Source organism: Pectinophora gossypiella, chromosome 8, assembly GCF_024362695.1.
Source record: "Pectinophora gossypiella chromosome 8, ilPecGoss1.1, whole genome shotgun sequence".
NCBI lineage: Eukaryota > Metazoa > Arthropoda > Insecta > Lepidoptera > Gelechiidae > Pectinophora > Pectinophora gossypiella.
The window spans coordinates 12466116-13291415 of NC_065411.1; the positions used below are offsets into that span (position 1 = coordinate 12466116).

At 37.4% G+C, this 825300-nt stretch overlaps 25 protein-coding genes, 4 long non-coding RNA genes, 3 other non-coding genes and 1 pseudogene across 45 annotated transcripts; 18 read left to right on the forward strand and 15 right to left on the reverse strand.

The window, feature by feature from the left end:
- Positions 1-61195: 61195 nt before the first annotated feature.
- Positions 61196-69817, reverse strand: LOC126369069 (E3 ubiquitin-protein ligase CHIP). Of its 2 annotated transcripts, none has more exons than XM_050013361.1 (7): positions 69537-69817; positions 68396-68594; positions 67257-67398; positions 66742-66844; positions 66154-66210; positions 64316-64432; positions 61196-63677 (listed from the first exon to the last, which is right to left on the reverse strand). In XM_050013361.1, exons 1-7 carry the CDS (start codon positions 69654-69656, stop codon positions 63552-63554), a joined length of 864 nt encoding a protein of 287 aa, XP_049869318.1. In that variant the 5' UTR covers positions 69657-69817; the 3' UTR covers positions 61196-63551. The 2 variants fall into 2 exon arrangements, with proteins under 2 accessions (XP_049869318.1, XP_049869317.1); XM_050013360.1 differs by lacking the exon at positions 64316-64432 and adding an exon at positions 64449-64565.
- Positions 69818-70184: 367 nt separating this feature from the next.
- Positions 70185-80322, reverse strand: LOC126369188 (uncharacterized). 2 transcript variants are annotated; one of them, XM_050013483.1, is made up of 11 exons: positions 80211-80322; positions 78647-78881; positions 76967-77087; positions 76176-76334; positions 74495-74587; positions 73952-74107; positions 72766-72933; positions 72193-72396; positions 71819-71947; positions 70988-71112; positions 70185-70371 (listed from the first exon to the last, which is right to left on the reverse strand). In XM_050013483.1, the coding sequence occupies exons 2-11, from the start codon at positions 78841-78843 to the stop codon at positions 70224-70226; spliced, it is 1500 nt and encodes a 499-aa protein (XP_049869440.1). In that variant the 5' UTR covers positions 78844-78881; positions 80211-80322; the 3' UTR covers positions 70185-70223. The 2 variants fall into 2 exon arrangements, with proteins under 2 accessions (XP_049869440.1, XP_049869438.1); XM_050013481.1 differs by lacking the exon at positions 80211-80322 and adding an exon at positions 79918-80012.
- LOC126369187 (neprilysin-4-like) lies at positions 80250-88663 on the forward strand. Of its 2 annotated transcripts, none has more exons than XM_050013479.1 (13): positions 80250-80888; positions 81090-81212; positions 81506-81639; positions 82232-82400; positions 82480-83378; positions 83581-83731; positions 84102-84288; positions 84741-84859; positions 85360-85752; positions 85986-86158; positions 87032-87216; positions 87644-87787; positions 88039-88663. In XM_050013479.1, the coding sequence occupies exons 1-13, from the start codon at positions 80455-80457 to the stop codon at positions 88213-88215; spliced, it is 3288 nt and encodes a 1095-aa protein (XP_049869436.1). In that variant the 5' UTR covers positions 80250-80454; the 3' UTR covers positions 88216-88663. The 2 variants fall into 2 exon arrangements, with proteins under 2 accessions (XP_049869436.1, XP_049869437.1); XM_050013480.1 differs by having other exon boundaries at positions 81566-81639.
- A 162-nt stretch (positions 88664-88825) lies between these two features.
- On the reverse strand, positions 88826-103746 carry LOC126369158 (uncharacterized). The gene is made up of 4 exons (XM_050013451.1): positions 103419-103746; positions 102619-102698; positions 92401-92563; positions 88826-91214 (listed from the first exon to the last, which is right to left on the reverse strand). The coding sequence occupies exons 1-4, from the start codon at positions 103744-103746 to the stop codon at positions 91060-91062; spliced, it is 726 nt and encodes a 241-aa protein (XP_049869408.1). The 3' UTR covers positions 88826-91059.
- Positions 94005-95957, forward strand: LOC126369056 (prostaglandin reductase 1-like). Its single transcript, XM_050013343.1, has 2 exons — positions 94005-94161; positions 94821-95957. Exon 2 carries the CDS (start codon positions 94846-94848, stop codon positions 95851-95853), a length of 1008 nt encoding a protein of 335 aa, XP_049869300.1. The 5' UTR covers positions 94005-94161; positions 94821-94845; the 3' UTR covers positions 95854-95957.
- Positions 97678-100073, forward strand: LOC126369057 (prostaglandin reductase 1-like). The gene is made up of 2 exons (XM_050013344.1): positions 97678-97929; positions 98852-100073. Exon 2 carries the CDS (start codon positions 98883-98885, stop codon positions 99888-99890), a length of 1008 nt encoding a protein of 335 aa, XP_049869301.1. The 5' UTR covers positions 97678-97929; positions 98852-98882; the 3' UTR covers positions 99891-100073.
- On the forward strand, positions 100211-101801 carry LOC126369055 (prostaglandin reductase 1-like; annotated as a pseudogene).
- Positions 103747-104263: 517 nt separating the features above from the next.
- Positions 104264-115318, reverse strand: LOC126368781 (histone-binding protein N1/N2). Its single transcript, XM_050012931.1, has 9 exons — positions 115202-115318; positions 114404-114579; positions 113965-114062; positions 113433-113629; positions 112408-112498; positions 111863-112003; positions 110932-111006; positions 110099-110343; positions 104264-107508 (listed from the first exon to the last, which is right to left on the reverse strand). Exons 2-9 carry the CDS (start codon positions 114577-114579, stop codon positions 107323-107325), a joined length of 1209 nt encoding a protein of 402 aa, XP_049868888.1. The 5' UTR covers positions 115202-115318; the 3' UTR covers positions 104264-107322.
- Positions 115319-116786: 1468 nt separating this feature from the next.
- On the forward strand, positions 116787-172201 carry LOC126368785 (uncharacterized). The gene is made up of 7 exons (XM_050012938.1): positions 116787-116953; positions 117523-117744; positions 135482-135620; positions 159889-159973; positions 161195-161302; positions 165712-165849; positions 166763-172201. The coding sequence occupies exons 2-7, from the start codon at positions 117656-117658 to the stop codon at positions 167032-167034; spliced, it is 831 nt and encodes a 276-aa protein (XP_049868895.1). The 5' UTR covers positions 116787-116953; positions 117523-117655; the 3' UTR covers positions 167035-172201.
- Positions 119431-119502, reverse strand: Trnam-cau (transfer RNA methionine (anticodon CAU)). Its single transcript has one exon. It is a non-coding gene; the product is annotated as a tRNA-Met (tRNA).
- Positions 172202-172380: 179 nt separating the features above from the next.
- LOC126368774 (small subunit processome component 20 homolog) lies at positions 172381-188839 on the reverse strand. Its single transcript, XM_050012917.1, has 14 exons — positions 188660-188839; positions 188103-188389; positions 186531-186864; positions 185092-186321; positions 181425-184921; positions 180808-180972; positions 179306-180353; positions 178718-178944; positions 177780-177945; positions 177181-177363; positions 176072-176620; positions 174580-174759; positions 173700-173960; positions 172381-173219 (listed from the first exon to the last, which is right to left on the reverse strand). Exons 1-14 carry the CDS (start codon positions 188702-188704, stop codon positions 173034-173036), a joined length of 8358 nt encoding a protein of 2785 aa, XP_049868874.1. The 5' UTR covers positions 188705-188839; the 3' UTR covers positions 172381-173033.
- A 200-nt stretch (positions 188840-189039) lies between these two features.
- Positions 189040-196936, forward strand: LOC126368784 (hydroxyacylglutathione hydrolase, mitochondrial). Of its 3 annotated transcripts, none has more exons than XM_050012937.1 (5): positions 189040-189063; positions 194353-194581; positions 195289-195515; positions 195844-196076; positions 196639-196936. In XM_050012937.1, the coding sequence occupies exons 2-5, from the start codon at positions 194358-194360 to the stop codon at positions 196780-196782; spliced, it is 828 nt and encodes a 275-aa protein (XP_049868894.1). In that variant the 5' UTR covers positions 189040-189063; positions 194353-194357; the 3' UTR covers positions 196783-196936. The 3 variants fall into 3 exon arrangements, with proteins under 3 accessions (XP_049868894.1, XP_049868893.1, XP_049868892.1); XM_050012936.1 differs by lacking the exon at positions 189040-189063 and adding an exon at positions 193894-193988; XM_050012935.1 differs by lacking the exon at positions 189040-189063 and adding an exon at positions 193981-194120.
- A 429-nt stretch (positions 196937-197365) lies between these two features.
- On the reverse strand, positions 197366-202498 carry LOC126368787 (TCF3 fusion partner homolog). The gene is made up of 4 exons (XM_050012940.1): positions 202257-202498; positions 201941-202184; positions 198009-198188; positions 197366-197533 (listed from the first exon to the last, which is right to left on the reverse strand). Exons 1-4 carry the CDS (start codon positions 202406-202408, stop codon positions 197456-197458), a joined length of 654 nt encoding a protein of 217 aa, XP_049868897.1. The 5' UTR covers positions 202409-202498; the 3' UTR covers positions 197366-197455.
- A 655-nt stretch (positions 202499-203153) lies between these two features.
- LOC126368782 (heparan sulfate glucosamine 3-O-sulfotransferase 3A1) lies at positions 203154-207995 on the forward strand. The gene is made up of 6 exons (XM_050012933.1): positions 203154-203264; positions 203666-203865; positions 204315-204395; positions 204821-204994; positions 205753-205981; positions 206365-207995. Exons 1-6 carry the CDS (start codon positions 203154-203156, stop codon positions 206599-206601), a joined length of 1032 nt encoding a protein of 343 aa, XP_049868890.1. The 3' UTR covers positions 206602-207995.
- A 285-nt stretch (positions 207996-208280) lies between these two features.
- LOC126368776 (uncharacterized) lies at positions 208281-214402 on the reverse strand. The gene is made up of 7 exons (XM_050012920.1): positions 213873-214402; positions 213591-213755; positions 212543-212690; positions 211358-211679; positions 210969-211022; positions 208917-210807; positions 208281-208744 (listed from the first exon to the last, which is right to left on the reverse strand). Exons 1-7 carry the CDS (start codon positions 213893-213895, stop codon positions 208579-208581), a joined length of 2769 nt encoding a protein of 922 aa, XP_049868877.1. The 5' UTR covers positions 213896-214402; the 3' UTR covers positions 208281-208578.
- A 2556-nt stretch (positions 214403-216958) lies between these two features.
- LOC126368777 (caskin-2) lies at positions 216959-553002 on the forward strand. 5 transcript variants are annotated; one of them, XM_050012921.1, is made up of 11 exons: positions 392199-392477; positions 414944-415501; positions 542994-543191; positions 544244-544440; positions 545545-545724; positions 546888-547100; positions 547553-547660; positions 548101-548244; positions 549423-549551; positions 550066-550650; positions 550832-553002. In XM_050012921.1, the coding sequence occupies exons 2-11, from the start codon at positions 414964-414966 to the stop codon at positions 551147-551149; spliced, it is 2610 nt and encodes an 869-aa protein (XP_049868878.1). In that variant the 5' UTR covers positions 392199-392477; positions 414944-414963; the 3' UTR covers positions 551150-553002. The 5 variants fall into 5 exon arrangements, with proteins under 5 accessions (XP_049868882.1, XP_049868878.1, XP_049868879.1 ...); XM_050012925.1 differs by lacking the exons at positions 392199-392477; positions 414944-415501 and adding an exon at positions 216959-217226; XM_050012922.1 differs by lacking the exon at positions 549423-549551.
- Positions 329417-329752, reverse strand: LOC126368790 (uncharacterized). The gene has a single exon (XM_050012942.1). It carries the CDS (start codon positions 329750-329752, stop codon positions 329438-329440), a length of 315 nt encoding a protein of 104 aa, XP_049868899.1. The 3' UTR covers positions 329417-329437.
- Positions 362145-363815, reverse strand: LOC126368791 (uncharacterized). Its single transcript, XR_007566633.1, has 3 exons — positions 363613-363815; positions 362974-363200; positions 362145-362301 (listed from the first exon to the last, which is right to left on the reverse strand). It is a non-coding gene; the product is annotated as an uncharacterized LOC126368791 (long non-coding RNA).
- Positions 374003-374082, forward strand: Trnal-uag (transfer RNA leucine (anticodon UAG)). Its single transcript has one exon. It is a non-coding gene; the product is annotated as a tRNA-Leu (tRNA).
- Positions 374247-374326, forward strand: Trnal-uag (transfer RNA leucine (anticodon UAG)). Its single transcript has one exon. It is a non-coding gene; the product is annotated as a tRNA-Leu (tRNA).
- A 1482-nt stretch (positions 553003-554484) lies between the features above and the next one.
- On the forward strand, positions 554485-578993 carry LOC126368786 (synaptogyrin). The gene is made up of 5 exons (XM_050012939.1): positions 554485-554730; positions 555484-555721; positions 569272-569408; positions 570400-570574; positions 571027-578993. The coding sequence occupies exons 1-5, from the start codon at positions 554629-554631 to the stop codon at positions 571056-571058; spliced, it is 684 nt and encodes a 227-aa protein (XP_049868896.1). The 5' UTR covers positions 554485-554628; the 3' UTR covers positions 571059-578993.
- Positions 578994-580627: 1634 nt separating this feature from the next.
- LOC126368780 (histone acetyltransferase KAT8-like) lies at positions 580628-583809 on the reverse strand. The gene has a single exon (XM_050012930.1). The coding sequence runs from the start codon at positions 583729-583731 to the stop codon at positions 582406-582408; it is 1326 nt and encodes a 441-aa protein (XP_049868887.1). The 5' UTR covers positions 583732-583809; the 3' UTR covers positions 580628-582405.
- Positions 583810-584809: 1000 nt separating this feature from the next.
- On the forward strand, positions 584810-626268 carry LOC126368789 (ras-related C3 botulinum toxin substrate 1). Its single transcript, XM_050012941.1, has 6 exons — positions 584810-585131; positions 614325-614396; positions 622761-622941; positions 623614-623748; positions 624836-625004; positions 625610-626268. The coding sequence occupies exons 1-5, from the start codon at positions 585097-585099 to the stop codon at positions 624989-624991; spliced, it is 579 nt and encodes a 192-aa protein (XP_049868898.1). The 5' UTR covers positions 584810-585096; the 3' UTR covers positions 624992-625004; positions 625610-626268.
- A 6496-nt stretch (positions 626269-632764) lies between these two features.
- Positions 632765-655512, forward strand: LOC126368775 (dihydropyrimidine dehydrogenase [NADP(+)]). Its single transcript, XM_050012918.1, has 22 exons — positions 632765-632926; positions 636225-636335; positions 637887-638057; positions 638707-638868; positions 639412-639599; positions 640525-640651; positions 641170-641317; positions 642560-642729; positions 643204-643281; positions 643473-643605; positions 644574-644758; positions 646290-646496; positions 650217-650381; positions 650989-651141; positions 651875-651995; positions 652682-652765; positions 653352-653530; positions 653981-654157; positions 654467-654700; positions 654892-654956; positions 655162-655254; positions 655344-655512. The coding sequence occupies exons 1-22, from the start codon at positions 632885-632887 to the stop codon at positions 655432-655434; spliced, it is 3084 nt and encodes a 1027-aa protein (XP_049868875.1). The 5' UTR covers positions 632765-632884; the 3' UTR covers positions 655435-655512.
- Positions 647298-649546, reverse strand: LOC126368783 (myb/SANT-like DNA-binding domain-containing protein 4). The gene is made up of 4 exons (XM_050012934.1): positions 648883-649546; positions 648485-648553; positions 647956-648123; positions 647298-647549 (listed from the first exon to the last, which is right to left on the reverse strand). The coding sequence occupies exons 1-4, from the start codon at positions 649358-649360 to the stop codon at positions 647326-647328; spliced, it is 939 nt and encodes a 312-aa protein (XP_049868891.1). The 5' UTR covers positions 649361-649546; the 3' UTR covers positions 647298-647325.
- Positions 655513-655605: 93 nt separating the features above from the next.
- On the reverse strand, positions 655606-658445 carry LOC126368778 (alpha-(1,3)-fucosyltransferase B-like). Of its 4 annotated transcripts, none has more exons than XM_050012928.1 (2): positions 658367-658445; positions 655606-657157 (listed from the first exon to the last, which is right to left on the reverse strand). In XM_050012928.1, the coding sequence occupies exon 2, from the start codon at positions 657010-657012 to the stop codon at positions 655687-655689; it is 1326 nt and encodes a 441-aa protein (XP_049868885.1). In that variant the 5' UTR covers positions 657013-657157; positions 658367-658445; the 3' UTR covers positions 655606-655686. The 4 variants fall into 4 exon arrangements, with proteins under 4 accessions (XP_049868885.1, XP_049868884.1, XP_049868886.1 ...); XM_050012927.1 differs by having other exon boundaries at positions 655606-657305; positions 658369-658413; XM_050012929.1 differs by lacking the exon at positions 658367-658445 and adding an exon at positions 658320-658337.
- Positions 658446-660151: 1706 nt separating this feature from the next.
- LOC126369179 (uncharacterized) lies at positions 660152-671742 on the forward strand. Its single transcript, XR_007566664.1, has 2 exons — positions 660152-660489; positions 671302-671742. It is a non-coding gene; the product is annotated as an uncharacterized LOC126369179 (long non-coding RNA).
- LOC126369178 (DNA-directed RNA polymerase III subunit RPC5) lies at positions 660684-668055 on the forward strand. 2 transcript variants are annotated; one of them, XM_050013473.1, is made up of 8 exons: positions 660684-660829; positions 660937-661155; positions 661657-661819; positions 662400-662656; positions 662932-663103; positions 664375-664571; positions 665930-666381; positions 667925-668055. In XM_050013473.1, exons 1-7 carry the CDS (start codon positions 660800-660802, stop codon positions 666365-666367), a joined length of 1476 nt encoding a protein of 491 aa, XP_049869430.1. In that variant the 5' UTR covers positions 660684-660799; the 3' UTR covers positions 666368-666381; positions 667925-668055. The 2 variants fall into 2 exon arrangements, with proteins under 2 accessions (XP_049869430.1, XP_049869429.1); XM_050013472.1 differs by lacking the exon at positions 667925-668055 and having other exon boundaries at positions 665930-667887.
- Positions 671743-675662: 3920 nt separating the features above from the next.
- On the reverse strand, positions 675663-698076 carry LOC126369192 (multiple inositol polyphosphate phosphatase 1-like). Its single transcript, XM_050013487.1, has 10 exons — positions 697924-698076; positions 697293-697464; positions 686156-686298; positions 684793-684969; positions 683460-683579; positions 682167-682265; positions 678735-678863; positions 677967-678117; positions 676591-676789; positions 675663-675938 (listed from the first exon to the last, which is right to left on the reverse strand). The coding sequence occupies exons 1-10, from the start codon at positions 698071-698073 to the stop codon at positions 675701-675703; spliced, it is 1578 nt and encodes a 525-aa protein (XP_049869444.1). The 5' UTR covers positions 698074-698076; the 3' UTR covers positions 675663-675700.
- A 5773-nt stretch (positions 698077-703849) lies between these two features.
- Positions 703850-712644, forward strand: LOC126369175 (eukaryotic translation initiation factor 3 subunit B). The gene is made up of 10 exons (XM_050013468.1): positions 703850-704031; positions 704240-704555; positions 704900-705086; positions 705319-705545; positions 706338-706514; positions 707631-708210; positions 708916-709034; positions 710137-710290; positions 711538-711646; positions 712172-712644. The coding sequence occupies exons 1-10, from the start codon at positions 703905-703907 to the stop codon at positions 712264-712266; spliced, it is 2091 nt and encodes a 696-aa protein (XP_049869425.1). The 5' UTR covers positions 703850-703904; the 3' UTR covers positions 712267-712644.
- A 79692-nt stretch (positions 712645-792336) lies between these two features.
- LOC126369300 (uncharacterized) lies at positions 792337-793643 on the forward strand. Its single transcript, XR_007566680.1, has 2 exons — positions 792337-792823; positions 792908-793643. It is a non-coding gene; the product is annotated as an uncharacterized LOC126369300 (long non-coding RNA).
- Positions 793328-796069, reverse strand: LOC126369285 (uncharacterized). The gene is made up of 2 exons (XM_050013644.1): positions 795780-796069; positions 793328-793474 (listed from the first exon to the last, which is right to left on the reverse strand). The coding sequence occupies exons 1-2, from the start codon at positions 796067-796069 to the stop codon at positions 793417-793419; spliced, it is 348 nt and encodes a 115-aa protein (XP_049869601.1). The 3' UTR covers positions 793328-793416.
- Positions 795229-797678, forward strand: LOC126369299 (uncharacterized). Its single transcript, XR_007566679.1, has 3 exons — positions 795229-795519; positions 795634-796858; positions 796943-797678. It is a non-coding gene; the product is annotated as an uncharacterized LOC126369299 (long non-coding RNA).
- The last annotated feature ends 27622 nt before the right edge of the window (positions 797679-825300 follow it).

The window sequence follows — 825300 nt, forward strand, 5'->3', positions numbered from 1 at the left end:
ACCTTTCGACATATTAAGCAACTATTAAAATAAATTACTTCCGAAAATAAATGCACTTATTTGAAAGTCTGTGAAGAAATGTCTGTAAGAAATTAATAAAGTTAACTTTTTTTACAATCAAACAATTTAACCCTGTGGGACATCGTCCCGACGAGCTCTAACCTGGTGTGGGCGTGGAAAACGCAAAAGGGGGCGGCACAAGGAGACCTCGGTTGATTAAAATCTCTCGGCATGTCATGGGAAAAAAAAGCTGCAAAAAAATCGCGAGGAGTAAACGGGGATAAAAGGATCAGAAGAAGAAGAAACAATATAAAAATAAAAGATTATTTTAGTGAACTAAATATCAGTCTCCTTGGTTTTAACTTTTTCGCGATAAAAAAACAACATGTTTCTTTTTCAAACTATTTCGTGATCTCTATTTTTACTATTGCATAAAATTAATTATTTTTTCCAGCATTCAACCACAGAGGCAAGCAGTAAAACGGAAACCTACATCCCTATCTGTTATTGCATTACTGCGATGTCTGATGACTGCATTCACATCGACTGCGGCACTGAGATAACTCAATTGCATTTTAATGTTCATCGCACTGACTCGTGCGAAACGTCGTTAAAAATCTATGCATCGGTTGCTTTTTAGCTCATGCATTTGATTCAAAGATTGCTTCATTGAAATGGAAAGCACATTTTCTAGTGTAGGTCTCTCCTTGTAAAGTATTCCTAATTGGAGACGAATATTTGCTTTTCATGCCGTAATATTTTTTGAATTGGACTTTCTGAAGAGACACCAATGTTATTTCGTTCTGTTTTTTCTAATTATATGTATATTTTAAGTAAATATCTGCAAAAACTAGCCATCTATCTATTTTCGCACAACTTTGCAGTCGATTCATGTAAGTATATAATACACATATTTAATATATAATCTCGGTATTAATGACATCGTAACGAAAACTTCGAAGGATGATTGAGCCCATGATTCTGAGTTGATACCAAATGGAATTTTCCATCGCAAAATTCATGATTTATATATATAAATCATGATAATATATATCCTCTGTAATAGCGATCTCTTCTGTGCTTTTAGCTGCTTTTGCCCACCTTAGCATAAATTTTCCTGTGAATATGTATGCAATAATGTGTTATATTAAAGTCATAAGATCAAATGTCCTTTTTAAATCCAAACCCAACAGAAGTTTGTTTATATATTGTGTCTGATTGTGTCTGGAAATCTCGGCCTTAGGAGGTTATTATCATTAGATTCCTAATGACGTCGAAAGCTAAACATAAAATATATAGGATTAAATATACTACTAAAATCAATTATATCACTATCTGTCACTGCATTAACCGCGATGTCTGATAATTGCGTTCGAATCGATTGACTCAATTGCATTTTAATGTCCATCACACTGCGATGCAGCGAAACGCCGTTAAAAATGTATGTTTCGGGTTTTTCAACTTGCCTTAAGTATATGGGTTACATTACTAGCCTGACACAGACATGTGGAGAGCTGTGGGCTCTTACCCAGTAGTATCAGTAGCTTTCTATCATATGTTTGATGTAACGGCCTCTGCGGTCCAGTGGTTGAGCGTTCTGTTCACTATCCCGAGGTCTCGGATTCGAATCCCGGCGGGGACAAATCACAAAAATCAGCAGTGATCCCTAGTTTGGTTAGGACATTACAGGCTGGTAACCTGATTGTCCAAAACAGTAAGATGATCCGTGCTTCGGAAGGCACGTTAGCCGTTGGTCCTGGCTACTTACTGATGTAATTCAATCGTCGTTACATGAGTAATGTCAGGGGCTTTTGGCAGCTCAATAATGGCCCTGACACCAATGTTGAAGAGGTTGGTAATCCACCTCACAACCCATACGATAGAAGAAGAATTGGGATGTAAAGCGGATTTTCTTGTTCACGTAGTATACGTAATTGGAGACGAGAATAGGGCTTTTATGCCGTTTCCAACTTAAACAAGCTATTTTACAAACCTAAAGAAATATAAAAGTAAATTACGACTTAGCCTTTCTTTTAAGAATTTAAAAAACGCGACGTAAAACTAATTTACTAAATAAGTACATATCTACAGTATTTTATTAACAATGACTACGCATAAAAAATCAAATGTAACACAAAATTTTTGTTTACAAAAAACCCGTCAAATTGAAGCAATAACGTAGTGATGAAGGGAATTAAGAAGCGTGATGAAATTTTAATGCGTTCAGGTGTCAAGCGGGAGATAGGGAAGAGCAATGATATTGACTCAATCAGGTAACTATAATTAGAGCGACTCAAACAACTCGATTTTGTGAGTCGATTTTATATTTCGATGAATAAAACAAAAACTTATTATATGCAACATCATCGTTTTTTTTACAATGAGGTAAGTAAACCGTTAATCATTTGAGACAATGTATGTAATGTGAGTCGACTTTTGTATTTCGATTAAATAATAATTAAAGGTTCGATTCCCGATGGGGACATGGTAGAATTCACTTTGTGAGACTGTCCTTTGTTTGGTAACGACTTTTCAGGCTTGAATCACCTGATTGTCTGAAATAGTAAGATGATTCCGTGCTTCGGAGGGCACGTTAAACTGTTGGTCCCGGCTATTAGCCGTAAAAACACCTTCACCATCCCGCAGTGGAGCAGCGTGATGGAGTATGCCCCATATCCCCTCCGGTTGATTGAGGGGAGGCTTGTGCCCAGCAGTGGGACGTATATAGGCTGTTTATGTTATGTAATTATTAAAGGTATAAAATAAAGTGCATCGTCATCGATTTTTACAATTAGGCGAGTAGAGTAAGTTAACAGATAAAAATGAGACTTTAATTATTATTTTTAACCAAATATTCTTTTTCGTTTTCAATTAAATATTTTTAGTAAGTAACTAAACCTAAACGAATAATAATAATAGTAATTTTGGAGCAACCTGGTAACAGCTACTAACTAGGTAAGAACAACTTTACCGACCGCTTCAATCCGACCGCGTCGATATGATGTCATGAGAGAATCGCCTTATTGACTCACGAGTGACTCGTTACTCAAGTGATAGCTACATTACTGTAATGGTACATCACTACCTGGGGTGGCAGGGCGGGGGAGGGAGTTCAGAGACAACAGGTTGTAATTACCGGTTAATATTTCAGTGGGATGAATTTTTGAAGACACTTCACGGAGGGTGCCCTTCGTGATATAAAGACGTGATAATGAAAGACCTTATGTCATGATTTTCTTAATTTGGATGATACTTTTATTTTTAGTTTTAATCGCATATTTATAAAATCTACTTTTATTTTATCTCGAACTTCTCCGTGCTTCGGAAGGCACGTTAAGCCATTGGTCCCGACGGCATTAGCAGTCGTTAATAACCACCAATCCGCACTGGGCCCGCGTGGTAGTTTAAGGCCTGATCTCCTATCCATCCATAGGAAAGGCCCGTGCCCCAGCAGTGGGGATGATGATGATGGGCTGGTGATGATGATGATGATTTATAAAATCTAAAATCACATCATTTGCAGTTAATAGAAACCAGTTATTTTAGTAATGTAGGTATGTAGGAAAGTGAGTAGAAAATAAGAGATAATACGATAATATTATGAATGGGGATTTGGTTGTTTATGGTATGAAATATTTCGTTTTTTTTTAGTTCTTATTAGGTATATATGAATATAAGCTAAATCGTACTTAATCATAATTATGTTAATGTTGTTAAAACTTCACCGAAGAATAATAAACACATGAGGTTGTCATGAACCCTGAAAGTATTTCTAAAAACTGCTCCTAAATGGAACATGAATGGAGCATAGGCTTTTAGAAACATCCAAAAAAAATACCCTTCACGTACGAGGGGTCTGTGGGGGCTCAATAGCAACTATTATAAAACATTGTTTTTTTTTTCTTTTAAAACAGTTGCTAACGTTTAAAACAGATTTACTTACGCAATACTTCCTAGTAATCAATTTAGCTGTCGAAAGCATTTCTGCCGACAGCAAATAGCTTTACACAGTTGAACTGAAAAATTCAAAATCCAATTAGTGTTCCAAACCAATCGGGTATGTTGTGCTGTTCACATTGCTTTCCCCGTAAACTTAAAGTTTCACCAGCCGTCGTCAGTAGCGGGCTTTGTAAACACTCATGAATCCTCAATGAGGGTCTTTCCAATCGCCGCTCGCCAAACACGATAGATGGCGTTGTTCACTTTTAACGTGATAATTACCTATTTTCTCCTAGCTGGGGTACATAATTATTCAAAAATGTAATGTTGTAATGGCAGAAGCATATATAAAACTAATTGTTGCTTGATATTTGGATTACATTATGTATAGATAGAATGATGTTGCTAACTATATTGCTTCTCTTTATTTTGATAGAATAATAATGAGTGTAAGTAATTGTACCTTGGTGTAATAAAAAGGGTCATCGTTTATACCCAAAAACAAAGATAAAAGATGCATATGGCTGTTATCTAAGTTTAAACAAAGAAAAAACTTAACAACGCCTTCTGTCGTGTTTTTGGGGAACGTCGATTGGAAAGTCCCCCATTGGATTGTGTGATCGAACCATTGTTGGCTATTTGTCTACGTACTTAACTAGAGAATGTGATTGCTTGCATTGCATCGTTTCATTTTGGGTAGTTTGTGCTTGTGTTTGTGGTTACAAAAAAATACGAAAAAGCGTGTCAACTGCTAGTCGCTGGGCAACATAAATAAATCATCATCATCAGCCCATTAACGTCCCCACTGCTGGGGCACGGGCCTTCCCTATGGATGGATAGGAAGATCGGTCCTTAAACCATCACGCGGGCCCAGTGCGGATTGATGGTTATTAACGACTGCTAATGCAGCCGGGACCAACGGCTTAACGTGCCTTCCGAAGCATGGAGGAGCTCGAGATGAAAACTTTTTTTTGTGGTCACCCATCCTATGACCGGCCTTTGCGAAAGTTGCTTAACTTCAACAATCGCAGACCAAGCGCGTTAACCGCTGCGCCACCGAGCTCCTCAATAAATAAATAGATATAAATTATTTTAGGGGTTACCCTAACCTGTGAAGTGTGAATTGTATTTGTAATAATCTGCATCTCTAGAGTATTGCCTTCTCATTAACTGGACCTTAACCTATATCTGAAACTAGCAATCTATTTCCCAATCAGCACGTGACATGCCGTCAATCATCGTGTGCCATCAGGGAACAAACAGACGCTGGCAATGATTATGTACAGGCTGTTAGTGACATCGTAACAAAAACTTTGAGGGATGATTGAGACCATGATTCTGTGTTGATATTAAGTGGAATTTTCCGTCCCACGCAAAGACTGTCACTTAATCATTTTATGAGTCTGAGATTAGTTTTGTTAGGGTATTCTTCATCTTTTTTTCGTGTCTATGATAATGTTTTATTGTTCATAATTGTGGGTACATAATAGCCCCGATTCCTGCAGACACCTCCTCATTTTATTTTAAGTTATACCCGTCATTTTCTTATCCGCCGAAAAGGAAAGACAGATGTTTGTCAACAAGTTAATTCTAAAAGGAATGAATAACCCGTGCGAATAAAATAGGCATCTCCCTGGTATGCAATCCGTTTGACGTGCTGCCTACTTAATTCTGTCGGATTATTGGCCGATGTAAAATTTTACACGGTTGTTTTAGATTTTCGCTTAAAATTCACGTGTATTTCATAAATTTTATGCCTGTCGATTACCCGTCCCTTTCTTTTTCAACGGATGAGAAAATGACAGGTATAACTTAAATTAAAATTATTAGTAGGTGCGTTGGTGCCCGTGCTAGGAAAACCTTTATTACAGGTACCATAAAGTCTATAGCAGAACAGTTAGTTATCTGCCTATTAAACTAAACAGTATCGGACCGAAATTCATCGAACTTTCCAAAGATATTTATTTAGAAAAATCAGTTTTACTACTGCACTAACGGAAAAATCCAATGCGTACAATAAACTTAAACTAACAAATCACAAACATGGGTAATTATTGTCGTAAATAATACAATCTTACGTGAAGATTAAATAACAAATGGAATGTTGCATAATGAGTGAAATTAAGTATAAAATATGTCAATGTCTGGATGTGAAAGAGCGGATAGAAAAAAAACAGAATTGAACTCTTAACATTACACCTAGTATGAACCTACTCCTAAGGGAAGACAAACTCGAACCTACACCTTAATCACCGCTGACATGCGATCAATCACTGAACCTGTCCTCGGGACAAACAAACAAACATCGTACCTTCATAGGGGGCAACAACGGGCCTGTTGTGTTTGAGATGACATGTCAGGAGAACAAATGTTTACGTGATAAGTAGATAAATAATGCATTCTAACATGATGAATGATCCACATTATAAGCGATTAGATAGTTTAGTTTTCACCAAAAATACCTGCAAAACTACTTAATTGTACACGAGATAAAAATTAAAAAGGATTCTAAATTTTTCTAATGTAAGTATAATTTAATAGTCACAAAAAAAGCTTATAAAATTATGTATACTTAATACGATTCTCATTGTAAATCTCTTATTTCTAGGGTTTAGAAAAAAATAAATTTTAAAAAGGTTACCTCTGCCTGATTCCGCGGGGTTACAGGTATGATGCTATTTTATGTTATCTTATATGTTATAGATTTTTACTATTTTTCTATTCACTCAGCCTGCATCCACCCACTGCTAGGTATAGGCTATGTTATAAGCTGTGAGAAGCTGCAGTAGTTTTAGGCGGATGAGACGTTCGTTATGTAAAAATTGACGATTCAAAGTGTAACTATGTTACCTACTGAATAAAGATATTTTTGAATTTGAATTTGAATAAAGGCCTTTCTTTTTTTTCACACCATCCTTTTCAGTCCTGTGCAAGTCTCATCCATTGCTTTTCGGCGTACCTGACAATGTCATCCCACCACCGATTTGGTAGTCTGCCTCGATATCGCATACCATCGGCAACCATACAGTAACAGCCTTAGTTCATCTGCTGTCTTCCCGTATTGCCAAGTGTCCTGCCCATCTCCACGTAAACCTAGCGATTCGTATGTATACCTACCTCTTCGACTTTAGTGCGTTTCCGAACTTCGACGTTTGGTGTATGATCTACTCGTACCAGGTGGCCTAACATTGCGCGCTCCATAGCCCATTGTGCCACCCTATATAGACTTTTACTAATATAAAAAATATATATAATAATAATAAATATATATTATATTTATTATTATTTGTATGTCGTTTATATATCTCGGGCCTACGGAGTCCCGGACTTTTGTAAGGCGTGCGTGCGTGTAATATAATATTATATTTTATTGCAACGTAGGACCGATCGTCGTGGAGATCCTTGGGGGAGGCCTATGCCCAGCAGTGGGCGTCGTACGGCTGATGATATATTATACATTTTCTTATTCTTTTCGCTTCGCTTAAAAATATTACACCAAGTATATGAGCCTAGACATAAACAAGTCTATTCAAGTAACGTTTAAAAACATGTGTATTAATACCGTGATTACTACCTGAAGGAAATGAACAATTAGAGTCACACGCGACAACACGTTACACCACGCCACACCACGCCTCGGGCGTTGGCATGTATTTGCATTGCTAATTCTAACGTCTTGTCATTTTCTTTAGCTAATTTGTTTAGCTACTAATTAATTTGACCGCGAGTAACCTTTCCTTGGTTGCTGAAAGGTCAATGTACCTACTTGAGGGCTTGTATGGAGTAAATGTTAATGGAAATAATTGTTTCTTTTATTTATTTATTTTGTAGTGGACATCGTAGCCCATAAATATGAAACAAAACATTATACAAAACCTGTTATAAGGCACTTCTTAAAGGAAATGTTTTCAAAAAGAAAATATTTCTCATAATTCAAACTTTAACTAAATTCCAAATTCTAGTATAGTAGGTTAATAAGAAGAATAGAAGCTTGGCATACCCTTAGCTTCTTCAATCTTCTTCTCTCGTGTGGGTTGTGAGGTGGATTACCAACCTCATCAACCATGGTGTACGGGTTACTATTGAGCTGCCAAAGGCCCCTGACATGACTTAACGACTACTTACTTACATCAGTAAGTAGTAACCGGGACCAACGGCTGCTACAATAAAATTAAATTAATAAAACTGATAAAAAAATATGCAAATTTTCGATCTCCGGCCATTCATCATTCATTTCAAGTAAGTAAGTCTTTAATAATTCAAGTCTTAAACAAAAATTAAGTAGGCAGACAATCACTTAAACACGTCTACTATAATTATGAAAAAAAAAACACAGAATACGAGGAACAAATCTCATGACATCTAGCCATTGCAATTCATTATAATAATATATTTATATTAAGGGGTAGACAACTCTTGATATTACAACAGGGACACAAGGGTAAAGGTACATTAACACAAGGAGGTCGCATCTGAGGTCTAATTAATTAACCCTGTAAAGCCTCTTGCCACGCCACGTCAGCCCACGTCGCTTCACGTGTCGACACGTGTTCTATCGGAACACTAAACATGATGAATTGGCTAAATGTACAAATCCAATGTAATACAGTTTATAATTAAATCAACAAATGTAGAGTTTACTAATTAAAAGGTTAATGAACGGAGTATGATACACTTATAGGTTATTAACCTGTTGGTTATTAAAGTTAGTGATTATTTAGAAGATATGTAAGAGATTAATTGTCTGAGAACTGATATTAGGCAGCTAAAATACTCAATTGTATAAAAACATTTTATGTTTATTTTTTTAAAAAAGAACGTCTAGGGCCCTGTTCCGAGGTTTTTCTTAAAACTTCTTTTCCCCGGTTATACAGGTTGTGAAAAGCTGCAGTAGTTTTAAAACGGATGAGACGTTCATTATGTAAAAATTGACGATTCAAAGTGTAACAATGTTACCTACTGAATAAAAATATTTTTGAATTTGAATTTGAATTATTTGTGATATAGATAACTAAACTAGCGGCACGCTATGATGGCCGTTTTGGATGATAATACTTTATCATCAGCATTTCGCTCCGTCAATATACTTACTTAGTTAAAGGCCTTAGTTTTTAGACCTTCTTCGTCGAGCTCCGCTATATCTAAATCTTAGCAGTGCTACCTCCGCTCCTTGAAGGTTGGTACACCTCATCCATCCTAAAAAATATGTAAGTATGGTCGTCGGTCTTACGAAGGGCATTACTTATGTTGTAAGCGATTACGAAAAACGAGAGTGTAATCGAATAAAATTTATGGGATTCTCATAATTACATCATTTCACATCTACAACAACTTGACGACCCTTCTAATCTATATTGTTATTATTATATTTATGCTAATCACGTGGTTTCCATAATTTGTACGCGCTTAGTGGCAATAGATTCGCCCCCTATTATTACATACTAAGTATACATCTCTGCCTACCCCTTCGGGGATACAGGCGTGATACTGTGTTGTGTGTTTATGAGAGTATTAACTTTACAAGTATTAATAAGAAAACTTGCAGCTATTTCCGATACTTAAAACTCCTAAGAAATGATGTGATAAGCCATATATTATTAATGACCACCCATCAGCCCAAAAATGATCAAATATGTTAGAGAATAATACACCATCCTTCTGTCGGTTTTACGACATCCTTCGACAGGCAAGTGTATGCGTACAATATTTTTATTCGCTACCAGTGTAGTATAATAGCTAATATTTGATAAAAGACATCTTTCATATTCTATTAATGGCTTAAATTAATAATTACATGATCAACCAGTTCAAGTTGCCAGGCATACCAACATAACAGCCCTTTTGTAGTTCATGCAATCGACAATGTCGACACGACCGCCCGCCGCGGCGATTATAGACAATTACTCGCCTGTATGTTGGCACCCCTGCCACCGACGTGAGGCTGTGTATATGTGGGTGGCTGAGCGGGTAGCGGAGCGGGAAATTGACATAATTTTTATGCTTAAGTATGTACTTATAACAAGAAGAGTTAGATCTCTAATCAACTCCATCTTTTGTGAAATCTATCCTTTTTTGTAAAAATAGTCTACTGGATCAGATTTATCTTAAGCATAAGCTTAACAGTTTGTCTGACTTGTGTGTATTGTATAGGTATGTCTTGAACTTATATCAATATTATGTACTTACAGATAAAAACAATCCATACTGGTGTACTTAAATAAATAAATGTTTCAATCTACTTTGCAATATTGACGTATTTAATTCATTATCCTTTAAGTAGATAATTGTATTGCATTATTCTTTAAGTAAAAAAAAAATACCAGACCTAGACGTGTACCACCACCCTCTAAATCAATACATAGGAAAAATCTTGGACTGTATCAAGCCTAACATAGGTCTAAAAAGTATTACTTATTATAGTCATAATTACGTTTTGTGTTTTAAAAGAATAAGCTCATGCTATATTTTATTTTTACTTTTAATTGCCTACTTACCAAAATATGAATGTTATGTACGCTCACGAGTACTAATATGTATACATACACTTTGAAACTATGTCAAATTAACTTTTTTGAGAAATTCAACCGTAAGTCTCATTAAATGTCAAATATGATAGGGCGACAGGGTTCTCAAGTGGGTACACGATATTGCTCATGACTGTGCACCGTAATTGTCATATACAGGGTGTTAGTGACATCGTAACGAATACTGAGAGGGATGATTCAGACCATGATTCTGAGTTAATATCAAGTGGAATTTTCCGTCGCAAAATTCATGATTTTTTTTTAGTTTTTTGTAATTATTTTCAATTCTATACTTTTGCGATTGAAAATTCCACTTGATATTAACTCAGAATAATGAGCTAAATCAGCCCCCTCAGTATTCGTTACGATGTCACTTACACCCCGTACCAGTCCATACAGGTAGCCATACAAGTAGGTATGGGTGTTAGTGACACCGTAACGAATACTGAGGGGGATGATTCAGACCATGATTCTGAGTTGATATTAAGTGGAATTTCCATACTTTTGCGACGGAAAGTTCCACTTGATATCAACTAAGAATCATGGCCTGAATCATCCCGCAAAGTTTTCGTTACGATGTCACTAACACCCTGTATATTAGTTAAAATACGGTTAACTATTGTATAAATAATGTTATAATATATGTGATGTGGTTGTACTTAATAAATAAATAGATAGATATATTCGTGGAGTATCACAGGATATGCGATATTACGTTTTCTTAATTTCACCTAATTCCCATGATCATGTAACGACTAAATTAACTTTAAGTAGATTAGCTAGGTACTAGCCAAAAAAAATACATACTAACCGGGAACTACAGCTTAACGTGCCCTTCGAAGTACGGAACACCTTATATTCGGGCTATCGAGCGATCTGTCTGCAATGTCCTAACCAAACTAGGGATCACTAAGTGATTTATGTGATATCTCCCCAGCGGGATTCGAAACTAGGACCTCCGGATCGTGAAACCAACAATTAAGTACTTGTTCTTATTCTTTAAAACACGCCTTTATTTATTTACTAGCTTTTGCCCGCGACTCCGTCCGCGTGGCGTGTTATAAAAGGAGAAAGGTTAAAAAATGTTTAATTTTATTATTTTTAAATGAGGTTACAGTATAAGTAGCTCAGTTAAATAATGAATTGTTATTAATTTCTAGATTATTAGTTTATGATTTGGTTTGATATTTTAGGAAAATACGATCAGTTTCGAAAATTTAAACAAAATTTAAAAATTACAACAGAAATACGCCGTGAAACGTCCGCCTGGAAAATTCAACAGAAAACTACCTACGAAAGATTTGAACCATCCAAGAATAGTGAAAAGTTCTCCCGCAAAATTCAATATTTGACACGACCATCAACGACGTCTGCCCTCACGCGTCTGCCGCGTTCCGGTTGCTCACTCGGGTATCTGCCCCCCCTCCGCGCCTCGCCACCGCTGTCGCCGCCCCACAAACGCCGCCGCGGCCGCGACGTTTCTTGGTTGCCACTACCGCGAGCTATAAATTTCAAGCCTCTAACTCGCTTCCCGTTCCCAGGGAAATTTTTAACTTTGCATTCACTAAGGTATTTATAATATATGCATGTCAAATTTCAAGCATCTAACTTATGCAGTTTAGATTTTTTTATACAATTTTTTTTTACCCGCCAATTCCCATTTTTCAAAATACAGCCATAACTAAAATTTATATTTACTAAGGTATGCATGCATGCTTTTATTCGTAGCATGCATGCTAGATTGAAAACATCTATCTTACGCTGTTTAGATTTTATCATACAAATGTTTTTTCCCGCTAACTCCCGTTCCCGTGGAAATTTTGCAATATCCAGTTGCAACTAAGCTTTAAGTTAACTATGTAACACCCCATTGTACTACATGGAATGCAATAAATAATTGAATTGAATTGAATTGAAAACATCTATCTTACGCAGTTTCGATTTTTTCATACAAATGTTTTTTTCCCACTAACTCCCGTTTCCGTGGGAATTTTGCAATATCCTGTTGCAACTAAGCTTTAAGTTAACTAAGGTACCTGCATGCCAAATTTCAAGCGTCTAACTTAAGCGGTTTAGATTTTTCATACAAAAGGATTTTCCCGTTAATTCCCGTTCCCGTGAGAATTTCGGGAATTCCTTTCTTAATACACTTCTACGGTACCTAAAGTACCTGCATGACAAATTTCAAACGTCTAACTTGAGTGGTTTAGATTTTTCACACAAAAGGATTTTCCCGCTAATTCCCGTTCTCGTGGGAATTTCGGGAATTCCTTTCTTAGTGCACCTCTACGGTACTTAAGGTATCTGCATGCCAAATTTCAAACGTCTAACTTGAGTGGTTTAGTTTTTCATACAAAAGGATTTTCCCGCTAATTCCCGTTCCCGTGGGAATTTCGGAAATTCCTTTCTTAGTACACCTCTACGGTATCTAAGGTATCTGCATGCCAAATTTCAAACGTCTAACTTGAGTGGTTTAGTTTTTCATACAAAAGGATTTTCCCGCTAATTCCCGTTCCCGTAGGAATTTCGGGAATTCCTTTCTTAGTGCACCTCTACGGTATCTAAGGTACCTGCATGCCAAATTTCAAACGTCTAACTTGAGTGGTTTAGATTTTTCATACAAAAGGATTTTCCCGCTAATTCCCGTTCCCGTGAGAATTTTGGGAATTCCTTTCTTAGTGCACCTCTACGGTACCTATGGTACCTGCATGCCAAATTTCAAACGTCTAACTTGAGTGGTTTAGATTTTTCATACAAAAGGATTTTTCCGCTAATTCCCGTTCCCGTAGGAATTTCGGGAATTCCTTTCATAGTGCACCTCTACGGTATCTAAGGTACCTGCATACCAAATTTCAAACGTCTAACTTGAGTGGTTTAGATTTTTCATACAAAAGGATTTTCCCGCTAATTCCCGTTCCCGTAGGAATTTCGGGAATTCCTTTCTTAGTGCACCTCTACGGTACCTATGGTACCTGCATGCCAAATTTCAAACGTCTAACTTGAGTGGTTTAGATTTTTCATACAAAAGGATTTTCCCGCTAATTCCCGTTCCCGTGAGAATTTTGGGAATTCCTTTCTTAGTGCACCTCTACGGTACCTATGGTACCTGCATGCCAAATTTCAAACGTCTAACTTGAGTGGTTTAGATTTTTCATACCAAAGGATTTTCCCGCTAATTCCCGTTCCCGTGGGAATTTCGGAAATTCCTTTCTTAGTACACCTCTACGGTATCTAAGGTATCTGCATGCCAAATTTCAAACGTCTAACTTGAGTGGTTTAGATTTTTCATACAAAAGGTTTTTCCCGCTAATTCCCGTTCCCGTAGGAATTTCGGGAATTCCTTTCTTAGTGCACCTCTACGGTATCTAAGGTACCTGCATGCCAAATTTCAAACGTCTAACTTGAGTGGTTTAGATTTTTCATACAAAAGAATTTCCCTTCACTACTCTGCTCCTATTGATTGTAGCGTGATGAAAAATATACTATTACCTGTCCAGGAGTATGAAGAATAATTGTACCAAGTTTCATTAAAATCCGTCCAGTAGTTTTTGTTTCTATAAGGAACATACAGACAGACAGACAGACAGACAGAAAGACAGACAGACAGACAGACAGACAAAAATTTTACTGATTGCATTTTTGGCATCAGTATCCACCACTTATCACCCCCTGATAGTTATTTTGAAAAAATATTTAATGTACAGAATTGACCTCTCTACAGATTTATTATAAGTATAGATTTATTTTATTGGAAGACCAACAGCTAATGATACAAAATAATAGTTCATATTAAAACAAACAGCCTTTCACGATTATCAGCTGGCTTTCCTTTACCAGTGCAAATACATAACCACTCGTACAATAGAAGTAGAAATGAAATACACAATCTGCCATGTGAATCAGTGAACGTGAATAAAAATAAAAGTAACATTTCTCCACCTCTTATGAGCTTCGTTACTATTTATGTTCACTTCACCGCACATTCATCCGAACACATCGTATTTGCAACTTGCTTTTGTGGATTATGTGGAATAATACCATCTAATAAAACTTCTTCTTCTATCGTGTGGGCTGTGAGGTGGATGACCAACCTCATCAACCCTGGTGGTGGTGGTTATTATTGAGCCGCCAAATTCCCCTGACGAGACTCAAGTAATGACTACGTACTGACTTCAGTAAAGTAACCGGGACCAACAGCTTAATGGAAACGGATCATCTTACTTCTGGACATTCAGGTGATCAGCCTGCAAAGTCCTAACCAAACTGGGGATCATAAAGTGATTAGTCCCCACTGGGATTCCAGGGAACGGATCGTGAGCAGAACGCTCAACCACTGGACCACGGAGGCCATTCTAATAAAAAAGAGAGATTGTTTCGTCAATAATCGCCTTTATAACAAATTGTTTATAGTATAAAAACTGACTCAATTATTTTTTCGAACTTGTATCCTACGGGGGTGAATATGACAGAAAATAAAGTAATTATAAGAACTCTTAACTCTCTCATATTTTATAATATCTTAAAACTCTAAGTACCGTCTAATTGTACCGACTGCAGAAATACTACGCAGCTACGAGAGAGCTACGCCGCTACGGCCAGCGGCTACGATCCTTTGATCTGGATTGCTTTGACACTCGAGAAAGGCGGATTTGGATTCGAAGACTTAATTGTCACTTAAGCTTCGCCCCAGTTTCTATTGTAGCCGATTTTTCAATCATGATAACACTTGAGATAAAAATAAAGTATTCATAAGTGTGACCATGAATAACATAAGAAGTAAGTATACAATTTAAGGCCATGTAATGATTTAACGTTTTAGTATGTTATTTCGTTATTATTACGGCAATATTAAGTAATAAGTAATTTACTTCTTTCCACTTGTAATATTTTTTTAAAATTTTAGATAAATTTAAGATAAGATATTCTTTATTTGCTATAAATGTAGTGTAACAGATTTTACAAAGAATTATGATCGTGCATTTAAATTACAAAATCATACAATGAACTTATCTACAAATTTATACACTTTTTAAAATTGAGCTAAACATGAAAATGCTATTACATATCTCTGGTATCTGGATAGATTATTTTTCCTATTACACATCTAATAATAATCAAGTACATAATTGAATTTAATGAGGAAAATACCTATAAAATCAAACCGCTATGCTACCCTCTTCGCTCGTAGACAGTTCACCCCCTTACTGGGCGTGTCGCATAACGAGTCATATGTGAAGCCTGGCCACACAGCACGCTGCGCTTTCTCAACTTTCATCCTTTCAAATTATGGTGCACTTTTGATACCTATAAAATCAGTTAATTATTTTTATTTATTTTAACTAATATAATAATAATAATAAGGCTATTTTTTATTTTATTGTGTTTGAGTATCTTACAGCCTTTTTAAAAAATAGATATTTATAAGAAGAATTCGGGAGCGCCGGTTCGAACCCTGGTTATTAATGTATCTTAAGTGCATTTTTCACTAACACAGTTGGCTCGACCATTATAGACGGCAACACGGCTCACCACTTATCATGTTGCTCTACCAGAAAGATCGGCGAGGTAGTTAATTACAATGGATGTAACTCTAACTACCCCATTATTATATAGTCGTGAGCTTATGTTATGGTATTTGTTATGTGATATTTATGAATACGAACTAATTCCAATTTAAATTTTAATTTAAAATCCCTATACAGACTCAGTTAAAGCCATTTTTACCTTTTTACATTTTGAGCTCCATTGAAAAATGAGGTCAAAGCAAGATCAAGTATTGACATTAGAAGCTTTTTTTAATGTCTTGTTTCATTCTTTCAAAGTAAATAGTAAGTATATTAAACTTCAGTGAATAAAAGTAATCAAAGAAAACTTGCAGCCACTGTTTATACCAAATTCTATAAGCTTATAATATAAACCATGGATACATTACGGTGGCAAGGAATAACCCTATCACCCATAACAATTCAATTTAAAAATATCTTAATTAGCACAATACATGAATAGTACATACAACTCCAGTGTAAATAAGATTAAGGTCCTGTTAGTATTATATATAAAGAAAGTTAACATAATTGTTTGAGTACGTATACAAATGTATGCTAGTCAAATTAATATCAGGATTTGCGATACCAAGTAGGTAAGAACAGATGTACACTTACCTATGTAAGCTAGTAATTACAATACGTTATGAAATCCGAGCGATAGTCGGACAATAATATTTTATACAAATACGTAATAGAATTCGCCAGGACACGTAACAGCAAAAACATCAAAATACCTTCAATATCGCCTATAACAAATTGTCCATCGCGTTAAAGCGCAATCCCTCCGTAGGATTTTACTTCATGCCCGGAGTTCCCGGTTATCCAATTAATTATTCATTATCGCAAACTATTGAAGAGCTAACTGGATCTTCGCTGCCTGCAGCCAGCCCCACATTTTCGAATAGCCCGCCAATTAGAGCGCAACTGAGCTGAATCGTTCCGACTTTAAATAGCTTAGGGTTATATGCGGACTAGGCGAATGTTTTCTCCACATTATTTTTCTTATTAAAAGTATTAACACCTGAACGGCCTCTGTGGTCCAGTGGTTGAGCGTTAAGCTCACGATCCGGAGGTTCCGGGTTCGAATCCCGGTGGGGACATATCACAAAAATCATCTTTGGATCCCCAGTTTGGTTAGGACATAACAGGCTGATCACCTGATTGTCTGAAAGTAAGATGATCCATGCTTCGGAAGGCTTTCGGAAGGTTACTAATGTAAGTGAGTATTCGTTACATGGGTCATGTCAGGGGCCTTTGGCGGCTCAATAATAATCCTGACACCAGGGTCAATAAGGTGAAGAAGAAAAGACCACCTGAAAACGCTTCTATAAATTCTTATTTACTTAATGAAGAACCAACTGACAACATTCTACTATACACTACATTACACCCAACCAAAGTAGAAATCGCAAAGTGATTTTTGTGTTATGTCCCCACTGAGATTCGAACCCGGTACCTCGGGATTGTGAGCCCAACGCTCAACCACTGGAACTCTGAGGCCGACAATATCTTCGTATAATAGTGTGGATTGAGTATGTATAATAACATTATTCAAGTTTAATCTTATTGTATACAGGACCTAAAATACAAAAATATATAACAGAAACACAACAGGCGAATAAAGTCGCGTAGTAAAGAACATTTTGTATGTAGAAGTAGAAACATTTTCATTATAGTAATCTCGCTACACAGCCCTCGTCGCATTTTTAAATTTCGCGTAGAAGCACTGGCTTCCCCATTCGCTGAATATCGGTGTAATCAGCGCTAAGCCTCTCCTACGCCTCATTTCCCTCCGCGAGAGCCTTCCTTCCCCCATTTTATCGTGAGTAAGCAAGACTTGCTTTTTTAAATTCCAATATTTTTCTAGTCTAAAGAATGTTTAATTTATGCTCTTTTCATGACATTTTATGAGGTAATTATATAAAATATTAATTGAGAAGTTGGTTGATGGCGATTAGCTGATAACTGGTTTAACATATATTATATATCTTGGAACGAATGTCCTGACATTCCTATTTTTCTAATACTGGCTAGTTTAAACTTCGATAGAAATTCCAGATTCAAATTAATTTAAAAATCAAAGCTAAATTAGAAACTTTCATTCATTTGTTTTTCCCGCTTTTGTTTTTTTAGTTTCCAGTGCTTCTGTAGCTGTGGAAAAATACGCAGTATTTTCGGCAAAATTCACAAAACTACAGGGGCATTGATAGAACGAATACGGGTAACGAATTCGGTAATATAGGAGAAAAAATGCAACTACGATGATGTATCTTTCAACTCCTTTGAAATTACGGATTTAAAGCGCGTTGATATGTAATTTCCTTAGCACAATAGTTATCATTTTAATAACGTTAAAGCAACAGTAATTATACATTATGCATTTTTGTTTTTAGAATCTTAATGGTCTATGGAGGCCCTTATATATAGCCAATACTTCAGAAAAACATGCAAATATGCGCATTTGGAAGTTACTTAAGTACGTATAAAACACTTTCAAAAATTCATCCCCTTTTTATAAAAAGCCATCAAGCTGAGCTTCGTCCCTAATTTAATAACGTAATACAGGCCAAAATTGTAGTTCATTTACAATTTATCGCATTCGTAACCCTTCATGTGGGTATTTAGTTTACAACCACTGTGACATTTCTTGAATACGACTGCATTTTCGTAAGTCCATTACATTGTAGTCCCGGACAACTTCAACCCTGCACTGAGTTCTCAACAAACTCATTTTATTTTTATCACAAATTCATAGCAAAATACATGCACGCTTAAGACATTGGTGATAGTTTACAACCTTGATATAAAAAAAAATACTCATTTCTATTACTAACGTTCTTGTAAGTTACTATGTGGTTCTATTTTACACCGGCTTCTCAATCGGGGAGCGCCCGTTCAAACCCCGGTATGCGGTACCGGACTTGCACAAATTACTTATTAATCTATCTTAAGTGCTGTTTTCTCTAAGATGTTGGTCTAACAGAAAGCATCTTGCAATAGATGCACCTCCGACTTCTCCATTTGCAAATATGATGCTACATAATATTCTAAAGTGCATTCATGTTTTAGCTAAAATGATATAGTTTCGTATATAATATTTCAAAATATATTATTATTACTTAATCTAGCGACATAATATTATATTAAAATTTCAGAATGCGGGTCGTATTATGGAAGCAGGGTTCTTGGGCGTAATATTGCCCCGTACGTTGCCATGTCCCACTAACTCCCAGACGCTGTCCTGCTAGAAATATTATTCCGTAAACATATTTCAACCGGGTGTGCGTTACCCCAACAAGAAAGTATCTCCTAGAGTTATATGAGTAGAACGTATAGTTGGTGCCTTATCTGCTGTAAATGTGCCCCCACATAAAAAATGTGTGCCCCCTGTCGTTTCGAAAAAAAATCGAAAAAACGATTCTTGCTGGGGTAACGTTTTTCTAGCAGGAAAATTCTAAACGAATGATCGGAGAGAGAAAAACTGTGCATGGCCAGATAGCTTATATGTGTGCCAAAATGTGCCCCCAAAAATAAAATCTGTGCCCCTTCAGATTTTCGAGATATTGCATTTCCTGCTGGAGTAACGTTTTGATGAATAGTATATCTCTAAAACCATTGCATGTGCCCCTGTAGAATAAACATACGCGAGTAGCTCTTAATGTGTGCCCCTTTGTGCCCCAATTAGATTTTAGAAAATATTTATAGTTTTCAAGTTATCGCGGTTTTATGAAAACCCGAAAAAACATCGCAGCGCCTAAATGAGACAAGGCATAACTTCGCTGAAAACTGTATTCGGTCTTTCTTGACGCTAATAATAACCATACAAAGTTTCAAAAATGTTCATGCATGCGTTTTTGAATAATCTTGCTAAAAGTAAAAACGATGGTGTCATAACTTTGACGGCAAAATACAAGGAACTGGCACAATCCCAGATGTGTAGGTGTAAACCAAAATCTTGTGCCTTTAGTCAAAAATATATGGTAAAAATATTGAGCTTCAAATGTTACGCATTAAGTAAATATAAACAAAAAACCAAAATATGTAAACAACGGCTGGTTATCCGACCAAATCTGAATGACTACTAAAAAGCGACGGATTCATACATATCGATGACCTTCTTTACTTTACTCACTAACCGGTTCACACGTGTTGTGCCTGAGTACACTGAAGTAGAAAAGTAATAACTAATAAAATAAAGTTGTTATTGGATTATATTTTAATAGCTGTTTCTATGACCTTACACATGATTAAGTACATTTATAAGAGCCATTTTCAAATAAAATGTACATGTGACTAACATGCTCAAAATCGTGACCAAACTGTTTTGTGACATACCTGTATTTTTATACTAATGTAAATAATAATTTCCACATCAACAAGCTGTTTCATTTATATAGTCACAAGGTGCATATAATATATTTTTTAATTAGCCCTCAAAACTTTTGAACGCGACTGTAAGGACAACAGCTTAGGTATAATACGTCCAATAAAGAAGGTCCTCGTTAAGTATGAATCCGTCGCTTTTTAGTAGTCATTCAGATTTGGTCGGATAACCAGCCGTTGTTTACATATTTTGGTTTTTTGTTTATATTTACTTAATGCGTAACATTTGAAGCTCAATATTTTTACCATATATTTTTGACTAAAGGCACAAGATTTTGGTTTACACCTACACATCTGGGATTGTGCCAGTTCCTTGTATTTTGCCGTCAAAGTTATGACACCATCGTTTTTACTTTTAGCAAGATTATTCAAAAACGCATGCATGAACATTTTTGAAACTTTGTATGGTTATTATTAGCGTCAAGAAAGACCGAATACAGTTTTCAGCGAAGTTATGCCTTGTCTCATTTAGGCGCTGCGATGTTTTTTCGGGTTTTCATAAAACCGCGATAACTTGAAAACTATAAATATTTTCTAAAATCTAATTGGGGCACAAAGGGGCACACATTAAGAGCTACTCGCGTATGTTTATTCTACAGGGGCACATGCAATGGTTTTAGAGATATACTATTCATCAAAACGTTACTCCAGCAGGAAATGCAATATCTCGAAAATCTGAAGGGGCACAGATTTTATTTTTGGGGGCACATTTTGGCACACATATAAGCTATCTGACCATGCACAGTTTTTCTCTCTCCGATCATTCGTTTAGAATTTTCCTGCTAGAAAAACGTTACCCCAGCAAGAATCGTTTTTTCGATTTTTTTTCGAAACGACAGGGGGCACACATTTTTTATGTGGGGGCACATTTACAGCAGATAAGGCACCAACTATACGTTCTACTCATATAACTCTAGGAGATACTTTCTTGTTGGGGTAACGCACTCTTCAACCGGACCGAAACATTTCGTTCCTGTATCCCGTGTCCTTATGCAGTTTCAAAGCAGGACTGTTAAGTTGGTAGGTACATAATTCGTAATTCGTAATCGCAATAAAAATGGTATTACAGTTTGCAGTTGGTCAGAATTTAACATTTGGTCTACATTTTTAGTTATTTAAATTATAACATGCAAATAGTAAAAGAAAATAAAATTGATAATGATGACTGAATAGATAATCTCACACATAGTTGGTTGGTTTGGTTAGGACATTGTAGGGTGATCGCCCGAAAGTAAGATGATCCGTGCTTAGGAGGTCACGATAAGCAGTCGGTCCCTACTATTTACTTAAAGTAAGATATAGTCGTTACATGAATCATTTCACAGGCCTTGGCGACACAATAGTATTCCTGACACCAGGGTTGACATGGCCTGTGAGAGCCCTCACGGCTTCCCATTTGTCCAGCCAAGTCGTTAATGCCATCTGCGGCAAACCTACAATAAGTCACGTCAAGAAAAATATAGGTTGTGAGAAGCTGCAGTAGTTTTACGTGGATGAGACGTCGTGTAGGTTATGTAAAAAACGACGATACAAAATGTAACTATGTTACCTACTGAATAAAGATATTTTTTTATTAAAACACATAATACCGGGTTCTTACAACGTACATCAGTGATATGAGACTTCCGATATTTCAACACTGTTGCAAGTGCCATGTTCATATACCTGATTAACGCGGTAAAAACCCAGTAAGTATTATTTATTTTAATTATGATAATAACCGCGTAAACCTCAAACAATATATTATTAATTTGGATACTTTAATTACAGAACATAGGATATCTAAATATATTTTAAGTAGTATTTTACTATGTTTGGCTTAGACCGAAGGAACCGAGATATTACGAAAGCTACAACATGGCATATCAAAGGGTTCCGCATATTCTTTTTCGCTGAGATGTGGACTCTACGAGTAGCGGTTCTTTTACGTTTGTATAAGTTTTTTTTTTTATTATAATGATGTGTTATAATGCAAGAAGCGAGGATGGCTCTTCACAATGCAGTACTTGTCCCTACGCTGAAGTACGGTAGTGAATGTTGGGTATAGTATGGTACGAATTAAAGTAGAATTAATGCCATAGAAATGAGGTTGTTGCGTAGCATCTGCGGTGTTAAATTGTGTGATAGAGTAAGAAACAGCGATAAGACAGAGATGTGACGTAAAAGACGATATAGTGACTGAGATTGAGAAGTAAATGTTAAGTTGGTTTGGACACGTATAGGATTACGAAAGCAATATATAAAGCGAAGGTTGGAGGTAGGGCTGGAAGAGGAAGACCTAGAAGGACGTACATTGACCAAATTGGACATATCCTTAGAAAAGGTTCAGTACGATCTACTCTGAACCGGCACGCGAGTATGAAACGATTGATGAATGTCGAGCAAGCAAGGGAAGTGTGTCAGTATCGAAGCAAATGGAGTTCCAAAGTGTCTGCTTACCCCGGTGGGAAATATAGAGTTTATGTATGCATGTATGTATATTCAAACAAATGCGTGTTTATAAATTAATTCATACTTGGTTTTTATTTCCTGCCCGAATGATGTAAAGAAGGATAGTTTTTTTTTATAAGTCGTTTTGTTTTCGATCAAAAAGTCTGTTGATTGCATTTGTTTGGTATTCTTCGCCTTGGTCTTTTCAAAGAATAAAAATAATTTTAATCTATAAAGAGGAAGTTGGGTAAAAATGGTTGGTTGATACAAAGTTGCAGCCGTTCAAGTTGAGAGTGAACCAATGTGTCGTTAGCGCGGAGTTGAGTGTTACAACGAGTTTCAAATGCCATGCACTAGTTTAAAAAGTGCTTTTTTTGTTGGACTTTAGAGTATTGAATGTTTTATCGATAAATCCGTAGCTTAGTAACGCTCAATTCTTTACCGCTTTTTCAGGAGAGCCGTGGTAGTCCAACTGGGCTTCCAACTATCGCTGTGACGTCGCAGTTTCCAATCCCAACACGGGCCTACTAATTATTTTCGAATTCGTTTTTGAATTCATGTTTATCACGTGCTCAGCGGTGAAGGAAAACCTGAGAAATGTATTTTCAGATGTGATCTGACCTCGGGTTGAAAGGTCAGACAGGCAGTCGTTTCTGTAAAAATCGGGACCTGTCAAATATTCGGGTTAGGTAAGCGGACGCTGTGAAAAACGGAATAACGCTAGGGAGATTGTATTTAAACAATAAAGTAAGATAGACTGTGAGATAAAATACTACGCTGCACACAGGAAAACAAACGGAACAAAGAGAAATTAGGAGCAGAATGGGTGGCCGTCTTCTAAACAATTGGGTACTAGGTGACTGAGTCAATGATAAAATATATAAAATGCTAATTTAAAAATAGAAGCCAGTCTAAGATCAAACAGAAAAATCAATCCCGTTTTTCTTTTCGACAACGAATTTGAATTGAGAATTATGTAATAATGAGTACGATATTTGATCACGTTTATTGATGACGTCATATCTTAGTAATTCCATACGAATTCCCACTGCAAATTCCAAATATCTGGACGTTTCGTAAAAAGTATCACATCACATTTGATTCGGCTGTCAACATAACATAAACAGCACAGGTTTCCTCTCAATCAACCGGAGGAGGTCTAGAGCATACTCCACCACACTGCTCCACTGCGGGTTGGTGGAGGAATTCGGGCTAGTAGCCCGGGACCAACGGCGTAATGTGCTTTCAGAAGCACGGAATCATCTTACTTTTCTAATAACTTTCTGCTTTTTTTTACTTTACAGCTTTCACCATTCATTCCCACCGGGGTAAGCAGAGACTACGTAAAAAATATTCAAATTAAGGATATATTAAGAAACTGAAAAGAAAACGGAACAATAAGTCCGTAACTCACTCGCGTGTCACCTTCTTATAAAATATATATATATATATATATAAACACGACAAACGATAGGGGCGAACCAACTAAACAAAAACGAATTAAAAATGTGAAAGGCGGAAACAATCCAAACAGAAAGTTTCTCGTCTATTATGTTGTTGTGCGGCTGTCAGCGATTGAGCGACAGACGGTGGAATATTTTATTACCTAGTTAGGTATAAAAGTTTTTATAGAAACAAACTACTATCAAGACCCATAGCCGTTGGTTTGGTGCTATTAGCCCATACGCCTCCACCAACCGGCACTGGAGCAGCGTGGTGGAGTAAATATACTCCATATTCCCTCCGCTTGATGTTGCGAAGGGGAAGCCTGTGCCCAATAATGGGAGTTATGTAGGCTATTTATCTATTTTTTAATTATTTATAGATTTTACGTAGGCACAACCAATAAAGGAATAATGTGGTCACAAAACAGCCTGTCGTTAGTTAGATCTAATGAGCAGTAAGTACCTCTAGAACGGTCTTCGTAGTTCAGTGGTTTAAGCGTTGGGCTCACGATCCGGAGGTCCCAGGTTCAAATCCCGGTGGGGACATGTCACAAAAATCACGTTGTGATCCCTAGTTTGGTTAGCACATACTGATCACCTGATTATCCGAAAGTAAGATGCTCCATGCTTCAGAAGGCACGTTAAGCCGTTGGTCCCGGTTACTACTTATTGATGTAAGTTATTCAGTATTCGTTACATGCCGATTTTTTATAGAAGCGACTACCTGTCTGACCTTCCAACCCGCGAAGAAAAAACCAGCCCAATACATGTTAGGTCACACACCTCCGAAAATGCATTTCTCGGGAATGTGGGTTTCCTCACGATGTTTTCTTTTACCGCTGAGCACGTGATAATTATTTATGATCCAAACATGAATTGGAAAATAAATTCGACAATCGTTGGTTTAGGCCTGTGCTGGATTAGAACCTGCGACCTCAAAGTGAGAGGCAAGCGTTCTACCAACTGGGCCACCAAATTACGAATACGTTACACCACTCTAAACGCTAATCGCCGTCAATCGGCTTCACGACTTGAGCTCAGGAAGACAGCGTCTATTCGGAAGAGTAACAGATATTTCCGCCCTCTGGCATTGCTCATAAACTTCAACTATTCTGTTCAAAATACGGTACTTTTACTTTGAAATTTAATATAATGATGTAGGTAATACTTCATTTGATTTTTCTCCATTGAACTCTTATTTGTACACAATAAAACAGACACAAGGGGCATATCAAAGAAAACAGATAGTACAGGTAAGCTTATCTCTATACAAAGAGATTTCACCTGACCTGCGTGACGAGAGAGATACTCTTCGATATACGTACAATCACGCCTATTTCCTGTTGGGGTTGGTTGAAACCACGGGTTTTCACTCATTACGATCCTGACACATCACTTTTTTATTATTTGCTCTATCCTCGATCAGACGTTTAGGCTGCATCCACGAGTAAGTTTTATAGCAGTGTAAATACCTAAATCAAGAAAACATAACATAATCTTACGACTATATCCCAATTTGGGTAGTCAGAAGTACATCCATCGTACGATAAAGTAAATACCCACACCGGTGGTGAGCCGTATCGCTGTCTTCAATGTTCAAACCAACTGTGTTAGTGATAAATTAGGTAATAACTCATTGGTGCATGTCCGGTACCAGGGTTATATATTAAGCTGGTGAATCACAGGACCGCAGTTGGCCCTGATTTCTGCCATTTTCTTATCCGCCGATAAGGAAAGGGACGGATGATTGACAGCTGTTAATGTAAGTATTCTAAAATGCAAGCATATGAGTGAATTCTGAATCAGCACCAGTGACTGCCTAAATCAAACCTTAATTTGAAACACATTCCCGTAACGCCACCTAGCGGTAACATGCCGAAGTATTTCTCGGTCATGTTAGACAAAGCTAGACCTCGATAGAACCACAGAACCGCACAAGCCGCCACCATAACAACCTTCAATAGTTTTCTATAAACAAAACGCATTGGCATAGCGATGCCATGGTAACCATTCTAATAGCGGAAATTTGAATACATGTGCGAAAATAAAAATATAAAGGCAAAGATAAATTACGATGCGTTGCAAAGCATGAAGGAATATGTAGCGAATGCTGTATAAATTACTTTACTTGTAATAGTTTTTAGCATTACATTGTCCCCAATTCCTGCAGACGCCTCCTAATTTTATTTTAATTATACCCGTCATTTTCTCATCCGCCGAAAAGAAAAGGGTTAGATGATTGATAATTAGGACATATACAGGACCACAGTTAGCCCTGATTCCTGTCATTTCTTTATCCGCCGAAAAGGAAAGGACGGATAATTGACAGCTATTAATGTATTTCAAACTGAATGAGTGAATGAATGAACACCGCGGGCGAATAAAAAAGGCTTCCCGCTGATATGCAAGCCGTTTGACGTTTGCTGTGAACTCAATTCCGTCGGGTTATAAAAAATTGGGAGGGTTTTTTAAATTTCTGCCTAAGGTTGACATGTGTCATTTTATGCCTGTCGATTATCCGCTCCTTTCCTTTTTGGCGGTTAAGAAAATGACAGGTATAACTTTCAAGTAAAATTAGATGGTGTGTGAACCCTAAGTACTGCTTCCGACTGAGACGCTCGTACTTCGTGTAACGTTGCGACTGGGACTGTGCGGCCTACCTTCGCGTTAGTAATCACTGCGCCTTTCTGTAAGAGTTTACGTATTAAACGTATTGAAAGTGATCTAGTTGTTTTGGCACTTCTCTTCTTTTACGCGGCTAGGACAAACCTCATCAAATCCCCTCTACAGTATTTAATATAAGAAACGCCCTTCCCTAAACGTAAAGAACGACCGCAGAATTTATTATCAACTTTACAACGCAAATTCACCAGCCAATTTCACTTCGGAAAAACATTTACAAAACCAAGTACGCGGCTGTTTATATAAACGGCAACATTCATATTTAATAAGGGCGATTTGCAAATACATTTGCGGCCGAATCGCTAAATTATTCCAGCAAAACAAACCTTAACGTACACGATATGATGAGTAAGGACAAACATTAGTTATTCAGTAACCCGCAAATGACTGTTTGTACTCGACCTGTCGTAAACTGACGAAAACAAGTTTCGTGTACCTTTTTTTAGTTTTTGGAGCTGGGGAAGGGACAAAGAATTTTTACTTTTGTAGATAGTGTTTTATGGCGCTTTTTGGTATATTATAAATGGTCTACCACAGAGCAATTATAGACGAGAGTTGTCAAACTCAAGAAGCATTCCCTTCTGCAAAAGTAAAATAAAATAGACTAAAAATTTTATTATATTTTTTTTTTTTTTTTTTTTTTTTTTTTTTCGTATCAACAGTGGCTGCAAGTTGTCTTTGATTACTTGTGGCTCTGCCCACCCCATTAGGGATTACGGGCGTGAGTTTATGTATGTATGTATGTAAAAATTTTATATTACAAAAGGACGCCACACCCAAAAGCTATATAATAAAATCATTTAAAATATTCACAATATAACAATTACTTAAAAAAGATGTTAGTTGAAATGATCATGAGGTGGGGATGGACGCCCTGAAATAAAAGGGACTCACTCAGCACAAGTCGCGGTGTGAAGCATGACGCTAGTATTCTGAAAGAAACCCTGCTGAGTGAGGCACCAACAATGATCCAACGTAATGATTAAATTAAATGTCTCTGTTGGTTTTAGAGTAAGTATACTAATAATTCCGATTGTAATGCGTTAAAAATGCCATCTTCTGTCAATTTGTCAACAACGACACGCGAGAAGGCCCGCGGGTCTCCATTTAAGAACATACAATACAATACAATACAATACAACACAATACAATACCATACAATACAAAAACTCTTTATTGCACTTCATATAAAAAAAAGTATTTTTGAACATATTTTAGATGATGTGAAATGTATCTTGACTTACATTGTTTGAGGTTTACGCGGTTATTATCATAATTAAACACATAATACCGGGCTCTTACCGCGTTATTATCAGGGATATGAGACTCCCGATATTTCAACACTGTTGCGAGTGCTATGATCACAGGACGACTGATGAAATTGGAGTGGAGGATGCAGATCCATAATTAAGAAAGCGGGTAGACAGGTATTATATTTGCCCTTAGAAAATTATGGATCAACCTACTCCACTCCAATTTCATCAGTCGTCACGTGATCATCGCACTTGCAATAGTGTTGAAATATCAGGAGTCTCATATCCCTGATAATAACGCGGTAAGAACCCGGTATTATGTGTTTTATTTATGTATCTTGACTTTTCCCGGATGAAAATTGAAAATGGAATACCGGAAAACAAACATAAGGTAAGGTATTTTCATAAAAAGCAACGGTTTAATTCGAAAACACAATGTAAACCGCGTTGATATGGAGTGGTCGATGATTGTCACGGCTGGATAGAGCGCGTGGTGGGTAGATAAAGCGATTTTTGGTACAAGCAACTTGCCCCGACTCGGGTTAGGTACAATTCTTGCCTATAGATAATACAGACCGGACACTTCATACAAAAATCTCGTTCTTACCGAGTGCCGCCTTCCCCGTGCGTGCAAACGAGACAGATTTTTGTCTACAAAACATTGCAAAGACGAGCGATATAAATTATTCTATCGATGTAAAAATGTTTCGTTTCTTTTTTACCCAAAATTAAATTAATTAAAAGATATCGAGGTTTTGTTAAAGAAAATCACATCAGAATGTGATTTTTCAAAATGGTGCTTACGTGGTTTACTGCATCATCACTAATTTAAGAGCCACGCTCTTGTCGGTGTAGCATTCTCCATTCTTGTCTATCAATGACCAATTCCTTCACTTCCTTATAAGACACGACGTTCGCCTTCTCTTTAATCTGTTCCATTTAAGCTCTTATTGGTCTTCCCCTTCCTCTCTTTCCTTGTAGCTTCCCTTCTATGATGTTTTTAATAAATTCGTCGTGTCTTATTAAGTGTTCAATCATCTTGCCACTTCTCTCCTCAATAACTCTCAATATTACTCCATAAGGTGACGAAATTGTTATTTAAACTGTTTAAAAACCAAACAAGTACTCAAATAGTCCAATTAAAATGATTACCTAGACGATTAAGACTAAAAACTTCACGCCATCGCTCGTTCAGTGTGAAAGACCCCCTGCGCATCATTTATTCAGTTTCTCGGCACAGCCTATTAGGGCGACGTCCCCAACCGCATTAAGATAATAAGCGACTGTTATCCACATTGTTGGTAATGCACAGCCCTATTGAATTAGAAAATGGGCGCTCCGACGCCATGATTTCCTCTTTTTTCCTACAACTTTGTGGTTTTTTGTTAATGTGGTTCGGTGAAACGCTGGTACCTGGCTTCATTTACGAAGGCTGTAGTTCTGAATATATCTCTTGGCAATATAGTCGTGAGTTTTTTATATAGCTTCAATATTTATAGTTCTTTTTATATATTCAATATTTAGACCGTAGGTTCTAATAATATAACTTTCGGAAAACGAAATATTATTTATGCGTTCCCCCATGACACCAGCGTTGATGGGGTTGGTAATCCGCCTCACAATCCACACGATAGACGAAGATCGGACCCGGACCTCCTTATCGTGACACTCTAACCACTATACCACAGGCTATATTTTTTTTGTATAAGTAATTAATTATTTGTTTTAAATTTTTAAATAATATTGTCATTATAATAAAAATATTACGAAATATTAGCAAAAGAAACCTTCAATACAATCTATTATCAAAACTATTATAACATTTCCGCCAAGCAAAGTTGAACAGATCTAATTTAAAAACAAACGGCCTCTGTGGTTCAGTGGTTGAGCGTTCTGCTCAAGATCCGGAGATCCCGGGTTCGAATCCCGGTGGGGACAAATCACTATGTGATCCCTAGTTTGGTTAGGACATTGCAGGCTGATCATCTGATTGTCCAGAAGTAAGATGGTACGTGCTTCGGAAGGCATGTTAAACCGTTGGTCCCGGTTAATACATACTGATGTAAGAACGTAGTTGTGACTTGAGTCGCATCAGGGGCCTTTGGCGGCTCAATAATAACCTTGAGATCAGGGTTGATGAGGTTCGTCATCCACGTCATAACCCACACGATAAAAGAAGACTTGAAAACAAATCCATTTGTCGTTTTATATATACCGGATAAAGTAAAAATTGTGTATCTTTCTTCAGCTATTGGTTCACACGATATTTGTTTACATGACTAGGCTGTTTGTGTCCTCAATAAAATAAATCCTCTCTAAGCTACTTCCTATAAAGAAAGCTCACGAAATTGGTTCCATAAACACTTCTTACAATCCGCTCTCGTTCGATTTACCCTTGCTCACCATTTCGATACGATTAAGAAATCACGGTACAGTGATTGAGTATTGGGCTCACGACCCGGATGTCCTGGGTTCGATTCCCCGTGGCGAAACGTCTAACAAAAAACCCCCATTTAAAATCACCTACTGCTTGAAATTAAACAAAAATTACTTACTTAGTAATTTTCAGGTCTACAAAGCAGTATTGTGAGTCGTAAATATTACGAGCTCGTCGGGTATTTCGTTACCCTAAGCCTCGTTGTAATGACTCAGATTGCCCCATAATGATTTCTAAGGAAAGGTTTTATACTTTTTAATAGCGGAAGGAGGGGTTTTATAACCGAGTTCCCATTGGACGTAAAGTGTATAATCATCGTAGGGTTGCCTAATCACGTATTTTAATTTCCTTCATTATTTGATTTTGCCTCGTATTATTTAATATTGTGCTCAAAATACCAGTCTCAACTGGCGTAATAAAAAAGTATTCATAGTCTATTATAATTTATTGTCTATGTGTTTAAAAAGAAATTTACTTCCGAGCATTATAACAGCCAAACACGTTGTTTTTATTTCATAATAATTAATCCACATCTTCTTCTATCGTGTGGGTTGTAAGATGAATTACCAACCTCATCAACCCTGGTGTGCGGATTATTATTGAGCCGCCAAAGGCCCCTGACATGCCTCATGTAACGACTACTTACTTATAGCAGTAAGTAGTAACCGGAACCAACGGCTTAACGTGCCTTCCGAAGCACGGATCATCTTACTTTTGGACAATCAGGTGATCAGCCTGTAATGTCTTAAGCAAACTAGGGATCACAAAGTGATTTTAGTGATATGTCCCCACCGCGATTCGAACCCGGGACCTACGGATCGTGAGGCAACGCTCAGACACTGGACCACGGAGGCCGTAATTAATTGTCATAATTTAATGTTACATTTTCCAATCTGTACTTACTTACCACAACAGATTAAACAAACACCTTTGACTTATCTATAAAAACGGGAACACATAAATAATAAGCAAAAACAAAACAATGATATGTTTATCACAACAGCAATCTATGGAGCTGGCAAAAGTAATGAAAGTGGTTGCTGAGTCAGCACTTAGTTAGGCGGTCCGATAAGACCAGGAGATGAGGCGAGCCACAATGCTGCACCATCCATCATATTCGATACCTTATCCGAGACGAGCCAATCTTTCCAATCGCCCCTTTCATTAGTCTGGACAGAAACATCTACAGACACGGAATCGGAATGGTTGATCGATATACCTATAATTCCGTTGTTTTAAAATAAATATATCCGGCCAAATAGTAAAATCTACAATAAGTCACGTCAAAAAAATATTTATAATCTTCACCAGCACGATTTCGTCCGCGTGGACTTTTGTACCGCGCGGCAAGGTTGTTCCATCCCTTCTGCATCCCCTCAGGGGGTGATTTCTGAGATAAAAAGACCTCCTATATCCTTCCCACACGTCCACACAAAATTTCACCCAAATCGGTTCAGTCGTTTAAGCGTGAATTTGCAAACCGACAGAGTTACTTTCGCATTTATATCGAATACTGGTGTTATTTAATTAATTTAAACATGTATTGTTACAAAACATTACTACAAACAATGTATTGGATAATTGATAATATACGTCTCACTGCTGGGCACAAGCCTCCCCTCAATCAACCGGAGGGGTAATGGAGCATACCCCACCACGCTGCTCCAAGTGGTGGAGGTGTTTTTACGGCTAATAGCCGGGACCAACGGCTTAACGTGTACTCCGAAGCACGGAATCATCTTACTTTTTCTGACAATCTCAAGAGTGATTCAAGCCTGAAAAGTAATTACCAAACAAATGACAGTCTCACAAAGTGATATCGACAAGAACCCGGACCCCCAGATCGTGAGCCTAACGCTCTAACCACTAGACCTCGGAAGCTGTTAATTGACGACATAAATGTTGATAAAAGACACCATTTACTACTTAAGTACTTATAAAAAAAAACTTTACACCACTAGGTATTAAACCACCAGCTAAAGTGGTGTGTATGGTCGTTGCGAGTTATATTCCGTGGTCTCAATGGGAAATGAAAAGTTTACAGCAACACGGTGTGTTGCGAAATAAAATCCAGTAATACAACATTCCTCCACAGAGCAGCAAATGTCAATTTCTGGTTCTGTCAGACACGGCAAGGTAAATGTCAGTCGCATTGCAACGGTTGTGCTTCCGTTAATACACAGCATTGACTGGCCTGGTGGCTTTGCGCTTTACCTTGCGGGTTACCCGTTACATGCATTGGATAGGAGCTATTTTCCAGAAAATTTAGGTCAATAGAATGGTTAACCTCCACAGGTCAGCAGAAAAAATAGAAACAAGACCTTTTGTTACTCGTATCTCTTATTGCACGTTCTATATTCTACTTTCAATATAAACTTTAAAAACATGTTTTCTCTGTTTGTTATGGCTAATTTGGATAATAACTAAATAGATTTGCATGCGGATTTTATTGTTATGCAATTCTGCACTTCTCTAATAATAATATATGCATTAAAAGTGAAACCCTACCTGGGCGTGTACAATGAACTATATAAGTAAATAGTTTTATTTAATAGTCATTATTAATTAGTTATTTTTTATCGCAAGGTTTTTCTCATATACAAAAAAAATTACATATACCTGCCTATTTCACAAGCTTTTCTAGTCAATGTCATTCTATTTTCAAAATATCTACGATAAAATATCGTAAGGATTATGCAAAAGCATACAAATATTCAAATTACGGCCTTCCATTCTCTTCTAAGTTTTGCATTCATACGAAAGCAATAATTTCTTATTCGTTTAAAATGCTGAGTTACGAACATTTTTATTCTTATTCAAAATAATAACAAGTCTTGCTTTTACAATTGTACAAATACAAAGGTTTTTACAAAAACAACTCTAAAAGAACAAGTGGTAAATAGTATGCTATTAAGTTGTTAGATTAGTATTACGGGAAAAATACTTTCAGAACTATTATTATTGTTCCCACTTGCATAAATTACCATTGTTTAGTTTAGGTAGTTTTAGTCAATCTTGATAGTGATCAAGAACTTGCAGATGACCGAAATAATTAGAATTTTAAATAAATATTTATGTGTGTGTGACGTTATCTAATTGTTACTGTGCTTGCGCTAAAAGAGACATGGGCTCTTTTGGCATCGACCACGTGGCATGGGAGAAACTCGCCGGTGATGGAGATATGTAGAGAAAGCGTGTGCTCGGTGGGCGTCAAACTCACGAAAACACCTGGTTCCAGTCTCTGACGAGTAGGTGAAAGAAACGACACCAAGTCGACAACATTCCAACTGCCTTTCTCCTGCAGAGTGTGCGGTAGAATTTTCCGCTCCAGAACTGGCTTGCACAGCCATGAAAAAATGTATGACTCTGCGACAATGATAGTCGTGATATGTCTGAAACACACGTATGAGATGTATGATGAACATAGCATATACGGCCCACAGCTAAGCACAGGTCTCCCTCCAAACAACCTAAACCTGCTATCTTATGTTGTTATAAAATAACGATTTAAATATTAACTCCCTATTTCCTCCCTGGCTCTCATAACAACTACAGAAAGAGGTAAACAGAACAATTTTGCTCGGTCGAACAATCTCTAAATTAATATAGGATTGTTTGCCAGCAGCCGCGCGAGAGCCGCTCCAATACACTAATATCTATTAGCTTTCTTACTATTGTTATTAGTCATAACACATCACAACGAGTCTAGTGCCTAATAAAAACAATATACCCGTAGATCGATACCTCGATAAACGCTTTTATGTGTTGGTAACATGTTTCATTAAATAATATGTCTATGTGAATATTTATAGCTTAATAATGATAAGTTATAAAACTTTACTGATTTATAAGTACTTTCAAAATACTTGTACTGGTTGCCTTTAGATAAGTTTGAGGAGGTTAAGGTTTAAATAACATGTGCACGATATATTGTCTATAATTCAAGGCTTTTCTTCAAAATTATTTATTTAGACATAACAATTTTGCAATAAAATTATGTATTATTTTCACACTCCTAAACTTATTTATTTTATGTGAGGGCTGCAAGTTAATATACTAGAATACCGTGTTTACATATACTACATATCTTTGTCTACAACTTCGAAGATACAAGCGAGTTATGTCAACATAATAAATAATTCAAAACTAGTTACGATTATAATCTTACACTGGCCTAAGCCAATGATTGTAGAATTTGTTGTCGAATTCATGTTTAGATCATAAATGATTATCACGTGCTCAGCGGTGAAGGAAAACATCGTGAAGAAACCCACATTCCCGAGAAATGCATTTTCGGAGGTATGTGATCTAACCTGTTTTGGGCTGGTTTTCCCTTCACGGGTTGGAAGGTCAGACAGGCAGTTGCTTCTGTAAAAAACCGGACCTGTCAAATTTTAAGGTCAGATAAGCGGACCCTGTGAAAAACGGGATAATGCTAGGGAGATGATGATGGTATGATTATAATTTTGATGCATTACTACATTGTAACAACTTGCTACGGCGTAGCAGTTTGCTACTAGCGTAGATCGCCTGAGTTTGAAACATTTTTACGCAGAAATACGAACAAATTGCATGCATCATACGTTATTCGCGATCTTGCTGATATGAGACCCGCAAAGAAATAGCATTTCTAAATCTGTATTCCACTCGTACTTACAAAGTTAATAAAATTCCACAAAACTCTTGGCAACAACTTCAAGTTAATATGAAGTTAAACGCATAAATTGTGGCTCATTCTGTGACATATTGTTTTGATAACACAAGGAACTATTCCAGTATCAAAAATTACATTTCGTGTATTTTCATTGCGTGAAATATTACGTTTGAACGTCTTTCCGTGGGACATACTCATAAAGTCGCTAATTGATACCTTTGTAAATTAAATTATATATTACGTATCTTTGTCCTTGTAAATAGGTATTAACGAAAGCATTTCAGTTGTATATAAAGTTTTAGGTACATTTGCTTTATCTCCTTAAATACTCACCCCGCGGACCCTTGACACTACCCGATGGCACCACCGGTAGTGTCAATCACGCCTATCTCCAACTGCGGTAAGCGGAGATTATGAACTTCCATTTGCTTCCATCCTGACAAACTTCTCTTGCTTCCTCCACATTCATCAATCGTTTCATACACGCAGGCCAGATTCAGAGTAGATCGTACTAAAAAATTTCTAAAGACATCTCCAATTTTGTGAAAAACAGAACCGTGGGCCAACTGGGCTACCAGTTGGAAGAACGTTTAACGCTCACAATGAGGTCGCAGGTTGAAATCCCAGCACGAGCCTAAACCAATGATTTTAAAATTTGTTTTCAAATTAATATTTTTGGTCATAAACGATTATCACGTGCTTAGCGGTGAAAGAAAACAACGTGAGGAAACTTACATTCCCGAGAAATGCGTACTTAGTGGGCTGGTTTTCCCTTCACGGGTTGGAAGGTCTCGCTTCCTACACTCAATCGTTTCATACACGCACGCCGGTTTAAAGTAAATCATACTAAACCTTTTCTTAGGACATCTCAGATTTAGTCAATGTACATCCTCATAGGTCTTGCTCTGCCAGCCCTATCAACAACCTTTGTCTTATGGCTTTAACTTATCTTATTTAGCCTAACGATCTCACCTCTGGACAACGGCTTTCCCTCGATTCTTCTTTTCCCGGTCCTGTACGAACTCTTCACTCACTACTCTTTTGTTATATATGTGTGTATATATATGTGTGTTATATATGTGTGTAATTAAATAATATATTTATTACTTATGTTATAATTATCTTCCATATTGTTTATTATTTCTTCTTCAAAAAAGAATATTTTAAAATGTTAAATATAATTATTATATTATAATTATCTTGCAAATTGTTTATAATTTTTTCCTCAAAGAAGTATATTTGAAAATGCCAAATTAACAAAATTCAATTCAAATAAACTGCCTCTTGAAAGCTGAGAGGCCATGATAACTGGGCCACGTTAATATCCAATATCGGAAGTGGCAGCGTTAATTTATTATAAAATTATCTGTTTCATTCGCGGCTAGAGCTCAAAATTATTTTTTATGTGATTTGGACGACAAGCAATAGGTGCAACCAACCATAACAAGAAACATTTATTGAGAAGCTGTGTAGGTACATACATGCAGGTGTCAAACATTATAAAATTGTCTCAACAGCATGTCCATGTCGGACGTACAATATTACAAATAATGTCAGTATTGAGCATCAAGGAATTAAGTAAGTACCTAATAATTAAATTTGTCACATTATAAACATTTGTCAATTTTAAATATCATTGTTGTTGAAAATATTCATTCAGAAATCAGAAATCAGAATCATTTATTCAACGTAATTATCATGGATAAACTTGTTGAAGGTCAATGTAACATTTTTGAATTTACGTCATTTCGCAAGGTGTTATGGCTGAGGAGAAGAAATGACAAGAAACTGCAACAGCAACACATCTTTTAAAAACCAATGAGGATATACATTACAAGTTATTTAATAACTAGAGGAACACATTCAATACCAGACATTTTTATCATTTAGGTAGTCATTAATCTTATAATAAGCTTTTTTACATAAAGTGAGCTTCACGTGAGCTTTAAATTTATTTTCTGACAAATTTAAAATATTATCTGGTATTTTATTGTAAAAACGTATACATAACCCCAAAAAAGATGAATTTAATTTACTTAATCTAGAATTTTGAATAGCAATTTTATGTTTATTTCTTGTATATACTTACAAGTATACTTACATACTCATAGGCATACTTACAAGTATGCCTTTCACAGTTTCTCGGAAGGAGAGATAAGTTTTTACGTACATACATAATGTTTTCATATATATATTGACTTGCGACCGTCAGTATATTTATTTCTTTAAACAGCTCCCTCAAAGAGTCCCGACAACGCAGCTTATAAATAGCGCGAACTGCTCTTTTTTGAATGATGAAAATAGTTTCTACATCAGCGGCTCGACCCCACAGCAAAATACCGTAAGACATTATGCTGTGGAAGTAGCTGAAGTAGACAAGTCTAGCAGTGGGTACATCTGTGAGCTGTCGGATCCTTCTGACGGCATATGCTGCTGAACTTAGCTTGCCCGCTAGTGATACAATATGTGGGCCCCATTGAAGTTTTGAATCTACAGTAATTCCTAAGAAAACTGTGTGTTCAACAAAATCTAGTTTCTCGTCGTTAATTTTAATGTTATTATTTACTTTCTTTACGTTTGGTAGAACAAATTTAACACACTTCGTTTTCTTAGCATTTAGAACTAGGTTATTTACTGTAAACCAACTTAGAACCTGCGACACAGCGCTGTTTGCTTCGTCAAATTCCTCTAACTTTCTGTCGATTTTAAATATAAGAGAAGTGTCATCCGCGAACAGCACAATGTCAGCTTGGTTCTGTACTACATAAGGTAAATCATTTATGTACACTAAAAAAAGAAACGGACCCAAAATGGATCCTTGAGGAACTCCCATTTGAACATGAGAGCCCGAAGAAGTTGTACTATTGATTTGTACCTTTTGTATCCTACCACCTAGATATGAATTTAACAAACTGAGAGCTCCATTATTTAGTCCATAGTGCCTCAATTTCAAAAGCAAGGTCTCGTGATCCACGCAGTCGAACGCCTTAGATAAGTCACAGAATACTCCTACGGCATTCTGCGACTTCTCCCAAGCATCGAAAATGTGTCGAACAAATGTCACACTCGCGTCTGTTGTAGACCGACCCTTAGTAAAACCAAACTGCTGGCTGTGGAGTAAGTTATTTAAATTAAAATGACATAGCAGTTGGTCGAGAATAATTTTCTCGAAAATTTTACTAAGTACTGGTAGAATAGAAACCGGTCTATAATTCGTGGGGTCTGATTTTGTGCCCGATTTAAAAAGAGGTATAACTTTACTGATTTTCATTAAATTTGGAAAAGTGCCATTTTCAACACTCATATTAAAGATGTAAGCTAGATATGGTGCTAAGATATCAATAACAGAGCTCATCAATTTGACAGACAATCCCCATAAATCTTTCGAGGTTTTAAGTTTCAGCTGTTTGAATACTTTAACAATACTACTCGGATCAACGCGTTTAAAATCAAATAATTCAGTGCAAGCAGTAACATTACTTTTTAATAATATATCAGCTTGAACAGGAGAGGACCTGAGAGATTCTGTAGTTTTTACAGGGATGTTCGTGAAGAATTTATCAAAAACTTCAGCTACATCTTTATCTTGTTTTACTAACCCAGTGCCCGATTCTATATTGTATTCTAATTCACGCGGTTTAGAAGCCTTTGTTTCACTATTTATTACTTGCCAAACTGCCTTTATTTTATTATCCGCGGTCTTTATTTTACTACTAATATGCATCTGTTTGGCTGTATAACACACTCTTCGAAATATTTTAGAATAATTTTTGACGTAGCTTTTGAAACTATCAGCGTGTGTATACGTTTTTTCCTCATATAAAGAATAAAGAGTATTTCTACTTTTGCGAATGCCTACGGTAGCCCAGTCACTGAACTTGAATGATTGACTGTTGGTAACTACCTTTTGAGGAAAATTATTTTCAAATTCTTTATGGATAATAGTGAAGAAATCCCTGTAAAAATCGTCAGGATTGTCTGTATCAAAGTTTGGACAAGGTAAGTTACTAATAAGACTATTTCGATATTTCTCTATCCGATTATCAGTGATGGGTCGAGTACTAAATTTATTTTTTTGCACATTTTTAAGTACTGGAAAACTAACCAACTGCCCACTGTGATCAGACTTAAAACAGTTAAGGATACTGTTATCTTGGAAATCACAATTGCAAAAAATGTTATCTAAACATGAGGCAGTTGTTTCTGTAATTCTAGTTGGCTCCATAAATATATTAACAAGGTTAAAAGATGTAAACAAACTTAGAAATCTAGTTGTAATTGAATCTACTTCATATAAATCAACGTTAAAATCTCCACACACTATAATAGATTTATTACTTTTGGATATGACCTTCATTACATTTTCCATCACTGATTCAAAAACTGTGAAGTTAGCACTGTATGGGGGTCTGTATACGGCCACAACAATATGTTTCTCTGTTTCTATACATGAAATCTCCATAGTGCCCTCTATCGAAAGTCCAGTAATATCTTTGCGTTCTTTATATTTTAAACTATTTCTGATAAAAATAAGGGAGCCACCACGGCGGCTCGTTGTTGGGCGGTGCGGTGTCGCACATCACTGCGGACAGCGGCGCACCGTCGGGGAGCACGGCACCGCGTTTCGCAGCTCTTCGCGGTGTGACCCTTGCCGGCGCAGCACTAGGCAACGCGGCAATACGCGGCGCGGCTCTGCGTGTCGCAACCCTACGCGATGTGGCCCTTGCCGGCGCAGCACTAGGCGACGCGGCACTGGGCGGCGCGGCTCTGCGTGTCGCAGCCCTACGCGATGCAGTCCTGGCCGGCGCAGCAATAGGCGACGCGGCGATGGGCGGTGCGGCTCTGCGTGTCGCAGCCCTACGCGATGCAGCCCTGGCCGGCGCAGCAATAGGCGACGCAGCACTGGGCGGCGCGGCTCTGCGTCTCGCAGCCCTACGGGGCGCGGTACCTCGCGGAGCGGTCTCGCGCAGCGTGGTACATGCGGCGCTAGTGGACGGTGAGGCTCCAGAAATTACGACCAACCCCCCGCGCTGCAAATCCTCGCTAGACTCGCTGCTTGTTTTGGCGCGGAGTGTTTCCAGCTCCAGGTTTCGGTCGTGCACCAGAGACTCAAGCCGTTCCGTATTAATAACCAGGGACTCTGTTGCCTTGATGTGTTCAGTGATTTCCTTCTGTGCATTCCCATATAATTGCTGTAAACGTCAAGTCATAAAAGCCATTAAGTGGTAATGGTAAGTGGTCACCGCCGCCAACATTTGCAACAACCCGGGTATTGCCTATGTTTTGCCGACCTTGAAGAGCTTTGTTCACTTCCTTTTTTGAATATATATAACATACCATTCTTGTACTTACATACAAAAATAATTGGGTTCCCACTCCATACTACTTTATTCAATTTATTAATCTGCGAAGCAATTCGTTAAGGACGTGGGCCGTCGCCTTAGAGAGCAAGGCTTTGACCGCCGCTCCGGGTCTTACTTGGCTCAGAGATTGTCCGTGGCAATCCAGCGCGGTAACGCTGCTAGTGTCATGGGCACTTTTGGGCCAAGTTTGTCACGGAGTGGGTTCTAAGTTAACGTTATTTGACGACTTTTTTGTAACTTGCGGTGAAATTAATAATAAATAATTTATTAATAATTCGAAAATAAATAGTGTTGTATATATTTTTTAATATTTAGAAAGTAAAATAGTGACCATGGATCCTTTACGTGAAGCCAGTGGGTCCCACATAGTGGCTCCGAGGCATATTATAAACGAACCACCTCTTTTAATTTTATTAATTATTAATTAAAACAAAGAGAGAATATTTGAATACAGCGTAACGTAATAAAATTGCATTTTGGCTAGGCGTTCAGGTAATTTTAATAGCAACTCTAAACAACATAGCTCACGACTATATCCCAATTGAAGTAGGCAAAGATACATGCATCGCAAGATGAACTAAGTACTCACACCTCACCTCTTACTAACACCGCTTCATCATCTCCCTAGCATTATCCCATTGTTTACAAGGTCCGCTTATCTTGCCTGAAGATTTGACAGGTTCCGTTTTTTACACAAGCGACTGCCTATCTAACCTTCCAACCCGCGAAGGGATAACCAGCCCATTACAGGTTTTACTAACACGGTTTGCTCGCCCATTATACACTTCGACACGGCTCACTACCTATCATGTTGATCTAACAGAAAGACACTAAAGTACTTAGGTAGGTACTTATATACTCCATTACTCTAAAAATGCTTTCAAACTGTCTCTCGACCACTGATTAGTCAGTGGTCGAGAGACAGTTTATAAGCCTACCAAGCTTACCCGCCAAGTTATTTTTTAACAAAAATAAGATTTCGTATTTAAAATGAGAATTTTAGATGTATGAAGACCTACATCATCCGAAGCCGCGATCGCAACCCAGCTGTCGCGAATGAGTTGCTATACAATCTTAAAATAAAGTAAAATATTTTGCACCGTTTCTCGCCGCATATTACTCAATGTGGTATTTTTTTTTATCATAATTATAAGTAGTATAGCATCTAGAAGATATTAATGCATGGGATTATATGTCTGTGATCCGATATTAGGCAGCCCAATTTACTAAATTGTATAAGTAATAGTATTTTATATATTTGTTTAAAGAACGTCTAGGGCCCTATGCTGACGTTTTTCTTGTAGCTTCTTTTCCCCGGCTATACAGGTTGTGAGAAGATGCAGTAGCTTTAGGCGGATAAAACCTTCGTAATGTAATTGTTTTATTTAGCTGACCTACATTAATTAATGTGTTTTGAGAGGAGCAGTGGGACAATACAGGCTAAGGAAAAACAAATATACTTATATGTGTTTTTGTTACAGTGTGTGTTTAATTGTCTTTTCACAATTTTGAACGAATTTTAAAGTAAATGATTCATCCAAGAACATCTTTCCCTACAGGTCAACAGTACTCTAAACTGGCGAGCAAACATAAGACTTTGATGAGAGTCGAAGAAGGGAAACTTGAATGTCAGGATTGTAGTAAGTGGAATTCCGTGGTCTCTACCTACCCCAACGGAAAATAGGTGTAATCTTATGCCCGATATTACATGGGACTGGAAATTATATTTTTTATGTACGGTCACGAGCATTAATATGTATACACTTTGGTACCTTGTCACATTAACTGTTTTGACAAATTGAACTGTAAGTCTCACTAAATGTCAAATATGTTAGTGCGACAGAGTCCTAAAGTGGGTACATTATATTTCTCATGACTGTATGTCAACTCGGCCGTAAAAACTCTCTTCTCTCTGCGACACTGATATATGTATACTTGTGCTCTTTCGCAATTAAATTTATTCAAGTGGATTCGCCGTATTTTATTGTGAAGAAACAATACCAACCTCTTCATAATTTGGTCCTAAACATAGCTGGCGAATAGTGGGTATATAAAATGATACTATTATACACCTCTGTCTACCCCTTTAGCGATACAAGCGTGATGCTATGTTAAATTTTGTTTACCTATATTTTAATTCTTACCTAAATAAAATACTTTATGAACTATAGTTCAATAACCGCATTGCACTGGAAAATGAACTACGAACCTAGAACCTGGCAACGCAACCTCAGAACCTACACAGTGCAGATAAATTTGAGATAAAGGGTATAAATTGCTGACTTATCTGTACAGGCCGCAGCTCACGGGCGGGTCCTAGTAAAACTATAACAGTAGGTACACTTTATATGAGTGCCTGAGTAGAGATGTACAGTCATGAGCAATATAATGTACCCACTTTAGGACTCTGTCGCGCTAACATATTTGACATTTAGTGAGACTTACACTTCAATTTGTCAAAAAAGTTAATGTGACATGGTACCAAAGTGTATACATATTAATGCTTGTGACCGTACACAATCGTACCGCTTTCTTCTCGGGCGAGTTATGAAGTAGAATGCAGCTTCAACAAGATAGCGTTAAACTATTTGGCTCTTTTTGATTGTATAAAAAAGCTTACATTTTCGCGTTTGACAATCTCACCTGATCGTAATCAAAGGTATGGCCTAAGGTTACCCAGTAAATGCCTATTCGCTCTAGTTCTTAGGAAGAGTGACTAGGTAAAAATGACGCTTTACCACAGGAAGTCTGCCTTTCGTGCGCATGTGAAAACCATACTGTTAATGAGATATGAAACAGTAGTATTCCGAGTGGTGTAAGTACTATATCCTGGAAGTCACAAAAACAGAAAACTGCAATTTCGTCTTGTGAGGGGGAATACGTAGTGTTAGCGTTAGCTATGAAGGAGGCTATGTATTTAAATAATTTATTTAATGAAATTGGTTTACCACAGTTCGCTGGAGTGACCTTACATGAAACAAGAGTATTCCGAGTGGTGTACTATAGGTATACATACATGTAGTCATATGGTATACCCTACCACTGACAGCTCTCAGAACTGATATCAGACAAAATGTCCTGCGCGTGGATGGTAAGTGACTGACACGAAGAAGATGAAAAAATACTCCTCCTGTATGTATTCTTCTTCCATTTATTTCTGACAGTCACCATCTTTCTTCACACAAGTAGCCTGTAACACTATAATTAGATATACCTAGTAGAGCGTTCACGGGTTATGTGTGTGAGATACCCAGACACATGTATGTAATGTACCTGCTGTTCTTTTTACACTGTGCCCGCGTCCTCGGGCACGAACTCAGCTGTCAGAAAAGTGGGCCGATGCCAAAACTCGGGGGAATCAGGTAGATTCAGTCAGGATTAAATATTCCATCAAATGGATTGTCTTCTACCATTCAGTCAATTATTTTTTATAGACAATTTTGACTTCAAGCTTTTTCCAAATTTCTAAGAAATTTTCAAGAATTACTTGTCTGTTAATCCCGGTTTATCTGCAGAACATAAATGGCCTATATTGCAAAGTATGGAACTGAAAATAATATAAAATAACACGAAAATTTTTATGAATTATAATATTTATTTATTTATAATATTTATTTATGACTTATATATTTTTTATAATATTTTTTTTTTGTCTTTAATTTAATAATATTTTTATGAAACACGAAAAAATAAGACTTGATATCGACTCAGAATCATGGTCGGAATCATCCCCCTCAGTATTTATTACGGTGTCAATTACACTCATAGGCACCTCTACGTACTTGTACGGGGTCCTCCTGTTATGAATATTATGTATATCTCCACATTAGGTTTAAACTCATCAGGATTCTTATTTTTACAATGTTGAGACTCTAAGCAATTCCATCTATAATTATTACTTGTTTAGAAAACAAACAGTAGTTATAAAATATCAGAGTAATAAATGGCTGAATACAGCTGGAGTATAATTACAGTGCCTACGATTTATAATTAATAGTCGAAAAGAAATACATAGGCTCAATTAATTGGCATGAATTAAAGTTGCGTTGAAGTCACGTACGCAAAATATCATTCATTATTTATTATTACGATTTAATCTGTATTTAAATATAATTATTTATTTATCTGAGCAAAGGCCTCCCCCATATCTTTCCAAGTATCCCAGTTCTGTGCGAGCTCTATCCAGTCTTTTCGATAACCGTCGAGATCATCGCGCCATCGTTTCCGGGGTCTACCACGTCTACGGTGTCCGTCCTGTGGTACCTGCCCAGCAGTGGGATAAAAAAAATAAAAAAAATAAAATAATGTTTATTGTGATACACAGGTTTACATAACACAATTATAAAATAAAGTTTCCATCACAAAAGGTAACAAGCTCAGCATATGCCGAGATGAAATATCTCGACGCTGGTTTTCAGCCTGCACCTGTGTTGGTGAAGGCCGATAATCTATAGGATACTGATAAAGTACAATAAACGACGACAAAATAATAAAAAGCAACCAAAACACCAATAATAATACCAATACATGCGGAAAGTAAGTACAAACATCATTAAGGGCACTCTGCTGTCTTATTATTAGGTTTGTAACATCAAAACATGGAATAATTATCGTTGTGACAAAATACATACACTAGAATTAAAATAAGGAGAAAAAAAAAAAAATCTAATCATACATTTTTAAGGAGACATAGCCATCAGTAAGTAGGTAGGCACATAACCTGGAGGTCGAGGTTTTTAATTATTTACTTTTTGTTTAGACAGAAAGTGCTCCCGCGCACGTTTTTTAAATAAGGGTAGAGACATAGGTTCCCGTAGCGGAGGCGGTAGGTCATTCCATATTTTTGTAGCGGCGAATTTGAAACCTCCTCTGAAGTTAACCGTTCTATACTTTGGGACTACCAGACTAGTCTCTCGGTGGCGTCTCAGGCTTCGCGTTTGAACATCCCGTACCCATTTCAGCTTTTCATATAGGTATTTTGGAATTTCGAACTCGATAAGTTTCCGTACTGAAAGAGCCAAATGTAATTGTCTTCTCGACTGCATATTAAGAATATTCTTATTATTTAAATAAGGTGTGATATGCGCTCGTTTCGGGATTACGCAGCAAAAACGCATACAAGCATTTTGTACTCTCTGAATTGCTTTTTTAGTATATTCTGGAAGCCTTGGTCCGTATACTGTATCACAATAATTAAAATGTGATAGAATCAACGACTCAACAAGAGTAAATCTAACCTTTTCTGTTAAGTACTTCCTAATTCCATATAATACCTTTAGTCTATAGAAAGCATTTCGAATTTTAAGGTTGATATGTTCAGTGTAGAGTAGTTCACTGTCCATTAGTAAGCCCAGATTTTTAGTTTTTTCTACTCTAGCAATTGGTTCGGTTCCAACTTCCACACAGGGATTTTGGTCTATAGTTTTTTGACGTTGCACTTTACTACCCAGCACAATGTAATTGGGGATCATACAGGCTAATAATAATTATTATTTATTTATCTCTACTTGGAACAAATACCTTTACATGTTGTACTTATACCCGTTGTAAGATTATAATATTTTATAAAACTAAGTAAAATAAGTTTAATACCCATTGAAGTAGTTTTTAGCTCAGTGGGTAAGTACAGTGAGCCAGCGAACATGTACTAAATAAGTCGACTTTGACAGGAGCACAGTTCCCCAAGTTCGTTCTCGAAAGCCGCACCCACAACATTTGCGGCCGCCGCCTTGGTTCTATCACGTCTTTGAACTTAAAGATTCACACATAGAGGCGGTCCCTGCAGTCTGAGAAAAGGCAGTTTATATGAATTCCAGCGAATTTCTGTATGAATAAAAAACGTGTGATGATAAAACTACAATATTCCCAATTAAAACACATAATAACGGGAACTGCCGCGAAGCCATCTCTATATGCATTAAACTTAATTGTCTATCCTTGTCCTGATAACCGGATTCATCAGGAAAAATCCAGTTCCTCGTCAAGTTAAGGACTAGATTAAGGAATGTTAATCAAGTTTCTGCTCTCTGTACGACTTGTAATCCAGGGTAAGGACACGGTGACCCAGATCTAGTCGGATGCGACAGGCCACCTGACTTGTCGGCCGGTCGGTCCAACAGTCGGGTCGTGCTAAATTCTGCCATCGGACGACGTGACTCTATCTTGCAGTCGACAACAGCTGTTTTTAAAAACTTTTGATTTTATTTTTATTTTATCAACTTACTAAAGTAGAGCGTGGTGTTAAAGTCAAGTGAGGGACTACGTACTCTCCCACACATATAATGAACAAACTTATATATGAACGATGGGTTGGATACCATAAGAGACCTACTTCACCTGCAGAGCTACAACGTGATAAAACTATCGACCGACTCATTAAATTTTGTCGAAATAGAGAAGTTTATTTTTTTTCCCTAACATGTGTGACACGTGATTTTGTTTGTATTTCGACAGAACAACATGACTTATTTGTGTTCACATTAGCACCAATTTATTTATTTATTTATTTAGATAGGTATACCAACAGTACACATATTGTAAAGTTATAAAATACAAGTCTTAAATTAGTTTTTGTATATGTGCTCCAATTACAGGTACACACAACATTCGTAATTACAACAACAAACTTATATATCTAAGTGTATATATATTTATATATAATTAAATATGTATAAAACTTAAACAGAAATTAACTCACAAAACCAAAACCGACAAAACGACATAATTATATCGTCAGGATCGATAAAATTACAAAATTTTATCACGTTGCGCATGTTAGCCTTACTGGACACCATGGTGTTGCCACCATGATGTAACTTATCATAGCATCACGCCTGTATCCCCGAACGGGTAGGCAGAGGTGTATAGCATAGCCAGATATGTAATAGAAGGCGAGCCTATTACCATTAGGTTCGAATCCCCACGAACCTAAACCAATTACTTTCGAATTTGTGTCCAAATTCATGTTTGAATCTTAAATGTATAACACGTGCTCAGCGATGAAGTACAGGCTGATCACCTGATTGTCCGAGAGTAAGATGATCCGTTCTTCGGAAGGCACGTTAAGCCATTGGTCCCGGTTACTACTTACTGATGTAAGTGAGTAATCGGTACATGAGCCATGTCAGGGGCCTTTGGCAGCTCAATAATAACCCTCACAATCCACACGATAGAAGAAGCGATGAAGTGTAACATCGTAAGGAAACCCACATTCCTTTTAGAAATACGTTCTGGAGGTATGTGACAACATGTATTGGGCTGATTTACCCGTGGTTTGAAGATCAGACAGGCAGTTGCTTAAAAACTGGACCTATCAAATCTTCAGCAAGGCGGAACGTGAAAAAAAATTGTCACGATCATTTTATTGATTTTGACGATATATGTAATTTTGTAGATAGGTCCCAACGTTAGGGAAGCGGACCCCGTGACAAACGGGATAACGCGAGGTAGACAGATATAATAAATGCTTTCATACATGTACGATGAAGAGAAGCTCTTCACACAGTAACATCGTTACGATGTTCCGGGAAATTAAAGTATTTACGCCGTTCCAAACAATATGGCATCATTTGTTCCGTCTAAAACCCATGTTTCTACGCTCCTACTGAAGTCACGTAAATGTTCTACTATTAGTTTCAATACTACACAAGTCTGCGTTCGAAACTGCTGCTACAAATCGTTACTGGTGCTTTCCTTGTAAGTATGTAGTTTAGAATAAAATAGTACGTATAAATCATGTTGCTCCGAAGCTGCTAGACCAAATACCTCCACAACCCGCACTGGAACAGCGTGGTGGAGAACCCACCACTTTCCCACCTACCCACCTCCGCTTGATTGAGGGGACGCCTGTGCTCAGCAGTGGGGCGTATATAAGCTATTTATGTTAAGTATAATCATGATAATGTTTTAACAAGGTATTATAAACAAGCTCCGTGGTCTAGTGGTTAGAGCGTTAGGCTCACGATCTGGAGGTCCGGGTTCAATTCCCGATGGAAATCACTTTGTGAGACTGGACTTTTCAGGCTTGAATCACCTGATTTTCCGAAAAAGTAATGATTCCGTGCTTCGGGGGGCACGTTAAGCCGTTGGTCCCGGCCATTAGCCGTAAAAAAAAACACCTCCACCAACCCGCATTGGAGCAGCGTGGTGGAGTATGCTCCATACCCCCTCCGGTTGATTGAGGGGAGGCCTGTGCCCTGCAGTGGGACGTATATAGGCTGTTTATGTATAAACAGGACTTCCGGATCGTTAACCCAACGTTAACTACAAGACCATTAACCGGGCACAAATCCGAGAAACCATATGATATCAATCATCTACGATCCAAACATGAATTCAAACTCATAAAGTCGAATTCAGTGGTTTAGGTAGAGACCGAACCGGGATTCTAACCTGTGACATTACGTAAGTCACGCGTTCTTGGAACAGGGCTAGTCATGAATCGAGTTTATGTACCTATGTGTGAAGTAGGTAGATATATACAGAGTGTTAGTGACATCGTAACGAAAACTTTGAGGGATGTTTCAGGCCATGATTGTGAGTTGATATCAAGTGGATTTTTCCGTCGCAAAAGTATAACACGGAAAATAATTAAAAAAAAAACAAAAAAAATCATAAATTTTCCGACAGGAAATTCCACTTAATATCTACTCAGAATCATGATCTGAATCATCCCCCTCAGTATTCGTTACGGTGTCACTAACACCCATACCTACTTGTATGGCTACCTGTAGTACTGGTAAGGGGTGTAAGTGACATCGTAACGAATACTGAGGGGGCTGATTTAGCTCAGTATTCTGAGTTAATATCAAGTGGAATTTTTGATCACAAAAGTATAGAATTAAAAATAATTAAAAAAACTAAAAAAAAACATGAATTTTGCGACGGAAAATTCCACTTGATATTAACTCAGAATCATGGTCTGAATCATCCCCCTCAGTATTCGTTACGATGTCACTAACACCCTGTATAGTTTCCCTCATCTTTAAATTAAGACATTTCGATCTAGCTCTAAGACGGCTCATACGTTCTTAAACACAAGTTCAAACTTTATATAGTCATCGATATGTCATCTTTCAGTTGACAAAGGCTTGTGATAGAGCGTTACGACGTAGAAAAATCCGAAATCCAAGAGATAGACACGCAATGGAAGCTTCAGATAACGGCTATTCAAATTACGTTCTTCCTCACAACGTTGTTTTCTTTCGTACAGTAAAGCGATATTTTATAATAATAAATCCCAAAAATAGCTGAACATTGTTCTTTTCGATTTTATTTTCAATCCTGGATATTAAATATTGATACTCAAACTCAAAAAATGTCTCTTATTCAGTTGGTAATAGTTACACTGTGAATCGACAATTTACATTAACATATTTTTGTCGAACGTCTCATCCGCCGAAAACTACTGCAGCGTCTCACAACCTTATAGCCGAGGAAAAGTAGCTGCAACAAATACCTAGGCACTGGGCCCTAGACGCTCTTAGAAGATATGCGATTATTACTTAATTTTCTGTAGCTTATCGCGTTTCACTGCTGCGATTATAACTTAAAAAAGAAAAAAGCAGGAAATTATTCATTAGATATAAATGAATGAATATGCTGATATTCCCAGAGACATATTTTGAGATCGCCTGAGAGTCATCAAAAGCCATTTTTGTCGCAACTTCGCAAATTGAATTCGATAATTCTGTATACGCTTGGGTTTTCAGCAAACTGTGTCAGTGAGGTTGGGGGTTTCGTTCGGGCCCAACAGTTTTTTGGGTCTCGAAACTTTTCAATTAGGTGTGGTGAAACCACTCGGAAGACTTGCTTACCTATATTTTGTTATAGCATTTTCCTTAAACATACAGCTGTTTTTATGTTTCCATATTTAGACTTGTGAAACAATTTATAATAAATACGAAAACAAGATTTAAACTTTACTTACTTACATTAAATGCGTGTTTAAACACAGAACAGCTACTAAAATAACAAAAAAATACACACAAAAACTTTGCGACAAAAAGGCTCATATTAACATCCAACAAAACATAAGGGAATTTCTGAATGGGCTATTTCACAGAAGCTCTTCATAGAAGGAAGTATTTACATTGACATGGACATGTGCTGTAGACCGGACTCAACAAAAAACGGCCACAGAAGAAATGGCCGCATTTAGCAGAATGGCGCCCGGAGCGGGACTTCAACCCGTAAAGGTGTGGCCTGACCAGCCGCGAGTAACGTGATAAAACAGCGGAGGGCTTAGCCAAAATGCAAATCTGGACTTGACGTAAACTTTTAGTTTTTGAAAAGCAATTAATTAAAAAATTCTGTATTTCTTTGTTTTGATAACATAAGTATATATACTAGCTAGCTTAACGTAACATAAATATCCAGGAGAGAGGCATCATAGACTGTAATACAAGTATTCTTATACTTAGTCAGCTATGGTACCTACCTATTTATACGTATATCTGTGTCTAATAATAAGCTATGTTTAAGGAAAGAATTGTACCCACTTTTTTGGCAATAAAATTATTATTAATAAACTAAGCAAATGTCACGTGTTTTACTTATGTCAATCCCGATCATTTTACTGTATATACTTATATATTATGATCACGCCTATTTCCCGTTGGGATAGGCAGGCAACCATGGAATCCTGACTCACAACTTTCGCTTCATGCATGCTCGGCGGTTTCAGTACTTTTCACCTGGCTTTTCTTTATCAAATCATCGATCATACAAAAAGGTGGTAAAATAAAAGTGTTGTGATATTATGTTCAGCCTGGATGCAGGCGTACAAATATTAAAAAAAAAAGAAATGGTATGTTGGAAAGAAGATAAACTACTTATTGTTATTGAAAATTATACTTATGACAAAATTTTATTATTTTTATGTTTAAAATATTCCTTCAAATTATAATTTGTTCATAAGCCAGATTTTGTTTCGATTTGATGAGAAGTATGTTCGCCGAGGCTGTCCTATTCCAGCTATCACTTTCTCTTGCATCGTAAAACTTTTACGTAAGAAACAAACATTTTCAATTATTTAATTCCATTTATGTTTATCTAAGAGTCTCATTAAAGCGAATGCATGGGTAGGCCCTCAGGGAGATTTCTGTGAACCCTTCTTGCAATTCACTTGAGGTTCATAACTAAATTATTGACGTCACTAAACCAGTCGAGTTTTAAATCAGTCACATAGTAGATATGTGATAAACACCAGGACAATTTCATTTATTAAATTCGTACGTGATGACAAAGTTGACTGAACTATATCACGAGCTATCATTCACTCTAATAGGATTAAAGTTAAGAGCTCTTGATATGAAATAAAGCCATTTAGTTTGGCAAATTAAACTATACTCTATCGCAACTTAGTAGCTTGCTATTATATGACAGATACGAATGTGGATGAATATTGATCCGGCCAAGTAGTTAATGCCATCTGCGGCAAATCTACAATAAGTCACGTCAAAAAAGAAAAAAGAAAGATTGATATTGGCGTAGGGAACGACCTAAGAAAGTGTGAGTGGAATGTGTAAAAAAGAATATTTGTGTGAAAGGTTTGTACCGAGATGACGACCGACAGAAATGAATGGAAGAGGAATACAGGTTATGCCGACCCCACCTAGAATGGGATGATTACATTATAACCTATGAAAATTAATAAACTAAAGAATTACAGCACTGTATTGTAAGGGTAGTATTTAGATGGCTGGATAAAAATGCAGTCAGTATAATTACTTTTATTTTATGGGTAGATAAGAGTTTAATTTGATGGGTTCTAAGTACATTGTACTTGTAATAAACAAGTGAATGGTCGGAGTAGAACTAAATAATAAAAAGTAATGTAAGAATAATTTGTTATTCATTTGTTTGTTAGAGAGAAAAGCCCAAACATAGGAACAGGATTTGTCTTATTTTCCGTTATTCTTCTTCTGTCGTGTGAGTTGTGAGGTGGAATACCAACCCCATCAACGCTGGTGCCAGGGTTATTATTGAGCTGCCAAAGGCCTCTGACATGGCTCATGTAACGACTACTTACATCAGTAACCAGGACTAACGGGTTAACTTGCCTTCCGAAGCACGGATCATCTTACACTCTTCTTTCGTTTTTTTTCCGTTGTGACTTGTCTATTATAATTGTATTAGAATTTTTCAATGAATCTTAATGTTACTTGTCGCTTAGTAAAAATTACATTGCATACCTGTTTACATAGGTAGACAAACAGCTGGTAATTGTCCTGGTATTTTATTACATTTCTTTTCCTAATGGAAAATATATTGTGACAAATTCAATGCATACCAAAGGGTTAGGCACTGGACAGAGAAAATTGGAAGCTTTTGCCCAGAGGTGAGATCAGATAGGCTAGAGGAATAAGAACAGAGTAACTTTGCCACTAGTTACGAGAAGCCCACTTGCAGTCACTCTCGCTTCTCGCTCGTAATCGGCAGACCGGCGACCAGCACCAGTGCTCCCTTTGACTGGGGATTGAAACGCTTGCATCCGTCTACTGACCTCCGTATAAAAGAAAGTAGCTAGGTACATCTATTTGCATTGAGCTATCCCTAGGTATACTTAGGTTGAAGTGTCGACCTTTTAAGGGGAATATTCGTGTTTGAATTCTGTTTTATATACGGACTAACCTTCTTGTGACGTTTCTTATATGTTACTTTGTAAACGATTTTTGAAGCGTAACCGGTGCAGTGATATTCACATAACGTAAAAAAAGTGTGAATAGATGTATTTTATACGTCTCAAACCAGTACACAAAAACGGCACAAATATTATTAAGAATAAGAATAAGAATAAAATAAATTTAACAGTTTCATTATCTTCCAAAGACAGCTTTGTAAGATAACATGTTGATAACATAACATTTTCATCAAATTAAAACACGACCATAACAGATTTTGAGCCCATATTTCCAAGAGAAACATGGAGCAAATTCCAGAAGGCTCCACCGCGATCCCGAAAATGAGTAATCAAATTGTAAATTGGACCCTTTGATAAAAGCCGGAACAATTTTTAAACCCGTTTGTAACTCAAACGTTTCGCCATGACACCGCAACTAAGGTCATTAATTTTACAACTGCTATTAATCAACCGAATGATTGTTAGTGACTAAAGCAATTCCACCAGATGTTTTCTTCCCCTTTTATTTTCCAAACCTCTGATCGATGTCGTTCTCGCGACAAATCCCCGACGCAAGCCAGTTTTGAAACTTATTCCATTTATTAAATAGAGATTATTATCGTTCGTGTTTTGATGCGAATACGCGTTTAGGATTCATTAATGAAGTATTAGAGAATATGATAACATAAGCATAATTTTAATATCCGTGACCTAAATCACATGACTGACGAACTCTAGTAAACTACACGCTAATACGATCGTAGATTAGATTCGCGAAACCTTTTAGTAACGCTATCCGTAATGGAAAGAACCACCCGAACATTAAACTAAGCTAGTTGCATTTCACTCCAGAGATATGGGAAGGGCAAGGTCGAGTCCAAGGTCCTGCACAGTGGGGAGGCAGCCTTGGGGCTCGGCGGTCTGTCTGTGCATCTCGTCCTCTCCCCAGGACATAACATGTCGCTCATTTACATAATTACGTGCCTCGCATACTCCCCTATTGGGTCATTGCCATACTCAATGCTTGCATCTAAAGACGTGACTCTTCTATCTATCCTTGGAATACAATTCCAAATATCGAAGCCGCATGTAACGATCGTGTGCCGTGCGTGCCTCCGGCGGCTCTCGGGTGTCGTTCGAGCACTCCTGGGGAGATAAGCACGCGGCTTCCAATAACAAATGATGCGACTGTCCTTCGATTACGTAAACCAACCTACAATATTTTATAAATAATCTGTCAGGAACAAGCGAAAGTTAGCGACGATCGATAAGAAAAACGTTTTCACTTAGAAAATTTCCGCGGCTAATGTAATGAGAAGGTGGCTCCGGAGAACGAGTCACGGTAAACATCACACAGCGCAGTCGCATAAATTGTCTCTGAGCTATTAATGCTATCGGAAAAACCATTATTTACTAACGGATTCGGGCGCGTCGTCCGTCGGCATTCGGTTACGGTTACGCGTAAACAGAGGCGCCGGGCGGCAGTATGCAAGGTCGGTGTGGGACTCACCGGGGTGCTCGGCGTGGGCGGCTGCTAGTCCGGGCACAGGTCACCTCGGGCAATCCATTGATGAGGTCGGCGTGTCTGCGGGGTTCGGGCCGGCGCGGCGGCAGCGCGCGGGCGAGGCGGCGAGCGCGGCGAGACTGGCGCGCACGTGGCTGCCACTGCCTCAGGTATCAGTCAATCGATGCGCGGCGCGGCGCCCGCGCGGCACATTCATGGCGCGCGAACAGCTGACGGCCGAGCCCCGTAAACATGAATCGGCCGCCCCGCCCCGCTCGCTCCCCCCACCTCCCGTCCTGACCTACTCTGCGCAGTCCCTGTCACACACTACCTACAGCGCACGCCGCGTCCACATAACCGCTGTTTCTAATTTCTATCAAACACGATGCTACAACTCTAACTTAATTCACTATTTAGTTAACACGCTTTCGCATATAAAATCAAAACAGAGCATACTTACATCTTTGACCCTACTTTATATAAATAACCGATGACGATAACCTGAAATTACAAGTGATAGAAATAAAAAGGGCGCGACCGGATCGCGGCGCGGCGTGACGCGCGCGTGCGTGAAACTTGTAACCCGCAGCTGTCATCACCTCCACACTGACTGACAGCTGATAAGCGTTTATTTAATCAAGTGATGAATTTTCAAATCATTCTTTTTTCAAATGATTCAAAATCACCTTGATTTGTTGCTGATGTCGTTGTAAATATGTTAATAAGGTTTGTCTCAATTGTGACATATTTTTACTATAAACAAGCGGATGATTTGTTCCAAATTGATAGCGACGACATCGTTATAAAGTTAAATTAATTCATTATCGACGCAACTTTATGGAATCTTCTGCTACGTACTCGTATAAATTGACAAGGAAAGACATTTTCGTAGCAAATTGCTACGCTCCGTAGCGAAATCTACGAACCGTAGTCAGTACTACACGTGTAGGAAACTTTACAATAAAAACATACTTTACGTTGTAAATATCTCCTCAGGAAATTAAGCCAATTGACAAACAGGAAAGATACACGTTACAATATAGTTGGTGTCAGTTTTATAGCTAGTCAACAGTTAAACGAATACGTGAACTATAAAAATGTATTTGGTTGCCAAAACGTTGGACAGTACAGTCTCTTTATTGTATTACATGAGTGAAGGTAGCCGGGCACACAGCCAAACAGCTCTCGGTTTCGTAATGGAAAACGAATTGATAAAATGCAAACCCTGTACTGGGGATGATTCAGTTGTTTTACACAAATTGTTTTGTTACTTGTACTGAAATGAGAGTTATGTTTTCATTGAGATAAAAACATAACAACATCATTGAGCTTAAGGTATTATACATTTCAGTTTTGGTGAGGATGATAGCCATCTATCATTCTTGACCGAAAAAGTCATCTTATTACATTGGAAGAAAACCAAAAGTATCTTAAAAATATTTTTTTTGGTTTGGGCGAAAGGCAATAGGGAAACCATTGCCCTATTTCCCTAAAAGTAGCATGGAGAATACTACACCGACAACCAAACCGTCGGTATAGTGTCTTCTCCATACTAATTTAAGAATTAGTGATTATATTTTTTGTTTATCACTCTGCATGCCCCAATAGTGATTTCTAGAGTGAATCCGTGCAGGTAACTTTGTAGAAGTATCACTGACATAACCACTTACAAAGTAACCGACCTACTATGCTGCTTTTTTCCCTTGAAATAAACTTAATTACCTACGCAATTCTAATTTTGGTGTTAGTGTTTGTCACGAAAAGTTTGGCCTACAATAACCTTATTCATAAAAATGCTAATCAACGTGTAATAGAATTTCATTAGGTATTTTTTCAGGCCGCTTTAATTAAAAGAACTATAATATTCACATTATGTTATAAGTAGGTACACAATAATACTACCTCAATTGAGGCGTTTGAATAAGGAATAATACTGCATATAGAACGGCATCTGAACAGACCTGTCAAATCTTCAGGTTAAGTAAGCGGACCCTGTGAAAAGAGTAGTGTCAGGATCGAAGCAAATGGAATTCCTCTATTTACTTCGGTCCGAAATATGCGTGAGTTTATGTATGTACCCAGTCAACCATTCAACGAATGAAACAAAACAATGAAACACCAACCCAGGAAGTACCGAGTGTAAATAGTTGTTATCTTTTCAAAATCGCGTCAACGCAGCATTAAATTTACAGAGTAACCCCCTAACAGCCTGCCAACACGCGACATACAGACACATGCGGTGGGGCCATTGAAGTAATGGACTTTACACTTTAGTCATAAACTACTTATAGGAGGGACACTCCCCGCCCCGCGCCGATACGAATTCGGCCTCACACCTTTCAGAAATCTATATTAGAAAGGAAACATCAAAAGCTTGGTAAATACAACAGCTCAAAATGTATGGACGAAAACCCCAATATCAATGTTCGCCGATCACGACGCCACCTATATCAATCTATGAGTGAGTAATGTTATTAAATATAGGTGATGTTATTACATACACACATACATAAACTCACGCCCGTAATCCCTAATGGGGTGGGCAGAGCCACAAGTAATCAAAGACAACTCCGACAGAGGGATTGTGTCCTCTAACATGATGGACTAATGTAATGGGCGATAGGCTGATCCCTTATCACCATAAGGTTCATCATATCCAGCTTACGACATCGTATCAACAGTGATGTTATTAAATCATATAAAAAAGGATACTTACCTCCTCGAACCAAATTGCGACTCCGCTCCGTTTTACACAGACTACACATCGACGTGACGTCTGACGCCCGTACGATTCAAGACTAAAGTAAGACCGAGGGGAGCGAGGTAAAACTTAGAGTATTCCGTATTGTTGTTAAATTAAGTACTTAAGAGTATGTTTAAATAGTGTTATGTTATTAATATAGATGCTCTTAGCGATAAGGCCGCCTTTGCCCACCTTAGAATAAGTTTATCCTGTAAATGTTTTGTAAAGTGTTCAATGAGGTGTTGTAGTATTATTATTAAAGATGGTGTCTAAATTTGAAATTTATATTTATTTATATTTCTCTCTCTTTAGACATTACTTAATTGACTAGGTAAGTAGATATACGTTTTCCAAAAAAATATGTCCCACTGGTGAGCACAGGGCTTTCCTCAATCAACCGGAGGGGATATGGAGCATACTCCACCACGCTGCTCCAATGCGGGTTGGTGGAGACCGTTCTATACGCGGTATTATTCTTTATTCTATGCCAGAACAGACGTCAGAAAGAAAGCTAGACTCCTAAAGTACAATCACAAACAAAAAGCATACTCTACCACGCTGCCCCACTGCGGGTTGGTGGTGTTTCACGGCTAATAGCCGGGACCAATACCTTAACAAATCCTCCGAAGCACGGAATCATTTCACTTACTTGTTCGAACAATCAAGTAATTCAAGCCTGTAATGTTCTTACCAAATAAAGAAAAGTTTCTCGGTTTTGTGGACAATCAGATCGTGAGCCCCGCCCTCTGACCAATACGAAGGCTGTTACACAGAAGTCCGTTGCACAAAAATCCACTGCAAAAATCCTTAAGCCTATTATTGCACATTACCTGTCCGCTTTCTGGCACGAGCAAGCCACCACACAATAACAGCGTGAGTTGGTCCATTGTTTCTAACACAAAGTGATGTGGTTGGAAGCACGCCAGACGCAACAGTTCGCCTACACTCGTACAAGCCTAAAACGCTCGCCAGACTTCTTAATTGTACGCCTCCTTCGCTTTCTTAGGCAGATGTGCAGTTTGTATGAAGTGTCAGAGTTTGAGTTTTGGCTACTTTGATGATCAAGTAGAATAGGTATATAAATAGGTAAGTAGGTAGATTTTTGGGCAATAATTTGCAGAAAAGTTTAAAAGTGAAATTTGTTTGATGGCTTTGCTTGTCTATTCCCCATGTCTATAATGAAGTATTTGTTATTTATGTTTTGTGCTGATGTTAGTTTTATTTTTTGGAGGACCAAAATGTTTTTCGTGATAATTAGCTTACTTATTCGAGGCCGAAACATAGCTCAGGCCGCTAAGCTCATATATAGCTTATGAGCTAAATACCTATAGGGTGAACCTCACAGAAATTATATTTCTTAATGATAGACGGGAATTACTTTTGGGCTAGATTTACACTACATAGTATATTTTTTGAGGTACTGTTTATATGTTTGAGATATTGTTAGATTTGGCTGCCTGTCTGACGTTCCAACAAGCCGAGGAAAAACCAGCCCAATACAGGATAGATTACGTATCTCCGAAACGCATTTCTCGGGAATGTGGGTTTCGCTGAGCACGTGATAGTAATTTATGATGAAAACAAATTTTAATATCATTGGTTTACGCCCGTGCTGGTATTTGAACCTACGACCTCATAGTGAGATTCAAGCGTTCTTCCACGGCTCTTTTTTTGACGAAATTGGAGATGTCCTTAGAAAAGGTTTCAGTACGATCTACTCTAAACCGGCGAGCGTGTATGAAACGATTGATAAATGTGGAGGAAACAAGAGAAGTATGTCAGGATCGAAGCAAATGGATCTCCAGTCTCTGCTTACCACGGTGGGAAATAGGCGTGAGAGTTATGTATGTATATGTAAATAAAAGAAAGAATTTATAAAATAACATTTACTTATAAGTAAAATGTATTATAATCACGACCAGATATAAATTTCTCTAACGAATGACCAACTATTATAATGTCTGCTATGGATCACGTCTAAACGTTTAACATGAAGAAGTGAAACGGAATCTAACATTTTAATACAAATAACATTATTGAATACAATATTACTTGAAATGCTATAATTTGATATTTTGTGAAGAATTTTACATTTACAATCATAATTTTAGGGACGAATAAAATACTTCGCACATCCAGAATTATTCAAAGTACACATAATATAGTTTACATTTTTTTCCGTAATGTTATCTGTGGAATAATTTAAAAAATAAACTACGGTAAGCTCTCTAAAATACACCTGTTGTAAGATACTGTCACATATAACATTCGTTAACCGTCCAATTTCCATTGTGTTTAGATTTGGTCAATACATTTTATTGATTTTATACAAAAGACATTGTAACGTCAGAACTTTTGCCGGTGTCACACATCGTGGTACCAATTAAAAGCTTAGATTTAAGCAAAGTGGGAATAAGACATATCGTGTTTTAAGACTCCGAAAATTCAGGGAATCAGACATATCGTGTTTTAAAACCTCCAAAAATTCAAAGTAAAATCATCACTACACTTTTTAAAAGAGTGAGGGGTCATTTGGACTGCGATTCAGAATAAAGTCAAACTAGAACTTCCAAAACTCACTCGTGTTGTTATGCTATACACATAGTATATAGGTTTTCAAAGATACCCTTAATTTTCTAGATGTAGTGTTGATGTAAAGTGATCATGTTTTAGATTCATACACCATCCTTCTGACTTACTAAGTACTTATTTTTCAAATACACAATAATAACAACGTTATCTTTATGAGTTCCCTTTTTGCTTTAAGCTAAGAATAAAGACCGTCTCAAAATAGTGATTCAATTTCCAATACTATTCTCACAAATTCCCGCAATTCGAGTGGACATGGTCACTTTAACATTATTTAATATATTAAAAATACAATATTATAATTGCAGGAAGTTACGAGTATTTTTGTATTTAGTTTTCGGGATAATACACATCGATAGGGTGTTAATCTAATTTGAGTTATACCGGTGCATCATTTTGACATTGCTAATACATTACACATTTCTTTTTACATTAAGACACAAACACACTGACGCGACCGCTTGCGTTACATATGGTTAAAATCGCGGTAAATAGCGTTCTTTTGTAGTACAACTAGGTTGTCTAGATAACTAGATGGTTAACTAGATATATAATCGCGTGAGTGTCTTCCGTGCCTCGTTTTAATAGAATAGGAAATCAATCCAATGGATTGTTCACAACTTACGCTAAAACATTTATTCAACATAACAACAATTCCTTCTTGTGGAAGTGTCACCAAACCCGCTCACGTCACGAAATTACAAATTCTACAGTTAGTCGGGTTAATTCCTGTAGACACCGTCTAATTTCATTTTAAGGTTGGTATTAATAAACGAATCTCAGCTGAGACTGCCCTCTGTCTCTGTTTTTATATGAGAACTGTCACATTGACATGATCTTGAGGGCAGTCTCGAAGCTGAGATTAGTTTATTAATACCACCCTTAGTTACACATATCATTTTCTTATCCGCCGAAAAGGTAACGGACGGATGATTGACAACTGTTAATTTTAAAATGAGATGACAAGATGCTACACGTTCGACGTGTGCTGTCAACTTAATTCTGTCGCGTTATTGGCCAATGTAAAAGGTTTTTAGAGGGTGGTTTTAGATTTCTATCTAAACCTGACGGGTGTTCCATAAATTGTATGCCTGTCGATTACCCGTCCCTTTTTTTTTTCTTTTTATTATGGCAATGGGTCGCTTAGGAGTACGACCATTCTGCCAGTGTCGAAGTGATCAGAAAACAAACTGAAAAAAATTGACAGGTTGATTAATTTTAAACTGTAGGTAGGAACTAATTCGGCGGATAAGAAAATGACAGGTATAACTTAAATAAAATTAGATGGTGTCTACAGGGATTACCACCAGTGTCAATATATTGTTAAAATTGTAAACCGTATCTAGTGTTTCACTTAGGTCAGTACTGTTCCGGCCAAGTGATTAAACCTACAGCAAGTCACCTAACAAAGAAAGTTTAGTACAATAGGGTAGTTGACAAATTTTATAAAACTAATTCATATTAGGTTTCATGGCCTAATTTATCTCAAAATATTAATATTTCAGTAAAATACAATCTGCAACATATTTTATTTTATATTTTTTATGTACTATTTGACATTACCCCAACAAAACGCGTCAAACTTCAATTACTGGAACTTCATTGCGCTGCTTCAAGCAATAGTCGGTTACGTTATATTGAAATGTCAATATTTTGTATGAGGTTTACGCGGTTATTGTCATAATTGAATTACATAATACCGGGTTCTTACCGCGTTTAATCAGAGTCCATGGACCGGGTAAGAACCCGGTATTATACGTTTTAATTAAATGACAATAACTACTAAAGCGGAAATATAGGAAATGAGAGGTATTATATCCAGTTGTGGAGTCTGACGGGGCTGTCTATATTATTATGTTTGTATCTCTATTATTGGGACTAAGGAGTTGTAGACCATCGTTAGGCATGCGTTAGAAGCCCTATTACAGCTGTTTTCAATAACAAAATAAAAATAAAAAAATAAAATAAATCTGAAAAGTTACTTAAGTAAGCTAAAACCATGAATATTTTAGTCTGATGATAACAGCGTCCACATTCAGTAGGTACTGACGTTCAGTGAAGCACAAACTACGATATTAAGGAAAATTAAAATAATAAATAAACGTAATTGTAAATTATTCACTGTCTCTTTGGCATTACAGAACAATTTTCTTCGTCTACATTAGCAAGATGACACAACCACTCGTTCTTTAGTTAGACAGATGACAGATGGATTGTGCAAGATTTAAGCGGTTATATGCCAATCCATCAAGCCCGATGCGTCAAGGTCACGGGCGCAGCGATCAGGATCATGTAATAAATTGGCGGGGCGTTACCATGGTAACCACGGCCTCGAGCGACTCGATGAGGCGTAACCATGGTAACCACGATATCGAGCTAGTCTAATACCGTCGTTTCCCGATCCCTATGTGACCTTGACGCATCAGTCTGGGGTGGATTGGGTAATGTAATTACCGCTTTACAGCTGTGCAAACTTCTTGTTTAGTATAGTTTTTGTGGCCTAACACTGAAATTGATGATCATATTCCTCAACATATCAAAATATAGAGAGAAACTGCGTGACTAACTCAATCTGGATTTAGTAACATAAAACACAAAATAATTATATTAATTAGAGGTAAATAAGCAAGCACTTGTTTTTTCTTCAATCACGAAAAGATGAAAGAAGCGTCGATTCCCGCGTACGAATTCCAGGCAACAACTAGTGGATATTAAGAAAGTACTTTTGTCCGTAAAGTGTCAGTCATCAGTTGGGTAGTTTCCAAGGTCAAAGATAAATTATGAAATTCTGATTACTAAATAAAGACAGATCTAAAGGTGACAAAAAATGTTTTATTTTTCTATTTAACTTATTTAATAAAGAAAAATGTGTAAGTGCGACATTTTGTCACGTTTTCTATGATGTCACATAGTAATTTCATGTTTTGAGGTTTATAAAAAGTAAATGATTTGACTAGTTGGAAACTACCCTATGACACAGGTTAAAAAACCAGTGAAGTCGGTAAAGATTTAGCGTCAAATAACCCATTCAGGACCACAAAGAACACATCATACACGAGTCCGCGAATATGTACTATAGGTAAGCAAATCGTCTGAGAAATGAACGTAGGAGATCATAACTTTCTGTGTGTAGATTGAATGCAGTCAGTAACACAAGTAGTTCACATTTACTTTTAAAGCCGGTCGCACTTTGTACGGGGATTCGTACGAATTCGCTTCATGCGTACACGTGCGAACACTGGTCCATAACTGCCAAATGTGCGTTCGAAAAGTACTTGAAAAGTAGGGATTGTTCCTGCGGGTTCGTACGTATACGCATGCGTACGAAAACGCTGCAAGTGCGAGCGGCCTAAGAGTAGCATTTAAGTCATAAATGTTGAGCAACTCACGTTGCCGACCGTACAAGCTTGTATATTCGTAGTTGAGCAGTGTTGAGCTTAGTAGTCGAGAGCCCACTCGTTGTCCTGGAGGAAGGCATCGACAACCTCTTTCATTGTGAAGTTGGGGATCAGCTGATCTGCTGTCAACTTCACGCGGGTCACCGGGTCGAAGTGGCCAACTCGCTGTGGATAAGAGTGAAGTTAGTACGAGAGACAGTAAAAAAACAGGATAATAAATAATAGTACGGCAGGAGAGATATATTCATTTGAAATAGTCCCTATTTCGGCCCTTAAAGTCGTAAGACCGAATGTCCTTTTCGGCCGCAAGGGGTTAAGGTAATTAAGTCTCACAATTTTTTATTTACCTTTTCTCCTCCCTCCTCCTTATTCCATTCCATAACAACCTCCGTGGTCTAGTGGTTAGAGCGTTAGGCTCACGATCTGGAGGTGCGGGTTCGATTCCCGATTGCGACATTGTCGAAATCACTTTATGAGTCTGTCCTTTGTTTGGTAAGGACTTCAAAATCACCTGATTTTCCGAAAAAGTAAGATGATTCCGGGCTTCGGAAGGCACGTTATGCCGTTGGTCCCGGCTATTAGCCGTAAAAACACATCCATCAAACCGCAGTGGAGCAGCGTGGTGGAGTATGCTCCATACCCCCTCCGGTTGATCGAGGGGAGGCTTGTGCCCAGCGTGAGACGTATATAGGCTGTTTATGTATGTAAAATCTAATTCAAGAAAATTGAAAAAGCTTTTTTTTTTGGACAGGGATTCTAAGGGAGACTGAAAATTGTTTCTTGAAACCCCGGAGTGAGTATACCTCGAGATGCTCCTCGATATCCTTGCGTTCGTAGGTGATGCCGCTGGGCGTGATCACCGGCTCCTTAAGGATCTCGAAGCTAATCCGGCAGCACAACGAGTCCGGGACGTCTCGCTTCTACAACAAAGTTTACCTCTATATGCTCCTCTATGTCCTTTCTCTCGTAAGTGATCCCGCTTGGTGTGATGACAGGCTCGCGCAAAATCTCGAAGCTGATTTTACCGCAGAGGTAGTCAGGGACGTCGCGTTTCTGCGTTAAAAACGTTTGCTTTTTGTCTGCGATTGCACTTTAGGAGTCTAGCTTACTTTCTGGCTTCTATGCTGGCATAGAACAAAGAACAATACCTCGTACAGAACGGTCTCCACTAACCGCATTGGATATCCATCTTAGGATCGCGTGTCAAGTGGCTAAAAGTTTACTTGTAGCTCTGGCCATCCCATTATGGATTACGGGCGCGAATTTATGTATAATATGTGTGTATGTGTCCAGAACAGTCCTAAATTAACGATTGTTGAGTTTGTTTACGAATTCATGTTTGGATAAATGATTATCACGTGCTCAGCGGTGATGGAAAACATAGTGAGGAAACCCACATTCCCGAGAAATGCAATTTCGGAGGTATGTGACCTAGCCTGTATTGAGCTGGTTTTCCCTTCGCGGGTTGGACGGTCAGACAGGCAGTCGCTTCTGTAAAAAATATAAGCGGACCCCGTGAAAAATGGGTTAGTGCTAGGGAGATGATGATTATGTTTATGTAATCTATCTTACTTTATGATCGGCTTTAGTCATCAACTTCTTGTGTACTTTGTTATTTACGAAGTTTTTGAGTACAATAATAGTATTTAGATTAAATTGTCTTAAAGGGTCTCTACGTGTTGGCTTGTTGGCTTCGGCCCCACGAACGCCTTCCAAAAGTCTGGGACTCCATAGGCTACTCCATATAAGTAATAATGTAATTAATAATAATACATTTTGAAGGACTAACTTTTGGAGCCTGTCGGAAACTTGAATGAAGAATGCTGATTTTAAATGACTCTGAAACTATACATACTAATTTCATAAAAGAAAATAATCCTCATACAACACACGACGCGTAAGTGTCCTAATTAACTTTATTAACCTTAAAGCCACTTCATAAACGCGATAATTTAATAGAAGCTAAAGGTCACGGTACAACTGGACATGTACTATCTTTCAGATTAGCTTTGTTTAGGAATGAAAATTACACTTGTGGACAAAAAAATCGACTCAAGTTCCGTTTCAATAACTGCCTACAAAGGCAGATATAATTTTTATTTAATAAATAGCAATATTACAAAATTGACAAAAAATAAACGTCGGTACAATATTTTCCTTAAAAAAATTAAAAGGGAAGGTAATTATATTTACAAAATGGAAGAAAACAATATGACAAATATTCATTTGTGTAGAGCAGAGTATTTTTTCAAAGGCAATAGTAAAAAAAACATGAGTCGAATTTTTTGTCCATCAGTGTATTGACATGCTTAGAGATTATAATTATCAGCTAAGATTTTCTATAACTTCAGTTTTATACATTTTTATTTTATATTGTTGCCGATACTAGCAGACACAAACAATTTTAATTCAGTATGACAGTCAAACTAGCTTTATCTCTTTCTTGTACGATACTTTAAATGAAGGATGGCACTATTTAGAGCTATAAATTCTATAAAAATATATAATTAAACTCAATAAGGGGTGACACAGTGTCTTTGAAATACGGAATTACGGACTACAGAAATCTAAAGACCCTCTAAGGTGTATCATATTATTATTTAAAATAAAATAAAAAAACAAAAAAAAAGAAATAACTCACCCGTCTCCTCTCGTCTATTTTAGCGAATAAATTATTTAATTCACTTGTGTAGTTATTCTGGAACAATGAAACCAAAAAAATATCAGTATATAATTTAAAACAACTAAAGTGTTAGATAAAAAAGAATCAATTGATCTAACATCAACAACTGATACATCACTATGCTAATGAGCGTCACAACACTAGCTTACGTACTTTGATCTCTTACCACGCATTGACACTATTGCAAAATGTTATCATCTTATTGAAATATAATCACTAATTGAACTGAACTGCTCATTCTGTTTAATAGTATTTTGACAGACTAATTGAAAGACCTCAATGATTTAAAGCTTGTATTCCAATTTAATAAAAAAACAGTTGTAAAAAAACCTCCGTTAATAACAAATACGAAGTAAAATAAACTCTAATAGGTCTTTTCTCAACATCACCAGCCAACCTCATCAACCCTGGTACCAGAGCAAGAACTATGGTTAATAAAAAATAGTAATATTCAGCCATCGCTGAACAAGAATTCAGCCACAGGTTTTGTAACTATGTATGTATGTATTTACTTAAATAAAATGTACCAGGCATAATAAAACTTACATGTTCCTCCTCAATTTTGGAAATTTTTGAGTTGATCTCCTCTTCGTTATTATTTTCTACTTTGAGTGATTCTATTCGACGCTGTGTGTCTTCTATTATTAGCCTGGAAGCAAACACATGTAACTTTATTTTTACATGTTTTAATAGTAGAAAATCCCGCCTACATATTACCATTATTAATACTACAGGTTGACTCATTTTTAGGAGCTAGGAGCTTGAGTTTAGATGTTTCTTTTACCCTAAGGTTGCCTCGAAAAGTTGCTATTTAGCAACAAGGCCACTGAATGTACCTCTTCTGTCAAATAATAAAATTCTGTAAAATAATATTGTAGGTGTGCTGACATGCAGTGCGTGTGTACATGCACTGCTAAGATCGAGTACGTTAGTCATATAAGAGCGCATCGTAGGCGCTCCTAGCTTGAAGACTTGTCGGCATGGCCGAATACGGCTGGAAGGATATATGTATATAAAATGTTTGTATATTATGTAGTGTCGTAGTATTAGCAACTACATACCTATTCAAATAACTCTGCAGCTCGATCTCCTGCGCTATCCTTTTCTCCTCCTGGACGTTCCAGCGTTTCTTGCGGGCCAGCCGGATCTGCGCCGCGATATCGTCGCCGAAGTTCAGCTTCTGCTCTCGAGCCAGGTCATTTGCTGTTGATAAACAAATAAACCTTATAAGAAGTGATTTGGTTCTTTTTTATTCTGGTTTTATAACGAGGCTTTGAATACCCTGGATGATCATGCCAGCCTCATAGGTGTTTTCGCGTAACCAGATTCTATGCTAGTCATAATGAAATAAGTTTTATTTAAAGTTAGGTAATTCATTTTGTTAAAAGTAAAAAAAAATGTCTGAAATGAAGGCTTAATAATAAAATAATTAATAATAATTTAATTTTGTATTCTATTAGACCAGTTTTCAACCAATCAAATCAATTATGTTTTACTAAACATCAAAACACGAAATGACTATGAAATTTGTATGAAAAAGCACACTGTGATGTTATGGAAAATCGTGATAAAAACGTTTTTCTTGATTCATTCATAAATAAGTTACAAAGAAAATGTTTTACGTCATGTTTTGATGTGACTTTATTTAATAATCAGCATTTTATAATTTGACCTACTAGGTCAAAGATAAATTATATTTTCTGCTGGAAGAGATTTCTACAGTGGATTTTAATGGGCTTAAATTAAGGTGGTGATGCACAGAGGACAGTCCCTTCTCTATCAGCAGCACTTATCATCATACAAATACAAATAGGAAAGTAAAATGCTTTGTTTGCTGGTTTATGGTCATCCAATTAAGTGACACCCACTAATGTACCCACTATGTTTATTATTAGTGATGATCCAATTAAATTAGAGTTGTTCTTTTGCCCAATACCTGAACATTTTTTTTATTCATCCAAAAACATCACAGGAGCCTTTCTGTCTTACTACAGTTGTGGTTATAGACCATATTCTCTGTGTAACATTATTTTAAACAACTTTAACCTGTCTAATCACACCATGATGTACATATCACAACAAAATAAAAGATAAAATTCAGACTAACAGCCTAGATAGAATACCAAGAATATGATTTATGTTGACAGCTGTCCTACAGACCATGCAAAAACTTAAATAGCATACTAGTAAAGTTACTAACCTCTATGCAAATGTTTAATAGCTTCATCATAGCACTCTAGCTCAACAAGTGCCTGTCCAAGGAAGAAGTGCCCCTTGACCTGGTTGGTGTCGATGTCCAGGGCACGTCGGCAGTCCTGGCACGTTGCCTCCCATCGCTTCATCTTCAAGTGGCATAGCGCACGATTTGTGAAGTATGTTGCTACTGACGGGTTCTTTATCTGGAATTGATAATGTTTTTGACTGTAGGAATAGTTATTCTTAGTATTAACCCATTTTTATTGTAAGTATGAGCTCTGAAGTGCAGAGCCTGGGAAAAATAAGGACAACAGATCCTTCACGCTGGACAAAAGAACCACACACTATCGATTAATGAAGAGTGTCCCCGTGATATAAATGGTCTATTCAGGCCAGTGATATGTGTTCCCCGCTCTCATAAAGCCAGTGCATTCGGCGCGCGAATTTTAAGACCCGAATAAATAGATTTCAATATATGACTTGAAACTTTTATTCCCACCTACTATAACTACTTATCTTTTTGTAGGCGCATCCGCCGCTGTTTAAATTTCCTGCTACTGGATAACTAAAAATGATGACCTAATCTGAACGGTTATCATAATTGTTAATTAGTAATGTGATAGATGATATTGCTGGTACAAATATGTTGGTTTCAGATAATTTGCAATATTTATTACCTGTTACTTTTTGCAGTCAAAAAAGAACTATGTGTTACTACCTACATATTATTATAATATATGGTATTGCTGGTTATAATAACAGTTTTATTTATATATTATTTATATATATTGTATCTTCACAAAATATACTAAATGCCTTATTAAATAAAAACACAAGACAATATTTTTTGCTTAGTATTGCAGATCAAGGCCAGTACAATGTCACCTACTTCTACCTCAGATATCAGAATTTAGTACCAGGCTATAATACCTAGTTTCCTATATGATGCAACTTCTTGCTAATTATTATCTTAATGAATTTAGCATATAAGACGTGGAGGTAAACATAAAAACTTGTTTGAGACAGAAATTTGAATAGAAAACGGGTAGGTGGCAATTTTTGTGCGGGATATTTCTAGGAAATTCCAATAAGAATAAATAAAGGATTTTTAAAGATATAATAACGATATAAAGATTGAGACTCACGATAGCTTTAGTGTAGCAGTTCATAGCATCTTCAAATCGGCGCAAACTGAACAATCTGTTACCCTGCTCCTTCAACTCCTTGTCGGTCAGGTTTGCAGTCGAGTACATGTGCTTGCTCATTGTGCTTCAGTGAATTCTTACTGCCTCCAAATGAAAATTTGCACTGATATCATTATTTCATGAAAAATATGTGTTTACGACGATTTGCGCAGGTTTTTATTGGCATCAACACGATACAAAACACCAGCAAAAATATTTCTTTCTCGAAATAATTGTTTGACGTTTATGACATTTGTAGTGACATATTTTGGTTTTAATTTACGTCACTGAAGGCAAAAGATACATTTGATTCTGCCTATGTGCAAGCGCATATAAAACATTGGAAATAAAATTAAATATATATTTTTTTGCATACAAGAAGAAAAATAAGAGTTTTAACCTCTTCCAGCTTGCAACTGTCTATCGACGGCATAGAGCATCGATTAATTCATTGCACTATGCAAGTACTATCTAAATGGCTGTAAGGAGCGGGCGCGGGAAATTTTAGGGAAATCAAAGTCTCTCTTCTGTTATCCACGCTCTTTGATTCTCTCCTCCGGCCACTATGTGATAAAGAAAATCCAACCAATTACATTTTACCGGATTTATTTAGAAAATATCAATCAAAAAATGAAAACCAATAACATTTCAAATAGGAGACTCATACGAAGCCACCTTGAAGACCCTGTAAAGACTTGAGAAGTCACGACTCCACAGACTAAAGCGTTTGTTGGGCTCCATCGGCATGTTGGCCATTGCCTCGTAAGTAAACACGTTCCGACGAAGGAGGCTGTGGCTGCAAAAGAAAGATGTGCGACCTCTTTAAAATCACGAACAATACCGATGTCAAAGTTATTATTGACTCGCCAAAGGCCTCTGCCAGTGGTGGGGCTATCATCATCCAGCATCATAGCATCTGGGTGCCGATACTACTTATAATTTAGTTTGACTAAGTATAGTCCAATGTACAATAAGACATGTTTGTTTAGTACCCACACCTCACCGAGCTTTGGTGAGCCGTATTGCCATATACAATATGTATAATCGTCGAACCAAATGTTAGTTATAGGTAACTCCTTGGTGCAAGTCCGGACCGTTCCTACTATAACATACATACATAACAAATAACTCACGCCCGTAATCCCTAATGGGGTGGGCAGAGCCACATGTAATCAAAGACAACTTGCAACCACTGCTGATACGATGTCGTAAGCTGGATATGATGAACCTTATGGTCTTATGGCTTACTTATTATAAATGCAGACAAATATTGCTTATTCTGTGACAATACCACTGATCAGATAATGTACCATGACAGTATCATATCCAACCAAGCCCCTTCCAAACCTAAATCCACTGGTCTCTGACATGGCTTTGTAATTATATCTAAAGTTAGGTAGTTAAAAACTTACTAGTTACTTTGCGCGGGGTCATGATACAGTGGTCGGGCCAATGGCAACTGAATGCTGTGCTTCATCATAGGGCAGGGGAAGTGGGCTTCGCCAAAATCCATCACGCCCTCTTCAGTCTTCGTCGCCTAAATAACAAAAGTAGGTAATGTAATATTAATTAAGTCAATACATTGTAGTTTTCGCTACGATAGGAAGAACGAATTCGAAGACTTTCAGCGAAGGCTCTCTGGTTTGGCTTCACAACCCTGTGCGACGAAAAGGAAAGTCTCCGAAGCTCCAGAACTTTTTTCACTGTGAGATCGCGTTCAGTACCTGGCCGTACAAATGGAGACCGTTAAGGACTAAGTTTATGACGGTACCTCGCTCAGGGCGTGATCTTGTCGGTGTAGCATTCTCCATGCTTTTAGAGAAAATAGGCCAGTGGTTTCCTTCTTGCCTTTCGCCCCGCAGTACTCTGTCTGACGCGAGTGGGATGGCGCCCAGAGAAGTCTATTCCAGAGCCGAACAAGGACTCCTGTCCTCCGCCTGTGACTAGTAGGTACTGACAGTTACTGCTGCCCCCTGTCAGGTTCCAGGTTACAGTGACCTGCCCCTTCCGTCCTGCATTACCGTACCTAGAGCATTATGTCTGAGAAAATCGATATCGCCCACCCTGGCGAAGTTGGTATCGGATTACCGAAATGTTTTGAGTTCCTGAGTTCTTTGTTTTTAGTATTTTTGCATAATGATTATTGATTATCGGCGTGTGACTCGTGCGTGACGCTGGCTGGGACCGGCGATTCTATCTACATTTACTTCGATAGTTCCAAGAACCTTTACCAGTAGACCCACCTTTGGATGTCGTTCACCCTTGGTATACTTGAGCACGTTGTCACACCAGCGCCAGATGTTCTCGTCGGCTGCTCCACGGATCTCCAGCCTATCATCCAGGTCGGCTAGCTTCTTCAGGGGCTTCGGTTTCTGTTGAACAAATATTCCAAATCGATCTCGCTCGCACTCACGCGTTAGTCGGCACATCATAAGAATGAGATTCTCAAATGGAGTGTCCAGAGTGTGTCATTAGGTAAATAGACAATAATTAAATATGATGGATGATGGGCTCATCATGTCACAAGATTTCGTATTAAAAGTGACTCCAACTTGTTGACTTCGCTGTTCTGATGCCAAAGTGATATTGTATAAATAGGTGCGCAAAGATAGCTCACAAGCTTATGAGAAGGCTTGAGGTTTTCAACAACGAAGTGCCGGAAGGAGACGCCACCAGCCGATCGCTCACTGGCGCGAAGACTGGGCAGCTGCCGACCGCGGCTGGACGGTGACAGGCTGACCCCTGTCGAACCTGCCGTCATCACCATCATGTCTGGAGGCGCTAGCACTTCCAGGCTCGTGTCGTGTTTCAGCATCACGTCCTGTGTGCAATGAGGTGGATCAACCCTGGTGTCAGGGTTATTATTGAACCGCCAAGGATCCTGACGTGACTCATGTAACGACTACGTGCTTACATCAGTAAGTAGTAACCGGGACTAACAGTTTAACGTACCTTCCGAAGCACGGATCATCTTTCAAACAATCAGCCTGCAATGTTCTGACCAAACAAGGGCTAACAAAGTGATTTTTGTGTCCCCACCGGAAGTCGAATCAGGGACCTCCGAATCGTGAGCCCAATGTTCATCCACTGGACCATAAAGGCCGTATGAATAGTAATATATTATACGTCCCACTGCAAGGTCTTCCCCAGTAAATGAAATGAAATAATAATTATAGTGATGTATAAAAACCTGCAACTTCTGCAAATCGCTGTTGAGCTTGGCCCTGGTCATCCAATCAGCGCGCAGTTCTTCAACTAGGAAGGCCCAGTAGCGGTTCACTTTGGCATAATCCTGGAGTTGTTCCCGAGGTAGGAACGACAGGATCTTCTTCCCGACGTTCGAAGGCAATAACTGAACCTGGCGGAGTTATCAACATGATGCAGAAAACGAAGAGCAGAGGGTCTGATAAGGCCACGCAGAAGCAATTCATCTAAAAAGCAATATTGCATAAATAGAAATAGGTAAGTGTGCAATGTCAACAAATATGAACTAGCAATATTGCTTTTCAGGCGAATTACTTCAATGTGGCCTATAACCCAAGGAGTTGAAAAAAATCTTAATAACAGTTACAGTAACAATGAGGGACTGTCCAAGCAGAAGGAACTGCATGTTTGACCTTCCAACCCGCGAAGGGACTTCCAACCTAATATAGGTCACATACCTCCGAAAATACATTTCTCGGATATGTGGATTTCCCCACGATTAGACGTTCACCGCGGGGCCCGTGGTAATTACACATACGTTACATATATTTGGTTCCAGTATTCCTTTGCGGTAAATTAATTGCAGTTCGGAGAACGCGCACCAATCACGGGGTCAAATCTCGGATCGGACTGACCACTGAATTCGACTTTGTGAGTTTGACGCGTCATGTTTGGATCACAGACATTTGACAATCACGTGGTATCCAGGATTTGTGCCCAGTTAATGGCAATAGGCTCGCCCGCTCATCATCATCACCAGCCCATTAACGTCCCCACTGCTGGGGCACGGGCCTTCCCTATGGATGGATAGGGAGATCGGGCATTAAACCACCACGCGAGCCTAGTGCGGATTGGTGGTTATTAACGACTGCTAAAGCAGGCGGGACCAACGGTTTAACGTGCCTTCCGAAGCACGGAGGAGCTCGAGATGAAAACTTTTTTTTGTGGTCACCCATCCTATGACCGGCCTTTGCGAAAGTTGCTTAACTTCAACAATAGCAGACCGAGCGCGTTTACCGCTGCGCTATCGAGCTCCTCAAGCTCGCCCCCTATTACATGGGATTTAAACGGCGAGGAGTGTGTGTACATACTAAACACGTGGCTTTGAAAACAGGCTATCTGTATGCGTTTAGGATTTCTGTCTTTGCCTTAAAAAAACAAAGGACCCATACAAAGTCAACAGTCTCGATGCCCTCAGGCCGGGGGCGGTTGACCTTCCAAATCTTGCATGTTGTGCCATCAGTGAACGTCATCTCCAGCTCTTCAAGCTTCTGGCTGTCCCGGATTGTCTTGATAATCGCGTTCCAAGCTGCTAAGCTGGTTTCCAACTAAAATTGACAATACAATAAATACAAAACACTTTATTGCACATAAACACAATATACTTAAACGACAATTACAAAACAATAGAAGTAGAATCTAGTAGTTCTCTTTTGTTTTGTATTTTGTTTTTTTCTGTTTGTGCAATAAAGTATTTGTTATGTTATGTAATGTTAATCGGCGGCCTTATTGATAAACAGCAATTTCTTCCAGACAACTGTAAAGGTTAGAGAAATTGATATAAGTATACAATCGTTATAGAATATCATGTAGCTCTGTTACATACAATAGATACTTCGAGGGCAACTACAGCCATATCACACCCCGAACACTACATACAAAACACCCCGTTTCACACAGACACTACACATTGATATTATCGTACACGCGCTTACATTTTTATGCGCCTGCACCTGTGACGGCGACTGCGCTGTCACGGAGGTCGAGGAAAACTTGCTTGGTTGTGCCGTTGGCGCATCTTTTTTCACCTGGAAAAAAAAATGTAATCAACATAATACAAGCTTACGACTATATCAGGTTAAGCTCCCCTAACCAAGTCTCTGCCATCCGTCACACAATGCAGCTCGGTTATGCCACCTGGGAACCGGTGCAGAGGGTACTCATTCACTATGTGAGATATGGTTTGATACGGGTGACCACATTCACAGTATGGCGACTCCTTTAAACTCCATTTATGTAACGCCATTTATGTTTAGCTAACGATAAATAAGTATTATTTATTACTACATAACCTCGTAAGAACCGAATTTCCAGACACAATAGCTAAACAATGGGATTTTGATTTAAAAGGTATCTGGTGCTTAGGAGGTTAAGTAACATAATAGTACACAGCTCACACCAGCAATTAAAGTCTAACCTCAAACCCGGTACCGTTGTAGTTTTGACGTTAAGTAGAAACAAAGTTGACGCCAAAATAACAGCCACACACACACAATATTTTCTGTTTATTAACACACTTACAATAGGTAAAAAAATTATGTTGTAGAAGTGTAAAACATTAATTTTTACGTCACAAATTAGGCTTAATAACATAATACAGACATACACAAAGCATTCTGTTAAGTAGTGTTAGATAGAAAAGAATCGATCGACCACTGTGCTATATACTTAGTACGTACTTAGTTATGTATTTTGAGAGATCTAATTCTTAACGCGCATTGAGACTATTGTAAAAGTAATCTTATTGTAATATAATCAATAATTATTGTACTGAACGGGGGGGTTAAAAAACCACATCGAAGCAATTCATCTAAAAAAGCAATATTGCGATTTGACATTTGTTTGTTCTGCTCACTTACTTTTATATGCGCAATTTTTTAACCCCCTAGTCGTTCTGTTTAATATTAGGTACTTTTTGCAGATTAAGTAAAGTTTTCTTAACACATTTGTGATTATTTTAGCATATGTAAGTATCCGAGGTTAATCTAGGCGTGAAAATGTAACAGATTGAAATACTTGAGTGACTAGGGGTTGTAGATAACAGCTGTTATTACTGGTCACGGTGCCTTCAACAAACATCTGTTCACACTAGGTGTCACAAACAGCCCCCTGTGCAAAGCCTGCATGGAGGCGGAGGAGACAGCGGCTCATGTTCTACTGGAGTGTGGAGGAGTCGCCAACTACCGGGCCAGGCACCTCGGCCTGACGGGGTGCCTACCTGAGGTGGTCAGCAACGTCAAAGGACTGTTAGACTTCCTTGGGGAACTAGGCTGGCTGGAGTAACCCAGCCGTTTCAAGTATCACGCAAAATAGGCGCACAGACGTCGAGTTGCGGAAACCGGCCCGCGAATACCAATACCAACACCAATAGGGGTTGCCTTACTTGTATATCGCGCCCAATTGGGCACCCTCAGGCCTGTTGTCTTAAACGTTGTACCGGGTGAGAGCCTTCAGCGCTCCCCATTTGTCCGGGCAAGTAGTTAATCTACAATAAGTCACGTCAAAAAAAAAACCTTGTATGGCGCGCGTTTTGGGCTGCCTTGGAACATTCAACCTCTTTCTTCCATTTCGTGGATAATAATGGTACAATAAGCCAAATGAACTTGGATAACCTACGTTCTTGTCCTGAGGCTCCACGACGATGCACTCAAGTAGATTCCGCAGCTGCACCTCTCTATGTCTCTCGAATATATGCTGCCCTCGGCGAAGCACCTCCCATATCACAGGACCACCCGCCATCGTCAGCAACTCCAGGAAAACCATGGCCTGAGGTTCCTGTTGATGAGTCAGAACAACTAGAAAATAGCCGCGTGTTCGCGAGTTTCTACATATCTAGGTACTTATACTTACTCTAATTTTAAGAGTTTGATCATCCTGCGTCCGCGCACCTGCTGCCCATGTAAGTTCTGGGCCTTCTGAGGGGTTAAAGAGACCTCATTGAAGCAATTTATCTAAAAAGCAATATTTCTATGATATGATATTTGTTGACATTGCGCACTTATTTTTATATATATATGCGCAAATATCAAAGAATTGCTTCGATGTGGCGTTTTAAGCCCTACTGATGTGCTAATACTTCTTGAAATTATACCTCAGTAGATAGATATGCATCGCTTTACAAAACAGACTATACTAATATACACAATGCCTATAAAACGAATTATTTGAAAGTCATTTTTTTACTGAAATTATATTGAATGGTAGACAGATCCGTCCACTTATAAGCTTCTCATACGATAAACAACATAAAAAACCTGTTACGTCCCACTGCTGGGCACAGGACAACCCGCAGTGGAGCAACGAGGTGGAGTATTCTCCATACCCCCTCTAGTGGATTGAGGGGAGGCCTGTGCCCAGCAGTGGGATGTATACAGGGTGATTAGGTATGTTATATAAACGATACTAACAGGTTCTAAAGAATGGAACCACTTGCGATCATTGGTCATCACCTGACCGAGGGTCTTTACTGGCTGGGCGGTCCGGTTATGGTCTATTGGCACCTGGTCATATTGACTCAACACGTGTTTCCTGGAAAAGATTCACACATCTTTGTATCATCATATTTTTTATTGTTATTTTGTTTTCGTAAAGTAAATGGATTTTCATAGTCTCTGCTTACCACAGTGGAAAATAGGCGTGAGTTTATGTATGTACCCTCTCCGGTTGATTGAGAGGAGGTCTGTGCCCAGCAGTGGGACGTATATAGGACGTGTATATATATATATAAAGGGTGTTAGTGACATCGTAACGAAAACTTTGAGGGATGATTCAGGCCATGATTCTGAGTTGATATCAAGTGGAATTTTCCGTCGCAAAAGTATGGAACGGAAAATAATTTAAATAAGCTCTAAAATTTTCATGACTTCTCCGACAGGAAATTCCACTTGATATCGACTCAGAATCATGGTCTGAATCATCCTCTTCAGTATTCGTTACAGTGTCACTAACACCCATACCTACTTGTATGGCTACTGTATGTACTAGTATGGGGTGTAAGTGACATCGTAACGAATACTGAGAGGGATGATTCAGCTGATTATTCTGAGTTAATATCAAGTGGAATTTTCCATCGCAAAAGTATAGAATTGAAAATAATTAAAAAAAACTAAAAAAATAACATGAATTTTGCGACGGAAAATTCCACTTGATATTAACTCAGAATCATGGTCTGAATCATCCCTCTGAGTATTCGTTACGATGTCACTAACACCCTGTATATTATATATATGCTGCTTATATATTATATGTTGTCATCATAGGTTTACAAAAGATCACGGAGTGTGTAAAGACTCGAGGCATAGAGGCAGGCAATCAGCCCGCGACACCAAAACACTTCAGGACCCCGATACCGACCCCGCTGGCGTGGTCAACGACTTCCTTCAATCAGCGCTTATCGCCAACTACCCACTAGGATAGATTAATTCTTTCAAATATTTTTCTTCTCAGACGACGCCCTGAGCCGAGGTTCGCGCCCAACTAGGCACCCTCAGGCCTTTTGTCTTAAACGTTGTACCGGATGAGAGCCTTCAGCGCTCCCCATTTGTCCGGTCAAGTAGTTAATGCCACCTGCGGCAAATCGACAATAAGTCAAAAAAGGAGTGTGTAAAGTCATCGCCAAACACAAACGTATAATAATGCGATTCTCATAAAACGTGGATTTTGCTGCAATGCACCGCCCGGCGAGGCGGTGACGTGTGTTAGGTATCAATACGTAGTCATTATCTCCCTAGAATTATCCCGTTTTTCACAGGGTCCGTTTACCTAACCTGAAGATTTGACAGGTCCGGTTTTTTTACAGAAGCGACTGCCTGTCTGACCTTCCAATCCGCGAAGCGAAAACAAGCCCAATACACGTTAGGTCACATACCTCCGAAATTTTATGTTAGTAGAACTTATGTGGTAGGACAGACCAGGATTCAATATTCCTAATACTTGATTGCACACACACTAGAAATATAAAATCGCGCCTATTTACCACCGAGGTCAGCTTTTATTTGTTATCATTTGTCATGGGGTTCCATAAAATACAAAGTTTCCGGTGAGGGTTCCGTTACCTTAATAAATTAGGAAATTATAAAACCACTAACTCGCAAACGGAAAGCACAGCATCCTTCGGGCGACAGTTCCATATAGACTTGAGTATCAGAGACAACGCCCAGGCGCTCCTCATGTCTTCCATGAGAGCCAGGATATACCGACGTTTGTTGGCACCAGATATGCGACCGAACCAGTACTTGGTCGCGAACAGGTGTCGACTGATCTTCAAGATCTCTTCCGCGTACATGTTTGCGCCGCCATTACCTCGTTTTGCTCTTCTTGGTTCTATAAAATGTATAAAAAGAATATATAATATAATACATACATAAATGCAGGATGTTAGTGACATCGTAACGAATATTGAGGGGGATGATTCAGACTATGATTCTGAGTTAATAACAAGTGGAGTTTCTTGTCGGAAATTTCAAGATAATTTTAGATCCATACTTTTGCAACGGTAAATCCTACTTGACAGTGTTTGAAAGCGTTTTTTAGTCATATATCCCTCTGCTGCTCTTGCTTCTATGCTGTTCTGGGAGCAAATAAAAAACATAGAACACGTTCAGCTGCTTGTCTTCCCGGGCATGTCGTAAAAACCGACAGAGGGATTGCGTCCTCTAACATGATGGACTAATGTTATGGGCGATAGGCTGATCCCTTATCACCATAAGGTTCATCATATCCATCTTAGGACTTCGTATCAACAGTGGCTGCAAGTTGTCTTTGATTACTTGTGGCTCTGCCCACCCCATTTGGGATTACGGGCGTGAGTTTATGTTCGTATCAACAGTGGCTGCAAGTTGTCTTTGATTACTTGTGGCTCTGCCCACCCCATTTGGGATTACGGGCGTGAGTTTATGTATGTATGTATGTGTATATCCCTCTGCTGACCACAACCTCCCCTCTGGAATATTTCCACCACACGGCCCCACTACGAGTGAGTAAACTGATCCATGTAAATTGATTGATTGATCGCAGTGGAGTAGCGTGGTGGAGTAGGTCTGGTCCATGTCAAATACGATTGATTGAGAGGAGGTCCGTGACCAGCAGAGGGACGTATATTACGCTAGTTATGTAATGTAAATTGATCCAAACTATCACATTATCGAATTTATCTATCTTAATAGTTGTCTTCTATCAACTTGTGACCCTGCTCTACCGGGTAAGGATTACGTAACTATGTAAATTTGTAAAAAAACTAGTTCTATTCTTAAGTACTTACTTATCGACCCCCACAATGATAATATTCACCCTCACAATTTAATTAGGGTAGGCAAACAAGTTGCAGACACATCACATGCACAAAAAATCACATACTTACCACATATCATATCCGATAAAATTAAATCGTTAAGCAAATGGACTTGTTTCGTCAATTCAGCAAATGATTTGATAGTCATAGCGAGTTTTAATAATATCGCAAGAGTTTCAAAGATGAACAATAATTACAATGTGTAAAATGTAAAATAGATAATAATTTGTAATATATTATTTCACTGTTTAAGTACTTAAAATGTCAATGTCATTTTTGATTGAAAGAGATTCTAACATGGCATACAATGAGTAATTAAGATCAGGATCTAAGAACAATGCCTGTTCTACAAGATAATTTACCACCATCGCTATATTTCTCAGTTGTCCTGTCTGCTCAGCATTAGTAAACACGCGAGACGCGCGCTGCAGTCCTTATTAGCGTCTAACTATTCACGTTTTGCGTGGATCCAACTGCAGGGTCAAGCTTACAATAGCACGTGAATAGCACTACGTCGTAAGAAAATAGCAAATAGCCCGTATAGGTGGCCCGTTCCAGTTACAAACGGCCGTCTGACGCTGTCAGTCGCGCCAGTCGGCAGCTGCCATGACGCGAGTGGACACACGAAATCCACAACAAAACCTTGCGATCAGAATCAATTCAAAATCAACTCCAAACTCCTGCCGATACCCGTGGGTAGTAGCGCTAGCTACCTTCGTAGTCGTCATATATTTTGCAGTTCAGAAACCGGGAGAGTCTACAGATGATTCCACCGAGTTTGATGTCAGGAATGTGCCGAGAATGTACTCGAAATTGGAAGCGGTTGATCCGGAAGAAAGGGACGTATTCCAGGGTTTCCGGACCTCGTTTCTGCCACCAGAAGAGATTGTGCTGGCCCGCAAGAAGGCAAAGGGCAGGAAGGAGTTTTACGAAGGGAACATGACGAGTGACATTTTTATATGGGGCAGCTCGGGACACCAAGCTACGCCCACTAGAGTGAAGCGCATGAGCCACTTCTCTTTCAGTTCACAAAACTCGAAGTAAGTTCCTAATTTTGTTTCTAGGGGGTGGTAGGTAAGCGACTACAAATACAAAAGCTAAGAGCAAATCGAACAAATTTCAACCTATAGACTACTTCCAGAAAAACATTTAAATTAGAATGTCGATTTCTGTTCATCTCACATTCGTTCCGTTTTTCTTGTAGATTATAAAACTAAACTCTAAAATACTGTGATTTGCAGTGAAGATGAAGAAGATGATGAAAAACTTAAAGACAGCGAAGATGAATATTCTAGGGAAGATAGTGAAGATTCCTCGAAATCAGAAGATTACAAGTCATATGATGATGAGGACGACTTACAACAGTTAGTATATAGCTACACATCGTAATAGCCTACGAATACAGGGAGGTTACAGTTCTTACAGGGAGTTGTAAGAAGCCTGCTAATGGCATCCTATTGCTGACCACATACCTCTCCTGAGGTATATACATCACAATACGTGAGCAGGTGATATGGAGCATAATCCATGAAGCTACTCTACGGCTTCGTAGTTAAGTTACAAATTGTTGAAAATTCGGGATCTCTTTTAAGTTTTTAATAGATATGATTGACTCCATCGTATTAAATTGTTCTCAAAATATTTTTATTTTCATGAGAGCGATACGCCCCGACCACGTGGATCGGGGTCCGCTGGATGATATTGTGGAACAAATCAGAGGGCAGCCAGAATTGGAGGAGGGAGAGATGGGCTCGTCGCCTTACGTTTACAAACCTGGTAGATCGTACTCAGGTACGTGATTGTCATGAATACTTATTAGCTGATTTAGAACCTAATGAAAAGATTAATTTGTTTATTCTTGTCAATAATGATACTCGACATCTATTATTTGGACACAATGTTTTGCAATGCTTAAGTCATGCCTTAATCTAAAACCCAAATTTTCTTTCTTCTACGAAGGAACCATTTTTTTTTATTCCTGGGACCTGGTACTTTGTGTAATTTATCTCATGAAATCCGAATAATTGACATTGTTGACGCATATCAATACTGATATTGCTTCTATACGACCATAGTTTATACGTCATCGGGTGTATTATCCAATTGACCAGTGACCCAAAACGAGTGAAGGTCAGGAACGTGAGAATGAAAGAGTTATTTACAATCTACATACACTTTAAGTGTGTCTCATAACGATGAAAGCATTATAGATGTATTTTTACTTAAGTACAGTTATGTGTATTTGAAACTAAGTTCATCATTTTCATCAAATACCTGCTTGCTAAAGGAGCTAGGCATAAACAATTTTTTGTTAATCCGAGTTCGTGGAATAAAATGCGTGGAATTTCAAGTATATGAAATATATTAGTTGTTCTCTTTTCAGGTATTCACGCGTTCTGGAAAGGCCAAGGTGACAGAGAAACGATAAGAACTACACAAGCAACTATAATGAAGAAGTATATGGATGCCCAAGCTGACCCTTGCCACGATTTCTATCAATACGCCTGTGGTAATTGGGCATCCCTGAATCCCATCCCCGCTGATAAAGCAGGGTATGTTGTTGATAAATTTTACAACACATGTATAGGTTCTGTTAAAATAACCCTAAAATTATCACTCATTGTTTCACAGATACGACACTTTTGAAATGTTGAGAGAAAATTTGGACACAGTCTTAAAAGAATTGTTGGAGTTCAAATGTTATGAAAGTGTCCCGTGCGCATATCCTGGAAAACATTTAGACCTAGCTGATAACTTTTTGAAAAACTATAAGCCTCCATGCTACTCAGACGAAACAACACCCCAATCAACTACAGAATTTAATATTGATGAACTTCTAAAAAATGCTACTTCAGAAGAATATCTTCCGAACCTAAATTACAGTAAGTGGGACAAATCAGAAATCATAGACCGTATTCGAAGATACTTGGACAGAAAATCGAGGAGAATCAAAAATCCTATAGCGGGAATTAAATCTAGAGTTCAAGAACATTTTCTTAAAACTTACAAGTATCAAAAAACAAGAGTTAAAAGATTTAAAGATATGATAGTAGACGAATTTCAAAAAACGCAGATGCATTTTAAGAGACATTTTACAATGCATTCTAAGCAAGCTAAAATAGGCAGGAAACCACTAATGTACGTAGATTCGGAAATCAAGAAGAGAAAAGAAAGGCAATTAGATGACACAGAGATGGCAGTGACAGAATGCGCTGAAAAGCCCAAAACAATTAATATTACTTACAGTCTTGATGACCAAGACGCGCAGCTTAAAGCTAGGTATCTTTTCAAGTCCTGCATGAATTATGAAATATTGAAGAAACGAGGTCATCAGCCGTTGTTGGACTTGTTGGATCTTCTAGGTGGATGGCCGATTTTAGACCCTCAGTGGAACGGCAGCAACTTTGATTGGCTTGAACTGATGGCGAAGCTGAGACTTTACAACAACGACATCCTCATATCAGAATGGGTCGGACCTGATATTAAAAATTCGGACGAATTCGTTATTCAGTTCGATCAGACCAGCTTAGGTAACTATTCTCCTTTTTCTTTAGTTTAGTTTTTAATGAGCTGAGAAGCCAATAGGTAATGGAGTAAATTATGCTTGTATAAGACTAGAAAGAGAATCGTGAACGAGATCTGCAGTCAACAGAGGTCGATGATAGGATACATAGCTCAATTAAAAATTTAACTAAAAGCATATATAATTACACACTAATGTATTTTTTTCAGGTCTGCCAACAAGAGACTATTTTCTACAAGAAGCAAACAAAGAATATTTAGAAGCCTACAAGAATTACCTCATTAAAATAGCTATGCTGCTTGGAGGAAAATCTGATCACGTCAGAGAGAGTGCTAATGAATTGATAGAGTTTGAGATAAAGTAAGATATTCAACATTGAATACTTGCAGGAAATGTGAAGATTTTATCCGGTCAAACAAAAGGATATTTTTAATTATGGCTTAAAAGATCACTTCTACAAACATTAGGTAAAGACAAACTGTCAGGTAAACGTGAGGAAGCGTATGTTCAGAAGCGGCACATCATGAATGGACTAGTGGCTCCTGTTAACATATATTTTTTCACTTCTTGATGACCTATGACCAACCTTATCAACCTTGGTATCAGTGTTACTGTAAAGCCGCCAAAAGGCCCTGACATGGCTCATACTCGTATAATGACTACATACTTCAGCAAATAGGAGCCGAGACTGACTACTTAATGTGCCCTATCTTGTAAATCAATATTTCAGGCTAGCAAAGATCACGTCTGCCCCAGAAGACAGGCGGAACGTATCAGAGCTATATCGTCGGATGCCGCTCTGTAAGCTGGAAGAACTGGTGCCAGAGGTTAAGTGGCGGCGGTACCTGTGTGTGGTGATGAACAGGACCGTCGACTCTAAGGAAACCGTCGTGTTGTTTGCTCTCAGCTATGTCAGGGTATCATTATACTTATTTTTGTATAGTTCTTTAAATATTGATAATTCATTTGACAGCAGGACTGAAAGACTAGGATAAGCCAAGTCGCAAACTATTCCAAAGTGATTTGAAGTGAAGTATTGTGGAAATTTGTAATCGTTTGCAACTCGTCTAAGAACATCTCCAATTTGGACAATGTACGTCCTTCTAAGTCTTCCTCTGGCAGCCCTACCACCAACATTCGCTTTATATACTGCTTTCGCAATCCTATTATCCTTCAACCGCTCTACATGTCAAACCAACTTAACATCGTCTCACTATATCGTCTTTTACACCACATGTCTCTCTCATCACTCTATGACTCAATTTAACACCGCAGATGCTACGCAATTTCTTTTATTATATGTTGTGTAAAGTAGGTATGCAATATTGAATTCCCAAAAGACCTAAAATGTGCTTTTCCTTTGCCGCAGCATTTGGTACAATTGATTAATGACACCGAGCCGAGCATTTTGTCAAATTATCTGCTCTGGCGCTTCGTGAGGCATCGGGTCAACAATTTAGATGACCGCTTTCAATCTGCTAAGCAGCAGTAAGTACCACTTTATCTTTCTTCTTATTTGTGTGGGGTATAAGGTCGATGACCGACTTAGCCAACCCTAGCGTTAGGTTTCATGATTAAAAAGCGAGATTTTCTTAGTATCTATTAACAGCTAAGTGATTATTACTTGGTGTGTTACTGATATCATTAGTATCATTAAAAAAATAAATTTCTATAAGTAGGTAAAATTATTCGTGTCTATTTTAGTGTACTAAACTCAATTTAAGTTTAGTTTGACATTTCTATATATAGAACTACTATAAGTAGAGGTCAATGATCTATAATTACCTCTATATTACAATCTTCGCTAATTACATAGCAACATAAGCTCACGATTATATCAACAATGAGGTACTCATATCCATCGTAAGATGATCTAAGTCCACACCTCACCGAGCTTTCTATTAGACCAACATGATAGGACTCCGCTAATAAACTGAAATATTATAAACTGATGTTTATGCCTAACGCCAATAATGTGGCCTTTTCAGGTTCTATTTCATCCTATTCGGGCGTGAACAAGCACCGCCCAGATGGAAGAACTGCATTTCTCAAGTCAACTCCAACATGGGCATGTCTTTAGGGTCTATGTTTGTCAAGAAATACTTCGATGAAACCAGTAAAAACGACACATTGACAATGACAAGGGAAATCCAGCAGTCCTTCAGAGAACTCCTACACATGACTGATTGGATTGACGACAACACGAAGAAATTAGCAGCGCATAAAGTGGACGCTATGATGCTCAGAATAGGTTACCCTGACTTCATACTTAACAAGAAGGAACTGGATGATAGGTATAAAGAAGTGAAAATACACCCAGACAAATATTTTGAGAATATTTTGAATATTCTGCAGCATTTGACGAAGATGGAACAGTCACGGTTGGTACCTTTGTAATTGACGTACTAGACTGAATTAGTTTACTCAGGTAAAATAAATGGGATTCTTTCCTATACAATTTATATCCTTATCGACAACAACCTTTGGCAGCCCCACCACCATTGCCACGAAAGACCCAAAACAATTATGTCAATAAATTGTAATATCGATGTTACGAATCAAGGATCTCTATCGATTTACCTGTCTTTGTCTATCTAATAACGTGATCTTGCAGTCTAGGCCAGCCAGTGAACAAAACTCTCTGGAACACGGCTCCAGCGGTGGTGAATGCGTACTACAGCCGCAACAAGAACCAGATCATGTTCCCAGCTGGGATCTTGCAACCGCCCTTCTACCACCGTCACTTCCCACGCAGCCTCAACTACGGAGGCATTGGCGTTGTTATTGGTAAACACGAATTGTTATAATGCTTCCGTGCTTCGGAAGGCACGTTAAGCCGTTGGTCCCGGTTGTATTAGCAGTCGTTAATAACCACCAATCCGCACTGGGCCCGCGTGGTGGTTTAAGGCCCGATCTCCATATCCATCCATAGGGAAGGCCCGTGCCCCAGCAGTGGGGACATTAATGGGCTGGTGATGATGTTATAAGCAACGGGATATCTATTAATATTAAAGCTAGTTCAGCTTAATTTCTTTTGCAGGTTAATTTTAAAGTGCCTCGATACCATAGAAAAAGGAATAATACTACGTATAAAAGGACAACTCTCCGCTCCCCACCCGTTAAGCTCCCTCGGTCTTACTTTAGTCTTCATTCTTATGGGCGCCAGATTTCACACACACAGATGCACGATATTGTCAACGTGTAGTGTCTGTGTAAAACGCGGATTTTATATGAAGTGTCTGGAGTGCGTCGATATGTAATACGATGGCGCAAATATTTTTTTAAACGCTAAAGTAATTTCGCATTAGAAAACCTTTTGCCGATCGTATCGAAAGGTACATTTTTGATGATGTCATTATTTTCAGCGAATACTTTATAAAACATTCAATTAAATGCGCTACTGAAATACTACAGTGGCAATGTGAAAAATCCCTTAAATTCCCATTATTTCCAGTAGTCCGTTTACCTCACCACCCCTCGATCATAGTTCAGACTTGAATCGTGTGATGTCAGACGTCACACACACGGATGCGCGTGTACGATAACGTCAATGTGTAGTGTCTGTGTAAAACGAGGTTTGTTTGTATGAAGTGTCCAGGCTGTGCCTTTAGGCCACACAGAAGTTATGAACCGCGGCATACGGTCCTTATTTGCTTCCAGGGCACGAAATAACTCATGGTTTCGACGACAAGGGCCGTCTGTTCGACTGCGATGGTAACCTGCACCGCTGGTGGTCAGACTCCGCCATCGAAGCTTTCCATCGGCGAGCGCAGTGCCTGATCGACCAGTACGGACAGTACATCGTGCCTGAGGTCAATATGAAGCTTGATGGGGTTAATACTCAGGTAAGAGAAGACATAGGAAATCACCCCATTCCGTGCTTCGGAAGGCCCCTTCCACCCCGGTTACTCTACAAAAAATTCGTAGTCGTTACATAACTCATGTCGGGGGCCGCTGGCAGTTCAATACACACACGATGGATATAGATGACAAGGAATTTAGCCCCAAAAAGGTTATTAAAAGTTTTAAGTAGGGAAATCGTGGGTTTTTAATTTCTACGGGTTATACGTTAGCTACTGTAAAAATATAAACGTCTGGCATGGCAGACGCGATTTTGTATATTGCGGAGTGTATGATTGGAATTATTTTAGATTAAAATTAATATTTTTTATTTTTAAATTACAATTATATTTTTTAATTTACTTACAATTGTAATTTTATTATAAAACAGGACTCTGTGATGCGATACGTAACGGATTAAATGTTTTCCAGGGTGAAAACATAGCCGATAATGGCGGAGTGAAGCAAGCTTTCCGGGCGTATCTCCACTGGCTGCAGGAGCACGGGGACGACGGGGAAACACTGCCCGGCCTCAACCACACTCACACACAGCTCTTCTTTCTCAACTTTGCTCAGGTAATATACTTATGCCAAAAGTGGGTAGGAACAGATTGGCGTTGCAACAGGGGCACAGCAATAGTAAGAAGGAAATCAATTGGGTTAAAAACGCCAGATCAAAAGAATCATTTAAAAAGCAATTTTGCAATTTGACATTTTCGCATATAAAAATGACCCCGCAATGTCAAATAGCAATATTGCTTTCCTAGATGAATTGCTTCAATTTGGCCTTTTTAACCTTCCCTGATCACTCACCTTGACATCGACAGGTGTGGTGCGGTGCGATGCGTCCAGAAGCGATGAGAAACAAACTGAAGACTGCCGTGCATTCGCCAGGTCGGTTCCGAGTCATTGGGACCTTGTCAAACTCACACGACTTTGCTAGAGAGTTCCGCTGTCCACCTGGCTCGCCGATGAACCCCAAACAAAAGTGCACAGTATGGTAATTGGCACTTGTAAAGCGATATAGTTCTAATGCTTCAACTTTTCGGAACAACTTATTACTGGGTCAGACTAAAATTGATCCTAAGAATAGGTTCAGAACCTGAAAAAATAACGCGTTTTCTGCGTATGGTTTGCCACCGAATGTTGTACAAGCTATTTTGACTTTGGCTATCTAAAGCTAAGCTATTTATAAAAATAAATTAAATACATTGTTTAGAACAATTTCATTTGTAAAATCACAATCATAGAATTCTCTTGAGCGTTCCTAAGCCAAAGTTACTTGTGATATTTTCTTTATTTATGTTTTTAGCGTTTAAGTTTCTAATTTAATTTATTAATAGCCATATTTTAGATATTTTAGTCGTATTGTAGACATATTTTAGAAAAAGTGTACCTCATTGTTATAAGACTTTTGCTATTGTCGATGAAATAAAATAGCAGTTGTATAGATTTTGTGGTTTTTATATTAACAAAATGCAACTAAAGATTTAGGTAAAGTACGTATAAAATTAGGGCGGATACATGATTTTGGTATAACACAAAGTATTTTTTTTTTTGTAAAAACACTAATTGTACGAAAAAGTCATTATAAAATAATCAAATCAAATCAAATCAAATCAAATATACTTTATTGCACAGAACTAGAATTTCAACAATCAGACATAACACATGAATACAGAATAAATAATCTTGTTAATATACAAATAAATCACAATTTATTAGTGCACTATTGGCACTAGATATTCCCAAATGATAATGTAAGGAGGAACCTACATCTTTCCCATAAAAATGTATCGATAAATGCAAAAGACTCCTTGTTATTGCAAAATATACTGCATTATCATCGATACCATCAACCGACAAGTTTTTATCGAAAACCATAATGACGAAAGATTGATTACAAAATATTGGGCAATACCTTCAGAGCGAAGCGAGAGATTGCTACAATTTTTAAATTCAGAAAACATTAAATTAATAAAAGATAAAACTACTAAACGGTAAATGTATAAAAATGTACTTTGAAGTACGAGTATTGGGTACGGCGGAAAAATCATGAAAATAATCATGACAGAATTGTGGTGTAAAAGGTGATAGACAGAAGATGGTTTGGTCACGTAAAGCGAATAAAGGATAATAGGATTACAAAAGCGGTATACAAGGCGAAGGTGGCAGAGGAAGACCTGGAAGGACCTAGAAGGGATGTCCTTAAAAAGGTTTTGTAAGCAAGAAGCAAGAGAATTATGTCAGGATCCAAGCAAGAGGGCAGGGGGAAAGGTACATGGAGGAGTTCCATACTATCTGTTTATCGAGGTGGGAAATAGGCTTAAGTCTATGCAGATAATGTATATAAAATACGTATTTACGTATAAGCTGGTAATCATTGACAAAATTTTTCAGAAGAGCTCAAGCCACAAAGTGCTATCGGACTATAACGATAAGATCCAAATCTATTGTAATAAAGATATCATGTAAAGCTATGATATACAGGGCGTTAGTGACATCGTAACGAATACTCCACTTAATATTAACTCAGAATAAGGACCTGAATCATCCCCCTTAGTATGTATTACGATATCACATGAGGGGGATGATTCAGACCATGATTCTGAGTTGATATCAAGTGATATTCAACGTCGCAAAAGTATACAACTGAAAATAATTTAAAAAAGACAATAATATTTCATTTTTCTGACAGGTAATTTGACTTGGTATCAACTCAGAATCATGGCCTGAATCATCCATCTCATGTGACATCGTAACACATACTGAAGAGGATGATTCAGCTCATTATTCTGAGTAAATATTAAGTGGAATTTTCCATCGCAAAAGTGATTCGAAATAATTTAAAAAACAAAACAAGACATGAATTTCGCGACGGAAAATTCCACTTGATAGTAACACCATGTATTAAAAACAATATTACCTACACCTTTTTACTACACCTAGTAAAAAAACAATATTATTTCGTAATTTATCATTAAGCAATCTGTTGTTTTCGAGAACTAAACAACACAAATGAACGGGAATAATTTTACATAGAGAGACCAAACTCATTGTAACAGAATATACATAGGTAACATAAAGATCACGACTATAATCCCAATTGGAATAGTCAGAGGTATATCCATCGCCAGGTGAATGGAAAAATAAGTTCACCGACCATCATCGCTCATGGTATAATTTCAAATTTTTTTTTGACGTGACTTATTGTAGATTTGCCGCAGATGGCATTAACTAATTGGCCGGAAAAATGGGGAGCGCTGAGGGCTCTCACCCACTACAAAATTTAAGACAAAGGCCTGAGGGTGCCCAGGTGGGCGCAAACCTCAGCTCAGGGTGTCGTCTGAGTCTGAAGAATATTTGAAATAATTAATCGTCCCTAGTGAGTCGATAACGATAAGCGTTGAATGGAAGAAATCGTCGACCACGCCGGTGGGGTCGGTATCGGGGGTCTTGAAGTGTTTGATGTCGCGAGCTGATTGGCCGTCTCTATGGCTAGAGTAATCGGGTCGTCTGGATCGTATATTACGTCCTTCGGACGCCGATACTTTTCAATATCGTCCCTGAGCGGGATGTATTCGGAAGCCGCAACTGCCAGGGGATTCGGATGGTGCGGAGCAGAATCGAAAGTATAATTTCAGCCAAGATCGTTATCTTCTATCGATATGTTATTTTTTGAAAATAAATAAGTTTTTTTAAGTTTCACTGCACAACGTAATTCTGTTATTTATAATTTCAGTTAAGTTATAGTAGCTATTGCCATGAACTGTTATTTTTGAGTATTAAACCGAAGCCAAACCAAAAATCCTAGCCCACCACAGGTTCCTCCACTAACGATGCTATTCCTAATAGAAATAGTTGCGGACCTCAACACTCTGGACGTCATCGTTGCTCCACAGCGTCTCCACTTCGACTGCTGCTGCAGTCAAGTTGTGGTCACGCCGTTCCCACCGCGCGCGCACCAGCCGAGCCACTTCCAGCCAAAGCCGCGCTTCTAGCACTGCGGACAATGGATTGTTTTATATATGTCGTGGGCAGATTTTAGACTTGATCATTTCATGATGCGTTCGACCATTTCATGAAATAGTCATATTTCATGAAATAAAATATCATTCGTCGGCCACATCATGATGTAGTTTGGCTAGATCAATGAACACAAAACGTTTAACGGTATGAACAACTAAATGTATGATTACTTCATGATATTATAATATATATTTATATCACCCCTACATTGCCTATTATATCATTAATAACGCTACACTATGTAAAATTATTTATATTCATACTCATGCTTAGGCTATATACGTTGATTGCAATATCATAAAACGATGACGTTTCAACGATATGGTCAACTTAAGTTGACTATTTCATGAAATATGACCATTTCATGAAATGGTCGAGCACATCATGAAATGATCAAGTCTAAGATCTGGCCACGACATATACATGGCGATAGTGACACCATAAGGAAAAAATATAGAACATTTACTTGATTGTACTAAAGACAATGGTAATTAGGTGTTTTTCTTGTCGGAAGTAAGTATGTAGTCGTTATATGAACCATGTCAGGGACCTTTAGCGACTCAATGGTAACTCTGACACCATTAGGACGAACACGGGCAACGTGATAAAATCTTATCACGGTCATATATTATTATGTCACGATTGGTGCTAATATGTAAACCCAAATAAGTCATGTTGTTCTGTCAAAATACAAACAAAATCACGTGGCACGCATGTTAGGGAAAAAAACAAAATTGACAATTTCTACAAAATTTATTGAATTGATCGATAATTTTATCACGTTGCGCATATTAGCCCTGCAGGGGTGATGAAGTAGATCACGAGAGAAAAAAGATAAATTGCCAAAAGTTCTTAAATATTTCATAATATATAAAATAAAATAAATCATGGAATAGTTAAGACTGTTCCGGATCAGCTCGTTTGTAAATAATTAATAATTGTAGATAAAATTGCCTTCATTAGTCTATCAATAAGTAATTCGAAAGATCAAAATCCGGATCGTCAGCCCAACTTTCAACTACTGCACCACGGATGCCGTTCCATGAAGCCGATGGGAAAGATCAAGTAGGTAGCACTTATAGAAATTATGTAGTAGCACTTGCAGAAAAGATGAAAATTATCAAAATAGCACTTATAGAAAAATATGAAGTAGCACTTACAGAAAAGGAAGGAGAAGGCGGTGAGGAAGAGCGGGTTGACGTTCCCGTTCACCACGGCCATGGTGTAGAGCAGTGCACTGGCCGTGGGCGCCTGCCGCAGGAACAGGCCGCGCAGGGTCGCGCCCAGCCACGGCAGGAACAGGTACTCGCTCAGTGGGGACCTCTGCATACAAATGAGATACAATAACAATCCAGTCAAATGAGAAAGATAAGCTCACCACTACAGCCGTGGCAGCCCAGTTGGTAGAACGCTTCCCTCTCACTTTGAGGTCGCAGGTTCGAATCCAGCACAGGCCTAAACCAATGATTGTCGAATTTGTTTCGAATTAATGTTTGGATCATAAATGATTATCATGTGCTTAGCGGTGAAGGAAAACGTCATGAGGAAACCCACATTCCCGAGAAATCTATTTTCGGAGGTGTGTGACCTAGCCTGTAATGTGCTGTTTTTCCGTTCGCTGGTTGGAAGGTCGGACAGTCAGTCGCTTCCGTAAAAAACCGGACCTGTCAAATCTTCAGGTTAGGTAAGCGGACCCCGTGAAAAACGGGACAATGCTAGGGTAGATGATGACATAAGCTCACCACTATGTCGCAAGATGAACTGAGTACGCACACCTCACCAATATCATACCTCACCTTTCTGTTAGACCAACGTGATAGGTTGCTGTGTGTGTATCTACTAGTCTATCTACTAGAGATAATACTTTTTATGACATCATCATCTCCCTAGCATTAATAATAATACTTACTACTACTATTACTGCTACTTAATATAATACTTTTTTAATTATTTTTTTTAATACTTTTTATGACACGACTTGACTTATCGTGGATTTACCTCGGAGTGCATTCACTACTTGTTTGAACTAATGGGAAACGCTGAGGGGTCCCACCTGTATCACCCGAATTTTATATTAAACGTCAAAACGAGAAACGTCTAGCAAATCAGCATAAAAACGCTATGACACACCACCGCAATAAATAAGATGACACCACATAAAAACGAGATAAAACATCAAACTAATTGATGCCTTCTTTTTATTTTTTTTTGTCATCTCAAGGCTACATGATTTCAATTTAAAAAAAAAAACAAATATTTATTCTTCAAAATTGGGTTACATTGCATAGTTAGCGCTTTCTGAAGGTCAAAATTCAACATGAACAGTCATGGCAATATAATGTACCCACTTTAGGACTCTGTCGTACTAACATATTTGACATTTAGTGAGACTTACAGTTCAATTTGTCAAAAAAGTTAATGTGACATAGTACCAAAGTATATTATCATATTAATGCTGATGACCGAACACAACTATTCTTCATCCTTTACTCATGTTTCATGTTCCGAAAAAAGTGCTGTGTCACAATGATACGTTTCGTTTATATACTAGAACGGTGACATCATTTCAGTTTACACCATGACCATATCATACCATTACCTAAAGCCAAACTAAGCATTAACACAAAGTCGAACTACAGATTACGTAATGGTTACTGTCAAATGTAGTCATTTAGAGGCAATTTTATCGTTACGGACGTTTGATCGCTATAATATCACACACGCGCACACACACACACACTGTGCTCGTAACACAAATGTTCACATACAAACGTTATCGCGTGTGCGCTTCGGGATACCAAACACAAACGTACGAGTTGAATGAAACGAGTGTGAACATAATAGGTAATTCAATTCAGTGGGTAATTTATGTTCGAAGAGGACACACGTCCCCTCTTTCACCAAAATACCGACCGGCATTTGTGAGTAGCTTTAATATCTGTGTTACTTTAGTTAAGCGATTGGACATCATTTAAAACTAAGGCGTGGATATAAATTTTTACTTCAATGAAGAAATACTTCGACTACTTTCTTAAAAAAGCATTGTTCGGTTAAGTGACCGCGATAGCCGGGAGGATGGTTGCGATAAACAACTCACCTCTGTTTATCAACACGATTAAATTAATTATTATGTTATTGAAGTTACTATTTACATAATATCTCATCGTTATTATTAAGATTATTTAACATACTTACGTAATGACGCGGTCGTGACCTTGTATAAACGGACGCTGAGAAAACACCGGTCTAGTCAGTTGCTTCTATTGTTTTTGTATCGTTGGAACGTGTGGACAACCCGACAACATAACATAACAACATAAACAGCATATACACGTCCTACTGCTGGGCACAGGCCTCCCCTCAATCAACCGGAGGGGGTATGGAGCATGCTCCACCACGCATGCTCCACTACGGGTTGGTGGAGGTGTTTTTACGGCTAATAGCCGGGACCAACGGCTGAACGTGCCTTCCTAAGCACGGAATCATCTTACTTTTTAGGACAATCAGGTGATTCAAGCTTACAATGAAGCCCGACAAATAACAATAAAACATTTGCTGACATAATCTAATTTGTTTACAGTTGACGTCAAAAGAACACATCCAAAATGGTGAAGCAACGAAAATACGTGGTAAAGAAGCCATTCCAAGGTTTACCGAAAAAGAGTGACTTTGAAATCGTGGAAACCGAACTACCGCCACTAAAAGATAATGAAATCCTAGTCAAGACTGAGTGGGTGAGCGTAGACCCCTACCTGCGAGCGTACAACTCCCGCTATCCCGTCCCATATGACCAGTTCAGTTACCAAGTCGGAGTAATCCTGGAATCCAAGAGCGCCAAATATCCAGTTGGAAAAAGAGTAGTTTCCCACAAAGGCTGGTGCGACTACTGCATCCTGGATACAGTACCCACGAAGGAATTCACCAAAATGGTCTATTTGCTACCGGACATGCAAGGTATTTCACCATCCGTTGGAATTGGAGCTGCCGGTATGCCGGGTAACACGGCGTACTTTGGACTCTTGGAACTATGCAAGCCTAAAGAGGGTGAAACAGTTGTTGTGACTGGCGCCGCAGGCGCGGTCGGCTCCCTCGTTGGTCAGATCGCTAAGATCAAGGGCTGTAAAGTTATCGGTTTCGCTGGCTCCGACGCCAAGGTGCAATGGCTGGAGAAGGAACTGGGTTTCGACAAGGCATTCAACTACAAGACCGTTGACGTTAACAAGGCGCTGAAGGAAGCGGCTCCTAAGGGAGTAGACTGCTACTTCGACAATGTCGGCGGCGAGATCAGCAGCATCATCATCAACCAGATGAATGACTATGGTAGGGTTGCTGTGTGTGGAGCGATCAGTGCATACAATGAGGACCCTACGAAGATTCCCAAAGCGAGTATACTGCAACCAGCTTTGGTATTTAGGCAGCTGAAAATTGAGGGGTTCCTAGTGTGGAGATGGGGAGAACGCTGGACCGAAGGTGTCACTCAACTTATCACATGGATTAAGGAGGGAAAACTGAAGGCCAGAGAGCACATTACGGAAGGATTCGACAATATCTTCGATGCGTTTGTCGGTATGCTGAACGGAGAGAACACTGGCAAAGCCGTGGTTAAGATTTAATGTGATATTCGTTTTTATTTTAATGTTTTGTTTTATAATTACACTCGTTATATGCCTTGCATTCACAACTGTAGTTATTAATAATATACATATTTCTTTATAAATTACGTGTTCGTTATTGTTCTACATACAAAATTTTACTTATAATTATATTACCTATTACCTTTACCACCGATTTACAAATAAAAAAGATCGTACTTATACAGAATTTATAAACAGAAATGAAATAATATTTACTTTATTTATACTTAAATAGATAAAGAAAAACAAATACCTAACCAGAAAGTATGACTTTCACTTTCCAATGACTTACCTACGTGCTTTTCTGAATCAAACATACTCATTGGCCATACAGAGATGGTAATGCCGCGTGTTATAAAAACCGAAAAAGAAAAAAAAAAGAAAAGTTTGGAAGGATAACTTATTTAAAGTCTTATTGAATTATAGTCGAAAATGATTATGATGTAGAAAAAAATAAAATGATTATATACGAAGATTTTAGATAGGTAGGAATACCTAATTAAAAATATAATAATTTTAACTTGGGAGTTGTTTTGGGTTTTTGCAAGTGGTACCAAATGGTACCTAGGCTATCTAGGCATGTAAGACGATGCTTTGGCGATCCCGGTAGATATACATAACACATTTACAGGTAAGTATGTAACATTAGATCACAACTATTATTCCCAATAACTATAAAAACTAGAAGCTCAAATAAGTTTATAGAATCTTTATTTCTTATTTAAGACAATAGTCACTTACATAAGAAAAAGCTTATTCAATAACAAAGTGCAAACATTTTATGATGCTATACAGAAGTACCTTATCAATTATTGCTAAATTTCAACATTCTGCATATAATCGGCAAGTTTGACCTTAAATGATCGATCTGAGTTAATCTGGTTTATTATATATATGGAGGAGGCAGCATTTTTGAGTGTCGCCATATGATATCTATTTATTATTTTATTTCATTCTCTTATTTATAGTTATAATACAATATTACATAAAACATGTAAGTAATTGATTTCATAAGTAATTACCACTCTATTACATCGCACTACACACACGTTAAATTAAAACGGTTCATTTAAATTTGCATGCTACGATATCCTGTTATTGGCGTAAAAATGTTGTACATATAATGTAGGGTGTTAGTGACATCGAAACGGAAACTTTAAGGGACGATTCAGACCATGATTCTGAGTTGATATCAAGTGGAATTTTCCGTCGCAAAAGTATGGAACCGAAAACAATTAAAAAAAGCACTAAAGTTGATGAATTTACCGACAGAAAATTCTACTTAATATCAACTCAGAATCATGGTATGAATCATTCTCCTGTGTAATTATTTGTTACGGTGTCACCAACACCCATACGTACTCGAATGGGTACGGGGTGTAATGTAAGTGACATCGTAACGAATACCGAGGTGGATGATTCAGCGCTTTATTCTAAGTTAATATCAAGTGGGATTTTCCATCGCAAAAGTATAGAATTGAAAATAATTAAAAAAAAAAAACACTAAAGAAACATTAAATTTGCGACGGAAAATCCGACTTGGTAATTAACTCAGAATCATGGTCTGAAACATCCCCCTCAGTATGTATTCGTTACGATGTCACTAACACCCTGTATAAAAGTAAACAACTATTGTAAATGCTGTTGGATATCTGAATAAATAAATAAGATGTCTTCTAATTACTTGTAACTATGCCTTAAGGATAACACGCGTTAATTTATGTGTTTTTGTACGCTGTCAGGTAGATTAACTGCGTACTGCGTATGACCCAACAAAATGGTCAGATAATAACAGATAGTAGGTAAAGTGCTTCGTCACAATGATGTCGACAAATCTACATAAAAAATGTGTTGATTCATATCAATGGCCATAGTCTAAAGTTCGTATCATATAAATAGTATTCAAATTTTCATTGAATTTAGTGAATGGTTATACTTTGAAGAGGAAACACGTCTTTTTAATCAAGGAAATTCTATATTGTATTTGTCGTTATTTATAATCATAATTAGAAATATTACGCAGGATTCCGTATCAAAAGTGGCAAGTGTAAAGTGGTAAGTTTTCTTCTAATTACTTGTGGTTATGCCCACTCCATTAGGGACTACTTTACTTTATACTATATTATATAAACACAAATATCTGGTACTTAAAGGACCGGCCAAGTGTAAATTGGATTTATGTGCAATTCTCCGTTTTTCCTGACAGCTATCAAAATATTAACAGCATTTTCGTGAACCAACCCTAAAATTGCCTCCCAAAAATCAATTATGCCAAGAAGGTCAACAAATAGAAGGACAGCAAAAACTCAAAAACAAGTCTAATCAATTAATTATTCAAATAAACCGATAAAAACATACATACATTATACCTGTTTTATATATGTATATACTTGTAATATATTTATTTATGTAATTATTAATAAGTAGTCTATATACGTATTTAGTAATATTAGTAATAAGTATACATTTAGTGCAATAAAGTGTTTTTATTATTATTATTTAGTTTACTTGCTATTCATAGATATTAACTCATTTATTGCGTGATAACACCGGCCCACTGAGTTTCTTTCAGGCTGTCCAAGGTTAGCTGGAAGAAATCCCAATTAGGGATAAGCTCGCCTATGCTTTATCTAACGATAAATGATATATGTAAATTTCCTTTGTATTTTAAAGCAATAAAGAGTATACAAACAAACAAACAAACAAACAAAAACATTAATGAATGAAGCGATTCGTCAATTCACATTTACAGCGTTTATTAGTGGATTTATGGATTTATTAAGTTCTGTTTAATAAAGTATATTTAATTGACTGATTTATAAATGTATGTTGCTTAAAGATAATTGATGTTTTTAGTGAATACGCCGCCTCCGGTACCTAGATTAATCCATGTAACTTTGATGAACGTGGTTCCATAAAAACCAATAATATACACCGTCATAATGACTGCCATTGACCTATTGTTTCTTTTTTTCAGTTGTCTTATAAATCTTCAATAAACATTGAAAATGGTGAAAGCGCGGAAATACGTAGTGAAGAACCTATTTCAAGGCTTCCCGAAAAAGAGTGACTATGAAGTCGTCGAAACCGAGCTACCACCACTAAAACATGGCGAGATTCTGGTTAAGACCGAGTGGGTGAGCGTCGACCCCTACCTGCGAGCGTACAACTACCTGACCCCCGCTCCTTACGACCAATTCAGCTACCAAGTCGGAGTAATCCTGGAATCCAAGAGCGCACAATACCCAGTTGGCAAAAGAATAGTTTCCCACAAAGGCTGGTGCGATTATTATGTCCTGGATACCACCGTCGAGCCGGAATTTTTCGATAGAATCTATTTGCTACCTAACATGCAAGGTATTTCACCATCCGTTGCAATTGGAGCTGCCGGTATGCCGGGTATCACGGCTTACTTTGGATTCTTAGAAGTATGCAAGCCTAAAGAGGGTGAAACTGTGGTTGTGACCGGCGCCGCAGGCGCGGTCGGCTCCCTCGTTGGTCAGATCGCTAAGATCAAGGGCTGTAAAGTCATCGGCTTCGCTGGCTCTGACGCCAAGGTGCAATGGCTGGAGAAGGAACTGGGTTTCGACAAGGCTTTCAACTACAAGACCGTTGATGCTTACAAAGCACTGAAGGAAGCGGCTCCTAAAGGAGTAGACTGCTACTTCGACAATGTCGGCGGCGAGATCAGCAGCATAATTATCAACCAGATGAATGAATATGGAAGGGTTGCTGTATGTGGGTCTATCAGTGCATACAATGAAAACCCTGGGAACGTGCCCAAAGCGAGTATACTGCAACCAGCTGTGGTATCCAAGCAGCTGACAATTTCAGGATTTGTAGTATCCAGATGGACAGACCGTTGGGCTGAAGGTGTCACTCAACTGATCACGTGGATTAAGGAGGGAAAACTGAAGGCCAGAGAGCACATTACGGAAGGATTCGACAATGTCTTCGATGCGTTTGTCGGTATGCTGAACGGAGAGAACACTGGCAAAGCCGTAGTTAAGTTCTAACATGATATTAATTTGTCTAGATATTTCAACATTATTTATATTATTTATACAATTTGTGCGAAAAAAAAATCGATGAATGATGGTCTAAATAAATGAAGTGTGTTATCAAGGTCACATCTTTAGAATCGATGTCACAAACCCGTTATTGTAGAATATATTGAGAAATAAATAATTTCAATTATTCGCACGCATATTTTTTTTGTCTTAGTTACCTTACTATCTAGGTAAATTATTACTTACGTGCAATATAATCCTTATATGCCACCACCAAAAGAGACACACAAATTACTTATCGCATTCAATCTATGCATAAATAAACATAAATACACCTAATTGACCAGAGTGCATAAAGAACTGAGTGATTGAATAGAGATTAGTGTGTTTTACTATAATTATCCGTAGTTATATGTTTTTGTATTATACTTATATCTAACCTAGTCTCAAAACAGGTTATCTTTGTTATTTGTTATACGCAGCATCTGGCAAACTCGAACGCTAATTCAGTCAGTATTTACTTCTCACGACGTACACAGTACAAAATGTTAAAGGCACGAAAGTATGTTGTGAAACGTCGATTCGAAGGAGTTCCCAAGCGGGAAGATTTTGAAATCATAGAACATGAGTTACCACCGTTACAAGATGGTGAAATTCTTGTCAAGAGCGAGTGGATTAGTGTGGATCCCTATTTACGAGTCTTACACCCACCAGTGCCTTATGACCAATTTGGTTATCAGGTAGGTGTAGTGCAGCAATCCAAGCATGCTGAATACCCTATAGGTACACGAGTAGTCACTCACAATGGTTGGTGCGATTACAGTGGACGCTATGGTTCCCTTTTACGTGACTCCAAGCTTGAAAGGAAAGGATACTTTATGCTTCTTTTACAAGCTTCCAAATCTGCGCGGACTCTCGCCGTCTTTAGCTGTGGGAGCTATCGGAATGCCAGGAGCTACTGGTTACTTCGGACTGTTGAGAATCTGCAACCCTCAACCAGGAGAGACGGTCGTAGTGACAAGCGCAGCCGGTGCCATAGGATCGATAGTGGGACAGATCGCTAAACTAAAGGGCTGCAAAGTCATTGGCTTTACAGGATCAGATGAGAAAGTTGAGTGGCTGGAGAAAGACCTTAGATTTGACAATGCGTTTAACTATAAAACAGTGGATCCTCAGAAAGTTCTCAAAGAAGCGGCTCCGGATGGAATTGACTGCTATTTTGACAACATTGGTGGGGAACTAAGCAGTATTATTATGTATCATATGAACCCGTTCGGGAGGGTAGCAGTCTCGGGATGCATTAGCTCGTATAATGACGATCTGGACAATCTGCCGAAGGCAACGATCGTGCAACACGCTATAATGGTGAACACCTTGAAACTTGAAGGTGTCCACGTGTTTTCGGAGGTGGAGCATTGGCCGGAAGCGTTCGAGGAAATAGTGGAATGGATCAGATGTGGTAAGGTGAAGGTCAGAGAACATGTAACAGAAGGATTTGACAAACTCTATGACGCGTTCGTCGGTTTGCTGGCTGGTGAAAATATTGGCAAAGCTGTGGTCAAAATTTGAAAAAGACGACTGCCCGAAATCAATTTTACTGGGTGCTTTGAGAATATTGCCTCCAATGCAAAGTTCATCTAGTTTTGTGATAATAATATAATATGTATAACAGTAAGTACATAAACAATTAACGATTATCACCGCTAATATAGCTATAGATAAGATCACATACAAACAACAATGAACAGTTGAAATGCGTTTACTGTTAATTAGCATATTATACTTGCCAATGACAAAGTGTTAAGAAATATATTGTCAAGTAGGTACAATAAACAATACTTGTATATAACTATCTTTTGAATTATTATTAACATTTACTTAGGTCAGATGTTGTATTAAAAAATATATGAATTTTAAGCGTGGTTTTATTTGTGAAAGGTTATTTTACTCTAGGAGCACGGGAAAACTTGTTCTCATTGCTCATTGATTCATGCATTATTTATAACATAAACTCACGACTAATCCCAATCGGGGTAGTGCTGTGGGGTAGTCAGTACATCCATCGCAGGGTGAACTACCCACACTTCACCGAGCAAGGTAATAGGTCACTTGACAACCTAGTCAAATGAGAAACTTTCTTTGGAGTTTGTATAGAAATACAGTCCTGTGACGTCATCAATAAAAACAGAACGTCGTACTCATTGTTACTCAACTTGTACTAAAAAATCGAAAATAAGTCGTAAAGTAAAATGTAATTGATATTTGAACATCTTAGAATGGCTTCTATTTCTGGATTAGCATTTTATAATTTATCTTTGACCCAGTCAAGTCAGTCACCTTATTAGTAGGTATGAATTTCACGAGTAAGTTACTTGTCATGGTATAAGAAAACCAGGTATGCTCAATCTAATGACAAGCCGCCATTGCTAGCCCATTGATGACGTAAGTGTTACCATTAAATCGGTATCTCCAACATTCCAAGGACGTAAATTTTATTATTGAAAATTAAGTAAATTTTTGACTAATGTATTTAATTACTATTAGTTATTACATATATAAAAATCATTAAAACTGTAAGTAACTCTTTTACTAAAAGTTCAAAATTTCCTTTTTATACGTAATTTATTATTATACGAAACTTCAACGCAGTGTGGAATGACGTCAGCTGGGCTAACCTTGAAATGTTAGCTGTCACTTTTGAGCATACCTGGTTTCCTTATACCATGTTACTTACCACATTTGAGCTGTTCCAAACCAATAGAGCGCTAACAACGACGACGACCAAATCTGACATTTCCAGACACCACATCACTCCTGCAAACAGAGAAAATACTTTAGCATCAATAATGTAACATTTTCACAAAAATACTTTCTTATCTCTGTACAATGTTGAATACAACAAAGTTGTATGACACATAGTACCCACCCGCAGAAACAAGGTAAAACCGCAGATATCTGATAGTCTGAGAAGCAACTCTAAGTATAAGGGTGTTTTCGCAATCATTCCAAATCCGATTTGAGTTCGTCAAATGACGAATCCGGCGCGGTCGTAGGATTATTTGTACGGTAGCTTACGCACTACATCCGATATCCATCATCCGATGTCTCTAACGGCCGTTCTCAATAAACTAGGTATCCACGGTTTTCGCTTACTTCGTATTTTTTATCTTCGCTTATTATGTAGGTATCAAATAAAAAATCGGTAAAAAAACTTTTAAGTTACTCTCTCTCTCTATTTAAGAGCTGCGCTCTTGTCGGTGGAGTAATCGCCATTACTATATTTAAGTTACTAAACAGTTTTATTTTATGAGCACTGAAAACTAGAAAATAGCTATCAACCTACGTAGGTGGTCCCGGTCATTACTATCTCTGATGGTAGTGGTCGTCATAACATGAACTATGTCAGCGACCGAAGGGCGGTTCATAAAAGAACACTAACACCGTGTCGAGTCATTTTCGGACTCTGACGGGATTCATTTCGAATGTAGTGCGAAGTGCTCACAGTTGAATGATACTTTTACAAAATATACTTACTAGACACGTCAATATCATCGATGTACAAGTTGTCTTCTTTGCTCAGTAGCATGAAGTGTAGATCGTTGACCAAAGGCTCTTCGTCGAAGGTCACTACTTCAAACTTTATATTGGTTGCCAGCCCCAGCATCAGACAGACAGCAGCCATGAAGGTTGCTGACAGCGTCGCTCGAGACGCCTTTGCATGCAGCTTCTCCGCCTGAGCAAACGTCTTACGCCGTAGATACTCGAAACTGGTCTCCATATAGTCAATCAAAGCCCCTATAATCGGGATCTTCGACTTCGAGTAGGTCAAGTGCCTAGGCAAAGCCAACTCCACTCCCGCCATGATGATAGGAATTATAAAACGCGCGAGAAAGCAACAATTTATAAAGGAAAATATTTTAATAAAATCTTCAAAACCTAATCCTGACATGTCATGTTTTGGCAAGTTTTTCCTTTCACAAAATTTCATTTTTGTCGTTTATTCTTTATGACTCTCTTGTTGGTCACAACCAAGGAATATTATGTTGTGTTATGTATCCTCTTTCTTCTACGTAAGTTTTTATTTTCTTTTTTGATTGACCAACAGAAACTTGGCTGGGGCCGAACTTCGGACTTTCAGAATACAACTAACTATGAAGTCCAATCTTAGCAGTAGATCAATGAATAAGGTATACTATGAATATTTGAGCGTATTGCAACGAATATTCGCGTCTAATTAACGTCACGCCCGTATCCATCTTCGGGGTGAGCAGATCCACAAGGCCTCAAGGTAAAAAATAATCCGCCACCGCTTTCGATATTCGCCGAAAGATAAATAATTAGGATTATAATAATCTAGTACTAAAAAATATACACAGATGGAACTTTTACTTAAACAACCTAGTTTATTAATAAAAAAATAAGCTTAAGTATATTTAGAACGTTTACTATAACCTAGCCGGTGTATGTATGAAGGAATAACATACAACTACAAAACTAATAACGTAAGTGTAGCATAATGTAAACGGTACTTCTTATCGATGTAAACAAAAACAGCTGTAGGGTCTGCATGACAACCGCGTCGAGCGCGCCGCGAATCATATCGAGGGCTTCGACCAATAAACGCAGCCAATGCTCTCTACGGAGATATGTCGAACGGCTATTGGTCGAAACCGTGCCGCGAGGACAAGTAACATTTCATTATAACCTAAATTAATTTATTTAATCATATTATGCTAGACTATTCATTCTTAACTACTTAGAAAAAATAAAAATAATAATGGACACACTTGGGGCAATCGTTTTTATATTTTTTTAACTAAATTACTTATATTTTACTCTTTCAACAGTTACACTTAGAAAATGCAGTACCAACACAAAGCCAATAAAAACTGATTTTCTGACTTTGCGCATTACAACGGTGATTATGTGCCTAATTAAAGAACAATGTTAACTTGAATAATCAAATAAAAAATAAAGAAAAAAAGATATTTTCACCTTATATCAATCGGATAAGAGCTAAATGAGAGAAGTACGGTCACGAGTACTAATATGTACACACTTTGAAACCATGTCACATTAACTTTTTTGACAAATTAAACTGCAAGTCTCATTACATGTCAAATATGATAGTGCGACAGGGTCCTAAGTGGGTACGTGATATTGCTCATGACTTTACACTTTCAGTCCTCAATAAGGCGGCAGTACCCGCAATATTGAGTCGTGGCGAATTACTAAAAGGGAGCACTGTTGGGTGTTCCTAAATTTTGAAAGTTCTCCACATTGGCCCCGATTCCTGCAGACAACGCCTAATTTTATTTTAAGTTATATCCGTCATTTTCATATCCGTCGAAAAGGAAAGGGGCGGATGATTCACAGCTCTTAATTTTAGGAATGAGTAAATGAATGAATAACCCGGGCGAATCAAAAGGTACGTCGCTGGTATGCAATCCGTTTGACGTGCTGTCTACTTAACTGTGTCGGGTTATTGACGGATGTAAAATTTTTAGACGGTTGGTTTAGATTTGTGCTTAAAATTGACGTGTGTTCCATAAATTTTATGCTTGTCGATTACCCGTCCCTTTCCTTTTCGGCGGATAAGAAAATGACAGATATAACTTAAAATAAAATTAGATGGTATTTACAGGAATTAGCACCATTGTCCAGCTAAAATTCGTGATAAATTGCTATATAATGTGGAGCAACGTGGAGTGTATCCCGTCTGCAGGATGAGTTACGAAAAAGAAAAGCAGCCAGTTGGAAAAAGGCAGTTATGATTGAAAATAAGATTTACTAATAAGGTTTCATCACCAAAACAATTATGTTCGTATATTCAAATAGTATGGGGAACTGTCAAAATTTAAGAACACTCAACAGTAACGACAGCTGATGGGAGCAATAGGCAGTTTTTATCCTCAATAGAGGGAATATATTCGAATTCTGCATTGGGAAACCGGCCTCTTAAGTAAACTCCAAACTATTCAACTTATTATAGATTCAGAATGATCTTTCTCAGCGCCATAATAATTTATTTTTCATTTCAGACTTATTTATACTTTCACAAAAATGATCAACATTATGACAAAAAAAATGAATTAGACAATACGTGCCGAAGTTGCGAATAATGTTGATGAACACGTAAATTAACTCACGCGCGCTCGTAATTCCTATGGGGGTGGGCGGAGCCGCGTAGTCTCTTGATTTTTTGTTCTGTGATAAACTGTGTCATCATCACAGGCACTCCATTAAGGCACGACGCAATTAAGGAAACGCAAAATGGCCCAAGAACAGTGTCACATCCTGGATACTCTATACAAGTCTCGTTTTTACCTTGTGCCTGACAGAGCGAGAGCACGAGCAAGCGAGACAGACAGATAGGCTGTATGCCACCTTAACGCGTAAGTGTGAGCGAGACACATTCCACCTTACACAGTCCTCCTTAGACTAAAGTAAAACCCAGAGCTCACCCCCTCTGGGTTTAAAATATAGTAAATCTAGCTCGGCGACCGATACGAATTGGCGCTGGCGAAAAGTTACCGTTATATTGTTTTTCTATGGTATAGTGAGTGTAGCAAGTACACAATGCACTTTTTGAGCGCGTATGTAACGTTACAAAATTGGAAATATTTTCTTTTTAAAGTGATCGATTTAGAAAGAAAGCACATTCGGAAATTTCTTTCTCAGTTATTGTAGATTTATTTCGAGACATTCACTCCGTACTTGGTCGTTACATACAAAAATTACACACGACAATATTCACAACTTAGGTATAATCGGGTAGTTTCCTAGGTCAAAGACAAATTATGAACCTCTAAAGATAAATCTAAAGGCAACAAAAAACGTTTTCTTTGTTCTATTTAAGTTATTTATGAATGTTAATAAAAAAAATGTAATAAGTGCGACAATGGCCCCGATTCCTGCAGACACCGCCTAATTTTATTTTAAGTTATATCCGTCATTTTCATATCCGTCGAAAAGGAAAGGGACGGATGATTCACAGCTCTTAATTTTAGGAAGAATGAGTAAATGAATGAATAACCCGGGCGAATCAAAGGGTACGTCGCTGGTATGCAAACCGTTTGACGTGCTGTCTACTTAACTGTGTCGGTTATTGACGGACGTAAAATTTTTAGACGGTTGGTTTAGATTTGTGCTTAAAATTGACGTGTGTTCCATAAATTTTATGCTTGTCGATTACCCGTCCCTTTCCTTTTCGGCGGATAAGAAAATGACAGATATAACTTAAAATAAAATTAGATGGTATTTACAGGAATTAGCACCATTTTGTCACGTTTTATTATGACGTCACAGGTTGCTTTTTCGTACAAATTCCATAGTCATATCGTGTTTTGACTTTTAGTAAAAAGTAACTGTTTTGACTGGTTAGAAACTACCCTATTATGTTGACATATATAAATTGGCCTTATGGATAAGTTTTCTTTCACGTGTTAGACCGTTTGGCCGCTGAAGCCTCGTCGGTGTCACTGGCCTTGCGCTTCCTCTTGATAAGGTGGGAGATGTCAGACACAGGCTTGTCCGCTGGCTTGGCTTGTGAGGAGCCAGCTCCGTTGCTTGAAGAACTGGCACCGTTCGACGGACAGAGTGTCTCCCTTACCCGCTTTATTGTCTGCAAAGATTTGAACTTACTATTCAATTTGGACTTTTTACCCGTGTTATTTTTAATCTTAACAGCCTCCGTGGTCTAGTGGTTAGAGCGTTAGGCTCACGATCTGGAGGTCTGGGTTCGATTCCCGATGGGGACATTGTCGAAATCACTTTGTGAGACTGCCCTTTGTTTGGTAAGGACTTTTCAGGCTTGAATCACCTGATTGTCCGAAAAAGTAAGATGATTCCGTGCTTCGGAGGGCACGTTAAGCCGTTGGTCCCGGCTATTAGCCGTAAAAACACCTCCACCAACCCGCATTGGAGCAGCGTGGTGGAGTATGCTCCATACCCCCTCCGGTTGATTGAGGGGAGGCCTGTGCCCAGCAGTGGGACGTATATAGGCTGTTTATGTTATGTTATTTTTAATCTAGGAGCATGGAAAACTTGTTCTCATTTCTCATTGATTCATGCATTATTTATAACTTAAGCTCACGACTGTAACCCAATGGGGTAGTCAGAGGTACATCCATCGCAAGATGAACTTAGATATCCACACCTCACCACGCTTTCAACGGCCGCCGTGGTCCAGTGGTTGAACATTGGGCTCACAATCCGGAGGTCCCGGGTTCGAATCCCGGGGGGAACATATCACAGAAATCACTTTATGATCCTTAGTTTGGTTAAGACATTACAGGTTGTTCAACTGATTGTCCAAAAATTAAGATGATCCGTGCTTCGGAAGGCATGTTAAGCCTTTGGTCCCGGTTACTACTTACTGATGAGTAGTCTTTACATGAGCCATGTAAGGGGCTTTTGGGTGCTCAATAATGACAGGGTTATCCCTGACGCCAGGATTGATGAGGTTAGTAATTCACCTCACAACCCACACCACAGGAGACCGCGCTTTCATAATATCGCGCCTATTTCCCGTTGGGGTAGGCAGAGTCCACGGAATTCCACTTACTAAGAACCTGGCACACCACTTTCGCTTCTTTCACTCTCATCAAAGACGCATGCTGCCAGTTAAGAGGACCTTTCTTTAAAACATCCTCGATGTGATCACGGTATGTAAACCTAGGCGTTCCTCTTCCAACTCTACGCATCATGAGAAAATAGCTATCACGCTAAATATTTTGCTGGGGAACGCAGCCTGGAAAGTCCCCCATTGATGATGCAGTTACTTGAATTAGCCATAAACGTAAATAAAAAACGGGGTACAAAAAGTATGTTTGAAGTTCAAACTCCAACCCGTATCTGCATTCAGATTATTTATAAATCCACTCACGCAATCTTATCTATCGAGTACACTACACATAAAAACACAACTGAATAGTCGAATACAGGCACTTATCAGTGAAAACTGCCTGCCCGAGTTAATAATAACTTAAACACTCCACACTAGTCTCCAAACTCTCAACATGCATCCATCCACACTCACGCTTTTTCAAAAAGCAGTAATTCTCATCATCAGGAAGTTTTTATCGCTGAAACAATAAAAGCACTTGGCTACGGCCCATGTCACTTGAACCTCTTCGGAGAGAATTATAAATATAAAGATAAATAATAATAATATTGTGAAAAGCAAAAGTGAAAAACATCAATGGCCATGACGTCACAGCAAATAAAAAAACCACATGACCATTAATGTATTGGGTTTGATCTGAAATAACAAAACATTTCAATTTCGATCAACTTTATTTCAAAAAATTTTACAACACAATACAAAAATGGCCTCGTGGTTTCACTTACAACTAAATAATACAATTAAAACTTATAAATTATGAGTATTCAAAATGCTACGTGGGATTCAAAGGCACTGATTACGATTAGGCACTTATCAAAATATATAAAAAATAATACTGATTAAAACAACCAATAATCACGAAACAATGGCAAGTTTTGGCATCGAATTTAGGAACTTTTACACTTAGGCGTAACGCAGATAGCTGACATTCCATTGCGGACATTTAAAAATTAAAAAAATATATATATTAAAAAATAACTTTCCGTCGGAAAATTCCACTTGATAATTGATATCAACTCATCATGGTTTGAATCATCCCTCAAAGTTTTCGTTACGATAACACTTACACCCTGTATAATGATTAACAACAGTAAGCAATCGGTTTATAGGACGATACAGAAAGCATTTTCTTTGGTAATACTCAGACAATAAGTGGCGAGCAATTTTGTTCAAATAACAGGTAATACTTTCAGAGATCCATACCAGGGAGCATTGACCTTTCATCAATAGTGTAACACATGAAATCCGTCCTTTTCCTTCCTGACGGCTAAGAAAATGACAAGTATAACTAGATGGTGTCTACTGGAATCAGTACATCAGTACTATTCTCACGAATCAAAATGTCAGCGACAGACTATCTGAAGTCTACGCTACGCCTGCGATTTATTAATCATTACCGATTTCAAAACTACCTTCTTAATAACTTATCAAAAATGGAATGTTGAGCAACCATAATTGTATAAAAATTCGAGAAATAAATCATCAGTCTTTTTCAAGCTTTGCATTCGACATGACATAAGTTTTTCTCCTTAAGCATCATGTCTCTGAGCATTTTCCTCGTCTCCTCTAGACATTCGCATGGTCTTACCTCTGCTTTGTAATCCATCATGTCTTGAATTTTCTCCTGTATTTCTGGAAGGAGACCCTTCAGCTCCTTAATTTCGCCTTCAATGGAGTAGTGGGGGTCTGAGGAGGAGTATTTCTTTACTGTCGCGTCCTCGGCCGCCGACGTCGGGTTTTCTAACGTCTTTATGCGAGACTCTAGAATGTTCGCCGCGTTTTTGAAATGGGTGATTGCGTCTTCGAAGTTTGAGGCGAGGGAGTTGGCAAGACCTGTAAATATGAATTTAGATATCAAATGGAATTTACATCTATTTCCAGAGATAGGTTTCCCGGTTAGACACAGATTTAGTGATATTTTTAAATGCATTTCACTGTCACTTCTACTTCTTCTGCCTTTTGTTTAATAAGAAGCAATTAACAGTTACATACATACATAAACTCACGCCCGTAAGCCTTTATGAGCTGGGCAAAGTCATAACAAAACAACTTGCAGTCGGCATTGATACTCGACAAAGTCGTAAGATATGATGAACCTTATGGTGACAAGGGATCAACCTATCGCCCATAACAATAGGGTAGTTTCCAACTAGTCAAATCAGTTACTTTTTACTAAATGTCAAAACACGGAATTGCTATGGAATTTGTATGAAAAACAACCTGTGACATCATAGAAAAACGTGACAAAATGTCGCACTTAAGTTAAATAGAAAAAAAGGAACCGTTTTTGTCACCTTTAGATCTGTCTTTATTTAATAATCAGAAGTTAATATTTCATCTTTGTCCTAAGCAACTACCCAATTGCCCGTCATATTAGAAAGTACGAATTCCTCTGTTGGATTGATAGCAATTAATAGTTACCAATTTGATAGTGGGTTTCAGCGATGCGTCTGTCGTCACTACGATACAATTCTTTTTGCAGCTCCAAGCAGCTCTCTGCAACAAATATCGATACATTGATTATAACTTCAATATCGTGAAGTTTTGCTTTAAAATTGTGTTTATAGTCCAGTTTAAGACAGGAATAAAGGAAACATCTATGCAATCCTAGTCTTTAAGGCCCCACATTTCTCAACAGTAGCTACGGTCACGAGCATTAATATGTATACACTTTGGTACCATATCACATTAACTTTGTTGACAAATTGAACTGTAAGTCTCAATAAATGTCAAATATGTTAGTGCGACAGAGTCCTAAAGTGGGTACATTATATTGCTCATGACTGTACACCTGACGGGAGAAATGGGCAGTTTTTATCCTCATTGAGATGTCGCTCTGGGTCTGTCAGCGGATGGGCAGTCGCTAACTGTGAGCCTAATGTCGAGCCACGATCCACGATCTTGTCGGTGTAGCATTCTCCATGCTACTTTTTAAAGGAAAATAGGGCAGTGGTTTCCCTCTTGACTTCCATTCAACTTGTCTGTACTAGGGAATGGAATCCGACCTCGTGGGATCTTGTCTAATTTCGGGATCAATCCCGAAACATAATATGACAAGATCCCATTTGAGATAGGGCGAATCTCCTTGAATTATATTTTTTGTTTTGATTATGCTGATTTCCAAAGAAAACTTAATTAGTAATATTGAAGAGTAAAGGTGTTTGTGTTCCTCACTATAACAAACAAGCATTTTTCATCGTTTTCAGCCATTCTAACTTTACATTTATTGAGATCCCGAAAATTTCGGAATCTCACGGGATTGATATTTCCAATCCTGTGGGATCTCGAATTTGCGATCTCGAGTCGGGATGACATTCCCTAGTCTGTGCTGAACAATAAAGAAGAAACTCACGCATGTCAGTGACAGCCTTGTCGTAGGTCTCGCTCTCGAGCGCCACCTCCCCCAGCGCCAGGTGCACGTCGGCCAGCAGCGCACGCGCCGCGTCGCCGCCGCCCTCCTGCACGCGGCGGTGCAGGATGCTGCGGGACAGGTCTGCAATACGAAGGATACAATTATAACATAAGCTCACGACTAGGTATATCCCAATTGAGATAGTCCCCTCAGAGGTATGTAGATAGGTAGTTAATGATGTTGAAGGTCATCTTAGCCATTCAATAATACAAATGGTCGATTTTCGCTTTTAAATTTACACATGTAAAAACGAAAGCTCTCGGAGTGACTCACTCATCACAAGTGCTGGGAATCACAAATTTTGCACGGAAGTTCATTTTAAGACGTAAGTGCTCACTAGGACGGGACCTCTAAGGGGGGAAAAGGGGTAGCAAAGTTTGTATGAAACTTATAATTGTAATAACAGGGTTTCGAAGTTCGAATACAACTTATGTCTAATGGTTTCTTCACAGTTAACCTGACAGTGGGAGATTTATTTAACTTACCCAGCATTTCCCAGGCTAGTTGCAAGTTGTCCACATCATCCTCATTCTCGTTCATTGTAGACTCATCGTTCGCGTCCCCATTTGATGTACCCTGTAAAAAAAACTTTACTTTGTCGTACCCCAGAAACTGCATACAAAAAATATAATTTATAACGTGTGCCGTCTAACTAGTAAGTGCGGGCGAAACAGACATTGCGCGCGCACCCCCCTCCCCCATAGCGGTGTCCACTGACGCGAGGATGGGCGTATGGATTTGACCAATCACAGCGTTCGAGAGAGAACGCTCTGTGACTCTCTCCCTCACGGTGATTGGTCGATTCCTGCACATCTCCGCTCATCTCTGCACAGCACCGCGTCAATGAAAACGTAGCCTTACGGTCATTTAAGTTTAAAGTAAGACCCAGAGGAGGTGAGGTAAATCTAGCTCGGCACCCAATATGAAATAGTGCGGGGCAGAGAGTTACCGTTCCATACATAGTAATTAATCTATGCTACTATGAACAAGCCTCCAATACTCGAAAAACTGAACCTATAAGGATTCTGTTTTTCCTTTTGAGGTTTGGAACCCTAAACAACTACAATAAATGACACAAAAAAGCCATTATTATTGCGTAGGTGACCGCAATCACAGTATGGCGTCTCATTTAAGCCCTAGTTATGTTGAGTGTCACAAAAAGCTTAAGAAACTGATATGAATAGAATAGAAATCATTTATATTACATATAAGTGGATTAATGACTACCTAAATGATAAAAATGTCTGGTATTGAATGTGTTCCTCTAGTTATTAAATAACTTGTAATGTATACCCTCATTATTTTTTTAAAAGATGTGTTTCTGGAGCAGTTTCTTGTCATTTCTCCTCAGCCATAACACCTTGCGAAATGACGTAAATTCAAAAATGTTACATTGACCTTCAACAAGTTTATCTATGATAATAACGTTGAAAAAAAAGGAGTGATCATAATAATTAAACCTTATCTTTAAAAAGGGACATCAGCTCAGCAAAATGACATGAGAACTTACTGGTTCTTGTTCTCCATCTTTATCCTCATCAGCTTTGCTGCTACCAGGTTCCTCATCTTTGGTGGTGGACTCTGGTTCAACCTTCTCTGCTTCTCCATTCTCCTTTGATTCTACTCCATTCTCTTTCACTTCCTCCTTTTCGTTCTCTGTCGCCTCAGCCTCTCCATTCTGGTCTTCTTCACCATTTTCTTCTTGATCTGAGAATGAAAAATTTCAAAATGTAATTTTTTGAATGGTTAAACATACATTTGTCAATATTTTTATGTTGCATTAATTTAGATTGCTCAATAACCTATTTAAGATCTTAAGGTCCAAAGTCCTTTTAAATCTTAGGGTAATATAATATCCAGCTTAGCACATTGTATCAACAGTGGTTGCAAGTTGTCTTTGATTACATGCGGCTCTGCCCACCCCATTAGGGATTACGGGCGTGAGTTTATATCTTGTAGAGTGTACGTGTGTGACTGAAATCTATATTTTCACATAATAAATTATTTATCAAGTAAATATATATTATGCTTAATTTATTTACCATCATCATCTTCCTCCTCATTGTTGCCACCTCCAGGCATACCATCCCCGAGGACACCGCTTTCTTCCCGTGACAGGCCAAGCAAAGATTTGCCATACCTGATATAAAAATATATATAAAGTCTATACGTAATTCACTTACTTCTAACAAGCTTAGGGAAAAAATACTAGAGGTTACCTATAAAAAATGCTGTTTGAGATAGCTACTCACAGTATGTGTAGTTTAACAAAGATTTGACGATATAAAAACGACATTGTGACCATTCAATAAAGTTTCATTTAAAATATAAGTACCATTTATTGACCATATCTTTTTTATGAGTGAAAAATCTCATTATGGGTAACACTGCTCATTTCCAAGATAATTTGATTCTATAGAAACTTAGTTATGGTACTTGATGGTACAACAGTCACACTCCGTCACATTCCAAAACCCTTACCACAAGTAAGCCTCAGCACACTGGTCTGCCATGTCTCCATGCTCCTTAGCAAGCAGCTCGCAAGCCGTAGCAAGAGACTCAACAGCTGCATTGTAGTCCTTCACAGCAAGGTGCCTTCTACCCGATGCTAGCAACTCCACGGGGTTCTGTGTGGTCTCCATTTGTTCATCAGCCATCTGTAACAGACAAATAGATTTTACCATGGACATTTCCAGAAAAGGGCTCATGCTGAAACAGCTCAAGTTACCACTGCAGCCCTAATAGATCTATAGCAAAGATGACTAGTTTAGTACCACCTTATTTTACTCGTGCTTTATGCAAGATTTTAAACTTCACATATGGTTCAAATGGTTCTAATCTGTAAGAAATGAACTTAATTAGGATATAGTCGTGGATGGTCAATAGTAGGTAGGTCTCTATACAAAGACTACACTGAAACCCACTTCTAAATTACAGTAATTTCAGACCAATTGTTCTTATTCAAAAGGTATATAATTGTACGGATTTCAATCAAGTCTTTATAGCCAAACAATACATGTTTTGTTTACAGCGCTTTTGTAATTCGAAGCGGGGAACCACGTGTGCCATTCTAGCGGGCCAATAGATATCTAGCACACATGAATATTAGAAAAGTATTCTAACTATCCCATACACACAGATCGCACAAAAATACCAATAAATATGAGAATATCTTTAAAAAATGCTGTCTCAAACGGTGTCATGAAAGGTATATTGTATACTTGATTTTGCTTATAAATTCCATGACGTAAGTTTACATACTCATTTAAAAATACTTACCTTCGCTTCTGGATGTAGTTTTCTTATGAATATATCACTAATTTACCGAAAAATACTGGGAAATTCGTTAAATTATAAGACTAAGTAACGTGTCGTGTCAGTCCGCCCGTTTGCCCGCTAATTTGTAAAAAAAAAAGTGTTAGGGACGTGCGTATTATACAGTAGTGTTGAGTTCTCAAACTGAGTTGACTCACTCGTATTCATAATTCTTCAATGTTGAATTTCAGCTGTTGAATTTATTAAAATATTTCAGTAATTGGACTCGTCTTATAAAAAACAAACAATTACCGATAAAGTATTTTTTATTTTTGATATTTTTTATTAACTAAAATGGTGGCTTAAAAGTCTTTTAGTCTATTCTATCAAAAAAAGATGTAATATGCGATAGGCGATTGGCGGTTTATTCGAATTAATTAAGTTTTGTTTGTGAATTTAAAAATAATAATACTTTTTAATTTAATAAAATACGTATTAAATGTCTGTGCTTTTAAAAAACTATTTGGCAATAAGAATACCTATTTATTTACCGAAATTTGAAGTGTTCTTTAAATAAATTTTATGTACTTATTATATTTTGAATAGCGAAATTTTATTATTTCAGTTCAGGGGAGCGAGGTGCTTGCCTTAGCCATAATACCTATTATTACCAGGTTATGTGACAAACAGATTTGATACCTACATGCTCAAAAACTGTATCAGGATTTAAGCAGAGCGATAAGTGAAAAAACTTTTATTGGGATATGTTACCTACCAGCCCACCGCCGAGTAAGCCATCATGTTGAAAAGGGCGGAAGACGTTCTTTCCCTTTCTTACCTTTCCTTGAGGAATATTACGAAAAGCTTGTGAAAATCGACCTTATTTGATCTTTCCCGGTATGATAAGAATCATTTATTATAAATGTATTTTCAATACGCAATCCGTATGTGTATAATGTGTAACAGAGAATTTCATCGAAGAGAATTACACGCGCCCGGCGACGGCAGCGGAATCTTCCCAGATGTAGCCTAACTTTGTACGATCTACAGTAGCATACCTACGAACTCACATTTCTTGAAGGTGCTATTATAGGTAGGTACCTAACTATGAACAGTATAATAAGTAATTAATTATGGTGCAGTGTGCATCGCGTAATGACACCGGTAGGTATCGACTTTTCCCCGCCCCACGCGCGGCTTGCCGCTTGCCCAATTTGTTGCTAGTGATGTCTACTTATCGATAAATATAGTTTTGGATAAAGCTATAGTAATTATAATAATATACGTGGTGTATCATGATTTATGTTATGATCCTATTAAAGAGCGAGGTCACCTTACCTAATACCTAGGTAGTTACAAATGAAAATTACTTAACACATATTTCTAACGTAATAAATAAAAATATATTTGGGTTTGTATTCTATGATCTGTGATTTTTGGATCAAAACTACTACCATAGATTATTGACATCAGTATCTATTTCAAATGAAACGCAAATAAATTGTTGGAAAAGACTTTTCCAACTTTTCCATCGACATTTTCCTCGTACAACCCTAGTAATCGCTTCATTTTCACATTTTCCTCGGCGCTGTGCCAGTCAGCCCGCGCTCGTGGTTTGAAACGCGCGTGTCCAAGCTGAACACTACAACCCGCGGACACAACAAAACCCTTCAAACCTTTTTATAAAACATAAAACATTCAAAAATATCCTTAAAAAAGAAAAATGTGACGAAAACGCCTCGTGTCCTTGCCCTCGGTGTGACTTGGCATAAAAACGTAAGTTTATTTATTTGTTTTGCGATTACTGTCGTTTGTTCTTTCACGATAGCGATTACTAGAATCCAATGTTTGTTCGAATTGGCTTTAGTGGTACTCGTTACGAAGATATGGGAGGGCAAGCTAGATTACACCGAAGGTTGACCGCTGATTGGTCAATAAGGGTTGTATTTCTAAAGTTGCCTCGTAATTAATTATTCTAAGTGAAGTTAACTTTGTAAGTAAGTAATTAAACGTTTATAGAGAGCTATCAATACTTTACTGACAGACATATAGCTTAATGGGTAAGGAGTACCCATAGGTAAAGAGTAAGTAATGACTAAATATAATTAATGAACTGTAAATTAATTATGGCAAACCAAAGCTTCGCTTAGCATTCTTCTTCGCTGTGCTTGCAGCATCGCATTCTTTATAAATAGTTAAGACCCTAATTACCTAAGTACCCACATACATTTTAATGGTTTATTTATCATTTTTCTGTTATTACCGAGTTATGAAATTCTAATAAAAGATTTAAGGCACGGGCGGGAAGTTATTGATGCCTAATCGTATTTTTTCTCTCCCCTTAGGTGAGGAGTACCCTCTCCTCAGCGACCAGATGAGCAGTTTCAGTGCGACAGGGAGAAGAGTAAGGCCACGAAAATTGCGCCCCACGGCAGTCCGGCGCGAGCGTACATCGCCTACCACAAGCTGGGTGCCGGCATGGAGCAGACAGAGACGCCGCCCCAGGACTGCGAGTGTGGCGTCCACCCCTCCGTCTTCTATCTGCTGGCGACGCTGCTGCTCACCAGGTAAAGCCACTAAACTGGTAAGCTGTTGCTTACTGTTGCTTACCAACAGGTTAGATTTTGGTCAGACACGATCCTTTTTTTAAATATAAAAATTTCTCATCATATGGTGCGGCTCTAGAATGGGGTACTAACTAGAGAGACTCCTCGTCACACTCGGCGCGACAGCAGGCGCCCGCAGTGTGACATCTCTTTTACATTTGAGTACATTGTACTACAAATAAACTAGGCTCTGTGATGTGGCTTAATAACTATAAACATATTATAATCTGGCACTGATTATTTTATACGTATACTAGACAGGTAGACCGGAACAGCGTAAGTACATCACCAACCACAAAATCTTTCTAAAGACTTGCTTTAGATTTTTTCACGATCTTAAGGTTTAGGAATTATATCATAGAAAAGTTAATTTGTTAATCATTTGAATGTTTATGGAGAAGACGAGAGAACTTTAAAAAATAATTCATGTAATTTCAATGGCGCCCAGCGTGGGACTCGAGGTAAGAATAAGTAATAAGTATGCAGATCAAGAAAGGTCTTCGACCAGATAATCGGGTAGTTATCATAAAAATATATTGCTTGTTTTATAAACTGCGTGTTATGGTTTTGTTAACGACGACTCGTAAAGTATATAAATGTGTTTGGTACATTGAACCCCGTGACTTCACAGATAATATCAGTAGGTACTTACCTAACTATTTTCATCGATATTTTTTAAAATCATCATTGGAAATCTTGCCTTATCGTCTTCTTTGCCTGGTCTTCGACAAGGAGGAGTTCTGGGGACATCGTTCTCTAGCATCACTGTTTCTTGGACATAACGCAAGGAAAAAAAACTACTATCATCTATTACCTAACCTGAATATATGACAGGTCCGGTTTCTTACAGAAGACACCGCTTGTCTAATCTACCAACCCGAAGCGAACACCAGTCCAATGACAGGTCAGGTCACATACTAACAGGGTTTCCCCTCGCGATGTTTTCCTTCATCGCTGATTACGATTTAAAATTAATCCGAAAACAAATTCGAAAAGCATCAGATTAGATCTGTGCTGAATTTAAACCTGCAATCTCACAATGAGAGTCAACATTTTTCTGTATGAAAAGTTATTATAGAAAAAAATAAGGATAAAAGAAAAGTATCGAAAGACGACGAAAAACTAATTTTCCTCCCACATCATAAAATGGCCTTCTCGAACGAGCAGGGCAATATCGTCTAAGTGTCATTTACTCCATCATAATGGAGGAACGTGAATGCTATCAATATTCATTACAATGTGGAACTTTCGTACCACGTTTGAGGCAGTGATTTCAGCTTCGTAGTTATGTACCTACATAACTCCGAAGGTAGATATGTGTCTATACTACTTAATATAATATATACAGATTCTAAGCCTCCCGTCTATCTAGCTTCTTCTTCTTCTTCTATCGTGTGGGTTGTGAGGTGAATTACCAATTTCATCATTTCTGGTGTCAGGGTTATTATTGAGCCGCCAAAGGCCCCTCACAAGGCTCATTTAACGATTACTCACTTACATCAAGGAAGTAAGTAGTAACCGGGACCAACGGTTTAACGTGCTTTCCGACACGCAAGGATCATCTTACTTTTGAACAATTAGGTAATCAGCTTGTAATATCCTAACCACGCTAGGGACCACATAAGTAACTTAGTGATTTTTGTGATATGTCCCCACCGGGATTCGAACCCGGGACCTCCGGATTATGAGCCCAATGCTCAACCACTGGACCACGGAGACCGTTTATCTTGCTATAAGTAATAAATACCGAAGTAAATCTACAATAAGTCACATCAAAAACGGCATGTCCCTACAGGGATTAATAGGGTAAGTCTGTTTACATTTTGTGCCTGTCGCCATAAACAGTAAAAAGTCCTTTATTTTCTAACCACGCCCAATTTAAAACGACACAGACACGATAGATTGCTTCTTGTAAAAGCCTCAAATAATGCTGTTCTTTTTATCATATATGTCTAAATAGTACAGAAAAAACCTAATAAATAAGTACATGTAGGATTTATGTAGGTAAGTACATAATTCACATAAACACAGGAAAGACAAAGTAAAGTACGTACAAGTTATGAGTCTCTCCTATGTAGTAAATACAATAAATTATTTTATCTTTCGACGACACTCACACAATGCTAAGTTAGGTTTCATTCCTCGTTTTAGTGAAATGACTTTTTAATTTTCGCCGGGAACGTGGGTGGGTGAGGTTAGCGCAGGACAGGAAAAGGTGGCGTAAAATGGACAAGACCAGTACCCAGCAGTGCGATAATGCGGGCTGATTGACGAAGATGATTCAATTAAGTAGCCGGAGATTGGGTAACTTACATTTGATTTCATTATAATACATCAACTCACACCCGTAATCAAAGAAAACTTGCAACCACTGTTGATTAAGATGTCGTAAGATGGATATGATGAACCTAATGGTAATAAGGGATCAGCCTATCGCCCATGACATTAGTCCATCATGTTAGATACACAATCCTTCTGTCGGATGTTACGACATGCCCCAGAAGACAAGCAGCTGAACGTGTTCTAAGTATATTTTTTAATTGCTGGGAGCAAATAAAAAAACATAGAACAGCAAAGGGGGCGGCAGAATAACAGCGCTTGCGCCATACTGTATGAAGCAAGCACATCGCTGAGTCGTACCCCTTTTTCCTGACTGCACACAACTTTTGTATGTTTCTTTGTTTGTAATTTTTTTTGTAAAATCTTACTGTTTCTTTTCTTCTTTGTTTTTTGCTTGATTTTTGTGTGTGCAGTTATGCGAAATAAACATTTCTCTCTCTCTCTCAAAGATAATATGTGTAGGTATTTGCATGTATAATATATAACATAACACAGCATCACGCTTGTATCCCCAAAGGGGTAGACAGAGGTATATATTAGGTACACCCACACCTCGCCAACTATAATATAAAATTGGTTATAAAACGGTACATTTCAAGAAAACAATAAATCTCGTGGGTTTATAGAGCTGAGATCACGAGATACTCGCAAACGCAATCATGGACCTGGGACAAACATGACTAGGTATATTGTACAAGTCCAAGTCTTATATTGTCCGAGGAAATTGGATCTGGGAAAGGTTCCGATGTAAACTATATTACAGATAGGTGGTTCACATCAGCTAAAAAGGAAATTGAAGATTTTCAATTCCACTTTTACTTTTGGCGAGTTTTGGCTCGCGTAAATACTTTTTTGCATTATAGGACTGAGTAGACGACGGTGCGATGCAAAATGCGATGTCAGCGAAGTCTACGCAGACAGAGTCGGGTAGTTCTTCGAACACCTGAAGTCAATAAAGCATTACCGTGAATGCAAAAATATCCTAGAATCTTTGGTCTTTTTGAAAATGTCTACTTAGAACTTACGTAATTTGGCGGCATAGGTACTTGTAATTGACTGGGTCAAAAATAAATTATAAAATGCTATCTAGAAGTAGAAGGCCATCTAAGATGATCAAAAATCAATTTAAATCTAGTTTTCGACTTATTTTCGAAGTTTATGAATTAAGTAACAATGAGTACGTTTGACCGCTTTTATTGATGACGTTACAGGACAGTATTTCCATACAAGCTCCAAAGAAGATCGTTTTGACGTTTCGTAAAAAGTATGTCATTTGACTAGGTTGTCAAGTAGTCTATTTCTAACTGGATAGGTATTAGCAAAAAGACAAAAGATTCTAAGATATATTTAATTTGCATTCGAAGTAATGATATTGCCTTCCGGTGCCTAAGAATTGGGTATTTTCCTCCAATTTTATCAAAAGTAAATTATGTAATTCTGATTACTAAATAAAGACCGATCTAAAGGTGACATGAAACGTTTTCTTTTATCTATTTAAGTTATTTATGAAAAAAAAATGAAAGTGCGACATTTTGTCACGGTTTTATATGACGTAACAAGTTGCATTTTCATACAAATGCCATAGTAATTTCGTGTTTTGACGTTTACTAAACAGTAACTGATTTGACTAGTTGGAAACTACCCTATTACACGTCGCATTCGAAAAGCTAGTACTTAACTACTTACCTCTATATTTGTATCTCAATCTCTACCTATTGCGCGTAAATTCAATCAACTCAAACTCAATAACAAACAATAAACATTTCACCAAACAATGAAATTTGCATTGCAATACAGTAAGTTTGGCCTGCATTTACAACTCCGCAGTGTTCCGTACTGTTGTAGAGTATAATTGTTGTACTTATATACCTAGTTGAAACTGTTGGAACCGGACCAGTTTCGTGTAACTAAAATCTATTTTAACTCCGCTGTAACTTGCTGTTCCAGTCCAAGCTTTGTTTGCGGTTTAGGTGACTAGAAAAGGTAATGTATCTATAGGTATTTGTTTTCGAATTCATGCTTGGATCATAAATGATAATCACGTGCTCAGCGGTGAAGGAAAACATCGTGAGGAAACTGCATTTTCAGAGGTATGTGACCTAATCTGTATTAGGCTAGTTTTCCCTTCACGGGTTGGAAGTTCAGACAGGCAGTCGCTTCTGTAAAAAACCGGACCTGTCAAATCTTCAGGTTAGATAAGTGGACCCTGTGAAAAACGGGATAATGCTAGGGAGATCATAAAGGTGATAAGGTATTTGGGTAACTTTATGAAAGAGTATGTGTGTATGTACTTAAGGCATTTGTTTTGCAATAAAGTATTAATAGCGAGCGTATTTTGGAATTTGTAACAAAGAACTTGACAAAAAATTTAATAAAATCGCCATCTGTAAATATAAGTAGGTGCCTAGGGATAATAATAAAAAAAAACACTAATCTTGTAAGGCTTTTGTTCCATCAGACGCTTTGAAAACACCCCTTCGAGGCCGGAATAATAAATAATTGAGCTCAATTTTTTGCAAATATGGAATTGGCAGACACTTTTAGTTTTAGCCGGGTTATACCAGCCTATCATGTATTGTGAGACTGTATATGGTATTTTTTACGACAAAGGATGTTAAACAACTTAGTTTAAAATTACACCCGATATAAGTATTATTCTAGGTACTTGCCTTTGCATTTAAAGTGTTACAAACAAATTTTGTTGTAGGTGTAAATGTTTACTAAATTCATGGAATGAAACATGAAGTTTACCTACTTCGTTTCATGCCGCTGTTACCCGCTTTCACAGCACGAACTTACAGTTAAACGTGCTGAAACTGAAGTTTCAGCCTGTACGACGTTTACACGTATTACTGCGTTGCCCTGATATTGCATGCTATAATACCTAAAAGTGTGGGTCTAGGTAATAAAACTCCGGCTAAAGTGATAAAATGCCATCCAAAGGAAAACTATAAGATATCACATCAAAACTTTATGTACTTACTTACTCAAATATCTAATTATTGAAAAACATCCGAAAGTATGATAACCCGTGTTTCGGAAGGCATGTTAAGCAGGAGAATGTCGTCACATAGACCATGTCTGAGGCCTTTGGCGGCTTAACCCTGAGTAGTCTACGACCTCAGTCTATGGTCAGTCATTTATAGACTTCACAACCCATATGACAGAAATAGACTGAAAATTTTGATTGTAGTTTAAATCCTGCAGAATATTCATAGATCCGGACCCAATGTAAAATGTGTACTTACCTAATAAAATTTAATGACGCGAAAGAAGTGGAGAGATCGAGATTCTTGGCAATTCTTGGCAATCAGCCATTCGTCTACTTCTCCAGGCATTCAGACTAAAGATTATGTAAGAACTAATTCTTTTAAAGTAAGTTATTCTTTTAGACCATCTGTGAAAGAAAGAAGAGCCTTTCTTTCCATTGCATTGGCATATACTTACAGGGTGTTAGTGACATCGTAAGGAATACTGAGGGGGACGATTCAGACCATGATTCTGAGTTAATATCAAGTGGAATCGCAAAATTCAAAATGTTTTTTTCTTTAATTATTTTCAATTCTATACTTTCCACTTGATATTAACTCAGAATAATGAGCTGAATCATCCCCCTCAGTATTTGTTATGATGTCACTTAATATAAGTAGCCATGCAAGTAGATAGGGTGTTAGTGACATCGTAACAAGTAATGAGGGGGATGATTCAGACCATGATTCTAAGTTGATATCAAGTGGATTTTCCTGTCGAAAAATTCATGAAACTGTTAGTATTTTTTTTTAATTATGTTCAATTCCGCTTTTGCGACGGAAAAATCTACTTAATATTAACTCAGAATCTTGGTCTGAACCATCCTTCAAAGTTTTCGTTATGATGTCACTAACACCCTGTATACCAATTATGTCGTGTTTGTATAACAACTAACATAGCATCCATGCATCTCCGAAGGAGTAGAAATAAAAAAGCATAAAGAATATATATAACTAGATACACAAACTGTACTTTATTACTTGTGCACTAAGGCTAAATAAACATTTTCATTGTTCGTTAGCAAAAGTTTTCGCAGTACCGTTTACTTTCCCCGTGTAAGTATTTGCTCTTCTTAAAGAGGCTTAACGAAAACGGCTTCACGTTTCGTAAGCCGAAGCAAACTTCCCCATCGTATCGTGAAAGCAAATTAAATAGTAGTACAGAAATAAAACGCCTTGTAGTAACATTATAAATCCATTCGGGTCGAGATTTTGGAACAAAGGCGTAGCTGTACCTACCTAACCTACATAGACACTTATGAGATAGTAGGTACTGCTACCCTTTTGTGGTTCATGAAAATTATTAAATTGGTACCAACAACGTAAATTTTATTATTGAAAATTAAGCGAATTACTGACTAATGTATTTAATTACTATTACTTGTCACATAATTATAAAATTCATTAAAACTGTAAATAACTTTTACTATAGGTTCAAAATTTCCTTGCAAAGTAACCATAAAAACAATGATCGTGGGTATTTTATTACGAAATGGCAACGCAGGGTGGGATGTCGTCAGCTGGGCTAACCTTGAAACGCTAGCTGTCACTTTTGAGCATACCTGATCTTCTTATACCATGGTTCCATGTAAACAATTGATATAATTTATTTCTACTCTATAACTTATGGTCATAACGCCGACAGTCCTTTTAAAATCCAAACTCCATTGTTTTACTATTGTGTCTGGAAATCTCGGCGTTACGAGGTTAAATATAGCTTCTAAGCTGGAGCGAATAAAAAACTCAGGACACATTCAGCTGCTTATCTTCACGGGCATATCGTAAAATCCGACAGAGGGTCCTTTAACGCGATGGACAATTAATTGTTATGGGCGATAGGCTGATCCCTTTGTCACCACAAAGTTCATCATATCCATCTTAGGACTTCGTATCAACAGTGGCTGCAGATTGTTTGATTACCTGTGGCTCTACTCACCCCATAAGGGATTGCGGGCGTGAGCTTATGTATGTGCGTAGGTACGTAGACAAATGAATGTGATTGATGAATGTGGAGGAAGCAAGAGAAGTGTGTCAGGATCGATTAGTCTCTGCTTACCCCGGTGGGAAATAGGCGTGAGTTTATGTATGTATGTGTATGTGTACGTAGACAAAGGAATTATTTCATGTACACTCTATGAAGACACGTCTTATAATTTATCTATTCCATTCTGTGTTTATAACATTCCCGGATTACCCAGTGACGCATATACTTAATTCTGTGGTTGTTACTTATGGCTCTTTGTTATGTAAGTACTTAACATTTAACTTATCTTGTCACAAAAACAAGTGACAATAATATCATAAGATATCTGACTGTGATCAACCTAACTTAAAAAACAATTAAATTGCGAAAAGCGAAGAAAATATATCTTTCCGGAATTTAAAACTGCTGATAAAAATGTAAAGGAATTTATGTCTGCCAAGTTTTATGGAAAATACATTACTTACCCTCCGTATTCAGTACGCGGTGTGTGGAATATTGATGCTGGTAGCCTCGTGGATGTCTAATAGCAGGGGTATTAGGTATGGAGGCAAATGCTTTTTATTAATTCTAAATAGGTTTCCGTGAAACACCCAGTCAGCAATCCCAAGAAAAACCCGGTTAAGTACCTGGTACAGCTTTTTGGAGTAAATCAGAGGAAGTGGCTGTAGGCTATAGATACATGTTAATAGAGTCGATGAGCCAAGGAAAACTTCCATCATCATCATCATTAATTTAAGCGTCACGTTTTTGTCGGTGCAGCATTCTCCATTTTTGTCTATCCAGGGCCAATTCTTTGACTTCCTTGTAAGATACGGCGTTCGCTTTCTGTTTAATTTGTTCCATGTAAGATCTTATTCGTTGGTCTTTCCTTTCCTCTCTTTCCTTCTAGCTTCCTCTCTATAAAGTTTTTAATAAATTAGTCGTGTCTTATTAAGTGTCCAGTCTTGCCTCTTCTGTCCTCAATAACTCTCAAAATGTATATCTTTTCCCTTACTCTTACTAACACTTCTTCATTAGTAACCCTTTCTGTCCAACTTGTTCATTCTCTCACAACACCACAATTCAAAGGCCTGTTTTAAGGCAAACATACCTGACGTCAATATCTACTACCACTTACCATAGACAAACTACTACGTAAAACTACTACCGAAGTACCCTTTATCTTCTTACCGACCAAAGGCCGGCGTGACGTAAAGTCTGGACCTTTCCACCGTTTTTGGCTACGTGCCTACCCAAGCTGGACTAATATAGACACTAACTAATAATATGTAGGTATCTGCTATATACTCAGTGGTTGCTTATTGGGTTCGATTACCGGTCAAAAAAAATCATTAGGTACTTAAATATGAAAATGTTCCGACTTTAAGCTATAAAGAACTATAAACTACAAAACTAAAGTAAACTATAAAGAAACTAAACAACTAACTAAGAAACTAGAGAATGTCATACTATTAGCATAAGGCCTGCTATTTGTTTCCCTATAGTTATACAATAAATTAAATGCATTTGATTAGATTTTTTTGTTTTTTTTTTTTGTTAAGACAGAATAGGACATAAAAAACATAACACACAACGTAGAGTACAGTAATTATACACACAGCAGTACACACTTATTACTCTTTCAGATACAGTTTTTCAAATCAAATCAAATATCCTTTATTGCACAAACAAAACATACAAACATTTATTTAAACGTTTTTCTTTTATTTTTTTGAGATTTTTAATTGATTTATTAAATCGTATAGCAGACTTTGTCGTAATAATTACGTATACTTATGCATCAAATCGAGGAGCTCGGTGGCGCAGCGGTAAACGCGTTCGGTCTGCGATTGTTGAAGTTAAGCAACTTTCGCAAAGGCCGGTCATAGGATGGGTGACCACAAAAAACGTTTTCATCTCGAACTCCTCCGTGCTTCGGAAGGCACGTTAAGCCGTTGGTCCCGGCTGCATTAGCAGTCGTTAATAACCACCAATCCGCACTGGGCCCGCGGTGGTTTAAGGCCCGATCTCCCTATCCATCCATAGGGAAGGCCCGTGCCCCAGCAGTGGGGACGGTAATAGGCTGGTGATGATGATGATGATGCATCAAATCTACAATAATTCAGATCAAAAAGAGTTGGATATTGTATCCTATAGATCATATTAAATTATAAAATCCTGATTAAGTACTTACTAAATAAGTACAGATCTTAAAATACGTAAATCATTTTCTTAATTCTATTGTACTTATTTATGAATTTTAATCTAGAAAAACGTAAAATAAGTCCGATATTTTATTATGTTTTAGAATAGAATAGAATATAACCTTATTCCCAGAACAGTGAAGGTTACAAAAGTACTTACATAAATTAAGATTAACAAATTATGACGTCACAGTGTGCTTTTTAATAAATTGTATAGCCATTTCGCGTTTGACTAGTTGTAAACTAGCCTATTATGACGACACTATATTGCAAAGATAGTAAAGCTTGATCTTCTGATTTTTGTATGACGGTCATATAACTGACGCGTGTGGACCCAAGAAAGGCAGTTAGGAAGTGTAGCGGTTTTACGTGCTGCCATTACACGAACATGCTGAGATCGTAAGAGAAAACGCTTCTGATGTGTTGCAAAGAAGTCGATTTGCCTCCTACTGCGGATAACTACAATGTTAGAACGTTTTGCCTGTAACATAACATAAAATCACACCTAACATAAATTCCACATGATATCAACTCAGAATCATGGTCTGTATCGTCCCCCTCTGTATTCGTTACGGTGTCACTAACACCTATCACAAGCCAATTTGACTGTTAATGTTGTTAATCCGGCCAATTTCCAGCAATGTTCTTTTTTAACGAACAATCTAAACTTTTTACTACTACGCCTCGGGTCGATGACCACATTAAGCTGGGTAATCTAGAATTCCCCGCGCAACCTTCCGTAGAACTCGTCACGTAACATACGTCACGTAGTACCACGTATATGAATTCAAAACGATTCTAATAGCAGGTATAAGGACGGCACTTTTTAGAGGATCGTAAATATAGGTGGCGTTCATACCTACGTACATACGTACGCCCACAGAAGACAACTTGCAGCTACTTTTGATGCGAAGTCGGAGAGATTTTTTTTTATATAATAAGACCTGGTATTTTGCACAGTTTTATCCCGTCAACCTGATTACTCTAGCCATAGAGGCGGCCAATCAGCTCGCGACCTCACCGGCGTGGTCGACGATTTCCCTCATTCAGCGCTTATCGCTATCGACCCTAGGGTCTAGGGTCGATTAACTGCTCACCTTCCCTCAGCGCCCTCAGCGCTCCCCATTTATCCGGCCAAGTATTTAATGCCATTTGCGGAAAATCTACAATAAGTCACGTGAACAAATATTTGTACAGTTTCACAATAAATCTTTTTTTTTTTCTTTCTTATTGGCTGGAGATTGCGCAGAGTCGAGAAGTGTGGTAATATTTGCTCAAAGCAAATATTCTATAACCTTCCAACCACAATCTCATTAGTGCGCCGCTCTCAAGTTGGTCCCGAAGCTTTAAAAGCTGTTTTGAAAGCTTTTCAAAAGTACTTAACGCCATATTGTGCAAACAATAACTGAACCCGAAGTAGGTAATAAGGTTTATGTACCTTTTGTAGCTATGAATCGACTATAGACGGGGTGTATCCTTTCTAACATGATGGATTATCATACAGGCATTGAGTTGTTCAGCTGTCACCATATGGTTCCTCGTCAGCTTCAGAACTCCGATACCGATTTCCCTCATTCAGCGCTTATCGCTATCGACCTCATAGGGTCGATTAATTCTTTCTGATTTTATACTCTGGGCACCGTCAGGCCTGTTGTCTTAAATTTTGTACCGGGTGAGAGCATCGTTTGTCCAGACAAGCAGTTAAAGCCATATGCGGCAATGTCAGATAAAAAAAAAAAGGAGGAAAGTATGTCATTTACGTCCATACCTGTCGATTTTCTGTAGATAGTAAGTTGAATCGAAACTTATTCTATAATTTTCTTCACTTCCGGTCTACGAGAATTTTCGCCCACTACAATAAATCACGGCCTCCGTGGTCCAGTGGTTTAGCGTTGGGCTCACGATCCGGAGGTCCCGGGTTCGAATCCCAGTGGGGACATATCACAAAAATCACTTTGTGACCCCTAGTTTGGTTAGAACATTACAGGCTGATCACATTATTGTCCAAAAAGTAAGATGATCCGTGCTTCGGAAGGCACGTTAAGCCGTTGATCCCGGTTACTACTTACTGATGTAAGTAAGTAGTCGTTACATGAGCCATGTCAGGGGCCTTTGGCGGCTCAATAATAACCCTGACAGCAGGGTTGATGAGGTTGGTAATTCACATCACAAACCCACACGATAGAAGAAGAAGAAGAATCACGACAAACAATAAATGGTCAGCTTCAGCTGCGAACTTTATGTTACACTGCTGCAGTAAAGATAGGTACTCTCGTTATAGATTAAATTCAGCTCTTGGCGTGTCAATTAATCACTCTGAAATGGGTATAATTCATATCAGAATGACTTTGCTTGGCTTAAAATATTTCCACACATGAGTTTACCTATGTAAAATAAAATAGAGTACACTTTCTTGACACTTGACGAGGGTATGGGCGTTATGCATGACATGAAATAGTAATTACCTTGTTTAATAATATCTAGTTCACCTAAATACTAGTTCATTTACCTATCAGATCAATATGTCTACTACCCAACCGTTACTTTGAAGTAAGTATACCGGCTTAGTTCATTATCTATTTGAGGGCTGTATCTTTGACTACAGTTAATGTAACACCGAATTGTGTGAATGGTTTTAGTCTGTATTGGTATTTAAGAGATTTAAGATATATTTTCACTATGTTAATAACAAGTCAACGACCTCAGGTTGAACGTTGGGCTCACAATCCGGAGGTCCCGGATTCGATTCCCGGTGGGGACATATCACAAAAATAACTTTGTGGTCCCAAATTTGTTTAATACGTTACAGGCTGATCACCTGATTGTCTGAAAGAAAGATGATCCGTGCTTCCGAAGGCACGTTAAGCCGTTGGTCCTGGTTACTACTTACTGATGTAAGTAAGTAGTCGTTACATGAGCCATGTCAGGGGCCTTTGGCGGCTCAATATTAACCCTGACACTAGGGTTGATGAGGTTGGTACTCCACCTCACAACCCACACGATAGAAGAAGAAGATCAACAGATCAAAGATAAAGCCATTGAATATATGTTATAAGTATGTTAAGTAACAAACAAAATCACATTTGGATGTGACTTTTTTAACAAAATCTCACAATAGCTTGTTAGTTTCAATCTAGGTAAAGAATTGTAGTCTCAATTTTTACCCGAAATGAAATTAATTTAATTAAATCGAGATTTTGTTAACGAAATTTACATATTATCAATAAGTTTTTTAAAGGCACTTACGAGATTTTCAGTGACGATGTATATAGACTAGAGAAACATAATATAAAACACCAGGCATTTATTCATAGAACTTGTCCCCTACAAGTCATCTAAGGGTCAGAAGTTATAAATAAGTATTCATATTAACAATGAACCCTGCGGTCATGAAACCACCCTTTACATCGATATTGCAGGCGCCAGTTCGTCTGCGACGGGACCCACTGTATATTACGAAATCGTGATTTGTTGTTGCCCGGAACATTGTCTCCGGTTTTGTTTAAGTTTCGAATTTGGAATGCTTTCGTACGCCCGCTTCCCGCCTGAAACCGTCTTGATACCAATAGCCTAAGCGTCCTACTGCTGTGCACAGACCTCCATTCTATCAACCGGAGGGCATAATATGAAGCATATTGCACCACGCTGCTCCAATAAACTCTTGTTTATGTATAAGTAACTTGTAATGTATTTATTGTTGTTAACTCTGTTGGTGACCATAAATAAATAAATAAATAAATAAAATAAAGGTGGGTGTTAAGGCTAGTTTAGCATCTCCTGTAGTGTTAACATGCGCAATATGATAAGATTTTGTCACGGTCGATTCTGATAATATAGTATTGTCGATCGGTGCTAATCATCATCATCAGCCCATTAACGTCCCCACTGCTGGAGCACGGGCCTTCCCTATGGATGGATAGGGAGATCGGGCCTTAAACCATCACGCGGGCCCAGTGCGGATCGATGGTTATTAACGACTGCTAACGCAGCCGGGACCAACGGCTTAACGTGCCTTCCGAAGCACGGAGGAGCTCGAGATGAAAACTTTTTTTTTTGAGGTCACCCATCCTATGACCGGCCTTTGCGAAAGTTGCTTAACTTCAACAATCGCAGACCGAGCGCGTTTACCGCTGCGCCACCGAGCTCCTCCGGTCGGGTTCGGTGCTAATATGTGAATCTAAATAAAACATGTCGTTCTGTAAAAATCGAACAAAATCACGTGGCACACATGTTAGGGACAAAACAAACATCGATTTGATAAAATTTATTGAATCAATCGATAATTTTATCACTTTGCGCATGTTATCGCTGCAGATCCTACTAAACCACAGACGCGACAAGCTGTGTTTCGTATCACAACTAATATACTCGTACTTAATCAGCTTAATTGACTTAGTCCAGTCTTCTGCTTGGCGAAATTAATGTCATAAATAAATAAATGTACGATTAGCACTAAAATGTGTATATTCTCTAGTCTAGAAAATAATCTGTTATCAATAATAAGTATAGCATTACCTCATTGGCCATTTATTAACAACTATGCCCTACTCAGAGCTCCCTATCTGTCTCAATAAAACCCTGCATATTTGACACAGAATTTACCTCTCCTTTGTCTATTCAGTTTGATAAAGGTCTAGCTTGGTAGATTTGTGCTGAGCCCATCTAGATTGAATACGTCGACCGTCAGGGTCGAGTTACCTTAAGATTTCCTGAGGGTTCCTTATGGTTTCCTCGCAAAATTGGAAGACATTCCTTGCCCTTTACGAGTCTAAACACTGTAAATCTTAACTTAAGGTGGCTTTATACGAAGGTGCAAAGATTTGGACAGGATAAAGAGCGATTGAGACGTGGAAATAAAATTACGGACGGACGGTTTTCCCTGTGAAAATTCATATGGAGAATTTTCTAATTTTGAATTGCTATGGTGAGGAACATATTCGCCTATATGCGTAGGATTTTAAAGACACTTGTAAGTGACATGTTATCTTGTGATAAATAGCTCTGTAGCATAGTTGGTTCAACAATTATAGATGGCGATACAGCTCACCACCTATCACGAAGGTCCAATAGAAAGCTTGGTGACGTGTGGGTACTCAGTTCATCTTGCCAATTGGAAATATACTCGTGAGTTTCTGTTACACATACATAGGTACATAAACTCACGCCTATTTCCCACCGGGGAAACGCCACCGGACCGAGCACCGGGGGGAGCTTCTGTTATGTTAATTTTTATGTCATTACAGAATAAAACGGGAGTACGCCGGGTTTATTTTCCCGTCTTTAGTAAAGCAGTAAATGTAAACAGCGATGCTGAGGCGGTAGCAAAGTTTATTACGACCATAACGCCATGTTATGTCTTCCGTTGTTTCAATAACATTGTCATGTGAGGCCACATAATACTTTCAATAGATATAATACCATTGTACATATACATACATACATACATAAACTCACGCCCGTAATCCCTAATGGGGTGGGCAGAGCCACAAGTAATCAAAGACAACTTGCAGCCACTGTTGATACGAAGTCCAAAGATGGATATCTATGTACTCGCCGTTTGAATTATAATATTTTGGTGCTGTAAAAATCCTCCGTCAAGTGGCCAACGCCATCTGCGGCCCAAGTGGTGAATATAATTTGACCCTACAAATGCTACTTAATATCACATATAAAGTAAATGCTCGTAATTAAATGTGAGTATGCAAACTGTGCTTTTATGGAAACTCTTTACCTGCTTCCATCAGAGCATAATAGAGTATGATGTATTTTATTTGTTTCAATACTTGTTTTGTATGTGTGTGTATAGTCTATTATTTATTATAGTTTCTTTAGATTATGGTAAGGTATATTTTAGTAAATATGTATGTTTCACCTGAAATGTGCTAGTTCACTCGATCCGACATTGTCACCTAGGCAGGTCATTAATTCACTATGGTGCATGACGTGTGCGATATACGCCCCCCGGTCCAAACTAATTAACTTTTATTCTGTACATAAATAGTAGCTATGTATACTTACTACATAGACATTAAAAAAAATAAACGTTCATTAGTGAAGAAAATCCGCAGTCCTGATGAAACAGGCTCCTGAAAATTGTAGCGGCATGTGCCCAGAGTTAATTTTTTGAGCACTGCACTAAGGCCGAAACCCAGCTCTTATTTATAAATTATTAAGAGAACACTAGCTTTTAATTGTGTTAATTTCTGAAATAAACATACTTATTTAAATTTGAAATTTGAATTTGAATAAATACCTTAACACGTCAACACGTTGATGCAGATTAACTTTTTTGACAGAACTTGCTATACTTACACATTGGTTTTATGATCATTCGTCTGGTTATGTTAGTTCTGACCAATGGTATAGAGTGGAATCTATAATAATATTATCTATATTAAGCAGGTACGTTTTTGACTGCATATAGCCGTCTGATACTTAAATTATGTCCCAAAAATTGTGTCCAAATAAGAAGTTTTTTTTTAATATTGCAATAATGTTAACTAACACTAGAACTATTAACTTCACCTCCAACATAAACGTTGAAATCGAAATTCATCGTCGCTTCTTGTATTCTTCAAAATGTATCAGTTCAGTCCACTGTCGCCTCATCGAATTTATGCTTTCTAAATAAGACTTACCTACCCTAAGAAAGAAAGCAATCCCAAATGACAATCAAGGTCGACCCATGTCACCTACCACAACATTTGACATTCAAATCAAACTTTGACAACGAACTCGCCTCTTTAATTTAATGAAAATTATAATGGAAAATTGCGTGTCAATTCTAGTAGGTAGGTACCATGGATTATCCTGCAAACAAACACATTACTTGGCCGAATTTGGATACGAGTAATACAGTTCTTGATTTCATATTACTATAGGACTTGTAAAAGTGTGTACTAACTGGCATATACTTACATGGTGTTAGTGACACCGTAACGAAAACTTCGAAGGATGATTCAGACCATGATTCTGAGTTGCCATCAAGTGGAATTTTCCGTCGCAAATGTATGAACTTGAAAATCATTTTAAAAACACTACTCGTGAATGTTCCGACAGGAACTTCCACTTGATATCAACTCAGAATCATAGTCTGAATCATCCCTCTCAGTATTCGCTACGCTACGTGCACGTACTTGAACGGTTTGCAAGTGACATCGTAACAAATACTGAGGGGGATGATTCAGCTCATTATTCTGAGTTAATATTAAGTGGAATTTTCTATCGTAGAAGTATAAAATTTAAAATAATTAAAAAAAAAACACGTATTTTAGATGCAAAATACCACTTGATATCAACTCAGAATCATGATCTGAATCATCCCCTCAGTATTCGTTACGATGTCACTAACACCTGTTAATGCCTTTTGACGAACGACCTTTTGGTGCTATAATCATTAATAGTTTTAAAAACTCCAAAACAACGATTGCCTTCAATTCCCAAGGCAATTACTTTACAAATTTCCAATGGTTTTTAAAATCCAAGGCGGTCGATTTGATACCTAGTAACTTTGTGTACTGTCAACACACAAATCGTGTATAAGCGAGAAAATTACACGTTATTACATTGTGAATAATGTAGCACATGGGTAATGGGCGGTGATTAATGAAATGATAGTGTCTAGTGGTAAAAGTACCAGTTAATTGACAAGTAAGTTATAAATGAATACAGAAAAGATGCGAAGAATAAGAATTATGTTTTTAAAAAAAAAAAACAAAACTTCCCAGTTTGTGAACTATCAAACAAATAGGCAAAGGTCCTTAGATAGCATTTTTGTAATCCTTAATATCTTTTTTTGTATAGGTACGTTATACAGGATGCTAATGACATCATAACGAATACTGAGGGGGATGATTCAGACTATGATTCTGAGTTGATATCAAGTGGAATTTTCCGTCGCAAAAGTATGGAACTGAAAATAATTCAAAACCAGAAAACGAGTAGATATCAATCAATTCCGAATAATGGCCTGAATCATCCCTCAAAGTTTTCGTTACGATGTCACTAACACCCTGTATTATAGGTACCTATATAGTATGCGCACCGCGCGCGTTTGCTTTATGCCTGTTTTAATGTCGGGAATACAAGCGTCGTCTGAGAGGTTTATATTTGGAACAGTTAGGGAATCATTCGTTTTGATAACATATATCCTTTCATTGCAGCTGTTCAACGGCGATGCTCTGCGCGGCCATCATGACAGACCACTGGGAACATGTGGTGTGGGAACACGCGGCGCTGGCCGCCCTGGCCAACGCCTCCAACACCGCCCTGCAGTGGTTGCTCGATGAGAAGGTGGCTAAGGTAAAGCTTGAAACTTGGACATATCATATCACTACCGGGGGTCGTGACGTCTTCATGAATTGTGTGGGTTGTGAGGTAGATGACCAACCTCAGCAACCCATCAGGGCTATTATTGAGCCGCCATAAGCCCCTGACATGCAGTAGTACCCGGGACCAAAGCACGGATCATCGTACTTTCAGACAGTCAGGTGATCGGCAAGTAATAGTGATTTTTGTGATATGTATCCTTACCGACAAATGTCCCAACTGCAGTAGAATATTACCTCTTTAATAGTTCTTCGTTATATACGCGAAGATACCCACTTTTTTATTCAGAAAAATAAATCGTATCCAATACACCAAACCAATGTATCCCTTATCAAAGCAACCGTAAATCTCTCAGGATTATAAAAGCTGTTTTATCTTGTCGCGCGAGAAAGTATTTCAGCTATAAAATATATAATAAGTAGATACTTTTCCAACGAGATATGGCACGGAGCATCTAGGTTTTACACCTAAAAGACTTTTTACTTTACAAATAAAAGACGCGACATTAAAAGAAGCGTTTCAAGAAAGTTCGTGCTTGGAATCGAATTTTCTAGAAATCTGACCAGACAGAGAAAATGAGACGCAATTATAATGGAAATAGACAGAGTCGGCACCCCTGGTTTTACTCAGTAGGGAATGGTAGGGCAAATTTACAATAAAACAAGAACAACCTATTTTTATTTTCCCATCTCTTGTCACCGAGTTTTTCTACTTAAGTAAGTATACAAAAAAGATTGAGTATTTTAATTTTAATACTATGGTACAGCAGTGGTTCACTAAAGTACTGCTACAGTTTCGTATCTACCAACTTTTAGCGCAAAATTATTATATTTAGGTACTTACTTAATTCTAGTGGCCTCTGTGGTCCAGTGGTTGAGCGTTGGACTCTCGATCCGGAGGTCCCGTGTTAAAACCCCAGTGGGGACATATCACCAAAATCACTTTGTGATTCACAGTTTGGTTAGGACATTGCTGGCTCATCCCCCATTTGTCGGAAAGTAAGATGATCCGTGCTTCGATGGGCACGTTAAGCAGTCAGCCGTCGCTATTGTTTATCTAAGTGAGTACTATGTAATCGTTTGAGCGATGTCTAGGGCTCATGGCGGCTGGGTAGTAACCCCGATACTAGGGTTGATGAGGTCGGTTATTGACGTTACAACCTACACGAGAGAAGACTTAATTTTTAATTAGTAATATTAATTTACTTTCAGCATGGAATAATACCTACTACGTATATAACGGAAACTCTCCGCTTCCGACCATGGGCTGAGCTAGGTTTTGCCTCACTCGGTCTTAGTTTAGCTTTGTCCGGTCAAGTAGTTAATGCCATTTGCGGCAAATCTACAATAAGTCAGGCCAAAAAAAAACTTAGTCATAGAATAAGGAATAATACTACGTCTTGCTTTAGTCTTCAATCGTATAGCGTCAGACGACGTACAGATGTGCGAGTACGACAACGTCAATGTGTAGTGTCTGTGGCAAACGAGGTTTTTTTGTATAAAGTACTCGAGATGTGCTTTTAGTATGTAGGTAGGTAACTATTTAATAAGTTCCAAACTAGGCCAGGAAAAGAAAGTTAGTGGAAACGGGTAATGAATAGAAACTCAGAAACTCGCGTTTAGTTTAGTAGGTATAAAACTTGGAAATAAGTATTGTATTATGCGTCGTTTACATTCTGTAGCGAATTGTAGAGGAACAATTTTTCATTTTTCCTTTTCTCCAGTTTGCGGACTATCAAACATCCTTTATTTTTTGAGAATTCTTTGAACGTATTCTTTGAGACTTGTTTTACAAATGGCACATTTTATTCGAGACAGTTTTCCTGACTTGTAATGTTTTTCTCCGAATTTTCAGTAGGTACGATATTTGTCTTGCTTTTTGTGTCTCTCAAATTGATGTCTACGCATTTGTCACATTGTAAAATATTGTGTCATGCTGGTTTACCTAAGCGTTTTTTAAAACGTAGGTAACTCTAAAATAGAGCAAGTGATTTGGATTTGCTACCTATATTGCTTCTCTTTATTTTAACCAGAATAAGTGAAAGATGAATTGTGCTGTTGTGTTTGTTGTGTGTGTTGTGTTGTTATGAGTGAAATAAAGAAAGGGAAAAAATATATTTATTCGACATACCTACTTATTGTTTTCATATATTAAAACAAAATAATACAATTGTGAATGTATCCCGAAACGGTTACACCTCAGCATAATGCCTAGACTATGACGCCGAATGGAATATGTGTTGTGCCTGGATGTAATAACGAGGATCACCATTAGGTCATCATCAAGTCATAAAAGTTGCTCAGGTCTGTTATCCATGAAATTAGAAGGTTAAAGAGGGCAAATCTGTACAGCGCCGTCCGTATCCAGGAAAGTCCCTCAATCCGCATAATTAATTACAAAACTGATGACTTTCAGTCTAACAACAACAATTAATCAATTGGCCAGTGAGTCAGACAATTTTCCCTCTATTCCTATTCCGATACAAGTTCGATAAACCGCATCGTATCGGAACGCCCACTTTGGTACACCGATATCGTCAATTACAAAGTCCCAACTCCAATTACAGGGGTGAATCGCGTGGGTAATAACAGGTAATACTTCGACGACAAACTATCGCGGACCACCTGTGTTGTTCGTACGATGATATTTCGTGTTTGCGACCGTTGATTGAAGTTTTGCTTCTTTCCGGACTGTGACTATAAAGATAGGTTTTCGTTTTTTTTGCTCTATATTTACCCTGTTTACATAAAACATCATAGCATCACGCCTGTTCCCTGAAGGGTAGGCAGAGGTGTACGGTATGCATACCCACTCCTCGCCAGCTATGTTTAAATCCCGTGTAATAGAGGGCAAGCATATTGCCATTAACCTGACACAAATCCTGGAAACCACGACCGTGATATCACTTATCTAAATCCAAACATGAATTCAAACTCATTAAGTCGAATTCAGTGGTCTAGAGTTTAAAGCAAAAGAGAAAGAGTTACAGTTTATAGTTTTTAGTAGCTTGCGGCCTTCGCATCAATGTGGCTTGGCGCTTTAAGCGATAAGGCCGCCATTTGCCATGTACTTAGTTAAGATACTTTTTGTAATTATTTCTTTTTTTATTTTGGTGCAATAAAGTGTATTTGTATTGTATTGTATTGTAGCTTGCTGCGTTCCGTCGCGTGTGTGTGAGTTTCTGGGTAAGCTCGTTCCACCGCCGATCTCTCCTTCTCCTCGTGGAAGACTGAAGTCAAGAGCAAACCCATCTTTAAAAAAAGCCCCAGCCGGGATTCGAACCCGTGACACTACGATGCAAATCACACGTTATCCAAACAGGGCAAAACTGATAACTTTCAGTCTAACAACAGGCTATCAGCTATCACGGATTCCATATTACATATCTCTCGTCTCTTTCATACTAAGCGATGTAATATATCTCTGTCCTGCAGTCATTTGCAAAAATACATGTCAGATTCAAAAATACATGCAAACCACTTCACTTTCACAAAAATCGTATGCCGCTTCCGGACACCCTTTACGGTCTACTACATCGTCTCTAAATCGCCTAAAACAACCTCGTATCTGAAGATATATTCGAAATACATTCTCATTGTGACAAGAAAAGGCTATTGTCCCGTAGATTTCAATTACAAAGAAATCGATGGATACGATACATGTATACGAGCTAGGAGCGAGCTTGATGTAGGTACCTCACCCGAATGGGGACCACTCGCACGCACGAGGTAGGTCCTCACACGGCTATAACGAGTTTTTTAAGGCTTTGACATTATCCTGATTTTCACATCTCCGTGCTCGTAAATAATTATCCCTGTGACCACTTTGCGGAAAATAAATTAACTATAATTAATTCCATTTTTCCTCGCTTTGTTCTAATTTACTCTGATGGACATGACTTCACTGAATATACACAGTTTTAGTGACATCGTAACGAATTTTGTCACGATCATTGTATCGATTCTGACGACATAATTGTGTCGTATTGTTGATTGGTGCTAATATGTGAACCCAAATAAGTCATGTCGTTCAAAATCGTAAAAAATCACGTGCCACGCATGTTAAAGAAAAAAAAACCAACTTATCGGTTCGATCGTTGCGTATGTTAGCTGGTCTCACACGGCTTTATTAAACATTCTTTGTTAGAAATTGGCTGATAGAATGTGAATGTTTAAAATGTTTTGCATAATGTGTAGCGTCGAGTCAGTCAAGTCACCTTGGTGAGCCATATAGCCGCTCAACACGCGATTTTCCCATGAAATGTACATTTTTCATAACGAAAATATTTTACTTACTAAATCCCTTATAGGTAAGAAGCGAAAACGAAACAAGACATAAAAGTGGAACTTTATGCTTTCTTTATAAAGTTCAGTTTTGTTTTTACGATTGGAGGGCTGAGGGGAACGAGTTTTTATAAAGGTTCGACCAAAGACATCCTATAAACAAATAGACCCACATTGGCTAAGGAGATTTTCTAAAAAAGCGTCCTAACCGTGTTGTAAACAAGTTATGTATATACTAGTATAAGTTCGTTCCCTCAAATTAAAGTGCAATATCGGTTGTAGGTACAGTGTCCTTACACGCCGTCACTTGTGACAAGAAGCGCCGCGGACACTTTTTTACTGAGATTGGTTGTCTATATATTATACGAGGTCTGTGTGTTCGACTGATAATGTTCCCGCCAAGAAGTGAAAGCCGTCCTAGGAAAATCTACAATAAGACTGATATTAGGCAGCTAAATTACTCAATTTTATAACAATTTTTTATCTTTATTTTTTTAAAGAACGGCCCACAACGGCCCTGTGCCGAGGTTTTTCTTGCAGCTTCTTTTCCCCGGCTATACAGGTTGTGTGAAGCTGCAGTAGTTTTAGGCGGATGAGACGTTCGTTATGTAAAAATTGACGATTCAAAATTTAACTATGTTACCTATTGAATAAAGATATTTTTGAATTTGAATTTGATGATTTTCGCATAACGCGCGTACAAGTCACTGCGATCGGGACATTGCTGCCGACCTCTTTACCGTCAACCACGTCGGTAGTAGGTATGTCGTGTGAGAGTCACATAGTCTTCTTCTTCTTCTATCGTGTGGGTTTTTGAGGCGAATTACTAACCTCATCAACCCTGGTGTCAGGGTTACTATTGAGCCGCCAAAGGCCCCTGACATGACTCATTTATAACGACTACGTACTAACATAGTTTTGTAGTGTATCTTATAGCTACAGAGCTACTTAATATAAATAAATCACTGTACATATAACAGAAAATTTCTATACCTATGTAGTTTTTAAATGGAGGTGTTTTACGGCTAGTAGCCGGGACTAATAAGTGTAAATCACTATGACATTCACTTGATGTCTTTGTAGAAAGAAATATAACCGGTTGAAGCACCTTTTCTTTTTAACCTGTGTTTTACTTATGTTTTAACATTTATTTATTTATTTATTTATTTATTTATTTATTTTCGGAAAACCAACAGCTACTTTAAACAATATACATATAAAAATACATACGATGCAGGGGAGCCAATTATAGGTTTCCACAAATAGACATAGTACAAAATCAGTCTGATAGCATTAATTATACAATACTAAATACAAGTAAGGTGAACAAGCATAAGCACTAAACTTATTGAAAACTTATAGAAAAAACATAAAATAATAATAATAATTACACAACACTACACTACACACACACACTAGAAATAAGGTAAACAAGCTTAAGCACTAAACGTATTAAAAACAAATGATACAAAAAAAAAAAAGAAAAATAATAATAATAATATGTAAAAAATAATAACTAACAATTCATTATACCGTGCCAGAATAAAACATGCTGAATTAAAATAAACTATTTAAAAATAAGACGAAAGAAAAGAAAAATGTCTGCAGTAAACAAAACAACGAAGAATCAACGTCATGACGTCCCCAACCAACACTCTTTCGCCAAATTACGCTTAACTGTAAGCAAACTACAATTAAAGATATCAAGATCCAGGTATTTATTTGCGTCATTTAAGCTTCTACATGCACGCCATAGAAAACAATCCTGCCGGTAATTAGTGGATGCTGAAGGCAATGACATCGGTGTGTAAAATCTACAGGATCGAGTGGGAACACTAAATGAAAGCTTGCTAAGCAGTTCCGGGCAGTCAACGGACCCATTAGTTAGCCTCAGCAAATAAGCTATGTCCGCAATATCACGTCTCGCTTTAAGAGGTAAAAGGTGATGCTGCTTACAAATACTATAGTAAGACGAGGAACTATAAGGTTTCCTTAATTTATAGCATAAGAATTTGATGAATTTTTTCTGTATGGATTCAATACGGTCAATATATACTTGATACCTGGGATTCCAAATTTGAGATGCGTATTCTAACTTGCTTCGTACAAAAGCACAATAAAGAATTTTGAACGTTTTTGCACGCACAAAACAAGAAGAAGTACGCATAATGAAACCCAGAGCTTTCGTAGCATTCTTTACTATATTATCAATATGTGCATCGAATTTCAGCTTAGTATCGTGAACTACACCCAAATCTCTCATGTCAGGTCTCTTTACTAATGTATGTCCTCCCAACGAGTAGGACGTTACGACATTAATATGTTTACGTGAAAAAGTAACAACAAAACATTTAGAAGGGTTTAAATCTAATTTGTTAGCCCGACAGTATTCGTCCAGGCGCACAAGATCCGACTGAAGTGCGCAGGCATCATCTTCGGATTTAATTTTAGCGAAAACTTTCATGTCATCCGCAAAACACAGCAATTTTGAGAAAGAGAAACAATTGCTGATATCATTAACAAAAATATTAAATAATAAAGGACCAAGCAGAGATCCTTGGGGAACCCCACTGGGAATATTAACCCACCCTGACATATAATTGTTAATGACAACAGCCTGAGATCGATTCTCAACGTAGGAAGTAAACCATCTGAGTAAATCCCCCCTAATACCACAGTTAAATAATTTTGAAATTAATATGTTATGATCAATTCTGTCAAAAGCCTTACTGTAATCAGTATAAACTACATCAACTTGACATCCGTTATCCATAGCTTCAGTGATATAGTCATTAAAGAGAACAAGATTCGACACAGTAGACTTGCGTTGAAGAAAACCATGTTGGGCACTATTAAAAAGGTTTTTTAATGCGGCGTACACTTGGCCATGAACAACCTTTTCGAGCAATTTTGACAGAATACATAATTTAGAGATAGGTCTATAATTACTAACATCAGTCCTAGAGCCTTTTTTGAGGACCGGAGTAATATATGCCGACTTCCAAATTTTTGGAACGGAACACTCAGCAAACGACCTCTTAAACAATAGTACGATAGGGACAACTAAGCTCATAGCACAATTAATAAGAAATAATGCTGGTAGACGATCTGGACCTGCTGATTTAAGTATTAAAGTATTAAAATGCTTATCGTTCCTCGACTCGTCACACGACGCCGCGTTTCTACTACAGAAGTAATCATAATCATTTATCGCAAGTCACAGTTTTACATAGGTGGTATACAGGATATAGTAGGTACATTGTGACGCCCTACTAGGACATAGCAAATTAAGCATAACATTTGTTAAGTGGTCAGTATTTACATTCATACAATAAGCTATGAACAATTATCTATCTAGTATCAAGTAATGTGTCTAGTACACAGAGTGTTAGTGAGATCGCGCCGTATACTGAGGGGAACGATCCAGACCATGATTCTGAGTTGATATCAAGTCGCAAAATAATTTTTATTTGTTTTTTTTTAATTATTTTCAATTTGATGCGATGAAAAATTCCACTTGATATTATACCTAAATCAAAATAATGAGGTAAATCATCACCCTCAGTATTTGTTACGATGTCACTTACACCCTGTACTACTTAGTAGTTACAGGTAACCATACAAGTACAACCATACAAACTGTTAGTGACACCATAACGAACACTGAGGGGGATGATTTAGACCATGATTCTAAGTTGATAACACGTGGAATTGCCTCTCGAAAAATTCATATTTTTTTATGTTTTTTTAAATTATTTCCAGTTACATACCCTGGACCGGCGTGCGTATATGAAACGATAAATAAATGTGGAGGAAGCAAGAGGAGTGTGTCAGGATCGAAGCAAATGGAGTTCCATAGTCTCTGATTACCCCGGTGGGAAATAGGCGTGAGTTTATGTATGTATCTATGTTTCAGTTCCATATTTATTTTCATGGGATAATAAACAAATACATGATATGTTAATAATACGTGTAGGATATTTTCACATAAGTACTACAATCAACCACATTATCCACGTATTAATTTACAATGTCGTCTAGTGTGCTGAGAAAAGTTATGTTACAAATTAAACAAAAAATAAATTAGCTCAGGGCTTGAATAATAGATTTTTTAAATTTAGAACTAGATAAATTGAATATGTCTATAAAATGAAATGAGTCATTGTATTGAAAGAGAATACGACGTAGAGGTACTCACCGTTCTAAACAGCGGGTAGGATCGAGCCGCTATTCGATGAACTATCATTTTAAATCCAATGTCATTAATAAGGTCCGGTCAATACCTTTGCGGCGGAAAAATCCGCTTGATATCAACTCAGAATCATGGTCTGAATCACTCATCAAAGTTTTCGTTACACCCTATGTCCTTAAGATATGTATGTACAGTTCTAAAGAAACATTAAGTGGATACTACGCTAGACCGTGTAAGCTAATGTATACCTACGAGTACGTATTAGAAGAAACGCAAATTCAATTACTTACCTGTCGATTGTTGAGTTCAACAGTAACACGTTACCTACTTCTATCGTGTGGATTGTAAGGTGAATTACCAACCCCATTAACCCTTGTGTCAGGGTTATTACTGAGCCGCTATAGGCCCCTGACATGACTCATGTAACGACTACGTACTTACATCAGTAAGTAATAACCGGGACCAACGGGTTAACGTGTCTTCGGAAGCACGGATCTTTTTACTTTTTGGACAATCAGGTGATCAGCCTGTAATGTCCTAAGCAAACTAGGGATCACAAAGTGATTTTTGTGATTTGTCCCCACCGGGATTCGAACCCGGGACCTCTGGATCGTGAGCCCAACGCTCAACCACTGGACCTCGGAGGCTGTTTATCACTCTAGCCGGAATTTTATTACCTAAACCCATACTTTTAGGTATTCTAGCATGCAATATCAGGGCAACGCAGTAATAGGTACGTGTAAACTTTGTGCAGGCGGAAACTTCAATTTAGTGTGAGTATACTTATATTGGCCCCGATTCCTGCAAACATCGCCTAATTTTATTTTAAGTTATATCCGTCATTTTCATAACCGTCGAAAAGGAAAGGGACGGATGATTCACAGCTCTTAATTTTAGGAAGAATGAGTAAATGAATGAATAACCCGGGCGAATCAAAAAGGTACGTCGCTGGTATGCAATCCGTTTGACGTGCTGTCTACTTAACTGTGTCGGGTTATTGACGGATGTAAAATTTTTAGACGGTTGGTTTAGATTTGTGCTTAAAATTGACGTGTGTTCCATAAATTTTATGCTTGTCGATTACCCGTCCCTTTCCTTTTCGGCGGATAAGAAAATGACAGATATAACTTAAAATAAAATTATATGGTATTTACAGGAATTAGCACCACTGTATACTTACCTGTTCCTTAACCGTTGTTACTAGTTGCCTGATATAATGAATAAGTACATAAATACATAATTGATGTATGAATGCATGGACAGATAAAGATGGCTAAACTAGCAATGAGCTCATTGAAAATTCAGTTACTTACAAGCAATTTTAAATTAGTTAAAGATTCCAAACAAAAACCATTAACCGTACTTGTATTTAATGTCAGTATTCCATGTTCGAGGTGAATTTAAAGTCAAAGTAATTGCATTGGAAAGCCATCTATCTAGCTGAAACATGATTAAACAAATTGTATTGAAACAGGGGAACTGAAGCCAAATCGATGTCAATTTCATTAGATCATGCAATCGATCTAGCTAAACGTTGGTATAATTTAGATATAGTTAGCTGGCTCCAGGGTTTTTGCTCATCATCTCCCTAGCGTAATTCCGTTTTTCACAGGGTCCGCTTACCTAATCCGAAGATTTGACAGGTCCATCTAGATCGGGGTCTGGAAGCGCTCTTAGCTATAATTACTTACAAGATATGGATAATATATGAGAAAATATTACATGATCTTACTAATAAATCCGTGGTCCTGTAGTTGAGCGTTAGGCTCACGATCCGGAGGTCCCGCGTCCGAATCCCGGTGGGGACATATCACAAAAATCTCTTTGTGAGTCCTGATTTGGTTAGGTCAAGAAGATCCGTGTTTCGGAAGGCACGTTAAGCCGTTGGTCCCAGTTACAACTTACTGTCAGGGGAGTTTGACAGCTGAATAATAACCCAGGCTTTGATGAGGTTTTAAATCCACCTCATAACCAACACGATAGATGACCTCTGTAAGATCCCTTAATTATAATGACTAGATGATGTAGACCAGTTAGTTTCGTACTTGGCACGAAGCTCACCTTGAACTAAGACCTATTTTATCAGACCCGTCTGGAAATTCTAATTTCGCAACATCGCTCAATAGTTGCCATTTTGCTCAGTCTCTGTTCTGTTCATCCGCAATTTAAATAACTATTGAATATGGAAATTATTATTGAACTAATTGGGTAGTTTCCTAGGTCAAAGATAAATTATGAAATTCTGATTAAGCACTAAATAAAGATAGATGTAAAGGTGACAAGAACGTGTTCTTTTTTCTATTTAACTTTTTTATGTGTTTTAATAATGGAATATGTAATAATAAGTGCGACATTTTGTCACATTTTTCTATGACGTCACAGGTTGCTTTTTCATAAAAAAAACATAGTATTTTATTTATTTTATTTTATTTTGTTTGGGGAGCTTACAGCTTAATTCACAATTGACGTATAGCAAAAAGTAACTGATTTAACTAGTTGGAAATTACCATATTCTAATTTAAAAGGAGCAACCGAAGGAATCAACTATCTTGTAGCCATAAATAGTATACGACTAATGAGTATACACTTTAGTACCATGTCATGTTATTACGACAGAGTTCTAAAGCGGGAATATAATATTGCTTCTGCCTGTATTTACTCATAGTTATTAAATTGTTTTATTATTATGATGATGTTTTAAAGAAAGGCCAGAGTCAAGAGTTCTGTAAACCAATGAGCATGTGTGAAGATTTTGACGAGAATAAAAGAATCGAATGGTAGACATGATCGTGGTAAGTGGCATTCCGTGTTCTATGCCTACTCCTTTGGGAAATGGGAAGGTCATATGTAGGTATATGACAAGGGCTGTCGAAGTATTTGCCCTGTTATCCCTAAACTCTACCACTCCATGCTATTCTCGTGAGACCTCGTAAGTAAGACATGGTTTTATTTTACATAACATTTTACAAAGCACGGAATCATCTCATTCTTAAAAATCAGGTGATTTGAGCCTGTAATATCCTGGCAAATTAGGGACATTCTACCAAAGATTTTTAATAGACGTGTCCCTACCGGAAATCGTACTCAGGAAATCCGGATCGCCCAACGCTTAACCATGGGGCCACGGACAACGTTTAATAACAATATTAGTAGTAAGTATGTGTATTGGCAACATAAGCTCATAACTATATCCCAATGAGGTAGTCAGAGGTATATCCATCGCAAGCTGAACTAAGTACCTTTTTTTTTTTTTTTGACGTGACTTATTGTAGATTTGCCGCAGATGGCATTAACTACTTGGCCGGACAAATGGGGAGCGCTGAAGGCTCTCACCCGGTACAACATTTAAAACAACAGGCCTGAGGGTGCCCAGTTGGGCGCGAACCTCGGCTCAGGGCGTCGTCTGAGAGGAAAAATATTTGAAAGAATTAATCGACCCTAGTGGGTCGATAGCGATAAGCGTTGAATGAGGGAAATCGTCGACCACGCCGGCGGGGTCGGTATCGGGGACCTGAAGTGTTTGGTGTCGCGAGCTGATTGGCTGCCTCTATGGCAACTAAGTACCCACACTACACCGAGCTTTCTGCTAGATACAACGAGAAAGCTGATGAGTTATCGCCGTCGAAGCAACTAAGTATATTAGTGGAAATTAATAACTCATTGGTGCAAGTTCGGTATCGGGGTTCGAAGTGGCGCTCCCCGTTTGAGAAACAAGCCAGTGTACCACAGGATCACATAGACATTTTTTTTACCCCATTTAGAAAAGACCGAATCAGCTGAAAGCACTTACCTACGCAAATGGAACAGAAAACTTGCCAAAGTTTCTTATCGTCACTTGTCTACTTTTAAAGAACTTTGTAGACATATAACTCAGCTTGTTACACATAACGTAACATAAATTATAGACTATTCATTCGTACCAATGTTGGGCTCCAATTGCGGTAGTAAAATGTCGACTGAATCGCAACCGGACCTCGAACGGACCTGAAACTTTTGACATCTCGATATCACCTGTCACTGTCACTTAAACCCAAGCCGAAACGTAAACGAACGTAACTTCAGACGTAGATTTCTGTAACAGCTATGAGAAAGCTACTTTTTCTCATAAGTACCTTTAAAATACATTTATTGTTTTTATGTCAATGTCCTCAATCAACCGATCATTTTAACTATTCTCATCAAATTCCTCAATTAATTCATTAGTGATATAGTTGACCTGACCTTGTATGCCTGGTTAGATAAATAAATAAGTTCATTCAATCGGAAGGGGAACCCTGGCAAGACTGTTACGTAATAATGATAATATCAGGCCTGACAAGTTCATTCCATCACGGAAATGAAAACTCAACGAAGTTCGTTAATTAAAACTTCTTTGTCACTTCGTCGTTTAGGCTTTAGGCGACTTCTCTTAATTTCAATTCTATGTCTACACCTCTGCCTAACCCTCTGGGGAGTGATGCTTTGTTATGCTGCTGGTTTATTAATGCTTGGAAGTGATGAAGTCACACAGCGACTTCAGCTCTTACCGGACATATCGTAAAAATAGACAGAGGAATTTCCTTTCAAACATGATGGAACATTATGAGCGATGGGCTGATCGCTCTGTTTACCCCATTAGGGAATACGGGTGTGAACTGTATAAACAAAATGACAGACGCTACCTAGAGAGAGCTCGTAAGCAAAATTTACGGATAAATTGGCATACCTACGACCATGGTTATCTTCTAAACATCACTACTCGTATTCGGAACACATAAAATACTAACTACGAGTATTTTCTTGTTTCATAGTTTTTAGAGTGTGATTTTCCGTAGTCGGGTATTAGTTTTTAAACTTTCCAATCCGTGATTTTAAAGATTTGGAGATAAACCTATCCGGAACATGTCTGAGCAGTTGTGTTATCAATTCAACGTAATTATCGCGTAAACACAAGGGAACCCGGGAGTAAAAGCTACTTTTATGTACATTTTATTTGATACCCAAGACAATACTTTTCGTCCTCAATTTATGTCCTTTAGAGGGCTTTAGCATAACGTCACATAGCCTATAACCACCGGACAATTAAGACGCTTCTTACACCTCATCTGTTAAATTCTAACAGTTGGCTTAGAAATTAGGTTGGAGGAGATGTGCATACACACATACATAGCGGTCAAACACATTTTTCTTTCCGTTCTTTTTATCTGCAATCAGTCGCAAGACTTTTATCAGATTTGATGCATTGTTATTGGTTTGTTTGAAGTAAAGCAACCAATGTCACTAACTTCCATTTCTTTTGTGCCCAAGAACATCCATTCTCTTGAGCCTCTTCACCCTACTGCTGGTTTCCAACAGCATGGTTGCTAAGGGATTTGGATGGTTGTTCAACCGTTCCATATGCCTTTTATTGTGCTTTTCAATTTCTTTTGCAATTGTTGGCAATTCTAGGTGTTTATGGATCTCTGAGTTGCGGATAAACCAGGGAGCGCATGCAATGGTCTTTAAAATTGCGTTTTGGCCTCTCTGTAGACACTGTATATCGGTTTTGCTAGCGATAGCCCATAATTGTATGCCAGAATCAGAATCAGAATCAGAATCAGAATCAGAATCAGAATCATTTATTCAACGTAATTATCATGGATAAACTTGTTGAAGGTCAATGTAACATTTTTGAATTTACGTCATTTCGCAAGGTGTTATGGCTGAGGAGAAGAAATGACAAGAAACTGCAACAGCAACACATCTTTTAAATCAATGAGGGTACATTACAAGTTATTTAATAACTAGAGGAACACATTCAATACCAGACATTTTTATCATTTAGGTAATCATTAATCTTATAATAGGCTTTTTTACATAAAGTAAGCTTCACGTGAGCTTTAAATTTGTTCTCTGACAAATTTAAAATATTATCTGGTATTTTATTGTAAAAACGTATACATAACCCCAAAAAAGATGAATTTAATTTACTTAATCTAGAATTTTGAACAACAATTTTATTTTTATTCCTTGTATTGTAAGTATGCCTTTCACAGTTTCTCGGAAGGAGAGATACATTTTTACGCACATACATAATGTTTTCATAAATATATTGACTTGCGACCGTCAGTATATTTATTTCTTTAAACAGCTCCCTTAAAGAGTCCCGACAACGCAGATTATAAATAGCGCGAACTGCCCTTTTTTGAATAATGAAAATAGTTTCTACATCAGCGGCTCGACCCCACAATAAAATACCGTAAGACATTATGCTGTGGAAGTAGCTGAAGTAGACAAGTCTAGCAGTGGGTACATCTGTGAGTTGTCGGATTCTTCTGACGGCATATGCTGCTGAACTTAGCTTGCCCGCTAGTGATACAATATGTGGGCCCCATTGAAGTTTTGAATCTACAGTAATTCCTAAGAAAACGGTGTGTTCAACAAAATCTAGTTTCTCGTCGTTAATTTTAATGTTATTATTTACTTTCTTTACGTTTGGTAGAACAAATTTAATACACTTCGTTTTCTTAGCATTTAGAACTAGGTTATTTACTGTAAACCAGCTTAGAACCTGCGACACAGCGCTGTTTGCTTCGTCAAGTTCCTCTAACTTTCTATCGATTTTAAATATAAGAGAAGTATCATCCGCGAACAGTACAATGTCAGCTTGGTTCTGTACTACATAAGGTAAATCATTTATGTACACTAAAAAAAGGAACGGCCCCAAAATGGATCCTTGAGGAACTCCCATTTGAACATGAGAGCCCGAAGAAGTCGTACTATTGATTTGTACCTTTTGTATCCTATCACCTAGATATGAATTTAACAAACTGAGAGCTCCATTATTTAATCCATAGTGCCTCAATTTCAAAAGCAAGGTCTCGTGATCCACGCAGTCGAATGCCTTAGACAAGTCACAGAATACTCCTACGGCATTCTGCGACTTCTCCCAAGCATCGAAAATGTGTCGAACAAATGTGACACTCGCGTCTGTTGTAGACCGACCCTTAGCAAAACCAAACTGCTGGCTGTGAAGTAAGTTATTTAAATTAAAATGACATAGCAGTTGGTCGAGAATAATTTTCTCGAAAATTTTACTAAGTACTGGTAGAATAGAAACCGGTCTATAATTCGTGGGGTCTGATTTTGTGCCCGATTTAAAAAGAGGTATAACTTTACTGATTTTCATTAAATTTGGAAAAGTGCTATTTTCAACACTCATATTAAAAATGTAAGCTAGATATGGTGCTAAGATATCAATAACAGAGCTCATCAATTTGACAGACAATCCCCATAAATCTTTCGAGGTTTTAAGTTTCAGCTGTTTGAATACTTTAACAATACTACTCGGATCAACGCGTTTAAAATCAAATAATTCAGTGCAAGCAGTAACATTACTTTTCAACAATATATCAGCTTGAACAGGAGAGGACCTGAGAGATTCTGTAGTTTTTACAGGGATGTTCGTAAAGAATTTATCAAAAACTTCAGCTACATCTTTATCTTGTTTAACTAACCCAGTGCTCGATTCTATATTATATTCTAATTCACGCGGTTTCGAAGCCTTTGTTTCGCTATTTATTACTTGCCAAACTGCCTTTATTTTATTATCCGCGGTCTTTATTTTACTACTAATATGCATCTGTTTGGCTGTATAACACACTCTTCGAAATATTTTAGAATAATTTTTGACGTAGCTTTTAAAACTATCAGTGTGTGTATACGTTTTTTCCTCATATAAAGAATAAAGAGTATTTCTACTTTTGCGAATGCCTACGGTAGCCCAGTCACTGAACTTGAATGATTGACTGTTGGTAACTACCTTTTGAGGAAAATTATTTTCAAATTCTTTATGGATAATAGTAAAGAAATCCCTGTAAAAATCGTCAGGATTGTCTGTATCAAAGTTTGGACAAGGTAAGTTACTTATAAGACTATTTCGATATTTCTCTATCCGAGTATCAGTGATGGGTCGTGTACGAAATTTAATTTTCTGAACATTTTTAAGTACTGGAAAACTGACCAGCTGCCCACTGTGATCTGACTTAAAACAGTTAAGGATACTGTTGTCTTGAAAGTCACAATTGCAAAAAACGTTATCTAAACATGAGGCAGTTGTTTCTGTAATTCTAGTTGGCTCCATAAATATATTAACAAGGTTAAAAGATGTAAACAAACTTAGAAATCTAGTTGTAATTGAATCTACTTCATATAAATCAACGTTAAAATCTCCACACACTATAATGGCTTTATTACTTTTAGATATGACCTTCAGTACATTTTCCATCACTGATTCAAAAACTGTGAAGTTAGCACTGTATGGGGGTCTGTATACGGCTACAACAATATGTTTCTCTGTTTCTATACATGAAATCTCCATAGTGCCCTCTATCGAAAGTCCAGTAATATCTTTGCGTTCTTTATATTTTAAACTATTTCTGATAAAAATAAGGGAGCCACCACGTAATTTGATCTTTCGACAGAAAGCGCTAGCGAAATGATAATTTTTAAAACCGAATAACAATTCATAATCCTTCAACCAATGCTCTGTAATACATAAAATGTCAATAAAAAATGTCTCTAAAAATAATTCTACGTCTAATTCTTTGCCAGAGAAGCCTTGAATATTTTGGTGAACTAGTTTTAATATTCCAAGCTTCTCTTTTGTCTTATTGTCTAGTTTAAAGATGAAGTACCATTCGTGGTACATGGCTGACTACCGTCAATAAAAAGTTTTGTACTGTAAAAGACAGTACAGTCAATAAGTTTACTGCCTGGTCTGGCAGAAGTGTCTGTAATATAAAAAACTAGTACTGAACATATAATTTTTTTAAAGTACTTAGATAGATATATTCTATCTGTCGTTATTATACAATATCGAATAAACTTATTCAAATCTAAATAAATAATATTACTATGATGACAGGTTCTGTTATAAAGGTGTTGGTTGAGAGAAAATATATAATTATTTTCCTCACTAGCTAATGTATTTGAATATGGAAAAGAACAAATAATTAAGTTTCCACACTCAACAGTCATTAGTGACCTATGATACCTAGTCAATTTACACCAAACACATAATCCTCCTTTTTGCTTCGCCGCAGTCGGGTAAAAACTATTTGTCAGGTTTCAAGTCACTTGAAGTGACGCCAAGTTACTGGGCAAAATGTCACGTGACCAACCGTTTCGCGCGAGAAGTTAATGAAGAAAAGTATCTTGTTGTAAAAATTTAATTGTTAAGGTATACTTAAAATAAGCGTTTGTATTTTTTAAAATACTTATCCGAAGACTGTCAAGTAGTCAATTGCTGTACTGTATTATGTCAAAACGGTCACCATGAGCTATGTCATACACTCGTAAATACAATTTTCAGCATTCATAAAAGTGCCTACATAATCATAAAGTTCTTGATTAAGGCCTCGAGAGGTCGAGGTACATACATTCCCTCCCTTATCGCCTTAGCCTCGACCTCGAGGCTCGAGGGCACTAGCATGCAATGGTGATTTCCAGGAAAGGTTACTGGTCAACTTGTTATTATAGAGTTTCGAACATTACACACATAACATCACGCCTATTTGCCGTTGAGGTAAGCCACGAAATTCCACTTACTAAGATGCTGAGACATCACTTCCGCTTCTTCAACCCCTATCAAAGTCTGCATGCATGCTCGGCTTAGAGTACTTGACCTGGCCTTCCTTTAAAACATCCTGGATCTGATAACTGATATGTACAGTCATGAGCAATATTACTCACTTTAGGACTCTGTCACACTAACATATTTGACATTTAGTGAGACTTACAGTTCAATTTGACAAAAAAGTTAATGTGACATGGTAGCAAAGTGTATACATATGAATGCTCGTGACCGTACGCCTTAGCCTGCCTCTTCCAACTCTACCACATTACAACCGCATTAAAATCTTGTCTCTCTACATATCCGCAACATCTGAGGATCCCTTTCTCAATCTTCGTCACTACGTCACACCCGGACATTTCATACAAACAACCTCGTTTTACACAGACACTACACATTGACATTATCAACACGCGCAACTGTGTATGTGACGTCTGAGGGCTGGACTTGCTTCTGTATAAGTAACGTAAAGTACCTACAGCATCTACCTTTATTATAACTTACTATGACATAAGAACCATATTGCTCAAGTAAGTAATGTCTAATTCACCAGTAGCAAATTCAACCCAAAGTGCTTCTGACGTCACAAGGTAGTTATTATGGAAATTGTTTCATGTTCATATGTATGTGTATTGTGTACTGAAACACGACTGCTAATTGGTCTACTGTTATATGCATGGTTCTGTTTATTCAGCCTATTCTAGTGCTAGTAAAGCGTTTGAGGTTATGCTTTCTTACCTAAAGCACGTAACTTATATAAGATAGAACTACCTATAGCAATACTGACTAAGTACCTAACTACTATGATGATGTGACCCCTTCCAGGTACTTACCCCTTCAGCATTGCTTGATGTACTACTCATTCAGCGCTTATAGGGATAAGCGCTGAGAGGGCTCAGATGACGCCCTGACCCGAGGTGCCCAACAATATCGTGACGTAGTCTGTGGACCTCACAGACTACGTCACGATAGACGACCAACCTCAGCAATCCTGCTCTCATTATTAATAGCCTATTTGATCCCACTGCTGGGCAAAGGTCTTCCCCACGTCTCTCCATAAGTCGCGGCCTTAGGTGAGCGAGAGAGAGAGAGTGTTCTTCCGATAAGATCATCAGGCTGTCTTTTCCGAGTTTCGAATAGATTTCAATAAACTCGATTGTTTGATGCGAAAAAGCAGGTGTTCTAATTGTATCGTTTAACCGACTGTGCATGCCGATAGTAGTTCTAATCAGGTCAAGGTCTTTTGATTCGCGACGCAACCACGGCTGAATAAAACACGTGGGCTCTAATCGTATAACGAACTGCTTCAGAAAACTTTGGAATGGCCATAATTAATGAATATTTTTATTATTTTCACTTCCTAAATGTTATTTTATTTGTTGTATTAAAGTAAGATGATCCGTACTTCGGAGGGCAAGTTAAGACGTTGGTCCCGGTTACTACATATTTATTCATGTAAGAAGGTATGTGTGAAGGAAAACATTCTCGAGAAATGCATTTTCGGAGGTATGTAACCTAACCTGTATTAGGCTGGTTTTCCCTTCGCGGGTTGGAAGTAGCCTTTACATGAGCCATGTCAGGGGCCTTTGGCGGTTCACTAGTAACCCTGACACCAGGCCGGGCGGCACTGCAACCGTGAAGTCCCGATTCAATTCGCGCCGCGTTGTCATGTAGACCCTGTTGGGTTGTTGAGGTTGGTCATCTACCTCACAACCCAAACTAAAAAAGAAGAACAAGATACCTAATAGTTATCCGTTCAAGTTAGGTCGTGATAGACATAATTAAATTGTGGTCTCAAATTAAAATAAAGTAGGTGCTAATACTATTGCAATTGAAACTGTGTTCTGGTCAAAGTGATGCGTTGCGGTCGCACAAAAGTTTCCTCAGTCAAAGCTTACGGCATTTTACGCTATAGAAGGGACGTAAAATGCCAAGTTAATATCATATAAAAACAGAAAACACTTTCCATTAACCCGAGTTGTTTTGTAAAACGTTAAACGTGTCCACGTCGATTTTGCATAAGTACCTAGCTTTCAGCCCGAATGGGTAACTTTATCCTCTGAACCTTTCATTTCTTCCTCATTCGTGTGGGATATGAAGTGGATTACCAACTTCATTCATCCTGATGTCAGGGTTATTATTGAGTCGCCAGCGGCGCCCTGACATGACTCATGTAACGACTACCAGACAGACTACGTAGTAACCGAGACCAACGACTTAACGTACCTTCCGAAGCACCGATCATCTTACTTTCAGACAATGGGGTGATCCGCCTGCAGTGTCCTAACCAAACCAGAGCCCACAAAGTGTTTTTGTGATATGTCCCCACCGGGATTCGAATCCGGGAACTCCGGATCGTGAGCCCAACGCTCAACCACTGCACCGTGGAGGCTAACCTTAAAATGGGCGGGAATATGAAATACCTCTTTGAAATGTATCTGAACAACTTAAAATCCGAGCAATGTCTAGAGGGAAGACCGAAACTCAGGATGACTGATTATCATACCGACATCGTCACTGAAAAGGCAAAATTATGTAGCGCCAATGTCCTAAAACAGCAGTCCATGTTACGATATGTATTGCATAGCAAATGTAAAAACAATGTTATCTTACGCTGAGGTCATCTAAATTAAATAAATGATTAACCAGTTACGATAAAAATCTACGAATAAATATTCGTTAAAACATACATAAACTCACGCCTATTAAAAAAAAAGGTAAAAAAAAACAGAAAAGTTATGATAAAATAAGTTTTTAAACGGCTTTTTCTCGAAATGGCCTTTTGGCGCTTACGTAATTTTGCCTTTGCAATTATGTAACCCAAATCGAGTCCTCTGGGAACCACGCCGCATTTTAGTGATACAAACCACACTCCAGCGCTGTTCTAAAGGCCTCGACGGAGAAACATGCCACAAGCTTTCACCAGCCCATATTTTGGAGGTCTTCCCTCAGGACCCGTTTCTTAAAGCTTACGGTTATTCGCGTGTTATTTATTGCATCTGAAAGATGTTGTGGTGTTGACAAAGGCAAGGTCTTAGAAAATAATTTTAGTCCATCGCTTTCCGGCGAACTTGAATAACTTGGTTAATTTTGGTTGTGAACTAAGACAGGTATGGTGGCCAAGGGATGGTATGCGATATCGAGGCAGACCACCAGTCCGGTGGTCGGATGACATTGTGAGGTATGCCGGAAAGCAATGGATGAGACTTGCACAGGACCGGAAAGGATGGCGTGAAAGAGAGGAGGCCTATACCCAGCAGTGGGTGGATACAGGCTGAGTAGATAGATAGATAGAGATTGTAACCAAATTTGTAAATAAGACTCAGAGAAATTAAATGAGAGTTGCCACGCGCACGCACGTTCCTCTGCCGAAGTACATGGACAATCGGTTCGTGTTTTGTTATCAATTGTGTGACCACTGTGTGATGGTTTTGTTTTATATCCTTATTACCTATGTATGTGTTTATAGAGACGTTGGTTTTTCTTTTGAGTGTGCGGCATAGAATCGGGGGTTTTATTCTTCTTCATCTTCTGTTGGGATGTGGTGCTCGAATAACAGATTTCCACTCCTCGCAATCTTTTGCAGCCTCTGTAGCTTGCTCCCATGATAGGTTATAGGTTATGATAGGTATAGGTTACCACCGGGCTGGTGGTCTACCTCGATATCGCATACTATCCCTTGGCCACCATTCAGTAACAGCCTTAGTCCATCTTTTGTCTTCCCGTCTTGCCAAGTGTCCTGCCCATCTCCACTTAAGCCTAGCGATTCATATACCTACATCTTCGACTTTAGTGCGTTGTCGAATTTCCACGTTTGGTATACGATCTACCAGGCGGATGCCTAACATGGCATGGATACAATCTCAGTTACAGTTTTATTTTTACAAATCCACGATAACACTCAAAACGGCTTGTTGTAAAACTCCTATTACAGTTACTCCTAAATGGCATCTACCTACTCCAATATATTATGGGGAAGAGGGTAACTTACTCATAATAGGCAGACACGGCCACAAACTAACGTAATATCAAACTTTTGCTCTCCACTTCATAATAATACGATAGCTAAGACTTTATAAGAGTGGTCTTACCCCATTCAGAAGTTTATCGTAAAGATCCCACGATAATCCGAAGTTTGTGTTATGTAGGCCGATCAGACGGATCAAGACAAGAATTCAGGAAGTGTGAATGTGGCGGCTTATCTCACGATTAAAGATATTCATCATACGACTACACAAAAAATAAAAAACTGAACTCAGTGAATGTAGGTACGAAAGCTACCTCACGCTTTACGTTATCCAGTTTTTCACAGGGTTCTCACCTAACCTGAAGATTTGATAGGTTGGATATTTTATATATAAGCGACTGCCTGTCTGTAGTTCCAAACCGAAATCCAGTCCAATTGCAGGTTAGGTCACATACGAGAACTTCCAAAAAGATATAAGGTACTCGAGTTGGGTATGTAGGTGTCCTCGCGATGTTTTTCTTCGCCGCTGAGCCCACGATAAACTGGAATATCAGCGGAAAATACAGGTAAAACCAGCTGCATTTTACCCTAATGTATGCGGCAATCCGGTGCGCCCATGTTAAGGGACGTAATTACCTACCTACACTACAATGATAGGCAAAATTAAAATACCAAAATGCTCAGCTGAGGCCGAATCGAGTGGATGCGTCGAATGAACATCTTAGGTAGAATACGGATGTAAGTACTTATATCATACTTAGTAACGGTTGTTTTACGGCTTCCCTATGAATGCGGACCAATTTGCCGGGGGTAAATCACGTGAAAACGATTACACGTGCTTCTACTAAAAGCTGACGTATTGGTTTATTCTGTGAACTTGTGACGGTAAACATTTGTATAGCGCGCTCTACATTCGTCCGAGAATGAGGGAACAGGCAACGCACCTCAAAAGTAATATTAGATTGCTGTCGCTACGCTGTCGAGATTATTTTCGCATCACTCGGGTATATAATTATTCAAAAATACAATGCAACGGCAGAAGCATATATATACAAATAATTGTTGCTTGATATTTGGTTCACATCATGTTTATAAATATGTTGCTGCCTATATTGCTTCATTTTATTTTGGTGGAAGACGTAATTGTGCCAGGGTGTAATAAAAAGGGTCATCATTTTATACCCAAAAACAAAGATGAAAGATGCATGTCTATTATCCATGAAATTAGAAGTTTAAACGAAGAACAAACTGTACAGCGCCATCTATATTGTTTTAAGGAACGTATCTTCAAAAGTCCCTCATTACGATCGCGATTCACGAGTGCGAGCTCTCTGCGCTAAGAATATGGCTTACTAGAGTCCGCGAAAGAAGTCCCGCGGGTTTTAATGGAAGTAGTTATTATGACTTGTCAACAATACCGTCTTCACCATAAGGGCACACGGGGCCCGTGCCCAAGGCCCCCATTCTCGGGGGCCCCGAAGAATCCACAATTTTTCTCACACATTTATTCTCAAAACATTTTTGTCGGGCACATTACACTTTTTTCACAAATCAGGAATCTTATCAGAAGGTTAGATTAACAAGGCATATCATATACTACGCCATTATATAATCGATGACTGCGACTTTTCCAAAAACCAAAAAAAACTAACTAAACTAAATATATAGGTACTTAGTAAATAATGTAAGTGTTTTTCTTTTTTTTACTTTCCAATTCGCTTTCTTTACTTTCAAAAAAGGGCCCCAAATTCTTGTGTGCCCAAGGGCCCCAGCCTAGTTTAAGACAGCGCTGCTTGTCAAATAGTTCCATTAAAATCCGCGGGAGTTCTTTCGTGGCGCTTACTCTACTAGGTAAATACCTAACAAAAATGTTTCTTTTATTTTAATAATGTGATTTTAATAGAGGTCTGTAATCTTAAAATCAATTGATAATCATTGATAACTCTTACTATAGTCGTGAGTCTCGTGAGCTTATAGATAAGTAGTTTGTTTTTTATGGTTCTAGTTCAAAATTCTTATTTCTAAGTCACACTGGGCTTGCCATTAGACCTCTCCTCAATTATACTTTTTTGACACATCGACTCGCAAAGAAGAAGATTGCATATTTATGTCATTAACTTAGCCGAACAAATGGGAACCGCTGAGGGATCACTCGGTAATAAACGACTTCTTTTATTCTTTTATTCAATAAAAACTTTTTGTTTCAGATCGAGGAGCCTGGTAGAAAAGGAGGGGGGACATTCCTAGTTCCAATGAATGGGGGTATTTGGACCATGTGCGTGTCACTAGAAGGTATTTAGCTCGTTAATATACAGATATTACCATATTCATTAACCTAAATACATTTCACAGCTGCCTAATTAAGTAGGCAAGAAAACCAAGTATTTTTCGTATTAACATCAATAACAAGAATCGAGAAGGTTTGTACATAGCAAAAACAAAGTAAGTACCTAAATCTCCTCCGCGATACAGCGCGTTTCCCTGGGTCCACCAGTAATGTACCTATACATGTTTAAGTGTTCATATTCTAAATAAAATGTATGATTAAGTAAATCATAAGAGGGTTGGTCTCATGTTATTTTAGTTAGTTATGACTAAAATAACCTGAGACTGACGTATTAAATACATTAAATACTACATACTACACCGTAAAACGACTAGATATCAGTATAAGTGCCTAGATCTGATAAGAATAACTCTGTCGCAAAACTACTTGGTCGTAAAATGACTACATAGCTGCATTTTTTTTTTAAATAAATTGCATACAAATTCATGAACTTTATTTGAATTTGATTGGCCACCTGATACGACACGATTCATTTATAACAAACATTATAGAAGGAAAAATTTAAGGGAAGAGAGGAAGGGGTAGACCTAGGATAACATTTATGAAACAAATAAAAGAGAAGGTGCAGGTCGTGTCGTATCGGGAGGTGAAGGTTTTGGCGGGAAGAAGAGAGGAATGGCGGTTACTCCACCGACAAGAGCGCAGCTCTTAAATAGAGAGAGAGATTTGAATTTATGAATCATACATACAGTGGTAACTGACAAGTTGCCTAGCTATACCCGTAGTTACAGGAAACTATCGATATTTTATGTAAGTAAATATACTTATGTAAGTACTTATCATAATAGCAGTAACTAAGGTAACATAAGTACTGCTGTTATTGTAAGTAAGTAATCAGCGCTAATAGATTCAACTTAAACAAACCTACTTACTAGATATAAATATTTTTTTGTCATTTAAATATTTTCTACTAAACATACGATAATTATTGATTATGTACCTATTATGAAAGATCTGCATTTACGTTGCTTTCCACAACATAACCTACTTACTATAACTTGAAAACCACCAAGACAAGTAAAATTGAAACGAATACTAAGTACAAGTATGCGCGCTAATGTTTTCAAACTAAAATTTAGACTTACTACTCTTCTTAGCGCGGTAGTTCACTATAGTGTAGGTAACTTCATAAAGAGAAAAAATAAATGTATCCCTTCCTTTTCCAGAAGAAGAAGTGACAATACTGTCTCGAGCTGGGTTTCCCACTGAGCCGCTGTGCACAAACTACCTGGCTGATAATGAAGATGAGGAGCCCAGGGCTGATTGGCAGCACCGTAAGTATATAGGCTTACCATCGACATAATTAACGGCCTCCGTAGCTCACGATCCGGAGCTCCCGGGTGCGAATCCCGGTGGGGAAATATCACAAAAATTAATTTGTGATCCCTAGTTTCGTTAGGACATTACAGGCTGATCACTTGATTGTCCGACAATAACATGATCCGTGCACGTTAAGCCGTTGGTCCCGATTACTACTTACTGATGTAAGTATGCAGTCGTTACATGAGCCATCTTCCGTAACAATATAATATTATTCGGATTCCAAAGCGGCGGTGGCCAGGAATTCTAAGTAACAGCAAAATATCGATATTTTAGTTTTCTTTTCCGCATTATGACGCCACCAATGCGGAGCGCGGGTTTCACACTAAGTACTATAAAAAAAAAGTATGATATCACGTACCGCTGTAAACATGAAAAGACTATTTTATTCCTGCTTTTATTTTTCTACTGGAGTGGGGTTCGTGTGAATAGATACGGTGACACAGACATTTTGGTACATCTCACATTTTTTTTTACTTAACTATGAAGGCGTTTTTCGCACTAGGTACGCACTAGGTAGGTACTCCGTTTCTTATCCGATCCGAGTTCGTCAAATGACGGATCCGACGTAGACGTAGTACTATTTGTATAGTAGCTTGCTCACTTCATCCGTCCTTATTTGTTTCGTCATAATCATCAATCGATTCGGACACGCGTACCCGGCTCGTAGTAAATAAACCTTTTTAAGCACATCCCCAATTTGGTCAGTGTACATCCTTCTCCGGTGTCCCTTTGCCAGCCCTACCAAGGACCTTCGGCTTACATACTATCTCATCACCATCATCACATCATCATTACTATTCGTGCTTCACCCAACAGAGTCCACATGATATCAGCGTCGTGATTCACGCCGCGACTTGTGCTGAGTGAGGCCCTTTTATCTCAGGACGTCCACCACCACCTTATGATTATTTCGACGAACATCCGTTTTCCTTTTTTGTAATTGTTTTGTGAAAATTTTAAATGACATATTGGCAATAACATGCCAATATTAATTGTTATTTTTGTGTGTGGAGTCCTTTTATAATAAACTTTTTCTAAGTATTCATCTATTCTATTCATAATCATTAATTTAATGCGTTTCGTCGGTGTAGCATTCTCCATTTTTGTCTACCAAAGACCAGTTCTGTCACTTCCTTATAATATAAGACACGACGTTCACCTTCTCTTACTATCTACTATTTTCAAAATCTTTCGATATTTCAAATCAAAGCTTGCTATTCTTCGAAATCTGGCAGAGATTTAAGCGCACATTCAACAAAGCTACTCTGTAAAGGATTGAGAATTTAGATATAAATCTTGAGAAAAGCTGTGTAATGCTAGGTTCTTTAGTGTAGAATCATTTTTCAACTGCAGCACGTCTCAACTTTCTTCATGGTCATTTATCACAACCCTAATGTTAAGAATTGATGGAAAAATCAATTTTCAACGCGATACATACAGCTAGCAAGAGATAAGTTATTGTACTTACCAAAATCATTTTTATTTTGAGCGGATACCGGAGAAAATTAAAGCAAAAATAACGAAGATTTAAGGTAATACTTGGGTAAGTTAGGTTAGGATAACCATAACAACTACTTATATCCCAATTGTGGTAGTAAGAGGTACATCCGTCGCAAGATGAACTGAGTACCCACACCTCACGGGACTTTTTGTTAGAAGTTAGACCAACGTGATAGGTGGTGAGCCGTATCGCAATCTATATGGTATTAGTGAAAACTGCACTTATGACATAGAATAAAGAATAAAATGCTACGTACTTATGATAAATGAATAACCCAAAGGGTTGTCATTCAATATCAAGTCGTTCATTTTCGCGATTTTAGGCCTAGAGACTTGTTTAATTTAAAAATTCAATTAAGTTACAGAGATAATAATCTTGGTAGTTACATTTTATGCCGGCACACACTTACTTAGCTGGTTTTTATTACGTACCTACGTATCACGCCTCACATTGTGAATATATGGGCGTGTGAACTGTGAACTTGTGCCATATTTTTTATTTACGACTTGCCAAGGTTAAAACGTAGCAACTGTTGTTTATAGAGGAATAACCTACTATACATTCACGCGTTCAGGCTGTTAGTTACGAAAAAAAATATGCCTATAATATTTATCTGTGCAACGTATTTGTCTATGATAACTTTTGGTCCTGTTATCCTAATAGGCTACGGGTTAACTTCATTGCTTTAGGTATGTAGAAGTTGATAAAACAAATGAAATACTTCACCAACTCATTAAGGTAGTAAGGTTGGGAGATTTCGCTTAAATCAAAAGATTTCCATATGCCTAAAACCCAGCCTAAAAAACAGGCTTGAATTACATGATTGTCCGAAAAAATAAGACGATCCTGTGCGAAAGGCACATTATAAAATCCCGTTGGCCCTGCGCTACCTTACCTCCTCCGGTTGATTGAGGAGAAGCCTGTGCCCAGCAGTGGGACGTATTTAGGCAGTTTATATTATGTAATACCCAATACAGGGTCATAATTGTATTTTAGATTTGTAGTCTATTACGTAGGGCAGAGTTTCTTAACTCTAATCAAATCTACATACTAAGTCACGTCAAAAAAACCTAGCATTAAATTAGAAGCCTAATCTATGCCATAAATTTCCAATTCTTCGTCAATCCAATCATATAAAGAAAATACTTATCCGATCCGATATTACCTTATTTAATTTACCACAAAAATACCGACCAAGAAAGCGAAGTAAGCATAACAGGCATGTCTTGCGAGGGGTTTCTGAAAGGCTGACTGAAAGGGGACGTTACGCTTCTTGAATGAGTAATGAATGTTTTCAACGACCTATTGCTAATGAGCGGGGACAGTAGGGAGACAACACGCGGGGGGGACTTGGCACACTAAGCTGATTGACCTATCAAAATATTTGTGGAATCATAAACTTATCATAAACTGCCTATATACGTCCCACTGCTGGGCACAGGCCTCCCCTCAATCAACCGGAGGGGGTATGGAGCATACTCCACCACGCTGCTCCACTGCGGGTTGGTGGAGGTGTTTTTACGGCTAATAGCCGGGACCAACGGCTTAACGTGCCCTCCGAAGCACGGAATCATCTTACTTTTTCGGACAATCAGGTGATTCAAGCCTGAAAAGTCCTTAAGAAACAAAGGACAGTCTCACAAAGTGATTTCGACCATGTCCCCATCGGGAATCGAACCCGGACCTCCAGATCGTGAGCCTTACGCAGTTGGTGCTGATTCCAGTACACACCATCTAAGTTTATTTTAAGTTATACCTGTCATTTTCTTATCCGCCGAAAAGGAAAGGGACGGGTAATCACGTCAATTTTAAGGCAGAAGTTTTAAAAAACCCTACCAAATTTTATAATTCTATATTAGCACACATCGATTAATGACCTCCGTGGTCCAGTAGTTGAGCGTTGGGCTCACGATCCGGAAGTCCCGGGTTCGATTCCCGGTGGGGACATAACACAAAAAATACTTTGTGGTCCCTAGTTTGGTTTTATTATTGGCTGATCACCAGATTGTCCGAAAGCAAGATGATCCGTGCTTCGGAAGGCACGTTAAGCCTACTAATCACTGATGTAAGTAAGTAGTCGTTACATGAGCCATGCCAGGGGCCTTTGGCGGATCAATAGTAACCCTGACACCAGGGTTGATGAGGTTGGTACTCCACCTCACCGTATTTTAAGTATAACTTAAAATACAATTAGGATGTGTCTCAGGAGTCGGGGCCAATGTCCTTTCTGGCGGGCGCAGCTTATTAAGATTTATAAATCATATACTAGATCTTCTTACTAGGTTTTTTAGGATCTTGACTATCTTCAAGACTATCAAGTTTACATACTTTCCGAAGCGCAGAGGAGTTAGAAACTCATTCACTAAATTATAGACCGGGAGTCTAAACCGGCCACATTGAAGCAATCCGTCTAAAAAAACAATAATGCAATTTGATATTTGCGATTGTATTAAGTAGTGCGCAATGCATTCAAATTCAAATTCAAAAATATCTTTATTCAGTAGGTAACATAGTTACACTTTGAATCGTCAATTTTTACATAACGAACGTCTCATCCGCCTAAAACTACTGCAGCTTCTCACAAACTGTATAGCCGGGGAAAAGAAGCTGCAAGAAAAACCTCGGCACATTGATATTTATATATCAATGCCGCAATGGCCAAAAATGTCATTAGCAATATTGTTTTTTAGATGAATTGGTTCAATATGGCCTTTTTAACCTGCCGAGATCCGCACTATTAAGTATAATAAACTCGCCTAGGTCCAGTTACAGATTCAATTTATTTTTTTGTCCTTTTTATTCTAAAATTTCTATTCAAACAGTAAATAGGGTAAAGGATTTACTTACTTTTATACGCAGGCATGCAGAACTTGTCGATCTCCTGCGCACTAGTGTGCCTCATCGTGCTGGGCAGCGCGGCGCTGGTTGGAGCTTTCGGGGTCTGCAAGCATCAGATCAGCGCCGTGCTCATCACAGGAGTGATGTATCTTTTAGCTGGTTAGTACCTACAGATTACTCAAAAGATATGATCTCTGCTTACGATAGGTATTGTCATATATTGGTTAGGTTAAGTTAAGTTAGGAAAAACAAGGAAGGCGCCTTTTTAAAAAAAAACACCTTCGAATCGCAATTGATAGCTAGTTTCAATCCAGATAAAGTACCTAGTGGACGCAATGTTACCCGGATTGAAAATAATTGTTAGAAATCGAGGTTTTATTGAAGAAAATCACATGGTTTTTTTTTTCAAAAAGACGCTTTCTCTATAAGGCGACATCATTTTCAGATGATTCATATAAGTCACTTTCTCGGGGTTGCACTTTTTTTTTCATTTTGAAGGCCAATTTAAAACCATTAGGAATATTGTAAGTATAAATTAGCTACATTTCATTTATTTCAAAATAAATTCATGCATTAAGAAGAATTATATTTCTCCTGCATATTATTTTTATCCCGTTTGCAAAATTTTCCTCCGGAATATTTCCTTCTTAATATACGTAATATTCACAATTTCAGCTGTCTCGAACAGCTGTGAATTTCAAATTAAACCTGCCAGTTCCAATTTATACAACTTCCTTCCTTTATTCTTCTTACAACGTTTAGGTAGATACTTTAAAATGGAATCAGTAAAAAGCACTCACAAGATTTCTTCCATATTTATTGTCTTCCAACCTCGGGGTCCTCTGGAAAACCGCTGATGCACTTTTCAATAGGTTTTAGAGGTTATTACAGACTTTTACGTTTTAACAATGGCGGTGCGTCGACTCAATGTTTTTTTTAATGCTTGAGGGTAGAAGGAATTTTAGGCGGGATCCAAAAGTTTTGGAGCGTGAATCCTAATCGTTTCCCCAATATAGATTTAAACTTTAATTACAAGTTTAATACGAGTTCTAATCTCACTTATTTTTTCCAGGACTATTCGCAATGTTTACATTAATGATAATCCACTTCAAGAGAATCCAACGCGTATCCTCCCGAGGAAGTTCACATGGGGACGACACGGGGGATGGAGTGGTGGGGAACCAAGCTCCAGCGATCCCCCTACTGTCCGCTAGAGAGTTTTCTACCTCCTGGTCTTTAGAACTAGGGTGGGGTGGAGTAGCCCTAGCATCCTTAACTTCCCTCCTATGGATACTCCTTTCAAAGATTATGAGATACAACCCTATATCCGCTATGCTGTTGTAAAGTTTCACTAAAACTGTCAATTACAATACGATGTTTTCGATACCTTGAGAAGTGCAGCACTTAGGACGCATTGTGTGAAAAGGAATTTTGTGCTTATTTGAAATATTTAATGAATTGTTTATGTATTTAGCCAGCTATTGTGGTTCTTTGGAAGCTACTTTAGCACTATCGTCGTGGTCTAAGCTGTGACACATGGCAGCTCCATACAGATGGAGTACTAACACGCGCTCTTCTATAGAATCTTATCTATGTCAAAGTACCTACTACGTTGCCGTTTGCGAGCGTCGCCCGAGAGTAAGAGTGTCACTCGCCAGTGTTGTTTATCTGCAATATCATGTCGAGTCAAGGCCTTTTGGTGCCGTACTAAACACGACAAAATTATATTGTACTTACTGAACAATTTAGAGGGTGGTAGCCCCGCCAAGTCAAAAAGGCTCGGAGCTATTCGGCGTAATTTTGAATCCTCATAATTTCAGTCGGGTGTCGTCTTATTCCATGTTTTAAATGTAATTTAATGAAATAATTGTTTACCTACCGAATAGATAACACAGCGTAAAACATAACCTACCAAATACACATACAATAAATAATGTATAAGCAAGACGAGACAAGGTTTTAACGACTTGGAATTCAAAGTTTGTTGATTTGGAAATTATCCAAAAAAGTTTCAATTGCGAAAGTAGATTTGTCATCTCGCTTACTTACGAATAGTGTAATGATTACTTACTGAATTGAATTAAAACAACAAGATATTTCAGCAAGATTATATACTTATGTTTGTGTTTAAATGAAAACTCAAACGACTTGAGTTACTAGACAATTCTCGTAGGCGACTTGTGGTTGTAGCAAGGTCGTGATTACATGTGCCGCACTTCTTAAAGTAATATTTAGGCCATTTGTATTCGGTTTACAGATTCAGTCAATTGGATTTTAAACTTGAATCTTATTAAATTGTAGACTATTATGAACGTTATGTTTCTGCACAAAACATTCAAAGCTTTAGTGAAACTGCCTTAAGAAATAAAATACATATAGCGGATCAAGCGTAACACAATGGTACCCATGCGGGCGCACACAAAAGTTTAGTTTGACAGCTCCTAAATTGTTGCCATCCTTCACTTACAATACGTGCAAGAAAGAGATGCAGTTAGTTTGGGTCCAAAATTAAGTTGGTGGTGGCCCTTTTTTTATGACGTGACTTATTGTAGATTTGCCGCAGATGGCATTAACTACTTGGCCGGACAAATGGGGAGCGCTGAAGGCTCTTACCCGGTACAACGTTTAAGACAACAGGCCTGAGGGTGCCCAGTTGGGCGCGAACCTCGGCTCAGGGCGTCGTCTGAGAGGAAAAATATTTGAAAGAATTAATCGACCCTAGTGGGTCGATAGCGATAAGCGCTTAATGAGGGAAATCGTCGACCACGCCGGCGGGGTCGGTATCGGGGTCCTGAAGTGTTTGGTGTCGCGAGCTGATTGGCTGCCTCTATGGCTAGAGTAATCGGGTCGTCGGGATTGTATTGTTGTATTGTCCTTCGGACGGTTGGTGGTGGCCCGAATCGGCATCATTAAGAAATTCAAAGAAAAAGATTGAAAAGACACTGAACGTTCTTCATTTAAGAGTTTTAAACCGGTCAATGACTATGAAGATAGAGGTTTCTCCGCTTTTTCCGGCCAAATAGTGAATACCATCTGACACAAAATAAGTCACGTGAAACAAAGTTTCTTTGCTCTGTAGTCGTCTCCACATTAATAGTGATATTAAATCCTGGCCACCTGCTAGATGTTTACTATACAGAGACTGTGTCTATTCTATGGTTTTCGAACTTCGAACTACGGTCCCTCTTACCGCGTAACAGATAAATGCAATAATTGTAAGTACTTAAACAATGTATCACTGATAATAATAAATTTATGGCAGTTGTTACGCTTGGTATGCTGTCTACCGTAAGGTACGATTCTTAAGGCGATTGCAGATAACAGTAACATAATCATAGAAATTTCAATGTCTATTGCTGCAATTAGTCATCAGCAATTGCGTTCGGAATCATATCTTAAGGCATAACCAAGTGACCAATAGGGAATGGATGAAAAAATATACGGCCGGATTATTGACCTAATGGCGGGAAAAAAAACGATTTTTACTTCTTTAAAACGATTTTTTACTTCTTTAAAACGAAGTTTATTCCGATTCATAGAAAAATATTTAATTACTCTTTCAAGTATTTTTTCATCCATTCCCCATTCTTCTAATTCTACACCCGCTAAAGTATTACCCGCGCAAATAAGGACACCTCGCAGTTCAGGACGCATCGTCCATAACACAAGATATTTAATTCGGACGGGTTATGTCAGCGATTGTAGAAATAGAAACAATTTCCACTTGGCTAGGCACTCTGTATTCAGAAAAAAAAACATGTGAATTGCTTTATAAATAAGCGTAGACAATTCCGAGCTTGCTGCCGTCCATTGCTACTCGTGTAAATGTTGTTGTTAAATGTCTCCTTTCTAAAATTATACTTTTCTTATAAATAAATTTAAAAAAACTTGTTAAAAATCTAAGCGTTGTGCTTATGATATTCTATTAAATAGTTACGTTCATATGTTTACGAGATCGTTCAAAGTGTTAAAATGCTTTATAAATACCCTTTACATATTTACCAGCTTGATAATTTTGGCGTTGAAATTTTGATCTTGGCTTCAGGACTATAATGAAAAATATTCATAACTTACACTATAAAACAGGTTACAAACGCATCCATGCATGAAAACATAGAATATGTTAAAGAATGAAACATTGAGTGCGTTTTGAAAGATATGGTGCTGTGTACAAGTATTTTAATTAGTTATTGTTGTGTAATTAATTGAGATTTAGTTACGAAAAGCGAGAAATAGCTAGAGACGGCTTAGATATGAGTTTAGAAGAATGTAGAACACTAGAATAGGCGATTGTGTTGTCCCTGAGAAAAATCCCTGACAAAAAAGAGTATAAATTGGCAAACAGGCATAATTGTATTTTCAATACTGGCAATGAGTAGGTACTTTTTCAAGTAGACCTGATTGGTTAACAAAGTTATTCTAAATTCAACTGATTGATTTCATAAATAATAACATTCCCAATGAGGGACTTTCCAAACTACTTTCCCCAAACCAATATAGATGGCGTTGTACAAATTTAATGTGATAATTACCTATTTTCTCATTCCTCGGGTACATAATTATTCAAAAATACAATTTACTGACAGAAGCATCATATAAAAATAATAATTACTTGATTTTTGGATCACATTAGGGTGCTACCAGACCAATCGATCGATCATCGATCGACGGCATCGATCAACGTCGATCGAAGTTGATCGACTGGTCTGGTAACTTTAATTGATCGACAGATACTGTTCGATTAAGCAATCAAACGATTGCCGGGCGATGACAATAATCGATCCGTCGGTCTGGTAGAAACTATCGATCGACGTCGACTATTCCATTCTACCATCGATCGATGGTCGATCGATTGGTCTGGTAGAAGCTATCGATCGACGTCGACTATTCTATTCTACCATCGATCGATGCTGTCGATCGATGATCGATCGTTTGGTCTGGTAGCACCCTTATGTACCTATATGTAGAATTATGTTGCTACCTATATTGCTACTCTTTATTTTGATCAGAATAAAACAAAGATAACAGATCCATATATCCATGAAACGAAGGAAAATCTGTACCAACCCATCTATATTGTTTTTGAGGTACGTAGCCTACGTATTACGTACTCTAGAAAGTCCCTCATTCGGTAAAATGGGCCGTCTTTTACTCTTTTTTGGCAAATTATAAGCAACTAACTACTTAGTCGGAATATTCTACAGCTAGATCAAAAGGTTAAAGTTACTCATAAAATAACATCAATTTTAAACAGTTGTTTTGAAAATTAGATAAAAATATTTTTTATACTGTAATAATTCGGAAATGAGGGCAAACCTCTTTTTTTTAAGTATACAGGGTGTTAGTAACATCGTAACGAATACTGAGGGGGATGATTCAGACCATGATTCTGAGTTGATATCAAGTGGAATTTTCCGTCGCAAAATTCATGATTTTTTTTTTTAGTTTTTTAAAATTATTTTCAATTCTATACTTTTGCGATGAAAAATTCCACTTGATATTAACTCAGAATAATCAGCTGTTTCATCCCCCTCAGTATTCGTTACAATCATACTTACACCCCACACAAGTACATACTGTACCCATACAAGTAGGTATGGGTGTTAGTGACACCGTAACGAATACTGACGGGGATGATTCAGACCATGATTCTGAGTTGATATCAAGTGGAATTTTCAGTCGGAAAAATCATGAAAATTTTTGTTTTTCCTTTTATTATTTTCTGTTCCATACTTTTGCGACGGAAAATTCCACTTCATATCATCTCAGAATCATGGTCTCAATCATCCCTCAAAGTTTTCGTTACGACGTCACTAACACCCTGTATAATTAACAATATCATAACAACGTAATACCACCGCTGAACCCAACAAGAGTTTATCTCGGTGTTAAATTGAGCTTAATACGAGTCTCATTTACTAGATGGCGCCACATTGACATGAGGTCTATGAAGGGTTCTATACGTCGTCACGACAACTTATATGTGTATTCATATTCGTTACCTACCTCCCTTAAAGTTGTGTACCTCCTTTGTTGCGAATGATACAACGAGAATAGTTAGCAATAAAAAAAATGTATGCGTTTGCCCCCATTTCTCGATTCAGCCATTAAATTCTAAACGCTTTTGCGCACTGTTTCTTCCATAATTTTCACTGCGAGTTGTTCTAAAACGAATTATGTACGTAATTATAATAAAAATAAAATACATTTATGAATAGACAACGGCTTTTACGCACTGTGAGAGGATGTGAGTTTGTGATGTTATTGTGTACGGTCACGAGCATTAATATGTTTACACTTGGGTACCACGTCACATTAACTTTTTTGACAAATTGAACTGTAGGTCTCACTAAATGTCAAATATGTTAGTGCGACAGAGTCCTAAGGTGGGTACATTATATTGCTCATGACTGTACAAAGTTTATTTCAGTGAATGTTGTTCTATAATTATGTTAAAACATTCTTTTGTACCGTGATTGAAAGCATAAAGCAATATTATTTTGTTTATTAATGTGTCGTTTTATTACTAATTCCCTTCGACTACGACCTACTAACGACTCCTTGGTCCAGTGGTTGAGCGTTGGGCTCGCGATCTGGAGGTCCTGTGTTCGAGTCCCGGTGGGGTCATATCACAAAAATTACTTTGTGGTCCCGGTTACTAGTTACTGATGTAAGTATGTAGTCGTTACATGAGCCATGTCAGGGGACTTTGGCAGCTCAATAGTAACCCTGACACCAGGGTTGATGAGGTTGGTACTCCATCTCACAACCCACACGATAGAAGAAGACTAATTATGTATTTCAGTGTTATTACGATGTAAGTCGTAGATTATGAATATATAAAATCAGCATTTAAAATATAATATTTATTTGAATAACTACTTATAAACGAATATTTACAGAATTTCACTGAAGGTGGATTTAGACCAATCGAGCTAATGCGCATGCTGTAAAAGAGAAACAAGGATAGCTTTTTTTTGACGGTACTTATTTTTTGCCCCAGATGGCATTAACTATTTGTCCGGACAAATGTTGAGGTCTCTCACCCGGTACAAAAGTTTAACAGGACAGACCTAACCAGTTGACCAGACCAGTTGGGCGCGAACCTCGGCTCAAAGCGTCACCTGAGAGGATTAAATTTGAAATAATCAATAGACCTGATAGAGAAAAGCGCTTAATGGGAAATCGTCGACCTAGCCGGCGGGATCAGTAGGGTCTTTTTCGTAGCAAGAATATTAGAAAAGAACGCTCTGATTCTATGCTCGTTTGGTCTAAACCCACCTCTATAGAAATATCTAGATTTAATATTTAGCAAGTGAAACAAAAATATATCTTAGTCTTACTCATTCATCATCTTTCAACAACTGATCTTCGATATCTATGTCTTCAGCTTTCCGTTTCTTAGCGCGCGGTCGCTTTCCGTGGAGCATTTCTAGTTTTACTTTCTTCGCCTGTTTTTTCTTCTCCTTCACTTGGAGTTTCCTTTTAGCAGCCTTCTCGGGATTGTTGACTTTTTCTTGCAAGAGAACCTGTAGGACAAGGGTATTCGATAATCGTGGTGTACCTCTTATATCAGTTACTATACTGAAGAAGTACCAGTAAGGAGTATAGGAAAGAAGACACTAGGGTAGTTACCTAGGTCAAAGATAAATTATCAAATTCTGATTACTAAATAAAGACTGATCTAAAAGTAACAAAAAACGCCATCCATTCCATTTTTACATTTAATTTATTTACGAATTTAATAAAGAAAAATGTAAAAAATAAGTGCGACATTCTGTCACGTTTTTCTATGACGTCACAGGTTGCTTTTTAAAACAAATTCCACTTGTGACGTTTAGTAAAATGTAACTGTTTTGACTATTTGGAAACAACCCTATTATGGTGTACCTCTTATACTACTACTATTGAAGATGTGCCAGTACTATTGAAGACTTGTAGGAAACTTAAGAAGTAATAAGAATCTACTAATATAATAATTTATAACATAAACAGACATAGAAACCAACCTTCTTCCTCTCAGCTCTCCTAATATTGAGGCGAGTCTGCGCGTCAGCGACCATCTTCCCATACTCTATGTCCCCAATCTTCCTCCTGAGTTTCTTGCCGAGTCTGTTAGCGAGTTGCCTGACAGCAGACGCAGGCGCCATCGCGTCGCCAGTGGAGAGTTCTCGAACTATCGGCGGTAGCAACACGTCGACTATTTTATGTAAGTCTTCGTCGGATAAAGAGCTGATTACGTGTTGCCACATTGTGAATATTGATGTTCTCTGAAAGGGAAATGCATTGATGGATAATCTGTTACTTGGGTTAATCTCATTGGGGAAATGTAGGTATATCGTAACGTTGGTAGAACTATTTTGAGGTATAAAAACAAATAAATAAAAAATAATAATCTTTTATTTCAGACTAACAGTGCCCATTTTTATTAGTAACAATGTAACTTACAAACTATGTTAGTAACAACAATGATGTAGCGTCGGAATTTTATAATAATTAGCCCATCCCTCGGTCTACCCATTTAACGTGCAGATCCAGGAATCGGCCAAAGACATCAGAGTCCATTCTCGCCTCTATCATATTTAGGATTCCATTGGTGCTGCCCCGCATTCGCTGCAACACCGATGTGGTCTTTTTGCGCATAAGTGTATAAAACAATCGACATTTGCGTTCGCAAACATACCTGATGCGCTGCAAAAACGTGGAAGCCTCAACAGAACCCTAAATACGTTATTATATATATGTTAGCTTGAATGTAAAACTGTTACTGGCAACTACGTTTTCGCCTATAACCTACGTTATTTATTATTGAGCCGCCATAGGCCACTGACATGGCGGTAGCGCGGACCCTGTGAAAGCGGACAACGCTAGGGAGATAATGCTACTTACAATGTTCATGGAATTAGGTGCCCTGGCGACCTCAACATTGACAGCCTTCCTCAATTTGTACAAGATCCACCTTATGTTAACCTTCGCCTTCTCTTCAGGGTAGTCCTCCACCTTGGACGGCAGTTTGAAACTAGATATCGAGTTGACGAGGGACAGGATTGTGAATAGGACTGTTGTTACCTGAAAACAAAAAAAAAATAAGATCTATCACCTTATAGTAAAAACCACGTAAACATTTTTGATGTGATATCCCACAAAACTTCAATTTCTTTCAATTAATTTCAATCCTCGTTAAAATTGAGACCACAATTTTGTACCTGGATTGAAAACTAGCTTGTCTTTTGCGACGCTTACGTGGTATAAGGCGATCATATCTGTTACCTACTACAGTGGGGCTTACATGCGCAACATGATAAAATAAAAAAAATAACAAACAAAAACAAAATAAAATATATGAACCCAAATAAGTCATGTTGTTCTGTCAAAATACGAACAAAATGACGTAGTACTAGTGTTGTAAAACCGCTCGAGTCAGCGCTTAAACGCTGGAGTCGACACTCGAGCAGATTGCTAATGCTCAAGTCGGGACTCGACTGAGGCGCTTGACGCTTGAGCAGTGGCTTGAGCGTTTAAGTGAAAAAGTCTATTCCGAGCGTCGGACTCAGCGCTCGGCTCAAGCTTGAGCGTGAGAGTCTAGATTGAATAGTAATACATTATACGCGAAATATAATGGTTTTAGATATATTTTTTAATGATGAATGAATGAAATATACTTTATTGCCCACAAAACAAAAATAAAAGAACAAACTAGACATAAAGTGACCATGTACTACAGGCGGCCTTATTGCTGATAATACATGAAAAATGACTGCCTAAACTAAATATCATAACAGAAAAATACTTATTAATTGTGTTACATGTAAAATTACGACGCTCAGACGCTTGAGCGCGTGACTCGAGCGTAGAAGTCTGAGCCTTCAACGCTCGCAAGCCTTAAACGCTCAAGCGCTTTACGCTTGAGTCTAAAACGCTCCAATGCGTCGACTCAGCGCTCATTTTTACAACACTACGTAGTACGCATGTTAGGAAAAAACAAATTTATCGATTTCGACAAAATTTATTGAATCGATCGATAATTTTATCACGTTGCGCATTTAAACCCTGCTGGAAACAAATTAACTGAATTAAGGTCGTCGCATAAATACAATCTATTTAAAGAGCCTACAGTGAGCCACTGCTAGGCACAGACTATCCCCGTTGAAAAGAGGGCAAATGGAGCTATACTCCACCACGCTGCTTCACTGGCGATTTGGGGGAGAAACACGCTCTTAGAAACAATTTACAAAAACTGATTTCGGAAATCAAATCCCGGACATCTGTTTAATGGTTAGAATAAAATATAATTAAAATATCGGGACACAGAAAGAATCCATCTCGACAGATCAAGGGTTAAAGATCTTAAAAGTGAAAAAGATAATATAAAAACACTTACTTGCTCTGCCATCTCTTTAGATACACTCGTAGTATACTGCGCACAGAGATCTAGCACCAGACTTTTGAACGCATTCTCTGTATCGTAATAGATGAATCCTCTATCTGTCTCCTTCTTTAGTTTGACTATTGTATCCAATTCTTCAACGTTAACAGCTGATAGTATAGCCCCTATGATTTTAGCCGCTCTTAACCTCACCCAAGCATGAGGATAAGCCAATAACGCTTGACAATGTTGGGCTATTTCATCAAAATCACTATCATACTTCTTATTCTTCAAGCTAGAAGCGCAGTGCACCGTAATCTTGTCAATAAGGTTCAAAATCTGAATCAGACTATGATCCTTTTCCTTCTGTTTTTCCTCATCAGTCTTGTCATCTTCTTGGTCGAGTTTGACCTTTACAAACCTGCCTTCAGTAATGTCGTTGCTTAAGAGAAGTATTTTGCCGCTAATCAGAGAAAGGATTGAATCGAGACGGTTCTTGAATTCTTCAGCTTCGACGTTGACGAAGCGAATGCTCAGTTGAGCTGCTAGCTCGAAGTGGACCGGCTGTGGGAAAAGGAGCAATACATAAAACATAAATAGCCTATGTACGCCCCACTGCTGGGCACAAGTCTCATCTATCAAGAGAAGGGGGTAAACAAAAGGATTCCAATCAAAGAAGCAATAATCTTTATAATTGCGAGAAAGATAGGTATTTAAATAAATAAATAAAAACAAATTATTGCCAGTAAGTACATTATTCTTCAAGAACTAATTTGAGAATTTAGAGAAAGCCATTTCATTCAATTCGGTGTTAGCGCGGTGAGAGTTTATATAGATGCAGAAGATTTTAATGATGCCAATTCTAACAGACACAAGCTTTATTTCGTTTTAATTTCACAATTTCATAACTACATATATTTATTCAGCACTTTACAATTTTAGGCACCATTCTCTCAATCGCGGGGGCTTCTGTTTGACTAAGCAGGGATCCCTGCTACAAATTATAATTTTAGTATTTTTATTTTTTGACATATTGTTTATTCATGCTCTGTTTGTGTTTAATAAATTTTGTAATAAATTAAAGACAATTTTATTTCGATTCTTGATTTAAAAAAAAATGTTACCTGCGTGTCCTGCAAGAAAGTAAGCGCTATTTGGAACAGTTTGTTCCTGTCCTGCGCGGGTAGTCTGCGCAACATAGCCTCTATGCAGCCGGCGGCGGCGGCGCGGCACTCTGGCGCGCTGTCATTCACCATACTCGCGCCAAGACCTAGCAGGAGGTAGTCGCTTTGTTTGGATAGTTGAGGCTGGAATGCGGATAAATGGGTATATAATAAGCGCCTTCAAACAGATATTAAGTTTTGTGATGTACGGAGAGAAGTGAAAAATGTACTGATACTGGTATGCTCCAAGTTTCTACGATAGTCCTATAACGACATTCCGTCCGTGTTTGACAGTTATTTTATTGTTATTTATTTATCTGCTTATTTCTATTAAGACTCTGTTCGATCTTTTACCCACTTAAATGTTCAGTGCAGCATTTTGTTTACCTATGGTTTGTGCACAGTAAGAACTTTCTTTGTTATTTCACTTTTATATGTGAAGCTTGTAATTGGCCTTCTGCTAGCTACCTTTGTATTTATTTGTAATTGAAGGTGTTAGCTCCCTGAAGAAAATAAAATAAATGTATAATCCTTATCAAACAAACGAAATATAAACTTACCACAATCAATTTACTAATGATCATTCCTAAGAATTTCAAAGACGACTCCCTCCCGTGCTGCAATTCGTAGTTCAATTGAGACACGAAGAATTGTATGTACTTGTCCATTCTTTTGCCTGGAGAGTAGTTTGTCAAATAGTTTACGAAGATACCTCGCGCTTCATCTCTGTAAAATTATAAAATAGTAAAGGATTGGAAGTTTGTCACGTTCAGCGTCATCTACCGCACACTTTTTGAACTATCAGTTCTTTTAAAATGTCATAATGTAAATTTTGTCTTGTCAAAGAAAACCAATAGATGTCGCTAAAAACTAACGCCAATAAAACAATACCAATATGGGAGTAAACGACGAACGCGACTTATTCGTTATTCATTATTCGGCAAATCTAATTCTACTAAATTATGTAACAATTTATTCAATGTAGATGACAAGTTAATAGAGAATGTCGTAAGTGACTCTGTGACTCGGTGCAACACGTATCCTATCACTCCAAAACATCTTTTTGTGGTTCTTTAGTTGGAACTGTGACGTCATTAACGTAAAAGACCCCAAAATAAAAAGATGCACATTTTTAAAAATATACACAATAACACAAGCATCACGTCTATATCCCCGAAGGGCAAAGCAGACTTGTATAGTACACCCACCCCTCGCCAGCAATGTTTTAAGTCCCATGTTATTGGGACCGAGCCTGTTGCTATTAACCGGGCACAAATCCTGGAAATCAAGTAATATCTACGATCCAAATATGAAATCAAACTCTTAATGTCGAATTCAGAGGTGTAGAGCCCGAAACGGGATTCGAACGAGTGACGATATGATGTAAGTCACGCGTTCGCCGACAAGGCTATCATGGATTAAAAATTAAACCGGACGGGATTTTTATTTGCCATTGTGATAAAAGCACATATTTAAATAGTAACGAACCCAAACTTACCTAGACCTCGCCGATTCACTCAATATACAAATCTTAGACACTTTCTCCATAACTTCGTGCAATTCGTTTGAAACTAGCTTCGCTTCTAAAATAGCTTTCAACAGGGAGAACGAGTTCGCTTGTCTCTCATCATTCTGGCAATCTTCTTCGGCGTAAAGCAGTAGGGTTTTAAGTTGATCTTCGTCTAGAGTGTAGTATTTTACGTTACGGACTAGCACTGTCACAGCCTGTAAGTATAAGGTAATGTTATGAAAACAAGAAAGACGGACGACGTTTCTGTCTAGACGGACGGTCAACAAAGTGATCCTATAAGGGCTCCGGTTTACATTTTGTGGTTTGGATTCGGAACCCTAAAAATGAATCAGACGTGCGATGCCTTTCAAAAGATAAGGTATATTATGCCATCCCATGTATCTATTAGAGCCAGAAGAAATGTTTCAACGTGCACCGATTTTGAAATTTATTATCATTTTCAATGGACCAAACCTTCGAAAGTGATAAATAAGATGCACAGGAAAGTTAGGTTTAATATGAAATCATACCAAATGTAAACTATTAAAAGCCTACTGAAATCTGTTTTTGACTCACCTTGAAAGCATTCCTAACCAAGTGATAATTGTCATTCTGCTTGCTAATTTCAAAAGTAGCATACTTGTGCAGTATCGAGAATATCGTCTTCACTATATCCGGTGTCATTTCTACAAGAGTAGGTGTGCTTACTCTGATAGTCCACAAGGTTGATATACACTTCATAGCACCCGTTGTCACTTTAATATGACCGCTTTTGAGCGCATCTACCATCAAGGGAACCAAGGGATCCACAAATGCTCTGCAATCCATTCTTGGTACTTTCTCCCTTTTCAGAATTACGTATAAAATATTCAAACTGAATTCCACTAAAACGTGAGCATTTGCTTTGCCTGAAGTTTTAACGTTCTTAGCTTGAGATTCTTTGTTCCGTTTCGGTGTTTCAGGGATGATGAAACAGTCTGGTTTTGCACGCATTATTTTTTCTCTTTGTGCCTCAGTCAGTTCCCGTCTAGGCGCGTTTAATACTAGCTCTGGTATACTTTCAGATGCTATACCATGAAGAAAAACAAACAAAGACTCTATATCGATGAATTTATTAGTTACTAACCCACTTGTTATGTGCATTAAGGCTTCCTGCACTTTCACAACGATTTTCTTCGAATGATGTTTTTGCAGTATTTCTTTGAATGGTAAAAGGAGGTTTATCAGACATTTTTCCGTTATATTCTGTGAGACTATCATGAGAGTTACGTAGCTCTTTTTACTAGGCTTAGCTTCGGGTGTTTTATAATGTAACTTTTCAACCTCTTTCTCTTCAGATAGCGCACCGAAAAGGTCATTTGTGCACACGTCGAGTATACAATGAAGGTTATCATTCAATTCTCCAGGTTTGAAGTCAGATTTCAAAGCGTCAAGGACGGTATGGATGGTGGCAACTAATACGTGGACTTGAAAGCCTCTAGTCAGTAGTAAAGTTAGGTGTTCTAGCAAGATTCCCATGTATTGTGTCCCAACCGTCAACATTATTTTCTTGACTATATCTCTCGCCATTATTCTGACTCGTTTCAGGGGCGATTTTAGGAAAGAGCAGAGTTTTATTATTATTCTGAAAATAATTAAATTTTAGATTTAATAATGGCAGCGAATATAGAGGAACTGCTTTATGCGGTAACATATTACCACACTACGTATTCAGGACATTATTATTATCGGTATTCAGGACATATCAAAGCTACCATCTGAATAGCCACTAGGTTAAAAAATCCACCATCAAATGAAACTTGCTCTTGAAACAACTTGGCGAAGTTAGTTAGATTTACGCTCAGGATAATGTCATGCGAGTCTAATGTCATTTATTTCAATATAGATACGAGTATGTACATCGATCGAAAACATTAGCAACAGTAGTATAACCGCATATACGCGTTAAATAATACGGGCTTCGACCAGTAGACGAATGACATTTTTCAATCTAGACTATTTGACGAATCCTGCGTTTCACGATTTATCGTGTCACGTCTACCACACTTAGACTGCAGATCTAAAAAGCCAGCTCTCACCCTGATAGCTGGTGCCTCAGCAACTCCCCAGGGAGTCTCTGAAGTAACTTGACAACAGCCAGAGCTATGGGCACTCGTAGCATATCTTCCTCCTGTCGCTCGAAGCTTGTGTGACGACGGTTCACCTTGTGGGATTCCTCGTGGTCCGTCATCTTGCCTATTGCTCTGAAAGTAAAAAATAAATTTTGAATATGTCTTATTTATTATTATTGAAAACACTTCCTCCTATTTAACATAGATAATGATAAAAGTTAAAGGTTCTATAAACTAGACATTCAAAATAAATAGTCAAAAATTGTAAATGGTCAAATTGCTTTGCGTAAAGACAGACGTCTACACCAAAAATGCGTTTAATGAATAACTAAAACTAATAATTATAATAATAAAGTAGAAGCTACTATACATTGTTTTAAGTTTACGCGGTTATTATCATAATTAAAACACATAATAACGGGTTCTTACCGCGTTTAAATGGGGATATGAAATGAATGAATGGAGTCATCCCGTGATCATGGCACTTGCAGCAGTGTCGAAATATCGGGAGTCTCATATCCCCATTTAAACGCGGTAAGAACCCGTTATTATGTGTTTTAATTAGAAGCTACTATATCACTCACCTATTTAGCTGCGGAAGTAGTCCAACAGACAAAGATTTTACTATTCTCTTAGCAACAGACGGTGATACACTTGTAATTCTCTCATAAGCTGGTACATTGGAAACTTCTTTAGCCACTTTTTCTTCAATCGCTTCTTCGTCTTCTTCAACAACTGCGTCTAATTCTGCTTCTAAATCTTCATCCTTCTGAGTTTCATCTTCATTTATTTCTGTACCTTCTTCCGATTTGTCATTATTTTCATCTGTTTTCTCATTTTCATCTTTGATCATTTCTTTTTTACTATCATTTTTGTCGATATTCGCTGATTTCTTACCAAATTTGCCAACTTTTACATCTATATTAGTGGTCAGAGCTTTAGGCAGTTCAATATTCTTTGCTTTAGAGAAATCAAAATGGAACGCGTCTAAGATACCAATTATTATACGCGTCAATTGTTTCTGATGATCGGAAGAATGGCGCATTTTATTCAAGTAGAGTTTTAAGATTACTTCATAGTGATACCAAGGTAGAAGTCTGCAGCATGTAGACACGACATCAACACACGCATCAATCAAGGAATTCTTATCAGTATATTTTTCATCACAAAGATATGTTGATGCTAAAGGCAGTATGAAATTCGTAAGAGTTCTTGGCGAGGGACACTTGACCACCTTTCTTGAAACTTTACAGAATTTCTGCAAAGCTCTAACACGCCTGTGCAGTTGGAGATGACACATGTTTTCAAAGAAATCTACTTCTGTGTCTTCCTTATTTGTCAAGGTAGCTAAATCTGACAAGACAACGTCAGCATCAGGGCATTCTCTCGCTAATTCACCAAGTAAAGCGATACTTTCGTTTCTATGAATCTCGTTTTTTACGTCTCTTATACCTGTTGATAAAAGAGATAAAACGGTATCTCTAACGAGAAATTGGCCATCAGTTGTCGACCAATATTTCTTGAGAAGCTTTGGAAGTATTCTCTTTAAACACAAACCAGCGCTATCTCGTAGACCTATGTCCTTTTCAGTGCGAATGGAATAAAAACAATTATTCACTATTAAAATAGCAAGGTCTACATCAATTTCGTTATTTTCAGATAGGCTGTATATTTGCTTGTACGCTTCTAATCTTCTGTCGAAGTCAGGTTGTTCAATCCATCTCTTGTTGAATGCATTCATTTCAGTCACTATATTCGACATTCTTGTCAATACATCTTTATTCGTCTTTGCGTTCTCAGAAATAGAAACCAATACTTTTATCAGGAGCTTTCTAACATCGACTGGAGTAACTTTATTGAAAAGTATTGCAATGTTTTTGATATAAACTTGTGGGTTAGTGCTGTGCCCTAAAAGATTGATGATTGTATTAACAGCATGCTCCATGTTTTCCTCTGCCATATTCATACAGACTTTCTTTACTAGGATGGGTAATAGCAGATTCAAGAGCTCATCACATATTTCAGGCGATGCAACTAATTCCGTCACTCGAGAGAGAATCAAAAGATCTCGTTTGTTCACTGTGTTTGATTTAGCCGAGTTCGCTATACGTCGCTTCATCACTTCTAAGATACTAGGGATGTGAGGAATGAGGATTTTACTTCCAAAGTTTATGTTATTTGCTTCAGTAATGTTAGCAACATCTAATGTATTGAAAGATTCTATTGCAAGTAATTCTTTTTCTTCTTCGTCTTCTGACAATGTTAACAGCTTTTCTATCATGTCTAGAATTACGTTTACTACACCAGGACTTGTCTTCGGCGCCAATAGAAGCTTGAATATTGCTGGCAGTGGAGTCAAAGTGTGATCCTTTTCAGAACACGTGACAAGTAACACATAGTAACGAGGATTTTGACACCAAGTGTTAAGTAACTTTAATAATGCAGTTGGAGTATGGATGCCTTCTATGTGTAGTTTTGGTAATAAAGGCCAGAGTAACGTCTCAAATACAACACGCAATTCTTCCGTGGTCCACGGGTATTTGTCAAATTGATCAAATAGTTTCCTTAATGTTCCAAGTGCAATGACTCTGAGATTTTTCATCACTTTAACGTATCCCACGTGAACTTTTTCACCTTGAGCAAGTACTGTTGCAATTGTAGAACAAACTGCGTAAAAGATCTTAAACAAATGGGACAGCAATTCTTCTTTCATGTACCCTCCAAAATATTCTCTGACAACTTCAAACAAATTTAAAATACTGTGCAGTTTTCCTGGACTGGTAACTGACTTCAGATCTAGATGAGACCTGATATTTTCGTAAATATCTTTTACATCCACAGCCATATATTGTTTAAAATGAGAAAAGGCCATTTCAATGAATATTTTAAGTTCACCTTCATTGCAACCTGCTAAGTACCTCATGACTAGTGCTCTTCTTGTTTGGCCTCCTCCTTTCTTATCTGCTGCTAGCTTTGATGTCATTTTTCCATATAAAATCCTCAAAATTATCGGAATGACATGTTCTCTGTCTTCAGGCTGAATGCTTTGAGCGTCTTCTGTAATTTTAAATAACGTCATTTCGTCTTTAAACTTTTTTTCATCTACTAAGTTGTTCAAATTATTTTTGTAGGCAACAACACTTTTGTTCCTATAGTTTAAGACACAGTCTAATGCATATTTTTGAAGACCAGGGTTTTTGTGCTTCAAAAATTCCATGAAAAGCTCCCAGAATATTGACTCCCTGTGAAGAGCCCTTGGATTTTTAAACTGCGCTAACACCTGCATTATGTTTATTAAAGTTTTAAACACAATTTTCCCAGACACAGTTTCTTTTTCTTCATCAATATCATCTGCTAATACTTCAACAATTTCATTTTCTTCCTCAGGTTTGTCTTCGTCAACATCCATTTCAGTATTTGACTTGTCACGAAGTTGTACGTCAATTTTAAGAGCATTGGTAATATCATTTCTTCTATATTCTTCATCTATAAAGTTCAAGAACAACACAACTACATCTCGATTCCGAGCTTCACACACTTGAATGCAATTCGTCATAATCTTTAGAATGAGGTTTCTGTAGTTATACAAATCTGGTCTTTCAGTAATGCTATTGTATTCCGAGTATAAGTCTTTTATCAGGTCGTTGTTAGTATCAATGTCATCATCAAATTGAAATTGCTTCAAGTTTTTCTTGGCATTAACAAATGAGGATTCTAAAGCCTTGTGGAATACGGGCCAAAATTCGTCAACCGTCAGAGCGTTGCCATATCCTGCGATAAATTCTGTCACCGGCTCCCAAAGTAACTTGAAGTTGACATATAAAACTCCCAGCATGTAATTTAATGCAAATAGATGGAATTCTGTGTCTTTAGCCAGAGCATACTGGGTTGTATTGAAGGCCATTTTCTGTAGCATATTTAGCTGAGCTCTGTACTCTTGGATAGATGGTGATATAGACTCCACTGTGTAGCAGCGACTGAATACTGAGAACTTTTCTTCAACGCCACCAACTTGAACTGTCTTATTCAGCTCTTCTACATTTTCAAATAGCTTGTAAATGTGTGTTGTTAGTAAGCGGACCTGAAACGCAAACCAGAACTTAAATTACGATTCACTGTAGGGTCTCATTTCAACAGTCGAAATTACCTTGGCATTAATTAACTTGGTAAAGCCAAATTTACGTACGAAGGCAATAGTGGGTAGAAAAAACAACAAAGACTATAAAATCGACTACATAAACTAATACTTACAATATGAAACGGTGACGAAATATTGTTCTTCAAAAATGAGTCGACTAACGACAAGAATGGGTACGTCAATCCATTTTCATGTTCATATGCAGTTAGATACAAATCAACGAGATGCAGTGCAGACAGATAGTTAGGATCTGCTGCACATGGCAGCAATACTGGCAACAGTATATCAATGTCACATATTTCTTTCAATTTCTTACAACTTGAAATATGTATAGCACTCTCCATAGCATTTGATAGTATGAACAACACCTGTCTAGCACATTTCGATAAAGGGGTCGTGTCACAATGGAACTTATTCTCATACAGTTGATTTTCAAGATTATAATTTTCCAGAACTTTTAGAAGTTTCGTTATCAATTGATTCAGTGATTTTACACAAAGATCTACGTCAATTTTCTCCATATGCGGCAAACAAAATAACACATTCATTAATTTAATAGGATCCTCTACAATATTCTCTATTGGTTCGTTAACCACTTTGTTAAAATAATCCATAAATAGTGGCAACTTTTTTCCAAAATCTACAGGATATTTTACCCATTCGAAAAGCTTTATACCGTTCTTTGAAAGAGGAGACTTTGTTAGACAAATTTTGGTCAAAGTACTCATAGCTTCGTCGTCAAAATTTGACTGAATGACGTAGTTTATGAACGGCGGCAGAATATGCATGTCAAATTGCGAATAGTTGATAACATTTTGGACAAATTTAATCAGAATATTTGGAAATGGTAAGGGTAATATGACTTTAACTATGATCCCAGCATGTTCTTGAGACAAAGATATGTTTGGTGATAATAATAATAGAGCGCCAATTTGAGCGCAAACTTCAAGCACGCTTTCAGAAGACTGTTCACATATTACTTTTACAAGTAAAAGGACAAACTGTGGTGGATTTGTCAAATATTTCCCATTTTGATGTTCAATAACTTGGCCAGCAAGTCTTAGAATGTATTCTAACCCTTTACTTGTTTCGTCATCTTCTTTCAATATCTCTTCAGAGAATTTTATGATACAGTTCCAAAATACTGTATACTCTTTATGAGATATAATTTGTAAACTGTCTTCAATAGTTTGTGTAAGGACTTTGAATAATATCTCCTGGTGATTCTTGCTGTCTTTCAAGTGTTCAAGAAGCAATGGTAAGAATGTTTCTATGCAGCTGTGGAACTTTCCAGTGACTCCCCTTAATATTTCGAAGATGAGATGACCGCATCCTGTTATAGCCTGCCAAGAAACAACATTATGATATTATATTAAATGCTATTGTTATCTATGGACAATGGCAAGACAAACAAACAAATATTTCACAGATTTTAAGAAATATATTTTGAATCATTATCATCAATACTTTGGCAACAATTTAATAGAAAATGTTAGTTCCACAATCAAAAGTAAAAGTCAAATTTAAAAGACTTTTTGATAACTATACTTACATCATCATTGCTCTGTAGATAGTTTAACATGAGATCAATAAACTTCTTTTTGTCTCTTATATCTCTTGCTACAAATGCAAAACTCTCGGCTGCAAAGTTGTTAATATACTGTGGATGAGCATCACTCAACAAAGGTATAATCCTCTTGAGTACCGTGGCTACATCCTTCTTTAAATATGGTTTTAAGATTTTAAATAGGAAAGCAAGGCAGACCAATGTCCATTCTAGTCTCTCTGCATCTTTGGTGTTCAGTAGTTTTATAAGAATGTCTAAGAACCTTGGGAAGTGTGGGTAGAAATCTTCTCGCAAGTCTTTTGCTAAGGAAACTAGAATTCTGAAAGCAAACAAATATTGTTACAAAGACCGAAAAAACCATAGAAAAACTATTTCACACTAATTAAAAGCTTGATTTATTGTAAGTTACAATATCACTTTAATTAAATTTAAATTCAGAAAATGTTATAATAATACAAATTTTGGTCGGAGTGTACCTAAGGGGGCACTATGAGTTGGGACTTAGAAAAATTAGGACTTAGAATTTTTTTAACAAAAATCGCCAAAAGTAACATTCGGGATCCGGGGGGATGTGGGAGTATTAGGGTGGGGGGAAACCACAGGTGACCTTAGATGACCTTGGGAGGTCACTGACCTTAAAGTCAAGGTCATGACCTTATTCCCTTATTCTTCACAAATATAGTGTAGGTCAGACACATCAAAGGTCAAGGTCATTGACCTTAAAGGTCAAGGTCACTTATCCAAAATCAAAAATATTAGCATTATATCAACTTTATGCAGTAAACTTTCGATTTCAGTGACCTCAAAGGTCAAGGTCACCAAGATCATTGACCTTAAAGGTCAAGGTCACTTATCCAAAATCAAAAATATTCGCATTATATCAACTTTGTGTAGTAAACCTTCAAAGTCAGTGACCTTTAAAGGTCTTCACTGCCGCCTCTCGGCCCTTCGGGCCTCGATGGTCACAAGTAACCTAACCCACTCGGCTATATGGCAGGGGGCTCGCTTTGCTCGCCCCCTGCCATACAGCCTTCGTAACCTATATCTACAGTGTCGGGGTGCCGCGAATTTCCGTGCTCGCTTCGCTCGCACCCGTGACAAAAGGATACCTGTAAAAAAAAATTACGCGTGGCGGACACCGAGCATGGACGTGTTTCGCGGAGCTCCATAGAAAAAATTAAAGATATATTTTAAAATTACATAAAACGCATTTTTTAAAATATCTCGAAAACGGTGCGTCGTAACGCAAAAATAACAAAAAATTGCTCATACAAAAACGACAAAAATTATTCTAAGTGTCGGACCCTTTTTGCGACACTACGTAGAATCAACTTTTGAAAATTTTACAAGTCCAGCTTCCATACTAATTTCATTCGAAAATTCGGCTAAGTCGATGGTTCATACAAAATCGATCAAAATTTTTCTAAGTCTCTGCTCCATAGTAATTTCACTCGAAAATTCGGCTATGTCCCTGCTTCATACAAAATCGATCAAAATTTTTCTAAGTCCCAACTCATAGTGCCCCCTTAGGTACACTCCAACCCAAATTTTACTTACTCCAATAAAGGTTGCAGACACAATGAATCTTCTAAATTCAAATATTTCTCCAATACCTCCAATACATGGTCTTTCTTATGCACCAACTGCGGCACAGTAGTGACCCCAAACACTTCCTTTCTGAACTTTTTAAAGTTATCTGTCAAATTGAGTGCATACCACTTCTGTACAGCCAGAGAGAAATGTGTCTCATTCTCTCCTGGCTGGGCTGCATATGCATGCTCAATATGATATAATGCTGCATGGCGAACATCAATAGAATTTATACGTTCGGCGAAAGGAATAAACTGTAAAAAAATACCTTATTCATATATACATACTTTATCCCAAAGAAAACAGTATAAAAATAATTGTGTCTTCAAAATAAAACTTAGAGAATAGTTTGATAACAGCTTAGAAAGTAATGTAAAATCCATAGGTTATAACATGGTAATTTTCATTTTTAACTATGTAGACGACAAATTCAAAGTTAGCAGTATTTATAAGGTAAAAAGTCTGCAAATACTAATTTAAAAACAGATATGGTGAATAAATTGTAACCTTAAAAAGTAACTTACCCGAAAAGTATTCGTAGTCTTATGTTTTACAGGTTTACTCTTCATGTTGGCTAAGGTCAGACGGTTTTTCACATATCACTCACGATAATGACTTTTAAAAAAGTAAATTCAATTAAACTTTCTCTTGAAATCCATTAAATTCGCGGCGCATCCAGTCGATCCAATCCACAACCTTCCACAATCCACAACACAGTCAACACGTGCGGTTGACATTGACACTGACATTTGCGTTCAGAATTTTTCTTTTTCTTTTTGCGTTCAGAAATTATGTGGATATTTTTTTTGGGATCCTGCCTATCATGGCACAACCAGCACAGTTGCGTTCCCCACAGGGAAAGAAAATTATAATTATCACGTTAAATCCGGACATTGCCATCTATATTATTTTTGGAGAACGTTGCCTGGTAAGTCCCTTATTGTAATAATTCTGTGTCCGGGAATCTTTAACTGTTCGATACAAAGACCTTGTATAGAATAGACGGATAATATTTTAGAGTGACGATCAAACTATCACAGCTCTCTTTCTTCCCTATGGCAACAATCTCTGTGGAAAAAAGAAACAAACATAGACAAACACCGCTGTCTAGAACGTCAGTGTTTACCGTTTTGAGATGTTGTGGTAGTCAGCTGGATACCAAACCTGCCGTTAGTTTTTTGGTGTTTTGGGACATTATTTTAACTTTTTATATAAACAATCTGTGAAATAGTTATTCATTATGAACCATGGCTTGCGTAGCTATTGGTTGTGAGAGTAGAATGGGTGTTATAATGGAGAACGATCAAATAATGTCTCACCATGGGTAAGTTATCGACCACATAATACATGTTTGTGTGCAAGAAATACATTACCTGGTCTGGTTTTTGTAAAGTTTATTGAGCCCTAAACACGATGCAGACGCATATTTTCAGCAAAGCCGTCACATTTGTACAAATAATTGATTTCACATTTTACGTTAATCAGCTTTGACAGATCATGTACCCAAAGTATTATAAGTAGTGTTGTCCTTTGATATCGATAACATAATATTATGTTTGAATGTAACATCTACATGTTGCGTTATTCTATTCACGTTTAATTTTTTTTTCGACCTGTTTCCGATTTGGATGAAGATTACATAAAGATATTGTATTTTCCAGATTTCCTAAATATCCTAATTTACGAAACAAGAAATTAAGAAACAATTAGATTCAGACCATGAAACGAGATAATTCTCTCTTCTGAAGGACGCCTTCTCCTTATTTAAGCCTGTGCTAATTACATTTCGATGTACCTTGCTTTCTATCGAGCAGGATACCAAACAAAAATATTACATAGAGATGCAGTACCAACAATATTCACTCACATATCTCACATAAGGTGAGTTTAAGTTTAGTTATAAGTTTATAGATAAATTTGCAGCTATTTCGTTTTTGTATTCTACATTAGCATGGAAAAAATATTTCAATACAATACAAATATTCTCTATTGCACAAAATAATTAGTATGAATAACTATTTTGGTAATTACCTGTGATTATTCCTTCTATAAATAATTAGTATGAATAACTATTTTTGTAATTACCTGTGATTATTCCTTCTATGTGCAATGTGTAAACATGCAATGCTTGTGTATTTGTGTGCTCCACGTTAATATGTGCCATTCTTGCAGGTAAAGTTATAACGACCAGAGCCGACACTATACACTTCTAAAGAAAGTGAACAAGAGGAAATATTTTTTTTTATCACCAAAAGTCGGAATTGTTCAGTGCTTCGTAGTCATTGTATTCTAACTATACAGGGTGTTAGTGACATCGTAACGAAAAAAAAAATGGAACGCCTATTTTATTGTACTAAAAATGATGGTGGGTGTTTTTCTTGTCGCAAATGTTTAATTAAGATTTTGAATTTTTACTGTGCCGCAATGTAAGTCGAACAACGCGCCACACAGACGCTAAACTTACGCGCGGCTACGTTACGCGTGCGTGATACGATGTTGATATCTAGGTAGGAGTTTTCATTCTCTTGTATTTAGATGCTTAGTGGTTCAACGTTTAAAAATGTTGTTTGTTGAAGTAGAACACCTACTGCCACGATTTTTCACGCACGGTACCTACCTACCAGTTATTAAAACGTTCCTAACTTATTAACAATAAAAACCCTACTCTTGCCTTACCTTAATTGTTATTCCTTCGGATGAAGTACCTAGGTAGGTACCCTAGAACATGTCACGTCACGTAGGTATGCAACATCGCGTTTCCTCCGCGGTAGGTAGGTATCACACGCACTCACAAACACAACACCTTGCTCTTTAATAAACATCAACAATCTTCCATACTTTTGCGCAGTAAATGGTCTATGATCTATCATCATAGTCGACACTACTCATTTACAGAATGAAACAAACACTCACAAACACGAAAAAAATTTCCTCGAAAAACATCACGCGATTCGGGTCAAGCTTAGTATTCGACTGAGCGGAAGCGCGCGGCGGCGTTAGCGCAAAGCATCAAAGGCGCCGACTAAGGGCGCCGACGACGCACCGGCCGCGGCCGAGTCGAGCCGACGACTAGAGAGAGAGAGAGAAGTATGTTTATGGTGCAAGTGACAGAGAAAGAAATAGTATCTGTTCGTATGCCTACTTTATTGGCGAGCGTTGCCCTTGACCCGTGCGCCGGCTATTCACCTGCGCATAGCTGAAGTTGTAGATACGTTATTATTATTATTGATGACATTGATAAAATTTAATAATTAGTAATTTTTATTTGTTTATTTTAAATGTGCGTTCTATGCAGCTTAAAACACAATATGGGACTGAAAAAAATCTAATTTTTTTATGAATTTGGCGACAGGAAACTTCACTTGATACCTATCAACTCAAAGAAATACCTAGTATCTGTTCGTAATGCCTACTTTATTGGCGCGCGTTGCCCTTGATTCGTGAGGCTATTCACGTCCGAGTATCCATCAAGACAGATCAAACAAGCCCTAACTCGGAGGTCTTGCGTCCCAGGATCCTTTAATTATGTCTTAGAACCTTCTTGGCCTATGTGGTCCAGTGGTTGAGCGATGGGATGCGGAGGGTCCGGGTTCGTATTCCGGTGGGGACATATCACAAAAATCTGTTTATAAGGCCTTTGGTTGGGACGTTACAGGCTGATCACCTGATTGTCCGAAAGTAAAATGATCCGTGCTTCGGAAGGTACGTTAAGTCGTTGCTCCCGTCTACTAGGTACTTATGTAAGCACGTAGCCGTTACATGAATATTGTACACAGAACAGGATAGGTTTAATTAGTTCTTTACTGATGATTTAACAATGAGATTTAAAACCACGAATAACTTAGTACTTAGTACCTCGGTACCAACATGTAACAAGAAAAATAAGATCACTCCTCTCGGACAATTTTTTTCTTTGAACATGCCGACATTGCCTACGCGGCGGAGTTGCCGAACTATCGATAGGTAGATTATCAATTGTTGAACTTGAAAATTGTCTAAACTATCGAAAGTAGTGATAGTACATTTAGATCGATACTAGCGATAGTACCGATAGGTCTTGCTTTGTAATAATAATGGGTATTGATCTAAAAGATCTATCGATAGGTACCTACTATTGGTTTTTTTTAACTAGGTATCGATAGAATATCGATAGGCAACACTCTGGCGGAGTGTCCGCCCAATTCTAGACGCGATCTCGCTCGATTTTTGTGTAGCGAGGTTTTGCGTAGGTACTTACATACTAAGTTGGTGGATGGTTGACATAGTAGGTAACTAATTACCTAATCTGTGGTGGTTGTGTTAGTTGGTTGTTAGTTATTCTAATGACAACAAAGAATACAATTATTTACTGTTTCAACTGTTTTAGGTAGATAATGGCCCCGATTCCTATGAGTAAATGAATGAATAACCCGGTCGAATCAAAAAGGTATCTCGCTGGTATGCAAACCGTTTGACGTGTGCTGTCAACTTAATTCTGTCGGTTGTTTTAGATTTCTGCTTAAAATTGACGTGTATTCCATAAATTTTATGCCTGTTGATTATCCGTCCATAAGAATAAAATAAATTTATAAATTTACGATAGACAGAGAAAGAAATAGGATCGGTTCGTAGTGCCTACTTTGTAGGCCGCGCCGCCGCCGCGCCGCCACCGGCGTGCGGCGCGGGGCGCGCGGAGCGGGGCGTGCGGAGCGGGGCGCGCGGCTCGGTGCGTGTGGCCGTTGACCCGTTCGAGCAGCTGTTGTCTCCATTACATCGAAAATTTTCGATAATTTGTCATTATTGTTTTTTTTATTGAAATTTGGGTTCTATGCAGCTAAAAACACAATATGGAATTGAAAATAATTAAAAACAAAACTCAAAATTTCATGAATTTTGCGACGGAAAATTCCACTAGATATTAACTCAGAATCATGGTCTGAATCATCCCTCTCAGTATTCGTTACGATGTCACTAACACCCGGTATTGAATAAAAATCTTATTAATAAGTATTTGCTTTTATTCTTTAATCGCATTGAGATAATCCCCGAAATATACTAGAAGGTCGTCTACTTCTTGTATCGAGAGCCGATTCGATTTCCGGTCAAGTCAATGAAAAACGTGTATTTAATTTTTATAAAAGGGTAGGTATGTGATTTATAGCAACCAAAGGGTGGCCGCAATGTCGTATTAAAATGATACTATAGTATATGTGGACTAGATGGACCGTCCTCGACCTCCTCGGCCATAACACCTTGCGAAATGACATAGATTCAAAAATGATAAATTGACCTTTAACAAGTTTGTCCATGATAATTACGTTGAATAAGTGGTTCTGAATCTGTCACCGCAACGTACGGTTCTTCTTAGGTATCTTTCTATCAGGGTACAAATAGGTATCGTTTTAACTAATTTACTTGTGGTTCTACCCACCCAGGTATGGATACTAGGTCGTTATTTCTGTATTTAATTAATCATTCAATTTGTAATGTATATTTTTTTAGATCTTGGACTAACATGAAATATTTAGCCAATAATAATGTCGATAAAGACATGGAACGGCACTAGTGGTTCTGATACAAAAACATATACTATAGGTACGTTTCTATAACAAACCCGCTACACGAGTACAAAAGACGTTACGACGATAGTATATTTATCTCTTTTTAACTTATGACGGCTCACATGAGTGCGAAAGACAAAACCTATGTTTTTCTTTCGTCTTAAATATGCTCCGTCTATTCTATACAAGGTCTTTGGTTCGATACTTTAGTAATACTAGGTTATACTAGGGAGTTATCTTGTTATTCTTGTAGAATCGGCACCCTAAAAGAAAAATTGACAGACGAACAGCTGAGAGCCGAGTGACTGATAAGGTGTGAGCTGATTATGTTTTTTTAAATTCTTGTTATCATTACCCTTAAAATACATTCCCAGAATGCTAGGTAGACTTGTAAATAGATTACCAAACGCCTTGGCCCAGCAAGTAACGCGGCTTTACTTTACAGGTACATTATTATCGACGAGCAAAATAATTTGTGAAAAGACCGCAATAATAATAAATACCGGTGCTATATCTTGCTGTCATTATGATATTTCTCTGCTATTATTTCGCCGAGTAGTATATTTCTTGAGTCTCTCTTACATACGATTAATTTTCCATGTCTACACAAGTTTTCCTACTTCAATTTATAAGTGTGTTTTTGATAATTAATATTCATGTAAGCATTTGTTTATCAGTGTTGATGCGTAATCACAGTACGTCGCATTCCTTGTCGGAGCATCATTCTTATCAAAACATGGACGTGAAGATCCTGCCGGCGTTGCAAGACAACTACATGTATCTTATAGTGGACAAGGCCACTAAAGAAGCAGCGATTGTGGACCCTGTGGAGCCTGCTACGGTGATGGCGGCGGTCAAGGAGTTTGGCGTGGAGCTTACAAAGGTGCTTACTACACATCACCACTGGTGAGCATAAGAATACAATACCTTTGTTCACAATAAGTAACAAAGTTATTTGTTATCTTATTCTTCCTCTAAGTTTGTTTGTTATAAAGACCCCTAAAAATTAATTTTAAATTCAGAACTTTTCCTAATGCATCTTCATTAGTTTGTTCTATATTGGTAAGATAAGAACCAAACTCTAATCTTTTTTTTTTTCCTGGCTATATCTGCAATCAGTATCTTTTTTTTTGTTTACTATGAGCAGATTTGGTATAAGTGAATTGTACTCTAATCTAATTAAATAAAAATAAATTGAAATATATTTAGTTTTTTTTGTGTGTGTGAAATAAATAAGGCTGGTGAGGAGTGGGTGTACTGTACACCTCTACCTACCCCTTCAGCGAATCGGGCATGATGCTATGTTATGTTGAAATAAATAAATGAAGTGTTTTATTGTTCTTAGAATTTATTTTAAATACACATTTAGTTTAATGATGTAAGATTATTTATGACTTATTAGTTTATATTATAGTATGTCAATGCTTATTAGGTAATCTTTGAGTGTGTAGCTAGTATAGTCTTATCTAGTATTCAATGTTGTTTACATATGAATAAACTCTGCATAGATCTCATGGAAACTAAAAATATGCAGTCAACAAGTTTTTTTATATTTTATATTTTTATATTTTATATTTTTATACCAACTATTCTATTTCCACTTTATGTTACAGGGACCATGCAGGAGGCAATGAGAAACTAAAAGAATCTATGCCACATCTCGAAATATATGGTGGGGACAACCGTATTGGGGCACTGACGCAGATGGTGGTGCATAATCAGCAGTTTAACATTGGCAACTTGAATGTCCTGTGCCTCTCCACACCGTGCCATACCTCTGGTCATATCTGCTACTTTGTGCAGGCACCCGGTGAAGGAACTGAACGGGTTGTTTTCACAGGTATGTTATTGTATTGTTTCTTCTGTTTTGGTTTATTTAGTTTCGTAATGTCTACCCGTTCATGTCTCTCTCTCTCTCTCTCTCCTTGGCATTTATTATACCCCGTTCATGTCTGTTAGACTATATTATGTTCAGCTTTTTTACCCACTTGCTGTACTTATTATCTTGTAGGATGAGAACACATAGAATTTTGTTGGCCAAATAAACAGAATCAAATATAAAATATGCCACAAGAAGAAATGAAGACAAAAAAATCTACTGTGGAATCCATAATTCAAGTCTGCTCAGTTGTTGAGGTTCAGGTTATAATAATAGTTCTTCTTCTTAGGGGACACTCTCTTCCTTGGCGGTTGTGGAAGGTTTTTCGAAGGCACAGCGGAGCAGATGTACCGGGCACTTATCAGTATATTGAGCAACTTGCCCGAGGAAACGAAAGTTTACTGTGGCCACGAATACACTGTCAACAACCTCAAATTCGCGTCCGTTATCGAGCCATTTAATGAAGACGTCATAAAGAAAATGCAATGGTCTGTGGAGCGACGCGAGAAGGGATTGCCAACAGTATGTTGAAAATTAGATTAGATATAAATAACAGAAGTATAAAAGATTTTTAATAGCAGAGTAATAGTGTGGAAACCAAATAACTCCAAAAACTACGGCAATACGTACTGACATACCATAAACAAATAGACTTACATTAGCTAAGATTTTGCTAAAAAAGTGTCCGAACCTTAAATAGTATAAGTTAGTTCCCTCAAATTAAGATGCTATGACCATTCAAATAGAGTGCAATATTGGTTGTTCAGTGTCGTTACACGCCGGCGCGTGTGACAAGATGCGCCGCGGACACTTTTTTTTGTTTTTGGTTGTCTATTTATTATATGAGGTCAATGGATGTCAAAAAATTATCAAAACCACTCTTTTACTGTACTTTGGCAAAAATTAAATTCTTTCTATTCTTTACTTCAAATCAATACTAGTTTTTCACATGTTCTTCTACTAGGGACGCCAGACATAACATAGCAACATGCCTGTATCCCCAAAGGGGTGGGCAGAGTGAGGTGTATAGTATCCCCACTCATCACCAGACAGTTTTATGAATTGAAACATACTTGTTTTACAGGTACCATCAACGATTGGTGAAGAGAAAATGTACAACCCATTTATGAGGGTAACAGAGCCTGCAGTAATGCAATTTGCTGGCTTTCATGACCCCATTGCTACTATGAAAGTGATTCGTAGTCAAAAAGACAATTTCAAAGCATAAACATTTGTACATATTCAGTTCTTTATGAACCCAATTTTGCCTTGTAAGTCTTTACTATGAACTGATGTAGGGGGTACAAAAATATGAGTTATTTATTATTATGGGTTATTTCATTGGTTGTTTTGGTAAATAGACTTTTGTATAAAAATATGAATTGTTGTTTGATTTTCATGTTTGTTATAGGTATTGTGACTCATGTATATTACTGACTAGTTATGGCAGAATGTTCTAGAAAATTATTTACGTGAAAGCTAGACATATTGTAAATGAAGTGTTTATGGAAATAGTAAGTAGGTACTTATTGCATCTTTTTGAACTCAAAAAAAAGCCATACTCAAAAAAGAGAAAGATAAATGTATGTTTTCTTTGTAAAGTCTAGTTTCAAAACATTACAAAAATAACTATACCAATGCCCTTGGTGCACCTGTTACACTGAACTGTTGGTGTGTCTGTAACACTGAACTCGAAAGAGTTTAAAGATAAAATTAGAATCATCATCTCCCTAGCATTATCCCATTTCCAGGGGTCCACTCACCTAACCTGAAAATTTGACAGGTCCAGTTTTGACAAGATAAAATGAGAATACTATTTACAAAATACTTTAATTAAATAAATTAACCTAATCTTAAAGCTGACTATCACAAGAGAACGAAGAGCTAATACATATTGACTGTCATTGTTCCTTCTTTATATAAGCTGACATTTCTTCTGCATATTTCTCTTTTGATCTCTCGAACATAGCCACATACACCTGAAACAACAAAACATTAGACTGAGCTTTCACAGTGAAATACATTTCTAATAATGTGCTAAATTACATACAGGCAGCACTTCTCACCAGCTATGTTTAAGTCCTAAATTCAATAATATTAATTAGGTATTTATTTATTGTTTAATTTCATAGTTCTAAATTGAATACACTGATCTCTACATTTCTTATTGTTACTTTTATATTGCTAGTTCACATTCACATAATAAGATGTATTTTTATTGAATAATTTTCCCAGTTGTTCTTACATGATTCACATTTTATAAAATACTTTACTTTTGCAGCTAGCTAATTTTGGCGTTTTCGTAACTGTTTTGTGAAAATTTTAAGTGTTTTTAATTGTCTTGTTTTTGTGGGTGACATTTTTGTATAATAAAATAATTCTATTCTACCCTAATCTTGTGATGTTTAGTGAAAAGTAGCTGATTTGATTAGTTGGCAACTAGCCTATTCTTACCCGTTTTTCATCATTAGTTAGTGCTCTCCATCTAGAAGCTAGTTGTCTAGTCACTTCTTGCTTGGTTGGCTCTGAACCCATTTCGGAGCTTGCCTCTGCTACCACCACAGGCCGCTGCTCTTGACAAAATTGGAAGAATGCATTGCAAGGTTTCTTTGGTGCATTCGGGTCTTTTTCAGGCTGAAAATACAAATGATAATAAAACGATGAATGAATGCACACTGAATACATAGTTATTTCTTCAATAAATTTTTAGTATTAATTATATCGTCACTGGAAAGGCAAAATTACGTAAGCGCCAAAATAGGTATTTTGGGTTTTTTATATATTCGGAATCAGCGTTTCATTCTGCGTCGATCTGTCTGGGTAGCATTGCGATACGAGCACTTTTTTGGCGCTTACGTAAATTTGAAAATAGTTGACTTTTTTCAATTCCAGTTTCTTAAACGACAAGATTTTGGTGTTTTTTTCGTGACTGGTGTATAAGTAATATTGTGGTCCTATATAATAACTACATATTAACTTTAAGTAAATTTGGCATTCTGTAGTTTGAAAAGTATAATTTTATTAGTAATTTTGGACTACTGAAAATAAAAAATAGACTATGTATAAGTCATTTTTATTTACAGCTTTTAAAATAAGTAAGGCGTATAAGAAAAAAATGTCTTAGCATGTTTATGCAGTGAATGGCGTATAAGTAATTTTGACTTACAGTATTTAGAATAAGTAAGGCGTGTACGTAAATTTGCCTTCGCATTTTTATGCTGTTATTAAGCAAGTTTGTCGGCTAGCAGTAAGTTTCCCAGGAAGTTTTTTTTTAACAATAGATCTAAAAGTAAAACTATTTTAGAATTGATTTTATAATTTATTAGCGACCCGGCTTCGCTCGGATGCAATGCTGAGGAAAAATTAAATTATTTACGACATCACATTAAAATCCTCAAAAATAACAGTATTTCTACACTATTTATTGGATGTTATTATACATACCTATAAACTTTCCTCTTGAATCACTCTATCTACTAAAGAAAATTGCATCAAAATCCGTTGCGCAATTTTAAAGATTTAAGCGTACATAGGGATATAGGGACAGAAAAAGCGACTTTGTTATACTTTTTAAGTTCTGTCGTTTGCATATTTAGCGCCAATTTTGAATTGAGAACTCAAAATTCAAATTTGTTGGTATTTCGAATATCAAAACAATTGAAAGCATTAGGATTAATGCAATTGTTTAGTCACAGCGTTGGTTTGAATCTGTCAGGTCACGTCCGAAAATGAATCTTACAAAGAAAAATTTTCTATAACTTTCGAAGAGGCCTACTGCGACTTCAGTGTTTCAAACAGTTAAAATCTCTATTCCACGATGAAGTGCCATGTCTGCGAACCATCGAACGCTGGTATTTAGAATTCGAGCGTGGACATCCGCCTTCACTGAAGATAATATCGTTGCTGTGAGACAACTAATCCTCAAAAATCGTCATGTGACATACCGAGAATAGAGGCGTTATTAGGCATTTCAGGGACAACCATTTAAACGATATTGAATGAGGCTCTTGGTGTGAGAAAACTAGTTTGCCGTTGCATCCCGCATTTTCTGACGATCATAAGGTAGCCCGCGTCAGATGGTGTAAGAAAACTCTTCAGAGGTTCAACCGAGGAGAGTCAAATCACGTGTACGACATCATCAGTGGTGATGAATCTTGGATTTATGCTATTATCCTGATTCCAAACAACAATCCACAGTTTGGGTCTTCCAAAACGAGTCAAAGTTGTTCGCTCTCGAAGCACTTCAAAGAAGATGGTGGCTACCTTCGTGGAGAAAATCGGTCATGTTGCGACAATTGCACTTGAAGATCGTAGGACGGTTAATGCAGATTGGTATACCACAAGTCATCGCCGAACTTCGAAAATATAACCCAAAGCGACGCATGATGACGCGCAGGAGTGCAGGATGCTGCACCATGACAACGCAAGCTCACACACCGCTCGTCAAACGATTATTTGAAGCAGGAAAACGTAGAAATTCTTGACCATCCTCCATACAGTCCTGACCTAAGCTCCAATGATTTCTTTACATTTCCTAAAATTAAAAAGAAACTCTTCGCGGTCAAAGGTTCCAGTGCGGTGAAGAAGCGGCCAACGCTTTCAAGTCAGCCATTTCGAACACTTCTACTTTGGAGTGGAATAAATGTTAAATAACACCTGGTTCGAGCGAATGGAAAAGTGTATTAAACTTCGTGGTAAATACTCTTAAAAACAATAAGGGGAATTATTGTGGAATTAAAAAGACTTGACCCTTCCAGAGACTTGACTCGTCTTAGAGCCACGTATGCTTGTCCTAATTCAAACAATTTTGAGCCCAAATATACTACTGCATGGTCGACTGTGCTGCCCTGCATATGTTATGTTATGTTAGTGGGCTCTGTTTTCCGCATTTAGACTCTAAGGTGGCCCATTATGCGTGTAATTGTTGACTACGTAAGCCAACCTATCTCCTTCCAGAAGCTCAGAAGCCTCCTGGGGATTTCACAGGCTTCGCGGAGCGACCCCACCCAGCGATCCACTGTGCTGCCCTGCATATTATGGACGGTGGATGACAATGACAAAATTAAGGGCAACATCCTTCTTTCAGTCATTTTGTAATATCGTCCATCTTGGATTTGAAATTTTGACATAATGACAGTATTCTACTAGTGTAGTCCTATCTTTGATACCCATATTGAGGGGGTTGTGGAAAAATATGTACCTAGTCCGCTATTTTGGAACGGCAGCCATCTTGGATTTTAAATTTTGACATAATCACAGTATTCTACTTGTGTAGCTATTTCATTTGATACCCATATTGAGGGGGTTTGGAAAAATATGTAATCCCCCATTATGTACCGGCTGCCATCTTAGATTTATAATGTTATTGATTTTATTATATTGTATTGACATCGGAATTAAAGGTGCGTACCAAATTTCAGATCAATCTGACAACAGGAAGGTACTTAAATTGCAATATCTAATTTTGATACAAATATACCGTACGGGTTTAGCTAAATAAAACCGTTTAACCCTTTCACGGACAGAGACCATGGGTCATTGGTGGTTCATAATAGGTAGTATGGCACCTTGGAATCGGAACGTCCGTATACGTTCTGTCTTTGAAAGTGTTAAAAAGAAACTTTTACAAACAGATAACGGGTTGTACGCTATTATTTATATTTTATGAAACTTTATTTCTGGCACTTCAGTATTTTAATAGCCATTTTTATAAATCAATTGAAGTAATAAGTAGTTTAAGGAGGTATTAAGAATAATTATTTGTCTCTTACGTCTTTTTACCCATGTAAGATATTACAAAAACTTACTTTAAAGAATTTTTGGTGAACTGACATAATCAATCGATCACTTTTTAGGCAATTTTTACATAATGAGAGCAGATGTGTAAAAGTCGTTACAGTAACTTTTACTCCGCTAACATTACAGTATTATTATATTTAAAGAAATATTGTCGTTCTCGTATGCATTGTTTTAAGAGCTGTAAATAATTTTGCTTCCAAATAATATTTTAACCAGATGGCGGTTAAGTAAATTTGCTTTACTGTAAACTGAAGTCATTTTTACGTAAGCGCCACTATATCCTAAAATAGCAATCCAACAGTTATAATATGTATTGCTGGACATAGAAAATTAAAAAACAATGTAACCTTACCTTGACATCATCTAAATTGGATAATTGGGTAAAAAGTTATGATAAAAAAACGAAAAAATGAAACTTTAAACGGCTTTTTCTCGAAATGGCCTTTTGGCGCTTACGTAATTTTGCCTTTCCAGTGACGATATTCTATATAATGTGTACCTACTCATCGAAATATTTGTTGACGTGTAATGTTTATTATGAATAAAGAATTGAATTGAATTATAGATAAAAGAGAAGACCCATATACCTTATCAGCTTTACTTTTTCTCTTTGGCCCGGGCTTCTTAGGTGCTGTAACAGTTTGTTGTCGCTCAACCTTAGCCACGGCTTGTGTTTTCCCGCCGACACGCCCCGTCCGCGGCACGACATCTGGCTTTATATCCACTTCCATAGTCGCCGTCCTGAATGGGTCTCCATACTTGTCAAGGCGCTCCACTAAAATCAAAATGTCTTTCCGATATCGCCTAGTGATCTTCTTCGCCTCATGTATCCTGCAAAGACGCACAATGCTAGAACACTCATCTCAACACAAATTCACCAAATTCAACGTCTAAAACACGCACCTATTCACAATTCTTTCGTTATCCTGCTGTAACACTTCACATCGCTCCAACAACATCTGATATTTTCGCCTGTAAATTTCTTCCTCTGATGGTAAACTAACCATATCATCGGAGTCGTCAGAAATATTCGAGTTAATCTGTTGGACTGTCATTGTGAATTATTTTACGGCATCTAAATTCAGTGCGAACGAATTTCTTTTTATTTAGCTGTCACTTCAAGCATCTTGTTGCGTTTATGTGAACTATGATAGTAAAAAGCAAAATGTAAGTAAAAGATAACAAATAAAATTTTATAGATATTTGCGTCGTTTTTCATTTCAATTATATCTATGTCTATGTTAAATAGGCGAATAACAATAACACGTTCGGATACACGCAATATTTTCTACAATAAGATTAAATACTGGCTGAAAGCCTTGTAATAAAATAAAGAATCGCCATAAAATATTATTATGAAAATAATAAATTACTTCATTGTTATCAAAAGGTATCCAATTTGTTTTTTTTATGAAATAACAACCAGCAGTGCTTTTGCAATTTTTATATGTTTACCTTTTTGGGTAAGTACCCAACGTTCATGAATGAACGTACTTCCTGTAAAGATTTCAGTGCGGCTAGCTTCGCGCGTCATTTTGAAAACAAGTTGCGCGCGCCGCTAGGCATGGTCCGTAAACGAAAATAACATCGATCGGCAATAACAAATGTTTGCTTCTTCCAAAATACTGCAATGTGCTTTGCATACTAAAAATAAATCTTTACGTGGTTACGTACGCCACAACATTGTGTTTCTTTGAAATATAATCAAATTGATGGTGGAAAGTTAACTCTGCATTTGTAAATTGATAAATTCGTTTATTGACGAATAATAAATGTAAGAGATGAATCCGAAAAACAGAAATGAGATGGATACCGGCTTTTTCGAAACGAACTATGTTTATATATTTCATATTGTTATTTCTATTATATTTATTATATGTGCTGAATACTTGTTTAGTTGACGAAAACAAGGTAAGCAAAGTATTAATCTTGCGTTTTATAAGTAAATAAGTTTTTTTTAATAATCATAAATATTTACTGTTCATTTTCGCGTGCATACTGTAATTACTGTTGGATTGTGTTCTTCTACCACGATGATGAACCACTAGGTATAAGTTATGGCGATAGCTGGGGCACCTGCCGCCATGCAGAGCATGAGGTCCATCTTAGCTTAGATAACCAAGTTTTTTTTTAATACCATCTTATTACTTCTTTCGTGACAAAAGTGGCTGCAACTTGTGTTTTGATTTACTTGGGGCTCTGTCTACACTAATAACGCCAATAAAGGACAAAGATGACGTACCACGTGCGGACTCAAGTTTCATTAATTGTGTGTGTGTGTGTGTCCTAATTACTTTCTAATTTTGTTACAGTTTACGCTAAAGTACGTTTTTCTAAAACGGCACATAGCAAATTACAAAAGTTTTGCGTCTCTCATTGGATTAAATGTGGAAGATACGACAGATAAGTATCGAAGACTGAGAAAGAACTTGGTGCCAGTGAAAAGACTGCCGGATACCTTAATTATTGGCGTTAAAAAATGTGGAACTCGGGCTTTGTTAGAATTTTTAAGGTGAGTTTAATTTTTTTTAATACGGCTATCATAAATACCTGATGATGATGATGATGCGATCCAGCCGATTTCGGCTACAGCGACTGCTTCAACTCCGACGTTCATGTGCTCGCATGTGGCTTATATTAAGTACTGTCTCGGTAGCACACCCCGGATGTGCTACTTACAAAAAAATCTCAATCTTACCGTGTGCTGTCTTACTGCGTCAGTGCGAGTAAGACAGACAATCCGCGTGCGCTCCCCCTTACTCCTTAATGGCCTGAAACCCAGAGGGGGTGAGGTCGGCACCCGATACGAGTTGGTGCGGGGCGGAGAGTTACCGTTCTATACTTTACTATTCTTTACTCTATGGTATCGGTCGTACACGTGAATACTTTTTTAAATTTCAAACAAGCCTTTTTCAAAGAACTTGCATACCTGTATTATATCTATAATTTGTTAATTTGCAGATTACACCCAGACGTACGGGCTGCTGGATCGGAGGTCCATTTCTTTGATAAGTTTTATCATAAAGGCTTCGAATGGTACAGGTAAGCATGCGAATTTGCAGACACTGCGTCCTGAGGTGGGTACAGCCTCTATCATCAGAATAAGGCAGACAGGTTTAAACCTAGCTCAGCCGCTGGAGGGGAGTGGAGAGTTGGCGTTATATAAGTACGTAGTATTATTACTACTAGCGTATTAGTACTAGCGTGACGTGGTAGTAACTAACTTATACCATAGAATAAGTTAGTTACTACCACGTCACGCTAGTAAAGCCACACCTATATTCAAAGATACCTTACGCCTTCAAACTTAATCTTAGTAACTTAATTTTAAACTATTTTTGACAGCCCTAAAACTAGCTGCATCTCTTTCTTGTACCTTTTGTAAGTAAAGGATACTAAGAGCTGTCAAACTAATAGGTTAAATTTATGGCCGTCAGAATAGTCATCATTATCACCTTTTATTTCAGGGACAAGATGCCTCCAACCCTGGAGGGTCAGATCACGATGGAAAAGACTCCATCATACTGGGTAACCCGCTCCGCTCCGAGACGCGTGTCCGCTATGAATCCCGCCGTCAAACTGCTCGCTGTGGTCCGCGACCCGGTCACGAGAGCTGTTAGTGACTATACGCAGTCTGCTAGGTGAGTTATGATTCAATATTAACCTACCTACCTAAATTGTATTAGTCTTGCAACTTTGCATCAAACGTGGTTGCAAGTTGCGTTTTAGCACAGCCTAGACACTCCATATAAAAATCTCGGTCTTACTATGTGCCGCCTTACTGCGCAAATGCGAGCGACACAAGAGTCCGCGCCGTAAAAGACCAACGCTCTCTTGCTGCGAAGACCTGAGGGGGTTAAAATGGCCACATCGAAGCAATTCATCTACGAAAGCAATATTACTATTTGACATTTGTTTGCATTGCGCACTTACTTTTATATGCGCAAATGTCAAATTGCAATATTGCTTTTTTAGATGAATTACTTCGATGTGGCCATTTTAGCCTCTTCGGGTTAGGGCGAAGTACCCTGGCCAGTAAATGGACGCGTTCTAGCTTCCCGTCAGACTGGGACTGTACGCGCGCTTGAAGCGATGGTTCCCCAGGCCCATACTGGGCGCCAATAGCCAAAACATTATTTAATTCTTTTGAGCTTTTATCTCCGAATTAGTATCCATAAGTACCCATATTTCTTTTTTTATGTTCCTTTACGTACTAGACCCCCAATTTTCCCTAAAAAATAGCATGGAGAATTCTACACCGACAAGAGCGTGGCTCTTAAATTAGTGATGATGACGTACTAGACGACACAGCTGTTGCCCGGTCTGCCCCCTAAGCTCCTTAAACACTTCACATCATATTGATTCTAATCTAATATGAAATTTGCGCCACCATTCGCAGTAAAAGACCAACGCTTCCTCGTTTCGAAGACCTGGCACTGGTCAACACGTCGATAGGTTGGGGCGGGGTACCGTGTTCAGTAGTGGACGCGTCTTGGCCTCCCGTCCGACTGGGCGTGTACGCGCGGCCTCTGCGGCGGTGGTTGAGACGGTTCCCTCGGTCGAGTCTGTTGCTCATAAGCGGGGAAAGACTGGTTGCCGATCCTGCCGCTGAAATGGCTAGAGTTCAGGTGGGTATATCTTTTCTGATGTTCGTGTTAAGTGTTCAAGGTGGTTAGCCAAGTTACCAACGTTTCACGTTTTTCAACGAATCGGTACCTAACGTGTAACTCGAGCGAATCGAGAGACTTCGCAGGTACGCAGCGTCCTCGACTTAAGGGGTTTATGTAATTCGGGCGGGTTATACGTTACCGTTTGTGACTTGGCTAACCCCCTGATAAGAAAATACAATTTTCAAAAACAAAGTATACATTTATCTTTCACTTACATCTTAACAGAGATTGTTTAGCAAAAAAATATTAATATGACGTATGGGACAAGTATATTGCTGTCCTTTCAGTTAAACATTCTCATCGACAACTTTAAATTTATATAAAAATACTTCGATTTCCAGGAATTCCTCGGTCTCAAACGCGTGATAACAGAGAAGCATTTCTACTTCAACTCCACTAAGGGCTTCCCATGCCTCCTGAAGTCTGAGAGTAGCTCTACCCCCCATTGTTTAGGCAAGAATAAGGGTCGAAGCCACCCCCACATAGACCCGGTAGCTATACAGAGGCTAAGGGACTTTTATAGACCTTTTAATGAAAAGTTTTATGAGCTTTCAGGTACTAATTTTGGGTGGCCTTGAAACATAACATACCCACATGTTTATTAAAAAGGGCTATCCACCGGTTGCTTGGGCAAACACCCAATTAAAACCCGAGTAAAAAATAGTCTTAACTTGGGTGTTATTCAGGTTATTAGGGACTAAAGTACTGGGTTTTTGAACCCGGTTTGACAAGCCGCATATGAGCACCTCTCACAATTAATTCAGAAATTGAAATATTTGAGCAAAGGGTAAGGTAGAAAAATTGACACTATAGGGATCGGTATTTTGTTTGGCACATTGTCTGGGAAGATGGTAGTTTAATTAAGTAAACGGTTTTTCAATTTAAAAAATATCAGGCAGTGCCTTGCAGTAACCTGAATGTGCTTTGAAATACGTAGCTAAATAAATAAAAAATAAAACCAATGTTATAAACGCAAAACTGAGCCAGTGCGATGGACCATCAATATGTGTCTATTACATTCTAATTTTGAAGGCTGTGTGGGTGTGTTCCATTGCCTTCTCATTTGAAAAAATGAAAATACTACATACTACTTTTAATTTTGAATTTTCTCCGCTTGGGTTACATTGTATGCAATTTTAGCGTTAATATCGCAAGTTGTTTCTCATACTTAATAGACTGCATAATAATATCATTTAGTTGTTTTAGATATAAATAATTAGTCCTGTTTAAGATTCTAAACTGTTTAGCTAACAAATGCTCAAAAGTAGGTACTTAATGTAGATTATTTTTAGGTATACAAATTACATAATTATTAGATACTGATAAAATTAATTGACTTTGCTTCCAGTTCCTAGGTAGCCTAATTATAATACCTAAATATAAGTAAGGAGTTTTAAGTAAGTAGGTGATTACTTATTTGTGAGCTCCATAATTTATACGATTATGCTGAGCAGTTCTTTAGTTCCTATTCACTTATAAAAATAGTAATCGGGACATAAAACTTAGAGAAAGACGTAAAATAAGACTAATTTGTGCGCCATAATGGTAATCTGTCAAAAGTTGCTTGTTTTGCCCGCTAAGCATATTTGACATGTGGCGCCACCAGCAAAAAATATTCCATTATCTGTAAGTTTCGTGTCCCAATAAAAGCAAAGTGATTTATTTTTCTGCTGATACCCAATTAATGTAATCTGTTCTAATTTGTACTTTTACATAAATACATATTTAAATCCTCAAGTGTATTGACATTCAAATTTTAGTGCAATACAAGAATGCACAACTTAAGAAATTAGACATCTTGAAAGGATGGCGGCAAAATTAATGTACTAAATAACAATTGATCAATCTAATTATATATTAAAGTACCTATGCAGTTATAGAGCAAGCATGCCACTAAATAGCATGCTTATTTATTGGCATTATTTATCTGTAGCATGTTTATCATACTTAGCCGATAGTAGTGTTTATATTGGGTTTGGACGAACTAAACGAACCTATGAAAACAGTGTTAATTAAGTAGCTTTTACACTAAAATTAGAATTAGAAAAAATGGTTGTGTAAAAGAAACGAAATACTGAATTTAACTGGTAGTTAAACAAATGCCAAACACTTATGTATTCTATTCACAGTTTGTAAAACACAATTTTGCACTATAAGCCCTCCATATTTCACGTGCCATGTAGTCGCTTATAACATTAAATGAAGAAGCTTTAAAACTATACGAGTAACGAATTTTGTTAAAAATAATAAAAGAACATTGATAAGACACATTTTATTAATTTACCCTTATGCTCTTGATAGGTTGACATTTACTTAAATTACTAGGTAACAATAAATGTTCATGGAAGAAAAAATACGTCACAGATTGGCAAGATAGAGCAAATTTGAACTATTTGTCATTTATGAAAAAAATATGCCACTGGCAGATTAAGAAAGAAAACACAGTTCCAATTATGAAAATTTTCAAATCTATTTTGCCTGTGATTTTGCCAATCTCTACGATATGTCAGCAATGGCATATACTCACGTTTTCACTACATAAAAACATTGAATATTCACGTAAGGTCGCTATTTGATATATAAACTGGTAAATCAATCGGGTTAATCTGGAGATACGAGATAGAACCGATACCGACGATAGCGAATACGATCGGAACATTATCGTCGTATTTAGAGTGAAGAGACGCGATGTCTCTTCCAGTAGGAGGTGAAATGGTTTCACTGAAAACAAAAAAAACGAAAAATTATTTAATAAACGTATGTCAAAGAAGAGTGTCATAATTTGTTCAAGGCATGCCCTTTATTTTTCTATAAGAAATACATAGACTAAAATGCATCTACTAGAAATAAGCATTTAAGGGTTCTAACTTTAAATACGAAATAAAACACTTACTTGATACAAATGACCCTAAAATGTGGCTTGGGTCGATTTGATTTTCTAAAATTCTGTACATCTCTATTATAGACATCAAAGTGAATGGTAAGACTAGAATCGTCATCAACTTCTTTGTTAGTCTGTATTATACTGAGTTTCTTCAATACAGAACGCATATCATTGCCGTCTTCGGGCCCTATTAGCGAGTCTATATTGCAACTATTCTCTTGTATGCCATCTTGCATCATGACGGTTGTTTCTTGAATACTCCTTAAAAACGACGTTTTTATATCCACCCAGTTTTCAAAATCAAATGGTTGACTTTTAATAAAATCAAATATGAATTCTTCCCTTTTGTTGTCCATCAGATAACAATTCATAAGGTTTTTTGCAACCACTTCTGCTCTGCCAAAGTCTTCTTCACTTGGCAACCAATTCTTATCGAAGTTTTTTGTGATTTCTTTACTGTATTTATTGTCTTTTACTTCATCCTTTTCACTAGTGCCTTCATTATCATTTGATGTTGAAGTTCTTAGATGTTTTTTCTCGGAAAGCCTCTTAAGGATGTTAAAGGGATTTTTCAATTTCTTTCCACTATATCTTGCTGGAGATTCGTCTATAACGCAATCAGAATCAGACGAAGAATCGAGTGTTATAAATCTTTTATCTAGCACTTCAAAATTATTACTTAAATATAGCTCTGCATCGTAAGATCTGTTGAAACGTTTTAATAGACTAGAAAATGCACGTCTTTGCCGAGAGTTACTAATTTTTTTTGTTTCCATATCTTTCAGTTTCCCTGCCAGTTGCTTTAATTTATTTAAATTCTCACTATATGTATTATCACTGTCTGATCTAACTCTTTTATTGCTTGTTTCTTCGTCATCATCAAGAGAGATTGTTTCTACTATGTTTTCATCATTGTATACTTCAAATGTGCTTGTGAGACGCAATCTCATATGATACCTTATATTAAAAGTCTGAATTAACCTGTGAAGGGCGTCGATATTCTGTGGTTGAGTGTTGCCAGATTCCACGAGTTGTCTCAGTCTTGTCGCTAGGTGTTTGATAGCTTCAAAATGCGTCTTTTTGGTCCTGTTTCGTGTTCTTTTTCGGTTTGGAGAGGTCCCGTTTTCATTGTTTGGCTGATTGTGAATCACAAGTCTGGGATTCATTTGTAAAAATACCGGTGGTCTCATCGGTGGACGAAACCTTGCCATGAAGTTTACATTAGGCATAAACGGCCTTTGAAACGTGAAATTAAAAGGGAGGAAGATCATATTGTTTGGTGGTCTCCAGAAATTTCGAGGTCTAAAATGTACGTTGGACACTGAAAATATTGTATTTTGAGGTGGGGTCCAATTTTCTGCTGGATTGCTAGGGTTGGTATCCCTGATTCGCCTGACGTGATTGCCGCTTGCTTCTTCATTGATGCTATATGTCATCGAATTCCGCCTGCTGCTTGATTTTACTGTTATATTTTCCAGGTTTAATATATAAGAAATATTATTCAGGAATACATTTCTCGGAATATACTGTTCTTCAGGTGCTGTCATGGTCACACGAGTTGTTTTGGAAAAATCGGGAATTATTTCAAAGTTTTTTTCAAGGAGTTTTGAATCACATGGTTTTACCTTTCTTTTCTCCAGTGAATGTAATTTGTTCTGGTAGTATGAAATCTCTGAAATTCTTATATGTTTCCCACTAGTTGACGGCGTAACCTCTTGCGGATTTTCGAGAGAAACTGTTTCGTTATTACTTGGCATTTCTATGTTAGAATCAGTCTTTTGATTTGCATCTTGCCCTGTGTCCATAGTATTAGTAACATTTAGTTCTGTGATATCTGTTGAAGTACTGTCATCTGGAGGTTGAGTAATACTAGCAGTGGCTTCCGAACTGCTAACAGTATCTGAAACAAAATAAAACTATCTTAGAGCAATTGATGTAGGATTGCCAAGTTTTAAGTGCACCTACACTTTATTGTTGTTAAAAATATATTCTAGTAACCATATTATGCTAGTTGTCATTCATAGAGAAGTTTAAGCATGAGAGCATTTTCAATATTATTACCTTCTTGGTTTCTAGTTTCAATTTTATCTCTTTCCTCTTCCTTGTCTATTTCTTCTGAAAACATATAAAATTATTTTACAATATTACATGTATTCATTTAGCTTTGACATATTAATCTATTTGACAAATAAATCACATTTTGATGTGCTTTTTTTTAACAAAATCTAGATTTTGTTCAACTAATTTCAATTGGAGTAAAAATTGATATTTCTTACTTGGATTGAAAACTAGCGTGTCTAGGCGAGGTTTTGTTGACAAAAATCAGATCCAAATGTGATCTCTCAAAAATGCGTTTTTTAGATACTATAAGGTGACAATATGAAACATTTATTTTTCTTATGCATGAAATTTTAAATAAAGTGTAAGACAAACAATTATATCACAAGTACCTGCACTTTTGCTAGTATCTACAGCACTTTCTTCATCCATGTTTTCATCAGTCTCATTTTCTTCAATAACCTTTGTTTTATCTGCTTCCGTCGCCTCATTTTCAGCACCCTGAGAAGTTTCTTCGCTTGGATATGGAGTTACATTTAATTTCTTGGCACATTCTATTGCTTTCTTATCTTTATGTCGGTAAACTTTGTAACCTACTCTACTAAGTGACGCATAGACTTTGTAGTGCATGAGTGATATATTACTTCGTAATAGTAAGGAGTATGCCTGTTGTAAAGATACTATTACATCATTGTACTTTAGCTGAAGGCAGTTCTGTAAAAAATGAGACAATTCTTGTTATTAAGGTTTTCAAATTTTTTCAATTTATGAAATATAAACAAACAATACTTTCATTACCTACTAACAGACTACAGAAGTACCCAGTGTGCCTTTCCCAAGAATGTTCCCAAAGTGGGAATGTTATTGTTAAAAACCTCTTTAGTAGTAAGGTCACTGGCTATTTTGTTTTTTTAAATTCTTCTTTCTTGTACTCTGTTCTTATCTGCCTAAAGGCTAGGCAACAAAACTTTTACGCCTTTTTACTGCTGGGTTTGTTCCCACTTCACATCACAGAGCTGTTCTAAGTGCCCTAACACCTGCACTATTAAAGACCTTCACGAAGCCACTGACAATGCCGTAAGCGTGGCCAATTATTGGTCAGCAAAAATTTATTATTGATTGCCATCGACTCGCAAAGAAGATCACGGAGCAGCACTGCTCCATTGTGTTTTGGTACAAAAATCAAAAAATGTGAAGTTCTTTATTCATCAATGTAGGGTCAATAAAGGTCATATTGGTACTCAAGTTTGTGCTTTGGTTCTGTCCTAACTAAAATCAAATCACATACTACTGCTTAAAGAATTGTTGGGTGTTAAATTTGCAACTTAAAAGATGGAAGACAAAATAAAATATGGGAAGATGACCCCCCAAAAAGCTGGAGAAGAGCGGCCAAAGATCGCCACATTTGGAAAAACCTAGAGGAGGCCTTCGTCCTAGGACAGCCTGACAAGAAGGGTGTCAATGTCCCTGATGTCGGCTAACTAATTGATTTAAGTAAATAATAATAGAAAACAATGTAAAGTCAGAGAATAAAAGCTATTTGTATTTTATTTTAATGTACTGTTTTAACAACTTACAACTTCCATCAAGAAAAGGGCCTCTTCAGGTTTTAGGTACAGCTGTTTGCCAACATTATGTCCGAGGTACTGCCAGTGTCCACCGGCTTTCTGCATCACTTCAGCCAACATCAATTCTTCTCTCCACACAGCCTGGCTTAGAACACCACTGGAAGTAATTATAACTTATGTGAATAATTTTGTAAGGAATTATTATATTTTAATTAAATCACTAAGGTAAGGATAATTGCTATCAAGTACCTATGCAATTTACAACCTTGTCATATTAATAGTTATATTTCAACAATTGGTGGGACTCTACTGTTCAATTTGTGATACTTATAAATGAATGCAACAGGTACTTGATAGCGATTTTGTCAGGATTACAGGATTTTTGATTTGATTTCCAGATAATAGTTAAACTATGGCCCCGATTCCTGCAAACACCGCCTAATTTTATTTTAAGTTATATTCGTCATTTTCATATCCGTCGAAAAGGAAAGGGACGGATGATTCACAGCTCTTAATTTTAGGAAGAATGATTGACTGAAGTAAAATTTTTAGACGGTTGGTTTAGATTTGTGCTTAAAATTGACGTGTGTTCCATAAATTTTATGCTTGTCAATTACCCGTCCCTTTCCTTTTCGGCGGATAAGAAAATGACAGATATAACTTAAAATAAAATTAGATGGTATTTACAGGAATTAGCACCTATAAGTAATTAACTTAAGTTGTTGTGTAATTCAATTAAATTAAGTTGGGTTAGGTTAGGTTTTAAACAGACTTTGATTTTGACCTCCTAAGGCCGTGATTTCCAGACATAATTGTCAGTGGGATTTGGATTTTAAAAGTACATTTGGTCTTATGACTTTAAACAACGGCTTATATTACTGAATTCTAATAAAATAATTTGTGTAAGGCATTTTGTTCAATTTCTTGTCGACTTAGGAAATATTATAGAAGATGATTGAAGCAATCAAAATTAAATTCTTACTTATCTGGTGATCATAAATATCTATGATTTTTTCTATCAGGATTGCTATGTGTTAGATATGTATAAATTACTTACCATTTTTCAATCCTTTCAACTTCAATGAGGTGTTTTCTTGCTTCTAGCGCCGACTGTATCTGTTTATTTTCTAACCATGAACCATTTGGCATCACATCTTTTAGACCAACTTCTGGCAGAGTCCTATCGATCTTTGTAGTTCCCCGGGCCACTAGATCATAGCCCCTACACAAAAACAACAAAAAAATACTTAGTTTAACTATAAACACTTTAAAATTAGCAGAAATAATAACAGTAGGTACGTTCAAATTATTTTTATGAATCATTATTAGATGTACTTACGATAACATTTTAGGACTATCCATTTTAATTTAGTACAAATGCATATCCGTTAAAACAAATGCAAACGCATCTAATTTCTTAGAAAACATCGCAAAATCACATTGCAAAAACGATAACCGCACAATTTTTTTTTTTTTGGTTTGGTTTTCCCCGAAGGGTAAGGCAAAGGGAACTATGCCCATACAGCCATGTCTGACGTATTTTTTTTCTTGATGATTAATGAAATGATGAAAGGTGATGATGATGAAACCTAAGCCCCCACCCTCGGAGTAGACTCCTACTCCGAACCCCAAACGAATTAACTCAAAAGTCCGCATAAACTTTTGAGTTATGAAGCGGCTTCCTGACACGAAGCGAAAATAGGCAGATACACTTTGTTTATTGAATACTCCAATATAATAACACTCGCGAATGTCTTCCGACTAACTTAATGCGATCATTAACCACAAAACACCACTTCGTATTAATTATTTAGATTATTCAATGAAGAAAGCAACTGTCCCGTTCCCGCCTCCCGCCAAAAAGCCGATAACCGCACAAGTAGGTAGGCATAACTCACAAGTGACATTATTAGTTTTTTCTATAGTTTTGTTGACCTGGTTTTTCAGGTTATATCTTTCTGCTGCTATGTTGTTAAAAATGTCTTCTTATACCATGAAAAAAGCAAAGTTGATAAATTTACCTTTATACATTCCATTCCCATGTAAGGATTTCGGTTTTATAACTATAACTGAAATAAATAAAAACATAGAAATATTTCTTGATTAAAATTTTCTATCCTGGCAAACGGCAGCTGATTATGAATATTGCTCATAGATGGCGTTATATGTACCATTTCCGCACTATAACACTACATTTTTTTAATGCTAACTTTTTTACTGAGTTCATGACTTTTTAAATCTATTTAAGTTATTTTAATTTTGATTAAATATAATATCCATCATCTTTTTTAAAACTTTAGGTAGGTATGGTATAAAAATGTTTATCATTTTTTCTAAAAAATATTTATAATAAATATTTAGACAAACATTTTTTACTTTAGGTATTCTTCGCCGGTTATCTCACAGAACTGGTAGGAGAGCTTACTTTCATTACAACTTATTTAACTTAATGGACTTATTGGCCAACAACTGGCAACCTGTCACCAAAGTGGCTGTAACTTGATTTTTTCGAATGGCGGCCTGAGGCTCTGTCTGTCTGTTACTGGCATTGACTATTTTTTTTTTATATTTAAATAAATATAGATTTAATTAGTATTTTCAAATAAATATTCTTAAATATCCATGAAAACCACACAGCATCAAGAAAAAAGCCCTCTGAAGCCATATAAATTAATAATAACAGTTGGTTACCATTGATATAATAAACTAGGCGAGCTTTTCAACTCAGCTGGTTTCATGCATAAATAGTTATGTGGCGGCGGGAGTGAAGACAACTAGACGTAGACGTAGTGTAAGCTACAACGCGTAGACTCGCGTAGTAGCTACGTGTTGTAGCGTAGCATGCTTGACGTGTATCGATTAGTCGTCCGGAATGGCCCGAAGATGCCCGATCCTACCCGAACGTCCCCGATTTTGTCCGAATCGCACGTTCATACATAGCGGAAGTAATGAAATGTACAGAAAGATATGAACCGGAAAAATTGTCGCCCTCCTTTTTCTTCGCACTGCGTCTTATCCGTGTCCCTAAAAAGGCTTCTTTTGTCGGTTTTTCCTTTCAACGCATTTCTTCCGCGTAACGAATGGATCTTATATGCAACAAGACATTTTGACCCTCTGCATGAATATACTTACTTTCAGTTTATGCTTTCAGAATACTGATCTACATTAGGCGATTTTATTTCTGAGACAATAAAGCGAATTTATGATCATAGTAACAGTTATAGGTCATCTATAACTTTGAATTGCAGTTTTATTGTTGTGGGTGCAACGAACTCTCGAGACGGGCACGTGTGGGAGTGACTGTTAAGCGGAGTTCTTTAATGGAAAAGCGTAATTAAAGTGCAGTTAATTGGGTGACTGGGTGTAGTGTACGTATGGAGCCGGGGCCGGTTCGCGTGGCCGCGCGGGCCGCGGGCGATTTAACATATTGTGATGTATAGGTAGTCGCCTCCCCCGCGCCTGTGTTTCGCCGGCTGCAACAGTCTTCCCAACACACACGCTGACGCCGGCCGGCATCGATTTATTCTATTAAATTTCCAATATCTGGATTTAAAAAAAATATAATTCGACCTTTCCCTCGTCGTCGCGATCGAAGCAGGGGATGGGGCGGCCCGGCGCTCCCCGGATGCGAACGGTGTTATTTATGGTATATTTGGACGTGCCTGCTCGCTGCTAACTTCAGGCTGCAAAGGATAATGGGGTGATGGATAGTGTTATCGGTCGCTATTCATGGTGAACTGTGTTCAAATCGTGCTCATAATGTATACGTGTGTTTTGGAAAATCCAGGAGGTTTTCCTATATACATATAACGGTGTTCTTTCAGTGATATCGGTTTGTCCCAGCCGGCATTTAATTCAATGCAGGTTTTCTTACTGAAAAGACTGAAATTAATGGTTTATATTATAGTATAAAGTTGCGGAGATTAATGCATTCCGATTTTTTGCAAGTGTGGTGATATAATTTATTGTATGGAGAAGCAAACGTCATTAGTGCAACACAGTTGAAAATTCGTCATTTCCAGAAGTGACATAAGGTAAGGCTAAACTGGAAAAATGACATATTTTGTCATTAGTTAAGTTTTCCAAAATTACGAATGAAAATAATTTATATATGTAATTGTGTTCGAAGTATACCCATTTAAAGTCGCATAAAATTCCTAAAAAAAAATAATTAAAACATTCCGTCCATCCGTTTGTTTACGAGTGTTTACGTGGATAAATGCATTCACAATAATTGAACAGAACATTGCAGTAATCTGCAAGCAAACAGATGAATGCGTACGTATGTTGTGTATTCAGCGCCATCTAGCGAGTGGGGTTGGAACCACGAAGTAGTTTCGCGCGCGGCCGCCATCAGCGCCCAACTGTCAAATCAACCGGCGGGCGGCGGCGACAGCAACACTGCTGCTGCAGTCACGCGCGGCGTTGACGCGCGTTGCAACATGTTTGCGTGGGTGTAGATCGCTTCGTGATAAACATTTTAGTGTTATTCTTACTTATCAATAACAAATAAGTGTTCTTAACTCGACCGGCGTGAATACTCTTACCAGTTACAAGCGGAATGTTTTCAACAGAGTGCATTGTGGAATAAATGAAAGTGTGTCTGTGTGTGTTTTGTTGTCGTCGAAACAGAGGAGAGGGCAGGATTCTGGCGTGCTGTGAAGGTCTAGGGCCGGCATGAGGAAAATAAACGGTGAGGAAGCTGACCTAGACAAGTTTTTAACCTATAAATATGCTGTCATGTCAAGATACTGGCTGTAAAGATAAGAGTTGTTCATAAAAAGTGACCGACTTGTGGACGGAGATAAGAAACGAGAAGAAACAAGCGAAGACTGTATACTGTAGTAGAAATAAAGTTACAAAAATTGCACGTTTTCTAAGTGGATAACCTTTACGTGGCTAGCTTTCTCGATATGTCAGACGAGGGGCGGTTAATAATAGGGGGGCTTTACCTGCGGTAATAATAACGGTGAAATGGAAGTCGTTGTTATGCCCAGTCAATGTGCACATTCGTACATATGTAAATTATTAATTTAAACTCGTGTGTTCCTTATTGATGTTACCCTTTCCTAAATCCTATCCTTTCCCTTCCTGGTTTGGTTTCCTAATAGTACCTACCTACCTATAAATAATTTTAATCAAAATTCAAGTTCATTATGGTAATGAAAATGAGACCAAGGCATTCTACCTAGTACTAACCTAGCTACCTACTGGAAATTCTGGAATGTTTCTACTTAAATTATTTTTACAGTACGACACTGAGCAATTTATAGAACAATCCGCTTCACCAGTAAAGGGAGTCTTACGGCAACGTCTTAGAATACACTGACTCAAGTCGGTCGAAATCATTAACCGTAGCAGATCCCATACAAATGGTCCATAAACGTAATCCGACAATGTTTGATGGGGCTCGGCGAGACGCTGCGCTGTTACGAAACGACGGTCAACACAGTCTGTCTAGTTCCTTATTGTAACCACACTCCGACAAGTCACCGGACACGCATAAACATAAAAGCATACGCAACAGAAATCATGCTTAATTACTGACCCTCGATAAATAAATACGACGCAGTCGATACCATTACTAGAGGTAGTGACTGACTGCTTTGTAAAGTTAAAAATGTACGTTGTCAAGTTGACATCCCCTCGGCATTTGTGGTCCAGTGGTTGAGCGTTGGGCTCACGATCCGAAAGTCCCGGGTTCGATACCAGTAGAGAGATTGAAAAATTAACTTGTGATCCCTAGTTTGGTTAGGACATTACAGGCTGATCACCTTATTGTCCGAAAGTAAGATGATCCGTGATTCGAAAGGCACTTTAAGCCGTTGTTCCCGGTTACTAACTTACTGATATAAGCACGTGGTCGTTACATGAGCCATGTCAGGGGCCTTTGGCGGCTCGATAATAACCCAGACGCAAGGGCTGCTGTGGTTGGTAATCCACCTCTTAACCCACACGGTTGAAGAAGTTGACATCAACCGTCTGAAACCGTTTCTGTATCACGTTGTGAGGTTCTCAATAACAGCTGTGTAAGATTTATTGTTTAATGATTGCGACAGACAGCACATCGTATCTATTTGTTTTAATAACATGCTTGAATGAAGACACGTCCAGTGATCGTGTGTAAGTAACAGATGATAGAAGATTTTACGGATTTCGATTGTCATTTTCGTTAAGTAGAAACTAGGTGGTACAGAGTCATAAAGAAGACAATGGGGAAACTGTTATATTCTGAGAGGTCGACCGGCTTAAAACCAAATGGTGTATAGAAAGGATCGAAGTTCATTATATTGTGCAGGGTAAACTTAAACGTAAGCCGGAATGGAGTTTGCGGCAGTTTTACGAGCCGAGGAGGTGATGGCACAGGCTGCGGGGTTCAACGGCCGCGCTTAGTTAATATGCTTGCGCGTACAGGCAGAAAATCAAATAAACAGTCGCTTTCATCTCCGGTTTATCGGCGATGCACTTCGTAGCCTTGCACTTTGAAAGAAAGAAAGAAAGAAAGAAAGAAAGAAACATTTATTACTTCCGGACACCACAGACACAGACAGACAGGTACATTACATTTAACACAGGACAGAAACCACACGGAAATGAATAAGTACACAGACAAAAAAAATATATAAAATAAAAAAATACCAAAACAAAAAGAAAAACAAACCAAATTCATAAAACAATAACACTTTGCCGTGTGTGCTCGACTGTTCGCCGCGACCATTACTCAGCGGAAGGTTGTTGACTCAATAACAATTCATTACGAACGATTAAATTTGCATTTTGGATTATACTCGCAAGTGCTGATAACGCGCAAGGTTTAAAAACTGCGATTAATTAACTATAAAGCCCTCGTGCTTTCACGTAATTGAGACGTGAAGTAACATTGGTGTTATCAACATAATAAGTTTAAATTATAAATGTTACTTATAGTTTATTTATTACCAAATGAAGGTGTTAAAACGAAAAAAAAAAAACATCCGAATGCTTTACGATCAATCTTGAAAAAATCTTTTTTTCTCTTTGTATTTGCATACTTATTAGGCGGTAAAAGTAATTTCAAACAATCTGAGTTTCAATAGCCGTTAATGTCCCTATTGATTTTACCAGTGGTTCAGAGCAGCACTCCAATATTGACAATGAGCGGTAGTTTAGACGCTACTACGTGCTTTGGGAGTTGATGAGCAGCCTACGTGACTCCCAGTTCATTGCTCCAGTTTTTTGCCACTTGATCTTGTGAATGAGTTTGCAGACCTTGGCTCGAAACCCCAAAAAGGATCTTGACAGGATTTATGAACGTAAAAAAACTCCACGCGTTTGCTTCTTAATTCGCGCATAATCTACTAGACGTTTGGTGGAATAAATGTAGATTATTGTAGATAATAATAATCTCAACAGTGTTGGTGATTACTGACTGTAACGCGAACGAACCAGCACGAAAATGCAAATGGAGTATTGTTAGACATGTGTCGTGTTTGTGCCGTGATAACGATGTCAAAACAAGTTATCACTTTCAACTTTAACATGTTGTAAATCACTTGAAATGAAATCAATAAGTGTAACTAGGCGTGTTACTGCGCCGCCGCTCCTGTGAATGCTGATTTTCAATAGCAGCACATTAGCAGTAGTTGTGGCGGTGAAGCGCGTGATTGCCATGTTGATTGAGATCGCACGTCTGTCACAAATTGTCGCTCCAATTCGCATGTGACAGGAATATATTTCTCTTGCCGCCACAGTAGAAAGCTCGGGTAAACTACTGGTTTACGAGATTTAATTTCCTCTTCGGCGATACGATACAACGCGTTCCCGATTGTTTTTGTTTACAGTAACATGTTGTGTGCTGCGTTAATGAAGATACCATCATTTATATTCTCAATCTAAAGCGCAGGTAAGCGAGTGGTGGGCTCGCTCGTTTACCTTTTGAGGGTGGTGTGATATATTCAGGGCCCATTTAAATATTCCCAAGGGTGATAAGGGGAAGGGATGCTCGCCGGTTAATCAAGTAACGTGATCCATTTATCTGGAGCACTCTTGATATGGTGTCGCTGAACTTTGGAATATTGTACGCTCATTTGGGGTCGAGATTGAACGACAACGGAAGCAGTATTATGGAGTAAACTGATTTCGGGTTCTATTAAGATGTTGATCTATTTGGGATTACCACTTATCCGGGATTACTGGAGTCTGTAACCTCAGGCTTGGTTAATATTACAAAGGAATAGAGAACCCACTGGATTTATTACGATAATAATATGTCCTGTATAAACGTGCTCGCAATTTTATTATTAGTGCTCTGATTTATCTAAGAAAATAAATTATTATCATTACTTACCTACACTGCGTTCTTACAAATGGACCGACATTATTTATGAGTTCATTACATACAATTGCTCTGTTATTTCCGCAATGCTTAGTTTAATTCACTTCCAAGACGCTGATTCCTGTAGTATTTTTTATTCGTGTTCTAGGTCCATTTGTACTAGGGAAGTACTTGTTACAATTCCTGTACCTGCGATTGAGGCCACTAATGTTCCCCACAGTTCCGTAATTACATTTTTATTGTCCACAATGTGTTCTTTACTGTTAAACTCTATAATCATTGTAGAGTTACCATGCTCTGTGATGTAACAAAACGCGTTAAGAAAAAGCTTATTAGCCTACTTACCATATTACCAGCGAAAACCGATATAGAACCACGTAGACAACGTAACTACTATAAATTATGTAAAACATAAAAGTAAGATGTGGTTTGAAATGTAAAAAACATGCTTGAGAAGAACACGACCACAACTAAAACATTTATGGGACGAAGGAGTGTTGCCAAATTACAAAATACGCAACGCACCAAAATCTGACTAAATTGCGGATTGAGGTGTGATCTTCTCAGTTAATTTGTAGTATTCTGTAGCAGTTCATACGCATTACATACATACATCATAAACTCATGCGTATTTTCCACCGGAGTAAGCAGAGACTGTAGAATTCATCCCATACGCCTTAAAGATTTGTTATATTAAATACTACACAAGCCTGATGAAAATAAGGAAGCCAAACGATAATATAGGTGTTAATGACACCATTTTTCTCATCAATATCTTCTACACATAAACTCACGCCAAATCAAAGACAACTTGCAGCCACTGATACGCAGTCCTAAGTAGGATGTAATGAACCTTATGGTGTCAAAGGATCCGCCAATCGCCCATAGCAATTGCCCATCATGTCAGAATAGAATAGACATCTGTCGGATTTTACGATATGCCCGGGAAGACAATCATCCCAACGTGTTCTGTATTTTATACGCTCCCAGTCCAGTCGGGTTAACATGCGCGCATCGCTACGAATAAATAATAAGTCAGGAAGAGTAACTATGAACAAACGCCGGCGAAATATTGACCCCACGACATTCTAAAAGATCGTAAATCCATAAAACCAATCAGTAGCGATTCCGTGACGCGCTTCATTGCGACAAGCGCTGTGATTGGTTATCAATAGCAACCACAATAGAGGTTGGTGCGTGTGTTTCCGGGGTTCTCAAATCAAGGATGTTGTTATGCAATGCATGGATGAGTATAAGTAAAAAATGGACGAAACTAACGGTGGATTTAATAATTTTTAGTGTTTTGTATTTCGGATGAGGCGTGTTGCTGAATTATGTATTCAAGTAGTATTATTATATTGCATGTTTTGTGTTTTGAATTAATTGGTATTTAGTAAAAACAACTATTCAATACTTTAATTTTTTACTTGGATGATATATAAATATAATTACAATGTTACTTATTATTTACTGGAATAGGATGGAAGCCGATCATCCTCTCTTCTTTCGTAACGAACTGCTTTTATCCATTTTTGCAGTCGGTTTTCATTTTTGGGGAAAATAAAAAAAGGAAATTTCGACAAGACTAAATAACTGAAAAACTTATATTTTGCTGGAAATTGATAATATTACTTGACTGCATAGTATTAAAAATTATAATTTACCTATCTGAATATTAAGCTAGGAACTTCTTGAATAATGCGGATCAAAGTACAATGTGTTTACGAGAACAGAAATGTTATATTTACCGATGATAAGTTATTCCAATTATCTTTTTGCTGTGCTTTTTTCGTTTCCTACACCAAGTAACTACACATGACGACATTTTACATAATATTTCACTGTTTTTTCCATAGAAATATAGCATAAATCGAGCAATGGCATACATTAGTGACGGCGCGAGGCAGATTGAAGTAGGTGCGAGTAGTCATTTTAAGCCCCGCCCACTCAGTGTACATTTTAGTGGCGTCAAATTGTGAGCGTTGTTACTCTTCCTGACTTATTATTTATTCGTAGGCGCATCGTGATAAAATTTTGTCGCGGTCATTTTATCGACTTTGACGATATAATTAAAATAATAAAAATAAAAAAATAAAAAGGGATTTATTTCTGTAAATCTATAACAAACAAGTTACAGGGGCTTCCCTTAAAGTAGTCAGATGACACTTGTGATGGGAATGCCTCGCTCTTCCAACGCAACCAGTACAATTTGATTTACACTATATTGTCTTAAAGTAAAACTTAGGTAAATTAAACATAATACATGTGTGTGTATGTGTGTGTCTCTCTCTCTCTGTGTGTGTGTGTGTGTGTGTGTGTGTGTGTGTGTGTGTGTGTGTGTGTGTGTGTGTGTATGTGTGTGTGTGTGTGTGTGTGTGTGTGTGTGTGTGTGTCGACACTACCCGTTGTTAACAGACTTATAATTATGTCGTTTGATCTGTGGTGACCAAACACGTCGTTACGTAGTGCTGCTTATTCCTGTTCAATTATATTGTAACACTTTGCAATACACTAATCATCGTCAACCGCTGTTTGCTTCCATCACAATCGCCTCACCTCTGCTTGTGCAACATCATTAGAATTATTGTTGCGGCACGAGTCGCGGGTTCGATTCCCGGTCCGCACGACACAACGGGGACCTAGGTTCTACCCGGGACCTATAACCCCTAAATCACGTGGCACGCATGTTAGAGAACAAGTAATTTTATCTATTTCGACAAAATTTATTGAATCGATCGATAATTTTATCATGTTTTGCATGTTAGCCTTGCAGCATAGAGGTAGTTTATCACTACGTCTGCTAATTCTGTGTCTGCGTTTAGGTACAGTTCACCCTGTCTGTTCCAAACAAAATAACAGTTTGTAAGCATTTCCTTGAGAGTTGGCGTGAATGGTAATGTTATTGATCGCGTTGCAGTGAAATTGGAAAGAAGCCGCGTTGCACTGCTGTGTCCGTTTACTGCATTCGATCTATTTACGGTTTACGAGACGATAAACTTGGGCGTTGAACTGCGCACGATTGCCCAATGCCCACCTACTTTAATACGTCTGTATTTATGTATTGACGTTTTTATCGATGCATCTCACTTACGCGGGGAGTATACTTCAATATCACGTCTGATGTCTGTTAATTAAAGTTTACTTTATATGATATTTGAATATTGACGATGTACCTACCTACTACTTAACATCAAAGCGAACGCCTATCGCACTTAAAGTCCTTATTGCTTTAGCAGCCAGCACATAATTATCTAGTTATGTAAAAGCATATTTTTGCTGCATTATCTGGAAAAGTTAGTATGACTGTGTGAACCATAGACTATTTAGAATATTTTCGCGCTTCCGCGTAACATCCTAAATCAATGCTGTGAACTGTATCTTCGCAGGTACCTATTGAGTATACGTAAAATCACTCACTAAAGACACTTTATATTTGCTTAACAAATGAACATCAACTCTAGAGACACCGACTCCGAAATAATCTAAAACGACAATACCTAACAAAAAAATTGTGCACGTCAATAAATCTGATATCGAACGATACATGGTAAATTTATTCAACACGATTTGCAATAAGACGAAGATGGAAGTTTCAATCGTATGCAAACGTCCGAGTGTTTACAAAGAACGATATCGATGGTATCGGCTGGCTGTTGGCGGATGAAGCATTTGCCTATAAAGCTCACAATAAAACCAACACCTGAAACCCGTACAACGCCCACTGTTTCTTACAAGTAGTAAAGAGCGATCGTGTTACTCCTTTACTTAGTATATTGTGTGAGTTAAGCTTTGTACAATAACCTAAGATCGGGTATCCGTATATGCTTTAATCAAATTCTGTCTAACAGTGAACTTTGAACGGAAGACGGTGAAGTTTTGAATGTAGTATACAGTTGATAATGCTTGTTGTACAGGTAAACTCTACTCAGATAGGTCTAGTTACAGCTAAAATTTGTGACGTGATTCGATTTCCAGTCATGCATAGGAATACAGTGGCAAAGCTTCTAACCTATTCAATTCAATTCGAAACACGAGAATGTTTGTTTGTATATAAAAAAATATTTACTTGAGTTATTGTAGATTTGTCTCAGGCGGACAAATGGAGATCTCTGAGGGATCTTACTTGGTACAAAATTTAAGACAACAGGCTGGTGACCCCGATTCCTGCAGACACCTCCTAATTGTATTTTAAGTTATACCGGACATTTTCTTATCCGCTGAATAGGAAAGGGACGGATGTTCGACATTCAACTGCTAATTTTAAAATAAATGTATTCATTTATTACCCGGGCGAATAAAATAGTCTTCTCGCTCATGTGTAATCCATGTGACGGCTGCTGTCAACTTAATTCTGTCGGGTAATATTGGAACGGTTTTTCAAAATTATGCGTAAAATTGACATGTGTTCCATAAATTTTATGTCTGTCGATTACCCGTCTCTTTCCTTTTCGGCGGATAAGAAAATGACAGGTGTGACAGGTATAACTTAAAATAATATTAGATGGTGTGTACCGGAATCAGCACCAGTTGGTGCCTAAAATAAAATTATCACCAACTTAAAATTGTTCTCGAAAATATAAAAAGAGACAAATGGAATACCTGAAAGGAGTGGCTAAAAACTAAAGGCACCTTCTAATGGAGTTAAAAAATTAGGAACACTTATCGAGGTTTAGCTCTAAATTCTAAACCCGTTTGCTTTACCAGTTATCACTTAGAATAGCTTAACATAACGTAAGTCGTTCATCGGCCCAGGAAGTGACGTCACTCGACCTCACACATGTTTCCTGTCTTCTCGGCCTTCACCTCAAAGCCTCTTTTGTAGTCGTCTCTTTCTTTCAACAATTTTAGTTTTAAGGAGTGAAAGGGACAGATGTAACTGGACCTAGCTGCAGGTTCTTTGTTAAAATTTAAAGAACTCTAGCTAACTTTGTTACGGAGTCTTCTTTGTCTCAGAAGTTCCGTACTTAGTATTGACTAAGATTTATAATAATTAGAAACTATTTCTCGTAATTATAAATGTTAGGCATAAATTTCACCTCAGTCATCCGGAGGGGATGTGGAGTATACTCCACTACGCTGCTTCAGTGCGGATTCGCGGAGGTCTTTGGGCTAGTAACCCGGGACCAACGGCTTAACGTGCCGCACGGAATCATCCTAATTTTTCGGACAATCAGGCGATTCAACTTGCAATATCCTAGCCAAACAAAGGACACTCTCACAGAGTGATTTCGACAATTCCCCATCGGGAACCCGGACCTTATATATACAACTTAAAACTTTCGAATAATAATTGCCATTGTGTCCTCGCCAACCTTTTAAGCAATCGCGTCATCTAAATTAAAATTCACGACGTTCGCTGTCAGCTTCTCAAAAATCATTGTCACACGGAACAAAGGGTGGCTTGGATGCACTTTCTGCCCTTGGGGTCAACTTGGGCAAATAAATAAGCGTTTTGTATGAGTCCCTGGCTGATTAAAGCCAGGTCGTGAGTCACGAGGTTGTCGAAAGCCATCGCTACCGTGCCCACAATGCGGTGTTTAGCCCCTGACAACGTGTGTTTGGATGGAAGTTTGGAAGACATCCTGTCTCTTGTATATAACTTATTACAAAAAATTATCGGAAGCGATTCAGAAGTTGTGGATTTATTTAATTTTATGAATCGTCATTCATCATCATCATTTATAAATGAAGTCCTATAAGTCGTATATATAATCTTATTTATCTCATTAATAAACAGAAAGAAATACACACAAATGGAGATATAAAATGACTAAAGTCGTTGAAATCAAAAATAAATTATTCTTTATCGTTGTTTAGTCATTCGCTTTTAATGTCAATAATTAGATTTCAAATTGTTTTCATGATACAAAATATTATCAGAAACACGCTTGGGTATTTTACCTAGAAATGATAATAAATATAAGCCGGAGCAACGAAAATTGGGTATTTGACGGGTCGAAGATAAATTATAAAATGCTAATCTAGAAATAGAATCCAGTCTAAGATAATCAAAATACAATCACTTTTCGCTTATTTTTTCATTTATAAACTAATGAGTACGACGTTTGGCGACTTTTATTGATGACGTGACAGGACAGTCATCATCATCATCAGCCCATTAACGTCCCCACTGCTGGGGCACGGGCCTTCCCTACGGATGGATATCCCTATACATCCCCCAATCGGGCCTTAAACCATCACGCGGGCTCAGTGCGGAGTGATGGTTATTAACGACTGCTGATGCAGGGACAGTATTTCCTTACAAACTCCAAGGAAAACTGTCGTTTTAACGTTTCGTAAAAAGTATCTCATTTGACTAGGCTGTCAAGTAGCTTATTCTGGTGCTTACCTAAATAATATAAATATTATTTATAATTATTACCTAATCGATATTGTTTTGCCGTATAACAATGTGTGTTTGGGTTTAAAGTTTCGGTGACGTCTGGTCAGACAAAACATCAAGTGCCTAGGCTTTGGTGGGAAATATTCCGACTATGGATGAATGGGTTTTGTGATGGTAAATTACGTAATATTTATAGAATGACCCGAGTTATGAAGCATGGTTCTATGCTGTATGAATATTCTCTTCTCTCGGTAGGTATAAGGAAACAGATTATAATAGACAGCAACCTTCTCCAAATAATGTGGATAATGCAGAACGCTGTTTCCAATAATACTGACCGGCTGTTAATTTTATTATTGAAAAAAAAAAAAAACTGCCATTTGAAGTTGAGAATGGAATCATTTTAATGTTACTAACTCTTTATAAGCAAGTAATTTGAAAAGCTGAGGGCAAATGGTGGCTATTATATCTACAATACTTAGATAGATAAGGTCATTGAAAATACCCAATGAACCGTTGAATGAAACAAGAATTCTAGATAGGTAGGTACTGTATAGTAAATTCTTTGTTCCATTGTTACGTGACTGTAGTACCTACTTATCCAAGTAAATACTTTATAAAAGTGTTAAAGTGATTTAAAGTGATACGAAAACAATAATCTGAGGGCTAAAGGCTTCCTAAAGGCCCTTACGGAGTTTAATGACTACAAATCCACTTCCAATTCGTACCACTTCTTAGAGTGCGCACTCTCGGAACGTCCACTTCTTAAAATGACCACTTTTAGAAACGTCCACTTCATGAAATGCCCATTTACTTCTAGAAATGACCACTTCTTAAAAATAACCATTGCTGATACCCACTGACTTCATTTAAATCTTATTTTTAAGGTTCCATTCTCCTAAAGGAAAAAAAAGAACACTTCATGGTCAGTAGGGTTAAAAAGGCCACATCGAAGCAATTCATCTTACAAAGCAATTTTGCTATTTGATATTTAATTTTGTTTGCATTGCGCACTTACTTTTGTATGCGCAAATATGTCAAATTGTAATATTGCTTTTTTAGATGAATTGCTTCGATGTGGCCTTTTTATCCCCTCTGTTCTGTGCCAAGAAACCAATTGCGGCAGCGCAGTTCAATGCGACATAGATTTAAACTAAAACATCAAAGAATTTGTTTTCTGTATATATAGAACTAAGTAAAGAACTATTATGTAGGTAGATACATAATAATATATATGTGGTAAAACTAAACATGAATTTTAAACGAATATGAATAAAGTTAATGACGTATGTGCGTGTTAAACTCTTTAGTGGCACAAATAAATGTTTTGCAAATAGTTGTTTTTAACTTTACTGCGAATAATTGTACAGTACGAAAAGGCAGTTATGTTGGAGTTAATCTATTTTAGAGTTGGGAATTACCGTAACAACTATCCACATGAAAATTTATTCTCTCGACAAAATTATATTTTTGCAAGAATTTCTAGATTTGGTATGGAATACAACCAGGGATGTGCTGTTCCTGGGAATGTTTCCAAAGTGGGAACAGTAAGAAGGCGCAAGAGTTGTGCAAAAGGAGTTTTATTACCTAGCCTTTAGGCAGATAGGATCAGATTACAAGAAAGAACAATTTCAAAAAGAACGCAGCCAGTGTGCTTGTTATTAAAGTTCGTCAATCAAAAATCGTTAGAATGAAAGCGCCCTTTTTTTCTGTAAATGTATAATCGATTAATCAGTTCTTCGATAATTGCACTAAATATATCTTTTTCATATTTCTCTGCTTGTAGATTGAGAATTATGTTGATTTTTGGTATTTTTAGATAAAAAAATATGACAAATTTTTAGACCATGTCCCAACTTATTACATTTTGGCTCATCGTTTTCCATCTCCTTTGTTCTGTTGATGTCCTAATTAATTATTCGTCGCGTTTTGACTTCGATTATATTTTTTGTGAGGTACGATAAGGTGCAAAAGTCCAATCAGTTTCTTGCAAAGTAATAAATTAACTGGTTGCACTTGAGACCTCCTGGTTACATGTCGTTTCTGTAATAGACCAAAAACACTTACAAAAACGTAAATTTTATAATTATGACAACTAATGGTTCATAAACTCACCACTGTTTACAAATAATTCGCTGGGCTCGGTGACTGTACTTTTGCTCTTTCACTGTACATTCATTTGGTAAATATCACATAACTGTATCTTATCTATTACGTTCATTTTCAACATGTACTCGCCGTTCTAATGTCTGACGGGATTTGAACCCGCAGCTCTTGTCAAGCCGGAACGACCGTGTTAACCTATTACTCCGCCGGGTCCTCATTCTGTCCATGCGAGTCCCGTCCAAATCAGATTTTTGATTGAATATGTTGCGTAAATCAGATCGTATTAAAAGTAAAAAAAAAAACAAATCGTGTGACGGTGGCGTCATCGCGCGGCTTTTTGCCGCGAAAGAGCATTTAAGCAGTTGTCATTTAGCGGGGAAAGGCGCGATGGAGAAAAAAATATTGCAACAAGGGAGTTCAACGGAGATTATTGTATTATTAACGAGAGTACTAGACTGAATTAGATAAAGTATTTTATAACTGCTAAGGGGGCTTTTTCTTTCAAATATAACATGTCCAGTATAGCAAACATACATTTAAACATAGACTCTACCGTCTACCGTTTCTCCCAAGTGCTTATAGCAATCTAAGCATTGTAGCCTGAAGATTTGTATGATAATGAGAGAGAGCTGTCCTTCCAGACTTGTCATGTATATATCACAGCCCACGGGGACCTCGTGGGAATCTTTGCACCGGTGCAATTTGCATCGTCGCCCAATGGTCCTCGACTTTGGCACCTGCTAATGTAATTTATTCAATAACATTTATTATAACACATAACATAAACAGCTATACGTCCCACTGTTAGACACAGGCCTCCCCTCAATCAGTCGGAGGGGTATGGAGCAAACATTTATTAAAACACACGTAGAAATTATTTGGTAATTTTTGAAAAAATAATTATAAGATATTTTATGCGTTATGTTAGTTATTTTAGTTAGTCATATACTACAGAAACGTCCTCAGAAATCTACAGCAATGAAGAATCCTTATCTCATAATTTATACCTTGCTCATGTCCCTGCTCATGTCCCCCCCGTTCAAGACGTCAAATCTCTACATCTTGTTTTGGCAAATCAGCTGCACCAGCTTTTGTTTTCTCTTCCTCACAAACCAAAACCCCCAAAAACGTATCTGTTACAGTTAATAGTCACAGTTCACAATCACCTAAGACTCTTTCCCGGATGTGGGGAAGGTGAATCAATTCAGTGGGCAACCCTGCATTCCTCTGGAGGATATATGAGACTGTCTGCAACATTCTCTGTATCGCTATTGTCAATGTCAGGGACCACTTTGTTCGGATGTACGGGTTCTGGTTGTGATTAGTTTAGTGGCCGAGCTTCGCCGAAGTTTCTCTTTAATGTTGTTAGTTAGTTAGCTATTGTTGCCGTAGGTCTTGGTCTGAGAGGGAAATAATTTATGGACGTAGGTTTGTTACCGGCGATATAGCCTGGGATACAATTAGTCTGGTTATTCAAAGTTCTGTTCTGATGTAGTCTTTGATTTTGAGTATCTAACGTACTTACAATCTGAACTTCTTCTAGTATAACGAATGATGATGATAATTGTTACAAGTTTTTTCTTTAAGGTGACCTCTAAACGGTCACACCGGTTTTTTCTAAGACTAATAGCGAAATAAACTCTCACTTCCACTCTTCTTTTTTTCACCTTTTTCTTTCTTATTGTGGATTTTCTTACTCTTCTGCCTCTGAAATATTATGAAGTGTAACAGCCTAATGAATCATAGACAGTTTCTTTAATTTTTTTCTTGTCTTTTCTTTTCATTGCATGCTGTCAATTTGTGTCTTTTGAAAACATGTTCTTTGAACGTGATCATTTCCTTACTTTAATTTATATGTAATTGAATCTTGTTAACACAAAATGAAATATGAATTTTACCCTTTAAAACATCTCTGTTAAAACCTGCACTATGAACTTTTATCAATGCCTTACATAAAAAGCAAGGTTTTCCTACCCATGTAAAGGTTCTAAACAATGCAGTTCACTAACGCCGAGACAATAGTGCCTAAAGGTTCAAGATCACGAGTACCTCTCGAGGTCAGACCTCGGTCCTAAAGCGAACTAGCTTTAGAAATTGATGAAGTATTAGTTTTACTTTAACACTTTAGTCTTTTTTGACATCAAGTTTATTAGGAATTCAGTGTTGCTCAAAGACAGACTGTTGTGTGACAACTTTGTCATAAAATAATTTGGTATTGGAGTTAAGCTGGGTGGAATGGATATGATGAAGTGTATGGCCAATTGCACGGTAATAGGTTATCAGTCACACAGGAAATTCACTTTGGAGTTTTACAAGGAGAACACCCACAAAATTTTAGCCGTAACTTTTTATCGTAGAGAATGACTAGAAGCGCCAGAAGTATACCAGTTTCCAGCCAAATCGCTTGTGTCGTATATAGTCAGAGATGTAAGGCCAAATTACGTGAAACACTGTCGGTATGAACACCCAAGTTATTGATCTCAATGTCGTAGTGAGTTTCGTGCGAGTTCAGATGGTTCCGAACATTCCGATATCAAAATCATAAACAAACGGCAAAGAAAGAGGGTAGACAGATATGTCTGCCCGTAGAAAATTATGGATCTACCTACTCCACTCCAATCTCATCAGTCATCCCGTGATCATGGCACTTGCAACAGTGTCGAAATATCGGGAGTCTCATATCCCCATTTAAACGCGGTAAGAACCCGTTATTATGTGCTTTAAATATTGATCTCAATCTTATCAGATATGTTTTTCTCAGAAAATACGTTGTTAAAAAAGTAATTTCATAAGAAATCTATTACGATGTCATTGCTAAGGTTGCTAAGGTCACATTCGATAATCTTTGTTGCATCACTGGATAGGTACTAACTAGACTCTTGGAAGCGTCGCGAGTGAAATCAATATAGTACTTCGACTCGTAATACCGTATGATTATGTCGTTTATGTTTGTACAGCCGCGAACTAAAATGCAGGAAGAGTTCTAGAATATATCTATGAGTAATTTAACTTGACGTGTTTATACCTTATATTTGTAAAAGAGCCATTTGGAAAATCCTGCGTTCGTTTCTTAGGAGGATACCTTAGTCAGATGTTATAAAAAATACTTAATAAATAATATTTATTGTTTATTTATTATCTTTCCTTAGTCATTCAATTTGCAACTTAGATTAAGATGAAAGATGCCTTTCAATATTAGGTATGCATTTATGATTTTTTGAATTAACGACTTTCATAATATCATTCTTATATATTATGAAAGTCGTTAATTCAATCCCGAAAAGGGTGAGATAATGATGCTTATATGGTACCTGCCTAAGTTTTATTCTTGTGAGTTGAAAATTGAGTTCTTAAATTAAGTTAAGAAAGCAGTTTTGTGCATATCTGTTTAGTTATTAAGTTACCCTAGTTGTTAAAACTTTGTCTTCTCTCAAATGCGAGTTTATGTCGACCGATCTAACTATAATAACAACATGATAAGACGATTATATCGCGCTGGACTAATTATCTACCACCAATTCTCCATATGATTCATAATATCTACCTCAAGAAGGTCAAAAACGCCATGTCGAATCAATATTGCTATTTGACATTTGCGTATATATCGTGGCCATATCATAGAATTGATCATTTCATGAAATGATCGACCATTTCATGAAATGGTCGTATTTCATGAAATAGAACAACATTCGTTGGCCACATCATGATGTGGTTTGGCCAGATCAATGAACACAAAACGTTTAACGATATGACCAACTAAATGCATGATTACTTCATGATATGGCCAAACGTTAGCGATCATATCGTAAAATAGTAACATTATCCACCGGTAGTGGCGCTGGTGTCGCTTTGTTTATGTTTTGCATAATGGCGGCGGACAATAATTATTCTTGTGTGAACGCGAATAATACGAATAATAATGAGCAAATACAAGATAAAAGTGCATTGAAGCAATGTTTTGACACTAAGGTGAAAAGAAAAACTCGTATTAACAGTAGACAGCAACTTTATTTTTATTTTTAGGTTATATGGCAAATAATGAAGGTCGAGTGGGATTTCAAAATATGATATAATTAAAACTGCGAATGAAGAGATATTAATTTTAAAAAAGAAAAATATAGACGATCCTACTGTCCGTAAAGTTCTTTTTTTGACGTGACTTATTGTAGATTTGCCGCAGATGGCATTAACTACTTGAAACGGGATTCTATTAAAACGCATAAATGTTTTTGTCATAATTTAAATTATCATAATCCTTTTTTTATAATTTTTACAAGGCATAACGGTAGGTTAGGGTGCGGCGGGGGTGGCCCTTGGGCCACCCCTACGCCGCCAGTATGTTTATCTTACACACGAAAAGTATACTGAATGATGACCAATGGCATGAAATAGTGTCAAAAAATATGACGACGACTTCAAAGCGAGATGCAGTTACGGCGTATATGTCAACTACATCAACACTCCGTTAATCGAAAATGACTTTTTAATTTTTATTTGACTTTTAAACATTTTTGTACTTTGTACTAGAGTAATACATTATTTCCTACCTTATTTCGCGTTTTTATTACACCACTTATCATGGACACCCTACATTAATGATATGGCCAAACGTGGATGGAAATATCATTAAACGCTGACGTTTAAACGATATGGTCAGTTGAAGTTGGCCATTTCATGAAATACGACCATTTCATGAAATGGTCGATCATTTCATGAAATGGTCGATCATTTCATGAAATGGTCAATTCTATGATCTGGCCACGACATATATAAAACAAGTGCGCCAATGTCAACAAATATCAAATAGGAATATTGCTTTTCTAGATGAACTGCTTGTGGCCTTTTAACCCCCCTGAGATAGACTGTTTTTATGAAACAAATAAAAGAGAAGGTGCAGGTCGTGTCGTATCAGGAGGTGAAGGTTTTGGCGGGAAGAAGAGAGGAATGGCTATTACTCCACCGACAAGAGCGCAGCTCTTAAATAAAGGGAGAGAGAGGGATAGACTTTATGAATTAGCCCCCCGCACTTTGTATAAAAAATGGCTGGCAATTTGTGGCACATGGGATCACTGGAGCGTTGTATCTATGTATATTGGGCTTTTACCTGTAAGCGTTCTGCCGTCGACAGTACTTCCAGCTTGTCACTTTCGACTCCCGCTCGTGACTCACGACGTACCTTCACCGGGTCACGCCGTCAGAACCATTCCATCACCGCTTATTGTCTTAACACCATTCATTACGGTCTCTATTACTGTGACAACACTGACAACTGACAGCCACCGTGCTAATCCTCGTCAATTTACTTTCGATCTGTCATTTGGCTGGTTATATAAGTTAATTATGACGGATACCTAGCTCGTTTGCGCTGGCTTATTAACGAAAATGTCTCTGTTGGGTATTGTTTTGTTTTTTTATGGGCAACCGTCTCCTGTCATCGCGTTAGTGATATTATAGGTATTTAACACAAAGAGCTTATTAGTAATCAGTGTTTAAACACTAATGAATTAATGGATTAATTTAAATATCGATACAATTTATGCTGCCAGGTAATAATTGTCAACAAACAATAGGTTAACTTTTTAACTTATATGCTATAAGTAAGATATGGTTTTAAAGGGGACATTGACCAGAGTCATATGAAAAGCAATTTGACAAAATAAATAATCAGTTGGACAGAGCAAAGGAATTTTCCTAATGCCCGGTAACGAAATGTGCGTATTTTTTTGTACTCTATGTTAGTAGGTCCCTACGTACCTTTCTTCATAAATTAATTTAACCTCAAGCATTGCTGATGATTATCAAACACGTTTAGGCTTTGCAATTCCGCATATTTTAAATAGACCACTTAGCCTAGTGATTACGCAAATTCATAAATTCAGATCATAGAGTGTTAGTGTATACGCAGTTCCTATCTCAGCAATTTATCACCGCTTTGTAAAATTCAATATGGCGAAATTTCGATCACGTTTTTGTCGTAACGATATTTGTCTTTTAAAACGCCAAGTTATTAAACTTTCCTAATCAGTACCTCCTTCGCAAAGCGTGCAAAATAAGAGTTTTCCGTAAATAATTTCCATCCAAATACCATCTTTGACTTTGTAATCACATTTTGTTGTTTGGAAAATCGAACTCAGGATATCGGAAATAAGGTCCGATGTCCCGTGTTGGGGCAGTCGAAATCGGTAAAGTACTTAATGTTTTCAATTCTGTATAATCGGTTTAGAATTTCCAGAGTTCCGCGCCAGTAATTGGATTGGTGGAAGTTGGCCGCCGCCGCTCTCTACGTCTGGGGTGAATTTTTCAGCGGTTTAACCGCAACGTTTGCTTACCATGCTATGAGAAAATGTATTAATCAATGCGCTTAGCTGCCTACTTGCAAATTCCCTGCTTATTGCATATCGATCGCATATTTCCCCGTTATACTCGAGTTCGCGGCTCCTATTTTTTACGAGTGGATTACAACTCTTGTAAGCCAAGCGCGTACACAGTCAATACATAGCTTTGAGCATTAATAGCGACATATTCGTCCACATCGACGCTTTTTATAAACTCCTACATGGTAGATGTTTTAATATTGCACGGGGGAGCAGATGTTGAAAACCTTTTACCTATTCGGAGGCGCTCACATATCACAGGGGAGGCCTAATGTGCCCGGCGTACGGCGCGACTGGGCTGAGTACCACTACACCTAAACGGTTAAAGCGACGGCCGTTTTTGTGATTTATCTCGTGATTATAGTAAAGTTCTCGAGAGTAGACTATTTATTACAAATCGGAAACAAAGTGCGTTGCATGCACGTCACGCTTGATTGGTGCCATGTGTGTTGCAAACAATACACGGGTTTATGCGGACGCAGTTTTATTGCCTTGATACCGATTGCGTCGCCCGGTGATAACATTTGCGTCTTCAGATACCTATCAAGTAATAAAAACGTATCTACAACGTTATGCTTTAGTAGTATTTTTATTCAACAACAGACTGCAATGTAAGCAGATATTAAATTCAGAAATAAAAGTGTCAAGTTGTGGGTTTCAGTGGGCACCTTCCCCAGCACCGTCTCAGTTTCTGTCACCCTCGCTGAAAATATTGTTATCGATTGCGCATAGGAATCGGAAATATCGCGAGAAAAGTTCAAAGAGCCATTTGCGATTGGGGGCCGTTCGTTCACCTTGCAGAGTGCCACCACATTGTGCCAGACGTGACGTAACGCTGCATGCTAGAGCAATACCCTCAAAAGCGTAATACGTTCGCTTTGATGTCTCGTCTCGGGATGATGTATTGCGAGGGATAAATTTTAGCTTTTCGCGCCGCTGCTATTCCGGCCTTTTTGAAATATTACTCCTTAATTATAGTTGATAATAACCAGGAGGGGCGATCGTTCCCAGTTCCGGACGGTCCCGAACACGTTTGAAATATTCAGAAGTATCCCAACTTAATTAGGGCGGGTACTTTTGTAGCGGAAGAGAATTTATGACGGCAAGGGTGGTCGTCAGGCGAAAGTCATGGCCGGCACCCGGCTGCAACCCGGGCGAATCGAGTGAGAGGTGTAATGTATGTAAGGGCGAGGCAATAAGCGCTCTCCCTTCTTGACCGTATTGGATTACCGGCGCCATGCCGTCTAGGGCTGACCGCACCCGGTATCGATTTTTGGGAGTCCCCGTGTGAATTTGAATAATACAGTCCTATTGTCGTTGCACACGCAAGCTTGTTTACTGTCGTCCCCGCATTCCACCTAGAATTAAAAGAGATTTGATTGCCTTGCCTACCTGCGTTTTTGATTACGTTGTTTTCGGGCGTGTAAGTTGAGTAAATGAGCTTTGTTACACGGTTTACATAACATATATACATTTGTACTAAACGTTCATTTTATCATCATCTCCAAAGTATTTATTATTCCGTTTTTCACAGGCTCCGCTTGCCTCACCTGAAGATTTGCCAAGTCCGGATTTTTACTAGCTACTGTCTGTCTGACCTTCCAACCCGTGAAAGGAAAACCAGCCCAATAGAGGTTAGGTCATCATCATCATCATCATCAGCCCATTAACGTCCCCACTGCTGGGGCACGGGCCTTCCCTATGGATGGATAGGGAGATCGGGCCTTAAACCATCACGCGGGCCCAGTGCGGATTGATGGTTAGGTCATATACCTCTGAAAATTATTTTCTTGGGAATATGTGTTTCCTCAGGATGTTTTCCTTCACCGCTGAGCACATGATAATAATTTATGATCCAAATATGAATTCGAAAACAAATTCGACAATCATTGGTTTAGGCCCGTGCTGGATACGAACCTGCGACCTCAAAGTGAGAGACAAGCGTTCTACGAACTGGGCTACCACGGTTCTAAGCGTTCATTTTATCCATCCTTTAATAATTTACGTCCTTCGTTCCATCATCATTCAGAATCGAGGCTAAACTAGTCTCGCTGAGATTTCATCTCCTGAAAAAGCGCTCACATCCTCTTTTTCACCAACGAAATCCGGAGCTTTTACTAACCTGTAAAATACTTTTGGCGAAGCTTTTCCTCCATGCACTGTAACAATCTGACGGTAAGTGGAATTCAGTGAACATTTCCGAGCACACACGCCCCTAGCCTAAGTTATACTGTACCAACTGCTGACCGTTTCCTCTATCCAGCGAGGTGACTTTCTTTTTATTTATCGAATATTTCTCCGACTTCCAACGCCTTTTATGAGCTATGAGTGTCGAATGTGGTTCTATGTCGCCTGTTTCGGAAATTGAAAAATGCCTTTCACGGTCGTGTTCGATGTCTTGAAAGATGTTGGTTGAACCTAGTGGTTTTAAAGATTAAACTCTTTGGGTGCAAAATAATATTGTAACAGTTGTACAGCCTGTAAATGTTTTACAGGTCTCCAATGCTTTGGGTCTAAGACAGTAACAAACCTATTTATTCAACAATCCATTTATCACACATTTTGACATTGGCAAACCTATTGAAAGCATTAATTTCTTGATTGTCATTTTATCTTTCTTTCGGAGTACAGTCCAAGTCGAACTGTTGAGAACAACGTAATGCTTGCATCTAAAATTAACTATATTAATCTTTTGTACACAACAAACATTGAAAATGTTAATGAAGATAATAAACATTCACAACAACAGCTAGAGAATTCACGAGATACTTATAACCCAACAGTATCTACTCTCATTGTTACGCCACATTCCTTTGCAAGATTCCTTGTGCTTTTTCTCTTTCCTGTACAACAATTCTAATTAACAATACCAATTTTAATTATGCCTGAAATCATTAGCATTTATAAAAGATAAAAACTTAACAAAAACGTCATAAAAATGCTCGTAAAATAAACGTAGAATGCAGTAGAATGTTTAGTTCCAACCGTTTTTCTTAAGAATTTATTTAATTTACCTATTTTAAAAATAAATCAAATCAAATCAAATCAAATATAAAAAAAGAAAAGTGTGTGTTTAAAGTGTGGAGAAAACGATGCAATTCATTTCCCGAGGCGGAATGAAGCTTTCAGCGAGAAAATATCAGTTATTTAAGAAATGGCTGTTAACTGGAAACACTAATAAAACCAGCTTTGCAAACAGCCAGTTGTTCCGCGCTTTATTTGCTATTTATTCAGTAAATACATCATCTACAAGCGAAGTACTCCAACTGTTGTATTTTTCAATACAGTCATAACAGCGGAATGCAATACAGTCGAAGAATAACATGATAAAATATTCTTTATTGTGTACTATGAATGAGTATTACAAGTGAACTGTAATCCTTTGTTAAGGAAAATACGTATAGGTAAACTTTGTTTTCTTATGATTCTATGGGCTTGTACCCATGAATTCTCCTTTGCTATGTCTACATTCTACAGGTTGTAGGATATTACCTCTATAATGCAACCGCAAGGAAGTTAAAAACTTAATATTATCGTCATTTTGTTCAGCAAAAAATCTCACAATAGCATTTCTACTTATTCAAATTGCCCTAACAATTAAAATATTAACTTTCTTAAACTGGTCCAATCCAAGCGAAGTTGCGGGTGTTATACATTCACCAATATTGCGCGAACACCTCTTGTCATCCATTTACGCATAAGGGGCCTGTGACATTTGGCGACAGGTGTTTTTCCTCTGAGACTAACGGCTACCCCCGCGAAAGCCGAGTTTTTACTCTGAATTATAAATCAGGGTCGGAGAGATGATCACGAGGCAGGATTAGGGCGAGAAACATGTTTCAGGGGAGATTACACTTGAGAACTTTCGCCAGTCTGACAGTAAGAAGCAAAGTTGAGGAAAAATGAATTTCAGTTCTCACTGCCGCATGCCGGTAAGCTTCACTAAGGAAGTTTGGCAACTTTAATAGATAGGTCAAGGAATTTGTGAACATAATCATTTTTTCTGTTTACTTACGTAAAATTAAGAGGCGCTATCGATCAATCATTATTATTAACCCTCTGTTGTTTGTTTATGGAGATAACCGTACGTGGTTATCATTTTAACAAGGCTTTTAGATCCGAAATAATTAAACCACCGGCTATATTTACCAAGACCTTGACGTGACTAAATCTGGGAATGTTTCGGTGAATGAAAAAAGTAATGTAGGCAGAAAAGTGTGGACGTTTTGTTTTAAAACAATAACCGTTGTTGAATGTTTACTATAGGCATTAGCATATTTGTGTTTCTCATGTGATCCAGTGTATACTAGTTAATACCGGTTTTAAGACGAGCTTTACAACGAGGGGTGAATCTGACTCAATGTTAATCTGTTCAAATGAGAGTCTGACCACATTTTGATCCTGTATAATTTATTGTTTATTAAAATATATTGACTGAACATTAGAAATGTAGACCCTTCTACATTTCTAATACGGATAAATCGTTCTGAGAACCATCAATTGCTCTCTATTGATAGTCGTTGAAGTCGTTAAAGGACTATTTGTTTCGTGTTTATTGTTGTCTGTGTTACATATAAAATATTAGGCTGTCTACTACTTACCAACCAGTAGGTGATTCTAACTTGTCATTAGTTTTACAGTTAACATGTATTCTGTCGTTGTTTTCTTCTTAAATAATTTAGCTTGTCGTGTAACCTCTTTTAGTCTATAATATAAGTAATTTAGATTCAATTTGATCGACATCTTGCGTTGTAATGTCGAGGTTTCATGTTCTCTAGCATTCATTCTTGCTATTAACCCTTTTCCCAAGCCTCACGCGAAGTCAGCTTTACAAATGGATGACAAGACAACTTTATCAACAGATCTATCTGTTGATTCTGTAAAGTGTATTTTAATAAAACATTGCAATTTGTTATCGCCTACTTTTATATTTAAAAGTTGAGCCACAATGATTAAGCATTTACTGTTACAAATAATGCTTTTGATTAGTAGAGAGCTCTGAAGTTATATACGTGTTACGTATGTGGGCTTATGGTGGGCATTTATGCATTTAATTATTGGAATATTTCTTAAACATAAAGCTGTAAGGTCCTCATCAACCTCCTGCCCTTATCCCACTCTACATATACGGTCACGAGCATTAATATGTAAACAATTTGGTACCATGTCACATTCACTTTTTTGACAAATTGAACTGTAAGTCTCACTAAATGTCAAATATGTTAATGCGACAGAGTCCTAAAGTGGATACATTATATTGCTTATGACTGTACGTGGGGTCGCCACAACATGTATTCTTCTTCCACTCCTCTCTGTAAGGTCCCCAAATAAAATAAAATTACATAAAAATTGTTGTCGGTTTCTGATAAGTAAGCTTGCTGGACTTCTTCACCTATTAAAATTAGTATTTTTTTTTATATACGCAGGAATATGCGTGGAATTTCTATTAATTTTGTATAGTAGGTGTACATGCAAGACGTAATAGGATATTAAATTTGTATAGAGTAGACATGATTTGTTGTTGTATAGTTAGTGGGAACTCTGCATTTGTTTGATAAGATTGTTATTTTATTTCTGGATGACAATTTGTTGCAATAATACCATTAGTTATATGATACCTCATATGACCTAGTTCGGTCTCGGTCCCTTATGAACGTGTGAAAATAACCGAGATGCTGACTTATTATTTATTTATCAAGTTTCCTGTCTGAGGGATGTAGAATAATCCTTGTTGCGTGACTCGTCGCCAAGCCCCGTCAGGTGATAATAATCTCGTGTTGACACCTCTCAGATGAAGTGGGGCTTGTTGGTAGCCGATTAGTTATCGGCCAGATTATCGGTGTCGGGTTTAGTACAAGGTGAAAATATCTCGTTTTGCTGGACGACATTCTGATGAGTGAGACTGCTGGTTAAAGACAGGCTGTGGTGAGGATGTCGCGACATCGTTCATCCGGTGCAACTATGATGAAATTGCAAAAATATAAAAAATAAATAGTCACAATGACATTTTTTCCGGAAAAGTCAAAGCATCTAGTACCTCAATGACTAGTCTAACGTTGAAATTACCTCATTGACGAGATAAGGTAACACGTCATAATTGCAAAATTTTGGAGAGTCAGCAGTAATTAACAAAACTTCAACAATTAATCATCATCATTCTCCTGCCGGCAGCACAACATGTATACCTCATCCATTAATTTCTAAACTTACATAATTAAATCGAATTCACGAACAAAAAATTGTAGTCGATTTTTACGACTTTATTGCTTATTTGCTTTTGCTTACAAGTACAGTAAAACTGAGAAGAAATTTCGAAGAATGCAGCAAAAATATACTTACAGAATTAACAGGAGAAATTCTTACCGTTCCTTCGGAGTGCATAGCGATGGCGACCCTTGGTTTCGAAGAACCATGCGGTGCGACCGCTTCCGAAAATGGTGCGAACGTATCCAGACTCGTTCGCGGTCACGGTAACCACCGTCAACATCGCGAGTCTTTCCCTAGTTTATGATCCATTGACTAGCGTAAAGCGAAGCATTTCCTAGGTAATATACTTCATGCGTCGATGGAGGCTGTCCGTTGTGATTTACCGGATAGTAACAGTGGATTTCATGCGGTCACAAGCATACCTAGTTCTGTCTGTTCCGTGTCGAAGCTCGTTAGAAAAATTCTAGTTAGCACTTTGAAAGTCCAGTGCTAAGCACTGATTGCAGATGTCAGAGGTTTATGTGTCTCTGGTTTTATGACTTTTAAATGATAGTCTTTAAAGTTTTACATGCAACGTAATATGCACGCGCTCATAATCTTTAACCCTTTCCACCCGATATGATACGATTGTGAGTTTTAACTTTAAAAAAATCTGTACAAAAAAATACTTTGATTTTCCGAACGCAACCGACGTCTCACGATCGTTGCGCTAACCAAAAACGCGGGAAAAAATAGTGCAGGCCCCTGCATGCGAGTTTGTGCCTGTCAGTCGCCCGGAGGCTGCGTCAGGGATGGCTGCGTTTTTTGACCGTCAGACCCGCTCACGTAAGTACCATATTTTTTGTGAAATTATATACATTATTGTGTTGCTTTTACATTAAATACACTTATTAATCATGCCTGTATATAGAAACATGCTTATTTACGTACATTTTGTGGTATAATATAAGACAAATCGAGTTTAAAAATGCACTCGCACGATCATGTGGCTTCGGTTGTTAGGTGCATATTTGGTTACTTCTATGTGTATGACCTTTTTATGGTTATAAGGCTTACAAAATATTTTTTTTTGTTTTTTAAGGGGGTCATATAACTGACAAACTGATAGCGGCAGTATTAGAAAACGAAAACCTTTCGGAGAACGAAGATTTAGATGATGATGACCTCGATTTAGTACAAAACCATCTCTTTAGGGAAATGGATAACTTAGATATAACAGACGAGGACCCTGAAGAGTAAGTGGTAGTAGAACGATCGCCTGCACCGGAAAATATTTCAACAGTATCTATCGAAGCCGGGTTCTCCAATTTTACCAGGGTCATCAGCTAGACCAACAAGAAATTTTTGTCAAAAAGAGTCAGCCTTCGCACCGAGCCGTACGAGCCCAATTAGTCTGTGCCCATCTATTGCAAGTGCACGAGCAAACATGTCAGCATCCGTATTACGAGGAAGAAGGCCTGCATCAACAACAAGAGGAGGAATGTCCACGCGTGCACTAAGAGGAGAAAGAGGAAGGTCTGCATCTATTATACCTACAGTTCAACGGGGTAGGTCTACGTTGCGAAAAAGATTGTGGAAGGAAGCTCAGTTCCAGGATAAATCCTATGACTATCCAACTCTGCCAATAGAACCAGTAAAGCGATCCATTGATTATTTTTACGAATATTTCAATGAGGACTTTCTGGAGGAGATTAGTAGCTGTACAAATACTTATCTATTATTTACGTTCTAATGGGCGTGAACTAAAAACTACTGTGGCTGAGATAGCAAAGCTATTGTTGATTCATATAATCGTGCAGCATTCCCTACCCTAGATTGGCGTGGCATTGGAGAGCTGGTATCAAACTTGATTTAGTTATAGCGGCGTAATGACCAGGGATCGATTTTTAACACTTCGCAACGCAATACAAGAAGCAAAAATAAAACTGCTATTCAAAATTCTAGATTAAGTAAATTAAATTCATCTTTTTTTGGGGTTATGTACACGTTTTTACAATAAAATACCAGATAATATTTGAAATTTGACAGAAAATTTTAAAGCTCATGTGAAGCTTACTTTATGTAAAAAAGCTTATTATAATATTAATGACTACCTAAATGATATAAATGTCTGGTATTGAATGTGTTCCTCTAGTTATAAAGTTATAAATAACTTGTAATGTATATACCTATACCCTCATTGGTTTTTAAAAGATGTGTTGCTGTTGCATTTTTTTGTCATTTCTTCTCCTCAGCCATAACACCTTGCGAAATAACGTAAATTCAAAAATGTTACACGAAGACCTGTATTGTGTTACATTTTTCTTAATAAGAAGTGGTCTAAGACTCATTTACTATTACTATAAAACAATTTTCGCATACCAAATGTGTTTTATTTCCACTAATAGGATAAAATATTATGCAAGTCGCATAGACTCACGATCGTGCGACTTACAAATTATTCCTACGGCTCACAATCGTGAGGGTCTGATTGCTGAAGACCAGCTAAGCTGGGATTTTTTTTGTATTTTTCCCGGGGTCTTTGCATGGCATAAAAAGCTGTCACTAACATTTTATAGGCCTACGAAAGATTTCGTTTCTTCGGTTGGAAAGGGTTAATGAGAATTTTAAGATGCTTAGTCGTATCTCTTTTATATTTAGTTTCTCGAGGTTGCTAAGGGATCCCCAAATATATAATTTTGAAAAAGGTAGATATCTAAACTCATGCTCACTATCTTTAAAGGGATAGGAATATTTACTTCATCATTCTTACTGGTACTTCGATAAATCATTGTAACTATAAGTAGTATAGAACTGAAACGATATTTGCTTTTAGGTACTCCTACGTAATACCGCATATACTAACATACTTTAAGTATCTAATGAGTTTTATCACGTATCTACTATCTACTCGTATTACCACTATCGACCACCTCTTCATCATTTACAACGACCTCTACAATCTACGTTTCAACTACAATTGATGGAACCGACGTCAAAGTCTACTTCAATCTAGTTATGTGTCCATAGTAATTAAGCACCTGACGTTCTGTGCGTCAGACATCGCTAGCACAAACGCACCACAAATAAACGTCATTTTGTGACAACACAATATGATATGGTTCATTGTGTTTTGTGTATTGTTACGTCAATTTTGATTTCGTCTAATTGCCTTTGGAACGAGATTAGTTCTACAACGCAATGTGCCACCACTAAAAGTACAATTTTGGTAAAGATAGGTAGATTAGTGTATGGATAAAGTTAGAGATATTTAATAGGTCAATTTAGACTTCGTCTAATAGCCTTTGGAACGAGATTAGTTCTATAACGAGGGATAATACTGCGTATAGAACAGCAATTCTCCGCTCCCCACCAGCATCTAAGCTAGGTTTACTCGAACATAGTTTAGACTTGTATCGTGTAGGCAGCGCTCGGACCTTTGTTTTTATTTTTTACCAGTTTAAATTTTGAATTTGAAATTGGACTCCGACGTTCTTTCATCTGTGTCGAATATTTCATCTCACAGTAATTGCCCGCGCTGGCTCGCAATTAATTAGGTCGGTGATTTTTTAAGTCTAGTGTAAAACTTATTTATTTATATTGTGATATTATTTATATTCGTAAGTTGGATATATTTAATAGAGTTATAGGCCCCGATTCCTGCAGACACATCTTAATTTTATTTTAAGTTATACCTGACAATTTCTTATTTGCCGAATAGGAAAGTGACGCATGATTGACTACTGTTTATTTTATAATGAATGAGTGACTAATAAGAGACTAATTAAGTAGGGCTTTCGCTGGTATGCACTCCGTTTGATGTGTGCTGTCAACATAATTCTGTCGGGTTATTGACCAATATATTTTTTTAAAATTTGACTTGAGTTCCATAAATTTTATGCCTGTCGATTACCCGTCCCTTTTCTTTTCGGTGGATAAGGAAATGACAGGTATAACTTAAAATAAAATTAGATGGTGTGTACAGGAATCACTATTGTTATTATGTAAACTATTTTTAACCGATTAGTAGGTACCTATCTCAGGTTCAGTTGAGAATGTTGAGATACGTAAAGTTTCAAAAAGAGCAGATTATCTTTGAAAACAGACAGAAAATTGTGCTTACGCTTAGTTGCCAGTAATTTACAATTGCATGAACATCAAATGTGCATGCAAAGGACAGCCCCATTTTAACTAGAATTAATAAATGCTTATGCTTATCAGACGTATATGTTGTTTTTGTTATGCAAATTCGGGAATAAGTATACCTACACTAGAAAAATCGATGCTAATGGAGTAGAAAAAACAGAAGCCCATCACACAGGCGTTTGTCCGCCATGTTTGAGGCGGGAATAATTCAAATCGTGCGTGTTTTGTTTTGCAAACATCTAATGCTTTCGTAGGGCTGTCACGCAACGTGTTCCCGCCAAAAAATAACGGCAGAGCGCGTGTGCCTGTGATGATACCGTGACATGTTCCCGCGAATATAAAAATTTACGATCACTTTACCTGACATGTTAATGCGTGGGGCGTTGTATGTAGCGAGTGTTACTAGTTATTTGTACAGCCCTGCGTGGTTCGATATTTGAAGTTGTTGACTTGTGAGTTTTAGACGACCGTTAGAATTTGCGGTTTAGATCGTGTTAAAGATCTAACTACACTACCATCAGTCATGTTTCGAATAAAGGATCTTGCCCGTCGTACCTACTAAATCTTTATAAATATTATTATTGACACAAAATTTATATAGCACTCTTGAACCAGTTTACATATTATTAGCATATCCGTTCTATTCTCCTTTTTTTTAATATTAAGGTTATTTTTATGCACATTACTAATTGATTGCCACTAACATTTATTAAATTTATATCATCTGTTCCGCCCTTCTACGTAATGAAGTACCTACAGATTCTTCTCATCCAATCCAGTGCTGAGCCCCATTTATAACCTTCGAAATTTCCACAACAAAAATCGCTAATGATCACTTCTCGATTCTCGACTACCGCAGAGTTTGCAATGAATCGATCGAGAGTTGTGAATACCCCATGATTGGCGAATGAGGCCGTCCGTTTGTTTGGAAACACGAAATGTTCGGGAGCGAATTATTGATTGATTGATCGATTGATTGAACAGCTCCTTGTGTGTTGAGTAACACTTTGATTTGTGTTGAGAACTCCGGTGGCTTGTTTTCTTATGTGTAGCTTATGAACAGTAGCTTGTATTTTTTAATCAATAAGTAGGTAGGGATGTAATATAAGGTCTCTAGGTATAAAGGATGTATCGATAAGAATTTAGATACTTATGGAGATAATAGTTTTTTTTATAACAATCGGACGTGATCAAAGTGAAGATATCCTACCGTTTTTTGTGGTTTTGTGGTGTCTTCTTTACCTTATTCATATTATATAATGTTATATTTTTGTCAATTGACACCTCGCTAGAGTCTAAGTCTATCATAGTCAGCGTGACCGAAAATATTATATAATAAACTTTACTACACAAGTGAAGCCTGGACATTTAACCGTACTCAGAACTGTTAAGTCTGCCTAGCTGTACATTTAAGGTTTCCCAAGTGAAATCAAGTTTCTCTTTAATGATTCTACGAAGTTCTGTAGTCAATTAGGTTTTTAGTTAACACTAGAAAATCAATTTGTGACGATAACACTTTCTGCTATGAAAAGGTTTATATTTTTGAACATTTGAGTTAATTAAAACGAGAACTTACTAGAAGGGCAGTAAAAATGTCAATAGAAGAAGCCAGTATCAACATTTCGCAGTTTGACTATGTTTTTAAAACTTCCAACAAATTCTACAGGGCAAGTGTCTGGTGTCTTAAGGCAGACACATTTCTCATCATATTACTTATGTCAAGGCTGCCGCAGATTACCTTAATGCGTTGTATACGTAATACAAAATAATGAATTCCTCTCAGGTCTTATTCTAAAAAATTACTACGTACGTGTTTCAGAGGCTTTAGCATTGTCGTTTGCTCGTCAAGCTGTTGAAATCTTGATACTTATTCGTCGTCAGTCCTAAGAACTTTGTTTCACCACTCATCGCCAATATTAATACCACCAAAGATTAATTATTGCAATTCCGTCAGTCAGAAGTGGCGTCCAAATGCCCTAATGTAGCAGTGATGCAATTAACAAATGATTTTCCTATTTAGATGAATTGATTCACGGTTCGGACAAACTATCAATAACAATGCAATGTCAGTCGGTTTGAACGGTTGCCAACATTTGATTTGTTGCTTAATTGCCGATTCTTTCCGTGTTCGTGATTAGTGATCGAATGCTTCGAATAGTCGGCGTTGATGTGTGTGTATTGATATTATTATGTTCTACAACAAAATGTAGCATAAGCAGAAATGTATTATTTATATTATGATCTTTCAAGGGTGGTGGCGTCAGGGTTACTATTGAGCCGCCAAAGGCCCCTGACATGGCTCATGTAAACTTACATCAGTAAGTAGTAACCGGGACCAACAGCTTAACGTGCCTTCCGAAGCACGGATCATCTTACTTTCGGACAATCTGGTGATCAGTCAGTAATGTCCAAACAAACCAGGCATCACAAAGTAATTTTCCACCGGGAATCGAACCCGGGACTTCCGGAACGTGAGCCCAACGCTCAACTACTGGACCACAGAGGTCGTTAATGACTAATACTACACTCAATGACTTCGGATCAGTAGATCTTCGAATCTTTGGTCTTTTTCCAAATATCCAGTTAAAACTTAGGTAATTTGGCGATATCCATAAGTTCTAACTGGATAGTTGCAAAAAGACAAAAGATTCTAAGATATTTTTGCTTTTACGGTAATGTTATTGATTCTAGTGTTTGAAGAACTACCTATCAGTAAATGTGCTAGTGATGCCACGTTAATGGATACTTTAGGATTGATTGAATCACCTAAGTTCAATTTATGTTTTCTGTTACCGTCATTATCGTTTCCTGGGGTCCGTTTATATCAAAATAATTAAAGATCTGGTCCTGTTTTTAAGTCCTTCTTGTTTTCTGTTATTCGTTAATTTGAACACATTTTTTATTTTCTCTTATGCGCAACTTTAAGCCGTTGGACACGGCTATTAGCCGTTAAAACACCTCCACCAACCCGCAGTAGAGCAGCGTGGTGGAGTATGCTCCATACCCCTCCGGTTGATAGAGGGGAGGTCTGTGCCCAACAGTGGGACGTATTTAGGCTGTTTATGTATGTATGTACGCGCAACTTTATAAAAAAGTCGAATGTCAAATCATTTTGTTACAGCAATGTGTGTGTGTGTTCGAACTAAACGGCGCCTCAATTCATCAGCTGCGGTACATTCTGACCCGCATGTGCCAATTAACGCTCAATGAAACAACGATACGTTCGTGCATCGCCCTTTCATACTTGTTACGAAGTATTAAAAGTTATAGTGTTCTTTGAATTTGTTTCGCACGATCGAAACGTCAATGCAGGTACATTTCTGAGGCGTTTCGTTCTGTTTATTCTTTTTCTTATCGCATGGGTTGTGAAGTGGAATACCAAATTCATCAACCCTGGTATCACGGTTATTCTTGAGCCGCCAAAGGCCCCTGACATTGCTCATGTAACGATTACTCAAGTAAATAGTAACCGGGACCAACGGCTTAACATGCCTTCCGAAGCATGGATCGTCTTACTTTTAGACAATCAGGCCTGTAATGTCCTAACCAAACTAGGGATCACAAAGTGATTTTTGTGATATTATGTCCCCACCGTGATTCGAACCCGGGGCCTCCGGATCTTGAGTCCAACGCTCAACCACTGGACCACGAAGGCCGTCAGTTCTTTTCTGTTTATTGATTTGATAGTAAGTACCTAGTATTTCATTGACGTAATGTTATGTTATGTTATTGTAAATCTGTCTTAGTCCTTGTTTTTGTCTTCTTCATTTACAACTTGGTTACTCTGATAGAATACTTACGAATGTAAACTCCGCTGCATTGACCGTCAAATTAATACTAATGTTTGTTTATCTGTCTTTTACGACAAAACGGAGCGAAGAATTGACGTGATTTTTGAGAGGAGATAGTTGCAGGGATGTATGGTGATATTGACAGCTTTTTGTCTCTTTCTAATGGCCGCTTCCCTAAAATGAAGGGTAGAAGTTTTTTGGAGCATTCCGCAAATTTCGAGGCAGAAAGCTAAAAATTGGTATGCAAACTATTTGTGATTAAGAAAAAAATAGTCGTTATTTTTTTGAAATCTGCCCCCAACCCCTTCAAAGAGGGGGTGACATTTTATATGGGATTTTTCGCAGTTTTCGAGGAAGGAAGCTAAAAAATGTTACTTTGGGAAAGCGGAACCGTGTTATCCCGAACTTAACGCGAGCGAAGCCGCAGTATATAAAGGGCTCAGACAAATTCTCCTAAAACTTATTTTTTGGTATGATTATAATAACATAATAATTATATAGAATGTATCAGGCAGGTACTTCTATCAAACCAAAAAGAAGCTACTGATCAGAATGGTTATCCGATTTCACGCGCGACTTGCGAACCGTTATGTTTACAATCACAAGCGCTAAGTCAGACATGATTGATCCGCGCCGGCGCATCTCCGGTGGTCCAATTGCGACACAATGCAACTCGATAATGTAATCGTTATAAAGTATAGGATTGTATCTGTATAAGTATCGGATTACTTTCGATCATCGCTACATAACAAACTGTTATTCGAAACGACTTGTAATATTTAGCAGGTATTTCAGTAATTATGGAGAATGAATATTGTTAATTTGTGTAGGTGTTAAGGTTGGCGTAGGTATGTGTGAAACAGTAGATACTATTGAAACCACGTATACTAAGACTACAAACATAGAATAAGGCCCCGATTCCTGCAGACACCGCCTAATTTTATTTTAAGTTATATCCGTCATTTTCATATCCGTCGAAAAGGAAAGGGACGAATAATTCACAGCTCTTAATTTTAGAAAGAATGAGTAAATGAATGAATAACCCGGGCGAATCAAATTGGTATGTCGCTATGCAATCCGTTTGACGTGCTGTCTACTTACCTGTGTCGGGTTATTGACTGATGTAAAATTTTTAGACGGTTGTTTTAGATTTGTCCTTAAAATTGACGTGTGTTCCATAAATTTTATGCTAGTCGATTACCCGTCCTTTTCCTTTTCGGCGGATAAGAAAATGACAGATATAACTTAAAATAAAATTAGATGGTATTTACAGGAATTAGCACCTAAAGATTCATAATTATGTATAGAATGGCAATTCTCCGCCAGGCAACAATTGGTATCGGGCGCCGAGTCAAATTTACCTCACTCTTCTGGGTTTCACTCTATATATACATAATAATATATTTTGGTGTGCTACAAGATAATTAAGACTTAAAAAATATATACAATGTGTATTAAATTGTACAGATCTTATAGGTATCCTAGGTTAGCGACGACCAAGGCTCATTATGGTCAAAATGTCGGATAACTGCTTAATGTAGAATTTCCATAATCAAAATTGTTATGAATTTACGTCCTCGTATTTTCCATAAAGTTTTGTCGTTAGCGTCTTCCTATCGAACCATTTTATGCTAAGGAATCCTTTCAAATTTTACACAAACGACGACGCTGCACGTCCATCAACATGTTTAAACTACCGTCGGACTGTCGATATATCTCGCAAGTTGGAGAAAGTAGAGGAACTATTTCCAGCTACATTTTATCAGGAAGCAACACGGGTTTAATTCACGCAATTCGATTTATCTGCACACGTACCCTCGCTAAATGGGGGTAGTTGCTAAGAAACTATTCGAGAGAGAGTACGGTCAAAGGACGGGTCTCAAAGTTTGCAGAACCGTTGGTAGGGCTGGTAATTCGTATTTTTTATAGAACGTATTAAATCAACTCGGAAGAGTTTCGAATGCTGTCTGTTCTATTGTGAGTAGTCTTAAGTGACGTTTTGCAACGTAAAGTTGAATTCAATACTCGATCTGAAGTAACATCTACTTACCTACAATCAACGAGTATTATTTATGATTTTGGAAACAAGTAAGTAAGGAAATACATAATAATTTTTACCTACCGTTTGTTTGTACCTAAGTACATAGTTTGTGATTCCAAGGACTTATTTGAAATAGCGAAGTGAAAAATTATACTTACCTATAAGTTGAAAATAATAAGGATCGAAATCATAAGAGTTTTCGAAATTATTTTTACCGCCAGCCCTAGTACAGGGCTGCCTATATTGTCCCATATTAACCGCAGTAGTTCTCATAAGTTCGTCGACTTCAATTTGGTGTTGAGGTTATGTTGTTCGCAATAAAATTGGAAATGCTTCTAGGTCTGTAAAGCTTCTTTGTTTGTGGTGTTTTGTATCTGTTTCGAGAAATGGTCACACTCAATGTTACCTACTTTCACATACGTAAATAGCTTGATCGTTTCTATGTTTCAAACCTAATAAGAACAAATCCCATCGTGTTTGTCAAACTTCGATTGCTTTGTGTACTTGATAGCGTTCAAGCTGCGATATGTGTTTGAGTTTGAACTCTTCTTCTATCGTGTGGCTTGTTAGATCATCAACCACAGCAACCCTGGTGTCAGGGTTATCATTGAGCCGCCAAAGCTTCCTGGCCTGACTCTCGTAACGACTACGTACTTATAAAACCAACGGCCTTCTTAAGATCATGTGATTATCTTGGGAAATGGACAAAGAGACAAGACGACTTTTAAAGAACCACATTTTCGGTAAAAAACTGAATACTCACTCAAAGAAAAAGTCCGAAAAGGAGCTCAAGCGATAAAAACCCAATTCAAAAAATTGTTCCTGTGCAATTACAGCAGAAGCTTGTACGAAAAAATTTGGCGCGTCGCAGCATGGATTGAATTCGGAGAAAAAAAATCTACGGACAAATGTTTTTTGGGTATTGCAAAATGTAGTGTGTAATAGGAATCACGTAGAATGGTCGGGTAAAAAATGCAGCGATGTGCAGTTTGGAGCCCCAGGGCAATTCAGAGCTGGCTGACAGACTGGCCCGAATTTGTTTTCAATTTAGTAAATTGACTCCGTGGATGGAACACCGCCTTTTATTTAGTTGTCACGTATGTTGACCCCTCTATTAGTTTTAATAGGGAACAAACATTAGGTGTATATTTAATAGCTGGATTTTGATAATTATTTTTTGGGTCATTGTTCTACACTTATTTATTATTGATATTGATTTTCGAACTAGTAGTTTAGTATAGACCGCGATAACACCTTTGTGTTCTTGGCAGGCTGATTCTATAATGTAGGGTAAATGCACGTGTGACTCATAGCGTACTTACCAGAAAGTAATCATAACTCAAAAGTTCTTGACAAGTATTTCTGACGAGATGGGAAGAATGAGCATCATATTATGATGATGATGAGACGCAAATACCTCACAAAATTATATTTCCCACACCACAAAAAAAAAGTTTTTATCTCGAGTTCCTCCGTGCGTCGGAAGGCACGTTAAGCCGTTGGTCCCGGCTACATAAGCAGTCGTTAATAACCATCAATCCGCACTGGGCCCGCGTGATGGTTTATTGCCCGATCTCCCTATCCATCCATAGGAAAGGCCCGTGCCCCAGCAGTGGGGACGTTAATGGGCTGATGATAATGAAAAATGATATAATTATATAACTCTATTCATGGTTAAATCTAATCATAAAGCTTATATACTATTCAAGAAGAGAAAATACCTGAAGTTCTTCATAAAATTCTAGGGGCGGGTAATATTTTATCCTGCAAGTCGTGTTTTAATAAAAGCGTTTTCTAACGTGGAGGCATTCAATTTACCTAGCCTGGAGTACGGACAAAGACTGGCTTTTCCTGCTGTGGGTTAATAAAGAACCTGACATTACCATAGATTTTGAACCAAAGATCAAGTCACTCGATAATGGTAAAAAACAAAGTAATGCTCAATAGATATTTTGTTTTCTACCTATTACATTCCACGTTGTTTATCAAAATAGCAAAAACTATAATATATATTAGGTATGCTTATTGATGGGCAGGGAAAGAAAAAATTGGGTGGGAAAGAAAAAATATCGGGAAAATATGGGAAAATAAAATAAACACCCGAAAAATTCCCGAATCATGGGAAAATATTTTTTATTTAATTATTTTTAATCTTATTATTATTTGTATGTCGTTTCCATGTCTCGGGTCGGGTCTGTAATGGAGTCCCGGACTTTTGGAAGGCGTGCGTGGGGCCGAAGCCAACACGTAGAGGCCCCTTAAGACAATTTACTCTAAATGTGTTGTGACACCAACCGGCGATTATCCCTGTATGCACTTTGGGAGTGCACCCAAAGACAATCCCTGGTTCGTGTAGGACTATTGCAGATTATGGAAACAAAAGGAACTGGGCTATTGGGTTGGGGGTTAGTGAACCTACGTATGTACTGGGGCTACTGCGCCTGCTCGACCAATGTTAATAACAGAGATACATTGGGCAGGCGGTGACTCGTCACTCACTGGTTGGGCCACCTATCTAGCCGACGCGACTGGACGGCAAGACAGCAACATGGTTGTGAGCATCTCAGGGTGTCAAGAGGTGTACACCGCTTTCTGCGAGACGGTTTACCCGCCTTACCAACTCGCGACTTATGCATCTTTCACTTCCACCCTGCGAGCGTATAGCTCTAACGCCCCACTCTGGCTGGCCAATGAAGGCAAGCCAGAGGTGAGAGTCCTGCGGCCCCCGCTAAGGTCCACTCCGGCCAACCAGTACTGTCACCATCTTTGTTGCTCTTCTTTGGACTCTCTCTAGTAGTGCAATGTCCTTCCGATAGTAGTCTCCATATTTGAAACCCATGTTTTAACAGCGGTCTGACGTAAGTAAGTTTTGTAAAGCCTAAGAAACAATTCCGTATCTATATGATAAAAAGCTTTTCTAATTATGTATAAAAGGGAGTTATTCTTCTTAGTGATTCCAATAATGTGTTCGTCCCACTTTAGATTATGTGTTATCGTTATGCCAAGGTCCTTTTGTTTTTTAACACACTCGAGAGGTTTTGAGTCAATGGTGTAACTCAACGTGGGGTGGTTACTGCCAACATGCAACACAGTGCATTTGTCTACGTTTAATGTGATTAGCCAATCTCGGGGCCAAGCAATTACTCTATCAAGATCATCTTGGATTATATTATGGCTAATAAGTGGATTCCCCGTTATTTTCGTGTCATCTGCAAAGAGTGATATATCAGACATGATACCATGTTTAAGATATGTAAGGTAGATACTGAATAAAATAGGTCCTAACACCGATCCCTGCGGCACACCGCTGAGGACTTTTCTGGGAACAGAGTATGATTCTCCGATACGCACAGAGAATGTGCGATTTGACAGGAAGTCTTCAATCCACTTCACGACATTGCCTCTGATTCCAAACGGCTCTAATTTAGCAATCAATGGTGTGACAGGAACTCGATCAAAAGCTTTTCCATAGTTCAAGTAAATAATATCTGTAGGTATTCGTGCCTCCCAATTTCTTGCACAAAACCATGTTGCTCCTCGATGATGACATTCTCTCGTGCCAAAAGCATCCTATATATCCTATAATATGTAGATATCTTTGCATGGAATTATTAAAATCGAACATTCCATTCAAAATATATTACAAAGGAGATCATCGGCTTTCCATACTTTGGCCGGCCCAAATTTGAAAGTGCCGGTCAGAGAAAAAAAATTTGTGTCAAACCTTTCGAGTAGATTGTTCTGAACATTTTTTTACTATGACACCAGACGTGTATGACCATTAGTTTGTCTTTAATTGGATTTTAAAAATCTCGACTTTTCATACATTTTGTAAAAAATAATATTATGTCCGTTGGGAAGAAAAGGTATACAGGCGTATTACAAAGGACCGTTAGAACATTTATTAGTATGGCGCCAAACTTCTATGACCATTATTTGGACTTTCAGTTTTGGTTAATATGTTAAAATGCCGGCCATCGAAAAAAATACGTCGAATCTGTCTAATAGTTGCTTCTCAATATTTTTTAATAACACCAAACATCTATGACCATTATTTTGACATTATTTTTGGAATTTACGTTTTAGTTGAAATTTGAAAAATGCCGACCAGCAAAAATATCATGTTGAGAGTATCGAGTAGATGTCTGTTAATATTTTTTTCTATAGCGCCAAACTTGTATGACCATTGGTTTGGCTTTTAGTGTATTTTAAAAATTTTGTTTCTTATTTATTTTGTATGAAAATAAAGTGCTTTGGGTAAAAATGCGGTACGGCGGATTACAAAGGACCTTTAGAACATTTAATAATCTGGCGCAAAACATTTTTGACCGTTATCTTGACTTTTTATTCGTCTCTCTTTCCGTTTTGGTTCAAATGGGAAAATGTCAGCCAGCGAAACAAAATAAGTCAAATCTTTTGGTAAACGACTTGAACGACGTATTTTTACTATACTACCAAATGTCGACTTTGGCTTTTATTGGACTTTTTAAAAAAACTTTGTTTTATACATTTTAACAATGACAACAAGCAGAGCTTTCCCAATGGCTAGTTATTAGTCAGATAAATACTTACTTTGTGTTTTTGTTTTGTGTGTTGTTAGGTGAACTTCTATATTAATACTATCTGATTTTAGATATGACGTTGGCTGTAGTTTTTGCATTCGACTCAACGTTACGGCCTAAGTTTAGGTTGAATTATGGTATTGATTCACCTCGACCGTAAATGGTTACCACCCTCCAAAGATAAGCTTGTCATCTAGTGACGAAACTCGTATATTGGCATGACGTCTGAAGTATCTGTTAGGGAAAACAGGAGTCGGGTAGTTGTACTTTGCAAGTATGCCTATCACAATATCCTGGTGCTACTCGGCCGATAACATAGTAGGTACCTCTATCACCCCACTGTTTATTCCTTGTATACACTTTTCTTTAAAAAAAGTAGTTTCTTAAGCGTGTATCACCATCAGGTAAGGTAGTGGTCAAACGCAAACCTATTTTTCAAAAGACGACCACCACATTACGCCTTTAGCAAGATAGTTCCATTATCACTAGATAAAACTTTTTTTTGATTTTTGGAAAATCGAATTAAGTTAAAAATATTGATCATAGTCGTTTAATGCCATAGTAATAAACATTCTGACGATCCTTTAAATAACGCGCCTGTTATATTTAATTTTTATACAAAATGAATCAAAACTCAAGTTTTTTTTTAATCCAACAAAAGCCAAACTAATTAATGGTCATACACGTTTTTGTCATAGTGAGTAATGTTTACAGGTATCTTCTCGATAGCTTTGACATGTGTTTTTTGCTGACCGGCACTTTTCACATAGAAACTATAACGTCCAACAAAAGTCAAAATAATGGTCATAGACGTTTGGTGCCCTAATAATAAATGGTCAAATGGATAAGTTCTAACGGGATATACAAATATTGTTTCATGGCCGGCACTTCACATTTTCACCAAAAATGTATGAAAATTCAGTTTTTTTTAATTCGAATAAAACCGAAAATATTGACCCTACAGCTTTGGTGCCATAGTAATAAATGCTCAGACGGATAAGTTCTAAGGATAATACCATTATTGTTACTTGGCCGGCACTTTACATTTTCACCAAAAATGTATGAAAAATACAGTTTTTTAAAATCGAATAAAACCGAAGATATTGACCCTACAGCTTTGGTGCCATAGTAATAAATGCTCATATGGATAAGATCTAACGGAATATAGCAAAATTATGACAGAAGATAAATTGGGCATAAGTAGGCATACATTATATTTAAATGGTCTTTGTTGGAAATCCTTACTTTTAATACAAATATATGCGATAAAAAATATTTTCCCTTGAAATGGGAATTTTTCGGGTTTTTTCCCTCAGAATTGGGAAAATTCCCAAAACGCGGGAATTTTCCGGGTAAGAACCCAACACTAGGTATGCTCAAAACTCAGTACTGAAACTTTTAAATCGAGATACTAAAATGGAAAACGATTTGAAAATAGTTGTCGAAAACGAAATTTTTACATAACGAACGTCTCATCTGCCTAAAACTACCGCAGGTACTCACTACCTGTATAGGCGAGGAAAAGAAGCTGCAAGAAAAACCTCGACACAGCACCCTAGACGTTTTTTTTTAAAAAAAACTTCACTAAACTTTTTTAAAGTTTTTTTTTCCTTAGACTTAAATAATATAATATCATTTTCCAGGCTACGTTCCCCAAAAACAAAATATTGTCTATTTTCACATTGCTCGGGTACATAATTATTCAAAAATATAATAGCATATGCATAATATAAAAATAATTGTTGCTTGATATTTGGATCAGATATGGTATAGAATTATGTTGTTACCTGTGTTGCTTTTATTTTAATCAGAATAATAATGGGTGGAAGATGTGTTGCGCCTGGGTGTAATAATAAGGGTCGTCATTTATACCCAAAAACAATAAAAGATGCATATGTCTGTTATCCCTGAAATAAGAATGTTAAACGAAAGCAACACTGTACGACGCTATCTATATTTTTTTTTGAAACTCACGCATTTAAATCGAGTTGAACACGACTTAGATATCCTTAGTAGGTACTTCTCTAACATGGCAGCGTGACCTACAGACAAAGGCTCTGTTACACGTTGCATACAAGCACCTAACATAGCCAACGTAACATATTGTGGTTCAGGAATTGTAAAATAAAAACTGCACATTCACCGAGGCAGAATTTCATTTACGTTATGCCTCCAGGTAGTATAATAACAAGGTTTTGTTTTAAAGACCTTTTATGATGTTACGGTATTGAAGGAAAAGTTAGAAGGAAAATCCTTTGCTTTAATGGAAAACAACGTGTCTGTTTACATATTTAAAAATTGTACATAAGGTAAAAGTAATATATAAATACTTATACTCGTTAATATAATCCGAATAAGTAGAGTCCTTTCATGGAATTAATGAACGGTCTTAGGAGCTTTTGTTACACGAAACAAATAGACATGTACAACCCACACTTTTGAAAGTGTGCGTGTGCGTGTGCGTGTGCGTGTGCGTGTGCGTGTGGGTGTGCGTGTGCGGGTGCGTGCGTGCGTGCGTGCGTGCGTGCGTGCGTGCGTGAGTGAGTGTGTGCGTGCGTGTGTGTGTGTTTCTGTTATCTGTTTGTTGTTTATTTGTATCTGAATTAGGCTGGGCATTTGGCATTGACGTCCCAAGATGAATTCTATGAGATGTACCATAGAGTAACCACTTATCACGTTGGTCTAACAGAAAAGCTCGGTGGGTGCTTAGTTCATCTTGCGATGGATGTACCTCTGACAATCCCATTGCGATATAGTTGTGAGCTTATGATATCTTCGGTAGCTGTTAAAAATAGTGATAAGTGTAAGTTACTAGGTTAGTACCTGACGTGGAGTGCCTGTATACTTTGCACCTCTGCCAACTCCTTCTGGGATACAGGCGTGATGCTATGTTATGTAATGTGTACTAACCTGACTATAACAATTTGAAATATCAACTCTACATTTTAATACTATCAGCCAGTACGTCTGTCATTCGAAAATGCTTAGTATTCCTTTAACATATTCTAAAGTTAAGGGGTTAATACGAGTGGAAAGTGGAAGGTCTGACGGCCATGATGTCGTATCCATGGCAACGCGTGACGGACAGGCGACAGCCGGTGAGGGGCGTAACATTGACATTTGCAGAGATCGAGGTGCGCGCGCGCCGATACTGCGCACAGACGGGCTACGTTTGCGTTTTACAATTAATTGCGAATGAGAATGCCTTTTGAATATAAGTTGTGTTTAGATGCCTATTTCAAGACGTTTCTATCTGACCACTTACATTTTTTTAACTTTCTCTAGCCTATCGTATCCCTCTACTCAGGAAAGACCTTCTCTCTCATCTTCCACATTTCCTTATCCACGCAGATGTTAACCAGTCCCTTTCAAACGCATCCAAATCGACTCTCCATCTTCTTTTGGGCCCGCCTCTGCTACTTAATAACATCCGGTTGATTTAACGGCCTCCGTGGTCCAGTGGTTGAGCGTTGGGCTCACGATCCGGAGGCCCCGGGTTCGAATCCCGGTGGGGACATATCACAAAAATCACTTTGTGATCCCCAGTTTGGTTGGAAAATTACAGGCTGATCTCCTGATTGTCCAAAAAATAAGATGATCCGTGCTTCGGAAGGCACGTTACGCCGTTGGTCCCGGTTACTACTTACTTATGTAAGTAAGTTACATGAGCCATGTCAGGGGTTTTTGGCGGTTCAATGTACCTCTGACTACCCCAATTAAGATATAGCCGTGAGCTTATGTTATGTTGATACTGGGTAACCTTATAACACTAATAGTTGTATAAAAAAGCTATATAAAAGGCGTAATATTAATAACTTGTCACAACATATTATAAAATGTGACTTGTCATGTTAGATACCTTTCTCGAGTTACCTGAATGTGTGGTTCCATAGCGTGGGTTACTTTGGCCAGGCTACCTACTAATTATAATGACGGACTTTAGGCTACGTTCCCCAAAAACAACATAGATGGCGTTGTACAGATTTAACATGACAATGGTGCTAATTCCTGTAAATACCATCTAATTTTATTTTAAGTTATATCTGTCACTTTCTTATCCGCCGAAAAGGAAAGGGACGGGTAATCGACAAGCATAAAATTTATGGAACACACGTCAATTTTAAGCACAAATCTAAACCAACCCTCTAAAAATTTTACATCAGTCAATAACCCGACACAGTTAAGTAGACAGCACGTCAAACGGATTGCATACCAGGGACGTACCTTTTGATTCGCCCGGGTTATTCATTCATTTACTCATTCTTCCTAAAATTAAGAGCTGTGAATCATCCAACCCTTTCCTTTTCGACGGATATGAAAATGACGGATATAACTTAAAATAAAATTAGGCGGTGTCTGCAGGAATCGGGGCAAATTACCTAATTTACTTATCATTGCTCGGGTACATAATTATTCAAAAATTGTAATGGCAGAGACATATAAAAATAATTGTTGCTAGATATTTGGATCAGATATGGAATAGAATTATGTATATCTACCTATATTGCTTCTCGTTATTTTAATAAAAATAATAATGGGTGGAAAATGTATTGTGCCTGGGTGTAATAACAAGGGTCATCATTTATACCCTAAAATAAAGATAAAAGGTGCATACATGTCTGTTATCCATGAAATTAGAAGGTTAAACGATCTGAACAACGCTCTATCAACGATCTATATATTTTTTGGGGAACTGGATGGTCGCTCATTATAATGATGATAATTAGGATTTTAATACTTACCAGGGTTAATGAGGTTGGCAATCCACCTCACAACCCACAAGATAGAAGAAGACTTATATTGTCTTATAGGCTTGCTCAAGTTTTCAGTACAATCCATTCCGAACCCACCACACATATCATTTACCTCTGATTAGGTATTTATAATGCCATTGAAAAATGACACCGGTCCTTGTTATGAGCTCTTTATTGCCTCTGGGCAGAGAAATTATGGAACTACACGCTATTAAGAAAAGTGTTATAATGTTTTTATGGTGTGAAAATTTTAGCCGATTTCTAATCTGTCCCGTTGCGCTTGCTTCTTAGGAAATTAGGAGATAATTTATGACGTGTACTTAATTTTATGTGTGGTGCAGGTATGAGTGTTCATTTCGTATACTAATGAAGCAAATTAAGTATTTTATTAAGTGTATTATACGCCAAATATATCTAGAAATAACATACATACATAAACTCACGCCTATTTCCCACCGGGGTAAGCAGAGACTATAGAATTCCATTTCTTTCCTTCCTTCGATCCTGATACACTTCTCTTGCTTCCTCCACATTCATCAATCGCTTCATACACGCACGCCGGTTCAGAGTAGATCGTATTAAACCTTTTCTAAGGACATCTCCAATTTGGTCAATGTACGTCCTTCTCGGTCTTCCTCTGCCAGCCCTACCATCAATGTCTAGAAATAAGGGCTGAGATATTAAAAAAAAAACAAACGATTTTGACATAATATAAACTCAAGCTCACGACTATGTCGCAATTGGCGTCAGAGGTACATCTATCGCATGATGAATTAAGAACTCACACCTCACCGAGCTTTATACCAACGTGATAGATGATGAGCCGTATTGCTGTCTTATACGTATGATGGCCGAGATATCTGTGTTAGTTCAAACTGCACTTAAAATGAAATCAAAATCTTCAAATAAAATAAATCTTAAAATAAAATAAAATCTTTACATTTACTGTTCCCTTTTTTCCTAACAAAAATTACACATCGCTTTTAAGGTCTTGATCTATTTCTTTTGATATTTTTTGCAGTCTTCCACAAGATTTAGCAAAGATTTGTTTCCCAACATGATTTCTTTCTGTTTCAGGTCAGTACCAACAGCTCACGTCCTTCAGAAATAAGTTTATTATTGGTAAGATTCCACCGTTATATTTACTGGAGCGTATCGTCTATTCTAGACGTTTTTTTATTAGTCTCGAAGTTATGCAGTTCACAAAAGCAATAAAAACTTGTGACACTAAGAACGATTAGCAAAAAGATACTTTACAATCCCCGGTTGATAGAGGGGAGGCCTGTGCCCAGCAGTGGGACGTATATGCCTATATACGCCTTGCTATGTATAAGGCTACGATATACTCCACTTTTGCACCCATATAGATAAACCCTTCCTCTAATATGACCGTGTAATCCGTCAAATTCTAAAGGTCGATCTGATCCTGTATCCTCGTAAAAGCTTCACACGCAGCCCAGCTTGACAAATGCGTCAATTGCCGGCTCCGGATGAGGGGTCAACTGTTCGACAAATAGCTCTGTCAACCACGGTTGTTGGAGTTTAAACGGGTTGGCTGCCACCTCCACAACTAGATTGATTACACTGTCAATAACACTAAGAACGGGATAGCCTAGGTCGAAGATAACTAGTAACCCTAAGTGTTAAATCACTAAGGAACGTTTTGCCTTTTGAGAAACATTTAAACTTTTACAAATTTTAAAATTCTTGAGTCTCAAGCAGTCGCCGTTCGGGGAGTCGCTGTGAACGCTACAATAAATTCGTTATTATCAATTGGGTGGTACGGTCACCCTATACACTTTGAAACCATGTCACATTAACTTTTTTGACAAATTACATTTAATTTGTCAAAAAAGTTAATGTTACTTACCATTGTAAGTCTCATTAAATGTCAAATATGGTAGTGCGACAGGGTTCTAAAGTGGGTACAAGATATTGCTCATGACTGTACGTATAGGTATTACTAGGTTCAAGATAAATCATGTTTTTTTTATTAGTTTTAATTTAAAGAGTTTTTACAGCGGGATGATTCCCACTTTTTGGAACATTCTGGGAACGTGACACCACTGGTGACAATCGCTTGATTGATGATTGTTTAAACTAGTCCTCGGCTTTTCGGCGGGAAACGGGAACGGGACAGTTGCTTTCTTCATTGAGTAATCTAAATAATTAATACGAAGTGGTGTTTTGTGGTTAATGATCGCATTAAGTCAGTCGGAAGACATTCGCGAGTGTTATTATATTGGAGTATTCAATGAACAAAGTGTATCTGCCTATTTTCGCTTCGTGCCGGGAAGCCGCTTCATAATTCAAAAGTTTATGCGGACTTTTGAGTTAATTCGTTTGGGGTTCGGAGTAGGAGTCTACTCCGAGGGTGGGGGCTTAGGTTTCATCATCATCACCTTTCATCATTTCATTAATCATCAAGAAAAAAATACGTCAGACATGGCTGTATGGGCATAGTTCCCTTTGCCTTACCCTTCGGGGAAAACCAAAACAAAAAAAAATAAGCTAGTCCTCTTTTAGTAATAATAATAATTATATTTGTATTTGTATATTCCGCATGGCATATTGAAGTACTGCATCCCCTCCGGTCGATGGAGTAGGTACTCCAATGATGGAGGGGTACTGCGTGTCCCCTCCGGTCGCTTGAGGTCTCGAGTGAGAGCCCTTAGCGCTCCCCTTTGTCCGGCCAAGTTGTTAATGCTGTTTGCGGCTACCATACAATAAGTCACGTCAAAAAAAGGTCGATGTAATGTAATACAAACTGGATTAAAAAAAAGAAAGGAAACAGTATGACCAGGACCCTGTGCTGGGAGGTTTTCTGGCCACGTCTTTCCCTCAGCGTTACAGATTCCGATGTGGTAGTAGTTTTACAGCTAGTTACATAATATGTAATTTAATTTTTGACGTTCAAAAAGCGCTGAATATGTGAGCTAATTTCGAAAAATAAATATATTTTTTTTTGAATCGATTGACGAGAGGTCTACGGTATTCGCAATGTGACTTTGGAATTAGGAATCTTGAACTAGAACTTAAAAAAAAAAACGTAAACTACTTATAAGCTCACGAGACGACATAGCAAGAGTTATTAATGATTTCAAGATTACCATCCTCGTCAATGCAATAAAATAGAACAACGGCCTCCGTGGTTCAGTGGTTGAGCGTCGTGCTCACGGTCCGGAGGTCCCGGGTTCGAATCCTGGTGATGACAAAACACAAAAATCACTTTGTGATCCCTAATTTGGTCAGGACATTACAGGCTGATCACCTGATTGTCCAAAAGTAGGATGATCCGTGCTTCGGAAGGCACGTTAAGTCGTTGGTCCCAGTTACTACTTGTACAGTTGGTCGTTACATGAGTCATGTCAGGGGCCTTTGGCGGCTCAATAATTATCCTGACACCAGAGTTGATGAGGTTGTTAATCCACCTCCCAACCCACACGATAGAAGAAGAAGAATGTAATAAAATTATGACGTAATATTAAGTATTTCATGCGCTTCACTATGACCTTTAAGACTTTGAGATATCACCCTTTTTGTCCCTTTTAACATTACTATAACAATACTTCTAGATTGCGATATAAGTCTATTTTCGTACTGGCCCTAGGTCCCTCTCTGGCTCATAGGGTCAGTTTTATTAACCGTTAGATGTGTCAAATGGTCGGGTAGGGAAAAATGATCTCACGATTATGGGCTCATACCGCTCTCTCCATATTTCTTCTCATGTTGTTATTTTTTAGATGTAAAAAATGATAGTCGTTTTTTCTTTACCTATGACTAGTAGCTCTAATATTGGGTTTTGCCAATAGTGAAATAACGCGAATCATAATCATAATATAAAAAAAAAACGTACGTACGTGGGTACGTTCAGGCGGGGCTCGCTTTCCGGAGGGCTTTTTGACGTTTGATATGGGTTTTTTTTATATATTTGTGTGTTTTGATGTATTAGTGAAGGTTTTTAATTTGACTGTTATATATTTTATTAACATTGTAACTATAATGAATTATATAAAAAATATATTAATTTAAGCACTCTTCTAATATTACATGTCAATATAACAAGTTCCATTCCCTACTTAGATTAAAAAGTGAACATTTTCTATGTAAAATGTTATTGTCAATACACAAAAAAGCTAGAATACTTTATTTAGTAAATAGAAAACTAAATAAAGTGCTTTAGGCCGATGATAAACATTTAGAGAAATTCGGGTCGTCGCGTAATTAAATGATAAATAGGGTAAGGAACAATTACCTTATCAATTTAGTTTTCCCGACGATTAATAAGGTAATTTCCAATTCCAAATTCAAATGTTGACGTGATTTTTTTAGTGGAGATAGTTGAAGGGATGGAGAGTGACAAAGGCTACCTTTTGTCTCTTTCTAACCCCCCACTTCCCTAAAATGGAGGGGGTGTTATGGAAGTTTGTATGGAGCATTCCGCACCTTTCAAGGTAGAACGCTAAAAATTGGTATGCGGACGGTATGTTGGTGACTAGTCTTTAAAAATAGTGTAATATGATACACTTTGGTACCATGTCACATTATTTTTTTTTGACAAATTGAACTGTAAGTCTCACTAAATGTCAGATATGTTAGTGCGACAGAGTCCTAAAGTGGGTACATTATATTGCTCATGACTGTATAAGGTGCATGAATCTTTAAAAGTGGCTAAATTATCAATAATCAACTTTCTACTGAAGACGATTTTATGCGGTTTCTGCTGGCGAGGCACTTTCGTTCGATACAAGTATACAAACACATAATTGAATACGCCTTTATGTGTGTATATTATTAGAGATAGGTAGATGTCAATAATATAATACAAAAAACCTTTTTCTCGAGGTAACAAATACAAGTAAAAAGAACGTACGGTTGAATATAGAACTATTCAAAACTGTAATCGATAGTTTAACAAAAAGTGAATGACGAAATCGACCACATTAACTTTTTTTGATGGCTACTGACCACATAGTTCAAAGCATTCCTGACAAAGCAGGTGTTATGGGTACTGATACGAATGTTTTTTTTTATTTAAAATAACTAAGGTTTTATAACGTAACAAGCTCACGACTACATCCCAATCGGGGTAGTAAGAGGTACATCCATCGCAAGACGAACTGAGTACCCACCCTCTAAATCTCGTGGTCATATCCATATTAACCACAACATTCAGGTTTATTGACCACAAATGGCGCTTTCCCGATTACTTTATATTTTACGAAATATCTAACCTTACGTAGTCAAAATATAATAATAGTAATGCCATCATAAAATTTCAAAATAAAACGCAAAATGGCCTCAATTAATTATGTATATTATTTAAGTATCTACATAGGAATTAAAAAAAACTCCTCCGGTTGATAAGGGGAGGCCTGTTGTCATCTGTGGGACGCATATAGCTTCTTTATGTTACGTATAATATATGTATAGGAGAAAGGGCTCTGAGGTATTATCGTTCTAAAAATAATAAGTAATTTCATTACACTGTTATTGTTGTACGTAAAACATTATAATCCGGAAATGAATCATTTTTCTTTAAAGATACCGAAACATCCGATTTCACACGTAAATAATCACGGAAGTCCAAATATAACATTCATTACTCTCTAATGAGACGGCGAGAACCAATTACTTTCATATTTGAATTGAAACATCACGGAATTATGGCTCGATAATACTCGATATAAAACATTTATAATTACTCAAATAACTTTCCCTTTTTTTTCTAATTGTAAGCCAATCAGCTTTGAAATCGAAACTGTAAATAGGGAAGGAATGTAGCGAAAGTGATTGGCCGATAAAATAAAACGAAAATTTGGTATCAAAAATTTGAATATAAAAATAATTTTTTTAACAAAAAAAAACCGACTTCAAACGCAAAACTAAAAAGCAATAAATAAATTTACTTCGCACAAAGTAATTAGTACGTATTTTCAATTAGTTAATTATTTTATAAATCTGAAGCCGGTGCCAAGGAAATGCTACAACGAAGTACCGATTCATATATTTTTCAATACTGATTGTTTTGTAATTTTTTGTTTGACATTGTTTTGTAATTGCTTTGATATAGGTATTAAACAATATTGTGTGTACATAGTAATTTGATATTGTAGTAGGGTTGTTGTAGCATTTACTTGGCACCGACTTCAGAATTATAAATTAATTAACTAATTGAAAATACGTACTAATTACTTTGTGCGAAGTAAATTTATTTATTGCTTTTTAGTTTTGCGTTTGAAGTCGGTTTTTTTTTTGTTAAAAAAATTATTTTATTTTACGATTTTAAGTGATGGTTAGACCGAGCAAGGATGCAGACAGACAGATTTTCTGATTTATATTCATATATAATAATATAATATATTATTAGTAGTGATCACAATTATTATTGATGAACATGTTTACACACACACACTCACACACGCGCTAACGCACACGAGCACACGCGCACGTACACACGCACACACACAGATACACGCACACACACAGACACACGCACACACACACACACACACACACACACACACACACACACACACACACACACACACACACACACACACACAAACGCGCGCGCGCGCGCACACACACGCACACACACACATACACATGTGTATGTGTACATACACACATGTGGTTGTCAGTAGAAGCTGCTATCATACACACTCACGCATACATATAGATACAGTAGATTTCGCGTGGTTCGCTCGCTGCTAAAGCAGCTCGCGTGTCCTGTTTATTCGAAACTGTCCCTCTTCGTATGGCGGCCATCTTGTTTTTCCGCCATTTTGTTTTATTTCACCGGCGACAGAATTTGACCAAGATTTAAATGGGTGTCGTGGAAACAAACAAAATCCAGGTGCAATAGGTTTGTCAGACCGTAGGATGTCTCCCTGATTGGGAGCAGTTTTCAAAGATGACGTTCCGATCACACCCCTATACATCATTTTTACCCCCAAGACATTTTCTGAAAAAACAAAATTTTGTATGGCGGCCATCTTGTTTTTTCGCCATTTTGTATTTTTTTCACCGGCCATTAAATTCAACCAAGATTTAAATAGGTTTCGTGAAAGAAAAATTGGTTCAGGTGTGATAGTTTCGCCAGGCCGTAGGGTGTCACCCTGATGCGGAGCAGTTTTCGAAAATCGGGAAGTATTTCCATACTTAACATGACGATCCGACCACAACCCCGATATATATTTTATATCCCGAGACATTTTCTGAAAAAACAAAATTGTGTATGGCGGCCATCTTGTTTTTCCGCCATTTTGTTTTTTTTTACGCGCTATGGAATTTGACCAAGATTTAAATAAGTGCTCTGAAAGAAATATTGGTTCACGTGCGATAGTTTTGCCAGGCTGTAGAGTAGAGTAGAGTAGAGTATCTCTCTGATGCGGAGCAGTTTTTGGTGACCAGAAAGTATTTCCGTACTCTACATGACGTTTTGAGTAAGCGCCCCATACATTATTTTTACCCAAACGGGCTTCTTCCAAAATCGACAAAATTTTGTATGGCGGCCATCTTTTTTTTCCGCCATTTTGTTTTTTTGCACCGGCGATTGAATTTGATCAAGATTTAAATACGTTTCGTGAAAGAAAAATTGCTCCAGGTTGTATAGTTTTGCCAGGCCATAGGGTATCTCCCTGATGCTGACCAGTTTTCGAAGGTCGGGAAGTTTTCCCGAAGCCTAAAGATCGATCCGATCAATATGACTTTACAAACGCACTAGTCGCTCCTACGATTTTTGAAAATTCCCCTCGATTTCTCTGGTCTTCCATCATCAGATCCTGACTTCCTTGACATGGGACCCCCTTGGGTATATCTCCTTTCAAACAAAAAAAGAATTATCAAAATCGGTTCATATACGACGAAGATATGCCCGAACAAACATAAAAAAAAAAAAAAAATACGGTCGAATTGAGAACCTCCTCCTTTTTTGAAGTCGGTAAAAAGTACTATAAAAGTCATTTTGCAAGAGGACAACCTCGTTTGCTAAATGAAACATACATACGTGCATAAATAAACTCACGCTTTTTTCCCACCGGGGTAAGCTGAGACTATGAAATTCCATTTGCTTCGATCCTGACACACTTCTCTTGCTTCCTCCACAGACACACACACACATTGGAACACTTTTTACGAAATGTCAAAACGATAGATTTGTTATCTTTGATCACGTACTTGGTATTCTTCTTCTCGTGTGGGTTGTGAGATCAATGACCGAACTCATCAACCTTGGTAACCCTGGTAATCTTGGTAACCCGGGTAGTTGGTATTAAAATCTTAAGATGGATATCGAATCGTATAGCACCCAGCCTATCGCCTATGAAGTGGCCCTTGTCTATCACGTTAGTCGGTTTTTACGACATACCCGACTAGATGAGCTGCTGTGCGTATTCGACGGTTTTCTTTGCCCAGTTCCTAAAGTGATTGTGGTGAAAGTGATTAGTTTGTAACGAGGCTTCGACGGAAACAATGTAAGCCGGGTCAGGTATTGAAGTTAGAAACGTGACGTCATTAGATGGCTGAATGTCTGTCAGTTTGAAAGGCGAGCTAACTGCGTCAACCGCATTGAAAATCTGTGACGGAATATCTAACTCGAATATTTGGGCCACATTGAAGCAATTCATCCAAAAAGCAATGCTGCAATTTGACATTTGCGCGTATAAAAATATGCAAGTAAGTGCGCATTGTCAATAAATGTTAAATAGCACGATTGAATAGACCGCGAATCGCCATTTTATTTTGAGGAAGTTGTTTTCTGAATTGTTTGGGCGAATTCATAGTCGGCGTCAACTTCCCTAAGTTGTTTATAATACGGTGCTCGCTAAACTTTATCGTTATTGGTCGAGTTTCTTGCTAGTGGCTTTGAGGAAACCAGCTGAACAGGGGGTCTGAAAAGACCACGTAAAAGCAATTCATCTAATAAGCAATTTTCCAACATTTAGCGCATAATAAGCATGTAAGTACAGGTGCCATGTTAACAAAAGAAAATGTCAAATATCAATTTTGTTTTTTTAAGTGCTTGGTTAGATGGTTGTTTCAATGGGGTCCGAAACTTTAGTTCGAATGTCAATAGTGCCAACCACCACCCCGGTGGCAAGCCTAAAGGGGGCAGATGGGAATAAAGGAGTAGTTTGATGAATGCTTATTCGACTGAAATATTTTTCGAAACCCTTTTTAACGAATGATCATTCTTCCGAGTCAACTTTGTATCGAACCCTTCTTTTACCGACGTAATTCGTAACAAGAAATGTGAGTTGTTCGATGAATGCTTCGGTCAACCGTTCGTCGGTAAAGGATGGGTTCGATACAAAGTTGACTCGGAAGAATGATCGTTCGTTAAAACATAATTCGAAAAATATTTCAGTCGAATAAGCATTCATTGAACTAGTGACATTCGAACTTAAGTTTCGGACCCGTTTCAATGTGGCCTGTTTAACTCTCGTGTTCTTATGAATATTTGAAAATGAAAAGAGAATGTTAGAGAAAGTAGTATGAGAAAATATTAAAGCCCTATTTCATTTCAGGAGTGGCTGTGAGTGTTTATGATTTGGGGCCTAACACGCGCGTAATTTATGTATGTAGATTAAACTATGTATTGTGGTTCACTTCGATTTAGTGACTTAAATCGCACTGTCACGGGTTCGAATACTTTCTCGGTCTCTAAACCACTGAATTCGACTTTATGAGTTCGAATTCATGTTAGGATCATAGATAAAATTAATGTCATGTAGTTTCCTGGATTTGTACCCGGTTAATGGCCATAGCCTCGCCCCCTACTAAACACCACTGCGGTATCAGAATCAGAATGTTGAAGATTCAAAACATTTATGGATATACGTCATTTCTCAAGGTGTTATGGTTGAGGAGAAGCAAGAAACTGCAACAGCAACCCATCTTAAAACAATGTAGGCATACATTACAAGTTATTTAATAACTAGAGAAACTCATTTACCTAAAACCAGGTATTTGTATAAATTAGGTAATCTTTAATCTTTTACATAAAGTAAGCTTCATATAAACTTTAAATTTATTTTCTAACAATTTCAAAATACAGTCTGGTATAGGCTTGATGTTATGTTCGATTTAAATGACATAATTTAAAACAAAACGTCTCCATTAAACTAAATTGATTCCTTCCTACACCCGAAATAACGAAATTGCTTCAAAATTGATGTTATGTATATCGATTAGCTTCTACAATCGTTGCTTAACATTTGGCTACAGCTGGACGTAGTCCTGAGTTGTAAAGCTGTCAATTTAATCGTATATCTTATTTGCAATTATGTGCTAATGCTAGCCATTATTCTGCCGTTGCCTTCCGACGGGGCTAGCAAATCATATGGCTCGCGGTTGACTAAAGTCAGTACAGGCTGTTTATTTATCTTCCCTCTACTTTGAAGTCAAGCCACACCCCGGACACTTCATACAAAAATCTCGCTTTACACAGACACTACGCAATGACGTTATCGTACAGTCATCTAAACATATAAAAGGAGAAACTTACTGACTGAAATATCAACGCACAGCCTAAACGGCTAAACGTATGCACTTGAAATTTCGAAAGGACGTAGCTTAGGTACTGTAGAAAGTGCACTAAGAAAGGAATTCTCGAAATTCCCACGGGAACGGGAATTAGCGGGAAAAACATTTGTATGAAAAAAACATTCTCATCTCTGTATTCCAGACGAAAGCTTATAGGTACTTCAGGGTTAGCCTCCTCTGATCGTATTTTCTTAAATTTATATTAAACCAAATTATCATAAATTGATAATCTAAAAATTAATAACAATTCATTATTTAACTGAGCTACTTATACTATAACCTCATTTAAAAATAATAAAATTAAGCATTTTTTAACCTTTCTCCCACACACACAAAGATCTGTCTTTTATAACACGCCACGCGGACGAAGTCGCGGGCAAAAGCTAGTGAGCAATATAATGTACCCACTTTAGGACTCTGTCACACTAACACATTTGACATTTAGTGAGACTTAAAGTCAATTTGTCAACAAAAGTTAATGTGACATGATACCAAAGTGTATACATATTAATGCTCGTGACCGTACACGCGCATCTGTTTTTGTCACGCCTGACGCGCATACGATTGAAGACTATAGTAAGGCCCAGGGGGGTGAGGTAAACCTAGCTCAGCCGCTGGTCGGGAGCGGAGAGTTGCCGTTCTATACGTAATTCAAACTCAAACTAAAAAAAAAATTGTCTTAATAATTGAATAGGTAACACTTTGAATCGTCAATTTTTACATACATGAATATATTTTTTGTCTATCTCATCCGCCTAAAACTGCTGCAGCTTCTCCCAACCGAGGAAAAGTAGCTGCAACAATCACCTCGGCAAAGGGCCCTAGACTTTCTTAAAAAACAAAACAAATATTGAATACAATTTCAGTGATTTGGTTACCTAACATTGGCCATTGGCTCTCAGGTGGTTATTCCCATTCATTTCTAACTTCTAAATAGGTAACTTGCATTCACTCTTGATAGGTAAGTACGATACTTTTAGAGTTCCATATCAAACTGATAATAAAAATAGTTTAAAATAGTTTAAAAACTAAAACCCGACTACGGAAAAATCGCAGTTTTTTTTTAAATTCTATATCATATTCCGCTACATCCTGTACGATCCAATAGTCCTCAGCTTCATTTCCAATATGGCTACTGTTTAGAATCATAAACAGTCCATAAAAGGCCCTCAGTCAGTTTACGTACGCCTCCTTATAAAGAAGTGCCACTTCATTGTTATTATCTTACGTGGTACTTCCCTGTAGTAAATACTTGAATGAGGGACTTTCCAGGCTACGTTCTCCAAAGGTAATATATACACAACAACAACAACACAAAACAAACCAAACAACAACAAAAACAATGCACAAAACAAAACAACACACACTACACGCACGCACGCACGCACGCACGCGCACACACACACACACACACACACACTATTATTATAATTACCTATTTTATCATTACTCGGGTACATAATTAATTATACCAAAATACAATGTAACAGCAGAAACATTATAGAAATAATTGTTGCTTGATATTTGGATCACATTTTGTATAGAATTATGTTGGTACCTGTATTGCTTCTCTTTATTTTGATCAGAATAATAATGGGTGGAAGATGTAATTGTGCCTAGGTGTAATAAAAAGGGTCATCATTTATACCCAATAACATTGATAACAAGATGCATTTATGTCTCTTATCAATGAAATTAGAAGGCTAAACGAAGGCAACTCTGTACATCACCATCATATTTTTATCTGAATTGAAACTATCATGTTTAATGCGAGGTTTTGTAATAAATATCACATCAGAATATGATTTTTCTAAAAACGCGCGCACGAAGGAAAACGTTTACGGTCACGAGTACTAATATGTATACACATTGAAACCATTTCACATTAATTTTTTTGACAAATTAAACCGTGAGTCTCATTAAATGTCAAATACGATTATGATAGTGCACGGTTCTAAAGTGGGTATATGATATTGCTCATGACTGTACAGCGCCATCTCTATTGTTTTTGAGGAACGTAGTCTGGAAAGTCCCTCATTATATGAGCTATTATATCATAGTTTACAAGTTTATATATTTTGTTGATTAGGACTGTTTTTTATTCACAACTGGGAACACCCGCCTAGAAGGAGAATGACGTACATTGACCAAATTGGAGATGTCCTTAGCAAAAGGTTTAGTATGATCTATTCTTTTTTTTTGACGTGACTTATTGTAGATTTGCCGCAGATGGCATTAACTACTTGGCCGGACAAATGGGGAGCGCTGAGGGCTGTCACCTGGTATTACGATCTACTCTGAACCGGCGTGGGTGTATGAAAAGATTGTTGAATATGGAGGAAGCAAGAGAAGTGTGTCAGAATCGAAGTAAATGCAATTCTATAGTCTCTGCTTACCATCACGCCTGTATCCCCAAAGAGGTAGGCAGAGGTGTATTATACACACCCACTCTCAGCTATCAAGTCCCATTTAAGAGGGGGCGCTCAAGCCACAAATTCTGGAAACCACCAAAAGAAAAACCTGAAAATCCAGGAAATATTTAACGCGGTCTTATCGTAAATAGTAAGAAATTTAAAAAATATATTAACAAGAAAAACACCTTATGATATAAAAATAGAAACAAAATTATATAGTATAAATATTAAAAAACTTAAATGTAGTTCCCTCGGCAGCAGAAGTCCAATACTAGTTGCATACCGTGGACGTGCTTGTTTTAGCAAGCGGCAAGGATATTGCACAAGCACAGACAGTTCCTACTTCGTAATGAATACTTTCTTTCCTTTTTCTTAGCTCTCTGGGGTGACTAGGTAATACCCAGTTATACGTATATTCGAAGCTGCCCAGAGGTATATTAAGTTGTTAGCATCGAAAAGGTGATTTTCAAATAGTATTAAGTTAAATTGATGAATTGAATGAGATTGATGAATGTGGAGGAATTCCATAGTCACTTTTTACCCTGGTGGGACAAAGGCGTGAGTTTATGTATGTATGAATATAGATAGACAACCCAGTGAAAAATAATCTAACTAATTGACATAACAAAACCACGACATAAGCTCTCGACCATATCCCAATTGTGGTAGGTAGTCAAGAGGTACATCCAACGGAAGATGAACTAAGTACCCACACCTCACCGAGCTTTCTGTTAGCCTACGTGATAGGTGAGCCGTATCGCTGTCTATAACTATTTGACAATTAGCCACTTTAAAATCATTTTTTTGACGTGACTTATTGTAGATTTGCCGCAGATAGCATTAACTACTTGGCCGGACAAATGGGGAGCGCTGAGGGCTCTCACCCGGTTCAAATTTTAAGACAACAGGCCTGAGGGTGCCCAGTTGGGCGCGAACCTCGGGTCAGGGCGTCGTCTGATAGGAAGAATATTTGAAATAATTAATCGACCCTAGCGGGTCGATAGCGATAAGCGCTGAATGAGGGAAATCGTCGACCACGCCGGCGGGGTGCGTCATCATCATCATCAGCCCATAAACGTCCCCACTGTTGGGGCACGGGCCTTCCCTATGGATGGATAGGGAGATCGGGCCTTAAACCACCACGCGGGCCCAGTGCGGATTGGTGGTTATTAACGACTGCTAATGCAGCCGGGACCAACGGCTTACCGTGCCTTCCGAAGCACGGAGGAGCTCGAGATGAAAACTTTTTTTTTTTGTGGTCACCCATCCTATGACCGGCCTCTGCGAAAGTTGCTTTACGTCAACAATCGCAGACCGAGCGCGTTTACCGCTGCGCCACCGAGCTCCTCGGCGGGGTGCGTATCGGGGTAAATTTAAAAAAAAATGACTGACATTATATTTATGTATATACTATTGTAAACGGGGCCCTACTTTACGTATAGACCCGTTAAAAACAAACTACTTATGTATTCGACAATTGGTTTCAATGTTGTTTAGATGATATTCGTCATAATTCTAAACTATTTAAATGTTAACTGTGTCTAATACCTACCATCAAAAACCGTAATAACTTAAGTTTATCTCTGAAACCCATAACTCGCGTTAAAGCCAGTTATCCAATATCGTATAAGGATGACAAGTTTGACATCCTTAACACCATTTTCCTGAAAAGCGCGTTACACAACTATGTAGGCTCACACAACACTAATACGGAATCCTTTTACGATTTTTTCGCGATAACGCAACCGTATTATGTTTTTTCCAACGATTTGCCTTGTGGTCTAAGTCATCGAGACATGGGCACTTTACCCTAATATTTTTGTGCCAAATAAGATATCTAGTACTTACATTTTATTTTCTCTTTCTATTTTTTTTTTGCTTTGGAATAGAACAACCGAATAATTGAGATTCTACAACAAATATGATGAACCTTATTTAGCAATAAAATGTAAACATTACTATCTTTGCTCATAGAAAACCTACTTCCTAATGATCAAAAAAAGGGAACTGTCGATGAATTAGTTGATCATCGTGTTGACCCCGGCAACAAATTGGTTGCGCAACCATATGAGGTACCCTTATACAATACATTTTGTTGCGCGCAACCATGGTGTTCTAGTGAAATAGGGCCCGTCACACTATCATCGAGAATGACTTTCCTATTTGCTGACACCACGCAACTAATGCGAGATTGGAGAAGCAAAGATAATTTGCGATTTGCACCGCACTACACACTTTCACTGAGATGCACGACTCTGTGTGTGATAGCTCGATGTTACGCATTGCTACCATGTGTCGGAATCTTGGCACGGTATTCAGATCAGGTAAGCTAGGACGGTACAAAGCTCAGTAACATCAGTATAACCCTTGCAGTTTAAGTAAACAACTCCATAGTCTACCATTTCTTCACGCGACGTGTCACGTTTATTCTTGAGTTTAATTCTTTCCGTGTTTATTGTATATTTTGTAATCTTTCATTGTAGCTTCTAACCATTCATTCTTCATAACTTTTATAATTTGCATCATTTCATTATAAACCTCACAATGATCTATGGCCTTTGAGACTGGCTAACTTTTTAAACGGTTTTTTAATTAGGTAAAGGAAAAGGTTAATAGCATTAGAAATAAATCTATTTAATAATTATACACGCCCTAACAGATATGATAGGATAATAAGTTAAAAAGTGTTCGATTAGAAACTCTTTTTTTGAACCATAATGTTCACGCTTGTTATAAAGTTGTAATTTTAGAAAGTGAATGTTATTGTTAATAGCTTCTATTAATAAAAGTAGTAAGCAGGTACTTTTAGTTGTGTAGTGTCCATTACCCTTGGGATTTATCACTTTTATTTATCAATTTGTTCGTAATAGCTTGTCCGACTAGTTTAATTCTAAGCGATGGACGTTTAAGTTGTAATCACTGCCCTGGGAACAGAAATCCCTCCCATTAGTAAACATACACCATCGCCTCGCCTACCGGGCCTACACACTTCGGATAAACTTGATTTATTACCCGTTCGCTAGTTGAACACACAACCATGGTTATATAAACATTTAATAACAGTAGACCGAATAGCGTACCTTGCGGTAGTCCTAGACTTTCTAAGTGAAGCCAGGAATTGTGTTCCTCATGTCAACTGTTTGTCAATGCCAATAAGATCAGGCGAATCGATTTAGCCTATACATTGTACTAGTAGTATTGATGGCCAAATAAAGTAACGAAATGGAACGACATTTGCTTAACTGGTAGCAACAGTTGCGAGTAACTTTCCCTGCAAATCGGCGTGTCCACTCAATTCGCCTCGCTCCTGGAACAGCTTTCCTTTGCAGTAAACTGTAGCAAACTGCCTCACTGACTGGGCTAAGTCCACAATAAATTATGTGACAGATTTAGTTAGAATTAGAGCAGGAAATTAGTCGAGGTTGGCCGTCATAACGCTTTCACCGTTTTAATAACCTGAGTAAGGAGGTAAAATATTTTATATTCTTAAAGATGTAAGTATATCAAGTCGAATTGAATAAGGATTTTCTTTTGATGTATTTAGTCCTCCTACTTATCTAACTTCTGCATCAACCCTTCTTAGCCCGCCCTAGGTAAATAATCCTCTTAGTTTCAAAACTCTATTCATTATCTTTCGCAGACGGTCTTCATTTCTATAAATTCTCTAATCTTCTTAGCTATACTTAAGAAAAGTCCCAAAGATAACTCTTAAAGACATTCAAGCTAGCCATTAATTGAAACGGGCATCATCCGTTTGTGGTGACCTCGGGTTAACCTTGATCGATTACGATAATTACACGGGCTCAGGTCAATAGGTATAAATCTCTGATGTTTCTAATGTATTCAATAAACATTAGTCTTGTAGTGCAAACAGTTCGCATTGTGAGCGTGAACATTATTCAGTCTCAGAGGTAAGGCGCACTCCACGGTTGTTTGTTTTGTAGCTCAGAAAAGCTTAGGAAGTGTAAGAGGATATTTTGCAGTTTATGACTATTGTTTGGAGAGCTGTGTTAGAATAAGGTCTTAGTAAAGCTTGTTACATTTGTATAGCTACATATGATGTGTTTTTATACTGTCGCAACCTGTAAAGTTTGTGTTTGATTTAGTAATTTCACGTTTATTTATTTTTTTGTTTGCACTTAAAGCGGTATTCCACGATTTTAGATATCACGCCGGAAAAGTCATAACGTTCCTTAATTATTAATCTGTGTTCATAATTCATATTTGTGTGTGCTTTATGGTGTAAGTAAGGGTCAAGCGAAGATGCTAAGAGCATGTAATTAAGTTATTAATAGCTGCCCTATGGCCACCAGCGGGGCTTTTCTCTGCCCAATGACCCTTAATGAGTTATTGTACACATAATTATTGTACTTTCAAATCAAATGATCTGTGTTATTCAATATCTCGAATAACTGTTCCCATCTACTTTTGTTTTTATTGGACGCCTTTCGTTTCTTCTTCAAAAGGATCTCTTAGGTGTGTTCTATTCTTGTGACTTGTAGTATTTAAAACTGTTGTGCTATGTTGATTAGATTTTTGTTAATTGCCTATCAGAATCAAGTATCAATATCAAGTATCAGATAAATCATCAGCTTTCATCTTGATAAGATTTAAATATTATGTTCCTCCTAAAATGAATGTTCGAAAATTAAATCATTTTAAATATTTGGTCAATCATACACCTGGCAAAATAAATTTGACAGGATTTACAATCACCAATTATAGATAACCTTTGAATATTTTACGTATATCACGCTGTGCGATTATGGTGGCATAAACTTTACAACTTAAACGTCAAGAAAGTTGTATTATTCGGAATATATTTTTAATCTTACGACTCAAATAACATCATAAAAATATTGAAAGTGGATTGACATAAAATTAATTGAAGTTAGTCTTATAAAATTTTATGACGGTAGGAGTTGAATATCTCGAGTAAATCGAATAAGGAAGGTAGATGTACGGGAAACATTTCATTTTCTTCTTACACGTGGAAATATTATTAGATTCGCATATAATTAGAAATATTATTAGACTCAAATTATATATTATAGCAACAAATTTCCCGCGATTGCTTTGATTCGTATCCTGGCGATAGGTTTTTATTTAACTTAGGCTTTATAATATTTTTTATCAGTTTCCTCATTCCATCCATAGATTCTGAGAGGATTATTATCACACAAAACAAAAAATAAGCAGAATATAATAATGGCACATGCTCATTTATCTAAATAAAATACGTAATTGTATTTGCGTACGTGTATAGTAAAAAAGGGGAGCGTTTTAGAATATCTCAAATTAAAATGACTTATAGTTATTATCATCTATATTTTATATCAGATTTATAAGCCCACGTTTATGTAAATATGTATATTGATATTTTTATGGGATGATCTGGTCTAGTACATCTCTCTCTCTATTTAAGAGCTGCGCTCTTGTCGGTGGAGTAATCGCCATTCCTCTATTCTTCCCGCCAAAACCTTCACCTCCCGATACGACACGACCTGCACCTTCTCTTTTATTTGTTTCATAAATGTTATCCTAGGTCTATCCCTTCCTCATCTAGTGGTCTAGTACATACTGTTCTTCAAAAAATGATTAAATTATGAAACTGCAGCAAAAAAGAACATTCTTGTTTTAGCGAGTTGTAAACAGATAGAGGATTTATCGATATTGGAAACAATCTGGTATTTAGTGTTATCGATATGTTTGCGATAGGCTATCGATGCGGGAGTGCCACGTTATCTAGATGGATCTTAAATCATCGTGTCTTTACGCTACTTAGTTTGAAGTTGATGCTACATGACTACTCTCACGTACACCTTGATGGATCTTTATATCAAGAGTTACACTCAAGTTTTTTTAATTCATGGTATTTAATTTCATTAAATTTTCTTGTCCCAATATTTAAAAAATCTTACTGCGATCATTAATCTACGTAACTTCTTGATCATCATTCACCTCTATAGGTTCTACCTTTCTACGCCAAGTCTAACAGTTACAAGATAATCTAAAGCTAGTTACAATTCGAAATATGTAAAACAGTATTGTATGACTATAAAATGACCTATGTAAAACTGGAAAGCAGATTTCCGTTGCTAACACGCTATGGAGATTAACAGCAGCAGTTAGAAAAGATTACTACCGTATTGAATTTGTATTATGTTAAGTCGGATTGGACACAAAGAGCGGATGAAGGATAATAAGGTTACGAAAGCAGTATATAAAGTAAAGGTTGGTGGTAGGGCTGGCAGAGGAAGACCTAGAAGGATGTTGACCAAATTGGAGATGTCCTTAGAAAAGGTTCAATAAGATCTACTCTGAACCGGCGTGCTTGTATGTAACGATTGATGAATGTGGAAGAAGCAAGAGAAGTATGTCAGGATCGAAGCAAATGGAATTCCATAGTCTTTGCTTACCTCAGTGGGAAATAGGCGTGAGTTATTTATGTGTGTATGTATTTATATTAATTTTCTGCTGATAGCTTGTCGAGCCAAGGGTGTTGAATAGAGCAACTAATATTTTTTTAGCGCGCTTTGTCATCAAAAACTTGTCGTTATTCAGTCATCCATTTTTAATATCGCAGCATTAGTAAATGGTCACTCATTGGTTTTGTAATTAGACGCATCCGATTAGCCGAACTTACCCGTTCTCGTGATGGTCATGAATGCGTGCAAAATATAATTACATTACTAACAATAGTTTCATAAGTCACTTTTTACTAACATAATATGGATGTAATTTTTTGATCCGAAAGAAATTATTTTATTTATTTATTAGTCAGTTAGATTGGCTTTCTTTTATTTTTTATTAAGTATATTGATGTCATAATTTTTGTGTCATGTAACTTTAGTCTACAACCTATCAGTCTAACTTGCAATGCAATAGCGTCCGTAACTGTTGTAGGATATGAACTTTTGGCTTATGGGGCATTCTGCGTTTTCTTGCCATCGTCTGTTTGTAAGCGGATTCAAGTAAACTGCTTATCGTATTGCTTTTCTCTGCGTCTGATAGGAAATAAATTGTTGAATCGTTACTTCGGCTAATTGGAGAAAATTCATGATGAATTTAAACGCATTTTGATTGCGGGTTTGTATATTTGTTATCGTTATGTTGATGTGTCGGCGTCATTTCATCTATTCATCACATGCTATTTTGTTCTTTAATTAAAGAAAGTCAATCTAGCTCCTAATTACATTTTAGAAAGAAAGAAAGAAAGAAACATTTATTATTTAGGACACCACAGACACGGATTACATATATATACATTATAATGACATCACATCAGAAGTCAACGCACACACGAAATATTTTCTATACAGAAACATGGAAAACGAACACAGAAACTTATACCTAAATTAAAATGTGACGTCATGTCGGCTTACCCATGTGTAGTAGATGGTGTCCCGTATAAAAGGCCCTCACTCAGCTTATGCCGCGGCGTGAGCCGCGACGCTGGTATTCTGTGAGACCTGAGTAATGAGTGAAGTACGGACATCGCGCCACCATATGTACATATACTTACTTACTATTATAGGTTACTTAGATATTATCATAATATAATTACTACATAATACAATTACAAATAAAATAAAATATAGATGTAAATAAGTATAATATATATTAATTATATATTGTGCAAACTCATAAAGAAAAACAAGTAAAAACAATCGTGAGCAGGTTAATAAAATAAATATTTGAACGAATAAGATGTAGGAGTGTGTACGTGTGTGTGTGTGTTAGGCAATGGTCCCGCACCGGTCGGCCGCAGATCGACAGGGACAAAGCATCATTTTTTATGGCTGCAATGGTTGCATAGATAAGATTCAGTGGCGCGCCGTCCGCGTCGCCGAGCAGGCACTACACCAATTGGGCACTACACATTTTCTACCCACTATTTCAGGAGTTTTTTTCTAAGTGTCATCATCGCTCACATTTATTTCGGAATCCGCTTACCTACTTTACTTTATGTACAGGTTATTCTGAATAATAAAAAAAAAACGATCCAGTGTATGTACTGGTTTTATTACTGAAACACATATCATCATTTTGTTTGTCTCATCTTGTGAAACTGTTTTTTGTGTTCGAAACTCCGTCTTAGGTCATAAGCGATGCACCACGAAACAATTAATTGGAGATAATAGACGTTAGGCAACAATATTGCAGAATGCTACTCCGATGTCGATACTTGTTCCCCGCGGCGACCGCAATTTGCACAAAGGTTATATCCTGGGTAATTTTAAAGGAATCGTGGATTGTCCGGCTCTTTGAAATTACAGTCTTGTTTAGATGGTCACAAATCTCAAAGGTTACTACTATAGAAGTGAGCTGTTATGTGATTCTTGAAAAGCAAATATATCGCTATTACTCCAGAGGTTCCCATTTTTTAAACATAACATTTCACCAAATTACTACAAATAAAAGCTTTCTCCGTTTGTAAATAGGTGTGAGTTTACGTTTCCTCTATGTGTGCAATAAAGAGAATTTGAATTTAAAAAAAAATCGTGCCACCCCGGTAACTTTTTCAGGAAAACCAATTTAGTAAACCTGTACTTTATACAGGAGACAGAAGCACTGATGTGCACTTGTCAAACGTGTCTTGTCATCCGCAGCGTTACCGTACCTTAGAGTTCATAAATCATCAGAATAGAAAATAACCATCGGTATGAAGTTGATAGCATCTTAGGATTCTTCTGAATCGTACGCACTCTCAGAGTTTTCAGTTTTCTTTTTTATGAAATTACCTTATCCACTTTATGTGATATAATGCTATATAAAACTGGAAACAACGCGTACGATTCGGAAGAATCTGTATCTACTTTCAGCTTTAATGCTTTTAGTTACCAGCCTATCATTTACTAATTATTTAAATAATCCATCATGTGGTGGAGTATCCCATTTGCCACCGTACGTGGCGTTGTCTAACGATCGTTTCGGATCACCAAGCAACTTACAAATACTCCAGGCATTAAATTCTTGCTACTTGTGATCAATGCATGTTAGTTGCAGTCAACAAGCCGTAATGTTTCCGTCGTGATAGAGCGCGTTGCATCACTACTACCAACCTAATGTATCGACTGGTAATCTCTTGTAAACGTACTGATGGCAGCATTGGAAGCTAATTCCTTGTCATTACCTTATGTTTGCCATCCGTTTCGCGTAAGAGAATTGAGACATTTGTGTCAGGGAGTCGACATTTCATTGCAGCTAAGTGTAGGTTATGATAGTGCAATTATGGATCCGATGGTTAACGTCTTCTTTGGAACGGCAATAATTAATCATGAATGCGATCTATGATGTCATATATTTACTTTAATGGTATTGTTTAATCTTAAAGGTACTTTGAGTAGTTTAGGATGCGATTTTATTAGCTAGTTTTTGCTCGTCATCATAGATTCATATTGGAGATTTGATTCCTTGGGACGACTACCACAGGGGACTGTAGTTCATATTATTGATGATTTGTGGCTTTGCCCATTCCTATAGGGATGCGAGCGTCAGTATTGGGTATGTATAGATTTGTAACAATTTCAAAAAACTAAAGCACATCGATCCTAAAATGTACATGATACCTGTATCTGTATGCAGGCTTACTTTAGACGTATGCTTCGGGAGCTGTCCCTAGAGAGCCATAGAGGCACAGTCCCGATCAAAGGGCCAGAAAGCACAAGATTTATGACCACGTCGAGACATAAACCAACTGCCCGGAACCGACTGATGAAAGCGGATTCCTGAAAACGTACGATTCAATTATGATGCCATTTGTACTCGCCTGATTAGGCCTGTGATAGCGCTGTAGGTATTTTGGATTGACATCTGTCACAGTTTACAGGGTTTTGGACAAGGATATTAAAAAGTAACGTATCCTGTATAACGTGATAGATTGATTATAAGGGACAACCTATTTATAATCTTAAAATGACATAACATAGCATCACGCCTATATCCCCGAAAGGGTATGCAGAGGTGCATAGTATACATACCTCCTCGCCAGTTATGTTTAGGTCCCATGATAGTCTACTGCCATTAACCGGGCACAAATCTTGCAAACCAAGTGATATCAATTATCAATGATCCAATCGGCAATTCAAATTCATAAAGTAGAATTTAGTGGTTAAAACCCCGAGCCGGGATTCGAACCCATAAATGTAGGTTTATAATTTCAACCTTTATTATAATTTCAAGAGCATAATACATCCCGTACCGATATCCCATACGCATTAATATTAATTCCCTAAGGACAATGTGAAAGTACGGTATCGGCTTAGAGATGTTTTAGACCGTAAAAGTCATAAAGCGACTCTATAAACCGAAATGACTTCATAAATAATAAACGGAAAGCTTTTCACATATTATTATTATCCATTAGGGCTATAGGGAAGTGGAGTCGGTGAAAAAGGTCTTAGAACAAAACCCTTCGAGGGAACTTATGGTAAGATCCCTCGATATTTCTTCACCGGTTGAAATATAACCTTATTATATTTTCAATAGTTCTATATCTCGGATTTTCGGAGAACTACTCAACTTTTAGTTCTGTATGTGTACATATTAACTGTCCTATATGTTTTCTATACGTACTCTCTGCAAAAATATGACCATTACAATATTCAGATAATTGAAAAACAATCTTGATCGATTGCTTTTACAGCTACATTCAACTACAGTAATAACACTGTTTGTAGCACTGTAAATTATACAATATATTATGCAAAATTATACGAAACTCCTGCAGGTATCCGAAAATCTATTTTTTCGTAAAGAAATACAAATTCAGCTACCATTTTCAATTTAGAACAACACTGCGTCCGCGTCTGGGAGTCTGCATTTACTCCTCCTAAGCAAACACTGTGAAATATTCTATCAAGACCGAGGATTCTAGATTAAAAATCATGAATATTCATCTGCATGTACACTGGAGGATACAATTTAAGCAAAGTGCAGGTGAACCTACAGCCAACTTTATTACAGAGCAATCTCCATTTTTTACCCCCTCAGGGTCTTATCGCCCAATTCCGTATGGAATCCGCCTGAAAATTAAAATGGCCCCAAAGCTTTTGGGAGTGAGGTTACCGATATCTGTTTTCATAATATTTTGATAAAGATGAGGAATAATGAATTGAACTACGGGAGAACAGACGAGTTGAATATACTGCACCTAAATGCAGACGTAATCAAGGAACAAAGTATTTGACTAGCAATCATAAAGTCGGAAATGCAGTATATTTGGAAGTACCTACTCGTAAACTCCGTCTTGCAGTCAGCCTTTGATTGCAGACAGTCAAGAACTTTGCGTCTTCCTCTCTTTTTATTATTCCAAAAAAGAAAGTTTTCAAAGAAGTATCAATAACATTCTAAAAGAAAAATGTGATGTTCGAAATAAAGAATGTTTCCGCAACATATTGCATCGAATGACAATAAATCACGAAAGATGATGGCACACATCCGAAACCGTTTAGCACGTAATATGTAGAACAGACCCTCCAAGGGTATGATCGCTGACGCATCGAAAAAGGTGTTTGAAGGAACAATCAATAATATGACCAGTCCCCTCGACCTCTACTTCTTTTCAGACTTCCAATAGATTCCCTTCAACAGAACGAAGTGTTGCAGGTCTCGAATTTCTGGTCTGTACCGAGTTCTCAACTCTCGCACGTTAGGTATAATCCGGTCAATAACATAAATTTCTTGGAGCCACGCTTCTTTATTGGATTTGTCGGCGTCGGCGAGCTATTGAACCCAGTCAGTAACCTATTGGCGCGTGGAAACTATCGAAAAATAAAATTTGTGGAAAAATCTGGTGAATCTGTACCGGGTGAGCGGAGGCGGGGAATGTATCTCCCGGTGACATTTTAAAAGATAGGCGGGTATCGGAACGATGTTATCGTCGTTGCATTTGCCGTATTCCCCAACCGCCAGACGACGTGAACTATATTTTAAAGCCTTTTAAACTCTGAACAAAATTGTGGATATTTGTCAAAGCGGTTCCAAGTTTTGTGTTCAGTGTTTTGATAAATTGCACTTGGTGCCGAGGGACACTGGTGCATGTGTCACCGTAAGAAATGTAAAACACTTTTGCTCTTGTATACTGTCTCGACAAATGCTCGACAATGTTGACCATTTTGTTCTTGTCGACAAAGTTGTCGACAGCTTGTGTGGTCTAGGATAAACCTGAGCTGGGTAAACATTTGAATATTCTCTGTTCTGTTTATGTATTATCGGCATTTCTATAACGTGGTCTAATTAGTAAATACGAGAATACTAGTACATTTTAAACGATGATGTCAAAGGTACTCGAATGTAGGTAATAGGCTCTGTTCGTAAATTTTGCTTAACGACTGTCGTAATTGTTATTGAAGTCCTTATCTCGTACACATGTATGCATTACTTGTAGACAGATTTCTCTATTGCGTACTTATTTATTAATCACTACTACATGTCAGAAAGATTTCTTCAACTTATTCTCGAATCTTTCGGTAACATTCTTCGGTTATGTAACTTCATGGCGGTGTCCCGTTACATATTTCTCATCGCGTATGGTATAATTACTTTCTTATACTACTTAGTAAAAATATATACGAGTTCATCGTATCATCCGATACGGACAAGTTTCCTTAAAAGGGGCTTGGCATTTTTCTGCAGCAAGAGAAAGTTTTTGTATGCAAGCCAGCTCCTCGGACATCCCTTGCCTTTTAAATATTTGCATTTCTTTCGCATAGAGTCTGCAGATACTACATTTTTTTCAGACATTCCTTGAATAGCTCCTTTGACACGATCTCTATAATCTTTAATAAAAAACTCTACGACCCTTTCCATCGTGTCCGTATTTCTATTGGGGCGATGCCAAAAATCACAAAGCTAATGGGAGTTGAGAGTTGTTTGAGATAACGTAGGTTTTGTTTGGAACGGCCCTTTCAGAGTTGAGCAGGTTTTATAGAAATAAAAGCCATTAGCATACAATAAGAACGGAATCTCGGGGTAAACAAAACTGTCGTGGACACGCGCTTCTATAAATAATATAATATAATCGTTGTCGACTTGGAGTTTGCGAGAAGAGTTTATGTGGGGGTAAGTAAGGTAAATGGGAAGTGATGGACCCATATCATATCGCGGGTACCTGTCGTCATAACAATTAAAATTCATCGTCGGCATGTTGGTGGCGGATAACGGGGCGAGACGAGCATTGTCTCCTTTATTCGTGAGTTTCGTGACGTCACGGCCTCACCATTGTACTCTCTAATTAAGCCTCTGATATACGAAGGTGAGTGTTGATTGGATTTTGAAGGTGTTAAGGGGTCTGCGCTTGATTGAAATGTCCAGATTAGGAGGAGTTTACATGAAAGTGAGGTTACGAGCTGTTTTGCGTATCACTAGGTGTCGCACACAGATGTTTGTGTGCTCTGCCGGGTGTGTAGAGGATGGTAGGTAAAAAATACAGCGACTTTGAGTTGACTACGTCATATTAATAATTAATTAGACACACATAATTATACGTTATTTACAGTTCGTTGATCGTAGAAGAAGAAGGGAGAAAAAAGTATTGCCATTTTTTTCATTAATAAGTAAAAAAATATTATTATTTGTTGGATGTTGCCAACACTAGGTAAACATTGTTGAGACGTGTTGCTTAAAGCGTAGGAAGCTTCGTCGATTAAAACAATAGATGTTCAACACGGTAATCTAGTCGAAGAGCCTGCTAAAATGACTGATAGCCTATCTGCCAGGTAAATCTCTCAAAGCAATATTACTATCGGCCAGTTAAGTTCCGGGTAAAACCAACCCTTTTTAAATGACTGCATTTTGCTTATGCCGAAACATTTCTGTCAATAACATAAAATAAAATCACGACTTATCGAGGTCAGAAGTACATCTACCGCAAGATGAACTAAGTAGGTACCCTACACTTCATCGAACGTTCTGTTAGACCAACGTGGTAGGTGAGCTGTATCGCTGAAAACTGCACTTAAGATCAATCTATCTATGCGATCGTCATAATCGAAATGTTTCATTTAGTACTTGGTCATCCCAAGCGACTAGGCATAAATGCAGTCGCATTGTAGACGCAACAAAGCCAATCCCAAGGCACAATACGTACATCTTGATTTCCGAACATGCCTTCAATTACCTCGGCGATCAGGTCGAGAACGTAATTAGCTGCCCATTTATCATGCAGTGCTAGTCAACGTAGCTCCTATGACATGGGTTTAGACAAGTATCTTCGCCTGCAGTACAACGTTCATCTACGTCGACATACGCTGCATGTGTAAGGGCTTTATTTTACTAGGGCACCATGGTAAGGTGGATTTGTCAACCGCGGTCGCGCGACTAACAAATTGTTTGCATTTTTATAAACGGTACTCCACCAAACAACCCACCAACAGCCTCCGTGGTCCAGTGGTTGAGTGTTAGGCTCACGATCCGTAGGTCCCGGGTTCGAATCCCGATAGGGAAAATATTACAAAAAATACTTTGTGATCCCTAGTTTAGTTAGGACATTACAGGCTGAACACCTGATTTTCCGAAAGTAAGACGATCGGTACTTCGGAAGGCACGTTAAGCCGTTGGTCCCGGTTACTACTTACTGGTGTAAGTAAGTACTAGCAGGAACTAAGCGCAGGCGTCGACCGCGTCTCAAATGCGCCTCGCTCAAGTTTTTAGGGCAGTGCTTACAGGCCGGCTAACTTGGCAAACTCTGTCCACAGTACATATTTCACTAAAGAACTGGGCCAGTTTCTTTTTTAGGGTTCTGTACTCAAAGGATAAAAACGGGATCCTATTGACTGAGACTTCGCTGTCTGTCATCAGGCACCGTGTATCTCAAGAACCGCGAGAGCTAGACAATTGCATTTTTTTGAAATTATGTATTTTTATTGCCGCAATGACAACACATACTAAAAATAAAATAATATAAATATGTAAGGGGGGCTTCCATACAACAAACGCGATTTTTTTTTTACTGTTGATTACCTAGTCAGTGATACGGAACCCTTAGTGCGCGAGTCAGATTCGCACTTGGCCGATTTTTCCCGACGTCTAGCACAAAATAGTGCGGGTCCGTAACCACCATCGATTTCTTTTCTGGCTTTATTCCAATTCTCTCGTTGCTTAATTTATTTGTGAACAAACCTCCTCGCTTGTTTCTTTCGTTTGGCTTTCTTGCGGCGATATAGCGATTAAGTTGATGAACTAATTATTTCGTATTGTCGATATTTAGTATGTGACCTAACCTGTATCGGGCTGGTTTTCCCTTCGCGGGTTGGAAGGTCAGACAGGCAGTCGCTTCTGTAAAAAACCGGACCTGTCAAATCTTCAGATTAGGTAAGCGGATCCTGTAAAAAACGGGATAATGCTAGGGAGATGATGATGACATTTAGTATGATTGGAACACTTGTCTCTCCCAAAATTTCAAGTGGGAGTAATCTCTCTCTCTCTCTTGGTCGGTCCCTCATATCTGAGGATCGTGGTCAGCATCAGGGTTGCACCTGGAGCGTATGATCTGCCTCCACCGGTTCCTGTCCAGCGCTTCCCTTACTATTGTGTAGAACTTGGATGACGACGCGTCTTTCACTTGGTCAGTCCATCTAGTCGGTGAACAACCACGCGATCTTTTGCCTTCAGTGTTCCCAACCACAATCAGCTTCTCCAAACTGTCATCACCTCTGCGCATCGTGTGGCCGAAATAAGAAAGGATGCGTTGTTGGCATATAGTGGATAGACGAGTTTTTATTTGGAGCTGGGTCTTTCCAATGAAATGGATTTTGTTTTCATAGCCCACACCCGTGCTTAGAAAGATGCTAGGAAAAAATGTTGGAAAAATGCACAAAGCGAAAATTAATTAGTTCAGTCCTTTTTTAGACTATGATCGTGGAAGAGAAAATTATTGCTTGGATACTTGTTGTTACTCATCAATTTATAGAACTGTTATAAGATGTATTCTAAAACCATAGTATTCCGTAACCAACCATAGTATAGTAACCATATCTCACATAGTGAACGAGTGCCCTCTGCACCGGTTCCCAGGTGGCATAGCCGGGTTGCATTGTGACGGATGCGGCAGAGACTTGGTTAGGGAAGCTTAAGCTGGATATATGATCCACGAAGGATATTATATTTTGTTTACCATACGCAATAATAATAATAGTATTCCGATCCGTCTTAGGACTTGTCTTTTGTATACACGTTGCTCTGCCTACCCCATTAAGGATTACGAACGAGAGTTTACGTATGTTGAAATAATTATCCTGCAGAACCTCTCGCTACTCGCTAACAGTCAACTAGGTTATTGCCTCACGAATCTTTAACGTATATTTACTTTTCTGAAGCAAGTAATATATCGCGTTTAGTGTATGAAATATTGGTTCCTTCTGTGATTGACGTAATTTATTAGAAATTATTTGGTCGAAGCCAACTATTGGGAAAATGTGTCCTGTTGTAGCTATCGAGGAGCAAAGGTCACAATATTACTCACCAAATTTATTCAAGAAATAATAAAATCATCAAATTCATTCAAGAAATTCAAGATATTCATTTCATCAATTTCATTTAAGAGTTCGACAATCGCTTCATAATTTGACCTACCTAGACTTATAAGCGTCTTTTAAAAAAAAAACATTGTGATATGGTTTTTATTACAAAACCTCGCAGCAGATATGCTAGTTTAAATCCAGGTAAAAAAATATGGTCTTTAATTTAACCCGGATTCAAATTAACAATTGAAATAAATCGAAGTTTAGGAGCAGTGGTAGCCCAGTTGGTAGAACGCTTGCCTCTCACTTTGAGGTCGCAGGTTCGAAACCAGCATAGGCCTAAACCAATTAGTGTCGAATTTGTTTTTAAATTGATGTTTCGATTATAAATGATTATCACGTGCTCAGCGCAACGGTGAAGGAAAACATCGTGAGGAAACCCACATTCCCGAGAAATGCATTTTCGGAGGCATGTGACCTAACCTGTATTGAGCTGGTTTTCCCTTCGCGGGTTGGAAGGTGAAGATTTATTGAAGAAAAACACATCAGAATGTTATGGCGCTTGGCTTTTCACTATAAGGCGACGTTATACAACTTGAATCTTTTTCCATAAGTTACAAAGTGAAAGAAAGAAAAGACTATTTAGCATTTTTTATCTGGCGTGTTTGCATATCGTCCAAGATAATCTACAAATCAGGACCTGCTTGATTTACATCTATAACGTCGTAAACTTGGCAAGAAAACATCATAAAACCATAAAATAGTTTGCCAAAACTTATACGTACAAACAACATCACAAATAAACGAAAACAACTATAGTATCATTTACGAGATGAAATATTAGTGTCGATTCACAAACATTTCTTCAAATTGTATCTCCTTACTTATTGTGTGTTTTTTACAATTATTTTCAGTTTCATATCGTTTTTGAAATGCCGGAAAAATCATAACATACATACATAACATAAGCCCATATACGTCCCACTGCTGGGCACAGGCCTCCCCTCAATCAACCGGAGGCGGTATGGAACATACATCACGCTGCTCCCGAAAAAAATCACCGAATATAATTTAATTAAACTTGTTTCACGTTTACAAACAGTAGTACAATGGAGCACACGAAAAAACGGAAGTGAGTAGACAAATGTTGTCATTCCAATAAAAATATTAATTATGATAGGGTTATGTTAGGGGTGCCAAAATAAACCTCTGCCCACCCCTTCGGGAACATAGGCGTGATACTTATGTTAAGAATATTTGATTCAATTTTTGTTGAAATCGCCAGCCGGAAACTTAAAAAAGAAATGTCTGTCTGAATCGGCGTGAGTCGATAAACGTTTTATACCCGCTACTATCGTACTCGTCTTCATCAAAGACATTGGTAAACTAGCACACGTCTTCCTGTCCCCAATCAAGTGCTTCCCCTTCTCGTTACATCTCGCACGTAGTAAAAAACCTGGATGGATGAAACTTGAGCCTAATAAAATCCGCCAATCTGCGTGATGGAACGCCGAGGTGGTAACGAAGGGGCCAACTCCGAGGTGCGGTCAAATCATGACTCCCGAGGGATGTTTTCCAAAACTTTCCTATCGTATCCGGTTTATCTATCCATTTGTCTATATATATCTTTGGGTCCCGTTTTGTTCAGGGGTTTCAGGTGTAGGGAGATTAAAGCGGGGAATTCTTCGTATTTGTATGAGGCTGAAATATATGTTCACATTTGAAGTTTCGCTAGGGGATAAACGTAGGTATGATCGAAACTGGACAGTTTAAATACTTTCATTCACTCATGCATACTATTTCTTTTCTGATTATTTTCACTCTCTGTTCGTTCGCCCGCCTCAGCGTCATTACGTGTGAACGTGTGATAAATTAGTGCGTATCTATTATAATTATTGTGATAGTTTCAATGAATAACCAGTGCTTATGAAAGTGACTTTTTGTTATCAACACCCCACTGCATTTCAACATTTGATCCACACCACCACTAATTTAAGAACCACGCCCTTGTCAGTGTAGCATTCTCTAACACATAATATAACCTTACAACTATATCCCAATGGGGTAGTCATAGGTAAATTCATCGTAAAATGAACTAAGTACCTACCTACACCTCACCGAGCTTTCTGTCAGACAAATAGATTCAGATGGTGAGCCGTATCGCAGTCTATAATAATGGTTAAGCGAAGTATGTTAGTGAAAAAAAAAATTATCTCTTTATTTTTTTACGATTAGCGCACTAGTACGAGATAGTTAGAAAATCCTCTGAAACTTCTTTTTAATTCTCGACTCCATAGTATTCTCGCGAACCATATCGGAGTCACAATAAAGTTCAGTTCAGTGTTTGTAACTGCATCGGGACTGCAGACACATTAATCGGAGAGTCGAACACCGTGAAATAGGTACATCAGTTGCATCTACTTGCCTGTACTGAGTCAATGCGACATTTGTTTACGATGCTTTGTAAGACCATGAACTCTTCGAGTTAAACTTATTGGCTTTTAGATTTTAGTATGACGCAATAGTACTTATACTTAGTACAATACGATACGATTCCTCATTGCACAAAAGGAACATATAACACGGGAATACAAATTAAACAAGCTTACAAAAGGCGGCCTTCAAAGAAATTTCTTCGAGGCATCCTTTGGGTCTTCTCTCGTATGGGTTGTGAGGTGGATTACCAACCTCATCAACCCTGATGTCAGGGTTACTATTGAGCCGCCAAAGGCCCCTGACATGACTCATTGTAACGACTACTTAATTACATCAGTAAGTAGTAACCGGGACCAACGGCTTAACGTGCCTTCCGAAGCACGGATCATCTTATTTTGGGTGATATGACAATAGTTGTATTATGTTCTGGGTGTTATGTTCTTATATGTTACTAGTTATGTGAGTGAAGAATAAGTTGTTGAAGAAAATCACATCAGAACATATATTTTTTTATAAAAGTGTTTACGGAGTTTTCAATATAAGGCAATGATAATTAGGTAAATTGGATTTTGAATTCTTAAACTCTCTCTCTTTTCGAACCCGTACATAGAGCAGTGAATACTCTAATGTCTAACAACTATAACATTCAGTATGTCAGAGAGTCCTGACAGGATCATAAGTCCTGTAACTTATGCACATCCGTGACTTTGTCAATAAGCAGGACTGTTGTTACGTGTTGTTTATGGATAGTCGCTCCTGTGACGATATACGACAGGGGTGGCGAACCTTTATATTAATACGTGTCTTTTTACAAATGTGCCACTGTGGTCTTGTGGTTCACCGTCCCCGATATCGACCCCGACGGCGTGGTCGACGATTTCCCTCAATCAGCGCTTATCGCTATCGATCCACTAGAGTCGATTAATTCTTTCAAATATTTTTCCTCTAAGACGACACCGTAACCCGAGATTCGCACCCATCTGGGCACCCTCAGGCCTGTTGTTTTAAACGTTGTACTGGGTGAGAGCCTTCAGCGCTCCCCATTTGTCCGTCCAAGTAGTTAATGCTTAAGTGCAGTTTTCACTTACGGCTCACCAACGTAGGTCTAACAGAAAGCTCAGTGAGGTGTGTGTAATTAGTTCATCTTGCGATGGATGTAAATCTGCCTATCCCAATTGGGATATAATAATAATAATATAAGCCTTTATTACTGACACATAACTAAAGTTTCCATAAATATTAAAGTATCATAGTAGTTTATTTTTTATTTTCTTATGTGCCAGTTTGCCCTTTGGCAAAGGCCTCCCCAAGAGTGCACCACAATTCCCGATCCAATGCCATTCTTCTTCACATTGCTCCAGTTCTGGGTTTAAAATTGGGATATTAAAAATTACTAAATATTTTTACTTCAAGAAGAGATACCTAGAAGAACGTACGTATATTGATCAAATTGAGAATGTTCTTGAAAAAGAGTACGATCTACTATGAACCGGCGGATTGCGTGTATGAAACGATTGATGTAAGTGGAAGCGTGGGGGAAGTAAGAGAAGTATTATAAGATCGAAGCAAATAGAATTCCAGTTTCTGCTTACTTCGGTGTGAGTTTACGTATGTGCGTATGTATGTAAATGAGATAACTATTCAATTTATGCAGTGCCCAGATTATTATCGCGTGCCATTGGTTTGCCATCCCTGATCTGTCTATACCAATTGGCTTTGTTTCATTCTGTGAAATATAATGTTGCAATGTGTAACGAGCTACAACGTTGTATTGAATCCTTCATCGTTATTTATTTAGGGATACTAATAATAATAATAATTATTATTAATAACAGAATCTTAATTAATTATTATTATTAATAATTATTAATTAATATTTTTGATAATTATTATTGATAATTTTTGATAATTAGCATTGGAGCAGCGTGGTGGAGTATGCTCCATACTACCCGGTTGATTGAGGGGAGGCCTGTGCCCAGCAGTCGAACGTATATAGGCTGGTTATGTTATGTTACTAATTATAAATGGCTCCAAGTTGTCATCTGTCTGTCGTCTTATACGTAAGAGTTGTCCTGTCATCATCACTAATTTAAGAGCCACGCTCTTGTCGGTGTAGCATCTCAATGCTTCTTTTTAGGACAATATAGGGCAGTGGCTCCCTCTTGCTTTCTGCCCACTTGTTCTGTATTTCTTTTAATTATCAATGAAATATATCACTATATTAATTATATTCTTTACTATCCAATATAAGAGAGCCGTGGTAGCCAAGTTGGTAGAACGCTTGCCTCTCACTTTGGGGTCGCAGGTTCGAATCCAGCACAGGCCGAAAACAATGATTGACGGATTTGTTTTCGAATTCATGTTTGGATCATAAATGATTATCACGTGCTCAGAGGTGAAGGAAAACATCGTGAGGAAACCCACACTCCGCAGAAACGCATTTTTGGAGGTATGTGACCTAACCTGTATTGGGCTGGTTTTCCCTTCGCGGATTGGAAGGTTAGATAGGCAGTCGTTTCTGTAAAAAACCGGACCTGTCAAATCTTTAGGTTAGGTAAGCGGACCCTGTGAAAAACGGGATAATGGTAGGGGGATGATTATTGCAAAATGAGGAGTAAAACACAGTATCCATAGGTTTAGGTTTAGAGTTATTATTAATGTTCACCAATTATCTACTTTAGAATGTAATTTTCAGATTCATAAACAGTGAATCGCTGTGGTCCTGTGGTATTTTTTTTTTTTTGACGTGACTTATTGTAGATTTGCCGCAGATGGCATTAACTACTTGGCCGGACAAATGGGGAGCGCTGAAGGCTCTCACCCGGTACAACGTTTAAGACAACAGGCCTGAGGGTGCCCAGTTGGGCGCGAAAGTCCTGTGGTACGATGGCCTGCTTCTCAAACGGGGAGCCCGGGTCGAACTTGAGTACCGGACTTGTACCAATGAATTATTAATTTATCTAAAGTGCAGTTTTCATTAAGTCAGTTGGCGCAGCCATTATAGACGAAGATACGGCTCACCACCTATCACGTTGGTCTTACTGAAAGTTTGATGAAGGAGTACCTACTTAGTTCGCCTTACGATTGGTGTAGTCAAAGCTCCAATTGGGGTGAGTCGTGATCTTATGTTGTTGATAGAAATGTGTACGCATAAGCAAAATGCAGTTATTTAAAAAGGGTCGGGTTAACAGGAAGCTCGGTGAGGTATGGGTACTTAGTTCATCTTGCGATGGATGTACCTCTGACTGTCCCGTTGGGATAAAGTCGTGAGCTTACATGTATGTCTTTCATCATTCCATTCTTACCCAATTTTGTTACCAAACACGAGTTTTGATGGTCACCAATTCGAAAATAGGTCACGATATTATTATGAAAATTGTCGTTAGGAAACCCTTATCTTTTCTCTTCAAAAGTTTTTTCAAGTATCAATTTTGTTCGAATCCCCGTTCGGCATTTAATTTGGGACTGAGTCTCGCAATGACAGGCCCGCGTAATTGTTAGATATTTGAGAGTTCCTCTCAAAGGACCGACGTTTTGGAAGGCGGATAATTTGTAGCAATGTAAAAGGGACTTTGGCTACTCGGATTTAAGATTGGAGGTAACGAAATCATCCCAAAAAGACGCTGGATCTCTTCGAACGGCTCGGTCTAGAGGAGGATTTTTAATTGTAGGTATTTGGGTCACAATAGATCTGACAAGGTCGCAGTGATCTCGCGGGCTGTATAAGTTCGGATCATCACCTCAGAATTCTCAAATAATAATAATACCGAAATCATTTATTGTATTATGTACTATTCTATTCTGGTATAGGCTTTCGTCTGCGGTTTCACTCACTTTTACGAAAATATTATTTTTATTTTATTACGGAAAACACATAAATTATATTGCCTATTTCGGGATATGCATCGCATGACCTTTCAGTTGAGCTATTATAAAACTGCAATTTAAATGTTGAAAAGTAGTAATTTTATCGTTATAATCTGAATTTAATGTATTAAACAGAACGACCAGCTTAGTGCAATTAGTGATTATATTAAGTATTATAATAAGATAACATTTTACAATCGACTCAATGCGCGAAGAATTCGATCTGCCAAAGTACGTAAGCTAGTGTTGTGACATTCCTTAGCATAGTGCTGTATCAGTCGATATTGAGTCGATCGATTCTTTTCTATATTAAACTGATATATGCTGATATAGTATGATACTGAAATTAACTATATTTTTCTTATTGTTCACAGGTATGTCAATCTTTAAGTTATCCTATCGTAAGTATAGTGGAAGAAAATTGTTATGAATACTCTTTATAAGTAAGTGTCATTTTCTATTTTATCTAAATACTTTTAAATGTTATAAGATCTGTTTTATGGGGTTTTTATTGTTCGGAATTGTTTAGTTTAGTGTTTAATTCGCGTGCTCAATGATGAAGAGAAACATCGTGAGGAAACCCACATTCCCGAGAAATGCTATTTCGGAAGTAGTTGACCTAACTTGTATTGGGCTAGTATTTCCTTCGCAGATTGGAAAGTAAAACACCGGACCCTGTGAGAAACAGGATAATGCTAGAGAGATGATGATGATGAGTGGTTTCATCGCATTAAGAATTAATGATTACCTACTCTATATTACACTTATCTACAGCAATAATCTTGTAATCCAGTTATTCCACGTCTTCTCATGTATCTGGAAGTGTAAAATTTGCATTTAAAAAACTTAAATAAAAACCTTTAAATACACGTAGGTCTATGCACCGATTAGCACTACAGTTAATGAGTCCATCGTATAGTACAAGACGTGAACACTAATTAAATACCGCGTTACGCTTAATGACATGAGAACCGGGGGAAGATGTTTAGCGGTTTATACTTATTGAACCAGTATGCAGATTATGCGCAGATGGGATATGGATCCTGCTGAATATAGGTACGTAAACTCGCGCCCGTCATCCCCAGAGGCGGGCAGAGCTACTAGTAGTGCACACATACACACACACACACACTTTCACAGATACACACACATCTTTTTTTTGCACTTTCGCATCGAAAATGGCCGCAAATTATCTTCTCTAGGACTTGTATCCATCTTGCTGTTAGGGTCAAGGCTGTGTTAAATTATTTCTGATCGAAACATGAATTCGGAACTGGATTTGAACCTGCGGCCATTGCGAACATGTGGCCATAGGGAGTGTCAAGCGTTTTTCCAACTAGGCTACCACGTCTCTCGACGTCTATGACCGACAATAAGCAGAAAAGACTTTTGATCCAAGTTTTTCCCGTAACTCTAATGCCCCGACAATTTTATGGAGTGTACGTTCTAAAACAGAACAGTTACTGCCGACATTAGAGAAAAGTAAATCGAGAATAGGCCGTGTCGAGACGACTAATGTTCTTTTTTACCATCCCCGTTTTGTTAGAGACTTTTACGTGTTTCTCACAGGAGCTTTTACAACTTAGCTGTAAACAAACTCTAATGAGCCACTCGACTTGGCTAAGACTAAAACTGAGCCTTTTAAGGATACTTTTCGGACGTCATTTTTACGATGATACGGATGAATGTCGTAGGAGTAAGTGCCTAAAACATTTATGTCAGCGGAAATTTTTATAAAGCTGTTTCTCTGCGATGAAATGTTTAGTATATCAACGTATATAAAGTTTATTTTTCATCCTTGTTGAGGTAGGAGGTACTTTATGTGACGAGTGATCCATCAGATGCCTGTTTACGAAGGCAGTTTCCTATAGTTTCAATATTTTATGAGAGACGTATCTCAATACAGTATTACTACTGGCAAGACAAAAACGAATCATAAAGTCCTATTTTACATTTTCACATGTGACTTTAGTAACCTTATGTTTATAGGTAATCGACTAAATACGCCCTTTCCAAGAGAAAACTAAGCGGAATTGAATATTAAGTACAAATCACTTGTCCCAGTCAAAAGCAATATTTATGGTCACGGTTTAACTATAAAACAGACTTGTTGTAAGTCTGTCAAGCGATGTAGAGTCAACAGTCACGGTAAACTTAGAATCTCATTTTTTAATTTTTTTGAGTATAGAGAGGACTCTCCGCCCGGCACCAATACCTACCTCACCCCCTCTGGGTCTTACTTTTTATTTTTAAATGGCCGTAAGTCGCTGAGGAGTAAGGACATTATGTATTGTGTGTCTTGGGTGTACTTAGACATAGCCTTATCTCCACAAATTAACTTTTTATTTCTTGTCTATTCATAAGCCTTTGCGGCTTTTTGGCGGGAACGGGAACGAGGCAGTTGCTTTCTTCATTGAATAATCTAAATAATTAATACGAAGTGGTGTTTTGTGGTTAATGATCGCATTAAGTTAGTCGGAAGACATTCGCGACGGTGTTATTATATCGGAATATTCAATAAACAAAGTGTACCTACCTATTTTCGCTTCGTGCCAAGAAGCCGCTTCATAACTCAAAAGTTTATGCGGACTTTTGAGTTAATTCGTTTGGGGTTCGGAGTAGGAGTCTACTCCGAGGGTGGGGGCTTAGGTTTCATCATCATCACCTTTCATCATTTCATTAATCATCAAGAAAAAAAAATACGTGAGACATGGCTGTATGGGCATAGTTTCCTTCGCCTTACCCTTCGGGGAAAACAAAAAAAATGTCTATTCATAAGTTTTTTTTTACTTTGTGCCATATTTGCCAAGGTTAAGTTTCACAGGTCAGTTTAATTTTCTGTCGCTACACTGTGTACATAGTTTTCTCTCACTGAATTAAATTGTAATCTTTTGTGAGTAGCACCTCCTTTGATCTCAACTTTTATTGCGGTTTTATGGCGATAAGTTACAGGTTTGTGATGTGTTTGAGATGAAAGTGCATGTCTAAGATAGGTACTAGAATGGCAGGCGTTATTTCAAAAACGAGTTTGTAATGCACTCTTTGATAACTATTACCTTATACTTTGTTTTCACTTGATAATTTTGCAAAATGTTGGCAGATACAGGTAAAGCTGATTCCTTATTTAGCTGTCCATATCTATAATGTGCTTCGTACTCATGCGGAACTTATAAACTAAGAAATATTCTTCTCAACATTCCGCTTGTAGATTCCACATACATAACATAAACAGCCTATATACGTCCCACTGCTGGGCACAGGCCTCCCCTCAATCAACCGGAGGGGGTATGGAGCATACTCCACCACGCTGCTCCAATGCGGGTTGGTGGAGGTGTTTTTACGGCTAATAGCCGGGACCAACGGCTTAACGTGCCCTCCGAAGCACGGAATCATCTTACTTTTTCGGACAATCAGGTGATTCAAGCCTAAAAAGTCTTCACCAAACAAAGGACAGTCTCACAAAGTGATTTCGACAATGTCCCCATCGGGAATCGTACCCGGACCTCCAGATCGTGAGCCTAACGCTCTAACCACTAGACCACGGAGGCTGTTCCACACAGATTCCACATAACTTAAATTATACGTTTATTGAACACGTATAGTATTTCATAAGGGACTTTCCGGGCTACGTTCCCCAAAAATATAGATGGCGCTGTACAGATTTGTCTTCGTTTAAACTTCTAATTTCATGGATAACGGAAATAATGCATCTTTTATCTTTGTGTTTGGGTATAAATGATGACCCTTTTTATTTCACTCAGGCACAACACATCTTCCACCCATTATTATCTAAATAAAATGAAGCGATATAGGAAGCAACATAATTCTATTTATTTATTTATTTATTTTATATTTGGGAGACCAACAGCTCTTAAGAACTATAGCAAAAAGAAAATCATACTTAAAAACTAAGCCAAAACATACATATATACATACAGTAGTAGTTTATACATATATCCAAGCAATAATTATTTTTATATGTGCCTCTGTCATTGACATTTTTGAATTATGAGAAAATAAGTGATTATGACGTCAAATTTGTACAGAGCCATCTATATTGTTTCAATGTGGCTCGCTTAGACCCCCGGTTGTGTATATTCAAGTCCTAACCCGATTGCGCATTTGTTTCCAATCGAGAATACTTACTTTTAGGTGTCATAGATATAAACTAAGGGCGTTGTGTATGGCCGGTCTGAGTTAGAGTAATTAATACTAAGGGTGTACCTATAGTCGAGGAGAATTGATTACTGAGAACTAGCGCTGCTCGAGTTATATGAACTAGAAATAGGCAGACTAATTAGGTATGGATTGAAAACTATAGGCGGAGAAAGCGGTTGGTGGGTAACATTGTTGAGAAATTAATAGAGCTTCTCCACTTCTATCGTGTGGGTTGTGAGGTGGATTACCAACCTCATCAACTCTAGTGTCAGGGTTACTATTGAGCCGCCAAAGGCCCCTGACATGGCTCATGTAACGACTACATACCTACTTACATCAGTAAGTAGTAACCGGGACCAACGGAAAACAAAATTAACGTGCCTTTCGAAGCACGGATCGTCTTTCTTTCAGACAATCAGGTGATCAGCCTGTGATGTCCTAACCAAACTAGGGATCACAAAGTGATTTATGTGATATGTCCCCATCGGGATTCGAACCCAGGACTTCCGGATCGTGAGCCCAACGCTCAACCACTGGACCATGGAGGCCGTTATGTTGTAATGTTATCGCTTTTTATAATTAAAAAGCATTTCTAGTCTGCAGTAATTATGCACCGGTCTTTATAGAAAGCGAGTCCAGGTGATAATACTCCAAGCCGCAGAATGCAGTTGCTGTTACATACATCCGTTCACAAATCATGATGCTTAATTGAGCTTGGAGTAAGTACCCTTTAGAGTACTAGTTAGTCCAATTAGAGCTATTAGAGTAGTTACTATACTTCTTCTAGGCTTCGATGCTGCTGGATTGGGAGCGGATAAAAACAGGCCGCGATCAGCTGATTAGCTAATTACTTTGTGATCCCTAGTCTAGTTAGGGCATTGCACCCTGGGGTTTATTATATTTTTGGCACTGTCACTGTCGATTGTCATAATTTCACAACTTGGCTAAGGCTCCAGATCACCCGATTGTCCAAAAGTAAGATGATCCGTGCTTCGGTCCCGACTACTATTTACTTCAATAAGTATGTAGTCCTTACATGAGCCACGTCAAGGGCCTTTGGCGGGTCAATAACCCTGACACAGCTGGTGAAGTCGGTCATTGACCTCACGTCGTGTTATAGGCGAAAAAATTATTGAAAAAATAACCCACTCATTAGATTAACAGTATTTTGGAATTAGGTAATTATTTCCTTATTTAAAAAAAATATATTTCGAACAACAAACGGCCATTATGAACTTCTTTTTCTTATCGTGTAGGTTGTGAGGTAGAATACCAACCTCATCAACCCTGGTGTCAGGGTTATAATTATGAACTGAGGTAAGTACTTCCTATTCTAAATCCAAACGTTAACTACTGTTTTTTTTTGTTTTTTTTTTGCCATCCGCCAGACTATGTAACAGCGAAAATCTCTATTAGCATTCACCTCTGAATGGTTTAATATTGTCGGCGATAACCCTTACAGTGACGGCGGCATAATGGGTGATAGTTCCATTGCTATGATATACGTCAGATTACGCCATTTTGTCGTTTCCGCCCTTTCGGCCGTGATGCCTAATGCGATTGAAGCGGATTTTGTTCCATTAAGTACTTTAAACTTACAAATAAAGCCATTTTTGACTGATCCTATCTCAATTAAATTCGGCAAAAAATATTATTGCAAAAAATTACATACATACATACATAAACAGCCTATATATACGTCCCACTGCTGGGCACAGGCTTCCCCTCAATCAACCGGAGGGGGTATGGAGTATACTCCACCATGCTGCTCCACTGCGGGTAGGTATTGCAAAAAATTAGCCCTAGCGTAATCTTGTCTTTGGTTCACTTATCTAACCTGAGGTCTGGTTTTTAACAGAAGCGACTGCCTGTCTGACTTTCCAAGTCACGGAAGATAAATTGGGTCGTGTAGTATGTTTAAGATAAATTACGAAATTCGTTGTTTTAAGTTTACGCGGTTATTATCATAATTAAAACACATAATCAATATCCCTGCTTTAAACGCGGTAAGAACCCGTTATTATGTGTTTTATTATAATTACGAAATTCTGACTACTAAATAAAAACAGATCCAAAACTAACGAAAATAATTTTCGTTTTTATATTTTATTTATTTATGAATTTTAATCAAGAAAAACGTAATAATTGGTCCGACATTTTATCACGTTTTTCTATGACGTCACAGTGTGCTTTTTTGTACAATTCCATAGTAATTTCGAGTTTTGAAGTTTAATAAAAAGTAACTGATTTGACTAGTTGGAAACTAGCTTATTATGCGAAGAAGGGGAAAATGAAGACAGAAATTTAATAATTTAATTTAATAGAAATTTTAATAGGTAATGATATTTAATAGACCGTAATCCCTCTGGTACCTGTTCTTGCCGACACAAATTTAAATTTCATTTCATGTTACAGGGGGGCTAAAAAGGCCACTTATAAGCAATCCATCTAAAAAACAATATTGCAATTTGACATTTGCGCATATAAAAGTAAGTGCGCAATGCAAATAAATGTCAAATAGCAATATTGCTTTCTTAGATGAATTGCTTTGATGTGGCCTTTTTAAACCCCCCCCAGTTCTATACAAGCTCTATCTCTCTCTTGCAGTTCTCTTAAGTGAAGGACGGCACTATATATAGAGCTGTCAAACTAAAAAACAATGTCTGCCGGAGTCGGCCCCGACGCGTCTCCATCGTGTTCCTATATGAAGCTAGCGACGTCGGTAGAATCCCGGTTTATTGCCCGTGACAAATTCCTTCTCCGTGGCTGTCTGGAGTATGCGTGCTGCCGAATGCCTAGACGCAATTACTTCTAGTCTCAAGTATATCGATTTTGTAAAAACAAACTTTATGCCATAGCTTTTCTGTCATGGAATAAGACTACTGCCTGACAGAAAACTCGGTGAGGTATGGGTACTTAGTTCATCCTACCTCTGACTACCCCATTGGGATATAGTCGTGAGCTTATGTAACACTTTTTAGTGATGTGTTTTGGGGAGCGTTTTTACCTATGTCAAAAATAAAACATGTGTCTATGTCAGATAGTATCTCTGTGGTGTATACAACGCTATCTATATGTTGCAATCGTAAAGTTACTTAAGAATGATGCTATTGGTATGAAATTACAATTTACAATGCGATGACAATTTGGAGACAATAAATTGAAATCAAACGGACACTTGAACCACGATTGGTACTTGGTAACTTCCTCTATAAACTGCGATCAACTGTAACCAAAATGGTTCCTTGATTTTACAGTTGGATTCGTATTTATTCGTCTGTTTATGTAAATTTAGATAGAAAAGAATCGATCGACCTAATAATAATGAACGTCACAACACTAGCTTACATACATTGACATATCTAATGAAGATAAAAACTGGAAGTTCATAATGTCGGCGGCAGCACTGTTGAGTGTTCCTAAATTTTGACAGTTCTCTATACAGCCCAACTAAAAATCGTGATAAACTGCTATAAAATGTGGAGCAACGTGGCGTGTATCCCGTCTGAAGGATGAGTTACGAAAAAGAAAAGCAGCCGGTTGAAAAAAGGCAGTATGAGGAACTGTCAAAATTTAAGAACACTCAACAGTAGCGATACCTGATGGGAGAAATAGGCAGTTTTTATCCTCATTCGTACCGCGCATTGAGGCTACTGTAAAATGTTGTCTTTATTGAAAAAATCAGGGATTGAACTAAACTATTAAATATGTTTTTTTTTATAGGTAATAAGGACATTGTTTTTGTTGTCAGTTCTTAGTTAAAAACATTGTTTTGATTGGACTCCTCAGGTGACCAACGACAAGGATGGTTGTGTATTAGTTTACCAAAAAGATGGACGAAGCGAGAGAAGTTTGCGTGCCGACATTGTACCGACAGCAAATCTACATGAATGATTATCCCATTACTAATTTAAGAGCCACACTCTTGTCGGTGTAGCATTCTTCACGCTACTTTTTAGGGAAACATAGGGCAGTGGTTGCCCTCTTGCTTTCCGCCCCGCAGTACTCGGTCTGGCACGAGTGCGATGGCTCCCAGAGTAGTCTATTTCAAAGCTACACTAAGACTTCTGTCCTCCGCCTCTGAATAGTACTGACAGTTACTGCTGCCCTCTGTTAGGTTCCAGGTTACAGTCCCTAATGTTTATTTAACATCCCTACTATACAATGTAGAACAAACTGATTACGGAAAAATCTGTTTTGAAGACCTGAGGGGCTAAAAAAGCAATATATGCGCAAATGTTAAATCTGCTTTAGTGTTTTAGTGACAGGTGGTTCACTAGTTATTTTGCTCTGCGTTACATAATAAGGATTTTAGATAACCATTACTATAGGTATGTCGTTACAATGCCGGCACGCATACTTCTCTCGCTTCGCTCACCTTTATTATCTACGTGGAAATACGAGTACCTACGTCTTTGTCGTAGGTACTCGTATTTGAGAACACTTGACCTTACAGCGGAGTCCTTTGGAGTAGTTTACCTCTTCACGCATTTGATACATTTTCTTATCTACATTTTTACATGGCGTGTATACAAATTCACAATGTTATAATTTTCTTTTATTTCCTGTATTAGGCTGGTTTTTCCTTCGAGGGTTGGAAGGTCAGATAGGCAGTCGCTTCTGTAAAAAACCGGATCTGTCAAATCTTCAGGTTAGGTAAGCGGACCCTGTAAGAAACGGGGTAATGATAGGGAGATGATGATAATTTTCTTTTTTAGATAGATATTTACGTACTGCAGACTGTCAGGAAACCACTTACCTACCAATCTTTACCTAATGAATGATAAAACCTTTACGTCACAATATAAAACGTGAGGAGTATCTTTTTGAAATAATAACACAAAGAAAAGCATATTGAAGGTCAATTTTACAATGATTCCACGTCATTTCGCAAGGTGTTATGGCTGAAAACAAGAAACAACAAGAAACTCTTTCTCACTCCACCTCCAACTACTATGGTATTACATTGGTACAAATCAAATCAAAAATCAAAAAATATTTATTCGGACAACATGAATCCAAATCAGGTGGCACATTAAGGGCGAATCGTATTTATCGGCAATCGCATTCAGGATTCTGTTGGAACTGCCGCGCACTCGTTCCAACAGACAAACGCTACAAATACAAATACTCACTTTAGCAATATATGTATAAAAAACCGCCGTGTAAATGTTATGAAAAGGCGTAACGCGTTTACACTGGCCGGGAAGTGACAGCTGTCAGTTGTCAAACGCAGTGGACTCGTCGATGCCACGTTGTACTTATAAACCGGCGCGATTGGAGTTTGGATGTGTGCTTTGTATTTTATGTGTGTCTATGTATTTTGGAGTATTTGTTTTATGGCCCTCGAGTTATTTTAGGATGTCCAGTCATAAGCAATATAATGTACCCACTTTAGGACTCTGTCGCACTAACATATTTGACATTTAGTGAGACTTTCAGTTCAATTTGTCAAAAGAGTTAATGTGACATAGTACCGAAGTGTATACATTATTAATGCTCGTGACCGTCCATCATATATGATCAATTTGACATACTTATACCTTATTTGTCTTATCGTTATTTTGTAAAAAAATAATTTAATTTGAAAATCCGACTACGGAAAAACACGCTATAAAAGGTATGAAACAAGAAAATAGGTTTATTTCTCTGAAATTCTTCTGAAAGTTATGTTTAGAAGTTAGCCGTGGTCACATGCCGTGGTAAACAAACTCTTATGACAGATTGGCATACGACCACGGCTATCTTCTAAACATCACTTATTCGGAAGAATCTTCTAGAGCGTCATAATTATATATTTACCCGATTGCGGTGAAGCAAAAATGAGGGTTATGTAGTTGACCGCTATGTTATGTGTGCATGTCTGTTACCATTTAACTTCTAAACCACTTATCAGAATTAAGCAATTCGGGTGTCAATACAAGCGTCTTGTTTGTCTGGTGATTACAGGCTATGTGACGTCACGCATACGACCACGTCTGTCTCCTAAACACACTATTCGAGAGAATTTTTTTAATTTCTTTTGAATTTTTTAATTTGTTTCTGTTTTCAAATTGAAATTCAGAGAAATATTTTCTTGTTTCATACTTTTTAGAGCGGTCGGGTTTCAGGTTTTAAACTTTTATTTTTGTAGTTTTATCAGCAAGGCACTAGTGTAGCTAGCCACCGTCGATGGCAGTAATGTCACATACGAGATAACCAGAGTGCTTAGACCGCGATAGAACTCGCTACAGGTGATAAGAGGTCAGTGATCTCAGATCCAGTACTTAACTCCACTATACACAGTAATGTGTCGTACCCGGGAATGTTCCTTTTTTAAACTCTTTAATAGTAATTGCACAGCCATGAAAAAAAGTGCATTTCTTCGAGGCAATGACGTCATAAATCGTCTGAAACAGACGTATAAGGCCAATGATGATGATGATAATAGTAAGGACACTGCCTGCTTTTCTTTTTCAAATTGTTATTAAATACTTTGTACGGTCACGAGCATTAATATGTATACACTTTGGTACCATGTCGCATTAACTTTTTTGACAAATTGAACTTCTCATTAAATGTCAAATGTGTTAGTGCGATAGAGTCCTAAAGTGGGTGCATTATATTGCTCCTGACTGTACTGCTCTGGTCTTATATGCCTAAAGGTTAGGTAACAAAGCTCTTTTTACATAAGTATTTTTATTGTCGGGAACATTGTAAAAGTGGAAACATTCCAGAGAACGGCGCAGCACTGACTATTAGTGATGTGCCGGATCGTTAAAAGTGTATATCCGCGGATACGGATCTGAATACGGATATTTAGTGTAAAGATCCGCGGATACGGATACGGATCTTTATTTTCTTAAAAAACAAGATTAAAGTTTTAGTAATTTCAATGTTATAAAAGTGATATTTTATCTTGCTTTCATTATAAAGATCTATCTATCTAAACGTTTGCAAAATAAAGGTGCCAAATATTTGATTTTAAGAAATAAAAACAATCTGAATGGAATTTTATAGTTTTTTATTTAATAATTCTACTTAATCACCTGAAAAAGATCCGTAAAAGATCCGCGTGAAAAGTAACGGACACGGATATGGATACGGATTTTTCTTTTATCTCGGATATCCGCGGATACGGATACGGATACGGATATTCGGAACATCACTACTGACTATAGAGCGGCGGCGTTGTAAAGTTCTTTACTTTTCTACTTTCCTTAATATGATGGTCACGTTGTGGAGATAAGACGTAGTTTGGATTACTTACATGAAATAAAATGATCTAACTACGTATGTATACCAGATATAGTGACACTGGAACGAAAACTTTGGGGATCACCTTTCATCAATTCATTAATCATTAAGTCTTGGCTGTACGGGCATAGGTCCCTTTGCCTTGCCCTTCGGGGAAAACCAAAACAAAAAAAAATATATCAACACGTAAGTATTGGTTTTTGCCTTGCGATATGGATGTATGCACTCACAACAAAAATGATACTCATTTACACTATTACTTTGAACAAAACGTAACAAAAATATTTATTTATTATTCGAAAAATGCTGTTTGATCTAAGAACACAACTGTCTTAGGTAGACTTGAATATGATAAAGTACTCCTTTGTTTTTGTCCGTAAAACTACATCCCTAATGGCATTTATAAAACAAACTATCATCGTTTAGGACTAAGCAAGCTGGGGATTAAATACCGAAATCCCCAGCTTGCTTAGTCCTTTGCTAGCTTTTACAAATGCCTAGGCATTTGTAGTAATTTTTGTATTAAAACGAAATATTTTGCTGGTTACTCGGATTATAATCATAAAAGTTACAAACCCGCAAACACACTAAGTACTACTAGCCATAAAAATCAATTCTACTAGAATTTAGGACCGTTTTCTCAATAGTCAGATAGCGTCTTATTCGTAGAAGAAGGTGTTCCAAATTTGAATTATTTCATACAAAATTAGATTTCGCTATTCCATTACTAAATAATTTTATCATTTATTGAAAAAATCTACCCTAAGAACTAACAAGGAGAAGTAAGTGTTCCAAATTTGAATTATTTCATACAATATTATTGAATTTTGCTATTATATAACTAAATAATTTAATTATTTATTGAAAAATCTACCATAAGAACTAACAAGGAGAAGAAAGTTCCAAATTTGAATTATTTCATAAACTATTTTCATTACTAAATAATTTAATCATTTATTGAAAAATCTACCCTAAGAAATCTACTCTATCCATCTTTCGACTTCGTATCAACAGTGGCTGCAAGTTGTCTTTGATTGCTTGTGGCTCTGCCCACCCCATTAGGGATTACGGGCGTGAGTTTATGTATGTATGTCTAACCTAAGAACTAACAAGGAGTCTAGTAACATAATGGTTTGTGGCCATACCTAACGACTTTATAATAAGACCACCAAAGAACGTTGATAAATGATATTCATGCAAAACAAACTTAGATTATGTCTGGCTGATAACCTATGGCATGTTATCGTTTTGTTATAGGTGCTTACATTTTATTGCTTAATTAGTATTATACTCTGTTCTTAAGGTTGAATTATGTAGGACACTTGATAAAAAAAACGGATAATTTATTTTCCTATGGATACAAATTAGAAAGTGTGGAAGCAGTGAGTATTGAGATGATGACTGAAGGAAGAATGTAAGAGGAGACATGTTGTGCCGAACCCACTTACGATGGATAAGGACGGAAGAATGATGGATACGAATTGGCTATGCTTACATTAGGGCAATTGTTAATAAGTACCTACAATTTTTCTAATTTGTAACTCTATCCTATGTAGTTGGGATTGAAAGCGTGTTTTTATTACGTGTTTTGTTTTTTATCTGTTCTGTGGTGTCCCTTTATAATAAACTTTTTTTTTTCAATAAGGAGCGAATATTCTTAGCGCATGAATATTTTTGGTATAGATTCCATACATTTTATCAATTATACCAATTAATCTGTGGATGTGTGGACTGTGGTCCTGTGGTTCACCGGCTTGCTTCTCAAACGGGGGGCGCCGGTTCGAACACCGGTACCAGACTTGCACCAATGAGGTATTAACCTCTCATCTGCCGGAACGCGGATCTCGACCAGACACAATGTAAAATCTATTGTGTCTGGTATCTCGGCAGATGAGAGGTTAATTTGTCTTAAGTGGACTTTTCACTAACACAAACGAAGAACGAACGAAGTCAAGAGCAAACCCATCTTAATTAAAAAAAAAAAAAAAAAACACAGTTTCCTCGGCCATTAGAGGCGGCGATACGGCTCACCACCTATCACGTTAGTCTAACATAAAGCTCGGTGAGGTGAGGGTATTTAGTTCATCTTGCGATGGATGCACCTCTGACTACTCCAATTGGGATATAAATGAGATCTTATGTTATGTTTATATGTTATAACCTAACCTAATCTAAGCTACGTCCCTTCCAAATTTCAAGTGCCTACGTTTAGCCGTTTAGGCTGTGCGTTGGGTTTATTCCTCGTTCGTCCTGAAGTTTTGTCCCACATTCCAAAAAATTCTTAGTTCGTCCCATATCAATTTCGAAGTCTTGCTTCGTCCCAAATTATAAGTAGGTACTTTAAAGGTATAGTCAACAAAAAAGAATACTTACTTACTTATTTTTTTAAAGTTAAATACCAATAAAACAAGTCTTATCATTAAAATATAAATCACTTTTATTATTCAGTATCACATTCAAAATCACAGAAATGTTATATTATAATAATTTTAAATAAATACAGAACAGTCAGATCTATGAGAAACAATAATTAGGCAATATTTACAATTAAAAATATAAAAAAATGATTTATTAAGTTTTATTATAATAAAATAATACGAGTAATATTTAAAATAATAATCCTTTTTTGCTGATTGTACAATATAGTAAGTTTGGCATATAAAAAAAACATGGGCCGTATAAGGAATACAAAATGGGACGAAGTAGGAATAAAATATTTAAAATTATATTTTGGGACGAAGGAAGAATATTGTTCGGGACGACATAGGAATTTTTTATGTGGGACAAAACTCAGTGGGACAAACGAAGAATAAATCGTGCGTTGATATGTCAGTCGGTGAGTCAGTCAGTTTCTCCTTTTATATATTTACATGTGGAGCAGTACGGTGGAGTATGCTCCATACCCCCTCCGGTTAACTAGGTTTCTCTCTCCTTATTTAAGAGCTGTACTATTATCGGTGTAGTAATCGCCATTCCTCTCTTCTTTCTTCTTTTTCACCTCCTGAGACGACACGACTTGCACCTTCTCTTTAAAATAAATGTGTGCCCTCGATAAAACATAGTAGGCACGACTCTACCTAAGCACTAGACAGTAATTTGCACTTACATTGTATGGTATAAAGTAGAGCAATTTACCTAAATAGTAAATACATACTAAAATAGGTTTTATAATGCTTAATATGAGGCTTTATTAACGAGTGTAAAGCATTATAAACCGTGTTTAGCTAAATTACTTTATTAAATAACGGTTGTATAATACATTTTAAGTGAAAACATACCTAAGCATAATATATAGCGTCGCGCCTGTATCCCCAAAGAGGTAGGCAGAGGTGTATCTAGTAGAAACTCCCACTTCTCGCCAGCTATCTTCTTCTATCATGTGGGTTGTGAGGTGAATAACCAACCTCTTCTGGGTAGAATAATAACCCTGACACCAGGGTTGGTGTCAGGGTTATTATTGAGCCGCCAAAGGTCTCTGACATGGCTCATGTAACGACTACTTACTTACATCAGTAAGTAGTAACCGGGACCAACGGCTTAACGTGCCTTCCGAAGCACGGATGATCTTACTTTTCGACAATCAGGTGATCAACCTGTAATGTCCTAACCAAATTGAGGATCAGAAAGTGATTTTTTTGATATGTCCCCACCGGGATTCGAACCCAGGACCTCCGGATCGTGAGCCCAACGCGATTCAGTTATAAGTAGAGACGTCCTTACTTAGTTTAAGCTGTTTACGTCAATCTACCAATATTACGAACTTACGAACACAGTTTATATCTCCCAGCAAATGAAAACGAAAGTCCATAACAAATTAATCCTTAAGGCGCCTATTACCGCTATGATTGGCGACCGATAACCGATTGTTGTAATTACCGGTATTATTCCAATTAGTCGATCACTATAATTTACCGGTGAACATGGGGCGGACGTGGATATTTTCACTGAATGATGTAAATGTTAGTCTGGGACTTTGAAGTATTCTTTGTCAAGCATTATTTTGCCAACTTGTGAATAGGTGCTTACTTACGGATAAGTACGTATAGAACGGCATGCAAGGCATATTTTCTATATATATTATACCACACAACATAACATCGTGTCTGCATCCCCGTCATATCTTCTGTTGAACCTAGTTAAACCTAGCTCAGCCGCGTGTAGAAGTACATTGTTTGATTAAATCAGAAATCAGAATTATTTATTCAACGTAATTATCATGGATAAACTTGTTGAAGGAGGAGGAAGGAGGACTTGTTGTTTGTTGCTTGGAGGAGGATGTAACATTTTTGAATTTACGTCATTTCGCAAGGTGTTATGGCTGAGGAGAAGAAATGACAAGAAACTGCAACAGCAACACATCTTTTAAAAACCAATGAGGATATACATTACAAGTTATTTAATAACTAGAGGAACATATTCAATACCAGACATTTTTATCATTTAGGTAGTCATTAATCTTATTACAATACAATACAATACAATACAAATACACTTTGTTGCACCAAACTAAAAATAAATAATTACAAAAAGTCTCTTAATTAAGTACATGGCAAATGGCGGCCTTATCGCTTAAAGCGATAAGCTTATTATTTGAAGCTAAAATATTAAATGTTCCTTTAATATTAAAGACTACATTTCATTTTTACAAGTATGCAGCAGTTAATAAATAGGTGCTCGTTACGAACTATTTTAGTTAGCATATTTTGGTACACAATTATTTTAGGTGGAACAAAGGTGAAGAGACTAATTTGACGAGAATAATTTGAGGTACGGTTAAATACTATCCTTTTATAAATACCCGTTGGCCCGTTTTCTGGCCAAGTAAGACACGTCAAAAATAAAAGGTTGTCCTGTTCGTGAAATCACTGCCCATAAACACAATCTGGAAATCAGAAATCATTTATTCGCTTAGGATAGGTAGGTACAGAGTCACAATATGGTATAAAGCAGTGTTACAGCATCTCTATCCTGCTAATTATTATTAGCATGCAAATATGGACACTGGACACTTCATACAAAACACCTTGTTTAACACAGACACTACACATTGGCGTTTTCATACACGCGCTTTATGTGTGTAACGTAACGTCTGACGCCCGTACGATTGAAGATTATAAAACCGAAAGGAGGTGAGGTAAACCTAGCTCAGACGCTGGTGGGGAGCGGGGAGTTGCCGTTCTATACGTAGTATTATTCCTTATTCTATTACTTAAGTCTACCCAAACTTTCTTATCAACTATTGACAACGTTTTGTAAATAAAGAATGGACCCTAACTTGTAACACAGTCAATGTTTACCGGATCGTGAAATGCAGTGGAAAAAGATACAGTTTCTACCTATCTTCATACACCAGTGTATTAGGCGATTTTTTGCTACCCTCCATAGCGTTTAGCGTCACTGTTAGCGATATTGCGTAAAGAACCTTATTCTTCTTCTATTTTTGCAAAAAATAGCGATCGGCACATTGTTAATACCCGGAATAAAAATAAACTTGCTTTACAAGTCAGTCGATTACATAAGATTACTAAATCTTTTAAGGGGCAATGTATACGTTTTTACAATAAGATTCCCATTGACATTCAGAATTTGCCTTTCAACTGTTTTAAGACAGTAGTTAAACAAAAACTTTACAAAAAAGGTTACTATAATGATTTGTGTTATACACCGTCTGTCTCGCTAGTCGCACGTAGTCACACACGCATGAAACGCAGAGAGTAGCTTCAGTTGGTCCCCCTCCAGGAGGGAGCGCTGGGGAGTGCGTATCAGCCGCGGCAAACGACACTAAATCAGAATTTAATAACGCGCTGCAATGACTCGCGATTGGATGCATCGATAGTCTATTGGTTCTCTTTCTTTAAAAAATGTTTTGTTTTTCAGAAAGGAGTAAGCAGGTTCTCATAGACGTTTAAAGTAATCTTATGAGAACTTCCAACGAAATCTTTTAGGTTAGAATAAGTTATTTGATTCGCGGAGCCTCCGCCTCGACTTCTCTGCGCCGCCGCCTCGTCTCCTCAGCGCCCCCGCCACGACTCCTCAGCGCCCCCGCAACGATTTCTGTCAAATAATTTGAAATATCACTGAAGCAAACTATAAAACAGTGTAGGTTACTACCGCTCTAAAATTCCGAACATCTTCAAAAAGTCCCAGTAGTCAAACTGCCATCTCCGTTTTAATAAACTAAAAGGCGAAGCTGTTAACTGGAACTAATTTGGAGACGATCTTCATTCTGGCATCAGGGAGCAAATAAAGAAGGAATACAGACGTACGAAGACAACTTGTAGACGGGCGTTCATTTAAATTCGCAACACCGCTCGGTAGAGGCATATTTGCAAAATGAAAATTAGCATGAACAAGAGTGAACTGAGTTTATGAGGTGCTTCAAACGAATAGTTGTGTTCCGAGCTTGCTCTTGAGACTGGCAGGGTCGGGAGTAGGTTATTTGCGCCCGGCAGGTTGTATAATTTCCTTATATCGTTCTCTTCTATAGTGTGGGTTGTGAGGTGCATTAACAACCCCATCAACCCTGGTGTCAGGGTTACTATTGAGCCGCTATAGGTCCCTGACATGACTCATGTAACGACTACGTACTTACATTAGTAAGTAGTAACCGGGGCCAACGGCTTAACGTGCCTTCCGAAGCACGGATCATCTTACTTTCGGACAATCGGGTGATCAGCCTGTAATGTCCTAACCAAATTAGGGATCACAAAGTGATTTTTATGATATGTCCCCACCGGGATTCGAACCCGGGGTCTTCGGATCGTGAGATTAACGCACAACCACTGGACCACGGAGGCCGTTGTCGTTGATTTCTGGTGTTGAATAGTGGGCAAGACTCCGATCGTGTATGAATCTATGAATTTCATGTAACTGCATATTTGGTCTTAACAAAGAAAAAGTATCCAACAGAAAGGACCATGTTTGATGCGATAGGGTTAATCCTGATTAGATGCATTTAAGGCAAAAATAAATACGTAGTAGATACATTTACAAATAGGATAATAGATGTGTAACTAGTAGATTTCATTACTAATGCTTTCACGACGTCTCTTGTTGGATGTTCTGTCCATGAAAGTGTTAATATAAATAAATAAGTCATTGTATGAAATATTGTCGTGCGTGTAAAGTCCTCCTTGGTAGGTCCCTGTAGCCTGGACTTTGTATTTATAATGCTAATGAACGTCTGACTGGCAGACCTTGAAGCTAAGGAACTGCTCTCCAGAGTTTTCTTTTTAATTAGAATTTATTACTATTTGAAAGTTTTGCTTGGATTAAGTTTTTGTTTGTAAGTTTAAGAGGTTGCTGTTATTGTTTTAACTCGGATTAAATAAAACGTGTTGTAGAGTTTTTACATTAGCAACGCACAAACTCAGGGACATGTAGAATTGTATAAGTACACTTTTTATATATAATGTAATATTATAAAATAGGTCGTTTTATTCCTAACCTCATCAAATTTTACTTACATAAAATAGTGTACGCTATTATCATAGAATACTTAAACAGTAATAACGTACCTTATCTAGTGCTTTAGTTTTTAACATATATTTTATCGCTTGTTTATGAATGTGACTTTTAAAGGTAATATTTTACTTATAAAGTTACTTGTTTTTATCGACAACAAACATGTTTATCTTCACAGACAAATTGCTTAAAAATATATTACTAATCCAGAACTATTTGGTGCTTAAACTAAAAAATGTAGTACCCTTTTCATTCGAAAAATATACACGTTAAACTGTGGTCCCGTCATCTTGCTGTCAAGATAGCGGGTCCAGGCGAAGCGGAGCTAGATAATTACTACATACATATTTTAGTACCGATCCAGTACCTTCAAAAACTGCCATCAGATTTGTAATTAATGTAATTGTTGTAATTCCGTTAGGGAATATCAGAGATAATAACATGAACTGGTGGACCCGCTATTATGACGCTAATATTTTCACAGCATGTAAGAGATAAATAAAGACATCCACCCTCTGGGAACCTAAAGAAAACGTTTGTAAAGAAAATTCTTCCCTATCAGACACAAAGACACGTCTAGGGGCACTCTATACGAATTTGTTGGAGAAGAAAAATAGTAGGCACCTGCAAGTAAATGCATCCTTGTGGGGTGGCGAGGGGACGACTCCTTTGAAGTACGCTTATTACGTACAAAACTTCGGCCGGTCTTTTATTAAGACATAGGATTGCGTTTCCGTTCGTATTTAAAAATATCTTTATTCAGTTCTTAATATAGTTACACTTTTAATATTAGAGTATGTTTTTACTACTGCAGCTTCTCCACAACCTGTATTGACTGACTAGACGTTCTTAAAAAAACACAACCCATGTGATATTAAGTGACTATGTAGTCTAAGATACGAGCGCACTCTTCTATTTAATGTCTAAAATAGCTTTACTAAAGTGAAAAGGCGAATAGTTACCTTTCGGAACAGACCAGGCATAACAGTGGAATACAATTTATGGCTGCACCGGGTCATCTCGTGTGGGTTGTGAGGTGGATTACCAACCTCATCAACGCTGGTGTCAGGGTTACTATTGAGCCACCAAATCTGGTGTTAGTAGTTATTGGAATATGAACATAATTGAAACGCAACGCGTTTCGTTCTACGTGCGACCGGCACGCCCCTAACATAACATAACAAATACTTTATTGCACAAACAGGAAAAAACAAAAGAGAAATAGAATTAGTACAATAGGCGGCCTTATTGCTAAGTAGCAATCTCTTCCAGGCAACCTTTAAGTATAGGAGAACTAGTGACTAAATATTGTACTATCTATCTGTCACTGTCAGCTGATGCTTCTTCGTTTTGTTCAGTTGTTCTTGCGCATGTAACCGAAAACGTTTCTCTCCAAATAAATCTACATATTAACTTTAATACTTAGTTTCATTAGGTATAAATATTAAGTGGTCTTGCAGAAGTAATGCTCACGTATGTAGTGACAGAAGTGCGCTCATTTTACGCGTCTGCGTCTACGAGGGAGGGACGTGTCATTACTGACATGTGTCGGGCGTTTTGGGGCCTTTTTACGGAGTTGGGCCTTAATGGTTTACTTGATAAACTGCCGAATTGATCTTATTGTATTGCATTATTGATAGTTTTGTCATCTGTCCACGATGTGTTGTTTATCTTAGACGCACCCCGGACACTTCATACAAACGTCTGTTTACACAGACACCACACATTGACGTTGTACAGGCGCGTCTGTGTGTGTGACGTATGACACCATACGATTCAAGTCTAAACTGTGTCCGAGGGGGGAGGGGACCTAGTTCAGACGCTGGTGGGGAGCGGAGAGTTGCCATTCTATACGTAGTATTATTCCTTATTTTATGTCTTAGGCGCGGTTGGTGGATTCGACTTTATGCGTTTGTAATCATGTTTGGATAGATAATTCATATCACGTGGTATTCAGGTGGAGATTTGTAATTAGCATATTGATACTTGTGATTTTATTTACTGTACTATCCAACTGTAATCTTCCTAAAAGTAAATAAATAAATAATAATAGGATTTAAACATAGCTGGCGACGAGTGGGTATACTATACACTTCTGCCTACCCCTTCGAGATACAGGTATGATGCTACGTTATGTTATGTTAGGTTAGGTCGATGGTTTTTTTATTCATGTTTGCCCATAATCTCCTATGCACACACTTGCCTAGCAAATGCTTATCCAATCTAGCCTTCAAACTTGAAACAAAATGTGACAAGCCATTCCAATCCTTCACTGTTTGCATTGAAAAGAGAAAATGCTTGGCACTTTGTGTGTTACTATGTTTGATCAATAAATCCCGTTCGCTACATTTATTACTTATTTCTCACGGCTAATCAATATGGGTCATGGCGACATGTCTCAGACCATAGCACCTCAGATGCGTAGTGAGTATGGAAAGGAATATAATTATAGAGCATAATTGGAATTAAAAGAGTTGCTTATAAATAAAGAATTGCCATTTTGACAATTTGCGAAAATACACGCTTCTCTGAATTCGGTATACCAGTGTAAATAACTAATTATTCCAACATAACCTTCCATAATAAGGGGTGCATGTTCAAGGCTTAAGATAGCAAAAGCAATCACAAAACGATGCATCAAAACTTTCGTATGGAGTATAGCCCTCTATGGATATGAAACTTGGACACTGACACAGAAAGACAGAGAGGGTCTCGAGGCCTTTGAAATGTGGTATTGGAGGAGGATCGAAAGAATAAGTTGGACAGAAAGGGTTACTAAAGAGGAAGTGCTAGTAAGAGTAAGGGAAAAGAGGCAAACATTGAGAGTCATTGAGGACAGAAGAGGCAAGACACGACGAATTTATTAAAACATCATAGAAGGGAATCTATAAGGAAAGAGAGGAAGGGGAAGACCAAGAAGAGGTTACATGGAACAGATTAAAGAGAAGGTGAACGTTGTGTCTTACAAGGAAGTGAAAGACTTGGCCTTTGATATACAAGAATGTAGAATGCTACACCGTTAAGAGCGTGGCTCTTATACAGGGTGTTAGTGACATCGTAACGAAAAAAAAAATGGAACGCCTATTTTATTGTACTAAAAACGATGGTGGGTGTTTTTCTTGTCGCAAATGTTTAATTAAGATTTTCAATTTTTACTGTGCCGCAATGTAAGTCGAACAACGCGCCACACAGACGCTAAACTTACGCGCGGCTACGTTACGCGTGTGAGATACGATGTTGATATCTAGGTAGGAGTTTTCATTCTCTTGTATTTAGATGCTTAGTAGTGGTTCAACGTTTAAAAATGTTGTTTGTTGAAGTAGAACACCTACTGCCACGATTTTTCACGCACGGTACCTACCTACCAGTTATTAAAACGTTCCTAACTTATTAACAATAAAAACCCTACTCTTGCCTTACCTTAATTGTTATTCCTTCGGATGAAGTACCTAGGTAGGTACCCTAGAACATGTCACGTCACGTAGGTATGCAACATCGCGTTTCCTCCGCGGTAGGTAGGTATCACACGCACTCACAAACACAACACCTTGCTCTTTAATAAACATCAACAATCTTCCATACTTTTGCGCAGTAAATGGTCTATGATCTATCATCATAGTCGACACTACTCATTTACAGAATGAAACAAACACTCACAAACACGAAAAAAATATCCTCGAAAAACATCACGCGATTCGGGTCAAGCTTAGTATTCGACTGAGCGGAAGCGCGCGGCGGCGTTAGCGCAAAGCATCAAAGGCGCCGACTAAGGGCGCCGACGACGCACCGGCCGTGGCCGCGTCGAGCCGACTACTAGAGAGAGAGAGAGAAGTATGTTTATGGTGCAAGTGACAGAGAAAGAAATAGTATCTGTTCGTATGCCTACTTTATTGGCGAGCGTTGCCCTTGACCCGTGCGCCGGCTATTCACCTGCGCATAGCTGAAGTTGTAGATACGTTATTATTATTATTGATGACATTGATAAAATTTAATAATTAGTAATTTTTATTTGTTTATTTTAAATGTGCGTTCTATGCAGCTTAAAACACAATATGGGACTGAAAAAAATCTATTATTTTTATGAATTTGGCGACAGGAAACTTCACTTGATACCTATCAACTCAAAGAAATACCTAGTATCTGTTCGTAATGCCTACTTTATTGGCGCGCGTTGCCCTTGATCCGTGAGGCTATTCACGTCCGAGTATCCATCAAGACAGATCAAACAAGCCCTAACTCGGAGGTCTTGCGTCCCAGGATCCTTTAATTATGTCTTAGAACCTTCTTGGCCTATGTGGTCCAGTGGTTGAGCGATGGGATGCGGAGGGTCCGGGTTCGTATTCCGGTGGGGACATATCACAAAAATCTGGTTATAAGGCCTTTGGTTGGGACGTTACAGGCTGATCACCTGATTGTCCGAAAGTAAAATGATCCGTGCTTCGGAAGGTACGTTAAGTCGTTGCTCCCGTCTACTAGGTACTTATGTAAGCACGTAGCCGTTACATGAATATTGTACACAGAACAGGATAGGTTTAATTAGTTCTTTACTGATGATTTAACAATGAGATTTAAAACTACGAATAACTTAGTACTTAGTACCTCGGTACGGTACCAACATGTAACAAGAAAAATAAGATCACTCCACTCGGACAATTTTTTTCTTTGAACATGCCGACATTGCCTACGCGGCGGAGTTGCCGAACTATCGATAGGTAGATTATCAATTGTTGAACTTGAAAATTGTCTAAACTATCGAAAGTAGTGATAGTACATTTAGATCGATACTAGCGATAGTACCGATAGGTCTTGCTTTGTAACAATAATGGGTATTGATCTAAAAGATTTATTTATTTTCGATTTTTGTGTAGCGAGGTTTTGCGTAGGTACTTACATACTAAGTTGGTGGATGGTTGACATAGTAGGTAACTAATTACCTAATCTGTGGTGGTTGTGTTAGTTGGTTGTTAGTTATTCTAATGACAACAAAGAATACAATTATTTACTGTTTCAACTGTTTTAGGTAGATAATGGCCCTGATTCCTATGAGTAAATGAATGAATAACCCGGTCGAATCAAAAAGGTATCTCGCTGGTAACTTAATTCTGTCGGTTGTTTTAGATTTCTGCTTAAAATTGACGTGTATTCCATAAATTTTATGCCTGTTGATTATCCGTCCATTTAAGAATAAGAATAAAATAAATTTATAATTTACGATAGACAGAGAAAGAAATAGGATCGGTTCGTAGTGCCTACTTTGTAGGCCGCGCCGCCGCCGCGCCGCCGCCGCGCCGCCGGCGTGCGGCGCGGGGTGCGCGGAGCGGGGCGTGCGGAGCGGGGCGCGCGGCGCGGTGCGTGTGGCCGTTGACCCGTTCGAGCAGCTGTTGTCTCCATTACATCGAAAATTTTCGATAATTTGTCATTATTGTTTTTTTTATTGAAATTTGGGTTCTATGCAGCTAAAAGCACAATATGGAATTGAAAATAATTAAAAACAAAACTCAAAATTTCATGAATTTTGCGACGGAAAATTCCACTAGATATTAACTCAGAATCATGGTCTGAATCATCCCTTTCAGTATTCGTTACGATGTCACTAACACCCGGTATTAATGAATGATACCAACATAAATAAACGAAAATTTCTAATATAAAAACGTAAGTATGCGGTTTTCCTACCTTTTCTAGGAATCTTCATAACCACGCGAAACCGCAGAAAGTACAAGTGCTAGGAGTCCCAAATTTTGAATGGGGATTCTTTAGGAAGTGCTCATTAAGACGGGATTTTGAGAAATTCAAAAAAGGAGCAGGAAAGATTGTGGGAAGTGTAAGATCAGACAGGCAATTTTCTCATATAGGCACACATTTAAATCTTCACGCGAATTCACGAGCTAGTAGTTTCTAAATTTGAATACGAAAACAAAGCTTAGGACGTAGAGTCTACATTCTTTAGGCTAGGAGCAACACAGTTGCTAATTACCCAACTAGCAACAGCTGTACACCGCAACAGTAAACAACACGAGTACTACCAAGGGGCGGTGACTACGGCTGCACATGATGTGATGTATAGAGGAAGGGGGCTGCGCAGACCGGTTTACACGACACGACAGCGCCCGCGCTCGTTACCAAAATTCACTAGGCAAATCTACAAAACCGTAAAATGTAGAAAAAGTACAGACTTGACCTGAGCCAAGGTAAGCGTCGAACTCAGATGGTGGTCTGAGAGTATTAAAGAGAGGAGGAGAGGAGAGAGAGAGGGGTGGAGAGGGGGGGGGGGTTGAGTATTGGGTGTTTTTGAGTTTTATTGTTTTTTGGTGGTGTGTTATACAGGGTGTTAGTGACATCGTAACGAAAAAAAAAATGGAACGCCTATTTTATTGTACTAAAAACGATGGTGGGTGTTTTTCTTGTCGCAAATGTTTAATTAAGATTTTTAATTTTTACTGTGCCGCAATGTAAGTCGAACAACGCGCCACACAGACGCTAAACCTACGCGCCCGCGCGGCTACGTTACGCGTGCGTGATACCTACGATGTTGATATCTAGGTAGAAGATTTCATTCTCTTGTATTTAGATGCTTTTAAAATGTTGAGTTTGTTGAAGTAGAACACCTAGCCACGATTTTTCACGCACGGTACCTACCTACCAGTTATTAAAACGTTCCTAACTTATTAACAATAAAAACTCTACTCTTGCCTTACCTTAATTGTTATTCCTTCGGATGAAGTACCTAGGTAGGTATCCTAGAACATGTCACGTCACGTAGATGCAACATCGCGTTTCCTCCGCGGTAGGTAGGTATCACACGCACTCACAAACACAACACCTTGCTCTTTAATAAACATCAACAATCTTCCATACTTTTGCGCAGTAAATGGTCTATGATCTATCATCATAGTCGACACTACTCATTTACAGAATAAAACAAACACATAACACTCACAAACACGAAAAAAATATCCTCGAAAAACATCACGCGATTCGGGCCAAGCTTAGTATTCGACTGAGCGGAAGCGCGCGGCGGCGCGCGGCGTTGGCGCAAAGCATCAAAGGCGCCGACGACGCGCCGGCCGCGGCCGAGTCGAGCCGACGACTAGAGAGAGAAGTATGTTTATGGTGCAAGTGACAGAGAAAGAAATAGTATCTGTTCGTAATGCCTACTTTATTGGCGCGCGTTGCCCTTGACCCGTGCGCCGGCTATTCACCTGCCTGTGGTGCATAGCTGAAGTTGTAGGTAGTTATTATTTATTGATGACATTGATAAAATTTAATAATTAAAATTTTTTATTTGTTTATTTTAAATGTGGGTTCAAAACACAATATGGGACTGAAAAAAAATTTTGCGACAGGAAATTCCACTTGATATCAACTCAAAGAAATAGTATCTGTTCGTAATGCCTACTTTATTTGCCCTCGATCCATGCGGTTATTCACGTCCGAGTATTCATCAAGACAGATCAAACAAGCCCTAACTCGGAGGTCTTGCGTCACAGGATCTTTTAATTATGTCTCAGAACCTTCTTGGCCTATGTGGTCCAGTGGTTGAGTTGATGATGCGGAGGGTCCGGGTTCGTATTCCGGTGGGGACATATCACAAAAATCTGTTTATAAGGCCGTTGGTTAGGACGTTACAGGCTGATCACCTGATTGTCCGAAAGTAAAATGATCCGTGCTTCGGAAGGCACGTTAAGCCATTGTTCTCGTCTACTACTTATGTAAGTAGGTACGTAGCCGTTACATGAATAGGTAGGTATTGTACACAGAACAGGATAGGTTTAATTAGTGTTTTTACTGATGATTTAACAATGAGATTTAAAACCACGAATAACTTAGTACTTATTTACCTCGGTACCAACATGTAACAAGAAAAAATAAGATGAATCCTCTCGGACAAGTTTTTTTCTTTGAACATGCCGACATTGCTTACGCGGCGGAGTTGCCGAACTATGGATAGGTAGATTATCAATTGTTGAACTTGAAAATTGTCTAAACTATCGAAAGTAGTGATAGTACATTTAGATCGATACTAGCGATAGTACCGATAGGTCTTGCTTTGTAACAATAATGGGTATTGATCTAAAAGATCTATCGATAGGTACCTACTATTGGTTTTTTTTTAACTAGGTATCGATAGAATATCGATAGGCAACACTCTGGCGGAGTGTCCGCCCAATTCTAGACGCGATCTCGCTCGATTTTTGTGTAGCGAGGTTTTGCGTAGGTACTTACATACTAAGTTGGTGGATGGTTGACGTAGTAGGTAACTAATTACCTAATCTGTGGTGGTTGTGTTATTGGTTGTTAGTTATTCTAATGACAACAAAGAATAATCAACGAACGAACGAATTTGAATACAATTATTTACTGTTTCAACTGTTTTAGGTAGATAACGGTCCCGATTCCTATGAGTAAATGAATGAATAACCCGGCCGAATCAAAAAGTTATGCAAACCGTTTGACGTGTGCTGTCAACTTAATTCTGTCGGTTGTTTTAGATTTCTACTTAAAATTGACGTGTCCTTATTCCATAAATTTTATGCCTGATGAATATCCGTCCATTTAAGAATAAGAATAAAATAAATTTATAATTTACGATAGACAGAGAAAGAAATAGGATCGGTTCGTAGTGTCTACTTTGTAGGCCGCGTCGCCGCCGCGTCGCCGCCGCGCCGCCGCCGGCGGCGCGCGGAGCGGGGCGTGCGGAGTGGGACGTACGGAGCGGTTCGCGCGGCGCGCGGTGCGTGTGGCCGTTGACCCGTTCGAGCAACTCAAGGTCTTTGGGGCAACTGATTAAGGACACCGCAAAATTGTTGGCTCCATTACATTGAAGATTTTCGATAATTTGTCATTATTGATTTTTTTATTGAAATTTGGGTTCTATGCAGCTTAAAGCACAATATGGAATTGAAAATAATTAAAAACAAAACTCAAAATTTCATGAATTTTGCGACGGAAAATTCCACTAGATATTAACTCAGAATCATGGTCTGAATTATCCCTCTCAGTATTCGTTACGATGTCACTAACACCCAGTATTTGATTCATACAATCGACTCTAGTGTTCCATCATAGAATAAGAAATAATACTACGTATAGAACGGCAACTCTCCGCTCCCCACCAGCGTCTGAGCTAGGTTTACCTCACTCCCCCTCGGATGTAGTTTAAACTTGAATCGTTTGGCGTCAGACGTCACACACACAGATGCCCGTGTACGATAATTTCAATGTGTAGTGTCTGTGTAAAACGAAGTTGTTTGTATGAAGTGTCCGGGGTGTGGTTCCATGAAGCGCTGAATGAGAGGGGACGTCTTCTGTTTCCACTCCATCTACGTATGTTTAGTGATTTTTTTTAGGTTTTCGGACATCGGTTTGAGGAACAGTGTCGGTTTAATCGTGTCGGCTGTTGTGAAGAACCTCTGACAGTCACACTCCCTCTTGCAGCGCCCTGTTTTCATTGTTGATTCTTTTTTTCAATTATCTACGGATCTCCTAGGTTTAGTCTCTTGGAGTATGAGTAATTTGTGTGAGTGATTTGTGAGTAGGTTTTATGATTAGTTTTTTATATCGTCCGGTATACCCGATGTGGGGTGTGCGAACTAAGGTTAAGTACGAATTTATTTTCATACTAAACACTCCGTCCGTAGTTTCCTAGTAATTTACTTAGGTAAAAACTAAAAGAACGAATGAATTAATAAATACAGATCAGGTACAAGGAAAAGATAAAAACTTAAAGTGAACAAAGGCGACTTTATCGCTAAAAGCGATCTCGTCCAGACAACCTTCGATAGAGACTGCAGTGTAGCGCGCAAATAAATAGTTTTTATATTTAATTTAAAAGATATACAAATAAGCAATTAAAATATGTCAATTAATTTAAAAAAAGAATAACAAATGAAAATATAATTTACTTTCTGTCACTTTCTACGTTGTATGATTTCTCGACAAAATACATATTTGGACAGTGTTTTTTTAAGATTGAAAAGATGATTGACATACAAATATACATGTAGGTATATAACTGAACTATAATTAAGCTATAGTTTAATTACTGCCGTAATTACTCTGTTAACACTTGACAGGCCGGTTGCAGGTTGCAGATAAAACTGACAACTTGTTTCGTCTGTGCAGGGTTGACGCAAATTAAATTGTTTAACATCGCCAACCCGTCTCTTGACGATAACGGTAACGAAAATTCATATAATTGTTTTTTTTCTTAATTCCTATTTTTTTTTTATTGGTATAAGTAGGTACCTAAAAGTCTACTAAGAAATTGTCTTGAAGTCAAATTTAATATCGCTTTAAAGTGAAAAAAATGAAAAATCACATTCGAATACGATGTTTTTTTTATCAATATCTGGCAATGAACAAGCTAGTTTTAATCCAAAATTAAAAAAAATAACAATGAATAAGAAAATGACAGGTATAACTTAAAATAAAATAAGATGGTGTGTACAGGAATTAGCACCATGGTAACACTATATTAAAATCGTTCAATATGTATATTTTATTACAAAATTAATATATATTCACTAAATAAACGCAGCGGGAGGTTTATACTTACATAAGTGACCATTTAATTGACTTTGAAAGGGAATTAACTGATAAAGCCTTTTCGTTTTAATTATAAACAAGCATTGCAAAACGAAGTATGTAAATGATTATTATATTTTATACAATTATGTCAAACTGTACGTTTTATGTAAAAGTTAATAAAAACACTGTAACTATAAAGTTAATATTGGTAACGGATGTATATTAAAATGCTGTTTTATCTTTATTTAAACGTTTTTTTCGACCAAACGTACTTTGTTGTTCCTTTTCGTCGAAAAAAATATTAATACTGCCTTTCGTATAAAAACTTTACATTACAAAAAGGTTGACTTACATAATGGAATTTTGTCTCTATATATAGGGTAAAAATTAGGGAATGCAATTCTCAAGTATAATATGACGAGATCCCATTCGAGATAGACGGGATTGGGCGAATCTCCTTGAGTTATACTTTCTGTTCTGATTATGCTGATTTCCAAAGAAAACTTAATTATTTAGTTAGTAATAATGAAGGAAAAATGTATTCGATTTCTCTCTAAAAAGTAAAAAATTATTAAAAAAAATTGAATCACCTTTAATTAAAATTTATTACTTAAGAATTGATTAATTTATAAGAATTAATAATGGCAATAAATAATAAATTCACATAATTAAATCCACCACAGGCTTCGTCGTTAATTAAAATATAAAAATAATTAAAAAAATATCCCGAAAATTTCGGGATCTCGAACTTGCGATCTCGAGTCGAGATTGCGTTCCCTAGTAAAAATATAGGTGCATTTTCATCTCCTTTAAATAATCGGATCTGATAACAACGTGGCATCATGCCTGTATAGTATATACACCCACTCTTCACCAGTTACGTTTAAGTCCTATCTAATAGGAGCCGAGCCTATTGCCATTAACTACTTGGCCGAACATATGAGGAGCGCTGAAGGCTCTCACCCGGTACAATTGTAAAGTATTAAATGACATCAATTCTTTAATTATCCAGCCTTTCAGCGCGCGGGTTGTGCAGTAATCTCCTTTACTGGAATAATTTTACCCGTTTCATTTCGGTTATTGGATTTTCCACTGGCACTCGGTCTCAACTTGATATTTGTAATAAATTTTTATTCGCCATTTCAACTTTAGCTTTGTTTTTACTGTGCCTCATTTGCATACTGGACTTGGGCTATTTAAGAGGATTTTATTGTTGCCCTGTCGTTATCTTGCTCTTGTTTCGGCAGTTGGTGTGTTGAAGAATGTCTGGTGTTGTCGTTTCCGCGAGTAATTAAAAAGAGGAGAAAAGGGAAAGGCATCTTTATAAAATGTTTTATTTTTTTGAGGTCTTAGATACACATCTTTTATTAAAAATTAAAAATATATATACAATGGTGCTAATTCCTGTAAACAACATCTAATTTTATTTTAAGTTATACCCGTCATTTTCTTATCCGCCGAAAAGGAAAGGGACGGGTAATCGACAGGCATAAAATTTATGCAACACACGTCACTTATAAGCAGTAATCAGAAACAACCGTCTAAAAATTTTACATTGACCAATAACCCAACAGGGTTAAGTAGACAGCACATCAAACGGATTGCATACCAGCGAGATACCTTTTTGTTTCGCCCGGTTTATTAATTCATTTACTCATTCTTCCTAAAATTAAGAGCTGTCAATCATCCGTCCCTTTCCTTTTCGGCGGATAAGAAAAGGACAGGTATAACTTAAAATAAAATTAAGAGGTGTCTGCAGGAATCGGGGCCCCTACTTATATTTATTTTATAATATATAATCTAGCATCACGCCTATATCTACGAAAAGGTGTGCAGAAGTGTTTGTATATACAGGGTGTTAGTGACATCGTAACGAAAACTTTGAGGGATTATTCAGAATATGATTCTGAGTTGACATCAAGTGGAATTTTCCGTCGCAAAATTCATGTTTTTTTTAGTTTCATTGAATCATGGTCTGAATCATCTCCTTCAGTCACTAACACCCTGTATACAATACACCCACTCTTCGCCAGCTATGTTTAAGTTCAGTATAGGTAATAGATGGTGAGCCGTATCGCCGTTTATAATGATCGAGCCAACTGTGTTACTGAAAACTTAATTATATAACTTAGTGATGATATGTTATGAAGAACATGATAGGGTTATATGAATCGTATCCAGTCGAAGCCGGGTCGAGTAGCTAGCCCATTATTAAAATGAAATAAAATGTATTCGCTCTAGAATGGTACAAAAGATCTTAACAATATATATGTAAGAAAAAAAGTCCATAACTTAACCATATAGCGTGCGAATATTAATATTAACAACAAACACACAAACAAATAAACAACAAAATAAAAACAATAAACATAAACAACACATTAAATACAACAACAACATTTAATATAAACATTTTTTACGCGATCTCATTATCCTTCTGCCCTTACCCCATTCTAGGTGGGGTCGGCACAACATGTATTCCTCTTCCATTCTATTCTAAAAAAAAAAAAAAAAATTATTCATAAAGTTCTATCAGTCGTCATCTCGGTTCACACACCTTTCACACACATATCCTTATTACACAATCCATCCACACTTTCTTGGGTCGTCCCCTACCTCTAAATAATTACGCATTATTTACTCAATCTGCATTATGTATATCGATAAAAGTTGTCTACAACTTAATTCAATATCGAAGCGTGTTCTGGAACATTGTAGCTTATTGAAAATACATTCATTACTCGCTCGCTCACCCGCCTGTCCACTTTCGTTCTAATATCAATTACTTGAAACCCACTTTATTTATCGTACGTGTAATTGGAGGGTCGTAATTATCGAGTAATATCGACTGCTGGCTTATGCGTCGCGATAGTTATCTGATGTTTAGGCCTTACGCACATGTACATATACTATGTAGATATAAACGTTATAGATATATATACCTATAGTATAAAAGCGAAAGGTTACTGACTACCTCATCACAAAATCTGAGAAGCTACAAGTTTATGGAGTGTCAAATTTCGCATGAGGGTTCCATTTAAGATGCAGGTGGTCACCAAGACGGAATCTTGCGAAATTTATCCCACAAAGGGTTAAAATAGGGGTTGAAAATTTGTATAAAGCTGTGTCATTTCTACGTATAGGTCTTCTTCTTCTTCCAGTGCCTGTCCATTACTGGACGTTGGCCGTCAGCTTTGAGAACTCTTCTCTGTCAGAAGCAAGACGAAACAGCTGTTCTACGGTTGTAACGCCGGTCCATTCGCGGATGTTCCGCAGCCACGACTTCTTCCTCCTCCCTCGACGTCTTCTCCCTTCAATTTTGCCCATCATAATTAATTGCAGTGGCTGGTATCTTTCAGTCCTAAGAATATGCCCCAAATACGCTACTTTCCGTTTTTTGACAGTTTGCATCAATTTCCGGGACATACCGACGCGTTGGAGAACCTTCGTACTGGTGACTTTCTGGGTCCAGCTCAATCGCAGCATGCGACGGTAGCACCACATCTCGAAGGCATCGAGACGCCGTCTAGTGTCTTCCTTAATCGTCCATGCTTCACAACCGTAAAGGTAGAATCATTCGGGGACGAAGTTGCGGGCGGACACCTAGTACCTCGGGCAGGCCTCCCCTCAGTCAACCGGAGGGTGTATGGAACTATACCTACCTATTTACGCATTTCAGTTTCAGTTAAGGTTAAGGTTTGGTTGTCGATACGGCTCACCTCTGACCGATCACGTTGATTTAAAAGAAATCTCGGTGAGGTGTGGGTACTTAGTTCATCTTGCGATGGATGTACATCTGACTACCCCAATTGGGATATAGTCGTGACCTTATGTTATGTTCAGGCTAATCAAGTTGTAGGTGCTTACCTCGTAGCATAACATGGCAAATCCTTCATTTACGTAAAGTGGTGCCTGGAATAGGCCTAGAGACGTGAAACTGTAATAGATTTCGTATTCTAATCAATTTCATGGCATATTCTCTTAAATGTCGTATCACCTTATCGAATCGGGCGGAGAAAGTTTCCTAGAGATTAAATCTAGATTTTAATTAATTTCTAGTGTAATATAACGTGTAAAAGCTTGTGAATTGTTTAAACTATCTGTTTCGTTGCATCTGTGCTTCTATGTGACTATATATATACATACATACATAAAGTCACGCCTATTACCCACCGGGGTAAGCAGAGACTATAGAATTCCATTTGCTTCGATCCTGACACACTTCTCTTGCTTCTTCTTCTATGTGACTAAATATATCTATCTATTTAGCCTGTATCCATATTCTTGTAACAGTAATTGCTCGGCATATCATAGGAGCAAGTTACAGAGGAAAAGATTGTGTGGAGTGGAAATCTGTTATTCGAGCCCTACATCGCAACAAGGGATAAAAGGATTAGAAGAAGAAGAAACAGTGTTTTTACAAAACATTTTGGCCAATGATATATACAGGGTGTTAGTGATATCAGGGTGTGAGTAACGAAAACTTTGAGGGGTGATTGAGGCCATGATTCTGAGTTGATATCAAGTGGAATTTTCCGTCGCAAAAGTATGGAACTGAAAATAATGTAAAAAAACACAAAAATTTTCATGTACCTGTGTCAAACAACAACACAAAAAACTTTAAAACATTACAATATTCACACTGAAAAATCCACTTGATATCAACTCAGAATCATGGTCTGAACCATCCCCCTCAGTATTCGTTACGGTGTCGCCAACACCCATACCTACTTGTATGGCTACCGTATGTACTTGTGCGGGGTGTAAGTGACATCGTAACGAATTAAACGAATACTGAGTCCATACGTATAAATAAAGAGACTATAAGTACGTATAAATAAATTAGTTTGTTGGTAGAAACAAACTCCCTTATGTTAAAACTGTTTCACGGTGAATATTCTGATAAGTAAGGCGTTTTTGTTGTTATATGGAAACTAACAAAAATTTCCGATCAAAATGCCGTCCTCTATATTTTCATTGTATGTCATAAATTACGTCAAAGGAACTATTTTCAAAGAAAACACGAGGTTTGTTTATCCACGACTACCAATAAAATGGACACATCCCGTTTGGTACGCAGTTATCCCGGCAAACGGTAGTTTTGCTTTTGAGAGCAGTTTGATTGTGTTATGTGTGTCACTATTAAACATATTTGCGTATTTTATAATGTTTATTCTTTGGGGGATTTGGAAGGTAATCGTATATTTACCGTTAATATAAACATGACATAAACAGCCTGTATAGGTACGTCTCACTGCTAAGCACAGGCCTCACCGGAGAGGTATGGAGGATACTCCACCACGCTGCCCAATGCGGATTGGTGGAGGTGTTTTTACGCCTATAGCCGGGACGAACGGCTTAACGTGCACTCCGCACGGAATCATCTTACTGTTTCGGACAATCAGGTGATTTAAGTGCCTACTTACCAAACAGACACGATAGTTATATTTACCCTTATAGTATCTTTTTATATTATTATTGAGGACCAGAACAAAATAAACTTCATTAATTTCGTTGCAATCAAAACTTTTACTAAGTTACAAATAAAAAAATATTTCAACACCCGACTTTATACCGCCCCGCCGCCTACCTAAATCAATTTACCTAAAATACACATTAGGCCGAGATAAAATACCCACTCGGCGAAATATAAAATCCTTATAACCCAGCGCGGATGAAATACTCACAGGCGAATGGAAAAATGTGATTCGCTTATAACTCTTTTAGGCCGGGTCTCGTGGATTTATGCGCGAGGGAAATCGCCTGGTTTTCCTTCTTCGACTACGTAAATCATTTTCACATCGCGGCACTGGGCGCAGTTCGCTACACTTATTTTGTGCACTGTCCGCTTCGAGAAAGTGTACAAGTAAAAGCGATAGTGGTCCCGCTAAGTTAATTACCGGTTCCCTATTTGGTTTCATTTTAGAGATTTCGGTTTCACGCTCGATTTTACTAAATTGTTGTCAAGTATCGGTGTTGCGGATATTAATAAGTCATAAAATCCTTTTAGGTCCATCCATTCAATACACATTAGTAAGGCTGTTGATAAACAAAGTCGATATTTAAACGGTGGTTTAAGTTGTCCGGGCGTGTAGAGAATGTTGGGTTTGTATGTGGGTTTTATTTGACAATTTAGCGAGTGTTTCGTTGGAAAAATCTAGGCGATTTGGCTCCTTCGAAGTGGAAACTCGTGATTCAACCGCTGTGGGTTAAAGCCACGTTACAGCAATTTTATTTTCCACGAATTCTATATACGAGTCGTTAGTTGCAGTTCTGCTGGTTCAAAGACTTGTTTCGGAAATCAAATTTAGGAATTCCGCTAAATTAGTTTTGTTGCACAAGATAGAGTGTGATGGATTTCGATATTTTCTGAAGCATTTTAACATAACTAGTATCATGGTAACTACAATAGATCACAAAATTTAATACAGATTAACAGTAATTAGTAGTTTATTTGTACTCTCTTTTGTACGTTGTTTTTAAGTTCCGTGTTTTGATTTATATTTCTTACTGTGGTATCCCTTTATAATAAACGTTTCTTTATATTAATATGTTTATATAAATTCCTTCTTTAGCGCGCCATTTTGACATGCCCTCTCAGTATTAAAATGGCAGCCTTGCGTTCTGGAATAGTCGACGCTATAAATTACGAACAATTAACAGTAGCCGATCGCATCTGTGGCGCGCGCCCCAATTGATAATTCTCACTCGATATCACTGCACCCTTAGGAGAAGAAATTTTAATTAAATTTTGATATTTCGCCCCTGAAAGCAGTTCACTGTTCTACTCTTCAAAATTACATTTTGACTTGCGAGAATATAAAAGTGTTGCTGTAATGCGAGCGTGCTTTTCCCTGTATATAAAAGAGGTTTGGAACGGAAACATTGCTTTCTACTCTCTAGTAGAATGGAACAGAAGATTTTATTTTCAGACGTAGGTTGGGTATACGGTACCGTCAATAACGTTAGGTAGGTTTCTGTCACATTAAGCAAGTTATACGAACGTTGAACATTAAATAAGCACCTCGTCATACAGACATAAAAAAAAACATAAACAGCCTATATACGTCCCACTGCTGGGCACAGGCCTCCCCTCAATCAACCGGATCAATCCACTGCGGGTTGGTGGGGGTGTTTTTACGGCTAATAGCCGGGACCAACGTCTTAACGTGCCCTCCAAAGCACGGAATCATCTTACTTTTTCGGACAATCAGGTGATTCAAGCCTGAAAACTCCTTACCAAACAAAGGACAGAAGTATGACATACAGAAGTATGATAAAAATATGATTACTGTTTTGTTTTTATACACAGAACAGAATATAAAGACAATTAATTTATTCATTCATACATTAAGTAATTATTTTGTGTGTTTAGGAGGCAATTTTCACGACTAAGTATATGCGAGAGCGGCTAGGATGGTATGCAGTCGTGAACTTTAATGGTCACGGAACCCTCGATGCGCGAATCCGACTCGCACTTGCCCGGTTAGACAACTAGACTAACACAAACAGACAAACGGCTCAGCTTATTTCTAGTAGAAATCTATTAAAAGAGAAACTATTATACTAACATATTATGATTCAAGATATACATAGGTACTGTGAATTTGTGACCTCTTTGAAACATATAATAATTATGTTACTGTAAAAGCTCGAACTACGGTAAATCATAAGATTTATGTGTGTAGGATTTACCGACATGAGTTGATGAATTTTTTTGAACTTTTACCACTCGAATTCAGTATATACTAGGTTTTACCACTGTCAGCTGGTAGATGTTGGTTTTAGGAATAAAACAATGAGTAGTTCTTAATTATTTACTTTAATGAACTAAAAAGACATCACTGGCTGGCGCGTTATTCGTTTTTACTTGATTTTGAAAGAGATGGGTGTCTGACATTCTAGGATCATCATCAGCCCATCAACGTCCCCACTGCTGGGGCACGGGCGTTCCCTATGGATGGAAAGGGTGATCGGGCCTTAAACCATCACGCGGGCCCAGTGCGGATTGATGGTTATTAACGACTGGTAATGCAGCCGGGACCAACGGCTTAACGTGCCTTCCGAAGCACGGAGGAGCTCGAGATGAAAACTTTTTTTTTTTATGGTCACCCATCCTATGACCCGCCTTTGCGAAAGTTGCTTAACTTCAACAATCGCAGACCGAGCGCGTTTACCGCTGCGCCACCGAGCTCCTCACGTTCTAGGATAAGTTCATAAAATTCGGCTAACCGTATACTTTTAAATGACGATGAATTAAACCTCATAAGTTATAGATGTTACCTTACGTATCTACAGACAGTCTGCAGCATTAATTGAGATAAGACTGTCAACGGACAATTTAGATGTATAAATTGTATCTTTGCGTTTGCGATAGGCTTTGACAATCTGTAAGCAAGAATAATTACGTGCTATCTACTTGTCGCCGACCGGGAACTATTCTCAGGATGTTGACTTGAAATACTTACTATATAATAATATGTATGACAGTAAGGCAATGAAGTTGATACTGCAAATTGAGATTTTTGCAAATATTTCTGTACACATTGGAGATGTCCTTAGAAAAGGTTTAGTACGATCTACGATCGATGTTACAATCCACAGAAATATTATAAATGCGAAAGTAATTCTAGTCTGTTTGTCTTTCTGTTACATTTTCACGCTTAAGCCGCTGAGTCGATTTAGATGAAATTTGGTAAGGAGATAGTTTGAGAATTAGGGAAGAACATAGAATAGTTTTTAACCCGGAAATCATCCCCTAAGGGGCTGAAAATGGGATGGTAAAACGTGCCGCGCGCGATAACCGAAGTCCACGCGAGTAAAGTCGCGATCAGACTGCTAGTCACATATCTCTGTGTAATTGCAAATGACTTGTGCATACTATTAAGTACGGATTGTGTATTGTAAATGGATGGTTTTTTTTTAATATCAACTTCTCTCGTTAACTTGAGAACTAAAAGGTCAGTAGTAATGTTTTTACCATTCTCTACCGGCAGTATAATTCTTTTAAGATATGATTTATATTGTATCGTACGGTTTATCGACTTTATATTATTTACTTTTCACTTTGTTATTGTAGCCTTGGTCCGTAGCTTATTTTATTATGCATGACTTCGTGTTTTTTAAATTCAGTTCAAAAGTCAATACAGATAGCACATTGTAGATGAATACTTTTTGCTAAAATTAAAAAAATAAATGAGTCTGGTTTATCTTATTTTTGTGACCTGTAACCTAAATATCTACGGAATTTATTACCGCATTGCAAGGCAAGTAAATTAAACAAAGATAAAAAATAATCATCACGAAATTTTGTTAACGGCATATGTTTTGTTAATAGCAATTTTGCTCCATGGTTCAGTAGTTTGAGCGTTCGGCTCACGATCCGGAAGTCCCGGGTTCAAATCCCGATGGGAACATATCACAAAAATCACTTTGTGACCCCTAGTTTGGTTAGGACTTTACAGGCTAATCACCTGATTATCAGAAAGTAAGATGATCCGTGCTTCGGAAGGCACGTTAAGCCGTTGGTCCCGGTTACTAATTACTGAATGAAGTTAGTAGTCGTTACATGAGCAATGTCAGGGGCCTTTGGCGGTTCAATAGTAATCCTGACATCAGAGCTGTAATCCACTTCACAACCCACACGATAGAAGAAGAAGATGTAATTTTGTGAAGAAGTGAAAGTGAGCTAGGAAGTTACTGTAACTATAATCACTTTTGTAGGAAGTATAATAATATTTCCCACTTACCTGTTATTGCGATTACTTACGCAAAAGTATATTACTACAATACGCTCTGCCACAGATAGACTTAAAAATATACCAATGAAAAACAGAACACCAAGAATAAAAATAAAAATATAACTCACTACTTATTAATGTAACATAATATATATCATTATTATATAAATATTGCACGAGTTGGCATACAAAAATCATAGGAACTATACGAATATAACTAATTTTGATGGATTATATATTCTATGACTCTACCTAAAATTTTGTAGGTATTTATCTACAGACTCTTTCTATGTATTCGGGAATTGCTTTTTTTTCAGTATTTAACGAAATAGTGGCATATTGAAAATGAACAACGTTCTACAGACGATTTAGCCTAAATTATACTAATCGGTAACATACCTATTAGAATCTATCAACAATAACTTAATTAAATAAAACATCTATTGACTTTACGGTTTCCGGACATTTTGCGTCATCACAAATCGTTCATAAATCATAATATTTGCGTTGGTGTCGGATATGACTGTAATCGGGCAACGTTCAGAAGTTAATGTTATATTTCTGTCGACAAGAGGGCGTATAGAAAGTTACCGTTAAAATATATGCGTAAGAGATCCATCGTAAATCTTTACGATCAGCAGACGGTTTGTGCGCAACCATATTCAGGCCAATACTTATTTCCTTGTGTATTGGCCTTGTCAATAGGATGTTGAAGATTATGGCTGGAGAAGATTAGATTCGTTGAGTTCGTCTAATAACTACATGCCTCTCTAAGCTGAAGTGTTAGAGGTCTTGTAACAGTTAAGAATGTACATTTGGTCTAACGGTAAAGACATAAATATTAACAGAGTATTAACTTCTTAGTTGGACTGGAAGCCAATGAATTGCGTTCGGCCGCATATCATCCCGGGCATGTCGTAAAAGTCACCTTCGAGGATTATGCCTGTAGTACGCATAGAATAAGAAATAAAATTACTACGTATAGAACGATAACTCTCCTCCCCGCGCCAATTCGTATCGTAGCCGATCTCACCCCCTCTGAGTCTTACTTTAGTCTTAAATGGCCGTAAGCCGTTAAGGAGCAAGGAAGAGAGTACGCTAGTGTGTCTTGCTCGCACTTTGGTACCCACGTCATAGGTGTCACACGGTAAGAATAAAATTTTTGTATGGAGTGTCTGGGATGTGACATAAGTGATAAGACTAATAAACGTCACTATTATGAATGATCGAAAAGTTGAAAGTCCATTTTGTGTTAAACATAGGAAAAAGGGCCGTATAAGACAATTTCGCAATATAAATAGTACTATAATAAAATAACCTTTAATCCTGTATAATATTATGGTTCATCATACGTGTAATTTTCGAGAATGTTTTTTTTTCTTGTTATGTTATGTTACCAAGTTATGTATTTCGTTATTTAACCATCATTATTTGTTACAGGTATGTATGCCATCAAGTGATCGGAGATTCCTTGCAAATTCCTCTTAATTTTGGTGAGTTGCAAACCCGTTTGATGCATGTTACGGAGACCATTAATCTTAACATGTCATGCATAACCAAGTCATAAATATTTTTTCGTTGCTTTTGGGTATAACCTTTTGCCAGCCAATTATCGAAATTACGAATAAATATTTTATTAGATTAATTATTTAGTATCAATAAATGTTTATGTTGTAGGTATGTCTGTAAGTTCCTGTTATATTTTCCTTAGAATTTGTTTTTCGTCAGTAATCGTTATAGCAAGCTAGAAAAAGTCTTGTATATTCGATGTTTCAAAAGCCTCAGTTTTCATCTAAAGATAAGCCTCGAGTTGAGCGGACTAATATATTGCCCTGCAACGCTCATAATTAGTCTGTATTCAATTAAGCAGCCGCTCTTGAGAAACCAAAAGATATGAGTCGATATCATGTCGAAATGAAACCCGCAGCGACCATATTCGTTAGCGAAAGTTGACTCGCGAGCGATGCAAAATTTCGCTATATTTGTGTTCGGAGGCTTGTCATAAACATAATATCGACACAAAGTGCAAATAAACCATGTTCGCGGTGATAAGAAGCGCGCCGATACGGGGAAATTATTGCAGTCAACAGTTGTAATTCAGTAATTTCATGCTTATTAAGAAATTGTTTGATCTGAACAAGACTCTGTAAAGATGCCGCTCACGTCTTCATTAAGGACCGAACACCTACTTGCTTAAAATACGCACTTCACCTTTTACAATGTGAAAATTTTCCACGGCTTACTCGACACTTAGGTATCGCACGATTTTATAACATTGAATATTGATACCCACGAATTTCCAATACCTCAACAACGGACTTGAAATAACGAGATGCTTATAATAATAATTTAATGAAGTGAAAACATTAACACTTTCCACGAGGCATAGAGAAAATCGACAGCCGCCGCCATTCCCGTTGTAACTTTCCCGCCATTTCCTTGATTCGCGCGCTTTGCCGCGGATTTTTCCGCTCCGGTGGATTTGTTTGTTCGGATTTTGTTCGTATACAAGTTTTTGAACGTTTTTTGTGCGCGACTGCAGCACTCCTCGGGGATGAATAATGATTTTGTCGCCCCCACGCAGTCCCAGGTGTTTCTTACGCATATGTGTGCGTAAGGTACTTTCTGGTACACATATCGGGGCGTTCCATTCGTTTTGAGTTTTTTATCGAGCACGGACTCTAAATAAATAAGGCACGGTGCCTCGTCCGGTCAGACGATGAGAGGGCTTTTTGATTTATTTATACTTGTGCTCTTACGAAGGGGGAACAGTTTCCTGATTCAATTATTGTAATTGTGTCGGCTCGGTGGCGGGTGCGTCAAGATATTGACGCGTCCAAATATAAGCTGAGGACGATGCTTTATGATTATTATTGATAGGATCTGACGAGTTCTTCCGCCCGTTTACAAGCGGCGTGGAGTGATGCACTCTCTATAAAGATAAAGTGAAAGCAGTGGCAAGGGTAATGGGACAGGATCGGGTGAGCTTCAAGTAGAAATGAATGCAAAAATATGCGAGCGGCGGGCCTCGCGGATAATGTACGGCGATGAATATCGATCCCATTACATTTCAACCCGATTACCTGATTGCAAACACAGTTTACATCGTCAGGATAAAATATGCGTTCTTTCTTTTTATTACAAAATTATAACTAACAGTATCATAGACTTTCATAAGGTAAAAGAATTGCTTTAGTGTTTACGTTCTCTGATTTCCTTTTATTTGATTCGACAAACTTGTCAATGATTTTTTATAATTAAAGTTTACTTATCATATCAAGTAGGTATATAAGTATGTGACAATCATTTCATCGGTCGTGACATTTTAAGAGCACTATCAGAAACACAATGTTTCATTATCAGGCAGGATGGCGCGCCTTTCACATTAAAAACATTACCACAGACCACAAAGCGCTTCTATCGCTGCACGTATCAATAGCGAGTTTCCATCACAATCACTGTCTAATTCAGGTTAACGTGAAGCGGCTGAATGGTCCGCAAATGAAAATGGTTGTTGCGTTGACTGAAAACGGGAAATTACCTCTATAATGAAGAACGTAATGTGGCGTATTGAGGACGAGTAGATATAAGCTTTGTATAGTAATAAGTAAGTAGCTAGTAATAAGGATTATATTTGCTTTGATCATGTAGTAAACAACTGATGAAGGAAAATATAAGTAAATATATGGAAAGGTACCTAATATACTTTTTACATTTTTTGTCGTCAATGTAGGTAGGTACTAAGATAAAGTATAGAGGCAGGCAAGGACACGTATAGGGCAATTGAATGTTTATATTTGGACTCTAATCATATTATTACAAGATTGACCTATTGTGGATTGACCTTAAATACAATTTTCAAATTAAGAAATTCGAATTTCGATATTTAATGTCTTATATATTTTTGTCTTTTTTTGACGTGACTCGACTCATTGTAGATTTTCCCCATATGGCTACTTATTTGACAGAAACTTACTTCTGCTAGTAATAAAACCACCAATTGTTCAGCTTAAAATCTAGTTTTGTTTTTAGTGGTCTACGCTTAGCATTCCGCGAGAAATGCTTAAAGCTTTAGTTATAAGGGAGCGTGCACACGCTAGACCCGGAAGTTACCAGAGCGGGCGGAGTTGCCGGACGCACCGACGCCGGTGCCAGTGTGCACTCGGATTAACGGGCAGTCTGGCGGATTGAATAAAGTTAGAGATCGAGTCGAAAATCAAAGAGCATTTTAGTTAATACATAACGAACTAGGTTTAAAATACAGTCCTTGTCCTGCGGCCGCGGCGCTACTGTCGCAGATTCTGCATAGAATTATTAAGACTTGTCAATTAGTTCCATTAAAATCCGTCGACAACTTACTAGTCTTCGTTTTGTAGTAACTTTATTGCACAAACAGGAAAATACAAAGCACAAAACAAAAAGGAAATAGAATGAGAACAACACACTGAAGTATCTATTTATTAAAAACTAAAATTATGGATAGATATTTATTATAGCTCTATGAACCATTTATGGAAATCGATTAGTTACAAAGCAAACAAGAATTAATTGTGATTAAGTTATATGTGTCTGTCTAAACTTTAGCTGTAGTATAAGTGAAATCAATATCTAAAGAAATAGCACATTTTGGAGCACAAAACGGCGTTATAAAGGAGCGTATACACTATACATGCAACGTCCGGAAGCCGACGTAACCGGACGTACGGCGCCGGTGCTCTCCGGACTAATCTGCTGACTGTACCTACTCCAATAGAAGAGATAACAGGTGGGTTTTCTACAGTTAGTACCGTTTATTCGGTAGTTGTACCTAATTACTACTTCAAGATGCACTTTGGCTCAAACGACTGGTATTAGATGTTGGAAAAAAAGCTTTAAAACTATTTAGGATTCGATTTGCGATATTGCAATAGGCCTTCTTTTGTCAAGTGAGTTGTGAGGTTGATGACCCTCATCGTAGGGTACGGTCTCGAGCATTAATATGTGTACACTTTGGTACCATGTCACATTAACTTTTTTGACAAATTGAACTGTAAGTCTAACTAAATGTCAAATATGTTAGTGCGACAGAGTCCTAAAGTGGGTACATTATATCGCTCACGACTGTACACGAAATGTCTCAAGGCAATGGATTACAATTAAGTCCAAAAGAATGTACATAACATAAACTGCCTCAATCAACCGGAGGGGGTATGGAGCATACTCCACCACGCTGCTCCAATGCGGGTTGATGGAGGTGTTTTTTTTACGGCTAATAGCCGGGACGAACGACTTAACGTGCCTTCCGAAGCACGGAATCATCTTACTTTTTCAGACAGTCAGGTGATTCAAGCCTGAAAAGTCCTTACCAAACAAAGGACAGTCTCACAAAGTGATTTCGACAATGTCCCCATCGGGAATCGAACCCGGACCTCCAGATCTTGAGCCTAACGCTCTAACCACTAGACCACGGAGGCTGTTGAAAAGAATGTACATTAACAGAATACTACTACACTATACACACTACCCCGGTTTTATAAATTGTAAAAAAATAACTACTACAGAAATTAACAGCTAAAAGCAAAAATATTCAAATTCGTTATTTATAATAGCATAACATTAAAAAATACCTACCCAATTCATATTTGAATCATAGATAAATGAAATCACGTGGTGTCCATGATTTGTGTTCGATTGACGGCAATAAGCCCGCTCCAATTCGGTAATGGAACTTATAACTGGCCAGGAGTTAGTGTATATATCAAAGTTACATTACGAAGGTTTCTTATAAGTTATATTAACAGATAAATAAGTTTACAATAATATAAAAAAAACATTGTCAAACGTCATCTAAAATTGCACCAATCAAAAATTGTATTGCCCAATGTCACCTAATAAAACACCAATCAATAGCGACAACCCTAAATTAGCCAATAAGAATAAAGAAAACTTTATTAATCATATTATCAAACCTTACATGAAGACACGAATGAAATTATACAACAGGTACTATCTAAAAACAATTTAACAAATATTACAAACTTAACAAGTAAATATTATTAATCTTAACATTACAAATAATTAAAACTATACTACTAAAACTAAAAAAAAAACAAAAAGAAATAAAAAAGTACACGTAAGTAACTATTAAAAAACTCAATTAAAAAGGCTCCCTTTTGCCACCCAGTTTGCACTTAGTTACATAATGGCCCCGATTCCTGCAGACACCGCCTAATTTTATTTTAAGATATATCCGTAATTTTCATATCCGTCGAAAAGGAAAGGAATTAGCACCAGTACCTACATAATTCACAAGCCTCGGAAAGAGTTTATACGCCCCACAATAGACTAAAAGCACCCCAGACTAAAAATAAATCTATCAACTTGGGTTCTAGACGTATTTACTTTAGCAGAGTCTTCGGCGGTTCTATTAGACTGTGGACAATAGAAACGAGAAATGCGTAAATCTTCCTTAGGATTGCTGACGTGGCTTCGACCGAGCTGGACCCAATATTATCCATAATTCTTATTTTTGTCTACGAGTTCATTTACTTGGTAACAGAGACGAATACTTTTCATTTCCATAATTCTTGTCGCCGTATTGCAGAGTTAAACGATTTCCTTTTTTTTTTTTCTTTAAAGCAGTGATTGTATATTTGGGTACTTATTTACCTAACATACATACGTACATAAATTCACGCCTATTTCCCACCGAAATTCCATTTTCTTCGATCCTGATACACTTCTCATGCTTCCATCTCATTCATCAATCATTTCATACACGCACGCCGGCCGGTTCAGAATAGATCTTACTAAATCTTTTCTAGGGACATCTCCAATACGTGTTAGGTACGTACGTTCTTCTAGGTCTTCCTATGGCAGCCCTATCATCAACCTTCGCTTTATATATCGCTTTCGTAATCCTATTATCGATCCTTCATGCGCTCTACGTGTCCAAACCAACTCAACTTTTCCTTCGCAAACTTAGTATATACCTAAAGTATAAAAAAAATCCACGTAACGCTTTGAAAATATGGAAGCGGCTTCTTAAAACTGATAGCAATGTCATGAATGTGACAGAATAGTTACAGCGTTATAATTAAGCATAAAAAAGCAGATCTCCTCAATGTTCCCTCCCTATTTCCCTTTTAAATCTGTAAACACGATAAACACCGACGAAGACTTCAATACTTCCTATGTTTCGTACATGGGCGGGACGATATTTGCATGACAAAGACACGCTGGCGGAATTAACACGCAGCCTTTGACGTGTCGCGGGGTAATGATCGTGTCGTGGCCCTACATCGTAGTAAATGAGCATGTTATGGGATGAGGAGTCATGGAACGGAGTAGATGGGTTAAGGGGTAGTTAAGGTAGAGTCATAGAGAAGTATTTTGAATATTATATTTATGACTGTGCTTTTTTTGGAACTGGCAACCCTCTAAACCACGATGTGACCTAACTCGTATTGGGCTGGTTTTCCCTTCGCGGGTTGGAAGGTCAGACAGGCAGTCGCTTCTGTAAAAAACCGTAGCTGTCAAATCTTCAGGTTAGGTAAGCGGATCCTGTGAATGTAATGTGAATGCTAGGGACATGATGAGATAATAAACTGGCAACCCTATATCTTAAAACAAGATCTTGATGTTTTGTAGGAGTTTTATGTAAGATGTTTCATAGAAGTAGATTAATTAACGTAAGTATGTCAGAAAAACAAAAATATTTCTTAGGATATTTTCTTGTTCAGCTTAAGAAACTTCGCAGACATTCACACTTTGTGAGCCTATCATAACGAAAAACTTTTTGTCAACGAGTGTACTGAACAACGGTACAGTAACTCACAAAGTAACGAACTCTCAAGAGTGTCAATTTATTATTTAGGATAAGTTTGTAACTTTTACCGTGGCTGTACTGCGTATGAAGGTACTTAGGGGGAGTTGCTTAGTCGCCAACTCCACGGATTACTGGAAGAGTCTACGCCCATGTCACACCAAGAGCCTTGTAAAAACTCAATCCCAAGCTTGCCTCTTTTTTGTGCGATTTTTCAACAGAAACACCTCATTTTACATAGTCACTACACATAGATGTTATCGTACACGCGCATCTGTGTGCGTGACGACTGACACCATACGATTACCTAAATACTAAAGTAAGACTGAGGGGGAGGTAATCCTAGCTCAGCCGCTGGTGGGGAGCGGAGATTTACCGTGCTATACGTAGTATTATTCCTTATTCTATGACAGTGCCTGCAAGTTGACTTTACTTGTGGCTCTGCCCACTGTATTAAGGATTACAAGCGTGAGTTTATGTATGAACGTTATTTTTATATCTTATTTATGACATAATGACAGGGTTAAGTTAGGAACATAAGTGCAGAAGAACTCAAGTTTAAGACAAGTTCTGAAAGCTTTTGCATTAATACCGGGTAGAGAAGCGTGTCCAATCCAATCTGACGTCTTTTAGGCCTGACAAATCGCATTCAAGCCGACACTGGTAGCTGGGAACCACAAAAGAAACGCTTGCATAAAAATATTATGAGTTGTGCCTAAAAACCCCGATTGTCTCTTGTTTATTTATATTCTTAAGAAACAGCACGCGAAAGAGCGGTCAACCGTTAAACTATTTTCGAATAAAAAAACAATATGTCGAGAAATGCGACTGTCTTTTGTTTTATTTTTATTTGCACATGTGGCATGTGAATTCATTTCGAGGTGTGAATCAACCGCACGCTTCCTTATTCGCTTCTCAGGCCAAACCGCTAAGTGTGCGGCTACCCTGTAGAAAGGTGTTTTTACAGGCATGAATTTTAAATTACATTTACGTAACGCAATCCACAGCGTGTTTGTTTCGTGTAAACAAATTTACATTGCGAATTTTGACGTCGAAATTATCGTGGTGTTTTCAATGACGAGATAATTTCGAAGAGGTTGCGTGAACAGAACATTTTTTCCCAGTATTTTCTCGCGTATATTGGATTTGTGAGAATAAAGGACGTATTTAACTAACACGAAAATGAATGAGATTGTTTCGGCGTTCAAGAGTAAGATGTTACGAGCGTTTTTAAGAAAGATTTTAAGTTTTTTAGATTTATTTGATTTTTTGTCCACAATCGAGAATTTGAGAGCATTGTTCGATAGTCGTGAAGTAAAATAATGAGCGCCTTTATAAAACAGTACCTATAGGGTTATTCCAAAGTGTAGTGTAGTTTTGACTATATAAAAACAGTATTGATCTGTACGAAAAATCGTATGATCTGTATATATGAAATAAAGAAATGTTCCTCCTGCTTGATATTTTCTAGCCATAGAGGCAGCCAATAAGCTCGCGACACCAAACACTTCAGGACCCCGATACCGACTACGCCGGCGTGGTCGACGATGATTTCCTTCAATCAGCGCTTATCGCTATCGACCCACTAGACTCGATTAATTCTTTCAAATATTTTTCCTCCTATACGACGGCCTGAGCCGAGGTTCGCGCCCAACTGGGCACCCTCAGGCCTGATGTCTTAAACGTTATACCGAGTGAGAGCCATCAGCGCTCCCCATCTGTCCGGCCAAGTAGTTAAAGCCATCTGCGGCAAATCTCATCTCATCAATACAATAAGTCACGTCAAAAAAAACCTGGTTGGTAACTAGGTAGGTGACATTTAGCTGCTGCTAATATCATCACGGGCGTTTCTAGTCGGCATTTTTACTCACGCCTTAATTCCTAATGGGGTGTGCAGAGCCACAAGTAATCAAAAACTACTTGCAACGACTGTTGTTACAATTTTATGGTGACAAGGGAACCCATCATTTGAGGTTTACGCGGTTATTATCATAATTAAACCACATAATACCGGTTCGGTAGTAATATTTCAGATGGTTCCGAACGTTCCGACATCAAATGTAGAAACAAGCGGCAAAGAAAGAGGGTAGACAGACATGTTTGCCCTTAGAAAATTATGGATCTACCTACTCCATTCCAATGTCATCAGTGGTCCCGTGATCATGGCACTTGCAACAGTGTTGAAATACCGGGAGTCTCATATCCCTGATACTTACGCGGTAAGAACCCGGTATTATGTGTTTTAACTAAGGGATCCTATCGCCCATGACAATTGGGTCGTGTACCACGTTCAAGATAAATTATGAAATTCTGATTACTAAATTAAGGCAGATCTAAAACAAACGAAAAAAATTTTTTTTCTATTTAACTTATTTTATGAATTTTAATCAAGTTAAACGTAATAATAAGTCCGACATTTTGTTCCGTTTTTCTATGACGTCACAGTGTGCTTTTTCGTACGAAATTCCATAGTAATTTCGTGTTTTGACGGTTAGTAAAAAGTAACTGATTTGACTAGTTGGAAACTAGCCTATTGTCCATCATGTTAGAAAGGACACAATCCCTCTGGTTTCACGACATGCTCGGGAAGATAAGCAGCTGAACATGTTATATGTTTTTATTCGCTCCCAGCCCAGCTTAGAGAAGCTAAAGGTTATATTTCTATTTTAACACAGACTTTCAAAGGGAAAATTAAATCGAAAATATCTGACTCGGACGGAACTTGAACCCGCACCTCTTGTCGTGCGTGACGTAACGAGCATTTTAACCATTACACCACCGGGTCCTCATCTTGCCTATGCGATATTTTTAAGCACGAGTGGGTTAAAAACTAACAATCCTTTAAAATAGTAGACTTTGTATAAGGGTATAGAATGGCTGCAAACCATTAAATAACTAAACATCTGGACCAGCTTTAAACAAAACCACATTAGCTGAATTTAAATTTAAATTCCCAAAGTTCCACGATACAATAGTCTCCCTGGCTAATAGGATTTAAATCTGCTTAAAACCTACTTTGGTGCTGGTTTTAGTTTATAAGCACTGTTGTATAGCACTGTCGTAACCAGAATTATTCCAATAAGCACCTAATTGTACCGAATCTGGCGCAGTGCCAAGGTCAATAAACCCTTCCTATAGATTCTGAACTGCACCTCCCTTCAGTGCGGGTTACTCCTTTTTAGCCTACTGAGTGAGGATAAAAACATAACATAAGCTTACGACTGTATCCCGTTGTAATAGGCAGAGGTACAGTAATGAGCAATATCATGTAACCACTTTAGAACCCTGTCGCACTATCATATTTGTCATTTAATGAGACTTACGGTTCAATTTGTCAAAAAAGTTAATGTGACATGGTTTCAAAGTGTATACATATTAGTACTCGTGACCGTACATCCATCGTAAGATGAACTAAGTTCCCACGAGTTTTCTGTTAGACCAAATCAAATATACATACTTTATTGCATAGAACTAAATTTCAACAAAAGCTGAAGTGGCAGTGGGCAGGACACATAGCGAGGAGAACCGATGGCCTCTGGGGCGGAAAGGTTCTAGAATGGCCTATCCCCAGCAGTGGGCGTCGTACGGCTGATGATGAGATGAAATTTCAACAATCAGGCATAACACATGAATACAGTACAGTTTGTTACGCGTTATTGCTCTAGAGCAATTTCATCCAGGCAATTACTACCAGGAAACAAACATTTACCACACTTGGATGCGGGTCAGTGCAACAAGAAATATATCCTACTTTAAAGTAAACTAAATTGATACCAAAGTGATAGGTGGTGAGCCGTATCGCCGTCTATAATGGTCGAGCCAACTGTATTAGTGAATTCTGCACTTAAGATAGAATAGATGAATCACTCATTAGTGCAAGTCCCGTACCGGGGTTGGAACCGTTTGGGAAGCAAGCCGGTGTACCACAGTGACTTTTGTGCGGTGAGGATAGTAATGTTGCGAATCATTACCACAAACAACAAGAATTGTGGAATTTTGGGAATTCAGTAATTAAACCATCATGCATTATGAAGTGACTTAGCCAAGTTAGCGTTAACCAAGACAATCCTATAATATTATATTCGATTACAATGTATACCCTTTTGCAACTTTTCTAAGGTCACATTATGTCTTATTGATCAAATAGTCCATGTTCTCGAGCAAAAAAGCAAAATCCTTACCTTTACCACACCCCGGACACTTCATACAAAAAAACCTCGTTTCACATTGACGTTATCGTAAACGCGCATCTGTGTGTGTGACGTCTTGACGCCATACGACTGAAGACTTAACGGCCTCCGTGAGGGATTCTCTTAAAATGCATAAAGGGTTTTGTCATAATTTTAATTATCATAATCCTTTTCGCATAACGTTTTTAAGCATAATAGTAGTTTCCCATAATAACATCTAAGAATACTGGTTTGTTAGGTATAACTTATTTTTGGACTAATATTTGTTGGTATAAATTTGATTCGCATATAAATAGGTATCCATAATTCTTTTTTAGAATAATAGTGGTTTGTCATAATTTTAGGTTAACAGTAGGTTAGGTGCCAGTATGTTTATCTTACACACGAAAAGTATACTGAATGATCACCAACAGCATGAAATAGAGTAAAAAAATATAAAAAGTCACAATCATGAACCAAATACAACCAAGGAAAAAGTAAGTTTCGGAAATGTTCAAAGTTGTGCCAAAACTTTTCTTATTCGGAGTATAGTTTTATGCTTATAATACTTATGCTTATATGTCATTAATTATTATGCTTGTGGTAGTTATGAGTTTCAAAATTATGCTTAAAAAGTTATGACAAATTAATACTATGCGTAACTAATAATAGGACAAGTAACATTATGCCATGGTAAATTATTACATAAAAAAATATGCGTAAAAATAGAGAACCCCTCCGTGGTCCAGTGGTTGAGCGTTGTGCTCACGATCCGGAGGTCCCGGGTTCGAATCTCGGTGGGGACAAATCACAAAAATCATTTTGTGATCCCTAGTTTGGTTAAGACATTACAGGCTGATCACCTGATAGTCGAAAAAGTATAAGGGTCAAAATCAGAGAGGTGAGCATTTTAGGTTTTCAAATAACTGAGAAATTAAGTTTCCTTTTGAAGAAAACTAACAAGTGGAGTCTGTTGTGTCATTTGTCAAGAACCTTACCTGTGAAGGGGCACGCACATAAATATTTATTTTAGAAGTTGTAGCTTTTAATAAGAATAATGCCACGGCCATAAGTCATTTCGGGAACACTTTAAATTATTTTTTTAAATAATAAATAAATCAACGCATTTAAGATTCACCTTCAATAAACTGTAATAAGCCTGTTCCTAAATCGTAAAATCTTGTTATTTTATATATTTTCATAATCAAAACACTTATTTTTCAAATTACTCTCAATAATTTTTCAATTTGTGTAAATTCCGCCCCAAAATTTCACTTTATTGTATACATAATTGCTCTACGTTATATAATAATAATATGAACACAAAAGTTTAAAGATTATTTCATCTTGTATATGCAAGTTTTAACTATACAATTACTTATTTATGATTTATTTGCCATTTATGTGATGTTCCCGAAATGATTAGAGTGTTCCTAAAATGATGTCGACTTTCCATGATTGAACGCAACACCCGGTTTTTGGCATATTTTATGAATGAAAATAATTCACATTTACAGTATTATACCTTTATTTGTCTTTAAGGAATGAGGAACATGAGTATTAAAATTTAAACTTAAAATCTAATAATAATAAATTTTGTAATTTCAATCAACAACAAACATTAAGATTGCACATCAATGCTTAAAATCAAAATCTACACTTTGTAGTTTAAAAATAAACAGACATTAGGAATAAGAAACAATATATGCATAATCACATTAACATAATATCACAAAGTAACTCGAGTCTCAAAGTTTGAACTTAAAGTCTAACAATACCTCACTTTTCGAATATGTCATATATTTTCATCAAAACAATAAAAACTACGTCTACCTTTTTTCTGTAATTCTGGTGTGGGTAAAATTTTAACAACATGTTCACAGGGGACATATGAAACATCATTTTGTTCAATTGTAAATATTTTTGGTGAGTTCCGCTGACAACGAAGAAAGGTGACTTTTATTTCACCATCTTCATCAACTGAGGTGTCAGCGACTGCAACATATCTATATTTGATGTTTTTATTTTCAGTTGGTACATTTACTAGCAAAAATGTCTTTGGGCATATCATGTTTGGATGGAAGTTCTCTTTGTCACTTCCGTACGATGTACCAGCACCAATATCGTTATTTTCTCGATGAAGTCGATCTGAAACGCTTTGGAGATTCTCGTCATCCGAAGTGTCTGATCCGTATACATAACATCCTCTTGTTAATTCATTAACTTTGCGAGTAGGCGTATCAGCACTTTTTTTGGGAAACTCTTTCTTTACATTTTCTGTTTCTCTCTACTTTTTTACGTAACTTATCTATGGTTCTTTGCATTTGTTGTATTTTATGTTTCTGTTTTTTAACGGTTCTGTAAGCCTGCGCTTTATCTTTTTTAACCTGTTTTCTTCCTGATTTTTTCCTCAATACTCGAATATCGTTTTCCATCTCATTTTCAGAATCTGGGGGGCTGTTAGCTAAAATACTTTTCATAATCTTTTTTTTCTGTCTATAATTTTGTGAATTTATTCTCCACAATTTTCTCTGTTTCCTCTTTTCTCTTTCAGTCATATCACTAACAGTCTTAACTTTATTTTCAGCTTTCTTTCTTTGGTAATATTCCCTATCTTTCAGTCTCTTCATCTCTTTTTGTTCAGGTGTCATTTTATTTAAAAACTTGCGCTTCCTTGCATTAGCCTTTTCACGATGCCTCTTATAAGCTATACTATCTTGTTTTAATCGTTTTCTGGACTTCCTTTTATCTTCATTTTTATCGTCTTCCATGTTACTGGTAATAATTTGATACCTGAAACCAAAATTTTACTTTGTTATGCATTTCAAAAGCATTAAAGCATAATTTTGTTCAAAGATTGTCATTTCGTGAACGCCCATGTCATTTCGGGAACGTCCATCATATACGAGAACGTTTCCTAAATGACCGTTCCCGAAATGACTATTCAATAAATATTTTCATGTCATGCTTGACGCCGCCATGTTAGATATTGGTTTTAGAGGTTATGAACAAGTAAGCTGCAAAATTTATAGAAATTTTGCAAAAAGCATGCAAATTTTCGAAAAACCTATCAGCAAACTGCGTTCCCGTAGTGACAGGGAATTAAAGTACGCTTCACATATATCAAATTGAAAGGTACTTACCAAAATAATCAATTATTTTTTTCCGTGAACACGACGCATGCCGTTTGCTTTCACAAGCGAACTTCACACTGCTGCTCACTAACGCCACCTGGGGTGTGTTGTTTTAAATAAATCGACCGTTGACCTCCGCGTTCACGGAATGATTTGATAAACGTCAGACAGTATTTGAATAGCCAAAATATGAAGAAATTAAATTTATATTAATTTAATTTATAGATAAATTCTTAATTTGATAGTTTTAAAAGCTAATAGTAAAATATGACATTTTTAAGTCCTAATTGTAAACATTTTTGACTTGTCTGAACTATGAAACCTGGTATAAGGACGCATTCCCGGAATGACAATTTAGACTTGTTTTTGGTTAAAAACAAATAAAACATTATTATAGAAAAATAAATATGCTAAGTGCCTTGTAATTATGCACAAAACCTTTATTTTGAAATAACTATCATTGTAATATAACATTATTTTATTAAGAAAAACTTTGTCAGAAGCATAATGTTCACCTCTTTGATTTTGACCCATAAAGATCCATGCTTCGGAAGGCACGGTAAGCCGTTGGTCCCGGTTATTAGATACGTAAGTACGTAGTCGTTTCATAAGTCATGTCAGGGGCCTATGGCGGCTCAGTCAGGGTTATTACCCTGACACCAGGGTTGATGGGGTTGGTAATACACCTCGCAATCCACATGATAGAAGAAGAAGATTGAAGACTAAAGCAAGACCGAGGTGTAGTGAGGTAAACCTAGCTCAGCTGCTGGTAGGAGCGCAGAGTTGCCGTTCTAGACGTAGTATCATTCCTTATTCTATGCCTTTACGAAGAATTGTTACCATAATTCGTTCTCCGTTTGAAATCCGAATCGTGTTTTATCAGTCTCCCCACAGTCGTAACCCTTCGCAACCTCTTCCACGCAACCAAAACAAAGCAAATTGGAGGTATGATTTATCCGGCTTTTAAAAACAGATGGGCTGATCGTGCAAGTGGGAATAGTCCATAAAACCCACAGCCTCCGACTACCGAATACACGTGCGACGGCAGTCAATTGATATTCACGCCAAAGCCTCAGCAATTAGGATCCCATTTCGCTTGTCTCTCAACATATGTAAATACCGGGGGACTATCCTAAACAAATACATAGGGTGTCGCGGAAGCTACAACTGCATGACCAAATTAAAATGCACCTCGCATGTAAAATATTTACTTGTAACATGGGTTCTCATCGCGAACATTAGGAAACATTGTTCAAAAAAATTTCAATAGATGACGCTAATAGTATCGATTTGTAATTAAAATTTCTTTAAAAGCCAATAATCGATAAATAGGCACTAAAATTATGTTTTATAATTTAAAAGTTATACTCCAACCAAAAGTTAATCAAAGATATTGGCATTTAATGGAGATTTTTATATTTTTAAATTTAGTGGTTACTCTAGCGGATTTACGTCGGAACTACGTCGAGTATGGAGCTTGTTGAGGGGTTGAACGTTCTTGTTTTTATTAACGCCATCTATAATTATGTGTAAGAAGCTCGCTTAAAGTTGCGCCATCTATCGTTAATTATTGCAACATCGATCTAGCTTTGCCACAGATAATAAAATATTACGTTTTTAAAAGTTTGTGTTTATTTGCAAAATACATTTTATTGAATTAATTAAATGTTTAGTTGTAATTCTCATAAATTATGGGAGATACAATATCAAATTTAAAAAAAATATATAACCACCTATAAATATCATTTAAAACTAAATTTGAGAACAAAAAAAACGCAACTTTCAAATAACGTAGGTAGGTTAGTAACCTACCTATGTTTGAAAATGTTTGTTTTCGTTTGAATTACGAGTCGAACGCGCCTTCTACGTTTTGTTTGTGTATTGTGGTTTACAAACTGACCCTGGACTGAAATCGGACTTTGATTTGGCTTCATGAAACCTGCTTTCACGTAGCGGCACAGGAACAGTGGTTATAAAAAATGACTGCACACAATTGTTCTTATTATAATTGTACAAATTCTTCGGAACAGAAGTCAATGTTCCGTTTTCCGTGGGATGACGTCAACCGCCTAAAAGTATGGCTTGAGAATTGCGGTAAGTAGTTAAATGTTTACTTTTATTTATTTTTAATATTAAACTGCAAAAAGTTATCAAACAAACAATTTGATAGAATCAATGACAATCAAAACTGGAATAAAATAAAAAGAAATACCTAATTAACATGGTGGGAAAGTTATTGCCACTCCCCCTACTTGCTAGACTATTATTTTGGTACCTAATCGGTTTATCATTTGTCACCATTTATCATTTAGTTTACCATAATTAATGTAATACTTAAACTCAAGCTGAGATCAACAGTTTAGAGTAGTAGAACAGTTTTTTCTGTCTGAAGAACATAATATAATTAGGTATTGTGCTCAATGTCAATTTGGAATTATTAAATTAACTTTTGTACAATTGGGTAATTTAGCATGGCATATAGATATACTAATCAAACTTGAAAATCATAATTAGTGATTTTTAACATATTCTTACTGGGAACTCAGGGCCTCCAGATTCTGAACCAATTGCTATAACTACTAAAGCACTGGAATAGTCAAAAACTTGTAAAGTACCTACTATATACCAATACTGTATGCGATGGATTTATATTTCCAAGTGAACTGTGGAATAAAAGGGACAAAAGTTAAAAAAAGTCAATCAAGTACATAATTATTGCTGAATTTTGGACTGTTTTATTGAACATTTTATAGACCAGGGCGGTTAAAATAGCCACATCGAAGCAATTCATCTAAGAAAGCAATATTGCAGTTTCACATTTGTGCATATAAAAGTAAGTGTGCGATGCAAACAAATGTCAAATAGCAATATTGCTTTCTTAGATGAATTGCTTTGATGTAGCCATTTTGGCCCCCCCAGATATCTACTTACACATTTACTTTTAATTTAAGATGAAAATAAATAAAAATAAAACATTAATTTATTTCTTCTTATACAGTCTTAATAGATACCTAAGAAACTACTATCTACCAAACCTACAGTTTTGTACCAATTTCACACATCGGGACTGTGTACAGAAGCCAGGAACCCAAATGAGGTATACCTAGTATCTTGGTCTCGCTCACACCTGACCACCTTTCAGCAGGTAACAATCTATACATACATTATGTATAGGTAGGTACCTACAAGAACTTAATAAGACATGTCAAAAGTTGCTGTTTTAGTAGATTCTGCCTCTGTGTATTATTGATTAGAACATTAGGCTTATGATCTGGAGGTCCGGGTACTGTTTCTGATATTATCAAAATTACTTTGTGAGATTATTCATCACAAATCAAATATTTTTAATGATCACAAACAGTTAGAACATACAAAAATTTATGCAACATACCTACTACAGTACACATGGGAGGCCTGTTTAAGCAATTTCTTCCAGGGAACCACTACCATGATCCAACCATCTTTGTTTAGTTATGACATTGCGGACTAAGTCACTTAATTGTCCGAAAAAGTAAGAGTAAGCTTTGCTTCAGAAATTATATAGTTGGTCCGGGCTACCACCAAAACGATTACCTCCTGTTATTTGAGGGTAGAGGCGATCCAGCAGTGGAACATCTATAGGCTATTTATGTTTTATTGAAAATTATATTCTTTTCTTGTAGGTAATATGAACATTGCCCACTTGTCTGCAGAAAATTTGCGGTCAAGGTATTTATGCATTGACCATTTCAATATAAAGTATGTACGAAATGAGACTGGTCATAGAAAAAGACTCCAGAGAAGTGCAGTTCCAGAACCATATCAGACTCAAGACGTTCAAAATCGCTCAAGCACTTCCTCACCAGGTAAGCACAATTAATTTGTCAAGTTATTACCTACAATTGGGTAGGTAGGTACTTACCTACCACTGAATTAATACAAATACAATCAAATTTTTATTGTAGGTTAGGTACCTATCTATTGCTTGAATATCTACATAATATTGGGTTTTAGTATAGTGATAGTGAGTTATTACCTACATGAATGATACCTACCGACCTTGAGTTTTTTTGAAATGTTAGGTACCTAGCTAATTACAACTTACCTACTACTTAGATGTAGACAAGTTAATGTAGGTACCTACCTACCTAGTTAAATGTTTAAAGTAGGGGATAGGTTGTTTGTATGAAGTGTCCGGGCTGTGATGATAGATAGGTTCGATAGGTGCCTATAGACGTCTCGATTCCGAACCATTTTCAGTAACTAAACTATAATAAAGCCGTATTAACATAAATTGTAGGGTTTAAAATAATTAAAGACGTAAAATATTACTTTATTGTACCTATACCAAGAGACCTACCTACTATCTATAATACCTACTTAATACCTTAATGACAAATTGACAGCCTCCGTGGTCTAGTGGTTAGAGCGATAGGCTCAAGATCTGGAGGTCCGGGTTCGATTCCCGATGGGGACATTGTCGAAATCACTTTGTGAGACTGTCCTTTGTTTGGTAAGGACTTTTCAGGATTGAATCACCTGATTGTCCGAAAAAGTAAGATGATTCCGTGCTTCGGAAGGCACGTTAAGCCGTTGGTCCCGGCTAGTGATGGGCAGGGAAAGAAAAAATTGGGTGGGAAAGAAAAAATATCGGGAAAATATGGGAAAATAAAATAAACACCCGAAAAATTCCCGAATCATGGGAAAATATTTTTTATTTAATTATTTTTAATCTTATTATTATTTGTATGTCGTTTCCATGTCTCGGGTCGGGTCTGTCATGGAGTCCCGGACTTTTGGAAAGCGTGCGTGGGGCCGAAGCCAACACGTACAGGCCCCTTAAGACAATTTACTCTAAATGTGTTGTGACACCAACCGGCGATTATCCCTGTATGCACTATGGGAGTGCACCCAAAGACAATCCCTGGTTCGTGTAGGACTATTGCAGATTATGGGAACAAAAGGAATTGGGCTTATTGGGTTGGGGTTAGTGAACCTATATACTGGGGCTATGGGGGACTATGGCGCCTGCTCGACCAGTGTTAATAACAGAGATACATTGGGCAGGCGGTGACTCGTCACTCACTGGTTGGGCCACCTATCTAGCCGTCGCGACTGGACGGCAAGGCAGCCACATGGTTGTGAGCATCTCAGGTTGTCAAGAGGTGTACACCGCTTTCTGCGAGGCGGTTTACCCGCCTTATCAACTCGCGACTTATGCATCTTTCACTTCCACCCTGCGAGCGTATAGCTATAACGCCCCACTCTGGCCAATGAAGGCAAGCCAGAGGTGAGAGTCCTGCGGCCCCCGCTAAAGTCCACTCCGGCCAGTCAGTACTGTCACCATCTTTGTTGCTCTTCTTTGGACTCTCTCTAGTAGTGCAATGTCCTTCCGATAGTAGAGTCTCCATATTTGAAACCCATGTTCTAACAGCGGTCTGAGGTAAGTAAGTTTTGTAAAGCCTAAGAAACAATTCCGTATCGGGAGTTATCCTTCTCAGTGATTCCAATAATGTGTTCGTCCCACTTTAGATTATATGTTATCGTTATGCCAAGGTCCTTTTGTTTTTTAACACACTCGAGAGGTTTTGAGTCAATGGTGTAACTCAACGTGGGGTGGTTACTGCCAACATGCAACATAGTGCATTTGTCTACGTTTAATGTGATTAGCCAATCTCGGGTCCAAGCAATTACTCTATCAAGATCATCTTGGATTATATTATGGCTAATAAGTGGATTCCCCGTTATTTTCGTGTCATCTGCAAAGAGTGATATATCAGACATGATACCATGTTTAAGATCTGTAAGGTAGATACTGAATAAAATAGGTCCTAACACCGATCCCTGCCGCTGAGGACTTTTCTGGGAACAGAGTATGATTCTCCGATGCGCACAGAGAATGTGCGATTTGACAGGAAGTCTTCAATCCACTTCACGACATTGCCTCTGATTCCAAAGGGCTCTAATTTAGCAATCAATGGTGTGACAGGAACTCGATCAAAAGCTTTTTCATAGTCCAAGTAAATAATATCTGTAGGTATTCGTGCCTCCCAATTTCTTGCACAAACCATGTTGCTCCTCGATGATGACATTCTCTCGTGCCAAAAGCATCCTATATATCCTATAATATGTAGATATCTTTGCATGGAATTATTAAAATCGAACATTCCATTCAAAATATATTACAAAGGAGATCATCGGCTTTCCATACTTTGGCCGGCCCAAATTTGAAAGTGCCGGTCAGAGAAAATAAAAGTGTCAAACCTTTCGAGTAGATTGTTCTGAACATTTTTTACTATGACACCAGACGTGTATGACCATTAGTTTGGCTTTAATTGGATTTTAAAAATCTCGACTTTTCATACATTTTGAAAAAATAATATTATGTCCGTTGGGAAAATGAGGTATACAGGCGTATTACAAAGGACCTTTAGAACATTTATTAGTATGGCGCCAAACTTCTATAACCATTATTTGGACTTTCAGTTTTGGTTAATATGTTAAAATGCCGGCCATCGAAAAAAATACGTCGAATCTGTCTAATAGTTGCTTCTCAATATTTTTTAATAACACCAAACATCTATGACCATTATTTTGACTTTTATTGGAATTTACGTTTTAGTTTAAATATGAAAAATGCCGACCAGCAAAAATATCATGTTGAGAGTATCGAGTAGATGTCTGTAAACATTTTTTTCTATAGCGCCAAACTTGTATGACCATTAGTTTAGCTTTTAGGGTATTTTAAAAATCTTGATTTCTTATTTATTTTGTATGAAAATAAAGTGCTTTGGGTAAAAAATGCGGTACGGCGGATTACAAAGGACCTTTAGAATATTTAATAATCTGGCGCAAAACATTTTTGACCGTTATCTTGACTTTTTATTCGTCTCTCTTTCCGTTTTGGTTCAAATGGGAAAATGTCAGCCAGCGAAACAAAATAAGTCAAATCTTTTGGTAAACGACTTGAACGACGTATTTTTACTATACTACCAAATGTCGACTTTGGCTTTTATTGGACTTTTTAAAAAACTTTTTTTTATACATTTTAACAATGACAACAAGCAGAGCTTTCCCAATAACTAGTTATTAGTCAGATAAATACTTTGTGTTTTTGTTTTGTGTGTTGTTAGGTAAACTTCTATATTAATACTATCTGATTTTAGATATGACGTTGGCTGTAGTTTTTGCATTCGACTCAACGTTACGGCCTTAGTTTAGGTTGAATTATAGTATTGATTCACCTTGACCGTAAATGGTTACCACCCTCCAAAGATAAGTTTGCCATCTAGTGACGAAACTCGTATATTGGCATGACGTCTGAAGTATCTGTTAGGGAAAACAGGAGTCGGGTAGTTGTACTTTGCAAGTATGCCTATCACAATGTCCTGGTGCTACTCAGCCGATAAATTCAAATTCAAATTAAATTTAATTTTATTTTTCAAAAGACGACCATCATATTACGCCTTTAGCAAGATAGTTCCATTATCACTAGATAAAACTTTTTTTTTTATTTTTGGAAAATCGAATTAAGTTCAAAATATTGGTCATAGTCGTTTAATGCCATAGTAATAAACATTCTGACGATCCTTTAAATAACGCGCCTGTTATATTTTATTTTTATACAAAATGAATCAAAAATCAAGTTTTTTTTAAATCCAACAAAAGCCAAACTAATTAATGGTCATACACGTTTTTGTCATAGTGAATAATGTTTACAGGTATCTTCTCGATAGCTTTGACATGTGTTTTTTGCTGACCGGCACTTTTCACACAGAAACTATAACGTAAAGTCCAACAAAAGTCAAAATAATGGTCATAGACGTTTGGTGCCCTTATAATAAATGGTCAAATGGATAAGTTCTAACGGGATATACAAATATTGTTTCATGGCCGGCACTTCACATTTTCACCAAAAATTTATGAAAATTCAGTTTTTTTTAATTCGAATAAAACCGAAAATATTGACCCTACAGCTTTGGTGCCATAGTAATAAATGCTCAGACGGATAAGTTCTAAGGATAATACCATCATTGTTACTTGGCCGGCACTTTACACTTTCACCAAAAATGTATGAAAAATACAGTTTTTTTAAAATCGAATAAAACCGAAGATATTGACCCTACAGCTTTGGTGCCATAGTAATAAATGCTCATATGGATAAGATCTAACAGAATATACCAAAATTATTTTTTGGCCGGCACTTTGACTTCTGGGCCGAAATCCGATGATCTCCTTTAAGTTTTTTAAGAGTTCATACGACACTACGACAGAAGATAAATTGGGATTAAGTAGGCATACATTATATTTAAATGGTCTTTGTTGGAAATCCTTACTTTTAATACAAATATATGCGATAAAAAATATTTTCCCTTGAAATGGGAATTTTTCGGGTTTTTTCCCTCAGAATTGGGAAAATTCCCAAAACGCGGGAATTTTCCGGGTAAGAACCCAACACTAGTCCCGGCTATTAGCCGTAAAAACACCTCCACCAACCCGCAGTGGAGCAACGTGGTGGAATATGCTCCATACCCCCTCCGGTTGATTGAGGGGAGGCCTGTGCCCAGCAGTGGAACGTATATAAGCAGTTTATAATACCTTAATAGGTAAGTATCTACCTAGGTAAGTTAGGTAGCTATAGGTAGAAAAGTAGCTTTTCGCTTTCAACTTTACGCAGACGGCGATTGTCGTAGATGGTAGGTAATGTAACCTACCATAACGTAACCAGTTGTTAAAGCCTGAAGGGGTAACAAACATACAGGCAGATTTACCTACATACCTAGGTACCTACTACGCATCGCATCGCATCGTACGTACCTATCATTTGCGTTTGCGCGACTCAGCCAGTAGGTAGGTACCTGCCTACCTACTTACCTACAATCGTAATAACACGTGACTTCGCGCAACCCAACAAGCTAGAATGGATCTTAACTTTATAATGACATAAAGTCTATAGTTGCTCGAAACACGGAATTGAGACGTAGTTGTTTACAATCTTGTACAAAACAGTGCACCGCGCTTACAGGGCTTATAGGTATATATGTATTATAGCGGTTATTAAACTACCCAAACGCGATGCGTCGAGATCGCGGGCTCGGGCATCAGGATCGGGCAGTGTTATAATAAACAGTTCATTAGTGGGCGACCCACGATTTCGTCATACATTTTATAGGTAGGTAGGTTACATTGGTACACACGATGACCAGACGCATCGTGTGTGGCAGATGAATCGAGTTAATGTAGGTAATAAAGCCTTATCATTCCACTTACTTAAGTAGGTAGGTACCTACTATGTTTGTGGCTCTTTCACGCAAAACCTATACCGCAGCGTAGCTACCTAAAATCATATAGGTACGTAAACTGTACCTGTAGCTGTACCTACCACGAAACACAACGACAGCTGTCGTTGACCAACTGACGCCATAACTGCGCGTACGAGTGATAAGGACAGAGATGATAATCCCTGGTTATCGCAATGTAACTCAGTAATGGTCCGTTTGTTTACATTCTATATCTCGTCTGGTTGCCTTTAACACGTCAGTAATCTAATCATTATTTTTATTTATTTTATTTTAAGTTATATCTGTCATTATAATTAAAATCAATTTATTCAAACAAAAACAAAACAAACACACCCTATAAATAAAACACCTCCTCCAATGCGTCACATCGAGGCAAGGTGCCCAACAGGCTGGCAGCATTACCCCTCTGAATCGCCAGGCTAATTCTCTGACAGAAATAACTACCAGCCCTAGCATCCCCCGAAGCCCCGATAAGACGCATTGAGAGATCTGTCATTATTATTTTTTTATTCTATCTGTCATTATAATAATATTATAAAACAAAGCTCCCACGCCATTCGCTAAGAAAAAAATAATAATGACAGATATAACTTAAAATAAAGTTAGATGTGTTTACAGGAATTAGCACCAATGTCATGACTTACAAGAAGTGTTACATATTTTTTTCTTTGAGCTTCTATATTTGCAACTTTTTACCACGCACTTCGCATGTTGCCAGTTCGGCGCCTAATCGCGCACCGCGGAGAAATACTGTCACGTCGCTATATTAACAGTAACTTTGCGTCCCACTTTTTGAGCGCTGATGTTCAATCTATGTCCGAAAAAAATCAAGACTAGTGGGAGCTTTCATCGAAAAAGCTGCCTAATGGTTTTGAGATATAACAAAACAATATATTGTGGTTTTTTATAAGTACCTACCTATGTCTATCTTTTAGGAATCACTTATCATACACATTTTAATATTTATAAAATGGCTACGTTAATACGTTAGTTACCTACCTACTTTAATGAATGTTATAATTGCCCTTTTCTTCCTTTATGTTAGGTATTGTTATCTCCAACAACTTTGCTTTACATTCATCTTTTGGGGCCTTTGGCGACTCAATCATAACCCTGACACTAGGGTTGATGAGGCTGGTATTCCACCCACGATAAGAAGATAAGATTCACGACATTATTTAATACATACTATTTTTCGTTTTAGGTTCATCAGGTGCTTTTAAAGTACTGACACCGAAAAAGGTGTACAAAAATAAACGGCTTCGCGACTGCGAACTTGAAGAGCTCGTGGAGCCGCCAGCATTAGCATACCAGTGCAACACGCCGAAGAGAAGACGGTTGTCAATTACTGAAGACACGCCAAAATGCAAAGTGTTAAAAAAGAAATTAGTATTGTATCTAACAATAACAAAATGTAATACCTTTTGAATTAAAGAAGTAGTTTAATTGAATATTTATTGTATTTTCATTCTAGTCATTAAAAAAAATCCAACTTCATTAAATTTGTTAATTTTAATAATCAAGTAGGTATCTTAATTATAATATACTAATACTACTTTTATATAAATTGTAATGAACAATTAATTATTTATAGTTACTTTAAATGATATCTATCTATGTAATGGAAAGGGGATAGTAAAATAAAAAAGACACATTTCTATTGTTTAGTTATTTATTCAAAACCATACACAAACTCAGTTGAATCAGAAAAGCTGGATCAGTGTTTTTCCCAGGAAAACCTAGGTAACTATTTGGTACTCAACTAAAACTCATTTAAACAGGCACATTATTGCCAGATTCACATTCGGCTGTTTGCACATCCTTTCCTTTACTACTTGGGCCACATTATCTTTCCACTTATTTTATATTATCTTGACTCAACCAGGGTACTCGCTATATTATGTTACCTACAAATGAAAATATAATAGTTATTAAAAGAGCACATTAATTTTGATCGGCAATGATATTCAGAACAAAACATTTCTACCACCCATTAGGTATTATAGGCATTAGTTTATCTATGTATCACAGATAATATAATAACATAACATAAGCAAGATCTTGCATCCCATTGAGGTAGTCAAAGTAACATTCATCACAAGATGAACTAAGCACACGCACCCCCGAGCTTTCCGTTAGGCTAACGATAGGCTGTATCGCTACCTATAATGGTCAGGCCAACTGTGCTAGATGTGAACTGTTTAAATTAAATTAATGCAAGTCCGGTACCAGGGTTTGAACCGGGTTCATCGTTTGAGATGCAATCAAGTCTACCATTATGACCTATTTTATATTAGAGTAATAGTGACTATATAATAATAGTAGGTATATTGCAATGTATGACAAAACTTGTGTGCCAAAACTCTGCTCTGTCCGCCCTGAGAAGGAGAGTAAGTGTGAGTTAATACTCTCATATACCAATGAGTAGTAATAGTAGGCTCTATTTTTTACATTTAGACACATGGATGACCTATTACGCATGTAATCCGATGAGTTTGAAATTTATCTACTTTATTGAACATTTAGATATTCGGGCTCAAAGAAATGGGTTAATGGGATAATAATTTAAGCATACATACCTGGCATAGTGCGATTCTCATTTATGCAGAACAGAAGTCAGGATTAAGTTTTCACTATAATACCTACAACTCCAAAGAAAATATTTTTCTTTGAAAAGTAGTGTGGCTTTCATGAGGTAGACTTGTATCATATTCATCACTTGGTCATGGTCAGAAAATTGTTGATATGTGGTTCAAATAGCCTTTGCATGTCATTCTTCATAATGGTTATCATCGTCTTTAGAGATCTGAAATAAATTACAGGCTTAAATTCACAACACGCTCACTGCCTAACTAGACTTATTTAACTTTTTTTCAACAAACAGTATATTATGATTTGTACCATAGATAGGTGACAGCTACACAAAAAAGTATCTACTACATACATACTTATACTCACGCCTGTAATCCCGATTAGGCTGGGCAGAGCCACGAGTAAGCAGAGACCAATTTGGAAGCACTTTATACAAAGTCCTCAGGTGCTTAACCGGTGGTCCAATGTAATGTTTCATCATGCTAGAAAAGACTTGTCTTTCATAAAGGTTCTCCTCAGTCGGGTTTACGACACGCCCGGGATGATAAGGGACGATTGCGTTCTAGGTAGGACCTTAGCTATGTTTTTAATTATCTTCCAGTTTTAGTAACTAATTAGATACTTACAGGAGTTGGAGATATATTTTTGCCAATACAAAATGAAGACGTAATCAATAAACCCCACCAAACAAAGACCTTGTATTCTTTTCTTTGCCCACCAAACATCAGATATAATCGTATGTCAACTAACAACTGTCACCTTGACAATGTCACAGATCATTGTCACAGATTATAATACTAACATGTCAACGTTGAGAAAAAAAAATCCGTTTGCGCCATCTATTATCTTAATTTTACTCTAAGTAAATATATTGTGCTTGCAATAACTTGCACTCAGTAAGCTGAAATTTCACTAGATGTCGCTCGATTCGTTCGATCCCATCAATAAATGACCACTAGATGCCGCTAAAAAAGGGGCGTTTTAGCGGCATCTAGTGGTCATTTATTAGAACTAAAAATAGCCCGAAGAATTGCCCGAGTTAGAACGGCACAGTTTCGTTGTATGACGTGAGGCATCTGTACGTTAGTATTATATGATCTGTGCTTGTAATTCGAATGGATACGTGAAAAATTCAGAGGTCTTGGTTTACTGGTTGTACGAACAAAGGTTTTGATTTTTTAAGCACAGGTTTTTTGTATTATGTTTGTTTAAAGGAACGTGTTTTTAAAGGATTACAAAAAATAAAAGTTTGTATTACGGGCTATTAAGTAAGTAAAACTAACAGTTCTCTCATATTGGACTAATATTGGATCTTAAAAGCTTCTTTAACGCCAGGAATGTGGAAATATTATTGACAGACTACAGCGTTTTTATCAGCACTAACATTGCACCGGTCCGCGAACGGCCTCCGTGGTCCAGTAGTTTGAGCATTGGGCTCTCGATCCAGAGGTCCCGGGTTCAAATCCCGTACCCCGTAGGGGACACAATATGTCAATATGTCGTGCCTTCTGAAACACAAATCATCTCACTTTCGGACAATCATTGGTTTTGGCCTGTGCTGGATTGGAACCTGTGATTTCAAAGAGAGAGGCAAAGTTATACCAACTAGGCTATCACGGCTCTAGATATCAAAGACCCAGTACTCTAATCACGGTTGCAACCAGGTGGGTTAAAATGGCCACATCGAAGCAATTCAACTAAGAAAGCAATATTGTAATTTGACATTTGCGCATATAAAAGTAAGTGCGCAATGCAAACAAATGTCATGTAGCAATATTGCTTTCTTAGATGAATTACTTCGTTGTGGCCATTTTAACCTTCCATGTGTAAAAATAAACTCTTTGCAATAGTATTGAGATACTACGCCGATGCCTTAATAACAGCGATTACATAAATCTTCTCTAAAACAGACCGAAAGTCCTACAAAAACTTACAAGACAATCTAATAATCATAATTCACAATCAGATCGTATCCTCTCTACAATATGAATAATCTACAAGGAACATAGGATAGGTATGCATAGCCCAAGTTTAGACATCAGCAAGCGTTCTAAGGCGCCCATTACTAAAAAGATCCAGGGCGTTGGAGATACAACTTTAATGCTTTGAAAGAAGGGTGGTAAAAAGTGTAAAAGTAGGTTGGCTAGGTTGTATGGAGGATAATATAAGGAGCCATTCATGTCGCGTGAAAGGAAACGCATAGACAAGAGATAGTTGGCTGTAAAAATGATTTATATGGCGGAGATGGCCTATCGAATGTTGTCGATCCCGAAAAAGGTAGATCGTGTCCCGAGATAAAACATTCCTGTGCCCTTGATGTATTGAGTTGTTTTCCAACATTTTTGTCGTCAATATGATTTGCTTTTGTGGTGACAGAAATTCTTTTTCAGTTTAGATATTCAACAGCCTCCGTGGTCTAGTGGTTAGAGCATTAGGCTCACGATCTGGAGGTCCGGGTTCGATTCCCGATGGGGACATTGTCGAAATCACTTTGTGAGACTGTCCTTTGTTTGGTAAGGACTTTTCAGGCTTGAATCACCTGATTGTCCGAAAAAGTAAGATGATTCCGTGCTTCGGAGGGCACGTTAAGCCGTTGGTCCCGGCTATTAGCCGTAAAAACACCTCCACCAACCCGCATTGGAGCAGCGTGGTGGAGTATGCTCCATACCCCCTCCGGTTGATTGAGGGGAGGCCTGTGCCCAGCAGTGGGACGTATATAGGCAGTTTATGTATATTCTTAATTTAAAAAATACTCACATTTAGTAGATATTTTTTTATCTATACAGGAAAGATTTTCCAATAAGAACGACTATAAAGTAACTCTTGGTACTGGCCCCGATTCCCGCAGAAACCTAAAAAAAAAACATATATTTTAAGCTATACCCGTCATTTTCTTATTCGCCAAAAAGGAAATAATAACCCGGGCAAAGACAATAGGCATCTCGGTGATATGCAACCCGTTTGACCTTAAATTTTATACCTGTCGATGTCCCTTTCCTATTCGGCGGATAAAAAAGTTACAGGTATACCTTAAAATAACCCACACGATAGGAAAAAGATTACTGTTCAATGAAGTTCATGCAGGAAAATCCCGTGTTCGAAACATAGGTATTGCTCCCGTCCGGTATGAAAAAATCGGATCGAATAGGCGCCGTGTGAACATAGCCTTACTCCAAATCGTTAAAACTGTTCATTCGCGCTTCTCTCTCATACTGTACCCAATTAAAAGCAAACATCTGATACTAAACGAAAAGGTCCGCTCTCAATTCAATGTTATTCAATTTGTGTTTGAAATGGTAATTGCTATCTTCAAATGTGAATTTGAGGTAGAATTAAAAAACATTTTTTTAGTGGAGTCATTTATCTACATCACTTAAATTTGGTATCAAAACACATCGCAAGTACCGAATGTAATGTAAATTACTTACCTAAATGTATTTACACCTTTCAGTTACTTACGTATACAAAATCCGTTCTCCATAGAAAGAGCATCAACATTTCTCATTGGATTTTCGTGTATTCTATGCAGTATTTCCGCGCTGGGCCCGCGTGATGGTTTAAGGCCCGATCTCCCTATCCATCCACAGGGAAGGCCCGTGCCCCAGCAGTGGGGACGTTAAAGGGCTGGTGATGATGATGCAGTATTTACCACACACTGCACACCAGCCTGTGTTCAGGGCTCCTATTCTCAGGGGCCCCCAAAATACCGAGATTTTTCCTCCTATATTATCATAAAAAATTTTGGGCTCATTAAAATATTTGGGCAAAAAAGTTAAGGCTGAATATGAAGTATTTCCTAAACTTATTGGTACTTCGTATTTACAGTCGAAAAATTAAACAAATAATAACCAACGGCATACTAATATAATTATTGACATAGTAAAATATATATTTTTGATACTTATAACAAATAGGAATTGTAGAAACTGTTAGTACTCGCTGTTTGCATTCGAAAAGGGTCCTAAATTCTTGTGTGTCCAAAGTGTTTGTATGGCTGTAGATATTCTGCTGGTTAACTTTCTCAGCAGTGTATATCGCAAGGCGTTCAATCTGAAGGTGATTAATGGCAAGGACCCGCAGTATCGGCAGATAGCCACCATCGCGGAGTATCGTCCATCCGTCTTCATTGCCCTACATCGCTTGCCATGCGTCTCTACCGTATGTAGCGTCACGCGGGATACTGAAGACAAATTGATAAAGTAATTGGTACTTGGTGTATGAGGGTAGTTTAAAAAACAATAAGTTATTTCAAGAAATACACAGATACGTGCAGTCGCTGGGTTAAGAAACTATTTAGTTCCAATCAAACATGTCGGTTACTTATGGATAACATAACATACGTCCCACTACTGGGCACAGGCCTCCCGTCAATCAACCGGAGGGGGTATGGAGCATACTCCACCACGCTGCTCCAATGCCAGTTGGTGGAGGTGTTTTTACGGCTAATAGCCGGGACCATCGGCTTAACGTGCCCTCCGAAGCACGGAATCATCTTACTTTATCGGACAATCAAGTGATTCAAGTCCTTACCAAACAAAGGACAGTCTCAAAAAGTGATTTCGACAATGTCCCCATCGGGAATCAAACCTGGACCTCCAGAGCGTGAGCCTAACGCTCTAACCACTAGACCACGGAAGCTGTCAGTTATGGATAACTTATGGATATAAGTACAAATTTTTATATTCCTTAATTGTATGTAATAGAAGGTATCGTTAACATTACGTACGTATATACATAAAACACGCATATTGTAATTATATTTTTGCGATTCACTGTACTTATGGAATTCATTAAATAACATGACGTTGAATTATGTCAAGGGATTCCAACTCATGTCACTACGTGCCGTGTAAGTCAAGCATTCTCCGATTCTTGCTGTTACATAAATAAATAAGCCCTTTGTCATCATCATCATCTCCCTAGCATTATCCCGTATTCCACAGGGTCCGCTAACCTGACGATTTGACAGGTCCTGTTTTTTACAGAAGCGACTGCCTGTCTGACTTTCCAACCTGCGAAGGGAAAACCAGCCCAATACAGGTTAGGTTACATACCTCCGAAAATGCATGTCTCGGGAATGTGGGTTTCCTCACGATGTTCTCCTTCACCGCTGGGCACATGATAATCGTTTATGATCCATACATGAATTCGAAAACAAATTCGACAATCATTGGTTTAGGCCTGTGCTGGATTCGACCTTGCGACCTCAAAGTGACAGGCAAGCATTCTACCAAATAAACCCTTAATATGCCCTTTGTACTTATCAGAATAGTCAGCACGTGCCTGTACCTTAGACAGTGATGCACCGTTTCCAGGAATGTTCCTGTTGTAACTCTTTAGTAGTGAGGACACTGGCTGTCTTTTGCTTCACAAATTGTTATGTCTTGTACTTTGCTCCTATCTGCTTCTTCTTCTTATCGTATGCTGGTGTCAGGGTTATATGGCTCATGTAACTACTACATACTTACATCAGTAAGTAGTAACCGGGACCAACGTCTTAACGTGCCTTCCGAAGCACGGAACATCTTAATTTCGAACAATCTGGTGACCAGCCTGTAATGTCCTAACCGAACTGGGGATCACAAAGTGATTTTTGTAATATGTCCCCACCGGGATTCGAATCCGGGGCCTCCGGATCGTGAGCCCAACGCTCAACCACTGGACCAAGGATGCCTATCTGCTTAAAAGCTAGGTGATAAAGCTTTGTTTTACATAACTTTTGCGCCTTTTTACTGCTCACACCACAGATCAAAAGCGTCGCGTCGTTCTCAAATATCTATTTGATCCTTTGATCAAACAATAGTTGCACGTACGCATATTGTATCGTTGGTATGTCGCCAGACGCTCTTGATCATGAATGTCGACGAGATGACCTTACTCAGGTCAGCTCAGTTGGTAACCTTCTGACATTATTCATCGTCCTGTCTGGCGATCCATCAAGATATCGGGTCGATGCAAATCGCTCGTTAGCGATACATAGCAGCGTTTGTAAGCAGTTGTCGAATACTTAGCCAGATGTTTTGAACTTGGTACAGTCATGGATAGGTTGTTACTTATTTTACTCGCTAAAGGGTATGTGTGTGGGTTAATTGGAAATGGTATGTTTGATTATGATTGAATGTATTTATATGTTTGTACTGCGTAGTTACTTTTCTCAATATTCAAATGTGTTTAGTCTGGGATTCTAGACAGTTATTCATTTAAGTCCAAATTGGTTTTTCCTTTTCTATTTTCAAAGAACGGTGTAGCTGTGTTCGTTCTTTGATAACGACAGTGTGCGAGCAATATTCAAATGAGCATTTTTTCTTAACTATTTTATTCACAAAACTACAAAAGAGCTGGAGCAATTTTTCAAAAGTCTAAATTAAAATTAATACAAAAGGAACATTCGTGCCCCGAGGACAGTCGCGTGGCGGGGCGTGGTAGGACTTCGCCCCCTTTGCCTCATTTTTACCCACGTTTTTACCCCAAGTACAAGCCGCACCCAAATCCGTACTTATTTTAATCACTCTTACCCCGCTGGGTCTATCATGCGTGTTGTTGATGGGCTATTCTTCCCCGCTTTCTTGCTGGAAAGTACTTTAAGACCTTCCCTTTGAGCCCTTTTTCGCATTGAGCTCGAGTGCGTATTGCGTATGAAAAATGGAACTGGAGTAGAATAACCCTGTTGTGTCGTAGATTTGTATGAATCAAATCTGGGGAATTCTATGAGAAATGTAGTCAAGAGATGTGTTTGAGAAGTTAATGGTGTGCAAGTTTTCAATGGGCATTGTGGTATAAGAAACTATCTATCAGTAGCTTTTTATTCGATCTTATTACAATTGGTTCTAGCTAAATCTTAAGTCGCTTAATCGGGTTTTAGTCGGGTAACGGCTTTTTATGGGGCAACGTAATCTTTAGTTTCATTTGTTTTATTTTTTTGCATCAAATTCCAACTCAAAGACTTCCTTGGATGATGACGTCATTACGCCAAAGCAGGTAGAGCCCGGCTAATTTCTCATACCGACCTTGCCTACTTAGTAAGCTTCCTAAATCGCAAGACTTGCATCAAGAAAACTAATGCCCTCATAGAGGGGAGGGGCATTTTTTACGATCGGCCCAGATACGGCTTAAATCCCCCGCTGGTTCCAACTAATTCGCGTATCTCAGACCCGCAAAAAATAGGGGGCTTTACTGAAGGCAGAGCCAAGATAAGAGCTGAAAAAATTGATGAGTGACGCAACACAAAATATATAGATTGACCTGAGCGGGGTATTTTTGACCGACTTTAAAAAAATGAGGGTCTTAAAGTAAATATTTGAGGCGCAAAAAAGACATTGCTAATGGATTTGATCATGAAGTATATTAGGAATTAATCTTTATCCGTCTATCAGATCTGGATGCGGCTTGTCTTGTCGATGACTTGTGGGTTTGCCCACTCCATATCTTCATTCCAAAACAGACTTTCGATGTTCCATTATGATTATTTTCCATTGAGATGTGAAAGTAATCATCAATATGACAATAAAAACCGCAAACCACAATCTGAAAATCACAAATCAATTTGACGAGATTGCATGTTTATAGTGGCGTAAATCTGCTCGAATTTATTGTTTTGGGATGTGGGTTCACAAATTATGGCCGTAGGGTCCGCACTCATTCTATCTACAGACAGTATCGTAATTGTTTTAGAACTTTACGCAGTTTCTATCTATTATTGAAAAGTTTAAGTATTTAATTCACGATGGGTCTATTATAATTCATCGTATTATCTTAGGAAGCTTGTACCAAATCATAGAATAAAAAACGTATAAAATGGCTAGGTTTATTCGTTTCCTCTGGGTCTTACTTTAGTCCAAATGGTCGTACGTAGTTCTGCAAGCCGCTAAGGAGTGAGGGGGAACGCGCGCGGGCTATCTGTCCCGCTCACACTTATCTGGTAAGGCGGCACACTGAAAGAAATAGATTTTAGTTTGAAGTGTCCAGTGTGTGACTAAATGTTGCTGAAACGCCGCCAGCGTAATGAGCACTTTCTCACCGGGTGCCATTCGGAGCGGTCTTTTTGACTAGCCCTACCTGTTAAGGTGGACATGTATTTAGTATTAAGTAGATAAGTATCTTATTATGTTATGTATTAATGATGTAGCCTTATCAACAGAAGACATTCAACCATTTGGTATTGGAGACACCGCAATAGGGATTACGTTTGTGAGTTATGTGTGTATCGTAGCAACGTAATTAAGCTGATTCAAACAGTCATAGAATGGTTGTAATCTAACTTTATAGCACTCCCATTGCCACCTACGATTCCAAACCAACGGAGCCAATTATTTAATAAAGCCCCAGTCTACTCCTCAACTCACACACACTTGAATTATGGGAGTAGTCTATCATCCCACCGCGTGTAGGAAGAAAATTTCGCGTTTTGCGAAATTGCTACACTGTGACTCATTCTGTCTAAAGTCAAGGTAGGTACGAGTATCCGTAATATACAATATTGTTGGATGTCAACAGATGACAGCTGCTCGACTGTCAATGTCAATGACGAGTATGCTCAACATCTCGCAAGAGAAAATACCTAAATAACTATCGAATTTTCTTATCTTATCTAGCCTAAAGTGTCAAACTGCTGGGTAAAGGCCTCCCTCCATTTCTCCCTGGACTCTCTTTCCAGTGCTTCCAACCGGCCAGCCTTCCAGGAAAGCATCCAAGACGTCGCGTCATCTCCGCCTCGCTCTGTCACGCCTGCGTCTGTCTCTATTCGGAGACCATTCTGTGGTCATCTTAGCCCACAGGTCGTTAGGCATCCGACAGACGTGAATCGAATTTTCTACCAATTAGATTTTATTCAAAATTAAGGAGCTCGGTGTCGCAGCGGTAAACGCGCTCGGTCTGCGATTGTTGAAGTTAAGCAACTTTCACAAAAGCCGGTCATAGGATGGGTGACCACAAAAAAAATCTCGATCTCCTCCGTGCTTCGGAAGGCACGTTAAGCCATTGGTCCCGGCTGCATTAGCAGTTGTTAATAACCATCAATCCGCACTGGGCCCGCGTGATGGTTTAAGGTCCGATCTCCCTATCCATCCATAGGGAAGGCCCGTGCCCCAGCAGTGGGGGTTAAAAAAGGGGGTAGTCGTTAAAGGGTTGATGATGATGATGATGATGAGATTTTATTCCTGCCGTATTATGTATTTTCTTCAAATGTGACACTGGCAGAATTGTGATCACGCAAAAGCCATTCATCAAAAATTGATTTGAATTATATAATATTGGCATAATCGATTGTAACGAACTGAACTGTCGAGGAACGTATTGTTAAACGACTTTCCAGGCTACGTTCCTCTAAGTCAATATAGATGGCGCTGTACAGTTTTTCCTTAGTTTAACCTTCTAATTTCATGGATAACAGACATATGCATCTTTTATCTTTGTTTGGAAAATTCCACTTGACTACTCAGAATAATGGTCTGATTCACCCCTAAAATTTTTCGTTACGATATCACTAACACCCTGTTTAATCAGCCTTAACTTCTACATACCTATTTAGATTTCTATGTCACACACATGTACCTATTACCCTAGCCCCGTCCTGTGTTAACCTGTGGGTGTGACCATGTAACTCGTCCGTTGCCTGCCTGATCGAGTATCTCACATAAATCCGCAATGATCGCTCGACCGGTCGCTGATCGGTGCAAATGAGCCAAGCCGTGTAGAATTAGCCCGCTATCTCGGTCTAATATGGCGACCGTAACAAGAGTAGAATAGGCTCGAAGCTCGAAGTGCTGAAACAGGAATATAAATTAAACAAACGTACAAAAGGCGGTCTTATTGCTAAGGCAGTAATTTCTTCCAGGCAACCTTTGGGTGATATTACGTTATTATTTAGTATTGACTGATACATTCCTCTTGTCTATTGAAGATAATGATATTTGTAACATAATTAATTGATTTGAAGATTTGGAACTTACGTCCAGTTATGTAGATACACTGTGCGGGATGACTATTGTGGTTGGGCTCACGATCCGGAGGTCCCAGGTTCGAATACCTGTGGGTACGTATTACTAAAATCAGTTTGTGATCCCTAGTTTGGTTAGCACATGGCTATTCATCTGATTGTCCGAAACTAAGAGGATCCGTGCTTCGGAAGGCACGTTGCTCTGTTGGTCCCGGTTACTACTTCCTGATGTAAGTAAGTAGTCGTTATAAGAGTCATGTCAGGGAACTTAGACTCAATAATAACTCTGACACCAGGGTTGATGAGATTGGTAATCCACCCAACAACCCACACGATAGAAGAAGATTGTGGTTGTAACCATTCCATGATGTGCCTTTGGAATAAAAGAGTTTTGTTATCTAAACTTTATGCAGATGATGCAAGAGTACAAGAAAGAACAATTTGCAAAAGAAAATCAGCCAGTGTCTTTACTAAGAGTTTTTACACATCACTGTTTGGAACATCTACATCAACAACAACACAACATCAACAACACCAACAACATCAACATTTATCAACATTTTCTGATCTGTCAGTGGCACCGTTGACATGGCGATTTTATGAAGATTTTCCCTTTTATACCCATGAGTATATTTTACAAAATGTTATTTATTACTTTTCGCCAGGTGCCATCGTAATTTAGTCGTGAGTTGTCGTTTTGTAATTAGATTACGATTGTTCGTTATATTTCGTGACGTATGTTTCATCTGTGGTTTAATCAAGGTACTATTGTTCTGGATATTATAAAGAAGAAGAAATTAAACATTTAGGTTCGGGTAGTACAGTGTATTTTAGGACTTTGATTTGTCATATATATATAGTTATCAAAATTACTTATTACAAGTTATATTTGACATTATGTAAGTAGAAGACAAACTAATTAATTTACTAAAAATATTTAAACATTTTCTGATAAAAATAGAAATAATGTAAAAGGTGTAAAAACAAATAAAACCAAACATGTACGGAATTATAAAAATTAAAATCAAATTATTTTTAGTTGCTTTAGATAGAAGCAACAATATTGAAGCGCCTTACGAGACGGCAGCGTGGCCGAGTGGTCTAAGGCGCTGGTTTTAGGCACCAGTCCGAAAGGGCGTGGGTTCGAATCCCACCGCTGTCAGATATCTTTTTCCACTTTTTAATTATAGCTTTTGTTTTTTTTTTCAGGTACTGGAAAATTTACAAATTCTCATTCTTCAGAGGGTAAAAGTTTTATCATTTATAATTAATTAGCAGGCATGAAAACACTTTATTCGTTCAAAATATTGGAGTACTTCAGTCGAAGGCAGCGTGGCCGAGTGGTCTAAGGCGCTGGTTTTAGGCACCAGTCCGAAAGGGCGTGGGTTCGAATCCCACCGCTGTCAAATACTTTTGTCTTTATTTTTTCAGATAATGGAATATTTAAAAACTTCTTATTCACCAGACGCTAAAAGTATTATCATTTAAATTCCATTGGCGGCTTAAAAACATCTTTATTCCTTCAAACAAAAGCAAATGCATTTCGTTCTCTAAATTGAATTAAAATTCGCGAGACAGTCTTGTTCAAAAATTCAATTAACACTTTTTGAAATTTATTTGTTGAAAACCGCGTTTTTGTTTGATTAAATTATTTATTCCGTCATTCAAACGTGGGAAAGATGTAATCGCGATTTCACTTCTCGAGGACTAAGATTTTATTTCATGCTTTCTTCGCATATTTTCGAGTGGATGAATTTCAATTTGGCTCCAAGTGGGTTTGTTTCACGGCTGTTGGCTGAATGAGTGTTGATTCTGACGCCATCGCGGAGGGATATGAAATTCAAATGAATGGTAAAGTGAGGGTATGTATGAGGGGCTGAGTAGGCTTCTGAAGGGGTTCGTGCATTTAGCGTACGATCTTGAATGCGAGAGTGGATGGTAACTATCAGTTCCCTGCCTGCGGAAGGTTTTTCAACGAGGTGCGTGCGGAGTTTTTACTTTTTACTTTGTCTTCAGAGGTTTTTTTAAATAATATAGTCGCTTTGTAACACTTCGTAAGTATATTTTTGCAACATCATTTTCGAAGGTGATTTTTGTTAATACAACGCCAAAGACACGCTAAGTAGTTGCAATCCAGATAACAATTTGTAGTCTCAATTTTTACTTAGAATTTATCTTTGAACAGTTTTAAGACAGTAATTAATCAAAAACTTTGTGAAAAAGGTTATTATAAGGTTAGTGATTATCTAGAACATATGAATGCATGGGATTAACTGACTGGGAACTCCTATTAGCCAAATTACTAAATTGTATATATATATTTTTTAAAGTACGTTTAGGGACCGAGGTTTTTCTTGCAGCTTCTTTTCTCCGGCTGTACAGGTTGTGAGAAGCTGCAGTAGTTTTAGGAAGATGAGACGTTCGTTACGTAAAAATGTCGATTCGTTACCTAGTGAATATACTTAGGTATTATGTTGTGAATGTGAATACCCGAAATTAAAATAGCGTGTGTGTTTCGAGGTTTTGATTAAAAAAATCACATCAAATGTGATATCCCAAAAGGGCACTTACGACGTTTACATTATAAGATGACGATGTAGTCAAATAAGTAGGTATGTGTTTAAGAAACTAATTTACTTACTATAAATATTTTACTTCTCCTTAAATTCTAACTGTTATTAGATGTCTAACCAATAATAATCATACTTTTTTTATTTCCCAATCGAATAAGTTCAGCGAACATTTCAAATTAAATTAATTACATTAACATAACAAAACGCGCCGCGACATTTCCGGATTATAATTGACATTCAATTTTTATCTCCTAATTATGTCCTTCGTGAAGAAATGTCATTCCGTTGGATATGATTCCGATGGGAACTGTAAAAGAAAGTTTTGGTCTCACGGTGGCTTTTAGTATGATTTACTTAGTATGCATCGCGGAGGTATATCAGGTGCTATCACATACGAGGAATTAGTGGTGCGTGCGGACAGTCAGTGCGACGCGATTCATGACGTAACGCGCATACGGACAGTAGCGATGGTTTATTGACAGCTGTCAGTTATCTGTCACATTCTAAAAAGTTGCAGTAACTTAATAAGTTAACATAACATAAGTCCACGACTATATTGAGAACTGATAATGGCCCCGATTCCTGCAGACACCGCCTAATTTTATTTAAAGTTATATCCGTCATTTTCATATCCGTCGAAAAGGAAAGGGACGGATGATTCACTGCTCTTAATTTTAGGAAGAATGAGTGAATGAATGAATAACCCGGGCGAATCAAAAGGTACGTCGCTGGTATGCAATCCGTTTGACGTGCTGTCTACTTAACTGTGTCGGGTTATTGACGGATGTAAAATTTTTAGACGGTTGGTTTAGATTTGTGCTTAAAATTGACGTGTGTTCCATAAATTTTATGCTTGTCGATTACCCGTCCCTTTCCTTTTCGGTGGATAAGAAAATGACAGATATAACTTAAAATAAAATTAGATGGTATTTACAGGAATTAGCACCATTAGGCAGCTAAATTACTCAAATGTATAAAATTATTTTGTTTATTTTATTTTTTTAAAGAACGTCTAGGGCCCTGTGCCGAGGTTTTTCTTGCAGCTTCTTTTCCCCGGCTATACAGGTTGTGAGAAGCTGCAGTAGATTTAGGCGGATGAGACGTTCGTTATGTAAAAATTGACGATTCAAAGAGTAACTATGTTACCTACTGAGTAAAGATATTTTTGAATTTGAATATTCCGATTGATAGTCAGAGGTACATCCATCGCAAAATAAACGAAGTATTCACACCACTCCGACCTTTCTAGACCATCATGATAGGTGGTGAGCCGTATCGCCGTCTATAGTATACGTAATGGTCGAGTGAAAACTGTCACTGTTAGTGGAAACTGCACCTTATAACTTAAGTTACATTAATTAAATTTGAGCCTTTTATCCACGGCGTCATACCATGGTTTTAAGGAAACTACTCGTAACAGAATTACTCTCCATCGATTAATTTTCCAGATTAAAAAGTAGTCAATTATATTCTTGATCAATTGCTATAAAGTGGTTTTTCTTTTGGTTGCATTATTTTTTTATAACAGTACCGTCCTTGCCCATTGCTTCATTCATGTCAGACCATTTGCCAAACTATCACTCAGTATGTTGAGTAAAGTCCACACCTCGTCTAGTAGATAACAATACCCAGAAAACAATTCAGAAGTGACAAGTTTTAAAAGTATTTTGTTGAACAATAGAATATGATGTTATATGCGCATAACAATGAGGATTATTACTGCTTACATTATGTCGATATGTTTATCTTTTGAACAAGTGTATATCATAGTTTACTAGATTGCACTGTATTGTTTCAATGACAATGATAGAGTATAAATTGTTTTTAATATGACACGTAGCCATTGAATAAGGAATCATATCACGTATAGAACGGCAAATCTCCGCTCCCCACCAGCGACTGAGCTAGGTTTACCTCACCCCCCCCCCCCCCCCCCCCCCCCCTCGAACATACTTTAGTCTTCAATCGTATGGCAGCAGACGTCACACACAGATGCGCGTGTACGATAACTTCAATGTGTGGTGTTTGTGTAAAAAAATTTTCGACAGAAGTATTGTGTGTTTTCTAATGTTGGGACGTAGCGCTGTCCACCGATTAGGTACAGGTATAAAATTTAGGTACCTACTACTAATACAAATAGAATAAATGAGTGAAAAGGCTCTTTCCGCAACCTTTTGTCCGTTGGGGAAATCCAAAACCGCAGAAGTACTCTTTTTATTAGTAATGTTTAATAAAGACAAGGAATTACAAAATGTAACATTCAAGGAACAACTGTCTTTGTTTGCCACCACTGAAGATCGACATGCGTGGTATTCATCACCCCATTTCCCGTTTTTCACTCGGTCCGCTTACCTAACCTGAACATTTGACAGGTCCGGTTTTTTACAAAAGCGACTGCCTGTCTGACCTTCCAACCCGCAAAGGGAAAACCAGCCCAATACAAGTTAGGCCACATACCTCAGAAGATGCATTTCTCGGGAATGTGGGTTTCCTCACGATGTTTTCCTTCGCCGCTGAGCAAGTGATAATAATTTATGATCCAAATATGACTTCGAAAACAAATTCGACAATCATTGGTTTAGGCCTGTGCTGGATTCGAACCTACGACCTCAAAGTGAGAGGCAAGCGTTCTAATAACTGGATTACCACGGCTCGCATATACTACAAATACTACATGCGTGGTATAAAGGGCTAAAATAGCAAATAAGAAGTACGTAACTGCAGCGTAATAAAACTTAGTTCAGAGAAAACGAGCTTGTTTTGTGTATGAGGCCTGTGACTTTAATGAATGCCATACTGTTATGCATCATTTATGTATTATTATTCAACCCATGCCTGTCAAACTTTAGGGCCAGTGTGCTCCGAGCAAGGTAAGGAAATACAACTCATTGCGCAGCCTCTAAATATAGCAGCGTGGTGTTCATTTGGTCACGTTCGTACACCATTAATACTTGTAACTACAAGCCAGGCCGACGGTTGTTTACAAAAATGTTACAATGTGTCTTCAGATGGACACGGCGGTTTGTTCTGAACAGTTTTGGGGTTCTATGGACCTCAATGGGGTTCGAAAAGCGACAGTGTCTTGTTTTTTAACGTGACATACATACATAAACTCACGCCTATTTCCCACCGGGGTAAGCAGAGACTATAGAATTCCATTTGCTTCGATAACGTGACTTATTTAAGATTTGCCGCAAATAGCATTACCTACGTGGCCGGACAAATGGAGAGCGCTGAGGGCTCTCACCCGGTAAACACGGTTTGAAAAGACCAAATGAAACACTAAACTATGCGAGTTTGTATGAAGATTTTGATGAGAGAATAAGAAGCCAAAGTGCTGTGTCAATTGTAGTAAGTAGAATTCGGTGGTGCCTGTCTTTCCCAATCGGAAATAAACGTGTATTTGTGTATGTACCATTCATCGTTACGACACAAAAAAAGGACTAACGAAAAGTAGTAGATTTATATATTGACAACTCCCTATTGGCTTATTTTTGCGGACATGGTTTTAGGATTTTGAACACTATTTAAATACTTGTATAGATTAAGACATTAGAGTGGGGGGTCTAAAACGCCACATTGAAGCAATTCATCTAAAAGCAATATTGCAATTTGACATTTTGCTCGTATAAACATCAAATAGCAATATTGCTTTTTCAGGTGAATTTCTTCTACGTGTTAACCCCTCCGATTTAATTATACATCAATGCTCAAATATTTCGTCCAATAAAATCTAAACATTAAGAATGTCTTCTTATGCTTTGTTGATGAATAACGTTTTAAAATAGTCAACTGTGTACGTCACAGCTGATGATGTGCACCATCTTATTCACGCGAAAGAATCTCCGCTATTTGTTTTTTTTATAAGAACAACGATACAGATTCTATGAATGGCATGTCTAACTGTGCTTGTATGACAACAATCAGATTACGAGTCACGATGTATGACCCTAATGTCACACATGTTCTATCAAGGTCGTATGCAGTGATGTGCCGTTCCTGGGAATGTTCCCGTTGTAAATACTTCTATAATATGCTGGAAGGAGCTTCTATCTTCTTATCTGCTTCTATGCTGTTCTGGGAGCATATAAAAAACATAGAACACGTTCAGCTGCTTCTCTTCCCGGGCATGTCGTAAAAACCGACAGAGGGATTGTGTCCTCTAACATGATGGACTAATGTTATGGGCGATAGGCTGATCCCTTATCACCATAAGGTTCATCATATCCATCTTTGGACTTCGTATCAACAGTGGCTGCAAGTTGTCTTTGATTACTTGTGGCTCTGCCCACCCCATTAGGGATTACGGGCGTGAGTTTATGTATGTATGTATGTATGTATGACCCTAATGTCACACATGTTCTATCAAGGTCGTATGCAGTGATGTGCCGTTCCTGAAAATGTTCCCGTTGTAAATACTCTTTATTATTGCGTATGACAAAAAAATAGAATAGAACATACATAGTTTATTATAAAAGGGCGCCACACACACAAAAAAAAAACAACAACATCATATCAAATTTCCACTAAAACAATTACAAAAAAGCAAGACGGATGTTTGTCGAAATGATCATAAGGTGGTGGTGGACGTCCTGAGATAAAAGGGCTTCACTCAGCACAAGTCGCGGCGTGAACCACGACGCTGATATTATGTGGACCCTGTTGGGTGACGCCCGAAAACATCGTGTTCCATAAACATGTGTTAATGGTGTACATACATTATAATATAATCATTACTCTAATAAATATCCTGCGTGGATCATACATATATCTCTTAAGCTCCCTCAACCAAGTCTCTGCCGCATCCGTCACACAATGCAGCTCGGCTATGCCACCTGGGAACCGGTGTTGAGGGCACTCGTTCACTATGTGAGATAGGGTTTGATCCGGGTGATCACATTCACAGTATGGCGACTCCTTTCAGCCCCATTTATGTGATGATTCAACTTTCCGTGGTTGATCCTACACCAAAAAACTCTTTGATAGTACGGACACTGACTGTTTTCCATTTTCAAATTGTTCCTTCTTGTACTCTGATAAGGAAATGTTCCTGCGAAGAAAATGTTAAGTTGGTTTGGACACGTCGAGCGGATGAAGGATAATAGGATTACGAAAGCGGTATATAAAGCGAAGGTTGATTGTAGGGCTGGCAGAGGAAGACCTAGAAGGACGTATATTGAGTGTGAAGGAAGCAAGAGAAGTGTGTCAAGATCGAAGCAAATAGAATTCCATAGTCTCTGCTTACTCCGGTGGGAAATAGGCGTGAGTTTAAGTATGTATGTTGTACTCTGTTCTTATTTGCCTAAAGGTTACGTAATAAAGCTCTTTTTACATAACTTTTGCGCCTTTTTTGTCCGGCCGGAGTAGTTAATGCCATTTGCGGCAAATCTACAATGAGTCACGTCAAAAAAACTGCCGGGAACGTTCCCAAAGTGGGAAAATTCCCGACAGCGACACATCACTGGTCGTATGACATCTGTTTCTCACTGATTGCCGTTCTCACGCGTGTTATTTTATGTTAAATAGCTTCGTTATAATTAACTAGGGCGTTTATTGACGTGACAACGGTTTTACTCGCTCCTACTTATCTCTTAAGATGTTGACGGTAAAAGCTAACGAGGTGAAGTACCAATAAAGGATTAAGATTAAAGTAAAACTCATTTACACTTCTGGCCTATCTTTAGCCATCTTTTGTAGCCTACGTAGAGTCTCATTCAACTTTAACCTTATCATTCCGTTCTTCTCTTGTGTGGGTCGAGAGACCAATAATCGACCTCATCAACCCAGAGTTCCTATTGAGCCGTGACGACTATATAGTAGTCAGGACCGGACTGCTAAACGTACAACGAAGCACGGATCATCTTACTTTCGGACAATCCGGTGATCAGCCTCCAATGTACTAACCAAACTAGGGATCAAAAAGTGATTTTTGTGATCCTCACACAGGGAATCGTATCCTGCACCTCCGAATCGAGAGCCCAACACTCAACCACTGGACCACAGAGGCCGTCGCATCTTCCGGTAATAGCAACAAAAATATGCTATAAATATCCTTTTAAAATGAAATTCCCAAAATTATTTGCATTCAACTTTGATGTCATCACTAACTCGAAATAGTTCCGGAGTCTATTAATAATATCAATGCGAAATAGCAACAGATCCTTGATGATGTCAACATCGCAAACTAGAATAACCAAGCGATGGAATATAACGAAATACAGATAATAATAAACGAATATCAAATACCTAAACCGAATTGTTCGGTGAACAAAACAATGCCCATAATTTGCAAGCACAATCCTTGGACTCTGAAGTTCCCAGAGAGGCGGACCCACTGGCAATTAAAATTTCAACGTTCAGCCTTCAACTGAGGATAAAAACTAAACAATTACAAAAGACTGGCCATTTTGTAATTGCTGTTTTGGCAATGTGGTCGTCCTATAATGCAATGTTGTCTTAACTAATGTGAAACAGATCGCAACATATGTTGAACATTCTTATAAAGGGCTTTATTTTTTTATTTAATATTATTTTATTTGGGGAGCTTACAGCTAAATTTAGAATGATACATACTAACTTAAATATCTAAAAGCCATTAACAAGCTTCCACATATTGTAAAAAAAGAAAAAAAAACACAAAATTTTACAATATGGTTCTAAGACCTTATGCAAATTGAAAAAAATCATTAAAAAATAAGAGTATCTAAACAATAGAGGAAACGAAGTCTCTAACAAGTGTTTTTTTAGCACCTTGAATGCTGCCAGCAAATAGATCCAAATTCAAGTCATGAGTAAGTTTATTAAATATCTCTCGTCTTCTATAGTTTAAGAGCATTTGTTGTAAGTATTTTCATAGAATAAGTACTTCATGTTGTATTTAAGAATCTTTGTAAACATTACATAGGTATCTACTTTCAATCTGTAAGTAAATTTATTTTTTATAACCATTACTACGCTGGTGGACCACAGAATATAATTTTATTAATTTAATTTCTTAAAACCAAAATATGTCATAAATATAAATAATCATAAATCTACACGACTGCCATCGTAAATTATAGATCTTATCAACCTAGGGCTTAAAGTTGCTCATCAGCTATTTGTTAAAGTATAAGTAATATCAAACCTACATTCGCTCGCCCTATTTTCCTTTCGGTTGTAATATTTTTGTCTATTCCCGTCAATTTATCGTTCACTCTTTGTTCTATTCTTCGAATTTCAACCGCAAGTTTAGTTACCGTTTCTTTCACACAGTCATTTCCTCCATTCGCTCGTATTTTGTTTCTATTTCCTCTTCCAGCCACATCATGTCTGTTTCCTTTATTTCCTTCGTCGCTGTAACCAGGAATGTCGGTGTTCAGACGTGTCGTAAAAATAATATCCATTATTATAATTGGGCCGCGCACGTGGCGTCTCAGCCAGAATAGTTTTACGTTGTTCCGCTGAGCTCTTAAAAGGATTAATGGTGTTGTTCCTTATTTCATTATTACGGCTGATATTCGGATGTATTTTGTAAGCTTTGCAATGTAAAGGGGTTACTCATTCATTAACGACCTCCGTGGTCCAGTGGTTGAGCGTTGGGCTCACGATCCGGAGGTCCCGGTGGGGACATATCGCGAAAATTACTTTGTGGTCCCTAGTTTGGTTAGGACATTACAAGCTGATCACCTGATTATCCAAAAGTAAGTTAAGCCGTTGGTCCCGGTTACTACTTACTGGTGTAAGTAAGTAGTCGTTACATGAGCCATGTCAGGGGCCTTTGGCGGCTCAATAGTAACCCTGACACCAGGGTGATGAGGTTGGTACTCTACCTCACAACCCACACGATAGAAGAAGACTCATTCATTCGTAGTGGCAGGAACAGTCAAAGATTCCAGACTTAAGGTGTTAGTAGGGTTTTGAAAAGCAAATTGATTGGTCGAAGGCTTCCTTTCAGTGCCGGAAAATGACTCAGTACCGACAGCGTATTTGCGACAAAAACTGGGCAAAGCTGACAAGTACAAATTCCATTCCTCCACGCAAAGTTTGCTGGTAAATTGTAAATACAATTTGTAATTATCACTATCTAACTGCACCTAAGGGATTATTAGATAGAGTAAATGATTGTGACAAGTCACGCATTGCTATGGTCATACTATCATTATATGTAGGACATTACTCAGTGGGTAGCCCAAATAGCGGATAAAGGTCCGTGCCCACTACACTGTATCATACCAGGACCGTATCAGTCCCAGCACAGCCAAAAACATATTCTTTGTATGAATTTCAATGGCCTCCGTGGTCCAGTGGTTTGAGCGTTCGGCTCACGACCCGGAGGTCCCGGGTTCAAATCCCGGTGGGGACATATCACGGAAATCACTTTGTGATCTATAGTTTGGTTAGGATATTACAGGCTGATCACCAGATTGACCGAAAGTAAATTGATCCGTGCTTCGGAAGGCACGTTAAGCCATTGGTCCCGGTTACTACTTACTGATTCAAGTTAGTAGTTGTTACATAAGCCTTTGGCGGCACAATAGTAACCCTGACACCAGGGTTGATGGGGTTGGTAATCCATCTCACAACCCACACGATGGAAGAAGAAGAATGGCGCAAAGTATACTAGACCGTTCCGACGGGGTTGCTCCTTTGCTGTAGGCATAGTAGCGTCCGGCACGCGCCGGTCCGTGCCTGACACGGTTCTAGCACGGTCTTAGTATGTGGGCACTGGCCTTTAAGATAACTATTTTAAAGGCCAAAATCTCACGTTGTACCTTGCTGATAAGATTTATGAGATCTTGCAAGTGGGCCTATTAAGATTTTAGTACTTTGTATTACTTAATGAACTATTATAGTATATAATTTACGAGACTTGCTGATATGTTATCCTGTAGGCTCTGCACGGCAACCGCGCCGAGCGCGGCGCGAATTATATCGAGGCCTTCGATCGACGAGTAACCGTTTGACGTCCATCTACCGTAGATAGCATTTGTATCGTTTATTGGTTGAAGCGCTCAATATAATTCGCACCGCACCCGGCGCGGTAGTCATGCAGACCCGGCTGATATTATGATTAACCTTTTCGTCCATTCTGTTGTTTCGTTTAAAAAAGTATATGTCTTCTCTTAGCCCTTTTTAACCATATTATTCTAGATCATCTTGTATCCTCAATTTCTGCTTTAAAACTTATTTAGATAAAAAAAAAATTATTTTTTAATCCACTGGTTTGAAAAGTGGTTATGATATCCTTGACAACAACAGGTTCACGCCAACAACTTACCTTGAGGCTGCGGGAATATTTCTAAAAGCTTGTTTTTCAACAAAGATGTTCCAGATGATTTGGCATAGTACACAAAAAGTGACAAATATTTTCCGAAGAAGACTTAATTACTCACAGCACAGCCCAAACTGTCGTTGTAAGTTTTTAGAAAAACAGTAATTAACGTCTAATTTGATTTAATTATTAAACAGCTATTAGTCTCACTTAGGGCGGTTCGTGAAAAACTTTTAATGGTAACTGAATTTGTGAACAACTTTTCATTTAATTTTGGAACTAACTGGGTTCGGATTTTTGCTTTTAATGGAATACTAACAGAGTTAATTAGGTTTTTTAATTGCAAATGTTCAGTGGATTTACATTGTAACAGTTTGGATCCACTGCGGCGGGAAGTTTTGATCCTACTTTTTGGTCTGGAACCTGCTTACTATGAGAATGTAAAGTGGAGATACGGCAATGTTTTTGTAGAGATCGTATCGTGGAAAATACTAGATAAAGGCTGAAATAAAAAAGAGTAAGTTAATATTCAGGCAACTTCTGAATCACCCTTAAAATCTTGGTCACGCCTATTTCCCATTTGGAAAGGCAGGAATCTCACTTAATACGATCATCCGGAACATTCTGTTAAGTCATCATTTGAAATGTAACCCAGCAATGTTAACATGTAACACTTTTCCTATCCAATATTGGTTTTGCGTTAAAACTTGCACCTTTCTAAACACGATTTACGATTTAAGGACGGGTTAAAGTAAATTGATACCTACAATATGAAGTTATCTCTATCGATCGCGGCGTTTCCAAAATTGATCAACCCCTTTCAATTGAGCGTTAAAATATGGAAATAAAATTGACGAAAATAGCCTCGGTCGCGCTTGCAAAGTGTCGTGGTGTGCTGTGACCATATTGTTACAGGTAGATGGATATTCCATCAAATCGAATCAGATATACTTTATTGCATACAAACAGATGATTCAAACATTTATACAACAAACAAAGGTCTTCCAGGCAACCACGAATCAGTCATAAAAAACATTTCATCTTGATCTAATGATGATGAAGAGGCAAGAATCTATGAATAGATATATTTGTCGCTGTTTTTATAATAATAAAATAAATACTGAGTAGGTCCTAGTAGGACTCAACGCATAAACCCACAGTTTTCATAGTGAAGAAAGTAGATACATTAAAAATATATCAGTAAGTACTTAATTTAGTATGAATTAGCCTTAAATACTTAATTTTAGTCGTATAATATCGTTTTTGACGCCACAAACGAATGCATCAGATTCTCAGGTGGTGAAAAACACTGACTGAATTATCCAGAACATTCGGTTTAAGAGTCCAAAAGTTTAAAGAATGTGTGGTCACCATTTGTAACCCTACCCAGAAAATGATGGCCAATTAGTCGGCGCGGGAAGCTCAGTATAGGGTTACACTTTTTGTATCAAATTGTATCAAATAAGGCGCAAAGGCGACTTTTAAGATACGGATCGAATTAAAAAATGTTTAAAAGGGTTTTAGGGCAGTAGATAATTTTAGGCTACTACCAAAATCTATTTGAATATGAGAATATTTTTTGTAGGGCTGCACTCTCAAGTTGTATCTTGAGACTGCCTTTTCTAGTGTCTAAATTGTTTTGTTTTTTACATATCGCTCATTACCTACATAGAGCATCTCAAATAAACTACCGCGTTCATTTAATGGCCTTCTAAATTTAAAATTTGAACTTTATGCGACGTTCATCTTTCTAAGTACTCCGGCCACAATAAACCACGTCAAAAAAGTCTTAAGTACCTACTTTGATTGTTATTCGTAAAGCGTAAATAGATACCTATCAATCAATATACCTACACTACAACTCGAGAATATAAAATAGGTTTGAAGAAACAGGTTGTAGATATGAGGGATTACAATATTTACTATTACATCTTGACGTTATCAGAGATAGGCAAAGTCGATCGATCATAGCTGCGGTACTGATAGCATATCTGTACTGCGCAATAATACCTACCTGCCTATAAACTACGTAGGCATGCGAATAAGTATTTGCTAGACTGAGCGTCTCCAACAGTTCAAGAAGGTATGCGATAGGCAATTATATGCCAGGTATTCCACTGATAGCACTTCACGAAAGAGCACCTAGGTAAATAGCGTACTCAGCATACCCCCATCACTAGTAGCTACTGAGCCGTAGGTGTTTAGAGTGGAACAAAATATAAAAATAAATTTAATTCGACTAATAGCACTTGCCAAAAATATCGTCAAGTGCTTAAAGTGGAATAAATTGCGTGTTATTTACGTAGGTTCTATTTACGTCAGTGCTATTAATGTAGGTGCTATTTAGTCAGGTGCTCTGATCCTCTGCTGTGGTAGATGGGAACAACGTGTCCGTTCAGATGCTGGTGAATCTAGGCACCCACTAAGAGTCGTCTAGTTCAAACGTGTATAATCTATTTTAAAATATCAATTTTTCTATAAATTAATAGTAGACATGCGTTTGACCGTTGTGGTCACTTACCATAAGGTAAGTGCAGACATTGCCTGAGGTGATACACGCTTTCCTAGATGTTGTTCACTGTAGTTTCAGGATGTTTTGAAGAAAGGTCAGGTCAAGGTCACTTTAAACTCGGAGTGTGAAAGTGGTGTCAGGATTGAAAATCCGTGGTCTTTTTTTAGTCTGAAAAGCGGCTTACGAACCTTAAAGCAAAGCATGCTTTAGTAAGAAATAAGTGCAATAACTAAGATACGACTTTCTGTGACTCTACGGGTGCTATAAATGAATATCAGCTGAGACTGCCCTCAAGATCATGCTCAAGTCTCTGTTTTTATATGAGAACTGTTACATTGACATGATGTCACATTGAGGGCAGTCTCGAAGCTGAGATTAGTTTATTAATACCATCCTACGACTTGTTTACCAAATACAAGCACAGATTATAAACGAAGGAATGCGTATTGAAAAGTTTCTCACCGTGTCCGAGTGATAACAGGTTCGTTATCTTATCTTATCAGAGGGTTCGGGTGTATTGTGGTTCATCCAGACGCGGCACCTTACCGGGCACACATTTATCATTAGGATAATAAAAAAAACTTGGATTTGTCGGTTTGTGGTAACGTTAGGATATGACATTAAAAAAAGTGTTTTAGTATCTTTGTTTTTTTTATTCATATCTACACTATGCTTCTTTGTTTTTTAAAGATGGTTCCTTACGTACCTAGGTTAGGTATATTAGCGACAGTTTCAGTCGTAGTTTCCAGGATCTGTGCTCGGTTAATGACAATTGACAGGCTCCCTACTACATGTGATTTATACTTAGCTGGTGAGGGGTGAATATAATGTAACTACATATGTACCTAATGTACCTGTTATACTTCAATGAGATAACAAGGATTCACTAAAGATGGAACAAAATTCTCGTAATATTATTATTTTCTTCTCGTTTTTTGTAGCGCTGATCATAAAATATTTTACCTTAATCGATTTAAGCATTGCTTAATGAAACGCCGATGCGAAGGCATTTTTTTCAAGTTCGTAATTGAAAAAGAAACAAATAAAGCCTGAGTTATTTCTCGAAATTTGTACAAAAATATTGTTAATTAACGAAGTACGCTTTGCAATGCGGACGGAGACCTGACATTTTAATTATTATTTAATTTATGTCGACTGGTGTCTTTTGCGGGACTGGCGGTCGAGATGTAGAGGTGCTGAATGAGACATTGGTGGAAGAAATTAAAAAAAATGGTTTAAGTAACTTCACATGAAGGAGTAAAAGTGGTGAGTCAGGATCGTAGTAAGTAGAATTCCGTGAACCCCGTCTACTCCAATGGGAAATAGGCGTGATCTTAAGTATGTGTGTACGTTAATGTATGTATACTGTAGCAGAGTACAAACTCTGCACATACTGGCCTTTTGTTCGGACCATCATCATTTTAAATTACGAAATTCTCATTCCATTCACATACATTTTACTCACTTTTGACTCACTGAATCCCCGACCTTCATAAAAACAACAAGTGTATTATATGTATATTATTATACCGTTTAGGGCCGTGCCCTCTAATTCCTAAGTCCTGATTCTTTTATGAAATGTGTATATTGTGAACTATTATGTTTGTGACTATGTTACTAAGTTTGTGAAGTGCTCTTTAATAAACTGTATATATCCCTGATTGCTATTGCTTCTACTTTATCATCGTCATCACCAATCATTCCCCTACTCTGCCGGCACGTCGGGATACCATATCCTCACCTCCCAGCGTGCCGCAATACTTTCAAAAAACTGCAAAGTTTTAGTAATACCTACTAAGGGAAAGAAAGACATATAACGTACACTCACGATTTACATTTCCTAATGGGTAGTCATAGGTATATTCATCGCCTGATGATCTAAGTCAGTCAGTCCCATTTCCCTGGGCAGTGTCAGCTACTAGTCACAAATTGTTAATCTTAATTTATGTAAATGCTTTTATAACCTTCACTGGAATAAAGTTATTCTATTCTATTCTAAGTACCTTTCACCAATTTTTGTGTTATACCAACATGATGGGTGTCATATCGCCGTTATTTGAACTATATCTACGTATTTACGCACTGATTTTAAATATTTACCATAATTATCTCTTAGTCCTCACCAGCTATGTTTTAGTCCCATGCAATAGGGGGAGAGCTTATTGCCATTAACCGAGCAAAGATCTTGGATCACTTCATATCAATTATCGTGATCCAAATATAAATTCAAACTCTCCATTATCTAAGCACAACTACCTGAATGAAGCTACCTTCTTTGAAAACTATTAAAATCCATAACATCTTCAGGCCCTTGTAGTAAATTTACATCGACGTCGGTATCACTGCAGTCACTTAATACTCCTTTATTTTTGCATCTCCAAGAATTAAAAATGTTTTAACGCCGTCAGTGCTTGCGAAATCTCGAAAAAAAAGGTAAAATCAACTCAGTACTAAAAGAATAGTGTCCACAAGGTAAGCTCGAAAGTTACCACTACAGTTTTTACGACGGATATTATAAATAAAAGAGTATTAACGACAATTTTATCTTTATGCTTTATCCCTTCCGGTGTAGCCAGAAAGGATGTGGAACCAGGTACCTTCACTGTACTTTCTCCAAGATCTTGATAAATGACCGAAAATTATAAACATAATAAATACGATTGTGCACTAAATTTCAAAAAAGCATTTTTATAATGCTTTACTGTAAATAATTTTCCTTAACTTGACCTAAGTTTCTGCAATCTACAAGAATATCTAACTAAAATAATAACAAAGAAAACTATTGAAATATCTGGGTTATACTTGTGCTAAGTCGGAAGAACTTATTTTGACATCTAGGTGACAGTCCCTGCCAACGTCACCAATCCCTCTTAGCTTGGTGGGGTTTTACTTTATGTTCCTTGTGGTTGATGTACTATTTGTATAGGCTGTTTATGTTATCCAAGGTAAAGGTAATCGGCTTTGTAGCTTATCTAACTTGCATACAGAGCTTAAACTAAACTTCATCATAAAACATTATTCTTGAGAAATAAATCCATCTAGGGAAGCCAGCACGTTCGAAGACAAGAAGTTGCATAATAACAAAAGTGGCTGCGACATGGAAAACAGCGAAATTGCATCGGCCAAGTAAGGTATAGGAAGTAACCGTGTGGGCAATGACAAGTGAGGTTTGAGGCCACGTGGGCGAGATTGTGGCCATTATGGGATCTAGCAGATGAAATATCATTTTGAGCATGCAACGTTTTAATTTGAAGACGACAAGGAAGATAGGAAAGGTGAAATACATAATAGAACAGATAAAGAAGGTTTCAGGGAAGTTTCGGAAGAAAGGTATAAAATTAACGTTGTTGCTATGACTACATAAGGCAAAGAATGTTATTATAAATCTCATCCTGCTAGCCTATCAAATAAAGCTTTCAAAAGTATCTTACAAGGAATTCAACGTCCTAAATATCTTGAAAACGGTTACTTAACTCCCTTTCAATATAGCGAGTGCAACAACCTCCAAAAGTACAGGTTTTATTAGCTAATTATTGGCTCGAACTGAGACCCTAATTACGAGATTCAACACTTGAGACCGCGGCCCGGTTTAAATTCAACGTTATTACCGAAATTCCCGAAACTGAACTGAGTAGATAACAGTAACAAACAAGTTTTTCGCAAGTCAGAAATTGTTGCTCAACGAGTAACAGAACTAGTAAAAAATTTCGTCGCTCACAAAGCGTGCAACTTAAACTAAAACTAACAAATTAGAAGAGGCCATGCAGATATAATTTGGATAATCATAACAGCGTTACGAAACACGTCGATGCCCGCGGTCACTCTCGCGACCTTGCATCCGACCTTCCCAGAACCTCCTCACGAAACAAAACAAAAACTACGGAACCCAAACCTGACGGACGAGACTCGGGACCCGACTAAACCCGACTAGTTTTAACAATTTATCGCTCTCGTACGATCTGCATACGACACAGACGATACGAATATAAAAGTAATTCCAAAACAAGAAGGGTATTTTTGGAATGCTGTGATCGAAACACATCAGGGTGAAAAGAATCCGCTTAAATTTTAATTTAGTATTCCTTCAAAAGCATCAAAGTGTGCGATTTCAAAAGAAATCCTTTGATTTGATAGATGGCTCAGTAAAGATTATAATAACGGTGTCTGTTCAAAAGCGAGGGATTTCTGGTGGAAAATAAAGGATCAAATTGAAATATGGGCTAGAGGCGTGAAGCGCGATAACTCTTCATCAAGTGGAATTAGCACGTCGATCCGAGACGAATAATCGCTGGGCAGGACTGCAGCGCCCATCTGATAAGGTAGCGTAATGATCACCATTATCAGATTGGCATATATTAACGATATTCTTGTTCATTCTTCACTGGCTGACGGTTTTAATACCACATGCTCGATATACCGTGATGATTTATCGATTGCGTCTTTATTAAAGTTTAAGTACACGATTGAAGTTCATCAATCATCGCTTTCTCTATCGGTCTCTATTCGATTCGTCGATTGAATGTCGCTAGAGTACCTGTTCCGCGCGTTATTCTCGGTGAAGCAACACGTTATGTAGAGAATGCCCGTGTCACATCGTTATCGATGCACTCGCCGATGCGCCTGGAGTGCCACACGCCAGATAACGGTTTCGCATCGCAGCGTAAATAAATTTTACAATCTCAGTTTATTACATTATCGAACGGGCATCGCAGGGCTCGCCCACACGAGCATGTCGGCGAGCCCGTCAAATCACGACCTACTCAAACGAAATCCCTGCGTAAAAACGAGAAGAAATTTCATACAAAGGTGGGTTTAATCTATCGTCAAGTCACGACAGTTCCATCGAACCGCGTCGCCGGATTTGTCGGGTGCAATGCTAGGGCCGTGCGAGGTGCGGGGCAGGGGGCCGCTACCGCGCGCGCGGCACTCGACGTCGACGGTATAACCCCGCCAGGCGGACGCGTCAGACGGCTCGCGCTTAGTTCAGTTCGCGTCTCCGTCAGCGCAAAGTCACACGTGTGTTCGTTGCATCTATATAAAGTGTGTTTAACTTGTGACAAACTTAGTGCACTCTTCACAAAGTGGGCCAAATTATCCTGGATTAACTGCAGTGTTCAGTGACGTACAATGATTGTAGTGAAGTGTTGAATATTGTTTCTGTAAACGATTCTGGAACTTCGTGCCGATGGTGCTTTTAAATACTAACATGAAAATAAATGGTAAAGTTATTCAATTCGTTTTCTGCATGCATACATGGATTTATTTATTTGGTATGCTGTTGTCTATGTGGATGACCTGATGATCTTGGCTTGCACGACTCACGACACAATTTCCAATACATAGCGATAGACTCGGGTCACCTCGCACGGAGACGGGAGCTAGAAAAGATTATTTATTAAAATATTCAAATGAACGCGACGATATTCCATCCGGACCACCAAAACGACCAAAACAATGATAGACCTTGCGTCTCAGACGACATTGAAACATAGAATGTAAATTTTGAGTATGAACAATTGGACATGGAAGTTTTAGAAGTTGATCCGATATGAATAAAGGCTTATGTGTGTGACTCTGTTGCGCCTACGGGACCAACGGTTGTGGGTGGACGGCATAGCACCGCGCCGCCTAGAGAACGACAGTGGGTGTTTGAATGGAGCCAGTTAATAATAATGGTGAGATTTAATCACCGCCGTAGAGGTTACACAACAAAGCTACAAGCATGCTAGTTGTTCAATCTGTCAAAGAAGCTATTTCAAATAACATTTCAAGATAACCAATACTATTACATGAATGTAACTAACCGAATGCTTTGTGAAAATTGAAAGTAGAACGTATTACAGCTACTAACACTGATAGATGAAGTAAGTTCGTGTACTAATATGTGAATGTGTATTTCTTATTTCAAATTAGCATGTGAACAGGCGTTAGTTTGAAGCCTTAAAATCCCCGCCATCCTGTTCCTTGCTAACGCCAATTTGGCACATGTCGCGGTACGGGCTTCAGGGTCTCGACTGTCGACTGACAAAAAACAGAACTCCTTACCGCACATATGTGGCGCCGAATTCAGGACGAGCATCTCACACGACCCACATGTCAGTAACGTAACACCACAACTATAACATCAAAACATAAAGCAATTAAAAGAACAAAGGAAAGTAAATGGTAAACAAAATGGATAGTCGCCTACGCTAAGAAATCAAATCCGAAGGGGAGAATGAAATTTAATTAAAGAATGTATTACCTAAGGTAACCCTGTTATTACAGAACGCATCTGTTGTAAATGATGAATGCGCTCGTCGGGGAAATAAAAAATAATTTTATAAAGAGAAACCTGCGCGGGCGGACGCGGCACGTGGGCTGACAGATGCGCGCGCGCATCGAGCCCGCCATCTCCGATCTAAAGCATGGCCCTTTATCTCGCCATCGCGCTAACCCTGCGTGCAGCTGAGATTTAAGCTTCATTATTCTGCAGTTAAAGTTTTTCGATGTCTTAAAGAGGGTTCGATACAATCTTTTGTTAATATGATAAGATATAGAGTATATCGGGTCACGCTTCCTGGCTTTAGGGGGAACTTGACACCAAAAAAGATGGTATCTTGGAAAATATTGTCATTGTGTGTTAAAGTTATTGACAGTTGCTGTAATAAAAGTTTTTAAAACCTTACTCAAATTATAATTACACACAAGTTTACTGTATGCATTTTGCACAACCGCGTGTCTAAGTTACAAAGAGGTCAAGTCCGGCTCAAGGGAGCGCGTTTTTCCATCGATTATGATCGGTGGTATCTCGCAGACGGCCGCTGCCATTTACGGCAACCTGCGCCCGCGACTTAGTATTGACGACTGTGGGATAGTCGACATCAGCGTCGGTCTCTCTCAGATAACTATCAACTCTCTAGGTGTTTCCATAATTTCTCCATCCGTATCTGAACCCCAGCAATAGGCTACTTTACAACTTAGTCAATTGAGATACTTTTTGCAAAACGTGCAAACGAAAAGTTCTATGACGTCATTAATAAAAGCTGTAAACGTCGTACTCATTGTTACTAATTCAAAAATAAGTCTAAGATCTGTTATCATATTAGACTAGCTTCTATTTCTAAGTAAGCATTTCATAATTTATCTTTGACCCAGTCAAATACCCTATTGAGAGTATACGAATAGTAGAAATCATTTCACATTTGAACTTTCAACGGAAATGAATGTTGCAACTTCAACTAAATATAAATCCAGGGAAAATGGTAACAAAGATGAGAGTACCAATAAAGCGTTTCAGTTTAATATAACAGTAAAACATAGTAACAAGCATGAATTCGATGCTTAGTTGGAAACATGTAATACAATACTGCGATTTGTAAACCAGAGCGGGCTGCAAGTTAGCTTAGTAAACACATTGTAAACTGCAAACAGTTCTTAGGTAAAACAAGCGAACTTAGTTTTGAGTAATCGTGTACTACGCCGTATGAATATTAAAACGAGCAAGTGCGTGTTGTCGTAGACGCGAAATTAATGCTGAATTCGTGCGCGAACTTATTGAGCTACAAGAATTTTTGTTATTAAACTTCGGAATGTTGGAATTGATGGCGCCTTGTCGAGCATATGTTAGAGGATATTCAATAAGTAATACAGCAAATATAGAACTGTAACGAAGTTAATATCCCCAATTTAACCCAATAAAAGACAAAACAGTGGCATAAAATGATAACATCAAGTAATTGCCGACACCACGAGCCAAAATTACAAACCAGAGAATGCATCGAGCGGCACGTTCTTAACACCTGCCAGGCAGCTGTCCGAATTTACAACTGTTCGAAAAATTACCCTCAGGAGCACCCCACTAACAGGCAGATGGTGGCTTAGTGGCCCGCAATCCACGTGGATCATTTATAATTTCACAGTAATCAAAGGGGACTGTGCTGCGTGGGCATAAATTTGTTTACATTGTTTCATCAGTTTCTCGTCGAAACACTTGCTTAATTACTTAAGGCGCCTTCAATTACTCTTAATGCTTACGAAGAAATATAGCATGATTGCGACAAATATGAAATTAACAGACTCCGACTTCGTTAAGGGCTTTGACACAGAACATCTCCATTTCATGGCCTGAGAGAAATTTCATTCTAAACTTAATTTCCTTTAGGAATCTTGACGAATTCATTTATTATGTCTAAATTAATTCCTTAAGGTGAGCACGGAGGGACCTTTTAGAGGAAGTTCGAGAGACGAGACCTTCTCTAATATAATTAATCTCATCCCACCTTTAATCTCCAATTTTCCCCTTGAACTAATTGAAATCGACTTGAATGCGAACTCTCCTGCAAATGGAACATTCGTATTCATAATTTTAATTAGTTAGACTTACTTATGTAACCTTACTTATATTACGTTTTCTATGTTTTCACGTCTGCTTTTTTATGTTCGATATTGCCTATAAATTAACTAACTAGTATATTTGAAACACTGCAATCGTTAATATACTACAAATTTATTATGCGCTGAACATGTCGTCTGCAGAATAGGTGAACGTACCAAAATAATATTTTCATCTAATGTATTTGATCAACATACATGTAGGGATATCGTGTGGGGCACGACGTCTGCAGAGGAAATAGAGCTGAAAATAAATCGCCCTTACACGGAACTTATACTAAAATAGTCGAGCGCCTTCCATTTCTCCTCCACTATTACCATATCCTGTGCTCAGACCCAATATGTTAAGCAGAGTGCTCGCTTCGGTATAATATCAACTATGATATGTTCTTCTAAGTAATGTGGATATTACTGAGAAGGAAGCCTGCCTGTTGTTTATGAGTATTTGATGTTACTTACCTTTGCTATTTCCTTGATAATTGAAAGGCTGCGTCACTGAATCATTCAAATATTTTTACAGTTTAGTAGTCTATTAGTTGTAAGAAACACATCCATCTATTTCAACAAAATTCATAATTCAGTGAATTATAGAATGTTCACTTCTGCTTTGATTTTGACTAACCTTAATTATAGTTATCCAACAAAGTTTGCAATTTCAAACAAAATTACAGTTGGTAAAACGCAATATCGTATTGCGTTATTGAGTTATGTATTAGTTTCAGTATTATATAATGTCAGTTAATTACTTGTAAAGGTAATTTACTCGAGCTATAATATTGCTATTATATCCGATGACTCGAGTATTGTGGGTGACAAGGGCGACACCACATCGTTAATCACAGCTTTATTCGGAAAGAAAATTTTGATTTTCAATTTCATTGCTTTGGGGTCGACGCCCTTGATGAATGACAAAGGTTAATTAAATGGGGCCCTGGATTCGACGACAGGTCTTGTTGGATTCGTGTTTATTGGTTACGATGCGATTTGGAAGGTCTCGTGTAATTAAAATGCGTGACAGTCTCTAAGGGACAGACACGAAGGGATTTCTTATTCGAGATGGTTAATTAGGCAAAAAGTTGCAAAACACACTGATATTTAGTGGGGCCGCTTGTATATGTAAGTTAATGAGGTGGTTTATATAAATCCAGATCGTCAATATAAGGGTCTGTGGTCCCAAAACTTTTAACAATGACATGACAGAAACTTCTGAAGCATTTATATATCCAAATCAATTTCAGGACTAAATTGCATTGCTTTTAACCAATCCTTTGATTGCGGAACCGGACGTAATAATCTATGACGAATGCATACAATATCCGCCGCAGGATGTGGCTTTTTTTAATCTCAACTTTCTCACAGGCAGCTTTTTGCGGTGTGTTTGTTCAGAATAAATTAGTTTCAGGGATTGAGAGATCGTTGCAGATGTCGCTTTTTTAATTTCCTCTGTTTGTATGTTGGGGGAGTTTTTTATTTCCACGTTTTGTGAAAAGTGTTTTTAACAACACAATTTGTGTTTGCTGTGTTGTTTTTTCTTCACAGCTTGAAAGAATTCTTTTAAAACCATACTCTTGTCCGTTATGACAATGAAAAAAAGGAATTGTTTGTTTACATTACCGCAACTTATGAAGTACTAAATATGATTTCGATGTTATGATTTTCAAAGTTCAAAAATACAGCTCGTAATGACTTTTAATTGTTCTGATTCGTTGTGTAAGCCAACCGTCATTCCGGAGGATAAAAAAAAAACAAATGGGTTACGTTGATTGATCGTTTTTCAGTTCTTTTGTAGGGAACCCTCGCGCATGTAATGTAACGCGGATTTTGTCCGGCAACATGACACCGTAACATTTGTAACTGCAATATTTACATTACGTTTGTCATGTTTATTTTTAGTATTTTTATTTGTATTTGCATCGTTTGAAACTAGAGTTTTACAAGCTATGCGTAAGCTAACAACAGATAACTGTTATCTTTTGTATTGATTACTTACCTCATGTTTTGACATGACAGACCTGATTGTTAGCTATCAATATAAATCTCATCAATAATGTACTGGAATAAAACTAGGTCATCGGTTTTGAGAATTCATGTGTTCGTATGCATACCGTATGTATGTTCTGTAATTTCGTGATAATTTCACTCAGATTTACAACTTTGCTAATATTTTTATGAGTCTTAGCGTATTTTACGGCATGTTATGATAGTTTGGCCGTATTAAACCTTATATCCTGGGAATATAGCTCAAGTTGTTTTTGCGTTCCTGTTCAAGTTTCAATGGTAGGTATATTCGTGGCAAACGCTGTTAGCTAACATTTGGTTTTCGAATATGGAAGGCATAAAATGACATTATACACGTTTAGTAGATTCAGCCTACTCTTGATTTTATCTGGGTATTATTTAAATATGAAGAGTTTTTATGGTAACAATAAATATAAATCTTACAGAACGTCCACTTTACTTATCTTCCTACAGTTTCAAGAATACTATTTTCATATTGTCCATTTTGAACTTTAATAACATTTTCAATTAGCGTAATTTCAGAATTCCAAACACAACCAAACATGTTCCTTCCAAAACAATATCTTGCCATCTCCCACAACCTGTTACGACTTACCACTACCGCTATGAACTTACAAGCTGTCTTCTCAATGGACACTTGACACTAAGCGACACTAAATCTCGGGCAGTGTAGATTGCAGGTGGTCCGACGATTAACGTCCTGGAGCATTGCCAAGAGACGGCAGACATGAGATAAAAAAGTTAGGGGTATGAGCAAGGATATAAGATATCATAGTTGTATCAGGTTTTTGAACAGATTCCGCAATTTTGTTGACAGAAATTGAATACGATAAAGATTGGTATAAAGAATTGCTGCATTTTTAGATTACTTCTAAAAGATATTACGTTTTTGAGCGTATGTCGTAATAGCGTTTGAGAACACGGTATCGACTTGGTCCAAATTTACGCGTGTCAAGGCCGACACCACAAAGGAATTTATGATCGAATTTATTTGTATAACTTTGACATTTACGCTATCTACTACATTATCTTCCACAATTCATTGTACTTTGCTAGGTGCTATTATTTCTTAAGTTACTGTTTACTTTTCGTTTACTTCAATTTTACTCGACTTTGGTTGAAAATATTTTGTATGTCAAAACGCTGTTTATCTGCGACCTTCTCTGTAGCTTGATATTTTAAAATTCATAGTTTCGGTCCTTCAATATATTGCAGTTTTATTGTCATAGCATACATTTTTATTTACTACCCTCAACAGCAAAATTTTACAATTTTTATAGTTCAGAAGATATTACTTTGGTATCTAACCGTAATTCGAAGTTTTACTGGTACGTTATTCTTGTCTTAGATCGTAAACAAAGCTTCATAATTTTATGAGTTCTCCGCAAATTTCAAATTCAAGGGAAAGTTTTTTTATCTTTTTTTGACGATGTCTATGACACAAATACTTAACTTCAGTTTACAAGGAGTTTAATGCATATTCTTCCATATTTAAATTAGAAGTCTTTTAACAGATTGCAATCAACAGCATTTAGTGCTCGGCCGGTAGAGCTGAACCCAATTTTCTTTCCAGCAGATACATTTTTCCATCCTCTCTGGCTGCACGAATGAAAGAAATGATGCTAAGTACAAATGCAACGGCTCACTTACACGATCATACACAAGTGCGCCATCTCAACTCAACCCACGGCCCATTTCATTCGCTCGTGGCTCGATTAGTCAAGGTGTCCATTTCTGAGGCATACTGAGCCAGCTCGAGACTCCATATCGGGCACAGTGTAATCTCTGCGCCATGTTCGTTTTGCGTGAACAGCTACGGCTTGTTCTTAGTAAAAGAGAGCTGATATTTCTCTGCGTATGTTCAAGGTAGAGACATCCATTTATATGTTCTAAGGACGTTATGTACCTTAATTTTTAATATCAGTATCTTTGTCATTCTTTATAATAGTTTTTTTGTCACTTTCCGTACCCACGGCGGCATAAGATTTTAAATTTGCCGCATCCTTATCTTTTGCTTACTTAGTCCTAATATTAGGCAGCCAAATTACTAAATTGTACAACAATACTTTGTTTTTAAAGAACGTCTAGGACCCTGTGTCGAGATTTTTCTTACAGCTCCTTTTCCCCGGCTATATTGTGAGTACCTGCAGTAATTTTAGACAGATGAGGCGTTCGTCAAAGTGAAACTATGTTACCTACTGAATATATTTTTTTAATTTGTTTTTCAGTAACGTGCTTAAACTTAACGAATTAATTTGCTTAAATACGAAATGAAAAATAAATACACAAGGATTCAATTCGTATAGCCCGAGTTTCAAAAAATAATGTAAAAAGAGACAGAACAGAAGAGGAAAGCTGATGATATAATGATTCACTATAATATTATAGAGATTTTAAAAAAAATACTTTACTTATTGGACTTACCGAAGTAACATTCAAAATAACAACAACTTTGTACTCTATAATCATCACACACATAACAATTATGTTTCACACTACTCGTATCATACTTTTGTTGCACGTTGTATCTCGTTTTATAATTGTATGTTTTGTGTGTGTTGTTTATGTATGTTGTGTGATAACTACCATGTTTTATAGCACTTTACATATTTGTGTTGTGAACTTTACAGGTGGAATTTTCAAAAGAATGTCCACGCTTGTATAATAACAACAAATTATTTTTGATGGCTTTCTCGTAGGTAACCTAGTTTCTTCAACCATGTTCTTTATATTTTTTCTCAAGTTCATGCATAAAACATAAATATGAAAACTTTGCAAGACAAGAGTACAAAGCGGAATATTAATGTATAATAACATGTAAGAGATACCTCGGCACTTTTTATGTCAGTTTTGTCATGCAATCAAACCATAAATTCATTGTGTCATGTCGACTTACAAATAACAAACTTAAATAAGTCTGACATGATGTAAACATATCTTATTACTTGACCAGTGACCTCATGAATCATTAAGGTATCATTTATAATTATGAAGACGTTTACTAATAACAGTTACGAGCTTTTACAGACGATTGTGGTGTTGCGGTAACTTATATAATAAGTAAGTAAGTATGACGTTAAACAAATAGTAGTAAACTTGTTGGGAATCATACAGTTTGGACACGAACATGTTAAAATGTGGAACTTTTTGATAGCTGAGATTGTGGTCAATCGCTAAACAGTAGACTAAATAGTACCAATACAAAGTTACACGTCATTTTAGATAGTTATTACATTTAAGATAGTACAAAACCTAGCTTCATTGTAAACCTTATCATCGCAGGTTGTGAGAGGCTGCAGTAGTTTTAGGCGGATGAGACGTTTGTTGTGTAAAAAATGAAGTTTCAAAGTGTAACTACCTAAGTTACCTACTGAATGAAAATATTGAATTTGAATTCGACCTTCATGACAATTTACAGCAAAAAAACTGCTACTCTTTTCCATTTGTTGGATTAGATTATCTATTCTTCCTAATTGCTGCAAATTTTCACATTCAGCTAATAATATCGCAACCGACTCATCAGGTACTAATAGTCTCCATCAATCGTCTGCTCTCAAAAGATATCATGCGTATTCAAATTCCCACAATTCTCCAATTAATAATACTAAAGCGCAAGAAATTAAGTTTTATATTCATTTTCTACAAAGCACAGGTGGTCAAATGTTTTCCATATAACTGTGAGTTATAATGACAACATGCATTCCGGTTTCTTTGGTATTTTAATCACATAATTTGTGCATGACTGTTATAAGATGCGTTTCTCAAATGTTGATGTGGATGTAGATAATTCACTTGCGTAAGTCTGTAGTAGTTTGAGATGAGATAGATAGTTTGATGTGGTAGATAAACTTTGACCCTGTTTCGGCTGTGGCTTTAGTAAAGTAGAAGATGGTATTAAAAGAGGTCAGTAAAGTGAATGTAATGATGATGGAAATGCTCCTCTTCCATTTCGCGTCGATAGCTTAGGTTAGATACAATCTTTAGATGCCAAAATCGTGCAACATACATCGTATTTGTTGAAGCCCTTAAGTGAGATAAGAAGATAAGTGCACAGCAGTATTATGATATTTTAGTATAGACTAAAGTCTGTTAGCTGTCTGTTGATGTAACCATCTTACAAATATCATTTACAAGTACAGTTTATTTCTACTTATATTTACTGCTGCCATCCGGATAGCATGACCAACCATCAGAATCCATGGATAATAAAACAGAACACAATACTTTATTCACAGTACACCCAATATCATTTACAATACTTGCCACTTATACCATACAAAGAATAATATAAACATGTTAGCAGCTAACAAGAATGTAACTGTCTGTATACAAACCTTATCATAACATATTCTCACCATTAGTACCACCTGTTCCTATCTCCTTACGTTAAAGAACAATCTAAGTACCAATGAAACATGAGTCACCTTTATGAAAACATTTCTCCTATAAGTCAAACTAATCGGTACACCATCTTATCAACGTGTGTGTTTCAAAAGATATATGTTGCTCACTCCCAGTTGGTTGGTCAATTTATTTCCTAAGATACTGTCAACTGTGGCCTGTGATTATCATCAGCTCTATGGCTGTACCGTTGGTTCTATGGAATAGCCAGGACCACGTTTTCCATAGATAGTTTAGACTTTTGTAGCAGCTGCTAAATCTCTTGCCTGAAATAACAGAATTCAAATGTATACTTGAATTTTCTAGATGACTGCACAAATTCAAATTATGTATTCTAAGAAATACAGTATCACCAAGAGTTTTATACACTTCATATAACAATACCTTAAGGCTTAATTAAAAACACCCTTGTGACGACGGGAAGTCTTAATTGAAATCAACATAATTGAAGTGTGAATAATTTACAGTGTTAAGAATTGTTAGTTCCTTCTATTAATACATCAACGATTGTGTCTACTACTGTACGAATAATACAGAACAGTAACGATAAATAAACAGTGTATAATCACAGTCTAACCTGTAATATCCAAACATTTTGTCAGCTGGTTGCTCTGTTAGCACGAGGAAGCGTCCTCAAGCATGCTAATTTAAATAATAAATAACACTTACTTACATAATGTTTACTCAATAGCAACAGCGTTGTGACCGTGACTGCTTGCAAATTGAGAACATAACACACCACGATTTTATAACGCTTGTCGAATCAACACAACCCGGTCGCACGAAGCAGATTACTAAGATGGTATTTTAACTGTAAAGCGACCTTGCTAGAGCGAGTAACGTGATACCATCGGCCGATCTGTCATCGGAGTGAGATGAATAAATTAAAGTAGCTGCTGCCCGTTGACAGACCGGTATTTACACATTTTGTTGTTTAAGAATAAATGAACATGGAAATATAATAACGGAACGTCAGCCCAGAATTAGGAAAGCTAAATCACAGCACTTGAAGGAAGTGATGACAGGTTATACTTGACGTTACACTCTAGCTATAATTTCGAACTCACAAATTATACTTAATTGAATTTTTAGCTTATAACAAAGCCTGGCATCAGCAAACAAACTTTTATGACGAGCTTTATGGCTGAGCTTTACGACGGTATCTCATAATTGTATCCTAACTGCGCATCTCTAAAAAGATTTTGGTCGTTAGCCTATACAAACACGGTGATTATTAAAATATTAATTTTGTACCATAATAAATATTAACTTTCAGAAATTGGATGACTGTACAATAGAAGCGGGACTGGGTGGGTTGACAGGCCAATCCATCATAGCTCACTTACTACGGGTACTGTTAACCACCTCCATCCAATCATGGTTTTTATCCATGTCAACGGCCGAATAACCAGTCGCATGAATAGCCCGACGCACACCCATACAATCAAAGCAAATAAAAATTATATTAATCACTATATACGTACCTCCTCTCTCGCACAATGGTTGCGAGGTGAAATTCCAAATTGTTTTTGCGAACAGTTTTTGCATGATGTGCAATTACGGCTAACGATTCTAATACGAGTTCGATATTTCAAGACATGTATTTATTGAAGTTGCTCCGGATTTTAACGGTATTGGAATTTGGCTTTCTAATGCGCTTTGTCGTGAGGTTTCTAAACACTTGTCTGGGAGATAAGTACCCCGACTTGTTATCTGATTTTATCAGGAATTCGAAACAATAATTATGGACACGTCATGTTGCTTTTGCATTTTGAATCAGCACATCATCTTTGACCTCTACGGCGAGTTCTGCGAAACACGATGTCAGTGTTTAAGTATTATGAGGTGTATAACTGTCAGGCTGGATCTGATAAATTTAACTGCGTAAGAGATCGTCAAGTAATAATTCTGAAGTATATGAGAAATGCGACGCAGAGGTACGGATTTCTGAGATATTTGTCCTTAAAATTATAGCGAATCTTTTTCGGCCCATTACGGAACTGACAAGCGCGAGTAACATGGATTCGCTAAATGCCACTAACAAGGTGCCTCCGACGCAGATGTTCACACAGCCATGCGATTAATACATCACCGTTAAAAGCTCCATAATGCAAGGAAACAAGCAAAGTCCTTAAAAAACTTCAGCAAAGTCGTGCGACATTGTTGACGCGACCGCACGTAAAGCCCCTGCAAAAAATACATTTTCCAACAAAAGAAGAGAGAATGTTTAAATAACTGTCAAAGTCATCGTGTTTTTGTCAGGGGAAATCTCGTTAAAACCGAGAGGAATGCAGAAAACCGGGCATTCATTTAAACAGCTGTCTGTTAAAAAGATAAAATAAAGGGTCCTCCCGTCGTGCACTGGATATGCAAACGAGTGGAGAGGTTGCCAAAACCGCACTGTGCCGTATGTGGCGCAGATTGCATATCGTCCACTGCCTTTTTAATATAACCACTTAGAGAAACTACTTTCAATTCGCTTGTGTTTGTCGTTTAAACATAAACAACCTTATTTCTACCACTTCAGAGACGTTCCCTTATATTTTTTTTTAAGTTTTCATTCATTTCTGTCCCAGCTTTATAGTTGTTGTAATATCGTCAGCTGCAAAGGAATATAAAGTACCTAGACAATGCATAAATTCCGTATAATTTATGCTTATCAATATTATTAAAGGACAATAAAAGGCATAATATGAAATGAAGCATAAAAGTCGATTTTGTCTTATTTGACCTCCATACTGACAGTTTGGGACCACACATGCTTTCAGTAAAAGCTCATACATTTGTAATTTTAAATGAAATATAATTCAGACGTGCTGTTGTTGGAATTCAAGGGCGCGGTTAGATTAGGTTACTCCATCTCTTTAATGATGGGCATGATTCCACAAAAGGTGTTAATAGTGAAGTCCTCACGACAATGATACACTAATGTTTGCATCAATCATTCAACCACCAACCAGGCAGTACTCAGCATCTATGTCAATGTCGCGTTCACCAGGTGGAGTCGTTTGCAACTATCTATTGACGGATGATTTGCCATTTCGCAAACCTCTTTGTCGAGGAATCTTGCTACGAACAGGGTAATTTAGGACTATTTCGCTTTCACTGCTTGTTATGGATAACCTTGTCCTATACTACACAGCACAGGTGCAAAGTTAGGAATTTATCACCATTAGGATCAGTTGCTACGGTATCTTATGCGACTTTCGAAGCACGAATGTTTGGTAAAGTCTCCGCTTTCATATTAAAAGTTTCTTCATCATTTATGCAATGTTCATTAGTTTCCTCTTTCATCGCTTACAGCCTGTTTAAACACAGGGCCTCTCGTTAAAGTGTCAGAAACGACAGCAATCAAGACGTCTTGCAAATTTGAGGATTCACGGTTCCTTGTAAAATCAATTGTGATTTCGTAACCTGCAATCGCGTCGTTTTGGCGAATTATCAATTTTACAATTACAGCTTTCGATATCATCTGTTATTACCGGTTGTCTCTTACTGAGCGCCCTGAGGGTATGTTGAGAGAGCTATTAATCAATTTATGTGTCGGCTTTCTCCAGAGGTTGGGTATTGTTCGATCGTCGGGCACACTCTGCGCGAGGTACCATGTATAGTAACGCCAATTACTCAGTCAAAATATGTAGGCTTATACAAAGCCAGTTTATTGAGAACCTATTTTGAGAAGAAGATTAAACTTTCCAATACAAAAGACTTCACTTTCATGTTTTTGATTTGTAGAGCTAAAACTCAAGCTTTTATAAAACCGATTTTTACAAATTCTATACAATTCATGTGCGTTATTTTCTACGTCTATAAGCGGCAATTTGTAATCTACCATCACGAAGTAGCCATGAGGTGGCTGGTCACCCTACTCTCGTAATTTAGTGCTATCAGTCGGGAGATTTCTCTCCGCACTGATCGATGGCTTGCCCCCGTCTCGTTAGCGTGTTTTGTGCTCGCCAGCTTTTTGTCTTGTTTTTACAAGGCACTTGTATTTACCGAGCATTGTTTGCGGCCCATTTCTTTCTTTATGTTCACCCTAATATGCTTCATGTCAATCAAAACATCATATTATGTAGCTTTTTGCAACTGGAGTTGAGGTGATATGAAAGATAAATGAAACTTAAAAGGAACATTTCGACAACACTTTTTTCAAGTAAGTAGTTTTTAAAAAAAGGCCGTAATATTTTTGCAAAGGTCGCGTTTATTTAATAAAGTCACGAAGATTCCGATAAAGTGCTTTTAATGTTCGAATAATGGACTTTTTCTTGCTAAAAGCTTTTCTTGTTGATCTTATCAGAAGATGCATGGTTCCTTCTTTTTTCTTTTTTTCGAAGTGTGTCACCGATATTCTGGGTCATGAGTGAATTAAGAAGCTTCATCAAATTGGGAGAAGCTTAATTAACTCTAAGTATGCAAATTATTCAATGTCGGTGACTTTCGCGGATAAATATTTATCTTATTCTGTTTGAATATGAAAAAGCATTGTTTCATGTTTTATTTTATAAACGCTTTAACATTTTTTTTAAATCGTCTTTGTATTGTTGAAACGCGTTTGTGTCACTTCTCAATTAGCGGCATCCTCAATATTGTCATGTTCATTCACTGAATTTCAACACTTGATATTTACCGGATTTTAATGTTCGATCAAGTGGGTTAAAGTTGTAATCCTGTCACAAGCTATTTCGTTCCTTAACGAGACTGCGGTCGAATTTTATTTCGCTTTTTAAATCCATACTTTATTGATATTTTTCGTGAAATTAAAGCGAATAATATTTTCTGTCATAATTGTGAATGCGTGGAATAAATTCGGTCGCACGTAGTGTTGTTCATTGATTAAACTGTGTTGAAGTATAATTAAGAGTTCCTTTTGTACTTTATACAATACTGTTCTTGTTAATACGATATTATGTTTTTTTATCTTTTAGTTACAAAACTTTGTATATTTTGGTTTTTGTTTTAAATACCTATTTTCCATTTTAACTTTGATGCGTGAAAGGAAAACTCAAAACTAAACAACACAAATGAATCCTTATCTTAGCAGCTTGAGACAATTCACCTTAATTATTCCACCTGGACTAACACCCGTATCTCCATACAACACGCTAGTGGTACGTCTCGGCTTATCTCATACAATAATTACGAGTATACTACCGAGATGTAATTAGCAATTCCAATATAAGCTGACTCAGAGTGTAGTGTTACTAAACAACTGTAACTTGAACATTGCAGATAATGCACTTCCCAAAGGTATATGTTAAAGTGATGTTAAGTGGATTTGCTCTTGCATGTAGCTGTGAATTCTTGGACTAGTTACGGCTGAGAAATAAAAGAGATATTCTCATTATCACTAGTTTCTAAATGAGAATACGCAAAGTCTGATGTGTTTAATAAAAAGATTTTATACACTAAAAATTTCATTACCAATATCTATACCTGAATATTTCCGTAGATAGCCAAATACTTGGAGTGTACAATATAAGTCTGCCATCGACTCGAAAAGAAGACGATCCGCAATAATCTCATCCAAAGTGCAACACATAACACATAACTTAGAATTTTTTTCACCTTTACAGTCTATTCCGCCAACAGTGATAACTCACGAGAACACTAAAGTGTTTAATGCAACTAGGAAAACGCTTATAAAGTCGTCAACTCATAGTATGTATGGATCTCTAGGTAAACCACTTTGTTGGCACTACACTGTAGCATATCGATTATCCCAGTCTAGACACCAACAACTCTGTCAATACATAAATGAATTTTAATAACCTTCATTAGCGCAGGAAAACAACGGCTAAACACATTTACGACACATGTGTGAATACAATTTTCCTGCCTTTGAAAATCATTGTTGTAAATTTCACATTCATGTGAGGATTTTATAGTAGCTGCCACAATGAATTGGGATACCGTTAAAACGGCTTTGTGGATATTGTACGCAGTCTGTGCCAATGGCAATGGAAATACAAACAACCTATATAACTCAGATAAAGCGCGATTCTTCGGGAGTTTGTTTCCTGGTCGTAACCTCTTGTACTTCTGAGGCAGAATCAGTCTTTCGTTTACTTACATGCTATTTCTCCAAATATACGATTGTATTACCCTTTCTCTCATTGTTATACTTATTACTTTTCTTTCAAGTAGTAACTGCTATTTCACAAATTTAGTTTAGTTCATCATTGTGTAACTTCTTCATCCACCTTTATCAGTAATTCCAACTACGGCTTTCAATCGGATTAACCCAGATTATAGTAAGTATTATAAGCACTACCATCATCGTGTTTTCCAGTATCCTTTTATAACTCTGTGAATGCAGTCTTGAAAGGTGGATAAAGGAACAATTTGCGCCTTATAAAGCTGAATATTTAATGAGAACCTCTCCGCTTCCTCGAGTCCATATTTAGCTCATTGCCCAACGCGTCTCGATTTTACACAGTTTTACATAACCGCCTTAATGAAGTTGTCTTTTTTCAACAATACTTTTTCTGTTGTATACCTACTCATTTTCGATGCCTTTATTTCCAAGAAATGTATAATTTAATAATTTCCTCTCAAAAAAGGTAGGTATAAATCAAATGTAATTTATTGGTCGAAAGTAAAGTCAATGACGATAAAGGACTGGTTGGAGCCTAGATGCAAATTACCATTTACGTATGTCTTTATACAGATTTTTATAATAGTAATTTAAATTGGGCGTTTTGTGTAATGTCTTCATCTGATTCTTTTAAATTGGCGGTTATTACAGTTATTTTAGCCGCTTCCTTTATAAGTATGTAATTTACCAAAAAACTCCAATTTTGTGCACAATTAATAAATGTTTACTCAGAATTTAAGAGTAGCATTATCGATTTTCATGTACCGATACGTGTGTTATTTACCTACATTAAATTATTGTTTAAAACTAGTAAAAGAACTGGTATTATTTGTTATATTAAAATGCTCTAACCCGCTACTATTATATTTGTACAAAATTTTCTTGTACCCAAAAGTTTCCTGGAAAAAATTGCTGCATCTGCAATAAGGCCGCCTGTTGTGCCTTTCTGTATCTGTTCTCGTTATTTCTGTAACTTGCGTCCATTGTGCTCAATAAAGTCTTTATCTATTTTATCTATCTAAGAACACAGTATTTAAACTTTCATGGAAGAATAATGGCGCCAAAATTGCATACCTTTTTTTCTGTTTACAATAAAGGTCTTTAAACCCCATCAGTTTGAAAGAGAACAATTTCCAAACTCAACAATCAGTTAATGGCTTTTAAAAATCCAATTATTGAACACAATCAAAATGCTTAGCAAACACTTCCTGTTTTAGCTTTTAAATATTTGTTTAAATCAGTACGTCTGTTAGCTTTTTTCATACGAATATGTACTCTATTCTGGGTTCATTAGTAATGTACAAGTCATTAAGCACTTGACACGAGTTGTTTAATCTCAAGTTGAGAACGCTTCACGTTTAAGTCTAATTTTAGATGAATTTTACTGTTGGACGACGAAGTACTACTGTTAAACGTACTTATAGATAAATAGGATATTATTTATTTTTGTAATCAAGTATCTACTAAAAACGTGGAATTAGAGATATTTTATTTTTTAATTTAAAAATATTTCGACGCGACGCGCTTAAAATTTTTTCGATAAAATTCCTTTAAAAAATAAAATAGAATTTGTCGACAGAAAAGAATACGCCAAGTTCCATTTTCAAAAAATCGACACAGAAAAAGGTGTTTAAAAATAGCGAGTTCAGAAAAAGGAAAGGTATTTTAGAGAGAAATTTTCAATTACCTGGTACTTATAAACAGCTGAGTAGAAAAGGGTTTTCAATTCATCAAGTTTTATAGACGTACAAACCTGTTATGCTTAATGGCGGCTAAACGTCGCGTTTGGGAAATGACGCGTGCTTTTATGAGGATAATAATTGTTATGTTTATGTTTATTAGCGTGTGGTGTGAAATTGCCATCAAACGTTAACACTAACGTTTCTACTCCGTGAAAATAATAGCGATCGAGTACCGATCTTTTTATGCAAATAGACAAAAATAAAATTAAATCATTATGTAACTGCTAACCAAACCCCAGCCAGTGCCAGTGCTAACCCTACCACCAGGGTTGCTGAGGTTGGTATTCCACCTTACAACCCACACTATACAAGAACCAAAAAGAAAAAGTTACATTTACGTTTAGTCCAGTGTCAATTTCAGATTTATTTTAACGAATCAAAATACTTACTTATTTTACCATTGGGCACACAATCTAATAAAAAACAAGAATTTGAGACGCAAACAACTTCGGCAACATCAAGTGCAACTAATAAGCTTTCGAAATAACGACAATCATCTGCATTAGCCACTATAAAGTACCTTTTTTGTTGGCACGCGCTGCCTGGTACACGTTGTTTACATAACCGCGAGAGTCAATACGTCAGTTTCCATTGTGGCTATAGCTCTACTGATTTCACGCTCGGGCCCAGTGGTCGGGCAAAAAGTGTATTTACTGCCCTTTGTTGCTGGTGGGAGACGACTGTCGATCGTCATTTGTTTCTGCGTAATCGCCCTTCGGATGCTTTACAGCGTACCTGTGGTGCGTTGGAAGGTGGCACAAATGGCCTTCGCGTCTTACAGTAGTAGTTACACACATAATTCAAGTCACAAGCAAGTATAAATACTCGTAGGAGTTTTTAAAACCCCATAATCAAGCTACTTATTTAAGTGTGTATAGAAATATTTAGCAGTAGAGGTCCGAGTTTACTTGGTTATGGAAACGTGTAATGAATTCCGTTGTTTGTACGAGTACATGTGGTGTTTTGTGTGGTGGTGACAGTTTTCTTTCTTTGTTGTTGTCTCATTGTGCCTCTGTCGTTTTGTTGTTGCTTTACCTATCTCTCTGTATTTTTAGAGACTGATTTAAATGGAAATCATTTTGTTATAATTTTTATTCTTAAGTGAAAGATCCTTTGAACACTGTTATATGTTATTTAATAATAGGAATGTTTTCTGTTTTAAAGTCTTACAGTTTTGGTTTCCTCTGCTACGTAATGTAAATATTATTTACTAATTGAGATCTTATTGTAACATAGTCGTGCAAAATATTAATATTTAGTGACAGATCTATGAAAACTTCGTTAGCGCGTTGCAGGCCTGCTGTTGTGATTGTCTATTTTCATATGCGGATTGTGACGTTTGCTAAGCGTATGTTTACATTTGCGTCTTGTGTCGTCAGTTATGGTTCTTGTAGCACGTTCGTTTTCAATTTCTGCTACATCATTAAAGCTCTATACTGCTTCATAACAAGGTTCGCACGTATCTTTAAACCAAGCGCCACATTATGGAATCAACTTTTTGCACATTCACTATCGATTACTCTTGCTCGTCGACAGGTGACATTTAATTTTGTCAACTTGTCTTTTTGTCAACAAACACACCTTATACGCTCTTCCAATTTACGTTCTCATCATTATTCTTACACCACTTTTTATCAAAGTTACCTACTTAAAACACTTTTTCGTGGTTTGTTCAATGTTGATTCATAACTTTATTGATGATCTTGAGTTACTTGTTTAAGAAGGACTACGCTTTGGTTGGTGTAGCATTTCCACTTATCTCTATTCAAAGCAAATTCAAGTTATTTATGAGACACGACGCGCCTTTCTTTTTAATTGTATCCTCCCTTACATCCTTCCTTTTTTCCCTTAAATTTTTCGTTCCACATTGTTTCTAAATATTGCATAAGTCTTGAAATAAGCCTTTAGTCTTTGTCAATCGCTCCATTAAACTTCCAAAAGATTCGTCTAACGAACAGCATTGGGACTATTTGGGGCCCATCTCATTTATTAACCAAACACCGCTTTGTCGAGCCACGAAACAGCGACTAATGAAAAAGGATGTCGACTAACCGCTCTCAATGGGATAAAATCCACGTCTAACTGCCTCCTAACTACCCAGAAAGCAGGAAACAGTTGGTAATTCGATAATTGGCCGAGTACAGGCCACTAATCTACTCTTTTCAAATGGACTAGCAGGATTGCATTGTTCTTTTACGTTAAGCTTCGAAGCTGGCCTCTTAGCAAAACGAGCGGTTTTCACATCTTAAAATGACTGTAATATCATTCTTTTTGTTTTAAAAGTAGAATAGGAAATGGGGGTCTGGAATTTATAAAAATAGTAGCATTGGCCGTTTTTTGTCTATTTCTTACGCATTTCTTGAAATTGTAATTGTACTTATTAAATAAATCTAAGTAGGCATTTGAATAACAACTAACTCGTAATTAACAACGTATTAAAATCAATTCTATATTTTTAATCCAATGCCACCAGGGTTGATAAGGTCATTAACCTCACGCCCCACACGAGATAAAAATTCAACAAAATTTCCTTTATTTTCCCATGATTATATACCTACCTATGATACTAATTTATTTCTATAACCGTCATTAATATAAAGAACACAATATAAAATAGGATTACGACGGGATGTCTAAGATTGCCAATAAATAATCTTCATCAATGTAAAGTAAACCTAAATGATATTGGTTTAAAGCATCCTGTATGTTTATAGCACGGCATTCCAGACAAACAGCTGTTTATTGCAGACAAACACATCAGTCCTGCTGCATAGATCACGCTATCTACTTACGCACAACGCAAATAACGCGAGCATCCACTAATGAACGTTGTATAACACCGGTAGCACTTCAGACGCGTTTTCGAAAAAAGTCTTCTCATGCAACACGACGGTACAATTCAAACCTTCTGAATTAGTCGGAGTAAACCAGTGAACATTCATACTTTTAGGTATGATGCAAAGTACGAAAAATGTTTTAATTAGGCGAAATCCGCGATATATGTCGCACCTCGAACGATACGTAACCCATGCAGCAGCGATGGAAAAGATGTCAGTCGCAGAACGCAGTTCAAAAGACCACTTGAAGATACTGCGTGCAATTATATTTCTTTGTGTGCCTTGCGGTCTTCTGATAAATTCAAGATTGCACTGACTGGTTATTTGCGAATGAAGTTCGGAATATTTTCTGTGAATATTTTTTGTCGTCCATTTTGTCAGTCTGCTGTTGTATATGTGTAGCGATAAACTATTGGTTTTTGAAATCGTATAATTCCTCGAACTAGCAATATCGCTAGTTCTTATTAACAGTCGGTAGTACCTACATCATTTTACCCAACAAATTATCTTTAGTGCTTATTGGTACACGAAATCCCATTTTGCACGTATACATACACTGTTGGGGCCTTTGGCAGATCAATAATAACCCTGAATCCTGAGGTTATTAATCCACTTTATAACCCACACGATAGAAGAAGATGGTGTAAAGTATAAGGTTGCAGTAGTCTAGATGAACTTCCATCGCTAGATGAACTAAGTACCCACACTTGATCAAGATTTCTGTTAGAGAAACGTGAAAAGTGGTGAGCCGTATCGCCGTCTATATTGGTCGAGCCAACTGTGTTAGTGAAAACAGTACTTAAAATAAATTAATAACTCATTGGTACAAGTCCTGTACCGTGGTTGGAACTGGCGCTCCCCGATTGAGAAGGAAGTCGCCTACCACTGAACCACAGTGACTATATGACTAAAAAATTTTGCAACTATAGTTTGTTGTTCATATAAGAATGCCTATTTATAGGTAATCCATCAATGCATCTTATACTGATATATTAGTCACTCCAAAGAGAAGTGTCTCAGATGCAATTCACATTGCATTAAACATTGACCACTTACATTCATTATCATTTCAAGTACCATTACATACCACATCTTGTTGGCAAAAGTCATAACTTGTATGTTTAATGTGAACATTCGAAATGAGCTATCAAACCTGAGAGTTGCAGTTTTATGCAAAACATAACCTTTAGATAAGTCTTTACGACTACTGGGCATGAGTTTTGTGAAAATATTTAAGTGTTTTTAAATCTTGAGAGTATGAAAAATAATATACTTTGAATTATACATAGCCCAAGCAAGTCTCAATTTCTTTTATCACCAAATAAAACTTAAGCACTAATGTATAACGTATTAGATGAAATATTTAAAATGCGGCTTAATCAGAACCTCATTGAATATTTATACTTCCTAAAAATGACAAATTGATTCGTTCCTTTCGCAAAACAATTCTTATAGCGTGTCGCAGCTAGTAAATACTCCAAAACAGCTGTAAATCTTGATCTTTCCGCGGGCCTACAAATAAAATAAAGGTCGGAACAAAGTGTAGGTTTCGTGAACATATCGATTTCGCAGCTTTATCGCGCGTTAGCGATGGCAAACAAATTGTACAGCAATGTAACCTCAGAAGTTGTATAAGTCACGATATTGTTATGCTAAACTGTTGGAATACACGCAAATATCACACTAACAGAACAGTTAAGCCAAATGCACATAGAGCGTGAGCGTTGCGAGCTGGAACACTCCTCAGAACGGATTTTGTACAAAACCCCGCCTCGTCAGTCAGCAAGATATCTGTGTGAACGCATGCACAAACTCGATCACTACAAGCGATTCCCGCCCGAAACGCTCTCAGTATCGCCTCTGTATGCAACGACGTTTATATGATGACCCAATGCAGAATTGTGTGTTTGACCCCGCAGATATATTGACAAGGAACAGACGGAAATGAATTTACTAATGGAGTGGACTCTAATCACATTAACACCCAGAGATTATCGATACGAAAGATAGCATAGGATAATGTTACGTCGTGGAATTAGCATCCAGATAAGGAGTTTCTAACGGTGTTGAAACTCGTTTGTGATATGGAAAATATGTGTTATTAATAGTTTTCAAAAATAATCCTGGTTATCAAACAGGTTCAGTAAAATCAGCTCGTGCAAGCCAGGACAATCACATCCACCGAAAGCCCCACCCTAACGTGACCGTTTCTTCATCAGGTCCCTGCTAATAACTGACAATGACAATAGACAGAGCTGGTCTACCGCCTGCTCCCAGGCGAGCATCCTCCACGTACAGGAGCTACGATGAACTCGGGATCATTGACCGGGCAAAACCACTCCGCTACCGACACGGAGGAGTCGAAGACTTAAGTGTGCCTCTAGAACATTCTAGAATCTACAGAACGTACGAACAACAAAACTTGGACGACATAACTGTGATCAGTTCTGAAGAAGTTCCAAAACCAAAACGGAAAACAATTGAAGGTCTAGCGAACGGATTCCGGAGAACTTTTTCGGTGAGAAGCCGAAGGGAACCTGAAGGGATTCCATTAGAAACGTTCAGTGTCACTGAGGATAGTTATGCGACGGTCAGGGGGGCTCCGTTTGGAAGGCGTAGGTCCCTGTCGAGGGACAGAGGCTCATCGTTTATGGCGAGGAGTTCATCGGAGGGGGACGTGAGACTGGTGCCCCCCCGCGCCCCGCCAGCTGCGCCCGCGCCGCGTCTCCATCGCTGCCTGCGCGCTCTCGGCGGCAGCTGGAAGAACCTTCTCCTATGTGAGTGTGTGCAACAACTTTATTCCGTAACGGTGGATAACTCCAATTAACGTCTAAAAACTTAACCAACGCGTAAACAGTTAACCCTAGTCCGTTCATTATGTTATTTAAGTCGCAGTTAACCGCTCGCAGTCTGAGTTAATTATCGGAGCGACGGGTACAAATGACCAAGAAGCTTACTTTGAACCGCAGCTTAACCGAATTAAACGCTTTCTTTTTATGTTAATTGACCGATTGTTTGTTTCTAGGAGGATAATTAAACGGGGATTTCAATGTAATTTATTAGGGAATAGTTTCGCTTCGTTCTTTTTATGGTTGAATAATTATGATTGATGTTGGTATTCTCGTGGCTGGTTGTTTGAACAGGGCGTTTAAAAGGCCATATTGAATCAATTCATCTAAAAAGCAATATTGCTATTTGACAATTGTTGACATTGCGTAGGTACTTACTTAATATGCGCAAATGTCAAATCGCAATACTTAATACTTTTTAGAAGAATTGATTCAATGTGGCCTTTTGAACCCCCCAGAAGTGAAGTTTGAATTAATTTGTGCGATAAGAATTATAAATCTACAGACAATTAAATATTTCTGGTATCGTTTTAAACACATAAAATCGAAGGGCACGCACCATATTGTCCATTAAATGGTTATTGAGTCCAATTTGGAACGAAATAATAGGTAGGTGTAGGAACATATTGAAATGATCCGACGATTAAAATTCATACGCAGCGGAGTAGGCAAAAATTTAATTAACATTAAACCCTTAATACTCACGCGCCTAATTTTGTATTTTGTAATACAGCACTTAATGGATTTACCTTGGTTGAAGCTTATTGTAAACATATTAATAAAAGTAATCTCGTGTCAATGGTTTGCTTACATACTATATATACTCCTTTTGTAGATTTCCAACAGATAATCCCGGGTGAGAGCCTTCAACGCTCCCCATTTGTCCGGCCAAGTAGTTAATGCCATCTGCGACAAATCAACAATAAGTCACGTCAAAAATAATCCAACAGCTACGCCTATAGCACGAGCAGTGAATTACTACGTGAAAATATTCCGTAAAAATTCGTATTTACGAACTATTTAATATCCGACCACCTCCTTGCCAGAGAGAGAAGAGATTAGTACCTATCTCCCAGAGAAATACTGGACTTTTTTTTGGTGGACTTTTTTGGATAAAAAATTATCTCTGGAGTACATACATAACGTTAGATAGAACAGAATCGACCGGCATAATCTCGACTGAAACATCACTATGCTAATGAATGTCACAGCACTGACTTATGCACTTAACAGATCAAGTAGTACCGCGCATAGAAGCTATTGTTAAACATTATAAATACATACTTAAGATCACGCCTATTTTCCGTTGGGGTAGGCAGAAAATTCTACCTATTGCGATCCTATACTTTATTCGCTCTCATCAAAGACTTTATGACTCCTCACCGGATTAGACACGTTATAAATATTGAAATATATTACCTAATTGTATAAACTAGGCACAGTTTAATAGTAGGCATCCATGTAGTTGTAATACCTACAAAAACTGTTAGTATTGATTCATACATAACATAAACAGCCTATATACGTCCCACTGCTGGGCACAGGCCTCCTCTAGAGAGAGTAGAGTTTACTCACCAACCACACTGCTCCACGACAGGTTGGTGGAGGCGGCTAATAGCCGGGACCAACGGCTTAACGTTCCTTCGGAATCATCTCACTTTTTAGGACCATCAGGTGATTCAAGCCTGCAGTGTTCTTACCAAACAAAGGACAGTCTCTCAAAGTGATTTCGCCAATATTCCCATCGGGAATCGAACGCGGACCTCCAGATCGTGAGCCCAACGCTCTAATCACTAGACCACGGAGGCTGTTGTGGTGGATTATTGATTCAACAATCTTACCGCTATGTTTATCTATGGCAAGAATAATATTTGTATTTGGAAGTGATAGCTCAAAAGTATTAGCATCAAAATCTACTCGTCACTCTTTTAATCGTGTCTGATGACCCTCAAATTACGACCCTAATTCCTCCAAATACGGTAATGAATGCAAGGCGACTGCCTACAGTATTGTGTAGGAAGCGGGCATATGTGTAATACCTTCTGATTGCATATTCATTCATAGTAATGAAATATACTATTTTCGATCAAGATAGTGAATGTAAACAAGTGATTGTATCTTTGTACACTGGTAGATACTTTAACTTAGAAATTGTACTTTGAATATTTTGTTTTAATAACAGTCAAGTGCCGTGAATGTTCCCAAATGAATCTTGATGATTCCTCGATTTAAGTAAGTCAACAAAAGTCTTCAACACACACACACTTCACTCACACATACACACACTTCACTCACACATACACACACTTCACTTTTTTTCTTTCTATTTTTTTTCTTTTTTCTTATTTTTTATTCAATTCGATATTCCCGGGCACCGGTAAGAGTAGTTTGGGAACATTCCAACTTGGGGACATTCCCCGAACGGCACATCAATGTTAATGTAGCTTTTTATATCGTTTGCCGATTTTTGGTGGCGTGTTTTTTACCTCAAATTTTCCTTGAGTTACAAGTAATAGAGATTAATCATTAATTGATTCATAACAATTGTTTTTATTGTCATTATCAATCGTCCCCTTCTTCTTCTATCGTGTGGGTTGTGAGGTGGATTACCAACCCCATCAACCCTGGTGTCAGGGTTACTATTAAGCCGCCAAAGGCCCCTGACATGGCTCATGTAACGACTACTTACAAGTAGTAACCGGGACCAACAGCTTAACGTGCCTTCCGAAGCACGGATCATTTTACTTTCGGACAATCAAGTGATCAGCCTGTAATGTCCTCTAACCAAAATAGGGATCACAAAGTGATTTTTGGAATGTGTCCCCACCGGGATTTGTACCCGGGACCTCCAGATCGTGAGCCTAACGCTCAAATCACTGGACCGCAGGCCGTTTTACGTCGTCCCGTGATCATGACACTTGCAACAGTGTTGAAATATCGAGAGTCTCATATCCCTGATAATAACGCGGTAAGAGCCCGGTATTATATGTTTTAATTATTATTATGTCAAGTTATTCTTATAGAATTATTACTTAGATATTAGTACTTAAATATTGCTTATCAATTAGTTCGTCCACAAAATACCTATTGTTCTTGTTTTATTGTATCACTGGTTAAACCTGAAAAAGCTGGATTTCCAGAAAACAATAATTAAACAATGAGGATTTGATATTCAAATTACCGTACAGCCTCACATATAAAAATGTCTTACCAACCCTACCACATGAGAAATATTATGTTATCTTCCGCTATACAATGTTCTACCCTATCCCATCCTAAGGGACTCATCAAGAAAATTACCTTTTTAATTTTCTTTTCCACTGCGCTCATAATATGAGCACTGCTTCCCCTACGTAGAGCCTTCATATCGTCGCTACAGACTTCATAAAAAGTAATACACTGGTATTGTCATCATGAAAATGGTATTACCTGAAATTATGTTTAGTATTTATTTACGTAATGTAACTTTAAATGCCTTATTAAACTGCCTTATTACAAAACGAAGGCCTTAATTATCCACGCCACGAAAGAATTCCACGGATTTTAATTGACAAGTCATAATAAGTCTATGGAGAATCTGCAAATAAATTACTAAAGTCAAGGCTGTATGGTTCTCAGATCTTTGCCTGCCTTAATTAGGGCGAATTAAAACAACATCTATATTTCAAATTTTAATTCTTTTTGTATGTCAGTTTATACCGTCAAACCAGTACCTCTCGCTAGAGAGTACTAGGGTTTGTATATAGGCTGTTTATGTTATGTATGTACGATAAAACATTGATTAATGTTTGTTTATTTTAATAGGGGAGTTTCATCATCATTAATTTAAGAGCCACGCATTCTTCATTCTTGTCTATCAAGGGCCAATTCTAGTACTTCCTTATAAAACACGACATTCGTCTTATTTTCAATTTAAACCTTGTGAGCTTTTCTTGGTCTTCCCCTTCCTCTCTTTTATTTTGAAATTGCACAGCATTAAAAACATTTTCAGATATGACCGACTTTGAATAAGTAATTTTAACCAACTCAAATAACCACAAAACAAAGTGATCGAAATTCGTTAATCCCTCCAATAATTTCAAGCGGGCACGCCCGAATCCTTGCTCGAATATACCGCCTGTCAAAGCCTCTCAATATCCAAAACACTTCAGAATTGAATCAATATAAGCCTAACACGATTCCGTACCCCGCCACTCCTGTTTGGTGGAAATAATACATCTAATATCGAGGGGGACGGACTGTCAGCGATTATTCACCATTCATGGCTGATGAGATGACGGTCGCTTCTGGATCTCTTAGCGAAATTACTTCTGTTTTCATTTATAGCTTTGTATTGTGACTGTAATAATATAATGAGATATCGTCATCTGGTTATTTGTAGGGTTTAGATGATCAGCAGTATCATTTAATAGATGTTGAAGGGAACAAGCAAGGACAACATTTTGTTATTGAATGGATGATGTTGATTCATTATTTCACCTAAGGACTTCAGTAGCGATTGGCGAATACTTATCTTCTAGTAATGCTTTTCTTACACTGGTAGGTTCATTTTCAAAATTAGAATACAGAAACTCTCAACGTCAATAACTTTAATGATTTTATGCAATGCAAACCCTAAAAGCTCCAATATTTTAAACAAAACTACATTGACCCCGCACCCAATTTCCTCCATTTGCCCTCCCAAAAATAACACTCCCGTACTCCCAAGCATTTTCCCAACCAACGGCACGTCAATAACAATCGCGGGAGTCATCTGAGCATATGATATGGCAATAGAACTGCTAATCCATTGGCACGGACCAGCACGTAGAGGCCGGTTATCTTCGCACGTACCAACCAGACATGATATTTGACGTGTGGGACAAGACACATGATTCGGATGCCTTACTGTAGGCGTATTTTACTAACTTACTGGGTGTATAGAAAAATCTAAGAATTCGTATAGCTGTTTACAAGCATCGTCTTGGATAAGTAAAATTTGAATATGGAATTGTTGGCGCCACCCGCGGGAAATTATTCGGGATTCGGTTACCAAGTGAGGTACCCTTTATACAACTGCATATTATTATATTTTGCAGCTGTAGTGGCGCCACCAAGATATATAGAGAGAGCCCTAGTGAGATAGGGTCATAGGATGAATGCGGATGGATTTAGGTGTGGGGAACGACCCAAGAAAGTGGAGATGGATTGTGAGAAGAAGGATATGTGTGTGAAAGGTGTCAGGAACTGATATGATTTACAGATGAAGGGAAAGACAATACAAATTGTGCTGACCACGTTTAGAGTGGGTCCTGCTCTTATGTAGTACGATGGTGATGCCATTTGAAAGTTTCAAACCAGCAAAATGCAAGCATGTTTAACCTAAGAACTACAACGACACTCGCCAGCTGCTTACAATTTGCAACCTTCAGTTTAGCATCACAGAGATCATGGAAAGATTATTGGGTCAGCGCTGAATTGGCACTGTCAGACTCCACTGCGACTTAAATGAGCTGGTAATAAGCAGCACACGGGCCACAAGCAACACATTTATCGACCCACATTGATACTTATCTACCACCGTTGGTGGAAACACGTATTCTGATACCATACAGACATTATTCTTTGTAAAGCCTAGTTAGAGTGGGTGTAGGTAGAAAAAGTAGACAGCTTATTACATCATAAAAAACACTGTGTACGATCTTCTATCGTATGGGTTATGAGGTGGACTACCTACCTCATCAACCCTGGTGTCAGGGATATTGTGTACGATAATTACGCATTTAAGAAATGTTTGGTGCTATGCAATCCAAACCTTAGCCAAGTTGCAAACAATTTTAACAACAAATATATTTTATCACTGTCACTGTCATTGTCAATTTCACACATGAGATGTTCTTGTAATTTTAGTGTGACCGTTTTTTCATTTTCTATTGAATCATATACCAATTTAACTACGATGCCACATCCTATTTGTTTTCTTAGATTTTTTATTTTTCTAAGGTGTTAATGAATGTGTGGGACGATGACGCCATTATCTTATGTCTATATTATAGTTATGTATTAACACGTTAAGTGTATAGCAAAAAGCTTCTATATGTTATAAATATTGTTCACGCTATATATTGTTCACGCTATTGTAGATTTTGTGATGTCACCAATAAATATACTTTACAATGCCTTTAGCTTAAATATTGCAAGGCATAGGTATCGGTCCCGCACGCCTAGTATTCGGTACAGTGCCACTAATACACTGTATATTCTCCCGTTCTACCAATATTCTTATATTTTGTCATTTTAAGTTGCTTCTTTATGTATTAAGAGGTAAAACCATGTGGTTTTACGTCAGTGATCTTTTAACAGCCTCCGTGGTCTAGTGGTAAGAGCGTTAGGCTGACGATCTGGAGGTCCGGGTTCGATTCCCGATGGGGACATTGTCGAAATCACTTTGTGAGATTGTCCTTTGTTTGGTAAGGATTTTTCAGGCTTGAATCACCTGATTGTCCAACAAAGTAAGTTGATTCCGTGTTTCGGAGGGCACGTTAAGCCGTTGGTCCCGGCTATTAGCCGTAAAAACACCTCCACCAACCCGCAGTGGAGCAGCGTGGTGGAGTATGCTCCATACCCTCTCCGGTTTATTGAGGGGAGGCCTGTGCCCAGCAGTGGGACGTATATAGGCTATTTATGTATGTATGATCTTTTAGTACTTCATAATTGTAATAACTATCCTCACTAGCAGTACAATTGAATCTGACCCAATCAATCAAAAATCATATTTCAACTCCACGCTTCCTAAGTATGTTACAATCTACCTATATTTCATAAGGGAGGTTCCCTGGAGGAATTAGCAGCATTTGGCCCGGGGTGTTTTGAAGGTTCCGTACAAGCTCGCAGATTACAAGCCCATTGTTTAGGTTACAGTTGTGGAAATTAATTTGGGTAGGCTTAGCAACTAGCAACTACTGCCGTAAATCCTGGAAGCCTTCTGTAATGTCATCTTGCTATGGAATCTACTCACGTTCAGATGATGTTCAGCTACGAATGTATGAAAAAAAATCTTTATTAAACATAACTTTGGTCTACTTATCCATACCAAAGTTGATGCACCATAATAAATAAAAAAAACTCCTTCGAATCATGTCAAATATTAACAATGAGTCAGGACAGGATAATCCTTCCGAAACATAAACTTCCGAGGTGTTTAGATTTTTTATGAGAAGTGTATTGTCATGATTTCACTTTCTTCGGCCCCTATTTGCATTAGCAAACAATAGACTACACAATTTGGAGGCTTACATATATTGTTAAACAGCGAATTAGGGGTAGCAGCTAAGTTTCACACGAACAACGTCGCAGGCGGTCCATAGTTTTCAACACAGATACGTGGCAGGCATATTATCAATTACATCTCAACTCGGAAAATGTCAATTACAAAGCAATTTAGTATAAACCGTGTGTAATAACAGTAAATCACTGAGTCGTTAAGGCGAGCCGACCCTTCCCAGAGTACGCGATAGAGCGAGATGCGATAAACTACAAGTATATTCTCACATGTGCAAATAATGCTCTATTTAATCACCGTTCTCATTTCTCACTAAGAGCATCCTCTCTCCAGCTCGATTTATAGTATCCGCTGTTAAATACATGCTTCTCCCAGAATTATCATACTTCGCAAGATTTGATAACTGCGTGATGGCTTTATTTTTCAGTAGAATTCTTTTTTATTTTAATATCTTTATTTAGCTTTGGGATTTTTATCCTATTGGATATGCCAATCCCATTGTAACCTTATACTTAATTACCAAACAAAAAATAAGAATAGGAAAACAGAGAGACAATCATTGCCGAGATGCAATGACCATGTCGAAAACTAGTCTCGCGGCGTCTGAAACTGGTGTTGATAAAATGGACTGAAAAATTCCTAAGTTGTTAAATACAACAGACCCAATGATCCAAACAATCAGTAGAATTCTAGTGGACGATTGATAGAGAGATAGACAGATGCTTACATAAGATCCTTACACCAGGATCGTTATAACCAGATTCGCCACTCGCCATACGCCAACAGTAAGACTAAAAGCTTAATGTCAGATAGAGTCATATTTACTTAGCAGCTATACAATGTTACAGTCGTGACTTGATGCAACACAACGGAATGTGTTGGTACTCGGACGACGTTTATGTTATTAAGACGTGGTAGTAACGACTGATTTGTTTAATGCATTTACGTGCAACTCATAATTGCTACTCTTGATGGTAAATCTTTTGTCTAGTATTGAGGGTTGATCAAAATGTTGCAATTGATGTATGTACCTTTATACTTTGCGCTATAAGTGTAATACCGAGTTTTTAATTAGTTTTATAAAAAGTAATACAAAACATGTCATTTTTTACTTCATTTTTGAAGACTATACTACTACACCGCTTTCATTGGCCTCTTCAATTACCAACATCTCTTTAAATTAGGACTTTTCAAAAGCAGTATAGTATCGCCATCACTGTGGTGAAAGTATTCGGTAAGTCAAATTCTAAAGAGGACCTTAAAAACTTTCAACAAGAGACGTATGCAACAGTGTCCTATTATCAAAGTCCTACAGCCTCATTGTCCTCGGATAGGTTAAGCAAGCCGATGTCATGTCGTTTAGTATTGTCATTTCAACCATTGTTTCCGAAGATCTTTATCGAGTACCCTACTTTTAAATCGTTCGTACATTTGCTGGTGAAAACAGCACCACTGGTATTGTTCGTTGATATAACTCGCTATAAGTTTACTTAATTGACACTTATGTGCGAAAGCGGCAAAATAAGCATTCGAGTTTTGATATGATTTATTCGGTGGCGGGAGATTTCGAAAATTCGAAATTTCGACGTCTTTACGAGTATGTTCGGCTACTACGTTGTAAATTTTGATTTGTGGATACCGTTAAAAGTAAAAAATTGAAAATAAACATGTATCATATCTAGATTACTCAACATGTTTGTAATAATTTGAACGGCAAATTAAATTATCTCAGTCGGAATTTAAAAAGTTACAAAGCTCGAATAAAAAAAGTTTTGTCAAAATTTAATAGGAAAATAAATAACTTTCATTACAAGATGACACTTTCTTCCTTTTTCACCCAGCATCTTCCTTTAACAAAAACTCAACAAACCCCAACAGAAAGTTGACAACGATTTGATACATGCTGAATGCCCTTTGTTAAGACTCCAAAATTTTCCCCTCTTTTATGATTTAGACATCGCACACAATGCTTGAAGTAAACATTTATAAAAAAGTTAACTGGCTGTCCTGTCGTTTACTGGAACCATAATTTACATTAAATAAATATTCCGCTGCAATTATCTAACCATTGTCAAAAGGCAGACGCAAAATTATTTAAGAAATTCTTAGGTGAAAAAATCCAAGACTAAAAATGTTGGATATTTGCCTCAGTTTAGTAGGCGCTAAGTGAATACAAAACAATCAGTCGTCTTGGCTGTGCAACAATTCAAACGTTATCGGTTTCTGACCAACAATCCTTGGGGCCATTTGTTTCACGGCGAGGCGACAAATCGCACAAAAAACCGCCTTACAAATACTTGAGGAACGCGGGTTCGAAGTCTCGGCTATTATTTGAAAGCACGCATGCCCGTGCCCTTTACAGAACACACTGAATGCCCAGCATTGTTCCCTGTACCGGCCCTTTGTGTGCCCTTTAGAGAGCAAAACCAAAAAGGCTTAAGTCTTGGAGCCATTTCTTGAGAGCTTGGAGTTGTGATCAGGGTGGTTAAAAAGGCGACATCGAAACAAATCATCAAAAAAGGAATATTGCAATTTGACATTTGCACATAATAAGTAAGTGCGCAATGCAAACAAATGTCAAATAGCAATATTGCTTTTTTGGATGATTTGCTTCGATGTGGCCTTTTTAACCCCCTAGGTTTAAAGGATCCAAAAGAAATAATTTTTGGTTAGTTTCCTTAATAGGGTCCTTATTAGGGTCCCTTATCTTTTCTCAATATAAGTAATTTGTAGTTCTAAGCAAGTTCTAAGATCTAAAATCTTAAAACTACAGAAGAGTGTTTTATTGCGAACATTTTGTTCTAATGCTTTCAAATACCTTTTTGGTTTTAGATGCCCTTGGATATTTAAAACAAAGACGCTTTCAAAAATCAATAATAAACATATAACCAACAAAAACCGTCCACTGTATTTATGTCTTTTGCTTCCGTCGTTTTTGCCTGTCCCCGCAACTGGGGAGCTTTGTCTACGACCCACAGATCAGTTTACACTTTAATATCAACAATGTAGAGTTTAAATTCTAAAGTTATATCCAGGTTGTTAAGTAGAATTAGTTGGAGTTTCTGTGCACACGTGTTGTGGTTCACAATGGATTAGGGAATTCAAGTTTCTATTGAAAATTTGCAAGCTATTGAGGGTCTGAACTACCAAATAAGAAGAAATGTGACCACGTACTGTTTTGTTTTGTTTGTATGTTTATTTATTTTGTTGTTTTATTGTTTCAGGTAAGTACAACAGCAGATATACCTAAACTAAACATTAAAGAAGTCGTCGCTTCTTGACAAGGTTTGAACATATTGATGAAAATGTATGTAAGAATTGAAAATTGACTACTTAGAAGGCTCTCATAAAGTGTACCTCCTTCGCAGAAAAAAATATTTATCGGAGAATTTACCTCTGACTGTTCATTACTACATACGTACATCAGATCACGCTTATTTCCCACTGGGGTAGGTAGAGACCCCCAGATTCTACTTCGTACGATGCTGACACTCCACTTTCGCACCACTTTCTCATTAAAATGTTATTTTTTGTTAGTTATTGCTATTTCAATACACGAATATCTATGCCTGGCTGCAAGCTTTTACCTTCCTTGTGCGTGTATTTATCTCTGTACTAAGCCACGGATAGCGAAAACCATCTGTTTACATTTCGACTTGACCCAGTTTCAATAATATCCCGTAAGGTTAGATGCTTTGTGATAACATAAGGAGTAACAACAACAGCTATCTTGTTACCGGTAATCTCATCGCATAATACAAATTGCTTGGAAGATACCAGTAATAACAGCCGGATAGTAGAGTTTAAAACGGATTTACATAGTCACGCTAACTTTGTGTGTTTTTCTTTATATGTCGAGTTACGATTGACGAATCGTTCAACAGTTATTCGTTACTCATCAGTGGTTATTTCTAAAACTGTTTGTATAAACGCAAATTATAGTTCATTTTATGTTCCGTGTTTCTGTTTAGCTTCATGTGCAATTAAGTATGTTGTATCGTATTGTTCATTAGTTCCTCTGATTAAGACGTGATTACTTTCTGTATGACTAAAATCACTGTATCTAATTCATATGCTGCACAATCATGAGCAATATAATGTACTTACTTTAGGATTGTCGCACTAACATATTTGACATTTAGTGAGACTTACTTACAGTGCAATTTGTTAAAGAAATTCATGTGACATGGTACCAAAATGTATGTATGTGATGATGCTTGTGACCGTACAATAATAATCATTAAGATTTTATTTACCATCATTTTTAACGACGATGTCTAAAAAAACATATCTACATATCATCTATCATTGGTGCTGGCCCGACCCGCGATATAATCTTTGTAATTATTGTAAATACACAATGTATAAGCCTATCTCGTCATCTCATGTTTATGGGAGATGTAGGCACTGGATAGGCTCCAGGTGGTGGAAGGGTCAACAGTGAGAGAGATATGAGATAATCGTATACTTGCTAATGTGAATAACGAACAGCTTTCCATGCTTGTTTCGAAGCAGTAGCTGTATTACTGTCAGTGTTATTTTGTTAAATGAAGGTAGGTAGTTATTTATTGATGTTACTAAAATTGTTAGCGTCAGTACGTACCGGAGATACAATGAAAGAAGAAAGTTTTGTTAGATATAGCGCCTTGTTTTGCTGCTTTAGCTAACAATGTCTTAGTATTTTCATTTAAAAATATATTAATATACATAACCGGATTAAAGAAGTCATAAAATTGTATGCAGATAATGCGCTAGCGCCGCGGCCGCCGGATTGTGGATTTTTTTTTTAAACCTGGCATTTTATTATGTTACATTTAGCTTATGACTACAATATACGCAAACATAATCACAAAGAGTTTTATAAGTTATATAATACATAAATTTTACTTATGAATTTTTTTTAACATTTAATTACTTTTTCCCTTTGATCGGATACCCTATAAATATAATATACCTCCAACAGGAATGAATTGCAAAAGGAAGGAAGACTAATTTCCCGCTTATAGGATTACGTATTTACGTCCCGACATATAAAATGTCTATTGCATTGCCTTTGTTTGTTACGAGCATAATACAACCTAATCCCAGCCAATCTCTCATAAGAGGAAACGGTAGTTCTATGGTATATTTGTAAAGGCATACATATAGGGTGTTAGTGACATCGTAACGAATACTGAGGAGAATGATTCAGACCATGATTCTGTGTTTATATCAAGTGGAATTTACATGAAAATCAAAACATGATTGCAAAATTCATGTTTTTTTGTGTTTTGTTAAATTATTTTCAATTCTATACTTTTGCGGTGGAAAATTTCATTTGATATTAACTCAGGATAGTGAGCTGAATCACCCCCCTCAGTATTTGTTACGATGTCACTTACACCCCGTACAAGTACAGGTATCCATTCAAGTGTGTATGGGTTTTAGTGACAGCGTAACAAATACTAGGGGGATGATTCAGACCATGATTTTGAGTTGATATCAAGTGGAATTTCACTAACGGTTCAGTAACGGCCTCCGTGGTCCAGTGGTTGAGCGTTGTGCTCACGATTCGGAGGTCCCGGGTTCGAAACCCGGTGGGGACACATAAAAAAACACTTTGTGATCTCTAATTTGGTTAGGACAATACAGGCTGATCACCTGATTGTCCAAAAGTATGATGATCCGTGCTTCGGAAGGCACGTTAAGCCGTTGGTCCCGGTTACTAGGTACTGATGTAAGTACGTAGTCGTTATATGAGTCATGTCAGGGGCCTATGGCGGCTCAATAATAACCCTAACACTAAGGTTGATGGGGTTGGTAATCCACCTCACAACCCACACGATAGAAGAATGTTAGTGACATCTTCGTATTAGTACTTTTGTGTCGTAAAGTACGGAAAATCATGAAGTTAATCCACAAGAATCCTGGAGAAACCAAGTGTTCATAATAGGTAGATATAAATACAAATCGAATGTTAGCCATTTTTCTTTTCTCAAGATATCTATTGAAGCAGAATCCTTAAGTGCTTGTATGTAATGATAAACATAATGGTATTACTATTAGTGACATAAAGAATTTAATACGTACCAACACGCATCGAAAAATAATAAGTACATTATGAGACATTACATTATGATTACACTAATGCATTATATTATCTATAGTTCGTTTATTATTGAAGTAAACATAACATAACAATGTGTATACCAGGGGGGTTAAAAAGTCCACATCGAAACAATTCATCTAAAAGAATCTGTTTCAGACGATCCATGACTATCATTGTCCCGAAGTGATGCACTTTTTCACATACGGTCAGCTTATTCTCTCTCACTTTCTCTGTCAACACCAGAATTGTTATAACGTGAAGACAGTAACCGTTTATTACGTTAGAGGCAAACAAGATGATTTGCGCGACGGAACTAAAGTTAATTTGTTATTGCAAAAAGAAAGCTGCAATTATCTTCGTAATACTTTGACGGATGTTTTAATTTTTTTTTTTTATCATTCACTTAATAATTTATACAATTTGACGCTTAAAATTACGAATAATTAAAACATTTAAAATTATAACACAAACTATGACTAGTGAGTCAGTCTAAAATACCGCCCCCTCTCGTACCCGGTTCAAAGGTGCCCATTATACTGGCCGCGTTACCGCGCACTATCGCCAAGGAAACCTGTTTTAATTTAACTCGTATTACCTTTTAATTGTGCCTGAGGGGCATAAATTCGTATTGGTTCCGATAAAAACGCCTTAGAGAACCTTAGGCTTGCTTGGCCAGAATTGATATAGGCTCTACCAACTCTACCTCCTCCTCATCAAAAAATCAAACCTCTTTCGAGTTTCTGTTCAACAAAACATGAGTACTTATAATTAAATTTGAATTTGGAACACAATATTAAGAATTGAAATCCCACAGTAAAATGTTATTATTTTTTCAGAAAATGTAAAAAAAAAATTTTTTTTCACAATTTTTTTTTTAAATTTTTGATACAGTGTTCCAAATTCAAAATTTCGAGGCGTTTTGATTTTTTTGAAGAAAAGTGTATTTTTCTCTGAGTGGGTTACATACTCAGAGGTAGATACTTAAGAAGTTGTGAATGACTTCCATTTAAAAGCCGGTTAAAAGTATATTCTCTACGCACACTTTTTTCTGTGTTAAGTTCCAAATAATCACTAAAACTTACTTGGCGATTCTTTCATAAATTCTGAAAGTATAGAGAGAACACATTGTTATGATATCTTATGTTTAAAATTTTATCTTGGCGAGACGATTAGTTGACGCAAGTTTCAGTTTCGTGCGTGTATGGTTAGCCTTATTCGTCAAAAAATTATATTTTAACTTTTATGGAAGAGTCTTGTTTTTGAAATGCAAATTTACGAGCTGTCAAGACGTCTTGCGCCGCTACTTTATTATAGCTTAATTTAAGTTTTCCATTCCTCACCACAGATTGGTTTAAAGATAAAGTTTACGTCAAAACTTTTGATTTTTATCTGTAGTATATTTTTTTCCGTCATTTTATTATACTTTTTATCAGAAGACAGTATCAAATATGACTTACAGACTTCAAAAGTTTTATTTAAAAGGACTATCGAATTACTATCCAAGTTCAGTACTATATAAATACTTTTCAAAGTATGATTAGAAAATGTAAGAACACTGTTGTAAAACAGATTTTCTTAACATATTTCTAGTTTCATTTTCTCTACGTTGTGCGTTCAAGCAAAAACTATTCTTTACCAAGATTTTGAATACAATTTACTTTTTAACACTGCTAAAACCAAAGCTGATGTTAATTTTCAGGGCTATTACAACTACTTTTGAACAGTAAGCCAACTAAAAAATTACAGCGTGGATGCAAGGTTTTTGCGGTTAGCATAACTGCATCGAAACTGCAACCTGCAAATGCATTAAATTGGTGCTTAATGTAGTGTGTTATATACCAACCGCACAAAAACTGCATCCAAGATTTTTTTTTACATGACTTTGTAGGGTTGCCTCAGATTGCATTAACTATATAACCGGACAAATGGGGAGCGCTGAAGGCTCTACCTACCTACTACACTACCCGATACAAAAAAAAATAGACAACACGCCTGAGGGTGCCCAGTTCGACTTGAAGCTCGATTTAGGGCGTCATCTGAGAGAGTTTACATTTGAAACAATTGTATAAATCGACCCTATAGCGATAAATCGCTGAATGAAAGTAATCGTCCATCATGGCGGAGTCGGTATCAAGTATTCAAGCTGCAATTTTGCAGCTAGCCTGCAGTTCATCTGCAATATTCGTAAGCAAGTGCAGTGAAGAAAGCAGCCGCGTCGTTAATTATAATCTCATGCAACAATAATTAGCTCATGCAGACTGTGCCGAGGATCGCGAACTTCGTAATGCGCATGTACCTTCTACCACTGGTTTAATAAAGATCTAGTACTGGTACAGGACAGGGGAGGCAAACCTTTATTCCTTATTTACATTTATAATTGTAGACGTCGACGAGACAAAGATTTGTCTAAGTATACAATTAATTCGTCTGAAATAGCTGCACAAGGCCGATGTTGATGATGTAATAAATATCTGCAAAATATTATTTTTGATATTTTTTTTTATAAAATATAACTGTCGAGTATCGTATAAAATAGACGTGATAATTACAGGCGATGGGCTGGTTATTGTAGGTAGAGTTTGTTTTCTACGATTATAACTTTATTATAAAACACCTGCCTAGAATGTGAGTTTTCTTTAAGCAAATTCATAATTCTGCTAATAATTACGAGTAAAAAATATTTAAAAAAATAATGACTATATCCTAGTTGGGGTAGTCAGAGGTATATCCGCCCAAAGATGAACTAAGACCAACGTGTTAAGTGGTGAACCGTATCGCCATCTACAATGGTCGAGCCAACTGTGTTAGTAAAAACTGTAATAGCAATAGTTCAATTGGGGGATCGAACTAGCGCACAAAAAAAAACATGCTATTTATTATGCGCACTGCTAGGGAGTGGAATTCTTTGCCGTCTTCTGTTTTTCCAAATGCATATAACCCGGGTACTTTCAAGGTCAGAGTGAACAGGCACCGTCTGGGCGAGCTCCGTCTTAGGCCTCGTCAATGCCTTCGGGCAAGTCTGGGGCCAAGAGCAAACCCGTCAAAGGTAAAAAGAAAAAAAAAAGTTACACAGGTAGACACGGGTACCAAATGTTCACTACCCCTGCTGTAGTACATTTCACATCTAACTGATTCGATGTAGACGTTCTGATGAACACTTCGTGATATACGTTCTCTTTTGATTGAAGTAAGGAAAGTCACGGGGCATAGCGAGTTAGGTATAGTTTCTTAACTTGATTAGTTATAATGAAAATTCTGTTGCAGTAATTGAACGCGGAATATCTGCATTTTATTTTAGAAATAACAATAAGTCTGTAACTGTAGTGTAAGTGTAAGTGTGTGTGTGTAAGTGTGTATGTGTGTAAGTGTATAACGAATCGACAATAAGTCTGTCTACTACATACATATATAGACTCACGCCTGTAATCCCTAATGAGGTGAGCAGACAAGTAATCTATGACAACTTGTAGGCACTGTTGATACGAAGTCCTTAGTCTGTCGTACACATTAGTCAATCATGTTAGATGTGATAGTAGAATGCCTCTGTCGGATTTTACGACATGCCCGGGAAGATGAGGGCTTGTATTCCTGTGTTATATGTTCCTTTTGTTCAATAAAGGATTGTGTATTGTATAAGCAGTCTCTTCTATCTTGTGGGTTGTGTGGTGAATCACCAACTATTATTGAGCCGCCAAAGGCTCCTGACATTGGTCATGTAACGATTACTCACTTACATCAATAAGTTGTCCGGGACCAACGGCTTAACGTGTCTTCCGAAGCACGGATTATCTTACTTTCGGACAATAGGTCAGCCTGTAATGTCTTAACCGAACTAGGGATCACAAAGTGATTTTTGTGATATGTCCCCACCGGGAGTCGAATTCACTATTGAAACGTTAACCTATTAAACAGCCAAGTCTGAACCAAACGAGAGTAGCTGAGAGAGATCTCAGTTGTCTCCAATGTCCGGCCAAGTAGTGTAACCTACAATAAATCACATCAAGAACACCAAGTCTTATATACTAATATAAGACTCCTATATTAACTTAACAGGGGACACCTGCACCTAAAATAATGTAATCGCTGCTGCAAATAAATACATTTTTTTTTTGTTTTAACATAAAACAATTTGAGTAATTACGTAACTATTGGAATATTGGAATAAATCACCTTATTAGGCTGTTAATAAGTATTAAACAGAACAACCAATTCAGTACAATTAGTGATTACGTTTCAAAAGATAACATTTTACAATAGCCTCAATGCGCGGTAAGAATTAGATCTGTCATAGTAAGCTAGTGTTGTGCCGTTCATTAGCATAGTGATGTATCAATCGAGATTCGGCCTATCGATTATTTTCTATCGAACATAAGTTTCTATAAACTAAATACAATCAATAGCTTATAATTATCTACTGTATCCGTATCATTATCATGTTTCATCAAAATTGACCCAGTGACTATGTATTTCGAGTATTATGGTGGCGTGATAAAAGCTATCAATGGAAAGAAATGACATTACAATCAGTGGCGACCCTAGCAAATTATTTAGGTGGTACGACCTCAATGTGGCACCCCTCAGCCCCATAAAGTACAAAATTTTTCGATCAGTTTACGGCCACTGAAAACCTGTTGAAATTTTTTAAAAATGATGGTTACGGCCACCCTGTATGAGTTTTATGTGGCCGCAATCTGACCCGATGAAGTTAGTTTGCAGCCAGTCACCAGTCTTGGTTGATCCCCCCCTCCCTCGCCCCTATTTCGGCGCCCTAGGGCCGCCACTGATTACAATATATTTTGTTACATAATACGATTGTTTTTTAAATTAAAAACTAGGTTAGGGAGTTTCCTGGCCTTACATCACGCCAAATGAGTAATTATTTAATAGCTGTTCCAATACTAAGAGTTGGACAGTACAATAGATCAAACGTGCTATTAACTAAAGAAGTATATCTATCGATCGTTGACCCCATTTGTGTAGAGTTTATAAGTACAAGACAAGTCAATCGACCTTCAGTTATCGAGGTATCCGGCTGATATGAAATCTTCAATTAAAATTATCTTTAAAGATATCCTTTGAGTACAAAGTAACAGGCGAACGATGATCTCATACATTGTTTACAATAATATACCTACTCGTACATTGGTAGTATGATTGTGACGCGCGGGATTCGAGTGTACACTGTATTGTTTTCTTCTATCGTGTGAAATTTGAGGTAGATGATCAACCTCATCAACACTGGTGTCAGGGTTACTATTGAGACTGCTCAATAGTAACCCTGACACCAGGGGCCTCTGAGGGAAAAACCCCTGACATGGCTCATGTAACAACTATGTACTTACAACAGTAAGTAGTGCTTTCGAAGCACGGATCTTACTTTCCAGTTTGTAATGTTCCAACAAAACTAGAAATCACAAAGATTTTTTTGTGATATGTCCCCACCGGGATTCGAATCCGGGAGCTCCGAATCTTTCCAAAGCTCAACCACTGGACTACAGAGTCAGTCGTCGGTTATCTATTGAAGATATTTAGTATAAAAGCATGGGTACAAAAGTATCATTTGATTAGGTACCCTTTCGAAGATGGAAAGAAGGCTACCAAAGAACGCGACCGCTTTCTTCAACTTCACCTATTTCACTTGCCCGCCTTTCTTCTTCTGTCTTGTGGGTTGTGAGGTGGTATACCAACCCCATCAACCCTGCCTGCCTTTGAGATTATGTTGAAACAAGCTTGAATATACGACTCGTAAAACCTTAAAGGGTGTCATAAAAGGACAAAAAGTTAAGCCAGTTCATACCCGCGACATACTTCCGCGTCATTTGCCTACATTATACGTTTCATTCGGAACAACAAACACAATTTTCCTTTCACTTTCACATTACTCTAAAATCAAATAAGCAAATATTGATAAAAGGCAAAGCCGATCGACTTGGCAGATGTCGTAGAGAAAACGCACCCTCCTGTGTATAATTTAATGCCAAAGGGGGAATCACAATAGCTATCGATTCTTTTGTGGCCGAGGGAAATCGTCTCTCAGCCATGGTTTTTACGGAGTCACCGCAAAACGCTCAAACACAATATGAAGGTAGTTAATGAATTCGTTCGGAATCAGCACTCTTCCGCACGCAACCACATTGTTGCCGACCCCATCATAATTCTAATTTCAAAAAGAACTAGAGCTGACCTAACGCAATCCAAAATCACTGTGAAAGTAAGTACGAGTATACATACGGTTGTATCTTTCATAACAGTTAATCTACTTGCCATTCTCACAGTTGCTCAAAACTTAATCTTGAAGCGTAAATTGGATCGGCTTACCAGGACTGTAGCGATTGCGTATTTTAAATAGCAGGTGTCTACTCGTTGAGTAGATAAGCATCGATGTGGCGTATGAAATAATTAACAACACCTCTGTATTGATAATAACTCGTTAAACCTCTGTGTGGTTTTATTGAATGACAGACTATGCCGTGCGTTGATTATTTTTGAATAGTCAGATTTATTCTGTTGTACTTATTTAAATTGTATCGTAGTAAAGACACGCACTGGGCAGGTCAGATAAATCCCATAATTTACTTTATTATAATGGCAGGATCAACCTGTCGCCTGTAATACGCCCAACAATATAAAGTATTTTAGTATGGTGAGCAGGAAGGTGAAGGAAGTCGGAATTCACTTAAATATTTTTTATCTGTTAAAAATACGTCAACGAGGGACTTTCCAATCGGCGTTCTCTAAAACACGATAGATGGCGTTGTTAAGGTTTTTCGTCGTTTAAACTTTTAATTTCATGGGTAACAGACATATGCATCTTTTATCTTTGTTTTTTGGTATACATGATGACTCTTTATATTACACCAAGGTACAATTACAACTTCCACCATTTTTATTCTGATCAAAATAAACAGAAGCAATATAGGTAGCAACATCATTCTATACATAATGTGATCCAAATATCAAGCAACAATTAGTTTTATATTATGCTTCTGCCATTACATTACATTTTTCAATAATTATGTACCCCAGCAATGAGAAAATAGGTAATTATCACGTTAAATGTGAACAACGCCATCTATCGTGTGTTTGGGGAACGTCGATTGGAAAGTATCTCATTATAATTAAAATATTAGTTTATTATTTAGTGTCTGGAATTTATATCACCGCCAAGAGCACCTCTAGCGCGATGATTCGCAAGGAATAGATGTTGAATAATTAATGCGTTTAGGGAAACAGTCTGTAGTTCTGGCTGACTGATCGTTCTTGTCGAGACATCCATTCAAACACAACAGTTCCCGCGTCTTGTTATCTCTAATTTAATCAACCGCACCTGTCGGCCTGCGTTTTGTTTCGCCGCAATGACAGATCCGATTTCGGAAACCATTTTAATTAGCGGTGAAATTGAAACTCGAGTTCTTCGGTTTCGGGTCTTGACGAGTTGATCCTAGATTACAAGCGGTGAGGTTTCTAAGAACCGCATCTCCCTTTAGTATCTACAACTGCTTCGTTAACTAATAATCCACTTACCAAGAAAACACCGAGGATATCTTGCATAAATGCAAACGGCTTAAGTATCTTACGCAATAGGCGCTTGACTTCCACAAAATGTTGCCAATTTTATCAAAATTCCTCGCCACAGTAGCGTCTGAAACGTTTCAAAACTCCCCGGAGGAAGTAATAGGATATTTTCCTTAATTTTTCATTCAGCTCAGTGTGCCACCGAAATCCCCCGGGTTTACTTTTACTTAACGAAACCTTATTTAAAATAAACAGGCTGGTGTAAACGGACGACGTGCCCCAAATTCAGAACGCCGATGAAGCTGTATTATTTTCGCTGGCAATAATTGAACAGGACCTGAAACGTTCCGTGCCTCTGATACTAAGCCCTCTTGATCTGTGGAAATTCAATGGAAAACGGCCTAAGGCTCGAGCGCTTTCATTTATTTCTGACATCTTTGGAACCTTAGTGCCTGTAGCGTGATTGATTGCTTCACGATCTAAACATGAATCATGAAGCATTCTTTTTAGGGTTTAATTTTTCAAGTCAAAAAACTGAAAAGATTCAAGAAGCAAATTGTACTTTTCTTCTATTTTCTTTTATACTTACAGGGTGTTGTTTTCTTTTTTTTTTTTTGCGGGATTTTAACGCTTACTGTAGTAAGCGTCTCATCTTTTGTCCAAGCAAATTCTCAAGTCCGTTACAAGGGCAACTTTAGGCCTTTCTTTGTTTTTTTTTTGCCGAATCCAAAGTTTTATAACAAGCCTTGAGGAGAGGTAACAGCCGTAAATGACCGCCTCCTACACTGGACCCGGCGATCGACCAATCTCACTTTATAGTCATTTTATTTGTGAAATCTTAATTTTACGACTCACTTTCAAGTCGATATAGACATTTTCAAACCGATTTATGAGAACTCGTAACACCGAGCCTTTTGTCTTGCCAATCCAATTGGCGTGTAAAATTAAAATTGAGTTTCAATAAAATTTTATTACGGATTAGATTTTTTTTTAATTTAATACTTTACAATAAACGTAAACATAAACTCGCTTTAACTGTCCTTATAAAAAGGGTAAAAGTTATGTGAACCGAGTACTTCATCATTTATGCGCATGATCATCATGTGGAACTTCTTGCTAGCAGCTATTATTCCGGATTCTTTCAACTTGACTTTTTTAAATCAATGTGCATTCGGATCGTCTGGGTACGTTTCCATCACCGTACGCTTCATCAGATGTCAAATGTAGAAACCGTCAAAAGTCTATACCTCTCTCTTAGCCGCTGGGATTTCACATCAATATATGTAGAGGTATATATATTTTTTCTAAATATCCAGTTAATGTCTAAGCACGCATGCAAAATTTTAATTGACAAAAATTAATCACTTATTTATGCATACAACAACTTAAACCCATTTAGCTTTCAGAGACCACATTAACTAAGTGGTTTCCTATGTTGAAAATTCCAACTTGGTTCGTGAACGGTTTTCTAATTATAAACTGATTTGTTTTACCTGTATAAACACTATTTGACTACTGCCCAGTTTTAATGGGTGCTTAAGTATTTACTTCAAATTAGTGTTATTTTGGAATTGGGATAAAGATCGAAATAGCTAGATACTGGCGCATGCTTTTAGTTGTTCCATTTCCAAATTATTGTTCTTCTTTTGTTTACTCACCACCTATCGCGTTGGTCTAACAGAGAGAGCTTGGTGAGGGGTGTGTACTTAATTCAACAAAATCAAAATGATTTGATTTTTGATTTTGTTGATTTTGGTGAGTATTAAGCAACACCATTTGTGGTGGTTCCCAAATAACTACTTCATATACTTACTACCTACTTTAGTCTCTTGCTTCTAGTTACTAGGTACTCACGTAGAGTTGCAAAGTCCATATTGCACTCTTAGGCTACCTGTTCATTGATACGAAACTAGTGACTAGTAAGAAATCCGTAAATAAGAATATACTTTATTGCATCTAGACAAGGAAACAGTTAATACATTTTCAAATTAATGGTTGCATCATAAATGATTATCACGATCTTAGCGGTAAAGGAAAACATCGTGAGGAGACCCTTATACTTGGAAGGTCAGACAGGCAGTCGCTTCTGTAAAAAACCGGACCCGTCAAGGTTAGGTAAGCGGACCCTGTGAAAAACGGGATAATGTTTGGAACACTGCTTCCATCTGCGGGATCTCGTTGTGAATTGTCTCTACCACGCCTCTAGTGCGGTATTAGGGGATGTGTATCTTCAAACAAACTTGTGCGCCAAACATGGAGGGTGCTTTGCGCTCTGTTATGCGGGATACAGTACAGTGCGATATGCGCCTTAGAACCACTTGTGGCATACGCAAGCGTCGTCCCACACGCCGTCAGAGCGGCGCCGGCGCAACACCACCTCGCAACGTTTGTTTTAAACGCAAACCGCTAAATGATCATTAAAATGGATGGCTCCAGTCAACCGCTTACATTTAATTGAGCTTCAGAAATAGGTATTTCTGCCTGTTTCCTAGTACGTGTAGTATAATAAAAATGAATGGCTTTGATTTAATAATATTTATACAGGGTTTGAAGTGACCAACTTTAATAAGTAGGTACTTAGGTAGATTTTTAATTAAATACTCGCACGATTAGTGTTACTATATGCAATTTTTAATTTATAGCACAGAAAAAAATCCATATAATTGTTAAACTTATAATACTTACGTACTTATAAACTATTTCAGACGCGAGATTTCGCTCAATAAATTCATTTCTTGAGTTTGTATTTTTCACAAAAGTGTGGTATGTATTTTGTTTTGTTATTACAAAATGTATTCTGCACCAATTATAATATAGTAGCCGCCACGACGGCGCGTTGCAGTACTTGTCACGACTTCGACGCCGAATCAATCATACGAGCGGCGCGGCGCGCGCGCAACCTCTGCCAATACGCCGGTAATGGCTGCCGGAGCTAATTGGCGCCTTTTTATTTAATAACACCTTGTGACCGACTAACAAGGCTGCCAGTGATTTGTTGACACAAAACTGTAAATAAAGATATCTTGGTAATAAAATCTCCAACTAATTGTTGTTTAAATTGAGAACTTAAAAAAAATGCAGCTGGAATAACTGCATTTGAAGATGCGCTAAGCCTTTAAGAGCTGCGAGTTAGGTGTAAAATTACAAAGACTTTAAGCTTCCAATTACACAGCGATGCAAAATGGCGTTTATTGAATTTTTATAATGCTTTATTTTCAATATCAGTCGGGGTGTTTATAAAAGCAATATTCTCCGTCTAGATCCTATTAAATCGTTTTACAGCTGGTGAACACCCCGCGAGCTCTTACTAAATGGATCGTGCAAGTTCGCCGGCGATACCCGATGGCTATCCGACAATAAAGCCTTTATATAACTCGAAAAGTAATAAAAGAATACCTTTTCCAATTTGATCCTCGTTTTATCCCTTTTGCTCTGAGATGGATAGCTATAAATTACCATAAATGGATAACACCATGCTGACATTATCCTGTACTTTCTTAACGGCCTTCAGGCGTTCGAATTCGTAAAAAAATCAAGTTCTATATTCCAATATACTCTACAGAGCAACCGAGTCATTCCGAAGCAATAAAACCTTAGTTATCGGAATTTCTACATTTTCGTGCCGAGTTGCCCCATTTGCTGCCTACCACTTAAATGAAATGCCGAATCGTAAATTACAAGTAATATGTCAATGTGTTCTGAAGTTTTTATGACAACGTGACCCGGCGCCGGTAGCTCAAACAATTGGTAAAAACTCTGACTTTTATACGCATCGCTGCTCTTATTCAGTGCTTCAGTCGGACTATGTGTACAAAACAGTCGATGTATCGCGAAAGTCAAGATTTAACCTCCGAAATAGATAATTTGGAGAGAGCGTACGCGGAATCATAAATATAACATGGACGCCGGCACAATGCGTGAATTTTACACCGTTTCCATTTTACGAGTCCGTCTAAAACATTTCGGTCCCTACAATAAAATAGTCTGGTGTTTTTTACGACACCTGAACGTAAAATGTGCGTGTTTCCAAAGTGATTTTCGTAGAATACCAGTGTGGGTGGATAGTTCGCGTTTATATTGCTTTTGAATCGCCTCACGTAACGTAATGCTATCCTACAACACGGCTGACTTGTTTCGTTAACCAGCTATCAAAACTGAAGTAACTTTTCTGAATGCAGACGTGACTTCAATGTCGAAAATGGAATCAAGTTCACATACAAATCGTCGAGTTGCGGCCTCGACAGTTCAGGAATTTCAAACGTTTTACCCACGGCCCCGAAATTCAGATTTTTATAGTTCTTGAAGTTAATCTGTCGAGTAATAAGGTTCTTTACTTGAAAATGTCTGTGTTAGCATATGTAAATTGGTCACACTCGTATTACAAGCTCAATTTATTCAAGACTACTACAAAAATTTGAATTCTGATCAGTAAGTTTTTGATCAAGACAATACGAAGCTGCGTAGGTAGTGCATTCCGAATGTTGTGAACATTAAGATCATGTCACATTTTATCAAGGCTTCTGAACTAGTTAAGTCGCCTACATGTTTTCAACAATGGCATTTGTTTGAGAAATGAATTTTGTACAAAAACACAATACATCTTCTTCTTCTTTGCGAGGCGATGGCGATCGATACTAAATTTTTGCTGACCAATAATTGGCCACGCTTACGGTATTGTCAGTGGCTTCGTAAAGGTCTTTAATAGTGCAGGTGTTAGGGCACATCTTAATATCATGTATTTTTAGATGCAATTCCAATTTATTTTATTAGTTGCATCAGTATTTCTGCACCTGCGTATTCTTTTATTGCTCCAAAACAATGTAACAAGATAAATATGAATATTTATATAGTGGTCTAACAGAAAGCTCGGTGAGGTGTGGATGCTCATCTGGCAATGGATATAATTCTAATTGTTATTCACACCTAAATTGTTATTTTAACCTCTGGCTACTCCGATTGGCATATAGTTGTGAGCTTATGTGTTATATTTACACATACATACACAGATAAACTCACGCCTGTTTCCTAACGAGATTTATGTTTATGTGGAGGAAAATTAGCAATTTTATCATCATCATCATCATTGGCCACAGCATCTATAGTAGATGATTGTTACAGCTCTTGTGAGTCAAAGGGTTCCGCGCTGCTGATGTCTATAAAGCCCTATAGCAGCGCGGCATTTCTTGCCACATCGTTCGCACACAAAACGTGACTGCGCAGGAGGTGGTAAAGCACGACGTAGACTTTTTCGCTTCAAGTGTTCCTGCCAATCATCGTCATATCTTGAAATCCCGAATTTTCCTTTCAAAATCTAATTCCCATTCTTTAATTATTGCGTATCGAAATCTGAACACAATCTTACAATGGTAACTGACGATGTGACCTAACGCGGAACACGGCATCAAATGTCTATCCTAAGGAAATCTTGAAGAATGTAGAAGAGACAATGGAATTCGGTGAAATTCTCAAATCGGGCGCAAGTCAATTCAGTGGAGATTGATCGTCTATCGAAGATGGCGTAGGCAGGGCATTCCGATCGCCGTGGGCATGACATCTGAGCATACCAGTATAAGGTCGACGGATTTATTGGGTGCATGTACTTCCTGAAGGACGGAATTTATAAGTAAATCTTTGTCGACAGCTTTGTTAAATTTCTTATTTCTCGGTACACAATTGGGTAGTATAGTGAGTATCCAAAAAAAAAAACAACAATAGACAAAGATAATTTATAAAATTCCGATTTGTAAATAAAGACAGATCTAAAGGTGACAATAAACGTTTTAATTTTTCTATTTAAGTAACTTATTTATGAATTTTAATAAAGGAAAATGAAATAGTAAGTTTTTCTATGACGTCACGGGTTGCTTTTTCATATTTTTATATTATTATTCTATAGTAATACGTGTTTTGCCGGATAGTAAAAAGTAACTGATTTGACTAGTTAGTAACTGGGCCCTATTGTTGTGTTTTAAAGGTGCACAAAGTTTAGTTTAAGTAATAATAAATACTTTATTTCTTATTTCTAATTTATTTTAAAATAAAAAAATAAAATTCAATAAAAAAAATATATCTTTTAATTTATCTTGGTTTCGTTTTTTACGCGTAGCTCTTTTGAACCCTTCACTTTTGTCAATTAATTCAATTAATTGAGCGAGTACCTACTAGAAATTTACACGCATATTCTACGATGTGCACTCAACTTATCCACTTGACTCTGCTTCAGCTGAGCCTTTTGGTATTTTAAGTTGACATTTACGTCCTCGACTTGAGTACTGCCAACATAATAATATGAAAATAATGACGTCATGCCATACTGGAGTAAACTCGAGTATGTAATGTCGAATTTGTTTGAATTTGATAAATGATTATCACGTGCTCAGCGGTGAAGGAAAACATCGTGAGGAAACCCACATTCTCGAGAAATGCATTTTCGGAGGTATGTTACTTAACCAGTATTAGACTGGTTTTCTCTTCGCGGGTTGGAAGGTTGGACAGGTAGTCGCTTCTGTGAAAAAACGGACCTGTCAAATCGTCAGGTTAGGTAAGCGGACCCTGTTAAATATATAAAACGACTAAAATAACTATAAAGTATAAACACACCTTTTCTTTAAAACCGCAGCAATAATAACTTAATAACCAATATAGTTGTGTTGAACAACAAGTTGCTGTCAATACTCCTTATATGAACAAGGGACCATTTACCATCGTGTCGACATGTTGATTGATATCTTTTTAATTTGCTATAGTAATGACAGGCAATTTAGAATTCTTTCCGGTACACCACGCCTATCGATAAGCTTTGTATTAAACGCACACCGTCGCCTTAAAAAAACACGTAAACGATGTGATGTGATTTCTATCAATTAATTTCAATACCGGTAAAAATTGAGACCACAAATCTTTACCGAATTATATCGAGGCCTTCGACCAATAGCCGTTTGACGTCCATCTAGAAATAGTAGATATGATAGTAGATAGCACTCGAATCGTTTATTGGTCGAAGCGCTCAATATAATTCGCGCCGCGCGCGGTGCGGTTGTCATTCAGACCCGGCTGGATTGATAATGTCAATGTTTGCAACCTATTCGATAGAAGACTTCTAAATACAGGTGGTTAGTGACATCGTAACGAATACTAAGGGGGATGATTCAGAACATGATTCTGAGTTAATATCTATATATTTTTAGTATTTTTAAATTATTTTCAATTCTATACTTTTGCGATGGAAAATTCGACTTGACATTAACTCAGAATATTGAGCTGAATCACCCCTCTCAGTATTCGTTACGATGTCACTTACACCCTGTTTTTACCACGTTACTAAAACTAAGTGTATAATTACCGTTTTGTTTGTCGTCTGTCGAATAATCTATATAGCGAAGTCAATGAAGGGTAACTTCATTGTCTTCAATCTAAATAACAGTTAATAGTAGTTATAAAAATAAATTATTATTATTTTATTATTTTTTAATATAAGTAGTAGGTTACGTAAAGCAAACAAATATCAAATTTACATTTCGTGTAAAGAGTTTTAGAAGAATAAGTACTACGTATATGCAATCTTCTATAATTTTACTGCTTTACGAGATATAGTAAGCATCTCTTCATCAAACTACATATTATAGGTACTTAGTACCTACTTTTTTGCCGTCCAGGACTGGGTTATTCGACGTCAGACGAAGTAAAGCGTAACGAATTTAATATTATTATAATGTACTAAACCATCGTAAAAAGCCATTATATCGATTTATATCTTTTTATTGGTACTTACCTAAGTTCGAGTTCAATGAATGGCACGCCTTAAAAGAGGCCCAGTTTTTTTTTGTTGGCTTCACTTTTGACTACAACCTCTATCACTGGATAGTTAGTGCCCTACCTGGCTATGTCGTGCTGCTTGGAAGAAATTGCTGTTTAGTAATGGGGCCGCCTCTTGTACTTCTTTTTAACTATCTGTAATAGTTAGTTTTCTTGTTTGTTTGTGTATTAAATAGTTTTGTATTGTATTAGTAGTGATGCGACCTGATATGGAACGTGTGAATTTGAAAACCAAGGAGTAGCAAAGTCAGTCATCCCGTGATCATGGCACTTGCAACAGTGTCGAAATATCGGGAGTCTCATATCCCCATTTAAACACGGTAAGAACCCGTTATTATGTGCTTTAATTAAGGAGTAGCAAATCCTTCTTTCAGTTTTCTTCAAAAGTTGTATTTCTACATCATTCGCTGAAATTAAGTTTACCTACTGTACTACAGTTACACATACATAAACAGCCTATATACGTCCCACTGCTGGGCACACGCCACCCCTCAATCAACCGGAGGAGGTATAGAGCGTACTCCACCACGCTGCTCCAATGCGGGTTGGTGGAGGTGTTTTTACGGCTAAAAGCCGGGACCAACGGCTGAACAAGTCCTCTGAATCACGGAATCATCTTACTTTTTCGGACAATCAGGTGATTCAAGCCTGAAAGTCTTTACCAAACAAAGGACAGTCTCACAAAGTGATATCAACAATGTCCCCATCGGGAATCGAACCCGGACCTCCAGATCGTGAGCCTAACGCTCTAACCACTAGACCACGGAGGCAGTTACACATATTGATGAATAATCTAATCTTGTAATCCCTTTATCACAAGCCCCCCCCCCCCCCCCCCCAACCCCTGTTCGGGCTCAGATTTCCACTCCTCGTGATCATTTGCCTGTGTAGCATGTTCCTACGGCTCCAATAACATGGCGAGAGATTTTACTTGATAAATACTAAATTGGTACAAAAGAATTTCTTCACTAGGTCTATCATACATACATACATGAACTCACGCCCGTAATCCCTAATGGGGTGGGAAGAGCCACAAGTAATCAAAGACAACTTGCAGCCACTGTTGATACGATGTCGTAAGCTGGATATGATGAACCTTATGGTGATAAGGGATCAGCCTATCGCCCATAACATTAGTCCATCATGTTAGAGGACACAATCCCTCTGTCGGTTTTTACGATATGCCCGGGAAGACAAGCAGCTGAACGTTTTCTATGTTTTTTATTTGCTCCCAGAACAGCATAGAAGTAGGTCTATCATAATTAACACATAATACCAGGTTCTTACCTTAAATAAGGGATATGAGACTCCCAAAATCAAGGGCATGATAATGACCGCATAAAACCCAAACAACGTAGTTCTATGCTATCCTAAAAGCGTCCAAATCGCAAAATTCCTTCCCTAAAAAACATACAAATCCCCCACAACCAAATTCCCAACATTTTACAATACAAAAAGATAAACAAATAAAAAGTCATTGTTCAGCAGTGATGGTGGATAGCCGCAGACGCCGCGATGTCGGGAGATAGCAGGTTCGAGTCTCGAGCTAAGCAAATATTTCCGGCTAATTACTCGCTTAACGCAGTTGGGTTTAAACGCGGATTAAGATAACAATTGCGAATTAAGTTGGAGCTTTTCGCTTAAGCTGCGGTTAGCTTATCTAGGGTTTGCCTTTTGCAACTGTCTACTTATTTTCCAAAGTACCTACCTAAATCGGTGTTTTTTTTTTTGACGTGACTTATTGCAGATTTGCCGCAGATGGCATTAACTACTTGACCGGACAAATGGGGAGCGCTGAAGGCTCTCACCCGGTACAACATTTAAAACAACAGGCTTGAGGATGTCCAGTTGCGCGCGAACCTCGGCTTAGGGCGTCGTCCGAGAGTAAAAATATTTGAAAGAATTAATCGACCCTAGTGGGCAGATAGCGACAAGCCCTGATTGAGGGAAATCGTCGACCACGCCATCGGGGTCCTGAAGTCTAAATAGGATTCCATATAGGGACTAGGTTTATATTTGCAGTTGCAATAAGTACACCTTAAATGCAGTAGTTGTCACGGTTACGTTTTTTAATAATAATACATAAACTGAAACGTGGAATGAATAAGTGCTGGAAAGAGTTGAAGAAAGGAGAACCATAATGAAGACTATACCTATATATTTGCTTACTGGGAAGTCTCGACAACAAACTTCGTTACAATTATGAGAAATAAACTATTTTTATTTATTTATTTTAATGAACCAGAACCAGAGAGAAAATATGATTGGCCACCTGATACGACACGATTCATTTATGACAAACATCATAGAAGGAAAAATTGAATGGAAGAGAGGAAGGGGTAGACCTAGGAGAACATTTATGAAACAAATAAAAGAGAAGGTGCAGGTCGTGTCGTATCAGGAGGTGAAGGATTTGGCGGGTAGAAGAGAGGAATGGCGATTACTCCACCGACAAGAGCGCAGCTCTTAAATAAAGGAGAGAGAGAGAGAACATAAACTCACGACTATACCCCATCGGGGTAGTCACAGGTACGTCCATCGCAAGATGAACTAAGTACCTCTAACCCTCGCCGAGTTTTCTGTTAGACCAACGTGATAGGTGGTGAGCCGTATCGCCGTCTGGAATTGGCGAGCCAACTGTATTAGTGAAAAGTGCACTTAACATAAATATAATAACTCTTTGGTGCAAATTCCTGTATAACCATACCATTAACTTATCTTTACCCAATCAAACCCATTAAAAATCCATTCAAAGTAGCCTGAATAGATATATATTTCAAAGTGTAATCTCAAATTGCTGTTTGTCTAATATCCATTACGATTATGAATACCTAACCTTGCTATTCTAATGCACACAAGAATTATAAATAATAACTTAATAATAATATTATAATCTACTCTACTCGCTTCCATTGAAAGAAAGAAGTCAATCACGATTCTATACTTAACTAGCATTATCAAGTTAAAGCAACAAGTTCTTATCTTCTAAGCTTTAAGATTACAATTCGAGCAAAACTATTCTTCGTTTATTTATATTTTACTAAGCGGCCTTGTCAAGTATACGACCTTCCCTGCATTATTATTTATTAATTTCCACAGTGCGAATAAAATATAAAAATCTAACTATTTCTCCTTCTTTGCTAGACTAGTAGCGAATACAAAACAAAGGGGTTAAAAAGGTGTGTGTGTGTGTGTGTCTGTCTGTGTGTGTGTTTCTTTGTTATATAATCTACAGACACATAACTCACGTCATTTTAATTCGTGTACGTCGTAGGCAATATCTCTATTATGTCTGATCAAATGTGTTTTTTTTTTGTTTTGCAGGTAAGTAGTCGCCTTGCTCTACAAAGTCAACTAAGCAGTAAGTGAGGGAATTTTGCGAAATACGAGTGAATAGCACCGAATTATAGCGATGAATCCTCTCCGTTCCTCTATTTGTTAGGTAACCGATCTGTGATCATCAGTAAAATTGCAGTTAGCGACCTTATAGCGGCTTAATAAATGATGTAAGTGATGAGCTTAGCGCAGTTTTTAGCATTAAACACTATCTATTTTTTATTACCTTTCGATCTTCACGTATCAATTCTGTATTTTTTATCACTGTTAGGTAATGTTGATTGTCAAAAAAATATACAACTGTTTCCTTTCTAGTAGCTCATATCTTCCCCCAAAGACGTTTTGAACATTTAGAAGAATACATGTATCAAATTGATATTGGTAGGTATTAGGTACGGTCACGAGTATTAATATGTATACACTTTGAAACCATGTGATATTAACTTTTTTGACAAATTAAACCGTAAGTCTCATTAAATGTCAAATATGATAGTGCGACAGGGTTCTAAGTGGATACGTGATATTGCTCATGACTGTAGTTAACTTCCGCTAATATCCTATGCCTCGTTCCATCAGTTTATATAGCGGGCTCACGTCATATCTAATTGCAGCAGATTGCCCGACACATTATCGGTTTGACCACTGCCCAGCTGGCCTGTGACGGCATCGCCGTCTCAATACCAATGTCGTGGGGTTTAAGACTGTTTACTTTTTAAAAGTACATACATACATAAACTCACGCCTATTTCCCACCGGGGTAAGCAGCGTCTAAGGCGTTCCATTTGCTTCGATCCTGACACATATATCTTGCTTCCTCCACATTCATCAATCGCTTCATACACGCACGCCGGTTAAAAGTACTTATTTGTTGCTAAAATAGTATTTAGACAATACTGTCATAAAATTGCCGTTCTGAGTAGGAATAAACACAAGCAAACCAACTCACAACCAGCTAGCTTGTTGGAGAATGCTCCTTACCCACTCCGGTTGATAGAAGACCTGTGCCCTGCAGTGGGACGTTATAAGTACTGGGTGGTTAAAAAGTTATATTTTAAGTTATACCCACCTATAAAATTAAGTGCGCAATGCAAACAAATGTCAGATAGCAATATTGCTATCTTAGATGAATTGCTTCGATGTGGCCTTTTTAACCCCCCTGTTAATGTTACGTAGCTTCTAAAAAAGGGGTTTGAAAATAGGTATCCAACTAGTCAAATCAGTTACTTTTTACTAAACGTCATATCACGAAATTACTATGGAAATTGTATGAAAAAGCAACATGTGACGTCATAGAAAAACGTGACAAAATATCGCACTTATTATTACATTTTTCTTTATTAAAACTCTTAAATAAGTTAAATAGAAAAATGAAACAGTTTTTGTCACCTTTGGATCTGTCTTTATTTAGTAATCGGACTTTTATAATTTATCTTTCTCTTAGTAAACTACTCAATTTTACGGTTTAAGGGTTGAAACCGATACCACTCGAATGACAGCTTTTATATTACAAAAAACCGTTGAAAGAATACAACATAATTATGAAATCATAGTCTGTATACCTATCGCAATAGTACACAAATTCTTATGTACAAGAATTAATCGGTCACCGACAATTCTTCATCAGCTAGGCATGTTTTAATGAGTTACTTAAGACGTTAGTGGCAAGGTCAAAGGCTCGTTACGTATCTGTCGTCATACGCTTGTCGCCATTAATTTTATCTCGCCACTGCCGGGCTAATGTCAAGGTATGAACATGCGAAATGTAAATAATAGGTTGCAGTTAACATTTTCTACATAAGTTAACACGGTTGGCAATAAACAAATCTTAGAAAAACACTTTTTCGTAGCAACCGGCTTTTTTATTGAATACAAATGCCATTAATACGAGGCAAGTAGCTTGCATGCCAGCTGTAAGAGGCAAACTGTCGATACATCCCAAAAAAAAAGTTGGTTTGTTGGTTGGTTGTTTCATTCCAAAGTTGGTGTTTGTTGCACCGTCAATTGTGAAAAAATGTTTTAAGTAAGTACTGTACTTATTTTTAATAAATAAATAAATAATAACAATAATCTCGTCGCATTATAGTGAAAACCTCGGCCTCGGTGGTCCAGTGGTTGAGCGTTGGGCTCACGATCCGGAGGTCCCGTGTTCGAATCCCGGTGGGGGGAAAAAATCACTTTGTGATCCCTAGTTTGGTTGCCATGCCATAGCCAAGTTGCAAACGGCAGAGGTAACATGTTAAAGTAACTACAAAGTCTGACTACATTGTACCTTCCATAAAACTTCACACAAAAACTTTCTCCTATCCGTTACATTTAACCTAACACGGTCATGTCTTTGCTGTCGTTTCATTACTTGTATTTAACTAGTTTCGGCGTAATGTCAAAGAACATTCTAGAATATTCTAGACAAAGTAGTATCAAGGTTTATTGTCTCCTTCCAACCTAGTGTTTGTTACTTTGTAAACATACTGTTTCGTAGACCCACTGAGTAAGTTTTGCTATATTCACATGAAGAGCTTTTTCTATTGAATTTATTGACTTTAACTTTTTATGTTTAATGTTATTTTACTGATCATCTTAAGTAATTTTCTGGATGAATATGCTGTGTACAATTGGGGTATAACCTCGCATCGCTTTTTTTTATGAAAACGGATAATATTTTTACTTTCGACTAATATTTGTCGCAGAAAACCGTGACAAAATGTCGTACTTATTATTACATATTTCATTATTAATATTCATAAATAAGCTAAATAGAAAAAAGAAAACGTTTTTTGTCACTTTTAGATCTGTCTTTATTTAGTAATCAGAATTTCATAATTTATCTTTGATCTAGGAAACTACCCAATTGAAGATGAAACAAGATATCAAATTACTTGCAGTTACTCGTATAGGTTAGCAGTAACAAGCTTAGATACCTAGGATACCTAGATTCTTACATGTTTGAGTCGTACGTGAGGCGCCATACGCACATTAAGTCTAGACAATCTGTAATTAATAGCTAAAGTATGTATTTTTCTTTATTCTCATGTACAGTAGCATTTTTACTAAGAATTCTAAGAGAGGCATAATACTAAATATGTCGTTCGTCATTAACTGTTTAAAAAAAATGTTTTACAATATTATTAAAATATAATATTTGTGCGTATTTCAGTGAGCTTTTGCAATATAAGTGAGGTAAATAAGAACTAAGGCTATGCTGCATACAACCTGTGACATCCTGTAAAATATATATATATATGTACTTTAATAAATAAACTGTAAGAACAGTATATTTTTAAATAATTGTGTTGTAAGTAAGTAATATCTCTGAATACAAGTCCTTGCATTTCTTTTTAAAGCGTTCCCAGTTCCATGTTTCCATTTTTCTTTTGTTTAATTTTATTTTTACTTTTTCTGCAATACATTGTGTCAGATTCGAAAATTAAACACATTAATATGCGCAAAGCCAGTTCGCGCCAAATCGCTCGATTATCCATTGCCTTATCCGACAAGGCATGCCCAATTTGTCGCCTCATAAACATTCACCATTTTACATTTACCTTCATAAACTTTACTGTACAATCTTATTATAAAGCAATATAGCGCAATTTCCTAAGAAATTCTCGTTTATGGCTGTGAAGATAGGTTAGTAAAAACACAACGGTGCTTACTGGTTGGAGCCAAGTAAGGAAAGATCATGACATACGATTTGTTGCACTTTTATATCTTTCCTCGACAAGGCGTATATCCGCGTTCTTTTGAAATAGTATGTGCTTAAAAACCTACACTCTTTGTTTTGTCTTTTATGGCAATTTTAATGGCAACACCGGTATTATAAGTGCCGTTTTCGGCGATCTCACCTAGTTCTGCTAATTGTGTCACTGCGTTAACTCTACAAGCGGATTAAAAACGAAAATTAGATGCAGTCAACTCAAATTATACTTTTGACTTACAAACGTAATGAAGTTCATAGTCATTCCTTACTTATAACACCTTAAAGTTTCCACATACATCGCATGTTGCAAGGCACTATATTCTGTCTGAACTCAATCTCTAACGAAAGTGAATTAAAACCGAATCGTTTAACTCTAAGCTGCATTTGAATCTATTTAGTATAAGCTTACTTCTTCTAAATGCCAACTTGAATAACGTTTAATCCGTGTTACAGTGTAATATATGGTTGTGATAGCACGCAATACAGAAACAAGTTATTTATAACAAGATATTTTAGTCCTTTCTGCTGGACTAGAAGTAGGGAATCTTAGATTTTAGATATCAACCCCTCACGTGCAATGTTATTTTTCGATAAACAGAAGACTTTATGTACATAGACACATTATGCCAAGATAAAATGTGCCCCTGAGTTTCAAATTTACTGCCTCATAAGTGGTTCCCACACAGTGAAGGTGTACCTTAAAGCATCAATACTTATTAAGTGTGACAACAATTCATCTTGTCACTTGTGACTGGGACTAAACATAATATACGTCCCACTGCTGGGCAGAGGCCTCCCCTCAATCAAACGGAGGGGGTATGGAGCATACTCCACCACGCTGCTCCATTGCGGTTTGGTAGAGGTGTTTTTACGGCCAACGGCTTAACGTGCCCTCCGAAGCCTGAATCATCTTACTCACCGATTCTCTCATTCTTCTCACTGTTAGAAGTGACTGGGACTGCTCCATCCAAATTAAGAACGTAATTAGGACGTCGAATGTTGCGTAAACCGATGTTATGTTTTGCACGAACTAATCATGTGAAATAGAATTCTATAATTGATTTAGATTACTAATCTAGAATTAGAATTAGATTGGATTTGAAGGGGGTTGTGCAACCCGAAGGCTAAGTGCGGCCTTCATGTACCTATAATAGCTTACTCTTTGCATTATATATTTTGTTGTAGGTATATTAAATTAATAAGATAATTTACTGAGCCCAATCTTTGGCGCGCTATATTCTTTGTGTGCAGATCATAACTCCAAATTACCGGTTTATGATAATCTTTTAAACTCTTCAATTACAAACTCCATTTCTTATTATCATAAAGCATTGTTCTATTAAATTGCCAACGGTCATCCTATGATCTCACAAATGAATACTTGATTCTTACTTAGTTCAATGTATTCATATACGGCTATCAATTTGTACAAACCACATACAAGACATTATTAAAACAAACAGCTCATCTATAATACTTTGTCGTATAATATCGCTAATGCAAAAACGTTTATGATTTATTTATGAATGAACTCGAAACTAGTTGCGACCATCTTGCTTGAGTGTAAGCGATCTCTGCGTGTTGTTTAGTTCAGTTTACACTGCCTTCTACGATACGGCTGTTATAAAAATCATACATACGTAAGAACATGCCTATTTCTTACGCATGTTTGATTTGGGGTATTATAAAAATCGAAAAAAAAAACAGTATTTTGTATGGGAAAAAATACCATACAAAATACTGTAACTATAATAATAAGTAAAGTAAGACTAAGTAGTAAGTTCACATAACAACGATATAACGTTAAAAAAAATAGTGTTCCTATTTATTCACAATTTTCTGTTTCAACTTTTTGAATCTACTTTAAAACATATTATTTAATTACTTACGATAATTGATTACGTAGTAAGTAGGCTTTATTGTTTTAATATGCACAATAGTAAGTTGTTCATGTTTTAGTTGTTAAAAATATATACATAATACGTAAATAATACAGAAAAATATAGAAAGAGTAGAGTATAGTACAGAAGTATGAGCTATGTCAGGGGCCCTTGGCGGCACAATAATAACCTGACACCAGGGTTGATGAGGTTGGTAATTCCCCTCACAACCCACACGATAGAAGAAGAAGTACAGGGAGGTTAAAATGGCCACTTTTCATCTACGAATTCATTCACATCATTCACAATTCAACGAATGAATTGCTTCGATATGGCCATTTTAACCCCCCTGAAGTATGTCAGAATCGAAGCAAATGGAATTGCATAGTCTCTGATCGACCCCAGTGGGAAATATGTATGTAGGTATCATAAGTAGGTATAAAAAATATAGGTTTTATTTATTTGACAAATACACGTGCTAAAGCACTTAAAGAAATATAACTTATAAGGTGACAACTGTAAAGAATGAGCATTTGAATGGTATGAGGAAAACTGACAACAATATCACCACAGGACAATGAGTCACAAGTTGTTAGCACGAGACGATGAAAGCGGACATTCCGAGGATTCGGAACAAACTGGCACACCCTACGTAAAGTTTGTGGTCTCAATTTTAACCCAAAACGAAAATAATTCAAAGAAAACCATTCAGCTAAGAGGCGCTTGAGTGGTTATCAATATATGGCGACGATATGAGAAAGCTTTTAATTGACTAATTTGTTTTCTTTACAAGGTCACCATTTTTTTTACCGACTTCAAAAAAGGAGGAGGTTCTCAATTCGACCGTATATTTAATATAATATTATATTTAATATGTCCGCCGTATATGTAATAAAGACACATCTAAAACTAACGAAAAACATTTTCTTTTTATTACTTATTTTATTTATTTATGAATTTTAAACAAGAAGAACGTAATAATAAGTCTGATATTTTATCACGTTTTTCTATGATGTCACAGTGTGCTTTTTCAAACAAATCCCATAGTATTTTCGGGTTTTGACATGTAGTAAAAAGTAACTGATTTGACTAGATGGAAACCCGCCTGTTAGGTAGGAGGCTGCTAGACAAAGTGACGTAATTGTTTTTTTTAATTTTATTATGGAACTGGTAACTTTTTAATCCTGGCATTGGCAATGGAAACCGATCCTAAGCAGGCTCGCGGCGCACGTCTCGTTTCTTGCTATAAACCAGATCTCAGTTCTCAGAAAGCACCTAAGTATCAGAAAGGTTTTGTTTTTGCCCTATTACGGTGTCCGTTGAACCCAGAATCATACGTGATCGGTACCAATCTTGCGCAACGTTTAATAACTATGCTGATAATAATGTTCTTAGAAATTGAACGTGTTTATCGCATTAAAAATACTTGTTTGCTATAAAAAAACCTTTAACATACGTTTTTGCTCCCGTTTAAGTTAGAAAGATTCTAAAGTTTTTCTTAGATTGAATAACTAATAACTACTATAACATAACATAACAAATAGGTACTTTATTGCACAAACAGGAAAAAACAAAAGAGAAATAGAATCTACCAATAATAAAATAATATAATCTACTATCTTGATGAGCATTTCATAAGTACACCGAAATAAATATTTGGTTATCGTTTACAAAAAAAAGTACAAAAACGCGTATGGATTTACTAGTAACATAACTGTTTAGTTAACAAATATTAGTCTCATTTTTTATTAAACAATAACCAGAAACAGGTTAGTTTCCGACTAGTCAAATCAGTTACTTTTTACTTAACGTCAAAACACGAAATTAAATAGAATTGGTATGAAAAAGCACACTGTGACGTCATAGAAAAAACGTGATAAAATGTCGGACTTATTATTACGTTTTTCTTGATTAAAATTCATAACTACGTTAAATAGAAAAATAGATATTGTTTTTCGTTAGTTTTAAATCTCTTTATTTAATAATTAGAATTGAATTATTTATCTTGAGCGTAATCCACGACTCAATCCATTTCTGTGTAGACTAAAGTAAAAAGGTAATTTACAAATTCGTTCAGTGATTTATATTTACACCTAATTTTCATCACATCATAAATATTATTATCTTCTAAGACATTGTATCTCTCTCTATCCGTACAGCATAGGTAGGTATAAGAAAAAACTACTTCAATATATCTGTGTAATGCTCTATGGTTGACTATCAAATAATAATATTATTTCCTAATTATAATGCGAATCTACCATCATACCATTAGTATTAAGTTTTATCTAAAGCCAGTAAATTGATATTCCGTGTTAATTACAAACCTAAAGAGTAATTTATCTATTTTATCTTTCTTCACATTAAAACTGTGGTCTTGAAACAAAGATTAATTAGTGTATTTTTACATTAATTCTCTATGTATGTACCTACTTATGCTGTTATAAATTTTAAAGTTACGGTTATTTTCTTTTTTTATTGCTTTAAAGTGTACATTGTAGAGTAGTGTAACATTTTACGAAAGTTTATTAAAGACAATTTTGTTTCCGAGTTTTATAAAATTGAACTAGCTAAGTACGTCTTTTTTAACGTATTTCAATTTCTATAACCATTTTCTTGCTTTTTCGTGAGATAAATATTTGTTTATACTGTTTAGGTATAGAGAAGTTAGCTGACCATTTTATGGCTTACATAACATAACATAACTAGCCTATGCATCCCACTGCTGGGCACAGGCCTCCCCTCAATCAACCGGAGGGGGTATGGAGCATACTCCACCACGCTGCTCCACTGCGGGTTGGTGGAGGTATTTTTACGGCTAATAGCCGGGACCAACGGCTTAACGTGCCCTCCGAAGCGCGGAATCAACTTATTTTTTCAGACAATCAGGTGATTCAAGCCTGTAAAGTCCTTACCAAACAAAGAACAGTGTTACAAAGTGATATTGGTTTTTACTGTAATGGCTGAATGTAAAACTGTAAAAATAAATAAATAAATAAATAAATATTGACAATGCCCCCATCGGGAATCGAACCCGGACCTCCAGATCGTGAGCCTAACGCTCTAACCACTAGACCACGGAGGCTGTTAAGCATTTTATGGCTTATGAACTATTTATATGGTTTCTCTCCGTGGCGCCGACTTCGTCTGTCTATTGTCTGAAGTTAAATAAACAAAACGGTTCTTTACACATTTCTTTACGTAGATCAGTATTCATAGCAATAACACTTACTGAATCGTTTATGTTCTCGTAAATCTTCTATAGAATATTACTTATTTTAAAACATACTTATTTTTCTCTCATAGTACTGGTACTGGCCCCGATTCCTGCAGACACCTTCTTATTTTCTTTTAAGTTGTACCCATCATTTTCTTATCCGCCGAAAAGGAAAGGGACGGATGATTGACAACTGGGGGGGGGAGGGTTAAAATGGTCACATCGAAGCAAGATAGCAATTTTGCTATTTGGAATTTGTTCAAACTGCAATATTGCTTTGTTAGATGAATTGGTTCGTGTGGCCTTTTTAATCCCCCTGTTAATTTCAAAAAAATGAATGAGTGATGAATGAATAACCCGGGCGAATAGAATAGTAATTTCGCTGATATGCAACCCGTTTGGCGGGATATTGAATAAGATCACACCTATTTCCGAATGGGGTAGGCAGAGACCACGGAATTCCACTTACTACGATCCCGACACACCACCTTCGCTTCCTCCACTCTCATCAAAGACTTCATTCATACTCGTCGGTTTAAAATACTCGTGACCTGGCCTTTCTTTAAAACATCCTAGAACTGAACGATATAACAACTTTATATGCTAGAGAATTATATAATCATCATCAATTTAAGAGCCACGCTCTTGTCGGTGTAGCATTTAAAATACTCTCCAAGCTACTTTTTTAGGGAAAAATAGGGATCAAAAAAGGGAATAGGGAAATAGAGAATTATGTAATATAGCGATCAAATCCTAATAAATTATATCTTTACCCGCCTGCAACAGAAAAAGGGTCATCTGTTTCGAAGGTATTTTATTACAATTCTGTGACATGTATTTTTTTGATTCTGCTATTAACGTGACTTGACCAATGCTATTGCACACACGGGGAATACAAGATACCAAACTAAAGAGAAATAAAGTGTAGGTACAATAGGCGGCCTTATTGCTAAGTGTACGCCAACTCTACCACTTACATCCGCATCATAAATCTTTTTCGTAAGTATACTTTAATTGATTATCTCCACATGTCTGAACCATAGCATCCCTTTCAAATAATAATGACATTATAATAGTCTTTTCAATGCAATAAAAATGTGATAGAACACTTTTTAATGAATAAAAATCAACTTCATTAAAATATCACACCTCTCTTCTCACGACAATAATATATTCTTAATATTAAAACAGCCGCTTGATTATAATTCTGTCACTTAATATAAAGTTGTAAATTAATAAATATGGAATGTAATGACACCATTTTGGGATATAAACATGCAATAAACACTACATCGTGACTGTTTTAGAAACCGCCTGCGGTTCCCACCCGTTGCTTACATACAAAATACATCAGATTTCGGTCCAAAGTTCTGTGCTTTTAATATGGAGACACACTAAGCAGATAATCAGGTACTGAACAGAAATAAGTATATTAAATAAATTGTTAAAAATATTTTAAAAAAGTAGCATCTACATAACCCAGCTTCACGCCTGTATCAGTAGGTTTTTAAAAATATTCCAAAATAAATCGAAATTCAAGGCATAAAGTGTTATTTCATTATGTCGTATGTAAATCGTCGCTATGACATAAGATGTGTTGGGCATTATCGTTACACGTCGCGCATTGTCTGCATGATGTGTTTTAGACATAGATTACATACATATGTATGTAAACTCACGTGTATTTCCCAACAGGTTAAGCAAAGACTATGGATTTTTTTTGCTTCGATCCTGACACACTTCTTTTGCTACTAACATAAAATACACACTTCTACACACGCACACAAATACACTACCTACTTTTTTGTTTTCCTTACTTACATTTTTGTCTTCCGTTATCTACTAGAAGACTACACGTCCACACGTATGTACCTACGTCGCGTCGCGTCGCGCTTGCTATATACTCGTATTTCAGCCTAGTATAAATTTAACTTAAGTAGGTATATGAATTAGGGCGTATAATCAGCAACCGAATTTCGGCGTGATGTGAACGCGCTGAATAAGCATTATCGTTTTATATTCAAAGTTTCTATATAAAGTACTTGACAATGCGTAAATTAACGGATTAAGACATAAAACTTGTTTCTCAGTTGAATTTTAAAACGGCGAATAAAATGTATGAGGAATGAGGAGTCTACACAGGATTGAAGTAAACATTATTAAATTATGCACTTTACGAGTAGTTGCAAATGCTGTAACTTAGGGAGATTTTTGAATGTATAATGTGTAACCTAAGTAGTTATAAAAACGAGTTTTAAATAAAATCGCAGTTTCACCTTGACTATGTCTACGAGTACCACAATATGGATAATGGTGCTAATTCCTGTAAACACCATCTAATTTTATTTTAAGTTATATCTGTAATTTTCTTATCCGCCGAAAAGGAAAGGGACGGGTAATCGACAAGCATAAAATTTATGGAATACACGTCAATTTTAAGCACAAATTTAAAACAACCGTCTAAATTTTTTACATTGGCCATCCGACAGAATTAAGTTGACAGCACATGTCAAACGGTTTGCATACCAACGAGATACCTTTGTGATTCGCCCGGGTTATTCATTCGTTTACTCATTCTTCCTAAAATTAAGAGCTGTCAATCATCCGTCCCTTTCTTTTTCAACGGTAAGAAAAAGACAGGTATAACTTAAAATTAAATTATTTTTTGCAAGAATTAGCACCAATGTATATTGCATTTGATTAGATACCAAACACAAAGCAGTAACATAAATCTACTTAGTTCATTTTGCGATGGATGTACTGACTACCCCAATGGTGATATATTTAGTCGTGGGCTTATGACATGTTATGATCAGATATCTTGTCACAGAGATACTAATGAACAAAAATTTTTTTTTATTTCTAGCATAAAAGTAGCAAATACATAACATAGCTTCACGCCTGTATCAGTAGGGGTAGGCAGAGGTGTATATTATTACACTCACTCCTGTTAAGTCTCGCCTCACCTGTTAAATAATTACATAAGTTTCCCACCTGTAATTAGTCATTTCCTTTAGCGGCTTGTAATTTTCTCTGCTAAGGAACACTTAGTATAGAAATAGCAAGAATTACTCTACATTTCACAATGCTAACAATTTTCCTGCCGTTACATCAAGTTATCTAAGCTACGGATCCCACGTTACTGTTACTGTAATACTATGTACGTCGATGTTACTGTCACTGTTAATACTATGTTCGTCTATATTAAATCAAATCAAACCAAATACACTGTATTGCATAGAACTCTCCGGCGTAGTCGACGATTTCCCTCAATCAGCGCTTATCGATATCGACCCACTAGGATCGATTAATTCTATCAAATATTTTTCCTCTCAGACGACGCCCTGAGCCGAGGTTCGCGACGAACTGGGCACTCTCAGACCTGTTGTCTTAAACGTTGTACTGGGTGAGAGCCTTCAGCGATCCCCATTTGTCCGGCCAAGTAGTTAATGCCATCTGCGGCAAATCTACAATAAGCCACGCGTCAAAAAAAAAAGCATAGAATTTCCAGGCTACATTCTTCAAAAATATATAGGTGGCGCTGTAGAGATTTTCCTGTGTCTACCCTTCTAATTTCATAGATAACAAACATAAGCAACTTTTATCATTGTTTTAGGGTATAAATGATGACCCTTTTTTATTACGCCCAGGCACAATTACATCTTCCACCCATTATTATTCTGATCAAAACAAAGTGAAGTAATATAGGTGGCAACATTTTACTACAATAGTATATTATGATACAAGTGCGATATGCTGGTCATCACAGTCGAACCTGGAGCTCTCGATCCGAAGGGTGTTTTATTTAACACGTTGCCAGTCCAGTGACCCATATACGGGTCATGGCGGGCTAGCTCCATACGTCCGTGACCCATAGATGGGTGAAGTGTTTAGAACACGTTTGTTATTATTTACGTTAATAGGACGTATAAAAATTGAAGTAATATGCGTGACTTACAAGGAAGTCAAAACATTTAGTATGGGGACTGACAACGTGTTAACCTAAATACAATGTAATAAGACACACTTTACCAACAAGTGTGTCGAAATATAGCTTTAACAATGCCTTCAAACTCCTAAATCATCGAATTAAAAGGCACTTAATCTCTTAAAAGACTGTCACGTTTCATAAATAATTTATTTGATACGCTAACAGCTTTCATCCGCCTTTTATGAAGAAATCTTCATAATCACTTAACAGGCCTGTGGCGGCGTTTTAGAAGAATAAAAGCGAACTATCACCTTCCTGGATAACGAGGGTAATAAACCTTATCTTTGAGATAACATGGGTTATATCTATGAGACCAGAACAAACATTGACGCACGCCAGTAATCCTTAATAGGGTGGTCAGAGCCACAAGTAATCAGAAGACAACTATAATCTAAGTCCTAAGATGGATATGACGAACCTTGATCAGCATATCTTTAAATAAATATAATGGTCCATGTCAAAATACAACCTATCTGTCGGTTTTGACGATATGGTTGGGAATATGAACAGCTAAACGCTAAATATAAGGACAAACGTAAGCCCACAACTATATCCCGATGAGACAGTAGTATATACGCATGCGCCGCTTCGCCGTATCTGCCGACCAGCTGTCAAACAGCGCAGGACAGAAGGAGCAAGTCATAGGGACTGTAACCTGGAGCCTGACAGAAGGCAGCAGTAACTGTCAGTAGGTACTATTCACAGGCGGAGGACAGGAATCCTAGTACGACATCGAACTAGACTACTCTGGGCGCCATCGCACTCGCGTCAGACAGAGTACTACGGGGCGGAAGGCAAGAGGGAAACAACTACTTTATTTTTCCCTAGAAAAATAGCATGGAGAATGCTACACCGACAAGAGTGTGGCTCTTAAATTAATGATGACGAGTTAAACGGTCTTTTCATTTAGTATATTACATACTTTGACGACGAGGTGTAAAACGAATACCCTCATTATAAAAAAAGATGGGTTACGTCGGATTATTGCCTATTTTAGATTTTTTTAGTTTTAGTTACATCCATCACAAGATGAACTAAGTACCCACGCTTCACTGAGTTTTCAACCGAACTTACAAGGACGTAATATCTTAGCAGTACTTCTTCTTCTTGTCGTTTCGATGGCATTCAGATTTTTTCAGCCCAGTATTTTGCCACCCGGACAGCGTTTTCGGTGGCATTCATCAGCTCCTCTCGCGTACAGGTATCAGGGCATGTGGGGCGGGACCGTACTAATTAGGTATTACTTACATAATATACATACACAGCCTATATACGTCCCACTGCTGGGCACAGGCCTCCCCTCAATCAACCGGAGGGGGTATGGAGCATACTCCACCACGCTGCTCCACTGCGGGTTGGTGGAGGTGTTTTTACGGCCAATAGCCGGGACCAACGGCTTAACGTGCCCTCCGAAGCACGGAATCATCTTACTTTTTCGGACAATCAGGTGATTCAAGCCTTAAAAGTCCTTACCAAACAAAGGACAGTCTCACAAAGTGATTTCGACAATGTCCCCATCGGGAATCGAACCCGGACCTCCTAGATCGTGAGCCTAACGCTCTAACCACTAGACCACGGAGGCAGTTACATAATATAATTAATTAAGAATTGTTTGTGTTTGAAATCCCAAGAGAAAGGAGTTGCTAGCTCTTTTTTTTTAAAAAAAACAAGATTGAAAAATTTAAAGAATTTAGCCTCAATGTGTCGTAAAATGAGTTATTCCTTTATAATTAATACATATGTAATTAACCGCTTAAGGCAAATAATAATTAAAATCTTTCAGAATAATTACTAAAAAATCATGTTCCCCTTTCCATTTAATTTAAGAAATACCTAAGGAGTTGTATTAATAATTTTAAAGTTTATACAGCAAAGCGTGTAGCGTGTTTTATATTATATATTTGTTATTTGTTTTATATTTGTTACTGTGGTGTCCCTTTAATAATAAACGTTTCTTTCTGTCAAAGCCATAATAGGAGCAAATTTTAGGTCACACAACAGAAGTCACGCCTATTATCTAACACAATAGACATAGCGCAGGTCAGTAGCATAGAATAAAATAAAAACAAAAAAAAAATAATAATAAAAAAAAAAAAAATTTTGCATGATTTATGTAATCTAAATGCACGGTAAACTATATTTTTTTGTAACATCTGTCACACTGCATTTATGGCAAATAAAGAATCTTATCTTATCTTAAGCAATGATACTACTTACGTATAGAACGGCAACTCTCCGCTTCCCCCCCATGGTTGAGCTAGGTTTACCTCACCCCCTCTTACTTTAGACTTCAATCGTATGGTGTCAGACGTCACACACTCATATGCGCGTGTAGGTTAATGTGTAGTGTCTGTGTAAAACGAGGTGTTTCGTATGAAGTGTCCAAGGTGTGCCAGTAGGTAGGAGGAAAGTAAGCAAAACAAATTACGTGAAAAGGTATCTGTTGGGAAACAAAACATAGCATTTTTGTTTATTTATACTTTTAATTTTAAATTGACGCAATTGTAATTTTTAATATCTTACAATATAGGGACTGACCCGATATAAATGCATTACTTTTTTATTTATTTTTTAAACATATTATACTCCAATAGAAAAATCTACAAATCTGTCAAATAAGATTTAAGAAATAATACTTTGCTGAACACAATGTTAGAATCCAAATTCTGACGTCGGCGCAACCACTAACAATAATACAAACGTACGAGTCAAATTGACAACCTCCTTCTTCTTTTTTGAAGTCGGTTAAAATAAAAACAAAACCTGAGGCTAATGTAATATAAATAAGAATAATGTTCTTTATGTTAGCCGCCAACTGGCACCATACCTATCGAACCAGTGATCCTCGTCTTCGCATCTCAGTCGGGTTACATTAGTGTCTCTACTGCAGTGTAGTGGAGTACCCTCCCCCCTCCAAAGGGAGGTCTGTGTCCAGCCGCAGTGTGTACTCAGTCCCCTTGACTTACACATTATTATTTACGTATATTGTGCCTATGACTGTGTTGACAAGATAGATAATCAACCTTCATAGATCACATTTGGTACATAAACCACCATTTAGTCTCATTAACTCATAATTATCCCATCTACTTTTATGACATCGTATTTACATATGCAATGATGTGCTGTTCCCGAGGATGTTCCCAAAGTGGGAATATTCCCACAAAAACTCTTTTGAAATTAGTGACCACAAAAAAAAAAGTTTTCATCTCGAGCTCCTCCGTGCTTCGGAAGGCAAGTTAAGCCGTTGGTCCCGGCTGCATTAGCAGTCGTTAATAACCGCCAATCCGCACTGGGCCCGCGTGGTGGTTTAAGGCCCGATCTCCCTATCCATCCATAGGGAAGGCCCGTGCCCCAGCAGTGAGGACGTTAATGGGCTGATGATGATGATGTACTCTGGGTCTTATCTACCTAAAAGTTAAGTAATAAAGCTCTTTTTACATAAGCTTGTCGCCTTTTTACTGCCAGGAACTTTCACAAAATGGGAACATTCCGTGAACAGCATACCACTGGCTACATACACGCATTTATTTATGAAAATGTCCAGTCTCGATCTGTCACATTATGTAAGATACGACCTAGATCGCGAAATGATGCAAAACATCACCAACCTACCCTATAAGGTATTGAGCCGCTATTGAATGCTCTGTCATTGACACCAATCTTGGAATTAAACTGTTATTAAAATGTTTGCGGATAATTATGCAAAACGTGTGTGTATCTAAGATAATTATGATAATAAGAATGGTGGAGCGTCTGTCTGTATGTTGTCTCAATATTTATAGTCAAAAGAAGCTTAAAACAGTACCTAATTGACAAAAGCTTTTATACTCTGCAGGAGTTTTTTTAATGATAAGTTTTCATTTAAGTTACTTTTACGTCTAAATTCAATACTTATCCTTATTTATTATGTTTAAGCCTAAAAAATATGAAACTGTTACTCTCTTGTAAATTGCTGTGCCCAATCCGGGTCCAATATCGACGGGGAAGAAGCAAATACTCCTATCTTACACAGACCTAACTGTAAGATAGGAGTATTTGCTTCTTCCCCGTCGATATGTTACTCACCTTATGTTACAAATTTCTACCATGTGGAACGCAATAAATGATATCAAACTTTATATTCAAATAAACAATAACACTACGTATAGAACGGTTACTCCACGTCCCGCACCAATTCGTATAGGGTGCTGAACTCACCCCCTCTGGGTCTTACTTTAGTCTTAAATGGCCGTAAACCGGTTAGGAGTAATAAGGGGCGCGGGGCGCGCAGACTGTATCTATCTCATTCGCACTTATGCTTTGCGCACACGATAAGAATGTCATTTTAGTAAGGAGTGTCCTTGGTGTGACAATTGCGTATTTTTCGGTCGTTTAAATCATAACACTGATTGCTAGGTAACCTAATAATCTTCAGAACGACTGCGGCTTGATTATACCATAATTGGTACTTTAGAAATAGACAAGGGACGGAAGGAAAGCACTGCCCTATTTATCCCTAAAAAGTAGCATAGAGAATACTACACCGACAAGAGCGTGGCTCTTAAATTAGTGATGATGAGAAATAGACAATAAGTTGTACTAAGAATGTGAGTCTGTTTGATCAGCCAAAATTTAAATCGGCAATGTTTTTAAAAGAAGTCGCGTTATAAGCTAGTGCGTGTATGATAATAGTGGGTGTGTATGTGTGTTGCATGTTGTAATTAGCGCGCGTTAGCTAAGTGTAGGTTTCTGATGTTTCTGCAGTTTGTGATAGATGTTAAATGACGTCTGGCGGTTGTTTGGCACTTTTTGTATGGTATAGTTGCATACGGGTTTCGATTACCTACAGACATAAGTAGTTTATTTTCTTGTTTCTGTGATCTGAATGGACATAGAGGCGGGCCAAGAGCGTTCTAGAAGCGGGTATTTTTGTAACGATGGAGCTTGTAAGCATCCACGACTTTGTTCACATAGAAATCGGGGCAAGCCGCGCGGCGGCGCACTGCGGTTTCGTACAAATCGTCGCCTCTTTGTGAAAAACTCTTAAGTATATTATCACCATTGCATCACGCCTGTAGTATACACATCCACTCCTCCTCAGCTGTTTAAGTCAGTCCCATGTAATAGGTGCCAGCTCACAGGGCAAACCCGTTGCCATTAACCGGACACAAATAGTTTCTAATCCCCGTTTCCCGCCCCGAAACCGGTACCTCTTTTTTCTGTATTGGGCTTTAGATTTTATATCAAACATTAAAAAAATACTTAATAATACAACATTAAGCACCATACAGTATTGACGCGTCACGTCGCTAAACCAAAACTAGTTTGTCTCGTTACTAGGTTTTTCTAGCATCTGTCAATTTATAACATTAAAACATTTGGTCACTGGTCCAAATCCGGCTCGAAAGACCAATGTATGGCCCATGCCGCACTTTAAGTGGAGGTGTCTCCCGTTGTGCCTGAAAGCTGGTGGTGGGTGTGTGGAAACTTAAACTTCTTTTTGGTGACAATCACTGTTTGTGTTATTGGGTTTTTAGAAAGTTTAGAAATATTACAAATATGTATGCCTCGTCACGCTTCGGTAGTGTTGCCATATAAAAAAACTTATGTGTTACCACTTATTTTAGTAAAAATCTATTGCCAGTTAATATTTTAATGTTTCTTTGATGTTCTTGTAAATATTTCGATTGAAAAAAAGTTTAAAATTTAATTTTGGTATTCGATGAACCAATACGATACATTAATTCAATTTAAATTCTTCAATTCCAGCAGCTCATCAATTCACTTATAACTGCCTTAAATCTTTGAAATTCCAGAAAGATTCTCAACATCTTCGAGGCGTTGAAATGAAATTTAATATTATTATTGCTTTTAAAACATTGTATCTATGCGTTCTCACTTCATCGAAACTCATAACCAATTCATCGATTTAATAATTGTGTTTCTTAATATTCATTCGTAATTAATACCCCATGTAGACCATGATTAACACCAGGTATTCCCATAAAATACGTTGACACCATAGGCGTAGGTTTCCAACCTCACGCTGCGTTGAGCCGCGTAGCCGGTGGTCGAAACGCCACAACTCATAAATAGGGTTGCCACATTTTTTTTAAGAAAAATATTAACATTTTTTACAAATATTTTATGGTATTTTCCGAAAGTAGCCTTAGTTATTCGATTATATAAGATATCTATTATTATACTTTGGTATAATTTGAAATTCATCTGTGTTCAATGCACTTAAGTACCTATGTTTTTTAATTCACAGACACGCGTCCACGTTTAGGGCACACAAAACTTAAATTAAATCAGTTCTAGGTATGGTCTTAAGATCCAAAGTCCTTTTAAACTCCGAACCCCATTGTTTTGCTATTGTGATTGGAAATTCAGTCCACAAGAGGATATTGCTTTTCTTTAATATATAGACGACAATATAGGCACTTAGATATAGTATAGGTACTTTACCACACCCTACTCGTAAATGACAACCAAGTCCCTTACGCCAAAGAACTTTCACTATTATGCCTCTGACCCAAAGATCACATCAACAGACTACACATTGTATCCCAATGATATAAAACTATGTCTAATTGACAACCTACGAGTTTATAGCCCATAAATTGTTTATCGATAGACATTGTGAAAATATACCGTACGTTATGGTTGACACAATTTTAGGTAAATTTATTAGAATTATTTATTATTGTATTCTTCGTATCGAGCCGTGGAACTGGTAAGCCAGTTGAACGCTTGACTCTCACTGTGAGGTCGTAGATTTGAATCCATACTGAGCCTCAACCAATGGGTTCGGGCTGTTGTTAACTTCCGCTTAGCAATGAAGGAAAACATCATGAGGAATCTCACATTCCCGAGAAATGCGTTTGTATTGGGTTGGTTTTCCCTTCGCGGGTTGGAAGGTCAGACGGACAGTCATTTCAGTAAAGCAACGGACCTGTCAAATCTTCAGGTTAAGTAAGCGGCCAGTGAGATCATGTTTAAATTGTATTCAAATCAAATCTAATCAAATATACTTTATTACACAGAATTAAATTTCAACAATCAGACATAACACATGAATACAGTACAATTTGGGCGGCCTTATTGCTCTAGAGCAATTTCTTCCAGGCAACCACCAAAAGGAAACAAACATTTACAAACAACTTGGATGCGGGATGTATTCGGTTAAATTTATGACATCTATGAAAACGTCTGCCGATACCGATACAGTATAGTTATATTAAAAGACATGTTGTGTAATTTATTTATAAGACTTAAAAAAAGACACAGAACATACAGATAAGACGTCCCGCAGCACATTCCTTACAATCTTTTTAGACCTTTTATCAGGGAATAAAATTGTACCTGTATAAAATGTCATTATGATGTTTATTTATTTATTTATTTATTTATTTATTTAAGATACACCATCGGTATATACATAAAAATTACATGAATAAAATTCAACGGACAATGACCGTATGTTATACCATTATAGGCGTATACAACATTCAAGTTAGTTTTAAACAAATAATAAAACAACACGCACACGTGTTTGAGTTAACTTAAAGCTAGAAGATAGAGAAAAAAAAATTGGATAAAAAGTATATAAAGTAAAATGAATTTAAACAATATTTGTAATTTTATATTTAAAGTTGGTGAGGGTTTCGTGGAAGATGTCGACGTTATTTTTACATGCTTCATTATACGTTAGCATACAACGGTTTAATGGAGAGTATTTGCCAACATTAGTACGATATCGGGGGATGTGCAAACTGTTGCGAATAGGGAACCGTGGAGGCTTTCTAGGCACCGCTAAGCCAATCCGAGACAAAATATTAGGCGCGTTAACTAATCCATTCAAAACTTTGAAAAGGAATACCAGGTCATGTTTTTTTCGTCGTGAATGTAGTTTTTCAATATAGAAATGAGCCAAGCGAGCATCATAATCGGCGCGGTATGGGCAATGCCTGTCTTTGTATGCGAGGAATTTTGTGAAACTACGCTGAATACGCTCCAGTCTTGTTCTGTGTATCTCGTATATAGGATTCCAAACGGTGGTAGCGTATTCCAGAGTACTACGGATTAATGAATTGAAAACTGCTATTATTGCGTTCACGTTTCTAAAAGATTTGCAAGTGCGTTTAAGAAATCCTAACATTTGCCAGGCTCTTTTCATTGTGTTGTCAAGATGTTAACAAGCCAATCCTCCATCTTGCTTTTACTACTCTTTTATTATCTTAGGTACCAGAATAAAACAATAAAAATCTCGTATGGAACTAGTAAGTGAACTGAACAGCTTTCAACGAGTCTACATTTTTTACTCACTTTTTACACGCCTGTTGAAATTGAAAAATTAACTTATCGGCGAAAAAGAAATGATTCTTACAACAGTGGTACCACTATAAGTGCTCGAACGCCTTATTATTAGCAAAACAGCCAGTAAAAATATATATTTTTTAATCTATTTTAAAAATAGAACGTGGTTTTACGCCCACGCACCCTGGAGCGAGTCAAAACCTGACTATCTCTTATTGCTCGTTTACATCCACTTTACTTGAAGTAAGAAGGCTGTTTTCTGTAATTTCCAGTGTCATATATCGTATAAAAATTATCCTGTCACTTGATAATCATTTGAAGTTGAGCTTTTATTTTTTTTTTTACAATAATTGTTGTAAGTACTTTCAACCTTTTTGGTTTGACGTCGCTTTCCATTATAAGCCATTTAGTTTCCGGCTATTATCCCTTTTGTGGTGACCTTAATTTGAAGCTGGATTGACAGCAAAGGATTTTATTATAGTGATTGATATAGAGTTATTGATTATAGAGCTGTCAATGACCAATAATATTGACAGGCAGTAAAAAGCTCATTTGTTAAGTATCTGGCTTGTAAAAAAGAAAAAAATACTTTATACAATTATAGTTTACAACTTGGCTAAGGCCCCAGGTCTTTGGCGGCTCTATCGTATCATAACCTAAGATATTTTTGAACTTTTTGAATTAGCGCGAACGAAGGGCACCAGCTATTTATGTACCTATCTACCTGCATAAATGTCTACGTCCTTTGTCAAGTTCAATCAATACTGGCCTATTATCACAAAATGACGTGTACCAACTCTGTGTGGGCTAACTAATGACCCCCCACTGTGGACTCGGGGCCTCAGAGGCCCACCGCTGGGGCCCTGCTGAGAATGTATTGCCAAGCCCCCGGGGGGTTCGCAATATTAAACCCGCAGTCTCAAACAGGTGAAAACTTGTAAATGTTTTGTGGAGAATTACGGTTTTAAAGTCTTTAGTGTTTAGATTTTCTTGTAGAAAAACGGTTTTGTAGACAATAATCTTAAAATACAAGGAAACATAAAGAAAATAGGAAGGGAAAGACCAAGAAGAGCTTAAATGGAACAGAATAAAGAGAAGGCGAACGGCGAACTTTTAAGGGAGTCGGAGGTACATGCATCGCTTGATGAACTAAGTATCTGCACCTCACAGAGCTTTCTGTTAGACCAACATGATAGGAGTTTACCTGTATCGCTGTCTATAATGAGATGGATATAGGTAGCATATCACCATAACCATCAAGACATAAATACTGTAGTAGATTCTGTTATCTTATTATTATTATTAATTAAACACGGATGTGATAGATGCACTGGTTTATTTTAATATGAAAAATATTTGTCACAACATGTACGTACAATAGCCTTTCACCCGCTATATCATAAACACTTTCTTACAGTCTGTAGTCTATACCCACGCATTATAGGTTAAACTTTTTTATATCCTTGTTACTCAATGACAACTGTCAACATGGCCGTCTGTACCACTTGCGTTTCGGTTTTCCTATAAGTTGCGTTTGGTTACACTACACTACAAATACCAAGTGTGACAAGTTGTCTTCCTGATGGCCCTGCCAACCCCGTTAGGGATTACAAGCATGACTTATGTAGGTATGTAAATAAATGTGATTAAAAATGAGAAATATGGCGATTTAGGTTGAGAGAGTCAATTTAATAAGGGATTAAGATCAATACGGTTCACGTGAACGGACACATAACTTCTCTTACATTAAGCCGCTGTCAGGAAGTGTCGTACCAGTTATGCGATATCATAAGATACAAAAACAAGTAATATAGGGCTTATGCAGCTAATGTAATAAACATAAACTCACGACTATATCCCAATGGGGTAGTCAAAGGTACATCCATCGCAAGATGAACTAAGTACCACCTCATCGAGCTTTCTGTTGGACCAACGTGGTAGGTGGTGAGCCGTATCGCCGTCTATAATGGTCGAGTCAACTGTGTTAGTGGAAGCACATAAGATAATTTAATAACTCATTGCTGCAAGTCCGATTCCGGGGTTAAATGAGAGCGACATAAGTGCTTTTTTTCACAACAGGATGTTGTCAGAATCGTACAAAACGAAAATCTAGATTTCCCTTTTTAATAAAATTATATTTTCCTTTGAGCTCCACCCACCACAATAGTAATTAAGTATGCATGTTATGTTATGTGTGCATGTGTGTCCTCTGTGTTTATGCACGGCAACATTGTCAACAGCTGCTCCACAATTGTGGAATTACCACCGGGTTGATGGGATGCATAGCCATGTACGTACACGTTTGCCTGTAGCTTTAACATATTATTAGTAGATACACTATTGGTCAAGTTAATATACAAAATATAACATAAACGGCCTATATACGTCCCACTTCTGGGCACAGACCTCTCGATCAACCGGAGGGAGTATGGAGCATACTCCACCACGCTGCGCGGGTTTGTGGTGGTGTTTTTATGGTAAATGGCCGGGACCAACGCCTTAACGTGCCTTCCGAAGCACGAAATCATCTTACTCTTTCGGACAATCAGGGGGGTTAAAACGGCCACATCGAAGTAATTCATCTAAGAAAGCAATATTGCAATTTGACATTTGCGCATATAAAAGTAAGTGCGCAATGCAAACAAATGTCATATAGCAATATTTCTTTCTGAGGTGAATGGCTTGAAACAGGTGTTTCAAGCCTGCAAAGTCGTTACCAAACAAAGAACAGTATCACAATGTGATTTCAATGTCTGGGGATAATCGGGAATCGAACCGGGAGCTCCAGTTCGTGAGTCTAACGCTCTAACCACTAGACCACTGACACTGTTAGTATGCAAGTAAGTCATACGCAATAATATGCTGCCTAGATTTATCACAAATGGCTATATTATTAACTATCACATTTTCATCGTTTTCTCACCACATTAACTTAACAGCGTAAAGACTCATAATGAAAATCCGCCAGATTTCTTAAAAAAGAAATACTTAACAAATTCTTAAGCAAAGAATATTCATACCTAGACCTTTAAAATCTCCTTCAAAAGCAGTAAAATAACCTTTTAAAGGAGCAACTATAGAATTTCTATTAGGAATTTCAGCGGGGTCCGCCTAATGGTATTGTTATTGGCACAACACGGCTATTTTATAAGGCTCTAATCCGCTGCACCTACATACGTCCCAGATGCTTTCAATGCAAAGTGACGCTATGCGCGCTCCAATATAGAAGCTGCTCTATTCATAAGGCTACTTAGTACAAGGGAGACCATGATTGCAAAATATGATGCAATGTTTTAGGAAGACATTCTATAAGATTGAATGAGGTCTTAAAAGTGAGTTTGAAAAGGGGTGGCTACCTAGATAATTAAGAAGCCTAGCTCACTAACTTAATTAAATTTATGCTTTGAAACTTTTTCATTCTATGGAGTATCTAATGAAATCAAATATACTTACTTTAATGTACAGAGCTACATTTCAACAATCAGACAAAACACATGAATACAATACAATTATGACGACTGGTGATTGTTATGAGTATGTAGGTATGACGTTTAATAATCTTAGTTTAGTTGTATCTCTTTTTTTAAATATTATCTATAAGTTTCTATAGGTAAGTTATTCCTTAATCTTGTCAGCTAAAAGTATTTTTTTATATTCAAAAATTATCACCGGATAATATCCACCAAATACCTTTCCCAGATTATTGTCAGTCTCCAATCTTAAACTCTATGAAATCATGGTCACCCTACACAGCATCGGTAGCCGGGTGGCTTTATCCGCAAATTAGCATAATCGGGCAGTGTGCATGCACTAGAAGCCATTAGTACCCTCGGTGCCTCCCTGTTCGAATTATCCAATAGACAACAGCAGACTAGCTCACAACGTGTCAAAGTTTGATTTGACTTGCTGAAGCTATTGTCCAAGTTTGATACTTCATATTCATGGACTCAATAATCAGAAGTTAGTAAAAGTACGAGGAATGATCAATGTACTTTGATGACAATAAATAACAGACAAGTAAACGCCGTCCCGATTTTTTGACAGTTTCCGTCAGTTTCTTGTGTTGTCGGTAACAATGATTTCTCGGATAGTAAAACAATTCAGTGCATAGGTAAGTTCGCGAATTATGTACTTAAAATAAAGCGCAGACTGACTCACAATACAATTTGTTCACATTACCCTTACAATGTACGTTAACGTTTTGTTTTATCCAGTCAAAACAGTTTAGGATCCTTTAACCGAATCACGTTCACTTAACATTGTTTCTCTGTGCAACTTTGGAGATAACAAGGATATAACCCATAACAATTTAACAAACAGGGATCCCGTATGGTACTTACAGTGAAGAAAATCCTTCCGAACAAAGTTGCGTAACGTAACGTCGCTGGCACCGGCAATAATATGGTAATGTGGCCTATTATCTTCCAAGTTTGTCCGGCAATTATGCGTGTGTTCTTGTCTCCTGTTAGTTGAATGCTGGGCCTTTATGGGCGTCTACCCGTCGGCTGGGCCTATTCAGATGACACGGAACGAGTAAACAGTCCCTTAAGAGTGACGGCAGAAGAGGAGATAAATCCATGAGGATATTGAACGGTGTAGCGTCCATTTTAAACGATTGAGTAGAGTCAATGTTTGCTTGAAGAATTTGTAAACGCTCCTCTTTACTACTAGTATTTGCACGTTTAAGTGCAGTTGCTACTTGTCTCAGTTTGTTACTGTCAGTCAAATAGCCCTCACATTATATCTTCAGCTTTATCTTGCAGTAATTTATACTTTTAGTTTTACGAAGCTCCCTAAATTTCTCATAGAGTACAGATATGCAATAATGCAATCATTTTTCAGTAAACGGATAAATTATTTATCAATTTAAAATTAGAAAACTTTATTGTACAAAAAATTAATTTGAATTCGGAACACATAATTTTACAAATAGACGCTATCTGAAATCAGCCCTTAATCGAGTCGCCGTCATTCATTCCTCGGTCTAAACCAAAGCTCGATGTTTCAAATTCCGAATCAACGTTGGATTTAAACGTTGACTGATGTTCGGAATTCGTGACTGCTCTTTGCATTGATAATAACAATACATTTGGCCTTTCGGCAATTTTTGATGTGGCTTTGGTGTGACGAACAGTGTATTAATCGTTTGTTCTACGAGACAGTTCTTGAGACAGATATTCTATTATGTGGACATTATTTTCGCCGACGCAGGGCACCGCAAATGAATCGTCAAAATCTCATAATATGTAATATCATTATAACACCAAGACAAAGATTAAGTACTTATAGTGTACCTAATTGACATAAAACGCGATGCTTTATGATTTCAGTATTTGTCATAGTGGTCCTGTGGTATACAGCTCACCATCTATCACGTTGGTCTAACAGATAGCTCGGTGAGGTGTGGGTACTTAGTTCATCTTGCGATGGATGTACCTTTGACCACCCCAATTGGGATGTAGTCGTGAGCTTATGTATATGATTTCAGCTTGCAAATTCCATGTCAAAACTAACGAGTTTGCCAGTGTGGACCCAGCTGTGTTTATTGCGGCCCAATTTGCGGGCAAACTGTCAGCAGCTGCCAAAGTAATGTTTTTGTTAGCCTTCGCTGCGGATAGATCAGATCCAGGGAATGCTATAATTGTGATGTCATCTGTATCCTGCGCTTTAGTTTTGAAAAGTCTGTTAGAAAATTTGGTTAAAATACCTACTGGCCCTGATTCCTGCAGATTTAAAAGGCAGCTGTAACTGTCAGTACTATTCAGAAGCGGAGGATAGGAGTCCTAGTACGGCACTGAAACTACTCTGGGCGCCACCCTACTTGCGTCAGACAGAGAACTTCGGGGCGAAAGGCAAGAGGAAAACCACTACCTTATTTTTCCCTAAAAAGTAGTAGGGTGAATGCTACACCGACAAGAGCGTGGCTCTTAAATTAGTGATGATGAGACTGAAGTTATAGATAGGTTCTGTTTAAAAAAGCGTCTGCCTGCGTCTTTGTGTCTCTGTATGCGTGTGTGTGTCTGTGTGTGTATAACCTTTCAACCAAGAAGAAAAACCATAGAACAAACCAATAGGCCAAACCCAACCGCAAAGAAACGCAAACAGCCACTATTCGCTCGCTAACACTAATTTGAAGAGCGTTTAAAACAAATTATTACCACGCTAAAGCACCTTACCTGAATACCTTTGCTTATCAGTCATTTCACTCAGTTCTTTGAACCATTGACACATAAGGATGTGCTCGAACCTTTACCAGGAATTATTTTCTCTGGCATAATGCTTGCGAATTCTGTGCCCACTTTCTAGTAAACAAAGGCAGGCCCGCCACAGAGCATATCGATGTAGACCATGTCACTTTCGCGTATTATTCTTCATAAGCGATCCGTGAACGTTGGAATGCCGAGTGACTTATGGTTGTTCCCACATTGTTGTTGCGTCATTTGTCTAGGGTATATAAGTCTGTGTGCGGACTTTTATGGAAAGTTGGAGCGTTAAAGTCCGCTCATACTTGTTTACCGCTAAACATTGTATTTATTTACCTATGGACCTGTTGATCCCCGATCTGTAAATGATCTAAGATCTTTTTGTAAATACTACTTTTTTGGGCGGGTAGAGCAGAGGTGATTTAAAGGAAAGCGGGTCCTACCACTAGGCCGGGAAAACGATAGGTAGAAGAATTTTTTGGTCTTGTTTATTATGCTTTGAAGAGAGCTTTAGTAGCCTAGTTGGTAAAACGCTTGACTCTCAATTTAAGGTCGCAGGTTCCAATCCCAGTATACTTAGGCCTAAACCAATGATTTTCGAATTCATGTTTGAATGAATCATTATCACGTGCTCAGCGGTGAAAGAAAACATCGTAAGGAAACCTACATTCCCGAGAAATGCATTTCAGAGGTATTTGACCTAACCTATATTGGGCTGGTTTTCCCTTCGCGGGTTGGAAGGTCAGACCGGACCTGTCAAATATTCAGGTTACGAATGTCAAATTGATTGCTTTTTAGATGAATTGTTTCGATGTGGCCATTTTAACGCCCCAGTTATCTATAACGTCATTGACGAGTACCGTTACCCGCAACAGTGTCCAACAGGATTTAGTCGGATGTCAGGTGTAACTTCCCGACATGTTGGACTGTACAGACACAGTTAAAGCCATTAAGTGTCGGTAATCCCCTTAAAGGCTCACCAACTCCTTAGTAACGCTAGCGCTCAAGTGATATCGTTTGTCACTCGATAATAGAGAACGTTCTAGTAAATAAATTAAATGTATTATTTACGTGTTCTTGTTTTCTATTCGTAGATTTATTTTTACCTGCGCTAGAGCATGTATGCTTTATTACCCCTTCAGTTGATAGAGAGTAATATGCAAAGTTTATATAAAATAGGCTGATATAAAATAGGCTGCTTATGATTATGTTTTTTTTTAAATTGTTTTTATGAATGATTTATTTTAAATTATGATTTTTTCTGATGCATGTTGCAGGAGAAACTTAATTACTTACACACATACATACATATATAAACTATAAAAACATATATAACCTATTTCGACTATAGAAATCCATTTGCACTATGGAATTACTTACATATTAAATTATTTTTCCTATCAAACTTATATCATAACAAGTACCTGTACCCATATAGACTTTAATATTTGTATTAACCTCTTATCTAATCTAAGTAAACATGTAAACATAGAATATTTTCTTTACACAAATAATAAACATATTGCAACCAATTCATTTGGCCGCGGCCGATGACATATTTATCGCGCAAATACAAAACCAACTCAACATTTATCATTTATTGATTGACAAACAATAATCTAAGTTTAATGTAGATTATACCTTACGAACAACGAAGCCTGCCCGCCATTTATAGAAAATCAAATCAAATCCGACCGTCAAATATATCGTACACGCATCCATAATTCAAAAGGCGCAACTATCCTCCTTCTCAGATAAAATAACTCGTCAAGTCTCTTTATCCAAACCATTGTCGACCTTAATCGGCGTTGACATAGAGGTTTCGCTTCAGGACTTGGAGGATTACAAGGAGAGTCGGCCCTGTATAATTACGACGTCGAATACATTACTAAGACCGTTTAAGAGCTCATGTAAAATATGTTATGCGCTATAAATAATGGAGCACAATGTGGCTTGACAAATAATGCGGAGTGGCAAGACAAGGGCGAGGCAATAAAGTGCTCATTGCAACGACTTGTCTGGTGTCGACGTGCTTGGTTTTGGAAGCATATTATTTAACAGGGCATTTCACTGGGTCATATAACTTCCGTGGGCTAGTGGTCTGAGAGTTCGGCTTACGATCTGGAGGTCCTGGTTCGATTCCCGAGACTGTCCTTTGTTTGGTAACGACTTTTCAGGCTTGAATCACCTGATTTTCCGAAAAAGTGCAGTTTCCAGGGTTAAGCCGTTGGTCTCGGCTATTAGGCGCAAAATCTTCTCCACCAACCCGCAGTGAAGCAGCGTGGTGGAGTATGCTCCATACCTCCTTCGGTTGATTGAGGGAAGGCCTGTTTACGTTTAAAGATGACTTATAAAACGATAATCTAGAAATAGAAGCAAGTCTACGATGACCAATAATAAATTTAATTTTCTTTTATGACTTATTTTCGAATTGTAAATACGTATCAGGTAACAATGAGTATGATGATGAGGTTGACTGCTTTTCAACCTCATCATCATACTCACGCCACGGATCAACAACACAGACCGTACGAATAGGGTGGTTTCCAACTAGTCAAATCAGTTACTTTTTATTAAACGTCAAAACACGAAATTTCTATGGAATTTGTATGAAAAAGCAACCTGTGACGTCATAGAAAAACGTGACAAAAAGTCGCACAAATTTTTACACATCTCATTATCAAAATTCATAAGTGAGTTAAAAAGAAAACGTTTTTTGTCACCTTTAGATCTGTCTTTATTTAGTAAACAGAATTTCATAATTTAACTTTGTCCTAGGAAACTATTCAATTCAATAGAACAATTTTGGTTTGACTTAGCATAATAAAACAATAATAGTGCAATTAATTTATTGCAACTTGTACAGTTTAACATTGAAATCCAATCAACACGCGTATTGGTCTGACTAAACACTTTGCGAACATTAAATTAATTTATAACAATTTGCAAGTCTTATGCTTGTTCCCGTATTGTTAATTGATGTTAGCAGAAACATTGTAGTTTGTAAGTAAATGTATTGTAAATATAGGCTGTTGAGGACAGGGTGCTGGGCGGAGTGGGAGCGGTAAGCGAGTGAATCGAAGAGGTTTCAAGTATGACGAGAGAAAAGAAGTCAATTCAAACATATAGTAAACATAGATGATTCTCTATCGCATTTGCACAACAGATTGATATGACGCTTATCAATCTGTTGTGCAAATTGCGATAAAAAGATATCATAATATATAAAATAATGAAAAAAATGATAATTAAAATAAAAATGATATAAAAAGATTTTAATAATAAAATAAAAACCAATGCTTAGAATGTCGACCAGAATTCTCGCAATGAAATATGGAATTCAATTTGTGAATTATCAGCAAGTGGGTACTGCTTAGCTTATGTACATCTTCTCTTAGAATCATAGAGAGCTTGATCGTATGTTGATAAGGAAAATAGGTCACACGCTATCGCTTAATCGCTGTAAGGAGACCGCTGCTGTAGACGCGTGGGTGACGAGTCGTGAGAGCGAACCCTGGCGCCACAGCCTGGCAAACATCTATCAGCCCACAATGCAACCACTATCACCAATAACACCATACATTTAAGACCCAAAATCCCCCAACAAAGTAACAAAGATAACGATGCCGGTTATTACGTAAATATCAGCGTAGCTATCCATTCCATATCTGTAAATGTTTATCTATTTGATGTTTATTAGACGATGCATCCTTAGATAGAAAAGCCAGTTTACTTAGGACTCGTTCTTAACTTTTTGTGCGTATTTTTTTTAAGAAATTCTTAAAGTGTCAGAGGCCAAGACTTGTTGGTCATCGATGGCCAGTGTGACCGTAATCTTTCATACATGTTATGGGTTTTTATTGACATTATCCGTTTTTATTTTGACAATAAATCCTATAAGTTTGAGAGATAAAATTGCGGCATAGCCGCGTAGGAGGACTAGAGTCCGATAGACTGATACAGTAATGGTCGTTATTCGTACGTTTATAGTCAAAATGTTATATAGCTTCTTTGTTTATAATAAACCTTTCTACCAGGCATCTGTTTTTTTATCTGAGATATCAAACTCTTTATTTATCTTCAATTTTTATAGCGGTCTATTTTTACTCGCCCTTAACATTCAGGTTGATACGATACAGTCTCAGTAAAATGCAAGAATATGTTCACACGGAAAGATTTGCCTTCGTCACACTTTTTCACCCCATACAATTGGGTCGTAAACAAGTTCAAGATAAATTATGAAATACTTATTACTAAATAAAGACTAACAACATCTAAAACTAACAAAACATTTTTTTTTCTATTTAACTTATTTATGAATTTTAATCAAGAAAAGCGTAAAAATAAGTCCGACATTGAGTCACATTTTTCTATGACGTCACAGTGTGCTTTTTCGTGTTTTGACGTTTAGTAAAAAGTAACTGATTTGACTACTTGGTAACTAGCCTATACCTCTTTACTCGCTTCCCATTAATAAATACCTGTATCCCTTGATAGTGAGTTCTCTTAAAAGGATAATTCTTTTAGTCAAAAACTGGCTGATGACGACAGAATTTGAACCTGTTTTTACTTACTTGCCAGTTACACTTTGGACCTCGGCTACGCTTAGCCCACAGACTGATATACCTCTAGACTGTATTACCTAGTTTTTCTATAAATACCGTCAATCCCTTCACTCCACCCACGTGTTCAGGCGGCGCTTACCGTGGGAGTCCTAAGTGACATTCCAGCGGATAGCTAGCGAATGCCGAATTGCAACCTGTCGCACCGGACTATATCGCGCAACTTGTCGCGATAGATAAGAAGCAATCAGACATAAGTCAAGCGGCACTAGATTAATATGAGAGGTTATTTCGGTGAAGCAGGGAATGCCGAATTGGTGCTAAAAGTGACACTTTAATAGTTTGAAGGTACGTAAAGCTGGCCACGGCAATAGAGCTGCTGTGGTTTATTTTCGGTAAAGTTTGTTAAGGAGTCTATTAGTAAGCGATGAATGGACGCGTGTGACAACGCCTATTTCCCATTGGGTTAGGCAGAAACCACGGAATTCAACTTATTATGATCCTGACACTCCTTCTTCGCTCCTTGCACTCTCAAAGACTCCATTCATGCTCGTCGGTTTAAAGTGTTCATGACCTGTCCTTTCTTTAAAACATCCTGGATCTGGCCATTGTAACAACGTTATTCGTAAATGATACAATTTAGGGATCAAATCCTAATAAATGACATCTTTAACCGACTGCAACAGAATGAGGGTTATCTGTTTCGAAGGTATTTTATTACAGTTCTGTGACATGTATTTTTATGATTCAGCTATTAACATAACTTAACAAATACTATACCCCGTGTCGTACACACGACAACATGTGGTATAAAACATATAAAACAAAAGAGAAATAAAGTGTAGGTACAATAAGCGGCATTACTGCTAAGTAGCAATCTATTCCAGGTAACCTTTCTGTTTCATTATTATACTTTCATCGTCAATACCTACTAAGGTTACACCTCCAAACTGACAAACAACTTACCTACGTCAACTTCGTGGATATTACCTACCAATTTGTCCAGATATTATCTATTGAACTTAATAAAGGACAATTTACTTCGAAGCCTGGCGACAAAATGTTCCAATTTAGGAGTGTTTACGTAAGCAAGGTATTCTGGACTGTCATGGCGGACCTGTCACCGCATAGGTCAGGGATCTCGCCCACATCGGCGCAGGCGCCGGTGGTCCGATCACGTCCGCTATTACCTCACCACGCAAAACTGAGGATTTGCTACTAAGGTGGAATACTTTGTATAAAGAAGTTAAAATTGTTTCTTTTATGAGATACTAAAATGTGGTTTTCTTAATAAAGTAACTATGTAAGTAAATGTTTATTTCCATAAAAAATATATAGTCATTTTATGAAGACGCTTGGAGACTTAATTAAGTAAAACCATTGATGTATAGTAATTATGTTACTGTAAAGTTGTCTTAACAGCTGATCTTCATGTTCATATATTTAATTTCTTGCCATATTTATGTTTTATATTAGGATTTTTATATGTAGACCCCTTGAGCCAGGCTGCCAAGTTTTAAGAGATGAGATTGAGATTGAGTGATCCAAAGGATTCAGAAAAAGTCGCGTGAAATTATAATATATTGTGTTGACAGATTTTTTCGAACCTATATACTTGTAGATCTTTATTTTTTTTTCAATCTCACCTGTAAGTGATAATGTGGTCGACGGAGGGACATTCTTACCCAGACTAAAATCTAGTTATAATCGTTGGTGATCAGGGGGTTAAAATGGCCACATCGAAGCAATTCATCTAAAAAAGCAATATTGCAATTTGACATTCGCGCATATAAAAGTAAGTGCGCAATGCAAACAATGTCAAACATCAATATTGCTTTCTTAGATGAATTCCTTCGATGTGGCCATTTTAACCCCCAGAACTATGTAAGCTAACAAAATAAAACGTTGACAGATTTCACACAAAAGCTATAAAGTCCGTCCACGTATATTACTATCTTAGTATCAAATATACAATTCTTTGCTCCTCAAAAGGACTGTCGCCTCTATATGGACAGTTGAAATATGCATTGTGATAGGTAATACAGAGTCGTGAGTTTCAAAATCGCAATCCTCGCCGCTCCTTTCCAGCTGTTATGGGAAAGATCCTAGAGATAAACCCTTGGATTTATGTCTCCATTGCAGTCTGGTACGATTGGGACGATCGCCGGTTGATACCCCGCTTATGGAATGTAAATTATTTGAGTCTTTAGTTGCTTCGCCTGGCTCCGCGCGTATTGACTTGGTTTTCCTACAGGCCCAGCCAGGAAGGCCGAGAAGGTGACACTGGTCTTGGGCAACCAGTGTCTGTGGTGTATGAAGCCTTATGATGATTAGTAGTATCGCACCGCAAGCGGTTCGGACCGCGGTGCGAATCGACGTATGCTCTATTTGTATAGTACGTTTCGCAGCGCTGTGTACGTAGCGGTGCGATTTGTTCCAGGTATATTTTGGAACGTTTCGATTGGAACCACAGGATAAATGAAACTTAAATAAATACTATACATCTTCTATCTTATATCTTCACCATCCGAACTCACTGTGATTCTAAACGACCCATTACAAAAAAAGTTTTTCGGCAATTCACGCCGCGGTGCGAAACGACGCTGAATGTGTCGTGGAATGACCCAATTACTTATACATATATCAGGCTCTGAATATTGAACATATTAATATAATTTGCTGTAGTAATATAAAGTCGTTCAAGATGTTTATTGGGACAGGAACCTCTACCTATCCAAGAGTAACAACTTGCTTACATTTGTTAGACTAAGTAAATGAAGCAATAATACATTTGAAGTACTTAATACATAAATCTTTATTTTATACCCCTATAAAATATAGAATAATTGCTAATAATTAGTTTAAATTACTATATTCACTTACAACTAAAGAGCGTAACTAAATCAAAGTAAAGTTCAGCTAAAACTGGCAATTTCAAGTATCCTTGAAGCCAGCTGATAGGTTATGCAAACTTTTTGCAACAACTGCTCCGTGTGATCTACGATCGAGTGCGTTGCGCAAGCGCCTCGCTGGCGCCATCTACCGTGATCTATTGGCGCCGGCCCTCTCTCATTATACTCTTATCGCGTCAATGCAAATCCAACCGTTTTAATCTACTCTAATATAATAAATCCTTGTCTGTTGGATTATTTTTAGACATAATTGCTATACGTTGGTAATCAATCACATTCGTATCAGTTGATAGAGGTAGCAGTGAAATAGGCGTTAGCGCATATGGGTACAATTAATGCAGCCTTGCGAGGTATTTTCTTATTTAGTACTTATTAAATATAGAAAGGTAAACGTACTTGAAATGAAGACAATAATATAGTTTTTTATTTATCCCAACTTTGAAATTAAACTTCAACTAAACATTACTTAAAAAGGAAAAGGATAATCGCCCCGATTCCTGTAGACACCTCTAATTTTATTTTAATACCTGTCATTTTCTTATCCACCGAAAAGGAAAGGGACAGATGAGATAGACTTTAAATTTTAAATTCCCAATCTCTAATATTTTAAAACAGAAATACAGACAGGTAAACCCGTAGCGAGGCTTTATAGGCTTAAAAATGTTATTTCAAGTAAATAGTCCACTTGTTCTAGACGTAGTGGGCGGAGAGCGATTGTGAAATTCGGCGCGCTTTTCCTGCGCGTGGGCAACTAATTATACGTCTCGCGATTTATACCAGCTAATACGGCCACCTTACAAATTAATGTATTTGGCTAGCTAAATGCTTAAATGAAATCGATGTATTTTGAGAATCGCGGATTGGCCTGTTTATATTAAACAAACCTTATGGTTTTCTAACCTTCTTGCTTCTATCTTTTCAGCAACTCTGCTTCAATAGCAGCAGAATTGCTAAAATTTAAATATTAGTATATAAGTATCTTTTTATAATACTTTTTCATTAATTAATAAATTAGACATTTCGTTACTGGCAAAAATATTGTAATTATTCTTTTTTTTTTATTTCAGGTAAGTACGAGTAAAAACTCATTGAGGCCTCTACATCGGTAAAACTTAGATTCGTGAGTATAATAGAAGTAATGTAGGTAAGTAGTTATAAAGCACATGTTCACAAAGCGACTTTGTGCTTTTCTTATTTTTTTTTTTAAAGAATGCCTAGAGCCCTGTGACGAGGTTTTTCGTGCAGCTTCTTTTCCCCGGCTATACAGGTTGTGAGAAGCTGCAGTAGTTGGCGGATGAGACGTTCGTTATGTAAAAAAGTACGATTCAAAGTGTAACTGTGTTACTGTGTATAAAAGATATTTATGAATTTGAATTGAATTGTGCTTTAGAAGTCACTGTTCGTCCCAACTACTGTAATAGCTAAGTTATTGCGTATTCTTTACATGTGCCAGGCATTTATAAAATGTATAGGATTGACATAAGGTGACATGTTAATCCAATTATAGTTTACAACTTGGCTAAGGCTCTAGGTCTTTGGCGGCTCTATCGTAACATAAACATAACATTAGCATGCAGCAGTCAGTTTCAAAAAGATGTAGAAACTGTCAAAAATCCTTAAATGTTTTTTTTTACGTAACAGTTCAATGTGGAACATAAGATAAATTATATACGAAGAGGAAAATCATTTAATCGCTTTACAGCGCTCTTTTGCCTTCGAAAGTTCTGTACCGTTTAAATAAATAAACAGCGCGAATAAAACTAGATTTTTCACGACGTGTGCGCCGCGCAAAATTCAATTTAATAATTCAAACATCTGTAGGGCTCGACTAGAAGCAATAAAGGCTATTCAAAAAGTCGCAGGCGTCTCGTAAAATCGAAGCGAAACGGGGAAAAAACGTTTACTGACTCTTCTAAGAAGTCTCAAGTGGAGGCTACGGTGGAGGTGTTGAAGGTACGACGCGCAGTGGGCGGAATAAACGCTCGTGTTTGGCTTTTTTTATTTAAGAAGAAATTATTGCGGGCAAATTGTATCTACATTTACTAGTGTGATAGAATGATAGTGCATAAAATATGCCGTCTTGCATCTATACCTACTTAGCACAAGTATGATAAAGTTAGGTAAGCTAATTAAGTAATGTCAGACTAGAAAATAACTAAACTAAAAACTTAGTTTGGTCTGCCAGGATCGAAACTAATGTAAAGTTTTTTTTTTTTTTTTAACGTAGAATATCTGAGTTATTTTCAGTAATTATCTCATTAATTACTGCGGGCATTTTGACTGTTAGAATGAATATAATTATGTATTTATAATTTTTATATGTACGGTAAGATTAAGTGATTGAAATTAAGTTTCATTACAGGCGCTTTGAAATGTCTAAAAACATGTTCTAGCAAATTAATAGTGATAAATGAAGTAAAATAATTACAACATCAAAATTTCATATTAGTTAATTAAATTAAACCTGTGTTCCACGACAGTTGCTAAATGACTTAATTTGACCGGCGATTAATAGTATAACGTCGACGAGAATTAAACCACGGTTCAAAAGAGAGTGTCTTAAAAATATACTTAATAATAGAAATATGTTATATTTAAAGCAGATACTCTTGTTGGCTCCACCAACTCGCGGTACAGTCAATTAATACAGAAATTAATGTGTACCTGCTACGTATAATATTATTAATATTTATTTAAGTTAAAAAGCGCACATTCATAAAAAATAAAATGGATTAAAAAAACAATTATTAAAGTAAAAAAATAAAAACATCTAATTAGGTAGGTATTTCCATTATAGACATTATTTTTTTCTTTTTTGAAATAAAAAGTGCCAAAGTATTTGTTTCCTATTTTATTTAATCTTTTCTCTTAAAAGGAAGGCGACTTTCTCTTGCGCTGTCTGTTGTCACGCAAGACTTTGTAATCCGCGCCGAATGTGTAGGTGTGTTTAATAAGGCCCAGGAGGTCGCAAGATTTCTACTCTTAACATATTTGCCTTTTTATTATTTGGCCTTTTTGCAAATACGAGGATTTCGCTTTTAACCACTGGCACTTCTAAGAATATATAGGTGAGACCGAGGCTGTTAGTTCAGCATACAATTAAAATGTCATGGGAGATTTAGTTTTTCATATTTATAGGAATAAGGATTAATCTTTTTTCTGTATATTTCACAGGAAATATTTATGCGATATGTTATAGATTTGAATTAGATTCTTCGATCTATGTTTCCTACGCTTGATGAGACGAATTCTTTGCCCAATAGGCCATAAAAATAGGTTGTCTGTTTTAAATAACTATACTATACATACCCGAAGTATACAAGCTTCATTTCGCAACACCAATCCCGTGCCTTCAATCATTCCACCTTATTCCACGAGTGCCTATTTATTATATCTCCTTTTCCTCCATATTTCAAACGAGGCGGTGCCTTCAGAGGATGGCTACGTGGGCTGCCCATATCAGACACGGTCTCTCTTATTTTTTATATTTTTTATTTATAACTAGTTAATTTTGCATCTCAAAGGTCTTGTGGTCGACTTTACGGCTCGCGTCAGAATTTACGATGTATTTTTCAATGGCTCATTGGGTATTTGAGTATCTTTGTCATTCGATTCTTTGATGTTTTGCTACTAACTGTGAGCTTTGGTGTTGATTTTATTTATGTAGCTGATGTTGTGAAGAAAAGCACTTATATCGCTCTACTTATAGGAGTATGGCAACAAATCGGCCCACTAGGGTCGATTCATTCTTTCAAATATTATCCTCTCAGACGACGCCCTCAGCCGTCAACTGGGCACCCTCAAACCTGTTGTCTTAAATTTTGTTCTAGCTGAGAGCCCTCAGCGCTCCCTATTTGTCCGGCCAAGTAGTTGATGCCATATGCGGCAGATCTAGAATAAGTCACGTGAAAAAAAGTAAGAACTGAGTGTTTACTACCGACTAACTACCATTGCACCTTGACACAACCTTATTTACCAATATCGGAAAGATGTCTTCTAAGGCATACTCCATTTTTTTCTACTGTGGTTTAGTTAAAAGACTACGCGCTGCGTCAAATAGAAGAAAAGTTATTAGAGTCGAATTAATCCCACTCGAATAGAAAAAAACTTTCACATTTCACTTTCCGAAAAATCACGACTGCCACCAAAGCCGTTATCTTTCGCCCAGCTTCATTATGTAAAGCATGTTTAAATCCTTTTCAATCTCACTTTTAAGCACTACAAACATCTCCTCTCCCTTTCTTGCCCGTTGGGTTAGAAAGAGACAAAAATAAACTTGAGAGCCGCTGATAAAAGCAATCCGCGAGAGTAATGTAAACAGGGGCAATTCTTTCTTGTTATAAATTATGCAGAACCCTCGTTGGCTGTTTAGGGTTGTTTAGACGTCGATTTCATCAGCTGACTTGCTTGATTGTACGCGCGTTTATTGCCGTGAAATTCATTCATTGATAAAATCTATATCTATATATGATATTGATCTTTTTTATCTAGGGACGAGGCGATCATACGAAAGGATATTATGAATTTATGATGTACGGACACAAGCACACATTTAATACACTTTAGAACCATGTCACATTCACTTCTTTGACATAATTTCAACTGTAAGTCTCTAAATGACAAGTCATTTTAATGCGACAGTGTTCAACAGTGGGTACATAGTATAGTAATTTAGTTTAGTGTGTACTTTATATAATGTGATCCTCCCTGTTTGGTGAACTACAGGCTTCAATCCGCCAGAGTACGAAGCTATACCAACTTATAGATTTGTAAAAATGATTGTATATTAATACGAGTATGTAATATAAATAGTTATATTCTACTTCTACATCTACGCTACGTCCTTATTTACTAACGTCTGTTTGTGATCACAACACCAACACTGTAAATACAACAAAATATTTTAAAGATATTTATACATATTGAAGTACTACGTAAAACCAACATACTTCTGTAAATATGAATAAACACAGTAAATTAACTGGAAAGTCTGAGTTAAAGGCTCTAAATACTTGTGCAAACAAATACTAGACGAAACTGCTTACTCACCTCGACAAATATTAATGTAGGCAGATGTGTTTGAAGATAGGTAACCCGCTTCGTATTCCGTTATTCAATCATGTATTTAGATTTCAGAACTAGTTAATAACTCTATACGTCTCTGCTTGACAAGTGAAAATGGCCTCTGTGGTCCAGTTGTTGAGCGTTAGGCTCACGATTCAGAGGTCATGGGTTCGATAGTCTTCCTATCATCAGCCGTTATTTACCAGGGGGTTAGCCAAGTTGCAAACGAGTATGACAATCGACAAAGAAAGACAGTTAGTCGAAGTTTTTTTTGACGTGACTTATTGTAGATTTGTTGCAAATGGCATTAACTACTTGGCCGGACAAAAGTGAGTCGAAGTGATAGTGATAAATATGTATGGGGTTAGCATAAGGTGACATATTCCTATATATTTTTATCGCTGTCACTGTCTATTATCATAAAATTTTGCAACTTGGCTAAGGCCCGTGCTATCCGAAACACGAGGGCGTATATACGAAGGCGCATGAACCCCATTAAGGCGAAGCCTAAAGGAGGATTACTGCATAATTAAAATTACATATTTTATTACGTTCACCTATCACGTTGGTCTAACAGAACGCTCGGTGAGGTGAGCGTTGGTCTAACAGAACGTTCGGTGAGGTGAGGGTACTTAAATCATCTTACAATGGATGTACCTCTGACTACCCCATTGGGATATAGTCGTGAGCTTATGTTATATGTGAATATTCCCATGGCCATTGAAGGTTAATAAACTTCTCAACGGTTTTTTATTATATAGAATCTAAATAACAGGGATACGTTATCACCAAGGCATTATTTAATCTGCCAAACTACGAAAAAATGGTTTGCCATTCCCTTAGCCGATAATGTGGGTTTGATTTATAAGTATTTGCAATAAATTGGGTTTTTATCGTTTCTTCGCGAGGATATCGACAGGTCAAGAACTCTGCGGAGATTGAGGCGTCGAGAAATTTGAAACTTTATGATAACGTTCCAACAGCTATAATTTCAGTTTGATTAAACTTTTGGGTTTATATCGAGTTGGATTGTTGCGAAGATTTTAAATTATGCTGTAAATGTTGCCTTATAGAGACATTGGCATTAAAGTTCGATACAATATAAAAGTAGATATACTTACATAATATCTATAGGTATAGAGGATACCAAGGAATGAGGAAGGGGAAGACCAAGAAGAGCATACATGGAACAGATTAAAGAAAAGGTTAACGTCGTGTCTTATAGGGAAGTCAAGGAATTGGCCTTTGATAGACTGGAATGGAGAATGCTACACCGACAAGAGCGTGGCTCTTAAATTGATGATGATGATAGAGGGCGAGTTACTCTTTGCCTGACTACCCAAAGGTTCACAAACCCTAAATATTATACAATAAGTATATTATAAAGGCAACATTCTAGTCTAGGCTTCATGGTGCGGGTGTAAGTGGTGGACTTGAAAGAGGAAAACCTAGGAGAACATACAAATCCAGGATGTTTTAAAGAAAGGCCAGAGAGTATTCTAAATCGGCGAGCGTGCATGAAAACTTTGATGAGAGTGGAAGCAGCGAAAGTGGTGTGTCAGGATCGTAGTAAATGGAATTTCATGGTCACTGCCTACTCCAACTGGAAATAGGCGTGATCTTTATGTATGTCTAGGTTTTTATAAGAAAAATAAGAAATTACCTATTCACTTGGTTGATGAAATGTAGATGTTTATTCTAGCAACGCCTCGTAATGCCCATAATGCCAATGCCCCGAGTTCATTTAGACAGAATTCCACATTTAAAATCTTATTAAGCCCCTCGGAGGGAAGAATACCTATAGAGATTCTCATTTGGTGCAATGTCTCTCCTAAATTACGCGGCAAAGCCGAATTCGCGCGTATTATCTTTTCATGAATGAATTATTTGGAGGGAAACACTTAATTAGTTTTTCTCTATTTTGGCACAACAATTTATTCGTCAAATTAGTCAAAAGCGCGGCAAAAGACAGTGAGATTCCTTTAGACATAAGTTTGTTTCAAGTTTCACGTGCGGCAAAGAAAATGACGGAGAGTTTCCAAAGACTTATGAATTACTTTCGTTGTAAAAGTTTTTCTTATTAATCACGATTCTCGGAGTTTCAATGTTTCAAATTTTCATTTACATGTATTAGATCTGTTTAAGTCGAAAAGCTTTTGGTATCGCTAAGGATTTGAGCTCGCGCCACCGTCTCAAAAGTTAATTTCGTCAGATTGCGCGCCGCTGCGACGCAGAGCGAGTAATTTTTCTTTCATTACTCGTCAAAAAGTGGATTTTCCCCTATAAATGTAATATTACGTTAAACATTCTCCTTCCCCCTTCTTTGCGTCTACTACATGTGAGATTAAATTTCTTAGAAATTTTTCACACTTTATTTAGGTAAATATGCTAGTGCATGATATTAGATATTATTTCCAGGTGAATGTTTAGCTTACTTGTGAACTTGGCTGTCTTATCGGAAGCCTTAGCCAAGTTGCAAATGTTTATACAATCGTCAGTGACAGTGAACAAAATGTATGGACATGTCACCTTAATATGTCATTCTCGTACATTTTTATCATTGTCAATTGTCATAAACTTTTACAACTTGTCTAGGGTTATTAAATACAACTACCGTCTTTAGATACTTTGATATTGCTTTTTTGATCCATTTCGTTCCAATTCCATTCAGTTTTTAAGCAAATCTTTCAACACTAGTCTCTGTAGTATTTAGGTTAAGATCTTCAATTTCAAAGTCAACATTTTAATGTAACTCGACGCCTATACGTTTCTATTGGTTGATTTAAATCTTGTAAAATCCACATTCGAATTTCAAAAATATAAAATTCATAAAAGCAACAACTTTAGTGTAGAGATATTACCAAAAACTACATCAAAGTTTTTAAAAGGAGACAGAGTAAAAAATGTTGTAACAATTTCACGGCTACTCCCAACATTTGAGATGAAATGTTGTGAAATATATCTGAATGCGAGCCAGAGCAATTAGTCAGGTCGTCCACTAATGAGCGACAATCAAATAACTTGTACACGCTTTGATGGAAGGGAATTTAGTACTAATATGTTCTACAGTTATTGTCTTTTATTGCAGCGTAAAGTTGGATCTTTGAAGCTTTTTTTTCTTTTGTAGGGATTTCAACTGCACTTGGAACTTATAAACAGTTCATAATTAAAATACGTTGCAGAATGAAATGTAAAACGGTTAGAAACAATTTTTATATTCCACATTATTATATTCGTGTCCCTTTTTTTGTTTAATGTGTTACCTGGTTCCCTTAACGGTTCCAACTGAAAATCAGCATCATAGTCTAGGCTATGGCATTATGCTGAGGTGGAACCGTTTCAGCATACATATAATTGTATTATTTTACTTTAATATGTGAAAACAATTATGTATGTCGAAAAAAAAATTTGTAGGTTTAGCTACAAAAATTGGTTGTAGATAATTTTTAGCGTTAAGGATTAACAAATAGTGTTCCGTGCATTATGAGCACGATATAAATCGTATAAACTTACCGAGATTTTTAACACTGTTTATATTTATTTTCACAACTTTTAATACTAGGTTAACCCGACCTAATTCCTCATCGTCAAGGTTGAAAACATAAAATACCTAACGGACGAGTTTTATTTTCTTGTCCTACATTCAGTATTAATGTCAGATGGAAGGATACTCGTGGAACATTAGTAAATGGGTCATACTGCGAATTAGCGAACACATATTTATCAATTCAGGCAGACAGGCAGTCAGGCAGTCGCTTCTGTGAAAACCGGATCTGTCTAATCGTCAGGTTAGGTAAGCGGACCCTATGAAATGCTAGGGAGATGATGATGATGATAATATTTTTCAATTCTGTATTTGCTTGCTTATATTTCATAGATTCTGCTTACCCCGGTGAGTAATGGGCATGATTTTATGTATGTGTATTGTGTGCTTGCAAAATCCGACCCCGCACCCGCATTGGAACAGCACGGTGGAGTATTCTTCATACCCCCTCCGGTCAGCAGTGAAAGTATATTTGTCGTATATGTATGTTTACAATACAACTACTGAAAATTCTAATAATGTGTGAGAGCAATGTGAAAGTGTATGATCTAATAATCTCTATAGTTGAGGGTTTTTTTTTTTCAATGGATTCGCCTATACCTCTCGATGAGGATAGTACGGTCACGGGCATTAATATGTATACACTTTGGTACCATGTCACATTAATTTTTTTGACAAATTGAACTGTAAGTCTCACTAAATGTCAAATATGTTAGTGCGACAGAGTCCTAAAGTGGGTACATTATAATTGCTTATGACATTAGGATGGCCAATAAACTTTTTATCTATGTCATTACCCTTTCTATTTTGTGGTAATTAATAACTGAGTGATTCTAGAATTTTCTAGAATTTCACTCACATTTTGTGTGTGCACTGTACCGCTCCCATATTGCAAATTGCTCGATCTCAGTAATCATATAATGTTGGTATAGGTACCCTTACTTATTAATGCACTAATTAATAATTACAAAACCAACTAATTTCTGTATCTATTTGCCCGGTATACCATAAATGTCGTGAAAATTTATTAATTGTATTACAGCTAGTAAACTATAATTGGAACTTTATGGTTTATATCTACATTGCGTAATTATAAGTGGGTAATATATTAGATATGCAATTAGATATTTCCTTTCATAAATGTCTTGGTATATATGCCAATGATTTTCGAATTTGTTTTCAAATTCATGTTTAGATCATAAATGGTTATCACGTGCTTAGCGTATTTTACGTAGGTACTGGATATATCTTTTAGATACTTCACGTACAGGATATAGCTTTTAAATATTTTATAAGTACTGAATTAAGTACACAGTCATCATGGAGTGGGTAGAGTCAAGTCGAAAGTACGTAATCTTCATTATTAATATCAGTAACATGTTATATTTATTATCTGAACCTATAGTTATTATTATTACAATGTATATTCTATCTACTATCTAATCGGCCTCCTCTCTTTCACGCCATCCTTTCCGGTCCTGTGCAAGTCTCAGCCATTGCTTTCCGGCGTACCTCACAATGTCATCCGACCACCGGGCTGGTCTGCCTCGATATCGCATACCATCCCTTGGCCACCATTCAGTAACGGCCTTAGTAATGTATATTTAGATTTAATTTATTCCGCTATAACAAAATCCCTTTACATACCTATTTTAATAGACATTATAATCGGATTATGATTCCACAGCTCACTTCGCAATGTTATGAAATATTAGCATAAATCCGTCAATAGTTAGGTATCTCATGCCTTCCTACCACTACTATTTTCATTTGCATTTGCAGGAAATGTATAAAATAAAAAAAAAAAACTATTTACCAGTACTTTGGTAGGTATGTATATTTCAAACACACACGTTATCATAAAAAAAAACGATTTATTTTACCACGACACTTTATAAGCTAAATAAACAACTTAAAAGGAAATGTCAATAAATCAAACATGTTTTAAAATGATCGAATACTTAGAAGTCCTCATATGGTGAGAAAAAAGGTTTTTTTTTCTATGAGGACATCTGTCCGTAATTAGAACAGAATCAATTTAGTGTCCGCTGTAATATACGGGGCTATAAAAACTACTCGTTAACTTAAGGTGGGGTTTCACTGCGAGCAGAAGAGATGTGCAGTAGCTATAGCTAAACTATTATTTATTATAATAACTGAATGTCAGATAAGGTAATTCGATTATAACAACTTGAGAAAGGTACAACTTTACCTACAGAGGATTTTTATTTTATTCAATATTTTAAATTACTTATCGATGTTATATTAAATTGTGCAAAGGTACCTAAAAAGTGACAAACAAACATATTCAAAAACTCAAACAATAACTTTCCTTTTCAGTAAAAAGTAAAAAAGAAAATTACCAAGGAATTCAATAGAAAATTAAAAAGAAAATTTAGCAACTTACTTTAAAAGCTCCAACATAGCTTCGCCCAATAAATGTGATATCTTCGACTGCACAACCACTATGGCGGAAGAGAACGAACCTCGTATTGCGTTATTTACAGCTCCCATCGAGACCAGTTGCAACCTTTTCAGGACATAATTTACGCCTATTTACGACACATAAATCACATCACAACGGATACTTTGAATTCTGAACGCTCGCGCTGGATGCTCTTCTTTTGTTTATGTTTCTTTTTTGGAAAGAAATTCGTTTCGGAAGCTGTTCGAAGTTCGAATTTAAAATTGTTTTAGGTGAGAAACAAATGAAATACCTACACATACATAAATGAGAAAGACCATCTTCTTTGTTCGTTTATGTGTTTTTCGCATGTTTTACAGATTTACTAATCTAATTAAAAAGAAAGGCGTCGAATAGTAACTGTATTGGAAGTAGGCACTAGTGATACATATTTATTACTAGCAAACCGACTTCCCATAGGTACCCAGAGTATATTACGCCTATATTATTTCATCAAAACAGTTCCATAGTTTTTAAGTTAGCTACAATAAGACAGACGGACGCGGCGGGGAATTTTGTTTTATAAAAATAAAACAATGTAACCTGCTCGATTTTTGTAAAAACAGGTACTGATAGAAGCAAATAACATCTAAAATTTCAAATTGTCTCCGAACGATTCTATCCCCGGTAAAACAATGTCATAGATTTTCACACGACATTCCTCGACCTTAGGTCATTGGATTGGACAATATCGCTTGTTTCGTTACAACGTAAATCTCGGGTCCCCATTTTAATGTCAAAAGCCGTATTAAATTTCAATAAACGACATACCCTGGACAAGCAAAAGCTTTTCCACGAACGCTTAGCAAAGGTTTTCGCGCATAAAATTCTATGGCACATCATACAGGCACGCTTGACTCCACCTGAGGGTAATAGAGGGGAGATGAGCTAGTATTAAATAGCTGTTAAAAGTAACTGTAACGGTGATAGGTTTATGAGAGATAGTGTTATGGTTACGGCTTTAAGTGCGTATGAGGTTGAGGTCTTATTTAAAATTCTACGAGAGGTCATTATCCGCTCTCCTTGTTAATTAAGACTTGTTATTTTCAGTTTAAAGAAAAAACTAGGTAGGTTTTAAAACCACAATGAACTAATAAAATCTTTATTATTATTCAGCTCGCCGAATCCCGTAATTAGAAGGGTAATACGGTATCAATATATCGATGCCAAACCGAAATGAGGGTTTGAAATCAATCCGTGTGACATTATTAGAGAACATAATATATTGTGGTATCAATTCGCTACTGGAATTTATTACCAACAATATTATTAGTTTCGTCTTACGAAATATATAAAAAAAAATGCTGTTACATGCCCTCCTAGGTACCTAAGTGATACACGAGTGAGTATTGTTTAACCTAAGATGTGATGTGATGGTAAAGTTGAATGATTTATAAAACTATTTTCTGATTGGCCATTTTTTCCAAATAATACGTACTTGAATTAAAACCTAGTATGATATTCGTTATACATATTTATACTTCAGTACATCACTAGCAAGAGTCCCATGGCCTCATGTTGTTATAATTTATACCCCATTGTCTGACGACGGACTTCGAACGTGCGCTCAGCTAATTCTTGCGATTTTCAAACCAATTTTGTATGCAAAATATTTTGGCGGGAAGAAGAGAATGTTCTTGTACGCCGACCAAAATGGCGTCAAAAATTACCGTGGAATGTAAAATTACGCCTTGCTATGTGAGAAAAGAACTTTTTAAATAGTTGCGAATGCAGTGATAATAGTTGCCAATAAACGGATATTTATTTATCGATGGTCTGGCATCATTTCGTACGAAAAAATTCAAATTTGGAATATTTTGTTCCATGTAGACGCTATCTGGCCATTGAGAAATCGGCCCTTTAAAAATGTCTAAGTTCGATCAAAAGTAGTAGACAAGCAGTACAACAGTAGAACAACGTTAAAACTGAATGTAATAAAATCGTATTGGTACTATCTTTCTGTCGTGCTGTCAAATTAATTTACATTTACAAGATTCCAAGTGTCTTTCAACTCCATTACACCCAAACCTATTAGTTTTCGTAAAAGAACATGAAAGAACCACCTATTTACTAGGCGCTAAAAGACCAATCTCCTCTTGCAATAATCATCTCACCAGCTACTTTATTTTATCCCTCCAACTAAAATTATATTAAGCTCTATAACGATAACGAGTACGTTATTATCGTTATTAATGAACCGCTTAAAATAACGGCTTCAACGATTAAAGGAAGTCGTTATAATTACAGTGACGTGCGTTCTTTTTTTAAATTGTATGGGAGTAGTTGATTTTGGAATAGTAACTTATGAAGTTTCGTTCTTTTGTATAACATTTTTTTTTAAATTCTACGCTAAAATGTGAAACAGGTAATGATTCTAGTAGATGTCGCATTTTCTACTTTTACTCTATAATTACCAGTACGTAATCGCAGTCATACTTTCTACCGATTTGACAATTTTATGCCACTTTAAACACATAAAGAAGGCAAGAATTTTGCTTAATGTACCTTTCACATGATCTTGAATCCATCCAATTCCACAAGTATCATGGTTGAAGGTACCTGCAGTAGTATTATTGGTGAAGTGAATTTTAATACTGTTCATAAGCCATCGTTTGATATATGAAACTATAGCTACTATGACAGGAATATGGAATAAATATAAATAAAGTAAAAATCACAAATGTAACGATATTATGTAGGTAATCATTGTAATTCACCAGTAATTGAAATAAATGGAGAGTAGTGGTGTTATATTAATTTGCAGTTTGTTTTTCAACTATTTCTCTTTTCTTTTTTTTTTCAAAATTTAGACCCGGGTTTTAAGCTAACTTTATTTTTTTTCCTGATAAACTAGAAGCCGTATCGATTTCGGAGTTTTACTCTAATGTTTGTAATCATAATACCTATCTATAGTATTTGAAAAAAAAAACACGAGATGAAACAAAATTTGCATTTATAAAACACATGCGTTATAATTAATACCTACTACTAATATAACAGACAACTTGATGACTATAATTACACTTATATCAACTTTTTGTATGGTAGACAGAATGAGAAAGAAGAAGAATACAGAGGGGAGGAATGTTGTAGGCATTTTCTCTCGTAAAAAAAAAACAACTTGCATCTAACTTCAAAGTACTTACTGAATATAAGTTGTTTAATTACATCACTAGTTTCCGATAGACAACACAGCACTACAAGTTCCTTGACATCTAAAAGTATAATAAAATAATAATATTGAACATACATATTTAAAGGAATTGTTTCTGTGAGGAAGTAGATGTCGCTTTGCCGTTATGGTTCCATTGTTGTCGTCATCAAAATTCATCATTCGTCATCACGGGACGCGGTATCTTCTAACATGTTGATTAGTTTGTTATGTAATGAATTGTTATTAGATGACCACAGGGCTTTATGAAAACAGCTAAACAATAACACAGGGCTTTATGAAATTTATTGGCCCGATTCCTGCGATTCATCCTCATTTTATTTTAAGTAAGGCGAAAACGAAACGAACGAACCGACAAGCATAAAATTTGCGGAACACACGTCAATTTGAAACAGAATTCAAAAACAACCCTGTAAAAATTTTACATTGGCCAATAACCTGACAGAATTAAGTTGACAGCACACGTCAAACGGGTTGCATACCAGCGAGATAGCTATTTGATTCGCCCGGGTTATTAATTTCGTTCTCTCATTTATTAAAAAAAAAAACATTTTGCTTTTCGGGGGATAAGAAAATGACAGGTTTAACTTAAAATAAAATTAGATGGTGTTATAGGAATTAGCATTATTAATAAACACAACCAGACCAGACCACTGTGAATATGATCTAGTCAAATATATTATTGTATATATAAATTAATGAGTTTAGTACTATCGTATACAGCACAACAGTTTTTGGCCGACGTTTCAAAAGCTTATTTCATCAGTGATTCGAATCTTAAACACTATTTCTTATTGCTTAAAACAACTTTATCCCAAAGTCGTTAAAAGCTCCTCTTTCTCAGTAATAAAATACTAACCAACATCGTAATATTCATAATTCATTCCGCGTTTAATAATAATATTACATATCGCAGGCCACCGTGAGGACTATCATATCATACAATGTTTTAAACAAATATTAATATTCTTGTGTGTGTTTTATTAATATTCCCTAAAGCGTCGGTGCTCGTGTCTGGTGCTTCAAATAAGGCTCACGAATGGTTTTGAGGTTCGTTGTCTGGTTACTAATGTTTTTCAAATGTCTGAAATAGGTAATCGCAGTGGCGCGGAGAATGGTGCGACCGCACCGGGCGCCGAAATAGGGGGCACGCCAAAATCAACAAGACTGGTCCACCCTGGCCAGCAGCCCCGTATCTAGAGGGGAGCGACTGGGTTTTATATTTTGAGTAACTAAGAGGCGCCACTTTGAGATCTCCCACCACCTAATTATTTGCTAAAGCCACCACTGGGTAATCGATAGAGTAACAATAATCAGTTGGGTTACTTTGCAACCGCGGACTTTTATATTGATAGCATTGACACATAGCAAACGACGCAGCGGATGCTATCTACAATAGATAGACGTCGTTCGGCGACTGGTCGAAACCCTCGACATAAGTCGCGGTAAGGTTGCCGTGTCGCAAGGGCTGAAATTTAAAGGGTTGTTTACCGCAAACGGTGTAGGTACCTATCTAGTAATGATGTTCAATTATTCGTGTTATCCATTGTGTGGATTTAAAGCTGTCGGGCATTGGTTGCCTGGAAGATGTCGCTTTATGTGATAAGACCACTAATTGCCTTGTATTATCTAAGCCTCGTTTTCGTTTGTAACCGTTTCTTTCTGAGTGCAATAAATAATATTTTAGTTTTATTAGTAGTAGCCCTTTATATCAAGTTCAGTTTATTAGTCACTCTGGAGACACCAAAGAAAATTAGGTATATCGCATTATTGCATCGAATTGTGCTGGTGTTTTAACTTAAGTACAAAGTGTTCTACAAATTTTAGACAGTAACTAAAGAGAAACTGTGTAAAAAAGTTATTATAAGGTTAGTGATTATTTAGAAGATATGAATGCATGAGATTAACTGTCTGCGAACTGATATTAGGTAGACAAATTACTAAATTGTATAACAATATTAAATTTAAGGTCCTTCTGTAAAAGAACGTCTAGGGCCCTGTGCCGAGGCTTTTCTTGCAGTGTCTTTTCCCCGGGTATACCCGTTGCGAGAAGCTGCAGAAGTTCAAAGTGTAACTATGTTACCTACTGAATAAAGATATTTTAGAATTTGAATTCTGATAAGTATTATGCAAAGTCGATCTTGGAGATTGAGAACTCAAACATCTACCTATGAATGTCAATAATAATAGCCAAAGAACATCTTGAATACTATATTATGTTGTATCAGTATTATGAAGGCGCAGGCATACAAATTATTCTGAATACATTCCCAGTTTTATACCGTGTACACCAGATTACCCAAGATTTGCCTTTCTAAACACATAACTGAGGTAATATGAAAATGTATTACTTATTAATAACAAGAATTTCAAGTTTAACCTTACTTATACACACATGGCAGCGTCCCGACGACATACGTATGCAAACTCGACTTAAACATCTAAAATTACGTAATAACGCAAATTTATATCCCTAAAGAATCTTGGGTTAAGTGCTTTCGCACAGACACGAGAAATGCTGCATAATATTATTTTTTTTATTATCTCTTTTAGCAAATAAAAGTCAAGAAGTGGTTTTATTAAGATCTCTGGTAGGCGACCACTTGAACGCCACTTGTGAGGTCAACATTTAGCGACAGATGTTCTGAAATTGGTATTTGCATGTCGTTGACATTATTGAAGAAATTTTCGCGGACTTCGCGAAATATTACTTACTTCGTATTCTCGATCAAAAGTCGCTTATTTAAACGGCAAAGATAAGTCGAATTGCTGTGATCATGAGTACTTAAAGGTTCCCCAATCTCGCAAATTTGTCGTTTACAAGATGTGAACCCGATTTCTTTGTGTTTTAATGTAATATTTTTTTGCGAAATGCTAATGAGAATGCTTTCCATACAGGGTTAAAAAGTAAACTTCCATGACCCTAAGGGCCCTATCTCACTACAGCACATCAAATATTCAGTTGTATACCTCCCTGGTTAGGTGCATAACCAATTTGTTGCAAATTTATGTAAAAATTGACGATTCAAAATGTAAATATATTAATTACCCAATGAATAAAGATATTTTTGAGTTAGAGATTGATATACCCAGGACGTTAAGTCGTTACTGCTTTAACTCTATTACCTCAATAACCAATATTGATGTGATGTGAATTTATAAGCGTCGAGAACTCTTAGTAACACCCGGATGACTGTACAATAATGTTCAATTTCAATACTTATGATAATAATGGCATTTAATGGCGATGCTTAAGAGTTTACGTCACTTTGAGCACGAACCAAACTTTGCACTTAAATAAACGCCGTCCTCTTTCTAAAGAATTCTTGTCCATCTTACAAGCTTATTAAGTAATCGAAAGTATTACTTATTATATTTTTACCGACTTCAAAAAAGGAGGAGGTTCTCAATTCGACCGTATATTTTTTTTTTTTTTTTTTTTTTTTTTTATGTTTGTTCGGGCATATCTTCGTCGTATATGAACCGATTTTGATAATTCTTTTTTTGTTTGAAAGGAGATATACCCAAGGGGGTCCCATGTCAAGGAAGTCAGGATCTGATGATGGAAGACCAGAGAAATCGAGGGGAATTTTCAAAAATCGTAGGAGCGACTAGTGCGTTTGTAAAGTCATATTGATCGGATCGATCTTTAGGCTTCGGGAAAACTTCCCGACCTTCGAAAACTGGTCAGCATCAGGGAGATACCCTATGGCCTGGCAAAACTATACAACCTGGAGCAATTTTTCTTTCACGAAACGTATTTAAATCTTGATCAAATTCAATCGCCGGTGCAAAAAAACAAAATGGCGGAAAAAAAAGATGGCCGCCATACAAAATTTTGTCGATTTTGGAAGAAGCCCGTTTGGGTAAAAATAATGTATGGGGCGCTTACTCAAAACGTCATGTAGAGTACGGAAATACTTTCTGGTCACCAAAAACTGCTCCGCATCAGAGAGATACTCTACGGCCTGGCAAAACTATCGCACGTGAACCAATATTTCTTTCAGAGCACTTATTTAAATCTTGGTCAAATTCCATAGCGCGTAAAAAAAAAACAAAATGGCGGAAAAACAAGATGGCCGCCATACACAATTTTGTTTTTTCAGAAAATGTCTCGGGATATAAAATATATATCGGGGTTGTGATCGGATCGTCATGTTAAGTATGGAAATACTTCCCGATTTTCGAAAACTGCTCCGCATCAGGGTGACACCCTACGGCCTGGCGAAACTATCACACCTGAACCAATTTTTCTTTCACGAAACCTATTTAAATCTTGGTCGAATTTAATGGCCGGTGAAAAAAATACAAAATGGCGAAAAAACAAGATGGCCGCCATACAAAATTTTGTTTTTCCAGAAAATGTCTTGGGGGTAAAAATGATGTATAGGGGTGTGATCGGAACGTCATCTTTGAAAACTGCTCCCAATCAGGGAGACATCCTACGGTCTGGCAAACCTATTGCACCTGGATTTTGTTTGTTTCCACGACACCCATTTAAATCTTGGTCAAATTCTGTCGCCGGTGAAAAAAAACAAAATGGCGGAAAAACAAGATGGCCGCCATACGAAGAGGGACAGTTTCGAATAAACAGGACACGCGAGCTGCTTTAGCAGCGAGCGAACCACGCGAAATCTACTGTATCTATATGTATGCGTGAGTGTGTATGATAGCAGCTTCCACTGACAACCACATGTGTGTATGTACACATACACATGTGTGTGTGTGTGTGCGTGTGTGTGCGCGCGCGCGCGCGCGTGTGTGTGTGTGTGTGTGTGTGTGTGTGTGTGTGTGTGCGTGTGTCTGTGTGTGTGCGTGTATCTGTGTGTGTGCGTGTGTACGTGCGCGTGTGCTCGTGTGCGTTAGCGCGTGTGTGAGTGTGTGTGTGTAAACATGTTCATCAATAATAATTGTGATCACTACTAATAATATATTATATTATTATATATGAATATAAATCAGAAAATCTGTCTGTCTGCATCCTTGCTCGGTCTAACCATCACTTAAAATCGTAAAATAAAATAAAATTTTTAACAAAAAAAAACCGACTTCAAACGCAAAACTAAAAAGCAATAAATAAATTTACTTCGCACAAAGTAATTAGTACGTATTTTCAATTAGTTAATTAATTTATAATTCTGAAGTCGGTGCCAAGTAAATGCTACAACAACCCTACTACAATATCAAATTACTATGTACACACAATATTGTTTAATACCTATATCAAAGCAATTACAAAACAATGTCAAACAAAAAATTACAAAACAATCAGTATTGAAAAATATATGAATCGGTACTTCGTTGTAGCATTTCCTTGGCACCGGCTTCAGAATTATAAATTAATTAACTAATTGAAAATACGTACTAATTACTTTGTGCGAAGTAAATTTATTTATTGCTTTTTAGTTTTGCGTTTGAAGTCGGTTTTTTTTTGTTAAAAATTTTATTTTTGATATGAAAATTTATTTTATAGTAACATAACATACGAGGAATAGTAACAGTACACAGATTTAGTAATAAAATTACCTACTTATTTATTAAAAAAAAAATATTATAATTTATATTAGTATGTTAACAATGGCGCGGAATGCAAGAGGCGGGATGGGGCAGAAGGAAAGAGAGAAACCACTGCCCTATTTTTCCCTAAAAAGTAGCATGGAGAATGCTACACTGACAAGAGCGTGGCTCTTAAATTAGTGATGATTATGTTTACAATAAATATTCACAGTTCCCGTACGTATTCTTTGACTGATGAATTTATAATAATAAATGAATCCTAATATTCTCAAACTCAGACTGCACTCTTTTCATTCAGAACCTTTAAACATTATTCATTAATCGGCAGTTTCAACAAACTGCTCATATCAATCTCGTTAAAGGCAATAAAAGTAAAATAACACGTAACAAGTATAACAAATCAACTTGTAACATGTAACAAACTGTAACAAATCAAAGAGTAACATGTATAAAATATAACATTTTTCGGAACATCATCTGCCCGAGGCATCTTTCGCCGAATTTAGATTGTTTATTAACCGTAGTTGGATGTTATGTACCTTATTGGGTTTTATTGGCCTGAAAGCGGTTATTCGCGGCTATGTTTAATAAAATCAGGAATTTGTAAACAATATTTAATTTGATAGAGAGATTTACATTGAACGTTCTGTGAGGATGATGATTTTATAAAAGGCCACAAAACGTTGTGTAGTATGTACCTTAAGTAAGTTACATACATAATATGCATATCCATGTTATATAATACCATATCGATAGACAGACAATAAACGCCCGTCTTAGAAGTGATAGTCTCATATCCGACGACCCACAGTGCAGTTGCCTTCAACGGACTTGTGAAACGACTTTATAAAGTTAGTAGAATTGGTTTGTCACAATTTCAGAACACCAGACGACAATATCATAGTTTCATCGCAAAAGTATCCTTGAATCTTGCATGCGAAACGCATATGACGAATACCTACCAACCTTCACATATAGGTACAAACTTAGGTGTCCTTTTGGGTCACAAAGTCGCAAACAAGAAACTCCAACAAAAACTTATCTTGCACAATCTGCATTATCTGCGTTGCCGTCACGTTCCGTTTCACGCATTGTGCAAGGGATGCGGCGCACGTGCGACGCTCACGCAGAATGCCTAATGAACGCATCGTAAATATGAACGCAACCCCGACTTAAGGTTGTGCAAATGAAAGAGTGTTTTATTCATCTGATGAGAGCTTAGTTCCAAGTAATTCGATAGATATGATAGACAGATAAAATACTGTATTGAGCACAATGCACACAAGATACAGAAAGGCACAAGATCTTGCTCAAGCATCAATTTCTTCCAGGCAACCTTTGTGTGCAGGAAAATTTTAATTTATTTATTCGTCTATAGCAGTGCAGTGCCGTTCCCAGAAATGTTACCAAAGTGGGAAGGTTCCCGCTGTAAAAACTCGTTAGTAGTAAGGACATTGACTGCTTTTCTTTTTCGATCTGTTTTCTTGTACTGTGGTCTTATCTGCCTAAAGGTTAGGTAATAAAGCTCTCTTTTTACAAAAGTTTTGCGCCTTTTTACTGCCGGGAACGTTCCATCACTGGTTTATAGCTTCGTGTAAATGAGTTTAGTGTCTAATAGCTTATCGAGAATTTATCTATACCGGTATCAGTCGCTTATCCAGCTTCTTCTTCTATCGTGTGGATTGTGAGGTGGAGTACCAACGTCATCGACCCTGGTGTCCGGGGTTAATATTGAGCCGCCAAAAGCCCCTGACATGGCTCATGTAACGACTACTTACTGACATCAGTAAGTAGTAACCGGGACCAACGGCTTAACGTGCCTTCCGAAGCACGGATCATCTTACTTTTTGGACAATCAGGTGATCAGCCTGTAATGTCCTAACCATACTAGGGATCACAAAGTGATTTTTGTGATATGGCCCCACCGGGATTCGAACCCGGGACCTCCGGATCGTGAGCCCAACGCTCAACCACTGGACCACGGAGGCAGCTTATCCAGCTGTCCACCAGACTCATTAGGCTCTAAAACTTTTTAGTTGCAGTTTTACCAACCTTTTTTCTTTTCTTTTTTGACGTGTCTTATTCTAAATGGCATTAACTACTTGGCTGAGAGTTTTGTCAACCCTACCGCTCATCCTGTGAACCTGTGTGGTGGGCGTGCCAGATTTATGTGGCGTGCCCAATTTTGACAGCCAGCCTGCGTGAGCGACTGTATAATCAGCTGGGTTATGGTTTTATATTCATACGGGTTTAGGTCACCTAACTTCCATGTTCTTACCACCAAAGAAAGACCTACATACTTGGAATTAGGTCGTGTACTAGGTTCAAGATAAATTGTGAAATTCTGATTACTAAATAAAGACAGATCTAGAACTAACGAAAAACATTTTCTTTTTTCTATTTAACTTATTTATGAATTTTAATCAAGTAAAACGTAATAAAGTCCGACATTTGTAGAATAAAGTGTACTTCTTCATACAAATTCCATAGTATTTTTTATTTTGACGTTTAGTAAAAAGTAACTGATTTGACTAGTTGGAAACTAGCCTATTTAAATGTAAAATATTTGTCACAAATGACAGAAATAAGGTAATGAACATACATATATTACCTGCCTGTAATATAAGCTGTTATCAGAAGAAATCGTAAATAAACAACTTTTTTTATAACAAAAAAGTGTTAAGGAATATTTTTGGCGAAACAAAAATATGCCTCATAAGAAACTCTTACAGCACCTATGTAAAGCCACCTATAATTTCATACACGAAGATTGTACTCCTATTGGCTCTGTTTCTATCTAAACTTCAGTGTAAACGATATATAATGCTCCGTTAAATTCTAACTAACAAATATTATGAATGACATACTCATTTACACCACATTTAACTTCAATTACACTACCTTTCCAAAGGCATAAAATTTAGGCCTATGGAAACTAGCAGAATAGCATGACCCTGGTTAATTTACTGACGAAATAAATACAAAGAAAGGAAAGTTAATGGGCTAAATTTACGACCGACGCCAGTCAAGTTAACTACCTGAAAGGGACTCGGTACAAAGTGAATACGTTCAAAATTACTGGAGGCGGTAATTGGCAATTGGATGGAAAACTTGCTTAAACTACATAAAGAAAAGTAATATCAAGTTTATGACTCGGCGATTTAACATTGCTGATTCCTACACCATCGAAATTTATTTTAAGTTATACCTGTCATTTTCTTATCCGCCGAAAAGGAAAGGGAGGGGTAATCAACAACCACAAACTTTACGAAACACGCGTCAATTTAAGGCAGTAATTAAAAAAATCCCAAAATTTTATATTGGATAATAACCCAACAGAATTAGTAAGTTGACAGCATACGTCAAACGAGTTGCATATTAGCGAGATCTCTCACTCATTCGTTAAAAAATAGACAATTGTCAATCATCCGTCCCTTTCCTTTTCGGTTAGGTATCTGTAGGAATCGGGGCCATTGTCTCAAAGATAAAATTATGAAAGATAAAAGATGGACAATTTTCACAGGGTCCGCTTACCTAACCTGAAGATTTGACCGGTCCGGTTTTTCACAAGCGAATGACATTCCAACCCGCGAAGGGAAAACCAGCCCAATATAGGTTAGGTGATATAGCTCCGAAAATGCATTTCTCGGGAATGTGGGTTTCCTCGATGTGACAATATTATTTTTATAGATAAAAATGTAAAAACGCATTAGGGTAAGGTTGCCACTATGGGACCTAGTGGTCCCAGTAGACCACGAACTTTTACCTGGAAACTGATTATTCCGTGGACTTAAATTTATTCGCGCTTACGGGATTTTCGTAATGCCGCTTACGTGGTTTCCATTGTAAGGAGACGTTATAAAGATTGATATACAAATAATATATTTATCTAATGACTATTTTTCTTTTGTTTACAGGTAAGTTCCGAATTGACGCAGAATAAAAAACCGCCGTACTAATGGGAGGTGCAGATATTTATTTAGTACAGGCATTCTAGACATTACCAATAAGAAGACCGTTTTAAATAATTAAATAACAAACCATAATGGCTCATGTCCATCTTTACAACGTCCACCTTTTACATACACAAATACAAAAACTCACCACTATATGCCACCGGGGTAAGCAGAGATTATGGAATTCCGTTTGCTTCGATCCTGATATGCTTCTCTTGCGTCCACAATCATTAATCGTCTACTTATAGATCAGGGTTTCCCAAACTAGATATGGGTCGCGATCCACTTACCTCGACATGGCCTACCTGTGGGCCCTGCCTGTAAACACACTAACGTTACCAACCGACAAAGCCAACGGCTGGTAATAAAACTTTGCATGTTATTTAAAAAGTTCTTTATTCATATCGGTAACGGATTTTCCTAGAGGTGGGTCCGGAGTTTGGAAACTTGTATTCAAAGGGCCAGAGAACTTTGAGAACCACAGCTTAGGTAGTAAAAGTTGTGACCCATTGAATAGGGTACCTACTTTATAACTAGTCAAATCAGTTATTTTTTACTAAACGTCAAATCACGAAAATACTATAGAATTTGTATGAATAAGCAACCTGTGACGTCATAGAAAAAGTGACAAAATGTCGCACTTATTATTTCATTTTTCTTTATCAAAATTCATCAATAGATTTAATAGAAAAAAGAAAACGTTTTTGTCACTAAAGATCAGTCTTTATTTAGTAATCAAAATTTCATAATTTACCTTTGACCTAGGAAACTACCCAATTGGTTACTTGACGGTTGTAACAATAAAATATGGAATATGTTCCGACATATCAGTATGTTAGTTTATCATTTAAGTATAATTATCCAATAGATTTTCTTATTAAGATCTTTTTTAAATACTTATTTATTTTTTATAAAATAAGATTGCGTTTTTTAATCTGTGTATTACAAGACCCAAAACACGGGCGGCCATGATTGAGCTTCGTGTGACGTCACTGGGGAAAATGTTTTTTTGGCGCGAAATTTAAAATAATTGAACAAAAAACTTTTTCCAATTGTGGCGGTGCCTACCCTGATAGGCATCATGGCTGGCAATGTAGGTCGTACTTAGGTTATAAGGCTCCAGTTTAAGGTAATTGAGGCATGAACACACGATTACGTTGCGGGTGGCGTTGTGTCGCGGTGTAATTGATTCGCGTTCCGAACCATTGACCGTCGACATGTGGGGCTTACCACTGGGGCTACACGACAATATAATAGGCTAGTTTCCAACTAGTCAAATCAGTTACTTTTTACTAAACGTTAAAACACGAAATTACTATGGAATTTTTATGAATAAGCACCCTGTGACGTCATATAAATTAACGTGATAAATGTCGGACTTATTATTACATTTTTTCTTAATAAAAATTAATTAAATATTTAAATAAAAAAAGAAAATGGTTTTCGTCAGATTTAGATCTGTCTTTATTTAGTAATCCGAATTTTATAAATTATCTTTTACATCATTACAATTTTCATAGTTGAAACGATTTTGAATTTTTATATTCGAAATTTGAAAAGTTCATTGGGCGCGAGTAAAAATATAGAACACCTTCAAGTCTAAAATTGTGTAGGTATCCAAGGGCCTTTGCCAAGTTGCAAACCATTACGAAAATCGAAAGTGACAGTATTAAAACTTGGTTAAGGATAATAGATTTTTTTTACATAATCACTTATCTATAGATAGGTATCAACCTATCTAAAAAAAATCTATTAGATACGCATTGAACAATAAATTCAAAAGGAGAAAATATTCGTCATTTTTATTGCGCTTACAATTCTTTTACAAGCGTTTCAAAATGATACAAAACACATAAAGGAAACAATAAAAGAACATTATTTTTCCGTGAATTATAGAAGTCCCTTTAACAACGAAAATTGTTCCCATCCCATTCATTTATCGGTACCCATCTATTAACTCTATTTACCGACGAACCATTAAGCCATTAGACCATACTGTAATTTGACTTCCCCTGTTTTTAGGCTACAAAATTATACCCTACAGCTGTCAACATAAGTGTCATAAAAGCTGAATAATTCCATATCAAAATTGCTGCCTTATACAGCCTACTGAAAAAACTCACGAACTAACCAAACTTAACTTTCGCTGAGGCCTTAGAAATGTGGTGTTGGAGGAGGATGGAAAGAAAAAATTGGACTGAAAGAGTTACTAATGAGGAAGTGTTAGTAAGAGTAAAGGATAAAAGGCAAATATTGAGAGTTATTGAGGACAGGAGAGGCAAGATGATTGGACACTAAATAACATACAAAGAGCTGACATGGAACAGATTAAAGAGAAAGCGAACGTCATGTCTTATAAGGAAGTGAAGGAATTGGGCTTTGATAGACAAGAATGGAGAATGTTACACCGACAAGAGCGTGGCTCTTAAATTAGTGATGATTTATATGTTATTGTGGTACTTATAAGTATACATTTGTATTATTATTTTCATGTATATACCGAATATATAGGTATAAAATGATTACCGAATTTTCGTGTAGGTATATGTCCATCAAACATAAAAGATAATAACCGAGATACTGATACATAATTATCCTTTTATAATTATTATCCTTTCCAACCTATTATTATTTCCTTGATCTTCTTGGAACTCTATCCCTTTCAAGTTTTCCAAGAACATGAATGAAGCGCACTAAAATCTTTCATAATATAGTATCTACCTTATACTTAAATTATGAAACACAACTTCCAAAGAATATAAATAAATAAATTTCATGCTCCACGTTCGTAATAATTACCTGTGGTGTTTATTTTTTATTGAAGTACTTTACTTTATACTTTAATAAAATAATAAAAAAATATTTATTTACCACATAAAAGTAGTTTTAAGCAGGTTAATAGCGGGTTCTTCATTTAAGGTTCTCCCTATAATCACAGTACGATGCATGCATGAATGAATGCATGTTAAAGTTGGTAGCAATGGTTAGATCATGTAAATTCATTAATTAATCATAGATTTCTTATCTTATCATCTTGTTTTTAATGACTTAGGGGGTCAATAAAGGCCTGATGAAAGCAATTCATCTAAAAAAGAATATTGCAATTGGACTTTTGCGCATATAAAAGTCAGTGCGCAATGTCAAAAAAAATTAAATAGAAATATTGTTTTTCTTAGGTGAATTGGTTAAATAGGGTACATTGAGCACGATGTTTGAACCCCCTACATCACCCAGAGTAACAAAATATACGCTTTTAAGCTCTAGGTATTTCTATCCATACTGTTACATTACACATAGCTTCATGTATGCGTGCGAGTTGCGCAACAAATTAGACTTGCGCGTAGCAATTAGAGCGCCTTATGCGCGTTACGCAAAATAACTTTGAAGGCTCACAAATACGCCCAGTCTATGGTCCTTACATCCGTATTCCAAGATGTTAACTCCAAACTTCCTCCACTCGACTCGGACTCAGCTGAGCATATTGGTACTTTAAGTTGACATTAAATTTATGTCCTCGACATAAGTATTTTACTCGCTAGAGTCGAGCATATTATTGCTTATTTTATACCTCTTAAAATAATTTAATTTTGTTTTATATAATAGAAAAAAGTAACATTTTTCGACCATAATTTTAAATTTTGCGCGTATATTGGATAATTATCGTTAAACGATAAATTAACATTTCCGACATATTTCATATTATATCGTTACAAGTGTCAAGTAGCCATTGGTGTTCACAGCCTTTTTTAGTTCCGGATTTTGTAGTATTAGGTTGTTTTCTTTTGTTCTTCGTGAGTAGGTATATCAAAACCACAGCGCACCAAGCCAAACATGAGTAAAAAAACAAAAGACGATTATTTGATACGTAAAAATACAAGTAACATGACAGTACAGTAGCATGACAAGTAAGGGCAAACGTCACCAAACCCCAACCTTCTCTCTCAGGTGAAAGTCACGGGAGAATAGTAAATGAGCTATAATTAGAAGCAGTAGAAGCGCGGCGCCTACCGATTTGTACCAACCACTTAGTTCAGAGGAGGAAATGTCAATGGTCATAGATATGGAGACTCCACGCTGAATTATTTAGTAGCTGTTTAGTAGCTTCTAAATGGGCTGTCGAAACGTGTTAGATTGCATGTATCTGATGATTATTAACATCTCTAATCCCTACATAAATACAAATTGCGTAGCCACTTATCTAATGGGTCATTTGAGTAATACGCCTCTTTGCATTAAATATAAAACAGATAAGTAAGTTATTAATGGAACAGTATTTTGTAATTTAAAATTGACTGGTTTTTATGTTACTTTATTTAGCATTAAAATAATGATAAAAGATCGCGTGGAAACGCTCAGTAACAAACAAATCGTATATCATACCGACGATACACCATTAAACTCATGCGATGCAAAGTCATATCCTCATAGTTCGCCCAGCACTTTATCAGCGTAAATGCGACACCCACGTGCAAACCCAGACTGACGATAAATCACCAATGCACACGCGTTTTGTTCTACCCCCACCATCAATCTGTTAACTGCAAATTAAATAGGATCTCCGATTCAGTACAAATTCCAGAAAGAAATTGCACTGCAACACGAGTAATTTTGCAACTTTTGCGTGTCTAGTATCTAGTTAGAGATATTATCAAATATATTGTAAAACCAAGCTATGAATTATGACCGGGTTCGCTAAAACACAAATATTACGTCGTAATTTATACTTCCTGCTTAATAGCTGAGCACAGGGCGGGGTAGTTACCTTGATTTATTTTTAATAAAATTAACAATTAAACTGGCTAGCGTTTCGCTCGAAACTAATAAAATATTTAGTTATAAATCTAACCTATATCGAGTATCGAATGGGCTTGCGTTGGCGCCAATTGCAACTCGCCATCTTGTTGAAAAACGCGCGCCCTTTTGCCGCTAACAAGCTACACACGCGCGAAAGACGCCATTTTCGAATCCGGTCGTCGGCGCCAATTCAATAATTTGTCACGGTTTTAGGTTAGGTTGTGTTAGATTGTTTATTTTACGAACTAGAAATCTAAAACCTGTTGGATTTACAAGACTTGTTCAATAAATAAGTCACCGTAACTAAATTAACACCTCAAGTGTGGACAATCTTGAAATGGTAGCAGTATTGACGGCTATTGCGTTGTAAATAAGCAAAACTTACTGTATTGTTGAGTGATTTCTAACTGTCGACAACTTAATCGACACCTACTGCCTTATTGTTATTTAAAATTATGATAATTACTGTTCCACTCACGCATGTTGAAATCTTCACGTTGATAGTGTTTATAGGTTATAGAAACATGGTTATGGAAACATTACCACGTCTATTTCTTATCAAGTGACAACTTCGAATGTGTATCTTAGCATATTAGATTTGAATGCTTACAATATTCAAATTCGACAGCTTACCACAAATCGGTATCTCATAGATTGCCTAGCTATCTCTATAAATATGTCTCTATTCCCTAACAAAAGGTTATGGTAATAAAAAGTAATCTATTTTTATTTCTTCATCAAAGTTGCATTGAATTATCTAAAAAAATCTTAATTTTATACAAGCTAAAAGAAACTGAACGGGTTTTGTCATCGTTATGTACTTCCTGTTGAAAACATATAAATATATTTAAGATTTTTATTTTAAATATGGAAACACTTTTGTGATTACATTAATTCGCGGAGCTTTCGCTCTTCCCTTCTCTCAATACAACACAAGACAAGACGCTGCTGTTTTATTTCATAAAATCAATTTCACCGTCCCGACACCCAAGGATTTCTTCACTTCCCTTATAGCGTATTAATGTCTTTCTAATAGTTGAAAACTTACAGAAAATTGATCGATAAGATGATATTTTCTAAATGCAGTCAGTGTTGGCAGACTGAACAACATTGACTGGGCTTAGGAACTATCTTATCAATAGTTTCCACCTCACCGCGTAAAACCACACTTAGGTACACTCACTACACTAACACCACTGTTATCGTTTATATAAAATTATTTTAAATAGCAAGAAAAGCTTCCAGGTAGATGCAGTCTTTCAGTGTGTTCCGTTTTGAAGTTCATTTATTTCACGATGTTTAATTATCAGGCTATCAGCATGTGTTACTTAGCGTTTATAGAGCTAGGTAGAAGAAGCTGTTATTGCAATTTGTATTTTTTCTTATAATATATCTTTTTGACCAAATTGGAAATGTCCTTAGAAAAGGTTCATTACGATCTTGATGAATGTGGAGGAAGTAAGAAAAAAGTGTGTCAGGATCGAAGCAAATGGAATTCCATAGTCTCTGCTTACCCCGGTCAGAAAAGGCGTCAGTTTACGTGTGTATGTGTATGTATTTATCTCTTCTTGTAACACCTCTATTATATTCAACCTTAAACTCTTCCCGTCTTGTAAGTGATCAAAATGATGTCCCATACAACACTGTTTATATCACCCTACCATTCACAACTCGTCGACAAGTGGTCATTTGTTCTAACCACATGATTCTGTCCAATAAAAACTTCAATGCAATCTTCAGACTGACTTTAAAGTGTCAGTGACTTGAATTGTTCATGTTCTCGGCAGTACTCTATGGTCTTCAAACAAGTGTTCAATTTTACGACCCGTTCAATATTTTATTGACATTGTCCTTTTGTTTTACGTAAACTTAATGAGTTTACAACCATATTGTTTGACATTGCAAACGACTTTTAGTTTTAAGTTTATTGTCATGATGCTTGCAACTGCAACAGTATAACATTTAAATTACTTCATTCTTAAAACTAAAACAATTAAGAGAAAAGGACCTGTATGTACAAAGCTCCTCTCTTTTCGCCATACTCGTTAATTTCCACCAATCACAGCGATCCAAAAAACCAGGAACGTGATAATCGACGTGCGTGATTGGCCAATTAAGATGCCCGCCAAAATTAAGAAAGGCCGGGTGAAAATGTAACTGTGAAATACGAGAGCTATTAACGTTGAATATTCAGTAGAGGAGGAGTAGATCAATTAAGTCAATTACAACCAGCTTGCGGTAAGACGGCCGTTATACAATAAATTGTAATCCAGAAGTAATCAAACAGTGGCGGCTCTAGGATTTTGGTCTTGTCTGTGGTCGTTCTTCTTCTGTCGTTTGGGTTGTTGTCGTAATTTTGTGTGTGGTGTGGTATAGTGACTTTACAGCGTGTAAACCGGAACTTATATTTCCTACTTCTCAATGCGCTTATTGCTGAAGCCTGTTACCTATACCACTGACATCAACATCACCCCACCAAAAGGTCTAATACTGACTTCAACAAACCTGGGGCCTTAGCCAAGTTGCAAACGATTATGACAATCAACAGTGACAGTCAAATCTCAAGCTAAACTTTGTGTTATTACAGTACTTACTTATGTAAGTATTTGATACACGATCCATGTCAGGGGCCTTAAACTTCGCGTCTCAGTAACAACCCTAACACTAGGGGCCATGTCACCTTATGTCAGTTCCATACATTTCTATCACTGTCACTGTCGATTCTTGTAATCGTTTGTAACTTGGCTAAAGCTTTGTAAGGCTTGGTAAGGTTTTAGGGTTATTATTGAGCTACCAAGTTTAAGGCCCCTGACATGACTCATGTATCAACTGCTAACATACTAGAGGTATAATAATGTAAAGTTTAGCTTGAAATTTATCCAGGGTGAAACAGATCCTGCGAACGTTTTTAAACTCAATACCACCCCTGGATCCGTTACTGGAATCATACCAGTTCTACCTACATACTGAGAAACTGCCTGTGATAAAATTTCGCCGTAAATAGAGATAGGAGAGGAATGCAGATTGGGATCACGTGACGGGTTTACTGTCTGTCTGTCCACACTTCGAGATCTGCTACTGCGCAGGATTTATTGCGTGTTTACATCACATACATTTGTTACTGTGTCCTGTGTTCTTATGCTGCGGCTGGGCGGCATCATCAACATTATCCCATTCTTCAAAGAGTCCGCGTACCTAACCTGAAAATTTGACAGATTCCGTTTTTAAATATAAGTAACTAAGATAAGCCTCTTTTACCTCTGTAATCGTTTCTTTTTTTGTGCAATAAAGAATATGCATTATATGCGGTTGCATAATAATCTTTTGTATTCCAATCACCTGACTGGCTCGTGTATTATCTAACTCTACATATTATAATTGTATAGTTATAATTATGCAACGGTATAAATCAATTTATTCAACCCGACGAAAGTGCACGATTCGAACCGATATAAACTCTCAATAGTTACATTTAATAAATTCTAAAACAGCGAATTCCTCCGCCTTAGTAATAATTCATGGGATATCTATTCAATGGAGGAACATAGGTTTCCTGGTACTACTATTTGAACTTGGAACTACATTCAATATACAAATCTGTTATTTTCTGTAAGCCATAAGTATTCGTAGTGCAGTTGTCACTAAAACAGTTGCCTCGACCATTATACACGGCGATACGGCTCACCACCTATCACGTTGGTCTAACAGAAAGCTCAACAAGGTACCCGCACCTCGATTCATTTTCGAAACATACTTTTTCCCTGGCTGCATTTGGTTCATGATTGTGACATTTTATATTTTTTGACACTATTTCATGCTGTTGGTCATCGATCAGTATACTTTTCGTGTTTAAGATAAACATGCTGGCGGATAGGTGGTCCAAGGGCCACCCCCGCCGCACCCTAACCTATTGTTACATTATGCCTTCTGATCTTTATGAATACCTAATATCAATTAGATGAATAAACAATATGCCTTAATAGGATAAACTATATTATTTATAAAAATAAAATAATAATAGGCGAAACTCAATATGACAAAAAAGTTTAGGAGATCAAATGGAATCCCACTAAACTTCACTTACAAAGTTCAGTACCATTCTATGTAGTCAGCTGACTGTTACAATACGATAATTCTAGCATACTAAATACCTAGCATAACAAATACAGTTATAGCTAATGCCATTAATATCCCGTGTCAAACGGCAATATGGTCGATAACATTTGTTAACATCGCTCGACACAACAATACGACTGTGCGCCGCATAACAACGGGACTCTAAAATGACGCCGGATCACGAAAGTCCTTCGTTATTTAAAATTATTGATAACAGCTGTCGTGTTCTGTACGTAAGGTTCAATTTTGGAAGGTAATTGATAACATTTAATCGATAACAATATTGTAGACCTTTCAAATTTAAAACCTATTTACTTTGGTTTAAAAATCAGATCAATTTCATAAATTCAGATGACATCCAGTTCCAACTAGTCAAATCCTAAAAACACTAAAATAAAATACTTTTTAATAAACGTAAAAACACGAAATTACTATGGAATATGAACCTGAGACGTCAGAAAAACGTGATAAAATAACGCACTTATTATTAAATTTTTCTTTATTTTAATTCGTACGTACGTAATTAAAAAATAATAAATTATTATGTTAAATTATATAAAGAAAACATTTTTTGTCACCCTAAGATCTGTTTTTAATCGTTTTTATTGAGTAATCAGAATTTCATAGATGTAATTTGTCTTTGACCTAGGAAACTACCCAATTCTTCTGGAGACGTCATATTTTTCAAATTAACAAAACAAATTCGAATTTATCTTTACAATAGTGATTATACTTCCATATAAAACTGTTTTTTTTACGTGACTTATTGTAGATTTGCCGCAGATGGCATTCACTACTTGGCCGGACAAATGGGGAGCGCTGAGGGCTCTCACCCGGGATATAAAACTGAGAATTCTGACAGCGCGTATGATCTGGAAGAATTTTGCTCTGCTTCCAGCGTATCTAAGTCTAATACGGAAGCCCCTAACATTTTAGTGTACAACAAAGCATGGCTTTTGCAGTTTTCGTAATACGAATGCACCTCGCACGAGCCTCGATCCAGTCGATCGCGATAACTTCTGACCCTGGTGCCATCTGGTGAACAAAGCATGGTTGCCATAGCAACCTGCTCGTCTGTGAAGCTATCGGTAGAAACTTGTAGCTCATTATCTATACTGAGTTGCGGTAGTTCCATGACCTCTCCTTCATTCACTCCAGGAAGCTAGAATTACTTAAATAAAAGCGTGTTCCGTCGCAGGCAAACAGACATCTTGACAATCTAGTCAAACGAGTTACTTTTTACGAAACGTCAAAATATATTTTTTTTTTGGAGTTTCTATGGAAATACTGTATGTACTGTGACGTCATCAATAAGCGGTCAAATGTCGTACTCATTGTTACTTAATACATTAATGAAATTCGATAACAAGTCGAAAAGTAAAACGAGAGTTATTTTTTTGACAATTGCCTAGCCAAAGAACATCTAAAGAACTATAACATATTTTTATCACAATAAGGCTTTTTTGAATAAAACCATTTTATCATCATAACAGCCTCCTTGGTCTAGTGGTTAGAGCGTTAGGCTCACGATCTGGAGGTCCGGGTTCGATTCCCGATGGGGACATTGTCGAAATCACTTTGTGAAACTGTCCTTTGTTTGGTAAGGAATTTATCAGGCTTGAATCACCTGATTGTCCGAAAAGTAAGATGATTTCGTGCTTCGGAGGGCACGTTAAGTCGTTGGTCCCGGCTATTAGCCGTAAAAACACCTCCACCAACCCGCAGTGGAGCAGTGTGGTGGAGTATGCTCCATACCCCCTCCGGTATATAGGCTGTTTATGCTATGTTATCATCATAAAATGCAGCGTGTCCAAAAAGGCTCAGCATGTTTCTAATCATTTGCACGTTAACAGCTTAAACTGTCTATGAGTTGATGAATAGTCACACAGAAGGGGCATAATTTGAGAAATGCTCGTAAATAAATTATATATGTACGTATCAGTTGTAAATCATCGTGTACTAACACGGGAGTAGCAATGATCGATTGAGGTACGCCCGTATAGAGATTGTTGAGGCAATTTATCTTTTAATGGCTCTCAGGTATGGAGCAGACGTTTGGAGTAAACGGATAACTATTTTCGTAGGACAGATTTAACCGGACAGATGGGGGGCCCTAATCTCAAATGATAGAGCTGCCACTATCGTATTTTGTCGCCTTATATTGAGCCACACTCTTTATTCCTTTTCTGAAAAATCTCATTCGAACGTGCTTTTTTTTGTTAACGATTGGTTAATATGAAGAAAGCAAGAGAATTGTGTCAGATTTGAAGCAAATAGAATTCCATAGTCTCTGCTTAAACTAGTGAGAAATAGGCGTGAGTTTATGAATGTATGTTTTGTTAAAAAAAATATTAAATTATTTCGCGCTAATACCACGTAAGCGCTTTATTTAAGTGCGAAATAATTTAATACAGGTTCAAATGACCTAAACTATCCTCGAAGGCAAGAGCATTCGGAAAACGCGATGTGATGTTTTTTGGCCCAAAACAAAATACGCTAGACGACACCAGATGTCTTATAAAATAAATATACTTAATAATACTTATAAATTAAAAACTTACCATACGTGTATATCTTAACAGCCAGTAACACACACAGTAGGTACCTACTATTATTTTGGAATTTATAAATATAATCAAACTGCCGAAATAGAAACTTAAAAGTATCCTGAATAATCGTGATTCGCTAACACTTTCGCTTAGGGACACGCGAATGTTTACGCAAATATGTGCTTAGCTCAATTAATTATAATTCAGAAGGCAAGTGCTCCATTTTATATCAACTGTACACACAGCACGTTTGTCTACAGTCTACTTAGATGTAAATCCGCGATAGTCCCGTATATTAAACTCGTTCCGCGCTGTAATCCGATAGGCGTCGGACAGAGCCCGTGTGGTCCTTAGTAATTTATTTTTTCATTTTATTATCTCGCTCTGTTATCGATTAAATGCCAATAAATTTAATTTACTCGAACGAAAGCGAGTACTCGAGTATACGCCACGCGCCTACGTCCAACCGAACGTAATGTTGATAAAAGCTTTTATTGGCTTTCATAGTAAAATCTATTAAAAGTTATCGATGGTACGCTACGTTGTGTAGTGTTGATATTGCGAGATATAGATACCAGCGGTTCTAGGGAGGTGCGAGGGGTACCACCGCACCGGGCGCCGAAATATGAGGGGGGGGTTGCCAAAATACACCAAAACTGGTCCACCTGGAAACTAAAACTTCATCAGGTTAGATTGCGGCCACATAAAAATCATACCGGGTGGCCATAAATAACATAATAGGTAATTTTCGTTGGCCTTAAACTAATCGAACGGCCTCCGTGGTCCAGTGGTTAAGCGTTGTGCTCACGATCCGGACGTCCCGGGTTCGAATCCCGATGGAGACAAATCACAAAAATCACTTCGTGATCCCTAGTTTGGTTAGGACATTACAGGCTAATCACTTGATTGTGCAAAAAGTAAAAAGATCCGTGCTTCGGAAGGCACGTTAAGCCATTGGTCTCGGTTATTACTTACTGATGTAAGTACGTACATAGTCGTTACATGAGTCATGTCATGGGATTATGGCGGCTCAGTAATAACCCTGACACCAGGGTTGATGGGGTTGGTATTTCACCTCACAATCCACACGATAGAAGAAGAAGATCGAAAAATTTTGTATCTTAAGGTGATGAGGGGTGCCACTTTGAGGTCTCACACCACCTAAATACTTTACTAGGGCCGTCATTGATAGATACTGTGATGATGTGACCTCTGTGAGGCACATCATCCTGGCTGATGCGTTCTTCGTAACTTTGAAAGTGATTACTCTTTGGAGAGTGGTTGATGTCGCCGTGTGCCGGGCACAATGATCTTTTTAATTTAACTTGCCCCTGGCTTTTTGGCGGAATCGTGCACGACATGGTTGCTTTCTTCATTGAATAATCTAAATAATTAATACAAAGTAGTAGTTTGTAGTTAATAATCGCATTAAGTTAGTCGGAAAACATTCGCGATAGTGTTATTATATCGGAATATTCAATAAACGAAGGGAATCCAAATCTACAATAAGTCACATAAAAAAAACAAAACTTATGTGTGTTATTATCCTTCAATAATATATTCCTTCCTACGGGATAAGTCCCACTCTAAATGGGGTCCACACAACATTTATTCCTCTTCAATTCATTTCTGTCAGTTGTGTTCTCCATACACACACCTTTCACACACATATCCTTCTTCACACAATCCATCCACACATTCTTCGGTCGTCCCCTACATCTACATCTACCCACATTTAATAATAAGACCGGATTTCCACTTACGCGGAGATGGGCGGAGTAGAGCGGAGATGTGCGGATTTGACCAATCACAGCGTTCGAGAGAGCGAAAAACGAAGACGCTCTGTCACTCTCTCCCTCACGGTGATTGATCGATTCCTGCACATCTCCGCTCATCTCTGCGTCAATGGAAACGCAGCCTTAATGGTTCTTAATCTTATAAAATATTTTGGCTTAAATGCACAACACCGTTTTCAAACCAATCGAAGTGTTCTGACTTTGCTCAACAGCCAAATGCATTTCATTAGATACCGTAGCCTTTATACTAAGTTTATTGCATGATATACCTAACAATAATAAAGTCAACAGTTTAATAACAAACTTAAACAATAATATCTAAAATGTACTACACCTGTACTAAATTCTATTCAATGTTATGAATTTCGATGTCGTTAAGTTCAAACTAGAACTGCGACTGTCCACGACAAACCATTTAGTTATAATAAATGATACAGCCTGTTATTTTACCATCGATATGCATCAAATAAATGTATCGAAGTATACAGGGTGTTAGTGACATCGTAACGAAAACTTTGAGCCATGATTCAGGCCATGATTCTGAGTTGATATCAAGTGGAATTTACAATCGTAAAAGTATTGAATTGAAATAATTTAAAAAAAAACATGAATTTTGCGACGGAAAATTCCACTTGATATTAACTCAGAATCATGGTCTGAATCACCCCCCTTAGTATTCGTTACGATGTCATTTACACCCTGTATATTTTATTTTCAATTAGTAAGGAAGAGACGAGAGTTGCACATTAATAAACATAAAAGATGACCCTCGAGTTGATCGTTATGTGAATTATTTTGAGTTCTTTAATATTTATGATTGATTAATATAAGCATCTACATAATTATCATAATGAAATGTAACCTCAAAATTCACTATATATACACATGACTTTATCATATTTTTTAGGATGCCAATAAAAAAGTGGCATCAAATTGTGTTTTGATGGCTTATTACCGTGTTTACCTAGCTGGACACAGTACAGCGCAGTCTAACAAGTTTTTTTTTTTTTTGCTGAAATTACAAGAGACATAGCATAAGAATTTTCAATGTTATGAGAATAATGACTAGGAAAATGAATGTTAGCAATTTTCCTTGTAGGTGTAGTATATATACTACCAGGATTGAGGCGTAATGCTATGTTCATCATCATCAATTTAAGAGCCACGCTCTTGTCGGTGTAGCATTTTCCATTCCCGTCTATCAAAGGCGAATTCCTTGACTTCCCTATAAGACACGACGTTAACCTTTTCTTTAATCTGTTCCATGTAAGCTCTTCTTGGTCTTCCCCTTCCTCTCTTTCCTTCTAGCTTTCCTTCTATGATGTTTTTAATAAATTCGTCGTGTCTTCGTTGGTGTGTAATATTATAAAAACATAATTAGAGCTTTGAATCCCGAATAATAGTAACAATAGTTTCAACCACACCTAACAATACCTACTAATATGTCTCGTGTAATTTAACAAATGGCGCCTTTAAACGTAGGTATTACTATATCGACGCTATTACGATAATATTACTGTCTGATACAAGATATCAGACCATTATCGAGTCAAAGGTTAATAGCAGTAACAGGTAGCAATAGCAATACGCTGTTACAAGAGTTTAATATCTATGGCAGTGGTTCCCAAAGTTGTCTGGGTTACGACCCATCACACATTTAGTGGAGTCAATGAAGGGTTTCACTTCTTGCCAGGGACAGGTCCGATTTTGATGATTTTTTTCTTTTGTAAGCGTAAGCGTCCCTGGCAAATTAGAAGTTACTTAGGAAGCTCGGTCTTTACTGACTCCACTAATTTTGTTTATTCCTCGTCAGTTGTTCTATTAATTTGCGTTATTTGGAAAAGTATTTGTGGTTGAAAGTTCTTTTTATTTATTTATCTAATAAAAGTTTTCAATCTCCGGACCCATCTCTAGGAAATTTAACCGTTATCAATATGAAAAAAGTGCTTTTCAAATAACAAAATTTGTTACCGGTCGTTGGCTCGGTCGGTTGGTGTGTCTTCCTGTAGGATGTATGGGTCTGTAGACCCACCAGTGGGTCGCACCCATAGCTTGAGAAACGATGCCTACGGATTATACAGTAATCTGAAATATCTACTTCGTTTCGTCACGGTTTATCCGTTGTGTTTATATTTACATGATTTTCATTATAGTAGGTATATAATGATAATGTTTTTTTATGATCAAAGGTAAAATGCCCAGGCCACACGTTTAGACTAACTACATTTAGATTCCTTACATCCATGGGTACATAAAAGTAGCCGTGGTAGCTCAGTTGGAAGAACGCTTGACTCTCGCTGTGAGGTCGCAGATTCGAATCCTAGCACGGGCCTAAACCATTTTTTTCCGAATTCATGTTTGGATCATAAATGATCATCACGTGCTCAATGGTGAAGGAAAACATTGTGATGAAACCCACAATCCCAAGAAATGCATTTCTGAAGTATGTGACCTAACCCGTAATTGGCCGGCTTTTCCTTTATGGGTTGGAAGATCAGACAGGCAGTTGCTTCTATAAACAAAAATTGGATCTGACAAATTTTCAGGCTAAGTAAGACCTGTGAAAAAAATGTCGACACTAAGATGATGAATCAACCCTAAACATGTCAGAATACGTTATTCCTTTTCAATTAAGTACTAAGAGGGGGTCTTTACAATGTAGAAAGCTTACCTATCAGAGGGACGCTTCAAAATCTACATAAAAAAGTTTAAGTACATAAAAATAGAGTTCAAAAAACTCTGCTCTACTTAGGGCTACGTACCAACCATTGGCCCACCATAACTGGACCACACTTTGCACAAAGACACATTAATTCTAGATTAAAATCGCCGGGACAAATCGCCACGTTTACCTTAAGTAAATCTTAAGTATATCTCAAGCAGGCAGTGGTGGATAACTTTTAAACATTGGAGACAGTTTTAAGAATAGGTTCTTGTGTAAATAATTTATTATCCCGACTTGATTTCTTATTTTTAGAAAGAAGAAAAAGAAACAAAGAAAGAAAAAATATTTATTCGGCATAAAACATACTTAGGTAATTAAATTACTTAATAATTATTGCACTTAATGCCGAAACGGCTTCAGCTCAGCAAATGTCACGGCCTCTCTTTAGCTAGACTATGACTCTGATTTTCAGCTGCATCCAGAACATTATTTAGTACTTATTTACTACTTCCTTTTAGTAAATGCTATCCGTGGAAAATCGAATATTTCTACTTTTCTTAGTTCAGAATAATTTTTCACCTTTCCCATTTAGGTACCGTTAATAACCCTCACATCACATCAAAATGTGATTTTTTAAATGGCGCTAACGTGGTATTCTCTTTAAGAAAACATTGTTTAATTGCTAAAACAAGTCCTAACAGGGGTTAGGTAAATAGGAAAAGTGCAAATATATTCTGAACTTATAAAAGTAGAAATATATATGTACTTATATAGCCGGAAGTAGTAAACAGTACTAAATAATGTATAAAAATATTAAAGCCATTTGCTTTTTTTAGTAAAGCTCATGATATTTAACAAAACAAATATTGCCCTAGTAAATGACCAAAATGTTCGCAACCTCTGATTTGACATCGACCGTATCGTTCCCTGGAATTTATTCTGTATTGTTAAGTAACAAATTGTACGCCCGTATCGTAAGATATCACTGGGTGATTGAACTGCTGCGTAGTAGGTACTTTGCAACAGCTGTATAATTCCCAATATTCAAGAGCAATACATACATAAACTCACGCCCGTAATCTCTAATGGGGTGGGCAGAGCCACAAATTATCTAAGAAAACTTGTAGCCACTTTGTTAATACGAAGTCCTACGATGGATAAGAAGAATTCTCTGTAACTGGTCTACGTTTTTCAATTAGAAATTATCAACAAACGAAGGACAATGCACTTCTTCACGCCTGTAGGTTGAAAGGTCAATGACCAATCTCATCACCCTGCCGTCAGGGTTACTATTGAAACAACACTTACTTTCGGATAATCGGTTGATCAGCTTGCAATGTCCTAAGGATCCGTTTACGGCACGACTTATATAGAAGAACCATTAGTAGACCTCCTTCTTTTTTAAGTCGGTTAAAAAGAGGATACAGATAGATAACAATATCTAAATGAGAGATTTTTGTCTGTGAAATACTTTGTTTTACGAAAATATCTTTAGCCTTTACCCGATTATGTTATTTTACTTTCTAATTTACTTTACCAACAAATATATCACTGTCATTATCGTCGACGGATTTACTCTTGATTTAAATAAAACTTTCATTACCGCGCCGTTGAGGTTTAGTATTCCCATTCCGCTACAAAAAGTTGGTAGAGTACCTACAAAAAAACACATTTGTTTTTTTTTCTCGAACATTGACACCGATCTAACGCCTCGAGGCGCGCTTTCTCCGCATTAGAGCGATGTTGGCGCCAAAATTCCTAACCTACGATTTGACAAACACTCCTGGTAATGGCGTCTTCGAGTGTTTGCTTAAGTTATTGATAAAATAATGACTATAAGCATTAAACAGAGACAGTGAATAAGATTTCTGTAAGGTTGTTGTATTGCGCAAAAGGTTCTTGGTACTTGGCAAGAAACCAATTAATAAGGATAAAATCTTTGATATGAATCAGGGTGTGTAAATAAAGTAATAGTGTTCTGCAATGACTAACCTCATTGCTGGTTAGTCAGACAAAAGAGGAAAATGCTGGGCCTCTTTTGTCTGCAGAATATGGGATATGCTGATTCCTGTACATACTATCTAATTTTAAGTTATACCTGTCATTCTCTTATCCGCTGAAAACGAAAGGGATAGATAATCGACTGGCATCAAATTTATGGAACACACATCAATTTTAGTCAGAAATTTAATAATGCCCTTCCAAAATTTTATATTGGCCAATAACCCGATAGAATTAAGTTGACAGCACACGACAAATGGGTTGCATAAGATCGAGATGCCTATTTTATTCACCCGATTAATTCATTCATTTTAAAATTAACAGTTGATGTGTCTGCAGGAATCGGAGCCATTACCTATAACTATTTGTTGCATGTTGACTAAAAGTTTAGGTGATAAACTGTCTTTGTATACGTGTCCGTACCATAGATATTGTCTTTTCTTCGTGCCATAAATGATTATTATTTAGTGTTTTTTTTTAATTTCACGTTTCATAGTTTCCTTATATTCACCAAACTTCGGAGCAGCTTCTTAGCGGCGTATGCACTCTGTATATTTTCAACGTCCTTTTGCAGTTAGATGAGGTATTTTCTATCCACGCTGCACTGTTTATGTTACATTCGTTCAACAAATTACATATTACTCGCGTCTTACAACTACCGCTTTCACACAGCTGTCAAAACGTACTTACAAAAACAGTTATAAGACGATTTAAGTCAAAGACATGTTTCTTGCCACTTGCTTGAGCAAGTTATGGCTCATTCAAGTAAGTTTGCGTAAACTCGAACTCAAGATGAACAAGGCTTACTCTTTTCGTCTTCCATGCTTCTTGTTTAGCTTAGAAATATGTTTTATGTTAACTCAAACATGGTGTCTAATAGGCAACAAGCTGGTAATCTACCATCATATTCGTCACAAGTCTAATATTTTTCCGGTGGATAAGAAAATGACAAGATATAAAAAAGCCCTTATACGTCTCAGTCCCGGGCACAGGCCCCCCTTGATTAACCGGAGGGAGTATGAAACATACTTCTACCACGCTGCTCCAGTGCGAGTTGGAGGAGGCGCTGGAGCCAGTAATCCAGCACCAACGGCTTCCGTAGCACGGAATCGTCTGACGGATATAACTTAAAACCGTTAATCGTTTGTCTGTCTTGTGTTACTTTGTCTAATTGATTATATATTTTGTTCTGTGTGAAATCGTGATAGCCCCGTTGGTAGAACGCTTGCCTCTCACTTTGAGTTCGCAGGCTCGAATCCAGCACAAGCCTAAACCAATGATCAGCGAATTAGTATTCGAATTCATGTTTGGATTATAAATGATTATCACGTGCTCAGCAGCGAAGGAAAATATCGTGAGGAAACCCACATTCCCGAGAAATGCTTTTTCGGAGGCATGTGCCCTAACCTGTGTTGGGCTGGTTTTCCCTTCGCGGGTTAGAACGTCAGACAAGCAGACGCTTCTGTAAAAAACCGGACCCGTCAAAACTTCAGGTTAGGTGAGCGGACCCTGTGAATAACGGGATAATGCTAGGGGGATGATTTTGGTCTGTGTATAATGAACAGCCTCCGTGGTCTAGTGGTTAGAGCGTTAGGCTCACGATCTGGAGGTCCGGGTTCGATTCCCGATGGGGACATGGTCGAAATCACTTTGTGAGACTGTCCTTTGTTTGGTAAGGACTTTTCAGGCTTGAATCACCTGATTGTCCGAAAAAGTAAAAATGATTCCGTGCTTCGGAGGGCACTTTAAGCCGCTGGTCCCGGCTATTAGCCGTAAAAACACCTCCACCAACCCGCAGTGGAGCAGCGTGGTGGAGTATGCTCCATACCCCCTCCGGTTGATTGAGGGGAGGCCTGTGCCCAGCAGTGGGACGTATATAGGCAGTTTATGATGATGATAATGAACTGTTAAATAAATAAATTATAAAATAAAATTAGGAGGTATCCGTTGGAATAGGCACCAATACCAACTAAATACATAGTGTGCGAGTAAATTGTGTCTATCTGCGCTGTGTACTACATGTTCAACCAAGCAGCTAAAGTAAGATTTAATAGATCGTCATGACCCAGTGTCTAGTCACGATCATTTAGATCTAATCGCTATGAATATGTATGACGAACAACACTTCGATTGCAGTGTATCGACCGCTTAGATAAAAAGGTTAAAGACTCAAGCATCTTTTTTTGACGTGACTTATTGTGAGTTTGGCCGGACAAATGGGGAGCTGAGGGCTCTCACCCGGTACAAAATTTAAGACAACAGGCCTGAAGGTGCCTATTTGGGCGCGAACCTTGGCTTAGGGCGTCGTCTGAGAGGAAAAATATTTGAAAGAATTAATCAACCCTAATAGGTCGATAGCGATAAGCGCTGAATGAGGGAAGTCGGGGTTTTGAAGTGTTTGTTGTCGCGAGCTGATTGACCGCCTCTATGGCTAGAGACTCAAGCATCGTTGGTTGGGTTAAATGTATGATAGACTGGAAAAGTTTAAAGTCTCTTTTAGCGCCTATCGCTAGCGGCCCACTAGGTACTTTGAGGGTTGATTCAGACCATGATTCTGATTCAATATCAAGTGGAATTTTCCATCGCAAAAGTATGGAACTGAAAATAATTAAACAAAAACACTAAAATTACGACTTAGAGTAGGTCTGAATCATCCCCCTCAGTATTCGGTATGAACACGCCTCTGCCTCTGCATTATATTTTTGAATAATTATGTACCCGATCAATGAAAACATAGTTATTATTGGAAATCCTTCGTCCGCGGAGGTCCGTGTTGCTCTATGGTAAAACCCCACAAAAACAATACGGTGTTTGCCTGGGTCAAAGATAAATTATAAAGTGCTGATCTAGAAAAAGAAGCCAGTCTAAGATGATCAATAATCAATCTGATTTAACTTTTCGATTTATTTTCGAATTTTATTTATGAATAAATTAACAGTGAGTAAGACGTTTGAGCATTTTTATCCATGACGTCACAGGACAGTATTTCCATACGAACTCCAAAAAAAACTTTCGTTTTGACGTTTCGTAAAAGTAGCCTATTCCTTAGTTTGTCTATGGGAGTGGAGACATAGAAACGTCATTCCCGCTTTCGATTGCATTAATAAAATGTACTGATACCATTGACTGGTATTTCCCAACCATTTTAGAGGATTAAAAAGTTAAGCTGTATCAATCTAATCTATGAATTATTTCCATTGAAATGTATCAGCATATTAAACTCGATTGATTTGCAGCGGCACGACCCACGTGGCCTGCATTTGAATATTTCAATCGTTAAAAGATTATAAATGAGTGATGGAATAAACTATACATGACGTTAATGTGCTTCACGGTAATATATTATGCTGAGATTCTTTAAGTCTAGATCGAGGCGCCATCATAAAATTTTATGCGCCCAATATTTATAACAAAAGCTATGCAAATATAAATTGCCGATCGCATTTATAATAAGCATATTTTATAGCTATATTTTATGTTCTAACCTACGTTAGTGGTGACCACATTTTTATTTTTAATTGAATGACTAATAATGTTTATTTTTCTTATTTCCAGGTAAGTTCGCGATCTCAGAACGAAATATGAAACACATGTCGTAAGTGTAAAGAAGCAGATGCCTAAGTTAAAAGAAATAAGAGTGTTCAAAAAAGAACCTTAGAACCCTGTCGCACTAACATATTTGACATACCCGGTTCTGCGCTAACCTCATCCACAGCTTTCCCGCTGTTGCAACGATGTCATCCGACCACCTGGCCGCTGGTCTACCCATTAACCTTTTCCCATCTCATGTCCACCATTCTGTGATTAAAAATAGTTACTTAAAATAAAAATTACACCAACAAGTTTAGTGGCTTTTCTCGTTGAAAATTGACATTGTACTGCATAATTAAATGACATAGCGACTAGATGCTCGTCTTGCCTTACTTGCAAAAACATCAATCGTTCTACCACACCATTAGCAACATAGTAAGTCTATAATCATCACAAATAAGGTAAAAAACACGTCAGAGCAATATTGATAATACCTAATACGGCAAAGTCAGGGATATTTTTATTAAACTGGGTCATAGAATAAGATTTCACACTCCATAATTATAAATGTGTACACATTCTAACATCGTGTTTGATTAAGACATTTTGCCTTTTTTATCCATTTTGTGCGTGTTAGAGAAATTTATGAATTAGCATACCAGGGTGTGCCAGTCCCTGGACACTTCATACAAAACACCTCGTTTTACGCAGACACTCACATTGACGTTATCGTACACGCGCATCTGTGTGCGTGACGACTGACGCCCCCATACGATAAAAGTCTAAAGTAAAACCGAGGGGGGTGAGGTAAACCTAGCTCAGCCGCTGGTGGGGAGCGGAGAGTTGCCGTTATATACGTAGTATTGTTCCTTATTCTATGATAGTGGTTATCTTAACATCAAGTCCTGTGAAGTGGCCACAAAAATATTTTTATACATGGTTATTTTTTGGAAAACTTGCACTAATTTCATTGTGTTGTTTGTTTATCCTAATTAGTTTTACTTGCCGATTATAACCGTAATATATTTTTTAATAATATAGGCTCGCGTTTTACCACAACTCTCCTGATGGTGAGTGGTGAAGTAACGATATGGTCTAGGGTAGATCACGCTTATCTGACTAGTTTAGATTAGATTGTATCTAACACAATGGAATTGATGGACAATTATTGTCATAGGCAACAGGCTGATCCCTTATCAGCATAAGTTTCATCATAACCACCTTAGAACTTCGTATTTTGTCTCTGCCCACATATAACCAATACTTTAAAATCAACCCAGAAGCGAAATTACGACAGATGACAGGTATTTCTCGAAAATTAATCTGACCTGACCTTTAGTCCCTATGACCTGCTGATAAGACTGAATTGATTAAGGGCTCACTTAATAAAGAGTCCAATCATTTTTTTATATAATTACAATTACGTAAGCATTACATCACCCGTTACCGTGCCACTGCAAAAATACTGATTTAAGTAAGTATGGCTTATCGAAAATGGACTGTAGGTACTTAGTCAATAGACATAGTGGTCGCCTTATAATAATAAATAAATAAAATTAGAGTGTTTATTTCTTTAAGACACAATTTTTACATTTTAGTTATTGGAGCCCTCTTTTATTTTTATATTTTATTTTTATTTTTTTTATTTAAGGAAAACATACAGCTTAAAATAACACATTATCAGTATAACACATTTAAGGTAGTAATTTTAAGCATACAATGCCTATATTAGAAGACTCCGCTCTTCTTTAACAACATCACCTTTCACCTTTTTTACTTAATGATATAGTAATGTAAGTATATGCCTTATACCTGATGAAAAGTCTATTCCGCAAATGTGATTTTCCAAAAAGGCGCTTACGTGATTTTCCCTATAACGCGACGATACCTAAGTATATGCCTAAATCTATCACATGAAGATGCATTTATTTTGCCAATATTGATAAGTACAGTCATGAGTAATATCATGTATCCACTTTAGAACTCTGTCGCACTATCATATTTGTCATTTAATGAGACTTACAGTTTAATTTGTCAAAAAAGTTAATGTGACATGGTATCAAAGTGTATACTATACATATTAGTACTCGTGACCGTACAGAACAGTATGGTCGATTAAACTAATATTAATTATCAATAATTAGTCTCATAAAGAAATCACTGAAAGTATTGTACGAGAAACGATATACTTGGTCTATATTATATGTATACATATATGTATATCTACAGATAACAATGACAAGCATTTATTCAAATGTCGTATCTCAAGAGTCGATTCTAGCTGTAAGATAAATGAATGCAACATTATCCGACAAAATTAAAAAATATAATTAAAACTGCCGGCGAGGCTAGCGGGCGCGACCTCATTAAATGGTCAGGTAATTAGCAATTTTGTAAATGGGCTTATTCATTAATTTGCTGGAGGGTAAATTAAAAGCAGAGGTAGGGGCACACAGAGGGCCGTGTTCCCTCTTTTCCTGCTTTGTCCACCTCTTTTGGGGCAATTTGTGGTATTTTCTTTTTACCTATTAGGTACCTACTTTCTGTGCTTAACCAGGGCATATTTTCTCTGTCGCTTTTACTTGGAAAACCACAGTTTCTTTGCTTTGTCTAGCAGCGAAAAATGTCTGTAAGCCCTGCTGTGAATTATTATGGTTTAATATTCACGAGGCAAAATAGTAAAAACTCCGGTCTTTGTTTAGGTAAATACATAAACAGAGACTATGGAATTTCATTTGCTTCGATCCTGGCACATTTCTCTTGCTTTTGTTTATCTCGAAATGACTTTTGTAAGACAATAATAATTAAGATTCATGCGTACCTACTGTCATTACATGCTAAGTCAAAGAATTAATTATAAATTAGGAATTTTTGGTGTCAAATACAAATTACATACTTAAATTACAAAAATAACATTCCGTGACTGTTAATTCGTAAACAAGGTCTAATCATGCGTGACACAACTAACCTAATTTTGTCACATACGGAGGCGAGCCTTCAAATTCTTGCATATCATTCGCAAAGTAGCAATTAAATTAAAAAATATTTATTATTTTTAAAACTGTTTCATGTTTTCCTTTCTTTTCTTTTTTTACACACGCGACCCAATTATTATGACTTGTCATCTAGTTCCATTCAAATCCGCGGACTTCTTTCGTAGCGGATTTCATTTTAAAGTCTTCGTCTAAATCAAACGCCAATAAACCCTGCTTATAAGCAATACCGCTTTAGGCATTATCAACAAACGCTACCTATCACATCGAATTGAAATGACTATAAATAACGAAACTCAACAGTAGCCAGGAGCGAATTACTATAATTTAATATTAAAAAGGAAGTTAGCGACTAGTTGGTCATTTTATTTGCGTAAGTCGGAACGTTGCGTGAATGTACATACTTACTTAACCATTTATTAAAGTAACTAAGAACTTACTTTATGACATAAATAATACGGTGTGGTTACCAGTAAGGAGTTCATATGAATTATGATAGCGTGAGAAGTTTCTCGATGGTTATAAGTTGATGCTTTTATGATTCTAAGAAAGATAGATCTTAGAAGGCGACGCCTGCGCCGTAGAGCTCAGTGATGTCATTAGTGAGAAATAAGAAATAAGCGAAAATGAAAATGAAAGAAAATGAAGGAAAAAAGTATTATGAACTAAATATATAAAGTAACCTTTAGTATTAAGTGGCCTTTTTTATTCTTTTTCTACATAACAACATAAGCTCACGACTGTATCCCAAATGGGGTAGTCAGAGGTTAGTTAGTTAGTGAGCTCTGTTTTCCGCATTTAGACTCTAAGATGGCCCATTATGCGTGCTATTATTGACTACGTAAACCAACCTAACTCCTTCCAGAAGCTCAGAAGCCTCCTGGGATTTTTACAGGCTTCGCGGAGCGACCGCATTCCTTTGAGGATTTTTACCCGTTGTGCTGACACTCCCGTGCATTTCAGGATTACATGGAAGGCAGTTTCTTCTGCATCCAGACAGCCAGAGGTCAGAGGTACATCCATCGCAAGATGAACTAAGTACATACCTCACCGAGCTATTTGTTACGCCACCTCTATGTTGTAGATTCTTTTTCTAATGGTTTTCTTTTACTTTGTAATTGATTTAAAATACTTCTATCGTGTGGGTTGGGAGGTGGAGTACCAACCTCATCAACCCTGGTGTCGGGATTATCATTGAGCCGCCAAAGGTCCCTGGCATGGCTCATGTAACGAATACTTACTTACATCAGTAAGTAGTAACCGGGACCAACGGCTTAACATGACTTACGAAGCACGGATCAATCTTACTTTCAGACAATCAGGTGATCAGCCTGTAATGTCCTAACCAAACTAAGGATCACAAAGTATTTTTTGTGATATGTCCCCAACTCTCAACCACTGGACCATGGAGATCGTTATTTAAAAGACTTATCATCATCATCATCAATTTAAGAGCCACGCTCTTGTCGGTGCAGCATTCTCAATGCTACTTTTTTAGGGAAAAATAGGGCAGTGGTCTGTTTCTAATTAAAAAAAAGACAAAGAAACTTATAATTTACACTTATATTTTAAGACACTTATATTCAATATTATACACAAATTCATAACCAAAGTACCTACTGGACAGTCTTTACATTTTAAGACCTTGGCTGGTACCCTTAAAGCACTAATACTTAATAATGTAACGACATGTATCGAACCTAGTCTAGAACGGCCTAGGACAATGTACTCGGGCGCATTACATAGTAAATTCATAATTAACTATCATGTTATGGCCGACATGTCCGGCCGTGTCCACTTGTCCAAGGGGAAAGCGGGGGACATTGTAGGGTTGCCAGACGTTTGTATTTTAAAGAGATAGTTAAGTACCTAATAAAAAACGTCGCATTTACCTGGGTACGTATCTAAAATCTGTTCACACATATATGTAATGTCTATGTAACGTATATCGTTACCTTATTGTGGAAACAACCCACGTGCCTTATAGAAAAAAAAAAACAAAAAAAATAACAATTTTAATATGATTTTCTTCAACAAACCTCGATTTCTTTAATTTATTTCAATCCAGGTAAAAATCGAGACCACATTTTTTTACTTGGATTGAAATTTGCTAGTGCGACGAGATTTTTAAAAAAGCACTAAGTAATGTGTTTTTTTTTTTTCACTATAAAGCGTCGATATTCAATGTCACAAATACGCCACAGAGACGATACATTATCTTTTTAACTTTTTAGATGTAAGTTTGATTATCGGTAGTGTCTTTACCTCATGGTTTTGAAAGTAACATAAACAATTTATATACACGTCCCACTATATAATATATAATATTTACTATCCGAAGTCCAAAAGAATAGGCTAGTCTCCAACTACATACTCAAACCAGTTATTTTTTACTAAACGTCAAAACACGAAACAATTATGGAATTTTTAAGAAAAAGCACACTGTGACGTGATCAAATGTCGTTAAACGTTATTTAGTAATCAGAATTTCATAATTTATCTTGACCATAGACGCAACCCAATTCTTGAAAAAAAAAGAAAACAAAAGTTTTTCAGTTGCCGAGAAGTAGCAGCCCTACCGCAGACCGAACGGATCGAATTTGTATCACTTCCTCCCTGCTAGAACTCACGCTTATCATACTGAGATCGGACACTGCGACGGTATCGAAGGAGAGAGTCAAACAGCTTCCTCCAGGCACGCAGTGAATGACAACGTAAATAAGTCGCGACAAAAAAGTACACAGCTTCCGCGAGGGACCAATCGCTTAATTAAACAGTCTTGATTAAAGATAAATTAAACGCTTTTTGACTTCGAACGACACAGGACGTCCTTTTAATTATTTGACATTGAATTGGATAGATTTTGACCATCTGAGAAAGAAAAAAATGTTAGAGTTGAAAAAAACTTTTTGTCGTTCATCCTTTTGTCAAATGGTGTTTCTCTGTTATGTCCTGTGTATAATAAATTGTCAAATAATAATAAAAAATATCCTCAGTAAATAATCGGTTATCTCTATCTTATCTACCCTATCTACATTGTAGTATTTATTTTACAAAGATACTAAATAGAGAAAGAGAAACAGAATTAAAGTATTGAAGTTATGTTTTGGTCGAACGAGCGCTAATAAATATAAGCTAACGTAATATCAGTAGCTTTATCGGTAAATAAAAAATAATAAGGTCCAATAACTGCACTTCAAAATAAAACGAAAATCAATTCCATTCACGTTAGTATCAGCAATCAACACCAGATGGCGCTTATTAAACACGCGCGCCCGAACGATACAATCCAATTTTAGCGCCTTGTCCTAACTGGCAGTTTGGCGCAACGGTTTAGAACGTACATTCGCTTCGGTGTTACCGAGTTCGAATCTCCAGTGGTAAAAATATTTTATACAAATAATTTTCCCATTATTCCCACGTATTCTGGCGTCGAGATCACTTGTCTTGGTGCCTTGCATTGTGGGATAGATTGATGGGTGGTAGCAACAAGTGGGCATTGTCCAACGTGGCGTCCACTTCTGTTGTAGCCCGCACAATTTCTTTATTTTCTTTTTAGCTTTAGACATGTTCAAGTTTTTATGTTATGTCTGAAACACTTCCGAAGTTTCGTTCAACAAAACGAGTTTTATTAAATTTCACATTTGAATGTGGAACATAAACTGGGGTAGCTAGGTACATAAAACGCATATGGTGACTAAAATGTTTTTTTTTAAATTATTTTTGACTTAGCTTAATGGAGATTGGCCTTGGATGGTATTCGTTACTTGGCAGGACAATGATGCACTAGAGAAATTTCCAATACACCGAACAATCATAATTTAATGAAAAGTTCAGTTATTTTATAACATTCGTCTAATGCGAACTACTTCCAGTATTTTTTTTTTTTTTTTCAATTTAAACCTGGTTTTAATTAGGTAACAAAAAATGATAAATATTATTTCTTCAAAGAGCAAGAAACCGAAGCACTGAACATTTAGCGAAAATCGTAATGAAATCATAAAAGAAAGCTTTTCTTTTGAAAATAAAATAATAGAAAAACTGGAAATAAACATTTTAAACAACCAAAAACACTACTTACAAAAACTTCTTACTACTTACCAAGGTTTAATTTACACTCTTCGCCCAGCAAGTTGCGCAAGCTGCTCTAATTGTTGTGGGTTAAGTCATTAGCCGGTCGTGCCTTCTAATTGTTCCTCCGTAATGACTGATAATACTTGCCTTTGTTTCTCCTTCACCTATAAAGCTTTATGGATATCACGGACTTTCACTCTTTCATGTACTGTGGGAGATATTTATTTTGAATTTAAGACTAATGTTCTGTTAAACAGAACATCTTATTCAATATAATTAGTGATAATATTTCAATATACATACATAGATTAGAACAGCCTCCGTGGTCTAGTGGTTAGAGCGTTAGGCTCACGATCTGGAGGTCCGGTCTCGATTCCCGATGGGGACATTGTCGAAATCACTTTGTGAGACTTTGGTAAGGACTTTTCAGGCTTGAATCACCTGATAAGAAAAAGTAAAATGATTCCGTGCTTAGGAGGACACGTTAAGCCGTTGGTTCCGGCTGTTAGCCGTAAAAACACCTCCACCAACCCGCAGTGGAGCAGCGTGGTAGAGTATGCTCCATACCCCCTCCGATTGATTGAGGGGAGGACTGTGCCCAGCAGTGGGACGTATATAGGCTGTTTAATGTGGGTAAGTACTTAGTTCATATTGCGATGGATGTACTTCTGACTACACCAATTGGGATATTACTCGTGTGCTTATGTTATTTTTGAATGTAGATTGAAGAGTTTTATAATAGCTTCACCGCGAGGTAGGAATTAGATCTGTCAAAATATAGAAGCCAGGTCTGTGACGATCATTAGCGTAGTGATGTTTCAGTCGAGATTAGGCTGATCGATTATGTTCTATAACAGTGCCTACTTAGCTATCTGACATGGATTATTTTCAAAATCAGAATCATTTATTGAACGTAACCTGTCATAGATAAACTTGCTGAAGGTCAATTTAACATTTTTTAATCTACGTCATTTTAATATTGAAATCCCTTTTTTCACATAGTCGCCTTATTGTGAAACCCACGTAAGGGCCCATTTGAAAAATCACATTCAGATATGTTTTTTTTTTAACAAAAGCTCGCAATAAACACTCTAGTTTCAATCCAGGTAAAAAAATGACGTCTCTATTTTACCGGAATTAAGATTTATTGAAAGAAATACAGGTTCTGTTGAAGAAAGTCACATGAGAATGTGATTTTTCAAGAAGGCGCTTACGTAATTTTCACCATACATACATAAACTCACGCCTATTTTCCACCAGGGTAAGCACAGACTATGCAATGTCATGTGGCATTCCTGACAAACTTCTCTTGCTTCGTCCACATTCATCAATCGTTTCATACACGCACGCCGGTTCAGTGTAGATCGTACTAACCCTTTCTAAGGACATCTCCAATTTGGTTTGAATTGGTTTTCACTTTAAGACAACGATATACAAATTAAAAGGCAGTTTTACGTAAAACTTAAGCTTTTAATATTAAAATATTTAATTGAAATTAATATGCAAATGGTTACAGATGCCGATAGCTTCACGGTCCATTAAGTAGCAATTCCTATAAAAAATATCGTTCACATTCTTGATTCGCTTTATTAATTAAGATCTTATTTATATTATAATTAATACAAAAAGTTTTTATACCTTTTGCAAATGAAAAACTATTAGCATTAACATATTGACATAGATAGGTAGATAAAACATCCACCTGTGCACACTCAAACATGTATTAGTTGTATTGAAATGTTTATAACCATTTATATGTATGCCTATGTATGTATGTAAGTATCATCATATGAAATAGATACTAGAGGCTAATAAAAAACACAGAATTCTTGTTGCTTCTCTCTCGGTCATGTCATAAAACAGATGTAGGTACAATGCTTCTATTTCCTTAGTGTCCTTTGGCAATGCATTTGCGCTTTCCGAATAATAATTTTCATGTTCATCACATGTGTAAGTATCACAATTTAAATTAAGAACTACGTACATAGGTACCTATCTATGTTATTTTTGTTTTGTTTACTTGTTTACAACGGATTTGTTCTGAAGAAAAGAACTAGAAATTAGGTATTTAGTTCTGAATTCAAATTCTGATACACGATAAATCTAGTAAAAAATTAACATGGAAATTAGCATTTTTTGTATTCGGAAATGCGGTGACTACCGTGAGGCATTAAAAAGAACAAGATTGTAGATCATTTTATAATGTAGGCGTTCAGGGGCTGATCTCGTATCATCATCCATCCATCTAAGGTCTTCGCATCAAAAGTGGCAGTAAGTTTTCTTCTAATTGGTGGCTCTGTCCACCCCTTTAAGGATTACGGGCGTGAGATTTATCAACATATGACATAATGTCAAAGCGAAATGAATTGCAAGTTAGCGTGGAACGTCTCAATAAACATCTATACTAAACTGCATCGTCACTAATTAATGTGCACTCATTTAAACGGTTAAATTGGACAAAGGGACGCCGGGGATTAATAGAGATTCCAGCTGTGGGGTCTGGTATCTTGAGCAGTCTACGATTATAGCGACATGTTCCTAGTTACAATGATTAAAGCGAAATATCAGAAGTTCAAAGTGTATAAAAAGATTTTGTGATTAAATTATTTATAACAGATATCGTGGAAGCATAATTGTGGCCTAAATCCTTTTGGCGGTAATGTGTACTCTTGAAATTACCACTTCTAGAAACGTCCACTTCTTAGTCACGTAAAAAAGAGGCTAAGCCTGGCCCTGTACGGTTCCATCTACTTATACCTATATTTGAACACGAATATCAAAAGTTATTGAGTACAATAAGCACGTTGAAAAGTCTAGTTAAAACTTTTATTGTAGATTTTCCGGATTAGGTGGCATGTCGCCCAATGAATATCTGGTCTACGGATGAGTTTACACTTGTAGACAACTCATCTGTAGGGCTAACATGCGCAACGTGATAAAATTGACATTTTATCGATTCTGACGATATAATTATATCGATTTGCCGATTGGTGATAATATTTTATGTGAACCCAAATAAATCATGTGTTAGGAAAAAAAACTAATCGTTTCCGAGAATATTTATTTAATCGATCGATAATTTTATCACGTTGCGCCCTGTTGAACGGTTTCATGACACTGGGCCAGTTTACTGCGAACGAAAAAAGAATGTGGGCGACTTCGCAACGTTTGCCGCAGATGATATGACAACTAGTCCGTTACGAACGTTGTGATAACACCTATATAGATATTATGTAGGGACATATAACTATCAAATTTAATGGTTATTCCAGATTATTCTTTTAGTTCGCTTTTGTTTTTCTTAGCACTTTTATCATCATAGTCTAAACAAATAATATTTTAGCGTAGATATTTTCCGTTATTCTTCCAAAGATATTTTCCGTATCCATGTCCAAATATTGACGTACTGTAATGGATAGGTATTTACTGTGTAGCTAGTTACTATGACCACACAACTATTGGGTTTCGGTAAACAGACAAAAAAATATATATTTCCTCTTTTTACTTGGCCCGTATTTAGTTCGGCGTTATTTTGTGTTTTTAATAACAAAGCATAAGAGAAGTTTCGATATTTTGTCAAATAAATTAATTGTCCAATCAGCTGAATGGAATCAAGCGTTTCTTTGCGGAAATCCATTATTACTTAAGGTTACTAATATTACAAGCTTTTTAAAATAATAAGCTAATACATACTAATTACATCTATCTAGTAACAACCTTTACCCAACCAATGTCTTATGCTTTGTCCTGAAAATAAACAAAATGTTTATACAGAATTACAGAATGAAGTCGAGGTTTTGTTGAAGAAAATGGACTAGTTCCGAAATAAATATTCTAAATTTGAATTTGAAAATCGCATCAGTATATGATTTTTGGAAAATGGCGCTTACGTGGCTTTCACAACAAGGCGACGATATATCATTATTTAGTCATAAAATAAATATCCGTGGTCAATAACAAGGTACAGTTAGCCAGCTGCGCATATTATTTCATATTACTAAGTAAGATTAAGTAATATTTCAATGTAAATAATGACTATACACTCGGCCCAATGTTGCTTATATTATCTGAATCATAGCTTAAGCTTAATATCCGAATATCGAAACATTTATTACAGCTATAAAACTGAAAATCCATTACATGATTAGCTAATCTAAACATGACTTATGCTTATCCAATTCCTTTTTCAAGCAGCGCAGTGACTTAATGACTATAATAACTGCCTATTTCTCCCATCAGCTGTCGCTACTGTTGAGTATTCTTAAATTTTGACAGTTCTCCTTGCTATTTGAGTAAACAAACATATTTTTTTTGTTTATATTTTTACACTGTACCTAATTTCGTACCTGTAACAGTAACTAACTGTCGTATGCAAAGTCATGTCGCTACATAAGATACCTACTTAATACAAATTGCTCACGGAATTCACGCACAATTTATTGTCTAACTCTAAAAATAAACAAGCCCTATAAAGTTGGCGCCGCATAATTGAATTAATAAGGGCACTGCGCTAAGAATGTCATTAAATTCTATCCCACGCGCTATAGATCGCGGAGATATTGCTAATTGATTCCACTGGACGCCTCGAGATGGCGCTTTAGCCGTACACCTAACATAACCTCTAAACAGACGAGATATTGAACTACAACCTTATCCTATACCCATAAAGTTTACTATCGAAGGGAAATCGCGTACCGCTGTAGCCATAACTTTGTAATAGGCCAGGTAATAGTCGACTAATCGGCGATAATTAGCAGATACGCACATATTTATTACGAACGCGACACGCTACTGTTTTGCTCTTTATCGGCCATTATATTAAACATAGCCGGTGTCAAGATCACGAACGATTTCTACACCGACAATCTAGATAAATGTTACGATAGAGAGTAATGTTTAGTTTGAGGTTAGGTTAGGTTAAAGATAAAATAATCCAATCGGGACAAATTGGTTTTGATTGCTTCCTTTGAGTTACTGATTTAATCGCAACAGGAATACCAAAGTCATATTATTTTTGCTTTGATCAGGTTTTATACTTATATATATACGAAGTTACAATGCGAATCTGAAATTTATTGAACCCATAAATTTAGACGAGCTTACGCACCTTTATAATATAACCTTTTTAACCGACTTCAAAAAAGAGGAAGTAATCTAACCTAAAAAATATCTACCTTTTCAAAACTGGCGTATTAAACCAACTTATCTCCATTTAGCCCTCCTAAAACTGAACAAAGACTTAAGCTCTGTCACTGAAGCTATCAAAACCAGGGTTGCCAGATTAGGGGTTTCCCGCAAATTTGCGGAAAAAGTACCTATTGGGAAAATTTTGAAAAATTTTAAAGTTTTTTTCACATGATTTATTAAGTATTTCAGACAATCTAGCTTCAATTTCATCTATTTGACGGACATTGAAATGGAAATGACTTGACTTGGAGATAGGTATTTGTTGAGTACCTTACGGTCAATGTACGAATGTGATGGTGAATGGTGTGAATCTTATATCTTTCTTGTTAACTTCACAAAAGAGTATAAGTGTTTTTTTTTCTGAAATTCTCTATTTTTTTATGAAATTCTATTTTTTTTTATGTTGGAGATATATTTTTTATAGGAATAGGGGGCATTCCCAAATGCGCGGTTGGCAACCCTGATCAAAACCAAGGTGGGCGAATGATCCTGATGGACCTAATGAACCTTCTTAAGAACAGTGATAAAAGAAAGTACCTAGCTGGTGTTTGCCAAGATTACGGGCTCAAGTGTTATGAAGCATAACATCCTGGACCATCTTCCTGGTTTTATAGACGACTTGTATTACTAAAAAAGCTTAAAAAGCTTAGCATAGCATAACATAGCGCATAAGCATAGTATTTTTCATTGTTTACAAGACAATACTATTTTTTTTTCTTATTTTATTTATATTGGCTTATTACACCTACCTGTCGGAGAGGCTAGATGCGTCAAGGTCACAGCTTGTTACCACGGTTACTCCCCACCACCTCCCGTTTCCCGACCAGATCGTGTAGTCTAACAGCAAATCGGCGGGACGTAACCATGTTAACCACATGTGACCATGACGCATCTAGCCTCCCGGACAGATAGGTGTAATAAGCCCTTAAGTCGCATTGCTGGGCGCAGGCGTCCCCTCAATCAACCGGAAGAGATATGGAGCATAACTCCACCAGACATCTCCACTGCGGGTTGTAGGATATTTGTAATTAGAAAAGTGTGTCATACATAAAAGTATCTTAAGTAGAGTCGAGTGCGTATGCATAAAGCTCAAGTGTCAATTTGAGTATTTAAAATTACTTACATATTGCGTGCTTTCTTCAATATTTTATTTATATTTATTTAATGGGGTATTCAGTATTCAAATAATGATTGCGTGCGAGTAATTGAACACATAAATTTGCTTCATAAAGAAAGCCGTTTCGGACGGAACATAAAGAGTATCAGCGCATAAACATAAATCTTACGCATTTTTATTCGACCGCATCATTTCCTCTTGTAAAAAATACACTTTCTCATTGTAAAAAGTTGTTTGTGCTCCTAAACAAATCGGTCTTGTTGAAAATTCATCTAATAACCCTGTTTACTCTCTCCGCCGCTTTCAAAATCATTGTTTACCGCAAAGAGTTTCATAACAACAACCGTTTACGGACCGCAGTGTTTACCCTCGAAAGAACTTAATTTGCAAAAAAGAGGCGCGAAGCTTTTTTCCTTTATCGACACTTTGCATCGCAATTAATTTGATGTCGATTTTTCTCGGCCATTAGTTGGCGGTATCGATTCGGCACAAGCAATTAGCTGTCCGATCCGGGCGTGCGATCCCGCTGAACTCCAGAACATGATTGATGGGGTTTTTACTTTATTACCGGCGTTCCCCCCTCCCCCGGCTTATCGTGGCTACTAACAGGGATGAGCGTGATGAAAGTGAGGGTACTCCGAAAGATTGCGGCCGCAATCTGACCAATCAGGGATAATGACGCTCGAAAGGGTTGATACATAAATACATCATTATCGACAGATACTCTTGTGGAGCTATAAATAATTTCTTTTCTGATTAGTTCGCGCACATATTTTCCTGTCACGACTTTGGGCAAACACACTGTTCGCAATAAACTCTCTCTCTCTCTCTTTATTTAAGAGCTGCGCTCTTGTCGGTGGAGGAATCGCCATTCCTCTCTTCTTCCCGCCAAAACCTTCACCTCCCGATACGACACGACCTACACCTTCTCTTTTATTTGCAATAAACTAAGTAAGACTATTCGATGTGCATTGTCGAGTACGTGATTGTCGTTGTAAGTTACAATTGTACGGGCCCTGATCGATTTATACTGGGAATATTACAAGCAAGTATAAAATCATAAACATATAAAAGAGCTAGCAGTTACGTCCAATTTGCTTTGGAAGCGCTTTACACAATTATGGACGGTAAACCGATTAACATTCTCCCAGCTGTTAAAATTGATATAAACTGGTGTGAACAGTTGGTAAAACATTTTTAGAGTAATATAATAACCTTGTTAGTTCAAACACCTAATTATTGTCCGAAATTTAAGTACCAAATGTGTTGTTTTATTTATTTTATTTTATTTTGTTTGGGGAGCTTACAGCATAATGTTATGTCGTTGCTACTTATAAATAAACGTGTGATTTTATTAAATACACTGTTATATTTATATATATACACTGTGTATTTTAAAGAACGTCTAGGGCCATGTGCCGAGGATTTTCTTGCAGCTTCTTTTCCCCCGCTAAACAGGTTGTGAGAAGCTGCAGTAGTTTTAGGCGGATGAGACGTTCGTTATGTAAAAATTGACGATTCAAAGTGTAACTATGTTACTACTGAATAAAGATATTTTTGAATTTGAATACACACGTTCCCCCTCCGGTTGATTGAGGGGGAGGCCTGTGCCCAGCAGTGGGACATTATATAGGCTGCTTATGTTATGTTATGTACACACGTTCCATGTTTAGTATTTAATATACCTATTATTTAATAAATATCATTAATTGGGTTGGGTTAATGTACTTATGTAAAAACTCTGCCAGATTGCTCTCTCCTTATTCCATTTTTTCCAAGACTTGTTATAGATTGTGCCCGGTAAATGGTAATAGGCTCGACCTCTATAACATGGGACTTAAACATCGCTGGCGAGGAGTGGGTGTATGTACTATACACCTCTGCCTACCCCTTTGGGGATACATGCGTGATCCTATGTTCATCAGCCGTACGACGCCCACTGCTGGGCATAGGCCTCCCCCAAGGATCTCCACGACGATCGGTCCTGCGCTGCCCGCATCCAGCGGCTCCACGCGGGTGGATGCTATGTTATTATGAATAAAAGGCCAATGACCCGTGGTATATCCGTGAAAGTGTTAACCTATTCTTTTTTTAATTTCCAGTGGGCGGAATGTCTCGCGGAGGCAGTGGCGCGGGTAAGACCGCCACGGCCAAGCGCGTGCCTCCGCCCGCCGTGCCCGGAGACGCCTTCGGGACTCCGCAACATCGCCACTCAGGCTCCAGCTTCGGGTCTCAGGGCTACGCTTCATGCGAGGAGCAGCCTTACCCCCAACCTCCGGATACGCCCTCGCATACGAGAGGTAAGTTTGAACAGTTTTTTTTTTTTAAGTTCGACCCGAGCGAATACTGGTCTATGACGGCCAACTCGCTCCCAGCCTGCGCGCTACCATCTTCTTCTTTCGTATGAGTTATTGTGATACCAATAACTGATCTCATCAACCTTGGGACCGCCAATGTATAATTACTTAAGTAAATAATAAGGAGGACCGACTGCTTAATGTGCCATAGTAGGTACCTACTTGGAAGGTCCGAAAGGTATAGTTCAAATTCACACAAGACCTTCCCTGTCATGATTTGGATTTGCATTGTTTTTTTTTATCTTAATCACTCCAGTGGTTAACGTGTGGAAAGGAAATAGAGAGGTCTTTGTATTATGGTGTTATTGTACTATCTAGATCTGTAGCGTCCTAAAAAAATAATGTTTCTTTCTTTCTAATTTTGCATTTATAACTAATAACTATGTGTGTGCGTCTCTGGTGTTATGTGAATGAAAACACATGCTTGAATTTGGAAATAGACTGTAATATTTTAAAATTACTTAAATTAACAATAGGAGAAAAAGGAACACCCGGTCGCCATGATGTTAAAAGGGTAGAAGAAAAGAAAAACACAGTGTTGCCATAATACAAAACGTTAATTTTAGTGTGTACTACACAATGAATTGCAGCAACTGTGCATTCTCAAATCGAATTGTAGCGTTCATAGCGACTCTCCGAACGGCGCGCGGCGATTCCCGCTACGGCGAGTCTGTTTACGGCGAGTGGCTTGACTTCGCGCGTTTTTTTTTTGTACAGTACAATCGTGATAAAAACCGTTTGAAAATCAGCATTTCATCAATTCGGATATGTTTTTTTAGGAATTAAACCAGCTAGACTAAAATTAGAAAATAAGAAGACAACGAATAATATATAAAGTATTTTGTTGGTGTCTTTAGGCATTTTTTTGTCTAAATTGGTTGAAATTGGCCTATGTATTAAACAATTCTCCTGTAAATATTTTGACACACCACAACAATTTTAAACAAAACAATAAACTTACACAAATGCCTAATTTCCCCAAAATTTTATTCCAGATGACCATTCAGACTACGGCAGCACGGTCTCCGGGGTTTCCGGAGTATCCGGAGCGAGTGGCAGCCTGGGCAAGAGCCCTGCAGGAGGGGGTACCTTCACCTTCCCCCCTCCTTCGCAGCCGCTCACCCATAAAGCAGCCGTCTACTACCACCACCAGCTAGCTCTTAGCGATGACCAGGGGATTGATATGACACAGGTATTGTTTGATATTTGCTCTAACTTTTTTCAGTGAGGTCTTGAGGACTTCTTCTTCGTATAGATTCTCAACCTGGATACATTCATGCTTATGAGAAAAACTATGACTATCAAAAACAGCCTCCGTGGTCTAGTGGTTAGAGCGTTGGGCTCACGATCTGGAGGTCCGGGTTCGATTCCCGATGGGTGGATGGATTTTTCAAGCTTGAATCACTTGATTGTCCGAAAAAGTAAGATGATTCCGTGCTTCGGAGGGCACGTTAAGCCGTTGGTCCCGGCTATTAGCCGTAAAAACACCTCCACCAACCCGCATTGGAGCAGCGTGGTCGAGTATGTTATGGAGCATATCCCCTCCGGTTGATTGAGGGGAGGCCTGTGCCCAGCAGTGGGACGTGTATAGGCTGTTTATGTTATGTTATGTTGTCAAAAAAGACTCACATTAGGTTTACCTTGGGAAACTAAAATCTTTGAGATGTTTTCATTAGTGGTACTAATAATAAATGTCATTTTCTTATTCGTTGAAAAAGAAAGGGACGGGTAATCGACAGGCATAAAATTTATGGAACACACGTCAATTTTAAGCAGAAATCGAAAATAACCGTCTAAAAATTTTACTTTGGACAATAACCCGACAGAGCCTATTTTATTCGCCCCGGTTATTCATTCGTTTTAAAATTAACTTGTTGGCAATTATCCGTCCCTTTCCTTTTCGGCGGAATGTGACGGGTATAACTTAAAATAAAATTAGGAGGTGACTGCAGGAATTATGACTTTTAACTGGTTCCCCAAGACACAGGCACTTGTCTAGTTTGGGGACCCTTGTTCATATTTTTTTTTAGATTGTAGAGCACATAATTATTAGTTTGTAGGCAATGTATTGTATTTTTATTTTTGTGCAATAAATAAATAAAAAAATATTAAAGTATTATTCCGATGCGATAACATAACGCCTGTGTGGCTGTTTGACTAATTAAACTTCACTAAGTGGTAGGCATATTTTGCATTTTCTCTCTCTGGTTTCAAATGGTACCTAGCCTACTCAAACTTACTTATAGTAAAACATTTTTTAATAAATCTAACATTTACTCTCTCATCACCATTCCAGAGTCCCGGCCGCGACAGTCCCGGCTCCTCCTCAGGGTCAGCCGGCTCAGGGTCCAGACATTCATCAGCGTCTCTGGACAGTGGACGAGCGTCCGGCCGCATGCCCCACCATCATCACGCTGCCTGCCACTGTGGGGACACCGTTGATAGAGTTCGTGCTATGATCGCGCAAGGGTTGCCGGTAAGATATCTTCTAGATTCTCGCTCTCTGACTCTGGGGTGGATCCTTCATCTCTGAGGATGGCATCAGCGTCAGCGTTGCGCCTGGAGCGGATGATCCACCTCCATCGGTTCCGGCAGATCATCGACTTTAAGATTTATTCTAAATTAGTTCTTGTAAATCTGACCTCAACAGTCTCAACTATTCTTTTGAGTCAGGGGTGAAAGTGGACGAGCAAGGCACATCGCTACCACGCCGCTTGTCATTGTGAAATCACCGTGGTTAATGTCCGTGTCATGATTGCACAAGGGTTGCAGGTATATAAGTATGTCGTGGCCAGATCTTAGAATTAATCATTTCATGATGTGTTCGACCATTTCATGAAATGGTCATATTTCATGAAATGGCCAACTTAAGTTGACCATATCGTTGAAACGTCAACGTTTAATGATATATCAATCAACGTTTGGCCATATCGTTAATGTAGGCGTGGTTCATGCTATGTGGTGTAATAAAAATGCGAATAGTCGATTAATTTCTTAGGTTCAAAATTATGTAACTATTCGATATGGAAAATTGTACAATTACATTGATTCATCGATTATAATATCAATCAAGTTTTTAATATAATCGACACCAGCGCCACTCTCGGTGGATAATGTTACTAATTTTACAATATGATTGCCAACGTTTGGCCATATCATGAAGTAATCATGCATTTAGTTGCTCATATCGTTAAACGTTTTGTGTTCATCGATCTGCCCAAACCACATCATGATGTGGCCAACGAATGATATTCTATTTTATGAAATGGTCACATTTCATGAAATGGTCGAGCACATCATGAAATGAGCAATTCTACGATCTGGCCACGACATATATACTCTTTAGCTGAACATATGCCTCATGGAGGTAATCGAATATGGATTCGATTCATAGTCAGTAGTTCAATTAATTTTTAGATTTTGTTAAAAGTAGACCGACGTTCTGTGGGTTTCTTTCAAGTAAGAAGGTACCTTTGTTTTGGAAATAAAATGTTTACTTACTTGCCTTAGATCTCTTCCCTCCATAAACACTGATTTTCCACAAAATTTACAAAACGAAACAATCATAACGATTCCCCAACGGACTAGTAGATAAAATATTTTCATGAACAATATCTAAAAAATGCTTCTCTCTTTCAGGATCCTGACATAATCCACGCTTGGCTAGCAGACCTTCAAATGGAGGAATACGCGCGACTTTTCATAGAAGCTGGGTACGACCTGCCTACAGTGACAAGAATGACGCCCGAGGACCTTACAGCCGTGGGGATAAAGAAACCCAACCACAGGAAGCGGTTAAAGGCTGAGCTTGCCAATCTTAATGTGCCTGACAATCTGCCTGATTATATACCGGTAAGTAGGAGTTGCGACGTAGATGGATTCAACCCGTGCGAAGACAACTAGACACCTCATTTATATGCAACCCTACCTTCCCGCTTAATAGACGTGGCAGGGAGAGGTGTAGATGTAAGCTTCGATGAAAACTTTTTGGTACCTATTAGAATTACAAAGTCGTTAGAAGTGTATTTGATTTGCAACAAAACGGGAACCTGTTTTCCCGTTAGAACTAGTTAATAGGTCATTGGCAGTCGCTTCCGTAAAAGATCGGACCTGTCAAATCATCAGGTTAAGTAAGAGGATCCCCATGAAAATGGGACGATAGGGAGATGGTAATAAACAAAACGGGAATATACTGAACTATTTCTTTTGGTTTTTAAGTGAATTAAGTCACTTTATAGTGATAATAGAGCATCTAGGTTCCTGCGATATGCCCAGGTATTTAAAAAATTCTGTCTCCGTTCCAGGGTTCACTAGAAGAATGGCTGCGGTTGCTTCGGTTGGAGGAGTACGGCCCAGCACTAGTTGCACAGGGGTACCGCACAGTTCATGACGTCACGCAGTTAGCTTGGGAGGTAAGAACTAATTTTAGTTGTCCGAGAACATTTCATAGATTGAACGGCATGTGCCATAGAAGTTCTAAAATATCCCTTGTAGCGGACCTACTAGTTCCACACGTATCATATAGATGGGGCTTATCGAGACGTCAAACGCGCAAACGGATTTGTCACAGCGCGACGCCCAAATACAACTTCTAAAACACGTAACAACATTGGATCGTCGATCTCTAGTCACACTGCAACTTGTTACTGTTAATTTAGGGTACCGTACCTTAGAAATGATTTCGAAGGCATGTGATGTGGCTTAGGTCTTGTAATTAAACTAGTTTTCCTCTCTTGTGTACAGTCGGTTCTTTTTAAAACCTTTAAGTATAGAAGAGATAACGCTCGGAAGACAATTTTTTCATATCCATTGTCATTTTCGTATAATAATATCCAACTGTCTCCAATTTCAGGATTTAGAAGATATGGGCATTGTTCGTTTGGGACATCAGAAGAAAATCCTCCTAGCCATAAAGCGAGTAAAGGATATCAGGGCAGGGAAGAGGAGCATCAGCAACCAGGGTTCCTTGGACTTCACCAGGATACAACCAGGCCAGGTCTGTACCATAGACAAGCTTTTACTTCTTAATTGTTTGTAGTGATGTTTTAGAGACTAGAGCCGTTATAGATTCTATTGTCTATGATTGCGGACGAATTCTCTTAAAGTTTTAAATTGGTTTTAAAGGTCAAAATATATTAGTTAAAGAGATTTTGAGTATTTTTAACTATTAGGTAAATCAATTTTAGTATTTATAGACAAAAACGGCGTCCGTTTTCATAATTACACTTTGTTGTAAGAAATTCTAAAGTTTATCTACCGAAAGCATCACTCCAAATCAATGAATCGATTTGTTTACTTTTTTTATTTTAACATCATGTCATCCATTGGTCATTCTTCAATGGTCACCCTCATATCAATTGGCCCGAAACTAAAATGAAATAAATCCTAACAAAGTCTAAAAGAAATAACGAAAAATTCGCATTTATTCTAATCTGTATTCCTTATTTACTAACTGTATACGCTTGTTTAACAAAGAGCGTTGTAGCTTCAATATACCTATATTTATTTGAACTAATAAGGAATTATTTTCGCTCAGCCCTAAGCGCCTTACGGCTTTTGTTGTTAGATCCATAATTGAATAGCACAGGCTGGTTTATTTGCTGAGCTGAAGGACATATGGGAAAGTAATGTCCACAAGGACTTATTGGCCTGTTTACCCTTTGAGTGTCAAAATTCCACTTTTCCCGATGTTTCCAGAACATTTCGCTTCGACTTTAGGTCTATGTCCATCGCCATAGTTGTTTCTGGTCGGATTTGAAATATCTCCGCGATTTACAAAGTCAGAAAAATGTTGTTGAAGTAAAAGTGGTACCTGCTTAACCTAAAAATAAGAACCTAAAAATTTCATAGCTGAAAGATCAGAATTTTCAGCATATATTAAATGAATCTTTAAATGAATAAAGGTGTTGAAAAACAGTCGAATTTACAGCAGAGTACGCCATAACTAATTAATGAATCGAAGCTCGCGGCGTGGTTGCCTTGCAGAGCCTGCTGGTTACGAAGTTAGTAGGTACCTACTTATAAGACAGTGAAAAGATCGCAGAGTTATTTCCCGACGGTGTCCACACGTCCATCCGCTGCATCCACCATACCACTAGCCCAGAGCAGCATGTGAATGTTTTTTTGTTTTCTTTTTCCAAACACAAACCGCACCTTGGACATAATCGGCTAAAGGATTTATATCCGAGGGAGCTACATTACCAGCCTTGGGAGAGGCATACGACGAGTTACCAAAAACCCCCTGATCTAAACTTTGACGCCCTGCAAACGCCTCTATGTGGCACACATTTGGTCCCCATCCAGGTATGAGATAAACTCCTATGGCACCAATCTTGTCGACGCACCAAGCACCACGCTTCTTGTGCACCCGTCTGTGTGATAGATTGACACGCTGTGTTTTGATGTGTGTTTTGTTTGTCTTTGTTTTCTTACCACTGATTATATTTTACTTTTATAAATATGATATGATATACTTGCCTGCACGGTAGATAATTTTAAGACTAAATAATAAGTAATTATAAGCGTTCTAACACAAATCGCATTCGCATGAGTTCTAACATAATTGAATAATATTAAATAAATAACATTTTAAGTACAAAATACTAATTAAATATTTGGAACTAAAATTTTGAGCATGATAATCAGAAGACTTAATTAAAAGAATAGTACTAAGCGCTATCTGAATTGTTTGTAAATGTATTTTGAGTCTACTTATCCATGTAAGTAATTGATATTCTATAATTATTGTACAGACTACGCTGTTTCTAAACATTCATGCTTATGTGAGGTATTGATGTTTCGATTCGACTGTCGACAGATCCGTCACCCGCGCGGCAAATCGCTGGAGAGTCTAGAAGACCCTTCTGAAAGATCATCGCACACGACCTTTTCTCCGGACGCTGGGTTCTACTATGGTGCCGGGCAGTGGAGGCGCTCGTACGACGACGGAGACATAACACCTACGAACGATAGCTCTTATGAAGGCGGTGGTACACTGCCGCGTCCTAGAGGACTGGTCCGTCCACGGCCAGTCGCGAAGATACAAGCAACGCCGGCGTATAGAGACAAATCCCCAGATTACACGTACGACGAGATCGCATACTCGGCGAGGTTGCAGCGTGTGGCGTACGGGGCCAGTCCGCATGTGGCGAGGAAACCACCACCTGATCCACCGAAGAGACAGAGCTCTCAATACGCGCCGTTTAGTAGATTCGGCCAGACAACTGTAGAGATACATCCAGAGAAGAGTCTTCCCCTGAGTCTGCCTGCGTACCCGAGCTCGGATTCTTTGAGCGTGTCTCTGGACAGTACAGGGCTGCTTCCGCCGCCGCCCGCGCCTTCGTCCCCGCCACGGAGATATGAGGAGGATAAGCTGAGAACTGGATCCGATGCCAGTTTTAAGGTATACCTAGTTACTACATAATACTTAATCTGATAATCTGACGTCGTCACCACGCTGTGGCTTGAAGCAAGTTGCATCAGCCTTTTATGTTCACGAAATCCACGAACTCGTTGCCCAGTATTATGCAATTTGTTCACTAATTTGTTATAAAATACTCAAAGCTCATTTTCTTCTCTTACAGTCGAGTTCGAGCACAGAATCGGATAGCATCCCGTTCGCGAACGAAAACGCTGGGACAATAAAACAAAATCGGAGCCAGATCGGCGGTCGGCCGCACACAGTCGACTACGGACGAACTGGAATCGGACTGGCCAACCTCCCGCCGAGGAGCACAGACATCAAGCCTACCACCCCGCACTCGCTCCCGGAACATAAGGACGAGAAAAGCACCGAGCCAGTCGACGTCCTCAACGACATAGGAAACATGCTGGCCAACCTAACGGACGAACTAGACGCCATGTTGGAAGAAGAAAAACGCCAAGGCCTGGCCGATTCCTAAAACATAAGAAGAGTTAGAGTAGATAAATTAAATTGACTGTCACCTGTGCTGTAACTCGAATACTTAAAGGTGTAAAACATAAATTCCAAAGAGTCGATACGTCTTTTCATCGGCAATTTTCGATTCGAATTCCAACAAATAAGCGATGTATCTTCCAACATTTTTGATGTTATTGGTTAAATAATTATGTACCTATTTAAAAAACAAGGCATTTATTTTGCGAGATTGAATATGCTATTAATTCATAAAAGGCAGCTTTATACTTTTAAATATGTTTCAACTACAGCTGTGGAAGGAAAAAATAGTGCTCTTTTCGCCTGTCGCCATTATAATGCTAAGCAGAGAAAAGGCAAGCAAATTTATATACATTTATACACACCTACTATAAATAAGTACTACAATAACTGGTAGCTTCCTGTACTGTTTAGTATAGCATTTGTACTAAAGTAGTACATTTTTATACAAACTTCCAATAACTATCACTTTGTATAAAGTTTCATGAGCTGTGTGTTTTCGTTGTTCTATTTATATATACTAATATTTAATACTTAGTTCCTCGTTTAACATTAAAATTGTGTTTTCATATATCATTGGGGTAAAATAACTAGATTTAGTCTCATCCAAAAACAGATGAAAATGGCTATTTTTGTAAATATCGTTTTACTTAAATTATGTCATAGATAAAAAAATATAATCCGGTAGCTAGTTTTCCATGTACAATAAAATTGTAGAGTACTCGATGTAGAATGGATAGGTAGAATTTATACAAAAGTAGTTTTAGTAATAGTGTGACAATTTAGGGATTAATGTGTATCATAGAATTTCATATGAATAGTGATAGACCTCATAGAAATGTATGTTAACGTTATTGTATTGCATTGAAGAGATGACCTGGCCAGGCTAACGCTACCCGACATTGAAAAAAAAAAACGCTTCACACTACCTTTTGAAGTTGCTTCAGCTTAAGCTACACTTCAGCTTGCCACGAAAATAACAAATATCGTGAATTTTGATAAATTTCTACCTTTTATAACATTACACGTCAACTCATAAACCCTAAATTTAATGTAAGGACAACCAAAAATTACGATCTCCTATACGATTTACCTAAATGATGTTCAAATACAACGTGATTGCTAGTGGCCATAATTATTCCTATGCTACTCTTTATTCCACTATTAAAAAATCTTCAAATATCTCTCTTATTTTATATTCAATACACTTTGTTTTTGTATCAAACCGTTACTTATACTTACCTATCAACACCAACCAATTGTCTTCGGAATTACTTCAATAAGCGACCTTATCTTTAATGAAAATATGAATTTAAATTGCGAGTAACATGTATTTTTTCCAGTCATTAATTAATGTGTTTATGTCCATAACGTATAATAAATTCTAACGCCATACATTATAGTAACAGAATGATGTACTAAACTGTAACGTGATCATATTATAAATTTAGCTTATTTTGTAAATATCATAGACATCAGTGTTTCATAGTCTTCTTTGATAACAGCTCGTATGTAAACGTTTTGTATACCTTGTAATAATGTGTATTTTTAATTTTGTCGCCACTGTAGCTATATTATTTTTTCTTTGACGTTAGGAAGGTGCTATACTGTAATGAAGGATAGTAAAGAGACATTTTTGCAATGACTACGCATTTTATACTTTTACAGACTAGTCAAAATTATTTCCAAGTGGCGGCAGCTGACAACATGTGGAAATGTTTAATTAAATGTTTATTAAGTGTAACAAATTACCCTACGTACATGTTATAGAAAGCATCATAACATCCTTACTTATTTTATAGTTCAGTTCTTATTTGAATAAATATATTTGTAATATCATTGTGAGTTATTATTATTGAAACATATCTTATTTTATGATAGATTTTACCTACCTTTCATCCTAATTCCGAACCAACTGGCATGAAAGAATGCTTCCAATATAAATCTGTTTCACTGTTTGGTGATTGTAGGAGCAACGACGGATTTCCAGGCTACGTTCCCAAAAAAGAAATATAAATGGCACTGTACGATGTTACCTTCGTCTAACCTTCTAATTTCACAGGATAACAGACACATGCGTCTTTGTTTTTGGGTACAAATGATGACCCTTTTTATTATAGGTACCCAAGCGCAACACATCTTCCACCCATTATTATTCTGATGAAAATAAAGAGAAGCAATATAGGTAGCAACATAATTCTATACATACTCAAATATCAATGATTATTTTTATTTTCTACTCCTCTACTTTAATCTGGCATTTAAATAACCAAAAAGTCTAATATAAGTACATACATAATTAAACTCTTTGAAAAAGTGTACGCTCTATGGCCTATAAAAGCATTGTTTACAAAGTGTAACTGTACTATAATGTCGCCAAAAAAGCATTGTTGTTGTTTTTTTTTTTGACCTGGAAACTGGCACCTTTACTTTGTTTGGTGCCATAGATATACTTTTAAAAAAAAGTATACATTTGCCGCCATTTTCCCGCGCGTTGGAAAATAAATTGGAAAATTTTTGTGTTTCGTTTAAAATTACGTCGTCGTAGAAAAAGTATTGTATGCAACGTTGTATAACTAGGTCAAAAAATGCTCGTGGCGTCTCTTATTGCGATGTTCGCCAAGGCTCACATCGCAACTCACGCCACTCGCATTTTTTGACCCTTCTTATACAACTGTTGCATAAAATACTATTATAATATACTTCTGCCATTACATTATATTTTTGAATTATTATGTACCCGAGTAATGAGAAAATAGGTGATTATCACGTTCAATCTGGACAGCGCCATCTATATTTTTTTTTGGGAACGTAGCCTGAAAAATCCCCGATGAGAGTTGATATTATATTTTTTTATGTTACTTAATTGTTACTTATTTTTTTGTAAGAGTTTGATGAATGAAAGAATTAAATTAAATAGGTACCGTTTAAAACCATTTATTCTAAGCGAGTTGGGAAGGGCTTGTTTACCTATTTATAAAACTCGTTAGTAAAATTTATAATCATACAGACCTACCTACATGAAAAGTACCTACATGAAATAGAAAAATTAAAACGGAACGGTACCTAAAAAAACATAACTCTATTGAAAGAATAAATTATAACATTATTTAATCGAAACAAACGAAAACTAACGAAAACCGTCTCGGAAAAACGACATTTAAAATCTCCCTCGACTCCCTAACATCCGGAAAAATCATAGCTCTAGCTTCTGGTTGGTCGATAGAGTCACGTTCAAAAATTTTGCCCAATCAGAAACCGTCATGGCCGATCAATGTCAAACAAAATTTTTGTACATAGAGAACAGATTGCAGATTTTCCTGTGTTATCTGTCACATCACGAATGTCTGCGCGATCGATAATACGGATTGGTGTTCGGTATTGGGAGGTCACATTCGGTTGAGACATTAATGGGCAGTGCTATTTGGTTGTGGGGTTAGTTCAAGTTGCTTTACAAGTGCTAAAATGGATACCACTGGTGCGTATGGAGGCGGGAAGGCTGGAGGAGCCTTCGACCCTCAGGCTTTTATCCAGAGGCCTCCCGTAATCGTCAGGGCGGTTTGCTGGGTAAGACATTTCGTATTTCTACTCATTACAAGTTTTCTTACTCTCAAATCGCTATAGTTTGTGGTATTCCTGATTAGTCATCTAAATATGTAATATTAATATTAGCGAGTTCCCCGTTACAATGAATGGGTAAGTAGAGCTAATAAATTAACATGATAATACAATAAGGCTATTGTACGTGCAAGTGTGGCTATTATTCTATTCAATTTGCACTGGTTGGCCAGTTTGGGACATTTTGTCCATCATATTGTTATAAAAAACGCTGTTCAATAGTAATTAGCTACTATGTGCAATGCTAATAAATATAATCTACATAATACCATGCTCTAGTGGGTAGATACCTACCTACTTACTGTAAACACAATCACAGCATCAATTATTGAATGACCTTGGTTTGAAAATGGCAACTAAAACTGACATAGTGTAGTTGTTTCCATGCATATTGTCCATTTTGTAATAATTATTTAAATCTATCTGGACAAATTAAATTAGGTATGTGCCTATGTTCACCTTTTATATTATTTTTTTACTTTTTTATTTTTACATTTTTGAGGACAGATAAATCTATTTTTGTTTTTCTATGAATCATGAAATACAGCCAGTATCAAATCAAAAAAGAACATAAAGAATTTAAAATTGTAAAAGAATTTAAATCTAAATAGCATTTATTATTTTAAAATAAGAATTCCCTGCAAAAGCATTTGAGCATGCAGCCTACCCAAATTGATGTAGAATATTATTTGTCCTTCGCAGCTATTCAGCGTGATTGTAATGGGCTGCATATCGGCTAAAGGCTGGTACATTGAGAAGGAATCCAAGAAGGAGTATTGTGTGTACAACAACGATACAAATGCCTGCAACTATGGTGTGGGCATCTCTGTGATTGCGTTCATCGCTTCCATTGGTTTCATCGCTGGGGAGTATCTGTTTGAGCAGATGTCTTCGGTGAAGACCAGGAAACATTATGTGCTTGCTGATATGGGATTCTCTGGTAAGTGTACTTTTATCCTTTATTTTAAATACCTTTATTACCTACTTAATCATTAATAAATATAGAAAATAAATCTAAAAAACATAAAATTTTCCTCAAACTCAAATGAACATATCAAACACTGTGTGCGTTACCCCAGCAAGAAAGTATCTCCTAGAGTTATATGAGTAGAACGTATAGTTGGTGCCTTATCTGCTGTAAATGTGCCCCACATAAAAAATGTGTGCCCCCTGTCGTTTCGAAAAAAAATCGAAAAAACGATTCTTGCTGGGGTAACGTTTTTCTAGCAGGAAAATTCTAAACGAATGATCGGAGAGAGAAAAACTGTGCATGGCCAGATAGCTTATATGTGTGCCAAAATGTGCCCCCAAAAATAAAATCTGTGCCCCTTCAGATTTTCGAGATATTGCATTTCCTGCTGGAGTAACGTTTTGATGAATAGTATATCTCTAAAACCATTGCATGTGCCCCTGTAGAATAAACATACGCGAGTAGCTCTTAATGTGTGCCCCTTTGTGCCCCAATTAGATTTTAGAAAATATTTATAGTTTTCAAGTTATCGCGGTTTTATGAAAACCCGAAAAAACATCGCAGCGCCTAAATGAGACAAGGCATAACTTCGCTGAAAACTGTATTCGGTCTTTCTTGACGCTAATAATAACCATACAAAGTTTCAAAAATGTTCATGCATGCGTTTTTGAATAATCTTGCTAAAAGTAAAAACGATGGTGTCATAACTTTGACGGCAAAATACAAGGAACTGGCACAATCCCAGATGTGTAGGTGTAAACCAAAATCTTGTGCCTTTAGTCAAAAATATATGGTGAAAATATTGAGCTTCAAATGTTACGCATTAAGTAAATATAAACAAAAAACCAAAATATGTAAACAACGGCTGGTTATCCGACCAAATTTGAATGACTACTAAAAAGCGACGGATTCATACATATCGATGACCTTCTTTACTTTACTCACTAACCGGTTCACACGTGTTGTGCCTGAGTACACTGAAGTAGAAAAGTAATAACTAATAAAATAAAGTTGTTATTGGATTATATTTTAATAGCTGTTTCTATGACCTTACACATGATTAAGTACATTTATAAGAGCCATTTTCAAATAAAATGTACATGTGACTAACATGCTCAAAATCGTGACCAAACTGTTTTGTGACATACCTGTATTTTTATACTAATGTAAATAATAATTTCCACATCAACAAGCTGTTTCATTTATATAGTCACAAGGTGCATTTAATATATTTTTTAATTAGCCCTCAAAACTTTTGAACGCGACTGTAAGGACAACAGCTTAGGTATAATACGTCCAATAAAGAAGGTCCTCGTTAAGTATGAATCCGTCGCTTTTTAGTAGTCATTCAGATTTGGTCGGATAACCAGCCGTTGTTTACATATTTTGGTTTTTTGTTTATATTTACTTAATGCGTAACATTTGAAGCTCAATATTTTCACCATATATTTTTGACTAAAGGCACAAGATTTTGGTTTACACCTACACATCTGGGATTGTGCCAGTTCCTTGTATTTTGCCGTCAAAGTTATGACACCATCGTTTTTACTTTTAGCAAGATTATTCAAAAACGCATGCATGAACATTTTTGAAACTTTGTATGGTTATTATTAGCGTCAAGAAAGACCGAATACAGTTTTCAGCGAAGTTATGCCTTGTCTCATTTAGGCGCTGCGATGTTTTTTCGGGTTTTCATAAAACCGCGATAACTTGAAAACTATAAATATTTTCTAAAATCTAATTGGGGCACAAAGGGGCACACATTAAGAGCTACTCGCGTATGTTTATTCTACAGGGGCACATGCAATGGTTTTAGAGATATACTATTCATCAAAACGTTACTCCAGCAGGAAATGCAATATCTCGAAAATCTGAAGGGGCACAGATTTTATTTTTGGGGGCACATTTTGGCACACATATAAGCTATCTGGCCATGCACAGTTTTTCTCTCTCCGATCATTCGTTTAGAATTTTCCTGCTAGAAAAACGTTACCCCAGCAAGAAACGTTTTTTCGATTTTTTTTCGAAACGACAGGGGGCACACATTTTTTATGTGGGGCACATTTACAGCAGATAAGGCACCAACTATACGTTCCACTCATATAACTCTAGGAGATACTTTCTTGCTGGGGTAACGCACACTCAAACACTCGGGTTATGAGCAACAAGACAAAATGTAGAGTCAAGGTTGATCGGCAGGAACTATGTTGATGAATACATCTATTTGGGTCAAATAGACAAAAAACAGAAAGGGAATAAATAATTAAATATTATTTTACTTATGTGTCTAATTGTGCACAGATGTAAGCACAGAAATACAAATATCAGTTATTTGATTACTCATTATACACTTAACTATAATTGCACTTCTTATTCATATTTGCATAACTGAAACAAAGATAGGTATTACCTACTGTAGCCTGTAGGTAAATGACAACAAGGAAGGCAAATCTCATCTATTATAGGTAGTTTATAGTTCAGATATTCTCTAAATCTCTTTTATAAGTAATGAAAGAAACAAAGAAATATTTATTTTTTAAATAAAATAATAATTTAAACAGAATAATGGTGCTAATTCCTGTAGACACCACCTAATTTTGTTTTAGCTATATACCTGTCATTTTCTTTTATGTCGAAAAGGAAAAGGACGGGTGATTGACAGCTGTTAATTTTAAAATGAATGAATAGTAACCCGGGCGGTACAATTAGGTATTTCACATTTCTAATACATTTCGGCAAGCTATTAGATACCTCCATTTATATCTAACATTATTAGTAAATATATCGTTAGTAATCAATGAAATAACTAACATCAATATGTTTTGGCCTTCATATTAACAATAGCCGTATAACAATATCTGCACGGGCGGCATGGGTTCCGAATCGCGTTCTGCGCGATTTATATCGAGGGCTTTAACCAATAGACGCAGCGAATGCTATTTACGTGGATAAAGGACGTACGGCTATTGGTCGAACCCCTGGATATAATATGCGCTGTAGCAGCTTTAGAGGATCGTTTTTATTGTGAAGCGTACTCCACCATGCTATACCACTGCGGGCTGGTGAAGGTGTCTGGCTAAACAGGGACCAACATCTAAACTTGCCTTCCGAAACATCAATCTGGGGGCACGGAAGCGCCTCCGCCAAGGCCTGCAATGCGAAACGCAAGTTCGGGGCACTACTTACCTACTTTTTCTCAAAAAGTTAAGTCGATTTTTGAACCGTCATAGCTCAGGTTTCTATTATACTGGATAATCCAAATTTTCAGGATATGGTCATCTTACTTTGTCGGATAATCTGTGATTTGACCTGCAATATCCTTACCAAACATAGTACAATTTCACAAATTGATTGTGATAACGTCCCCATCGGGAATCGAAATCGGACCTTCGAACCCGGACCTCCAGATCGTGAAGTAACCACTAAACCACGGGGACTGTTGTTGAGAACTCTCACCCGGTAGAAAAAACATCTCAAACAAGTCTAAACAATGTTTTAATAGCCCATCGTCGACGGAAAACATGTTTTTATGTTTTGTTCAAGATATTTTTGCTTATTATGCGAAACAAAACAAGCTTGAAATTTTGGCCTTTATATCACTACCGCAATAAAGTGACCTTTAAAATTGGAGGTCCAAGAAAGGTGCCAACGCAATCGTCGATCAATTGGTTCCGATTGATTTTGGTTGACCTTTTCTCATAATTTATTGTCGCTACGACGTCACCTAATGACAGACCCACCTCAAGTTTAGAGTATGTTGTGGAAAAGGGTTCGCTTTTATTAGTTTTGTGTTAGGCTTAACTTCGTAAGGTCGAGATTTCCATACAACATAGTTAAGCAATGGGGAACATTCGGTCTTACGACTTAAAATTGTTTTGAATTCCACATACCAACATCCGTAGTATTTTAAAAGATTTCAACATAGCATAGCATCACGCCTGTCCAAAGAGATCTATAGTACCTATAACACCTACTACGGGCCAGCTAAACAAGAAAAAAGGATTATATCGTTTATTTCCGTTATCGCTGTTTTGGTTTAAACATCGTGATCCCACATTTCCGAGAAATGCGTTTCATAGTATCTATGTGACCTAACTTTTATTGGGCTGGTTTTCACTTCATGTAGGAAGGTCAGAGAGGCAGTTACTTATAGGCATAAAAAACCGGACCTGTCAAATCTTTAGGCTTTTTTTTACGATTCTTTTCTTCTTCTTCTTTAAGAAGAAGATTGTCGATTTGCCGCAGATGGCGTTAACTACTTGGCCGGACAAAAAATCTTCAAGTTACGGGATAACTCTAGACAGATGTTAACGATGTTAACAATGTAGGATCAAAGAACACTTAATAAAAGTCAAGATTATATTTTAATTTTATCTTCTATTGTGTGGGTTAAGAGGTGGATTACCGACCTCATCAACCTGGTGTCAGGGTTATTATTGAGTCACAAAGGCCCCTGACATGGCTCATGTAACGACTACTTACATCAGTAAGTAGTAACCGGGACCAACGGCTTGACGTGCTTTTCCAAGCACGGATCATCTTACTTTCGGATAATCAGGTGATCAGCCTCTCCTGTCTGTGAATTTTATCCTACATTACCTAATCTACCATAACTCCGTGACAATAAGTATGTCTTGTGACCAGAAAGATTCGAACCATTTTAAAAGTTTCATCAATAAACGCGTATAACTCATGAATTATGAATGAAGTTTTAACGATGAATGGATTTCGTTTTTTTATATGTTACGCGTATCACGATCGTTATTAGTCTCTGCCAACTTTTGACAGAATAAAAACGTGAAGATTGGAATCAGTTTAAAAATAACACACTTCAAGGAGCAGTAATTAGCGCCTCGCCTGTCATCGGAGGTCAAGGGCTCGACGCCGTGGGGTCAATCTGGAGAACTTTTTTAAATTGACCTAAATCGGAACCTTGTTCTCTTAGTTGCCCATTGTAAGTAGGTAGATATATTGTCGTTGATTTGATTCGAATTCGAAATTCTGATTGCTAAATAAAGACAGATCTAAAAACTAACGAAAATCTTTTTCTGTTTTCTATTTAACTTATTTTTGAATTTAAGAAAAACGCAACAATAAGTCCGACATATTACCACGTATTTCTATGAAGTCACAATGTGCTTTTTTATACAAATAACATAGTAATTACGTGTTTTGACGTTTAGTAAAAGTAACTGATTTGACTAGTTAGAAACTAGCCAATAGGCTACCATGGAGTTGGTATGAAAAAGCATACTGTGACATCGTAGAATGTCGTGATAAAATGTCGGATTTATTATTACGTTTTTCTTGATTAAAATGCATGATTAAGTGAAATAGAGAAAAGGAAATGCTTTTCGTCAGTTTTAGATCTGTCTTTATTTAAAAAAAAGAAGCAATAGCTTCCAACGTATTTTAGAAATAAAATAACATTTAAAGGTGACCGGCGGTTCTGACGGACACACCGCCACTACGAACATTTGAAATAATTAAGTAGACATTTCGCACCAGCATGATAAGTTGCTGCACTCACTACTTACGACCAAAACCAATTAAGTTAGGCAAATGGAAAATTGAACAACGAACGGCAATACAGGACGGAAGGGGCAAGTCACAGGGACTGTAACCTGGAACCTGATAGAGGGCAGCAAGTAACTGTCAGTCCTATTCAGAGGCGGAGGACAGGAGTCCTAGTATGGCTTTGTAAGACTACTCTGGGCTCCATCCCACTTGCGTCAGACAGAGTACTGCGGGACGGAAGGCAAGAGGGAAACCACTGCCCTATTTTTCCTTAAAAAGTAGCATGGAAAATGCTGCACCGACAAGAGCGTGGCTCTTAAATTGATGATGATGATGAAATGGAAAATTAGAAAATGTTTTGGCTACACAACTGTGAAGGATCCAAAAATGTTTATTTGACAATTCTCCATCAACAGCTGTTGGAGTGTCCTCGGGTTTTGGTACTTTTCAATCGATAGCCTTATCAGTTGTTGAAGGACGTTTGTGCCCAAGGTTAGCTGTTTATTAACATAAATAGTGATCGAACGACGCGTAAACATTATTATTTACATGTATATTCATAATAGCTTGTTTATTTCCTATCTGGGTAAGCAGATGCCACGGAATACGCTAGTTTCCAATTAGTCAAATCAGTTTTTTACTAAACGTGAAAACACTTAATTAGTATGGAATGAAAAAGCATACTGTGACATCGTAGAATGTCGTGATAAAATGTCGGATTTATTATTACGTTTTTCTTGATTAAAATGCATGATTAAGTTAAATAGAAAAAAGAAAATGCTTTTCGTCAGTTTTAGATCTGTCTTTATTTAATTAGTAGATCTGATTTTCTAAAATCTTTGACATAGGACACTACCCAATTTCACTTACCATGATGATAATTTGTCACCTATACCTATATTATGTATAAGGTTCATCATATCTATCTTAGGACTTCGTATTAATAGTGGCTTCTGTGGCAAGGGCCTCTGTGGTCAGTGGTTAAGCGTTGAACTCACGATCTGGAGGCCCCGCGTTCGAATCCCGGTGGGGACATATCACAAAATTACTTTGTGATCCCTAGTTTGGTTAGGACATTACAGGCTGATCTCCTGATTGACCGAAAGTAAGATGATCCGTGTTCCGGAAGGCACGTTAAACCGTTGTTCCGGGTTACTATTTACTGATGTAAGTGAGTAATCGTTACATGAGCCATGTCGGGGCCTTTGGCGGCTCAATCATAACCCTGACGCCAGGGTTGATGAGGCTGGTATTCGATCTCACACACAACCCACACGGTAAGAAGAACAGAATTACTTGTGTGTGACAGGCCACCCCATTAGGTACTACGGGAAATGAAATGAAATAAAATTTATTCGCTCTAGAGTGGTACAAAAGATCTTAAATATGTATATTGTAACTAATAAGTCCATCACTCAACCATAGAGCGTGCGAATATTAATATGGATGTGACTGACGGGTGTGAGTTTATGTATGTATGTCCTCATCTCTACATAAAGGCAACACCAATGTTGTTTGCAATAAAACATTCCGCTCCAAATACTTTAGGAATAAACTTTGTGACCCATAAAGAGATCGTATTTTATTACAAGTGTGCAAACTGCTTTGCTTTTACGAGTCAATTACCACTTTAGACCTAGAGAGTACAATAAAGTACGTATTTGTCACGATAAGAAACCTTTATTGAAGGAGTAATTGGAAATGCAAGTTCCATACCCAGTTCATTTGCATTCCTGAAGCGACGTGCTTTTACTGTTGGAAGTGGTTCCAATGTGCCTTGCATTTAATATACTTACCTATACAATAGTCGTCTATCGTGTGGGTTGTGTGGTAGATAACCGTCATCAACCCCGGTGTCAGGGTTATTATTGAGCCACCAAAGGCTCCTAATATGGCTCCAAATACTGTAAGTAGGTATAACATACCTGTACCGCCGCGACTTGTGTTGAGTAAGGCCCTTTTATCTCAGGACGTCCACCACCACCTTACGATCATTCTAATGAACATCCGTTTTGCTTCTTTGTAATTGTTTTGTGAAAAATTTTGTCTTGTTTTTGTGTGTGGCGTTCTTTTATAATAAATAATTTGTATTCTTTAACAGCCTAAAATATAGTCCGGGCTACGATAGAAGTAGAATTAATTGAAAAGTCATAATAATTCGATGCAGAATTTGCGACACTAGCGCCGCGGCTGTGGGATTTCTTTTGTGGCAGGAACTATGTTTTAAACCTGTAGGGCTAACATGCGCAACATATAATTATGTCGTTTTGTCGATTGGTTCTAATATGTGAACCCAAATAAGTCATTCAAAATACAAACAAAATCACGATCCACGCATGTAAGGGGAAAGAACAAACTTATCAATTTCGACAAAATTGAATCGATCGATAATTTTATGCCCTGCTGGTATTGTTTAGTCTTCGTCTTGTAAAAGTCATGTCCTTATTAATGACAGAAAAGTACTTGCAGCTATTTAATAACGTCCTAAACCTAATGGTATGAAACACCACCGTTGATCTACCATCCATCTATCTCCATCTTACGACTTATCAATGGTGGTACAGTCATGAGCAATATAATGTACCCACTTTAGGACTCTGTCGCACAAACATATTTGACATTTAGTGAGACTTACAGTTCAATTTGTCAAAAAAGTTAATATGACATGGTGCCAAAGTGTATACATATTAATGCTCGTGACCGTACATGTTGTCCTCTGATTACTTGTGATTGTGCTCACGCCATTAGGGATTATGGGTGTGAGATTTTTTAAATAAAAACATGTGCTGAATGAATTAATACCTTCTGAAGACAAGGAACAGGTTCATTTAACAAATTAAAGGGAACGCGAACGTCTTATCTTAAAAACCAATACAGAAATGGCCAAGGGTCAACTAGATTGGTTAATTATGATGACTTACATACGCAGAAGCGTACCTGCCATACAAAACGTGAGTTTTGTGACGTTGATAGTGATATCAACGTTATATTTCGAAGTCTAAAGTAATTAAAACACATAATACCGGGTTCTTACCGCGTCAAAATCAGCGATATGAGACTCCCGATATTTCAACACTGTTGCAAGCGCCATGTTCACGGGAGGACTGATAATATGATATTATAGTGGAGTAGGTAGATCCTTAATTTTCTAAGGGCTAACGTATAAATATATTATACATTTTAATTACGTTAATGACCGCGTAAACCTCAAACAATGTATAAGTCTAAAGTAGCCAAGTATAGCAAACATTTCATTACAGGCATTGTGACTAAAAATATGAATCATGAGTTAAACAAACTAAAATATTGGTACTTCCGCCAGTATGTAATGTACCTATAACTACCTTGGTACAGAGTAATGATGTCATAGATAGTGTGAACTGGAAAGTAGATAAAGATAACGGATAAACCGATGCTCAGAATCTATTTTAGCCAAGGGCGTACCAGTATGTCAGCTACAGAACGATGGTGTAAACATGGCATGTCCTATATTCTGATTGAATCATTTCACATACATAGGTTACTAGATTCAGAATTCAGAATCATTTATTCAACGTAATTATCATGGATAAACTTGTTGAAGGTCAATATAACATTTTTGAATTTACGTCATTTCGCAAGGTGTTATAGCTGAGGAGAAGAAATGACAAGAAACTGCAACAGCAACACATCTTTTAAAAACCAATGAGGGTATACATTACAAGTTATTTAATAACTAGAGGAACACATTCAATACCACACATGAAATACCAAATACCAGAGATGGATTAAGCGTTAGATCGAGGAGTGACTGATAATTTTGATCTTGACAGCGTTGTTCAGATTTGAAGACTCACATAGCATAAAAATAATCTGGTGTTTTTAACAGATGCCACAGGCGAAAGGTATTTTTGCTGTTACTGGAAACCCACTGGCTACTGGTTGCCCAGTTGGTAGAACCCTTGCCTCTCACTTTGAACTCCCAGGTTCGAATCCCCGTAGGGATATATCACAAAACCACTTTGTGATCCCTAGTTTGGTTAGGACATTACAGGCTCATGTCCTGATTGTCTGATAGTAAGATCGGAAATAACAGTCGGAAGGCACGTTAACCCGTTGGTCCCGGTTACTACTTACTGATATAAGTATAACATAAACTGCCTATATACGTCCCACTGCTGGGCACAGGCCTCCCCTCAATCAACCGGAGGGGGTATGGAGCATACTCCACCACGCTGCTCCACTGCGGGTTGGTGGAGGTGTTTTTACGGCTAATAGCCGGGACCAACGGCTTAACGTGCCTTCCGAAGCACGGAATCATCTTACTTTTTCGGACAATCAGGTGATTCAAGCCTGAAAAATCCTTACCAAACAAAGGACAGTCTCACAAAGTGATTTCGACAATGTCCCCATCGGGAATCGAACCCGGACCTCCAGATCTTGAGCCTAACGCTCTAACCACTAGACCAAGTCAACTCATATAAGTAAGTAGTCGTTATATGAACCCTGACACCAGGGTTGATCGGGTTGCTAAACGGCACATGATAAAAGAAGATAAAGAAGTATGTAACTAACGATCTAGCGAGAATCGTTCATATAATAGTGCAAGATTCACAGATGATAGGTCAGGACAGGATGTAAGCGTGCGTTTATATGCAGTCAACAGATTACAAGGCCACTCAGTAAGAGATTGATTCTAATGCAATATATGTAACGTTAGCACGGGGCGGATTCCATCCTTACAATCGACTCGACTTGTGCTTTTACTAAATACAGGACAGAAATCGAATACGTTTTTTTTGACGTGACTTATTGTAGATTTGCTGCAGATGGCATTAACTACTTGGCCGGACATATGGGGAGCGCTGAAGGCTCTCACCCGGTACAACGTTTAAGACAACAGGCCTGAGGGTGCCCAGTTGGGCGCGAACCTCGGCTCAGAGGAAAAATAATTGAAATAATTAATCGACTCGATCGACAGTGGGTCGATAGCGATAAGCGCTGATTGAGGGAAGTCGTCGACCACGCCGGCTCGGTCGGTATCGGGGTCCTGAAGTGTTTGGTGTCGCGAGCTGATTGGCTGCCTCTATGGCTAGAGCAATCGGGTCGTCGGGATCGTATATTACGTCCTTCGGACGCTTTCAGTACCGTCCCTAAGCAGGATGTATTCGGAAGCCGCAACTATTAGGGGATTTGGGTGGTGCGGAGCAGAATCGAAAAAACGTTTTGAAGCTAATTTGAGCCATTGGGCAATGGTTGGCAGACCTAAAATCGAAATTCGAAATCGAATACTGAATATACTTAGCGGTGCGGTTTTCCCCAACACCGCTGGCTCGACCATTATTGACGGCGATACAGCTCGCCTATCACTTTGTTCTGACAGAAAGCTCGGTGAGGTGTAGGTACTTAGTTCATCTTAGTTGGTCTTAGTTCTTAGTTCAGTATTTGAACCACTTATGCCTGTTAGTTCTGTTATCTTGCGATGGATGTACCTCTGACTACCCTAATTGGGGTATAGTCGTGAGCTTATGTTATGTTTATATACTTAAGCGACAAGTACATAGTTTACTACTTGGCAAGTTTTTAAATGCCACTTATAATAACCTTTTCTTTATCATTCACAAATACCTACTTATTTTAAGTACACGTACGTAATACTACGTATAAAACGTCCCGCCAATTCGCAAAACGCCCCGCACCAATTCGTATCGAGTGCCAACCTCACCCCTCTTGGGTCTTACTTTAGTCCTAATGGCCTTAAGCCGCTAAGCTAAAACAAATACGCACTGCGTGAAATTTCTCACATTTTTATACAAAAACTTAGGTATAAAAAAATCGTTTTATATTTACTATTAAGCACTCGGAAAGATATTTTATATAAAAACTATTGATGGACAGGCGACAACTCCCAACAATGTGGAAAACCAACATCGACTTCAATGGCAACACTGCTGTTAAAATGGCGTCTCTTAAATTTATTTCGGGTTTAATTTATTATATTATTTAGTTGTTTATTTTCGGGTTTTTGGATAATCTGAACACCAAATTTACACTTAATAGCTAATTTCGCCATTTTGCGTTGGCATATACTTAGACACTTCTGATCAATTTTTTTTTCAAATTGGCAAATGTAAACTTAGAAGCCGCCTGGCTTTTAATTACTAAGTAATATTCCTTTTTTGTCAGTGTTACTATAGTAACATAATCATACATCAATACTCTACAGACTGCCTGAACGTTTATTTGACATTCTACTACGTACTTATATAACGTCGTCAATTACAGTAAGTAATAGGCACTCTGCATTGGTTGCAAGATGAATATGTAATGGGTCTCATCTGCATTGTTTTGTACTACAAGAATATTAAGACAGTAGTTTATAAATGTAGGGATAACTTCTCAAAAACCGAGGCGTCAATTGGCAATACCGGCTGAATGAATTTATTCTTATTTTAAATTTTTACTTTTTAATTTTAGAGGATCCAACCAAGAGTCCGTGTTGCTGAGAAATCTCTATGTTTGGCCCAGATGGCAGTATACTGTTAAAACCAGTATTATTGTTCTCTTTTCGAATTGTATGTTACTTAGTTTGTCGACCGGAATCGATACAGCAGTTACTATTTTTAAATCTAGAAATTACGAAGGCGTGTATTGATTAACAACCTACGATCAAATGAATAAAAGATAATTTAATTACTCTATTAATTACTCGATGACATATCAAAGTACAATCCTCAAAATTTTGTAGACGAAAATCCCATAATCTTTTTTCGCGGATCACGACGCCCTATCTATGTGTTATAAATTGATTCTATGGGGTTTAGACGTTATTTAACAAAATGTAAAAACATATACCCACTCGTAATGTATAGATGCTATATTCAATTCTTATTCAAAAATATTTTTTTTTACTACTTTATTCGTTATACTTTTTAATTTTTGAAATAACGAACGTTACATTCGTCTAAAACTTCTCACAACCTGTACAGCCTTGGAAAAGAAGCTGCAAGAAAAACCTCGGCACAGGGCCCAAAACGTTGTTTTTTTAAAAAAAGTACTGTTATACAATTTAGTATACACAAATCGTCGTCGATTAGGAGGGTTCACAAACTCACAGACTGGTTCGTAACACCCTGTATTGGTTAATATTTGTCCGTATGATTGTCCAAAAAGTAAGATGATCGGTGTTTCGGGAGACAGGTTAAGTCGTTGGTCCGGTTACTACTTACTGATGTAAGTAAGTAGACGTTACATGAGCCATGTCGGGGCCTTTGGCGGCTCAATAATAACCCGGTCACCATCATTGATGAAATTGGTAATTCACTTTACAACCTACACGATAGAAGAAGATTTCTCCGTTTCTCCGCTCCGCTGCCTCGCTCCATTCCTGTATACAGGCAGCCTTATAATGGTAGCCACAGCTCTAAATATATTAATGACGTTGCCATGGAAATAGATCTGTTCAGTTGCTCATTAGTAAGGTTCACAGAGGCTATAATTATAATATTATGTGATAATAGGTTAGTATAATAATAACGAAGGATATTTTGATAAGTTTAGTACCTACCTATTGTAAATATTTATCATGATTTGAAAGAAAGAAAGAAAGAAAATATTTATTTCCATATTGGATTTAAGTCTATATACCGATCGGGACGATATCCTACAATATTTTAAATTTGTCAGAAAATAAATTTAAAGCTCATGTGAAGCTTACTTTATGTAAAAAAGCTTATTATAAGATTAATGATTACCTAAATAATAATGTCTGGTATTTAATGTGTCCCTCTAGTTATTAAATAACTTGTAATGTATACCCCCATTGGTTTTTAAAAGATGTGTTGCTGTTGCAGTTTCTTGTCATTTCTTCTCCTCAGCCATAACACCTTGCGATATGACGTAAATTCAAAAATGTTACATTGACCTTCAACAAGTTTATCCATGATAATTACGTTGAATATTATGATTCTGATTTCTGTTCCGATAAAATTCCAATGGTAATGCAATCTGCCCACCCTTTCCAGCGTTCTGGGCATTCCTGTACTTCGTGGGCTTCTGCTACCTGTCGAACGCGTGGGGCAAGACCGAGAACCCACCGGTGGGCACCGCCAACAACATGCAGGGCGCCATCGCATTCTGCTTCTTCTCCATCTTCGCTTGGGTAAGTTTACAATTAATGTTACCTAGTGTTATATATATTAAAGTACTTACTTATGATATTTAAAATTGATTCATCGCACAGAGTAAGTAATAATTACTATACGTACCACATGACCACTAGCCCCCGCGGCACAGTAACCGCGCCGCGCGCAACGCGATATGTATCAAGAGCATCCACCAATAGACGCAGCGCATGCTATCTACGTAGATAAACGTCGTAAGGCTACGAATATCTCCTCCAGCGCACCACACTGGGGCAGAGCGCCCAAAACGCTTGCTGCATTTCCCCTCTGAACTGCCAGGCCTATCCTCCGCGCAAAATAACTGCCAGCTCTCGGATCGTCAGTTGCCTCAATGAGACGCGCCGAAATGTCACTTAAAAATAATTTCGCCTCAGGGCCCCACGGGCCCATCGTCTCCACTGCGAATGGCAAAAAGATATACGACCCACTTAAACCCACATATTTCCTTTTCTTCCCCTCCTCCGCTGTCTGGGCAACAATGTGTTTACAATTTACACACATTACATTCTCCACCCTCCTACCATCCGATTGATGGAGGGGAGGCCTGTGCCCAGCAGTGGGACATATATAGGCTATTTATGTATGTTACATTGTCCACATTCATCAAACGTAGTACGAATCGTCTCATGTGTATTGTAATCGTTAGTTGGGTCAGTTTTGATCTTCTATAACTACAAAATTTTAGACTAAATGCCTCATCCCCCGCGGCACAGCAACCGAGCCGCGTGCTCGTGTTTATACCAAAGGCTTCGATCAATAGACTATCTACTCATATAAATGTCGTTAACTCTTGCCTTTTTATTTTAATGTAAGTATTAAAGCATATTATTTGAATTTTCACCTACGTACGAGTACGTATATTACTAAATAATTATATTAAGTTATATCAGTAATTTTATACTGGAATAAAAACCTATTATTATCAAAATTTTATAAAAAAATAAAAACCAATACTCTCGATGGTTGCAGGTGGCGTGCGCGTTCTTCGCGTTCCAGCGCTTCCGCGTAGGCGCAGACGCGGCGTTCGCGCCTGCGTACGAGGTGGAGGGCCAGGCTGGGAGCCCTGGCAGCTTCCCTGCCTACCCCGGGGCGCAGGACCCCATGCCCGCCTACAGCGAGCCGCCATTCTCGCAGCCCAACACTGGTACGTAACACTAATACCAAATCTGATGAATGGAACTTTAATCTCACTTAAGTAAGCCTCAAATATCCTCAGCGCATATGTCCTATCAACCTGGACACACCATACAAAAATCTCATCAGTACAGGTACCACGCGATACCGCGTAAGTGCGAGTTCAGTTCGCTCGCTCCCCCCTACTCAATATATAATGAATACGAATAATAATAATAATGAGGCGCTCAAATTTACGTAACTTGATTAACATTACATATCTTTATAAGCTGTATACCGTTAGTGCGAAAGAGACGAGAAATATGTCTACATACACACATAACATGTACACACACATACAGATATACATACATACACACATGTATATATTTCTCGTCTCTTTCGCACTTGCCAAGTCCTAATATCTCTTTTTCGTCAGTCTAATCTCAATCTTATTTAAACCTTTCTTGTTTGAATTTTCAGGAAACATCGACTACACGGCCCCAACCTACTAAGTCGTTGGCTGCGTAGTAATTTTATTCCGTCTTTATGTTTGTTCATCGCACAGAGTAAGTAATAATTAGTATACGTACGACATAACCACTAGCCCCCGCGGCACAGTAACCGCGCCGCGCGCAACGCGATATGTATCAAGAGCATCCACCAATAGACGCAGCGCATGCTATCTACGTCGATAAACGTCGTAAGGCTATTGGTCGAAGCCCTCGACATGAGTCAAACTTGTATTCAAAAAGCATTTAATGTAGATCTCTTGTTAGCTCGAGCTACAAAAGGGAGACATTAGTGTTGCGAAAATCGATAGACGATGGTTTTGTTGTCGATAGCTCTACTATCTTCAGTCGATATCGACTTGTAAAGGGTTAAATTTTATGCAACACTAACATTATATCGTCTCCAAAAGTAATTTTACTACTTAACTAGACTACTTTGTTGGAAAATACAATCATCGATAAAAACATCACTATTTATTAATAATAATGTAATAATTATTACTTAGTCACATTACCATTAGAACGTCCATTCTGTGATTGACATTTTCATTTTCTATTTTTTGATTTTATATTTTTTTCTTTATTTTAAGAGAATTATTTTTTCAACCAGTGTTTTATATCCTAAGACATTTCGAATATTAGTGTGTGATCTTTTATTTTTAAGGAGAAATGTATCAATATATAACCGTGTATCGCTTCTCAGTACCTGCTTTAGGTATATGTATATTTGTGACAATATTACCCACAATATATATTGTAATATATGATATCTATCTGTAAATAAACATAAGAAATAACCGATATAAAAACTAACATTTAATCAATTTAATTTACCTTTGTAATTGTGATACTTTTTTCTCGAGAAACTTTTTTTATTCACACCGTGCCATTGCATAAGCTTTATAAAGTTTGACACCTTTTTAGGGTTCCGTATCTCAAAAGGGAAAACGGGACCCTTATAGGATCACTTCGAAATCTTATTCCATGCCCGTACCTCGTATTAGTTGTAGGTAAGAAATGCTACTTGAATAAGGTCAGTTTGGTCGCCAAAGTATTACTATAGTATTATTTAAAAGCGTATAAACAGCCTGTAAAGGGCCTACTGAAGAGCAAATCTGTGTTAAGTACCTACCTAAAAAAATATTTATGTTTAAAAAAGAAGTTATTGCTATTTACTATGACTAAACTCACCACTTACATCAAGGTAGGTTGACTGGAAAAGATCTCTATTAGGGATAAGCTCACCTTTTTTAACTTCTTGTCTTTTTGTTTTAATTTTATGTATATAATGCATGATGATGACAACAGAGAAAAGATAGTGATGATTCTGGAAATCCAGTCATCGTAAGTGAAGGACAGCATAAACTAGTGACGTAATTACGAAAGTTTAAAAATTAAAATTAAAATTCAATGTTGTCAGAATTGAAATTATGTGGCACTATAATTTAAAGACAACTTTAAATACCCATCCGTAGTAAATGTATTTTTAAGGCGAATCTAAATATTACACAATTAAATATAAAAATATCACTAATATAATATATATTACTATGACTTGGTGACCATACTGCGTATTGTTTAATAATAAATAAAGCTTGGGAACTTAATATATTGAAAATCTCTTCTTATATATTAGGGGTTTAGGTAATTAATATAAAATTTTAAACAGCATATCGGTTAGTATTCTTCGTTATTTTTGGGAACGAAATTACTGTTACCTTGAGTGTAGGTTAGGTGTGACTTGGCTAGGTAACAGAGACTGTTGATACCTACTTAAAAATAAGTTTTTTTTTTTATTTAAACGTAAACATTACGTGCGCGCGAGACATACAGTCCGCGGACTCCCTCTTACTCACTTGCCTACGGTCACTCAAGACTAAAATAAGACCGAGAGGGTGAGGTCTGTGCCCGCACGAATTGGTGCGGGGCGAAGAGTTAGCGTTCTATACGTATTCTTTATTCTATGCCTCGGGTAAAATATTAAGACAGCCATGCTTTAATTAAAACACATAATAACGGGTTCTTACCGCGTTTAAATGGGGATATGAGACTCCCGATATTTCGACACTGTTGCAAGTGCCATGATCACGGGATGACTGATGAGATTGGAGTGGAGTAGGTAGATCCATAATTTTCTACGGGCAGACATATCTGTCTACCCTCTTTCTTTGCCGCTTGTTTATGTTTTTGATATCGGAATGTTCGGAACCATCTGAACTCGCACCAAACTCACTACGACAAACCGCACTCACTGTGTCCTCACGTTTTTTCACCACATTAGGCCGTTATTATGTGTTTTAATTATGATAATAACCGCGTAAACTTAAAACAAGCCATGCTTTACTTACCAACTAAACTACTAATGGTTATAATAAAAGCCATAAAAGGCCATATTTAGTAAACAGTCCCTGTTAACTAGCCAAGGTATTCTTTTGCAATGACATTATACAAAATATTTAGTTTAAGAATTGGCGATACTTTTTCTTCTAACTTAAGAATCTTTCAATATATATTTTAATTACTATTTTAACTTTATTTGGCTGTTCATGATCTACTGCGTTCAGTATTAATATCTAAATGTATACATAATAATTATGTATAGTAAACGCTTAATCCAAGACCATAGTATTTTTTTAAAAGATGATATTTTAGAAATATTGCTATCTGTAGTAGTAATTATTTTTAACTGTGGCTTATTTCGGTTGATGTCGTGGTGTTTCTTAATAGGTGTGGCAGGGACAGTATTTTCTTTCACTAAAATGTATTAGACACGTAACATAACATCACGCCTGCATCCCAAAAAGGGTAGGCTCAGGTGTATTATATACACACCCACTCCTCGCTATGTTAAAGTCACATGTAATAGCTGATAGCGGGTATGCCTTTTGCCATTAACCGGGCACATTATCCTGGAAAGCGCGTGATATCAATTGTCTATGATCCAAATATGAATTCGAAAGTCGAATTCAGTGCTTTAACCCCTTAAATGCCGGAACGCGGATCTCGACCAGACACAATGTAAAATCTATTGTGTCTGGTATCTCGGCATATGAGAGGTTAAGCCCGAATTCCGCGTACTGCATACGGAATTCTACTCTTCTTTGCGAGTCGATGGCGATCGATACTAAATTTTTGCTGACCAATAATTGGCCACGCTTACGGCATTGTCAGTGGCTTCGTAAAGGTCTTTAAAAGTGCAGGTGTTAGGGCACTTAGGACAGCACAAAAGGTGAGCCATAGTTTGTGGTGATACTCCACACTCGCAATCATCGCAACCATCAACCAGATTGTTTTCAAAGTGCTCCTTTTTTACCATTGATGAGTTTGCTCTTGGCCCCAGACTTGCCCAAAGGCATTGACGAGGCCTTAGATGGAGCGAGCTCGCCCAGAAGATGCCTGTTCACTCTAGCCTTGAAAGCGCCCGGGTTATATGCATTCGGAAATACAAAAGAAAGCAGAGAATTCCACTCCTTTCCGCTCCTGTTATTATCAAGAAAACTTATGGTAATTAATGAAAGAAAATACATGTTTCCGCAGCTTTTTATGGTGCTCAAGACAGCCCCATGTAGTGATGTTATCACTTGTCAAAAAGTAAATTTATTTGCTAAGTAAATATTTGTATTAGAAGACACAAGGTCTAAAATGAAGTACAAAATCACGCCACGATATTAACTGATATAGCCTGTTAGTGGCTAGCTTTGTTGTGGTTTGCTATCGCATTAATAGTAGCGTTTGTGTTAAGTGGTCAATGACCTATCTCATCAACATTGGTGTAAGAGACAACATGACTCCACGGCTACGTCTTACTTAATAAGTCAAAGATGCTAAACTCACGCTCATAATCGCAGAGTTGGGCAGAGTTACGTTATATGCACCCCTAGGTACGCATAATTGCGTTTTCGCACAACTCCCAATACCTATCCTATCCGAATTCGTCAAATAACAGGTCCGAAGTACATCCGATATCTCTTTAAGTATGTTTCTACTATCCGTAATCCACGGATTAGAATAAGAATCGGATATAAGTAGTGCGAATACGCCCTTACATTTGCAAAAAAAAACACCCGCCAATCAAATAACTGTCAATAGTTACAAGTTCTGCCCGCTAGGCGTAGTTAATACGTAAATTAGGCGCCACTTGGTACTACTGCATTATGTTTTATAATCTGTCCCCTTAAAAAAAGTTGTTGGAAACTATTGGTGTGATAGCAAACCCGTAGTTGTCTTTATCACTTCCATAGCTTGCACTGTTGTTTGTAAAATATTCTTAGCAATAAAGTTCACATTTGATTGGAGCATTCTGATGTGCTGTTCCTCAAGTCACGACAACGAATGAAGATAACTAAACGTTTTAAAACGTTACAGACAAAAAAAATATAAGTGCGTGTCTCATCTATAACCAATTCGATGTTTTAATAATGCGAGATGTGGTTAAATATTAGAAGTTATATATTAGCGGCCTCCGTGGTCCAGTGGTTGAACGTTGTGCTCACGATCCGGAGGTCCCGGGTCTGAATCCTGGTGGTTAGGACATTACAGGTACTACTTACTGATGTATGTACGTAGTCGTTACATGAGCCATGTCAGGGGCCTATGGCGGCTCAACAATAGGGTTGAAGGAGTTGTTAATCCACCTCACAACCCACACGAAGAAGTAGTGTTTATTCGTAAAAACAATCGCATATTGTGAGAGTCAAAGCACTTCCTCTCGTCTGGGTTATGAGATCAATGACTGACCTCATGAACATTAATTGCAGGGTTGCTATATTGACCTAAATGCCTCTGGCTTGGTCCATGTAACGACTACATATTTAAGTAAATAGTAACGGAGACAATGTCGTAATTAAACTAGGGACAAAGTGACTTTTGATATATCCCCACAGGAATTAGAACTCGGTCGAACCCACATGATATAATACCACGCCTGTACCCCTGAAGGAGTCGTCCACACTTTTTCGAGTAAACCGGTTTTTACCGGTTCAGAGAGTCAAAAAACCGGTTCCATAATAACAAAACCCGGTTCTGACTTGCGTTTGGATTCGAAAAAACTGGTTCTTAAAATGTGACGGTTTTCGATACCCTACAGGAGCAAGTGCATCAGAATGTACATAGGGTGTGACCATATCAGTCGTGTATAGTATAAGGGCATGTAGTTACAAAATGTACATTGTTAAAATAAATAAACATCACTGGGAAATATTTAGTTGTACATAAGTAGTAGAAAATTATATATAAACGTGTGACTAAGCTCTTTATTGTTGATCTTTAAGTGTCAGTATTAAGACCCTTGGGGTGAGCTTACACTTATCGACGCGGAGTCGGATGAAGCCGTATCACTGCTTAACTGTTTAAGACGTCACATCGCGGCTGACTTTGCAGACTGACGTAATTTGTGTCTGCAAACGGTGCAAATCAGATTCGCCAAAAATTTCGGATACGTCAGTTCGCGACGTCAGCAACATTGCATAAAAGCATTTCCGACCGTCAGTCGATAAGTGTGAGGACTCCCTTATATGGACAGTTTTAGTGTAAAAACTGTAGTAGCTATGTAAAATGTACACGATATTACGATAACGCAGGCCTCACTCAACTGCTATTGAGAATGGCCATTTAGCTTCTACGTTATAATAAAATAGGTTCATAATCACAACGCGAACATTATGGCTTCTAAAAGTACATACTTAATTTAGTCTCCCAATGCCCTTGATACATGATTGATACTTGTTGTATTGTTTAAAAAATATTGTAAACAGTGATGTGTTGTTCCTGGGAATGTCCCCAAAGTGGGAATGTTCCCGTTGTAAAAACTCTTTAATAGCAAGGACACTGGCTGGTTTTCTTTTTCAAATTGTTCTCTCTTGTATTCTGATCCTATCTCATCATCATCAGCCCATTAACGTCCCCACTGCTGGGGCACGGCCCTTCCCTATGGATGGATAGGGAGATCGGGCCTTAAACCACCACGCGGGCCCAGTGCGGATTGGTGGTTATTAACGACTGCTAATGCAGCCGGGACCAACGGCTTAACGTGCCTTCCGTAGCACGGAGGGGCTCGAGATGAAAACTTTTTTTTTGTGGTCACCCATCCTATGACCGGCCTTTGCGAAAGTTGCTTAACTTCAACAATCGCAGACTGAGCGCGTTTACCGCTGCGCCACCGAGCTCCTCAAGAAGGAAGAAGATAACGATAAAACTCACGGCACACCAGGGTGTAATCTGCGTGACGTCCCAAGCCTTGTTATACCGACACATATTATAGATGCGTCGGATGATGTCCTCGTGGATGTCCCAGCTGAGATCCTATCTATAAAGGTCTTTTTTACATAAGTTTTTCGCCTTTGTTCGCTTGTTTAGCGGGTATGTTCCCATTTTGGGAACTGCACATCGCTTATTGTAAACAAATTCTTCTGTACACTACATATTACGTAATGTAGCTACAGTACATATATCTAGATGTAGAGTACGTCTGTTGGTTAGAATCTGTTCTGATAACAATAAAAAGTAAACAATAAATCTCAAAAAAAATATTGTAATAAGTGTTGAATATAAACGCTAAATCGTTCGGTGTTTGGTGAATATTTAAAATTAAGGTGAATGTAAAAAATGTCGATTTGTGTTTGAAGGTTTCTGTTTCTATATTTACTAAAGGAATTGTAGACCTATAGTTACCAAAGAATTTCCTAATGGACACAAAAGGCGTCTATTATTAATAAAATAAAATATTTAGGTATATCTATAGCGTATCGACACTATTGATTGCATTTATTGGACACTCGCTATTAACTAGTCAAGGTTAAATTCTACATTTACCGAACGTATTTACATAGAGTTGTAAAAATGTGTATTGCTGTAGGAATTGGCTACTGGCAGTTTTCGGATAAGTATTTTAAAAAATACAGACGCTTAGTATTTACCTCTTATAATATTTTATTTTCTCGAAAAAGTTTTATTAAAAAAAACATATTTTTCTTAAATTATTTTACATTTCGCGCGAAAACAGTTAATCACGTGACATTTCGCCCAGTGACGTCACATTTCAACAAACAGAAACTGTCAAACGGTTTAACCTGACAGATCGTTTTTGTTTATTTTGTGAAATGTGACGTCACACGAAGCTCAATCATGGCCGCCCGTGTTTCGGGTCATGTAATACGCAGATAAAAAAACGCATTCTTATTTTGTAAAAATAAAATATTTATAAATGTTCTTAATAAAAAAGAACTATTGAATAATTATCGTTAAACGATAAACTACCATATCCGACATATTTCATATTTTATTGTTACAACTGTCAAGTAGCCAATTGTATCCTTTTGTGTCTATGTAGAGAAGTGACCAAAGATTGTACTATTTTAGCTCAGATGTAATCCGTTACATTTCAAATTGCAACTGTAACCGTGACGCGTTTTTGTGGATGTTATGCTTTTAAAATCAGAACATAGGCATCGACGATTAAGTCTGAGTTCGCTATATTATTATGTAACCTACTTTTGAAATCAACCTGATATTGGTGTCGATTCGGGCTATCACCAACTTAATTTTATTTTGACTCGATTAAAACTAGCTGCATCTCTTTCTTGCACGTGTTGTAGGTGAAGGACAGCACTAATATGAGCTGTCAAACTAAAATTAGGTAAGTTTGTGTCCGTCCGAATAGGCACCATTATCTTATCGTGTCTAAACGATAAATGAAAGTACCTAGCTGACTGTCTGGGTTTCGGGCCCTGTTATCATCTCATAAAACTAATTAAAAAGTATATAATATGTAGTTGACTTCTCATTATAAAATATTTCAACAGCAGCGCACAAATATAACCAGTGACGATTACGCTTGCAATTTAATTCGAGTCTTCATATTCTTATTTAATGTTTAAGTGTTCGATGATGTGCAAATGAGATGTGGTAAATGAAATATAAATCGAAAATAGTATTGTGAAATGTTGTTTTAATTTTGTACCTCCTTTCAATAGACGTTGTTTACTTTGTGACCAATAAAAAAATAAATTGGGCCCCAAACCAAAGGTGCCGCCCACGGAAAAGTGTCACGCATGTCGAGCAGTATTGAGAATAAAATAATATGTATTTTTTTTATTATCCTACATAAAACTGGTAAATGTTTGATTGCCCTTTTTAATAAATAAATCTAACCTAACCCTTTTTTATCTAACCTTACCCTTTTTTCATCTAACCTAACCCTTTTTTCACCTAACCTAACCCTTTTTTCATCTAACCTAACCCTTTTTTCATCTAACCTAACCCTTTTTTATCTAACCTTACCCTTTTTCATCTAACCTAACCCTTTTTTCACCTAACCTAACCCTTTTTTCATCTAACCTTACCCTTTTTTCATCTAACCTAACCCTTTTTTCATCTAACCTAACCCTTTTTTCATCTAACCTTACCCTTTTTTCATCTAACCTAACCCTTTTTTCATCTAACCTAACCCTTTTTTCATCTAACCTAACCCTTTTTTCATCTAACCTAACTCTTTTTTATATAACCTAATACTTCTTTTTATCTAACCTAACCTTTCTTTTATGTAACCTAACTGTTTTCTGATCAGATCCAACCCTTCTTTTAAATCTAATTTAACGCATTTTTATATAATAAAGGGTTTGGTCAGAGAAAACGGTTAGGTTAGATGAAAAAAGGGTTAGGTTAGATGAAAAAAGGGTTAGGTTAGATGAAAAAAGGGTTAGGTTAGATGAAAAAAGGGTTAGGTTAGATGAAAAAAGGGTTAGGTTAGATGAAAAAAGGGTTAGGTTAGATGAAAAAAGGGTTAGGTTAGATGAAAAAAGGGTTAGGTTAGATGAAAAAAGGGTTAGGTTAGATGAAAAAAGGGTTAGGTTAGATGAAAAAAGGGTTAGGTTAGATGAAAAAAGGGTTAGGTTAGATGAAAAAAGGGTTAGGTTAGATGAAAAAAGGGTTAGGTTAGATGAAAAAAGGGTTAGGTTTTTTTTTTTAATGTATTTTCGTCAGTGTGTCCTCCGGCATTGGGCCAGAGACTTTGTACATCCGAAAACTTATGAGACATTCATGTTTTACTCTGGAGAAGCAGATCCATGTTACACTATTGGTGTAACACTTCGTTCGCTTCGGGGTGCGCAGTGTTTTTTATTTGGTAGTGTAGTGTATTGCGTGACTTTTATTATATATTTTTATTTATATACTTATATATAGATAGACAGCGAAACAGTATACAGGGACTTATCCTAGGACAGACATTTTTTTTTTTTTTTTAAAGGGTTAGGTTAGATGAAAAAAGGGTAAAGTTAGTCAAAAAGGGTTGGGTTTACACAGTAAGTAGGTACAATTTCTTCCTCCCAACCCGTCCACCCACTGGACTTTCCCACGATATACGGGCGTGAATAATTAAATAAGAGTAATAGATGAGTAAATGTAAAGAGCCTGTCCTATAGTAACTTCCTTCACATTTCCGCAAGTTCTCCGATGATAATTTTACGTTTTCTTCGGATCTCAAGAGGTGCTCTGGAGTGGGAGATTTGTGGAACACGCGTTTAAAAATGGTTCTCGAAGCCCTAAACCACCTATTATAAAATAAAACTACTATATTTTCTCTTGTTTTCTTTTATTTGTATTTTTTTAATTTAGAACTTCGACACTTTCACTTAAAATTACAGAATTATCACAAATAAACAGTGAAAACTGGCGATTCACAGAATCTAATCAACTGAGCAATGGGAAGATCTTTGCATAATAGCAACTTGACACGGAAACAAGGTGGCAAATTGTTAATAACTTAAGACTCGAACACATTGCAATTAATTCAGAAAAACTTATATTTTAAAACTTAGATTGCTCTCGACAACCGATGAACCAAGGTTATTAGAAAAGCTTGTCTCTACTACGGGACTAAAAGAATAAGTTACTATTCTAAACTACTCTTCAAAGCAACTTGTAAACAAAATGCACGTTAGTTAAATCGATTATTTTGCTGTATATACGTACGTTATCCTTAGAAAGAAACTTTGTTTTTGTACGAAATCTCTTAAAAAGTAATAAGTATTCTACAACAGTTAAACGAAGTGAAATCATCGGCTATCGATCGCCACTCTACAAAATTATTTAAAAAAACGAACTAACCTAAATAAAACTAGGCTACACTAAAGTTGTTCAGTACACATATTTTAAAAATAACTTTGTTTTCACAAGAGTGTGTTCACCTCAGTGATGCAATATAGTGGGAGACATTTATTTTGAGGGTATTTGTCATGTCATTCACCTCCAAGACACCTGTCCATAATGTAGCATAACCATCAAAACTAAAGTCTATTTTACTTGGAAAGATTCTACAACTTTTGATTTAAAAAAAATAATAATAGAGGTTTACAAATTAAGATGCATCTACTCAATGGCTTTATAGCAATGTTTCATTTATACACAAACATACCTACCTACTAATGCTGCACCTCTTGTATGGCAACACATTATGTGAAATCTGGACTCAAGAGGTTTATGAAAATAGTAAACAATATAATTTAATACAAATTTCCGTAAATTGATACTGAGCATGACAAATACTCTATTTGAAGTGGTTTATACTTAGAACTAAATGATACCATTAACTAAATTAGGTACCTATGTTAAAACAAAAAGAAAACTGTGTTTTCTCAATCAAATCAACTTAATTTTGAACTTAAAATTAGTATCACTATAACCAGTATGAAAAAGGAACTGATAAAGTATTTAACAGATCTAAGTTTTAAACTACCTAATGAAAACAAATACCTAAATGGTGTTATTGAAAAAATAAATTCCATCATTATTATTACACTGTTGCTGATTAACTATAAAGCTCTATGCAATATTAATAACATACTCCAGATAGTCAATCAATACAATATTCAACTTTATTTGATGAGGCAATATTGATTCATAATCTTGTATTGAATAATTACACAATTTATACAGTGTATAAGTTTAGCATTTCAACTGCAAAAAATATCTGTGATTTTTTAACTAATAAGCTAATTTTTAACATTATTATTTTTTTGTATTTTTTACATTTGCTCGCTTAGTATCTATCAACTTAAATAATTAACTCCATTGGAAATGATTAGATTAACATTAAATAGCAATCATGTCAATTACTCCACTGGTTTGATTTCTTTTTAAAGACTAAACTTCATTATCCTTCGACAAATGCAGTGTAAAACTGTATCATAATACTTACAACTGAAGAGTGTCCCTTATTTTTGTAATACTCTAATTCTGATCTAATGCACTGTAGTTTAAAACACTAGATAATTGTAAACAGGCCTGCACCTAGAGAAAGTCCTTTGGTTATGACTATTGTATACATTCTCTAAGCAGTGCCTGTATGCCTGTACTACTTTTTGGCTTTAGCTGCATGGCCTTGCTTGTTCGGGGGAGTCCACCTTAAGGCGGATGGATCTACAGTCAACCGAGGCTTCTTGAAGTGAGAACTGGCTAGCTGCTCTGCTACAATTTTTGGAGTAACACAAATAACATGCTGTCCTTTCCAGTACTTCACCATATTCATAGACTGAAGTGTTGATATTATGTCTGTCTGGGATATACCTGTCATTTGACTCAAATCTTTGATGCTGAGTGTACCACGACTAGCACTTAACACTTCAAGCAAGACATAAGACCAGTATGATCTGTAGCTCAGTTTCCCGAGGTCTGATAATGGCTTTTCTGGGCTTCCCACAACCTGTTCTAACCTAGACAGTTCATAACTGAAGGCTATAAGGAGTTTACCATATCCTTGTCTCTGGTATGGTGGTAGGGTCAATATACATGCAACATTATTTCCTTCAGGAGACTCTTTCTCCTTTGAAAAATAACCAACAAGATGTGCTCCGTGTTTGTCAACTTCACATAGAATATAAAACATAAATTGTTCTATGTCAAAGTACAATGTTTTATGATCTAGAAACAACTTTGCTAGCAGACACAAGTTCTGACAGTATATTTTATGTTCCTTACCGTCTGCTTCGAATATAGCTATTGTGCCTTTCCTGTATATTTCATTGCCCTGTGGTTGTCTTGCTGTACATTCACTCAAATGATACCTGTATGTTTTTTCCATTCGCATGTATTTTAAACAATATTCACATATCCAAAGCTTCGATTGTTTGCCATATTCATCAGGGTAAGGGCTGAAATACCAAGTATCGATCTCGTATTTACCAATTTGAATCCTATCAATATACTTGACTTTTGTTATCGCTTCGTGTTCTTTCTCCAGCGCCGCAGTGGTCGGATCCATCTCCGCGTACGTCTTCTGAACGTGGTTGATCTCGTCATGTTTACGTTTCTGATTCCGCGTTATCTTGCGGCCGGACTTATCGAGCAAGTGGTCAGAGTTTATGTTGTTATTGGACTGTTCGCACACGTCAAATCTGTCCGACATGACCCGATGGCGGGAAACCCACTCGTCGAGCCTTCTATCGTAGCCCACATAGTGTACATAGTACTCGAAGTTAGACTCCGCCGCATTGTACCGCGTCTGTATAATCTCAGCCGGGTGCCATGACTCATCCGACCGACGCACCAAATAATGCTCTCCTATGTCCAAAGGCTGCTCCTGCGCGGACTCCGAGTCCTCGTTATCGACACTTCTACATTCTGGATTAGGTAATTCATTGTTCACAATAGGTTTTTCTAATTCTTTATCACCTTTTGCCATAATAAAACCGAAGTCAACACTCGGATCACGCAATACCGCGCAACACACGCAATATGAGCGGCCATAATAGTCATAGACATTTTTTTTTGTTTTGGTTTTCCCCGAAGGGTAAGGCAAAGGGAACTATGCCCATACAGCCATGTCTGACGTATTTTTTTTCTTGATGATTAATGAAATGATGAAAGGTGATGATGATGAAACCTAAGCCCCCACCCTCGGAGTAGACTCCTACTCCGAACCCCAAACGAATTAACTCAAAAGTCCGCATAAACTTTTGAGTTATGAAGCGGCTTCCCAGCACGAAGCGAAAATAGGCAGATACACTTTGTTCATTGAATACTCCAATATAATAACACTCGCGAATGTCTTCCGACTAACTTAATGCGATCATTAACCACAAAACACCACTTCGTATTAATTATTTAGATTACTCAATGAAGAAAGCAACTGTCCCGTTCCCGTTTCCCGCCGAAAAGCCTAGTCATAGACAATATAGAATTTATTTTGACAGGAGGAACGCAGTATAGTGTTGTCGCATTAGAACTTTTCGGATTTTACCGGAAATGAAATGAAATGAAATGAAATTTATTCGCTCTAGAGTGGTACAAAAGATCTTAAATATAAATTATATCAATAAAAGTCCATCACTCAACCATACAGCGTGCGAATTTATAATTAATATTACTATGAAGTTTTATCATCACGAACCAATCACGAACGTATAAATAAAATTTTATTATTGCTCGTAATGCCTATAAATGATAAATTAATAAATCTAAAAATAAAATTGAATCGTCATATTTAAAAAGTAGACACATTGCTTATGGTTGTGGTATAACTAGGTGCAATAATTTGTGACATAAATTGGGTAACGCAAAAGGAAGTGTGATCGTAAAGAAATCTGAATAAACTGTGTATATTGGAAATACTAAAACTAATTTACATTATATAACAATAAATTGAATTTTTCTATAATTATATCTTTTCTGCACTGCACATATTATCTTATTTTATACTTTCCTCTTCTGAAGTTGGAACAGGGACTTGAATAGGCTGATACTGGCAACATTATTTTTTAATGCCGAACGTCTCGCTGTGTCGACTGTCGGCGAAAGAACCGTCTCCAAGTGACTAAGGATTTTGAGTCGAATTATCTTTATCTCTTTGATAAAGATATGATATTTTTATCTAAAAACTGTGCCGTTCATTTATATGAGTGTTGATTGTGTTGCCGATGTGTATTGATTACATCGGGACGTGGTATTTAGTGCAGTGAGGAATTAGATTGGGTCGGAGCCCTCCCTTGTGAACTTGTGGATAGGATAAATTGTGTTTTGAGTGAAAACATTTGGATAAAACGCAAAAATGCAGGCGATCAAGTGTGTCGTAGTCGGTGACGGGTAAGTTTTGCGATTTGTATTTATTTGAAACTATCCGGATTGTATGATATGCTTTCGTAACGTTACATTGGTAAACCGTCTGGCCTGACGTCATTTTTAAATTGAAACGTCTTGATTTGTGCTGTATTCAGCCTTTATTGGCTGCTGCTGATAATGCACGTCCAATTTATCGGTGTTATTGCCCTATTGTTTAAGTAAACCACGGGTAGAGTAATCTTTGTATTAATCAGGTGACTATGACTAACATGCATTAAACATAAAAATGAACATAAAAATAACATGCATAAAAATGATTTGTATTGTCTTGAACTCGTGGGCTGCTGATTCATCCATTCAACTTAATTATTGAACATAAATACATAAAAACTTATGAAAATTCTATTGTTAAGTTTAGGTTATGAACTTAGTATTATTTAGTAAGTCTTAAAATAAAATCTATTGTGTGGGTTATGAGGTGGATTATCAACCGTGGTGTCAGGGCTATTATTGAGCCTCCAAAGGCCCCTAAAACAAAACTAGGTATTACATTTCAAATCAGAGCAATGAATTGAAAGACTACCAAGCTAGGTAAGCTAGGGTTAATAGTATTATTCACTAAAATCGCATTTAGACTATCACTCGATTCTCTGTGATTATGTTAATTTACATGTATCCATTTTGTATACAAATCATTGTTTGTATGGTGTAGCATAGTGGATAATAAAGTTTGATTAGGTTTAGGTTGAAGCCATTGGTTTTAATTATACAAAGCATAGATAACTGTTTATAGCTACAAGGCCTATGCCGAAGGCAGACAACCAAAGTAAAATAAAATGATATCAGTTATCGTAAGGTGATCATAAGTAGGTTTCAAGTGAATACAAATTATCACATAAGTATATTTTATGATAATAATTATCATATATTATTCAGAGTCCTATGCATTGAATTATGTGCAATACCTACTGATAAAGCAACATTTTACTACCATACTCTTTTATCTGGCAGAAAGAATACTTATTTATTTTTGCTAGGAACAAATAAAGTGATATGGATAAGTTTGGCAGTAGATAACAAAGATAAAGCTGATGATACACATTTGGTAATATGTGAATTTTTATCACTTTGAACAGATACTTTATGCTTTTTTTTCACTTTCTTAATTTTTTCGTTGGGGTTTTACTGTTAAGGGGTAGGTACTTTCCTGAAGTAATTTATTTTCATAATTCCATACATTAAAGTTGTAAGATTGAATGTCCTTTTAAAGTCCAAATTTCATTGTTTTACTATTGTCTGTATGTCAGGGGCCTTTGGCGGCTCAATAGCGTGCCAGCCCCAACACCATCATGAGCGCATTGGTGGACTGGTACAACTCGAAGCTGCTGAACCGCTGGGTGCGATTGCACGCTGTTACATAGCTGCCCGCAGCTTCGGTGATTCGGACCGGTCTCATATGTTTTATTTTTATGTTGTTCGTCTTTCGAATCTGTTACTAATACTAGGTTAAGCTTTATGTTACTAACTAAATATGGACTAGTTTCCGAAATAAATATTTTGAATTTGAATAGTAACCCTGACACCATAGTTGATGGGGTTGGTAATCCACCTCACAACCCACACTAGAAGTAAAAGAAGACTTGTCTTAAAATCTCAGCCTTAGGAGGTTATTATGTCTATTTGTTAAAAAACTCTTTCCCTCTAAATACAAAAGAGGTCTACTAGCTAGAGCCTTTAAATGAAAGAAATAGAATATAAAAAAAATATATTTATTCTATTACAATCTTATTTCCATAATGACTTTTACGGTACTTACTCTGTAAACAACACAATAATAATATGTCAGAAATCAGTAAGTGGGTATAATTATTGTATTTACAAACTAAGTGATAGACAAACAATGAATAAAGAAAACAAATGGACTTGCTTACTTACTAATGGAGTTTACATCTAGTAATGAGACATTTATCTATTAATATTTCTTGCCTTGTCCTCAATAATGCCCCACGAGTTAGCTGATATAATGAAGCTATAACACAGTTAGGTAAGCCATTCTATTGATTTCTAGGCAAAGATTATCATTCAAGGTCCAGTCTGTAAGGTCAATACCATTTGAAGTCCTATCTTAGCTCTGTATTTTTGCAGAAAGGATTTTTCTTTACTTATTTTTTATTGCCTGAAATTATTTATAAAAAAGGAGCAATAATATGCTACGGTGGCCTCTTTAAGCTCAAGAGAGAGAGGTTTGGAGGAGGTTAGAGGAAGTTGTATGCTGAGAGGCAGACTGACTGAAAAATAACATAACTATATCCCAATTGGGGTAGTCATAGGTTTCCATCGCAAGATGAACTAAGTACTCACACCTCACCGAGCTTTTTGTTAGACTAAAGTGATAGGTGGTGAGCTGTATCACTGTCTTAAAGGTCAACTGTGTTAGTAAAATCTGCATTTAAGATAAATTAATACCGGTGCTTAAGAAGCAAGCCGATGTACTACAAGCTATAATATACTACTCAGTACTCCGGTTGATTGAGGGAAGGCCTGTGCCCAGCAGTGGAACGTATTAGGCTGTTAATGTTATGTTATGTTACTATAGGTACTTAGTATAATATTTAATTTAATACAATATTATAATATTAAATGATCATATGACCTCCCATAAGATACCTAAGTCTAGATTACAGCTCTGAGTGTCGATTTACAATAGTTTACTGCTGTGGTATATGGTTATTGAAGCGTAACAGATAAGTTTATAATGCGTGAAGTAGGTATGGATTTATTCCAATACGGGTGTCTGCGTGTTTTTATACTTGTTTCTAACTGTCATAGCCTATTCATACTTTGTTATACCCAGTTATTTATACTTACTATTATATGAAGCAGTGAAGAGTAGTATTGAACAGTTAATATTTGTAAAAAAGGTAATTGTGGTACAAAAAATTATGCACGACTATATTCCATTCTTCAGCTAAGCAGTGACTTATGTTTTATTTTTTAATCAACTTTTTGCATTCTAATTACATACTAATATTTTGTAAATATATCCAAACCAAACCAATTTTGTTTAAAAGTAAACAATCTAATATCATAATTATAAGTATTATTGTATGTCAGAATATAAAGATATAGGAAGATAAATTAAAGTTTACTTTCTTCTAATCATATTATCCCTTGTTGAGATGTAGGACTCGAATAACAGATTTTCACTCCTCGCGACCGCAGCCACTGTAGCTTGCTCCCATGAAATGTAGAGAGTTTTTAATTCCCGGTCAACAGATTGTTGCCAGGTCTCTTTGGGCCACCACCTTTTGCGTTTTTCACGCACCAGGTCAGAGCTCTACATGATGGGTGTCCCACAAGTCTTCTAAGGTGTACCACATTTATTACAATCATTGTGATAGTTTGAGGTAAACAAATTGTCGAATTTGTTTTCGAATTCATATTTGGATCATAAATGAAAATGAAAATATCATGAGGAAACACACATTCCCGAGAAATGCATTTTTGGAGGTATGCCACCTAACCTGTGTGCTGGTTTTCCCAAAAAAACCGGACCAGTCAAATCTTCAGATTAGGTAAACCCTGTGAGAAACGGGATAATGGGAGATAGGATAGGGAGATGATGATGATGGGGTAGTCTGAGGTAGTTGTGATGGTCAGAGGCGAGTCCACCTACCACACGACTTATCACCTAGACCTCCTTCTCCCAGACCTAGCTTATATAAGCATGCTAATTAGTGGCATGTCTATCTGCAACCTCATGTTAGCTTTGTCCCGTGCTGTTACACAATAAAATTTAAGTGGCTCAATTCGAAATAGCCGGTTAAGCGTGAACACGACCTTCGTTGAGAGTCTAGGCTAATGGAGTAAACACCAATAAAATGGTATTTTCAGACTGCAGGGCGTGGTGGAAGGCTATTTTGTTATATTTCTGTTGCTACGGACATTATTTGTGTGATTTTAGGTTCAAATTGATATGATCTAGCCTACCGTCGAGTATTAGAAGCTTGTTAGGCGTTTGTATAGCTGTGTACCAAAGAGATGACATGTTGTTTTTATTTGCCCGGCTTATCAGTAAATAAAAAATGAGGTGTCACTAGAGGCGTCTTGATTTTAGTAGGTGTTTTTGGTCAGGAGGTCTTAAGTGCAACCAGTTAATTTATTACTTTGCAAGAAACTGATTGGACTTTTGCACCTTATCGTACCTTACCCTTCGTACGTGCCAGTAGAAGCATACGATCTCGTCATTCAAGTGTACTAAATACCAGTAGCTAAGCATACATGTACCCTTGTACCTTGGCCGTACCGAATACGGTCATCACATCAATCTTACGACATAGAAAGTTGTGTTGCTACCATAAAGTACGTGTGAGAGTGTGGTCCTGTTAGGCTGAAGACTTATTGGTAAAGCTAAGCGATAAGCGGAGCGGAAGCCTTTCTTTCTGTCTTTCGGAAGACAACTTTCACTGTCGATACGGAGTCCTTAGATGGATGTGATGTTCCTTACAAGGGATCAGATTTTCGCCCACAGCAATTGTCCAATCATATCAAGAAAGGACACAATATCTCTGTCGAAAGACAAACAGCTGAACGTATCCTATGTTTTTTATTCCCTCCCAGTCCATGTTTAACTTTCCTTTAAATAAATTACCGATAGAATATTCTCCATACGTCTCTCATAATTGAATAACCTACGCTGATTAAGCGCGGAATTTCGCTCTTTAATATTCTGTCGCTATAGAGTGAAAGTGTGATCTTGATCCAACAGCCATTTTGGGTGTCAGCTCTCATTCCGGTTGCAAATGTGGCGTGGCATGTTTAGAAGCCGTTGACCTTGGTAATTTAGCATAATCAAAAGTATCCATAGGCATTCGTACAAGCTGTGGCAATTCTTAAAAAAAATATTGAAACTGCCGATATCGTCGATAGTAAGAACGTCGTAAGCAAAAAGACATCATCATCATCCCCCTAGCATTATCCTGTTTTTCACAGGGTCCGCTTACCTAACCTGAAGATTTGACAGGTCCGGTTTTTTATAGAAGCGACTGCCTGTTTGACGTTCCAACCCGCGAAGGGAAAACCAGCCCAATACAGGTTAGGTCACATACCTTCGAAAATGCATTTCTCGGGAATATGAGTTTCCTCACGATGTTTTCCTTCACCGCTGAGCACGTGATAATCATTTATGATCCAAACATGAATTCGAAAACAAATTCGACTGGGCTACCACGGCTCACGGTAAGCCAAAAGACAAATTTATATAAATATTATCGAACTTTGCTAGATCAATTGACAAAACAACCGCGCGAAAAGACAGTGTTGCCACTAACAAAGTTATGCATTTGCTTTTTTTTTTTAAATATATAAAAAATATAAATAAATATTCGTCTCGAAATACCGTCCGACAAGAGATTCACCCGCATAATTCAAGTCAGAAGCCCTTTGACAATCAATTTACTGTACCGACTGAACCCGAGGTGCTTTATGCCGCAGCTCAACAATCCCAGCTTTATTAAGTGATTGATGTCGACAGACCGGCGGTACGATACTCATTATATTATGGTATCATCCAAAAGGAAGGACTTTTGTACTTTTGTGTAATAATACTTGAGGAAAAAAATATTGTTAAAGTCACGAGGCGTTGATTTTATTGGTCTGAATTTGAGGCAAATTGGTATTTTATTAATAACGCAATTGTAATAAAAATATTTGTCATGTCAGCGTCACGGTTTATTTATTGTATCGCCTTATGTAAGCGCTTTTTTGAGAAACCTCTTTCGGAAGTGATTTTTGTTGACAAAACCTCGCAATAAATTGCTAGTTTCAACCCAGGTAAAAATTTTTTGTTTAAATTTTTTGCCGAAATGTAATTAATTGAAAGAAAAGCCAGTTTTATACTCACTGCATGTAAATATAACAGAAGATAAATCCCAGGTGTGTAGTAGTAGTGTGTGGCACTAAAATTGAACTTTTAGGGTTCCGAACCTCAAAAGGATGAACGGAACCCTATAGGATCACTTTGTTGTCCGTCTGTATATAATGTAGCAACACTGCGGTTCTTTCTTCTGCCTATTGACCATGATGATGGTGCGTGTTGCACGAAATAATACAGTCCAGGGAGGTTAAAAAGGCCACATTTATGCAATTCGCAAGCAATTCATCAAAAGAAGCATTATTGCTATTTGACATTTGTTTCCATTGCGCACTTACTTTTCTTTGCGCAAATATCGATGAATTGCTACGATGTGGCCTCTTTAACCCCCCAGTTTTCATTATGTATTTCAATATAACCAGCGACGCACACTAGAAAATACAGCCAACATAAACGAAACGATCCACAATGCATCCCGCAGCGTCAGTGGCCGAAATAAGCTTAATTTATTTATCTAATCATAATAGTTCTCTTTGATCTAATTAAAGAATTTATCAATCAACCACAAGTGCCCGCACATGTTTAACTACCCTAAATTGGGGCGCACGAATGCTGCTTATTTTTCCGTGCAACGGTTTAATTACACGCGATATTTTGGAATGTATCCCGATGGTCGACCTCGTTTACCTTACGCACGTTATACGATTAACAACGTAAACCGATCGGGTATTACGGGTTGTGTGTGACGTAATAACCGACAATTATGAAGTTCGCCAGGTTTTTGTTGCTGCAACAAATATCGGGGAATCACTGTCAGTTGCCCCGACAATTGCGTTGTTGCGACCTCCGTGGTCCAGTGGTTGAGCGCTGGGCTCACGAGCCGGAGGTCCAGGGTTTCCCGGTGGGAGCGTTACACAAAAATTACTTTGTGGTCCCTAGTTTGGTTAATACATTACTGGCTGATCACCAGATTATTAAGCATCTTTTTTGTTTGGTTTGGTCCCGGTTACCACTTACTGAAGTAAGTAGTCGTTACATGAGCCTTTAGCAGCTCAATAGTGACCCTGACACCAGGGTTGATGAGGTAGGTACTCCACCTCACAACCCACACGGTAGAAGAGATTGTCAGTCGCTACACATTGGTTGATGGTTCATTACGTCATAAAACAGAATCAAAATCCATCATTGCCATTGTAGTCAAAATTTATGTTTTCCTCATAAAAGTATACATATGTAAGGGTAGTCAGGGGTACATCCATTGATGCTTGAGCTTTCTGTTAGACCAGCGTGATAGATGAAAACTGAAATAAATTAATAAGTAATTCAAAAATAAACCCATATTAAACAGATATTGAGTCTTGTCTTCCAACTTTTTCAGTCTCGAAACGCCAATACGTAACAGTTTCCGTGCCGAGATCCTTTCCAATAGACAGATAATTGAAGAACGGGCAAATTCGAGAGGAAATTGCTTCAGACCGGCAAAAAGTTTCGAATATAATGGCCGCTGAAACTTGAACACAATCGGTATTGAAAGGTGCCGTAATCGAGAAACAATAGAATACATAATCAAGGTACCTTCAGTGGCAGAAAACAGAAAGGCCACAAAGAGAAAATTAAATGGAAAAAATCTGACTCGGTCGCGACTTGAAGGCCGTCGGCTTAATGACGATATGTAGATCGAGAATTTCGCATGGACAGGTGGAGTACCCAATGGTGTAATGGCACAACCCGGACACTTCATACAAACGACCTCTTTTTACACAGACACTACACATTGACAATATCGTACACGCACATCTGTGTGTGTGATGTCTGACACCATACGATTCAAGTCTAAACTATGTTCGAGGGGGGGTGAGGTAAACCTAGCTCAGACGCTGGTGGGGAGCGGAGAGTTGCCGTTCTATACGCAGTATTCCTTATTTTCTGCTAATGGTTGTTAGCACACTGAGCCCTGACAAGAGCTGCGCGTTCAAGTCCCGTCAGAGTCCGATTTCTTCGATTTCATTTTTCTCTTTGTGAGTTCCGCTAGGCACGAGTGAGTGCTATAAAAACAAAAATCCTTTAACAAAAAGGCCAGTTGAAAGTTACAGTGACGCTGTATTTTCTTGTGTCGTAAATAAAGAGTTTCCCCTCTCATAGACACGTAACGCTGTAACGTTCTCTGGCATGGGTTTCCGTTCAAACTTAGTGTTATTGTAAATATGCATCGTTATCTTTTCCTCTACTGCATTGCAAATTTTTGTGTATTGTAGAGAGAGGTGTATAGTACATAAACCCCTCGCCAGCTATGTTTAAGTCTGATGTAATAGGGGGCGATCCCGTTGCCATTAACTGGGCAGAAATCCCAGGGTAAGCAGAGACTATGGAATTCCATACACACATTCACAAAAACGTGCATCACATCTAAATATGCCTTTAAATAGAAAAATAGATTTCTATCAAAATTGATAAAGCAGTTTTCGAGAAAAGCGAAGCGAAATTATACAAGAGCTGCGTTTAATAGTATAACATAAGCGTAACCTCACTTAGTCAGCTTCTAAAATGGTTCGCCCACTCATGAATTCCAATGTCACTTGCAGAATGCAGCAAGTTGGAAGTAATTACTGACCGGCGGTACTAAATCTCGTTTTAAATCCCTCAACCCGTCCAAATGCACTGCAACTAATCATAAAACTCATAAGTGATTTCTGACAACTGCCTGAAAATTTTCGTTTTGTACCAGTTTTTTCACACTTCTGATCGTTAGTGAGTTTGTCTCGGGTCATTTTTTCGGCCGTTCAACCACCGGTCCGTAATTGGATACCAATGTTATTTGACCTCGCATGACTCCCATAATCCTCAGCAACATACTCGGGAATAACGATGAACGGAGATCATTGCTTACTGGATACGTTTGTAAATAAAAATAAAATACAGCTTTCGATTCTCGAAATATGACACTGTTTATATCGGGCCTAGGTTATGTCTTTGAATTTCTTGTGCTAACGAAACAGCAGCATTGGCATGTAAGCATATCTCAACTTCAAGTTATTACACATAAACAAGTCAACGAATTAGGTTTAAGCAAGTAAAATCTTTATTTTTTTCATAAGGGCACAAAAAAATAGGTTTGTTGACTTGTTTAGACCCAATGACTTGAGATGCTGAATTGTGGGAATTCTTCCACGGTTACCAGTTAATTACCTTTTTATTATGCCGTAATTAATTTCATTACAACGTTATAGAACCAATTTCTTACCATATTTAGTCAAACTGAAAAAATACGATATTATTTTCATTAACCTAAAGTACCGCGCGGAGCAAATTACAAAATGATTGTCACTCGTGCTCAAACTACTAAACTGTTAACAGTACAAGAGTGAAACTAATACCCGTTTAATAGTCTCTGGGTATGTGTCATACTCATTTACATAATGGCTCAGCAAGTTAAGTGTACTCGTAGCCTGAGACCGGGGAACGAGATTAACCTCCGCGCATCAGTCGCAGGCAACGATCGAGACGAGCGGAACGTGGGAACATGCACTTATAAGACGCATGGATGACCCGACACGGCACACCGACCACACTATGCCAGAAAAATAACCATAGATCAACAAATCAAGAGATAAAAAAAGAAATAAATTAACTCGAATCAAATACAAATTTGGAACGCGAATCCCCATTCGATACTGAAGTTTGCGTCGCAGCGCACGTGCGTGCTAAATAACCTGCAACCTTGCTCTCCCCTCGTCCTGCGGGAACCGGTCGATCCAGTACACACCGGAATTTTGCTTGGATACAATAGCACGTCCATAATACTGAGGCCTGCCGATGCTCTCGAGTTACATTTCAAGTCGAGACAAATGAACGGCGGCTAGGGTTCAAGTTGACTGGACGCGTTAAAGAACGCGACGGGTTATGAGCGTATTGCTATAGTTGTACGAATGAACTTCTGGACTCGGCGATGCAGATAAAGTGGCAAATTGCAGTCACAACACGGACAGAGATCTAAAAGGGGGCCTAATAATCTTGCATAATTTAACGCTACGCTACCATTACAACGGTGGGCAATCAATTAAATGAACGTGCGATATGATAATCGAAGAATGATGAAATGTAGTCCACATTCTTTTTTAGAAACTCGTAACAATTGTGCGTGGGTTCCGCCAAGGCGTGATTTGCAAAATTGCAAAACTAATTTCAATATCACTTACTTACATTAAGCTAAACGTAAGTGGTAGAACATGTGAAAGGACTAAGAATGGTTCGAATTTCTAAGAAAGTGATTGTAGAGTGTCGTAATTGTGATAAGTGCTTGCCGATCAGCCATTGCTAGCCGCTTAAAGTTGTCAAGAGAAATTCTGTACGTACAAGCGTTATTGAATTAAGATATTTAATCAATTCCTTCCAATTAGGGAGTTGGAATCTCGTTACATTTTTATCTTAAAGGTTCTATGTTGTGTTCAATTAGTTGGAAAAACAATGGCAAAGAGCATCCAGGTCACAGCAGGCTTAGTGGGATGCAGGAATTGGGGCAGAATAGTAATTACTTACACGCCTGGGTCCGGTGTAGCTGAAAGAGCTTTGTGAAACCGTCCCTGCGACACGGTTTGTTGGGCAGGGCACAACCCGGGACTCACGGAAACCTACGGAAACAGGCTTTTGAGACGTTCCTTTGTGCACGAAGCACGAAGTTTTAGTCATGCTTTAAATTCACCAGAAAATGTAGCTGTCAGTGTTTACCGCACAATAATGGTAATATGACAAATGAACTTTGCTTTGTTGAGTAAAAAGATGACCTTTAATTGGTAGCTGTCTAGAATAATTAGGCAGTCTGAGTCACTCAAAGAGTACGTAATAATTGCTTGACATTCAGCAGACACAATCGTGATAATGAGGTCAACTCATTTACACTTGATGGTGTCGTAGAGTACTCAATCTGATAGCGTGGGATACCGAACATAAAGAATAAATCCATAAACAATGTGACGTCACCAAGAGCTTATAGCCGGGCGCCCAAAGTTTTGGACGTAAAATTACTCTTGAAGCTATTTATAAATGAGTTAGTTCACTTTAGTTACATCAAAAGAATTTCGCCTCGCGATGCTCGAAACATCTAATTTGAACTTGAATCACGTTCCTGAAGAAGCTGAATTGGAAATTGTTCAGAATAATTGAGTTAGCGACGGAATTACTCAATTAGAAATGCGGATAGAATTTTTGGCACGTTGGTTTCTTTCCTGTTCAAGAATACTCGGAATAGCTGGAGTATATTGGATAAAAAATAAACAAATCAGCCTGGATGTCTGCACAATTTAACTATATTTTCGCTCAAGCATAATGGTGGTATTATTTTCCATTGTGTCGTAAAACGTATTATTCGCTACAAATTGGTCGAATCAATCTCGTCAAGTAATTGAAATTATAAAATACGTGTATCACACGAGACCCAATTAGATATTTGCGGATCCTCGACGCAAATGAATGAAGGCAATTTAAATGAGAACGAGTTTAGCAAGGGTTGAATTCAATTAATGCATGTTTGCTAAAACACTTCTCACTAATTAAGGGCTTACAATGGGGCTAGTACCTCTGTACACAGTAAGGGTGTTAACTGGAAAATAATCAGTGCAAATTGTTCACTGGGCCAGTGTTTAGCGAGCAAATAAAAATGCCTTTGTTGCGTACTGAAGTTCGCGAAAGGTCAAAAGGCAGCGGGTTGCGTGGATTCTGATGGAAACACTACCTGCCCACACATTGTTTGCATTTCTCTTTAGCATAAACTGGCGGAGCGAAACGGTTTTGTGTTGACAGAAGGTTAGCTTGGTAGTTCTGAATTAGAACGTTTTGTGGATATTTTTTGTTTAGATTGCAGATGCGGAGAATTCTTATATTATCCTTTCCTTGGCAACTAGGTAGAAAGAAAGCATCTACACTTCAAATTATATACCAATGCAAACCGTAGCCCTTTTTGTACTTGTAGCTTTGATAATTTCTGCGTTTGTACTGTTGTTATTTTCGAGTGCGTGTTGCAATCCATTCGTGCCATCAACATTGTCAGCTCCGCCTTCAATTTTCCGCGTCCGCAACGCCGGTCGTCCCAGATTAGTGCAAAAGCCGCAGGGTTACGTCACACCGTCACGCATTCCAACGAGGGATGAAATACCACGGAATTGGCATTTTACGACAATACTGGTAGATTAAAAAGCTTCCTCGTTCAAAAATAGTATTTTGAGAAATTCATGTGATATATTTTTACCAGACGAATAAAAAAACTACAGGCTTCTTCAAATATTTTTTCATATAATACAAATATGTAAATTGCGGTGTTTGAAAACGTGACTCCAAGATAACAATGTGATAGTTATTACAATGTCAAATCTACTTATTCCTATAACGGTTACACAACAACGAATTTACGCCATGATTGCATATTTACTTCCTCAATCTTGTTTCTTTTCTTTTCCTCGTCGGTTAAAAAGGTATAGTTTTGCAGCCTAAAACTTGAATATGTTCGTTATATTAATTAGTGTTCCAAACCCGCAAGTGGTTCGGGACACGGGTACAGAATTAATTGGACTTTCAGAGAAGGATCATCCGCTTTTTCAGTAGCAAGACCAAGTACTCTTATAGTTATTACGTCAGGATTACATACAAAGGTACTACGCAATGTTTAAACCGTAAATTCTGAAATATTCGGCATAACGAACAACTCTGCAGTATTTTTGTCAGGTATAATAAATAATGACAGTTTGCATTTTTGTTTTATCTTGTTTCATATGATGCTGATATATGTACGTCATTAAAAGTTGTTTCTACGTTCATGGTTTGATTGTTTTGGCGTTTAAAATTGATTGTAGATATAACATTGTTTATTACAATGTTTATCGAGAAAACTAAATGCGAAAATTCATGCGAGCTCTTTCAGTAAATGAATTCTGCTGAATTAGAAATTTGTATTTTCAATCTCACAGACGGAAGGAGGACAATAATGAAGTCTACCGTGGGCTTGTGTAGACAAGATTTTATTTATTCATGTTTGAATTTAAAAATGTTGTCAGATTTCCCAGAACCTCTTTGATAAAAGATAGTTTCCTTCCTCGAACACATTACCCAAACCCGTGAAGTCGCCTTTACTGTGTATCTACTGCTCTATCGACTGCAGTTATGCTTTTACCTGCATCGTTTCCTCTGTCCCGCTTTTCAAAAGTAGGGTATCCATCTGTTGATGTCGTGGTGGCTGTTATAAAATGCTGTTATGGTTGGTGGACACTTATATCAATTCTGAACTCAGTAGTACTTTAAGATACACTATTAAAGAATCTGAGGAAACTACATATTTTCTTTTAATTAATAACGAACTCGAGGCATCGATATTAATATAATGTTTCTAAAACATAATTGGTTAGTCTAACAAAACTGTCAGTTACTTGAATTGATTTACCTTCCTCAGAGGAAAATATATAAAACCCACAAATATTAATTATTTTTGGGAAAATCTCATGTGCATCCGAATTTACAGACATAGCTCGTACTGTTTCCATGTCGCCTATTACAAACTTGTCTGTCACTGCTTTTACAACTCTTATCTCATCTGTTTAGGGTGCCTCTTTGCCTGTCGGATTCTCATCGTAATGTATTCAGCCTTTTTCTGCCACAAAGTTATGGCTCCCTCGAGAGCGTTTATACTTTTCAGTCCAGAGAAGGGTTGCGGTGGAGTTCATGGTTTTGTTTTGCAGTATAATTAAAAATTATAATAAGTTTCAGTCCTCTATCCGTCAGCGGCCATCCAATTCTGCTAAATGTTTAGCTTTTGCTTTGATATCAGCAAAAAAACATTCCAAACTATGCTATTTCATAATTTTGCATCAGAATTAGGCTGATTATTTGTTTGTTACGCGATTCCTGTCTGAAACCATTAGTTTAAAAACGCTTTTGAATTATTCTCGTCTCTAAATTCAGAATATGCAAACGTGACTTCGGTGTTTAATTACAATTTGCAACACAATGTTTCCGCAAAACGTTGAATTTGAAAACAAGCTAAAATGTAAACGTAATAACCTGCTGCGATAATGTTTTGGCATCGTCATTGAGCGAAATGGAGACTCGTCATAAAATTTTATTGGGCGCGAAATGGGTATCTTTAATGCAGGTGACGATTTCCGCTCTCTTCTAAAGGCAAGCTCTTATATAGATTTGGAATTATGTTTTCTGCCTATAAAAATTAATGCAGGTCAGAGCTATCCTCCGCAGAAATTTAATTGCACTTTTTATCTAGAGTTTTATATCCTGCATATAAAGTAGTATTTTATTTAGATCAATTATGATCAAACATTTGATGTAATATTAGAAAGAGAAAGTCGATATGTAAATAAACAAATATTTTAAGCAACAAAACCTCGTAGTTTATAACTTTAACAAAATAAACGTCTTCATGTTTACTTTCAATTTCTACAAACGCGTCAGTCTTAATCATCGTCTCGGTTTCTCAAGTTGTCAAACTGCGAAATCTCCATTTCGCCTTCGATTTCTCGCCTTCCCCCGCTTCTTTGACAGTCAATTTGTTGTTGGTAATATTCCTCGCTAATATTTGACTTGTTCAGGTTTTGCCTGATAAAAAGGGACAGGAGAGGTGTCTACCAGCTGTCATCAGTCACAAAACAGATTTATCAACACGATGCTTTGTATCGTTTTCTCTTATACAATTAACAAAAACCTTTTTGTTGGTCCCTAAAGTCTAACGTTACATTACAAACGTATCTGTTACATCCCATGTCAGCATTTCACTCAGTTCATGCTTCATACACGATAACATGTTTATCTAATGTTTCCGTAAGAGCAAACTTGCCCTAACTTGCTCTTACTCAAAGATCTGATATGGTTTGCAGATTTGTCTATTCAGCAGGGAATGAGATATTTAGCTCTAGGTATATTTCTGTAATAAAGTATAATGTAGATTTAGAAGTTGTTACGGCTGTTTGATTTTAATCTCAATAAATTGTAGTTCGCGTAAATATGTCTGTAGTGCGCAAACAAGGAATCCCGCAAATATTTGGCTTACAAGCAATATTTTACGAGGTCGAGTCACAAACTGTCGTTGTAGGCATAGGACTATCATCTCCTCAAACAGGTACTAGACTAATTAAATTTCTACATTAGCTTTAATATTAAGCGGTAGCGACATTTGTTTAAAAATAAATTTGAGTGGGTGTTCTAGGTGGGCGAAAAGTGCAACATAAACTCTAGGTCATGGCAGTATAATAATGTAAAAGCATAAAAAGGTTATAGGTTGTATTAAACTCACTTTTATGGACCAAACAAACGAAGAAAGTGCTGCTGGCTAATATATACGTTAAAATAGGTATACTTATTTAAAAATACAGCATGGCAAAACTAACTACTATTGGAACTAATCGGAATCATTGAAACTTAAATGGCAGTTTCACAAGTATATAACGAACATTCAAAATCCTTTCCTATGATTTCTGCCAGTAGACCTATTTTATCTAATAACCTCAAACTTAATCAAGCCATCTCCATTAGTCAAGCCTCAGGTTTCCCTGGAGTGCCGGTGTAAGTGCCCAACTAAATGGAATTAGCTCGGCTTCATTGAATCAAGTGCTGGAAATCTGAAACGATACGGTTGGAAGTCACGGATTTCTACCATCGAGATATGGGAGAGGAATTGATCTAATATAGAGACGCCTAAGTAGAAATTGGAATTCACGTCGTCCTAGATAATAAATAAGAGAAATATTATTGGTACAAGGCCTTGGTTATGACTGTGTGTGTGACTCATAAAATGAGCATTACTTTTTTGCGAAGATTACATATTTTTAATCTCCGCTGGTTTTAGCAGAAGGCACTACAAAATGACTACGTATTATATCTGCTATATTAATAACTCGTTATAACTAACATTAACCATTGCATCTTCTGTCTGAGTCATTTGTAAACTATTGTATTAGCTCAAGTATTTTTTACCTCCATAAACAAAGAAACCGTATCAATTTCGAGTGTTGTGACGCATTCGTTCCGTTGCTATTGCTACCTCACTGAGTAGTAAGTTCATGGGAATCTATGACGCACGCGCGTTACTCACGCAAGGTGCAGTATTCGGACCGGTAAGTTATATTGTGCTTTTGAAGGAATTCCTAAGTGTAGGAAGTAGGAAGGGTTTTCTATCTCTGGCTGGCTGTTTTCCACTTGTTGACTGAGACCTTCATTATTTCATCGACAGTAGAACGTACAATTTAATGTGACAAGACTAATAAAATAGATAAGATAAAATAGGTAATAAAAGTTGTTTGAGGTTTACGCGGTTATTATGTTAATTAAAACACATAATACCGGGTTCGGTATAATAAAAGTTTACTTCAAAATGGTGTTATAAAACAAGTAATTAAATAACATGGAAAATACTCAAATCGAAATAATTCAAAACAACACGATTATCATTTGGGTTTTCCACTTATCCTGTCATTGTCATGTTACCGTTGGCTTTAAACCACAAATACCCAAAGAAACAAGGGAAAATAGTAACATACAGTAAATATACGTCGATGGTAAAAACAATAGATCGTTTTTATTACAAAAGAGTTCCCGTTTCTAGAAGATAGACATTGCCGCTTCAACAGTTTCAGGCAAAACGATTTGAATTTATAAATCTTTCATCACGATGTTGTATGAGAATAAGTGCATGTGATTAAACTACTCCGCAGAGAGCAATGACCCGACATCCTTAATAACATCGCGTGTATTGTATATTATCTCACAATTAAAGCGGCAACCATGTTTGTTTTGTTCAAAATACATTCTTAATCGGAAAATAGCCATCTTGCTATTTTTATTGATGATTCGCTCAAAATGCGACTTAATGCTGTTAAAGTATTCGCGTATAGTTTTTATTTCTAGGAAGTTTACGATAATTATAAAGAGATAATTCAGTCTGCGCCTAATAATACTTGACCGACTTCGTGGAACGGAAAAGAATATTCTTTGAAGTATTGTAGTAGAAATAGAGTTAGATAATAATACGTAATCGTTTATCTCGTCACGCTGAGAAGCGCCGGATGTAGTTTTATTTGTTTAAACCGTATCTTTATTTCCTTTTTTTCTTCTTACTTTTATCAGTATCGTCTACGGGCTTTGTAAACGTAATTGTTGTTTTAGGATCTTTTACAGGCCGTGATACTAATACATTTTACTGTTGTCAATTCAATATCAAAACGGCCACGACAACAAGAAATGGAAAATAAACATAAATAAAGCGGGAAGGAATAAAAGCTTTGCTCTCAAAACACAATATGATTGATGACGAGACACGAATCAAAAGGACTCGGTGAATACATAATGAGAACCAACGGGAAATGTCATCGCGACCAAAATACTCGTAGATTGAACGATAGCGGAAAACGCCGTGTCATGCAAATGCATTTACGCGATTACTACGCAAAACTGTAAGCGACTTCAATACGTGTCAGATTGCGTCCAGAAAGTTCTAGACTTTCGGATTCGACATTTGAATGAAATAAATAACTAACCCCGGGGGAAGTAATATGTCTCAGTGTGGTATCAGTATTTGAAGACAATTTTAAAATAAATGATTAGATTGAAAATGGAATATTATGGTTTTGTGTTAGTATGAAACTGCTTAAAAATAGGTAATAATTTAGTAGTCTTTCTAAAGACTTCTTCTGATTTCTTTTTAAAGACGATTATTCTACAAATTTACTGTCTTTAACATTAAATGACCCAGATTCCATTTAAATCGCCCTATTCATTCATCGTCCATAGAATAAGCATGGAATGGGTAGGTAATTATGCAATAAACAGAAATACTGCTAAACAAGTCGGAGTATTTTAAAAGAATGCCGAATTATTTGCATGAATTAAAAGGCAGAAATCGTATTAAAACATGGGGAGACAAGTTCAATAATAATTACGATCTGGAAGCAGCGTTCGGGAAAATTATATCGTAATACCAATTTACTACGTTATACAAAAATATTTTGATATATTTTCCCGTTTCGATGTTTTATTTCCTCCATGCGGAGTTTGATTGGTGTAATATCATAAAACCAAACCACTTAACTTTTAAACTGACGGTTTCGACCTTTAGTTTTATCTTCTTCTTCTATCGTGTGAGTTGTGAGGTGAATTACCAACCTCATCAACCCTGGTGTCAGGGTTATTATTGAGCCGCCAAAGGCCCCTGACATGGCATCAGTAAGTAGTAACCGGGACCAACGGCTTAACGTGCCTTCCGAAGCACGGATCATCTTAGTTTTTGGACAATCAGGTGATCAGCCTGCAATGTCCTAACCAAACTAGGGATCACAAAGTGATTTGTCCCCACCGGGATTCGAACCCGGGACCTCCTGAGCATGAGCCCAACGCGCAACCACTGGACCACGGAGGCCGTTTAGTTTATATCAAAATACTGTATTGAAAATTTTCAGGCTGTTCAAACCTCAGCATACAGGTAGCGTTTCATTTGGAGTAGGCTCCGTAGTTTCTTAAACGGAATGATAGTTTGTATTTTACCCTAGTCATGGGAGTTGTACAGACTTAAACAGGCTTGTTGTTGTTATGCAACCGTAACCGTAACATTTGCGAAATACATCGTTCAGACCAAGACCTGAACCACCAATCGTATTGATGTTATCAAAACATTTGTTCCGAAGTGGAAACACCAGTGATCGCCTCTAGTGCACCAACGGACGGATAAACTGCACGTATTATAGCAAGTGATGATTCATTTCGATTGTGGGAATGTCTTGATTCGGCTCATAAAGTTTGATGTACGATTGCAATGATAATATTAGCTAATATTATCAAGAGAAGTCAAATTTCAAACAGCTTTTGTCGGGCCCAAATGTTGAAAAATATATACTTTGGCAATACAGTTCCAGCTCTTTAACACATAAAAAGTTTCGACCCCGTATTCCTAAAAAGAACTTGAAAGATAAGAGAAACAGAGTTGTCCAGATGGTTCAGAGATTTTATGAAGACGATAGTATTTGTTTCTTTACTTTTAAAATGTTATTTTCTACCTCAATAACTGCTTAACAAGTGATTATGATAAGTGAGTAGCATTCAGTCAAAGGCTGCATAAGAATTTGTTTTAAAGAATCTTCCTTTACCTAATATGGCGAATTACTATAGGAAAGAAGTATTAAATATTCATTATTTTTGTTGCTTATAAGTTATAAGATTGTCTTAATACTCATAGAACTAAAATAATCAGAACGTATAAGCCTAACGTGTTGAGTGTAAGAATTTGATTTGAAGAAATTCATAATTATATGACTGATAATTATAAAAAACAAGCAAAGCAATATTGTGATTTTACAAATATTCGTAAGAAATAAATATAATACTACACACACAACTTAATTCGTATCAACAGTGGCTGCAAGTTGTCTTTGATTACTTGTGGCTCTGCCCACCTCATTTGGGATTACGGGCGTGAGTTTATGTATGTATGTGTACACAACTTAATTAATTACAATATCACTATTGTTCATCAGTCCCTAACTATACCTATCAGTCCCTAGATGCCTAAATTTGCAAATCTCTAAAAATCTCCTAAAATAAGACATAAAGTCGCTGGCCCTTTTAGATAAGACACAATTAATTGATCGCCTATCATGTACACTAACAGGGAATCCAATAACAAATAAAATATAATTAAGACAAATTACTTCCAAAAATGGCCTGTTTTTTGTGAAAGCACCCTAGCAGAGTTGGTGGTGTAAGGAATGAGACAAAAGATCGCGTCATTAGTCGTTTTCCAGTTTAGTCGTTGTTTTAGAGCGTTATTCGAATTATTATTCATTAGTTCATTACTATTTACCTGTCTAACAGTCTCCGTGGTCTAGTGGTTAGAGCGTTAGGCTCACGATCTGGAGGTCCGGCTTCGATTCCCGATGGGGACATTGTCGAAATCACTTTGTGAGACTGTCCTTTGTTTGGTATGGACTTTTCAGGCTTGAATCATGTAAGATGATTCCGTGCTTCGGAGGGCACGTTAAGCCGTTGGTCTCGGCTATTAGCCGTAAAAACACCTCCACGAACCCGCATTGCAGCAGCGTGGTGGAGTATGCTCCATATCCCCTGCGGTTGATTGAGGGGAGGCCTATGCCCAGCAGTGTATGTACGTATTTACCCGACTACGCAAAAAGGAGGGGTATGTGTTTGACCACTTATAATTGGTGTACGCACGATGAAGTTAGTCGTTGTTGTATGCCAATCTGTCCTAAGAGTTTGCTTACTACGGCATATGACCACAGTTATCACCTAAACACCACTATATGGAAGAATTTCAGAGGAATATTTTCTCGTTTGAAAGAAAAAAAAACCAAAATTCAAATTTTTCTTCAAAATTGGCTTAAATAGTTAGCGCTTTTTGAACGTCAAAAATTAAATTACGATTAATTAAAAATTAAATTTAATTATTAATTATAAACTGGCTGTAAAACTATCACCACATCGGAAGCGGTATCGTTGAGGGAAAGACGTGGCCAGAAAACCCCCCAGCACAGGGCCCTACTTCTACTGTTTCATGTTGTAAAGAAAATCATTTATTTCAGAAATAAGTAGGTATACACACAGAATAGAGGAGTGAACAAAATAATTTTAAACCTTATCTCTAAAAAAGGGACATCAGCTCAGCAAAATGTGGTGGCATTCCGACATTGAGTGATTTTCAGCTGCGCCCCAAAAAATACTAAAATATAAAAAATATACTTTTAGTGCGTAATTTTTCGGTAGACGGGTTTTAGTTTTTAAACTTATATTTTTATTTTTTAATACATAAAAACACACACCTATGACCTTTGGAATAGCGTAAACCATATTGATTCTCTAAACCAATTTGTTTTGTGTTAACATAAATGTGATGTATGTCAATTGTGTTATGACTTTGTGATATCAATAAAACCATATCTTTAAAATTCAATGGTACAGTAATTACGTTACTAATATACAATGTCTTATAATATGTGAATTAGGGGCCTTTGGCGACACAATCATAACTCTGACACCAGGCTGAGGCTGGTATTCCACCTCACAACCCACACTATAAGAAGAAGGTACCTATTCAGTTGTTATACTACGAGTAGCGGCAGTATTTTACAGTTACAATTGTTAGGCCACAATACCTTTTTCCGCTAATAAATGACGTAAACAAACAGCAATAAAATTCTATCACGTTCATAATGACGCGTTTTCTGACAAACGGGATACTATTAATAGTTTTTTAGTAACATATGTATGCATAGTCAATCAATACCTACGTTAATTGTATTAAACCAAAAAATCAGTTCCATTTTTGAACAGAATATTATGAAGTTCACTTGGATTATATACACTTGAATCCAGAAGGGTCAAAAATGACACATGCAATTTATTCATGCAAAAAAATCAATATTGCAATTTGACATTTGCGCCTGTAGAAGCAAGTGCGCAATGCAAAGAAATGTCAAATAGCAATATTGCTGGTTTAGATGAATTGCTTTGATGTAGCCTTTTTATTTTTTTTAACCATCTGACCACAAACGCATAATGCTTGAAAAATGAAAATAATTTCGACAAGAGTAGGCCGAGCCGAGACCTATCAGATTTGTCAGTCTAGGTCAAAGGTACTCAGAAAGAACTTGTTCGTGAAGGCTAAGACAAATTAAAGTAAATAACAATTTAATTAACCCTCCTTTCGATTTCGCGGTGGTCGGGTGAAATACCTCTTAATTTGCGGTAAAACGATCTCAGAGAAAAAAAAATAGCATAATGTAGTTTCACAGATAGCAATAAAAGCTTTATTACATGTTTCAAATAAAATAAGCAATAGGCAATTTAGTTTGTAAGTAGGCTCGACCATTATAGACAGCGATACGGCTCACCACCTAACTCGCTGGTCTAACAGAAAGCTCGGTGAAGCGTGGGTACTTAGTTCCTCATGCGAATAATATACTTCTGTCCACTAGGTTTAAGATCATAGGCATTAGAAACAGCTTTTACTCCCTGAGAACATGAATTAAATGCTTTTTACGAGTGTAGTAACGATTCGAGTTGTAGTGACAAAGCGATGAATGATCGCGGTAACTAATTTATTTATACCGCCCGTGTTCTCTCCCGCGGAGTTCCGATTTCGCGACACTACGGTTGGTTAAGACTACTCGTTGAGTTTGTAATGGTACTTTTTTTTTAACGTGACTTATTGTAGATTCCGGAGATGGCATTAACTACTTGGCCGGACAAATGGGGAGCGCTGAAGGCTCTCACCCGGTGCAACGTTTAAGACAGCAGGCCTGAGGGTGCCCAGATAAGCGCGTACCTCGGCTCGATAGCGATAAGAACTGATTCAGGAAAATCGTCGACCACGTCGGCGGGGTCGGTATCGGGGTCCTGCCGGCGGGGTCGGTATTGGGGTCCTAATTATATTTGGTAATGGTACAGACAGTGCATCTACATAGGTACCTTAGGGCCACAAGCGTGTATTGACTGAGTGACGATTTCTCAATTTTGAAATCGGAAATCATTTATTCGCTTAGGACAGGTAGGGGTACAGAGTCACAGTATGGTATAAGTCAGTGTTACAGAATCTCTATCCTGCTAATTATTATTAGCATGCAAATATCAAAATTTTACGAATACTTAAAAACTATAGTAATTAGCCATTCGCGTAATTTACAAGTCATTATTTTAGTGGGTCCGTTTTTTTTTTCACGTATCTTATTGTATACTTTGATGAGCTTCTTGATCCACGTGGTTTCCACGATTTGTGCCCGATTAATGGCATTAGGCTCGTCCCATATTACATGGGCGCTCAACCACGGGACTGCTGTGGCTGTATGATAATATTATATTATGATTTATTCTTCGTTCGTCCTGAAGTTTGGTCCCACATTGACAGATGTTGAAGTCGGTTAAATTGTTTTAATCACTTCTTTACCTACTTGATTGATGGTGTCAAATGAAAAAGTGCTGGAAAGAGTTGAAGAAAAGAGAACCATATTGAAGACTATAGAGAACCGGAGAGGAAATATGATTGGCCACCTGATACGACACGATTCATTTATAACAAACATTATAGAAGGAAAAATTGAAGGGAAGAGAGGAAGGGGTAGACCTAGGATAACATTTATGAAACAAATAAAAGAGAAGGTGCAGGTCGTGTCGTATCGGGAGGTGAAAGTTTTGGCGGGAAGAAGAGAGGAATGGCGGTTACTCCATCGACAAGAGCGCAGCTCTTAAATAGAGAGAGAGAGAGATGATTGTAAAAAATGGTAAGTTTAATCAAAGCAAAATATAAAAAGTATAGGCCGGATAAGGAATATAAAACAGATCGAAGGGAATAAAATGATCAAAATTATATTTAGGGACGAAGGAAGCATATTGTTTGGGACGACCTAGGATGTTTTAATGTGGGACAAAACTCAATGGGACAAACGAAGCATAAATCTAATACGATTAATACTTACAACACATTTTGAATTCGATTCTTGCAGGTGTAGAGTAGACTATCTTACGACGCAAACAGTAGCACGCCAGTTGAAGGGAACACATGTGGCGTTAATGATTAATGACATACCTACACACGCGGTCTTAAGTCCTTTTACTAACTGACAGATTACAATGTTGCTACTTAAAAATAAGCCTTCCTTGAACATTTATTTTCTTTTCTTTATGGCACTGTGGATGAGATTATAAAGTAAAAGCGTTGAAGGTTAGTTTTTCGAACACCGGAAGTCAATGTCATTACCAAATTAAAATTCAAAATATGTTTATTTCAGACATTTATTCACCCATTTTTATTCATTCATCCATCACCGTAAAAAAATAATTTAGAATCTTTTGTATTTTTGCATATATCCAGTTCGAACTTACGTAATTTGGCGACATACATAAGTTTTAACTGGATATTTGCATCATCTGCCTAAGCATTATCCTGGAGATTTGATAGGTCCGGTTTTTTACAGAAGGGAAAACCAGCCCAATAAAGGTTAGGTCACATACCTTTGAAAATGCATTTCTCGGAAATGTGGGTTACCTCGCGATGTTTTTCTTCACCGCTGAGCACGTGATAATCATTTATGATCCAAATATGAATTCGAAAACAAGGTCGACGATCATTGGTTTAGACCTGTGCTGCATTTGAACCAGCGACCTCAAAGTGGGAGGCGAGCGTTCTACCAACTGGGCTACCATCACGGATCCAAAAGAAAAAAGATTCAGGCATATTTTTTCGTTTACGTTAATAAGTTAATAATAACTTCCTGTATTTGAAGATGTACCTTGAAGCGATACAAGGCGCCATACGATGTTTCATAACGGTTATGATTTGGGTAAGTCGTAGATATTGACAAAGGAATCGAACCTTGTCTATAGAGCGACATGAAAATATAGTTATGGAATTGAAATAAAGTATACGGCTCAAAACCACGAAGGTGGCGAATTTCAGGTTTGCAATTTGAGCATACAATGTTAAAAGCAATAGCCAAATAAAGAAGTAGAAATGGTTTATTAGTTATTAAACTTAACATATTTAAAAGGGGCGCGCACAGATTTCAGAATTTTTCAAATTGAAGCGATTTTAAGGTAACTCGGCAGTAAAAATCGTCATTTCGGGAACGTAACTAAATATTTATTTTTAAATATAATATTTACAGAAAGCAGTAAAATATTGTCATTTTTAATTGCATTTTACTATATTTTTTTAAATGTAAATAGAAATTCGCTGAATAAACATGGATATTTATAAAAATTATCAAATTGAAAATTAAAAAGTAGCTAATTTTTTAATTTCAAGCACCAAATTCAAAATATAGCAAAATTTAGATGACTTGAGAAGTAAAATTAGATATTACTATAATAATAACTTTATTATGTTTGTAAGTGCATATTTAAATGTTCAATAATATTTGAAATTAGTATTATAAAGGCAAATAAAAGTAGAGTTCCCGAAAATGCTGTCGTGTTCCCGGAATGACTAAGGTGTTCACTGAATGATGCTGTTGGGATTTTCTTACAGGTAAAGGTATTTTTGAGTAATAAATACGAAAATTTAGTTTTGTGATTTCTTTAATCTTGTTTAGAAATATTATTTGGTATATTATTATAACCAAAAAATATAGAATTCGGAAATTATAAAAAGGAAACTGGTAACAAAACTCTTCTTAATACTTTACTAACTGTTACAATCACAAACTCAACTTTGAATTAGTTTAAACTATGCCTAGCGTATTAATTTTGATCAGTCTTTAATTATAGTCTCATGGAAAATAATCGAATTAAATGTTGCACTTTAAACTACAAAACAACAACAGTACTACAATAAACTTTTTTTTCAATAATAGAATAGCCTCAAGAAAATAAGACAATTAACATTCTCAAATTAGACGTAAAATGGTAATACTCGCTATTCTTTTCAACTTTCAGTGACGGTGTAGGTGTTATCTCTATAATTTGTTCAAATGTCACATAAGATACTAATAACTTGCGATTTCATGCATTGGCGTTTTCCCTTTGTTTTATAGGTATAAGATGAACTATTTTCTTTAAGTTATTTTTTAAGTTTTCTTCTTTTTCTCGTCTTCGTTTCGTTTCATTTTTACTGAAAACATAAGAAATTCTTTGAGTTTTAACAAAATATTTTTTCAAAATTCATATCATATCATCAGAACCCACTACGTCAATCCGGGAACGCGTCATCATCTCCGGGAACGTTCCCTAAATGACTGTTCCCGAAATGACGTTTTCGAAATTTCGCGCTTGTAATTCTGATGGTCGCCGTCTTAGACATATTATTTCAAGGTAATTGTGAAGTAAACAGTTATAATTTTACATAATATTAATTAAGTAACAGTTATTTTAATATGATTTCCTATTTTACCCATTCCCGGAATGACGTATAATTAAGGTACGGTAAAAAATACAAGAACATAATAGTACTTACCACTTAAACTGTTATTTATTTACATACAAAACAAATGTCGCCGGCCTCACAACATTATTGCTCGCTACTAAAGCACACTAGCGCCGCAACTGGCATTCAAGAATAAAAGTTTTCACTACCTAATGCTGTGTTCACGGATATGACGTTTGATTTCTTGGACAAACTATTGACAAGTGCCGTATTTAAAATTATTTTATTTTCTTTATTTTGGCTTTAAGATAATAATTGTTTAGGAAATAAACAAACTCAATTGAACATTGAGAATTTAAAATAAACGATTTTACTATTTGTTAACGTAAGTTGAAGTTGGAATTTTTTGTTTTGGACGCGTTCCCGAAATGACTTTTTACACATATTTATTTTTAAATTATTTAAAATAACTTATTTTTCAAATTATAAATTTTAGGTATACATACATCTAACTGATCTCGATAGTATTCAATTCTTATTTAACGTTATTCATTTGTATATTTTATTTTACGAGCTTCCAAACCAAATTCGCCACCTTCGTGGTTTTGAGCCATACATGAACGCATATTAATTCCCTTCTACCATTCCCACGGTTGGTTAAAGCAACAATAAATGACAATGTATAACAAATCAATTTGTCTTGTGTTCTCAATCCGTGCTAACACACAAATTGGCGCGAAAGGGAGACGAAAGTTGCGTACGCGCGGGTCGGGGGTTATGTGCGGGCAGTCGTCGATCCGTCATTATACGGTGTTAGGGATGGCACTAACGAACTTGATACACAAATAACATAGCGTAAATAATTAAAGGTTTTGACTCTCCATCAACCAAAAAAATGTATAGTAAAAATAATGAAGCATAGCATAAATTTAATAGCCTAAAGACGTCCCACTGCCGGGGCACAGGCCTCCTCTTAATCAACCAAAAATGATTTTTCTTTTTTGATGTGACTTACTTTTCCGTTTGCCTCAGATGATGGCATTAACTACTTACGGGGCAAGTCAAGCAATTTTTTTGACGTGACTTAGTGTAGATTTGCCGCAGATGGCATTAACTACTTGGCCGGAAATGGGAAGCGTTGAGGGCTCTCACCCGGTAGAAAATCAACCAAAGGGAGTAGTAAAATAATACAGTTTTTATTATCATAATAAAAACGAGTGTTTATTTTCGTTCGTAAACTTAACCTAACCAAAGTTATTAACTTACATAATTATAACTAGAACATGGGCGTCTATTCTATAAAATTAAATGGGTTATGTCGGTTGTCACCTTATGTCAATCCTATACATTTTTATCGCTGTCACCGTCAATTATCATAATTCGCGGCTGAATTTGCAAACTGACGTATCTGCAATTCTTTGCTAAAATAGTTTGTGTCATATTGCCAATAGCAAAAGGTGCAAATCAGATTCGTGAGAAAATTCAGATACGTCTGTTTGCGACATCAGTGACGAATTGTTTGCAACTTGGCCAAGGCTTCGGTTCTTACTATGTATGTCTGTTCAAACCCCGCGTAGCGAATTCGTAGCGAATTAGCTAAGCACCCACGTACTCAATAACAGTGCTATTTACATCGACATTTCCATAATCTGCTATGTTCAGCCCTGGGAGTATCTGACAGGATGTCGTCCTCAACGCGATACGAGGTTAGAATATGGTATGGCGATATCATGCGGCCAAGTGGAATAGCACTCTGACCCCCAAACGTGCAGAGATTCCGACGACATTGTAACTCGGACGGGTAATTCACTAATTATAGAAGTATTATGTTGTATAATATAATTCGATGCAATTTATCTTTTAGTTTACTAGATATTAGATTACGCGGTCTGAGCGCTAATGCTCTTAGCATAGTTACTTGCAGTGATGCGGTTAAGTTAATTATTCGTGGAAGCAAACTATTAAGTATGTATTTGCGGTTTTATGACTCAATATTATCGAAACTTAGGTGTATTTAAGTAACATTTTATAGTTTTCTTTTTCGTGGTTTGTATTTTCAATTATAAATTCAATAATGATATAATTAATCAGATTTTAATATTTAAATACATAAAATAAATAGGATTTTTAAGAAAAAAGAAGATAAATATTTATTCGCAAAAAGCATAATTTCACATTGTTTAAGGGTAATTAATTAATTAATAGCTCAGCAAATGCCATAGTCTAGCTACAGCTGGGTGCTGATAATCAGCGCCTAGCTATATCGCGGCGGTCATATTACGGGGTTGTTATCGTCAAGTTGCGCGCGATATGCATGGTAGTTGTTGTATAGTTCAAGTTATCGCATCCTTCATCCTTAGCCTGTGCGTGCTTAAGTGCTAGTTAGGTTGTATTTTTTAGGTCAGAAAGTGATGTCTCTATCTATTGTTAATGGGCTAGTTTCCAACTAGTCAAATCAGATACTTTTACTAAACGTCAAAACACGAAATTACTATGGAGTATGTAAGCAACCCGTGATGTCGTAGCAAAACGTGATAAAATGTCGTACTTATTATTTCCTTTTTTATTTATTAAAATTTAAATAAAAAAAAAGGTTAAGTAAATAAGAAAAAAGAAAACGTTTTTTGACACCTTTAGATCTGTCTTTATTTAGTAATCAGAATTTTATAATTCGTCTATGACCTAGGAAACTACTCAATAGATAGGACACTCCATAAATAAAATTTTACAGTGGGCCGCCTAACTTGTAAGTGCGAGCGATACAGACAGTTCGTACGCTCTCCTTTACTCCTTGGCCGCTTACGGCCATTCAAGACTAAAGTAAAACCCACAGAGGGGGTGAGGTAGGCGCCCGATACGAATTAGTGCGGGGCGGAGAGTTACCGTTCTGTACAAAGTATCCTTCTTTTTTCTATGTTACAAGCTCAGTGTTATGATATCATAGTGGATTGCAAATTCGCATGTGGATTAAGTTGTCTGTCATTCCTTCTGTTTGTAGTACGGTCATACATGAGCAGAGCAATATTATGTACCCACTTTAGAACCATGTCGCATTATCATATTTGACATTTAGTGAGAGTGAGACAAGGTACTTAAGTGTATATTAATACGCATAACCGTAAATGGATTGCGTTCATATTATTAATATTCTTATTACCATAAATAGCCTATATACATACCACTGTCGGGCACAGGATTCCCCTCAGTCAACCACGGGGGTTTGGAGCATACTCCACCAGTGCGGGTTGGTGAAGGTCTTTGGGCTATTAACCCGGGATCAACGGCTTAACGTGCGTTCTTACATTTAATGATGGAATATTTTGTATTGTGTCAATGTTGTTTTTTTTTTTCAATTTGTGTCAATAAAGAAACTGTTGTAGTGTTTGATTTTCTAAATTTAGAGTATAAATAGTAGTCACAATCCGTGATACCAGGCCAGACGGTTGTCGCTCGAGGCTTAATACTTTCATAGTTAACCTTCCTTCTTTGTCTGCAGTGCCGTCGGTAAAACATGTTTGCTCATCAGCTACACGACAAACGCCTTCCCCGGGGAGTACATTCCTACAGTGTAAGTATCTTAAATATCACGAAAATACACTACACTTCTCATCAAAAAAAAAAGAAAAACCTCGCAAATTTATGTATCGTAATTAATCTCAGAAAAATATTAAATACGAATTAAAAATAAACGTATTTTTACAGTGGGTTTAAAAACCTTAAGTTTGTAATTCTTAATTAAAGATGTTCCAAATTTTAATTCAAAAATTAGCTCGTGATTTGTTGACAACATTCAGAAGTGTTTCGATTTTTTGGTTGAGAAGTATAGTTTCAAAACTAAAATCACTCGCATTATAACTCTAAGAGAATCTTTGCCTTTGTTTCGAGATGTATTTTTTTTAGATTTGTCTCGGTAACATTATACTACCTGCCGAACAAATAGGGAGCGCTGGGGAGCGATGGCGCTCACCTAGTACGCAGTTTTGCCAACAAGCCTGAGGGTGCCCAGAAAAATTAATAAGAGCGATAAAGTTGGGACAATCAATGATAACGATGATAGATATATAGGTAAGGGATAAAAAAGAAAGGTCTATACTCTGCAATGGAAACTACATGCTCTTATAACACTTAAGCGTATGAAAACAGTACACAATTCATAAAAAATAAAGTTGCATTGGATGTCAAAATAAATATAACAAAATAACATATCCCGGTTACAAGTCAGCTCGGGAATAATCCCCCAGACTTACAAAAGGGATTTAAGGCGAAGTTCTGTCTCGTATGAGTCGAGTAAGAACGCAGACAAATAAATATTGGCATGAGAAAGAAAACAAAGAAGATATGATTCGCTTTATGAATCTTTTATGGTTTATACCATTGTAAGAGCCTGGACACACTACAGACTTTATATACCTACTATTAAACAGAACGTCTACTTAAGCAAAGTACAAGTTTCGTGATTATATTTATAAATTGCATTTTACAATAGCTTCAATGCGCGCTATGAGTTAGTACAGCAGCCAGTGTTGTGACGTTCATTAGCATAGTCGAGGTTAGGACGATCGATTCTGTTCTATCTAACAGTAGATAAATTAACGGCTATCGTTTGGATTGCGATAAAATGTCGCCGGATGGGCAGCTATTGAACGTGCAACGAGTAAGCTGCAATCGCAGTTACGTAGTCATGTGATAGCGGCCTCCTTGGTCCAGTGGTGGAGCGCTGGGATCCGGAGGTCCTAACCAAACTAGAGATCACAAAGTCATTTTTGTGATATGTCCCCACCGGTATTCGAGGGACCTCCGGATCGTGAGCCCAACGCTCAACCACTGGACCACGGAGGCCGTTAATACCAATTGGCCCCGATTCCTGCAGATACCGCCTAATTTTATTTTAAGTTATATCCGTCATTTTCTTATCCGTCGAAAAGGAAAGGGACGGATGATTGTCAACAAGTTAATTTTAAAACGAATGAATAACCCGGGCGAATAAAATAAATCTCGCTGGTATGTAATCCGTTTGACGTGCTGTCTACTTAACTCTGTCGGGTTATTGGCCGATGTAAAATTCTTAGACGGTTGTTTTAGATTTATGCTTAAAATTGACGTGTATTCCATAAATTTCATGCCTGTTGATTACCCGTCCCTTTCTTTTTCAACGGATAAGGTATAACTTAAAATAAAATTAGATAGCGTCTGCAGGAATTAGCACCATTCTCTACCCGATAAAACAGTCAGCCGATTAAAATCTGCAGTGTGCACCGTCTCTTTTAACGTACGTACCATATGGAATAACAAACCGATTGAAAGTATTTTATATTTCCTTCGAGATATTACGTTGTTCTAAACGTCTGCGTTTCTTTGTATTCAACACTCATAAATATTGAATCCTCGGAACAAGTTATTTTAAGAGTAACTGTTGAATGTTCCTTTTGTTGAAGTTTTGCTCATAACTTTTGAGTAGTTTTTAAGTTGGGTCTGTACTATTGAACAGAAAGACTAGTTCAGTAAAATTAATGGTTATTTTTCAATAACAACATTTACAATAGCTTCAATGCGCGGTAAAAATTAGATCTGTCAAAGTATGACAGCCAGTGTTGTGACGTTCATTAGCATAGTGATGTATCAGTCGAGATTAAGGAGATCGATTCTTTTCTATGTAACTCTAGGTACATTCATCCTCCTCAGTAACAGTACGTAATGGGTTAGACAGAGAGTTGACATTAGTTTTTCTTAGTTAGCTTCGATATTCATCAATGAATACGATTTCGTAAATTCGATTATTTACGATTTCGGTGGGAAATAGGCGTGAGTTTTTATGTATGTTTGTGTGTGTACGATTTCGTAAGAACTTTATTGTTATGACATCCTATTTTTTTAAGCCCCGACGTTGCGCGGAGAGGTGATAAGTTTCATCCCTTTGTCTGTCTGTTTGTCCGCGCTATCGCGGTTGCAGATTTATACTGGTTTGATTAAACATGCATAAAACAATACTGTCTGTATATTACCAGAACTGCCGCGGGCTTAAAACCAAACTCCATACTATTTATATGGGCATATTGCAGCATAACTATGATGTCTTAATACTTACAGAAACTTGGTTTCAAAGTAGGATTTTGGACAGTGAGTTTATAGATGATAGATATCGAGTGTTCCGCTACGACAGGGACCTTCCGAGGTGCGGGCGGAAGGACGGCGGGGGGGTACTCATCGCCGCGGCGCCGTGCGGCGCGAGCTGGCCGCGACGCTGTGCGCCCCTCCGCCTCCGCCGGTACCTGCGCTCTCGCCACTTATTGACCATATTATGATTGAATTACGCATTCGAAATTATTGTTGTTTGATAGGCGCCGTATACATCCCACCGAGTCTCGACTCAAATTCCTACGAATCCTGCTTTAAATACCTAAGCTTGTATTTACAGTCTCCCGATGTCAATAATTATATAATAGCCGGAGATTTTAATATGCCAACACTTGGATGGCAAGATTGTAACAACATACATGTCATTCCTATAATTCGTGCGGATAACAGCCCACAAAGCAAACTTTTCATAAACTTTCTGTCATTAATAAATGGTTACCAATTAAACACATTCAAAAATAATCTTGATAGATTCCTAGACCTTTTTATAACAAATTTAGTCGATAGCAGATCTTTCTTAACACCTGTCACGCTGGTGCCGATAGATGACCAACATCCTGCATTCTATTGTGTCATACCGTTCAGTAATAACTTGCTGCCTTTACATAGGAATCCTCAAATCAGGTTTAACTTCGCTAAGGTCGATTATTCCAAGGTTTGTGCCGAATTGGCTGGAATAGACTGGAGCAACTTGTATGGCTCTGCTTCTGTGGAGGAAGCGGTATCAACATTCTATGAAACACTTTATGCGGTAATACGTAAACATGTACCTACTACATTGGTTAAGTCATCTCAGTACCCAAGCTGGTTTACAAAGTCGTTAATACACATCTTTAAAAACAAAAATCAGGCCTGGATAAAATGGAAAGTGTACCAAGACATCTCGCATTATAATGAATTTTCTCTCTACAGAGACAGATTTAAGGCTGAATCGCATAAGTGTTACCAAAATTATATTAAGACAGTTGAAGATAGTATAGTAGATAATATAAAATACTTCTGGACATACATAAATACAAATAAAAAATCTACATACATACCAAGTAAGATGCACTATAATAACACTAGTGCTACTAATCCTGACGCCATATGCGATCTGTTCTCTTCCTATTTTAGTTCAGTTTTCGAACCATCGCGTATAACAAATAATTTCGACATTGACATGATCCCAGATACAAATACTTCTTCTGATTTAATCATAAGTAACATCGTTTTAAGCTTAGAATCGGTACACAAGGGATTATTGTCTATCAACGCAACAAAGGGTGCAGGTGTGGACAACATTCCCCCTTCCTTTTTTAAGTATACTGCTGATATAATTACTAAGCCGTTACACTATTTGTACAATAGAAGTTTGCGTGAAGGATATTTTCCTAAAATATGGAAATCTGCACGAATTGTGCCAGTGCACAAAGGAGGATCGAAGGATGATATTGAAAATTACCGGCCTATCTCAATTTTACCCGCCCTGTCAAAGCTTTTCGAAAAACTCGTACATAGTAACATATATCCATCATTACATCCTATTATTATACAACAACAGCATGGCTTTGTTCAGCGTCGATCAACTACCACAAACTTAATCTTATATACTTCATATCTTTTTGAAAAATTAGATGAGAACATACAAACTGACGCCATTTACACGGATTTTCGGAAAGCTTTTGACAGGGTGGATCATAAAATTCTTTTGGAGAAGTTAGCCTACAATGGTATCCGGGGTAGTTTGTGGCGTTGGTTCAAGTCTTACATTTCCAATCGCACACAAAAAGTGGTCATCAACGGTTACGAGTCTGCATTTGTGCCAGTGACCTCCGGTGTTCCCCAGGGGTCCATACTGGGACCGCTGCTCTTTATCCTGTTTATTAATGATGTCCATCGCTGTTTTAAGTTTTGCAACTTTCTCCTATATGCAGATGATATTAAAATATTTCATACCATTAGCTCCTATGATGATCACATCTATATCCAGCAGGATTTGGATCGTTTTTCTATCTACTGCATTTCAAATAAGTTATCCCTCAGCTTAAATAAATGCAAGAGTATAACTTTTACTAAGAAAAGGATTGTAAGCAACTATTCTTATGTGTTGTGTGGTGTGCATCTGGATTCCGTCAAATCTATCAGGGACCTTGGCGTGATACTTGACGCTAAGCTGCATCTTGATACTCATATAGAGACAATCACTGCTAAAGCCTATAAAATGTATGGCTTTGTCATGCGTTCATGTTCTCAATTTACCCGCCTATCTACGTTTTTATATATATATATAAGTCACTCATTCGACCACAACTCGAATATGCAGTACCCATTTGGAACCCCTATTATGATAAATACGTAAAAATCTTAGAATCCTTACAAAAAAAGTTCTTTCGACGTACATCTTTCAAGTGCTGCCGTAGTCGTATGTCGTACCCCGTACAATTGAATAAATTTAACTTACTTACACTATCATCCAGACGTCTGTATCTCGAGACAATGTTGCTGTATGATATATGCCATCATAAGTATGACTGTATCGACCTAATTGGTGGGCTTCACTATAATGTGCCACGACGATCACATGTTCGTAATACTCATAAACTGTTTGCATATAAACATTGCCGTACTAATTCTGGAAAAAGGTCACCCATATGTCGTATTGTGAATACTTACAATATACATTTCAGTCATCTTGATATGCAAAATTTGCGAGTTGGTACCTTTAGGCATATGTTATTGGAAGGGCTCCGAGAACGGGACTCAACTTAATACTTAAAAGTAACAATTTTATTGTTTCTTCCATGTAATTGCTGTCGTCGGGGTAAACGCACCCGTCCAGTGGTTTTACACTGATCCCAAGATAATCCTTTATCGTAGGGCTGGGCGGGTGCGCAACTGTTGGTACAATCATAGTATTACAGTATCATACTATCATCTTGTAATTTACTCTAATTATCTCTACTTCATCAATACTAAGTAATAAGCAATAGTTAAAACTTATTGTCTGTTGTATTGATACATTTCGTTACATTTTTCTCTTTATTGTATTAATTAATTACTGTAATAGTGTGAGGTTCGATCTGCTTCCTCTTTACTTATTTAGTAAAATGCGGTCAACGCCGCTGGTGGTACAATTACCAAGTCAAATATTGTAATATTAATTATTAAACCATATTGTATCATTGTTGGTTGATCCAAATAAATAAATAAAAAAAAAAAAAATGGTCCAATTTGGTTACGGGTTTTTTTAGTGTAGTAACACACTACCGAAGCACTTATCGTATTACCAGCTTATTTGAAATATATAACGGCCTCTGTGGTCCAGTGGTTAAGCGTTGGGCTTACGATCCGGAGGTCCTGGGTTCGAATCCCAGTGGGGGACATATCACAAAAATCACTTTGTGATCCCTAGTTTGGTTATGACATTACAGGCTGATCACCTGATTGTCAGAAAGTAAGACGATCCATGCTTCGAAAGACACGTTAAGCCGTTGGTCCCGGTTACTACTTACTGATCGTACGTAGTCGTTACATGAGTTATGTCAGGTGCCTTTGGCGGCTCAATAGTAACCCTGACACCAGGGTTGTTGACGTTGGTAGTCCACCTCACAACCCACTCGATAAAAGAAATTCAAATATTACCCAAATGCCATATACAATACGTCTAAAGTTAAACAACACCTCTTTATCCCAGAGCAGTCTGTTTTAATTTTTTGATCCTGTTAATTCCCAACCGTAGAAATACGGACGTCGGACAGACTTAAAAAGGAAAAAGATTAATATCACAATGGAGTTGCAGTATTAAAATGCTTACTTGTACTTTTGCAAAAGCGACGTTCGCTTTGGAGGTCTTACTAGTCTTTTTCTTTGATGCATTTACGACAAAGACAGAGGCTCTCGTTCAAAATCGTGAGCTAAAGTGCAAAGTATAACTTTTTCATAGCAATATAACCTCGCTTAAAATGTAATTCCATATTGTACTTTTTCTCTATTCATAACGTGAATTCAGCCCATAAAAATATATAACAATATAGCATTGCGCCTGGGCTAGGCTGGGTAGCTGGGGTTAAAGTCCCATAATAGGGAGTGAGCCTATTGCTATTGACCGGGCACAAACCTTGGAAACCATGTGATATCAATTATCTATGATCCAAACTTTAAAAAAATATAGTTTAAGTATATTATAATGTTTTAAAATAGTAAGCAACGAAGGAAATAGAGCCTTGCAATCGTGGCTACTAGCCAAAATATCTCCACTAACTCACAATGGAGCAGCGCGGTGGTATTTATTTATTTATTTATTTATTTATTTATTATTCAGGTATCCAACAGCTTAATGTGTATTCAATGATGTTGTTACAATCTTAATTCTAAACGCTAAGCAATTAACAGGTTACCCCATATTTTTTAAATTACAAAATGTTATCAAGTGTAAAGCGCATTACGCAATGATGTTCAAAGTAATACAATGAAAAACAAAACAGTCTAGAAAAAGAGAAATTAAAAAAAAAATTAAATAAAACAGTGACTTGTACATTACAACTAAGAAAATAATAATATTAATAACAAGAAAGGAAGCTATTATGATCGATGGAAACCAGTACATGAGTTTTATAATATACCTGTTTAAATATAACATATAAGTACGTACATACAAACATACATAAACATTGTATAAGTCAATTTCGCTCAAAGTGTCGCTTAATCCTTATAAACCTCGATATAACACACAGTATTATGTTAAATATTATTTAGATTATTTATATATTAGTTATGATACATATTATAATTATAGTCATAGTCAAACGCTTGTGACGGGCAGCGCTAAAATTAAAAACAACAAAGTACCTAAGTACTTTACATGTGGAGCAAGTGCCGCTTATGTCGTCCCCCTGCGAACGGCAAGACCCACCACACCTCTGCATACTTATACAGTAGTGTAGCAGATCCGCGCCGCTCGCCAAAAACAAAAACAACACTCACTCCACAGGCTCATTAGTCAAAATGAGAGTGATATGTTTTTTAAAGGTAGTTTTAGCGCAGTTAAATGGATCAGTATGCTTAAATAAAGTGTTATAAGTATTGGCAATACGAGTGGTTGTTTCGTTAGCACCATAGTTAGTACGGTGGAGAGGGACATGAAGAAGACTTGTGCGACGAGTTCGGCGCGCCGAGGCTCGTAGACCTATAGTACCTGCTAAATCCGTGCAGTTCATATTTGAGTTTAATAAATCAAAGAGCAGCATCATATCTAAAAGAGTTCGTCTATTACTTAGAGTTAGAAGATTGTTTTTCTTACAACTTTCCTCATAAGAGACAGTAAGAGTAAATGTTTTAAGGTTCAGAAACCTTACAAATCGCTTCTGTATTTTTTCTATTTGTTGAATGTATTTTTTGTATTGTGGAGACCAAATGCAGGACGCAAATTCGAGAATACTTCGGACGTAGGTACAGTAAATACTCTTTATGCATTGACCGTTTCGGAAAGGTGAACAGACCCTCATAACAAACCCAAGAGATCTAAAGGCTTTGTTTGTAATAACATCTATGTGGTGGTCAAACATATTTAACACGTTTTTATTTATGCTCCGTACTCCCGGTGAACTGAGAGGTTCTAGGCTATCCTTTATCGTTATCCTTTCCCCCTGTATCTATCCACTCTTTTAAAAGTACATGTATACATACATAAACTCACGCCTAAGCCGTAAAAGGAACCAGAGACTATCCATTTGCTTCAATCCTGACATACTTCTCTTGCTTCCTCCACATTCATCAATCGTTTCGTCTCTTAAAAATTCTTCTAAATAATTTCCAGATTCGACAACTACTCAGCAAACGTGATGGTGGACGGGAAGCCGATCAACCTGGGCCTATGGGATACGGCGGGGCAGGAAGATTACGACCGGCTGCGGCCGCTATCCTACCCACAGACTGATGTCTTCCTCATATGCTTCTCGCTCGTCAACCCGGCCTCCTTCGAAAACGTTCGGGCTAAGGTAAACAGCATCTCTTTTTTTTTGTTTATTTGAGTCATCAAACAATTGCACAATACAAAATTCTTAAGCTAGGTCACACCCCGGCCACTTCATACAAACAACCTCGTTTTAAACAAACACCACACGCTGACATTTTCGTACACGAGCATCTGTGTGTGTGTGTGTGTGTGACGTCTGACGCCATACGATTGAAGACTAAACTATGTGAGGTAAACCTAGCTCAGACGCTGGTGGGGTGCGGAGAGTTGCCGTTCTATACGTAGTATTATTCCTTATTCTATAGCCATAGAACTTGGCCAGGTTATGAAGTAAAAATTGTTAATTATGCCCTTACGTATAATTTATTTATGTCTGACAGTACATACTTTAGTGTATCTGATCTCATTCCGTTCCGTTCGGATAAGATAATCTGTATCCACTGTGGCAACTGAAGAAGTCTAAGGACGTTTTCGCACTGCATCCGATTCTTATACGATCAGAGACCGAGAATGGCGGAGAGTAGAAAATTGGAGATATCGGATGACGGATGTAGTGCGCAAACTGTCAAACAAATAGTACTACCGTCATCAGTTCGTCAGTTTGATGGACTGGGATCGTGACAGTGCAGTGGAAGAAGCGAAAGTGGCGTGTCTCTTAACATAATGTAAACAAACCCGTCTCCGCCATCCCCAGTGGTTCCCTGAAGTCCGGCACCACTGCCCGTCGACGCCCATCATCCTGGTCGGCACCAAGCTGGACCTGCGCGAGGACAAGGACACCATCGAGAAGCTCAAGGAGAAGAAACTCACGCCCATCACTTACCCACAGGTCAGTCACACTTTACTTACAATATAATATCTGTCAGCGTTTCCCAAACTTTGTCAACCACGGACCCCTACGAATACAAACACAATTTTTAAGGACTGTCTTTCAAAATTTTTAATATAATATTAAGAACCCCTAATGAAAGTAGCAGATTATGTCCTATTTACATATAAATAGTAGTAGTAATATATCGTTTATTGAATATACAGGATGTTAGTGACATCGTAACGAAAACTTTGAGGGATGATTCAGGCCATGATTCTGAGTTGATATCAAGTGGAATTTTCCGTCGCAAGAGTATGGAACACAAAAAAAAATGAAAAAAAAAAAAAAACAAAATTTTTCATAGATGAAGAATTCCACTTAATATTAACTCAGAATCATGGTCCGAATCATCCTCCTCAGTATTCGTTACAATGACACTAACACCCTGCATACGAATATTTAATTATATAATAAAATATAAATACTTACATAATATTCAATTTACATATTTCTTTTTCACAATATTATACGGCTGATCCAGATAAAATATGTTATGAATATAAACAATTTCAATACTCGCTGATATTATGACTGATAATAACTCACGCCGGGGTCAATAAACTAAAAAAAATATATACATGTATTTCAATTATACAAGCTTTTATTAATGTATTCTTTGTTATTTCTAAACGGAAGGTTGATTAAAATGTTAGCTATGACTCATATTCTATATATAAAACCATACTTCGGTCAGAAGGAGTACGGGGCATACACTAATACTGTAAAAGAAAGACACGAGATTATTTTCCTCATATTTTGTCATCCCTTCAATCTGGGGGGTTAAAATGGCCACATCGAAGCAATTCAAGAAAGCAATATTGCTTTCTTAGATGTGAATTGCTTCGATGTGGCCATTTTAACCCCCCAGGTGACCAGACTGCAGTGGCCTAACCATTGATAGTCGCACAGTGTTTTTTTGTTAAACGGGATTCGAACTTGGGACCTCCGGATCATGGTCACCCAACTACTGGAGAAGCCGTTAGTGTATCGGTTTATCAGCATTTCGTATTTTAAATAGGCTTTAAAGACTGTGGTTTCCTTGCAGGGCCTTGGCATGGCGAAGGAGATAAACGCGGTGAAGTACCTCGAGTGCTCTGCGCTTACGCAGAAAGGGCTGAAGGCGGTGTTCGACGAGGCGATACGCGCTGTGCTCATACCCGTGCAGCCGCTCAAGAAGAAACGGACCTGCGCACTGCTCTAAGCTATACACTAAGGTAATTTACTCAAATGAACAGGGTCCATACACTCTTTTCTCTTCGCGGGTTATCAACGTGGGTTATGAGCTGGATTACCAACCTCATCAACCCTGGTCACGGCCGCCTTATAGTGAAAACCACGCCTTTTAAAACATTCATATTCTGATATGACTTTTTTCAACAAAAGTTTATGCCTCTCACTTTGAGGTCGCAGGTTCGAAAACAGCACAGGCCTAAACCAATGATTGTCAAATTTGTTTTCGAATTCATGTTTGGATTATAAATTATTATCACGTGCTCAGCTGTGAGGGAAAACATCGCGAGGAAACCCACATTCCCGAGAAATGCATTTTCGGAGGTATGTGACCTTACCTGTATTGGGTTGGTTTTCTTTTCGCGGGTTAGAAGGTCAGACAGGCAGTCGCTTCTGTAAAAAACCGGACCTGTCAAATCTTCAGGTTAAGTAGGCCGATCCTGTGAAAAACGAGATAATGCCTAGGGTGATGAAGATAGTGCATGTCTGGGGTACCGGGGGTAATAAGAGGCTCCCCGATTGATAAGCAAGCCTGACATACAATACACAACTACAAAATTACTAATGTAGGTACTCTATTTGTCAACAGCTGGTGTCCGCACTGAAGCCAGTGTCAGCATGCTTCCCGTAGCACGCGCGAGTCGTGCGCTGTATCATACAATCGGAATGCAATAATGCATCTAGACGTTAATTCTTACTGTTAATGCTATGTAACGTGGATTGGTGTGAGTGAGCTCCGTATATGTAAAGCTTTTTAATCCGGGATTATTTTTAATGCATTTTTTCGGTCTGGTAACCCTAAGCGTACGCACTACATTCTATGGTATAAGAAAACCAGCGGGCTTAGCACCGTAAGCGCGCGACTCTTTCTTGCCTCGACGTACGTCACCTGTCACACACGTACTGCACAGAAAGAGACAGACGATCTCTGTCGCGTCGAGAAAGAGTCGCGTGCTTACAGGTATGCTCAAAAGTGACAGCTAACATTTCAAGGTTAGCCCAGCTGACGTCATCCAACCCAGCGTTGCCATTTCATAAAAAATAAATTCCCCACGATTTATGATTTAATTTAGTTTTGAACTTTTAGTAAAAGATTTACTTACAATTTTAATATTTTTTATATATGTGACTACTAATAGTAATTAAATACATTAGCCTCTAATTCGCTTAATTTTCAATAATAAAATTTACATCCTTAGAATGTTGGAGATACCAATTTAATGGTTACATAGTGGCAACACTTGTACGTCATTAAACGGCTAGCAATGGCGGCTTGTTATAGGATTGACCATACCTGGGTTTTTTATACCATGCTACATTCGATTCGAGTCCGGCAAATGACGGATAATAGATAAATACATAGAGATATCGGATGAAGTGCGTTAGCTACTATACAAATAGTTCTACGATCATTTCGGATCCATCATTCTCAGATGTGAAAACACCGTAAGGAGTATTTTTAAATCTTAGTGCACGTGATATATCGCGCGCTTTGAACAATAGACGCAGTGTACGCTTCTATGTAGATAAATACGAAGCCTCTATTGAAGTTCGTGGTATTTATCGCGCGTACGTCGATAGCGTTCAACAGTTAGGCAAAATGACGCCCGCGATCCGTATTACGATGGTGGTAGATTCATAAATCTTTCAAACGCTATTGGCATTTACGTATTTTATTTTGTTTTTCCAACAAGTATATTGTATAAAGTTCTAAGGGCTATCAGACCAAAGGAATGTCAGTAGTACTTTAGTAAAATGTTTCCGAGTAAAACTCATATTTGGGTGCTTTTCCAATCTCTTTATCTTTGCTATTACAAAAAGTTACATTCCTAAATGTTTGCTGTAACAATTAAGTTCGGTACAAATTGTTTTCTCATTATTATTTTCATATTTGAACGCATAACGTCGCTGTAAAATGGAATTGTTGAAATTTGTTTAGTGCAGAGATTATATTTTTGGATTTATTATTGCTTACTTTTGTTCCCGATTTGTTGTATTTCAGTTTAAGATGTCGATAAGTACAGTACTGTTAAGGAAGTGATTAAGTTTCTCGTATTTCATTATATTAATCAAACAATTTAATGTGAATCACTTCTTTTCGCTTTGTTTTAAATGTTACGAACATTATTTTTTTTTACGACTACTAAAGCTAAGACGGTTTTGTATCAACTTATAAATACTTTTTCATATTTACACCTAAGGCTTCGCGTGTTTAAAGAGATGCAAGAGGTTAAGCGGTTTCATCATCAAGCAGACGCGCCTATGTGAACACTTCACACATCGCCATACGTTTGTTTTCGCCGCGCGATATCCCGCGTCCGCGTATAAACGAGGCCTAAATCAATAGTTAGCCATAAGCTTAGCTTTAGTAGATTTGTAAAAAGCTGAATTGTAAAAAGAAAGCACCCGCGTGAATGAAATGTTAGAAACATATCGTCTGTGCTGAGCTGTGTGTTTGAATGTGGGGGAAATTAAAAATTAAACGTTGACAAGTTAACAGAGAACGTTCACGTATTGATTGCTTATTTCATTTGAACAGCAAGGCAACAACTTGCATATTGTAAATCAGTTTTTAATATAACTAAATATGAAAGATTTTAAACATATTTTGCGTCACTGCTTCGCTAAAATATTTTAATTTTAACATGAAATTAAAATGAATGTATTTTTGAAATGTTTAAAGGTTAGTTTCTTTGTTATTTTGTAACCTATTGCCAGTCAGTAAGGATGTGTTTTAGACGTCGGTCTGCAATGGGGGTACCTTGAACCGCACAATTTAGCGTAAACCGACCGAGTTGCGTAGGACACCGCATGGTTGATCACTTCGATGTCCTATTCATCTCGGTCGCATAACACTTAGTGTCACTTGGAGGCATTTTTTCGCTGAAAATGTGATATGGGTTTAGGCTTTAATTGACCATCAACAACACAATAGTTAAAAAAACACTCCACACATCTTTGCTTTCCATAATTCAGCTTTTAATAGAAAAAAAATAAGTTAATTACTGCCTAAATCCAAATTCTAACATATAAATGTTAACAATAAGATGAAATAGTACATGTAAGTGTCGCGATAAGGTATGTGCAATTGTTACTGCTCGTTTTATGAAACAAAAACTGCGAATATCGCACGTTCGCCACGATGCCATAGGAAGAATACACTTTTTTCTTTTTTAATCGAAATAGCACCGACAATTGCACAGAACATTCTTTAGCTGTAAGTTTTAATGTATGTATTGTTCAGATGCAAATATTTAGAAGAATCAGCATGTAAATAAAGGTAATTTAGCTATTATACTTCGTCCAGACAAATTGGGGGCGCGATCAGTTTATATACTTTTACTAGCGAAATTATAATAAATACTTCTATACTAGGTAGTTGCATTATAGAGCAATAAGCCCTAGGAAACTTCTCTTTCACTGCCCAATAAAAATAGCGTAAGTACTAGATTTCTACGCCGTTCTATCTGTATATTAACTTCAATACTTGTAATGATTAGAAATAACCTGATTTAGGCCTCAATTTGTCTTGTTACAAAGTGCAAATTAATCTAAACGCACCATTTTGTATGGTGACGCATTTTTATATATCTCTAGGATCGTTTTAGAAGGGGCTTCGATGTTTTTCGTTGTTAGACTAAAGTGGACCTAATATGAATAAAATGTATAATCATTTCGAATTAATTAAAATATTTCTTTTGTACGAGATATGCTTTAACTTTTTATCTAAGTACATCAATGCGCGCTAACAATTTATTTCAAATTTAGAACATTAATATTTTTAAATTCAAATATTTTGAATAGCCATGAATTATTGGAAATTTTACGCAGTTTCGGTGTTTTATAGTATAAAATTTTGATTTTTCGTGTATAACTTTTTGATTGGTGTTAGTATAACATTGTTATCGTTAATAATAATCTGTATATCTTGTCCACTTAGACATTGTATTCTATTGTATTCCGTGTCGGCTTTCATTCGAGCAAAAGGCCAAAAGTTGCTTCACGAAACTTATATTGCTTGGAAAAATATCTAAGTACAAATTTGTACATTGTATAACACATTTTCGTCTAAGGGTTGTGGGCTGGGGGACTTTATATTGTCCGAAGTGTGATATTGTGAAATATTAAAGAATTTTCAACGAGTACTATTTTTTTCCAAGTAATATAAGTGTAGTGAAGACAAATAGCTTCTTGTACAATATTATTTTTATACAAATCGTAAGATTGTATGGCCGCTGAGTGTTGTATTCAATTGATAGTCATAATGTACGCTGTCAAGTAATTCTTCCAAATATTGTAAAGCCTCTGAATAATTCAAAATATATTTATATTAACTGTTCAAATGTCTGTTTTATTTGATATATTTAATTGGTCCGACAGAGGGATTGTGTCCTCTAACATGATGGAATAATGTTATGGGCGATAGGCTGATCCCTTATCACCATAAGGTTCATCATATCCAGCTTACGACATCGTATCAACAGTGGCTGCAAGTTGTCTTTGTCTCTGCCCACCCCATTAGGGATTACGGGCGTGAGTTTATGTATCTAATTGGTATGTACAGGAATAAACATATAATGATGCCGATTCCGGTACACACCATCTAAGTTATTAAGTATTTTAAGTTATACCTACCTGTCTTTAGTCCGTCGAAAAGGATATGGACGGGTAATCGACAGGCATAAAATTCCCTCCGGACTCGTGGTCACACCAGGTTGTCACACCAGTATGACAAACAGGAATTTTTTTCTTGTTTGTCACACCGCTAACAATACAACACCGTTTATCCTGACTTGTCATTATAAGTAGTGCTGTGTTTATCGGCGTATAAATTAAAATTGATTTTATTTACGAAATTATACTTTATTTAACAGAAACTTATCGGTATCGGGTCGATTAATTCTTTCAAACATTCACCTTGAGCCGAGGTTCACGAGGTTCACGTTGGCACCCAATGGGGCACCCTCAGGCCTGTTGTCTTAAATGTTGTACCGGGTTAGAGCCTTCAGCTCCCCATTTGTCCGGCCAAGTAGTTAATGCGATAATATGACTTATTATCAAATCAAACAAAAAATCTGGTAATTATGGAAAAATCCATTAGGTCGCCAGTGATAGAAGATAGGAATAAACAAAAAGAATGTACTATTAAACATAATTAATCTCTTTGCACAAATATAATGCCTTATGGCAAATATCGATATATTTTTTATCATAGGGATATTTTCCGCACTAACAATGGTGTGATAAAAGGTGTTGTATTGTTAGCGGTGTGACAAACAAGAATAAAATTCCTGTTTGTCATACTGGTGTGACAACCTGGTGTGACCACGAGTCCGGAGGGATAAAATTTATGGAACACCTCAATTTTAGACAGAAATTAAAAAAAAAACCCTACCGAGATTTTATATCGACCAATGACCCAAACAGATGCCTCACGCCCGGTTGACTATGAATAAAATTTTGATATTGTAATATTTAAGTAGGTAAATACGTTGCACACCCGATTGGGTTAAATTGTACCCAAGAACTATATTTTTTCTTTTTTATAATGTACCTATGACATCTTTTTTTGTACTATGCAATTGCAATCTCTTGATTGTTTTTTTGAGATTTAATTTGACAGCACACGTCAAACGGATTGCATATGAGCGAGATGCCCATTTTATTCGCCCGGGTTATTCTTTCATTTTAAAATTAACGGTTGTTAATCATCTGTCTCTCCTTTTCGGCGCATAAGAAAATGACGGGTATAACTTAAAAATAGGTGTCTGCAGGAGCGCGACGCCAATGTAAGTATACACAAACCATTGTTAAAATAGTGGTTACACATTTTTAAATTAGGATAACAAAATCCCAATGGGGTAGTCAGAGGTACTTCCATCGTATGAGAACTTAAGTACAAGTACCCACACCTCACTGAGCTTTCTGTTAGGCCAACGTGATAGGTGGTGAGCCGTATCGCCGTCTATAATTGTCGAGTAACTATATTTTTAAATTAAGTCCGAAAAATAGATAAAATGGAGGAATATCTAACTCGGTCGCGATTTGAATCCGCAGCAACTCCGAATGGGCGGGTTAGCGTGTTCTTTTTTATCGAATTTCGTTCAGCACCTATAAGTTTTAACACAAAGGACGGTTAAATGATTTTGAAAAACAGCTTAAAATAAAATCTAATACGCATCGCATCTAGAACTAAAATTTAACTCGACTTAGGTCAAACCCCGGACACTTCATACAAACAACCTCGTTTACACAGACACCACACATTGACGTTATCGTACACGTGCACCTGTGTGTGTGATGTCTGACGTCATACGATTCAAGTCTAAACTGTTCGAGGGGGGGTGAGGTAAACCGCTGGTGGGGAGCGGAGAGTTGCCGTTCTATACGTAGTATTCCTTATTCTACTTATGTCAAAGGTCAAGATTGTTTAGTGATAAAGAAACAAACAAAGAGATGATGGACATTTGTTAAGTAACTATCTAACGATTGAAATGTTCCAGAAATAACGAGATTAGGTACTTTGCGTTATCTTATCTCGGCATAAATAAACGTGTACGCCGAGATTGGTGCAAAACCTAATTTAGTTTAAACGTTTTATAAATAGTGCTGTCCTTTACTTACAATAAGTACAAGAAAGAGATGGAGCTACTTTTGTCTGTTTTGGAGGTGGCAAACGTTTGTCTGCCAGAATTGGCACCATTGTCTTGATACCTACATCGATGATAGGAATCTTTGTATAAAATGACTGCATTTCTGGAGAATGTCTGCATTTATACACTATGTCACTAGAAATACCTAACCTACATGACTGATGGCATTCCTGTAACGGGTTCAAATCCCAGCTTGGGCTCCACTCAGTTCGACCTTTTGAGTTTAAACTTATGTTTGGATCACGGCCCTCACCCCCTATTACCTCATGGGACTTAGCTGGCGAGGATTGAGTGTACTATACACCTCTGCCTACCCCATCGGGGACAGTCGTGATACTTTATCATGTGTGATCATGACATTCATATTAGGACTGTATCAGAAATGATTGCAAGTTGTCAACCTTACTTGCGGCTCTGCCCAACCCATTACAGATGTCATCGCCATCATATTTTATTTTTTTGTAATGGCACTAGTGCTGTTTTGTGCCAATGTCAAGTTTTAAAAGATTGGGAAACTAAAAGGAAGGAAAATAACATTCGGGAACGGAAATTACATACATTATGTTGAGAATTGCAACATAAAAATACCTTTTAAAAAGAGTTTAAAAGAAAAACATTCTTTACTTTTTAATTTATGTTTTAATTCTTCGGTCTATCTCTTATTGTCGGACGTTTTTGTAACCTTTGTAAATTACAAATATTATTACTACTAACTACTCATTACACTAATTGTTACTTACTTTACTTACTAAGTACACTTACTTTACTTACCTACTTTTATTACTTTTTTTGTTTATTATTACTTTGTAAGTAATTACTTATAGTGAATTATTTGCGAAGAGGCAAAACAATCAGCGTTTTTACTACAGTTTACGAGTGGTGAAACTAATTAAATCACACTAATTTTAACAACAGACGTACTTATATGGAATTCATGAATTTGAGACGTGTATTTATACATTACTCGACCATTTATGTACTACCTATTATAGTACCTACATGTTACTATCACTCGAGGACACGAGCGTTCGATGACAAATATTGATAGATAATGTCAAATAACTCACGAGTTTGTAGTCAGTCAGTGTTCAGTGGCGCTGCCAGTGAGTGGTCCACTGCGTCTACGCTGATTTTACGACGAGAAATACGCAAATTAAACAAAAATAACCTAAACTAAAGCTTTCTCTTACGGGTTAAGTCCAGTTTTCAACATGTCCAAAACTTTGTTGAGCAGGGAATTACCCGACATCGAGGTCAGTACTCATATTTATTTATTATCTATTTGCTAACAGTTTATCTATAAGTACTTTATAAAAAAATATGTATGTTAGGTACCTATAATATATTATCTTAGTAGTGATTTGTAAAATCTTTTCCTACGGAATATTAAACCAAAACTGAATAATAAACATAATTAGGTACAAGCGTAGGTACCTACTCAATGTTATATTTCTGTAAGCTACAATATTCATTTCGGATTAAACATGAATACCTAAAAAGAATATTGCCATTAACAATGTCTTTTTATCATTTATAAGTAGGTATTCTAATAATTATAACAATTACATTACACAATCTATCAAGCCCGATGTATCGGGGTATAAGTATAAAATACAGGGTGTTAGTGACATCGTAACGAAAACTTTTAGGAATGATTCAGACCATGAATCTGAATTCATATCAAGAGGAATTTTCCATCGCCAAAGTATGGAACTGAAAATAATAAAAAATCCATGGAGCTATACCAGAGCCCGGAATCGGGTTCAATGGATTGGGTACCTAGTGTACCTAATATACCCTATATTCGGTTAAATAAATGATTCCGTCAAGGTTGTATCGTATTGTATGCGTTATGTACCTACACTTGTTAGGTAACGTAGTCGTCAATTAGTTCTATGCAACAGTGCAATGTATTGCACACTGAACGCAGCATTTACGTTGCTACTAATAAAATAACTTTGGTACAATGAACAAACCATTTGAATGTAAATTTTATGTACAATCATGAGCAATATCATATACCCACTTTAGAACCCTGTCGCACTATCATATTTGACATTTAGTGAGACTTGCGGTTTAATTTGTCAAAAAAGTTAATGTGACATGGTATCAAAGTGTATACATATTAATGCTCGTGACCGTAAGTAGTACTAGTTTTTACCCGCGGCTTTGATCGCGGTAAATTCGGGGTAACACGGTTCCCCATTCCTAATGTACCAATTTTTAGCTTCCTACCTTGATAACTGCGAAGTCCCATATACAATTTAAACCTTTGAAGGGGTCTTCTTCTATCGGGTGGGTTGTGAAGTGGATTACCAACCCCATTAACCCTGGTGTCAGGGTTACTATTGAGCCGTCCAAGGATCCGGACATAACTGATGTACCGACTACGTACTTACATCAGTAAGTAGTAAGTAACCGGGACCAACGGCTTAACGTGCCTTCCGAAGCACGGATCATCTAACTTTCGGACAATTAGGTGATCAGCCTGTTATGTCCTAACCAAACTAGGGATCACAAAGTGATTTTTGTGATATGTCCCCACCGGGATTCGAACCCGGGGCCCCCGGATCGTGAGCCCAACGCTCAACCACTGGACCGCGGAGGCCGTTTTTTTTTTTTTGAAGGGGTTAGGGACAGATAACCAAGAGATAGAAAGAGACAAAAAATAGCGTATGTCACTCTCAATCCCTTCAACTGTCTCCATTTAAGAAATCACGTCAATTCGCCGCTCCGTTTTGCCGTAAAAGACGGATAAATTTACAGAAAGACACACACACACTTTCCCATTTATAATTATTAGTATGGATCAACAATAATGAATCTAATCTTCATAACTTGTTGTTGTTTATGAGCCCTGTCAGGGGCCTTTGACGGCTCAATAATAACCCTGACACCAGGGTTGATGCGGTTAGTAATTCACCTCACAACCCAGACGATAGAAGAAGATTAATTTGTTAATTTTTATTAGTCATTTATTTAAACATGATTGGACAAATGTTGGGCGATAGGTCGAGCCCCTGTTATATCCATCTTCAGACTTCTACCTGCCAACAGTGGCTGCAAGTTTTCTTTGATTACTTGGTAGACACGCCACAGAACAAAGAGTGGATTACATACCTACATAGTAATATGCTTGCCCAAGGCCGTACGACTATTCCGCCTAAAGTAAACCAGTTAGTAAACGAATGCCAATGCCATAATAGGTAGGTTGGTATAATGCAAAGTTTCTGATTTGAATATAATAATAATACACCACATTTAGATTAAATTGTCTTAAGGGGCCTCTACGTGTTGGCTTCGCTTCGACCCCACGCACGGCTTCCAAAAGTCCGGGACTCCATAATAATATCTTTATTTGTATCTACTATATAAGCCACTTTGAGAACATTCCCAGCAGGTTACTGATTATTTACAAGATATGAATTCATGGAAGTAACTGTCTGAGAACTTATTATATTAATATTAGGCAGCTAATTACTCAATTGTATAATAATAATATATTATGTTTTTTTTTTAAAGAACGTCTAGGGCCCTGTGCCGAGATTTTTCTTGCAGCTTCTTTTCCCCGGCTATACAGGTTGTGAGAAGCTGCAGTAGTTTTAGGCGGATGAGACGTTCGTTATGTAAAATTTGACGATTCAAAGTGTAACTATGTTACCTACTGAATAAAGATATTTTGAATTAAATTTTAAAAAGGCGCAAAAGTTATGTAAAAAAGCTTTATTATCTATTCTTTAAGTAAATAAGATCAGAGTACAAGAAAGAACAATTTGAAAAAGAAAAACAGCCAGTGTCATTAATATTAAAGTGTTTGTACAACGGGAACTTTCCCACTTTGGGAATATTCTCGGGAATGGCACTTCACTGGTCGTATCATAGGTTTTCGATAAGTTTATGTCATCAGCGAGACATTGGATATAATAATATACTATTTCTTATTATGTTTAAAAAGATAAACAGAGATATGTCGGGGTCATTTCGTCACTGATAACGAAGAGTTGGTGACAACATTGTTTTGTTTTGTAACATTGAAATCGTGACTTGAAGATTTCAATTCAACTGTTTTGTATTTTTTTTTACATTTTTATTTATGCGCCGATATTATGGGGCCAAAATCAACCAAGACTGGTCCATCCTGGCCGCTAAGTCCATCGGGTTAGATTGCGGCCACATAAAACTCATATAGGGTGGCCTCATATACGTCAACTAATCGAAAAATTTTGTATTTTAAGGGGCTGAGGGGTGTCACTTTCACCACCTAAATATTTTGCTAGAGCCACCACTGAGTGTCAATGGTGTAACAAGCTTACCCAGAAGGTAAATTGTAGACGGCGATACGGCTTACCACCTAACACGTTGGTCTAACAGAAAACTCAGTGAGGTGTGGGTTCTTAGTTCATCTTGTGATGGACCTATGACTACCCCATTGGGATAAAAAAAATCTTGAGCTTATGTTGTTGTTAAGCTCGATGGCTCACTTGTCACAGTTTACTGATGCTATGCAATAAGACGTTTTTTTTTGAACTACCAAAGATCCATTATTTCCAGAATCTTCTCCGGCTGAATCCGACAGTCAAGCCTTACACCAATCTGGTTCCGTCAGCCCAAACCAAGAAGAACAAGCAACATTGGAAAAGGAACACTGATAGAAAATGTACCGTAAGTATACGCAAAGAAACAAAGCGGTAGGTATATACCGTAAGATCGTCGATACCGGCTTACCTATTGAATCTCAATAGTCGCGAAGCCAAATCTGAAACTTTCTAGTGATGAGTCAAAATGGCGGGAAAAATGAATCCAGGCAAAATGTATATCAAAAGATCGTATCTAAAGTGTATTATTCAGTACCTATGCTTGCCATTTGTACCTGCTTTCGAGAAAAGTTAAATAACACATTCAAGGCACACCCGCCATCTTGAGAGCTCTGGCACTACTTAAACATCTCAACCAACCCGCAGCGGAGCAGCATAGGCACCTCGTCCGAGATTGATTGATGGGAGACCAGGGGGGTTAAAATGGCCACATCGAAGCAGTTCATTTAAAAAAGCAATATTGCAATTTAACATTTGCGCATATAAAAGTAAGTGCGCAATGCAAACAAATGTCAAATAGCAATATTGCTTTCTTAAATGAATTGCTTAGATGTGGCCATTTTAACCCCCCAGCGCAGTATTGTTTTGGTCGTGATGAGTGAAGGTTTGCCGTTGATGGGATTAACTAAGTACTTGGCCGGACAAATGGGGTGTGTTGAGGGCAAAATTTAAGACAACAGGCCTGAGGGTATCCAGATCGGCGTCGGCGTCGATTTGAGAGGACTATATTGGAAATAATTACTTAATCGCCTCTGCTATGCCGATAACGATAAGTCCTGAATGAGGGAAGGCTTGTAGAGTGGGTAATAAGCTGTTTATATTATGTAAGTAAAAAAGTTATCTTGTAATAAGTTTACAGATATCTTTTGTTGTCGTAAATAAGTAGCTACAGTCAACTCAGTAAAATAGAGAGTTAACAAAATATAGATAAGAATAAGTAGTTTATCAGGAGATATGTAAACCGAAACAAGTTGCCAAGGTACAGCTGGATGATAGCTTATAAATAATCGTACATACTTAACTGTAGGCATAGTTTTAATCATATTAAGAATTGGACAACAGTCGTCAACTTCTGATAAGTAATTTTTTTTAATGCAAAACATCGGATATTTTGATAGCGATACGGTCAACTTACATAAACAAGATTTTCTTATTGATTTTGTTGACGTTAGACTAAGAAGAATAGTCTTAAAATACCAATAACTATGCAGAGGTTGGTGCGTACCTTATTATTAAAAAAAAATGAGATGGCGTGTAATAAAAGTAGGAACCCCTTTTTGACTGGAGTATTGGATTAAGTACCTTGTTCTTGTTATCTAGTAAAATTGACAAAACTAAAAAAGGTTCGATAGGTTTTTGACATATTAAAAAAGTAAGTATATAGATATATCCTTCCAGCCGTATTCGGCCATGGCGACAAGACTCCAATCTAGGAACGCCTAAGATGCGCTCTTATATGACTGACGTAACCGATCTTAGCAGTGAATGTACGGCCACATTCACTGCACGTCAGCACACCTCTGGTATAATTAAAAAAGTACTAGGTAAGTATAGATAGCATTCAGTATGTCGCAGATCGGTGCGGAACCCTAAACAGCCATTCATTCTGACTCTCCAGACGTGTCCAACTCTGACGAAGAACTTCGACGACATCAAGCACACGACCCTGTCGGAGCGGGGTGCCTTGAAGGAGGCGGCGCGCTGTCTCAAGTGCGCGGACGCACCTTGCCAGAAGTCCTGCCCCACGCAGATCGATGTTAAGAGTTTTATCACTAGCATCGCTAACCGGGTGAGTAGACGTTTAATACATAATAAGCAAGTACTTAACTAGGCACTCGACCGGGATTTTATTTAAGTATTTCTTTAATTGAAAATTAAAGAAATACTTACTTACTTTTTTAAATTTTTTTTTGTTCTTTTGTGTTGTAAAAATATCTATTTCTTCGCGCTTACCATTACTATCTGGATTTAAAAGACCATAGATTTAGAAGTCTGAATTGTTGGTGTGAAAGTGTGAATTACAGACGGCGATACGGCTCACTATCTGTCACTTTGGCCTAACAGGAAGCTCGGGGGGTACTTAGTTCTTGCGATGGATGTACCTCTGATTACTTACACCAGTTGGTATATAGTCGTGAGCTTACAGCTTATGTATGTGAATGGCCAGGTTCTTAAGTCTTGAGTAACCTGACTTTGTAAGTAAGATGATCCGTGCTTCGGACATGACAACGGGACGTTGGACCCGGTTACTACTTACGTATCGTTACATGAGCCATATAACTCATCAAAAGTCAAAAGCCTCTGCTGTTACATGAGTCGTGACGGGTCAATAATAAATAACCCTGGATACCAGGGTTGATGAGGTTGGTAATGCACCACACAACGCACACGATAGAAGAAGAGATTATGACTTTGTAATTGTAATTTCTTGTCCACAGAACTACTATGGAGCTGCGCGAGCGATCCTGTCAGACAACCCCCTGGGGCTGACCTGCGGCATGGTGTGCCCAACCAGCGACCTCTGCGTCGGCGGCTGCAACCTCCACGCCAGCGAGGAGGGGGCTATAAACATCGGGGGCCTTCAGCATTTTGCTGTTGAGGTATTTGTAACATAAAAACGGAAAAAACATTTTTTTTTCTCGTCTTAACTACAATGGATTTAGAGCAATAAAGCCTGTGTTAACACGCCTGTATCCTTTTTTTTTGACGTGACTTATGTAGACCGCAGGTGGCATTAACTACTTAGCCGGATCAATGGGGAGCGCTGAAGGCTCTCACCCAGTACAACGTTTTAAGACAACAGGCCTGAGGGTGCCCAGTTGGGCGTGAACCTCGGCTCAGGGCGTCGTCTGAGAGGAAAAATATTTGAAGGAATTAATCGACTCTAGTGGGTCGATAGCGATAAGCGCTGATTGAGGGAAGTCGTCGACCACGCCGGCGGGGTCCGAATCAGGCTGAAGGTGTATAATATATTAGTATAGTATATAAACCCACTCCTCGCCAGCTACGTTTAAGTCCCTTGTAATAGGGGGCGAGCCATTAGGGGCATATATCCTGGAAACTTGTTAACTCAGAATCATGGCATGAATCATCCGCCTTAGTAAGTATAATCTAACTAAAGTATAATCATTCATTATTTACAGACGTTCATGAAGATGGGAATCCAGCAAACTCTGGATCCGAAGATGAAGCCTCTCCCTAAAGGCGGCAACCAGAAGATAGCTCTGATCGGCGGCGGCCCAGCGAGTATCAGCTGCGCTTGTTACCTGGCTCGTATGGGTTATAAGAACCTTACTGTCTATGAGAAGGAGAGCTATCTAGGAGGACTGAGGTAATTAAAACACTTCCTGCTGCTGATTCCAGTACATACCATCCAATAGGCTAGTTTCCAACTAGTCAAATCAGTTACTTTTTACTAAACGTCAAAACACGAAATTGCTATTTGTATGAAAAAGTCGCATTTATTATTACATTTTTCCTTATTGAAATTAATAAATAAGTTAGGTAAATAGAAAAAAGAAAACGTTTTTATCACCTTTAGATCTGTCTTTATTTAGTAAGTAATCAGTATTTGGGGCAACCACTGCTCTATTTTCCCTAAAAAGTAGCATGGAGAATGCTACACTGACAAGAGCGTGGCTCTTAAATTAGTGATGAATCAGTATTTCATAATTTATCTTTGACCTAGGAAACTACCCAATTTTATTTTAAGTTATACCTGTCATTTAACACACGCCAATTTTGAATCGCCCGGGTTATGCATTCATGTTAAAATTAACAGTTGTCAATCATTCGTCCCTTTCCTTTTCGGCGGATGACTTCGAAACATTTTCGGGGAACATTTTCGAAATCACTTTGAGAAACTATCCTTTTTCTGGGTACAACATTGTAGGTTTAATCACCTGTTTGTTCAGAAAAGTAAGATAATTTCGTGCTACTAATCCAAAAGCCTCCATCAACCAGCTGTGAAGCAGCATAATGGAGTATGTTCCATACCTGCTCCGGCTAATCGAGGGAGGCCTGTACGGTCACGAGCATTAATATGTATACACTTTGGTACCATGTCACATTAAGTTTTTTGACAAATTGAACTGTAAGTCTCACTAAAAGTCAAATATGTTAGTACGACAGAGTCCTAAGGGTACATTATATTGCTCATGACTCTATATCCAGTAGTGAAACATGTAATAAGTATAGGCTAAAAATTAATGTATGTATGTTGTATGTTATTTATCAATTCGTTTTTTTTCTTGCAGTTCATCCGAAATCCCACAGTACCGTTTACCATACAACGTTGTGCAATTTGAGATCGATCTCGTGAAGAACTTGGGAGTCAAATTCGTGACCGGAAGGAGCCTGTCCACTAAGGATATTACCGTTGAGGTGGGTAGTTTCAAAAACAAATTCTTAACATAAGCTCACGACGAAATCCCAATTTGAGTAAGTAGTCAGAGGCTAAGTTCACACCTCAGAGAGATTTCTGTTAGACTAATGCCGTCTATAATGGTCGAGCCAACTGTGTTAGTGAAAACAGCACTTAAGGAAAATGAAAAACAGTTTAAATGAGTTCTTAAACAACTAAGCGAGGGGCCGTATGCGTAATAGGAAGTCGATTGAAAGCATTTTGATTTCTACAATAAAGCACAAGCACACCCAGACACTTCACGCAAAAAAACCTCGTTTTACACATCTGTGTGTGTGACGTCTGATGCCATACGATTGAAGACTAAAGTAAGACAAAGGGGAGTGAGGTAAACCTAGCTCAGCCGCTGGTGGAGAGCGGAGAGTTGCCGTTCGTGTATAGACACGACGTAGTATTATTAAATTCCTTAATCTATGACAATAGTTAACGTACATAACCTATGTGACAACCGTGTTAAACTGTATTTCACAACATTCAGGGCCTTTTGAAAGACCACGCAGCCGTGTTCCTGGGGATAGGCCTACCTCAGCCCAACAGCATACCAGTCTTCAAGGGTCTCACGCAAGACATGGGCTTCTACACCAGCAAGGACTTCCTGCCTCTTGTGTCTGGTGGAAGCAAGAAAGGTAATCACATATTCACATGATAGAAGATGAGAAGACATATTGGTGCTAATTCCTGTACTTAAATACCATTTAATTTTATTTTAAGTTATATCTGTCATTTTCTTATCCGCCGAAAAGGAAAGGGACGGGTAATCGACAAGCATAAAAATTATGGAACACACGTCAATTTTAAGCACAAATCTAAGACAATCGTCTAAAAATTTAACATTGGCCAATAACCCGGCAGAATTAAGTTGACAGCAAACGTCAAACAGTTTGCATACCAGCGAGATACTTTTTGATTCGCCCGGGTTATACATTCATTTACTTATTCTTCCTAAAATTAAGAGCTGTCAATCATCCGTCCCTTTCCTTTTCGGCGGATAAGAAAATGACAGGTATAACTTAAAGTAAAATTAGGAGGTGTCTGCAGGAATCGGGGCCATTTAATACATAAACTGCACACAACCTTAAGATCACGTCTGTCCTGTGAAAGTGGACTCTGCTTACTATATCAGCTGTAGAGCTAACCTCAGGCAGATCCCTATTGTGTATGACAGAGTTAAAAGTAGTCAGAGAAACTCTAGGCTAGTAACCAATCTGTCACCTTCTATAGCGATACCACTGAAGTCGAATTTATGATGATTAACAGAAATAATACCGGGGTTTACCGCGTTAAATTCAACAACACTTGACTACATTATTTGAGGTTTACGCGGTTATTATGATAATTAGGTAGGTATATCACATAATACCGGGTCCCGCCAGGCTTGGGAGTCTCATAGCCTCCGCTTCCGTCTACTCCTACTGGGCACATCTCATCACCTATCGTGATGTTTTTTTTTCTTTTAGAATAAGTACAATAAGTTTAATAATATAATTTACTGAAATCAAAATTTTACAAATTCATCGGAGCATTTCCAAAAAAGTAAGTACCAACATTAATATCGTCATGTAAAAGAGACATTTGTGTATTCATAATCCAATCAAAACATAAATGTGAAATGAGAGCCAAGTTCAATATTATGATAATGCCTTGGTTGTTGACTTCAACGACAAAAGAAGTAAGATCTAAATGGGTGCTAAGTTCAATGGTCAGTCCTGAAATTTATTTATAAGTAACAGTATACCAATATGGTATACTTACCTACTATCCAACGCGGTAAGAACCCGGTGTTATGTGTTTTAATTAATACTTTACTAGTCAGTCACATCTCACCGAGGTTTCTGTAAGACGATAATTACCGTTACGTGTCTATTCAGGTATGTGCGCCTGCAAGACGTCGTTACCAGAGCTCCATGGGAACGTGATAGTCCTGGGGGCCGGCGACACGGCGTTCGACTGTGCTACGTCAGCGCTGCGCTGTGGAGCCCGGAGGGTCTACGTAGTCTTCAGGAAAGGATTCACTAACATCAGAGCTGTGCCTGAAGAGGTACTTAACATTAGTAGCCTATACGTCCCACTGCTGGGCACAGGGCAATCAACCGGAGGGGATATTTATTAATATGGAATAATTGACAATAGTGCTAATTCCTGTAAACACCTATATCTGTCATTTTCTTATCCGCCGAAAAGGAAAGGGACGGGTAATCGACAAGCATAAAATTTATGGAACACACGTCAATTTTAAGCACAAATCTAAAACAATCGTTTAAAAATTTTACATTGGCCAATAACCCGACAGAATTGTTGACAGCACACGTCAAACGGTTTGCATACCAGCGAGATACCTTTTTGGTTCGCCCGGGTTATTCATTACTTTACACATTCTTTCTAAAATTAAGAGCTGTCGATCATCCATCCTTTCCTTTTCGGCGGATAAGAAAATGACAGGTATAACTTAAAGTAAAATTAGGAGGTGTCTACAGGAATCGGGGCCAATCTAAAATGTGACGTATGCTTTCAGGTTGATTTGGCAAAAGAGGAAAAATGCGAATTCGTGCCGTTCATGTCACCCCAAGAAGTTATTGTGAAAGATGGAAGGGTGAGTAGAGTTTGTGATCATCTTGCGATTGACGCGAAAATTTAGCGTACTTATAGTTTTACCCATTGACTGATTTATCGCGTAGTCAATTGAAAAGCCTACCGCGAGATGCATATTTACGGCTATCATTACCTTACCCTTGACCTTAGATACTCTTCGGGCAAAGTAAAACTGTAAATCATTGTTGACAGATCACAGCTCTTAAGATGTGCCGCACGGAACAACTAGAAAACGGCGATTGGGTTGAGGACCAGGAACAGATCCTGCAGCTGAAGGCTAACTTCATCATCTCCGCTTTTGGCTCCGGATTGTACGATAGCGACGGTGAGTTGATATTACCGAAGACCTGGTTTAATAAATAGTCGTCATGAATAAGCAAAGTTGCAAACGGTTATCGTCTTACTCCCCTGCCCTCGCGGCACAGCAACCACGCCGCGGACGGCGCGAATTATATCGAAGCCTTCGACCAATAAACGCAGCGAAAACTATTCAAATAAACGTGGTACGGGCATTGGCTGAAACCCTCGACACAACCTTAAATCGTCGCAAAAGAGTGTGAGGGAGCGCGCACGGACTGTGTCTCTAACACTAACGTGTTAAAAATTACGTTTTAGTATACAGGGTGTTAGTGACATCGTAACGAAAACTTTGAGGTGATTCTGAGTCGATATCATGTGGATTTTTCCGTCGCAAAAATCATGTATTTTTTTTAGTTTTTTAAAATTATTTTCAATTCTATACTTTTGCGATGGAAAATTCCACTTGATATTAACTAAGAATAATCAGCTGAATCATCCCTCTCAGTATTCGTTACGATGTCACTTACACCCCGTACAAGTCCATACGGTAGCCATACAAGTAGGTATGGGTGTTAGTGACACCGTAACGAATATTGAGGGGGATGATTCAGACCATGATTCTGAGTTGATATCAAGTGGAATTTCCTGTCAAAAAAATCCTGATTTTTTTTGTTTTTTTTTAATTATTTTCCTATCCATACTTTTGCGACGGAAAATTCCACTTGATATCAACTCAGAATCATGGTCTGAATCATCCCTCAAAGTTTTCGTTACGATGTCACTAACGCCCTGTATAGTGTCCGGGGTGTGACTTAGGTATGTGGGTACTTACCTATATCGCACTGCTTAATTGAGCCTTCTAAAATGACTTCAATCCTGTATTCCCTTTTTTAATGTCGTTTTCTCAAAAGGCCCCCTTCTAATTTACCTTAAGACCATACGCAAACAGTGAAAACATCCTAGGCAGATTCTCATCCCTTCATCTATATCCAGTGAAAGCCGCCATGACACCAGTGAAGCTAAACCGCTGGGGCCAGCCCGACGTGGACCCCGACACGATGCAGAGCAGCGACCCGCGCGTGTTCGTCGGGGGCGACCTCGCCGGCGTGGCCGAGACTACCGTCGAGTCTGTCAATGATGGCAAGACTGCCGCCTGGTTCATGCACTGTTACTTGCAGGTAAAATATGACGTTTGTGAAACAAGTATTTCTCTGGATTGGAGTAAAGAAACATAAAATTCAGCTGGTTATCGTCCTGATGACGTTGTTAGTAGAGATAAGTCGAAAGGGAATGTTGTAACCTTTTCGAAAAATCACCTTGGATGTATTTTTTGTTAACAAAACCTAACAATAAACGCGCCATTTTTTAATCAATGAAATTTAAAACGACTACTTAGCCAGACAAATGGGGAGAGCCGGGGGCTTTCACCCGGTACATCCAAATAGGGCGTGTATGTGTGTGTACTTATGTGAAATAAGCCCTCTTATACATAGTAGGAGAGCGGACCGTTTTTTTCGAAAGCCTATTCAAACAGTGACAACTATAAACTGGTCCCATCGTGGTAGTCGATGACCAAGGATCTATAACGGTCTGATCTCGTACTATAGGGCTTATTACACTTACCTGTCCGACAGGCTAGATGCGTCAAGGTCACGGTGGTTGCCATGGTTACTCCCCACCAACTCCCGTTTCCCGACCAGGGCCCTGTTTTATAAAGCTGACAATCCGACAAGTCGACATATGTCAAAAAGTGACAATCCTAAATTTTTTCTGTTTAATAAAACTGACAGGCGACAAATTTGTCACGGTGGAAAATTTAGAAATATGTCGAATTGTCGCGACAATTCGACATATTTCTGTTTAATAAAACTTTTTGGGCGACAGGTGACAGGTGACAATTTGTCGTGAAAAATTTGTCAAATCAGCTTTATTAAACAGAAAATTGTCACGACATATTGACATATTTGTAGAATTGTCCGACAATTCTGACAGGAGAGTTACCCTCTGTCGCGAAACTATATTTTGAATTTTAAAGGAGTAAGAAAGTGTTTATAAAACACGCATTACAAAAAATGGTACTATCATCGAGCAGTGAAAGTCAATTGGGCACTAAACTTCCCAAACAGTATGTTTCTATTTTCATAGATAATCCCCAAAATACTTAGTTTCTTGTGCATTCCCATCACACGCGATCAAAACAAACAATCGAAGTTGCACTAGTGATTGATTCTTTCTTTTACTTTGTTAATATTTTTTCTATTCTACCCTCATTTAGCTTCATAAAACATTATTATTTACAAATATGTCAAAATTCGTCATAATTGTCACGACAATCCCACAATTGTGGTGACGTAATAATTTGACTGTGGTTTTTTGACATATGTCGAGTTTTATTAAACGCTTTTTTAAATGACAAATATGTCACGTTTTCACGGTCGATTTTTGACATAATTGTTACCTTTATAAAACAGCCTAAGCGCGACAATCTACAATTTTGTCATTTTTTGACAGATATGTCGAATTGTCAGCTTTATAAAACAGGGCCCAGATCGTGTAGTCTTAATAAATCGGCGGGTCGTAACCATGGAAACCACGATCCCGAGCGAGTTGGCGGGGAGTAACCATGGTAACCCGTGAACTTGCCGCATCTAACCTGTCGGACAGGTAGGTATAATAAACCCTTATGTGTGACATTTGCTCTAATTCCAGGATATACCATTCGACGCTCCGATCGAGCTACCAAAGTTCCACTGCCCCATTGACGACGTGGACCTATCGGTGGAAGTCTGCGGCATCAAGTTTGAGAACCCATTCGGGCTGGCCAGTGCTCCGCCAACCACTAGCTCCGCCCTGATCCGTCGTGCTTTCGAGCAAGGATGGGGTTTTGCTGTCACCAAAACTTTTGTTCTTGATAAGGTAAAGGTTTCAGCTGTATTTCAAATTTTTCATAGCCAAGTGGCAAATGTGTCTACTTATAAACCACTAACCCGTTCGGGATAGTCAGAGATACCTACATCCATCGTAATATAAACTAAGTACCCTCACCTCACCGAGCTTTCAGCCACCAGTTTAATTTTAACTTAATTTGACAAGACTAAAAATAGCTCTATCCCTTTCTTGTCCTTATTGTGAGTGAAAGATGGCACTGGTTTAAGTGTTGTCAAAATAAAATTAGGCAAGTTTGAGTATCCGAATTAAAAGATCACCTTGTGCTGCGTATTACGAGACATCTCGATCGGTCGAGTTATACGTTAGCGAATGTAGACAGGAATATTTGCTATGTGGCTAGGCCTTAGGAAAAACGAAGTTAATATAAGTAATAAGTATATCTGCACCCCCGGGAATAGACGTATAAGAATCCTCGGTGGGAAAGTAACTTTATGTATGTATGTGTACAGCCTACCTAGGCGACATAAATATTAATTTATTAATGCATTAGCACTTAGCACATCCAATCTTGTAAAGAGATATAGTTAGTTAAGTAGGCTACGTTTGACCATAGAATGAAGAATAATAAAAAGTATAGAAAGGCAACTCTCCGCTCCCCACCAGCGGTTGAGCTGGGTTTACCTCAACCCACCCTAGGCCTTACTTTAGTCTTTAAGCGTATAAGATGCACGTGTACGATAACGTCTATGTGTAGTGTCTGTGTAAAACGAGGTGTATTGTATGAAATGTCCGGGAAGTGGTTTGGCTTTGCTTTAAATGTATTAAAATTAAAGACGTTTGTTAAATTTACTTTAATTTATTGTTGTTTTTGTAATTCATTTCTTAATAATTCAATTTTAAGCAGCATGTGCTGTTTCTCTAAAAGATGTAATTGATTTTTATGTTCTATTTCGTGTAGTAATAATTGTTGTTTTAATTTCTTCTCTTCAATTTCTTCCTTAAGTAGTTTCTTCTGTAGTTCTATAATTTCCATTTTATTTTCTACCAGCTTATCGTATCGTTTCGGTGATTTTGTTGTACCTGGAAAAATTAGACTATTTGTTTAAGGAAAAGCATTGAACGCGTTCAGTTCTTGAAGGACCATTGGGCGAATCTTAAGTGTATTGGTCTTTAAAAGCTACAATAGGCTTTTTTCTGGTTGCACAGGAAGAGAATTACAGAATGTTAGTGACACCGTAACGAAAGCTGTGAGGGATGATTCAGATCATGATTCTGGATATCAAGTGGAATTTCCTGTCGGAAAATTCATGAAACATTTCGTGTTTTTTTTTTAAATTATTTTCAGTTCCATACTTTTGCGACGGAAAATTGCACTTGATATCAGCTCAGAATCATGGTCTGAATCATCCCTCAAAGTTTTCGTTACGTTGTCTCTAACACCCTGTATAGGTAAATCCATTTGAAAGTAATTATTGAATCTACTCACATAAATCAGGAAGCTTTTTCACGAAAATTTTCGGCGAAGCAGGTTTCCAGTCCGTTACTTTTTCGGGCTGTGCTTGGGACGTATTGGGAACTGAATCTACTTCTTGTATAACGCATATCTTTTTTTGATCAGGCTCCTCTTCTGGATATTCAAAGCTTATATCCGAATCTGAAAAAGTAATTTTAGCTACTATTAAATAGATACTCAATACCTCGTATTCGCAATGCAAACAAATATCAAATTTTAACCCCCCAGTACATGTTATTGTAGGTATAACCATTCAATACAATCTGTACCTATACATCATCATTATCAGCCCATTAACGCTGATCGGATCATTTCCTTTCGGACAATTAGGTGATCAGCCTGTAATGGCCTAACCAAACTAGGGACCACAAAGCATTTTTTGTGATATGTCCCCACCTGGAATCGAACCCAGGACCTCCGGATCGTGAGCCCAACGCTCAACCACTAGACCACGGAGGTCGTATTCTTTGTACCAACGAGGTGACACATACTGAACACTTACTTCTGTCTGTCTCCGGATATGGTACCTTGATATCCATATCAATTTGCAAAACGTCACTTGCAGACATGTCTGTAACAAAGACAATAAACATCAAATACAATACAATATAGCACACTATTGCACATAAACACAATATTAAAAATACCTTTTTTGAAGTCGGTTAAAGAAAGACAATTACAAAATGACTACAGATGTTCAATCGGCGGCCATGAGGTTACTTGCTTAGGTAAATTATCAATAATTGAAATGGAAATCATAATACATGAGATCACGACTATAGCCCAATACAACCCAATTGGGTCATATCTAATTCTCTACGGAGATACTCGTAAATTGTCTAGACTCGAATCGTATAAGAATCGGAGTAGTGAGACAGCGTCGTACATTCAATATCTCACCTATTTGATCAGAGTCGTAGGTAGTGTCATTCCCATCATCAGACAGCAGTATCATCTCTTTGACTTTATTTTCCACTGGTGTTAAAGGAACGTGGTTGCCATTCCCATTTTTGTTACTGATTTTCTTTCGTGTATCCCTCTTTATTGCTTCGAATTTAACCTTCAAGTGCTTCGCATCCCGAAAGGGCCCAATCCCAGCATTATTGTACTCCAGCTCAATAGCTTTCCAGGCCTTCTCCTTATCTTGCCAGGTTACCGCATCGCTTTTTTTGTTCTCTATAACCTGCTTTCTTGCGTCTATTAATGAAATCAAGTATTCGGTCTCCTCGATGGTGAAGTTGACACTTCGCTCGCGTTTCTTGCCTTTGTCGATCGCTTTTGTAGCAACTAAAAGAGCGGTATTCTGGTTTTCTGGATTTAGCTGACAATGAACCGGAGGGGAATCCGTCGTCCATTGCTTTTCGCGCTTAAATTCCATGTCTGCATACCCCAAAGGGAACTAGGCGTGATAAACTACACTTAAAACAGTTGGCACAAAACACTCAAACACCTCTTGTGCACTTTAAACATGAACTGTTCAAAGGAACATTGTCTGGAGCTATGTTGCCGCTCCGACCTCCTGATAAGATAAATGCCTGCTATCTGGCAGCTAAATTATCAGTCATACGAGTATTGAAACGTACTATTTTATCTACAGCTTTATCATTAACTGGCGAAAGAGACTGGTGGTAGATGACTAAAATATTATTATAATATTCAGTTTCAATAAGAATTCATAAGTAAGTACCTACCTATATAGTTCTCTGGTGCTCTTTGATCAAACCACCTTCTAGCAATTAGACCTACCTACATTCAAAGTAAACGACTACCACGGATATTTTTTTAACGTATTCTATTCCTCAATATTAACAATGTATTACTTAATAATTTGGGGTTATTGGCCAATATAAAATTTTTGGAGGGATTTTTAAATTCTGCCTAAAATTGACGTGTATTCCATAAATTTTATGCCTGTAGATTACATGTCCTTTTCCTTTTCGACGGATAAGAAAATGTCAGGTACAACTTAAAATAAAATTACATGGTGTACAGGCATTAGCACAAAATATCCGTCTAATTATTTAATCAGCCACTGAGCCGATACAAACAATAACTACTTATCTACATTCATAATCGACAACTGGGCACCATCAGGCGTGTTGTATTAAATTTTGAGAGCCCCCAGCCAACACCTTTCTGGCCGAGTGAGGCAACAAGTCAGGTCAAAACACATCAACAATACTTCTATTAAGTATTTTAATAGGTACGTCTAATGTCTTTATTCTACCTTTCAGGATCTAGTGACGAATGTGTCTCCCCGCATAGTGCGAGGAGTGACGTCAGGAGAGAACTATGGCCCCAACCAGGGTAGCTTCCTCAACATCGAGCTGATCTCCGAGAAGTGCGAGGCGTACTGGTGCCAGAGTATCACTGAGCTTAAGCGTGACTTCCCTACGAAGGTAAGTGTCTATCAACTCATGGTATAAGAAAACCAGGTATGTTCACCGCTCAAAGCCGCCATTGTTTACGTACTCACCTAAACTTTATTATTAAGAATATTAAACGAATGACTTAAGCGAATTAAGCGAATGACTGACTAAAATAATGTATTTCATTACTATTACTTGTCACATATTTAAAAATCATTTAAACTGTAAGTAAGTAAATCTTTTACTAAAAGTTCAAAATTGCCTTGTAAAAAAGTTGTAAATTAAAACATTGGTCGTGGGTAAGTAATTTATTTTTTTACGAAATGGCAACGCAAGGTGGGATGACGTCAGCTAAGCTACCCTTAAAATGTTAACTGTCACTTTTGAGCATACATACCTGGTTTTCTTATACTATGTATCAACTAAATAAGTAAGTGGGGAGATCTTCGAACACCGGAAGTCAATATCATTACCGTTAACGCAAAAATATCCTAGAATTTTAGGTCTTTTTTCCAAATATCCCGTTAGAACTTGGGTAAGTTGACGACATACTTACCTAAGTTCTAAGTGGATATAATCACGACTAAGTAATACAAATTTTGAACCAGATTATAATATACAAAAATAACTTTGACAGGTGGTAATAGCATCAATAATGTGCTCGTACAACGAAGCGGACTGGACAGAGCTGGCGCGGAAGGCGGAGAGGTCGGGGGCGGATGCTCTTGAGCTCAACCTGTCGTGCCCTCACGGCATGGGGGAGTCCGGTATGGGGCTTGCTTGCGGACAGGTGAGTTAAAATAAAAAATAAGATTTCTTTAGATTAAACTGTTTTAAGGGGCCTCTACCTGTTGACTTCAGCCGCACTCTCGCATTCTAAGTCTGGCACTCCACAGGCCCGAGATATAGAAACGATACAAATAATAACAATCTTTAATTAAAAAATAATTAAGTACTTACCTAGTTTTTTTTTAGGTGAAAATCAGCGTTATATAGTCAAGCTACAGCTAGGCTAGTTTTTTTTTTATTATTGATTCATTTACTGAGCTGAAACCGTTTCGGATTATTATAATAATCATTATTAAGCAGTTTCCAAGCAATGTTAATTATTTTTTATTAGTGATTGACTGTCTTAGACCTTTTTAGCTTAACTAAAATAAGGTAAAAAACAATTACCTTAAGACATACAAAAAGGAATACTAATCTCACCAGCGGTTTAGCTGGTTTACTTCACGGTCTTACTTTAGTCTTCAATTGTATGGGCGTCATACGTCACACACACAGATGCGCGTGTACGATAAAGTCAATGTGTAATGTCTGTGTAAAACGAGGTGTTTTGTATGAAGTGTCCGTGGTGTGCTTAAGATAAACCTTATCTTACATTTTCATAACTATTTGCAACTTGTGTAACCTCCCCCCCCCCCCCCATTTAATGTCCATGTCAAAATTATCGTTTTGCCTACAAGTTAACACAGAGTATTACTACTATCACTGTTATGGCGTAAAATTGTAACTTGTTTCAGGATCCTAAACTTGTAAAAGGCATATCGGAGTGGGTGCGCAAGGCGATAAAGATCCCTTTCTTCGTGAAACTGACTCCCAATATCACAGACATCGTCAGTATTGCAATGGCTGCTCATGCAGGTGAATTGATCGTGATAACCTTGAAAATCGGCGAAATCGGGCATTGAACTCACCTCACACGATAAAAGATCATTGCCATAATTTTGGAATCAACGTACGGGGATACAGGCGTGATGCCATGTGTGTGTTTGTTTACCTACATACTCCTATCTCTTTCATTCCATATTTTAGAACCTATTCTTATTAAGAACAACACGCCGTAAAAGACAATAAGTACCAACACACACATACCTATATTATACACGCACAGATATACCGATCGCCCAAACCAAGAATGTCTTGAGGACGTGAGCAGAGTTTGTCAGCATGACATTGATCTCGAACCTACTCCATTTAATCTCAGTGCCTATACCTAGTTCATAATTCCTTTCTTATTAAGGTTCTGGGGGGTTACAATACAATACAAAGACTCTTTATTGCACTTGAATCACATTAAAAATACAATTAAAATACAATTTGCCATTTGCGCACATAAAAGTAAGTGCAAACAAATGTCAAAGAGCAATATTGCCTTCTTATATGAATTGCTTCGATGTGGCCATTTTAACCCCCCTGTACAAAAGTGTTAAAATATCTCTTATGTTATAATGTTTGTCTGTCATAACTGATTATCTCCAAGAAATACTAATGCTACCCACTTTTTTATATTTTTGATACGCAGCCTTGAATTGTTTGTCGGTTTTCAGGAGGCGCAGACGGAGTGTCAGCTATCAATACTGTATCTGGCCTTATGTCAGTAAGACCCGATGCCACACCCTGGCCTGCAGTTGGTACGTGAATCTAAACTTCTTTATTAAAATCTCATCTACCCTCATAGGATTATTTTACTGTTCTCATGAATTTGATATTGTACTCCAACAAATACTAGTTATTGTTCTCTATAGAATTTAAGTAACTTGCTGCCAGACCAATAAAGCCCAAGCGATCTCAGTTTTTCTTGCATTTCTGTATTGCGCTTCTATTTATTTATTATTTTATTAAAGAGGTACACAGACAGATTGTAAACAAAACATGTATGACATAACTCGAAACTGGTTAAAAACTAGTGTACAATCCAAAAAAATAGTGTACACATCATAACAAAATAGTAGAAAGGACATAACTTAGGATAAACAATACATACTTAAACCAATGAATACATTAAAAACATCACCAAAAGGACAAAACAAAAATAAGTAAGACAGCTAAAGAAGCGAAGAAATTCGTAATATTATTGTCGAAAAGATCAAGATCAGCATTACAACGCTTGAGACCATCATCACTTCAGTTGCTTTATCGATAACTTGACTTGTAATGAATAAATATTTTGATTGTATCACCTATTTGTAGTTCACGGACCAATTCTTTGATTCATAGGTATAGAAAAGAAGACGACCTACGGAGGTGTATCAGGCAACGCCACAAGACCTATGGGCCTCCGCGCTGTATCAGCCATCGGCAACAAGCTGCCTGGTTTCCCGATCCTCGGTATCGGTGGCATCGACTCTGCTGACTCGGCTCTGCAGTTCATTATGTGCGGAGCTCCTGTTGTGCAGGTTAGTCTATTGTTGTTGAAACTTGAAGTAGGTATATGATAGGCTAGTATTATAAAGAGGTAAAGTTTGTAAGATTGGATACGTATACAAGTGTTATGTGTGGGTAATTTGAACACGATGTATTACTATTAGAAAATAAATCTCTCTTTGTCTAGCAATGAAAGACAGCTTTTCATTAGAACAGGATGTAGCAGGTAATCACTGAAACTAACCATCAGATTAAAATAATCACCCATGACATTGGATGTAATAACGCGGTCCAAACTACCCGCAGTGTGCGACTGTCAATGCGACTAATAAGGATTTAATTTTATCCTTTACAAAGCTCTTTTAGCTCCTACCTACAATTACTGTTACTCGTTAACCTACACCATGCCGCATTTCAGACATGTCCCACATAGTGTCTACCTAGTTACCTCCCTAACAATTTTCATAATATATTGTCACCAGATTTGCAGTGCAGTCCAGAACCAAGATTTCACAGTGGTAGAAGATTACATCACGGGGTTGAAAGCGCTACTGTATCTACGTTCGATAGGTCTTGATGGGTGGTTGGGCCAGTCCCCGCCGACATTCAAACACCAGAAGGGCAAACCAGTGCAGACTCTATACGACGAACATGGAAAGGTAGGAAAAGTAAATAGACTTAAAGTGGAAGTACTAGGCTAATTAGAAGTATGTGTATTTTAACTTGAGAATGAGAATATTTGTCAGAAAGGATATTCTACGGGGTCTTTTTCTGCAAAAGTAGCTAGTTCCGCGATCAGATCCAGGATGTTTTAAAGACGGGTCAGGTAAGAGTACTCTAAACCAAGCATGAAGTCTTTCATGAGTAGTAAGTGGAATTCCGTGGTCTCTGCCTACCCCAACGGGAAATAAACGTGATCTTATGTATGTATGTAGCTAATGTTATTAAAGTGTAATGTCAATTTACAGGTGCTAGCTCATTTTGGTCCCTACAACAAGAAGCGAGAGGAAATTCTCCATGAAAAACGTTTAAAGTCAGACTTACTGGCCGACAATAAAGTAGAGAAATATTTACAAGAAAATAAGACTAATGGATATTCTGAAGTGCCCAAAATTAAAGATGTTTTGGGAGCAGCGTTGGCAAGAGTCGGGACTTACAAGCATTTGGATAATACTAAACAAGTTGTGGCATTGATAGACGATGTAAGTGCTTTCTTCCAATATGAAACTTATGTTTACATTTACTTTTGAGATATTCACATAATATTCTTTGTTGTAGCAAGCAAGTGAATTCGTATCATTAAAAAAATATCAATCTTCAAAAGGATATTATAATACTTAATTATTTCGATCGAAGAATTTTGACTGATTTCACATTGCTATCTTCTTTTCAGGACATGTGTATAAATTGCGGCAAATGTTACATGGCGTGTGCTGACTCTGGATATCAAGCTATTGAGTAAGTAACGCTATTTTCTGAAAAATATAACGAACATTTGAATCCCCTAATCCGCCTACGATAATTAAATATTTGCGTTCACGGATCCATCAAGGAGATGACATTCATAATGGATTTAAAGAGATTATTTTATTCTTTATTTGAGGAGTGGATATAACTTCAGGTGGATGGTGTAAAGTCCATAATCCGTGGAATTTATTTTCAGATTCGACCCTAAAACTCATATACCGCATGTAACGGATGACTGCACCGGTTGCACGCTGTGTTTATCTGTTTGTCCTATCATCGACTGTATATCGTAAGTATTCTTCATTTGAGTTTAGTTTGGGTTACGTCTATTATGTATTTAAGATTGCAAGGTACCTAATTATTTTTATTTATTCACAGAATGGTTCCGAAGACGATTCCTCACGTCATCAAGAGAGGTTTACATTATCAGATCCACCCGGTGTCGCCTTTGGACGCGGTTTGCCAATAAATCGTCTAATTATACATATCGTTAATACTTAATCAAAATATTTGTAACTAGAGTATTTGATATACTTTCGTAATTATATTTATCTGTTTTATTTATCACAGTACACATTTTCATACGTTATAAGTAACTGGTTTTGAGGCCAATAAGAATTAAAAATAAACAACTAATCAGTAAAATTTAACTTGTTTATTAAAATGTATAAGAATATTATTATTTGTCATATATTATCACAGGAAAGTTGTTCCCAATAAATCATTTCGCAGACCGAACTCTTTCATATAATCGTTCAGCATTAACCTTTGCGTATTCCCAAAACGGCATTTCGCTTTGTATTGGTTCCTTTGTGAGTGCTGATGTGGGTTTAGAACAGTTATAATGGCTTTTAGTAACAATATTAATTTTTGGTCTTCTTCTGTGTTCGTGAAGATTTTTACATACAAAACATTCAAATTCTATGGAAGTTTTCAATACATCAGTTTGATAAGGTCTTACCTCTATTTCGCTGTGAAGTCGTTCGTTAGAGATCAGTCCTTTAGTTTTATGCTCTAAATATTCTTCGTATAAAGTATCGTTACGCATTAGCTCATATAGGTGCTTGCTTAATAACTTCGGACTTGCAAAATCTTGGATTAGGATAGCAGACTTGTTGTTCGGGAACCAGTCTTTAATAGAAGGGGATCCGAAGTAAATCGGCACTACTCCCAAATTAATTGGTCGCCAAAACTTTTCCGTGATGTAGTCTTCGCAAACGCCATTCTCTATTGCTATTGCAAACTTGTACTTCGCGACGAAGTCTAGAATTGCAGCGTTATCTAGATTATTCAGATGATCTTTCGGGAAATCTGTGGGCCATTGCTTATTATTGAGGCATTCCCCGTAAGAATCAACTGGAATGTACTTCATAAGTTCTTTTACGTAATTTTCTCTGTCTGAAAACGTGTAGCAGTTGCTACTCATGAAGATTACCGGTGCAATTTTATCCGAGAATTTATTCTTCTCTCCTGTTTCTACGAAATGTTTCTTATTTGTTATAGCCCCTAAAGTTTCCATGTATTGCAGTGTAAATGGCACATTGCTATATCTGCTAAAAGTAGATGAAAAATTAAATAAATTTAGGCCTGTTTCGTGCAAGAGTTCCACCACATTTCTCGGCGATTCTTCGTGACTTAGAGCCCAAATAATCTTTTCTGGATATCTAGGAAGAGGTAAATCGGTAAAATTGAGTCTACTTGCATAGAATAAATATGCTCCTTCAGTGTTTGATCGAAGTTTGTAGTTCATACTAAATGCGTCGCATTTGATATGCTCGGCACATTCTATAGTTTCATCTATCAGTCGATATCCAGCGTTCCACCAAACAATAGGAGGATTTTTTGATTCTGGTACATACTGTCTTGATTTGTTCAGACTAATAGCAAGATACTGCGTATTATCTTCTTCGGAACTCCATATTGTAATAATTATGGCGTAGATAAATGCTGCAGCTATAAATGACCACAAGGATTTGCGGACAACGAGTCTTATCATCCTTCTAAATATGAACACAATAATTTGTCGGAAATATTGTATCACTGACATTTTTAATCACTATCTTTGGCACTGGTTATGACTTACGATAAAAGTTACGTTACTTTTGTAGAAGTTTATAAAATAGATTTGTACTTTAGTATCATACATAGCACTTTTTTTATGTATTTTTGTGTAAAATTATTCAAGTAGGTACCTATTATTCACTCATATTTCTTAATAACAAAACGATTAACTTGCAAGAAAAGTTAACAACAATGAAACATTTAGTATATCACAAACTTTAATGAATCAAAAACGGAAGCCTCTTTCTTTTTTCATATAGTAGAGATCCATTGAGAAAGCTACAATCAAATCAACATAGAACAGCGCGTAAATGGCTCCGGTCATTTTTCCAGTCATGAGTACAAATATGAGCGCGAAAACCGTTAGAAGGAGTTCGATAACGACATAGTAAAACTCTGCCTCGTTCTGCACTTGGTCGACGACATAGAGCAGCATTATATAAAGGGACAGCATGAGCGTGGGCGCCGCGACCAGGCAGTGGACCGGCTCCACTGGCTCCACAACATGAGGGATTACATTGAGAAGGAGTGCCACTACCTAAAAGTAAGATATGACTAGAGTTACCACATGATCATTTGGTAAATTGAGGCTAGTAAATCTTATTATATGCAGATTTCGAAAAATTGGGAGAAATTTAACGGAAAAGTTGTAGAATTAAATTGTATTCTAAAATTGAAATCTGTGTACCTATTACTCGCACGACAATCACAGACAATATTTGTTACTTGTAAACTACATAATAATACGAGGAAACGTGCTTTATAGAGCCTTTTATTCATAAAACACTTGTCAGGTCTATCTAAATAAAGCGAAACCACGCTCTTTGATAATATAGAATAGGTCTATAGCGAGTGCTATGACGAGGTGACAGTAGAACAGTCCATACAGTGCTCCAGGCGGGCTCGCCGTGATAAACGCGAAAAAAAACGCGACGATTGATAGTATTAATTGGAATGTTATGTATAATTGTTCTGCTAGATCGTGCACTTGGTCCACTAGGTAAAGCACGACGAATATTACTGATAAAACCAGGGTCGGGGCAACGGCTAAACAGTGCATCACGGTGGTCCCCCGCACAACGAAAGGCGTTATCATGAGAAGCAATGCAATAACCTAAAAGTAATAATACGTGATAGTACTTGAATTTCGGGACTGGTTCTACCTATTTAGTGCTAGAATCTTTTCTTTTAAGTCGGTTACAAAGAGGCCGGGAAGTTAATAGCTTTTTGCCTACACAAAATAACAAAATGTGAGTTAATTAACATGTTTTTGAGCGAAAAAATATAGTCAACATTTTAGGTTCTTAAATAGAACAGAGAAGTTAACTAATAAAACACACACTATAAATAAAAACTTTTAAAAACACCACTAAACTACACTGTAATTAACAATGATAGATGAACGACTGACTGACAGACAGTATGACAGTAACAAAATAAACACAGAAACTTGGGCCTTCTCGGCTTTTATCGCATGTTTTGCGTTCTTTATAAAAGCGGGACAGAGATAGAAAATATAACTAGTGAATGAATAAACGTTCTTTGGTTCTCGATCCATTTATTATTTTGTTTCAATGTGTTCAACTCTTTTATACATTCCAAGTCCATGATTTATAATTTTAAAATTTGGAATATCTCGTATCGTTCAAATAGCGGATGTAACCCGTTGATAATTTAGATACGTTGCTACATTTGGCTTACATAGATCTAAATCTAAGGCCACTGTTACTAACAAATGTTTTAAGTTTTAACGAATCAAAAAACTTATGTTCAAAAAATTGTATTCATTATCATATTATTTCATAAGATCATGCACAGCTAAACGTACAACCTCTTTCATTTGCAATTAGAAATAAATCTAGCGAGAGAACTGTTAACAATGCAAAATAGCATAGTCCGTATATTAGCCACAACCAAACTCTGACTAGATTTAGTAAAAAACATTGGATGAAGGCGCCAAATGTGAATAGAATTTGAAAAAACAAGTACATCTTTTCCATGAAGAGTGGGACTTTTCTTCGTATGTACAGTATGATGAACAGGAAGGATATGACCACTGTAGGACCGGTCGATATGCAATACATGTGTCCCTGAGGCCTCGTCACTATCAGTGGCAAGATCGTTATGAAGAAAGATATTATCTACAAAAGTTCATCTTGTTAGCGTTTCCGTCAAAATAGAGCATTTATAAAACATAATAATCAGTATTACATAATACTTACAAATTCAACCAATTTCATAATGAAAATATTGTATTTAATTAGTTCGTTCCATTTTTTATCCACAGGGACGGAATCTAAAACCAAATATGAATTTATTTAATACTAAATAATAATAAAAATACATAGTCAGGCATGACCACAGTAGCGTGATCCGAGTACTTTTTCGAAGGAGGTATATCGGTAAGGTAGGTAAGGTCTTCTTAGGTCATGAGTTTTTATTATGTTAGAATATTTATGAATTAGTTCAACATAATATCATTCTGAGGGTTTCCTGTAGGTCTGAGGCGAAAGCGGAAGTATGAATGCAACGCCCGCGATAATTAACTGTTAATGCACAATACATGCTCTAGAAATCACATCGAAATGAAATAACCAAAATAACTTATACATTACCATTTATTATCATATCAGACATCTTGAGTAATTTTGCTCCTTACTTTTTCTAATTGAATTAACAATTTTATGCTTCCTCCAGGTCGTTATTGCTAGATTTTATATATTTTTATCTTCATAAATACATTTATAGAAATAAATAGATATAAAAACAATAAAATATTAATACTTCTATCAAAAGTTCATAATAGATTGGCAATCTTATACATAGCTTGTAAGATTACTATGATGAGTATATATATTGTCAATAATGACGTGATAGAAGTTATGTTTTTCTTGAATTATAAAACCAGTACGAAATTATAGAATAAATATATTTCGAGGAGTGTAAGACTAAATATATTATCTGTTCTGTTTTATGTTTTTTTGGTTGTAACACTTTTCTGTACAGTTAGGCGAAGATGAATAAGAAAAATAAAAAATTAAATACCTAATTCCTAATATTTTAAATTTTACCTCCATACTAGTCACGCAAGCGCCGGAAAATATATTGTTTATGATTAGGGGCTTTTCGGCGGGAAACGGGAACGGGACAGTTGCTTTCTTCATTGAGTAATCTAAATAATTAATACGTAGTGGTGTTTTGTGGTTAATGATCGCATTAAGTTAGTCGGAAGACATTCGCGAGTGTTATTATATTGGAGTATTCAATAAACAAAGTGTATCTGCCTATTTTCGCTTCGTACCGGGAAGCCGCTTCATAACTCAAAAGTTTATGCGGACTTTTGAGTTAATTCGTTTGGGGTTCGGAGTAGGAGTCTACTCCGAGGGTGGGGGCTTAGGTTTCATCATCATCATCTTTCATCATTTCATCAATCATCAAGAAAAAAAATACGTAAGACATGGCTGTATGGGCATAGTTCCCATTGCCTTACCCTTCGGGGAAAACCAAAACAAAAAAAAAAATGTTTATGATTAGTTGACGACTAGGTGCGTTCCAAAATGTCCTCTAAACAAACTTCAAGCGATTATTTTACTTATAGCCATTGCCAGACATTGCTATGCTATAAAAAAGTGCTGTCATCCTTGTTGTCAAGCAAGTCGTCCCCGTCGGTCAGGTCGATTTGTCAGTCGCCCAGTCGCTGCAGCGTTTTCTTTGATTTCTAGCTTTTATTTGGAAATGTTAAAGGTTTTATTGATTGAGTAGAAGCATACACGATGGAGGAAGACGATCCAGTAGTGCAGGAGGTAAGAATTTGGCTTCAGTGATGGTGGCAACGTGGTAACCGCATAGGTTATGTTATTGTCTACAAAAAGAGGTAATTTCTTGATTTTCAGCTAATGTTTGGTTTCAGATACCAGTATATTTATCTCAAGCGTTAACGGAACATCTTTATATATATCAATTTCCGGTGAGACCGGGTAATAGAGATTTTAAAGAAGAGCATGTTGTGAACTCTGCTGTCAAGCCAAGAAATAAGCTGGTCCGGCTTGAAGTGGGTTTGGACACGTCTAGTGATAACTATTGCCATTCTAAAGGCGAGCAGATAGCGCTGAACACCGATGGACAACCGGTAAGCAGCAAACTATCAAGAGGAGGGGTGCATTTCACATTAATTCAGTTTTTAATGTATGTCCAGTGCTCATGTGGTATTAAATATTACAAAGTGTGGTTGGTAGACTATGTTTCTAGAGATCAACAGCCTATTTGTGAATGTATTACTAAGTAAAATATTACAATTATGAGAAAAATATTTATTTTTAAATAGAATAAAATTGAATATAAATTTTGCTTTGTATAGTTACATACATAAAGTCCCATGTATAATATCTACAGCGGCGTCTGTAAGGCTACCACGCCGCGCGGATCTCGCAGATAGATGTCGTACAGCCACAAGCCTTTGATAAAATCGCGCCTATCGCATGCGCGTTTGCGGTGTCGCGAAGGCTGATTGAGATAGAATTGTTCAATATTTGATTGGTTACATAATTAGTGTCCAAACCTTACAGATCTTAAAAGGTATAGACATACCAACAGATTACTAAAAATATATTTCCAAATATTGTAATTTCAGGAACCATATTACTCGAAAAGTAAAGAAAAGGAGAAGCCTCCATACTTCAGAGATGGCATTATGGATAAGATAGTATATGAAAGTAGTAACCCATGTACCGAGACAGCACATTATGCTGTTGCTGTACTGCAGGACAAAGAACTCCACCTCACACCCATGCAAGGTCTGTATTTTATTGGTATTCTTGGAGCCCATATAATGTTAACGCTATTTCTATGTATTGCGCTGTTTCAGTACCTATGCTTCAACCCCCTCCACTTGTTCAAGGGGAGGCCCTTTTCTGGCTGTGGGATGTATATAGGCTGTTTGTGTGTTACATTTTATGCTATATATTCCTATCCTTTTACCTAAAAGAGATATGGAACACTAATTAGTTAAATATAGTCATTACCTAATTGGTAAAATGTCTGGTATGAAATGTGTTCCTCTAGTTATTAAAAAACTTGTAATGTATACTTACATTGATTTAAAAGATGTATTGCTGTTGCAGTTTTTTGTCATTCCTTCTCCTCAGCCATAACACCTTGAGAAATGACGTAGATTCAAAAAACTTAAATTGGCCTTCAACCAGTTTATCCGTGATAATTATGTTGAATAAATGATTCTCATTTCAGATTATAAAAACACTTATATTACATCATATTAAAGTCAGTAGGACAAGAATTCGTTAGTTAAAATTGCTCAAAAAACGATTGCATTTATTGGAATTTCAAAGCTAAATGGTGTTTAATTTTACCTACCAGCTATCGTCCAACTTAGACCGTCGTACTCCTACTATGACAAACAAGAGAAGAGGAAGCATGATAAGAGTAAAGCTGAGAACTCTGATGACGAGGAGAAGGAACCGGAGGCACAGCAAGTCACCGTTAAGTTTGCTCGGCAAGAGACGGAGGTGGCAAAGAAAGCGAGAGAGAAGTCTTTTGAAGCGATAACATTAAGGTTGAATGAAGAGGCGTGGCATGATGCACTCTTTAAACACTCGGATACGGATCATGCAGATGTAAGTTTTAAGACAGTAATGTGTGTTTTAGTTTCTTTTTTAATATTAGCTAATTACTAAATAAACACAGATCTAAAGGTGACAAAAAACGTGTTCTTTTCTCTAACTTCTTTATCAATTTTAATAAAGAAAAATGTAACCTTAAGTGCGACATTTTGTCACGTTTTTCTATGACGTAACAGAGTCCCTTTCATATAAATTCCGTAGTAATTTCGTGTTTTGACGCTTAGTAAAAAGTAACTGATTTGACTAGTTGGGAATTACCCTATTTTCAGTTGGAGCGTCTAAAGCTATTCAGCGCGACGACATCAGACGGGTCTGCGTTAACGGTGCGGTCGCGTGAGTACATTCGAGACCTGGTGCCGGCCCCGCCGACCGACGAGGCTGACGTGGCTCCCACCAAGATACCCTCGCCTGCTGATCAGCTGCGTCAGATACTTATTAATGGTAATTACTGATGTTTTGTTGTTGCATAACAATATTTTTTTATTTTTTTTTATATAAACTTGCAATCAGTCCTTGGACTTTCAGCAGTTCTTTATATGGTATTATGTCGAGTGAGGCTTGTCCTTCCATTGTTGGACAGCCTTTATTGTGATAGGTTATCCCATATATGTAGCCGTCTAAGGCGTCTCGTATCGAGCGGTTCGCTAAGGTTCTGGGCATAGTGGTTTACATGGTGTGTGATTCTATCTTTGTATCTCTTTGTCGTGTTAGATATTTCTTCCCTGACAGTGGGTATCTCTAAGTATTCGTGGATTTCATCCATTCTCGTGAACCATGGGGCATTAACAATTTTCTTGAGCACATTATTCTGAAACCGCTGCAGTATCTCTATATTTGACATCCTTGCAGATCCCCAGAGCTGTATTCCATAAGTCCATATAGGCTTTAGGATCGCCTTGTAGATCATAACTTTGTTGTTCACTGAGAGTTTAGATTTCCTTCCGAGTAGCCACTCCAGGGATTTGAGTTTGCAATTCAACTCAACACGTTTCTTTTGTAAATGGAATTTCCATGTTTGTTTTCGATCAAGGTAAAATCCAAGCTATTTAACAACTGTACCATGTGGTAACGTATGTTCTCCAAGTTTGACAGCTGCGGTGTCACCATTACGTAGTGTGAAGGTAATGTGATTTGACATAACAATATAAACAGCCTGTATACGTGGGCACAGGTCACCCATCAATCATCCTGGCGTTTTTCCTCGGAAATCCTACTCCAGTTCATCTCGGCAAGCGGGGACGTATTGAACTGGCATTTCCAATTACGCAGCCGGGACCAACTGCTTAACGTGCCCTCCGAAGCACGGAATCATCTTACTTTTTCGAACAATCAGGTGAATCAAGCTTGCAATGTCCTCACCAAACAAAGGACAGTCTCACAAAGTAATTTCGACAATGTCTCCAGATCCTAAGTAAGTGCGAGCGAATCAGAGTTCACGCGAGCTCCTTACTTCTTAGCGGCCATAAAGTAAGACCCAAAGTGGGTGAGGTTGCTCGGCGCCCAGTACGGTCCCGAACATTAATATGTATATGTCGTGGCCAGATCATAGAATTGATCATTTCATGATGTGCTCGATCATTTCATGAAATGGTCATATTTCATGAAATGGCCAATATTGATGACGATGAAGCTGATCCTGTCCTCATTGGTAAAACTTTACTAAAAGATAAATTTTTCAAACTTCAATTGATCCAATAACCGTTTGATTGCAGCAAAACTAATGACCTTCAACGACCTGCGGACCCTGATCCGGACTGAAGAGGGCCCCATATCTGAGACGTCTCTGCTTTCGACGTTGAGCGCGGTGGCGTGTTGCGTGCGAGGGCTGTGGACCGCCCGGTCCAGTGACCTGTACACTCACGCGTCGCCCGTGCCGCCGCGGCTGATGTGCGCGGCTAGAGACCATGTCGTAAGTTATATTCAATTCACCTTATTACAAGTACACTGAACGGTGTGGTCCACATGGTGGTGGTTACCTGATTGTCAGAATCCGAAAGCAAGAAGGCACGTTAAGCCTTTGGTCCCGGTTACTGCTTACTTGTCGTAGTCGTTATTTGAGTCATGGCATGCGTGGTGGCTCAATAATAACCCTGGTGGATTGATGAGGTTGTTAATCTGCCTCATAACCCACACGATTGAAGAAGATTACAAGTATGTTATGAGTATAGTACAGTGCTACTATTTTCTTGAATTCGTTTTTATGAGTTGGAAATCATATTTGGATAAAGTGGTTTACAGGATTGGTGCTTGGTTAATGTCAATAGGGTCGCCACTTATTAAACTTAATGGCAAAGTGTGGGTGTGTACAGTATACACCTCTGTCTACCCCTTCGGGGATATACGCGTGATGCTATGTTATGTTTTATTTTCTAAATTTTCAAAAAATTTCCAAATGAAAACGTATGATAATGTCCATGTTGAACAATTTGTGAACATAAAAAAAAATATAAAAAAAATAAGTGCTTAATTCTGAATTCAAATTCTGATACACGATAAATCTAATAATTGATCACCATCCTTCTGCCCTTATCCCAGTTTAGGTGGGGTTGGCACAACATGTATTCATCCATTCATCTCTGTCAGTCGTCATCTCAATACTCACACCTTTCACACACATATCCTTCTTTACACAATCCATCCACACTTTGTTGATGAGTTGATGAGCATGGAAACCAGCATTCGTTTGTATTCGGAATGCGTTGATTGCCGAAAGACAAATCCGTGATGAAGCCTTGGTAGCCCGGTTGGTAGAAGCCTTGGTAGCCCGGTTGGTAGAATGCTTGCCTCTCACTTTGAGGTCCCAGGTTCAAATCCAGCCATAAACCAATGATTGTCGAATTTGTTTTCGAAATCATGTTCTCAGCGGTGAAGGAAAACATAGTGAGGAAACCCACATTCCCGGGAAATGCATCGCGGGTTGGAAGGTCAGACAGGCAGTCGATTCTGTAAAAAACCGGACCTGTCAAATGTTCAGGTTAGGTAAGCGGATCCTGTGAAAAACGGAATAATGCTAGGGAGATGATGTTGATTGCCGAATGACATTATGAAAATAGAAGCACTGTATTTCAATTACATCACATATCGTTGTGGGTGGATGATACGTCAATTTGCGTCGGATTTTTTGCTCATTGCCTACATTGCTTTGGTCACTCAGGACGGTTCTTTTCTACCAATTTTGTAGTGTGCGTTTCAACTAGAATAAGCCATGTCAAAACATTATGTAAAGGTTCATTATTTTCTAAAGGAACTGCTTTTATTTTTTCCCAGCTCTACCTATTCACTCAACACCCTTACGTCGACAGGAGAAAAGTAGCCGCAGCAGTACGCTTGCCACCTCTAGAAGTTCTAGAAATCATTAGATCAGTAGCGAAATTCAACCCTCGAAACGGGTGGGAGCTCATCGTCCCACCGGACATCGGCTTCGAAACGAAATACCCTGAAGTTCTCCAACGACAGAACCTTTACTGGGAAGCCAGGCAACGGTTGTTCAACGATATGCTCATAGGAGAGAATGTGCCAAAGAGACAACGGAAGAAGTCTCAACGGGACTCAATTGGCTCGGATACCTTGATGAGTCCAAAGCCTCGGTGCAACAGTGTCAGCGAAGAGGATGTAGACAGGAAGAGAATTAAGAATAAAGGACCCCCGGGTAGTGGTAAACGGACAAGAAATATCAGTTCTAGTAGTGCCCAAGATGGAACGTAATGCAGATGTGCTAGGTAGGTTATCAAATTTTTTTAAAGTTCGTTTTTTAATTTGATGGTTGAATCTGCGAAAATAGTGCCCAATGAAAATTGGGGAAAATGCGCCTTGAAGCGCCTTATAATGTTTACGTAAGCGCTTTTATAAACAATCACATTCACATGTGATTTTTGTTTGGTCACGAGGATTAATATGTATACCCTTTGGTACCATGTCACATTAACTTTTTTGACAAATTGAACAGTAAGTCTCACTAAATGTCAAATATGTTAGTGCGACAGAGTCCTAAAATGGGTACATTATATTGCTCATGACTGTTCACGAAACCTCGCAATAGACACGCTAGTTTCAATCCAGGTCAAAATTTAGCTCTCAAAAGGCGCTTACGTCTTTTTTTACTATAAAACGACTTTATATATACGACTGCAACACTACTGTGACTTTATAAATGACTGAATTGTAGGCGACTGTGCGGTGATAGAAAATTGCAAAAATTGGCAACATTAAAAATGACAAATTCATCCATCAAATTATAAAACAATGTTTAGTCGAGTTATAAAGAGTATGCTCAAAGCGGTGTTATTTCTGCTTCCTATTGAATCAAAAGCATAAAATTTTAATAAGCTCTGTGTGATTATAAAGTTATGACTAAAATACCATTGTGTACTAACAAATTTATAGTGACTGCCAACCCTAGTTATCTAGAATATTACTAACAACGACGTTCGTGCTGATTCTAGTGTACGCCATCTAATTTTATTTTATGTTATACCTGTAAGTTTTTATCCACTCAAAAGGAAAGAGACGGGTAATGGACAAGCATAAAATTTATATTCAAAAAATTCAAAATTCAAAAATATCTTTATTCAGTTGGTAACATAGTTACACTTTGAATCGTCAATTTTTACATAACGAACGTCTCATCCGCCTAAAACTACTGCAGCTTCTCACAACCTGTATATCCGGGGAAAAGAAGCTGATAGAAAAGGACCATTAGTTTATACTATCTGGTTACCAATCCTTTGCCTGAGGGATAGGTACACGAAATCACCTATGAGGCTGGCATGATCACTCAGGGTGTTCAAAGCCTCGTTAAAAATAAGAGAAAAAAAAGGACCATGACCATAACTGTATGAGACCCGTCCCCCCTTTCAACAGGTAGTTTATTGTATTTCATTAGTATTTTTAAGATTATCATTTAGTTCTAACTTCAAATTCCATGGGGTTTAGAAATAAAATTAAAAAAGGGTTTGTCGAAAACCGAAATGGTTGAAACAATGGAAAAAACAGGACCGCCTGGTATAATAAAGATTCTTATTTATTATTATATTTATTTTATTGTTTCAACCAATTTCGGTTGAAATGTTGTACCAAAGAATGTTGTCCCACAACACCTGGTACCGACACAGAATCTTAGTTAAAAACTCGAATTCCCGCTAAATCCCGCGTGTTTCGAGAAAATCGCCATAGAACAAAAATATCAACCTAAGACGCTTCGAATGAGATATGTCTGGAATTTGTTGGTAGAGCCCAAGATGGAACGTAATGTAGATGTGCTAGGTAGGTTATCAAATTTTTTTAAAGTTCGTTTTTTAATTTGATGGTTGAATCTGCGAAAATAGTGCCCAATGAAAATTGGGGAAAATGCGCCTTGAAGCGCCTTATAATGTATACGTAAGCGCTTTTATAAACAATCATTTATTATTATATTTATTTTATTGTTTCAACCAATTTCGGTTGAAATGTTGTACCAAAGAATGTTGTCCCACAACACCTGGTACCGACACAGAATCTTAGTTAAAAACTCGAATTCCCGCTAAATCCCGCGTGTTTCGAGAAAATCGCCATAGAACAAAAATATCAACCTAAGACGCTTCGAATGAGATATGTCTGGAATTTGTTGGTAGAGAGGGACGTTTTGACTCATCGTCCTTTAGGCAAAAGTTTAAACAACCCTCTTAAAGACAGCACGCGTCAAACGGGTCGCATATCAGTGAGATGCATATTTGATTTGCCCGGGTTATCCATTCATTCACTCATTTATTTAAAGATTAACAGCTGTAAATCGTCCGTCCCTTTCCTTTTCGGCGAATAAGAACATGACCGGTATAACTTAAAATTGTATATGGTGCGTACAGGAATCGGCGCACTTGTTTTAGTGTCATGATTTTCACTCCAAATGAAGTGATTAACGGAACTACAGGAGGCTTATTCTTGAATCGCTCGCCTTTAACTCACTTTCAAAAATATACAAGGTGTTAGTGACATTGTAACGAATACTGAGGGGGATGATTCTAAGTTAAATATCAAGTGGAATTTTTGTCGCAATTATTATGATCATTTTTGTGTTTTTTAAATTATTTTCAATTCTACACTTTTCCGATAGAAATATCCACTTGATATTAACTCAGAATAATGCGCTGAATCGTCCCTCTTATTATTCGTTACGATGTCATTTACACCCCGTACAAGTACAGTCATGAGCAATATTATGTAACCACTTTAAAACCCTGTCGCACTATCATATTTGACATTTAATGAGACTTACGGTTTTATTTGTCAAAAAAGTTAATGTGACATGGTTTCAAAGTGTATACATATTAGTACTAATGACCGTACGTACAGGTAGCAATACAAGTACGTATGGGTGGTTAGTGACACCGTAACGAATACAGAGGGGGATTATTCTGACTATGATTCTGAGTGAGTGATTATGCTTCTATGCTGTTCTGGGAGCAAATAAAAAACATAGAACACGTTCAGCTGCTTGTCTTCCCGCTCATGTCATAAAAACCGACAGAGGGATTGCGTCCTCTAACATGATGGACTAATGTTATGGGCGATAGGCTGATCCCTTATCACCATAAGGTTCATCATATCCATCTTAGGACTTCGTATCAACAGTGGCTGCAAGTTGTCTTTGATTACTTGTGGCTCTGCCCACCCCATTTGGGATTACGGGCGTGAGTTTTTGTATGTATGTATGATTCTGAGTATCTTTTAGTGTTTTTTTAAATTATTTTTAGTTCCATACTTTTGCCCACTTGATATTAACTCCGAATCATGAGCAGAATCATCGCTCAAAGTTTACGTTACGATGTCACTAACATCCTGTATACCCGTTTCATGTAACACAGCAGAACTTGTCATTTGCAAGATGAGAAAGGTAAAAGGCAACCGAGTTGAAGGCGACCATCAAAAATGAGGCCCCAAGGCTACTGAGTCCTTTTAATATTTATTGACTTATGAAGATCACAATATTAATGTTACATTGTAGAATGTAAAATAATTATACAATCTGTTATCGGTTCTCTAAGAAGTTAGAGTTATAAGGGCTTGTGCATCAGTAACAATTATGTTAATGTGCTATGTGCCTAAAGTTTCTATCTACAAAAATGTTATATGACGTAAAGGATAACCAATTTACAAAATGCTTCTTGTTGTATTTAGTAGAATTTATTGGAATCCAGCGATGAAATCATGGCGATTCTTTCCTTGAACAATTACGCTGGTTCCCCAAGGAGTTGGAAGTTCAGTTAGCAGCGACTAGTGAAAAATAAAAAGAATGGATGGAAAAAAAACTTAACCTAAAAGTTTTTTTTTTATTTATAACACTTCATAAATTGCATATATATTGGTTTACAAACATCGCTAAAAAGGTTTGTTTTGATGTTTTTTTTACACAAAGCAAATTAAGAAAGCGGACTTTGCAGGTAAGATCATATTATGAAATAATGTGTTACAATCACCACCATCAATGGTGCTAATTCCTGTAAATACCATCTAATTTTATTTTAAGTTATATCTGTCATTTTCTTATCCACCGAAAAGGAAAGGGACGGGTAATCGACAAGCATAAAATTTATGGAACACACGTCAATTTTAAGCACAAATCTAAACCAACCGTCTAAAAATTTTACATCCGTCAATAACCCGACACAGTTAAGTAGACAGCACGTCAAACGGATTGCATACCAGCGACGTACCTTTTGATTCGCCCGGGTTATTCATTCATTCACTCATTCTTCCTAAAATTAAGAGCTATGAATCATCCGTCCCTTTCCTTTTCGACGGATATGAAAATGACGGATATAACTTTAAATAAAATTAGGCGGTGTCTGCAGGAATCGGGGCAATATCTAGCATAATCCGGACTTTGACAGGGTCCGCTTACCTAACTTGAAGATTTGACAGGACCGGTATTTCACAGACGCAACTGCTTGTCTGACATTCCAACCCGCGAAGGGAAAACCAGCCCAATACAGGTTAGATATCACACATACCTCCGAAACACATTGACGTTATAAGTACAATCACCATATTAAATAGAATGAAATAAAGAATCGACATATTTTATCGTTAGACATGAATTGACAACATTTCAAATTTTTAAGCCGTGGTTTTTTTGTGCTATTTCGAAAGTACTTGTTTAAATAGAAGACACGTATTTTTTCTTTTCAAGATTTTTCCACTAGAAGTCACAAAAAATATTTTTTGAAAATTGGATTCTGCCATTGATAGAATGAAGGCAGTATACTGTAATGTACCTTTGCATGCGTATTTAAAACAAGTCGCAAACAAAGTGTCATGTTATGTATGACAGGCTTTTCGGCGGGAAACGGGAACGGGACAGTTGCTTTCTTCATTGAGTAATCTAAATAATTAATACGAAGTGGTGTTTTGTGGTTAATGATCGCATTAAGTTAGTCGGAAGACATTCGCGAGTGTTATTATATTGGAGTATTCAAGGAACAAAGTGTATCTGCCTATTTTCGCTTCGTGCCGGGAAGCCGCTTCATAACTCAAAAGTTTATGCGGATTTTTGAGTTAATTCCTTTGGGGTTCGGAGTAGGAGTCTACTCCGAGGGTGGGGGCTTAGGTTTCAACATCATCACCTTTCATCATTTCATTGATCATCAAGAAAAAAAATACGTCAGACATGGCTGTATGGGCATAGTTCCCGTTGCCTTACCCTTCGGGGAAAACCAAAACAAAAAAAATAATTATGTATGACATTTACTTTTTTTATAATTTTTATGTAAAGGTCTGAACTTATTATGCCTTCCTCTTCTGACCTCGTGGATTTTTCAATATATTTCTATTATTACTGAATTAAAAAATCTGAAAAAATGTGTTTTGTGTAAATCATAGAAATATCTCGAAATGGTTTTCGATTTAAGGCACCTTAGTAAAAATGAAATGTTGTCAATTATAAAAACTACTCCATATTTATATACAATGCAATGTGTAGACAACACCTAACTGGTAAGCATATTTTGTAACTAATGTGTAAATATTTATCAGTGATGCGTTTACTTACTTATAAGCGACTTTTCTAAAAGAAAATAAACGTTTTACGACTTAATAAGTTTATTAAAGACTTTTATTTAAAAAAAGATCATGGTCTAGCCGAGTGACTTGCAAGACAGATCTCGAAAAATAATGAGTAAATCGCTTTTTCCTTAAGCGGTCTATTATTTTTTAGTTATTTCCAGACAATATTCCCAAAAAAAGTCTTGAGTTTTTTGTTCAGTTATCACATTTTTGGTGTGGCCCCAGGGCCCCAGGGGCAAGTAGATCCTCGGACACATGGTGTCCGTCATGGCGTTCAATGTGATAAATAAAACGACGACGAAAATGAAGGACTACGTTCCCCAAAAAAATATAGATGGCGCTGTTCAGACTTTTTTTTGTCTTTGAATGTGTCTTTCTTTCTTTCTTATATACCTATATGTATAAAGGAAAACACAATATAGATTTTTTAAAACAATTTATTTTTAATCAATCTACTACAACGTATTGTATTTGGTGCGGTACAACAACAATAAAATATTGAAAACGTCAACATTTAGTACTTAGTGATATGAGGTTAAAATGACGGAAACAAAACATACATACATTAAAGGCGTTTCGTAAAAAATCGCTTCTGATACAAAATTATGTTTGCAGATTATAGTCAACAAATTGCTACAAAAAAAAAAAAAACTATTCAATACAGACTACCCGACTTTTAGTAAATTTTAGCTGTGCAACTACATAATTACAAACGTAATTTTATGCAGATAATTTGCCTAATAATAATAGATTTACCAACTTACAAATAAAAAATAAACCAGGTATGATTATGGGTTTAAGTTTTTGACAGCCAAGCAAAGTTCAATCGAATTGTATGATAATCGGATTCAATTTTTTAGACCCACAATCAACCCTGGTTTATTTTTTATTTGTAAGGTGGAATGAGTATTCATCTAAAGAATTCCAAGTTAATTTTGTATTAAGCGATTTTCTTCACACCAAACCGGAAGAAACGTGAAATGTATGAATACTTCTTGTGCCTAAAACTATCTTAATAAGAACAGGTACTAAATTAGAAATGTATAAAAATAAAAAATAAAAAAAATGTCATGTTACTTAACTACGTGTGACATAGTTTTTTCCTAATTTTTATCCGAAAATTAAATGCATTTTCTATTTGGAATAACATATCGTAGCTATTAGATCTTTTAACACAATGAAGATTATTTTAATACTTATAATACTAAACTATAATAACAAAAGTTGAATTCAGAAATATTAAAGTTGTTAAATAGTAACGTTATTAAAATAAAAGTTAAGATATTAGTAAAACATTTTAACTTTGTTTTTGATATTTATTTTTATAACAACTAATTATTTTCTTCTCAACACAAAGTAGGTACCCAGGTACCTATTTCTGTAATAGCTGAGAACATAATTATTTTATTTTCTACTACATAAAATTTAATGTACTTAAATAGTTATTAAACGCACCGGAATTGTATCCTATAGTACTGACTTCTAGCTATAAAATTACAATAGAATTATTATTTTATTACTTGATTCTACGGCTAAGCCACAGCAACGGGTGCTATTTTTTTAAATAGTCTTATGTTCGTAATGGTACTGATTCCAGTACTCACCATCTAATTTTATTTTAAGTTATACCTGTCATTTTCTTATCCGCCGAAAAGAAAAGGGACACAATATGTTCCATAAATTGTATGCCTGTCGATTGGGTAATCGACAGGCATACAATTTATGGAACACATTGTGTCAATTTTAGGCAGCAATTAAAAAAAACATCCCAAATTTTTATATTGGCCAATAACCCGGCAGTATTAAGTTGACAACACACGTCAAACGGGTTTCACATCAGCGAAATGCCATTTTATTCGCTCGGGTTATTCATTCGTTTTAAAATTAACGTTTGTTTATCATCCGTCCCTTTCCTTTTCGGCGGATAAGATAATGACGTGTATTAATGAAATAAAATTAGGTGTCTACAGGAATCAGGGCCATTATCAAGAACAAGTACACTATTCAGTTATTATCTGTAATAAGGTATTTAATTAAGTACGGAATAGAATCACAACTATTAATTAATAATGACAAAATGTCGCATAGATATATCAATTTCGTAATTACAGGGTCTTAATGACATCGTAACGAATACTTACTGAGGCGGATGATTCAGACCATGATTTTTAGTTAATATCTATCAAGTGGATTTTTCCGTCGGCAGATTCATTATTTCTTTTTGTGTTTTTTTTTTCCATTATTTTCAATTCTGTACTCGGAATAATGAGGCGAATCATCCTTCAAAGTTTTCGTTATGATGTCAATAACTACCTGTATATCTACGTCGCCTTTTTTAATGAAAATGACATAAACGGCTTTTAGAAAAAACATATTTGGATGTGAATTCGGTTAAAAAAACCTCGCAATAAATAGACAATACATATAGTTTCAATCCAGGTAATTTTAGTCTCAATTTTTAACCCAGTAGGAATTATTTGAAAGAATTATTTTATTTTAATTAGGAAGCTCAAAATGGATACTTGTAAATACAAACAAATGTCAATAAAAAGGTACCACAAGTGAACATAAAAGATGAACATATTATAAAAATCACAAACTTAGATTATTAAAAAAAGCCCTTACATGATTTTATCTATAAGGCGACGAGATGCGAAATAAATCAATATTGCATATTTGAACATGACACATACAACTAATACAACATCAAAATGTTTATTATTAAAGAACAGAAAATAATAAAAAGAAAAACAAAAATTTTCATGAATTTTCCGACTGAAAATTCCACTTGATATCAACTCAGAATCATGGTCTGAATCATCCCCCTCAGTATTCGTTACGGTGTCACTAACACCCATACCTACTTGTATGGGTACAGTATGTACTTGTGCGGGGTGTAAGTGACAACGTAACGAATACTGAGGGGCATGAAACAGCTGATTATTCTGAGTTAATATCAAGTGGAATTTTTGATCGCAAAAGTATAGAATTGAAAATAATTAAAAAAATAAATAAAAAAATCATGAATTTTGCGACGGAAAATTCCACTTGATTTTAACTCAGAATCATGGTCTGAATCATCTCCCTCAGTATTCGTTACGATGTCACTAACACCCAGTATAAATATAATAGAACATAATTTAATTGGTAGGTCGTCTAAATGGTCGCATCTTGATCATATACCCGAACTTCTCTATAAACATCTACAACATTGATTAAATGAATTAAGAATTTCCTACAGGGACTGTAAAAAGACCATATTGGAACAATTCACTTAAAAAAGTAATATCTATTGCTATTTGTTATATTTTTGGCCAAGTAACTGTGCAACGCACTGACATCCTATAAACAAATAGTAAATAGACTCACATTGGCTAATAGTTTTTCTAAAAAAATCGTTCGAACCGTTTTGTAAATGCATATACGGTCACGAGCATGTATATGTACTTATACAGTTTGGTACCATGTCACATTAACTTTTTTGACAAATTGAACTGTAAGTCTCACTAAATGTCAAAATGTTAGTGCGACAGAGTCCTAAAGTGGGTACATTATATTGCTCATGTCATGACTGTACATTAATTAATGTAGATAGTATAAGGTCGTTCCCTCAAAATTAACATGTTATGGCTGTTGATATAAAGTGCAATATCGGTTGTACAGTCATGAGTAATATCATGTACCCACTTTAAAAACCTGTCGCTCTATCATATTTGTCATTTAATGAGACTTACGTTTTAATTTATCAATAAAGTTAATGTGACATGGTATCAAAGTGTATACATATTAGTACTCGTGACTGTACCGTGTCGTTACACGCTTGTGTCAAAACAAGATGCGCCGCGGACACTTTTTTACAGAGATTAGTAGTCTATTTATTATACGAGGTCTATGCTTTATAGGTGAATTGCTCCAATGTGGCATTTTTAAACACCTAGAAAAAATCGTGTTTTTCACAATGTCACTGACAGATCTTTAAAGTAACAGCTTCAATAACCGACTTTACAACAAATACCTTGTAACAACAGCCAATATAACAGCGACGCCTAAATAAGAGTTCCTATTACCACCGTTGCATACGTCTAAGTTGCACTTGTCAGCTACTTCTCCAAATCGGCTCTTGACGTAAGACCAATCGCAAAGGCCGACTTTGCAACCATCAAGATACATTGTCTTCTCGTTTTCAAGGAATAGCACTTGATATCTATCGTTGTATTGGAAGTTACCGTTCGGTGTGCATCTGTAAGGAAATTAATCAAACTTTTAGCATAGAATAAGGAATAATACTACGTGTAGAACGGCAACTCTCCGCTCCCCACCAGCGGCTAAGTTAGGTTTACCTTAAGCCCCCTCGGTCTTACTTTAGTCTTCAATCGTATGGGCGTCAGACGTCACACACACAGATGCGCGTGTAAGAAAGATTTAAGTGTGCCCACGTAACCACAAACACGCACGCACGTACGCCCGCAAGTACGCCAAAACGCGTGCATGCTCGCAAGCATGCAAACCCGCACGCACGCAAGCGTTCAAACACGCACTCACGCATTGGCAAGCACACTTGCACACGTAGCAGTACACACATTTTTTGTCCTTGCTGACTATAGAGGGTGTTAGTGACATCATAATGAAAATTTTGAGGGATGATTCGGACCACGATTCTGAATTGATATCAAGTGAAATTTCCTGTCACAAAAGTATGGAACTCAAAATTATTTTAAAAATATACTACAATTTTCATGAATTTTCCTACAGGAAATTCTACTTAGAATCATGGTCTGAATCATCCCCCTCAGTATTTGTTACGATGTCACTAACACCCGTTATATTACTTGAGCCATGACTATTAATAACTCGGATACCAGAAATGTACACGTAAAGAGAAGATGACTTACTTGTAAAGTACAGCGGCGAGGTTGGCGTTGTAAGGCAGCATGCTGGAGGTGGCCCACTTGCGGGACTGCGCCGTGTTGGTGTGGTAGTTGTCGCCAGTCAGTGGGGCAGAGTCGCGATGGGTGCCCAGGGCTGCCAGGGTCATCAGGATGGTCGGCGCCTCCGTGAAGTGGATCACTGTGCGCGGCTGTTGGGGAGGCTCTGCAATAGGGAAATGTTAGGATCAGAATAACATTATCTATTGCTCACTGTGTAATCTATATAAATAAAAATGAATTGCTGTTCGTTAGTCTCGCTAAAACTCGAGAACGGCTGAACGGATCTACCTTATCTTGGTATTGAAATGTTTGTGGAGGTCTAGGGAAGGTTTAAAAGGCGAAAATAAGTATCTGCATTTGTTTATGATCTTGTTAAATTATTTGTGGTATAAATACAAATTAGAATTTTATTAAAAACAATTATGGTATACCTACTACCTTGAAAGTCGGCATGAAACTGTTTTGTACAATATGCGTTGCGCCAAACGACGTCATTTGAAAGCAGTTGTTGTATTTTTGGATGTTATCCAAGAAGTGTTTCGATTCATTAGAAAAGGGCTGTTTTGACGGTTTTCCCGGCAATTATTCTATAATGCCTTTATAAGGCTCTAAAATACATATGGTGATATCTATTGCTCACTGTGTAATTAAAAATATATTAAATGTAAGCAGGTTGAGTCCCAACAATATAGGTCTTTTCTCATAGGATTGACTCACCCATGATGAAGCATTTTATGCAGCCGTTGGTGAGGTAGTCGTAACTACTGTACCGTACTGTACTGTACAGTGGTTGAGCGTTGGGCTCACGATCCGGAGGTCCCGGGTTCGAATCCCGGTGGGGACATATCACAAATGATCCCTAGTTTGGTTAGGACATGATCCGTGCTTCGGAAGGCATGTTAAGCCGTTGGTTGCGGTTACTACTTACCGATGTAAGTACCTTTTACATGAGCCACGTGAGGGGCCGTTGGCGGCTCAATAATAACCCTGACACCTGCGGTTGTTGAGGTTGGTAATCCACCTCACAACCCACACGATAGAAGGACTACTGTACCGTCTTTAAATTTGTGAATAATATAGTTTTTAAGTGACTGTAACTAGTAAGTGAGCCTTTGCCCAATTAAATCTTAATATGGCCATTTCAGAAGATCTGCGCGCCCTAACGGATGTTCATAGACCATGGGGGTTAAAAAGGCCACATCAAAGCTTCCAAAAAAGCAATATTGGTGTTGTGAGGTAAACCTAGCTCAGCTGCTGGTTGGGGGCGGAGTATTGCTGTTCTATTCGTAGTATTATTTCTTATTCTCTGGTATGGGTTAAGTCCCATGTAGTTCGTTTACCTCGTTCGACGTGGTTGGTGAGGAAGTCCATCATATCCTTGACAAGAGTACAGCCTATCTGCTGGTTGATGGGTGTACCGTAGCCGTATTTGTAGTAGGTGTTCAGGTCTTCGGCGTACTCCAGGCGTTTCAGGTCCTCTCTTGTGAACGCCTGCGGAATATGTGAACCAATCAACCAGAGTCAATGTCACCGAGTTCTTAATAAGAATTATTGAAAATTCCACTTGATATTAACTCGGAACAGCCTCCGTGGTCTAGTGGTTAGAGCGTTAGGCTCACGGGTTCGATTCCCGATGGGGACATTGTCGAAATCACTTTGTGAGACTGTCTTTTGTTTGGTAAGGACTTTTCAGGCTTGAATCACCTGATTGTCCTAAAAAGTAAGATGATTCCGTGCTTCGGAGGGCACGTTAAGCCGTTGGTCCCGGCTATTAGTCGTAAAAACACCTCCACCAACCCGCAGTGGAGCAGCGTGGTCGAATATGTTATGGAGCATATCCCCTCCGGTTGATTGAGGGGAGGCCTGTGCCCAGCAGTGGGACGTGAATAGGCTGTTTATATTATGTTATGTTATGCAGCCGGGACCAACGGCTTAACGTGCCTTCCGAAGTACGGAAGAGCTGGAGATGAAAACTTTTTTTGTGGTCATCCATCCTATGACCGGCCTTTGCGAAAGTTGCTTAACTTCAACAATCGCAGACTGAGCGCGTTTACCGCTGCGCCACCGAGCTCCTCAAGAAGGAAGAAGAAGATAACGATAAAACTCACGGCACACCAGGGTGAAATCTGCGTGACGTCCCAAGCCTTGTTATACCGGCACATATTGTAGATGCGTCGGATGATGTCCTCGTGGATGTCCCAGCTGAAACCCAGCCGCTGGGATATGTTCGATATCATCTGGGGAGAAGAAAATACAATTAGTTCTTCATCATCATCATTTCATAAGCCTCAAACGCCTGTTTCAGATGACACATGCATACTGCAGGGTGTTAGTGACATCGTAACGAATACTTAGGGGGATGATTCAGACCATGATTCTGAGTTAATATTAAGTGGAATTTACCGTCGCAAAATTAACGATTTTTTTTTAGTTTTTTTAAATTATTTTCAATTTTATACTTTTGCGATGGAAAATTCCACTTGATATTAACTCAGAATAATCAGCTGAATCATCCCCCTCTCAGTATTCGTTACGATGACACTTACACCCCTTACAAGTACATACAGGTAGCCATGCAAGTAGGTATGGGTGTTAGTGACACCGTAACGAATAGGTACTGAGGGGGATGATTCAGACCATGATTCTGAGCTGATATCAAGTGGAATTTCCTGTTGGAAAATTCATGAAAAATTTAGTGTTCTTTTTAATTATTTTCCGTTCCATACTTTTGCCACGGAAAATTCCACTTGATATCAACACAGAATCATGGTCTGAATCGTCCCTCAAAGTTTTCGTTACGATGTCACTAACACCCTGTATACCTCGTATAACAAATAGACAACTAATCTCTGTAAAAGCCGCGGCATAAGCTGAGTGAGGACCTTTTATTCGGGACACCATCCACGACACATGGGAAACCGACATGACGTCACATTTAATTTAGATATTATAAGTTTCTGTGTTCTTTTCCATGTTTCTATATAGAAAATATTTCGTGTGTGCATTATTTGTCTTTTGATGTGATGTCGTTATAACATACATCATAACATAAACAGCCTATATACGTCCCACTGCTGGGCACAGGCGTCCCCTCAATCAATCGGAGGGGGTATGGAGCATACTCCACCACGCTGCTCCAATGCGGAATCATCTCCATTATTATTTCTCCGGATGTCATTATAATGTGTATAATGTAATCCGTGTTTGTGGTGTCCTAAATAATAAATGTTTCTTTCTTTCTTTATTTCTTTCTTTAAAAGTGTCCGCAGCGCATTTTGTCACAAGCGACGGCGTGTAACGACACTATACAACCGATATTGCACTTTATTTCAACAGCGATAACATGTTAATTTGAGGGACTGAACTTATACTATCTTATCTACTATTTACACCACGGTTTGGACACTTAAAAAAAAGAGACTTCTTAGCGAATGTGAGTCTATTTTTTTTGCACGGAATAGAAGAAAGAGGTTGGAAAGGTCTAAACGCGCATAAACTCTTTTACAAAAAAAATACAAAAATACTTGCATGATTCGTTCTTTGTCAAATCTTCAGGTTAGGTAAGCGGACTCTGTGAAAACGGGATAATGCTAGGGAACTGACGAACGAATCATAAATCCATTCATCATATTTTGTTGATCGGTGATTGAATGGTAAACAAATTCTGTTCTGGCTTATTTATTATTCGGATCGAAACTTTGACTCTATAGGGAGCAAAAATATTATTAATGAGGGTATCAATTAATTAGGTAAGTAAATGAAGACAAATCGCGTTTATGAGCCATAAATATCTTGCTTTCCATTTCCAGCAGCCTCCGTGGTCTAGTGGTTAGAGTGTATAGGGCCCACGATCTGGAGAGATTGTCGAAATCACTCTGTGTGACTGTCCTTTGTTTGGTAAGGACATTGCAGGCTTGAACTACTTGATTTTTCGTAAAAGTAACATAATTCCGTGCACCGGAGGGCACATTAAGCCGTTTGGTCCCGAAACACACACCTCGTCCAACCCGCAGTGGAGCAGCGTGGTGGAGTATGCTCCACACCCCCTCCGCTTGATTGAAGGGAGGCCTGTGCCCAGCAGTGGGACGTCCCTATACTTATAGGATGTTCATGTTTATGTTATCATCCTTTCTCCTTATCATAAATGGCAGTAACCTAATATAAGGTTACCTTTTGTTGATAAAGTACATTCTTTTATTGTCCGTTTCACCATTATCCTGCTTTTGTTTGGATTATTATTGCGAATCTTCAATAGACGCATTGTGATGGCCTAAACGGTTAGGTATTGTGCTGAATATATAATATATATTTATTTATTTAAGTGGGATAAACGTTTTAGGACTCAGTTATTTGCGCACTTAATAAGCACGTTGAATACACTTTGCTAAATGGAAGTCAAAAAAATTCATGAAAATTAATGTAATTTGCCGTAGAAATGAGGTCGTTGTGTAGCATCTGACGTGTTAAATTGAGTGATAGAGTGAGAAACAGTGTGATAAGAGCGAGATGTGGTGTAAACGATATAGTGACTAAGATTGAGAAGGGAATGTTAATCAACCGGAGGGGGTATGGAGCATACTCCACCACGCTGCTCCACTGCGGGTTGGTGGAGGTATTTTTACGGCTAATAGCCGGGACCAACGGCTTAACGTGCCCTCCGAAGCACGGAATCATCTTACTTTTTCGGACAATCAGGTAATTCAAGCTTGAAAAGTCCTTACCAAACAAAGGACAGTCTCACAAAGTGATTTCGACAATGTCCCCATTGTGAGCCTATCGCTAAACCACTAGACCACGGAGGTTGCCAACATAATAAGACGAAAATAATGACGTCATGGGTTTGATAAAACTACTAATAAGCGTGGATTCTAAAGTAGTTTAAAATCACTATTGCTTGCAAAGCGGCTTCGAGGTATTCGTTCGATAGAACTAGATGAACGGCTTAATCTGTTAATTGAACAGCAAGTCACGTGAATTGATCCATTTAGACATATTGTATTTCTGTGTTCATCATCATCACCAGCCCATTAACGTCCCCACTGCTGGGGCACTGGCCTTCCCTATGGATGGATAGGGAGATCGGGCCTTAAACCACCACGCGGGCCCAGTGCGGATTGGTGGTTATTAACGACTGCTGATGCAGCCGGGACCAACGGGCTTAACGCGCCTTCCGAAGCACGGAGGAGCTCGAGATGAAAACTTTTTTTTTGTGGTCACCCATCCTATGACCGGCCTTTGCGAAAGTTTCTGTGTTCACCACCAACATAATGTTTAGGTACTTAGGTACATCAATAAGGTTATAAATAATTCTAAATGTGATAGATTATGAAAGAAGAATAATATATGATGATGATAATGATGATAACATAGAGAAAATATACACAACATTAAGCTCATGATTACTTACTTATATCCCAAATGGTAGAAGAGAAGAACTAAGTACCCACGCCATTATAGGTGGTGAGCCGTATCGCCGTTTTTAGTCGAGCCAACTAAACTTAAGATAAATTAGAAAAATATACTTAATATTTTTAACGTACCTCTCTGTACTCTCGTTTCGACTCGAAGATAAACTGTTGGTAATAAGTCTCATTATTCTTCTCTACATCATTGATCCATGCGCTGCACGACTTGTATGGCTGAAATAAGAAATATAAATTGACGAAATTGACTGAAATAAATTCAACATTATAATATAAGCGCACGATTACCCTGGGGTAGTCAGATGTACAGTCATGAGCAATATAATGTACCCACTTTAGGACCCTGTCGCACTAACACATTTGACATTTAGTGAGACTTACAGTTCAATTTGTTAAAAAAGTTAATGTGACATGGTACCAAAGTGTATACATATTAATGCTCGTGACCGTACATCCATTACAAGAATATCCTCGCATGTGGTGGAGCCAAATTCAAATCAAGATCTATCGCATGGTACCTATAAGAAGACCAGGTACCTATGCTCAAAACTGACAGTTAGCATTTCAAGGTTAGTTTAGGTGACGTCATCCGACCCTGCGTTGCCATTACGTAAAAAATAAATTACCCACGTCCAATGTTTTTAATTTAATTACTTTGCAAGGAAATTTTGTAGTTTTAGTAAAAGATTTACGTACAGTTTTAATGATTTTTATATATCATGAGTCAGTATTTCACTTAATTTTCAATAATAAAATTTACGTCCTTGGAATGTTGGAGAGATACCAATTGAATGGTAACACTAACGTTATCAAGGGGCTAGTAATGGCGGCTTGTCATAGGATTGAGCATAAGTACCTGGTTTTGATCAACCATGATCTATTGGACGTATCTGTGGATGAGTGGTGAGTTAGTTAGTTTGTTATTCATAGTGACAATCACTTTCTTCGCCAGTCATCCCGTGACCATAGACGCTGCAATGCGCGGGACCAAAACGTTGAAAAAGTAACAAAACGAATACCATAATGGTATGATAGTATGGTATGACTATGGCCTATTCACAGACTAGGGTCATATACATTTATTTATTACCGTTCATACAGTGCTTCATACAAAAATGCGGCGAAAACTTGACGCGGTATATATACATTCAATAAAATCGCATCAAATTAAGAAAGTAAATGTTCCATCCTTCTTTTTTCTCTTTGAGCTTCTATTTTTGCAAGTTTTTCCACTCACTTCCTCGTGTTGCCAGTTCGGCGCCTAATCGCGCACTGAGGTAAACTACTGTCAACATCGCTATATTAACAGTAACTTTGCGACCCACTTTTTGAGCGCTAACGGTAGTAGTAAATCTATGTCATATAATCACAATCCACGTGAACATATTTATGTGATGATGACATTCTTACCATCAACAGCTTCTCATCAGTCTGCTTGACGATGTCCAGCTCCTCAGCCTGGGCGCGGAACAGACCCTCGGTGAACGCGCGGAATGACGTCTTTAGGCGCTCGTTGTTTACGAACTTGAACTGAAAGTAACAATTATAAACATAAGACCATAGCACCACGCCTGTATCCCTGAAAGGGTAGGCAGAAGTGTATACTACACCTACTCCTCACTTTTTTTTTAAGTCCCATATCCCATGGGGGCGAGCCTATTGCCATTAACCGGGCACAAATCCTGATATCAATTATCTACGATCCTCAGGAGCGGAACCAGCTTTTATGGTCAGGGTACAACAATTTTATCTAATTCTCTACGGAAATAGGTTGTCTGCAGCCAGGGGCCTGTTTAATAAAACTTACAATTGTAAATTACAATGACAATTTGATGTACATTGCGGAGTGTGTGATCAAGAATATTTTGCAGTTTCATATTAGCTACGCAATGAACATCAAATTGTTGTAATTTACAATTGTAAGTTTTATTAAACAGGCCCCAGGCTGCAGACAACCTATTTCCGTAGAGAATTAGATAAAATTGTTGTACCACCCATGACCCAACCGCTGGATCCGTCCATGTCCTTCGTTATATTCATTGTTTTTAATATTGCTTTGTATTTAATACAGCTTGTTAACAAAGAAGTAAAGTTTTCGTAAAAGACATTTTTAATGGAAATTCTAGGTCATTAAGTTCTTTATAGGTGGATGTGTTAGTCTTGATAACACGATGGCAACCTAAATTAAGAAAGACATGTTTTCATTAGCATGTCGCATGTCGTCATATAGGTCACGGCATGGCCTGGCAGTAATTTGTCTTCGGAAATATACCAACATAGTACCTAAGTTACTTTAAAGTTAGTTACCTACTTAGGCTATTTGATGTGATTTGTGACGATACATACAAGCATGAAAGCCGTCTTATCGGGAGGTCGCAGGTTCAAATACAATTCGAGCCTAAACCAATGATTTTCGAAATTGCCTTCGAATTCATCTTTTATCATGTGCTCAGCTGTCAAATCTTCAGGTTAGGTAAGGGGACCTCGTGAAAAACGGCTTTCAGAGTCCATGAAATTTCTGCCTCCAATTCTAAGCCAGCTGCTAGGCAGTGATGTACCTATGTACCCGTCGCTACGACCCTGAGGTTGGTTGAGGTCAGTCATCGACCTCATACAGCTACTACAGATGTATCAACGTAAGTTTACCAAGGTTTGCCACAATGTGGAGTCATCTTGTGGAGAGTCCTGGGAGAGGCCTACACCAAACAGTAGACGATTATCAGCTGATGATGATGAATCTCACCAAGTAATCATGCCGATTATTGGTGAGGAGTCCCGGGAACTTCTGCCTCCAAGCCTGAGCGAGCTGCTGGGTGGTGATGTAGCCGTCGCTGGTCAGGTCACCGGCGAAGGTCGCGTTGTGGCGAGGGTTCCACTCCCACCGACTCAGCAGGTTCACGTCTGATTGGCAGATCCTTTCCTGGACACGTTGAATGGATAGTTAGCATGATTTATCCTCTTTCGGCCAAGATTTTCAGACACAATGGTTATCAATGAGATTTGGATCTTTAAAGGTATTACGACTTTAAGCTGAACCAGCTATCAAAAATATCAATCAATAATACTTTATTGCACAAGAACATATATAAAGGACATAAACATACGAATAAAACATAAGCACAATAGGCGGCCTTATTGCTAAACAGCAATTTCTGCCAGGCAACCTTAGGGTGAAAGAAGATTATTCATTGGAGCACGGGCTGGTGCAATAAAAATATAATGATACCAACATAACAAAAAAAAGTATAATAAATAATATATACTTATCTAAAGAAATAATATAAATATAATAAAAATAAAAAAAAAATATATAAAAAATATAATATAATATCTTCCTGGTCATATAAAAACAGACAGAGAAACTACGTTATTTTTAACGTAAGGGATTATTTTATGGGTAATGAAGTGGGAAGTGGTAGTTCAGAGGCGGAGGACAGGAGTCCTAGTATGGCTTTGTAATAGACTACTCTGGGCGCCATCCCACTCGCGTCAGACAGAGTACTAAGGGGCGGAAGGCAAGAGAGAAACCACTGCCCTATTTTTCCCTAAAAAAGTAGCATGGAAATGCTGCACCGACAAGAGCGTGGCTCTTAAATTGATGATGATGATGAAGTGGGCTATTCAGTCGTTAGACTGTAACCGTATGGATCATTATATCCATCTAGAGACTTCGCACATAACTGTGATATATTGATAACTGTGATGAAGGATGTTCTCGATCTGCAGGTCCCAGGTTCGATTACCGGTGGGACCTATAACTAAAATCACATTGCAGGCTGATGACCTGATTGATCGAAAGTAAGATGATCCGTGCTTCGCAGACAGCCTCCGGGGTCCAGTGGTCCTGACACCAGGGTTGATGAGGTTGGTTCCACCTTACAAGTCTCACAACCCACACGATAGAAGAAGAAGTCGGTCCCGTGGTTACTATTTACTAAAGTAAGTAAGTATGTAGTCGTTGCATATAAGCCATGTCAGGGGCCTCTGGCAGCTCAATCGTATCCCTTCTACCAGGTTGATGAGGTCGGCCATAGACCTCATAAAACGAGAAAAGAAGAGGAAGCTCTTTATGTATGTATAAAAGAAGAATGCCAATAAATACTCACATCTCGAATGTTGTTGCGACTCCGATAGTTGTCGAGAATGTTATTCTTGAAGTCTGTCAACTTCTGCAGGTCAGATATCTCGTCGGCCTCAGGGTTGTGCGAGCCGTGGCGGTTCAACAACCACAGGGCCATGGGCTGGCAACCTGCAATGTAGCCTTTTATTGTTGATCGAAAATAGAAATATTTGAAAAAATGTTCTTTTTAAATTTATTTTTTTGAGTTCAGAATTTCATGGCTAAAACCAAGTAGGTACTAAAGTCTTCTTAGTTATTTTGCTTTTTATTTACTTAATCCATTTCCAAAAAAAATGTGTGTTGCCCAGACAGACTAATTAACTAGATATCTACTCCTATAAAAAAAACCACGTATGTAGTAGGTAGTTGTCTATGCTCCTACCTACCTTTACACGTCGAACAAACTGTGCAAATTACACTAATATGTTATAACTCGAGTTTGTTTTTTTTTGTTTGTTCATCGTATCAACAGTGGCTGCAAGTTGTCTTTGATTACTTGTGGCTCTGCCCACCCCATTAGGGATAACGGGCGTGAGTTTATGTATGTATGTATGTAACTCGAGTTTATAGTCAGGTTTAGTCTCTTTACCAAGTATTCTGTATTTATTCATTTAATTATTTTTCTTATTATTTTCTTTTTCCTCAAATAGTTATATTACGGTTTAGGTACGTAATTATGTGCGTAGACTTTAGAGCCCAGTTCTTTTTGTTTTTGATTCCCCAACCGGCTACAGCTGAAAATCAGCGTCATAGTCTAACTTACAGCTAGGCCGTGACATTTGCTGAGCTGAAGCCGTTTCAGCATTATGTATAATAAATATTAAGTAATTTAATTGCCTAAGTATGTTTTGTTAATTAGTGATAAGTATGCCGAATAAACGCGCTCGGTCTGCGATTGTTGAAGTTAAGCAACTTTCGCAAAGGCCGGTCATAGGATGGGTGGCCACAAAAAAAAGTTTTCATCTCGAGCTCCTCCGTGCTTCGGAAAGCACGTTAAGCCGTTGGTCCCGGTTGCATTAGCAGTCGTTAATAACCATCAATCCGCACTGGGCCCGCGTGGTGGTTTAAGGCCCGATCTCCCTATCCATCCATAGGGAAGGCCGGTGCCCCAGCAGTGGGGACGTTAATGGGCTGATGATGATGCCGAATAAATATTTTTTCTTTCTTTAATTATACGAGTTGATTATGATGTGATGCAATTACAAGAATCGTCTAATGCAACACATCGTGATATGGTTGTCGAGTGAATCCCGTAATAAACCTCGTTGGTAGAATTAAAATAGATCACATGATCCGAATTATGGCGGATGTAGCTTTGTTTATGTGACTGTTATATTATCCTATAGTGTCAAGTTCCCTAAATAATTAATTACGAAAATGGAAAAAGAGTCTTCTTTGATAACTGGTTATCAAACAGCGAAGAAAATTCTTTTTTCATAACTAGTTATGAAAATTTGGTTACGAACGTGGACGAAGGGGTCAAGCCCTTTACAGGCACATACTTTTTACTTGACTACGGTAAAGGGGGTCTATATCTCGTTCAATTCTCAATTATTTATTGCATTCCATGAGTATAATGGTGTGTTACATAGGCATAGGAACCATAACATGGACCCTGTAGGGCACAGCAACGTTGAAGGGAAGAGAGGAAGTGTGTATTAAAATTAAAACTTATCATTTAAAAAATCGTGTACAGTATAATAGCTCTTTTTAATTAGCATTGTTTTTAGATTTTTTATAAATAAATTAGTTTTAGTTTCATTTCTTAAGTACTTAGGGAGCTTATTATATATTTTAATGGACATTGCTAATGGGCTCGTGGCGTGTAATTTTAGCCTAGAACACACTTGTCCTAAAACTGTTATTTTTAACAAAAAGTTTATTTACTATGTAGCCTTTGGAAGCAGCGTGGTCACTCCCGACACGAGCATATCAAATTGCTTACTGGGAGATCCACAATTTTGATATTGTTTATTTATTTAATTTTTTTAAATTATTTTTATTATTTAGTTATTTAAAACGTAGGTTTAAACTTGGGGGGATAAAAAGGTGCACTTTCTTTTATTTTATAATTTACAATATTACTTTTCTAGATGAATTTTTCTAGACGAGGAGTGGAAATCTGTTATTCGAACCCTATAGTCCAATAGGGGATAAAAGGATTATCTAGAAGAAGATGAAGGGATAGTAGCCGGGACCGACAGTTTAACGTGCCTTCCGAAGCACAGATCATCTTACTTTCGGACAATCGGGTGATCAGCCTGCAATGTCTTAACCAAACTAATGATCACAAAGTGGTCTTTGTGGTATGTCCCCAGCGGGAATCGAACCCGGGTCCTCCAGATCGAGAGACCAACGCTCTAACCACTAGACCACTGATGGAACTTGATAGACAGGTGACCCTTCTGTAAAGCATATGTAATTATAGTAAAGCAAAGTTGGTACTAAAATAGACCACATATCTACCAGCATGGTAAACGCAGTAACACAGTTTACCTTCCGTAATAAAATAGCTAATTACGGCTTTGATCACCTATGTTATCTACGGTACGTTCTACTTTCGTGGAACTATAAAACTAAATGGGTTCAGGAACCCAACGTGGCTATGCTGATGTTTCTGGCCTGTGGGTAATGCTTTTTGTGTGTCTGTTACATTACATTACGGCTAGCCGTTTTGTAATGCGGCGGGTCAACAATTAGCTGCATTGAATACGGCTGAATGAATAAAAAGCTAAAAATGCAAGGCAGACATATTGTAGAACGTCTTGGAATGACAATCCGGCTAATTATTGACCCGTCGCATTACAAAACAGCTATCCATAACCACACCCCGGACACTTCATACGACACACCTCGTTTTACACAGACACCGCACAATGATGTTATCGTACACGCGCGTCTGTGTGTGTGACCTCTGACGCCTTTCTATTCAAGTCTAAACTATGTCCGAAGGGGGGTGAGGTAAACCTAGCTCAGCCGCTAGAGGGGAGCGGAGAGTTGCCGTTCTATACGTAGTATTATTCCTTATTCTATGCCATAACGTAATGCGGTTGAGGTCACAATCTGGTTGCGGCATACTCGTATCTGATTTATTTGGAAGCTTTAGAGATGAGAGCTTCCAAATAAATGAGATACGAGAAACGTTCAGCTGTGAGTCAATCAGGGAATGTAATAAATATCCTTATTAATCCAAGTGTTGAAGGCCGATTCGACAATCTTCGAAATGTCCATGCGCCTGTGATGATTTGTAGTTGTACGGTTTTAATTAAGTACTTATTAGGTATATAATATTATTGTTACTGATGTCGCTAACTGGCGTATCTGAATTTTTTGGCGAATCTGAATTGCACCTTTCGCTATTGTTAATAAGACAAAGAATATTTTAGCAAAATATTGCAGATACGTCAGTTTGCAAAATCAGCCACGTTATGTATGTCATGGTTATGGTTATTTAAGTTTTAATAAAACGATAATATTCGTACTATCATGACCAAAATTGACTCTAATGTGACCTCAAATGTTTATGATGGTAGGAAATTAGTTCATAGCGGAGAAAATTGGCATCTTTTTGCGGTGGAGGCCAAATCTACTTAAGTGCTTCACTGTTCTAGAAAACCGACATTAAAACAAAGATTATACCTAGAGAGGTCATCGGACCACAAATTCGCGAACGCAAATTTTGCGCTAACAGCGAAACAAAGTCATCATTTTTCGCCTGTTTTAATGTAGACAGAACTAATTGTTCTAGATCTAAAAGGAGATAAATAATGTCTAAATGAGTGCTAAATGGTGACCTCAGCCCTATTAAGGTCTATTTGTCAATGGTGAATTAGACCATCGATTCGTTCCGCGTGCCAGATCGTATCGGCATGATGAATGCTACTTAGCAGAATTAAATATGAGGGACTTTCCAGGTTACATAAACTGCCTATATACGTCCCACTGCTGGGCACAGGCCTCCCCTCAATCAATCGGAAGGGGGAATGGAGCATACTCCACCACGCTGCTCCACTGCGGGTTGGTGGAGGTGTTTTTACGGCGAATAGCCGGGACCAACGGCTTAACGTGCCCTCCGAAGCACGGAATCATCTTACTCTTTCGGATAATCAGGTGATTCAAGCCTGAAAAGTCCTTACCAAACAAAGGACAGTCTCACAAGTGATTTCGACAATGTTCCCATCGGGAATCGAACCCGGACCTCCAGATCGTGAGCCTAACGCTCTAACCAAGACCACGGAGGCTGTTATGTTTCCAGGTTACGTTCCTCAAGAACATTATAGATGGCGCTGTACATATTTTTCTTCGTTTCACCTTCTAATTTCATGGATAACATACGTATTCATCTATTTATATTTGTTTTTGATTATAAATGATGACCCCTTTTCTTACACCCAGCCACAATTACATCTTCAGATGTAATTAGTTAGCAATGTAATTCTATACCATATTATGATCCAAAAATCAAGCAGCAATTGTTTTTATATTTGCTTCTGCCATTACGTTGCATTTTGGAATAATTATGTAGGAATGGTAGGCTGAATGAAAAGTAACGCAAAGGTTTGTGAAAGAGAGAGCGACGAGTGAGCGAGAGAGAAGAGAGAATTGCGGAATGACAGGGAAATGGCGGACGGTTGTTTTTAAAGAGGAAAATGTAGAAGACCTTAAAACGTTCTAAAATAAACAAAGTTAGAAATAATAATCGTTTTCTTCATGCCCAATCCCACAATTTTATACCCGAGTAATGAGAAAATAGGTAATTATGACGTTAAAGCTGAACAACGCCATCTATTTTGTTTTTCGTGAACGTAGCCTGGAAAGTCCTTAAGTCTTACGCTGTAAAAGAATCTATCTGCAAGCCACAGCTTAACTGCTTCGCGAAAATTGAGTTTACAGTATTTTAAAGTATCCCGAATATCCGGTAATTTATCAAATCAAATCAAATCAAATATACTTTATTGCACACAACATACAAAACAAATAAAAATAATAATAATATTTAATATTTATTAAATATTTTTGTACACATGTAAAAACTGTCAGTATTTGTGGAATTATTGAGGACAGAAGAGGCAAGATGATTGGACACCTAATAAGACGCGACGAATTTATTAAAAACATCATAGAAGGAAAGCTAGAAGGAAAGAGGAAGGGGAATACCAAGAAGAGCTTACATGGAACAGATTGAAGTACTGTAGATTGATTGTACTGTATTCATGTGTTATGTCTGATTGTTGAAATTCTAGTTCTGTGCAATAAAGTATATTTGATTTGATTTGATTTGATTTGATTGAAGAAAAGGTTAACGTCGTGTCTTATAGGGAAGTCAAGGAATTGGCCTTTGATAGACTGGAATGGAAAATGCTACACCGACAAGAGCGTGACTCGTAAATTGATGATGATGATGGAAAAGCTGTCATTAGAGGGTATTTTTGTAATTTAATGCAATATAATTTACGAGTACTTACCTTAGTATAATATAATAAACTAAGTACTTCTTACTAATTACTCGTAGCAATATTCGGTTCTGAACAAGAAGCAACTATTAAAAGTTGAACAAACGCTAAATATTGTTTTGTATTTTGCATAAGCCCACGTGTCTAGAGTCTTAATCACGAAGACCATTCATAAATTCGTCAATGATTAAAATCTCAAATACTTGGATCATTATCATAACCAAACGTTACTCACAGACACGTAATGACTGACAAGATTGAGACATACGCTTTCTCTTTCATTGATTATACGAATATCTACATAGTGATGTGTAATTTACTTTTGAAACAATAGTTAGTGCCCACAGCTTTCTTTTTTGTGTTACAACCATAGAATAAAAAATACAATGGTAACTTCCCCGCACCAATTCGTATCGGGCGCCGACTTCACCCCTTCTGTCTTCCAACCCGAAGGTAAACCAGCCCAATACAGAAATGTATTTCTTGGGAATGTGTGTTTCATAATGATGTTTTTTAATAATTTATGATCCAAACATAAATCCGAAAACAAATTAAAAAATCATTGATTCCGTCTCCGTGGCCTAGTGGCCAACGCAGTCCGTGGTCCAGTGGTTGAGATTTGGGCTTACGATCCGGAGGCCCTGGGTTCGAATCCCGGTGGAGACATCACAAAAATTACTTTGTGATCCCTAGTTTGGTTAGGACATTACAGGCTGTTCACCTGATTGTCCGAAAGTAAGATGATTCTTGCTTCGGAAGGCACGATAAGCCGTTGGTCCCGGTTACTACTTACTGTTGAAAGTATGTAGTCGTTACATGAGTCATGTCAGGGGCCTATGGTGGCTCGATAATAACCCTGACACCAGGGTTGATGGGGTTGGTAATCCACCTCACAACCCACACGATAGAAGAAGATTGATTCCGTTCCGTACTGGGATTCTAACCTGCGACCTCACAGTGAGAGCCGAGCGTTCTACCAAATGGGCCACCACGGCTCGGTTGGTTTGTCAAACAGTTTAATCTTTCCAGTGTCGACGTATTTCGATCTAATTTCGATGGTAACTTTATTATTGAAAACTGACACAGTTTGGAAGGGATCCAACAATACATTTTGCTCATTACCTTCGGTTTAAAATAACGATGTACGTCGCGGGCCTTTGAAAGTTAATACTGTGGAAAATTAGTTCACACCGTGACACGTAGGGATCGGTGCTAATTATAAAAAACGGGGTGATCGTGCGTGTGCATATGGTAACCCTGAACATATTCCTGTCATTGATCGACGTGTAAGGTAAATTTGAATCGAGTAAAATGTTTACGAGTCATTGCATCACTGGCCGAAATTAAAAATACAAAAAAAAAGAAAAATACAGGGTGTTAGTGACATCGTAACGAAAACTTTAAGGGATGATTCAGGCCATGATTCTGAGTTGATATCAAGTGGAATTTTCCGTCGCAAAAGTATGGAACGGAAAATAATTTAAAAAGGCACTAAAATTTTCATGACTTTTCCGACGGGAAATTTCACTTGATATACCTAGACTCAGAATCATGGTCTGAATCATCCCCTTCAGTATTCGTTACAGTGTCACTAACACCCATACCTACTTGTATGGCTACCGTATGTACTTGTACGGTATGTAAGTGACAACGTAACGAATACTGAGAGGGATGATGCAGCTGATTATTCTAAGTTAATATCAAGTGTAATTTTCCATCGCAAAAGTATAGAATTGAAAATAATTAAAAAAAAAAACTAAAAAAAAAACATGAATTTTACGACGGAAAATTCCACTTGATATTAACTCAGAATCATGGTCTGAATCATCTCCCTGAGTATTCGTTACGATGTCACTAACACCCTGTATATAATCATTCCGTGTGTGTTGTTGGACAATACAAAATACCCATCAAAGACTTTTATGTATAAAAGGAGGCCCATCTCCTCGTATGTATGGTTTATTTCAGAGTAGGTACCTTATTTTGAATAGAAATTAGCGCTGATTCATGTACACACCATCTAATTTTATTTTAAGTTATATCTGTCATTTTCTTATCCGCCGAAAAGGGAAGGGACGCGTAATCGACAGGCATAAAATTTATGGAACATACGTCAATTTTAGGCAGTAATTTTAATCCCTCCCAAAATGTTATATTGGCTAGTAACCCGACAGAATTAAGTGGCCAGCACACGGCAAATGGATTGCATATGAGCGAGATGCCTATTTTATTCGCCCGGGTAAAATGACGGAGGTATGAGGTGTCTCCAGGAATCGGGGCAATTATTAATTATTAAATAATTATTAATTATTATATTGTATTTTGTTGGGTTACACAAAAAGAAAAAAAATACATTCTGCTACTATCATCCCGAGATTATGATGACTAGTCCGGGCGTAGAGTAAAGAATAATACTCGAGATAGTCGTATGCAATACAGCCGATAGTTTGATACTGTGGTTTGATACTATAATCTCAAAACCTATAGCAAAATACATTGGGTACCGGAACATAGAATTTTCACCTGTTTGGTAACCAATAGTCGTTCTAAGTTACTTTAAAGGTCGTTAATATTCGAGAATGATCCAAAGTGGAATTAAACAGGAAACCTTTTACCGATACGGTGCCTTTTACAATTCCTGACGTGCAAGAGGTAACTTTGTTACATAACGTTAGTGTTACTATGGATACAGAAGTCCAAAGTCTCTACCTACCTCTGTGGGAAGTTGGCGTGGATTATAACGCAAGTAAGTAAAGTTATTGGACGGATACGATGAACCGTATGGTAACAGGTGGCCATTGCTAACAGACTGCCTTTGGTTAGGCCATCATCATCATCATCTCCCTAGCATTATCCCGTTTTTCACAGGGTCCGCTTACCTAACCTGAAGACGACAAATCCGGTTTTTTACAAACGCGACTGACTGTCTGACCTCCCAACCCGCGAAGGGAAAACCAGCCCAATACAGCACATACCTCCGATAATGCATTTCATCAACAAACATCATCCCTAAAGTTTACGAATCCAGGGTTAAAACTTATTTCAGTACCGGTATTAAAATAATGTCAAAATTGACCGGGATCCCGGTAATACCTAATTGATCGCGCATTAGGTACCTTAAGGTACCTTAAGAAAGCCCAGGTCAAGAGTAGGTACTCTAAACCGGAGAGCATGCTTGAAGACTTTGGTGAGAGTAGAGTAAGCGAAAGTGGTGTGTGAGGGTCATAGTAGGTGGTATTCCGTGGTCTCTGCTTACCCCAACGGGAAATAAGCGTGATGTTTTGTGTGTATCATAAGTAAGTTTTGTTTATTTTGTTTTGTTCTAATCCTACTTAGTGCGTGGTGGAGTATGCTCCCTCCGGTTGATTGAGGGGAGGCCTGTGCCCAGTGGGACGTATACAGGGTGTTAGTGACATCATAACGAAAATTTTGAGGGATGATTCAGACCATGATTCTGAGGTAAAATGTCAAGTGGGATTTTCCGACGCAAAATTCATGTTTTTTGCGTTTTTTTTAATTATTTTCAATTTTATACTTTTGCGATAGATAATTCCACTTGATATTAACTTAGAATAATGAGCTAAATCACCCCCTCAGTTTTCGTTATGATGTCATTTACACCCCTTACAAGTACACGTGATAGTGAATACTTTTGCGACAGAAAATTCCACTTGATATCAACTCAGAATCATGGTCTGAATCCTCCCCCAAAGTTTTCGTTACGGTGTCACTAACACCCTGTAAGGCTATTATATGTTATATATACTAATCGTAATTCGGCGAAAAGTTACATAATGTGAATAAGAGTCTTTATTAAGACTTTCGTAGACTCAAATAATTTCTCTCCGTGGTAGTTAAATAGAAAGATGTGAAGAGCAGCGGAAGGCGTTTTAAAATCGAAAGTCAAAACAATCAAGAACCGGTTTGGGCAGCGCAGCGTTGTCTTGGTTTGTTGCGTCAAATCAGCGGTAGCATATACGACTTACTCGTCTAATTTTTGCCCGAATTCTGCGTTATTTAGTAGGCAACGGCCTCCGCGGTGCAGTGGTTTGAGCGTTGGGCTCACGATCCGGAGGTCCCGGGCTCAAATCCCATTTCAGTGGTTTAGAGTTCGAGCCGCGATTCGGTCCCATGACACTGCGATGTAAGTTACGCGTTTTCCGATTACAATCACTGTTTCTTCTGCTGCAAGTATTTCTTTGATAAAAAAAATGCTCATTAATTCCCGGTGGGGACATATCATCAAAATCACTTTGTGATCCCTAGTTTAGTTAGGACATTACAGGCTGATCACATGATTGTCCAAAAGTAAGACGATCCGTGTTTCGGAAGGCACATTAAGCCGTTGATCCCAGTTACTACTTACTGATGTAAGTACGTAGTCGTTACATGAGTCTTGTCAGGAGCCTATGGCGGCTCAATAATAACCCGGACACAAGGGTTGATGGGGTTGGTAATCCACCTCACAACCCACACGATAGAAGAAGAAGTAGGTAGGTATATACATGTCTACCTAATAACTGCAAATGTTTGTCTACCATGCGTAATAAAATCACTTGATGACTGTAATTAGTTATAATTTCCTCGTACTAGCTACTCATTAGATAAGAGGTATATTTTTTAAAACTAGTTATGGGAAATGAGAATAACACAATAGTAGGCTAATGTTAATCCGTGACTAGTGCGATTGAGAAACTTATAGACGCAAGGATAAGCAGAAATCTTCAGTGAGGATGGTCGTGGGTCTTTATTACCTATTTTTGACATAAACTCACGCCTACTTCTCACCGGAACACACCCCGGACACTTCATACAAACAACCTCGTTTTACACAGATACTACACATTGACGTTATCGTACACGCGCATGTGTGTGTGTGACGTCTGACACCATACGATTGAAGTCTAAACTATGTTCAAGGGGAGGTGAGGTAAACCTAGCTAGGTCAGCCGCTAGTGGGGAGCGGAGACTTGCCGTTCTATATGTAGTATTATTTCTTATTCTATGCCGGGGAGTAAGCAAAACTAACTCACTTTTTTGGTCTCCTCCACATTCATTAATCCTTAAATACACACGCATAAGTTATGTTATGATGATAGTGGCCCTGACTCCTGCAGACACCTAATTTTATTTTAAGTTATCGGTCCTTACCTGTCATTTTCTTATCTGGCGAATAAGAAAGTGATGGGAATAACTTAAAATAAAATTAAGTGTCTGCCGGCATCAGGGCCAATTTCATTGATATTTAATATCTATCTTTTAAATTGAATCCCACAGATAAGTGCGTCTGTTGTTTCTTGCTTTACATTCAAACAATTTTCTATGAAATGCCTGGGAAACTTAGCCAAGCGTTAAAATTGATCGTGAATAGTTTACGGTGACTACCTACTTAGATATCCATAAAATAATGTACTTATGTTACTCTTATATATAAACTGAAGAAGTAGACAGGTACGCGTGTCGAAAAAAATATTTACACAAATGTTCGACCGGACACTTACTTACATTTTATACTACCTATGTCACCTATGTTACTAACCAACGAATTAAAAAATAAGCGCAATGAGAAAAGAGATTTTATGCGATGGTTAAAAAATAATAATCAAAGAGTTTTTAACCAAAGAGACTTTAGTCATAGTCTTATTTATTTTCCTTTTGCCAGTTACTTACCAGGAACATCGTGCGTCCGTACTGCAGGAATCCCTTTGTTGGCGAACAGGTATGCTGTTTTCAGACCGAAGAGGAGATAGGGGTCTTCATCAACGGAAAGACAGGTCTCCCTTTGACCCTGAACCAGGGATACCAGCGCCAACACCGCCAATATTGACCTCCCCATATTTGACTGGAAAGGTAATATTTTCGAAACTAACTAAACTATTTGGATAGAAATGACAGGAGATAAGTAGGTAAGTAGTTTTCTCGAATTCTAATATTAGGTAACTCAGTTCAAAGTCAAGGTTAACTACTTTAAGTTGATGTAAGCCACTCGCATAATTATTATTTGATATAAGAAGGCACCTAAGTTTTATAATAACAATAATAATTTATAACATTATTTTCTTCAAAGTTATGTTTATGTAGTTAATAAAATAAATGAATTAACTAAAGTGTAGTATTAATACTACTTATCGCTCTCAAAGTAGGTAGGTACTAGTAAAGGGAAATGTGACCGCTATGGTTTGATTCAGCAACTTTAACGTAAACACATAACAATGGCGCCAAAACACATATCCGACACTATGTGAACACACAAAATGCATCACTTAAAAAAACTTAATACACAAATTGGCGGGAAGGATACCTTTACGCGGGATTCGGGATAATATTCGATTTGTCTATGGTTCGAATAGAGAACGCGCGGGAAACGCGGCGTCACCCGGACGCAATGGCGATCGTACTGACTGCCTCTACCTACGGAGCGAGAGGCGAGAGGCATATAGCCAAACAACATACCTCGATGGTACCTCTACTATGCCTGCTCTACCACCTGGATTGACACTCCCACAATAATGAATGAAATGCGGTTACGGTACTTTGCCAACGTGCAGGCATTACTCACGTAATATTCGTAACTTTGGATAATAATCGTAACGTTATAGAAAGCATGGTAGACTAAGCAGTTCCGAGCAGTTACATCTTTAAAATGCATCAATAAAATGAGGCAGCTTAATCATAACATAAGATACCGATTAGGTATCCACATTGGATGTAAGTTTGAAGGTCGTGTGTGGTAATTTTTACCCAATTACGGAGAAACAAAAAGGAGGGTTGTACTCACAACATCTATTCGGGAATTTGGGCTTAGTAAAGAATGCAAAAAAGTTATAATAATACTCGACAGCCGCAGTGATAGGACCGCTTTTCTATAAAGCTTTTTTGTCATGAACTATAAATAGAAGATAGATAGAGTACTTATAAGTAAATTTTCATTTACCTAACAAGAAAAATCCACATTTTTGTGTTCATACCTAAGGATTTTTTTTAAATTTGTAGTAAGTACGTTCGTAAGTATTAACAATAAAATAATAATTGTTTATTTTCAAAGACCCATTATAAATCTTTGTAATATTATTACGAACAAAACATTGCTTAATTTGTAATTGACGTTAGGTATAAATTGCATTCAATAACTTTAATACATGCATACCTATCTACGTCAACCACAATAGTTATTATTCAATTTACATATGCTCGCATTTTCTAACAGATGATATCATTTCTTGAATGTAAAGGCATTAGGTGTGTAAACATCGTGCGTGACATAATCACTTAGGTAGAATTTAGCTTAACTGCATGCCGAGACCTTGAGAAGGTTGCGAAACGTAAACACTAACACGCGTACAGGGCCGGCCCTAGTGTGGTGCGAGGGGTGCCACCGCACCGACCGCCAAAATATTGGGGCGCCAAAATCAACCAAGACTGGTTCACCCTGGCCGCAAACTAAAACTTCATCGGGTTAGATTGCGGCCACGTAAAACTCATACTGGGTATATAATGTACTTACTTTATTTATAAAATATAGTTTTTTTTTTATAACGGTCTCCGTGGTCCAGTGGTTGAGCGTTGTGCTCACGATCCGGAGACGGACAAAAATCACTTTGTGATCCCTAGTTTGGTTAGGTCATTACAGGCTGATCACCTGACTGTCCAAAAAGTAAAAAGATCTGTGCTTCCCGCGTTAAGCCGTTGGTACCGGTTATTACTTACTGATGTAAGTACGTAGTCGTTACATGAGTCATGTCAGGGGCCTATGGCGGCTTAGTAATAACCCTGACACCAGGGTTGATTGGGTTGGTAATTCACCTCACAATCCACACGATAGAAGAAGACTTTATTTATATACTCATACTTTAATTAGGTAAATTTCGGTGGCTGTAAATTAATGGAAAAAAATGTATTTTAAGGGGCTGAGGGGTGCCACTTTGAGATCTCGCACCTAAATATTTTGCTAGGACCGCCACTGCGAGTAGGTACAGTCATGAGCAATATAATGTACCCACTTTAGGACTCTGTCGCACTAACATATTTGACATTTAGTGAGACTTACAGTTCAATTTGTCAAAAAAGGTAATGTGACATGGTACCAAAGTGTATAGATATTAATGCTCGTGACCGTACATAAACTACATAATCAACCTACCACCACAAACACCACCAACCTAGCACTATCTAATTAGGTAGGTATTACAGATGATAGGTTGAAAACCATCTCTGCATAGAGGGGTTAAAATGGCCACATCGAAGCAATTCATCTAAGAAAGCAATATTGCAATTTGACATTAGCGCATATAAAAGTAAATGCGCAATGCAAACAAATGTCAAATAGGAATATTGCTTTCTTAGATGAATTGCTTCGATGTGGCCATTTTAACCTCCCCGTGTATGTTATTCATAATATCCAACAATGCGAATAGAAGCCAAAAGTAGCTGCAACATATTGTAGAAAGACACAGTCATGTAAATTATAAAATTTTATGATTAGGAACCACGGAATCTAAATAAAGTCGACGTCATAAAGTAGACTTTATGGCGTCCTGTTGGTAGTTTCGTGGCCCCATAAAATAGCCATAAGAAAATTACGTAATGGTTCAGTCTATTTAAATGTAATGATTACAGTTTTGAATACTTACCTACGTTAACCGAATAGAAACTGAAATTTCAAAGGACCTACAATGCGTGATTGTAACCACGTAGGCTGTTACCTACAATACCAATACTTACCAATTTAAAATATATTTTTTTTAAGTTTTCGTATCCGTATAAGCATACGCATACGCCAAACCACCACAATTCTCATAAGTGTATTATCTCTCGCACATTTTCCGCATACCTATTTGTTCTTTCTATTATCATCGTTAGAGCTATACGTCCGTGGGAATATTTACAACTACTTACAAGTAAGAATAATACAGCTTTTACTAACTAGAGCATCATAAAAAAACGTGTGTGCTGAGTAGGTACTTTTGAAAGCTTTACTTAATAGGCGGTAAGATGATCCGTGCTTCGGAGATCACGTTAAATCACGTTAACACTTTCAAGGACAGAACGTCTAATGACGTTCCGATTCCATGGTGTCATATTACCTATTATGAACCATTCACCAGGGTTAAGCAATCGGTCCCGGTTACTATTTACTCGCTACATGAGCCGAGTCAGGGCCGTTGGCGGCTCAATAATGACCGTGATACCAGGGTTGATGAGGTCGGCTATCGCCCTGACAAGTTCACAACCCACACGAGAGAAGAATAGGCGATGAGCTTAAGCTTAATACTTTCTTGTCACACTGTTATCTTATCCTTATCAGTGATAGATAAGGTTGAAACGAAAGCTCAAGACATTGATAATAAATAACGCAATGATAAAATTAAATAAGTATGCTCACCATATATCACGTTGGTCTAACAGAAAGCTCGGTGAAGTGTGGTTACTGCAATGGATGTGTTTGACTACCCCAATTGGGATGTAATCGTGAGTTTATGACATGTTTGTTATGTTAAATATACTTACTGTTAGATAGAAAAGAATCGATCGACTTAATATCGACTGATACATCTATGCTAATGATCGTCACAACGCTTACCGCGCATTGAGACGTTTGTAAAATGTTATCTTATTGAAATAAATATTCATTAATTGTACTGAACTCTGGGGGGATGGTTATAAAGGCCACATCGAAGCAATTCATCTAAAACAACAATATTGCATTTTGACATTTGCGCATATAGAAGTAAGTGCGCAATGCAAACAAATGTCAAATAGCAATATTGCTTTTTTAGATGAATTGCTTCGATGTGGCCGTTTTAACCCCCCCCAAATTATCTACTCGGCAGTAGGTTATTACCTAAGCCCAGAGCGCGCGCAAGAGTAGGAAGGTACCTACATATAGATATGGGTAAGTATGCTGACGCAGGCGCACGTCTGCATTAAGGTGAACGCGCACCTAAACGCGTCGCAGGAGCCGCACGCGCCAAAGTCATCGCATGTTATAAATCTTTGTACGGAATCGTATACAACGCCGCGTAGGTACCTATCCGCGCCGCACGACCCGCATTTTGCTGCGTAATGCGATGACTTCTGCGCGTGCGGCTCCTGCGGCGCGTATAGGTGCGCGTTTACCTTTAGCAGGCATACATAATGACCCATGACAAAAACAACATTTATTATAGGTACATTACATAAGATAAACAGCCTACTCATATACCTGATAAGACGACTGACTACTGGGCACAGGCCTCCCCTCAATCAGCCGGGGTGGGTATGGAGCATACTCTACTACGGTGGGCTGTAACATGGCAAAGGGGCGTTTGGTTTAGATTTCAAGTGGCATATCTAAATAAATAAGTAAGTAGGTACCTAATCTCTACTTAAGTTACAGATCGACAGAGGGATTGTATCCTTTCTAACATGGTTATGGGCGCTAGGATGATCCCTTGTTATCATACTGTTCATCATTATCCACTTCTTACTTCGTATCAACAGTGGTTGCAAGTTGTCTTTGATTATTTGTGGCTCTGTCCACCTCATTAAGGTTTACGGGCGTGAATTTACAAATTAAGTAATACAACTAATGTTTTTCGTACAGGTGCGCGCGCGCACGTGGGAAGGCTCTCTACTACGATAGCGCTCAAGTTTTTACAACGAGTTTCGTCACAGATCAGTGACCTTTGTAAAGTTACTCCCTCGACTTACTGCCGACAGAAGATTCACTTTATTGCACCAAAATAAACGAAAATTGTTACAAAAGAGTTTTAACTAGCCTGCATTAAAAAAAAAGAAAAAAGTAAAAAGGTCTTTTAAAGATTCCATTTTTTCAGTTTGCAATTTAATGTTACTTGTTGTCTAGTAGTGAGGAAGGATTTGACATCGATTAATTATGTATAAGCCTATTTTGGATTTTATTCGCACTTGTTCTTTGGATTCCGGAAACATAGAACAGCAAAAACCTAAGCTACTGAGAAAAAATATTTTATTTTGCCTATGTACTTATATGGTTGATATAAGACAGTGTTAACAGTAGTACGTACGTGCTAGTATTTCTATAAACGCACGTATAGGACGAGAGGTGTAACTAGAACCACTTTACTTTTGCAGTTACTACAACAAAATCCTTGTTTAAAACTGCTGTCCGTGTGTGATATTAGCTGCAAATGTAAGGTTGTCGAGCCGTGCCTACAGCAATATGCACATTGCGCGCGACCTCAATTTTCATGTGCAGTGACCCGAACGCTGACAAATACCACCTCGTATGAATCTGAAGTGTGTGCAATAAAAAAGAAGGCGAAGTAAATGACACGTTGACGTGAGAGCCTGAAAATAAACGATTACGTACGTAGGTAGGCTTTGAAGCAGCTATTTGCTTTTTCTGTCTACACTATGAATAAATCCAAAATCCAAACGTTAATTAGGTTGAATAGGAATAATATACTATAAAATACCTAGCTATTTATCAGAATAAGAAACCAAAATATGCAAGTATCAATAAATTACACTTTATATTTCGCAGGCGACTTAAATAGTTATTTGTTATACAAGAGTGGAATGTTATTAGCGACTGCTTCTAATATCTAGACTATTGAAACGAGACTCAGTCAAGATTACCAACTTTCCTCCTCCTTGTCCTAAGGTTTTAATAATTTAAAAATTACCGCTAAAATGAGTATTGTCTATGGTCGTCTTCTACGTTTCAATACTACAACATGGCAATATTCATTGTGATTAGTCTTATTTTTACAAATGATTACAATCCTGATTTTTAAATTAAAAACTATTTCGAACGCACCTAAAAATTACTAAACGCTATAGAAAATAGTCAAAAAATATTTTGAAAACACATTATTTAAATCAGGTAATGGCCCCGATTCCTGCAGACACCGCCTAATTTTATTTTAAGTTATATCCGTCATTTTCATATCCGTCGAAAAGGAAAGGGACGGATGATTCACAGCTCTTAATTTTAGGAAGAATGAGTAAATTAATGTGTCGGGTTATTGACTGACGTAAAATTTTTAGACGGTTGGTTTAGATTTGTGCTTAAAATTGACGTGTGTTCCATAAATTTTATGCTTGTCGATTACCCGTCCCTTTCCTTTTCGGCGGATAAGAAAATGACAGATATAACTTAAAATAAAATTAGATGGTATTTACAGGAATTAGCACCATTATGTAAACAACAGCATCAATATTATAATCGAAACGCAGAATATGAGTGAAAGTAAAACGTCGTTGTCTATGATTTAGTCCACTAATGGCGTGTCTTCCGGTACCACACGTTATAACGTCAAAATGGCTAAGAAAAAAGGCGACGAAAAAGTGAACCCAACCCCTCAAAGCGATAATGAGGAGCAGAATTTTGACGAGGAGCCTGACTTTGATGATCCGGAAGGTTTCGTCGATGACATTCCCGACGAAGGTAGGAGTTTTTGGCGGTTGAGGTTGGGCCGGCCATATGCGTCACCCAAGCATTTTACAGCTTTTCTCAGTGTTAGTGATGAATATGTTTTATAAAATAAACTTTGTGAGTGATAAAGTGCTTGCCCTATTCAATTTCTGTGATCTTTCTTATGTTTTGGAGGTTACGATTACGACTCATAAAACATAACCTCACTTTGACGTTGCAGAGTTGTTGGCTGACATCCTAGAGCAAAAACCTAAGGAGTCTGACGGTTACGAGAATGTGATCGTGGTGGACGGCTGCCCGCAGGTCGGGCCTGAGCGTCTCGAGAAGCTCCAGAGCGTTATCAACAAGATCTTTAGCAAGTTTGGCAAGATTGTCAATGAGTATTATCCTACCACGGAAACTGGAGTCACCACGGGATTCATTTTCCTGGAGTACAGCAACCCTCAGAGCGCTGCGGAGGCCGTCAAAGCCACGAATAATTGTAAATTAGATAAGCAACATACATTTTTAGTGAATTTGTTCACTGACTTCAAAAAGTAAGTATTAACATGTTTGACACGTTTAGAAAGTTACATTGCGAGATCTAGATTCTCTACGAGCTTGTTATCTATTAAGTCAGTTATCTAGGCACTCAAAGCAAGTTCAGTTGCCTAATAATTTATAACTAAATGTTGGTTGAGTGATAACAATTTAAAAGTTTAGGGCACTAGTTGTGTAACCTTTTATTTTTTAAGCATAAATAAGGCTTGTGCCAGAAACACTCAAAATATACTCTATAGAGTAGGGTATATTTCAGTAGATTTTAATTAAGCAGTAGGCTTTAATATAATGCTATAGTTCCTATAAACATGAATATAAACCCTTTTGTTCTTTATTACAGATGTTCGGAAATTCCCAAAGAATGGGAGCCTCCGGCGCCACAACCGTTCAAGGTGCAATCAGACCTGCAATGGTACCTGATGGACCCAGATGCGTACGACCAGTTCCTTGTTGGAATTGGTACTGGAGTGGCCCTGCAGGTGTGGCAAAATGCCTTGCCTGAACCTGTGTTACTGCAAGAAAGACCGGTGAGCATTTATTTATGTTGTTTTGTTGATTTCCTAATTACATACTCTAGTTTACTTTTACTACTACTACTACTACTTTTTGTCTTGTTGTTTATGTGTTAGTTGTGTACCTACACCTCACACTATTAATTTATAAACATGTCAAATATCAAATCTTAGGTAGCTTTATTAAGGTTGATTGTAAAAGTAAATTTGGTCTTACACTATTTATAGAGCCTATTGTTTTATACAGAACTGGACAGAAACATATGCAGTATGGTCTCCTCTGGGCACCTACCTGGCGACCTTCCACTGGCGTGGCGTAGCCCTCTGGGCTGGCCCTAAGTTCTCACAGTTCCAGAAGTTCTTCCATCCTGAAGCACGGTTCATCTCCTTCTCGCCGTGTGAAAACTACATTGTTACATTCTCACCCAGCGGTGACCGAGGGGATGACAAGAAACTCATTATCTGGGACATTAGGTAATATTGATTTTTGATATTTGCTTGACTTGAAACATTGGCCCCGATTCCTGCAGACACAATTTTATTTTAAATTATACCCATCATTTTCTTATCCAGTGAAAAGGAAAGGGAGGAGAGAGAGGCAGGAGATTGACAATCATTAATTTTAAAAAGAATGAACAAATAATCCAGGTAAATTAAATAGGCATCTCACTGTTATGCAACCTGTTTCATCAGTGCTGTCTACTGAATTCTGTCAGGTTATTGTGCAATATAAAATTTATTTAATTTCTGCCTAACGTTGATGTGTGTTCTATAAATAGTATGCCTGTCGAATTACCCGTCCTTTTCCTTTTCAGCGAATAAGAAAATGACAGGTATAACTTAAAATAAAATTGGATGATGTGTACTGGTTTTGGCACCATTATTATTATTTATTTATTTATATCAGTTGTTCCTTCTAAAGTAGTAAAATTTTAAATTATAAATAAAAGGAAAGGAATGGAATGAAGATTGATGGAAGAGGAATACATGAAGCAGGATGATAAAAAAATTAAATTACTTTTTTTTCTAACTTAAGGCTTTGAACACCCTGAGTGATCATGCCAGCCTCATAGGTGATTTCGTGTACCTATCCCTTAGGAAAAGGATTGGTCAATCAGATAATATAAACTAAAAAGCCTTACATGATAGTGGATCAACCAACCATTTTTACTTTATAGTTGAGACTTTAGAGTTAGTGGTTTAATGATTGATATTATAAAAAGAGCCTGTTTTTTAACCAATTTCTTAACTTCTGCTGTCAAACAGGACTGGTCAAGAGAAGCGTAGCTTCCCGCCTCCAGACGAGTACGTGACATGGCCGATCTTCCGCTGGAGTAAGGACGATCGGTTCTTCGCTCGCCTGGGCCCCGACGTGCTCTCCGTGTATGAGACGCCAGGCTTCGGTCTACTCGACAAGAAGTCTATCAAGATTCCTGGTATCAGGTATGTACTAGTAGTATTATAAATTAAAATAGTCAAAGGGGTTGGCTTTAGTGGTCTATTCACGTGAATGTGGCATTAATTTGGCGGCTTAATAATAATCCTGACACCAACCTGAGGTTGGTAGGTAATTCACCTTACAACCCACATGATAGAAAAAGAATTGGGTAGTTTCCTATGTCAAAGATATATTATGAAATTCTGATTCTGATTAGTAAATAAAGAGTGACAAAAAACTTTTTCTTTTGTCTATTTAACTTATTTATGATTTTTTATCAGAACCAGAGTAATAATAAGTCCGACATTTTATCACGTTTTTCCAAATTCCGTAGTAATTGGGTAGTTACCTAGGTCAACGATAAATTATGAAATTCTGATTACTAAATAAAGGCATCAACATCTAAAGGTGACAAAAAACATTTGATTTATTCGATTTAATTTAATTTATGAGTTATAATAAAGAAAAATGTAATAATAATTACGACATTTTGTCACGTTCTTCTATGACGACGTCACAGGTTGCTTTTTCATACAAATTACATAATAATTAAAAATAAATGTTTAGTAAAAATTAACTCATTTGACTAGGGAAACTACCCTATTTCACGTTTAGTAAAAGTAACTGTGAAATCAGTTGGAAACTAGTGTATTGAATGTATGTGTATTAAACCAATCGGCAATGTTTGTTTGTTCGGCGCACATACTATCACCGTTTGCGCAGGTCCAGCATCGACGCTTATAGTATCACGCATCGTGGGGGTTTCTTTTAATGTAGTTGCATAATATGATAAATAAAACCTAAATTGATGACTTTATTTATGATTATTAAAACACATAATAACGGGTTCTTACCGCGTTTAAAGCAGGGATATGAGACTCGATATTTCGACACTGTTGCAAGTGCCATCATCATGGGATGACTGATGAGATTGGAGTGGAGTAGGTAGATCCATAATTTCTTTAATTTATCCCTGCTTTAAACGCGGTAAGAACCTGTTATTATGTTTTTTAATAATGATAATTACCGCGTAAACTTAAACAATTTTTTATTACAACAATTACAACAACAATTACAATTATTTACAATTATTATTTATTTTTATTTATTTATTTTTGCAGAGACTTCAGCTGGTCACCAACCGACAACGTACTTGCTTATTGGGTAGCCGAAGACAAGGATGTGCCAGCCAGAGTGACACTCCTAGAACTGCCAAACCGCACTGAGATCCGGTCTAAAAACTTGTTCTCTGTAGCCGACTGTAAGATCCACTGGCAGAAGAGTGGTGACTACCTCTGCGTGAAAGTAGACCGGTACTCCAAAGTGAAGAAGGACAAAAATGACATCAAATACTCCGGAATGTATTACAACTTTGAAATATTCCATATGAGAGAAAAGGAGATACCGGTTGACTCTGTTGAAATAAAGGAGCCAATTCAGGCGTTCGCTTGGGAGCCAGTTGGGTCAAAGTTCTCTATCATCCATGGTGATCCTGCTAATATCTGCATTAGTTTCTACCAAGTGAATACTGGGCAGGCCCCAACATTGCTGAAGAAGTTTGAACGTAAACCGTTCAATCATCTGTTCTGGTCGCCGTCTGGACAGTTCATCGTGCTAGCCAATCTGGGTCTGACCGGAGGCGCTCTCGAGTTCCTTGACACTAACGATTTCACTATCATGAATGTCTCGGATCATTATCAGGTAATTTTTACTTTTATTATTATTTTGATGTAGATTCTATATGTGACGAGGATAGGTAGCCATAGTTTATCCAACCATAGCCTGTATGTAGGTCTAACATGCGTGCACCGTGATAAAATTTTGTCTCTCTCTCTTGACATTGTGTACACTTTGTGTATTAAATGATATAATAATATGGTCGTAAGGCCCAAAGTCCTTTTAAAATCCAAATCCCATTGTTTAACTATTGTGTCTGGAAATCCGGGCCTTACGAGGATATAATACTTAAGTTGCCTTTCTGATGTCTTACATCTTGGCAGCTTCTCTAGTAGTTTAGCATATACATAGAGTAGCGTGTGAAGGAGCCGTGGTAGCCCAGTTGGAAGAACGCTTGACTCTCACTGTAAGGTCGCAGGTTCGAATCCAGCACATATAGATTCAGAAATCGTTTTTCGAATTCATGTTTAAATGATTATCACGTGCTCAGCGGAGAAGGAAAACATAGTGAGGCGGCCCACATACCCGAAAAATGCGCTTCGGAGGTATGTGACCTAACATGTAATGGGCTGGTTTTCCCTTCGCGGGATAGAAGGTCAGACAGGCAGTCGCGTCTGTAAAAACCGGACCTGACAAATCTTCAGGTTAGGTGCGGACCCTGTGAAAAACGGGATAACGCTAGCGAGATGATGAGAATAACGTGTGATGATGATTGCCCTCGTGTTTCAGATGTCCGGCATAGAGTGGGACCCAACAGGCCGCTATGTGGTGACTGGCGTCTCCTCGCTCAAATGCAAAATGGACTGCGGATACTACATCTGGTCCTTCCAGGGCAAGATCCTTAGGAGGTGAGTAGGCTACATGATATTTTTTACGAAACATCTAAAGGAAACTTTTCTCTGGAGTTTGTAAGGAGACACTGTCATGTGACGTCATCAATAAAAGCGGTCAAACGTCGTACGCATTGTTTACTTAATTCATAAATAAAATTCGTAAATAAGTCGAATAGTAGAATGAGATTTAGTTTTGATCATCTAAGACTGGCTTCTATTTCATTTTATAATATATTCATAGAATTTTATACTTTTATCTTTGACCTAGTCAAATACCCTGTTGCAGTTGTTTGTTTAAAAACTCGATTAAAAAGTGAGGTCTAGCGAATTGGTCATGGCCAATCCTGGAAATAGACCCTTGAATTAATATCAAGTGGAAGTTTCCGTCGCAAAATTTCGGTTTTTCAAAAAGTCCTCTTGAAGAAAAATGGCCATTCAATAGTATTTTATGCCTGTAGGATCTTATTCAAATGGGACGTTTTGTGATTATGACATTTCGCGAATGGAATATTCTGCGTTAATACCAAAATTTCGGTGTTTTTTTTTTATTATTTTCAGTTGCATACTTTAGCGACGTTAACTGAGAGTCATAAGCTGAATCATCCCCCTTAGTATTTGGTACGGTGTTACTAACACCGTGCATTTATGTAAAAAATTACGATTCAAAGTGTAACAATGGCCCCGATTCCTGCAGAGCAGACACATCCTAATTTTACTTTAAGTTATACCTGTCATTTTCTGCTCTTAATTTTAGGAAGAATGACTAAATGAATGAATAACCCGGGCGAATAAAAAGGTATCTCTGGTATGCAAACCATTTGACGTGTGCTGTCAACTTAATTCTGTCGGGTTATTAGCCAATGTAAAATTTTTAGACGGTTGTTTTAGATTTGTGCTTATTTATTTATTTATTTTATTTTATTTAAGATTGACGTGTGCTCCATAAATTTTATGCTTGTCGATTACCCGTTCCTTTCCTTTTCGGCGGATAAGAAAATGACAGATATAACTTAAAATAAAATTAGATGGTATTTACAGGAATTAGCACCAATGTTACCAACTGAATAAAGATATTTTTTAGTTTGAGTTCGAATAGTAAAGATGTTGTTTCATCCAGGGTGATGAAGGAAGGGTTCGCGCAGTTCCACTGGCGGCCGCGCCCGCCGACGCTGCTGTCGGAGAAGCAGCAGAAAGACATCAAGAAGAACCTCAAAAAGTACTACTCGCAGTTCGAGTCCAAGGACCGCATGCGCAGCAGCAAGGCTAGCAAGGTAAGCCTAAATTTTAACATTATACAGGGTGTTAGTGACATCGTAACTATTACTGAGGGGGATTATTCAAACTATGATTGAGTTAATATCAAGTGGACATTTCTATCACGAAATTCATGATTTTTTTCAAATTATTTTCAATTCTATACTTTTGCGATGGAAAATTCCACTTGATAACTGAAACTCGTAGTCTGAATCAAATCAACCCTCAAAGTTTTCGTTATGATGTCACTAACACCCTGTCATGTAGTAGTTGGCAACATCCAACATAATTTAATTTAATTATTTTTTCTTTGAATTATTTTTTTAGCATCACGCCTGTATCCTACAAAGGGTAGACAGAGGTGTATAGCATATTATATATGGGTCGTTCTTCTTTTTTATCGACAATGATCTGTCTTACGTACTGCTTTTAATAAGTTATGTTTTAGAATTTTATTTTATGTTTCCATTGTCCAAAAATATAGTTATCTTATTATACTCAAAATACAAGCAAAATACTAATCGGTTCCTGAATTAGTTATTAACGTAGCTTCATTGTTTTTCACAAAATTTTGTGATCGATGAAAAGGGCCACTCTGTCACAATATTTTTTGGAATGCGCCTGCAAAGAAAAGTATGTTACCAAGATAAAGAGAACCACTAAATAGTCCTTTACGGACAGATCTTTATATGATGTTTTAAAATATTTATTGCCGTTATAATTTTAAAGATCTTAAGTCCGATTAATTGGGAAAATGTATTTTTATTGTCGATAAAAAAGAAGAACGACCCATATACATTTAAACCTCGCCAGCTATATTTAAGTCCCATGTAATATATAATGTAATAAATAATGTAAGGGGGCGAGCCTAAATCCTGTAAAACATGTGATGTCAATTATCTACATGAATTCAAACGCAAAGTCGAATTCAGTGGTTTAGAGCCCGGGCTGGGATTCAAACCCGCGACATTACGATGAACAGGGCTATGACTGATTTCTCTTTTTTTTTGACGTGACTTATTGTAGATTTGCCGCAGATGGCATTAACTACTTGGCCGGCACTGATTTCTCAGAGTCATTAATCTTACATTCATTATTATGATTCTAAGTCTTAATAAAATTTGATAATATGACGATTCCTTAGGTGTATGTACAAACCTTTCTGGTTTTTGTTATACTTCTTTATATGTTTTTGAATATGTTTGTATGAATAATAAATTTAAAAAAAAGGTATGATTAAGTTTTGGATTATGTCGTTTCTCAGGAACTGGTGGCTAAGCGCACGGAGCAGATGAAGAAATACGTGGAGTACCGCGAACAGAAGTCGCAGGAGTGGAACGAGCAGAAGCCGCGCCGGCTGGAGCTCAGGAACTGTAAGAAAATATATATATTTTATAATTCAAATTCAAAAATATCTTTATTCATTAAGTAACATAGTTACACTTTGAATCGTCAATTTTTTATGTAACGAACGTCTCATCCGCCTAAAACCTGTAATAGCCGGGGAAAAGAAGCTGCATGAAAAACCTCGGCACAGGGCCATGGACGTTCTTTTTTTTTTAAAAAAAAAACAAAAATATTGTTATAAAATTGAGTAATTTAGCTGTCTAATATCAGTTCTAAGACAGTTAATCCCATGCATTCATATCTTCTAAATAATCACTAACCTTATTATTATTTTTACATCATTCACGTTCGATCGTTCCATCTACTCTGAACCGGTTGATGAATGTGGACGAAGCAAGAGATGTGTGCCCCTGACATCATGTAATAACTACATACTTACCATCACCGGGATTCGAACCCGAGGCCTCCGGATGGTGAGCCCAACGTTCAACCACTGGACCACCGAGGCCGTTATTATTTTTATAATAATGTACTGTTTGTTTCCTCCGCAGACGTGGACACGGACGGTCTCGACACCGACCAGGCGAACTCAGTAGAGGAAGTTGTTGAATTTTTCGTGAAAGAGGAAATTACTAACATCGAGTAGTCGCCATACCTCCCGCACGTTAGAGGTCGGGGATCCCTCCGGCCTCCGAGAAACCGGATACAACCGGTTCAAACTAACACCTTTTTACTACTACAGACAGCACTATCAACAGTTTTTTTATACCGTCATCCCGATATTATCTTTATTAGTCACAAATATCATAAGCAGTAATTCCATTATGTTGTTCAGTGTAAAATTTCGGTTTATAAATTATACAATAGGTAATGTTAATAGAAATCATATTAAATTGATATGTTACAAATGGAATGTGCCTTTTAATACCTGTCTGTATAATTATGTTTGTTTATTTTCTAGACTATTTATCACAGGATTGTTGTAAGATGATGGTATGAAATAAACTTGATAAAATGAAATAAACAGAGGAATTTGAATGACAACGCAAATCCTACCACTGATTAGTTTTAAGATGCCAAGGTTTTTACAGTAAAGTAATTATGAATAAATTTTAAGATAAATAACTCAAATAATAATTATTTTTGAAACCGTACCTTGAGTGTGCATACTATTCACTTTTGCTTGCCCTTTCAATATAATACAATATATAATATATAATTTGCATATTTAGCGTCTGGAGTCAGAATTTAAGAAAAGGCGAATTTACACTTTCATATTTGTGGCGAGGCTGTAGCATAGAATAAGGAATAATATTATGTATATAACGGCAACTCTCCGCTCCCCGCCAGCGGCTAAGGTAGGTTTACCTCACCCCCTTCGGTCTTTATTTTTCTTTTTTTGGAATCTATGCTGCATAGTCGTAGATTTGATCAAGCCAATGAAAAAGGTGGAAATTATATTTCAATAATAATAATTTGCGTTAGTAGCAGGTGGACCACGGAAGAATATTATTTTTCTCGTGTCCCACCAGGTGAACTAAATAGGTGGCCTCGGGAAAGAAGGGCTTCAATCGAATATGCGTTAATATCACAAACACAGGTGCGCGTGTATGACGATAACGTCAGTGTGTAGTGTCTGTGTAAAACGAGGTTTTTGTATGAAGTCGCGTAAGGATGCTATAGCGTGCTGAAAGATGTGGTTCAACGCTCACCTGACAGTCATCATCATCAATTTAAGAGCCAAGCTCTTGTCGGTGCAGCATTTTCCATGCTACTTTTTTAGGGAAAAATAAGGCAGTGGTTTCCCTCTTGCCTTCCGCCCCGCAGTACTCTGTCTGACGCAAGTAGGATAGCGCCCAGAGTAGTCTATTACAAAGCCATACTACCGGACAGTAGATAGATAAAATCTTTATAACATTTTTTTGTTCTTTTTTATCGGTACTAAAATAAAGAAATATCTGAAGGAGCAATGTGCCGCTAACCTCTGACCATATGGTTCGTCATACATAACCGACCGAGAAGTAAATAATATTACATTTCGGACAACTCACAAAGTAATCTTGATAATAGCCCTAACAGGAATCGGACCCGAACTTCCAGGTATTAAGATTTTACGCTAGATTTCGCCTTTATTCCTTAGCCATTGTTCCTTAACGTCGCTGCTTCCAATCAACAGCTGAACAAAGGATTATGTAAATTAGCTGATCATCCGCCAATTCGATATTCATTGGATTACACGAGCGGCTGCGAACATCATTCCGCCCTTTTATGATTATGGATTAACATCCGTATTTTAAGATGTTAATTCCAACTATGGTTGCCATCTCTAAAATTTGGAAAACGGAACAAGACGTGTGAAAACCCCGGATTTTAGAGTCCGAAAGCCGGACATGTCAACAAGATCTTTTAAACATATTCAATGTAATAAAAAACAGTTGAAAATGTCAAAAATCACCTTTTTTTATTCATTCATTATTTTAACAAAACAGGATCATATTACAATTTGTTACAAATTGTTTATATAAATCAGCTTTTTCAATTCTTGAAATAAGAAAACAAAACCTTATTAAAATATTAAACAAAAACACAAATATACTTACTTGGTTGTGAATATACTTGATTCGTCGGTTGATCGTGGTGTGCGTGTGAGCATAGTGCGTGTTTCGCGGGCGGCACAATTTTTATTTATTTATTTATTTTTTAAAACCCGATCTACAAATGAAACCTTCCCGGACGCTCCCCGGATGCCCTCTAAACTAGGACAAATCCGGGGACACCCGGACGGATGGCAACCCTAACTCCAATCATGACTCCGTCCTGAGATGAGGCGACCTCAAGGTCTTCCTTGACCTCAGAAGATGTGCAACGTGATAACATTTTGTCACTCATTTTCTGATGATATAATTATGTCGTTTTGTCGATTAGTGCTAATATGTGAATCCAAATAAGTCATGTCGTTCTGTCAAATTACGAACAAATCACGTGGACCACATGTTACGGAAAACAACAAACTCATCGATTTCGACAAAATTTATTGAACCGATCGTCGATAATTTTATCACGTTGCGCGTGTCTTATCGCGTGGGTTGTGAGGTGGAATACCAGACTCGTCAATCCTGGTGTCAGGGTTATGATTTAGCCGCCAAAGGCCTTTGGCTCATGTAACGATTACACATTAACATCAGTAAATAGTAACCGGGACCAACGGCTTAACGTGCCTTCCGAAGTACGGATCATATGTCCCCACTGGGATTTGAACCCGGGGCCTCCGGAGCGTGAGTCCAACGCTCAACCAGTGGACCATAGAGGTCGTTACGTTGCCGTACGTTGCACATGTTAGGACTGCAGATGAAGCGACCTCAAAGTCTTCTTCGAACTCTGCTTATACATAATATAATATAGCTTAACAACCTTACCTCGACTTTACTCCAGTAAAGCATGACGTCATTATTGTCGTATTATTCTGTTGGCAGTATGATATGCTCGACTCCAGAAAGTAAAGTCCTCAAGTCGAGGACTAAAATGTCAACTTAAAATACTCGATGCTTGTCGAAATCACTTTGTGAGACCGTCCTTTGTTTGGTAAGGACTTTACAGGCTTGAATCACCTGATTGTCTGAAAAACTAAGTTGATTCAGTGCATCGGAGGGCACGTTAAGCCGTTGGACACGGCTATTAGCCGTAAAAATACCTCCACCAACCCGCAGTGGAGCAGCGTGGTGGAGTATGCTCCATACCCCCTCCGGTTGATTGAGGGGAGGTCTGTGCCCAGCAGTGGGACGTATATAGGCTAATTATGTATGTATGTATGTAAAATGCTCAGTGAAGGTCGAGTCTAGTGGAGGAAAAATAAGGAGGACCAGAAATGGTGCTGGAAACCATTAAAGACTGAGTTGTATAATGTTATTTGAGAGAGCTATTTCAATTTACTATCACTAATAATAACTTTTCCATAATAATGGATGGTCATTTCAAATAGGTAATTGCGTAAAAAAGTTACGGCTACTTTAAGAGCCGCTCAGGGCATAGAATAAACAATATCCAAGTATAGAAGGGACACTCCATCACGCACTAATATGAGCTTGGAGCGAGCTTGATTTAAGTACCTCACTCTGCGGTGGGGCCACTTAAGTCTATTTAAGCCGTTAAGAAGTAAAGAGGCGCGCGCACTGTCTCGTTCGCACGCGTGGTGAACCACGCAGACGTATGTGGTAAGAACAATATTGTTGTATGGAGTGTCCGGGTTTTAGTCGGAGGGGTCCAGTTAAGCCTTGTATTCACTCATCACTAATTTAAGAGCCACGCTCTTGTCGGTGTAGCGTTCTCCACGCTACTTTTTCAGGGATAAATAGGGCAGCAGTTTCCCTCTTGCCTCCCGCCCCGCAGTACTCTGGCTGACGCGAGTAGGATGGCGTCCAGTAGTCTATTTCAAAGCCGTACTAGGACTCCTGACCTCTTCCTCTGAGTAGTACTAAGAGTTACTGCTGCCATCTGTCAGGTTCCAGGTTACAGTCCCTGTGACTTGTCGCTTCCGTCCTGCATTGCCGTACCGATGGCTCCCATCTCCGCCTCTACAATCGTTGAGGTCTTCTTCACCCGTATACCTGGGCAAGGGTACTATGTTATACGCCGTAGGTCTGGGTCCCGATCCGAACTCAGTCACCATCTCACTCCGGCCTACTGAAACAAAAGCCGCCTACCCCCGCGGCAAGGATGCGCGGGACAGGAATTGCCCCAGTGGAGGACGGAGAAGAAGATGACTTTGTCCCCCCTGGGGCCGGGTATGTTCTTGTATGAAACCAAATCCAAAGGCGAGGCTTATATGCACTATGGCATAAATATCTCGCATAACCTCTCGCTAGACTTGCAAGTATGATGACGAGCTGAGCCGACTATTCTCTTATATTAGTCAAGTAGAATAATTTTGCCCTATCATTTAGTGAAGCTTGCTTCACATTAGGTCATTATTGGCACATATACCATCAAGTCAGATTGTGGACGTACCTACCTACTATCAATAAAAAAAACCAAAGACAAGCATTAGGTACGTGTTTATGGAGCATACCGTTCCATCGCGGGTAGTTAAAAAAAATACTATATTGGACATTAATTAAAACTACCTAACTATGAGTTCGGTGCTGATCATTATAAAGTCGCTTCATTACTGCGCAAGGACCTCAGAGATCGTGGCATGCACTGTACAAGTCCTAAAGATTCTCATTTGTAACGAACAAGTGCAACAGAAAAGGCATTCAAAGTTACCTAAATTTATCTCCCTACCCGTCATTATTAGATTTACCCGACCGAATGCTGCGCGAAATTTTCTCGTGAGCTTTTCCAACGAACCCCTCGACGCCTGGTGCACTTAGAGAAAATACATTTTCTAGAGAAAGTGTGAAAAAGCTGAAGTCCGATGGGACGGGATAGAGCGTTCATTCTGTGATTCAAGCGGGCGAGACGGCGCATGAGCGGAGCGACGTCCATTCAGCCGCGCCGCCCTCCAGTGTGTCTGAAAAACTCTTCCGAACGCACGGCCGGGACGCTTTCCCGCGCTATTCGAATTACGAACTAATTTAATTATAAAATTACCCCCAAAGTGGCCAGTAAGTTCCCGCGAGTGTCGCAAGTGAAAAAAGAGGTTGAATTTCAGTTTTTAGTGCACGTTTATTTAAGTTTGATTTTGAGTGCTTAGTTTATTTTTGAGGGAGAAGTGTTTAATTATTTACAGGTAAGTCACATTTTCCTTAATTTTGTTACTATTTTGGAAACAAATCAATATTTACCCTGTACAATTTAAATGTAGTTTAGGACAAGTGCTTATACCTTCTACTTATTCGTGCCTGTACACTTAGTATTAGTTAGTTATTTAATAAGTACTTATCCTGCACTTCCGTTACGTTTGAAACTTTGGCTTTTATAATTAGATACTGGAGAAAATATTAATCATATTTTGAAGAAAAGAAAGCGCTCGCATTATCTTTCTAAAGAGGGTAATTATTTTTCCACGGATTTAGGGTCTGAAACGGTAATTAAAGAAGTTGTCGTTACCAAAAATCTCGTTTCGGTCTTAAGGAGCGTGATGTAATTTGTCTAAATTGCGCGGCTTGAAAACCAATTTATTTTAAATTTTTGTGACAGCCAGTGGGTAGGTGATCCTACCTAGGTACAGTCATGAGGAATATAATGTACCCACTTTAGGACTCTGTTGCACTAACATATTTGACATTTAGTGAGACTTACAGTTCAATTTGTCAAAAAAGTTAATGTGACATGGTACTAAAGTGTATGATACATATTAATGCTCGTGACCGTACCTACCTGCGTTTGCATGACTTTTCCTCAAGGCAAATTGAGGGAAAGATCAAACCTGGTCACGGAACCTGGCGTAATTTTACCACGTTTCAACATGATTACTGTCATGTGTCGTCTAACGTATGGAGTAATAAGCAGTATTAATAAAAACTTTGGCAATATCCTGCTATGTCATGACGCGTTCGAAACACGAAACACTTTTTTAACCCAGTACATCACACCAGGTTTTTTTAATATTATATTTTTTTGCCAGTGTCGAAAGAAGGCTATAAACCGATCTTTTTCGTCAACCGCACGGTTTAAAAAGTAAAACTGGTTTATTTTTCCGATGTTGCCACCGACGGCGCATACGTCTTCATTAAATGGTGGATTAAGCGTGGAGAGATATTTTGTCATTTGTCTACATCAGGATCATTAGGAATGGAACTGGTACTAGTTGGCTAGATTGGAATTCAAGACCGGATTAGTAGAGGTCAAATGAGCTGCTTTATAGGCGTTAAAACGTTAGGTATTGTCTTGTACCTACTTACCTACTTAATAAGTCACATCGCGAGTAAAAGTAAACAATTATATATCAAGACAAGGAGTAAAAGTTTAAATAATTAAGTCAAAATGAGGTAACAATCAGTACAATCCTACAGTAGGAGGTTCAATCAGTATCAATCAGTAGTAGGTATTACTATCTGCCAGATAAGTTCTGCCAGATATTCTTCTTCTATCGTGTGGGTTGTGAGGCGGATTACCAACCCCATCAACCCTGGTGTCAGGGTTACTATTAAGCCGTCAGATATTATGAACTGTTGAGACTGGCTTTTACACTTTTAAATTTGAATTTTAACTGTGACATTTCTTGCGCAAGCATTCTGAAGCAGATTCCATGTGCATGACGGCGTGACCACAAAATATAGGGTGCGGGGTTCTGTCTCTCGGAACCAAGCGCGGACAGAACCTAGACCTTCTACAGTACTTACATGTCTATGTCGGCGTTTCCTCTTAGCAGTTTTCCCCCGTCGATCCCGTTTGTAGTGTGTTCGGACCTTTGGCTACTTTGGATAAGAAAATGATAGGTATAACTTAAAGTAAAATTAGGATGTGTGCAGGAATCGGGGCCTACTTGTAAGTGAAGGACGGTACGGTTTAGAGCTAACAAACTTAAATTGGGTCGTGTACTAGGTTTAAGATAAATTATGAAATTCTGATTACTAAATAAAGATAAATCTAAAATCAACGCAAACCATTTTCTATTTTTTCTATTTAACTTATTTATGAATTTTAATCAAGAAAAACATAATAATAAGTCCGACATTTTATCACGTTTTTCTATGACGTCACAGTGTGCTTTTTCCTGATTTTTCGTTATACAAGTTCACATAGTGATTTTGTGTTTTGACATTTAGTGAAAAGTAACTGACTTGACTAGTTGGTAACTAGCCTATTAGGTCATGTTTGTGACCGTCCGAATCAGCGTTGCCAGTTTTTTTTTGCCAAGTCGGGATTTTGAAATTTTTTGAGTGAAAAAAGCGGGATTCTTTCGTCGAAAGCGGGACATGAGGCAAAAAAAATGAATATTTATCTTTTAATTTGAGTTCAAATTACGTTTACGTGACAATAGATAGCAAAAATATCCATAGAAAATGTATTTTAATAAAAATATGATATTTTTAATCAGATTCTCCCTATCGTTAAATAGTTGAGTCTTATTCGTCTTTTGAATAAAAAAAAAAACAGAAATCAAAATCAAAATTTCCGGTCCACACTTGTCTGTGCCATCCGCCCGCGCTTTCTCAGTACGTTGCATGCTGTACGTTGTGACTGTCTCGCGCGGGACATTAAATTTTGATTTACAAAAACGGGACGTCCCGCGAAATCGGGACGTCTAGCAACGCTGGTCCGAATATACGTACATCAATGACTCGCCTCTAGGTTTTTCACTCCAGATCGTTTGTAAGTAATCAACAAGCGTGTTATACATTTTTTCTGTCAGTGTTAATTACGCAAGAAGCCTTAATGAGAGCCGGAGTTAACATTACTTCCAACTTTATACCTCATTTCTTTGCGACGATATTGTGGAGAATGCAGGTCAGGCCATTTCATTCCTTGTCTAGTTTTTATTTTTAAAAGAAAGCTGGCAGATCATTGTTCCTTCTTATTTACTGGAAAAAATATCGGGCGGAATAAAGACCGGTTTGAAAGAGAATATAAATGGGTGCTTTTTATTTTAAAGTTACGGACAAAAAGGTCTTAGGTTGTGCAATATAGTAATAGGTAAGTAGGTACTACCTATAATGTTTTGGTAAGTATATGCGTTTGTATTTGACCATGTTTGCTATTTATATAGGATAGTGAGTAGAAAGTAAGAGATAATATTTTGGAAGGATAATTAATGGGGATTTGGATGTTTATGTTAAAAGTTATGGTATGAATTTAGGATGATTAATGAATGGGACGGAAGGAAGTTTTAAAAAGAAAAGGTGGTTGTCTATTATTGGATTGTCGCCGGAAAGTAAAGGGCATTTGGTTTTTTGAAAATAAAAAGAGTTAAGATAATTTAAATATCCCTTTTTTATTATATTTCCCACATTTATAGATTAAGTATATGTATAAGGTATATATAGGTACTAGTAACTATACTAGTATACAAGTAACTATACTTGCGTATGGCTGTATGTACAAAGTCACGCGTGTAAAAAGTATCTTCCAAGGTAGGTACGGTCACAAAATATAAAATCTAATCAATTTAAAGCCACTTTAATTTAAGCAAGTTCTTAGGATCACTGGAAAGGGTTAAGCTAGCTCGATATTAAATTAATTTTAAAATTTTCCGACCACGAAATAGGAACAACCCTAAATAGAGAAATTTAATTCCAAATTCCATTGAAATTCCATTTCTTGTTTTACATTAATTTGCGAATTCCAATTAAAAATTAAGTAGGTACATAGAAAGTTCGATGTACAGTCACGAGTAGGTACTAATACATAATGTATACATTATAAAACCATGTCGCATTAACTTTTTTGACAAATTAAACCGTAAATCTTATTAAATGTCAAATATGATAGTGCGACAGGGTTCTAAAGTGGGTACATGATTGCTCATGACTGTAGGGTTTTGAATCATCTGATAAAGATGTAGAGGCCTGAGATGTAGGTGTGTAACAGGTGATTTATAGTACCTACTATTAAAACTAGTGGCATGCTACTATGCCTATTTTGACCAGTGATTTTGCTGTTCCGTAAAAAAGAGCAAAAATTGTGTAAAAAAGCATTATTGCCTAGGCTTTAGGTAGATAGCATCAGAGTACAAGAATAATTTGAAAAAAAAAGGTTTTGACAAACAGATGAACAGACGGACGGTTAACAAAGTGATCCTATCCACTCAAAACACCTAACACACACGCATTCACACGAACTGCAGCGATCATCCAGTGGACTCTTTACATCCGATCCCAAGATAACTAATCGGAGGGCTGGGGTGATCACTGTCTTTCACACACACACACGCACGCACGCACGCACGCACGCACGCACACACACACACACAAACACATAATATATGTATACTGATGCATCGATACACGGCGCATCTTCCGTTTTTTGCTAAAACTGTTTACATTTATAATTGTATGTGGAAGTTTGTAATGGCCTTCCTTTTTATATACTTAAGTTTTATTAATACTATTAAGACGCTGTAAATTTCCCTAATAAATAAAATAAATAAACTATAAGGGTTCCGTTTTATCTATTGAGGTGCGGAACCCTAAAAAGTAGCCAGTGGCTTTACTATTAAAGAGGTTTTACAACAGGAATATTCCCGGGAGCGGCACGTTTCTGGTTTTTTTTTTGACGTGACTTATTGTAGATTTGCCGCAGATGGCATTAACTACTTGGCCGGACAATTGGGGAGCGCTGAAGGCTCTCACCCGGTACAACGTTTAAGACAACAGGCCTGAGGGTGCCCAGTTGGGCGCGAACCTCGGCTCAGGGCGTCGTCTGAGAGGAAAAATATTTGAAAGAATTAATCGACCCTAGTGGGTCTGAATGAGGGAGCAAGTTTCTGGTTTTGACATAATAAAGTAGGTATTACAGCTATTTGCTTCGCGGGACAATCGTCAAAACGGCCATAGTATAGTAAGGAATAATACTACGTATAGAACGGCAACTCTCCGCTCCCCACCAGCGGCTGAGCTAGGTTTACCTCACCCCCCTAGAGCATAGTTTAGACTTGAATCGTATGGTGTCAGACGTCACACACACAGATGCACGTGTACGACAATATCAATGTGCAGTATCTTTGTAAAACAAGGTATGATTGTATGACGTGTCCGGCCTCATAGAGTGCTGCTTGATTACGTGACTTTGGCATCCACTCTATAAAATAAGACTGGAGATTCGGGCTGTTTTGTAGCAACAATTAGGGAACTATTACGTTAATGGTAGGTATTAGAATAGAGTAGTTTCCAACTAGTCAAATCAGTTACTTTTTATTAAAATACGAAACACGTGTTAAAACACGAAATTACTATGGAATTTGTTTGAAAAAGCAACCCTTGCCGTCATAGGAAAACGTGACAAAATGTCGCACGATTATTACATTTTTCTTATTAAAATTCATAAATTAAATAGAAAAAAGGAATCATTTTTTGTCACCTGTAGATCTGTCTTTATTAAGTAAAAATCAGAATTTCATAATTTATCTTTGACATAGGAAATTGAGGCGCCATAGGCCGCTGATACTAACTCATGTAACGACTACGTACTTACATCAGTAAGTAATAACCGGGACCAACGGCTTAATATGCCTTCTAAAGCACGGATCGTCTTACTTTCGGACCATCGATCAGCCTGTAATGTCCTAACCAAACTAGGGATCACAAAGTGATTTTCCTTATTAAAATATATACATATAAGTACATAGATAAGTTATATAGAAAAAAAGGATACGTTTTTGTCACCTTTTGATCTGTCTTTATTTAGTAATTAGTATTTCGTAATTTATCTTTGACCTAGGAAATGACCCAATTATTCGATAATAATCAAATCACACAAGGATTTCTCATTACCAACCTCGATCTAAGTCTACTGGTTACGCGGTTGCGGTTTAGATTACCATTTGTGTATATAATGGCATATAAGTAATATCTATTATAGGTACATTAACTATGTTAGATTTTGTCTGTTAGTTACCGTGATTAGTTATATGCGGATTTATAATTTTGCAGATATTTGTTATGCTTTTCTTTTTTTTGACGTGACTTATTGTGGATTTGCCGCAGATGGCATTAACTACTTGGCCGGACAAATGGGGAGCGCTGAAGGCTCTCACCCGGTACAACGTTTAAGACAACAGGCCTGAGGGTGCCCAGTTGGGCTCGAACCTCGGCTCAGGGTATCGTCTGAGAGGAAAAAATATTTGAAAGAATTAATTGACCCTAGTGAGTCGATAGCGATAAGCGCTGATTGAGGGAAATCGTCGACCACGCGGCGGGGTCGGTATCGGGGTCCTGAAGTGTTTGGTGTCGCGAGCTGATTGGCCGCCTCTATGGCTAAAGTAATCGGGTCGTCGAGATCGTATATTACGTCCTTCGGACGCCGATTTATTTGTTATGCAAAATAAAGTATATGTAGGTATTTAATGATTTCTAAATACAGGCCTATTTCGTTCTTCTATCGTGTGGGTTGAGAGATGAATTACCAACCCCATCAACCTTGGTGTCAGGGTTACTATTGAGCCCCCAAAGGCCCCTGACATGGCTCATGTAACGACTACTTCACATCAGTAAGTAGTAACCGAGACCAACAGCTTAACGTGTTTTCCGAAGCACGGATCATCTTACTTTCCGACAATCAGGTGATCAGCCTGTAATGTCCTGCCAAACTAGGGATTACAAAGTGATTTTTGTGATATGTCCCCACCGAGATTTGAAGCCGGGACCTCTGGATCGTGAGCCAAAGAGCACTGGACCACAGAGGCCGTTATATTTTTTCTGTTGAAAAACTTTATTTTGTTTTTAATAAATGCCAAATTGTACTATACTAAGTCATGACGGTCATAAAAAAATACTTCGCTGTAGTGGTTCGCCAATCTACGTGGGATGTTTTCGCAGATTGCCCAGTGTATAGTAGAACACGTAATGTCCCTCGAGAATGTTTCTTTCTTACCATAATAAAATACCTAGTTAGAGTAACAAATCTTTTTTGTAAATATTTAAGCATTTTCGATTTACTTTAGTCTAGTTGGTAAATATGGTCGCCGCGTTCCGGCCTTGTAGATGCCACACCATCTTAGGCAAACCTACAATAATATACAGGGTATTAATGACATCGTAACGAATACTAAGGGGATGATTCAGACCACGATTCTGAGTTAATATCAAGTGGAATTTCCCATCGCAAAATTCATGTATTTTTTGTGTTTTTTTTTAAAGTACTTACTTGTATGTACTTGTACAGGGTGTAAGTGACACCGTAACAAATACTGAGGGGGATGATTCAGCTCATTCCTAAAAAAAAACCCAGTAGGTACTGAAGCACGCTGCTCCACTGGTGGGTTGGTAGAAGTGTTATTACGGCCTGTAGCCGAGATTGGCGGCTTAATGTGCTTAAAACTGTTTATAATACTATATAAATATACGGTTTTTAGTTTTAAAACAAATCTGTCCAATGCATTTACATTTTACGCATTTTCTCTCAACAACAGTGTGTGTGGGTGTGAATGAAATATTTTATTTTTATTTTGCCGTGCGACAAAGGCGTTTGTCGTATCCATTGTCCGATTGTGTATAAACACTGTATGTGTCGGTCAATGTTTGTGTGTGAAGTGGGCTGATTGATTGTAAAACATTTGCATACGGTCTTAAGGCCCAAAGTCCTTTTAAAATCCAAACCACATTGCTTAACTATCCTGTATGGAAAGGCCGTAGGAGTTTCTACGCACAGCCGCATCCTGATGATAATAAAGTGAAAAATGTGTTTAAAAATCGCGCCTTTTTATAAGTCGTAAACGCGCTTGGTCTGCGATTGTTGAAGTTAAGCAACTTTCGCAAGGGCCGGTCATAGGATGGGTGACCACAAAAAAAGTTTTCAGCTCGAGCTCCTCCGAGCTTCGGAAGGCACGTTAAGCCGTTGGTCCCGGCTGCATTAGCAGTCGTTAATAACCTTCAATCCGCACTGGGCCCGCGTGATAGTTTAAGGCCGGTTCTCCTTACTCGTATCCATCATAGGGAAGACCCGTGCCCTTGCAGTGGGGACGTTAATGGGCTGATGATAATGATGATGACGACACGAGTCATATGACTAGCGGCTTTGTCCTAGTGTAATTTATTTCCCTTCATCATCTCTCTAGCATTATCCCGTTTTTACAGCTACGATTTAACAGAAGCGACTGCCTGTCATATCTCCCAACCAGCCCAACACTGGAATGGAATGGAGAATGCTACACCGACAAGAGCGTGGCTCTTAAATTGATGATGATGATGAATTCTAAATTTAAATTAGAGTTAGCATTGTATAATGTACCTACTTTTAAATAGAAAAGAATCAATCAGCCTAATCTCGACTCATACATACATCACTATGCTAATAAACGTTACAACACTAGCGTAGTTTGACAGATCTAATTCTTGCCGCGCATTCATGCTATTGTAAAATGATGTTATCTTTATTGAAATTCACTAATTGTTCTGAACTGGTCGTTCTGTTTAATTAATACTACATACCTACTTGTCACGTATTTTTGCATTAACTTACAATAAATTTTGAACGAAATAAATTACATTATCTGCAGTGTGTTATTTGAAATTCTTTGATCGATTCTAAATCTAAGCACCTACTTTTGTTAGTAATCGTCGAGCGGAATAACTCATTTCAAAATTAGTAAAAGGTTTTTTTATAGCGACAGACTTGTTCAAAGAAGATAACAACTTTATCGTTGCTTGACTTATTAGAAAAAAAAGTATTCTACTCACTATGAAAGCTAAATTATTATAAGTACCTAAATTGTGTTCATAAAAGAAAATGTTTTTCAGTATTGTGTCTCAATAATTCCGAAAATTGGAAGACTACAACCTCGATGTCCTTTGTAAATGGTATTCGATTTATAAGATATGTAGGTATTAGGTTTTATTATTAGGTTGGTATCAACTTACCTTAGCTACTTCGATCTACAAATAGGTACTTGTATATTACCTATTTGATTTTTATCTGACTCGAGTAAACTGAAGTACTTTATATTTTGTTATTTGACTCGTAAAATCTTCAGTGAAATTTTGACTCTATTACTTTCGTTAGTATGTCTGCTGCTGAACCGAGATATAATTTGCTATGGAGATAGTTTGAGACCTAGGAGTCATAGGATAGGAACGAGATGGAACAGATGCAACAGATGGATGGATAGTCTGAACTGAAGCCCACGACGACAAAGTGGCGGAAACCTCGTATTACATAAGTAATTTAAAAAAATGCAGCAACGCGGTGCGAATGAGTAAGCTATGATGACAGTACGATCATATTTAGTTTTATTTAAGATCCTTCTAGAACAAGAGGACTAAATACTGAACTGAACATAATAACGATTTTTGTTGCTATATTCCTTCAGGCTTTGAAATAAACTATTCTTGGCGCCATCACACTCGCGTCAGACAGATTACTACGGGGCGGAAGGCAAGGGGGAAACCGCTGCCCTATTTTCCCTAAAAAGTAGCATGGAGATTGCTACACCGACAAAAGCGTGGCTCTTAAATTAGTGATGATTCCTTCCAGAGTTGGCAGAAAGTACAACGGAGTCCGGAATTCGCGACTGTCTCCTATGAATTCAAACATAATGTCGATGTAAGAGAGCAGAGGCGTTGTCACGTGCGAATCCATATAAACGAGACCTGAAACTCAATAAAACGTAAAAAATACCCTTTTATTCTACAAAAAAATTAGATTAGGTCAAGTTAATCCGAAAGGGTCGTAGGTATTGAAATAAATCAATTTGTACATCTGTTACTGACTGATATTACGTGGGTGGACCTCGGCTGCTCGAGGCCCTATAGGTCAACGACTTCATTTTATATCCTGTTTACTAAAATGACACTTATAAATACATACTACTGTTGCCCAACTATCGATGGTTTGACATTCGATAATTGACCTTGAACATCATTTCTCTCTCGCTCTCTCTCTTTATTTAAGAGCTGCGCTCTTGTCGGTGGAGTAATCCACATTCCTCTGTTCTTCCCACCAAAACCTTTCTCTTTTATTTGTTTTGAAAATCATCTATACTATCGATACTATACCTATTAGTGTGCATTTTACTATGTGATTGTTATGGACAAGACAATTGATAGTAGCGATACTTTTTAAATTTAGATATTGATCGATAGAGGGAATCCCTACTCGAGATCGCAAATTCGAGATCCCGCGAGATTGGAAATATCAATTCGGCGAGATCCCGAAGTTTTCGAGATCTTGTCTAGTTCATAAATAAATGTATCGTTAGGATGGCTGAAAACGATGAAAACTGCTTGTTTGTGTCAGTGAGGCTAATTAAAATAAAATATTTTTTCAAAGAAAACAAAAAACTTTATTCTTCAACATTACTAACTAAATAATTAAGTTTTCTTTGGAAATCAGCATAATCCCGGAAAATTAGACAAGTATTCGTGAGATCGGGATTTCGCTCATCAACTCTGGTGTCAGGGTTATTAATGAACCGCCAAAGGCTCATATAACGGCTACCTACTTACATCAGTAAGTAGTAACCGGGACCAAGCAACGGCTTAACGTGCCTACCACATCATCATACATGGATACAGTACAATCGGGCGGCCTTATTGCTCGAGAGCACTTTCTTCTAGGTAACCGCTACCTGGAAACAACCATCGTATCGGGTATCATCATTGTCAACAATTAGTCACTTTCTTTCAGGCAAAAGCGGACAATAATTATAACATAAAAGTACAATATAATAAATACATAATAATATATCTACATTTATATTCAATGCGATTATAACGCTACATTTGAATTCAAGAAGGAAAATTAACAAATTACTTAATCTACCGTAATGGACCTTTGACACAAATATTGGACTTAAATATTATATTCCCGGGGCGGTTGTTTCCTGATGATAAAGGTCTTAATGTAGAATATTAAAGAAAAAGGACATTACAGGAAAAACATTAAAAAATAAAAGAATGGATCAAGGTGCGACTGTTATGGGCACGTTTGAAGAATACTCTTTACGGTATAGTTTATTTTGTAGAAATGTATACGTAAATAAGCATAGTTTTATTCTGTTAGTTCTTTTTTAATCAATCATTTTATGTTTCATCATCATCATCGTCAGCCCATTAACGTCCCCACTGCTGGGGCACGGGCCTTCCCTATGGATGGATAGGGAGATCGGGCCTTAAACCACCACGCGGGCCCAGTGCGGATTGGTGGTTATTAACGACTCCTAATGCAGCCGGGACCAACGGCTTAACGTGTCTTCCGAAGCATGGAGGAGCTCGAGATGAAAACTTTTTTTTGTGGTCACCCATCCTATGACCGGCCCTTGCGAAAGTTGCTTAACTTCAACAATCGCAGACCGAGCGCGTTTACCGCTGCGCCACCACCGCCACCTCAATTATTTATTATGTATGTATGATGTCGTAAGCTGGATATGATAAACCTTATGGTGATAAAAGATCAGCCTATCGCCCATAACATTAGTCCATCATGTTAGAGGACATAATCTCTCTTTGTTTAGTAAAATAGATTATGAGAAACCAACTGAAGATGAAAAAACAAGTAATATAGACATAACTTCGACATAACGTCGGCTTTATCGCACTAGACTAGATAAAGTACCGAAAAAATAAGCGATATATTCATTCTAATAGGAATTCATTAAGGATAATAAGGCTTTGACGATGGCGTGTGGCAGCGAGCCAAGTTATATTACGTCCAACACGTTATCGTGGCAAAAACTGCTGCAGTATTCTATTTTTAGTTTGATTCGCAACGGTTAGTTTGTTAAGGGTTTTCATGTGCCTTATACGGCGTTCACCACTGGCCTGGACATATGGGGAGCGCGGAGTGGTCAGTATGAAAGATGCTCAATGAGAAGAACTGAAGGGTCATTTGTTTGTGTTTTTTTTAAGCGGGATCCCGTGCTCAGGACGTTCGCTTGTGACATGAATTCCAAAACAAATTCGGTCTCAGCGTTTTGGAGCCCGACCTGAGCCGAGATTCGAACCTGTATTACGAACTAAGTCACGCTATCTCTCAACTAGGCTATCACGGTTTTTGACTTACATAAACTTACGCCTATTTCCCACCGGCGTAAGCAGAGACTATGTTTCAGAGAGTAGATCATACTAAACCTTTTCTAAGTGCATCTCCAATTTGGTCAATGTACGTCCTTCTTTTCAGGCTTGAATCTTTTCAGGCTTGAATCACCTGATTGTCCGAAAAAGTAAGATGATTCCGTGCTTCGGAAGGCACGTTAAGCCGTTGGTCCCGGCTATTAGCTGTAAAAACACCTCCACCAACCCGCAGTGGAGCAGCGTGGTGGAGTATGCTCCATACCCCCTCCGGTTGATTGAGGGGAGGCCTGTGCCCAGCAGTGGGACGTATATAGGCAGTTTATGTTACGTCCTTCTAAGTATTCCTCTGCCAGCCCATCTTAATCTTCGTCACTATACTATCACTTACATTCCTGACAAAAAAACATGTACTTTACACATTATTTTTTTTTTAAGTTTTGTACTTGAATAGGCTTGTGTCATCAATTTTGGTTTTAAATATTGTACCCGAATTGCTGACAATCACTTAAGCATCACCACTTCTGAACCTAACCTACATATTAAATAAATTATTGTACCTACTAAATAAAATAAAATAAAATGTTGCAAAAAAAGAATGTGATCTTTCTGCCGACAAACTGCTGTGCAGTTTGGCAAACGGTGCAGATGTGACGAACATTTATGAAATAAATAATTTAAAAAAAAATATATATTGGGCAGTTCGTTATCAGCTATCAAAGCGCCCGTAGATATAAATCATGATAGATGGAGCCCATATCGATAGTATCTCATCGGCCGCCATTTCTCCTTTATATATTATTATAACGCCGCAATGACTCACAGAAACTTCTCAGAAACCTGAGTAATTTTGGGGTGGTAGACTGTGGCTAACTTCGAAGGTCACGGGTACCTACTAGTGTTACCTTTCGATCGACCGTCTATCGCCAGTTTATCATCATCTTCCTAGCGTTATCCCCTGTTTCACAGGGTCCGCTTACCTAACCTGAAAAAAATTGAAAAAAAGACAAAATTTTTCATGAATTTTGCGACGGAAAATTCCACTTGATTTTAACTCAGAATCATGGTCTGATACATCCCCCTCAGTATTCTTTACGATGTCACTAACAACCTGTATGCTATAGATAAAACTATTGATAATATCTTTGGTGATATAATACTATAGAGGTATATTCAATAACGATAGTAGCGATTGTCAGAAGCTAGTAGTATCGATAGTATTGCTGTGTGACGAAATTCCATCCCCCTAGCATTATCCCGTTTTTCACAGGGTCCGCTTACCTAAACTGGAGATCTGACAGGTCCGGTTTTTTACAGAAGCGTCTGCCTCTAAACTTCCAACCCACGAAGGGAAAACCAGCCCAGTCAGTAGAACGCTTGATTCTAGCGATTACCTGTCTGACCTTCCAAATCCAGCCCAATGTAGGTTAGGTTAGGTCACATACTTACCTCCGAAATTCATTCGGGAATGTGGGTTTCTTCACGATGTCTTCATTTATGTCCGAAACGTGAATTCGGTAACAAATTCGAAAGTCATTGGTTTATGCCTATGTTGGGATCGAACCTGCGACCTCAAAGTGAGAGTCAAGCGTTCTACCGACTGGGCTGGTTTTCCCTTCGTGGCTTGGAAGTTTAGACAGGCTGTTTAGAGATTAGTTTTTTGTAAAAAACCGGACCTGTCAGATCTTCAGTTTAGGTAAGCGGACCCTGTGAAAAACGGGATAATGCTAGGGGGATGGAATTTCGTCACACAGCAATACTATCGATACTACTAGCTTCTGACTATTGCTACCATCGTTATTGACACCAAAGATATTATCGATAGTTTTATCTATAGTATACAGGGTGTTAGTGACATCGTAAAGAATACTGAGGGGGATGATTCAAACCATGATTCTGAGTTAAAATCAAGTGGAATTTTCCGTCGCAAAATTCATGATTTTTTAGTTTCTTTTTTAATTATTTTAAAGTCTATACTTTTGCGATGGAAAATTCCATTTAATATTAACTCAGAATAATCAGCTGAATCATCCCTCAAAGTATTCGTTACAATGTCACTAACGCCCTGTATGTCGATGATTTTCAAACTATTGATAGTTTGGCAGCAGCAGTACCTATCTACGAAGTAAAAGCCGCGCTCCCCATTTGTTCGGACAAATAGTCCATGCTATATGCGACAAATGTACAAAATACCACCTTAATATACATTTTTATTTTTTTCGTATAAGTACTTAGCTTAGATTTTAGTGTATTATTTGCGTGTACCTGTCTATACATAAACTGCCTATAAGTGGGACGTACCCACTGCTGGGCACAGGCCTCCCCTCAATCAACCGGAGGGGGTATGGAGCATACTCCACCACGCTGCTCCACTGCGGGTTGGTGGAGGTGTTTTTACGGCTAATAGCCGGGACCAACGGCTTAACGTGCCTTCCGAAGCACGGAATCATCTTACTTTTTCGGACAATCAGGTGATTCAAACACCTGACAGACCTGTCTATAAGGTAGAAAATATTAACTAAGTATTATATTTCTATGTAGGGATCTGACCATCATTAGAATGATTATGGATCCTAATATTTGTTAGGTATAACATTTCAGTCTAGACAGGTCGACTTTGATATTGACATCAGACGGTCAGTCAATGTTTCTAATGCATACTGAATTATTCGTAGGAGTCAAAAAGTATACTAAAATATACTTACCTAAATATAATATATAATAATACAAGAATAATTAGTAACGGCCTCCATGGTGCAGTGGTTGAGTGTTGGGCTCATGTTCCGGAGGTCCTGGGTTCGAATTCCGGTGGGGACATATTATAAAAACACTTTTGTGATCCATAGTTTAAACTAAAAGTAGAAACTAAAAGAAAATTGGGACGAGTTGACCACCGACTCTATTAGAAAATATAAAATACCAATGCGAAATAAAAATATTCTGATATACTTATCAAAAAGAAATCTTATTCTTCTTATATGTCATCATCATCAATTTAAGAGCCACGCTCTTGTCGGTGTAGCATTTTCCATTCCAGTCTATCAAAGGCCAATTCCTTGACTTCCCTATAAGACACGACGTTAACCTTTTCTTTAATCTGTTCCATGTAAGCTCTATAATTTACCCTCAATGAATAAAAATTATTCTTACATCGCTCCAAAACAAATAGAAGCAAATATAATAAACGTACTAAGCATATAACCATCTCGTAAAATACTTTTTATCGCATCACCGCTATAAAACCTGCCAAAATGTCTCTTTAAGTTATGAACGAAATATTTCGTATGGAAATTCCGCATTGTCAGTTTTACACCACCTGTGTTACATGAAATTTATGTCTTTGGTTGTAAAATTACGCAACATTTACGCTTATTTGGAATCTGTATAATAGTATAATAATGTCAAATTACACATGTACCTAAGTAGGGTCAAGTAGTTAATGCCATATTATGACAAATTCAAATTCAAAAATATCTTTATTCAGTAGGTAACATAGGTATAAATCTACAATAAGTCATGGCAAAAAGGTCTAGTTACATATGAATTAGAACCTTAACGCTCGAAAAACGTCCCTCATTCACCGCTTATCGCTATCGACCCACTAGGGTCGATTAATTCTTTCAAATATTTTTCCTCTCAGACGACGCCCTGAGCCGAGGTTCGCGCCCAACTGGGCACTCTCAGGCCTGTTGTCTTAAACGTTGTACCGGATGAGAGCCTTCAGCGCTCCCCATTTGTCCGGCCAAGTAGTTAATGCCATCTGCGGCAAATCTACAATAAGTACCGTCAAAAAAAAAGCTCGAAAAACGCTAGTGTCTCTTAGATCGGAATTACAGTCTTTTCGAAATATGATCACTAATACAAAAAATCCTATTACTCTTATACATACATAGACTAACTTAAGTATAGTTCCGCTTAGGGACGGTACTGAAAAGTATCGGCGTCCGAAGGACGTAATATACAATCCTGACGACCCGATTACTCTAGCCATAGAGGCAGCCAATTAGCTCGCGACACCAAACACTTCAGAACCCCGATACCGACCCCGCCGGCGTGGTCGACGATTTCCCTCATTCAGCGCTTATCGCTATCGACCCACTAGGGTCGATTAATTCTTTCAAATATTTTTCCTCTCAGACGACGCCCTGAGCCGAAGTTCGCGCCCAACTGGGCACCCTCAAGCCTGTTGTCTTAAACGTTGTACCGGGTGAGAGCCTTCAGCGCTCCCCATTTGTCCGGCCAAGTAGTTAATGCCATCTGCGGCAAATCTACAATAAGTCTCGTCAAAAAAAAAACAAAAAAACTTAAGTATAGGAATTAGTGCAAGTCCAAAAAATACATACGTAAACACGGAAAAAAATTATAACCTCCTTATTTGAGGCGAAGATGGGACCTATCGGTACGGCAATGCAGGACGGAAGGGGCAAGTCACAGGGACTGTAACCTGGAACCTGACAGAGGGCAGCAGTAACTGTCAGTACTATTCAGAGGCGGAGGACAGGAGTCCTAGTATGGCTTTGTAATAGACTACTCTGGGCGCCATCCCACTTGCGTCAGACAGAGTACTGCGGGGCGGAAGGCAAGAGGGAAACCACTGCCCTATTTTTCCCTAATAAAGTAGCATGGAGTGTATTGGAAAATGCTGCACCGACAAGAGCGTGGCTCTTAAATTGATGATGATGATGATTTGATGTCGGTGATAAACCATATACTTAGTTGACATACTGTCATATTTACACTGTGTATTTAACACGGCTGAGAGTCTAAAACAGTCGCACTTCAGGCATGACTTTATCTCCGCAATAATCTAAAAATATCACCTTTACATCGATTTTATGCTCCGCGTTACAAAGCTAAAGCTAAAATCGCTTCTGAATAAATAACTGCATACCTTCACTCGAGCTTATAATCCACACGAGGTAGGTAGAGCAACAAATCATCTGGAAACCAGCTATTTTAAACAACAAGTACAAATTAACAACGATATACACTACAACAATGGCCCTGAGTCTTGCAGACCCTTGAAGGAAGAAAGAAAAGATATATCATCATCTCCCTATCATTATACCGTTTTCCACAGGGTTCGCTTACCTAACCTGAAGATTTGACAGGTCTGGTTCTTACAGAAGCCACTGCCTGTCTGACCTTCAATCCGGGAAGAGAAAACCAGCCTAATACAGGCTAGGTCACATACCTCCGAAAATGCATTTCTCGAGAATGTGGGTTTCCCCACGATGTTTTCTTTCACCGCCGAGCTCGTGATAAGTGTTTATGATCCAAACATGGATTCGAAAACAAAATCGACAATCATTGGTTTAGGCTTGTGCTGGATTCGAAACTGCGACCTCAAAATGAGAGGCAAGCGTTTTACCAATTGGGCTACCACGGCTTTCACTCCATGGTTTGTACTTTTTCTATTACTTATCTTCTATTAAAAATCAGTGACCAATGTTCAGTGTGGTCAAAGTGTGGGTGCTTTCTAAAATCCTTCCACATTTTACTCGTAGCATTTATTCCACGAGTCAATGTCCCTTGTCATTGTCCACTGTGAATGTCGACCCAGCTCATGCTTTCGTGTCTTCTGATAATTATTTCATAAACACCTATATTCATGTAAGTCACGTAGAAATTAAATTAGTAATGGCACTAAGTGTGTAGGTACAATAACGGTAATTAAATAGAAAGCTAAGCATTCTATTCTACAGTTAGTATATTTATTAGTAAGTTAAGTTTCGGAGGTATGTGACCTAACCTGCATTGGGCTGGTTTTCGCTTCGCGAGTTGGAAGGTCAGACAGGCAGTCGCGTCTGTAAAAAATCTGACCTGGCAACTCTTCAGGTTGTAATGCTAGGGAGATGAAGTAGAAAGCCATGTCAAAACGTGAATATGGCTATAACAGGTTTTTTAGCTACAGGTCTTCGTTTGTAGTCTGAAATACAAATTACTATACATTAGTGTCCGGCCTATCTTTATAGAAAACTCATAAAACACAAAAATATTGAAAAGTAATGGACTTCGGCAATTAAGGATCAATCGTACAAAAATTAAGACTGGCGGCTTGTGGCTTTTCGTGATGTTACATCCAACTACTTACATATATACATAAACTCATGCTTATTTCTCACCGGGGTAAGCAGAAACTATGGAATTCCATTTACTTCTATCCTGATATAGATATACATACTTCTTTTGCTTGCGTCCTCCACATTCAACAGTCGCTTCGTAATTACACGCACGCAGGTTCAGAGTAGACTTAAATAAATTTTGCGACGGAAAATTCCACTTGATGTCATCTCAGAATCATGGTCTGAATCACCCTCCTCAGTATTCGTTACGATGTTACTAATACCCTTAGGGCTTAAACATAGGTGCCCTCGCGCATGGAAACCGTGGCATCGCGAATTATATTGAGGGTTTTTACTGCGTCTATTGGTCACCTCTGCCTACTTCCTCGAGGTGGCCTTCCACGCATGCGCCAGGCGTGATGTTATAATGATAGTTTAATTATTATTCCACTTTGACTACTTACTCGTATCACATATGGTACGCCACGAAAAATATCACCATCACTATTTTAAGAGCCACACTCTTGTCGGTTTAGCATTCTCCGTTCTTGTCTATCAAAGACCAATTCCTTCACTTACTTACCTATAAGACACGACGTTCACTTTTCCTTTGATCTGTTCTATGTAAGTTCTTCTACGAAAAATATACATATTCGATGCTCGGCTCGGATGTGATGGCGGAGTGTGCGCGGGTCGAAGCGGAAAGACAAAAATTTCTAATACGATTCCCGAATATTATTATTAAAGATGTTGGCTTGCCCATTGTCGCATAAGGCTAAGGTGCTATATAAATATGTAAAATTGTGTTTACGTAGGCGATAATCTAGGTTAGTCCGATGGGGGTGGCGTCGTCAATGTTTGACAAAACCCTCTTTAATAAATAAAGATTAAAAAAATATATACATATTCTTAATTTTTGTACGATTGATTCTTAATTGCCGAAGTCCATTACTTTTCAATATTTTTGTGTTTTATGAGTTTTCTATAAAGATAGGCCTGACACTAATGTATAGTAATTTGTATTTCAGACTACAAATGACTCATAATAACTTGATGGCTTGTATCACTGTACAATCATCAATGTATTTGGCTATAAAAGTGGAAATATGTTATGTATGTAACCAATGATTGTCGAATTTGTTTCCGAATTCATGTTTCAATCATAAATGATTATAACGCGCTCAGCGATGAAGGAAAACATCGTGCGGAAACCCACATGCCCGAGAAAAGCTGTTTCGCAGGTATGTGACCTAACAATACAATACAATACAAACACACTTTATTGCTCCAAAATAAAAAGAAATAATTACAAAAAGTCTCTTAACTAAGTACATGGCAAATGGCGGCCTTATCGCTTAAAGCGATTTCTTGCAGACAACCATAAGCTAACCTGTACTGGGCTGGTTTTCGGGGTTGGAAGGTCAGACAGGCAGCCGCTTCTGTAAAAAACCGTACCTGTCAAATGTTCAAGTTAGGTAAGCGGTCCCCGTGAAAAGAACCTGTAACCTCACTGTGAGAGACAATGGTTCTTCTAACTGAGCTACCACGGCTAATGACAACTATAGTAAATAGTTGTTAAAATAATCAGTTGTGATGGACACAGAATTGGTGTGTTAAAAACGCCACATCGAAGCAATTCATCTAAAAAAAAAACTATTTTTTAATTTGACATTTCCGCAAACAAAAGTAAATGCGCAATGCAAACAAATGTCAAATAGCAATATTGCTTTTTTAGGTGATTGCTTTGATCTGGCCTTTTTAACCACCCAGACCTTTTTACCATTTTGGTACAGAATCCTAAACTAAAATAGGGTCTAATACTTCAATGGAAAAAAAGTAACCGTCCGATTTCAAACGTAAAGTTGAAAATCGGATTTATTTGGTTAGTTTCTACATTTTACGATGTTAGTGTAGCAATGAAATGGACTTTACTAAAGTAGTCAAAGTTTTACAGACGGGAACAGTAAAAACGTATTCTTTTCAAGAATTCAAGTAAGTAGATCATTTATATCTTGTAAGATGTTCATCAAAACTTATACAGCAGTCGGTGAGAACTGTCTGAAAACTGCAGGTGTGGTGCTAAATTCTGAATTGGAAGCATCTGTTATTTTATTCTTGCTAGCTTTCTTTTCTCTTGGAAACTTTAAGCTAGAAAATAAACGAAACTCTTTAATATAGGTAAAATAGAAAAGGTTTTTTGGAAAAAGAAAATAATCTGTTTTCTTCGAAGGTCGGAAAGAAATGTGAATGAACGAAATTAGAATGAGTTTAGCAGCTGATTACCTTGAGCGTATTGCGAAATTTGACATGATGATCACTTTTAACCACATTTATTATTTATTTATTTAACCCTGTACTAAAGATAGTTCTAGAACATTGATAAATAAGTAAATATAGTTCTTACATCCGTTTAGGAGCCATAACTTACTGGGACGCCAACGTAGTTAGCAACGTCATCGAACACTTTATATTGAAATGGTTTCGTTGCTATTGTGAGCAAGCGACCGTCGCGTCGCCGGCGACGTAACCACGGCATTTCGATTGGCACCATGACCAGAGTTACGGCCTGCAAGTTGTCATTTTGTGATTTGTGTTCTTTAAGCAACTTTTACTATTCGATTTATTCCACTAGTAGTCGTCAAGGACACAACTTATATTTTTTTCTACACTTCCTTTTTAGGGTTCTGAAAATATTTGACAGTGTCATTGACTAAGTACTTAAAATTTAGAACGAAAAGGTCTAGTTTACGTTCTACAGGACAGTAAAATGGAAATAAAACCGAGAGGGTAATAAAATAAGATTTTCTGCGAATCTGTTTAGGTCTTCCTGTAGGTAGGTGAAACCTTAACTTTGTCACTTAATTCGTCGCTGAATTGGAAGTAAACAAAAATGCGTTCAACCGCTTAACATATCGGGAACCCCTTGTCATAAGGTTGCGTCGCTTATTGAGAGTCGAGTCGCGGGCGCGGCGGAGTCGAGGCGATGTAGCGTCGGAGTCGACGACGCGATCTCAATAACTTTCATGGACAGAGATCATGGGTCATTGATGGTTCATAATAGGTAATATGACACCTTGGGATCCAAACGTCATTAGACGTTCTGTCCTTGAAAAAGACTCCGATTCCTCGATACTACCGCGTCGCCAAACAATTTATATTGTTTCGTTCTTGCTGGCTTTGTTGCCAAAGTGACGTCGCCAAGTTGCGCGGTCCATTCAGTTACCTGTTCGATATTCAATTGTTTGGCAACGTGGTCATGACGTTTCGGTGAGTTATGGCGCTAAAGATTTGTCGGATTATGTGTGTTAGTTCCGTGCTTCGGGAAGCATGTTAGGCCCTTCGTCCCGGTTGCTACTTCAGTGATGTAAATACGTAGTCATTACATATGCCAAGTCAGGGGTGTTTGGCGGCTCGATAACCGATGACACCAGGGTTGTTGCGGTCGGTCATTCACCTCACAACCCACACGAGAGAATTATGTTCGTATTTAGTTACAAATTGGCTTCAGAAATAACAAATACCAGCTGCAAGAGAATTAAACGTGGAAATTCATCGCACTTTTTAAACGAATAAACGATATAACACAAAGCTATCGCGGTGCAAAATCCGCTAACAAAGTAACTGGCCACCAAAATTGGGTGTAGAATTAGATTGTAAGCCGGAATTCCGAATGGATAACTCCAAACTCCAAACTTTAATCTCGGATAAAAGTTTATGAATGCAAACGTTGGTCCAGTGAAGAGATGTAAGATGAATAAGTTATTTTTGACATTTTGGTTGCGTTTATGCATTGCATAGAATTGGGCTTTAAAAGGTTTAAGTAGTTTTACGTGTATGAAACACTTCGTGGCCGACTTTGTTAACTGACGTATCTGTATTTTCTTGCTAAAGTGATTTATGAGATAATTGCAAAATGTGCAAATCAGTTTCGCACAAAAATTGCATATAAGTACGGCAGTTCGCGACATCAGCGACGCGACGACTTGATGAATGCTGAGGAAGCTTAAGCCGTCTTGTTACAAAACGAAGAGTAAAGATAAATACCTGGTTTAAAATATACCACGCTACAATCCGCGGCCGCGGCGGCAGTGTCGCTGATTCTGCATAGGATTATTACGACTCGTCCATTATTTCCATTTATGGCCTTATCTTATTTTATCTAGCCTATTTGATCCCACTGCTGGGCAAAGCCCTACCCTTGATAAACATCAAGGGTCGCAACAAACTCACAGCGCATCATGTATCCTCACTTTTAATGTAAGTAGTTTTAGGCGGTCAAGACGTTCGTTATATGTAAAAAATGACGATTCAACATAGTTACACTTTGAATTGTCATTTTCCAGTAGCTGAGCTAGGTTTACCTCACCCCCTTCGGTCTTACTTTAGCCTTCAATCGTATGAGCGTCAGGCGTCACACACACAGATGCGCGTGTACGATAACGTCAATGTGTAATGTCTGTGTAAAATGAGGTGTTTTGTTGGAAGGGTCCGGGATAACTTTTAGGTGACGTAACAATAAATTATAATACTTTAGTTACAGTTCTAATTTGCGGTCCGTTTCATGATATCGAGTTTTGGTTTGTACAGTGAGATGTGACTATAAAGGACATGGTTAATTACAGAGAAGCTTCCAGCTGGTACAATTGAACAATTGGCACAACAATTACACCCTGTATGAGTAATTAGTGGTTACTTGGTGCATTGTACTGAATCCTCTAGAGAAATCAACATGGGACTGAAGTGACATGTAGCTTTGGATTCAGTAGTCAAAGCTATGTCACTCACGTTTGCAATCCCTATATAGTTGTCGTAAACAGGAAAATACAGGATGTTAGTGATGTTACGAAAACTTTGAGGGGTGATTCCGACCATGATTCTGAGTTGATATCAAGTAGAATTTTCCGCCGCAAAAGTATGTAACTAAGCAAAAAAAATAACACTAAAATTTTCATAAATTTTCTGACAGGAAATTCTTCTTGATATCAACTCAGAATCATAGTCTGAATCATCCCCTTAAGTATTCGTTACGGTGTCACTAAGAACTTTCATGGCAATAATCAGAGAGAGAGAGAGAGAGAGAAGGAAGAGGCGAGTGAAGAGGAAGATAATCTTAATAAATGGGTGTGACTATTTAATACAAAGAGTTCCCGGCATAATGCACTTTCCTCCAATCACAAGTGAACACAATATTCATAATAAAGAACAACAATCTAGTCTTCTCAGCAGCTAAAATCTCACTAAGAAGTAGAAAAGCGAAACATCTTTATATTCTCGAGGAAATATTCAGCTATTATTTGTAACAAGTGTGACCATCAAATGACGGAAGTAAAGCCAGAGAAGTATCGAACATTACTAATTGATTTAACTGCTGTCATTACTAACATCTGTTGCGGACAACTTTGTGATCACGTGGCATTGAAGCTGGCCAATCAGAGCGTCTCTTGATCACGCGTTCGTTAGAATCGACCAATCAGGAATAGGGTTGGTATTTAAGTAAAGTTACGTATTTTTATTTATAATGTTTTTTTTGTTAGTTTTCTTCTAGACGGACTCTACTGTAAAGAAAAAACTAGGAACGCGTTCAACTGTTTATTATATAGGGTGTGTAGGAAAATTCCAAGTTAAAATGTGGAGATGGTTTGGTTGCCGTATGCACCATCATAATATCTTCAAAACTTTGATTCAAAGCGAAAGACCATTAAACTAAAAATAGGTTTTTGGTTCCTTTGAGTTTACATAAATATTAGGTAAATTCAAATGCGGAACGTTGGCAGCCCTATTAGCGAAGGCGTTCGAATAGTAATAATTTTAGAGATACGATTCTGAATAATAGCGTAATAAGTCACTGCCTTGAGAAATCTGAGAGTGTGTGAGGAGTATTCAAAGTTATATTCAAGGTCTAGGTCTTTAGGTCTACTCTACACAGGTCTTACTAGGTTATAATTGTCCTTATGGTTTTGACATAAAGTAACATACCACCGAAGAGGTAGGCAGAGGTGTATACAAGGTGTTAGTGACATCGTAACGAATACTGAGGGGTATGATTCAACTCATGATTCTGAGTTAATATCACATAGAGTGTGAGGGCGTGGTTGTTTGAAACCGCTAACGGCTCGCTTGTCAGTTGTCCCGCTTTCCTGGTTGTGTGTACATCAACCTTACTATTCATCATCATCATCATCACCAGCCCATTAACGTCCCCACTGCTGGGGCACGGGCCTTCCCTATGAATGGATAGGGAGATCGGCCCTTAAACCACCACGCGGGCCCGGTGCGGATTGGTGGTTATTAACGACTGCTAATGCAGCCGGGACCAACGGCTTAACGTGCCTTCCGAAGCACGGAGGAGCTCGAGATGAAAACTTTTTTTTGTGGTCACCCATCCTATGACCGGCCTTTGCGAAAGTTGCTTAACTTCAACAATCGCAGACCGAGCGCGTTTACCGCTGCGCCACCGAGCTCCTCAACCTTACCAGTCCTCAAACGTGTACCGTAATAAATTTGTTCCTTCCGCTCATGGATCTGGAGGCGGCCATGCGTAACCCCATTCTTTCAAGTTTAATTTCCTGTACGGAACCAAAGAGACATTCCGGTAGTCGTGTTTAGGACTGATTTGAGTCGTTCGATTCTTTGAAAACGTTTCCCCATGTAAAGTAATGAAAATCGAACAGAAAATGCCTCAAAATCTATTTTTATCGCGATCACCATAGTGGCGGCGGGAGGGATTTACCCCGGAAGGGTTTTTAAGTAATTAAGCTTGGCAATAGCCGTATAGGTACTACTAAATAAAACATTCAAAAATATAAAATGGATCTTCAACAAGTTTATCCATGGTAATAACGTAACGTTGAATAAATTTCAACAGAACGTATGCATGACTTAATTAATAATTACTTGTTTTATGTGGCAAAAGACATCCAAATTCAGTGTGATTTCCATCGTTCCTGATATTTAGACTGCTTTATAAGTAAACTGAACTTAAATATAATGACATTTGAATTGAAACCTGACATTGAATTGACAATATAATTATAATCAATTTACAAATAAATGGCTCACCTTTTGTGCTGTCCTAAGTGCCCTAACACCTGCACTATTAAAGACCTGTACGAAGCCACTGACAATGCCGTAAGCGTGGCCAATTATTGGTCAGCAAAAATTTTGTTTCGATCGCCATCGACTCGCAAAGAAGAAGAATAAATGGTATTTTTTTTTTAAATGTGTCATCTGCCTAAAACTACTGCAGCTTCTTACAAACTGTATAGCCGGGGAACAGTAGCTGCAAGAAAAAACATGTGTTATACGGGATTAAAAAGGCCACATCGAAGCAATTCATCTAAAAAAGCAATATTTCTATTTGACATATGTTCACATTGCACACTTATTATGTGCAAATGTCACATCATATTGCAATAATGCTGTTTTAGATGAATTACTTTAATATAGTTGTTTTAGACCACCTCCGCCGCGCTTGAAATGAATTGTGGTAAAAATAAAAAGTACCCAAAACTGAAGCAAGAGATCAGACAATAACTAATGGTAAAGTTAACCTTTGTACTCCAATTTTTCCACCTTATATTTCCCAAAGGGCAATCTAGTACACAGAACAGATTTGAAGAGGATCTAGGATTTATTAAGGTTATAAAGACGCGAAAACGCGTGGAAATTGTACTTATTTTTCCTCTAGAAGGCATTGTGTGTTCCCTCCTTTATTAAATTAAGCCAGCCGGCGCAAACTCGGTATTTCTCTTGCTAGTGACAGTGGAGCTAAGAAATAATGGGACAAAATACAATACCGTATTCTTTATTGTTTATGTACTTGGCATATATACATAAAAACATAGTACAAAATTGGGAGGGTTTATTGCCCCTTTATGGATCATATTTATGTATTTCGTTTTGTTATAAAATTAAATCGAAAATGTCACAGATTGGAGACTTGTCGCCATGGCCGAATACGGCTGGAAGGATATATATATATATATGCATTGCGCACTTACTTTTATATGCGCAAATGCCAAATTGCAATATTGTTTTATAAGTAGGTATCCCTGTCGAGGGCAGTTTGTTAATATAATACTTCCTAAATACATCCGTCCCTTTACATTTCGTCGGATAAGAAAATGGCAGGTATAACTTAAAGCATATACAATTAAAAGGTGTCTCTGCAGACACTCCTGCGAGTCAGGGCCATTATATCACCATTTTTTCCCTATCTTCTTCTTCTTATCGTGTGGGTCATGAGGTAGAATACCAGTCTCACCGACCCTGGTGTCCGGGTTATAATTGAGCCGCCAAAGGCCCCTGACGTGGCTCATGTAACGATTACTGACTTACATCAGTAAATAGTAACCGGGACCAACGCCTTAACGTGCCTTCCGAAGCACGGATCATCTTACTATAAAAATAGAGTAACAACGACTAAATTCCTTCGCAGCTCCACCCGGATTCCATCTAAACATTTGCTTAGATTACGAACCTCTGTCCTGTCTGCGAGTCGCTTCCGGCAATGTTTATTTCACTTGAATACACATTTGCTTTACGTGTTAGTTCCCGTCACGTAACTTTGCTCTCTTTAATATTAGCATTAGGGTGGATTAATGTTTGAATCACAGATAATTTATGTCACGTTAGTTTCCAGGATTTGAGAGAGTTGAAAGAACGCTTTACTGTCACTGAGGTCGCAGGTTCAACCAGCACGGGCCTAAACCAATGATTTTAGAATTTGTTTTCAAATTCATGTTTGGATCTTAAATGATTATCACGTGCTCAACGGTGAAGGAAAACATCGTGAGGAAATTCACATTCCTGAAAAATTATGTTCTCTTTTTTGGGAGTTGTAAGTTCAGACAGGCAGTCATTTCTGTAAAAAACTGGACCTGTCGAATCTTCAGATTAGGTACCTAAGCGGACCCTGTGAGAAACAGGATAACGCTAGAGATGAAGATTTGCAGGATTTGTGCCCGGTTAATGGCAATAGGCTCGCTCCTATTACATGGGACTTAAACATGGCTGACGAGGATTGGGTGTATATAGTTTACATGATACACCTTCACCGAAGGGGTAGGCCCTTTTGGTGAAGCTGAAGTACGTTTCAGCGTTGCCGAGCTATCGATACTTCGGCTATCGATAGTTGAAACACATGTCATAATAACGGGTTCTTACCGCGTTTACAATAGGGATACGAGACTCCCGACAAACGCGGTAAGAACCCGTTATTATGTGTTTTAATGATGATAATAACCGCGTACACTTAAAACAATCTATCGATAGTTGAATCTGAAAATCTTTTTTTTATTATCATTTCGGGTTTAATTTTCTTTTTCTAATAATTATTTAATCTTAGTGTTCTTTTGTTTTCTGTTCGTTCTGTCCTGTTTTTAATGTAATGTACCTGTCTGCTTGTGTCAGTGATGTCCGACAATAAAATCTGCGATGAGTAGCCGAGACACAAACTGCACAAAATGTTTGTTTATCTATTGCTTACCCACAAGTTTTTGTTACCTAGTTTTTGTTATCTATGTATAATGTGAGACGGGCATCGTAGATACCTAGCATCGACACAAACCATGGTTTAACTATGCTAGTTAGCATAATCACTGTTTGTACATAATTTAAATTAAAAAAAAAAGTTTTTTTTCTTTCAAAAATCATCAACATTGGCGATAGTCCTATTGACAGTCTAGGACTTCTGCTTCTAAATAAGAAAAAGAAGTTCGATATCGCCACTATATTATTTGTTCTTTTTTAAAGTTTAGTCGCCTAACGACAGGCAACAGTACGTACAATAAAGTCTAATTAGCTTAAGAGCTCATAATGCTATCTCTATTACAGGTCTTGATTATCTTAATGCATATTATTCCACGTGTTATTCAGGCTACATTGCATTTGTTTGTGCACCGTGGCCGTTGCAAGAGCTTTTGTTTGCCACTTTAAAATACAAAGGAGCCCTTTGAGCTACTCTGCCATAGACACAAAAGTTCATACATTAAATTAGTCTATGCTATGTTCTATTTAATTAATTATACTTATGGCTACATTTGCTTTACAATACCTAAGTTAATTATTCGTTGTTTGTTTGTTTACTGCACATTGTTATACTAACTTGACGTTTAGATAGACAGGCAGTCGCTTCTGTAAAAAACCGGACCTGTCGGAAAAAAACATGCAAAAAATGCGTTACCAAGATACCTACAAAATTTATTAAATAAAAATAAGGTTAATGGTTATTTAGAAGATATGAATGGACGGGATTATGGGAATTCATCATCATCAATTTAAGAGCCACGCTCTTGTCGGTGTAGCATTTTCCATTCCAGTCTATCAAAGGCCAATTCCTTGACTTCCCTATAAGACACGACGTTAACCTTTTCTTTAATCTGTTCCATGTAAGCTCTTCTTGGTCTTCCCCTTCCTCTCTTTCCTTCTAGCTTTCCTTCTATGATGTTTTTAATAAATTCGTCGTGTCTTATTAGGTGTCCAATCATCTTGCCTCTTCTGTCCTCAATAATTCTCAGTATTTGTCTCTTTTCCCTTACTCTTACTAGCACTTCCTCATTTGTAACCCTTTCTGTCCAACTTATTCTTTCCATCCTCCTCCAACACCACATTTCAAAGGCCTCGAGTCTCTCTCTGTCCTTCTGTGTCAGTGTCCAAGTTTCACATCCATAGAGGGCTATACTCCATACGAAGGTTTTGACACATCTTTTTCTGATAGTTTTGGCAATCTTAGCTTTGAATATGCACCCTTTGTTATGGAAAGCTTGTTTTGCCATTGCTATTCTGGTTTTAACGTCTAAAATACATCTTGAGTCATTCGTTATTATGCTGCCTAGATACTTAAAGTTCTTTACATTTTCAATCGGGATATTATTTAACTTAATTATTTGGCTGTCTATTTTTGGAGTTTTGGAAATTGTTAGAATTTTGGTTTTACATATATTAATTTTAAGGTCGTATTTTTCAAAAACTGTGTTCATTGTGTTAAGTAGGGTTTCTAGGTCTTCTTTATTACTGGCCAGTGCCGCAATATCGTCTGCAAATCTGATACTAATTATATTCTGTCCATTTATTGTTATTCCGTTACTGATTTTAGCTATTTCCTTCATGGCACCCTCTATGAAAATGTTAAATATTAGTGGAGATAAGGAACAGCCCTGTCTTACACCTTGCCGTACTCTAGCTTTTCTCTTCACTTCTCCTATTTCTACGACAGTTTCCTGGTGTTTATATAGTTCGTATATTATCCTTCGGTCTCTATAATCCATTCCTACTTCCTTCAACCCCCTCATCATTTTCCTCCAGTTTACCTTGTCAAAAGCCTTTTCAAGGTCTATAAAAGCCACGCTGGTATCCATGCTTAAATCCAATCTCCTGTCAATTATCAGTCTTAAAGCTAATATTGCTTCTCTTGTACCTTTCTTTTCCCTGAACCCATACTGGTCATCTCCCAGACATCCCTCAGCTTTAGGTCTGGGAACTAAAAAGCCAAATTACTAAATTGTATAACAATATATTTTTTTTAAAGAACGGCCGTTGCAGAGGTTTTTCTTGCAGCTTCTTTTCTTCGGCTATACAGGTTGTGAGAAGCTGCAGTAGTTTTCGGAAGATGAAGCGTTCGTTACGTAGAAATGACGATTCAAAGTGTAACTATGTTAGTGGTAATAAAGATATTTTTGAATTTGAATATTACTAATTGGAAATTATTATTTAAGAATTTATACTTACCATATAGATCGGCCAACCAGTGAATGCAAAGCCCACCAACAGATTCCAGACGTATCTCATTCGAAGCGTCTTAGCGAGTTGATATTTTGGTTCTATGACGACTTTCTCGAAATACGCGGGTTTTAGCCGGAATTCGGGTTTTTAAGTATGATTTCTAGATGTTTGGATCGTGAATTATTATCACGTGTTCAGCGGTGAATTTTCCTTCACCGCTCGTAAGGAAACCCACATTCCCGAGAAATGCATTTTCGGAAGTATGTGACCTAACCTGTATTGGGTTGGTTTTCCCTTCGCGGGTTGAAAGGTCAGACAGGCAGTCGGTTCTGTAAAAAACCGGACCTCTCAAATCTTGAGGTTAGGTAAGCGGACTCTATGAAATACGGAAAAATGCTAGAGAGATGATGATGTATATAGTAGGTATCGGTTGGACGGGTCTCATACAGTTACAGTCATTGGCCCCGATTCCTGCAGACACCGCCTAATTTTATTTTAAGTTATATCCGTCATTTTCATATCCGTCGAAAAGGAAAGGGACGGATGATTCACAGCTCTTAATTTTAGGAAGAATGAGTAAATGAATTAATAACCCGGGCGAATCAAAAAAGTATGTCGCTGGTATGCAATCCGTTTGACGTGCTGTCTACTTACCTGTGTCGGGTTATTGACTGATGTAAAATTTTTAGACGGTTGTTTTAGATTTGTCTTTAAAATTGACGTGTGTTCCATAAATTTTATGCTTGTCGATTACCCGTCCTTTTCCTTTTCGGCGGATAAGAAAATGACAGACTGATATAACTTAAAATAAAATTAGATGGTATTTACAGGAATTAGCACCATTGTCTTTTATGTCTAAATAGTATAAGTAATAGTATAAGTAATATATAAAAATAGTATAAGTAATATATATTTATAGGTTATATAATGAACTAAAAAGGCTTTACGTTAAAAATACCTCCGTAATCCATTTTGCTAAGGACCCGTTGCCCTTGTAAGGGTTTTCAGGAAGGGTCAAGTTTAATAGTAAAATATATAAAAGGACTTTCCTGTATGATTTATTTAATTTAGGTACTTATGTATAGACCTTGATATTATTATTTACAAAAAAAGAAATATAACATAAGCTAACTTTCCAGGCTACGTTCCTCAAAAAAAAAAACTAGATGGCGCTGTACAGATTTTCCTTCTTAACCTTCTAATTTCATGGATAACAGACATTAATATGCATGTTTTATCTTTGTTTTTGGATATACATACATAAATACATAACATAAGCAGCCTATATACGTACCACTGCTGGGTACAGGCCTCCCCTTAATCAACGCTGCTCCAATGCGGGTTGGTGGAGGTGTTTTTACGGTTAATAGCCGGAATTGGTTCCGGCTCAGGTTCCGGGATCAGGTGATTTAAGCCTGAAAAGTCCATACCAAACAAAGGACAGTCTCACAAAGTGATTTCGACAATGTCCCCATCGGGAATCGAACCCGGACCTCCAGATTGTGAGCCTAACGCCTAACGCTTTGGATATAAATTACCCTTTTTATTACACCCAGGCACAATTACATCTTCCACCCATTATTCATCAGCCGTACGACGCCCACTGCTGGGCATAGGCCTCCCCCCAAGGATTTCCACGACGATCGGTCCTGCGCTGCCCGCATCCAGCGGCTTCCCGCGACCTTCACCAGATCGTCGGTCCACAGTAAGCAGTCGGCCCCATTATTATTCTGATCAAAATAAAGAGAAGCAATATGGGTAGCAACATACATCATCTGATCCAAAAATCAAGCAACAATTATTTTTAGGTTGTCAGTTGGTCAGGTTTTTATTTTTAGGTTAACTAGGTTGTCAAGTAGCCTGCTATTATAATTGTTAGCAACTTGGCTAAGGCCCCAGCATGTTTTCTATCTCTGGAAGTATGTCGTACAATAGTCGCTTACAGAACCCGTTTAGTGCAAATCTTTACCGGCTATAAAATGCGATTGGTTGATGCATTTAGCTGCACCGTGCCGCTTTGATACGTGTATAAAACTTTTATTGCCTTTTTGCACCGGCTCGATTTTATAAGTGGAGAATGACGTCAACGTATTTTACAACTTACCGTGCGATCAAACAACATAGGCGAGTGTTCTGATAATATGGTATTACCTGGTAAGTGGTGTATGCAAGTCACATCAAAACAGCAAAAAATTACGTTAGAAAAATAATATCCATTTTGGGAATTCATACCACTGGAACTGTAGTTGTTCGAAATCATCATCACTAATTTAAGAGCCACGCTCTTGTAGCATTTTCCATTCTTGTTTATCAAAGGTCAATTCTTTCACTTCCTTACAAGATACGCCGTTCGCCGTCTCTTTAATCATATAATAAATAAATTAAATACTATATTACTCCGCAATATAATAGTTACAATGTTAATAAAATATATAGTAAAATTAAATACCTACACTAAAATACGTCAAAACACAAAAATATATAGACAACCATATCAGACGTCATAAAGCCCTCCCGAAAGCGAGTCCCGCCCGAACGTACCCATTATGCTTGCAGCGTTGCGTTAATTTGACTATGTTATATATTTTATTAACATTGTAATTAAATATTTAAATGATAAAGAATTATTTTTTCAATTTTTCGGGACTATGGGGCCCCGGACCTTTGAGACGCTTGATATTATTTTTATTTATTTTTTTACTTTTAAGGGATAGTTTATACTGTTAGACAGAAAACAATCGATCGACCTAATATCGACTAATACATCACATGGACTATGCTAATGAACATAACACTAGCCTACGTTCTTTGACATATATTATTTATTCTTCTTCTTATCGTGTGGGTTGTGAGGTGGAATACCAGCTTCATCAACCCTCGTGTCAGGGTTATTATTTATTTGTGTCGTGTACTAGGGTCACGATAAATTATGAAATTCTGATTAAGTACTTAACAAATACACATCTAAAACTAACGAGAAAAATGATATTTTTTCTATTTACTTAACTTATTTATGAATTTTAAACAAGAAAACTGTAATAATAAGTCTGACATTTTATCACGTTTTTCTATGACGTCATTGTGTGCTTTTTCCACAGAAATTTTGTGTTTTGGCGTTTATTAAAAAGTAAATGATTTGACTAATTAGAAACTAGTCTATTCTTACCGCGTATTGAGACTATTGTAAAATGTCATCTTATTGAAATATAATCACTTAGCAGAGTAGTGTATTAGGATCGAAGCAAATGGAATTCCATAGTCTCTGCTTACCCCAGTGGGAAATAGGCGTGATTTTATGTATGCATGTTAGTCTCGTTTCATCAATTACGACCGTTATAAATTCATAAGTACAAGGATAACTCAACATCGATCTAAACCCACTGAAACGACCATTGGAATAATTAATACTGTTTGGTTTTATTACGGCGTACCGAAAGGTGCATCTACATCGGAGTTACTTACCGAAAAGCCGAATGTTACTTAGCAAAAAAAAAAGAATAAAAAATGGTAAGTCAATTGAAATATTTTGGCTAGGTAATTATTTTCTGAGCAAGGGCCGTCTAACATATTAGACGCCAACGTATTGGAATGATGGGGCTCCTTTTTTGACGTGACTTATTGTAGATGTGCCGCATTATCTCAAATTCAAATTCAAATTCAAAAATATCTTTATCCAGTAGCTAACATAGTTACACTTTGACTCGTCAATTTTTACATAACGAACGTCTCATCCGCCTTAAACTACTGCAGCTTCTCACAACCAGTATAGCCGGGGAAAAGAAGCTGCAAGAAAAACCTCGGCACAGGGCCCTAGACGTTCTTAAAAAAAAAACAAAAAAAAACCCATTAAATACTTAATGTTTATTACTTTCATTCATATCTTCTAAATAATCACTAAATTTGCCATGTTTCTCTTTAACTACTGTCTTAAAACAGTTGAAAGGCAAATTCTGAATGTCAATGGGAATCTTATTGTAAAAACGTATGACATTGCCTCTTAAAAGATTTAGTGATCTTATGTAATCGACTGACTTGTAAAGCAAGTATATTTTTATTCCGGGTATTAACAATGTGCCGATCGCTATTTTTGCAAATATCTACTTGGCCGGAGAAACGGGAATCGCTTAGGGTTCTTATCCGGTACAAAATTTAAGACAACAGGACTGAGGGTGGCCAGTTGGGCACGAACCTCGGCTTAGGGCGTCGTCTCGGAGGATTATATTTGAATGAATTAGTCGACCTTAGTGGGTCGATAGCGATAACCGCTGAATGAGGAAAAACGTCGACCACGCTGGCGTGGTTGGTATCGGGGTCCTGCAGTGTTTGTTGTCGCGAGATCATTGGGTGCCTCTATGACTCAGGATCGTATAATACGTCGTTCGGGCGCCGATAGATGGAGCTACTATGTAAGAGAGTCATAGTAACTATAACTGTCTTATTTTAACAAAGGCTTGCAGCAAGCTTCAGCAGCAGCTGAAATAAGCCAGATTAATGATTATATTGAATTGGCTCGACCATTATAGACAGCGAGACGGCTTACTTCCTGTCACGTCAGCCTAACAGAAAGTCTGTCTGTAGTACAGACTAGGCCAATTGGGTCATGATAGTACACGAGGTCGGGGTAGAACTTAGTAGTTCAAGATAAATTATGAAATTCTGATTAATAAATAAAGACTGATCTAAAACTAATCTTCTTCTATCGTGTGGGTTGTGAAGTGGATTACCAACCTCAGCAACCCTGGTATCAGGGTTACTATTGAGCCGCCAAAGGCCCCTGACATGGCTCATGTAACGACTACTAACTTACATTAGTAAGTAGTAACCGGGGCCAACGGCTTAACGTGCCTTCCGAAGCACGGATCATCTTTCTTTCGGACAATCAGGTGATTAGCCTGTAATGTCCTATAATCAAACTAGGGATCACAAAGTGATTTTCGTGATGTGTCCCTACCGGGATTCTAAAATTAATGAAGAACATTTTCTTTTTTCTATTTCACTTATTTACGAATTTTAATCAAGAAAAACGTAATAATAAGTCCGAAATTTTATCACGATTTTTTTTTAAATTCCATAGTAATTTCGTGTTTTGACGTTTAGTAAAAAAGTAAATGATTTTGACCAGTTGGAAACCAGTATATGGGGACATAGTCGTGAACTTATGTGTAATATTTCCAGATGAGCGATATATCAATACCTTATCATAGTTATTAAAGTTTCTCTAATGTTACTCCACTGTGGATACACCTCAAGAAAGCTGTCATACGTGGAAATATTGCACAGAACATATGACTAGCAATTATGCATAGTAACAGTGCTTATAAGTCGTCATGTGCATATCAACTCACGTGGCATGCTATCATTAAGACTGGAATAGCTGAACAGCTATTAACGCCTTTATGGATGTTTATTTTTACATCATGTACCACAGAATAGAAAAGAAGTTGGAAGGGCGAAGTGAGCGCTAAACGCGCGCCATACAAGTATGAGCAAATAGTTTATTTTTCAACTTTTGCACTCCACTCGTCCGCAAACTTTACGACACACGGAGCTTCCAATCTCAATAATACTAGTCCACTGAGGCTTAAAATCTTAGCTAAGTACTTAACCTATTTACAAGTGGTTCTTTTCCAATTAAACCGCAGAATTGTGTTTCAAATCGTTTTCGTATCACGTTCGGTCGATGCCACGGTTCATCGGTCGGGTTTAGCCCTAATACTATCGGGTCAATGACCGCATATGGCTAACTGTGCCATACACAAAACAAAAGAGTGTGTAAGTACACAGCTCAGGACTAACGATGTGATAGACCTTGTTAACACGTTCACTGTGTATGTGAAAATTAGATATCTACCCCTCACGTGTATTGTTATTTCTCGATAAACACATTGGAATTAATGTACATAGACTAGGGGATGCATGCCCGATCTCGCGAGATCTTGTCTAGTTTTTCGAGACCAATCCCGAAGCATAATATAACGAGATCCCGTTCTAGATCCCAAAAATTTCGGGATCTCGCGGGATTGATATTTCCAATCCCGCGGGATCTCGAATTTGCGATCTCGAGTCGGGATTGGATTCCCTAACATAGACACACTATGGCAAGAAAAAATGTGCCTCACATATGGGACATGCGCGTATGAGTTTCAAATATATTGCCTCATATGTGGTTCATACACAGTGAACGTGTTAAACCCACGCTTGTATAATGCGCCGTGTCAGATTTCGGAAGCAAAAAGTTTTATCAGCCCATGAGTAACATATCAGTTTGCATTAATGTCTATAGTCAATATCTTGACTTGATATTGTTACTTGTTTTATTCCGAAATAACATCTGACGTGGCTTTATGCGCTAAAGGTTTTTGCTTTTCTTTCGGGAAAATATTGTTTACACAAACAACAACAAACATAACACAGCATAATGCTTATGCTTGGTCCTTTTATTCCGGACGCCATCGCAGATGATCGGGCCGTCAATGCGTTGCATTTACTTTTATTAATATTATTTTTAAAATTTTGGTTTGATTTTGTTTTTGTTTTGGATTTTTTTTCTGTAAGTATATTGATTTCCGTTTGGTTTTTGTCCTGTGTTGAATGTAATGTACCTGTCTGTCTGTGGTCTCCAGGAGTAATAAATGTTTCTTTCTTTCTTTCCTCTTTCTTATATACAGGGTGTTAGTCATATCGTATCAAATATGAGGTGGATGATTCAGACCATGATTCTGAGTGGTATTTCCTGTCGGAAAATTCATGAAAAGGTTTGTGTTTTTAATTATTTTCAGTTCCATACTTTTGCGACGGAAAATTCCACTTGATATCAACTCCGAATCATGGTCTGACTTTTAAGACTTTTAAACCTTTAGTTTATCTTTTTAGTGTTCGTTTTGTATTAACACTGATAATGTAGAATTTGGTGGTCCGAGTCGGGATTTAAAACTTAATACATTAAAAACGCTTTATAAACGGCGTAATTTTAAAGAGACCATCTGTGGATTAATGACGTCACTTTTATGTCAAGCCTTGTTATCCATGCAACGTGGCATCGACACGTCAGGTTTTATAAAAAAAATATATTCATTTGAAGCATGCGCTATGAGCTACCGGTTTAACAGCGAAAATTGCACTGAAACTACAGCATGTTATGCGCTTTAACCTTTCCATATTTTTGTGAGACGCGATGAAATATAGTTTTCGACGGAAAAATAGTTTAATGCCCATTTTCCACTACTTCTGTCGTGTAGGTTGTGTCAGGGTTATTACTGAGCCGACAAAGGCCTCTGTCATGTGACTCAGTCATGACTCATGTAACTACTACGTACTTGCATAAGTAGCTTAACGTGTCTTCCGAAGCACGGAACGTCTTACTTTCGAACAATCGGGTGATCAGCCTGCAATATCCTAACCAAACCAGGGTTTAGTTATTTTTGTGACTTGTTCCCCCCGGGATTCGAACCCGGGACCTCCTTCCACTTGATATAAACTCAGAATCACGGTCTGAATCATGCCTCAAAGTTTATGTTACGATGTCATTGCGATACAAACGTGATATGTTCTCTCTCTCTCTCTAATATATATATATAAATGTCCTCCTAGGTCTACCCCTTCCTCTCTTTCCTTTATTTTTTCCTTCTATGATGTTCTTTAGTGACTGCAAATGTCTTCTGCCATTCCCAGTGGGGATAACAGGCGTGTGTTTATGTAAATATGTATTGTATAACATAACGTTAGATCATTTTTTGCGTCATAAGTCAAACGTCATTTCTTCCCGCAACGCCAGTGAGCTGGTATACAAAAAAGAACTGAAACCAAAATGATTTACGGTTTTAATTTGTGCCCGGACATTCCAATGTTGCGGATTGCGTTCGCAAAACCAATATTATTACTTATTTGTATTTTTTTTCATCACCGTTTTCAACGGCCTCCGTGGTCCAGTGGTTGCTCAGCTGGGCTCACGATCCGGAGGTCCCGGGTTTGAATCCCGGTGGGGACATATCACAAAAAGCATTTTGTGATCCCTAGTTTGATTAGGACATTACAGGCTGATCACCTGATTGTCCAAAAAGTAAGATGATCCGTGCTTCGGAAGACACGTTAAGCCGTCGGTCCCGGTTACTACTTACTGATGTAAGTAAGTAGTCATTACATGAGCCATGTCAGGGGCCTTTGGCGGCTCAATAGTAACCCTGACACCAGGGTTGATGAGGTTGGTACTCCTCACAACCCACACGATAGAAGATCACCGTTTTCAATCAACCGGTTTCCTGACAGTCACGGGCGTAGACCAAGTGACTATCATGTTGGTGATAGTGTATTCTGCATAAACTTTCTGAATATCAGGGCACGTTAAGCCGTTGGTTCTGGCTATTAGCCGTAAAAACACCTCCACCAACCCGCATTGGAGCAGCGTGGTGGAGTATGCTACATACCCTCTCCGGTTGATAGAGGGGAGGCCTGTGCCCAGCAGTGGGACGTTTATAGGCTGTTTATGTATATGTATGTACCGCGATAAAATTCAGAATGGTTTCAAGAAAGGCCAGGTTAAGAGTACTCCAAACCTTCGAGACTTTAATGTGAGTGGAGGAAGCGAAGGAGGTGCGTCAGGATGGTAGTAGGAAGATCGTAAATTACGTACTAAAGTATGTATTTGCGTAACAAACGCAATAGTTACGCCATTCAGTGCTTACAATGTAAACCATTGTGCTTCGTTAGGATGCAATTTTGAGTTTACGATTCAATAACGTATCTTTAACCACCTTGTAACAGATAGACAGATAGATAAAATACTTTACTGAGCACAATGGACACAAGACACATAAATAAGGACAACAGATACAGAAAGGCACAACAGGCGGCCTTAGGGATTCTCTTAAAATGCATAAATGGTTTTGTCATAATTTTAATTATCATAATCCTTTTCGCATAACGTTTTTAAGCATAATAGTACTTTCCCATAATAACATCTAAGAATACTGGTTTGTTAGGTATAACTTATTTTTGGACTAATATTTGTTGGTATAAATTTGATTCGCATATAAATAGGTATCCATAATTCTTTTTTAGAATAATAGTGTATTGTCATAATTTTTTCAAGGCATAACAGTAGGTTAGGGTGCGGCGGGGGTGGCCCTTGGGCCACCCCTACGCCGCCAGCATGTTTATCTTACACACGAAAAGTATGCTGAATGATGACCAACAGCATGAAGTAGAGTCAAAAAATATAAAAATTCACAATCATGAACCAAATGCAGCCAAGGAAAAAGTAAGTTTCGGAAATGTTCAAAGTTGTGCCAAAACTTTTCTTTTTCGGAGTATAGTTTTTATGTTTATAATAATTATGCTTATATATCATTATTGTCATTAATTATTATGCTTAAAGTAGTTATGAGTTTCAAAATTATGCTTAAAGTAGTTATGAGTTTCAAAATTATGCTTAAAAAGTTATGACAAATTAATACTATGCGTAACTAATAATAGGACAAGTAACATTATGCCATGGTAAATTATTACATTAAAATTTATGCGTAAAAATAGAGAACCGCGGCCTTATTGCTCTAGCAATTTCTTCCAGACAACCTTTGGGTAAGTATAGGAAAATTTTGTCACAAATTTGAATTTGAATTTAGGTTAATCGCCTTCCTGAGATAAGGAGGGATCTCCTTATCATTATTTTTGATTTTGATATTTGACTTTTTGCCCTGCAGGTTATAATGCACAAGACGTTTTAATACACTATCGCGAAGCTCCGTGTGTCGTAAAGTTTGCGGATGAGTGGAGTGCAAAGTGCAAGTATGAATTATTTGCTCATACAAGTATGGTAACAGCCTCCGTGGTCTAGTGGGGGACATTGTCGAAATCACTTTGTGAGACTGTCCTTTGTTTGGCTTGAATCACCTGATGTCTGAAAAAATAAGTTGATTCCGTGCTTCGGAGGGCACGTTAAGCCGTTGGTCCCGGCTTACCGTGTGACCAACCCGCAGAGGAGCAGCGTGGTGGAGTATGCTACATACCCTCTCCGGTTGATAGAGGGGAGGCCTGTGCCCAGCAGTGGGACGCATATAGGCTATTTATGTACAACTCTTTGTTCTATTCTGTGGTCTAGCATAAACATATTGCATTAGCAGTAGGGTTAACTACTTACTTTGAAAGCCGGTAATGTCAATACTAAACCTTCCCCGACTACTAATGTAACGTAATAACTTTAGTGAGACCAATATTGCCCATATTAAGCCAAGATAAGTCATTTGAAGCCATCGGCTTGAATATTGCCCGAATAGATCAATACTAATATTTAAATGCGAAAGTGACTGTCTGTTTGTTACATCTTCACGCCAAAACCGCTTCATCGATTTGGATGAAAATTGACACACATGATCAAATCCCAGAGACGGACATAACTGAACTGTTTTTCTTAGACAGATTTTGAGTTCTTTAACAAAAGGCAAGACAAATATAGTTTACTGAGCACAACGGTCACAAGACACAGACATATTTCCCACCGGGGTAAGCAGAGACTATGGAATTAAATTTGCTTCGATCCTGACACACTTCTCTTGCTTCCTACACATTCACAAATCGTACAGAACGACCACGACGATGGTTTATCGTCGTTAGATACAGAAATAATGTCAACTAATTCAAAATTCAAAAATATCTTCAATCAGTGGGTAACATATTTACACTTTGAATCGTCATTTTTTATCTAACGGTCGTCTCTTTCGCCTAAAACTACCGCCTTCTACCTAAATATGGAAAGACATAACAGCCGACTTTTATTGGCCATGCAGCAATTTCTTCTTGCAAAACTCAACAACAACTTTCATACATGGATCTATGTTTTATAGTGGTATTACCATTTTATACACGAGATTAATTTTAATTGGCTATTGGTTAATTTTAATTTTAAAGCAGATAATTTTCATTATTATCGCACATGAAACTGTATAATAATAAATAATAGTAATAAGAGGCGTAATACATAAGACGTAGACATTAGACATTATTTTGATGTTACTACGTCGTAGCTGATTAATGAGAGCTACGCGAGCTACAAAGGCTACGCGTCGTAGCGACTACGAATAATAAATTAAAATAATTTTGCTTATTATTTAATTATTCATCGCGTCTGATTTAGGTATTGTGAATTAATTTTCATAAAATTAAAGATTTTTCCTTTTTGAAGACACACAAACTCGAGTTTATAACAAACGTTCACGTATACATTTCCAATTGGGCTAGTCAGAGGTGCATCCATCGCAAGATTCAATTATTACCCATGCCTTAACTGAGCTTTCTGTTAAACCAACGGGATAAGTGAGGTGGTGAGTTGTTTTAGAAAACTATTTTGTTTATTTATTTGACTAGGAATCGAACCAGAACCCTTTTTTTTTTAACTTTGGGAAATGCATTACGCATACCACGCCGCCCGGGGACGACGACGTGGTTATGTGGGACACCCCGGGTGTCGCCACCCGGTATACCCGCTAAAACCCAACGGTGTTCCTCCTTGCCGCCCTGTGGCGGGGATACGGGAACGCAATTGCACACAATCGCGTCCCCGCCGGCGGATGCCCTTTGGGGCCCAGCGCCCATGGGAGCGCGTCAAGCGCCTCCCCCTCCGCCGAGGGCTGCCCGGAACACTTGGGGAGCCCTACAGCACGAGACCGTTGTGGACGGCGGTCCCCCGACCACCGTCCACAGGTCCCATCGAACCAGAACCCTCCGGTTTGGTGGTTAAGATGTCAATGCAACATAGATGTCGTTGTTGTGGATAATTATTTTTATAACGAAAAATGTTTTATCCACAACTTTATTTTAAATTTTTTTCTACCCTCAAATTATTACTATGATGAGACAAGACCGAGCCCTATAAATTTTAGTAGGAGCGATGGAAATGATGAAAAATTTTTGTCTGACTATTTAGTCGATGACCTCATAAGGTCAGAGGTCAAAGATATTAGCGTCAGTTATCGGAGGACCACCTCAGATTCGAGACAAATTGGTGTAATTAATTACATTATATCTCACGTTTCACTCACTGCTTTTGCCTTTTCGAATTTTTAGACAAAATTGTTTTTTTTTTTACTTCTATTGGTTCTCGTGAAATTGTCATTGAAAAATATATTTTTTATTAATTATTTCTTCTAAGTAAGTAAAGGTTGAAAGTGGTATCAATTTTATTATTGCCAATTCAGTGTTATTTTCTTTTTTAATTTTTTTTTATATTATCTTTATTATACACGAATGGATAAAAACAAGAGGACAAGATGTCTAAAGATGTTTTCTGACAGGTTTTCTGTCTATATCTAGTCTGTTACTTAATTTAAAAAAATAGATAGTGTTTTTTTTTCTTCTTTTTTGACGTGACCAGGTGAGATGGCTACGTACGTACGTTTGCCTCAGAGTCATTAAACTACCTGGCAGGAGAAATAGATACATAACTTAATTTTAATAATAATATCAATTTTATATTGCATCACGCTTGTAACCTCGAAGGTATGCAGAGGCGTATGGATATATATTTTTATTATACTTAGTGTAGTAAATGAGGCAAATATGATCGTATTTTCTAGACGAAAAAGCATAATGAGGTAAAGCCGTTTCGGCATTAAGTATAATAATTATTAAGTAATTTAATTACCTATAAGTAAGTTATATTAATTTATGCTATGCCAAATAAATATTTTTTTCTTTATCTTCTTCTTTTTCTTAACGTGGTAAGGTTAACTAACTGTGATGCTTGCCGTGATGAAAGACGCCAACCCGACATTTGTGTCGCGTCGGCGAATTTGGAGAGTCCTAGTGAAGACCGAGTGATGGAGGCTTTCCAGGCCAAGGGCGTGTACTTGATACTTACTTCAGTAAATGGAAATTGCACCCAAGGTACTTAGTGTACCACATCATAAGAAAGGATGTCTAGGCACTTTGATTTACCACAATTGAGCGTCGAGACAGAATAAGAGAAGCTATCGAGATAAACATACATACGTACATAAACTCGCGCCTATTTCCCATGGGGGTAAGCAGAGACTATAGAATTCCATTTCTATTACTTCTCTTGCTTCCTCCACATTGATCATATATTTATTTATCGAGATAAAACGTCTCACAAAAAGAAATACAAAAATGTATAATTATTAACTATTTTAAAAGCATCAAAAATTCCATTTCTTAAAGCACTGGCTGAAAATAGTCACTTAACATAATGCAGCCATAAAGCTATTTTAAAAGTTAAATCTAAATGTCACCAGCAAGATTTCGAAAGCGTTCGCATTTAAAATTTATATTTTTAATCTTCCCGCGTTCGAATCTAACCTGCCAGAATACGATCGAAAGTTGTTGACATACTTCCGCGCTCTAGGCTATCCTACTTTAGTATTTGTGGGTGTACCTACTTTCTTTTCTAATCTTAGGACACTATATTAAATGAGTTTCATTAGTCACGTTTTTAAAAATGTGTAGTAAGTAGGTCAATAGTAGGTACATACTTTAGAACTATGTTTAGAACCCTACCGCATTAACATGTTTGACATTTTAGTGAGATTTTGCTTCAATTTTATCAGACAAGTTAATATAACATGGTTCTAAAGTTTAAATGCATTTTTAGATGGGAATGGTGTAAAGTATTCTAAGTTTTCTTTGATAAATAATATCTTAGTCATGTCGACGAATTTATTCAAAAGTTTAGGGTCTTGGGCTCGTATCCTATCGCTAAGTATACATTTTAATCATGATTTATTTAGGACTGTCTATGTTTTTAGCCTAAGTTGAAACTTAAGAAGTAGAATCTGAAGTACTTACCAGGAAGTGGCTAGAAATTGATGAATAATAATTAAGAGAGGCAGACTAATGCTAAAAAACAGATGCAAATTCTTAACTTCATTATTTTTTATTATTATAATTTGCAAAATTATTGGAATTATAATTAATTATACAAAACTAAATCTTCTAACAGCACGAACTATTTGGGAGAATCCTGATTTGCTTTGAACTTAAATATAAGTAAGTAGGTGTTTGACTGAATCAGCGTTGTCGTTACAATGAGCTTCCTATATTACTTTATATTATATACCTTTTCTGACAACGGATTAATCTAACGACATCTTTCATCATCACATCTATCGGCCGCATAGCTGTGGCACAATTCGACATTGCTTACCTTATTTGTTTTTAGTACAGTATTGTACAATTATTGCTGTCAGACCGACTTATACTACGTCTATTTGTGGAAAACTATAGTTGGCTCTTTTGTATCCTATATATTTTTATATGTACAGTCATAAGCAGTATCATGTACCTACTTTAGAACCCTGTCGCACTATCATATTTCACATTTAATGAGACTTACAGTTTAGTTTGTCACAAAGGTTAATGTGACATGGTTTCAAAGTGTATACATATTAGTACTCGTGACCGTACTATACTGTTTAAAGTAGCTGTTGGTTTTCCGAAAAGTAAATAAACAAATTATGAAGAAACTTACAGTGTGCCGTCTATTGCGTAAGAACGAGCGAGACCGACCGTCCGCGCGCCCTCTCCCTTACTCTTTAACGGCTTTAGACCATTTTAGACTAAAGTAAAACTAAAGTAAAATCCAGAGGGAGTGAAGTCGGTGTCCAATACGAATTGCGGAGCGAAGTTACCGTTCTATTCGTGGTATTCGAAATTCAAATTCGATTTCAAATTATTATTCTTTATTCAAAATTAAAATCCTGTTGAGCAACAACTTTACGACTTATAAAAATAATGCTGTCTATTTAGATGGCGATAAAAAATGTTGGCGGCAATTTGCGTCGTCCCCCTGCCATTAATATTAACTGTTTGTAATTAAGAATGATATCAATTTGACGTCAGGTATGCTGTTATGCTGAAATGCGTTCTTTAATAAACTGACTAATGGGAACTTGTTGACAGTTTTATGGGTCATTTCCGTCGATGCTTTTAGGTATGTTATTAATTTAGAATGAAGTGGTAAGAATGTCCATTAGGAAGTTTTGTAAAGTTTAAAAAGTTGTATAATATTACGATAGTATTATGTTAAACATGACATAAGCACACGACTGTCCCAATTGGGGTAGTCAGAGGTATATCCATCGCAAGATGAACTAAATACCCGCACCTCGCCGAGCTTTCTGTTAGACATAATATATGATACTAACATATATGATTCAGTTCGTATTTTGTTAGAGTGACATATTTCACTTATTACTTTTGCTTATTTTTTTTTGGGGTTCACATATTAGCACCAATCGACAAAACGATATAATTATATCCTCAGAATCGATAAAATGACCGTGAGAAATTTTTTTCACGTCACGCATGTTAGCCCTACTGGTTAGGTAACTGATTACTTAATAAAAGTCAGACATAAAATGAATTTATACAAACATACATAAACTCTCGCCTATTTGCTACTAAGGCAAGCAGAGATTATGGAATTCCAGTGGCTTCGATCCTGGCTTTGTCGTTTCCTCCACATTTCTTAATCGTTTCATACATGTGCGCCGGTTTAGGTACAGTAGATCGTACTAAATTTTTTTTAAGGATACAATATGCTCAATATGAATCTCTGAGGTGTGGGTACTTAGTTTATATTGCAATTAATGTACCTCTGACTACCCCAATGTGATATAGACGTGAGCTTAAGTTATGTTATGAATCTACTAGCATTTGGCCAGATTATTAATTCTTAAAAAATACTACCACAAAATGATTTTTTTTTAAATAAAACAGGCTCGCGTTTGACCACAATCTCACCTGATGGTAACTGACGATGTGGTCGAGGGTGGATCAAGCTTAGCTAGCATCTGCTAGCTAGAGTTAATTAGGCATCTGCCTAATTAACTCTAGCCTTGAAGACTTCCAGATTATAACGAGTTAGAATAAAAATCTTATTTCCAGGAAGTCGAACATTGTTTGATAAATGACTTTATTATTAAAACTCAAACACTAAGCCAGCGTTTTTTCAGTATTTTGAAGGACCATTGTTACTTGACCCTCGGTGTCTTACTGGAGATGTTACATTAGATACTAATGATGTGTCAAGGTAAGCTGGTATTCCGTAAACTTCTGCAAGTGGCCCATTTCAGTGGATTGCAAGTCATTCCTCATGGACTGTTATGTTACTGCGCAGGAACAAGATCAGCTTTGGTGTTTTTTTGATAAAAAATATGATAATTTACCAATTATTTTTATCCACTTTTATTTCGTTTCATGAATATCAGGTATTTAATTCTGACTTTTCCAACTTGGATTAAAGTCGCCCTTTTTATATTGACTTTTATTGGTCACTAGATCAAAATTAATTTAAATTATAGGTACTTCCTTACCTACTTATTATCGATAGACATAATAATATACTTGACATATTATTATTATTATGGAGCCGTGGTAGCCAAGTTGTTAGAACGCTTGCCTCTTTGAGGTCGCAGCTTTGAATCCAGCACGGGCCTAAACCAATGGTTGTCGAATTTGTTTTCGAATTCATGTATGGATCATAAATGATAATCACGTGCTCAGCGGTGAAGGAAAACATCGTGAGGAAACCCACATTACCGAGAAATGCATTTTTGGAGGTATGTGACCTAACCTGTATTGGGCTGGTTTTCCCTTTGCAAGGTCAGACAGGCAGTCCCTTCTGTATAAAACCTGACTAGTCAAATGTTCAGGTTAGGTAAGCGGACCCTGTGGAAAACGGGATAATGCTAGGGAGATGATGTTGACCCTTGACATATTATTATTTTCTATTTTGATTGACCATTAAGAGCCACGCTTTTGTCGGTGTAGCATTCTCCATGCTACTTTTTAGGGAAAAATAAAGCAGTGGTTTCCCTCTTGCCTTCCGCCCCGCAGCCTGTCTGACGCAAATGGGAGTAGTATATTTCAAAGACGTACTAGGACTCCTGTCCTCCGCCTCTAAAACTATTCAGTACTAACGACAGTCTCCGCCTCTGCAACCGTATCTTTGGGCAAGGGTTCTACGTTATACCCCGTAGGTCTGGGTCCCTATCCGAACTCAGCCACCATCTCACTCCGGCCTACTGAAGCAAGAGACGCCCACCCCGCGGCAAGGACGCGCCGAACAGGATTTGCCCCAGTGGCGATTGACGATACTGCTTACAAAATCGCTGACGCATCAATATATCCTACTGAATGGATATATATTTTTAATACGAACATTACGAACAAACTTCCGAGGATATCACATTTTAAATAGCTATCAAAATAATCGCTTTCACATCGACGCAATTAAAGATGTGTTCGGAAATCAAAACCTTTTATTACAAAAGTTTGTAAATGTCTTTGAGAAATTAGGTCAGATTCCATTAGAGCGCGCAGAAGTAATAACGGCGTACTATTCTGATTTAACTCGATTAGGAAAAAAAAGGGAAACTGACAATCTTTCTCGCCCCGGTGATTTGCTCTTAACGCAAATTGATTCAATTCTCGTAGACAGAGACTGGGGTGGAGTCGTGTTTTTATATTATTTTTGGTAGGACTTATTTTTTGTTGTGTTTGTGTGAAATAACTTGTAATGTATGCCCTCATTGATTTAAAAGATGTGTTGCTGTTGCAGTTTCTTGTCATTTCTTCTCCTCAGCCATAGCACCTTGCGAAATAACGTAAATTCAAAAATGATACATTGACCTTGAACAAGTTTATCCATGATAATAATTACGTTGAATAAATGATTCAAAATTAAAATATTTGCTAGCTTTCTGTCCTTACTTTTGTTTTTGATGCAGAACTTATTATAATATCACTGTGAGTTATAAAATCTATTGTCATCGGCGTTATATACAGTTCACACGTACTGTTTGAAGTTTACGCGGTTATTATCATAATTAAAACAGATAATAACGGGTTCTTACCGTGGTGTTCTGGGGGCTTTGGCGGCTCAATAGTAACCCTGACACCAGGTTTGATGAGGTTGATAATCCACCTCACAATCCACACGATAGAAGAAGAAGACCGTGTTATTATCAGAAGATTACGGGACGACTGATGAAATTGGAGTGTTGAAATATCGCGAGTCTTTATATCCCGCGGTAAGAACCCGGTATTATGTGTTTTAATTACCTATGTACTTACTGTAGTATTTGTTTAGGGGTGAATAGGAACTCCTCGGGAGTTTAGGTTTCCCCCAAAAATGACGGTTGCTCATCAGGGGCTCACACTCTCTGAAACTAGCAACACGCCATGATGGCCGTTTTGTCGTTTGTCCTAGCTCTTAGTAGCTCTTCATGTTTCGTATTTAACACGTTAAAAGAACAGGTAGCTGTACTTTATTGTATTCGTCAAGTATCATAATAATTTTTAACTACATTGACAATTTTTTTTTTACTTTTTTTAATTTTCATTATAACAATAACCGCTAGTTTAGTTAGGAAAGGATGAATATGAATACTTATTGTTGTCAACATACGGACCAACCATCATACCATCTATCTTAGTAGGTATGGTAAAATAATATGGTTGCAATTTGACTACCGGTGACTTCTAACCCGCTCATCCCCAAAAGGGTTTACTAACGTGAGATATGCTATTATTGTACTAAAAAGTCAATTATCATTCTTTTTTATTAATAAAATAGGCTGGCGTTTGACCACTACGATTTGGTTTAGGACGGATCACGCTTACCTAACAAATAGCTATTTACTTTAGTCTTGAAGACTTGGAATGTTGTGTTCACTTGTTATTGACTTACACATTAGTATGTTTAACTTTGTTTAATTATGTCCTAACTAAATGTTATAATGTGCACAGCTGTAAGTGATCCATTAAATAAATAAATAACAAATAAAGACTTCGACAGAGAGAGATTGGAAACATTTGAGATGTGGTGTTGGCGAAGGATGGAGGGTATAAGCTGGACTGAAATGGTGTCAAATGAAAAAGTGCTGGAAAGAGTTGAAGAAAACTGAATCAGAATGAAGACTATAGAGAACCGGAGAGGAAATGTGATTGGCCACCTGATACGACACGATTCATTTATAACAAACCTCATAGAAGGAAAACTTGAAGGGAAGAGAGGAAGGGGTAGACCTAGGAGAACATTTATGAAACAAATAAAAGATAAGGTGTAGGTCGTGTCGTATCAGGAGGTGAAGGATTTGGCGGGAAGAAGAGAGGAATGGCGATTACTCCACCGACAAGAGCGCATAAATAAAGAGAGAGAAAGACTTCGAATTTGCGATCTTGAATCGGGATTGCATTCCTACGCCCAACAAAAACTTTTTATTTATTTATGTTTATTAAGAAACAAACGGTCATTTACATGAAAGTTACATTATGGTAATTAGCTTAGACCTATAGTTTCCTTAATTAATTATAATTAAAAACTGGTAACTTAAATTGGTATGTTGTTCGGATACTACTTCCATTTTAATTTATCTAGGGTAGTTTACTTAAATAAAAAATTATAATAAGAAACATACAATAACAAAAGATTAAAGAACAAACAATATGGATGATTCCAAGGTCAAAGATAAACATTAAAGATGCAGATTACTGACTTATAACAACAACGTATGTAAAAACTGCCCGAAGATTTCACTCCGGTCTACCTTTAAGTTGTAATAGTGCGTAATGCTACTAGCTACGTTTACATAAAACCCTGCTTAGTATTCGGCTAGAGTAGCCGGGTTGCATGAAAAAACTGGGTGTTACTAAGACAAATGACACCCCTTTGTACGTGACACGAGCACATTTACATATTAATTTAGTTTGCTTGTTTTTCTTTGGGAACGTAAAACTGAGTAGCGGCGGCGGCGGGTCAGCTTATGGACGCGCTTCGCGTGTTTTTAGAAGACCCGAAAATCGTGGCTGACTTTGTTTCCCTCAAACAGCGCTTATAACTATCGACCCACTAGGGTCAATTAATTCTTTCAAATATTTTTCTTCTCAAACGACGCCCTGAGCCGAGTTTCGCGCCCAACTGGGCACCCTCAGGCCTGTTGTCTTAAACGTTGTACCGGGTGAGAGCCTTCAGCGCTCCCCATTTGTCCGGCCAAGTAGTTAATGCATTATTAATTACTTATTAAAATAAGATTAAGAAGCAAAAATAGTTATAAAATAATACAATTTGTCAAATAATCAAAAACATACGTGAATTGGTCACATCCAACGAGGCGCTTAAGTGTGCTGAGTCTGACGAACCCAATACAGTAGCGGCATTGCCCCGTTTTCAAATTAAGTACACACATTGTTTCAAATTAAATACTTACATATAAAGATCTCGAAGAGAGTAGACATTGTTTTCATTCGTAGAAAATAATTATCAAAGAGTCTCTTATTAGCCATCGTACAATTGCCAAATTATTTTAATAGTAGACAATTTAAACAAAAGCAATGAAAATAAAAATTATGTTGAAAGCTATTACTTTAAACTTGCTTCGAATAGGTACCATAATCATAAATGCGCGAAGAAGTTCTATGATCGTGACTTCCTCATAAAAATTTGAATTTGGAACAAACGAAAAAACAACAAAACGAAAATTAGACGAAAATTGCGTACCGAAGTGGTTTGTGCAAAAAGTTATCATGTTTTTTAACTTTTTTTTACGCAATTTCGTTAAAAGAATGTTGGGTTGTGGAATTTTAAAAACATTTCAAGTCGACACCGAACTTGGGACGAGTTTAGAAATCGTTGCGCCGAGTCTGAGGGGACTAATTCAATCTTACTTACAATTTAGATTAGAACACTTATTTAAAATAAGAATTGATTTGCGTTTTGGGAGACGTAGCAATCATTGAAAATTTGTTATCTGTACGATTGGAACGACTTTCAGGGATTAAAAAGTAATAGTTACGAAGTATTTTTTTTTCTTAAATTCTTTTTGTTTCGTTTAATTTTGTTTCATAGGTAGATGCTTCAATTAAGGCAACGAATGACTTCAATATTCATCCATAATTTACTTTAATTTTAAATTATAGTCACTGTCTTACTTTCGGACAATCAGGTGATCAGCCTGTAATATCCTAACCAAACTAGGGATCACAAAGTGATTTTTGTGATATGTCCCCACCGGGATTCGAACCCGGGGCCTCTAGATCGTGATCTCAACGCTCAACCACTGGACCACAGAGGCCGTTATAAATGTGTGGGTACGTTATAAATGTTTTTAGAAAAATATGGCCGCGCTTATGTAAAAAAAAAAAACAAGAATGGGAGAACTAATTCTATCTTGCTGGAGAGAAATAACAATTAACTGACCTTTACCATAATGTGAATGGAACCGGATCAAACCGAGTGCCCTCTGCACCGGTTCCCAGGTGACATACCCGAGCTGCACTGGAGCTTCAGCTGGATATATGATCCACACAGGATATTTTATTTTTGTCTGCCATAAGCAATAATAATACCATAATAAAAGGCAGGTCCTTACAACTAACTATGGCCTGACCTTTCGTGTCTGTTATGGGCATTAGTAACTGTCGTGGTGACACCCAGACAATACCGAGTGGAGTAATATGTACCTACTCACGCGCAATATCCAGTTTTATATTGTGTGGTGTTTGCTTACTGTCACGTACTGTGGTTTTGTGTAACTAAGTTAATTTTGCAATGTTAATGTTATGTTTTCTGCTTTACATGTTGTAGTTTTAATTTAGATTCCATTTACTACATTGCTGGATAAATGGAGAGTGCTAACGGTTGACATAAACTTTATCATCTTGCCTTTTTTCACCTCGATAACTTTCAAAAATTATCATAGAATTGTCTGATGATTTTAATGTCTACGAATCATTATTTTTTACTGTAGTCCACAACTTTTATTTATTAGGTAACATACTTAGTTACACTTATAGATTACTTTCCAACTAGTCAAAATAAGTTACTAATTAACAAAAGTCAAAACACAAAATTACTATGGAATTTGTATGAAAAAGCAACGTGGCAAAATGTCGCATTTATTATTAAATTTAATTTTTCCTTATTCCAATTCATAAATAAGTTAAAAAGACAAAATAAAATGTTTTTTGTCACCCTTAGATCTGTCTTTATTTAGTAATGAGTACTTCATAATTTATCTTTGACCTAGGAAACAATTCTGACATAACGAACGTTTTATCCGCATAGGCCAGGCGCGCACTACGAGTTTTTTTTTCACCGCTTGGCAGAAAAAAACAGCGGCATAGTGTCGAACTGTAATACTGTACCAAACAGTTTTCAGCACTGTAATACTGTACCAAACAGAGCCATCGCAGTGGCGTAGTGCGACATTATGCCGCTGCTCTTTTCTGACGCGCGGCGAAAAACTCGTAGTACGCGCATGGCCTAAAACTATTACAGCACAGCTTCTCACAACCTGTAGGTAAAGCCGGGAAAAAGGAGCTGCAACAAAAACCCTCAATATCCAATATTCCGTTCGTTTTTTAAAAAAAAATACAAAGAAAATCGGTTATAAAACTCGCGTCATTAGTTGTTTTATCAACATCGTAATGTTCGTATCCATATGACACACCTGATTCGAATTTAATTATTCCGTTATGCTTATCGCTAATCAATATTTTGTCAGCATTATCAGTGCATGTGAAGCGTGAACATCGATAGTGACAGCTTATAGGTATTTGTTGAAAAGCCTTCTACTATCTACCTATAACACATTGATGGAAAAAGCGGGCTGAAAAGTGACTGCAAGCTGCTTCACGACTTTCCGTTCTACCACCTTATACATAAAACGCATAAACAACTTTTATACATCCCACTGCTGCGCACAGACCTCCCCTCAATCAACCGGAGGGGGTATGGAGCAACTCCACCTATGCTGCTTCACTGCGGGTTGGTGGAGGTATTTTACAGCTCATAGCCAGGACTAACGGCTTAACTTACCCTCCGAAGCACGGACTCAATCAATCAATCAATATATCTTAATTGCACAAAAACATAAACACAAGACATGTACGGACGAATAAAATAAGCACAATAGGCGGCCTTATTGCTAAACAGCAATTTGATTTGTGCAATAAAGTATTATTGATTGATTGACTATTCATGTGGTCGGAATTGACTTTGACTTAACATGTCTTTCGAAGCACAGTGGGACCGATTATCCGCTATCGCGTTCGCTCCCTCTTTGTAATGTGACCGGGGCCTTAGGACGTTCTAAGCACAACCTTCACGCCGCTGCAAGGGCAAAATGAGTACGTATTTATAATATCGATTTTTATTCATTTATTAATAGCAGTCTAAAGTTAACATCGAACCGACTGTTTTTTACAAGGCAAATGACGGTGTCAAAGGAGGATAATTAAGTGCTATAAAGTAATCTGTTGGAGGTAGTTTACTAAAAAATTGTTGAGGCTTTTCTATATAGGTAGGTACATAATTTCATTACTGTAAGCTAACGGCATGGTTGTACTTTCTTCACAGATATAACAGTACATAACATTGGAGCCTCCGTGGTCTAGTGGTTAGAGCGTTAGGCTCACGATCTGGATGTCCAGGTTCGATTCCCGATGGGATATTGTCGAAATCACTTTATGAGATGTCATTTGTTTGGTAAGGGCTTGTCAGGCTTGAATCACCTGATTGTCCGAAAAAGTAAGATGATTCCGTGCTTCGGAGGGCACGGCTATTAGCCGTAAAAACACCTCCTCAAACCCGCATTGGAGCAGCGTGGTGGAGTATGCTCCATACCCCCTCCGATAAATTGAGGGGAGGCCTGTGCCCAGCAGTGGGACGTATAGAGGCTGTTTGTGTATGTTATGTATAACATTACATACTACTCTATTCCCAATGGGGTAGTCAGAGGTACATCCATCGCAAGATGAACTAAGTACCCACACCTCACCGAGCTTTCTGTTAGACCAACGTGACAGGTGGTGAACCGCATCGCCATCTATAATTGTCGAGCCAACTGTGTTCGTAGTTAGGTAAGTCCGGTACCGGGATTCGAACGGGCCCTCCTCGTTTGAAAAGTCAGTAGGTACCACACAGGATCACAATGCCTTAGGTATAAACCTATATACTACAAGTATGTCTTAGCTATATCACATTTTCTGAGTTCAGGTCCGTTTTTTGCAAAGCTTTTAGCTGCCTAAAAGCCTTCTACACTGGTTCTCTCTACTGCTCTCAAGGGGTAGTGTTGCCAACCTTTCTATGTTATGGGTTAAGCAAAGTATAGTCATAGAATAAGGAATAATTCTACGTATAGAACGGCAACTCTCCGCTCCCCACCAGCGGCTGAGCTAAGTTTACCTCACCCCCCTCGGTTTTACTTTAGTGTTCTATCGTAACGTATCAGATATCGTTACTATTATAAATGATGTATATTGTTATATATGATGTAAACGAGAAGGAGTTGGTCGTGTCGTATCAGTGAAGGATTTGGAGGGAAGAAGAGAGGAATGGTTATTACACCACCGACAAGAGCGCAGCTCTTAAATAAAGAGAGAAAGATATTGTTACTTAATACATAAATAAAATTCGAAAATTAGTCGAAATAAAAATGACATTAATTTTTGACTATCCTTAGACTGGCTTCTATTGTTAGATTAGCATTTTATAATCTATCTTTGACCCAGTCAAAGACCCTATTACATAGTATTGACATTTTTTTTCAGAGTGTAATATTTTTCTTTTTCCTGCACAATATTCTCAGAATACAAAGTTATTGCGTCTCTATATACGAGTACTTATTATATAAACGAGCAGTTCTTGCCTGGGGATAAAGAATATTTGATATAATAAAGTTTTATATCTGGAAGCTGAAGTGTTCACAGTATCTCACCGGTATTCGAGACGTAATTCAGAAAATTCTCAGACTGTTCAAAATTTCTCTTCTTTTAAAATAAAATTGTTATGTTTACCTTCTTCTTAGCTGGACTTGGAGGGAAGAAAATGTTTCGTAAAGAAACTGATCTCACCAGTAACATACATAAAGCCATTAGGAACTTGGCTGCTTTTTTAACAGTAATATTTATGGTGTAATCATTTTTTACTAGATGTTTTTTCCAACCCAGCAGAGAAGTAAATATAACATTTTTATACAAACATTTAAGTAGTGCTGATTTGAGTACACACCATCCAATTTTATTTTAAGTTATATCTGACATTTTATTGGCAATGTGATTAAAACTTTTTTATATTTATTCGCTTACAGTGTCTGTGTTTAGTTCGATTTGTTTACTTGTATTTCTCCAAGGCTAAAGAACGCATCAAGACGTTAGAAAGTTGGTTGGCCACAGAATGGTCTCGAACGACTTCGGGTCGAGTTTCTTTTGTTTTATTAGTACACATCTAGAAGTCCACTGACCCTATGACGTCAGTGAAACTTTTCAGCTGGACTAGGAGTGAATAACATAATATAATATAAGCTCACGACTATATCCCGATTGGGGTAGTCAGAGGTACAGTCATTCCAAGATGAACGTAGTACCCACGTGAAACCTTCAGTAAGGGCAGTGCGGAAATTCAAAGATCAGTTTCCAACTCGACCGTTTATTGTAAATACACTTGGTAACTTTAACGATATAGTATTACAATTAGTGGTGCACTCGACCAGCATAGATTCGACTTAGGTCTATACTCCAGCTAGCGATAACGATAGAATGCCCGTTCTGGGATGGATGAACGTCTTAGCCTTTCGCGCCATGATTAACCGTCATACTAATGCTCACAGTGTTGCCAGTGTAAATATAATATGGAACTAGTATTAAGGTAGCAGATATCATAAATACTAGCTATTACTGTTACACACGCCTCACTGAGCTTTCAGTTTGACCAACGCGCAACGTGATAGATGGTGAGCCGTATCACCTTTCAATAGAGTTTTCCTGTGAAGTTTCTACATGAAGCAGCAGCCCTAGAACTTGCAGCTACTGTTTTAGTGCAAAGAAGTCTTAAATTATATAACACGACATAAAAGCAAAGTTTGTGTTCAGCGGTGAAGGAAAACATCGTGAGGAAACCCACATTCCCGAGAAATTCATTTTCGGAGGTATATGACCTAACCTGTATTGGGCTGGTTTTCCCTTCGCGGGTTGGAAGGTCAGCCAGACAGTCGCTTCTGTAAAAAACCGGATTGAACATAACAGCAAGGTTGGCGGTAAAGGGGATGAAGGTTGTGTGTAAAACATTTGTACAAGTCGATTTGACTATGTAAAAGGTACCAATTATGTAATTGAATAGATATGATTGACTGATACATATATTATAATAATATGTTTATATTATTTTATTTTCCAAAATTAAAAAAAAATGCTGTACATTTCAGCGAAATTTGCGTTTGAAAGCATTATTTATTTATTTATTGTTCAGGTAATCAACAGCTTATATAGTATACATAGTAGTGATATAATATTTTAAGTAACAAGAAAGCCAATTATAGATTACCCCGGGTTACATATGAAACGTGTAGGTATCACTTAGTTTACAATTATACATAGAAAATCCTTCGATATATGTATATTATAATAAAAATAACCTCAGGGTTTGGATATTACATACTTCAGAAGAATTTACTAGAACACTAAAACCATAATTTACATTTTCTTTTTTATCAAACTTTCAATAAAGCCTCTGTAATACAAAGTTTATTAAAATTGCGTCGGTAAATGAAGTTATCCATTTTCGTAAGAAACTTTCTAAAATATTGTTACAAAAATCAAGAAAATGGCGTGTAATATTAAGTAATATTAATAATCTATCGTTTTAGGAGTACCGAAAAAAGTAATTAGTTTAGCCATTTACATTCAAGAAAGTCGTAACAGTTAGCTTATATATATTATTCAATAATACAGGGTGTTAGTGACATCGTAACGAAAACTTTGAGGAATTATTTAGACCATGATTCTGAGTTGATATCAAGTAGAATTTTTCATCGCAAAAGTATAGAATTTAAAATAATTTTCAAAGGCACAAAAAAAAACATGGATATTCTCCGCTGGGAATGGGCGGGACATGTCTGCCGTATGCACCCGGAAAAGTGGGCCAAAATTACATCGGATTGGTCCCCACAGGGTCGTCGACGACGAGGCAGACCACGACGACGGTGGAGGGACGAGCTGGACGCCTTCCGGCACACTTGGCAGAGCGATGCCCAAGACAGGGAGGGTTGGAGAAAGAAGGGGGAGGCCTTTGCCCAGCAGTGGGACACTAACTAGGCTACAGAAAAAAAAAAATTCTCCGCTCCAACATTTTTAGACGTTTTTGTATAACGTCACAGGTTGCTTTTTAAGACAAATTCCATAGTAATTTCGTGTTTTGATGTTTAGTAAAAAGTAACTGATTTGACTAGTTGGAAACTAGCCTATTGGGGTAGACACAGGTACATCCATCGTAAGATGAACTAAGTACCCACACCTCACCGAGCTTTCTGTTACAGCAATGTGGCGTCCAATATGGAAATAAATATTTTCTTTCTTTCTTTCTTTCTTTCTTTCAATGTGATAGGTGGTGAGCCGTATCGCCGTCTATAATGGTCATGCCAACAGAGTTAGTCTTCTTCTATCGTGTACGTTGTGAGGCGAATTACCAACCGCATCAACCCTGGTGTCATGGCTCATGTAACGACTACTTACTTATATCAGTAAGTAGTAACCGGGACCAACGGCTTAACGTGCCATCCGAAGCACGGATCATCTTACTTTTTGGACAATTAAGTGATCAGCCTGTAGTGTCCTAACCAAACTAGGGATCACAAAGTAATTTTTGTGATATGTCTCCGCCGGGATTCGAACCCGGGACCTCCGGATCAGTGTTAGTGAAAACTGCACTGAAGTTGAATTGGGTTCAGAATACTTTTTTCATACAATATACATATAAAGAGAAATAATTACAAAAGACTCTTAACTAGATGCATGGCAAATATGGTTTCATTTTATCTATAATAAATTAAGTAAGTAAGTAAGTATACAGGGTGTTAGTGACATCGTAACGAATACTCAGAGGGGTGATTCAGACCATGATTCTGAGTTAATATCAAGTGGAATTTTCCGTCGCAAAATTCATGTTATTTTTTTAGTTTTTATAATTATTTTCAATTCTATACTTTTGCGATGGAAAATTACACTTGATATTAACTCAGAATAATCAGCTGAATCATCCCTCTCAATATTCGTTACGATGTCAATTACACCCCATACAAGTACATACAGTAGCCATACAAGTAGGTATGGGTGTTAGTGACACTGTAACGAATACTGAAGGGGATGATTCAGACCATGATTCTGAGTCGATATCAAGTGGAATTTCCTGTCGGAGAAGTTATGAAAATTTTAGAGCTTATTTAAATTATTTTCCGTTCCATACTTTTGCGACGGAAAATTCCACTTGATATCAACTCAGGATTATGGCCTGAATCATCCCTCAAAGTTTTTGTTACGATGTCACTAACACCCTGTATAATAATTATGATCTTCATCAGCCTATTTCGATTGTTGGTAAGAAACACGCAGTATTGTCTATCACATTCATCACGCAAGTAATGTAAATCGATATACTACCGACCAGCCTTCTATAGCTACTTACACATACAAGCAACATTAATTCATTGGGAATGCCCTGAAGCCCGAGGTTATTGGCCTTTATAAAGCATCATTTGTAAGGTAGTTGGATCATTAGTGGACGGTATTATTATGAGCTAGTACATCTTTTTGTATGTTTACCTTATTGCCTTTCTTACTCCAATATTTAGGGTGTTACTGACATCGTAACGAATTACAATTTTTGGAGGAATTTTCCGTCGCAAAATTATTATTTTTTGAATTAATTTCTGTTCTACACTTTTGCGATGGGAAATTCCACTTAATATTAACTCAGAATAATGAGCTGAATCACCCCCCTCAGTATTCGTTACGATGGCACTTACATTCCGTATAAATACATACAGGTAGCCATACAAATAGGTATGGGTGTCTGTATATAAATTATACAGGGTGTTAGTAACATCGTAACAAATACTGAGGGGGATGATTCATACCAGGATTCTGAGTTGATATAATATAAAGTGGAATTTCCCGTCAGAAAACTAATGAAAATTTTAGTGCTTTTTTAATTATTTTCAGTTTCGTACTTTACGCGACGGAAAATTGTTATCAACTCAGAAACATGACCTGAATCATCCCACAAAGTTTTAGTTACGATGTCACTAACACTATTTCAATTACATATTTTTATACAGACACTTTTTCAATTCAATTCTTTGGCTTCTGTGTGATCACAATTTTTCCAGCATCACGAAATGAAGAAAATACACAATAAAGCAGGATGGAACGAGATGAAAGACAGTTGTCTTTGTTATCTTATTGCCTTTATAACCCCACATTGGTGCTAATTCCTGTAGACACCATCTAATTTTATTTTAAGTATACCTGTCATTTTCTCCTCCGCCAAGAAAGAAAGGGGCGGGTAATCGACAGGCATAAAATTAATGGAACACACGTAAATTTCTTCCCAAAATTTTAATATTGACAATTTTACATTCCCGAAATAATCCGACAGGATTAAGTTGATAGCACACGTCAAACGGGTTGCATATCAGCGAGAGGCCTATTTGATTCGTTTATTTTAAAATAAAAAATTAACAATAGTCCGTCCGTTTTCTTTTCGGCGGATAAAACAATACGGGTATAACTTAAAATAAAATTAGGAGGGGGCAATATGTAATTTCGAAGTATACAGGGTGTTAGTGACGTCGTAACGAAAACTTTGAGGGATGATTCAAGCCATGATTCTGAGTTAAAAACAAGTGGAATTTTGCGTCGCAAAATTCATGATTATTTTTTAGTTCTTTTAAATTATTTTCAATTCTATACTTTTGCGATGGAAAATTCCACTTGATATTAAGTCAGAATAATGAGCTGAATCATCCCTCTCAGTATTTGTTACGATGTTACTTACACCCCATACAAGTACATACGGTAGCCATACAAGTAGGTATGGGTTTTAGTAACACCGTAACGAATACTGAAGGGGATGATTCAGACCATGATTCTCAGTTGATTCCAAGTGGAATTTCCTGTCGGAAAAGTCATTATTTTTTTTGTATTTTTTTAAGTTATTTTCAGTTCTATACTTTTGCGACGGAAAATTCCATTTGATATCAACTCACAATCATGGTCTGAATCATCCCTCAAAGTTTTCGTTACGATGTCACTAACACCCTGTATATTATACCTACTTAAATATATTATATGTAGGTAGATTTATTTGTCAGAACATTAACTTTTTCTGAACCATATATCTTTTGCACAAGACTTTGTACATAGGTATCTTTCTGTCCTGTAGGATTAGAATAGCACAAAGTATTTAGTAAATACTTACAGGAGCGACGCGACAAAAATGAGGATCTTTTTACACCCGTCAATAGATAAGATTTTATGTCTACAGAAATAACTAAGCACTGAAAAATTCAAAGTCTATGGCAATAACTACATGTTTTTTTTTAAAAAAAAAACTAATATTAATATTTTCCACGAAACAAAAATTAAAACGGGCAGGTAATTATACTAAAATTAAGTCGATATCAAAACGAACATTATAATTTGTTACATTTCCGGTTCAACTGATAACGGGTGAAACTGTTTTCGTGACTCATGCAATAATAATTAAAATAGTTACAAAACAGTGGTACAAATAAAATAGACAAGAATAGAAATAATAATATACAGAGTTAGGTGTACGTATAGATAAGATCAAAGATAATTTTGTAAAATGCATTTTTTTATTAAGTAGATAACCAGATCTCATAGAGAGAATGCTAAAAATGTATTTAATTTATTTAGAAAATTATATTAGAAATTAATATAACGGCATATTTTCAGCTCGATATCAAAAGTCATCTCGGTACTAATTTATTGTTAGATATTTATATAAAAGTCAATTATTAGTTTTATTTATAGGTAAGTATTGCAATACTGTAATACATTATAGTACACACATACATTACAGTATTGTAGTAGTATTGGTTAGTTTTAATAGTATCGATCATGTTAATAGGCTACTTGACTACCTAGTCAAATGAGATACTTTTACGAAACGTCAAAACGAAAGTTTTCTTTGCAGTTTGTATGGACATACTATCCTGAGAGACTCCCTGTGAAGTCATCAATAAAAGCGGCCAAACGTCGTACTCATTGTTATTTAATTCATAAGTAATAAAAAAAGTCAAAAATAAGTTGAATAATTAAATGAGATTGATTTTGGACCATCTTAGGCTTCTATTTCTAGATAAGCTTTTTATCGTTTATCTTTTACCCAGTCAAATACCTACCCTATTGTTGAAAAATAGACTTGAATACCAAATTTTTTCAAAATGGCGTTTATTTACTTACGTTTAAAAGATCGAAAAATCCTTCTTAAAACTCACTACGTACGGTCACGAGCATTAATATGTACTTATACACTTTGGTTCCATGTCGCATTAACTTTTTTTGACAAATTGAACTGTAAGTCTCACTAAATGTCAAATGTGTTAGTGCGACAGAGTCCTAAAGTGGGTACATTATATTGCTCATGACTGTACTCTCAGCATTAAAAAATTGCTTCTTTTTGAACTCGTTTTAAAATATAAGTAAACTAAATTACTCTGAAGTTTAATTTTATTTCAAAAGTACTAAAAAGCGCCGCCTGCATATGAAATGAGAACAGTTTAAATTCTCACATTTGGAAAAAGTGTTAAAGCTGAAAAGTAACGTATGCGAACGGTTGTACGTGCTCATTTATAAAGAAACATGTTGCGACACATAAATAAAAAATCTGTTTCATGTGACACTATTTATCTATAAACAGGATGTTAGTGCAGAAGAAAGAGATTGGAAAGGCCCTAACGCACATTTTGTATGAGACCGCTGTCGCCGGTTCACCCCCCCAAAATTAAAAAAAAATAAAAAGTTTATTCACCCCCGCTCTCTTTTATTACTATTTCTGTAAACAGATAACTACGATCATAGGTATGCTTTGATGACGTAAGTGTTACCACTGTGTTACCATTAAATTAGTATCTCCAACATTCAAAGGACGTAAATTTTATTACTGATTAATTGAACTACTGACTAACATATTTAATTACTATTACTTGTCACATTATATAAAAATTATTAAAACTGTAATTAAATGTTTTTCTAAAAGTTTTATGTGATAGGAAGCAAATTCGTCATTACTTTTCGTAAGATACTGCATACAAAAGTATTGTTTTGATAAATAGCGGATCATACTATTATTTCTCATGAATAAGTCTTCTGCCCACCTCAATAGGCATTATGGGCGTGAATGGTGTTTGTATCTGGGAGATTTTGACTTGGATATATTTAAACATCAGCTGAGTTAAACCGACCGTAATCAGGTGATTTGTGGGATGAAACAAAAGACATTCGCGACCGTGCCCGGACTAATGCACGGTGACACAGGGCCGGATTCTTGGAAAAATACATCAAAAAATGTTTATTTGAGTAGCTTAGAAAAGTTAATCTATGGCATAGAACAAGGAATGATACTATGTGTAGAACGGCAGCTCCCCACTAGCGGCTGAGCTAAGGTTTACCTCACCCTCCTTACTAAGCCTTCAATCGTATGGTGTCAGACGTCACACACACAGATGCGCGTGTACGATAACGTCAATGTGTAGTGTCTGCGTAAAACGAGGTGTTTTGTGTGAAGTGTCCGGGATGTGTCAGGGCTAAGACCTATTAGTAGGTATGCAAAATACCTGTGATAAATGGCCTCGGGCTTGCATAATATTAAACAATGTATATACATACTTACACGCATTGATGTATAATATGTTACTATAGTAACATTGCTTCTAAGCATTCTATTTACTTATCTATCGCATTCTATTCGGAAAAAAAGGAAAGCGTTTTATTTCATAAGTTTCTTGCGCCGTCCGGCTTTTTTTTTAAATAATATAGGCTCGCGTTTGACTGCAATCTCACCTGATGGTAAGTGACGATATGGTTTAGGGTGAATCACGCTTACCTAGCAAATGCCTATTCACTCTAGCCTTGAAGTCTCCCAGAATATAACGTGTTGGAAAAACAGACTACAGCAAACAGTTCCAGTCCTTTGCTTTGCTTTTCCACAGTCATAATGATTTTGAAGAAATAGTTACTACGTAGCCGTAGTGGTGTTAAAGTTCTTCTCTCGTGTGGGTTTTGAGACCAATGACTGTTCTCATCAACCCTGGCATCAAGGTCAATAACTACTTCAGTAAACAGTAGCTGGAACCGACAGTGGTATTAAGGTTCTTCTTTCACATGGGTTTTGAGACCAATGACCCTTCCTATCAACCCTCGCGTCAAGGTTAGTAACGACTACTTAAGTAGACAGTACCCGGAACCAACTGCTGAACTTATCTTCCGAAGCTGCGAATCATCTTATTTTTCGGATATTCAGGTGACTTCAGACTGATATCCTGCTCAAATGCGGACAGTCTCATAAAGTGATTTTGTGTTAGACGTATCTCCACCGGGATTGGAATCTAGGACCTCCGGATCGTGACCCTCAACGACTGGACTATGTAGGCCGTTAAGTGATAAGATTGTAAGATAAATGTAATCTCTTGTTTCATGATCTGTAACGAGTTGGATATTTTATATTTTTTGATTGACGTGAAAGGGAAAGAAGCAGGTGAGATTGTGGTCAAAGCGAGCCTTATTACGTAAAAAAGAGGGAAGAGTTATAATTTTAGTAAGAATACTGTTTCTTTTTTTAAAATTATACCGAACGCGGGCCCCGTCTCATTCATGCCATGGTAAGACCCATGTCAGGGCTGACGTATCAAATTACAGGGTTGCCAACATTTACACAGTAATTTGAAACTTTGAGACAAAGTATTATACGTCTCCCTTTTTTAGGAAAAAATCATCTTTGCGACGGAAAGTTTGGATTAAAATGTAAATAAACCTTGACAAGTCAAATTACATTCCTACAAAAATATGGTTTATGACGTAAAATGTGTTTTTTGACGTAATTTTATTTATTAAATGGCGAATGTGAAGCTATAACATTGTTATTTATTTGTTGCAGGTACGTTACGTAAAATGTTGACTTGGATCATCACTAACTTAAGAGCCACACTCTTTCGGTGAAGTATCCATGCTACTTTTTAGGGAAAAATAGGACAATGGTTTCTCTCTTGCCGTCTGCCCCGCACTACTCTGCCTGACGCGAGTGGGATCGCGCCAAGAGTAGTCTATTTCAAAGCCGTAGGACGAGTCCTAGGACTTCTGTCCTCCACGTCTGAATAGTACTGACAGTTACTGCTGCCCTTTGTCAGATTCCAGGTTACAGTCCCTGTGACTCGCCTCTTCTGTCCTGCATTGCTGTACCGATGGTTGACTAGGATAAAATTGTTTTTATTGGCGTCAACGCCAGTAGAACAGAAAGATAATCTTATTTTTTTTTAAGACTACGTTTGAGAACGTTTGTTCGGAGTAGGAGTCTGTTCCGAGGGTGGGGGCTTAGGTTTCATCATTCATCGTCATCATCTTTCATTATATCATTAATCATCATCATGAAAAAATGCATAAGACATGACTGTTTTGTTTTTTCCTATTTGTGCAATAAAGTATTTGTTATGTTATGTTATGACTGTATGGGCATAGTTCCCTTTGCCTTGCCCTTTGGGGAAAACCAAAACAAAAAAGCTCAATAGTTCATATTGGATCGAACTTGCGTGCTTTCAACCACTTTAGCTACAACTGTATTCCACTACCTTATAGTATGTTGTAGTCATTCCAAAATCACTATAATAAACACTGATAACTTAATTTCCAAACGTTTACGGGATTCCTTTCCAATTACGACAATGAAATGCTAGTCAATAATACACTACGAAAATAGATTGTGTTTGTAGAGATTATTTTATAGAGGTGACTCGACCCGGCTTCGCCTGGGGACAAATCCGGTCACTCCAGAAAAATCTACTTCCTACCATGTACATGGAAAGTTAAACCTTATCGTTAAGGAAATGCCAAATGTGATCTATGGAATTAGCCCTACTATAATAGGCTAATTTCCAACTAGTGAAATCAGTTACTTTTTACTAAACGTCAAAACACGAAATTACTATGGAATTTACATAAGCGACCTATGACGTCATACATAAACGGCCTCCGTGGTCCAGTGGTTGAGCGTTGGGCTCACGATCCGCAGGTCCTAGGTTCGAATCCTGGTGGGAACATATCACAAAAATCACTTTGTGATCCCTAGTTTGGTTAGGACATTACAGGCTGCTCACCTGATTGTCCGAAAGTAAGACGATCCGTGCTTCGGAAGGCACGTTAAGCTGTTGGTCCCGGTTAATTATTAATTAATGTATGTACGTAGTCGTTACATGAGTCGCGTCAGGGGTCCTTGACGGCACAATAGTAACCCTGACACCAGGGTAGATGAATGGTAATCCACCTCACAACCCACACGATAGAAGAAGATACAAAAACGTGACAAAATGTCGAACATAGTATTACATATTTCTTTATTAAAATTCACAAGTAAGTCAAATTATTTATTAAATAAAAATACATAAACAAGTACATTCCATCCAACTACAATTGTAACAACACACATATTATTAAAAACAAAACATAAAAAAGGGATAAAAAGCTATAAATAAAAAATGTCCTCCAGCTCACCACATCGAGGCAAAGTCCCCAGAATACTGGCCACGTTGCCCCTCTGCACCGCCAAACTGACCCTTTGACAAGTAAGTTAAATAGAAAAAAGGAAATGAACTTTGTCACCTTTAGATCTGTCTTTATTTAGTAATCACAATTTCATAATTTATCTTTGACCTAGGAAACTACCCAATTACTTACGAGATATTTTATTTGTGTATGTCAGGAAAGCCAAGTCAAGGACCTCTCGCGGCTTATACATACAAGTACATTACTCTGACATTACAACCCACACTAAGAATGAAAAAGAAGATGATTATATACCCACGTTAATTACTATTATATGTAATGCTAACATTAAGTATTTATGTAAACATTTTTGTGATAATTTTTCTTTATGTACCACCATCACCAGTCCATTAACGTCCCCACTGCTGGGGCACGGGCCTTCCCTATGGATGGATAGGGAGATCGGGCCTTAAACCATCACGCGGGCCCAGTGCGGATTGATGGTTATTAGCGACTGCCAATGCAGCCGGTACCAACGGCTTAACGTGCCTTCCGAAGCACGGAGGAGCTCGAGATGAAAACTTTTTTTTGTAGTCACCCATCCTATGACTGGCCTTTGCGAAAGTTGCTTTACTTCAAGAATCGCAGACCGAGCGCGTTAAACGCTGCGCCACCGAGCTCATCAAACCCGTTTATGTTTGTTTATGTACACCTAAGTTATATTTAAGTCATTTGGTAATATTACATTTGGCTATGTAAGTACGAATATTAACGATCTTAGAAATAGAAGCCAATCTAAAATGCTACGCTAGATGACCATGTCATGCTATCCTTAGCATTTTATAGTTTATATTTAACCTAAACAGCTTCGGTGGTCTAGTGGTTTGAGAGTTAGGCTCACGATCTGGAAGTCCGGGTTCGATTCTGATACTGTCCTTTGTTTGCTAAGGACTTTTCAGGCTTGAATCACATTATTGTCTGAAAAAGTAATATAATTTCGTGTTTCGGAGAGCACGTTGAGCCGTTGGTCGTGGCTATTAGCTGTAAAATCATCACTACCAACCCGCAGTAGAGCAGCGTGGTGGAGTATGCTCCATATCCCCTCCGGTTGATTGAGGGGAGGCCTGCGCCCAGCAGTGGGACGAATATAGGCTGTTTATGATGATATTTGACCTAAGCATATTTGAACCTGGTAGTTTATGTACAGCAAACAAGCATAATGCTTACCGAGCGACTGTCACAGTTTATTGTGTTATCATTAAAACATGTTGTTTTATAATCTGCAACAAATTACCAGACAAGTGTATTTATAATTGAATGCCTAATGGGAATCCGCCCAAATAAAATTGTGTTATTATGTTTATGTATTTGTAAACATACATAAACATGAACAGTCTATATACAGGATGGCCCAGAAGTTCAGGTTTAAAATGAAAAATTAGATATAGGGGCTTGTAGCATTACTGTCGAAGTAGAATGCCATCTTTTTTTTTTTTGACGTGACTTATTGTAGATTTGCCGCAGATGGCATTAACTACTTGGCCGGAGGTAGAATGTCATCGTATTCACATCGTTTCTTAGTAAAGTCATGTCGAAAAAACGTTTTGTCGGAGTAGAGTAGTATCGAAGTTAAGACATGTCGTAATTATGTATTGTCGGAATAAAGAAGTGTCGGATATTCATATTGCCGAAGTTAAATCTTGTCGGATAACAGTTTGTTGGTCTTCAGTTTGTAACCCTCAATGGATACCTTTTTTTTGACGTGACTTATTGTAGATTTGCCGCAGATGGCATTAATTACTTGAACGGACAAAGCATTATGGTTACCAGAAACACCCACCCCCATGTATGTTTTACTATATAGTAAAAACCATGAAAGCGCCTTTTTGAAAAATCACATTCAGAAGTGATTTTTGTTAACAAAACCTCGGAATGGACAGGCTAGTATCAATTGATTGATTGTTGGATTGATTGAGCGGTCTCATTTGTTATCCTTTTTTTTTGACGTGACTAATGACGCGACAAGAGCGTGGTTCTTAAATTAGTGATGATGATCAATAACACATAAGTTCAAAGAGCTACTAGCTGTAAAATAGAACCAACAATAATCAGCGCAGAAGTGTGGAGAAGTATGTGTAAGTGACATCGTAACGAATACTGTGGGGGATGATTCAAACCACGATTCAAAATGGACACCCTGTAAACAGGTTGACACCCTGTAATGAATAGGTTCTTTAAGAGTCGTTTAGATCTTTTCCTCGGCATTTTACAATAACAGTTCGAAGGTTAACCATTTTTCTGCCAAGTGAATAAATCGAGTGTTAGTGGAGGGTTATCTCAACCCTTCTGGCGGTCGGAAGCAATATTCTGTGGGCCTAAGTGGCCCTTGATCGGCCGGACCCACAGCCACTGAGAAAATAAAGCCTATTTATAAACTTAGAAGCTTTTAGAAACAGTCCTCGTTGAAACCTTGTTCGAATCGTCTGTTGTTTGAATATTTTCAATGAGGATATAAATGTTTTATAAGAGTTTTTGTATGCCTTTATTGTTTGTTCTCGCTTCTTCTTATTATGGAGGTAGGTGAAGATATCGGCACTCTACACACATACCCACGCCCTATGATTTTAAATCGATTTCCTATGACACTACTGGCTTTAGAGTAGTCAATCAATCAATCAATAATACTTTATTGCACAACGACATATACAAAGAACATAAACATACGAATAAAAACATTAGCACAATAGGCGGCCTTATTGCTAAACAGAAATTTCTGCCAGGCAACTTTAGGGTGAAAGTAGTGTCAAGGGACATGCTGTTTTACCCATGGCACAAGCAGTAGTGTCACGGAAGAGAAAATTTCCTATGGCACTCCTAGTTGTACCAAGCGGGTTTTGCTACGGGTTTGGCTTGCCGGAGGGTTTGGCCTGGCCACTATGTTGGTGTTCTGGTGGGCACGGATCGTCACGCATTGAGTGCCTCATGACGGGTACAGGCGTCGTGGTAGACCTCGAAAGAGATGGTGTGACGACTTGGACGCTTGCCGGAGGGACTGGCCGGAGTACGCACAGGACCGCGAAAAATGGAAAGAGGAAGGGGAGGCGTTTGCCCAGCGGTGGGATTTTGTAGGCTAGATTAGATTAGATCAGATTATCACGTTCTCAACGGTGAAGGAATACATCGTGAGGAAACACACATACTAGAGATATATCAGAGGTACCTACGTGATCTAACCTGTATTGTGATGGTTTTCCCTTCAGGTTAACTTCTTTATTTAAAAACCTTTAGCTCAACCATTATAGACGGCGATATGGTTCACCATTAATCAGGTTGGTCAAACAGTAAGCTCGGTGAGGTGTGGGTTAGTTCATCTTGCAATAGATGTAGCTCTGACTACCCCAATAGGGATATAGTCGTAAGCTTTTGTTACGTTATGTCATTATGTTAGTTCCTTAATGAAAAATCTCATTTGTAACGGTATTGCGCGTCCGCCATTTTCTATTCTCCATTCCTTCTTTCTTTTACCTTAGTTGTGCTTCTAGCTCTCATTTTTTTTATTTCCCAGCTCGGTCACTATTTCCACGCCGATGCACCGATGCATTTGACGTAAAAATGCGTCGCAGTCGTACCGTGAACGGTTGTTCCGGACATTGATTGGAACGCTTTCCTTGACAGGAAATAAGGGCTATTACAGGCGAGCTGCATTTGAATAGGCTACTTGACAACCTAGGCAAATGAGATAGATAGATAGATAAAATACTTATGTTATGTTATGTTATACTTATGTTATGTCTTATGTTTTGTGAATTCTTTGGATTTATATATACTTTGTTGAGTTTTTTTAAAAGAACCTGATGTTGAAAAATGTTGTTTGTGAATTTGTGTGCAATAAAGTGTTTTTTTATTATTATTATACTTTATTGAGCACAATAGACACAAAATACAGAGATAAGGACAACATAATTATACAGAAACGCACAACAGGCGGCCTTATTGCTCATGCAGCAATTTCTTCCAGGCAACCTTTGGGTACAGGAAAATACTACGAGATACTTTTTACGAAACGTCGAAACGGAAGTTTTCTTTGGAATTTGTAATATCATCCTGTGACGTCATCAAAAAAGCGCTCAAAGATCGTACTCATTGTTACTTACTTAATTCGTAATTATGAAAAGTCAAAAAGTAAAATTAGATGCTATTCACAAAATGTCAAAACGAAAATTTTCTTTGGAGAAAATAAGTCGAAAAATAAAATAAAATTGATTTATGATAATTTTAGACTGGATTCGTAGATTAGCATTTCGTAATTTGTTTTTGACCCCGTCAAATACCCAATTGCTAATTAACAAATTGGAGCTAGAAAATTATCATTGTGCGGTTGGCATTACTGTATTGAAATTGAAAATAAACTGCAAAGTCCGTTTGCAAACTCCAAAGAAGATTTTCGTTTTGACATTTAAATTAAAAAGTATCTCAATTGACTAGGTTGTCAAGTAGCCAATCGTGCAGAGGGGTAAAGGCCGCATTGAAGCAATTCATCTGAAAAGCAATATTGCTATTCGACATTTGTTGGCTTTGTTCGCTTAATGCGAAATGTCAAATTGCAAGTTTTTTTTTGGTTAATTGTTTCAATAATGTGGCCTGTTTAGACCCCCAGTTCTTACAGTCTTCTATCGTGTGGGTTGTGAGGTGGAGTACTAACCTCATGAACCCTGGTGTCAGGGTTACTATTGAGCCGCCAAAGGTCCCTGACATGACTCATGTAACGACTACTTACTACACTATTACCTATTAACCGACTAAGTATTTCCTTATTCATTAAAAGTGATAAATGTTGGAATAATAGTATTTGTTTTTTTTATTCGAAATAAAGATATCTACTTGATGTTTGCCTACGTGAAAATGGATGATTACTGATAATTTTCCAATTACATTTGACAGCGGAATCGTCCAAATTTTCTTAGCACACGGAAGTGTCATTATGATTATTAGGGTCTCAAATTAGTGAATTGTGGAGGAAAGGAGGAGGCTCCTTTCATTTTCAGTGGTTCAAATTTTGATGAGAAGTGCGCCGTTGTAATTTGGGTGTAATCACAAAGTGGAAACTCGCGTTAAAGTCCGGATACTATTCCGGATTTCGCTACAGATAATTAATTATTCTCCCCCGGACTACTACCGGAAAATGTCATTTATCCGTTAGTCTATGTCTTCTTGTTGCCAAATTTTGGGCCGATACTATTTAGTTTGCCATCGAAACGATAAGAAGAAGAAGTCTATGTTATTACTAAAGTATAACATTAAATCATCTCCCTAGCCTTATCCCGTTTTTCACAGGGTCCGTTTACCTAACCTGAAGATTTGACAGGTCCGGTTTTTTGCAGAAGCGGCTGCCTGTCCGACCAGCCCAATACAGGTTAGGTCACATACCATCGAAAATGCATTTCTCGGGAATGTGGGTTTTCCTCACGACGACGTTTTCTGTCACCGCTGAGCACGTGATAATCATTTATGATTCAAACATGAATTCGAAAACAAATTCGACAATCATTGATTTAGGCCTTTTGATTCAAACCTGCGACCTCAAGGTGAAAGGCAAGCCTTCTACCAACCGGGCTACCACGGCTTCCTTCTTTTCACGGCTTTTGTTTTAGTATAACTTTAAATGGTAAAATATTATATTTTTCTACACCTATTACGTCTATTTTTTAGGACATCACATCAAAAGTTATCTCCAGATTGTTTGTGGTTCTGGTCAGCATTGACCTAGGTCTCCCTACCATTGTCCAATAGCTCAAATAACTTCTAAACGTTTTTTTCGATTCTGCTCCGCACCACCCAAATCCCCTGGTAGTAGCGGCTTCCGAATACATCCCGCTCAGGGACGGTACTGAAAATTATCGACGCCCGAAGGACGTAAATATACGATCCTGACGACCGACCCGATTACTCTAGCCATAGGCGGCCAATCAGCTTACGATAGCAAACATTTCCCCGCTGACGAACGATGAAGAGCGACTGAGATTTTATTAATCCATATTAATGACTTATTGTTATTATAATTTATTTATGGGTACACGAAATATTGAGAATAAAATAAAAGAATTGAAATTGTTTATTATAAAATAATAATGATATACAACAAAAATAATGTTAATAATGGCTCCGATTCCTGCAGACACATCCTAATTTTATTTTAAGACAGGTATAATTGACAGGTATAACTTAAAATAAAATTAAATTACCAGCAATGTATGATAAATACAAATAAATATATGAATATGAAAGTTATCTCCCGATTGCTTGTGGCTCTACTACCAGTGGACTACCCCATTCGTTTTTTTTTTCAAGCCTCGTGTTGGAAGCCCGGTATCGTCTTCCGCCACATTGCACTTTAGAAGGCAGGAAATGCATTTCTCATTAACTGACTACGTATTATCTATGCCACTAGGGATTTAAATTCTGATATTAATAATACTTAATAATAATCTTTATTTCAGACACAGGTCCATATAAAACGTATATACAAATACTAGGTAGGTATCATACAATAAAATAATACAATATAAATAATAATACAATTACTAAATTAGGATACAAGTCTCAATATTGGCTCCCATTCCTGCAGACACTTCCTAATTTAATTTTAATTGTCATTTTTTTATCCGCCGAAAAGGAAGGGACGGGCTGGTTTGAATTTTAAAATGAATGAGTAAATGAATCTGTAAGTTCATATTATCCTGTTTTTCACAGGTTGAGGGCTCTCACCCTGTACAAAATTACGACCATTTGGTGTTCGTTGTGTAACGAAATGCACACCGAATTGTCGTTGTAATTTGAAAGATTTGTGAAGTAGACCCCAGGGTGCTCCAATACTCGTTATAACAAAAAAAAAACCGATTCCCTTTGCCGTTCTGTTAATTAACGAGATTAAAGCCAGTCTTCAAATCCAGGACGGATGGTAATCCTTTAACCCATTCCGGGTTATAATCCTTTAATAACATAAATTTTGCGTCCAACTCCTAAATTAAGTAAAACGTGACTTTCAAAAGTATTAAAACAACTTTGGATTTTGTGTGACCATCAATCTTTGGCTAAAGTACGTAGTTGTTTTGAAAGGTAAGTTTTTGACTTTAATTTTGATTAATTATATTAAAAATAAAAACAATTGATGTAAGTATGTGGGGGAAGCAAGGGAATTGTGTTAGGATCGATGCAAATGGAATTCCATAGTTTTTGCTTAACCCGGTGGAAAATAGAAAAATGTAAATAATAATAATAAAAAATGAGATTTATTGTGATGTGATTTGGCAAATAAATCCGGACTCGCAGGCTCTGTTTTTTACGTGATTGTATATTTGCCACAAATGGCATTAACTACTTGGCTGGACAGATGGGGTGCGCTGACTTCTCTCACCCGGTACGATGCAGCCGTGTGACGCAATTTGTATGAATCTTGAATTGCGACTGTCGCTATAATGCTGTTTTAAGTAATTTGAACAGCCTCTGTGGTCTAGTGGTTAGAGTTTGGACTGACGATTTGGAGGTCCGGGTTCGATTTCCGATGGGGAGGGACATTGTCGAAATCACTTGTGAAACTCTCCTTTGTTTGATTAACGTTGCAGGCTTGAATCACCTAATTGTCCGAAAAAATAAGAGGTCCTGTTTTTTACAGAAGCGACTGCCTGTCTGAGCTTCCAACCGGCGAAGGGAAAACCAGCTTGTACAGATTGGGTCACATAGCTCCGAAAATGCATTGCTCTGGAATGTGGGTTTCCTCACGATGTTTTCCTTCACCGTTCTATACGTAGTATTATTTTTTATTCTATGTCTCTGCTGACCACCCACGCAACCATCATTAATAAAATTGACATTACTACCTACAGGCATGAGCAATATAATGTACCCACTTTAGGACTCTGTCGCACTAACATATTTGACATTTAGTGAGACTTACAGTTCAATTTGTCAAAAAAGTTAATGTGACATGGTACCAAAGTATGACATGGTACATATTAATGCTCGTGACCGTACATTGGCCATCAATATTTCGATAGGTCCATAACGATGTGTTCTATAATATGTTCGAGATTTCCTAATTCTGTTCGCGACATCCTCTCGAGTTAACAAATCGCTTCTCATGTCCATAACGAGGCCAGTGCTGCGCCGGATCCGTAAATACACGACGAATACCATGAATACACGAATGATACCAACGGATACCGATACCGCTGGGCCGTATTGAATGTATAACAGTTTGAGCTACTTCGTGATGCTACATACATCTTGGGGATCGAAAATGTTTACGAAGCGTTCACAATGTTAGCCCGATAACCGTAGGATACAAATGATTCCTAAAACAGTTACTCTCGAAAGGATCTACAGTACAATAAGAAACAATTGAAGTTTCTAATACTAACAGCTTTTACATTCATTATAATTTTCTTCTTCTTTGTAGCTCATTGCTACCTAGTAAATTGAACGTCTAGATAATACGCATCGTCGGATTAATGACTTTTGCATAGACAGGAGGAGGACCCGGTAGTGTAATGGTTAACACGCTCGTCCCGGCTTGACAAGAGCTGCGGGTCCCATCCTAGTCAGAATTTTTTGTCGATTTAAATTTTCTCTTTGTGAGTTTCCCAAAGTAAGGGTAAGTGCTGTAAAAACAAAAATCGTCTAGAATATATTTAAATAAAGACAAAATGTTACAATAGCTTCGATAAGAGTTAGATTAGACAAAATGCAGAAGCTAGTGTTGTGACGTTCTTAGCATAACCATAACATATTGCACAAACAGGAAAAAACAAAATACAAAACAAAAGAGAAATAGAATGAGTACAATAGGCGGCCTTATTGCTAAGTAGCAATCTCTTCCAGGCAACCTAGCATAGTGACGTATCTAGTAACTAGTTTCTATCCGATACCTATTTATAATTTAGGCATTTTCAAGGCAAGAGTGAATAGGCAATATTTGAGTTTGCGTGCTCAGCCTTAGACCACATCGCTGTTTACGACCAGGCGGGTTCGTGGTCAAACGCACTCAAATCTTTTAATAAAAAAAGAAACAAGCAAGCCATTAAAACATGCCACTATAAAAGTAAATTATCTACTGCGTGCAGGGTCGCATGGGCCGCACAATAACTACCTATAGCTTCTACGTCATTCAGGATATAACTAAAGGAAGAAAATCCTGGGTCCTAGTGCCATAGACAGTGCATCACCCAATGCTCGAGTGAGCACAAGAGGTATTTGAGAAAGGATTTAATGTCCATGAGAGGGATTCCGGGATTCACTGAGTTTTCCAAAAGAGTGGAGGTGAAGGTACCTGTGTTAAAAATAGATTTATTTGTTAAAATTGGACCTGTTTTTTTGGAATTACTTATTGTAGATTTGTCGCAGATGACATTTAACTACTTGGCCTGACAAATGCGGAGCGCTGATGGCTCTTACCCGGTACGAAATTTAAGACAACAGCTCTGAGGGTGTCCCGTTGGGAATTTGTTCTACGTAGATGTGTGGTAATTTAGTTGACTTTGACCGTCAAAATATCGGAGTAGACTCACATTCGCTAAGGAGTTTTTTTTAAAAAGGCGTCCAAATCGTATACCTTACATACGTATACATTAAGTTATGTATTCAATATTCTTTATTTGCATACTATAAGTTACATTATGAGTTTCACATGACAGATCCTTTCGAATTAAGATGTTATGCCTGTTCAAATAAAGTGCAATATCGACTGTACAGTGTCTTTACACTGTAGTGCCGTTTCTTTCAGCCTCCGGATTAGTTACAGGGGACCCGTTTTATAGCTTTTTTGTGTAGTATTGGACACAGCGCCATCTCGCGTTGTTCAGTGGAAGGTCCGGGACCATCGACTTGCTATCGTTGGGCTCCGCAGTCGACGACTTTCCACCAGTAACCGGAGGATGGTGTGTGCCGATATTATACGGAAGGCTATATCTTGGAGTCCCTTGTCAAGTAGCTGCTGAAGAATGTTGGTGTCAATATTTAATACACATCGGGAATTTTCAGTCAGTCTCCTGTCCTTGGATTTGTTAATAAGTTGCATTTTGGGTGTGCGACGGCGGCGTCATCTAACGGACGATTGAGGTTGTACTGGCTTTGTCCGTGACGTAGGCGTTGAATTGGGCGATTTATATAGTCCTGCGCCTGCGAGCTGCCGCATTCCCCAGACAGCGCTCCGCCGAGCGGGTGTGTCCACACCTTCAATTTTTAGTGTGAATTTCGGGTGAGAATTTGTCTTTATAATGCGTTATAGCATTTTAATCGTAATTATCAGTGTCGATATATGTTGTCATTGTTTTTCTTTTAGGCGGTTTATAAGCGTGTGACCGGTGGCCCGCAACTCCGTCGCACGCGCCGCCAAATCTTCGTAAATTTTTATTCTGGTAAGTAAGTTATACATTTCTGTCATCTGTCGTGACTCGTGAGTGTTAGTGTTTGCGGTCAGGATTCTAATGTGCGATTTGTTCCGAATAGGTGTGGTTTTGGTGTCCGTGGCGTGGACACGTTGCTCCGCCATTTTGTCCCAGCGTCGTGGCATCGACGTCATCGTACGTTGGCCGCATACGTGGCTTCTCGACCTCCGACAGGTGAGTCTTTTTATACGATTTTGGGGAGTTAGTTGGGTTGTGCCTCCGCCCCTAGAGGTTTAATTTACCCCTGTGTGTTTTGTCCACAGGAGGTGTTTTGGGATGGCTGTTTTGTGATGGCTGTTTTGAGACGTCTGTTTTGAGACGTCTGTTTTGAGACGTCTGTTTTACGAAGGCTGTTCTGTTCTATGACGGGTGTTTTGTACAGCTGTTCTGCTACAGCTACAGCTTATTGGTAGCTGCTCCTAGTCGGCTCGGCTTCCTTCCCGCCGCCGAGGGCAAACGAGCTAGGGAGGTTTTTATAATACCTTTCTTATTTTTTTAATAATGCTTAACGAATGACCAGTGGCCTTGAATACCTGGAATGTACCCTTAGGATTTAAAAGTTCCAAATACCTATTTATATTTTTGTGTAACTTTGGTTTTCTTAGTGATTAATAAATTCGAGTAAACCCATTTGTCTTACATTTTATTTCATACATTCATCTTCATCATCATCTCTTCTTTAAATTATTATACATTACATGGCGCCCGATTACTGAGGTCTAAAGGTTCAGGGTACGCTCCCGGTCTTCGGTCTTTTGCTCGAGGATCGGCTGGTCATTCGTTGTATTTTTTTGTAACGTGTAAAAAGAACAAATTGTGTGGTGGTGGTGTTTCTTCATTTACCCCCTAGTAAATAAGATTTATCTCGTTCATATTGATGTGTGCTTTAAATGAAACAAGTTAATTTACATATACCTACTATTTTGTATAACTGTGTTTTTAAATTTACATTTGCATTATATATTTCTTTTGTTTTGCATACTTTTAAAGTTTGGACTTTGAACTCGTATAGCATTTTGTAACATCGCATTGTTAAAAAAAAATACAGCGTTGCAGCTATTTTGCTGTATAATTAAACTTCTTTAATTGTTTCTTAAAATTTTGAGCTTACTTTTTTGTTTTTATCACAAATTTGCTTTTTTAAAACAAAACAATATATACCCTACAAAGGTTTTTTTTAACTTTAAATTTTTAACATTCTTGAGTAAAATTATTATTGTTGCTAGTTTACTGCTTAGCTTTGCTATACAGCTTTTTTCTTCAAAATTTTATGAAACTTGACGTGAGTTTAGAATTATATTTTTGAATATACCCTCAAGGTTAATTTACAATTTGTAAATTCTTTCAAATTAAGCAACAATTTATAAAAGCATTTCGGCCTAATTTCAATTAAACATTTAACTGGCTGTCTAGTGAAATTATAGTTCTTGGTTGTATAACCACGGCTATACATAAGTACCTACATGCTTGTTATCTATCTTGCATTCCTTTTGAGCTTATAGCAAATAAACTGGTTTGTTTTTTTTTTACACGCTCGTTAGTATTACGTGTACGATCTTTTATTGTTGAGCTATTGTTTGCTTAATAGTTTTGTATTCTATTACCGGATAAATTCTAATAAGTAAATCTTTTGAATTGGATTAAATACGTTAAATAAACAACATTTATGCATTGTTAGTTTTATAAATAACTATATATTTTTTTTTACATTTGCATTTATTTTTACTTTTCAAGTAGGTATTTAGTTAATGAAAATATTCTTTGATTATTTTTTCTTTAAAACTTAGTACTTAGTTAAATCTTTGTTAAAGTACATTGGTCATTCATTTTTTTTAATCATGGCATTGGAAGAACGTCCAATTAAATTTCATCTATTACGTAAAGATGAAATAATTTACGAGGTATTATTTCGTGGTGCAGGGCCACCACTTGTACTATACATCTTCACATTTTGAAGGTGTGGGTACACCGGCAGCGTTGGGGAATCATTTAGGTTAGTTGTCTTTTAGGTTAGTTGTTGTAGGAGCCGATTTACTGGTGTACGCGCGGCCGCTGTGGGGCTCGCCGCGCCGCCACTGGCGAATTGTGGCCTATTATATTGTTGACGGTGGACGTGTGGGTATTCCCTAGGTTCCCCACACTGCCACTGTCGACATATCCAGTTATTTTTATTATTTCTTTTTTATTTATTTTTTCTTCTTAATAACTTTATTTCCGAGCAGCTTGCGGGTGGACGCGCGGCCACACCGGCGGCACGCCGCGCCGCCATCAACAAGTTGGGTCGTTTTTTTTTTATATTTTTTTTTACTTTTTTTGTTTCGCGTTAGGTAGGGATTAGTACCTAATCGTGTGGTTTGTTGATGGTTGGGGTCGAGCACTCACCAATAGTAAGGTGAGGTCACTTCCCCGCCGTTTTAGGATGTTGAGGGAGTGGTAGTTGTGACTGATGGCTGTTGAGCCGTTAGTGGTTGTTGATGGTTGGGGTCGAGCACTCACCAATAGTGAGGTGAGGTCACTTCCCCACCATTTTGAGATGTTGAGGGAGTGGTAGTTGTGACTGATGGCTGTCGAGCCGTTAGTGTTTGTTGATGGTTGGGGTCGAGCACTCACCAATAGTGAGGTGAGGTCACTTCCCCACCATTTTAAGATGTTAAGGGAGTGGTGGTTGTGACTGATGGCTTTTGAAGTCGTTAGTGTTCGTTGGTGGACGTAGTTATTGCTACGAACACGTATTGTTGTTGTAATGAGTCATTGCGACTTGCTTACCGACATGTTTTTGGTGCTCGTATGCGCGCTATTGATGCGATTTCTTGGATGCGAAGTATTTCTTGGATGCGAAGTATTTTTTTTGGATGCGAAGATTTCTTGGATACGAAGTATTTCTTGGATGCGAAGTATTTTTTGGATGCGAAGATTTCTTGGATGCGAAGTATTTTTTCGATGCGAAGAATTTTATGGATGCTGTCTGATGTTGCTGTGCTCATGATGAGCACGGGTGGTTTATGTGCCGTCTCAGGCAAGTTTGTAAGTTGTGCGGCCTCTGCCGGCAATGGCATTTTTGCCTTTATTTTTTCTATTCTTTTTAAGTTTTTCTTTGTATTTCTAGGATTTTATTTTTGCTGTTTGTACTGAATGGCATTTTTTTGCCTTTATTTATTTTCATTGCTATAGTTTTACTTTTTTATTTTAAATTATTTCCCTTTCAAGTTAAACTTGAATATTTTTGTTGAGGTTTGAGTTTTGGTTTGTTTGAGGGATCAGCTGGAGGGCCAGCTGGGATTTCCTCGTTTGTTTTATTTTTTTTAATTATTATTTTTTTTCACTCGGAAATCCTTTTGGGTGGGGAGGTATTGTAGTGCCGTTTCTTTCAGCCTCCGGATTAGTTACAGGGGACCCGTTTTATAGCTTTTTTGTGTAGTATTGGACACAGCGCCATCTCGCGTTGTTCAGTGGAAGGTCCGGGACCATCGACTTGCTATCGTTGGGCTCCGCAGTCGACGACTTTCCACCAGTAACCGGAGGATGGTGTGTGCCGATATTATACGGAAGGCTATATCTTGGAGTCCCTTGTCAAGTAGCTGCTGAAGAATGTTGGTGTCAATATTTAATACACATCGGGAATTTTCAGTCAGTCTCCTGTCCTTGGATTTGTTAATAAGTTGCATTTTGGGTGTGCGACGGCGGCGTCATCTAACGGACGATTGAGGTTGTACTGGCTTTGTCCGTGACGTAGGCGTTGAATTGGGCGATTTATATAGTCCTGCGCCTGCGAGCTGCCGCATTCCCCAGACAGCGCTCCGCCGAGCGGGTGTGTCCACACCTTCAATTTTTAGTGTGAATTTCGGGTGAGAATTTGTCTTTATAATGCGTTATAGCATTTTAATCGTAATTATCAGTGTCGATATATGTTGTCATTGTTTTTCTTTTAGGCGGTTTATAAGCGTGTGACCGGTGGCCCGCAACTCCGTCGCACGCGCCGCCAAATCTTCGTAAATTTTTATTCTGGTAAGTAAGTTATACATTTCTGTCATCTGTCGTGACTCGTGAGTGTTAGTGTTTGCGGTCAGGATTCTAATGTGCGATTTGTTCCGAATAGGTGTGGTTTTGGTGTCCGTGGCGTGGACACGTTGCTCCGCCATTTTGTCCCAGCGTCGTGGCATCGACGTCATCGTACGTTGGCCGCATACGTGGCTTCTCGACCTCCGACAGGTGAGTCTTTTTATACGATTTTGGGGAGTTAGTTGGGTTGTGCCTCCGCCCCTAGAGGTTTAATTTACCCCTGTGTGTTTTGTCCACAGGAGGTGTTTTGGGATGGCTGTTTTGTGATGGCTGTTTTGAGACGTCTGTTTTGAGACGTCTGTTTTGAGACGTCTGTTTTACGAAGGCTGTTCTGTTCTATGACGGGTGTTTTGTACAGCTGTTCTGCTACAGCTACAGCTTATTGGTAGCTGCTCCTAGTCGGCTCGGCTTCCTTCCCGCCGCCGAGGGCAAACGAGCTAGGGAGGTTTTTATAATACCTTTCTTATTTTTTTAATAATGCTTAACGAATGACCAGTGGCCTTGAATACCTGGAATGTACCCTTAGGATTTAAAAGTTCCAAATACCTATTTATATTTTTGTGTAACTTTGGTTTTCTTAGTGATTAATAAATTCGAGTAAACCCATTTGTCTTACATTTTATTTCATACATTCATCTTCATCATCATCTCTTCTTTAAATTATTATACATTACAACACGCCATCATTTGTGACTAGATGAGCTGCTTTTCAGTTTTATTTTGATGTGACTTATTGTAGGTTTGTCTCAGATCATATCAACTACTTGGCCGGACTTGGCTTTGTACCATGTTCCAGTTAAAAATAAGCTCAATGTACTAAACATTGTTACTGTAACTGTTGACAATAAACTATTATTATTATTATTACAAGAGTTTCTTCTTAAGAATTTACTATGTAGTAACAATACGGAAAGTAACTATCTTAAAAGACATTTAAATTCTTAGTAACTCGAATACAGCTAAGCTAATTGATGTTTTGTCTACAGGATTAAAAAATTAAAATTCAAAAATTTCTTTCTTCAGTAGGTAACTTATCCACCTAACTCACAACCTGTATAGCCGGGGAAAAGAAGCTGCAAGAAAAACCTAGATAAAAGGTCCTAGACGTTCTTTAAAAAAAATATATACAATTTAGTTATTTGGCTGTCTAATATCAGTACCCAGACGGTTAATCCCACGCATTCATACCTTTTAAATAATCACTAAATTAGTAAACACTAAATACAGAATCGAAAAATGCCCTGCTTGCGTGCTTCGCTTTGCTCGTCTTGGGGGGGGGGGGGGGGGGGGCACTTCCGTGCCCCCAGATCAGTAAACTCAAGTATTGTTTACAGACACTCTACTAAGCACTTGTGACGATTTGTCATGGTAACTCTACAAACAATATGACATGGCAAAGTTTGCTTTCCCAAATAAGGATTATGAATTTATGACAAATGCGATTCTCCCATATCTGTTACTGTTACCCATACCAAAGGAAGGTAAATCTGTAAGCTTAAGTACATTGATAGCCCGTCCTGTGTCGGATTTAAATAAGGTTCTTTTTCAGGTCAACGCAATTTATATTTTTTCTGCGAGCATTCAGGTGAGAACTCTTCATTGAAATACTTGGGCGGGTCAGGAGGCTTAGGGTGAAATGTAGGGTCCTCTCTGTCGTAAATAACGTAGGATAGGTACCTACGTTCAATTTAGAGGTTTAGGTTAGGCTAGATGGCGGATAACTATTTCTATTCCAGGATAATTCACGCCTAACTGAAAGTGAAAATTGGACTTATGGTAATAAAAAATAGCACCAATCCTGTATCCCTGTGGAGGTAGGCAGAGGTGTATACTACGTTGTAGTCATAAGCGAGCCTATTGCTATTAACAGAGCACAAATCCTGGACATCAAGTGTAATCAATTATATAAATGATCCAAACATGAACTCAAACTCATAAAGTGGTTTAGACCTCGAGCCGGTATTCGAACTTGAGTCTCCACGATACGCATTCTCTGACCAGGACTATCACGAATCATGATAAAATAGAATTTTGAGATAATATTTCACTTCAACCTCGTCTGAATTCTAAGAAGATAAAAGTTTAAAGTTTCTGCGATACCTATCTTTATAAAAGTTTTGTGGGTTGATGTTATTGAGTTTTTGTTTCTGATCCTTGTTCTGTCAAAGTTTGAAAGCGATTTGAATATTGTCCAAGTTTCCACGAGACCTTGCAAATTGATATAGATTTTGCTATCTTAAAGATCGCTTCGTCTTTCATTCTTCTACTCTTACCCGCAACCTCCGTTCATCCAACAATCTGTCTCTAAATATTCCTTCCCATTCCTCAACTTTCTACTCCAAGTCTTTCACGGTGCAAGCTGTCCGTTTGTGGAATTCTCTGCCTGAAAGCATTAGGAGAGCTTCGTCATTGGAGTCCTTTAAACGGCAAGTCAAGGCGCATTTCCTTACCTCTATTTCCTCTTCATCTTCATAATCTATCTACTCCTTTTCTTCCATAGTATATGTAATAGTGATATTTATTTATTATAACAATTATAATTATGTGTATTATTATTATGTAGTTTATGTAGTCAAAAGTGTATTTATTTTTATATGCACAAGTATTCCCATGCTGCACTATCCCGCTATATTACCTAATATTCAATATCTCCTATACTTAAAGGTTGCCTGGAAGAGATTGCTACTTAGCAATAAGGCCGCCTATTGTACTAATTCTATTTCTCTTTTGTTTTGTATTTTGTTTTTTCCTGTTTGTGCAATAAAGTATTTGTTATGTTATGTTATGTTTGGTGTACGTTTTAAATTTTGGAGTCTCTCATTCGCCGCTTAATGCTTTATTTAAACCCTGAAATGTCTTTTGTTCGCTAAGAGCCATGTTTAAAGTACAATTTCCAATTTTCGAAGGATCCAAAAGCAATAGATTTATACATAATCATAGGTCTTCAAGTAAATGATTATTACGTTCTCAGCGGTGAAGGAAAACATCGTGAGGAAACTCAAATTACCGAGAAATGCAATTTCGGAGGTATATGACCTACATTAGGCTGGTCTCTTCGCGGGTTGAAAGGTCAGACAGGCAGTCGATTCTAAAAAACAGGACCTGTCAAATCTTCAGGTTAGGTAAGCGGAGCCTGTGAAAAACAGGATGATGCTAGGGAGATGATGAGGTATTCTTTGTACCAATAAAGTCGACCGCGACGGCGACACGTAATACAGTGAGAAATTGCTGAACAGTCGCCACAGTATTTTTAAAGCTTGAAACAAAAAACAAACGTAAACCATTCAGTACACGTGCCGCGAATCACTGCAGAAAAGAAGCTGTTCCAAACAAACGGAAAAACCACAGCTGCATTTGTGAAAAGAAATTAAGAACAAAACTTAATAACATTTTCCACCGAGCAAGATTAACTGAAAGAGATCTCTTTAAGTAAATAACGTCACGATTTATAACATAACATCACCTTAGGCTACAATGTAATATTATCTTAAGTTATAAGAAGAAATGATATTTTATGTTGTTACTCATAAATAAATTTCAGGACTCACCAATGAACTTGGCTCTTGGATCTCACTTCTTTTGTCGGTGAAGTCATCAACCAAGGCATATATCATAATATTGAACTTGACTCTCATTTCACATATATGTTTTTGATGAGGTTGCTATTATCCAGGCACAAATCCTGGTAACCACGTAACCAATAATCTAAGAATTCAAACACTTTAAAGTCGACAGCCTCCGTGGTCTAGTGGTTAGAGTGTTAGGCTCACGATCTGGAGGTCCGGGTTCGATTCCCGATGGGGACATTGTCGAAATCACTTTGTGAGACTGTCCTTTGTTTGGTAAGGACTTTTAAGGCTTGAATCACCTGATTGTCCGAAAAAGTAAGATGATTCCGTGCTTCGGAGGGCACGTTAAGCCGTTGGTCCCGGCTATTAGCCGTAAAAACACCTCCACCAACCCGCAGTGGAGCAGCGTGGTGGAGTATGCTCCATACCCCCTCCGGTTGATTGAGGGGAGGCCTGTGCCCAGCAGTGGGACGTATATAGGCAGTTTATGTAAAGTCGAATTCAGTCGTTTAGTTTCCGAGCCTGGATTTCAACCAGTAACATCACCAGTAAGTCACGCGTTCTCCGAACTAGACTATCACGATTTATCTATGTAATCATTTGATTGAGAGCAAGCAGTCAATTCTTAGGCTTTACAAATGCAAAGCCCAGATTAAAGTAAATCTGTGACCAGTGAAGAGAGTTGAAAAAATCATTGGTTTTTTTTTAATTGAATGACAGGGACAGCAGAAGTTAAGTACCCATTTTGTTATCTCTATTTTTTAACCGGACCTGTTTGACAGCCTCCGTGGTCTAGTGGTAAGAGCGTTAGGCTCTCGACCTGGAGGTCCGAGTTCGATTCCCGATGGAAACATTGTCGAAATCACATTGTTGAGACTGTCCTTTGGTAAAAAAGATTTTGCAGGCTTAAATACTTGATTGTCCGAAAAAGTAAGATGATTCGGAGGGGCTCGTTAAGCCGTTGGGCTCGGCTATTAGCCGTAGAAGACCTCCACTAACCCGCAGTGGAGTACCGTGGTGGAGTAGGCTCTATATCACCTCCGGTTGATTGAAGGCCTGTGCCAAGCAGTTGGACGTATATATAGGCTGCCTGTGACCCTACCAACAAGGCAAAGGCGCATTCGTTACGTTTCTCGCTAACTACGAAACCCTTAAAAGTTTAGTTTCCAAAAAACTATCCAGTTTCACAATTCCACGTTCCCATTTGGTAGTATTTCCCATTGGCGACTATAAATTGCTACCAGGAGCGCAGAAACAATTAGAGTTGTGCATAATGGCCAGTTGTACGGCACATAGTGCTCCGTTCTGGACTAAAACAAGCTAAATTGCTGTTGGAATTTATGTGAGGTTTCTTGCGAGACTAATTACTCGCCTTTCGTGATGCGAAAGTTGCTGGAATGGTTACCGTTAGGTGAAATTTTCGGCAATATTTGACTTTACATCAAAAGTTCTAGTCCCGTGAGAGCCCAGTTGGAAGAACGCTTGAACTCTCACTGTGAAATGACAGGTTGGAACCCCAGCACAGGCCTAATCAAATTTTCGGTATTCGATTTCATGTTTGGATCATAAAATATTATCAAGTGCTCAGCAGTAAAGGAAAATATCGCGAGAAAACTCACATTCCTGAGAAATGCGTTTTGGAAGCTAACCTAACCTAACCTGTATTGGGCTGGGTTTCCTTTCGCGGGTTGGAAAGTCAGATAGGAGTCGATTCTGTAAAATACCAAAGCTGTTAAATCTTCAGGTTGGGGAGTTGATGTATGTTATATGCTGGACTGGGAGTGTATGGTAAACAGAAGGCCATCAGCTGCTTAAACAGCATGTCGTAAAAACCGACTGTCGTAGTTTGTTCTTTCTTATGTTGGAATGGTGGTATAATATATCCGCTAGTAGTTTAAGTAGCAAGTATGTTGATGTAACAGCCTCCGTTGTATAGTGGTTAGAGTGTTAGGCTCATGATCTGGAGATCCGGGTTCGTTTCCCGAAATCACTTTGTGAGACTGTCCTTTGTTCGGTAAGGACATTGCAGGCTTGAATCACCCGATTGTCAGAAAAAGTAAGATTCCGATTCCGTGCTTCGGAGGGCACGTTAAGCCGTTGGTTCGGCTATTAGCCCTAAAAAAGAACACTTGCATTAGCAATGGAGCAGCGTGATGGAGTATGCTCCATACCCCTTCCGGTAGAGTGAGGGGAGCTCCGTGTAAGTGGGACGTAAATAGACTGTTTATGTTATATGTTCATGTCTAATTCTAAAGAATCTTAGAACCTACAGTAATAAAGCGCCAACGAAAACGTCCCTAAAGGCTCTGACCCCATTCAGACAAAAACGCTCCGCTTACTATCATCATAATATTTTTTGGCTAACCTTTTCCCTCGTTTAATTAATAGGTCCTGCAGGGGTCGTCCCAGTACCAGGGTACCAGGCGGACATAAACTTAAAAGAGGTATTCTCGCTATTGTGCCGTCACGCGCGAGTATTGTTAAGACTAGCCCTGTGCGTCAAGATTTGTCCGATAAGCAGAATTACAAAGGACCAAGAAGGAAGTGTGCTTGATGGTTGATAAAACTTGTCTTTGACATACGGATAGTGTTCTGGATAATAGTTGGTTTTACTTAGCGATCCTCACACGACGCCGCCAACCGCTGGCGCAGTAAAATTATTACAGTCGGAATATGATCATAACGCTAGTGTAAGGTCAATTCTAAATGAGTAAAATATTTTAGAAAAGCTATTAACACTGGCGGGTTTTAAAAATCGAATGCTGTCCAGTGTCTCGTATTCTTATGACGTCATCAGAATTAAAAAATATATCAAAACAAAAATCGTCTTACTGTTATAATGGTGATTATAATATGGGACTTTCCAGGCTTCGTTCACCAAAAACAGCGTTGTACAGCTTTAATGTGATATTTACTTATATTCTCATTACTCGGCTACATAATTATTCCAAAATACAATGTAATGGCAGAAGTATAATATAAAACATATTTGGGTCGTTCTTCTTTTTTATCGACAATAAAAAGACATTTTCTCAATTTATCGGATTTAACATCTTTAAAATTATAACGGCATTATAGTATTTTATGCAACAGTTGTATAAGAAGGGTCAAAAAATGCGAGTGGCGTGAGTTGCGATGTGAGCCTTGGCGAACATCGCAATAAGAGACGCCACGAGCATTTTTTGACCTAGTTATACAACGTTGCATACAATACTTTTTCTACGACGACGTAATTTTAAATGAAACAAAAATTATACAAAGAAAAATTTTATTTATAAAAAATATTTTCCAACGCGCGGGAAAATGGCGGCAAATGTATACTTTTTTTTTATAGTATATCTATGGCACCAAACAAAGTAAAGGTGCCAGTTTCCAGGTCAAAAAAAAAAAAACAACAACAATGCTTTTTTGGCGACATTATAGTACAGTTACATTTTGTAAAGAATGCTTTTATAATTAAAGCACATAATAACGGGTTCTTACCGCGTTTAAATGGGGATATCCACTCCAATCTCATCAGTCATCCCGTGATCATGGCACTTGCAACAGTGTCGAAATATCGGGAGTCTCATATCCCCATTTAAACGCGGTAAGAACCCGTTATTATGTGCTTTAATTATGATAATAACCGCGTAAACTTAAAACAATGCTTTTATAGGCCATAGAGCGTACACTTTTTCAAAGAGTTTAATTATGTATGTACTTATATTAGACTTTTTGGTTATTTAAATGCCAGATTAAAGTAGAGGAGTAGAAAATAGTATTTTATGCAACAGTTGTATAAGAAGGGTCAAAAAATGCGAGTGGCGTGAGTTGCGATGTGAGCCTTGGCGAACATCGCAATAAGAGACGCCACGAGCATTTTTTGACCTAGTTATACAAAGAAAAATTTTATTTATAAAAATTATTTTCCAACGCGCGGGAAAATGGCGGCAAATGTATACTTTTTTTTTATAGTATATCTATGGCACCAAACAAAGTAAAGGTGCCAGTTTCCAGGTCAAAAAAAAAAACAACAACAATGCTTTTTTGGCGACATTATAGTACAGTTACACTTTGTAAACAATGCTTTTATAGGCCATAGAGCGTACACTTTTTCAAAGAGTTTAATTATGTATGTACTTATATTAGACTTTTTGGTTATTTAAATGCCAGATTAAAGTAGAGGAGTAGAAAATAGTATTTTATGCAACAGTTGTATAAGAAGGGTCAAAAAATGCGAGTGGCGTGAGTTGCGATGTGAGCCTTGGCGAACATCGCAATAAGAGACGCCACGAGCATTTTTTGACCTAGTTATACAACGTTGCATACAATACTTTTTCTACGACGACGTAATTTTAAATGAAACAAAAATTATACAAAGAAAAATTTTATTTATAAAAATTATTTTCCAACGCGCGGGAAAATGGCGGCAAATGTATACTTTTTTTTTATAGTATATCTATGGCACCAAACAAAGTAAAGGTGCCAGTTTCCAGGTCAAAAAAAAAAAAACAACAACAATGCTTTTTTGGCGACATTATAGTACAGTTACACTTTGTAAACAATGCTTTTATAGGCCATAGAGCGTACACTTTTTCAAAGAGTTTAATTATGTATGTACTTATATTAGACTTTTTGGTTATTTAAATGCCAGATTAAAGTAGAGGAGTAGAAAAAATATTTTAAAACATCATATAAAGATGTGTCTGTAGAGGACCATTTAGAGGTTCTCTTTATCTTAGTAACATACTTTTCTTTGTAGACACATTCCAAAAAATATTGTGACAGAGTGGTCCTTTTCATCGGAGACAGCATTTTAATTTACCACTCTGTCACAGAATTTTGTGAAAAACAATCAAGCTTCTTTAAGGACTAATTAAGGAACCGATTAGTATTTTGCTTGTATTTTGAGTATAATAAGATAACTATATTTTTGGACAATGGAAACATGAAACAAAATTCTAAAACATAACTTATCAGAAGCAGAACGAAGGACAGATCATTGTCGATAAAAAAGAAGAACGACCCATTTATTGCTTGATATTTGGATCACATTATGTACCTATCCGCACTGGGCCCGCGTGGTGGTTTAAGGCCCGATCTCCCTATCCATCCATAGGGAAGGCCCGTGCCCCAGCAGTGGGGACGTTAATGGGCTGATGATGATGATGATGATGTACCTATAGAACTATGTTGCTGTCTATATTGCTTCTCTTATTTTGATGAGAAAAATAATGGGTGTAATAAAAAGGGTCATCATTTATACCCAAAAACAAAGATACTTGAGGCATATGTCTGTTATCCATGAGAAAAATCTGAATAGCGCCATCTATGTTGTTAGAACGTAGCCTAGAAAGTTCCTCATTCCAAATATCTAAAACTGAAAATTCTGATAGCTTATTTTTTTTTTGACCTGACTTATTGTTTATTGTAGATTGGCCATGGCATTAACTACTTGGCCAGATTTTTTTTTTTTTGACGTGACTTATTGTAGATTTGCCGCAGATGGCATTAACTACTTGGCCGGACAAAGGGGGAGCGCTGAAGGCTCTCACCCGGTACAACGTTTAAGACAACAGGCCTAAGGGTGCCCAGTTGGGCGCGAACCTCGGCTCAGGGCGTCGTCTGAGAGGAAAAATATTTGAAAGAATTAATCGACCCTAGTGGGTCGATAGCGATAAGCGCTGAATGAGGGAAATCGTCGACCACGCCGGCGGGGTCGGTATCGGGGTCCTGAAGGCTTGGCCAGAGAATTCTGATAGCGCGTACCTACGATGCGAAAGAATAAGATTGGTTGGCATCAAAACGGTTACTAAAACATTATAATGAAACACTAATGTTTGCGAATAACCTTTCAGTATTACGAAAACATTTTAAATTCCACGTTTCTTTAAAATAATCTTTCACTTTTATTTTCTGAATATGCTTTTCGCTAGCTAAAGCTAAGCAGTTTGAGTTTACGTAGATTCATATTAAGGCTATAAAGTCAGAATTCGTACTACAGAATTCATAGGGCCGTATTACTCGTCCGTCAGTGCGCTGAGGTAGCGACTTGCTGTAAAAAGAAAATACAGTTTTTGATTTCACATGTTAAACATCTCTTGCATACCTACGGTCACGAGCATTATTATGTTTACACTTTGGTACCATGTCACATTAACTTTTTTGACAAATTGAACTGTAAGTCTCAGTAAATGTCAAATATGTTAGTGCGACAGAGTCCTAAAGTGTGTACATTATATTGCTCATGACTGTACATGAAATATTACTTCATTATCTTGAGGTTTTTGTAAACAGGGTGTTCCCAATTGGAGTATAGAGAATATTCCACTAAGATGCTCCACTGCTAGTTGCGAGAGCTGTTCTTTTTTTGGCGTGACTTATTGTAGACTTGCCGCAAATGGTATTAACTACTTGGCCGGAGAAATAGGAAGTTTTCACCCGGTACAAAATTTAAGACAACAGGCCTCAGGGTGCCCAGTTGGGCGCGAACCTCGGGTCAGAGCGTCGTCTGAGAGATTACATATATTATGAAAGATTTAATTGACCCTAGTGGGTCTAGAGCGATAAGTGCTGAATGAGGGAAATCGGTTCTGAAAGGAGCAGCGTGCCTAGCATCGTCTGTCTCTTTCTGTGCAGTACTGTGAGAGAGTGACTGGTGACGTATGTCGAAGCGAGAAAGAGTCGCGCGCTTAAGGTGCTAAGTCCGCTTTTTAATTATCGTCGCTTTAAGTATATTGAAAATGCGTAAGCGTATTTTTCAAAAGAAAAACACATCCTGATGTGATGTTCTTTAACAAAACCACGATTTTTTCATTAGATGTCAAGTCGCAAAAAAAATAAGACCACCGTTTTTTATTTGGATTTAAACTAGCTAACCTATTGTGAGATCTCAAGCACTGTTTAGCGCCAAGCACATTACACGCAAGCATACTTACTGCTACACACACTCACACTTATACACCCCACACTCACACATCCACACCCTTTCACACACAAATTATTATTATTTATTATTTATTTAAAAGGTACACACAACAGGTAACAATCATGACATGCGAAAATAAAAGGTAACAGATACACTAAAGTTAAGCTTTTAAGCTATCCATTAGATATAGGTATTAAGATAATTAATAAGCTCATTATTAATAGTTAATATGAGGTTTTCTGTATGGTACCTAGTATAGATATTATAGAAATTAAGAGTGTGGCCTTCTGATTTCTCACTTAATACAGGTTATTTACAAGTATTTATTTATTATTATTAAGGCCTTAAATAACATTGGTATAAATGTAATATCCTGCAAAATTGCATAAGCAGTTTGACTGCAGGATCAGTCTCACTACATAAACGGCCTATATACGTCCCACTGCTGGGCACAGGCCTCCCCTCAATCAACCGGAGGGGGTACGGAGCATACTCCACCACGCTGCTCCAATGCGGGTTGGTGGAGGTGTTTTTACGGCTAATAGCCGGGACCAACGGCTTAACGTGCCCTCCGAAGCACGGAATCAACTTACTTTTTCGGACAATCAGGTAATTCAAGCCTGAAAAGTCCTTACCAAACAAAGGACAGTCTCACAAAGCGATTTCGACAATGTCCCTATCGGGAATCGAACCCGGACCTCCAGATCGTGAGCCTAACGCTCTAACCACTAGACCACGGAGTCTCACTAAGGGTGGTATTAATAAACGAATCTCAGCTGAGACTGCCCTCAAGATCATGCTCGAGTCCCTGTCTTTTTGTTTTTAGAGCGTGTTAGTGGCATCGTAACGAAAACTTTGAGGTATAAAAGTATGGAACTGAAAATATTAAAAACATAAAACTCACATTGACATGATCTTAAGCGCAGTCTCGAAGCTGAGATTAGTTTATTAATACCACCCTAAGACGTGGTTAAATTACAAAAACTAAGAAATAGGTACCTGCTAAATTAAATCTAATAAATACAACAACTAGATATTGCAACAATGTACCAATTTTGGTAAAGAAAGAAAAACATCATTTCTTTTTTACTAAGTATAAAGAGACGCTGTGTGCGGCCTTGACCGTTAAACTCATGATATAAAATATGATCTAAACCTGAATCCGAAAACAAATTCAGAGTTATGGCTCCATTGGGGGAAGCTAGGACTTTCGGAGTACGTCCTACCGTTTCATCGTCACCACGGTTGTCCAGGGAATAAGAGTTACTCGTATACCTTTTGTTTCATCAACAGTTGAATGCCATTGAAAAAATACCTACATAAATTCATGTCCATAGTATCTATGGACTGTCCGGTCATCACGCGTAATTCTTACAGAGATAGACAGAAATAATCCTTACACCATTTTAGCTTCCACCACTGTCATCAAATTCTTCATACATGCTCTTCAGTTTAGAGTACTCCCGACCTTTACTTAAAAGGCGGTCTAAAAGGCTACATTGACGCTATTAATTTGAAAAGAAATATTGCAATTAGACATATGCGCATATAAAAGTAAGCGCGCAATGTGAAAAAATGAATGTCAAATAGCAATATTGCTTTTTGCTTCAATGTGGTCTTTTTAACCTCCCAGCATAACATTGTACCCTTTTCTGACTAAGCATCGAACATAAATATCCAAAATCGAAATAATTATGGTGATCTAAAACGAAAAGTGATTATCAAGTCCTATATTTCAGCTTAATAATCGTAACTTTTAATACTCACTAAAGTGAATGAAAACCAATTTAATAAGATCCGTGACCTGTTCTATTGCATGAGAAAGTCGATGCTATGTTTGAAAGTTACAAGTGGTTTCATAGTCCAAGTTATAATAGCTAGCTTACATCATTACCGAAGCCTTTAGAGTAGGTATTACCGTGGTATCTACCATAATAAATGTGGTACAACTTTGTTGATGAGTGATGTTCATGTTTAAGTAAAGTGAACTAGTGCCGGTTGCGCCATGAGTTGTTGAAATGTCAATATGTGGAAATAGATGGACGTAAATACCTTACTAGTTGATAAGTTAAAACTATAATATACGTCCCACTGGTGGGCACAGGCAACTCAATCAACCGGAGGGGGTATGGAGCTCCACCACGCTGCTCGACTGCCGGTTGTTAGAGGTGGCTATACGGCTAATAAACGGGACCAATAGCTTAAAATGCCCTCCGAAGCACGAAAACATCTCACTTTTTAGAACAAACAGGTAATTCAAGTCTGCAAAGTCCTTACCAAACAAAGGACAGTCTCATCAATGTCCCCATCGGGAATCAAACCCGGACCTCTAGATTGTGAGCCTAGCGCTCTAACCACTAGACCTCGGAGGCTGCACTAAGCAGAACATATATTTTTATAAAAATATTTACCATAAACAAACTGCGACAAAATAAAGTCGAGTGAATTCGAGGTTATGTTGTAAACTGTCACATCAAAATTTGACTTTTAAAAAGGGGCTTGTTTAAAGGTTTTCACCATAAGGAGACGATGAGTTTTAAGTTTTTATTTAAACCACTGAATATCTCAAACTCTACGTGTGTGCGCCTGCTTATGTTCGAGTACAATCTGTATTCTTACTTCGTAAGAAAATCTTCGTCTTATGCAAAATTCCCAAGCTCAACTTTCCTAGCTGCGATAGTCAGATGACAAACTTGCTAAAATAAAACCGACATTTTATTTTATTACACAAAGTAACAGTTGACTTCGTTACTACTGAGCTGCAGCTTAAGCCAGATTTGAGCTTGGTTTGTTCTGGATTACGACTTGGATCAGAGTTAAATGGCAAATGAGCTTAGTTAAAGCTTGGTACGAAAAATGTTATACTTTTATAAGATGACATGCTGCATTTATTTCGATTGTAATTTTATACATAAGATCACATCTATTTCCTATAGGGGTAGGCAGCTACCACAGAATTCCACTTACTACGATCCTGGCACATATAGCTTCTTCCATTCTATACTTTTGCGATCGAAAATTCCACTTGATATTAACTCAGAATAATGAGCTAAATCAGCCCCCTCAGTAGGTATTCGTTATGATGTCACTTACACCCCGTACCAGTACACACAGGTAGCCATACAAGTATGTATGGGTGTTAGTGACACCGTAACGAATACTGAGGGGGATGATTCAGACCACGATTCTGAGTTGATATTAAGTGGAATTTCCTGTCGGAAAAATTCATGATTTTTTTTTAAATTATTTTTCATTCCATACTTTTGCGACGGAAAATTCCACTTGATATCAACTCAAGATCATGGCCTGAATCATCCCTCTAAATTTTCGTTACAATGATACTGTTAGAAATATACCTGTATATTTCGTTAGATGTTGCTAACAGTATCATTGCGTAGAAAGCCTGTTCAATTTGCCACTAGAGTATATTAGTATTTTACTAAATTTAATAAAGGAAGATACGACCATAACCCTAAACGTTGAAGCAAGCTACTCAAGATTAATATTAAGAGTGGATTTCGCTATAAAATAAAGTTATACTTATTGGTCGAAGAAGGAAAGGTAAAGGTGATCTATTTAGTACATTTTTATGATAAGGCATTTTTTTATCTTTTTAGTTAAATTTAGGTGGGTAAGTTAGGAGTGCCATGGTAGCCCAGCTGGAACGCTTGACTCTCATGTGAGGTCACAGGTTCGACTCTCGACACGGCCATAAACTAATGATTTTCGAATTCATGTTTGGATCTTGAATGTTTATCACGTGCCTAGCGGTGAAGGAAAACATCGTGAAGAAACCCACACACCTGAGAAACGAGTTTTCGGAGGTATGTGACCTAACTTGTAATTGGGGTATCCCTTCGATTTGGAAGGTCAAATTTCTCTATCAAATCTTCAGGTTAGGTAAGTGGACCCTGTGAAAAACGGGATAACGCTATGAAAAGCGGAAACAGATAATTAAATTTATGTACTTACTTCAAATTCAGACTACAAAAATACAATACAATACAAATATACTTTAATTCATAATCATTTATTCGCAATAAAAATGGTATAACAGTTTGCAGTTGGTCAGCATTTAACATTTATTGCACACAAAATACAAAACAAGTTTTACACACATGGACGAAAGATACAACAAAAACCACAGAGAGAGTAAAAAATCTGAGGTTTTGAATGATTATAGTGGTATATACAGTGAAACTTGGTTAAGTGGGACCTGGATAAGTGAGAAACCTCCATAACTGGAACTCATGCTGAGGTCCCAACACTTTGGCACTGAATTACCTCTGTTAGTGGGACGAGGTAAGCCTCTATATCTGGGATTCGTTCTTTCGATTTATTATCATAGTTACCTCTGTAACTGAGACAGCGAGTAAATTTTATATGCATAAACCTCTGTAACTGAGATAACATTGTTTGTTTACTCATTCTTATTCTACCCACAAATCTCACACGTAATTCCAAGTACGTAAGTACAAATTTTGAGCTTCAATCACCTTCATTTTTAGTTTCGCTTTACAGTTGTTTATTTGAAAAATACATAACACGTTATTTTATTTAATGAATGCACCTGTATAACTGAAATAACCTGTATTCTCACCTCTATTAATGGAACCCTCTGTAAATGAGACAGATATTTATTTATACCTGTATATCTGAGACACTGGGTAAGTGGAATACCTCTATAAGTGAAACGACATTGCAGGTCCCTTGATGTCTCACTTAACCAGGTTTCACTGTAATAGATATTGTTCATGAAAACCAACCTAATCTACTCAAACAAATAAATGACTCGATATTCCCGCGACAGGGCAAATTGAGTGCATTTTCACACTGGCAATGCAGAATGCACTCCCATCCGTATCTCGCATTTCTTGGCGACCCGACCGAGTGTCGCGTTCGGTGGCACATCCGCAAATTGAATAGACGCCACGTCGGCACCTTGGCACAACGTTTCAAACCGGACGTTGATTCCGCATATAGATAACATTTTATTTCTGGTTGAATTTTCCAAAGTAGCCTCTTTACGGAATTTTACCTATTTTGTATCCTGTACGACACACGGTCTTTTTTTAACGTGACTTATTGTAGATTTGCCACAGCGCAGATAGCATTAACTACTTGGCCGGACAACTGGGGAGCGCTGAAGGCTCTCACCCGGTACAACGTTTAAGACAATAGGCCTGAGGGTGCCCAGTTGGGCGCGAATATCGGCTCAGGGCGTCGTCTGAGAAGAAAAATATTTGAAAGAATTAATCAACCCTAGTGGGACGCCGGCGGAGTCGGTATCGGGGAGACCCGTGGTCCAACCGCTTGGTACAACTGGTTTTTTATTATCTATGTTCAATGATAAAGCTAGGTAGGATTGTGGGACATAGCGTACTACCAGAATTCAGCGCGTAGTGGCACAGTATACAGATACCACACAGCTTTAGAGCTACAGAGGCTGTTATTCAAGTCCTACATCCCAACAGGGGTTAAAGCGATAGAAGAGAAAGGCACTGGATGGAATCGAAATTTTTAAAATTAACAAAACCAAAATGGACCTTATCAGTTCTGTGAAAGTGATTAATATACAACATAACCTCACGATAATATCCCAATTCGGATCATCAGAGTTACATCCATTGCAAGATGAACCAAGTACGGTCACGAGTACTAATATGTATACACTTTGCAACCATGTCACATTAACTTTTTGACAATTTAAACCGTAAGCCTCATTAAATGTCAAATATGATAGTGCGACAGGGTTCTAAAGTGGGTACATGATATTGCTCATGACTGTACCCACGTTTCACCGATCTTCTTGTTAGACCAACGTAGGTAGTGATTAATACTCCCTCTGTCTTTTATATAAGAGCTGCGCTCTTGTCGGTGGAGTTATCGCCATTCCTCTCTTCCCTCCGCCAAATCCTTCACCTCCCGATACGACACGACCTGCACCTTTTCTTTTATTTGTTTCATAAATGTTCTCCTAGGTACCCTTTATTATTTATTTATTTGTACACAATAAAACAGACACAAGAAACATACAAAGAAAACAGATAGTACAGGCAAGCTTATCTCTAAACAAAGAGATTTCTTCAAGCTGACCTACGTGACAAGAGAGACTACCCCTTCCTCTCTATCCCTTCAGTTTTTCCTTCTATGATGTTTTTTATAAACGAATCGTGTCGTATCATGTGGCCAATCATATTTCCTTTCCGGTTCTCTATAGTCTATTAGTAGTATTTTAATATTATCATATAAAATAGATATAAAACTGAAAATTTTGACAGCGCGTACGATGGGGAAGTATTTTGACGTATTTTGTCATATTGGACCTTATTAAAATTATTGTTACGTTCTACTGTGGCTCTTTTCTGTGAGTTTTTGAAGAATGGAAAGGAAATTGGTTATTGTTATGATACTTAGTAGTACTTATTTAAAATATATTGCTACCTTTCTGTAATTATCATCATTTATTTAATTTACGCTAACATGCGAGCGTGGTCTGTTATTATAATATCCAATCAAAAACATAAATGTGAAATGACAGCCAAGTTCAATACAATGATAAATGCTTTGGTTGTTGACTTCAACGACAAAAGAAGTGAGATCTAAATGGGTGCCAAGTTCAATGGTCAGTCCTGAATTTATTTATAAGTAACAGTATAACATAAAATATCTTCTTATAACATAAGATAATGTATTGTAGCCTAAGGTCTGTCTTGGCTAGTTTTGATATATGAATTATAGCCTTCGCAAGTTCTAAACCTACAAGTATTTGTCGATTCTTATTTTATAATTCCGAAAATTCGGATTGTTGGTACTTAGTAACTAACGATCGAACATAATAATTCTTTGGTAGCTTTATAAAAATTTCTAGACAAGTAATTTTGAATGCATCATGTAAAATTTTCCATTTAATAATCTATCACTGTAGATGGGATGCACCTCATGCACCCATAATAAAAAGAATGCACGACCTTCCGGATCCAAAACTCGGAGCGAAGTGAACCATCGGCCGACTAAACAATCGGTCGGTGTGCGCGCTTGCAAGGAGCTCCATACTTATATAGCAGTCGGCCGATAGTTTGCTGATAGTTCAGTTTGAACGCAGTTGAGTATCCCATCAAACTTATTTATCGGCCGATACCAAATCGTTGTAGTATGCAGACTTGCATACATCTTCATACTGATTATAAACCCGACCAAACTATCGGCCGATATAAAGTCTGTGGTTTGCGGGGGCTCTTAAATTTACTAAGAAGAGCGGTACCTACCTATATATACATACATACCAATAGCTACAAAATTATAATAGGTGCATATTAAATTTGTTGCCTTTAACGTAAAAAATTGATGGTAGGTTAACTTCTACTATTTGAGTTACATTCTTCCATTATGACATAAGTTGGGTACCTACTGAAGAAATAGATTATAGATTTGGTATGACTTTGTTCAATATACTAATTATTAGGGAGCGGGAAAATAAAATGCGTCCTTCGTCGTTACTCCATTTTGTATCTCTATTTATTTGGCGTTGGTTAACAGCGCCATCTGTTGGTTCTTTTGGTTACTACTTTACAATTTCCTATCATAAAAAATATGGACGCAGCCAGCTAGCCACTAAATTGTTACAATAGGTTTGCGCTAGATGGCGCTTGTCTGTGTCTATTTTGATAAAACAATTTTATTTAGAATAAACTATTAAGCATAAGTAGTAGCACGGAAAGTTCACTCACAATTGCATTTTTATTTCTCGCGTTTCGGCGGCAACAAAATCGCTATTTGTTGACAAAAAATGCGCAACCATTCATCCATATAGGTAATTCAGGTAGATTATCCGATTGCCCTTTTTAGAATCCTTTATCCATTTTATTAATCGAATAATATTTACTATTATTAGGACGAAAACAACAAAATACTGCGCAAGCTAGTTATGCAACGTGACGTACCAAGAATAATACAAGTAAGAGCTTAAAAGCACTACGTTGACATTCTTGGTACGGCCGGATGCAAACCTTGCATTAGATAAGTTCTAGACCTAAGAATTCATTTTGTATTTTTGATTCAGTATTAAACTAGAAGCATCCACCTCTGCTCGTGTTTTAAGTACTCTTTAGTTTTATTTTTAAAAACTCTCCGAACGCTCCCGAAAACTTGACTGGCGCAGCCGGTAGGATTGTCAATTATTGCTGCTATAGTCTTGCGTTAAATTCATCGTGTTCAAAATCACCATCATTGAACTTTTCGTGAGACGCAGTAGACAATCCTCGAACCAAAGAAATTTGTCTGGTGATGCGGAATGCTGTTGGAGGTGAACATGAGAACCGCAAGTTGGTGAGTGAGACTTTTCGCCTTCCTGTCCTGTTCTTATTGTTCTGTTGATTTTGAAATTAGACTTCTTTCATTTCAACGTTCCCCTGATTTCCTTAGGAATAATAATTTTGATAAATAAAAAAGAATAATAATAATAATATATTTTTTTTTGCATATTTACGTGTTAATTGTGTTAGTTTTTAAGGTTACTGAAACAGTTTATCGTAGTAAAAATGACGCAGCCTTTAATTGCAAATTTAACTTTAATTCCAAACGATTTTATAAAAATCATTCCTCTTTTCAACGGTGATCGGAGACATTTGAATTTATTCTTACGTAAATGTGAATATGTGATCGATAGGTTTCGAGGCGATCATAGCCAGAATTTATATGTAATGCAAACTATTACAAGTCGCCTTACTGATAACGCAGCGGCGCTTATCAGCGAGCGTGACGACATAGAGACGTGGGAGGAATTCAAAGAATTGTTCGTGCAACACTTCGGCGATCCCCGCAGCGAAGATTGTATAGCTATTGAGCTCGAAACTCTGAAAATTAAATCTGGTGAAAGTTATTTGGATTTCTGTATCCGCATACAATCTGTTCGTGCTAATTTAATTGCAAAAATAAACTTATTGACTGACCAGGAAATGAAGAGAAATAAAATCACTATATATAACAAAACGGCACTAAATACCTTTCTATATAATTTGCCGGAGAATATGGTGAGGATAGTACGATTAAAAATCCCGAATACGTTAGAAGATGCTCTTTCAGTCGTCCTTGAGGAAGTAAACTTCCATGAGCAGTATCAAAGTAGGAACAAAATTAATAATTCAACAACTACTAGACCCCAAATGCCAACAATTCCACAAGTTCCTTTTAAATTTGGTAACAATATAAGCCCAAATCATCCTCAAAACTTTGGATTCAAACCAAATGCACCCATGAATTTCCCAAATAACCCTCAGAATAACTTTAAATTCGGTATACCACCGAGTAGACAAATTGCTTTCCCAAAACCGAATCATCCGCAACAACATTTTGGTTATCGTCCTCAAAATCCCGCTCAGTTTGGATATAGGCCCCAGTTCGGTTATAGGCCTACAGGTCTGCAACAATTGCCCCCTATGCGACCTCATCAGTTTGGACAGCAACACGCCTATAGACCACCAGCGCCACAGCAAAATATACAACCCCGTCAAATTAACACAGACGTGTCAATGCGCACCGCACCCCCTAAACGAGAAGGGTTTAGATTAAACGAAATGGAATTATATGATACTAACTACCCGTATTACGAGGCGGACCCCTATTCTTATGACCATACGTCATACAGTGAAGACCCTTCTGGTCAAATGGAATTTGACACCTATGCTTGCGAACAAAATATGTTCCCGTTGATACCAACCGAGGAGAGTGAGACTGATAAGCCGTCTACATCTAACAAACAGTTGCAAAACGACGATCGTCATGAACAAGTAGAAAATTTTTACATGCGAGCCTCTACAAAAATAGACAAACGATAGAATTGAATTGTGATGTAAGGTTAAAACTGCCTTACATATACTTACCCGAAATTGACGCAAAACTTATGGTCGACACAGGCAGTACACGATCATTTTTGAGCCCTCGTAAAGCCTATAAATATTTTCCACAGTGCATCTATCATGAACCGTTTGAAGTAATAAGTACTCATGCGAGTTCAGTACATGATAAGGCTATACAAATTCCATTGATGCCAACTTTTAATAGTTTACAGTTACAAAAGTTTTATCTCTATGATGTGGACTCTCGTTATGATGGTTTGATTGGAAATGACTTACTAAAAGGGATAGAAGCGATCATTGACCTCAAAAATTGTGTGTTGAGGACAAGGACCGTTGATATTCCTATCATACATAGTTCCGAATATGCGTTAGACATACCACGAAGATCTGAAGTAAGAGTAAAACTCCCCACTGATTTATATTCTGGACAAGCGATTCTAAATTTTACTGAATTTTGTGAAGGTATACGTATGCCAAGTGCACTGGTCACTTGCGCGAAAGGCTACGCTTCGACAGTAATACAAAATATATCGGATGAAGACAAAACTTTGGTAGTGACAGCTCCTTTTAAAACTATAGAATATGATAATAATGAATGTCAGGTGAATAAGGTTGAGGATATGGATGTGGATATAGATATTGATCAGTTGTTGTTAGAAAATCTTAATAAGTTGCGACTGGACCACATGAATGAAGAGGAGAGAAAGAGTATTTATAAACTGTGTGAAGAGTATAAGGATATATTTTATTGCGAATACGTACCCTTATCTTTTACAAATGAGGTGAAGCATTGTATAAGGACAAAAAACGAAGATCCCATATATACGAAACCCTATAGGCAAGCACCAGCTCAGGCAGAAGAAATTAAAAAACAAGTACAAAAACTTTTATGCGATAATATCATTCAAGAATCGCACTCCCCATGGAGTGCACCAGTCCATCTTGTTCCCAAAAAACCAGATGCTAGTGGAGAGACAAAATTTAGGATGGTAATTGACTACAGACGATTAAATGAAGTGACAGTTGACGACAAATACCCTCTGCCCAACATAACCGACTTGTTTGACAAACTAGGGAAAAGCACTTACTTTACGACCTTGGACTTAGCCAGTGGCTACCATCAAATCGAGGTAAACGACAGTGACAGACAAAAGACAGCCTTTAGCACCCAGTTTGGACACTACGAGTTTCTCAGAATGCCTTTTGGGCTAAAAACAGCACCAGCCACCTTCCAACGGGCAATGGACAACATACTGAGAGGACTCCAAGGCATTCATTGTCTTGTTTACTTAGATGACATAATCATCTTTTCAGCTAGTTTGGAAGAACATTTACAAAAGTTACGAACCGTTTTTGACCGACTTAGACAAACAAACTTAAAAATACAGCTTGACAAATCGGAATTTTTACGTAAAGAGGTACTCTATTTAGGCCATACCATCACTAGCGACGGACTTCGACCAAACGACGACAAGATAAACGCAGTTCTTAATTACCCCTTACCAAAGACTACTACACAAATAAAAAGCTTTTTGGGACTGGTCGGTTATTATCGCCGATTCATCAAAGATTTCGCCAAGGTAACACAACCTCTCACGGCCTGCCTAAAAAAGAGAAATAAAATAGTCATTGATAAAAAATACAGAGAAGCCTTTGAAAAATGCAAGGAGTTACTTACAACTGCCCCTCTATTACAATATCCGGACCCCACAAAACCATTTATATTGACGACAGACGCCTCAGCTGTAGCTCTTGGTGCCGTATTATCTCAGGGACCTATCGGATCGGATAAACCAGTGGCCTATGCAAGTAGAACATTGAGTGACACGGAAACCCGCTATAGTACAATCGAGCGAGAGCTTTTAGCCATAATTTGGGCGGTGAAACACTTCAGACCGTATTTATATGGAAAGAAGTTCTGTATCTATACTGACCACCGACCATTAGCTTGGCTCTACTCATTAAAAGAGCCCAACAGTAAATTGACCCGATGGCGCTTACGTCTTCAAGAGTTCGATTTCGAAATAATTTACAAAAATGGAAAACAAAATTCTAATGCAGACGCACTATCACGTATAAAGCTAAATGCTCTAGGATCTGATGATGATGGACAATCGATGCAAGTTAACGTGGACGAAAAGGAAGAACACTTAAGGCAACACATAGAAAATTTAACAAAAGAAATTACCCAATTAACAAAACCCATAGATAATTCAGATACAATCACTATATCTGATTCGTCATCTGCAACACGTAGCGCATCCGACCCCATAAATATGGAACTCGAAGACACATACCCAATCCGTTCGGAGTCGAGTAGTACCGACACAGCACACTCGGCAGTCGAATTAGAATCAGTTGGTATACCTATTTTAAAGGAGGCTATAGACACCAAACCTAACCAAATATTGGTTTACACTTGGTTCAAAAATGAAATTCAAGCAAAAGATTGGTCTCGACCCAAACAAAAAGTGTTAGAAGTATTTTTGCCGGAAAATAATGACGAATTGATTAAACAATTTTTATTAAAATACATAAAACATAATACAAAATATTTTATCTACTTCGAAAGCCAAATTCACAGGCGAGATTTTGCGAGAATTATCATTAATCTATTCAAAAAAGGCTCAGTAGAGTTCTTTGAATGTACGGAGAGAGTGATGTTTGTGGAAGACGAAAAGGAACAAAAGGCTATTATATTAAAACTTCATGAAGGGAAGACTTGTCATCGAGGCATAAAAGAAACTATGGTTCGAATCCGTAGAAATTATTTTTGGCACAACATGCAAGAAACAGTTTCAGCAGTTTTAAATGAATGTGAAGCGTGTCGTAAGATGAAGTATGACAGAAAACCCATAAAACCCATGTTACAGTTGACGCAAACCCAAGACGCACCCTTTCAAGAAATTTTTATCGATTTATTTACAATAGAAGGAACATATTACTTGACCTTAGTTGACGCTTTTAGCAAATTAGGACAAGCATTGGAAATACCAAATCGTTCTACACCGGAAGTCGCCCGCGCATTAATAAAATACTTCTCTTTTTATGGTACTCCACGCAAAATAAGTTGTGACCCCGGATCAGAATTTAACAATGAACTCATGCGAGAGTTAATGGCTCTATATAAAATAGAGATCCATATTTCTACCCCTAATAATCCAAATTCGACTGGCATTGTGGAAAGATTTCACTCAACACTTATAGAAATATATAGATTAGCAAAATATGAACAAAAATGTACAGATGCAACCTCAGTTATGTCATACTCCGTCATGGCTTACAATCACACAATCCATTCTACGACAGGCCTCACCCCATTTGAAGTTGTTTTTGGTCACACCGATTCTAGCTCAGTATTTAACATAAATTTTGATCAAGCTTATGTACAAAGGTTAGTAAAGGATCACGCAAAAAGGACTAGAGTTCTCTATCAAGTTTTAGCGGAAAAGATGTTGGCAAATAAGGAGAAAATTAGAGAAAAGAAGGGTGGTGAATCGAATGTAGAATTTGACAATGGTGAAATTGTTTATGTCAAGGACATAAATAAAAGGAAAAGCAAAGAAAAACCAAGATATCGCAAAGCTGAAGTGACAGGCAGTCCCGAGCGTAATGTTGTCCCCATGAAAGTAGGTGAACGCATTACTAAAGCCCCCATTAAAAATATAAAACGCCCTCCACAGGTGGTGCCTAGTCGCGTTGACAGCCGCCCTGATGATCCCATCGCAGGCACTTCATCTTCAAAAGATTGAAAACAATCCCGGGTTATTACCTGTGAAATTAGGTACAGCCGTTAAACAAGATGACAAGTGGGTAATAATAAAGGTATTGGACTTAAGTGGCATAAGGGACGATATTAACTTTAACATCCATAAATATAGAGAATTTGATAAATTAATTGATATACACAAACCGTATGTGAATGAATTCAAAGGCATGAAAACTCAATTAGATCACATAATACAAAATGTATGTAATAAATTCAATCAATTGGTACCGTCACACAGATTCAAAAGAGGGTTGATAGATCCCTTAGGATCACTAATAAAAATTATTACAGGTAATTTAGACCACAACGATGCGTTAAAATATGATAAACTCCTTTCAGAATTACAGGGTAAACAAGTAGATGCCAATAAGAAACTAACGATCATATCTAAAATGTTGCATAATCTGGTCAACAGCTCTGAAACATTACAAGAAAACACTCTTATTTTGGAAGAGCGTTTAAAAAGAATAGAAAGAATAGTTAAAAATATAGCTACAAAGGAAAACAACTCAGTCTACGCTACATATGTATTAGGCATGTACAACTTATTTATAAGTAATTTCCGTTCCATGTACTTAACAATAAGCGAAGTAGAGACAGCTCTGGCCTTCAGCAAGGTCACTATTTTGCACCAATCAATTGTGAACTCAACCGAACTGTTAACATTGTTGCAATCTATATCTAAAACTGATAACTTAGTATATCCTGTTAATGAAAATAATTTAATTAAAATTGAAAGAACAATAGAAGTTAAGGCTTATGTAAAAGGAAATCAGGTGACCTTTTTGATGGAAGTACCGTTAATCGATAATAATACCTACAATTATTATAGATTGTACCCCTTGCCAATATTTAATCGATCAATTAACAGAACTACCCTAATCGTTCCTAAATATCCGTTCCTTTTGGTGAAAGGCTCTACTTACTTACCACTTGCCAGCAGCTGCAAAGAGATTGCCGCCAACGAATTTATATGTACCACGGAAAACATCGTGCCTTATCCTGAAGATACCTGCGCCGAACAACTGATGAAGTTTCAGTCCGATCTCTCCCTTTGCACACCTCATGCTGTAACTATCGAGAGTACAAAGTTGCAACGAGTTAGCGATCATAATTGGATTCTCTATATTGGGAAAAATACAATCTTCACAAGAAAATGCCTTGAAGATATATCTAAACAATTTCTTCACGGAACTTACCTTCTGAACATCGACGACAACTGTGACATTTATATAGAGAATGTCAAACTGAGCAGACGTCGCTACTATTCTGAGGACATTAAGTTTGATATAACACCAGTAATAAACTTACCTGAAGTACAGCCGGCGAACATCAGTTTATCAACCGCGATTTCCCTGAAAGGTATTAATCTTGACGACCTGAAACAATTATCCTCCGAATTGACGAAAGAAACACTCGTGAGTGAAAGTGAAAATCGTGTTATAGAGATAAGAAGTGTTAGTATAGCAACTGTAGTGCTCTATGTAATTTTACCTTTAATTTTAGTATGTTTCATTGTAATTAGATATAAATCGTTTATTTTAAGGTGTGTGCGAAATCATCAAAGTTCAGAATCACCAGATGATTTCGTTCTTAGGGAGGGAGGAGTTATGCAACGTGACGTACCAAGAATAATACAAGTAAGAGCTTAAAAGCACTACGTTGACATTCTTGGTACGGCCGGATGCAAACCTTGCATTAGATAAGTTCTAGACCTAAGAATTCATTTTGTATTTTTGATTCAGTATTAAACTAGAAGCATCCACCTCTGCTCGTGTTTTAAGTACTCTTTAGTTTTATTTTTAAAAACTCTCCGAACGCTCCCGAAAACTTGACTAGCTACTACTATAACTGCTGGCGACTTACTACCTACTATGCGGGCCGCGGCCCGCGCGGCGCGTTGTGACGTCACAAGCGGTCACGTGACTGTTAGCGGGACTCTGTATTTTTCGAAACTTTGAGTGCCTATAAAATCAAAACTTCTAAGTATTTTTGACTACAACAAAAACCAGTGTATTTGTATACGTACAGACTTTACTGAGACATCATTTCAAGCGATTTGGCATACCTAGTAACATTCTTCATTAGGTATTTTTGTTAAGCGTTCATAATAGAATCTAAATATTTAAAAATTGCCAGTTTTATATTTTTTCCTTTGTATTAATCTAACTACCTATCTGCATGCCAAATTGTAACTCTCTAGGTCATCTGGAACTGGGTTAGAATTTTGATCTATAGGTCAGTCAGTCAGTCAGTCAATGATAAAAATGAGGATTTTTGGACATTAATATCTAAATAACCGTTTGAGATAAGCTTATGAAATTTAGAACACATATGTATCTCGTTAGTCTCAATATATAAGCCAAATTTGATACGTTTATGTGAAATACTTTTTGATTTATGAGGGGGTCAAAAGTGGCTCGAAATGGTTCGTGTAATATTACACACGGTGCCAGTTCTGTTCCTTGAACTTGGCTTGACACGCGACCGCGTGTCTAGATTATGAAAAACGAATAATGAATAATAAAGTAACTAACTGTCCCGTCTACATATTGATATATGAAAAAGGAGGATAAAATTATCTATACTTACGACTGGCAGAAAGGGAATATAAAAGACTTTTTCAGACAGAAAAAAAAACAAATTTGTATTCATATATGTCTTGTTTGACTGATTAAACTGTAGATACAGATTACATTAGGGTCACAAAATAAAAATGAAAACTTTACTTATTTACTGAAGAATTTAATGATGATGGTGAAGAAATTATTTTGTGTTTATTTTATTACTTTTCTTCATAATTAAAATACATAATACCGGGTTCTTACCGCGTTAATCCGCGTTACCAGGTATTATGTATTTTAATTATGATGATAATCGCGTCACCACACACCACCTAATAAGACACGACGAATTCATTAAAAACATCATAGAAGGAAAGCTAGAAGGAAAGAGAGGAAGGGGAAGACCAAGAAGAGCTTACATGGAACAGATTAAAGAAAAGGTTAACGTCGTGTCTTATAGGGAAGTCAAGGAATTGGCCTTTGATAGACTGGAATGGAAAATGCTACACCGACAAGAGCGTGGCTCTTAAATTGATGATGATGAATCGCGTAAACCTCTTACAATGTATTACTTTTCTCTCTTAATTCGGTGTAGGTATATCAACTCCTTTCACTCTAAGGTTGCCTGAAAGAAATTGCTGCTTAGTTATAAGTTTTTGGACTTCTGGTGTATTTTGTAATTATCCTTTATGTGTATGTGAATCCAGCACAGGCCTAAACCAATGATTGTCGAATTTGTTTTCGAATTCATGTTTGAATCATAAATGATTATCACATGCTCAGCAGTGAAGGAAAACATCGGGAGGAAACCCACATTCATTGTGACTTCATCTGTATTGGGCTGGTTTTCCTTTCGCGGGTTGGAAGATCAGACAGGCAGTCGCTTTTGTAAAAAACCGGACCTGTTAAATCTTCAGGTTAGGAAGCGGACCCTGTGAAAAACGGGATAATGCTAGGGAGATGATGTTGTGTGTATATGCAATAAAATGTTTGAAGAATTTCGACAGACGAAAATACAGTGTAAATTAAACTGGCTTATTCCGTTACTAATTGAATAAATACGATTCCTAACAATGCATTTCGTTAACATTCTTATAACTCATAAAGAACACTCAAATGTATGTGGTTCTCATTACGAAACTCCATAAAACAAAGGAAGAGATGAGCTTTTAAAAGTACATGGATCATACGTGGATATCTCAATTATGGCGTTGCCTTTTATTGCAGGTTTTATAACATCCTTATGTTTGTAGGTTAAAAGGTGTTGGTAGTAAAATTTATGGACATAAAGCTCGCGGGAATATTAAATTTTCGCCGACACAACAGTATGTGTCCAACTTATTGTCAAATATTGTCTCCCTCAGATTATATTCATGCTACTTACATACATATTTATTAGCTGTATGAATTGAGTCTAGACAATATAAATTTTATTTTCACCATCGCAGCATCCTTGCTTTTGTTAGTATTTTATTTAGGTTAAATGAAAAGTTCCTTTATTTTGTTTCATTCGAACTTATTTTCAATTACTAGTGTCCTTTGTCTTGTAAACTTTATGA

Bases quoted from the DNA above. Each gene is read 5' to 3' on its own strand.
- LOC126368784 (XM_050012935.1), top strand. From the start codon at position 194,051: ATGCTAGGTAGACTTGTAAATAGATTACCAAACGCCTTGGCCCAGCAA. The intron at 194,582-195,288 runs GTGAGCATAAGA...TTTATGTTACAG, and splicing joins CTTACTACACATCACCACTG to GGACCATGCAGGAGGCAATG. The intron at 196,077-196,638 runs GTATGTTGAAAA...CTTGTTTTACAG, and splicing joins GCGAGAAGGGATTGCCAACA to GTACCATCAACGATTGGTGA.
- LOC126368778 (XM_050012928.1), bottom strand. From the start codon at position 657,012: ATGTCAGTGATACAATATTTCCGACAAATTATTGTGTTCATATTTAGA.
- LOC126368781 (XM_050012931.1), bottom strand. From the start codon at position 114,579: ATGGCTGATGAACAAATGGAGACCACACAGAACCCCGTGGAGTTGCTA. The intron at 111,007-111,862 runs GTGAGTTTCTTC...TATTTGTTGCAG, and splicing joins CAAGGCTGTCACTGACATGC to AGAGCTGCTTGGAGCTGCAA. The intron at 107,509-110,098 runs GTAAGACCATGC...AAATCTTTGCAG, and splicing joins TGATGGATTACAAAGCAGAG to ACAATAAAGCGGGTAAGGGA.
- LOC126368782 (XM_050012933.1), top strand. From the start codon at position 203,154: ATGAGATGGATACCGGCTTTTTCGAAACGAACTATGTTTATATATTTC. The intron at 204,995-205,752 runs GTGAGTTATGAT...CACCATTCGCAG, and splicing joins GACTATACGCAGTCTGCTAG to TAAAAGACCAACGCTTCCTC. The intron at 205,982-206,364 runs GTGGGTATATCT...TTCGATTTCCAG, and splicing joins CTGAAATGGCTAGAGTTCAG to GAATTCCTCGGTCTCAAACG.
- LOC126369285 (XM_050013644.1), bottom strand. From the start codon at position 796,069: ATGCCATTGCCGGCAGAGGCCGCACAACTTACAAACTTGCCTGAGACG. The intron at 793,475-795,779 runs GTAAGCAAGTCG...AAACCTCCCTAG, and splicing joins CGAGCACCAAAAACATGTCG to CTCGTTTGCCCTCGGCGGCG.
- LOC126368786 (XM_050012939.1), top strand. From the start codon at position 554,629: ATGGATACCACTGGTGCGTATGGAGGCGGGAAGGCTGGAGGAGCCTTC. The intron at 554,731-555,483 runs GTAAGACATTTC...TGTCCTTCGCAG, and splicing joins TCGTCAGGGCGGTTTGCTGG to CTATTCAGCGTGATTGTAAT. The intron at 569,409-570,399 runs GTAAGTTTACAA...CGATGGTTGCAG, and splicing joins TCTTCTCCATCTTCGCTTGG to GTGGCGTGCGCGTTCTTCGC.
- LOC126369069 (XM_050013361.1), bottom strand. From the start codon at position 69,656: ATGAGCAAGCACATGTACTCGACTGCAAACCTGACCGACAAGGAGTTG. The intron at 67,399-68,395 runs GTTAGTAACTTT...GTTTATCAACAG, and splicing joins TATTAAACATTTGCATAGAG to CAAATGACCTGGCTCGAGAG. The intron at 64,433-66,153 runs GTGAGTTATTTC...ACTTTGTTGTAG, and splicing joins AAATAGACGAGAGGAGACGG to AAGCGAGACGTCCCGGACTC.
- LOC126369175 (XM_050013468.1), top strand. From the start codon at position 703,905: ATGGCTAAGAAAAAAGGCGACGAAAAAGTGAACCCAACCCCTCAAAGC. The intron at 704,032-704,239 runs GTAGGAGTTTTT...TTGACGTTGCAG, and splicing joins CGATGACATTCCCGACGAAG to AGTTGTTGGCTGACATCCTA. The intron at 705,087-705,318 runs GTGAGCATTTAT...TGTTTTATACAG, and splicing joins TGTTACTGCAAGAAAGACCG to AACTGGACAGAAACATATGC.
- LOC126368789 (XM_050012941.1), top strand. From the start codon at position 585,097: ATGCAGGCGATCAAGTGTGTCGTAGTCGGTGACGG. The intron at 585,132-614,324 runs GTAAGTTTTGCG...CTTTGTCTGCAG, and splicing joins TGTGTCGTAGTCGGTGACGG to TGCCGTCGGTAAAACATGTT. The intron at 622,942-623,613 runs GTAAACAGCATC...CGCCATCCCCAG, and splicing joins TCGAAAACGTTCGGGCTAAG to TGGTTCCCTGAAGTCCGGCA.
- LOC126369188 (XM_050013481.1), bottom strand. From the start codon at position 79,996: ATGACTATCAAATCATTTGCTGAATTGACGAAACAAGTCCATTTGCTT. The intron at 76,335-76,966 runs GTTAGTATCGTT...ACTCATCAACAG, and splicing joins GGTTCCATTCTTTAGAACCT to GAACCTCAGGCCATGGTTTT. The intron at 71,113-71,818 runs GTGGGTCTACTG...TTTGTTATTTAG, and splicing joins AGGGTGAACGACATCCAAAG to GCGACGAAGACTGAAGAGGG.
- LOC126368783 (XM_050012934.1), bottom strand. From the start codon at position 649,360: ATGGAATTTAAGCGCGAAAAGCAATGGACGACGGATTCCCCTCCGGTT. The intron at 648,554-648,882 runs GTGAGATATTGA...TCTTTGTTACAG, and splicing joins CTACGACTCTGATCAAATAG to ACATGTCTGCAAGTGACGTT. The intron at 647,550-647,955 runs GTGAGTAGATTC...TAATTTTTCCAG, and splicing joins GAAAAAGCTTCCTGATTTAT to GTACAACAAAATCACCGAAA.
- LOC126369187 (XM_050013479.1), top strand. From the start codon at position 80,455: ATGACGCGAGTGGACACACGAAATCCACAACAAAACCTTGCGATCAGA. The intron at 86,159-87,031 runs GTAAACACGAAT...ATTTGCTTCCAG, and splicing joins AGGCATTGGCGTTGTTATTG to GGCACGAAATAACTCATGGT. The intron at 87,788-88,038 runs GTAATATACTTA...TGACATCGACAG, and splicing joins TCTTTCTCAACTTTGCTCAG to GTGTGGTGCGGTGCGATGCG.
- LOC126368790 (XM_050012942.1), bottom strand. From the start codon at position 329,752: ATGCTGCGATTGAGCTGGACCCAGAAAGTCACCAGTACGAAGGTTCTC.
- LOC126369158 (XM_050013451.1), bottom strand. From the start codon at position 103,746: ATGGCGGGAGTGGAGTTGGCTTTGCCTAGGCACTTGACCTACTCGAAG. The intron at 102,699-103,418 runs GTAAGTATATTT...CTCTGTTTGCAG, and splicing joins CGATGATATTGACGTGTCTA to GAGTGATGTGGTGTCTGGAA. The intron at 92,564-102,618 runs GTAAGTAACATG...ATTTGTATGCAG, and splicing joins TTTGGAACAGCTCAAATGTG to AGGTCCCCACTGAGCGAGTA.
- LOC126368774 (XM_050012917.1), bottom strand. From the start codon at position 188,704: ATGAAGAGTAAACCTGTAAAACATAAGACTACGAATACTTTTCGG. The intron at 184,922-185,091 runs GTAAGTATTAGT...TTTGCGTTTCAG, and splicing joins TTTCGTCACCGTTTCATATT to GTCCGCTTACTAACAACACA. The intron at 180,354-180,807 runs GTGAGAGCTGGC...AATTATTTTCAG, and splicing joins CTGAGGCACCAGCTATCAGG to AATAATAATAAAACTCTGCT.
- LOC126368777 (XM_050012921.1), top strand. From the start codon at position 414,964: ATGACAATAGACAGAGCTGGTCTACCGCCTGCTCCCAGGCGAGCATCC. The intron at 545,725-546,887 runs GTAAGATATCTT...TCTCTCTTTCAG, and splicing joins TGATCGCGCAAGGGTTGCCG to GATCCTGACATAATCCACGC. The intron at 548,245-549,422 runs GTCTGTACCATA...AATCGGCTAAAG, and splicing joins CCAGGATACAACCAGGCCAG to GATTTATATCCGAGGGAGCT.
- LOC126369178 (XM_050013473.1), top strand. From the start codon at position 660,800: ATGGAGGAAGACGATCCAGTAGTGCAGGAG. The intron at 662,657-662,931 runs GTAAGTTTTAAG...CCCTATTTTCAG, and splicing joins CGGATACGGATCATGCAGAT to TTGGAGCGTCTAAAGCTATT. The intron at 663,104-664,374 runs GTAATTACTGAT...GTTTGATTGCAG, and splicing joins GCGTCAGATACTTATTAATG to CAAAACTAATGACCTTCAAC.
- LOC126368787 (XM_050012940.1), bottom strand. From the start codon at position 202,408: ATGACAGTCCAACAGATTAACTCGAATATTTCTGACGACTCCGATGAT. The intron at 198,189-201,940 runs GTATATGGGTCT...TTGTATTTTCAG, and splicing joins GAAAAAGTAAAGCTGATAAG to CCTGAAAAAGACCCGAATGC. The intron at 197,534-198,008 runs GTAAGAATAGGC...TTGTTGTTTCAG, and splicing joins TAACTAATGATGAAAAACGG to GTGTATGTGGCTATGTTCGA.
- LOC126368780 (XM_050012930.1), bottom strand. From the start codon at position 583,731: ATGGCAAAAGGTGATAAAGAATTAGAAAAACCTATTGTGAACAATGAA.
- LOC126368785 (XM_050012938.1), top strand. From the start codon at position 117,656: ATGGAGCAGACAGAGACGCCGCCCCAGGACTGCGAGTGTGGCGTCCAC. The intron at 159,974-161,194 runs GTATTTAGCTCG...TTCCTTTTCCAG, and splicing joins CATGTGCGTGTCACTAGAAG to AAGAAGAAGTGACAATACTG. The intron at 165,850-166,762 runs GTTAGTACCTAC...TATTTTTTCCAG, and splicing joins AGTGATGTATCTTTTAGCTG to GACTATTCGCAATGTTTACA.
- LOC126369192 (XM_050013487.1), bottom strand. From the start codon at position 698,073: ATGTTGTTTGGCTATATGCCTCTCGCCTCTCGCTCCGTAGGTAGAGGC. The intron at 686,299-697,292 runs GTAAGTAACTGG...GCTACATTGCAG, and splicing joins ACGGACGCACGATGTTCCTG to GTTGCCAGCCCATGGCCCTG. The intron at 683,580-684,792 runs GTGAGATTCATC...TGTTACTTTCAG, and splicing joins ATAATCGGCATGATTACTTG to TTCAAGTTCGTAAACAACGA.
- LOC126369057 (XM_050013344.1), top strand. From the start codon at position 98,883: ATGGTGAAAGCGCGGAAATACGTAGTGAAGAACCTATTTCAAGGCTTC.
- LOC126368775 (XM_050012918.1), top strand. From the start codon at position 632,885: ATGTCCAAAACTTTGTTGAGCAGGGAATTACCCGACATCGAG. The intron at 643,282-643,472 runs GTGAGTAGAGTT...CATTGTTGACAG, and splicing joins TTATTGTGAAAGATGGAAGG to ATCACAGCTCTTAAGATGTG. The intron at 651,142-651,874 runs GTGAGTTAAAAT...AACTTGTTTCAG, and splicing joins TGGGGCTTGCTTGCGGACAG to GATCCTAAACTTGTAAAAGG.
- LOC126368776 (XM_050012920.1), bottom strand. From the start codon at position 213,895: ATGGATAGTCCTAAAATGTTATC. The intron at 212,691-213,590 runs GTAAGTAATTTA...AATTACTTCCAG, and splicing joins GTTGAAAGGATTGAAAAATG to TGGTGTTCTAAGCCAGGCTG. The intron at 210,808-210,968 runs GTAATAATATTG...ATTTTGTTTCAG, and splicing joins TGAAACTAGAAACCAAGAAG to ATACTGTTAGCAGTTCGGAA.
- LOC126369056 (XM_050013343.1), top strand. From the start codon at position 94,846: ATGGTGAAGCAACGAAAATACGTGGTAAAGAAGCCATTCCAAGGTTTA.